The following is a 1,153,433-nucleotide window of genomic DNA, read 5'->3' as shown; positions in this document are numbered from 1 at the left end:
CACAAAACACCACACACCACCACACTCATCTCCAAAAACACCACCCCACACCTCATCCACACCACCCTATGGCACCCCAAAGACACCCCAGGTTCTCGGACCAAGAACTCAGGGTCATGGTGGAGGAAATAATGAGGGTAGAGCCCCAGCTCTTCGGCACACAGGTGCAGCACACCACAATAGCCAGGAAGGTGGAGCTATGGCAAAGGATCGTCAACAGGGTCAACGCTGTGGGACAGCATCCCAGAAATCGGGAAGACATCCGAAAGCGCTGGAACGACCTACGGGGGAAGGTGCGGTCGATGGTGTCAAGACACAACATCGCTGTGCAGAGACTGGCGGCGGACCCCCAACCACTCCACCCGAATTCACAGCATGGGAGCAAGAGGTCTTGAACATCCTGCATCCTGAGGGCCTCGCCGGAGTAGGCGGAGAAATGGACTCTGGTAAGTCTAATCTCAACTACTTCCCCCCCCAACCACCAGCATGCCAACCCACACCCCCACCCTCACCCCTAACCCCCAGCACACATACTACCTGTTAATGTCTCACCAGCACAACCCACCCAACCCAACCCCTGAATGCCAACACAAACCATGGACACCCATCACCTAAGCATGACCACTGCACATACCCATCCCCCCCCCCCAAACCACCCTCACAACTCCTCCCACATGGGACTGCCAGCACTGGGGTACAAGGGCACCCACAAATCGCACGCCATGGCACACACAAAATCAGTAACCATACTATTTTACCCCTGCAGGGCCCGAACGCCAACACACCGGCCAGGAGGGTCCAGATGTGTCCATCCCACCCCCAGAACAGGCCCCCAGTGATGACAGCAGCTCTGTCGACATAGAACCTGATGACCAGCCCGGACCATCGGGGACCTCTGGACAGTCGGTTACCCTCAGTCAGCCACAGGCCACAGCAGACCTACCCCCCACTGGAAACACCAGCACAGCACCCACCCAGCGGGCCCATGCTTCTGTCTCCAGGACAGGTCAAGCAGCGGTGTGTCTACCATTACAGGGCACCCAGGGTAACCCACAACCCCAACAACAACAGGGACCTGGGGGCACTGGTAGTGGGCACACCGTCCAGGGGACAGAGGCCCAGGAACGAAGAGGAACTGGGAGGGCTGCTGTGCGACAGAGGGAGGACAGGCCTAGGGAACCCACTGTCCAAGAGGCCCTCACCACCATCATGGGAGCGTACCACCACTCCCAAGAGACGATGGCGACGGTCCTGGCCAGGTTGCAGGAGATCCTGCTTCTGCATGAGCAACAGAATATGGGGTTCCGGGAAGAACTGCGCAGCATCAGTTCCGCAATGGGTACAATGGTGGTTGCACTCAACCAGATTGTCACCACTTTGCGGGACCATGTGGCCCCCCAAAGGGCCCCTGCCACTAGCATGGAGGAAGAACAGCCACCACCTCCGCCGGCGCTAGTGGTCAGGAGGCCCGACACAACAGCAACGGCCCTCCCGGACCCCACCCCCTGCAGAACAAGAACCACCCCGCAAGAAAGGCCTGAGATCGAGGAAGAAGACAGAGTAGGATGTCAAGACCCCCGCCATGCCTGGAAACCCCCGGATGTCATCCCACTGTCCCACTTGTTCACCCTGTCCAACCTTGAACTGCCCCTGCTCCACCTTCCACAGGCCTATGGACAATGGACCTGTAGGAACGACAGTCTGGACACTGCCATGGACATGCCTCCACCATCACCCATCACCCTTTTTGAACTATACACCTATTTGAAAACTTAAATAAACACAATTTTTGCACAAAAACCAACTGGATTCTGCTATCTATTTATTTAAACCAAATGTATTCGATATAACCAACAAAACATTTCTATTTACATTGTGATGACAACATACCAGTGTCACACAGCGGTAGTCCATGGGGAAAAAAAACAGAGGGCACTCCGTGGGGATCAGATCACTGAAATAGGAAGTGATATACACAACTAAGTTACCATACATTGGGGTGAAAGGTTAGACAGTAGAGAGCCACTACAGTTACAGATATAATACAATGCAGGAGTAGATTATTACCTGTGTGTCACTGGAAATACTGCAGTATCACTCTGTCCCTGTTGTCTGTGTCGTCCTCTTCGTCTTCCTCCTCTTCACTCTCCGCAGGCTCCACAGCGGCCACAACACCACCATCTGGACCATCCTCCTGCAGGAAAGGCACCTGGCGTCGCAAAGCCAGGTTGTGAAACATGCAGCAGGCCACGATGATATGACACACCTTCCTTGGTGAGTACATTAGGGACCCACCAGTCATATGCAGGCACCTAAACCTGGCCTTCAGGAGGCCGAAGGTCCGCTCAATCACCCTCCTGGTACGGCCATGGGCCTCATTGTACCGTTCCTCTGCCCTGGTCCTGGGATTCCTCACTGGGGTCAATTGCCAAGGCAGGTTTGGGTAACCAGAGTCACCAATTAGCCACACACGGTGTCTCTGTAGCTGTTCCATCACATAAGGGATGCTGCTATTTCGCATGATGTACGCGTCATGCACTGACCCTGGGAACTTGGCATTTAAATGGGAGATGTACTGGTCAGCCAAACAGACCACCTGGACATTTATCGAATGATAACTTTTTCGGTTCCTGTACATCTGCTCATCGTCTTTTGGGGGAACCAAAGCCACATGGGTCCCATCAATGGCACCAATGATATTGGGAATGTGTCCAAGGGCATAGAAATCACCCTTCACTGTAGGCAAGTCACCCACCTCAGGGAAAATGATGTTGCTCCGCATGTATTTCATCAGGGCAGACAACACTCTGGACAACACCTTTGAAAACATAGGCTGAGACATCCCAGATGAAATGGCCACGGTAGTTTGAAAAGATCCACTGGCAAAAAAATGCAGTACTGACAGCACCTGCACTAGAGGCGGAATCCCTGTGGGTTGGCGGATGGGTGACATCAGGTCTGGCTCCAGCTGGGCACACAGTTCCTGTAAAGTGGCACGGTTGAGTCTGTAGGTGAGTATGACGTGTCTTTCTTCCATTGTCGACAGGTCCACCAGCGGTCTGTACACAGGAAGATTCCTCCGTCTCCTCGCAAGTCCCAGCGGACGGTGCCTAGGAAGGACAACATGGAGCACAGAGTCAAGCAACCCACAGGTAAGTGCCCACAGCATGCACAGTACACGAATCTCTCGGGATTGAATGGCTAGTATGATTGTCGGTGCAAGGCCTAGCCATGTGTGACGCAGTAGGAATTAAGCCATGTGGGCCCTTGAAATGGCGGCTGCCTGACCTGTGAAGTGTGACAATGTGAAGTGAGGTCATTGCGCAATCGTGGCACACCGTGGCGGTAGGCGGTCGCAGTCCGCGGCGCAAAGCCGCATTGGACAACATTGAACCCTATGGGTTTCAGGAGCCAATGGCGGTGAGCGCCGGCGGTCGCGGGACGCACCGCCGCGGTACGCACCGCTGCGGCCGTAACCACCATTTTCTCTCTGCTTGATCACACGAGACCTGATCATCCACAGGAGAGGACCTATACTGCAAGTGCTGCTGTGACCTCGGTCTGGAAGTGACAATGGCTGCTGCGACTGGGGAAAGGGCCCCCGCCTTCAGTTCCGAGGAGTTGGAGAAGCTTGTGGACGGGGTCCTCCCCCAATATGCGCTACTCTACGGGCCTCCAGACCAACAGGTGAGTACACGGGGGGCAATGCATAGTGCCCAATGCCTGGGTTGAGTGGGGAGGATGTACGATGGAGGGGAGGGCAGCGAATGACAAATGCATGGCACGACAGATGAGAGCATGTGCCACATGGCAAGGTTGGGGAGGAGGGGCCACTCACATCGAGCATGCAGAAAAGTGATGATGTTTCTCTTCCCCCCCTGTACATGTCACATAGGTCAGCGCCCATCAGAAGATTGACATTTGGCGTGCCATCGCCAAGGACGTCCGGGCCCTGGGGGTCCACAACAGAAGGGGCACCCACTGCCACAAGAGGTGGGAGGACATCCGCCGCGGGAGCAGGAAGACCGCGGAGGCTCTGCTGGGGATGGCCTCCCAACCTAGGAGGGGTGCCAGTCGTACCTTGACCCCCCTGATGTCCCGGATCCTGGCGGTGGCCTACCCCGATTTAGATGGGCGCTTGAGGACATCACAGCAGACACAAGGGGGTGAGTATCAGCACATTCAGCTATTTTGCGCGCAGTGGAGGTGCCTGGGTGGGGGAGGAGGGCTGTGGGTATCCCTAGGCCAGGGCGATTTCTGTAGGATAGGCCCGTCCGTGAGGTATGGTCCTGTGCCCCCGCCCCCCACCTCTGTAGGGTGCCTAGTAACGCGATTCATGGACCAGTGTATACTGTGTGGGCAGTTGTCGCCCATAGGCTTGTAGGGCATGTCCCAGTGAATGAGTAGTGTACCCCAAGTGCGCAGCGTAGTGCAGGGGGCTTCTGTGTCTGTCCTCTCCGCCAACGGTGTCCCCAATGCATGCACTCAACTTGTCTTTATGTTTTCCACCACCCCCCCTTTTTCTTTGTTTCTCTGTGAATGTGTGCATTAGCATCATCAGACGGAGAAGTGGCATCGGCGCAAGAGGGAGCTGCATCTCACATGGCCCCGGAGGGCCATGCAACGGACTCCGACATGACCAGTGAGACGGAGGGCGAGGGGGGCTCCACCACGGGGACCCGTGGAGACCTCAGCGACACCGACACGTCCTCGGAAGGGAGCTCCCTTGCGGTGGCTGCAACATCCGTGCCCACCGCTCCTACAGGTACAGCCGCCACCCAGCGCACCAGCTCCGCCCTCCCAGCAGACCCTCGGCCTTCGGCCCGTGCCCGCAAGGCCAGGAAGCCGGCCATCTCCTTCGCCCCAGGCACCTCAGGCCCTGCCCCAGTCACCCCTGCTGCCCTCAGTGAGGAGGTCATTGACCTCCTGAGGACCATCATTGTTGGGCAGTCTACCCTTTTGAATGCCATCCAGGGTGTGGAGAGGGAGGTGCATCAAAGCAATGCATACCTGGAGGGCCTTCATTCGGGTCAGGCTGCCCATCAACGATCGTTCAACGCTCTGGCCTCAGCACTGACGGCAGCCATTGTCCCTGTCTCCAGCCTCCCTCTTCTGACTCCCTCCACCCAGTCCCACTCCCCTGTTCCTCTGCCTATCCCATCCACACCTACAGACCAGCCTGCACACACCTCAACACCCAAGGGCAGCTCATCCAGACATAAGCACCACAGATCCCACAAGCATTCACCCAAGCAACATCCAGATGCAGACATGCCAACAGTCACTACCTCCTCTGTGTCCCCCACCTCCTCGTCTCCCTCCTCACTCCCTGTGACGTCTCCACACACACCTGCAAGCACACCACCATCAGCCATTGTACCCATCACCAGCACACCCTCCAGCCCAGTCCGCACACGTGCAGTCACCACCCCCACTGCCATGTACACGTCCCCTGTGTCCTCTCCCAGTGTGTCTGTCACCCCCGCTTCCCAACCACACAAACACAGGCAGGCACCCAAACAACAGCCATCCACCTCACGTCAGCCTCCTGCCCAAGCACCTGCACCCAAAGACAGCACACTTGACTCTCCTACAACCACATCCTCTTCCTCCACTCCCATACCCACTCCAGCTACCCTTCCCATGGCTCCAAAGAAAATGTTCCTCTCTAAAGTGGACCTCTTTTCCTCACCTGACCCACCCCCTCAATCCCGTAAGAGTTCCACAAACACCTCAGCCACCACCAGCCCAGCAACTCCCAAGAACGTCGTGCCTGGTTTTTGGAGTCCGCCCTTTCCTTGGGCTGGGACATCGTCCAGCAGCAAAGGCACAGCCAGCCCCCCCCCGGGAAGAGGAGCAAAAAACTGAAGGGCAGGCGCGACAGGCCTGATACGCCTGCCCCCAAGGAGGGTAGCCTTGCCCCGTCACCTGCCACATCGGGTAAGGGAGCCAAGGGCCACGGACAGTCTGCCAAGGAGGGCAAGGGCAGCAAGGAGCAAAAGGCAGGGAGCAGCCGACCTGGCCATGAGGGCCCCACCAGCCCCATTCCGGGGGTATCGGAGGAGACCCAGGGCCGCAGGACTCAATCAAAGGAGGGCCCCGCAACGGAAAGGTCCGATGCAGACTGAGCAGCAAGTATTGGCCAGGTGTGGTTCACTGGAAACACAAGACAGGCACCGCTGATCAGGGCCCCGCTGTCTCAAGCACCGCTGAACAGGGCCCCGCCGTCTCAAGCACCGCTGAACAGGGCCACGCCGTGAGAAGCACCGCTGAACAGGGCCCCGCCGTGAGAAGCACCGCTGAACAGGGCCCCGCCGTGAAGGGCACCGCTGAACAGGGCCCCGCCGTGAGAAGCACCGCTGAACAGGGCCCCGCCGTCTCAAGCACCGCTGAACAGGGCCCCGCCGTGAGAAGCACCGCTGAACAGGGCCCCGCCGTGAGAAGCACCGCTGAACAGGGCCCCGCCGTCTCAAGCACCGCTGAACAGGGCCCCGCCGTGAGAAGCACCGCTGAACAGGGCCCTTCCTGTCAAGCACCGCTCCGCTGGGCCCTTCCTGTCAAGCACCGCTCCGCTGGGCCCTTCATCTCAAGCACCGCTCCGCTGGGCCCTTCCTGTCAAGCACCGCTGACCCATTGCCAGTCCCGGTTCTGTGTCGGGCAGGCCTTCACGACGCACTCTGCCCACCATGCCTCCTCCATGACCAGTGGTCTCTGTAATCCACCTGATGGACTGTGGCTTTGCACTCCCCAGGATGGCACAGTGGGCAATCCACCCACTGTAGAGACTTGAGAGACTGTGGCTTTGCACTCCCCAGGATGGCACAGTGGGCATGGAGGGCCTTCGTGGATCTGGCGTCGTGGACTCATGTGGCTGAGGTGCCCCCCCTTCCATTCCCCCTGAGGTGCCTGTTTTTTATTTTAGTGATGCCCCAGCAGTGTTCTCTCCAACGGACTCGATCTCGTGTGTGGGCTTTGCCCATGTGTTGCTGCACATTGGCCCACGGACATTTGGACTTTGAAAGACTGGGCCAGACTTTTCCTACTTGTATGGATATAGTTCTAGATGTGTGTTAATTCTTCATATATTGCTAAGGTCGCTATACTTTATTGTTGCAATAATATAGTTCTACTTTTACATTCATTGCCTTTTGTCTTTGTTTGGGGGGGGGGGTTGGGGGTGTCACTCTGACTTTTTAATCTGCATAGGTGTGTAGGTATTTCGGTGGGGGTGAGGATGGGGGTGGGTGTGTGGCGTATGTGTGTGCCCGTAACCTTTCCTCCTCCCCCCTCCCCTGTGTCGTAGGTGCAGTACTCACCGTTGTCGTCTGCGGCGACGTTCGTGATCCTGGAAGAAGAGCAGGAAGGCAATGGCTGGGAGGATGTGGAGTTCGGGTTCCATGCTGTTCCGATTCCGCGTGGAGTGAGTCGAGGTAAGCGTTTTCCATTGGAGATGTCTGTTTCCGCCGTGTTTTTATCGGCGGGGCTCCCGCCCCGGAAAAGGTGGCGGATTGGTGAGTCGTGATAGGGTGGGCGGTACATTGTCTGCCGCCTGCCTGTTGGCGGTGACCGCCGCGCTGTTTGTTTGTACCGCTGTGGCGGTCGGAGTGTTAATGCGGCGGCCTGTGTTGGCGGTGATAGGGTGGGCGGTACATTGTCTGCCGCCTGCCTGTTGGCGGTGACCGCCGCGCTGTTTGTTTGTACCGCTGTGGCGGTCGGAGTGTTAATGCGGCGGCCTGTGTTGGCGGTTCCCGCCAGGGTCAGAATTCATTTTTTTGGGCCGCCAGCCTATTGGCGGGTTGGCCGCCGCTTTAACACTGACCGCCAGGGTCAGAATGACCCCCTATATGTCCTACCTTAACTATACACTGCACCCTGCCCTTGGGGCTACCTAGGGCCTACCTTAGGGGTGCCTTACATGTACGAAAAGGGAAGGTTTAGGCCTGGCAAGTGGGTACACTTGCCAAGTCGAAGTTACAGTCAAACCTCCACATACAGACACTGCAGTGGCAGGTCTGAGAATGATTACAGAGCTACTTATGTGGGCGGCACAATAAGTGTTGCAGGCCCACTAGTAGCATTTGATTTACAGGTCCTGGGCACCTCTAGTGCACTTTACTAGGGACTTACCAGTAAATCAAATATGCCAATCATGGATAAATCAATCAACAGTACAATTCCTATAGGGAACAGTTGCACTTTAGCAATGATTAGCAGTGGTAAAGTGCGCAGAGACAATAAACCAGCAAAAACAGACCTGAAAAATGAGGAGGAAGAATGCAAAAAGTTTGGGGATAACCCTGCAAAAAGGGCCATTTCCAACAAGTAACAAATAATTTCTTCACTATTTATTTCCTGTCTCCTTCTTTCTTTCTGCTTGTCCGACTTTTTTCCCTGAGTCCTTTCTCGACTGACCTTTAGTTAATTTCCTGTTTCCTATTTTCTCAAGTTAGTTTCGTTTTCTTTCTCAGCCTGCCTGAATCCGTGACAAGGATGCATGAGGACCCCGTCATCAACCGTTCCAGGTAAGTGTACTGCCCATTCCTCAAGCCTTGCATCTGTCACGTGAAGGTGCAACTGCATATACTGGGATGGGTTTTGGCACTGTTTGGCGGCCTAAAAAGAGCTATGCTTCTGTTGATTGCTCCACTGATGGTGGCTTTAGCTTTGATGCTGATGAAACACCAGTCGGAACGATGTGCTTTCAGAAGGGTATGGTCCTTATGGATTCTCTTTGTCATTAGCTGTCTTTGGATGTCACACTTGTTCCCAGTAAGTTCTTGGGTGTACCATGGTGCTGATGGCTTAGGCTTAGGGGTGTACTTTTTCAGAGGAGTATTGTGTTCTTTGTCATTCTTCAGACTGGTTTGGCGATGTTGAGAAAGCTGTTGACAACTGTCAATGGCTGGAAGTGCCTAGTAAGTTGACTAGTTCTTCTTAAAGTTTATTAGATGGATGCCCTTGAAGAAGACAAAGGTAACTTTCTCCTTTATTTGCTGCTCTTCATGGGGAGGGATGGAAAGGGTGATGATGAAGAGGGCAGTGAGATGATCGGTCTAGTCCAGGAGTATGGACGCCTGGCAATGGATGATGGAAAATAAAAGGAGGATGAGGTCCAGTGTCTTGCCTTTGGAGTGGGTAGGGTTGGTGATATGTTTTATTTAAAGGGTGTCAAGTAGAGAGTTGATTACTTCCTTCATGGTTTTGGTGCTGGAATCACCAGGGAGACTGACGTGCCTGATGCATGTGAGGTGGGAGAGTTGGACTGAGGCAACTTTGATGGGCTCTGCTATATTTTCTTTGAAATCCTGATGGATGCCTGATGGCCTGCAGTTGAGATGAAAGGAGGCTATGTTGTAGGCAGAGATAGAAAAGTAACAGAAGAAGTTCTCAAAAGACTTAGGGTGATCATGCTGAAGATGGTGGAGGGTCACACTGACTTTTGGATGACTGTCAGTCCCACTCCAGTTTTGCATGTGTGGTCTATTTGTTCAATGCAGTAGAGTGAGGGAAGGATGCTACAAACGTGATTGGAAGAAGGTGTCAACCAGATTTCTCTAATGAAACAAGCCTCTAGTTGGTACTAAATGATGTTGGTGATGTTAGAGTGAGCGTTGATGAGCATGAGTTGATCATGGTCTTTTGTCGATGGTCAGTGAATTCTAATGAGTGGCATGTGGCCAAGGTTGTTGTTGTTAGATGTGTGAGTATGGCAAGTATGTTTGCGGGGTCTTTGTGTGAGAGTGTGACTGGTGTGTGTAGTGGTGGTTGAGAAATGTGAGGATGTATGCCTTAGTTTGTTCCACATGGCCAGAACTCAATTCTGTCAGTTGAGGGCAGGGGTATGGCACTCTTACTGTGTGCATCTGTGCACAAACCACTGGAAAGCCTGAGATGGCTCTGCTCAACCCCAGCTGCTCTGCCACTCTCACTGATCTCTACCCAGTCATCCCTCTCCACGTAGGGATGGCAGGGTTAACTAGGAACAGGTAAGCTAGGCCAGTATCCACTCGCTTCATTCAGGAGCAGGTGAAACTTTTTCCATGGATCTTGCAAAATCCTGGCACACTGACTGCTTGTTTCTGCCACAAATTTATACCATGTTTTCAGAAAGAGGTTGTCTATTATTCCACATGTAAAGCACTTGGGCCAGTTTCAGGCAGTTTCTGATTATCACATAGTCTGTCTTCTAGTGTAAGTAGGGAGGTGTTGTGTCAGGGGAACCCACACCATAAGGCACAAAGGAGGGAGAGGCTTCCCTGCTCAACTGCCTCTCAACCCGTTGGGGGGGTACCACTATACTTCAAAAGAAGCCTCTCTCTCCTGTGCTCTGCAATCTAGAGTTTGGCCCACAACACTGCAATACTTTATAGAAGCCCTGCTATTCACATTACTGACTGTCACGTTCTTTTCTGCCTCCATCAGATGTACTACTTATATACAGGAGTATATAAAGTGGATTCCTGGGCTACAACCATCAAGCACCTCATATGCACTACATGCACACCCTCCTATATATATGCAGGGTGCATGCATGTCCCATACATGCCCCACACCGATGGAACGAAGGTCTAGTTGGAGGGAACTAACAGTAAATTTAAACACAAGAGGCCCACTCTGCTTGTGCAGGCATCAGGTAAAAATGCCTCTCCTGGACAACCAACGCAAATGTTGCTATTATACCTTGTCAGTACTCCCCTTCCTGGTGAACAGACAGTTGTTGCTCTCAGTAAAGGCGGGTGCACATGGTGTGCCCTCCAGGCCACAGAGTATATACAGCATTGAGCCACATTCGATTTCTAAGTAGGCTCTCAGCATGCATTCATGATTGTAACGCACACTGAGACCAAAACAAAAATATCCAGGACCTGCTCTGGGAACTCAGGACAAGGATAACCGCTCTTGTGGGCTATACAGGGTTCTTTTATGTTCCAACAGCCTACAAAATGGTGCAGACCAAAGACCAGCGTAGCAGCTGACAGGTGCACCGTTGCCTCCAACAGTCCTCAATAACACTTTCATAGTTCAGCAAACATTGCTCAATTAACATTTTTAAACTCGCCAAGTGGTCTAGACACCAAAAGAGACTTAGAAAGTTCCTTGTACTCTGTTTACAATTTTGAAAGGACACTGGCAGAGCTGTGAGCAGTCTAGGACTTCTTTCACTGTCGTAAAAGGTGAAGAGGCCGGAGACAGAGGACAGGTACCCAGAGCCTTACCCTCAGCATGAAATGCCTCAGTGCCATGCAAGTATATATAACTGGCTCTGGCCAACAGAGCTTCAATTCCATGTCACTATCTCTAAACCCCCACACGGCTACACAGTCACCACAGGATGCAATGCAGAATGTCATTCGATTACTCATAGTAATAGGCCTGCTGCACGTTACCATCACTTCTACCCACAAACTACTTATATTTTAGGCTTATGTTCTAACACTGGAACTATCCATCATGGTCCAGATATTCTGTTTTATTGCAGCAGTGATAGGTGTGAAAGGTGTGTAAGGATCTGGCAGAGGACTTGGCTGCAGACATTTCCCAGAACCAGACTGGAAAAAAAATCACTCCTGATAAAAATATTCAAAGAAGCCACATATTGCGAGAGGCTGTGACTAGTATGTGGAAAGGGTCATGTTTGGATCATGACAATCCAGCCAGGTCGGAAAGCAACGTCCTGGCCTGCATCCCATTTGGAACATTCCACAACGGTGAGTCCAGCCCTGGCCACTGTATTGACTTATGGCTTCAAGCTGCATCATGGCACCTCCTTTTTGATACATGGACGGATTTAAACCTGGACGCTCTGGGAGACTAGGGTAGGGAAATTAAACCACAGACATTGATCCATTCCAGTTTTCAAAACTCCATGGCTGGAGGGCGGTGGGGAGAGGTGGTGGTGGTTTTGTCATTGTTTTTACCAGTTCACACCCGGTTTTGGCATATTAGCCATAAGGGTGCTCTACTTAACCTAATCGTTGAGTACATTAGCATCTTCTGGCTCCAGTTGGTCTATCCACCTCCCCCTTGCCGGTACCAAAGATAACTGCTGACATCAATTCTTGCTGTATAAATGGAAGGTCCACCAGAACTGAGTTGTTTTTCCTCTCTGCCCCCCCCCACCACCTGCAATCAGTGACTGATACCCCTGACCCCCCAACCCCCTCCTACAATCAGTCACTGTTATTATGTCTATACTTTCCAGTTTCAATGTAGACTGCATGGCAGTATTCAGGGTAACATTGGTTTCATAGGTGCACACATCTTGAAAGAGAATGGTTATATAGGTAACTTAACATCACCAGCAGCACAGTGCGTGAAATTGAAAAACAAAAATGCGGATACTCCTTGTCTTGTCCCAGATAGTCTAATTGCTAATATGAAATGCTGGTACTACCCCGGTCAAACTTAGGAAGTGCTGGTACTGAGTACCTGACAGTACCTGCCCATTTAATGTACTGACTATTCCAAAACTGCCAATTAAATCTTGTTTCTCTACTGGATCACAGATACAGCAGCTCTACGCTACCAGGCATCTCCCGGTGCCTTCTGAGTGGTGGGCACCCTATGTACGGCCTTAGTAGCGTGGGCTGTGGTGATGTGGCCAAAGCGGTATTCTTGGCTGCTTTCAGAGCTGGATAAGCTCAACTCACAGGGTTATTAATTCAAAATTTGAAAGTGGCATTATCACCCAAATACTTGGTCATTAACATTAGTTACAGGCTATTTCCATGCGCCATAACGCTGTATCATAAGAACTCTTACAGTGCACCCTCTGCCCCGTTACAACAGTCACCCTCGTGCCGCCATCTTGTAAAGTGTATACTCAGATGGTTGTATAAGTCGCAGAAACAGACACCCCCAGCACTCGCCTCCACTGCCCATCCCTCCCCAATAATTTGTCTACTGGGAGAGACCATCATCTCCAGGCATGCACCTGTGGTTACATATGTCATTGCAAGTAACTTAATTGCTTGTCCCAAACTCAGATTTTTCACTCAGTGTGATAAATACACTTATAGTATGTTTTTACTGTGTTATTTATTTTCACTGTATTCCTCGGGTTTATAATAAATCTCAAGACTGAAGTATCTTTAATTAAAAGGGTCTATCAAGAATGTCTAGTGTAGAAGGAGTGATTGAAGACACGAGTATAGCCTCACACTACAAGCTAAATGAATTGCAGGCGCTTCGTGGCTAATGCAGTGGCAACACACATGTAAGATGGTTTAAGATAATATATGTCAACATCTAAGATGCAATATCAATCCCTTTACCCAAACCAACCCTAAATCCTAAAATCACCCTTACTTCCATTTACCTCTACCCATCCCTGAACCTTAAAATAGCCCTTCCTCCTTCCCCCCTTTATCTCTACCCACATCAAACCCTAAAATCATGCTTACCTTCATTTATTTTCCAACCCACCCCTAAACTCCCCCTACCTCCTTTCATCTTTACCCCTAACCCTAAAATCCATATTATTCCCTTTACTTCTACCCCCCCAAACCTTAAAATCACCCTTACCTCCCTTTACCACTTCCTATCCCTTAACACTAATATCACCCTTATCCTCCTTTTCCTCAACCCACTTTTTAACCCTAAAATCACCCTTATTTCCCTTTACCTACCCCTTAACCCTAGAATTACTCCAATTCTACCTGCTCCTAAACTCCATTATTTTAAATGACATATACAGTTTCTGTTATATATATATATATATATATATATATGTATATATTTACATATATATATATATATATATATATATATTCCAATGATCATCGCCTATATATATAGGGCTCGAGTAGAGCTATTTTTAGATTCCACTCCATGTCTCAAAGGTCAGTTAGTCTTCTTGCAATGCAAATACTTTACCTTGTGACTGCAGAGTTCAGGATTTTGTAAGGTAAACTGTCTGACCTATGTGAAATGAAGGGCTTTTTGCTATCAGGTTTTTCCTAACACCCAAGATCTAGTGGTAAATCTATCATCCAAACAGCTCTCTACAATTGAAGTCCGTGCTCTCAACAAGGGTCTTTGCTTCGTTCCCACACCCAAGGACTTTTTCCGCTTGAACTGTGAATTGTCCCAGTTCCTCAGAAAGATTAGACTCCATGTCCATTTTCAAAATAAATCTTTTGATTCTCAGGAAGATTCTGGTTTAAAAAAAAAATCTGTTTTTGTTCCACCCACTGCCACCATGCCATGTGAACTCCTTGCCTTTGAAAAGGCGGTTCTATCGGATGTAAAGAAGCTACATCCCAAGAAGCCATTTCAGAACATTTCTTCACAGGAGAGGCTAGCTCTCATCTCAATGGCCCATGATTCAAACATCATTATTAAATCTGCTGATGAAGGACACAACGTCTGTACTGAATCTTATAGACCAGATTAATGAGACTGAACAAGTCCAGGTCCTGATCACCTTGGACGTCAAGTCTTTATATACTAACATCCCCCAAGAAACTACCTTACAGGTTACTGAGGACTTTCTTCTAAGACAGACGTCTACGTTCTCGACTCCCATTTCATTTATTATGCAATGTGCCTCCCTGGCTCTTACTGAGAATTACTTCAAATTTGAAGACCAACTTTATCACCAGATACGGGGGACCTCAATGGGGAGCACTTCTGCTCCGAGTCTAGCCTGTCTCTATATGTATCACTTCTAAAAGTCACACATACTGAACAATTCAGATCCCTATATGAGCAAAATTAAACTCTGCCACCGCTACATGGGTGATATTCTCATCATTTGGCATGGCACCTGTGATTTAGTCAATGACTTTGTCACATGGATTAACACTCTGGATCCCTTCCTTAGATTCTCTTCCTCTGTATCCACCCAACAGCTTCCATTTTTGGATCTTTTAGTCACGATCCATAATGGCAAATTGCAGACTACTACCTACTGTAAGCAAACAGACCGGAACAACTTATTGTTGTACGATAACCACCACCCAAAAGCACTGCAGGATAATCTACCATTTGGGCAATTTCTCAGACTCCGTCGCAATTGTAGTATGATGTTGAGCTTTGAGTTACAAGCAGACGAATTGTCCCGTAAATTACATGACAGACACTACCCTTCAAGCATTATTAACTCTGCCCGCAAACGGGCTCGGAACAACTACAGAGAGACTCTTCTAACACCCTCTATCAAGCAGTCTGATTGACGCCTCATGTGTTTCGACCTTTACCCCCATGTCTAACACCATCAAGAAGTTAATTATGAAATGATGGTCGATACTGAGAAGTGGTAGAATCAATATCCCCAAACCTCTATTTGCGTTTAAACACACCAACAATATCAAGGACATGGTGGTACATACCCGTCCAAGGTTATCAATTCTAGAAAAGGGACAAACTACCTTGTGGCTATTACCACCAGTGAAGGGACATTATCCTTGTGGCAACTGCAACATGTGTACTTTAACAACACCTACTGAGGTTTTAGATCTACCTCCATTTGGACAGTGGCATCTTAGGAAACATCCTATTGCAACACTCTGAACTGTATTTATATGATTAAATGTCCTCGTCAATTAGGGATGACGACACATCCGGTTAAGACCAGGATAAATGAACATTGCAGCAATATCAGATGTAGACGCACCACCACAAAACTTAGCACTCACTATTGTGAGACTAAACACACACCAGATGACTTACGGTGGGTGATACTGGAGTCAGACAATCACCAAAACAACCCTCAGAGCCTTTTTGAAAAGGAGCAGCGTTGGGTGTTTAAATTGGAAACTTATATCCATGGGCTAAATGATGAAATCCCATGGACTTCTTTCTTTCAGAATTAGCTTACACCCTCTGTCTTAGACTGGTTCCTGTACAGAGATGTGACTAAGTACTTTTGAGCCAGCTACCAACATGTTTTACCCATTTAATTTTTTCTAGTTGTGCCGAGAGTAGTTTTTGAACTCACTAATACTTTTTTCCCTTCACATTTAAAAAAAAAAACTATTTGCTTTAAGTTAGGGTAAGTCTTGGTAACCAGATCTTTTTTTATGAACCATTCACGATCGGTTGCCTGTATTACTGAATACTTGTGTTTCGTCTGTCTATTTGACAACCTATTAATGTCTTTGTGTTTTTTCAGGCTGTCTATGGGGCATTAGGGACTTCCCTCCTCTAATATATTTTTTTTCAGAAGGGAGCCCCAGTTCTCTTGATTGGTCCACGTGACATCAGGGACCTTGAATAGACGCGCTTTCGTCCCGACTGTTACTTCCGGGTCAAGCGCTTGCCGGGTAGGTTACCGGCTGCTGGACTACACAACTAATGTAAGTACTTGCAGCCTTGCTTTACATTTGTTTGTTCACTTTTCGGCACGCACTCTGAATTAACCGTACTTCTATCGGAGGCCGGGGCTTCTTTGAAACTAATTTTACTGCGTACTTAAGACCCTTTTCACCGGGGCAGCGGGGACAGACCAGTGGTCCTCCTCGCTCCCGACGGACCACTTCGGTGACAATTCACATGGATTTATGTAACTTTAGGTCAGAATTCGGCCTGCATATACACATTTTGTTCTGATTTAAGGTCGATTTGACATAGCGGTAATAATTGCCATCTAAATCAGAACTATATGAACCCACATAATGAGTTTTAACTCATTGTTAAATCTTTTGAAATGACATTGTCAATAGCTATAGTTATGATCTTTGCTTGTGCTAGAGACTCCAGTCTTTTTGAAATATCACTGTCAACGGTTATAGTCATGACCTTAGTTGTTTTTAGATTCTTCATTTTTTTAAAAGAGCAGACATATAGGTAGAGAAAATCTTTTATCTTTTCCTACGATTAATCTATATTTTGTGGTTCTGCCAATAATAGCTGTTTTTCTCATCATTTTTCTCTTATCGTTGTTGACATGTATTTCTGTGTGTTTACATTGCTAGTTGCTTTTTTCACACTTCGTATATATGAGAACATTGGGTATTTTTTCCTTTAGTGGTAGACTAGAGGTGAAATTATTATTGAGTCAGTTACCTTCTTTTTTTTATATACTCGCTATATATTTGTGTTTCCTTTTATATATATTTAGAGTTACGTGAGTCCTATGGTTCATTTGATCTCAAAGAACTCGTTCCCGAGGAGGGGAGGGTAAGGAGTAATGCTGGATGCCTGTCAATGTATGGGTTTAACTGATATCACCTCTTTTTCACTGAGTTTCACCACACGAAGAGGTGTTGTGTTCAGTTTGGACATTTTTTACAGTATTTCATATAACCACCTATTTTTTTTTTTTTTTTTTTCACACAGGTTCGCTTATTTAGGCATTTTACACTGTATTGTTTAAGTAAGTAATTTTGATTATTTCGTTGATTCATCCAAGACATTTGGCACAGCAGAAAGAGTGTCGCATTTATTGGTCCTGACGAAGCGCTGCACGATCCATAGGGGCAACGAGGGCGCGAAACATGTTGACCATATATATGATTATGTACTGAAGTCATGGGGAAGAAGGTCCCTATTATACTTTTTTTAGTGAGTGGAGGACCCTTATTCCATGTCCACTCCTGATTTGTTTTTAATCTTGACCAAGGCCCTTTATTCCAATAACATTTTTAGGTTAGAGGTCCTTGAGCCAATTTTATTCTGTTTTTCTTCTGCTTTTCACTTTCTACAAGGGTGGGTTTGCTGTTACTAAAGATCTCCATCTAAGAGCCCCCTCTTGGGGGCCGGTCAGACATTGCAGTGCCGGTCTGTCGTGGAGCGGGCCCTATGATGAAGCATGACATCCAAAGGATGTGCGAGGGCCTGCATTCCTAAACACTATGAATACCGGAGTTGAACCTGTGCCCACACAGTTTTTGCTTAGGAACAGTGTACGTTTTTTGATGGTTTTCCGAACACACAACATTTATATAAATAAGTCAACTTTACAAACATTTGAAAATATATTTCAGCACCTGTGAAAGACCATTATTTGTACTTCTGTGTGATGAAAAAAATATTTTAATAGGATGAAAAAAAGTCAAAACGCTTTACTTGGTGATGTGCAAATGATATTTTTTCTGAAACCCAATCTTCATAGATTATTGTTAATCCACTATATAGTTTTATCAGTAAAGCTGCAAGTTAGTGGGAAGGTTTTGGGACATTTCTTGTACATTTACTGTCTGTAAATGACAGTGCGCTAACACATCATGCTTTAGTAATATATTTATTAAAAGTGAGTGTTTAAACAAACTAAGAAACACTCCTGTCCTGTTGGCAAAGCTATTAGCAACCTAAGAGGCAAGTCATGCATGGATCATGTGTGTTTCATATGTTAGCTAGATTTATTATACATGGAGCAAAAGTTAAGTGTATTTAATCAAACAAAAGAGGATGATTTTTTTTTACTGCAGAAATGCTGAACTCACATATTTGAAGGTTCACTCATTTGTGAGAATAAAGAAAAAGGCTACCGTTAAATACAATATTTGCCTAAGACCACACAATTTGAGACCCGTTTCTGGGTCAATTACATTACAGTTAGGTTCAGTACATTATTCAAGCTACTGGGCCTGCATGTCTAGTAACATTATTATGATTTTTGGAGGCCTGTATAAGTACATGTATATATACATATATGTATATATATACTTACTTGTGTGGTAAAGTACAGCGGCTAAAGGATGCCGGATAAAGGTAAAAATCCATTGTATGTACTTACCTGTTTTGTACTTATCTGCAGAGTAAAGACTGCAGGGTAAAGGTAATGTGGGATAAAGAATGAGGAATAAAGGTAACCTACCATGTTAATTGGCTGTGATGAAGAAACAAAATTAGGACGTTAAGGTAAGGAAGAATGAAGTCCTATTGAATGCAGTGTGATGGCTATGGAGAAGGGTGTGAGCTAAAATGAAGAAGAAAAAACTTGTTAGACTATCACGTCCTCAGTGAAAATCCCAGTTAACCAGTTGTAAATTGTTTTTAATGTGCGGTTATTAGCCCCTTCATTTCTGGATGTCTAGCAAATTGTTTTTGAGCACATTCTAGTTGATTCCAGTTGTGTTGTCAAACTTCTTCAGCTGATATTTTCCATTTAGTTGAACAGTACCAACTCCCATGTTCCCCTCCACTAATATGATGTAGTTCAAACATCTATATGTTTGTACTGAATCCAGTTAAGAGCAATTTGTAACCAACCAAGTGTAATCTCTGATGCAGTAAATTACAATGCAGCATGGATTTTAACATTTTATGTAAAAAATAGGCATTCTGCTTTCAATGTTCATCATGATGACAGTGAAATGGTTTCTGATTATTGTCAATGAGGTGATGTTTGTCAGGAAGACAGTCATCTAATACATTTTGTAAACCTCATGACTGGGGGTAAAGAGTTGAAGGTAAAGTAGTGGAGATCCCAAAGTTAATGAACGCAGTGGGGTCTTTAATACAGCCCGACGTTTGTATAGATCTGATAGCACAGTGCATAGCAGTGCACTGTAACCTAGGTCCACCGAGCCAAGGACAATGGAAGCTGGATTTTTTAAAAATATATATTTGTATAAATATTTATTATAGGTTATAGAAAAACATACAGGACCTTTTTCTTAAAACTATTTCAAAGTGTAAGTTATACTAACATTCAAAAATAGTCTGATTTTGATTTTCAAGAGCAAAACCACTTTTCGAATTTAAGAAAGGTGGTATTGTACTCATTAATAGATTTACTTATTCGGAGTTTTCTGTGTGAGTAAAGCTACTCCTGTGGTTGGGGACTTGGTGTTACAACGTGGGACTGTCCTGGAAGGTTCTGCACACTCACAATACATGTTTGTACGGATTCCCAAACCTCTCCACCAGAGATGGGAGTGAATCAAATCAAGGGACAGATGAAATCTTCTTTCCAGGAAGGGAAGAGGAAAACACCACCCAGACCTTGTGTCTGTAGGACGTTTCTTAAGGTAAAATATATTTTCCCGGTTGAGATAAATAAGAGTTGGCAAGCGCCTTTGCACTTTCTCACATATTTTCACTTGTGTGAATATAAGCATTTTGATTTCACAAAAATTCCAGTATTACACCTGAACATCTGTGGTTAGCAGACTTTCCAGGTAAAAACTGAAAGAGTTGTGTTAATTACAGATCTAAGTAAATGTACACTCTTGCAAAGTCATTACTCTCTATGATAAGTTTACTTCCATATTTAAGGAGTAAGTCCATTATTATCTTATTATGTTTTAAACATGCACGTCTGTAGTAAGCAAATAATTGAACTATTTAGTTTGAGAAGCATTTCTTTTTAAATAGATCTTTAAAAAACATTGTGTTAGGAAAAAGAGTCTTGAAGAAGTTTGAAATGTAGTATGTTACTACAGCTTCCTATTACCAGGACTAGCCTTTATGTTCAAAATTAGCTGTAACTAGAGTTAGAATTAATTGTCCTCCCTGACGCAAAACAAAGTTATGGCCAGACTAACGTTCTATACAAAACCGCATTTTGATCTTTGTTTTTCATACCTTTTAGAAGTAAATGCCTTCAAACTAAATGAGAAATATTTACATATCAAACAATTTTGAAAAAAATATTCCCGAAATAGAGTTTTATCCTAAATGTATTTTGAACTTAAAACTTTAAAACTGTTCACTTAATGCTCAATTTACAAATGTTCCCAGAATAAGTCGGACATTTGCTTCTGTATTTTTAATAATTTAGAAATAATTTGAACAGTAAACTTTAATCATGCAACAGACGTAGGGCCATATTTATACTCCGTTTGCGCCGAAATTGCGTCGTTTTTTTTGACGCAATTTCGACGCAAAACTAACGCCAACTAACGCCATATTTATACTATGGCGTTAGAGGCGAATAGCGCCAAAGTTCCCGGAATGTGCGTCATTTTTTAGCGTGAACCCCTTCCTTGCGTTAATGATATGCAAGGGAGGCGTTCCCGTCTAAAAAATGACTCCCAGGCCTTTACGTGGTATTTATACTCCCGGGCAAAAGACACGCCCGGGAGTTGGCGTGGCTAAAAACGGCGCATTTGCGCCACTTTTTAACGCCTGCTCAGGGCAGGCGTTAAGGGGCCTGTGGGCTCAAAATGAGCCCACAGGTGCCCTCCCATGCCCCCAGGGACCCCCCCTGCCACCCTTGCCCACCCCAGGAGGACCCCCAAGGATGGAGGGACCCACCCCAGGGACATTCAGGTAAGTTCAGGTAAGTATAATTTTTTATTTTTTATATTTTTTTTTGGTGGCATAGGGGGGCCTTATTTGTGCCCCCCTACATGCCACTATGCCCAATGACCATGCCCAGGGGACAGAAGTCCCCTGGGCATGGCCATTGGGCAAGGGGGCATGACTCCTATCTTTACAATGATAGGAGTCATGTTGATGGGGGATGGGCGTCGAAAATAAATGGCGCAAGTCGGGTTAAGACGATTTTTTCGACGTAACCTGACTTGCCCCATTTTAAGACGCCCATGCGCCATTTTCCCCCTACGCCGGCGCTGTCTGGTCTACGTGGTTTTTTCCCACGCAAACCAGGCAGCGCCGGTCTGATTGCGCCGTCTAACGCCATTCCATAAATACGGCGCCCGCATGGCGCTTCAGAATGGCGTTAGACGGCGCAAAACTTTTTGACGCTAAACTGCGTTAGCGCAGTTTAGCGTCAAAAAGTATAAATATGGGCCGTAGAGTGCTAGGAGTACTCCCAAGCGCACAAGTATGTATTATTATAGACTTGTAATCAGACGTACAATCCCACATGCAGACGTGAAATGAAAAAATAGTTCTGCACAGTAACCTTCCCTTTTGTTTTCCACGCTGAAAAAAGTACCAACCACAAAGAACCTCCTTCCACTACATCCACATGAATTTGGGAGAGGGGACAGCTTTCCTCACACCCCTGCCCTATAAACACACTTCCCAAAAATAAATATCTGTTAATTTGCAAGGTGGTGGAATCTACTTAAAAACCACTGGCAAATGGAATACTCACAGGTTTAGCAGTTTGTTGGTGTTCACTACGTTTTCTGCCAGGGCCCACGCAGAAACGCCCAGAACCACAATACTGACCTACATATGAGAACGCAGACCTCATTCCCGATGGTAAATTATGTTATGTTGCATGGCCATCGATGTACACAAAAAATAGGAACCGGGATCACAGACTTTATCAAAAGGGTTTTACATGCCTATGATTATTCTATTGCAGTCATTTTTCTGCTTTATGCCCTTAAAAAGAGACAGTAAGTAATTGGTATGACCAGGGTCTGTCTTTATTCTTTTCCTTTTTCCTTAAAAATTTAATTTTCACATAATATCGTAAATTGTACAATTCCATGAAATGAACAGGTCATATCCGTTTGTCTGCGTGTAAAGGTCACTATTTCCGTCTAGACCGGCTTAAAAAAAACATCGCACAGCCGCCAGTGCTTAAAAATACCCTGTCTTTGAAAGCATTGCTCAAAATAGGTTTTAAAGTATGTATATATCCGGCGATGTGTTTGAATTGCCTGGTATATTTTGCGGGATATGTTTTGGATTGTACCCTATGGGATAAAAGTAAAACAAAAAAATTGGATTATATTCAAATCATAATTGAAGAATAATGTGTAAATTGCAGTGCACAAATTAAGCGCCCCCACCGGAAGTTATGGTTAAAGCTGGTTCATGTGGTGTTCTCAGCCTCCTTTCCATGAAGGTTAGAAATAACAAATCATCAAAAAGATGAGTCTTATTTCTCCTTTGCTGCACCGCGAGCTCCCCTTCGTGGTTAAACTGAGCGCTGCAGTGGAAATGTTAATGTTCAAGCTGTAATCAGTAAGTAGGATGGTGCACACTCAGAGCATAGTGAATATGAGGAAGTTGTGATGAAGGGGGATTCTGCCATGGGATCTTATTATTATTTAACATAAAATATTCATATTTAATATAAACTACTTATATTTTATATACTCTACATTTCGAGATACATGTGTTGATAAACGCCAGTTCTGAAAATATTTTCTCAGGAAGAAAATAACTGCTAACCTTTAAAGGACAAGAAATTCCCAGTGTTATGAAGAAAATGTAAAAACTGTGACATTTCAGGAGGAGCGGGAAGCTTATAACGGCGGAGTTGCCCTGCGGTGGCTAAGCTGGCAGGCTGAAAACCAGCCGTGACGTGCTTTTTCATGGTATGCATATCGTCGAAATAAACTAAGCTTAACTCCGTGAATAGCAGGAGTTCGACTTTCATTTCCTTCTTAAACCCAACGGGCGTCTGCCTTCTTGAGGAAAACCGCCAGCTTCCTACCTCTTCGCGCAACTATGTTAATATATGCTTGACCTATTGCAAACACCTGTAAGTCAATTATTTTATAAAGACCTTTGTGTTTATAGTTTTAACCTGTGCTTGCAATGGAAAAATAGAAGTGCATTTACTCTGTACCAGAGTGCCTCCTTGTTTCCGAGGAGTACCAGTACTCTCCAATTAAAAGTATTGCGTTTTTCTTGAGAAGTAAAAAAGTGAGGGCACTCAGTACCGGCCCATTTAAAGCACTCGTTATAACTAATGGACATCAAATGTTGTAGATCGGGCTTTCACCTTGATGGCGATCTTGGAAGGGCCGGCTCTGTCGCCATTAATGGAAGTTGCTGGAAGATGGAGGGCGCTTTATGTGACTGTCGCCTGAACGAATTCAGAACCAAAGTGAACACTAATTTGACAACGGCGAGGCCCATAGGATGGCGGTGAGGTTTGTGTATAGAGCGTGGTTATCCAGGCACAAGGTGTAGGCCTCAAGTGTGACTGCAGTGTCCCGTGATCATGCCTTTAAGCTAAGGTGCCATCAGTGCTTGAGGGTTTCCAAGTGAGGGGCATCGACACTTATTTTTCCTGATCTGGCATTTACTGAGGGCAAACGGCACATATGGGAAAGCCTGAGTAAGAGAAGGACGGAAAGGCGTCATTAAGGGAGAAAGCAGAAAGCTGCAAGTGAGCTGAAAAGGCGGGGAATAGTTGTAAATGGATTAGGGCAGAGATGGCTTTTGGACTACTCTCCCTCACTATTTTGCATTCGCACATTTAGGCCCATATTTATACTTTTTGACGCTAAACTGCGCTAACGCAGTTTAGCGTCAAAAAGTTTTGCGCCGGCTAACGCCATTCTGAAGCGCCATGCGGGCGCCGTATTTATTGAATGGCGTTAGCCGGCGCAAGCAGACCGGCGCTGCCTGGTGTGCGCGAGAAAAACCACGTACACCAGACAGCGCCGGCGTAGGGGGAAAATGGCGCATGGGCGTCTTAAAATGGGGCAAGTCAGGTTACGTCGAAAAAATCGTCGTAACCCGACTTGCGCCATTTATTTTCGACGCCCATCCCCCATCAACATGACTCCTATCATTGTAAAGATAGGAGTCATGCCCCCTTGCCCAATGGCCATGCCCAGGGGACTTCTGTCCCCTGGGCATGGTCATTGGGCATAGTGGCATGTAGGGGGGCACAAATCAGGCACCCCTATGCCAAAAAAAATCATTAAAAAAAATTAAAAAAATACTTACCTGAATGTCCCTGGGGTGGGTCCCTCCAGCCTTGGGTGTCCTCCTGGGGTGGGCAAGGGTGGCAGGGGGGGTCCCTGGGGGCAGGGGAGGGCACTCTGGGCTCATTTTGAGCCCACTTGTCCCTTAACGCCATGCCTGACCCAGGCGTTAAAAAGCGGCGCAAATGCGCCGTTTTTAGCAACGCCCACTCCCGGGCGTCTCTTTTGCCCGGGAGTATAAATACCACGTAAAGTCCTGGGAGTCATTTTTTAGACGGGAACGCCTCCCTTGCATATCATTAACGCAAGGAAGGGGTTCACGCTAAAAAATGACGCACATTCCGGGAACTTTGGCGCTATTCGCCTCTAACGCCATAGTATAAATATGGCGTTAGTTGGCGTTAGTTTTGCGTCGAAATTGCGTCAAAAAAAACGACGCAATTTCGGCGCAAACGGAGTATAAATATGCCCCTTAGTTGCAGCAGCCGCGTGTTTCAAAGGAAAGCTTTCAGCACCGGCACGTTTTTGTTTACAAATTCAGCATGCGTCATCCGGTAACTAGAACGCTCTTTTTGCACAGTCCTGTATCTGTAACAATCAAGAACAACAGGCACTGTAAAATATTGCTTTGATGGTGACGGCTGTTAGGGTTTTGAGGCCTAATGTGACGTCATTCACCGGATGCCCCTTTTTAATACATCTGTGCGGCGGGGAGCGTGGTCGTTTATGCGAACCTGTCAATGTGTAACACAGTCTAAGAAACCTGGCCCTTGCAAAGAAGGCTGTTCCGTGTGAACGGGATTGGGGGCTTGAAGAAACAAAGGGGTAAATAAAAATACAATATATGGTCAAAAACAAATCAGCCTTGTACTTCAAACATAAACATTCTCTTGCAAGGCGAGAAAAGAAATAAAAACGCCCCATAACTGCATTCGTCCGTGTCTTACCTTGGGGCTGATAAAATCAGGTTGTAATGTACTGGGCATTAACGAAAGCTGAAATCTCGATGCTTCTTTTTTGCACTGACATGTTCCAAAGACATCAGTACCAAAGACAGGGGAGGTGTGGTCAGTGTGGAATCGAAATGAGAGATAATGTATGAAAGAGAACTTGCAAGAGTGAGGTAAAGAAAAATGATGTGCACGGTGTTGAAAGCAAGAGTTGAGGTGGAATTCACACTAGGCAGCCTAAATATTCAGCGATCCCAGCATTCGCAATGAGACCCAATCGCCTGTCTTGTTTCTAACCCGCTCTGTGCCTGCGCTCGCTAATAAGGCTTTGTTTTGGAGGAAACCGTGATCGGGGCCTGTCCCTTTCTTCACCTCGCGCCGGGGCTGCTGCGTGCAGCCAGGAAGCGCGTGTTGTGAAGATCGAGCCGCGCTGCAGACACAAGCCGTCCGCGCGCGCGGTTGTACAGAAACACTGGCGGGCCCTGTTTACACAACAGTGCTTAGACACTACAGTGCAACTGGAAGCAGTTAGCAAGGGCCGTCCCTCTCCGTTGGCCTGAGCTGCGTTAAAACTGCGAATCTGTGCCTTATCCGCCGGAATTTGACTGAAGCAAATTGTATTTTTGTCGTTACCGTGCACAGTAAAACGACAGGTAGGTTTAGGATTACTAAAATGCAATATTAATTTGACTATTTCGTCGAAAGCATATAAAGCAGCTTGGAAATGTAATTCTTGTAAAATTACTATACTTGGGTGTTTATCAACACAACATAAGGTTATTCTTGACAGACAGCACATCCGCTTTTCCTGAATAAAGTTGGTGAATGGTAACTAACTTAAACGCCCGATTTTAACTTATATAAAATGAACACGTTACGATCTCACCAAATAAATGAACGCACTGGCCCAGGGCCCACACAAAATGCCTTGGCGACATAGTGGTGGCGTGCTTTGGCGTAGTACAAAATGTCCACGTGAGATAAACAGCCACAACAAACGACTGGTGGCTTGTCTGATGACTGAAATCATTTAACAAATACGAAAAAAAATAAAGCTTTCCTGCCCAGCAGTTTGACTGCGCTTGAAACTCGCAGGCACTGATACGTAGGGTAAGAGTCCACAGGGTGCACTGGCGCATCAACAGAGGGCAAAGTGACATCTATAGTGCAACAAGGCTGGCACGACGGACTCCCTCATCTCCATTAAAGACCCGATGACCACAAGTTTGATCTCTATGGGTCCCATCAGCCCTTCATCCCCTCGAAGTCGATAAAAATTAGTACCATCGAGCTAGAACACAAAAAAACAATCTGTGACACAGCGCCAAGAAGCCTATGGTTTAGTGCGCGCTTCACAAATACAGCTTATGCGACAAAAATACACTTTTTCCTACATACTACACCAATACATGTATTTAATACAGACGTCAATGTGGAACAACGTTTGCTCTGACGTCCGTTTTTAACAAAACGAGATCTTAACAAGACAAAAAATATAAGCAAATGTTTCATTTGACAAACAGCACCCGGAAAAATCCTAACAATAAAAAACACAAAAATAGTCGGCCTTGTTACAATCCTCCGTTCCTCGGTGAACGAGCAATCAGTTGTTCTCTTTTTAGAAAGAACATTCAAAAGTGACTCTCACCATAGGGCCTAGACAATACTTTCGGGTTCTTATTAAATCGACATAGCTGTAGATGTCACGGCTTCGTAGCTCCCCGACTAAACGGTACTCATTTTATCTATTTTGGAAAGATGAAAGGCCGAGTAGAAGTCATTGGGTTTCGCTTTGAACCCACGACACGCAGTTCACATGCAGATCTCACCAGCAAACACTTGACTTATTGCGCTATTTAGCTAAATTAAGCACATTACTTTTGTATTGTTTGTGAAATAACTGATGCACGAAGTTGCCTTGGTGCAGTTTTTCCTCCGCCGATAAAGAAGCAGGGGTTTGTATTTTATGTAACAATTTTAGCCGTTCCGGTTGCATTTCACTATGTTTCTAAAAACGTTATACATAATAGGGGAGGGTGGCTACATTATTAAAATTAGAACGGGCGCCTAATTATGTATGTAAACCATAAATTGACAGATTTTATGATAAAAGTAACCTGCCAGGGTTGCCGACTTTGGAGCTGGTCATCCAGGTTCGAGTCCAGGCATTGGCTCGACTTCCCTAGATTCTTGGCAAATGTAATTAATCGCCTTGTTCCCCAAAAAGAAATGAAAAAAAAAAAGGCAAATGCAGCCTTGTGTAATGTAACTAGTGCTTATGTAAACCGCTTCAATGCCTTTGGGTCGAGTTCACGCTATATATAACACTGCAAAAATAAAGTCACCCTTTAAACCCTCTATTTACATCAAAAAGAAAAACAATCGGTTGTAGAGCCTAATCCACCACGATTTGACGTTTTTTTTCATGTGGTGTGACGGAAGCTCTAGGGCCTGCCCCAGGACACAGATGACCTCTAGAAACCTTCGGCGGAAGTCCTGCGTTAACACCCTTTCAGCGCCTTTCATCGTTATGGCCTCAGCGCCTCGCGCACTGCGTGCTTGCGTAGGCGCGTGAGCCCAGAAATGTAACAGTCGCTGCCCGCATGGGCTAATCCTACCGACAGCTAAATGAGTCGGGGCACGCCAGACACCACCAACTACAAAGGCAAGCGAGGTGGAAGGGCCTTCAAAAATATCAAAGCTCAAATTAGCCAAAATTAGGGCATTCATCTCACTTACCTGTGTCAGGGGATCAGTTACAGTCCTGTCTGACAGCATTCAGGCGGCGAGAGCAGTGAAAACAGCAACTTGGAGCAGGCACACAGCCATATACCCACCATTGCTGCTTGCAGGCGCTCGAAAAACAAACAGGCCTCTGCGTGAAAGCTGAAGAATCACAGTGATACATCGATATGCCATTTATGGACACGGTTGGCACCCCGGCTGACGTTAATTTTTGCAAGGGCAATAATTTCTAGGAAAATGCCACTCAACTGTTTTGGCTTCTGGCCTTACCTCTTTCTCCCTATCCACTTCCTCTGAGTTTGAACTATGTATAGGGCTTTTTAAGATATGTATAGCACAAAATATTAGGGGGCATATTTACAAGAAAGTTGCTTATCGGTCCCCATGCACCACTTTTCTTGCGTCACCCCTGCCCCACCTACCGACACCATGGTTGCGCTGTATTTACAATATGGCTCACCATGGTGGTCGTTAAAACAATAGCATAAACATTTTTGATGCTATTGTGGTGCTTTGCTGCACTAGCGTAAAACATTGCTTAAAATAGGTGCCTCATTTTAAAACCTGCTCTGAGCAGCTGTCAGAAACGATGGAGAAAATGGTGCAGTGAAATGTTGTAAATTTCACAGTGCCATTTTTTTTGTGCCTCCCTGTGTCGGAACTCCCACTTGCATACATTATGCTTGGTGCAGGTATAACGTGATGCAAGAGTTTAAGAGGTGGCACAATGCAAGCATTGCACCACTTTGTGAGTACAGCGCGGGAGCAAGGCCTTCTTAATGCTGCCCTAGCATAAAAAAGTTACGCTAGGGTGGCGCAAGGTGGCTCTAGGGGCTTGTAAGTATCCCCCTAGGCGATATTAGCTGTCAGGAAATCAGTATTGTCTCTGTTGAGACCTTCTGACCCAAACATTTTTTTGCGCGCGCACACACACACCCACACACATTTTCCTTCTTCTATTTTACACCTAATCTCTCCCAGACACTTTGCAAAACCACACCGACCCTCTCACATACACACATCCTCTCTTACAAGCACACACACTGCAGTATGTTATGATGTTATATGAAAATGGATGTCTATTACTCAGTAAGGCCATTAATATGGACTAACAGAGCTGTCGATTTTAGGTACTTTTGTGTTCTGATCTTGAGGATTCCATTATAGACCAGGGTCTCTTTTCTGTTGGTTTGAGTGAAGCAGCGTAATTCTGGCTGCATCCCCTTGTGTTACAAAAGTAACTTGACAATGTAATCGACATGATATTTACTGTGTGCTTTAACCTTATTAATGTAAAGTCAAGCATCAAACTATATTATTAACAGTGCATCTACTGTAGATATATGAGGATTCATTTATACATGAGATCTAGTGTTTAACTTTAACATGCACTTCATAGTTCCCATTCATCTTTACGCTGCATAATGACATGTTACATTTATTGAAAAGTACATTGCATATGTAGCCATGTACTGATTGCTTGTGTTTACATCTACTCTGACACTATGGCTACCATTATAATCAAATGTTTAACCATGCTTATTAATGGTGCTTTGCTAAATTACACTAAGTAGGCCTTCTCTTTAACATGTAAAATGTGTTTTCTGTGCTACACTTATTTTTCCTTTGCAGGTCTACATTTTTGATTGCCTAGCTAGTGAAAGGAGTACTGTGTTTTAGAGATAGAAAGACCGAGCAAGGAGACCTTGGTGGGAACTGGATGATCTGGTGTGCCTCCCATTCATTCACTATCTAGGAAGAAGATTCTCAAGGCTTACCTGTCAGTTAGTGTTCCTTGGGATGGAATAATCTCTCCTTGTTGGAAGTGCGCTCTGTGAGAAGGAGAATTAATTGAGTTTATGATGACTTGTTCAGAAGATACATGTGCTCCTGGAACGTTCCACATTCATTTAGTGTCCACACTTAGAATTGCAGCAGATCTCTTTCAGACTCTGAGGTGCAGACTTCTAGACCCCTTGTCCTAGCAATGCATAGCTTCATGCTGACATTGGATTCTTTACTTTTTGAAGGCTTCTATTGGACTCTTTGCGATGCTGACACCTACTTTGCTTTGTCCTAAGACCCTTGAATTTAACTCTATCTAGGGTAAAAACTAACCAGATGTCCTTATTTCAATTCATGCTGCATAAAAGGAACTTGAATTCTTTTATAGAATGTCAGTTCTTATTTCTTAGATTTTGCATTTCTGTGACCGTAATCTTTAAATGCCTTATATTGAAAAGACTGATTTTTTTTGGTGATTCAGCTTGCCGATTTTGATTCTGTGTCTCTATTACCTGATTTTGATATGCTTATACAATGGAATAAGTTCCAATTTATACTAAATCTACTAAACTTTAATACTGATTCCTGGTCCTTTTTGTGTACCTAAATGGGGTTCATAGAATTGTAAATTGGAGTTTAATGCTTAACTCCTTGCCCCCCAGCACTCCGAAGAGAACTGACCATTGCTTCCACACTTGCTCTAGCAAGAGTATGAAACTCACTGGTGTAGGTGTGGATAATATTTCAGATATGTGTTTAGCTCGTGTTATTTGCCGCAGTGTGGCTGGAGATCTTACCAGTTTGTCTATGAACTGTCTGAAGAATAGGTATGTGCATTGCCAGGTTTGAGGTATGTTTATGAGGTAATTGAGACTACAGAGTCTTGTTAGGGTCCACAGCATCACTTTAAATGAGACTAGCTCTGGGTGTTGGTTTTGTGTTTTGATGAGCACTTTATGTGTTGTTATGGAAAGATACATTGTTTTATGATGAGTGAATGAATGAATAAGACTTTTAGAGTATGCTGCCACCCCAAGGCATCTTGGCGCTAAAAGCCAGAGCAAGGATCCAGTTAGTCGGGATGGAAAAATCAGAGTAAACAGCCAGGCTTTATGAGCTTCCTGAAAGCATGTGGCTTTCAGCGAGCTTACTAACTAGTAGCAGCAAGTTCCAGAGTTACCTATAAGGTAAAAACAGGATTTGTATCCCAACCTACTGCATCTGCTCCGAGGGACAACTACCTCTTTTTTACTGTTAGATCTCAGATAATGAACAGGGGTATACCACTGAATTCTTGTGGCAATGAACCTGGGACTGGAATTGTTCAGCTTGTTTTGGGCCAAACACAGTGCTTTGAACATGACTCTTTTTTGAACCTAGATAAAGGCATCCCCCATAGAGGAACCCCTCACACTTGAGAGAGATTGGTCGGGGCAACTGGGCTATATCTTGGTCCACTGAGTCAGACCATACCTGGTTCCCTGATGTAGACGGTATCTCCCCATATCTCATGGGCCAGAAGATGGGGTACCCAGCTCCTTAGAGGAACAGGAACACTTGCATAAGTGCCCATGCAGGATCAAAAATTAAAACTCCAATGCCCCTTTGAGGGGCAATTGAATAGCCAATTGTATGAAGTCTTTGATGCAAGATGAAAAGGTGACTAGCAGGATCCCTGCTAACCATGAGCCCACCCCAACCAAAAGATGACACACAAAGGTATGCATATATACCTCCAGTCACAGCTACAAACAGTAAAATAGCACTTGAAAATAGCCCCTTCAAAGCATAAAATGATGGTTATGATGGGCGGGTAAAAATGCACAAAGTTCTTCACAGCTCCCAGCTGAAAAGCATCAAGGGCAAGAACAGGCAGGCAGGAGGTGGCAGTGGGTCAACAGAAAAATAGGTCACCTGATTCTTGCCCCACTTTTTAAAGGTGGGATGATCTGTCCATAGCCGCATCCAACCTATGCCGCCTGCCTTGCACCTCCAGCTTCTGCTGTAAGCCATTTCTCGTGGCCCATGCCCAGTCAACCAAAGGAGAAACCCTGCTACCAATGACCACCACTGCTGTATGATGCTAATGAGCCCACACCTACCTTTGATACCTCTCAGTTGGGCCACACATTTAAGAAAAAAGGAGGGAATCCATCAAGTTTGGTGATGGGCCAGAGCAAGGACAACTAACAGAATCAGCCTGAGTCCACAACTTTGTAGTTAGAGATAAACATCTCAGGCCACGTTTTATTACAGATTATAAAGGTGACTAAACACACACAGCCATTTCTATAAACTTATCACAAGATATTAACAATTTTATGACAAGACCGGAGGCTCCTATTATGCCTTCTTTTCTTGCTTTAATTTTTACAGCAGCAAGTGAAAAAACTACAAATCCCATGAATGCAGAAGAAATCTGCCAATGGGAAACATTCTGAAGTACATAAACAACAACCAATGAACATGGGTGCATGGCATTATGACGTAACTGGACTGTAAGCAGCCCTCTTTTCTTGCTGCTCACAAGCCAGTTAAGTCATATTTTATCTCTATTCCGTATTATGTGTGTTAAAATATTGTTATTTATATAGAAGCGCGGTTCGGCGCGTTAATATACCTATTGTGTCCCTCACGTCCTATATAGCCGGCAAGTTGCCGCACGTTTTTGAAATATTTATTTTCTTTCCTGCCTCGCGCTCCCCATACGCGCGCGCCGCTTTTCTCGGCATTTCGCTCTTTCCTCAAGCGGTCGGCCGTTATTTCGGCTCGCGCTTGAGGAAAGAGGAGCTCAACGGACGGCGCTTGTCCCGAGCAGTCTTGTCAGCCGTATTTACTAGGAATTCTTTATTTACTTACCGACGCGGTGTTCTTTTTCTCGGCGGTGTTCCTCTTACCTCTGCTCGTGAGTTTGCCTTTCGGCAAGCGGTAGCTCACACCCCGGGGCGGGGCTTATTTTCTAGTTAAACTCCCCCTTTCTTATTATTAACCCTTAAGCGGCAGTTTGGGCAGTCTGTTCGTCTTTTTCCAAACATTTTTATTTCATTGACATAATGGAGTCTGGCAGCTCTCCGTCTCCTGAGATTGACCAGGAGGAAGTGTCTGCCATTAAACAAGATATTAATCTGTTTATTCAGAACTCCGTACGGCAATCTGTAAATACTTCTATGAATAAATTAACAAAAAATTTAGAAGGTTCAATGTTAAAAATGCTAAACAAGACTTTATCTACCCAGTCTGCAGGGGTTTGCAGTCAGCGCCTTTCCCCTAAATCAAAAGCTGTACAAAAATTGGCGCTAAAGACTGGTGAGGTTTCCTTACCCATGGCAGAGGACGCGGTTCCTCAAAAGACTCCAATTAAGGAGATTAATACGTCTGATGGTACATCTCTTAAAAGAATAGCTAAAGCTAAACATGTTATATCCCCACTGATAATTTCCTCTATTCCGGATACCGACGATGATGTACCTGATACAGATTCAGACGTTGACCCATCTGGTCATGATGACGTGAGCTCTTCGCCCATTACCAAAAAACTTAAATTCTCTGTCCCGGATACCTCCAATCCTCTTTTAGATTCCGAAGGCGTACCTATGTTTGACCCCTCTTTTATTTTACACCCTAATTCCACGGAATGGTATCCAGCGATGAATGTTGGAGATTATGTTTCAGCCAAGTTATTTAGCTCATTGGATAAACAAACTCGGGCTAAACTCAGATCCGAGTGCCCCCGTCCCGTTTTGGTGCACAAGTCTTCCACTACACCGGTTTTAGATCAACCCATTCTGACATTCTTTTCCAAATTTGGCAAAGATCCTAGAAAAGGAATTGATAAAGCCTGGTCCTCCTGCCAGGATAAACTTTTAGACGTTATTGGTCCTCTTACCCGGAATTTTGACATGGCCGAATCCGCCAGGATTGATGGGTCTTTTATCGATCCCGAAGAACTGTCATTATGGGTCCAGAGATCGTTCTGTCTTCTGGGAAACACTAACTCCGCTATATCCCAGGAAAGACGTAAGGGCATTCTCCTTAAACTAGACTCCAAATTGGTTCATCTCGCCTCTCTCCTACCTCAAGCCAAAACTGAGGGTTTTTTATTTGGCGAAAAGTTCATTAAAGAAATAGGCAAATACGTCGCTACGTTCACTTCGCTTGATAAAGCTCAACAATCTTTAAAGAAAGTGTTTCATCAGCGGGTTTTTGTCAGGGCCGGCAGAGGCAGGAGCAGCTTTGCCGGCCGCTCCTACTATAATCAAGGTTCCCGTGGCAACTTCAACGCAGGATATCAAGAATTTAGACCTCAATTTTACCCGCAAAGATCCAGAGGATTTCGTTCCAGAGGATTCAAGAATAATAGAAATGCCAATCAAACAGGTAAATCCTTTTCCTTCTCTCTTTCCCGTGGGCGGACGAATTTGTCATTTTCTTCCAAATTGGCTATTGATCACCTCAGATCCTTGGGTACTCAGCACAGTTCAGGGTTATATGATAGAGTTTTATTCAACTCCAACACAGTACATCGTCCCTCCGCTTCCTCATTTTTCTACAGACATGTCCGCTCTCATTTCTTCGGAGGTTCAGTCCCTCCTCCAGAAACAGGCTATTGCTCTCACTCATCCAGATCCCACAGGTTTCATCAGCTCTATTTTCCTGGTACAGAAGAAAAACAAGAAAATGCGTCCTGTTATCAACCTCAAGCTTTTCAATCAGTTTGTAGTTTACCGCCACTTCAAGATGGAAACCATTCTCCATCTCAGAGACTCTCTGTTGCAGAACGATTGGATGGTTCGACTGGACCTACAAGACGCCTACTTGGTCGTACCGATACATCCAGATCACAGAAAGTTTCTCCAATTCCTATGGCTCGATCGTTTCTTTCACTTTACATCTCTTCCTTTCGGTCTGTCATCAGCTCCATGGTGCTTCACCAAACTTTTGAAGCCAGTGGTAGCTCACCTCAGAGCCCAAGGTGTGAGGCTCCTCATTTACTTAGACGATATTCTCATCATGAGTCAATCACCAAACCTGCTCAAGGAGCATCTCAACATAACATGTTCTCTCCTATCGGACTTGGGTTTCATTATCAACAAGGAAAAATCTCTTCTTCTCCCTTCCCAGAATATAGAATTCTTAGGTTTTCTCATAAACTCAGTTTCGGACAATCTTTGTCTCCCCTCTGCAAAAATAAAGTCTATAAAGTCAGAGATTCTTCAAGTTTTACGCCATTCTTTCGCCTCCCTAAGGTCTCTCGCTCGTATGGTCGGGCTCCTATCCTCTTCCATACAAGCCATATTTCCAGGCCCCTTGCATTACCGGGCTCTTCAACGTCTAAAAATTCAGCATCTCCGAAAAGGGCTTTCTTACGCAGATGTTATTCCTCTAGACTACGACTCCCGTACAGAACTACAATGGTGGACAGACCATTTAGATGCTTGGAACGGAAGAGCTATCTTTCCATCAGCCCCAGATCTTGTATTAGAGTCAGATGCAAGCCTAACAGGCTGGGGGGCCCGCTGTGGCTCAATCTCGACTGGAGGTCTATGGTCGTTAGAGGAGTCCAGATTGCATATCAACTGTTTAGAGATGCTTGCAGGCTCCTTTGCGATCAGAAGCCTTGCAAAGAACAGGGTCCGTTGCGCTATTCTTCTCAGAATGGACAATATTTCGGCGGTCCGATACATAAACCATCTTGGAGGAACAAGATCCCAACCTCTGGCAGAATTAGCAAAGAGCTTTTGGGAATTTTGCCTTATAAACCACATTTCGGTTCATGCAGAATATCTTCCGGGAACTCTCAACTCGGTCGCCGATTGGCACTCTCGCCATCTTCACGACTCGAGCGATTGGATGCTACATCCCTCGATCTTTCGTTTCCTTCAAAACAAATGGGGACCCATGATGATCGACTTGTTCGCATCTCGTCTCAATTCACAACTTCCCCAATTTTTCAGTTGGCGCCCGGATCCTTTGGCTCTGGCCACAGATGCATTCCTTCAAGACTGGTCCAAGTTCCTCTCATACGCTTTTCCCCCCTTCGTCATGATCAGCAGGGTGTTAGGTCAGGTCCGACGCCAGCAAGCTACTCTAATTCTCGTTACTCCTTCCTGGCAATCTCAGATTTGGTTTCCAACCCTTCTGGAACTAACTACAGACTTTCCTTTTCTCATTCCCTCTTTCCCAGAACTCCTTTTAGATCCCCTGCAACGTCCCCACAGTCTCATCCTCGACAACGTCCTGTCCCTTTCTGCATGGAAAATTTCTGGGGTTCCAGAAGTTTCCCTCTTATTTCGACACAAGCTTCAGAATATATCAGACAATCCTGGGCTCCTGGAACATCGAAAGCTTATAAATCAGCTTGGGCTTTATGGCACAGCTGGTGTTTGGGAAAACACATCGATTCCCTTTCAACAGATGTCTCCTTTATAGTAAATTTCCTCGCAGCCGAAGCCAGTAAGGGCAAAGCATATCGTACTATCAATCTATACAGATCAGCCATTTCTTCTCATAACTTCGTCAACGGGAAGCCTGTGGGCGAACACCCACTGATTTGTCGTCTTTTGAAGGGAGTAAAGTTTGCCAATCCTCCATTACCTAAATACAGGTTTTTATGGGATGTTAATGTTGTTCTACATTTTTTCCTTTCATGGCCTGATAATTCCTCCCTTTCTTTGAAGATGTTGTCTGCTAAACTCACCATGCTATTGTGTCTTGTTTCTCTTAAACGAATTTCTGATGTTAAAGCTTTAGATATTACTGCAAGACAGTTTACTCCGTCTGGTGTAATTTTTACTGTGTCTCGTAGAACTAAAACAAATTTACAGTCCGTTTTTTATCCATATTTTCCTGATCACCCTAAATTATGTGTTGCACGATGTTTGAAAGCTTATGAACTTATGACTGCACCTCTAAGAACGTCCTCATCACATCAATTGCTTATCTCCTTCAGGAAACCCCATAAACCAGTGGCGTCGCCTGTAATGTGGGGCCCTAGGCCCTCATGCTAGTAAAGGAAGGGACGCAGACACGGTGGTAGGGTAGTACTGAACTGGCCTCAGGCACGTGCGCCCGGCCCCTTTTATTGGCAGGGTCACCTGACTGGTGACGCCTGTGTTGGGTGGGTGTGGGTTATACAAGTAAGATCAGCCCTCAGCAGAGTGGCTGACAGAAACACTAGAATGAGTCCAGCTGGACTCTACATCCCTCCCAAACTTTATTGAGGAACCAAACAAAAGTCCAACCTGTAAAAGAAACAATAACAAAGCACCACAATCAGTCTCTCGGCCTCGAAAAGGCAGACTGCAGAATTGCAGTGGACATGGTGCAGCTGGGAGCACCCGGACACCTCCGCACGAGTCCATAATTTAACCAAGTACAGCTGGGCACGAACACAGTGTGGATGAAGTCCAGATACTTCAGTCGCTTGTCCACGACCTCACAGTTCTCTGGATATTGTCGATCCGGTCCTGCCTGGGCTCATGTGGTCAAAGTCTATTTACAGTTTCTGATGCGAGTGCATCTGGAGCAGTGGGGAGTCCACTGTAGACAGTTCTGGACGGCATTCTGACTCTGGAGATTGTCTACCTCCTAAGACTGCAGATGACGTGACGGCCTGGGGCGCCTGGAAGTCCAGCGGCAGAGCAGCAGCAGTCTTCCCTCTCATGCCAGACCTCCATCAAGCAGGAGTCTCCTCGAGGCCCTTTCGCGGGCTTCCACAGGACTGTGTGGACTGTGCTTGCCTATCTCAGGCCCAGCAAAGACGTCTCAGAGGAACAGCCTACAGGACCACATCCTAGTCTCGCATGGAGCCACAAGGGTTGTTGATGCAGGGTCCGCTTGCTCGAGCCATCCGGATTCAGGTGCTCTGGCCATAGTGCAAAGTCTTCAGGTGACCAGTCTCTCGATATGAGACCTCCGTGCTTCCGGATGCCTGACGTGGAGCTGTCTCAGATGCATTCTCTCTCAGGGATATTCCGCTCTCACAGGAATTTGTTGGAGGCCCTTGTCCCTGGATTGCGACGGGACTGCGTGGGCTGTGCGGGCCAACATCGGCCACGCCAAAGGAGTCTCTCTGAACTCCCAACAGGGCCACGTCCTAGTCTTGTGCAACCCCAAGGGTGGATGGTCCAAATGATCTGGTCTGCTCTCACCGGCAGGCGTCTGGTTCACGGAGCTCATGGCAAGTGTTCAGATGATAAGTTTCTGCGTTGCCAGACATGCCTTGTCAGCGTCGGTTCTTGTTGCTGACTGTCTCCACTCAGGTGGTGCTGTGCTCCTCCTTCGATGATTGGGCGATGCACCACATCATGATGATGATGTTTTTTTTCATCCTGTTGCAGATCAAACAGGTGGCGGCGGCTTCGTCAGCGGAAGGACCACTTGATGGACATAGGGGCCACGGCGGGTCTTGTGTGGCCTGTGCAGTCGGCGTCAGGGATGCAATCACAGCCAAGCAGCCGGTGACAGGTCGGTCGTACTGGGAAGCGTAGGGGACCACCCACATCGCTGTCTTCAGTGACTTCTGCTCACCCCGGTGACTGTCTTGTACTGATGGGTACCTCCTCATCTGCTCGCACGAGTCCTCAGTTGTGTCACTCTACTTCCTTCCACTTTCACACCTGCGATGGAGTTGATCTGTGGTGTGACCGGTCTGTCACACTCCTCTCCTCCTTTCTTGTTGGCATCGTGCCACTCTCTCTTCTCCTTGCTGTGGCATCGTGCCACAGGTCACATGTTGCGGCACATGGACCTTGCGCTGCACCTCTGCTGGTACATCGTCCTCTTCGTCCTCAACGTGGCGTTGTGCCACGGGTCGCATGCTGCTTCACACGGACCTCTCACTGCACCTTCGCTGGTGCATCTTGCTCTTCGTCCTCAATGTGGCGTTGTGCCACAGGTCGCATGCTGCCTCACATGGACCTATCACTGCACCTCCTCTGGTGCATCTTGCTCGATTGCAGCCTCTCACGGGCTGAGTCCTGAGGGTAGGACATGATCTGCTCTTCAGGCAGACCTCTCCCGGTCTGGTCCGTTCCCGGATCCTCTTGGTGGACCTCTCTCTGGCAGGAGGGTCCCCGCTCTCTTCCTCCTTCTCTTCACTCGAGGGCGCCGCTCTTGCGCCTCGAGGCTGTGCTGTTGTGGCGCTCACTCCTGCCATCTGCTCTGGCAGGGTTGGTCAGTTCAAATGACCTGCTCACTGATGGGCCAACAGTGGCCATCTTCCATCGCTGTGCGGCCAGCTGACATGGCCTCTTGTCCCGTGCGTTACGTCACGCTCTCGGGTACTCTCTCCATCTTCACAGACTTTTACCTATGTCGTCACATTCTCTGGCGCAGCTCTCTGTGCACGCTGCGCACGTGTCAGTCTCTTTTTTTTTTTCTGGGCGTCCTGTGGCAACGCCTAGCATGTCCCTTTCTTGTCCTGCGGTGATGTCCATCACTGCTGGGGCATGTGGCGTTCTCTCGTCGGTGGTGGCGGACGGCCGCCAGAGGCTGCGCAGACCATGCGCGCTCTCTTCGTACCTCACGTGGCACTTGCGTCCGTTTCTCACCGTTGCAGCTTGGCTGGGACAGCTGCAGTCTTCTCCTTCCCTTTTTGCAGCGTCGCTTCCTTCTTTCTCGCCGTTTCCGTCTTCTGCGCCGTTTCTGTCCACAGGCGCACTCTTGGTTTGGAGCAGTCACTTTCTGAAGGTGCTGCTGTAAACTTTCCTTCATCCAAGCTTCTCTTCCCTTTAAAACAGAAATAGGGTGCAATACCATTTTTGTCCACTGGATGCCAGTAGTGCACTTCTTTTCTAGGTTGAAGACACTCTTTCTTCCTCTTGAGCCTCGTTTGTTGGGAGACAGACACCGGAGAGGAGCCAGGCTGGAGGGGGCTCTGGAGGGGGGCTGCAGAAGCTGCAGGTAAGTGTATTTTCCTTTCTTTTTCACTTTTCTGTCTTCTTTTTTTTTCAAAAGATTTTTTTTCCTTTTAGCCTCGTTGAAAGAGGCAGTCAGACACTACGAAGCTTTCAGTAGGGGTTTTGGGGGCTCCGGGCACTGTTCTTTGTGGGTGCGTGTAAGCAGCTAATTTCTTTATTCATTTGTTCGAGGTGGGGGCGCGGCCCTGGGCACTTGGTGCTTCGGTGCGTGTCTGCACCATGTTATTTCGACTTAGTTTCGGTGCGTGTCTGCACCTCTTTGCTCGGTCCCGACGAGGGTTGGTGGAGGCGGGTCTGGGCATTTTTATGTCTTTTGTGGTGCACACTAGCACCATCACTGATCCCTTGTTGCGGCCGCAGTAGCCGTCCTTTCTGTTGCGGGCCGTTTTGACAGCATTTTTGGGGTGGGGCGGCCCTGGGCAAATCTTCTTCGGTGCGTGAGTGCACCATTATTAAAATGAAAAGGGGCGACCGGCCCCGGCCACCCTTTGCCAACTTCTCCTCACGGCGCACGACAGCGCCACTTTAAATGGAAAAAAAAAGGGGAAACGGTCCCTGGTCTTTTCTGCACTCTCGGTGCCCGATCGCACCATGTTCTTCACGCGCGGCCGCCGCAGCACGGACACGCTGCGGACCGCGTTTATTTTCTTGGGGGCGGCCGGTCTCAGTCATGGTTCAGCGCCCTCTTCTTTTTCTTCACGGTGCGCGACAGCACCGTAAGCGCATTTAAACGTGGCCCCAGCAGCCTTCCCACACGCTGCGGGCTGCGCTGCATCTACTCTTGGGGGGGGCTCCGGGCATTTTCCACAGGGGCATGGGGGAAAGCAGCACTGCGCGCCTCGCAGCGCTTTGTTTACTTTCAGCGCCCGCAGCCGTTCTTACAGTGCTGCGGACGCTCCGATTGGCAGCACTCACCCCCTTCTTTCACACCGATGGGGCTGGGGCTGCGACGGCTTCACTTTTCCTCTTTCCTCCACCCATTGCTCCGTCGTAGGTTCATGTCTGCAACCACGTGGGGTTGCAGATCCCACTCGTCGCCATTGTAATGTGGGGCCCTAGGCCCTCATGCTAGTAAAGGAAGGGACGCAGACACGGTGGTAGGGTAGTACTGAACTGGCCTCAGGCACGTGCGCCCGGCCCCTTTTATTGGCAGGGTCACCTGACTGGTGACGCCTGTGTTGGGTGGGTGTGGGTTATACAAGTAAGATCAGCCCTCAGCAGAGTGGCTGACAGAAACACTAGAATGAGTCCAGCTGGACTCTACATCGCCTACCTTGGCTCGCTGGGTTAAATTGATTATGTCCTTGGCTGGTATTGATACTTCTATTTTTGGGGCTCACTCTTCCAGAGGTGCGATGGCTTCCAAAGCCTTTTGGACAGGTTCCCGCCTTGAGGACATTCTTAGATCTGCAGATTGGTCTAATGACAATGTTTTTAGAGTATTCTATTGTAAACCAGTAAATAATGTGTCTTCAAATGTCATTAATTTGCTTTAAACTCGCATAATAGGAGCCTCCGGTCTTGTCATAAAATGTAGATTTTCCTAGTTTTTAATGACAGAAAGTCTTAATTTTATTAAAGACACGGAGGCGAGTATTATCCCACCCGGATGTAGTAACTACTGTTAATTTTTCTTTCCCACCCCTTTAGTGTCAACAGCGTCTGTCCAACCTGCTACCTAATCGTTACAGTCAGGATGTGGAGAACCCTTCAACGTCTTCCATATCGCCTTATCCTCTGCTCTGCCTGGCGGATCATCATTGTGCTTCTCTTCATCATCAGTTTCCTGGACTTATGAACTTTTGCTCAGAATTGTTATCGTTTATTATGGCTATTCTCATTTTGGCTTCAATTGTTCCTTTATTTCGTTCTAGCTGCGTGTTTTAGCGCAAGAAAAGAGGGCTGCTTACAGTCCAGTTACGTCATAATGCCATGCACCCATGTTCATTGGTTGTTGTTTATGTACTTCAGAATGTTTCCCATTGGCAGATTTCTTCTGCATTCATGGGATTTGTAGTTTTTTCACTTGCTGCTGTAAAAATTAAAGCAAGAAAAGAAGGCATAATACTCGCCTCCGTGTCTTTAATAAAATTAAGACTTTCCGTCATTAAAAACTAGGAAAATCTACATTACATACCATTTTAAATGTTCCAAACAAAGTCAGCTAGACATGAAATTCCTAACCATCTCCCATACCATTTTTTTGTGAGCTCATGGGCCAAATCCTCTCCACATTGTCCTTGCACCTCAAAACCAATTTGAACCCCATCTGAGGCTGTGAAGGCCCCACCATAATCTTGACCACTCAGCTCCATCGAAAAATGCAAGGCCTACTCATAAACAAGCCCAAATATCCATGCCACAGGCATCCTTCTGAGGCCCTCTGGAGGACCCTGTGGCACCCTTGAAAGAAAAATAAGCCTGGGGAACTGGTCCATAACTTGATCTTAAGATGAGGAGCCCAGCAAAGGCCTCCTATGCTGACTCACCTCATCTTCAAACTTGCTTCCTTGGTGCACTTCTCAAGAATGCCAGAGAGGAATGCATCCCCGGCCCGCCTCACGAATGACCACCACCTCAAGAAAAGCCATTGTACCTAATTCATAAGAATATGGGAAGAAAATCAGAAAATAATCAGCAATCTCTCAACCATGCTGTGCAATCAGAACTAAATAATGTACAGGAACATGTATCATTTATAACAATCCAACCCCCATCTACTGATTCATTGGACCAGCCTGAGTTGAGACCACAGCTGGCAACATATGAGGCTTCCCAGTCCAAAAAGAGTGAGAGTTGAAGTTAGTGGGGTTGATTCTAGCACCCTCAAGTGCTTTCATGAGGACTCTTCTAAAGTGAAAACTTGATATTGGAACCCTATTAGTGTTGCATGCAAACGTATCCAAAAATACAACTCATGAGACACGCCAACAGTTAGAACTTGAGTGGAGTAGTCCTGATACACACTTTGGTGCTCCCGGACTGCAGGAGTCACTATTTCTGTTTGCTTAGCTCAATAGCAGAAGCTGAAATATTCTTGTACGAATGGCAGACAAGGTTTGTCATTTCAAAGCTTTGCATAAAGAATTAATCGATGGATTACATAAAATATTCCACAAGTAATCTTAGGATCAAAGCATGTAATTTATAAATACAAAGAACACAGTACAGTTCTAAGAGAAAAGCAGCATAGATTTGCCTTCTAAAGATGGGTAAAACAGGGGCTCTCTATACAGAAATCTACATGGCCTTCTACAGGACATTAGGCAAAGACATTCATAAATTCTACACAAGTTCATGTTTCTCAAGATATGCACCAATAGGGAACGAGAAAGAAGAAACATTTTACTACAGAATAGTCACTCATAGTAGTAGTACATTGGATCTTAGTCGTTCCCACATTTTACTCGAACAGTTCAATTGATACATTGTACCACAATAGCCTAAGGCAGTTGGAATGTCTTTGGTTGGGTGCCATGAGAGAAAGTTTCTGGGAACATACCCTGTTTATTAGTGCAATGCTTTATTTAGGACAGAAAGACTGCAATAGTCATCATGCAATCTACTTTGATGTCATCGCAAGATGGAGGACACATTTAAGTTAGCCTGAGCCCAATTGATAATATGTTTAATAAAAAAGAAAACACTACTCACATTAGCATGAACAAATAGCACTTTGACATTACCAGTTGGGTGAATCCTAATGTACTCCCCCATGACCATAACCAGCAACACTGGTGCCTTGCTAAAGGGCTACGTGGTCTCTCCCTCCAATACTGATCAATTTTATAATAGGGTATAGAGAGAGAGAGAAAGAGAGAGAGTGCCACCCCTGTCCAGCTGATGTTCTCAAGCAGTAATCCACTACCCCAGTCATGCTGTGAGTTAGCTACTAGCTGGCTAACCCTGAATGCCTCAAAAAAGTCAAAGCATAATACCACCTTAAAGAGCACTGCCTCAAAAGCAGAATCACAACCCCTGTAATATTGGCCACCAGTTTGCCCAGCTTGTCTATATTGATAGGCTTCCTGGTATCCTGCTTTTCTACTTCAATCTTCTCCCAACCCCCAAAGGCACTATCAGTATGAAATGAATCTGATAGATCTTGTGCATCAGCCAGGCTTGCATAAAAGCTCAAGCCAGTTACATATGTCCTAGTGTAGGCAACAGACCAACTGCCTCGCTGTAGGAAGGTGAGAAAAGCAACCACAGAATACCATGAGAACACCTCTGGAAATCTGTTTAGCTGTTATATAATGATTTAATTATGTGCCTGCAAACTGAAATTTTGAGTAACCCGTAGCCATGTTGCATATCAATGTTATACTAAAGTGACTGAATTCTCTCGCCTCTGACGTTCACTGCCTCGCTTTTGAGGGAAGGATTCTAAATTAAGCTAGCTCAGCATCTGAGATCACAGCTGTTGTATCTTTCAGTAAGGTTTCTTTTCGTTTTCTTCATGAGAAACCGAGGCACCTGTTTGTACCATTATGTAATGTTTCTATTTCTGCCACATGCATGCTACATCAGCTGTGTTTAAAGAAAATGTATAAATGTTGGGGACATTTCGGGAGGGACTAGCATTAGATTCTTAAATGCTTGGTAAGGTGAAACTCTGCCTGAATGGGCAGCAATATTGCTGCATTTTAGCTATTTGTGCCTATCTTTTAGACTTCAAGTGGACTAAAACTGATGGTTTCCTTTCACACTGTAAACTTCCCTGTCTCTCTAGAAAGCCCAAGCAGCACAGAAATGCCCCCTCATAGAGCTTTCTGTCTTTGGAGCTCGGCTGTCTGAGAAGTGGCCAGGTAGTATACTACACCATGACTTGAGAGGTGCATGGGAAATGTAATGGGTCCTCTGCTGTCCCTGAAAGGACAATCTGAATCCCTGCATCCTGAATCAAGGCAGAGCACCTGCTGCATTGTTCACCACACCAGGTACATGCTTAGCGTTGAACAGGATATGACTCTTCAGACATACACATACATTTTATTTTAATAATCTGAAGACCATCCTGCAACTTTCATGATGCTGATTGATTAACTCTACTACCGCCATATTGTCATACCGGGACACCAATGACCAGTCATGAAAATGACCAGACCAAATAAATTAGCTAACAAAATGGGAAACAACCGCAAAAATTCTTGACAAAATAAATTCTTCACAAAACCAGACTCAAACCATTCTCCGGGTCACTTCTGTGAACACCACCCTGTCCCAAGAATTACTCTAAAGCTACAATTTCCCAGCTCCTGATTTGAAATGTGAGGGCAGGCCATAGAACACTACCATTGAAACCTTCAAGGAATGAGGAGCAAATCTTCAGCTACTGCCTGATCTCAGCAGACAGCCTACTTTTGTAGTGTTTTTCTTTGAGCCCTGGCGTGCCCTGCGCAATTGATGTGGAAAAAGGTTGTCCCATGGGAATAATGTGTAAAGAAAGATTCAGCTGACCCACTAGTACCTGCAGCTGATACAGAGTACCTATACAAGCCCCTAGGCACACTGAAATGAACTCTTAAAGCAGCCACCTTATCTGAAGGCAATCTGCACAATCCCAGGACCATATCATTTTCAATCTCTAGAAAAATCAACATTTGTCACCTGGCCACTGGTCTTTTCTATTGCCAAGGGGAGTCCCCATTCTGTCAAGTAGGTCAATAAAGTCAGCCAAAGAGTCCCACAATATCTAGAGTTAGGGGAACCAGAAGCAAAAAGATCTAGCTATTAGAGCACAAAGGTGGTCCTTGACTCCTTCTTGAACACCCACTGAACTTGTCAAAATAGGCAACGGATGCATGGATATGTATTTGTCAAAATAAAAGGTGTCCTCAGACTGGAATCCCAGTAGGTGGAAATCCTCCAGGTGGAAGGAGACTGAAAGCAGACTCAATGTCACCCTTTGCCTGAAAAGCCCCCACCCCAAGGTCGTAAGCATAGCAATGGCCTGGATCAGAGAGGCATACTTAAATGAGCAAAGAGTAGGATCAATAGCATTGCTAACATATTTTTCCTATTGGTGCAGAGAGATTATGAATGAGGTAGTACTTTACTGTTCCTTCTTTGGCACAACCCTCAATGGGCATCAGAGAAAGTCATCAATAGACTTAGATGCAAAGGGGCCCTCCACCTTCCCAAGGCCCTTCTCAATTCTCCTCTTCACAAACCCAATACTCTTCAACAGAATCTGCTGTTTCTTGCACTTGGCATCCCCTACCACTTCCTGCGTTAGGTTCCTGAAGCTAAATTGAAAACCATAGTAAAGCTGCTGGGATACATGGGTGGCAGAATAAAGACTCATCTAAGGAATGATCTCCTGTAAATCAACCAGGGAGGGCCCTTTAGCTAAAACTTGCCAACTTCTCTACTTTTAAGATCCCTTATCTGTTGCTTTTTCAAAAAACCTAAATTCAGGGTGAATGAGAAGGCTACAGAAGAAGCAGTAGTGTTTAAGCTTAGCGGTCCCTGCCGGGTGGCTGAACACTTTTATTATGCGGCTAAAGTCCTTTACCCAGCTATTTAGCATTGTATCCACATTGGGCCTACACTGCTTTGCAGGGAATATTTCCTTACCTTTTCTATTGAGATTCTCTCCTCCTGAAATTTGCTCCACTAGCACTACATACTTTGTGTATCTTAACCTTATTAAATGAAACATAGTTATTTGAAATGAGATAGAAACCATCCGCACACTAATGAAATGTATTTGCATTAGAAATGAGAAAAGTTCATGTGAACATGTGTATTCATGTTTTCATATTCACATTTAAAATGTATTTCTCAGTTGCATTTATACTTGTGTATTCAAAAGTTACATTGCTTTTATCTAAAACTGAAAGTTTAATTTGAAATCCTGTACTGACAATCTCATATATTTGTAGTCATATGTGCAAACTGACATGTATTAAATGTGCACCATTGAATTATACATTAAAACTTGATAGGGCTATACCTGAATTTCTTTCAACGTGAAATAGTATTTTTCCGTTCCTGCTTCTTTGTCTTTTTCTTTGCAGGAATGTTCACATGAATTGTTAACTTGAGAATAGGTGTTACACTGTACTAGTGATGTAGAGCCTGAGAAAGAGGCTGTGATGAGGAACATGGAGAAACAGTGTTAACTGACAGTCTCTATTCAGTAATGTATTGAAAAGTCACAAGTGATCAACTCCGACATCGTTCTCAGGACTGATCTGGGAGAATCCACAAATTTTACAGTTCTCTTGTGAGAATGGAAAAGAATGATGGTGTTACTTAGAAGGTTTGTGTGGTATTAACTAGTGCCCTTACAGGTTGCTGTAGGAGACTATTCCTTTGGGCTTTGATAGGTGCAGACATCTATGATTTCTCTCTTTTTGCCCCTTAAACTAATAATAATTTTTCTCTGGAAGACTCTTAACTGGGCTTCTAAAATGCTGACACCTTCCCTAATATGCAAAAGCATATCGAAGTTTTCTCCTTTCAACATTTTCCCCGACTATTTGCCATTTTTACTGAGTTACTCAATTAGATAAATTTAGATTTTAAGCTAGGTGACTTTAGATATCACTCATGTTAAGTAGACAAAATCAAAGACTTTTCTCTGAACATCAGATTATATTGCTAATTTTCTATATTGCTGTAACTGAACTTTTGGTTTGCCTTATGCTGTAAAAAAAAAACGGTAAATTATGCTGATTCACCTAAACATCTTCAGGAAATGTGGTTATCCTGGTTTAATTTTGTATCTCTACGGCATGTTTTTGAGACTGATTTACATTAACCTGCATGTTAACTTGTAATAAAACTCCTCAACTTTATGCTTGATTTCTGGTCCTCATTGTGTAGCCTAATTTGTTACACTGTTAATTGGAAATTTTTGTGACTAATGCTAACTCCATTCACCTCTCGATAAGAAAGGTTCATCACGTAACTGAAAACTCAGAGCAAGAATGGCCCAGCGCTCCATCAAACTGGTTATCGAGTCCATCATGGCCTAACATCCCAGGATATGATATGGTATAAGTAAAGTGAGGAATATACTGTGTTGTAGTTGTCTGCTGTGTTGTGGTGCTAGTCGTGAGATATCGTTGACAGCACTATTAAATAGGGATCTTATCTTTGAGTGAATCTCAGTGCATGGGAAGGAACTGTATCGATCCAGGTGAGACCCCGCTGGTCGACGTTTCATTCATGTGTGTCAGGGTAGGTCGCAAAGTGTTACTCCAGACCATTTCTTGACATGCTCGAAAACTTTCATTTCTTTAGGAGAGCAGGCAAAGTTAGTTGACGAAATTGCTTCCATTTGTTTTAATGCATTGTTTGATAAGAGAGAGTGTGTTGGTGAAAAATTGTGAAGGATGGTAAGCTGCTGCAAGGAGTGAGACTGACGTCAAAGGGTGCCTTGGTGGTATTGGTTGGTTGTTGTAAAGCCGCTCTGGTAATGGTTGGATGCGTCATAGAGAATCACACTGGTATTAGTTGTGGACATCGAACAGAGAATTGTGGGTGAAGGATTGGTGTGATATTTACATATTTTTGTTAAAATTGAAAATTCTTTAAAGCGCTATAGAGTTTAATAAAAGGAGTTGTGACTATACCTGTTAGGATGGGAGAAGTGACACATTCCGAAGGTGCGCCAGATCATTTTATGGCACTAAATATGGGTCTCCACACATGTATTTAGCTTGAACAGTGACATAGATCACTACGAAAGAGGGTGCAATGACGTGTCCATGTTATGGCACACATAATTTGAGAATCATTGAATATTTAAGGAGGATGTTTTATGACATGAAACCACCTCCTAGACCTGCACAATACGAAGCACTTAATGCTTGGGAACACATAGCTCACCAGAAACAGAAAGAAAACTGTTAAAGAGGGGTCAAGAAAGCAGTACACACTTGCGCGGATGGCAGGTTGGATGCAGAACAAAAGACATGGAGAACTGATGTGATCGAAGGAACTAGACTGTATCCTGCATTAACAAGTGAGGAAGAGGGGAAGGGTAGATGGAAGGGAAAGAAAAAGAAGGAAGAGATAGATGATACCGAGAACAGAAGGGAGAACAATGATAGTGATTCGGATGAAGATTTCATAAATGAACTATTGTTAAGTAGTCCACACACATATAATGTAACTCAGGCTGGAGAAGCAAATAATGCAAATATAAACAGAAATTCTGATGTGCCTACTGCACCAAAAGATGAAAGTTCACATTCAATGGCAAACGGTTCAGGAATGACAGTCCCTCAAAATGTTTCTGCCCTGAACAATACAGATGCATTGACTGTTCCCATCACAATTGGTTTGGTAGTTTGTTTATATTAACCTGGAGAGACAGGAAGTACTGCACATACCTTAGCTGTTCCTACTGAAATAGGAACCTCAGGTAGCAATCCTGTAGGCTCGACAATGAGAAGAATACATTCAGTCCTGACACAAAGGAATATTCCACGTACTGCAGGTGTAGATCGATCATTACGTCAGACAGGGTATTCCCCAAATGAAAGGTTTCCTCAAAGATCACCACCCTTTTTCTTTCCCAAAATGAATGCCCCTCCAAATGCTAATTGCAGTACCCCAAGGACTGAAAAACATTTAGGTTCGTCAAATTTTAATATGTCCATTTGGAATTCATCAGATAATGCAAATCCTAGTGTTTCGAGGGGGAAAATAATAATTAATACCCCAATAGAACAACAAGGTCTTAGTGCCCAAGAACTAGATGATTGGCTGAAAGGTATAGACATTTCAAATGAAGGTGAAGGTTCAGGAGCAAGTGGAAGGATAGTTCAAACCCCAGAAAGAGAAAAGAGAATAGATTTGGCTATCTTAAAATTATAATTAAATGAGATGATACTTGGAATACTTGACATGTCTCAGTTAGATACCTACCCACATAATGAGCTTTCGTTCATATGCAAAGATATGCAAGACGTGCAGGAAAGGCTTATGAAAGATTGGCTGAAGTAGCTCATAAATATGAAGTTGATTTGAATAAATTCAAAGCTTTACAGAGAGGTTACAGTTTAAGCTTTAATACCCATGACCTCTCTAACATGAGACTGTCAGGAATGAAATTGGAAATTATGGAATTAATTGGCTATACCCAAAAATGGAGTGAGCTGGATAGATGGGAAGGCAGATGGGCAAAGAAGAAGAAACCAAAGAAAGTAATACCAGAACTGCCTCCAGAGGAGGATGATATACATATTCTCTCAATGAGTGAACTACCTGGAAGAGGTTATGTTCATGTGCCGTGGAGTAGAATTGATTTTGCGTCATTCACAAATGACTTTCTACATTTGAGGAAAAACCAGTGGAGTGGTATAGACAGGTTGACAGGTTTGGAAAAATATCAGAGGTCCTGTGGATAGATTTGAATGCCTTATTTGAGATTGTAGTTCCAAGTGGTTTGTGGGCTGAATGCAAAATAGCTGCGGATCGGCCTGAAAAATAACCTATGAGACATTCCACAAAGAAGGCTCCATCTACAGTGGTGAAGAGGAAGTATCATGAGGTGACTACATTCTTGAAATCAAAGATGTCTCCTAAAGACATTGATTGGGTCTGGATGGACAGAACGACTCAGTCGTGTTTTGACATGGTGCAGAGTCCAAAAAGACAATACATTTTTATCATGAGAGACTTTTGCAGGCATTTAAACAGTATAGTGGAACAGAGATGATTAAGACTGGACATTTTGGCCCTCATTCCAACCCTGGCGGTCATGGACCGCCAGGGTGGAGGGACACGGAAGCACCGCCAACAGGCTGGCGGTGCTTCCAGGGCCATTCTGACCGCGGCGGTAAAGCCGCGGTCAGAAAAGGGGATCTGGCGGTTTCCCGCCGGATTTCCCCTGGCCCGGAGAATCCTTCATGGCGGCGCTGCTTGCAGCGCCGCCATGGGGATTCTGACCCCCTTCCCGCCAGCCTGTTTCTGGCGGTTGACACCGCCAGAAACAGGATGGCGGGAATGGGTGTCGTGGGGCCCCTGGGGGCCCCTGCACTGCCCATGCCAATGGCATGGGCAGTGCAGGGGCCCCATAAAGATTTTCACTGTCTGCTTTGCAGACAGTAAAAATCGCGACGGGTGCAACTGCACCCGTCGCACCCCTGCAACTCAGCCGGCTCCATTCGGAGCCGGCTTCATTGTTGCAGGGTCTTTCCCGCTGGGCCGGCGGGCGCCCTTTTGGCGGTCGCCCGCCGGCCCAGCGGGAAAGTCGAAATGACCCCCGCGGTCTTTTGACCGCGGAGCGGTCTTTCGACGGGGTTACTTTGGCGGGCGGCGGACCCCCTTTGTGTTTAGGCTGTGCATGGATTGAGATCTGAGATTAGCACGATAATTCAACAACATTTGATTTGTTGGCAGAGTAGGTCAATTGATGAAATATTGTGATATGCCAAATACTGTAGTGATGAGTTGGAAATGAAACAGAGGAAATTGAAAGAGAAACTGTTGATGAGAGCTACACAATGAAGTCAGAATCAACAGTTTGATGGGAATGCTGGTTCTATATAGGGAATGTATCTACAGGGAGCTTCGGTGATGCAAGGTGGTTATAGATTTCTACAACAGAGTAGAGGTTGTGGTGTCCCAATCGATCCGAGTACAGGAATTGACGTCGTTACTTTGAGGAAAATTAATCCTTGCCAAGTCTGTGGCAGGATGGGACATTGAAATCAGGAATGTCATTTCAATGCTGGTAACATAATAAATGAGAATCAGGTTCAGAATGGTGGATTTGTGCAACCTCAGTTTAATAATAATCCAGTTCAAATACAGTATGTACAGAGACAGAGAACACCAAATTTTCATGTTCCTGAAACTCAGGGAATGCATGTCCCTCAAGCCCCAGTCCCACAAAAGAATGCAAATGCTTCCAGATCTAACTTGAATCAGGTCCACAGTGCAAACAAAAATCCATTTGTGAATAGGGTATGTTCTGACATTATTCTATGATACAAAGAGACAGATACTATGACTCAGACCTATCACAATGGCGGTGCCTGAGATGGGAGGAGGAATGCTTACTTGGCGCATCCCTAGAGGTAGACCAGAGTGGTCCATTAATGGATGGTGAGGTGAATGGCCGCCCAGTATGATTTTTGATTGATACTGGTGCTACCCGCTCTACTGTGAGAACAGCAGAGGTTCCCCGTCAAACCAATGGGCCCTTTGAAGAGGATCTCTGATTTGTGGTGTGTGATTCGAGTCCAGTAAGTCTGCTTGGACGTGACCTTTTGTGCAAGCTCAATTGTTCCATCTATTGTACCTCAAACGGCAATGAGTTTCAAACTCATCATGAGGATGTTGCATTTAGGATTGTGACTCAGAATTCAGATATCAGACTGTACCCCATGTTGACAAGTGATTAATTGCCTCAAGAGCTGAGACACACAGGTGGTGATTCTCACCCTGGCGGGCGGCAGAGGCCGCCCGCCAGAGTTCCCCCCTCCAAAATACCGCTCCGCGGTCGAAAGACCGCTGAGGGTATTTTGGGATTTGCACTGGGCTTGCGGGCGACCGCCAAAAGGCCGCCCGCCAGCCCAGTGCAAATCGTCCTTCCCACGTGGACGCCGGCTCAGAATTGAGCCGGCGGAGTGGGAAGGTGCGACGGGTGCAGTGGCACCCGTCGCGTATTTCAGTGTCTGCAACGCAGACACTGAAATACAAAGTGGGGCCCTCTTACGGGGGCCCCTGCAGTGCCCATGCCATTGGCATGGGCACTGCAGGGGCCCCCAGGGGCCCCACGACACCCCATACCGCCATCCTGTTCCTGGCGGGCGAACCGCCAGGAACAGGATGGCGGTATGGGGTCTCAGAATCCCCCATGGCGGCGCAGCAAGCTGCGCCGCCATGGGGGATTCCCAGGGCAGCGGAAAACTGGCGGGAGACCGTCGGTTTTCCCTTTCTGGCCGCGGCTGAACCGCTGCGGTCAGAATACCCTGTGGAGCACCGCCAGCCTGTTGGCGGTGCTCCCGGGGTCAAAATGACCCCCAAAGTGTTACCTGAAGTCTGGGATTTTTCAAGAAAAGACATAGGTCTCATCAAAGGTGTTGGACCTAATCACACAACAGTGGAACCTCTTGCTGACTATCTGAGAACTCCGCAATATAATTTGACCCCTGAAACTATTTCTGAGATTACTACTGTGATTGAATCCATGATTCAACAAGGCACACTAAAAGAGATTATAGGGAGTCCATGTAATTCACCAGTTATGGGATTGCAGAAACCCAATGGCAAGTACTGCGTTGTACAAGCTATCAGAAAGATTAATGCCATTTTAGTTCATTGTTGTCCCAATGGACCAAATCAAGCTGTGATATTATTTTAGATTCCATGTGAGTCCAAGAGGTTCACTGTGACTAATCTTTGCCAAGCCTTCTTTTTCATACTGGTGGATGAGGAGAACCAATTCCTCTTTGCATTTTGGTTCGACAGTCATGTTTTGGCATGGTGCCAAGTCCCACAGGGGTATACTGAGGGTCCTTCCAATTTTAATCAGATCGTTAAAAAGATTCTGGAGCTATTAGAAGTGCTTTTTCATTCTGTCTTTGGTCCAGTATATTGACGACGTATTGGTGGGGTCAAATACTTAGAAAGCTTGCAAGCATGATACCATTGCCTTATTGAACCACTTAGCTGAGAATGGGCATAAAGTATCCCTGACAAAGTTGCAGTACTGTAAAAGAGAAGTTATATACCCCGCACTTGAAAAAGGAGCAAGAAAGGTGGCACAAGAGAGGATTTCAGCAATTTTGCAAATTAATCTGCGAACAACTCAGAAAGTCGTCAGGGTGTTCTTGAGAACAGAGGGCTATTTTCGCCAGTGGATTCACAACTTTTCCCTAATGGCCAAGCCTTTACAGAGGCTGACACACAAGGATGTGTCAGATCCGGCACCTTGGGTTGACACATGCATGCGTCCCCGTCTCAGAACTGAGACAAAGTCTCTGTTGCGCCCCTGTTCTGGGAATGCCTGATTACAACAAATGCTTTACTTTGTTTTGCAGTGAAAGAGAGGGATGCGCTTTCTCAGTGCCAACTCAGATGCACAGGAATGCTCGCAGACCCTTTGGCTATTTTTCAGCTACAGTTGACCCAGTAGCTGCTGTGTTTCTTGTCTGTCTTAAAGCCCTGGCCGTGACAGGTGTCAGCATAGAACAGTGCGAGAGCATTGTTATGGGTCATCCTTTGAATGTTTTTGTTCCCCATTCTGTGGAACTATAGCTGACCTGCACCAGAACCCAATATATTACTAACAGCTGGTTGACTAAACACAAGCAAGTCATCCTTGCTGCAAGTAATATAATTCTCAAAAGGTGTACAACACTGGAACCTCCTAACTTGCTGTCAATACCTGGAAGTAATGAGGTTGAAGATGAAGTTGAGCATGACTGTCTAGATGTTACTGAACGGTGCACCAAGCCAAGACCTGACATATAATATATGCCACTATTCGAATCAGATCATGTAATGTTTGTTGATGGCTCCTGTTTATGCAGCCATTACAGTCTCAGGTGTGGTCAAAGCCTACTGGCTTCAAAGAGTGTTTTCTGCACAAGTGGCTGAATTGGTCACTCACTAGAGCATGCTGTGTTTCAGACCAGCTGAAAGTGATCATTTACCCTAATATTAAGTATGGGTTTTGTGTCATTCACGACTTTGAACAGTTATGGTCCCAAAAAGGTTTTATGACCTCTTCAGGTTCACCTATCCAAAAAGAAGAAAGGATACATAGGGTGTTATTACAACTTTGGAGGGGGTGTTAATCTGTCCCAAAAGTGACGGTAAAGTGACGGATATACCACCAGCCGTATTACGAGTTCCATAGGATATAATGGACTCGTAATACGGCTGGTGGTATATCCGTCACTTTACCGTCACTTTTAGGACGGATTAACACCTCCTCCAAACTTGTAATAACCCCCATAATCTGTTAAAAGCATTACAGGTGCCTGCTCAGATTTCTATTGTGAAGCACTCTGCACATCGCAAAGGAGATGATTATGGCTCTAGGAAATAGGTACGTTGATGAAGTTGCCAAGTATTGTGCCTTAATCGCTTGTACGTTCAATGGTGAGTATCAAAAATTAAGGAACAGAGAAGACCAATTGCAACATTTTGTTGGCTACAACAAATACCTGGGAGGAAGTTAAGCGATTGCAGTAGGAAGTGTCAGAAGCAGAACAGCAGGAATGAATTAGAGCTGGTTGCGTCAAAAGAGATGAGGATGTTAGTTTGGGTTTTAGTGGATGGAAGATCTGTATTGCCAGATAGTTTATTACCTCCAGTGGCGAAACATTATTGTGGACCAGCTCATGTAGGAAGGGTTGCTATGGTGTGACTGATTCAGCAGACATGGTTTAATCCTCGGTTCAGAATGATGGCTGAAGCTTTATGTCATAGATGTGTTAAATGTCAGTAGATTAATGTAGACAAAAAAACTGCAGTAACACTGAGGTCCTCATTACGAGTTTGGCTGTCACTGGACCGCCACACCAGCATTGGCGGTCGCACCGCCGCCAGGCCAGCGGTGCAGACCACCATATTACGACCACAGCAGTGATCCCATTGCAACACAGCCATGTCGCCAGTACCGCCTGTGCGGTCGGACCGCCGCCAGCGGCGGTGGCCATCTCCAGGTCAGCAGGGACCAATTCAACGCACACCATATTACGAGCAGCAGACTGCCAGGATTTATGGGGCAGTCCGACCACCACGAAAAGCCTAGCAGAAACTGCCAGTATAAAAGGAGACACTGACCTCCAGGTACACAGACATGTCTGCGGCCGCCATAGAACCCGAACTGGAAGTCTTCCCACTCATGTATCTCGCCATGCAACTCCAGGACCTGCAAGGATGACGAAGACGACAAGGGTTAGTACCCCCACCTAACACACACTGGAGGGAAGGGCAGTATTAAACACCCACGCACACCTGGCACGGACAGCGACGGCCACACACATGTGAAAAACGCCTATACCAGCACACACATCTACAGACACACACTCACACATTAACTACACAAACGCATACGCTGAATACACACACCACGGCCAGCAGACATGTGCCATTCCCACAACACACCGCACACACACACCGCCGCCACTGTCAAACACATCCATACACAACACCCCCCTACAATCACAAAACGATAACAACATCACAAACACACAAATACATTGTCAGAAAGGCACATCGAACAACTCCACCGACAACACATGCTGGCAGCAATACATAGCAACAACAGACAATCATATAAATAGTACAGACATCCGAACAAGGCCTCAGGTGACACACCACATCCAAAAAACATACAAAGGACATCACAGATGCATCACTATACACACGGATGCTCACTACCAAACAATTCCACACACAACCATAACAACAAGTACATGGCACAGGTCATCCTCCCAGCGCATGCAGCAACACAGATACACCCCATACACATACAACACAAACATCAAAGTATACAGATAAAAACACAACCTTGTTGATGGCAATCCAGAACAATTTCTCAACCTTGACATTCACATCTATGTGGGCAGATGCATTAAATAAATAAACAGTAAAAACTATGTACAAGTGAGGCCTACTGGCCAGTCCAAATGTCTTAAGTGCCCCAGACACAATGGGCACAGTCACTTATCCCAACTTGACTCCTGACTGCAAATTGGCCTCCACATGGCAGGGGCATCAATGGGGCAGGCAGGCACCTCAGCGGTGAGGGGGGCTGTGGTAGGGGCTTGGGCTTGGAAGGGGGTCCTTGGGTTTAGGTTTGGGGGTTTAGGCTTAGATTTAGATTGTGGCGGAGTGGGTTTGAATTTTGGGGTAGGAGTAGGGCCCTTAGGCTTTGGAGGGGGTAGTTTCTTTGCAGATGGATGGGCATAGGCACTACCAGGGGGGGTATGGGAGGACAGGGAGGTGGAAGGTCTGGGAGACATGCAGCTTAGGGGCATCACAAGGTGGGACAGGAGCAGGGAACAGGTCAAGACTGGCATGGAACATGTTTTTAGGTACACAGGGGGGTCATGGGTAAAATGTTTAGGAATGGAGGTAGAGGGAATGGTTGTAGGAGGTGTTGGTGTGCTTGACATGGATGCAGGTGTGTGCAATGTGTGCTTGTGTGTGGTGGGTGAGTGACGGCATTTATGTTTTTTGGGAGGAGAGGGGAAGAGATGCAGGGAAATGGTATGCAACATGCGTGAGTGTGTGTTGGGGGGGTGGCTGCAAGTAAGGTGGATTTGCTGCACGTGGATGTGAAGGTTGGCATGGTGAGTTCGGATGTGGTGTGTGGGGAGGATGTCTGCGGGTCTGCTCTTGTGGTGTCTGTGGGTATGACATGACTGGTGGCAGGATAAGGGAGTGTTGATGTAGTGATAGCAGGTGTGAGTGGTGATGTGACTGTGATGGAGGAGGTGGTGTGGAGACAGTGTAGGGAGTGGCTGTTGTTATGTCTGCAGGTGTGTTGACTGTGTGCATGCCTGTGATGTGTCCTGTGGAGCCTGTGTTTGTCTTTGCACATCTTGTCTGTTGTAGTGGGTGAATGCTGGTCTGTATATGTGCTCTGGATGGGTGAGGGAAAGGGGTGTTGGATTGGGCACAGGAAGCTGGATGGGGGACAGGAGATGGAGGGACCCTGGCTGCCATTAAGAGGAGGCCAGAGCCTGAAACGATCTCTGTAGGTCAGCCAAGGCACTGTGAATGCCTTCCAGGCAGGCATTAATTTGTTGCATCTGGGATGTCAGTCCCCGGATGGCATTCACAGTGGTTGACTGCCCCACAGAGATGGTCCTCAGGCGGTCAATAGCCTCCTCATGGAGGGCAGCAGGGCTGACTGGGCTAGGGGCAGAGGTGCCTGTGGCGAAGGAGATGCCACCCTCCTGGGTGAGTGGGCACAAGCAACTGGGTGGTGAGCTACAGGGAGGGTGGTTCTGGTAAGGGGGGTGGCGGACAAGGATGGTGCTTGGATGGACCCAAACTGGCCCGCCACCACCAGGGAGCTTCCATTGTAGGAGGAATCTGAAGATGATGTAGCTGTACCAGTCTCCCCCGTGGTGCTCCCCTCACCCTCCGTCCCACTGGTCCCTTCGGCGTTAGTGGAGTCTGCCGTGTGGGTTCCGTGGACTGCAGCTTCCCCACTCGCTGGTGCCCCTTCTCCTTCACCTGATGATGCTGATGCATGCAAGAATAGAAGAGGACAGGGAGAGAGGGTGGGAGATAAAGAAAGGGAGGAAAGGGTCAATACCTACCCATTTAGTACATATACCAACAAGTAATCTACTCCTCCTCTGGCGTGACAATGAATCGCTATGATACAGTGTCCTCAAATATTGGTCATAAAGACATAACCTAATATTCAAGATGTTACCTCCTAATTCCAACAAAATGACTAGTTTGTAAATGCTTCAGTCTGTCATCAGTCGTTCTACAATGGTAAAAACTACCAACTACCCACATATTCTTACCAAACTGACATTTTTGACGCATTGTTTTTCAAATGTCCTGGATAAGAACATTGCACACAAAACATAGGGCAGGTTGGTAAAGGACTTGTGATGTACAGAAGTCTAGGGACAATGCAACGATTTCACAGTAGAAGTTCCCTACTCACAGGACTTATTACCCAATATCAGCCCTAACTAGATGACATTGGCTATCTAGCGTAGACTCAGGGATAGGGAACTAAGGTTTTCAAATCACTCGACATAGGAGTGTGTCTAAATGTAACTGGACAAGGAGGTATAGCACCAACATATTACTGCTTGCATGGTGTTTAAAAGGTAACTTACCCCACTTCTAAACAGTGCAAGTAATAGCCAGGACTATTATCTTATCTAATGTAAACACACCTCATTAGTAACTAAGTAATCTAACTGACACAATAGAAGCCCATACAACTGATATAAAAAAGTCTGTACTCACGCCCTTGTGGCTGCTGTGATGCCCTCAAGTGCCCATCTATCTCCGGGTAGGCCCCCGCCAATATGCGTGCCAATAAGGGGATGATCGGGTCCAACGGGCACCCCTCCCTCGTTGGGAGGACGTCCCTAGCTGGTCCTCCGCAGTCTTCCGGGCCCAGCGTCTCAGGTCCTCCCACCGCTTTCTGCAGTGGGTGCTCCATCGGCTATGGGCCCCCAGGGTCTGCACTTGTTTGGTTATGGCTTTCCCCTTTTTCTGATGGGCACTAACCTGCATGTGAGATGACACAGACAAAAGGAGATTTTCATGTAGAGTTACAGTACACCTACAGCTGTGTCGTACACACAGCATGCACAGCACATTCTCATACAGAGTCCACAAGACACCATTATCATTCATACAACACAATCCCAGCAGTCAATCATGCCATGTCAGTATTCACACACTTTTGCTGTCAAGCACCACCCTAGCTGATAAGTATTCCACATTGTACTGACCTGTTTATCTGGAGCCCCATACATCTGTCCATACAGGGGTAGGGACCCTTCCACCAGTTTCTCAAGTTCTTCTGGGTGAAGGCTGGGGTCCTATCTCCTGCAAGATATTGCATTGTGGCTTCCAGATACAGAACACAGCAGCTCACGTAGTGGACGTCTTGCCTGCTCGAGTGTCAGGAATCAAGTGAGCTGGGCTATAGAAAATGGCAGTCACAGCCACCACTGTCATGACTGTCACCTCGGGCTGTGATCATCATTGGCCCCAGTTTCCCATAGGCATCAATGTTAACCAATGAGGTGTTGCACTGCGGTTCTGACCGCCTCCCGCCATGACGACTAACGGCAGTGGAATTAAGTCACTTCCATCCGTCCTCTGCATGCAGTACTGGCGGCTGCCATTTTACATATCTTTAAGATATCTGTGTTATTATAGTGCGTCATAGCTTGATGTTAATCACTAATTGCTTGTAGTACAATGTCAACTCGTGAACTCACTAGTGAAGTGGGTGTCACCTGCCAATATGCCTGATGTATTATCTTTTCAGTGTGTGGACATTTGATAACTGTATCCAACTTAGGGACGAGTTTACTATGTCTGACTTCCATCTCTGTACAGACCCCTTGTGACAAGTATAGCAATGGAATTGACAGCCAGGATGTCGCAGTTGTGTAGTCTGTGAATAACTGTTTCCCTGTGGCAGGTTTCAAATACCTTACATGACTTGTCCTGTTTACCCCTTCTATGGTGTACTTTAGTAACGACAGTGTAACAGATGTCCTTAAATTTGTTCTGTCTGATGCCTAGACACCGTCCAATGGTGAAGTTGAGAAATACACTGGTCTACCGGCCCCTAGTTGACCTTGCTACCATGGAAGAAAGACACATTATACAGACATATCGCCTGAACCGTCAGACCATCAGAGGGAACTGTGTACCTTGGAGCCGAATCTCCTGCCAGCCATACGTAATCCCTATGCCATCCTACCAACAGTACAGGCGTTATCTGTCCTGCATTACATTGCCTCAGGATCTTTTCAGGTGACAGTGGGACTGACTGCAGGAAAGACACAGCCAATGTTCAGTTTCCTGTTACACGATGTACTGAATGTCTTACTCAAGCACTTAAACAGCTACATCAGGTTCCCACAACGTGCTGATCTGTACACTGTGAAGTCTGCCTTTTATGATGTTGCCCACGTTCCACATATAATAGGGGCCATTGATGGCACCCACATCTCTTTGGTTCTTCCCCGGGCCATTGAGCAAGTCTACAGGAGTCGGAAGAATCACTATTCAATCAAGGTGCAGGTGGTGTGTCTTGCCGACCAATACATATCCCATGTGACAGTAAAGGTTCTGGGATCTGTAAATGATTTTGAAATCTTGAAGGCCAACAGTGTCTCACAAATGATGTCGCGACTACAGAGAGAGAGGGCCTGGCTCATTGGTAAGTGTACCACTGTCTATGTCTAATGTCTATGCTACTTCACTTAACAGTCAGCTCTATGCCTTTTATAGTTCCCTAATGATTTGTACCTTTGTGCACACAGGTGACTCTGGATACCCCAATCTGCTCTGGTTCCTGACACCAGTGAGGTACCCTACAACAGATGGGGAGGACAGTTACAATGAGGCTCACGGCCGAACAAGGCATGTAATCAAGAGTTCATTTGGGCTACTGAAAGCAAGATTCAGATGCCTACATGTGTCCGGTGGTACCCTACAGTACAGACTACAGAAAGTCTACCAAATCATTGTAGCATGTTGCATGCTACACATTTTTGCCCTGAGAAGACACATTCCACAGTTGGGTCAGGAGGAAGTGGCAGCTGGACCAGTGGCTAAGGTTGATGACTTTATAACTGATGACGAGGCAGATGAGGAGGATGCAGTTGACTCTAGGACTGAGTTGATTCAGCAATTCTTTCAATGAATGCCAGGTATGTGTGGTCTAAAGTGACTGGAACCTCTAACCCTGCCTGCCTAGTGACATTGTCCCTCCTTGTGTTTTGCATCAGGGGGTATGAGTGCATTACATCCATCTGTTTGTGTTATACATTTTGAAAGGGTGCTGACTTACCGTCAGGAGAGGTGTAACTGCTATACTGCCAAAGCTATTTGGTACTTGCTGTTCAGCATAGGGTTCCCCATGTTGCATGGTTTCAAGACTGCAGTTTGGATGTCAATGGTCTGGCCTAATCCTATCACATAATAGTGCAGCTACCCATCCACACTGTCCCCAAAGCTAGTATCTGGTACCTACCTGTTTTAGACATTGCAAGATAGTTTTTCTGTTGGTGATGTTAGCTATGAGGAATGTTGTCTTTACTCTACATGTGTGTGACCTACAGACCTACCTTCTACATATGTAGTGACCTCCCCACTGCAACATGATTCCTGTGGATTACATTATGTCCTGTATGTGTATTGGATGAGCAACATGGGAGACATCATTGAAGCTTTACCCTATCTTGATCTATCTTCAGGTCAGATGTGTGGTTACACACTGCATTCTGACATGACTGTTGTCACCTTTGGCATAGGGTTACAGTACAGGAAGGATGTCATGACACACCTGCTGGACATTCCGGCCACATCTGTCATTCTATCAGACTTATTGACACCTATATATGCATTTCAATTTATATCTTTCACATTAAATGGTACTGTTGACAATGATGATACGCAAGCCATTTCTGTACTGAAATTTGTTTTTGTGATTCAAAGTGCATTTGGTGAGGAGTGGGGTCATGGGGTTTGAAAGCATCAGAGTATGTGGCCCAGTTGTTGGTTTCCCAGGTCCAATCTCCAAGGGCCAAGGGGAAATGGGTTTTTGACAGTGGACAGTCAACTGGGTGTCTCAGTGGCACACAAGGGAGAATGTTCAGGAGAGAGATCACTTCCTGGCGGTGTTTTTGGTCTTAGACTTAGGTCCTGCAGGATTCCTGGATGCACAACCTTGTTTCCATGGGGGATCCTCAGCTGCAGGGGCAGGGGTGCTACTAGCCTGTAGTCTTCTGGCTGGGCCTCCATTGCTGTAGCTGTGGCAGATACAGATGGCACAGGTGTTGATTGGCTACTGGTAGGGGCCTGCTGGTGGGTGGAGGACACATGCAGGATGGTGGTAAGTTCAGTGAGCCCCCCACAAATGGAAGCCATGGTGGCCTTGCATGTCTGCCACTGCTGCATGGCCTCCTGGTGATATTCCCTCTGCAGCCTACGGTTCGCCTGCAAGGTTGTCAGTATTTGACCCATCCTGTCCTGGGATTGCTGGTATGTTCCCAGGATACTGGAGATGTCCTCCTGGCCAGTCATGTCCCATTGGTGCCTCATCCCTTCACCCACAGTTGATCTCCCACTGCCCCTTGCCCCCTGTGCCTGTGACCCTGGCAAAGTGTGCCCACTCCCACTGACACCAGGACCTTCATTGTCTTGGATGTTAGGGGTTGACTCAGGTCCCTGTACTGTGGGGCACACTATAGATTGATGTGTCCTTAGGGCACAGGTTTGGGGAGGAGAGGTTTCCTGTGCTGTTGTAGTTCCAGAGGTGGGGGACTCAGATGTGGGCAGATTTAGGCTGGTGGTGGTCGACTGACCAGTCATCCTGGATGGGCCAGGTGAGGCGTTCCTTTCCAGGCATCCAGAATTGTAGTCCTCAATTGGGCCTACTTCAAGGGGCTGTCTGTCTGTCTCTGGCATCCTCTGCTGGGTGGCAGTAGTAGGGATACCTGTGGGTGGAGAGGAAGTGTGTTACATTGTTGAAATGTACTTGTTGTTCACATGGTTGTTTGTAATCACAGCCTTGACATGCTTTCAAGTGATGGCAATGGCAGCTGCTTGGCCATCGGCAATGTTTAAGGGCTGATGGATAGTGCTGTTCTATGCTAGTAGTATAGAAGGTTGTGGTCCTCAATGCTGTCATTGCTATGTACTAGTGAGCAGTCCAAGTAGCCTGTAGGTGAAGTGGGTGACATGGTTATACGTGCAGATGTCCTAATGTGGAGTGGAATTAGCAGTATACAAGGGTGGGGAGTGTTGCCTTGTGGTAGTTATAGTACTTGCTACAGTGGAAGATATCCATGCACTTGGTGGGCCTTTGTGAGATTAGTGGTAGTGGGGAGGTGTGGCATGCAAGGGAGAGTATTGGGTTCGCAGTGGATTGGTGCACGTAAGGGGACTGTGAGGGGGTGCAAAGGTGGTGGGGGTATATGCTGTGCAGGACTACCTGGTGCCTGAGGAGTGTTGTTGAGTGACCAGAATCCAGTCCTCCTGGTATTCTAGTCAGTCCCTCTGGGTGCAGGATGGCCAAGACCTTCTCCCCCCACGATGATAACTCAGGGGGAGGAGGCGGGGTCCACTGCCAATCTTGTTGATGGCTATCTGGTGTCTTGCCACCATGGACCGGACATTCCCTCAAGGTCGTTTCACCTCTTCCTGATGTCCTCCCTTGTGCGTGGATGGTTTCCCACTGAGTTAACCATGTCGGCGATCCTCTGCCATACCTCTGTTTTCCTGACTATGTATGTATGCTGGACCTGTGCTCCAAACAGTTGTGGCTCCACTCACACAACTTTGTCTATCATGACCCCCAATTCCTCTTCTGTGAATTTGTGGGTGTTTCTGTCGTGACATGGTGGATTGTTGTGGGTGGTGGGGTGTGTACTGTGCAGGGGTGCGGGGTGTGCTGTTTGGTAAGGTTGGATTGTGTGGTTTGGTGTGCTTGTGGTATGTGATGGTTGGGTGCAGTGGCGACGTGTTTGTTGTGTGCAGGGGTGCAAATGTTTAGTGTGTGCTGCGTGTTAGGTGTGGTGGTGCCTATGGTATCCAGTGGTGTCTTCTATTTGTGCGTTCCTCCCTTTCTCTGTGAAAAATTCAGGATACAATGGGTTGTGGGCATGTGTGGGGGTGTGTTTAATAGTGCAGAGATCAGGTGTGTGTCATGTGTGTATGTGTGTCAGGTGTGGGGTATTCATACTGTCCAATGTGGTGTTGTGTTCTGGTGGAGTTGAGTATTTGACCGTGACGTTTTGGACCACCAATGGATTACCGCTGTGCAAATTACTGCTGTGCTGAATTATGGGTCGTAATTTGGAGGGTAGGATGTTGTCGGCATGGCAGTGCTGGTGATGGCACCGCCTCTCTCCTGCCCTCGGTCAGGCTGACACTGTTGGATTTTTGGCTGAATTAGGGCGGTCTGCATTTTGTGACTCGTAATACAGTGGTCCTGAGACTGCCGACACTGGTGGTCTTTTGGCGCATGCACAGACGGCGGTCTTCTGCTAAGACGGCCAAAGTCATAATGAGCACCTGAGTCACATAGGGAGATCAGGTGGTTCCTTTAGCAGGATGCAGTTGAACTTCTTCAAAAATGTCTGGCTGCAATGGGCTGAGATATCTCCTGGTGCCTATGTGAATCTTGTTGCACTGGTTTGAAGTCTGCCCGACCAAAATAAATGACAGCCTCACAGTGGCTAAACTGTTATTAAGGGAACTTATCCTTGGGTTCAGAATCCTTCTCTGGTCTCTGGAGTAAGACCAAGGGCAACTCTTTAACAATGAGGTTGTAAGACTATTGTGTGCAGCATTTCAAGTGGAGCAGAGACTATATTGCAGTTATCGACCTAAGGCTTCAGGTCTTGTGGAGCAAGTCAATGGGATGCTGAAATCCAGACTGGCTAAAGTGTGCGCTTCTGCTTCTTTAAAATGGCCTGATGGGTCAGCGGGTGGAAACACAGTTTCCACCCACTGGCCCAGCGGAAACGGCCTACAGCATTGTCTCCAGCTTGTAATAGAGCCTGCAGCAATGCTGTAGTGCATAGGGTGCACCAGCACCCGTCACAATGTTCACTGCCAAGCAGACATACACAGCCAATTGCTATGTATGTATGCAATTACCAGCATTTACTGCAGATAGTATAATCTATCACCATATTCCTCTGACATATGGTGTATCATGCAATTGATTGCTGTGCCTATTCTATGGAAAGGGACAGCTTCAATATTACTTTTCAAACTACAACTTAGTTTTCTCAGAAATTCCTCTGTTGAAACATTTGATCATTAACCAGATACTAAAACACTAGAAATAGTTGGGCACTTCTTTAAGCCTGCTGTGACATTAGATACTGCATATGCTCATAGGCACAATTTAACATCCACATTGGCAGATGTGGAGAAGAATTTTATAGAATGAGTGGAAGAGAGGAGGAGAAACACAATGGTCAGAGCTACAAGCCACCCACATATGCCAAGTTGGGCAAATGAGGAGACTAAATATAAAGTAGCAGAAGAAGTAGCAGATTTAGGATTAGATTGGCAACATCATGAGAAAAAAATTGTATTAACAAGAGAATCTAGATTAGACACATATTTTGTAGGTAAGAGTGAATGTGACCACAATTTTGAAATGGGAGAAAATTGCGGATTATATTAAGTTAGTGAGGATCCTGGAGTATACTTATCACAGGTTACACAGGAGATGGTATGGAACATCCTATGTGGGAGTAGTTTTTCCAAACATCTACTTTGTGAGACATTCTGATGATCCCCCAGGAAGACAACATGCCATAATGAAAAGAGGTGCTTGTGCTAGTGAAATTGTTGGAGACGTTTTTGGTGCAATTATCCAGCCCATAGGAGTGATATTGAATTCTCCTAAGTTTAAAACGTTGTTAACAGTAGTTGATAAGCTGTCCACCAATACAGCTAGAGCAATTTTATTCAAAGATACTGAGATGGTTGCAATTAGATATATGGTTTTGCAAACAGGCTTGCATGAGACGTCCTTCTTGCAAAAGAGGGTGGAGTCTGTCGGATGCTAAAAGTTCAGAAGTGCTATACGTACATCCCTGATAACATCAAGGATTTGAAAAAAGTACATTAAGAAGATTACTGATCTGAAAAAAAGATGTGAATGGATTGGAAGCAGCAGGTTTGTGGGAAGCAATAGGGAATGGATTTTCTTCAGTTGGCAGATGGTTTGGTAAAGTAGTGAATGGAATTGTTGGAAGCATACTAAGGCCCATATTGATAATTGCCCTTTTTGGATTATTCTTGTTTGGAGTGTATAAGGGATACAAGCCTGCACAGGTGAAGAAGAGAGTGAAGAGGACAAGAACAGACACAGAATTAAAAACAGACAGTGCAGATACTATGATGACATGAAGCAGTTGGAGGAATCTAGACAAAAATTTTTGAACACGCCTATAACGTTTTGACTGATCCATATGATAAGAGAGCTATATCTTGATGTGATGGCTTAATTCGCCGTCAGAGGGGGGATTGGAGCAGCATAATTTTGGCTCTACCTTTACAAGTTACAACATACGCGATATAAATATATGCAGTTAGTATCACATGCTCTGTGTGCCTTAACCTTATTAAATAAAATGTAGTTATTTGAAATGAGATAGAAACCATTCTCACATTAATGAAATGCATTTGCATTAGAAACTAGAAACATTCAAGTAAACGTCAACCAAACATGCATCCTGGGACCGGTTTCAGGGTATCACCCTTCATTAGCCAGGCTAGCTTGAATCCAGTGGCGCAGCGAGCAAGGGACCCACGTCTGATCCCAGGATGCTTGTTTCCAGGCCGGGGAAGACCTGGCTTGGCAGTTCGGGTTGGACTATTCCCATGAGGAACAGGGTCAAGACTGATTTGCATATGGCTGGGTCCAACCTGTTGTGGCATGGTGAGCAAAAGAACAATGGATTAAACCCAGATCTGTGACTGGGGGTAATTGTTTGCATTGTTCAGCACTCCGGCCATCATTCTTTTGTGTTGCTAAAGTTGCCCTAAGTGGGAAGGGTATGCCCAGACGTGGGTCTCTTGCTCACTGTGCCACTGGATTCAAGCTACCCTGGCTGATGAAGGGTGATACCCTTTAACCAGTACCAGGATGCTTGTTTTCAGTCCGGGGAGGACCTGCCTTGGCAGTTCGGGCTGGACTGTTCCCATGAGGAACAGGGTCAAGACTGATTTGCATATGGCTGGGTCCAACCTGGGGTGGCATGGTGAGCAAAAGAATGATGGATTAAACGCAGATCTGTGACTGGGGGTAAGTGTTTGCATTGTTCAGCACTCCGTCCATGAGAAGACGAAGACTTCTCTCTGAGCAGTAGATTTTATTGCTAATTTTCTGTATTGCTAATTTTCTGTATTGCTGTAACTGAACGTTTGGTTTACCTCATGCTATTTTGCCTACTAAACTTCTTCGGGAGATTTGGTTATTCTGTTATAATCTTGTGTCTCTATAGCATTTTTTTAGACTGATTTCCATTAACCTGACTGTTAACCTGTAATAAAACTCCTTAACTTTATTCTTGATTCCTGGTCCTCATTGTGTAGCCTAATGTGTTACACTGTTAATTGTTGTGACTAATGCTAACTCCCTTTACCTTTTGACTTGACACAAAAGGTCCATCAGGTAACTGAAATTGAGAGCGAGAATGGCCCAGCACTCCGGCACCTGCATAGCTGACTTCTTGGGAGGCTTGACTACCAAGTAAATTAATTCCCAGAGACAATCAACCAGACACCAAGAAAAAAAAACCCTGTGCAGGATACAGAATTAGAATAAGGCAATGTAGGTGAACAAGGAAGATGATCATCCTTCAACAGCCTTAGGAAACAGGCCACAAAACAAGTGCGAAACAAATTCTGAAATACAGACCTGCAAGACAAAAAAACTCTCTCAGTCTGCCCAGAACAAATCTCTTGAAACAGATGCACAATTAAAAACATCCACCTTGCTTTATGCCCAATAAACAATGTGTGACCAGGTTAAAAAAATTATGAATTGTGATTTCCAAGGTGCAATTCTTACTGAATTGCAATTAGGAAATTGCAATTCGTAATATAGGAAACCTTAGAACTTTTAATCCCTGATTCCTAGTTAGTCACAAATCAACCTAACTCATGAATATTAACGAAGCACGTTGCAGTTTGCACCCCATTAGGAATGAAAGCCATCACAGAGATGGTGGCCTGATTGCTTTTAAATAAAGTGTTTTTCAATGGAGCTCATTTTTCGTATAGGAAAATGGGAAGCGAGGCAAAAACAAAAAAATGAATCAGTTTAGGTTTCATTTTGAAGAGTAGTCAGTGGTCCATGAGGCCACTTCCTGTTCTTAAAAAATATTTTGTTAAACATTCTCAAAGGGGAACGGGCCCCATGGGAACCTCTTGCCATTTGGGAATGGTTACCACTAACTTCCAGTAGTCTGTAAAAAATGAATGTTTTGTGACTCTAATTTGGTTGCAAAACATTAATACATACCATTGTGACTCCTATTTGGAAAGGACACCCTAAACACCCCCACTTCCAAAGACTGAATCGCAAAACCAAATTGCAATTCACCAACAAGTTACCAAATCACAATTTAGCTTTTGTACATTTCAAAGTGCTGATTTTGGTAATCAGGCCATTTGTGACCTCCAAAAAAGATTTGCATATCTGGCACTTAAAACTGCCAGCTTAGATGCTGCTGCTAGAGGCCATGGGCCAGATGTATCAAAGGTTTTTACCCATTCTGTGTCTATGGGAAAAAGTGTTCGTACATATGGCCCCATATATCCAATCCATTAAAATCTTGCAAGAAGTGGAGCCATAGTTTGATATCTTCTCTGACCTCACATCATTGCCTCTTGAGATGGTTTGCTTCCTTCAAACAAGGCAAAGCATAGCAATATGTTTTTATTAGAAAAGCTGGTTATAGGACATTGTAGCAGTGCAAAACTGAGTTGCCCCGCCAGTGTTTGCAAATGGTGACAGGACCGTAGATGCTTGATGTAATAACTTCAGGAAAGAATGAAATTTACAAACATTAACTTCATAGAACCTACACATATCCTCCAAATAATCTATTTTGTTGAACAAAAAAGGCATTCTTGTTGTTGGACTCATTCCTTAAAGGAAAACGAGATGCATTTCAAAAACAAAAAAATTAAACGTTTTCTTTTCATTTTTTCAGAGCAGGCAGTGGTCAGTGGGAGTACTGCCTGCTCTGAAAAAATATTTTTGAAACTGGTGCTAACTGCGATTGTTTTGTGACCGCGTTGACGGTCACAAAACAATCGTACATCGGACTGCGACTCGCAATTAGGAAAGGAACGCCCCTTCCTAATTGTGACTTGCAAATCATTTTTGCGATTCGGTAAATAGATTACGGAATTGCAAAAATGGGTCTATACATACCAAAAAGCATTTTCCTCGTCGCAAACGGCCCGATTCTGCGAATCAGGCCGTTTGGGATGAGAACAAAGTTACGTACATGTGGCCCTAAATCTTTTGCATGAAGCCCAACATGCTAATGCTAATTAGTGGTTAGTGAGGTATTACTCTCATACTCATTAATGGTCATTGACTTTCTATTTGTTGACTCAATGTATTCAATTTCTCTTGCTCAAACTCTATTCCTATTGATTTATGTATTCTCTATTGAAATAATAATTCGTATTGCATTGATCAAGCTTTGATATATTCGCCCGACTCAATCAGCCTGTATTGTTTCTTTACATGTATCAATTGACTTTAAGAATAATATTCGTGACCTTAGCATTGTTAATATAGGGGAATAAAGATTTTAACTTCTTAATAAACTGGTGTGGTTATTCATGGTCACATTGATCATTGTTTTGTTTTCATTGACTTTATAATGATGTGTATAGTATTGCTTGATATTTGATTTGATGCCTCTGACGTTTTCTTTAAAGCAGATTCGTTTCGGTTCATCGACCTATTGCATGAAATCCACTATCTGGTTTGTTGTAACTAAAAATATAGCTGAGATTTCAGCTTTAGCCGTTTTGGTAGCAGAATTTGATGGTTAGTATTGCTTTAAATGACGTCAGAAGTTGTGTAATTTGATTTGATTGTTTTGATTATTGTTTTTGAATTTGTTGTATAATATGGAAAAGATGCATCCCTAAACGACTAAAGTGACTTTCCCCGGTATTTGGAGTTTGCCTATATTGACAGGGAGTGTTCTCAGCGTTTGATTGTTAGAAATAATTAACTATATTAGGCGCTTGCACAGCTTAAGCTAATTTGCAGATGACTGAGTTTTTTGCATAATTTTAGAGGAGTTGGCATACTCCAAATGTGGTTAAAAAAGAGTACTCAAACGTGTGAGAGTAGGGAAGTCAGCAAACTTCACATGTGTGTGGCACTTGGTGCTCAAAAATTGTCCACGTATGGACCTCGCAGGGTAGGTCAAAGACTCCGGAGTATATTAAAAGTGTATTGAGACACTTGGGGCCTGATTCTAACTTTGGAGGACGGTGTTAAACCGTCCCAAAAGTGGGGGATATACCTCCGACCGTATTACGAGTCCATTATATCCTATGGAACTCGTAATACGGTAGGTGGTATATCCGCCACTTTTGGGACGGTTTAACACCGTCCTCCAAAGTTAGAATCAGGCCCTTGGTTTGTTGTAATTTGTCTGTTTAGCAGGCCAATCGGGTGAGGTTGGTAAGTCGAGTTTGTGAGTTAAATATGAATGTTAGGTCTTTCAACTGAGATTTGGCGAGTCCTATGTGCACTAGGACAGTATCCAATGATCGGTTGAGAGTGAAATTTACGGGTCAAATTTTGCTTGTGAATCTGAGAAACTGAGAAAGATTAATTAGCTGCAAGAGTGAAAGTCATCAGTGACAATCTGTAAGGTTCCTGAAGCGGTTGTGATTTCCCCTACCTGTAGTAAACTGACAAATTAGTTTTATTATTGGTTATGAGGAATTGCACGGCGGTTCATGACCACCTACTGCCACGGCGCACGTCGGCGGAATTACCTCACTTTCACCTGTCCCTCCACACAGGACAGACGGTCGCCATTTTGGGGGGGTGAACAGGCCTATCGATAATTGCTGCATTATAGGATAAATAGGCACATACTTTTAAATTACACTGTCCCAAAACATGATTGCACAATGTGGACTGCTGTTGTGGTATAGTTGTTCAAATTGTGACAGCCTACTCACTCTTGTGACCCTTAGATACCTACCACTGCAGATGATTAGGAGATGGAGACATACCCCTGTGTACAGACACCTGGTGGACTTAGCTACACTGACTTTTACATAATAAGACTTTGATAACCTGATTTGACAAGCTGCTAAACTGATTTTGGCAACTTCTACTGAACTTTGACAAATGGTCCTGAAAGTGTGAATGAACTTAGGAAAAAAAAATGGGGAGGGATAGAAGACTGAAGGATTGACAAAGTTTGTCTTTTTATTTTTCTTTTGTTTTAGTCTTTATATTTGCTGCATAGCCATAATTTTGTATTTTGCTATTACCTTTTGATTCCTTACAGTCCATGGGAGACTTTAAAAAACAACACACTAAGAATAGACGTTGCAAATTCCTAGGTATTGGTTTGGCAATCGTTTGTGCAATGGTATGTTTGTTATTGATTGTGATTGTCTTTGATTCAAACGGAGCCAACTATACCATTTCTACACATACAACTACTAAATCATCTAAATTAATTCCTATTTCTTCAGCAATAGATAGGTTTAGAGTAACCGGAAAATAGTTACACAAAGAGTAAAAGCTTCTAATGTCTTCTATCGCTTATTGCGGGAGTATGTTGACACTATGGATGCGAAAAATTGCTATGTCTGTGTGCAGATTCCAACCTCTGTTGAGGAGGGAATTTCATATCACAGCTTGCCTTTAACCTACAACGTAACTTGTAGTCTTTTACTAACAAGGTTCTATAATCAAGAGAGTGTTCAGTATTTCTACTCAAACTATGATCTTGTGTTTTCCTTTGTCCCCATAGTTAGATATTTGAGTAGAGTAACTAAGGATAATTACATCATTTTGGTAAGGGGATTCTTTGAACTCACATTAACCGTTCGGATGGTATATGCTCACCATAATAACTTAACCTGCTAACTAGCACATGTTGAAAAGGGTTTCTTAGAGAACACTGAGGAAATAAGAAGGGCAAAGAAGACTAAGATATATAAGGGAATGGTTCAACGAAAACCTGGAACTGACCATGCTTATACTGACATCACTAAACAAGGAAGGTTAGCTTTAGATGCACAGCATGTAGGTAAGCTCTATATATATGTAGACTGCAATCTTATTTTGATAGAATATATGTGGGAACGAGTGAATGTAGGCGTGCTTTTGTTTCAGAGTAAATGGACATTTATGCTGAACGGTCAAGATCCTGCGATACCTGGTATCTATTACATCTGTGGGAAAAATGCCTATTACCTTCTTCCAAGAGGATGGTATGGCACATGTTATTTAGGAATAGTCTTCCCCAAAATGTACCAACTTGATGACTTGAGCACATTTCCTAAATTTACTGAATTTCAACCTAGACACAAGCAAAAATCAGTTTCTATCATTGTGGTTGACATATTTGGAGCAATAATTCCGTCAGTGGGAGTTTTTCTGAATTGAATGAAAATACAAATACAGTAGTGGATAACATGTTAATGGATTTTTCAGGACCTATTCTCCTCTTAGATACTGAAATGGCTGCGACAAGAGCTATGACTCTTCAGAACCGCCTTGCAATAGACATTCTCTTAGAAAAGGAGGGCAGAGTTTGTAATTTGCTTGGTCTGCATCACTGTTGTTCAAACATACCAGAAAATAATAAACAGGTTAGAGGTTTGATTAACAATTTAACGAAACATGAATCAGAATTAAAAAAATTAATCAAGGTTAACATTTGGGAAAAAGCAGGCAAGGGAATTGCAACAATGGGAAATTGGATTGGCAACCTGGGAGAAGGTATTATATTAAAATTAGTAAAATGGATTTCATGTATTGTGTTTTCTCTAATTGGAATGTGGGAAATGTACAAATTATTTTGAAAGATCAAAAGAAGAAGATTTGAAAAGAATCAGAGGAGGGTAGATATTCAAATGGAAAAACTTTATGGGAAAAAAAAGAAAGAACATTTATAAAAATGTGAATGAAACTAGGTTTAAAAATGTGTATTGAAGTAAATACATTTATTTGGGGTTTTGTGTGATGACATATATAGTCATCAGAGGAGGGATTGCGAGAGCTGAAATTTAGCATGAATAATTTTCTCTTATATAATCATACTTATGTACCAATGTGTAAAATAACCTAACCATGAAATTAATGTTAACACAAAAATTGTGCTTTACTTAGTGGCCGCCATCAAGTAAAAGGTCTGCACATTGAACTAAAGTTGTAATGGAAAAATATTCTGTCTCTTTAAGAACATGTTCTCTGTTAAAATAAATGCTGAAATAATATGAGTATTGCTGGGCCTCAAGCAGACAAGGCCACAATATATAGTTATCTAACACTTGATGTTCCTGTTATGGATACATTTATGTATTCTCACGTCCGTTGCTTAACAGACTCTATTAATTGAATTTGCATATTTGTCTGTAGTTATGTTTCTAACTCATGTGTTTTTCTTGAGGCAAACGGTGTGGAGAAAATGTTTCTATATCTTTGTAACTGCTGTCCAGCAACAGCACATTCGGGAGGTGCCAAAACAATGGATCCACAGACTGTAACAAGAGAAGGAAGTGTGCAAGATACATTTAGTATTAGTTCGAGTTTCATCAATGGAGCAGAAGTCAATCAGTGGCTTTCAAATAAATGTTGTATCTTCTTCAGTATATTTATGATATCAAAAGTCTTTGTAATTAGATGTTCTATCTTCGTACTATGTTCTTGTCCAATAAGAAATTGTTTAGTAAGTTTAATATAATGTTTAAGAGTCATTTGCCATTGGCTCTTCCCTGGTTTCCGGAGACTTCACTTCATATACTTGATGTGATCTGTCACTAAGACATTTCATACTTTGCCAGTTAATCTAATGATATTATGGTGTTTTATTATTTTCTGAGTTTATTATGTCTGTTCAATATTGAACAAATGTTCTGATGGTTTAGGAATCTCAAAGTCCTGTTGCCCCTTTGCTGAAGCCTAGCCATTTGCTGTTCCATTGGGATAGGTAATTGTACAAATTAGTGTCTATTTCTTTGTCTTTTGTTTTACAGGTACCAAGCTGCTGCTTGTTTGATAGTGCCAAGGCTAGATTGTTTCTAACCTCATGTTACTGAATCTTTTGCATTAATCCCAACATGCTAAGGCTAATTAGAGTTTAGTGAGGTATTACTCTCATACTCATGAATGGTCATTGACTTTCCATTTGTTGACTCAATGTATTCAATTTTTCTTGCTCAAATTCTTTTGCTATTGATTTGTGTATTCTTTATTGAAATAATAATTCTTATTGCATTGATCAAGCTTAGATATATTCGCCAACTCAATCAGCCTATATTGCTTCTTCACATGTATCAATTGATTTTGAGGATAATACTTGTGACCTTAGCATTGTTAATATAGGGAAATAAACATTTTAACTTCTTAATAAACTGGTGTGGTTATTCATGGTGCAAAAAGAACAGATGATGGACGGAATGCAGGCCACATCAAACATTCACCCCCAGTCACAAAGACCTGGGTTTAATCCATCATTTTTTTGCTCACCACACCACCCCAGGTTGGACCTAGCCATATGCAAATCAGTCTTGACCCTGTTCCTCATGGGAAAAGTCCAGCCCGAACTGCCATTCCAGGTCCTCCCTGGACCAGAAACAAGCATCCTAGAACCGGTTTCAGGGTATCACCCTTCATCAGCTAGGCTAGCTTGAATCCAGTGGCGCAGTGAGCACGGGACCCACGTCTGGGCATACCCTTCCCACTTGGAGCGACAAATGCAAAAAGAACAGATGATGGACGGAATACAGAGCAAATCAAACATTCACCCCCAGTCACAAAGATCTGGGTTTAATCCATCCTTTTTTTGCTCACCACACCACCCCAGGTTGGACCCAGCCATATGCAAATCAGTCTTGACCCTGTTCCTCATGGGAACAGTCCAGCCCGTACTGCCAAGCCAGATATTCCCTGGACCGGAAACAAGCATCCTAGGACCGGTTTCATTGTATCACCCTTCATCAGCTAGGCTAGCTTGAATCCAGTGGGGCAGTGAGCACGGGACCCACGTCTGGGCATACCCTTCCCACTTGGGGCGACAAATGCAAAAAGAACAGAAGATGGACAGAATGCAGAATCAAATCAAATCAAATCAAATCAACAACATTTATAAAGCGCGCTACTCACCCATGAGGGTCTCAAGGCGCTAGGGGGAGGGGGATTACTGCTGCTTGAAGAGCCAAGTCTTGAGTTGCCTCTGGAAAGCGAGGTGGTCCTGGATGGTCCTGAGGTTGTTGGGGAGGGAATTCTATGCTTTGCTGCCAGGTAGAAGAAGGATTTCCCACCTGCCGTGGTGTGGCGGATGCGAGGGACGGCGGCGAGTGCGAGGTTGGCGGAGCGAAGTTGGCGGGTGGGCGTGTAGAAACTGAGGCGACGGTTGAGGTAATCGGGTCCCTTGTTGTGGAGGGCTTTGTGTGCATAGGTGAGGAGCCGGAAGGTGATCCTTTTGTTGACGGGAAGCCAGTGCAGGTGTCTCAGGTGGGCGGAGATGTGGCTGTTGCGGGGAATGTCGAGGACGAGGCGGGCGGAGGCGTTTTGTATTCGCTGCAGACGTTTCTGGAGTTTAGCGATGGTTCCTGCGTATAGGGTGTTACCGTAGTCCAGGCGGCTCGTGACGAGGGCGTGGGTCACAGTCTTTCTGGTGTTGGCGGGGATCCAACGGAAGATCTTTCGGAGCATGCGGAGGGTGAGGAAGCAGGAAGATGATACGGCGTTGACTTGTTTGGTCATGGTGAGAAGTGGGTCCAGGATGAATCCGAGGTTGCGTGCGTGGTCTGAGGGGATTGGTGCAGTGCCAAGGGCCGTGGACCACCAGGAGTCGTCCCAGGCGGATGGGGTGTTTCCGAGAATGAGGACTTCCGTTTTGTCTGAGTTCAGTTTCAGACGGCTGAGTTTCATCCATTCTGCGACGTCTTTCATTCCATCTTGCAGGTTGGTCTTGGCGCTGGTGGGGTCCTTGGTGAGGGAAAGTATCAGCTGAGTGTCGTCGGCGTAGGAGGTGATGTTGATGTTGTGTTTGCGTACGATGTTGGCGAGGGAGCTCATGTAGACATTGAAGAGAGTCGGGCTGAGCGAGGAGCCTTGTGGGACGCCGCAGATGATCTCGGTGGGGTCTGAGCGGAACGGTGGGAGGTAGATTCTTTGGGAGCGGTTGGAGAGGAAGGAGGTGATCCAGTCCAGGGCCTGTCCTTGGATACCGCTGGAGCGGAGGCGGGATATTAGGGTTCGGTGGCAGACGGTGTCGAAGGCAGCCGAGAGGTCAAGGAGGATGAGGGCGACTGTTTCTCCGTTGTCCATCAGAGTTCTGATGTCATCTGTGACTGAGATGAGGGCGGTTTCTGTGCTGTGATTGGCTCGGAATCCGAAATTGAGAGGGGTCGAGTAGGTTGTTGTCTTCAAGGAAGTTGGTGAGTTGCTTGTTGACGGTCTTCTCTATGACTTTGGCAGGGAAGGGGAGGAGCGAGATGGGGCGGAAGTTTTTCAGGTCGCTGGGGTCCGCCGTAGGTTTCTTCAGTAGGGCGTTGACTTCCGCGTGTTTCCAGCTCTCGGGAAAGGTGGCAGAAGCAAACGAGCTGTTGATGATAGTCTGGAGATGCGGGGCGATGATGTCGTCGGCTTTGTTGAAGATGAACTGTGGGCAGGGGTCCGAGGGGGCACCGGAGTGGATGGAGTTCATGGTAGCTTTGGTCTCTTCCGTGCTGAAGTGAGTCCAGGCGTTGAGGGTGATAGCTGGGGTTGTAGGTTCTGTGGTGGTTGGCTGTGTCTGGTGTCCGAATCTGCCGTGTAGGTCGGTGATCTTACGATGGAAGAAGGTGGCGAGGGAGTTGCAGAGTTCTTGTGAGGGCGTGTTGGCGTTAGGATTGGAGAGCTCTTTGACAATGTTGAAGAGTTCTTTGCTGTTGTGGGTGTTCTTGTCCAGTCTGTCTGTGAAGGAAGTTCTTTTGGTGGTGCGGATCAGTTGGTGGTGTTCGCGGGTGGTGTTTTTGAGGGCAGACATGTTTTCTGTGGTGTGGTCCTTGCGCCAGGCTGTCTCGAGGGTGCAGCAGGTTTTTTTAGATTCCTTGAGGGTGTCTGTGAACCAAAGAGGTTTCCTGGTGTTGGTCTGTCTTGGGAGACGTCTGAGGGGTGCGAGGTTGTCTGCGCAGTTGGTGATCCAATGCGTGAGGCTGCGGGCTGCGTCGTTGGGGTCGTGGAGAAGGTGGGTTGGTTGTCGCTGAGAGTGGAGAGAAGCTGTTCCGCGGGGATTTTGTTCCAATGTCTGCGTGTGATGGGTTGTGTGCGGAGGTGGCGAGTCTCGCGTCGGAAGGTGAAGTGGACACATCTGTGGTCGGTCCAGTGTATTACGGAGGAGTGGCTGAAGGATACGTGGTTGGTGGCGGAGAAGATGGGGTTGAGCGTGTGTCCGGCGATGTGGGTGGGGTTGTTCACCAGTTGCTTGAGACCAAGGTTGGCGAGGTTGTCGAGCAGGGCGGTGGTGTTGGGGTCGTTGTTCTGTTCCTGGTGGAAGTTGAGGTTGCCGAGGAGGATGTAGTCCGGCGAGGCAAGGGCGTGCGGGGGGATGAAGTCAGTGATAGAGTCGCTGAAGAGGGCGCGTGGTCCAGGGGGTCTGTAGATGAGAGTTCCTCTGAGGGTGGTCCTAGGGTCGGTGTGGATCTGGAAGTGCAGGTGTTCGGCGGCGAAGGGGGTGTCTTCGGTGGAGGTGGTGACGTTGATGGTGTCCTTGAAGACGATGGCGATTCCTCCACCGACTTGGTTGGGGCGGTCTCTCCTGGAGATCTTGTAGCCGTCGGGGATGGCTATGGCGATGTCGGGGGCCAAAGAGGCGTTCATCCAGGTCTCAGTGATAAAGGCAACGTCCAGTGCGGTGGAGTCCAGGAGGTCCCATAGTTCAACGGCGTGCTTGTGGACGGAGCGTGCATTGATCAGGATGCATTTGAGGTGGTTGTTGGCGCGTGGGCTGGCGGGCGGAGTGGTTTCGTGGTGGAAGGTGAGTTTGCAGGTGAGGCATGCGAAGGGTCCATGGGTGCGTTTAGGGTTGGCTTGGAAGCAGGTACTGGAGCGCCCCGGGTTGAGGGCGTGGAGGGTGTTGGGGTCGTAGCGGTGCTGTGGGGTTTGGGGGTGCTGGGGGTCAAGGATCACTGACTCTGTCGCGCAGCGGCCTCCATACGAGGGAGGAGGAGGGGAGGAGGGTTAGCTGGGGGCAGGGGCTGGGAGGGGGGCGACGAATGGGAGCAGGGGGGGGCGGGGCCGAGCAGGAGGTGGCGGCGGGAAAGCGGAGGGTGGGGGGGTCAGGTGGAGGGGAGGGGAGAAAAGATAGGGGAGGGGGGTTACAGAGGTGGAGGGGAGTAAGGAAGAAACAGAAGAGGAGAAGAGAGAAGAGTAAAGAACAGAAGAGAGAAGAGTCAAGAACAGAAGAGAGAAGAGTCAAGAAGAAGAGGAGAGAAGAGTCAAGAGAGAAGAGAGAGGAGTCAAGAAGAAGAGTCAGGCAGAAGAGGAGAGACCTGAGAAGCAGAGGGGAAGCGTCCAGAAGAAGAGGAGAGGCCACAAAAGAAGAAAAAGAACACGCAGAGAAAAGTACAGAGGAGAAGAACACGCAGGACGGGGTGCAGCGGAGAAAGAGGAACACAGATGAAAAACACAGATGAAGAAAGAAGAAAGAACACGCAGGTCGGGGTGCAGAGGAGAAATAAACGCACAGATGAAAAACACAGATGAAGGACACCGATGAAGAAAGAAGAAAGAACACGCAGGGCGGGGTGCAGAGAAGAACACAGATGAAGAAAGAAGAAAGTACACGCAGGACGGGGTGCAGAGGAGAAAGAAGAGCACAGATGAAGAAAGAAGCAGGAAGAGAACGCGGTGAGGAAGAGGAGCGGGCCGAGGAAGAGCAGAACACGCAGCAAGTGGGCTGCAGAAGAGGAGCAGAGAGCGAAGGGAGAAAGGACAGCAGAGGTGCGGAGAGAGGTTGGAGGAGGGAGCGGAAGGCAGAAGACAGAGGTACAGGAAAAGAGGTGAGTAGCGCGGGGCTGGGCGAGGGGCAGGGCGGGGGGAGTACTTACTGTTTTAGCAGGTCTTGCTGGGAGGTGTCAGGAGCCTGGGCTGGTGGAGCTGCAGCGGCAAGGGGGAGCGACCTACCCTCGGGTCAAGGGTCGCTGACTCTGCCGCGCAGCGGCCGCCATAAGAGGGAGGTGGGGGGGAGGAGGGTCAGCTGGGGTGGGGGGGCGGGAGGGGGTCGCCGAAAGGGAGCAGGGGGGCGGGACCGAGCAGGAGGTGGCGGCGGGAAAGCGGAGGGTGGGGGGGTCAGGTGGAGGGGAGGGGAGAAAAGACAGGGGAGGGGGGGTTACAGTGGTGGAGGGGAGTAAGGAAGAAACAGAAGAAGAGAAGAGTCAAGAATAGAAGAGAGAAGAGTCAAGAACAGAAGAGAGAAGAGTCAAGAAGAAGAGTAAAGAAGAAGAGGAGAGAAGAGTCAAGAGAGAAGAGAGAGGAGTCAAGAAGAAGAGTCAGGCAGAAGAGGAGAGACCTGAGAAGCAGAGGGGAAGCGTCCAGAAGAAGAGGAGCGGCCACAGAGGAAGAAAAGGAACACGCAGAGAAAAGTACAGAGGAGGAGAAGAACACGCAGGATGGGGTGCAACGGAGAAAGAGGAACACAGATGAAAAACACAGATGAAGAACACAGATGAAGAAAGAAGAAAGAACACGCAGGTCAGGGTGCAGAGGAGAAAGAAGAACACAGATGAAGAACACAGATGAAGAAAACAGATGAAGAACACAGATGAAGAAAGAACACGCAGGTCGGGGTGCAGAGGAGAAAGAAGAACACAGATGAAGAACACAGATGAAAAACACAGATGAAGAAAGAAGAAAGAACACGCAGGTCGGGGTGCAGAGGAGAAAGAAGAACACAGATGAAGAACACAAGTGAAGAAAACAGATGAAGAACACAGATGATGAAAGAACACGCAGGACGGGGTGCAGAGAAGAACACAGATGAAGAAAAAAGAAAGAACACGCAGGACGGGGTGCAGAGGAGAAAGAAGAGCACAGATGAAGAAAGAAGCAGGAAGAGAACGCGGTGAGGAAGAGGAGCGGGGCCGAGGAAGAGCAGAACACGCAGCAAGTGGGCTGCAGAAGAGGAGCAGAGAGCGAAGGGAGAAAGGACAGCAGAGGTGCGGAGAGAGGTTGGAGGAGGGAGCGGAAGGCAGAAGACAGAGGTACAGGAAAAGAGGTGAGTAGCGCGGGGCTGGGCGAGGGGCAGGGCGGGGGAAGTACTTACTGTTTTAGCAGGTCTTGCTGGGAGGTGTCAGGAGCCTGGGCTGGTGGAGCTGCAGCGGCAAGGGGGAGCGACCTACCCTCGGGTCAAGGGTCGCTGACTCTGCCGCGCAGCGGCCGCCATAAGAGGGAGGAGGGGGGGAGGAGGGTCAGCTGGGGGCGGGGGGCGGGAGAGGGGCACCGAAAGGGAGCAGGGGGGGGCGGGACCGAGCAGGAGGTGGCGGCGGGAAAGCGGAGGGTGGGGGGGTCAGGTGGAGGGGAGGGGAGAAAAGATAGGGGGGGTTACAGTGGTGGAGGGGAGTAAGGAAGAAACAGAAGAGGAGAAGAGAGAAGAGTCAAGAACAGAAGAGAGAAGAGTCAAGAAGAAGAGTAAAGAAGAAGAGGAGAGAAGAGTCAAGAGAGAAGAGAGAGGAGTCAAGAAGAAGAGTCAGGCAGAAGAGGAGAGACCTGAGAAGCAGAGGGGAAGCGTCCAGAAGAAGAGGAGAGGCCACAGAGGAAGAAAAGGAACACGCAGAGAAAAGTACAGAGGAGGAGAAGAACACGCAGGATGGGGTGCAACGGAGAAAGAGGAACACAGATGAAAAACACAGATGAAGAAAGAACACGCAGGTCGGGGTGCAGAGGAGAAAGAAGAACACAGATGAAGAACACAGATGAAAAACACAGATGAAGAACACAGATGAAGAAAGAAGAAAGAACACGCAGGTCGGGGTGCAGAGGAGAAAGAAGGACACAGATGAAGAACACAAATGAAGAAAACAGATGAAGAACACAGATGAAGAAAGAACACGCAGGACGGGGTGCAGAGAAGAACACAGATGAAGAAAGAAGAAAGAACACGCAGGACAGGGTGCAGAGGAGAAAGAAGAGCACAGATGAAGAAAGAAGCAGGAAGAGAACGCGGTGAGGAAGAGGAGCGGGGCCGAGGAAGAGCAGAACATGCAGCAAGTGGGCTGCAGAAGAGGAGCAGAGAGCGAAGGGAGAAAGGACAGCAGAGGTGCGGAGAGAGGTTGGAGGAGGGAGCGGAAGGCAGAAGACAGAGGTACAGGAAAAGAGGTGAGTAGCGCGGGGCTGGGCGAGGGGCAGGGCGGGGGGAGTACTTACTGTTTTAGCAGGTCTTGCTGGGAGGTGTCAGGAGCCTGGGCTGGTGGAGCTGCAGCGGCAGGGGGAGCGACCTACCCACGGGTCAGAACAAATCAAACATTCACCCCCAGTCACAAAGATCTGTGTTTAATCCATCTTTTTTTTTTTGTGCTCACAACGCCACCCCAGGTTGGACCCAGCCATATGCAAATCAGTCTTGACCCTGTTCCTCATGGGAACAGTCCAGCCCGAACTGCCAAGCTAGGTCCTCCCTGGACCGGAAACAAGCATCCTAGGACCGGTTTCAGGGTATCACCCTTCATCAGCTAGGCTAGCTTGAATCCAGTGGCGCAGTGAACACAGGACCCACGTCTGGGCAAACCCTTCCCACTTGGGCGACAAATGCAAAAAGAACAGATGATGGACAGAATGCAGAGCACATCAAACATTCACCCCCTGTCACAAAGATCTGGGTTTAATCCATCATTTTTTTGCTCACCACGCCACCCCTGGTTGGACCCAGCCATATGCAAATCAGTCTTGACTCTGTTCCTCATGGGAACAGTCCAGCCCGAAATGCCAAGCCAGGTCCTCCCTGGACTGGAAACAAGCATCCCAGGACCGGTTTCAGGGTATCACCCTCCATCAGCTAGGCTAGCTTGAATCCAGTGGCGCAGTGAGCACGGGACCCACGTCTGGCATACCCTTCCCACTTGGGGCGACAAATGCAAAAAGAACAGAAGATGGACGGAATGCAGAGCAAATCAAACATTCACCCCAGTCACAAAGATCTGGGTTTAATCCATCATTTTTTTGCTCACCACGCCACCCCAGGTTGGACCCAGCCATATGCACCTCAGTCTTGACCCTGTTCCTTATGGGAACAGTCCAGCCCGAACTGCCAAGCCAGGTCCTCCCTGGACCGGAAACAAGCATCCTAGGACCGGTTTCAGGGCATCACCCTTCATCAGCTAGGCTAGCTTGAATCCAGTGGTGCAGTGAACACGGGACCCACGTCTGGGCATACCCTTCCTACTTGGGGCGACAAATGCAAAAAGAACAGAAGATGGACGGAATGCAGAGCAAATCAAACATTCTCCCCCAGTCACAAAGATCTGGGTTTAATCCATCACTTTTTTGCTCACCACGCCACCCCAGGTTGGACCCAGCCATATGCAAATCAGTCTTGACCCTGTTCCTCATGGGAACAATCCAGCCCGAACTGCCAAGCCATGTCCTCCCTGGACCGGAAACAAGCATCCTAGGACAGGTTTCAGGATATCACCCTTCATCAGCTAGGCTAGCTTGAATCCAGTGGCGCAGTGAACACGGGACCCACGTCTGGCATACCCTTCCCACTTGGGGCAACAAATGCAAAAAGAACAGATGATGGACGGAATGCAGAGCAAATCAAACATTCACCCCCAGTCAGAAAGATCTGGGTTTAATCCATTATTTTTTTGCTCACCACGCCACCCCAGGTTGGACCCAGCCATATGCAAATCAGTCCTGACCCTGTTCCTCATGGGAACAGTCCAGCCCGAACTGCCAAGCCAGGTCCTCCCTGGACCGGAAACAAGCATCCTAGGACCGGTTTCAGGGTAACACCCTTCATCAGCTAGGCTAGCTTGAATCCAGTGGCGCAGTGAGCACGGGACCCACGTCTGGGCATTGATCATGGTGTGGTTTTCATTGACTTTATAATGATGTGTATAGTATTGCTTGATATTTGATTTGATGCCTCTGATGTTTTCTTTAAAGCAGATTCGTTTCGGTTCATTGACCTATAGCATGAAATCCGTTATCTAGTTTGTTGTAACTATAAATATAACCCTGATTTCTGCTTTAACACACGCTGCTTCATTTGTGGTATTATGTGACAAATAATCATTGTGAATGGGAGGGGTGCCGTAGGACCCACTTATGCCCTGTCATTATTTTCTCTTAAGTCAGCTGATATTTGAGCTCAGCTTTCCGTAGGCATCTAGGTGAAATTGGTCTTGAGGCTTGGCAATTCCGTCAGGTCACTTAGCGGTCAGTCCCCTGTGCACGGATTCCGAGACTCCCTTACCAGCTCTTGTCCATTTTGTCCTCTATATTATGTTAGTGTTCCCTCACAGTTTTTTATGTGCATCTCTTACGCCTCACCCTTTGTAATTATCCCTGATATGCCACTTTAGAAGGGTACCGCAACATCCTCTGTCATTCACTGTCAGTGATGCCTATCCTACACGTCCTGCGACCATTTCAGTCGCAGTTGGCTGAAGGTCTCATCAAGGTCATCCTGTTTGGTGATTATGTTCTTTGTTGACCCTAGGACCTGATGAGTCTTCATTGTCTAAGTGGAAGTATCTGGATAGTCCATCTGCATTGGAGTGGGTACTCCCAGGTCTATGTTCCACTGTATAGTCCATTCCCTGTGGAGATATGGACCACCTCAACAATTTAGGGTTTTCACCTTTCATTTGTTTTAGCCAAAGTAGAGGTTTGTGGTCTGTCTGAACAATAAAGTGAGTGCCAAACAGGTATGGCCTCAACTATTTCAGTGCCCAGACCACAGCAAAGGCCTCCCTTTCTATGGCAGACCAACATTTTTCTCTAGGGGTCAACCTTCTGCTGATAAAAGCAACTGGTTGATCCTGGCCCTCAGAATTCAGTTGTGATAAGACTGCCCCTACCCCTAATTCAGATGCATCAGTTTGAACAATGAATTTATTGGAGTAACATGGGCTTTTTAGGACAGGTGCAGAGCACATGGCCTGTTTGAGCTCCTCAAAAGCTTTCTGACAGCTAGCTGTCCATAATACCTTTTTAGGCATTTTCTTACTTGTGAGATCATTAAGAGGGGCTGCTATGGAACCATATTTTTTATGAATCTCCTGTAATACCCTGTGAGGCCTAAAAAGGCTCTCACCTGGGTCTGAGATGTAGGGGGAACCCAATCCATGATTGTCTGGATTTTCCCCTGTAGTGGTGCAATCTGTTCTCCACCTACCAGGTGGCCCAGATAAACCACTTTCCCCTGCCCCATCTGGCCCTTTGAGGCCTTGATAGTGAGGCCTGCCTTTTGCAAGGCCTCCAAAACTTTCCAAAGGTGGACCAGGTGCTCATCCCAGGTTGAGCTAAAGACAGCAATATCATCAAGATATGCTGCACTGAAAGCCTCCAACCCTTGCAGGACTGTGTTCACCAACCTCTGAAAAGTGGCAGGTGCATTGTTCGAACCAAAGGGCATCACTGTAAATTGGTAGTGCCCTCCTATAGTTGAAAATGCAGTCTTTGGTTTAGCATCTTCTGCCAATTTGATCTGCCAATACCCTGCAGTCAAATCAAAGGTGCTAAGATACTTGGCAGATGCCAGTGTATCAATGAGCTCATCTGCCCTGGGTATAGGGTGAGCATCAGTTTTTGTTACCTGATTGAGACCTCTGCAGTTTACACAAAATCTCATCTCCCTCTTTCCATCTTTGGTGTGAGGTTTTGGTACAAGCACCACTGGGCTAGCCCATGGGCTTTCAGAAGGCTCAATCACTCCCAGATCCAGCATTTTCTGCACCTCTTGTTTAATGCAGTCTCTGACATGGTCAGGCTGCCTATAAATTTTACTTTTGACAGGCAGGCTCTCTCCAGTATCAATTGTGTGTTCACACCAGGATGTTGTACCTGGCACAATTGAAAAGAGGTCAGAAAATTGTCCTAGGAGATTGATGCAGTTGTCTTTCTGTTCTGCAGTCAGACAATCTGGCAAAACTACTCCCTCCACTAAGGCATCTGCCTCAGTGGTGGAAAAGAGATCAGGGAGAGGGTCACTCTATTCTTCCTGTCCCTCATCTGTTGCCATGAGCTGGGTGAGATCAGCCCTGTCATAGTAGGGTTTCAGGCGGTCGACATGAATCACCCTAAGGGGACTCTTGGCAGTGCCCAGGTCTACCAAATAGGTAACCTCACCCTTTTTCTCAACAATTAGATAGGGTCCACTCCATTTGTCCTGGAGTGCTCTTGGGCTACAGGCTCCAATACCCACACCTTCTGTTCTGGTTGGTACTGGATCAGAACAGCCTTCTGCAGCTTTTGTAGCTCCTGGCTGGCCTGAAGGTTTTTACTGGCCTTTTTCATGTATTCAGCCATTCTGGATCTTAGGCCAAGTACATAATCCATTATGTCCTGTTTCAGAGCTTTTAAAGGTTGTTCCCAACCCTCCTTCACAAGAGTGAGTGGACCTCTTACATGGTGTCCACAGAGGAGTTCAAAGGGACTGAAGCCCACTCCTTTCTGGGGTACCTCCCTGTAAGCAAAAAGGAGGTAAGGTAATAGGACATCCCATCTCCTCCTGAGTTTTTCATGGAGTCCCATTATCATACCTTTGAGAGTTTTATTAAACCTCTCTACCAGTCCATTAGTCTGTGGATGGTAAGGAGTGGTGAACTTGTAGGTAACACCACACTCCTTCCACATTGCTTTCAAGTATGCAGACTTGAAGTTGCTACCCCTGTCTGATACTACCTCTTTAGGAAAACCCACCCTGGAAAAGATTCCCAGGAGGGCCTTTGCCACTGCAGGAGCTGTAGTGGTCCTTAGAGGAATTGCTTCAGGATATCTTGTGGCATGGTCCACAACCACCAAGATAAACCTATTGCCTGAAGCAGTAGGAGGGTCAAGGGGACCAACTATGTCAACCCCTACCCTTTCAAAGGGCACCCCAACCACTGGAAGTGGGATTAGAGGGGCCTTTGGAGTGCCGCCAGTCTTGCCACTGGCTTGGCAGGTCACACAAGACTTGCAAAAATCTTTAGTGTCCTCTGACATCCTAGGCTAGTGAAACAAGGGGACAAGTCTTTCCCATGTTTTGATCTGGCCCAAATGCCCAGCCAAAGGAATGTAATGTGCAAGAGTTAGGAGGAACTCTCTGTACTGCAGGGGAATGACCAATCTCATGGCTGCTCCAGGTTTTGGGTCCCTTGCCTCTGTGTACAAGAGGTTGTCCTCCCAATAAACTCTATGGCTATCACTGATATCCCCATTTTCTGTTTGACAGCTTGCTGTCTGAGACCCTCTAATGTCGGACAGGTTTGCTGTGCCACACTCAGCTCTTCCCTGGCAGGCCCCCCTCGACCCAAATATTCAGCAGTGTCTGCTGCCAGCTCATCTGATGAAGGTTCTGCACAGGGAGGAAGTTCCTCTTCCTCAGAAGGGGAATCATCTGTAGAGGGAGGGATAGTGGGTAGGGATTTACCCTTGCTACCCCTAGCTTTGGGGAGCACTTGGTCCATTGTTCCAGGATCCAAGTTACCCTGCCCTTTTTACTTTTTGGCATGAGCCCTTGTTAAAGCAAAAATATGCCCAGTAATGCCCAGCATTGCTGCATGAGCCTCCAACTCCACTTCTGCCCAAGCTGATGTCTCTAAATCATTCCCTAGTAGACAGTCTACAGGTAAATCTGAGGCAACCACAACTTTCTTTTGATCAGTTACCCCCCCTCTCCCCACCCCCCAGTTGAGATTCACAACAGCCATGGGGTGGCTAAGAGTGTTGTTATGAGCGTCTGTCACTTGGTACTGCTGACCAAGGAGGTGTTGTTCAGGGTGGACTAGTTTTTCTATCACCATAGTTACACTGGCTCCTGTGTCCCTCTAGGCCTGAACCTCAACACCATTTATTAGGGGAAGTTGCTTGTACTTATCCATATTAAGGGGACAAGCAACTAAGGTGGCCAAATCAATGGCACCTTCAGAGACAAACTGCCTCTGTGGCCTCCCTAACAAGACCAACCCCAACTACATTGCTAATAGTGAGCCCAGGTACACCCTTGGATTGGCTAATTGTAGGGTTCCCACCACCACTGCTATTACTAGGGCACTAGAATTTGCAGCAGGGGTTGTGGTAGTGGGAGGTTTGGTGTTTTTCTTTGGACAACTGGAATCAGTTGCCCAATGGCCTGTGACTAGGTATTGGTGCAACAAGTCAGACACACAGTTGTTCAGAGTATGCTCTCTCAGAATACGATTATACAGGCTTTCATAGTCAGATACCCTACTGCCATGTAACCACCCTTCCAAGGCCTTCACTGAACAGTCCACAAAATCTGTCCAGTCTTGAGATGACTCTTTTCTGGTGTCTCTGAACTTAATCTTGTATTGTTCAGTGGTTAAGCCAAATCCATCCAAGAGTGCATCCTTCAATACTGTGTTGTTAGCATCACTTTCTCTAACAGAAGGGAGCCTATCCCTACCCTTTCCAGTGAAAGATAGCCACAAAATAGCAGCCCACTGCCTTTGAGGGACCAACTGTACCATACAGGCCCTCTCAAGTGCAGCAAACCACTTATTGATGTCATCCCCCTCCTTGTAAGGGGGGACTATCTTGTGCAGATTACTGGAATCATGCTCTCTAACAGGATTACTATCAGGAATACTGCTGCTGCCACCATGTGGTCCTAACCCCATCCTCTGTCTTTCCTTCTCAATGTCTAGGGATTCCCTATCTAAGGCCAGCTGTTGCTGTTTAAGCTTCAGTCTGGTCTCTTCAACCCTCAACTCTTTGAGTTCCCTTTCTAACAAGTTATCCTCAGGGTGGGTGGGTTGGGTAATGCTTTGACACAGATGACAAATTGGAAACTTCAGAGGGGGATCTGTCCCTATCTGTCTGGACCCTGGTAACCTGGCCTCTAGGAATAAAGGATTCCCTACTGTGATGGGAACCTCCATTACTACCAGCATTACTAGGTGCCCTGCTACCGGGCAGACCCTTATCAGAACCCTCCCCAGCTTCCTCAAGGGGTTCCTCTGAATCAGACTGGGAAGCTTCTACTAACCTCTCATTGGATGGGCCAGACTGGTTCTGGTCATCCACCATAACAATGTTAAACAGAAACTCTTTTGTAGGGTTCTTTCCTATAACTAAACCTCTATCTAAGCAGAGACTCCTTAAGCTCATGTTGTTCAAAATGTCATAAGTAGCATTGACAGTTTTGGGAGCAGAATCTACCACAGACATGATAGCAAAGGGTTTAGAGATAGGGAGAACAGAGAAACAGTTTTAGAACTCGAGAAACTACAGAGAAAAAACCTTTTTCTAACTTTTAGAAAACTTTTAGAAGTTTTAAGAAACTTTTCAGAACTTTGTTAAAAGTTTCAGAGAAGAAAAGCAAACTTTTTGGTTTAAGTGTACATACACTGAACTGTTTGGTATATTATTCTCTTATGAAAAGTACAAAATGACAAAGTGGTAAGGTAGTTACAAGTACTTATCCCACCGCTGCACGACCAATGTAGGAGGCTGGCCTGGCTTGTAGTGGGTACCAAAGGCACTTACACCTTGTGCCAGGTCCAGTTATCCCTTATTAGTAGAATAGTGGTGTTTCTAGCAGCTTAGGCTGATAGAAGGTAGCTATGGCAAAGCAGCTTAGGCTGAACTAGGAGACATGTAAAGCTATACCACTTATATCATATGCACAATATCATAAGAAAACACAATACACAGAGTTACTAAAAATAAAGGTACTTTATTTTTATGACATCATGCTACAAGTATCTCAGTGAGTACCCTCAGTAAGAAGGTAAGTAATATACACAAGTTATATGTACACAAACCAAACTTAGGTAAGTAAGAGTCAGAAAAGTAATTCAAACAGTGTAGAATTACAATAGGTTGCAATAGGCAAGCATAGGCATAGGGGCAACACAAATCATATACTCCAAAAGTGGAATGCGAATCACGATTGGACCCCAGACCTATGGGAGCTTGTAGAGGGTCGCTGGGACTGTAAGAAAACAGTCAGGATGTCCAAGATACCCCACCCCAAGACCCTGAAAAGTAGGAGTAAAGTGCACCTACTACCCCAAAAGAGCACAATAGTCGTGATAGGGGGATTCTGCAAGAACAACAAACACCAGCAGTGCATTGACAACTGATTTCCAGACCTGAGGACCTGCAAGGCAAGGGGACCAAGTCCAATAGTCGCGACAGTGTCCGGGGGGCAGGAGCCCAGGAAATCCCGGATGAAGGTGCAAAGAAGCTGCCTCTGGATGGAAGAAGCTTGGAATTCTGCAAAAAAGAAGAGGACTAGGAACTTCTCCTTTGGAAGACAGATGTCCCACGTCGCGATGAAGCTTGCAGAGTCGTTCCTACACAGAAATACTGCAAACAAGCCTTGCTAGCTGCAAGGGTTGCGATTGAGGTTTTTGGGTGCTGCTGAGGACCAGGAAGGACCAGGATGTCGCCTTTTGGAGGAGGAGACAGAGGGGGCGCTTAGCAACTCAGAGAGCCCTCACAGAAGCAGGCAGCACCCGCAGAAGTACCCCAACAGGCACTTAAAAGAATAGTGAACCGGAGTCCATGCGAAGTTACAAAAGGGGGTCCCATGATGTCGGAGGCCAACTCAGAGGGTTTTGCACTGCAGGACGGATTGCTGGGGACCCAAGCTAGGCTGTGCATGAAGGAAATCCTGGAAGAGTGCACAGGAGCCGGAGCAGCTGCAAATCACACAGTACACAGCTTTGCAGTCTAGCATGGGGAGGCAAGGACTTACGTCCACCAAACTTGGACTGAACAGTCACTGGACTGTGGGAGTCACTTGGACAGAGTTGCTGTGTTCCAGGGACCACTCTCGTCAGGATGAGAGGGGACCCAGAGGACCAGTGATGCAGTCTTTTGGTGCCTGCCTTAGCAGGGGGGAGATTCCGTCGACCCACAGGAGATTTCTTCAGAGCTTCAGGTGCAGGGTGAAGGCAGGCAACCCCCAGAGCATGCACCACCTGGAAACAGTCGAGAAAGCCGGCAGGATTAGGTGCCACAATGTTGCTGGTAGTCGCCTTGCTACTTTGTTGCAGTTTTGCAGGCGTCCTGGAGCAGTCAGTGGTCGATCCTTGGTAGAATGTGAAGAGGGAGATGCAGAGGAACTCTGGTGAGCTCTTGCATTCGTTATCTGAAGAATTCCCCAAAGCAGAGACCCTAAATAGCCAGAAAAGGAGGTTTGGCTACCAAGAGAGGTAAGAGCCTATCAGAAGGAGTCTCTGACGTCACCTGCTGGCACTGGCCACTCAGAGCAGTCCAGTGTACCCCCAACACCTCTGTTTCCAAGATGGCAGAGGTCTGGGATACACTGGAGGAGCTCTGGGCACCTCCCCTGGGAGGTACTGGTCAGGGGAGTGGTCACTCCCCTTTCCTTTGTCCAGTTTCGGGCCAGAGCAGGGCTGGGGCATCCCTGAACCGGTGTAGACTGGCTTATGCAGAGATGGGCACCATCTGTGCCCATCAAAGCATTTCCAGAGGCTGGGGGAGGCTACTCCTCCCCAGCCCTTCACACCTATTTCCAAAGGGAAAGGGTGTAACTCCCTCTCTCAGAGAAAATCCTTTGTTCTGCCTTCCTGGGCCAGGGCTGCCTGGACCCCAGAAGGGCAGAAACCTGTCTGAGGGGTTGGCAGCAGCAGCAGCTGCAGTGGAGACCCTGGAAAGGCAGTTTGGCAGTACCCGGGTTCTGTGCTAGAGACCCTGGGGATCATGGAATTGTCCCCCCAATACCAGAATGGTATTGGGGGGACAATTCCATGATCTTAGACATGTTACATGGCCATGTTCGGAGTTACCATTGTGACGCTATACATAGGTAGTGACCTATGTATATTGCACACGTTTAATGGTGTCCCCGCACTCACAAAGTCCGGGGAATTTGCCCTGAATGATGTGGGGGTACCTTGGCTAGTTCCAGGGTGCCCACACACTAAGTAACTTTGCACCCAACCTTCACCAGGTGAAGGTTAGACATATAGGTGACTTTTAAGTTACTTATGTGCAGTGGTAAATGGCTGTGAAATAACGTGGACATTATTTCACGCAGGCTGCAGTGGCAGGCCTGTGTAAGAATTGTCAGAGTTCCCTATGGGTGGCAAAAGAAATGCTGCAGCCCATAGGGATCTCCTGGAACCCCAATACCCTGGGTACCTCAGTACAATATACAAGGGAATTATATGGGTGTACCAGTATGCCAATGTGAATTGGTAAATTTAGTCACTAGCCTGTAGTGACAAATTTGGAAAGCAGAAAGAGCATAACCACTGAGTTTCTGGTTAGCAGAGCCTCAGTGAGACAGTTAGTCACCACACAGGGAACACATACAGGGCACATACTATGAGCACTGGGGCCCTGCCTGGCAGGGTCCCAGTGACACAAGGACTAAAACAACGTACATACAGTGAAATATGTGGGTAACATGCCAGGCAAGATGGTACTTTCCTACAGTGAGGATTCAAGGAAGCTTTTAGAGTATGCCAGGGATCATCAAATGCCAACTGAATGTTGAGGCTCATGTATTCCTATGGCTGCAGTATAGCAAAGGCATCTGCAAGACTTCTTGGTGCATAGGCATGTGAAGGTAATCATCCTTATGTCACAACGGAAGCCTCCTATATTTTTGCATACTCGTTTAATGTCCTGTGGTGTGTATGTGTGGATAGGTGAGGTGAGGTTTAGCATTGGGTTTGTGTCCGTCTGTGACTTGACCCAGTGCCTTACAGATTAATGGTTGTTGGATAACAAGTGTGTCTCTAATGACTCTCTGGTGTAAGTGTGTGCATAGATTCTTCGTTTCTACTAAAAATGTCATGCAATATGTTCTTTTGGGTTGTAATGTGTGGTTTTGCCATGTGTAGGACGTTTTCGATTATGTCTGTAAAAAAGGGATAGCGTGTTCTGCTTGGTTGCAATCTCCCAGTGCTGTGAGCTCTCGTACTCTTAATTTCTTCAATCAGTGTGTGTGTGTCATGTGTAAGAGGCGCAGCCCTTCTAGTGCCTTGTTGGCATGGGCTTCATATTTGAGCTGGGGTTTGGTGCTGTTGAAGCTAGAACTTTATGTAGTCTCTGCAAGGGGCGGTTGTTGAGGAGCATGCAGGTGGATGTAATGTAGCATATTCTCCACTCTGGTGGTGCATTCTTGTTAGTTTTGAGTACCCACGTCTTCCATCGTTTTTTGCTGTTTTTAGTTGCAGACATTTGAGGCACTTAGTCGGGCACTAGGATGGTGTGAGGAGGCTTTAAAGTGTGAATGTGGCGTTTCATCCAGGCCCTGGAAATACTTAACTCTTGCAAGGTGTGGCTTTTTGTTAACAATTAAACTCTTTACGGCAGTGCTACTTACCAGCTAGAAGTGTCTCAGTGGTATGCAAAAGAGGAGCCCGCGGCTGGGAAAGGGGATGAGTGAATTAAGGTGGCAAGGGTCTCCTAGACAAAAGGGAAGAGCCTTTCTGACAAACAGCCTCGGGTGAGGGAGCAGGTGATGAGTGTTAGGGCTCACTGTTGTTTTCTCCTCGCCCTGCATTCCTGTTGTGAAAAGTCATTGTTGTTGTTTAGCAACATTATCGTTCTTTAAGAGGAAAATAAACGCCTCCCTTCCAGTGAAATGTTGATCCTCTGCGAGTCACCTTACTTCGTCTGCTTAACACCACTGAAATACGCTCTACACATACCACGCGTGCTCAGGCTTTCGACCTTAGTGTGAGGTAAAATGTTGTCATTGTTTCTGGATGTGGCCCGGAGGGGCTGTGAAAGCACGAGTTCCCCTCAATGGGATCCATTCTTTAGTGGCACTCTCCCGAAAGTCCAGCCCTCACTTTCTATGATCAAATGATCCATGAAGGGGCAGGGAATCCTGTCGATTCCCCATGTGTCAACACAAAATCTGTGTACGTTAGGACATTATAACTAAGAGCAAGCAACACGTGTACCTGAATGAAATCTCGCAGAACTTTCTTTTGTTGGATTTTGCGTATTTCGCTTGTATTTTTGTTCATTTTTTTTGCTTTATTTTCATTTATAGAAGACTGGGTTGAGCAGAGAGATTTTGTGCATATAGTGAAAGCGTCCTAATTTTTTTTTTTTCTCAAACAGATATTTCGCTTGACATTTGTTTTACAAAGAGCACTGGTACTACTGAAGGAAACAAATTCCCAATATCACCAAGAACCATAAAATCTCATTAAAGTCCAAGGTTTAGTTTTGAACAGCTTTTTCCCATCTCAGCAACCACAGATTGAAAAGAAATTATACTTAGCGCACAACCTTATTTGTAAGGTCCTTTTGCATACATATTTTTCTTTGTGAGCAACAGACGTTGTGTATATGATGTAGACCGGCATTGGAAGCAGACCACTGACACCAGGGAGTTCGTATGACATGGCATGTCCTACTGTGTTACAGGCATGTATGAAGCGACATCCCGTGTCTCCAAGGAATGAGACTGCTTCTGTACACTCTGACTTACATCACTCACGATCCACATTCATAAAGGGTATTTTCAAAGTGAGCAGTAATGGAATGCCAAAAAGCATATTTCCAACACAGCTTAATTTATAATGCTCCTGTGACCTCATTACTCTGTGTGTGCATAACATACATTATGCAACATCCTTGTGTGGCAACGTTCATTACCCTCTCATGGGGTCCTCCTTGTCCCAGTTCTAACATCTGAAATATGATCCTCTCACAACAGGTATACCACTTAAGTCCTTCATCTATTTTTTAAAATAAAAAATACCCCCTCCTCCTCCTGTTTTGTTTCCTGTCCGCAGGTAAGCACGTTCGTTTTTTCTATTGTTAATCTTGACATTCAATTATTCAAAATTATTCAAACATTTACGCTGCTCTTCCCAAGTTGCTTTGGAGATTCAGGGCCTCATCACGAGTCTGGCGGTCCATGGACTGCCAGACTTGCGGTGGCACTCAGACTGCCGCCGACAGGGGTGATCTGACTGCCATATTATGACCGCGGCAGAGCTGCCACAGTCTGACCGCCGGCACCGCCAGGTTGATGCCAGCCGACAGTCTGGCGGTGCCAGCAGTCTCAACCCACCAGGGCAAGGCTGCAAGCAGCGCTGCCCCCCGGGGATATGACCCGCGTTTCTGCCAGCCTTTGCATGGCGGTCCCACCACCATGCAAAGGCTGGCAGAAGGGGGATGCTGGGGTCCCATGGGGGCCCATGCACTGCCCATGCAATTGGTATGGGCAGTGCAGGGGCCCCCATGCACAGCCCCGTCACACTTTTCACTGCCCAAATTATGGGCAGTGAAAAGCACGACAAGCGCTGTCACACCCGACACACCGCAACATTGCCGTCGGCCATATTATGAGCCGGCGTCAATGTTGTGGTGTGTTTCCCGCTGGGCCGGTGACCCAGCAGGAAGCTCATAATAGGTACTACGGAGGAACGGACGCATATGCGGTCATCCCGACGCAAGACTTTGTTGGGCGGCCTCAGCCGCCTGCCAAAGTCATAATGAGGGTCTCAGTCTTCTGGTAAATAGTCTACCATGAAATCCTATAAGAAACTTTCCATGATCAAATGACCCATCAATGGCTCTGAGCTGGTTCTGAGGATCCGGCCAACATTGATTCCTTTACAATCCATGATTTTTTGCATGATGGGTTTGTAAAAGGTTTGGATAGAGCACCCGCTTCCACATGGGGGGACAGTGTGGCATTTAGGACCCATCAAACGGACAGATGATGTGACAGGAGGCACAAGCAGCACTGACACATGCCGGCCGCCTCTATGCCACCACACTGGGGGAATTAGAAGGAGATGCAAAGTCCAATGATTGTTGACTCCCTTATGGCAGCCCCATGAACTTTTGAAGATGTAGCCAGCTGATTTAAGGCAACAAAAAGAGCATCCTTAATTTCCAGTGAAAAAGAATGAGGGGGAGAGGGGCTAGCGAGGGGTGGGAGCTTCCCGTTGTCCTCAAGCTCTCAAGCTGCACCCGGGCCAAACTGAGCTGCCTCCGAGGCCAAGGGGCTCTACTAAAAGTGGTGCACTAACCAACACTGCCCCCTATGCCAGCTGTGCACCCCACCTCCCTTTAGACAATCCAGGCCCAGTCCCAGCAGGGACGAAGTGGTGAAAGAGCAAAATCAGGGGCAGTTGCTTATCCCACTCTCATCCTCCTTGACCTCTCTGCCACATTCAACACTGTCTCCCACTCCACCCTCTGCGCCAGACTCCAGAACGCTGGCATCTGAGATGAAGCATTGGAATGGATCACGTCCTTCCTCACCGGAAGAACACAGAGTATCAGCCTAACGCCGTTCACGTTAGAACCCAAAGATACATTCTGCGGAGTGCCCCAAGGATCATCACTCAGCCCAACGCTTTTCAACATCTACGTGGCCCCACTAGCCAAGATCATCAAACAACACGGGCTAAACACAGTCTCCTATGCCGACCATACCCAACTGATCCTCTCCCTGTCTGATGACCCTGTAAAAGCCTAGAGAAATTTCCACAATGGGAGCAGTCACCGCCTGGATGGAAGCCAGCTGCCTCAAACTCAACTCGGACAAGTCGGAGATCCTTGTAAACGGCTCCACCCTTTCCACCTGGAACGAATGCTGGTAGCCTACTGCACTGCTAAACATCCTCGCTCCCACATACGCAATCTGGGCACCATTCAGGACTCCTCTATATCCATGAGCAACCAAGTAAACGCCGTCTCATCATCATGCTTCCACACCCTCTGACTCCTTCTAAAGACCTTCAAGTAGATCCCCTCAGACACGAGGAAGACAGTCACCCATGCACTTGTCCCTAGTAAACTGGACTACGATAATGCACTCTATGCCGGCATCACTAAGAAACTACAATGAAGACTACAAAGAATCCAGAATGCAGCAGCAGACTCATCCTGGACATCCCCTGACACAGCCACATCTCCTACCACCTTAGAGACCTACACTGGCTCCCAGTCAACAAGCGCATCACATACAAACTCCTGATCCACGCCTACAAGGCACTACACAACATAGGCCCGGCATACCTCGTCCACCATCTCGCCTTCTACGTACCCAACAGACAACTCAGTTTTTCCCAGCTCACCCTTGCGGTTGTTCCCAAGATCTGGAAAAGCACAGCAGGAAGAAGATCCTTCTCCTACCTCACAGCCCGGACATGGAACACGCGCTACCTCTCAAATTCAGGCAGACCGCATCACTGAAGCCGTTCAGGAAGGACTGCAAGACCTGGCTCTTTGATTGAGCAGCACGCCCACTAACTGTGCCTTGAGACCCTACGGGTGATTAGCTGTGCTTTAGAAATTTAGAAATCACTGATTGATTGATTGATTGATTGAACTTCTACAGGTACTTGTTTCAAGAGGCTGTGGCCAACAGGGCCAATAGAGCATATGGGGGACAGAAGAAAAGGAGCTGGCACCCTAGGAGGCCCTGATAAACAAGACGAGTACAGGTGACAAGCAGGCGGTAAGCAGCGTGGATCGCAGCCACTCAACAAGGAACTACAGTTGGGGAGGTGGATGGTACTGGATAATTCCCAGGAACCTCTCTCTCCCACCCACTGAGCCAATGGCATTGGTAATGACGGTGGCAGTGATGACACAACCCCGCTGGTCTCCGCCAGCCCTCTCTCCACTTGCACACACTGCACACCCCTCGCTCCTCTTGCCTTTCTTGGCTCGGCCTGTTCAGCCCACTGGCACTTATTTTAGGTGAAGGTGAGGGCCTGTAAGGCCCGTTCCTCTGGGGGTGGCCATACTGCGTGGCCTACCACACCTCCTCCACATGCTGCCTCCACACACCTCAACACACCGCGCCACGCTCCTCCTCAGCCTCTACGTCAGCGTCAGCCCATCACAAAATTCATAGCTGACTCCATAAACACCTAAGTCGGGCTTCTGGCACCCTGGGCTCCCACAAAACAATATCCATGTAAATATGCATCGAAAGAGGCATTTAAATGTTTCAAAGACACATACTGTTGCTGACTAATTGTCAGCAGAATCAATTAAATGCCCAATGCTCTTTTTCTTCACGCTTTTACCACCTACTTAAAGCACTTGGAAAAAGCCAGCCCTACAGCAACCAAAATCTGAGTGTGGGGCCATGCTGCCAATATTCAGTCTATGTCCATATCCCAGCTCTTAACTGCAAACCCAATGAAGATGGAGAACATTGCCACAGTTACACAGATGACAGTAACTTCTTACAAAAGCAACAAAAGAACATCTATGTCTCCCTCCACCATGTTTACTGGCCGGAAGTAGATATTAGTCTCAGAAAGAGCAGCATCACAACCAACAAAGAGAAGTGTATATCAGCTGCAGCTACACCAATCAATCCATCTTCCATCGAAAGTACGCTGGGTCATACCGCCTGTCATAGACAGCTCACAGGAATGGGCTATTTCCGACCAGCTACACTGACCCTAACTCCTGTCATAGGCAGGAAGCCACAGACTAATTGTGCTAGTGTGATGGTAATTATGTAGGTTGAACGTCAGCCTATCGCCACTTTTGTAGACACTAGCACCACTGCTTTTCATCTGATGATCCAGTCCCAGAGAGAAGATGCAGCCATGTGGCAGCAGATGCAACCAGAAAAGATCAAGACGAGTGAGTGACAATGACCCCGAACTGTAAAATGATTAGGCGCCTGGATAATGTAAGAGCACAGTTTGAGCAGATAGGCTAGGATGTCCAGAATCCTAGACACCATTACTTAATGCATCCCGGAGTTCCATGGCCGGTGGTCTAGAATCCACATCTTGACTCTTTAGTTCACTGCCCAACATTCCCTGCACCTTTATCTCATCCTTGCCGATATCTGCTTTCTCATTTCTACTTTTGTGATGGTTTTTCCATCTTTCCCTTCCCCTGTCTTTCCAATTTGTATTTTTTCCTTCTCTTGCTCTTGGGAAATATCTGATGCAGAAAAATAAGCGCTGGTCCTCAAAAATAAGTGCCAGTGGCCTCCACTGGCAACCACTGGCTCAAATTAATCTCTGTAGCAGCCAATGAAACTTGACACCATTGGTTCGAAATACATTGGTGCAGACCTGCCTATTCACAGGATGCCACCGTATGTCACATGATTTCGGCTCCCTTCACATGGTTATCCAGTGAGGAGTTGAAAGCACATCGTGGCAGGAAAAACTAGCTGGAAACCACTGCAAAGAGTGGCTTTCCTGCTTGTTTTCGGAGACTGTAAGCAACCCATGCCCATTGAGGGATGTGAAAACACCCCAGGACATAGGTGACAGCTTCAGTGGCCCTTTTTGTTTTTGAGAGAGGAGGCAGAGGGGCGTTGGTGGAGGATTGTTTCGGGAGAGGGAGTGTGTGGGAGGGTTGGTGTAGGGCAGAGAGCCTCTCAGAAGCTCTCGGCAAGAGGACCTGTCCCCCCTTCACACAGTGACATTTCTTTAGAAGTTGGCAGGTATGTTGGTGCAATAAATAGCACCCACTTATGGTGTTGCCCTTGATATGGGAAATAAGATGCAGGTTTGTTGCTCATGTGCCAAAATCAGCATGTCCCGGTAAATAATGGCCAATTTCTCTCTGATAAATTTCAACAGGTCTGACCTACTGAAATTGACCAGCCAAACTCATAAATCCGGGATGTGTGGCAACAGAATGTACTGCACAAACTGGAATTATGTGGGATACATTAAGTGAGGGCATAAGAGAAGATCGCTTGACAGTCAAGCACTATCCTTCACTATCACTATCCAAATAACTTCAGCAACCACAAAAAGAACATCAAGCACTAGCCAGAAACCATCAAACACTTTAACTGCCATGGAAAATATTTGAAAAAACACGATTAATTATTTAACAGGAAAATCAATAAAAACACAAAGCTGGGCCATTCTTTAATACTTATAATATTTTCATTATGATTCCATTACAGATCTATGCCTTCTTCTTAAATCTTCTTCAAACATCTCTCCTCGCACAGTAAAGTCACTCGGGCCGTGTACACAGGCTCCATGCAGTAAGTAACGTGTGCAGGAGAACCTGCTGGTGTGCAGCCGTGCACGCGTCTAAAAATACATTTCGTGCCAGGTAAAACCCTGCAATCATCCCTTTCCCGTCATTATTCAGGATGACGAAATACTTCCCCGATTCACTGTGCTGTGACTTTGTTTCCTTCCAATAAAATGATAGGTCTGTGTACCTCCACAAATTGAACCCATGCAAACAAACACAAAACCGCTAATAGGCTCTTCCAGTAACCCAGGGATCCCGCAGGTTAAAGAATGCTGGCGCGCGCCTTCACTTCTTACAGGCCATTTTCGTTAATGTAACTTCTTGGGTTAAGAATTTACAATGAATGCTGCCTGCCAGCGGGTAACTCACGACATTTCTCATGCTAATAAGGATGATAGTGCTTAATTTGGAAAAATAAAGTTTATTTTAGGAGCTTTCTACCGGTACTGCCAAATGACGGTGTTGTCGAGCACCAAGGTAGCTTACCCTTGATTCTACCTCATGCCTCTTTCTACCACCACCCTACACATACAGTTTTATATCTCATTATTCCAGGTTTTTTGCACCCCTGCTTTCCCCCTGTTTTTCCAATATTCTGTTTCATTTTCTGCCTTTCTCTCTCTTGTTCTGGGGCAAGCAAGGTCAATGAAAAATAAGTCCTAATCCCCAAATATGAGCACTGGTGCCCACGGCTTTCAAATACTGGAACAAATAAAGCACTAAAGGTTGGGGAAAATCGTTATGGTTTAGGGAAATATATGGTATTCTGTGGTCTAACCAAGTTCTTGCAAAAGCCGCCAGATCTAAGGCCAACTTTACAAATGATCTTGGGGAAACAGGACCAACTCTGCTCTATGTATCCCTTTGAAAAATGCTTTCTTATTGTGCCACCTTAATGATCCAGGAGACCATGGGTAGCAAGGGGCAGCACCAGAAAACCAGAGTGCAAGCCATGGATAGCATCTGCAACCGTAACTGATGTCACTGGTTGCAAGCTAGGGCTTGGAGCTACAGATAAACTTTCAAATTATGTTTACCCGGCACAAATGATTAACCTATGTATGACAACTCCCACCAAATTAACCCTGAAAGTAGCATGTATAAAATGATGTCAGACATAGAACTAGGAAATAAGTTTAAGGCCAGGAACTACTGAAAGAGATACGCAGGTGCAATACGTAGAGAAACTAGCTTGCAAGAAGCATGTATTGCTGTGCACTTCTTTGCTTGAAATGTTACATAGATATGAGGATTGTGGTGTATTATATGGTGTGATTGTTGACTTTATTATGTAATACACTCACAAAACTGCCTTAGGTGCAGTCAGGCTCGTTTTCAAAAACCTTTAGCTCAACCGTGGGTAGCTCTGGCTTCAAGTGGCAAGGCTTAAACAAAGGAACTAGTGTAATGCATTTAGAAGCACCAAACAACATAATAAGAAAGTCATACAACACCGACACTAATTTAAACAAGCATTTGCAATGCAACGGGCCTCGCGTTTGCTCGACTTAAAGATATTAGCATTGTAAATTCCTAACTGGACTTTTCTTGCCACATAAATTGAAAATGAAAAGTAAAACAGTTGACATAAGCAAGTCAATTCAAAGCGCCACATCCACCATGATTGTGAGAGCGAGAGTTATTGGCTCCCTGTGTGAATGCCTAGAAAGGATCACGGCTGAGATGAAAGGGAAATGAAACGGGAAGAGGGGCCATCACACGCTGTAATAGGAAATAGCATGAGGTAGTCTGATGGCGAACAAAAATGTTCACTTAGTGAAATCGCGGGGAATGGGAACTCAGCACACAAAGGAGGGACATTTCATAAAATACACCAATAAAAATGAAGCATTTAAAATAAGCACACCAAAGAATACATAGCAAGAGTAGGCGTGGTTAAAAGCCCACAGAGAGATTACAATAGGCCAGAGCACTTGTGCACTCGACCCGAAAAATAGATTATATGTTTATTAATTTTTAGAGACCGAGATGAGGAAAATCCACTGGAGGGTTCTGGAGACACAGATTTTAAAGTAAAGCGTAAATCTCAGCTTTTTAGTCCACAGCACAAACAAGAATTGGTAATCAAAAAGTTTAGAAACTTTTGAAAAGTTTGAAAGAGTTATGTTTGACTACTCTGGCCTGAGTTGGAGTGACTAAATCCAGCAGGGAGAAGGTGAAGAGAGCCACTGTGGAGTATTTGAATAGTTACCTGGTCACCAAAGCAGTTGCAAGTCCAGTTCCACGCTTTTAATCAAAACCGCCATAAACTTTAATGGAGTGGTCCTGATACTAGGGATGCAGGATGCCAAGGATGCTGTGGGTGCTGTGAGGTTAATGGGTGTGTGACGTGATGAAAATCCTCAAGACAGCCAGCTTAAGTTCAAGAGGTTTATTGTAGGAAAGAAATCTCCCAAAAAATCACCCCAGCGCAGCGCGTCTTGTCACTCCCCCAACGCAACCGCTGTCTCAACCGACGCTCGGCTCTCTCGTCGTGCAAGCCCGTGCGGCAGAAAACCGAATGTTGGAGGAAGAGCCTCGAGCGAGCGAATGGAAAGGCCCTATTAGATCAATACCAATCTTTTCCCATGGACCCTATGGACACTCAATAGGTTTTAAGCGGAGGCATAGAAGTTTTCAGTGTTTTATCTCTGGTTGAACAGATATGACAACATTTGACTAACATTTCAATGTCTTTGTCCATTTGGGGCCACCAATATTATTCTCTCACCCTTTTCTTGGTAAGTGCGGAGCCCAAATGACCTTTGTGCGCTTTTTCCAAAATAACAGATCTAATACCTTCAGGTGGAACAATTTTGTCATTCCTTAAAAGAACACCATCTTCAATAGATAGTTCATCTGACACCTTGAAATAAGGCTGAGCAGACAACTCCAAACTTTTCTCATAAGGCCAACCTTCCTCAATGTACGTCGAGATTCAAGCGAGTAACTGATCATTCGTAGATGCTTCTTTCCAATCAGCTTCACAAAAGGACCCAACACGTTCCAATTCAATTGCAGCAATAAAACAATTTTCATCTTGAATGTCATCTTTTTCACCAATTTCTCCAGTAATCAGATTCCTAGAGAGTTAATCTGCCCTCACATTTTTCCCCCAGAAATGTGTACAACAAAAAAATCAAATTGCAACAACCTGGCCGCAAACCTTGCAATTATTGGTGTGCTACTCTTGACGTTATTACCATTCAAAATAGTAACCAACGGTTTATGATCTGTTTGGAGTAAAAAATGTCTTCCCCACAGATAAGATTTGAATTTTTCAATAGCCCACCAACAAGCTAACAATTCTTTTTCTATTACAGAATAGTGCACTTCATTCGGTCTAGGAACCCTTGACGCAGGTCCAATAGTATATTCCTGCTTCCCATCGACCTGCGTCAAGACGACCCCAACCCCGAATTTGCTTGCATGAACGGTCAAACAACACTTTAAATTGTGATCATAAGATCGTAGAACACTTACACTTCCCAACTTTTGTTTGATAGTGTTGAAAGCTTCCGCACAAAGTCTGCGTTTGTTTTCAGTAAATTCGAAATGGGTCTTGCTAACGTAGCAACATTTCCAATAAACCTGGAATAGAACTCACAAAGTCCTAAAAATGATTTGACCCCCACCTTGTCCAGAGGTGCCATTGCTTCTACGATAGCTTCCACGAGGCCAGGTTTTGGATATACACCTTCTGCTGTCATGACAGGTCCCAAATATTCTGTAGACGTTTGCAAAAACTGACATTTTTCTCTTTTCAATACAACACCCGCATTATCAAACACTTGCAAAACCTGTCTCAAAATCTCATCATGTTCCTGACGATCATAAGCATGAATTAACACGTCATCTTGAAAAACACAAACGTTTTTTATGCCCTTAAGTAGAGTAGACATAATTCTTAGAAAAACTGACGCTGCCGATGCCAGACCAAAAGGCATTCGGCAGTACTGAAAAGTCCCCCACGGAGAAACAAAAGTCTTCTCCGCTTTTCTGTTCCCTCCTAAAAAACATGTGCCTCGCTACGACCAGACTTAGTGGGGCATCAAATCTGGTGACTCATTTCTTGAGAGCTTCTTTATATTCGTAAAGCTCTTCGCCGTCCTCCAATTGAATGTCACGTAAATGTTTAAACACAGATCTTCCTTTGAGTCCTAATGAATGCAACAACAAGCATTTTTTCTTTCAGGTCTAAACCTTCATGCACCAATAGCACCCAGATACGTTTCAAAGGCATCATACCACTGTTTCTATGGTATAGCTGGCTCACCAGGTGTTTCCAAGAATGGCAGCAGGGGGTTAACAGACTGCATGACTGCCTGAATGAGTAAAAAAAAAAAAGGCACTTAAAACTGCAGCAATAGCAACATTTTCAATTTCCTTTCTAATATAAAAATATCACAGTAGGCACTTTCCTGTACAAAGCCATTGAAACTTTAGGAATTTAACCTGTTTAAAGATGGCCGCTACTTTTCCCTAACAAACAGAGTCTTTTGTGGCCACAGCTTTTGATAAGCTCCACATGAAAAAAACAGCAGAGAGCAAAAAAGAGTTTTTGTTTTGCCTCACCATACATCAGGTTGTCCAGAGGCTCCTGGAGATTGGTGAAAACACCCAGCAACCAGCCACAACAGCACGTGGGCAAGAATGAAGGTGAGCGCAATGGGGTGATGAAAAAAAACAGCTCGTTGCCAAAATGACGTGATGAAAAACCTCAAGACAGCCAGCTTAAGTTCAAGAGGTTTATTGTAGGAAAGAAATCTAAAAAAATCACCGCAGTGCATCCTGTCGCTCCCCCAACACAACCACGGTCTTAATCGACGCTCGGCTCTCTTGTAGCGCAAGCCCGCACGGCAGAGAACCGAACGTCGGAGGAAGAACCTTGAGCGAGCGAGGCTTTCCGCTCCATTGCGCGTGCAGAACAACAAGCACGTTTCGGCAACACCCAATGGAGTTCGAAATACTACGGTGTGTCCTTGTGGTTATTCCTCAGTCCACGGATGTGGTGGGCCTACTTTGGCACCTTTGGCTACTTTGGTATCTTGAAGTCCATATTAGGCCAGTAGAAGGCCAGCAGCTGCTGTGTTACCGTACACTCTGGGTCCAGCAGTATCCTTTGGCGGGGGCTTCTGTCCCTTGGGGGTGACCAACTCAGATTACACTCCTGGTTCAAGGGGGCTCAGTTGTAACTTCTGACTTGAAGGATCGGTCTCATGAGGTGCCCAGCAGCGGTTGGCGTTGATTCCAGGAATATGGCTACAAACTTGCCAGATGGGCTTCTACAGCTTTGATGGCCCTGGTGCTGGTTCCATGGGGCTAGCCAACTGATCCTTGGCATCACTTCTTCTTTTTCTAGTGCTTAAGAGTGACTTTCTGTTGAGCCAGGATCCACAGGCACAGTCCTATCTTCGCTAGCCCAAGGTGTAGCAGGTGCAGTCCAGCAGATGGTGCAGCCTTTCTTCCCAGATCTAGGGGTCAGCAGGGCAGTCACCCCGAGAGGCTTCTTGCAAGGAGGAGGTACACTTCCTCTGTAGCAGGATACTATTGTTCCTATGCCTGGTGCAGTCACACTACACTCCAGGAGGGCAGAAGGCTGTCTAGTGGCCAACAAACGTGTAAGGCCACTGGATAAACTGAGTTACAGAGTGGCAACTTTTCTATAAAAATGACATTAAATTTGACTTGTGCATCAAGTTAGGTTTATTGCCACAATTAATTTGATATCTTGACGTACCCATTTTAGTAGTCCTATTCAGAGGTTATCAAGGCTGAGTGATCAGCCTGTAACTCTGTGATAGCCAATGGAGTTACTCACTCTTTCACTGCAAAAATGACAATTTGGAAGTTTGCTGTTTGGACATATGAAACATGTATGTCCTACTTCATAATACACAGTTCCCTGCCTCAAGTAGACTTACATATGAGGTTGGGGGAAGTGGGGGCTTTTCCATTAGTTTAAATAGCAAAATCAAACTAGCACTTTAAAACTCTTCTTCCAGGCTGCAGTGGAAGGCTGGGAGCCATTTTGTACTTGGTCACACATGGGTGGTACCCGTGCTGCAGCCTTGGGGGGGTCCTCTGTCTTACCTGTCTTGGGTACCTTGATACTAAATATTAGGGAAATATAAGTAAACCAGTTTATGCCAATTGGGATTAGCCAATTCAACAAACACTTTATAAGGTATTAGAACACTGGCACTGAGATGTGGTTAGCAGGCCTCAGTACAGTCTCCAAGTTGAAAAGCCCTCAGCATCAGGCCAAAACTCCAGATCTTTTGGGGTGATCATGCAAAAAGAGGCATTTCTTTACAATGAACTTGAAGGTGCTACTATTGTAGAGTACCTGTTTTCCTCAGAGAAATGCCAATACTCTCTTCCATTAGAAGTATGGCACCCTTGTTGAGAGGTGCAGTTTCTCTCCCTTTCCAATGACAGAAGTACAGGTCATTCAGAGCACTGATTGTAGTGCACTGTAGGATTTTCTATAGCATTGTTCTATCGATTGTCAAGACCCCAAAGAGCTTTCCAAACCATCATGTAACTGGTTACTACTTTTGTAGTGCATGGATGGGAGAAAGGAGTTGAAAGAGGTGTCGTCTATTAATGTTGTGTTTTAGAGGCATACCAGAGCCTTGAGAGTATGCTTCGCCATGTATAACAAATGACCAACAAGGGTGTAAATGGGGGGGTGCAAATTTGGAGTAATTTCCTTTGGTGTAATTATCCAAAATATCAGAATAGTGATGTGAAATCATGCGAAACGTGAATCTGGCATTTTGTGTCACATTTTATTATGAGCTGCATCTGTGCATCAATTTTGGATGTGGGATGCCTTTTGTGTTACAAAGAGAGTGCAAACAACATAAATGCCACAACCAAGAGCCACTCGTGTTCTCTTTGTTCTAGTACTCCAGCGATAGGGTTTTACCCGAGCGACTACCAATAAAGCCAAGTAGTGTACTTGCATAATTTTCCATAATTTCACAGAAAAGTATAATGAGATTGACAGTAATAACACAGATTATGCCAGTGTAATTAAAAAATGTTGCACCAGGTTGGATGTAAACAATATGAATGTGACAGGTTTGCACACTGCTTATAGAAACCACTTGAAATGTGAATATATTTTGTAAGTTTATTTATTTCATTGTTTCTGCTGGAGCATGGACCACACCTATTAGTCCTTGTACATCGTACATAGTAGGGGAGCACATACGGACCTATGTACGTGGCATCTCAGACAGTTATATTTAAGCCACAGGCTAAAATATTAGACCAATTTTTATAGTGTTTATTTCTTGTTCTCTACTACAATGGTACGTGATTGGTGTTGAGAGAAGAGTGATGCTGCAACTGAGAGTTAAAATGTTGGTCTCTGGAGGTCTGTGGGCATGGTATGGAAGTTGCAAGAAACTGTTGAACAGCATTGTTCAACAGCTGCATTTATAGAGCGCTTTATACCACTGACGAGATGCCGAGGAATTTATAGTGAACAGGCAGCACTCTCTTAGATACATTTTGGGCCACGAATGAGATGATTATACACTTTTTTGGCACTATCGATAAAAAAAAGTACTACCACCTGGCTCAGTGATGTGAGGACACCATCATTTAATTGTTTGTCAGAAGGAGGTCTGTCACGTGAAGATGAGGTGATCAATTTAACTGAACCTAATCCCCAGTTGAAGCCAATGTTCAGGCCATAATCAAAACTCTCTCGGGCAGGTAGCATACTCACGACTAAGACTCAGTGTTTTCCGTTTTTGCTGATTTTTACAGATAAATACAGACAGAAAACTGTAGTATAATTCATCAAACTGCATTGAGTTTCCTTGTAGTTTATTCAAATACGAAAGCACACCAACACCAGTGTCTGCCTGTTCTCCACCCTGGTCAACTCCAACTGCCCTTTACTCCAGTTCTACACATCCTCCCCATTCCATTCTTTCAACTACAAGCATTCCACTAACTCTACATTCTAAGTGAGAACCACATACATAACACATCTTCCCCCTTTGGAAAATAAACAATAAGTAAAACATAAATCACAAGGAAAGGAAAGAAAGGAAAAGAATACAAAGTAAACTAATTTACAATACAGATCCTAATTTACAATGTAGTCCTTTAAATGCAAAGGTTTCTTAATCATTCTACCCAGTTTGCTCCTGTAGGTTACATTCCTTCCAAGATTGTCCGGATGGTCCTCGGACACTTCCACTTCCTTTGCTGGGATGTCATAATTGTCCATAACATCTTCTGACGCCGAATCATCTTCTAGGATGTTAGCAGCTCCAGAGAAAGTGTCTTCATAAACAGGGTCTAGCCACAAATAATTATTCATAGGTACAGTAGAATTCGCCCCAACAGCATCACCCATTAACTTAGCACAACAACTCATATGCCACACACGACCATCACTTAATTTGGCAGAGTTTTTGTATACTTCAAGAACTGTTTTAGGCTCTGAAAACTTAGTATCACCCTTTTTAACTTTACCTGGTAGTTTAACTTGAACAACATCACCTTTCTTCAAACCAACGTCTCTTGCCCCTTTTTTTAAATCCACATAGGTTTCATACAACTCCTGTGCTTTCTGAATATTCTCCTTAATTTCAGCAGGTGACCATTCTTTTACTCTAGATTTGCTTAACCAACCCTGATTATCCTTCGTAAATGGAATTCTTCCCCTCATAACTGTAAAAGGGGTATGGCCTGTTACCGTTGGGGTGGTTCTGTACATCCAGATCATTTTCTTAACACTAGTTTTCCAGTCAACATTTCTAAATTTAGCTAGTTGTACAGAATCTTTAATAACTCAATTAAACCTCTCTACTTCTCCATTTCCACTAGGATGGTAAACAGAAACTAACTTGTGTTCTATGCCATTTCTCTCAAAAAATTCTTCAACCTCCTCACTCTTAAATTGCACCCCATTATCAGTTATTATCTTCCTAGGCAGCCCTTCCCTTTGAAACAGTTCATCCAAAAATATCAGAACATTCCTTGAATTAGCTTTAGAAACAAGTTTAATCTCTGGCCACTTTGAGAAGTAATCTACTGCTACTATAATGTACCACTGCACATTCTCCTCTACAATTGGTCCCATTATATCCAGACCAATAACTTCCCAAGCCATCTCAGGGCAAGGCACGGGATGTAAAGTAGGTTTTAAGGTCACCAGCGATTTGTCAGCATTCATGCATAGATCACAACTCCTAACAATTCTTTCAATATTGACATCCATACCAGGCCACCAATAGTTCTCCTTAACTTTCTTTTTAGTCTTGACAATGCCAAGATGTCCTTCATGATTTATTTTAATAATGGAGTCCCTTAATTTCTCAGGTGGAATTATCCTATCACCCCTCAATACCTTATCCTGTTCTACAGATAACTCATCGCGTAACTCAAAGAAAACTCTGAGTTCCACTGGCATTCCATTTTTCCCTGGCCAACCTTCTCGAATATACTGTTTAAGCGTGGTTAATATGGGGTCATTTGCAACAGTTTCATTCCAAACCTCAGAACGAATGGCCTTCCAATCATAACTCCCTGACCAAGCGACCATGAACTCTTCGTCATCACCCACCAATTCTTGAAGTGGTAAGGGCAATCTGCTCAAGCAATCCGCCACCTTATTTTTAACTCCTGGAACATATACCAAATTGTATTTGAAGTCCAACAATCTTATGGACATTCTAGCTATTCTTGCCGTTTCCTTTAACAAACCTTCCGTAGTCAACACCTTGATTAGGGGTTTATGATCGCATCTGATTTCAATGTCAAAGCCCCACAGAAAATTTCTGAAATGTTCTAATCCCCAAACAACCGCAAGAGTCTCTTTCTCAATAACTGAGTACCTCTCTTCTGTGGGAGAAAGCGCTCTAGAGGCAAAGGCTATAGTAACTTCCTCACCAGTGATACCTTTCTGGCTTAATACAGCACCAATACCTCTATTTGAGGCGTCAGTAGTGAGAATAGAAGCAAGGTTAGGGTCAAACCCTGACAACGCTTTGCCCTCACAAATCTCTTGTTTTATACATTCAAAATCTTCTTGTAACGCATCCGTCCATACAAATTTACATCTTTCTTTCAGCAGTTGTCTTAAGTTAAACGTTTTCTCAGAGAAACTCCTGACAAACCTTGCATAGAATTCTGTTAAGCCAAGGAATAACCGTAATTCGTCCTTATTGCTAGGAGCTGGGGCACCCCTAATGGCTGATAACAACTCTTTTTTTGGTTTAATCCCCCTCATAGTGTTTTCATGTCCTAAATAATTTAAGCATTGAACTCCAAATTTACATTTCGAAAATTCAGCTGTCAGACCATTCTCTCTTAAGATACTTAATACACAATTAACTCTCTTATCATGTTGCAGTCTGTTCCTTCCCATAATTAAAATGTCGTCTTGAAAGACAACTACACCTTCCATATTCTTAAACAGTTTGTGCATCAGTTTCTGAAAGACCGCTGGCTCTGAGGCCAGTCCAAAAGGCATACGAACATAACGGAAACAACCCTGAGAGGTCATGAACACAGTCATATTCTTACTATCTTCGTGTAATCTCACCCGATGGTAAGCGGACGATAAGTCAATGGAAGTGAACCATTCCATGTCCTTTGTCAAGGCAAGCATTTCAGAGATTTTTGGTAAAGGAAACCTCTCCACTACTATGTTGTTATTTAGGTACCGCAAGTCGATGCATAGACGAATCTTCCCATTGGCTTTGCGTACTGCCACCAAAGGTGAGATCCATTCAGAGGCATCCACCTCTTCAATAATACCCCTGCTTAGAAGAGACTCTAATTCTTTATTCACTTTGTCTCTTATCACCCAGGGAATATCACGTGATTTGTGGACTTTCGGCACAGCATTATCTTACAACACAATTCTATGTGTAAAATTCTTAAGGGCACCAATATTCCCAGAAAAAAGTTCTGGAAATTCGTTTTTCAAAGTAACACTATAACTTTTGTAGTCACCTACTACCTTAACCTGTTTCACACCGTTGGGATCCAAAACAATATTCAGGGCCCTTTGATCCAACCAACCCAATACTGCTGGTCCTACTTCAGCAACATATAATTTGCCCACGGTTCTCCTGCCCTTGAATTCAAAAACAACTTCTCTAAAAACCAATCATAGGAATGGATTCACCTGTAAAACTCTCTGGAGACACATCTGTTGGATTTAATGTGGAGCCCAGAACCTTTTGAAATTTATGCTCCCACATATTCTTGTTTATAATTGTGTACGGGGAACCAGAGTCTGCTACGATCAGTACACGCACTCCCCCCAAGAGAATTTCACAAACAGGCTTATTTCTAGATTGTAAACTTAAGTGTAATATACAAGAATTTTCTGTTTGATTTACTTCCACACAATCTTCCACATCAATATCACTGTTAATACCTAAGACATACTCATGGCCCTTTGAATTAGCACTTGTATCAGAATTGCATTCCGAATCAGATTTACTGATCACCGCTGCAACTTTTCTACCTCTCCTATACACTTTAGCTAAATGGCCCTTAATGCCACACTTAGCACACTGTTGGTCTCTCGCCGGACATTTCTTGTAAAATGCTAAGTGCTCTTTACTCCCACATCGAAAACATTTTCGTTCAATATTCTTTGTTTCCTACTGAAAAAATTGTATCTGTCAATTCCAATACAGACTGATGTTGAATAATACCTGTCAAGGTCTTCTAAAGCATGAGAAAACACATTCAAATCCCCATCTTGTTGAACTTTTTTCTCTATTGAGTTATACACCTTAAGAACCATAGGACTCAAGCAGTGTAATAAAAGTTTCTTCTTTTTAGTTTGAGTCAAATCTTCGTCATCAATAGTATCTAAATAGTTCAAAAAGTATTCTTTCCATTTTGACATGTTGATCTCCAGTGGAATTCAGAAAAGGTTGTGGAGGAGTAAGAGTAAATGTTTGAGCAGCACTCATTTTTGTTTCTTTTCTTTACAAAATTACGAAAGAAGTCTCTCAAAAAACAAAAGGTACATCCAATATGGCCACCGAAAAGACACCTCAAAGAGTTCTAGTGTCTAGGAGGACTTAACATTTAGTACACGCCCTGATCACATCACCGAGATCACAGTGAGTGCGAAGGAGCGGCCGTGTGAAGTAGAGGAAGGTAAAGCAGACACTTGGGCTTCTTTCCTAGCTATTGCTGCAGAGCTTTGTTGTGGACTCGAGTCCTATATAAGACCTCTTTTATTGCCTGAGCGCGTGTGAAGCGGTGGGAGCAGCGAGCTCCTCTTTAAAAACACCTTGCGCCCTTCACCGTAGCTAGAGCGCGAGCGTTGTATGTGCGCGTGTGCAGTGATGTGTGCTCACTCAATAGCCACACACCACGCGCACTTCAACACAGCCGAGATCGCACGAGAGCGACGGTTGATGCCTCGCGGCATTGATGTCTCTTGAGACGGCACAACGCTAGTCCATTCGTCCACAAAAAAAAAAAAAATAGCACAGGGTGTAGCGCAGCGGTAAGAGCAGGCTAAACTGCTGGCTATTCTGCTTTAGAGATGTCCAGTCACAGAAAGGGGAAGGTGTTGGCGCGCTACTCACTCCGGGTGGCCGAAAAGACGAGAAGAATCAGCGAGGGTTTCAGACTTGAAATGTAGTCGTCGCCAAAATTCTTGTTGTATAATTCATCAAACGGCATTGAGTTTCCTTGTAGTTTATTCAAATAAGAAAGCACGCCTACACCAGTGTCTGCCTGTTCTCCACCCTGGTCAACTCCAACTGCCCCTTACTCCAGTTATACACATCCTCCCCATTCCATTCTTTCAACTACAAGCATTCCACTAACTCTACATTCTAAGTGAGAACCACATACATAACACACACATGCATTTTTCTGTGTGAATTAATTTTTAAATGTGGGTGAAAACAGAAATTGGGTTGTTTTTGAGTGATTCTTAGTGCTGTAAGATTAAGACTGCCAAACCAGTAGCTGTGAAGATTGAAAGGTAAGGGTGGATAATGAAGAAAATTATGTTAGTAAGGAGGCTAAAACAGCAGAAGATAGGCACAATGTTAATGCTAAATTGTCCTTGTTTTAACAAAAGTGCAGTGATTTATAATCTGTGAGTATTCATATTATTGAAATCTGCCAAGCATTTAAGCACGAGTGCACATTTATCCATTAAAATAATGTGAAAATATATTATTTTCTACTTAATTTTTCACAAAACCCAAAAGAAATAAGGATAAATACCTGTACACCCAGAAAATAATAAATATGGATAAATACAAGCGGAAACGTCATACAAAATAAATACCATAAACCCGGGAGCCCTACTCATGACACATGCAATCTAACAGATGAAACCTAATTTCTGCATAGCTGAACTAATGAAAACTTGTTTTGGAGACACCTTTCCCACAAGCTTTGACAAGTTGGCGGCCCCGTACCCACAAAGTGCATCATTATTCAGAAACGGAAGGCACAAATGTGGGACAGGATGGCTCTTGTACACTCCCCGGAGCTAACCAGAGTACATTCCTGAAATAAAATGCATATCCATGAACAGAACCAATACCAGCATTATGCTAATAGAATAAGTGAGCTCTTTCGATTGGTCCGCCGGTCTTAGGACCTTCACCCCGTCTCTTACCCCTTCTAACACCCAAAAAGCTAGGAATCTGAGAACCAAGGCCGGACTGGCCGGACCATGCATCGGGTGTTTCCCTGGGAGGCTGGAATGGTGGACGGGCCACTTTTGTTACTAGGGCCGGGTTTTATACCAGTGCAGCAGTTTTAAAAGCACTACAGAGTTGTTTGCCTATGCAACAGTTTTAAGGCAACAATAAAAAAAAAGAAAACACTGGAGAGAGATTGGTATTTTGTGTAGTGGCAGTTTTGACTCATCTAAGCTAGCACAGGGGGTTAATATGCCTGCTGCAACCAACGTGTACTATGCAGACCAAAGAACAGTATTTTATGTGCATAGCTCGGTGGGACACTGCTTTTGTAACACAGATCCTTTTGTTACTCTGCAGTTCATAAGTTTCAATCATAATTTAGCACAATTCGCTATGAACAGACCTCAAAGAGTTGCATGCAAACTGCATGGTACAGGCTAGAAGGTTGTTTTTTCCCCAGGGTTTGTTTGGGTAGAAATAAATTCTTATTAGTAAACTCAACCTTAACCACTGTGTTACATTCTGAATCCAGAGTTTATGCTTCCCCAGACCAAGCACTCCTACAAAATGTCTACCAGTATGGAAGATATGTGAATCCTACACCTTGTGGTTCCCTTTCTCTTATGTAACATTTTCTATACACTGATTTACATGTCTGATTGATTGTCACTGTATATGGTTCAATCAATCAATCAAAAAATTTATTAAGCGCACTACTCACCCGTTAGGGTCTCAGGGCTCTGAGGGGGAGGGAGGGTTGCCGTTTACTGTGCAAAAAGCCATGTCTTGAGGTGCTTTCTGAAAGTTAGGAGGTCCTGGGTCTTGCGTAGGTTGGTGGGGAGGGAGTTCCAGGTCTTGGCGGCGAGGTGGGAGAAGGATCTGCCGCCGGAGGTGGTGCGTTGGATGCGGGGGACTGTGGCGAGGGCGAGGTCAGCGCAGCGGAGAAGTCGAGTAGGTGTGTGGAAGTTTACTCGTTCGTTAAGGTAGGCTGGTCCAGTGTCGTGGAGGGATTTGTGAGTGTGGATAAGGACTTTGAAGATGATCCTTTTGCTGATGGGCAGCCAGTGTAGGGATCTGAGGTGAGTGGAGATGTGTTTGTGGCGGGGGAGGTTGAGGATGAGATGTGCAGCTGCGTGCTGGATTCGCTGGAATTTTTTCTGAAGCTTGGCTGTGGTACCAGTGTAGAGGGCATTGCTGTAGTCCAGTCTGCTGCTGATGAGGGCATGGGTGACCGTTTTTCTTGTTTCTAAGGGAATCCATTTGAAAGTCTTCCGTAGCATGCTAAGGGTGTTGAAGCAGGAGAATGATATGGTGTTGATTTCCTGGGTAATGGAGAGAGATGAGTCTAGAACGATGGCAAGTTTGCGTGCGTGGGTAGTGGGTTTTGGGGGTGGTCCGAGGGCGGTGGGCCACCAGGAGTCGTCCCACACTGTCTTGTTGGGGCCGAAGATGATGATTTATGTTTTGTTGGAGTTAAGTTTGAGGTGGCTTGCTGTCATCCATTTGACGATGTTGAGGAGTCCGGCGTGCAGGTTTGTCTTGGCGGTGGAAGGGTTCCTGGTGAGGGAGGTGATGAGCTGGGTGTCGTGCGTAAGAGATGATGGTGATTGCCGGGGGGGCCATGTACTTGTTGTTGAGGGTGGGGCTGAGGGAGGATCCTTGGGGGACCCCGCAGATGATCTTGGTGGCTGGAGACCGGATGGGAGGGAGGCGAACTCTTTGGGTTCTTTCGGCGAGGAAGGAGTTGAGCCAGTCTAGGGCCTTGTGTCGGATTCCTGCGTCAAAAAGGTGTGCGCTGAGGGTTTGGTGTCATACAGTGTCGAACACTGCGGAGAGGTCCAAAAGGATAAGAGCGACGGTCTCGCCCTTGTTCACTCTGATTCTGATGTTGTCTGTGCAGGCTATGAGGGCGGTTTCAGTGCTGTGGTTTTTGCGAAATCCAGACTGGGAGGCGTTGAGTGCGTTGTTTTCCTCCAGGAAGTGAGACAATTGGGCGTTCACTATCTTCTCAGCGACCTTGGCGGGGAAGGGGAGATTGAAGATGGGACGGTAGTTTGTGAGGTCTTCTGGGTTTGATTTGAGTTTTTTGATGAGCGCGTTGACTTCAGCGTGCTTCCAGATGTCTGGGAAGGTTGCGGTGTCGAAGGAGCTGTTGATTATGGCGCGGAGCTGGGGAGCGATGATTTGGCTGGCCTTGTTGAATATGTGGTGGGGGAGGGGTCTGTGGGGGAGCCCGAGTGGATGGAGTTCATGGTTTTTTCGGTTTCTTCGTCGTTGGTTGGGGTCCAGGTGTGTAGTTGGTTGGTGTGGGGGGGCGTTGTGCTGTCAGTCGTGTCGGTGGTAGTGACGGTGGGTGCTGATGCTGTGAAACTGTTGTGTATGTCTATGATTTTGAGATGAAAGTAGTTGGAGATGGAGTGTGATGTAAGGTGCTCTGACACCCTACACTGGTAAGAGAGGTGCTATAAAACAAATGAAATACATGTGAGAGAGGCACTATTGAGAGACGAGCAGCACTTTGGGATGCTGAAAGTGAGGGAGTCATTGAAGATCCCCTATAAAGAGTGACATATCTTGCTGCACTGTATGGGCATCATGTACTATGCTGTAAAAATTAATACAAGTGAATAGATAATATAAAATGTGTTAAAGAATGCACCATTTTTTGCCATTTTCTCCAAATTTTCTTTGGGGGAGAACCCCCAACATCCCTCTTCTAGTGCTCAGGCTCGCTTGCTGCACTTGCTCCCTATGCACCCTATGGGGGCTGGTTTGACAAAATTTGCCAGGGCTGCTTTGAGTTCCCAGTCCGGCCTTGATCATGAGGGAAGGCATCTAGGATAGAGTGCTTGTGCAAAACAAAAAAGGCTAACTTCTTATTTTCTACGTTTAATGATCCATTACTGATGTGTTTCCCTATATTTGGCTTTCCAGTACCTAGCAATCAGAATTACCTTGACACAAGTGCAGCCCAGCATGGTACTTTTACTTCCAAACAGCTGACAGGGAATGTTTTTAGATTTGTATTTCTGGTGGAGCAGACAGACATTCTTCTCAAGGCCCTGAGAGCATGCAGGAGCGTTATTTCAAATCCCTGTGAAGCTCATTTGGCCACACAGTGAAGACCAAGAATCGATAATTGAAGTTGAGTAATTTACTTACAAACAATAATCAATCCAACATATATGCAAGTGATTAAAAGATACAGAATTACAGCTGGCAAGCTGAAATATCGCAATTGGTTCAGTGTCATCAAATTTAGATACTGAGTAAGAACAACGACAGCAATCCAGAAACTGGGAATTAGAAATCGGTGTTCCATAAAGAAACCCCTGCTTTCTCTCCTAAACATGGAATGTTTCTAAATCATGTTATCAAACTTTTGAATCAGGAAAAGGATGGTTGGAATGAAATCTTAAGGGAATTTGGAAGTCCAAGAAGGTGTCAGTATAGCAAAGGCATTAGTCTAAGTCCTCCAGAAAAAGGAATGTGTTTAGCATGAAGCTTTACACTTGAAGAAATAAGGGAAATAGAGAGGTCTGTACCCCTCGAAGTCTAAGGGAATTCGCCTTAACTTCTAACACAAGCATTCATTGAAACAAACAGAATCTTCAAATCAATGCTATCTTTTCCCTCTCTTCCAAGAACCAATCAGCTTTTCTTCCATTAGGTGCAATTTGCAACTCCACCTGAATTTCTCATCCCACAGGACTCGGACAGTTACTGCAACCTAGAACATCCCCTATTCCTGGTAGGAGACTTCAGCTGCTCATTAGATCTTTATGTCTTTTGCCAGGATTTCTCTTCTCAGACATTACTATCAGCAAACTAATACATAGAACAATACTCCTATTCTCATGCTAACAAAGCTTTGAAATGCACCTGCAAAGAAAGAACACACTATCTAAGCAAAATACATTTTAAAACAAAGGCCTTTAGTTAGACTAACTTTAATCAACATTGAATTTGCATTTCAAATACATTATTATGGAAGCACACACATATAGTTATCAAATAAATGCTGAACATGGGTTAAGAAATACATGTTTACTTCTACAGGTGCACCCTAATATGTAAATATATAATGTGAGTAATGAACACATTGGAACATTTTAAACCAACATTAGTGTGCACTTTATAAAGCTTCAGTCTTTCAGTGGTTCCATTTCATCAATGCGTTTAAATATCGAGCCACGTTAATAATATTAAGGCACACAGTAAATATAATGTCAAATGTAAAAGCATATTTTGCACAATGGTGACATGTAAAGGATGGAGTCTAAATTGCCCTGTTCCAGCCCCAAACATCTATGAAGTTTGTCAAGAAGCTTGCTTTATATTTCCTGGCAAAGCAAACAACTCCTTTAGGTATATACCTCTGTTTTTATGTCTAGCATAGACACAGCCATAGATCTTTAGCCATCTTCGTATCGTCAAAAACACTCACAATAAAAATACACTGTGCACTGCGGGTAGCAGTATTTTGCCTGATCACGTCTGAACAGCTCCCAGAAAAAGATAGTCAGGGCTGGTGTTCCTGGATTGCAAAGAATAAACTGCATGCTTGCAAGGCCAGAACTATTGAACCTGCCAGTGCTTTTTCCTCTGTCTTCTCTATGTTTTCGGATTTTCATAACATATGTTCATTAAGAGTTACTCAAGGCAAGTGAATTCTTTGAATTTCACACCCTCCTTCACCAAAGTATACGCCTGTGTGCTCTCTTATTTTTTATCTGCATCCTATTTCCCCTCAAGCTCTTTTATACCTGACCTTATCCCTCACCATGAGGCCTGTGGCTTCCTGGTCTGCCCATACCACTTGCCACTGGCCCCTCATCTTCTGCAAGTGGCAGATGATATATAACTCCACACCCTTGCTCTCACGGGCTCTTATACTCTACTTTCACTGAGAACATTTTGGGGTTACTAGGGCTACCACTGACCACCCTATCAGCCTCAACCTCACTTCCAGAGTAGGAGAAAAAAACAACCAGTACACTACCACTTCTGCCCAGCCCATGCTCTCTATGCACTTGAATGCAGTTATTTTTATCACATTGGCACCAATATTTATGCTCACATATATCATGAATCACCATACCCACTACCCTCCTGCATAGGTTGCGCCCTAGAAAATTAAAGTCAACACCAGAAAACAACACGAGGCTGTGTTATATACATAGACTTCTACAGAGCAGGTAACCTCTTATGAAATGGTGTGTCCACATGCAGCAATAATGCAGCTCCCAGAACATTTAGGGGCAGATTTATGAAAAGTGGAGCTTCACCTAGTGCATTTCCACTTTTCTTGCGCCCCTTAGCATCTCCCTGATGCCACCATGTGTGCGCTGTATTTAAAATAATTTTAAATAGCATCATAATTTTTTATGCTAGTCCGGCGCTTTGCGGGATTAGCATAAAAAATTATGATGCGAATCCTGCAAAGCACCCAGAGGCTCATTGAACACGATGGGGCCTCTTTTTAATGCCTGCTCTTAGCAGGCGTTAACCCCTTCGCTGCCAGGCCTTTTCCCCCTCCTGTGCCGGGCCTTTTTTTGCCTATTTGGGGCAGTTCGCGCTTAGGCCCTCATAACTTTTTGTCCACATAAGCTAACCAAGCCAAATTTGCGTCCTTTTTTTCCAACATCCTAGGGATTCTAGAGGTACCCAGACTTTGTGGGTTCCCTTGAAGGAGGCCAAGAAATTGGCCAAAATACAGTGAAAATTTCGTTTTTTTCAAACAAATTGGAAAAAGTGGCTGCAGAAAAAGGCTTGTGGTTTTTCCCCTGAAAATGGCATCAACAAAGGGTTTGCGGTGCTAAACTCAGCAGCTTCCCAGCTTTCAGGAACAGGCGGACTTGAATCAGAAAACCCAATTTTTCAACACAATTATGGCATTTTACTGGGGCATACCCCATTTTTGCAGTTTTTTGTGCTTTCAGCCTCCTTCCAGTCAGTGACAGAAATGGGCATGAAACCAATGCTGGATCCCAGAAACCTAAACATTTCTGAAAAGTAGACAACATTCTGAATTCAGCAAGGGGTCATTTGTGTAGATCCTACAAGGGTTTCCTACAGAAAATAACAACTGAAAAAGAAAAATATTGAAATTGAGGTGAAAAAAACATAAATGTTTTTCTACGTTTTACTCTGTAACTTTTCCCTGCAATGTCAGATTATCGAAAGCAATATACCGTTACGTCTGCTGGACTCCTCTGGTTGCGGGGATATATAGGGCTTGTAGGTTCATCAAGAACCCAAGGAACCCAGAGCCAATAAATGAGCTGCACCCTGACATGCGTTTTCAATCTATACCGGGTATAAAGCAATTCATTTGCTGAAATATAAAGAGTAAAAAATTGCTATCAAGAAAACCTTTGTATTTCCAAAAAGGGCACAAGATAAGGTGTTGAGGAGCAGTGGTTATTTGCACATATCTGAATTCCGGGGTGACCAAACTAGCATGTGAATTACAGGGCATTTCTCAAATAGATGTCTTTTTTACACACTCTCCTATATTTGGAAGGAAAAAATGTAGAGAAAGACAAGGGGCAATAACACTTGTTTTGCTAATCTATGTTCCCCCAAGTCTCCCGATAAAAAAGATACCTCACTTGTGTGGTAGGCCTAGCGCCCGCGACAGGAAACGCCCCAAAGCACAACGTGGACACATCCAAATTTTTGGAAGAAAACAGAGGTGTTTTTTGCGAAGTGCCTACCTGTAGATTTTGGCCTCTAGCTCAGCCGGCCCCTATGGAAACCTACCAAACCTGTGCATTTCTGAAAACTAGAGACCTAGGGGAATCCAAGGAGGGGTGACTTGCGGGGCTCGGACCAGGTTCTGTTACCCAGAATCCTTTGCAAACCTCAAAATTTGGCTAAAAAAACACATGTCCCTCACATTTCTGTGGCAGAAAGTTCTGGAATCTGAGAGGAGCTACAAATTTCCTTCCACCCAGCGTTCCCCCAAGTCTCCCGATAAAAATGATACCTCACTTGCGTGGGTAGGCCTAGCGCCGGCGACAGGAAACACCCCAAAGCGCAAGGTGGACACATCCTAAATTTTGGAAAAAAACAGAGGTGTTTTTTGCGAAGTGCCTACCTGTAGATTTTGGCCTCTAGCTCAGCCGGCACCTAGGGAAACCTACCAAACCTGTGCATTTCTGAAAACTAGAGACCTAGGGGAATCCAAGGAGGGGTGACTTGCGGGGCTCGGACCAGGTTCTATTACCCAGAATCCTTTGCAAACCTCAAAATTTGGCTAAAAAAACACATGTCCCTCACATTTTTGTGGCAGAAAGTTCTGGAATCTGAGAGGAGCTACAAATTTCCTTCCACCCAGCGTTCCCCCAAGTCTCCCGATAAAAATGATACCTCACTTGCGTGGGTAGGCCTAGCGCCGGAGACAGGAAACACCCCAAAGCGCAACGTGGACACATCCTAAATTTTGGAAAAAAACAGAGGTGTTTTTTGCGAAGTGCCTACCTGTAGATTTTGGCCTCTAGCTCAGCCGGCACCTAGGGAAACCTACCAAACCTGTGCATTTCTGAAAACTAGAGACCTAGGGGAATCCAAGGAGGGGTGACTTGCGGGGCTCGGACCAGGTTCTGTTACCCAGAATCCTTTGCAAACCTCAAAATTTGGCTAAAAAAACACATGTCCCTCACATTTCTGTGGCAGAAAGTTCTGGAATCTGAGAGGAGCTACAAATTTCCTTCCACCCAGCGTTCCCCCAAGTCTCCCGATAAAAATGACACCTCACTTGCGTGGGTAGGCCTAGCGCCGGCGACAGGAGACACCCCAAAGCGCAACGTGGACACATCCTAAATTTTGGAAAAAAACAGAGGTGTTTTTTGCGAAGTGCCTACCTGTAGATTTTGGCCTCTAGCTCAGCCGGCACCTAGGGAAACCTACCAAACCTGTGCATTTCTGAAAACTAGAGACCTAGGGGAATCCAAGGAGGGGTGACTTGCGGGGCTCGGACCAGGTTCTGTTACCCAGAATCCTTTGCAAACCTCAAAATTTGGCTAAAAAAACACATGTCCCTCACATTTCTGTGGCAGAAAGTTCTGGAATCTGAGAGGAGCTACAAATTTCCTTCCACCCAGCATTCCCCCAAGTCTCCCGATAAAAATGATACCTCACTTGCGTGGGTAGGCCTAGCGCCGGCGACAGGAAACACCCCAAAGCGCAACGTGGACACATCCTAAATTTTGGAAAAAAACAGAGGTGTTTTTTGCGAAGTGCCTACCTGTAGATTTTGGCCTCTAGCTCAGCCGGCACCTAGGGAAACCTACCAAACCTGTGCATTTCTGAAAACTAGAGACCTAGGGGAATCCAAGGAGGGGTGACTTGCGGGGCTCGGACCAGGTTCTATTACCCAGAATCCTTTGCAAACCTCAAAATTTGGCTAAAAAAACACATGTCCCTCACATTTTTGTGGCAGAAAGTTCTGGAATCTGAGAGGAGCTACAAATTTCCTTCCACCCAGCGTTCCCCCAAGTCTCCCGATAAAAATGATACCTCACTTGCGTGGGTAGGCCTAGCGCCGGAGACAGGAAACACCCCAAAGCGCAACGTGGACACATCCTAAATTTTGGAAAAAAACAGAGGTGTTTTTTGCGAAGTGCCTACCTGTAGATTTTGGCCTCTAGCTCAGCCGGCACCTAGGGAAACCTACCAAACCTGTGCATTTCTGAAAACTAGAGACCTAGGGGAATCCAAGGAGGGGTGACTTGCGGGGCTCGGACCAGGTTCTGTTACCCAGAATCCTTTGCAAACCTCAAAATTTGGCTAAAAAAACACATGTCCCTCACATTTCTGTGGCAGAAAGTTCTGGAATCTGAGAGGAGCTACAAATTTCCTTCCACCCAGCGTTCCCCCAAGTCTCCCGATAAAAATGATACCTCACTTGCGTGGGTAGGCCTAGCGCCGGCGACAGGAAACACCCCAAAGCGCAACGTGGACACATCCTAAATTTTTGAAAAAAACAGAGGTGTTTTTTGCGAAGTGCCTACCTGTAGGTTTTGGCCTCTAGCTCAGCCGGCACCTAGGGAAACCTACCAAACCTGTGCATTTCTGAAAACTAGAGACCTAGGGGAATCCAAGGAGGGGTGACTTGCGGGGCTCGGACCAGGTTCTGTTACCCAGAATCCTTTGCAAACCTCAAAATTTGGCTAAAAAAACACATGTCCCTCACATTTCTGTGGCAGAAAGTTCTGGAATCTGAGAGGAGCTACAAATTTCCTTCCACCCAGCGTTCCCCCAAGTCTCCCGATAAAAATGATACCTCACTTGCGTGGGTAGGCCTAGCGCCGGAGACAGGAAACACCCCAAAGCGCAACGTGGACACATCCTAAATTTTGGAAAAAAACAGAGGTGTTTTTTGCGAAGTGCCTACCTGTAGATTTTGGCCTCTAGCTCAGCCGGCACCTAGGGAAACCTACCAAACCTGTGCATTTCTGAAAACTAGAGACCTAGGGGAATCCAAGGAGGGGTGACTTGCGGGGCTCGGACCAGGTTCTATTACCCAGAATCCTTTGCAAACCTCAAAATTTGGCTAAAAAAACACATGTCCCTCACATTTTTGTGGCAGAAAGTTCTGGAATCTGAGAGGAGCTACAAATTTCCTTCCACCCAGCGTTCCCCCAAGTCTCCCGATAAAAATGATACCTCACTTGCGTGGGTAGGCCTAGCGCCGGAGACAGGAAACACCCCAAAGCGCAACGTGGACACATCCTAAATTTTGGAAAAAAACAGAGGTGTTTTTTGCGAAGTGCCTACCTGTAGATTTTGGCCTCTAGCTCAGCCGGCACCTAGGGAAACCTACCAAACCTGTGCATTTCTGAAAACTAGAGACCTAGGGGAATCCAAGGAGGGGTGACTTGCGGGGCTCGGACCAGGTTCTGTTACCCAGAATCCTTTGCAAACCTCAAAATTTGGTTAAAAAAACACATGTCCCTCACATTTCTGTGGCAGAAAGTTCTGGAATCTGAGAGGAGCTACAAATTTCCTTCCACCCAGCGTTCCCCCAAGTCTCCCGATAAAAATGACACCTCACTTGCGTGGGTAGGCCTAGTGCCGGCGACAGGAAACACCCCAAAGCGCAACGTGGACACATCCTAAATTTTGGAAAAAAACAGAGGTGTTCTTTGCAAAGTGCCTACCTGTAGATTTTGGCCTCTAGCTCAGCCGGCACCTAGGGAAACCTACCAAACCTGTGCATTTCTGAAAACTAGAGACCTAGGGGAATCCAAGGAGGGGTGACTTGCGGGGCTCGGACCAGGTTCTATTACCCAGAATCCTTTGCAAACCTCAAAATTTGGCTAAAAAAAACACATGTCCCTCACTTTTTTGTGGCAGAAAGTTCTGGAATCTGAGAGGAGCTACAAATTTCCTTCCACCCAGCGTTCCCCCAAGTCTCCCGATAAAAATGATACCTCACTTGCGTGGGTAGGCCTAGCGCCGGAGACAGGAAACACCCCAAAGCGCAACGTGGACACATCCTAAATTTTGGAAAAAAACAGAGGTGTTTTTTGCGAAGTGCCTACCTGTAGATTTTGGCCTCTAGCTCAGCCGGCACCTAGGGAAACCTACCAAACCTGTGCATTTCTGAAAACTAGAGACCTAGGGGAATCCAAGGAGGGGTGACTTGCGGGGCTCGGACCAGGTTCTGTTACCCAGAATCCTTTGCAAACCTCAAAATTTGGCTAAAAAAACACATGTCCCTCACATTTCTGTGGCAGAAAGTTCTGGAATCTGAGAGGAGCTACAAATTTCCTTCCACCCAGCGTTCCCCCAAGTCTCCCGATAAAAATGATACCTCACTTGTGTGGGTAGGCCTAGCGCCGGCGACAGGAAACACCCCAAAGCGCAACGTGGACACATCCTAAATTTTGGAAAAAAACAGAGGTGTTTTTTGCGAAGTGCCTACCTGTAGATTTTGGCCTCTAGCTCAGCCGGCACCTAGGGAAACCTACCAAACCTGTGCATTTCTGAAAACTAGAGACCTAGGGGAATCCAAGGAGGGGTGACTTGCGGGGCTCGGACCAGGTTCTGTTACCCAGAATCCTTTGCAAACCTCAAAATTTGGCTAAAAAAACACATGTCCCTCACATTTCTGTGGCAGAAAGTTCTGGAATCTGAGAGGAGCTACAAATTTCCTTCCACCCAGCGTTCCCCCAAGTCTCCCGATAAAAATGACACCTCACTTGCGTGGGTAGGCCTAGCGCCGGCGACAGGAAACACCCCAAAGCGCAATGTGGACACATCCTAAATTTGGGAAAAAAACAGAGGTGTTTTTTGCGAAGTGCCTACCTGTAGATTTTGGCCTCTAGCTCAGCCGGCACCTAGGGAAACCTACCAAACCTGTGCATTTCTGAAAACTAGAGACCTAGGGGAATCCAAGGAGGGGTGACTTGCGGGGCTCGGACCAGGTTCTGTTACCCAGAATCCTTTGCAAACCTCAAAATTTGGTTAAAAAAACACATGTCCCTCACATTTCTGTGGCAGAAAGTTCTGGAATCTGAGAGGAGCTACAAATTTTCTTCCACCCAGCGTTCCCCCAAGTCTCCCGATAAAAATGACACCTCACTTGCGTGGGTAGGCCTAGCGCCGGCGACAGGAAACACCCCAAAGCGCAACGTGGACACATCCTAAATTTTGGAAAAAAACAGAGGTGTTCTTTGCAAAGTGCCTACCTGTAGATTTTGGCCTCTAGCTCAGCCGGCACCTAGGGAAACCTACCAAACCTGTGCATTTCTGAAAACTAGAGACCTAGGGGAATCCAAGGAGGGGTGACTTGCGGGGCTCGGACCAGGTTCTATTACCCAGAATCCTTTGCAAACCTCAAAATTTGGCTAAAAAAACACATGTCCCTCACTTTTTTGTGGCAGAAAGTTCTGGAATCTGAGAGGAGCTACAAATTTCCTTCCACCCAGCGTTCCCCCAAGTCTCCCGATAAAAATGATACCTCACTTGCGTGGGTAGGCCTAGCGCCGGAGACAGGAAACACCCCAAAGCGCAACGTGGACACATCCTAAATTTTGGAAAAAAACAGAGGTGTTTTTTGCGAAGTGCCTACCTGTAGATTTTGGCCTCTAGCTCAGCCGGCACCTAGGGAAACCTACCAAACCTGTGCATTTCTGAAAACTAGAGACCTAGGGGAATCCAAGGAGGGGTGACTTGCGGGGCTCGGACCAGGTTCTGTTACCCAGAATCCTTTGCAAACCTCAAAATTTGGCTAAAAAAACACATGTCCCTCACATTTCTGTGGCAGAAAGTTCTGGAATCTGAGAGGAGCTACAAATTTCCTTCCACCCAGCGTTCCCCCAAGTCTCCCGATAAAAATGATACCTCACTTGTGTGGGTAGGCCTAGCGCCGGCGACAGGAAACACCCCAAAGCGCAACGTGGACACATCCTAAATTTTGGAAAAAAACAGAGGTGTTTTTTGCGAAGTGCCTACCTGTAGATTTTGGCCTCTAGCTCAGCCGGCACCTAGGGAAACCTACCAAACCTGTGCATTTCTGAAAACTAGAGACCTAGGGGAATCCAAGGAGGGGTGACTTGCGGGGCTCGGACCAGGTTCTGTTACCCAGAATCCTTTGCAAACCTCAAAATTTGGCTAAAAAAACACATGTCCCTCACATTTCTGTGGCAGAAAGTTCTGGAATCTGAGAGGAGCTACAAATTTCCTTCCACCCAGCGTTCCCCCAAGTCTCCCGATAAAAATGACACCTCACTTGCGTGGGTAGGCCTAGCGCCGGCGACAGGAAACACCCCAAAGCGCAATGTGGACACATCCTAAATTTGGGAAAAAAACAGAGGTGTTTTTTGCGAAGTGCCTACCTGTAGATTTTGGCCTCTAGCTCAGCCGGCACCTAGGGAAACCTACCAAACCTGTGCATTTCTGAAAACTAGAGACCTAGGGGAATCCAAGGAGGGGTGACTTGTGGGGCTCGGACCAGGTTCTGTTACCCAGAATCCTTTGCAAACCTCAAAATTTGGCTAAAAAAACACATGTCCCTCACATTTCTGTGGCAGAAAGTTCTGGAATCTGAGAGGAGCTACAAATTTCCTTCCACCCAGCGTTCCCCCAAGTCTCCCGATAAAAATGATACCTCACTTGCGTGGGTAGGCCTAGCGCCGGTGACAGGAAACACCCCAAAGCGCAACGTGGACACATCCTAAATTTTGGAAAAAAACAGAGGTGTTTTTTGCGAAGTGCCTACCTGTAGATTTTGGCCTCTAGCTCAGCCGGCACCTAGGGAAACCTACCAAACCTGTGCATTTCTGAAAACTAGAGACCTAGGGGAATCCAAGGAGGGGTGACTTGCGGGGCTCGGACCAGGTTCTATTACCCAGAATCCTTTGCAAACCTCAAAATTTGGCTAAAAAAACACATGTCCCTCACATTTTTGTAGCAGAAAGTTCTGGAATCTGAGAGGAGCTACAAATTTCCTTCCACCCAGCGTTCCCCCAAGTCTCCCGATAAAAATGATACCTCACTTGCGTGGGTAGGCCTAGCGCCGGCGACAGGAAACACCCCAAAGCGCAACGTGGACACATCCTAAATTTTGGAAAAAAAAAGAGGTGTTTTTTGCGAAGTGCCTACCTGTAGATTTTGGCCTCTAGCTCAGCCGGCACCTAGGGAAACCTACCAAACCTGTGCATTTCTGAAAACTAGAGACCTAGGGGAATCCAAGGAGGGGTGACTTGCGGGGCTCGGACCAGGTTCTATTACCCAGAATCCTTTGCAAACCTCAAAATTTGGCTAAAAAAACACATGTCCCTCACTTTTTTGTGGCAGAAAGTTCTGGAATCTGAGAGGAGCTACAAATTTCCTTCCACCCAGCCTTCCCACAAGTCTCCCGATAAAAATGATACCTCACTTGCGTGGGTAGGCCTAGCGCCGGAGACAGGAAACACCCCAAAGCGCAACGTGGACACATCCTAAATTTTGGAAAAAAACAGAGGTGTTTTTTGCGAAGTGCCTACCTGTAGATTTTGGCCTCTAGCTCAGCCGGCACCTAGGGAAACCTACCAAACCTGTGCATTTCTGAAAACTAGAGACCTAGGGGAATCCAAGGAGGGGTGACTTGCGGGGCTCGGACCAGGTTCTGTTACCCAGAATCCTTTGCAAACCTCAAAATTTGGCTAAAAAAACACATGTCCCTCACATTTCTGTGGCAGAAAGTTCTGGAATCTGAGAGGAGCTACAAATTTCCTTCCACCCAGCGTTCCCCCAAGTCTCCCGATAAAAATGATACCTCACTTGTGTGGGTAGGCCTAGCGCCGGCGACAGGAAACACCCCAAAGCGCAACGTGGACACATCCTAAATTTTGGGAAAAAACAGAGGTGTTTTTTGCGAAGTGCCTACCTGTAGATTTTGGCCTCTAGCTCAGCCGGCACCTAGGGAAACCTACCAAACCTGTGCATTTCTGAAAACTAGAGACCTAGGGGAATCCAAGGAGGGGTGACTTGCGGGGCTCGGACCAGGTTCTGTTACCCAGAATCCTTTGCAAACCTCAAAATTTGGCTAAAAAAACACATGTCCCTCACATTTCTGTGGCAGAAAGTTCTGGAATCTGAGAGGAGCTACAAATTTCCTTCCACCCAGCGTTCCCCCAAGTCTCCCGATAAAAATGACACCTCACTTGCGTGGGTAGGCCTAGCGCCGGCGACAGGAAACACCCCAAAGCGCAACGTGGACACATCCTAAATTTTGGAAAAAAACAGAGGTGTTTTTTGCGAAGTGCCTACCTGTAGATTTTGGCCTCTAGCTCAGCCGGCACCTAGGGAAACCTACCAAACCTGTGCATTTCTGAAAACTAGAGACCTAGGGGAATCCAAGGAGGGGTGACTTGCGGGGCTCGGACCAGGTTCTGTTACCCAGAATCCTTTGCAAACCTCAAAATTTGGCTAAAAAAACACATGTCCCTCACATTTCTGTGGCAGAAAGTTCTGGAATCTGAGAGGAGCTACAAATTTCCTTCCACCCAGCGTTCCCCCATGTCTCCCGATAAAAATGATACCTCACTTGCGTGGGTAGGCCTAGCGCCGGCGACAGGAAACACCCCAAAGCACAACGTGGACACATCCTAAATTTTGGAAAAAAACTGAGGTGTTTTTTGCGAAGTGCCTACCTGTAGGTTTTGGCCTCTAGCTCAGCCGGCACCTAGGGAAACCTACCAAACCTGTGCATTTCTGAAAACTAGAGACCTAGGGGAATCCAAGGAGGGGTGACTTGCGGGGCTCGGACCAGGTTCTATTACCCAGAATCCTTTGCAAACCTCAAAATTTGGCTAAAAAAACACATGTCCCTCACATTTTTGTAGCAGAAAGTTCTGGAATCTGAGAGGAGCTACAAATTTCCTTCCACCCAGCGTTCCCCCAAGTCTCCCGATAAAAATGATACCTCACTTGCGTGGGTAGGCCTAGCGCCGGAGACAGGAAACACCCCAAAGCGCAACGTGGACACATCCTAAATTTTGGAAAAAAACAGAGGTGTTTTTTGCGAAGTGCCTACCTGTAGATTTTGGCCTCTAGCTCAGCCGGCACCTAGGGAAACCTACCAAACCTGTGCATTTCTGAAAACTAGAGACCTAGGGGAATCCAAGGAGGGGTGACTTGCGGGGCTCGGACCAGGTTCTGTTACCCAGAATCCTTTGCAAACCTCAAAATTTGGCTAAAAAAACACATGTCCCTCACATTTCTGTGGCAGAAAGTTCTGGAATCTGAGAGGAGCTACAAATTTCCTTCCACCCAGCGTTCCCCCAAGTCTCCCGATAAAAATGATACCTCACTTGTGTGGGTAGGCCTAGCGCCGGCGACAGGAAACACCCCAAAGCGCAACGTGGACACATCCTAAATTTTGGAAAAAAACAGAGGTGTTTTTTGCGAAGTGCCTACCTGTAGATTTTGGCCTCTAGCTCAGCCGGCACCTAGGGAAACCTACCAAACCTGTGCATTTCTGAAAACTAGAGACCTAGGGGAATCCAAGGAGGGGTGACTTGCGGGGCTCGGACCAGGTTCTGTTACCCAGAATCCTTTGCAAACCTCAAAATTTGGCTAAAAAAACACATGTCCCTCACATTTCTGTGGCAGAAAGTTCTGGAATCTGAGAGGAGCTACAAATTTCCTTCCACCCAGCGTTCCCCCAAGTCTCCCGATAAAAATGATACCTCACTTGCGTGGGTAGGCCTAGCGCCGGCGACAGGAAACACCCCAAAGCGCAACGTGGACACATCCTAAATTTTGGAAAAAAACAGAGGTGTTTTTTGCGAAGTGCCTACCTGTAGATTTTGGCCTCTAGCTCAGCCGGCACCTAGGGAAACCTACCAAACCTGTGCATTTCTGAAAACTAGAGACCTAGGGGAATCCAAGGAGGGGTGACTTGCGGGGCTCGGACCAGGTTCTATTACCCAGAATCCTTTGCAAACCTCAAAATTTGCCTAAAAAAACACATGTCCCTCACATTTTTGTGGCAGAAAGTTCTGGAATCTGAGAGGAGCTACAAATTTCCTTCCACCCAGCGTTCCCCCAAGTCTCCCGATAAAAATGATACCTCACTTGCGTGGGTAGGCCTAGCGCCGGAGACAGGAAACACCCCAAAGCGCAACGTGGACACATCCTAAATTTTGGAAAAAAACAGAGGTGTTTTTTGCGAAGTGCCTACCTGTAGATTTTGGCCTCTAGCTCAGCCGGCACCTAGGGAAACCTACCAAACCTGTGCATTTCTGAAAACTAGAGACCTAGGGGAATCCAAGGAGGGGTGACTTGCGGGGCTCGGACCAGGTTCTGTTACCCAGAATCCTTTGCAAACCTCAAAATTTGGCTAAAAAAACACATGTCCCTCACATTTCTGTGGCAGAAAGTTCTGGAATCTGAGAGGAGCTACAAATTTCCTTCCACCCAGCGTTCCCCCAAGTCTCCCGATAAAAATGATACCTCACTTGCGTGGGTAGGCCTAGCGCCGGCGACAGGAAACACCCCAAAGCGCAACGTGGACACATCCTAAATTTTGGAAAAAAACAGAGGTGTTTTTTGCGAAGTGCCTACCTGTAGATTTTGGCCTCTAGCTCAGCCGGCACCTAGGGAAACCTACAAAACCTGTGCATTTCTGAAAACTAGAGACCTAGGGGAATCCAAGGAGGGGTGACTTGCGGGGCTCGGACCAGGTTCTGTTACCCAGAATCCTTTGCAAACCTCAAAATTTGGCTAAAAAAACACATGTCCCTCACATTTTTGTGGCAGAAAGTTCTGGAATCTGAGAGGAGCTACAAATTTCCTTCCACCCAGCGTTCCCCCACGTCTCCCGATAAAAATGATACCTCACTTGTGTGGGTAGGCCTAGCGCCCGCAACAGGAAACACCCCAAAGCGCAACGTGGACACATCACAGAAAACAGACCTGTTTTTAGCAAAGTGCCTACCTGTAGATTTTGGCCTGTAGCTCAGCCGCCACCTAGGGAAACCTACCAAACCTGTGCATTTCTGAAAACTAGAGACCTAGGGGAATCCAAGATGGGGTGACTTGTGTGGCTCGGACCAGGTTCTGTTACCCAGAATCCTTTGCAAACCTCAAAATTTGGCTAAAAAAACACATGTTCCTCACATTTCTGTGGCAGAAAGTTCTACAATCTGAGAGGAGCCACAAATTTCCTTCCACCCAGTGTTCCCCCACGTCTCCCGATAAAAATGATACCTCACTTGTGTGGGTAGGCCTAGCGCTCGCGACAGGAAATGGCCCAAAACACAACGTGGACACATCACATTTTTTCATAGAAAACAGTGCCTACGTGTGGATTTTGGCCTCTAGCTCAGCCGGCACCTGGGGAAACCTAGCAAACCAGCGCATTTTTGAAAACTAGAGACCTAGGGGAATCCAAGATGGGGTGATTTGCGGGGCTCTGACCAGGTTCTGTTACCCAGAATTCTTTGCAAACATCAAAATCTGGCTAAAAAACACTTTTTCCTCTCATTTCGGTGACAGAAAGTTCTGGAATCTGAGAGGAGCCACAAATTTCCTTCCACCCAGCGTTCCCCTAAGTCTCTCCATAAAAATGGTACCTCACTTGTGTGGGTAGGCCTAGCGCCCACAAAAGGAAATGGCCCAAAATACAACATATTTTTTCACAGAAAACAGAGGTGTTTTTTGCAAAGTGTCTACCTGTGGATTTTGCCCTCTAGCTCAGCCGGCCCCGGGCGGGGGGGGGGGGGGGGAAATGCCCTAAAATAAATTTGACCCCCCACCCCTCCAAACCCCCCCTGCCCAGGTGCGACCCTGGCCTACGGGGTCGCTACCCCTGCGTGACATTGGCGCCAAAAAACAAATTCCCGGTGCCTAGTGGTTTCTGCCCCCTTGGGGGCAGATTGACCTAAAATCGACCAATCTGCCCCCAAGGGGGGCAGAAATGGTCTAAACACAGTTTGCCCCCCAGGGGAGCGACCCTTGCCTGATGGGTCGCTCCCCATCTCTAAAAAAACAAACATACAAAAAAAAAAACACACAAAAAAAAATTGCCCTGGTGCCTAGAGGTTTCTGCCCCCCCCTGGTGGCAGATCGGCCTAATAATAGGCCGATCTGCCCCCAGGGGGGGCAGAAATGGCCTAAAATAAATTTGCCCCCCGAACACCAACTCCCCCCCCCCCGGAGGGACCCTTGCCTACGGGGTCACTCCCCCTGCGTGACATTGGCGCCAAAAAACAAATCCCCGGTGCCTAGTGGTTTCTGCCCCCTTGGGGCAGATTGACCTAAAATCGACCAATCTGCCCCCAAGGGGGGCAGAAATGGTCTAAACACAATTTGCCCCCCAGGGGAGCGACCCTTGCCTGATGGGTCGCTCCCCATCTCTAAAAAAAACCAAACAAACAAAAACAAAAACACAAAAAAAAAATTTGCCCTGGCAACAAGAGGTTTCTGCCCGCAGGGGGGGCAGAAATGGCCTAAAATAAATTTGCCCCCTGAACACCCACTCCCCCCCCCCCGGAGGGACCCTTGCCTACGGGGTCGCTCCCCCTGCGTGACATTGGCGCCAAAAAACAAATCCCCGGTGCCTTGTGGTTTCTGCCCTCTTGGGGCAGATTGACCTAAAATCTACCAATCTGCCCCCAAGGGGGGCAGAAATGGTCTAAACACAATTTGCCCCCCAGGGGAGCGACCCTTGCCCGATGGGTCGCTCCCCATCTCTAAAAAAAACCAAACAAACAAAAAAAAAAACACAAAAAAAAAATTTGCCCTGGCAACAAGAGGTTTCTGCCCCCCCTGGGGGCAGATCGGCCTAATAATAGGCCGATCTGCCCCCAGAGGGGGCAGAAATGGCCTAAAATAAATTTGCCCCCCGAACATCCACCCCCCGCCCCCGGAGCGACCCTTGCCTACGGGGTCGCTCCCCCTGCGTGACATTGGCGCCAAAAAACAAATCCCCGGTGCCTAGTGGTTTCTGCCCCCTTGGGGCAGATTGACCTAAAATCTACCAATCTGCCCCCAAGGGGGGCAGAAATGGTCTAAACACAATTTGCCCCCCAGGGGAGCGACCCTTGCCTGATGGGTCGCTCCCCATCTCTAAAAAAAACCAAACAAACAAAAAAAAAAAACACAAAAAAAAAATTTGCCCTGGCAACAAGAGGTTTCTGCCCCCCCTGGGGGCAGATCGGCCTAATAATAGGCCGATCTGCCCCCAGGGGGGGCAGAAATGGCCTAAAATAAATTTGCCCCCCGAACACCCCTCCAGCCCCCCGGAGCGACCCTTGCCTACGGGGTCGCTCCCCCTGCGTGACATTGGCGCCAAAAAACAAATCCCCGGTGCCTAGTGGTTTCTGCCCCCTTGGGACAGATTGACCTAAAATCTACCAATCTGCCCCCAAGGGGGGCAGAAATGGTCTAAACACAATTTGCCCCCCAAGGGAGCGACCCTTGCCTGATGGGTCGCTCCCCATCTCTAAAAAAAACCAACCAAACAAAAAAAAAAACACAACAAAAAAAATTTGCCCTGGCAACAAGAGGTTTCTGCCCCCCCTGGGGGCAGATCGGCCTAATAATAGGCCGATCTGCCCCCAGGGGGGGCAGAAATGGCCTAAAATAAATTTGCCCCCCGAACACCCATCCCCCCCCCCGGAGCGACCATTGCCTACGGGGTCGCTCCCCCTGCGTGACATTGGCGCCAAAAAACAAATCCCCGGTGCCTAGTGGTTTCTGCCCCCTTGGGGCAGATTGACCTAAAATCGACCAATCTGCCCCCAAGGGGGGCAGAAATGGGCTAAACACAATTTGCCCCCCAGGGGAGCGACCCTTGCCTGATGGGTCGCTCCCCTTCTCTAAAAAAAACACCAAACCAATAAAAAAAACACAAAAAAAAAATTTGCCCTGGCGCCTAGAGGTTTCTGCCCCCCCTGGGGGTAGACCGGCCTAATACCAATAGGCCGATCTGCCCCCAGGGGGGGCAGAGATGGCCTAAAATAATTTTGCCCCCCCCACCCCTACCCCCCCCCCGGGAGCGACCCTTGACTACAAGGTCGCTCCCCTTGTGTGACGGCGCAAAAAAAAGATCCCTTGGGGGCAGATTGACCTAAAATCGGCCGATCTGCCCCCAAAGCGGGCAGAAATGGCCTAAATACATTTTGCCCCTCCAGGGGAGCGACCCTTGTCCAAGGGGGTCGCTCCCCATCTGTAAAACAGAAAAACAAAAAAATCCCTGGTGCCTAGTGGTTTCTGCCCGCCTTGGGGGCAGATCAGCCGAATCAAAATAGGCTGATCTACCCCCCCCAGGGGGGCAGAAATGGCCTAAAATAATCCCCCCCCATCCTCCCCCAGGGAGCGACCCTTGCCTAAGGGGTCGCTCCCCTTGCGTGAAATTCACGCAAAAAAAAAAAACTCCCTGGTGTCTAATGGTTTCTGCCCCCCTTGGGGGCAGATTGGCCTCATCAAAATAGGCCAATCTGCCCCCAAGGGGGGCAGAAATTGCCTAAATATAATTTGCCCCCTAGGGGAGCGACCCTTGCCTAAGGGGTCGCTCCCCACCTAAAAAAAAAAGAAAACATAACAAAAAGAAAAAAAAAAAAAAAAGATCCCTGGTGCCTAGAGGTTTCTGCCCCCCCTGGGGGCAGATCGGCCTAATAATAGGCCGATCTGTCCCCAGGGGGGGCAGAAAAGGCCTTCCCAAAAAATTGCCCCCCCGGGAGCGACCCTTGCCAAAGGGGTCGCTTTGTTGCGTGACATTCGCGCGCAAAAACAAACTCCCTGGTGTCTAATGGTTTCTGCCCCCCTTGGGGGCAGATTGGCCTTATCAAAATAGGCCAATCTGCCCCCAAGGGGGGCAGAAATGGCCTAAATATATATTGCCCCGTAGGGGAGCGACCCTTGCCTAAGGGATCGCTCCCCACCTAAAAAAAAAGAAATCATCACAAAAAAAAAAAAAAAAAAAAAAAGGTCCCTGGTGCCTAGAGGTTTCTGCCCCCCCTGGGGGCAGATCGGCCTAATAATAGGCCAATCTGCCCCCAGGGGGGGCAGAAAAGGCCTTCCTAAAAAAATGCCCCCCTGGGAGCGACCCTTGCCCAAGGGGTCGCTCCCTTTTGCCAATTTCAAGGAAAAAAAAAAATCCCTGGTGTCTAGTGGGGTTTCAAAAGCCGGATTGCAAGCAATCCGGCTTTTGAAACCTGTGAGAGACTTCAAAGGGAAGGAAATACATTTCCTTCCCTTTGAAGCCTCTCGGGGCCTCCCCCATGGGATTGAAAAAGAAATGCAAAAGCATTTCTTTTTCAATCGCGCTGGAAGCTCTGCTTCCAGCGCGATGGGGGAGACCCTGTGACTAATCAGCGCGCGCTCGCGCGCTGACGTCACAGGGGGGGTTTAGGGGGTCGGGGGTGGGAGGGGAAGGGCTTCCCCTTCCATCCCTGACTTGGGGGGGTGGGGGGGAACCCCACAGAGGGAGCGAGAGCGCTCCCTCTGGGCTCTGTGCACAGGACGTAATGGTTACGTCCTGGGCACAGCAGCACTGTGCCTCAGGACGTAACCATTACGTCCTGGGCACAGAAGGGGTTAAAAATACTGATAAAAATGACACAAAGATATTGCTCAGATTTCTTTGCACCATTTTTTCATTCACCGTAGCGCCAGAGCGCCCCCTTTGCATACATTATGTCTGGCGCAGGCATAATGTGGCGCAAAGGGTTACAAAGCGGCACAATGCAAGCATTGTGCCACTTTGTAACTATGGTGCAGCGGTTTTGGCCTTCCAATGCCACATTAGCGTAAAAAAATGACACTATGTGGCGTTGAAATGGCGCTAGGCCCACATACATCTGGGCCTTAGTTTATGAAGTACACGTCCTGTGATGTCACCCTTGTCAACAGTGATTGATTCATTTTCCAGAGGGATAACAAAGGGGTCCATTATAGCACGTTATCTTTAGACACCTGCTGGCCACTGTTGCCCTGCACTATGTTGATTTTCTATAGGTGGACGAAGTGGGAGAGGGTTGAGGGTCTCAAAGTGGACTTGTTTTGGTTGGATCATATTTGTTAAGTCATGTGAGTGGCTGAAAGTGTAGGGTGAAAAAAATCCCTCATTCCAGAAAAGCTGCTCTTCTCCCCTTAGATCCTCCTTCCTTTTTCTCCAGGTCTGTTAATCCTGCCACATTTTCCTACGGCTTGAATGAGGAACGGAGCGTCTATCAACCATGGCCTGATGGTTACTGAGAGCCTCTTTTTTTCCCACCTCCATGGCATTTCGTACTCTGTCCTCGTGTTTCTTATAATAGAGCCTGCTCTTAAACCACTCTTCTTGTTATCTATGTTTTTTAGTGTTTTCGGGACCATCACAAATTTTCGTATATTTGACACTCCTTCAAAACATCCATTTCAACATGCCCATCTTATCTATCTGGTGCGGTGACGTCGATATCCGCTTCATTTCCCAAAAAGGAAGTGTTCCCATGGTCCAACTCATCACTGAAAGGTCTCCCTACCAGTAATACATTTAGAAGTGATACCATACTACATGGGTTTGTCCAAAGGTCGCCACCGACTCTGACACGTAGAATACCGTGCATTCCTGAAGGACAAAAGCATTTAAAGCTAACTTTGAAGTCTAGGCTTTTCCCATCCTGTGCAACCAGTTCTTGTCTGAGTTCCTAAAGGCTAGGGCCCCACTCATACATGTCAAAAGAAAAATTCCTAAAATATGCAGGTGGTTCTCCACTTGCGTCGCTCTAAAAACTCTTGCCATTGAGCAGAAACGCACCAGTTAATAATTATTTTAAAGAAGAAAGCAAAACGCAATAGAGAAAGTCTGACTGCCCTGAGCCAAGCCATAATTACAAGGTCCGAAGTAAAGAAAATCTCAGCCAAGCCAATATTTTCACTCACAACATGTTTAAGCCATTAAAAGAGGCAAAGTCAAAACAGATCACCTGCTGCCTTCCAACCCTGTTCTAAATTCCTTATGGTGTTTTGTTGCAATTTAACATGACCTAGATTCCTTAAATAGGTCACAGGTTTCCTCACAGATTACACAAGATTTGCTCATGGCTTCTAGAACTATATATTTTCCAGCCCCTCCCGCAGCCCAGGCCACAAATCCTGTAGGAATTTTTAACTGAATGGCCCTCATTTTGAATTGACAATTCCGATTGTGCCAGTAAATACGTTTTTGTTTAATTTCACCGAGACAATGTGGCTGCTTAATGCAGGCAAAAACTTTGGGGCAAAACGAAGAATCAGACCCAAAATTACTGGTTCACCCCCTAACTCCTGATTTTTCTGGTGAATCCTGGGGTTCCACCAAAATTCTCTGTTAACTCAGCCCTCCCAGAGTTACCATCGCAGACAATGCAGAGACGTCCATGTCACTCATAACAAAAGGCAATGTAATGAAAAACGGCGCAATAACTTGTCCCAGGGAAAAACAAAAATCCAGATCTTTGAAACCACAAATGTTGGCATTTCAGGCTCAGTGTAATCCAGCTAAAAATTCCCTCTTCATCTGGATTTTGTTTCCAAATGCTTCCGTGTACATGAAATGCATTTAGGTGTGCCGTTTTGATAACATGGGGGTTGAGGTATGTTGTTGATTGTCAAGAAAACCTTTGCGTTTGAAATGCCTGTTTACCTATGTGTCTTGTTTTATATGCAGACTCTGCTCTTCTACAAGAATATCGTGGTTATAATACTGATCTGCCAACATATTGTGGCAGAAATAGCAAATACCAGAATGTTGTGAAGATAAGTAAGTATAGGTAAGTATAGGTAAGTATAGACGTATACTTAACTCCACATTTATGTAATTTGCATCCAACCACGCCATGCATAGGCTTTGCGCATGCGTGGCGGGGTTGGCCTAGGGCTTGGCCTGCACCCAGGCCCTGATGCAAAGCCCCGTAGGCATCCTACCACATGGCAACAAACAGCTTTTGGCTGTGCATGAAAAGGGTTGGTGGCAGGGCTTGGCCTGTGGCCAGGCACTGACGCGAATCCCCTGTAAGAATCCAATCCCGAGCTCAATGGTGGTTAGTCGCAGGGCCTGGCCCGGGTTCTGTGGCCAACCTCCTATAGGCATCCAACCCTGTGCCACACACAGCCTTCAGCCCTGTCTGGCGGGGGTTGACCACAGGGCCAGGCCGATGCCAACCCCGGTAGGTATCCATTCCCACACCACGAATGGACTTTGCCACCTGTAGGCATCCTACCACGCGCCGCTGAAAGCCTTTGGCCGTGAGCAGAAGGGGATGTCTGCAGGGCCTGCCGCCAACTCCCCATAGGCATCCATACCTGCACCACGCAGGACCTTCAGCTAAACAGATGGGGCTTCTAGGACATTATGAGCATTAGCATACTCTTAGTAGTTAAAAGGGAGACCAAAGGGCTCTGTTCTCAACAGCAGATGATAAAAAAAACCTATTTGTCACAGTCACTTCTGAAGATATTGTGCTCCGAAAAGAGCAACGATTCATTCACCTCAATTAAGATTTTCAGATAATTTTTCAAGGTGGCACTGGAGACAAAACTCACTGGCTTTACCTTGGGGAAGAGCAACAAGTTAGGATGATTTGTACTTTAAGGAAGCAGAGATTTTACTGGGGCACCTACTATGTTTATATTTGTAAGTGCTTTCTGTTGAGGTTCAATTTCTGTGAAATGAGCATTACTGCCAGAATGGATCATAACCTGCTTAGAAGAGGCCACAGTTTGTAGTTAGTTAGTGCTACCTCATTGGATAAAATGTATAGTGAATATTCTTCACTGCAGCTGCCTAAAGGTCCCGGGGGGTAATGTCTCCAGTGATCTTGTGTTTGTGTGTCTGTAATTTTGGCATGTTATTGTTCCTCAAGCGTCTTCATACTGATAACATGAATCTTCATGTGGAGAAAACAACGAGACTACAAGAGATTTCCTGCTCCCGTCTGCTAGGAGGGAACATACTGTTTGCTCTTGCTTGGTGGGAGCTGTCAAAGCTCCTGCCAAGTGAAAGCATACTGCTATCTCCTGAGGGTAGGCACCTCGGGCAGCCCCCTCCTCCTTTGTTTGGATTTTTTGCCTCAGGGAGGTGGTGGTACCTGGAGCTCTTCAGAGCCACAGGAGAGGGGTCCACACGGCCCACTCCAATGTTGGAATAATGCCCCGGGAAGGTGGTGGTCCCTGGGTCTCTGATGAGAAAGGGGGTCCGTGCCCACCCTCTAATGTATAAACAATGCCCAGGGGAGGTGGTGGTCCCTGAGGCTCATTAAGCCTGGGAGGGGTCCGCTTGCACCCCCTTCCCAAGTTTTTATTATATGGCTTACCCCCAGGACCAGGCCGACCAAAAGCTAATCTTTAAACAAGTGTGAGAGACCGCACTTGCTTTTTTAAAAGTTTTAACTGGGATTCGTGGATCCTCTGCAATTTTGTGACAAAAATTGAAATGCTTATTTGCCCTGACGAGGTCACTGGAGGACCCCAGTACCAGGCCTAGAGGGTCAGGGTATTCGTACCCTGCCTCGTTTCTTTTATTTGTAACTTTATTTTTGGGACTTGGCTGAGTCTGAGTCCCAAAATGGCTGCCAACACTTCCTGGTTGAAGTGCTGGCAGCCAATGAGATCTCAACACGAAATCTGTCCGATCTGCAGAGGGTCTGTGTCCTTATACAATTTAGTTTTTTCTTTAATTACTTGAAAGCTGCAGAAACCCAAATCACAAAAAGGACTCTTTCTAGACAAAGGGTCGTTGTATCTTTTTGGTGGCGCTCCACAAGAGGAAAATATACAACATATTCAATATCTATGCACTCACCCAAGGACATGTTGACTATTTAGCCCAGCTCATTAAATTGCTAGATGTCTGGGGGAACACCTCACTGCTGTGGGTTGGTCATTTTAATACAGTCTCAAACTCGCGGTTGGATAGACACCTGGGGGATAGGTTCATGCAGGGTGCAATGTCACCAATGCTTCTACAAACTTTCAAAGATTGAAAGACCTGGAGACATATTCATCCTGATGCACAGGAGTTTACCTTTTTCTCTTATGCCCACAGATCATACTCCAGAATACACAATATGTGAGTAACACTAGATATCGTAGGGCCACCTCATACATGGGGGCAGCAGTCTGCAACCATGCTTTACTTCAAAGGGAGGTCACGAAGACTAGGCAATAAAATGAACTGGAAATTCGATAAATTCCATACTCAGGGATCAACTGGCCAGGCAAGCCATACTGGACGCGATAGGACACAATTTTGAGGAGAATGCCGTGGTGGATGTACCACCTAGCATGACTTGGGGTGCCTTTAAAACAGTCCTATCAGGGCACTGCATTGCAGAAAGGGCTAGACAGTGTGAACTATGTGGGGGGCACAACGCCTTCCTGGAAGCAGATTACATAGCTGCCACACATCACCATAGAGGAACAGACACATGAAAGAATTTGAGGGTAATTGTTCTTGTAGAGATAATTGTCTCCAGATCTCTGTTTACAGCTTACTTCAATGCCCCGCCCACTTCCTATTGCCTCTCATGAACAAGATATGTCTGAACATACTTGGTTTACTCGTTGTCCTTTCAGCAACATGAACACGGATCTATAACTCATTTCCGAAAAATAGCCTATCTACCTAGGTATCCTCCTACTATATATTGATGGACCAAAGTGTGTCACACAGTCTCTTCAATCCCCCCACAGAGTTTTAATGTCAAACATGGGTAAAGAATAACACTTTGGGTCACCACACTGGATGACTGCTACATGTGCATACACCATGCCAAATAAACTGAGAATGTAGACAATCAGGTGAGAGTATGAATCCAAAACTGGAAAATTGCCTGAGATATTTGGAAGGGTACTGGCTCTGGAAATGGGAGGTAGAAGGATATGGGTCTAGTGCACATTGGAATTTGTGTAGAAGGATCTGGTATTGAGTAGAAATGAAGCAGAACCTTAAGGGATGAAGGTACTCAACTGCAGTTATATGGAAAGCGAAGAACAAAGATGACTGTGTGTGGTGGGGCTCATTCAGTACAAACATTTAAACAATGACAGGAGGAGGTTGATATGCCAGATTGACAAAATAATGAGCACTGTCACAAACTAGAAAAGTGTCATGATCTGTGGCTGTGGCTTATCTTATTGTGCTGGGTGGGTGTGTAAGCACAGAAGACCAGACTATCTGTTGTCAAGTTCACTCTGGTGAAGAAAGGCTGGCAGGGCTCCCGGAGAGTTCGCACGGCTTGGTGAAAGACATGGCAGTTTTGAAGGATGTACTAAGCATGACCACCTGAAAACATTCTACATTTCCTAACAGCCCACTGAGATCTTACAATATTTTTAAATGTTAGCGGCCATTTTGAAGTTGTTTAGTGTACCTTTCGAAGTGGTTCAGAGAACCCTTGCTCATCAGTCGAGATAATTAATTGCTGCAGCCAAAGCCTTGCTGCCAGACCTTCCGAAATCTTCTCAGAATGCTTTTTTTCTTCGGATTCACATTTTTAAGTCATTGCTGAATACAGAGAAGTTTTCTAAGGAATTTACTTTTATCTTGGAATACAAACCTCAATGTTTAAAGTACTGTTTCACAGATAAACTGTGAAAGGGTATAATCTATGTTGTTTATATTAAGCTAAGTGACAAAATAAATGGATCCTCACCAACTTAAAAGACTGTCAATATTCTCATGATGTCTGCATTGTATTTATGGTAGTTCTTAATGTTCAGGGAAGACTATTTATTTAGTTAGTGTGACCTTCATAATCCTGATGAATATTTATTTATATTACTGTGTAAGGAGAGCACATACTCACATAACATAAGTTACATTAATAACCAGAGAGTCTGGGGCACAGGAATATTCTGGAGATGTTTTATTTGCTACTGCTAAGGTCAGTGACTCCATGCAGAGATATACATTTAAAGTATTGAGAGCACGCCATGCGATCCTAGCTATTTTCAATTCTAAATAGTGGACCCTGCGCTAGAGGACGATGGATCGAAGCGCCATAGGTTTGAGGGGATGTCACCAATGGAAACTGTAAGGACCATCAATTCAACAGTATTCAATATTATAAAGCTTCAGTCAATAACTACACCAGTTTAATATGAAGAATTTGTAGATTTATTTCCCTATATTAACAAAGCTAAAGTTACGAAAATAACTCTCAAACACAAATGATAAGCATATAAGGCCAATAGCGGCTGATTAAATCGACGTATATATCTCAATCTGATAAATACGATTAAACAAATTATCTCCAAAAGAATCACACTTATTAATAATACAAAAAACTGGTAATAATGGTAGAGTATACATTAGTTCAGTATCAAACGATTTCAAAACAGGTCATGAGCATATCAAAAGTAATTCTCTAACTAACCACAGATTAGCATTACATGTTGGGCTTCATGTGAAAAGAATTTAGTAACACAAATTTAGAAAACCACTAACTCGATTATAAAAAACTATTAATGTGAAGCAATATAATCATCAGTTGCAGCTGGTACCTAGAAAGCAAGGGAGACACAATTCACATTTAATAACATGCATTACCACAATAGTAGTAACAGCAAATGATTAGCTTCAGCCTGAGGACAGCATCAGCTATGGGCCTTACGACAGCTAGTCTCTAATCTCTTCAATGATCTCCTACTCTTCCCTCCAATGCACGCTAACTATTTCTCATCCTATATAGGCTGTTATACTAAAATCTAACTAACTCCTCATTGGTCAGTCTATGGGGTGGTTTCATTTAAGCCAATCGACAACTAAATTGATGACCTAAACTTGACAAAGCCATGCTAACTATAACATTTTCTTTCGATGTAACTTTTCTTCTTCCGTCTTGTCTGTAACTCCATTGTCTCATCTGCCTCTCGCATATCTTATTCTCAGGAAGAAACTTTCTCTGTAACTATTACTTCCATCCTCGAGGAAAGACCAGATATTAGTAACATTCTCAAACAATAGGACATTTCAACTTATGCAATGATTGGTTAATACACAATCTTGGAAAACCTGTAACGGCAACCCACTAGGGGTAGCTGTGGATAAGGCTACACACGCTTCTAAAACATTTATTATGAAAGCTTTGAATCCTGGAATATAACTACAGCACCTGAATATAATTTTGCTCAGCCAAGAACAGAAAAACAGAAATTTCAGATACTTCTTGTATTACACGTTAGTTCATTACGCATTTTTAATATGAAAATCAATAATAAACATATTAGAAAATTCACACTCTCACAGTATCAATCGAATACATATATAAACAGCAAACACTGGCACCCACATAGCAGATGTCAGCGCCTGCAGAGTGATAAATCACAGTGGCAAGATTCAGTGTATCTGGCTCTCTCTTATCCCATTCATCTTTCCTTATGGCTACTGCTAACAACATATTGCTATTCTGCATCGTTGGCTTAGATATGGCCCAGTGTGAAAAAGTACATTGCCCTCGATGGATGCAAAATTCATGTTTGGGCAGTTGGACACAATCTGAGCTATGTGACTGACTGTAAGAAGAAGGGTTTAGGATGCAGCTCAGTTCACACCTCAGCATGAGTAAGAATTCTCCATAGAGATGAAAATCAGGGATATTGTCCAGAAAGTGATAGCACAAACCAAGATTCTGGAGAAAACAACGCTAGCACTATTGATAGAAATGCATAATACCACGCCAGAATAGAATTCTTTGAGGAGGACCTGTTGTATCATTGGCAGGTGTGCCTTTTAGAAAATTATATGAAAGGCAGTTGTCAATTTCTAGGGCAAAAGATCCTGCTCCTCTCTTTATCCTTTGGGACAGCACCTCCAAAACTTTACATCACTTTTTTGTGCCGGCTGGTATGGATTATCCTGACTCGTGTGCAGACAATTTCAGTTGCCGATATCTTCCTTTGTCTCCACCATCTACCACTTTACCTGTTTTTTGTAAATCAGAGCAAACTTTTTAATGGCCAACTATTTTTTATTCTAACCAGCAAGACTGTGCCATCCTGCTCAGACAGTATTATATTCAATTCATAATTGTCCCTCTATAATCAACCTCTACCGTATTACCAGACCAACAGGGTCTCTTATTTTTGCCGCATTTTTCAGCTATGGCCTTTTTTGTGTTATTTACATGAGCAAAAAAAGGTGAAGGATCATTACACACCATTTGTAGAGCCTGTAGTGTTCTGAGGGTAAGTGACTTTCTCTACAGCCACTTTCAAAGTAGGTTAAGAGTACTGATCAATTTTAATTTCTTCGTCTGTTTTTATTTTTGCAGTTTTGGGTAGCGTAAATTTGACAAGTTATTGGAGTGCTTTTTATGAGCGACAGTTACATTATATAGGGTCACATTCATTTTGTATACATGGTGAGTGTAGCAAAATTGGTTCTGCTTTTTTAATCTTCTGGATTTTTTTCTTTTTCATCACCCAATTTTTTTACCTTTACTGTGGGTGAGTCTCACTATTTGAGTTTCACTCACGGTAATCAGGTGGTAATTGGGCTTTATGTGTTTACCGTCAGTGTCCGTCTTTTAAGATAAGGCTGCTGCACACAGTTAGGGTAAAGAGCACTGGGCTGATTGCAGGTAAACACATGTGCGGGATGCAAATATAAGACCATTGTCATGTGCAGCGTAGGACTTTGCCTCCAGGTAGTTAGATATTGACCTGGGTAGGCCTCACAATATCAGTGACACTCATAGGTAATGTCAATAGGGTCTTCTGGTTTATCTGCAGTGTCACTGTATTTTACACATAGGGGGAAATCTGCCGTAAATTGCAGTTGCCCTTCCTTTATGCCCATCAAACTGTGGTGAAACTTATGCAAGTTTGTATATACTGGTCTCAAGTACCTACATGTACACCTTAAGGGTCATCCAGAATTGTCATATTTCTCTGGCTCAGCTCAGGATCAGATTCCAGGCGTTTTGTTGCCGGGCCAAGATAATTACTCTGCTCCCCAGCAAAAAGAAACAAAGCCCCCCCTTCTCAAAGGAGCAATGAACAGTGCTTCACTCAACTCCTGAGGAGGAAAGGGGTCAGTTAGGAAGAGGAAATTTGCATCTTGTAATTATCTGCCACACTTTAACAGGGTTGGGACAGCCCAGGCTCACTGAACAAAGGAGAAAGTCCAGACATCTGAAGTCAACACAGGAGATGCTTTTCTTTGAGGTTTTGGTGACAAAGTACCTGGCAGTGAGATGTGCACAGAGACCACTCCCAGTGCCATCTTGGATTGTACCAGCATGCTGTGCAGGAGGGTTGGGACAGGAGTGGAGGGGTGTTGTGACACTCTAAGATTGGCTAGGGGTAACCGTTATCTAGATCTTTACACCTGCATTTAAAAATGCTTGCACAAGGGAGAGATAGAGAGTTGGACACTCGAACTGGGCAACTGCAACTCCATGGACAGTTGGAAGGGCAAGCCCCCTGATGCCCGATGGACTAAGGACTCTGCTCGCAGCTGACCCCAGGACCAGTTGGTCTCTCCAGGGCCGAGAAAGCTAGGACCTCTTGAGGACCAGCTGGGGGAAAACGTGGACTTCTTTGTGCCAGCAGGAGGAGAGGAGCATCAGAAGCCAAGCAAGTGAGAAAAGCTAGAGCAGGGAAACAGTGGAACAATCTCCCTGCAATGTGTGCCACTTTAGAGGCCAAGAGGCTTGCTGCAAAAGCTCCAGGATGCTAGACTCGCCACCAGGGGCAAAAGAAGTCTAAAATCGTTAAAGTCAGTCCAAAAGGCCACAGTTATGCCCTCTGGAAGTTCTGCTTATTTCGGAATGCCCAAAATAAGGAAACAGATGCTTGGGGCTCTGCTGCTATTTTCTTTGATACCCCAGGGTGGGCCATGGACCAGGGTTCAGTGCAAACTTTTTAAAAATAATTTGCATGTCTGGGGCCCCCTCTTCATAGTCCTCTGAGGCATGGGATCCCCATCCCTTGGGCCAGCGTATTAAGAAATGGGATCTGGGTTCTAGGATCCTATTCCTGGGCCATGAATGCAAAGGACGGGTCCAGGGATCCCATTGCTGGCCCTCAATGAGGAAAGTGGAAAGGAAGTCTTGTTCAGCACCCCACAGTGGTGGTGGGCTCACCCCCACTCCCCGTGCCCATATCTGGGTGGAGCAAGGCAGCCACCGCAAGTCCTGAACCATGCATGCACAGAGTGGGCTAGGAAAATGCAGGTGCTGGCCGAGCAGGGACATCTTAAGGATTTTGTGGGCCATGGCCCAAAAGTATTTTGGAGGCCCCAGTCCAGAACAGCTTTGAATTTATGATTCAATTTCAACACATTCATGACCTCTTTGGCATGGTCACTGATACTGCACAGGCACACAGGCAATACTACATCTAATATTAAGGGACAGTGGATTGTATTTCAATGTTGTAACACATCAGCAGCTCACAAACCTTACTGCAAATATTCTCTGTGACACTCTCCCATTTCTTATATGTGAAGTCCTGTTTTTATCTAAAATAAACTTTTTTATGGATGGTGTATGAAACATAAACAGAACATTTCTCTGCAAGGTCAATTATCCAGTTGTCTGGAGCAGGTGTATAAGGCATGTCAGCTAGCTGTCTGAAACTTAATGGTGACAAAACGGAGGTCATGGTAATTGGAAATAATCCATCACTCTGGGATCATCTCATCTGGTCCACCTGCTTAGGTGGTTGCCCTTCCCCAAAACCAGAAGTGATATACTTGGGGGTATTACTGGATAACGAGCTGACTATGCCCCCACCCCCGCTAAAGAAAGTGGCTGGCACCTGCTTTAGCCTATTGACACTAAAATGGTTCCCCTTGGAAAACAGGAGAGCAGTGATACAAGGCCTTATACTTTCATGCCTTGATTATGGCAACTCTCTGTCCATAGGCAGCCCTGCATATGTAATCAGGAGAATGCAAGTAATTCAAAACGCTGCAGCTCGAGATTTGCTGGGTTTAGCACTCCGTACGCTTGGCCCCTGCAAGTCTTCACTGGTTGCCGGTAACCAAGAGAATCAAATTCAAAGCCCTGTGCATTAAGCATAGGCTAAAACATGCACAAGTCCCACACATTCGTAGCCACCTCATCAATGCCTATAACAACCAGAGAGAGCTACGATCAAATAATCTCTCTTTCCCAGAATGAAGAGAGAGAGGAGTGGAGTTCTGCCATTTGCCTATCTGGTGTCCAAGCTTTGGAACTCCCTCCCTACTCATCTTAGAACTAATGGGAATTTGCTATGCTTTAAAAAAGCATCTGAAGACCCATTTATTTGCCTAATCAGTGCAACCACATACTTTTCTCTTTACTCAGCTCATCTAAATACTCATGACTCCTGTTAACACTGGGAAGCCCGTTTTTGGGTAGCAATGATCTTCATGAGAAAACGTAACATAACATAACAAGGTCGATGGGGCAAGACTCTCTGCACAACAGAGCTGGCTCTGTTAGGGCCCTTCCTGTTAGTGCTGGGCCCTGGACCAGAGCCCACTTTGCCTGTTCCTTAAAACAACTCTGATTGGGAGCTAGCTGCTAATCGCGAGAGTGAGCTCCCCATGCTGCCCCAACAACTAGGACATCAGGGTGTCCAGGGTGGGACCAAAGAGCCCCAACAAAAGAAAAGAAAAGAAAAGAAAAAGAAGATGTAGGGCGCAAAGCCTCATAGAACAAAAAGCGTAGCCGAAGCCACTCATTTAATATGCTAAACTCCACAAGGGAGCGTCCTATGGGGTTCCATTTGCTTCAAGGTCTCCTCCTTATGGTGGCCCCCGGGGTGCAGGGGCCCACCAATGCACCACAGTAGAACTGTGGGTGGGGCTGCAGAAGTTACAGCAGCTTCCCTAAACCAAATATAAAATGTAACTCTAACTTTACACGGTCAAGGAATTTATGACCTCCAGGCTTTTCAAGCAAGATTTTTAGCACTCCTAAGGCTGAAACGTTGGCCCTATGGCAGCTTGTTTTGGTGTGTAAAGTGATTTAAGAAAGACACAGAGACATGTTATGTATTCTTGATGATGCTTTATTTAAAAGTGTTTTGCTGACAATGTTGTATGCTGAACATTACAGGCTTTACTAGTAATAACGATTGCACGTAGACCACGATTACTGCTTTCAGTGATAAGGAGACATGGTTGGTAACATGTGATTCTTGGTTTTCTAAGGTAGTGACGCTGACAAACCCATTAGGCCTGGTTTACCTAGTGGCACCCCCACATGCAATTAAGTGCTATCTTGTAGAGGTGTGTGGGCACTATGATTTATGGAGGTCATGACCTATTAGGCAACTATATTTAAATCTATATTTGCATCTCTATCTATCTTCACAACTCTATCAGTCTGCCTATTGATGCAACCCTCTCTATGCAATATTCTCAATTTCTATATACCTATATAACAATGTATAGCTACTCAACCCTCTCTATCAGTCTTTGCAAGCCTCTCTACTTATCTGTCTTTTTTCAACCCTTTCTATCTGTTTGTAATAAAGATTTATAAAAACATTTAAAAAATAACTAATTCAAGAGGCTGTCAGCCAATGCCAATTGGCTTTTTAAGGTCTGATATTAGCCAAGATTTTTGATTTTACCAAAATTATCTATATGACATAGTTAGCTACAGAGATGTTTAGCCAGACTTCATCCGTTAGTCTGTTGTGTCATTCACACTTTTCTTCCACCCACTTCAGCATGCATCAAAGGGCAATGGATCATCCCATTCATCGACTGGCTGACTTCTCTGTGAGTTACCAAATATCTAAAGCCATTGGTCAGATAGTAGGAAAGAATATACATGTGTAATTCACATTCAATGAAGCAATTAATCTATCATTGGAAACGCAATTTAATTACTCTTAATCCAATCATACTTGTTACTCCCAACAGTTAGGACAAATAGTTAATTTACAACAATATATTACAAAAGCATATGTAAACATTATAAAACACATACATAAAGTGTTCAGCATTAGACATAAATTAATGGTCCAACATTCCTCTCCTTATTCAAAAAACCATGTGGTAATCACCAATAACTAAACCAGGAATCTACATATGAGAGATGGTTGCCAAATCTATCACAGTCCTAAATCATATTTATTTCCATCCCTGTTCGGGGGAGGCTGTGATACAAAGTCGCTGAAGGGCAAATTAAATCTTCCTTGCAACCTCTCAATGAATAGAAAGTCGACGCGTTTTGGCCCCTTCACATATGGGCCTCCTCAAGACTAATGGAGAGAGCCAAACCCAATGTCGAGAGATACTTCTATGTATCTCAGGTTGCTTTATATTAGTTTTGTTTGATCGTAGCAATACTATCTCATTTAGTGGTCGACATGGCGCATTTCTACTTAGTGTTCCTATTCCTCCTTTGTCGACCGGGCAGGTACGCCAATTCCTCGTGTACTACAGTAAGTAAGTAGAAACGCGCCATATCGACTACTAAATGAGATAGTGTTGTAGTTCATCTACAAGCCTCTCACACAGGCACAATCCATTTTATTTAGCAGATATACTGAGCATGCCTCAGGCTGCACAGTACATGAGAGTAAAAGAATCAATAAGTGAGTGTGAGAGGAACTGGGTGTGAGTCAGGCCACAGATATCAATGGTTCAGCGTATGCAGTTTTACCAGAGACCTGAGGAACCTGCTGAAACCGATTTATGAAAGCAGAGCGCCTATAAATCAGAGTTCAAATCTGAGCCCCCTATACACCAGTCGTTGTGAGTGAAGGTCAGTGGGAAAATTCTTGTGCTGACATATTGTATGTAATACCATGGCACAAGGGGGCACCCATTATATAATTCTGGCATTGGCACAATGGAGATAATTTGTAACATACCGGGTGCACCGATAGCAAATTCTGAAACAAATGAGGTGACCTGTGACAAGTGTTATGGCCCACAGCTTTCAGGCATCATCAGTTGCCAATGTAGATTAATGGACTTGATTATGCATTTTAGGTTATTGAAGGTGAGTGTCCCCATATGTACCATCATCATCCACCACTTCCATCATCATCATACTGTGATTTGTTGTAATTTGATGGTGATGTAGCATGTGTCTCCAATTGTAGGTCCAATTGTAGGTCTTCTCCCCCTTTCATTTGTGCTCACTTGTTTAGTATATTTATACCGTAGATATATTTCTGTTTTACATCAGCTCAGAAAACAAAACTTTAGTGCCACTTTCCTCTGTTTGCTCAGAAAGTTTCCTTATAAATCAGATTGTGGGTGTTTGTTGTTTGGATTGTCGATGTGTAAAACATACATTTATGGATTTTAGTGTTTTTAGATCCCCATGGCTGTATGGTTATTTGATTAAGTTGTTTGTGCACTTTTTTTGGATGGCTGTTGTGTAAATTTGATTTTCGATTCGGAATGGGACAATTGGCAATGGTTCCCAGAAGTATTAAAGAACTGATCACAAAAGAAAGTTGCAAATTGTGCACTGACTGTTTTTCTACCAGTATCTTATTTCGTGAATCCCATGATTTGCAAAGTAAGGTGTCAGAGTGGGTTGCAGAACAACTTGCCTAATGAATAGTAACCAGGTGGATTACAAATTGTGACCCACTCCAATGGCTGCAAACATGGGAATGGTGGCCTGCATGGTTCAGCAGTCCACTTTGCTTGTCTTTATATTTAAAAATGGAGAACTGGGGCACAATTGTTAGAGAGGCAGACCCTGATGCAGAGATCTAGCCCGGGACCAGAGTTCAACTCCTGCCTCAGCGGTTCTTGGGCTCAATTTCCTTGGACAGGATATTTCTTGCCTCTGTGCCTAATCTAATTCATGGGTCTCACTCTGCAACTCTGGGCAATAGCTTGCTTAATCTCCACAATGGCCCCAACAGTGCTGGGATGCCTGGCTTCACCTTGGGGGTTGCCCAGGAGTGGGCACCTCACAGGGAAAAGCCAGGCGGGGCTCCACAGTGGTATGCGTTCAGCGCCTCGATACCTTAGAGTCTGAGTTCACTTTACAAGTACGAATTTACATTACAAAATGTAAACCTTTTTGGTAAATCAACCCAATTTTCTTAAAGTAAACACTGCTCCATTATAAAAAAAAAAAAAGCCTAAATTTTAGCAAACATCAGCGAGAGCGTTCACCTGAACCACTCCGTACCCCCCCTAATGCTGCTACTACAATTTGCAAAATGGAAGGGGTACTAAGGGAACCCCTTGCATTTTGCAAATGAGTTACCAATCCGACTTGGGCGTTGATGACCTTTTTGAACTGTTTGCGACCACAATTACTGTTGCAAACCATTAATAGATCAGGGTATTAATCGCAATTTGCAAAGTATGCTCACAACATGCCCCTTGTAAAGCGTTATTAACAATCCATTTCTAAATCTGTTTGCCGATTCGGAAAAACATTTCAGAATTGCTAAATGGATTTAATTAATCCAAAAGTGCTTTTTAGTAGTTGAAAATGCACCAATTTAGCAAATCGTAGGCTAAACAAACATTAAAAGTTTAGTCTGGCACTATATCGCTTGATGGCGATGACACAAAATATTACTATTAGCATCAGGAATGCCTGGTAGACACAAAAACATGTTGAACACATTATAATACTATCATGTTTCTAAGAGTTTATTTCCAAGAGATTTGTGTTTATTATAACTTGAATTGAGTCTTATAAGTTTTTGTTTTTTTCACCATCTTAGGGATGTGACCACAAGGCGTGAGCTGTGGTGCCAGCTTTTCTCTCCTTTCCATTCCCCTTCTCCCTAAACACACTTCCAGTGCCACTGTGCAAATGTATCTAGTACAGGCGTAGCTCCACCAACAAGTGCAGCGGAGGTTTCATACTACTTATGACAAAAGAGATAAAATAGTATTTCAAAAGTCTCCATTTTTTCCTGCAGGTTTTTGAGTGAGTCAAACAGTGCCAAAGTTATTAAAGATTCAAAATTGTAACTCCAATTGGGAGTGCAATGCAAATATATTTATTTATATATATATATATATATATATATATGCATATATATGCATATATATATATATTTATTTTATTTTTTCACTAAAAAAGCGTTATAGTTAGGCTCATATTTTAAGCGTACAAAACCATCGAAATTCAATTGTTATAGTTAGATTGAATTCCAGTAACTATAACTTGTTCCCCATGGTAACTATAACTCCAGCCCTCGCCATGCACTGCTAATTGCCCCACATATTACAGCACTCATGACATCTTTGAAAACATCATTGATAGTCTCAATGTAAAATTTACAGTAACATTTTCTAGGAAAAAACTGTGCATGGCGGGGGCACGAGTTATACTTACCTTAGGTCATAAGTTATAGTTACTTAAAATAACTCTAACTATACCAAGTGAATTTCTATGGTTCTGTACATTTTAAATGAGAGCCTAAATATAACGTCCCTGTAACCTTTGTTTTTTAGTGAATTTCGATGTTTTTTTAAAATTCTACTTCCTAACTATAACATTCCTGTAAGTGTTGTTTTTTTTTCAGTGAATTTCTAGGTTTTTTTGTTTCATTATTTAAGACGCTAATCGCTTACGCAGGGGCGTGGAGGGGTGGGACACAGGGCCTGACCTGGCATTGTGCTGCCCTCACTCAAGCTTGCGGCTTTTGCCTCCCCTCCTCCTTACCATCCATTGTCTAAGTCCATGCCCCTGCTCCCTCATTACAGCCCTGCATGGCCGTTGTGCTGCCACTGCCCTTCCCGCCTGCCCTGAACAGTTAGCTTGCAGCCCATCCTCCTCCCTACCCTCTGTTTTCCCAGTCCATGTACCAGCCCCCTCCCTCCTGCCCTGCATGGTCCAATGTGCTGCCACTGCCGCATCCCTCCTTCAACTGTCCCTCCTGTCTGTCCAATAAGGTCAGCTTGCTGCCCTTGCCTCCTTCCCCTCTGATCTCCATGCGCTTGGCTCTGTCTCCTCCCTCTTGTCTGTCTCCACCTCCCATGGTCCGTTGTGCTGCTGCCCAGTTTGCCCTGTATGGTGTACTGTGCTGCTACAACCCCTGACGCTTGCCATGTAAGGTCAGTTTGGAGCCCCTGCCCATCTCCCTCCTGCCCTCTGTTATCAAAGTCCATATTCCTACCCTATTTCTCCTGCCCTTAGTGATCCAATGTACCATACTTGCCAATATTTTGAACTTGGAAATAGGGAGATTTTGAAAAAAAAGACGCTGGGGAATTAATTTTCCCCATTGACTTACATTGAAAAAGAGAATATTTTAGGCAGGTGGCAGATAAAATAAAGCCCTTTTGGGCTTAAAAACATTGGCAGTCTCCTGCCTGAATCTGGTCTGTTGGCATGTATGGCTGTAGTGCCACTGCCTCGTTCTTCTGCCCTCAGTGGTCTGTTACATTGCCTCAACCTCTCTTGCCTGTCCTGTATGGTTGGGTTGTCACCCCTCCCCCCCCCTTTCACTTGCCCTCCATGGTCTGTGGTTCTCCGGCCTGCCCAGCGTGGTCAACATGTTGCCTCTGCACCCTCCTCACTGCCCTTAATTATCTGAGTCCATGCCCTTGATCTCTGCCTCCACAGAGTATTCTAATGAATAACTAGATTGCTAAAATTGTATATTTATTAGAATAGCGTGGCACATCTGACGTCATTTTGATGTGACCAAAACTGCAATAGCTAAAGCATTTCCTTTAGAAATTATAAAAAAATAAAAATGAGAGAGTCTTATTGACATAGAAATAATGGTTAGTGCTCTAAAAAACTAAAATGGGGACATATTTTCTGAGTTCTCAAATAGCGATAAAACACTTTAAAATTATTTGCTATCTTTATGTACCAAAATGAATGTGTCCTTGTGTAAGGTAACTGATGCTCATGTAAAGCAATCCAATACTTTCTGGTCAAGTCTGTGCTATATAAAACTGCAAAAAATCTAAAAAATTAGGGACCTCATTTAGATCTTGGCAGAGGGGTTACTCAATCACAAAAGCGACGGATATCCCATCTGCCATATTACGGTCCCCGTAGCTAAAATGGGATCATAATACGGTGGGCAGGATATCCACCCTACCTTCTCATTAGAACACTACAAGCTGCTGATCACCATGGAGTTAACTGGCAGTCTGCTGTTGGTGTTGAAAGTGCATGTTTCAGTCCGCATGTCAGAATGTTTTAATGAAATAGGAGAGAAAGATATTTGATAACTCAGTTAAAATATGTCATAATTTTTCTTTTTACAGCACTAACCATAATTGCTATAACAAAATGACCCCCCTCATTTTGTTCCTAACTAAATTAAATGTTTTATGTTTTACTAGTTTGCTTTAGTCAAGATGGATTCAGGTGTACAACACTTTTGTCATAAGTAAGACCTTTAGTGCTCTAGTTGTTCTTTAGAACACTCTGGGGGGCTGCAGTAGAACACACGGGAATCAACTGACAGACTGAACCTTTTGGAAGTACAATTTTTACTGAGAATGTCAGACTTCATTCTAATATCACTTCTGGTGCTTCCTTTAGACTTTATATTTCTGTTGAAATCTTATTTTATAAGGGGACATGTTGGGGGAGGTCACATGGACCTTTGGACTTTGACAGTGAGAAAGGGTATGGTTTCAAAACAATTCATCAATAAACATTTCAATCATTAATATCACAAATGTAGATACAGAGTCAGGAACTTGAACGTAACATGTCTTATGTGGCCACGAATCACCACACCAGTTTAGTAAAGTTTAAACATTTATTTCCCTAGATTAACAATGCTAAGATCACGTAAATGAAGCGCAGAACAATATGATAGAGATACACAAATAACAATGGCTGTCCAAATCTCCTAAAGAAATTCAGCTTCTGCAAAACATGTATTGTTAAACACTCAAGAATAATCGTACAGTGTAGCAAAAATATCAAATGAATAATTGAAACAGAATACATTGAGTTATGGCAGATGAATCAATGACAATCATTTTCAAACAATTTGGGATGTGTGGCACCCTAATTTATTACCCTAATCAGATTGGACATTTTTGGACTTCATGCAATAAGAAAAATCAGGCCAAAATATAATTTGGAAAACATCTACATATGGTGCTAACAAAAATCTGCGCTTTGCTTCTAGATGGGAAAACATAAAACCTGCAAGAAAACAGAAACACAATTTTATACCTGTCCTTGATTGGGTTCAGCAGGTGACGAGGATTTTCTTCAGCAGAGCATCTTCACGTTGAGCTTCAGATGTGCAGTGACATAAGGGAAATGGTTCAGTAAAAAGTGGGCTTAAGGGGCGTGGCCAAGATGGCGACCGGAGCAGTTGTGTAAATCACAGCTCCGTCGCCCAGCCCGCACAATAATCCTGCCATCGCGTTCCTTGCTCCCCCCTGGGGCAGGGTGGAGAGACCGTTCGAGGGGCCCCGCAGGGCGGCATCAATAATCGTGACCGGGAATGCCGCAGTCCTGAAGCAGCACACAAAACGTCGCCGAGGTCCGTGCTTACCGTGCTGTCCTCGATGACTGCTTAGCCCAGCTGAACGGAGCAGTGTTCTGGACGCGCCGAAGCCGATACCCGGACCCCGTCATCAGTAACGAGGTGAGGGCTCGACGCCGCGACCCCGCTGCGGGAGTTGGACCCATCCGCTAGTCCGCGGGGGGTCGCCTGGCGCACACGGGCCGGCCGAGTCCTCTCGCGCACAGCCCTGCTTCACTGCACGGTGCGCCGTAGCGCGCCTAATTGGATGGTTTTTACCTTTTGCCCGCTGGCAATTACTGAGCTCCCGCGCTCCGTCCTGCAGTGCTGCCCCACAACTGGGACCTGTAAAATACAATATAGGCGCTGCTGTTGGCCCGTGAGGCAGTCTGGATAAAGGATATAACTGCACACTTGAAAAAACGGAAGCCGCCATTTTGAGAGCCTCAGCCCTAGCTGGGATTGTGTTCTTGTAGCCCAGGAATACTACTTTTACCCAACGATATTACTTTAAACCCCACTGCACCTCCATAGAGCATTAGGAAAGCCAATCTGAAGGAAACCAATATAGCTGGTGCAGCGGCGTTACGCCAGTGGCAATGCAAATCGTGCACGCATTTCTGGGTCGCAAGTAGTGCTGATAAAAACAATAGCAGAGTCTCCTGGCGATACTTCCCGGGCTGGTGCTTTATAATACGCACAAACACAGCCCGTGCATGACTTGAAAGCGCCAAATATACGCCTCCTCAGCACCGCTATATCCGGCTGACACCGCTAACTGCAACTTCTTTAAACAGCTGGCTAACACTTCTAGCTGCTCATACCCCAGTTAATCGTCAGACGCAAGATCTGCTCGACCGGTTTGTCACACCATTAGACTCGGTAGCTTTCATCGTAGCGTCTTCCAATGTAATACTGACTTACAGACACTGCCGCATTCCTCAAATGGTGAAACCAAAGACCACCTGAGCACATCCTACCAAAATGGACCACACTACAACACCTCCTCCGGAAAATCATCCCAATGCACAATCAACATTACAGAAGTTGGAACTAACCTTGCAATCACATACTTCACAATTTGAGAAAATCCTACAAGCTATTCTAGACACTAAGTCCACCTTGGAAGCCAAAATAGGCTCTGTAACAGAAGAACTCAATATCCTTTGCACTGACCAACACGCTCTAGCTGATAGAGTATCTGAACTTGAAAAAGACACGGCGCCCTTACCCAGCTCCATGAAAGACATGCAAATACAGCTAACGCAGCTGTCAACAGAAGTTGATCTCTTAAAACGTAGAACAGAAGATGCAGAAGGGAGATCCCGCCGCAACAACATACGCCTAGTGGGATTCCCTGAACGCGCAGAGGGCTTAAGTGCGGAACTGTTTATTGAACAATGGCTCATAGATACAATCCTTAAAAACAAAATCCCTAAGTTCTTCTCGGTTGAACGTGCACACAGAATCCCAGGCAGACCTCCAACACCTGGTTCGCAACCACGTCCCCTGATAATAAGACTCCTTAACTACCGCGACAGAGATCTTATCCTTCAATTATTCCGTAAATCAGGCCCAGTGTGCTACGAAAATGCTACGATAACAGCTTATCCAGACTTTACAGCAGAAGTGCAAAAAAAACACAACTCCTTTTACCGAGTTAAAATATGCCTTCGCAAACATGATATCAAATATGCACTGATGTTCCCAGCCAGACTTCGGATACAGGATGACTCCCGCTCTCTCTTCTTCACTACCCCGGAAGATGCCTGGACCTGGCTACACGCCAAGGGCCTGGCGGACCCGTTAGATGCAAGCACTCAAGACGACAATAGATCCCTCTCCACGCCGCACCGTAAACAACGCAAGAGACAGGGAGCCAGACCCTCACCTGAGCAGGCAAAATCTGAGCGCTCTCGGCTTCTTCGAACGACATCCAACTTTGTCAATGCTCCCTCCGCCGTTCTACCTCTGCAAACGGAAACTGAACAGGAACAAGACCTAAACTCTGACTCAACTGAGTCCACATGTGGTCCGCTTCTTACACCACGCACAGCGGACGACATCTGATGTATGCACGAACTGGCTCACTCACTCCTTAAAAACCTCATCACAGTTTTTTCGTGGCTTCTACACGCTGTCCTGCAGTCAACAGCTGCCCCCCGTCCGCAGCGCTTTGCCTTTTATACCATGTGTAACCCGGGCAGGGTAAGACCGGACCTTGGCATCAACGCTATCTGGCACCCCCCAGCTCCATATGGACAATTACCTCACACTGGAATTTTCCGGTATTGTTTTTCTATATGTTAATAGTTTATTTGTTTTGTGTCGCTTTAGTGTGCATCTCCCCATTAGGAGTAGGGATCTATGGTAGGCGCGACGAGCATAAAAGCAGTAGCAGTCACACAAGCGACGCCAAATGCAGCAACAATAACACAACTTGCAGCCTATCTTTTGATAGCTGGCCAATTGCAACGACTGAGTCCCACAAAAATTTTAACATAGGGTCACCAGATAATTATGGTTCCAATTATGTAATGCACATAAACAACAATTATGGCAAATCACAAGTACCCAGGTACCCTAAAATATAAAATACTTACATGGAACGTTAAGGGTATGGCAAATTCTTGGAAGCGTCAAAGGGTTCACGCCTTTCTCACAAGACATCAAATAAACATAGCTCTGCTACAAGAGACACATTTCACCAAATCTATCCTGAACACCACACGTTTAAAATGGAAGGGGCAACTATACGGCACCACTTTTTCGCCCTTTGCTCGTGGAGTGGCCATCTGGATAGCACCCAATGTTCCGTTTGTACCTTCCCGCACGCAATGCGACCCGAGCGGTAGATATGTAATATTGGAAGGTGCTTTAGACGGGACCTCATTAGCCCTGGTTGCATTATACTCCCCAAACACGAACCAGCGTGACTTCTTATCCACGTTAACTACTGGTAATCTTAGCGACCCCACATTGGAATGCATATGGGGAGGCGACTTTAATTGCGTTCCGGACACTCAAATGGATCGTTCATTCCCCCCACTCAGAGCAGCCCCCGCCAATCGTGCGTCAGAATTTTTGGCGCAATGGGCATCAAACAATGGCCTGAGTGATATATGGAGGGTGCATCACCCCACTCACTGCGAATACTCTTACTTCTCCCCAGTTCATAAACTGCATACCAGGATAGATATATTCTTTGTATCCGCCACTGTTAATCACAAAATATGCTTATCTGAATATTTAGCACGCGTGATCTCAGATCACAATCCATTATGTTTGACATTGGCATGGGGTCACATACACACTCGTATACCAACATGGCGGCTGCAACCAGAAGTCCTCCTAGATCCTCCTTTTCAAAAAGATATCTCCAAAAGTATAACCGATTATTTTCTATCAAATAAAAATACAACATCATCCCGTGCCATAGAATGGGATGCTCATAAAGTAGTGATAAGAGGTCACTGCCTCTCGGCCACGGTTGGGGTCAGAAAGGTACTCACTAAGGAACTACAAGACTTAGAAATAAAGCTTCGTAACGCAGAAAATGCAAATGATAATAGTGAACCTGCATTAGCAACACTACACTTGCTTAGAGCCTCTCATAAGGAGGTAGATAATAGACTGAGCAAACACGATTACAGACACTATGGCCCTCATTCGGACCTTGGCGGTCGGCGGAGAGGCGGCGGTCGGACCGCGAACAGACCGGCGGTATTAAAAATGGCATTCTGACCGCGGCGGACACCGCCGCGACCGACCGCCACTTCCCCACTCCGACAGCCACGGCGGTCATGACCGACGGGCTGGAGTCTGCGCACTCCGGTCCGGCGGTCGACCCAAGACCGCCAACGGTATCATGACCCTGCTTACCGCCGCGGTTTCTGGTGTTCGGGAACCGCCATGCGAACCATGGCGGTAGGCACTATCGGGGCCAGGGAATTCCTTCCCTGGCACTGATAGGGGTCTCCCCACCCCCCACTGCCCCCCCGAGTCCTCCCCCCACACCCTCCACCCCCCTGCCACCCCCCAGAGGTGGTACAAACCCCCTCCCCACCCCCACCCCGACATGCACATACACGCACCCCGACATGCACACACCCCCAACATGCACATATACAAACCCCCTACACACACACATACACAACGGGGACACATACCCGCACACATACATGCCGACATGCGCACCCGCCGAACTACACACATTGCCCATAGGCACAGCAGCACTCCCCGCCCGCATGCACGCACTCACACACCCCCTCTACACACTCACACGCACACCCCCATGCACGCACACATCACACAACACCCCCCCACCCCCTCCCCTCACGGACGATCAACTTACCTTGTGCGTTGGTCCTCCGGGAGGCGACGGGAGCCATAGGGACGTGACCGCCAACAGAAGACCGCCAACAGAAGACCGCCACACAGAAATGTGGGTCGTAATTCTGGGGGCGGTGTTCTGCTGGCGTGGCGGTGGAGGTTGACCAGTCTCCACTTTCCCGCCGACCGCCAGTGTGGCTGCTGGCGGTATTCCGGCGGAACGCTCCCAGCGGTCGGAATACGCGCAGCGGCATACCGCCGCCGTCGGCGGTCTTTACCGCGGCGGTAACTCGGCGGGTCTTGCGAAAAGACCGCCAAGGTCAGAATGAGGGCCTATATGACCAGACAACACGCTGAAGGCGACAGATCTGGCAGATTATTAGCTTGGCTGACTCGACAAACACCACAATCAACACCCATCGGTGCAATACGCTTAAACCCTGATATGATTGTTAACACCCAGGCAGACATAAATGACGCCTTCTCCACATATTATCGGACCCTCTATACGTCCCATCCACAACCTTCAGAACAACATATTATCAATATTCTAAGCCTGGTCCCTAAGTGTCAACTTATCCTTGATAATATTGCTGCACTAGACGGTCCCATCACTATTGAAGAATTGCGTCTTGAATTATCACAAATGGCACGCAATAAAACACCCAGCTCTGACGGCCTGCCGATAGAATATTACAACTTTCACGCTGCCCAATTATTACACCCACTCACAGAAGTATTCAACGAAGCACACAATAAACTACAATTGCCGGACTCTATGCGTGAAGCACTGATAGTCGTCCTCCCAAAAATGGGCCGCGACCCTTTAGATGTCAAATCATATAGACCGCACTCCTTGCTGAATACAGACTGTAAATTATTAGGGAACATACTCGCAAACCGTCTTCTCCCATACTTACCAGCTTTAATACACCATGACCAATCAGGCTTCATTCCTGGCAGAAGTACTTTCCTGAATATTAGGAGACTATTACACATAATACACAGTAACACAAACTCGGAAGCAGTGGCCCTATCTCTAGACATAGAAAAGGCATTCGACACACTCAGCTGGAATTATCTTCTACACACACTCAAAGCATTCGGCTTTGGTGCCGGCTTCACTAACTGGATTAAAACGCTTTATTCAAGGCCCACTGCTCGGGTTAAAAATGAACGCATTATCTCTGAAGCATTTCCTATAGGCAGAGGCACTAGACAAGGTTGCCCACTATCTCCATTGCTGTTCGCTATTGCTATGGAGCCACTAGCGATTAAATTTAGGAGTTACGCACACATATGGGGTATCCCGGAAGTTAACACCCACCACATTATATCTATGTATGCGGATGACGCCTTAATATATCTGCGCGACCACTCGGCCTATATGGCTGAGGTCTTGCAACTACTGGACTCCTTCGCTGTCGCCTCTGGTCTACACGTCAATTGGTCCAAATCAAGTGTATTCCCGATTTCTCCGTCCCCAGTAGCACACCATATGCTAATGCCGCAATACAAACTACCATGGTCACACATAACTTTTAAATACCTGGGGGTGCAGATTTATCACTCCATCACGGATCTAAAAGAAGGAAACATAGACAGGGTCCTTGGGTCCGTCCGTGGCTCAATACCCTTCTGGAGTTCACTTCCCCTATCTCCAATGGGCCGAGTGACAATAGCCAAAATGCTCATCCTTCCAAGGTTTCTGTATTACTTTACAGCACTTCTGCTGTGCTTACCACGTTCCTTTTTTCATAAGCTGCAATCAGTACTAACGGATTTGCTCTGGGGTAAAGATAGACGCAGAGTAGCGCTGTCAATAACACAACATCCGTTGGAGCTGGGCGGATTAGGTATGCCTAACTTCGAAAGATACTATGCGGCAGCCCAATTATCATGGCTGTCTAAATGGTTATGCGTCAGCTGAAGGCAGGATGCTACAGTCACATATAGCACCACAGAAGTTGTTACTTTCGATATTAACCAGCACCCCCCACACATCTCCTAGACTAATATTGCTAGAGGTAGCCCGATTTTGCTGGCGTAGATATGCCCAAACAAAGTCCACATCTTCCCTTTACTCACCTCTGTTTCCACTACTCCAATTGCCGGGCATTCAAGCCCTGTCGATGCACCATGATACACGCGAAATGAACACGCTCCAACTGGGCGACTTATATTCTAGCTCTGAGTTGCGCACTTTTACCGAACTGGTGTCAGAAGGCATTATGCAGAAAGGGGCTTTCCTAACATTCAATGCCATAAAGCTGCTGCTCAATAATATTTGGGGCATAGGAGACTCGGAACCTCCCGAGTCCTCGCTGCTCACCACTATATTAACCATTGGCAGCTCAAAGAGCATTATTACCATATTATATAAAGCATTGCTCGGAACAATATGCACAACACTGCCATACGCAAAGGCTCGATGGGATGCTGTCCTTCCTACCCCACTACCACAGAAGACTTGGATTACTGCTCTTGCAACAATCAAATCAATATCTCGCAATCCTCGTTTGCGGTACACTCAATTTAATTACCTCCACCAATCATACCTATCGCCAGACCGCATTCAAAAAATCTACCCCAATACAACACCAACCTGCCCTAGATGCGCTACACCAGCAGCTGACTTCTACCATATGGTCTGGAGTTGCCATTCAATACACTCGGCCTGGCAACGAGTGACGGAGGTCACATCAGAGATCTCCTCTCACACCCTAGTGCCCACTCCTGACTCCTGCTTACTTGGTATAAGACGCCGCACTAAAGCAGACAAACATACGCAAAGATTCATCGACCTGGCATTCGTAGTGTATAAACGCTTGATAGCAATACATTGGAAAGCCCCACACGCTCCCTCTCACGCGACATGGCTACGTGACTTACATAACCGATCCCAAGCTGAAGCCCAGACACTTCACCTGCTACAACACAGAGGCCTCATCCTAGATGGCCCGGAGGTCTGGGATACATTTGTGGTGGCAATAGAGGCCAGAGACGACATGTATCCCCCATGAACGGGTCTCAACTCACGAACATTGCAACCTGTGCTGATACTGCTAATACTTTAGCCGCACGACACTCACTCTGACTGTCCTCACATACACTCCTTGCTAATATCCCTCTTCCTCCTCAAAAGACATTTCTCAGTTGCGCCTAACTACTCCCCACACGTTCATACAAGCCCGAAACATACAACCATAATAGGTAAAACGCTCTTGCCCCTGAACCTGTCAATTCCACAGATACCCTTTACAGTCTGGTAATGTTTTCTATAATAATCATGGATATCGTCAATGATTGGCCAATCTTATTAAGTTGTCATTGTTCACCACAATAGCTTGCATGCTAAATGTTGTCGCGCTCTCCTTTTATTATGCCCTTAACTCTTATGTATTATTAGGTTTAGTTGTCAAATCTCCCCTTCCAGCTACCCTTGTTTTCCCCTTCCAATCCTCCCTCCTCCTCCTTTCATCTTACTCCACTTGGTGTGGCAATGCTGTGTAAATTTATACAAGTATGCAAATATATCGCAAAAGAATGTACAGCTGGTACTGTTGTGTGGAATTTGTGTTCAATAAACAGATTAAAAAAAAAAAAGTGGGCTTAAAGTATCTGAACAATCAATGGCAATAAGCTAAGATTAAGCATCAACAACAGAACAGAAAAGACTGTAAAAGAATTGCAAAGCAATTGAAATATGAAAGAACAGAAAATAATCTAATGAGCAACTGAACAGAAAGCTGAGCAGGAGCTAGGGAGACTGAGCAAGAGACTGAGAGTAAGAGAGACTGACCTGCTTCCTCATCACTCGAGGTTTTTTTATTAAAGTATCAGAAAATATCAAAATTTTATGGCAAGACCGGAGGCTCCTATTATGCTTCTCTATCTTGCTTTATTTCAAACAGCAGCAGTCAAGAAAACTACATTTCCCATGAGGCTGACAGAACACACAGCCAATGGGGAAAGGAAACGTATCGGCAAGGCCACCAATAACATGCTCGAACCTACTATAAACAGTATACTTGACCGCGACCAGCCCTCTTTCTTGCTGCTCGCAGTCAAGATAAGTGTTCCAAAATTTTATATATTTACTGTATGTGCGCCGTTATTGATATTATTTATTGCTTATTGTGCTCCTTCTTCGTTTCTGCCGCGTGACGCTGGGCTTTGTCATCGCTACCCGCGTATTGTTTTCCTGCATGAATTCTATTGATTTTTCCCCCCCTCGCGCCGGCCTTCTCAGGAACGCGCGAACGTTCCAACGGCCGTTTCCTCTCGTTACGCGGTGCCACTTCACCTCAGTCAACCGCGCCTCCACTCCTTTACCGCCAAGCTGCCTAGCGGTGCTGCCTGCTCTTCTCTTTGTATCCGGCCATCCTCCTCACACCGGTAACGCCCCCGGGGGCGTGTTCATTCAAATTTTCCACCTCCCATAGCATTTCTTAAACCTTTCCTCCCTAATTCCTTCTAAATATGACAGACATTCCCCAAAATGAAGAAGATAATTTAAATCAAGAACTCGATAATTTTATTAATGATTCAGTGGCAAAAGCCATCAATATTTCAATGGGCAAAATTACTAAAAACCTCCATTCCTCTATACAGGACATGGTTTCCAAATCCTTATCGGCCCATTCTGCGGGGGAATGCAGAAAGAGAAAAATAACTAAGGATTTGTCTGCCCAAAAAGCCCCCAATACAGTCACCCCTGATGGCGCTAGCTTGACTGGCGAAAATTCTTCACCCCAGATCGAGGACAAGTCTCCTCAAAGGCCTCCTTCTCAGGAGGGGAAATCCAGACTAAAATGTTCCCAAAAGACTAAACATGTTTTAGCTGCGCCACAACAAATATTTATATCCCACATTTCTGACACAGATGATGACATGGGTGACTTAGATGATCCTGATGACGACACGGATATCAGGGGCTCCCAGTCTCAATCCTCCCCCCCTCCCAAAAAGTCAAAACTTGCCTCGTCCACTAATCCATTTACACCCAAACAAATCCTAGACCCAGATGGTAACCCCATGTTCAATCCCTCCTTCATCCACCACCCTAACTCCACTGAATGGCTACCCTCTTCACATGTTGCAGATTATGGGGGTCATTCCGACCCTGGTGGTCCATGACCGCTAGGGTCGGGGACCGCGGAAGCACCGCCAACAGACTGGCGGTGCTTCCTGGGCCATTCTGACCGCGGCGGTAAAGCCGCGGTCAGAAAAGGGGAACCAGCGTTTTCCCGCCGGTTTACCCCTGGCCCAGGGAATCCTCCATGGCGGCGCAGCGCCGCCATGGGGATTCCGACCCCCTTCCCGCCAGCCTCTTTCTGGCGGTTTTCACCGCCAGAACCAGGCTGGCGGGAACGGGTGTCGTGGGGCCCCTGGGGGCCCCTGCACTGCCCATGCCTAACAGGGCCCCACAAAGATTTTCAGTGTCTGCTTTGCAGACACTGAAAATCGCGATGGGTGCCACTGCACCCGTCGCACCCCTGCAAATCCGCCGGCTCCATTCGGAGCCGGCTTCCTCTTTGCAGGGGCTTTCCCGCTGGGCCGGCGGGCGATCTTTTGGAGTTCGCCCGCCGGCCCAGCGGGAAAGTTAGAATGACCGCCGCAGTCATTTGACCGCGGTGCAGTCTTTTGGCGGTTTCCGCCCGGCGGGCGGTGCCCGCCGCCCGCCGGGGTCGGAATGACCCCCTATATTTCCTCCAGACTAAGACTCCCTCTTGATAAACCCACTAGGTCCAAACTTAGATCAGAATGCCCCAGACCTTCCCTTTCATCCAATATTACCTCCCCTCATCCTCTCGTTCTCAACAATACTCTTACCCTTTCGGCCTGGAAGGTTTCAGGTATACCCAACCTATCGTCCCGATTTCGACAGAAGCTTCAGGCTTCATTAACAACGCCTGGGCCCCCGGTACTAGAAAGGCGTACAAATCCGCCTGGTCGCTTTGGTCAAGCTGGTGTATGGGAAGGAATATCGATCCCTTTTCAACTGATCTAAATTATATCGTAAATTTCCTGGCGGCCCAAGCCGGTACAGGTAAGTCTTACAGAACAATTAATCTCTACAGATCAGCTATTTCCCTTCATCATACCCACATCAACGGAAAACCAATCGGGGAACACCCCCTGATATGCCGCCTACTCAAGGGAGTAAAGTTTTCTTTTCCACCGTTACCCAAATACTCTAAACTTTGGGATGTCAATGTTGTTTTAAATCTATTTATTTCATGGCAAGACAATACTGACCTTTCTCTAAAGATGCTTTCAGCCAAGCTAACAATGTTATTATGTTTAGTATCTATCAAACGACTTTCAGATGTCAAAGCATTAGACGTCTCATCCTGCCAATTTTCTCCTACAGGTGTTTTATTTACCATCAACAAACGTACCAAAACTAATATACGTTCAGTATTTTACCCTTATTTCCCCAATCAACCCAAATAATGCGTAGGACAATGTCTCAAAGTCTATGAAGACCGCACAGCCAATCTCAGAACGTCCTCTTCCCAACTCCTCATCTCGTTCCGCAAACCCCATAAACCTGTTTCATCTGCTACTTTAGCCAGATGGGCCCGCTGGGTCATGATCTTAGCGGGCATAGACACTTCCGTATTCGGAGCTCACTCCTCCAGATGTGCCATAGCCTCCAAAGCATTCTGGGTAGGTTCCAGATTGGAGGACATTCTGAGATCGGCCGACTGGTCCAATGATTATGTCTTCAGAACCTTCTATTGTAAACCAGTTCATACAGCTACCTCAATAATTGTTAACATGCTTTAAAAAAAGCATAATAGGAGCCTCCGGTCTTGCCATAAAATGTAGATTTTCCTAGTAATTTATAACGGAAAGTCTTAATTGTATTAAAGACACAGAGGCGAGTATTATCCCACCTCAGAGACTCTAATCTTTGTCGATTCTTTTTCCCTCCCACAGCAACAACAAATCAACCTCAGAACCCTTCTTGATTGCCGGACAATGTCTCCAACATCATCAAGCCAGATCTACCATCTTTCCAAGGTTCAACACATCCTACACTCACCGTCATGGATCTCCTCGTTCCTCAAGTCATGGATGAACTTCTGCCAAGAACTTTGCTCCCTAATTCTAGCAGTTGCCATAGTTGTTTCTATTATTCCATTACTTTCTCACACAACCTAGCCTCCTCGCAACAAGAAAGAGGGCTGGTCGCAGTCAAGTATACTGTTTATAGTAGGTTCGAGCATGTTATTGGTGGCCTTGCCAATACGTTTCCTTTCCCCATTGGCTGTGTGTTCTGTCAGCCTCATGGGAAATGTAGTTTTCTTGACTGCTGCTGTTTGAAATAAAGCAAGATAGAGAAGCATAATACTCGCCTCCGTGTCTTTAATAAAATTAAGACTTTCCGTTATAAATTACTAGGAAAATCTACATTGTCTGCCATTGGACAGATACTAAGGTGATTAAGAAAGAAGCAATAAAATCGAAATAAGTTTCATAATGTAACAGCTTTCTTCGGTGGCATCTTCTCAGGCTCCTGTTCTCACGCAGAGGTTTTCACCAACTGCTTCTCACAGTGTGCAGACTGTACGCTCTCCACCGGCACTCAGCTAAGAAAGTTACAAATATGTTGGAACTAAGGAACATTTCTCATGTACTGCACAATGCTCTGGGAATAAACGAGAAACATTTTCATTTCATAAAATCATTAGTTAATCATTGTGCAGAGTTAGTAAAATGGGAAATACATTTCATAGTGTGTTTATTTCAGAAATACATTCATGTAGCATTGTGCCTTTGTTAGTAAAGTATAGGCCATATTTAAAAGTGTGCTCATGTTATTTCATTTGTGCACTGTTTAAACACACATTAGTTTAATTAATTAATCACACAATTAATGAACACTAAATTACAATCTCTCATTGCTAAAAAGGATAATATACATTTACAGAAAATAAGCTCTCATTTTAGCTTCTGGAGCCATCATGTCTATGGGAAACTCATGAGAAATCATGATCCAGGAAATCCCAGCAGAAGGGTTTTTCAAAGGGTAATCTCACATTAGAACACACCGCAATTCCTAAAATTAGTATGGTTCATCAACAAATGATTAAAATTGTAACAAAAATCTGTTATCACCCTTTATAAGTTCTCCTTTTTGTGACCCTAAAACCTGCCATTCATTACAATGCATGTCAATGGGGTGCTACCACGTATATTAGTCCCAGGATGGCTGCCAACACTTCCTGGTTGAAGTGCTGGTAGAAGTGCTGGTAGCCAATCAGATCTCACCATGAGATCTGTGCTTAGACCACACCCAGATATACAAATTTGGTGTTCTTTAAATATCTCAAAAACTACTGAACATATTTACACCAAATAACAAGAAGCGTGTTTTCTGGACCAAAAACTACTGTTCTACTACATTTGGTGTAATTCCGTCAAGTAGTTCGGTCTGTAGTCCTGTTTGAACCCCCATTTGTCTCAGCCCCCACTTGTTGGAGCCCCCAAAAACTTTCTAAGTACAACAAGGCCCTTGGGTACACGTTTTGAAGAAACTTTCCAAAAGATTCATATCAAACGGTGCCAAAGATATAGCAAAGTCAAAAAACACTTTTTCTATGGAAACTAGGTCCTAACTATAACTATGTATAATATGTATAATACGTGTCAGCAGGGAGTTATAGTTAGGACCTACTTTCCATAAGAAAAGTGTTTTTTTATTTTGCTATATCTTTGGTGCCGTTTGATGAATCTTCACCGAATTTTCAAAACTAGTTTGCCACTCACTTCAGCTGCTGTCTGGAACGTTTTGGGATGATTTGGAAAGCAGGGACTGATAAAAAAGGTGGGTCCAAAAACATGTTTTCCCTATGCAATTTCCCATAAGGATTTTAGACATGACTACAGCTCAAACCACTGGACCGAATTACCAACTTTGGCAGAAAGCTAGAGCTTGGTCCAGAAAGAGTGTATTTTGTCATTTGATGCAAATCTGTTCAGTAGTTTTAGAGTTATTAAAGAAAAACAATTTATGTATATCTAGGGACATGGAGCCTCTTTGGATCTGACAGATCTCATGATGTGATCTGATTGGCTGTCACCACTTCAACCAGGAAGTGGTGGCAGCCATCCTGAGACTCAGGACTTATCCCGAGTCCCTAAAAAATGCAAAAACATAGAATGGGCAAGAGAGGAACACCCTGATCCCCTAGGTCTGGTGATGGGGTCCACAAGGATCCCACCTGGGGCCAAAAATGATTTTTTTTTTATTTTGCTGCAAATTCGCAGAAATTCTGCAGAACCACTGCAAACTTTTTTTTTAAAAACAAGCGCAGTTTTCTGCCCTTGTTTTTTTTCTGCCCCCTGGTGGGCTAGGTCCGGGGGGGAATTTATATATTTATCTGGAGGGAAGGTGACAAGCATAGCTCATCTCCTAAGTCCAATTGTAGCCCTGGGGACCACATCCCCTGATGCCTGGCCTTTAACTTAAATTGGGAGGTGGGCATGTGTCCCCCTTTTGGGCTGATTTTGGCCTCAGGGACCCCATCCTCCTGAGCCTGCCCATAGTTTAAAGAGGGGAGGCCCACAGCTCCCCTCCTCATGCCAATTTCAGCCCCAGGATGCCATCCCCGGGGCCAAGCTGCAAGTTCAAAAGGGTGGGGGGCCACCAATGGCCTTGGAGACCCCATACCACAGGGCCGGCCCCTGCTATGTCCTAGGGTAGCCACCCTCGGGACATACCACTTTCCCTGTTTGCACTGTTGTGGGTAGGGAAAACTGTGTTTGCTCTCGCTTGGCGGGAGCAATTTCAAAGCTACGCAAACACAAAGGCCCTCATTACAACCCTGGCGGTCGGTGATACCGCCAACAGGCCAGCAGTAACAAAAATGGAATTATGCCCACGGCAAAAACCGCTCAGACAGCCAGCCACTTTAACACACCGACTGCCACAGCGGTAGCAACAAGCACGAGGCGGTAACCGCCAACAGCCAGGCGGAAGACAATGTTCCACCCACTGTATTACACCAGGCCTATCCGCCACCTTTTCTGGGGCGGTACCAACGACATCAAAAGCACGGTGGAAACAATACACAGAAGGCTAAGGACTCACCTCTGGAGACTCAAGGAAGAACCACAACACCATGGAGCCCGAGTTGCATATCTTCCCCATGCTTCTATACCTCCTAATGCACTATGAACAGCAACGCCGGCGAAGACGAACACAGTGAGTACCGCCACCTAGCACACAAGGGAGGGGGGAGGAAAAAGAGAGTGACACACACATGCAACACACCCACCCCTAACACCACCCCCAACCCCATACACACAAACAGATGCAGTAACATTACATATACAGCCTGTACCCCTCAGGAATAATGCAAGGACAAAAGGAATTGATTAAAATGAGTGTAATAAGATAAAATACTAGAAAATCGTGCTTCAAAATCAAAACAGTATATACATATATACAAATGGAGGAACACTGTCCAGTCCTCAATGTCCGTGGGCCACAGGACCACATCACATAGGCCATGGCCCCACTTGACTCCTGCAACAACACGGGGAGAACACTGCAGGGGCATAAGGTCAAAAATACACAGGCACCTCAGGGGGACAGGGAACGGGGGGCACCTCTGCTGGAAGATGGTACAACACCACTGGTCCTGGAGGGGGCTTCATGCCCTGTGCGATGTCCTGGGGAGTGCAAAGCCACAGTCTCTCAAGTGGGTGGTTTGCCCACTGCTTTGTCCTGGGGAGTGCAAAACCACAGTCTCTCTAGTGGGTGGTTTGCCTACTGCTCTGTCCTGGGGAGTGCAGAGCCACAGTCTCTCTAGTGGGTGGTTTGTCCACTGCTTGGTCCTGGGAAGTGCAAAGCCATAGTCTCTCAAGTGGGTGGTTTACCCACTGCTTGGTACTGGGGAGTGCAAAGCCACAGTCTCTCTAGTGGGTGGTTTGCCCACTGGTTCTGGAGGGGGCCTTGTGCCAAGTGTGCTTCATCCTGGCAAGGAGGGGGTGAGTGGATGGCTTCTCCACTGGTTTTGGAGGGGGCCTTGTGCCCAGCGTGCTTCATCCTGGTAAGGAGGGGGTGAGTGGATGGCTTCTCCACTGGTTCTGGAGGTGATACCTTGTGCCATGTGTGCTTCATCCTGGCAAGGAGAGGTTGAGTAGATGGCTTCTCCACTGGTTCTGGAGGGGTCTTGTGCCCAGTGTGCTTCATCCTGGCAAGGAGGGGGTGAGTGGATGGCTTTTCCACTAGATCTGGAAGGGGCCTTGCGCCCTGTGATGCAGCACTTGGGGAGTGTAAGGTCACAGTCTCTCACCTGAGTGTCACTCCTACAGGATTTGCAGGATCCAGGACGCCCTACAGCCCATGGAGGCAGGACTACACACTGCCCGCCGGTGGTGACGGCTGCTCAGTAGTGGCAGGGGCAGGGGCAGTGGCGGTGCTGGTGTCGGGATGCCATAGGTGGGTGGAGGCTCATGCCCTTCCCCTGCAGCCTCGGACGGCTGCCCACTGGGGCTGCTGCTGCTGGCAGTGGTGCTAGTGCAGACAGTGGTGGGGGGAGGCTCCAGCCCTTTCCCTGCAGCCTCGGATGGCTGCCCACTGGGGTTGCTGCTGCTGGCAGTGGTGCTGGTGGCGGTGCTGGTGTTGGGGTTGCCAGTGGTGGGGGGAGGCTCCAGCCCTTCCCCTGCAGCCTCGGGCGGCTGAACCGCCATGGTTGGTGGTGGGGGCTCAGAAAGTCAACGGTGGAGAGGAAAAGCTTCTTAGGGACACTGGGGTGGGAAGAAGGTGAAGGTTTGGGAGTGGAGAAGGGGGAGTGGTTGTAGGAGGTGTCTGCTGTGTTTGGGTGCAGGTGCATGGGCTAGATGCTGTAGTGAGGTAGATGGCTGTTGTGTGTCTTGCATTTGGGAGGAGGGGGCACAGACACAGTGGGAGAGGACACAGGGGACGTGTGCATGGATGTGGGGGTGGTGACTGCCAGTGAGGGGTGTGTAGTGACAGGCATGATGGTGATGGGGGTGGTGGATGAGGATGTAGTGCATGCAGGTGTGAGTGTAGACGCTACTGGGAGGGTGGTGGAGGAGGAGGGGGACACAGTGGAGGCAGTGGATGTTGGTATGTCTGCATCTGGATGGTGTTTGTGTGGGATGATGTGTGGAGCTTGTGTTTGCCTGAAACACTCCTGTTTGTTGTCTTGGGTGCATGCTGGTCTGAATGTCTGCTTGGAATAGGTTGGGGTTGAGGGGAATGGGACTGAGTAGAGGAAGTTGGAGGGGGGAGGCTAGAGACAGGGACAATGGCTGCCATCAGGGAGGAGGCCATAGCCTGGATTGATCTCTGTTGGGCCACCATGCCAGAGTGAATGCCCTCCAGAAATGCATTTGTTTGTTGCAAATGGCCTGCCAGCCCCTGGATGGCATTCACTATGGTTGACTGCCCAACAGAGATGGATCGCAGGTGGTCAATAGCCTCCTCTCTCAGGGCAGCAGGGCTCACTGGGGCAGGGCCTGAGGTGCCTGGGGCAAAGGAGATGCCCACCATCCTGGGTGAGCAGGCACAGGAAACTCGCTGAGGGGCTGGTGGGAGGGCGGTGCTGGTACGGGGGTGGCGGCTGTACCTGTAGTTGGGGTGGGCACAGAGGTGTCCGCCGCCAGCAGGGAGCTTCCATCGGAGGAGGTATCACTGCCAGAACTGTCCCCTCCTGTCTCCGCCGTGGTGTTCCCCTCGCCCTCCGTCCCACTGGTGCCCTCACTGTCAATGGTTTCAGCCTCATGGGCCCTGTGGGATGCAGCTCCCTCTGTCACTGGTGCCTCTGCTCCTCCGCCAGATGTTGCTAATGCACATAAGGACAGGGTGACAAAACAAAAAGGGGGGGGAGAGACAAAGGATACACTTGGTCAATGGCAGCAACAACACCACCGTTGGCGTACACGAGACACACACACAGGGAGTAGCCCTAGCACTAAGCAATGCACTACCAGTCACAATGCTAGTCACCAGCCCATGGACAGGAATACCTAACGCCAATAGCAGCATACCTGACACTCACATACCCCTGCCCAGTAATGGATGCCTACTAGCTTGGTTGGAGGTGGTTCACATCATACCCTGCCCAACATGGGATCTACCCTGCAATGTCCGGCCTGGCCTAGAGACACCCACAGGCCCACATCTCCCACCCGGAGACCATCCCACCAAGCGCAAGTAGTATATTTGGAAACTGTGCTCACCCCCTTGTGGCTGCTGTGATGCCCTCAAGCGCCCATCTAGCTCCGGATAGGCCTCCGCCAGTATGCGGGCCATCGGGGGGTCAGGGTTCGATGGGCACCCCTTCCTCGTTGGGAGGCCATCCCCAGGTGGGCCTCTGCCGTCTTCTTTGCCCAGCGTCTCAGGTCCTCCCACTGTTTCCGACAGTGGGTGCTCCGCCTGGCATAAACCCCCAGGGTCCGAACGTCCTTGGCAATGGCACGCGATGTACCCTTTTTCTGACGGGCGCTGACCTGCAGAAAAAGAAACATAGAAAAAGGTATCAGTCATACCGTCCGGCCTGTTACACTCATGGCTCACCAAAGCCCTCACATGCCCTTACGCACAGACATTGCCCACCATACATGCAGCACGCTGCCCAGAACACTTCCACAACCCCCCCCCCACACCAGGTCCTCACACACAGCACTCCATGCATCCATGCCCCTTGCAACGTGCTCACAGTGTACTCACCTGTTGGTCTGGAGGCCCATACAGCATTCGGTACTGGGGTAGGACCCTATCCACCAGTCTCTCCAACTCCACAGCGGTGAAGGCAGGGGCCCTTTCCCCAGTGACATGAGCCATGGTCAGCTCTAGACACAGGTCACAGCAGCACTTGCAGTGTAGGCCCTCTCCTGTTGAAGGTCAGGTAGCAAGTAAGTGAACAGAGAGAAAATGGCGGTGACATCCACGGCGCTGCGTAGCGTCACCGCCGTCGAACATCACCATTGGCCACTGTAACCCATAGGGCCCAATGACAACCAATGAGGAGTTGCACGGCGACACTGGACCGCCTCCTGTAACGGCGCACAACGTCAGCGGCATTACATCATTTCCACATGTCCGTCCACACAGGACAGGCGGACGCAATTTCAGGGGGGGGCAGGCCATTTCACCTAACTGCGTCACAGTACACATAGGCACCATTTGGGCTCATACAACAACATACTGTTACAGTCACAACATGCAATGCAGTGTAGTGTTTGGAAATGTGGTATACTGACCAGCTGCTCCCCGTTTTGACCCCTAGATTACAACCGCTGCGGATGAATAGGAGATGGAGATATCCCCCGTGTACAGACCCCTGGTGGACTTGGCAACAATGAAGGACAGGCACATCATCCTCATCTATAGACTGGTCAGGGCCACAATCACAAAGCTGTGTTCCCAGTTGGAGCCTGACCTGATATCTGCTATTCGTCATCCCACCGGGATCCCCCCTCTTGTGCAAATCCTATCTGTGCTCCGTTTCTTGGCAAGTGGCTCCTTCCAAGTGACAGTGGGCTTGGCAGCTGGAATGTCTCAGCCAATGTTCTCATTAGTGCTGACCAGAGTGTTGTCTGCCCTGATTAAACACATGCGCAGCTACATTGCTTTCCCACAGGTGGAGGATTTGGCCACAGTGAAAGCTGACTTCTATGCAATGGAACATATCCCCAACATTATTGGGGCTATTGATGGTACACATATTGCATTTCTGTCCCCCCTGGAGAAATGAACAGGTGTTCAGAAATTGAAAGAGCTTTCACTCGATGAATGTGCAGATAGTGTGCCTGGCGGACCAGTACAGCTCCCATGTCAATGCAAATTATCCTGGCTCTGTGCATGATGCCTATGTCCTGAGGAATAGCAACATCCCATATGTGATGGCCCAACTCCAGAGGCACCGGGTGTGGCTAATAGGTGAGCCCTGGTTCCCACCCAATGTATGTTGGTATATAGGTATGGTGTGGGCCCTAAGGGTTAGTGTGTGTCTAACAGTTGTCCCTCAATATTTGCAGGTGACTCTGGTTAAGCCAACCTCTTATGGCTACTGACCCCTGTGAGGAATCCCAGGACAAGGGCAGAGGAACGTTCCAGTGAGGCACATGGGCGAACAAGGGGAATTATAGAGAGGACATTTGGCCTCCTGAAGGCCAGGTTTTGTTTCCTCCATCTAACAGGTGGATCCCTGTACTACTCACCCAAGAAGGTGTGCCAGATCATCGTGGCATGCTGCATGTTGCATAACCTTGCCCTGAGACGCCAGGTGCCTTTTCTGCAGGAGGATGAGGCTGGAGATGGGCGTGTTGCAGTAGTGGACCCTGTGGATGAGGAGGCAGAGGATGAGGATAACAGAACAGCTATTATACGACAGTACTTCCAGTGACACACAGGTAAGACACTGTAACTTCACTTTGCAATGACAGTTTTGTATTTGACATTGTACATGGCAGGCAGATTCTCCCAATTCTATGGCCACTTACTGTACCCTTTGGCATCTCTATTTTCAGATATCTGTGCCCCACTCTGGCACCTGGTGTGTTGACTGCAGCCAGCTACAGGTCATTCCTATGTATACATTACTGTACAGTTGTAATGCAGTGTTTAAACCTTGTTAAACGAATACATAGTTAAATCATTTGACATACTCCATACGTTGGGATGGGTAGGTTGTGATGGTGGGGTGTATGTGATTTGGTTGAGTGATGGGGATGAGGGTAGGGGTGGGGGTATGTGATGGCATGAAGGTAGGGGGGTTATAGTAATAGAGATTTGACTTACCAGAGTCCAGTCCTCCTGCGCCTCCTGCCAGGCCCCCAGGATGCAGTATTGCTAAGACTTTCTCCTCCCATATTGATAGTTGTGGGGGAGGAGGTGGTAGTCCACCGCCAGTCCTCTGTACAGCTATCTGGTATCTTGCAACCACGGAACTCACCTTCCCTCGTAGGTTGTTCCACCTCTTCCTGATGTCATCCCTTTTTCTGGGGGGCTGTCCCACGGCATTGACCCTGTCCACGATTCTCCGCCTTAGCTCCATCTTCCTAGCAATAGATGTCTGCTGCAGCTGTGATCCGAATAGCTGTGGCTCTACCCAGATGATTTCCTCCACCATGACCCTTAGCTCTTCCTCTGAGAACCCGGGGTGTCTTTGTGGTGCCATGAGTGTAGTGTGAGTGGTGTGTGTGAGGATGTGTGGGGTGATGTGTTGGGGTGTGTGCTGTAAGATGCGTGGATGGTGTTCTGTGGCTCTAGTTCTGTGGGTGCTTTTGGTGTGTCTCTCTCTGTTGTAAATTGTTTTGAGTCGTAAAGGGTTGTGGGTAATGTGTGTGTGTGTTTTATAGTGATGTGGGTGTGTCAGTGTGGTGTGTGTATGTGTGTCATGTGTGGGTAGTTTGAATTGTCCAATGTGGTGCTGTTTTGTATATGTGTGTGTATTTTGTATGTACTGCAAATGGTTTACCGTGATTGAATGTCCGTCGCGGTGATTCGTGGTTCATAATGTGATGGGCGTGGTTCTGTTGGCGTAACGGTGTGGTTTTTGCTACCACCAGTTTATCACTGACCTTTGGGCTGGTGGACTTGTGTGTGTGTGTCTGTATAGTGATGGATTGCTATGTGTGGGTCATAATATGGGTAGCTGTAACCCGCTGCGGCGGCGGTTTGTTGGCGGCAGTCGGCATGGCGGTAAGCGGGACTTACCGCCAATGTCATAATGAGGGCCAAAGTCTGCTCCCAGCTGGTGGGAACTTTAAAATTGCTCCTGCCAGCCGGGGGGAAACTTCAGATCTGCTTCCCTGCCCACGATGATGCAGAAACTGATCGGACTAGTGCTCTCGCCTGCAGGGTGGGAGCAATGCAGGCTCCCGCTGGATGCGGGTAGGCAGCTGTGGGTGGGGGGCCTTAGGGGTTCCCCGTGACCACAGCCAGAATATGGTGGGTGCCCTGGAGGGGCACCAGGAAACGGCGTTCCTGAGATTGATATAGGGCCTGGGAGGTGGGCTGCGTGCCCCCCTCCCCTTATTAAGTTTTGCTGAGCCCCAGTGGATGTGAAAAAGCCTTCTGCTGGGATGCTTGAGAGAAAATGTTTTCTCATGATTTTCTCATATAGGTTATGGAAGGTGCTCCAGAAGGTAAAATGGGAGCATATCTTCTGTAAATTCACACTATTTTTTATCTTTATCAGCCATATGAGAATGAAGTCTGATGTACTTCCTACCTGTCAGTTGATTCTACTGCAGCCTCCCAGAGTGTTCTAGAGAACAACTAGAGCGCTAACAGTCTTACTTATGACAAATGTGTGGCACACCTGACACCGTCTTGATTGAATCAAACTGGTAAAACGTAAAACATTTAGGGCCTGATTATGACTTTAGGGGAGGGGATTACTCCCAAATGTGATGGATATCCCGCCCGGCAAATTACAAGTCCATAATATCCTATTGAACTCGTAATAAGGCGGGTGAGATATCCATCACATTTGGGACAGAGTAATCCTCTCCGCCGAAGTCGTAATCAGGCCCTTAATTTAGAAAGCAACAAAGTTTCATTTTCTCATAGAAATTATGGTTAGTGATGTAGAAAGGAACATTAGGACACATTTTAAGTGAGTTCTCAAATATCTTACTCATCTATTTCATTAAAACATTCTGACATGTAAACTGAAACATGCACATTCTGAAGTTATGCCAAAAGTGAGTCACATCTGATGGCCATCTTTATGGAATCAAAGTGGAAAACTGAAAGAATTTTCTACTGAGGATACTGCAGTTAATGAGGGGTTTAGGGAGCTTCATAACAAAAAAATCTCCTGAGATGGCAACCAGAGAAAAAAGAGCCCAAATGTAGCACAAATATTACCCAAATGTAGCCCAAGTATAGCTCAATTACAGAAGTGTGCAAAACACTTAGGGGCTTATTTACATGTTCCTTGCGCCACTGTTGTGTCATTTTTTTATGCGGTAGCGCAAAGCAGTCCCCCCCATTGCGCCACATTTACAAACTGGCACAATGGGGCCATTGCGCCAATTTGTAAAGGCTTGGGCCACATTATACCTGCGTCAGATATAATGTATGCAAGGTAGGCATTCCCCCGTTAGAAGCTATGCAGATCTGGCGGAGTGAAATCTACAAGATTTCACTGCGTTGTTCTGTGAATTCACTACATCACTTTTTAATGGCTACTCAGAGCAGGGCTTTTTTGAATGGGGGACTCTTGACATTGCTGGAGTAGAGTACTTTTTTGATGCTGGTCCAGCAATGCATCATTTTAGCACCACAGATAGGTCAGAATTTCTGACGCATCTGTGGACACTGTGCGCCATGGAGTTCTGTATAGTAAATACAGCGCAACCATGCTGTCTTTAGGGGGACGCAGAGCAGCGCAAGAAATCTATTGCATCAATGGTGACACATCAGATTCATGTAAATAAGGCCCTTAATTGATTTTTTTTGTTGCATTTTTATATAGCTCAGACTTGAACCAAAGGTATATGAGTGCTTTATGTGGGCATCAGTTACATTACACAAGAACACATTCCCTTTGGTATTTAGGCATGGGGAGGTTAAGTGATTTGCCCAGAATCACAGGTTGTCGAGCTGACACTGAAGCCCACACCTGGTTCACCAGCTGCAAAGTCTGCAGCTCTGGCCTTAAGGACACATTCTCTCCCTGAAGTGCAACATATAATCAAGTGATCAAATGGATGTAAAAACATCAAGATAGTACATGATTTAAAAGTGCGTTGTCGCTATTTGAGAACTCAGAAAATATGTCCTTATTTTAGTTTTTTAAAGCACTAACCATAGCTTCAATGGGAATAAGACCGTCTCATTTTTATAATTTCTATAGGGAGGCTAAAGGCTTTAGGGATTACAGTTTTGATTACATCAAGATGAGGTCAGACGTGCCACAAATTTGTAATAAATATAGAATGTTAGCAATCTAGTTGTTCATTGGAATACTGTGGGGAGGCAGATCTCAGGGAAACGGACTCGGATAATAGAGGGCAAGGAGAAGGGTGCAGAGGCAACAAGTTGACTGTGTTGAGCATGTCGGAGGGGCAGTGGCAGCACAAGGGACCATGGAGGGCAAGGGAAAAGGGGGCAGGGGCAACAAACCAACCATGCAGGACAGGCAAGAGAGGCCGTGGCAATGTAACAGACCATTGAGGACAGAAGGAAGAGGCAGTAGCAGTACAACCATATATTCCAATAGACCAGATTGAGGTAGGAGACTTCAATGTTTCTAAGCCGAAAAGGGCTTTACTTTATATGTCTCCTACCTAAAATCTCCTCTTTTTCAATGTAAGTCAATGGGGAAAATCTTTTTTTCTCCCCAAAATCTCCCTCTTACTAAGTTCAAAATGTTGGCAAGTATGCTACATTGGCTCACTGTTGGCAGGACCAATAGGGTAGGGACACGGACTCACATAAGAGAAGGCAGGAGGGAGATGGTAGGGGTTCCAAACTGACCTTACAGGGCAGGCGTCAGCGGTCGCAACAGCACAATACACCACACAGGGCAAGCGGGATGGCAGCGCAGCACAACAGACCATGGAAAGCAATAGGGAGGGGACAGGATCATGCACATGGACAACAGAAAGTAGAAGGGAAAGAGGCAAGGGCAGTAAGCTGACCATATGGACAGACAGGAGGGTCAGTTACAATTGACCATGTTGGACAGGAGGAAGGTGCAGGGTCACGACAACGGACCGGACAAAGCAGGGGGGAGTGGATAGGGGCCTGAACATGGAAAACAGAAGGCGGGGGCAGGGCTGGCCATGGAGGGCAAGCGGGATGGGCACTGGAAGCACAGCACTCCATAGAGGGCACCAGTGAGACTATAATGGCATACACGAAGACAACGGAGGGAAGGTTGGAGGGGGTCGGGCAGCAAGCTGACCACACACAAAAGGTGTAAGGGGCTGTGGCAGCACAGAAGGCCATGCATGGCAAGCGGGAGGGTTAGTGGCAGCACAACAGCCATGGTGGGAACGAGAGAGGGGGCATGCACAAGGGACCATGGAGGACAGAAGGAATGGGTAGGGGCTTGACACAGGCAAAAGAGGGCTGTGAAGGAGCTTCTTAACAACCCCCACATGGTAGGCAGGAGGAGCAGATGCAGCAGAACAAACCATGGAAGGCACAATGGATTGGCAGCAAAATGGACCATGGAGGACAGAAGGGTAGAGGATAGGGGCATGGAACTCCTACAGGCAGGGTGGAGGTGGCAAGGACAGGGGGACGTCATCTGACCAGGCTAGGCAGGTGGGAGGGCAGTGGCAGCTCAACAGAAGACTCATAGTAGATAGGAGGGGCAGTGGCAGGTCCATGGAGCAAGGTGAGCACAAAGGATGGAGCAGGGGCAAGCGCACAGACATCGGAGAGTAGGGGAAGGAGGGTGGGGCAGCAAGCTAAGCAAAGAGGCTAAACAGGAAGGCAATGAGGCGGCATAGAATTGGGCAACAGAGGGCAGGAGGAGTGGGCAGGGTCATCAAGCTAAATGGACAGCATTGGTAGTACATCAGTCCCTGCAGGGCAGGAGGGAGATGCATGGACTCAGACAACAGAAGGTAGGGAGGAGGCGGATGGGGCAGCAAGCTAACTGTTCAGGGCAGGGGGAACGGCCGTGGAAGAACAACAGACACACAGGTCTGAAATGAGGGTGCAGTGGCAAGGACTTGGATAATGGATGGCAAGGAGGAGGGTGGGGAGGAGCAGCGTGCTTGGGTGGGGGCAGCGCAATGCCAGGTCAGGCCCTACGTCTAACACCCCGCCCGACCCCCAAACGTGCATTGCGATAGGCATTTTACTTAATGGAAAAAAAATAGAAATTCACTGAAAAAAACAAATGTTACAGGGACGTTATAGTTAGGAAATTGAAATTTTAAAAAACCTTAGAAATTCACTAGAAAACCAAAGGTTACAGGGCTGTTATAGTTAGGTTCACATTTTACATGCACAAAAACCAAAGAAATTGAGCTGTTGTAGTCAAAGTTATTTCAAGAAACTATTACTCATGCCCTCTGGTAACTGTAACTCTCGTCCTCACCATGCGTTGCTAATTACCCCAAATGATCCCATCACTCATGGCATCTTCTATGACATCATTGACAATATCACTGTAACATTTGCAGTAAAAATATTAATGAGAAAACTGTGCTTGGCAATGGCGCAAGTTCTCTTTACTGTAGGGCATTTCTATGATTTGTTTAACGTAAAGTCATTTTAATTACTATACATTAATCCAACCACTGTCGTGCATGGCCTTTGGCTGTGCACTGCGGCAATAGGCCGCATAGGCTGGCCTAACACCAGTACAGACAACAGAGGGAAGGTAGGAGGTGGGCTCAGGGGCAGCAAGCTGACCAAGCAGGGCAAGGGTGAGGGGCAGTGGCAGCACAGAAGGCCATGCATGGCAAGCAGGAGGGTTAGTAGCAGCACAACGACCTTGGTGGGAAAGAGAGAGAGGGCAGGGGCATGCACAAGGACCATGGAGGACAGAAGGGATTGGTAGGGGCTGGAGACAGGCAACAGAGGGCAGGGAAGGAGGTTGAGAACAGATCATGTGGGGTAGGCAGGAGGAGCAGCTGCAGCACAACAGATCAAGGAGGGCAGAAGGGAATGGCAGCAAAATGGACCCTTGAGGACAGGAAGGACGTGATAGGGGCATGGAACTCAGCCAGGCAGGGTAGAGGTGGCAGAGGCAGGCAGCAGCAGTCATCTGACCATGCTAAGCAGGTGGGAGGGGCAGTGGCAGCTCAAGGGTGCACTCAGAGCAGATAGGAGGGGAAGTGGCAGGTTAAAGGAACATGGTGAGCAAAAAGAAGGGAGCAGGGGCAAGCACACAGACATCGGAGGGCAGTCGGAAGGAGGGTAGAGGCAGCACGCTAAGCACAGACGCTAAGCAAGAGGGCAATGATGGGGCATGGAATTGGGCAACAGAGGGCAGGAGCAGTTGGCAGGGACATCAAGCTAAATGGAGGGCAGTGGCAGTACATCGGACCATTGAGGGAGGGAGGGGGCTGGTGCATGGACTCAGACAACAGAAGGTAGGGAGGAGGTGGATAGACCAGTAAGTTAACTGTTCAGGGCAAGTGGGAAGGGCAGTGGCAAAACAAAGGCCCCTTAGTACTACTATAACTCATGCCTTCGCCATGCATTGCTAATTACCCCATATATTACTCCATTCATGACATCTTCTATGACATCATTGAAATTATCACTGCAGAGTGTGTGGTGTAAAGGCCTGAGTTGCCACCTTCGGCGCTGAAGGGACCAGGTTTGAATCTCAGTGTCAGCTCGACATCCTGTGATTCTGGGCAAATCAGTTAACCTCCCTGTGCCACAATTCAGTGCCTTGAGACCATCATGGGTGATTTGCAGCGCTTTCCAAACCTGGAACATTTGCAACAATATTATTGATGAGGAAACTGTGCATGGCAGGGCGTGAGTTATAGTTATCTTAGGGCATGAGCTATAGTTACTTGAAATAACTATAACTGCTGAATTTCTATGGTTCTTTATGTTTGAGATGCGAGCCTAACTATAAAGTCTCCGTAACCTTTGGCTTTTTAAGTGATGTATATATGTATGTTTCACCTGCTGGAGGTCCCCAGTAGGTATAGTTAAATTTGCTTTTCCATAGATAGACCATTGTTTGGTTTGCTAATAACTTTGGCCCGTTTGAGGAAACTTCATGAAACTTTGACATTTTCCAAAACCAAGTTCATCCACCTCAGCTCCTCCATGGAAAGTTTCAGATTGATACATCAAGTGGGGGCCGACAATAAGAGGGGGGCCTGAAACATAAAATCCCCATGCATTTTCCATAGACTTCTTATACATGGCTAAAGCAAAAACTGCTGAACACCAAATTCAGCTGGAAGGTAGATCCTGGTCCACAGATTGTGCTTTTCATGATCTGGTGTAAATCCGTTCAATAGTTTTTGAGAAATTAAGGTATATTTGGACAGTTGGGCTTGCGAGATTCCCGCTAGCCTCCTGCAAGAGCAGGTCTGTGATTGGCCGAGAGGCCTGTTTTTCTGGTGCGCCTTCATGATCTCGCTGGAGCACGAGGCTCCTGTGACTCTCACGGGAGCTAGAGATACGATTGACTGGCTGTGAAATGTTACAAATGAAATAGCAGCTACTACTGTTTACTGTGAAAAATTTGAGGTTTTTGGAAATGAAGTTAAAAAAAACAATATAAGGGGGCAACAGAAAAGCATGCTGTCCCCCCTAAACTTAGAGATGAGGTATCTCAGGGATACCTACTGTGATAAAAATAAATTTATTTTGTTGATAACTAATTTTTACGATCTTGCAAGACTCTCGCAGGATCGTAAATAGTAAATAGTAAAAAGAGGTAGATGACTTCGGAATAAACTCCATTATTATGAATGCATATTGTGGTCATTGTTTTGGGGAGAAATTGTGTAAGAGGTAAGTACTGTGATGAGTAGATGGTTAATTCCTATTGTTAAAAAAAGTTACAATCTTGCAAGACACTTGCAGGATCGTGAAGAGTAGAAAGGAGTAGGTGATCTTGAATACACTGTAGTATGCACAGTCGCTACAATGGCAAGGAGTATTACTGAAGATGGTGTCTATCAGAGTGTACTCTGAGACAAAGTACGTTTTAGACCCATCAGCTTTGTAAGAGTTGTGAATAGAGTTTATTCTCTTCCTACACTCTACTATGCACACCTATTATCATAGAGATGGGTGCTATCAAGGAGGACAGTCCCTGGACAGAGCAAACTGTGCACACCTGTCACCCAAGAGCAAGGTCTTAGTGGTGAGACCAATCTCTCTCCACACCCTACTACGCACACCCATCCTCTGAGACAGAGTTTTGACAGACGAGACCAGTTCATGTATGCAGCCTAATATGCACACCTGTCATCTATGAGAGAGTTCTGACAGGCGATGCTAGTCCATGTACATGCAAGGCTATGTATAGTTATAATTTGAGACAGAGGTCTGACAGAATATGCTTGTCCATGTACACCCCTTAATAAATACGCCCACCATCTGAGAGAGATGCCTGACAGGATGCGGCAGTCCATCCACACATTCTAATATGCACAACCGTCATCTCAGAGCGATGTCTGAGTAGAGAGGCCAGTCTCGCTTTCCACATCTGACTATTCACACCCATCATCTTGAAAGAGATGTCAGTGGAGAGACCAGTGTGTCTCCACTCATCTTACTACGCATAACTGTCATCTGAGAGAGAGGTCTGGAAGGTGATTGTAGTGTGAGTTCATCCTCTAATAAGCACAGTCATCATCTGAGAGAGGTGTCTGACAGGAGAGGCCAGTCATTGTACACACTCTACAACACACACCCACCAGCTGAGAAAAAGGTCTGGCAGGAGAGACAAGACCATGTACACATTCTAATATGTACACCAGTCATCTCAGAGAGATGTCTGAACAGAGAGAGCAGTCTCTCTTAGCACACCCTACGTTGTACACCTGTTATCTAAAACAGAGTTCTGGAAGGAGAGGCCACACCATGTAACACTCTACAACATCTGTGTTTATATGTTAGCAGAGACATCCATCATTTCAGAGATACTTCGGTGTGGAGAGGACAGTACCTTCCCATAACCTAGAATGCACCGGTGTCATCCAAGAGAGGGCTGTTGGCAGAGAGGGTAGTCCTTTCCTATATTCTGCTATGCACAACTGCCATGCAACAGAGAAATGTCAGTAGAGAGGTCAGTCCCTCTCCACAATTTTCTATGCACATCATCTTCCAAGAGAGAGGTCTGAGTGTAGAGGTCAGTTTCTTCCTACACCCTACTACATACACTCTTTTATCCAAGTGAGAGAAAATCATTTATAGAGAAAGCTGTCAGTATACAGGATTATCTGTTTGAAATATCCACACTGAAGGATACAAACCTGTTATCCATGAGAAATACACTAAATGTTGGAGCTTGCTAGACTCTAGCAAGATATGGAGAAATACACAGTTGCACGTAGGTGTTTAGGTGCTCCCATGCTTGCAAGAGCTTTGCAGGATCATATAAAAAAACAAAAGTAGTAGGGTAGAGAAAATGTGTCCTTGGAGAAAGGTTTCAGTGCAGAATGTTGTGTGTGTGCAGACTGCAGTACTGAGACTCTAAGTAGGAGGGTGTAGGAAGCTATTATCCATGAAATAAATGTCATGTGTTTGAGCTGGTGAATCAGGCAATCAGGCAAATACATGCATGGCGTATAGGTGCTCTCACTCTTGCGAGACTCTCGTGAGTATCAGTATTTCAACAGAAGAGTGATTTGTAACATTAAAGTATCACATTATGTACGAATAGGGTGGCTCTGACAAGAGCAGTTGTTTTTATAATGTGAAGTGTTGACTTACACATAGAACTGGATGCATTCCTTGATGTTATTGAGGAATATCCTGCTCCCTTCTGCAGTGAAGTGCTCTCCATCTCTCCTATAGACACTGGGCATCTCAAACTGGAAGTTGTTGTGATATATAGATCCCATGTCAGGGCCCTTAAGAATTGCAGAGACTGTTTTATTGACATGTTTCCAGGACTTCTAAATGTTAGGACAAAACTCTTTTGAACATTGCCATTGCTGCCTTTGACATATTTTAGAATACACAGAAGGAGTGTGAGGAAAGAGAGACATCAATTAAGAAAAGGTCTCCTTCATTTGCATTTTAAGTGAAACACCTGTGATTCTGCCTAGGTCATTGCCGCCATAGTGCACTATCATCAGGTCTGGGTGCTCACAATCCATAATGCTCTCAACCATTGGTAACAATTCATGCCACTTCATACTTCTAAGGCTAATCCAAGTTATGTCCACGTTTGGAAATCTAAGATTCTTGTCAATACCACAATTAATGGCATATTCTCTAGCCCAGTGGATAGAGCTATGTCCCGAAATCCAGAGGTGAACCATGGCACACTATGGAGATCTCAGTCACAAGAGAAGTGCTCAGCCGAACCAGTAAGCTTCAAGAGCAATATGGAGTTATAGAAGGACAGAACAAATGGGAGAGTGTCAACATTCTAAATCTCAAATGGCATCATTGATGAGATCACTGACTACATCACTGATCACATCATCCAAATTCTTTTTTCTGTCATACAGGTGTATAAATTACTATAGCATTACATATCTGAGGATAAGTAGAAAATAGCTCAGGACAAGATCAGGCATCTTTTCTAAAAACACAGAAACAACTCCCTTAGGTGCTGAAAGCAAGAAATATGTGCAACATTGACCCTATACCATACACATTACACAAAGAAAAGTTAAAAAAGTTCAGATTATCAATCAACCACACATATATGGGAAACCATCATTGCACAAGTTGTTCAATATCTTTACAATAGGCCAAAAGAAGCTAAAATAGTGAAAGCCAGTTCCTAAACAAATGCCCTCCTATGGACAGCTTTTTTATCACACACCGAACCCACATTAAGAAATAATGTTCATAGTAGTAGAGAACAGAGTACTGTAAACAGTGTTTACCCTATAAATAGAGTTGATTCTATACCACACTGTTTGCAAGCAGTGAAATTATCATGGAAATTACACCACAGAGTATTCTAATGAATTTACTAAGAACCGTGTACATTGTATGTAATGGTCCCAGCACCATTAATTATTTCCCTTCCCTTCCTTCCTAGCCAACGAGTTTCATTCTCTTCTGGGACTTCTTCAGGGCTACAAAACATAATGACATATGATTACATTCAACCCTCCCTTAAAACCATTTATTACAACTTTAAAAACTCAAGATTCTAATGAAAACTGCAGGCAAAATAATGATATTATCCTTTTAAATATCCCATCATATTATATGTGGCCTCACTAAGATAATTGCCATCATATCCTTAAATATATATATGTGATTCAGCATTTGTACACAATCAGAGGTTCAGTGTGGGTATACAGTCTCATTTCATCATAGTGGTAAACAAAATATATAGTATATGGTATACGTATTGCCATATCAGTTCATTCATATAACATTATGTAGTAACATAAAATCACTTTGATTCCTTTGTAACATTGTCAGACTACAAATCAAATACAATGCACAAACAAGAGCCTGAATGGCGTCATCCTGTCATATCCTCATAATGTTGTAATAAGCCCCCCAACATGATATTCATTAATGATTGGGCATCATCACAGCTTCAATATAACATAGTCCAACATACTTAAGTGTCACACAATTTCTCCCATTTTACCCACATGCCCTGGGACCTCCACATGTCCGGGACTCAATTTATATAATGAAGGGGGTCCATTACAGACACCCGGGTCAGGGGACCACTGCCTCGCTAGGGCTATTTAAATTGGAGGCCCCCTCATGGAGCCACTAATGGCCCTGGGGACCGCCAACCCTCAGGGCCGGCTCCTGCTGTGTCCCAGGGTGCTCACCCCCGGGACATAGCTGTTTACTCTGACTTGGTTGGAGCTGACATCCCACCAAGTCAGAGCAAACACTCTGGTTCCAGCAAGTGAGAGCTGTCATACAGCTCTCACTTGCTGGAAGGGGGGGGTTCCTTTTTCCCTGCATACAGAGGAAACAATTGCTCTCACAGAGAGGGAGCTGTATGTTTAGCAGTTCCCTCTCTATGACAGCAATCCTGGCTCCCGCAGGATGTGGGGAGCCAGCTGGGACCATGGGAAGCCTTCAGGCTTCTGCCGCGGTCCCCAATGATAGTGACTGGGTGCCATGGGGGGCACCCAGATAACATGGTCAGAGGATTGGGTCCACGGGGCCAAGATCAGCCAGGGGAGAGGGGCCACACAGCCCCCATCCCCCCCAAAAATAAAAAATAAAATGTTTATGCCAGGCCCCGAGGTTTGAGGTACCAGGGGCCGAGATCGGCCTGGGGGGCTGTGGGACCCACTCTGTCACAAAAATGAAATATTTATGCCGGGGGATGGGGTCACCAGGGCCAAGAATAGCTTCAGGATGGGGGACCCCATTAAAAAAAAAAAATTAAGGCCAGGGCCCAGATGATGGGGTCCCTGTGGCCGAAATCAGCAAGGGAGGGGAGCTCCGTGGCCACCCTCCTCCATTTATTTTAGGCCAGGCCCCGGGGGAGGGGATCCCTGGTGTGCTGTGCTTCCAGTGCCCAATCAGTCCTGCCCTCCATGGTCAGCGTGCTGCTCTAGCCCTGCCCCTTTGCCCCCTGTCCTCTGTTTTCCATGGGCAGGTCCCTATCCCCTCCCTCCTGACTTGTCTAGTCTGTTGTTGTGACCTTGCCCCAACTCCTGCCCTACACGGTCAGTTATACTGCGACTATCCCTCCTGTCCGTCTGATATGGTCAGCTTGCTGCCCTTGCTTCTTTCCCCTCTGGTCTCTGTTGTCTATGTGCATAGCCCTGTTCCCTTCCTATTTATTTCAATGGCCCGTTGTGCTGCACTGCTGGCTCTGTGTAGTGTATTGTACTGTAAGGTCAGTTTGATGCCCCTGCCCATCTCCCTCCAGCCCTCTGTCATCTGAGTCCATGTCCCTACCCCGTTCCTCCTGCCCTCAGTGATCCAAAGTACCATACTTGCCAACATTTTGAACTTAGTGTCAGAGTCACCAGATCCTCGGGGTCTGTGCACGTTCCCAACACTTCCACCACAAGACAGCTCCAATTCTCTGATTAGATTTATCACAGAGTCTAAGAGAGTCCAAGTGGGGAAAAGGGGATTAGGACGGGAACAGCTGGGAAGGAGACCTGTAGGAAGCAAAAGGTTAAAACACAACATCAAAATTACATCTCATGAATTCAGTACCATGCTACAACTCTAAGCTTCGTCTTTTTTCTGAAAAACATGAACAACCCTAGAATAGTCCTAAAACTGACTAGCCTTTAGATAACCGAATACCTGAGGAGGAAACAGGAAAAGTTAAATAGGACTTTCAGATTCAAATACTTTCTTTAGCATGACAATCAGGAAACACTCTGAGCAATTTCTAAACAACCATATGAATCTCCTTTTAAGAATACATATCAGTAACACACAGCATTACATCTAGAACTCTGGTATTGTTGTGTTCTTCTCAGAAAAAACATTGGGAAGTGAATTGCGCACATTGCAGATTTTTATATGAGTATTAAACACCATAAAGGAATGTGCACCATGAAATCACACAACGTAGATTCAAGGAATAAATCACGCAACATGTCAACTTGAAATGCTACCAAGAAAATGTCTTAGAATAGTAGCGCACAGTAATTTACATTATTTATACACGAGGAAAGAATTGTACGTCTTGCAGATTCAAATGCCACCATACAAATGCCAAGAAAAGGTAGCGCACAATGAACAACATGAAAAGCACTCAGGGAAAGAATCGCGCGTCTTGTCGATTCAAATGCCACCATGCAAATGCCAAGAAATGGTAGCGCACAATGAATAACATGAAAAAATACTCAAGGAAAGAATCACGCGTGTTTGCGATTCGAATGCCACCATGTAAATGCCAGAAAATGGTAGCGCACAATGAACAGCATGAATTACACACGAGAAGTGAATTGCGCGTTTCGCTGATTCGAATGCCACCATGTAAATGTCAAGGAAAGGTAGCGCACAATGAACAACAAAGTTAAATGCTCATGAAACGAGTTGCACGTCTTGCCAACTCGTAAAACATCATGTAAATGTCAAGAAATATCAGCGTGCAATGAACAACAATGTAATAACGAAGTCAAATCTTTATGGAATAAATTGCGCGTCCTCCCTATTTGCAAACCACGATACAAATGTAAAAAAATGGCAGCGCACAAGTAATCTGTTATTCATTTAAGAATTAAAGTCAAGAATATGAAAATTCTCAATTACGGTGTTGGGAAATGTCCAAACACCGTCTTAACGCCTGGAAACAGTGATCACCAATGAGAGATGAGTGCAGAAGACTGGAAAATCCAAATAGGCCTCCGGGACAGGAGCTCAGGAAGAAGCTGCTGCTCTGCACCGGGACCTCTGAATAGTGAGCACTGGAAGTTGGGCTGACTCTCTTTTATAGAGTCTTGGCCCAGCCTAGAACCACGCCCAGGCATGTTGCAGGGAAAGTCTCTAGAAGGCCCTGGAAAGGGACCACACCCTAACACACTCTGAATGTCTGCAGCAATACATTGCAAATGTACAGTATTTATAAGCACCTTAAAAATGAATCTTTTGGATGGAATTCTGCAATGCAAAAGGTTAAGCAATAACATATCATCACAATGCATAAATTACATTATCTTGCGAGTGTTGGGTTTTTGTATTCTAGATGCCCGTAGAGCGCGCACTGTCCTGGTGTTGACAGTACTCCCCTCTCCCAGGCACGCTCTAGGGCCTGGTTTATCTGGATTGAGACGATGAAAGCGTCTCACAAGTACTGGAGCATGAACATCAGATACGGAAACCCATGAATTACTTTCAGGGCCAAAACCTTTCCATGAGATTAAGTACCATAGGTTACGCCCTCTCAGTTTAGAGTCCAACACTTTCTTGACTTCATATTCTTCTTCCCCCTGTACTAGAACATGAGCTGGATGAGGGTGGACCTTTTGGACTGCCTTTTTTAAGAGGGAAGTATGGAACACTGGATGAATCCGTAATGATTTTGGCAATTGTATTTTATAGGTCACAGGATTGATTTGCTGAAGAACAGTGTAAGGACCTATAAATGTGGGGTTGAACACGTGCTTCTTCTTGAAGTCTATATGTTTTGTGGAAAGCCACACTTTGTCACCAGGTTGATACTGCGGTCCCTCACAATGTTTCTTGTCATAATGCTTTTTGTATTTTTTTTTGGCTTTTTCTAAATGTTGTTGAATCGATTTCTGAGTTTGATGCAAATGTTGAATGATTTCTGACACAGCTGGAGTGAGAGAACTTTCTTGAGGAATTGTGATGGGCAAGGTGTCAGGATGATAGCCAAACAAACCAAAGAAGGGTGTAACGCCAGTAGAAGTGTGGAAGGAGTTGTTGTAGGCTAACCGGAGCATTGATGTCCATGAATTAAGTGCTTTTTCAGCGTAAGCACGTAGGTATTGCTTCAAAGTCTGATTTAGTCTCTCCGTTTGATCATCTGTTTGAGGATGGTGGCTAGTAGATAGGGTAGATGTCACTTGGAGTGTTTTACACCATGTCTTCCAGAAGTTGGAGGCAAATTGCGATCCACGATCGGAGAGGATCACTTTTGGCAGTCCATGATAACGAACCACTCTATTCAGTAAGATAGTTGCCAGTTCACTAGAGGTGGGTAATTTCTTACAGGCAATGAAATGTCCATATTTCGTGAGACTATCTACTACCACCAGAATTACTGAATGCTGTTGAACCACTGGCAGACCTGTAATAAAGTCTAAAGAGATGTGTTCACACGGACGACTTGGGGTTGGGAGTGGGTGTATCAACCCTTTCGGTTTTGAATGACTTGTTTTAGTGCGAGCACAGACTTCGCAGTTGTTTACCATTGTTTTTACATTCTTTGTTAAGGTAGGCCACCAAAAATAGCGTTGGATTAATTCAAGAGTTTTAGGAGTACCAGGGTGACCTGCTGTAGGTATAACATGCAAGCAATGAAACACTATCTTGCGAAGTTTGGTAGTGGGCACGAACAAACGAGCATCGTGAAAGCGTAATCCTTGCTTGATTGATCTTTTCGGATCTGCTTGGGCCCACGCCTGCCATTTTTCAACAGTGAATGAATTGCGGATGTCTTCAAAGAAATCTTCTGTTTTTATGATACATAGGACCTTGTCAGGAGCAATGATAGCTCTGGAGGTTTGAACTGCAGGCAATGTGGTAAACTCTTGGCGGGACAAGGCGTCAGCTTTGCGATTATCTTTACCAGGCCGGAAGGTTACCACAAAATCAAACTCGGCAAAAAACAGCATCCAGCGTAATTGCAGAGGAGTCAAAAGTCTGGCAGAACTCATGAATTGAAGATTGCGATGATCAGTATATACTGTGACAGTATATTTAGCTCCCAACAAATGATGTCTCCATTCTTTAAAGGCGTCACAAATCGCCAGAAGCTCTTTTTCAGCAATGACATAGTTCTGTTCGGCTTCGTTCAACTTCCGAGACATGTAAGCTACAGGATGAAGCTGACCAGTGTCTTTGTTTCGTTGTGACAAGACTGCTCCTATCGCCACATCTGAAGCATCAGCTTCCACTATGAAAGGTCGATCCGCATCTGGATGAGTCAAGACTGGGGCAGTGGAGAAAGCTTCTTTCAAAGTTGAAAAGGCTTGGTCTGCTTCTAGGGACCATACAAATTTTTCTTTCTTTCTTAATAACTTAGTAATTGGAGCCACTGTCTGGGAGAAATGATTGATGAACCTCCGCAAAGCCCAGGAAACATTGTACATCACGAACAGTCTTTGGGATGGGCCATTCAGATACGGCTTTTACTTTCCTTTCTGCCATTTCCATACCTTGAGGGGTAAGGATAACCCCTAAAAACTCAACTGTGCTAACATGAAACTCACACTTGGTTAGCTTGCAATATAAATGGTGTTTACGAAGGGCTGCCAAAATTTTCTTGACATGTTGAACATGTTCATTCTCATTGTCTGAGTAGATCAAAATGTCATCAATGTAAACTATGGCAAAGATATCGAGGTACTCTCTAAGAACGTCATTTAAGAAAAATTGAAATGCTGCTGGAGCATTGCACAGACCAAAAGGCATGACGGTGTATTCAAAAAGGCCATATCTTGTTTTGAATGCCATTTTCCATTCGTCACCCTCTCTCATTCTGACCAAATGGTAAGCACCTCGAAGATCAAGCTTCGTGTAGATTTTTGCTTTCTTTACTTGTTCCAGTAAGACCGGAATTAGAGGCAAAGGATATTTGTTCTTGATGGTGATTTTATTCAAGCCCCTATAGTCGATACAAGTTCGAAGCTCTCCGTTCGCTTTTGGAACAAAAAACAAAGGAGAAGCTGTGGGAGACTTAGAGGGGCGGATGAAACCATTCTCTAAGAATTGATCCAAGTATTTTCGTAAATGTTGATTTTCATGTTCTGACAGGGCATACACACGACAGTTGGGAAGTATCCCCCCTGGGACTAGATCAATTTGACAGTCATAAGATCTATGAGGAGGTAAGTTCTCTGCTTCCTTCTCATCAAATACATCTTCATAAGACGGATACTGTTTGGGCAACTGAACTTCTTTCTCTGCGGCAGTAGCTATGTAAGAATGGCGAACTTCCGATTCTTGAGTCCTTTGGAGACAATGGCCCTCATTCTGACCCTGGCGGTCGGTGATAAAGCGGCGGCCAACCCGCCAACAGGCCGGCGGTCCAAAATATGCAATTCTGACCCTGGCGGGAACCGCCAACACAGCCCGCCGCATTAACACTCCGCCCGCCACGGCGGAACAAACAAACAGCGCAGCGGTCCCCGCCAACAGCCAGGCGGCAGACAATGTACCGCCCACCCTATCACGACCCACCAATCCGCCACCTTTTCCGGGGCGGGAGCACCGCCGATAAAAACACGGCGGAAACAGACTACGAACGGGAAAACGCTCACCTCCACATACACCACGCGAGATTCCGGCAGTATGGAACCCGAGTTGCAGGTCATCCCCGCACTCCTATACCTGCTCCTGTACCAGGAGCACGCCCGGCGGCGCGGAAGACATCGGTGAGTACTGCACCTACGACACAGGGGAGGGCAAAGATTACCGGCACACACCCACCCACCCACACCCACTACAACACACACATCAATGCATTCCCACAGATCACTGTCACAACCCACAAACCCCCCCCTTCTGAAATTATGCAAAGACCAAAAGAAGAGATCTCAAACGGGCAGATATATTGAAAAATGGACAGCAGTAATCCAAATAAATAAATAAACTATGTACAAAATATATACATCTACTAAATGTAGTCCAACCACTGTCCGTGGACCACAGGGGTCCTGAGCAAAGGGGCAAGGCCCAGTCCCACGACAAGAACTCCACGGAGAGAACACTGCAGGGGCATCAGAAAGAAAAAAGGACAGGCACCTCAGGGGGAAGGGAAGGGGGGGCACCTCAGCCACTTGAGTACACGACGCCAGATCCACGAGGGGACTCCATGACCACTGGCCCTTCCTGGGGAGAGCAAAGCCACAGTCCAAACAGTCCATACAGTGGGTGGCCTGCCCACTGGGCCATCCTGGGGAGAGCAAAGCCACAGTCCATACAGTCCATACAGCGGGTGGCCTGCCCACTGGGCCATCCTGGGGAGAGCAAAGCCACAGTCCAAACAGTCCATACAGTGGGTGGCCTGCCCACTGGGCCATCCTGGGGAGAGCAAAGCCACAGTCCATACAGTCCATACAGTGGGTGGCCTGCCCACTGGGCCATCCTGGGGAGAGCAAAGCCATAGTCCAAACAGTCCATACAGTGGGTGGCCTGCCCACTGGGCCATCCTGGGGAGAGCAAAGCCACAGTCCAAACAGTCCATACAGTGGGTGGCCTGCCCACTGGGCCATCCTGGGGAGAGCAAAGCCACAGTCCATACAGTCCATACAGTGGGTGGCCTGCCCACTGGGCCATCCTGGGGAGAGCAAAGCCACAGTCCATACAGTGGGTGGCCTGCCCACTGGGCCATCCTGGGGAGAGCAAAGCCACAGTCCATACAGTGGGTGGCCTGCCCATTGGGCCATCCTGGGGAGAGCAAAGCCACAGTCCATACAGTCCATACAGTGGGTGGCCTGCCCACTGGGCCATCCTGGGGAGAGCAAAGCCACAGTCCAAGCAGTCCATAACAGACTCCACTGCCACTGGAGGAGGCATGTTGGCCAGAGGACATCCTGCAGCCCTGCCCGAGACAGATCCTGCCCTGCCACGTCTGCCAAAGGGCCAGCGGTTCCTGCCTTGAAGGGCCCAGTTCAGCGGTTCTTGCCTTGAAGGGCCCAGTTCAGCGGTTCTTGAGACGGCGGGCCCCAGCGGAGCGGTGCTGGAGACGGCGGGGCCCAGTTCAGCGGTTCTTGCCTTGAAGGGCCCAGTTCAGCGGTTCTTGCCGTGAAGGGCCCAGTTCAGCGGTTCTTGAGACGGCGGGCCCCAGCGGAGCGGTGCTGGAGACGGCGGGGCCCTGTTCAGCGGTTCTTGCCTTGAAGGGCCCAGTTCAGCGGTTCTTGCCGTGAAGGGCCCAGTTCAGCGGTTCTTGAGACGGCGGGCCCCAGCGGAGCGGTGCTGGAGACGGCGGGGCCCAGTTCAGCGGTTCTTGCCTTGAAGGGCCCAGTTCAGCGGTTCTTGCCGTGAAGGGCCCAGTTCAGCGGTTCTTGAGACGGCGGGCCCCAGCGGAGCGGTGCTGGAGACGGCGGGGCCCTGTTCAGCGGTTCTTGCCTTGAAGGGCCCAGTTCAGCGGTTCTTGAGACGGCGGGCCCCAGCGGAGCGGTGCTGGAGACGGCGGGGCCCAGTTCAGCGGTTCTTGCCTTGAAGGGCCCAGTTCAGCGGTTCTTGCCTTGAAGGGCCCAGTTCAGCGGTTATTGCCGTGAAGGGCCCAGTTCAGCGGTTCTTGCCTTGAAGGGCCCAGTTCAGCGGTTCTTGCCGTGAAGGGCCCAGTTCAGCGGTTCTTGAGACGGCGGGCCCCAGCGGAGCGGTGCTGGAGACGGCGGGGCCCAGTTCAGCGGTTCTTGCCGTGAAGGGCCCAGTTCAGCGGTTCTTGAGACGGCGGGCCCCAGCGGAGCGGTGCTGGAGACGGCGGGGCCCAGTTCAGCGGTTCTTGCCTTGAAGGGCCCAGTTCAGCGGTTCTTGCCGTGAAGGGCCCAGTTCAGCGGTTCTTGAGACGGCGGGCCCCAGCGGAGCGGTGCTGGAGACGGCGGGCCCTGTTCAGCGGTTCTTGCCCTGAAGGGCCCAGTTCAGCGGTTCTTGAGACGGCGGGCCCCAGCGGAGCGGTGCTGGAGACGGCGGCCATTCTATGGCCAACTGCTCATTGCCTGGTGGTGCCCTCCTGGGCAGCGGGGATGGTGCTCCTTCAATGCCCACCTGGGCTGTGGGTGGTGGGGCCCTCCTGGCCAGCTGGGCTGGGTCCTCCCTGGGCAGCGGCTATGGGGGTGGTGGGCTCTCCCGGGGCAGCTGTGCCGGTTCCTCCCGGGGCAGCGGCTATGGGGGTTGCGGGCTCCTCCTGGGCAGCTGCGACGGGTCCTCCATGGGCAGCAGGCCTGCTGCCTGACTTCTCCGCCTTGCTGCCCTTGCCCTCCTTAGTCGGGAGTCTGTGGCCCTTTCCTCCCTTTGGAGTTGTGGCTGTTGACGGTGGCTGGCTAGTGTCCTGGGGGGATATCGAATCCGGGCTCTGGCGGCGGCCCTTCCGCCTTCTGCTCCTCTTCCCAGGGGGTGGGCTGGCTGTCCCCTTGCTGCTGGGCGAAGATCCAGACCTGCGGGCTGGTGGGCTCCAATACCCCTGCACCCTTGTCAAGGGGGCTGCAGGGCTGGTGGTGGCTGAGGTGCTCTTTTTACCCCGACGAGAACGAGGGGGGGGCTCAGGGTCAGGAAAGAAGGTAGCAGTAGAGAGATAGATTTTCTTGGGACAATGGAGAGTGGAAGGTACAGTGGGTATGGGAGTGGAGGGAGAGGATGTGGTTGTAGGCGAGACAAGTTTGCTGTCTTTGGGTGCAGGTGCAGGAGCGGGAGGCTGTCGTGAGGTGGATGGCAGTTGGGTGGGTGGGTGGCTGCGTTTGTGTGGTGTGGAAGAGGGGGTGACCGACACAGTGGGAGAGGACACAGGGGACGTGTAAATGGCAGTGGGGGTGGTGACTGCACGTGTGCGGACTGGAGTGGAGGGTATGCTGGTGATGGAAACACTGGCTGATGGTGAGGTGAATGAAGGTGTGAGTGTAGACGTCACAGGGAGGGAGGAGGGAGACGAGAAGGTGGGGGTCACAGAGGTGGTAGTGACTGTTGGCATGTCTGCATCGGAATGTTGCTTGTGTGAATGTCTGCGTGATCTGTGGTGCTTATGTTTGGATGAGCTGCTCTTGGGTGTTGAGGTGTGTGCAGGCTGGTCTGATGGTGTGGGTGGGACAGGCAGAGGAACAGGAGACTGGGAGGAGGGAGTTAGTAGAGGGAGGCAGGAGACAGGGACAATGGCTGCCGTCAGTGCTGAGGCCAGAGCCTGGAACGATCGCTGATGGGCAGCCTGACCCGAATGAATGCCCTCCAGGTACGCATTGCTGCGATGAACCTCCCTCTCCACCCCCTGGATGGCATTCAAAAGGGTAGTCTGCCCAACAATGAGCGTTCGGAGGAGGTCAATGACCTCCTCACTGAGGGCAGCGGGGGTAACAGGGGCAGGGCCTGAGGTGCCTGGGGCGAAGGAGATGCCCGGCTTCCTGGCAGAGCGGGCACGGGGCGAACGCTGAGGGGCTGCTGGGAGGGCGGAGATGGTGCGCTGGGTGGCGGCTGTACCTGTAATGGCGGGGGGCACGGATGGTGCCACCCCCGCAAGGGAGCTCCCTTCCGAGGACGTGTCCGTGTCGCTGCAGGGTCCAGTCGTCCCCGTCGTGGAGCTCCCCTCGCCCTCCGTCTCACTGGTCCAGTCAGACTCTGTGGCATGGCCCTCCTGGGCCATGTGAGATGCAGCTCCCTCCTGCCCCGATGCCACTTCTCCTCCGCCTGATGATGCTGATGCACACAAGCACAGAAGGACAAACAAAAAGGGGGGGGGGAGAGAAATAAAGAGATTTTGAGTACATGGATCACCGGTACAGTTAGCGGACATGACAGACACAGATGCCCCCTGCACTAAGTTGCGCACTTGGGGTCCGCTACGCATTCCGTGGAACATGCCCTACACGCCTAGAGTTGACAACTGCACCCATGGATGACATGGCCCAGGGATGGCTGTACTGACACACTACTGAGGGTGGTGGCTGGGGACACAGGGGCTTACGGGGGTGCCCAGCCTACAGATATCGCCCTGGCCTAGGGGGACCCACAGCCCTCCTCCCCCACCCAGACACCTCCACTGCGCGACAACAGAGTAGATGATGCTTGTACTCACCCCCTTGTGTCTGCTGTGATGCCCTCACGCGCCCATCCAAATCAGGGTAGGCCACCGCCAGGATCCGTAACATCAGGGGGGTCAGTTGACGGCAGGCACCCCGCCTACGTTGGGAGGCCATCCCCAGCAGAGACTCGGCGGTCTTCTTGGTCCCGCAGCGGATGTCCTCCCACCTCTTGCGGCAGTGGGTGCCCCGTCGATGGTGGACCCCCAGGGTCCGGACTTCCTTGGCGATGGCACGCCAAATCCCGATCTTCTCATGGGCGCGGACCTATGTGACACGTACAGGGAGGGAGAAATACCACGTTCAAGTTTGTCTGCATTATCGTTGCCAGTGGCCCAACGCCCCCCATCCCCGCCAGGCCCCCGCCAGGCCCAACATGCCCCCCATCCCCGCCAGGCCCCCCGCCAGGCCCCCCGCCAGGCCCAACATGCCCCCCATCCCCGCCAGGCCCCCCGCCAGGCCCAACATGCCCCCCATCCCCGCCAGGCCCCCCGCCAGGCCCTCCGCCAGGCCCAACATGCCCCCCATCCCCGCCAGGCCCCCCGCCAGGCCCCCAAGCCAGCCAGTGGCCCCAAATCCATATTGAATTAAACTCACTTGTTGGTCTGGAGGACCGTAGAGTAGCGCATACTGGGGGAGGACCCCATCCACAAGTTTCTCCAACTCCTCTCCAGTGAAGGCAGGGGCCCTTTCCCCAGTCGCAGCAGCCATTGTCCCTTCCAGACCGAGGTCACAGCAACACTTGCAGTATAGGTCCTCTCCTGTGAAAGTTCAAGTCGCAAGTGGATAAGTAGATAGGAAATGGCGGTCACGTCCGCGGCGGTGCGTACCGCGGCGGTGCGTCCCGCCACCGCCGGCGCCCTTCGCCATTGGCTCCTGAAACCCATAGGCTTCAATGTTAACCAATGCGGCTTCGCGCCGCAGTCTTCGCCCGCCGACCGCCGCGGTGTGCCACGCCAGCGCATTGACCTCACATCCCATTGTCACACTTCACAGGTCAGGCAGCCGCCATTTCGAGGGTCCACATGGCTCAATTTCAACTGCGTCACACAGGCCTAGGCCTTGCATAGCCACTCAGACACGCCATTCACTGCATAGAGAATCGTTTACTGTGCAAGCTGTGAGTACGTACCTGTGGGTTGCTTGACTCTGTGCTCCATGTTGTCCTTCCTAGGCACCGTCCGCTGGGTTTGGCGAGGAGACGGATGAATCCTCCCGTGTACCGACCGCTGGTGGACCTGTCGACAATGGAAGAACGCCACATTATCCTGACCTACCGGCTTGACCGTGCCACTATACATGAACTGTGTGCCCAGCTGGAGCCCGACCTGATGTCCCCCATCCGCCAACCCACAGGGATTCCCCCTCTGGTGCAGGTCCTGTCAGTACTCCATTTCCTGGCAAGTGGGTCATTTCAGACAACAGTGGGAATTGCTTCTGGGATGTCTCAGCCCATGTTTTCGAAGGTGTTATCCAGAGTGTTGTCTGCCCTGATGAAATACGTGAGGAGCTACATCATTTTCCCTGAGGTGGGCGAATTGGCTACAGTGAAGGGTGATTTCTACGCCCTTGGACATATTCCCAACGTCATTGGTGCCATTGATGGGATCCATGTGGCTTTGGTTCCCCCAAGAGACAGGGAGCAGGTGTACAGGAACAGAAAAAGTTACCATTCCATGAACATCCAGGTGGTGTGTTTGGCTGACCAGTACATCTCGCATGTAAATGCCAAGTTCCCTGGGTCAGTGCATGACGCCTTCATCCTGAGGAATAGCAGCATCCCTTACGTGATGGAACAGCTAGAGAGACACCGTGTATGGCTATTGGGGGACTCTGGGTACCCCAACCTGTCGTGGCTACTGACCCCAGTAAGGAATCCCCGGACCAGGGCAGAGGAACGGTACAATGAGGCCCATGGGCGTACTAGGAGGGTGATCGAACGCACCTTTGGCCTCCTAAAGGCCAGGTTTAGGTGCCTGCATATGACAGGTGGATCCCTAATGTACTCACCTAAGAAGGTGTGTCACATCACCGTGGCCTGCTGCATGCTTCACAACCTGGCTTTGCGCCGCCAGGTGCCTTTCCTGCAGGAGGATGGTCGAGACGGTGGTGTAGTGGCAGCTGTGGAACCTGTGGAGAGTGACGAGGAGGAAGACGACGGGGCTGAAACAGACAACAGGGACAGAATCATTGAACAGTACTTCCAATAGGACACAGGTAACAATTCAAACATAATTTAGTGAATGTGAACTACTCTCCTGCATCTCTGCTGCCTGTCTATTTGCCCCAGTGTATGATGACTGAGTTGTGGCTTTTCCCTCCCTATTTCAGATCTGGGGCCCCCACAGTCCTGTGCTTCGTTTCCCCATGGACTACAGCTTTGTGGCAGCTGTTTGTTGACTTCACTATGTACAAGGACATATTTGCAATGTCATGTCAATGTCATGTCAATTACAATATTTTGAAATCACAGCCAGACTCCAGATAGTTTTGTGCTAAATGGGTGTTTATTTAAGTGCTCAAAATGGGATGGGTGGTTTCAAGTGGGTGGGGGCTATGGTGAAGGAATGTCCATGGCAGAGTCCAGAGTAACAGTCACACAGGTGCATTGTCCAGAGGCCTGTGGAGAGATGGAGCATGGGCAGTTCAAGGATGGACAGGGTGACAATGTGGGACAGTGGGATGACATCAGGTGGTATCCTTTGCTGGCGGGGGTCTTGACATCCTACTCTGTCTTCTTGCGAGATCTCAGGGCCCTCTTGCGGGGTGGTTCTTCTCCTGCAGGAGGTGGGGGTCTGGTGGGCTGCTGTTGTGCGGGGGCCTCCTGACCACTAGCGCCGGCGGAGGTGGTTGGCTGTTCTTGGTCCAGGCTAGTGGCAGGGGCCCTTTGTTGGTGTTGAGTGTCCGTCCTGGTGTTGATGAGGTCCTGCAGCAGCCCGACCATGGTAACCAGGGTGGAGGTGAGGGCTCTGATGTCCTCCCTGTACCCCCGATAGTGTTCCTCCTGCAGTACCTGGATCTCCTGGAACCGGGCCAGTACCGTCGCCATCGTCTCCTGGGAGCGGTTGTATGCTCCCATGATGGTGATGAGGGCCTCGTGGAGAGTGGGTTCCCTGGGCCCGTCCCCCCCCTGTCGCACAGCTGCCCTCCGAGTTGCCCTGTTTCCCTGGGCCTCTGCCCCCTGGCCGGTGTGCCCACTACCACTGCCCCCAGGTCCCTGTTGTTGTTGGGGTGGTGGGTTATCCTGGGTGCCCTGTAGTGGTAGACACACCGCAGATTGACGCGCCCTGGAGACAGAGGCATGGGCCCGCTGGGTGGGAGCTGTGCTGGTGTTCCCAGAGGGGTTTGGGTCTGTGGTGGCCTGTGGCTGTCTGAGGGGAACCGACTGTCCAGAGGTCCCCGATGGTCCGGGCTGGTCATCGGTGTCCAGGTCGACAGAGCTGCTGTCATCGCTGACGGCCTCTTGGGTGGGGGGTGTGGAGAATTCTGGGCCCTCCGTGGCGGTGTGTTGGCGGTCGGGTCCTGCAGGGGTATCGAGGTATGGTTATAGTTTCAATGTGTGGCATATGGGTGTATCTGTGGGTTCCCGTGTCCCCAAGTGCTGGCATTCGTGTGTGGGGGCTTTGGTGAGGGTGGCTTGTGGGGGGGATGTGTATATGCATTGGGCATGCTTTGGTGATGGGTGTCCATGCTTAGTGGACGCATGCAGGCCTAGGTTTTGGGATGTGTGGGTTGTGATGGTGAGACATTGGCAGGGAATAGGTGTGCTGGGGGTGGGGGTGAGGATGGTGGTGGGGGTGAGGATGGTGGTGGGGGTGAGGGTGAGGGTGGGGGTGAGGATGGGGGTGGGGGTGAGGGTGGGGTTCGAGGATGGGGGTGAGGGTTGGGGTATGATTTGGCATGCAGGTGGGGGGGAAGCAGTAGTGAAGCTTCAACTTACCAGTGTCCATTCCTCCGCCGACTCCTGCGAGGCCGTCAGGATGCAGGATGTTCAAGACTTCCTCCTCCCATGTTGTAAATTGTGGGGGTTGAGGTGGGGGTCCTCCGCCAGTCTTCTGCACGGCGATGTTGTGCCGGGATACCATGGAACGCACCTTCCCCCGTAGGTCGTTCCATCGCTTCCTGATGTCTTCCCGATTTCTGGGGTGCTGTCCCACAGCGTTGACCCTGTCGACAATCCTCTGCCATAGCTCCGTCCTCCGGGCAATGCTGGTGTATTGGACCTGTGTGCCGAAGAGCTGGGGCTCTACCCGAACAATTTCCTCCACCATGACCCTGAGTTCTTCGTCTGAGAAGCGGGGCTGTCTTTGGGGTGCCATGGAGTGGTGTGTATGATGTGTGGGGTGGAGTATGTGTAGTTAAGTGTGTTGAGTGTGGTGGTGTGTGTTGTTTTGTGTGTGGATATTGTGTGGGTGATGGTGTAGTGTGCCTCTGTGTGATGGTATTCTGTGTTCGATGATGTGTCTCTCGGTGCTTCTTTCTGAATTTTTTGTCGTAGGGGTTTGTGGGTGATGTGGGTGTGTGTTTTATATTGTATTGTGTGTGTGGGAGTGGTGTGTGTATGTGTATCAGGTGTGTGGAATTCAAATCGGCCAATGTGGCTGAGTTTTGTTCGTTTGTGTGTATTCTGACCGCGGCGGTGTGTACCGCCAATGGAAAACCGCGTTTGAATGACCGCCGCGTGGATTCGTGGGTCGTAATGGCATGGGCGTATTTCTGTTGGCGTGACGGTGGAGGTTTGGTCACCTCCACTTTTCCGCCGACCGCTGGTCTGGCGGTCTGTTGTGGCTGTCGGACTTTCGGAGGTTTGGCTGCTGCGGGTCAGAATGACCGTGGCGGGTTACCGCGACCGCAGCGGAATTATGGAGGATTTCTGACCGGCGGTGGGCGCCTTTTACCGCCGAGGTCAGAATGACCACCAATGTTCTTTACATAGCACTGATGAGAACACGATTTTTCGTTCTGCCCAATTAATCTCTGGATTGTGATGAGTTAACCATGGCAAGCCAAGGATGATCCCATACTGGGGAGCATGGTTCACGTCAAGGATGAGTTCCTCTTTATGTTTCTTTCTTTGATTTTTACCTTCACAAATTATTGTCAAGGGGACAGTCTGAAGAGTTATCAGACCTCCAGTCAAGAGTTTTCCATCAACTGCCTGGATGGTTTCCGGGGTCTTCTTTTCAATACATGGGATCCCCCATGCACGAACCAATTGGGCGTCAACAAAGTTTCCGGTAGCCCCAGAGTCGACTAGAGCCTTCTTGAAATAGGTCTTTTTCTTGACCTGAACTCTTATTCCCAATTTTAGATGTTTGGATTGTGAAGGATCCACGGTGACACCCAAGAGCAACCCTTCTCTGCAACTTGGGTGCTTTAGATTTTCCGACTTGACTGATGCATTGGTTGCAACTTTCTGAACTGGGCCTCGCTTGCTCTTTGTTTTGATTGGACAATCTTTCGCGAAATTACCTTTCCGCCCACAATAGAGACATTGCCCATTTTTTCTGCGTAGGTCCTTTTCATCTTTGGTCAAAGGTCTCCTGATGGTTCCAATTTCCACCGGTTCCGACGTTCTTTCTCTCGGAGTTCTTGAGTCTTTGTTATCATGAGCATGCCAAGAATGTTTTTCAGTCTTTTTACGCGTTCCTTTTCGTTCATTTAAACGATGATCAAGCCTCAAGACAAGGTTTATTAAATCTTGACAGTTTGCAGGTTGTGGATCGATTTGCGCTAAGATGTCTTTTAGCTCCTCTTTGAGTCCCCTGTAAAACAAGGCCGCTTGTTTTTCTTCAGGCCATTATGTCTCAGCGACCAGCCGATTAAAGTTGGCTAAATATGACACTAAGGGGGTCATTCTGACCTCGGCGGTAAAAGGCACTTACCGCCGGTCAGAAGACCGCCATAACACCGCCGCGGCCGCGGTAAACCGCCACGGTCATTCTGACCCGCAACTGCCAAACCGCCGAAAACCCAACACCCTCAATAATCCGCCACACCAAAGGTCAGCGAAAAAATGGCGCTGACTAAACCTCCACCGTCACGCCAACAGAAATACGCCCATACCATTCCGACCCACAAATCCACGCGGCGGTCTTTCAAACGTGGTATTCCATTGGCGGTACACACCGCCGCGGTCAAAATACACACACCCATAGAAAACTGAGCCACATTGGTCAGTTCGAAATACACACACCTGATACACATACTAACACCACTCCCACACACCCAACACAATATAAAACACACATCCACATCACCCACAAGCCCCTACAACCCAAAATCATTGACGAAAGCAAGAGACAGAGCGCAGAGTAGAGAATCCCACAACACAGAGGCACACAACACCATCACCCACACAGAATCCACGCACCAAACACCACACACCACCACACGCACCACACTCATCACCACAAACGCCACCCCACACCTCAACCACACCACCCCATGGCACCCCAAAGACACCCCAGGTTCAGTGACGCCGAACTCAGGGTCATGGTGGAGGAAATAGTCTGTGTAGAGCCCCAGCTCTTCGGGGCACAGGTGCAGCACACCACAATTGCCAGGAAGATGGAGCTATGGCAAAGGATAGTGGACAGGGTCAACGCGGTGGGACAGCATCCACGCAATCGGGAGGACATCAGGAAGAGATGCAATGACCTACGGGGGAAGGTGCGTTCCAAGGCACAACATAGCTGTGCAGAAGACTGGCGGCGGACTCCCACCTACTCCCCCAGAATTTACCGCGTGGGAGGAGGAAGTCTTGCACATCCTGCATCCTGAGGGCCTCGCTGGAGTAGGCGGAGGAATGGACTCTGGTAAGGCAAATCTTCACTACTGCTTCCCACCCCACCTGAATGCCAAATCATACCCCCACCCTCACCCCCTCCCCCATCACACCAACCCCTAGCAAAAGCCTCACCATCACAACCCACCCATCCCAACACCAAGCCCTGCATGCGACCCCAAAGCATGGACACCCATCACCAAAGCATGCCCACTGCACACACACATTAACCCCACAAGCCAACCTCACAAAAGCCCCCACAAGGAAATGCCTGCACATGGGTAAACGGACACCCACCCATCACACGAAATCCCACACACAGAAGCAATAACCATACCTTTATACCCCTGCAGGACCCGAACGCCACCACACCGCCACGGAGGGTCCAGAGATGTCCATCCCACCCCCCGAAGAGGCCCCCAGCGATGACAGCAGCTCTGTCTCCCTGGAGCCAGACGACCAGCCCGGCCCATCGGGGACCTCTGGGCAGTCGGTTCCCCACAGACAGCCACAGGCTACACCAGACCCAACCCCCTCTGGGAACACCAGCACAGCTCCCACCCAGCGGGCCCATGCCTCTGTCTCCAGGGCACGTCAATCAGCGGTGTGTCCACCACTACAGGGCACCCAGGTTGACCCACCACCCCAACAACAACAGGGACCTGGGGGCAGTGGTAGTGGGCACACCGGCCAGGGGACAGAGGCCCAGGGACACAGGGGAACTGGGAGAACTGCTGTGCGACGGGGGGAGACAGGCCCGGGGAACCGACTCTCCAAGAGGCCCTCTCCACCATCATGGGAGCATACCACCTCTCCCAGGAGACGATGGCGACGGTACTGGCCCGGTTCCAGGAGATCCAGGAACTGCAGGACTAACGGTACATGGGGTTCAGGGAGGAACTGAGGAACATCGGTTCCGCAATGGGGACCATCGTCCTGGCCCTTACCCAGATCGTCACCACATTGCGGGACCATGTGGCACCCCAAAGGGCCCCTGTCACTAGCCCAGGCCAGGAACAGCCTACCACCTCCGCCGGCGCCAGTGGACAGGAGGCCCCCACACAACGACAGGCCCCCAGAACCCCACCTCCTGCAGAAGAAGAACCACCCCGCAAGCGGAACCTGAGATCTCACAAGAAGACAGAGTAGGATTGCAAGACCCCCGCCAGCCTAAGATACCCCCTGATGTCATCCCACTGTCCCACATTGTCACCCTGTCCAACCTTGAACTGCCCCTGCTCCATCCTTCCACAGGCATATGGACAATGCACCAGTGCGACTGAGAACTGGACTCTGCCATGGACATTACTCCACCCCCACCCATCCCCGCTTCCCAATCATTTACCTATATCTAGCACTTTAAATAAATCACTTATTCCACTTAAATAAACAGGAGTCTGGTTGTATTCTTAACAAATGTATTACACATAACGGTTCAATAATGTCCAGTTACTTTGTGATGACAACATACCAATTGCAATAAGCTTTAGTCCATGGGCAAACAAAGCTGAAGTCAGGCAGTGGGTCATACAGCTCTGAAAAGGGAAGGGAAAGTCACAAATCAGATAACAGGAACTGGGGGGAAACACAGACAGTGGAGACGCATGAGGCCTCAAGTAAATGTAAATTGGGGTGGCTGTTCCTTACCTGTGTGCTACTGAAAGTATTGTTGTATGACTGTATCCCTGTTGTCCGTGTCGTCCCCGTCGTCCTCCTCTTCTTCACTCTCCACAGGCTCCACAGCTGCAACAACACCACCATCTGGACCATCCTCCTGCAGAAAAGGCACCTGGCGTCGCAATGCAAGATTGTGAAGCATACTGCAGGCCACGATGATATGGCACACCTTCTTTGGTGAGTACATGAGGGATCCCCCTGTCATATGCAGGCACCTAAACCTGGCCTTCAGGACCCCGAAGGTCCTTTCTATGATCCCCCTAGTTCGCCCATGGGCCTCATTGTAGCGTTCCTCTGCCCTTCTCCTGGGATTCCTCACTGGGGTCAGTAGCCACGACAGGTTGGGGTAACCAGAGTCACCAATTAGCCACACACGGTGTCTCTGTAGCTGTTCCATCACATAAGGGATGCTGCTATTTCGCATGACATACGCGTCATGCACTGACCCAGGGAACTTGGCATTTACATGGGAGATGTACTAGTCAGCCAAACAGACCACCTGGACATTCATCGAATGATAACTTTTTCTGTTTCGGTACACCTGCTCACTGTCTTTGGGGGGAACCAAAGCCACATGGGTCCCATCAATGGCCCCAATGATGTTGGGGATATGTCCAAGGGCATAGAAATCACCCTTCACTGTAGCCAATTCGCCCACCTCAGGGAAAATAATGTATCTCCGCATGTATTTCATCAGGGCAGACAACACTCTGGACAAAACCTTTGAAAACATAGGCTGAGACATCCCAGATGATATGGCCACTGTTGTCTGAAACGACCCACTTGCCAAAAAATGGAGTACTGACAGAACCTGCACCAGAGGGGGAATCCCTGTGGGTTGGCGGATGGGGGACATCAGGTCTGGCTCCAGTTGGGCACATAGTTCATGTATAGTTGCTCTGTCAAGCCGGTATGTAAGTATGATGTGTCGTTCTTCCATTGTCGACAGGTCCACCAGCGGTCGGTACACAGGAGGATTCATCCTTCTCCTCGCAAGTCCCAGCGGACGGTGCCTAGGAAGGACAACATGGAGCACAGAGTCAAGCAACCCACAGGTTCGTTCACACAGCTTGCACAGTACACGAATCGCTATGCATGGAACGGCTTGTATGAGTGGCAATGCCATGTGGGCCCTTGAAATGGCGGCTGCCTGACCTGTGAAGTGTGACAGTGGGATGTGAGGTCACTGCGCTGGCGTGGCACACCGTGGCGGTAGGCGGTCGAAGACCGCGGCGCAAAGCAGCATTGGTTAACATTGAACCCTATGGGTCTCAGGAGCCAATGACGATGTGCGCCGGCGGGCGCGGTACGCACCGCCGCGGTACGCACCGCCGCGGGCGTGACCGCCATTTTCTATCTGATTAATCACTCGAGACCTGATTATCCACAGGAGAGGACCTATACTGCAAGTGCTGCTGTGACCTCGGTCTGGGAGATAAAATGGCTGCTGCGACTGGGGATAGGGCCCCTGCCTTCACTTCCGAAGAATTGGAGAAACTTGTTGATGGGGTCCTCCCCCAGTATGCGCTACTCTACTGTCCTCCAGACCAACAGGTTAGTACACAGGGTGCACGCTGAATGGGCTATGCCTGTGTTGAGTGGGGTGTATGTAAGATGGTGGGGAGGGGAGCGAATGAGGAGTGCAACGCACGACAGATGGGAACATGTGCCACATGGCAACGTTGGTGAGGGGGGGCCACTCACATCTACCATGCTGAAAAGTGATGATATTTCCTTTCCCACCCTGTACATGTCAAATAGGTCAGTGCCCATCAGAAGGTCGACATTTGGCGTGCCATCGCCAAGGACGTCCGGGCCCTGGGGGTCCACGACAGACGGGGCACCCACTGCCGAAAGAGGTGGGAGGACATCCGCCGCGGGACCAGAAAGACCGCCGAATCTCTGCTGGGGATGGCCTCCCAACGTAGGAGGGGTGCCAGCCGCCAATTGACCCCCCTGATGTCCCGGATCGTGGCGGTGGCCTACCCCGATTTGGATGGGCGCGTGAGGACATCACAGCAGACACAAGGGGGTGAGTATCAGCACATTCTGCTATCTTTGCGCGCAGTGGAGGTGTCTGGGTGGGGGAGGAGGGCTGTGGGTAACTCAAGGCCAGGGCGCTTTCTGTAGGCTAGTCCCCTCCGTTAGCCATGGCCCTGTGCCCCCGCCCCCCACCTCTGTAGGGTGCCAAGTACAGCTATCCATGGTCCTGCATCACCCATGTGTGCATTTGTCGTCCATAGACCTGTAGGCCTAGTCACAAGAACTGAGTAGTGTACCCTGAATGCGCAGCGTAGTTCAGGGGGCTTCTGTGTCTGTCCTCTCCGCCAACGGTGTTGCCAATGCATGCACTCAACCTGTCTTCATTTTTCCCCCCTTTCCCATTTTCTTTTTCTTCCTGTGCATGTGTGCATTAGCATCATCAGGCGGAGGAGAAGTGGCATCGGCGCACGAGGGAGCTGCATCTCACATGGCCCCGGAGGGCCATGCAACGGACTCCGAGTTCACCAGTGAGACGGAGGGCGAGGGGAGCTCCACAACGGGGACGCGTGGAGACGTCAGCGACACCGACACGTCCTCGGAAGGGAGCTCCCTTGCGGTGGCGGCAACATCCGTGCCCACCGCAACTACAGGTACAGCCGCCACCCAGCGCACCAGCTCCGTCCTCCAAGCAGCCCCTCAGCGTTCGCCCCGTGCCCGCTCGCACAACAAGGCGGGCATCTCCTTCGCCCCAGGCACCTCAGGCCCTGCCCCAGTTACCCCTGCTGCCCTCAGTGAGGAGGTCATTGACCTCCTCCGGACGCTCATTGTTGGGCAGTCTACCCTTTTGAATGCCATCCAGGGGGTGGAAAGGGAGGTGCATCTGAGCAATGCATACCTGGAGGGCATTCATTCGGGTCAGGCTGCCCATCAGCGATCGTTCAACGCTCTGGCCTCAGCACTGACGGCAGCCATTGTCCCTGTCTCCAGCCTCCCTCTTCTAACTCCCTCCACCCAGTCCCAGTCTCCTGTTCCTCAGCCTATCCCATCCACACCATCAGGCCAGCCTGCACACACCTCAACACCCAAGGGCAGCTCATCCAGACATAAGCACCACAGATCCCACAAGCATTCACACAAACAACATCCAGATGCAGACATGCCAACAGTCACTACCACCTCTGTGTCCCCCTCCTCCTCGTCTCCCTCCTCCCTCCCTGTGACGTCTCGACTCACACCTGCTTGCACTCCACCATCTGCCAGTACTTCCATCACCAGCACACCCTCCATTACAGTCATCACACGTCCAGTCACCACCCCCACTGCCATTTACACGTCCCCTGTGTCCTCTCCCAGTGTGTCTGTCACCCCCTCTTCCAAACCACACAAACGCAGGCAGCCACCCACCCAACAGCCATCCACCTCACGACAGCCTCTAGCCCAAGCACCTGCACCCAAAGACAGCACACTTGACTCTCCTACAACCACATCCTCTTCCTCCACTCCCATACCCACTGCACCTACCGTTCCCATTGCTCCTAAAAAACTTTTCCTCTCCAAAATTAACCTCTTTGCATCACCTGACCCACCCCCTCCATCTCGTAAGAGTCCAAAGAGCAACTCAGCCACCACCAGCCCTGCATCTAGTATCACCATAGTGCCGGGCTACTGGAGTCCACCAGCTCCTAGGGAAGGAACATCGGCCAGCAGCAAGGGGACAGCCAGCCCACCCCCTGGGAAGAGGACAAGAAAACTTAAGGGCCGGCGCGAAAAGCCTGAGACGGCTGCCACCACGGAGAGTGGCCTTGCCACGTCACCTGCCACATCATCTAAGGGAGGCAAGGACCCCAGAGCTGCAGCGAAGGAGGGCAAGGGCAGCAGGGCGGAGAAGACATGCAGCAGCCGAGCGCACCAGGAGGGCCCCACCAGCCCCATACCGGGTGTGACGGACGACACCCACGGGCACAAGACTCCACCAAAGGAGGGCCCCGCTACCGCAAGGTCGGAGGGCGACTAAGCGGGGAGTCTTTGCCAGGTCTGGGTCCCTTGAAAGACAGGACAAGCACCGCTGAAGAGGGCCCCGCCAAGACAGGCACCGCTGAACAGGGCCCCGCCGTGAGGAGCACCGCTGAAGAGGGCCCCGCCGTGAGGAGAACCGCTGAAGAGGGCCCCGCCAAGACAGCCACCGCTGAACAGGGCCCCGCCGTGAGGAGCACCGCTGAAGAGGGCCCGCCAAGACAGCCACCGCTGAACAGGGCCCCGCCGTGAAGAGCACCGCTGAACAGGGCCCCACCGTCTCAAGCACCGCTCCGCTGGGCCCTTCCTGTCAAGCACCGCTCCGCTGGGCCCTTCCTGTCAAGCACCGCTCCGCTGGGCCCTTCATCTCAAGCACCGCTCCGCTGGGCCCTTCATCTCAAGCACCGCTCCGCTGGGCACCGCCATCTCAAGCACCGCTGGTCCTTTGACAGTGCCGGTTCTGTGTCGAGCAGGTGTTCACGAAGCACTCTGGGCACCATGCCTCCTCCAATACCAGTGGAGTCGGTTATCCATGTGATGGACTGTGGCTTTGCACTCCCCAGGATGGTACAGTGGGCATGGAGGCCCCTCGTGGATCTGGCGTCGTGGACTCATGTGGCTGAGGTGCCCCTCTTTCCCTTCCCCCTGAGGTGCCTGTTGTTTTCTCATCTGATGCCCCAGCAGTGTTCTCTCCAATGGTTTCCGGTCTCCTGTGTGGGCTTTGCCCATGTGTTTGTACACATTGGCCCACGGACTATGGATATTGAAAGGACTGTGCAGGACTTATTGACTATGTTTATACTTTGCACTATGTTCATTATTTCTTTTGTATATTTCATATGGCATATTTACCATGACTTAAATGAACCTATTTTATACATAAATTTTAAACTTCATTTGAATTATGTCTTTGCATTCTTCCGGGGGGGTTTGGGGGTGTCACTCTGACTTGTTGCTCTGCATTGGTGTGTAGGTATTGGGGGGGTGGGTTGGGGGGGTGGGTGTATCGCGTATGTGTGTGCCCGTAAGCTTTCCTCCTCCCCCCTCCCCTGTGTCGTAGGTGCAGTACTCACCGTTGTCGTCTGCGCCGGCGTTCGTACTCCTGGTAGATGAGCAGGTAGACAATAGCCGGTAGGATGTGTAATTCGGGCTCCATGCTGTCCTCCTTCCTCGTGGAGTGTGTATAGGTGAGCGTTTTCCCATTTGTAGTCTGTTTCTGCCGTGTTTTTATCGGCAGGGCTCCCGCCCCGGAAAAGGTGGCAGATTGGTGAGTTGTGATAGGGTGGGCAGTACATTGTCTGCCGCCTGCCTGTTGACGGTGACCGCCGCGCTGTTTGTCGGTCCCGCCGTGGCGGTCGGAGTGTTAATGTGGCGGCCTGTGTTGGCGGTTCCCACCAGGGTCAGAATTCCATTTTTTGGACCGCCTGCCTGTTGGCGGGTTGGCCGCCGCTTTATCACCGACCGCCAGGGTCAGAATGACCCCCTAAGTCCTGATTCCCTTGGCGTAAGTCTAATAATTCACAACCTGCTGACTGTGTTACAGTTCTACGATCGAAAACTCTCTCAAATTCACGAACAAAATTTTTCCAGTTGTACAACAGGGGACTATTTTTACGCACAAGAGGAATAGCCCAGGGAGCTGCATCTCCAGACAGATATGACAACAAGAAAGCTACTTTAGACTGGGCATCGGGGAAAGTATGTGGTCTGCAGGTGAAGTGAAGTTCCACTTGAACCAAAAAAGATTGCGCTTTCAAGGGATCATCTGAGAAGCGTTCTGGGGGAGCTAAAGGAATGGCTGAAGGAACATTGAGGGAAATGTTAGTCGGATTACCTCCAGAAGTCTGAGAAGAAGTACCTGGCCAAGACACACCTGTGGAACTTTGTTCTTTCTTCTCAACCTTATTCTGTAACTGACTCACCCTCTCAGCTAGACTATTTGTCAAATCCTTTGATGATACCACTTCTGACTGGAGCTGGGTGATAGCCTTGACTAGCTCGTCCAGTGTGGCCATGCTGAGAACATACACAAACCAGGAGGATAATAATTCGTGGGCTCACTATTCTGTCAGAGTCACCAGATCCTCTGGGTCTGTGCACGTTCCCAACACTTCCACCACAAGACAGCTCCAATTCTCTGATTAGATTTATCACAGAGTCTAAGAGAGTCCAAGTGGGGAAAAGGGGATTAAGACGGGAACAGCTGGGAAGGAGACCTGTAGGAAGCAAAAGGTTAAAACACAACATCAAAATTACTTCTCATGAATTCAGTACCATGCTACAACTCTAAGCTTCGTCTTTTTTCCGAAAAACATGAACAACCCTAGAATAGTCCTAAAACTGACTAGCCTTTAGATAGCCGAATACCTGAGGAGGAAACAGGAAAAGTTAAATAGGACTTTCAGATTCGAATACTTTCTTTAGCATGACAATCAGGAAACACTCTGAGCAATTTCTAAACAACCATATGAATCTCCTTTTAAGAATACATATCAGTAACACACAGCATTACATCTAGAACTCTGGTATTGTTGTGTTCTTCTCAGAAAAAACATTGGGAAGTGAATTGCGCACATTGCAGATTTTTATATGAGTATTAAACACCATAAAGGAATGTGCACCATGAAATCACACAACGTAGATTCAAGGAATAAATCACGCAACGTGTCAACTTGAAATGCTACCAAGAAAATGTCTTAGAATAGTAGCGCACAGTAATTTACATTATTTATACACGAGGAAAGAATTGGGCGTCTTGCCGATTCAAATGCCACCATACAAATGCCAAGAAAAGGTAGCGCACAATGAACAACATGAAAAGCACTCAGGGAAAGAATCGCGCGTCTTGTCGATTCAAATGCCACCATGCAAATGCCAAGAAATGGTAGCGCACAATGAACAACGAAGTTAAATGCTCATGAAACGAGTTGCACGTCTTGCCAACTCGTAAAACATCATGTAAATGTCAAGAAATATCAGCGCGCAATGAACAACAATGTAATAACGAAGTCAAATCTTTATGTAATAAATTGCGCGTCCTCCCTATTTGCAAACCACGATACAAATGTCAAAAAATGGCAGCGCACAAGTAATCTGTTATTCATTTAAGAATTAAGGTCAAGAATATGAAAATTCTCAATTACGGTGTTGGGAAATGTCCAAACACCGTCTTACCGCCTGGAAACAGTGATCACCAATGAGAGATGAGTGCAGAAGACTGGAAAATCCAAATAGGCCTCCGGGACAGGAGCTCAGGAAGAAGCTGCTGCTCTGCACCGGGACCTCTGAATAGTGAGCACTGGAAGTTGGGCTGACTCTCTTTTATAGAGTCTTGGCCCAGCCTAGAACCACGCCCAGGCATGTTGTAGGGAAAGTCTCTAGAAGGCCCTGGAAAGGGACCACACTCTAACACACTCTGAATGTCTGCAGCAATACATTGCAAATGTACAGTATTTATAAGCACCTTAAAAATTAATCTTTTGGATGGAATTCTGCAATGCAAAAGGTTAAACAATAACATATCATCACAATGCATAAATTACATTATCTTGCGAGTGTTGGGTTTTTGCATTCTAGATGCCCGTAGAGCTCGCACTGTCCTGGTGTTGACACTTAGTAAGGGGGAGATTTTGAAAAAAACCTAGGAATTGTTTTTCTCCATTGACTTACATTGAAAAAGAGGCAAGAGACATAAAATAAAGCCATTTTGGGCTTAAAAACATCAGGAGTCTCCAAACTGAATTGGATTTGTTGGCATGTATGGCTGTGCTGCCACTGCCTCTTCCTTCTGCCCTTAATAGTCTGTTATATTGTCACAGCCTGTCTTTCCTATCCTGCATTGTCCGTCTATTGCCCAAGCCCCCTTTCTCCTGTCATCCATGATCCCTTGTGCTACCACTGCCCCCCCGCCTGCACAGCGAGGTCAACATGTTGCCTCTGCACCCTTCTCCCTGCCCTCAATTACCTGAGTCCCTGTCCCTGACAACCGTCTCCACGCAGTGTTCTAATGAACAACTAGATTGCTAATATTCTATATTTATTACAAAATTGTGGCACACCTGATGTCATTTTGATATAATCAAATCAGTAATCCCTAAAGCATTTCCTTAAGAAATTATAAAAATTAGAGGGTCTTATTCCCATAGAAATTGTGGTCAGTGCTCTAAAAAACTAAAATCATTTACTGCAGTGTCCTCGGTAGAAAATGCTTTCAGTTTTCCACCTAGCTTCCATCAAAATGGCGGCCAGATGTGCTTCACTTTTGGCATAAATATAGATTTTCCTGGTAAGCTATGAAAGAAAGTCTTAATTAAAGACACAGACACGGAGGCGAGTGTTATGCTATCTTTTCCTGCTTTATTTATAATAGTGGCCGCAGTCAAGTGAAACTACAAATTCCAAAAGGCAAGCCAACATGCAGCCAATAGGAAACTTAGAACCAAAGTTATCAGCCAATCAGTGACAAAGAACCTCCCAAGATATACCAAACTTAACTGCAAGCAGCCCTCTTTTCTTGTGTGAGAAAGATAATGAATAAGTATTACACACTGGAAAAATGCAGGCAATAATAACAATAGCCGAATCAAGTCCATCAAGAAATATTCAAAAGTCACATTAGGAACCAGAAGAAACAGCTCTTGGCATGATAAAGGTGAAGCAAGGGAATCCGTGTTCGGAGAATTCTGATATTGTTGATGCTTCTTAGCTAGATAGTGGTGCTGGATTAGATGAAACTAAAAGGGTGGGAAAAAGACATAATTAATAACGTATTGTGGTGGGATAATACTTGTATTTGTGTCTTTAATAAAATTACGACTTTCATACATAATTTACTAGGAAAATCTACGTTTTATGTCAAGACCGAAGCATCCTACTATGTTTATTTTAACCATATCAGTTACCACAGAAGATGCAGTATTTGTAATAAAAAGTACAAAAAATAGAATCATTAGATCAATCTGCTGATCTCCGAATGTCCTCCAGTCGAGAGCCTGCCCAAAAGGCTTCGGAAGCCATGGTGCCCCGGGAAGCATGGGCCTCGAATTTTGAGGTATCATTACCTGCTACGGACATGACCCATTGATCTAGAGTGGGAAAAGATAGAGTGGTGTGGGGTTTTCCGAAGGATATAAGAAGATGAGTATCAGAGGACGTTCTGATATGGATTGTTGGTTGTTCAGAGGAGTTAAGACAATTTCCTACACATAACTGTGGTTGGTTGGAAAAGTAAGGATAGAAAACAGTAGAAATGTTGGTTTTGGTACGTCTTCTGACATTAAGGAGAATTCCTGAAGGTGTAAAGTTATGAGCTGAAATATCTAGAGCCTTTACATCTGACAGGGGTTTTATGGATATTAGACAGAATAACATTGTTAGATTAGCAGAAAGCATTTTAAGAGATAAATAAACATTATCCGGCCAGGACAAAAACAGTTGTAAAACAACATTAACATCCCATAATTCACAATATTTGGGAATATGAGGGTTAGAAAATCCCTTTACCAGACGACAGATGAGATGATGGTCACCAAAGGGTTTGCCATTAATGTGAGGATGATTGACTGAAATAGCCAAACAATAGAGGTTTATCGTTCTATATGATTTGCCTAAACTAGCTTGAGCAGCTAGAAAGTAAGCAATTATGGTGATATCTGCTGAAAGGGGATTGCAAGATTTTCCCATACACCAGCCAGACCAAATCGACAAGGTTGATTTATATGCTTTGGTTGTGCCTGGTGCCCATGATTTGTTGATGTAGTTTGAAGCTTCAGACTAAATTCCTGGTTAAGATAGGGAAGTCCTGCTACTTTCCAGACTGTAGGTGGAGGAGATTGTGAGGAAGACTCTGTGGGTTGAGGAGTTCAGGAAAGGAAGGGAGGAGGATTGGAAAGTCTATTGCTAGTTCTAGAAGGAGGGGATATCATACCTGAAACTGCCAGAATGGAACAACAAGGACTAAGATGGCCTTCTGTCGTCGCACTTGGGAGAGCACCATGTTGATCATCAGGAAAAGGGGAAAGGCATAATTACCAGTTATATAGTTCTTAGTGACCATTCCTGCAGAAAAGCATCTATCGCTAAGGCAAGAGGATTTGGTCTCCAGCTTAAAAATTAAGGAAGTTGGGAATTCAACGCAAAAAGAGAATTGAAGACTGATGGATGGAGTCTCCAATCACTGGAGTCACATAGGTAACGGGAATACCAATCTGCACTGAATTGAGAGCTTCTGGTAAATATTCTTCTTGAACAGATATTTTTTGGCAGAGACAAAACTCCCAGAAAGTTTTCGCCAGTTCTGCTAAAGGTTTTGATTTGGTACCGCTGAGATGATTGATGTACCTGACCGCTGGCAAATTGTCTATTCAAAGGACAAAAGAATATTGAACTTTGTTCTTCGCAAAGATTTTGATCGCAAAGGAGCCTGCAAGCATGTCTAAACAATTGATGTGCAATCAAGAGTCCTGTGGAGACCATGGGGGTCATTCTGACCCTGGCGGTAATTACCGCCATGGCGGAGGTTGGCGGTAGCACCGCCAACAGGCTGGCGGTGCTCCGCCGGGCATTCTGACCGCGGTGGTACAGCCGTGGCCAGAAGCGGAAAGCCGGCGGTGTACCGCTAACTTTCCGCTGCCCATGGGAATCTGCCATGGCGGCGCAGCTTGCTGCGCCGCCATGGGGATTCTGACAGCCCATACCGCCATCCTGTTCCTGGCGGTTCACCCGCCAGGAACAGGATGGCGGTATGGGGTGTCGTGGGGCCCCTGGTGGCCCCTGCAGTGCCCATGCCAGTGGCATGGGCACTGCAGGGGCCCCCGTAAGAGGGCCCCACAAAGAATTTCAGTGTCTGCTTTGCAGACACTGAAATTCGCGACGGGTGCAACTGCACCCGTCGCACATTCCCACTCCGCCGGCTCCATTCTGAGCCGGCTTCCTCGTGGGAAGGGTGTTTCCCGCTGGGCTGGCGGGCGGACTTTCGGCGGTCGCCCGCCAGCCCAGTGGGAAAGCCAGAATGACCGCCGCGGTCTTTCGGCGGGAACCGCTTGGCGGGCGGCGACCGCCGTCCGCCGCGGTCAGAATCACCCCCTATGTACCTCTAGACGATATTTGACCAAACCTAGCGCCCTATCCTGTCAGTCTTGCATCGGATTCTAACACAAGATCTAGGGCTGAGGTAAAGATGGTCCTGCCATTCCAAGCGTCTAGGTGATCTAACCACCAGTGAAGTTCTATGCGTGACTTCTGATCTAGGGGGAAGAAATCTGAATAAGCAAGACTCCTGCATAAGTAACCAAGTTTTTGCCTCTGGTAACCTGATAATGGAGAGGCCCTGGAAAAATGGCTTAAATCGAGGAAGAAAGCAGTCCAACAATCCTTGCAAGGGACCTGAGGGAGACGGAAGAAAGACTTAAAGAGTGGGTCATTTCTGATTTTATTGCATTTACTTTTGAATCAGGTAAGTGGAGGGTAGCTTCTGTGGAATTTACCAGGGAACCTAGAGCCTCCATGTTTTGGGCAGGAGCTAGAATTGATTTCTCTCTGTTTCTGATGAAACCCAACTCTGATAAATAGCTCCAACTGACAGAAAGCGGAGCTTTCATCTGTTTCCCTATACGCAAATATGCATGCAGAGAAACACGATGAAAATATTGAGCCCACAAGCAAGGAGCTGCCATTTAAAGCAAGGACGCTGGGAGCCAGCTAAGATCGCGGGGACCTTCAGGCTACCCCTGCGGTCCTGTCATTCTCTATCTCTCTTACATCCCATAATGGAATGGAAAAGAGAGAGAGGGAGAGATTGTCATTTCATTGGTCTCTCCATACAATGACTTTAAAGAGTAAGACTAGCAAGATGTTTGGTACAAATGTTATGGTTACATTTGGATGTAGAGTGGAACAGAGTCACTTCTGGGCTAATGGTCAAGGTATTGTGCTGCCACTCAGTAGACTGAAAGTTCAACTCCTAGTATGGCTTGGCACTGTGTTTGTTTATTTACTAGTGTTTTGACTGTTAAACCTTCCTAGTAATGGAACAATCACGTTTCTTCCCAGTCGCATGCGTGGGTTGACTGACATAGGTATGTCTGGGAGTATCACTGTAAGGAATCACCTAAGGCCTAAACGTTAAGGTCACAAACCCACACACTCAAAGTTGAGGGTTCTACTCTAGGTTTGTCTGTGGTCATTTTCCTTCTTTAATTTATTTTAAACGTCAAAAGTTTAAGGTTCATACTGAAAGGTGATCTCACTCTTTTTAATTGACAAATACATTTTTCTTTTCAATTTGTCCAGAAATATCTCATTTTAAGTATATCATTCATCAAAGCCTAAAAAAGTCTCTTTCTCTCTCTCTCTCAATTTCTCTTTTTCAATCTCTTTTCCCCACTCACACACTCACTCAGATCCTTACACACCCACTCACAGTCCCACTCAGGCACTCACACATCCACTCACAGACTCTCATGCACCCACTCTCAGCCCCACTCAGAGTCTCATGTGCCCACTCACAGACCCTCTCACACACCCACTCACAAACCTACTCAGACTCTCGCACACCCACTCACAGACCCACTGAAACTCTCACACACCCACTTACAGCCCAACATAGACACTGACACACCCATTCACAGACCCACCAAGACACTGATGCACCCACTTTCATACCCAGGACAGACACTCTCACAGCCACTCTTACACAGATACTTTACAGATTTTACAGCTCCTGTCAAGTCAGAGCAAACACAACTCCGCTCTGAGCAAGCGAGAGCAGTCAAGCAGAGTTTTCATCTGTTCCCCTACCCGCAGACATTGGGGCAAGGAAACAGATGGAAGGATTGCTCTCACAGACAGGGTGCTGCATGTTTACCAGCTCCCTGTCTGTGACAGCTATGCCGGCTCCTGCAGGAGGCGTGTAGCAGGCTGGGACTGTGGAGGCATTCAGGCTCCCCGGCAGTCAACCAGCGGTGTTGACTAGGTGCCCTGGGGATGACATGACCAGGCCCCGGTGGATGGCTTCCCCGGCCACTTACGGACCCACTCAGAAACTCTTGTGCTCACTCAAACACGCACTCAGAGACTCATGTACCCACTCACAGACCCACTCAGACATTCACACACCCACCCACAGACCCACTTAGACACTCGCACCCACTCACAGACCCATTGAGAGACTCACGCATCCACTCGTAGACCCACTAAAAGACTCATGCCACCATTCACAGACCCACTCAGAGACTCACGCACTCACTCACAGACCCTCTCAGACATTCATGCACCCACTCACAGACCTACTCTGGCTCACACACCCACTCAGAGACTCACACACTTAAACACAGACCCACTCTGACTCTCACACACCCACTCACAGACCCACACAGACACTCACACACCCACTTAAAGAGACACTCTCACACCCACACTCACACCCAGACTCTCTCTCACACCTACTCTCATACCCGAGACACCCTCTCACACCTGTTCTCAGACCCAGAGAGACAGGTCATGCGGCCAACACCCGGCCACACATGATGGTGGTTGGATTAACATATAGGCGGTCATTACAACATTGGCGGTAAAAGCTGCATACCGCCTTGCAGAAGACCGCCAACACATCGCCGCGGCCGCGGAAAACCGCCACAGCTATTATGACCCACAGCATGGAATCTGACAAAATTCAGACACCCACACAAGTCCGCCACACCAAAGGTCAGTGATAAATCGGCGAAAACAAATCCTCCACCGTCACGCCAACAGAAATACACCCACACTATCACGACACACGAATCCACGCTCAAAATACACACACATATACAAAACACTACCACATTGGACAATTCGAAATGCACACACCTGATACACATACACACACCACTCCCACACACCCAATACAATATAAAACATACACCCACATCACCCACAAACCCCTACGACCAAAAATCACGAACGAAGGCCAGAGAGAGACACCACCATCAACAATACTAGCATCCACAGGCACACAACACTATCACCCACATAACTTCCACGCACCTCACACTACACACCACTACATATCACCACACTTATCACCCCACACATCACCTACACCACCCCGTGGCACGGCAAAGACACCCCAGGTTCTCGGAGGAGGAGCTCAGGGTCATGGTGGAGGAAATCGTCCAGGTAGAGCCACAGCTATTCGGATCACAGGTGCAGCACACCTTAATTGCAAGGAAGATGGAGCTATGGCGAAGAATAGTGGACAGGGCCAATGCAGTGGGACAGCACCCAAGAAATCGGGAGGACATCAAGAAGAGGTGGAACGACCCACGGGGGAAGGTGCGTTCCATGGTCTCAAGACACCACCTTGAGGTTCAGCGGACTGGTGGCGGACCCCCACCTCCTCCCCCACAACTAACAACATGGGAGGAGCAGGTCTTGACAATTCTGCATCCTGAGGGCCTCGCAGGAGTAGCTGGAGGAATGGACTCTGGTAAGTCAAATCTTAACTATTACATCCCCCACCCTATCTGCATGCCAGCACATACCCCCACCCTCACCCTCACCCCCATCACTCTAACTCCTCACAAATGTTCCAACATCACAAACCACACATCCTAACCCCAAGCCCTGCATGCAACAACAAAGCATGGACACCCATCACTAAAGCATGGCCACTGCACAAACCCATACACCCCCCTAAACCATCATCACACAAGGTCCCACACAGGAATGCAAGCACTGGGGTACACGTTCACCCACCCATTGCACACCATGGCACACACAGATGTAATAAACATCCTTTTATACCCCTGCAGGACCCCTACCCAACGTTACCAGACAGGAGGGTCCAGACATGTCCACACCACCAACAGAAGAGGCCCACAGTGATGAAACACCTCTGTCCAACTGGATCTAGATGACCAGCCCAGCCCATCGGGGACCTCGGGACAATCGGTTCCCCTCACCCAGTCACAGGCCACCACAGAGCTTCCCCCCTCTGGAAACACCAGCACAGCACCCACCCAGCGGGCCCATACCTCCGTCCCCAGGACACGTCAATCAGCAGTGTGTCCACCACTACAGGGAACCCAGGCTAACCCACCACCCCAACAACAACAGGGACCTGGGGGCAGTGGTAGTGGGCACACGGTCCAGGGGACGGAGGCCCAGGAACACAGGGGAACTGGGAGGGCTGCTGTGCGACAGGGGGCAGACAGGCCCAGGGAATCCACTCTCCACAAGGCCTTCTCCTCCATCATGGGAGCATACCACCACTCCCAGGAGACGATGGCAACGGTACTGGCCAAGTTTCAGGAGACCCAGCGCCTGCAGGAGGAACAGTATTTGGGCTTCAGGGAGGAACTCAGAACCATCAATTCCACCCTGGGCACCATTGTAGGGGTGCTGAAGGAAGTACTCAACACCAGGAGGGACACTGTGGCACTACAAGGGGCCCCTGACACTAGCCTGGACGATGAACTGCCCACCACCTCCGCCGGCGCTAGTGGACAGGAGGCACCGCCACAGAACCACCACGCCAGCACCCCACCCCCTCGCAAACGATCCCTGAGATCCAGGACAAAGACAGAGAACGATGCCAGGACCCCGCCAAGAAATGAGACCACCCTGATTGTCATCCTACTGTCCCACTTTGTCACCCTGTCCATCTTTAAACTGCCCCAGCTCCACTTCCTATGCCCATTTGGGCAATGCACCTGTGAGACTAATAGACTGGACTCTGCCATGGACATTCCTCCGCCATCACCCCTCACCATTTTGCTACCCCCTCCAATTTTGAGCACTAAAATAAACACCCTTAAAGCACAAAACAATCTGGAGTCAGTCTGTGATTTCGGAATACTGTATTAGCAATTACTGTGGCAAAAAGCTCTTTCATTTTTAATGTCAACATACCTATGTCACACAGCTCTAGTCCATGAGGAATCAAAGCAGATGTCACACTGTGAGACCCACATCTGTGAAATCGTAAGGGAAAGTGACAACTCAGTGACCATACACTGGGTGAAAACGACAGACAGTAGAGAGGTAGTAGTGTTTAAGTACATGTAGTAGGCAAGTTTGCATTCTTGCCTGTGTTTCACTGGAAATATTGCTGGATCACTGAGTCCCTGTTGTCCATGTCTTCTTCTTCTGCTTCCTCGTCTTCACTTTCCACAGGTTCCACAGCTGCAACAACACCGCCATCTGGACCATCCTGCTACAGAAAAGGCACCTGTCGTCGCAAAGCCAAGTTGTGAAGCATACAGCAGGCCACGATGATCTGGCACACCTTCTTTGGTGAGTAGAATAGGGATCCACCTGTCATATGGAGGCACCTGAACCTGGCCTTCAGGAGGCCGAAGGTCCGCTCATCACCCTCCTAGTTTGCCCATGGGCCTCATTGTAGCGTTCCTCTGCCCTTGTCCTGGGATTCCTCACTGGGGTCAGTAGCCATGACAGGTTGGGGTAACCAGAGTCACCTGCAAATGGCGAGGGACAACTGTTAGACACACACTAACCTGGAGGGATATCCCCAGACCCAGACAACCATTCCCACTGACTAGCTTCCAGGTGCTCACCTAATAGCCACACACGGTGCCTCTGGAGTTGACCCATCACATACGGGATGCTGCTATTCCGCAGGATGTAGGCGTCAGGCACTGAGCCAGGGAACTTGGCATTCACATGGGAGATGTACTGGTCGTCCAAACATACCATCTGTACATTCATCGAATTATAACTCTTCCGGTTTCTGTACACCTGTTCACTCCTGTGGGGGGGTACCAAAGCCACATGTGTCCCATCAATGGCACCTATGATGTTGGGGATATGTCCAGGGCATAGAAATCACCTTTCACTGTAGGCAAATCCTCCACCTGAGGGAAAACGATGTAGCTCTGCATGTGTTTCAGCAGGGCAGACAACACTCTGGACAACACGTTGGAAAACATAGGCTGGGACATCCCTGATGCTATGGCCACTGTTGTTTGAAATGACCCACTTGCAAGGAAATGGAGCACTGACAGCACCTGCACTTGAGGGGGGATTACTGTGGGACGGCGGATAGCTGACATCAGGTCTGACTCCAACTGGGTACACAGTTCCTGGATTGTTGCACGGTCAAGCCTGTATGTGATGATCACATGTCTTTCCTCCATTGTCAACAGGTCCACCAACGGTCGGTACCCCGGAGCATGCCGCCATCTCCTCACATGTCCCAGCAGACGGTGCCTATGAAGGACAACAGCGAGCACAGAGACAAACAACTCAGAGGTACGTACCCAGAGCTTTCACAGAACACCAATCATAATCTAAAAATTGGCCTGTATGTGTTTTGAGTCTAGGCCTAGGTATGCGTGACGCAGTTGAAAATGAAGCCATGTGGGCCCCTGAAATGGCAGCTGCCTGACCTGTAAAGTGGGACAATGGGATGTGAGGTAACTGCGCTGGCGTTGTACACCGTCGCGGTAGGCGGTCGAAGACCGAGGCACAATGCTGCATTGGTTAACATTGGACACTATGGGTCCCAGGAGCCAATGACGATGTACGCCGGCGGTGACGGTACGCACTGCCGCGGACGTGACCGCCATTTTCTATCACTTCAATCACTCGATACCTGATCTTCGACAGGAGAGGACCTACACTGAAAGTGCTGCTGTGACCTCGGTCTGGAAGAGACAATGGCTCTAGTGTCTGGGGAAAGGGCCCCTGCCTTCACATCGAAGAAGTTGGAGAAACTCATGGATAGGGTCCTCCCCCAGTACACGCTACTCTACGATCCTCCAGAGAAACAGGTAAGTACACTTGGAGCATGCTGTATGGGCTATGCCTGTGTGGAGAGGGGTGGATGTAAGAAGGAAGGGGGGAGAGTGCGGCGTGCATGAAACGACGGTGAGTGCATGTGCCACATGGCAAGGGTAGGGATGGGGGCCAATCACTTTGACGGAGCAATTGGTAATAAGTTTCTCTTCCCCCTGTACAAATCATGTAGGTCAGCGCCCACCAGAAAAAATATATTTGGCGTGCCATCGCCAAGGACGTCCGAACCCTGGGGGTCTACCACAGACGGAGCACCCACTGCCGGAAAAGATGGGAGGACATTCGCCGCTGGAGCAAGAAGATGACGGAGGCTCAGCTGGGGATGGCCTCACAACGTGGTAGGGGTGCCCGTTGCACCATGACCCCCCTGATGTTCAGGATCCTGGCGGTGGCGTACCCGGAGTTGGATGGGCGCTTGAGGGCATCACAGCAGCCACAAGGGGGTGAGTACACTCTCATTCTGCTGATTTTTGCGCGCAGTGGAGGGGTCTGGGTGGGGGAGGTGGGCTGTGGGTTTCCCTAGGCCAGGGTGAGTTCCGTAGGCAAGGTCCCTCCATAAGGCAGGCCATGTGGCACCCCACTGCACCTCTGTAGAGTGCCAACTACACCTAGTCATGCCCCTGTGTCATCCATGTGTGCAGATGTCGTCCATAGCCTAGTAGGCCATTTCCCAGGAATTGAACAGTGGAGCCCAAGAGCGCGGCATAGTGCAGGGGTCTTCTGTGTCTGTCGTGTCCGCCAACTGTAGCGGTAATGCATGCACTCAACATGTCTTTCTTCTGTCGTCGTCCCCTTTTATGTGGTCTCCCTGTTCTTGTGTGCATTAGCATCATCAGGCAGAGGAGCAGTGGCACCGGAGCATGAGGGGGCTGCATCCCACATGGCCATGGAGGGCCACACTATGGAATTGGACTTCACCAGTGGGACGGAGGGCGAGGGGAGCTCCACGGCGGGGACAGGAGCTGAGACCAGTGACACGGACTCGTCCTCTGATGGGAGCTCCCTTGTGGTGGCGGCAACATCTGTGCCCCCCCATCTACAGGTACAGCCGCCACCCCCCCTTCCAGCACCACCCTCCCAGCAGCAGCCCCTCGGCCTTTGCCCTGTGCCTGCTCACCCGGGAGGGTGGGCATCACCTTCGCCCCAGGCACCTCAGCCCCTGCCCTAGTCACCCCTGCTGCCCTCAGTGAGGAGGCCATTGACCCCCTCAGGTCCCTCACTGTTGGGCAGTCTACCATTTTGAATGCCATCCAGGGTGTAGAAAGGCAGTTGCAACAAACAAATGCATTCCTGGAGGGCATTCATTCTGGTCAGGCGGCCCTTCAGTGAGTTTTTCAGACTCTGGCCTCAGCACTGATGGCAGCCATTGTCCCAGTCTCTAGCCTCCCCCTTCCAACTTCCTCCACCCAGACACAATCCCCTGCACCCAGCCTATCCCAAGCACACCTCTAGACCAGCATGCACACACGTCAACACACAAGGGAAGCTCAGGCAAACATAAGCACCACACATCCCACAGGCACTCACGCAAGCATCACACACATGCAGTCACACCAACATCCACTGCCTCCACTGTGTCCCCCTCCTCCTCGTCTCCCTCCTCCCTCCCAGTCTCGTCTACACACACACCTGCATGCACTACGTCTACAGCCACTACGTCCCTCACCAGCACACCTACCAGCACACCCCGCTCACGTGCAGTCACCACCCCCACTACCATTCACACGTACCCTGTGTCCTCTCCCAGTGTGTCTGTGACGCCCACTCCCAAGATACACAAACGCAGGCACACACCCACCCAACAGCCATCCACCTCACGACAGCCTCCAGCGCATGCACCTTCACCCAAAGTCAGCAAACAAACACCTCCTACAACCACAACCTCTTCCTCCACTCCCAAACCCCCTCCAGCTACCCGTCCCAGTGTCTCCCAAAAACTTTTCCTGTCCAACCTTGACCTCTTTCCCACACCTACCCCACCCCATCCGTCTCCTAGGTCCCGAACTAGCACCTCAGCCACAACATCTCCGGGACCAGTGGTGCCTGTAGTCACCGGAATCTGGAGTGCACCGGCCACCAGGGCAGCCAGTGTGGCACGGAGCCACAGCACAGACAGTCCCCCACCTGTGAAGCATCAGAAGTTGGCCAGTGCCCGGCGGGAGAGGGGGAAGACTGCAGCCACCAAAGCGTCTCCCAGGGGTACAGGTGGGAGTGTGGAGTCAGCCGCGACACCTTCCGAGGTGGGGAAGGGGCACAAGAAACTCAGCAAGTCTGGGAACCGCAACACTGCGGACAAGACCGCCATCAACCCCGCTACCCAGGAGGCCACCGCCAGCACCAGCCCAGCCCAGCTGCCCAGGAGGCCACCGTCAGCACAGCCCAGCTGCCCAGGAGGCCACCGCCACCAGCCCTGCTGCCCAGGAGGCCACCGCCAGCACCAGCCCAGCTGCCCAGTAGGCCCCCGCCACCAGCCCGGCTGCCCAGGAGGCCACCGCCAGCACCAGCCCAGCTGCCCAGGAGGCGACTGCCATCATCCCCGCTGCCCAGGAAGCCACAGCAGTCATCCCCGCTGCCCAGGAGGCCACAGCCGTCATCCCCGCTGGGACAGAGAGGACCGCCAGCACAAGCCCCGCTGGGCCATGAAGGACCGCCAGCACAAGCCCCTCTGGGACAGAGAGGACCGCCAGCACAAGCCCCGCTGGGCTGGAGAGGACCGCCAGCACAAGCCCCGCTGGGCCATGAAGGACCGCCAGTAGCTAAGTCACTGTAAAGGAGCCCGCCACTCCAAGCACCGCTGAACAGGGCACCCCGTCTCAAGCACCGCTGAACAGGGCACCACCGTCTCAAGCACCGCTGAACAAGACACTGCCGTCTCAAGCACCGCTGAACAGGGCACCGCCATCTCAAGCAACGCTGGCCCATGAGCGCCAAGGGCACTGACGCTACTGAGTCCGTCACGGGCAGAATGAAGCACTCTGCACACCATGCCCCCCCCCCAGAACCAGTGGAGAGATCTATCCACTACCTCTGTCCTTAGCAGGATGAAGCACTCTGGACACAAAGCCCCCTCCAGAACCAGTGGAGAGATCCATCCACTACCTCTGTCCTTAGCAGGATGAAGCACTCTGGGCACCATGCCCCCTCCAGAACCAGTGGAGAGATACATTCACTACCTCTGTCCTTACCAGGATGAAGCACTCTGGGCACCATGCCCCCTCCAGAACCAGTGGAGAGATCCATCCACTACCTCTGTCCTTAGCAGGATGAAGCACTCTGGGCACAAAGCCCCCTCCAGAACCAGTGGAGAGATCCATCCACTACCTCTGTCCTTAGCAGGATGAAGCACTCTGGGCAACATGCCCCCTCCAGAACCAGTGGAGAGATACATCCACTACCTCTGTCCTTAGCAGGATGAAGCACTCTGGGCACCATGCCCCCTCCAGAACCAGTGGAGAGATACATCCACTACCTCTGTCCTTAGCAGGATGAAGCACTCTGGGCACAAAGCCCCCTCCAGAACCAGTGGAGAGATACATCCACTACCTCTGTCCTTAGCAGGATGAAGCACTCTGGGCACAATGCCCCCTCCAGAACCAGTGGAGACTGTTATCCACTTGAGAGACTGTGGCTTTGCACTCCCCAGGATGAAACAGTGGGCAACCCACCCACTGTAGAGACTTGAGAGACTGTGGCTTTGCACTCCCCAGGATTGAACAGTGGGCAACCCACCCACTGAAGAGACTTGAGACACTGTGGCTTTGCACTCCCCAGGATGGAACAGTGGGCAACCCACCCACTGTAGAGACTTGAGAGACTGTGGCTTTGCACTCCCCAGGATATGGCAGTGGGCAACCCACCCACTGTAGAGACTTGCGAGATTGTGGCTTTGCACTCCCCCAGGATTTAACTGTGGGCATGTGGCCCTATCGTGGATTTGGCGTCGTGCTCTCAGCCGGCTGAGGTGCCCCACATTTCCCTCCCCCTGAGGTGCCTGTTTTCGTGCTCTCTGATGCCCCTGCAGTGTTCTCTCCGTCATGGTCGGGGATCTTGTTTGGGCCTCGCCCATACCGTGTGGGCCCAGTGTTCCACGGACTTAATTGGAGCGCTACCTGGACTACTATGCTTGGTGTATATTTTGTTAATGGTGTATATATATATATTTTTGCCTACTTGATTTTAATATATTACATGGGTTACACAAATTTTCTATTGTCTTTGCATTCTTCCGGGGGGGTTGGGGGTGTAACTGTGATGTATCAATATGGATTAGTGTGTGTGTTGTCGTGGGTGAGGGTGGGGGTGTTGCGTGTTGCGTGTGTGTGTCCCTGTTTTTTCCCTCCCCCCTCCCCTGTGTCGTAGGTGCAGTACTCACCGTGGTCTTCGCCGCCGGCGTTCGTGCTCCTGGTAGAGGAGCAGGAAGACTATTGCAGGGAGAATTTGGAGTTCCGGGTCCATGGTGTCCTAGTTCCTCGTGGGGTGTGTAGAGGTGAGCGTTTTCCCTTCGGAATCCTGTTTCCGCCGTGTTTTTATCCGCGGTGAATCCGCCCCGGAAAAGGTGGCGGATTGGTAGGTAGTGATACTGTGGGCGGCACTTTGTCCTCCGCCTGTCAGTTGGCGGTGACCGCCGCGCTGTTTGTTTGTACCGCCGTGGCGGTCAGAGTGTTAAAGTGGCTGTCTTTGTTGGCGGGTTCCGCCACGGTCGTAATTGCAAAATGTTTACCGCTGGCCTGTTGTCGGTCTTACCGCCGCTTTAACACTGACCGCCAGGGTTGTAATGACCACCATAGTAACTAAAATTACTTTACGTCACGTACAGGAAAGTTATACTTAGGAAAAAGAATTTTAAAAACATAGAAATTCACTGAAAAAAATAAAGGTTACAGGGACGTTGTAGTTAGGTTCTGAATTTACTCATACAAAACTTTCAAAATACAGAATTATAGATGGAGTTATTTCAAGTAACTATAACTCGTGCCCCAAGATATCTATAACTCACACCCTCACCATGCACAGCTAATTAACCCAAAAACTGAATCACTCAATACAAATTCTAAGATTTTATTAAAAATATAAATAAAGCATTAGCAGTCAAAATAATGAAGAAAAACTGTGCATGGTGGGGGCATGAGTTATAGTTACCTGTATAGTCCTGTATTGGCTGTCAGCAAAAATTTTCTCATGTTGCTGGAAGTCAATCAGAATGTCCGCTTTCATGTGAGTCTCCCACAGGAGCGAGCTGGCCCAACGGAAATAAAGTTTCCTGGGCCAATCAGAACACTCTGGCCTACATTACAACCTTGGCGGTAAATGCTGCTTACCGCTGTGCAGAAGACCGCCATCATACCGCTGCGCCCACGGAATTCCGCTACAGCTATTACGACCCACAGCTCGGAATCCGCCATAATACAGACACCCACACAAGTCCGCCACACCAAAGGTCAGTGATAAACTGGCGATAACAAAACCGACACCGTCACGCCAACAGGAATACGCCCACTCTATCACGACCCACGAAACCACGCGGCGGTCTTTCAACTGCGGTATTCCATTGGCAGTACACACCGCTGCGCTCAAAATACACACACATTTACAAAACACAACCACATTGGACGATTCCAAATACACACACCTGATACACATACACTCACTACACCCACACACCCAATCCAATATAAAACACACGCCCACATCACCCACAAACCAATACTACCAGAATTCTGATACCACGCCAGAGAGAGACACCACCATAAACAACACCAGCATCCACAGACACACAACACCATCACTTACACAACATCCACGCACCTCAAACAACACACAGCAACACATCCCCTCAAACATCACAACACACACCACCTCACACATCACCCACACCACATCATGGCACCTCAACGACACCCCAGGTTCTCCGAGGAGGAGCTTAGGGTCATGGTGGAGGAAATCGTCCGGGTAGAGCCACAGCTATTCAGATCACAGGTGCAGCACACCTCAATTGCAAGGAAGATGGAGCTATGGCGCAGAATCGTCGACAGGGTCAACGCAGTGGGACAGCACCCCAGAACACGGGATGACATCAGGAAGAGGTGGAATGACCTATGGGTGAAGGTGCGTTCCGTGGTCTCCAGACACCAGATTGCTGGACAGAGGACTGGCGGTGGACCCCCACTTCCTCCCCCACAACTAACAACATGGGAGGAGCAGGTCTTGGCAATACTGCCTCCTGAGGGCCTCGCAGGAGTAGCACGAGGACTCGACTCTGGTAAGTCAAAGCTTTACTATTATATCCCCCACCCTACCTGCATGCCAACACATACTCCCACCCTCAACCTCATCCCTATCACTCCAACACCTCACATATGCCCCACTATCACAACCCACCCATCCCAACACCAAGCCCTGCATGCAACACCAAAGCATGGACACCCATCACCAAAGCATGTCCACTACAGATACCCACACAGACCCCAACCCAAATATCACATAAGGACCAAGACAGGAATGCAGGCACTGGAGTACAGGGTCACTCACCCATTGCACACAATGGCACACACAGATGCAATAATCATGCCTTTACACCACTGCAGGACCCCAACCCAATGTCACCGGACAGGAGGTACAAGACATGTCCAGTCCCCCCACAGAAGAGACCCACAGTGATGACAGCAGCTCTGCACAACTGGATCAAGATGACCAGCCCGGCCCATCAGGGACCTCGGGACAGTCGGTTCCCCTGACACTGGCACAAGCCACCACAGAGCCTCCCCCTCATGAAACACCAGCATAGCACCCACCCAGCGGGCCCATCCCTCTGTCCCCAGGACACGTCAATCAGCAGTGTGTCCACCACTACAGGGAACCCAGGCAAACCCACCAACCCAAGGAAATCAGGGACCTGGGGGCAGTGGCAGTGGGCACATGGTTCAGGGGACAGAGGCTCAGGAAAACAGGGAAACTGGGAGGACTGCTGTGCGACAGGGGGAGGACAGGCCCAGGAAACCCACTCTCCACGAGGCCCTCTCCAAAATCATGGGAGCTTACCATCATTCCCAAGAGATGATGGCAACGGTACTGGCCAAGTTTCAGGAGACCCAGCGGCTGCAGGAGGAACACTATCTGGGGATCAGGGAGGACCTGAAGTCCATTAACAACACCCTGGTCACCATTGTAGGGGTGCTGCAAGACCTTGTCAACACCAGGAGGGACACTGTGGCACAACAAGGGGCCCCTGACTCTAGCCTGGATGATGAACAGCCCTCCACCCCGCCGGCGTTAGTGGACATGAGGCACCGCCACAGGAACATGACACCAGCACCCCACCCCCTGCAGATGGAGAACCACCCCGCAAACGGTCCCTGAGATCCAGCAACAAGACAGAGAATATTGCCAAGACCCCCACCAGGAAATGAGACCCCCCTGAATGTCACCCTTCTGTCCCACTTTGTCACCCTGTCCATCCTTAAACTGCCATTGCTCCACTTCCTATGCCCCTTTGGGCAATGCACCTGTGAAACAAATTGACTGGACTCTGCCATGGACATTCCTCCACCCATCACCCCTGCCCATTTTACAACCCCCTCCACTTATTTGCACAGAAATAAACACACTTCAATCACAAAACAATCTGGAGTCAGTCTGTGCTTTCACAAACGTGTAATTGCAATAATTATGGAATATAGCAATGTCAATTTAATTGTTCACATACCGATATAACACAGCTGTAGGGCTGGAGGAAATATAGCAGAGGGCACAAAATGAGACCCACATCTGTGAAATGGAAAGGCAAAGTGACAAGTCAAGGTCCATACACTGAGTGAAAATGACAGACTTATGCTAGCTCCAACAATAGTATGAGATGTGGGAGGCAGTGACATCTTCTTACCTGTGTCTTACTGGAAGTATTGCATGATTATGTTGTTTCTGTTGTCGATATCCTCTTCTTCTGCCTCCTCTTCTTCACTGTCCACAGGCTCCACAGCTGCCACAAGACCACCAGCTGGACCATCCTCCTGCAGAAAAGGCACCTGCCGTTGCAAAGCCAGGTTGTGCAGCATACAGCAGGCCACGATGATCTGGCACACCTTCTTTGGTGAGTAGTAGAGAGAACCACCTGTCATATGGAGGCACCGGAACCTGGCCTTCAGGAGGCTGAAGGTGCCTTCAATCACTCTCCTAGTTTGCCCATGTGCCTCATTGTAGCGTTCCTCTGCCCTTGTCCTGGTATTTCTCACTGGGGTCAGTAGCCATGACAGGTTGGGGTAACCAGAGTCACCTGCAAATATCGAGGGACAACTGTTAGACACACACTAACCCGTAGGGACAACCCCATACCCAGACAACTATTCACACTGTATAGGGTCCTTGTCCTCACCTATTAGCCACACACGGTGCCTCTGGAGGTGCCCCATCACATAAGGGATGCTGCTATTCCTCAGAATGTAAGCGTCATGCACTGACCCAGGAAATTTGGCATTCACATGGGAGATGTACTGGGCGGCCAAACACACCATTTGCACATTCATAGAATGGTAGCTCTTCCGGTTTCTGTACACCTGTTCACTCCTGGGAGGGTACCAAGGCCACATGGGTCCCATCAATGGCACCTATGATGTTGGGGATATGTCCCAGGGCATAGAAGTCATCTTTCACTGTGGGCAAATCCTACACCTGAGGGAACACGATGTAACTGGGCATGTGTTTCAGCAGGGCAGACAACACTCTGGACAACACGTTAGAGAACATTGGCTGGCACATCCCTGATGCAATGGCCACTGTAGTTTGAAAGGAACCACTTGCCAGGAAATGGAGTACTGACAGGACCTGCACTAGAGGGGGGGATTCCTGTGGTATGGCGGATAGCTGACATCAGGTCTGGCTCCAACTGGGCACACAGTTCATGGATTGTTGCACGATCAAGTCTGTAGGTGACTATTACATGTCTCTCTTCCATTGTCGACAGGTCCACCAGTGGTCTGTACACCGGAGGGTGCCGCCATCTCATCACCTGCCCCAGCAGACGTGCCCTATGGAGGACAACAGCGAGCAGAGAGTCAGCCAACACTGAGGTATCACAACATGTCATTTGCACACATTTATTAATCCGCAATGTGCCTGTTACTGTGTGTATTCAAGGCCTACATTGGTGTGACGCAGTTAATATAAATGCCATGTGGCCCCCTGAAATGGCGGCTGCCTGACCTGTTAGGTGGGACAAGGGGATATGAGGTAACTACGCTGGAGTTGTACACCGTCGCGGTAGGCGGTCGAAGACCGCAGCGCAATCCTGCATTGGTTAACATTGGACCCTATGGGTCCGAGGAGCTAATGACGATGTACGCCGGCGGCGACGGTACGCACCACCGCAGACGTGACCTTCAACAGGAGAGGACCTACACTGCAAGTGCTGCTGTGACCTTAGTCTGGAAGCGACGATGGCCCATGTGTCTGGGGAAAGGGCCCCTGCCTTCACTTTGGAGGAATTGGAGAAACTAGTGGATGGGGTCCTTCCCCAGTACACACAACTGTACGGTCCTCCAGACAAACAGATGAGTACACTGTGAGCATGCTACATGGGCAATGCCTGTTTGGAGTGGTGTGGATGGAAGATAAATGGCGGGGGTTACTGAGGCCTGCATGTGTGGACAGTGAATGTATGTGCGTAAGGCAAGGGTGGGAATGTGGGCCAATGAATATGATGGTCCGGACGGGTAAAGATTTTCCTTTTCCCCTGTACTATTCCTCTAGGTCAGCACCCACCAGAAGAAGGCTATTTGGCGTGCCATTGCCAAGGACGTCCGGACCCTGAGGGTCCACCACAAACGGAGCACCCACTGCCGGAAAAGATGGGAGGACCTTCGCCGCTGGAGCAAGAAGACGGCGGAAGCCCAGCTGGGGATGGCCTCCCAACTTGGGAGGGGTGCCCGTCGCACCATGACCCCCCTGATGTTCCGGATCCTGGCGATGGCGTATCTGGAGTTGGATGGGCGCTTGAGGGCATCACATCAGCCACAAGGGGGTGAGTACACTCTCATTCAGCTGACTCTGCGCGCATTACGAGGTGTCTGGGTGGGGGAGGTGGGCAGTGGGTTCCCCTAGGTCAGGGCGATATTGGTAGGTAAGGTCCCTTGTGAGGAAGGCTCAGTGGCACCGCAACCCACTAGTGGTTAGTGCCTTCTACACCTAGTCTGGCTCCTGTGACTTCCATGTGTTTAGCAAACGGGCTTAGTCCTTGTACCCCATGGGCATGTCATGAATCTAGGAACTATAAGTGCATGGTGTAGTGCAGAGGGCTGCTGTGTCTGTTGTGTCCGCCAACATTAGTGGTGTTGCATGCACTGAACATGTCTTTCTTCTGTCTTTCCCCCCCTTTTTGTGGTCTCCCTGTTCTTGTGTGCAATAGCATCATCAGGCGGAGGAGCATTGGCACCGGAGCAGGAGGGAGCTGCATCCCACTTGGCCCTGGAGGGTGAAACAACGGAGTCTGAAGCCACCAGTGGGATGGAGGGTGAGGGGAGCTCCACGGCGGGGACAGGAGCAGACAGCAGTGACATTGACTCCTCCTCTGATGGGAGCTCCCTTGCGGTGGCGGGCCCCTCTGTGCCCCCCGCATCAACAGGTACAGCTGCCACACCCCCTACCAGTACCACCCTCCCAGCAGCCCCTCAGCGTGTGTCTTGTGCCCGCTCACCCAGGAGGGTGGGCATCTCCTTCGTCCCAGGCAGCCCTGCTGCCCTCAATGAGGAGGCTATTGACCTCCTGAGATCCCTCACTGTTGGGAAGTCAACCATTCTGAATGCCATCCAGGGTGTTGAGTGGCATTTGCAACAAACAAATGCAAACCTGGAGGACATTCATTCTAGCCAGGCAGCCCAACAGAGAGCATGTCAGGCTCTGGCCTCGGCACTGATGGCAGCCATTGTCCCTGTGTCCAGCCTCCCCCTCCAACTTCCTCCACCCACACCCAGTCCCCTGTACCTCAGCCTATCCCAAGCACACCATCAGACCAGCATGCACACACCTCAACACACAAGGGTGGCTCAGGCAAACATAAGCACCACACATCCCACAGGCACTCACACAAGCATCAAAGGTGGGGAAGGGCCAAAAACTGAAGGGCAGGTCAGGAGAGGGCATGGTGGCACCGACTGAGGGACCAGTGTCACACCTTCTGTCCACATCAACGCCAACCTGTACGGCGGAGAACACCGCCACCTGCACTGCCACAAACCCTGCCGCCAGCACCGCCGCCACAGACCCCGCAGCCAGGACCGCTGCCACAGACCCCGCAGCCAGCACCGCCGCCAAAGACCCCGCAGCCAGCACCGCCGCCACAGACACCACAGCCAGCACTGCTGCCACAGACCCCGCTGCCAGCACCGCCGCGACTGCCACCGCCGCAAGCACCGCCGCGACTGCCACCCCCGCAAGCACCGCCAGCGGCCCCGCGAAATCCTCAGCCAGTGGCACCACCGCAGACATGGCTACCATCCCCAGTGGTCAGTCGTCCGAGGCTGGTGGTGAGTTCCAGGACCCTGGGCAGCTTCCATGAAGCATCACTGTCTTCACAGTTGTCACCTGCATATGGAATGCAAAGCCGCAGCAGTAAGCGGTATGTCGCTGCCTCCATGGCGTATCATGCTACCTATACCTCGGCAATCTCGTGGCACACACACCCAGGTTTTGACTAATGGATTTTTTTTTATTACAATCGTTACAATCATTTCCTTTTGTCCTTGTGTTATTCAAGGGGGGTCTATATGTAATGTTGCAGCATGTATTTGTGTGTATGGTGTTGCGGGTGGCGGTGCGGGTGTTGCGTGTTGCGTGTGTGACTCTCTTTTCCCTCCCCCCTCCCCTGTGTTGTAGGTGCAGTACTCACCATGGTCGTTGCCGCCGTTGTTGAAGCTCCTGATAGAGGAGCAGGAAGACCATCGCCGGCAGGATCTGCAATTCGGGCTCCATGGCGTCCTGGTTCCTCGTGGGGTGTGGAGAGGTGAGTGTTTTCCCTTCTGTGGATTGTTTCCGCCGTGTTTTTATTCGCGTTGGTTCAGCCCCGGAAAAGGTGGCGGATAGCCGTGTTGTGATAGGGTGGCAGTACATTGTCTCCCGCCAGCCTATTAGCGCTGTTTGTTTGTACCGCCGTGGCGGTCGGAGTGTTAAAGTGTCTGTCTATGTTGGCGGTTTCCACCATGGTCGTAATCCCAGTTTTTCCCGCCGGCCTGTTGGCGGTATTACTGCCGCTTTAACACCGACTGCCAGGGTTGTAATGAGGGCCTCTGTTTATAAAACTGGCTACCACAAGAGTCTCAGAGACTCTCTTGAGCCCATCTGCCAAAATATACAATTATTTTTTAACCTTAATTTCTCAAAAGCTACTGGAAGGATTTATACCAAATCAGAAAAAGCACAATCTGTGGATGAAGATCTAGCTCTCTGCTGAATTTGGTGTAATTCCATTCAGCATTTTTTTCTACAGCCTGTCTTAAATAATTCTATTTAAACTGAAAGGAGAGTTTACTTTTTGAAACCCCCCCTATTTTTTGGGCTCCCGCTTTACGGATTACCTTAAGTATTTCCAGAAAGGAGCTGAGGTGGATAAACTTTTTTTGGAAGGTTTTGTGAAGATTTGTCAAACACAGCCAAAGTTCTAAGGAAACCAAAAAACGCTCCCTCTATGGAAAAACAGACCTAACTGTAACTGCCCAATGGCAACTGTCACTAATATGTGTATATATAGTATATATATATATATATATATATATATATATATATATATATATATATATATATATATATATATATATATATATATATATGTGTATATATAAATATATATATATTGACTTTAAAAAAACAAAGGTTACGAAGGGACATTAAAGTTAGGCTCACATTTTAATGTACAAAACCCAAGAAATTCATCTGTTATAGTTAGAGGTATCCTAAATAACTATAACTTATGCCTTAAGGTAACTATAACTTGCGCCCTCACCATGCACTGCTAAATACTCCACAAATTTCGGCACTCATGACCTCTTTGATAACATCATTGATAATATCACTGTAATATTTGCAGTAAAATTTTTGATGAGAAAACTGTGCATGGCATGGGCGCGGGTTATAGTTACCTTAGTGCATGAGTTATAGTTACTTGAGATAACTCTTACTATAACATATGAATTTCTATGGTATGTATATGTTTAAAATGTGAGCCTAACTATAACGTCCCTGTAACCTTTGGGTCCAGATTTAACAGGGCCTAGCGCCTCCTTAGTGTATTTTTTTTTTATGCTAATGTGGCCCAATGAAGCCAAAATTGCCACGCCAGATTTACAAAGTGGCGCAATGCATGCTTTGAGCCACTTCGTAACCCCTTGCACCACATTATGCCTGCGCCAGGCATAATGTATGCAAGGGAGGCGTTCCCCCATTAGTGGGGCTGAAAAAATTGTGCAAAAAAATTTAAGAGATTTCTTTGTGCCATTTCTTGTGGCATTTGTAACGCCTGCACAGAGCAGACAACAATGAATGATAGGGGAGGTATGTGGTTTTTGGATGGTTAATGCATTGAGATATAGTGTTCCTTAAAAAAGTAGGTCTTCAACTCTTTCCTAATTTGAAGCAGTGTTGGCCTGGCCTTGACGTATATGGGGATATTCTTCTAGATCCCACCTGCAGAGATGGAAAAGGCTTGTTGCCTTGTGCTTTTATTAGGGCAGAGCGTGCAAGCGCTCTTGCCCCATTTGTAATCACTCTGTGGGCTTTTAACCACGCCCATGTCACACCCATCAGTTTCGTTGGTTAGTGGGCTTGCCTTTTAAAATTTGCTTGATATCATTTGTGAAAGGCATGCATCGGTAATGACTTTTCCAGTGTTTAGCTCTCTTCGAGAGCACCGGTAAACTACTGAAAACATACGAGGCTCCATGTTTTCCGCATGGCTTCCGGACTACTTTTTATTTTTATTTCCTACGCAGCGCGATCTCGCTGGGCAGTAGTCGAGCACTTTGCATGACATCGACCCTGTTACACAGATAATTGCGTAACTGCTGATACGTTTGACTGTGAGCGAACTTCTGTTTCCTTTTGTGTGCTCCTTCACGCTCATGGCGTGACGCTTTAAATAGGCTCGCTTATGTAAAACTGAATTACTTTTCATTTTCAATTTATTTTCAAAGCTAATAGCTCTAAGTCGAACAAATGCGAGACCAATTGCATTGCAAATGCTTGTTTTTTTACAGCTCTTAGTCTGAAAGTGCCCTGGCTGCGGGTGTGCCAAGAACCACAGGAAATGGTGAGCTTGACTGCAAGATAAGCCTAGGTGCTGGTCATCATTGCTTTGTAAACAATGCAGCTGGTTTTGATGATGGTGGGGTACAGCAAGGGAGCATTTATAGTACCGTCACAATGGGGTTTAAATACCAACAATAGTTAGATTATTAGGGCAGAGAAAGTGCCACTAATGTGCTTTTAAACTCATAATACAATGAAAAAACTGGTCCTTCCTTCTTCAAAATTCAATTAACTTTACCACCTAATTAGCTTGTGCGTTGCTGCATTATTCCAGTGACACTGCCTATGGTCCTGTCGATCATAGCAAACTACAGAATGCTAACCCAATGTTTTTCAATATAAAGTATGAGAGTGAAGGGTTTAGATGTACTGTGGAAAATGTGCTGAACTGGATCCTGATAAAGCTTTGCTTAGCATCAAGCTGTAGTACTGGGGTGACAAGGAACCTCACAAGGATAGAGAGAATGTCCTCGAAAAATGACATCAACTGCCTGATTCTCCTTTGGTCATTCATCCAGCCGTCGCACGTCAACAATGAAAGTTGCACTCTGAGATTCTCGAGATTTCCTTCTGCTGGCCTTAATTAGATTTTTTTGAAAAACAAAAGCCAGTTTTTCTGACGAGAGAAATGAAAAGAAAAGACAACAGGGGAAGAATTTTAAACGGTGGACTTTAGCAGCAGACAGTGCTCGCCTTTGAGCCAGGTTGGGCACAGGTATGACATGGCGGACACTGAGGCCTTTGTGACAAGAATGGAGAAAGACGCGTGTTGAAGGATGCATACCAGGGAGGGGATGTGGGTGGGGAAGGGTGCATTCAGGGTGAGACAGGGGCTGAAGAAGATGAAGGGGTCCTGGAAGTGATGTTGTCTCACGAGATGGCGCTGATAGGCCCCTGCTGGAGTGCAGAGCGTGGCCGCTGACCTTTGGCGCTCCCTCGCTCTCCTATCACTTTACAAGCCCTGTCACTCCGAGGCTCCCGGCCAGTGGGCTGGGCCCAAGCACGTTGTTTACCAAAAGCAAAGGCAGGAGCCTTTAACTGTAAAAAAACATTTTCACTTTCCACCTCGATCCACGTTAACGTTCCTTAAGTGGGCCCTGGTTCTGTCAGACTCAGAACCCACAGCAGCAACAAGCGCACAGGCAGGAAGAAGGCCAACTTAAGTGAGAAGGAACATGCAGGTGCAGGTTGCCATCCCTTACATCACACCAAAGCTGCTGTGTGGACATGTCCTTTTATACTTATACAAAACACGAGAGGATGAAGAGATGGAAACAGGAGGGGATAGATGTAAACTCACAGGTAAATAAGGGCTATCAGAGAGAGAGAGGACAAAGCAGACAGAGAAACAGAGAGTCCGGCACAAATAGTTAAACAGGCATTGGCAAAGCCAGTAGGTCTTTCCTTGGCAAGTTAGTGCTATGTTTGCATTTGTTATTTTTGCACCAAGCATACGCTACAGAATAATGATAAAAGGATAAAAAGAGAAAACATGCAGTCTTAACGTGGTGACCTTATGCTTGCAATAAAAACTTCTGCATTATAAAAAATGAACGATAACATATAACTGTATAAAAAACTAATGGGTGTTTCCTAGCAGGCAAGTATATTGGGTACAGGTATAGCAGGTATAGAAATCCTATGTGGTTTTAATGCTGTTCACATTAATATATGATTCTTATTTGTGCAAAGACAAGGATGACCAAAAAGAATAAAAAAATTATATAGAATTAAGAGAAAAACGTGTTAGCAAAGTAAAGTGCTGGCCTACCTGCTCTGGTACATAAGTGCACTTTTTATGCAGATGTGCATATCTGATCAGAAATAAAAATCTCACTCACAGTGAGTTGACCCAGTGCCCCATGTTGTATGCTGGGATGGTCAGAAGTAAAATGTGAATGACCGTTGCATTTTTATTTTTGTTTTTCAATGAAACGAAGTTAGTGAGACAGCTAAAGTTGTCTCTAGTACAAAACTGCGGAAAGCTTAGCTGTGTACACACATTATTTTTCATTTATTTATTTGGCAACAAATCATTATTACACATGATTGCAATGAATAGAGACAAGTTCACCACAAGTAAGGAGAATGCCGAATCTTCCTTTTCATCCAGGCAACAGTTTTAATTTCAATTTGTCAACAATAACCGATAACATTCTAGAATCAGAGGTAGGAGCCTCGGGGACTTAAAGCAATAAACACAGGACATCTTCTGTCAATAAAATACCACAAACAACTATATACAACTGTACAACTACAACACTTCAACTACATCAAAACATGGGCATAAAAACTATACAAAAATATAACAGGAAATAAAAAAGAAATGAAACTAACTGATAAGTAAGATTAGCCACCCATATCCTGCTCTTCAGAAATATATTCTTGGCAGCAGTGCTTAATTTGAGCCGGTGGTGTCCAGTGCGGGGCACCAGCACTTATTTTTGAGGGCCGGCAGTTATTTTTCTGCCTCAAGCATTTACTGCGAGCAGAGACACATATGGGAAAGATGGAGAAAGAGAAAGACGAAAAAGCGTCACAAAGGGAACAAGCAGGAAGCTGCAAGTGTGAGCTAAAGAGGCAGGGAGTGGCTGTAAATGGATTAAAGAGGTCCGGGATGACTTCAGGATTACCCTGCCTCAGTATTCTGTGCTCGCGTATTTAATTGCAGCAGCTGCATGTTTCAGAGGAGAGCTTTGGGCACCAGCATGTTTTTATTTACAAATTAAGCACTGCTCGGCAGCATTCCTTCAAATTTTTTGCTTCCTGTACAACAAACGACAAACTTTCTTTTGCAGAACCATAGTCTGTGACTCTGGATGAACTGTTACCTCCAGGATCATTGACAACACACTCGTCCTCACTCACAACACTGTTACCTGCCAAAATGTCTTGCGCACTACCTCCCTGTTCTACTTCCACTTCATTCTCGTCCTCCTTATCTCGAACTACATGCTACTGTTTCTCCACAACATCAGTTAAGAAATCCAAACACACCTCCAAATCAACCTTCTTATCCAAATCCCTTCCATCTCATATGCTACTTTGTCACCTATCAACACAGCAATTCTTCTTAGATCCCAAACCTTTCCATCATTTAATTGTACTGTGTTTTTCATTACTTTAGTAGCCTCTAGAAGTTCTCAAAATTGACTCTCACCCTTTCTTACTTTCCAGGGTTTCTTCACTTTCACCAATATTCCCACTTTCACTTCAGACACACCCTTTGTCCCCTTCTTACAATCATACATCCTTTTGTTTCATATGCGTAGCTTCAATTGTTTCCATAACTCATCTACTGCAATATCACAAAATTACAATTCTATTAACTACTATTTTATTCTTACTCCTAGGGCTTCTACATCTCATGATCTTGTAAGGAGAGAAACTAGTCATTTAATTCACTGTAGTTCTATACACTCAGGGCAGTGTCCATGGAGGTAGAGGTATGGGCACAGGATATCTGAAGGCCGGGCCAACCCATATTATTCTTTTACCTTCCCAAAATGACCAAGATAGCTGGTACAGTATTTATCAAAATCTTAATTTAAATTCAGTCTAAACAAACTGCATTCACATTAGAATGCATACAGTCTATTCGGGAAAAACACATGCAGGAGTTCAGAATGTGAACTGCAACAAAAATGCTTTTTTATATTGTTACATTTGATGTGCTTTAAAAGATAGAGATTAACTATCAGACTGTCTTCTGACAAATTGTTGCTTACTCTTTTAAGTGGAGATGTTGTTTACTTTTCTTTCTCTGACTGCAAAGTAAGAGGCTTTTGTAAAGTGAATTATGTGACAATCTTGCTGTGTTACAGACAGGGCCATTGAAATTAGGTGGGAGGAAAGGCCCAAATTATGTGGCAAGTTTTCTGAATTTTGTGGCAAGAAAATACAAATACATAGCTTAATGCTGCACATTTTACAATAGTATTACTTCATTATTGTGTCATTTCTACACGTTAACACTGCCTGGGCAAAGGTTTCACTTCATTAGTATTGATTCCACACTCCAATGCAGCTATAAATAACTGAAAGGTGACCAGTCAACCTTTGCTGAGGACCTCCCACTGCACTGCAGGTTGCATCGTTTTTAGCAACTTTTGATCACTGTTTGCTAGAAAGAATTTATTTTATTAAAATTGACAGATTATGCAGCACAGTGGCGGATTTTTTGGCAAATGTGGCAAATTCAGAATTAGGTGGAAGACTCAGTTGCTGCAGAATCTCATAATTTCGGTGGCCTGTGTACAGGGAGTGCGCATAGAAAGACTGATGGCTTCTACTGAGAAAGGAGTGCCTCCCACTGGTTTCTTTTGGTAATGTGATATAATGATAAGTGGTGCATGCCTAGAGCCCAGTGTCCTGTTTTGTTCTATTGCTTGAATTTAGCTTGTAGGGCTAGCATTCCTTTTTCCTTGGAATCTCTGTGGACAATACAAAGTGCCTTCAACATTGATTTTTTAGCTACAGGTAGCCAGTGGAGTGATTGCAAGACTGCGCGATGGTGGAGAAGAAGTTTTGCAGGTGAATTTTGGATGAGTTGTGTTTTGCGTATTATGAATGCGGGTATGCCAAGGTATAGGCTGCTGGTGTAGATAAGGGTGGAGATTATGAGTGTGAGGATTGCTTTCAGTTTTCTGTTGGTATCTAAGATATGGGAGGATACACCGTAGTGTTTTCAATTTGTAAAGGGCACTCTGTTTGAAGTTCTTTACATGCAGTATCAAAGGTATATAGGTCTAAATCCATGGTTACCCCTAGGTTTCTGACATCTCTTGATAATGTTGGAGGGACCTCATGTTCCTTATTCCATATGGCAGTACGCTGGTGTTTGTGCCATTGTCCGCTGTTCAGAATATCTGTCTTTGCTGTATTTAGCTTTGGGTGGTTATTCATCACCCATGTGAGTTTGGCCCGAAGAAAGTCATCAAGTTTTATCCTGTAATGTTCTTCTAAACCATCCATTTTAAAAATTATTTGGGTGTCATCTGCATAGTTGTACCAGGTGACATTGAATGATTCAGTCAGGATTGCTAAAGGGGTTAGGTAGGTGTTGAATAACTGAAGGGCTATGATGGACTCTTGAGGGACGCCACAATGTTGCATGTGAGGAGCTGATGTGAAAGATGGGACAAACACTAGTGCACAGACACAGCTAAGAGGCCAAGAATTCAATGGGAATTAGCTGAACTACCTTTTCACCTTTCACATATGGTATGGAAAGCAAACATTTGCTGTGTGAAATGGCATATTGCTTTGATTAGCCTAGTGTGCTGGGTCACCATTCAGAAAAGTGCATGGTCGTCCAAGCAACTGTAGCCACATAGATAGTGCCACGTTGAGGATTAAACGCAAGGAGTCCACTGCATTTGAAAGAGTGGAGAATGTCCATAATTCCAGAAGTGGAGGACTCAACTTTGTAACATTCAAATGGGAGGTACAATGCAAGAAGCATCAAAGAGAGATGCTATCACAGGGCAGGATTCTAGATGCAAACCATGAAACCACCACTCAGACCTTTAGGGGAAGTGCTGCTTCCTGCCCATTATTGGAGAGGGAACTAGTGCCCTCAGCTTAGCCACAGGCTTCAAATTAACCTATCCCAGGCTTACGTAATCATCTATCCATTACCATGCCTACTTGTCTTGTTGATTGATGTCTAGAGTAGGCTCTTTTGTACAACACTGTTCGCACAACCTGCCTGTAACTATAAGGGATGTATGCTAATGTTGGAGCCTGCTTCAAGTCTATGCAGTTTTGACTCTTTTTTTAGATTAAATGTATTTGAACTATCCATCTTTTGTCACAACCTTATCATGACATTCATTGTGGGAACTTCCCAACTCCCCATCTTAAATGACATCAAAATTCTAATTAGTTTTACCATTGTTGCAGCCCTAAAATGTTTACAATTCATCGTTCACCACTAATTTCCTAAAATGTTCTTGATGGATATGCTCTAGCTCTTTGTAAAGTTATTTTAAATTAGTAGCGAGCTAAATTAAAACTTCACTTATGAAGCAAAGGGATTTTCCTACTTTTACGAGGTAAGGTTTATTCTTTCAGACATTCCAGGTGTGATGATTTCTTTGTGCAGAATATCCTAGTTAGGACATCTTCCAGCAACAAAATGTTGAGTGTGGAGGCTGGACATCCACCAGCTAAGGTAAAAGGTGTAGAATGGAGGGTTCTTAGCAGAGGCCAGCTTATTATTTTTTTACAAAAAGAACTCCAGAAGCTTTGCATTTCACCAGCTTGAATAGTTTATAAAATGCATACTGTTGTGAGTTAGCCTCCTTTACAACTTCACACCCCTCTACTTTAAATCCCATGTAATTGATACCATTTAATTTTGGATTGTGGAAAGCTGATTGAATGTGCTTTATACCTTAAAAAAATCTACGAATTCCATCACATAGAATCACATGATGTGAACACTGAATATCGAAATCAGAATATCAAAGGCACAGAATATCGAGGACTGAATATCAAATCCAAAATATCGACAGGTAAGTAAGCATAGATTTTCTATTTCTTACTCCACATTTATGTATCTACATGATATATGTAGATGGGATGTTCTGAATAGCAAATCTATACTTACTTATATACACATACCTTTCGATTTTCTGTCCTCAATATTATTGTATCACAATATTCTGCTGGTCAGTATTTAGTAGTACAGCCAGTATTTGGGAATGACTGCACATGTAGAGCACAGCTTTAAAGTTCAGTTACAGCTGAGGGCAATAGCCCCTTAAAAATATACTTCTGGCTACAGGCCTGTATACAGCCATACAGTCCTAAAATCTTGTGGCTCCCAATTCTCATTGTTTTTTAAAGTTAACTGAACAGCTGCCTTTAGTGCTCAGGTGAACCATTCAATCATACTAATACCACTGAGATTATAGAGGGACTTGTTACAGTGTTTGAGTCCAACCCTACTGAAATATTATTTAGCCTTATTGGAAACACATAGGGGGTCATTCTGACTGCGGCGGACGGCGGTCGCCGCCCGCCACGCGGTTCCCGCCGAAAGACCGCTCCGCGGTCAAAAGACCGCGGCGGTCATTCTGGCTTTCCCACTGGGCTGGCGGGCGACCGCCGAAAGTCCGCCCGCCAGCCCAGCGGGAAACACCCTTCCCACGAGGACGCCGGCTCAGAATTGAGCCGGCGGTGTGGGAAGGTGCGTCGGGTGCAGTTGCACCCGTCGCGAATTTCAGTGTCTGCTAGGCAGACACTGAAATTCTTTTTGGGGCCCTCTTACGGGGGCCCCTGCAGTGCCCATGCCATTGGTACTGCAGGGGCCCCCAGGGGCCCCGCGGCACCCCCTACCGCCATCCTGTTCCCGGCGGGAGAACCGCCAGGAACTGGATGGCGGTAGGGGGTGTCAGAATCCCCATGGCGGCGGAGCACGCTCCGCCGCCATGGAGGATTCTCAAGGGCAGCGGAAAGTCGGCAGGACACTGCCGACTTTCCGTTTCTGGCCGCGGCTGAACCGCCGCGGTCAGAATGCCCAGCGGTGCACCGCCAGCCTGTTGGCGGTGCTACCGCCGACCTCCGCCATGGCGGTAATTACCGCCAGGGTCAGAATGACCCCCATAGTACCCCATTATCACTGATAACTTGCAAAGATAAATCTTCACTTATGAACTCATCGGTATCCACCTTGTCAACTACCTCGATCACTGGCCATCTAGAAAATGCATCAATCAATGCAATAATTAATTTAGGTTGGATGCCAATTGACCCATTATGTCTAAAAAAACAGTCTTCCAAGGTTTCTTAACCATTATGGGATCACACATAATAGGCCTCAAGGGTTTCAAAGCTTTGTCAGTATTGGCTGTCCTAAATGGTGTTCAGAATATATTTGTGAAGAGGGGGATGTGAGTGATTGATTTTACTTATCGTTTGATGGAATTATTAACAACTTTGAGAAATTAGATCTCTTGCAATTAGTAAATAACTATCTTTAAAGTAAATTGTTACAAGAATCACTGCAACCTCCTACAATGTTCCCTGTTGTTGTTCTACAAATATTAGCACAATTGCTAAACTTGTGCCTGCGAGAGGGTGGCTCCAGGTTCAGTTGATGGCACTCTTGGGAACAGAAGCATCAGTCCTGCCTGAGTCACTGCAATGAATAAGGACACATTCTTCATAAATAAATTCAAGTTGAATCCATATACAAGTAAGTAGCATGCTTTATTTTCCTTTTCCTTCAGGTAACTGACCTGATTTTAATCTTTCACCAATAGCATTCTGGAATCAGAAGTAGGATCCTCGAGGGCTTAAAGTAATAAACACAGCAAGAAGTCCTTTACAACTGCAAAATATCATATAAAATGTTCCTAACATTTATGGTCTGTAAAATCTGGATTAACAGAATAACGGACTGTATGAAAATTGCATAGCAAGAGAAAAACCTGAGCACTGTCTTTTTAATACACTGTGGAATCACAAAACTCTTAAATACTGTCGAACAATCTAACAAAACGTGTAATATTCTGAATAGTGGAATTAGAAAGATAATCGATTCTGTTTTATAGGTTTTCTTCAGAGCTCACACTATCTACTCTTTTCTTTGAATTACCTGTCCAAATATGAATTAGTGCCCCCTTGATTTGTTTCTTAAAGAAAATTAGCATTCAAGTAGATGTGCAAAGAACCCGGAGATGATGTCATTGTTAATAGAGGAAAGTGAATGTTAGTGACTTGTGAAATATATAGAAGGACAAAGACAGACGCCCCTATAATAAATGTTTATATGGAGATATAGAGAAAAATTAGATAGATGGATGGATAGATAGATAGATAGATAGATAGATAGATAGATAGATAGATAGATAGATAGATAGATAGATAGATAGACAGACAGACAGATAGATGGATAGATGGATCAAATAGAGCGCATACAAATTAAAAGTCTCGAAGTTGCATTCTGTGGTCTTTTCAGGGCTTCGTTGATCAGGTGTGAAATCGGAAACCCTAAAGCAGCCAAGCCTTCTATCCAATGTATAATGAAATGATCATGTCCCATTAACATCACTAATCAAGTGGCCTAGTGACAGCTGGTGTTTACAATATTCAATCAGGTACGGCAATGGGGTGATCAGTAGGAGGTACATCTGTGTTTGTGGACACTGCACAAGACCACAGAATTAACATTTTCCAAATTACTGCCATAGCCTCTGGATTCAGTTGTTTTCATGGTACTGCCATGAGCCTCCTAACTTCTAATTAGTAAACACTGATGAGTAGAAGCCGGGCTCCCAGAAGTTGTTAGCATCTGGCGGCACTTTGTCGTTCCCGGGTGGTGTCTCCTCAACATATAGGCAGACCTTTCAGGGTTATTCTGTAATTATTGTTTTGCTGTTAATGTTTGATTATTGTTGAACCAGTCACCGTTAGCCCTACTTTAACTTTGGCAAAGGTGCCCAGTAGAAATTGAAGTCCATTTTTGCAGCAACACAGCAGGATATTATTTACATTTTGTCATCTGTAATTAGGTAGAGGATGTCCTAGTCATTGGTTTCTCTTTGCTCTTTTTGATCTTTATATCAGACTGTTTTTCCCAATGTTTTAATTGGCAGGCAGCCTGAACTTCTACTACTGCTCTCTCCTTTTGTGGAAACTCTTGACTTGATATTTGCTAAGATGTGGCCATTTGAATGGGAAGTTGTATTACAATAGCCTGTAAGTGTCACTTGTTGTAGCCTATTGCATACTTTAGTTCAATAATTTGACATGTGTGAACGTCTTCATCATTTTCTCATCTATTGGAATAATTTAGATTGCAAATTGTGCCAAGGGGGTAGAGGACTGGGAGAGGTCCACACATAGACTGCAACTCTATTCCAGGGCATAGTGATATTAGTGGGGGGGGGTTAGGTGGTAGTAAAACACTCAGACAAGTGCACATTGCATCCTCAACCCTTCAATACTGCCCACCATTCTTCATCGACTGGTACAGGTTGCAGGAGCAGGATCACAAACTGATCTGTACACACCTTTGCTGTAAAGATTTAGGTGCACAAAGCTAAACTTCAGAAGGCAAGCAGTCTTCTTGAAGACTATCAGGATGTTTCTGTGAGAGCTTACTCATGGGCCTCAAACACAAACCTCACACTTTCTCTCCCTTGTCAGGAAGTGTTGTGGTGGTATAGAGGTGGGCGAGTCAACGGATTAATGGGGAGAGCTGAGCCAAGGCTCTGGCTATGATGTAAGAACCCGTGCATAAGGTGAGCCCTGAAAATATATGCTATGCAAATCATAGACCAACGATCAAGAAAAATATGATAAAGTCTCTTCAAAATTCAAATAAAGTTGATTTCTTTAGAACATGGAAGTTTTGACATTAATATGTCACATTATAGCAATGCATTGAGAAGTACTTTACTAAAAGTGATCATTTTTAAACATGTACCTTTACTGACTTAAGAGCCAAGACAATTGTCATGTAAACCCTGTGCAGGCCCAGATTATTATAGAGTAACATTCCTTACGTTAAGGCTTTGTTTTTCCTCTATGTGCATCTTTTCATGTTTTTTTTTACAGCACAAATTCGACCTGAAAGTATTGGAGCGCTTTACATAAACACCTGTTACATTACACAAGGTCACCATTTATTACTTATAAGGATGGTGAAAGGAAGTGAATTGCCCAGAATCGGGAAATGAAGTGATTTTCACAGATTCACAAGATATTGAACTCACACAGAGACTTGAACCGGGTACTTCATGTCCAAAGTTGACAATTCTGGCTGTAACGCCATATCCAGAGTACAGGGAGGCAGAAAGGCAAAAGCCACATGAACGCTTTCTCATTATGGGCTCAAGGCTCCAACAGGACCTGGAGCTGAGCTCGAACAAGGCTTCAGGCTCAAACCTAGCTTTCAGTGGCTCACCCATCTCTTGAGTGGTAGCAAGTCACCAAACCGTATTTCCTATAGTAACTGGCAACTGTAAAACTGTAACACACAGGTAGGAAGTCATGTCAGAGTAAAGTCAATCCAAAATGCACCCTCTAAACTATGAATGGCATCCTCTCCCACACTAATGTAAAACACATGGATCATCAAAGTTTTCAAAGGTAAACAATTTATTTCATGTATCTTAAATGCAATGGTTCAACAAAACCTATTTTTACTCCAAGTCAATTAAAGTGTAAATGCCTTATTTGTCACAAAGTGATACTCTTCGTAAAAAATCCTTTATGTGTGCATGCAATAACATTCATTTTATACATTTGTAACAGGATTCCTTAACAATGCAATGTCTACCCGATCCTTGTACCGGATCCTGGGTACCTTCTACAGCAGTTCAATCATTATTTTAGCACATTTGTGAGTCTAAATATAAATACAGCACATGCAAACAACATAACTGTTTAAAATGGATCCAATTAGTGCGATTCACACTTCCGCCACTCACCATTTCCACCATTACCATACACAACAAAAATATGAAAGCCAATAGTAGACATGTAGAAAGGGGCATGGGATAAGAGATAAACCAGAGACACAGGAGTCCACCACTCCGACTGGTCACTTCTGTTGAGCATGGACACCTGCAGGTCGAAGTGGGCATCTAAAGATCTAAAGGCATTTGGATATTTCTTTGTAACCTACCATAAAAAGTCTTGCATTTAACCATAGCACTGAAAGGAGATACCTCAGCTGGCTCTCTATGTAACTAACTATCTACATTTTTTATATGAAGCTTGCTATTCCCGAAACTGAAGCATAAGGAGATATGAGCATTTTTATCTATGTTCTTCAACACTTCCCCCTTGCTAGTAGGATAACTACCCAGTGCTTTGTAATTATGCACTCTGGCTGGAGAGAAGCTTAGTATCAACTTGAATCTTTGTGCCGCTGGAGAAGGAATGAAATGGCATAAATATTCTCAACTTCCTTACATTCATTATGTCACTTGCGAAGACCTCCTAATACATTGACATTGTACAGTATCTTAGTGCCTATGGCTTAAGAATTTATCATTTTTACGTGCATATCAGGACAGGTTTGATAGGGCCTCACATGCAGTCTGGTAGTTGAGTTTTGGAGCCTTTGAAAGCTATTATTGAGTTTATTCCGTATACTGTGTACCTGCAGGTAATAAGAAAATGAATGGCAAAAATGTAATTGAACACAACCTCTCTCTATTATTATAATAATACTTATTAATATTATTATTATTGTTATTATTATTAGAAGTAGTAGTATATTTAATTATATTGTATTATAAATATTGTTACTGTTATTCAATATTATTATAAATAATATTAACAAAAACAAGAAGAGTAAGAATAATAAGAATAAAAATAAAAATTGTAATGGGAAGGAAGGGAATTTTTGATTGGTGCATTAATGCCTTGGAAACAGATGTAAAGGAATCTTAGCTGCAGTCAGATGATATGCATAAGGCCTCCTCTCGGAAATAGCATATATATACTCAGATCATGTACATGTGAGCGAAACTTCCCTCATTTATAGCAGAGTTCCTTATTAGTGCACGCAGGTTTGTACAGATATTAAACTTCAGTTGGCACAATAACAGCTCAGAGCTCAATTATTTTCATCACATTCTTTGATAACATTTATGAGTAACAAGAACCTCCTAAAACGTTTATATTAGTGCTTAATTTGTACACAAAAGAAGTCAATCATGTTCCACATTCTTAAACCCCAAATCCTTGCATGTCCAGGTTCAGTTGCCTTTGCATGTGATTCTTGTAAAATGTGAATATTTCCCTTCAAGGAAAAAATGACGAACCTCTCTCTTATCCGAGCACAGGTATAGCTCAGTGTTTCCCATGCAGAGCAGAATACAGGCCCCTCAAAGCCTCTGTTACCCACAAATTCATCAAAACTGCATCTTCTTTATCATTGTCTCATGTTTTTAAGGCACAAAACATTGCCAATTATCCTTTGAATACTTCTAGATAGAACATGAGTTTATCTTTCCTTCAAAACAAATGGCTGTCACTATGAAGAATACAAATAATGTTCTAGTTTTGTCTCAGTGTATAGAAAACATTGTTTTTCGAACATTAGAATGAAGCCTTCTCCACTTTGTTTCACAGAGAGAAAAAATTAGTTAAATTGTCAGGGTTCAGACCTGCCTCTTGGATGTTGAATGAGAAAATCTATATTTTAAATGTTCTGTTTACAGAATGCGTGCACTTGTGTTGTCTACAGTGTCACTGGTAGAATATGCCATCTTTTGCCTCGCAATGACTACAATCAATTTCTGTTGCAGGGACAGCCTCGGAATGTTATTCTTTTGAAATAATAGGTAGTGCGGGTGTTTGGAAACAATGGGCCAGATCTAGAGTTTGGCGGAGGGTTACTCGTTACAAGTGACGGATATCCCGTCTGCCGGATTATAAATCCCAATACACCCTGCTGAATTTATATTTGGGCAGACGGGATATCCGGAGCAACCCCTCCGCCAAACTCTAAACTAGGCCCTAAATCAAGCGCAATGTTGTGTACTTGCACATTTCTGTGTTTCAGGGATTATAGTGACCTTTAGCTTTACACGATCGGTTACCCTTCCTGTCTTTGGGTGTTTCTGTGAAAGGAAACCTCTCTGTGTGCTAAAACACACAAATGAAACTGTGAAATCCAGGGGCGGCTCCACGTTAGGGCGGAGGGCGCTCCCAGCCAATCCGGATGCTGCTCTGAGCAACGTCAGGATTGGTCGCAGTGCAGGCTGGGAGACTGTGCCTGCAGCGACGATAGAAAGGAGAGCGGCGCGGGTCAGCGGATCAGGTAAGCTTTTTTTGTATTTATTTATTAAATGTATCCCACGCCCCCCGCCTGAACCCTCCCCCTTCACACCGCACCCGGCCCGCCCCTTTTTAGCACTGCGAGGCACGAATGGTGAAATCCTATATTACCTTTCTTCACAAGCTCTGGGCTTGTTTCGCAGTTTTTCATAACTTATCCCTGCTGGGATCACTTACCCAAAATATATGTCTACGAACAAAGGCCCAGAAAATATTTTGGATGGACATTCTTGCCTACCCGTTAGGTGTACTTTTCTGATGTTTGCGAGGGGATGATTGGCCCATTAGAACCTAGCTCATCAGCTGGCCAATCCTCGAGGCCATCAAATTTTTGTCATCCTTCTACCTTAGCTTTCTGCGCCCCTCCCCCACTTCCTGTATTTTGTGAAGCATGCTTCAGTCCTCGCTTGAGGCCCCTTTGAGCTCCTTTGTCCTTGGAGCAAGCAGGGTCCATTTTGTGAAGTTTGCTCCTGAGCCTTGTGCCTTATTGCTCGGGCCCCCTGATAGTAATGTAATGAACAGTGCCTTCACATGAACCAAAAGGGAGGGCCTCTCAAAGAGGCGGCTCCTCGTTATGACAGAGGAGGGTCACCCCTCACCTCCCCCGCCAGCAGCGGCAGGAGCTTCAAACATTTAGAAATAAAATGATAATAAACACTGTTTATTATCGTTTTATTTTTAAAGGGGCGGGCCATGGGGGTAACAAGCAGTGAGGGGAGTGCACATAGCACTCCCCCCAGTGCGCATGTATGTTTGGCCGGCCTTCTTGGTCTGGCCAAACACACATGCGCACAAGGGCTCTCTCCAACCCGGCACTGTGTTGCCGAATTGGAGAGAGCTGGCCCAGACTCCCAGTCTGCGTTGGAGTGCCAAGCCAGGGTGCTCCAGCCAATGATAACGCTGCTCTGAGCAGCGTCATGATTGGCGCAGGGCAGGCTGGGAGCCTAGAGTGCAGCGGCGGTGTGGGGACTAGGTAAGTTCACTTTTTTAAATATATTTTTTTATTATTTTTGCTGTGCTTACCCCTACCCTCGCCCCGCCACTTTGCGGAGTCGCCACTAGCCTCTCAGCAATACCCTATAGCAGCCCAACCAGCTCTAGCAGAAAAGCTCCCAGCAGAGAAAAACCCAGAAGAAAATCCATGAACAATGCTTTGTCTTTCTACACATACATAGTCTAAATGTCTCCCATCACTCTGCAATCTTTTCCATATTAAGCTAAAATTAAGAAATTAAGGGCTACATGTACCAAAATAGGAATTGTGATTTCCTGATTGCGATTCTTACTGTATCGCAATTAGGAAAATGCAGCTCCTAATGTAAGAAAACATATATGTTTTCAATAACGATTGCAAATGATGTCGCAATTGGCCAATCTCATGAATAACAATGAGGTAGGTCACAATTTGTGAACCATTAGGAGTTTTTATTTTTTAAATGTAACCCGTTTTCCTTAAAATGAAAACAGGATGCATTTAAAAAATGAAAATGAAACTTTGAAGGTTAATTTTTTAAGAGCAGTTTTAAAAAATATTTGTTTTCCGTTATCAAAGGGGAAGTGGGTCCCTTTGGGAGCCCTTCCTATTTGCAGATAGGTTACCAGCTCCTTCAAGAAGGTTGTAAAATATGACATTTTGCAACCGTAATTCAGTCGCAAAATATTTATACATCCTGCTCAGATTCGGTATTTGAAAGGGACGCCCGAAACACACCACTTCCAAATACCAAATCACAAACATAAATTGCGATCCTGGAATGTGTTACTGAATACCAATTTGTGTTTTATACATATGTAAAATCATTTTGGATTATACATTTGGCCCTTGGTTGCAGCTCAGGCCGTGGCACTGTATGAATTTTGGAAAGTCTGGGCAAGGCCCATGTTTGGAACAACTTTGCATTTTATTAATCATGTTCTACTAATTTAAACCCTATGTTGCCTAACAATATTGATTGATTCAGCAAAGGTTCAAACAGAAAACACAGAAGTAAGCTTGTTCTCCAACCCTTAAAACGTCCCGAAGCTAGAGGCCCTTTTGCCTCCTTGAAATATTATTAATATTCAGACCAAGCCAGATGATATCACCCTTATGGGAGAAGAGTGCCTGCAACATTTGTATCAGGCCAGTTCAACAGTCTATTTTCCTCTCCAGAGTCTAGCCTTGGAGTATATCACTTTAGAACATTAGTTGGAATTTTAACTAGATGTGTTACTCATCTGCTTCACAACCTTGTGTGTCTCACAAGTGAAAAAGATTATCAATATCCAACCATAATCTGTACAATTACACAAGGATTACACAGAACACTAAAGGTATTCTACATATGTAAGTCTATTTCAGTTTAAAATTTTTATGAACCTTAAAAAGCTGCCTTTTTAGAACATAAATTGATACCTAAAGGCAATCATAGTATACACTGCAATTCTCTGTTGTAGTGTTTTATAATTGCTCATAAAAAACACTAAATCAATGGCGGTAGCTGTAAGGTGTTCAATCTTCCCTATGATGCTGGATAGGTTGATAAAAACACAAACTTAATGGATTTTATTTTCTAAAAATACTCAGTAATGCAACGTTAGCTTAAAAATTATCATCAAGGAATACTAATAGTATGAGACACTGATTTATCCTATCAGAGTAACAACATCAGACCTATTTGCCTTCACAGAACCACTGCGCACTTCTGTTTTCACAATATTTTCATTAACATTTCTCAAATACTACTACTAATAATACTACTAATAATAATCATAATATTTGTGTTGCAATTCCTTACGGTGGTGTTATGATTTTTATTGATAGCAATCATAACATAATATGATCATTTCTCAAAGAGTATTATGATAATGATCTACTCCATGACATCTTTGAGGAAGGATCTGTATCAATAACACGGTTGCACACATGGTTCAGAAAACATTGGAGTTAGGTCTACATGGACTGCGCGGTACAGATGAGTAATCGCTAAGCTACCTTGGGACCGTGGCCCTTCAGCCGCTGGAAAATGGGTGTTGGCAATCGGGTACGGGAAGTGGGGTCCTACATCCTAAGTACCGAACCGTTGGTGGGTACCGAGGCTGATGACTTATTTGCTGTGTTTGCAGTACATACTGCCACCTCTACCTAACTGACCTCTCAGCATTTCCACATTTTTTGTGCTTGAGTCCTTGGTCAGACTGTGCTTTCCCTACATCTTCTTGCTTGCCCTTTGTTGACTGGGATCTTGACTCCCCTTTTTGAAATGTATCTCGCAGTATCTAATGCTGTGTTTGACAGAGTAGACACGCTGACCCTGTGAGTGAGCCAAGGGATCCTGAAGCTGGCAGGCGGGATGTAGGTGCAATCCTCAGGCAGACTCCAGACAACTGTCAGCCACTAGGGTGATACAAGGCACTTGTCGGTATGTGCATGGTCATTCGTACAAGTGGCCTTTTATGAATCTGGACTTCAATCAGCCCGAGTTTTCATTTTCTAGTGCAAATGTAAGGAAAATGAGGAGGACCAGTACACCATATGTCAAACATTTCCAATTGTTGGCTGAGCTCAGATACTGATGTATATTAAGTAGGGAAATTATGCATGCCAGTATCAGAAGTTACCAAAGCGACTGAATATGTACGTCTTTTTCCTTTTACGATATGCAGATACTTTGTAAACCAATGCAGGGATTTTGTAGGCATTGTTTAGCTGGGCCATCTAATTGATAAGGTTTCTTTTCAGGACACTTGAAAACACCCTTGCTTTGCAGTGCGCCTCACCAGACAAGTATGAATCGTAGCAACTGTGTGATTGTGTAAGCGAACTGACTGGGGTTGCACCTAAATGGCTTTTGAGTTGTGGAGTGCCTTAGGTGGCACATTGTGTGATGGGTCAGAGTCTTTGACAGTCCCAGCTATAAAAGTTTAGTATTTGTGCTGTGTGTAAAAAGGTACACTGGGTTCAACTTCCTGGCAGATCAGGGAATAGCATTTGTGTATTCTTGTGTTGTTTGGTGACTGCCCCTGCAGAGGTATTGTTTTAAAGGTCTCAATGCTTTTCAATTCTTGCAGCCCTGATGTCTCAGGTTCATTTGTTCCATTTTAAGGTCTCGCCAGCATGAGCTTGTGCTAGCATATGTGCTCTTGCTTGAGGGACACTTGTGTTCTATAATGAACTTGGAATCCGCTCATTACTTACCACTGGTTTGCGATGTTGTCACTCTTCTTTGCTGCCTTCAATTGGGCTGAGCTTGCCATGTGCCACTTCTTTTTATTTTGATGGTGCATGGATCAAGCACAGATTAATTACATTTAATTAGGGTCCATCCACTGGCCTTTCTCTGTGATTCGGGTACTATTTCTTTTATAAAAAAGCGCTATGACACGGTCACCGCTAGCCTCGTCATATCGCTTTTTTTTAACCTTCCACCACCCACCCCCTTCCTGTTTGTTCTCCCCAGTCTCTTTTTCTCCTCCCCCTAAAACCCTCCCTTCCGTACCTGTTTCCTTTCCACCGCCCACTGGCAGAAATAAAAATAAAGCACTATGAAGCAGCCAACACTGGCACACATAGCAATTTTTTAAACTGTCTTATCACCCACCAACACCTGCCCCCACACGCTTGTCAAAGCCAAGAGCTCGTTCATAGGCAAGACCCATTGCCTTTGTCATTGTTTGTTCTTTGTAGCTCCCAGTGTTGTTCTTTCTTCATTTGATTTTTTCATTCTCCAGGTCTGGATGTGATGAGCAGGGTAGGTTTGCACTTTGGACTGGCCTGTAGGGGTGAAGCTGAATATTACCTTCCCCAATGAGAAGATTGACGGAAGTCTACCAGTCAGTTCTGCCCTTTTCTCTAGGTCAAGATGTAAACATTGTATGCCAATCATTTCTAATTAATTGGTTTGTGGCAAACACTTTTATCGTTGTCCCAACAGGGTGTGGCTATTGATCTATTTAATAACACAGTTATTGTGTTCCTGTTATGGGTGTCCTTTTAATCTCTGTTAATGATTCACAGAAATACATTTAGTGAGGTTGAAACACCTGTGCAGCATTGATTAGTTTGGATACCCAACTGGCAGGGATGCTAATCTTAACTTATAGGAGCACCCCATAAGGCACTTCTCATAGCTCAGGGTATCCCTCCTCATCGAGGCATGGATGGAGAACTCTTAACGAGGGGTGCTGGTTAAACGAATACAGCCTAAAATCTGTTCTACGTTTTTTACACTTACTATTGCTCAATATGTATTTTTACACCAGATAATTGGATATTTATTCTACAGATTTGCAGCTGGAGGATCTGTTGCAACAGAGAAAGCATTGCCCTAAAACCATATTTTAGAGTCCCCCCGTAGATGGTTTAACACGGTATTGGAATTACTGACAGTTATATTACCTAGTGGCAAAGTGCTGTATGCAGGTATAAACAATCTGCAACTGAAATACTGTATGTGACTCGAACATTGTGCTTGAGAAAGTATCACACGCACTGATAAACTTTTTTAAGGTGACCAATACCAGGGCAAAAGCAATGAAAACAGCACTGACGTTTCTGAAAGCAGGTCTAACGTTATAAAGGGATGAGAAATCACAACTCCCATTCAGATGACTAGGAGCAACAGGGGCAAACGTCCTGAGCATCCTTGATGTTTGCTCTGTGTACTAATAAACACCACATAATAGAATTGGAAAGAACATTAGCAGATGTCTTCTGGTAAATAGGAGGCATAGTTGAGCGGCAAGGGTACATCAGCCATGACATAGTCCACTGAACACGAGTGCCTTTCAGAAACTGATCGCCAATCAGTTTGAAATCAACAGTATAGTTACTTCTCATGAAGGAGCACATCAAGATCAGGACCACCTCTCCTAAAGCTGCTGCGATACCTGGTATCAGGGCTTGACACCAATAAACAGTGGCACTATCAAATAGCATTTCACAAGCAACATTCTTCTACCTGTTGAACCAAGTAATGAATGCCTTGTAAAGGCATGCAACATGGCACCTCACGTTTGCCACAGAACTACATGGTCAATGCTGTGAAAAGGGATTTATTTTCCATTTCTCATTTCCCCATTGTCATGCATTCCATTGGCTGCATCCAGATCTTACCCTTGCTAAAGAAGACCAAGACATAGGTCTTCCAAGGCAGGAAGAAGACACATTCCATTTACGTACAGATGGTCTGTGTAACCGTGTGCACATTTCCTTAGTGACTGTGAAAATTCTTTGGTATCCTGCAATGCTTCTTCGAATTCTTGTTTAGGTGGACAATGTTTAAAGTAGGGGCATAACCACATTCCTCCTGTGCTGACTGGATTTCAGGCCTGTTTGAATACAATGCATGTTGAGGGGCAGGAGCAATCACCTAGGACATAGGTGGTCATTACAACCCTGGCGGTCTGTTTTGACAGAAGCACTGCCAACAGGCTGGCGGTGCTTCCAAGCTCATTACGAACCGCCGCGGTTGCACCAAGTATGCTGCCCAGGGGATTACGAATCCCCGACAGCCAGCCTTTTCAAACCACCAGGAAAAGGCTGGCGGTACGTGGAGTCGCTGGGCCGCCGGCTCCTGTGTTGCGACCCAGCGGGGATCTCAAAATGACCGCGGCAGGAGTGTGGCTGCATTGGCGGCCGCCTGGCGGTCAGATCAGCCGCCCGCCAAGGTCATAATGAGGGCCATAATTTCCTATAACAGGAAGTGCAGGAGCATATTCCAAGACCTCTCAGTTCTCCTGGTGCTTCAGGAAATGTTTGAGGTTATTTCTCACAAATGCGCATTATAAACATAAGCATCCACCAAACTATCAGCCATTACCACACAGACATCGTGGTGCAGCATTTCTAAATGGGGTTCTCATGTTGAAAAGTGTAAGAACACATTAGTGTGAAGGTGACAATGTATTTTAAGGTCTCACCATTACACTTTTATATATCTACGTACTTTCCATTCTCATTTTTTTATGAACAGACAGGCATGGGTTTGGGTGGAGAGTCACATGACATAAGACCTCAAAGAAGCCTCCTTTGATATATGTGCAGCCATCATCAGGCTTACAATGCCAAACCGTACCACAGAGCTATTAAAACAATGTGGACGTTTCGCTATGTAAGACGCATTGGCAATGCCAAAAGATCTGGTTCATAACTAGCAATGCAAGTATGTGCTTGGGCAATGCCCAGTACGGGAACATAAGGTTACCAGCAGCCTGGCAAGGGAGCCACTGGGCACCTACACACTAAGCTTCCACCTCCCCTGCTCTTTGTGTGTTTATGCTACATCCCTCACACCACTCTGCCCACACAGAGCTTGGCAGGAGCCAGCAAGCGTAAAGCAAAGTGGACCGTGAGATGGGATGATGAGAGCACACCTAGAGCGGGGAGAAGGCGTGACAAGAGTGAGCAGTGAAAGGCAACAGTAGACTTTTGAACCGATTGACTTTGGGCAAGGGACAGACAGAGAGAATTATCCGAGCAGAAAGAGAGGGAAAAGAGAAAGTAGACTGGAAAGAGAGAGAGGAGGTGAGGAAATCGAACAGAGGGGACAGTGGTCCAGAGGAGCAGACAGGGGTGACAATAAGGGTGTAGAGATGACACAGAGTAGGACAAGTGAGAGTATACAAGTGGAAGTAAAGCAGAGACAAAGAAGGGGTATTGGGTAGCTCAGTTTGGCAGTAGACCTGTCTGGTGCTTGAAAGGTACAGTCAGCATCCCAATGGCAGAGGTGGAAAAGCAATGACAACAGTAACATATAATTGAAATGGTCTGACACCCAAAATGGAAGTCCAAAGTTGTAAGATGACAGCTTTTGTTGAGGATCTTGTAAGATTTGAGGTGGCCATCTTCGGGTTACATATCTCATTCTATAAAAAAAAGGCAGCTGTGATAGGCATGCACTTGATTCCTGACAAGTGATTTAAAAAAATGCCTACTATACTCAAGTAATTTTTAAAAATAGATATCTTATTTGGAGAATGCATGTGTGAAAAGGTGGCTGAAAAGAATAGTAACAGTTTTTTTCAGGTGTACAACAGTGCCATTGGATTCAGTTCCACAACCAACATCATGATGGACAGAGATGAATGCATGTCTGGGAGGAGCCAAGATGTAACTGATATAGCTCCTAAGCATAGGCTGCAGAAGGTTCACACAAAGATGCCAAGAGCTGAAGGAGACTGACCCAAATCCCATTTTCTTTACTGGAAGTACAAAAAACTAGGAGACAGTTGCACTGTTAAGCCAGTCCTAAAATACAACATAATATAACAACTAATGTTGACCTTTGCCATCTTTAATGTATGTGGTCACAGAACTCCTAGGTGACTTAGAAGATCTTTACTGTAGATGACAGAAAGTACTTTATCTCATGTATAAATGTCAGTTACTATGATTTTGTCAGCACATATCGGAAACACATACTGCATATTCCTTTCAAAAAATCCAAATGAAAAAATTGATGTATGCTGAGAAAATATCTTACGCCGTTTCTAAAGAGGACTTTCTAGCATATGGAGGTTAGATGCCAAGACAGTCCTATATATGGTGAAATGTCATTCAGGTAGAATACTTTCGATATTAAGCATCTACCTAGGCCTGACAGATATAAATAATTTGAATCACTGAATCTCCCACTATCTGTCAGGCATTAATGGGAGCAGGAGGAAAATTAGAGTTAGATGGGTTGAGAGTGTGAGAAACCAACAAGACAATGTCTGCATTTGCAACCTTGTTGATCCATATGGAATTTGGTTGGATTGTTCAAATATATTCAAATTGTGCATTCTAAAGCAATTTCTGCAAGATAACATTTTCATGAATTGTTGACTTAGTTCTGTTTTATCTACTAAGATATACTCTGCTTATGGAAAAAACAAAAAACTGAAACGGAATAGTTTGAAAACATTGATTGAATTTAGGTTGTTTTACACTCTGTCACCTATGAAAAGCTCTGGCATAAGACCTGCATGCACTAATTGGGCTTGAATGTTTATTTATTTTCTTTTATTTAGTAATCCAAAAAACATTCTCACCAACATAATGATTTCGCAATGTGTTGAACAAAAGATTGATTTACCTGTAGTCATTTAAGTAGTTCTTTTGTCTTGATTATTTCAATATCGTTGTTTTCGACTGACTCAAATTTTGCCCAGTAGTCCTTAACAGCCCACACGTGTTTTGTTCCACATTGTGGCATGTCACTCTGACTTCTCAAAGCTGTGAGGTGGGAATGGTACTATGTGCATTAGAATATTATTGCTATTGCACTATTAGTCAATTTATGTGAATAAATGCAGTGTGGGTGCATGTCAGTCTTCATTACTGATTATAGCACTTAATGTTGCACTACGATAACACAAGAAACAAAAAGAACATCTATATATCTATCTATCTACATATAAATATATATATATATATATATATATATATAATACAAAAAGCAAAGGAGAACCTGGGAAGTTCCCAATTTTAGGTGGAGAGCTGCTCTAGTAAGGAGCACCCTGCAACACCAGCGACACTCTAGATTTGCTCACCTCAAAAGTCTGCTTATCTAGCGAAGTCTTTAAGCATAGGATTAGCACAGTGCTATCCTCGCCGAGCTAGATAGTGACAAAGTCTTTTGCCATTTGTACAGCAAAATCTTTAAGCATAGGATTGACATAGTGTCATCCTCGCCGAGCTGTAAAATGACAAAAGCCATTTACCACTCCAGGCACAGTATTACAGCTTTGGACTGCTCAAATACCGTCCAAGCCAACCTGGAATGAGTAAAGCAACCCCTGACACGTGTTTTGCTCTCATTAGAGCTCTTCAGAGGGGTATAGCTTTGTCCAGACACAAGGGAGCACCCAGTATAAGTCAAACCAAAACCCTTTCAGGGATAGAGCGACGCATAAATTATACAAAAAACAAAGGAGAACTCTGGGAAGCTCCCAATTTTAGGTGGAGAGCTGCTCTAGTAAGGAGCACCCTGCAACACCAGCGACACTCTAGATTTGCTCACCTCAAATGTCTGCTTATCTAGCGAAGTCTTTAAGCATAGGATTAGCACAGTGCTATCCTTGCCGAGCTAGATAGTGACAAAGTCATATATATATATATATTTATCATCAGCATCAAAGAAACTCCATTTGATTATAAATATATAAGTATAAAAGTTAAAATTACATTATATTTCATAATCATAATTTAAAACAGCTTAGAATTTTAATGATTTACAACTGATGTTTAAAACAATCCTACAGTATAAGATAAATAATACCCCAATAGCTTTTGAAGAAAATACAGCGCTGGTCTGCATCTACTAAATATATATTTTTTAGTACTGGAAATAAAAACATTCTGGTGTAAGTATAATAAAATGTGCAAAAAAAGATAAAGTGCAACCACATCTGCTGTGAAAATTCATTACAAGGGCAGGGACATATTAAATCACTACTATATTGGCCCAGAGTAAAAGATAATATTTATGCATGTATGTGTGTGTGTGGGTGCATGTGCAGATCTAATAGTGCAAAAATAGCCCTAATATATAAATTTCATAGGCACACACAAAAGAGTCAGTTTGTGTGCCTGCTTATTACTTTTGAAAGGAAGAACACATGCAGAACATTTCTTTGAAATTAAAAAATTGCATTTATATAACGCGTACAATCCCTGACAAGAGATTGAAGCACTATGGTGCCAGTAGCACGCTACCTGGGATCCCAAAGTTAGAGGGTAGTCCATTAGGTACTGAAGTTAGTCTTACATGATCAAGTGCACCATTCCATGTATTTACGCTAGTTTCATTATTGACAGGTGTGATCATTAGTGGGGGGTTGTGAGAAGCAATGCTTGCTTGAAATTAATAGATACTGCTATAGTTTTCAAAAAATAATTTAAGAGAGACAGGCATGAGGTTTAGAGTCGTTTTAGAGAGAAGAGGCATGCAGAACGTAGAAGGGAAATAGAGACACACTTAAAATAAATAAGGGGGGAAAGTACAAGTTTAATTCAAGATCAGTATTCTATGCATGATTTTAAGGAATGTAGCAGATGGAGATTTTTTTTGATAACATGCAACCTGTGGATGGAAACCTGGCTTCTAGGACACAGAACTGTATTGGGCCTGGCCAGGCTGTTAAACTGCTCTATCCTGTTCAGATGGAAGAGCGGGTGTATTGCAGGAGGCGGAGTGGCATGGATTTGCACAGCTTTCCAGAGATGGCTTCCTGCATGCACACTCCTGCAATAAATAGGCCGGACTCGGCTCTCACAATGGCGCTTGCATTCTATTTGTTGTGTCGAACCCTTGGAGACTCGACTTCCTTTGATCAGCTCCTGCACCGGAACAACTCTCTCGGCGCTCCGTGAGGAGATGTGGCCTCGCTGTAACCCTTGTTTTGTGAGTGTGAGACAAGTTAATTGGGCTTGACGGCGTAGATGACCCTCTCGAGTCACGTAAAATGACACTGGGGTCCATTCTTATCGCAGGTAGATTGCCATTAGGGCGGACAAGCCGCATCCAGGAACAGGGGGCGGCCTCTGTTTGTCTGTAATGTTTACTGGGGCAAACAACAGAAAGGTTTTGTTTTTAGGGAGAGGAAACCATTGCCGATTATTGTTCGAAACTGTTGTTAAAACGTCAAGAGCGAAGTAAAACGTCAGAGACTTCAGTCAACTGTGAATTTTACCGGCGCTGAACACCTAACGTTTGTCTAAAAGTGACACAGTGTGCTACACAACTTGAGAATGTTTTAACTACATGTGTTCGGTTCAGACGCTTGCGCCACCCTCAACGAAAAACAAATATCAAAAGAAGAGGCTAACTGAGGTCGCAGAATCGGAATGTTTGCAATTATTATGTTGAATAATTACACTAGTAAATTGGATAAAAAACACAATTAGAAAGGGATGTTACTCCAGCTTTGGAATTAAACCATTTGCTGGGATGTGATGTACATTAAACACCATGCATTAGCCCTGCCAAGAGGTCGCACTCATCAGTTTACAGGCATAGAACGCAGTGTGCGCCTTTGTGATATGTCCTTATGGTAGGGTGACCAGATTTTGAGGAGCAAAAACCGGGACAGGTCAGACATAAAGAAGGACTAAAGAGTTTACTCCCACTTTTATATCTGGCCTGTCCCGTTTTTTGTGTAGCTTTGTGAATGTGTGCCTATACGTGTGTGTGTGTGAATATTATATATATATATATATATATATATATATATATATATATATATATACACACACACATATTTACATTTACAAGACTACATATATAAAATTAGCTATGGCTTGACCTGCACCCCTAACCTGCTCCCACCCACCTCTCTCTGCTCCCCACTCCTCTCTCTGCTGGGAGCAGACAGGAGACTGTGTTGCCTGACAGTAACAGATAAATTACTTTAATAATTTCATACTTTGTAGGCGTCTGTTAAAGGAGAGCTTACTTTTAACATATGCTTCCCTAGATGATTCTGACCTTTGTCCCAAAAACCGGGACATTTATATTATGATCTGACATTTTCCCCAAAAAACGGGACATTTACTTAAAATTGAGAGAACCGTCAGGACAGCGAGACAGCCCTCTAAAAACCGGGACTGTCCGGGGAAATCCGGGAAGTCTGGTCACCCTACATTATGGGGCCACATCACAGATACTTTGCACTGGTGGAAAGAAAAAACTAATATCAGCAAACCAGATAGGTTTCAGCAAGATGGGTCAGCATGGCCAAAAGTATCAAAAACAATGGGGAAAAAGAAGCAGTGATGTGGCTTCACCACATGCGCCATTTTGTGGGCACACATCATGACACAGGCATGTCTACCAAATAATGCAGGTGACATTTATATTTTATTAACGTGTCAGAGGTGTATGCTGTGACAATTGAATATAAGAAGCAAGTAAATGAGAGTGACAATAAAGAAAAATGCTCCTAACTATTGATCAGCTGTAAACCTGTGTAAGGTGTTAATAAGCCCAACATAGGTGTTTTGCAACCAGACAAAATGACATAAAAACATGATAAGTCCATTTGCACCATTTTTGTTTATGTAATACAAAATGAAGTAAACGATATTTCGACAAAACTGAAAATATACACCGGGATGAAACATGTTAATAGATTTCACAGTTTGTGCTGTTTATACATAGAAAATTAAGGAGGAAATAATCACATTTCAGTTCTTTGCTTATTAAAAAGGTAGCAGGATAGTGCAAAGTACATTTTGTAGTTTGTAAAGGAATTCTTTGTTAAACTATCTTTTACACCCTTAAATTAATGAATAAGCAGTATGTGTGTTATATTTGTTTCACAATCAGTTGCCTCCTTTCTATTCCACTGTGGAGAAATCTTTCTGTGACATGAATTAGGATGAAATATTTTTATCTCAATTTATATAACACGAGCAGCATAAATGGTGCAACTTAGTTTGCCCTTTTTGTGTATCAGTGCAAAGTTTCCTTGATACAGTCTCCTGTGTGGATAGTCTTTTTAATTACCTACCATCATGTGCAAAGCTTACGTTCCCACTATTAATTTTCTATCACTCTGTATCAAGGCCATGTCCTAAACAAAATCAACCTGTGAGCCCTGTACAATATTGTACTTTCTTGTACTTAATGGTTTTATTTGTTCATTGCACAGAGGGGGCCAGCAAACTGCCTTAACCTATCCTGGCACTGCTCTCATGCTGTAAATCAGCACGAGAGAAGTTCCAGGATTGGAGGGAGCGGCCTCTCTCTCGGAGCTCCTGAGGGCACTGGAGGCCTGTGCTTGCTCTAACCCAGCTGTTTTAAGACAGTTGGGTTAGAGAGGTTTCAAAGTCGCAAGACAGCTGGCCAAAGGGACATACACACATTGCAATGAAGTGCCCAGGCAGCCCTCCATCCTCCCTGCTGTTTCCACTCAGCAGGCCAGCCCCACCCTGAGACTTGGTTCTGGACAGGTGGATGAAAAATAAAATGGTAATAAATTAACTTTATTATCATTTTATTTTTCATCTCTGGGGCTTTTGGGGGCATTTTGGGGGTTATTCTAACTTTGGAGGAGGTGTAAATCCGTCCCAAAAGTGACGGAAAAGTGACGGATTTACCACCAGCCGTATTACGAGTCCATTATATCCTATGGAACTCGTAATACGGCTGGTGGTATATCCGTCACTTTACCGTCACTTTTGGGACGGATTAACACTCCTCCAAAGTTAGAATAACCCCCTTTATTTGGCAGGGCGATGCCCCTTCACTCAAATGGAGGAACCACCCCTGTCTGTGGAGCATAAGTGGTTTAGAGAAAACGTTTACCAATCTTGTGTGTTGTTAATCGGTTCAGGGTGTGATGAGAAATAGCTGAGGACTGCTACATTCAACATCACTCTGTGCCTTTGCCTATTGGGCAACTTGCAAATGTTTTAAGTTTTGCAGTTTCCATGCAGCATCCTGACCTGAAGTGAGGTTGCACCTTGCCTAGGAGGTCGTTTCAACTATAAAAGGGTTGAGCCAAGCTTCCAAGCCAATTTCCAGAATGTTTGCTATGATGGATAAATTAGAAACCACACATCTCATACCCTTGATTAGACATCAAAATTCTTCTGCTTTGTAGATGGAGAGGCTACTTTGTACATTGTAGGTTTTTAGAGGGGGTTAGAGGTTCTGCAGGGTTCTCCAATTATGTATCAGTGAACATGTAGCTGATGTTAAATATGAAGGGAAGTACATAGATGTCAAGGAAATAGAGTTTTTTGTTCATATACTTACCATGTTTACCATCTTCAAAAGATTAGGTAAGAAGATATCCCACTGTTTGATTAGTAGACTCTATGGTCTAGATTCGATTAGCTATATTTTCCAAAATATTTTGTGGAGGTTTATTCTGATCTTAAAAGAAAAATTATTTGCTTCTAGCATTTTCTCTTGGCTGGCAAATTGGCCGTGAATCACAAATATTTATTGTAAGATGTGCTATTATTATCTGTAGCTTCTAATTATTATTATTATTATTATTATTATTGTTATCATTATCATTATCATTATCATGTATCACAGTGGTCTTGTTATATGACTTTGCCTCAGATCCTTTCACAGGAATTATGTTGATCTGTACAGCTTTAGAGTGCACGTAAACTGGCTCAACTGCATGTACCAGTGTAAAGAATCTTATCATGTTCATACTTTCAAAAGCAGAAGGTAAAAGTTACACACTTCCTGTAGTAAAGTATTGCTTCAGAACTGGGTAAAAGCCTACGTAGCTTTATGTAGATCACTCAGGTTTCCAGTGATGTACTCCTTCTGGCGGGTGGAAAATAATACTTACTGTGTCCAGTGGTGACCACTTCTATTCACTACTTATCAACCAAAGTTCACAAATGTCCATAAATGCCCAGATTTTATATATTTTATATAGAGGACATTGGCCACATCTCTGGGTCCATGAGCCACTGTATTAACCTCTGTGCTTTAAAAGAGCCATCCAATCTAGCGGAAAAACGGGTTCTCCTTACCCAGTCCTGCATCTCCAGAAATAAACATTCTGGAAAGTGTGCTTGTTTGATTACTTTAGATCAGTATTGAGATATATTGTGCCATCTTTCACCAGATGGCCCCTATAAGGTCCTGCTGCGGACCTCATGGTTGTGGCTCATTGCTGTGCACGCCAGGTACCCCTCTGGCCGATGATAGTATCCTATAGACATTATTAAGCATAAGGTAGCCCTATCAACCATCCTTGCTGCAGTTCTTATCTTCAGTTACAATTTTTCCTCACAAATTAACAAATAAATATTGGTGTTTTTTTTCAGCGCAAGTGCTAACTAAAGGAGTTACCACATGTACTGAAACATATGCATGAAATGCTATGAACCCACCGCTCACGCATGTGCACATACCTCCCTCGCCCTTGCTGAGGTTCTGAAGGCCCACATGAAGGTTGGTGCAGTTACAGGCTATACCCAGCCTGGAAAGGCCTCTCTTAGGGCAAAGATTCTCATACACAGATACCGAGAGAGAAGCCGATAGACCATCATAGGAGCCTAAAGGTGAAACTTTACATTTCTTTTGTTTCTGAATAGGCTATCATTTTCTTTTGTGAATCATATTTATTATTACTAGCAGCTGGCCATGCTTTTGACTGGTGGAAAATTGAGACGCAATTAGATGTCCCTGAATTCTGTATTTCTGCGACTACACACCTCATTTTTGATGCCCTTGAGAAAACAAAGACGATAAAAAGAAAACATAACAACCATGATTAGGAAAGTCCTCCCCATGGTTAACTGTTTAAAAAAAATGACTTGCATAGGTGTGAACAATAAAAGGGCATCATTACCACAATGCCAATATGGCAGTAATACCATCTGTGCAAGAAAGATCCTAAAGAAATGTCTGTTTAATTTGGCATTTAGATCAATGTGTCCCATTAGTAATGCCAATAGACAGCACATTTCAATGTCTACAAGAGAGTATATACCACCCGTTTATGTAGCTTATGAAATCTTACAAAGAGGGGACATTTTGGAATGCAGGCCTGTGGAACCATGTAAAAACCCTACTTCCATCGGTCAGCACGCAATCATTTTTCTAAGTGAAAAAATGATTCAAATTCAGCTACTTTTTAATGCCATTTGAAAAGGGATGTGAGATCACAAAAGCTAATGCATTGAATCACATTGGCATTTTATTTCGGTTAGTCTAAACAAATATTTAAAAATCAGGAGTGTTTGGATTTTTAGGCTCGAAAGACACCTATTTGAATTTTTCATTGCATATTATTAGCTAGACTGGATAGTGACATCTATTACCTTGCTCAATGAAATAAAGAAAATCTAATTCTAAAAGAACTCAGTATCTACAGTCCACTGAGAACCACCTACAATACGGTTCATGTAGACCAGATAGGTAAGAAAGTGTCTGAAAAAAAGGAACAAATCCAAACACCAGCCCTCTTCAAAGAAAACAAGTTGCCTCACACCAGCCAATGACAGCAAAGCAATGGTCCCATTACACAACAAAACTGAGCTATATGAAATAAATATGCGCATAGGGTCATTTTTATCAATGTTTTGCATGGCCCTAAAACCTAGATGAGATTTACTAAGCCAGGCAAGGCCAAGTTGCGCGGCCCTGCAGTGCTTGTTAAATCTGGAGTAGCGTAAGGCAGTGCAAGTCACTTCCTTGAGTTACTCTGCCCCAGGGAGGAGTTCCAAGCGTGGACTGTGGGTGTTCCCATGTATCCACCCATACATTTTGGTGCATTCCCAGTTTTACCATGAGTGGTAGTCCTGGGAATGCATCAAAATGCTACGCCTACCCAGGAGAGGAGTAACCACGAGAAATGTCTATTTCTCTTCGTTTTTTCCTCATTCTACATGTGCTACAGAATGCAGCCTCATGTAGAAAGAGAAGAAATCCTCAAAGGATTATTTTTGTACAAGAAGGTGTCTCTGCACAAAAAGAATCTTGCGTGGAATGCAGGCACCATTGCATCATGGTGCAAGGGTACCTGGGGTGGCGCCAGTACAAGGAGAGGACAAGAATGCACCACATAATGTTAAATATGGAGCATTCCTGCCCACTTACTGTCACACAATGCAGCAAGGGATCTTGCTGCTCTGTATTGCGTGACATTTTGATAAACATGCCCAAAAGTGGATTAATCACTATTCTGAAAATGCAATACATTTTGTGGCCTACAAAGAATAAACTGTAGTAACTCTCAGACACACAGATTACACACAGAAAGCACACTCTCTGATCATGAACTCACCACTTCTGTCCAACGGATTGCATTACGTCCCAGCTATTAACAGGACAAAACCCAATGTATTAAAACTGGAGGAGAATATAAGATGGTTATAGCTAAAGTAACGCGCTCAGTGGACAGAAAAAAATGCAGTGTGTTTTGCAGAAGATTATTTTCCTGCAACTAAACAGGATTGTTGCTACTATTCTCCTTTTATTTCCTATAGTAGATTATTTCCCTCGATCACTTTCGTCATTTCCAGTTATGGGTGAGCAGTAATTTACGCCTACTTATATCAGGAGGATTTCCATAAATTTCATTCTTACTGATGGTAGCTGTAGTCTAAATGTTTGTACTACAGTTTCATCTGGGACAGTACTTCTATACAATCAGTGTATTTTATTATTTTACACCATATCATTTATGCTTACATGCATTCAGGTGGTAGTTAATCCTAATAGCATCATATTAGCTGTTCCAACAAGCAAGGGGCTTTGGCACATCTCTACAAATGCAGTTTTGTAATGCCTCTTGTCATTGAGAGCTTGTCTTCACTTCACTCATTTCTTATGCACTTTTGGAGGATTACGGCTGCTTGTTTTTTTTATAGGTGCAACACCAGATGCCCTCATCCTAGAGCTCAACATTCTACGGTTTTACTGCACTGCATCGGACGGTAGAACAGAAGTTAGTTTTTCTATTAAATAGCAAGGTTGAAATGAAAACATCCTACAGGTTACAAAATCGAAATGTTGAATCTTAACCAAAATCAGTTGTCCTTTTCATCGGGAGCTCCAAATAAAAGCCTTTTGAAGAATTCGGAAATAATTCTTACATTGTCACTGTTTTTTATTCAAAATAACCAAAAAGCCTTTCTTTGGATAAGGCAGTTCATTTATTTCTTTTTGTATTTTCTCTACCCATTTATTTGCAACTTTACTGCAGCAAGGGTGGCCCGCTTGCCTTCTCCTATAAGTGGCATAGAAACGCCTGGAATGCAGAGCAGGCCTCCAAAATGTAGTCCTTGTGGGCCTACAACAACAAGCTTTTCATTTCCTGTTTACAGCACCCTTGCAAATCGGCATGCAGCCTTTTTATTTTGGCTGTCATGACAAACATGTTATCATAATGGCTGAATGACTGCTAGGTAGTCTTGTTAAACAAGTATGGCTCACGACTGGAGTGAAAATATATTGTTTTGGGGATGTTCCATTAAGCACACACACACTTATCATTAATTAATAGGCCCTCCCATCCACCAGCAACACCCACACTCCTGTTCTCCCGATTGCCAAAGACAATAGCTCATCCATTGGCGAGACCTATTGGCTTTGCCAATGCTTGTTAAACTGTGTATAACAAGCGCACATTTTAGTCTATGCTCTAGATTTCTCAAGTCCTCTTTTCCATTTCAGGATATAAACCAGTAGTTTTTAAGATGTTATTATTCTCTCGTCAGAATTAGGACCTGAGTTTAGGCATGGAATTGCTTCTCTCACAGGGATGATAATTGGAATTAAATGCTTGTGAAAGGTAAAGTAGATTAGATGCTGTCAATTGCTGGTTTACCGATTTGAATGCACCCTTGGCTTTACTATCCTGAAGATGAGGGATATCATTCTTGAGAATCAATTGAGTGACACCACTATCTTGGAAAAATTAGGAAGCTCTGGATGTCTTTTATTCAAGCTGGTTGGGGCTATTCAAGACATCCTGCACTATCTTAGTATCCATGGTAAGGTCATCAGGTTTTATCAGGAATCCTCTAGTTACAAAAAATGCATTTATCTAGTTTGGTAAATAACCATTTCTACTGTGGGCATTACATTCATTTTTACTGGTGCTGCATGTGATCTGTATTTGAGCATCATTTCATAATCACTAAGGTTGAATGTTCTCTTAAAGCAGTAGTGTATCTCATGAAGAACCAATGTGGTTAGTATGGCTTGATTCTACTTGATCAATCAAGTTCTGAATCAGAGACAAGGCCTAGCTCAACCCCCAGGTATTTCAAACTGTTTTTTCCATGAAATGTGCAATTTTCTATTTGACAGATATATCTGTTGACATGTGATTCCAATTTGGCATAGAAGCTGGTTCAGATGTATACTGGTAGACGCTGAAATAAACATAAGAGCTGCAGAAGCAATCATTTTTATTTAATTAACCCTTCTAAGTAGTGAGATAGGTCATTTTCGATAGCAACCAAGTTGCTGCTTGATTACTATAAATTTATTGACATAGTTCAACTCGAAGGTAATTTAAATTTTAACCTTTCTCTGCAATTTTATGAGAGATTTGAATTGTACAATAATTCTTTGATTTTAGGTGGTACTGATGATTGAATTATGCAACATCATGATCCCTGTATCCTCTGATTATGCCAAATCTAGTATCAATGTTCTTTTATTGGGTTTTTGAGATAGACAAAGATGCAGCTATTCCACCCACATCCCAGAGACTGGTGGCAGGGGAGTTAAAAGAGCAAAGATGCATGCACGACCGTAAAAACACAACAGCAAAAAACAAACCTACCTCCCACTCCCTCCACATACTCCCATCCTGGAGCAGTGCCCCCTATCTCACCATTTGAGTAATACACAGCCTCAGTTTTACTCATATTAGTTCCTGTCCATTTTGTCCATTGGCTTTTCCTTTTCCCCACTGTTTGGTTACTCTAAGGACCCTGAGGTAAGAGGGGCAAGTAAGTTCTCTAAACTCAGATGCAAGGAAGTCTAGGCAGCTTCGCCATTGTTCTGCAAACTCATCTCCTTTTTGATCAATTGCCATAGATACTTTCTCCATGCCTACCAGTTCCCATATGTCATATAGCCATTGCCGGTGGTCTGGTGTATGAGTGGTCCCCTAACCTAGAAGGAGAGTCATCAGTTTGCCTCTTTTGGAGTTTAAAGGATAATAAAACTGTCCTCCATCCCCGGGATTACTTATGCAGGGAATATCAAATCTATATCTTTGTGCTAAATATATTATATATGTTATATATGTCAGGTGATATCTCATTCCAGTATTTGGTAACGCTTGGGGCATTGCCATAGAAAGTGTAGCAGTGACCCTGACTGCTCATACCCCCTCCAGCATGTGCTGACTTTTTTGGCATTCCAAGCGTGTAGCCTTTCCAAGGTATTTTACCAATATGCTGATATTTTGATGAGTCTCTTTTAGGGGCGCTGCAGTCTGTTGAGGTTATGCTCTGAAAGACTGCCTACCATTCCAGCTCCCCTAAGATCCTGTTCATTTCCTTTTCTCATTGCAATTGACCTGCAGACTTTCCTGTTGTAGTCCTGTGTGTCGGGAGTTTGTATATTTCTGAAAGTGGATGCCTATCTCCTGATTTGGTTAGTACCACTATCCAGTGGCAGTAGTTGGCAAATAGCCGCCTGTTGAGCCTCCAGGTTGGAAACCAAGTGTCAGATTTGCTAATAGTGATACAGTTTCCCTTCTGTATTTGTTCAAAGGGTATGACACCTTTTGGGTCAAACAGGTCGCGATTCTCTTGCACCCTGCTACTTGCCAACCTTTAAGCTCCTCCTCTTGAAGGCCTGAGGTAAACTTGGGGTTCCCAAATATGGGTGTAAGAGGTGAGTGCACCATGACCATCCTTTTCCTTACCAGTCCCACGCCACTCAGTTGCACGTGTGATTGGGGAGAATTTGAGGCCCCATAGGCGGTGCCTTCTTAGGACTCCAGTGATTCCCATGTATGCTTTCCCACAGTGGATTGACCCCTATAGAGCCAGTACTTTTCACTATCTCGACTGTGCCACTCCACCACATTGGAGCAGTATACTAATAATTGGTGATATGGGGGACACCTAGCCCACTGTCGCTAATTGGTTGGTGAGGTGATTTGGTAGCAATTCTGTGGCGTTTCCTGGCCCAGATAAAGTTGTTATAAAGCAGCTGAATTTAGGATAGCATGTCCTTTGGAGGTAGGAGTGGCATCGTCTGGGCCAGATTAAAAAACCCTGGCAGAGCTGTCATTGTGTCTACAGCGATGTATCCCAGCCACAATAGGCCCATGCCATGTCAGGTCAGTCTTGACAGTCAATCTGCCGAATAAGTCTGGTATAGATTATTTTGAAGCAATATGAAGGCCCCCCAAAGTTCCATAAGGACCGGGGGCAGTGTAGTTTCAGGGTAAGACAGGGTCAGCAGTATATTGTCGGCATATAACCTTAGTTTACATTCCATGTGTCCCATAGTGAAACCCACTATCTTGTTGTTCTTTCTGATGGTTATAGCAAGTGGCTCTATAATTCGCAGATAGTAGTGGGGATAGTAGGCATCCCTGTTGCATTCCCCTATGTATCTGTATGGGTGTAGTGGGCAAATCATTTACATTGAGTTGTGCTCTGGGGTTTTGACACCCACTGGGAAGCCAGGAGATACATTTTTACCCCTGCACCTATTCTTTGCAGGACTGCCTTGAGAAACGACCAGTGAACCCTATCAAAAGCATTTTCAGCATCTACAGACAGAAAGGTCGTTCCTCTGCCTGTTCACCCCACTTTGTCGACGAGGTGCAAGATTCTCTTGGTATTATCAGCATAAGAGCAGCCTGTGATAACCACGTTAAAATCAGTCAGAATGGGTGTCCCCAACAGTAGCAGACATTGTGGGGCTTCAAGTGATCTGTAACCGGGTGGAAGTCCCGCCTCCTCTGCAGAGTGAGCATTGACCAATGCTGGTAAATCTCTAGGGTGTAACCTTCAAAAACAATTTTCAGTTTCTTCCTGGCTGTATCCATGATAGCTTCTTTTTGATGGAAATAGTGGTGGCATGTTAGAGTATCTAGGGTGCGATTTGGCCTAGTGTTGTGGAAAGGAACATTCTGGGGGTCATTCTGACCCTGGCGGTCATGGACCGCCAGGGCCAACGACCGCAGGAGCACCGCCAACAGGCTGGCGGTGCTCCCATGGGCATTCTGACCGCGGCGGTACCGCCGCGGTCAGAAACGGAAAACCGGCGGTGTCCCGCCGGTTTCCCACTGCCCTGGGGAATCCTCCATGGCGGCGCTGCAGGCAGCGCCGCCATGGGGATTCCGACCCCCTTACCGCCAGCCTGGCTCTGGCGGTCTTGACCGCCAGAACCTGGCTGGCGGTAACGGGTGTCGCGGGGCACGGCAGGGGCCCCCTAACAGGGCCCCACCAAGATTTTCAGTGTCTGCCAAGCAGACACTGAAAATCACGACAGGTGCAACTGCACCCGTCGCACCCCTTCCACTCCGCCGGCTCCATTCGGAGCCGGCATCCTCATGGAAGGGGGTTTCCCGCTGGGCTGGCGGGCGGCCTTCTGGCGGTCGCCCGCCAGCCCAGCGGGAAACTCAGAATAACCGCGGCGGTCTTTTGACCGCGCAGCGGTTTTCTGGCGGTTCCCGCTTGGCGGGCGGCTCCCGCCGCCCGTCAAGCTCAGAATGACCCCCAATGTGTGCAGTTGAGGATGATGTATTTCTCCTGCTGGCTAGGGAGTATCTGTTTTAAGAGTCTCTTGACATATGCCTCGATGTTGCAGCCTTCTCCCTGTGGACGTGTCCCTTAATTCAGATGTTTTTTTCTCTGGGAGTGGTTTTCCCCATCCTCCACGTGTACTAGGAAGCCCTCTCCATGTTCTTTGAGTGTAAGTATCTCTTGATGTAGGAATTCAATTTCTTGCTGTTTCGAATTGTGCTGCGTCTCCAGTGTGTGAACCCTGTCTCCACCCTCTTTCAAATTGCACCTTAGGGCATGGATTTCAGACATGAGTTCCTCTTTGAGAGAGGAGAAGTTCTCTCTTGGGCCTCTGAATAGGTCCTCCATGGAGTATCTTGTGAGGGGAGCTTCCTGGAGATGATGGCATCACAGGGCTCCAACATCATGCTTGGCCAAGAGGGATTTGGAGAGAATGTCCCTTCTCGTTGGTTCTTTTCTTCCTTTCCCTGGCACCATGTCTATCCTGTGTCACTGCCTCGTCCAGAGTGCATCCTGTAGGGTTGGTCTCCTTGCTTGTGGTCACCCCACTCCACTGCATGTGTCCTCTCTCATGTCGGGGTAAGTGTCAAAGGCCAGTTCCATGTGTTCCTGTTTCATTGGGCCTAGGATGTTAGAGTATTCTTGATAGGGAGACTATCCCTCACCAACTCCAGGGCCACTTCTCTCTTGTTGTGCCAGTGCCACTGCCAGGGTTGCTCCGATGCCGCCAGCAGGGGGCAAGCTGTCCCTGCCACCACCCCGCATTTGTCCTGATATGTCCCTGATCTCACACTACCTTCGATCCTGAATCTGTGTTGTCTCTTAGCTCATAACCACTTGCAGTACTATATCCCTGTTGAGGTTCCTATGGATAAGCAACCCCCCAAGCCCAGGTCTCTAGCTATTGCAGTCTTGTACTGGAGTCAGGGGACCTAACTGCTTCTCTGTGGACTTTATGTGTGTCCTGCAAAAGTCACCAAGTCTCTGTAGCCCAGTCCCAACTTCTCCCCACAAGGCCCCCTGCAAACGTGTTGCTCCCTCCAGGCCTATACTCCATTCAGGCTTGTGGTCCCAGGTCAGCAGAACAGGTAGGCTGCTGGTCTTCGACCGTCTCGCTCTCCCGACACAGGAGGTCAAGGCCTGGTTAGGCATCTCCACCTTATGTCCACCCCTGCCCTTGCACTGTGCCACTTTGTAAACCCTTATGCCACATTATGCCTACGTCAGGCATAATGTATGCAAGGGGGGGGGCGTTGCAGCGTTATGAGGCCAAGAAAAATGATGCAGTGGAATGTATGAGATTCCACTCTGCCATTATTAGCATCATTTTTAACGCCTGGCTAAGGCTGACGTTAAAAAAATTACACTCCCATTGTTTTCACTGGGCCTCCTTTCACTTTGCAGGATTATCCTCAAAATATTTGGTGCTAATACTGCAAAGCGCCAAACTAGCATCAAAATGTTTTATGCTAGTTCCCTAATGTGCGCCATGGTGCTCCATATCATAAATACGACATACCCATGGTGGCGTTAGGGGGGGCGCAATAGGGCACAAGAAAAGTGGCGCATCATGACATGATGCGCCACTTTTCATAAATCTGGCCCACAGATCGGCAGAAAAAGGACTTAGAAGAGAAGCCATAACACTGAGATAATCTGTTTTCGTGATTATAATTATATTCTGAGAACTAAATAATCTGTCGGTACACCCAAGTCAAAGGAGGAAAGAAAGGTACAAAAAAAACCTGTGGTGGTAGTTCATCATCCCATCTACACACAAACACAAGGGGTGGATGTACTTTACGACAGTGCATAATTCTAGAGTTCATTAATTTAATGTATGTACCACCAAAAACAGGAAAGAGCATTCAAGGCAAAGCCAGACATTGTTTAACGAAAACATCATCATGCCATTTGGGCGGAGAGGGGATTCTTAAAATTGTTTTGAAAAGTCTAAGATCTCCAGCCCGCCTGAAAAACGAAACCTGCCTGCAGGCAATAAACCTGTCCGCCCTGCAAAACTTGGCTTTCACTCAAAGAAGAAACATAAATAGGGGTGTGTGTGCTTCATACCTCTGGTAGACACGTTTTGCTACGGTGTCTGTGTCAAGGTCTGATCAGGTCACGACTTTCCCTTTTCTGAAAAAACATCAATTTTTACCAAGAACATACAGAAAGAGAGGGCAAGAGGAAGATCCTGTTATGGTAGATTTGGGGGATTCTTTCGCATTTTTAAGTGGGAATATTTTGATTTACTCTGAGGAGCTACTGGGTGGCATTCTGGATGACAGGATAATCCTGTGTGCTGGAGGTGGTTGGCATTCTCTGAAGAAGCTGAGGTGGGAAAAGGAGTGTTCAGCTTCCTGTCTTCTCTCTGTGATGGGAAAGAGTCTTGAGGCTCGAGATAAGCAAGACTCAAGTCCTAGTGGTAGTACTTCCAGAAATGTTTGCACAGGTTTTGCACCTTAAATTGACGTAGCATAGCAAGGAAACCATGGGCCCTGGTGCAAGGAAATTGTCCCTTTTACTGTTGTTGGGGTAGTTAAATACAGCATTGTCAGGGTTCAATGAGGCCACCCTTGAAAAATCCCTCTTATTGCCCCACTTTGGAAATACACTGACATCCAAATGTTTCCCCTTAGTGTTTCACATGGGCGTTTCTGCTGCTCCATATGAAACACTACAATGAATAATTCTGATCAGCCCAGTAACTCCCATTTATTTATATATTTAAAGCTTTGTATAGATCACATCAGAGTGCTTCATAACTTGTGAAAAAACATACTGCAAGGAGCACATCATTACAGTATACCTGCATATTTACAGTACCGTACTTTTTCATAGTGCACTTCATACCAGAATTTTTCTAATTTCTACATGCTGCAAATAAGACGTAATATCCGATTGAAAGGTACTTAAATTATCGACCTCGAAACATAAATGATTCAGGGGTGCTAGCGCGCCTGGTCTTTAGTAAGTAAACTTACAAAGGGACGCGTATAGGCCGATGAACCTTTTGGATCGCATGGAGTATCCTAGCTAAGCGGTAGACCAATGAACCATTAACATCACTATAATCATATATAGAACATTAATGAAAACCCTGTCTAATAAGAAATACCATCACTCTCAACAAGGTTAATTTCTTTTATTCCCTATTAGTTGCAATTCTAATCAAAATCTTTATTCAACTTTATTGTTAATCAAGCTTTATTAATCATCACAAGACAATATTCATCAAAAGAATCTCAAGCGATCAAATACAACATAAGTCAGCAAGACTTCAACATCAATGGAGTAATTCAGCAATGCAATTTTTGCCAGTCAATTGTCACTGTCAAAGTCACCCTTGTCAGTCTACCTAATCCAGATTAGCATCAACATGTGGGTCTTCATGCGAAAACAATTAAGGCAAAACATTAATTTGGAAAAATCTATCTAAGAGAGAAAAATAATTTAAAGAGCGCAGTTGGTACCTAAAAGAAAAAGCATGCATTAGTCAATTACATTATTATAGCTACCTATCCCAGATGGATCAGCAACGAGCCAGTCTTCGTCTCCAGGTCATCAGTCATCAGCAAAGTATCAGGCTCACAGAGAGTAAGCCCAATTAGCAGCACTTCGGACAGCGTCTCCTGATGTCATCAACTTTCGCCTCTCCACTCTAAAATCTCTCCCCTTGTCATGACTTTTTATTAGGGTCTCTCAGTCCGTCCCACTAATTGCTAATTGGTCAACCCTATCAGAAGTTATGACTCTAACCTATAGTTTTTGTTTACCACATGTACACGTCTATTCAGGATTCAAGTTCCATTAGTTTGATTGGTTCTTCTGTCGATGAGAACATCATCCGGCTCTTCAGGTAACAAAATTGTGGCTCACAGTCTTTCGTCAGTGCTTCCATTGTTCAAGTCCTGGGAAAGTACGTTTAGCCTACACTACACATAATTGTATCAATTTGTCCTCATCATCTTCTGTCCACTGGTACATTTGCAGAATTTTCTAGCAGAGCCTTCTGAACTCTGTACAGTTCAAGGTCCTTTTCTCCAGTTCCAGTCCTCGTCAGCCTTGTTGCGTCTCCACATTAAAGCAAGCAAGGCCCAGCGAAAACCAGGCCTCCAGTATGGCTAAGTTAAGAACACGAATTAAGATAAAACATAGGTTATACATTCAAATATAACATATTAATACGTTTTTAATGAATATTTTAATTATTTCGCATCTTGTTAACAAACATGGTGACCACTCCCCGTGGGCACATTTTGCTCATACACGTTATTTTCAAATATTAGTTTCTTTATCGAGTTTTCTCATTAGTATTCAAACACAAATCATTAGAAATTTCTCATATTAGCATATCTGCTCCAACAGGAGCATATTTATAAGAAAGTGGTGCATCGGTCCCAATGTGCCACTTTTCTTGCGCTGCTCCTGCCCCACCTAATGACACCATGGTTGTGCCGTATTTACCTTACGGAGCACCATGGCAGTCGTTAGGTCAATAGCATCAATTTCTTTTACGCTATTGTGGTGCTTTGCTGCACTAGCACCAATTTTTACACTAGTGCAGCAAAGCACAGGGAGGCCCATTGATTAAAATGGGTGCATCATTTTAATGCCTGCTCTGAGCAGGTGTTAAAAGTGATGGAAACAATGGCGAAGTGAAATGTTGTAAACTTCAATGCACCATTTTTTCTGGCCTCACTGCGTCGGCTTGCCCCCCCTTGCATATATTATACCTGGCGCAGGCATAATGTGGCACAAGGGTTTACAAAGTGGCACAATGGAAGCATTGCACCACTTCGTAAATATGGCCCAGGAGAAAGGCCTCCTTAACGCCGCCGTAGTGTAAAATAAATTATGCTAGTGCGGCACAAGGTAGCACTAGGGGCTTGTAAATATGCCCCTTAGTTTATGTGTGATTCAGGCATGCTAGTGCTTTGCTGAGCCAGGAAGAAGAATAAAAAAGAAGACTTAATTGCTCAGAATTTTCATAGTAATATAATGTATGCCAGGAATAAATAAGACAAGACATAAATACATTTCATAGATGAATTTACAATGTTCACAGTTACACCCTGGCACCGCAGTAGATAATAATTTGCTTCTTGCGTTCTATTCAAAATAAAAACTTAGGAAAGGTACAACATGCCCCTGCTGCTTTCTGAACATTCAGCCACTCTCACATTTGCAAGGTGAGGTAAGGCCACAACCAATTATTACCGAGCAACACCTTTGCAACATGCCACTCTTTTCTTTAGATCAGATAAAGTTGATAAACTTAATTGGATTAAACTTCAAAATAAACTAGCCCCATCTATTCTACTCACTTTTACTATATCCTCGACATACAACATGAGCTGAATTATAATGACATCTCTGGTTTAAAATACATCAGTACATTATCGTTTCTTTGTCTTCTTTTGGATCATAGTGCTTAGGAGACTTCTGAGAATTGTATGTGCCTTACCCACTGACAAAAAAACAGAATACAGAGCATATTTTAGTAAAGTTTAATAAAACAGATATTTTGGAAATTATTTCTTTCTTCTAAAATAGAAACGATTTGTCAAAAGACACAGTGCATAGTTTGATTGCTGGTGATAGAAGTATTTTTCATTGAATAAAAAATCAAATAATATGTAAATGAGTAGAACCATGATTCTTACACAATTTGCCAGTGGTACAAGTATTTGCAGAATATGGTAAAGGATTACATGTAAAAAAGAAATCTGGGGAGAAGCTCTGGAAAAAGAGAACATGAACAAAACCTGGACTGAAAATGTTTCTTCATCAACGCTTTTTCGGGAACATTACTTTTACTGCTATAAAATAGAAAAAAAAGAAAATAAACGTACCTGAAAGCTGAAAGAGCCACACAGCGTCCCATTCCTCTACTGGCAGGCACAGGCTCCCAGCCTGCCCTGAGCCCAATCCTGACGCTGCTCAAAGCAGCGTCAGGATTGGCTGGGAGCGCCCAGCCAGGGTGCTTCCATGGAGATTGGGAGCCTGTATTGGCTCTCTCCAGCCCAGCAACTGTGTTGCGGGCTGGAGAGAACCCTGTGCGCATGTGTGTTTGGTGGCCTGAGACAGCCAACCAGACGTACATGTGCTCTGAGGGGGAGTGCTCGGCACTCCCCCTCACACCCGTCAACCTCGTGGCCCGCCCCTTTATAGGAAAGCAATATTAAACACTGTTTTGTGTTTTGTGCTGCCGCTGCTGGCGGGAGTGGAGGGCGACGCTCCTCCGCACTCATGGATGAGCCATTCCTGCTATATAAACTATTAGTACATATCTATTGGCCTTTATTTCAAATGTTTAAGCATGGATTAAAACTGACAGCTCATGATGAAACTGTTAAAATTCTTCTATATTTATTAAATATGTATTCTTGGATAACAATAATGTACTTTATTTGTAAAGAGATTATTCAAAGATTATGCTATGTGACTGTTAAACCTGTCAGCTCTTGACGTGGTTCCCCCGTCTTTTTGGGTTCTGACCTGTTTTGATCCTGTGCTGAATTTAATTTTTGCTGGCCTTAGTACTCTGGGCACTTTACCACTGCTGACTAGTGCTAAAGTGCAAGTGTTCTCTGTCTAAAATGGTTTTGGTAATCGGTTTACCCATAGTTGGCATATTTGGTTTACCAGTAAGTCCCTTGTAAAGTGCACAATGTGTGCCCAGGGCCTTTAAATCAAATGCTACTAGTGGGCTTGCAGCATTGATTGTGCTACCCACAAGAGTGGCCCTTTAAAAGTGTCTCAGACCTGCCACTGCAGTGTTTTTGCTGCCATTTCGACCTGGCAAGTGCATCCACTTGCCTGGTACAAACCTTCCCTTTAACTCCACGTAAGTCACCCCTAAAGAAGGCCCAAGGCAGCCCGATGGGCAGAGTGCAGTGTATTTAAAAGGTACTAGTCTGTTTTACATGTTCTGATAGTGAAATACTGCTAAATTTGTTTTTCACTATTGCAACGCCCATCTCTCCCATAGATTAACACAGGGATTGCTTTGGAATATCTTTTAAGTGTAATTTTCCATTGGGAGCAGATCGAGATTTAGCGTTTGGGGTCTCTGAACTCACAATTTAAAAATACATCTTTTGGTGAAGTGGGTTTTTAAATTGGAAGTTTGAAAATGCTGTTGGAAAGTAAATGAACACACTTAGGGGCAACCCAGTATTCCCCTAGGAACTGGGTACAGACAATGTCTCACTTTTTCCTAAAGGAATTATTTAGATATAGTATGCATACATATTATTCAGTCTTCAATTAATGAATAAGACAACTCTGTACTGTTAAAATCCAATATATTACTCAATAGGATTCAGGAAGTTAAAAAAACATGTACAATAATCCCGACGAATGTCCATTTCATAAACAACAACACTGTATAAAACCCCTCTAGATCATAAGATTGAATCCCAACTGCAGATCCAGGAAGGGGTTATAACCCTCCTCATGACACAGTTCTGCACAATAATTGCCTGGTTTTCAGTCCCAGTTCAAGCAATATCATAGACTTTCAAACCAGCTTTTCGAATGAGAGGGTAATGTCACGTTTCGGCCTGTAGTGGCAGTCAGAGGTCAGTCAGACCATTACCAGGACTCAGTGTTGTTAAATAATACAACAGGTTGCAAAAATGGGCTCTGTAGCAACACACCAGGGGACTTCAACCTACAAGCCCAAGTAAACAAATCTTTTAAATATGGGACCACTAGCGTCTGTCTCCATCCACATCCGCTCAACACATATGAGTCAGAAATTTTGGAAAGTGGGCTTTTTCTTGCTTAACCATTCTGTGCCTCTGCCTGGCTGTGGAATGCACTGGGTCAGGAAGACAATTGGGCTGTTTGTGAATTCACTCTAGACAGTCACACAAAGGGAGCTGAGGTGTGTCCTGCATACCCTGCTGGGACTACCTGGGCTAGAGTTGTGGGAGGAGCTGACACATGCACCTGAATAGGGCTGTGCCTGTCCTTACACAAAGCAGTCACCAACACCCTGGAGTGTGTTTGGGGCCAGGGCAGGAAAGACAGGGTCTTGTGCACCACAAAGACTTTCCTTTGAAATTTGCCTACTTCAAGGGCAGAAATGAGTATAAGTATTGGGCCTCTGAAACCACAAAGGACTAAGGACATTGTATAGCTTTATCAATAAAACTGTATATCTGTGCAAAATTAGTGGCTATTTCAAATGTTGTCTGTAAACAAGAGTGTGCTACCACATAATGCGTAGTAATATGTTTACTACAGTGTGCTTGAAAATGCACTGCCAATGACATACAACAACCATAGCCACCCTCTTGCCAAATGGCTGTGGCTCGTTTGCTATTCATCCTTTTCTCTCTCTGATGCTTGAATTTTTCACAATCCTATGAGTTCAGTGATGTAGTATTGATGACAGCACCCCACTCTGAAATGTGTTCCAGTACCACTGTGCAGAAGACACAGTAGATAGTGATATTCTGATAAGTAGAACACGATATCAGAAGGGAAACTTAGACATAATCCCAGAATGGATCAAATTTGTTCTCAGTAATGATAGACAGTGGGTAAAATTAGGGTCCCATGTATCAAAAGAATGCAGATTCCCATATGGAGTACTACATTGGTCAGCTCTGTCACCACTGCTTTTCGAATACCATCTACATTTTGTAACATATGTTTATGACACAGAAATACACCTCAAAATTGACGATGAAAACAGGATTGAAATTAACATCACAGAGGGATTGAACCATACCTGTTAGAGGATCACGAAAACCATCTTGTGACTGAATGGTTTCAAAAGCAAACGTCTGGTACTGACATTTCTGAATTATAGGTATTATCATACCTATCTGCTGTACCACAAGAAAATGCCAAAGTTAAAGGATATACCTGTAAACTATTTCTGCTCTGCAAAAGCCTTCTATAGTTCCACACCAGACACCCAATGAAATGTCACAGTGCACTGTTCATAGCTTCACTGGGCATTTGCAAATGTATTTCTACAAAGGCACACCTACCAAGGTTCTCAGGTCCACGTGTGGGTGGCTCATGCAATTCAGTTTATATTTTGCCTCAGGGATACACAGTCCTGAATTTATATTTGCATAGAAAGCAAGTAACAGAATGGCAAAGAAAAAACAAGAATAGATAAACTACACATGCATGGACCTAAAAAATGTATGAGGACTATAAATCTAAAACATTCCTAGCTTTGTGTGTACAGATTTCCAGAATGGGAGGGAGCGAAAAGCTTGAAAGCTCTACTTCTTCAAACAGCTTGGCAGAATAAGTGGTTTGAAAAACAGTGTACGATCTACAGATTCAAAAGCAGCGGAGCAATCGAATTAAATTAGCATACTTATGTGGCATTCGTTTAACGATGGCAGGAGACCACCTCTTAAAAATTTGTTAAAGGTTCTCCATACTTTACCATGGATGGATACTGGACTGACATCTTCTGAGAACTCAAGATGGATACAAAGATGCATGGTGATTATCTATTGGACCAAACAAGGATTGCACAATATTGGACGGTTGTCTGCGTCTACTCCATTTTGTTACTAGAATAGTGATGATAGAGTATTTAATACTCTGAGGTATTGTTGAATTGCCTAAAGAAGCATTGATGCGCTTAGTAATGAGAGGAGCTAAGCCTATGTTGAGTATTGTGGCTTTGAAGATGTCTGCAGCTGGCAAGATTTATTTGAAAGATAAGACAGTATTGGATACCTCAAATCCCTCTCCAGTGGGAAACCTAGAAAAAAAGGATGGGCTTGTGAGAAACTGTTGATGTTTCATCAGAGTGAGGATCACTGGAGCTAGGAATACTGGAGCAGATCCTCAATCTAGTTGATAAAAAATTACATGAGATTGTCACAAAGCATGCAGGAAGGAGTTGCTAAGATGATTAGCAATTATGGCACTTCCCAAAAAATACTGAACACTTCTTCTGAATAGTTTTGAGCTTTGGAGATTCTAGACTGATAGTAGACAGACTGGTGGACTCATGCCCTGGCACACTGAAGTGAACACTGTCCACATATTACCCCAAACAGCTGCTCCTCTCCAGTTACTAGTAACTGTCCATATTGAGCAAAAACTCTCAACCACACCAACCTCACATAAAGTATACTCCACCCAACTGTACTCTCCACCATTGTGCTCAAATGTATGCATCTTTTGTACTGTAAAGCATGCTTTGTATAATGCTTCATACTCCTGACAGGGTTGCAAAGGGGTCCGATCTGCATGATGTCCTCAGCACCCTTTCAGATTCCTGGGTTTTAAAAGGATGTTCTTGGCATCCATTACAGGACTTGGGTACTAAGTCCCCTGAACTGAACATGATTCAGAAAAATATTAGGGGCAGGGTAGGGATACCCTGACCCCCCCCCCCCCCACGCCCCCCAGACCCCATTGGGGAGAACCAGAGGCATGCTTTGTGCAAGGAAATCAATCACTGCTGGTGGGGGTGTGATTTTTTGTTTCGGAGGATATCATTAGATTAAGTGGAATGGAAGCTCAGTTATCAAAACCTCAGTTGAAGGGTCTAGCTTTCCCTTCAAGTGTTTGAATGGTGGCATGCGGCCTGAGTTAAATCATCAAAAAGAATAAATATATAAATTAAATGCAACACCTCTTTGGAAGACAAGCCATTTCAAAGCGCCACGGCCGCCATGAGTGTGAGCGTGAAGTAGAGACACAAAAGGAAAAAGAAGTTCGCTCGCAGTCAAACATATTGGCAATTGTGCAATTATCCATGTAACAGGGTCGATGGCCACGGCGGTAACAAAACTGCCCCAAGGAGGGACAAAAGCATTTAACCATGATAACAAAGGTTTTTTGAAAAGCAACCCCATGAACGAGTGATAGTGATGGGCATGCGGTGGGCGTGGTTAAAAGCCCACAGATAGATTACAACAGGTCGGAGCGCTTGCGCGATCGACCTACAAACAGACATAGGTGCCATAGGTGGAATTCTTCTAGTGTGTGAGTTGCCACTGAAAATAATTTCCTCTCAATTATTTGTCAGTCGAGATAATTTCCTGGTTTAATTCTATTATGCCTTCTTCTTTATTTCATTAACAATATATGGAACATCTGAATGGACGAACCAACACAGTGTGGGGGTCTGAATGCATTCTCCAATGCTAAGCTCATAACTTCTGTTGGCAGCAAAAATGCACAGGAAACACGGGCAACTAGATAAATTGTCAGACGTCGGCGCTTTTACGGCGCTTTCACGTAAATTTCTCCTTTCTTGGCGGTTTAGCAGGTGCCTTGCATTCTAGAAGTCACAACAAGAGATCGTTATTAAATAATACGCGAAAGCGTTTTAACATGAAACAATTAAAGACAAAACAAGGGTCGGCATGACTAACACGCACCCTCTGGGTGGCCGCACTTTCTACAGGCAGTAAGAGAAAGCAAATACTTTGCAGGGTTTCTGCCAGAGGTTATTCCGACATCAGCACGAGAGATCTGCATTCCTCACGAAAGTCAGACACTGCTGGAGAATAGTTTCTAGGTGCCATATGCAGGTGCGTGATAGCGCCTCCTCTCCAGGTATCAGATGGGGGCACGGTTCAGGACAGTTCAAAAAGCTGTTTTTTTAGATGAGCGTTTGTAACAGTGGTTTCTATAATTTGTTGTTATTGTTACTCTTGAAAAGATAACGTTTTGGACCTCCCACATATTTTCTTAGCTCCCTAAAAGACTGTGCTTAAAACAGCACGTTGTCACAAAAAACAACAAAAGCTCTCTCCCACACGAAAAATAATAACTTACATTATGTGAGAGAAACCCCAGAAGTAAAAACTAAAATCAAACCAGCAACGTATGTGCTAATATCAAGATCTTGCAGCAGCTGGAGAGGTGTGTGGTCGCCCAGAAGAACCAGAGGTTAGGTGGTGTGTCTTTAACTGTAATCATGTAGCAATGACCGCAACCGCTAAGGTTTGCAACTGTGATGTAATCAAATGACTACTTCTGTGTTTTTTTTACCTAGATATTGGCTCGTATTACTCCAGTAATACTGCAATTTAGTGACACAAACTCTACCGAGATCACTACCCGACGGGAAGTAAACTTGCAATATTCCAATTATTAACGGGGCAGAGATGAGGTCTAACTACTACTGCCACCAATCTTGGAACTAGGTACGCATCCCAGCGTTGACTCACCATCCAGTGTTTCTGGGCAAATTACATAATATATCAGCGTTCGCAAAACAAGCATTTGCAATGCAATAGGTCTCGCGTTTGCTCGAGTTCGAGCTATTAGCGTTGTAAAATCCTAACTGGACTTTTCTTGCCACATAAATTGAAAACGTAAAGTAAAACAGTTGACATAAGCAAGCCGATTCAAAGCACCACACAGTGCTTAATTTGTGTATATTGTTTCCGGTGCTGAGCACCGGCACTTATTTTTGAGGGCCGGCACTTATTTTTCTGCCTCAAGCATATACTGTGAGCAAAAGACACTTATGGGAAAGACGGAGGATGAGAAAAACGAAAAAGCGCCACAAAGGTAGAAAGCAGGAAGCTGGTAGAGTGAACTGAAGGGGCAGGGAGTGGCTGTAAATGGATTAGAGAGGCCCGAGATGGCTTCAGGATTACTCTGCCTCAGTATTCCGTGCTCGCACTTTTAAACTGCAGCAGCTGCATGTTTAAGAGTAGGGCTTTGGGCACTGGCACGATTTTATTTACAAATTAAGCACTGGCACCACAGCCACCATAAGCGTGAGCCCAAAGAAAAGAAACAAACGGAAAAAGAAGTTCGCTTGCAGTAAAATGTATTGGCAAAAGTGCAATTCTCCATGTAACAGGGTAACAAAACTGCCCAAGGAGAGACAAACACAAAGCATTTCCAGTGTCATCAAAGGATTTTTGAAAGGCAAGCCCATGAATGAATGAAAGTGATGGGCATGCTGTGGGCGTGGTTAAAAGCTCACATAGGGCCTGATTCTAACTTTGGAGGACGGTGTTAAACCGTCCCAAAAGTGGCGGATATACCACCTACCGTATTACGAGTTCCATAGGATATAATGGACTCGTAATACGGTAGGTGGTATATCCGCCACTTTTGGGACTGTTTAACACCGTCCTCCAAAGTTAGAATCAGGCCCATAGATACCAACATGTCGGGTAAGCAGTGATTGCACTCTGCTGTGCTAGACCTAAAAAGTGTAGCATCTGTTTCTCAAGTGAAGTGCTATAACGTCTGTGGTCCAAGTTTGTGCTATAAAACTATAAATAACAAATATGCAGGGACTCACCATTGCAGCTAAATATGGTTGGTGTTGCTTCCTGTAGAGGGACATATATTTTTCAGAAATGCAGCTCTGAGTGCAAAAAAGTATCACTGTCCATAAAATATTTATATTTCAGAGTCTTTAACAGTGCCCCTATAATGTAATTCACTAATCCATCACAAAGAGTGTTTTGTGACCACACAAAACCCATGCCTGAATGTGACGCAACTGCTAGCGCGTTTTATGTTTATACCAGTAGCTCTCCTCGGATGATATTTTGGGTGATAATTTCCAGTATGCTTAAGTCATATTTCATCCTGCAGTGTGTACTATGGGCAATAATACAGCTGGCGCCAGGAGCAATGTATACATAATACCAGTGATAATTTTACTATCCAGTACAACCTGTGTTGGTGCTTTTCACTAATAAATGTACTGGGTCAATGCACAGGATCAAGTTGCGTGAGTACCAAGGGACGGGGATATTGAACAAATAAGGAAAACCTTTGCAGGACAAATTTCAAAGTCAAAACCATAAAGGTTTGTTCAAGATTAAAAATCATTACAGAAGAAAAAAATATTTACTAAGTCAAATTCAAATCAGCACCAATAATGCACATAAATAAAGGCAATTGTGAGGGGTCATGACATAACCAAACATAGTTAAGTAATAAAATAGCACAAAACAAAACAGTTTGTAAGTCAAGGGGTGGGGAGATAATCAACAAAGGACCAACATGACCCTCAGAAAAAAGAGATGAACCTGCAGACAGTTAAAATGCAAAGAATAGTCTAATTATAAAGTCAGAATACAGTCCGACATATGGACTGCTCAGTACGAAAGAAAGAATAAGGTTTCTAAGCAGAAATTAAATAAGAAATTAAAAAATGTCAAAAAGCTGCTGACAAGTCTGGCAGATATCCGAGACAGGGCACATTTCTTAGTTTCAGAGAAGTAAAAAATAACACACTCAATATGGCATGAAGTGGTATCCTATGGCTGAACTAACAAAGATACATGGCATGAACCAATTAATCTTGTAGAAACTGTTTTACATAAAATAAAATGTTCTACTGAACACCTAGATCATTAATATTCGGTGGACACAATTTTCCCTACAAAACCTACAAGTAAGGTAAATGATATTGCACTATTGAAGTAATTTAAACAATAAGTCATTTTAAAATGAATGAAAATACAGTAGGGGCTCAGGCAGCAGCATGTCTTGACTATTGCAGTATATGAAAACATCTCAACATGGCTTCCTCCTAAGGGACACAGATAAGTACATTTTATTATTTACAAGAAAGCAAAAGCGTGAAATGAATCCCATTTTGTTAATTTTATGAAAAGCACAAAAACACAGACGAAAAACGTGTATGTAGGAATCTTGTTCATGCACTTTTAAAAGACACAGACCCTCATTAAGACCCTGGCGGTCAGCGTTAATATGGAGGAAAGTACTGCCAACAGGCTGGCGGTACTTTTCTCCATATTATGACATTGGCGGTTGTACCACACCGACCTCCACAGCAGTAACGACTGCCGGACTGGAGACTTCACTCTCCAGCCCGGCGGCCGTCACTTGCCCACCTGCAGGATTAGGACCCCGCCTACCACCATGCTTTTCGTGGCATCCTTACAGCCACAAAAACCATGGTGGTAGGCACTGTCTGTGACAGGGAATCCCTTCCCTGTCACTGATAGGGGTCATCCCCACGACCCTTCCCAGGTTTTCCCCAAAGCCCCCCTTCCTCTTCAGAACCCCCCTTCAAACACACCCCTCCCTTCACACACACATACACACACCCATTCAAACATTCATCCACGCATGCATACATCCATTCACACACATCCACACACACTTACATACATACACGCAAACACGCATTCACACAACTCAACATACATGCATTCACACATCCATACATGCACACACACAAAACACGCAACACACACCTACATACACGCACGCACAGACATACACCCCCACCCCCTCCCCTGTCGGAGCACCCAACTTACCTGTGTTCAGGGGGTCCTCCCGCAGGAGATGGGACAGGGTGCTGCTGCCAGCAGCAGCGTCCGCCAGCAGAACACGACCAGGCTGTATTATTCTCATAATACTGCCGGCGGTGGTCTACTTGCGTGGCGCTGCTGCCAGCAGCAGTGTCACCTTACCGCCATCCACCGGCATGGCCACAGCCGGATTTCCACCATTCTTCTGGTGGAAATCTGGCTGTGGTCATAATCTGGCGGATGGCTGGTAGCTGTGGCAACGGTCTTTTGGCGGCCGTCGCTGCGGCGGTAGGCGGTCTTTACCGCCGGGCTCATAATAGCCCCCATATTGTCTTCATCAAATTTAAAATGGATGTCTATACAGACAGGCAAAGGCCCAAGAAATTAAATTTGCAGCCTAATTATGAAAACTTAAACACATGCAAAGGAACATTGTTATCTAATTAATAAAAAAATGTTAACAGTTCTGCGCTCTGATAAGTTTTGAAATCATCACAAACTAAACTGCACAACCATTCAACAATTAATCCATCAACCTTGGGTTCTTCAGGTTTGTGGTCCCCAAGGCTTTTATTCTGTAATAGACTCAGGCTTTGATGACATCACGTACAATATCTTCCCTTTTTCTAGTCGTCTTCTTCTTCTTTCCACAATCACATTTCAAACCTCCCCTAAAATAGATGACTATTTGTGTTATTTGAAGGATATTCAGCCAGGAAATTAATATACCAATGAAAACTAGTAAAACAAAAAAACACAAAAGCATTTTTTAGAGCCAAGATACATTTTATTATGCAAGTAGCAATCTTCTTTCTATAAAATCTTTCAAAAATAAAAAGTAAATCTATAATCGAGGGGCAAAACTTAAAAAAATTAAATTCTTCAGAAATTGTTAGAAATTTGATGTACGTAATTTCAGTTTTCAAAAATAAGTTGAGGTGAGCAGATATGGGCATATAATTTAGCAGGTCAGTTCATACAGTTCAACACAAGCACAAGACTATCTTCAACTGGATTACTGAGGTACAAAATTAATTTTCAAAACGGGCATTAATATTAAAAATACGAGCATAAACAAAAATCTCTAACAAAGACTCTATTCTAAGACAGTTATGCAAGCTCACTATGGAAAATATCAGAAATAATAAAAATTATTTTCAAAGATCCAAAAGTACAGCGCCATTACTCCATCAGGAAATCATTAAAGGTTGATCACCTTCATTCTCAGTTCTTGTCTATTCATTGTCAAGGTCTCACTCACCTGACCATGAATAAAAGTGGCAGAAGCAAAGATAAACCATCCTCTCATCTCTAGGCTAAAACACAGTGCCCCAAGTAACAATGAGCACAGGTAGGAAGCCCTTAGGGAAAAAGGGGAATGGTAGGGAGAATGGTAGGGAGAAAGAAGAAATGCAGGGAGCAGTGGGTAATGAGCTTCACCAGGGTTACAACCCTCAAGGCCACTGCTAGCCGACCACCTCTTATATAGGAAAGATTAAAAAAAAAAAAACAAGTATGTAATGGACTTGTGGCACACACAACAGACCCCAAGCAAATGTTATTGTCCCAAAGCATTCACCCTTTCAATCACCAATACCTATAAAGATCCTCATAGGTATATCACTTGTTACAAGGTTTCTATTAATCACATAGGAAATATAGTTGAAGAATCAAAGTCACAAAACGTGGCCGAGGCTTCAGACCCCAATCCAGAGGCTGAGGCATAAATAGGCAAGCAAGGGCCAGATGTAGCAAAAATAAAAATTGCGACTCGCATTTTGCGAGTTGATGCGACTCGCAAAATGCGAGTCGCAAATTGGAATGCCAGAAAAAAAACCGATCCGATTTTGCGACTCGCAGCCGGACTCGCAACGCTGTGTGCGAGTCCGCAGTTTGCGAGTGTGCAAAAAACGAACTCGCAATTAGCGAGTGGGTGTCGCAAATTGCGATTACCTTCAAAATTGCTTGCAGGTGCAGCAGAACACTCCAGAAAGCATACCAGAACACTCTGGAAACACTTCCTGGCACATGATGATGACATCACAGCCAGGAAGTTAACAAATACACCTGGGAGGAGGCAGGACTACACCCTTTTATAACTGCCAGTCTTCACACTGAACAAGCAGCAGCAGCCATGGAGGGAACCCCACGAAAAAGAAAAATCAAATTTTCTGAGAGGGAGCTGGAGGTGCTGACTGAGGAATGCTGTCAGCACCATGATGAGCTCTTTGGGAGAGCAGCCCTCACTGTTCCTGAGGCAACCAAAAAGAAACTCTGGCAGGACATGCAAGAAAAAATTAATTCCCTGGGTGTGAGCCACAGGACAATTGAGGACATAAAGAAGAGGTGGTATGACCTCCGCTCCCGGACCAAGGAGAGGGTGGCAGAAAGGCTCCGGGAGATGAGAGGCACTGGAGGGGGACCATCATCTGTGCCACCACCCACACCCCTGGAAGAAAGGGTTGAGGAAACATTTGAGCAGGAGGCAGTGTGTGGATTTGGGGACCTGGACACCTCAGAGCCCAGCACATCAACCGGTGAGTACCATGTGATAAGCCTGTACCCCTATCAATGTCATACCCCACCCACCATGTACACAGGTGCATGCACAACCAAATTAGCTCCATTTCAGGGTAGAAAAAGCCAGAATGATGCATTATGGGAAATGTAGTCAAAGAGGCAGTTCATAGGCAAATGTTTATTAGGAATTGTGCAATAGATACTAGACACTGACAGTGTGTTCCCCATGTCCCACAGGTCTCCAGCAAGACACCCCCAACACCCCAAGCACCCAGGCCCAGGAGGACACCCCAGGACCCGCCAGCACCCCCACCTGCACAGTCAGCAGCATTCCTGCAGTGGTAACGCCTGCTGCAACAATCACGCCAGGAGCTGCCCCAGCAACAGGCAGGGAGGATACAGGTGTGAGCACAGGGCAGCCACCGCTGCGCAGGCGGCGCAGGGCAAGACCATCTGGATCCGGGATACTTCCTCCAACCAGCAGTGAGGCACATCTGCTGCGGTGTCAGCGCCTCCAGAACATAACATTGGGCAGGATTAGTGGTGTGCTGCACCGCTTTGTTAGACACAACCATGCAAGCATGCAGCACCTCAACAGACGCATGGACCAGATGTGCCAGAACACTGGGGACATAGCCCTTGCCATCAGGGAACTGGCGGCCGGACTGCTGGGCAGGGCAGAGGCTGGGCGGCGCAGAGATCGCCAGATAATGCTAAGACTGGACAGGATGGCCACATCGATCGGCAGGCTAGCCATCAATACAACAGGCCTGTCGAGGAGGACAGTTGGCCTGCAAATAGAGATGGGCCATTTTGCTGGGGATGTTGCCAGGGGCCTGGGACGTCTCACCCACATAGTTGAACTTATGGAGACACGGGAGATGTCGAGGGCCACCGGGGAAACACCCCAAGACAGTGAGGAGGGCTCAACAGTGAGCAGTGTCTCTGCCACTGACACTAGGGTGCTCAGGAGTGGTAGGCAGAGCACCATGGATGCAGCAGGGACCAGCCAGGCTGGCAGGAGGGGCAGGAGATCATAGATAACAGCCAGGACAGATTAATGTGGCACATGGTTCCTGCCCATGGACAATTTCAACTTGTATATAGTTTCTTCATGACATTAATAAAACAGTTATTTTTGTTCCACTTAACAAATGGAGTTTTTTGTTAATAGGTGAGTATGGTGGGAGTTGACACGTACCGTCCAAAATATTGCGTTGCAATGTGGTCCCGTCTCAGTCTGCCTTGATTAGCTAGACTCCTATCCCCATGATGGCGATGTGGTTGTTCTTGCTCTTCATCATCAGGATCTGGGTCTGCAGGAGTGAGAGGTAGCCCACGTCGGGTGGCTATGTTGTGGAGGATGGCGCATGCGACCACAATTTTGAAAGCGGTAATGGGGGTGTATTGGAGGGCGCCTCCACTGCGGTGGAGGCATCTGAATCTTGCCTTCAGCAGTCCGAAGGTGCGCTCGATCAGGTTCCTGGTCCTCTTATGCGCACTGTTGTATTGCCTCTCAGATTCAGTTCTGGGTGTTAAAAACGGAGTCATGATCCAAGGCCTGAGAGCATATGCACTGTCACCTGTTGGGCACAAAAGTACACTGTTAGGAAGTCCAGATAGTCGTGCACAGTGACCTGTGTGTATGTCTGCAAGTGTCTGTGGCTCTACCTAGGAGGTAACCGTCTCCAAATTCCCCACGTTCCAGGCGTTGATGTATCCCACTATGCCTAAAAATGTATGAGTCATGGGTACTGCCAGGAAACTTAGCTACGATGTCCGTGATGACATAATGGGCATCACAAACAACCTGTATGTTGAGTGAGTGGGTACACTTCCTGTTGCGGAAAATGTGTTCCAGATTAGCAGGGGGGCATATTTGAATGTGTGTCCCATCTACACACCCTATGACATGAGGAAAGTGGGCAATGCGGTAAAAGTCCAGCTTGGTGCTGTTCATTTCTGCCTCATTCCTTGGTAAGTATATGAAGTGAGACATGTGCGTGACTAAGGCATCTAGGAATGCCCTGAGGAACCTTGACACTGCACTTTGGGATACCCCACCTGCCACAGCAAAGACCCCCTGATAGCTCCCTGAGGCCAAGAGGTGCAGTGCGCATAGTACTTGCACATGCGTAGGGATGGCGCAGCCACGCAGAGTCTTGTGTTCTAGCTGTGGTTTCAGTAAATCTATTAATTCTAGAATGGCTGCGCTGCTAAGGTGGTATTTGTCATAGATCTCCTCTTCAGTTTGCTGAAAAAGAGTCTGCCTGGTTCTATATATCTTCTCCTGTCTGTGGCCCCTCCTCCTCCTCTGCTGTGCTGCGTAGACTCTCCTCCTCACTGCTATCAGGTATATCTCCGCCATCTTGAGTAACCCAGATGCCTTCTGGGTCCCCTTTTATACTTTGGTAATGGTTACCACCTGCTCTGAGTTAGTGGTAAATGGGACATGCAAACTGGGCTTTTTGCGACTAGTCGCAATTTGCGAGTTGCAATTGCATATGGGTTGCGACTCGCAAATTGTGACTTGCAATTTGCGGGTCGCAAAATGGGGTCGCACTGGATGCGACTCGCAAACGGGTCCCATCGCTTTTTGCGAGTCGGAAATGGGCTTTTTGCATCCCATTTCCGATTTTGCACTGTCGCAAATTGCGATTCGGCCCGTTTGCGAGTCGCAATCGTTTGCTACATCTGGCCCCAAGAAGACAAGGTAGCAAGAAATGCAGAAATAATACATAAACTCTCAAAATCAGGAAGGAAAAACAATGACTTCCCAAGGTTAGTAGAGGTTGATTGGTGTGATACAGTGTACTGCCCGGAAAAACATGGATAAGGGTAAACAGTAGATATCCAATGGACATAAAATAACAGAAAACAAAGGAAAGCGTGTCCGAGCTTTTTACCCGTTTGAAGCGATTGAAGAGTGTTAGCGCGTCAGACCTTAATAAGTAAATTTACAAGGGGACGCAAATAGATCGATGAACCTTTTGACTCGCAATTAAGAAGTTATTACCAGAGCTCCGGTACCGGAATCAATAATCAATAAACAATAATCAGCAATCAATAGTAATCAATAAAATCTATAATTAGTCATGTAATTGTCACGCACCATGACCTCTCAGTCATGAATAACCACACCTTTAGTAAAAGTTTAGTAAGGTTATTTGCCTATATTAACAATGCTAAAGTCATGTAGATTAATCTCAAAATCAAATGAAACACATACAGAAATAACACTGGTTGTCCAAAGCGGCGGAAGAAACGCAATCTAATCAAAGTTTGAACAACAACACTTTCTAAAGTTACGGTGCAAATCAATAGAAGAGTCAGCTGCGTCAATGTTATCGTGTACATGAAATTCAGCAGAGGAGTTCATGAAGCGTTAGTCCCTTCTTATCATAATTCAATTAGTGAGAATCCTTAACTGACATCAGATTAGCATCAGCATGTTGAGTTTCGTGCCAAACAATTTAATAAAACAAATTTGGAAAAAGCATCTAAGTATGGATCTATCAAAACAGCGCAGTTGGTACCTAGGAAGGAAAAGCAATTATGCATAGTAATTACAGTTTATCACATTATACCTATCCTCGGTATGGATCAGCAAAGCAGAATCAGTCTTCGTCCTCAGGACATCAGTCGATCAGCAAAGCATCAGGCTCTTAGTTAGGGAATATGAGCCCAATGAGTCAGAATATCGGAATGATCTATCGTCTCTCTCCTAAAGTCTTGAATCTCTCCTAAAGTTCTCTAGTCTCTTCCTTCTGTCACATTGTTATATCAAAGTCACCTAAACTATCCCCTAATTCCCTATTTGTCAGTTAATCGTACATTTACACACTGGTTAATAAAATTATTATACCAAATCTATGAATTCTAATATTTCCCTATTCTCATATTGTTGATTGGTTCGTCTTGCGATGTCTTCATCATCCGGCTTGTCAGGTAACAAAATTGTTGCAGCTTTCACACTAGTCAGTATCTTTATTGTTCTTGTCCTGGGAAAGTCAGTCTCACACACATTACACATAAATTGTTGCATTAGCAAGAACATCATCTCCTAGCAGTCGGTTCTCACGAAAAGCTTCCGTTAAGCACATTTAAACAATACAATAGACATTTCACAGTTTAATTCACTTGGTCAGCATTTTTATTAAACAATAAGAAATATAGCTTCTGCATGAGGCCTGGCAAAATAGGCCAAGACACTTGCTAAGTTAAGGCCTACAATTTAATAAAGCTAAAGCATACTTCATAACCCTTAATATAACGTATTACTGTATTAGTCTGACACATATTCAATATTTCATAAGTATTAATCATTGTTTGTTATACTTCCTTAACATTTGTGGCCATTCTTCAAGGTCACATTTTCAAATGCGTGCATTATTTTTCTACGTTATTCCATTTCCTACATAAACTCATTATTCAAAATACATAAACACTCATTAATAATTTTTATTAAAGACACCTATGCTAGCAATCCCTCCTCTGATGACTAAATCTGTCATTACATTATTACCCACAAATCTTTCTCATTCTGTACATTTCTCTTAATTCAATCCCTTCATAATTTTGCTTTCCCCTTGAATTTTCTCAGTAAAAATTTTCCCTTTTCTTTTTTTCCCTACTCTGATTATTGTTTGACTTTTTCAATGTAATTCTTTTACATAATTTGTATAATCCCCATATCCCCAATAGACAACCCACAACAATTAATATTGTAGTATTTTAAATAGCACCCCATTCCAAATGTTGCTGAGCCAATTTCCCACTGAAGTAAACCCTTTGCCATCCTTTTCCCAAACTCCTGGTTCTTTCAATTCTTTCAAATCAGCACCTGCATCATTCAGATTAGTAAGTAAGGGGCAGATGTACGACCCCGAGTTTTGTGACTCGCAATTTCCGACTCGTTTGCGAGTCGCAAATTGCAAGCCGCAAAACCTTATGTACAAAAGTGTACTTTACACTGTTTGCGATTCCCAATGGGGTCGCAAATGACCTACCTCATGAATATTCATGAGGTAGGTCGCAATTTGCGACCCCATTGGGAATGGCCGCCCTCACAGGGATGGTGGCCTGCTGGAGACAGACAAATTTATGCAATCCCTGAAAATTGAACTGGATCTGTTATCGGGTTTGTCAAATACTGGTTTGCTACCCCCACAACCTGGACTGTTCTACCTGAAAGGGGCAAGTTTGGAACTTCTGCACTTCTCACTGTAGAGTGTGTAGCTCCTGTGTCAACCAAGAATGAAACTTTGTGACCCATAACCTTTCCCTTCACATAGGGTCCTCTTTGATCTACTTCTAAGGAAGTCGCAAGCACAAATGGCTCCTCATCTGAACTATCACTCATCCATTCATCAATTATTCCATTCTCACTGTGTAACAGGAATTGGTGCACTGCATTACTATTTCTGTTACGCCTCTGACCTGTGACCTGTTGAGAAAGCATCATCTGTTGCTGCTCTATCAAGGCTTGAGGTATTTGAATTTGCTGTCCAGGTACCATGGGAACCTGCTGCTGCATTGGTTGCAACTGTGGCACTTGTGCACGGGGCATTTGCACCTGCTGCATGGGCTGAAAAATTTGCATTTGATTCACATTATTCTGAAAATGTGGATGAGGACCCCTTAGTCTCGGTCCTCTCACATTCTGGAATGAATTGATGTAATTTCTCTTCTGAACGACACCTTCCTGCACCATCATCAGACACTCCAGTTTCCAATGTCTCATGGCTCTGCAAATGTGACACGGCAACAGCTTTTTCATTCCCTGCACATCATTCTGAACCACTACAGTATTCAAATCTCGACCACGATTCATATTACCTCCACGACCTCTCCCTCTCATCTGTGGCTGAAACATGGTGTTTCCCTGCTGCTGTGGCATCTGCTGTGAAAAAGTTCCCTTGCACTCCTGTTTGAGCTGCTTTTATCTGCATGACCATCGCTTCCTCTTTCAACTTTTTCTGCTTCAGCCCAATCTCATCACTACAGTATTTCGCATACTGCAACACCTCATCAATCGGCTTTGCTTGCCAGAAAATCAAATGATTCTTAATCATCTGGCTAATTTCAGGTCTCAATCCTTCCACAAATCAAAACACAAAATTAAACATGTATTTCGCCTCAGTTGTTTCTGTACCACTGTAATGGTTGAATGCCTACAGTAATCTGTCATAATAAGCATGTATGGACTCCTTTGCTTCCTGTGCTGTCCTGTCAAATTCTCTGCCAATCAATATTCTTGGGTAAAATTCTCGATTTCAAAAACTCAATCACCTTATATAAATATTTCATTACTTCAGGAGATGGTGCACCTGTATTCTTATCTCTCTCCGGTTCACTTGTTGGCCAGACTACACTCCTCTTACACTCGATCCACAAGTCAGCTGGAACCACTATCTCTAGTAATGTGTTTAAGTCTTCCCACAAACACTTTGCAAGTTTCACAAACCTATCTGTCTGTTGATACCACCTTTACTGGCTTTTCTCTCAATTTCGGATAATAATTTGTAAATGATAGAATGTCACCTCTGCTCCAAGGGACGTGAACAAAATTCCCCCCTTGAAATCTCTCTCATTGGTAAAATCTTTACTGGATCTTTGTCCGGCTGCACATTTTCAGACAGCTCCAAAGAATCCCTTTTTCTCTTGTCTCTTTTCTTTACCCATCTGCCTTCCCATTTGTCTAATGCTCCCCAGGTCTGAGCACTCTGCAGCAATTCTTTAAGGTGTGCCTTCATTCCGTCCGACCTCATGTGTTAAAAAGCTTTGGCCTCAAAATCTAATCTGTAACTCCTCTTCAAATGCTTCGTTTTCTCTATCTCTATGCCGTATTTCTCCGCTAGGTCTGCTAATCTCTGATGCACCCTGCTCACTTCTCTCATAATCTTTGGACACAAATATCTTAACTCTGCCTCTGTGTAGGATTCTAACCTATTCACCCCCATCGTTCCCTCAAAGACTTCACCAGCTTCCATGCTTAGTCTGGCACAATTAAAGTGCTCCTCTCCTTTGGGGGCATTGTGTGGGGTATTCAGCTTGTCTAACCATTCAGTTATTTGCTGAGCTGTCAGTCCTTGTAACACAATGTTATTCGCGTGGACCAGGGGCACCTGCTGTGCAACTGCATTCGGAGTCTGCGGTGTAATAACTTCACGTCTTGGCTAACATTTGGCTCTGATGCAGCATCTGGAAGTGCCTCAAGTGGACTAAAATCTAGTAATGATCTTGATCCGTCAAAAGTCTGACCCACAGGAGAGACTACTTGAACATGTTCATTAGGTCCTCCCCTCATTAGGCTCTGGGTCATTGCTCCCTGTTCACTTACAGTCGGTTTCTTTTGTGCAAATAATGGTACAGCTGGACCAACAGTAATTGGTAGCGATATAGCATCCGGGGCTGCTCTGGGACCTACACTCTGTAGGAGAGTAACTCCCATATTATGATTCATCATCTGAGTCATGTCTGACTGTGTCCCTGTCACTGGCGTAAATCTTGGCATTACCTGCGGCTGTACTTGGGACAACACAGTTGGAGTCAGGTCAGTCTGGACCAGTATTGGTCTCGGGAAGACCTGCTCCGTGGGCACCACTGAGTTTGGAGTTGTTTCCATAATTGGCACATCAGGATATATTCTCTGTACCTGTGGCGGTTGCATCTGTGTCTGCACTACAGGAGTAGTTGGCACATTAGGACTACTTTTCACCGCATTCTGGGTCAGGTTAGCATTAACCTACACTGGACTCACTGTCCCATTAACCTGTGTCGGGCTGTTGGATCAACACTAGTACTCGGACCACTCTCATGTACTATATATGGTGGTAGTCGATCTCTCAATAGCTGTGTAAGGAACTGGTCTGTCTGTTTTCTGACTTGTCCATGTGGAGATGTAAGTCTCCCAGGATAGAGAAATTGGAGTATTTTATTACTAAGGGGTCACGGGCAGCGTCTCTAGAATCCATGAAATTGCTTGCATAGCCAGGAGGACAATATAAGAGCACACCTGAAAAGGAGGACTGACAGACTAGTGCTGCTGTTGGAAGTATGTTTTACGCAGACTATAAAACCTTTTTCTCACATGGCTGAGGAAGATAGTTTGAGATTACAGAAAATGTGTTCTCATCTTAGCTTCTGGAGCACCATCCATAACCACTGTGAAAAAATATGTGAGAAAAATGTTTTCTCTCATACTTACTTCATCGAATCCCAGCAAAGGATCAACATTTTTCACAGGGTACAATCCCTTAAAGCACTCCACTGTTCCTAATTTATAGTACCCCACCAAAAACAACATATGCTCCTTTTTGTGGCTCTCAAAATCAGGCATTCACTGCAATGCATTTCAATTGGGACAACTTCCCACAGTTCTGTAATGGTGGCCACAACATGTCCATGTTGTAGCCAGACAATTAAGACATTGTCCTATTTGAACACCCCCATCCCCACCTCCCCCACAGCTTGCCCTCTGTAGTCACAATCTGCTCCACATGCCAAATTATATTTTCTTATGTGTTTTTAAATATATATATTTTTAATTATTCATTTTCAGGATGCAGAGACCCCCTCTTTCTTGGCACCAAACATTCTGTAAAGGGGCCAAAGTGTATGAACAGATGCAGGTTCTTTGAAGAGTGCCACATAATTAGAAAAAAAAATTCCTTGCCTATGGAAACACTGACCTAACTATAACTACTCTGGTGCTATCACTGCTAGTGTAATATAAGTACATATACCTATCTCAAATAATAATCACAATCCTTGTCGGGTGAACCACAAAAGTCACTAAATGAACCTGTGCCTAGCTGTCTGGTAGCTTGGCACAAAGCAGTCAGTCTGAAGTTAGAGGCGATGGGTAAATTATTTATGCAGTTCTCAAACAGTAGTGAAGTGAAAACACAACACAAGAAAAATCCCAAAGACATTTAGAAAAACACAGTTAATTTTGATAATTAAATTGATACAAAAAAGGACAAATATTTAATAAGTAGATCTGGACTTATGAATTCTTAAATCTTATGGTTCAAAATAGCTCCAAAAAAGCATTAAGCACCAACTGTGGTCGTGTGGTTGCTCTTGACCAGAACAAAGGTAAGGTTTAACGCCGACCATAATGGAGCGCAAGTCAGATACAAAGACCAGGTTTCTTCCGGGGAGACGAAGGGTCTAATTTAGAGTTGGCAGAGGGGTTACTCCTTCACAACGATGACAGATAACGTGTCCACTGAAATATAAATATCATTATATCCTATGGGATTTATATTTCAGCGGACAAGATATCCGTCACCATTGTGATGGACTAGCGAGAGAGGCAGGCCCGGGTGTGAGCTACATCTGCCAGATTCAATGTAGGCATTGTTTGAAACTCAATTTACATGCCTTGAGTGCATGTGGTACTGAGGGCTTAAAATAAATTACATTTGTCAAATGAAGATATGCCACTGCGAACAGGATTAGAGAGGAGTGTACCAGCAGCTTACAATTAGTTATCAGATGGAAAAGTTTCAGGGAATTCCACGCAAGTGGGTGCATGAGTGTGAGTAGGTCTGTGAGTGGGTGCGTAAGGGTCTGAGGGGGTCATTCTGCCCTCGGCGGTAAAAGGCGCTTACTGCCGGTCAGAAGACCGCCATAACACCGCCGCGGCCGCGGGAAACTGCCATGGTCATTCTGACCTGCAACAGGCAAACCGCCAAAAACCCGACATCCACAAAAGTCCGCCACACCAACGGGCAGCGAAAAACTGGCGATGACCAAACGTCCACCGTCACGCCAACAGAAATACGCCCATTCCATTCTGACCCACGAATCCACGAGGCGGTCTTTCAACCGCGGTATTCCATTGGCGGTACACACCGCCGCGGTCAAAATACACACACAGCTCCAAAACACTGCCACATTGGTCATTTTGAAACACACACACCTGATACACATACAAACACCACTCCCACACACCCAACACAATATAAAACACACACCCACATCACCCACAAACCCCTACGACCACCATTTATTGACTAAGGCCAGAGAGAGACACCACCAGCTAGTACAGAGCATTCACAGGCACATAACACCATCACTCACACAACATCCACGCACAAAACACCACACACCACCACACTCACCACACTCATCACCACAAACGCCACCCCACACCTCATCCACACCACCCCATGGCACCCCAAAGACACCCCAGGTTTTCAGACGCTGAACTCAGGGTCATGGTGGAGGAAATAGTTTGGGTAGAGCCCCAGCTCTTCGGGCACAGGTGCAGCACACCACCATTGCCAGGAAGATGGCGCTATGGCAAAGAATAGTGGACAGGGTCAACGCTGTGGGACAGCATCCACGAAATCGGGACGACATCAGGAAGCGGTGGAATGACCTACGGGGGAAGGTGCGTTCCATGGTATCCAGACACAACATCGCGGTGCAGAAGACTGGCGGCGGACCCCCACCTCAACCCCCAGAATTCACAACATGGGAGGTCTTGGCGATCCTGCATCCTGAGGGCCTCGCAGGAGTAGGCGGAGGAATGGACTCTGGTAAGTCGAATCTCAACTACTTCATCCCCCCCACCCACCGGCATGCCAAATCATACCCCCACCCCCATCACACATCCTCCTTGCTAATGTCTCACCATCACAACCCACCCATGCCAACACCAAGCCCTGCATGCGACCACAAACCATGGACACCCCTCACCTAAGCATGCCCACTGCACATACCCATTCCCCCCAAACCACCGTCACAACAGCCCCCACAAGGGAATGCCAGCACTGGGGTACACGGGCACCCACCCATTGCACGCTATGGCACACACAGAAGCAATAACCATACTCTTATACCCCTGCAGGACCCGAACACCACGACACCGCCCAGGAGGGTCCAGAAATGTCCATTCCACCCCCAGAAGAGGCCCACAGTGATGACAGCAGCTCTGTCTCCCTGGACCCAGATGACCAGCCCAGCCCATCGGGGACCTCGGGACACTCGGTTCCCCTCAGACAGCCACAGGCCACAGCAGACCTACCCCCCTCTGGGAACACCAGCACAGCACCCACCCAGCGGGCCCATGCCTCTGTCTCCAGGACACGTCAATCAGCGGTGTGTCCACCACTACAGGGCACCCAGGTTAACCCACCACCCCAACAACAACAGGGACCTGGGGGCAGTGGTAGTGGGCACACGGTCCAGGGGACAGAGGCCCAGGGAAACAGGGCAACTGGGAGGGCTACTGGCGATAGGGGGGGGACAGGCCCAGGGAACCCACTCTCCACGAGGCCCTATCCTCCATCATGGGAGCATACCACCACTCCCAGGAGACGATGGCGACGGTCCTGGCCAGGTTCCAGGAGATCCAGGTACTGCAGGAGGAACAGTTTATGGGGTTCAGGGAAGAACTCAGAAATATCAGTTCCGCAATGGGCACCATCGTTGTGGCACTCAATCAGATTGTCAGCACATTGCGGGACCATGTGGCACCACAAAGGGCCCCTGTTACTAGCATGGACCAAGAACAGGCTACCACCTCCGCCGGCGCTAGTGGACTTGAGGCCCCGACACAAGAACAACAGGCCACCAGAACCCCACCCCCTGCAGAAGGAGAACCACCCCTCAAGCGGTGCCTGAGATCTAGGAAGAAGACAGAGTAGGATGCCAAGACCCCCGCCAGGAAAGGATACCCCGTGATTGTCATCCCACTGTCCCACATTGTCACCCTGTCCAACCTTAAACTGCACCTTCCATAGGCATATGGACAATGCACCTGTGAGACTGAAAATCTGGACTCTTCCATGGACATTCCTCCACCATCACCCATCACCGAATTGCAACCATTACCCAAAATTGAGCACTTTAATAAACACACTTATTGCACAAAAATAATCTGGAGTCTGCCTGTATTTTTGAACAAATGTATTACACAGAACCGTTCCAAAATGTCCAGTTACATTGTGATGACAACATACCACTGTCACACAGCTGTAGTCCATGGGGAAACAAAGCAGAGGTCACGGAGTGGGGCCCACATCTCTGAAATTGGAAGGGAAAGTCACAACTCAGTTAACATACACTGGGGGGAAACTCAGACAGTACAGAGGCAGGAGACATTAAGTAAATGTAAAATGCCGGTGTTGATTCTTACCTGTATGTCATTGAAAATACTGCTGTATCACTGTGTCCCTGTTGTCTGTGTCGTCCTCTTCGTCTTCCTCCTCTTCACTCTCCGCAGGCTCCACAGCTGCCACAACACCACCATCTGGACAATCCTCCTGCAGGAAAGGCACCTGGCGTTGCAAAGCCAGGTTGTGAAGCATACAGCAGGCCACGATGATATGGCACACCTTCTTTGGTGAGTACATTAGGGATCCACCTGTCATATGGAGGCACCTAAACCTGGCCTTCAGGAGGCCGAAGGTCCGCTCGATCACCCTCCTAGTACGCCCATGGGCCTCATTGTACCATTCCTCTGCCCTGGTCCTGGGATTCCTCACTGGGGTCAGTAGCCAGAACAGGTTGGGGTAACCAGAGTCACCAATTAGCCACACACGGTGTCTCTGAAGTAGTCCCATCACGTAAGGGATGCTGCTATTTCGCATGATGTACGCATCATGCACTGACCCAGGGAACTTGGCATTTAAATGGGAAATGTACTGGTCAGCCAAACAGACCACCTGGACATTCATGGAATGATAACTTTTCCTGTTCCTGTACACCTGTTCACTATCTCTGGGGGGTACCAAAGCCACATGGGTCCCATCAATGGCACCTATGATGTTGGGGATATGTCCAAGCGCATAGAAGACACCCTTCACTGTAGGCAAATCCCCCACCTCAGGGAAAACGATGTAGCTCCGCATGTGTTTGAGCAGGGTGGAAAACACTCTGGACAACACCTTGGAAAACATAGGCTGAGATATCCCTGATGAAATGGCCACTGTTGTTTGAAATGACCCACTTGCCAAAAAATGGAGTACTGACAGCACCTGCACTAGAGGGGGGATCCCTGTGGGTTGGCGGATGGGTGACATCAGGTCTGGCACCAGCTGGGCACACAGTTCCTGTATAGTGGCTCTGTCAAGCCTGTATGTCAGTATGACATGTCTTTCTTCCATTGTCGACAGGTCCACCAGCAGTCTGTACACGGGAAGATTCCTCCATCTCCTCGCAAGTCCCAGCGGTCGGTGCCTAGGAAGGACAACATGGAGCACAGAGTCAATCAACCCACAGGTACGTTCCCACAGCTTGCACAGTACACGATTCTCAATGCATTGATTGGCTTGTATGAGTGTTGATGCAAGGCCTAGGTATGTGTGACGCAGTCGAAATTAAGATATGTGGGCCCTTGAAATGGTGGCTGCCTGACCTGTGAAGTGCGACAGTGGGATGTGAGGTCAATGCGCTGGCGTGGCACACCGTGGCGGTAGGCGGTCGAAGACCACGGCGCAAAGCCGCATTGGTTAACATTGAACCCTATGGGTTTCAGGAGCCAATGAGGATGTGCGCCGGCTGTCGCGGTACGCACCGCCGCGGTACGCACCGCCGCAGGCGTGACTGCCATTTTCTATCTGCTTAATCACTCGATACCTGATCATCCACAGGAGAGGACCTATACTGCAAGTGCTGCTGTGACGTAGGTCTGGAAGAGACAATGGCTGCTGCGACTGGGGAAAGGGCCCCTGCCTTCACTTCTGAAGAATTGGAGAAACTCGTGGATGGGGTCCTCCCCCAGTATGCGCTACTCTACGGTCCTCCAGACCAACAGGTAAGTACACTGGGACCATGGTTTGTGGCCAATGCCTGGGTTGAGTGGGGTGAATGAAAGATGGTGGGGAGGGGAGCGAATGAGGCATGCATCAAACGAAAGATGAGAGCATGTGCCACATGGCAAGGGTGGGGATGGGGGGCCACTCACATCGAGCATGCAGAAGGTGATGTTTGTTTCATTTTCTCCCCCTGCACATGTCACATAGGTCAGCGCCCATCAGAAAATCGACATTTGGCGTGCCATCGCCAAGGACGTCCGGACCCTGGGGGTCCACAACAGACGGGGCACCCACTGCCGGAAGAGCTGGGAGGACATCCGCCGCGGGAGCAGGAAGACCGCGGAGGCTCTGCTTGGGATGGCCTCCCAACGTAGGAGGGGTGCCAGTCGTGCTTTGACCCCCCTGATGTCCCGGATCCTGGCGGTGGCCTACCCCGATTTGGATGGGCGCGTGAGGACATCACAGCAGACACAAGGGGGTGAGTACAAGCACATTCTGCTGATTTTGTGCACATTGGAGGTGTCTGGGTGGGGGAGGAGGGCTGTGGGTATCCCTAGGCCAGGGCGTTTTCTGTAGGCTTGGCCCCTCCGTTAGGCATGGCCCTGTACCCTGCCCCCCACCTCTGTAGGTTGCCTAGTACAGCTAATCATGGCCCTGTGTCACCTATGTGTGGAGAAGTCATCCATAGGCTTGTAGGCCATGTCCCACGGATTGAGTAGTGTACCCCAAGTGCGCGGCGTAGTGCAGGGGGCTTCTGTGTCTGTCCTCTCCGCCAACGGTAGCGGTAATCCATGCACTCAACATGTCTTTCTTTCTCCCCCTCCCCTTTATTGTGGTCTTCCTGTTCATGTGTGCATTAGCATCATCAGGCGGAGGAGAAGAGGCATCGGAGCACGAGGGAGCTGCATCTCACATGGCCATGGAGGGCCATGCAACTGACTCTGATTTCACCAGTGAGACGGAGGGCGAGGGGAGCTCCACAGCGGGGACACGTGGTGACACCAGCGACACAGACACGTCCTCGGAAGGGAGCTCCCTTGCCCACCCAGCGCGCCAGCTCCGCCCTCCCAGCAGCCCCTCAGCCTTCGCTGACCCTGGGGGTCCACAACAGGAAGGTGGGCATCTCCTTTGCCCCAGGCACCTCAGGCCCTGCCCCAGTTACCCCTGCTGCCCTCAGTGAGGAGGTCATTGACCTCCTGAGGACCATCATTGTTGGGCAGTCTACCCTTTTGAATGCCATCCAGGGTGTAGAGAGGGAGGTGCACCGGAGTAATGCATACCTGGAGGGCATTCATTCGGGTCAGGCTGCCCATCAGCGATCGTTCAACGCTCTGGCCTCAGCACTGACGGCAGCCATTGTCCCTGTCTCCTGCCTCCCTCCTCCAACTTCCTCAACCCAGTCCCCCTCCCCTGTTCCTCTGCCTATCCCAGACACACCATCAGACCAGCCTGCACACACCTCAACACCCAAGAGAAGCTCATCCAGACATAAGCACCACACATCACACAAGCATTCACACAAGCAACATCCACATGCAGACATGCCAACAGCCACTGCCTCCTCTGTGTCCCCCCTCCTCCTCGTCTCCCTCCTCCCTCCCTGTGACGTCTCCACTCACACTTGCATGCACAACATCTTCAGCCACTACGTCCATCACCAGCACACCCACCAGAACACTCCGCACACGTGCAGTCACCACCCCACTACCATTTACACGTCCCCTGTGTCCTCTCCCATTGTGTCTGTCACCCCCTCTTCCAAACCACACAAACCCACCCAACAGCCATCCACCTCACGACAGCCTCCAGCACAAGCACCTGCACCCCAAGACACCAGACTTCACTCTCCTACAACCACATCCTCTTCCTCCACTCCCATACCCACTACAACTACCCGTCCCTGTCTTTTTAAATTGATTTTCCTTTCCAACCTTGACCTCTTTCCATCAACTGACCCCCCCCTCCATCTCATAAAGCTCCAATCAGCACCTCAGCCACCACAAAACCTGGACCTACTAAGAAAATAGTCCAAGGATTTTGGAGTCCACCACCTTCAAGCCCAGCTACTTTGGCTGGGAGTAAAGAGACGGCCAGCCCACCCCCTGCAAAAAAAGCAAAGAAAGCCAGTGCCCGGCGCGAGAGGCCAAAGACAGCAGGCTCCACAAGCACTACCCTGGCACCGTCAGGGAGTGGGGTGCCACCTGGCACACCGGCAAAGGGAGGAAAGGGCCACAGACTTGCAGGGAAGGGTTGCAAGGGCAGCACGCCCGACAAGTCCGGCAGCAGGTGAGCTGCCCAGGAGGGCCCCGCCAGCCCCAGCCAAGCTGCCCAGGAGGGCCCCGCCAGCCCCAGCCAAGCTGCCCAGGAGGGCCCCGCCAGCCCCAGCCCAGCTGCCCAGGAGGGCCCCGCCAGCCCCAGCCCAGCTGCCCAGGAGGGCCCTGCCAGCCACAGCCCAGCTGGGCAATGAAGGAGCGCCAGCCACAGCCCAGCTGGGCAATGAAGGAGCGCCAACTCAAGCAACGCTGAACATGGCAAGGACTGCCAAGGCAAGCACCGCTGAACAGGGCACCGCCATCTCAAGCACCGCTGAACAGTGCACCGCCATCTTAAGCACCGCTGAACAGGGCCCTTCAAGTCAAGAACCGCTGAACAGGGCCCTTCAACTCAAGCACCGCTGAACAGGGCCCTTCAAGTCAAGAACCGCTCCACAGGGCACCGCTGTCTCAAGCACCGCTCCGCTGGGCCCTTCAACTTAAGCACCGCTCCGCTGGGCCCTTCATCGCAAGCACCGCTGAACTGGGCCCTTCATCTCAAGCACCGCTCCGCTGGGCCCTTCAACTCAAGAACCGCTCCGCTGGGCCCTTCAACTCAAGCACCGCTCCGCTGGGCCCTTCAACTCATGCACCGCTCCGCTGGGCACCGCCGTCTCAAGCACCGCCCCGTTGGGCACCGCCGTCTCAAGCACCGCCCCTCTGGGCACCGCCGTCTCAAGCACCGCTCCGCTGGGCCCTTCAACTCAAGCACCGCTCCACTGGGCCCTTCAACTCAAACACCGCTCCGCTGGGCACCGCCGTCTCAAGCACCGCCCCGCTGGGCGCCGCCGTCTCAAGCACCGCCCCGCTGGGCACCGCCGTCTCAAGCACACCTCCGCTGGGCCCTTCAACTCAAGCACACCTCCGCTGGGCCCTTCAACTCAAGCACCGCTCCGCTGGGCACCGCCGTCACAAGCACCGCCCCGCTGGGCACCGCCGTCTCAAGCACCGCTGGCCCATTGGCAGAAGGGGCAGGCCCGCAACTGTGTCGGGCAGGGCTGCACGAAGCACTCTGGGCACCATGCCTCCTCCAGAACCAGTGGAGTCTGTAATCCACTTGTGAGACTGTGGCTTTGCACTCCCCAGGATGGCAAAGTGGGCAACCCACCCACTGTAGAGACTTGTGAGACTGTGGCTTTGCACTCCCCAGGATGGCACAGTGGGCAATCCACCCACTGTAGAGACTTGTGAGACTGTGGCTTTGCACTCCCCAGGATTGAACAGTGGCCATGGAGGCCCCTCGTGGATCTGGCGTCGTGAACTCATTTGGCTGAGGTGCCCCCCCTTCCCTTCCCCCTGAGGTGCCTGTAGTTTTACTATCTGATGCCCCTGCAGTGTTCTCTCCATTGGAGCCGGGTACTGTGTGTGAGCTTTGCCCATGTGTTTCGGCCCATTGGCCCACGAACAAAGGCTGATACCCAATTTGGACTGGACAATTTACATATGTATATATAGTTAGAGATGTTTGATATATTTTTTTACTTAGCCGTACAATATACTTCAAATTTCAGGATCATTTATTTTTGTCTTTGCATTCTTCCGGGGGGCTTGGGGGTGTCCCTCTGAGTTGTTGCTCTGCATTGATGTGTATGTAGTTGTGGGTGAGGGTGAGGGTGGGTGTGTCGCGTATGTGTGTCCCTGTAATTTTTTGCCTCCCCCCTCCCCTGTGTCGTAGGTGTAGAACTCACCGTTGTCTTCTGCGGCGGCGTTCGTGCTCCTGGTAGAGGAGCAGGAAGACAATAGCTGGTAGGATGTGTAGTTCGGGTTCCATGCTGTCCAGATTCCTCGTGGAGTGTGTAGAGGTGAGCGTTTTCCGTTCGTAATGTCTGTTTCCGCCCTGGAAAAGGTGGCGGATTGGTGGGTTGTGATAGGGTGGGCGGTACATTGTCTCCCGCCTGTCTGTTGGCGGTCACCGCCGCGCTGTTTGTTTGTCCCGCCGTGGCGGTCGGAGTGTTAAAGTGGCGGTCTCTGTTGGCGGTTCCCGCCAGGGTCAGAATTCCATTTTTTTTACCGCCTCCCTGTTGGTGGGTTGGCCGCCGCTTTAACACCGACCGCCAGGGTTGGAATGACCCCCGAGTGGGTGTGTGAGTGGGTGAAAAAGACTGAAAAATAGAAATGGAGAGAGAGAGAAAAAAAGGAGAGGGAGAAGAAGAGGGATAGAGAGGTTTTGGGCTTTAATGGATGATATACTTAGAATAAGATATTTCTGGACAAGCAGAAAATAAAAAAGTATTTGTCATTTACAAAGAGTGGGATCACCTTTTATTATGAACCTCAGCTTTTGATGATGAAACAAATTAAAGTAGGGAATGATCACAGACAAACCTAGACTAGAACCCTCAACTTTCAAACTAAAGGAATGTGACCTTCACCATTATGCCACAGGTGACTCATGTTGTGCAAAGAGTGCATGGAGAGACCATTGCAATGACTCTCTCTCTCTGTCTCTGTCTCTGTCTCTGTCTCTCTCTCTCTCTCTCTCTCTCTCTCTCTCTCTCTCTCTCTCTCACTCTGCCTCTCTCTCTCTCTCTTTCACTCTCTTTTCATCCCATTATGGTCCCCCGTGATTAAGTAGCAGCTCCCTGTAAATGAAAACAATGTATTCATCTGTGTTCTCCGCACGCATAATTGTGTGCAGAGAACTCTGGTGGTGGTGGTCCCCGGGGCTGCGGGGGGCCCACGCGCCTCCCTGCATTGAAATACAATGCACGCCCCAGGGAGGTGGCGGTCCCTATGGCTGCTGAGCAGGGCTGGCCAGACCCCCCACTTTTAATTTGACTAGAGCCCCGGGAAGGTGGTGATCCGTCAAGCGGGGCTTAGTAAGAGGGGAGTCCCAAAACACTTTTTCCCCAATCTACATCAATGGGATTTTTTCAAATTTCTGAACACGGCTACAGACCGAACTGCTGAACGGAATTACACCAAATTTGTCAGAAAGCTAGCTCTTGGTCCAGAAATCGTTCTTTTTGTGATTTGGTGTAAATCCCTTCAATAGTTCTGGAGATATTAGAGTTTGAAAAATATCGATATCTAGGAATATGGATCCTCCCGGACCCAACTGTTCCCATGCTGATATTTCTTTTTATTAACTCTTTTTATTGATTTTATAATGCAGAACCATCAAAAACAATACAGTGCATATTAATATGAGACATCACAGATATCTTCTCTGAGGACAGAGCACATACAAAGTCAGAAATGTACATCAACAGCAGCCAAAGCGATAGTGTTTCCCCACACCTCCCCCACTGGATAATATCCTTATGAAACCAATCCATATATACACTATAAATACCAGAATTTCAACATAGCCGCAGTTGGTTGTCACCAATGTACCTGACATGTGCAATCCCATTAATTAAACGCCTGTACCTGCGCTCCATTCAGTGCTTAAATAATCTGTAATACTGAAACATTCCAGTAAACTTCCCCATGCGCTCAAGTCAATTAGTGCCCCCCTCATCTCTGCGTGTTATCCGCATATGTTGTTCCTCTGTGGCTCCCCATTCCAGTAAGTCTCGAATCCATCAATGAATGGATGGGCTCCTGGCACTCATCTAGCTCATGGCCACCCTGTGCCTAGCCAGCACTAGAGCTAGTTGTGCTAATCTGTATGGGATTTCCCTTCCCCTTGGTCTCTTTACAATGCCAAAGAGGCATGTCAATGGCATTGGTTCAAAGCCCAAATCCCTAACCTCCTCAACCTCCCAAACCACCTCCCGCCAAAACGGCTTCACGTCCCTACATGACCAAGCCAAATGTAGAAAGGAGGCACCCATTTCGCCACGTCTGGGACACCTGGCTACTCTAGTTGGGTCAATTTTGTTGAGACGATCAGGTGGAATATGTGTGCGGTGAACAAAATTTAAATGTAGAAGCTTAAATCTATTATTACATGAAACTGTGCACACCAGCAACAGGGCTGCAGTCCAATCAGTGTCCACCATTGGATCACCTAGTTCCCGCTCCCATGCCTTCTGTGCAACACAGACCGCAGCTGGTTGATCCCCCCAAAAAGCTCTATAAAACAACGTAATTAAATTATTCGGATCACCCCAATTTATCAGCCTGTTTAACACCTTTGAGGACTGTGGGGTGACAGGGAAATCACACCAGATCTCCTGCGCCACACTCTCCATCTTGGCATACTGCAGAAATTGACCCGGTCCCAAACCAAATGTGTTTTGTGCTTCCTGAAATGATATAAACTCCCATTGGGATATAAGTCCCCCGTCTTCAAGGCATCCCCGCTCTCCAACTTTCCATAGACATGAAGTTATCCATATCCCAGAAGGGAGCCAAGTCCCATATCTTAAGTTCCCTATCAAAGGGGGCATGACGAATCACTTTCTTAACGGCTTGCTCCCAGATCCATGCAGTGTTCCTAACCAGATATGGAACAGCTGTTTCCGACCAACCACCTTTCATTGGTATGTGTGCTAATGTGTCATTGCCCAACATTCATTTAACTAGTCGCTTCTCTCAATTATTCGACTCAGTCATCCACTTTGCAGCATGTTGTAAGTGTGCTGCGTAGTAATGGTGCCTAATATTAGGGATAGCCAACCCTCCGTCTTCTAGATCCCTCTGCAGTGTGGACAGTGCCACTCTATTACGACGCCCAGCCCACACCAAAGCAATCAGTAAACTGTCCAAACGATTAAAGAGCCAGGCGGTTAACGGAAATAAATAATTTTGTGTCAGGTATAGACACCGTGGCAGAAACACCACTTTGCTGTAGCCGCTCTTCCCAATACAGAGAGAGGCAGCTTGTTCTAAAACGACACCGAGCGCTCAAGGCCAGTCACTACTCTTTCCACGTTACATGTCTCATATGCCGCTACAGTGTGAGTAACCCAGATACCTAGGTATCTGAAACTCTCCAGCTCCCACTGGAGCCCCACCACCGGCAAGTCCTCTAGACGTTTAGCACAGAGGAGCCCCAGAGGGAAGAGGAGCGACTTATTCCCATTCACCTTAAGACCTGATACAGCCCCAAACTCGTCCAACAACTGTAACATCAAAGGCACCGAAATACTCAGCGCTCAAAGACATACCAAAGCATCATCCGCATGTAAAAAATGGTGTGGGTAATCTGTCCCACCCGAACGCTCCAGGGGGACAATTCCCCATGCACCCATACTGCTAGTGGTTCCACCACTAAGACAAAAAAGAAGCAGTAAAAGTGGACACCCTTGTCTGGTTCCCCTACCAACCACTCAGGATTCTGACAGTATCTCTCCCCTCCCACCCGAACACGTACTGAGGGTGCAGTATAAAGCAAGCAAACCCATGCACAGAATTGGGGGCCAAACCCCATTCCCCGCAGCACCGCCAGGAGATAGCCCCACTCCACCGTATCAAATACTTTTTCTAGGTCCAACGATGCTAGTGCCAGTTCATCCTCCTCACCCATGGTTTCATGCAAGGCGTTTGCCAAACGACAGAGGTTAAAGGTCGTACTACGGCCAGGTATGAAACCACATTGATCTTCATGCACCAAGCCCCAAATGACTCCATGCAGCCGAATAGCCAATATCATACAAAGTATCTTACCATCACAATTTAACATAGTGAGCAGGCAATAGGAGTAGGGGTCACTCGGATCCCCACCAGGCTTGAGCATTAGACAAATAATGCCCTGGTGCAGGGATTCCGGCAGGACGCCCCGTGCCTGGGCCTCCTCAAATACCGCCAATAATTTATCTCGCAGAAGGGGTGAGAATGTCTGATAAAGCTCGATCGGGAACCCGTCCCCACCAGGATATTTAGATTTAGACAATGCCTCTACTGCCACACTCACTTTTTCAACAGTTATCTGAGCATCCAAGTCTTGCATACTCCCAAGGTCCAACCGTGGGAGCCGCCTCTGCTGCAGAAACTATCCCAAATACTTGTAGGGCACCAATGAGCCAGCGCGTCACACTGCCCGGAAATGTTCCACCAGTACTTTTAAGATATCCCTACGATTGGTAACCTGTACTCCTGCAGCATTTCTGATATGCAAAATGAGGGGAGATTCCACTTCACACTTTAGGATCCACGCCAGTAACTTACCAGACTTGTCCCCCTCCCTGTGTAGCTGCTGTCTATATGATCTAAGTGTTACCTTATCCAGTGTCTCCCAACATCTACTGACTTTCCTACACACTCGGAGCTGCTCTCTTTCTGACTCCCTCATTAGTAGGGTCTGGTGCTGTATATCCGCTAGTTTCCCATCCTAGTCTTTGAGATACTGTTCCAGTTGTCTGTGCATCCCACAAGTGGTGCCTATACACACCCCTCTCATAACGGCCTTCATTGCCTCCCACTGCATCCATCTGGAGGTCGTGGTACCCCAATTTATGGCTATGTAATCCTTAAGGCAACTGCCAGTTTTTCACAACATCTGCTGGCAAATCTGGAGGCATGCGCCAACTACGTGTCACCCCGCCATCTGAACCCCACTGCAGCTGTGTCAATACCGGTGCATGATCAGATAGAAACCCCGCTAAATGTGTGATATCCAACACCTGTGAGCAGTTCAGGCCACTCAGGAGTAATCGATCCAGACGACTGTACATATTGTGTGTCTAAGAGTGACAGGTATATTCCCTACTCTCCAGGTGTAGTTCCCTCCACCTGTCCCATAATCCCAAATTATGCATGACCACTGTTAGGGATCTCACCATTATCAATTTAGTACCTTGTTTTGTTTAGAGGAGTGACGATCTTTCTCATCGTCCAATACACAATTGTAGTCTCCAGCCCATACAATAGGATAAACTATCCCAAACCCCAGCACCTCAGCTATATTATCGTAGAAGCATTGATCAAGTGTGTTGGGTGCATAAGTGTTAAGAATAGTAAGGGGTGCCCCATGTAGCATACCCTGTAGGAGTACATATCACTCCTCCACATCAGCTTCGCTGTAGACATGTGTAAATGGGACCCCTGGTGCAACCCATATTGCTACACCTCTTGCATAAAAGGAAAAGGAGGAGGAGAACAGTTGACCCTGCCACTTCTTAGCAAGCTTTTGCGATTCCTCCTCCATCACATACATTTCCTATAAATAGGCAATTTGAACCTTACAGCTTTGGTTCAAGTGCAGCCCATAGGATACAGTCTTGATCCTTATAGTTCAGAAGACATGCAAAGATAGCCCTCAGGGGGGCGCCAGACCGAGGAGGCGCAACCGGGCCCTATGAGCACGCTCCACCACAAAACACTGGTTAGCCTGACAGGCTGTAGTATATCCCTGATCCAGCACTCCATGAAGACCTACACTTTGTGCACTCCAGGAACCTAAGGAGGTGCACATTATTGCGTCGGGACCTCCCCTTGGCATCCTTCAGTCTCACCTCCATCGCCCCAGCTTTTGAAGCGACCTGTGCCATCCGCTTCCGTAAAGCACCAACCTCCGGCTGAAACTCCAAAATGGACCGCTCTGCAACTTTGACCTTATCAGGTACCTTTCGGAGGTCCGCTTGGAGAAGGTTCTCCACAGCTACTGTCTCTATTTTTCCCTCAAGGGTCACCCTCAAGCCCTGAATTGTAGCAAGAAGCTCAGCTCGCAACGGTTCCTCCACAGCAGCTGGCGGGCCAGATCATCTCCGGGCCCACCCATTCGCATCTGGCACTGCGGCAATGGAGCAGGAGTAGGGTACTGTTCCATGGTGTTCCACAGGCCGTCTGCCTGTGCCGCCCCATCTCACCACCAGCTAAAATATAGGGGGATGATGGGATGTGTTGCTGCAGTATCTGGTCTGTAGGACCAAGGTTAGCGTTCCCTTGGACTGTGACGTCCCCCAGCCAGGCCAGATCCAAGCTCAATGCCCAGTAAAATACGATCTATGGGCCACTGTTATGTCCATTCATCCTGCCAACCATCCCCTACTTTAGCCGCTATTTCAATATTGGATAAGGTCCATGCTCTAGCACCAGTACACCTTCATACCATGGTACCTTACCAGCACCGTAGAATTAGTACCACTGGCGTCCAAAAATATACAGTGTAAATTGTGGGAGACAATTCAAACAGTTCAAACAGATCCCCACTTTTGTTGGCTGGGGACAATGTTCAATCATGTACTGCTGGTGCATCACTTTTTGTAATGCACCGGCGGCACAAAGTGCAGACCCAAATCTACAAGGCCACGCAAAACCACTTTGCTTGGCTTTTCATGGCCTTGTAGATATGGTTTGAGACAATGCAGCACAAGTCACTGCATTGCCTTACACTGCATCAGGGAGACGTACCATGAGTGCTGGGCTGGATGTTTCCATACAACAGCCATGGGTTTTGAGTTACTTTCAGATTTACAAGGCTTTGTAAACCTGGGAATGCGTCAAAACTGTCTGCCTCTCCAGGGCAGGCGCAACAAGGAGAAATATCTTTATTTCTCCTCGTTATTTCCTCTCTCTATGTGTGCTCCATTCTGAAGCACACATAGAAAGAGGAAGATGCCTCTCTGAATTGTTTATGTGCAGGAAGGTGTCCCTTCCTGCACAAAAATAATCCTGCCTGCATTCAGGCACCCTTGCACAATCGTGCAAGGGTGCCTGCGTGGGCGCTAGGCAGCAATTTATGCACCAGTGCAGAGGGATAAGACAGAAATGCACCGTATCTTGTAAATAAGATGCATTTCTGCCGTTTCCCTGTGGTACAGGGCAGTTCAGCAAGGTTGCTTGATGTGCTGCTCTGTACTGCCCTAAGCCACAGGACTGGTAAATATGCCCTCACATCTTTATCGTCAAGGGTTTGGACCTAGATATCATTTCTGGGGCAGTGATTGAAAACAGATACAAGGGCACATTTATACTCTGTTTGCGCCATTTGTGTGCATTTTTGTTACGCAAAAACAGCGCAAACTTAACTCCATAGTTATATTTTGGCGCTAGACCCTTCTAGCATAAAAATATTGGAGTTGACGTAATTTTTGGGATTCGTGAACCCACCTTGTGTCAATGAATAGCAAGATGGGCTTAGGACTAGATCTGCATTAGAGTAGATTTCCACCACATGTAAACTTACCATTATGAATCAGTCCTATTGTCCACTGCTGGTATCAGTCTCACATCTGTTTGATGGTGATGCCACCAACAAACTTGCTGCATGCACTACTTCTATGCAGTGCAGATTACCTCTGATCATCATGAAATTACTGAAGTGAAATTCAAAAGTCAATTTCCTTAATGCAGGGAGATTCGTATGCAGAAGGAAGTTAAGAACCAATCCTTACACAAATACTGCAATATTCTTGCAACCTTCAGTGTGTTAGATACAGAGGAGTACAGCCACTGCACAACAAAAGGCAAAAAGGTGTTTCAAAAATTCTATACCCTCTTCGAGAACCAGTTAACTGGATGGGCTTGCTGAGGTTGACCTTTTATCACTTTTTATGCTTATGGGTGGCATTGTGCTGTCAATGAAATACCAAAACAACAGCTACTATTCCTCGTGCCTCAGTCATCAATCCATCTAATGTTCTGCCTTGGATCACTCTTCTCCATAGTTTCATGTCCAACTTTTCTTTCCTCTGCATGATGATTTTAAACCTCGCTTTTTGTTTTCCTGAAGAGACATCTTTGCTCACAAGTGAAAGGCAATGGCTTTTAAAGTCTGCAACATGATTGTAACTGACAACCATTCACAAGTTAGTCCCTATGACAATTAAATTGGACAATCTGTTCTGTTGTCAGCTGCCCTTTTTCTCCCATATCAATATGGTAAATAGGAGAGTGAACTAAAAGTTCAACACTTTCATGAAGACAATCCCTCTGCAGAATTCAGGTAATCTAAACTAAAGGAAATCAGCATGGAGTTAGAGGTCTAGCTTGTAGGTCTCAGGTAGTTAAGGAGTCAAAAGGGCTGATGGGGTGCTAGGAAGCTTATCATGTGATGACCATTGTTGGCATGTTCTGCAGTGGCCATTGTTAATGTAAAAAAAGATGCACTGGATATTATCAACCCTGTATTTCTTAAAATGTATTAACATCTTATAGATGCACATCAAACCTTTTGAAATATGAACAAAATGTGACTAGTGCAATCAACTATATTCCTTTTTGAAAAAGAGACAATTTTGTTAGATTTCCAAATCTGTGTTCCTTTCTGAACAATAAGTTGTTTGAACATACACTTTGGCCCATATTAAAAGTCACCTCAAAACAAAAAGCAGTCTTTTTACATACTTGTTTCCGTTTCGGGATTAAGGGTGATATACACAATGTACTTTGAAAAAAATGCATGATAATTGTCCTTGCTTGTGTAAATTCTTTCAGAGGGAGAAGCTCAACCCATCTCCTTACATGATTGGTTCTCTAAAGTATATCTTGTTTTTCTCAGCACATTGATACATTATGTCCAAACTCTTTGCATGTGACATATAATTAATTTACCTACATATCATTCTTAGGAATGTAAGCTAACCTGTTTTGAGCTTTTTACAATAGGACCATGATTCACCTGAGGTGATGGTGTAAATGTACCTCTTTTAATAGAATAGCTTTGTTGCCTTGGTTTATCTCTCATAGTATCCTTAATTGAACTGGTGCATGGCAAACTGATTCAGCCAAAGTCACACTGATGTGTGCTAAATAACTATTATTTCCAATCCCTAACCTAGTTAGGACTATATTCCACAGCATTTAATTGGGAGGAAAACAATTAACATAATATATTTTGCACCACACATGATGTATAAACCTGTCCTAGCACCAATCTATAAAAAGTCTCTTAAATTACCTAAAAAGACTTTCACTGTTTGCACAGTCTAGCTCTAGACTAGCTCATATACAATAAAGATGTATGATGTTTTCTAAAATATCATGGGGATCATCATGACCCCGGCGGTCGGCGTTAATATGGAGGAAATTACTGCCAACAGGCTGGCAGTACTTTCCGCCAATGTACCACACCGACCACCACGGTGGTAATGACCACCGGACTGGAGATTTCGATCTCCAACCTGGCAGCCATCACCTGCCCTCCTGCAGGATTATGACCCAGCCTACCGCCATGGTTTTTGTGGTAACCTTACCGCCACGAAAACCATGGCGGTAGGCACTATCAGTGACAGGGAATCCCTTCCCTGTCACTGAGAGGGGTCTTCCCCACCCCCTCCGACTCCCCAGGTTTCCCCCCCACCCCCATTCCTCTCCAGACCCCCCTTCATACACGCCCCTTCCTTCACACACGCACATACACATACACACACACCCATTCCAACATTCATCCACGCATGCATACATCCATTTACACACACATCCACACACACTTACATACATACACGCATTCACACAACTCAATATACATGCATGCACACCCCCAAACATGCACACACATACAACACACACCCGCATACACACATGCACAGACATACACACACACCCCCACAACACCACCCTCCCCTGTCGGAGTACCCACTTTCCTGGATCCAGGGGGTCCTCCGGCAGGAGACAGGACGAGGTGCTGCTGCCAGCAGCAGCGTCCGCCAGCAGAACAGCGCCAGGCCCTATTATTCTCATAACACGGCCGGCGGCGGTCTACTGGCGTGGCGCTGCTGCTGGCAGCAGCAGCACCACCTTACCGCCGCCCGCAGGCATGGACACAGCCGGATTTCCACCATCCTTTTGGCGGAAATCCGGCTGTGGTCATGATACGGCGGATGTCTGGTAGGCGCGGCGACGGTCTTTTGGCGGCTGTCGCCGCTGCAGTAGGCGGTATATATCATCAAGGTTATAATGAGGGCCTATATGTCTTTCAGAACCTAGCCATCCCCGAAAACATCATATGTATATGTATCCAGAAAATGAACTGAAGAAATTAATTTGGTATCTTAAGCAGGACGCTTGAATAAACAGATCATTTAAAACCCTATTTTTCTAAAGGAGGCTTTTGTTTCTCTCACTGGTGGGAATACCACCAACTCCAGTCACTGAATACTCTTTCAGAATTTTTCAAGTGTATGTTCATGGAAATAGAGGGGTTCAGGGACAAACTGTGACTGACTTTAGAAAGACTCTTTGTCAATGTACATCAGAGCTGGCACTATGCTCTTCACTTGATTGGTATGTTGCTATGTCATTGAATATAAGGGCCAACTGCAATCTACACAAGCAGTGGCCTACTGAATTTATACAGAACATGGCAAACTCAACAGAAGTATCACAAAACAGTTCTGACAAAAAGTTCAAAAACAAATCTGGGCTATTATTATCTAACTCTTCACAAACACCATTGGAGTTTCTACAAGTTGCAAAATCATAGCAAAAGAAGGCCTTCTCCACACACTAGTGGCAAAGCCTTGCACATAAAAAGATAGGTCTGTCTTTTCTTTTTATGTGTGGAGTCTCTGCCGTGAGTGCTAAAGCTCTGCTGTCATAAAAATACTACTTATAAAATGTGTTTGCTAATAGCAAAAAATGGTAAACTTACACAACAGTGTAAGTTTACCTATGTGAATCAGGCCCATAATAAGAACTGGAGAGCTTCCTTCTCTTTCAGAATTATATCCTGGATTTCCAATATGCTGCAACTGGACCTTCCTGAACAAACTTTGTACTAAATATGTGATGATACCCAAGTGTTTCAACAATATCTTGGAAATCTGTGTGTTGGTACGGGTGTGTATCCCTGCCAAAAGTGCACGACTGCATGTGAAACTGATATCCTAACCATTTTTTTACCCCTGCATCACGGTAACCTAGTGTGTGCACAGAAGTCTAGGCCTGTCTCTTGTGATGTGAGTTTTAGAACCTGTTTTGCACCAAGCATGCCCACATAGTGGGAATTGGACTACTGTCAATTCTCAGGGCAAATCAAAGAAAGAATTGGTGGAACCATACTGAGCTATTGGAATTCATTAGCGTGACCAGTCCTTCTTCTTTGTGTCAAGGAGAGGGCAGTCTACTATCATGTAAAGTGCTTCTGTTATGTGTATCCCAAGCCCTTGCACTGACATTCCGTGTGCAAGTCAAGTGCATGTGTGTGTGGTGAGTCAATGACACATGTATGTTAGTATGTGTAGTGAGATTATGAGTACTGGATTACTGGATATGTCTTCAACCAGAATGCGTACAAGTTGACCCTCGAAAATCACAGGCCATCAATCAAACCTCGGTACACACCACAGTATCAGAAATTCGCAGTTTGCTGACCCGGGAATGGCTACCTACTGTGGCAGGCATATCCCAAATATTGGGATTGCCAAACCATTGAGAAATCTCACTAAAGCTGATGCTCAAATAGAAGATGAGGCCTTAGGCATCAAATGGACTTGTGCCCATTTCCAGCTATACCTCTGTGGGAGATAATTCACAGTAATCACTGACCACCAGCTGCTCGTGCCACTGTTTCGAGGCACATACAGGAAAAAGAGGGCGCCCTATAACCCTAACCTGCCTGGGGTCAAACAATAATCATGAACGCAAAATATCAGCAGGTAGGGACAAATACACTCATTAATTTAAGAAACCAGTGCTCAATCCTGATCTCTAGGGTCAATTTCTTTCCCTTATTTATTTAAATTATTTTGATAACAAAGGTCAGCAGTGGTTATTCGGTGAACATTCTGTAACATGAATATATACATAACATAAAAATATACATGACATCACTAACAATTATGACAAGAGACCAACTCTCTGAGTAATGGCGGTGTGTCAAAGGAGGGTTATGCCCCTCATTATTTCTTTACGTTGTGGTCACTATCATGGAATTAAAGTTGTAATCCACTGAAAATGCAATGATTGAGGGCCTTGGCTGCACCCAGCTGTCAAATACCTATCTATTTATTTCCAAAGGTATTATGTAGTGCATGTCTCGTTTCTTAATTAAAATACATTAACTCGCAAGCCCTCAATCTCGCAAAACATGTGTCGACGCGTTTCGGCCTTTCCAGTCAGGGCCTCATCAGGACTCGAGAAGGGCAGTACCGCCTTTCGTATTATAGTCTTTGGAAGCAAGATGCAACATCTGGCCTTGGGGTGCTCCTATTATCTGGCACGGCACCTCACCCGCCACCTTGGATTGAACACTGGGTTATTCACCTTCAGCATTACAACTTTGACATTGCCTATCAACAAGGGTCCAAAAACCCAGCAGACTTCCTCTCACCCCATCCTACCCGAGGCCCAGGCCCCAATGATGAAGACACAGAGTGGTCCATAGAATAAGTCAACTTAATGACACAGAGAGCATTTCCCGAAAACAATTAACCTGAGAGAAATCGAAGAAGCCATGAAAAGTGGTGCCCTGCTGACCAAAATGGCTGTTGCCCTGCTGCAAGACTCATGGCGAAACTTTCTCCGCGACACCAACACCTGGCAAGAGACAGGCAGAGAAAATCTCACACTGATATGGAGAGTCTGGGACGATCTCAGTACCACTCCAAGGGCTACATGCACTAAAGTTTGGTTTTGAGACTCGCAAATTGCGAGTCAGAGAGACTCGCAATTTGCAAGTCACAAAACCTTATGTTGCACAGTGTCAATTACGCATGTGCGATGCCCTTGGGAATGACCGCCCTCACAGGGATGGTGGCCTCCTGGAGACAGCAGACCACCATGTCTGTGACTGCTTTTAAATAAAGCAGTTTTTTTCTAAATGCAGCTCGTTTTCCTTGAAGGAAAATGAGATGCATTTCAAAACAAAAAATGAAACGTTTTTGTTTCATTTTTTCAGAGCAGGCAGTGGTCTGCCATTCACAAAGAGGAAGGGTCCCTGTTTGCGAATGGGTTGCAAACTATGAGGTCACTGGTTGGTATTACGGGAGAGTCTGCAACAACGGGTAACACTACTAGACCAGGGAGGGCATCAAGGCACAGCGGAGGTAAAATCATGTCTCTGGGAAAAAGTGTGGTTCCTGAACCTTGAGACAATTGTCAACGACCTGGTACGACGATGCCCTGCCTGCCAACTCACCAACTCTAAGGAAGCTCCAGCCCCCATCATCACCGAGGAACCCTGTACAACTCCATGGGCCAAAATAAGCATGGATTTCAGGAGTTTTTCTGATGGGAGAATCACTATGGTCCTCACGGATTGCTATTCCAAATATCCTGTGGTAAACATCATTGACTTGACGGCATTTGCCAATGGAAAAGCACCTGCTCTGGAAAAGATCCTTGCACTATTTGGTTTGCCAGAAGAGATCAAAACGGACTATGGGACCCCATTCCGCGAGGCAGAATTTAAAGAACTCCTTGAGCACCTAGGAATCTGACATCGCCGTGTCACACCACAGGCGAGCGGAGAAGCTGCGCATTACATGCACACTCTCAAATTGCCACTTTAGAAAAAACCAACCCCGAAATCAGTCTCCACCGATTCCTATGCGAATACGGTGGGACATCACAAAGCACCACGCAACAAGCCCCGATGACTATGAAGAAGAACGTTCATGTGAGCATGAAGAGGCAAGTGACCATGCAGCACATCATGCAAGGTGACACTGCAATACTCAAAGACTGGAGGCCAGAGTGGAACTTCCGAATAACGTTCGAACCAGGGACCTGGGTGGTAGCCAAAGTACACGACACATTGATAGCCTACAAAGGGCAAGAGACTGTTCTCAGGAGCATTTCTGGGTTTTGCAAGGTAACAATACCCAGCCTTCAAACACCTGAGGAGGAGGGACATGACACAATGATAGACACATTCCCTGTGGATGAAGAAAGTTGCGACACACCTCCAGGAGAGAACACCTCGGAGCAGAAGGGTGAAGAACAACACAGTGACCAAGACTGTTGCAATGAGTTGAGCATGAAAGGAAGGCCTGATTGCTCATGTCACAAGCGGTATGACTTGAGGCCGAACCCACAGCCGAGTCAGCGGCTAAACGATTTTGTAAGCTAAATTCATACACATTGTTCAATACCAAGTTGGGGAGGAATGTAATGATCCACCTGGGTTGTTGAGGGTGTCTCGTTGACCTGATTATGGACCACCACACCTCCTGTGGCCAGCGGTGGCCGCACGTGGTCCTACGCTTGACCCAGAATACGAGGTGTAGGTGTCTCAGTTACTGCTGCACCTGCCGCGTGCAAGACAATGCGCATCCGATTACCACATGGTGGTCCCTCATCGTCACCCCACCACTGCTCAATGACCGTGGCAATACCTAACTGCTTTATTTAACGAATTAATGAATATTTTTTATTAGTGGTTAGTTAAAACCATACAAAAATATAAACGTATGTTATAGCACAGACCGAACAATATGAGCCGCCTCTTCATCGCTGACATACTTTACTGTTCCTAATTCGACAAGAATGAGTTTACATGAATGCGTGTCCACTGTGGAATAACTGGCAAATTACGTCCGCTCTTTAAAAATAACAGCAAGGTTATGCATATGTCTAAATAAACTCTTCTTGTAATCAAAGTACACGAGTTTCGGCAAGGAAAATGAATACTTCACAAATTTATATTGAGGAGGGTGACGTAGTAATTGCAGCAACCTTAGATCACAGCACTTTAACGCAACTATAGTCTGCAGGTTTCCGATTAAACCGACACACTGCAACAAAGCTCGTGTCAAGCTCAAAAACCTAGTTACCACTCTTACCTGATGCTTTGCTGCCATCTTTTGGTGTACTTTAAGTATAACTGTAAAATAAGCCAAGCAATCCTTTTAAGATATTTGCCATATTTACACTTTTTTAGCGCCGCATTTGCGCCGCTTTTTGACGCAAAACCGGCGCAAACTTGCAAAATCCAATTGTATTTTGCAAGTTTGCGCCGTTTTTGCTTCAAAAAGCGGCGCAAATGCGACGCTAAAAAAGTATAAATATGGGCTAATAATTCTTTCTTTCACATTACATTGTAGAATAAGACTTATTCAGATGAATTACATTTCAAGTAGAGCGACTTCCCAAAACACATGGATAAGCTGTATTGCTAAAAGCTTCCCCAGGCAAATTCCGCTCATAAACAGATGAATGATCATTTGCGTATCAAAATATACCTCAAAAATTAAAATGAATACCAACTCCAGTTGCAGGCATTCTTACACGCCTGTGCTTCAGCTACTTGTAGTGACCGCAGGGAATAGGGTCACTGCTTAGCTGTTGGCAATATGGAAAGTAAACTGAGGCACACACTTGCTAATGTAATATGGATGGAATATCACGTGCGCTCTTCACCCTATGGGGCATATTTATACTCCGTTTGCGCCGAATTAGCGTCGTTTTTTTCGACGCAAATTCGACGCTAAACTAACGCCAACTAACGCCATATTTATACTATGGCGTTAGATGCTTCGGGCGCCAAAGTGCCCGGAGAGTGCGTCATTTTTTAGCGTGAACCCCTTCCTTGCGTTAATGATATGCAAGGGAGGCGTTCCCGTCTTAAAAAATGACTCCCAGGCCTTTACGTGGTATTTATACTCCCGGGCAAAAATGACGCCCGGGAGTGGGTGTGACCAAAAACGGCGCTTTTGCGCCGCTTTTTAACGCCTGGGTCAGGCATGGCGTTAAGGGACAAGTGGGCTCAAAATGAGCCCAGAGTGCCCTCCCCTGCCCCCAGGGACCCCCCCTGCCACCCTTGCCCACCCCAGGAGGACACCCAAGGATGGAGGGACCCATCCCATGGACATTAAGGTAAGTTCAGGTAAGTATTTTTTTTTAATTTTTTTGTGGCATAGGGGGGCCTGATTTGTGCCCCCCTACATGCCACTATGCCCAATGACCATGCCCAGGGGACAGAAGTCCCCTGGGCATGGCCATTGGGCAAGGGGGCATGACTCCTATCTTTACAATGATAGGAGTCATGTTGATGGGGGATGGGCGTCGAAAAAACATGGCGCAAGTCGGGTTACGACGATTTTTTCGACGTAACCTGACTTGCCCCATTTTAAGACGCCCTAACGCCATTTTCCCCCTACGCCGGCGCTGCCTGGTCTACGTGGTTTTTTTCCACGCACACCAGGCAGCGCCGGTCCGCTTGCGCCGGCTAACGCCATTCCATAAATACGGCGCCCGCATGGCGCTTCAGAATGGCGTTAGACGGCGCAAAATCTTTTGACGCTAAACTGCGTTAGCGCAGTTTAGCGTCAAAAAGTATAAATATGGCCCTATATTTATAGTCTCTGGCCTCGCATGACCAGAGGATGGTTTAGATGTGCATCCGGGTGAAAACAAACAAGAGGTCATACAACCAAAGAGCCTGGTGGCTCATTACATCCAGTCCAATTTGGTGTTAATGTTCATTCAGTCGTGTGACACACAAAGTCTCTGAGCCTCTGACTTGGCATTGGGTTTGGTCGGATACCATGCTCCTAATGGCGAGAGCGGCTTAAGTCTTCCTGGGCATCCGGGTGGTTGTCAGTTCCTTGTTCCCTGTTGCCTCGTTCCAGTACAGGGTCACAGGTTGCTGGCTCATCAAGTTCTTGGTCAAAACAGGACAGGTCCTAAGTTGTGTGGTCAAGCTCCAAATTGGCTCAGGGGATTCAAGAAAGATTGCTTTACGGAACCATGAGAGGTTCTGGGTCACTTGCTCGACCCCCTTCATGGCGGCCCAGTTGTGCCGGCCACTTCAAGAACCATCCATAGCACAGGTTCAAAAGGTGTCCAGAACTTCCATCTGAGTCTCCGGTCCCTGATGATCATTTGGTCTCCGGGAGTGAGATGTGTTACTGCATGCTTCCTCTTACTCGATCGGGGGTTGTTTCCCAATCTTCTTGCGTGGGTCACTTGAGGGCTGAAGTGAGGCAACAACTACCCTGGGCAGGTGGGTATGGTGTCATGCTTCTCTCCATTCAACATGAGTGACTAGGGTGGTTGTTGTGTGGTACAGTGTGCGGTTCCTCTGTATTTTCTGCAAAATCGTTGTAGGATGAGCTCAAGGTTGGCTGCTTCCAGCATGACAATCCAGAGGGCCTTAATCCACCTTGCGCATGAAGCGCTCGACTTCACCATTTGCCTGTGGCCACTGAGGAGTGATGCGCTGGTGTCATACTCCTAACCTTCCTATCAGATTTTTGAACTCTGTCCCTTGAAATGGCAGCCCATTGTCCATCTTGATTTCCTCAGGGAGTCCGAAAATAGCAAATACTTTTTCTAAGATGGGTGCCAGGATGGTTAATGCAGTGGAGTCAATTACCTCCACAATTGGATACTCTGAATATCCACCCACCAGAACCATGGTGGTCCTCCCATCTGGGAAGCTCCCAAAATCCAGGCTATCTTTGGACCAGGGAACAGCTCGCGGTTCCTCTGTCATGATGCGCACTGGAGCTTGGGTTGTAATGGTTAGTTTGCATGCAGAGCATTGCTTAATAAAGTCATCCACAGCGACTTTGAGATGGGGAACCATACTTTGTTGCACATTCATGACTTAATCTTCGCCATGTCCTGGTGTTTTCCATGGGCTAGCAATGTCACCTGTTGTTTAAGGCTGGCAGGTATTAGCAGCCTGTGCCCTTGTAGTACAAGACCATCTTGGGTCGTGCTGAGCACATTGAGGACCCTCTAGAATTCTGTTAATCTTTACTTCTCTGGGCCTGTCTAGGCATTGGCATCCTTGAGGAAATCTCACCACGACTCTCTGGCAAGGGTATTTTTTACCTTTGTGATCACTGCAACGTCAGCTGTGGCATTCAATATTTCTTGCAGGTCAAGTGTTCTGGGGCAGGCACTGTGGACTAACACCTGCCCATACTCCTCCGCCGCGTCTTTAGCAGTGTGCTGCTCTCATCTGTTTGTGATGGGTGACGTGATAAGTTCACCGGGTTCTTGGCTCCGGAGCGATAGGTTACCTCCATGCAGTAATGTTGGACCTGAATGGGTCATAGTTCTATTAGTGGTGGAGGATATGGTGCCAGGCCCCTAAAAAGGGGAACAAGTGGTTGGTGATCACTCTGAATGCTCCTCCTGCAAAGGTATAGGTGGAAATGTCCACAGTCCCACTTTATTGCAAGAGCTTCTCTCTCAATCTGCGCATAGTGATTCTCGGTCTGCATGAGGGCCTTACTTGCAAGGGCTAGCGGTGCCCAGCTGCTAGGTTCAACTTCTTTAGTGAGGACGGCTCCAAGGCCTACCGTGCTGGCGTCTAGTATGAGCTCCATCTTCTTCTTAGGGTCAAAATATGCCATTGATGTTTTGCTTAGTAGTGCTTCCATGAGGGCTTGGAATGCTTCCTCCTCTCTTTGACGCCACAACCAGGGGGCGTTGGCTTTAGTGAGAGACTGGAGCAGCTCTGCAGTCCTGGCCGAGTTTGGTATGAGCTAGCCACAATAAGTGTCTATTCCTAGAAAACTGCACACCTCAGCCACAGTCCTTGTTGCTGGATCTTGGTTGATTGCCTGGGATTTTCGCGGGTCAACCTGCAAGCCCTCCTGGTTGAACTGGTTGAAGACATATCCAAAAAAATGCAATTGATGCATGGAAAAACAAGCGATTCCCCTTCCAACCCTGCCATAAGGGGTGGAGGGGGGAAGCCCACAAGCTCCGGTGCCGGGACATAATGGTTACGTCCTCACCACAGGAGCTCTGTGCTGCAGGACGTAACCATTACATCCCTGCCACAGAACCAGTTAATGGCAGGGGCTTTTTCAGGGACTTGTGTTATCGCAGCATCCATCTCAGTAGCCCTGGCCGCCAAGAGGTAGTGTGACCTTTTTACATGAAGAGGATGTCATCCAGGCTAATGTTTGGTTGACTCAGGATGAGGCATTTGAGAGTGTTGTTGCTACACCCCTGAATTTGTGCTCTTATATGCTTGGGCTGGTCATCCGCTGTGCATGTGCTGGCTAGTTCCCTGAGCCATGCATAGAACTGATCTATAGAATCCTCTTCGCTTTGGCACGCTTGGTAGAGTTTGAATCACTCAAGTCTGGAATTAGTTGTGGGTCAAAGTGAGCTTTGAGCGCTCTCACAGCTACATTGTAGTCATCTATTGCACCGGTGTTAGGAAGGTGCTTGAACAGTTTGTATATTTTGTCCCAACCAATATGTAAGAGAAGTGATCTCTTCACAGCTTTGTCCTGTTCATGAGTGGCAAAGAAGTAGTTTTCCAGCCTCCCTACTCATATCTTCCAGTGAGGGGAGGCTGTTGCAGAGTCTGCAAGTTTGCTGAATGGTGGGAGTGCCCCTATCATGGCATGCTGCCGTGGGAAGTGCATGGGGGGAGCCACTGCTGCCTGGTGATCTGCCATGATGAACAGGGCGTAGACCATTTGTTACCTCAGCGATGTTGTCAGTTACACCAGGGTGCTCCCTCTGCTGCTAAGACGACTTGTGTGTGCCTTTACGGGCACTCCCCTTTTCCTTTCTCCTCCTTGAGGCTGTCAGCCGCAGATCACTGGGGCCACAATTCCACCCCTCTAATGAGCTGCAGAATCCATTGGGCTTCGTTCAGGATGGCGCAGAGATTACATAGGGTTGTGCCTGGCTGTAGTGGGCTACCCGGTGGCCTATGTTACAATAGGCAGCTGGTTGGATGGAAGACCACATGCGGTCATCACTCAATTATTTTAAGCCTCTGGCCACGCCTGGCTGAGGATGTATTAGGTGTGCATCCAGGGAGAAAACAAGCAAGAGATCATACAACCAAAGAGCTGGGTGACTCATTACTCTACTCTATACACATTCTATTTATATAGTTTTGGTTTAATATATTATACATGGCCATACATGAAAACAGTCTACTTCTCCAGAGCAATTGTGGGTAGAGGAACACAAACAAAAGATCTTAATAAACAGATACTCACAGTTCGCTCCTATTCATACATACATTTTAGTGATGGTGGAATAATTTTGAGAGAGAAGGTACTGGTAACTAAACTCATAAAGGATTTAAAACGGAAAGGGGTTACTAAACACGTGAGAGACTCAAATGAGCAAAAACCTTTCAGCAGAAAAGTGTGTGGGGGCAGGGGTGATGTACTGGATCTATATAGCATGTTTGATGTATGAATCAAATGCATCTCCCAAAATGCGGAGAACAACGGACAGACCTTGTATAGATTGTGTGGATGGCCACTTATAGTAAGCACATTATCCACCAGAAATATGTTTTGGGCGGTAATTGAAATCACCAGAAGCAACCGGTAACAGCCACCTCTGAGTCTTATATGCACAACAGTCAATTCTAAAGCTATGGCAGATCTGTTAGGAATCTGATAAAAACATCAAATACTCACAAGGTTCAAAATTACCACTCATAGATTACTACTTTCTCCTTTAAATCTTTCATATTCCCATCAGACACATTTTGTTTCCAGTTGGAACCAAAAATGCACCACTAAACCAAAATCAATGTAGAATCCATTATAATTGAAATGCAAGAAGAACCAATAGCTATCACGAAGACAGTGTCATGGAAATAAAACTTAAGGTTAAACAACGTAAGAGGCCTGCTTCACAAAAGTAAACTTAGATCAAAAGTCAAAGGGGCTTATTTACAAGCCCCTGTGCACTGCCGAAACTTCACTTTTATGATGGTCCGGCAGCGCACACTTCAGATCCATATCTACAAGGCCACATAAAGCTTCCATGCATGGCTTTGCATGGCCTTGTAGATATGGAGTGTGACAACGCAGTGCAAGACACTGTGTTGCCGCATACTGCTAAAGGAAGGCGTGCCATGGGCGTTACGGTATGTGTTCCCACAAAACATCCATGGCAGTTGACACATTACCAGATTTACAAGATTTAGTAATGGAACGCATCAAAGGCCATCCCGATGGGAGTCGTAACGAGGAGAAATAACTTTATTTCTCCTAATTTTTTCCTCTATCTATATCTGCTGCATTATGCAGCACACATAGAAAGAGGAAGGTGTCCCACATAATCATTCGTACAACGCAGGCACCATGATGCAAGAGTGTCTATTTTGGCGCATGGCAGCCCATTGTGCAACTGCACAGGGGGGAAAGGACAGAAATGCGCTGTATCTCGTAGATACAGCGCATTCATGCCCTTCTTTTGACGCTGGGCAGCACAGCAAGAAGGCCCCAAGTAGTCTAGGAATGAACCATATTGTTTATTCTTGCAGGGGCAGAATGGTGTTGGGCAGGTCATGGTAAGTTGGATTGGGGTCATCAAACTTTCCCCGCTATCTAATGCAAGACATTGTTCTAGTCAGGGTGGGTGTTCTTTTGATTTCTATTACTTTTCACTAACTATACTAACTATATTAACTCATCTAATATTCAGACTGTGATTCGACTGCTTCCCTGTGTTGTTTTGGAATGGTGGGATACTAAGTGAGACCACATCTGTGATGGCAAGCGGGATGATGTTGTTTCAGCTCCTTGTCTTGTCCTTGCTCCCATCACGTTGTTTCTTGCTGAAATCACCTTTCATTATCTTGCATTGGATTTGCCTGTGCCCCTTCTGCCGGTCCGTTGACTGGGGCTGCTCAACTCCAGATGTCCCTTCTGCTGCATTTAAAACATTACTGCCATTATTAAAACAGCCAGAAACATCTTATTCATTTCTTCTAGTGCTTCTGGTCTTCCAATAATGATCTAGGGAAACGTATCAGAAGGAGGCAGCACAGTGGGGACACAGGCCCTAGCCCTTTGCCTTAAACAATTAAGTTGGTGTCTCAGTTTATCATCAGTGTCTTTCAGTCCCTGAACCTGAGATTTTTGCTTATGCTTTATTGCGTCCCCTTATAAATTACAAAAGACTGGTAATGTTCTGGACTTTAGTTATACTTAAGGTCCTCCAATCATTTCTTAAGGTTATTCAGTTTCCCAATGTCAGAAAATACTTCCAGAAAATACCTTTTATCCTCACTGTAAGTGCACTTAACTCTTTTTACCGGCATGTGCTATTTCCAACCTAGTGGTACATCACATGTGTGGTATTCCCTTTTGCTAGGACTTTTTCAACCTTATAAATATCTACTTCCATTTCTTTACTGTACACTGAGACCCCACCGAGAAACACAGTCAGGTGTCTGCCAGCCTTGTGCTGCAGCTTATCCCATGGAAATGATGGGGTAGAAGGGTATGAAAGGAAACAGTGGGCCTAATATCTCTTCCTATCTGTTGGTGTGGCGTGAAGTAGGAGTTCTTTCACACGAGAACATTGCCCCCCTAGAGACCATTGGTCACAGCATATTGGGGCTTCCAGAGTCTTGGTCAGAGCCTATTGGGGCTTTCTATTGCACCTTTTTCATTCATCCGTTAGCATTTGCGCTAAGGGTTTTAGGCACTCATTACCCTCCCCTCTACTCACCCTCCAAATGTTGGGGTTGAAAGGAGGTATCACCATTTATGTGGCCATATCAGACTCCATAATCATTGAAAAAGGACAAGGAGACAGTGGAGACCTATAATACGACTTTAGAAGTGCTGGAAATGTTAGCATCTCTCTCATACCATCAAGTTACCTGTTTCCTTCGGAGAGTACTTCTGATTTATGACAGTGGAGAAGTGCTTCCAGATCAAGTGGGAAAGAGACAGTATTTAACCCAGAACAACTGAGGTCACTTTGTCTGGCTACTATGTTTTTATGGGGGTTTTCTGCTCTCATACCAGTTTGCACCCGGCCTTCCATTTGATTAAACCGTTATTTTAGTAGCTCCAATTGGTTTAAGCCTGCTTAACTTCTGCTCTTAAACATTCCAGTTACCTACTGCTATAAACCAGCATCGAGGGTTCCGCTGTTACCATCTCCTCTTTTCCTCAAAGTGCACTGCTGGAGTGTTTATTCATGCAGTTAGTGACGCCTTACTTAAGCCTAAAGTATAACCAACTAACTCGCCATGTACCGATAGGATTACTTTTCCAGTTGATGTCCACGCTTAATAATGTACGTTGTGTCACGATAAGAGGTGGACAACTACAGAGTGAGAGAAGCAGTCCTAAGAAGTCTACGGTGCCATTCCAGTGCTTCTCCATTCCCTTATCCTTTTTCACTGTTTCCCCAGAGTTCAATACATAGCGCTTGTTCTATTGAGAACTTGCAGTCAGAGACATGGGGTTGATATTGCCATCCAGGCCAGAGATTCCTGACACCTTGATTCTCCTGTTCTATACTATTGCTAACATGCATACTTCAAACTCCTGATATCCCAGGATTATCCTATGCCTTCCCCAAACCAGTTTGTCAAGCCTTCATTTGATCAGAGAACAGTTTTAATTACAGTGCTGATCTTTATACTATTGCTAAACAGATTCAGACTTCATATTACATAAATTTCCAAGCGCACGCTGTCTGATCTGGTCGATGAATTGATTTTTTCACTATTTTGTGTAGTCTTAATCCACGAAATTCCACTCAGTTTAAACATGAAGATTTGGAAAACAGGTCATAAAGGAATACCATAAGCATCCGGGCCCCGCGACTCCCCTTCCCGCCAGCCTTTCCATGGCGGTCTCTACCGCCATGGACAGGCTGGCGGGAAGGGGAGTCATAATCCCCAGGGCAGCGCTGCAAGCAGCGCTGCCCTGGTGGATTATAGCCACCGGGACAACGATGGCGGGAAACCTCCGGTCCTGGCGTTGTGACCGCAGCGCTACCGCTGTTGTCAAAATATGGCAATTTGTACCGCCAGCCTGTTGGCGTTACGATCGCCAAAACAACCCTGGCGGTCTTTGAGTGTGTAATGTGTACTAATACCCTATCGTGATAGGCCTAACCTCCTACCTAAATGTTAAACCTAATCTGCCAATGCCTTTTCCATGAGAGGAGCCCCCAACCCTCGTTACCTTGGAATGAGGTCTCTATCTCAGACTCCGCAGGGACACGAAGACTGAGTCAGCGTCAAGACGACATGCAGCATCGATATCAGCGATGGTGACGATGCCCTGTGGTCGGAATCCCTCTGATTATCTGTGTAAAGTGTGATGTATTTATACAGATCTACTTGGACTCCTGACGTAGGTGTGTTCCCAAACAATAGATAACAGGCATGCTTGGGGCGGCAATTAATATAAACAATTCCCTTGAAAGCATGGATAGGGAAAGTCCCTAAGTGTGAACACCTACTGTTTGTTTGTCTTTGTCACTTGATCTTGACGCCTTAACGCGGTGGCACTGATAATGCAAATCATAACAAGTGGCCTAACTATAAACAAGGCAGCCATCTTAGAAGAATTAAATAATTAAATGGGCTAAGACAGAGCAAGCTAAATAGGTTAAAAGTCACTAGGTGACGGGGGCACGAGTCTGCAAGCCAAAGGCAAAGCTAGCTCCTGTTATCCCATTAAAACAAACTAGGATTCACTACACATACAACCTCACAAGAAAATGCTCTCTTTCAGAGGTCAATCACCCCACAACCTGTTTCTGTGCCATTACTGGCTGTCTCTTTCGCTCACACATTTTGTTGTGTTTTACTTTTGCAGAGGTGCATTTCTCCCTCATTTCCTTTCATGTTTCATTTTCTATTGTTTTTATTTTTCTGCCTGGTAGGCTGCACTTTGTTCTCTCCATTTGGTGGAGTCTCACAATTTTCATCTTTTCCTTTTTTTACTTGCTGATGTAAAAACATAGGCCCTCATTATGAACATGGCGGTCCGTTCTGCACCGTCGGCGGTGGCGGTAGAAACCGCCAACAGAGGAGCGGTCCAGACCGCCAAATAATGAACCAAACTAAACTCTTGCATCCCGCGCACCACCCACCTCCAAGAAAGAAGTCCCACTGACAACGGCAGAGTCCACCCACAGGCCATCGGAAAGGCCCAACCCACCCATCAAATTATGAACCACCATTCCGCCGCCAGTCCCGGGGCGGGAACCACCGCCACACAAAGCCAAGGCAGAAATGAAACAAATAGAAGGAAACACTTATCGGAGTACCACAAAACGTGCAGCGGCAGCCATGGACAGAGAGCTGCAGATCATGCCAGCCTTGCTCCTTGCCACATATCTACACAACCGAGACCGCCGACGAAGACGACGACAGTAAGTACTGCAACCTACGACACAAGGGAGGAAAGGGCAAACTTACATACCCACCCACTACACCCACCCCGCAAAGCCACCCCAACCATTCACAGCAGCAGTAGTCAGACACCCCACACCAAGAGGGACATACCCGACCCGAGGCCACTGCAACGTGGCCATAGGACTTCCAATAGCCCCATACACATAAATCATTTAAACAAACACCAGGGTGGAACTGCGTGCAGCCCAAACACAGGCCACACAGAAATTTTATTAACTTGCTCAGTGAGCTAGATGAAGCAAACAGGGCCAATGGCCAGTCCAACAAGATTCAATTGTCCCTAGCCACAACTGGTCACACCTGACTCCCACAAGTGCTGGGTACTCCACAAAACAGAGCACAATAGGGGGATCCAGGCACCTCACGGAATGGGGGCAGGGGTGTGGGGATTTACGACGGGGGTGGGACTTAGACTTGCGGGAGAAGGTTGGAGGGGGATGGGCTTCTCCTTTGAAGTGGGTGGGGGCTTTTTGGCTCGGGTGGAGATGGATGCCTTAGGCTCCGAGCAGGCCTTCTTCTTCACTGGAGAAGGGGCACGGGAATGTGAAGGCTGGACCGGGGTGGGCTGCGATGTGGAAGGTGTGGAAAGGGCAAGGAGGTGGGCACGTTTCGGGACAAGACGGGGTGGGCAAGTGGGATCGAACAGGTCTGCATGGGAGAGGAAAAGTTTTTTGGGAGCAATTGGGGTGCACGTGGATGAGGGTGTGGGAGTGGATGTATGGGGTGTAGGTGTGCGTGTAGTGGGTGCCGGTGACTGATCAGTATGCTGCGGTGTGGTGGATGTCTGATGGGTGGGTGTCTTGCTGCGTTTGAGTGTTTTGGGAGGTGGGGGGTGGACACAGTGGGAGAAGACAGACAGCTAGTGTGGATGTATGTTGGGTGGGTGTCTGCAAGTCAGGTGAGTGTGCTGCATGTGTCAACTACAGTGGAGGTGGTGAGTGCAGGTGTGGTGCATGGGGTGCATGTATGGCTGTCTGCTATTGTGGTGAGTGCAGGTAGAGGAGCAGTAAAAGTGAGTGAAGGTGGAGTGCATGAGGGTGTGCATGTAGAGGGGACAGACAGGGAGGCGGAAGAGGCGGGGAAGTGGACGTTGTTGTGTGTGCAGGTGTCTGTTGGCTGTGTGAATGCTTGTGGTGGGATGTGTGGTGCTTGTGTTTGGAAGTGTGTTTCTTGTGTGTTTACGTGCTTGACTGCGTGTCTGAATGTGTGCCTTGGACGGGTGAAGGGAGTGGTGTGCTGGAAGGGGTAGGGGAGGTTGGAGGGGGGACGGAATGGCCAGGGAAACTGGCTGCCGTCAAGGAGGAGGCCAGAGCCTGAAAAGATCTCTTTAGGCCAGACACGGCACCGTGAGTGTCATCCAGATAGGCATTTGTCTGCTGCACCTCTGATGCTAGCCCCTGGATGGCATTAACGATGGTTGTCTGCCCTACAGAGATGGTTCTCAGGAGGTCAATAGCCTCCTCTGTGAAGGCAGCAGGGCTGACTGGGGCAGGGGAGGAGGTGTCTGGGGCGAAGGAGATGCCCACCTTCCGGGGTGGGCGGGCACGGGCAACTCGGTGGGGAGCAGAAGGGAGGGCGCTGATGGTATGGGGGTGGCGGAAGATCTCACGTCGTGGTTTCTCCACTACTGTCTGCCACCACCGGAGGACCACCATCGGAGGAGGTTTCAGAGATACTACCCCCTGTGGTAGTAGCCTCCCCCATGGAAGTCCCCTCGCCCTCCCACCCACTGGTCCCCTGGGCGTCTGTTGTCTCTGCCTCGGAGGATCCGTGGGCCGCTGCCTACCTACTTACCGGTGCCTCAGCTCCCTCGCCTGATGTTGATGCTGTACCAGACAAACACAAGAGAACAGGGAAGGGGAGACAAAACAGGAGAGACACTTGTAAATAGCTGAATGCTGATACACAATGGCTATACATACACCTACCCAGCAGACACACACAACAGGCAGCACCATGCACTAGGCCCATGACCATGCCCCTCACTACTGAGTAGTATACTGACCCGCACCCATATCCTGAAATTGTATTTGAGCTGAGGTAGGTGAAACCTGACAGGGGCACCCCTACACTCTTCGGGGAGCAGACAGTCAAAAACCCTGCTCTAAGCACCATGAGCCCTATAGCACACACACTCATCCTTCCAGGCTGAAGTATGGGCTGTGAGTACTCACCCCCTTGTGACTGCTGTGCAGCCTTCAAGTGCCCATCCAGGTCTGGGTACGCCACCGCCAGGATCCTTCGCATGAGGGAGGTCAGAGCCCGTCGGGCACCCCTTCCACGTTGGGAGGATTTCCCCAGCTGGGCCTCACTGATCTTCCGCACCCAGCACCGCAGGTCCTCCCACCTCTTATGACAGTGGGTGCTCCGCCGGTTGTATACCCCCAGGGTCCGTACCTCCTTGGCGATGGCATGCCAATGTGCCCTCTTCTGGTGGGCGCTGACCTAGTAGGGAGACACAGAAATGAAACACAGAGGTCAGGCACCTGCACAATGGCAACAACTGGCAGATTGTCAGACATAGGACAGACATTACACCCAGATAGGCTGGACAGTGGCACGCAGCATTCCATGCACAAAGCCCCATCCTGGCTCACAGGGACACACATCTGAGCAATCCACTCCATCCATTACACACACAGTGCCCCCCAAACCCGGACTCACCTGTACCTCTGGCCGGCCATAGAGTCTGCCGTACGGGGGCAGGACCCCTTCCACCAGTTTCTCCAGTTGCTCCTGGGTGAAGGCCGGGGCCCTTTTCCCTGCACCAAGTGGAACATCCATAGCCAGAGGCAGGCCACAGCAGTACACAGAGTAGAGTACTTGTCTGCACAGGATCAGGGAGTCAAGTGATCAAACGATGACGAACGCGCGTACGTTCCGCGGCGGTATGCACCGTCACCGCCGGCGGCGATCATTATATGCCAGGATTCCCCATTGGCAGCCATGTTATCCAATGAGGGTGCGAACAGCGGTCAACACCGCCGTACGCTGTGACGTCAACCGCTAGCGGTCTTAGGTCACTTCCACAACGAAGGGGCAGAACTACATTGGACAGGCATTTTGCCATCACCTACGCATCTTGAAAATCTTTTTACTCACAATGCTGGGCCTACTAGCCATATGAAGCACCTATGGCTCTATCCATAGAGTAAAAACTCACACTTGATTTACTACGTTACCTCGTAGTGATGTAAATGTACATCTGTCAGGTTGCAGTTTTTGTACAGACACTACTATGAAGAATGCAGTGAATGTTTTCAGCAAATATGCCAGTGTATGTGTGCACATGACTCCTTTTTCTTAGCTCACACAGGTACCGACCCTTGTGGCGAGGAAGGGCACCATTAGTGTACAGACCACTTGTGGATATGGGGACCATGGTGGAGCGTCAGATTATAATCATCTACAGACTCACATAAGCAACTATTCAGGACCTATGTGCATTACTGGATCCTGCACTGACTCCAGAAAATCGTAATCCGCATGCCATTCCAACTGAGGTGCAGGTGCTCTCCGCACTCCATTTCCTGACCACAGGCTCTTTTCAAGTGACAGTGGGCATGGGTGCTGGTTTCTCACAGCCAATGTTCAGCCTGGTACTGACCAGATTTCTGAATATATTTGTACATCTGCAATCCTATGTGCGATTACCCCAAAGTGCTGACCTCTCTGCCATCAAGTCTGACTTCTATGCCTTTCCAAATATTCCCCATGTTATTGGTGCCATCGATGGAACCCACATTCCCATCATCCCCCCAAGAGTGAGTGAACAGGTGTAAGAAACAGGAAGAACTTTCACTCCATGAACATCCAATTGGTATGTACTGCAGACCAGTACATCTCACATGTGAATGCCATGTTTCCGGGTTCTGTCCATGATTCATTTGTGTTGAGAAACAGTAGCATGCCACAAAAGACGGAACAACTACAAGAGGCCAGAGGGTGGATCATAGGTAAGTGTGCCTGTCACTAACTGACACATTGCAGAAAACTAGCCTGTCTGACTAAGGACATTCCAATGACGACTCTGTATTGACCATTCTCTAGGTGATTCTGGCTATCCAAACTTGCGTTGGCTCCTGACACCAGTGAGGAATCCCAGGACGGAACCAGAGAGGAAATACAATGAGGCCCATGGACGTACTAGCAGGGTGATAGAGCGTACTATAGGTCTCCTGAAGGCTAGATTCCGGTGCCTACATATCTCTGGGGGTTCCCTGGCCTATGGCCCTGATAAGGTGTGTAGAATAGTGGTGGCCTGCTGCATGCTGCACAACATGGCAGTGAAACATTCAACCCCCCTTTTGGAGGTGGAGGGTGCTATAGGTCCTGATCTGATACCTCAGAGAGGTGAGTAGAGTGATGGTGATGATGAGGAAGGGGAAGATGTAAATTCCAGAAACCAACTGATACAACTCTACTTCCAATAACTGTGTGGGACTTCAGTCTGTCTATGTGGTTAGTGAATGATACTGTGAGTGTGCCATGTCATATAAGGGGAATTGGTCATGATATGCGAGACATGGACCTCTTCAGCATGGTACAGACTGCCAATAAATGCTTTTCCTTCTTGACTATTTTGAAATACATTTTACCACCACCATGCACAAATTGACAATAAAGTTGATCCCTGCCTGTTGCATCCTTACTCCACTTTATTCAACATGGAAGACAGGGGACAGTGTTACAGGTGAGATAAGTTGTTTATTGGTGGAATACAGTGGAATGTGCTATGTACAGTGATGGAATTCATAATGGTTGGGTGTCCTCAAAACCGACTTGGTGGCAGCCCTGTTCGTTGTCATAGGTGGGTCCTATTTGTAGTTTACTACTTTATTTAGCCCTCAGCTAAGTGGAGTTGGTGAATGGTTGGGATGGTTGCTTTGCATTAGTAGCAGTGTCAATTGTTGGAGGGGGGCATGTTCTTTGCTGGGTTTCCAGTGCCATATCTTGGCCTGAGACTCCGTTTGGGCGCCTGCTGTGGACCTTCATGGGGTGGCATGGTTGGGCCTTGTAATTACTGGGAGGGTATTCCCTGTGCTGTTTCTGCTGCTTGGCTCATCTGTTGCTGGTTGTCCAGGGCTGTTGTGGGGGCCTCTTATCCGGTGTGGGTGTCTGAGGGTTTGTTGACCAACTGCAGCAGTGCTCCAGCAATGGTGGCCATTGTGGCATTGTGTTCTTTCCACTGTTCCATGGCCTGTTGGTGTTGTTCCAGCTGCATCCTGGGACTTTGCTCCAGGGTGGTTAAAATCTGTGCCAACCTGTCTTGGGTATGTTGGTATGCCCCCAATACCTCTGCAATGACGTCCTGGGCAGCTACATCTATCCGGTGCCCTGCCCCCTGACCTACTGGGGCACTTGACCTTGCCCTGGCCCCCTGTGCATGTGTCCCCTGGGCAGGTCTTGACGTGCCACTAGTACTGGGGCCCTTGTCTTCCTGCATGTTGGGGGTGGGAGACTGTGGCCTCTGTTGCTGTGTCACACCTGTTTCTGCCCTGGGTCCACTGGTGTGTGTACGCTTCCCCTGGCCCGCTGTTCTTGACTGGGTGTGAGGGGTGACAGTGTATTCCTGGGTGGGGCTGCTGCTTTGCGAGCATCCAGGCCTATGTGAGGGGCCTGCATGCTCATCAGTGCCCAGGTATCTTTCACCAGTGTCCTGTGATGTGCCTCTGTCTCCCTGGAGTCCTTTGGCACTCCTTGTCCCCTCCATTAGGGTTGCATTGGTGGCAGTGCCTGTAGAAATGTATGTTACCTAGGCATGAGGGTTTGAGGTGTGCAGAACTGTGCTATTTTGTGCTGGTGTGCGTTTCAGTGGCCTTCCAGGGTGCCTTTGAGAGTTGGGCATTGCATTTAGTGGCAATGGTGGGGTTACATTGTGGTGGGGGTTATTATTCCAATGTGGGTACATGCAGGGGTGGGTGGCTGTGCACAGCGGGAGTGATGTGGGCCTGGTAGTGAGTTGTGGGGGATGCAGGGTGGTGGATGTGGTGGGTAATGGCTGGGTGGGCTGTGGGTCTAGGTGGGTGTGGGTATGGTGGGGTGGTGCATGCATTACAGGTATGGTGTATATGGGATCATTGTAGACGACTTACCCGAGTCCATTCCTCCAGTGAGTCCAGGGAGTCCCTCTGGGTGTAGGATGGTGAGTACATTCAACTCCCAGTCGGTGTAGTCGGGTGGTGTGGGTGGCGGTCCTCCCCCAGTCTTCTGCGCTGCGATGTGGTGCCTGGATGCCATGGCCCGGACCTTCCCCCGCAGGTCATCCCATCTCTTGCGGATGTCGTCCCTGGTGCGTGGATGGTATCCCACTGCATTCACCCTGTTGACAATGGTCTGCCACAGCTCAATTTTCCGGGTGATGGGTGTGTGCTTCACCTCAGAGCCGAATATTAGTGGCTTCACTTTTAGGATCTCGTCCACCATGGTCCTTAGCTCCCTTTCGGTGAACTGTGGATTTTTTGGGGGGGACATGGTGAGGGTGATGGATGGTGTCGGGAATTGGTACCGTGTTTGTGTGCTCCTGTGTGGGTCGCTTTGCGTGTCCTGTCTGCTGTCGTTCTCTGTCTGGCTCTGGTGCTCTCCGTCTTCTGGTCGTGGTTTCCTTGCAAGGGATTGTGGGGTGTGTCTGGGGGTCTTTTATGGTGTTCAGGATGTGTGTCAGGTGTGTGGGTGCTAAGCTTAGCCAATGTGTGCACTGATTGCTGTTGTGTCCACTTGCCGCCCGTGGCGGTCGCAGCCACCAATGGTCGTCTGGCCTCCACTGTCAGCTGATGTGATTAGTGCATCATTATTTTGAGGGCGGGTTGTGGGTGTGCTTGGCGGTGGTGGGGTGGGCCGGGATTCCTGCCGACAGGGTCCTGGCGGGGAGTGGTGGTGTGGGAATGTTTGGCGGCGTTGGGTTTTTTGTTCATTATATGGCAGGTTTCCAATCGCTGCCGCCGGCGGGATTCTGTTCACCGCCGCCAGGCGGTCGGCGGTCTTTACCGCCATGTTCATTATGACTGCCATAATTTTCATCTCCCTCACAATCCACTGAGTTTAGTTCTCTTTCCCACTTACCTTCTCCCCATCCCATCTTAATTATTCTATTATTCACATTTTACGTACTGTACTTTTGTGATTTCTTTATGGCAAAGTTGGATTCCATTGTAATTTCACTGTGTTGCTTCTAGTGTGCTGACTCCACAGTAGAACTAGAAACAGGTTACCACCATCAATCAATCAGGAATTTGTAAAGCGAACTACTCACCCGTGAGGGTCTCAAGGCGCTGAGGGGAGGAGAGGTGGAGGGGGGAGGTGCTGCTACTGCTCAAATAGCCAGGTCTTGAGAAGTTTCCTGAAGGTAAGGATGTCTTTGGTCTGGTGTAGGTGGGTGTGAAGAGTGTTCCACGTTTTGGTGGTGAGGTGCGTGAATGATCTGTCACCGGTTGTATTTCTGCAACGTGTGGGACGGTTGCGAGGGTGGCGGAGTGGAGATGTCGGGTCGGGGTGTAGAAGGAGAGCCTTCTGTTGAGGTATTCTCGTCTGGTGTTGTTCAGTGCTTTGTGAGTGTGGGTGAGGAGTTTGAATATGATTCTCTTGTTGACTGGGAGCCAGTGCAGGTTTCTCAGGTGGTCTGTGATGTGGCAGTGGATGTCCAGGATGAGGCGTGCGGAGGCGTTCTGGATGCGTTGCAGCCTCTTCTGGAGTTTGGCTGTGGTTCCTGCGTAGAAGGCATTGCCGTAGTCCAGTTTGCTGCTTACGAGGGCTTGGGTGACTGTTCTTCTGGTTTCGATGGGTATCCATTTGTAGATCTTTCAGAGCATGCAGAGGGTGTTGAAGCAGGAGGAGGAGATGGCGTTGACTTGCTGGGTCATGGATAATGAGGAGTCCAAGATGAATCCTAGGTTGCGTGCATGGTCGGTGGGAGTCGGAGCGGCTCCGAGGGTGGCAGGCCACCAGGAGCCATCCCATGCGGAAGGGGTGGAGCCGAAGATGAGGACTTCCGTCTTGTCGGAATTGAGTTTGACGCAGCTGCTCTTCATCCATTCGGCGATGGCCTTCATTCCTTCGTGGAGGTTGGTCTTGGCGGAGTCCTTGGTGAGGGAAAGGATCAGCTGGGAGTCGGCGTATGAGATGATGTTGAGGTTGTGGGATCGGGCAATGTTAGCGAGTGGGGCCATGTAGATGTTGAAGAGGGTCGGGCTGAGGGATGAACCCTGGGGTACGCGGCAGATGATTTTGGTGGCCTCCGAGCAGAATGGGGGGAGGCGGACTCCCTGGGTTCTGCTGGTGAGATAGAAGGTGACCCAGTCCAGGGCTCATCGTGGACTCCTGCATTGCTGAGGCGTCAGCTTAGAGTGTGGTGGCAGACGGTGTCGAACGCAACTGAAAGGTACAGGAGGATGAGGGTCGCAGTTTTGCTGTTGTCCAGTATGGTTCGGTGTCATCGGTGGCGGCGATGAGGGTAGTTTCAGTACTGTGGCAGCTGCGGAATCCAGATTGGGAAGGGTCCAGGGTGCAGTTCTCCTCGAGGAAACGGGTTAGTTCTCTGTTGACAGCTTTCTCGATGACTTTTGCCGGGAAGGGGAGCAGAAAGCTAGACTGGAAGTTCTTGAGGTCCTTTGGGTCTGCCTTGGGTTTTTTGAGGAGGGCATTCATCTCGGCATGTTTCCAGCTCTCCGGGAAGGTGGCGGACTCGAAGGAGCTGTTGATGATCTTCCATAGTTGGGGTGCAATGACGGAGCTTGCTTTGTTGAGGATGTGGTGAGGGCAGGAGTCAGATGGAGAGCCGGAGTGGATGGTGTTCATGATTTTTATGGTGTCGTTGTCGTTGACAGGGGTCCAGGAGAGCAGGAGGTTGGTCGGAGGTGAATCTGTGGTGTTGGTGGTTGCTGGGGGGTCTGGGTGCTGAAGCTGTTGTGGATGTCTGCAATCTTGCTGTGGAAGTAGGAGGCTAGGGAGTCGCAGAGGTCTAGGGATGGCAGGATGTTGTTGGCGTTGGAGCTGGGATTGGAGAGTTCCTTCACGACGTTGAAGAGCTCCTTGTGGCTGTGTGCGTTGGTGTTGATTTGGTCCTTGAAGGCGGTTCTCTTGGCGGCTTGGATGAGTTGGTGGTGTCTGCAGATAGCGTTTTTGAAGGCTGTGTGGTTGTACAGAGTCTGATCTTGGTGTCACTTTCTTTTGAGTCTTTGGCAGGTTTGCGTAGATTCGTCGAGGTTGGTGGTAAACCAGAAGGCCTTTCTGTTGGTGCATCTGTTGGGGGATTCTTGATTTGTGGGGTACGGGAGCCAGGGGTTCTGGTGCTGGGCGCAGTCCAGCACAGATGGGCACAGACAGGCTTGCCTTTAAGTAGAGAGGTGGTGGTCGCCATTAAGTAGGGAGGTGGGGGAAAGGAAAGGACAGCTGGGAGGGGGGGCAAAAAACAGTGCAAAAAAGAGGGCAGGCTGCAAAAAGGGGGGGGCTGTGGGGCAGCAGTGGCAGGGGAGCGAGAGGGGGGATAGTGAAAGTGAGAGAGGGAGCGGAGTGAGAGAAAAACGAGGAAGAGAGTGGGGAAGCAAAAGGAGCACAAAGGGACAGTACAGCAGAGAGCAAAGCAGAGAGAGGAGGAGAAAAGGAGGAGAGAGGCAGAAGGCAGCCTGGCAGGAAAGCAGAGCTCTCCCACTAGACACCAGGGATGAGGGTGAGGCATAAGCCTGCGGGTGGAGGAGGGCCTCAAACTCCTGACAGGGGTCAGGAGTTCAGAGGAGCCGGGAAAGGGCTCTACTCACCACGGGAGGCAGAACATTGCACTGACCAGGTCAGTGGTATTGCACCATCATTTCTTTTACATAAGGTTTTGCTTGTTCTTTAGTTTTCTGAATTTTTAAAGAAAATGATTTTCCATTGCTGCTCCCACTTTCAGGAATTATGGGATTAACAAAACATTAACTTTGTTTTTGGTGACTTTTTCCACGGAATTCCACTTCAACTTAAACACAATGATTTGGAAAACAGATTATGAAGGAATAACACAGGCATTGAGGAAAACAGGTTGTGAAGGAATAACATATGCATCAACTTGAAAGTCACAATATAGAAGGATATATATGACACTTGCTCTACCACATTACAAACTGACCTGGAGACCCACCACTGATACTGGACCGCACCCATATCTTTTTCCAGAAATTCCATGTTCCATGTTTAATAATGTGAAATAACATGGTGCTAACCTCTCTCTGCTAACATGAAACAGCATGCCACAACATCAAGCACTTCTGGCTAAAAATATTAGTTATTTTATCTTACACCTTGGTATTCCTAAGCACTGCAATAGCATGTGTTACTATTATCATACTTTCCCAATTAACGGTAGTCATTTTACTGATGTCAGAAGGATGCAAGCTCTGATTGTTTCTCTCTTTGTTGTGAATGGTATTTATGATCCCCCCCTTTTATTTAATAGTAGTGATGAGATGTCTACCCCCACTCAGAACCAATTTTTGAAGTTTGGGGCCATCTCTGAAAGCCTTGACAGTAATACTCAAAAATCACCAGTTGACCTGTTCTAACACTTTTTAAGCATCAAGCGAGATTATTATTGTGCTTTTCTTTGCTCAGTGAATATTTCCAGTGGTGTGCAGAGAAGCCTTTACATTACTGCCACAATTCCTCCCTGATATAAAACCAGATAGAGTCAGGTTAATTGAACCAAAAATGATATGGCCTGTCCTTGTTGCTAAAACCCAGATAAATAACTTTGCACCTACATTTATTAGGTAAATAGGTTTCTTATAAGTTCTACAGTTAGAGGCCATTTCTAAACTAGGTTAGGGCAACTCTGACATAGTGCTAGTGGTTGTCTCTGGAAAGGAGTTGAAGACTGTAGTCAGGATGGGGACAACAGTCCCACTGAATGCATTATAGAAACGTGGAATAGAGGCACCTTTGCTAGGACATTTACCTGATTTCAGTTTAGTTATGATGTCTGTCAGTTTCTCCATCCTCATCAGCTGACCTAGCAATTCTGCCTGGTTTAGTGAATTTCTTTGAATCCACCTTCCTTCAGGTAGTCGTCAGTCTGGCACGGGGAGACATCATCATGCTGGTGTACCTTAGAATAGAAACACCAAAAGCAGTTACAAGAGCAGAATCACCATGCTGCAGGCTGGGATTAGTATCTTTTATGGCCTTCTTTTGATTTCCTACAATTGTGCTCTTTTGTGCCAACAGTTTTGTAGTTTTGTTACAATCACTGTAGTATCATTGTTTCAGTCTAAGCAAAGTTTATCACACTTTGGTGGTCATTACAACCCTGGCGGTCGGTGTTAAAGCGGCGGTTAGACCGCCAACAGGCCGGCGGTAAAAATTTCGTCATTCCGACCGTTGCGGAAACCGCCAACAAAGACAGCCCTTTAACACTCCGACCGCCACGGCAGTACAAACAAAGAGCGCGGCGGTCACCGCCAACAGACAGGCGGAAGACAATGTACCGCCCACACTATTAGGACAGGCCAATCCGCCACCTTTTCCGGGGCGGATTTACCGCGGATAAAAACACGGCGGCAACAGGAATCCTGAAGGGAAAACGCTCACCTCTACACACCCCATGAGGAACGAGGACGCCATGGACCCGGAACTCCAAATTCTCCCTGCAATAGTCTTCCTGCTCCTCTACCAGGAGCACGAACGCCGGCGGCGAAGACCACGGTGAGTACTGCACCTACGACACAGGGGAGTGGGGAGGCCAAAAACAGGGACACACACACGCAACACCCCCACCCCCACCCTCACCCACTACAACACACACACTAATGCATATCAATACATCACAGTTACACCCCCCAACCCCCCCGAAGAATGCAAAGACAATCGAAAATGAGTGTAACCATTGTACTATATTAAAAGCAAGTAGGCAGAAATATATATATACACCATGTACATAATATATACCAAGCATACAGGGAGTGCAGAATTATTAGGCAAGTTGTATTTTTGAGGATTAATTTTATTATTGAACAACAACCATGTTCTCAATGAACCCAAAAAACTCATTAATATCAAAGCTGAATATTTTTGGAAGTAGTTTTTAGTTTGTTTTTAGTTTTAGCTATGTTAGGGGGATATCTGTGTGTGCAGGTGACTTTTACTGTGCATAATTATTAGGCAACTTAACAAAAAAAAATATATACCCATTTCAATTATTTATTATTACCAGTGAAACCAATATAACATCTCAACATTCACAAATATACATTTCTGACATTCAAAAACAAAACAAAAACAAATCAGTGACCAATATAGCCACCTTTCTTTGCAAGGACACTCAAAAGCCTGCCATCCATGGATTCTGTCAGTGTTTTGATCTGTTCACCATCAACATTGCGTGCAGCAGCAACCACAGCCTCCCAGACACTGTTCAGAGAGGTGTACTGGTTTCCCTCCTTGTGAATCTCACATTTGATGATGGACCACAGGTTGTCAATGGGGTTCAGATCAGGTGAACAAGGAGGCCATGTCATTAGATTTCCTTCTTTTATACACTTTCTTGCCAGCCACGCTGTGGAGTACTTGGACGCGTGTGATGGAGCATTGTCCTGCATGAAAATCATGTTTTTCTTGAAGGATGCAGACTTCTTCCTGTACCACTGCTTGAAGAAGGTGTCTTCCAGGAACTGGCAGTAGGACTGGGAGTTGAGCTTGACTCCATCCTCAACCCGAAAAGGCCCCACAAGCTCATCTTTGATGATACCAGCCCAAACCAGTACTCCACCTCCACCTTGCTGGCGTCTGAGTCGGACTGGAGCTCTCTGCCCTTTACCAATCCAGCCACGGGCCCATCCATCTGGCCCATCAAGACTCACTCTCATTTCATCAGTCCATAAAACCTTAGAAAAATCAGTCTTGAGATATTTCTTGGCCCAGTCTTGACGTTTCAGCTTGTGTGTCTTGTTCAGTGGTGGTCGTCTTTCAGCCTTTCTTACCTTGGCCATGTCTCTGAGTATTGCACACCTTGTGCTTTTGGGCACTCCAGTGATGTTGCAGCTCTGAAATATGGCCAAACTGGTGGCAAGTGGCATCGTGGCAGCTGCACGCTTGACTTTTCTCAGTTCATGGGCAGTTATTGTGCGCCTTGGTTTTTCCACACGCTTCTTGCGACCTTGTTGACTATTTTGAATGAAACGCTTGATTGTTCGATGATCACGCTTCAGAAGCTTTGCAATTTTAAGAGTGCTGCATCCCTCTGCAAGATATCTCACTATTTTTGACTTTTCTGAGCCTGTCAAGTCCTTCTTTTGACCCATTTTGCCAAAGGAAAGGAAGTTGCCTAATAATTATGCACACCTGATATAGGGTGTTGATGTCATTAGACCACACCCCTTCTCATTACAGAGATGCACATCACCTAATATGCTTAATTGGTAGTAGGCTTTCGAGCCTATACAGCTTGGAGTAAGACAACATGCATAAAGAGGATGATGTGGTCAAAATACTCATTTGCCTAATAATTCTGCACTCCCTGTAGTAGTCCAGGTAGTGCACTAAGAAAGTCCGTGGAACACTGGGACCACACGGTATGGGCGAGGCCCACACAATATCCCCGACCATGACGGAGAGAACACTGCAGGGGCTTCAGAGAGCAACTAAACAGGCACCTCAGGGGGAGGGAAAGGGGGGGCACCTCAGTCGCTTGAGTGCACGACGCCAAATCCACGAGGGGGCTACATGCCCACTGTTCAATCCTGGGGAGTGCAAAGCCACAGTCTCTCAAGTCTCTACAGTGGGTGGTTTGCCCACTGCCATATCCTGGGGAGTGCAAAGCCACAGTCTCTCAAGTCTCTACAGTGGGTGGGTTGCCCACTGCCATATCCTGGGAAGTGCAAAGCCACAGTCTCTCAAGTCTCTACAGTGGGTGGGTTGCCCACTGCCATATCCTGGGGAGTGCAAAGCCACAGTCTCACAAGTGGATGACAGTCTCCACAGGGTCTGGAGGGGGCATGGTGCCCGGAGTGCTTCATCCTGCCAAGGATTGGGGTAGTGGATGCTTTTCTCCACTGGTTCTGGAGGGGGCATGGTGCCCAGAGTGCTTCATCCTGCAAGGATTGGGGTAGTGGATGCTTTTCTCCACTGGTTCTGGAGGGGGCTTGGTGCCCAGAGTGCTTCATCCTGCAAAGGATTGGGATAGTGGATGCTTTTCTCCACTGGTTCTGGAGGGGGCTTGGTGCCCAGAGTGCTTCATCCTGCCAAGGACTGTGTTAGTGGATGCTTTTCTCCACTGGTTCTGGAGGGGGCTTGGTGCCCAGAGTGCTTCATCCTGCCAAGGATTAGGGTAGTGGATGCTTTTCTCCACTGGTTCTGGACGGGCTTGGTGCCCAGAGTGCTTCATCCTGCCAAGGATTGGGGTAGTGGATGCTTTTCTCCACTGGTTCTGGAGGGGGCTTGGTGCCCAGAGTGCATCATTCACCCCATGACGGACTCAGTTGCGTCTGTGCCCTTGCCGTTCATGGGGCAGCGGTGCTTGGGACGGTGGTGCCCTGTTCAGCAGTGCTTGAGATGGCGGTGCCCTGTACAGCGGTGCTTGAGACGGCGGTGCCCTGTGCAGCGGTGCTTGAGATGGCGGTGCCCTGTGCAGCGGTGCTTGAGACAGCGGTGCCCTGTTCAGCGGTGCATGAGATGGCGGTGCCCTGTTCAGCGGTGCTTGAGACGGCTGTGCCCTGTGCAGCGGTGCTTGAGACGGCGGTGCCCTGTGCAGCGGTGCTTGAGATGGCGGTGTCCTATTCAGCGGTGCTTGAGATGGCGGTGCCCTGTTCAGCAGTGCTTGAGATGGCGGTGCCCTGTGCAGCGTTGCTTGAGATGGCAGTCTCCATTGCAGGGTCTCATCTGCTGGCGGTCCTTCATGGCCCAACTGGGCTTTTGCTGGCATGCCTTCATGGCCCAGTGGGGCTTTTGCTGGCGATACTTCAAAACCCAGTTTTGTGCTGGCGGTGGCCTCCTGGGCAGGTGGGCTGGTGCTGGCCTCCTGGGCAGCTGGGCTGGTGCTGGCGGTGACCTCCTGGGCAGCTGTGTTGGTGCTGGCGGTAGCATCCTGGGGAGCTGGGCTGGTGCTGGCGGTGGCCTCCTGGGCAGCTGGGCTGGTGCTGGCGGTGGCCACCTGGGCAGCTGGGCTTGTGCTGGCGGGGGCCTCCTGGGCAGCTGGGCTGGTGCTGGCGGTGGCCACCTGGGCAGCTGGGCTGGTGCTGGCGGGGGCCTCCTGGGCAGGTGGGCTGGTGCTAGCGGTGGCCTCCTGGGCAGCTGGGCTGGTGCTGGCGGTGGCCTCCTGGGCAGCTGGGCTAGTGCTGGCGGTCCTGTCCTGGGCAGCTGGGATTGTGCTGGAGGTGGGCTCCTGGGCATCGGGGATGATGGCGGTCTTCTCCGCCGTGCTGCTCTTCCCAGACTTGCCAGGTTTCTTGTGGCCCTTCCCCACCTTGGAAGGTGTCACAGCTGACTCCACACTCCCACCGGGACCCCTGGGAGCGGCTTTGGTGGCTGGAGTCTTACCCCTCTCCCGACGGGCACTGGCCAACTTCTGATGCTGAACAGGTGGGGGACTGTCTGTGCTGTGGCTCCGTGCGACACAGGCTGCCCTGGTGGCTGGTGCACTCCAGATTCCGGTGACTACAGGCACCACTGGTCCCAGGGATGTTGTGGCTGAGGTGCTAGTTTGGGACCTATGAGACGGACGGGGTGGGGGAGGTGTGAGAAAGAGGTCAAGGTTGGACAGGAAAAGTTTTTGGGACACACTGGGACGGATAGCTGGAGGGGGTTTGGGAGTGGAGGAAGAGGGGGTGGTTGTAGGAGGTGTACGTTTGGTGACTTTGGGTGAAGGTGCATGCGCTGGAGACTGTCATGAGGTGGATGGCTGTTGGGTGGGTGTGTGCCTGCGTTTGTGTATCTTGGGAGGGGCGTCACAGACACACTGGAAGAGGACACAGGGGACGTGTGAATGGTAGTGGGGGTGGTGACTGCACATGAGCGAAGTGTGGTGGTGGGTGTGCTGGAGAGGGACGTAGTGGCTGTAGAGGTAGTGCATGCAGGTGTGAGTGTAGACGAGACTGGGAGGGAGGAGGAAGACGAGGAGGAGGGGGACACAGTGGAGGCAGTGGATGTTGTTGTATCTGCATGTGTGTGATGCTTGCGTGAGTGCCTGTGGGATGTGGGGTGCTTATGTTTGCCTGAGCTTCCCTTGTGTGTTGACGTGTGTGCATGCTGGTCTACAGTTGTGCTTGGGATAGGCTGAGGTACAGGGGATTGGGTCGGGTGGAGGAAGTTGGAGGGGGGAGGCTAGAGACGGGGACAATGGCTGCCATCAGTGCTGAGGCCAGAGTCTGAAAGCTCGCTGAAGGGCCGCCTGACCAGAATGAATGCCCTCCAGGAATGCATTGGTTTGTTGCAACTGCCTCTCTACACCCTGGATGGCATTCAAAATGGTAGACTGCCCAGCAGTGAGGGACCTGAGGAGGTCAATGGCCTCCTCACTGAGGGCAGCAGGGGTGACTGGGGCAGGGCCTGAGGTGCCTGGGGCGAAGGTGATGCCCACCCTCCTGGGTGAGCGGGCACTGGGCAAAGGCTGAGGGGCTGCTGGAAGGGCAGTGCTGGTAGGGGGGGTGGCGGCTGTACCTGTGGATGCGGGGAGCACAGATGTTGCCGCCACCACAAGGGAGCTCCCATCAGAGGACGAGTCCGTGTCGCTGGTGTCAGCTCCTGTCCCAAGGTGGAGCTCCCCTTGCCCCCCGTCCCACTGGTGAACTCTGAGTCCGTAGTCTCGCCCTCCAGGGCCATGTGGGATGCAGCTCCCTCGTGCTCCGGTGCCACTGCTCCTCTGCCTGATGATGCTAATGCACACAAGAACAGGGAGACAACAAAAAGGGGGGGAAAGACAGAAGAAAGACATGTTGAGTGCATGCATTAGCGCTACCGTTGGCAGACACGACGGACACAGAAGCCCCCTGCACTAAACCACGCTCTTGGGCTCCACTGTTCAATTCCTGGTAAATGGCCTACGAGGCTATGGACGACATCTGCACACAGAGATGACACAGGGGCATGACTAGGTGTACTTGGCACTCTACAGAGGTGGGGTGGGGTGCCACATGGCCTGCCTTACGGAGGGGCCTTGCCTACGGAACTCGCCCTGGCCTAGGGAAACCCACAGCCCACCTCCCCCACCCAGACACCTCCACTGTGCGCAAAGTCACCAGAATGAGAGTAAACTCACCCCATTGTGGCTGCTGTGATGCCCTCAAGCGCCCATCCAACTCCAGGTAGGCCACCGCCAAGATCCTGAACATCAGGGGGGTCATGGTGCGACTGCCACTACTCCCACGTTGGGAGGCCATCCCCAGCTGAGCCTCTGCCGTCTTCTTGCTCCAGCGGCGAATGTCCTCTCATCTTTTCCGGCAGTGGGTGCTCCGTCTGTGGTAGACCCCCAGCGTCCGGACGTCCTTGGCGATGGCACGCCAAATATCTTTTTTATGGTGGGCGCTGACCTACATGAAATGTACAGGGGAAAAAGAGAAGTTATTACCAGCTGCACCGTCAAAGTGATTGGCCCCCATCCCTACCCTTGCCATGTGGCACACGCATTCACCGCACGCAGCACTCTCCCCCCTTCCTTCTTACATCCAGCCCTCTCCACACAGGCATAGCCCATACAACATGCTCCCTGTGTGCTTACCTGTTTGTCTGGAGGACCGTAGAGTAGCGTGTACTGGGGGAGGACCCCATCCACGAGCTTCTCCAACTCCTCCGATGTGAAGGCAGGGGCCCTTTCCCCAGACACTCGAGCCATTGTCTCTTTCAGACCGAGGTCACAGCAGCACTTGCAGTGTAGGTCTTCTCCTGTCGAAGATCAGGTATTGAGTGATTGAACAGATAGAAAATGGCGGTCACGTCCACGGCGGTGCGTACCGTCACCGCCGACGTACATCGTCATTAGATCCTGGGACCCATAGGGTACAATGTTAACCAATGCGGAATTGCGCCGCGGTTTCGACCGCCTACCGCAAAGGTGTAGAACGCCAGCGCAGTTACCTCACATCCCATTGTCCCACTTTACAGGTCAGGCAGCCGCCATTTCAGGGGCCCACATGGCTTCATTTCCAACTGCGTCACACATATCTAGGCCTAGACTCAACACACATACAGGCCACCTTTTGTGTATGATTGGTGTTCTGGGTAAACTGTGGTTACGTACCTCTGAGTTGTTTGACTCTGTGCTCGCTGTTGTCCTTCATAGGCACCGTCTGCTGGGACATGTGAGGAGATGGCGGCATCCTCCGGTGTACCGACCGTTGGTGAACCTGTCGACAATGGAGGAGCGACATGTGATTATCACATACAGGCTTGACCGTGCCACAATCCAGGAACTGTGTACCCAGTTGGAGCCAGACCTGTTGTCAGCAATCCGCCATCCCACAGGAATCCCCCCTCAAGTGCAGGTGCTGTCAGTGCTCCATTTCCTTGCAAGTGGGTCATTTCAAACAACAGTGGCCATAGCATCAGGGATGTCCCAGCCTATGTTTTCCAACGTATTGTCCAGAGTGTTGTCTGCCCTTCTGAAACACATGCGGAGCTACATCATTTTCCCTCAGGTGGAGGATTTGCCTACAGTGAAAGGTGATTTCTATGCCCTGGGACACATCCCCAACATCATAGGTGCCATTGATAGGACCCATGTGGCTTTGCCCCCCCCCCCCACAGGAGTGAACAGGTGTATAGAAACCGGAAGAGTTATCATTCTATGAATGTACAGATGGTGTTTGGCAGACCAGTACATCTCCCATGTGAATGCCAAGTTCCCTGGTCAGTGCATGACGCCTACATCCTGCGCAATAGCAGCATCCCTTATGTGATGGGTCAACTCCAGAGGCACAGTGTGTGGCTATGAGGTGAGCACCTGGAAGCAAGACAGTGGGAATGGTTGTCTGGGTCTGGGGTTACCATACAGGTTAGTGTGTGTCTAATACTTGTCCCTCGCCATTTGCAGGTGACTCTGGTTACCCCAACCTGTCATGGCTACTGACCCCAGTGAGGAATCCCAGGACAAGGGCAGAGGAACGCTACAATGAGGCCCATGGGCGAACTAGGAGGGTGATCGAGCGGACCTTCGGCCTCCTGAAAGCCAGGTTCCGGTGCCTCCATATGACAGGTGGATCCCTATTCTACTCACCAAAGAAGGTGTGCCAGATCATCGTGGCCTGCTGTATGCTTCATAACTTGGCATTGCGACAACAGGTGCCTTTTCTGCAGGAGGATGGTCCAGATGGCGGTGTTGTTGCAGCTGTGGAGCCCGTGGATAGTGAAGACGAGGAAGCAGAGGAAGAGGACATGAACAACAGGGACTCAGTGATCCAGCAATATTTCCAGTGAGACACAGGTAAGAGTACAGACCTGCCTACTACATGTACTTAAACACTACTACCTCTCTACTGTCTGTCGTTTTCACCCTGTGTATGGTAACTGAGTTGTCACTTTCCCTTACGATTTCACAGATGTGGGTCCCACTGTGTGACATCTGCTTTGATTCCTCATGGACTTGAACTGTGTGACATAGGTATGTTGACATTACAATTAAAAGAGCATTTTGTCACTGTAATTGCTAATACACTATTTCGAAATCACAGAGAGACTCCAGATTGTTTTGTGTTTTAAGTGTATTTATTTAAGTGCTCAATATTGGAGGGGGTAGTGAAATGGTGAGGGGTGATGGCGGAGGAATGTCCATGGCAGAGTCCAGTCTATTAGTCTCACAGGTGCATTGCCCAAATGGGCAGTTTAAGGATGGATATGGTGACAAAGTGGGACAGTAGGATGACAATCAGGGTGGTCTCATTTCTTGGCGGGGGTCTTGGCATTGTGCTCTGTCTTTGTCCTGGATCTCAGGGTCCGTTTGCGGGGTGGTTCTCCCTCTGCAGGGGGTGGGGTGCTGGTGTGGTGGTCCTGTGGTGGGACATCCTGTCCACTAGCGCCGGCGGAGGTGGTGGGCAGTTCATCATCCATGCTAGTGTCAGGGGTCCCTTGTAGTGCCACAGTGTCCCTCCTGGTGTTGAGTACTTCCTTCAGCACCCCTACGATGGTGCCCAGGGTGGAGCTGATAGTTCTGAGTTCCTCCCTGAAGCCCAAATACTGTTCCTCCTGCAGGCGCTGAGTCTCCTGAAACTTGGCCAGTACCGTTGCCATCATCTCCTGGGAGTGGTGGTAGGCTCCCATGATGGAGGAGAGGGCCTCGTGGAGAGTGGGTTCCCTTGGCCTGTCCGCCCCCTGTCGCATAGCAGCCCTCCCAGTTCCCCTGTGTTCCTGGGCCTCCGTCCCCTGGACCGTGTGCCCACTACCACTACCACTGCCCCCAGGTCCCTGTTGTTGTTGGGGTGGTGGGTTATCCTGGGTTCCCTGTAGTGGTGGACACACTGCTGATTGACGTGTCCTGGGGGCGCAGGTATGGGCCCGCTGGGTGGGTGCTGTGCTGGTGTTTCCAGAGGGGGGAAGGTCTGTGGTGGCCTGTGCCAGTGTGAGGAGAACCGACTGTCCTGAGGTCCCCAATGGGCCGGGCTGATCATCTAGATCCAGTTGGACAGAGGTACTGTCATCACTGTGAGTGGTGTGGACATGTGTGGACCCTCCTTTCCGGTGATGTTGGGTAGGGGTCCTGCAGGGGTATAAAAGGATGGTTATTACATCTGTGTGTGTCATGGTGTGCAATGGGTGGGTGACCGTGTACCCCAGTGCTTGCATTCCTGTGTGAGACCTTGTGTGATGATGGTTTAGGGGGTTGTATGGGTATGTGCAGTGGGCATGCCTTAGTGATGGGTGTCCAGGCTTTGTTGTTGCATGCAGGGCTTGGTGTTGGGATGGGTGGTTTGTGATGTTGGGACATATGTGAGGAGTTGGGGTGCTGGGGGTGAGGGTGGGGGTATGTGATAGCATGCAGGTAGGGTGGGGGATGTAATAATTAAGATTTGTCTTACCAGAGTCCATTCCTCCAGCTACTCCTGCGAGGCCCTCAGGATGCAGAATCGCCAAGACCTGCTCCTCCCATGTTGTTAGTTGTGGGGGGAGGAGGTGGGGGTCCGCCGCCAGTCCGCTGAACCGCCTGCTGGTGTCTTGAGACCACGGAATGCACCTTCCCCCGTAGGTCGTTCCACCTCTTCCTGATGTCCTCCAGATTTCTTGGGTGCTGTCCCACTGCGTTGACCCTGTCCACTATTCTTCGCCAGAGCTCCATCTTCCTTGCAATTGAGGTGTGCTGCACCTGTGCTCCGAATAGCTGTGGCTCTACCCGGACGATTTCCTCCACCATGACCCTGAGCTCCTCCTCCGAGAACCTGGGGTGTCTTTGCCGTGCCATGGGGTGGTGTAGGTGATGTGTGGGGTGATAAGTGTGCTGATATGTAGTGGGGTGTTGTGTGAGGTGCGTGGAAGTTCTGTGGGTGATGGTGTTGTGTGCCTGTGGATGCTGTTGTTCTTGCTGGTGGTGTCTCTCTCTGGCCTTCTTTCGGAATTTGTGGTCTTGGGGGTTTGTGGGTGATGTGGGTGTGTGTTTTATATTGTAATGGGTGTGTGGGAGTGGTGTGTGTATGTGTATCAGGTGTGTGTATTTCGAATTGTCCAATGTGGTAGTGTTTTGTAAGAGTGTGTGTATTTTGAGCGCAGCGGTGTGTACCGCCAATGGAATACCGCGGTTGAAAGACCGCCGCGTGGATTCGTGTGTCGTGATAGTGTGGGCGTATTTCTGTTGGCGTGACGGTGTCGGTTTTGTTTTCGCCAGTTTATCACTGACCTTTGGTGTGGCGGAGTTGTGTGGGTGCCTGAATTTTGGCGGATTCCGAAATGTGGGTCATAATAGCTGTGGCGGAATTCCGTGGCCGCGGCGGTGTGTTGGCGGTCTTCTGCACGGCAGTAAGCGGCTTTTACCGCCAATGTTGTAATGACCGCCTTTGTCATTATACAAACTCTGACTTTGTGCCCTTAGTGCCTAAGCTTGTGCCAGATTTTCATTGAGCTTCGCCTTTAATGTATGACTTCCAAATTTTTCAATTCTGATTCAAATCACCCCATCATTGCTATTCTATCATTATTCATTCTAGACTATGATGTGAATAGGCAGTCACTGATTGCTGCTTTTAGCACATTCCATAAAGTACTATACCCACTTCTCCACTGTTATTTTCAACCATGAACATTGTAAAGCTATCTCAGACTTCAGGTCAGATTTACAAGAATCTGGTGCATCTGCACTGATGCACTAGATTTCTTGCGCCCCCACCGTCACATAATGACACCATGGATGCGTCGTATTTACAATGCGGGGCACAATGGTGCACGTCCGGCCAATAGCATCAACATTTTTTACGCTATTGTGGAGCTTTGCTCCACTAGCGTCAACAATTTTGACACCAGTGGAGCAAAGTGCAAGGAGGCCCATTGATTTCAATTCGTGTGTCCTTTTAACACCTGCTTTGTGCCGGCGTTAAAAATTACGCAAAAAATGGCATGATGAAATCTTGCAGATTTAATTGCACCATTTTTGCAGGCTTTCTAACGCCATTTCACTTCGTAAATATGGCGCAGCAATTAAAAAAAAAAGACGCTAATGAGGTGCAAGGAGGAGCTAGGGGCTTGTAAATCTGGCCCATGATTTTGTTTTGTTTTCGTCCTCGTTGAGAAGGGCATTTGTTAAAGTCCATTTGTTCTGTAAACAATTGAAGGGCCAGAGAATGACATGAACATGGGAGAATAAACACTTGTTTGCACAGGGATCACATCTATAATGTGTGACAATAATCACTACCTCACCGTTTTCCCTTGATAGATTTTGGAAGGTTAAACTTGCTGAAATGTATCTAGGGAAAAGTCCTGTAAAATGGCAAAATATGTGGCTGTCTGTGTGTAAATAATGATTGTGTATGCTATGCCACATTTGGTCATTGAAAAGCCTGTGGTAAATACCTCTCCCTGCTGTCATAGTATATCTCAGGTGAGCTAAATACCTTACCCTATTCTGCCTAACAAGTAATGAGATTTTTTTTGTTTTCTTTTCTTTCTTCATACACATCATAACTTAGACATTTCAAAAATAGGTGCTCCTAAGATAATGGCGTAGTGAAAGTGATTAGTGTAATATTAAAGTGCCAAAGTGTTATATACAATATATACAGGATGTGGTTAAAGAACATACAAAAATGTGATCTTTAATCGGGCCCCTCTATTCCAGGTGTCTTGAAGTCACCTTATCTATTTAATCCACAAATAATATAGTCAGCATTTCGACCCTATGTAAAGACATAACTCATTCGAGGGTCATCATCAGGACTGAACAATTCTTTATGTCGGAAGCACCTAAATAGAAATGAAATGGACATCCCTTTAGTAATCCTCTCATAAATTATCTCATCTATAAAATTATCTAAAATTCAATTAAATCTTGGTGAATATAAATCACCAACAGAATCCAAAGAAACAAGGGCCTCACTCACCTATTGCTCAGGGTTTTAGACATGGATTTGCATAAATGATTCTTAATGGTTTAGAGCAAACACATAATCGTTTTTCTGAAACAAAATTAAATCAAATACCTTTAAATAATCTAGCAGTTGCTAGATATCTCATTTGCATTTATTGGTCTGTAGCAATTAGCAACCAATTATTGCCTAAATCATTCCTCTTTTGTTTTTATTTCTAACAATAAATAACATTTGACGAAGTAAGCCTAACCTGCAGAGATACTTTGTAAACAATTTGATGTGTTTGAAGATACACAATTTAATATGAAGGGAGTTTTATGCAATTTTAGGAGCACCTATTTTTGAAATGTCCAAGTTCTGTATGAAGAAAGAAAAAAAAAGAAAAAAACTGCGGTTAAAAGAAATAAAAGAGATATGTACCGTTTTAAGGATATTATATCTAGATACAATTAGTCTCTATATATTTATAAGTTCCATGGAAGTTTAGGCATTTACTTCTCCCGAGTGACCAAGTTTTATTCATTATTTAACTACCCAGGTCTAAGGGTTATTTGGGTTTCCCTCATTGTGTGGAATAACATGTAATGAGGGCATTTGTGTTTTCAAGTATTAAGTGTAACCTCTTAAGAATTGTATTGTGATTAATGTTGTAAAATGTGATGTATTTCAGCAGAAACTTAGACGAGGACTTTATTTTACCTCACAATACTGTAGGCAAAATTATGTGGCCCTGTAAATGTGTAGATTGCCTGAGCTCAGTATTGTGAGGAGCATCGTTCCATAGCATATTATACTGAGGGGCATTATCAACCTCATTATGACATTGGCAGTCAGCTGACTGAAATGCCTGCGATGGCTGTAGTACCATCTGCAGGCTGGCGGTGAAGACCGCCAAATTATGACCATGGCGGTGATCCCTCCCATAGACAGCCAATCATACCACCCAAACTGTCAGTGCGGTCCGTCCACTGACCACGGTTGTAAGGAAATGCCTCCTTGGCATGGTTACCCCCTGACTTTTTGCCTTTGCTGATGCCAAATTATGATTTGAAAGTATGCTGAGGCCTGCTAACCAGGCCCCAGCACCAGTGTTCTTTCCCTAAAACTGTACCTTTGTTTCCACAATTGGCACACCCTGGCATCCAGGTAAGTCACTTGTAACTGGTACCCCTGGTACCAAGGGCCCTGATGCCAGGGAAGGTCTCTAAGGGCTGCAGTATGTCTTATGCCACCCTGGGGACCCCTCACTCAGCACAGACACACTGCTTGTCAGCTTGTGTGTGCTGGTGGGGAGAAAATGACTAAGTCGACATGGCACTCCCCTCAGGGTGCCATGCCAACCTCACACTGCCTATGGCCTAGATAAGTCACCCCTCTAGCAGGCCTTACAACCCTAAGGCAGGGTGCACTATACCATAGGTGAGGGCATAGGTGCATGAGCACTATGCCCCTACAGTGTCAAAGCAAATCCTTAGACATTGTAATTGCAGGGTAGCCATAAGAGTATATGGTCTGGGAGTCTGTCATACACGAACTCCACAGCACCATAATGGCTACCCTAAAAACTGGGAAGTTTGGTATCAAACTTCTCAGCACAATAAATGCACACTGATGCCAGTGTACATTTTATTGTGAAATACACCCCAGAGGGCATCTTAGAGATGCCCCCTGAAAACATACCTGACTTCCAGTGTGGGCTGACTAGTGTTGCCAGCCTGCCACACACCAGACATGTTGCTGGCCACATGGGGAGAGTGCCTTTGTCACTCTGTGGCTAGTAACAAAGCCTGTACTGGGTGGAGGTGCTTCTCACCTCCCCTTGCAGGAACTGTAACACCTGGTGGTGAGCCTCAAAGGCTCACCCCCTTTGTTACAGCGCCACAGGGCACTCCAGCTAGTGGAGATGCCCTCCCCCTCTGGCCACGGCCCCACTTTTGGCGGCAAGGCCGGAGGAGATAATGAGAAAAACAAGGAGGAGTCACTGGCCAGTCAGGACAACTCCTAAGGTGTCCTGCGCTGAGGTGACTCTGACTTTTAGAAATCCTCCATCTTGCAGATGGAGGATTCCCCCAATAGGATTAGGGATGTGCCCCCCTCCCCTCAGGGAGGAGGCACAAAGAGGATGTAGCCACCCTCAGGGCTAGTAGCCATTGGCTACTAACCCCCCAGACCTGAACACACCCCTAAATTGTGTATTTAGGGCCCCCCAGAACCAAGCAAGATAGATTCCTGCAACCTGAAGACGAAGAAGGACTGCTGACCTGAAAGCCCTGCAGAGAAGACGGAGACACCAACTGCTTTGGCCACAGCCCTACCGGCCTGTCTCCCCACTTCAAGAAAAACTGCAACAGTGACGCTTTCCCCAGGGTCCAGCGACCTCTGAAGCCTCAGAGGACTACCCTGCATCTAAAAGGACCAAGAACTCCTGAGGACAGCGGCTCTGCTCCAAAGAAGAAACAGCTTTGTAACAAAGAAACAACTTTAAAAGGACTCCACGTTTCCCGCCGGAAGCGTGAGACTTTCTACTCTGCACCCGACGCCCCGGCTCGACCTGTTGAGAAACAACACTACAGGGAGGACTCCCCGGCGACTGCGACCCTGTGAGTAGCCAGAGTTGACCCCCCTGACCCCCCCCGCGACGCCTGCAGAGGGAATCCAGAGGCTCCCCCTGACGCGACTGCCTGCTTCTAAGAACCCGACGCCTGGTAAAGACACTGCACCTGCAGCCCCCAAGACCTGAAGGATCCGACCTCCAGTGCAGAAGCGACCCCCAGGTGGCCCTCTCCCTTGCCCAGGTGGTGGCTACCTTGCCTGCCTGCTTCGCTGAAGAGACCCCTGGGTCTCCCATTGAACTCCATTGCAAACCCGACACCTGTTTGCGCTCTGAACCCGGCCGCCCCGTGCCGCTGAGGGTGTACTTTTTGTGCTGACTTGTGTCCCCCCCAGTGCCCTACAAAAACCCCCTGGTCTGCCCTCCGAAGACGCGGGTACCTACCTGCTGGCAGACTGGAACCGGGGCACCCCCTTCTCCGTTGAAGCCCATGCGTTTTGGGCACCACTTTGACCTCTGCACCTGACCGGCCCTGAGCTGCTGGTGTGGTAACTTTGGGGTTGCCCTGAACCCCCAACGGTGGGCTACCTTGGACCAAACTTTGAACCCTGTAGGTGGTTTACTTACCTGCAAAACTAACAAATACTTACCTCCCCCAGGAACTGTTGAAAATTGCACTGTCTAGTTTTAAAATAGCTTATTGCCATTTTTGCCAAAACTGTACATGCTATTTTGCTGATTCAAAGTTCCTATGATACCTAAGTAAGTACCTTTCATTTGAAGTATTGATTGTAAATCTTGAACCTGTGGTTCTTAAAATAAACTAAGAAAATATATTTTTCTATACAAAAACCTATTGGCCTGGAATTGTCTTTGATTGTGTGTTCCTCATTTATTGCCTGTGTGTGTACAACAAATGCTTAACACTACCCTCTGATAAGCCTACTGCTCGACCACACTAGCACAAAATAGAGCATTAGAATTATCTCTTTTAGCCACTATCTTACCTCTAAGGGGAACCCTTGGACTCTGTGCATGCTATTTATTACTTTGAAATAGTGCATACAGAGCCAACTTCCTACAACGGTGGTAGCCCTCTTCAGGCAGGCGGAAGAGAACGACCCACCTACCGTATTATGGCATAACAGACTTCCAGGATTTCCAGGCGGGACCATCGCCACCAAAAGCCTGGCAGAAACACATCATATAAAAGGAGACACTCACCTCCAGGGACACAGAGGAGTCAGTGGCCGCCATGGAACCCTAACTGGAAGTCATGCCGATGCTGTACCACGCGATGGCAGTTCAGGAGCACCAGTGTTGATGAAGACAGCCGCCTAGCACACAAGGGAGGGAGGAGAGAGTGACACACACGCACAACACACACCATACACACACACCACATACCGAGAACAAACGGCAGATAAATCATACACCACCATAAGCCAGAAGCAAAGAAAGCCAGGACACATACCTTAGGTCCAACCTCTGTATTTCGCTGGACCTGCACCCACAAAAACAGAGGCAACTATATACAAAAGGCTATTGGCCAGTCCACTGTTAGCTATAAGTCACAGGGCAACATCCAAGGCCCAACGTGACTCCTGACAGCCCAGTCACTCCACTGGGCAGGGGCATCATGTTGTAAATAGGCAAGCACCTCAGGGGGCAGGGGAGGGTGGGGGTGGTGGGAGGGGTTTCTTTTTTGGAGGGGGTTCCTTGGGCTTGGGTCTGGGAGAGGGCAGGTCTTTAGGCTTCTGTTTAGGGGTAGGGGAGTGGGCTGGGATACGGGGGCCGGAGTGTCACTCTTGTGCCCCTTAGTGGCAGGTGAAGTCTTAGGGGGAGGAACAGGAGTTGAATGGTAGGTGGGCTGGGGGGAGGGATCTTCCCCTTATGGGCAGGCCAGGGGGGGAAGAGATAAAGGCAGGAAAGGAAAAGCTTCTTAGGACCAAGGGGTCAGGTTGTGGTAGGAGGATTGTGAGTGGAGATAGACGGAGTGGTTGTAGGAGGAGTAGGTGTGCTGGACTTGGGTGCAGGTGCATGGACAATGTGCATGTGTAAGGTGGATGGCTCTTGGGTGTCTGGGTGGGAGCGTTTATGTGTAATTGGAGAGGGGCAGACAAGATGGGAGAGGACAAACAGGACGTGTGTATGCATGTTGTGGTGTCTGCGAGTGAGGTGGGTGTGCTGCATGAGGTTGTGATGGTGGTGCTGCGGATGTGATGTGTGGGGTGCATCTCTGCATGTCTACTGTTTTGGTGACTGTGAGCAAGGCTGTACATGTGGCAGGATCTGGGACTGATGATGCAGTGCATGCAGGTGTGGGTGTTGATGTGACTGTGAGAGAGGAGGAGAAGGAGGGGGAGACAGTGGAGGCAGTGGCTGTTGAAGTATGTGCATGTGTGTGTTGGATGTGTGTGTGCTTGTGGACTGAAGTTTGCTACCTGTGTTTGTCTGTGTGAGTCCTGTCTGTTGATTTGGGTGCATGCTTGTCAGATTGTGTGCATGGGATGGGTTGGGGGAGAGGGCTTTGGGGCTGGGAAAAGGTAGTTGGAGGGGGGATGGAAGACCCAGGGACACTGGCTGCCGTCTGAGAGGAGGCCAGAGCCTGAAACAATCTCCGTAGGGCAGCCAAGCCACTGTGAATGCCCTCCAGGACGGCATTGCTGCATCCTGGATGCCAGCCCCAGGACGGCAATTCACTATGGTTGACTGCCCTACAGAGATGGATCTCAGGAGGTAAATAGCCTCCTCTCTGAGGGCAGCAGGGCTGACGGGATAGGGCCTGAGGTGCCTGGGGCGAAGGAGACGCCCACCCCCCTGTGTGAGCGGGCACGGGCAACTGGGTGGGTGGCTGCTGTGAGGGCAGTGCTGGTACGGCGGGTGGCGGAAAAAATTGAGTGCAATTTGCTGGAATAGGACACTATCTGGCAGTCAAGGTAAGTAGAAATGCTTTAAAATGTATGTTGTGTTTGCACGTGCGATTGAGAGTGTGTTGATGTGGGAGAGAGAGCGTGAATGGGTATGTATATGTAAGACTGTGTGTGTGAATCAAAGTAAAAGTCAAATGGTGTGTGATGTCACTTCTGCGACCTCTGGCATTTTGGTGAATTAACACCTATGTGGGGGCCTGGTCAAAAACTGCACCTTGTAGTATATTAGTAGTACTACATTATTACAGTTGAGGGATTACAAAATGCTAAGCCCATACCAATGTGCTGTAGTTTCCATCTCTGCCCCTTCTATCTGTTCTATGCGGACATCTTCACCCAGGCTCCAAAGATCTCTGCACAAGTAAAATATATGTTGTAGTTGTAAATGTGGAAGGGACTGAGGAGAGTGGATGGAAAAGGGGAAACCATTACTACTAAAGGGGAGGGATTAAAGGAGGATTAAGAAGAGGTTTAGGAGGGGCAAGAGGGGTTTGAGTAGTGACAACACCCATTCACAAAGGAGTAAGCCCATTGCTATTTGCAAACTGCCTTTATATAGTTACTACCACCAAAGAGAACCAAAACAGTTATAAATGTACTCCTCTCAGAGCTGGACTCAGTCCAGCAGCACACATGGCCAACCTGTAGACAGGGACTTAAAATAAAGGCCTGTAAGAACTATTGTTAAAATAAATTTAAATATTTTCCATTTAAATAAATAAATACATTGTATTTAATGTTTAAAAAATCTATAAGTTAATCATAATTATTTTATTTGAAAGTATTTTACTAACTTTTTTCAATGTAACAATTAATGTAATATTAATGTGTATGAACGATACTTAAATTACTTTTATGAATTTTATACATTACTTTTAATACTTTTAATGCTTAATATTAAAAATATTTTTTTTATTTCAAGTGAAATTTTTGTTAAATTTAAACCTCGAAAAATGTTATTTTAATTTAATCTATTCAAAATAATTACATTTTTAATTTACAATCAAGTTACTAATGTAACAATTTTATATTGTTCTACATTTAACATAAATGCACACAATTAATTAACATTAATATTTACTATAAAAATATTGTATATTTTTATAATCTAAAATATGTTTATACATTTCTCTATAATTTACCATAAGGAGATCTCCACCCCCATTGCTACGGTCTCTGCCAAATCTGCAGAATTTCAGGTATGGTCGTAGATCAAAATTAGTTGTACGTTTACGGTCATATTTGATGTTTTTACTGACTCCTTCCAACCCATGTTCCACAGGATAGGGAGATGTGTACCCTGGCGCTCGTAGGTCCACATTGAAAAAACCTCAGAATTTTCTTTGCTAACTTTCTCTATGGCAAATTTATTGATGCAGTTGGTATTTCTAATACAGGAGTTCCTCTTTCTATTGAATGATCCTGTGTCTCTTTCTGTAGGCTATACCACTGACCAACGCCTTTCTATTAAGTCCTATCTCACCTGTGAACTTTCTATTAAGGGATCTGTTATGTAAATGTACTGTGTATTGTACCAATGATGGTGCATGTTTGAATGTGACATCTTAAAACGAGAACATTGTTTTGGTGGTTTTGTGCTTAAATAATGAATCATGTGAAATTGATGCTGCAAAACCTTTATTCCAATTATTGTCTGATGTGCTTGATTCGGTTCCTTCCACTCTTTGGCCTGAACATGCTCATAATGCAGTTTTGGTTCTAACTGCAAAACCTGTAAGATCAGGGTAAGCCCTATGAAAATCCTTCCAACATCTGTCAATACCTGAGGTGGAAGTGGTGATCCGCTGAAGTCATTGATGCTCACTATAAGCACTGTGGGCCATATGTACAAACACATTTTCCCATAGACACAGAATGGGCAAAACCCTTTGATACATCTGGCCCTGTACTACTACTTTACAGATGAAAAAGCCTAGAAAAGTAACATATAATTTTGTGCAAGATTTATGAGCTATAAATACTGTTGTATTACAAAGTTTTGCTGTTGCCCGAACCCTGTCATGAATTCCGTCATGTATTCCAAAGACTGTTGTATGGTCCATGTTTGTTGGTCTGCTTTCTTCACCATTCACAAATTTACATCACAAATACAAATGACATTCAAATGGGTCTGAATAGCCAGTAACTTTACACATTCTCATGAGGCCAACTCACATGGTCTCATCTCTCCAATATGTGTGTGGAGTCACCTTCCTACTTTTCACAGGCTCTCAAGAAAGATCTGGTCACTTTCAACTTCCAGGAAGAATGAAATCTAGATCTATATGCTGATGATGTGTTGGTTGCTACTAGCTCATTGCAACAGTGCAAGGTTGATTCTGTGTATCTGCCCACTGAATTGTCTAGAAAGGAGAACAAAGCATCTAAAAAGAAATAACAATTATGCTTACTCTATGTTTGACATCAAGGTCAAAAAATCTCATTGAGGGAGCGACCACTGTCATTGAACTATTCTACAGCCATCCATAAGGTATCCAGACTTGTTACCGTCTATTTGTCAAGATCGATAGCCTGGCGACTAGGTGCACATAAAAATTCACATGCAGAAGTCATCATTTCAGCAGCATTGCCAAGAACCCTATAAGACGACCCAACGAACACCATTATCAAGAGCCACAAACTGCCCGCTTAGATTCAAGCATCGCACTGCAAGCAGACCACCGATCCGAGAGACTCCAGAATTGCCGATGGAGCTACGCCTACACATGTCCCTGTCTGCTGCAGTATCCTGCCGCACAAACTCCTTCTGCTCCAGGAGATCGCTGTGCCTCTGCTCTGACATCCAAAAGCACTTGTGTTGCTGGAGTCCAGCTGCACAGATCTCATCATGAAGCAGGCTCTCCTTCTTTGCATTGACTATGGCATGTGATCCCTGATCCATCGATGTGTTCGGCTGGCCTTCTTAGTTTCAAGCTTTGCCAACTGGTGGCGGAACAGAGACACTCACTGGTGTTACACAACTCACAGTTGGCTGAAGAGGGGACATTGGCCTTTCAGATGACCTTTGAAGATTAAATGCATTATTTTGAGTTTGCCAGACAGGGTACTATTCCACAAATGTGGCAGAGTGCCCTGTCCGCCAAACTGATGGCCCACCCACCCCATTGGGAGTTGGGCAGACCATTTTCTTTCAGACTGCTTTGCCCCCGTAGTCTCTGTACCAGAAACCCTAAATGGCTCAATGGTATTGGCGCCTTTAGTTTAGATATATAAAACCCCGGTGGTCCTGAAAATAAAAAAATAAAACAATTAAACATGACCACCATTCTTGGGGAGTGAGTGTTATTAGTTTTTTTCTCTTTCTAAAGCAGACTCCCACTTGGAGAGCTTGTTTTTGGAAAATATAAATGTTTGCTGAGAAGCCACCTAAAACATGGCAGCTACTCACCAAACTTTCTGTGCCTTCAGAGAAGCCGCCATGGCTGTGGCATTTCAGAGGGCACAGAGATCACAGCAGGGATTTCTAAATATGGTCGGCAGAGGAGGTGTCTGCCACCCTGATGAACGATGGGCCGCCCACCATACTCTAAATGAGGCACAAAACCCCCCCTTCCTAATCAAGAATCAACAAGCTCAAGACACAGCTGTTATGAGAATTACTATAGCCAGTTTATGTATTCATCCTCACATACTTTTATCGATTTTATAACAATACAAATACCAGTCAGGTGAAGAGCCTAATTTTTGTTTGGTAGAGTATGACAAGCAGCAATAGATGTTATGTGACTTCTGGAGTTATGGTACCAACAAGCGGCCACTGTTATCTGTTATCTGGGGGGAGGGCTTGCAAGATGCATAGCTACACAGGTGTCTAATCTGCAGAAGTGAAATGTGCCATAATTTAAAGACTGTCCTTGGATAAAGTATTCTATGTAGGCTAAATGTTGGAACAAGAAAGCGACAGGGCCCTCTTTTATATTATGGCCTTGTTGACCAAATGGTTTCAAGCGTCTACAGATTCTCTACTTATTTCCTTGGCAGTTTGTATCTAAAATAGTTTATTTCATTCCTTCTTTTAAACACATTGAAATGGAGTTGGAAAAGCAATGTGCAGCGGTGGAGAGGAAAAGACTGGAGGTAGAGAAGTAAGAGTTGAAGGACTGGAGTATAGCGAAGAGAGTGCAGCAACAGAGAGAAGCACATGGACAGAGGAGTGAGCCACACAGGACATGAGTGGAGTACAAGACAATGTGGAGACAGGAGGAAACTGAATAGAGAGGAGGGGGCAATGGCTGACAAAGCCAGAGCAGAGAACACCAGCGTTGATATCGTGTACCGGCCCTTCTTGCCCAATGACATTTAAGACTTTTTTGTAATATTGCACATGGGATGTACTCTTGTTGTTGAGCTCTTAAAATGTGCTATTCATGTCTATAACCTGGCTGATAACCTAGGACTGGAGGAGGAAAGGGGATGCAGGATTGCTCTCACCACCGCTGGCTGGCGGAGGAGACTGGTAATGCTGTATTAAATTTAAATTTAGACCCAAACTCATGTCCAGCCAAGCAATCCAGGGGTGGCAGAAGGGTGATTCTTTTTTAGGGTCTCCTCTGATCAGCACACATTCTTCTTAAGTTTCTTTGGGGAAGGCGAATGAGACAGCCAGCAACACCGGATAACAAGCAAGAGTCTACCACAGGGGCTGGTCATCCTAATGCTGTACTTTTGGTTCAGAAGGACAATTGAATAGATGCAAGAGTGGACGGAGGAGTAGACAGAAGTATCAGGGATGTTTATTTGACTGAATCGAGGAGTGAGAGATAATGTCAGATCTGTCCATTGGCAACATGTTTTGTGTTTCTGGTAACCAGGACATCAAGATTTGACTCAGGAAAATCTGGTATTTCCAAAGTATTTAATGAAGGAAGGCCCACATTTGATAAAGGCAAGAAAGCAAAGCCAGAAAAAAAAAAATAACAGAATGAGGGAAAGAACTAGAGAGACAAGACTACTAGTCGAGACCATTTCACAGGTGTGGCCCGTTACAAGGAAGAATATAAACACCCCCACGTCATATTCAGTTCTCTTGTCTTGATGTGAAATTAATTTTCAGATACTTTATCTTTAGCTTCATGACGATTGTGGAATTGAAGGAGTAGTGACTAAAAGAAAACAATAATGAAACATCAAGAATGAATACAAAAAACCTCCACATACTTTAAAATAGGGAAGGAAAAAAGAAGCATAGCAGTTTTTATTACAGAGGTGGGATAATGCTCGCCCTTGTTTCTAAATCCACATCCATATTCTATGTTAAAACCTGAGGCTCATATTATCCATGTGTAAAGTGCATTAATTTTCAGAAAATAAGCATGAACAATAGGTGTATGATAAAAAGTTCAGAAGGCTGAAATTGAACTTAGTTTCTACTCATCTGTTACCAGAATAAAAGCTTTAGATACTATACGATACTATAGCACCCAAGGGCTTGTCAACCCCAAAAGGAATTCGTATCAATCCCAGTCAAACACATAACCCATTAAAACCAACTGGAAAAAGTATGAGGATTCACAGGCAAATGGGGTTTTCCAAGTGAAATAAAAATTTGGGAGTTTGACAATAATAGAGCGCTTCTCCACAATTCATGCTCCATTAGCCATGGAACCACACAGTGTTTTAGAAGGTTAGGAAAGAAGGGATATTCCACACTAGGAGAAATAGTCTTGGTTCTTCTAGAAATACGAAACAATACTCAAGAAAAATAACACTGTCTGGCAGATAGTCCACAAAGTTAACATCTGATAGTGCTCTAAAGAAGATCAAACACAAAGCATTGCCACTTTAGCAGTCAGAGCCTTCATTGAAAGAGAAGAGCCAACGTCCAATGATTCAAGCATTTGCTTAACCAAATTAACATCCCAAGGGAAGTAATACTTGGAAGAAGGAATACTCAACCTGATTCCTTAGAGGCATTTGTGAATTGCAGAGTGTAATTTTGGTTGCCATTAAAAAAATGAGATATTGCTTACCACTAATTATTTGGAGTACTCCAATCCTTGTCTTTATCTTATTTTTTATGATCCTACCTTTACCCTTATCATTGCTATGCTACTTATAAAAATAACACCTCAGTGTATGGATTAAACACCTTGTAAGTATTATTTTTGAACTAACTAAGGGCCTGATTATGAGTTTGGCAGTCTGTGGACCTCCACGACTTGGTCCGACCGCAGTCCGGTTTGCCTTCGGACCACGGTATTACGATGCATGCGGTTCCATAGGCCAAAGACTGCCGCATTCCTGTCAGCACTGCCAGGCAGCTCAGACCTCCACTGCCATGAGACAGGCCAATGAGGCAGTTGGAGCCAGTGTTTTCACCAGACAGATTATGATGTTGCTTTCTGCTAACCTGCATGTGGCGATCCAACCACCACCTCCCAGCTGGCAGAAAGGAGGCATAGAAGGCAAAAACTCACCAGTAGGTTGTGTCACACATTCTGTTCTGCCATGGGACCCATCCTTTATGTTCTGCTGCTTCTGTTGGTGATAGATGGAGCTCAAAATCAACACTGCCGTGAACGTAAACGATGGTAAGACAAAACACCTACCTGTGTCCCCAAACTCAACAGCAAATCGACGCGTCGCCATCGTCCTGGTGTGGAGGGCTGTGCTCGGTGAACCAGGTATGATTTTGTGTGTCCCAGGTCAGAGTTGAATGGAACGTATGACCCAATCACAGCAACATGAAGCCCCCCTGACACTGCACCGCCACACTCCACAAAACCACACATGTGAGTTCACCCTAATTTTCCAGACAGTGAAGTTTACTTTACATTGTGTCACACAACAGCACAACCACATCAATATCACATCCTCCTATTTGAACTGTGAGCCTCACATTGCCCACATGCCATGGATTGGCCACATACTGAAGACACATATGCATGGATTTGTCAATTAACCCAAACGGCCCTTCCATGTAAAATCCCTGTAATGAACCCACACCTATCACCCACATTGCAAGAGAATGTAAGGTAAATGGGATGCACAATATTGTGTGAGAAAATTATTCATAGCTCACAATGTAAACAATACCTTTAGAATAGGGATGGCAGCATCAGGGTGACCCCAGGAAGGATGCCGTCTTGGGACACATATCATATGCCTGTAAAACACTATTTGCACAAGAACTGGGCCTTCATGTATCAGATGGACAACCAGTTGTAAAACCAAGTGCCATGCCTATCTTCCAGATTTGTAAATGCAAGTCAAGAAAGCAAAGACAACAGCAACAGCATAGGTCACACACGTAGCTGAAGTAGATTGAAGCCACCCACATGAAAAGGGACACATGGTCAGTCAAATGTATAGGAAGGTAGCACAACTGAACACCCTCCATGTGTGGACAAACAAAACTCTAGCTTGTACACATGATATGTATTTACAATCTACATCAGGGGGACAAATTTAACACTATACATGTTGACATTGGCCAAGCCAAGATGAAGTACTTACCATATCAAACTAAACACAATGTAATGACACCCCAATGGGATTACCACCCACATAATATCCATCCAGTGAACATCTACCATTTTACTGTTTGCCACCAACACTGCCCCCAAAATCAAATCTTGACAACCACAGCAAATGAAGCAGCAGTCAGGGTGAATTCTACACAATTGTAAGCATGCATCACAAATTACTCAAGAACAGCAAAAACGTAAAAACGTAATGACAGGACAAATGTGTACTGAAAAAAACATCTTAGGTTTGTTAACTCCAGAGTAATGAGAATTAAAGGCCATTGGCCAGTCCATTTGAAAGTCTATGCACAGTGCTGTGCACCAGCTTGACTCTGATCACTGCCAAAGAACCTCCACAGGAAGGTTTTGGGATAGGTGGGTTTGGGTTTGGGAGGGGTTTGGTTGGCTTTACTTTGGGAGGGGTGGGCTTAACTTTTGGAGAGGTGGACTTGTTTTTTGGAGTGGGAGGGGTATAGCTGGTTTGTGGGGGGCAGGTGCGACAGGGGAGGACTTGGATGTGGAAGGGGTGGGTTGGGATATAGGTGGGGTTCTTTTGGTTTTGGGAGGGGGGATCACAGGGGAAAGGGAAAGGTCAAAAAGGAAACTTTCTTTGGGAAAATGGGTAGGGACTTCTGAAGGGATTATGGGTTGGGAATTCAAGGAAGTGCTTGTGTCAGCTGCAGGTGTTGATGCTGCTTGTGTGTGCATGTCTGAGGCATGCTTGGGTTTGGGTGGTGTCTGTTGTATGAGTGAGTGTGGGCGTTTGCATTTCTTGGGGGCTGTGAGGGGGTGCCGGATAATGTGGGAGAGGTGGCTGTGTTTGTGGGTGTTGGGATGGTGTCTGGGAGTATGGTGTCTGTATTGTGTGGATCTGTGAGTGTTGGGGTGGTGTCTGTATTGTGTAGATCTGTGGGTGTTGGCGTGGTATCTGGGGGTATGGTGGGAGTGGTGGCAGTGGGTGTTGGTGTGGTGTCTGGGGGTATGGTGTCTGTGGTGTGTCGGTCTGTGGGTGTTGTGGTGGTGTGTGTGGGTTTGGTGGGTGTGGTGTGCAGGCTGGTAGTGGTGGGGTGGTATCTGTGGGAATGGTTGGGTTACGGTGTGTGCTTGCATGCCGGTGTGTCTTGTGGTGCTTGTGTTTATGTGTGCTGCTTGTGTGTGTTGAGATGGGTGGGTGCAGATGTGTCTGTATGCTTGGGATAGGTAGGGAAACTGGATGGGGAAGAGGTAGGTGGTGGGGGGAGGATTGTGGAGGGTGGAAGGCTGCCATCAGTAAGTATCTTTGTAGGCCAGACATGGTACTATGAATACCTTCCAGGTACGCAATCATCTGCAGGAGCTGGTGCCCTGTATCTGGATGGCATTCGGAACGGCTGTCTGACCCACAGAGATACTCCTCAAGAGGTCAATAGCCTCCTCACTCAGGGCAGCAGGTGTAATAGGGGCAGAGGATAAGATGCCTGGGGCAAAGGAGACTCCCACCCTCTTGGGTGAGCAGGCACAGCCAAATGGGTGGGGAGCAACAGGGAGGGTGGAGATAGAACTGGCGGGGAGGACAAGGAAGGAGTAAGAGCAGGACCTGATGAGTCCGCCACCACTAGGGAGTGGCCACTAGAGGAAGAATCTGAAGACGATGATGTACATCCTGTGTCCTCCGTGGCAGTACACTCACCCTTCGGGTCACTGGGTTGGTCAGTGTCAGATGTCTCATGACTCGAGGTACCGTAGCCAGCTGCTTCCCCACTTCGTTTGGTCCTGTCTCCTCTGCTTGCCTGTGCTGATGCTGTAATTACAAAGACAAATAGGGTCACTACATGTGCCTGATCACATATGAACAACAGCCATGATTACCAAACATTACGATAATGTACAGTAGCCCCCAGCCACAAGCTCCAGCAAAATGGCTCCAACATTTGCTACACCATATGCATGCATGCTACATGCACTGTGAACAGTCGCCCACAGGAAAATCTGAATCACAGACAACTCCAATTGCATGGGTGAATACCTATCGAGCATGTAGGAGACCTTATCACCTTGAATGGTTTGCCTTACGTAGCATCCCTCAGTAACCTGTTGTCACAAAATAGTATGGCAATGCCAAGTTCAGCCATGCTTCCAGATAATCTTCAAATAACCAATACCACATCATGATGAAATGATGGTCAAGTAATCCTGCTGTGTTGCTGGAAGAAGTACAGTAGGAAACATCAATGTCACATTGGAAAAAATCCCCAATGGTCACTTCACTATATGTACATTGTCCAAATAGACACATGGATGTTGTACTAATGTTGCTCTGATAGATTACACATCTTGCACAGAAATGCACGCTGGAGATAAATTGGGCAAATGTCTGGGGGATTTGACTACAAACATCCACACCATAATGAATCAGCTATCCCCAGGGAAATCACCTCTGTCGATTGGTACTCCTGTGAAAACCCCACTCAGATTGCATAAGTAAAAGCCAATAGTCCTTTGAATGTTGTAGAGGCCAAGGTATACTCAAATACCTTTAGAAGGCCCCCTTAACATGCTGCTCAATGGGAAGGCACATCACTGTCCTTTTCCTCATGCAAACACATATTCCATTGGATGAATGTATGTATACAACCACATATGATTCCAACATCACTGCACCTGATGCATGTCGATTGTTAGGCAATGAACCTTCACCATTTAACATGGGCTAAGCACTTTGCTAAATGATTGTCCATCAATGGCATGAAAATGCACATTGAGAGTAAAACCTGTAGTCCTACCTGCCATGTCCTTCATTGCTTCTGCAGTTGTGCATGACAAATTACATGAAATGATGGGAAAGGGTATGTGTAAACCACCAATCAATGGTGACACTCTCCTGTCTGTGGCACCACATGAACTGTATCCCCATCACATATGTCTAGTTCAAAAAACATGTTGGCATGCACACATATGTGACACATGTGTGACACCCATGAGGACAACTAGGCCATGCATGAAACAGCAGTGAAAATGATATGGCAAAAGTGAAAAGTACATGTGCTAACATGTATGCACAAGGAATGATGACATCAGTGATGTCACCAAAATCATGTCACTGGATAATCACCACTTACCAAAGGAAAGTATTGATCAGTGACTGCACCCAATGGGCAATGTACTCTCTGTCACATGTATGATGGCCACCTTCAAATGACAAATAATATTAAGGAACCAGCACTTGTGACACACTGAAGATAAATGACTCGTGGAGTACAGATGCCAATATACTCACTTGAGCAGACACATGACTGAGTATAGTGATCAACTACTTCATGTTGTTTGGGCTGACACACTGAAGACAAGTGGACTGTTGCATACAAATGACTCCCGCAACAACAAACAACATGACGTGATAGATCACTGTACTCAGCCATGTGTTGCCCTGGAGAGTTAATTGGTTGTGGACTGAACTCTGTTGTGTCCTAGGTCACTGGGCCAATAGGCAAGGCACATCAGCATGCATCAACTACCATACGTACACAAACAATTACTCATCTTGTGTGTCACACATGGCCCACCATCTCCAATCTTCAAGAGGAGATGACAGACTTTAACACATTAACTTGGCAGTGCAACAAGCAGGAATATGCGGACGGCTCACCCCCTTGTAGCTGCTGTGCTCCTCTCAAATGCCCATCAAGCTAGGGGTAGCTCATCGCCAGAATGCGGGCCACTAGGGGGGTTAGGCTCCAATGTGCACCCCATCCACGTTGGGAGGACAGCCCCAACGGGACCTCTGTGATCTTCCGGGCCCAGCGTCTCAGGTCCTCCCACCTCTTCCGACAGAGGGCGCTTCGCCGGCTACTGACCCCTAGGGTCTGCCCCTTCCGGGCGATGGCTCTCCAAATGCCTTTCTTCTGATGGGTGTTGGCCTGTGTGGATGCAAGAGACAAACTAAAAGGTTACAAATCCACTTTTTGGCCAAATGGTTGTGTCACACACATTTCAGAAATACCAACCACAAAAATGTTGTAATTGTCAACACACCACAAGTGTAAAACACACATGCGATAAGGACAGGTACATGACTACACACTTATGGAGTCATCTGCAGACTAACCCACTACCTTGCTTATGGCTGACACTGACTATGCAAGACTACTGACATCAGGTACCCCAGACTCAAGCAACATGTACTGTAATGTGAGCCACAATGAAACACAACACACCATTGTAGCCTTCTGAAGGGTGAAGTCCTTGGGCCTGACTGGACAGAGACATGTACATCCAGTTACATTGACTCCATGCATCCAGTCCCTACAGGCAACTACTATGGTACAGACTTCACCCTAAGACTTAAGTGACAATGAAAGGGCTGCCATGGGAGGCACGGGAAGCCTCTTCCCTGTGCATGTGTGGACATGTGGGCTAACCAATGTAAACTCATACCAGTTCAGGGTGGGTTTTTGTGGTATGTACTTGTAGCACAGAGCACACCTTTTACCATATGTGGCAATCCTACAGCGATGGCATCCAACATACTAAGGTATGTTTGGTCTGATTGGTTGCATGTACCCAAACTAATGAGTCACATGTCATGCCCTCCCCAGAATCAACAAACTATCTGCATTGTTGGTTTGTCACTTGTGCAATACGCCTGTACTGGACAAATATAAATGATGTAATGGTGAGAACAGAGCTGTGGGAGTAAGGGATCTGTCATAAGTCAGTCGCACACATTGACAATGAGGCAAAAAGCACATACTGTATGTACTAGGTCAGGGAGTTATCTCAGTACCTACTCTTAATTTAGTCAACGGACAAAGGCCTTCAGGCCACGTCTTCCCACTGGAGACTCATTTTGGCCACATGCCAGGATCTGCAGGTCTACAGGGAGTAGGCCCAGGGCCACAGTTGCATAGCCACTGTAACTCTACCCCAGCCTGGCCTATGTCCCATACTGGGAGAGACATTTGACAGGCCCTGGTCTCTGCAGGCTGAGCATTCAGAACCTACATCACACTCACATTTCCATCAATTCAATGCATGACAGTACATCATGTGCCCATCCTTTATGTGGGTTGTAGCTTTTGAGGCACTATGAAGGGTTCAGTGAGTTTTCTATGGTTCTCATACAACAGTTTGGCAAGGTCAGATGTGGGCTTAGTGCTCTGTGGCACTATAAACATTGCTTACAAGATCCTCAAGTGACTCAAACAGTATACCTACACTGCTAATGCTGTGATGCACATATATGTCATTTGACATTTGCAACAATCATACCCAAAGATATGTCATTGTAATGATGTAAAGTCTCCATGTTCGCCAAGTACACGGTCATCACCGCCGATGGGCACATCCATAGGCCCGCAACTGTTGACAGCTTTGACGTGTAATTGGTGTAATATAGTTCTAGTTAGAAATACTTTGTCACATGATTTTGTTGCTATACATCATGTCTGTTGGTGTGGACACTGACTAATGCTAAAATGTATTTCACAAATAGGTACCTTGGCAGAGGGAGGAGGCGACAACCTCCAGTGTACCATCCATTGCCAGACCTTCTAACCATGGAAGAATGTCACATAATCAAATAGTAATGTCTGAATAGGCAAACAATTATGGATGGATGTGATCAGCTGGAGCCAGATCTGACGCCTGAAAATATTAATCCAACATGCATACCACCCATTGTTCAACACATGGCAGTATTACACTTCCTGGCCACTTCCTGGCTACAGTGGCCATGTCTGGTGGTATGTCCAAACCTATGTTCAGTGGTGTGTTAAGAGATGTACAAGTTCCCCAGACATGAGGATTTAGCCAATGTGAAGACTGACTTCTATGGTTTTGCTTACCTCAGACATGTGCTGGGAGCCAGTAATGGCACACATGTTGCCTTAGTGCCAGCGCAAGCCAGTGAATAAGTCAGTAGCAACAGAAAGAACTTCCATTTTATCAATGTGCAAGCTGTCTGATTGTCACATCTCTACATCTTAAATATATGAGTCCAGTTCCCAGGTTCAGCCCATGATTCGTTTGTAATGCGGAACAGCACCATACCCCAGATGATGTTACAAATGCAACCTGAGAGGGCCTGGCTGGTTGCTAAGTCACATCTGTCCTGATTTTCTGTGTGCAATCTCAGGTGCTAAAATCATGAAGTGAGCAACTCGTGGAACTCATGTCTCATTCCTAAACAGGAGACACAGCATATCCAAACCATCCATGGTTGTTGACGCTGATGAGAAATCCAACTATGCCAGGGGAAGTCCACTTCAAAGAGGCACAGGGAAGAACATGGCAGACAGTGGAGCAGGTTTTTGGCTCCTAAAGGCCAGATTTCACTGTCTGGACAGAACTGGGGAAGCCCTCCTCTCCTCACCTGGGAAAGTGTGTCAGATCACTATGGCATGCTGCATGTTCCATAACATCACCCAGCGGAGGAATATCCCTTACATTACAGAGAAGGGGGAGCCTGCGGTGCCACCAGATGAGAATCCTGAAATACCTAATGAAGATGATGGTGGTGAAGAGGAAGGAGCTGACTTGCAACAAGTTCTTATCAACAGCTTCTTCTCATGAGTGTAAGTATGTCATGCGATGTCATGACTTTGACTGCACAATGAACTGTAGTTCTGATGATGTGTGGTGTTTATTATTGGAAGTAGTTGGGGAGCTGATGCTCAGGCAAAATTAGCCAAAGGTGTTTGAGGCGGTAGCATTTGATACATCCACATCTTGGTGATGTTGCTTTGTTTGTGTCAGGTTTTTAATAACTTACTTTGTTCTCTAGATGTTTGCTATGTAACTAATGTCATGTATGGTTTCATAACTATACTCCTTGTTTCGTTCTTTGTTCAGGTACCTTCACCATGACATCTTCATGTGGGCATTTCAGAGTTGTGACATTGGCAGGATATAATGCTGTTCGGACACTCGAAGTGGGCATGGATTGTTCTTTGGAATACAGGTCACAGAATTTAGGTTTACAAGACCTGTGCTAAGACAACTTGCACGATGATAAGATGGAAGTTTGGAAGACTCCATTGTTTATGTTTATGCATTTATAAAGCGCATGGCTACCCTAAGGCTTCCCAGCACTAGGTGAGAGAATGCGTGAAGTATGCGGCTCATCAATGGAATGTTGGATTAATGTTACAGATTTAGTATATCAGGATTATTGTGGGAAAAGCCAAGCTTTAAGCAACTTCCTAAACCTAGGTTCCTCTTACAAGTGCCTTAACTCAAAGGGCAATACATTATATAAATTGAGGGCCAAATAGGTAAATGATCTGTCCCCCCACCTGGCCCTCCGTATACTTTGGATCTTCAATAGGCAGCCCTGTGAAGATCTAATGGGTCTGGATGGGAGATACTGCGATAATAGACCACTCAACTTAGGGGGGGGGGGCCTTTGAAGTGAGTACCTTGTGTGCCAGATATAGCATTTTGAATTTAATTCATGAACTTCTTCCTTGTTGTGTGGTGGCCCGATGCATCATGTGTGTCATCATGTGGTCAGGAAATATGTGGACCTAGGCCAAATAAATGTTAGTTTCCCTTCACATTGGCTAAGCACTCTGTTGTATGAGCTGTATGCAGTTGTTGATGTGTTTCATCATTGTAGGCCAAATGCCTGAAACACAGCACTGACATTTGTTTGTGTCATACCACCAGATGCCGAAGCACTAGAATTGTACAGACTCTGTGATCGAAAACTGTTGTACTGCGATCTGTCTGAGTCTTGCATTATATGAATGTTGGATTACTTTTGTGTGGTAGGTGATATTGCACCAGCTATTGACATCAACCACTTTAATGTTTGCCTATTCTACGGGACAATGCCTGATAAATCCCTTCCTTCCATGGTCTGGAGGTCTGTACCTGTAAATTTGATCATTTACCCAGTATGATTCAATCATGTATGAATTTGCTTTGTTTCAGGCATATTGACAGCCTATGTGCTGAACAATGTAATAAAATGTCTTATTTGACAAGACATTTGAATGTAGGTGTTTGTACAGAATGGTTGTAATCCTGAGCTGGACACTGTGTACATACAACATATCCCTGCTGGCACAAGTACCTCGGATCTTTATTGTATGGACTATGGGTCTCATTATGACCCTGGCGGCCGGCAGTAAGCTGGCGAAAACGCAGCCCACAGGCTGACGGTGTTCTGCCAGCTATTATTACTATGGCGCAATAGCCACGGCCATACCGCCGGCCCCTCCACTATATCGCAAGCACCGCTGCCCTGGGGATTATGAGTCCCCGACCGCCAGCCTGGCCACGGCGGTAAACACCGCCATGGAAAGGCTGGCGGTAAGAGGTACTTGGGGTGCCCCTGGGGGCCCCTGCACTGCCCATGCACTTGGCATGGGCAGTGCAGGGGCCCCAGGCATAGCACCGTTGCGCATTTCACTGCCCGAATTTCGGGCAGTGAAATACACAACGGGTTCTACTGCACCCGCTGCACATCAGCATTGCCGCCGGCTCTATTACGAGCCGGCAGCAATGTTGATGTGACTTTTCCACTGGGCCAGCGGATGGTAACACTGTTACCGTCCGCTGGGCACGGACAAGTCGTAATAGGGAGCCAGAAATACCGCCAGCACTGGCGGTATTCTAGCTCCCGCAGCCTTGGCGGTCTTTTGAAAAGACCGCTGAGGTTGTAATGAGGGCCTAAATGTTAATTTTAAGACAGCAGACAATTAGTTTGTGATGGGTGAATTTATTGTAATGCTACTGCATTAAAAAATCTGTGACACAAATAAACAAAAATGTAAAGTGAAGGGATCAGTCATGGTGAATAAAATCATTGGAGTAGATGCCACACCATTAGAAGTCCAAAGTCCAATGTACTCCTCCCATTGGAAATGGAATATGGTTCAGGATCAGCCCACAGAGTGTATGTGTTACACACAAAGGAGGACATTAAAGAAGAGGCTTATTGCTGGCAGTGGTGGGTGTCTTGCCATCAGTACCTCCTGGATTCTTGCATGGATGTCCCTGCTTGTGAGAGGGGTGGGATTCACCTGTTGCAGAGGCAGAGGTGTCTGTCTGTGGTTTGTTTCTAGCAGGACCTTTCTTCCTGTGCCTGCCGCAGATGTACTTGGGCCTGATGTAGTTGCCCCAAAAGAAGGGGAAGATTGGGTTGGAAAAGGCCTGCTCAGAGTTTTATGGATGTCCCTTCGCCCTCCTGTTAAGGTGGACATGTTGGAATTGTGGGCCTCCATTTGTTTGCACGTCCCTAGGCACGTCCCTCTGCACCTGCTTCATTTCCCGGAGTTCAGTCAGTACCTGGCCCCTCACACCTTAGGACTCCTGATAGACCCCAAGACTTGGCTGGTGGTATTTTGGTTGTGAGTGGCCCCAGTGGCCTCATTCTGCAGGCCCAAAGCATCCCTCCAAAGGTTTTGTGCCACAGTAAGTGGAGACATTGGGCATTGTTAAGTTGTAGTTTAGCTTTTTGTGCCATGTTACTGTGGTATTTGAGTACTTCATATGACATGTGTGAAGCTTGCCTGGACTATTGGACTCAAGCAGCTCAGTAGATGTAATTATAATTTGCAGTTTGGATGCAGGAATGAACATGACATCTTACCAACAGTGACACCAACACAGTGGAGAGGCAACATGTGCATTTGACCATTTAGAGGCCTAGCTGAGTGTGATACAGGCAACCACACAACTTTATTGTATATGTATCTGCAGTCATCATGTCTGCAGTGGTGTGTCAATGTGTTTGCTGCTGCTAACAATCTGCTGATGTGGCTTAACGCCTTGGGAATACTTGGTGTACAAACTTGGCAAGGTGTAATTCTTGTCCTCACTAGTTTCATTTTGGGATACAAGGTCAAGATGGAACTAGTTAAACACATAGGTCTCAGTGTTGAGCATGATCTGAATTTTGCTCACTCCCAGGTGAGTAAACTTAATTTGAGAGTACAGATACAAGTGTCTTTGGGAACGTGAACACTGGGCTGGTGGTTGGTGTTAGAGAAACAGGTCCTATTGGGCTTTGTAGTCAAGCCACTCCCTCTACTTCCCACCATTTGACAAATGAATGGTATGATCCCAGGTGAGTAAATTCAATTGAGAGTTCACAAACAAATGTATTTGGGCAAGTGAACACTGGGCTGGTAGTTGGAGTTAGAGAAATAGGGCCTATTGAGCTTTGCAGTCAAGTCATTCCCTCCACTTCACACACTTGACAAATGGCATACTAGCAGGTGAGTAAACCTCATTTGAGAGTTCACTCACAGATGTATTTGGGAAAGTGAACACTGGGCTGATGGTTGGAGTTAGAGAAACAGGGCCTATTGGGCTTTGTAGCCAGGTCACTCCCTCTACTTCCAAACCATTGACAAATGGTAAACTCCCAGATGAGTAAACTTAATTTGAGAGTTCACTAAAATATTATTTGGGCAAGTGAACACTGGCTGGTGTTTGGAGTTAGAGAAACAGGGCCTATTGGGCTTTGCAGTCAGGTCAATCCCTCTACTTGACAAATGACATACTACCAGGTGAATAACCTTCATTTGAGAGTACACACAGAGGTGTCTTTGGGAAAGTGGACACTGGGCTGGTGTTTGGAGTTACAGGAACAGGGCCTCTTGGGAGTTATGGTCAGGTCACTCCCTCGACTTCCCAACACTTGACATATGTTGGGTATTACATATCTGTTGCTAGATTTCATTTAGGTTGGAGCATACATTTACATGTTGGGACATTACATGAGTCCTGGGATGAATGTTTTGTTATTGAAATACTTACATGCACCATTCCAACTTATGGCATGTGATGAGCCTTGGTAGCTGTGATGTTAGGTCTAACAATACAAAATGACATTCTTACATCTCAGATACTCTGCGTATTGAATGTTAGAGTCAGTAAATTACATGGTGGTAAAATCTGAGCTGCGAGCATACATGACATTGCAGGTTAGAGACAGTTTTTGTGTTGGATCTTACCAGACTCCGCTCCCCTAGGTATTCCTGTCAACCCCTCAGGATGCAGGATAGCCAAGACCTTCTCATTCCAGGGAAAGAGTTGTAATGGGGCACTGGGAGGGCCACCGCCAGACTTGTTGGCCTCCATCTGACACTTAGAGGCCACGGAACGCACCTTGCCCCTCAGGCCATTCCACCTCTTCTTAATGTCCTCCTTTGTGTGCAGGGTGGTGTAAACAGCATTCACTCTGTCAATGCTCCTTGTCCACAGTTCCATTTTCCTACTGAGAGGAGTTTGCTGGACTTGTGCTCCAAACACTTGTGGCACTACTCTTATGATTTAATTCACCATGAATTTCAACTCAGCCTCTGGAAAATGTGGATTTTTGGTGAATGACATGTCTAAAAATAAAGTGAGTGACAGGGACACAGTAAACACGGCAAGTGATATTTGGGACAAAAAATGAAAAAATAGTAGAAGTGTGTGTGTAAGGTGTAAAATGGGATAGGCAAAAAGGTAGCAGCAGCTGCCGCAAATCTCAAGGGAAGATGTGGGCGGTTGGTGGGGATAAATAAAAAAATAAAAAAATGAATAATAATAATTAAAAAAAATAAATGTACCTGTCCAAATGCCGCTGGCCGCTTCGCACTCCTTTTATGATGGTGTCCCAGCAGTCCCTGGGACACCAGCAGAGGCTTCCCACGCAATCCTGGCACTGCTCTCATGCTATACATAACATGGGAGCAGCATCAGAATTGGTCTTAGCAGATTGGTCTGCCGCTCAGAAAGTGCATTGGAGTCTGTGCAGTTTCTCCAACCCGGCTGTGTTGCACAGCCTGGTATGAGAAACATAAGTGTGCATATCAGTTTGGCCGGCCTAAAACGCCGACCAAACTGACATGTACACTTAGTGCACTCACTCCAATTCTCCCCTCCACCCTCCATCTCCCATGGTCCAGCCCGACCCCTGCCTTCACACGCTGGCTCAGCTGAACCAGAAGCTGAAAAATAAAATAAAATACTGCGAAGGAGTCACCCTTGCAAAAAGGGCTGCCATATGTGACAAAAAGTACAAAAACTAGTGTGGTCTATGTCTTGCTGTGCTGCAGTGGAAATGCAAATGATCATGGTCTGTGAAAGGGTGTGTTTTGTAGTGTGATTTGCAGGTGAGTCACTGGGCCCATAACTGTCAGCTGTGTTGTTTATTAATTCATCCAATGTACACTTCTCTGTTGCTTTGCTGAATGCGGACCGGAGTAGTTGACCACCATTGGCTGACCACCACAAGGAGACCACCATGTCGACTGTGTGTTTGTAATAGGCTTGGTGGTTGGCCGCAGCACCGATGGTGCCAGAGTACGGACCGCCATGTTAGCAGATCAGCAGGCTGCTAGCGGTCTGTACTTTGGCTTAGCAGGCGGAGGTCCTGCCTGTGTACATCATAATATGGCAGTCTGGAGACTGCCGCCACAGTGGCCGTTTTAGGACAGCCTTCTTGGCGGTCTGACCTCCAAACTTGAAATCAGGCCCTAACATATTTCTAGTTCAAGGAGCATTTTTGCAGTCAATCCATAAAATAGATTATCGGGGTTCAGAGAGAATTTACAGCAAATTTTAGACTTGTTGTTTGCATATTATCCGTATTACCCTAACATATTTCTGTCAAGTTCTGGTTTAATTATTTGCTTGTGCTTCCTTATGGCCTTTTTAATTTGATTATCTTGGCAGATACTTTTTTTGCTTTCAGTCTTGACTTGATTACCCCTGGCTAGTAAAGCATTCTAAAATGAAGCAGCAAGATGTGCCTTAACATGTTTATTAATTGTGAGTTTGTTGTCTAGGATTATGCCAAGGTTTATGGTGAGGTCTGTGAGGCGGGAATGCAACCTAGTTCGGATGGCCACCAATTGGCAATGTTGGTCATGCAGGAAGTGAAGTTGGTCCTGGTGGTGTTGTTCTTATCAGTGAGGAAGAAGATGTGTCAATAACAAAGGTGACAATGTTGATGCCGTGGGATCTGTGATGTGGGTGAAGAAGGAGCCCGGGAGAACTCTGCAGACAAGCTTCTTGGGTTCAGAGGTGCATGTGGGGAATCTGACTTGCTGAGTTCTGTTAGAGAGGAAGGAAGTGATCCATCTTGGGGCTGGCCCTTGAATTCCTAGTCCCGGAGTCTAGCAATAAGTGTGCCATGGGAAATGGTGTCAGAGGCCGTCAAGAGCTCAAGATTTCACCTCTGTTCATGATGGACCAGATGTATAAAGCTGCTGCCAGGAGGGCATTTTCCATGCTGTCGTTGCTGCAGAACCCTGACTGGGTGTACTCCAGGAGGTGGTGCTGTTCTAAATGGGTGGAGAGTTACCTGTTGATCTATGTATCTAAGACTTTGGATCAGAATGGATGGATCTAAATGAGCCTGTACTTGTTGAGTTCTTTTGGGTCTGCTGAGGGTTTCTTCAGGAGAGCTATGACTACTACATGTTTTCAGCTATAGGGGAAGATTCTGCTAAGGATGGAAGAGTTGATGATGGTGGTGAGGTTGGAGCTGCTCAGTGTTCTTCCCAAATTGTAATGTGGTAAGGGCAGGGGTCTGTGAGGAACCCGGAATGGATGTTCTTCATAGTTTCAGCTGTGTCTTCTGTGGTGAGCGGGCACCAGTGTTTTAGATGGTGGGCATTTTTCTGGTGGTGGTGAGTGGTTGCATACTAATGCCTTCTGCAGTGGGTTGGGGTGCAACGTTAGTATAGATCTTGAGTTGTGGAAGAAGTTGAAGAGTTGGCTGCAGAGGTCCTGTGAGGTGGGTAATGGTGTTGGTGACTGATGTTGGATTGGTGAAATCTCTGACGATGTTGAAAAGTTCTTTGCCAAAGCTGGAACAGAATTCTATTCTCAGTACGAGGGCTGCTTTAATGACTCCTTTGATCTGGGCATGATACCTTCTGGGTGCAGATTTGTAGGTGTCTCTGGATGTGTTATCTCAGCTAGTTCTCTATCTTCTTTCTAGTTGTTTGCAGTAGACCTTGGAGTCTCTTAGGTTTTTCCGTGTGCCAGCATGCTTGAGCGCTAGTTCTTGTTTGCCTAATTTTCTTCAGGAGAGCCAAAGTGTTGGCACAGTCTGGGATCCAGTTGTTGAATGTGGCTAGATCTTTCCGTAGGTCGCCAGGGAGGATAGGCTAGTTGTATCTCAGGTTGTGGGTCCAGTCTACCTCTGCTATGTTGTTCTAATTTCGTCTGATGTTGATAGCTGGCTTCGATTTGCTGGAGTGGGGCACATTGATGTGGAAGTGTGGGATGGAGTGGTCCATCCATGTGAGCGGGTGAGGTGGCTGAAGGTGATCTTGTTGCTGGCTGTGAAGACAGGGTGAAGAGGGCGCTCTGTGTTGTGAGTCGGACCTCGGACAAGCTGTGTGCACAGGAATGCCGATGTACCACCCATGGAACAGCCCCTGGATACGAAGTAATGCAAAGCATAACCTCACACTAGTTTGCATTATTTTCTTACAAACCAACGCAAATACCAATTTGCATTGGTTTGTCAATCCTGAAAGGGAATTTGCATCAGGCCTGCATTATCAAAGTAACACAAACCCGATACAAAACCTTTGTAAATCTTGCCTGGAGTGCAGTGAGAAAATCATTCAGACCTCTCACCTTTTAGTATTTAGTCGAGAGGTGACTTGTACATGCTGTTGCGGAGAAGGAAGCTGAAATACTATTTAATAACATTACAAGATAATGTAGTTAACTGGGGAGTTTATTTCCACCGGAATTCAGTGGATAGTTGCTATATTTGGTATTTTATGGAGTATTTTTCACTTGTATCAAGGTTTTTTTTCTTTTTTTATTACATTATATGAAGTTAATGCTTGTGAATGCTGGGTAGTCTTCTCCTCCCATTCTTACAGAGGATTTAGAAATACCCTGGGGCAGTAGTTGTTTACCTGTCGCCTGCGAACCCCCGTGGGTCCACAACACTTACTCAGGAGGTCTGCAACGGTTTAGAAAATGAATAGTAGATGAATAAAGTACGTATACATGAAAAAGCAACACAGAAACATTTATTTTTTAAAACACTCTTTAAAGGTGAACTAATTCGAAATTGGAAGGTAAAATTAAGGTGGTATCGTTATTTTTGAATCATGGGAGCAGCATAAGGGCAACAAACTGAATCTGGTGTGGCCGATTGGCGGCCTCAATTGAAGCAGCTCTGATATGCACCAACAAAAAGAAAGACTGCATTAAGAGCAATACAGAAAAAGTGATATGGTAGAGTCTATCATATTGCTTTCGCATTTTTGAATATGACTAAGGGCCTGATTTAGATCTTGGCGGATGGTTACTCTGTCACAAACGTGACAGTTATTCAGCAATTTCCATAGGATATAATGCAATCATAATATGGAGGACAGGATATCCATCCCGTTTATGACAGAGTAACTCCATCAGCCTAGATCTAAATTAGGCCCTAAATTCTGAAAAGGTCCAAACTTCCATTAAAATCAAAATTTGTATTTTGACATTTCTTTTGTTTGTGAATTAAATACAATATTTCAAAATGTGTGCATCTGTATGATGTATACGCGTTTCTGTATATTTGTGTATTATTTTGAGGTTCAAATTTTAGAAATTTCTCAGGCGGTGGTCCCCGACTTCCAGTAGTTTTTCAGTGGGGGTCTACAGAAGTAAAAAAAGATTAAGAACTCCTTTCCTGAGAGAATGAATACAGATATTGCATTCAACTGTCATAGGCTGTTAGGGTCAGAGGGTCTCTGGTGCTGGAGAGTTGGGTCAACTTCACTTCTTTTTTTTTATTTAGGGTATCTTATTGCTTGCCTGTGGTCTCTGGGGCTGGAGCTGAATCTAGGACCAGATGTACGAAATTTTCATTTTGTGAGTCTGTAAGTGTGATTTTTTGCGACTAGCAATCAGAGACTCGCAAAATGAAACGTACTAATGTGCCTTAGACAGATTTAGCAATTTCCAATGGAGTCTCAAAAGACCTTCCTCATCAATATTCATGAGGTAGGTTGCAATTTGCGACCGCATTGGGAATGACCAGCACTCACAGGGATGGTGGCCTGCTGGGGACAGCAGACCCCCGTGTCTGGGATTGCTTTTTACGTTTTTAAATAAAGTAGTTTTTTAAATAAAATGCAGCCCATTTTCCTTAACAGAAAAAGGGATGCATTACAAACAAAAAAAATGAAAAGTTTCCTTTTCATTTTTTCAGAGTGGGCAGTGGTCCGGGGGACCACTGCCTGCTCTGGAAAAATGTTGGCGCCCCCATTTACAAAGGGGAAGCGGTTGCGAATGGGTTACCACCAACTTGAAGTTGGTTGTAACTGTGATTGTTTTGTGACCGCATTCACGGTCGCAAAACACTCTTACATACCACTGCGACTCACTATTTGGAAGGGACACCTTCGGCACACTCCTTCCGTATAGCAACTCGCAAACCTATTTTGTAAATAGATTACCAGATCGTAAAATAGCATTGTTACATGCCAAAATGCAATTTTCATGTCGCAAACGGACTGATTCTGCGAATCGGGCCGTTTGCGGCATGAAAATAGCTACGTACATCTGGCATTGCAGTTCTGCACATTGACGTTGCAAAATTGTACATTGTTGTAAAACAATTTTCCATTACACCCTCTGATACCTAATGCTTTGCTGCCACCTATTGACCGACAAACAATGCTGCCTATGCAATATTGCAACAAGCAAAAAACACTGACAGGCTCTAAAGTCTAGTCTCAGTAATTTCCTCTGTAAAGGCCAAATGTACAACGGTCTACGCATCCGTAAACCCTACAAATCGGTAAATTACAGTGTCTGCAAATTCTAAAACCTTTTTTACATGTATTAAACACATATAGCGAATGAATTTTTTTTTTTACATATCTCTGAATGCGTTTAGAAATGAATAATGAATCAGAAGGAGCGTGTTTTGGACGAGTACCAATTCGGAACACTATGTATCAGTGTTTTGCAATCGCAATCTTGTTGCAAAAGATTGGAAAGTTACAGAATCCAGAGTTGGTGTGGTAACCCTTTCACAAATGGAAATGGGTCATTTTGTGAATCTAAACAATTTCTGTGTTCAAGTTCTGTGTTCAAGTTCTGTGGACCACTTCCAGGTTACAAACACAGACTTGTTTCCATTAAGGAAACCAGGCTGCATATAAAAAAAAAGTTTAGTTTATTTAAAGAAGGTCACAGACATGGTGGTCTGCTCACCCTATCAGGCTGCTCCCCTTTTGAAGTCTACCAATTGGATTGAGGCACAAATTGCAACCTACCGCATGAATATTAATAAGGTAAATCGGATAACGACCCACTCCGATTCCTTAATTTGTCAACTGACCTACTCCTACAAAGGTCGGTTTGCAAAATAATTTAGTGGTCACAAAAAGCTGGTAGGCAAATCGCAACTGCTTTTTGATACCACATTTTTAGTACATCTGGCCCTAAGTACTGTATTGTGTTGTAACTGCCTTTATACAGACCTTACTATTTTTGAAGAGGCATTGAAGCACTTTTTCTGTGAGTACCATTTTTCTCCAGGAAACCAAGGGTTAGTGGTTAACCTAAATGTTTAGTGTTTAGCATTTATTTGTCAGTACTTTGATGTGGATCCACAAATATATATGTATTTTTCAGGCTCTTGGAGTTCCAAAGTAGTTTTAGTCTTAGAACCGCTATTGATCTGTCACTGTTTTAGGTCACTTGAATGTATAACAAGAGTTTCAGTGCAATATGTCTGACTGTGCCTTCCCGATTTGTGCACAACATGTTGTAAATGACTGAAATAGAACCCAGTGGAGTAATGTGGGGTACTTTGGGGGTATGACCTTTACAGAGGTCCATGCAACTTTTGCCTGCCTTGTTATCGAGTGTACATCTGGTTGATTAATTTTTTGGGGAGAGTGATGCAACCTGGATTACAATAGCACAGTAACAAATAGTGTAATATGAGCAATGGCACCACAACCCACGATTGTGAGAGACGCTGGGCCCTCTAGACCCCAATTATGGATATTTTTCACTACCAAACCTTTGGATGGGGGGCTATTTTTCTTGCTTGCATTAGGGTTCAGGGCGCACTTCACCACCGCAAGATCACCCTGGGCCAAAAATGCACTCAAAAGAGATCTTGTCACCTCCACTCAGTCGCCAGTTTAGAGAAGGGGTTAAACCTTCCGCAGCAGTGAAAGGTACGTATTGACATTCTTGATGACATGGTTGAATTCAGGTTTGAACAATAGCTCAATTTTAGGAAGAACTTCCAGCCTGTTTATCTTTGTTGCTGTAGCCTGGGGTCATTGAAGCAGCTGGCACATTTTGCGTCCAGAAATAAATAATCTAATCAGGCAGATTTCCCAACACTTCCCAAGCCTGTTGGCTATCAGTGGAAGGTGCAAGTTGGTGCAGAGGATAGTGGACTCACTAGAACCCAGACTCACAGGGGCTTGTTCACAAACTACATTTTGTACTACGTTTAGTAGTACTACAACAGTACTACTCATGTAACAGTAAAACCTATTCACCAAACTATGCTCACTTGGGCCATATTTCTGTTGTATTACTTTGTTTTATTTAAATTGATTTTGAATCCGTGCATTATACAACCAAAATTTTGGCCTCTTGGCCTTGATTTTGTCTTATCTATTTTGCATGTTTTTGTTTTGACCCATATGCTGCATTGAATGTGAAAAGATTATTTAGTGATTTGACTTCTTTGATACATATTGCATTGATGCTTATAGTAACGGCATGAAGATTTGCAGGATATGCAGACATTAGAACTTTGTGATAGTTTATCAAGATATACATTTGTTTAGTTTACTTCACAATGAGTTGATGTATTAATTTGTGGATTTCACTAATGCATTTCAGTTTCATTTAATTACTTTATTTCGGCTTAAAGCCATGAAAGTGCATAGTTACCCAAACCGGTATACATTGCACAATTTACATATCAAATCTCCACATAAAAATACAATACAACAAATACCTAAAAACATACACCCAGATACAATAGGGTTAAAAAGAAAGAAATAGTTAAAAACTACACATTTAAGATTGATAGCCCGACTGGGCCTATAAAATGGTCCCACAAACCTTTTTCTTAAGCACAAACCATAAATAGATATCTGGAAACAGCAAAAACTATTGATTGTTGTGTGTCAGTTTTCAGGATCCTGCAATATACCGAGAGTCCTACAAAGTGTGACCAACCATTTAAATCTAGGTTTCTTGTATGCCTGAAAAGAGACCAAGAAGAAGATATGCAGCTCTGTTTCCTCTGCCAGGCCCCAATGCAGGGCAGTGCAGGCCGAGCCCAATGAATTGCCCTGGCTCCTCCAATTATTGGTGAACGTGCACAGGGACAAAGAACCATGTCTGAACTGCAGGTATAGCTTCCGAGCAAGCGCTGGCTGAACTTCATCCAGATAAGGTTCTAATTTATAAGAATCCTTATAATCTAAAAATCTACGGTTCATGGGGCCAAGGGATGGGTTCGTTAAAAGAGAAGACAGTTTATACGTTTCATAGCACTTAACAAAGTCCTTCTTGGGAATGGACAGGCAGGCCTGCGCGGGCTGCTCCCACATTCTAGCTTTACCCATGTCTTTCAGGGTTTCCCTGATGTACCGGAGCCATGGCAGCTTCCCTGTGCCCAGAGACCCTAAGATCTCCTCCAAACCCCATCTGTAGGAGATCAATTCGGGAGTAACTCATATGCGTCTCAAAAAAAGGAGGGGCCTGAGGCCAATAACCTCCAAGATAGGCCTATGGCCCAAATCGAGCCTTAGTGGAACCATTGACGTGCTGGGGGGGAAGATGTAATAATTGCCTTAAAAATACATTCTCTTACTGCATGATATTAGTAACTGCTTTGTGACCCCATAACTCCGCCCCATACATGACTGCCGCCAGGGCTTGTGCTCTAAAGATTTCAATCACAGGCTTGAAAAAGGACCCCCAGAACTCCTTTACAAGCCGATCAGTGAATTGTAGCAATCTCAGTCTCTGTTTATCTAGATAGAATGACCAATCCATATGCTCACTTAACGTGATCCCTAGGTAGTCAAATACTCTGACCCTCTCCAAAGCTATTCCCATGCAATCTGGGGTTAGATCGGGCAGTGGGTAATGGGATGAATACCATACATTTACTTTTACTCGCATTGATTTCAAGGCCCCTTTTCTTACAGAAATCATTAAAACTGTCCAAAACCCTCTGAATGCCCATTGGGGTCTTTGGGAAAAGAAGGGTGTCGCCGGCAAATATCAGCGTGGGCACCTTAACAGAAGCTATCTTGGAAGCATCGTTATTAATGTCATTCCTTTGATTCAATTAGACCATTAATGTACAGAACAAATAATGTTGATACCAACACCCAGCCTTGTCTAACACCCTTTCTAACTGGGAAGGGTGCAGAGAGTTCCCCCAATTTACTATAACGTACCTGTGCAAAATTTCCCATTTGTAACCTTTGTGTTATATTGCACAAATATGGTGGGACCCCCACGTCTGCTAAAACCTGCCATAAAACATCTCTGGGGACCAGATCGAATGCCACCCTCAGATCAACAAATATCAGATACAGGCTAGGAGCCTCTAACACAACTGTTTTCCAGTACAAGGACTGCAATCTAGGACTGCATATAGTAGGAGTGCGTTGGCGAGAACATACCTGAAATGGACTGAGTATTTCCTTATTCTTGATTCAGTACTGAAGCCTTTCTAAAATCACTCTAGCTAAATCTTTTTGCATTGTATTAATCAGGCTCATGGGTCTATAGTTGACAGGCAGCAAAGAGAAACCTTTTTTAAAGATAGGGATAATCTCTGCCCCAACCCATTTGGGGGGGGAACAGGCATCCCTTCCATGATGGCATTGAAGAAACTCCATAGGTATGGGCCCCAGACGTCGGGTGCTGAACGATATAGATCCCCAGGAATTTTGTCAATGCCAGGAGCCTTACCAGGAGCTAATGTATTAATAGCCTTGAGAACTTCTTTTAAGGTGATCAATGGGTTTTCCTTTGCATTTTGAATGAGGGGTGCCCCGCTAATTTTTGTACCCACTTGGTCATCCCCATCAGTCTGCGTACCATACAAAGAGGAAAAGTGCTCATTCCATTGGTCAGATGAGATGTTGTTCTCTATATTACCATTTGTCTCAACGCTTCCTTTTGCTACAATGCTCCAGAATGCCCTGAAGTCCTTGTTCCTAATAGCACTATGCATATACTCTCATTCATGCTTGGCAGATCTAATGGTACTTTTGAAATCGCTTCTAACAATTCGAACCAGGCCAATGTCTTTTGATTTTATAGCCTTAAATAAGGCAGTTTTAGCCAGGTGACACTGTTTGCTGAACCATGAAGGATGGTGTTTCCTGGTACCCTCAGAGCGAACTTCTACCAGTAATAGATCTTTAAGAACTCCCACCAACCCCTTGGTGAATCTCGGCTACTCTAGGCCACTGCCTGCATTTCTCCTCAGAATCTAAAGTCTTTCCCAACGCCTCTAGAGTGATGCCAACTGCATCACATAGCGGCTTGATGTAGTCAAGGGTCTGCTTAAGCTCACTCCACTCAACTCTATGTCTGTACGGTGTCAGACTAAGCCTACCATCTAATTGCTCTGGACAAGTATCAGTAGCCTTTGTAGTGCGGAGCCCCAGTTGAAAGGATAGGGCATTATGATTGCTATCATACCTGGGAAGGGCTATCATATCTACTACGCAGGGCCATAACCTTACATCCACAAATATGTAAACAATCAGAGGTCCTACCAAATCGATTGAACATGTGGGACCTTTGCCTATCAGATCTAGGTTGCCCATTACAGGCACGTAAGGAGTGGTTCAATGATAACTCATTGATCTAGAGTACCAGGTATGACCATTTCTTAATTGGAGGAATAGTCAATAAGGAAATTGCACGAAGTCTGTCTTCATTACATAAAATTTCATTGGTATTAACTTCAAGGGGCTCGGAGTGGCAGTTAAAATCGCCACCCACTATCTTAAAGGCACTCTCAGGTAGTATAGACAAGAGAACAGATAGATTCTCCACCACAATAGACTCTTGACCCATACAAATTGGTCTAGAATAAACATTCACCAGATGTAGCTCTATACATCGGGGAAAGGTGAACAGAAGACATAAGATGTCATCAAAGGTAGTCTTCTCTACCCAACTCCGGTGGGTGGCTACTCATGTGGAGAGTCCCTCTGACGGCCTCCCGCCCCTCCCCCCAGTTGTTGTCTTAGAGTTACTGGCGTACCCTGGACGGTGAATTCCCTTAGAATAAACAAATATCGCATTGGCTAATGAATGAATCCCAATCCAAGCAGTCCAATCTTCCCTTCAGTCTGGCGACATTTCATGATATTACTTTAATTAAACTTAGAGACTGTTGCATGCCCAGAGATTCTATAGCGCTCTCCTGAATGTCCTGTAAAAGGGAAGTGGCAGCCACCTGATTGATCCTGTCCTTCAGTTTGGCCAGATCGAATGCGCCTACTAAGTGTACTCTTTCATGCTGTGAATTTTTGGTCAGAGAGCCTAAACAGGGAGGAAGTGCTCTGGCCACTATAATTAACAAAGGCTACCTCAGGCCGATTCGTCCCGACCATGTGAGATACAGGATGGTCATCAGTTATCATGTGGTCCCAGTAGGCCCCATAATCCCTAGGTCAATCCACCTCCTCCAAAACCTCGCATCTGTTAGAAGTGTGTGAATCCTGGAAGCTTGAATTGCTATGTTTGGGGGCTAGGTTCTGGATGTTAGGAACCAGACTGTTGGAATTATACAGTGAGACAGGCCTATAGAAGTAGCTCAGAGGTAGAATCGTAATCGAGAAGCCTGAATTACATAAGTGATGTTCACCTGCCAGGATGGGCCAACCAGGGGTCCCTAAAGTTAACTATAACACAGTCACCGGGTTGGTCAATGGGGCTCTGGCCGATCCAACTCACCCTTCCTGTTAAAAGGATGCCACTCGCCAGTGCAGGGGGAAATTCTTGTTTCAAGTGAGCCAATGCAAACATTTATTAGATAGGTCTTCCTGAGACTCCCTTTGACATAGCCTTAATTCGGGAACCACAACATAGGAGCAAGAGGCTCGCAGTAGATTAATTACAGGAGGTTTTATTTTAACAGAAGCAGCTAACATGTTCGGTTCCCCCTCTTGTCTACTTAGGGGATTGCCCCTTTGCCCCTTCCAAAATTTGAGCCCATGCTCCCCTGGTTCAGACCAGCCTGCTCTATGTGACTAGCATAGGTGTCATAAAGGGTCCCCCTCCCCAATATATTTGTGGTAGAGGCCCTCCTCCTGACCACAGAGTCCGTATCGTTCTGAGTACCCATTGCAGTTACACTCCTTGGCTGCACACTCACAAGACGCAGTACATCCCTACACATAAGCTCCACTTTTTCCAGTCAATTTATCAGCAGAGGAAGTTCTGCTGCTATAACAGATTTGACATGCTCCAGAATGTCTTTCCCCAGACTCTTCGCCCCAAGATGCTAAGGAACCTCCCTATCTCTGTCCAAGATCATCTTGTCCAGAAAACAGGAAGACCCAGAGTCACCTCCAGCTCCACTGGTAGTCTTGTGTATGCGCACAGCCTTACAACTTTCTCATGGGTAACGGGTTAGGCTCTGGACTCTTGGCCTTGCTCCTCAGAAGCTCATTTTCAGGGGCCTGCCACCGGCCGCTTGCTCCTGGATGCTCAGTACTTGCTTGTACTTGCTAGTGGGTCAGATATTGAGGTCTCAGGGGTTGCAGAGGTAATAGACTGTGAGTCCAGAGAGAAGCCCGAAATATCACTGGCTATTGAAGGCAGTCTCTCTGTTAGTTCTATCTCTAATGCCACCACCCTGATGGCCCTTTGAAGCATCTTGTCGATTGATGTGGGCTTGGGGAAGACACCTGATGACAACACCTTGCCCAGACCTTTCCGCTTCCCCATAACCGCAGCTCAACCAGCCTGATCCGGGGGTCCAGCAATTGATTATTATTTAACAGCCTAGAGAGAGCAAGCAGTAAGAACAGGTAAAAGTGGCTCAACAGAGCTGCAACAAAACAAGCCAGCCATTATGGCTATTCACCCCACCGGAAACCTTTAGCACTGGATTCAAGCCACTGAACGGCAGGCCAAAGAGAAGGGGCCCAGCCCAGCCTTGTACAGGCGTGAACATGTGCAGACGGGCCCACTCTTGGCCCGGGCATGCACCCGGACACGTCCCATGCAGTGGGAGCTCCTTTATGTTTTTATAAGACAGCGCCTCCAGACGCGACAGCACTGTGGGTGGGCCATGGTCTTGGACATTGTGAGACAGGTAATCCTTTTGTGCACCACGGCCCCAGCTCTGCCCCAACCAGCTCCTTGTGGCACGTATGCAATACACAACATTCACAATTTTACTTTGTACACCATAAACAAGTTGCAGTTTTACAGCTGTAGGAGGGCGCCATTATGCCCGTGTTACACTATGAATCCTTTGATTTATGTTTATCACTATTTTAGCTGGACCATGCTATGAATTGTCATGGGATGAAGGCTGAAAGGCCGAAACACGTATTTGTTTTTGCCTGCACTGGAAATAAACCACAGTTGCCTGCTGCCCTCAGTGACTGTTTTTACTTGTTGGAGGTTTGTGAATATTTATCTATCTATCTATCTATCTATCTATCTATCTATCTATCTATCTATCTATCTATCTATCTATCTATCTATCTATCTATCTAACTATCTATCTATCTATCTATGTGTGTGTGTGTGTGTATATATAAATATCTTACCCTGTGTTGGTTGCCACTAGGTACTTATAGGTAGGACGTAGTTTCAACAACAAAATCATATTTTTTGTTTTGCTAATAACGTTGGTGCCATTTGATGAATCTTCACGAAATTTTCCAGAAAAATACAATGCACACTTCTGCACCTGTTTGGAAAGTTTAGGTGTGATCAATTGAGCGGGGGATGAGAAAAAGGGGAGGTCCAAAAATGCTTTTTCCCCTGTGCATTTTTCCATAGGGATTTTGAACAGGAATAGTGCCTGAAACACTGGACAAAATTACACCAAATTTGGAAGAAAGGTAGCTCTTGATCCAGAAAGCAACTTTTTTGTTATTTGATGTACATCCATTCAGTAATTATTGAGTAATTAAAGAAAAAAATGCATTTGTATATATTGTCACGGATTTGGGTGGGTCTGGTCAGGACTCTGGTAGGGACACCCCTTGTGGCCACAGAAGCTCCCAAAGAGGTAGTGTACTGAGGCAGAAGAGCAGCTAAAGGCATATACGGGAAAAGACAGCTATGGAAAGGCACAGGAAACTAGAAAGTAAAAGCAGAGCAACCTTAGTGTAAACAAACGGGGAACGGATTACTAATGGACAAACACACTGGGGTTACCACTAAGGTTGTACACTGGGTAGGGCTCAGAACTTCCCACAGCAACAGGGAAAGTCAATACCTCTGTGCAGACTACTCTTACAGATAGTCACCCCGCAAGCCCCATAGAAAGGAGGAAGCAGAAGTGATTCTGTCTATGGACCCTTTGAGCACAAACAAGGATTGTACTTACATACACAAGACAAGCCCTTGTGGGCCCAGCTGGAAACACAGTGGCAATTCCTGGAAAACAGAAAATAGCACACTGTCATTGTTAGGCACTAAAGACTACATACAACACTAGACAAAGGATGGGGGCTGGAATTGCCTATTGGAACCAGGAGTCAACCCCAGTACAAAAGAAAACACTTATACACAGGTGAAGACTGATAGTACACTTATCAGACACGATAACCCAAGAGGAAACGGAAACAGAAGGAACAAACTAGGAGGCAAAGGCAGTAACAGGGAACAGGATCGGGCTTAAGCAAAGGCAGGAATAGGACTGGAAAACAGAGAGCAAGCTCTGGCTGGAACAAGCAGAAACAGGAATGGGAAACAGAGAGCAGGCTCTGGCTGGAACAAGCAAGAATGGGACTAGAATGCAGGGAGCTGGAACAAGCAGGAACTGGGCTGGGAAATAGAGCAAGTTCAGGCAGAAACAAGGCAGGAACAGGGCTGAGAAACAGGGAGCAGGCTCTGGCAGAAACGAACAGGAACAAGGCTAAGAAACAGGAAGCAGAATCTGACTGGAACAAGCAGGAACAGGTTTGAGAAACAGAAAGCAAATTCAGGCTGAAGCAGAACAGGAACAAGACTGGAACACCATCTGCCAAGGAGTCTGGAACATAAAGGAATTGAAACTCCAATGCACAACGAGGATCTTCAGGAAATGTCCACTTATAAGCAGTTCCAGGCAGCAGCAAACCCAGGGTGAAGTCACATGACTGGACTGCACAAGAAAGGTCACATGTGTGTGCAATTTCAGACTTTCACAAGTCCTGGAGGAGAGAATCCAGTAAAAAGGAGCAACTGGACTACTTCCATAGAAAGCAATAGCAGATTACAAGTCTTACCGACTACGAGACAGTGCATTCTGGAACCTGAAGTCCATGGGAGCAAATGTAGTTCTTCCAGAGCATGCCATAGAGAAAAGGGAAGCAAACAGGAGTTAGAAAGGGACTCTAGATGAGTGTTCAAGGTGATTCCCAGGCTACAGATAGTCCGTTTACAGCGCCCCCTAGAGATGGGACAACAGAGTCGTAACATTTATAGGGATGCAAAGGCTCAGTGAACCCTCCCGATCTTGTGCTGAGATCTGACTGGTTGCCAACACTTCAACAAGTAAGTGTTAGTAGCCATGTTGGGACTTGGCTTGAGCTGATTACCAGAAAAAAAGATGAAGAAAAAAAAAGGGGGCAGGGTAGGGACACCCTGACCCTTTAGCTCTGGTGCTGGGGTCCCAGAGGGATGCCCCAGAGAAAAAAAAGCTTTTTTTTAAATGTCGGTGAAAAAACAATTGCAGGCTCCTGTGTTTGTTTAAATGTAGCCCCCTGGTAGGCCAGGTCCCAAGGGGATTTAAATTTTGAATGCAGAGGGGACACCCGGCCCCTCTCGCAGTCCCGGGACCCCCACCTCCCCGGGGCTTTAAACTAAATCAAATTGGGATGGTGCCGCCTGGCCCCCTGCAGGCCTAGGGACCGCCACCTCCCTGGGGGCTTTAAACTAAATGAATGCGTGCGGCCGCACCTTCCCACCACCCGCAGCCCTGGGACTGCCACTTTCCGAGACTGTATACAAAAAGGATGTGGGAGGCTGCACCCCGCAGCTCCAGCAACCACCACCTCCCCGGAGCTACTTAGTGTTGGGGGGGACTCACGACTGCTGCTATGTCCCTACGTGTCCACACATGGGACATAGCTGCTTGCCATGACTTGGCAGGAGCTTAACAGCTCCCACCAAGTCAGAGCAAACATTCCGGTTCTAGCAAGTGAGAGCAGTCAAACAGCTCTCACTTGCTGTAAGCAGACATTTCCTCTGTCTCCCTGCCTACAGACATGCAGGCAGGGAAACAAAGGAAACCATTGCATCTTTAACAGCTCCCTCTCTGTGACAGCAATGCTGTCTCCCCCAAGAGGCAGGGAGCCATCTGGGACCAAGGCACCCGCAGTTCCCAACCATTTTGACTGGATGGCCTGGGGGGGACCAAGATGACATGGCTGGGCCCTGGGAGATAGGTTCTCCGGTGCTGAGATTGGCAGTGGGGGGCACATGCCCTCCCCCAAAAACAAATATATAAACGCTGAGCCCCAAGGGATGGGGTCCTTGGGCTAAAATCGGCCAGGGGAGGGGAGCTGTGTGGCCCCCTCCCCAAAACAAAAAATAAATATTTTAGAAGGCCAGTGGTGGTTGGATTAATGTATCATAATGAAAATTACTTTACATTAAAAAAAACATTGAAATCCACTTAAAAACCAAAGGTTACAGGGGCGTTATAGTAAGGCTCACATTTTAAAAGTACAAAACCATAGAAATTCACCTGTTATAGTTACAGTTATCTCAATTAACTATGACTCGTGCCCTAAACTATAACTCGCACCCTCGCCATGCACTGCTAATTACCCCACAAAAGACAGTCCTCATGACATCTTTGATAACATAATTGATAATATCAATGTAATATTTGCAGGAAAAGTTTTGACGCAAAAATGTGCATGGCACATGTCTTTGGATTTAGCTTCCTCAGCCATGTCTATTATGCTAGCTAAAGGACCAATTACATCAAGGAGTTTGGCTTGACTTGAGTGCCCTTCCCACACCTTTCTCTGGGTCTCTTCCCAATTTAAACAAAAAGCTTAACCGGTCTGGATCCAGATCAGGTGTAGCACAAGCTTTATTTGTAATTACTGGTCTTGAACACTCCAATCTCATTACAGCCCTGGCCACTTTCTCTTGAGGTCTTTGAATCCAAACTTTTAGGAACTCAGCTACATGAGTTAACGGCCACCAGTGAGCGCTTCTCAGGTGTTTAATCATGTCAGGGCTAAACATTTCAATGCCCTGTGAATCCTTCATGATTCATTTCTGCTTCTTCTCTATCTTGTAATTATCAAGATCCCAACAATCCTCGTCATATTCCTCAAAAACAAACTCATCCAATTCCTCATTATATGAATCCCCAACATCAGATCTAACATGAGACTCTTTTGTGCTGCAAAGGCTACCATCTTTTGTGCCACGTAGGACATCCTTCTCCTCTATGGTGCATGGAACCCCCCTCTGCCAACTGAAGCACTCATCGCCTTCACCCTTTTCAATATGTTTACTCTTGAACCTTTTTTTTTTCCTCCTCTCTGTTTTCCTTGAGAAACCTCTTCCTGGTCCAAAGTCCAAATTCCTCCTCTAAATCAGTTGGTTCCTTACCTTTCATTTTATTTCCCAAAACTGACTCTAGCACTTCCTTCACAGAAGCCTTAACCTCATCTTGTATCAGGTCTTTAATAGCATCATCCTGAGTGAGAGACCTAGAAACGTCTCCTACTTCACTCATCTTCAATAATTATTTATTTATTTATTTATTTATTTATTTATTTATTGTTATTGTTTTCAAGATTTCCTCAAAACAAACATCTGTGACCTAAGATCCAGTGTAATCTCCCCAAGCACTTGTGATTGTAATTCTTTATTTGACGTTCCAACTGTCAACCAAAGCACTCATATATAATAAACTATATGGTTGCCTAAGGCTTCAGCTATATTTTTAAAAAAATAGACAGATGCAAAATGGCCGCCTCTCAATTCATGACATCATCACGCACACTTGACGCAATGATCTCATGGCGTTAATCAGAACGGCAAACCATACCACATGTGCTGACATCAAAGAGGAAACTCGCGCACCCGGCATGAGAGGATTCTCTTCTACCACATGAGTACAAAAAATGAAGAGCATAAGGCATTCGGTCCACGCACATGCTAGTCATCTGTCAAACTATTCAGAAAACGCTGGCCGGTTAACCAGGCACACCCAAGAAATCTCTGCAATCAATACCAAATAAACAAATATATGTCTAATACTGAAATAGTTGAACATTTACGAACAAAACGATCATTACTAAACGATATTCTCTCTAAAATAAAATACTTCATCAGAATCTAGCTTCACATTTGTAGTTCCCATAAATTGGGCAAAACAAACAAATGTAAAAATGAAACCTAAAACCAGGCTAATATATCTTAATACTCCAAAACACATACTCAAAATGATATGAAAGATATTTAACTGACAAGAGGAAGAAGGCTATTGGCCTGGAATTTATATAGACTATCTTATTGATTCTAGGTCTGTAGCTTTGTGTATGGTCAAAAGTTGCTTTGAATGGCTGCATGGAGTAGCAATAAAAGATTTATGCAAAATGAGAGCCTCCGGTCTTGACATGAACTTCCTTGGTTTCTTGTTTGTCTCTACTGTACATCATCTATTGTTCCATTCTATTTCAACCAACTTACTCCTGATCCAGTGAATCCACTCCTAATGGGTTCCCTCTGACTGAAACCACTCTCCTGTACATGTGCCAGCAGCTTCCTATCATTCACAAAAGAATCATTTATCTATTCTCACAAATTGCTGCTCGGGATTATTAGCAGCAGTGCATTCTATACTAGGTAGTTCACTCAGAAACCTAGCAGTGGGGCAAGGGAGATAAGAAGAATAAGGTTGTCTTACTGATTATTGTCCTTGTCTCAGTTCAGGTCCCTCGGGCTCAATGTTAACTGAATTGCGACTTCCGGGAGAATCTCTCACTCACCAGTCTGATATACTGGCAAGCAGTTGTCTCTTATGGGGGAGGCAGGTGTCACTTCACTAGCACCTTACATTTTGAATTCTATAACGTTTTATGGTGAAGTCAAGTTTAAGTTAAAAGTCAAACTTTTATGTTATTTTTTGTTAGAAAATTAAATATGTAGGCAGTGTTCTCCAAATCCTTATCTATCCAGACCTCCACCACATAGCAACATCTCAAAAGTGACATTCTAACAGCTCTCATGACTACTCTGACCTGTGCATGCACCACTGCTGACTTATAGACACAGACTTTCAGTATATATTACTTACTCAGGACTATCATATCCACAGCATTCTCAAAATCAACCTCCATTCTGACAAATAATGTGCTCTGGCATCTCAGTACAGAGATACTCAAAATACCCATAAAAAACATAGGCCCTGATTCTAAGCTTGGCGGGCGGCGGGAGCCGCCCGCCAAGCGGGAACCGCCAGAAGACCGTACCGCGGTCAAAAGACCGTACCGCGGTCAAAAGACCGCGGCGGTCATTCTGGGTTTCCCACTGGGCTGGCGGGCGACCGCCAAAAGGCCGCCCGCCAGCCCAGCGGGAAACACCCTTCCCACGAGGAAGCCGGCTCAGAATGGAGCCGGCGGAGTGGGAAGGTGCGACGGGTGCAGTTGCACCCGTCGCGAATTTCAGTGTCTGCAAAGCAGACACTGAAATTCTTTGTGGGGCCCTCTTACGGGGGCCCCTGCAGTGCCCATGCCATTGGCATGGGCACTGCAGGGGCCCCCACGACACCCCATACCGCCATCCTGTTCCTGGCGGGTGAACCGCCAGGAACAGGATGGCGGTATGGGCTGACAGAATCCCCATGGCGGCGCAGCAAGCTGCGCCGCCATGGCGGATTCCCATGGGCAGCGGAAAGTCGGCGGTACACCGCCGGCTTTCCGCTTCTGGCCGCGGCTGTACCGCCGCGGTCAGAATGCCCGGCGGAGCACCGCCAGCCTGTTGGCGGTGCTACCGCCGACCCCGGCCCTGGCGGTATTTACCACCAGGGTCAGAATGACCCCCATAATTTTTTAAAACAATTAATTCAGGATTTGAAGCATGTTTCTTTTTCATGTGTGATAAAGCACTTGATAGGCACTTCTAATAGACATGTGCATAACCTGCAGGGACGTAGAACCACACAAAATATATCAGGTCTGCACACTTTCCCACAAAACATAAGATGAGCTGAGAATATCCCATCAAAATAACCCAGCCTGTTCCTGAAAAATAAAGAAATAAGACAAAGTGATTTATTCGTACATAGCCCGCTATCTGTTCATTGTCACGCAGCAAGCACATTTTCAAACTGCGTGTATGTAATACCCCAAATAGTTGATGACAAAATCAATGAAAGATACTTTTAATTTCAAGAAACAGGGGGATTACTCTTAAAAGGTTCATAGAGCCGGACCCACTTGTAGTGTATCAGGAGGCACCAGCAGGTGCCACATACACTAGCAGTTTTGTTTCACAATGGGACTCTGCACCACGCCATTTTATTATTCAGCTATCGCTATCCCACCTCCAACACTTGATCTCATTCCTACATTGGGGACCTCTAGGTCACACCTCTCAAGATTGTATGCTCTGCGAAGTCATGCCTGAACAATTGAGATTTTCTTAGCCTTGGTGTCAGAAAGGCTAGATTTTATTAAAGCCAAGGAGGAGAGTATTATCCCTCCTCATCTAACCCTCCCTGTTCTTTTTTACCAGGTGTCTCGGCTGCAACCAACAACACAGCTTCCGGCTGAACAGCTTTCATCGGCTCCCGGATTCGGATCTTCACATGAAGCATCCCGTTCTAAAGTTTTATATCCTTTCGTTAAGGACTTCTGCAAGGACTTCCTCTCTGTTTCAATTTTATTACAAGACAGGAGGGTAATATTATGCTTGTTCAAAGCAATGAAATAACATTTTGTAAAGGATGATCAACAGGTTTACAATAGAAAGTTATAAACGTACTAACGTTTGACCAATCTGCAGATCTGAGGATATCATGTAAACTAGCACCAGACCAAAAGGCACGAGAAGCTGTAGCTCCTCTAACGGAATGGGCGCCATAAAATTCGGTAGGGACCCCAGCCAAAGACATCAGCCACTTTACCCAACGAGCCAAAGTGGGAGATGAAACCGGCTTGTGAGGTTTCTGAAAGGAAATAAGTAATTGAGATGAGGAAGGAACCCTGAGATCTGCAGTTCGTGAAACATAGGTTTTTAAGCAATTACCGACACGCAGTTTAGGCTGAGAGGGAAAAAAGGGATAAAGGACAGATGACAAATTGGTTTTGGTACATTTAAATACATTAAAACACACACCTAAAGTGGAAAAATGAAAGGAGGAAACATCCAGAGCTTTCACATCCGAGGTTTAGAAAAATGTACTCCTTTTAAAAGACGACAAACCAAGGGGTGTTCCCCCACTGGTCTACCATCTACCCTGACGTGTTCTGAAGAGATTGCAGACCTATAGGTATTGACGTGCGATAAGCCTTACCTTGGGAAGCTAGGAAATGTACAACTAAGGTAACGTCTGCTGAAACGGGATTGGAATTCCTGTCCACACACCAGCTACACCATACTGACCAGGCGGAGCGATAGGCCCTTGAAGTACCCGGAGCCCAGGATTGTTGGATGAATTGGACAGCTTCTTTCTAAATTCCTGGGGTTCTCCAGGAAGCCCCGAAATCCTCCAAGCTATGAGGTACAGGGAACCTTGTAATACGAGATTGTGGGGAAGACCCTGAGGGTTCAAGAGGAGATCGGGGAAGGGAGGAATCAGGACCGGAAGGTCTGACGAGAGTTCTAATAGGGTGGGATACCAAGGCTGAGACTGCCAGAATGGAGTGATGAGTACTAGAGAAGAACGTTGTCTGCGAAAGTGAGCTAAGACCCGAGCAATAAATAGGAAGGGGGGAAAAGCGTACAGGAGAGAAGGAGGCCAAGCTTGAAGAAAAGCGTTGATAGCCAAAGCTAAAGGATCCGGTCTCCAACTGAAGAAGGTTGGAAGTTGGGAATTGAGCCTTGAGGCAAAAAGGTCTATGGACATTTTTCCGAAGATGGGAAAAAGGAGTTTGAATATGGAATGGTGAAGACGCCAATCGCTTGAATCCTGGGAGTGTCTTGAGAACCAATCGGCGGCCACATTTAGATTGCCCGGGAGATATTCTGCTCTGACTGAGATGTTTTTGTGGAGACAGAACTCCCAGAGACTCTTGGCCAAAAGAGCCAAAGGTTTGGATCTTGTTCCGCCCAGGCGATTTATGTATGTTACGGCGGATAGGTTGTTCATTCTGAGAAGAATGGAGCACTTTACTTTGTCTTTTGTAAAGGACTGGATGGCAAAGGAACCTGCAAGCATCTCTAAACAGTTTATGTGCAGTGACGACTCCTGAACGGACCATGGACCCCCAGTCGAAAGTGGATCACATCTTGCGCCCCAACCTGTCAGACTTGCATCTGATTCTAAGACAAGATCTGTGGGGCGGCAGAGACAATTGTTCTCCCGTTCCAGGCGTCTAAGTGACTCATCCACCATGTAAGTTCTTCCCTGGACTCTGCATCCAGGATAACTTGATCTGAATATGAGAGACCCTTCTGAAGGTGACGCATTTTTAACCTCTGGAGGGCTCTGTAATGAAGGGGTCCTGGAAAAATGGCCTGATTGGAGGAAGAAAGGAGGCCTACGAGACGAGCTAGAGCTCTGATGGAAGAACAAGCGAGGGACAAAGCATGCTGAATCTCCTTCCTTATCAGGGAGACTTTGTGTTGTGGAAGCTGGAGAAGCAACTCAGTGGTATTGACTAGGAACCCTAGGAACTCAAGAGACTGGGAAGGAATTAAAGCGGATTTGTGAAGATTTATGAGGAAGCCTAATCAAGTAATAAGGTCTCGACACAGGTTTAGTTGAGTCACGAGGGAAGATTGTCTTGAGCCATAATAAGGAAGTAGACGAGATAGACAATAAGTCTTATCCCTTGAGCTCTGAGGAAGGCTACTACAGGTTTGAGGATCTTGGAGAAACACCAAGGGGCCGAGGAAAGACCGAAGGGAAGAGTTTTGAATTGAAAGAAAGAATTTTGCCACTGGAATTGAAGAAATTTCCTGAAAGCAGGATGGACAGGAACTGAAAGATAGGCTTCCTGAAGATCTATCTGGACTAACTAGTCGTGAAGGAGGAGATCCCTGAGATGGAGGATAGTTTCCATCTTGAAATGATGATAAACTACGAAATTGTTGAACTCTTTTAGATTTATGACAGGACGATGTTTTTTGTTCTTCTTTTGAACCAAAAAGATGTTGCTGAGAAATCCGGAAGGGTCAAAAACCACTTCCCCGATAGCCTGCTTTGATAGTAAGGATTGTACCTCGTTGTGAACGAGAAAACAAAAGAGAGGGCGAGGAAGAAGGGGCTGATGAGGTGTTTGATAAAGATCTATGCAATAGCCTTGGACAGTCTGAATTATCCAAGGATCGGAAGTTATAGAAAGCCAAGCGTTTAAACATAAAGCTAGTCTGCCTCCTACTGGAGGAAGGCCAGAACTGTAAGTTGTTCTCCTTTAGATCTGTAACCCCTGTTGCGGCCTCCGTGGAACCGGCAGGGATAGAACTGGGGTTTGTACCCCTGGTAGACATCAAGCTGATTGCCTTGGGAATAGGAGCCTCTGTTGAGGGATTTCCTCTTGCTGAAAAGCGGCAGGCAAAACGACTCCTTCCTTTACTGGCCGTTCCAAAAACCCAATTGGAAAAATGTCTCTTCATGGAGGAATGGGCTTTGTCTAAGGAGTTGAAGGTAGAGACGTAGTTACTCATATCTCTTATGAAAGAGTCTCCAAAAAGAAGGCCATCGGCATCAAGACCTTCCTCCTTGTAAGCTAGAGAGCTGAGCTTAGGGGCGATCCTGATAAGAAGGCTCTTCTGCTGCTCTTGAGAGATGTAGGCATTGGCATTACCTAACATACAAATTGCCTGTTGAGCCCAGTTTGAAAGCATGTCCGGATCCACTTGTGATCCTTCCATTTTTGCTTCCTCAGCTAAATCAAAGATCTTAGTGAGGGGTTCCACAAGGTCCAAAAGTCTGCCTTGACAGAATGACCAGGCACGGTCCACACCTTTTCTAGCGTCCTTACCACATTTGGTAAAAAAGAGTAGCATATTAGGGTCAATAGCGGGGGTATCAGCGACTTTAGAAGGAAGGGAGGGTCTGGGGCATTCTGACTTTCATTTGTTTCTGGATGACTTGTCAAGAGGATGCCTAAGGTAAAAGGAAACATAGTCCGAAACATGGTCGGAAGGAAACCATTCTGAGGAATTGGGATGATGAATGGATGTGGGGTCAAACATGGGGTCACCATCAGGATCAACTAGATCCTCGGGCACTAAGTGAGGAGAATTATCATGAGGAGAAATTTTACGCCTTTTCTCCAGAGGCCCATCGTATAAGTCATCATTAAACGTGTCTTGTAAGACATCGTCCCCATCACTATCTGTGTCCCGTAAATGCAAAATATTAAGAGGGGAGAAAGGGAGCCCTGAAGAATTCGCCTCTCGGGTTGGAGGCCCAAACTTGGAAAAAACGCCTTTGGAAAGCTCATGGGAATGAGACAAACATTTCCTACCTCTCAAAGGAGGATTAACCTTAGGTGCGTGAAGCATTTTTGAAATGGAGGCTTCTAAGTTTTTAGATATGTCTAACATAGACACAGAAACTGCATGTTGGACCGAATCCTTGATAAAGGATTTCAAATTGTCCTTTATAGATTGTGTTGGTCATCCTCAGACATACTGGGCCAAAGTTTAAAATCAAAAGAAAAAAGGAATGACCAATGTGAAGAACAGGCTTAAAAACCCTGTTACTGTTGAAGAAAACAGTGAAAAAAGGGTTAACAAACCAGGCTGGTAGAAGGGGGAGTGACCGTTTGCTGTAGGGGCTGGCCGGGGGTGTGTTGTGGGAGGCCAAACCAGGAAGTTAGCCTAGGAAAGACCTCACCAGCCGACAGACGAAGGGCCGACTCGTTGAGTGCAGAAACGGAAGGAGCACCGGTAGACACGAGGTAGAAAAATACCTCAGGCGGCACAGAACGAACGTTATGAGAACGTTCTAAACGGCTGCCGGCAAAGAAAAAGCAGACAGAACGGGATGCGCGAGCACGAGGGAAACACTAAAGTAGGGCGCAAAACAAAGCGGTTGAAAACACATATATAAATATAATAATAATACGTATAAAATATTTGTAATTCACATGCAATAACAAAATCTAGAAATAAAATGGCGAGCAGGGTACTTATCTTAACTGTGAGCAGCAAGAAAAGAGGGCTTGGTGCTCTCAGTCAAGATTGTTATTATGGAGCTCGTTGCGTGATTGGTGAGCCCCACTGTGATGTATTTTGTAGTTCTTTTCCCAGGGATTCTGGGATTTGTAGTTCTTGGCTGCTGTTTAATAAAGTGAGAAAAGTAAAGCATAATACGAGCCTCCTGTCTTGTAATAAAATACTTTCCTCCCTTCACGCTCGTCAGTGCCATTTTCAGGCAGTCATCCGCCCCCGTGGCCTCTAACATTTTGTCCAGTGACATTGGTAACAGCCTTGACTGCTCAATGATGTAGAGGAAATACTCTTTTGTGTCATTTGTTCCTTCTCTGGAGTGGCTGTTCAAGGGTGATGTGATAAGTAGTCTGTCACATTCTGAGAACCTGGCTCTCTACCTTGTACCCTGCCTTGAAGGAGTACTCTTGGAATTGCAGCACCCACTTCTCAATTTGTGGTGGCAGCTTGGAGGCGGACCCCTGGAACAATGGGGTCGAAAGTGGATCACAAAAGAATGACAGTTAAGGTATTAAGTTGAAGTGTTGACAACCCCACTGTATGGCAACTGCTTTTCACTTTATTTGGGAATACCATTGGTCAGTGGAGGTGAGTATGCATTTCTACTATGAATCTTCTATGAATCTGCCACAATAGTTGACCATTAGCAGGAAGGATCTTATTTCCAAGACAGAAGAAGGGGGAGGGACTAACTTGATGTCCATCAGTTTTTCGGGATCGGGAGATACCCCCTCTGCTGAGAAACAGTACCCAAAATAGCTGATCCTAGGTCTTAGGAACATGCCCTTTTCCTGGTACAAGATGAGGCCATATTTATGGAGTCTCTGTAGCACTGTTCGGAGTCTGACATAGTGTTCCTCCAGTGATGACGCATACACCAGATTCTCATCACACTCATTGATGACAAATTGCAGTCCTGATAACTGTCCTTTAGATGGTCTTTTGAAATACCTTTGCAATGCTGGATATTTCAAACTTCAAGCGCGTACCATGGCAGAGGCCCATATGCATGGTGAATGACGTTATGTATTGGGACTTTGGGTCTGACAGGATTTGGTGATAACCTGACTGGCAATCTAATTTGGAAAACGAGCCAGCTCTGCTTAATTCACTCACAATGTCATCGACTATGGGGAGATGAGGTGTTTTTCTGGCGTGATTGCAATATTTGGGAGGCTCATGTCCATGCACAGTCGCACCTCCCCAGGATGTTTTGGTTAGCTGTTCACAACTATTGGGGAGACCAATGGGGTGGGTCCCCCAAGCTTCTCAATGATGTCCGCCTCTTCCAGTTTCTTCAGTTTGGCCTAAACTTTTGGCCTCAGATTAAAATGCCACCCTCCAGTGCTGCAGGGTGGTGTTTTGTACTGAGTGGTCGATAAAGAGATTATTTTTTTTTTTTCTTTGAGATATTCTATCCTTTAGAGGCAGTTTCGGAATTCCTCAAGCATGCCATCTAGCTCCATGATATGTACTCTGAAGAAATAACTGCACCAGTTGAAGTTGTTCTGCCATATAGCAGCTCTACAGCATACCCACACCACCTTGAATGACATATACCATGGCTAAGGTGGTGACCTTACCATGTAAAATGTCTGTCATGAAGATCCCAGCCAGGGGCAGTGGCCAGGTCTGCCTATAGGCCTAGACTCTGAAGTTTTCTGGTTTGTGGGCCGTATGTGTGCTGAGGGTTTTGTATATCTCATTAGCCATTATGTTAAAGAAGGCCCTGTGTCTATAATGGCATTCACTGAGTTGTTTCCTCCCGTACTAGGATATTTCAGAGGGGAGCAGGCTTCAGAGCAGATCTGGCCAACTGTGAACACAGTGCCCTCCACCTTGTCTTTGTCCATGTCACCTTCCCCGCCTCACTAAGTGGACTGGTGACCATGTTTACTGCTTTGGCTGTTGTCGCCTTGGAGTTGCAGGTGGAGTGACAGGTTTTTGCGAAGTAGTTCATCTTGCCACACAATGGGCACTTTATCACTTTTGCCAGGCAGTCTCCTTGGCAGTGTGCTGCACCTCTGCAGTACCCACACAGACATTGTTGTTTGGAGGGCCTTTCCTCTCTCTGTGGGCTTGACCTGCATGATTTGATTGACTGACTCGCTTTGATAGTTTTATGCAAGGCTACCTCCATGTGGGATGCTCTAGCTCTTGATAGTTCTTTCAAGTGGCCCATTGTCAGAAAATACAGCAGGGATTTTCCCAGTTCTTGAAGGATCTTTCCCTCACCTTCACTGAGGCACAGTCCTGGATGACTTGGACCCATATCTCCTCTGTCTCACCTTGAAGCATGCATTTGTTCACCTAATCCATAAGATGGGTTTAGAATGCATCTACAAGTTCCTACCTCGCCTGGCGAAATAAGACGTTTTTGCAGTTGGGCTTGGCCATAGGTGTAAAATGGTTTCTAAGCTATGTAATAATGGTTGTATAGGTGAACAAGAGCCCTGATTCTAGGCAAGAGCAAGATAATTTGTAATGTATGTCCTGTCTCTTGTGGTGACTGCATTATGGCTCACTACAGTGTTGGAAGGATGGGGAAACACAGGCACTCTCCTACCGGGTGACTGGATTTCACCATGTGCGTGTTCGCTCTCTGGTCTTTAGGCTGGTCTTCTGGGTAGTGGCTATCTTAGTTTCTCTACCAGGCTAGTGCTTGGAACATTGCACTGGGCGTGGCTGCATTTGTGCTGGTTTGTTTAGTGTTGGCCAGTCTTTTGGTTTGTGTGTGCTCTGATCTCTCTTGCTCCCTCTTTCAAAGCTTTTCTAAATGTGCAGTTTTGGGTATCAAATTTATTTGAATAGTAATGATTTTGATGATGAATATAGTCATAATCAAGAAATTATTAATGATGCACTTGAAAAAAAACGGATTTAGAGGCCTAGAAGTGGCTTTATCGTGTAGTTTATATATGCCCCATTTTTCAGAGATATTATTTTATTAATATGGATGCTGTTATGTAGTTCTGTTCATCTTGCTCCTGCTCATTACCTCTCCCAATTAATGCCCCCTGAATGTCTTCTCTCCCTTCAGCCTTCGCGGATCACAGAACACTATGAAGTAATCAGTTTGTTTCTTTAGAGAGCATGTATTGTGAATGAAACCTTCTCTGCGCTCTGAATGTATCATTCGGAGGACACATTCACTGGACGTTCTGATGTAGACCTGCTAGCATATCCTAGTGTATGAATCTTTGTTTGAAAAATGTTTCATATTATAGCCTTAGAACCCGCCGTAGCGGGCTCTACCGGCTATTAAAGGCCCGATCCCGCGTTAATGCGCCAGAGCCGAAGGCGAGGGCCTTTAACAAGGGAGAGGGCCTTTACTAGCCGGTAGAGCCCGCTATGGCGGGTTCTAAGGTTATTAGAACATTCTGCCATAGAGGGCAGAATGTTCTCCTAAATAAAACAAAGGCTTCACAGAACCGGAGGGGATTACAATCCCCTCAGGCTCCGTGAGGCTTTGTTCACAGCTGCTGCTGTGAACAAAGAAGATTGGAATGTTGGCGCTGCGGGCTTTTACCGGCCACTAAAAGCCCGGAGCACTCCATTGTTTTCAATGGAGCTGCCAACATTCCAATGTTCTAATGTGTTGTACATCTCCAGACTGCGCTGTTGCTGAAGATGCTGATGAAATTTTCCTTTTCCTTAGAAATGGGTTTTATATTTACGTAAATGACGATCATTATTCTGAATTGCTCAATATGTGTTATTACTAGTCAGCCTTCATGGCAAACATGTTGCATTTCTCTGTATTTCTTATTTTGAGATTTTGTAATAAAACCCTTTTCACTTTTTGTTGATCTAGAACTTACCTATTGAGTGGTTCCAATCACTTTTTATTATTGTTCTGCTATTTTTTTGCATCTGATGTCGAAGAGGGTGGTGATTCATCGCAAGATCAAGGGTGCAGGAGCTGAGCTGCAAGAGGTGAATTTCGGGGGGGGGGCTGAAATATTGAGGTTCAATGAAATACTGGGGTTCAGCTCTCACTCCTCTCACAAGCTGCTCTCGTCACATTGCTTTAACTATGCCCTTGCTGGAAACGCTTCTCTTCTACAAGCCCCTTCGCAGGCAGCTATGCTTCCCACATCTCCACTAAGCAGAGTGCAGTCAGCTTCATGACCTCAATCCACTCCAAGCTCCAGGACACTCTCTGCCACTGAACTCTAATCCCATCTACCCAACTCAATGACACTCTATTCCCCCTATTCCACGACACTCTGCTCCCCCACTCCACTCTCACACTCCATGCCAATAACTTTTAGCCATGCTGAACAGCAGCCAGAGTGGTGTACAACGTGGCAAAACACATTGCAAAAGCCAATAGCTCTTGAATAGGCTAGGCCTATTGACTGTGCCAATGCTTGCATTACTGCACTTCTACCGCTCCCAGCCACTATAATTTTACGCTCATACTGGTTGCCTCTCGGCCCTTTATTAAAACGATTGCAATATTTATGAAGCTGTAAGACCTTTGGAAACACGGTTGATCCCCATACATGCTAAAAATGAATAGTATTCTTTGACTGTGCGAGCGGGATGCCTAGCATTTCTCAGGCGGAAAGATGCCGGCAGCTTGGCCAGTAGAGTTTACTGAGGCTCAGTGTTCCTCAGTGGTCCTCGACAACAAAGAAAGAGGACGAAACGATATCTACTAACTGACCCAAACTGGAAACCGAGAAGACATTTTCCATTACGCATTGTTTATGGAATGTAAATGTCAGAGTACGAGAAAGAAATTCAACTCTTATAATATCAATCATTTTTTTTTTATAAACGTTTAATTTCATCCAGAATATTATCCTCCAGTTGTGCAATTTCATCATAATACGTTTATATTTAGTTCATGAAAAGTGTACACTTTAAAATAGAAAATGAATAGGAATTTTTGTATTTTTATTGTGCATACTTTCTTTCATTGCAGCTTTATTTCCATACGCAGCGGCCAAAGCGCCGGAGCAAACGGAAAGAACAAACTCCAAGCTGGCGGCCATCTTTGCCGCGGGTTTTGGAAATCTCGTCTAGACCGCGTCCCGTTGTTCCCTGCACTTCCTGAAGCCGGTTATTAGAGTTGTTACTCCTCTTTTATCTGTCTCTGTACAGGGTGAAACATCGTCCACTGCTTCTCGTCCCCGTGCCTGCAGTATGCAACCCTTCCAGTACCCCGAAGCCTACCGTGATGAGACAGCAGTGAGTAACAGTGGCAGCACAACCCGACACAATCAGAGACACGCGCACAAAGCATGCTGTGCCGGGTCTGCCGCGGCACACTATGTATGGGTTGATCATCCAGCAGATTCATTGTCATGGTCGCAGACATCCACACAATCTCTACACACTGCGCACCCCACATAGCCTCTGAAATTGGTTCTGCTAATTTTACTCCCAGGCTGTCCGAAAATGCTTCCAGTGCTATGACTGATATCCTCCGTTCTTGGGGTACATCTTGGGTTACCGAGTAGGATTGACTCTGTATTGTAAATCGCATTGCTCGCTGTCAAGTGTCCCTGTACCTCGTGTGACACGCCGATGCTTTCTTGTTCTGTTTTTTTTTTTTTTTATCACACAAAACGATGCGTCCCGAACAGGTAGTTTGGTTTTTTAACACTGTATACGTAGTGGAGTGAATTGTGAGTTCTGGCTTAAAAATAATCACCTTGCGCATAGTTGTTGCGTAAAACGCCAGTAGTGGCCCAAGTTGTCATACATACATGTTATAGGCTGATTTGGCAGCTAAGACCTCCGCAAAGAGTTTGTAGTGCACTTTCACACTTAGCCTTGGAACCTAGGTTATTATGCCTACTAAGAGGTCTAGTATCTGAAATAAATTCCAGAGACAGGACGAAGTTTGTATAGAGTTAGTGAATGGTGAGACAATACTTATGGAAACAGTTTTTCAAATTGATAAATATGTAGCATTGTAATTAATTATAAAAAAGGCTACATTGATTGTCTTTAAAGGCTACATTGATTGTCGATAATTTTTAAATCTGTTTACATTTATCCTTCTTTAATGTACTTAGTAGTGGCCCGATGTCATGTTGACATCTTGAGTGAAATGGGGCACGTCACTGACCACCTACTCCTTCGTATGTGTGGAAAAGGCCACTTTATTCAAACAGGTGCACATCACATTGCTGTAGTATTTTCATCCTTTGCAGGAATCAGTGCCCTCTCAAGGTCTACGGATCTTTGAGTGTGGTAGAACCACTAAAGCAATTTCATTACAAACCCAATTAAGTTACACACCTTGACCAATGTGGCCATCATCTCCACATGATTTTGAAACAATTGTATATAGTATCAGCCCATGATTTAGGATGTTCTACATTCAAGGGCATTGTTTAATTTCTCTCTATGCCTAAACAACAGGGGACTAGCAACAAAACTAGTCTTCTCACAGGAACGGAGTCTGAAACAAAGGTTCACGTTAAGAAATTAATTAGCATTTCCTGCTCAATCACGAAATACAGACTTAGCAGGCCTCACTTAGGCAGTGAATTAATACAGCACATTATTTCATCAAGTAAAACGAATTTTAATATGCAAGCTATAAATCCAACATTAACAATTCTTCATTAGCATATGCATTTCAACAACTTTAAATGGAATAACTCTGTCAATGCATTTCAATCAGTATAACGCAAAACTACATTCTTCTCTTTTCGCACACTTATTTAATTAATCATTAGAAATTCAATATGGTTTTAATACATTCTATAAGCCTAGAGTCTAAATTACATCATAATATCAGTTTAATCCATCAAACATTCAATTTTACTTCAATACCATCAGCGTTTCTAACATCAGTCTAGATCATGGGTACTCACAAACATTTTCCCAGGGGCCGCACTGTTTGGTCTGTGAGGTGACCGAGGGCTGCATTGATGTCAGAACTAAAGTTGAGTTCCAGGACACTCTTGTTACTCCCTTTTCAAATAGCCGCCAATTATATACTTGCCCGTTTATTAAACATTTTTTAGTGCTGGTGCCAAGTCGAATAAACAGCAACACAGTGCTGCTGTTGACCTGGGGGCCGCATGTCAATGTCGGGAGGGCCGCACTTTGAGTATCACTGGTCTAGATGAATGCACATCTAACTTGAATTGTCAGTGCATTTTTCTACATTCAAACCTTTAGTTAACATAATGCATAAACTGTCACATATAGATGACTTATGACATGAGAACAGCACTAAAATCTCGACTACATCAATACAAAACATCCTCGGCATACTGCCTTACAAAACAAAAAACTCACTATACATGTATTAACCTACACTCCCTACTCCACCCCTAAATCCCATCCCTTGTACTTACCCTTCAAAAATTAACACCATGACCTATTGCACTTCTGTGATTGTATCACAATAAATTTCCCCTCCCGCTTAACAGTGAATCACTTAACACCTGTTCAACTTGATATTCCTGTGGCATAAGCAACCTTCAACTTACTGCACTTCCCATGTGAGCTTGTTGACTCCCTCCCTTTCAGCCTGATTTGCCTATGTTAACTAAAATATCCTTAACTAAAGCCCTGCAAATTTGTGGGCCAACCGCCCCCACAAAAAGGCACCAACCTGACTTTTTCTGCCCCCCCACGCTGAACTCTCCACATATGTTTCCTCAAGGTCCTAACAAGAAACTCCCACAACTCCAAGAAGTACAGTTCCATCCCGTACCTAGAGAGGTGTACTCCATCCCTGAGAAATTCTACAGCCTCATAACCCAGGTTATGTTTTATTCTGCCTAGTCCCTCATCTCTGCAGAAATGCCTCATTTCCTTATTAACCTTTCTCCTGGCTTTGTCTGTAGTTGATGGCCTCCTAGCTCCTCTCCAACACATCATGGGAATAAACTCTGTCCAAGCTACAAAACACCCTGACCACTGGGCTTTAATTTCTCTCTCGTAATTGTCCTTAGTAACACCAAACCCTTTCCAACCACCCCATTATTCTCACCTAAATGTATCAGCAAAATGTCCAGGCAAATAAAATTCTCCTGTGCATTAGCTTCTTTATTTTGGGTAAAATCTCCCTTCACCTCATGCCTCCTTTACCGTACCATGCTACAGACTGGGTGAAACCAAGTTTCTTTACCCATGCACTCTTCCCTGCTGCCCGATCCGCCCTTTTTATGAAGGAATGACCAACAATCCACACCGCGAAGCCACCAGCCAACAGACCTGGAACCAAACCTGGAAAGAGAAAATGGTGTGAGCCACATTGTGCGAACTGTGATTCGAAATGAAATTTAGATTCAAACCTTTCCCCTTCATTGATCCTGACATACCCCTGAAAACAATTGAACGACCATCCACCCAATACCAATATTTGTTTCCTTGAATACCCTCTACCCCCTACCTGTTTGCTTCTGTCGCTGCCCTTATGCGAAAGAGAATAGGTACCAAAATCCATGGCTACCAAACCCAACCTCCCAAATGTCGAAACGCTTCTGAACTCAGAAATTCAGCTAAAGGCTGGTAATATGCCTTGCAGGTGGACACAGCCAGGGTCCCTACCACCAGCTGAAATATCCTCTGTCTCCTTCTGTCCATAACTCCAGTGGCATGCAATTCCTGTCCCTGTTCACCTCCGTGGACAGTCCATGAAACCTGTCCCACTGTGAATGAGACAAAGCATCCGCTATATCATTGTTCATGCCTGGCTTTAAACAAGACACCCTGCCTTAAACATTCAAGCACAAACACCTGCAGCAACTTGCGAACCTGAAGGCCTTTTGCTGACTGCCTATAAACCACTTGGAATACAGCTGTAGTTTCTATTCTAAAAAGTAACTTCCTTTGCCTTAACAACCCGCCCCACAAGGTGACTGCCACCACCAAAGGAACAGCTCAAGAAATGTGCTACTACATCTCCCTTTCTTCCAGCTGTGTGGCCATTCTTCCGCACACCAGCATCCATCCCAGTACAATCCAAAAGGTATGCCACCTGAGGTGTCCAATCTGACCATCCCAGTTAAACCCCTGCTGTGACATAACTGGAATGCCATTGAAACAGTCCAGAAAGAAACGTCACATCCACAAATCTTTTTTTCAACCCCGCAGACACAATGTACATGATGGTGTGGCAGAGAAAGTTCTGATAGAGCTAAACCAAGTCTCCTACAAAAGGTCCTCCCTGTCCTCATAATTCTACATGCAAAAATTCAGGTTACTCAAAAGCACTTGTACCTCTCGAACCTTGACACTCTGTTTTGCCAGCATTGTGTCCAACATCACTTGCAGCATCTTTTTCTCCAACGGAAGGTGAGCCACCATTGCCTCCAAATCCAGCTTAATTCCTAAAAAGTTGTCACTGTCTTTTCTGGTGCCAACAGGACTCCAAAATCCTCCCTGAGCTCCTGAAAACTTAACAGCAACTGCTGGCAGTCTGCAGAATCGAAGTCTTTGACAAGGAAGAATTCATTTAGATAGTGTGTAACCTTCTTATTTCCAGTGCCCTGCTTGAAGAGCCATTGTAGAAAAGTGCTGAAACTCTCAAACAGAGCACAAGAAATGGAGCACATCATTGGCAGAGATTTATCCATACACCAGTACTATCAAATTGAATACCCAGTAACTGAAAATCTTCTGGATGTACAGGCTTTTATGTCACACATAGCCATATAAGCACCTGCCCCAGCTTACTTCAAGAGGGCCATTGCCACATCTACCGAGGAATATGCCTCTGATGCCAGTTCTTTGCCAATTAATTCATTTATTGATTGACCTTCCATCCATGACAGGTGTTGTATCAGTCTGAAGTGCCCTTTTTCTTTCTTGGGCATCACCCCAATTAAGGATACAGTCAAGTCCTCCATTGGCCATGTGTCGAAAGGACCGACCATTCTCCGTTCTTTTACATCTTTCTGCAACTTATCCCCCACAACCTGTGGGTGTGCTTTAACTGACCCCAGATTCTCAGCTCAGCATCTCACCTCATATTCCAACCTGAATCCCGATTGAAAACCGTCCTGAGGAATTTGTGCATCTTTTCTTTTAGGGTAAGCGGAACCAGAATGTGAGCCTGTTTAACTTTACCAGCGTTTGAGCTTTTCCTGTTGGGTCCCTGAGCGCCCTTACCTCCCCGGTAATTCCCTGCGCTGTGAACTCCTGTCTCCCTGTATTCTGTTGCCATTTGTTGGGATTACCGATGGCCTGGCTCCCCGAAGAGCGGCCCGCATTCCTGTAGCAGTACACAAGGGCGTGCTTTCCCCGAGCACATTGAGCACTCATGTCTGAATTTACAAAATTTCCTTGTGCAAAACCCCTTGTTGAAGTCCCAACATGCACCTTGGAAGCTTCCCTGGCTCTTAGCTGCATTCCCCACCCCTCCCCGGGTGGGGCGGGCCTGAAAGGGCCGATATACAAGTGGCAATCCACTCTCTGTGAAGATGGTCTTCCCAAATTTCGCCAGACCATTGTATGTTGCCATAGGTCTGTATCTATCTTGCCCCATTTTGCCTCTGGATCCAGGTTCATTCTTGCCCTGAATTCACCTTCATACTGGGCCCAGGCATTACAGCCAAATGAGATTTGGGCCGTACTTATAATATCCATATACTTAAATAATGCTACGCTCCTCTCAGGGTATTTTTAAAAATATACCCTGGTGTAAATGAGAAACGCTGTTGTCCAGTTTTCAATGGTCATAGGCATCTTTGGGCATTTTGTCAGCTCGTACTCTTCCTCTTCAGAGAATTCCTTGGCCCTTAGCTGTGCCAACACTGGTTGTCGTGCTCAGGTCACTCGCTTGCCCAGGGGTGGTCCCCATACTCATACCTCCCTCCTCATCTGTCACTATCCCTACGACCCAGACGTACCTACCCTTCTGCAAATATCTCCTCCTGTTCCCACCTACCCCCACTCCCGTTGACACCATCACTGGACCCGCCCCTGCAGTCTTCCTTGTGCTCTTACCTGGCATTAAGATTGGAACCCGCTCCGCAGCCTGCCGCTGCCTCTGTTTGGCAGTTGGCTGTCTGGAAGTTGCCTCTGTTTGCCTTGAATGTCAACGGACTGGGCAGGTGCCATAAGTGGAACCTGTAAAACAGTACTAGGAATAGGATTTGGTTGACCCCTTCCCACACATGTTCGCCGTATGTCTCTATCGTTGGTCTGACGGCATGGCTTTTCACAGTTGACAGTCTTGCCCTCCTCAAAACTGTCTTCTCCTTTATCCAATTCTACCTCCTCAAGCCACGCAACCACTTCCATACCCCATGCCATACCAGCCACACCCTGTGGCACTAGCCGTCCTACCATAGGGTTAACCTCATCCGTTCCCTGAGGGGCCGTACCAAACCCTCCCAGCAGTTCTAGTGACGCTAGCTGTCGGACTCGTGCTGTCTCCCTTCCGGCACTTTTGGAATATACTTTCAAGGGCTTGACTATAGTAGCCCGCCTTTCCCTACCCAGCCATTCCTCATCACTCCATTCTAGTATGGCCGCTTAAAGTGCTGATGCTGGGCCCTTCTTTGCTGCTTGTGGGGTTTGGTGTGCCGCATAAATGGCCTGATTCTCTGTGTGACCACTTGTCAGCTGGTCCCCCACCCTCCCAGACGCTCCCTACTGCCATCCCTCCCTGACCTCCTTGGGGGCCCTTTCCAATCAGTCCCACTCTTCCTAGGCCACCTGTTGTTTGGACCCAGCCCGCCGGCCTTATTGTCTGGGATCCATTGCTTAACAATGCTCCAAACCCTCCTCACTTAGCCTGATTGCGGCACAATCCGCTTGTTTAACTGCCCACTCTGAAAACAGGGGCATGGACAAAGCCTTCCTGCTCTCTACACCTTGTCTACCAACTAATGCAGGCCCTAAGGCCTGCTCTGACATGTCCCCTCTATCTGTTTTCACTGAATGCTCAAGCTCCTCTTGGCCCTACCCTTCTATATTCTTTTGTAGGCACCGGCCAGCCATGCCTGACAAGCTCCCCACCCAGCTTCACCAACTGGTGTGCCGCTTATGGCTCAGGCCCCTCCCTCACACCACCCAACCTGCTTTTACTGCATGGGCCGCTCCGTGCACTCGCGGGCATCCCCATACACTCGCCTGGGCCTGTGGCGGAGAGCATGCCAGAGTGATAGCCACCACTCTGCTGGACATGCACCTCGCCGGCTGAACCACCTCCAACCAACAGGTCCAGGTGCCTGGCTTCCTTTATTAGTCGGGCACACCTTCTGAACCCTCTTGTCTGCCATCACATGCTGCAAATTATACCTTTTAAGGTAAGGGGGAATTAAAGGGTCTGATATATAACTGGCTTTAAGTTCCTCAGTAATGACGTCCCAAACAACCAAAAATGTATAACACTAAGAGCTCCAATGCCCTCAGGGTACAGACCTCCCTTCGGTCTGCTGTCCCCCCAAAACCTGATTCTCCCAGCGATGGGTTTTTATCCAACAGCACTCTGCATGCTGGACGTCTTTAACCCATACCTAAGGTGGTCAACCTTCCACTTTCACTTCACGGGACAGTTTGTGCGTTGAGACACCTTTGGCATGTGGAGATACCTTGCTCATGTAATGTTATTTGAAGATGATTATTTTGAGGGCAGGGCACCGCCACTCGCCGACTGCGTCTTTTTTTGGTGGGTTTTGTTACATCAAGCTTTTTTTATTAAATCAGGCTATTATACTCTTTGAAAGATGCACATCTGTCTGGATATACTGCTTTCAACCTACATGAGTATGATTTCATTATACATTTGTGCGTAGAGTTCACTGGTAGTGACCACCTGTACCTCCCCTCCAGCACACGTAAATGACATTTTAACACTATTTATTGTTAACTTCTCTCTTTCAACTTAGCTTGTGGTTACTTGTTCGATGCACAAAAATGCCCTGCTTCCAACAAAACCAAGATGGTGAAACATTCTTGAAGTCACTAAGTTGTATTTTGCTTTTCCTCAGACATTGCATTGTTCAAACCACCTATTACAGCACCAACTTGAGATAAACAATTGAATAAATTAACCATTGAAAGGGGGACTGGAAGCTTTATCTAATGTGAAACTTTAGATGTACAGTCACATCTGTCATGGCTCAGGGCCGCTTCACTGTGATTGCTCACATCCCTCTCTATAAAGCTATCTAAATGTATGAGCGTATCCCCTCCCAAGTACATTCTGCACAGAGCTGTTACGGCTTTCTGGACCATCGATGTGTCTCATAGTTCTTGATTCATATCCTACTCTGAGAACAACAAGCTCAGAGGACGAGTAAAAAGAGCAACAGTGGGGTGCTCCACAGTAGCTTGGGGCTGGGCATAAACCTGAAATATGTATAAATCCAGCTAAGATAAGGATGGTTAGCCATCCTACTTTGACTTTGTTAAATGAAAAGCAACAAGTCTCAGAAAACAATTTTCATCAGCGAAAAAGCTTATGGTGTTCCATATGCCTTGAAAGGAGACAGTAAAGCGAAACTGAGTGAGTTTTTGTCAATCCATGTGTGAGGGAGCAGCGCCATATCAGATCCACAGTGACTGTGATTATGACATGCCTACATGATTCTCAGGTGCAGGACCAGTGACTTTTCCCAGTACAAGTTACTTAAAGCTTGTGTGCAATAGAATTGTTAGGAGAGAGAGCTGCAACCGTTAACATTTCCATGCAAAAGATGTCAGTGTACTTCAATAGGAAGAGCTGGAATCCTAATCATTTCGACTGTGGAATGTCCAACAGAACATCGAGCAATGTCATAGTCAACAAAGACAACCTCTTCTGCCCAGGTAACAACATTGATTGGGAGGCATGTGTAAAACGTAATTCCATACAGCAAAATCATAGACAACTAGCATTCACAATGCCGGTAGGTCAGCACAATACATGCAAACAAAGACATGCAGAAATTATTTTTCCATATGATAGCACATTACAGCCAGACCGGCTGGCTTCCCAGCGCTTAGTGGCGGTATTGGTATTTGTGCCTTCTGTATGCAATGCATGTATAAGATAGATTATCGAATGGGACAGTGCAGTGGTAGGTTGTATTTATGCTGATAGCATGAGGAAAGAGATAACTGCTCTTCTTGGCCTAACTTAGATGTGATTGAAAATGTCTCAAGTCAGTTCTGAAAAAGCTGATCCTAATAAGCCATTGACTTAAAGGGGCTGACTCAAAGCCCACTCCTTGCTTATTGTAAACAGGTCTTGTTGACATCTTATGTATATTATAAATAAATAACAGGTTTTGCTGACAGCTTTGCTGTCAACCCAGGCTTAAAAAAACAAATACGCAAATAGCTGACGGGGTAGCCGAAAGCCAACAGTATATGTGTTGTAAGCAATAGGTCTTTCAGACAGGTGCTGTGTCAATCAAACATTTAAAAAAAAATCAGAAACTCCTTTTTTTTTTTTACTTCTGTGGGACTGTCTTCGACAGCTGCAGCGTTAAGGATTGTGGAAATGGTGGGATTTACTTGAGTGGCAAGTCATTGAGCTCAGTAGCAATAGAACAGTGTATCAGAAGGATTGTAAATTTTCTGCAAATTCAAGAAAAGAGGGAAGTACAATATAGTACTTCTGCATATAAAGCATCACCTATGTTCAGAATCACATTCTAGATCACAGCTCATTGTATTGGATATACTCAAATGTACCTGGCGCAGGAAACCGGACTGTGCGCATCGAATGGCTTGCTGAAATGGAAAGATCCTCCTGTCCCTCAAAAGAGCCATAATATACTTTCTACAGCTTTCTTTCTTTCGTTACTTTATTTCGGTAAAAAACATACCATAAAAGTGCAATACATAACAATCCAGAAAAAGATTATAAAAGAAGTACCAATAAAATAGAAAACAAATTCTAAAAAGAGAAATGTTAATAACAAGATAAAGCAATAATATAAAAAGGTTATCTTTCTCCATAAATATAATGCTTAAGAAACATCCAGTCCCAACTATAGCATCAAGCTAATAGACTTACACTTAAATACAACAAATATGCACTATAATACCTGCTTCTAAAAGCTACTACCAAGACTTATTTTTTAAAATCGCTAATCTAAAACGCCATATTGATTCAAGAAATTTTACCACAGGATAGACTATTTGTACAGATGAATCGGATTTAGGTACTCTCTCAGCAAATAAACAATTCCTGAAACCCATTTCTTTGCATAAGGGAATAATCCAAAAAGCCCTCTGTTTGACATATGCACGACATTGAAAAAGAACATGTAGATCAGACTCTTCATTCTTACAACCCATCAGGCATAACTTAGACTTATTGATAGAATTGGGCCATTTATAAGTTAAAGAACAAAGAGGAAGCGACCCTATTCTAAATCTAATGTAAAGAGCACGTGCAAATGGAGAGAGTGCTGCATCCATAAAGGGCTCAAACTCATAATGACATTTGAATTGCAGAAAGCTATCAGTCATAGAAGAAGGCGCAACTTCAGCCAGTTGTATAGTTTGGACTTTAAGCCAAAAAGCATCCTTCAGTGTCTGAGCAGCGTTTTTGGGAATAGAAGAGGGATCCTTCCAATAGGACCCCAAGCCAAGGTGGAATAAGGACCGTTCAACATAGGAACACCACTTAATCTTGGTGTTGGTGTTAGAGCCCACCAAATTGAGCAGCCCACATCTAAATGGCATGAGAGCATCTGATGACCATAGCTGAATCCAAAACAATAAAGGCCTTAAGGCAGCGATCTGGTTAATAGAGAAAAGATTTAAATCTATTCGGATTGGCAGGGATGGAGTACTTGATGGAACTTTTAACAACATCTTTAAAAACTGATTTTCCGCCCTACTCAAGTTCTCCAGATTGCAGTGGCCCCATAACTCGGCACCATACAAAGCCCCCCCTCCCCCAGCTTGTGATTTGTATATTTCTAGAGCAGGAGTCAGGGCAAAACTGGGGGATCTGGTTGCAAATCTTGCAATGCCACCCGCCCTTTGCTTCAGGCACATTAATGATTTCTGGAGATGGGCCTGCCAGTGGTGTGAATCTTCTAATTTTACACCTAGATAATCAAAGGTGCCCACTCTTTCCAGTGGAACACCTTCTAGGTAAACAGGTCTCTTCATTTTCTGCTTTTTGTCTCCAAACAACATGTATTTCGTTTTTGATGAATTAATTTCCAAGCCATGATCTTTACAGAACTCCACGAACCTTGCAAGCAAACATGAAAGGCCCATGGCTGTTCGGGAGAGTAATAAGGTATCGTCAGCGAATAAAAGACATGGGAACTTCTGCCCTCCCACACTAGGGGCATCACTAGGACAAACCAAAAGGTAGGGAATACATGCATTGATAAATAGGAGAAACAGGGTGGGTGCCAGTACACAACCCTGTCTCACGCCACAAACCGTGGGAAATGCTGAGGTCAGATCACCTGCCAGCCCCCATTGTACTTTCGCGCAATTGCCTGAATAAAGATCTTTGATTATATTAAGCATAGAGCCGGGGACTCCAGCCTTGCTCATGACTTCCCACAGTTTGGGATGCGGGACAAGGTCGAAGGCCGGTTTCAAATCAACAATTGCCACAAAAAGATGGCCTGAATCCACATCAACGGTCTTCCACTTTATGGTAACAAAGCGGAAAACCTGGTCGATAGTACTGACCTTGTCTCTGAATCCTGCCTGGAGATGGCTTAGAATCAGGTTATCTGCTATCCAATGCTTCAGCCTACTTAACTTAACAGCTGGTAGGAAAATATTTTTTGCAAATTGTCTAGTAAGCTGATAGGTCTATAGTTCCCTGGAAGATTCTGCTCGCTTTTCTTGTGTATGGGCACAATTATTGCCTCCTTCCAAGAGTCAGGGTAAGACCTAGTGGACAAGGCAATATTCAATATCCTATTTATGTACTGAGTCCATTTGGGCAGATCTGATTTATATAAATCTGAGGGAATTCCATCCGGCCCAGGTGCCTTCCCTGATTTTTGGGCAAGGATTGCCAACTCAGTTTCTTTTAGAGTGAAAGGGGGCAGAGAGAACGCTGGAGAGCAAAGTGACGATAACTCTCCAAAACTAATGACAGCAGAATCTGTTGTGGGTCCATACAGCTCCCTAAAATAAGTTAACCAGATGTCAGCAGCGATATGGCATTCTGGGACGGATGAGAGATTTGAGTCTCTACGCGTAACCAGAAGCCAAAAAAGTTTGACATCATGGGTCCTAGCCGCCTCGGCCAGTTCCCCCCCCCCCCCCTAGTTTCTCCTCATGCTCGAATTTACACAACTTGCATATGGAGACGTAAGATCTTCCTGCTCTCACAATGGCTTCCCGATCCTTAGATCTTAATACTATAATCAAAAAGCTCTTAGCCTCTCGGCACCTCTTGTGAAACCACTTGCTATTAGATGAAGAGGAGGAATTACTTCGATTCGTGGCAGTTTTGGTAAACAACTCCTTAAGGGCCACAAAGAGGTCCGCGTGAGAGGACATAAATTCCAATGAGGTTAATACAAAATGATTGTCAAAACACTGGTGTCTAGAGACTAAGGCACACAATTTATCCCTTAACATGTTAGACTTCTGAAATGAATCCCATCTCACAGCACGCCTGTTACTAGACAGCTTCAAGGCTCCATGAACATTGGAAACAAAAAGAGACGCAGCTCCTGATAAAAGGGTTCTGTCATAAACAATTTGTAAAGGTGCATGATCACTTGTGGGCCATGGGCCCACCTTCACATCTATTATGGAATGCCAAACCCTTAAATCGAACATAACATAATCCAAGGTACTGCTATATGATCCCCTAAAAAAAAGTTGGTCTAGCGGGAGTATCTGCTGGGAACCGACCATTGCCAAGGCAAAGGCCATGTATTCCTATAAGATCTATTATCTGCGAGACCCTACTGCAAGCAATAGATAACACTGGCTGCGTTGGAAAGGGGGAAATATTCCACACTTCATCTTCAGTCTGCGTTGCCTCAATAAAGGCCGGGTCAAATTCAATTTGCGCATTAAGGTCACCTGCAATGATAATGCGATATTTGGGACGAAAGTCTAAATGAGATTGTGCAGGAGGTCTATAGTTGCAGACCGATGATTGGAAGGGCCTGGTCTATTGTCGATAATACATAAAATTGGAGTACCTGAGTTTGGCAGTATTGCTATTGACAAAATATCAGGGGAATCTACAAAAATCTCCTTAACTTCCCCCACCTCACCCGTCTTAACCCAGGTGCATAAACCCCCTATTGCCCTACCTATGGGAGACTGCATAGCATTTTTAATATAAGAACAAAACCCTTGCCTATACACACTTTCCGTAGCCCACGTTTCCTGGAACATACAAATGCAAAAGGTTTCAACATAAGCACCCCATTCAGAGTCAGCTAGTTTACTTTTGATGCCAGCCACATTCCACGACAAGAGCATCCCTGTTAAATGTGCAGTACGACAGGTAGGTTCACTAATTGAATCGACTGGGGAATGAGTGTTATTGTGTTCAACATGCAGTACAGGATTAGAGTTCACAATAAGGACAGAATGAGGATCCCGTAAAGTATAAACACCTGAACTTGACAAGATTCTTGCGTGTGACAAAGACTGTGAATCAGGTCTAATGCTAGGATGACAGAGATTAGAGAAACTTAGTCAATCAATATCTGAAGTGACCCCCTGAAGCTCAGAATCACATGCACTAATGCGTTTACAAACAGAACTCCTATCAGTCACAACAGCTAGGCTGGATGTTGGGCCAATAAAAGCAACATGGCCAGTTGCATTGATTGGTACCGGCATAGACGTACTTAATCGAGAGGACAAACTCGTGCTTCCTGAAGCAAAACTGCTGTCACTGAAAAATATATCAAGTTCCTTCCTTGTGTGGTTGCGAACTTCCATCTGCAATAGGCCCGTGACCAGAAGGGGACTTGAAAGGGTGAGTTTAATGGTATCCCGCCTGCCGGATCGACCACATAATCATTTGGCGGATAATATATCGACATGAGTAATTGAGCCACAACCTCTAACATGACGGATCCAATGCGAAACCTTGTTGATTAAGGAAGATTTGTCTTCCCGCATTTGTGCTGAAGGTGAAGGAACGTTGCACATATAAATGCAGTTTTCAATAGTCATGTTGGAGGGCTGGCCAGATCCTAAAGTGGTGTCCCAAATCCGATCAAGGTTAGAGAGAAGGTATGAATTTTGCCAAAGGCAGCACGGCATTTCTGTTATGATGAGGCCTATGATTAGGCCCCTGAACAACCTCAGAATTCAACGACCGGACTACTGACGAGGACACTGGTGCAGGGGAGTGGTTACATGGCAAAAACAATGGCTTCAGTACTCGAGGAAGAGGTAGATCAGATTTCTTGAGAAGCTTGAGAACTTCGAACAATAAGTGCTTCAACTTTCCTACTTCACTTTTTAAACTGGAGACCAATGCTAAGAGTTCTTCTCTAGGAGACTCACAATTGGGGGGCAAAGGAGCCAAAGGGGACCTGTTGAACACTGTCCAAGACTTGTTGATTCAGAATGGAGAAACGATTTGAACAGGTGATCCCATGAATGATAGTATCAGTAGCTGGGGCTTCCAGATTAGACTTGGGTACAGAATGTAAAGAAGAATTGACAGTTCTAGGAGGACTATTAGGAACAAGTGCTTGGACACTCATGGGCTGAACGTCAGCAGAAAAATTGGTTCCAGATGTTAAAAACGGCAATAAAGTCCCCGATTTCTGCCCCTTCCGAGCATTCCTCTCTTTTTTTTTTATTGAGAATTAGTTCCACTTCTATTAAGTTATTGATCTCTCTAGACACGCAATTGGTATGGGGTTGCGTGACTCTACTAGGTTTAGAAATTTTAGATTTAGCAGGACCCAAATCAGGACTAGTTCTCACCTTGCGTTTTCCCATTCTGTACAAGAGAATTGAAAGAAGGTAAGCACAGCGATGTCAAAGAATCCCAAACTGTACCTTGGGGCCCAAAGGGGGCGCCCAGCCCGGCCTCAGATGGTCACAGTCGGGCCCGCCCTTAACCAGGGCTCCGTGGGATGCTTGAACAAATCCGCGTTCAGAGAGTGCAACAGGGGACCTGGAGGGTGGAATAAGCTTATGCTCCTCAGGCCTCACCAATCTCCAATCCCCAATGCAGAAAACAAAATATAAGAGAAATGGCCCAGCCCAGCCTCTTCCAGGCGCTGACGGGCGCAGGATGGGCCCGCCCTTGGCCCAGGCGCGTCCTGCAAAGCGGGCGCGCGAAAAGGTTTAAAGGGGCCTCAGGTCCCGCCCCAGCAGCTCCACACACAGCGCGTCCTGCGAGAGAAGCGGGCACGCGAAAAGGTTTAAAGGGGCCTCTGGTCCCGCCCCAGCAGCTCCACACACAGCTTTCCATTACTACTTCTTTCCTCGTGATTCAGCATGTGAAATGCACGCCTAGAGGTAGATTTGAAGATATGCATAGAGTGCATCCTCCATTCACTTCACAAGTCCTTTACAGGCACCACTCGAAAGGACATGGGCAAGTTGGTTGGCAATGAGAAAGCCAATGTCTCATTTAAAAACTCCTTTTCACCCTAGAGCACTGCCTTTGTTTTCTTCCTTCATTAGTTTTCTCATGTGCCTCACTACTCTACTTTCTTTGTCACCATACATGCTTCATGGAAGAAATTTGCCACAGATTTCGAACTATGCTGTTACCTATGATCCAAGACCATTATACACTTGTTGACATTTTGACTTAGAACCACACATTATTTTTATGAGTTTGATGTTCCTATATGTTTAATAGAGTAGTTTACATTCATAGGAGGAGCCCCTATAAAAACATAACCCTGCCAAGAGTTGCATAGCAATTGAAAGTGCAAAAAGCTATTTTGCATTTTGAACCACCCTTTATGTTGAAGCGACTGTAAGGCTGGTTTTATTTTGCCTTTTTGTGGCATCATAATGTCTGTCCAACTTGCATTCTAATGTGGAAATATTGCTTACGTGAAAAAATTGTTTTGGTTTACAACTTTGTGGATGATACTACCATGTGTTTATAGTTTAGTGGAGATTGAGAGCAATAGTTACTGCCATGCCTATGTAGGTTTCCTTTTTCTTTTCTTTTCTTTTCTTCTCTGTCATTGATTTTCTACTACAATTGCTATTTTGAGGTCTCACCTAAAGACAGTTTTGTGTCCAGTACTAATATTTAAAATGGGCTTTGAGTCAGTTTGCTTTTCATTGGTTGACTTAATTGTCAATTCTATTTGCAAGCTCCTTTTTGATGTATTTCCTTACTTTCCTTTTTGTTTTTCCCTACCCTGCAGCATAACTCCTTTACCATCTTTCTGGATGAATGACTTGTATCTTTCCCAAGCTTACATTCATGAAACTACTTTTTTAGGTCTTGGCTAGACAGTGCATGTGCGGTCTCTTCAGGCTATTGTAGTCTTACAATGGGCTTGGAGCCCGCCCATTGCTTACCAGTTGTTGGCTTACATGACACTCGTCTTTACAGCCTCGTAATTGGTCACTGAAGCCCAAGCATCATTTCCGTTCCTGTCTGGGGAAAAGGGACCAAACACTGATTGTTTGAACTTAGTCAGTGCCCGCCCGCTGCGCCCGACGTCGTTGAGGTACTTCTTTTTAACTTCTAGAGCCCTGCAAACAGAACATGTGTGACGTGGCTGGCACAATCATGCTGAGTAGGACAAACAAAATTGCAAAGTTTATTTATTTATTTTTTATAGTTAACTTGTTTCTTTTAATTTGCAAAGTTTTTTTTTTCTCACTTTGCAGTCATGTTTTGTTTTTGCTTGTAAGCACTGTTCTCAAAAGATGATGATTATCTTGTTCTAAATATTGCAACACAACATTGTTTCTTTCTTATGTATAATTTCTGAAACTATGTTTAACACATAATCGTGCAGTACACCCCGATCCGCCCCACGCCACCCCACCCCAATCCAATCTGCCCCATTCCAATCCACGCCACCTCACCCACATCAGTCCACCCCACGCAATCCAATCTACCCCAGACCAACCCAAAATATTTCAGACCAATTCATCCACGCCACTCCAATCCAAACTATTCACCTGAATCCTCCCATCCCACCCAAATCTGCCCCCTGCAGTCTGCCCCCTCCTACCCAAAATAATCTGCCTCACTCCAATCTGCGCCACACCAACCCAAAACAATCTGCCACAGTCCAATCCAAAAGTCTGCTCCATATCAAAACAATCTTCCTCTCTCCAATTTGCACCACACCAGTCCAAAACAATCCACCCCACACCAACCCAAAACAATCCGCCCCACTCAATCTAAAACAATTTGCCTTACTCCAATCTACCTCAGTCCAATCCAAGACAATCTGCCCCAGCCCAATCCAAAACAACCTGTCCCAATCCAATCTGCCCCACTCTAATCCAAAACAATCTGCCCCACTCTAGTCTGCCCCACTCCAATTCAAAACAATCTGTCCTTCTCCAATCCAAAGCAATCTGTCCCACTCCAATAAAAACAATCTGCACCGCTTCAATCAAAAACAATCTGCCCCACTCCAACCTGCTCCACTCTCATCTAAAACAATCTGCCCCACTCTAAAATAATCTACTCTGCCCCACTCCATTCCAAAACAATCTGTCCTACTGCAATAAAAACAATCTTCACCAATCCAAAACAATTTGCCACACTCCAATCCAAAACATTCTGCCCCAGCCCAACCTGCCCCACACAAATCCAAAGCAATCTGCCCCACACAAATCCAAAGCAATCTGCCCCACTCAAATCTGTCTCAATCCAAAACAATCTGCCCACTCTAATAAAAAAAACAATTTGCCCACTCCACCCTGCCCCACTCTATTCTAAAACAATCTGCCCGCTCTAATAAAAAAACAATTTGCCCCACTCTAATCTAAAATGGTTTACCCTGCCCAGCTCCGATCCAAAACGGTCTGCCACTACAGTAAAAACAATCTTCACCAATCCAAAATATTCTGCCCACTCCAATCCAAAACAATTTGCCACACTCTAATCCAAAACATTCTGCCCCAATGAAAGCCAAAGCAATGTGCCCCACTCCAACCTGTCCTGATCCAAAACAATCTGCCCTCTTTCAATCTAAAACAATCTGCCCCACTCATTCTGCTCCACTCCAATCCAAAGCAATCTGCCCCACTTTGAAACAATATGCCTCACTTCAAAACAATCTGCCCCTCTCCAATCTGCCCCACTCCAAGCCAAAACAGTCTTCCCCACCCCAATCCAGAACAATCTGCTCCATGCCAATCCAAAACAACATGCCTACCCCAACCTGCCCACTCCAGTCTGCCCCACTCTCCAATCCAAACAACCTCACCCCATCCTAATTCATCCCTCTCTGATCCACCCCAATCCAATCTACCTGACTCCAGTCTACCCAACCCCACTCCAATCCAACCCACCTCACAGCAGTCCATAAACACTCACCCTACTCAACCCCAATGCACCCTACTCCAGTCTACCTCAATTCACCCCACTCCAATCCACCCCACTCCAGCACAGCCCATCCCACTCACCCACTGAAATCCATTCCATCCCATTCTATTCCAATCCACTGCAACACAATCCACCCACCCACCCCACTCCAATCCAGTTCACCTTAATCTGCCCCACTCCAGTCCAATTCAGCCCACTTCAACCCAATCCACCCCATGCCAAACTTCCTTAATCCAACCACTCCAATCCTATAAATCCAATACAGTCCAATGAATCCAATCCACCTAATTCTAATCCACCCCATGAAGTCCAACCAGTTCACCCCAATCCACCCTACTCCAGTCCAATCTACTCCGCTCCACCCCACTCCAGTCCAGTCTACCAAAACCCATTCCACCCCACCCCGTTCAGTCAACCCCGGTCCAGTGCAATCCACACAATTCCAATCATATAAATCCAATTTACCCCACTCCAGTCCAATAAATTCAATCCACCCCACTCCAGTTCAATGTAATTGATTCCACTCCAATTCACCCCACTCAAAACAACCACCATCCAATCCACCCCACCCCAGTACTATCACTCCAGCTCAATCCCCCACCCCAAACCACCTCCGTCAAATCCACCCCTCTCAACCCTAAACCAAAGGAGCCCACTACCTTATTCCACTCCAACCAACTCTACCCTATTCCACTCTACTTATCTCTACACTACTCCACAACACTGCACTGTACAACACTTTCTACCACTGACCTCTACTCAGCTCTACGATACTGTACTCACAGCAAATCCACTCTGATACTACTCCCCAGGCCACTCTGCCACTAACATTTAGCCATGTTGAACTGCATCCACACTAGTGTACAACAAGGCAAAAACACATTGCCAAGCTGATAACTGTTGAATAGGCAAGACCTATTGGCTTTGCCAATGCTTTTTATTTTGCTTTCAACTTTGCATGGGAGTTCATGCGTTTTCTTGCTCTCGCTCCCTTAGTGCAGCTTCACGCTGCACATGCCTAGCTATGTTTTCATTGTGTTGCTCCCACTCTGTCCAGCTGGTCTGTTGCTTCTTCCATCACTCCCCATGGCGTTTGACTTTTTTAAAAATTACCCTCACACCTCTAAAACTCCCCTCCCTGTTTACCACTGCTAGTCGGTGGTGTTGACTTGCCCCCCACATACCCTATTCCATTGTTTCCCTGCCATTCAGCACCCTTTTTTTCGGCAGCCACAATTTGCTACAGGGCCTCTTCTTTCCTTAAATTCAGCTACCATATTTTAACAGAAATACATTTCTGCCCTGTCATGACTCATACGCTGTGAGGCTTATGATTGCCTACTGTTAGAAATGGGGTCTTTGGCTGGTTTAGCTGGTTGGCTTTGGCTCATTCAGGTTACCCCCTGTCCAAGCAAGGACCCTTACTCTAGTCAGGGTAAGTCACACACAATCCAAATTATCCTGTGCCCGCCCTCTGGTAGCTTGGCACTGAGCAGTCAGGCTTAACTTAGAAGGCAATGTGTAAAGTATTTGTGCAATAAATCGTGCAATAACACAGTATAACACCACAAAAATACACCGCACAGTGTTTAGAAAAATATAGAATATTTATCTGGTGTTAAAGGCAGGTCAAAACGATCAGGATTTGAGTACACATTGAAATATCACTTCAGAGAATGATAAATAAAAGTCTTTAGTATTTAAAAAGCAACAAGTGTCTCTTGCAAGCACAAAGTACCTGGTTTGCGTTCAAATTCTCTGCAAGGGACCACAGAGGAGGAGATGCGTGGAAAACGTGGAGGTGTGTGTCAGTTTCTCCAGGCACACACAGATGATGCGTCGATAATTTTCCACAGGAAGACTGCGTCAATTTCGGCGCACTGACTTGGATCCTCTTCGGGTTGTAGGGTTTTTGGACGCCCTGGGGACGATGCAGAGAAATCCTGGGCGTGCAGGACGAAGCCGCAGGAGCTGCGTTGATCTGGTGAGCGATGCGGGGAAATTTCTGTTGCACGGCAGGCTATGCATTGATTCTTCTTGCAGGAAGTCGGACTGCGTCGTTCCCGCTCAGCTATACGTCAATCCAGTGGGCAGTGCGTCGAAGTTCCGGTCGCAACGCTGGCGCTGCGTCGATCTCCTCTCGGGAAGCTGGGCTGCGTCGTTCCGGTTTGGCGTGCGCTGATTTTATCACCACGATGCAGGCTGTGAGTTGTTTCTGGCAGGCTGTGCGTCTAATTTTTGTTGCACAAGGAGTTCTTTGCAGGATGAAGTCTTTTTTGCCCTGAGACTTCAAGGAACTGGAGGCAAGCTCTATCCAAGCCCTTGGAGAGCACTTCTCAGCAGCGACAGAGGGCAGCAGGGCAAGAGCAGGGCAGCAGCCCTTTGCAGAAAAGCAGTTACGTGATTCCTTTGGCCCGCCAGGAAGTTCCTCTTGGCAGGTTGCAGGTTCTGGTTCAGAGTTTCTTCACCAGTGGTATCTTGTCCAGAAGTGTCTAACTTCAGATGTGTCTGAGTTGGTAGGGTCAGAGGCCCTGTTTAAATACCCAAATGTGCCTTTGAAGTGGGGGAGACTTCAAAGAGTGGCTTAGAAGTGCACAAGGTCCCCTTTCAGTTCTATCCTGTCTTCCAGTGTCCCAGTAGGAGGTTTGGCAGTCCATTGTGTGAGGGCAGTCCTTTGTCATGTAAGTGTTAGGCCCTCCACCCTCCCACACAGGAAGACCCATTCAGTGTGCAGATGTGTACAGGTGTGACTGAGCATCCTGTGTTTGGGGTTGTCAGAGTGAAATGCACAAGGGAGCTGTCAAGTAACCCAGTCAGACGTGGATTGTAAGGCACAGAAGTATTTAAGTGCAGAGAAATGCTCACTTTCTAAAAGTGGCATTTCTAAAATTTTAATATTAAATCCAACCTCACCAGTCAGCAGGATTTTGTATTATCATTCTGGCCATACTAAATATGACCTTGTTACTCCTTTCAGATCGGAATCTACCACTGTGCCCAGACCACAGCAAATGCTTCTCTCTCAATAGCACTCCACTTCTGTTCCCATGGTAATGGCCTTCTGCTAATAAAGACTACGGGTTGGTCTAGGCCCTCCTCATTTAGCTGTGCTAGAACCGCCCCTATGTCATGCTCTGAAGCGTCCATCTGCACAATAGATTCCTGGGAGTAGTCCGGTGCCTTGAGCACGGGGGCCGTGTATATGGGTTCCTTCAGGGAGTCAAAGGCTTTCTGACAAGCTTCTGTCCAATTCACCAACCTGGGTTGTTTCTTGGATGTTAGTTCTGTTAAGGGGGCTACCATGGTGCCATATCCCTTAACGAATCTGCGGTAATATCCTGTGAGACCTAAGAAGGCTCTCACCTATGTTTGGGTTCTAAGTGGTTGCCAGGCCTTTATACTTTCAATCATGGCCCGGAGACGCTGCACCTTGCTACCACCTTCTAGGTGTCCTAAGTACACCACGGAACCCTGCCCAATCTGGCACTTACTGGCCTTGGTGGTCAGGCCTGCCTGTTGCAGGGCCTGCAGCACCTCCTTGAGGTGGAGCAGGTGATCCTCCCAGCTGGAACTATAGATGACAATGTCGTCTAGGTAGGCAGCACAAAAGGTATCTTTGCCAGCTAGGACCCGATTGACCAACCGTTGGAAGGTAGCAGGGGCATTATTCAATCCAAAGGGCATTACTCTGAACTAAGCGGATCTCTTTTGAGCCCCTTTAGTTGAGGCGATCTGCCAGTACCCTGACGTGAGGTCAAATGTACTAAGGAACTTGGCAGTGCCGAGCCGGTCTACGAGCTCATCAGCTCGAGGATGGGGTGAGCATTTGTCTTTGTGATAGAGTTGAGACCCCAGTAGTCCATGCAGAACTTAAGTTCTGGCTTGGCACCAGGGGCAGCAGCCTTTGGAACCAACACCACTGGGCTGGACCACAGACTACTGGACTGCTCTATCTTTCCAAGAGCCAGCATCTTGGAAACTTCATCCTTGATGCTAGACCTCACTTTGTCTGACATCCTGTACATTTTGTTCTTCACAGGTGGACTGTCTCCTTTATCAATGTCTTGGACACACAAGTGTGTGAGCCCAGGAGTGAGGGAGAACAGGGAAGAGAACTGCTCCAACAACTCGTAGCAGTCTCCCCTCTGATTTAGAGTCAGGGAGTCAGAGAGATCAACACCCTCCACTAACTCATCACCTTTCTTGGCGGAGAGGCTCACTCTCCTCTTCCATGCCTTCATCTGTCACCAGAAGCATGCTGACCTCAGACCTCTCAAAATGAGGCTTCAGTCTGTTGTGGTGGAGAACCCTTAGGGGTCTTGAGGTCCACTAAGTAAGTGGCCTCCCCCTTTTGCTCCTTGACTTCAAATGGGCCAGTCCAGCAGTCCTGGAGAGCTCTAGGCTCTACTGGCTCCATCACCCATATTTTGCCCCAGGTGAGAATTCTACCAGAGTAGCCTTCCAGTCATACCACTCGTTCATCACCTCTTGACTGGCCTTGAGATTGCACTTGTCCTGTTTCCAGAAACGCTGTGTCTGGTTGCGGAGGGCCAGCATGTAACTGACCACATCCTGGGGAGGTTTCTTGGGAGCTTTCTCCCATCCCTCCTTGACTATGCTTAGTGGTCCCCTGACAGGGTAACCATAGAGAAGTTTGAAGGGGCTGAACCCCATCCCTTTCTGGGGCACCTCCCTATAAGCGAAGAGATGGCATAGCAAGAGGATGTCCCAGTTACGCCTCAGGGCCTCAGGTAGGCCAGTGATCATGCCTGTCAGGATCTTGTTGAATCTCTCAAAAAACCCATTGGTTTGAGGATGGTAGGGGGTATTAAACTGGTAGGTTACCCCACACTCATCCCACATGGACTTCATGTACGCTGACATGAAGTTTGTGCCTCTGTCAGACACAACCTCCTTTGGGAACCCCACATGGGTAAATATCCCCATCAGAGCTCTGGTCACCACCGGTGCAGTCACTGTCCTTAGAGGGATTGCTTCTGGATAGCGGGTGGCATGGTCCACGAAAACCAGGATAAACCTGTTGCCTAGGGTGGTTTTGGGGTCCAAGGAACCCATGATGTCGATGCCTACCCTTTCAAAGGGGGTGCCAACGACTGGGAGTGGGATCAGGGGGGCCTTAAGCCTTTTTCCTGTCTTCCCACTTGCCTGGCAGGTTGGGCAGGCCCCACCAAAATTATCTGAGGCCATCCGTGTTTTAGGCCAATGGAAGTGGGTGACAAGCCTGGCAAAGGCCTTGTCTTGCCCCAAATGTCCTGCCAGGGGGATGCCATGAACCAGGCCCAATAGGAAGGTTGGTAACACTGAGGGACCACCAGCACACGTGCTGCCTGCTGCCCCAGCGGTCGGTACCTTAGGCTCACTGTAGAAGAGATCATTCTCCCAATATATGTGGTGATTGCCAGAGGCTTCACCAGCTGCTTGGGCTGAGGCTTGTTGCCTCAGACCCTCAAGGGTGGGGCACTCCTTCTGGGCTTTGCAGAATTCCTCCTTGGTTGGCCCACCCTCCACTTGCCAGCCAGCAAGCTCAGGCAGGTTACCCAGGGCAGCAATATCTTCCCCAGTTGGCTCAGGGGCCTCCTCTTCTGGGACCCCGTCAACCACCGCAGGACTATCTGGGATGGGGTTTCCCACGCCCCTTGCCCTGCCTTTGTGCAGCTGTCTGAGCCATTGTTCCAGGCTCCAGACGCCCTTGACTCTGTTTCCGGGCAGCCATGGACCGTGTGGTCATGCAGACCCACTCAGGCAAACCTAACATCTCCAGGTAAGATCTGAGCTCTACCTCTTTCTAGGCAGTGTGCTCAGGATCATTGCCTAACAGACAATCTACAGGCATGGTAGGACTCACAGCTACTTTTAGAGTACCAGAGACCCACCTCTACCCCCATCAAAGAGAACCAAAGCTACCGGTAGGTGGCTCTCGCGATCATCAGCGACTATGACCTGATGGAATGTATCAGGGATGACCTGCTCTGCTGACACCAGCTGATCCCTGACAGTAGTCATACTGGCTCCTGTGTCACGCAGAGCCTCCACCCTTTGCCCATCAATGGTGACCCACTTCTTATACTTGGAAGTATTGGCAGGCATGTGGGCTTTTGGCACCATTTCCCTATCTCCCAGGGATACTAGTGATACCTCTAGCTGCTCCCCAGACCTAACTGGGACTACCTCCCCCCGAGCGCTACACTAGCCAACCCACGTGTCTGCCCTCCAGTGGAAGGGCTGTGCCCTCGTGGGGCACTGGGAGTCGCCCTTATAGTGTCCAAACTTGAAGCACCCTAAGCATTTGGAGATAAACTTCCCTTTCTTCTTGTCAAAGTACCCTGGCTTCATGTCAGATTCAGGTGGGGACTGGTTACCACCACCCCCCCTGGGAATTTTTTTGGGGAGTGTTTGAAAACTCCATATTTTTAGGTTTTTCTCCCCCCTCTTTCTTATGGTGGGAACCCTGACCACCTTTGTGGAAGCCCTCCCCCCAGGTGCCTTCTTGGACACTCTGGTGCTAACCCAGAGGTCCGCCTCCTCAGCAAGCTTTCTAGGATCAGTCAGCATACTGTCAACTAGGTGCTGGTGCAACTCTGTAAAGCAAACACCGAACATATGCTCTTTCGGGATCAAATTATATAACCCCAAATAAATCATCTACTTTACTGCCCTGCACCCATCCATTCAGTGCCTTACTGGAGAAATCAAAAAAGTCTACCCAGTTCTGTGTGGTGAGTTTGGTGCTGTCCCTGAACCTCTGACTTCAAGGAACAGGAGGCAAGCTCTATCCAAGCCCTTGGAGAGCACTTCTCAGCAGAGCCACTCAAATAGTATATGACGGAAGCCCTAATGTTAGCCTATCAAAGGAGTAGGCCTCACAGCAGTGTAAAACGAATTTAGGAGTTCTACAGTACCAGGACGTATAAACTACAAAGGTATATGCCCTGCCTTTTACCTACATAGCACCCTGCCCTATGGATTACCTAGGGCCTACCTTAGGGGTGACTTGTATGTAGAAAAAGGGGAGTTTAAGGCTTGGCAAGTACTTTTAAATGCCAAGTCGAAGTGGCAGTGAAACTGCACACACAGGCCTTGCAATGGCAAGCCTGAGGCATGGTTAAAGGGCTACTTACGTGGGTTTAATCTACAGGCCCTGGGCACATGTAGTGCACTTTACCGGGGACTTACAAGTAGATTAAATAAGCCAATTGGGTATGAACCAATGTCAGCATGTTTTAAGGGAGAGAGCATATGCACTTTAGCATTGGTTAGCAGTGGTAAAGTGCGCAGAGTCCTAAAACCAGCAAAAACAGTATCCAAAAAGTGGAGGGAGGCAGGCAAAAAGTTACGGGTGACCACCCTAAGGCTGTCAGGTCTAAAACCTATGTTGTTAGATCTGGGCCAAAATCCTAAAGGGCAGCTTCATTCTCACAAATACATGAAAGTTTGTGGTGATGCAGGCGCCTAATTACATCATTACACTTTGGCTTTTTTTTTAAGAAATGTTGATGCTTTTCAGCATCAGCAGTAACCAGTTTTTGATAACCAATTTTGTATTGTTTTCCAACAAAGACATGTCAGACATTGAAAGAGAAATGGAAAGAGCCAAACACCGCTAGCAGTAACCATTTTTTAATGTATTTGCTAATACTCCATATCATTAACAAAAAGCCAAAATGCAACACTTGTTGCCTTGCTGTTGCTTTTAGTTTGTGTGCCTTTTTGTTTAATTTCCTTATTCACTCCCTTCATTTCACAGGATCCATCACTGGTACATTCTCTGAACTGGGGAGAAGAGCCACATTTTTTTTACTGTTTAATGTAAAGGAAAACATTTTAAAACCTTTAAGTAAAGAATAGGGCAAACATAATAAGAATACATTTTATTTTTTCATCTGTTTGTGATGTATAGTCCCCACTGCCTGCAAAATATCACTTCTTTTAGTGAATATACTTCTGGAAGTTTTATACGCATTTCTTTCTCCTCTTCCCAAGTAAGTTGGGAATCTGAAGGGAAGGCTTTTTATGTTTTGTCATATCTGCAAATACATTCCACTGACCACAGAAGGAAAGCTGTTTCTGATAGCACTGATCTTGTTAGTGAAATAGTGAGGAAAGTTTTTCTCTTTGGATTCTGAGTGATTCGGGAGTCTTTGGGAGTCTGGGAGATGTTTAAGTGACTAAAATGCATCAGCATTGTAGCACAATTTAAAGATTTGAACTAGTTGTGTTTGTAGAAAGCTGTCCAAACTTGAAATTGATTGATTTTAGATTTTCCTTAGCAACATTAGTCTTATGAAGAGAATTGGCAATTTGGACCATCTACAAACTGTTTCTAGCGTGCAGGTTTCTCACCTTTTGATGTTTAGTTCATTTGAAAACCACTGTTTGCTAAGTTATGTTGCTGTAGTTTCAGTTTGAGTGATGTTAAGGTGCCTCCTGCTAGTGCTAAGGAGTTCTCTCAAGTTGTATCTAAGAGTTTATATAGTATATAGGAGTATGTCCTTTAAGGAATGGTGCGGATTCTGAATATTTTGCACCTTCTTGATATTTTGTGTAAGGTTCTTGAAATTGTGTGTACACATTTTCATAGGTTGTCTTTAAAAAGCCATGTGGTGTAGTGGGAGTAAAGGCTGGAATGGGATAGTGATCAGACCAAACCATGGATGTATGGGCACTGTATAAGATTGACAATAGGCTGATAATGATGAGGCTGCAAATGAGTTCTTTTTTATGTTTTGGTAAGGATGTGTTATGATGTAGTCATGCATAGGAAAGCTGTGATGTTGCGGTTGAAAGGTGTCCCTACTTCGTGATGAGAGTGGGGTGTGCTCACACAGGTGGGTTGGTGTAATGTTTTTTTTTTTCTTCTTTTTTTTTGCTTTTGACACATGCAAGTTTACTATTATTATTCTGCTTTGGAAATGAGACAAACATAAAAAAAAAAAGGAAAGCTATGATGTAGTTATGTATAACAGTTCAGATATTTGAAAATCTTATTATTCTAATTTCTCCAGACATTATTGAAGTTACTCAGGAAGGTTCTGTTAGATGCCAAACTTTGGCTTAACAATATGTACTTTTCAGTTTGCCGTTCGAAGCTGGCAGTTTATTTTAACTAATGATAGATAATTTGTAAGTAATGTGTATAGGGTGGTGAAACATAAATAGCAATATTGAGGCATTCAGATGAATTAAAGGAAGGGGTTGTGAATAGTGAGAATCTGATTGGATCTTTGTAAATTAGTGCAGTTCAACCTCCAGGTTTGACTTATGTCCTCTCGAATTGTGAAGTCATTTTGTGGATCTAGGAGGTCCATGGTGCTCTGTGAATGTGCATTTAATTATGCTTCTGTGATTCACAATAGAGCCAAGATGTTAGAAATGATTAAACCAGCAATGTCAGCGTGATGAGCATTAGCCAGTCTGGTGTTCTACAACAAGCAAGACACTAGCATGATGGGAAGTGCTTTGTGGAATGGTGTGTAGGGTAGACATTGTATGTGGATGAAAGTGTTGGATCTCACCTTTTTGTGGTCTATGAGAGGATTTGAAATGAGCCTAATGCCCGGAATAGGTTGTTTTCTTGGGGCAAGGCATCTCTTGGAAGGTATGTGGACTTTAAGATTAGTGTGGATCTGGGAGTAGGCTATTTACTATCAAGAGAGTCTTAGTTTGGGATGGACTGTAATGGTCTGAATCCTGACATCAGAAAGGCATAGGCCTCATTAGGTTACCACAGGAATCCTTTTCAGGGTATAGAAGGAGTGTCATGTGAGCAGAATTAATAAAGAAAACTGCTGAGGGGAGCAGCGCTGATCCCCAGGGAGACGACTATAACAGTTGGAGCATCATAGAAGAAAGGCTTAAGAAGGGAAGTGGTAAAGGGATCCTTTGAGCTAGCAAGCCAACATTACAGGGTGCAGGATGATTTGATTAATGCCATAAAATGTTTGATAATAAAGCCTTGTGGTGGCTAGAAAGAGGGAGCCTTGCAAGATAAGAGGCATACACTAGTTGCTCATTTAGATGTATTGAGCTTGAAGAGCCTCAGTTGTGTGGCGGGGAGCATCAGGCTGTGTGAATGGATATTGGATGATTGTGGACTGTGTATGTTTGAGTACTAGTGAGTGAGGGATGTTGTGAGATAGGTGAAAGGCTAGATTGTCTCATCCTGTCAAAAGAATTAAAAAGTCTGTTTCAGGATGTCGCCCTTGGATGTTGGAGTCAGTCTGTATTGGAATAACTGCCACTTCTGTTTTCACCAGAAGCACTTTGGTGATCACAAGTTTTTATTTCATTACTTGATTGCTGTTTCCGATGTGACCCGCATTGGAACTTAGCACAAATTAATAAGTTGGCTTTTGAAGAAATAGACAAGACGTTGAAAAGATTTTCTCCAAAAGCAGGAACAATAAATTGAGCTCTTGTGGTTCACTGGTTGTTGCTGTTTTAAGATGTTTGCTTGTGTCACCTGGATTTCCATCTTGTAGGGTTGCAGCCTGACAGAAGTGATAGTAACCTGAGCAATAGAGATGTCGTAGCAGTGATGGTTTTGTGTTTCTTAGATGACATTTAGCAGTGTTATTTTGAGTCCTGTCGGTGTTCCATGGAGCTGCTTATACATTCCTGCCTCCAAACTGTGAGTCCGGAGGTAATGGCCAGAATTTATTGGCCAACTCACAACACTAGCCTTTTGTTGGAATAGCACTGACACCAGAGTTTGATGAGGATTTCGCTCAGGGTGAGATGTTAGTGGCAGCCTCCATCATGGTGGATCGCAGCATAGGGCTTCTCTTTTTCAACAGTTCTTCCCCTCAATCAAGTAGAATGGGTTTGCTGCGATGTAAGGGGCAACTGAGATTTTTTTGCGCTGGAAGGTCATAGTGAGTCTCCTTTCAGTCACAATAAGCAGCTTACTGTATAGTTAATTGACTTAAATTTACCTTCAGAAGAAGGTCTCCTGGGTTTTGTAGAATATGTTTTCTCTAGGGTTTGCACAGTATGTGATTAATGGAAGTGGAGAACTTCTAACCAAATAGTGCTTGAAAAGATCTTAGAAGTTGTAAAGGGGTAACAGCAATGTTGATAATAGGATTGTCCCCAGCTTCGCTTCAAGATGGCTCCTGGTGTGTGGGTCAATAGCTATAGTCCTTCAATATGGAATTTTAGATATGAATTTAGAGTAGCCTATTTGTTATCCTAAAGAGTAGAGATTAGCAGGTGGGCATACTGTTTCTTCATGCTTTTGTGGTTCTTTGGGCCCAGTGAGAGGCTGTTTAGCTCGGTCTAGTCCAGGAGTTAGACTGCAGAGCTCCTGTTAATCAGCCAGCTTAATGATGTTTCTCAGTGTGCCTTCTGTGCTTCTTCTACATATCTCTTTTGTATGTCCAGGCCCCCACTGCGTCCCTTCTGTGTCAATGTGACCCTTCTATACCTCTCTGTCTCTCATTTTCTTGCCCTCAATGTGTCTCTTCTGTATGCCTAGGCCCCATGTATGCCTTATTTGTCTTTCTGCCTCTCTCATGCAACTTTTCTGTATATTTGTCTCTTTGCCTCATCAGTGTGTTTTTGTCTCCTCTTCACTTCTAAGTGCCTTGTGCTTAGGCTGATTTCCCTCTCCACTAGCCAAGGTTTATCTCACCTCTTATCACCCACCCATCTTCCTAGCAAATGCTGATTGTGTTGAGGCGCTTTCCCCTAGCCTTTACTGAGGGTATCACATAATGTGCTCTTTATGCTCCTCCAGGGCACTGACCTACTCCTTGTTCTCTTCCCATGTAGACAGCTAACCCTGCCCATGAGAAAGTCAGGCAATTAGAGAAGAGGTGACTGGGTTTTGGAAGAGGATGAGAGTATCCTCATAGTGCCATCTTGTTAAATACCCTTCTAATGACCCCTTCTCATCACTAAAAAGAATGGCCTCCCAAGCAGGAAAGCTCCTAAACACTGTATTTTGTATAACAAGTTGTACCATGAGACACCAGTGGTAGGGTTCTTCTCCCTTTGCTTGGTTCAGAGATCGTTCAGTGTGTGATTCTCATCTGTTTGACAAGACCTTCATCTGAGGCAAAAGAGTGAATGACTTGAGACAAGTGGAAGGCAGTTTTACTTTAAGCTGCAGCTGACTGTTCATGTGACAACATTTTTAATTTCCATTCAATCTGAGAGAACTGCTAAATGTTTAGATTTTAAAATAAGGATTTTGTTTTGCAGATTGAAGACTACCATGGTTGTAAAATCCCAGATCCTTACAACTGGCTTGAAGACCCAGATAGCGAGCAAACAAAGGTAAAATGCTTATTTGAGCTATATTAAAAACATTTATCTTAATACCCATTTATTTCTGCACATTCCATTTTTGTAGCACAACTGTTTAGAATGACAGGTGGGGGGCACTAAGCTGATCACATGTGAGGGAGAGAGGGGAAATTCAATTCAGGGAAGTAGTGTGACACTCTCTGTGATTAGGGAGGGGCTCTTTTGTAAGACCAGATACCCAAAGGGTCTGGCCAGATTTCCTTTGTGTGCCTGAATGTAGATAGCTAGTACCACCCTCGTCTAACTCCTCCGGTATAGATGTAAGCTCAGAGCTAACTGGAATATCCAGTGGGTTAGGATGAATATTGCTGCAGGAAAAATTGATAGCTAGGGGTCAGTTGTGTTTTGGGTATGTCAGAAACCATGGAGTAACAATTGGTGGTAGAAGAATATAAAGTGGGGAGAAGTCGGATGGGCGACTGGAGGGAGAATGTGAATCCTGGTTCAGATGCCTAAAGAACAACCGTAGAGTCATAAACTTTAGGGATCTGAATGATTGGTCTCCAAATGAGAATGATTTAAGGCACTCGGCTGTCGAACCAATGCTTTAAGAATGAGCAAAACCAACATTAGTATGAATGTTGTCTTAATTGTCTCTGATTGTTTGCATGCAGTTTTGGATTATAAGATCTAGATTATTGAACCAGGGTAGTACTTGTAGAGCTTAATTTTTTTAAAGCCTGTATATGATCATGCTTTTAGACTTCTTTTTAATATTTTTTGCTTTCATGATTTTATTGACAGGATTGACATTTTTGTTTCATTTTATTATCTGATCAGACAATAAAGAAAGATTAGGGTTTGGAAATTGGTAAAGGGAAGTTGGAGGGGTAAAGCACACAGCGATGGGAGAGTCAAGGTTTTTGGTTGCAGGAAATATTTGCTGAGGAGGTGGAAGTGGATAAGGAAACTCTAAGTATCTCCAATAGACATTCGAGGCCAGATCTGGGCTGGGATTTGTAGAGAGGCCCACTTCCTTTCAGCTGAACAAGGAAATGCCTGCACACTGATCTAGCTGCAGTAAACATTTACAGAATATAGAATCAGTTAGACAAGCATCCTATCCAGTAATCACATCCTTCTTCATTTAGGCTTGCAATCTGATCTCCTAACCAGAGACAGGATCATAGACATTTCACATGTCAAATACACCTCAGTGGCTGCTCACAGTCTTCCTTGTTTAACCGATGCACATAAAAATTGAGTTCCTGAATAAGGAGCATTTTGTCACTGTAACCACTGCATTTCAAGTGCAAGTCATCCCTGTTTGCATCCTAAAATGTATATAATGCACACTGCAGAATGACTTTGCCTTCTGAAACAGTAGACTACTTTGCCTGCACCAGACACATTATGATGGATAAGGTTAAAAGAGGTGAGGTGGTTGAGCTCACACATAGAGCAGTGTGTCCCCACTGAATCCCTGCATGGGAAGCAGTGGTTAGTTGACTGATCATAACTGTTGTGGGGTAGGTGAATGACTGAGATGGGCTGGTGTGTTGTATATGCCCAAAACCCTTAAATCAGAGCCTGCATATTTGAGCAGCCATTGGAAGACAAAAAACAGAAGAGTAATAAATCAGTAAATGAAGCCTGAAACTGAGAATGGTGTAGCAGTCGGTCATTCTGCACGGATGTAGGGGGGTGAGGTGGCAATTACGTATGGCATCTATCCCACATGAAGCATATGTTTAAGACTCTGGTACTTAATTTCGGATCAGTCATGCCCCTTCCAACATATCCCTAATTGGCCTGGGTCAGAGCTTGCCTGGCTCGAAGATGGCCAGCTTCTATGTGAGCTCCTTCGGCTGCTCACATCATCCTGCATAATCCTGTGCCATGGACACTATAGAAGCAGCTGCTGGCGCCATCCTACCTGTTATTAGATGCAAGGACATTGCATCTGCTGGAATTTCCCCTTAAATCGGCGCCAGGGACGCTGCTGGCTCTTGCTGATACGGGCCGCGTGGACTGGGCCATGCATGCACCGTAGGCCGGATGGAGGATTTGCAGGTGCTCTGCGGGCTGCTTGCCAGAGCACCCATTACTTGGAAGGTGGTCCCGTTGCTATAGCCGCATCAGCCCGTGGTCAGCTGCGGTCCTCTGAACCCCTGATTCCCAGAAGGGGGCTCTGTGTCTGTAGCCGCATTTCCGTGGTAGGCCTGAGGTGAGTTACAGAGGCTGGGGCATCTGGGCGTCCGTGAGGGGTGTTCATTGGTTGGGCCTGCGCCCCCCTTTGATTGCTCCAGACTGCCTGCCAGAAGGGCCGAGCAGCTTTACCAGATCTTGTCTGGTGTGTTGCGGCCGACAGCCGCCCTGTCTTCCCCCCTGTTGGATGAGAGTGGCACTGAGGCAAGCTGGGCCCTGGGGATTCTGAACACTGTCACGGCAGCAGCAGGGGCCCGGAGCCTGTGGCGCCATCTGCTGCCCCCCTCCTTCCTCAGCAAGGCTGCCCGCTGGTATGCTGTTCAGCTACTATGGCAGCTGTGAGGTTGTTGGCTGCCATGGGGCAAAACTATATTTCGACCAGCAGAAGACTACTCCCTCCCCTCCTCCCCCCACACCACCCTCCTGCAGGATACCAGAGCAGAGGCACCCATGGTGGCGTCTGATGCCTCAGACCAGAGATGGGGGGGTTAACTTCCACATCTCTGGCTGGAACGCAATGCCTCTCTTCCTTTGTCTTTTCCCCAATTCCTGTTCAGCAAACCGTGGCATCATTTTCATACTGGGGTTCATCCTGGGACCACACGATGCCTGTGGCAGAAGCTGGTAGTCTTGCAGACTGGGTCGCTGTTTTATTTCCCTCAGATCCCATTGGAGTAATGAGGGTGGCTCCCCCTAGGGCAGGAGTGGTTCAAAACTGGCACATTATAGGGGCTCGGGTTACGGCACATCTGAGACTTTTTTGAGGAGGGTGTTGTCTGTGACTGGACTCAGATGAGCTCTCAGTGGAATGCACCATCCGTCCTAGAAAAGTTCCACTTCGACCTGGCGCAACACGCTTGGTGAACCTTATTGGACAAGTTGCTAGCGGGACCACCACAGTTGCCTGCTCTGAGTCACCTGTTGCAAGTGCCATCGCCACAGCGAGTAATCGCCAAACTTTATGCTCTTGCAGAAGAGGCTGAACAGCCCGGGGTCACCAGAGTTTGTCTGGAGTGGCAGAGGGACTTGGACATAGAGATTAGTGATAAGCAATGAGTGTATTGTAGTACTGTGGTCCAGACTGTACCTGAATGGCCATCACCATCTGTATTCTATGCCCCAGCTCGACTATTTTGGTATGATCTGCATGATGATTCCCGCTGTTCGGTAGGGATGGGGCTGGAATTGCACATGTGCCATGGTATTGCTCTGATATTCAACGTTTCAGGCTTGTGCTGTTCCGGGAGCTGCAGGAGATCATGGGAGAAGCAGTGGTGAGTCCTTTTGGCACTCCTAGGCTTTGACAGGTACTGCTGGCACAGCGGCCGGTGGCAATGCTCTGAATGAAGGGTCCTCTTCCTACATTGCAAGAATGGCATGCTGATATGATGTACTGCAGCACTCTAACCGACGCTAACATTATCTCATGCTGCTTTGCATTTATCCGAAGGACATTTAGGGCCCATACCAGATGTATCTGTTGCGCACTAGGAATGCTGGCGTACTGGATGTAGCTGAGAATTAAGAAGGTACCTGCTGCGCTGTTAAGTTGTTGATTATTTGCTAGATGGGGCGGGAGCTGATGTGCCTGTTGGTGAGTTTGGAGCTTGCTAGCGATGTAGCATTGGCTCCTGCTGCTGTTCCACTGGGCCGGTACGGGACCCAGGGTGGACCAATCGGCCACTGGACCTGACGCTGTTGGGCAATCAGCACTTGTGGTGGGAAATGCCTGTTTAATCATTGACTGTATTCATTGTACTGTCAGAAATATGCTCATGCCTGTGCTCACTGTAAGTTGGTAATTATCACTTTTATGTTCTGTGGACCGCACCAGTAATTGCTATGTCATCATCCACTGTATGACTGTTATGCAAAATGAAAATACAGTTAAAAAAATAGCCCCTAATCGGACAACCCTTAGCTCCTTCTCCAATCACTACAAAGCCTTAGCATGAAGCTGTGTGGAAGGCGAACATCTCCCATTCAGGATTATGGGTTTGAGCCCTACCTGATTGAATTCTGTACATTAATAGCAAGTGGAGTGTAGAAAGAGGATTATTCAAACTCGAGAGTATTGAATAAAGGAGTTGCATGGATTTTAAATACACCTGTGTGCACATGAAGCTACACTGCTGTGTTCTGCAATATAGAATGCCAACTAGGCAGGTTTTATCCAAGACTCAGATAGCACATTAAAGACATTATGAGTCTGCATGTTTGCACTCAAATAAACAAACAAATGTGCACCCACTAATCATCTCATCTCAGTCCATATTACATCCTGAATCTATGTCTCCACTTTAAAATGTCACTCTTGCCATCACTGATTTAAAGGCCACTGCATCTACAATTTGTTGCTCAATTACTCCACAGGGTGATTAACTGGAATAGAGGACATTTTTAGTATCCTCTTGATTTTTGGATGTTTTGCTTTGGGAGTGGATACTGAACTCTGTTGGAGCCTGGTTCTTGCACCAAATCCTTCATGGAGTCTTTTGTTGTTGTAGGCATTTGTGGAAGCCCAGAACAAGCTTACAAAGCCATTCCTAGAGCAGTGCCCGGCCCGAGGATTGTTCAAAGAGCGAATGACCGAATTGTATGACTACCCGAAGTATAGCTGCCACTTCAAGAAAGGAAAAAGGTACGTTAGTTTGCATACCATATATTTCCTGAGAAAAAAAATAAACATTACAATTACCTGTCTGTAAGTGTACTGAAATAACAGCGCATTCACCCTGTGCATCCTATGCAAGCCTTAATTAATAAAATAGATCCGCTGTATAACCAAGTGTTTCCCAGTAGATTTTGCTTGGAAGTGCAAAAATATCACAGAGTACTCTAAGGCACTGTGGGCATAGTGGCTATGGGCTCTTTTAGACAAGGACTGCTCCAGTTGTCTGATGCTTGTTTTTTTAGGTCCTGCCTTAAACAACACGTGCTGACTATTGAAAGACATATTGTTTGGCTTACAGTCCTCCCATTACTTACCATTGGCTTATTTCATTGCCACTTTCATTTCTTGCATCTTCTTGATCAACTGTAGTAGGCTTCCTCTTCGTGTGTTTGTCCCTCCCTTCTGCTGGTGCATGGACGCATTACTTGTGTCCTTCGACTACTCTTGTTTAGGCGCTACTTTGTTCTTTATTTTAAGCACTTTAACAGAGCATGTTTTTTTCAGCTGTCTCCTTTATGTAGTCTCTACCTCCCCGGTGTCCTCCCACCTGCCGACCTTCCACTGTCCATTTTTTTATTTATTGATTTCCCCCATACCCTCCCTCCCTCCCTGTTGCCCTAACTGTACTTTGTGAATCAGTTGCACTGCTGTACAACATGGCTAAAGCCCTCTCACCCGTCAGCAATAAAAAAGCGCTATGATAGGACTAGCGCCTGGCCGCATCGTAGCATGTTTGCTTTTTTCACTTTCAGCCATGGTGCACAGCAACCACCCTGCTGTGCAACATAGCTAAAAACAATGACAAAGCCTATACCTCACGTAGGTGAGACCTGTTGGCCATGCTAATACTTATGTTTCCATGCTTTCCCCTATCAGTGCTGGTTATGGAGACCCTTCATGGTCTTCAGCGTTTTACCCTCATTTTGTTATGTCCTTGTTATTAAGCAAAATTACAAAACTATTTGTCTCCATTATTAACAGCTTTAAACTTTGTGGATGAAGACAATTGTGGGCAAAAATGGGGTACAGTATCATTCATATTCTGCACTACATATTTCACCTTATTCACGTGGCTCAACCCCTCTTACAATGTACTGGATATCGTGTGTTTTCTTAATGAATTTTTCTTATAAGCATCTCTCTTTTATCACTGGATCTTGAAACACAAATCTACCCAATCCGTCTTTATTCGTGCAGACGTCCTAGGTCTACTTTTTGATGGGTGACTACTGTGATGGCACAGAGCACATCAGCTAATTGCATAATCGTACAACATATGAACCATTAGACCAAGGTGGGTCTCAGTGATTAATGACCAGGTTTGCAGCAGTAGTTGGTCGGTACAGTGTCGCACATCTTCTGGAGGAAATGGACATATGTTGGTCTTTGTTTTTTCGTGATAGCATGCCGAAAACAGCTGCTGACAAGCTGCGAGACGTGTCTGAGTCTGCGCTATTTGATGCTACAGTGGTACCCCACATGTGCACATTCTCACCAGTAACATAGGTTGAGAGGAACTAAATACATGGTAGCAGGGCCCCCAGTCGCTCCTATAAAGAGTACACCAAACACTCCAGAGGTTTTATCATCTTTTCAGAGATCCTAGGTAAAAGCTTCAGTCCATGCATTTCTTAGAAGTGAGCCTCTGGGGAAATCGGGCTTGGAATAATTATTCCTGCACTTTTACTGATTTTATTTTCCCAGAAGCGTTTTACTGTATTATACATATTGAGGGGCGCGTGCTCCAAGATGGATGCTTCTTTCTGGAGCTGTGGTGCAGTTCAGACCACAAGACCATGCTTTTGGCTCAAAGCGTGAGGTGTTACTGAGGACTAGTAGATATAGTTCACAGAAGCTGCGTCTTCCTCACTGGGAATGCTGTAGGGCTTGAAATCTGGACAGCGTCCTGCTTTCTCCCCCAGTTGCATGCATCTGAGATGCAAACCTGGAATCAAAGTTTGAGTAATTAGAGAATGAAGCAAAAGCTTGATCTGACTTCTGGGGATGACACTTCTGCTGAGAATGGGAACTTGAATACATGATTAAATTTTTTTTTTGCCTACTACACTCTTTGATGGTGATCTGGACAGGACAACCTTTGTTGCTAGTCTCACATCCATTCCATAAGAATCTCCTGAGCAAGAGATAGGGCATAAGTACAGTGCTGACTGAACTGGCAGATTTTAGCTAGTGTGAGTAAGTGACTCACGTTGCCCTGTTAAAAAGGAACACATTGGTGAATGACTTCAGAGTGACATCTTCCCTGATCTAAGCCTTGCACGACTGAGGTGCAGAAAAAGCTTGCTATCCATTTAACGGATATCAAACACACAAAAGGTTATAGGAGGAACGCTTTTAATAAAGTGTAATCACTGGCTATCGCTTGCGGTAGCATTCAAACCCATCGTTCTTTTGCCCCCAATGCCACTTCAGTTTGCCCCAGCCATCTGCTAATCAGTTTTGACCCTGCTCCAATGGGAACAGTCTAGCCTGAACTGCCAGGCCAGGTCCTCTGTGAACCGGAACATAATCATCCAAGACTGGTTTCGCCCTGATTAGGGCTGTTCAGTCAGGTGTAACTTAGTTTTGGTGGCAAAGTGAGCACGGGACCCTCGTCTGGACATACCCTGCCACTTAGGGCAGTACACCAAATACACAAATGGTGATGGGAGGAATGCCGCAGTCAGGGTGAAACTCCTATCCCCCTTTGTGTGTTTGATGTCAATTAAAAGGGGTCTTTCTTCAGAGAAATGGAAACATATCTGTGGTTCCCAGCAAGGTTGCTGGTTCAGAAGGGTGAAAAGATCCCCTTGTCTTTTAGGTAATATTTCTCATTGGGACAAGAACATGATCGTAGTGATAAGTCCACTTATCAGTTTTGCTTGTGCACAGTGACAGTATAGGTCTGGACCCAGTTTGAACTGTTTCCACTCGATGTCTTTTGTAGTCCGTTTTATTAAAAACCCCAAAGTGATGCTTTGTTGAAGGTGATGTTTTTGAAAACTGTTATAGGTGCAGAAATTGTTATGCCAACGTTTTCCACATCGTCCCCCCACTTGGATTTCCCAGGGCTACAGCACATTTGCTGTGCTTGTGTTTTTCATGTAAAGGTTTTTGAAGCTGGGGCAATGGATTCCTGCTGGGGTGAAATGGATTCACAAATCTGATATACTGGGTAGCTGTGCACCTGCTTCATGGCTCTTGTAGTCCCTTGCATAGCAAAGTGCAGTCATTCATGCACTTAGCAATATGATTCAGTTGTAAGTGCTTCACTCAGCTTGAGTGTCATGCTTAAGCACAACACAAACATGCAAAGGGCATAACAAAAAAAAACAGAAATATGGTATTCTTGCTGTGTTCTGTTGTCTCTGTCTCCCAGTCAACTTCTTTAGCAGAACACCAGCACTGGGGTGCTCAAGACGCGGATTAGAGCCATACGCCACTGAGTGAGTAGCAGCATTGCCCTGCCAACACACAACCAAACTAAACATTTATTACATATTTAACTAGAAATGTATCAAGGCCTATTACATCTGAGGAAATCAATATTCATCACTTTTGTGCCTGAAAAATTTGTGAGACCATGTAGCCAAAAATGTTTGTACCGCAGTGCTCCCTTTCTAAGGCCTCCTTAGCTCGCAGAGCCCTCTGCACTCTTTGAGGAATTGTCATGTGCCCTCAGATATCCAGCCCCGCAGTCTGAACCTACTCGGCAAACAAATGGCCAATGCTGAGGGCATTAGTGCCATTGTAGTAGAAAGCGTCCCCAGCCTTAAGCACCGGCCAAAAAACCTGGGAAATTCTAGTCCACAATACCTGGCATGATTATTTAAAAAAATTGTGAAGAAAAAAGTCTCTTTTTGGAAGATGAAGTTCTAACCATGACAAAGGCCGCTTCTGAGGATGGTGCCCCCACAAAGGAGTCTGACTCCCAACCCCCAGTTTCCTAATGTCCACTGCTCCCCATTTAAGGAGACTGCTTTTCATCTGCTTGGTCACAAGACTGTTTTGTGGTTTAGCCACTCGTGTCACCTGGGAGACTTTGCATTCCCTGAGGTCTGAGCGGTGTTGGTCTTTCTTCAGTTTTCTCCATCGATCACCCACTTATTTGTCTCTGTGGTACATGCAATCACAATTTGACAAATGAGGGAAAGCTATCACTTGGTCCGAGGGAAAGCTGTACTTGGTCCAAGGGAGTACCATTTTACATCTGACATGAAGGCTGTGGTTGGTCAGAACATATCCTTGGACAGGTAAATCATAACTGGTTTTCTCTCTCTGCATGTCCAGCCATTCCCAAGTGCCTGTAAGTGAACTACTTTACACTGCAATGCACTGATTTTCAAGTCTCCTTCGTACTGTATCAAATACTTCGGGGCTTTGAGTCGGTCCGCTATTTACAATTAGTTGGCTTTATTGTTTTTTCTGTATTTTATTTTTATTATAGGTAAATAACCATCAAACAATCAAGCACATATTTGCTGAAAATGTATAAACATCCATAAAAAACACACACACACTTTAAAACACTTAAAAATATAAATATCACAAAAATACAGAATTAAGACAAAGGATCACTTCATAAGATTTTAAACTTAATCATCCCACAGGTTGACACATTTTTGTGTAGGGCTGGAGAGAGCAGTATATAGTTCTTCCTGTTGCCTGGCATTTTGCAAAAAAAAGTTGTAATTCATTTAGATCTGTATTTTTGCAATAATAACTAAAGAGCAACCATCATGGAGATACACTTTAGTATATATATATATATATATATATATATATATATATATATATATATATATATATATATATATGTTCGATGGCATGTGTAGCTGCAGATACACATGCTGTGCACATCCCGCCATCTGGTGTTGGGCTCGGAGTGTTACAAGTTGTTTTTCTTCGAAGAAGTCTTTTCGAGTCACGAGACCGAGGGACTCCTCCCATTTCGACTCCATTGCGCATGGGCGTCGACTCCATCTTAGATTGTTTTTTTTCCGCCACCGGGTTCGGACGTGTTCCTTTTCGCTCCGTGTTTCGGGTCGGAAAGTTAGTTAGAATCTCGGAAAAAACGTCGGTATTGTTTGCGTTCGGTATCGGGTTAGTTACAACAGATCGACACCGAATTTAGAAGAGTTCCGGTGGCCCTTCGGGTTTTTTTTCGATCCCCCGTCGGGGCCTGGTCGGCCCGGCCACGTGTGAATTCAAGGCTGATGGAACGGACCCCATTCCGCTTCTGTCCAAAATGCCATAACAAGTATCCGTATATGGATCAGCATCTGGTCTGTAACTTGTGCTTGTCCCCAGAGCACAAGGAAGATACTTGTGAGGCCTGTCGAGCGTTTCGGTCCAGAAAGACGTTAAGAGACCGAAGAGCCAGAAGACTGCAGATGGCGTAGACGCCGACAGAACAAGAGCGTTTCGAGGAAGAAGAGGAAGCTTTCTCTATCCAAGAGTCGGACTCGGAAGAGCTCGAGGCCGAAGAAACGCCGAAAACCGTGAGTAAGACGTCGAAACATAAGACTCACGAGAAGTCAACAAAAGCCCAGGGGACGCTACCGCCAACAGGCCATGGCTTAACCCAAACAAGCGGTGACCGAGCCAAGGCACCGAAAAAGGGCACGCTGGTGTCGAAGTCATCCGACTCCGGTCGAGATACCGCCACACAGCAATCTCGGACCCGAGACATCGGCTCCGAGAAATTTCGGCACCATCACAGCGGCACCGAACAAATTCGGCATCGAGACACCACCACGCCGAAAATTACAAAGGTTTCTTCGGAGCCTAAAAAGACCTCCGAAAAAGTTTCGGTTCCGAAACATCCAGCCTCGGAGCCGAAAACAGGTTCCTATACAGAGGAACAAGGATTGACCTCCCAAATGAAAAAACATAGATTTGGAGAGGAACTTCAAGCTGTAGAGCCAGACTATACTCAAAGGAGGCTCCACATTCATCAAGACACAGGGAAGATAACCACTCTTCCTCCAATTAAGATAAAAAGAAAACTTGCCTTTCACGAAAAGAACAAGGAGCCACAGGCAAAGGTGGCAAAGAAAACAACTCCACCACCTTCTCCACCACCATCAGTGCACACATCACCAGTAGCAACTCCTCCACTGATGCACTCCCCGACTCATACTGCCATGAGTCAAGATGATCCCGATGCATGGGACCTTTACGATGCTCCAGTATCGGACAACAGCCCAGACTCGTACCCTACCAGGCCGTCCCCTCCTGAGGACAGTACATCTTACACACAGGTGATCGCAAGGGCAGCTGCTTTCCATAACGTCACCTTGCATTCAGAACCAATTGAGGATGACTTCTTGTTTAACACGCTAACCTCCACTCATAGCCAGTACCAAAGACTACCTATGCTCCCAGAAATGCTAAAACATTCAAAACAAATCTTTCAAGATCCTGTTAAAGGCCGAGCCATAACTCCAAGAGTGGAGAAAAAATACAAGCCACCGCCAACAGATCCTGTTTATATTACAACGCAGTTAACTCCAGACTCAGTAGTTGTCGGGGCAGCTCGTAAGAGAGCAAACTCTCATACCTCGGGAGACGCACCACCTCCAGACAAAGAGAGTCGCAAATTTGATGCTGCAGGCAAAAGGGTTGCAGCACAAGCAGCAAACCAATGGCGCATTGCCAATTCACAAGCGCTTTTGGCAAGATATGACCGAGCATACTGGGATGAGATGCAACATTTGATAGAACACTTACCCAAGGAGTTCCAAAAAGAGCACAACAAGTGGTTGAAGAAGGACAAAGTATCTCTAATAATCAGATACGGTCTTCAATGGATGCAGCAGATACGGCTGCAAGGACAGTAAATACTGCAATAACAATAAGAAAGCACGCATGGCTCCGCACGTCAGGCTTCAAGCCAGAAATTCAACAAGCTGTGCTAAATATGCCATTTAATGAACAGCAGTTGTTTGGGCCGGAAGTCGACACTGCTATTGAGAAACTCAAGAAGCACACTGATACGGCAAAAGCCATGGGCGCACTCTACTCCCCGCAGAGCAGAGGCACCTTTCGCAAAACACCTTTTAGGGGAGGGTTTCGAGGACAACCTACAGAAACCACAACATCACAAACAAGGCCCACTTACCAAAGCCAATATCAGCGGGGAAGTTTTCGGGGGCAATATAGAGGGGGACAATTCCAAAGAGGTAGGGGAAAATTCCAAAGCCCCAAAAGTCCTCAAAATAAGCAGTGACTCACAAGTCACCCATCCCCATCACATAACACCTGTGGGGGGAAGATTAAGCCAATTTTACAAACATTGGGAGGAGATAACAACAGATACTTGGGTACTAGCAATTATCCAGTATGGTTATTGCATAGAATTTCGAGAATTCCCTCCAACAGTCCCACCGAAAACACACAGTATGTGGAAACAACATCTAAATCTTCTAGGATTAGAAGTTCAAGCATTGCTCCAAAAAGAGGCAATAGAATTAGTACCAAAACAAGAACTAAACACAGGAGTTTACTCACTGTACTTTCTAATACCCAAAAAAGACAAAACTCTAAGACCTATACTAGATCTCAGAATATTAAATACATACATCAAATCAGACCACTTTCACATGGTTACATTACAAGAAGTAATCCCACTGCTCAAACAACAAGACTACATGACAACACTGGATCTAAAGTATGCATATGTTCGATGGCATCTGTCGCTGTAGATACGCATGTTCTGCAATAGCTCGCCATCTGGTGTTGGGCCGGAGTGTTACAAGTTGTTTTTCTTCGAAGAAGTCTTTCGAGTCACGGGACCGAGTGACTCCTCCTTTTGTCTCCATTGCGCATGGGCGTCGACTCCATCCTCGATTGTTTTTTTTCCGCCATCGGGTTCGGACGTGTTCCTGTCGCTCCGAGTTTCGGAACAGAAAAAAAAAGTTAATTTCGGAAGATTTTCGTCGGTATTGTTGCGTTCGGGATCGGCGTACTTACATTCAACACCGCATCGAAGATCGAAGAGCTCCGGTGCCCTTCGGGGTAGTTTTTCGATCCTCCGTCGGGGCCTGGTCGGCCCGACCGCGTGCTGAGGAACGCCGATGGAACGGACCCCTTTCCGTTTCTGCCCCAAATGCCACAATAAATACCCCTACACAGACCAACACTTGGTCTGCAACCTGTGCCTGTCACCTGAGCACAGCGAAGACACCTGCGAGGCCTGTCGTGCGTTCCGGTCCCGAAAAACACTCCGAGACCGTCGAGCCAGAAGACTTCAAATGGCGTCCGCACCGACAGCCCGACGGGAGTTCGAGGAACAGGAAGAGGAAGGTACCTTCTCGATCCAAGACTCAGACTCCGAAGGATTCGACGATACACAAACCGTGAGTAAGACGTCGAAAACCACACAAAGAAACATTTACAAGGCCCAGGGGACGCCACTGCCACCAGGCCATGGCTCAACCCATAAAATCGGTGACCGACCGTCGGCACCGAAAAAGGCCCAAACGGTGCCGAGATCGTCCGACTCCGGTCGAGACACCGGCACGCAGCCTTCTCGGGACCGAGAAAGTGCTGGAGACAAGCCTCGACACCGAGATGCCGGTGTGGACACGGCTCGACGCCGAGACAGCGGCACCGAAACAGATCGACGCCGAGAGGTTTCGGCCCCGAAAAGGAAAAAAGTCACCTCGGAGCCGAAAAAACACGCAGACAAAGTTTCGATGCCGAAACAAACTGCAAGCGACCCAGCTTATACAGAAGAGCACTCGCTAACCTCCCAAATGCAGAAGCATAGGTTTGAGGAAGAGCTACAAGCAACTGATGCGGACCATACGCAAAAGCGTATCTTCATTCAGCAGGGGACAGGAAAAATAAGCACCCTTCCCCCCATTAGGAGAAAGAGAAGGTTGGAGTTCCAGACGGAACAAGCACCACAACCAAAAGTGGTGAAAAGAGTTACACCACCACCCTCTCCTCCGCCCGTGATTAACGTTTCACCAGCACAAACGCCATCACACTCCCCAGCTCACACCACCATGAGCCAGGGTGACCAAGACCAGGACGCATGGGACCTATACGACGCCCCAGTGTCAGATAACAGCCCAGAGGCATACCCTACAAAACCATCTCCACCAGAAGACAGCACCGCGTACTCTCAGGTGGTGGCTAGAGCAGCACAATTTCACAACGTAAGCCTCCACTCAGAACAGGTCGAGGATGATTTCTTGTTCAACACACTCTCCTCCACCCACAGCTCCTACCAAAGCCTGCCTATGCTCCCTGGTATGCTCCGGCACGCAAAAGACATATTTAAGGACCCGGTCAAAAGTAGGGCAATCACACCAAGGGTGGAAAAAAAGTATAAGCCGCCTCCTACGGACCCGGCTTTCATCACAACACAGCTGCCACCAGACTCTGTTGTTGTAGGAGCAGCTAGAAAAAGGGCCAACTCTCACACATCTGGAGATGCACCACCCCCAGATAAAGAAAGCCGCAAGTTTGATGCAGCTGGTAAGAGAGTCGCAGCACAAGCTGCAAACCAGTGGCGCATCGCAAACTCCCAGGCACTACTTGCGCGCTATGACAGAGCCCACTGGGACGAGATGCAACATCTCATTGAACATCTGCCCAAAGACTTCCAAAATAGGGCAAAACAAGTGGTTGAGGAGGGACAGGCCATCTCCAACAACCAGATCCGCTCCTCCATGGACGCTGCAGATACAGCTGCACGGACAATTAATACATCTATAACTATCAGAAGGCATGCATGGCTCCGAACGTCTGGATTTAAACCAGAGATTCAACAAGCAGTTCTCAATATGCCTTTTAATGAAAAAGAACTGTTCGGTCCAGAAGTGGACACAGCGATTGAGAAACTCAAAAAAGATACGGACACTGCCAAAGCCATGGGCGCACTCTACTCCCCGCAGAGCAGAGGGAATTACAGCTCATTCCGTAAAACGCCCTTTCGAGGGGGGTTTCGGGGTCAAAGCACACAAGCCAGCACCTCACAAGCCACACCGTCCAGTTACCAAGGACAGTATAGAGGAGGTTTTCGGGGACAATATAGAGGAGGGCAATTCCCTAGAAATAGAGGAAGATTCCAAAGCCCCAAAACCCCTACTACTAAACAGTGACTCACATGTCACTCACCCCCTCCACACAACACCAGTGGGGGGACGAATAGGTCATTATTACAGAGCATGGGAGAAAATCACTACAGACACTTGGGTTCTAGCAATTATCCAACATGGTTACTGCATAGAATTTCTACAGTTCCCTCCAAACATACCACCAAAAGCACAAAATTTAACAACACACCATTCCAATCTCCTAGAGATAGAAGTGCAGGCACTATTGCAAAAGAATGCAATCGAATTAGTGCCAAACACACAAATAAACACAGGAGTTTACTCACTGTACTTTCTGATACCAAAGAAGGACAAAACACTGAGACCAATCCTAGACCTCAGAGTAGTCAACACTTTCATCAAATCAGACCACTTCCACATGGTCACACTACAAGAAGTATTGCCATTGCTAAAGCTGCACGACTACATGGCAACTTTAGACCTCAAGGATGCTTATTTCCATATACCAATTCACCCATCGCACAGGAAATACCTAAGGTTTGTATTCAAAGGAATACATTACCAATTCAAGGTACTGCCTTTCGGATTAACAACCGCACCAAGAGTCTTTACCAAATGTCTAGCGGTAGTCGCTGCACACATCAGAAGGCAGCAAATACATGTGTTCCCATATCTAGACGACTGGCTAATCAAGGCCCATTCGTTAATAGAGTGCTCAAATCACACAAATCATATCATACAAACCCTCTTCAAACTAGGGTTCACCGTCAATTTCACAAAATCCAAAATTCGGCCACGCAAGGTACAACAATACCTGGGAGCCATAATAGACACATCAAAAGGAGTAGCCACTCCAAGTCCACAAAGAATTCAAAATTTCAACACCATCATACAACGCATGTATCCAACACAAAAGATACAAGCAAAGATGGTATTACAACTCCTAGGCATGATGTCATCATGCATAGCCATTGTCCCAAACGCAAGACTGCACATGAGGCCCTTACAACAATGCCTAGCATCACAGTGGTCTCAAGCACAGGGTCACCTTCTAGATCTGGTGTTAATAGACCGCCAAACTTACCTCTCGCTTCTGTGGTGGAACAACATAAATTTAAACAAGGGGCGGCCTTTCCAAGACCCAGTGCCACAATACGTAATAACAACAGATGCTTCCATGACAGGGTGGGGAGCACACCTCAATCAACACAGCATACAAGGACAATGGAACGTACATCAAACAAAACTGCATATCAATCACCTAGAACTTCTTGCAGTTTTTCAAGCACTAAAAGCTTTCCAACCAATAATAGTTCACAAATACATTCTCGTCAAAACAGACAACATGACAACAATGTATTATCTAAACAAGCAGGGAGGGACGCACTCCACGCAGTTAAGCCTGTTAGCACAAAAAATTTGGCATTGGGCAATTCACAACCAAATTCGCCTAATTGCACAGTTTATACCAGGGATACAAAATCAACTCGCAGACAATCTCTCTCGAGATCACCAACAGGTCCACGAATGGGAAATTCACCCCCAAATACTGAACACTTATTTCAAACTCTGGGGAACACCTCAGATAGACTTGTTTGCGACAAGGGAGAACGCAAAATGCCAAAACTTCGCATCCAGATACCCACACAAGCAATCCCAAGGCAATGCCCTATGGATGAACTGGTCAGGGATATTTGCTTACGCTTTTCCTCCTCTCCCTCTCCTTCCTTACCTGGTAAACAAACTCAGTCAAAGCAAACTCAAACTCATATTGATAGCACCAACTTGGGCAAGGCAACCCTGGTACACAACGCTGCTAGACCTATCAGTGGTACCCTGCATCAAATTGCCCAACAGGCCAGATCTGTTGACACAGCACAACCAAAAGATCAGACACCCAGATCCAGCATCGCTGAATCTAGCAATCTGGCTCCTAAAATCCTAGAATTCGGGCACTTACAACTTACCCAAGAATGTATGGAAGTCATAAAACAAGCAAGAAGGCCATCCACCAGGCACTGCTATGCAAGTAAATGGAAGAGGTTTGTTTGCTACTGCCATATTAATCAAATACAACCATTACACACAACTCCTGAACATGTAGTGGGTTACTTGCTTCACTTACAAAAATCTAACCTAGCTTTCTCTTCTATTAAGATTCACCTTGCAGCAATATCTGCATACCTGCAGACTACCTATTCAACTTCCCTATATAAAATACCAGTCATTAAAGCATTCATGGAGGGCCTTAGGAGAATTATACCACCAAGAACACTACCTGTTCCTTCATGGAACCTAAACGTTGTCCTAACTAGACTTATGGGTCCACCTTTTGAACCCATGCACTCCTGCGACATACAGTTCCTAACCTGGAAGGTGGCATTTCTCATCGCCATTACTTCCCTGAGAAGAGTAAGCGAGATTCAGGCGTTTACTATACAGGAACCTTTTATACAACTACACAAAAATAAAGTCGTCCTAAGGACCAATCCTAAATTTTTGCCAAAGGTTATTTCACCGTTCCATCTAAATCAAACAGTGGAACTTCCGGTGTTCTTTCCACAGCCAGATACCGTAGCTGAAAGGGCACTACATACATTAGATGTCAAAAGAGCATTAATGTATTACATCGACAGAACAAAGAACATCAGAAAGACTAAACAACTCTTTATTGCATTTCAAAAACCTCATGCAGGAAACCCAATTTCAAAACAAGGTATAGCCAGATGGATAGTTAAATGCATCCAAATCTGCTACCTTAAAGCTAAACGACAGCTGCCCATTACACCAAGGGCACACTCAACCAGAAAGAAAGGTGCTACCATGGCCTTTCTAGGAAACATCCCAATGCAAGAAATATGTAAGGCAGCCACATGGTCTACGCCTCACACATTCACCAAGCACTACTGTGTAGACGTGTTATCCGCACAACAAGCCACAGTAGGTCAAGCTGTATTAAGGACATTATTTCAGACTACTTCCACTCCTACAGGCTGATCCACCGCTTTTGGGGAAATAACTGCTTACTAGTCTATTGCAGAACATGCGTATCTACAGCGACAGATGCCATCGAACTGAAAATGTCACTTACCCAGTGTACATCTGTTCGTGGCATCAGTCGCAGTAGATTCGCATGTGCCCACCCGCCTCCCCGGGAGCCTGTAGCAGTTTGGAAGTTACCTTCAATTATTTATATATGTATCATCTCAACCTTAAATAAGTGCATACTTAGTCACTCCATTGCATGGGCACTATTACTACAATTCAACTCCTACCTCACCCTCTGCGGGGAAAAACAATCGAGGATGGAGTCGACGCCCATGCGCAATGGAGACAAAAGGAGGAGTCACTCGGTCCCGTGACTCGAAAGACTTCTTCGAAGAAAAACAACTTGTAACACTCCGGCCCAACACCAGATGGCGAGCTATTGCAGAACATGCGAATCTACTGCGACTGATGCCACGAACAGATGTACACTGGGTAAGTGACATTTTCATTCCATATACCAATACATCCTTCACACAGAAAGTACCTAAGGTTTGTATTCCAAGGGATACATTACCAATTCAAAGTGTTGCCATTCGGAATAACGACTGCACCAAGAGTTTTTACAAAATGTCTAGCAGTAGTAGCTGCACATATCAGAAGGCAGCAAATACATGTGTTCCCGTACCTAGACGATTGATTAATCAAAACCAACACGCAAAAACAGTGTTCACGACACACAAATTACGTCATAGAAACCCTACACAAACTAGGTTTCTCAATCAATTACTCAAAGTCACACCTTCTGCCGTGTCAAACACAGCAATACCTAGGAGCAACAATCAACACAGTAAAAGGGATTGCCTCTCCAAGTCCACAAAGAGTCCAAACATTCCAAAATGTAATACAAGCCATGTATCCAAACCAGATGATACAGGTCAAATTAGTAATGAAACTCCTAGGCATGATGTCCTCATGCATAGCCATTGTCCCAAACGCAAGGTTGCACATGCGGCCCTTACAACAGTGCCTAGCATCACAGTGGTCACAGTCACAGGGTCAACTTCTAGATCTGGTGAGGGGAGGAGCCAAGATGGCGACCGGGAAGGACGCTTGATTAAGCGCTCCTCTCGGGCTCGCCACGTAAACATTTGCGGGGCGCTTCTGGGGCGCCGCGGTCGCGGCCCTGTGGCGGGATCCGCTGCTGGGACCGCTCTCCCCTCGCTGACGGCTCCGGGCACGATCGAGCGGCCGGGCAGAGGGGCTGCCGCGGAGCCGATCGGAGCCGGGAGCTGCGGCCGCCATTTTGCCGGCTGTGTCGGGCTGGATGCGGCCCTAAGGACTGGAAGAGAGGTGGGTGCGCGGAAGCGGGAGCGGCCCACCTCGCGAGGGCGATAAGCCCATATTTGGCTTCAATTCTGCCCTGGGTGCCCCCCCCTCCTCGTCCGCCTATCGGCCGTCGCAGTTTCCCCTCCCCCCCAACCAGCAGTGGCGATTTAACAGCGGGGACTGCAGGGACCCCGGGTGGATGCCCCCGCCGCGGCTGGAGTAGAGCAGAGAGACGCGCCTCCCCCTCCGCAAAAGGCCCTGTGGGACCACAACAACAGGCCAGGGGCGAATTCGCTTCATGAGCGGGTCGGGACCCGCTCCCTGGACTCCCCAGCTGCTACGCGTGGTCACGGGCCCTATCGGGCGGCTGTGAGCTCGGCCACAGCGGACGCGCCCTCTCCTGGAGGCCGCTGGCGCCGTCTCCCCTTGGGGTGGGGTTCTGCACCAGATTTGGAGGCCCTGACGGCGAGACGGACATACGGCGTCTGCGGGGCCCGCCATGAAGGGAACTGGGAGTCATTGCCCTTGCCTTGCACCGACTACCCCCTCCCGCCCACGAGGGGGGATGAAGGACGGGAGACGAATCCTGTCGTGGGCCACTGGGGGTGCCTCCCTATCTCATGGCTGATGGCGTGGAGCGCCCGTCCCGGGAATCGTCTCTGGACTTGCAGCTGGATATCGAAGCCACCGCAGACATGGTTCGCGTAGGGTCGACCAGGATCAAGCTAAGCCATATCCTCTGTCAAATGGTGCCGACCTGCACCACAGGGTGGAACAGTGCTTAAAGAACTGTGCGAGCCCGTAACACACTAAGTGAACACACCTGGGAATACCACTCCTCTACTTCACACCGAAAGAGGACCTAGAGCCTGGAGCTGGCTGCTGACCGGGGGCTCGAGGCACGCACGTGGATCCAGCGACGGGAGGTACTAGACCGCCTGAATAAGATCCCATTAAGAGTACCACCAGCAGGGCCGAAACCTCAAAAACTGAAATCTGCACTGGTGTGGCCCCGCGGGGACATATATGCCCTCCTCGCTTGAAGGGCCCAGAGAAAGTAGGTGAGCGCGTGATTCTAGGAGGAATCAGGCCGCAACAGATAAGTCAAAATGGCCGGAAGGCTCAAATCAGCTAAAAACCAGGATCGGAACACGCTAGGCCAGGCACCCGGAGATCAGCAGCATACGCCCTCCCTGCAGTCGTTGGAGTCCACGCTCATGTCACATTCCTCGCAATTCGAGGAAATACTACAAGCAATCATGGACACTAAAACCTCACTGGAGACCAGGATAGACACGGTATCGCAAGACCTGAACATCCTCAGAGTAGACCATGGCAAACTATCTGATAAAGTGAAGACAACGGAGGCGGTGCTAAGTGAACTGGCCCCCACGGTAGCGGATAACCAAAAACAAATTCTCCGTCTAGATGCAGAAGTAAAGTCACTGCTGAGAAGAGCAGAGGAGGCGGAGGGCAGATCCCGTTGCAACAACATACGTTTTCTTGGTTTTCCTGAAAAATCACTGGATCAAAGCTCAGAGCTCCTGCTGGAACACTGGCTAATTAAAGAGGTCCTGAATGGAACCCCATCCAAATTCTTCTCAGTGGAAAGAGCATATAGAATCCCCGGACGCCCCCCGGTACCGGGCCAACCTCCGAGACCGCTGATAGCTAGGTTCCTAAACTTCAGGGACCGGGATACGATACTCCAACAGTTCCGCAGCAAAGGCCCATACAGGTATGAGGACTCGACTGTTTACGCTTATCCAGACTTCACCCAGGAAGTGCAAAGGCAACGCAACTCCTTCACCCAAGTTAAACAACGCCTCCGGGAGTATGACATAAAATACGCATTAATGTTCCCCGCTAAATTACGGGTAACAACAGATGAGCGCATCCATGTGTTCGCCTCACCGGAAGATGCCTGGACGTGGATGCATGCCAAAGGCATCGCCCAACCCCGCGAGGCAGCCGGTACCGACGAGAACTGGTCAACGACGAAACCTAGGAAACGATCCAAGAGGCACGCCAGGGGTCAACCCACGTTGGAACAGGCTGCAGAGGAGAGAGCCAGGGCCCTTAAAGAAACCCCCCTACTAACTCAGAATTCCTTTGAGTCACTCAGGACCCAGCCAGTGGAAGGCTCGGAATCTGACTCGGTCAGCTCGGACTCTACATTAAGGAGGCATTGAGGGGCCCGGAGCTCACCCCCAGGTCCGCAGACACACTCTGAACAAACACTACTGAACTATCCCCCAAACCCCCCCCCCCCCCCCCCCCCCCCCCCAGGGGGGACCAACCGCCACAGCCGGAGTACAGAACTGAACTTTGCGACTTCCTCCTGAAGTGGGTGATCACATCACCTGAACTTATGTATCCTTGCACGTTTGCTCTTGGAGATAACTCCTTTATTCATATTGTGGGCGGCGTGGGGCAGGGGGGCCGATGGCTGTGCCCTGGGAGCGCCCCAAGCCAATTGCGGACCGTGTCTGCAGAAGGATGCGAGCCCCTAAAATGAGCCGCATCCAGATAGTATTATTGCTCCCCCGCAGATATCCATAAGGATACACCTTAGCACGCACCTAAAATGGGTGTGTAGCCTGTTGCAAGTTCACAGTTGGGGTTGGGATCCAGTTGGGGAGGGAAAGAGGGTAACTATTAGTTTGTGCACTACCGGTCTGCTCACAATACTGGATAAGCGCCCGGAGGTGAGGGGCCCGCACGCGGGGGTGACTGGGGCGGAGGAGACCCAATGGGCCTTCCCGGGATCCGGGGAGCAAGACATGCACTCACAAATCGAATATGGCCCAATCCACAACCCATAGCATATACAAATATGACATAGTCACTTGGAACATCAGGGGACTGGGGACTCCGGGCAAAAGGTCCAGGGTGCACGCACGACTCAAACGCCATGGCACTCATATTGCAATACTACAAGAGACTCACCTGCGGGACCCAGACCTGCAGTATCTACGCAGTAAATGGGGAGGTCAGATTGTAGGCACATCCTATTCAACCTTCGCGAGGGGGGTACTCATATGGATAGCAGGGAATGTCCCTTTTATCCAAACATCACACAAGATAGATCACGAGGGCAGGTATGTGGTAGTGGAGGGTAAGCTGGACGGCAAACAATTGTCAATTATAGGGGTATACGCTCCCAATAGCGCACTGCCTGAGTTCCTGAGCACACTCACTCCAGCGTTAACGAACCCCGAAACACCCGCCATATGGGGAGGTGACTTCAATTGCACGCCAGATCCAGCATTGGACAGGTCAATCCCCCCACATATTCAACAGTCATCAGACACCTCAGCCGCCCATTATCGATATGGGCTAGTAACATGAGCCCTCATGACATATGGCGCATGAAACACCCACGACATAGGGAATATTAATTTTATTCAGCACCACATAAGGTACACACTAGGATAGACTTGATGTGGGGCACCCAGGAGATCTGCACAGGGACCAGTAGAATAGAATACCTAGCCAAGACACTATCAGATCACTCACCGCTTAAAATAGTTTTGGACTGGGGCAGGAAGCGCCAGGCTATCCCAACGTGGAGGCTACAAGCGGAAGCCTTACACGACCCTGCGTTCACAGACTCACTGAGAACAGCGCTGAAACAGTATTGGGAATTAAACACTGGCACCACAAAACTAAGAGCAATGGAGTGGGACGCACACAAAGTGGTGATCCGTGGACATTGTATTTCCACTACACGGGGGTGAGGCGCACACTCCATGCAGAGGTTAGCAAGCTGGAGAAGAAACTAAGAGCACTAGAAAACGCAGTTGCCCGCAATGAAACGCCATACACGGCCCTGAAGGAAACGCGCTCGGAACGTGCAAAGGCTGATGCTACATTACGCCTTCACGATCACAAACACCACGTGGCTAGGCTACAGTCGGAAGGCGACAGATCTGGTAGGCTGCTCGCATGGCTGCTGCGGGAGGACCGGCGGTGCCCTCCGATCGGGGCGATAGGAACAGGCGCAGGCGCAATAGCTACCACGCAGGTAAAAATAAATGATGCGTTTAGGGAATATTATACACAATTATACACCAAAAGCACATCATGTACCATACAACAAATAGAGTCCTTTCTAGCAGATTCTCCCCTGCCCCAACTAATGCATGTCGACAGAGAGACACTGGAAGCCCCCATCACATTAGGGGAACTTAATAAGGCTCTCGAACAACTACCTAGGAATAAAGCCCCAGGGACAGATGGCCTGCCGTCAGAATACTACTCCACTTTCGCGACACACCTTAACACACACCTCCTAAAAACGTTTGAAGAAGCAGAGACCAATGGTATCCTGCCTCCCTCAATGAGAGAGGCAATGATAGTGGTCCTTCCAAAGCAGGGGCATGACCCCACTGACGTCAGGTCTTACAGACCTCTCTCACTGTTGAACCTAGACTGTAAGATACTTGGCAAAATCCTGGCTAACAGACTAGCTCCCTACATGCATATCCTGGTACACGATGACCAGAATGGATTCATCCCGAAACGCAACACCTTCCTAAATATTCGGAGGCTGCTCAGTGTGATGGGTGACACCCCCCCGACCGCACTCGAGGAGGCGGTGATATTGCTCGACATAGAAAAAGCGTTTGATACATTAGAATGGGACTTCCTGTTTGCCACTATGCAGTTACTGGGTATCGGTCCAAAATTCACAAACTGGGTACGCATTCTGTACACTGCCCCACAGGCTAGGGTGAAGACGGGAGGAGTAATATCAGAAAGCTTTCCGATTAACAGGGGAACAAGACAGGGCTGCCCCCTCTCCCCCTCCTGTTTGCCTTAGCGATGGAACCACTAGCTGCACGCGTCCGGGCCAAAAGAGAAGAATGGGGGGTGTCAAGGAACGGCACTCTCCACTCCATATCATTATACGCAGATGATGCCCTGATATACATACGCAGAGTGGAAGAGTCGCTGCCCCCAGTGATGTCGCTGCTGTCTGAGTTCGGAAGGGTATCTGGTCTAATAGTTAATTGGGGGAAATCCTGCATATTCCCACTAACCAGCTGGCCTCCTGCGAGGCAAGAAAGTGCCCCACCAGGCCACCTAAAATGGTGCTTCGACACAATTAAATACCTAGGGATCAACGTATACCACAGGGCGGAAGATCTAAGGGATGGAAATCTGGGGAAAGCGGTGTCCTCTGTTAAGAGTTCAATACGCTTCTGGAATAAATTACCACTCTCGCCACTGGGTAAAGTAGCTATAGCAAACATGCTGATATTACCTAGATTGCTGTATTATTTTGCGGCCCTACCAATCATTATCCCCAAAAGCTTTTTCGCCGGCTTGAACTCCATCCTGCTGCAACTGGTGTGGAGAGAGGGCAGAAGGCGGGTTGCACTCACCACGCTGCATCATCCGGTAGCAATGGGTGGACTGGGCGCCCCCAAACTTTGAGCTCTATTCTGCGGCCGCACAGCTGCAGTGGATCTTAAATTGGCTCCATAGACCTAGCTCGGCAGAAACTATATGGTTGCAATCCCGACTCCAAGGCGCTCCCATACTAGTTTGGTTGTTGGATAAGCAGACTAAAAGCACATGCACAAACCCGCTGATGATAGTGGCACACACATACTGGAAGAAGTATATCCAAAAGGGAGTTAAAAAACTACCCTACTCACCACTCCTCCCGCTGGATAGGCTCCCTGGGTGGGTGGAAGCCGGCTCATATTCACCTACAACTTGGTTAGACGCGGGTATAAGTGCAGTAGGAGACTGTTTCGAGGAAGGGAAATTAATGACCTTCGAAGCTATACAGGCCCTTACAGAGATTAATTCGGGACAATTCTTGGCATATCACGCAATATGCCATGCAGTCAGGAAAACGTGGGCATCTGGCGACGTAGAGCCTGATATCTCAGTCACCCTGCACCACATGCTGAACTGGGACCCCCAAGGAAAAGCAGTCTCAAACCTTTATAAACTTCTGAACAGACCCCCGGAAGATAACCTGCAGAAAGCTAGGGAGAGGTGGAACATCGTATTGCCCATTCCGATCTCAGGGACAGATTGGCCAAAAGCTCTGTGCCACACACGTGAGGTCTCAAGAAACCCCAGATTCCGATATACACAGTTCAATTATCTACATCAGACATACCTGGCGCCGGCCAGGATTAAACGCATGTTCCCCGGGTCGGACCCAGCCTGTCCCAGATGTAAAACACCAGCAGCACAGTTCTATCACATGGTCTGGGAGTGCCCCCGGTTACGGGGGGAATGGGAAGGGGTGGTCACAGCCTTAGCGGAAATCACGGGGCTCAACCTGGACACGAATCCCAAATCCTGTCTACTTGGATTAAGGACAAGGACTAAAAGAAATAAACACTTGCACAGGTTTGTAGATCTAGCGTATGTAATGTACAAAAGATTGATAGCAACGAACTGGAAGGCTCGCTACGCGCCTGACTTAAAAGTCTGGCTTGCTCTTACGCTACGTTGGGCTCGAGCTGAGCATCAGGTATTAACAAACTTAGCTCGTAGGGGACTGCGGCAGGCGGGCTGCGAGACCTGGGGCGTCTTAGTGTCTAGGCTAGAAGCCACAAATGATGAAAGACCCCCCTGAATCACAGACAGCTGTATCCACCTGGAAGGCCGCGGGCCCCGCCCCCGGCAGAAAGGCAATAATACACTCGGGGACGCATACATATCCATCATCAATGCCTCGCCAACACTGATAGCTTAGCAGCCCATCCCCACATGCACGCATGCCACATCACCAAAAGGTCTGCATACTCAACCAATAGACACCAGCGCTAAGATCTATTATGCCACAACCCTCCGCCTTGTCCCCCCCCCCCTCCTGTTTCCTCTGCCCCCCGACCTCACCCGTGAGGACACGAGGGCCCCTGTCGCCAGTGGCAATAGAACCACATTGCCACCATGTAGGGCGAAGCTTCCGGCTGCAATCTCGGTAGTGATGGGCAGAGTTAGCGGACCGGGAAGTGCACACAAGTTCTTAGAAGTTTGTTATGTATTGACCTTAATATGGGAGAGCCAGACGATAGACCGTAACTAATGACAATTTGCTATCAATTACTTTGTATGCCAGGAAATGTATGGCTTTCGTTTTGAAAAATCAATAAAAACATGTTAAAAAAAAAAAAAAAAACTTCTAGATCTGGTGTTGATAGACCGCCAAACATACATCTCGCTTCAATGGTGGAACAGTATAAATTTAATCCAAGGGCGGCCTTTTCAAGACCCAGTGCCACAATGCGTAATAACAACAGATGCATCCATGACAGGGTGGGGAGCACACCTCAATCAGCACAGCATCCAAGGACAATGGAACATTCAGCAAAAACAGTTTCATATAAACCACTTAGAACTGTTAGCAGTGTTTCTAGCTCTGAAAGCATTTCAACCCATATTAACCCACAAATACACTCTTGTCAAAACAGACAACATGACAACAATGTATTACCTAAACAAACAAGGAGGAACACACTCGATACAGTTGTGTCTCCTAACACAAAAAATATGGCATTGGGCGATTCACAACCATATTCGCCTAATAGCACAATTTATTCCAGGGATTCAGAATCAGTTAGCAGACAATCTCTCGGGATCACCAACAGATCCACAAATGGGAATTTAACCCCCAAATACTAAACACTTACTTCAAAATGTGGGGAACGCCACAAATAGATCTATTTGCAACAAAAGAAAACTCAAAATGCCAAAACTTCACATCCAGGTACCCACAACATCAGTCTCAGGGCAATGCACTATGGATGAACTGGTCGGGGATATTTGCATACGCTTTTCCCCCTCTCCCACTTCTTCCATATCTAGTAAACAAGTTGAGTCAAAACAAACTCAAAATCATACTAATAGCACCAACATGGGCAAGGCAACCTTGGTACACAACACTACTAGACCTTTCAGTAGTACCTCATATCAAACTGCCAAACAGACCAGATCTGTTAACTCAACACAAACAACAGATCAGACACCCAAACCCAGCATCGCTGAATCTAGCAATTTGGCTCCTGAAATCTTAGAATTCGGACATCTAGACCGTACACAGGAATGTATGGAGGTCATAAAACAAGCAAGGAAACCAACCACAAGACATTGCTATGCAAATAAGTGGAAAAGATTTGTTTATTATTGCCATAATAATCAAATTCAGCCATTACACGCTTCTGCTAAAGACATCGTAAGCTACTTACTGCATTTACAAAAGTCAAAGCTAGCTTTTTCATCCATTAAAATACATCTTACCGCAATTTCAGCTTATCTGCAAATTACACACTCAACTTCATTATTTAGGATCCCACTCATAAAAGCATTTATGGAGGGCCTAAAGAGAATTATTCCACCAAGAACGCCACCAGTTCCTTCGTGGAACCTTAACATTGTCTTAACACGACTCATGGGCCCACCTTTTGAACCCATGCACTCATGTGAGATACCATATTTAACATGGAAGGTAGCGTTTCTCATTGCCATCACATCTCTAAGAAGAGTAAGTGAAATACAAGCATTTACCATACAAGAACCCTTTATTCAAATACACAAGCATAAAGTAGTTTTACGAACTAACCCAAAGTTCTTACCAAAAGTCATATCACCGTTTCACTTAAATCAAACCGTAGAACTACCAGTGTTCTTTCCAGAACCAGATTCTGTAGCTGAAAGAGCACTACATACATTAGACATCAAAAGAGCTTTAATGTACTACATTGATAGAACAAAACAAATACGGAAAACAAAACAACTGTTCGTTGCTTTTCAAAAACCTCATACAGGGAATCCAATATCCAAACAAGGCATTGCCAGATGGATAGTCAAATGTATTCAAACCTGTTATCTCAAAGCAAAAAGAGAACTGCCTATAACACCAAAGGCACATTCAACTAGGAAGAAAGGTGCTACTATGGCCTTTCTAGGAAACATTCCAATGACTGAAATATGTAAAGCAGCCACATGGTCTACGCCTCATACATTCACCAAACATTACTGCGTGGATGTGTTAACAACACAACAAGCCACAGTAGGACAAGCAGTACTACGAACTTTATTTCAAACAACTTCAACTCCTACAGGCTGAGCCACCGCTTTTGGGGAGATAACTGCTTACTAGTCTATGCAAAGCATGTGTATCTGCAGCTACACATGCCATCGAACGGAAAATGTCACTTACCCAGTGTACATCTGTTTGTGGCATGATACGCTGCAGATTCACATGCGCCCACCCGCCTCCCCGGGAGCCTGTAGCCGTTTCGAAGTTGATCTTGAACATTTGTAAATTTATAAATATATCACTTTAAACCACATTATGTACATACATATTTACTCCATTGCATGGGCACTATTACTATAATACACAACTCCTACCTCACCCTCTGCGGGGAAAACAATCTAAGATGGAGTCGACGCCCATGCGCAATGGAGCCGAAAGGGGAGGAGTCCCTCGATCTCGTGACTCGAAAAGGCTTCTTCGAACAAAAACAACTTGTAACACTCCGAGCCCAACACTAGATGGCGGGATATGCACAGCATGTGAATCTGCAGCGTCTCATGCCACGAACAGATGTACACTGGGTAAGTGACATTTTCCATATATATATCTATATATATATATATATACACAATTTGCAACTTCACAGGAATCACAACTGAAACAATTAGTAGAGCATTTAGAACTATTCTTATTTAAAAACTTAGGTGCACATTAGTTTAACCATTTTGCATAATTCTGCATCTTTCACTAATTAGCCATTCCCCTTAAAACTGAAAAATTAATTTGATTAATTTTGTTCTAGATATCTAATGGGATCATATAATCCTCACTGTCCCATTTATGGTTGTTTTTTTTTTATAAATTCTGATTGCTTAATATTTGTAAGATATTTTCTGGTCTTCATACAAGGTTGTCTATAAAAACCAGTTCCACATTATACAGTATAGTGCCCTGTTCTATGTTTTTCAGAACGGATAAATAGCATTATACGACCACATGAGCCAATTTTTTAAAACCTTAATCAATGGTTCTAATTCTGTCCTTGTTTTCCATATGCCACAGCTCAGGAACTCTGTTAGTTTTGAGAAATCATTCATTTTCAATATGATGATCAGTATTTTATCAATAAGTTATTGATATTTATATTCTAGATCATCAAGTCAAGCTGCAGCATGTACACAGGAAATGAGAACATTTTTGAAAACTGAGTTTTCCTTTAAAAAACAAGGAAGGGTCTTATAGTGTACTTTCTGTGTGGATTTTGTCAACCTGAGAATGTCTTCAATATTGTTATACTTTAATATCAAAACCATTCAATCAATATCAAAGTACATATATTTATATCTAAATGAATGCTATGCACAAAAAGCATAATAATACATTTTTATATTGGAAAGAGCTATCCCACCCTCCTCTGCAGATCTACATGAAGTGGCAAGTGATAATCTAGCGGATTTGACTAGCGTTCTCAGAACAAAGCCGACCCCACCAATGACCTTAACAACGACATAACAGAATTCAATGGATGGATCTTAGGCTGCGCCAATGCCCTAGCACCCCTCAAGAACACCAAACATAGTTGAACCAACAGTTAAGCCAGCTGGTTCACCAACACCCACAGAGAATCCAAGTGCCACTGCAAGCAGCTGTACACTGCAGCAACCAGCTAAGGGATACAAAGAAAAGGGGCCCGGCATGAAACTAGAAACCAGCTCCAACAACTGCAAAAATTATTCACAACTGTCAAAGAATTCTCCGACCCTGCAGCCGCATCCTCGTCATCATCCCTTTGCAGGGACTCTGAAGAGACCTCTCCAACTTCTTCCACAACAAAATGTCAAAGATCTACAGTAGCTTCAATCCCCAGCCCAACCCTAAAGACATCGACCAGCTGTCCACCACTGCAAACAAAGACAAACACATAACTAACTGGAATCCATTCACCAGCGAAGACATCGTTGCAGTCATGAAATCAGTCCACTCAGGAGCCCCCATGGACCAAAGCCCCCACTATATCTAGATCCTAGGAGGACCCATGAGCATTCCTTTGCTCACCTCTATCAACACCTCCATTTAACCCTCATCCTTTCCAGATAGCTGGAAGCATACATAAGTCACTGCCCTCCTTACGAAACCATCCACTGACCCAAGCGAACTCAGCAGGTACCGGACCATCTCACAGCTACCATTTAGAACCAAAGTCCTGGACAAGGCAATTAACAAGCAAATTTCTAGACACCTAGAGTCCCACCAACGACTGGACAACATACGTTCAGCCTTCTTGAGCAAGCAAAACATCAAAACAGACCTCTTCACGGCCACAGGCGACATTGGGGACATCCTTGTCAGAGGGACACATTGCAGTACTCCTCTTGCTCGACCTGTTCATGGCCTTCGCGACCATCTCTCACCATAGGCTTGTCTCAAGTCTACATCATGTCTGAATTGAAGGATCAGCACTAAAATGGTTAACCTCATTCCTCAGGGGCAGAACCCGGAGAGTATGGCTCCAATCATACACCTCGGAACCTAAGAAAATCATCTGTGGAGTCCCACAAGGATCATCACTCAACCCAACCCTCTTCAACATATACATGACATCGCTCGCAAACATCAGAACCCACAGGATCAACGTCATCTCCTAAGCTGATGACATGTAGCCCATCCTTTCCTTGACAGACAACTCCAAGACCACCAAAAATAACTTCTCAAACTGCATGACCAGCATGGTGAACTTGGCAAAAGCGAACTGCCTGAAGCTCAGTACTGACAAGACGGAAGCACTGATCTTTGGGAACAAGAGCTTACTTTGGGATTCCTCCTGGTGGACCATGGAACTAGGACCCACGCCTATCCTATCGGATCACAACAGAAACTTAGAACTCAACCCGGACAGCAAACTCACTATGGCATTGCAGATCAATGCCATCACCTCCTTATGTTTCCTCATCCTTCGAAAGCTGAGTAAGATCTTCAATTGATTATACTAGAAGACCAGACGTACTGTCACACAAGCCCTCATTATGAACAGACTAGAGTACGGCAATTCACTTTACGCCAGAATATCAACCCACCTCCTTCACAGACTCCAGATCATTCAGAATACCATTGCCAGATTCATCCTCGACCTCCTTTGCAGCCACAATATATAGCCTCACTTCAGGGAGCTCTACTGGCTCCCCATCCAGAAATGCAGTCAGTTCATACTTCTCACCCACGCATTCAAGTCTCTTCACAACATGGGACCTTTCTACCTCAACCACCGCCTACACTTCTACCTTCCCACTAGGCAAGTGCACTCATCATTGCTGTTACGCACACTGGGCATTCACAAAAGCAGAACTGTAGGTAATTCCTTTTCATACGTTGCTGAGAAGGTTTGGAACGACCTCCTCAAACACATCAGAACCTCCTCTTCGCGATTTCCGGGAGAAGCCGAAGAGCGGGCTTTTCAACTAACCCCGTTGTAAATCAAAGATACAACCAGGTATAGGCTCGTCCCACTCACCTGCTCAGCACCTGGTACCCTCGCGTGTGACAAGTTTGCTTAATAAATCTACATAACATAAAACATAACATAACATAACATATAACACGTAACATGACATATAACACGCAGCGTAACATGTAACATACCACATAACATAACACAGCACACAACGTATAACACAACACATAACATGACATATTATAACATATAACATAACACATAAATAACTTAATGCATATAACATAACACATATAACATTACATGAAACATAACATTAATCATAACATAACAGTTGCTGTCCAATGGTTCTGGTTCCCATTAAATGCGGAGGAGGGGATCTCAGGTTACTTGAGTGTAGCTGGGAGTCCATCCATGCCTGTGGATTGCCTGTTTGGCCATTTGGAAAGAGGTGGCGCTCCGCTCACGACCGGACTGGTCATGTTGGGGTGGCCTGAATAGTTGTGCTTGACCACACTGTCCATGGCATCCCGAGAGGGTAGTCAGGAGGACCTGGAGCCTGGAAGAAAGGCCCAGGTACCTTTCAAAAAGAGAAATGGCAAGGAGCACAGGTAACCCACTCCTGAAGCTCCCTCGGTCCAGGAGGAAACTGACCATGAGAGTGAAGCCCTGAACCTACGGGGGAGGATATTGCCACCCTAGGAAACTTAACGGAACTGACTAGTTTGCAGACGGAGGGAGGTCCCACCAGAGAGGAATTCTGCTGAGTGCGAAAAGAGTGCCCTACTCTGGAGGGCCTACGGTGGCAAGCTGAGGCCCAGACAGTTGGGAACACCTCAGATGATCACCTGATTTACTGGGAGAATGGTCTCCTATACCGCGACCTTAAGGTACCGGAGCCTGGTGCAACCCATGTGTTGGTGGTCCCCCAGTGCTACTGGACCTTCCTACTGGAACTGGCTCATGATGTTCCCCTTACAGATCATCTAGGGCAAGGCAAGACTTGTGGCAGGCTTTTTCACCCACTTTTATTGGCCCATGATCAAGATGATCTTAGGTGTGTTCTGCAGGTCGTGTGCCACCTGCAAGGCCAGTTGGAAGTCACGGGGGAAGCACAAGGCTCCCCTATGTCCCCTTCCATGCATTGGCATCCCCTTTAAAAGGGTAGACGTCAACATTTGTTGGGCCTCTGGACCCCAAGACAGCCATGGAAAACAAGTTTATCCTGGTCTTGGTGAACCACACCACCATGTACCCAGAAGCTATTCCGCTGAGTACGGTGACAGTACTTGCTGTGGCCAGGGCACTGATGGAGATATCCTCAAGTAGGTAGTATCTTACCGTGGTACCAGCTTCATGTCAACATACATGAAGGCCATGTAGGCCGAATGTGTGTTAACCCACAAGTTCTCCACGCCCTACTCAAACCAATGGGCTTTGTAGTGAATCCTAGTTTGTTTTAACGGGATAGCAGGAGTTAGCTTAGCCGTAGGCTTGTAAACTCGTGCCCCCGTCACCTAGTGACTTTTAACCTACTTGGCTTGCTCTGTCTTAGCCCATTTATTAATTTATTTCCTCTAAGATGGCTGCCTTGTTTATAGTTAGGCCACTCGTTATGAGTTTTATTATCAGTGTCACTGCGCCAAGGCGTCAAGATCAAACACGAAAGACAAACAAACAGTAGGTGTTCACACTTAGGGATTTTCCCTCTCTATACTTTCGAGGGATTGTTGATATTAATTGCCGTCCCAAGCATGCCTGTTATCTATTGTTTTGGAATACACCTACGTCAGGGGACCTTGTAGATCTGTATAAATACATCACACTTTAGACAGATAATCAGAGGGATTCCGACCAGAGGGCATCGCCACCATTGCTGATACCGATGCTGCAGTCGTCTTGACGCTGACCCAATCTTCGTGTCCCTACGGAGTCTGAGATAGAGACCTCATTCCAAGGTAACGAGGGTTGGGGGCTCCTCTCATGGACACGGCTTTGGCAGATTAGGTTTAGCAAACCCAGCTCTCCTTTAGGTAGGAGGTTAGGCCTATTCTCATTATGGTATTAGGGCATATTCCATCTTATACATACATATATATATGTTCGATGGCATGTGTAGCTGCAGATACACATGCTGTGCACATCCCGCCATCTGGTGTTGGGCTCGGAGTGTTACAAGTTGTTTTTCTTCGAAGAAGTCTTTTCGAGTCACGAGACCGAGGGACTCCTCCCATTTCGACTCCATTGCGCATGGGCGTCGACTCCATCTTATATTGTTTTTTTTCTGCCATCGGGTTCGGACGTGTTCCTTTTCGCTCCGTGTTTCGGGTCGGAAAGTTAGTTAGAATCTCGGAAAAAACGTCAGTATTGTTTGCGTTCGGTATCGGGTTAGTTACAACAGATCCACACCGAATTTAGAAGAGCTCCGGTGGCCCTTCGGGGTTTTTTCGATTCCCCCGTCGGGGCCTGGTCGGCCCGGCCACGTGTGACTTCAAGGCTGATGGAACCGACCCCATTCCGCTTCTGTCCAAAATGCCATAACAAGTATCCGTATACGGATCAGCATCTGGTCTGTAACTTGTGCTTGTCCCCAGAGCACAAGGAAGATACTTGTGAGGCCTCTCGAGCGTTTCGGTCCAGAAAGACGTTAAGAGACCGAAGAGCCAGAAGACTGCAGATGGCATTGACGCCGACAGGACAAGAGCGTTTCGAGGAGGAAGAGGAAGCTTTCTCTATCCAAGAGTCGGACTCAGAAGAGCTCGAGGCCGAAGAAATGCCGAAAACCGCGAGTAAGACGTCGAAACATAAGACTCACGAGAAGTCAACAAAAGCCCAGGGGACGCCACCGCCAACAGGCCATGGCTTAACCCAAAAAATCGGTGACCGAGCCAAGGCACTGAAAAAGGGCACGCTGGTGTCGAAGTCATCCGACTCCGGTCGAGATACCGCCACACAGCAATCTCGGACCCGAGACATCGGCTCCGAGAAATTTCGGCACCGTGACAGCGGCACCGAACAAATTCGGCACCGAGACACGCCGAAAATTACAAAGGTTTCTTCGGAGCCTAAAAAGACGTCCGAAAAAGTTTTGGTTCCGAAACATCCAGCCTCGGAGCCGAAAACAGGTTCCTATACAGAGGAACAAGGATTGTCCTCCCAAATGCAAAAACATAGATTTGGAGAGGAACTTCAAGCTGTAGAGCCAGACTATACTCCAAGGAGGCTCCACATTCATCAAGACACAGGGAAGATAACCACTCTTCCTCCAATTAAAATAAAAAGAAAACTTGCCTTTCAAGAAAAGGACAAGGAGCCACAGGCAAAGGTGGCAAAGAAAACAACTCCACCACCATCAGTGCACACATCACCAGTAGCAACTCCTCCACTGATGCACTCCCCGACTCATACTGCCATGAGTCAAGATGATCCCGATGCATGGGACCTTTACGATGCTCCAGTATCGGACAACAGCCCAGACTCGTACCCTGCCAGGCCGTCCCCTCCTGAGGACAGTACATCAGGGCAGCTGCTTTCCATAACGTCACCTTGCATTCCGAACCAATTGAGGATGACTTTTTGTTTAACACGCTAACCTCCACTCATAGCCAATACCAAAGACTACCTATGCTCCCACGAATGCTAAAACATTCAAAACAAATCTTTCAGGATCCTGTTAAAGGACGAGCCATAACCCCAAGGGTGGAGAAAAAGTACAATCCACTGCCAACAGATCCTGTTTATATTACAACGCAGTTAACTCCAGACTCAGTAGTTGTCGGGGCAGCTCGTAAGAGAGCAAACTCTCATACCTCGGGGGACGCACCACCTCCAGACAAAGAGAGTCGCAAATTTGATGCTGCGGGCAAAAGGGTTGCAGCACAAGCAGCAAACCAATGGCGCATTGCCAATTCACAAGCACTTTTGGCAAGATATGACAGAGCTCACTGGGATGAGATGCAACATTTGATAGAACACTTACCCAAGGAGTTCCAAAAAAGAGCACAACAAGTGGTGGAAGAAGGACAAAGTATCTCTAATAATCAGATACGGTCTTCAATGGATGCAGCAGATACGGCTGCAAGGACAGTAAATACTGCAATAACAATAAGAAGGCACGCTTGGCTGCGCACGTCAGGTTTCAAGCCGGAAATTCAACAAGCCGTGCTAAATATGCCATTTAATGAACAGCAGTTGTTTGGGCCGGAAGTCGACACTGCTATTGAGAAACTCAAGAAAGACACTGATACGGCAAAAGCCATGGGCGCACTCTACTCCCCGCAGAGCAGAGGCACATTTCGCAAAACACCTTTTAGGGGAGGGTTTCGAGGACAACCTACAGAAACCACAACATCACAAACAAGGCCCACTTACCAAAGCCAATATCAGCGTGGAAGTTTTCGGGGGCAATATAGAGGGGGACAATTCCAAAAAAATAGAGGAAAATTCCAAAGCCCCAAAAGTCCTCAAAATAAGCAGTGACTCACAAGTCACACATCCCCATCACATAACACCTGTGGGGGGAAGAATAAGCCAATTTTACAAACATTGGGAGGAGATAACAACAGATACTTGGGTACTAGCAATTATCCAGCATGGTTATTGCATAGAATTTCGCGAATTCCCTCCAACAGTCCCACCGAAAACACACAGAATGTCGAAACAACATATAAATCTTCTAGGATTAGAAGTTCAAGCATTGCTCCAAAAAGAGGCAATAGAATTAGTACCAAAACAAGACCTAAACACAGGAGTTTACTCACTGTACTTTCTGATACCCAAAAAAGACAAAACTCTAAGACCTATACTAGATCTCAGAATATTAAATACATACATCAAATCAGACCACTTTCACATGGTTACATTACAAGAAGTAATCCCACTGCTCAAACAACAAGACTACATGACAACACTGGATCTAAAGGATGCATATTTCCATATACCAATACATCCTTCACACAGAAAGTACCTAAGGTTTGTATTCCAAGGGATACATTACCAATTCAAAGTGTTGCCATTCGGAATAACAACTGCGCCAAGAGTTTTTACAAAATGTCTAGCAGTAGTAGCTGCACATATCAGAAGGCAGCAAATACATGTGTTCCCGTACCTAGACGATTGGTTAATCGAAACCAACACGCAAATACAGTGTTCACAACACACAAATTACGTCATAGAAACCCTACACAAACTAGGTTTCTCAATCAATTACTCAAAGTCACATTTTCTGCCGTGTCAAACACAGCAATACCTAGGAGCAACAATCAACACAGTAAAAGGAATTGCCACTCCAAGTCCACAAAGAGTCCAAACATTCCACAATGTAATACAAGCCATGTATCCAAACCAAAAGATACAGGTCAAATTAGTAATGAAACTCCTAGGCATGAGGTCCTCATGCATAGCCATTGTCCCAAACGTAAGGTTGCACATGCAGCCCTTACAACAGTGCCTAGCATCACAGTGGTCACAGGCACAGGGTCAACTTCTAGATCTGGTGTTGATAGACCGCCAAACATACATCTCGCTTCAATGGTGGAACAGTATAAATTTAAACCAAGGGCGGCCTTTTCAAGACCCAGTGCCACAATACGTAATAACGACAGATGCATCCATAACAGGGTGGGGAGCACACCTCAATCAGCACAGCATCCAAGGACAATGGGACATTCAGCAAAGACAGTTTCATATAAACCACTTAGAACTGTTAGCAGTGTTTCTAGCGCTGAAAGCATTTCAACCCATAATAACCCACAAATACACTCTTGTCAAAACAGACAACATGACAACAATGTATTACCTAAACAAACAGGGAGGAACACACTCGACACAGTTGTGTCTCCTAACACAAAAAATATGGCATTGGGCGATTCACAACCACATTCGCCTAATAGCACAATTTATTCCAGGGATTCAGAATCAGTTAGCAGACAATCTCTCTCGGGATCACCAACAGATCCACGAATGGGAAATTCACCCCCAAATACTGAACACTTACTTCAGAATGTGGGGAACGCCACAAATGGATCTATTTGCAACAAAAGAAAACTCAAAATGCCAAAACTTCGCATCCAGGTACCCACAACATCAGTCTCAGGGCAATGCACTATGGATGAACTGGTCAGGGATATTTGCGTACGCTTTTCCCCCTCTCCCACTTCTTCCATATCTAGTAAACAAGTTGAGTCAAAACAAACTCAAACTCATACTAATAGCACCAACATGGGCAAGGCAACCTTGGTACACAACACTACTAGACCTTTCAGTAGTACCTCATATCAAACTGCCAAACAGACCAGATCTGTTAACACAACACAAACAACAGATCAGACATCCAAATCCAGCATCACTGAATCTAGCAATTTGGCTCCTGAAATCCTAGAATTCGGGCACTTAGACCTCACACAGGAATGTATGGAGGTCATAAAACAGGCTAGAAAACCTACCACTAGACACTGCTATGCAAATAAGTTGAAAAGATTTGTTTATTACTGCCATAATAATCAAATTCAACCTTTACATGCATCTGCAAAAGAGATAGTAGGATACTTACTACATTTGCAGAAATCTAAATTAGCTTTCTCTTCCATTAAAATACATCTTACTGCAATTTCAGCTTACCTGCAAATTACACACTCAACTTCATTATTTAGGATACCAGTCATAAAAGCGTTTATGGAAGGCCTAAAGAGAATTATACCACCAAGAACACCACCAGTTCCTTCATGGAACCTCAACATTGTCTTAACACGACTCATGGGTCCACCTTTTGAGCCCATGCACTCTTGTGAAATGCAATACTTAACGTGGAAAGTTGCATTTTTAATTGCCATCACATCTCTAAGAAGAGTGAGTGAAATTCAAGCATTTACCATTCAAGAACCATTTATTCAAATACACAAAAATAAAGTTGTTCTACGGACCAATCCTACATTTTTACCAAAAGTAATCTCACCGTTCCACTTGAATCAAACGGTAGAATTACCAGTGTTCTTCCCACAGCCAGATTCTGTAGCTGAAAGAGCACTACATACATTAGACATCAAAAGAGCACTAATGTACTACATTGACAGAACAAAACTAATTCGAAAGACAAAACAACTATTTATCGCCTTTCAAAAACTTCATACAGGAAATCCAATTTCAAAACAAGGCATTGCTAGATGGCTAGTTAAGTGCATTCAAACCTGCTATCTTAAAGCTAAAAGAGAACTGCCTATTACACCAAAGGCACACTCAACCAGAAAGAAAGGTGCTACCATGGCCTTTCTAGGAAATATTCCAATGAACGAAATATGTAAGGCAGCAACATGGTCTACGCCTCATACATTTACCAAGCACTACTGTGTAGATGTGTTAACTGCACAACAGGCAACAGTAGGTCAAGCTGTACTAAGAACATTATTTCAAACTACTTCAACTCCTACAGGCTGAACCACCGCTTTTGGGGAGATAACTGCTTACTAGTCTATGCACAGCATGTGTATCTGCAGCTACACATGCCATCGAACGGAAAATGTCACTTACCCAGTGTACATCTGTTCGTGGCATTAGTCGCTGCAGATTCACATGCGCCCCCCGCCTCCCCGGGAGCCTGTAGCCGTTTAGAAGTAGATCTTAAACATTTGTACATTTGTAAATCTATTACTTTAAACTTCATTATGTACATACGCATTCACTCCATTGCATGGGCACTATTACTAGCATACACAACTCCTACCTCACCCTCTGCGGGGAAAACAATCTAAGATGGAGTCGACGCCCATGCGCAATGGAGTCGAAATGGGAGGAGTCCCTCGGTCTCGTGACTCGAAAAGACTTCTTCGAAGAAAAACAACTTGTAACACTCCGAGCCCAACACCAGATGGCGGGATGTGCACAGCATGTGAATCTGCAGCGACTAATGCCACGAACAGATGTACACTGGGTAAGTGACATTTTCCATTTCTTTCATATATCGCAAAAATGGTGGGGGTCTTTATAACCATGATTCTCTTCTTCACAATACTGTTGCTTGGTTTATTCATTATCCTAATCATTGCAGTTCATGCAATTTATCGCAAATTGCAGTTAGTTTTTATTTAACATATTATAACTTCACTGCATCTGTGTTATTGCCTTTATTTGTATGAGACATAATATATCTGTGAGAAAAGGGTAATCTCTGTTTAACCACGACAACCCTGAGATATCTTACTTTGAGTCCATGCGTAAGCGACTGCCACAAATCACCTTTTACTATTGTGTTTCTGGTGAGGTGCTGCCAGTGAGCCGGTGAGGTTGGGACAACAGTTGCGACTTGTTGTAGGAAAGACTCAGTCGCCTACAAACAAAAGTACTGTTATCTTTAAACCAGCAGTCTTGCTCAGAGCAAGAGTCCAAACGACGACAGCTTGTTGAGAGATTCAACAAGCCCCTTGAAGGCATTACCATGGGCCTGTTGGAGCCCTTGAGGCAGAAATGGGACATTCTCTTGCCATGCTTGTTGTTTGCGTACCTGGAGGTAACGCAGAAGGGTGCTGGATTTGGCCCCATTGAACATCTGTATAGGCACCCTGTCAAAGGACCTCTCAGGTTGGTAAAGGAGGGTTTGGCGCAAGCTCCCAAGAAAGCCCCTCAGGATGTGGTCACTTACATGCTGGACTCTCTTTTCCTAGGTGAAGTGCTTCAGGAAGAAGGCAAAGAAGAATCTTGAAGCCAGCCAGGAATTCATTAAGCTCTGTTGTGACCATAAGGACAGACTGGTCGGTATCAGCCTTGAGCAGTGGAGGTTCCAATAAGGTTGTGACAGTGATGCAGGTCTTTGTGATTATTCCAATCAATACAGCAGTGGCGATGCGTTGGTTCTGCTTTGAACCACGCAGCAGATGAGATGTGACAGTACCACTGGATCCACAGCGGCTGGCAGAGCACCTTAAGCCCACTTTCAAGAGTAAAATATCTAGGTGACACCACTTGACATAGTAGGTTCTCGGGTGGCAGAGTCTTGGTGCAGGTGCAAGGTTGTTATGTACTTGTTATAGTGGAGTCCCCTGCCAGGGCAGGGAGCAGTGTGTCTTCCTGCAGCATGTCCACAGAGGAACGTGCGGAAAGTAGTGAGGAGAGAGAGAGTTCAAGCTGCAGATGGCCCAGTTGAGAATGGAAGACAAGAAACTGGCCATTGAGGAAAGGAAACTGGCTATGGAGGAGAGAATCACTTTGGAGCGGTTGGCTCATGAGAGGAGCCTTAAGGAGCATAGTCCAGCAGCAGTGGTGGCAGCACATCTAAAGTGCACCCTGAAGACAGGATGGTCCTAATCCCCAAGGGTCTGGTGTCTGACTTTGTTGTTGGGGACTACATTGACAAATGGTTTGAAGCTTATGGGGTAGCTTTACAAATGCAGAGAATCCTTGAGGAAGATTGGGTGGCTAGTCTTTGGAAGCACCTCTCTAATGAAGGAAGGGGTGCCCTACTGGCCATAGAGAAGGGGGACAACACAAGGTAAATTCCCCCCCTCCATGAAGGAAACCCTTGTCAGGAAATATGGCCTCTCCCCTGAGAGTTACAGGCACAATCTTAGAGATAGTCGGAAACTGCCCAAAGAGTACGGGATGGATTGTGTAGACTACTTTTGCAAAGCATTCTATGGTTGGGTGAAGGGCAGTGAAGTAAAGGATTATCAGGGCCTGTACAATTTGATTGCAAGAGAGCATATGTGCAACTTTGTTTTGCAGATCCACGCCAGCACCTTATTGAAAGCAAACTCACTGACTGCATAGAGCTTGCCAAGGAGGCTAACCGCTGGCTCAGCATCAGGGTCCACAAGATGGTAGTTGAGGTGATGACCACAAGTGTGTAAAGGGCCCCCATCAGAAGAAGGAGGGGTGATATTAAATAAAAACCAAGGAGTTCCCTAAAGGTCCCCAGAATACTTCCATGGGGCAATGGGGCAAGATTCCCACTCCCTACCTGATTAGAAGAAGAATAGGTTCCCTGTCCGTAAGTCCTCAGGTAAGTGTTGTGAGTACCATCAGGTCAAGCACTTCAAGGGTGATGTCAAGTGTCCTAAGAGGGCACAGGCCCCACTACTGGTTGTCAAGGAGGAGGACTGCTGGGTCAGCACCGAGATCCACAAGAATGTATCCGGGCAGGGGATGCAGTGGGAGTCACCACTAGTGTGGGCATGGCCCCCACCAGAAGAAAGAGTGGGGAGACAAACACAAAAACAAGTAGTTCTGTAGAGGTCTACAAACTAGCTCTAAGGGCCATGACTCCCAATCCCCACCTGAAAAAACGAAGAGAAAATAGTTCCCTGACAGTAAGTCATCAGGGAGGGCACCTCCTAAGTGCTACAACAGGTTAGTCACTAAAATGGGGATGCCAAGTGCCCCACGTGGCACAGACCCCCTCCCCCCACCAGTGGGCCGCCACTGGGGTTGTTTAGTGTAGCTCTTGGGGAGGAGATTGTCGCAGGTAGTGTTGGGGGCAGCTTAGAGGCTACCCTAATGACCCTGGGTGATGGAGAGATGGTGCAGACAACTCACATGTCCAGTAACACTAGGAAATACAGTGGGTCACCGTCAACGGGCAGATGGTGAAGGCTCTGAGAGACACAGAAGCCAGCATGACAACTCTGAGCTGGTAGACCCTAATACATTCCACCAAGTTGTTGCAGCTGACAACCAGGAGAGTCACTACCCAGTGGCTCTGGTTCCCTTTGAGTGGGAGAGAGGGGTCTCTCTGGTTCCTTGAGGGTAGCTGTGAGCGTGTCCATGCCTATAAATTGTCCGCTTGGCAGTGACCTAGGTCACACCATTTGGAAGGAGGTGGAGTTCAGGTTGTACATGGAGATGTTAGGGTTGGTTGAGTGGCTGTGCCTGACCACACTGTCCGTGTTCACCTGAGAAGGTAGTCGGGAGGACCTGGAGCCTGGAAGAATGGCCCAAGTGCCTGACAAAAAGATGAAGGTCAAGAGGCTGAACCTGAGGGTGGTACCCCGGAGCCTACAGGTGAGCACATTCCCACCTTCAGAATCCTACCTGAGCAGACAAGCTGGTATCACGAAGGAGTTCTGCAACGTGCAGATGGAATGCCCTACTCTGGAGGGCCTACGGTGGCATGCTGAGACCCAGGCTGCTGGTGACATGTCTGGTAATCACCTGATTTAGTGGGACAATGGTCTCCCGTATAGTGAGCCCTAAGGTTCTTAAGCCAGGTACAACCTGTGTGTTGGTTGTCCCCCATTGCTACAGGGTCTTCCTACTGGAGCTGGCTCATGATGTTTCCCAGGTAGGTCATCTGTGGCTTGTCAGACCTTTAACATGCTTGTCATCCACTTTTAATGGCCCAGGATGAGCATAGCCCCAGATGCTTTCAACAGATCATGTTCTACCTGCCAGGCCAGTGGCAAGTCAGGAGGGAAGTGCAAGGCTTCCCTGCAACATTTTCCTGTTGTTGGCACCTCCTTTGAAAGCATGGGCTTCGTCATTGTTGGGCCTCTGGATTCGTAGATCGGCATGGGCAACAAGTGCATCCTGGTCTTTGTGGACCATGCCACCCAGTAGCTGGAGGCTATACCACTGAAATCAGTGACTGCGCCGGCAGTTGGATTTTTACCCATGTGAGGTTCCCCAAGGAGGTAGTATCTGACCATAATGCCAATACCAACTTAATGCTGGTGTACAGGAGGGCTATGTGGAATGAGTGTGGGGTAACCTACAGGTTCTCCACTCCTTACCACCCCCAAATGAATGGGTTTGTTGAGAGGTTTAACAAAACCCTGAAGGGCATGATCATGGGCCACTCAGAGCTCTTGAGGCGGAAGTAGGACGTTCTCTTGCCATGCCTTTTGTTTGCTTACAGGAAGGTACCCCAGGAGGGGGGTTGGATTCAGCCCCTTTGAACGTCTGTACTGGCACACTTTGGGTGGACCTCCTAGCCTGGTAAAGGAGAGCTGGAAGCAGGCTCCCAGGAGGGCCACATCAGGATGTGGTCATCTACATGAAGGCCACTCCGTACCCAGAAGAAGCACTTCTGGAATAAAGCTCAAGAGAATCTAGAAGCCAGCATGAGGTCATGAAAGAGTGGTATGATCAGGAGGCCACCTTGGTCGAGTTTCAGCTTGGCCAAAAAGTGTGGGAGATGGAGCCTTTGGAGCCCTTGGTCCTACAAGACTGCTGGTCTGGCCCTATGAGGTAAAGGAGCGCACCTGCCTGGTGGACCTCAAGACCCATAGGAACCTTTTGCGGGTTCTGTATGTCAGTCGCCTAAAATCCCACTTTGTGAGGCCTGAGCTTACAGCGCTTCTTGTTACGGATGATGGAGTGGAGGAGTAGCGTGAACCTTTCCCTGACATCCTTTCTTCCAAAGACCAAGGATGGGTCAGTGGATGGGGTCAACCTCTCCCCTACCCTGACCCTAGAGCAACAGAGGGACTGACACCAAATGTTGGGACAGTTCACCCCTCTCTTCTCCCTAACCCCAGGGCTCACTACATTTTGTGCCCATGCAATTGATACTGGGAACAGCATGCCTGTGAAGAGTAAAAGCTACAGGCTATCTGACAAGGTGAGAGACAGCTTAAAGAAGTCTCCAAAGTGTTGGAGCTAGGGGTACTTGAACCCTCAAACAGCCCTTGGTCCAGCCCAGTGGTGGGGGTCCCCAAGGCTGCCCCTCCAGGTACCACCCCCAAACTCCAGTTTTGCGTAGATTACCTGGGACTCAGTGCAGTCATTAAGACTGATACTCACCCCATCCCCTGAGCTGATGAGCTCATTGATTGGTTGGAGTCTCCCAAGTTCCTCAGCAGGTTTGAGTTAATGTCTGGGTACTGGTACATCGCCCTAACTGAGGGGGCCAAAGAGTGGTCTGCGTTCTCTACCCCAAAATGCCACTTCCTGTTTCCGGTGATGCCCTTTGGGTTGATGAATGCCCCTGCTACCTTCTAGAGTTAATCAATCTGGTCCTGGCTGGGTTGGAGAACGTCAGTTCCACCTACCTAGACACCATTGCGGTCTTCCGCTCCAGTTGGCAGGACCATCTGTGCTACCTCAGAGGAGTGCATCAGGCCCTTTAGAGAGCAGGTCTGACTATCACGGTCAGTAAGTGCCAGGCAAGGCAGAGTTATGTAGTCTATTTGAGTCACCAAGTTGGAGGTGTAAAGATACAGCCCCTCCAGGCCAAGATTCAAACCGATGTGGCTTGCGAGCACCTCAAGACCCAGATAGACATGATGTCCTTCCTGGGCCTCAAAGGGTACTAAAGGAGATTTGTGAGCAGGTATAGACCCATTCGTGCACCCTTTACAGAGTTGACTTAGAAGAAGCAGCACAGACAGGTGATCGGGACGGAGGCATGCTAGTCTGCGTTTGACACCCTGAGAGAGGCCATGTGCATGGCATTTGTGCTCAGGGCCCCTAATTTCTCCCAAAAATTCATTGTGCAGGCAGACCCCTCAGAGCATGGCTTAGAGGGTGTGCTCTCACAGCTGAATAAAGAGGGCTTGGATTAACCTGTAGCCTTTATTAGTTGACAGTTACTGTCCCAGGAACAGAGGTGGAGTGCTGTGAAGAAGCTGAAACCATACCTGTTTGGTGCTCCCTTCTGGGTTCACACAGACTGTTCAGATGCTTAATGCAGATGAGGGATGAGAATCCCAAACTGTTGAGTGATCAGTCTCTCTACAGGGAATGGATTTTACGATGGAACACCGTCCTGAAATAGACCACACCAGTGCTTATTGTCTCTAGGTTTTTCCACCTTGATGAAGTGAACTCCCAAGGGGTTGGGCAGTTCTTCCCACTTTGAGCTGAGGCGGCACAAGTTTGACTTGGCATCCTCTGCGTAGTTTTCCCCTTAACCTTTTTGTCTTCAGTCCTCCTGTTTGTTAACCTGGTCTTTGTTGGTTTTAGGATACTTCACACTTTACCACTGCTAACCAGTGCTAAAGTGCTTGTGTTCTTGGTATATTTAATTTACTTGCAAGTCCATAACAAAGTGGCATTACCTGTGCCCATGGCCTGTAAATTAAATGCTAATAGTTAGCCTGCAGTACTGATTGGGCCACCCACTTAAGTAGCACTTTAAACTTCTCAGGCAGTGCTCCGTCTAATTTTTTCCTCTTTGTGCAGCAGTGCAAGATCTCTGTGTACTATGGGCAAGACTATGTGCACCAAGCATGTGACTGGAGCACACAAGTATATAAATCTGTGGCAGTTATCACTCAAAACTTGTGTTCATGATGAGAACAAAAACAAGTGCATTTCACACATATAGCTCTATTTAACAGGGTTTTGAGACACTTTGCAATGTGGATAAAGACCATCATGACATGAACTGTTGACTGTAGTTGCACCGATACCCCAGGTTTAAAAAAGGATGTTATTCAGAAAGTAGCACCATTATAAGATTTTACTGATTATTCTTGATTGGAGCACTGCTCATTTGGAGGGGAAATGTTGGAAGACTGTACTAGAGTATATACATTAAGCAAGTTGACAATGTAATAACCCAGTCACCTTTTGATGTACAACCTAATTATTAATGGCCTTGCTAAGAGGATGTGTGTGAAATGGTTCCATCCAGTCCAAACATATACTGTAGGAAGGGGTGGGTCAGGTAATTCAAATGCCGTCACTAGATGTGTGACATGTTTGCTTCTCTCACCGGTCCTTGCTGTTCTTCAAGTGCTGATAAAGATGATCAAGGTCCACTTTGCCATTTAAGAGGTAGGCCTTTATCCTCCTCAGCATATCCAAGTTATCCTCCTCCAGTCTATTTCTCGATTTGGACTTGATAGTGTTTATGAGGCTGAATCTTCCTTCACATTCTGCACCTGATGCTTGAAATGTTGTGTAGACATCTACGAGTTGAGATACCACATTCTACTGAGCAGCATTAGGTAGAGTCAAGTTCACCATGTCTTGAAAGGTTGTAAACAACCCATGTTTTACATGTTCTGCCACAACCTACTTATATTCTCTGTACTGTTGACCAACATCCTCAGGTGTTTCACAATCTTGAAGGACCAAGATATTCTTACACTTTTCGATAAGTCTGTGTACATTTTCAGTCCCAAAATCAAATTGTGGTTGTGTTGTTATTGCCTTGAATTCATAGCTTGCCCTGTCCATCAGTTCATCCACAGGGAACATGTTTGCAAGAGCTTATAAAGAAGTGATACAAAAGACAAAATAGGCCCGCTGTAGAATGATCTGTCCTCCCAGTACAAAGTGAGTAGATCACTTACTTTGCTGCTCCAAAAAACAGTGTTGCCCAAGTATTGTCCCTTAATTTGGCCAGGCTTGGCTCTGGCATACTGTACAGCTTCAACAGTGGTCAACGAGCTTTTTTGAAACAGCTTAAACAAAGATGACAGTTAAGCTAGAATGTCATTCAGTGGTGCAAGGGAAACATGGTAGTTAGCATCAGATAGCTTTTTGTAGCAATATTTACCAACTGGATTATTTTCTGAATTTTTCTCATGCTTAAAGTACTTGAGTAAAACCTCATAATTATGCATTAGTGCACTTATTGAAAAATGCCTTAATGCCACTGCACTTCATTAATTGGCCGAAACGAAACCACTTTGGATTCAGTTACTGATGCAATTTCATCCAGGTTGGACTTCTTTACAGGAGATCTGGAGAACACAGTGTAGACTGTTCTCAATAATGTCTCAATTTCTTTGAGTATTAGCACCTTCTTCTAGGCATCATCAATTCCCAGATCTTCAGTGGGCAACACAGTGCTGCTTAACTAGATCCAGAATTTCTTGTTTAAGGCAAGCAGCAACACTATTATTTTTACCCAGCATCACTGATGCACCATCTGACGTAAACATGACCATTTTCAAAATGTCCAGTTTATTGGCAGTGTAGAAGTCTTTCACAGCTGCAGTAATAGCCTCAGTATTACAAGTGCTCAGCTTCACTATTCCCCCAAACATTGTTTTGTTCTCTGTTGATGTTGCAGATCTGAACTTGAAATACAGGATGAGCATTTTGGTAATTGAAATGTCTGTGCTGTCATCAATTATCAATGTTTGATATTGAGCATTGAGACGTTCTGTAATGGCTTCAAAGAGTATCACACTATCAATGGCTTCAAGAAACTGAAAGACACAATTATTTGCTCCCCTGGCTGTCTGGTATCGTCACATACAATGCTAAGTGGTCATGGATGTCTTGGACACACAGCATTAAAGTGGTCACCCTGACTTCCAGCAACACATTGTTTATAAGAGCCTTTTTTTCTACAGACAAGGACATTTGCCATTCAACAACTTCCAGTCTGCTCGCTCTGTCCGCAGCAGTTTCTGTCAGCATAGTGCGTACTCCAAATCCCAACCTGGCAACAGCACTTTTGTTGCATAGGAACACCAAAGCAGATACATAGACTTTGCTGTACTTCTTCCCGGTGGAAAAGTCCCCTACAATCTTTGCTTCCGTACATGCCTTGCGGATCAGGCCTGTATTGAAATAGCTCTCTCAGTTGTATGCGAACCTTGTCCCCTGATTTTGGTGTCTCAGCCTCCACAATTTCCTTCATCCGCTTTTCCGTGAATGAAAGGCAGTATTTCTTTCTTTGTAGTAAAGTGCCATCCTCTGAAGCAACAACAGCCTTGCGCTTGAACGTTTTGCTGATAACAGGTCTTAGCCAGTTAAGCGGTAAAGCCTGTTAAAAAAAAAAAACACAGAAAACATTAAAGTTGTTTCTTCTATGGTTATGAATGTCATGTGTTATACAGTACTACTGTACTGAGGTATATCCAGGGAAATTTAATAATTACCTGGACTTTTTCCCTTATTCTCACATCTGCCTTTACAAATCTATATGTAGCACTGCCTGATAAGCCTTCAGTAGACGAAAGGATGGTTAAAGCAGGTTGTTTATACTACAATATACCAGATACACCAATTGATAAATCTACCAAATAATTACCTGGTCTTTCTGCTTGTACCGTCTGCCTTTCCAAATCTATGTGCAGTAGAAGCTTAGAAGCCTGCAATAGAAGAAAAGGCAGTTAAAGCAGTTTGTTATATTACAGTGTATCAGATGCAGAGAGATATCTGCGATATAAGTACCCAGTATTTCTGCTTGCACACTTGTCTACCTGTCCACATCTATGTGTGATATTGTTGTAGAGCCCTGGAATAGAAGCAAAGATGTATAAAGCAGGTTGTTCTATTACAGCATAAGAGATGCCCCACAGGGGAAATTTATCATATATGTACCTGGTCTTCCTGCTTATGCTCCTATCTACATGCCTCAGAAGCCTCCAGTAGAAGAAGGCGGTTCAAACATGTTATAGTGCAGTGTACTAAGTACACCACAAGGCGCATCTACTAATCAATTACTTGCTTTTTCTTCTTGTATTCAAGCCCGCCATCCCAAACATATGTGTAGTACAGGTTGACAGCAGCCTGCAACAAAAGAAAATATGGATAAAGCCAGGTTGTTGTACTGCAGTCTACAAGATTCACCACAAGTGACCTCCACCACATAACTACCTGATCTTCCCGCTTGTACTCACTTCTGCCTCTTCAAATCTGTGTGTAGTACTGTATTAGAAACCTGCAACAGAACACGATGGTTAAAGCACATTGTTATTTCATAATTTATACCGTGCACCACTAGAGTACCAGGGAAAATGTACTTCTGCTTTCTGCTTGTACTCGCATCTGCCTTATAAATATTTGTGTATCAATGATGGAGTTGCCTGCAACAGAAGAAAAGATGTGGATTATTAACTTGATTTACACATTGACCCCAAATTTATCTTGAAACATCTGTAGCTTTACCTGCGATTTGAAGGTACTCACGACCACCAGATCAAATCCAAACGCTTCACTGTATTTAGAGCCGGTTGTAAAACATAAGACGATGCATATGACATTTCCTGAACAGTGGTGCATCTCTACATTTTATAGAGGTGGAGCCCTAACACTGAGATTGAATAGCATCTGGTGGCATGTCTACAGAATCCTTTCTAAGAGAGATGGCACCTGTGTGCCTGCTAAGAACATAATTTCTTCTGCTGTGACTTGGCTGCTCCAAATAACAATGACCTTTTATGTAATGGCACTTAACAATAAATGGAAAAACACAGCAAGATCTTCGAGTAGCATTCCTTTGAGGACGCCAGAGTGGAATATTGTGATGTGGGTGGCCAATCTCGTATAAGGTAGGTGGGGGTTGCCATCCTCTCTGAGTACATTAATGTATGCTAATTCCATAGAGAATTTGTCTGTTTCTTCTAGAAGTTGTACACTTCTAACATTCCTATGTCTGGGTACAGAGAAGGTACAACAATGCATGTGATGAATGAAAGAGTAAACATTCACAAAACAAGAGCAGAGTTTACTGTTGGTCTTATACATAAAATAAACAGTTTGAAATAGGATAAGTGAGCTTTTTAACATGGCTGACAAGTCAGACAATGCCAAACATGCTATTGAGTGGAAAGTCAAAAACGGTGGATAGTATATGTAAATAGCACTCAGCTCACCTGAGACAGATGCATCACATAGGTTGTACAAAGCCACTAAATAGTGTGGAAGGCTGACAGAAGCACAACATAAGAAATACTCAGTTACCCTGACCTTCCCTATTTCAGTAGTTTTTAAGGCACTGACCCCAGATTACACCAATGCTGGAGGAGTACCTCAGTGGAGGTGGACGAGCCAAGAAATGAATGAATGAGAAGAGTCGAGCCAGAAGTTGACTCTAGCTCTAAATCATTCAACAAACATGTTAGAGTACGATATGGTGCATTCAAAATTCAAGAAAGTATTTCCTTAACACACAGAAGTGTTTCACCTCACATTTATAGCCCCGTCTGAATATTAATGAACTAAGAAGCAAGTCCGTTATCAAGTATAAGTTATATGATGCCTTAATTTGTGCTACAGCTGGAGAAGTATTATAGGCTATTAAACACCAAGGTTTCTGTACAGCATTCATCTTGCACTCACGTATTTGAAGGTGTTCTCATGTAATAATGAATAAAACGGAGGCATGGCGAAATAAAGTGTTTTCATAGGATCACACAATTTGGTCGAGCAAGGATCTTTGCACTCCAGAAAAAACATGCATTAGCAAAGCTAAGGGCCTGGTACTAGACACTAGCTTGTGGTTTTGTAAAACATTTTTGTTGGGTAAGCTAGTTTGCCCTGATCAATCTAGTAAAAAAAAAAACTGGTTGAAATCAAAAATATTTCTTGGCTGTAAAATGTACACATTACTAGTTCCTGGCATTAAAAAGAACTACATTTTGTGTGGCTGTACGCTCTGAAAGGGCAGCATGTTGTAACTTACAGTGATGTCTTCCAATGGTTGATGAGGACTGACTCATTGCCCCGTGATGTATGCTGAAATGAATGGAAGATACATGTGAATGGCACAACAACAGACTAATGGAGGATGTCTGCTGAAAAGCCCTATAAATGTGTAACACACATGATTTTAGCAAAATCAGAATGTCTTTGATAGCACCAGAGCTAGAGGAGACAGAGAGAGAGTATGTGACCTGAAAGTGTATGTGGTGCAAGACTGTAGAAGAAGGTGAGTGAGAGTTTTTGGATGAACGTTTGTCAGTGTCCATACATTCAAATGAAATATAGTAACGGCACATTGTGCGCTATACAAAAGCTGAACAAGAATACCCAGGGTTACTGGAATTATGCAGCAGGGGAAAGCAGCAAATAATGCAACGGGGTTGACTAAATTATGTGGGATAATACAGCATGTTTTCATAGTGTTAATTCATTCATTCTATAATTTTTTTATACATGGTAATCCTGTCTTTCCAATAACTTTATCTCATTAGTACCAGTTTACCAACCAAATATAAGCAACTGAAAGATGCCCAGCTAACCCTTGCGAAGGGCCTTCCATGCGTGCAAACAAATGTCACCAACTTTTGAGTAACTTTTGATGTATTTGAGCTAGAAACCTTTTGAGATTAAATCAGCAGAGTTATGTGTCAATTATGCAAAAAGAAAAAAAGCAGTGGAAGCAAAATGTCATAATTCCAGTGGTCCTGGCAATACATTATACTTGCGGTGCTGCAATGTGCCATGTGCTTGTGCAAGCCCATCCTGCACAGTTTGAGCCTATAGTGATTCTTGTATTACCCTAGAGTGTGTTACAGGAAGAGAAGGAAGACCACAGATGTAAAGCAGTAGAAGTCTATTCTAGGAGTCTTGCAGGACAACCGCATATTTCATAGCAACTGTAGAGTGCCTGACAGGGGTAGTGATGGGTCACAAGTGATAACGACAACTTAGAAATCTATGCCACCCCTCGGCCATATTAACTTGGCAAACTTTTTAGGTTTTCAAATAAACACAAGATTTGTTTTGTACAGCGCACATTCCGGATGCAAGTATTTGGAAATGCTTTCATACGTGATAAAGAACAAACAGGATACTCAGTAAAAATATGTTTGAGCAGTCAGACAATTTGGTCAAATATGGATTGATCCTAGATTTACCAGCTGCACACAGTGCAATTCATTTGTATAAATGAATACATTTTTATAAATTTTAAAAATACATTTATTTTTGGGCACTTCTACATAGCGCAAATCTAGGGCAGATGTAAACAGCTCTTACACTTAAACTAACATTGATGTCCTTATGTGCTCTTCTTTTCTGACAAAAAGGGATTTACAGCAAAAAGACATAAGTGCATTATGTCGTATGTGTATTAAGACCCTTGAAAGACTGGTTTCAAAAGGGCCGAATAAAACGTTTAATTGAGAACCCTTGGAAATATACCGGCACTGGGCGCTGGCCCACATGAACGCATGGAGTTAAGATTTCATTCTTGGAGAACTGCATTCGGGGGCTTACTGAGCACTTAAAAACAAGCTGGCTTTTTAGTTTGTGATGATGTAGTGTATCACCACATGGTTTTCCATTAAAAGAATGAAAGAGAATGGAAAATATGTAATTTACCGTAAACAATGTTAAGAGCTATTCTCTAGTCTCTGCTGCAAATGGAGTGGGTTATGTAAAGCAAGGACTACTGGACGAGGCTGAAAGACATGTAGCAGCACACCAGTAAATATAGGGCTAACAGAAGGAATATAAAATGGTCACCACGTTTAGGAATATTGCACTGGCAACCAGTGCCTTAAATTAGCAACTTTAGTAGTTTAGCGCTGGTGGCGCCTGGTGCGACAATCTTTTTGGCAGCCCCCATTGTCTTCTTTCTCCATGAATTCCCTCACTACCACTCTCCAGCAGTGCCCCTCACATCCCCAAAGCCCCTCTCTTCTGTTTTTTATAAGTCTTCTTATTGTTCACTTACACTTGGTTCTGTAATCAAGGTACACGCCAGTCTCACGTTCTTTACAGCAGGCACATGAACCCTTTGCACTACTTTAGGATGAGCCGCGAGCCACAAAAACAAAACTCCCCTCTCTCTCCAGCAGGAGTATTAATCACCCTAGCTATCTTGACATTTTATTGTTTCCTGAAAACTGCTGGACACCCAAAGAAATTAGCAGCACCTGCTTTCAAACCCAAAAGTTACTTTTAACTCAGCTTTCCCACCCACAGGTTCAGTGCCAGGTGCAAATGCACCAACGTCCTAAAGCTGCCCCTGACTTAACCCACAAAGCATCACCATTAATCCATCTTGTATTATGTGAAACAAAGACAACATTAAAAAGGCAATATTCACCAACTTCTTCTGGGCTGAAGCCAGTACTAAAACCAGCTCCCAGTCTGATCGGAAAACTTAGCAATTTCATAATTGTATTTTTCGCATCCTGAGCAGAAGATGTTCCATACGTGAAGGGATAGGGTGTGCGTAGCATGGAGGTGTGATGGGCGGGGCGGTGGGGGGGGGAGGGGAGATCAGGTGGTGGAAGAGAGAGATTGCGAACATGTCCTACACTATGGGACCAGACTAGTGTAGGGCACACTTTCTAAAATTTAAGTGACAAGCAGCTCTGATACTACATTGTGAACAAGGACTTAAAAATCACTGTACAATAAATCATTGTTTTCTGTAACAAACTCAAGAGTGTGCATGTTACAAAACTTGTAGCCAAACTGAAATGTAAAGAAAACATATTTTTTTTCTTTTCCATATTTCTTGATTCGCATTTTCACGTGGATTACAGCATTGTAAGGCATCTTGTATAGGAAAATAAATTAAAGTCAACAATGAGAACATTTCCCATGCATTATCATATTGTGCTGTAGTGCGCATCGCCAATGTTTGCTAAATCAACTGGACCACATCCTGAAATCACCCAACAAACTAAATACATCAGCAAGTGCATCCAGGGAGCTTATAACAAGTATTGTCTCCTATTTTGTCTGTGGTAGTTATATAGTCAGTATCTTTAAATGCCCATTGCTCCATAACAAACGGAGGCTCCTACATGAAAGGACTGCTCTGAGCAACGCTAAATGGTGCTGTATGGTTGTGGCTGTCATATGTTTGTAGGTGGACGGTACATGGGATCTAGTTGTCCCCAAATATCCCAGGGCCTAGTGCTAGGTGTCATCAATTTGGGTGTAAACAGTGAGCTGATCTTTACAGTATATCAAATCCTGCAACCATTCTTTTAATTTTGGTGCGCAATCTCTGCACGCCACCCCCGCCTCTTTGGAATGAGTAGACTGAGTGAAACAGTTACCGAATCCCGCTTCATTGTCCCCTGTGTACCCTAAGATTGCCACCAATGGCGTGAAGGTAATGGATTGAATAACCATGAGCAATAAGGCAGTCTCAACTGCCCTCCAGTAACTCAAAATTTGGGGACAGGACCAGGTCAGGTGTAGGAAATCTGCCCCTTCTACACCACATCTAACTCATCTGTCATCTGGGCGGAGGTGATATTTGTGTAACCTTACCATGTGTAGTACATCCCGTGTAGAAATTTATAGTGGATGATGCATAGTCTGCTACTCGAGGCGATGTGCCCTGTCTGCCGACAACTGTAAATCCACTGTGCATCCGTGAGCGGGGCACCTAATTCCAGTTCCCAACCCTCTCGGGCTCTTCCTGCCAAAAGTGTCTGTTCTTGTTGTGCTGTATGGTGGCGTTCGTACAGCCAACAGGCTGGCGGTACGGAGACCCGTATTACGACCGCGGCGGTAGCACCGCGGTCGCACCGCCGGGGCCGGCGGTTTCCCGGCGTTTTAGCCCCGGCGGTGATAATCCGCCAGGGCAGCGCTGCAAGCAGCGCTGCCCTGGGGATTATGACTCCCCTACCGCCAGCCTGTTTCTGGCGGGTTGCACCGCCAGGGAGAGGCTGGCGGTAAGGGGAGTCCTGGGGCCCCCTAACAGGGCCCCGTGCAGCCTTTCACTGTCTGCATAGCAGACAGTGAAAAGCGCGAAGGGTGCTACTGCACCCGTCGCACGGCCGCAACACTGCCGGCTCCTATGTTGCGGCCGCATCCCCGCTGGGCCGGCGGGCGTAAACTAGGTTTGCGCCGGCCGGCCCAGCCGGGATGTTGTAATGGGGTCCGCGGGAGTGCGGCCGCATTGGCGGCTGCATTGGCGACCGCAAGGTGAAGCAGCCCTTCCGATTTGAGCAGTATATGAAGTGCATCAAGTGTGAGGGTTCTCAGGAGAATTCTGGGGTAGCAGCTTTAACATCATGACTTAGTCTGAGGTATAAGAAATTATCTAGTGGTGTTTGTATTCTATTCACAAATAGTGTTTCACGAGAGACAAATTGACCATCTTTGTAGCGGTCCCCCCCCCCCCCCCCAAGCATCAACTCCAGCTCTGTTCAACATTTCGCAGCAGGTGGTCTTGCATGTAACTGGTATGGTGGGTTGGTGACGAAGTGGGTTGGAGTGTGAGTACATTAGCAGATTTCCGTCCCTTTTAGTCAGATGCCCCCATGCTGCATTGGTGCAGGTGACTGTGGAGTCAGGGTGGGGTGGGGGAAGGAGGCTACAGAGTTTGTTTAGTACCCAGGTAAGCAGTGGAGGTGGTGAAGGTCATGGATCCCTGTTCTTTGGCCAAGTGTGGCATGTAAGGGGGAGGTTTGTACCAGGAGATAGTGTAGTGAGCTTGGGCGCATGAATAGTACAATTCCATGTCTGGAGCCATGAAGCCGCCTCTTTCAAAGGGCTGAGTTAACAGGTCCCATTGCAGTCATGGTTGTTTGCCACGACAAGCTAGGCGGATCAGTTGAGTCTTGAGTTGTTTAAAGAAATGTCTCCCCAGTGAATGGGGGATGTTAAGGAACAAATAGAGTAGTTTCAGCAAAATAATAATTTTCATGACAGAAAGAGAGGCGCAGTGATAACCAGCAAGTCATGCTATCAGTAACATTAGACAGGGCAGTGCGTTAGTGCATGCATCAATCGATCAATCAATACTTCTGTAGAGCGGCTTATCACCTGCGGGGTCTCAAGGCGCTTTTGTGGGCGTGCTGCTCACTTTAATAGCCAGGTCTTGAGGTCCTTCCTGAACTGCTTCAGTGATGCGGTCTGTCTGAGTTTGAGTGGTAGCGTGTTCCATGTCCGGGCTGCGAGGTAGGAGAAGGCTCTGGGAATGGCTGCGAGTGTAAGCTGGGAAGAACCTAGTTGTCTGTTGGGTGCATAGAAGATGAGGCAGTGGTTGAGGTAGGCCGGCCCTATGTTGCTTAGTGACTTGTAGGTGTGTGTCAGAAGTTTGTAAGTGATACATTTGTTGACCGGGAGCCAGTGTAGGTCTTTGAGGTGGGAGGAGAAGTGGCTGTGTCAGGGCTTGTCCAGGATTAGCCTGGCTGCTGCATTCTGGATTCTTTGTAGTCTTGATTGCAGTTTCATTGTGATGCCGGCATAAAGTTTGTTGCTGTAGTGCAGTTTGCTACTGACGAGTGTGTGGGTGACTGCCCTCCTCGTCTCGGTGGGGATCTACTTGAAGATCTTTCTAAGGAGTCGAAGGGTGTGGAAGCAGGACGACAAGACAGGTTTGACTTGACTGGTCATGGATAGAGAAGAAATATAAAGTACAAAGATACACTAGGGTAGTAGGGGTGATTGCAGCCGCACTTCTAGGCAGTACAACAATGATTAGAGACAGGTAAATGAGATGAAGCAAAATCTGGTGCAGCTTGGCCCAGTGCCCTACTACCCAGGAGGCACAATCACGGGTATCCAAGTACCCAAGAACAAAATTGAAACAAATTGGCCACAGCACACAGAATATATTGTCCAATCATGTAGTGAGGATAAGGGATCCCCGGTGGTACGTTGAAGGTTTTGAAGAAGTATAGGTAAAGAGACAATCTTGAGTCTTGTTGCTAGATGGTGTCTTTAATTGTGGAAATTAGAAATCATGATGTCATCAGAGAAATACAGCCAACACGTGTTTCGTCACACAAGTGACTTCATCAAGGCTGGGCCGTGCGGTCAGGGTAGTAGATAGTGGCCAGCTAAGTGGGCTTAAGTAGGAGAAAAAGGAAAAAGATCTTATTGTAATAGTAAAACTAAGAGTAGTCACGCTGCCCGAGCAGCGGCACGAAAGTTAGATGTTGAGCGCGTGGGTTGAAGTATATGAAGCTGCGTTGTTTGTAGAAATGAGGTGAGTTGTTAGACGCTCTCAGACAACTCACCTAATTTCTACAAACAACGCAGCTCAGGTTTAACTCGAGGCTTATCAGGGCTTCATATACTTCAACCCAAGCGCTCAACATCTAACTTTCGTGCCGCTGCTCGGGCAGCGTGACTACTCTTAGTTTTACTATTACAATAAGATCTTTTTCCTTTTTCTCCTACTTAAGCCCACTTAGCTGGCCACTATCTACTACCCTGACCGCACGGCCCAGCCTTGATGAAGTCACTTGTGACATGGATAGAGAAGAGTCCAGGATGATGTCCAGATTGCATGCGTGGTCGGCGAGAGCGAGGGAGTTTCCCTGGGCGGGTAGGCCACCAGGAGGGTGGGGTGGAGTGGAGTACAAGGATCTCTGTCTTGTCCAAGTTGAGATTGAGGCAGTTGGCTCCCATCCAGCCGGTGACTGCTCTCATTCCGTTGTGGAAGTTTATCTTGGCCTTTGCTGGGTCGTTGGTCAGGGAGAGGATCAGTTGGATATCGTTGGCGTAGGAGACAATGTTTAGGCCGTGTTATCTGATTTTGGCAAGCGGGGCCACGTAAATGTTGAGGAGCGTCAGGCTGGGTGAGGATCCTTAGGGTATTCCGCAGTATGTTTCTTTGGGTTCCGATGTAAACAGTGATAGTCTGACACTGTGTTTTTCCAGTAAGGAAGGATCTGATCCATTCCAGTGCTTCATCGCGGATGCCAGCGTCGTGGAGTCTGGTGCAGAGGGTGGAGTGGGAGACGGTGTCAAATGCAGCAGAGAGCACGAGGGGCATGACTGCACCCATGTATCCGTGGTCCAGTATGGTGTGTATGTTGTCATTGGCTGCTAGGAGTGCTGTTTCAGTACTGTGGTTGCTCCTAAATCTGGATTGTGATGGATCTAAGATCTGGTGTGTCGAGAAAATCGGTGATTTGCTGGTTGATGGCCTTTTCCGTTACTTTGCCTGGGAAAGGGAGCAGAGAGATGGGTCTGTAGTTCTTCAGCTCCCTTGGGTCTGAGGTCGGTTTCTTGAGTAGTTGGTTGATCTCGGCTTGCTTCCGGTCGGATGGAAAGGTGGCAGTCTTGAAGAATCGGTTGATAGTACGGCAGAGCTCTGGTGGAGCTAGCCAGGTTGAAAGTGTGATGTGGGCACGGGTCTGAGGGTGCTCCTGAGTGGATGGAGTTCATGAGTTTCTGGGTTTCCTCTGTGGTGATGAGGCCCACTAGTTCAAGATCTGGTGCGGTGTGGGGGTGCGGGTGGTGTTAGTGGGTGGTGCGGGCGGGTTTTGGTTCTTGAAGCCTTAGTTAATGTCCTGGATTTTCCGGTGGAAGAAGGTGCTGAGGTTGTCGCCGAGGTCTTGAAAGGGAGGGATGACTGAGGTGTCTGTTCTGGGGTTCGTGAACTCTTTAATGATGGTGAAGAGCTCCTTGCTGTTGTGAGCACTGGTGTTGAGGCGTTCTTGAATGGTGGCTTTCTTAGCCGCTCTGATGTTCTGGTGGTGCGCGCTGTGTTTTTGTAGGCTATGCAGTCTTCGGTTGATTCGCTGCTCCTCCATTTCTGCTCCAGTTGTCTGCAGGAGCTTTTAGATTCTTGTAGGTCTGTTGTGAACTATCTAGGTGTCTGGCTTTGTTGGTTTCCTGCGTGTTTCCTGAGGGGAGATATACTGTTGCCGCATTTAGAGATCCAGTGAGGTAAGTTACATGTGGATTAATTTGCAGTGTGCTGCGTCCGGTGGGAAGGAGTGGCTGAGTGCGTCAGTGAGTTGCACTTCTGTGACTTTGCCCCAGTGTCTGCTGTGGGGGCAGGAGGCATAGTGGCGTACGGTGTACTTTGTGAAGGTGAAGTGTACGCACTGGTGGTCGGCTCAATGGGAGGTGTGAAATATGGTGATATTGTTCCCTGCCGAGAAGACTGGGTTGAGGTTGTGCCCAGCTGTGCGAGTGTGGATTTTGACAAGTTGATTTAGGCCGAGTGCTGCAAGGTTGTCCAAGAGGCTTGTGGTGGTGGGGTCATCATGGATATCAAGGTGGAATTTGAGGTCACCGAGGAGGATTTCGTTGGTGGAGGCGAGCGCTTGGGGGGCGACGAGGTCGGTGATGGCTTCACTGAATTTAGGCTGGGGTCCGAGGCGTCCAGATGAGCGTGCCAAGGAGGGAGGTGTTAGGGTTGGTCTGAATCTGGAAGTTTAGATGTTTTTGATTTGTTCTGTGACTCGTTGGTGATTGTTAGGTGGAGGGTGTTCATGTAGACTATGGAGATACCTCCTCGTGGGTGGTTGGCTCTGTTCTTGTGGATGATCTTGTAGTCATCTGGAATGGCTGTGGCGATGTTCAGGGTGGGGGTGATCCAGGTCTCTGTGAGAAAGGCGACATCCAGGGTGATTGAGTCAAGGAGGTCCCAGACTTCTAATGCGTGCTTGACGAGGGAGCGTGTGTTGAGAAGTTTGCACTTGAGGTGGCCTTCTGGTCTTGATGCAGGATCGTGGTGGTGGGTGGAGGGGTCTGGAGCATGAGCAGCATAAGAAGAGTCCATGAGTGTTCCTTTAGTCGGCTAGGTGGCAGGCTGAGGATCTTCCCGGGTTGAGGATGCATAGAGTGTTGCCATTGTACCGACGGATGGAGTGAGAATCCGGGTCCGTGGTGCTGGGTGTGGTCCAGGCACAGATGGGCCCAGACAGGTTTGCCTTTGACGTGCCTGCAGCGTGTCCACACAGCAGCCACCCTTAAGAAGGGGAGGGAAGTGGAGGGTCTGGACAGCTGGGAGGTCGGAGAGCGGAAAAAGCACTTTGCGGGCAGGGCCGCAGCGGCAGCAGCAGCAGGGAGGGAAGCATGGGAAGCAGCAAAGTAGACCGACAGGGAAAAGAGTGAAAAATAAAAGAAAAGCAGGAAAAGACAGAAAGCAGACAGAAGCAGATGGCCACTAGGCCACCAAGGATGAGGCGCAGTCGGGTGCCTGCGGGTGGAGGCGGGCCTCAATCTCAGAGCCGGCAGGATCTTAAGGAGAACGGTTGCGGTGGCAGCAACAGGTGGAGCCACACAGGAGGGAGACACAAAAGCTGACCAGAAAGGTCAGTGGAGTCGCCCCTCATTGAGCAGCGGCCACCCTTAGGAAGGGCAGGGAGGTGGGAGGGTCTGGCCAGGTGGGAGGCAGTAATGCGGGAAAAGCACTTAATGGGTGGGGGGCATGTTGCAGGGACAGGGAGGGAAGCACAGGTTAGTGGCAATGGGGAAAAGCACTGAGAAAAGTGCAGAAAAGCAGCAAAGTAGACAGACAAGAAAAAGAGTGAAAAACAAGAGAAAAAGCAGGAAAAGACAGACAGAAGCAGATGGCCACTATGCCACCAGGGATGAGGCGCAGGTGGATGCCTGCGATGGAGACGGGCCTCGATCTCTTGAGATCATCGGTCGCGGTGGCAGCAGCAGGTGGAGCCACGCAGGAGGGAGAGTCGCCCCTAACTGCGCACCGGCCACTGTTAAGAAGGGGAGGGAGGTGGGAGGCAGGAGGGTGGGAACATTTATTTGTGGGCAGGGGACGGGCCACAGGGGAAGCAGCTGCAGGGAGGGAAGCGTGGTAAAGCAGTAACGAGGAAAGGCGCTGAGAAAAGTGGCAAAGTAGACAGACAAGAAAAAGAGTGAAAAACAAGAGAAAAAGCAGGAAAAGGCAGAAAGCAGACAGAAGCAGATGGCCACTAGGCCACCAGGGATGAGGCGCAATCGGGTGCCTGCGTGTGGAGGCGGGCCTCAATCTCAGAGCGAGCAGGCTCTTAAGGAGAACGGTTGGGGTGGCAGCAACAGGTGGAGCCACACAGGAGGGAGACACAAACGCTGACCGGAAAGGTCAGTGGAGTCGCCCCTCATTGAGCAGCAGCCACCCTTAAGAAGTGGAGTGAGGTGGGAGGGTCTGGACAGGTGGGAGGCAGTAGTGCGGGAAAAGCACTTTGCGGCGGGGGCATGCTGCAGGGGCAGGGAGGGATGCGAGGGTTAGTGGCACCTGGGAAAGGCAATGAGAAAAGTGCAGAAAAATGGCAAAGTAGACGGACAAGAAAAAGAGTGAAAAAGAAAAGCAGAAAGCAGACAGAAAGCAGACAGAAGCAGATGGCCACTAGCCCACCGGGGATGAGGCACAGATGGGTGTCTGCAGGTGAAGGTGGGCCTCGATCTCAGAGCCTGCAGGCTCTTGAGATCAGTTGCTGTGTTAGCAGCTGGTGGAGCCACGAAGGAAGGAGCGACAAACGCTGACCAGAAAGGGCAGTGGAATCTGCCAAAGCAGAGGACAGCATTCAGACTGTCCCGGGGATCCACTAAGAAAGAGTGTGATGTTGTCCACATAGAGCAATACTAATATATGTCTAGTGAGAGATCTTATTCTGTATTGTCGGGGATGCTGGTGAACCTTGGTGACTAGTGGCTCAGTTGCGTGGGCGAATAGCAGAGGCGATAGAGGACACCCCTGCTGAGTGCCCCGAGTGATATTGAAAGGTGGCAAGCACGTACCATTGTTTTGAATTCTAGCATTGGGATTGGAATACAGAAGTGTAAACTCCGATAGGAACGCTGAAGGGAAGAACATCCGTCGAAGTATAGCCATCAGGTAGTCCCAATGTCATCAAGAGAATCAGGCGATTTTCCAACACTTTCGCCTGTATTTTGGCATTACAGTTATTGAGTGACAGGGGCTTGTATGAGTCGCAGGTATCTGCCTATTTGTTAGGTTTAAGTAAGGTGATAATCATGGCTTCCTTCATGGAGGATGTTAGGATACTATCTTGTTTTGCTTCGTAGTAAACCACTTTCAGCAACGGTACTAGACTGCAGTAGTACGTTTTATAAAACTCAGTTGGTAATCCGTCCAGCCCAGGGGCCTTTCCAGTTTGCAGCTCCATTATGGGCTCCCTAATTTTGTCGTCTTCGACATCTGCTGCCAAGAACTCTCTGTGCACATCATTCAGCCACCCGAAAGCTACGTCTTCAAGGTATGCATCCACATCTACCCCTTGTCCTCTTGGCAAAGCGTATAGAGTACTATACAATGTTTTAAACACCTGCAGTATCTCAGGGGTGTCTCTTTATAGGACACCATCTTTGCCTTTAATCTCAAGAATAGTGTTTGGGGAGCAGGGTGTGTGTATCATGGTAGCTAGAGCATGTCCTGGTCTTTCCCCGTCCCCATATGTCCTCGTCTGTGCATATTTGCCCCGGTAAAGACATTCTCGTTCTGCAGTTTCTTGAAATTCAGTCAAGGTGGTTCTGATTTTTTTGGCTACTCCAAGATCATTAGATGTCTCAGCCAGGTTTCTAGTGATTTAGGGCCTGATTACAACTTTGGAGGAGGTGTTAATCCGTCCCAAATGTGACGGATATACCACCAGCCGTATTACGAGTTCCATAGGATATGATGGACTCGTAATACGGCTGGTGGTATATTCCGTCACTTTACCATCAATTTTGGGACGGATTAACACCTCCTCCAAAGTTGTAATCAGGCCCATAATGTCTTCCTCTATGCGTCTAACCGTGTCTCTAGTAGCCTGTAGTACGCCCCAACTGTTAGCCAGCCATAGGCCTCGCAGTGTAACTTTGAGTGCATATCTTGGGTATCGTGTCTCAGTTTCTGTGAAAGAAGTTGTGTATTTCTTGTTATATTTCTTCCTTAAGGGAGTGTCTAGGAGTAGGCTTGGGGGAAAGCTTCCATAGTGTAAGGGGAGAGGTGGCAAAGGGTGGTGTTCAACTTCAAGAGAACTGGGGAGTGATCCGAGTATGTACGTGTCAAGTACGCTGTTTCACACACTCAGCCCTACCCCACTAGAGAGGAGCCAAAAGTCTAATCTGGACCAGCTGCAATGAAACCCCGAAAAAAAGGTCCCATCCGCCAATTGTGGGTCAGGGGTGTGGAATTTATTAAAATATCTACTTGTCCAGTGGACAGGTTGCTTCTCAAATCTACTTGTCCTGTAAAAAGATCTACTTGTCCCTTTGGTGCCATGTAGTGTGGCGACAAATTATGGCAGCAATCTCATTATGTAAGTGCTCTGATAATAGCCTCTCTGATTATGCCAGGGCTACTACCATAGTAGGGCTTGAATACTTGCAGTTTCAATCCCTACTGTAGCAATTTCCTTATTTTGCCACCTTTCTGCAGATCTGCATACTGAGGCTGGAGGAAGCAGTAAGCAATAGTTCTAGGGCTGGAATGCCTTTGAGTCTACAAACCTACTAACCTGCATGTTTTAAAGATTTTTACCAGCTTCTCTCTAATATTTTCCCATAATAAGAAAGTTTGGACATTTACTCCTGACAATGGCAGAATTAGAACTTCTTCCAGGGTTGGGAAGAAAGTGGCTGGAGGAAAAATGAACTTGCAAATGCTCAATAGATTTTTACATGAGCAAATCTACACATCGTATTTACCCATGCTAAAATACAGTTCACAAATATTTTATAGGGTACGACATATACCATGGGTGCACTTTTGTGACTTTCTTTAAGAATTTGGGGCCACATGTAGGTAGGTTCAGATTTGCGACCTGCAAATTGCGAGTCACAAATCCGAATGTAGGATGGTGTCCCTGACACCATCTGTGATTCGCAAGGGCTTCGCAAATGCCCACCTCATGAATAATCATGAGGTGGGTCGCAATTTGCGACCCCCTCGCGAATGGCGGCCCTCACAGGGATGGTGGCCTGCTGGAGACAGCAGACCACCATGTCTGTGACTGCTTTTCAATAAAGCAGTTTTTTTTTTGTAATGCAGCCCGTTTTCCTTAAAGGAAAACGAGATGCATAACAAAAATGAAAAATGAAACGTTTTTGTTTCATTTTTTCAGAGCAGGCAGTGGTCCTCAGGACCACTGCCTGCTTTGAAAAAATGTTTACAGTGACATTCACAATGGGGAAGGGGTCCCATCGGGATCCCTTCCCTTTTGCGAAAGTGTTAGCACCCATTTGAAATGGGTGCAAACTGCGATTGGTTTGCGCCCGCGTTCGCGGTCACAAAACAATCCTACATTGCATTGCGAGTCGCAATTAGGAAGGGAACACCCCTTACTAATTGCGAGTCGCAAACCCGTTTTGCGATTCGGTAACCAGGTTACCGAATCGCAAAACTGGGTTTGTGCATCGCAGTGTGCTTTTTGCATGTCGCAAACAGCGAAAGTCGCTGTTTGCGACATGCAAAAAGCTACCTACATGTGGGTCATGGTCCCTAATTAGGTCTGGTGTTAACAAAGACATTTTGTTTTTATTAAACTTCTATTTCTCTCTCTTTCGGCCGGCTTTACTGTGAGTGATCGCATTCTGCTCTTCCACAAGGAGCATATTGTCACACAAAGTAGTTTTGTTCAGTGTCAGGTACTACAGTGGCAATCAGTGACGTAACTAAACTGGAGGGTGCCCCTTTGTAAAGAACATGGAGGAGCCCCCTCTCCAGACTCACTCAGGGCAGGTGCTGTGCTGAAGGGGCCCCCTGGAGGGCGGCTGCCGGGCCTTTGTTATGCCGCTGGTGTGCTTTTAGAGAGTTCAAAAACTTTTTGGGGGGGGGGTTTGCCAGTGTTTGTTACAATGTTGAGGGCCTGGTAGCTCCCACAACAATAAAGTGTTACAAAAGCCATGTCAAAACAAGACACGCATTGATGAAACTAAAAAACTTATAAAAATATGTCAGATCAGTTGGCTTTGTCAGTGTTTGTTTATTTTCATGCTTCCCATAATCGTGTTGAAAATGGTTACACTGATTTTCCATTAAAAATATTTTTGGGAAATACTAGCATGCATCAACACATTTTACTAAATGACACTTCATTTGCATATAATCAGAGAGCATTCTGGGAGCATTATACTTAGCCTCATAGCCTAAACTTTTCAAACATGTACATACACGTTTTTTTTTTTGGGTACTGGAACCAACGTCAGTAGTGAAGTGTGACCTTAAAACATTTATTTACAGCACTCACCCTAATAATGAAGGCTTTCAAATAATGAACCATAAATACAAGTTCGAACAGCATTATCTTTTGGAAACACATTACCTCAACTGCAGAGAGTTCCACTCTCTGTAATCGGGCAGCCAAAGGGTTTGTGCTGCAGGGGGTTGGGCCTACTTGTCCCAAGGACAAAGTAAACATAAAAACCTGTTGCCCTTGACCCCAAACAAGATGTCCCGCGATAGGAATTCCACATCCCTGGTGGGTGCATCATTCTCCAGGCGTCTATTAGTCTTTGTTCCACCAATATTGCGGTTATGCCGGGTGGCCGCGCCTTGTGCTGCCGATGTACTATTCATTCTGCCTAACTCTGTGTTTAGAGTGAGGTTGAAGTCCCCTACCCCCATCCCCTAGAGTATGTACATAGAAACAGTGTCTATTCAGGGGTATGAAATTTAATAAAATATCTACGTGTCCATGGGACAGGCTGCTTCATAAATCTACTTGTCCTGTAAAAAATCTACTTGTCCCTTCAGTGCCATGTAGTGCAGCAACAAAGTATGGAAGCAATCTCATATAGGAGCTCTGATATTAGCCTCTCTGATCATGCTATAATTAGGGCATGAGTACAAGCAGTTTCCTTAGTTTGCCACCTTTCTGCAGATCTACATACTGGTGCTGGAGGTAGCGGTAAGCAGAAGTTAAAGGGTTGGAACGCCCTTTTGAGTCTGTGCACACCTACTAACTTGCATGTTTTAAGGGTTTCCACCAGCTCTTCACGAATGTTCCCCATGCTGAAAAAGGTTGGAAATTTGCCTCTGACAAGGGCAGAAGTAAAGCTTCTTCCATGGTTGGAAAAAAGTGTTTAGAGGGAAAGTGAACTTGTAAACGCTCAACAGATTTTTGCATCAGCAAATCTACACACGTATATTCACTCATGCTACAATACAATTCACAAATATTTTCTAGGAGTACGATTTCCCGGTCTACTTCTGTAACTTCTTTTGAATTACGGAAATCTACACTCATGCAACATCATATACCATGAGTGCAATTTTGTGACTTTTCTTTAATAATTGGGCCCCTTATTAGGTCTGGCATAAACCAAGACCTTTTGTCTTTATTAAAGTTCTATCTCTCTCACTGTGAGTGATAGCAGCCTGCTCTTTCACATGAAGCATTTCGGCACACAAAGTAGTTTTGTTGAGTGCCAGGAACTTGTTTTTTACAATGATGAGGGTCTGGCAGCTCCCACAACAATAACGTTTTACAAAAGCCATGTCCCACAACAACAAAGTTTTATAAAAGCCATGTCAAAACAAGACATGCATTGACAAAGCCATAAGCAGGGCTACTGGAATTTTGCTGCATAATGCATCACATTTTGTAATAGTATTACTTCATTGTGTCGTCATTTTTAAACTTGGTAACACTCTCTGGGCATTGGTTGCACCTTATTAGTAGCAGTTTAATGCCCAAATATAGCAAAAAGTAATATAAAGGTGACCAATCCAGCTTTGGAAAGGGCCTTCCACTGAGTGGAAATACATGTTTTTTTGGTTAAAATCTGAAGATTATGCGGCAGATGATGCATTATGTGGCAAAAGCAGCAAATCTATAATTATGCAAAAATCCCCACGGCTGCAAAATCACATAATTCCAGTGACACTAGCCACTATACTGACCACCAAGATCAGATCTATTGACTTTGCCAAAGCTTGTTTACTTTCATGTTTCCTATAATCTTGTTGAGACTGGTTAGACTGATATTCCATTACGAATATTTTTTGGAACTACTGCCATGCATCAACACATTTTACTAAATGATACTGCAAAGAAATAGTGGCTAAAATTCAATAATTTAGCAAAACTTTTATTTAGTGAACATTTTGAAAGCAAAGAATCTTCAAGCTTGCTTTCAAGCTTCTGCAAGTATTTGCATCTAATTAGAGAGCATTCTGGGAGCAGTATATGTACCCTCATATTGTTAAACGTTTCATACGTGTTGTCACTTTTTTTTTACTGGAACCTCTGTCAGTAGCGCAGTCCGAGCTTACAGCATTTTTTCACAGCTCTCACACAAATAATAAAGGCTTTCCACTAATGAACCATAACCACAAGTTCAAACAACTTTAACATATGGACACAAATATTACATAAACTGCGGACAGTTCCCTTCCGTGCTCCATAATGTGAACTGGCAGCCAAAGGGTTTGTGCTTCAGGGGTTGGGCATACTTGTCCCAAGGACAAAGTGGGCATGTAAACTTGTTGTCCCTGTGGGTCATTACGGATTCCCTTTGGGATGTATAGTGTACCCTATGTACTAATATCGCCATGCCCTGGGAATAGGAAGAGTAACTAGCTTATTGTCTATAGGCGGCCCAGCATGTGGCGAATGTGGTACATGTTGCAGCGGTAAAATGTGTTTCCTGCAACAGGGCTAGGTGTATGTTATGTCTGTCTAAGTAGGCAAGTATGTGTCCGAGCTTGTGAGGGTCCCCCAGCTGCCATACATTCCATGTGAGACTGTTGATGTAGAGCTTAGGGTGATTACTCTATGTATCATCAGCGCTTGTTAGCTGCCACAGGGCGGCAATGTGGCCAGCTGAGTGTGCCAAGCGTGGTTGTATAGTGCCATTGTATGTCACCAGGGTGATAACAGCGATGTGTGAACATGCACAAGAAAACAACAATTTTAACTCCCCCCCCCCCCCCCCCCCTTAGCCCAGACCCACCTGTAATGTTACACCCACCAGAACCCCATAAAAGAAAAAAACAAACGGAAACATCAATTGCCCTGGCTGCACTGTGGCGAGGGCATTCTATTGGTAACAGAATAAGTACAGTTGTAACCAAGAAAGTCAGGGGTATCCTTTTGAGGGGTCATCAAAAGAGCTGTGCAAAGCTTCCTCGCCATGCTAAAGATGTCTGTGGGTGCGACATTGTATGCCCTAGATCAGTGGTTCCCAACCTTTTGACTTCTGTGGACCCCCACTTTATCATTACTGGAACATGGGGACCCCCACTGAATCATTTTTGGAATCCGGGGACCCCCCACTGAGTCATTATTGAAAGCTGGGGACCTAATCTGTTAATATTTTCCTATTTTCTAAGCAGTCGTGGACCCCCTGAGAAGGCTTCGCGGACCCCCAGTGGTCCCTGGTCCACAGGTTGAGAACTACTGCCCTAGATAGTTCAGGGAAACACTCCATTAGAGCTGGTTATTGTGACCACTGTGGATAGCGCAACTGATCAATTCGCAGTTGAAAAGTGTCAGATGTATATGAGACAACTCATGATCTGCCGGTGAGGCTATTGCAACACTGTGTTTTAAAAAGTCTCTGGCTTGTTGCGGGGTGGTGAAGATGTGATCTCTGCCTCAATAGGAGATTTGTAGCCGTGCCGGGTATAGCATAGCCTAGGAGATGTTGGCCTTCTTCAGTCTTTGTTTAATGGGAATACATTTCCTATGAGCTTCTTGTACCACAATGGTGAAATCTGGATAAATGGACACTACGTTACCCTCAAAGTGTGACGTTCGCTTATCTCGAGCTAGCTGCATCGCGGTATCTCTGTTGCAATAGTTGAAGAGCCTAGCGATTATCAGGTGGGGCACAGGGCGGTGGTCTGGTCATCAGTGCCTGCTCTACTATCAGCATCTTTGAGAAGGAGTCGGCACCAAAGATGGTGGTCAGCAGGTGCTGTACAAACTCCTCCATTCGGCCAGTATCAGTGGACTCCTGGATCACCACTATACGTAGGTTGTTTCTGCAGGATCTGGCTTCCAAATCTTTATTCTTGGCAGATATTAGTTTGAGCACCTTCTTCATATTTAGTAGTCCCCTTCCACCTCCACATAGTCATAGTGTTTTCTACTGTTGAGAATCTGTGCTCAGCCTCCTTCAGATGTCCATCCTGTCTTTCCAGTTTTAGTGATGGTGTCCATTCTGGTGCACATAGTATCCGTCTAGGTCTCAGTGGATGTCAGGCTCGGCTGCATAGCCTCTAGTAGGGATTTCATGTTATCCGCGTCTGTGGTTCCACTGGCTGTAAAGTCCTCAGGGGCCGCTGGATCAGAGCCGCTTCCCTGGGAACGGGCAGATCTGCAGGAATGGAATTGAAGTTTAGTTAGCACAATGATGTGTATGGGGTCCAGGTTCTTGGTGTGCCATCTAGTCAATATTGATCTTGAGAGCTGCGTCACTAGTTCAGATAACGTGATATCCACAGGAGCTGGGTTCCAGAGCAAAGAAATTCACAAACCAGGGGTCCGGCCACACCTCCACTGGAGGGGCACGAGCTGACCTACCTAGCTAGCGTAGAAGGGTGTAATGCCTCTCACTGTACGGGTGGACGGAGTCCCCAATGATAGCAGAGTCACAGTCCCTGTACCACCCTCGGTGGGCACCACAACACAGTTGTCTGCTTAATTGCCTATAGGCAGGTGGTGCATGCAGTTGGCGAAAGCAGCGTCGCAAGTATAGAGTCTAGTCTCCCAAGCACACTCCACAGACCAGGTCCCTTCAGCTTCATGGTCAGAATCTATCTAGAAGCAAATGGTCAGGCTGGGAGCCCCACTGTGATTACAGAATGTGAGGAGAATAAATGTTGCACCGGGTGGCTAGATCCAGGGTTTAATATAAGCTTGGACAGATTCCTGATGATAGCTGTGTTGCTCATACAGTGCCCAATCTAAACGGTGAGACCTTTATTCCTCCTAGGAGCTCAAGGGAGTATGAGCGCTAGTGCGAGGGCTTCCAAGACCCCAGCACACCACATTACTTTTCCGTCAATCAGATTCAGGGCCTTAGGTGGGCAAATGCTCAGTGCAGCCTGCAGCCAGCACTCCATAGTAAGCACCACAGGCAAGGCCTCTGACTCCCACACTGGGTTCAAATGAGCTGCTCCGCACCCAGGTCACGAGTGGTGCTCAGGGTAAGTGTTAGTGGGGTTGTGGGCCTCCAGCAATGGTGCCAGTTCAAGCATCGCAGAGGTAGGCCCCTCTCGGGTGAACAAGGGCGTTGCAGTCTGCAAGACTTAAAGGCCGCCCACAGTCCCTCACTGGCCGCTCTCCTCACCTCTACCAGTTTCGGATCCTGAGCTGCGCTGTTGCCAAAACCAGGACCCCCTGGCCCTGCTCAGTAGCATTCTGAGGCTCTCCCACACAGCCTCCGGCTCAGAAACCCACCTCGCCTACAGATCATACAATCTATCCGTGCCCTCCGCAGACCGCCATTGCAGGCCCGGGGTGTACCAGGTTCAGCAGGGCCCCTACTTCACAAAAAGGGGGTCTCTTGTCAGGTGCGGGTAAAACTGTCCTAGAAGGTGTTTCCCTGCGGATTCCACTTCCCATATAATCAGGGATGGATGCGTATTGCGGGCTGTTGGTGCAGGTTTTTAATGGACGTAGGACCCGGTCCGCAGGAGCCTCACGTACCTTCGGCCATCTTGCTTGCCAGCTCCCTTGCGCCCCCAAGAAAACCTTTCTTGTCAATCGGAACACCACTGACCCGAAAAGCAAAATTAGCATGTATAACTGGCGCCTGCTCTGGCCTCTGGTATGTAATTTCACAGGCCCATGAGAAGACTAACCTGAAAGTCGTACCTGCGTCGTAACTGCTGCTCCACCATGTGTTGTAAATGCCACAGCGCTTCACTGCCAAGAAAAGGACCGTAGTCTTCATGGCTCTCAAAGTTAAAGGCCATGGTTGTTGCGCGGTAACAATCTTGCATGAAGCAGATAAATGCGCGCTTTGCAAGAGTGTGGGGAAAAGCACTGGTATGCCTGTGCAGGTTACAGGGAACAGTAGTCTCAGGCCTGGTCTAACAAGCTGTCACCTACCACACTTACACATCACAAAGCCTCTGCTTGAGGTCACTTACAAAGGGTTTGACACTATTCTTTTGTGCCCCCAAACAAGCTGGGGCCAGGGTAGGGAGGCAGGAAATAAATTCATGCACCTCTGGGAGTGGAAACCTCCAGAAATCTCCTCCTCCTTCAAAGCTGGCACCAGGTATAAATATTGGATCCTCAGACCAAACTCTTCACCTGTACACCTCTGGGCCTATGGAAGGCTCAGAAGGACAGCTGTGCTACTCTGTAAGGAGGACTGTTACTCTGTTACCCTGCTGCCTGTGTGAGATGGTCTGGGTCTGAATTTTGAACCCAAGACCACCAGAATGACTCCAAGGGCTAGTTGGCTGGCCTCCTAATCAGTGCCTCAGGGACAGAAAATGTTCCAACCACCTTGATGTAACCACTTAGACTCGATCTTCTATGAGTCCTACAACCCAAGTTGTGTCACTTCAGTCATTGACCTTTAAAATTGGGCCTGAAGATGCTCTGCCAGCCCAGCTGTGGTCCTGCGAGCAGAACCTATGCAGCGCAGTGCATCTCCTTGCAGCCGCATCGGAGTGGCTGCTGTGCGACACATCCCTGAAGCAGAACCTCGCATCGCAACCCATAGCTTTCTTGAAACCGCCGCTGTGTGACACATCCTCCATGCAGGACTGCACACCTGAAGCATTTCACCAACACCATCCTCAACCCCGCAGCTTCCTTGAAACCGCTGGTGGGTGATGCTTCACTGGGGCATGCTCTTGCGACGCTCTGAAACCCGGATTTCAAGTACTTTGTTCAGTGGGCCTTACTTGGTCCCTGTATCCGCCTGCGATCCCTGGCTATTGACCTGAAGTTGTGACTTTGTCCAGGTCTGAAGCTTGCAGATAACCACAGTTGTCACTTTTAGGCACTATTTTCACTTGCATCTTAAAAATTGCATCTCTAAGGTTCTACAGAATTGTACTGCATTTTCATAAATTTGTGTGGGAATTTTCTTGTTTTGTGTTTTCACTTTATTACTGTTTGGAGTGCTGCATGACTACTTTACATATTGCCTCTAAGTGAAGCCAGACTGATTGGTGCCAAGATACAAAAAAATTGAGCACAGGTTAATTTGGGGTTTGCTTGTGTCTCACCCTGACGTGAAACGTTGGATGCTGCTTCAGTTGAGTTTCACTCCTCTCGACCAGTAGCCCAATTTCCAACAACTTCTGTTTCTCTCTAAAAAAAAAAAAAAAAGTTGCATATAAAGTACAAGTGGTGTGGTGGCAAAAAATTTAATGTGGGATAAATGATCATTATGAAAGAAGCGTACAAGATAGGGGGCTCCATTTCGGTGACAATTATTTAAATTTCAGCCTTACTGTCCTCTGATTTGCTTGCTCCTTATTAGACCGCTTGCCGTCCTCTTGTTGCATTTGATCCTCTGCTTGAGCATAGCTTCTTTACCATCCTTTCGATTGGCTGACTTCTATCCTTGCACTAATAACATTTAGGGAAGTACTGTCCCAGCACCCTCCTCCATGTGAGCTCTCTGTTGCTACTTTCGCCTTGTGCTGTTTTATATTCCACCCACCCCATGTGTTCCATGTTGCTCCCTGTCCCCCTCACCCCGTCCATTGTTTCCTTGTCCTTGGCTTTTTTTATATTGATTTTTTAAAATTATTCTTCAACCCTTCCCCGTCCAATGCTTCTACTGCCTGTCACTCTCCCGCCCACTTACTGGTGTTTTCCTCCCACCTTCTTTGTCGTTGGTCACGTATCACTTGCAGACAATAAAAAACATACAGACTGTTTTGGAGGATCTGGCAGCTCACATTTCATTCATACAACTAAAAACATTATGCACACTTCACGTCATTCTTTTTTTTTGTTTTTGCAGTGCAGCAGTTTTACGTTTTATCAGTGCTGTACAGCATTGCCAGAAAGTATTGTCAAAGCTAATATGTCACAAAGGTGAAACCAGTTGGCTTTGCCAGGGCCTGTTTTAAATATATAGGAGTGAAGTGGGCCGATTCTTGACCACCCTTACATTCCCAATTCTCCAGAGAATTTTCCATAAAATTAAGCAAACAATCCAAAGGTTTTTAGGGAGACTCGAGGGAGCATTTTAACAGGAATGTCTAAAACGTGAGTACTTTGTCCATTTCTCTTACAAAAAATTCAATTTGTGAGATGAAAAAAATGGAACATATGCAAGAGGACTGAAGGGTCTCATGGATTTTACCTGGAACTCCGTATTGTCCACACTATCTTTACAGAAAATGATGTTAACTGTTACTTAATATTTTCTCTTGTTAACATATTTAACATTTCAATCATTGTTCGTATGTTAAATTATCCCTTTTAAAATAACTGTCGCTTCCAATAGCAAAATGAATCTCACCAGGCTAGTCATGCTTCAATGCTCAGCAGAATCCACCACTGTCATTCCTCTTGATCTCTCTAACCTTAAACATATACCATTCCACCATTTTTATTTCGAACACTTTGAAATTGACCAACATCAAGGTATATCCAGTCAGATCAATAGTTGTCCACCATACCCAAAAGAATTAAAACCCGGCTTATGTAATTGAGTGTTGGCTTCACCAAAAGTACCCTCCCAAATTTGATCACTAATAATAGTGACCACAAATCAGCAAGACAACAATCTCTTTTCATCCAACCAATAGTTTACACTGCTAATCAGTGTTTTTCACCACTTCCTTAGCTTTTCCAGTTGGTGCCTTACTTCTCCATGCCCCTTACGAAATCCACTCATGTTTTTACAAATAAGCATAATAATGATAGTTCACGTCCACTTTCTGCAGGGTGAACGTCTTCGTATCAATTGGGACTGTTAGGTCTAACCAACCTTCTACCATACATAACCTTTTAGTTTGCTATTGTGCACACTATTCAAAGCTTCGTGTTCTTTGCGCTTAGAAGCTCCTCCTCACTGGGCACCTTTACTCTTCCAACTCGTGCAACCTGTGTGTGCTTTCTCCTCATTTCTTTCATGGACCCAGCTGTGTATTCCATATCAATAATGGAAATGGCTTCCTTCAACTTTTTTTTGTTGTTGTTGTCATTAATCTTTCTTGATACTCATTGTGACTGATGGAAGGTGTTTCTTGCCTTGCCCTCCCCTACAGACGTTGGAGCGGCACCGGGCTCTTCGAGTCCATGTCACCCACCTGTCTGAGCGGTTTCAGGTATTTGAACGCCATGCGGAGGGCCGCAGTCGGCACAATAATATTCAAATTATTGGAATGCCAGAGGGTGTGGGGGGAACTGATGCGGTAACCTACCTGGAGACCTGGCTGCACACTGTAATGGACGAACGCCCCCTTACGCCCTTCTTTGCACTGGAGAGAGCACATCGAGTCCCGACTCGTAGGCCAGAGCCGGGAAGACCACCCCGACCGATAGTGCAAAACTTTTGCATTACTGAGACCGAGATCTGCTGTTGCAGGTGGGCCGCTAGACAGGCCCCTTCCAGGTGGCAGGTGGCCGTGCCACCTTATTCCCAGACTTTACACTGTTGGTCCAGTCCCGACAAGCCACCTTCCCTGGGGGTGAAGCGAGCCCTGCGGGATGAGGGACTTCGATATTCTTTGTTGTTCCCATCCAAGTTGAAGATTATATTAGATTATATTAGATGCCACTACACACTTTTTTCAGGAACCTGATGAAGCGTGGGCATGGCTTGAGTCCTACCGAGCGGGCACTACAGGCCCCAAACAGGTGGAATACAGACAACCTCAACGCCATGGCAAGAGAAGACACGTCAGAGACTCTCTGGGTGACCGCCGGGTGACAAAACCCACAAACCAGCAGGCGCACCAAGGGAAGAGGGCTGCGCTTCGGGCGGCGGCCTCCCTAATGGAGGCGAAAAGTTCTGATGACGGCCAGAGATCGGAGCCTGAGTCTTTGGACAGGGGAGACTCCACAGATGTAGAATCAATGGCTAGTGTGGTGGAGGGACTCCCCTACGTGACGCCTCAGACGACATTATCTGAATCCATGGGGCCTATATACTCTTAGCCCTGCTGTTCCCATACTGCTCAGATGCGGGATGGCTAGAGCACGAACAGATCACTTTTGTGCTCCGGGCCACCCCAGATCACCTGTCTGACAACCCAATTGGATGATGATACCACTTGTTCATATACTGGTTATTATGGTTTGGGTGGGCAGCAGTTGCTTGTCTGCTATTGGGATGGGGAGTTGGGGATTGTTAGTATTGCCTGTTCTAGCCTGTGATCCCTTAGACATATGTGATGTGCTATTGCAATGGTCAATGGGGAGCTGCGTGGGAAGGAGGTACATGCTTCCTGATGACCCTTTTAAGTGGTATGGCTGCGACACATCCCTTTACTGAAATACTGTCTTGGAATCACACCTCACCCAAGTGGAAACAGATCGCCTTTGGCGGTGTTGGCGGGGACAGTTGTTTGCAACTACATACTCAGCGTATGCTAGGGGGGGCGGCAGTATGGGTGAGAGCAGGCATCCTCTTTGAGCCCACTAATATTGACACAGATAAGGAGGGCTGCTATGTTTTGGTGGAGGGGCAACTGTATGGTAGGCCGCTGGTCCTGGGTAGCATCTACTCCCCGAATCAGAAACTGCTTCAGTTTCTGCACACATTGTCTGCCCGGCTAGCATGTTTTACTAATGTTCCATTCTTACTTGGGGGAGACTTCAATGGGATACTGGGCCCTGATCTAGACCGTTCCGCTGCAAGGAGCAGCCGCCATTAGAGTGGCCAAGGGCATGTCGACCTTGATCTCCCACTGTGTCCTGGTGGATATCTGGCACCTTCAGAACTCTCTTGTTAGAGATTACTCATACTATTCCCACCTCTACCGTGGGCACACTAGAATAGATAGAATGCTCTGCTCAGCCTCTCTTAGCGGGGTCGGCCACACACTCTGAATACTTGGGCCGGACTGTATATGATCATAGTCCGTTCTTGATCCATCTAACCACGCTGGAGGCTCGTCAACCTGTCCTGATGTGGCGCTTGCACCCAGTAGCATTGGAAGATGACGTATATCGCACAGCACTCCTGCAAAGGTTGACGGAATACTTGACGCTCAACCCGGGGTCAGCGTCCAGTAGAGCCATTAAATGGGAGGCCTTAAAAGTGGTGGTGCGGGGTCATTGCCTTGGACAGACGGTGGTCATCCGACGGGACCTCGAGCGGGACATTTCGCACTTAGAGAACGACTTACATAGCCGTGACAGTGACCTAGATGGCTCACCAGAAGCACAGGCCAAACTGCTGGAGCTCAGGGAGAAATACTCATCGGTGCTAGAAAGCCTTAGGTGTCATGACTATAAGACTTATATGGCCAAAGTGCATGATGAGAAAGGGAAAGCGGGGAGGCTGTTGGCATGGCTGATCCGTCCAGAGACTGGGGGGACGCCGATCACTCGCCTGATGACTAGGGGGGTAAATATTATTTATACACCTACTCAGATCAGTGCTGAGTTCACGGGCTACTATAAATCCTTGTATAGTCCTCTCCAAGTGGACTCATCTACCGTGAGGAAGAGCTTCTTATCTGCACTGCCTCGGTTGTCCTGACTGATGAGGACAGGGAGGAGTTGGGTGTGCAGGTATGAGTGGGGGAGTTTAAGGCAGCCAATAAAACGCTAGCGGTGGGTAAGACCCCGGGTGCCGATGGCCTGCTCTCTGAGTTCTTTGAATAGGGCTGTGATGTCCTGGCCCCTAAACTGGCAGAGACGTATGCTGAAGCCTATGAGACCAAACTGTTACCGGCTACAACCAGAGAGGCCATAGTGATCCCATTACCCAAATCTAAACATGCCGACAGGAGGGTTACCAACTTTAGTCCTCTGTCCATGCTCAACACTGATTTTAAAATCCTTAGTAAAGCACTTGCCGCAAGACTGCTCCCCCATATGAATACCGTCATCCATGAGGACCAGAGTGGGTTCATTCCAACCAGCAGCACCTCCAACTCTCTGCTCTACGCTGATATACATCCCCCTACCCCGGAGGTAATGGTTGTGTCGGTGGATCTTGAAAAAGCCTTCGACACGGTGAGCTGGGAATTTCTGGACGTCACTTTGATGCAGTTGGGCTTGGGCAGGGCCTCGGGTGACTGGGTTAAGTTGCTCTACACGCAACCTACAGCTCGAGTCAAGGCGGGACAAACTATTTCCTGTAGCTATGACATACATAGAGGAACCCGACGAGGATGTCCTCTGACACCCTTGCTATTCGCCATTGCCATAAAGCCCTGGGCGGCGAAACTCTGAGATAAGGCCCAGGAATGGGGCATATGTCGACGTGGACGTTTCCATGTAGTCTCCTTGTACGCTGATGACCTGCTTATCTACCTTCGCAATGGTCCAGAAACGTTGCCCCAGGTGTTCCAACTGCTAGAGGAGTTCGGGGTCTGTTCTGGTATCCGACTAAATAAAAGGAAGACTTAGATCTTCCTGGCGGTTTGTGGAATGAGCTGTCCGTCTTCATGTCCAGAGGAGGTATCCTGGGCACCAAATACCTTCCGCTATCTGGGCATCCGGATTTACCATGAGACACAGGACCTCAGAGAAGGTAACTTGGGGCCGGTGACTCGGGCATTGTGGTCCAGTGTCGCCTTTTGGCACTCCCCCCTTTGCCAATTATGGCCCGCGTATCCCTTATTAAGATGGTTGTGCTGCCCAGACTGCTCTATTATTTTACTAATTTGCCTGTCACCCTGCCGCCCTCTTGGTTTCGACCGCTGGACATGCTGATTAGGGAACTGATTTGGGATTGTGGACAGCAGCGAGTGGCACTGGCCACTCTGTGACTGCCCCCCGGATGCTGGAGGACTTGGAGTCCCTGACTTCGAGTTTTATTGTCTAGCAGCTCAGATGCAGTGGCTTGTGCGGTGGCTTAGAAGAGTGGGACTTACGGAACTGACAGCAGATGGGGGAGATCTCAGTAGCGATCGACTGGTGGATGGGCTGCTTTTGCCTACCGTAAGTGGCACTAGGAGGGGGGTATTACTGACAACAGCTCTGGCCAATTGGCGGAGAGTTCTTAGAAGAACACACACGGAGGTGCATTATGCGCCAGATATACCACTAGTGGGAATGCCCCATGGTGACCCCCTCTCTTATTTTATAACACAACAACTACACTGCCGGACAACCATAGATCTGCATATGCTAGGTGCACTATATAATCAGGGAATGCTGATCCCGTTGGAGGATCTTGCGGACCAGACTGGTTTGCCTCGCAGTCAGTTTCTGACATATGTGGCGATGGTAGGAACTATTTGGACCCTTTGGAGAGGAATAGAGGGTGAACCTCCCACACACAAGGTCTTACAGACTATGCTGTCCATTGGAGGGGGCTCACATTTGGTCTCCTGGCTTTATAGGGCACTGTTGGCAATGGTACATAACCTGCTAGATACTCTATGGGGTACGTGGGAGGGGGACCTAGATAGACATCTCACTGATGGGGAATGGAACAGAATTCTTGCGTATGCCCCCTCGGCCTCCTGCAACACCCGACTAAAATATATACAATATAACTACACACATAGGACTTACCTAACCCCACGTTGGCTGACGCTCATATATTGGGGGGCTGGGATGTGTTGCCCACGGTGCCGATTACAGGATGAGGGATTCGGGCACATGACATGGGAATGTCCACAGCTGCAAGAATTTTGGAGGGGGTTCATCCATAAAATTAACTATGCACTCCATAGGCAGCTAGAGACTACGATGGAGACATGCCTCTTGGGGTTATTTACTAGGCCAAGCCCCAAAAAAGTGGGCAACAGATTTGTTGATCTGGCTCTGGTATTGGCTAAACGACGATTATCGATGGCATGGAAACATGCTCAAGGTCCTAGCCTACATACTTGGACACTAGATGTCACGAGATGGCGTAGGGCTGAGGAGAGAGCCCTGAAGTAGGAAGAAAGCAAAGGGATGAGGCTTAGGCCATTGGCGCCTCTGTGGACAGAGGTTGTGGATATCTGGGAAAACAGTGCTGTGGGAATAGACACAGACCATGAAAGTGATACAGGAAGCACTACAACAAGTTTCTAGGAGAGAGATGTAGGGAGAGTGCCCTTGTATTAACTCCAGGGGAATGGCGCATGAGTGGGTTGTTACCTTCCCTGCACACTCACCCCACTGGAGAACCATCCTCACGCACAGACTCCAAGATAGTACACAAAAGATGATTTCTATATCTACTGTCACCACACAGCCTGCTTGTATACATACGAGGACCACAGGCAGATTGTTAGTTCTTGTTTCTCTTAGCTTTGTTATATTGTTGGCTTCATTTCTAGATGTCTCACTTTATAAGTATTGCAAATAACAAACTGGATTGGTAATCCCTAGATGACATGAATAATTATTGATGAGGTTGCTGGACAGAGGCCTTATGTGACATGATTATCTATACCCCCATTCCCCCACTGATCTAGGCCACTGATAAGAACTGCTGAACAGCTGAGTACTACTTGTATCCTAACAGAGGGGTGAGAACTTTAGCGACAAAACTGAACTACTATGTACTGCAGAAAGTTCACTAGGTCTGTAAAACCTAAGAATGTCACTTGTACAAATGCCAAGATATCTGACATGAAACTAACAAGGTATTCTGTTATATCTGCTCAAACTTCAACTGAAATGGCAATAACATAAAAGTAAAAAAAAAATCTTTCTTGTTGATACTACACACAAACTTATCTCTAATAAGCAGCTCTGTTACTGCCACAAATTTGCATGTTCTTGCATATTTCTTAAGCAGATAACTTAGGACCCTATATACAGAACTTGGGGATTTAAATTTCCTAATAGCGGTTCTTAATGAATCACGATTAGGAAATCGCAATTCCTAATATGCAAAAATTTACAAGTTTTAAATAGCGATTCCTAGTGGGTCGCAAATCAACCTTCCTCATGAATTTTAATGAGGTAGGACACAGTTTGTGTCCCATTAGGAATTGCAGCTATCAGAGGTATGGTGGTTGCATTTTAAAAAAGCAATATTTTTTTGTTTTTTTAAATGCTGCCCGTTTTCTTTAAAGAAAAACTGAATGTGTTTCAAAAAATAAAATGAAACATTTAGGTTTTATTTTTTACGATTAGGCTGTAGTCCGTTGGACCATTGCTTACTCTTGAAGTATCTTGTTTCAGCATTCACAAGGTGGAAAGAGGTTCCTTGGTGACCACTTCCCATTGGCAAATGGTTACCACCTCCTTTGAAGTGTCAGTAAAATATGAATGTTTTGCACCTGTAATTTGGTCACAAACCATTCATACATACCACTGTAACTCTGTATTTGGAAAGGACACCCTAAACACGCCCCTTCCGAAAATTGAATAGGTAACATCGATTGCGATCTGGTTATTGCAGTCAGTGTTTGCTGAATGGTTTTGTCTAATCACCTGACATAAAATATTTATCACACTTTTTACGTGTTGGTTGAGACTGGTTGATAATAGTGATAATGTCTGGTCATCTCAACATCATGACACAAAGTTTCTTAGTGCTCCTTAAAAAAACTCTTTACTTTCAATGCTGAAATAAACTGTAAGTTGTTACTGGGGTTGTAACTTAGTTTGTGACAAAAAGATTATTCATTACGTCTGTTGTGCAAATGAATGAGAGGGATATGAGTGTTATCTGTCTTTTGATGTCGCAAAAACTCAGTACTACGAAGGCACCGAAGGAGTTTGATCAGGGACAGAAATATTTGCGGGTTGTATTGTATTCGTAGCTGACTATCACAGTATTTTTCTTTCTTTACTTGTAATGCTTCTCAAAGATAGAGGCCTGCATGACATAGTAAGCATTGCCATTTGCGAATCACATGACTTCTAATAATTTCAGCGTGTAGCATAATTTAACAGTACTGAAGATGGTCACTAACCAGACTTTCATCATTTTTCAGGTACTTTCATTTCTACAATTCTGGGCTGCAAAACCAGCGAGTATTATATGTTCAGGACAGTCTCGAGAGTGAAGCCAAAGTGTTTTTGGATCCAAACAAGCTGTCTGAAGATGGCACTGTTGCCCTGAGAGGTTAGTACTCCTGATTCTTTTGCTGTAACAGTTGAGTACTAAAGAAAATACATAATCTTCTAGGTGTATGAAAGTACTGGCTTGTAGTCAGTAGTATTACATTTGGACGTGGGAATTTTTAGGATTGGGTTTTGTGACTCTTGCAAGTCAACTGCAATTGATGTTGTAATGTGCTACTTTTATAAAGCAAAACATACAACACATCCCAGCTAATAGAGGTCAATAGTGACACATCTGGAAGTGACCTATGCAAATTTGACTGACTTATTACTGAATTTATAAGCATCACCTACAAGAAAGCTCTGTTAGTAAAGGAAACAAGAAATGTGGGAGAACTCCAGCAGAGTTCACATTGGCTATTGCTTTTGTGTTTGGCCTATAAGCAGAAGATGGTGCAAGTCCTGGGAAAATTTTAGTTTCAATGCACTGTCAGCATATTAGCGAGCATGGTTTTCTAACATTTCTTTGTGCTAGCATTTATCTTGTCAAGTAAGCTTCATTTGGGCTATGAAATGTCTACTTAATTTCTGTACTTTTATTCCAGTCGATGCATGAAAGCTTTTTAAAAAAAAAATAGTTTTGTTGTCATTTATATGTGCAATACGAATACTGTGAACCATTAATAAATAAAAGCTATATACAAGGTAAGCAAACACAAAAGGAGGGCTGGGGGAGCTTTAGAGACCATTGGGTATTAACTTTCAACACCTAAATCATTCACACAATTAAATACCTGGGTCTAATACTGAAAGCAAGCTAGGAACCTAGAATATCAAAGGAGTATTCCTTTATTAGAACGAAATCCCTCTCCCACCAGAAGTGGCATGCTTCATAATAGGGATTCTCCTCATACCATGACAGCAAATCACATTGGGGGCTTCAAAATTCCTCTCTAATTGTGATGTGCTCGTCGGATGTTTTAGTATTTGGGAATAATCCCGGTGGAGTCTACAGGGTGGTGAGGTCAGCATAGTGTGCGATGTGTGAGCAAATCGTGATGTGAGGAATGTAGTTAAAACGAACTGCAAAGTAAAGTCTGGTTGCTGCCAGGTACTGGTGGTGGTCGGACTCTACGGAAGCCCCCTTAGTGGATAGAGTGTATCCTGATCCCCATGCCAGGGCGTCACAAGTTGAGACACAAAACCCACCTCAGCTGGCCATTGGTAAGTGGATCCAATGCTGAATTATTTGCACCACCTTTATTGTTCTGTATTACATATCTTTGCACGTTTTAAGCAGAAGCATATTTTCCAAGGTCCGGACGAATGCCCGTACACCTCGACTGAGGGTTTTGATAGCAGAAACGTGTTGACAATGACCCAACAAGGCAGGGATATGTGACTTCTGCCGTCTCATTTCACTTCTTTTAATCCTGACCCAGGTAAACAAGAGTAAAGTTGAACACCTGCTTTGGAGTTAGTTTTAACCAAGTTCCTCACATCACTTTCTGTTTACACATTGGACACTCTGCTGATCTCACCACCTTGTTGCTTTCATTTTTAGACCCAGGTATTTCATTCTATGAATGATATATAAAAGGTAGTCATTCCCACAAGGCTATCAGTGTGACAGTATGTGGCCATAGTGAAGTGAGTTGGAAAAGACAAGTGTTTCGATTTTGTAATGTTTATTTTCTTAGTTTCAGTTCCATACATTAGCCACAGCGCAGTCTGGCCTCCAACCGTCTCCGCTTCTTTTCTTTCCTGCGCCGCGCTCACAGGCCTATCACTCTCGCGCTTACACCCCGCGCTCCCTGTTCTACTGTCACTACATTTAGTCTTCCTCTTTTTTTAACCTAACATTACCTTCAAACAGGCCTAAATAAACATAATACAGCAAAAAGAAAAAAACTAATATGAATAAACATTGACGCTATAGTCTGGAAGTATTTCCAATATCTAATATAAAAACAGTGAGCAACATTACTACCCAAGCATTCGAAATATGCAATTACCGATATCTCAACAAGAGCAATATTACTACAAAAACATTTGAAATATGCAGTTACTGATATCTCAACAGTAGAATATGAGACCTAACACATCTTCTAATTGAAGGTTCATAGGAACCTGAACCAGCACACCATGCCCATCTCTCTTATACTCAGTTTGTGTTTGTGCAATGCCACACTCTGGTGTTAATACATTCTATTTGTTGGATGGGAATTGAAAGCCCACCTCTGCACTCTTACCAACAGAAGAGATCTTGGCCACTTTACTTACATTACACCAATGTTTTCTATTAATTCAAATAGCAGTGCCACATACTTTGTCAACCTGTACTGGACCATAATATTTAGAATCACCTTTCCTGATGAAGCCAGCCTTCTTTATGCGTACCCAATCACCCACTTCCACATGAATATTTTTTACTCTTCTGTTCACATCGTAGTATGTTTTTTGTCTGGTTTGAGCCTTCTTGACATTAGACCGGACCAATATATCAATACCTTCCTTGGGTGAGAGGTTAATCAAGAATTTGGACAACCAAGCGGGCCTAAAGTCGTGGTTAGTTTCCTCCCTTTAAAGGCTTCAAGCAGAGATATCCCCGTGCTATAATGAGGTGTGGTTCTGTAGAACCACAACATGCTTTAAACAGCAGATTCAACTGCACATCCTTTGGCCAAAGCCCACAGTATGCATTCTCCTAAAACGCGATTAAACCGCTCTACAAGACCATTTGTTGGTGGTTGTTAAAATGAAGATCTTAAATGCTTAATCGCATTTTGTTGTAAAAACATTTAGAATTTAGCAGAAACAAACTGTACTCCGTTGTCAGAAGCTAGTTCCTTGGGAAACCCTTCATGGAAGAGCACATCTTTGAGAAAAGATACAACAGTTTTTGAACTAGGCACATCAACAAACTTCACATGCGGCCACTTGGAGTAATAATCAACCAATACATAAGCATAACTTAGTTTATGGGATAGCTGATGAAACGGACCGACAAGATAAATTCCAATTTTTTCCCACAGATACAGCGGACATTCAGTTGGCACCAAAGGTGGAGTGTACGTCTTCATTGATTTGTCACTTGTGGAACAAATTGGACAATTCTTAACCATTTAATCAATATCTTTATCCATTTGTGGCCACCGTACTCTCTCACCCTCCTCTTTGTTAGAGTGGACCTCAAGTGTCCTTCATGTGCATTTTTCAAAATGACATCCATTGGAGGAACAAATCTATCATTTCTCATCAATACTGCATCCTCAATTGACAGTTCATCTGACACCTTGAAAAATGGTTGAGAATTTAGAGCTAAAACTTTTTCATGAGGCCAAACTTCCTTAACATAGCACATGACCTTGCCTAACACTTGATCCTCCATTGAAGCATCCATCCATTCCGTTTCTGAAAACAAATTAATTTGGCCAAATTCAACTGCTGCAACCAAACAACTCTCCTCATCATCCAGATTAAGATTGTCCTCAACTTTTTCAATCATGGGATGCCTGGATAAGTAATCTTCCCTCATTTTCTTTCCACCAGAAATGTGTGCTACTGTAAAGTCAAACTGTAGTAGTCTGGCAGCAAACCTTGCAATCCTCGGAGTGCTACTCCTAACGTTGGTACCATTGAGAATAAACACCAAGGGGTTGTGATCTGTTTGCAACACAAAGTGTCCACCCGAAAGTTAACATTTGAGCTTTTCTATCGCCCACCAACATGCTAGCAGCTCCTTTTCAATAATAGAGTAGTGTAATTCATTTTCTCTTAGCACCCTTGACCCAAACCCATTGGTGTATTCATGACCATTACTTGTTTGTGTCAGCACTGCGCCTACTCCATATTTGCTTGCGTCAATTGTCAGGCAGCACTTGAGATTTGGATCATATGATTTCGAGACGCTAACTTGGGATAATTGTTTCTTGATCTCCGCAAACGCAATGGCACAATCAGAGTTCCACAAAAAATCATTTTTTTCTTCAATAAATTTGAGCTAGGTCTGGCCAGAGTCACAAAATTGTGAACAAACCTTGAATAGAACTCGCACAATCCTAGGAAAGCCTTGATCCCCTTTTCCTCATGAGGAGGAGGTGTGTTTTGAATTGCCTCAACTAGACCTGGCTTAGGGTGTACCCCTTCTGCTGAAATGATATGACCCAGATATTCAACTGACGGTTTTAAAAACTGACACTTCTCCCTTTATAATACCACCCCACCAGCATCAACGGTCACCAGCATGAATTAATATATCATCCTGGAACACACACACCTTACTTATGTCTTTGAGTAAAGCACACATTATTCGCTGAAAAACTGATGCTACAGACGCAAGCCCAAAAGGCATGCGGCAATATTGATAAGTATCCCAAGGAGATACAAAAACTGTGAAGTGTCTTGGATCAGGTGTTAGTTCTACTTGATGATAAGCTGACGCTAAATCAAGTTTAGTAAACAACTTTGCCTCTGATATGGTGGATAGCCTTTCGCTAATTTCGGGAAGAGGATAGGAGTCAAACTAGAGCTCTCAAGTCCACACACACCCTAAGCTCACCATTTTTCTTCTTTGCTACAACCTACGGAGAAAGCCAAAGCAAAGATTCAATAGGTTCAATAATACCTTCCATGCGCAAATTCTCCAGTTCTTTATCTAACTCATCCCTGACACTGAAAGGTACTCCACGTATTTTATGCGTGATAGGTCAAGCATTATCTTTTATCTTATGCTTAAATCCCTTTACCTTTCCCACTCACCAGAAAAAACCTTAGGAAAATTGTTTATCAAATTCTCAATGTCTGGAGCATCTCTAGTTACTGACTCTTGTTCACTTGTTCTTGGACGTAAAACCATTCCAAACAACCCTTGATGGAACCATCCTAATATATTCAATCCCTTCACTGCTACGTGAACTTTCCTGTAAATTTTCCTCCCTTTGATCGCAAGGATGTCCTCAAAATAGCCTTGAAGCTCAATCTTCCTTCCTTCATATGAAACCCGTGATCTGTCAAGAGGAATCAGTTCACATAAACCTCAATTTTGTTTGAATAACTCCTGTGTTATCATCGTAATCCTGGCTCCAGAATCAACAAGCAATTTTATTTATTTCTCACCAATTTGAACACACATATATGCTTCCACGCAAAGTTCAGGATTACCAATCTTTACATTTGAATCTTCAACCACCAACACCATTTCTTGCATCTCACCCATCAATTCATCCATCTTATCCTCACGCTCATCAGGCACTACTGTCCCATTAGTGTTTTCTTGTCTACTACTTTGGCATACTTTTGCGAAATTACCTATTTTATTTCAAGATCTACATTGGACACTCATTGCAGGACACATTTTTCCTCATCTCTGATGTGGCAAGTAACCACATCTGAGGCATACACCTGTTTCCCTGAAGAAACTACTTTGTTTGTTTTGTTCAACATTGCTGGCTGTACTTTTAGCCACTTTCCGCCTGTCATCTCTCTGTAGAACGGCATTGACATATTCATCATTTTGGTCTTCTAATTCTTTTGCAGATGTAATTGCAGTTTTGAAACTCTTAGCAACTCTAATGCTGTCCGATAATGAAGGATCTCCCATGGATAACAGCATTTGTCTAATAGATTTATCAGTGCAGTGACAAATGAACTGATCACGTATCAATTGATCTCCAAGGGCTCCAAACTGCCACTCTGATGACAATTTCCTCAACACTGAAATATATATACGTATTTACATCTTCACAAGCCTTCTGTTCTCTTCTAAAAAAAAAAACTTGTCTTGCCACTTCTAAACTAGGCGGAGGGTCAGATCTCATTTTCAGCTTCATTAAAGCTTCATCGTATTCATCCAGTTCTTCTCCATCTTCCAACAGAGCATCCGGTAAATGCTTAAACACAGATCTTCCCTCAACCCTACCAAGTGCAGCAGTAAAAACGTATTTCTTTCAGGTATAAACCTTGATGCTCCAATTGCACCAAGATACATTTCGAACGCATCATGCCATTGTTTCTACGGAATAGCTGGTTCACCTGGTGTGTCTAGGAACGGCGGCAGAGGATTCACAGGCTGCATTGCTTTAAAATAATCACCGCAATCTTCACAAGCTCTTACTCAAAAACATCCGAAATTATTTTTTTATAATAAGCAATGTAAAAGAAAAAATCCCGAAAAGATGTTGAGACACTGTACACATGACAAATAAAGTATAATTCTCATAGAGGCTGGAAAGAGCTTACTCTGATGCGTAAAAAGGACTTATTGCTGGAAATTTGCAAAAAACCTCACCACTCCAAAATGTCTGCCACCAAAAACACTGTGCACTCTGTTATGTGGCCATTCCAATATGTCTGTCATTAAAACACCGTATTTCCAGAGTTCTAGTGTTTCTTTGTTGAAAAAAAAATAAAAAAAAATTATATATATATATATATATATATATATATATATATATATATATATATATATATATATATTAATTGCTACAGCACTTGCTGTAAACGACACACACTTGGATCAGCAGTCCATCCGGAACCAAGTCACTTCAAGGAAATGTTGGCCTTACATGTTTTTCTAGCCGCCTGCCACATGATTTCTCATGCTGCCTGCCACACCGATAAACAAGGTGGGTTCTTGCCTGGGGCTAAAACACCTTGTCGCCACAAAGTGAGTTGGAAAAGATGAGTGTTTCGATTTTGTAATGTTTATTTCTTAGTTTCAGTTCCATATATTAGCCCCAGCGCAGTCCGGCCTCCAACCGTCACCGCTTCTTTTCATTCCTGCGACGCACTCAGCGTGTTCCATACACAAGCCTTTCAATCTCGCGCTTACACCCTGCGCTCCGCGTTCTACAGTCACTACATTTAGTCAGAACAATCCTCCAGTCGAGATACCTTGGCAGAGGAAGAATATGTCTCCCACAACACATCAATTAGGGACAGCAACAAGTTGGATTAGTAGAGGCAAAATAAAATGTGACTTCCATGGTCATCAGATTTTTCCATGTTTTGTGGACAGTTCCCCTCCATTTGTTTTCTAGAACCTCTCTTCCCCAGCAGAGATGCCTTTACATTCTTTGAATGTTCAGAGGGATTTGAAATTCTACCTACACAAGACTAAAGACATTAAACAATCAAACCATCTTTTTGTCAATTATGGGCCTGATCGTATGTGTTTAGCCACTTTTACGCAATCTGTTCCAATATGGGTTGTTTTATGTATTCGTTAATACTTTGGTGTTAACAAAACATTAGGGTAAAGTGGCTACTGATGCATTATTAAGAAGCATTTAATTTCTGAAATATGTCAAGCAGCCACTTGGAGAGCTGTGCCTACATTTCAAGGCGTTGTTGTCTTGACTTAGATTCCAGTGCAGATGCTGAAGTAGGCCAAGGTCCTTACAGAATCTTTTTTTGGTAGTGTGGGCCTTTTCTTAGTCTTTTTCTCAAACTTTTTATAGGATGGGCTTGGAACTCAATTTGGTGCTTAGGACTATAAATAACGATTCACCTGGTCATGTAACAGCAGTGCCAGTTTTTAGGCTTTGTAGTTTGTATGTATAGTTGACCTTTCTCTCACCTTTGCTTTAAAAGTGTTTGCAAGTGAATTTTCCTGTTACTCTTCTTTGAAGAGTGACTTTCTCAAGAGTGACTTTCTCCGTTTATCATATTGTTTTTTTTTTTTTAAAGAAAGTTGTCAAACACTTTGCGTTTTTAATTTAAAAATTGACTTTTCAAAAAAGAAAGGTACAAAATACATTGCTAAAAAGTGCTCCCGCACCTAGATGTGGGTGAGACAAATTAAGTGCTTATGACGATAATGATCACTTCCTTGGAGTAGAACCAGGATTACAAATAGGTTACTATTGCATATCTAAAGCACAGAACATCCGTGTACTGCAAATTTTAGTTAAATCAAAGGACCGTAGCAGGCATGACCATCAAGCTGGCAGAGTAGAGCTGCACAGTAGTTAGGAACTTGGATCCCCAAGATGGCTTGAAAGGGTACATTTCAAAGTCAGTGGACATATGTGAGCTTCACTGCCTGGAGTTTCCAGGAGTAGTATTCCCTGGCACTAGCTGTGAGGAAGAATTTCAAATCCATCCACGATGACAGAATTCTTTTGTATGTTTGTTATTTTCATCATGCCATGTACCCTAAAGTATAGCAAAGAACGGCACGCCCACTCAGGTATAACTCAGGTGATAAACCAAGTTAGAGACTCTTGAGGGACAACAGCAAGGTATATAGAGCAATGCAGTCTGTTGTATTGCTCTCATTTTCCTGTGACCCCATTATTTGAGTTGTCTGTTGTAGTTCATTCACTGATGTGTTGCTGCTGCCAACTCCCAACATTTTAATGCACAGTCGAACTTATTTGTCTACTGCAAGGAAAGCCTCTTTTTGCATGTTCACTCCTGCATTTGTGGACTGATGCTTCTGGTTTTTCAACTCTTGGAGCACACTGAGACCTGCTAACCAGACCTCAGTGCCAGTGTTCTGACCTTTCACAAATTGCATGTGGAATTGAATACAACCAATTGGTAAGGACTGACTTACTTATAAGTCCATAGTATATAGTACCAAGAGTGCCCAGGGCATGCAAGGCAGGGTGTGCACTTAGGGCTGCAGCACTGTTTGTGCCACACTGTGTGTGACAAGGTACAAAATTGCTTCTCGTCTGCCTCTGCAGACTGGAAGGACAGTGAATACACTGCTAGTTCTACTTTGCCATCCACCCTGGTGGCAAAGCCATCCTATCCCTTAACAAAATATATGTCTCCCTAAGGAAGGCCTACAGAGCCCTATAACAGGGAGCTCCTATCTAGGCAAATCACACCAGTTTGAAAATTGTGTGGAATTGTCAGGTTCCCCGGGTGCCGACCGACTGCAAACTTAAATACCTTTGCCACCCACATCCCTAGTAAAAATCTTGAGGCCAGCATGGTATGTTTTGGGGCCTTTCCTTTTCTGTGCGATAGGCTCCTTCACATGCAGCACTCTGTTATTGGAAGGCGTATGAGGACAGAGAATATTAGATCATTTGTTATTATCTACTGAAGGTTTCTACATTTTTGGCTTCCAACTGTACGTCATTGTGCACAAAATCCCATTTTGTAAAATGGCAATAAAATTTACGGGTAATCCAAATTCAAAGCAGTATGAATAACCCCTATTCCTAAACTCAGATGCAGGGGCGCATTTCAAAAATGCAAAAATTCCATTCAAACCCATTTTTTTTGTTCATTACATTTTACCATACCAATTGATGCATTGTTCAAACTCCATGAACAATATTTATAAGACGCAGCTCGATTGACGGTTTTGGGTATCTTGCGTTTTTGGACAACTAACAAGTGTTATATAGCTCTGCCGCAAGCTAGGTCTGTTAGGCGTGACACTATATTATTATTTATATAATTGGCTTCCAGTCTAAAAACCTACAGATGAAAACATTGTGGTCTATTTCTATTTTTTCCTACTTTCACCGTTTTTTTATTTTGTTTTTACAGTTATTTTCTGTGGGAAATTCCTGATCCATCTACACAAATGACCACTTGCTTAAGTCAGAAATGTTGTTGATTCAACTGTCAAAAATGTACAATTATCAGGATTCACACAGTTTCATAGCTCTTTCTCCCATAAGCCACAAGTAGGTAGAAACTGCAAAAAATATGAAATTTTGACCACCACTTTGAAATTTGCAAAATTCATGGTGAATTTTTTTTTTTTTCCCCCCAACTCTGCGTGTTTCTGGAATTTGTAACAGGATGATCTTAGCACAGCAAATGTTTTGTTGAAGTTGTTTTTAGAATAAAATACATTGTATCTTGCACAGCACTTCTTCTCCATTAAAAACTACCACAACCCACATTATGGGTATTTTGTCATTTGCTTCTGGGGGAAACCACAAACCCTGTTTATCTTTAAAAAAAAAACAATATGTGCTGTAAAAAAATACTCAAATTTGGCCTGGATATTTTTGGAGAAAAAAATGTATGAAGGCTTAAGCAAAACTGCGCCAAATGTTAAACTAAAATCTTCACCCTGGGAAGGAAAATCCTCGGCAGTTGAGGTGTTAAAGTTGCCCAGCGTTTTTGCATTGGAGGATAGAATGTTGAAGAATGGAGTTTCCTGAAGTATTTCAAGGTAGAAAATGTGTTCTTGTTCTCTGTAGTGACGTTCGGTTTTGAAATCGTCTGATTGCGGGTTCCCCCTTCCATCATGAGAACAGTTGGCTACCCCTGAGGCATAGATAGGTAGTTTTAGGGAGAGATAAAGGTATCCAACCGGTCTAAATTGACTTGCCTCACTGTGATGCTGTCCTAAAACTTGGACAAACAAGTTAAATTATTCCCAACCTTTAAAGAAGATTTTCGTCATTTGACAGTCTGAACAAGAAAATAATATCAATGAGATTCTGTGGTTTACATTATGCCTGCAGCAACTTAGTATTGTTTTCCTTATATCTGGTAAGAATTTCTCATCCACACTCAGTTTGCAGTGTCCTCTAAACTGGCTTAGTAAGCGTAAGGCTCGCCATTGGCATTCACCGCAAACTGTCATTCACAGGTTGTATGCTATGTGGGCTTTCCACTGAGTTGGTTGCCGCAACAGTCCATGAAGATTTCTTAATGGCTGATAATGCTCTTCCACTACTTTGAGAATGACTTGACCAGGCAGGTGATGTACTTCCAGTAACATGTCCATAAAGACTAACGTGGCATAACTAGTCCAAACCTGGCTCAAGGACATGGGCTGGATGGATTAGAACCCTGAGCTGTCACTCAGCACCTTGTCACTCAGATTCACCCTTGACATCGACCTCACCTTAAAGGAACACATTGCCAAAAATTCAAGACAGCCCAGTAGCAGCTCCCCCTACTGAAAAAAGTGAAACAGCTCCTGAAAAAGTGACTACAAAACGGCCGCTCAAACCCTCATAATCTCATATCTGGATTGTGGCAACGCCCTGCTTCACGGCCGACTAGAGTCCACCCAGTCCCCCTTTAATGCTATCCTACACATGGTTGCTTGCCGTATCAATGTCCTGAAGCAATATGACCACATTATCACCACCCTGATGGAACGCCACTGGCATCCCTTGATGCTTGCACCATCTTCAAAACCAGCTGCATGTGATGAATGTAGTATGCGCGCATTTCAATGCGCTATTTGTTATGTTTCAATTAATATCTCCAGACGCTTTATGTTTGAATGTATGTTGCAAGGTGCATCATGAACTGACAGTTGTGATTCCTTGACAGCGGGCAGATTGTTGATGGGATCCGGACTGTCAGGACATGCCGCATTGTGGGCTTTTATCTTGTTTGGATCTGAAATAAATCAGTGTGAACTTACCTGCCTACTTGAGTCGTCATCCTTCTTGTACTGTTGTACCACACTGCATCATCTATAAAGCCATCACAACTGGCACCACTAACTATCTGACTTACAAGCTCACAACCGCTTGTGACTTTTGGGAGATATGCAGCCAAGGAACCGTCAGGGTGGCGATGAAAGAATGCAGGAAAAGCACAAATTAGCAAATAGGCTTTCCCTAACTATGCAGTTAGGATTTGGAATGACATCATCATACCCTCCATGACTGCCACACCCCTGCTCTAATTTAGGAAAGAGCTGACGACACATCTCTTTAAAGAAAACTACATCATGGCACAGTAACATTTCACGCTCAGAACCTAGTGACCCCCCTCCAATCATGTTTGGCTTTATCTCTGCCTTTGACCTTGTACATTGTTTTTATGCCTTTTGGCTACGTCACAATACAGAAATACCACACACATACTTTCTGTTTTCGTGCCAAAACAGACAATCGCTTTTCCTTGAGATCACAATGGCATCAGCTCCTTTGAAAGAAGTGACTACAAATGTGGTTATTCTTTTTTGCTACAGCACCCATTTTCTCACCTTCCCTCTTATAAGGAAACATCAAAGGTGTCACGGGTTCCCACTATGCTGCATCCAAAGTGGTGGTCAGATTTTGTCTAACTTAGAAGGCAAAATGGTGCATTTAGTTGGGTAATAGCAACATTGTTCCTTGCTGTTGTTAGATGTGGCAGAAGTGCATAAGTGCTCTGTAACATCATGTTATCATTATTGTTGTTTTTGGTTTTATGATTCATCCTTTCATGATTGTGATGATAATAATAAAATGTGTTTAGCATGTTGTACTGGAGTCATGTCTTAGGTAGCCACAGGTTGCACTTGAGTTAATCAGTGTCTGTATTGATGGAAGTCGGCCTTGTAGGGAAGCGTGATCCACTACACACACTGAATCTTACGAGCAGTCATGTGATGGCGTTTTTCTGAAAAATGCATGCATTTCAGATTGCTGTTGCATCATAAAGCGATATATTCCATCTGAAGAATGGGCTTTAATTCCTGCTCTGTGATGTTCCTATAGGTTATGCCTTCAGCGAAGATGGTGAATATTTCTCCTATGGCCTGAGCGCCAGCGGCTCGGACTGGGTGACCATCAAGTTCATGAAAGTTGACGGCCATGTGGACCTCCCAGACGTGCTGGAAAGGGTTAAGTTCAGCTGCATGTCTTGGACGCATGACGGCAAGGGCATGTTCTACAACTGCTACCCAAAAATTGAAGGGAAAAGTGACGGTGAGTTAATCCAGCTATCAGGGCACATTGGGAAGCAGGAGGCGTGGCAGCTTTGACAAGTTATGGATGCTAACACACAGCCCCTGACTTCAGTAGAATGGTAGTACTAATGGTCTTACGTAAGCTGCTTCCAGGCAGCAATTCCCATTATGCATCTTAATACCCCTCTGCAAGGAAATGTGTGCTGCATGCTTTTGTGCTCCTTAAACCCGTAAGCTTCTGCTTTTCCTCTTGGTAAGTGCCCTCTCCCCTCTTGGGAATTGTGCGATGCAAATTAATATGCCAATTGCTCTGTTTATGGGATAATTGCTTCCTGAATATTCAGGGTTGCACGGTGCAGATAGTAATAGGATGTCTTTCTTTATTTCAAGAAAGAATTGATGTTTTCATATTGTTCCTTTGCAGTCACCCTTCATATATTTTACAGCACACACGAAAAGGGACTTTTGTACTGATTTTTGTTTTTTTATGTGAGGATGTGTCATAAACGAAACTGAGTTTTATTTGTGTGTTTTTCTTGTTAGTACTTCAAGAACAGTGGGATATAGTCAATTTCTCATTGTGTCTCTCAACTTGAAACACCTGCTGTTGAAACCTACTTGTTTCACTTAATGATGGCTCCTGCATATACGTCGAAAGATTGGTTCTGTGAATACGAATAATTGGCCTATTAATTTCTTCACCTCGGTTTGTCAGCACTGATGCCGTGGTGTATTTATGTTTTAGGTGGGGTAGAATCTACAACGGATCAGCTGTTATATTTAGCCTTAGTCCACCTGGCCTACATTGTTAAGGTACCATCTCACCTCCAGGACTGGGATTGTTGCTTGAATGTTAGTGATGAAGTTACAAATTTAGCTCCACCTCTTTGATGTGCTCCTTCGCATAACAGCTTATTCCTTCCTTCACATTACTGATGTAGGACTTCACTAGCATTCTTGTTTAAAGGATTCACCTGCTTCAACTGACAGTTGCAGGGATAAGATCTCTTTTCCTCTATGTCTGAGTTGTATGTGGTGTTAAGGCTGCCCTTATTAAAATTTCGGAAATACCTCACAAGGTGTGAAAATAACTTTTTGAATATTGCCTGACCTCAGACCTGTGTAGGGAATAAAATATTTGGTGATTATCTTTTTACTGTTTTCACCCAGACCGCATTACGCTGAACTGTGATATTTGTAAAGACTTTGAAGGGCTGATATAAGCCACCTGGTCTTCATCTTAAAGGAGCTCACTCCTCTAGTAATATCAGTGTACATTGCTCCTCTTTCTCCATCCACCAAAGGTGTCAAGAAAAGTAAACACTTGACATTAGAAGCCAAAAGGGAAGAAAGAGTGAACGCAACAAACTTATTCTGGGCCCACTTTTGGAGATTCTGCTGTCCCGGTCTGTAAAATGCTCTGGGGCTTTCTCAAAACTTCATAAAATGTGCTGCCAAATTGTCATTGATTGCATCCTTTTTTTTTAACAACTCTGTTGAAACCATTTTCAACGGCCATTACAGTATGTAAATGTTGTATCAGGTTTACTCAAGTATGCACAAAAGGAAAATAGAACAGTAAACTGTTGGAGGTCTATCACAGTCAGTTCTTTAGTCTGAGTCCTGTAGAATATTAGTTCCAAATGCCTCAATGCCAGCTAATCACACCAGTTGTTGGGAATATGGTACTTCCCTGTCCATTTTGATGCAGGTGTAGAATTGGATCCATATCTTGTTGAATGTGCGCAGTGTATCTCTGAGGGTGGCTGTGAGGTTGTCCATTGCATGTATCATTCATACATTCACCCACCACTGGCCTATCATTGGTAGAGAAGAGTTCCGCAATTTCTAGGCAGTCACTAGGTGGGCTGCTGGCAAGTATGGGGCTATTAATTTTTACCTTAGCTCTAGACAGGGGGAGAAGTTCATCCACCTCCATATACCCCAAAAGAGTTATTTGCGGTATTTGAGGTAGCTCAATATTTGTGAATCCTTAGATGAGTTCCAAAACTTGACCTCTAAACGGCTGGATTTTTGGGCAGTCCCACCACATGTGGCATAAGTCCTCCATGAATAACAACCTCTCCCGCAACTATTAGAAGTATTGCCCATAGCTTTCAGATAAACTGGGGTCAGGTACCACCCTAACATTCATTTGAATCCATTTTCTCTGTGTTGGAGACCTAAGGAGGAATTTGCTCCTCTGCCCCAGATTTGTGTTCACTCAACCTTGATCAATGTGAGGGCAAGGTCCCATGTATGTTATTGTGTTACATGCCTTGACAAATCATAAAAATGTTGAATAATCTACTTGACCTAACTGTAATGTACTAGACCCGTGAACAGGTCTCAAATTGTGTGATCCTAGGCAAATAGTTTACAGAGTTGCCCTTTTCTTAATTTTCACATATGATTGCACCATCAAAAATGTGAGCTCAGCATTTCTGCTGTGCAAAAAACCTCTGATTAAGCAGACTAAAGTTTGAAGCATGTATCGGAATAATGTACCCCACACATAGGGGACACATGACTTGCTTTTAGTTCACTAACAGCATTGCTATCAGGGAAGGAGTGTTTCTCAGGTATTCTAAATACTTAAATTTAATAAATATATTACTAAAGCATGATGTGGTAGCATATTGTCTTCTGCACACAGTAAATTTCCAAGACCTGTCCAAAAACCTTTCCACTAATTTGCAGCTTTTCTGATAAAACTATATCATGTATTAACAATCTGTGAAAATTGGTTTCAGAAAACATATCCTACGCACATCAACACGTAAAGTATTCTGATTCGTTTTTATACTGTTAAAATATTTATTTCTTCACAGAAATACAAAAAATGGGCTTCCACACCTACTGAAATATATTTTGAAATGTTTGTACAGTTGACTTAGTCATTTAAATGTGTGTTAGGAAACATCTGACACCCTATATTCTTTTATTTCACACTCTAAACAGCAGGTCAGACAGTTCACCTTACAAAATCCTGGAGCTCTGCAGTCCGAAGGAAAATTAATTATAAGAAAAACTGACTTTTCACCTCTGTCTGTGACCACAGAGCAAATGTGACATACAAAAACACGATTTAAAAACGTCTTTTATTACTCCTCCCCTTTCTGACAGAACAGAACACCTGTTCTTTGTCAACTCGCCAGAAGGGGCGTGTAAGTCCTAAAAATAGCTTGACCTGGTCAAATTTGACTCGCCATAGTGAGTGGTTGAGTAGATTTGTTGAGCCCTGTGTTAAGTGGGTAGATCTGTCTGAGGCACAGTAAAGACGCAAGAGTGCTTTGTTAGTGTCCCCGTCTGTCATAATATCCTCAAACGACTTTTCCCCCTCGTCCCAAATTGTCTCATCCTAAGGTGTCTAGCCCCAGTGTAGGAGCTGTGTGATATGGTAAAGTTCTGTAGGTGTAGAGTTAAAATCGTTGGCACATTGGTCTGTAGTCTTCGGAATACCATTAGACTAGAGGTGGCCAAGGCACAGCGTGTCATCACTTCCTCTGCGTTACCCCCACAGTACGGTATCCTATATCTGTCATGCTTGGTGGGAACGCAATGTTCCCCAAATACTGGAGTCAATGAGGAGGGGTAAGTGGTGGCTTGTCTGGTTTGGACTCCCTTGACCCAATACTGCAGTGTCACCTCTGTGACCCAAGCCAGGGTCCCCAAAGAGCCATGTACCTATAATGACAACCACAGCAGCTGGTGTAGAGGGAGCAGCGAACGATTCTGCTCCAAGCGGCACCAAGGGAACTCAGCATCAAGAGAGCACCAAGTGAGGGCCCGTGTAAGCTGTGCCCACCAGTATGTATTGTTGCAGGTCTGGGTCTTCCATTCCATTCTCCTCTTCGTGGGACTCTGAACTATGAGAGCTTTGGCTATAAAAGGTGTTTTGTTATTCCAAATAAAGGTCCAAACTTTCATTTGCATAGATTTTGGGATGTCCGGCGAAGTCTTCATTTGTAGGCATCAGCAGAGATTGAGTAATCGTGGCAGAAAGTTAATTTTGAAGCAGTTAATCCTGCCCATCCATGATATCTCCAGCCTATTCCACCGGTAGAGACCTTTAAACATGGGTCTAGGAGCGGCGGTACATTACTGGGCTATCTCACTAGCTTCGGAAGGGATAGTCACCCTCAAGTAGTCTATTGCTGTTGATGCAATTCATAGTCCATAACTGGAGGCAATCTTTTCACTATCCTCTTGATTCTTCACTACTTCCATCACTTTAGATTTATGGTGATTTATCTTAAAGTTGGCCACCTGGTGGAAATGGTCTAACTCTTCAGTCAGTGCTAAGACTGAGGTGGCGGGGTTGATCAGAAAACTTAAGATATAATCTGCAAAGCACGCCATCTTCACCTGTCCATTTCTGGACAGCCTTAACGTGTTGGAACAATGGTTCTAACATCAAAGCGAAAATCGTAGGTGAAAGGAGGCAGCCATTGCCTGTCCCCTGGATCAGGCGTATGGGGTTTGAGAGGTTTGATTGTATGCATGTAGTTTGCCAATATAAAGGTGTGCATCTTGAGTCCTAGTGTAGTTTTATCTAGGGTTTTTGCTAAGAAGATCCAATCAATGCAGTGAAATGCCTTCTCTGCATCATGTGATAGAAGGAGAATGTGGTAGATGGCTCCTGCCTTGTCTCTTATAGCTGATAGAGACTTCTAGTTGCAGATTCCCTACCTTTCAGTTTTCCTCAGGCGTCAGACTGGATCTAGAAGTTTATGAGCAGTACCCCTGCACTCCGTCAGGTGTCGTCCGTTAGCTCTGCATCTGTCATCAGCATCATCCACGCCTGATATGACATCCTTGTTCCTGTATAGACACCAACCCAGTGCACACTGCTGCCCTTTCTTTTATATCCGAGCCAGCAAGTGCTGATCGGAGGAGAAGCTGCCTCTCAATCATTTTTAACTGTCTTTTTTCGACTTTTTGTTGAAGATTTTTTTGAGTTTTCAACTCCTGGTGCGTTGAGGATGTCATCAAGGAAGACCAAGATCAAGCCCTGTGGTTCTTGTCATTGGGCTATGTCCATGTTGGATCTGCACTTCATGTGACTTTGGTGCCTGGAGCACTACCACGACCTGAAGTTGTGGTCAGAGTGTCGGGCCATGCATCCAAAGGCTTTGATGGAGCGGTTCCCTGAAACTGATGGTGGCCCGACACTTAACTCTGCACAAGTCGAGATCTCCGTGGAGAGGACAGTTCGGGGATTGGTAATGGGAGTCCTCCATCGTTGATGTCCCACTCAAAGTTCTCGGGGAGATTGGGTAAGTTAAGGGCCACAAAGAAATCTAAAAAATCGAAGCATTCTTTGACTTCTCGCCTGCCGACGAGGGAGCGTTGGTGTTCTAGGGCTCGCTCTTCAGAGCCTGTGCCTGGTCCATTTCCGTGCCTACCTGAGTTTCTGGAAGCCGGAGCGATCCCTGCTCAATGTACAGAGTTTTATGAGGCCATATGCCTCATCTTTGGCCAGCCCAACACCGCTGGAGCACCTTCAGCCCCGTGAGTTTGGAAGGAGCCCTTTTGGGTTTTGGTTGGCAGTTTCTGCCTCGGCGCCGAGGGGCACCCAAGAATCCTGCCCTGGATCCGTACCTCTCCGGCCTTCTCCAATGAGGACGCGTTCAGCAGCGTCCACGACAACACCCATGGAAGAAGGCACCATCCCCATTGTAATCACCAATTCCAACAGTGAGCTGGATGGGCGTCGTATGACATCGGCAGGAGCCTTGCCTCCTTAGTTGGATCCTGAGCCCCTTTCTTATAGGCTAAGTTACGACGATGAATGGAAGGGGTCGGTGGACCTTTTAGAATACCAGCTTCAGGGTGAACAACCTATGGACTGATCTACCGACTGGGGTGAAGCCAGTGGACTCCTACTTCTCCAGATAGTGGTATGCTTTTTTTTCACTACCGTGGCTACAGAGGAAGGAACTTCTATTCTATGGTGGTGAGGAGGGCAGCTAAGGTCCTGGACCTTGAGTTGGCTTTGGTGGCTGGCAGGGCTAATCTACTGACAGAGGTACTACAACCGGGAGCTTCCACCTCTGAACCCATGCTCCAGTATAATGAGGCCCTCACGGATGTCCTACTGGGTACGTGGTCCAAACCCAGCACAGGGTCTCCTGTGAACATGACGATTGCCCGATGCATCGCCCCGCCCCTAGTGGGCCAAGTTTTCTGACACAGCACCCTACCCCTGAGCGCTTGTTATCCAAGCCTCTACCTCCCAGGATGCTTTCCCTTCCGCACCCCCGGACAGGGGAATCCAAGAGGTTGAATACACTTGGAAAGAAGATTTTTTTTCCACCAGCCTCGCGTTATGGTCTGTGAATATCGTATGACTTTTGGTCCGTTATTCCCACACTATGTGGGATACGGTTGCGCAAGTGCTGCCACAGGTCCCAGAGGAGACCCGGGCTGTATTCTCTCAGGCTGTTGCAGATGGAAGAGATGCATAGAAGTTCACAATCCGTTGCGGATCGGACACAGCTGACAAGCTGGGCAGAGTGGTTTCCTCAACAATGGCCTTGAGGCGCCACGTCTGGCTGAGGACGTCTGGCTTTTCAGGGGACATTGAAGCTACCTTGACGGACATGCCCTTTGATGACACAGTCTCTTCGGAGACAAGGCAGACTCAGCGCTCAAGCGCTTCAAGGATTCTTGAGCTACAGCCAGGTCCTTGGGCCTCGGGCTGAGCCTTTGCCCTTGCCCTTCTCAGTCTGCCTTTCAGCGCTTTTGTGGCTACAGAATGGGTTTCCAACCGTGTCTATTCCTGGCCAACCATTGTGCCCCGCATTCTGTCCAACCTCTGGGCTATGTAGCCGAGGATGGGGGATCCACCATCCTCATGGATCGAGTAGCCAGATGTCTGGCTAGTCCGCTGCCCCTCATCTGCAGCAGCTACTAAGACCTTTTGTCAAGAGGCTCGGTGCCTCTGGACATTGCTGGAGCAGCAGGGCATATTCCTGGTGGTTCAACATATGTGGGGCTCTCTGAACTCTAGAGCAGACAAACTCAGATGAAAATGCAAATGGCGTCTCAATCCAGAGGTGGTGCAATGTCTCTTTCAGCAGTAAGGAGAGCTTTGGTTAGATCTGTTTGCCTCTGCAAAGAACACACAATGTCCGCAGTTTTGCATGCTGAGGTTTCCAAGGCGGCAATCGCTCAGAGATGCTTTTCATCTCAAGTGGAACTCAGGCCTCCTGTTCACCTTTCTGCCCATACCACTTCTGCCCAGAGTTTTCAAGAACATCAAAAATGACTGTGTCCAAGTAGTCCTTGTGACTTTGGACTGTGCACAGAGCTGATAAGCATGTCCATCGACCCTCCAATCAGACTGCCCCTTCAGGGGATCTTCTGTTGCAGCAGCAGGGGAGGGTTTTGCACCTAAACGTGTCCACTCTTTGCCTTCCTGCATGGAGATTGAGTGCCAACAGTTGTCAGCTTCATCCTGAAGTCTGTAACGTAATCTTGGCATCCAGGCGTCCCTCCACAGAAACAGAATACACCTGTCATTGAAAGAAAATTGTGGCATGGTGTACAGACAAGTCTGTTGACCCCCCTCTCTGCCCAGCTCTCTCTGTGGTCCTGTTGTTTATCCTTTCCTTAGCCCAGGAGGGCTCTGCTATGGGCACTCTTAACGGTTACCTGTCTGTTACTTCTGCTTTTTTGAGGTTGCCTTATCAACCTTCTTTAAGTCCCCTATTGTACATAGGATCTTCTAAGGACTTACACCTCTTTTTTTTTCCCCATCTCCATTCATTGTGCCCCTATGGAATCTGAATTTGGTTTTTACATTTCTGATGTGTGCTCCTTTTGAGCCTCTCCACAATTGTCTTTTTAGGCTTCTCACCTTGAAAACAGCCTTCCTTGCAGCCATTACATCTGCCCGCAGGGTCAATCAATCAAGGCATTTGTAAAGTGCACTACTCACCTGTGAGGGTCTCAAGGCGCTGAGGGGGTGGGGGGGGGGGGGGTGCTGCTGGTCGAACAGCCAAGTCTTGAAGTGTCTCCTAAAGGTAAGTAGGTCCTGTGTCTGTCGCAGGTGGGTGGGAAGAGTGTTCCATGTCTTGGCGGCGAGGTTGGAGAACGATCTGCTGCAGGCGGTCATTCTATGGATGCATGGGATGGTGGCGAGGACAAGGTCAGCGGAGCGAAAGGTGAGTGAGCTGCAGGCATTGTCATCTAAGCCACCCTACCTTTCCATCTATCCTGGCAAAGTGGTGCTTCGTACTAGGGCCTCCTTTCTGCCAAAAGTAGTTACGCTCTTTCATGTATGCCAGTCTATCACCTTGCCTACTTTTTACACACCACCACATCCTTCTAAGAAAGAGGAGATACTCTACTGTCTGGACCTAAAAAGAGCGTTGGCGTTCTACCTTGATCGTACAAGAGAGTTCCAGGAGGAAGATCAACTCTTTGTAGGCTGTGTGGGTGCGAAAAAGGTCAGGCAGTGAAAAAGTGGACCATCTCCAGATGGGTCATTCTCTGCATTAAGATCTGCTCCTCACTGGTCAAAAAGAAACCTGCTAAGAGATTGTGTGCTCATTCTACTTGAGCTACAGCTGCAACCACAGCGTTAGATCACGGAGTTCCAGTCCTTGATATCTGCCAGGCGACAATGTGGACATCCCTGCACACATTTACCAAGCACTACTGCCTGGACAGTCAGGTTCATATGGATGGCGACTTAGCTCGTTCGGTCCTGCAGGACTTTGTAGTATGATCTTGACCACCTCCTGGGGCACACAAGTGTTTGGGTATTGATTCATAGGTAAGGAATCTGCAACTAGAAGTATCAATTTCTAGTTGTAGATTTCTTACCGACCCACCCATCCTCCCTGCTCTGTAAACTGATTTCTAGGGACATGGACTCCCTTTTCCGGGCCTTAGTTGTGACGCACCATTCAGTTTCTTTGTGCTTCTGGCGTGGAAAGTCATGAAAAGAAACTGATGTCAGCGATCCGGGTGGCGCATACAATAGAAACTGCAATGTTATTTCTGGCGGACAACGCGGAGCTGACTGACACCACCTGACAGCACACAGGGGTAATGCTCAAAAGATTCTCTAGACCCAATCTGATACCTGGGGGAAATTTTAAGGCAAGGAATCGTCAACTAGATATTGTCTCTACCAGATAAGGCGTTACCAAAGGTAAGTAACTTGTTTCTTAACTGTTTGCATGCAGCATTGTTGTCAAAGACTGCCTCCAATTCCCTGCTAGCCATGCACAAGGCTCTTTGTGTCTTCTTGCTACCTTCACGTTTAAATTCTTGCTCTAGTTTTTGTATTTCACTCTTGATCTCCAACCTCTTCAACCTAGCCATCTGGAGGAAGTTTGTCTTGTGTGTAACTAGTTCTCCCCTTATAAATGCTTTTGCTGTGTCCCATAAAGTTGCACAATGAAGTTCCTCTGTCTTATTCTCCTTAAAGTAATTCGCTAGTGCCTCTTATGATTTCCCTTAGGACAGGGCCTCCGAAAGCTATAGTGTTCTTCTTCCAAACTCTGAGGAACAGGTTCTGGGTGACCCAGCAGGAGTGTAACGTATACATGGGCATAGTCGGACAGGACCCGTAACCCAGTTTCCAAGGAATCCACCATAATCCAATATAATTGATCTGTGGGTGGGGCTTGTGGACATGTGAGTAGAATGTATAGTCCTTATCTCCTTTGTGGTGAGTCCACCAGGTGTCCACCAATTGTAGGTCATCAAGGCCTTGTATCATAGACGGTGGGGGGTGAAGTGTTTGCCACAAAGCTTGAGAACTGTCTATGTTAGGATTAAGGGCCACATTGAAGTCTTCTCTCCTCCCACTATCATGTTTGTAGCTGAGTGGCTAGCTATAAATACCTGACCACATAGAACTAAGGCATCCCCAGCCTTTGCAGGAACATTCTGGTACCTGCATGTACACCAGCAACTACAAAAATGTACAACGCCAAATAAAAGCATTTCTGTACATGGGACCAAGACGTGGGCTTTATCCTAAATTACATGCAGCCCCATCAAGTGCTTACATTCTGGGCCTGCCAAAGAGTGTCCTTAAAAAACCTTCACGGAGCGTCCATCTTGGAGGAAGTTCATGGTTCAGAAGAACAGAAGACACTGCCTCTTTTTTTTTTTTTCCTTTTCACAAGGGATCAAAAAGCAATTCACAAAAAGGATTTTAGTGCCTTCTGACCTATACAATACTCCCAGTTCCATGGGAATTAAAGACCTTATTGACCCAACTCATGTTGTCTTTCTTCAAACTGATCCATTGGACGAATCTGAAATTTGTTAAGATGCATTTTTGTTTCAATGCAATTAATTGTCTCTTTCAGGTACTGAGACTTCTACCAATCTGCACCAGAAGCTCTATTACCACTTCCTGGGGACTGACCAGTCAAAGGATATTTTATGTGCCGAATTTCCCGAGGAGCCCAAGTGGATGGGTGGAGTTGAGGTAGGAAAAAACTATATGGTTCATAGTTGTTTTCTCCTAATTGTTTTCTTTTTGCCTCTGACCTAGTTTTCATTGACTCTCAAAATATCAATACGTTCCAATGCACATTAATACACAGAATCCTCTATTTACCCTCTTTAACTTTATTTTTCTCCAGACATTGGCTATTTCCTGTCCAGCTGTTTACAAACTTCACCCCTATGTAGACATCCAGTGTCCCACACTTTCCCCATTTCTTTCTGTGTCAATGTATGCTTATTCTTCAAGTTCTCCTCTGATAATTAAACAACATTCTAATCCTTTCAAGTCCCTTAGTTTCTTTGGTATATTTTAAACTTATTTCGTATTCCTTTTTAGAATACCTCTCACCTGCTCACCAAATTTTGCTTTCTAAGTTTACATCTGTGTATCTAAAAACGCCCTACCATGTTAACAGTAACTGCCTTTCACAAAAGTTGTTTGCGCAGTAAATAATATATAGATCTATATTTAGATAACCATATAGAATTGGATGCAGGAGTGTTCCCTTTATTACACTGTCAGCCTCCACTTGTTAATTGATTTAATTTTATTCATTTTACATTTCCTCTGAACCTTTCCTGCAGACATATGTAAAAAAAACAACAAAAAAAAGTTAAAATCGTATAAAGCCATGTAACACACAGAACATGGTCTACAATTAGATAGTACAGTCGCGGTGCATTTCCAAATGGATTCCCTTCCCCATTTCACTAAAATACATCTATACAATAACATGCAGGAACATGCTTCTACTTTGTACAAAGTGCCATGCCGAGGGAATATAAATCGCATCGACAAGGATCCAATTATAAACATTAAATATTAGGGCAAGGGTCTTTGATTTTGTCAACCTAAACTATATGCACACATACATACATATGTACATATATATATGTTCAATGGCATGTGTATCTGTGGATACACATGCTATGCTTTATTCCACCATCTAGTGTTGGGCTCGGAGTGTTACAAGTTTTTTTTTTCTTCGAAGAAGTCTTTTCGGAGTCACAGGATCGAGTGACTCCTCCTCTCGGTCATACTGCTCTTGGGCATTGACTCTGTTATTAGATTGTTTTCTTTCCGCTGTCAGGTTCGGACGTGTTTCCTCTCACTCCGAGATTTCTAATTGGAAACTTTAGAAAACTCCCTTAATCGTTGGTATTGTTTCAATCGCGTTTCCACCTAGCCTCGAACCGACAGTACTGGCGAAAATTAAATGTCACCCTTCTGGACGTGTGCGCCCAACTCTGGCCTACCGCGTCGAAGCCTGATGGATCGGACCCAATTTGATTTGGTCTCCGATGCCACGCGAAATTTCTCTACACAGACCAACACCTTGTATTTAATCTGGGTCTTTCTCCCGATCACACAGAAGAGGATTGCGAGGCCTGCCGATTGTTTCGGTCCAAGAAGACCCTGCGTGATCGGAGAGCCAGAAGATTGGAAATGGCGTCGAACAGTACGGAACATCTCAACACCATGGATGAAGAACAGGCGCAGACGGCAGTTTCTATCAGAGACACTGACTCCGAAGAAGAATCGGAAGAAGATAGGCCTATCAATGCTGGTCCGCACGTGAGTATGTCTGTCCCTGCGCTCCCTTAAAAAAAGTCCTTGAAGGCCTTGGAGAGCCATGGTTCGACCCGAAAAAAAGACTCTTGTCGACCGACCTTCGAGTCCGGCGTCAAAAAAGGCCACTCCTCCGTCTGTATCGTAGTCTAGTAAATCCATCAAGAGTTCAGCTTCCGATTCGAGCAAGCGTCCTCACTCCTCGGAGTCGAAGCTTTGACGCCCTGCTTTGGAGCCAAAACAACCGGCTGTATTTTTGGGCCCGAAAAAACTACCAGATTTGGAGCTGAAAAAGTCTTCTTATTCAGAAGAGCAAGGACTTTCAAGCCTTCTTAAACAGAGCTCAAAATCACTGGATGAACAGTCTTATAGACCTTCTGATCATGCTTCTGAGGACACTGAGATCCAACCTATCCTTGAGATTATGGATGAAAGACCATCAAGGATTCACATCCTTAAAGAGACTGGCAGAATTATTACTTCACCTCCTCTACAGACCAAAAGAAAGTTGGCCTTTCAAGAACATTTATACACTGCTCCACCACCAGCAAAAATGTATAAACAGAAGGTGAAGCCATTACCTATCCATGCTTCTCCCCCTCATTCACCACAACTTTTTCTTTTGCCACTAGCCCACCACCTTTACCTTCACCAACTCATTCACAGTATTCACATGGTGATACGGTTGCTCCAGATCCTATTCCTGCCAATGATCCAGACTTATACCCATCTAAGCCTTCTCCACCAGAGGACTCTACTCCATCTACGCAGGTTATTTCCGGGGCAGCAGCATACCATGAGGTGCTTATGCACACTGAACCCCTAGAAGAGGATTTTCTCCTTAACACGTTATCCTCCATGCACTCAAAATATCAATACGTTCCAATGCCACCTGGCATGATTAAACATGCAGATCAAATATTCAGAGAACCACTCAAAGCTAGGGTTATAACACCACGCATTGATAAAAAATATAAACCTTCTCCTACAGAACCTGATTATATTACCCACCAAGTTCCTCCTGACTCAATGGTAGTGAGTGCGGCTGTAGTTAAATAATTGTAGGTGTCCGCCAGAACTTATGACATTGAGAGTTTTACGTCCGTTAGTCCTAAATTATTTCAAAATTATGTTCCTTAAATTTGTATTTTGCTGGCAAACTAACAAACCATAACGTACATCTTCCTTAAGTTAGTAAATGGGGGCTTATTACCATTTTCTCTTTCCTTTGTGATGTTGCTAGACTGCACCCATAGACGATCACCCCGGCTAAAGCAAAACTTATTTCCTGTGAGTTTGTCAGACTGTTTGCAAAGTTGTGACACTTTTTCAGTTGAAAAATGTTGCTGGCACTGCCATGCATCATCAAAGGTGAAATTGTTGGTGTACTTCACTAATAAGTACACTGGTTACTTGGCCTCCCATTCCTCCTTTACTTTCTGGGCAGATGTGGATGAGCAGTTAAGAGTTAACTCAAATGTGTGGGATTGAATCTAAATATAGTCCATCTCCGATATAACCATTGTGGAAAATATGTGACTGCCCTTTTAAAGATGTGAGTTTTTATAAATATGTAACAGAAGAAGGACAAAACTTTTCTTGTTTACTGTGGACAGCATCCATCTTTAAACTTATAAACTCAATTTTCACAAATACAAATTTGTTAGCCTCAGACTGAGAAGGCCATTAAAGTTTGTGATTTGAGGAGTTTTTTGGAGGCAGGTGATTCTTGAATTTCATCCCTACACATTTCCTCTAACAGAATGTGATACTGCTCTAAAGACCCACCTCCCTCCGCTGGAGTCTTCAGGGCACATGTGAAGCCTACTCCTGTCTCCCACGCCTACTCAACCTGTTTTGTAATTTCAAATGTATCAATCTTCTCTACGGCGCTCTGTTATAATGCAGTTTAGTTTACTTGTCCAATGTCACACTCTCTAGAATTCTCCATTATCACGAAACAATGTTGAAATGATCTATGTATGCCAGACTTTAAACATTCATGTGACATTACATTTGGTTTCTATAGACCCGCGATAGTGAAAGTTTGCTTGCAGATATTGATCTAGAATTATGCCTGCTGTAATTTGGGTTAACACATGTAGTTGAAATGACTACAGAAGTATATCCTGATGAAGCGTGGAATTCACATTGCTCTATTCACTTGCTTGGTCTTCACTGGGCATTTTCATACATGAGCAGATTTGGAATCCTTTGAATTATTTGTTGGCACAACTCTAGTCAGGATGCAAAGTTTAGAAACCTCTCTGATGGTTTATTATGCTTTGAGGACCCTCTATGATTGCTTGCTCAGATATACTTTGGAGCTAATAAAAATTGTTCGATAGTGTATGTCTTTTTTTTTTTTATAGAATAGATGAGCATGTGTTCCCAGGGTGTGAATGTTTATTATTACCTCAAATGTGTTTTTTTTTTTTTTTACCATGTTGAATGTCTGGAAGCCACTCCCCCACTCTAACACTGAACACTCTACCCCATTCCTATTCCTGTCTGTATCTTACTTATGTAGGAGGTTTTCTAGAGTTGTAAGTAGAGCGTGGTCAGGAAAAAAAGAGCAGCCAGATGCCTTTCTTAGTTGCAGGTTTTCTTTCTCAAGCTTGAATGAGGGCCAAATTTGAAATGACCAACATATGACGCTGTCATTACTATGATAAAACAAGAGTGAACGTCTCCTAAAGAGCACGAGTCTTCATTGCAGTTCCTGAGTCTCATGCTTTACTTTGTTAAGGTGTTACTTCCCTTACTTACAAAAAGTTAAACTACAAAAACAGAGGGCAAAAAACAATTTTTCCTTTAAAAGTTAAATAACATTTGGAGTAGGAGCTTCCAATTTCTGAAGTTCATTGCTTGAGGGAGGACGTTCTTCCAGGGCAAGACATACTTCATATCTGTATCCATCAATAAGTAGCCATATGAAGTGCTTAATTTCTAGAAGAATAAGTGCTGAGTCCCAGCGTTTTGCTCAGAAGCCAGGGGCAGGCACCAGTAAATGTTGTGGCTGTCAAATCCCAAGGGTGCGTAGTATTCATTCCACCTCATGCCTCTCAGTTGCGACTCATGGGTCACCGAGGGGGCGGTGCGGTGTGCGAGGGACGACAACACATAACATTAAAAAAATGTATATAAAATAATACTTACCTCCACTCCCGCGATGCTCCATTCCTCTGCTCTTCTGTCTCCTCCAGCACAGGCTCCCAGCCTGCCCTGTGGCCAATCCTGACGCTGCTCAGAGCAGCGTCCGGATTGGCTGGGAGCGCCCAGCCAGGGGCCTGTGCAAGCACTCTCCAGCCCTGCAACTGTGTTGCTGGGCCCGAGAGACCCTACTGCGCATGTGTGTTTGGCTGGCTTCAGACCGCCGGACAAACATGCTTGCACAGTGAGGGGGAGCGCTGAGTGCTTCTCCTCATTGCTCGTCACCCCAGTGGCCCCGCTCCTTCCCCCCAAAATTATAATAAACCTAGTTTATTATAGTTTTTTGGGGGAAAGTTTGCAGCTGCCGCTGCTGGCGGGGGGGTGGTGACGCTCCTCCGCCCTTATGGAGGAGCCACTCCTGGTGCCTCTTTAGTCTATCTTTGTACACTCCCTGACCCCATCAGCTTGTTTCATCTCTGCTTTCTCCTTTTGTCTCTGCTTTTCAACCGCTGTCTTCTGCCTTCTTTTCCCCCGATTTGTATTTCTCTGTCTTGCACTGGATAAAGGTCTGTTGAGGAAAAGTAAGTGCTGGACTTCAAAAATGAATGCCAGTGGATGCTGCCTTTCACCACCAGCTCAAATTAAGCACTGACTATATGCTAGCTATGATAACATATAAAAACCTGGACTGCAAAAACACTCAAAAATGTTGATTACCAAGATCTGCATTGGGGAAAAAACGCACCTGAAACCACCATAAAGTACCAGGCCTCTAAATATGCTGAGACTAGAGTTTGATTAGTAAATTGACGGTGTCTTCGGTATGTGGTAAGTGAGAATGGCAGGATTTGGGAATTCAAAATCAGTTGAGGTTTGTGAAGGTTATTAAGTATATAAGTTTGATATTTTAAGTCTGTTTAGAGTCCATATGTTTTAGTACGTTTTCAAGTTAAACGATTTTTAATTAAATGATCCACACCATTCACAGTCAAGCACTGGTAGAAATAAAGCCAAATTGTTTTGATCTCAGCAGTTTTTCATACCTTGTGATTTATTATTTCGTGAATTTAGAACATTTTCATGCTTCTATTTTGTTCATTCACTCTAGTTGAAACAGTACATGTGTTTCGTCCAGCTGTGGCTTTTCCAAGGCTCAAAATAGTTTATAATGCCCACCTGTACAGAGTACAAAAATAAACATTGCAAAGGCAAACGTTGCCCTTATATTTAGACAGACAGCTCAGTGAGGTTGTGTTGCCGAAGCGCATAGTCCATTAATAGAGGTAGATCTTCAAAGCATATGTCAGTTGTAGATAATAAACCCCCTAGTGCATGAACATCCTAGTAACTGACCAATATCACATTTGAAAAGGAAGACATGTTAATGTACCGCATTGTTCCAAATAGACATAGACCCTCATTACAACCCTGGTGGTCGGTGTTAAAGCAGCATAACACCGGCAACAGGCCGGCGGTAAAAAAAAATGGAATTATGATCATGGTGGAAACCGCCAACACATACAGCCACTTTAACACTCCGACCGCCACGGCGGTAGCAACAAACACCACAGCAGTAAACGCGAACAGCTAGGCGGAAGACAAGGTTCCGCCCACTGTATTTCAAGAGGCCTATCCACCACCTTTTCCAGGGCGGTACCAATGCCATCAAAAGCACGGCGGAAACAGTGTTCTGAAGGGAAACGACTCACCTCTCAACACTCAAGGAAGAACCAGGATGGCATGGAGCCCGAGCTGCAGGTCTTTCCCATACTGGTGTATCTGCTCATACACCAGGAGCACCAACGCCGGCGGCGATGACCACGGTGAATACTGCACCTAGCACACAAGGGAGGGGGGGAGGAAAAAGAGAGTGACACACACACACAAATGCAACACCCACCCCCCCACCCCCACCCCCAACCTCACCCTCAACACCATAAAGAAAAACAGATGCAACAACATTACATATACACCCCGTAACCCTCTGGAATAACGCAAGGACAAAAGGAATGGAGTCAAATGAGTGTAATATTAGAAATAGTTAGTAATTTGTTCAGAAATCAAAAACAGTATTTACAATATATACAATTTATACAAAAGGTGGGACAATGCCCACTCAAAATGTCCGTGTCCCCCTGGGCCAAAACACATAGGCCAAGCCCACACTTGTTTCCTGCCTCAATACTGAGAGAACACTGCAGGGGCATCAGGTCAAAAACACACAGGCACCTCAGGGGGACGGGAAAGGGGGAGCGCCTCAGCCAGAAGATGGTACTACGCCACTGCTCCTGGAGGGGGCTCCATGCCCACTGCTTGGTCCTGGGGAGTGCAAGGTCACAGTCTCTCAAGTGGGTGGTTTGCCCACTGCTTGGTCCTGGGGAGTGCAAGGCCACAGTCTCTCAAGTGGGTGGTTTGCCCACTGCATGGTGCTGGGGAGTGCAAACCCACAGTCTCTCTAGTGGGTGGTTTGCCTACAGCTTGGGCCTGGTGAGTGCAAGGCCACAGTCTCTCTAGTGGATGCCTTCTTCCACTGGTTCTGGAGGGGGCTTTGTGCCTAGTGTGCTTCATCCTGCCAAGGATAGGGTGAGTAAATGCCTTCTTCCACTGGTTCTGGAGGGGGCTTTGTGCCTAGTGTGCTTCATCCTGCCAAGGATAGGGTGAGTAAATGCCTTCTTCCACTGGTTCTGGAGGGGGATTTGTGCCCAGCGTGCTTCATCCTGGCAAGGATAGGGTGAGTGGATGCCTTCTTCCACTGGTTCTGGAGGGGGCTTTGTGCCCAGTGTGCTTCATCCTGCCAAGGAGGGGCTGAGTGGATGCCTTCTTCCACTGGTTCTGGAGGGGGCTTTGTGCCCAGTGTGCTACATCCTGGCAAGTATAGGGTGCGTGGATGCCTTCTTCCACTGGTTCTGGAGGGGGCTTTGTGCCCAGTTGCTTCATCCTGGCAAGGATAGGGTGAGTGGATGCCTTCTTCCACTGGTTCTGTAGGAGGCCTTGTGCCCAGTGTGCTTCATCCTTCCAAGGATAGGGTGCGTGGATCCTTTTTCCACTGGTTCTGGAGGGGGCCTTGTGCCGTGATGCAGCACATGAGGAGTGCATGGTCACAGTCACTCACCTGGGTGTCAGACCCACACGATTTTCTGTGGGCAGGATGCATGACACACCATGGAGGCAGGACTACAGTCCATCTGCCGGCAGGGACGGCTGTACAGTGGTTGCAGTGCTGGTGTCGGTGCTGCCAGTGGTGGGTGGAGGCTCCAGCCCTTCCCTGGCAGCCTCAGACGACTGCCCACTGAGGCTGCTGCTGCTGACAGTGGTGCTCCTTGCGGCGGTGCAGGTGGCGGTGCTGGCGGTTGTGGGGATAGCGTAGCCTCCAGGCCTTCACCTGCAGCCTCGGATGGCTGAAGTGCCCTGGCTGGTGTTCTGTGCCCCTTCCTGCCCTTGGCAGATGGTGGTGCCTCCTTACTTCTGGCAGCTGGAATCTTTGACTTGGCCTTGCAGGCTAGTGGTGCCTCCTTCTCCTTGCTGGATGCTGTCCCCTTCTTGCCCTTGCCAGGTGGCGGAACCTTCTTGGCCTTGGCAGGTGTTGGTGGCACACTGGCTGGGCTGACGAGTGCCGCCTTAGAGCCTCTCACAGCTGCAGAAACCACAGCGGACATGGACTTGGTGGCTGAGGTGCTAGGCTGGGTTCTTGCCACCCTGGGGCGAGGTGAAGGACAAGGGGGGAAGGGGAGGGAATAGGTCAAGGGTGGCGAGGAAAAGCTTTTTAGGGACATTGGGGTGGGAAGAGGGTGAAGGTTTGGGAGTGGAGGAAGAGGGAGTGCTTGTAGGAGGTGTCAGTCTGCTGTGTTTGGGTGCAGATGCATGAGCTGGATGCTGTTGTGAGGTGGATGGCTGTTGGGTGGGTGTGTGCTTGCGTTTGTGTACTTTGGGAGGAGGGGCCACAGACACAGTGGGAGAGGACATAGGGGACGTATGCATGGATGTGGGGGTGGTGACTACCAGTGAGGGGTGTGTAGTGATAGGCGTGCTGGTGATGGAGGTAGTGGAGGAGGATGTAGTGCATGCAGATGTGAGTGGAGATGCTACTGGAAGGGAAGTAGACGAGGAGGAGGACACAGTGGGGGCAGTCGATGCTGGTGTGTCTGCATGGTGATGGTGCTTGTGTGAGTGCCTGTGAGATGAAGTGTGGTGCTTGTGTTTGCCTGAGCCACTTCTGTGTGTTGATGTGGGTGAATGCTGGTCTGAAGGTGTGCTTGGGATAGGTTGGGGTTGAGGAGATTGGGACTGGGTAGAGGAAGTTGGAGGGTGGACGCTGGAGATAGGGACAGTGGCTGCCATCAGTGCAGAGGCCAGAGCCTGAAATGCTCTGTTGGGACGCCACGCCAGAGTGAATGCCCTCCAGGTATGCATTTGTTTGTTGCAAATACCTTTCGACACCCTTGATGGCATTCAGTATGGTTGACTGCCCAGCAGTGAGGGAGCTCAGGAGGTCAATAGCCTCCTCACTGACGGCAGCAGGGCTGACTGGGGCAGGGCCAGAGGTGCCTGGGGTGAAGCAGATGCCCACCCTCCTGGGTGAGCGGCCACGGGAAACATACTGAGGGGCTGCTGGAAGGGCGGTGCGGGTAGGAGGGTGGCGGCTGAACCTGTTGTTGTGGTGGGCACAGAGGTGTCCGCCACCGCCAGGGAGCTTCCATCAGAAGAGGAGTCGCTGTCTGTAGTGTCCCCTCCTGTCTCCGTCATGGTGCTCCCCTCGCCCTCCATTCCACTGGTGCCCTCACCGTCGGTGGATTCGGCCTCCAGGCCCATGTGGGATGCAGCTCCCTCTGTCACCGGTGCCTCTGCTCCTCTGCCAGATGATGCTAATGCACACAAGGACATGGTGACAAAACAAGACTGGGGGGGGAGAGACTGAGGATACACTTGGTCAATGCCAGCAACAACACTACCGTTGGCGTACACAACACACAGGGATCAGCCCTATGCACTAGGCCATGCACTACCAGTTACAAGGCTAATCACCAGCCCATGGGGTACATTGCCCAACGCCATTGGCTGCACACCTGAAACCAACAGGACCCTGCCCAGTAGTAGATGCCCACTAACACTATTGGGGTTGGAGTACTTCAGAGCCTGACCAACAAGGGACCTACCCTGCCAGTTCGCCCTGGCCTAGGGGAAACCCACATCCCTCACCCAGGTACAACCTTAACGCGCACAAAGTCATGATTCAGAATCTGTACTCACCCCCTTGTGGCTGCTGTGATGCCTTCAAGCGCCCATCCAACTCCGGATAGGCCACCGCCAGGATGTGGAACATCAGGGGGGGGTCAGGGTATGACGGGCACCCCTTCCTTGTTGGGAGGCCAGCCCCAGCTGGGCCTCTGCCGTCTTCCTTGCCCAGCAGCGCAGATCCTCCCACTGTTTGCGGCAGTGGGTGCTCCGCCTGTCAAAGACCCCCATGGTCCGCACGTCCTTGGCAATGGCACACCAAATACCCTTTTTCTGATAGGCGCTGACCTGCAGGAAAACATGCATAGAAAAAAGGGATTAGTCATACCGCCCGGACTGTTACACTCATGGCCCACAATATCCCTCCATCCCCTTACGCACAGACATTGACCACCAGACATGCAGCACTCTGTCCAGGACCCCTCAGCCCCCCTCCCCTACACAAGGCTTACACACACAGCAATCCCTACATTTATGGCCTACGCATCATGCTCACAGTGTTCTTACCTGTTTGTCTGGAGGACCACAGAGTAAAGTGTACTGGGGTAGGACCCCATCCACCAGTCTCTCCAACTCCTCCGAAGTGAAGGCGGGGGCCCTTTCCCCAGACACTTGAGCCATTGTCGCTTCCGGACACAGGTCACAGCAGCACTTGCAGTGTAGGTCCTCTCCTGTTGAAGGTCAGATAGCAAGTGAATGAACAGATAGAAAATGGCAGTCATGTCCGCGGCGATGCGTACATCGCCATTGGCTCCTGGAATCCATAGGGCCCAATGATAACCAATGCGAAGTCGCTGGGCGGTCATCGACCGCCCACCGCAATTGCGCACAATGCCAGCGGAATTACCTCATTTCCACTTGTCTCTTCTCACAGGTCAGGCAGCCGCCATTTCAGGGGGGGCACAGGCCATGGCACCTAACTGCGTCACAGCAAACATTGGCACATCAACTGACTTTCGTATTCACATACTGTTTCTGTAAAGGGACAAATGCATTTTTATTTTCACATATGTGTGAATATGACCCTCTGCTCACGGTTTTCCACCCTAGAGTCCAACCAGTGAGGATGAATAGGAGATGGAGACATTCCCCCGAGTGCAGACCCCTGATGGACCTGGCACAATGGAGAACAGACACATTATCCTTACCTACAGACTTGATAGGGCCCCAATCTAAGAACTGTGTGCCCAATTGGAGCCAGACCTGATTTCAGCTATCCCCCAGCCCACAGGTATCCCCCCTCTAGTGCAGGTCCTGTCAGTGCTCTATTTCCTGGCAAGTGGTTCCTTCCAAGCAACAGTGGCCATGGCATAAGGGATGTCTCAGCCAATGTTCTCCAACGTATTGACCAGAGTGTTGTCTGCCCTTCTGAAACTCATGTGCAGCTACATCGTATTCCCCCAGGTGGAGGATTTGGCCACAGTCAAGGCTGACTTTTATGCCCTGGGACATATCCCCAACATCATTGGTGCCATTGATGGTACACATGGCATTTGTCCGCCCCCTCCACTCCACCCCCCCTGGAGAAATTAACAAGTGTTCAGGAATAGGAAAAGCTTTCACTCTCTGAATGTGCAGATGGTGTGTTTGGCGGACCAGTACATCTCCCATGTCAATGCCAAGTATCCTGGCTCTGTGCATGATGCCTTTATTTTGAGGAATAGCAGAATTCCATATGTGATGTCTCAACTCCAGAGGCACCGGGTGTGGCTAATAGGTGAGCCCATGGTCGCCACCCAGTTGATGTAGGTATATGGGTGTGGGGTTGTCCCTAAGGGTGAGTGTGTGTCTAACAGGTATCCCTCGATATTTGCAGGTGATTCTTGTTACCCCAACCTCTCATTGCTACTGACCCCAGTGAGGAATGCCAGGACAAGGGCAGAGGAACGTTACAATGAGGCACATGGGCGAACAAGAAGGATAATTGAGAGAACCTTTGGCCTCCTGAAGGCCAGATTCCGGTGCCCCATCTGACAGGTGGATCCCTGTACTACTCACCCAAGAAGGTGTGCCAGATCATCGTTGCATGTTGCTCAACCTGGCCTTGAGACGCCAGGTGCCTTTTCTGCAGGAGGATGAGCCTGGAGATGGTCTTGTGGCAGCGGTGGAGCCCTTGGACAGTGAGGAAGAGGAGGCAGAGGAAGAAGATGTGGACCACAGAAGTTCACTCATTCAACAGTACTTCCAGTGACACTCAGTTAAGACACTGTAACTTCACTTCCCATTGCAGTTTTGTGTTAGACATTGAACATGGCAGCCTGATTTCCCTGTGTCTATGGCCACTTACTGTACCCTTTGGCATCTCTGTTTTCAGATCTCTGTGCCCCACTCTGGCTCCTGGTGTGTTTACGGTTGCCCACTACAGGTCATACCTCTATATATGTAACTGTACATTTGAATTGCAATGTTTACAGCTTGTTAAACTAATACAGATTTCAATCATTTGACAGACTCCATACTTGTATTTGTTCCAAGGGTGTTTATATATGTGCTAATAATTCGAGGGGGTATTGCAATGGGGTGGGTTGCTGATGGAGGAAAGTCCAGGGTAGAGTTCAGTCTATTTGTATCACAGATGCATTGTCCAAGGGGGCATAGGAAGAGGAGCAATGGCAGTACAAGGTGGACAGGGTGACAGAGTGGGACACAAGAGTAACATTCAGGAGAGTCTTATTTCCTGGCGGGATCTTGGCAATGTTCTCTGGCTTCTGCCTGGATCGCAGGGACCGTTTGCGGGGTGGTTCTCCTTCTGCAGGGGATAGGGTGCTGATGGCCTGTTGGGCCTGTGGCGGGGCATCCTGTCCATTACCGTTAGCGGAGGTGGAGGGCTGTTCTTCGGTGTGGCTAGTGTCAGTGGCCCGTTGTTGGGCCACTGCCTCCCTCATGGTGTTGGCCATGTCTGCCAGCACCCCTGCAATGGTGACCAGGGTGGTGTGGATGTCTTTCAGGTCCTCCTTGATCCCCAGGTACTGTCCCTCCTGCAGCCCCTGTTCTCCTGCAACTTGTACTGTATGTGGCCCATGGTCTTCTGGGAATGGTGGTAAGCTTCCAGGATCCATGCAAATGCCTCGTGGAGAGTGGGTTCCCTGGGCATGTCCTCTCCCTGTCGCACAGCAGCCCTCCCAGCTCCCCTGTTGTCCTTTGCCTCAGTCCCCTGAACCGTGTGCCTACTGCCACTGACACCAGGTCTCTGATTGTCTTGGGTTTGTGGGGTTGCCTGGGGTCCCTGTAATGGTGGACACACTGCTGATTGACGTGTGCTGGGGACAGAGGGATGAGCCCGCTGGGTGGGTGATGTGCTGGTGTTTCCTGAGGGGGAGGCTTTGTGTTGGGTTGAGACTGTGGCAGGGTAACCGACTGTCCAGAGGTCCCTGATAGGCCAGGTTGGTTATCGTGATCCAGGCATGCAGAGCTGCTGTCATCACTGTGGGCCTCTTCTGTGGGGGGACTGGATGTTGGTGGCACCTCCTCTCCAGTGACATTGAGTGGGGGTCCTGTGGGGATGTAAATGCAGTGTTATTGTATCTGTGTGTGCCATCTTGTGCATGGATATGTTTCCCCTCTATGGTTGTTATTAGCAAGGCACCTTTGGGTTGTGTGAGATGTTATTAGTTTGGCTAAGTGATTGTCACTAGTGTGCATACTGTGGTGATGTGTGTCCATGCAGGTCTCTGATGGGTGTCCATGCATTGGTGTTGCATGCAGGGCTTGGTATTGGGATGGGTGGGTTGTGATAGTGGGATATATGTGAGGTTGTGGAGTGATGGGGTGTGGGTAGGGGTAGGAGTTTGTGATGGTATGCTGGTAGGGTGGGGGATATAGTAGTACAGATTTGACTTACCAGAGTCCAGTCCTTCTGCTACTCCTGCGAGGCCCTCCGGATGCATGATCGCCAAGACTCGCTCCTCCCATGTTGTTAGTTGTGGGGGACGAGGTGGGGGTCCGCCGCCAATCCTCTGTACGGCTACCTGGTGTCTTGCAACCACGGAATTCACCTTCCTCCACAGGTCGTTCCACCTCTTCCTGATGACATCCCTTGCTCTGGGGTGCTGTCCCACGGCATTGACCCTGTCCACAACTCTCCGCCATAGCTCCATCTTCCTAGCAATGGACGTCTGCTGCACCTGTGATCCGAATAGCTGTGGCTCTACCCATATGATTTCCTCCACCATGACCCTTAGCTCCTCCTCATAGAACCTGGGGTGTCTTTGGGGTGCCATGGGTGTAGTGAAAGTGGCATGTGTGAGGGTGTGTGGGGTGATGTGTTGGGGTGTGTGCTGTGAGGTGCGTGGATGGTGTATGGGTGATGGTGTTATGTGGCTCAGATTCAGTGGGTGCTCCTGGCTTGTCTCTCTCAGTTGGCAATATTTTTTGTTGTTGTAAGGGGTTGTGGGTATTGTGGGTGGGTGTTTTATATTGGATTGGGTGTGTGGGTGTGGTGTGTGTATGTGTGTCAGGTGTGTATAGTTTGAATTGTCCAATGTGGTGTAGTTTTGTTAGTGTGTGTGTATTTTGAGCGCAGCGGTGTGTACTGCCAATGGTTTACCGCGGTTGAATGACTGCCCGGTGATTCATGGGTCATGATGCTGTGGGCGTATTTCTGTTGGTGTAACGGTGTGGGTTTTGGTACCACCAGTTTATCACTGACCTTTGGGCTGGCGGACTTGTGTGGGAGTCTGTATAGTGGCGTATTTCTCTGTGTGGGTCATAATACCCGATACGGTATACCGCCGCGGTCACTGTATGTTGGCTACCGTCATCAAGTTGGTTGGTGGTATTAACGCCAGGGATGGAATGAGGGACATAATGCCAGCTTTGTGTACAAACTGGCCTGTGTATCTGCCACTACGTCATGTCATGACATGACGCAAAGCATGATGTTCACTGCCCTGTAGAATACACATGTTCCTGATTTTATTATCATGTACACTGCAACATACTGCATAGCATTAACACATAAGTTTCTCTTTGAAGTGTCTCAGTTTTTGTTTTCATCTGTTTTCTATTCCTTGGTTTGTTTAAATCACTTTTTCTCTTTATTCAATGGTACGGAAGCAAAATCTGATAATCTAATGTACCCCAATATTTAGATCACCCTTAAATTTTGCTAGGGTGGTTCATCTCCTGCACACACTTGCCTTTACGATGAGAGACACCACCCTTCTCAACATCAGACCAAACATTTAGCAGAATAAATAATAACTGGGACCACTCCATAACTGAGTTCTAGATCAAGGAAAAGTGAAAAAGTTTAGTAGAAAATCTCAAAAATAATCAGTACATAATGCATGTTAAATGCCATGGTGAGATAGCTACAGAAATACGTAATCAGAAATCCGAATAATTCTAAGTATAAAATGAACAGCAAAATCACTGGAGAACTAGCAAAATAATTAATCAGTTAAAGTCCCTAAAGGCTGGGAAATCTAACAGTAGAATCACAACGAGCCTTGACAGCATCTAGTGAGAAAAAGGAAAAGTCTTGGGAAGAATAGGAAAGTCTCTTGGCTCACCCTCAACACCACAGGGTTTTATACACATTTCTAACCTAATTAATGAGCAAAAGCTGCAAACTCATAGTGTAATGAATAGTGATGAGACGTTCTAAACAAATCAGAATTTGTCACATACAAATAATGGTCATAAAAGTAGCTCACCTCTACAGAAGTCTCCAGCAGTTTCTACGCTGTTAGTCTGGAGATGCACAGCACATTGTTACATTAGCCAAACAACAGCCCCTATATAATATTTTCAACTGGGCTCATCGGGAAGCTACAGTGGAAGAACTTCCATAGATTTTACATACTGCACACAAATAAAATGTCATTCACAGTACATTAACTTGAAGGAGAGTAACCTGTTAAGTCACTGTATTCTTTGCCCTGCTCAGGGTCAACATGATCTGACCATTGGGCATTGTTGACCTTGTTGGGTAACTAGAAAGTCTCTCCTTCCATTAACGGATCTCTTCTCACAGTAGGTTAATAATGTCACCTGATTTTACTTGTCCCGTGTTTAGCTGAGTTGCTATCCTCTATGCTGCCGCTATCTAAACCATTCTAACTCAAACCCAGCACAGTCTTTGCATTTAAACCGCCACCAAGAAAAACGAGTGTTTTCCAGTGCCGTAGTCATTTGGTTGCTATACATGTTTCAACATTGTCACATGATTCGAGAAGACATTGCCCTGATCATTACAGTGAATGTATAATTTGACTCAAAGTATTAAAAATGAATGACACTACTTTCTTTTAAAGTAATAGAGAAAAACCTTATTTATTGTTTGGCGGATCATGTGATACGCGTCAAAACGTGATGGATAATCCAGCCCCGTCAGCCAAACTTTAAATAAGGACCAGATCCCTGTGTCCAGTGTTTTAATAGTTTTTACTGTTTCTTGATCGCAGAAGACCGAATTTGAATATTTATCTCAGTTTGAGCCTCGTTGTCAGTAAAAGAGAAAATACCATCCGAGCGTCCCTATTTAATTAATTCACCCGTTGAACAAAGTAGACACTTCAAATCCTTGCACTGTACGAACTGCAATCCAGTAGAGGGCGCAGTTGGCACGCAATTTTAGAAGTGCCTGTTTTGACCGGATTTTATTACACATATATACATACAGTTATTAAAATGAACTCTTTAGGTTCACTTTCTGAGTATGTATGTATGTGTTTTTCCTTTTGTAACTTTTATATTCTTGAACTGACAGAATAGGTTTTTATTGTTTATCTTAACCTCCCTGTCCTGCTTTTTATATGGAAAGACCGTCCTACCTGGGGACTCAACCTTTCATTTAAAGTTGCTTAGAGTCCGTTTATTTTTCAAAATTTCCTATTTTCCACACAATACTCCGTCGCGCTGTATTTACAGTCTAGTTTCATTCAGACAGAACGCGTGCTGTGTGTTTGAGGGTGAGTGAAGAAGTCGAAAGACTTAGTTAAGATTGATTTCCTTATTTTGAGAAATACGGAATGTGTTTTGTTAAATTTTGGCATGTCAAACCTGCAGGATTCAAAAGGGGAAATGCTCAGTATTTAACTGGACATGCATAATTTGGTATGGTGACATGAAAATCTGCATGGCGTGCCTCAAATAATCTCAATGAGCGATCATTTTCGCATACCATAAACTCCAAAACCCTCAGTGTATTTTTCGGCTGCAAAAATGATTTGCCTACTCGTGATCAGGCCCAACGTCGCCAACTTTCGGACTAGACCACCACCTTCTGCTTGGTGTTCTTTAAGAGCAAACGTTATCTGTGCTTGTGCTGAAAGCATGCAAGGAATGCTAAGATTTACATGCAGGAAGTGGGCCAGGAAAGGTTTTGCCCCATAAAAATAAATTACGTGTAAAACTCAATGGCAGTTGTATAGTGAAGGTTCAGTTCAAGGTTGCATGGGTGCATCTATTTTCCAAATGGTTGCAATACCATGAACCAGCAAACTTGGTAAAATCAAATGGCTCACATGGCAGGAGCACAAGATGGACGGAGCCCATAAAAGGAGTGAGCCTGTGGCATCTTTGAAATATGTTTTGTGACCTTCACTTTTAGATTGGTTTAAAGTATTTGTAGAGCACACCCGGATGCCTCCCAGCGCTAGTTCGGACCGGTCCAGACCAATGAAGGAGTTAGCAAGGTTTTAACTGATCTGCGAAAGGAGAGTTCGTGGCTGGTCAGACTGAGATCAGGAGGGAGGGAGTTCCGTAGTTTGGCTCCTAGATAGGCCATGGACCTCCCACCCAACCTGGCTCTTTTTACTAAAGAAAGACTGGCTGGAGCAGGCTTGATCTGAGAGGAGTGTAGAGGGAAACCACTGATCTTAGTAGGGAGGGACCTCTGTTGTGTAGTGCCCTGTGTACAACGCACAGGGCTTTGAACTTTATTCGCTGTTCCACAGGGAGCAAGTGGAGAGAGGAAATGGACGCTTTGGCATATTGGTGTATAGGAATGTTCAGGAGGAGCCGAGCACAGGTATTCTGAACCACCTGAAGTCCTCTGATCACATACTGCACCCTTCTGCATACACTTATTTGTCCACCATCCCCTTGATGTACTTTTACTATGACATGCACTTTACTCTGACCACCATAAAGTGGTTGCACATGCAATATAAATACAATTACAGAACAGTAGATAACATTACTTTGACAGGTTTTGACATAATTCCCATTCCATCCTTGTCGGTGTAAAGATGTGGCATAGTAAAGTAGATTTTGGAGTAATATGTTGTGATAATGGTGGGTAAGTGTATTTTGAAGTAAAACTGTTGCAGTACAAGGGGGCTGTATTCTATTTTTAGGTCATGTTGGATTAGTGACACATCAGGGCCGAAATAGAAAATCAAGATACAATTTTCAGGTGCAATCATCCGCTCAGGGCAAGGAAACATGCCTGTATACCATGCACAAGATAGTCCTGTCCCCACTTAAGTCAGTAGAGCAGAATGAGCATTATACAAACTGAAGAGTTGAGCGAAAGTACATTCATATTCTTACAGCAGTCTTAACTGTTTCATTGGCTTACCACAGTTATGAATATGTAAATATGACTGCAGAACTTTTGAAGGTCTTTTTGAAATTATTTAAAGTTTGGGATGTTTCAATATTTTGAGGATAACATGTTCCAGCAGGACACAGCACAAACCATGTAAGAAAAATTGACTTTTTTGAGATGCCCCACACTGCACTTTTTGCCCCCATTTCGAGCCCTGGATGCTGATTTTTAGATTCTGATACTGCACTGGAACCTGCTGACCTTTCCCTAAAATTATTTGTCGACATGGTAATTCCTTGACTGGCAAAACTTTACCCCCTTGTAAGCCCTAGTAAATGGTAACCAGGATACCTGGGCATAGGTGGTAAAGGGGTTCCCAGTGATGCAGTATGAGGTTGTGCCACCTTAGGTGACCCAGGCAAGCTACTGATGGCAGGCCCACCATTGCATTCTGCCAGAGTAATGCAAACTGCTTGAAATTGGCTGTGCTTCCACCATGAGTGGCACAGTCCCATTCACTGCCTTACATATATGTCAGACACCCCTAAGAAGGCTTCTGCAGCCCAGGAGGCAGGGTGCATTATGCTTAATGTGCAAGCATATAAGCACAATTGTGTCTCTATATCGTTCTTTCCATTAAGGTACACTATAAGTGCCGGCTGGTCCATAGGATAACCTGGGACTTGAGCCTGGGCAGACCCGGGTTGCTAGCTTCATTATGGTACCGCTTAGATATGTTGAGTTTGGTGTCGGACAACGTTCTTTCTCTCCCACAACACAAATCTGATGTCAAGAGACGGCTGGCATGTACCCAGGTGTCACACTAGAGGTTGCCCACCTGTTTGCCACCCTTCTTTGTGATCGGGCTAGTCAGCCTGCACTTTTTTGCACGCTTGCTGCCACCAAGACAGGTTTCTGACCTCCTGCCAGGCAGCATGGGCACTTCCAGGAGTCTGGGACAATTGCTGATGAGGGTATACCTCCCGCCCCCAAGCTGGGCTAGTGAATAGTGCCATCAGGGCAGTGAGCTTCAAAGGCTTCACTGCCCCTGATAGCCATCTGTGCTGTCCCCCAGAGGAGGAAAACAGCACTCATTCTGCCCCAGACATATTTGCTCGTGGTCAGGCCGGAAATTTGTGAGGCAGGTCAGTGCACACCCCTAACGGGCTGAACCCACCTCTAGGGTGAGCGGCTGGGTCTGTGCACTAAATTTTGATTTCTGTTATCTTTAGAGTGGCAGAAAAGAGGGTTCTGGGTAGGCAAAAGATGACCCATCGCACCGGATGTGGTCCCCTCAGGGGTGGATTAACTGTAGAAGCTAGCTGCCCATTAGCTACTAGTCTCCACAACCATAAATCCAGGATTTAAGGGACACCTGAACCTCCGATTTGATGTAGTAACTTCAAAGAAGGACAAAGGAGCTCGGCATCACGACAGCCGGACTCTGCCCATTGCACCAAGGGATTCTCTGTCCCTGAGGCAACAGACTGGGAACTGAGTGAACAATCTTCGTCCTTGGCTGAAATTTGTCTCTCCCGACCAGAGGGACCCCTGTGGAAGCCAGAAGCACCCTCAGTCTCCCTTGGACTAGTGGCACTAGCCCCCTGCAAACTGCAGGTAAGAGGATGCTTTGAAATCAAAGATTCGCTGGCCTCAGGCCCTTCATTGTGAAGTGCGTTGTTGGAGTTATAGTCCGGCCTTCCAGAAAGCTACAGGCTGTTGCCATGCTCCTCTGGACCTCCAGATGTCTCCAAAGCCTTTTGCTCTGTTTACTGCTACCAAGACTTGTTTGTCACGAGCCCAGTAACTAATCCTTTAACTCAACGCTGCAGCAGGAGAGCACTTTCCAGCACTTGTGACCGCCGTCAGCAACTACCCCACAGCTGAGATTTTGCATCCCCTTTGTTGCACCACTGTGTACACGATCAAATCTGCACTAGAATGAGTCCTGTTCATCACCATGAACAGCCAGAACAACTCTGCACTGAACCCCACGGACCAGGTAGAAGTGAACTGACTGATGTGGCCTAGTCCCAGGATCCCCACAACCTTAACCCTGCAAGGGTTCCCTGCGGCTCGACCTCTAAGTGGTCATTTGTCACCAGTGGCTCCGTGCTATCACTTCAACACGAGTCCAGTTCAGCACCATGGACAGCCAGAACAACTCTGCACCCGGATGCCACGGGCCAGGTAAAACTGCACAGACTGTCGTGATCTGACTCTAGAGACTGCACAACCTTAACCCCAAAAGGGTTCCACGCAACTCCTTTTCTAAGTATGTTTTTACAACCAGTGATATTGATCCCAGAGACTTCAATGAAACATTCAAATGCTAGTTCTGTTGTGATTTAATATAGCTTCTATAGTCTATAACTTTGGTTTTAATTGTTCAGTTCTGTTTGTTTTGGTGTCTAGATTAAGATAAAATAAGCTCCAGTTTTATAAATTGATGTTGGATTTCTTGTGAGTCTTGTCAATTACTTATGTTTGTGCTGTGAAATGCTTAGCACATATTCTTCTAAGTAAAGCCTGACTGCTCTTTGCCACACTACAGGACTGAGATGAGGATTTGCTAATGGGAATCCAAGAACCATCTCTGGAATATCGTGAAAGTATTTTATTTAACATTTTAGCATAGTGCTCCTGAATCAAATGGTATTAGAGCCTTTTACTTAGTAATCAGTATTACATGCAGTGCCATGACGGGAGATTAGCATTTGATCAGAAAGGTACAATAACCAGGAGAACACAATTGTAGCAAAGCTGAAAGTGCTTGAAGAATTTAGTTTAGGGTTGCTGTTATGTGGTGAGGAGTTAGCAGTGTATGTTCTGTTTTCAAGAAGCAGACACCCCACTTAAATCACTTACAAGTCTTGTGCTTCTCACTGAGCACGTTTTCTGGTTATCAAAACGATAAAACACAGTCTGTGGTGTTGGTTGAGAGTCATGGGTGAGTTGACGAGTGATGCAGTTGAATGCTAGCAGAATGCAAAGAACGCAGTTAAACCAAGACCAAGGACATGTACCACATTAGCAAAACAGATATGAACTATTAAATGGTCATTAGAAAAACAGTTTGAGGTATTATTGGGGAGCCCTCGGGCAGTCTCTAAGCACTTTGCAGTGTTCAGAATTAGTACTGGGGTCTCAGGGCACTATATAGAATGCTTCCGAGTTACAGAGAGGCCATTTTCTGGACTTGGGAGTCACTGACTTAGAATGCGGTTAGCTGATACAACTCTGCTGTGGTATATGTCAATGCCTTTGTACTAAGCTAGCAGGTGGCTGGCTGATACTGTGCTCGGGTGGTCATATCCAATTTCTGGCTCTCTTCCCTCACCGTAATAATCCCATCCGCCCATGTCCTATTTCTGTACACGTACTTCATCTTGATTTTACACAGATTCACCCCCCGCCCTCAACTCCATCCTTCAATGTTCACCCCTATCTATATAGAGTACCTCCCCCCAGTTTCACCCAACTGATGCTTCATTCCTTACATGTGTGATCATTAGATCCTCCTTCCGTATTCCTCTTTTCCCTCACCCCTTCAGTTTCCTTTGTCTGTCTTTCCAGACATCCCATCTACACCCTCAAAACCATGGCATCTTACCAACTCCGTACACATTTTAGTAGCCATCTACCATGATCGTTCGGCTTTGTAGCTCATGTAGTATTCCACTGCTAAGTCCTCGAAAGAGAGAGGAAGCCCAGTGCTCGTACAAACCATTGAGACCTCAATTGCAAAAACCCATTGACCCAGTCGACTCTTCTACATGTCAATGTTTAGCGCTATCAGAGAGTGATACATTGGGGAATCCCTTCTGATAGCATAGTAATTACTGGGCCCCAGATATCGTCAAAATGTACCTTCAGTCCCTTCGATTCTATACTCATCTTCTCTGTAGCAATGAGGTTCCGCGTACGAATATACCACATCTCCAATGGGGGCCGGGGAGTCATTTTTTCCAAAAAGAAGCCGCAGTTGGTTTGGCAGCTCCTTAGAAATTCCACAGTATTATTCTGTCTGCTGTGGACTGGTATTTCAGCATGGATTTTATCACCCCCAGAATGACAGTGGGCCTATCTATTGAGATCAGGATCGTACAAACCAGGATTTTTCTTGCCACGTCTGTTATTTCTGTCCAAACCTGGGTAATCTATGGGCAGTCCCACTATATATGTTTCATACCCACTATAACATTGCAGCCCCTCTAGCACTGAGGATTAACATAAGAATAGAATTTATGTAATTCGACAGAGCAGCGGTATCAGTCAAACAGTAGTTTACAGTGAGCTTCCCTTCCCAGGATGCTTAATACATTCTGGTGGATGTTGAGCTATAGTCTTTGCATTGTTTTTAAGTAAGTGTCCCTGCTTCCAACCCCCTTAAGGCCTCCCACCTACTGCGCTAGCAAGCGCTGCTGTTTAATTGAGCCTCCATATGGAAGGCGTATACAGGGAGTGCAGAATTATTAGGCAAATGAGTATTTTGACCACATCATCCTCTTTATGCATGTTGTCTTACTCCAAGCTGTATAGGCTCGAAAGCCTACTACCAATTAAGCATATTAGGTGATGTGCGTCTCTGTAATGAGAAGGGGTGTGGTCTAATGACATCAACACCCTATATCAGGTGTGCATAATTATTAGGCAACTTCCTTTCCTTTGGCAAAATGGGTCAAAAGAAGGACTTGACAGGCTCAGAAAAGTCAAAAATAGTGAGATATCTTGCAGAGGGATGCAGCACTCTTAAAATTGCAAAGCTTCTGAAGCGTGATCATCGAACAATCAAGCGTTTAATTCAAAATAGTCAACAGGGTCGCAAGAAGCGTGTGGAAAAACCAAGGCGCAAAATTACTGCCCATGAACTGAGAAAAGTCAAGCGTGCAGCTGCCACGATGCCACTTGCCACCAGTTTGGCCATATTTCAGAGCTGCAACATCACTGGAGTGCCCAAAAGCACAAGGTGTGCAATACTCAGAGACATGGCCAAGGTAAGAAAGGCTGAAAGACGACCACCACTGAACAAGACACACAAGCTGAAACGTCAAGACTGGGCCAAGAAATATCTCAAGACTGATTTTTCTAAGGTTTTATGGACTGATGAAATGAGAGTGAGTCTTGATGGGCCAGATGGATGGGCCCGTGGCTGGATTGGTAAAGGGCAGAGAGCTCCAGTCCGACTCAGACGCCAGCAAGGTGGAGGTGGAGTACTGGTTTGGGCTGGTATCATCAAAGATGAGCTTGTGGGGCCTTTTTGGGTTGAGGATGGAGTCAAGCTCAACTCCCAGTCCTACTGCCAGTTCCTGGAAGACACCTTCTTCAAGCAGTGGTACAGGAAGAAGTCTGCATCCTTCAAGAAAAACATGATTTTCATGCAGGACAATGCTCCATCACACGCGTCCAAGTACTCCACAGCGTGGATGGCAAGAAAGGGTATAAAAGAAGGAAATCTAATGACATGGCCTCCTTGTTCACCTGATCTGAACCCCATTGAGAACCTGTGGTCCATCATCAAATGTGAGATTTACAAGGAGGGAAAACAGTACTCCTCTCTGAACAGTGTCTGGGAGGCTGTGGTTGCTGCTGCACGCAATGTTGATGGTGAACAGATCAAAACACTGACAGAATCCATGGATGGCAGGCTTTTGAGTGTCCTTGCAAAGAAAGGTGGCTATATTGGTCACTGATTTGTTTTTGTTTTGTTTTTGAATGTCAGAAATGTATATTTGTGAATGTTGAGATGTTATATTGGTTTCACTGGTAATAATAAATAATTGAAATGGGTATATATTTTTTTTTGTTAAGTTGCCTAATAATTATGCACAGTGATAGTCACCTGCACACACAGATATCCCCCTAACATAGCTAAAACTAAAAACAAACTAAAAACTACTTCCAAAAATATTCAGCTTTGATATTAATGAGTTTTTTGGGTTCATTGAGAACATGGTTGTTGTTCAATAATAAAATTAATCCTCAAAAATACAACTTGCCTAATAATTCTGCACTCCCTGTATGTGTGGGAGTACGCTTTAGAGCCTGCAGCTCTTTGCACAAATTGCTCAAAGGGGGGGGGGGTCAGTTCTCTAGCGGTCGTCTCTCTCATCTCAGGGTGGATCACCAAGTGGTGCTACTGAGTGTAGCTATATGTCTGTCTCAGCCACGATAAATTACTGTTACACTTGCACTCCTAAAATGTTTTCATCTCCTCATTACAAAAGCTGTTGTTTCTCTTCGGACTACAAATCGTTATGTCCTCCTTGTGGGAGAAATTTTCCAAATGTTCCAGTTTGAGTGTCGTTGCATCTACCTTGAGCTGTAGGGTATGTATTTGTTCAATGAGGGAACGATTTGTGTCTTCCAGAATTTGGATTTTAGCCTCCACTTCCACTACCCTGGTGCCTGCAGATTCTTTGGCCGCATAGCACAGAGATTTTGTTTTTTGATGCCTGAGTGAGGGATAGTTGACTTTTTGGCTAGCTCGGTTTGACTTCTTCACATAGTAATGGTTAAAAGGTTTGACTGGTGTCAAGCAGGTCAGACTTTGTAAGACCCATTGCAGAAAACAAACTCCTTGGCATGTCACTTGAGGATCCTGGAGAAATCCTTTTCACATATGATTCAAATAGATTGCTCACTGACTTTTGGGTCTGGCCCATGTAGCTAAGGAGACAGGGGGCCACGTTCTTCAAAACAGGATGAGTTTTAACAGAGGGCTTAGCGTGACAGAATCTTCCGCACAACAGCGCTACTCAGGCCAATCAACAACTCCCCTCAATTTAATATGTTCTTCCTGTTCTCCTCCAAGGTGCTGGGAATTCTGATCAGTCCTCCATTCCATGTTAAGAGCAAAAAGGTAAGCTATAGATCCCTCCTTTGCTCCATCAGAAAGTTTTTCCACGAGCTTTGCTGACCTCAGCCTCACACACTCAATTCTTTCCTGAAGCCATGTTTCATGTGAGGCTTGGTCCCTTGCTTTAGGCCACCATCATATTAGTGCCTTCCCTCTCCACGCCACCCTTATCAGCCGGTATGTCCTTCCCCATGACCATCATGCTTTTCCCACAGAGGGAAGGACAGAGCTGCTGAGTGCCCCCAGCGCCCTGCCAATCCATGGGATTCCCGTCCGTCACTCAGATATAGAAGGCACGCCACATAGACCCTGCTATAGCTGTGGCTGTGTGCAAGAGACAGGTGATGTTGCACCTGGCCATACCTCATTTGTGCAGCGATGGTCTTAGATGTCACTGTCCCTCGATATTTCCAGCACTCACTCTTCTCACCCTCACTTCGAGGGGGCCCACCAGCTCGAAATTTGCGAACCAGAGGTGTCTTTTTCAGGGGGCGACATCCTCTGCCCTTGCTGGTGCCATTTTGGCCGACCTCCCGGTCAGGCAGTCCCTAGGCCTAGTCCACCGAAATCTCGGCTTCTCTAGGGCCAGCTTAATGTTCACTGTGTTGCTCCTGCATTTTGTAGGTGGATAAACTCCTGGAACGGTGCTGGTAGCAGCTGGGGTGGAGAAAGGTCTGAAGAGAGGTAGCTCAAAGCGGCCATCTTGGCCTCAGTCATGCTTTGTTGTTGTTCTTTGTTTATCAACTACATTTTTGAATCTGGCTTTGGTTGTTTTCTTCCCCTTCATCTAGTGACTTACACTATCTATGCTCAGCAAAATACTCCCTAGTCCTAATGAAGACCCGCTTACTGGCTTGGGGTTGAAATGCCTTCGACAGCAATGCCGCATTAATACTTAACGGTTGAACACTGTGTATAATTTCATCAACATAAGTGCTCTCCTTATTGATTTTTGTACAGCCTCTCGCCATTCTTGTTTTAGTTTTCGTGTGATCACTTTTCTCTGCCACTTCTTTCACTGCTGCTCCACGTGTCCACTTTATCTACTGAGCGCCTATTCTTCCCATTATTGACTAGCCATCAAATGTTTAGATTGTATCCTGGACTAATTGCTTATATAGAACTAACCTTTTCATAATTGCCGTTTTTGGTCCTGTCATCTCTATTCTTTTTTTGAGGTTTTCCACTATTATTGTAATTACAAATACATAGATAGTATTTGTTGAATATTTTATTCCTTATAATATTCGGTCCTTTATGGACATTAGTTATGTGTAAGCACCGTCATGGGAATCATTTCTTTTTGTGGTATCACCATTGGCAGATGACTATTTCCAATTACTGGAGGGCTAATGAAGCAAGACCGAATTTTAAATAAAACGCATTACAAAGATTCCAACCCTTAGCTCAGAATAATGGCATAAGACAAAGGCGCTCTTTTGCAAAGTGATTTTGCCAAACAAAGGCGTGCATCTCTCAGAGATGTTCAGCAATCAATAGGATTAAAGTAGCTTCCATGAAAAGAATATGTAGTGCTGTGTGAAGGGGAAATAGCTTTCTCTTATCCTAACCAGCCGCTCAGATGCTGCTGCATTTTAACGTTGCCTTCCCTGCTTTGATAATGGTGTCGCTGAAGTGCACTTTGCTGGAATTGACGTCTGTCCATGTTCTTTGCGAAGCGACCGCTGCATAACACTGACACATGGAGTTCTACTTTACCTACTATTTTAAGAATCCTCAGGACCTCTTCAACGTTGTTTTTGTTTCCATCAGGGCCATTTTGTTTTCTTTTGTTGAATAATAAAAAAAAACTTCCTTTTCATCTGGGTTCCTTACCCGTTGATTCCCAGGAAAGCATGTCCATGTTTGATGCCTAGCCAAAGCACTTCTCTTATGGTTTTTCTTCATTGACACTTTGCCCTCTTTTGGACGGTGCATTGAGTGTTAATACCTTGCTTTGTTAGATATGTTTATTCTAAGTCATGCCCGTGATTTTGTTTCTTAAGATAGTCCAAGTAGATCCGTTACGCATAACATCTCATTAGAGTCTCATGTTTGGGATTTGGCTGCCTAACCTCCCAGTAGAGCTGTAAAGGGTTCAAGTCTTGATTGTATACTATTGTATTATAGTATTTGTGCGCGCCTCTATGTTGGGTGCTGAAGTGCTTGTCCGTGACGGGTATCATTTCACTCTCTCTGGGTCTGTACTTGGAGGAGTGTTGTATTTGCTTTGATCCCCTGAAGGAAGTGTTTCAGTGTTGCATGTAGTGCCCACAGAGGTGCTCTTTTTCTTTTATAGGGCACAGGGCTAAGCAGCCTGGTGAATCAGGAAGTGTGAGCAACAGACACAAGTTTTTAAAATGTGTCATGTTGGCAGCACTGATTAGCTCTGCAGGTCACTTTATTTTGTTGGTATTTTATCTTATATGTTATTGATCAGATTTCTTATGCCTGCTGTAGAAAGAGGTTGTCCCCTCGCTGATCTTATGGATCAGCAAAAGGTAACAGATATCGACAGAGTGAGAGATTAGATGTCTGCCCGAATAGACTGTTATAGAACTCCTTTATAGGACTATTATGAGATGTCAGTTGAAGAGATTTGCGAAGTAATCTGTGTTTACTGTCATTGCTTTTTTGTCATTCTAGGCTCAGAGTATGTGGGCTGCAGAGTGGACTGTATTAAAGTCCTCCACTGACAATCAATTTGTAGCAGATCTAGTCTGTGCCAGGAGGCCTGGGTGGTCAGTACACAGTGGTTAGTTGTATAGCTTGAATCTGTGCCATCCACTTGCCAACAAGAATCCACGGGACCTTTTGTACATTATATGCCAGTCATGTTGATGGTGAAGGATCTGGTAATAAAATTGTATATGCTATGTTGATGTGGAATATACCAAATTGATATTGGGAGGACTATCACAAAGACTAGATAAGACTAGATTAACTGCCTTCCATATTGCGGTTAGAGGTAAAAGGTAAAGTAGACATAGGGGGTCTTGCAAAAAGACTGCTGAGGCCGCGGGAGACAGAATACCGCCATTGCCGGCGGTATTCCTGGCTTCCTATTATGACATTTCCGCTGGGCCAGCGGACGGTACCAGTGTTACCGTCTGCTGGCCCAGCGGAAATGTCACATCAACATTGCTGCCGGCTCGTAATAGAGCCGGCGGCAATGCTGATGTGCAGCGGGTACAGTAGCACCTGTTGCGCATTTCACTGCCCGAAATTCGGGCAGTGAAATGCGCGACGGGGCTATGCCTGGGGGCCCCTGCACTGCCCATGCCAAGTGCATGGGCAGTGCAGGGGCCCCCAGGGGCACCCCAACTCCCCTTACTGCTAGCCTTTCAATGGCGGTGTTTACCGCCACGCAGGCTGGTGGTCGGGGACTCATAATCCCCAGGGCAGCGGTGCTTGCACCGCTGCCCTGGGGAATATGACCGCCAGGCGAAATCCTGGCGGGATATTGGAGGGGCCAGCGGTATGGCCGTGGCAATTCCGCCACGGTCATAATTGCTGGCGGAACACTGCCAGCCTTTTGGCGGTGTTACCGCCACCATGGACGTAATGACCCCCATATTGTACAATATATCTGAAGTCCTAGGCTGTGTACTGAGTCCCATATGTCATTAGGCATGCTGCGAGTCTTCAAGTGCAGACTGTCAGTGGGCACTTTTAGTATTGAATAGAGAGGTGCAGTAATTATAGCCTTTCCATATTTCCATATTTCAATTGTGAGGTTATTTTTGGTAGTGCTTCAGATTTTGTGTTGAACTATTCTATGGCTCTCGTGCATCTATCTATTTGTAAAAGGAGTATCACGCTAGATTGTATCCCTGGGTCAGAGTTTGTTTCAGTTATCTTGAGAACAACCATGCTTTCACTTCTCCTCTGAGCTTTAAATGCTCCCTGGTGCTTTGCATCTTGGCAGACAATGGAGTTCAGAGCCTAGCAGCTTGTACCAAAAAGGAGGAGCCTCCTCTGGATTTCATGTAGCAAGGTGTTTTGACAATCTGTGGTACTTGCCTTGAGTGAGGTACCCTGTTTTGTTTGTATTTAAATTTAATGTGTAGGTACTTTGGTCCTTTTCCGTGGTAGACTCTGTGAATGATTTAAAAGTGCTTTGAACACTGTACCTCCAGCTACAGTGAACTCAAGACGTATTTGTAGACTAGTATCATGGGTTCTTTCTGGTGAATGTGTAGAAGGAGCTTTGCTGCAACATTTTGAATTAGTTGCTGTCTGCTTGTTTTGAAGTGGAGGTGTCACTGTATAGGCTATTGGCATAGTTGGCAAGGTTGAGCTTGGACGGAGGCTAGCTGGTACTCTTTGTTTGTACCCAAGGTATAGGGAAATGCACGGTAGTGCTTTTTATGTAGAAGGTGCTCTTTGTCATCTCATTGGCTTGTGGTATCAGGGAGAGACCTAATTCCATGATTACTCCTAGGTTTGTCACCTATCTTGACGTAGCTTGCTGGGCATCAAGTTCCTTGCACCATAATTCCGGTATCTGGTGCTTGTGCTATTCTCCAATGATCTGTGTCTTTGTGGTGTTGTGCTTTAGGCGATTAATCATCAAACTTGCATATAAGGCATGAAGGCAATCACCAGGTTTTGACTTGGAGAGTTCTTCTTGACCATCCTTTTTTATGATTTGTGATTTATGTATCATCTGCATAGTACCAGCATGTGAAGTTGAATGATCTGATCAGGTCCAGTAAGAGTATTGGATGTTGAAGAGGAGATGAGAAATGATTAATTCAAGAGGGACGCAACAGTTTTGTGTTTGAGTGGTGTATACAAAACTTGATATGAAAACCAAGCTTAATCTCTCTGTGAGGTAATCCATTTTAGGACATTTCTGCATATGTTAAGATAGCTTGTGTGCTAAAGCTTGGTGGTGAACCATGTCAGATGTGACTAATAAGTCCAGAAGCACTAAGCCTGCCTCATTGTTCTTGTCAACTGTGAGTTTTAAGTAATTCCATTGGAATGTAGGGGCTGGCTGTGTGCTATACCTGGTTTCTGTCTAGATTGCTGATCCAGTATTAAGCTATTTTCCTCAATAAAATTAGAGAGTTCAGTAAAAATGTTTTTTTATAATAGTTTGCCTAGGATTGAGAGATAAGAGATTTGAAACACTGCAGCTCCAAGAGTGTATACTTCTCCCATTAGTTTGTTAAAAAAAAAAAGAAAAAAAATCCAAAACTGGAAGAATGTGATCAATTTTGAATCTTAAAACCCGAAACAAGTGCATCTCATGTGAAACCTACGAGCAGTCCTGCGCACAAGTTTCCCAAGAAGCAGTTTCTTTGGAGAAGAGTCTGTTTTCTATAGAATAAAATGCATTCACTTTAAAAAAAATACTTTTTGATTATTCTGACTGATTTCCTCTGTTCTGGGCTGCATGGCAGTGTTGCTACATGACAGCTGGGCAGATTCCCATTAAGTCCCACACAAGTGAGAATCAATTGTGTTGCTGACATGCCTGACTTGAGAATTTTTGAGCGTGTAGTACTTATGCAATCTAGAGGGCATGTTTATAAAGATACCAAGATTCCACTAAAGTGACAGGGGTGTTACAGTAGAGTCTACTGGAAGTTATTGTTGCTTTGGCATTGCTTATATAAATATGTGTAAAGATAGGCATCCATCATAGAAATATTGTGTTTCCTAGTATTGTTCCATGATGTCCCATTTATGCTGTTAGATTGTCTGAACAGTCCTAATTGTTGTTTGGTTGTCTGCAGTTCAGTTCTATTCCATGATGAGTTTGCCTCGCTAAGGTTAACTAATGGAGTTAAACACCTTTTTTAAGCCAGTCTTCACAACTGTTGAGTTCCTCTACCTTTATATTGTCAATAATGCAGAAACTAGATTGAGACCACTCTGAAGTTCAAACAATGTTCATCAAGCCACCTGATAGATTTTCCTTGTTACTTTCAATCTAGTTTATATTAACTCATGTTAATTGTCTGCATCAAGCCCAAACACTGCCTGTAGGTACTTTTGGGTCATTATGAACCATCCAAACACAAACTTTAGGTTGGATTTGAGCCTTGTCTTGGAAGATGTGGGTTTAGTGCTGCTGATATGCACCATGTAGCCATAAGGCTACACAAGAGCGATTTTTTTTTTTTTTTTTTTTTTTTTTTTTTTTAGTATCAAATTTCTAATTGGTGCGAAAGAAGCCGGTGAGGTATTCAGCAGTGTGGATTTGCTTTTGGTTACACACAGCCTTATGTTTAACACTTTAAATTTCTCTGTTGTCTTCCTGATTTTTCTGACAAGTACATTCTCGTTCAGTAGGTTGTCTTAAGAATTCTGTGAAGTAACCCATCTTGGCACCTATTTATTACATTTAGATAAGAGTGCTGTAAGCAGAAGTAATTTCACAGTGTAAAACAAATTGCATGTGTCCTGTTCTTTAATCGTATTGTTTTCACAGTTTAAATGTTCCAAGTTAGTTCATTTTGTTAATTATAATTTGAAGTTAGACATAAAACATGCATATAAGTATTGATCCCAGTCGATACAATCGAAATAATTAAGGGCTAAACTTTGCTACCATTATTAATATGAAATTAAAAGTGATATAGGAATTTATAGTTATTAGTCAACTCTAAATTGTGTACATATATAAAATATGGTATAAAACACTATTAGTGGCTTTCTTCAGGACCCTTTTACTTACGCATGCTCACAAAGATGCTTCTTACTGCTGTCAGTAACTCATGGTTTTTTGATTGCGGGAACACACATTTGGCAAGAGTTATCGACTACTACTTCACCTAGTCTGGTCCCTAGGAGTTTCAGAACTCGGAGGCCCCCGAGGACCAGAATAGGTGATGTAGTGGATGACAACCCTTGACGAATGTGTGGCTACAGGGCTCACTCTCCCCCCCCCCCCCCCACTTCCAGAGACTTCATGAAGCGGTGAACAACCAAAAGCATAGTACTCAAATAAAAACAAGCATTTGCAACGCAACGGGTCTCGTGCTTGCTCATGTTAGAGCTGATAGCGTTGTAAACTCCTAACCCGACTTTTCACCTATCGGGCAAAAGTGCATTTATATACGTAACCCGAAAAAGTGCAATTAACTATGTAAAGCGCTCGACTTCTGCCAAGCGAGATCGCGCTTGTAAATTAGAGAAAAAGAAGTCCACGAGCCCGATGGAAAACAGCAAGCCTTGCATGTTTTCTGTACTTGGTCGATGTGCTCGAGGAGGACTAGCCACCGGAAAAGGCATGATGTGTGCGTGCCTTCCACCAATGAAAGCAAGCATATTTTATTAGGCAAACCCACGAACCAATAAAAAACACTGACGTGACGTTGACAGGGCTCCGAGCCCTTTTCTGAACACTAAAGAGTCTTGCTGCGATACGCATGCGCGAGCGCATGCAACGCAGGCTCGACCCTAAAAAAGTGAGTTGTCTTAGTGAGCATGCGTAAGTAAAAATAAAAGTCCTGAAGAAAGTCTCTTTGACCCATTTGGGCAATTCTTATTCATTGCCTTAAACATGTCAACCTAAGATTTGGATGTAGAAGTGCATTATATCTCCTAATACATCTTGCACTGTTTTTAATGTTGTCAAAGGGTACCATGATTAAACTGCACTGAGAAGTGGGTACACCACAGGAAATGTTAATTCACCTTGTTTTTTTATGCACTGATCATTTTCTGTGTGCACTGATTACTAAGAACCATCCTCTCTGCTGTAATCCAGCATCGTAGCACTCCACAAAGGCGCTAGACGTCCAAGGTGGAACCCCTATGATAAAGCATGCCACCAAATAGGTTGTTGGGTGAGGGGTCTTTTCAGAACCAAAGGAAGGTCTCAAGTACATTGGGACAGGCAAAAAAGAGATAGAGTGGTGATATATTCATTCTTGTGTTGGTAAATATCTGCACCTGAGAAGGTGAGCAAGTATTCCTTTCTTCTCACTCTCTCCTGTGGTTTCTTTGTGATTTTTGTTATCTAACAACTTTTGGGAAATTAGGTACAGGAGTTCTAAAGGTTAGTTTTTTACTTGTACTCCTTGCACAAGTAGATTTAGCCCTTCTTCTTTATACAAAGTCAAATGCCCATCTGCTACACTCTCATCATTATTTATCAAATAATCCAAAGAGGGTATAAGAGGTCTGGAGGCAGGCATTACAAGGGAGGAGGTGGTGAAAGCATTGAAAGATACGCCGTGTAATAAAGCACCAGCGTTAGATGGTTTTCCCCCGAAGTTCTACAAAGCATACACTCGGTTTTTCCCTGATAAATTGTTGGAAGTCCTTGAGGAGGCCAAACGTTGGGGGAAGTACCAGGATCTACGAGTAAGGAGGTAACAGTGCTGTTACCTAAACGAGGGGGAGAAACTACTAAGTTGGGGTCGTACAGGCCCCTATTTATGACAAATACTAGTTTTAAACTTCTCTCCAAGTTTTTGGCTTGTAAACTGAGGCAAGTTATTGTACACTGGTGCATGACGGCCGCCGAGGTTTATACCAAGGCGCAGTACAATGCTGAACATTCTTAGGCTTTCTCTTGTTCTGCATACAGAAAAAAAAATGGCTATAGAGAGCTCTTTGATAGCACTGGACATCAAAAAGCTATTCAACACTATCAGTTGGATGTATATGTTTAGAGTATTGCAGAGGATGGGATTTGTACCAGTATTTCAAGGCTGGGTCAAGCTGCTGAATACGGAGCCTACAAACTGGGATGCGATTGGGTAATATGATCCCATCTAGCTGGAAGGTTGGCGCCATAGAGCATACAGAATGCAAAGGTGTACTAGGGATTCCTTGTTGCCATTATTCTTTCCATTACAATGGAAGTACTAGTGGTAAGGCTTCAGGATTTGCTGCAAGACTATAGGATTCAGACACAAAACATATAGTGTTGATGTATGCAGACAACACGCTAATTTACTGTGTAGATCTTTGCCCTGTTTTATAATGTGTTGGATAGATTTGGAGAAGGCACAAAGTAACATGTAAATAGCAATAAGACCGTGTTTTTCCCATTAGGTACATTGGAGTGAGCTGCTCTAGATAAGCTTCCACAGACGGGTCAAAGTTGGGATTTGGATCAGTTTAGAGATTTAGGTAATCATGTTGCCCATACCTTGAAGAAGCAGTATGAAATCAGCATAGATAGAGTGTTGCAGGGACTGTGCAACCCAATTGATTTTTGGAAGTCACTTCCACTTAGTTTTACAGGTCATATTGCACTTTCAAAAATGTTTTTTGCATAAGTGATTGGTACTGTTCTACCAGTTTTACTACTAGGGCATCCATTTTGGCAGGGAGCCATTGTTAAGGAAGGTGAGTCGGGAAAAGAGATTTTAAGAGTAGTGCCCTCTGGTGGCATAGTTGACACTACAGAGAATACAGAGTAATGGCAACGTTCATGAATGTCAATTCACCAAAAGGCATGGGGTAGCGGAAGTGACATCACAAGCCATTTGACCTTTACGTTCACTCACAACACACATGCTTACACATACATACATGATCACACATACATTTTCTCTCATATAAACAGTCTCATCTGCAGGCATGCAAACAACATACATTTAAACACATTTGTAACTTACCTCAGCTGCCAGGGAGGGTCATACTTCAGCAAATTATACTCCATTTTTGTTACACTAATAGTGAATATTATTATTTATTGTGAGTGTAATAAAAGTTTGACCAAAAAACAAGGAGAGTTGAACCCCAACCAATTACCCATAAGGAGGAGGTGCCCCAGTGTTCCTGGCACTGATTTTGCTACCTCAGAGACCAGTAGTCGCAGATGTGCTCCAGGGGTTGCAAGGGGAAAGTCAGTGGTCACAGTTGCGACCGCTGACGACCCCTAAATGACGTCCATGGCAACATTGTATTTTAGAAGAGTTTAAAAACAATGTGGAAATCATCCTGCATACATCCAAAGATGTAGTAGGTGTAGGAAAATGTATTTTGTGAAGGAGCCGAAATATTGTGGTGTGAACAGTGTGAAATGTGTCTCAATATGATGAATTTATGCTGCTGTGGGCCTAACGAGAGGAAGCAGGCTTAATTGCAGGAAGAAGGGATCTAAGTGTGGGAAACTTTGTCTAGTGCCATATTATGGTTGACTCTTGTTTGCCTGTTACGATTACGTATATCTGATTCTTTATGAAATTGTATTAATGAATATTCTTCATATAATATTTCATGTCCGTCCGTACTGTGATATACATTTAGATTGCTCCCATTTTGATTGCCACTATTGTGATTGCCTCTGATGCGGTCATTACTGCAGCAATTGTCAGCCATTGGTAGCATGGGGCAATTGTTATCCATCAGAAGTAGCTCTTGTTCTAAAACAAAAAGTTTGGATACCCTGATGTAGAGTATTCATTCCAATTAAAATGACCATATTATTTCATATCTGTACGCTGAATGGAAAAAGATTCATGCAGGATTGTGAACTTTCCGTAATTATCCTCATCGTATCACAATACAATCACATATTTCCTAGACCAGTTAGCCTACACAAACACACACAGGCACTTATTTATGATTGGGCAGATGCAGGACATCCTCCAACGAGCGGCAGATACAGCATCCTTCATATTTAAAGAGCATTTGTGTCGGTAGCATTCAAATACAGAGGACGGGACATCCGCCACTTTATGATAGATGTTTCACAGCTCTAATTTCTAAATAAGTCTTGTAGTTTTGAAAGAATAATTGCAGTTTACCGTATAAGAAATTATTTTTATATATTGGATGACATTCTTAAAAAACAACCACTATTACACTCTTTCCCATTGCTAATATAAAACATGGTTAGCTTTTTCTTAACATATCTCCATATATTCATTTAAGTTTTCTCTGTTACAAATATGGCTGTTGAATAGTTGCAAAGTTGTTTTTACATTGGATACACTACTAGATACGATTCCAAATATTACATAAGACACCTCTAAAACGAGACACAGCAGTCCTTCTTTTCTCAAAGATGCTTAGCTTTCTCTAGGTCCTTTATAATGGAATGGGGCCACAACTGTGAAGCCTGTTTGGAGTGCAAGACCATGAACCCTTAATCTGTGAGTAAGCCATGAAGCGTTTGCCTGTTGGTCACACAACTCCATGCTGTTTCAGGTCCCGTTTGAGAGGGAGGTCTTGGGACTCCTCCTACAGTTGTTCGCATCATTCTTAGTCACGATTCCAGACTTATTCAGGTAAGTCACACAAGAAGAAGAGCAAGAAGTTGATGTGCAGTTCGACTTCTCTGCTTTGCTCCCATTCTTCAGACAATGCAAGTCAAGGTTATTCCTGTGGAGCCTGTGTCTGACACTAGGTCCGCTCTGCACTTTCCTTAGTTTCCCAGAGTTGGAGTGACTCCCACCCAACTACAAGAATTTTATGAAGCCATGAGCCTCATTTTCAGGCGGTCGAACCCCCCAGGAGCACCTTTGGGCCCAATGGGTTTGGCAGGGTTCGACTGGAGCTCTGCCGATATCTCTACCCACAGCACCAGTCGGGCCCTCAGAATCCGTTGGTGGATCTGGATCGGCCTCAGCTGCAACTTTGCAACCTTTGTTAGGGACCTTTCCAGTGGCGCCAATCCCATTGTGATTCCAAACTCTGATACAGAGCCAGATCGGTGTCACCCAACTCTGACGCTGACTAGGTCCATATGGCCTGAATCGGAGACGGAGCCAGTTTTTTCCTGGAGGGCTCTTTGAGGAACATGAATGGAGTGGATATGATGATCCCTGTGGCTACTCCAACCCCCTAGTAGAGTGCATGGGCAGTAGCACATGGTATGATGACCTGGCTGATGCCAGTGTTCTGAACACCTTACCAGACACTGGCCTCCTCTTTCCTCCCATGGTGACAATGGAAGAAGGGGATTCTTTTGCTGTTGTGATTTAGAGGGCAGGTGAGGCTCTGAACCTGCAGCTGCCCACGTCCAAGGTCAAGACCAGTATCTCGAGAGAGGTGCTTCAGCCCTACCTATCCTTATCAGGAGCCTTTCTCTCCTCTAATGAAGCCCTCATAAATGTCCTGCTTGGGGCCTCGATCAAGCCCTACACAGGCATTACCAAGGCCACAGCACCTTCACCCGCAGCCATCGCTTTGCTCCCAGGGATTCATCCTTCCTTACCCAGCAACCCACCCCTGAGTGCCTGGTGGTCCAGGCCTCAACCTCAAGGATAAATCCCAGCACGTTCCCTACCGCACCACTGGGTAGAGAATCCAAGAGGCTGGATACCTTCGGCCAGATCATTTTCTCTTCCACCAGTCTGGCACTGTGGTCCTTGAACACTATATGCTTTTTGGACCGATGTTCCCACACTGTGTGGGATGTGGTTGCGCAGGTAATGCCCATGGTCTGGGCGATACTCTCCTAAGCTATTGGTGACGGGAAAGATGTGGTAAATTTCACCATCATATTTGGATTGGATATGACAGTCTTGCTGGACAGAGCCATCGCTTCCATAGTGTCACTTCAGTGGCGCACCTGGCTGAGGACAACTGGCTTTTCAGGGGATGTCCAGGCATCCCTTATGGACATGCCCTTCAATGGGACCCACCTTTTCGGTGACCAGGCATATTCAGCTCTTGAACAATTTAAGGACGATAGTGTCACCTCTTTGTCACTTGGGCTCACCATGGGACCATGACAGCTCCAATCCACCTTCCTCCCTTTCCGTAGCTATGGTAGGGGCTATTCAAGATGTTCACTTTGTCTCAGGTTTTGTCTTCCCTCAACCCTGGAGATTGGATGGTGGCACTGGACTTGCAGGACACCGTCTTCCATATCCTCATCCTGCCTGCCCACAGGTGTTATTTGCGGTTCACGGTAGGCAAAGAACATTATCAGTTTGCTGTGCTCTCCTTTGGCCTTAGCACTGCCCCTCAGGTGTTCACAAAAGTGATGTTGGTAGTTGCATTTCATCTGCAGAGTTCAGGGGTCTCAGTCTTCCCTTATCTCAACGACTGGCTTTCGAAAGTGAGCTCACCCCAGGCAGTCGCCTTAATCCCAAGACTACACTGAACCTCCTGCATTCCCTGGGGTTCACTATCAGCATGCCAAAGACATGCCTGACTCCCTCTCGGACACTCCCTCTCATTTGACCTATTCTGGATACAGTGCAGTTTTAGGTTTATCCCTCAGAACAGTGAATCTAGAATATTCAAGCTATGATTCTGAGAATTCAACCTCTCGCCTGCCTTATAGTGAGACTGACTCTGAGGCTGCTGGTTCTCATGTCCTCTTCAATTCTGTTGGTAAAGCATGCTCATTGACATATGTGGACTCTGCGTAGGATCTGAAGTCCCAGTGGGCACGGCATCAGGAGAATATCTCTGACCTGGTCCAGATATTGGAGGAAACCGCAAAAGATCTGTAGAAGTGGCTCATGGACTGCAATTGGACCAACGGCAGACCCCTCTCTCTACCCCATCTTGAGCTCACAGTAGTGATAGATGCGTCACGTCTGGCTTGGGGTGTCTATTGGGGAATGGTGGAGATCAGAGGACTTTGGTCTCCGGTGGAGTCTCCGCTCCACATCAGCCTATTGGAATAGGGAGTGATTGACCTATAATGGAAAGCTTTTCTTCCTTCCATCAAGGGCAGGCTGGTTCAGATTTTCACAGACAACACCACCACCATGTGATATTTCAACAAGCAGGGCTGAGTGAGGCCATGGACTCTGTTTTAAGAGGCCCTGTGCCTCTGGGCATAGTTGGAACATCAGGACATATCCTGGTGGTTCCACATCTGGCAGGCTTGCTGAACACCAAAGCAGATGATCTTAATCGTCGATGCCTCACAAATCACTAGTGGCATCTTCATCTAGAGGTAGTGCAAGGTCTCTCCAAAGATTGGGGAGAGCCTTGGTTATGTCTGCTATCACTGAGAACACTCAATGTCAGCACCTCTGTGCACAGGAGTTTCCAAGACGACTCTCGCTCAGAGACTAATTTCATCTTGAATAAAGCTCGGCTCATACTCCTTTCTACCAATACTACTTCTGTCAATATTTCTCAAGAAGATCAAGAAGGACCAGGCACAAGTCATGTTAGTGGCCCCAGATTGGGCATGGGAAGTTTGGCATCCCGAACTCCTGAGCATATGCATTTTTTCTCAGATCGAGCTTCTTTTTTTGGGGGGGGGGGAGGAAGTGCGGTGTTGCAGCAACAGGGAGGTGTTCTGCACCCAAATCTGCACACTCTCTACCTACAAGTGTGTAGATTGAGCGGCAACATTTGTGGGTGTTTGATCTCCCTTCCAAAGTTCATGATGTCATATTGGCAGCCAGGTGTCCCTCAACGAAAATGATCTACATCTTCCTTTCTCTGGGCACACCTAAGGGTACCTTTTTGCCATATCTACTTTTCCTTGGTTGCCGGACAAGCCTTGTTTGTTCCAGTCCCCTGCGACTTGTTTCCGAAAAGATTTACAACACGTTTCCCACTATGCCCTTAATCATGCCCCAACGAGGCGTTAATTAAGTTCTCACCTTTTATATGCGTTCACTATTTGAGCCTACGCACAGGTGCCCTCTCAGACTGTTGACTGTCGAAACAGTCTTCCTTGTGGAAGTAACATCTGCCTGGGGGATTAGTGAATTTCAGGCCCATTCGGTTCATCCGTTGTGGACAACATTTTTCACATACAAATTGGTCCTTAGGACCTGTGCCTCCTTTTTACCAAAGGTCGTCGCACCTTTTCATGTCTGGTAGACCTACACACTGCCTACCTTTTTCATCCCTCCCCATTTCATCAGACCAAGGAAGAGGAGAGAGACCACCATCTGGACCCAAAAAGATGCTGCCATTTTACATCCGTTGTACCACGGACTTCTGTGTAGACTATCAACTCTGTTGGTTTTTGCTGGTGCAAAGAAAGGCAAGGCAATTCACAAATGAACTACCTCTAGAGGAATCATCCTATGTATTAATTAAAATCTGCTACGCAGTGAGCAAGAAGTAACACTCTGAGAGCATGCAGGCTCAGTAAACTAGAGCTAAGGCTGTTACCACTGCAGTGGCGGGAGAAGTCCCAATACCAAACATCTTTCAAGCACCAACGGGGGCATTGCCGCACATATTTGCCTAACATTACTGCTTAGACACCCGGATACAGTGAGATGGTTCTTTTGACTGTTCGGTCCTCCAGGACTTTTTAATATAACTGTCCGCAGACCCACCTTTGGGGAAAGATTGCTCTAGTATCTGTTCTAAGGTAGGGAAATTGCAGCTTGAAGTCTCTATAAGATGGATAAGCTACTCACATTTCATATTGCCTTATCACACCATTTAGTGGCAGTTTCTATACTGACCCTCCCATCCTCCACGTTCTGCAAACTATGTATTTAACATTCTAGTGATCCTTCCGGACCGAATCTTGGCACACTAGTCGTTCAAGCTCACTTTGGTTTTGTGCTTCTGGTGTGGGAAAAAAACTCAAGAACTGAGGTCAGTGCACTGGGGTGGTACATACATACGGCACTGTACCGTCACTTCTAATGACACCACACAGAGCCTAATGATGCCACTGACTGACGCGCAAGGGGATTGCTCAAAATGTTGTGGATTCAGTGTGACACATGGGCAGTTTTTGAAGGTAATCATCTGCAGCTAGGTAGTCTTTACCAGATAAGGCGCTACTGAAGGTAAGTAACTTAATCATTGCAATCTAGATGTGAAACCATTAGTCACCTGTAACAGGAAAATGGAGTAGCTGCTCGACTAACAGCTTATCACAGTTGAGTTATACGATATCACAGTGCCTGCTGCCAGAGCTGGCAGATATTGAGAAAAGCACAGCAGGGAGCAAAATTGCAACTATTATTTAAACAATGAAAATGAAAACATCTCTTGAGGACTGTTTTTCTGAATTGCAGGGTCTTTAACAAATATCTGACATTTTTTGCCAGCATTTTAGGTTGAGCGTATGGCCTATTTTATACTTCTAGTATACTTATACTTCTGTGGGCTAAAAGCAATATCATTTGTTAGTTTCGGTGTCATTTAAAAATCCTTGCTTGCTAGTGGTCAGGCATGCCTCTTTGTCCCTCCTTTTTCTCTCTGGAAGCAGGGTCTAACTATGGGATAATTACACTTTCTAGTGCTCATCTGTTCTTTTGGGAACTTTTTTTTTTCTTGGTTTCCTGCTCATGTTCGGCGAAGCTTCCCTTTTCATTTCCACTGCATTCTTACTCTCAGCTAATGTAACCATGTTGTTCCTGCTTACATTTGACATGCTTTACTTAATCTAGCATTCTCTATGAGTGTTTGCCTATTTTCAGCCAGAGTATCACTCTTGTCTCCCTCAGAACCTGAAGGCACAGCTTAAAACATTCCACAAAATGGGCGCCATGCTTCATTTTTCAGCAGGCACATGAGTCATTGAGTATGTCTTTAGTTCACTACTGCAGGGTGCAGTACTTTTTGTGGCTCGAAGAGGTTCCTAGGGTCACCTAGGGACAGCCTGTGGTACTACACCCTTTCCTTGCTTCGTGCACATTAGAATGGTGAACGTTGCAGGTTTTTTTCAGCCACCATTTAATAAGTGTAAAAGTGTTGCTGTAACCATGTTGTTCCTGCTTACATTTCACATGCTTTACTTAATCTAGCATTCTCTATTAGTGTTTGCATTATCCAGAATATATATTTTTTTCAGCCACCATATTTCCCATAGTCAAATTCTTTGTCTAGCACATTTTTTTCACTGTTTTCTGCCTCGTTTAGGAATTTAGCCACAAAGGTGGCTGAGAGGTATAGATGGCAAGAGAGAACATGCCTAATGTTTCACAAAGGCACCTCTGAAAGGCTACATAGTCTGGCAGTCACTGGGCTTCAGCAAGGCAAACTGGCAACACACCGCTACTGGAAACAGCAAAACACTGCTTTCAAGTGTCAGGGAAGACAGAGGCAGATGTTTGAAAAGAATGAAGGAAAGTATGACAGGTGCAGACCACGAAGCACTGCAGCAACCTTTCACCTGTTTACACTGGGAATTCAAGGCTTGTGATGATAAATTACCACCTTTCAGCTTCCACACAGTTACTTCTGGAGAGCCTAAACATGCACATTTCTAGAGTTCTCTTTTTTTTTTTTTTTTTTTGTAACTGAGCCTGGCTGTTTGGTTGACTGCTGTTTCAGAACAAAATGCCAGTGCACAGCACAGAATATTAGTCCCATCCTGGCTTTCATTTATTTTCTTTCACCAGGTGCACTACTCCCAAACCTTGCGTAAACATTGCACAGGGAGGAGATGGAGAAAATCCATTCCAAAGTCCCTAAAAAAGCTCGGGGGAACAAACAAGCCTGTCATTTTCAACCCAAAGGGAGGTGGTCTGGCACATTTACAACACCAAAGCACAAACCACATTGGGGCGCTCTTAGGAATGCACTAATTTGAAATGCATATTTCGTACCTGCAAAGACAGGTTTCAAAAGCCTTAGCCTACACTGAATATTCTGCTGTTGGGTGAAGTTTGAGTTTCATCTTCAGATGCATACCAGGGATGGAGAAAATATTTATTATTCACTGAAATTACTGTATGGATTAGGTTAACCTCCTGATAAGCATTTCACAGGCTTCACATTAGAGCAGTAAATGTTGCAGGTTTTTTTCAGCCAGCAGTGTAAAACCATGTTGCTCCTACTTACATTTCACACGCTTTCCTTAATCTAGCATTCTCTATGAGTGTTTGCTTTTTCCAGGATATTTTTACTTTTTTTTTTTCTCTCAGCCAGCCTATTACTTTTGTCTGCCTCCCTCATAACCTATTTCCCATTTTCTGGTTCTCCTCCACCGCAAGGTAATAGGAATGACAGTTGCACTATGCAGATATCATCACTCGACTGCATACAAAAAAAACAAACGTAAAATGCAATTTTCACCGTCAAGCGCTTTAACTTTCACAAATGCGAGACCGATTGCATTGCAAATGCTTGTTATGTTTGTAAGGCTAAAGTTCATTAGAGGATAGCAGGAATTTTTCTCAGTGTTACTACACAGTATGAATTACAACTATTTTTAAAATGTATTTGCATTAAACTGCTGATAATGTGTCCTTTCAACAAATTACTACCTGCTCTGTGGAATTGCTACTTACTAGACCTGTGGCTTTATATTCCATTTGATTTAGCAAAAAACCTCTTTGAACATTACATTGAAATTCGAAATGATGTTATTTATTATTTTCATATCAGATCTTTAAAATTATAATGAGGGAATGATTGGCTGCTTGGCAGTCGCAAGTGAAAACAGTTTAACTTGTAAAGTTTGAGTAAAGGAATGTTGGTCTGTTTATGAAGTGCTGCTTATTTCTCATTCGGCAATAGAGAACAAAATATATTCAATGACTGTATCATTAAAACAAAGTATGAAGAGTCATTATTTTGGAGAAAATTATATTTTGCTTTACATTTTGGAACTTCTCTTCAGGATACTTGAGCAGTGGTGTGACTTTATAAGTTGTGGGGCATACTGAACCCAAATTAAATGGAGCCGTAAGGCCCAGTCCTTCATGTGAGCAATGACCCCCACCCCCCTACACGTGTAAAGAAAGGGGGCTACATGAGGCATTTTAAAGTATACTTTTTAAATAAATTTTCTTATACCCCTCTTGTTCTATAAGCAGATCTGAAGTAGGTACACATACGTCAGCCCTGAAGACACAAGGAAGCCCGGAATTATTTCCTCCTGCTTGTTTGCTTGGAGGTCCTCCCCTCAGCTGTCGGGTTCAGTCGTACAGTATCCCACCTGAAGTTTTCGTCCTGTACCTCTTTGTGGGGTGTCCCCGTGGGTAGGAGTGTGACTCATACTTTGTCCGTCCTTTCACTACGCCTGTTGAAGTTAAGTTTTGAAAATTAAGATATACGGTCCTGGCTAAATCAGGGTATTCTGAGTGAGAGCCTGAAAGTCATGTATTTCCACCGGCTGAATGAGATCTCGGCAAACCTCCCGTCCTCAGTCCTGTGTCTGGTCTTCTCATACAGGGTTCCCTTTATAACAAGGGTTTGCACTTTTTGCTTTCTGCAAAGTGGAGAAACATTTTTGTGCTTATTTAAAGAGCCATGGCTGAAACATTTTTGTTTTGCAGTGGAACAGAAGACAATTATTTGCCAGTTATCTATCTACTGTGCCTTTATTTTAATGAACTCTCACATTGGTGTAGTTACTGTCTGTCCATCTGTGCCCTCAGACATAGTAGGATTCCTTCTCCTGGTAGAGTAATATGACCAACAGTCAAATTATTGATTATTTCTCAGCTTGATATAAAATTGTGGGGGGTAAATAAAAGTCTCAGTTTTTTTGCTGGCTGTTCTTCACAATGTTAAAAAAAAAAAAAAAAACCTTGAGAATGTGTTACCCCTTTCTTCCTAGACTAATTATTGACCCAATTAGAATTTAGCAGACAGAGTAAAGAAAGTTAGAGTGGTGAAGGCCTTACGCCTACGTTTACTATGCCTGTCAAATTTCAGTGAACTCTGTGGGTTTTTATGAACCGCCACAAAAAGCAATTATACGAAATTATTTAAACGTTTTCACTTTTTTAAAAACAAACTCCCTAAGCTGCCGTTTGTTTTTGGAAAAGTCCAAATTAATGGTTCCAACACTCTGGGCTAAATTTTTTAAAATATTTTTTTCACTGTCTCTCACTTTCAAAATATTCCTGACCGTGATGGACTGTTAAAAAAAAAAAAAAAAAGTCAAATGACTGCCTACTCTAAATAGGACGGGTGGTCGAATGACTTTCCTGTAACAGCCCACACTCCCTCAGGACATCAGAGTTAGGTTTACGCCGATGTAGTAAATTTTACTCAGTCATTTTAAATCTGGAATCTTGCCTGATTGAGAATTGGGTGGGTGGACTGAGTATTTAGTGGCCAGGGTAAACTGTTGTAACGGAGTACCCTGTCACCAAATTGGGCCTAAAGTATCAAAATAATCAACTGCAGTAGTCAAGGTCAAAGTATATATTTGAAGTCTAAATGGATTTCAGCTCGACCTCTTCAAAAATGTTTTGGTCAACAGAATAGAGATAAAAACTACACAAATACACAGCCTTAATCATTTTAACACCTCAATTGTCATTTTGATTGTGTTACTAATATTACTGTCAGTTGGTTTTCTGTGACCTTCATGCAGCACCCTGCATTTGATGGAAAAGGGATATGTCCCATTACCTGGAGGAGTATTTTCCAATTAGAAAGTTGTCTGTTCTAGAAGCATGGATGAAAATGACCACCTCAGTAAAACATTAGCTTTATTGGGTTTGGACATCCGTTACTGCAAAATAAAGGACAGATTATATCTCTTCGTGTTTTTTTTGTCTCACACAAGCCTACTTTTGCTTTGAAAAATACACACCCAAAAGCAGGTCCACACTGGTACATATGATTCTTATCTAACCTGTGGAGCACTCCTAAGATTATCAAGGAAAGGAGAGTAAAGAGAAAATACGTCTGGTTATACATTTTAGGTTCCTCTTTTCATTGAGTGCTGCCTCTTACCTGTAGACCTTGCTGCCAGTTGTGCTCTCCACATCCTGGGTTTAATAAGCGTCCTGGGTATGACATTGACTGTATGGTGAAACGCTTACTGCAGAGTCATACTGCCATGGATATCCTGGCATGCCTTGCTTCCATAGTTGAAAGAGGGGGACAAGGGATCATTTTCTCTGCAAGTTGAAGAAGCAAAACCATGGCATGAATTCAGTCTGAAGGCTGAAACAGTGATAACACATGAGTCAAGGAACTTGAATTCCTGGGATCCTATGGACTCTTACAAAGTAGGTGCCCGTCCAAAATTTCAAGATTGATGAATGGCATTACAAAGTAATTACATCTTGAAAAGCTAACCAGATATTTGACAACCACTCATAAGGAGCTTCTCATTCATTGTGGGATAAAAAAGAAAAGACCCAATGGTTTAAAGGATAGTGTTTGGAACAAGAGGTGGCCTCTTTTTGCGGATCGCAGTAGTGGTAGTCTGTTCTTCATGATTTATATGAACATATGTGTGATGCTCCAAGTATCAATGATTGAAAGAAATAAGCCACACTTCTTTGTTTGAGACCCAACTTGTGCCAAACAGTGGTCAAGAGATTGGTTACATGGTCAGTTTTGTACTGTTGGATCAATGTGCGCAAGACCTCTTATTCAGAAATATGACCCCATCACTGGTTAGTATACTGATCTATTGTGTACATGTGTCTTGTCTTGTGTTGTGTGTTACTGAGAAATTACAGATTGTTGTCAACTGTGGGATTTTCATGCCTGACATGGATGGTCTAGCATGGAGGTGGTAGGGAGGTTTGATTATCACTGTCTCATTTCCTCATGTCCAAAAATTAAATTTTCATATTATTAGTCTGTGACAAGCAGGGGTGTAGAATTTCATAAAATATCCTTTTGTCCATGGGACAGGCTGCTTCATAAATCTACTTGTCCTATAAAAAAAAAATCTACCTGACACTTTGGTGTCATGTATCGTGGCAACAACTTATGGCAGCAATCTTATTATATAAGAGTGCTGATACTAGCCTCTCTAATTATGCCAGGGATAATGCTATAATAGGACTTGAATACTAGCAATTGCCTTAGTTTGCCACCTTTCTGCATATCTACATACTGGTGCTGAAGGTGGTGGTAAGCAAAAATTCCGGGTTTGGAGTGCCCTTTTGAGTCTGTGCAACCCAAATAACTTGCATGTTTTAAGAGTTTTAACCAGCTCTTCTCTGATTTTTTTTCCCATACTGAAAAAGGTTGGACATTTACTCCTTACATGGTTTGAAGTAAAACTTCTTCCAGGGTTGGAGAGAAAAAAAGTGGTTAGAGGGAAAGTGAACTTGGAAACGCTCAACAGATTTTCTCACGAGCAAATCTAAACACGTATATTTACTCGTGCTAAAATACAATTCACAAATATTTTTCAGGAGTATGATTTTGTGGTCTACTTCTGTAAGTTTCTGTGAATTCATGAAATACGGAAATCTGCACTAATGTAACGACATATACCATGAGTGCACTTTTGGACTTATTTAATAATCGGGCCCCTAATTAGGTCTTGCATTAACCAAGACCTTTTGTTTTTATTAAAATTCTCTCTCTCTTTCACTGAGTGATAGCAACCTGCTCTTTCACAATGAGCGTATCGGCAGACAAAGTAGTTTCATTCATTGCCAGGAACAACTTTTGACTTCACTTGAAGGTGTCTTCAGTGCTATTAATGCCAGGTGGCTCTCGGCTGTGTGTGAGACGGTGGACAGCGTGGATCGGTGGAGCAGGAGGAGCAGGGCTAGGCGCGGCAGTGGACGCTGGGTCATGGGAAGCGACAAGGTGAGGAGTGGGGGTTGCTTGGTTGCACTGACCCCCTCCCAGTACTTTAGCCTTCTTCCAGTCTTCAGGCCCTGCTGCGCCTGGCCTGTTCTCAGGCTCCTGGTCCCTGGTCCCCTTGACTCGATTCGTCCTGGTTGGGGGCACAAAAGGGTGGCCGCTGTATTCCCCTCCTCTAGCCCCCGTGGAGAGCCCCCCTCGAGATCGAGGCTAGGTGGTTCAGGGGGGAGGGGGTGTTTGGTCTGTGGTGTTCTGGCCTCCCTCTGCCGTCGACCCCACCCCGCCCTCCGCAGACACAGCCACAGCTTTCTCTTATTCCGGGAGTCCGGGTGTCATCATAGCCCGAATTAAAGATATAGGACCCAGGTCCCAACATATGAGTACTTTACTGCACAGTCTAATCCAGCAGCAAGGGTGCAGGGAGGGAGCTATTCAGAGTCTTTAGGCCGCAGCCACCTTCTGCACGGAAGCGGCCGGTGATAGACTGGTGCGGTTTGTGCTTAAGGGAAGTCTGCCAAGCTCCTCCTCACCTCGCCTCTCCTCTCAATTCCATCGTTGTATAGGCCCCGACATAAGGCCATCAACTCTAGCCTAGTCCAGTCGGTCACCCAACAACCGGCAGCTATCAACTACCAACTGCCTATAGTTGGTAAAGAGCTGAGGAGGAGTAAGGATGCCACTAACTCTGGGCAGGAGAAAGGCGGCAAAAAGGCCAAGACAAAGTTCCCCGGGTCTTGTGGGACCATCGGACCCAATAGGCCAGCCAAGTGCCTCCATCATCAGTTGAATGGCGGCTGAGAAAGCAGTTAACAACTCGAGCAAACTCAATTCAAGCAAATCAATTGGGCAACACAAGAAAGAGGGGGTACAAAATTACTGACTTCTTGTTATCTAAACCAGCCGAAAAGCCCAGCTCAACTTTTATCATCTTTCAGACAGACCCACTGCACCCGAACTATAATGAGGCCACCGTCGTAGCAAATAGGGAGGTCCCCCCCCACCCGACAGAGTGAGCCTCCTCAGCAGAACTCCAAGCGTCATAAGTGCCCCCAACAATAGATAAGGGTGGAAATACACACTGGTAACCAACAGGACTCTTTCTCCCCCCAGAATCTCAGCAATTGGAGCCAGAACTCCTGTTACTATCCCCACAAGTACCATTAGCATTACAACCATCGCAACTATCAGAAATCCCGTAAGGGGGGATCAATTATTGCATAATGAAGCACGATCCACCACTAATTGATCTCTCTGACTCCCATGTCACAGTACATTCAGCTGAGATGGTGGCCATTTTGTCTGACTCAAACACCACGCAAGGTGGGGGTGAGCATCCAGCAAGCCCAATTGCCACCCCAAATCAGCATACTAGTAGCCGTAGTGGCTCACTGACGGAGATAGTGACTCATCCCTCCTCCAACCTCAGGTGCCCCAGTGTTCCAGTTAAGCAGGAACAGTATCAGGCAACCGGCACAGCCAGTGGAGACCAGTGTTCCAGTGGCTGCCTTGTTGGATGCCTTCCCCAAAAAGGACCGGACGGTTTTCGGGGAGGCTGGGGCCTCCTGGCCAGCACTCCTCACATCCATGCATACTATGTCCAAGGCGATCTACTGTCAAGCAGACAAACAGGAAACCCAGGTGGACCTACTCAACATCTTGGTAGCACACATTTGTGAGCATTGACAAGAAGCTTCAAGGGTTGAATGACCTCATAAGGAGGGCCCAGACCCATTCCTACACTCAGCAAGTGCATTGTCAATGTGTCCCTTCAGGAGACAACTCTCCTAGAACCATTGAACTTCTAAATTAAATCTTGACGGAAGTCAGGGCTCAAGCCCCAAGATCTCAGGATGGGCTCTGTAGGAGGGCCAGGCCCATGCATGAGAATTTCCAAGATAAGACCGTTGCTGACAGTGAATCAGAAATTAGCAACCACTAATCCACAGGCATCTGGCCCCCCACTGCAGGAGGTAATCCAGAGCCCCGCTGGGGGAAACAAAGCTTCCATTACTCAGCCAACAAGTCAGCTAACAAGTCCCACTGAGTAAGGGACTATCGGAGAAGCATTAACAGCTACAGGAGTAATTGAGGTCTCTCTCACTAAAAAGAGACTAGAAACGACAATGGAAAGCTAGGAAGAAGGTCAAGGCGGCTCACCAAAACAGCATTTAGAAGTCATTTGTAAATGCCACTAGTACGCAGGGCAATGGCCCTGCGGGGAAAGATGAGGGAGTCCGAGAGGATTGCAGAACATTTCCCCCCACGGCAGGCAATTATGCAAAAGGATAATTAGGAAAACCCTACACAAATCGACAGGGCATACAGTAGCCCATCATCTCACCGAAACCTGCAACCCAAGGCTTCTTGGACACCTAGGTCACTGCACTGTGGCAGGGACGGAATTCCAGCACAGGGGAAATCCATCAATCCCAACCCCTTGGAAGTAGACTGAAATACCAGCCAGTACATTGGGCAAGGTTGCCGTAGTGACAGTACTGGCTGAGCTGCTCTTGATCTCAGAGTGTTCAACCAACCTCCTGCAGTATCCGAGAATCGTCAAGTCCAACAACATGTTGTACTGGCCAACACCATGCTGACCTTTGACATGGTGCAGAATACAAAATATGACACTAACCTTAAATTGCTGATATTAAAAAGCCCGCCTGGAGGCTACACTTATCCACATTCCAAGGCTCTGAGTAATCATAAACTCCTTTTCATCCCCGGTACAATTCAATAGGAGCCTATTACATCAACAGCTCCTTCGAGTCCGCCACCTTCCCAGCTAGCTGGAAACACGCCGAGATCAACCCCCTCCCCAAAAAACCCAAGGCAGACCCAAAGGACCTCGAGAACTTCTACCGTAGCTCTCTGCTCCCCTTACCGGCAGAAGTCATCGAGAAGGCTGTCAACAGACCACTAACCCTCTTTCTCAAGTAGAACTGCACTGTAGACTCTTCCCAGTCCAGATTCCGCAGCAACCACAGCACCCAAACCACCCTCATCGCCGCCACCGATGAAATCAGAACCATACTGGACAGCGGCGAAACCGCGGCCCTCATCCTCCTGGACCTCTCATCCACGTTCGACACCACACCCTATGGTTAGGCCTCAGCAATCCTGGAATTCATGACAGAGCCCTGGACTGGGTCACCTCCTTTCTCACCGACAGAACCCAGAGAGTTTGCTTCCCCCCATTCCGCTCGGAGGCCACTGAAATCATCTGCGGCATACCCCACGGGTCGTCCCTCAGCCCGACTCTCTTCAACATCTACATGGCCCCGCTCGCTAACATCACCCAATCCCACAACCTCAACATCATCTCATACGCCAGTGACACCCAGCTGATCCTCTCTCTCACCAAGGACTCCGCCAAGACCTACCTCCACGAAGGAATGAAGGCCATCGTCGAATGGATGAAGAGCAGCTGGCTCAAACTCAATTCATACCAGATGGAAGTCCTCATCTTCGGCTCCACCCCCTCCGCATGGGATGACTCCTGGTGGCCTGCCACTCTCGGAACCACTCCGACTCTCACCGACTACGCACGCAATCTAGGATTCATCTTGGACCCCTCACTATCCAGGACCCAGCAAGTAAACGCCGTCTCCTCCTCCTCCTGCTTCAACACACTTCGCATGCTCCAAAAGATCTACAAATGGATACCCCCGAAACCAGAAGAACAGTCACCCAAGCCCTCGTAGCAGCAAGCTGGACTACGGCAATGCCCTCTACACAGGAACCACGGCCAAACTCCAGAAGAGGCTGCATCGCATCCAGAACGCCTCCGCACGCCTCATCCTGGACATCCCCTGCCTCTGCCACATCACAGACCACCTGAAAAATTTGCACTGGCTCCCAGTCAACAAGAGAATCACCTTCAAACTCCTCACCCACGCTCACAAAGCACTCCACACCGGACCAGAATACCTCAACAGACGACTCTCCTCTCCGCTCCGCTGACCTCGCCCTTGCAACTGTTCCACGCGTCTGCAGAAATCTACAACTGGCGGTAGATCATTCTCGCATCTCGCCCCCAAAACGTGGAACACTCTTCCCACCCACCTGCACCAGACCAAAGAGCTCCTTACCTTCAGGAAACGTCTCAAGACCTGGCTGTTCGAGCAGTAGCAGTACCTCCCTCCTCCCCTCCTCTGCGCCTTGAGACCCTCACGGGTGAGTAGTGCGCTTTACAAATTCCTGATTGATTGTTTCATCGACCTCGAGTCATAGTTTGATCGGGTCCTGAGAGACCGTCTGTGGGGAAAAATTGAAAAGATGGGTTCTACCCAGCTGCCTGTTGACCACGATTACGGAATTATACACAGGCACCTGGGCGCAAGTCAAGATCAGAGCAGGCAGCCATGTAACCAACAGAGTTCAAACTTTAAATGGTCTAAAGCAAGGATGTGTCTTAGCCCCTATGCTCTTCAATTTATATCTAGTCGATCTTGCCACGGCTTTCTATCTAATATCAAACCATCCGCCGATTCTGGCCCAGGAAACAGTTGCATGGTTACAGTATGCAGATGACATTGTGCTTCTTAGTCAAACTCCAGTCGGTCTGCAGTGTAGCATTGATGCATTTACTGATTACATTACCAAACAAGGTTTAGAACTGAATCTCAAAAAGACCACAGTGGTCAGACTGGTGGACTCAAAACATAAATCTGACTAATGGTTCATCGATGGGACCCAGGTGGAGGAGGTCATTGCCACTTACAAATATTTAGGCTTCATAGTAGATAAAAACCTGTCCTTCAAGCTCCAGCTTGTGGCTGCTCAAGCAAAGCCACAAGCCCTGACATATGGATTCAAGATTCTAAAACAAAAACTGAGCTGCCCATCATGCAATTACGTGCTCTCCGTTATGACAGCACAGTTAATGCCAACAGTCACTTATGGGGCTGAGACAGTGCTGGGCAAAGAAACAGCAGGTTTCAATCAAATTCAAACGAAGTCCTATAAAGCTGTATTTCAGCTACCTAACTCAGCTTCACCAACTCAGGTTCACCTCAAATTTGGGTTAAAAAACTACATATTCCAGAGCAAGAATGCATTTGTAAAACTCTGCTGGTGATTCCGAGCTGCAGAAACAGGAAGTTTTGCAACTTATGCTGGCTTGAAATTGAGGAACAACAGCGCCATAATATCATCGGCTCATGGGGAATCCACCTAAATAATTCAATAAAGGTCCTGGGCTTGAATATTGTCTGGGGCATGAGTTTTATCAAAGGAGAGTTTTTCTGGATGCTTAATGCTGCAACCCGGTCACTGTTGCTCACTACAGATAAGAACACACTTGCCAAAAGGCAACATGCCTGGGTGGTACTATCATCATACAAAGTACTCAGACCCCAGGAATATCTATCGGCTTTTTTCACGCAATCGTGGAAACAACAATTTATGCTTTTGTGCTTTGGGTCAATTGCCACCAAAGATATGGTCCCCTCCGAGAAGCAGCAATTCAGGTTGGAAGCGTGCCGTCTTTGTGGGTACAGACAAGAGTCCCTCGTGCATCTTTTCTGTTTATGCCCTGCACTGGTGGAACAAAGGAAAATACTTTTGAAACACACTTGCACAGCCCTTCAAATACGCTCTTTTATTAGCTGGTTAAGCGGCTCTTCGATTCCTTTTGCCTGCCGGGGGACCAAGTTTATGGTGCAGGCGTGCTAATCTATGTCAAACAGGGCGGTAGCTGAAAGGTTTGTGCACTGGGTGTCACTGGCTTACATCCAGTACGAGGTGTAACTAAGCACCATCAGATTTAGGGATTGACAGTCAATGCCGTATTGCCATTGCAAAGCTATGGTCAGAAGTGAGGTTTTGTCCTTATATCTCTACTGATTCTCTTTTAATATGTCATGTTTTAAGTTTTAGGGAAACCAGGTGGGGTCAGCCCACAGGTCCTGTCTGTAATTACTCATTTTAATCGTACCAATGTATGCGAGTTGTGAGTATTTGTAGGCTTGTGAATGTGATGAGTTGAATTGGCGTTGGTTTTAATTAACTATGCCAATAAATCTACTACTACTGTGGCAGTGTGTGTTTTTGCTTTGTGCCAATGTTTGTTACAATGGTGAGGGGCCAGCAGCTCCCACAACAATAAAGTTTCACAATAGCCATGTGAAAACAAGACATACATTGACAAAGCCATAAGAAGATCCACTGGAATTAAGCGGCCGGAGAGAGTCACATTTTGTACATGGGTTGAGTAAATTATGCTGCAAGACAAGGAAAATGATGCTGTATAATGCGGCACATTTTGAAATAGTATTACCTCATTATTTCGTCATTTTTAAACTTGGTAACACTCTCTGGGCATTGGTAGCACCTCATTGACTACCAGTTTAACGCCAAATTATAGCAGTAAGCAATAGAGAAGTGACCAATCCAGCTTTGCAGAAGGCCTTCCACTGAGTGGCAACACATGTCTTTGCATTTTAGTAACTTTTGAACCTTTCGAGCTAGAAACAATTTTTTTGTTAAAGTCTGCAGATCCTGTGGCAGTTGATGGATTATGTGGCATATGCGCCAAATCTTTAATTATGCAAAAATCGCCACTACCACACAATTGCATAATCCCAGTGGCCCTGGCCATTAAACTGACCACCAATGTCGAACCTATTGGCTTTACCTGTGCTTGTTTATTTTCATGTTTCGCATAATCTTGTTAAAACTGGTTTCACTGATTTTCCATTATGAATATTTTTTGGAATTACTGCCATGCATCAACACATTTTACTAAATGATGCCTCAAAGAAATGATACAGAAAATTTCACAGTAATTTTGCAAAACATTTTTTCCCCTAATTGCATTTTTTGAGAACAATTTATTTTGAAAGCAAAGAATCATCAATCTTGCTTTCAAGCTCTGCAAATATTTGCATCTAATTAGCGAGCATTCGGGGAGCATTACACATAGCTTCATATTGTTACATTTTTCAAACGTGTGTGTACACATTTGTTTTTTGGAGCCACTGTCAGTAGTGCAGTCCGAGCTTACAACATTTATTTACGGCGATTACCCTATTAATAAAGGCTTTGCATTAATGAACCATAAGTACAAGTTTGAACAGCATTAACATATGGAAACAAATATTACCTAAACTGCACACAGTTTCCTTCCCTGCTCCATAATGTAAATTGGCAGCCAAAGGGTTTGTGCTGCAGGGGTTTGGGCCTACCTTTCCCAAGGACAGAATAAACATGAAAATGTGTTGTCCTTGACACCAAACAATATGTCCTGGGCATTGGGCTATGGGAATTCCACACCCCTGCACTGGTTCTACAATGATATCCAATTATTCAGACCATTCATGTGTGTTTTGAGCTTTTACTGCAAGTATTCATTTCTATCTAGAATGTTAGAGTGATGGTATAGTCCTTCAGTGTTTTTGTTTTCCAGAACATTATTTGGTCTGACGTGTGCTACTGCTCATTGTAGGAGTCACTAGTTTGGTTGTTAATCATGCACAAGAATGCTACTACAACCTTGCTCTTTGCATATCTTCATTTTCCATGTAGTCAGGAAACGCATCTTTTTGGACGGGGCCATGCAAATTTGTAGACCACTGTGTATGACTTGCAGTTAGTATGTCATAGATTTGACCAGGGGGTACATAGAGCTACATCTACACCCTTCTCCTGGTGCTCAGTAATGGCTTAGTAATGTGGGTAAGTGTCATCGGCCACTCACAGAGAAGACTGGAATTGGTTGTTGGAAGATTATTTAGCTCCAACCCTGTTTTACCAGTGCACAGAATGTAAGGTATACTCTGACAATAGAGAGCTTTTATAAAAAGTCCCAATTTAGTTGAAAAGAGTCATGGGAAAGTGGGTCTGATTCTGGCCCAGAATGATATCGCAGTCAGAATGGTAATTACAGTATGTGCTGCATTGTTATGTCACCTTCCCACAGCCCATTCTTGGTTGCTCTGTATTACTTTGCATTATGGCTTTTATATGTAGCTTCAAACCCCTGATGAGGCCAAGAAGCCCACTGATTTCAGTTGGGTTTGTGACACCCTTTCCTAAGGTCGATTGATTGTTCAATGTAGTGTGGCCTGTATGATAGGTGGCTGTGTCAGCGTGTGGCCTCCTAAATTAGACTTAGATGACACATAATTGGGCAGTGACATCTACTAGCCTCAGAGGTCGACTCATATCTTTTGACTCAGACAGGCGTAATACGAGCATCAAATCAAACAATAAGAACCAATAGCAATAACAACAACAATATGCAATAAGAAGTCAGTAATTTATACACAACATGACCTACGTGGCCATGAATCCCTACACCAGTTTAGTAAAGTTTAAACATTTATTGCCCTTATATTAACAATGCTAAAGTCGTGCAAATAATATGCAAAAACAGATGATAGCAATACAGAAACAACACAGGTTGTCCAAAACGTCTGAAGAATCTTAGTCTGACAAGAGCAATCACCATTTAAAACTCCAAAAGAATTATACAGACTAACAACAGGATTATTGAGAAATGGCAACAGTTTTTTTTAATTGTGCAGTTGATTCTGTCATAATCAATTAATAAACACTTAATTCAGTTATTGGGTTGGACATACCTGCTTCTACTTTCAATTCGAAAAACATGCGTAGGGCTAGGCTTTGCACATGTAAAAATGTAAAAATAAGGCAAAAATGAATTTGGAAAACATGAGAACTATGGCGTTAACAAAAATGTGGTTGGATTTCCTAAGGAAAACCTGCAAAGAAAACAAATGTGCAATGTTTATACTTATCCTAAAAGAAATATCAGTTAGCAGAGTCTTTGGCAGCAGAGCCCAGGAACAGTAGGTCCTCAACGATCGGCATCAGGAATATAAAAGGGCAACAGTTCATTAGAGTTGGGCTTAAAGTAACTGAATTGTTAAAATCATAATCATGCAAGTCATCTGTAGAAATTAACATAAATAAACTACTACTTAACTGCACTTCTCTACTACATCACCTGAAACTTTGCTTAATTAAATCCCAAACGTTACTAGCTAGATTCCTATTGGACAAGACTGAGGTGTGACAGTGAGCAACAAAGTGAATTGTATTCTTTCGCCAATTACAACTTTCTCCACATTTCCTCCAGACAAGCTCATGCTGACTTACTTCTCCAGATGACAGTTTTTGCCTAATATTAACACTGTGGAAAACAGCACAGAACATGGCATTTTTACTAACATTATTTACTATCAGAAACTAAGACCTATTTTTAAAGCTTTCAGTAGTTATCGCAAGGAAGTACAGAATGAACAGAGTGGAAAAAACAGTAGTTTTTCACTGTGAGCTTTCAATGAGATAGCTAATAAACAAAGTTTGCAAAATAATTTCAATAAAGTCAGCATAACATCTCAACACTGTACTTGTGGAAAAATACTAAAGCTTAGCCATTTTGACTAATGCTAATACATGAAGAATAAAACAATTTCAATAATCCGACCATGTAAATCTTATAATTAGTATTCCATTACTCTTAATTAAATTCATGTATTACAAGTCATATTTAGTACATTAATTAATCAGTCAATAATGATTTTAAATCATTTGTTTCATTCATCAATATTAATTCTCTTTTGTCAGTACAAATGGTTATGATTCATCAAACTATGTTTCCAAAGTTATTTATTATTGTTTATAGAACTCTAGGTAGTGTACACCACCATGATAATCACAATGCAAACATGCACGTTTTACATTTTCAGCACGATTTTCTATAATTAGGCCCTTTAGTACACGTCATTTAAACAATTTGTTTAACTATATTTTATTAATAATGCTTGTTCGCTAACAGTTGTGAGGGGCACAGGGTGCCTACCATTTTCGGAATGATCAGTTTTCTATGGTTGAGACTGGCATAGAGTAGTTGGTCACTTTCGAATGACCTGATGAAGTTGTCAAACATCGTCCTAGGCAGAAAAAGCATGTTGCCCCGGATTTACATGGGTGAAAACGTGATTCTGTTTTTATATTTGTTCTTGGATCAACCACAGTATATTTTAGATGCTGCTTTCAAGATTCAGTTTGAGGTATGAGATAAGCATGACCTTGAAGACTACATGCCTCCTTACCTATAATGCTAAATGTATTATGTGTGGTAAATGGGTATCCTTGCCTTAGAGTCCGTGTTAGTTGAGCTTTAAAATGTACTTTTCTTACTTCTGATTCCTGAGTGAATGTGCCCTTATATGTCTGATATTTTTACATATAGACAAGCTACACCTAAAATTTGGGATTACTCAGACGCAAATGTTGCTTGGGCAGTACAGACTGTGTGTAATATTAGATAAATAATGTATTATAACCTTGTTTTACCTTTTAAATTAGTCTTGGGCTGAGTTCCAAACCAGCTGATAAAGACACTGGATAAATAACTGTATAAACTAAAATGTATGTGCATTAAATCATTACCTGTTCTTACTTGTACTGTAGCTGTGGCAATGGGTATCTGTGTAGTGCTGATCGTGAATATAAGAAAGTGTTCACAGATACTGCCTGTGACGTCATAGTTCAGTGTATGAAGGAGGCCTAAATTGCTGCTGCTCATGCTTTGCTTGTTCTGTGTGTGAGGACAATACTACTGCTGAGTACGCTCTTGAATGTGGAAGATGCATAAACTGCTGGTGTTCAAACTGTACCTCTGTTGTATATGCTAGTGTAACTTCGTAAAAAATATTTTCACTGTACAAACGCAAAAAACAATTGGCTTTGTCAGTGTTTGCCTTTGTTCTTACTATTTCTCTTGAGAATGTTTTCTGTTCTCTTGCAGTTTCAACTTCCTGCTGTTTTCAGAGCGCCTGGCCACTGTACTTGAGGCACTGCTAAACTAGGTCATTTAGGCTCATTCAATGGCTTTTACTTCACATTCCCCGCCCACACTCCTTCTCCCTCTTCAGTGGCCTTTTTGTATGGTGGACAACAGGGTCCACCTCCCAAAACACTTTTTATGTTTCGCCTCAATTACTTCGTGCAGCGGCAAATGGAGGCTTAAAGTATTGTGGACAGAGATGTGTTAAGGAATTGGCAAAGTGTGCTCTGGCCCTGGGCCCCAGCCTTTCAGGGGCCACCTGACAGAGCCTTCTCTGTTCTGCAGAGTGTTACCCTGATGACCTTCAATCAATCATCACTTATATAGCGCAGCTTATCACCCTGGTGGTCTCAAGGTGCTAGCTGGGGGGAGGAGGGGGCGCGGTTCGGTTGAAGAGCCAGGTCTTGAGGTCCTTCCTGAACTGAGCCAGCAATGGGGACTGCCTGAGGTGGAGTGGCATTGTATTCCAGGGCTGCGCAGAGAGGTAAGAAAAGGATCTTCTTCCTGCTGTGCTCTTCCGGATCCTGGGGATGGTGGCGAGGGCCAGTTGTACCGAGCGGAGTTGCCTGGAGGGAGTGTAGAAGGATAGGCGGTGGTTGAGGTAGGCTTATCTGATGCTGTGGGGAGGGCCTAGTATGCGTAGCTTGGGAGTTTGAAGGTGATGCAGTTCTGAGGGTACTGGGCCACCAGGGGTTGTCCCAGGCAGAAGTGGCTGGGCCCAGGATGAGGATCTCAGTCTTGTCCGAGTTGAGCTTGCCTTCATTGAGTTGTAAAAGTTATTTTTAGATGTTGATAGTTCGTCAGGGAGGGAATGAGCTGAGTGTCGTCAGCGTATGAGACAATTTGAGCCCCTGGTATCTGACGATTTAGGTGAGCGGGGTCATGTAGATATTGAAGAGGGTGGGGCTCAGGAAGCCCTGGGGTACTCTGCGGCTGGTTACTGTTGGCTTTGAGGTAAAAGGTGGGAACCTCCCTCCCTCCGGGCACGAGCGGATCCACTCCAGGGCTTTGCTGCATATGCGGGTGTTGTGTAGTCTGGTGCCCAAGGTGGTGTGAGAGACTGTGTTGAAGGCGGCAGAGAGGTCAAGCAGGATGGGGGCAGCTGTCTCGCCGCAGTCCATTAGGATTTGCATGTCATCCGTGGCTGCTAGAAGTGGGGTTTTGGTTCTGTGATTGCTCCTGAATCTGGATTGGAATGGGTTGAATATGTGGTTGGCTCTGAATAATTCTTAAACTTATTGTTTTAAAGACTGTGTTCCTTTATTTTAATGTGATTGATGAATGAGAGTCTATTACAGGTATTTTGCAGTGAAATGTGTTTGTTACATGCATCTTCCATAAAAAAAAGATTATTTTAGCTCAAAACCGAAGTCACTTATGAGGAATGGGAAGGGGTCACAGAGATTATTTTCAGTAATGATAGTAAGCAGTTGCTGCGTTACAATATTGAAAACACACATCACTACCCCTGAATATTAGATGCAAACACATTTAGAATTTGGGTGAGTGACCTCGCCAAATAGGTCATGAAAGAGCTGAAATTGGATCATAAATTCAAATCTGTTCCGAATAGGAGCCCCCAAAGTATGTTTGGCCCATGGCCCCCAAAATCCTTCGGATGTCACTGATTGTGGAGGGAGAAAAAACATTGGCGTTAAGCGCATTACTGATCATTCTGATGAACCATTTGCGAGGCATGGTTAAATGTGTTTGTGCTCAGAGTAAAGGGTTCATCATTTTCTGTCACTACCAAATATCTCTCTCTTCATCGAAGTTGGAAGCATATCATGTCCACGTGCATGTTGCAGCTGACCCTCATGGACGTCATTTAGGGTCATGAGAGGTCTCAGATGCAACCCCCTGGCGTGCACATGGCATAGTCTTTGCGACCCCTAGCTTCAGGGCTAGCAAAATCAGATTCAGGAACACATTAGTAGTGCACCCTTATGCGCGTTGGATGAGGCTCCTTTCTCGTTGTTTTCGCTGATTTATTTATTGCACTAATGATAAATAATGTTTATTTATTCTCTATTAGTGTAACTTCTGCTACCCCTTGCATTTGGGTGAATTGACATTTATGCTGCCCCTCCCATGTTTGCTGTTGTAAGCGGGATGTGTTGCAGTGTAACAGGAACAACTTTAGAAGCACTCATGCTGCTGAGAATTAGGGACCACTTCATAACGTTCACTTGCTGTCAGGTGGAACCAATAAAGAGGCAGTGTGGCTGATTAGACGGAACGCCATGTTAAAGATAACTGCTTGCTTCTAATACAAAAAATAGGATAGATGAAGGGGTGGAATGATCTATAAATATTTGGGCTGAATAATATGAATGAACAAGAGACTTGAAGAATAAATTGAAGGCCATTAGTGGATGGATGAAGGGACTTTTAAATGCCTGACTGATTTGATGACTGCATTAACGGTTGGCGCAAGTATAAACATAAGAATGTGTGCATAAAGGAACATAGTAATCAATGGATATATAAGTGAATGAAACGATTGGTATTGTTCAACTTTCTCTACTGGCTGAGGAAGAGAAGGCCCAATGCTTTTAGGGTTGGTACAAAAGTCCCTCTTTTTAAGACAGATTATCTACTGCCACCCCCCTGTCCACTCAACTAACTCCTACAGTGACTATCTTCACTGGTGGCTTTCATCACCTCATCCCTAAAGTTCTGGTACAGTTATCAGTGGTCCAGGGAGTGAATGGCCACTCCCAAATGCTTTCTCACTGGGTGCTACTGCTTCATGCACAGCCTAGTCCCCAAGAAGCTCAAGTGCGCCAGGGGTTTGGCTTCGGCAAGCAGCAGTCCATGGTGCTGGCCAGGACTGGAGAGGTTGCTGCTATCCGCCTTCTCAGTAGGTAATCCATCATGAAGGGCAGTTGGCCATGTAGCTGTAGCCAGGGCTCAGGGGCTTGTACTGTGTGCAGTAGAGCCCCTCCAAGCCCATGGTGCCAGGGCTGCAAGAGTGGCTGCCCAGTGGGGCCAGAGGCACCTGGCAGTTGAAGGCTCTGATGCCCATGCCATTGCCCATGAGGTATATTGCAGGCTTGAGTGCCTTGCGCTTGCGTCAGAGGCTGTGCGTCTGCAGATGCGGTTTCCTCGAGTCAGAGGCTGGGTCGATTGTTCAACAGTGGCCACTGCGGGACCAGGTCCATAGGCAGCTTCATGAATCTCTCTGTGAGTGAGAGGTTGTGGCATACAGAGTTCCAGCTGTGAAAGGCTCATTGAAGAAGGGGCAGCATACCTGCAGCAGGGGTGTGGAATGTGATAAAATATCTTCTTGTCCATGGGACAGGTTGCTTCTCAAATCTACTTGTCCTGTAAAAACATCAACATGTCCCTGTGGTGCCATGTAGAGCGGCGACAAATAATAATCTCTCTGCTTGTGCAAGGTCTCCTACTAAAGTAGGGCTTGAATACTTGGAATTTCAATCGCTACTAAAGCAATTTCCTTATTGTTGTGACTTTTTTTAAAATCTGGGTCCCTAGGTAGGTCTGGCGTTAACAAAGATATTTTGTTTTTGTTAAACTTCTATTTCTCTCTGTCAGCTGGCTTTACTGTGAGTGATTGTATTCTGCTCTTCCGCAAAGAGCATATTGGCACACAAAGTAGTTTTGTTCAGTGTCAGGAACTACTGTGGAAATCAGTGGTGTAACGAAACTGGAAGGGGCCCATGCAAAGAACATGGAGGGCCCTCTAGACTCACTCAGGGCAGGTGCTGTGCTGTGCTGAAACCCCCTGGGGAGAGACTGGGGGCCTTTGTTACACCAGTGGTGGCAATGTGTGCTTTTTGTAAGTGTTTGTTACAATGGTGAGGGACTGGCAGATCCCACAACAATAAAGTGTTAAAAAAGCCCAAGACACGCATTGACGAAACCAAAAGACTCACAAAAAATGTCAGATCAGTTGGTTTTGCCAGTGCTTGTTTATTTTCATGCTTCCCATAATCTTGTTGGAAATGGTTACACTGCTTTTCCATTAGGAATATTTTTTGGAAATACTAGCATGCATCAGCACATTTTACTAAATGACTCTTCAAAGGAATATCACCTAAAATTTCATAGTAGTGAAACGTTTCTTTTCGTGCTTGCATTTTGTTTCTTAGCATTTTATTTTGAAAGCAAAGAATCTTTACTCTTGCTTATAAGCTTCTGCAAACATTTGCATCTAATCAGAGAGCATTCTGGGAGCATTATACTTAGCCTCATATTGTTAAACTTTTCAAACGTGTTTACACTTTTTCTTTTTTTTTTTTTTACTGGAACCACTGTCAGTAGTGCAGTGTGACCTTATAATGTTTATTTACAGCGCTCACCCTAATAATGATGGCTTTTCATTGATGAACCATAAATACAAGTCCAAAGAGCATTGACATATGGACACACTTATTACCTCAACTGCAGACAGTTCCCTTCTCTGCCAAAGGGTTTGTGCTGCAGCGGGTTGGGCTTACTTGTCCCAAGGACAAAATAAACATGAACACTAGTTGCTCTTGACCCCAAACAATATATCCTGGGTGTTGGGCGATAGGAATTCCACATCCCTGCTGCAGAAACTGGTAGAACCCGCTTCACGTCAGGTGCCTTGCCTCTATACTCTGCATGACTATGACAATCAGCAAGTTGTATAAGTAAGGTAGCTTCTAAGGCCACAGGAGGCTGGTGCATGAACTGGGATGACTGTTCTGGCTTAATGGACATGGGAAGCTTGCACTGCAGGCTAGGTTGCAGGGCTCAGCATAGGCTGAAGGGGCAGAAGGGATTTTCATCCTTCACAGGGATCATTGCTCATTGAGGTTAACAGATCTTTGGACAGTGCATAGGATGTGGTAGAACCATTAACAAATTTCAATACAAACCAGTGATTACACAGAATGACCAATGTGGTCATAAAAGGAAAACTCCAGTCAGGAATAAAGTAAAGGGATTTATTACAAACTCATGCTCAAAGTCAGGCAGGACCATTCGCAAGAAAAAGTTATAACGATACTGAATCACCAAGGGTTGCCCAAGGAGACAAAATAAGTTTAGGCGTAATGAAGAGAACTAGACAGTCAATAAATACGATACAAAACATTAGTGAAATTATCTGATGAACAGAAATCAAGTGTTGCTCAGTTTTGATAAGCATCAAGACAATTTCAAACCAGCAGATTTCAATTTAGCTAGGCACAGGGGAACCCTACGGTTAAGCAAATCAGGGGAAAACGTGGTGCAGAGCATATGCCGGCAACAGACAAAAGAAACAAAAAAGGGCAAAGTAATTTGGAAAAGGGTCATCTCTGGGGAAAAAAAGTCACTAATACGGGTGGGCAAAAGATAGGTAAAAGAGAAAGTGTCAGAAGCTTGATCAAGAGTCTTCTGAAGGGGTTAGGAAGAACAACTGTAAATCTAAGCAAGACACATCAAAAGGGGCATAGGCAGAGATGAAATATACCTCTCCAGGGGGCTCAGCATACAGGATACTGAAAAAGTGGCTCAGCTTCTCATCTTCTGGAATCTTGTAAAGATCTTCTGACCCAAGTCCAACTGGTCATCAAAGTATGAAAGTTCATATGGCAATCTGATTTGTTCAGGACAACAGTTCATTTGATGTTAAAGGGGCATCATCCAATAGAAATTGATAGCACGACTCCAAGTTGGCACAATCTAATTTCTTCCTAGGTCTGTCATGGGAACAGCATCCATCCATGTACCTCCGCACAAGATTGAAACAAATGTTTAAATTGCTAGTCCACAGTCCAGGATGTTCTGCATTCAAGGTTGAATTTACCCAACTCTCTGTATAAAACAATGGAAGTCTATTACCAAAATAGTCTTCCCATGGGAACGAAGGCTGAAAAAGTTCACGTTAAAGGAATGACTTGAAATTTTCTGCACAGTCATGAAATACAAGGCCAACCAGGCCTCACGTAGGCTAATAGAAGTGAGTTAATACAGCACATTAATACATCAGTTAAATCGCACACATTTTTATATGCAAACTATAAATTCTGCATTAATCTTTATTAGAATTCAGATTACAATAACTAAACGGAATGACTCTTAATACATTCCAGTCAGTATAACGCAGAACTGCATTTCTATATTTTTGTACACATATTTAAATCATTAGAAATTCAGTATTGTTTCATTATGTAATATTAGTCTAGAACCTAAATTATATCATAATGGTTAAATTCTTCAAACATTTAATTAAATGTTGATACCACCAGGATTTCCAACATTTTTCTAAACAAATGCACTTTTAAAATGAGGTCTAAGTGCATCCTTCTTCAGTCAAACTATTAGTACTTTGGTTAACATAATACATAAAGTGTCACAAATAGATGACTTCTGTGACATGAGGGACATCACTAACGTTTCTGCTACAGCAGAAGGGATGAATGTTTGACTCCATATTTGAGATAGATGAAGTAGGCATGACTCGAAAAGAAGAGGGTGGAGGAGAAATTTAAATGCTTCTTGGCTATGTTCAAAGGAGCAAAACTGCCCAGCTCACTAAATCCACAAGGAAGGATTATTAATGTAGTATATCTACCGTGTATTTGTAAAGCGCACTAACACCCTCAAGGGTATCTTGGTGCTGAGTAGCTGTGTATACCTTGCCCTGTCTATACTAGTTTGGTTAATTGAAAATCAATGTCATCAGCTTTTTGCGGAAGTTTAGAAGAGACGAGCAGGCTGTGATGTGGAGTGTGAGGCCGTTCCCCACTTTACGATCAATGTAAAAGAATTCCCATAAGGGCAGTTTAGGATCAATGTAAAAGAATTCCCATGAGGGCAGTTATGAGAGATGAATATAAAGGTGAAAATAAAAGGAGTTCTGGCCGACGGGCTTCTGGTTGTGAAGACGAATAGGAGGAATTGTATGGAGTATTCAGTGAGCAATAAGGTGTGTAAACCACTGATTGCACAAATGGTATATAGGGATTTACCAGCCGCCCCTTTGGAAGAAGGAGTAATGGACTCACTGAAGTATCAATGGTCTGCTCTATATTGTTTATGGCTATAGATATTTTTGAGGTAGCCTGAAGTGTCATGTGTAAGTGGCATAACTTTCATTTCTGTTATCAGATATTTAGGGGGTTGTTTAGAAGGGAAGAATTCCCTTAGATTTTGTTGATGGACAATAGTGTGTGTTCCAAGGAAGTGGTAACGCAATTTGTCCTTGAACATAAAACAAATGTTCTTTGTATCATACATAAGTTGAGGCTTTTGTACAGTATCGTTATCAGTGTACTTTTATGAGGTTTGACACTTTTTAAGAGGGTTTTCCTTGCGTAACTCTTTAGTTCTCTTATTTTATTAGAAACGTTTCTGTTTGTAACACCTGAAAGGGAAATTGTGCCCTAATAACATTATTCCCATGTACCCCGTCTGAGTGGCCTCTCAAGTGCACTTCAGAAAGAAACGTGTGGTTTTAGTGAGGTAACAATTGTTCAGAGTGAGTAAACCACAACAGGGAGTTGTCACAGTAGCACAGGTAACCACTCTCTTTTTTTCATGCTTTCTCTTATGACTATATGTGGTGAGGAAGTGGGGGTGAGAATGGCACTGGCCTAGATCCTGTCAACCATGCCTGTGGTCTAATGCAAGGGAAGGTGGGGGAGCCTGGCATTGATCACGTGCCCCTTTCTCACAGATATTCCCTTGCTTGGAAGGCGTAAGCTAGTGGGAATTGTCGCTGTACAATAAAATGTAGCACCAAGATGAATTCTGGTCGAAGGCTAACAGCAGTTCCAGCCTAGGTTTACAACCGATTTTTGCTGTAACTAGCCCTCCCAGGGAAACCAGTAATTGGACTCACCCGCTGCTACAGTACACTTTCTAAACGCACCCATGCAAAGTGCTCTTGAGTTTAGGATTAGTTATGTGTTTTATAGTCATCAATCATTTCTTCCCCCTACAATCTCATGGTTTTCAGGTATTCCGTTTTTGTGAGTTAAGTAAGTTATATCTCCCACATTAAGAAACTTATTTCCTTAAAAAAGTATTATTTTACTGGGTGACTCAGCGTAAATAAAAATATATTTCCCCCATGCCAAATAACAATGGTGATTAAGCAATGCAGTGATTGTGAGGCCCGCCTTCGTTGTTATCTCAGTGAAACGCACATGGTTCAGGCAAATTGTAGAAATGTGGTAATCAGGAGGGCGGCATATAGACATATCTTGTTCGATATTGATTGTGTAAAGCTATATGGCTCACATTTCAGACTGGATTGCTTTGAATGTATTTTAAATATATATATATATTTTTTTATAAACTGTGGTAACGTCCATTTTAGGATAAATAAACACGTGATTCACTCTTAATTTTTTTTGTCATTGTCAAAATGTTTTTTTTTTTTTAGGTTTGTAATGTGTGTACATTTTTTGCTATCACTTACAAACAACAGTGGCTGTCTGTTGTTGTGTACCTATTGTCAATACAGTACAATACTTGGAGTGAACAGGCTTTGGGGCAGCCCCTCAGTCACAATTGGATGGCTTTCTTGTCCTTTCCAGTTCTCTTTTCCTAATTTAATAGATTTCCTCCCATTTCCTCGGTTTGTTCTACCCCTGAATAATGTCTTCTCTAAGTGCTTTCTGGTTTGGATTAATTTAACCAGTTACTGCAAAAGTGAAGCCACTGTGCAGTTTATTTCCCTTTCCACACTCTATGGTATTGGACCACTTTGTTTTCTCCCTCATCTCTGCCTCCTTGTCCCAGTCTTTTTCTAGTTGCTTCCCACGCCTAGGCTCATCCGACCAGCTACCTACCCTCTTCTACCACTTCTCCTCATTTGTACATACTTTATTTATTAATTTACTGTTTGAAACAAATGGCTATGTTGGAATAGTAAATTAAGAATAAAGTATAAGAAAAATGAATTGCAAGGTGGCCCCTGTCCATGACTATGTATGCAAAAGCACAGAGAGCCATCTTGCAATTATTATTATTTATTTTTTTAACAAAAGCCATATTAAGTTGAACACCCATTCGAGCACAGGCATACAAATGCATGCAGACACAAGTGGCCATCTTGGAATGTTTTTCATGCTAGAACAAAAATCATTGTAACACAGCTGCTGGTGCTTGTGCACGGAGGTTGTCTTGAAATTATTTTTTGCTGTGCTTTGAAAAAAAATGTTTCAAGATGGCTACTTGTGCATGCCGTATTCTTCTGCACGCACATTACCTACCCTGCCCGGAATGAATTTGGCTACGCAAGCATTGGGAAAGCCAGTAAATCTGCACCTGTATATTAACCCCTTCGCTGCCAGGCCTTTTCACCTCCTGTGCCGAGCCTTTTTTTGGCTATTTGGGGCAGTTCACGCTTAGGCCCTCATAAAATTTGGTCCACATAAGCTATCCACGCCAAATTTGGGTTCTGTTTTACAACAGCCTAGGGATTCTAAAGGTACCCAGAGTTTGTGGGTTCCCCTGGAGGAGACCAAGAAATTAGCCAAAATACAGCTAAAATTTCATTTTTTAAAATTTTTTTTAAACAAATTGGTACAAAGGGCTGTAGAAGAAAGAATTTGTTTTTTTCCCCTGAAAATGGCACCATCAAAGGGTTTGCGGTGATAAAATCACCATCTTCCAAGCTTTCAGGAACAGGCAGACTTGAATCAGAAAACCACATTTTCAACACAATTTTGGCATTTTACTGGGAAATACCTATTTATGCTATTTTTGTACTTTCAGCCTCTTTCCAGTTAGTGACAGAAATGGGTGTGAAACCAATGCTTGATCCCAGACAGTTAAACATTTCTGGAAAGTAGACAAAATTCTAAATTCAGCAAGGGGTCATTTGTGTAGATCCTTCAAGGTTTTCCTACAGAAAGTAACAGATAAAATAAAGAAATATTGAACTTGAGGTAAAAAAAAAAAAAAAAAGCCATTTCTATCAACGTTTTTTCTATAACTTTTTCCAGCTATGGCATATTTTTAAAGCAATATACCGTTACATCTGCTGGACTCTTCTGGTTGCAGGGATATATACGACTTGTAGGTTCATCCAGAAACCTAGGTACCCAGAGCCAATAAATGAGCTGCATCTTGCAATGGATTTTCATTGTATACTGGGTATACAGCAATTCATTTGGTGAAATATAAAGAGTGAAAAATAGGTATCAAGTAAACCTTTGTATTTCCAAAATGGGCACAAGATAAGGTGTTGAGAAGCAGTGGTTATTTGCACATCTCTGAATTCCGGGGTCCCCATCCTAGCAAGTAAATTACAGTGCATTTCTCCATTAGACTTCTTTTTTACACACTGCCTTACACTTGGAAGGAAAAAATGTAGAGAAAGACAAGGAGCAATAACACTTGTTCTTCTATTCTGTGTTCCCCCACATCTCCCGATAAAAATTGTGCCCCACTTGTGTGGGTAGGCCTAGTGCCCGCAACAGGAAATGCAATATGGACACATCATATTTTTACATTGAAATCTTGACGTGTATTTTGGAAAGTGCCTAGCTGTGGATTTTGGCCCCTGGCTCAGCTGGTACCTTGGGAAGCCTAGCAAACCTGTGCATTTTTTTAAAACTAGACACGTACGTAAATCCAGGATGGGGTGACTTGTGGGGCTCTCACCGGATTCTGTTGCCCAGAATCCCTTGCAAACCTCAAAATTTGACAAAAAAACACTTTTTCCTCACATTTCAGTGCTGCAAAGTTCTGGAATCTGAGAGGAGCCACAAATGTCCTTCCACCCAGCATTCCCCAAAGTCTCCAGATAAAAATGGTACCTCACTTGTGTGGGGAGGCCTAGCACCCGCAACAGGAAATGCCCCAAAACACTATGCAGACACATTAAAATGATCAATTACAAAACTACCTGTTTTGCAGGGGTTTTTGGTCCTGGTCTCAGCAGCAATCTAGGGAAACCTACCAAACTCATACATTTCTGAAAACTAGACACCCGAGGGAGTCCAGGGAGGTATGACTTGCGTGGAACCCCCAGTGTTTTCTTACCGTGAATCCTCAGCAAACCTCAAATTTAACTAAAACATCACATTTTCCCCACATTTCTGTGTGGGATCACCGCGCCGGCACAAATTTTCTACCACCCAACGTTTCCCTCTGTCTCCCAATAAAAATGATACGTCACTGGTGTAGGTAGGCCAAGTGCCTGTGACAGGGAAGAGCCAAAAACATGTCGAAAATTGAGAGGGAACCAAAGCAGGTCCAAAAGGGCAGTTTGAGAAAAAAAAAGTTTTTAGGCTGACAAGTGGGGTAGAATTTTTATTGGTATGGACTCAACAATGCTGGGTGGTAGGAATTTTGTGGATTCCAGCAGATTCCGTAAGGTTCCATCACAAAAATGTGGGGAAAATATGTGATTTTAAGCAAAGTTGGAGGTTTGCAGGGCATTGTGGGTAAGAAAATGGTGCAGGGTGCATGTGAAGCACACCACCCTGGACTCACCCAGATGTTTAGTTTTTAGCTGTGTCTAGGTCTCGAAGATTTTTCTACATGGCATCATCCCAAAGTCCAAAAAGTGCAGCCCTCACCATTCCAAGTGGGACGATTTTGAGAATTAGCCAAGCTCTTGCGTCCCAAATGTAAAACCAAAACCCCAAATACTCAAATGTCCTTTTGCTTGCCGTTGGGAAAAGATCTTTTAGTGTGCGGGGGAGAGCGGAAAGACTGTTACCTCCTTCAGTTGGGGTGGGGGCATAACCATGCCCGTACTGGTTGGTAGACACCACCCCACTATTTTTATTTTTTTAATTCCCTGGCATCTAGTAGGCTTCCTCCCCCCTCCCCCTCCCCCACCGGGAGTGGATCAGGGGTAATTGCCCCATCTGCCTACTGGTGGGCAGAGCAACTGTGTCCCTATTTATTCTGGGTGGGGGTATGGCCCCTACCGTCTTTTTTTTATTTTTATTTTTTATTTTTTTAAAAATCTTCCCTGGTGTCTAGTGGGCTTTCTGCCCCCCTTGAGGGCAGATGGGCCTTACAAAAATAGGCCAATCAGAAATGGCCAACAGTAATGTGCCCCCATGTGGAGCGACTCTTGCCAAAGGGGCCGCCCCCCCACTCAAAACACACACACGAATCCCTGGTGTCTAGTTATTTCTGCCCCCCTGGGGGCAGATTGGCCTAATAAAAATTGGCCGATCTGTCTCCATGGTGGGCAGAAATGGCTTACAATACATTTGCCCCCCCCAGGGGAGCGATCCTTGCCTAAGGGATCGCTCCCCTTGCATGAAAATCCTGATGTCCAGTGGTTTCTGCCCCTCTTGGGGGCAGATTGATTTAATAAAAATAGGCCGATCTGCCCTCCAAGGGGGGCATAAATGGGCTAAAATAAATTCCCCCCCCCCCCATGCTTAAGAGGTCGCTCCCCTCGTGTTAAATAAATAAATAAATATCCCTGGTGTCTAGTGTTTTCTCCCCCCTTGGGGGTAGATCGGCCTAATTAAAATTAGCCGATATGGCCCCAGAGGGGCAGAAATGGCCTAAAAAATATTTTGGCCCTCTGGGGAGCAATCCTTGCCTAAGGGGTCGCTCCCCTCATAATGATAAACAAAAAAAAATCCCTGGTGTCTAGTGGGCATTCCTGCGCGATCAGGCTGCAGGAATGCTTTTTCGAGACATAAAAAGGAAAGGAAAAGCCTTTCCTTTCCTTACCTCCCTGACCTCCCCTGCCCCCGTACCAAGGAGAAACTAATCAGTTCCTCCTCTGGCTTCCAGCGCTATGGAGGCGACCTCTGATGATGTCATCAGATGTCACAGGGGTTGGGGTTGTCGGTGGTGTAAGGGGAAACGATAACCTTTCCATCCCTGCCCAGGGGAGGGGGTGGGAGGCCTACCCCGGGGGAGCGCCCCCGTGGGCCCAGTGCAAGACGAACTAGTTACGTCCTCTGCACACGGCAACCATGGACAAGGATGTAACCAGCTCGTCCCCGGCACCCAAGGGGTTTTAAAGACTCATAACGTGTTGACTTTGCCAATGCTTGATTTACTAATGCAGGCAAGTTCAGCCTGTCAGAAGATAAGATATTTGACCCAGTGTATAAAGGTGATGATATACTTGGGATGTTTAAATGTTTTTTTTGGGGGGGAGGGGGAGGATAGGGAGCGTTTAGGTGCCCAACAGACAGCAGTTCCAAAGTGTAACGCGTTTTTTGGCTGCCGTTAGTAAAATAAATAATTCTTATTTCACAACTTTGAGTGTGAATCTTTTGAGGAAACAGAGCAGCTTTGTAGGTTGAGCAAGGAAAGATGCATCAAAGGTTTGGGACCAAAAGTACATGAAAAGTCCATACATGCACATGACACATAAATACTAGTCAAATACTAAAAGTGTCAAATTATATCTAATATTTGACAGAAGGAAAGGACTGTCATGCTTTATCTCAGTGAGAGTCAAAAACAAATATTTGGCTAAAACTTCTTTCTTTGCTATCTCAAAATACCCTTATTGTGACATATTTATCACCGTATATGTTTCTCATCTGTTGTTGTAGGTATCAGATGACGGAAGGTACATCTTACTGTCTATCCGGGAGGGATGCGACCCTGTGAATAGGTTGTGGTACTGTGATTTACAACATGAAGCCAATGGAATTACTGGTAAGTTATTCCACATATGCAGGGACATGTTTTCCATTATCTTCCCAAGATAACGGAGATACTGTTCTGTAACAATAAAGGTATATAATAATCTTAATTAAAAAAAAAAATCTTTGCTCAGCAAATGTTGAACCAAAGACCCTTCTGGCACCTGAGGAATTAGATTTCCTTCTTTGCAAATTATGTGCACCTGCTTATACGTTATGTAGGCACTTGGCTCCATGGCTCTAAGGCAAAACTGTTTGTCAACGTGTATTTGTGTATGTCACCGTGTGCATGCACTGATGGCATGACACATTTTTTTCTTTACCATTCCATGATGGCAGATGCCAATTCTGAATTGATAAATTCAAACAATTAAATAAATGTGCGCAAAGGTGTGTTTTGAAAAACAAGTGGGCCAGGAACAAATTGCCACTGCCAGGCCCTCCATGAACGCTCTCTAAAAGAATATATGTCTTTTTTATTTTTTTAAATATTGCAGTATGAGGAGCAGGGGAGCATCGGAGAAGCAGGTGGGGGGGGTGGAGTCAACACCAGGGAGGGAACAATGGGAATCGGGGTGCAGAGAAGCAATGGAGAAGTTTGAGGCTAGTAGAGATGCAAAATAGGAAAAAAAATAAAAGCAAAACAACACTGAATAGGGGAAGCACTGACCGAGTTGGGGGGGGGGGGGAATAAGTGAGCAAAATGAACCCCGTGGGGTTCTGGTATTGAGGGGAACCAGCAATGGTGGCCAGAGCAAGAAAACACTTGCACTTCTATGGAGTGCTGAAAGAAAAAGAAAAAAAAAAATCCTGGACAGTGATAGGACGCAATTCATCCAGTCGAAAGGATAGGTAAGAGGCTCTGCTCCATGGGAGGGACACTCACAAGAAGAGAAAGAAAAAACATTGAATAAAAAGCAAGCTAATGAGAATGCCAATCAATGGCAAGCAGTGGCCTGACCAAAAGCCCACTGTAAGTTTTAATTTTGTCCTCAATATGTGTTTGACAACAGACTGCTCAAAAGCTGCCTCTAGGCCAGACCTAAAAACTAACATAGAAACATTTTTTATTGTGTGTATGTTTATTTTATCTAAGAAGCCACATTTTTTAAAGACCATTGTTTAAAAGGGTTGTATTTATTGTATTTTTTTCTGCTCCTAGATGCCTATTTTCATATGCAAAATGACACAAAAAAGTAGCATGAGTTTGCTGAGTTTCATTTGAGTGCTTTACTGACGCTTATTTTCCTCAAATTTGTGAGGACGCTCCAGTAGAAATAGCGTGATAAAAAAAATAAAAAAAGCATGAACAAACAATGAGAGGAATGTCACTTTGTTTTATGAGATACTTTTCTTTTTGTACTCCGGGGGACGGTGGTACAATTTATCAATGCCAAAGTTTGGTTTTCAACCTAGAGGTCTTTGAAAACGTTTTTTTAACATTCTCTAACCTGGAAAACTTGAGGTAACATAATCGGAACTGTGTAGGATTAGTCACATGAATTTCCATTGTGTTAAATCTTACTCAGTTAAAAAGCTGCAGGTCAATCTGAAAATGTTTCAGAATATTTGGTTGCATCCGCTCTGATAGAGCTGTGCGGTGCATGGTCATAAGCTCCACTCAGACTAGGAAGGCTGTGCAGCTTTCTGCTTTTCATTGGCGATGGCCAGTACCTTTTTTCTGATGTCTTTATAATGAATGGCGGCAGGCTAAAATGCGGCTGGTTGCTTTTTATAGCATGACAAACAATCTATGAAACTGACTAGGATATCACACACAGTTTTTGAATATTAACTTCCCATTTAAATACCTACTCCAGTAATGTTTTTCCGGTGGACATGCTGTGATAATAAATGCTACATTTGGAAAATATAATTGAGTTAGCTGTAATTGAGGAAATAGAAATGGAAATATAATACATCTATGTTCCACTTGTTCCTGTGGTTTATTCAGTATCTCTACAGTTGTCAAAATGTCAACGCTGCCCAACCCACCTACTGTCAGGGTTCCCAACTTCATTCCCTTTAACTGACCTCACTCCCAGTTAATGTTCTCTGACCCTTTCCTTCCTTTCCACATGGTCCCCGTCTTCAGACCTTTTTTAATATGTTTGGTTAGCCTTCTTAACTTCACTGCTTGTCCCCATCGCCCAAGGTCTGTACCGGTATACCAGTCATAAAACCCTTGAAGATACGTGCTTTTGATTTTCTCCAGTGCGTGATGATTTAAAATGGTTGGTAATTAAAAATATATAATTTTTAACAGTTTTGGCACTTCATTACAAGTAATATATATTAAAATGAAGGAATACATGGTGGAGACTAGTATTTTCTGATTCCATACCAGTATCCCAGCGCTGAATTCTACAATTCTCCAGTACTGAATCTTTCATAGATCCACATGTTTGAATCTTCCCCATCATTATGGTGGGAGTCCCACTGTATTTAAAATAAGCGGTACTAAAAAGTACATTGGAATACCATGGAAAAAGCAATTGACATTGTTAGCCAATTCACATTGTTTTAATAGACCCAAACTTCAGCCAATCAGAGGCTGGACCCAAGAGCACTTCTCCCCTGCAGAGCCACCATACCTCAGATTTCTAACCACACATGTGTGTGAGGGATTCTCCCTGAGCTCTGTTCAGTTGTTACAGTTGGTGAACTATCGACCCTTGTTTTACTCTCAAGCATTTCTTTGGATTCAGCTTTAAGTTACCCTGTCAACTTTAATATGTCAGAAGAATCTAAAAAAGGCTTTTCAGGACATGCAGGTCCTGTGGAAAGGCAAGACTATTTTCTGAGAATCCTCATAAAGAGTGCCTATATTGTTTACATCCTAACCATACACCCAGGGATTGTAAGCACTGTTGACCTTTATCTGCAAAAAACCCTTAAGGACAGAGAACCCAGACTACTTCTAAGGCTACAAAAGAAAAAGTCCAGCTCCCAAACTGGTTCTGACAAGGAGGAGGGCCCTAGTCGCTGTCCGCCAGATGGAAAACGCACAAATGATGGCCCTACTTCACCCTTGAAAGACTCTAAAAGACTGAAGGCTGTGGAAAAATCAGAGAACTGTCAATGCCTACTCCAGCATCTGTGAGGACAGTCAGCACAACCACCACCTCGTCGACGACAATGATGGCGACCGCTCTGTTGACAACCACCCTTAATCAGCAGCCTCATCGATGAGGCTGTCGACGAGATGAAAAAAAAGGTGGCATTCTTTGCTGAAAATGTATCTGCTCAGCTTAGGCCAGAGTTGATATCACCCAGCATGGTGTCCCCACTGCCTCAGCCCACCTCAGAAGAAGGGACTTTCAGACTTGCACAAAGTCTTTGGCAATTGCAAGTTAAATGTCAGGATTCAGAGGATAATGGTGATGAACCTGACAAGGACACTTTCAGTTACTTGGAAGGGGACTATTTGTTCATGGCCCAGCAGCCAGCAGGGCATATCCCGTTGATTCTACTCATTTTCAAGAGCACTGTCCCTAAGAAGAGCCTCCGGAATAATAACAAACCACAGGGGGATATACCATAGCAGTGCCCATCTCTTTAGTCGCAGACTTAAGGCACATGCTAAATGATTATTATAAATGCTTTCCAGATTCACATGACCAGTCCCAGTCGTTCCGGGATGCACAGAGGCACCTACTGTTGTACCTTTACCTACAAGTCCCATACCAGACAGGACACAGGAAATCAGACATGTAAAACCCCCTCCCCCCCCACCATAACTATCAGGGATGATTTAATAGAAAATGATCCAGATGATAAGCCTGATTAATTACTCCAAGACCCAGATACACCAGGTCAGAAATGGGATAACTACATCGCACCATTATCTCCTTATAATATTGGATATGCACTTCGATGGGAAGAATTTGTCAAGCAGGTGGATGGCACCCTTCAGGCCATGAAGGCTGGCACGGACACTGCGTGCTCCCTAGAAACCCTGCAACAGAAGCGTTTTCAGTCCTTTCGTGGAGGAATAGGAAGAGGGCAATACACACAGAGACCCTCTTATCAGTCATACAGATTATCTGCCATACGCACAGCAAGGATATTGACCCCAGTACACCAGACAACAGTAGCATTACAGAGGGTTCAAGACAGCTTACTCTACGCAGCCAGCTCAAAGGAGGCCTTCGCTGGGAGGAAAAGTCCAAGATTCTACAAGATGGCGGTGACATTTCTCCGGCACTAGTCACCTCGTACCACCACATTCAACATTTGAACCATCACCTCTCTGCTTTTTTACTATCAATGGGAGAGTACCACCACAGACAAATGGGCGTTAAACATCATATATCAGGGTCACACCCTTGAATTTCTGCTAAAGCCCCCCTGCCATCCTCCTCACAAAAGGGCACATCAACACCTCACTCTCCTAAAGCAGGACATTTCTGTGCTTCTTCCTGAAAAAAGAAAAAGTCCGGGAAATCGAGACAGGTCATGGATCTCAGACAGCTAAAAAAGTACTTAAAAAAGCAACCCTTCTGAATGGTGTCATTGCAGGAGATTCTGCTTATGGTCAACAGATGTAATGATGCCTCTTGATCCACGTAAACCATCGTCGGGTCTTAAGGTTCCAGTTGGCAGTTATCAATTCAAGGTTCTCCCTTTCGGACTACGGTTGGCTCCCAGGGTCTGTACAAAGTGCATGGCGCCAGTTGCTGTTTTCTTGAGTAGACATGATCAGCAGGTATTCCCCTATCTGGACGACTAGTTAGTCAAGGGCTCCACATTCCGCTCTACCAAAGAATCTACCTTGTTTTATCAACAGCTATTCAAGTCTCTTGGGCTCCAACTAAATACGGAAAAGTCATCCCTCATTCCAACCCAGTCGTTGGTATTTCTGGGGTCCATGATAGACTTTATGGTTGCCCAAGCTTACCCGACTGCAGAGAGAGTACCATGAATAATGTAGACGGCTGCTTCCCTCCTTCGACGAAAGTCCACTTCGGTGAGGATGTACAAATCAATGTTGGGGGTGCTATCCTCGTGCTTCCCATTAACTCCAAACTATCGCCCACAAATTAGATCTCTATAGGAACAGCTAGATACTCAGTGGATTTAAATTCACGGTTTCTTATAAGGTTATAGTCAACATCACCCCTATGATGAGGAAAGCTCTGTCATGGTGGGGAAAGGAAAGCAATATATCTCCCGGTCTCTCCTTCGAAGCGGCACAGCCAAGTTTCGTAATGACAATGGCTGCTTCCTTGGACAGTTGGGGAGCACATTTCCAGGAGCTAGAAATCTACGGAAAATTGTCCTTCCAAGAAGCACAGATGCACATTAGCATTCTACAACTGAAGGCTGTTTTCCTAGGGCCACAGTCTTTTCTATCCAGGATTCACTGATCCTCTGTCCTGGTCAGAACAGACAACACTGCCACAATGTTTTACCTTGGCAAGCAATGGGACACAAGGTCAAAGAACCTTTCCTCTCAGGCCCAGCAAATTTGGGAGTGGTTACTAAAACACAACCTGTCATTGCAAGTCGAACATGTCCCAGGCATAGACAATGTATGGTCGGATTCTCTCAGCAGGTTATCCAGTCAATACCACAAATGGGAAATAGATCACAGACAACTCTCATGTGTTCAAGAAAAGGAGTACCCCAAAACTCAACGTCTTCGCAACACTATCCAACAAGAGGTGCAAAAGGTTTGCAAGCAGATTCCCTCCGAGAGGGTCTTGGGGAAATGCACTTCCGATTCAATGAACAGGAATGTTTGCCTATGCGTTTCCACACTTCCCTCTCATTCCCAGATTGTTACGCAAGATGAAGAAAGAGCCATGTCATCTCATTCTAATAGCCACGGCATGGCTGAGACAGTATTGATATACAGAACCTCTACTACTGTCATTGTGTCCACCCACACAATTCCAGTCGATGGACAACCTAATCTCCATGAGCACCGGTCAGATATTGCATCCACAAATGCAGTCTCTGTTTGTCAGCATGGGATGTCATGGACATGAGTTTGGCTCTCTAGTTATACCAGCAGAATGTAAATCTATCCTGGAACAGGCAAGAGCATTTTCCACAAATAAATCTTATATCGCAAAACGGAAGAAATGTTATTGTTAGTGTCTCAAAAATGGACTACATCCTTTTCGTTCTTCTCCAGAACAGCTGCTGTCATATTTTCTTCATATGGCAATGTCAGGCTTGGCACACTCTTCCATCAAGGTGCATTTAGCAGCAATTTCCATATTTTGCAGAAAGCTTGGGGAAATCTCTCTGTGGTCCACTAGACTGGTAAAGGATTTCACAAAGGGCCTGTTCAGGGCCTTCCCACCAATCAAGTCCCGACTACATCCTGGCAGTTGAATACTGTTCTTTCCCAGCTCATGAAGCCACCTTTTAAACCTATTCATAAGACGGACATAATTTAGGTCTCATGGAACACTGCCCTTCTATTGGCCCTCACCTTCACCAGGAGGGTAAGCGAGATTCAGGCCTTTACAATCTCTGAGTCTTTTCTACAATTTAAAGATGATAAATTATTGTTGAGAACAAACCCCAAATTACTTCCTTAAGTTTCTACCTCTTTTCACTTGAATGAACCTATAATTTTGACAACGTACTTTAAGAATCTTTCTTCAGCGGCGGAGAAAGCTCTCCATTCACTAGAGATCAAACGCTGCTTGAAATTCTACATTCACAGGACAAAATCTTTCAGAAAATCTGATCAGCTTTTCACCTCTTTCTCAACTCCTAGAAAGAGTTATGCACTTTCAAGAAGCAGCATAGCTCACTGGGTATCAACATCTATTACGTTTTGTAACGACAAAGCAGGAAGACCACTGTCCCGAAAAGTGGATGCACACTCAACCAGAAAGATGGCTAAATCCACAGCCTTATCTGCAGGAGTGCCACTCCCAGACATCTGCAGGGCAGAAACATGGTTGAATGCTCATACTTTCACCAAGCATTACTGTTTGGAATCAGCATGGAAGGCAGGCAGTTTTATGTCACCTTTTTCATTAAGGTACAGATTATCTTTTAGTTTGTTTTATTGTTCATATGCTCCATGTTAAATTTTATTGTAATTGATGGCCTGTATCCAGCTGTTTTACTAGCTGCTAAGCTCTATGCTTCATCTCTTATTTCAGGTTATACCTCATTAAGAGTGGTTCTGTCTACATGCTCTAGGTTTACTTACTGTTAGCTACTCTGATTCAAGCATGGGGAATCTATGAAATATTCGATACTGGAGAAAAAACAAGTTACTGACCTGTACACAGTGGTTCTCCAATATTGATATCTTTCATAGATGCACATGCTACCCACAGACCTCCCCGTTCACGCCTACCACTCGTATACCTCATGGAAATATATCTATCTATCTGTCTATGTAATATATATTAACACGTGCTCAAAATCTGAGGTATGGCGGCTCTGCAGGGGAGACGTGGTCCTGGGTCCAGCCTGTGGTTGGCTGAAAATTGGGTCTATCCATATTATTCCTATGTACTTTTTAGTATTGCTTATTTAAATACCATGGCGCTCCCACTATGACTACGGGATAGATTCAAGCATGTGAATCTATGAAAGATATCAGTTCTGGAGAACCACAATCTACAGGTAAGTAACTTGTTTTTATAAAAGTTAATGATTCCAAAATGGAGAATATTATACAGACCCGGTTTTACTGTGTCCGTTCGCTTATAAATTCTGGCCACATTGTCAGTCCTTCTCTGTTCCTATGTATCACCTGCTTGCAGCAGGTGGTAAATGCAAGGCAACCCTAGCACAAGTGAGAAGGGGCTAGGAGTGGACACTGCAGCTGCCTGCAGGATGCATTAACTCTGAAGACCGGACTGGATCTAGTGTCTCCAGACCGTTTTGCTTACCTGATAAGCCTGATAATTCTTGTCCTGGAAGCACCAGGCAAATTGAAAACACCCAATGCAGTAACATCCCCCCTGTCACCTTTGTTGATGCTCCAGGCCACTTGTAATAAGGTCCAGTTGGGTTGCCCAAGTACTGAAAAGACATTGCTAATGTTCTATCTTAGTTGTAAGAGAATTGCACTTTTCAGATAACAAACAAATCGATTTATTACATTTGGCCAGCTTTGTTGTACGAGGCCTGCAGATCCTGTGTATCTTGAGATATAGCTCTGCTCATCTGATAGAGACTTCTAGCTGCAGATTCCTTACCTTAGAATTCCCTGGCATCAGCATTGAATCCGGAATCTTTCCTGCTGAGCAGTACCCTGCGCGTGCCATCGGGTGGCGGTGTTCGGATCCACGTGCGTCGTCCGGCTCTGTGTGGCGTCATCAGCATCGCTGGAGTGGTCTATGACGTCACGGTTGTCTATATAGATGCCGCCTTGGCGGGTGTACGTCAGTTCTTTTCCTTCCGCGCTGGTTAAGTGCAGATCCGGATTAGAGCTAACCTTTCTTCGTCGAGGCTTTGTCACCTTTTTGATTGTTTGAAGTCTTGTCTTCGAGAAAGACTGGGTTCAAACTGTGTGGTGCATGTCATCGCACCATGTCGGTGACGGACCCGCACAGAGTTTGCCTTTGGTGCCTTGAGAAGGATCACGACTCCACCTCGTGCTCAGACTGTCGGGCCATGGCTCTGAAGGCCAACGGAACGTCGACATTCCGAGCACGGTTCTGCCGAGCTGTCGCCAGGGTCGACTCCGCGTCTTCCCCCTTTCCCGTGGACCGGAGTGACCCCAGCTCAAATAAAATAATTTTACGAGGCCATGCGTCTTGTTTTTTGAGAGGGCTGCACCCTCGAGTGGGTCTTCGGGCCCCACAGGGTCAGCAGGGGCCCCATCTGGTTCGACATCGGTGGCTTCGGCTGGCCCCTCACAGTCTACCTTCTTTGGCGCCGGGTCCGACGTCCGTGCTTCCTCTACCACTGGCGGGAGCCCCATCCTCATTTCGGAGGAGCCGGAGCGATGTCGTACGATGCTGACTCCAACTTCAACTGTGCCGATTCGGCCCAGATCATTGTCTGAGCATTATTCAGAACAGCCGGGCACAGGAGAGGAATGGGAGGGGTCTGAGGACCCTTTAGAATATGACCTGGAATGGACTGGTACGAGGATCTAGGAGAGGCCAGTGGACTGGACACATCTCCAGATACTGGTATGCTCTCTCCTCCTAATGTGGCTACGGAGGAGGGAGCTTTTTATGTTATGGTGGTGCGTAGGGCAGCTGAGGTCTTGGACCTAGACTTGCCCACGGTGCCAGTCAGGACGAATCTCCTGACTGGTGCTTCAACCGGGGGTGACAATATCAGAGCCGATGTTGCCCTTCAATGAGGCCCTAACGGACGTCCAAACCCAACACAGGGGCTCCTGTGAATAGGACAGTCAGCCGCTCCGAGCAACCCTAGTTTCCTGACCCTACACCCCACCCCACCCCAGAGAGCTTGGTGGTCCAAGCCTCTACTTCCCGTGGTGCCTTCCCCTCCGCTCCCCCGGACAGGGAATCCCAGAGGCTGGATCAGCTTGGAAAGAAAATGTTTTCTTCCTCCAGCCTGGCATTGAGGTCAGTAAACACCTCTTGCCTATTGTGCCGTTTTTCCCATACTTTATGGGATACAGTGGCACAGGTGCTGCCCCAGGTCCCGGAGGACATACGGGACACTCTCACTCAGGCTGTCAAGGATGGGAGAGATGCAGCCAAGTTTACGATCAGGTGTGGATTGGACACAACCCACTTGCTGGGCAGAGCGATTGCATCTTCAGTGGCCCTATGTCACCACGCCGGGCTACGTTCAACTGGCTTTTCGGGGGATGTCCAGTCTAGTTTGATGGACATGCCTTTTGATAGCTCTCACCTGTTTGGTGAAAAGGCAGACTCCGTGCTTGAGAGGTTCAAGGATTCTCGAGCTATGGCCAGATCCTTGGGCCTTTCAGCGCCAGCACGACAGCAGTCTGTCTTTCGCCCCTTTTGAGGCTTCAGAATTGGCGTGGTGCCACGCCAGCCACAATTTAGCCACCATCCTCAGGCTTCACACCATCCCGGAAAAGGACGTGGTCGTGGTACCATCAGACCAAGAGGGTCTGGCCAGCGGTCGGCCACCACACAGCCCCCCTTCACTGCACCCAAGCCCTCCTAGTGTGGTTTTGCAGGACCACGTTCGTCCAGTTGGAGGGAGGATTCAATTTCATCTCCCTCACTGGCTTTCCATCACAACAGACAAATGGGTTCTGCAGATCATACGGAAGGGCCATTCCTTCCCCTTGTAGCCTTTTCCTCCTTCTTCTAGCCTTTTTCTCCCTCTATCCCTCTGACAAAAGAACGGCTGATGGAGGACCATTTGGTTTTGCGCCGCGAGGAAGTTACTGCTCTCTTGGCAAAGGGAGCCTTAGAAAGGGTCCGATGTCAGAAGTAGGCAGTGGTTGTTATTCCCGCTACTTTCTGATTCTCAAAATGAACAAGGGCCTTCGCCCTATCCTGGATTTAAGGGACATTAATCTCTTCCTCAAGAAGGAGAAATTCAAGATGCTCACTCTTGCTCAGGTCTTGCCTGCCCTAGATCAAGGAGTCTGGATGGTAGGTGTTGGACTTCCAGGACACATATTTTCATATCCCCATCCTGCCAGCGCACCGGCGTTACCTGCGGTTCAAGGTGGGCCACGAGCACTTTCAGTTTACCGTGCTCCCTTTCGGTCTCACCAGTGCCCCTCGGGTGTTCACAAAGGTGATGGCAGCAGTGGCGGCGCATTTGCGCAGGTCAGGGATTTCAGTCTTCCCCTACCGCGACGATTGGCTGTTGAAGGCTCCCACGCCCCAGGCTCTCGTCACCAATCTCCAGACAGTGGCGAACCTCCTGCACTCGCTGGGGCTCACTATCAATGTGCCGAAGTCACACCTGACTCCCTGTCAGAAGCTCACTTTCATCTGAGCTGTTCTGGACACAGTGCAGTATCAGGCCTTTCCTCCCGAGCAGCGAGTCCAGGATATTCAGGTTATGAAACTAATGTTTCGGCCTCAATCCTGGATTTCGGTGGGACAGACTCTGAGGCTGCTGGGACTCATGGCTTCCTGCATCCAGTTGGTCAAGAATGGCAGATGAGGGCTCTGCGGTGGGACCTGAAGTTCCAATGGGCACAGCATCAGGGGAATTTTACTGACGTGGTTCAGATCTCGGAGGGAACTGCAAAGGATCTGCAGTGGTGGTTAGTGAACTGCGTTTGAGTCAAAGGCAGATTCCTCTCCTTTCCTCTACCAGAGCTCACAGTAGTGACAGATGCGTCACTTCTGGGATGGGGTGGCCATCTGAGAGAGGTGGAGATCAGAGGTCACTGGTCTCCGGCAGAATCCGGGCTCCATATCAACTTGTTGGAGCTTCGGGCAATCCGACTAGCATTAAAGGCATTTCTTCCTGTTGTGAAAGGAAATTTAGTGCAGGTGTTCAGACAACACTACCGCAATGTGCTACTGAAACAAGCAGGTGTGGAGTCGTGAACCCTTTGTCAAGAGGCTTTGTGTCTCTGGACATAGCTGGAGCAGCAGGGCATAACCCTAGTGGTTCAACACCTGACAGGTTCTTTGAAGGCCAGGGCCGACGAGCATAGCCGAAAATGCTTATCGGATCACGAATGGTATCTCCATCCGGAGGTGGCACAAGGACTCTTTCAGCAGTTGGGAGAGCCTTGGTTAGATCTGTTTGCCTCCGTAGAGAACGTGCAATGTCAGCAGATTTGCATGTTGGGGTTACCTTCATGCGTGGAGGTTGAACGGCGAAAGTTAATGGTTTATGACCTCCCTTCCGAAGTTTGTGATGTCGTTCTGGCAGCCAGGCGTCCCTCTATTAAGTCGAATTATGCCTGTTGATGGAAACATTTTGTTCCATATTGTACAGAGAGATCTATTGATCCTCTTTCTTCTTCTCTATCTAATATCCTGTTTATTTTATCTCTTGCCCAAAAGGGTTCCTCTTTAGGGACTCTTAAGGGCTATCTTGCAGCCTCATCGGCTTTTCTACGCTTGCCCGATCAACCATCTTTGTTTAAGTCCGCTATAGTACAAAGATTTTTTAAAGGGATTGTACATTTATTTCCACCTGTGCCTTTTGTCATGCCCTAGTGGGATTTTAATCTTGTTCTTACCTTGCTAGTGTGTGCTCCTTTTGAGCCCTTATATAACTGTCCTCTCCGACTGCTTACTATTAAAACAGTCTTTTTGGTGGCAATTACATCTTGCAGAAGAGTGAGTGAGCTGCAGGCTTTATCTTTAAAACCGCTGTATCTCACGATATACCCTGACAAGGTAGCATTAAGAACTCGTGCCTCTTTCCTCCCCAAGGTGGTGACCCCTTTCCATCTGGGTCAAAATATCACCCTGCCCACCTTCTTTGCTCAACCGCATCCCTCTAAGTAAGAGGAGCGTCTCCATTGGCTGGATCCAAAAAGAGCGTTAATGGTCTTCCTTGACCTCACAAAAGAGTTCCGGGTCGACAATCAACTCTTTGTGGGGTACGCTGGTGCAAAGAAAGGTCGGGCAGTAAAGAAACAGTCTATTTCGCGCTGGGTCGTCTCTGTATAAAGATCTGCTACGCTTTGGCCAAGAGGCAGCCTTCAGAGGGCTCACTCTACCAGAGGGAAAGCTGCTACCACTGCGTTAGCTCGTGGCGTGCTGGTGCTTGATATCTGCCAAGTGGCAACGTGGGCTTCCTTGCACACGTTTGCGAGACACTACTGCCTGGATAGACAAGTGAGAAGGGAGGAGCATTTTGCCCGCTCAGTCCTGCAGGACTTCCTGGTATAGAATATATCCTTAAGACCCACCGACAGGAATTATAGCTTGGATATCTATTCTAGGGTAAGGAATCTGCAGCTAGAAGCCTCTGTCAGATGAACAAGTTACTTACCTTCGGTAACAAATTATCTGGTAGAGATTCTATCTAGCTGCAGATTCCTTACACCCACCCAAGCCTCCCCGCTCTGAGGATATATATGTATGTATATGTATGTATGTATATATGTATGTATATATGTGTATATGTATATATATATATATATATATATATACATATATATATATATATATATGTATATATGTGTATATATATATATATATATATGTATATATATGTGTTTTTGGTATTTTTGCCTTAATTCTTCCATGACTCTGCGCTTCTGGCGCGGAAAGTTGTGGGAAAAGAACTGACGTACATGTGCCGAGGTGGCATCTATATAGACAACCGTAACGTCCTAGACGGCTCCAACGCCGCTGACGTGCCACGCGGAGCCGGATGACGCACGCGGATCTGAACGACACCACCCGACTGCGCGCGCAGGGTACTGCTCAGCAGAATTCTGAATTCGATGCTGACGCCAGGGAATTCTAAGGTAAGGAATCTGCATCTATATAGAGTCTCTACCAGATAATTTGTTACCGAAGGTAAGTAACTTGTTCTTTGTTGCCAAGGCTGGGCTGCCACACGTTCTTTCATCACACATATCCATCCATCCAACTCTGTACCCATACACACGTTCATCCATCCATCCATTTATTCCCTTACCTTTCTGTCCCTTCTCGTGTTTGGCCCTTCCCCAGAGCATGAACCAAGTACTTATGTCCTTCCAGTGCTCCCATTTTTGGAGCTACGTTTTTGAGTTCAAGCACTCCATAAGAGTGCTTGTGTTTTCAGTCCATCACCCAAAGCCCTGTCCTGTAGTTTCTATTAACCTGTTCCACCTGCCCCCCCCCCCTTTGATGATGGTTCTTTTCCCTCCCACCATGCTTCTTTTCCCTCCAACCCTCCTACCCTTTACTTTACACCACTATACTCTATGCCACTGTACACTGTACCCTACGACTTGGCACTCTATGCCACTGCACTCTACTCAGCTCCTCTCTACTCTATGCCACACTACTCTTCTCTGCACCTCTGGGCTCTGTGCCATTGCACCCTGTGCCACAGCACTCTACTCTGTGCAGCTCTAATCCTCTCTACACCACTGGACTGGACACCACTGCACTCAGCTCTGTGCAACTCTGCACCACACTAGTCTATACTGCTGCACTCTATGCCATCTCCTACTTTGCACCACTGCTCTCTGCCACTGTACTCTATACCAATGCACTCAACTGTATGCCACGGCACTCTGTGCCACTCTGCACCAATCTAGTCTACGCTACTGCAGCCTGCGCCACTCTACTTTGCACCATTGCACTCACTGCCACTGTACTGTGCACCACTGCACTTTACACCACTGCATTCTACACCAGTCTCTACCACTCTGCCACTCTACTCTATACCGCTGCACTTTGACATTGCACTGTACACCTCCATACTCTTTGCCAGTGCACCCTACTCCACTCCACCCCAGTGCACTATACGCCAGTCTACCCTACACTTCTTTAATCTGTGCCACTGCACTCTACACAACTGTGCTCTGTTCTGCACCATGCCACTTGACTCTATGCTACTCACTTCTATGCCACGCCACTTCCACCATCCCACTCCATACAGTGCCACTATACCCTCTCCACACAGTGCCACTCTACTATGCACCACTCTTCTCTATGCCCCTGTACAACATGGGTAAAAGATATTGGCAAAGCCAATAGCTCTCGCGTAGAAAAACCTATTGGCTTTTCCAATGCCTGACTGTTTTTTGTCATCTTGTTGATTATGTTGCTAATAAATAGGTACAAGGCCTTTGGGCCCATTTTTAGGTCGAGCGCAAAAGCGCTCTGATGTGTTGTAATCTATCTGTGAGCTTTTAACCACGCCCACCGCACGTCAGTCACTATCACTCGTTCATGGGCTTGCCTTTCACAAATCCTTTGTCATCATTGGTAAATGCTTTGTTTGTCCCTCCTTGAGACAGTTTTGTTACTGCCTTGGCCATCGACCCTGTTAAATGGATAATTGCACGTTTGTTGATACGTTTGACTCTGAGAAAACATATTTTTCCTTTTGTGTCTCTCCTTTGCGGTCATGGCGGCCGTGGCGCTTTGAATCGGCTTGCTTATGTCAACTGTTTTACTTTTCATTTTCAATTTATGTGGCAAGAAAAGTCCAGTTAGGTATTTACAGCTCTAATAGCTCCAACACGAGCATACGCAAGACCCATTTCATTGCAAATGCTTGTTAATGTTTCCTCCACTCTTAGAGAAAATTCATGTAGTAGATTATGTTTTGGGTCACCTTTCACACCATTCCTATTTGCCAGGGAGAAAGGAAGTTTTTCGCCATTCTGTTATTTAATAGACGACTACGGATTGTTGGGGAAAAATTGTTTTAAGTAAGTTTCATTAACCTACTCACTTTTTCTTTGGTCTTTTGTTACTTAGTCTGCATTTGTGCATCTGGAGTTAGATTACATAAGGCACATGCCATTAGTACATTACATTGTGTGTCAGTAGAATTGTCTTGTACCGCCAATGTGTGTCTGGTTTACCATCCACAACATTCAAACATTTCTATTGGAGACTGGAACCTTATACTTTCTCTTTGTGTTTCTTCTTGAGCTATTACATTTTACCATCTTCGAAGGTTCTTTGGATTTTAGTTTACTGATGTTACCAGAAAGTAACTGTTTCATCTACATCATAGATCATGTGCTTAAAATGTACACTTAAACTTGCAGGGTATATGCCTCCATGCATGCAGGTGACGGCAGCACTGATTGGTCATCCTCATTTGTATATATGAATGCATGTATCTTTTACTTCACTTTTCAGTTTAAAATATATTGTGCCCAAAGTTAGGTTTCACAACAGATGACTAAGCATTCTAATCTTCGTGGGATAAGAAATATAAAGAACGTGTTTAGAGGCATCTATTCATTGACCAATCCTGGGGGAACTTGGTCTGATATCCTATCACTAAGTATTGCCTCAAGGATAGCTAACAGGTGGAATAGGGTTGATGATTGTGGTGGGGATTATTATCAGTGAAGACATGCACATTGTGAAATTGTTTTTAATTGTTTTTCAAACATTCTGGCCTCACAGTGACTGGCCATCATTATCTGACCCAATGAAAGATACAGATTGCAGTGCTCGAGGAATACTGGCTTCTCTGCTCTGCATTATCCACATCCCATGCCTAAAGCCGACATGTATGCTTCCATCAGTAGCTTTGGAGATGGCTTCCTAACTTGAAGCTGCAGTGGTGCGCTCATGGGCCACTGAGACCTGTGCCATGACAACCATCTGATCTCCGGTAATACCAAGTCTTTGTGGTGCATCTGCGCGAACACTGTCTTAAGGGACTAGCCGGTAGCAAAGGCTGCACCAGCGAGGGAGTAGCCCAAAGGTCTCTTTAGTTGTAATTGCTTGGATAGAAAGGATGTTTCTATGGAGAGTATCCTTGCTGCAGAAAGCAATTTCTCTCTGAGGAAACAAAATTGGTCACAGCAGCCCTATTCGGGAGAAGAGGTGCGTAAATGACGTTTGTGTTACATTGTTGGGCAATGGAATCATTCCTAGAAAAGGTAAAGACTGAGGGTTTTGGCTGGAACGTGATGGACACACGAGGATATGAGCTGAAATTTATGAATGCAATTTTTCAAAATCCCAATCGCTTGAGGATGTTTGCTAGGAGTGTTTCACAGTCTAAATTATTACCTTTTGCTAGTCAGTCTTTATCATCTTGGTCCTTAGCCACTCAGGGAAGTAGATGATTATAGGCAAAACATTTAGTTCCAAAATAGAAAACTGAAATAAAAATGTTTATTTATTCATGGTGTTGAAAAGATATTGAGAAGTCTAAACGGCTTCACGTCATTTTGATTTGATCGCAATAGTGCCCATTGAAACAAAGTGTACCATCTAAAACTAAAGGTTTTGTGCCAGGCTCTGATTTAAAGTAATAAAAAGGGCAACTGAGGTCTTTAGTGAGTCTACTGGACTAAAAGAACATGTTGGCACATCAGAGATGATGGCAAAATGTGCTACCATTAACCATTAGAGTAAGAGACAACTGTTGTTGCGCTTGGCCACTCCCGTCTGATTTGTCTGCCTTTTACTTATGACTTTGCTGTTTACCAGCCTTTTAGCTGCTGCCACAGGAATACCAGTATACCCCTACCTTCCCAAATCATTGCTGCACTTCTTCCCGAGACATACAGCTTGTCAATTCATTCTTCATGTGTTCCTTCAGTTAGGAAAAATACTATCTTACGTTTTTGTTAAATCAAATAACAATACCAGTATTCTCATTAATTTTAGGCCCACCCTTTCTTCCTCTTCCTGGTAAGATCCTGGAAGCAGGGATAGATGTTCAACGATCTAATTTTGTAGAAGGTAAATTGTGAATATTGAAAATATATGGCTGTTTCAGTTTTTCTTTGTTAAATTTGAACAACCGCTATTCTGGGGTTTTCAGGTAGAATGACAGCAAAGTTGTTAGGACATCCTTAAGATGGTTGTTGAAGCCTTTATATTCTACAACAGAAATTGATGGCCTTTGGGAAGCAACCATGGTTTTATCATGCCTTGTCAACATGGGACACACTCCCCTTTTGACTCGATTCAATTGGGAAGCACTTTCTACTTAGGGAACAAATAAAGACATATTGGGAGAAATGAGGGAAGTCTGTATACCAAACAATGGTTTCATGAACGCCGAGATTTTTTTCGTCTCGTTTTATAGATTCTGCTATAGATTTTCTTTCAATTGAGATTATCATCTTCTTAGAAGAGGCCTGAACCTTCCACTTGTACCATGTCTGCATTTTTACTCTTTCCAAGGTGCAGTATTTCTTTTGCATCAGTAGAAATTGCTCTAGGCCCACACTGATATAAGCTACCATGCACTGGCTGTCGGGCGTGGATTTAAGGTGGCAGCATTCAAGCAATGAGGGTTGTTCATTCCTTCATGCAGGCACCAGAATTACATTTATTTCCTACAACTGGTTGAGGGCCTTGCATAAATCCAAATGTTAGAGAGTCTCCTTAATTCTACTTGCATCTTAAGCAGAACTCCCAAAATAAGACTACAAGATCTCTAAGGTCAAGCTCACAGTGGCAACGTTTGTTTCCATATCACTTGCTGATCATGATACATATAAACGACAGTTTAAGCTAGACAGCAAAAATTACATTGGAATAGAGTAGAGTATTAAATGGGTTTATACCTACCATCAGTTTAAGGCCAGGTTGGATAAGCTGAAATCACTTGTAGGAGAACTTTTTCTTGTTTATCTTCAGAAAGGTGCGCCTTCTGAGGTTTCGCAAAACTTTAACAAGTCGTTGTTTAGTTTGGCTTCATTTTGATGCCTGCTTCTCGCCAGCTCTCCTGTGCTCTTTAGAACTTCTCTGAAGCATACCCCAGTGGTTCTCCTTCTTTCCTATTCATGCTTAAGCTATTCCACCTGTTGGGACTTAACTCGGGCATGCTTGAAACTCAGACTTAGTTGCTCATTGCCTGTTCCGCCTCTAAACCCAGACTATTAGATCTCGCCTCATGCCAACCACTTCAACACTCGGGGAGGCCCGCAGCCATGTGCTTCCCGTACTGTTCCATCGCTTGTAGCGCTAACGAATCCCAGCGGAGGGATATTCATATGAGCATCCAGCGGTGCAGTCTAGTTTCAGTTACATTTGCATGCAGCTAAAATACGTGGCAGTATTATCACCTCAAGGTCTGATTGCTTATTCCATTGCAGTTTGAGGAACAATGCGTTTGTGATTTTGATTATGTAGCCTGGTACAGACTTTATCCTTTTAATTACTGCCTGGTTTGGTTTTCACTTCACAACGCATCTCCAATTTGCCACTCTTTTGTTCAGATGAAATGATTAACATGCGAGCAGATGCTGAATAGATGAAGGGCATGCTGCCCACTTAGCATCTTGCTAAAATATGATTTATTTTCACAGGGATTCCTTTTTTAATGAACAAATACCCTCGCCACTCACAGGACTCCAATTAACTGCAATTTGCTGACTAATGCCTGGTTCCTATTTTGAAATCATTAAACACTGAATTATGAAACATTAGCATCTGCCCGACCACTTGCATTTCCTTAAAAACTGGGGAAAAAGTTGGTATCAAGTGGATCTTGTTTTCTGTCTTTCAGACTTCTGTGTTGAACATGTTGAGTATTTGAATTTGATACATGCCCAGGTGATAATTGCCTGGGTGAGGAAATGCGTGTGAAGCGTTACGTCTAGAGTTTTATGTGGCAGCAGTTTAATTTTCATTTAATTTAATATAGTACCTGCCTTGGTTCTTGGAAGCCCGGTGAGGTACTGGCTTTTGCAAGCGCTGCCCTAGGCTGTGGTGCTTACACTACAATGTGTTTGGAGTTTTATCTTTTACTTGTTATGGAAATTATCTCAGTTGTCGATTTAGGCCGGACTGGGCCTTCAGTACTTCCTAATTATTAACCAATGTGTTTGATGGAGGTCTGTTGATTAAAACATAGATAGCTGGGATCTTCCAGAGTAGTGCTCACACTTAAACCCCTGCGGTTTTACTTGATAAATTATAAAAGCAAGCACAAATCTGACTAAAGCAAGTGTTAAAATAGTGGCAAATAATTTATCTTAAAGCGTACTTGGATTGTGGTATTGATAAAAGCACGTCTGCGAGCCACCATGACTCCTCATATGTCACTGTCAACATAACACATGGTAAAGTGCCGCCATTTTTTTAAAGTACTGCAACATTGTGCATTTTAAAGAATGTTTGCCACCTCCGACCACATCCCAATGTGTAGATGGGGAATGTTTGGGTTAAACATCACATGAATTGAGGTTCCGGTTGTGTTGATTTAAAAAATCAAATATTTGATTGCGCTTTATAATGTGATAAGGAAACGATTGCAGTTCAACATCCGTGTTCACTATTTGTGCACAGTAAACACCAGCAATGTTTTGTATGGTTTGGGAGGTTTGAGTCAGAAAAAAACACCCTTTGAGATTGAAACAAAAAATACAGCTGACACCTTAAGAGCCAGGTGAGAAGTGTCTTGCACATCGGCCTAGCTTACTTAAAGTATAGATATTTCATACCCTGGGACCCTGAAAATTTGCCACCGGTAATTAGTGCTGTTGCAGAATGTGGGTTTCTGAAAGATGCTTTCTTGAGATTTGCCATTGGTATGGTAAGTGTGCACATCAACAAGTTCTTGGCCCTGTATTTGTTTCTTTTGTAAGGATATCTTTTAAATAGGTGCTTTATAGCTAACCGCATAGCAGCCATTTTGCATAGGCTGGAGGCATCTTTGCTCTCCACCCACTATGTTTCTGATTTTGTTAAATGGCCAGACTTCTGAGAGCTTACAGATAGGACTTTTAGGTCTGACTACAGAGAGCTTCAGCTTTCTTGAAGACATCTTGTCCCACACAAAAAAACACACACACCACAACCCACAGAACATATAGAAAGGAGGTTTGAGTCCACAGTCTTTATCTATTGGCCTGTTTGTCTGAACTCTGTTCAGGTATTGGCTTGATGGGTTGCCCATCAGATTTTGCAAGCAGCGCACCTCATGCTGCGGATGTTCACCTTGTCTGCTTATTGCTCCTTTAGTGGATATAAAGTACTCTCTCACCTCTGATGAAGCAAAAAAAATTTTGAAGTAACAACACGGACAGTCTATCGTACAAAACTGTTGACGTTTCGACCCATGTGGCAACATAATAAGAGTCACCATCAGGACTAAAGTAATCGAGTGGAGACACCTATGAACAAGAAGAAAAGTATATAAATTGAGTTAATCTACTGTGTAAACAGGTCATAGTTTATGATTTCTAAAACAAACTTTCCAAACAAGGTAAGTGGCGAAAAAGCGTCAGGTTGTCTCCATAGAGCGGTTATGGCCCCTGTAACTAAAATACGCTGTAGCATCCAGTGTGCAGTAACTTAAAGCTGGAGGGAGGGGCCAAAGTCTAACTGCATGTATGCATGCTGAAAAAATGCAAAACAGTACCTGGTTTATGGTTATGGAATTATGCTAAAAGTAATAACAATCAAAAACAATTAGCTGTTAAAATACCGTGGGCCTGCACTAGACGAAAGGCATGCAGTGTAAGGCCCACACTACTCCCACCGATGGAAGCCATCCGTCAAATAAATCATGCAGGTCCTTGCGGAAGCAAACCCGCAATTTAAACGGGGTTCACCCGCAATTTAAACGGGGTTCACCCGCTGATGTAATTTTTATGTGCATGACAGCTGAGAACGTGGGGCCGCGGTATATAAACCAATTAAATGTGCCATTATAGAAAGAACTGGGGGGGGGAGGGGTAAACCAGTGCTTAATTTGTGCTTGTTGTTTCCGGTGCTGAGCACCTGCACTTATTTTTGTGGGCCGGGGCTTAGTCTTCTGCCTCTAGCATTTGAAGCGAGCAAAAGACACATATGAGAAAGCCGGAGGAAGGGAAAAACGAAAATGCGTCACAATGAGAGAAAGCAGAGAACTACAGGAGTGAGCTGATAGGCAGGGAGTGGTTTTAAATGGATTAAAGGGCCCCGAGATGGCTTCGGGATTACTGTGCCTCAGTATTCTGTGTTCGCACGTTTCATTGCACCAGCCGCGTGTTTAAGAGAAGGGCTTTGAGGGCACCATGTTATCTACAAATTAAGTACTGGGGTAAACAAACAGGTAGGCAAACAGCAAAAAATGAAACTGAACAGCAGCCCAGCCTGTGAGGCTGCGGGACCCTGTCATATGTGACAATGTAACTCTTAGGTCTCCGGGAACAGAAATAAAACAGTATGCCGTTCACAGCCATATAGGTATATTGCCGTAACAAACTTAACAGCAGCTCGGTTGCGAAGAAGCGTCATCCTGCCATGTGCGACACTGTAACTAATAAATTATTGGCAACTGGGAAAAAGCCGGGTCGCGGGATTCCGACCTCTTTAAGTGGTAACACTGTGCCAAGCCTCTGTGCGAACGTTTCCTGAATAAAATCCAAGCAGCACTTCACATGCAGATGAAAGCAGAGCCGCCGGATCGTGGCCATTTGATGCATTCTGAGAAATTTTAAAAAGCGAGCTGCTAGGAAATATCTTCCTGTGCGAGCCGGCCGATTCTGTTAGTAATACCGCGCCTAGGGCCTGCGGTGCGGCCACCGATGCACCGGCCTCAAATCTGAAAGGCTCGAAAGTGCGCACGCCTGAGGGCAAAACATTTAAAGGGCCTCGTAAGCATTATTACGTGTTCTATCATAATATGCACAGGGGGACCAGTAAAAGTTGGGCTGAATAATCTCACCAGTGAATATGGAATTAAACATAGAAAACATATTTAAAAATATCTGCATCCCATTTGGGATGTGCTACTCAAAGCACATTGTCAAACCAATTGACTGATTTAAAAGGAATAATTGGCAAGGAGAGAACTGGGAAATACCTGTGAAATCAGTGATAGATACCTAAGTTATCGTTGCCTCACAAGGTTTGTAGAATGAGCAAAAACCCAATCATATTTAGTTATTGAAATTATGTTTCACAAATAGACTGCTGGTCAAAATTCAATGAAATCAATAATGGATATATTAATTATCAGTCCCTCACAAAGTTTGGTAAATATGCATAAGTCCATACTTATACAGCTAATCAATACGCATATTATTCAAATCGCCAACCCTAACTCAGTGAATGATAAAGCAATTTCTTAAAGAAACGAGAGAGATCTGAGTGATACATGCGTCGTCTGTAGATGACAGAGCAAAGGCTAGCATAATTTGCTAACAGTTGCTCATACGCTTTCCTTCTGGGTACAGTCACAATATTTACACAGTTATCTCCCAAAGACAGATCCCACTGAGGCAACAGTGCTGGGTTGGTGAGGTCCGACTGGCCACATGTTCACATTGCTAATGTCATCAAGCTAATTTAAAAGAATGCTGCTTGTCCCCAATCTTCGATTGTGTTGAAGCCATCAATAATAGAGCCCAGTCTCTACATCCAGAAAGTTCTCTTTTGGATAATGCTCTTGACTTGTCACCGCCTTGTGGTCCTAGAGAGATCTGCTCTACCACCTGGCACTTGATATCCTCGCAGGCATGGGTAAGATTTTGGAAGTGTTCCACCGTGCCCCAGCTGTTCCACACTTGATTCAACTTCTTTGTTGGAGAGTTCTGCATTTGACCTTTTGGTAGTTTGACCCACATATATGCAGTCACATGGACACCAAATCACATACAATTTGTAAAACTAGAATGTTTTTAGGAATAAACACATTAGTATTCATGCTGTATTTACAGGCAACACAGTTACCACTTTCAAGCGTCCAACTATTGCCGGGAGTCCCCATAGGGCATGAATGGTATTGTGAGGGGTCTGCGGTAGCACAGCCTGCAATAGGGCAGCATAGAAAATAGTGGTTCTTCTTTACTGGGCAGGTGTCCTTTCACTAACCCTCAATGTCTTCTTATGATTTTCTTGACCTCATTACTAGCTGGATTGAAGGTAGTGTGTCTCTCTCTCCCTGTCTCTCTCTCTCTCTCTCTCTCTCTCTCTCTCTCTCTCTCTCTCTCTCTCTCTCTCTCTCTCTCTCTCTCTCTCTCTCTCTCACACACACTCTTGTGTTCTCTCTTTCTCTCTCTTTCTCCCTCTCTCCCTCTTTCTCACTCTCTCTCCCTCCTTCCCCCATCTTCCTTGCTTGTCTCACTACACATTGGGGGTATCATCATTCTGTGAGTTGTTGTATGAGGATATCAGACTGCCTGAAAAATTATTCTCTTTTTGTACAATTCCTAAAAATACGTAGGAGTTGTCCAAAGAGCAGATTGTCTGTCAAGCTCCTGGGATGGCTGCTGGTATAGTGTAATAAGGAATTCCTCTCTGTCGCTTTCCTATAGGGTGGCTCATACACCTTCCCTTCATCAATAGCAAAGTTAAGATCCAAAAAATGGGATGCTATCAGAAATTTGAGCCATTGTGAATTGAATGTCTGTTGATCTTGTGTTCAGCTAAGCATGGAAGGACGTAAGGTCCTATACTGAACCCCTCCAGATTAGGAAAATGTCAACTATTTAGCATAGCCATTTGAGTATGTTATCACTGAAAGGATTGTCTGGTGTACATATTTTATGTGTCTCGAGGTTGAGGAATGTTGGTATACAGAGATTCTATGTCCATGCTAACCAATAGATCAGTGTTTTGATTAAATGGGTTGGCTTCCATCATGTTAATAAAATGCATACTATTTCTAATGTATAAAGTAATCAGGGTTACCCAAGCTTTCAGGAACAGATATAGATATTGACAAAGTGTCTGCAGGATGGAACCTCATCCAGATATGACTGGCCTTCCATTTGGATTTTTTAGTCTTATGTGGGTCTTGGGCAGAGTATAAATCACTGGTATCCTAAATTACTCTCTGGTAAGGAATTGGAATTATTTTTTTACTGAAAAAAAACGATTCAGCTCCTTTTGAGTCATGTTTGCTATCCTAGTCGTCAGTTCCGCAGTGGGGTCTTTTGTAATCTTTTTGTAGCAGTTATCGTCATCCAGTTAATTCAATATCAGTCTTGTAGGCTGAGGTGTCCTGTATGACCATTCAACCCCCTTTATCTGCTGATTTAATTACTATTTCAGTGTTGTTCCTGAGACTCCTAATGGTCATGCTTTTGTCGAGGGTGTGATTGTATTTAACATATATTATTTCTTTGCTTAGAGTATCAAAATCAAAATCCCTCATAACCACCTATTCAGACTCAAGGATTTCGATGGGCATAGTATGTGAAGGGGGCATAAACGTGCAGGGTGGCTTCAATCCTGTGGCATCCTGAGCCAGTGAAGAGACCTGGTGTGCAAAGAAATGATTCAAACATACTTTTCAGAAAAGTCTTTGTACCTCTAATTTAATCTAAAAAAAAGTTGGGTTTGACCATAGGAACAAATGAATGACATTTACTCAGTATGTTAATTTCAGCATGGGAAAGCTTGTACTTTGACAGGTTGAAAATGGGAGCCATGTTATGTACAACAGGAATAATGGTAATAGTATTTTCTAGGACTCTATTTTCTACCACAAATACTGCTGGCGCCTTGTCTGACGCTCACATTGTGGTTCCTGATAGTATGCCCCCAACCACAGCCTCTCCCTCTGCCCTTCGGAGGCCCTTTCTCTGCGTGGCCTCTAGCTAAAAAAATATTGGTTTCACTGCTGATTGGGCCAGCGTGGATGTTTGTTGAGCTCGGTTCTGCCTTCTCAGTCACTGAACTCTCAGATGCTGATTTATCTGAAAAAGTGAGATATCGTCTGTAGCCACCCTGGCCTCTGTTAACGTACCTGCCTCTCTTGTCCTGTTTGTAATAGTCCTCCCTGGTGTATGGGTATATGACTTGCTTGTCGTACTTTGCTATATCTTTAACTCATTTATCTAGTTTCTTCTGTTCTGTGATGAAACTGAACTCTGCTGTGCTTTTTCCTAGGCCTCTAGTGCTTCCTTTGCATTCTCCAATGCTGTATCTGCCTCTGTGTCCCTGGTTAGATCTGCAATCTCTTTTTCCAATTTGTTCATGTGCTCAAGAGCTGTGTCTGACCCGAGGACCATCCAATGTCGTGAACGTTGGTTGGCTACAAAGCTAAAGCTGTTTCTGTGTTTAGGATCTTCTAAAAATATTGCTGGATCTTGGCAAACCTTTACTCCCACCGGAAGGGTTTTGGATTGTAGATACTCTATCAGTAAGTGACCATGTAGGTGGGTTCTTATCAGCTTTTTCTTAATTCGCTGAAGTTTGGAAATATTCTCCTGTAGGGCATCAACTATACTTGTTGGTGTCTTACTAAGGAAAGAAGGGCCCTTAAGGAGCCTTTCAATGTTGTCTTCTGTATAAGACAAGGTGTCCTTATCTGACATATTCTATGTAGCTAAATCTAGAAAATACTGCTCTAAAAGAAGCCCTTGTAGTCAAGCCACTGCCAAGTACAATAACAAAGTATAAGGGGCTACCCAGTAACCCTAGGACTTGAGTAAGGTAAACAATAACACCCGATTGGTCCAAACGTGGGAAGTATACTGCTAGGCTTCCACAGCAATGATTAAGAATACACCTCAATTGGTAGGGTAAAAAATAAACTTAATTTATTTATAACCAAAAATGATCTTGTTTTAATCAAACTACGATTTCATATCAAACTATTACAAAACACAGGTGCTCCTAAGAGTGATACAAAATACAGGTATGCAAGTGTTATTTAGAGTACACATACATACAAATGCCTGATATGAACTTATAGCTAAACAAACAACACTCAAGAATGGAAGTATTGGAATCCTTTAATTAAATTTGTCAGACAAACAGCTCCTTGTACAAAATTGTCGACGTTATGACCCATGTGGCAACATAAATAAGCACCACAAAATAAAATGATGGATATAGTGTTGAAAAATTTCAAACATTCACCCCCAGTCACAGACCTGGATTTAATCCGTCATGATTTTGATTGCCACATCATCCCAGTGTTGACCCAGTCATATGCAAATCAGTCTTGACCCTCCTTCCCATTGGAACAGTCCAGCCCAAACTGCCAAGATATTTCCCTTGCTCGGTGCACCCCTGGATTCAAGCTAGCCTTGTTGATTAGGGGTGAGACCCTGAAACCGACCCCAGGTTGCTTGTTTCCAGTCCAGGGAGGACCTGACTTCGCAGTTAGAGCTGGACTGTTCCCATAGGGATAAGGGTCAAGACTGAGTTGCATTTGGCTTGGTCCAAAGTGGGGTGACGTGGCGAGCAAAATAACAATGGATCATTTTATTTTGTGGTGTTCCTATGTGCACGCCATAAGTGACTAGGATATGGCCTGGCGTTTGTCCTTTGCTCACTGCTCCCCTCGATTCAAGCTAACCTGGGTGTTGAGAGGTAATACCGGAAAACAGGTCCACAATGCCTATTTCTGGTCCAGGGTGGACCTGGCTCGGCAGTTCGGGCTGGATGATTCACATGGTTAGCAGGGTCAAGACTGATTTGCATATTGCTGTGTTCAAACTGGGGTGATGTGGCGCACAAAATAAGAATGGATTAAACCCAGATCTGTGACTTGGGGTGAGTGTTTGAAAAGTTTCAACACTCTCTCCATCTGTTGCAAATGGCCCTTTTTGCACGGTTTCCCCTATCGTTTTGGCTTCTGACCTCCTGTCTTGATCCTGTGCAGAATTTTTATTTTGCTGGCTTTAGGACTCGAGGCACTTTACCACTGCTGACCAGTGCTAAAGTGCAAGTGCTCCCTGTCTAAATTGAATTGGTGATTGGTTAATCCATGATTGGCATATTTGATTTTCTAGTAAGTCCCCCCTTGCAAAGAGGACCATCCCTGCCCAGGGCCTGTAAATAAAGTGCTACTAGTGGGCCTGCAGCATTGATTGTGCCACCCATAGGAGTAGTCCTGTAAACATGTCTCAGACCGGCCACTGCAGTGTCTGTGTGTGCAGTTTTAACTGCCAGTTCGACTTGGCAAGTGCACCCACTTGCCAGGCCCAAACCTTCCCTTCTACTACTTGTAAGTCACCCCTAAGGTAGGCCCAAGGCGGCCCCATGTGCAGGGCGCAGTGTATTTAAAAGGTAGGACATGTACTGGTATACTTTACATGTTCTGCTAGTGAAATACTGCTAAATTAGTTTTTTTTTACTATTGCAAGCCCTGTCTCACCAATAGCTTAACATGGGGGTTGTCTTGAAATATCTTTTGTGTGTTACTTCCCCTTGGGAGCAGATAAAGATATGGAGTTTGGGGCCTCTGAAATCACAATTTAAAATTACATCATTGGTGAAGTTGGTTTTTAAATTGTAAGTTTGAAAGTGCCACTTTTAGAAAGTGGGCATTTTCTTGCTTTACCATTCTGTGCCTCTGCCTGTGGTATACACGTCTGGGTCGGGATGGCAGTTGGGCTGTTTGTGAATTCTCTCTAGACAGTCACATAAAGGGAGCTGAAGTGTACCCTGCATATCCTTATGGGTCTTACTGGGCTAGACTGGTGGGAGGAGCTGACACTTGAACCTGAATAGGACTGTGCCTATCCTTACACAAAGCACACTCCAACCCACTGGACTGCGTCTATGGCCAAGGCAGAAAAGGCAGGGTCTTGTGCACTACAAAGACTTTCCTTTGAAGTTTGCCTTCTTCTAAGGCAGAAATGAGTATAGGCATTGGACCTCTGAGACCACAACTTTAGAACACTTCTGGACTGAGGACCTTCTGCCAGGAAGAAGAGCTAGATGCCATAGCTGCCACTCACTCTGCTGCTGTTGCTTTGTTGTGCTGGCCTGCTGCTTCTGTCATCGGAGTGAAAGGATTGGACTTTGCTTTCTACATCCCGCGTGTCAAGGTTCTTCAAGGGCTTGTACTGAGCTTGTTTCCTGTTGGAAGTCTAAGGGACATCAAAGACTTCATCTGCCAGTGCCTGGGCTCTTCGGCTGAGAGTCTAGACTTACCAAGTGCTGCCAGCTCCAGTCCCTGGCCCTGGGAAGTGTAAGCTGGTGATGTGAAGAATAAAATCCATGCACAGAAGTATTGCAGCAGTAAAATCGACACAGCGCCTCTCCCGCGGCTGAAGACTCAACCCAGACTTGTCTCATGGCTGCAGAATTGGTGAAGCGCCTGTTTCAGCATGGCTCCATCCACACAGCTCATCTTGATCTGCCACCCATCGTCCCGCGGGTGTCAATTTCCCATTGACCCCCAGTAAGGAACCGAGGCTGCGTGCCTGGAAATCAGCACATCACCTTTCCTGCGTGGAAAGAATATACACACCACCTCCACCGCCAGTAAGGAACCGACGCATCAACTCTCCTGCTGGGAAAGAATAACACATCACGTCCCTTTCACAGTAAGGATCCGACGCATCGCTTAGCTTTTCGGCGCCTCACCTCCCCTGTGGCCAATTGTCTTTGTTTTTTGACGCATCCAAAGTACTTTGTACTAAAAAGATATAACCATTGATTCCTAAAGATTAAGATTCATTGAAACCTGTAAAAAGTAATATCTTTCCTTGTGTAATGTTGGATTTTTTTCGTTTTGGTCTTGTTTTATGGAGTGTTTAGATAGTTTCGAGCGAGTGCAACAAAAAACTAAAAGTGCAGTTATATTTGCCTCATTCTGCTTTATATCCTTCCCTACTATCAAACCGCGCGTGGAGTTAGAATAGTAAATACACACTTCATGATGGTCAATGGCCGGTCCTCATAATTCTAGGTATGTCATGTTATGTGTGTGTGTGTGTGTTTGTGTATCTACGTGTGTCTGTGTCTGTCAGACTGCTGCTACCAAGGGGGTGAACAGCTGTGTGCCTCCTTCACCCTGATTGGAGTGAGGGTCCCCACTTGGACAAGGTGCAAACCACTGCCAAACAGAGACCCCATTTCTAACACCAACATTCTATTTTGTGGTGTTGCAACATAAATAAGGTTCCTCATCAGGACTAAAGTAATCTGTTGGAGACATTTATGTACATGAAAAAAGTTCTATCAGTTGAGTTGATCTACTGTGTAGAAAAGTCATAGTACATGCCTTCAAAACAAACTTACCAAACAAGGTAAGTGATCCAAAACCGTCAGGTTGTCTTCATAGAGCGGTATTGTAACTATGTTGTAGCATCCAGTATGCAGTAACTTAACAAAGCTGTAGGGAGGGTCCAAAGTCTAACTCCCTTCGGGGATATATCCAGGCTGAAAAAATGCAAAGCAGTACCTGATTTATTGGATTATGCGTAAAATAATAACAATCAAAAACAATTTGCTGTTAAGACCGTGGGCCTGTACGTGACGAAAGGCATGCAATATAATGACCAAACTAATCCCACCCATGGATGCCACCCATCAAATAAATCCTACAAGTCATCACGAGAATCATGTGTACAGCAGCGCTAAAGACATCCTCATTTAGTCTTCCTGTGGCAGCCTGAATCAACCACACACAGTAGGGCACCTATTGCAGGATTTGTAAAGCTTGGAGCTCCCTCTGCTACATGGTTTTCTAATTGAGAGCTTCCCCCAAACCCCGCTGCTGCACCCTAGAGGCAGGGAGGACTACTGGCACATGAGCCACACTTGGACACATACTGCCTGTCTCTGCAGCTTAGCCGAGCTCCTCTGCTTTCTTCCAGAGAAGCACACCTCGGGATCATAGAACACTGCCTCCCCTCCCCCTTAAGGAGGGCCACTTTGCAACAGGTGGGATTCTTGAGTCCCAAGTCCAGGGTTTGGGACAAGGGCTGCCAGGCGCATATAGAACAGTGGCCAGGCAGTAGAAGCAGTAGAGGCACTAGAAACAAGCTCAATGGATAGGGATACTCAGATGCTTCGCTGATGCCTTGAATGTGCGTAGTGTGTAACCACAAAGCAATGTACCCTGCTCTATGAACGCACAATCAATTTTGGTACTGCTAAGAGGGATCTATGAAATAAAGAAGCTTTATGTAGCAAACTTTCAGTATTTAAATCTTACTTAAGCTGAGCATTTCAGTTACAGATCAGCAGTGTGCACTGGAGACCTGATGTGTGCTACATAAAGTGATAGAGAAGAAAATCAGGGTGAAGTGCAGACATTGCCTAGTGTTATTATTCACCAAGCCGCTGTGGGACAGCGGAATTCGTATCTTAGTTTGAACTTATCTGACTGTAGTCAGAGTTAAAACATTTAAAGTAAGCTAATAATTCACACCATTTGCAAAGACGCAATGTGCACTAGCATAGTGAAGCTCATAAATGTACCAGCAACTTACAAATCCAGCCGACCTCCCAAAAATGTACCAGCTACTTACAAATCCAACCGATCTCGCAAGTTACTTTTAGAAGCTGGTTACGATGTTTTCCATTTGGTTAATTTAGTTAATCACTGCTGTTGGTCCTGTTTTTGTAAGTTTGTCCTGTGTTCTCTCATTTGTTCTGATACTGGTAGCCAAATACAAAATAGTGTTTTCCTTCCAGGAAACACTGTGGATCCTAGAAGTCCTGAGGAGCCCTTCATTATCTGCATCTCCAAGCAGCTTTACTGCAGCTGCTCTGTCAGAAAACTTCACCATTCCCACTCCTTCCAAATTAACACCCTTGTTATGAGCAGTGATTAATTGCTAGGAAAAAACAATCCATCAACCTCCTCCAATTGTTAAGAGCACACAGATTGACAATGCCAGCACAGCCAAACCATTCTCAGTTGGCATGCTGTGCTTGCCTTGGGATCGCTACCGGGAGTTGACACAGAGTTAGCTAGCTCATGTTGTCCCATGGCACTGTGGGGCAATCAGTCAGGAATGCTCAGGTGAGCAAGTGGTGCGGGCAGGAAAACTACAGTATCCAGTGGGTTGGCTCCCCGGGGCACAGTCACTGAGCTGGTACCAGAATATGGGGTTCCTGGGCCTTTTTTTTTTTCCTTAAAGCTCTGGTTTGGGGGCTGTGTGGCACCTCTCCCTTTTATTTAGTGTGATGGCTCTGTGGGATGGGGTCCCTGGGGCCTAATTAGGCTTTGGTGGGGGGGGGGGCTGCATGCCCCCATCATTCATTTGATTACTTGGCCATGGGGGATTAGGCTCTGGAGCTCAGAGATGGGGCCACAACCCCCTCCCCCCCATAATAAACAGAATCATATATATATAATATGTATATATATCACACAACGAAAGAAGCTGGCTGAAAGGACACTTCTGCCTACAGAGCGAACAATAGGTCAGTTTGGCAGATTGTCTGGACAGTTGAAGCAAATTACTGATAAGTCGTTGCCAAAGAGTCATTCCAGGGCGGTTACCCAGCACAAAATTAGTGGACACCCCAAAAATTATTGATGTGTACACCAACAAACTTATAGATCTGTGGGCATAATTAAACTTACTGAATGTACTTTCCTTCTTTGAAAGTTCAAAACTTACATTTATAAAGAGCAAAGCTATGTTCTTTTCCAGAGTGGTTACCGAATGGACTTTCCACTATATGTCCATGGCACTTAGTTGGAAGGAGTTTCCTCTCTTTTAAAAATGTTCATCTGGAGAGTGAAAGAAAAAGCTTTTGCACATTTGTTCAGTGTGTGCTCCAGCAGAACACCCACCCTGTGGACTGCATGCTGGACAACAAATATAGGACTGCTAGTACTAGGGGTGTGTGAAATTTGCATAGTTTGCTTCTGTGGAATTACGCAATATTCTGCAAAAATTAGGCCTAATACAAAACCAGCAGTTTGAGCTACATTTTAGCACAAAATGCGTCTTCATCCATTTTGAATTCGAGGATGCATTTCCCACTAACAATAACGCACAAAAAGTGCTGCAACCAACAGCCTCTCAAATGTTGGTCGTTCGCTATGTTTCTGTGCTCCTCCCACCAAAATTTACGCCACATGGGATAATGGTAGAATATTGAGTAGGAAGCATAATGTGAAACTCACAAAATTACCGGAGATTAAACTTGTGTAATAGTAATTTTACCAGGCCCTGATTAGTATGCCTGGATTTCTTGGATGGGTGTCATTTTCTTCGGTGTGGTCATGGCAAATCTAGAAATCCCAGAAAATCTGTGGATCTACGAATGTTGAAGGCATGAGCCTACACTGCGTATATTTACTTATTTTTTATTAAACAGTTAATTCACACCAATGTTTTGACCCATAACAGGAAATCACTACTATTAATTTATCCTTAAGATTTATATCTTTGCAGTTGTCCACCTGCACTGGATGTTCAGTTTAACTTTCCCAGTAGGGTGGCATGCCAAGCTGGGGACCATAAAAAGTTTGCAATGTCACAGCATACACAGAAATGGATATTGAGTATGGTCTTAAGGTCCTCAGCTGCCCTAACAATTGTACTGGCAGTTTACCACTACCTTTTGACTACTGCCTTACCAAGCTGTAGTGCTGCGATATCACGCTTTTCACACTTCACGGCACTGCAATTTCATTAGAACTTGGTCCTTTAAAAGAAGGAAGCAAAAATGGTGATAATTTAGGTAAACTAAAAGCGTGTGCCACCTTCTAATAATTCACGAGCATCATCATTACCACTTTCTCGGCTCAAAAGCAGGATCTTTCATCAGTGAGGAAAGGCCTCTATCTTATAAATGACTCCTCTTCTTAGAAATCAAAGCAGTAAAATGTTGAATTTGAGAATGCAGTGTCCCACACGCTTTTTGGAACAATTGGTTTGTCATGCTACACAAATATTAGCATATCCCAAGAGGCACACAAACTCGGCAACTCGCTTGCAAGATTACAATCTCTTAAGTACTTCTTGACTGACTGCCAAACACATTGCCTCTATCTGTCCCTTTGTTGTTTATCTCATTAATTACAGTGATTTTCTGTTTACCGTTGGCCTGATTTCAATGCTAGTCGTGGTCTCAATGTAACTTTTTTTCGTCTAGTTTCAAGCATACTGCTTTGACCAGGTACGCCATTGGTCACCACTGTGAGGTCCTGCTGGCTCTGCAGCTCTAGATGAGATCTCTTGCGTCTCTGGCCCATTATGAGTGAGCCAGGAAACAACCAATCGATTGACTCTCCCAGCCTCCACCTACCCCTGGAATTACCGATACCTCGGGCATCGTCAGCTGCACTGAAAGGGAAGATTGTGATATTTAGAAGACAACTCTAAGGTTTCTGACTCAGTCTTGTATGCCGCTTCTGCAGCTCTTGAATCTGCTTGCCCTTGTGGCCTAATGTGTCTTGTTGGTAACGCAAGCCAGATGGAGAGTGAGAGCCTTCCAGTGATGCTTAGGACGCAATGGCTCCAGCATCAGGAGTATCTCATGGCTTAGCTGCAGACTTCCCTTTGGATCTATACTAGTTGATAGAACTCCACAACACTGCATGGGTCGGTCCTTCAGTCCTCCACAGGCCTACCTTGATTGCGGTTGCTTTCCCTGCTGGGTTGAGGTGCCCATCAGGACAACTTGGCGGCACAGGGCATTTGTTCCATGTCGGAGCAGTGCCTGAACGTGAAATGGGCTTGAGCTGCGGGTGGTCCACCTGGCGTTGAAGGCATTGCTCCCTTTTTTCTCTACACCAGGGCCCTGAACACAGTTTTGTGCTTCATGCTTTTCTCTGAATTGGTACCTTCAGGGTTAGCTAGTCACAGGGGCTGTTGTAAGCATTTCTCTGATTCTGATTCTGCCAAAAGTACTGTGGAAGGTGCATGGGGTTCGAGCACAGCTGATCCTGATCAGCCCAGATTGGGCACAGGGGAAATGATCCAGCAATCAGTTAAAAAAAAAACAGCATTCAGCTGCTGCTATCTCTTTGGTTTAGAGTGAATCTGGTTTAACAGCAAGATAGTCAAGTCCTCTACCCCAGTACTCAAATGCTGTGACTGCACACATGGTGATTAAGCAGTGAAAATCGGAGTGCTTGTTGAAGTCCCTTTGTTTTCCTGGATGGGTTGCACATGTCATTTCCACAGCCAGGAACCCCACTGCCAAATCGATGAAAGCAGTTCACTGGAATACGTTCATTCAGAAGGCCTCAACTCCATTAATTCTCACCTTTCCAGTATCTTACGTTGTGCATTGTCTATTGCACAGCAGGGTGTAGCGGTGGCTACAGTTAAGGGCTATTTGGCGACCCTGCCTGAGTTGTGCAATCATTAACTTTCCATGTTTCGATCATCATTGGTGGTGTGTTTTCTAAAATATTTGCTTTACTTTTTTACTTCCACCCCATTTGTAGGCGATTCATAGTTGCACCGTTTGACCTCTTACGCTGAAGACTGTTTTTATAGGCAATAACTTCACCATGTCAATTAAAATCAGACCTTCTCAAATCATCCGCCTTTCACATTTTTCAACACTGACAAGTTGGTCCTTTGCACCTCCTTATCCTTTTTACCCCATGGAATTCGCATTTCATACCACTCAGTATGTTACCATTCCAGCTTTCTCCACATCTAACCTACTAGAAGGCATAAATGCATTGTCTGGAACCTAAGGTGCGCGGTATCCTGCTACATTGCCCATGCTTAGCAGTCGGTAATGATATTTCTGTTGGCGACTAAATCTTCTCAAAGATTCCTCATTGACCCCCTTCTTCCCATGATGACTAAGGTCCATATCTCATAAGGTTTGCAAAAATATGTGATGTTTTGGAATTGTCCCTGCCATTCAACTCAGAGCCTCTCTGCATGCCTTGATGGGGTGGGGTGGGGGTGGGGGCGTGGAGGGGGGGGGGGAATGTATCAGGAACTGACATCAGCATGCCAGCTGTCCTCTAGTGTACTCCAATGTTGCCATGTTGGGAGATGCAACTGAAGCATTATGTTGCAACCTGTTGACCCTGGAGAGATATTTCAGGGGGAAAGTTTATATATCAGTCTGATCCCTAGAACGATCATTCATATGGTGAGGAGTCTGTGGCAGATAATGTATCCACCAATTGCATCATTACAGAAGATAACTACATTTTTTCTGACAATGAACTTCTGTGTTTTCTGCTTACAAACACAGCTCACATCTTTCAATTTTTGGAAATAGTTTTTACATCATACACCAGAAACTCTAAATGGCAGTAGAAGAACTGCTTCTAAAACTGCGTAAGGATTTATTCTGGAAGTAGCTCCAATTGTTAGGCTGCTTAAATAGTTGGCCGCTGGGATCTTAAGAGGCTACTGTAAGCTTGCCCTTTTAAAAATAAAACGAGTCCACTCCTTTGGTTTTTATTTGTACTCTCAATTCAAAGGGAATGGACGATGCACATTCAATTTTGAGTAAATTACTGTTAAAAAGCGAACACAGTATCAGCATGGATACTGTCCCTTTAACGTTTTCTTTGTTGGTAAAGCACGGGTACTCTTTGAAGTGGGAAGTAATGACCAGAATAATAAACGCCAAATTGAGATTTTCTTTAAAGAGCAAGCCGGGATAAAGACTTTGAGGACTCCAGGGAAAGGGATTGAAGAAAACACACGGAAAGGCAATCTGTTTTATAATGTGAAATGTAATTCACTGATAAATGTCAGCGATGAAATTTGTAGGTTTTTCTTCTGCTCACCTGCTGGTTTTATTGCATTTGAACTCTACCTTGTGAAGTTCTAATATCTCTTTCAAACCTCTTTAATCTGTCCCGCTGAGCTCACTATTTTCTTGTTCTGCGCAGTATGCTTTGGGGCTCGTTATTTTTCCCTTTGCATTCTGTGTTAGGCCTTATTATTTTTATTTTTGCCCTGTATATGTATTTAACTTTACTATTTGTGTACGTACACCATGTTCTTTTGGACACTATGTTGTTTTTGGACGTGTTTTGCTCTCATTTTTGTTCTTGTACACTAAGTCCCCTGCTCACTGATTTTTCTCTTCGTTCATCTTTTAGTTTGGTTGCGTTCTTTTCTCTTAGTACACCTCTGCCTGTATCATCGTCAATTTCAGTTAATACACATTAACACAGGGTGGGATCTCTACAGTGTGCAACTCATGTATTAACTCGCAGGGGTCCTGGTTGAGTGCGTGTGCTGTACACAGTGTAATTTCATTAAGAATGGATACATGACTTCTTTCTGCGACACTTGATTGCCATAGAATGGGATCGTGATACGGCCGATGAACAATAGTGCTGCTCCATGCTTCTCTGCTGTGTAGTGTCACAGCGTGTTGAACATGCGACACAGACAGCAAGATTTTGCTTATGTGGAAATGCAGTGCTCCATGTTAAAAAGTATGTCATGCACAGCAGGGATAGTCTTGTACCAAATAACTCTTTTTAGGTCTCACCTAAGATAGTGCATAAACTGTCTGTTGCAAGACATATTGTTAGCTTACAGTGGGCTTGGAGCCTGCCCATTGCTTACCATTGGTTGACTTCATTGTCACTCTCATTTGCTTGCTTCTTATTCGTCAGCTTCTGTTGACTTTTCTTCATCTTCTGGTATTTGCTTGCTGACTCATGAACCCATTGCTGGTGTCCTCTGACTGCTCCCTTTTCAGTCATAACTTTTTCTTTTAGACCAAGCACTGTATGAGAATGCATGTTTTCCAGCTGTGTACTTTGTGTTCCTTTTTCTCATCAATACGTTTCTCCCTTCATCCTCTTTCCCTCTTTTGCCGTTCTTGCCTCCTCTCTGCCCACTCACCTTTTGTTAATGCTTTTGCTTGCCCACTCCCTTCGGTTGTCCTTTCGCTTCCCACCCCTTCTCTTTCAACCTCTATTGTCAATTTGCTTCCCATCCACGCCCACTCATGCTCTATTCTGTATTTGTATTCCCATCTTCCTAACTTCTGTTGTCCGTTTCCTTCCCCAACCCCGCCCACCGTTCGTATGCTTCCTCATCACTACTTGTCCTCCCTCAGTTTTCTTGTGCTTTCCCACCTTTCATTGTTTGTGTGCATTCCCATTGTTGTCTCTTGCTTATCCTTCTGTCCCCCTCCCACATCCTTCTCTCCCTCCCTGCCTTCCTCCATGTTGCCTTGTCCCCTGCCCGCTCATCACCGCAACCCATTCCTTCATTTGTTCCCCAATATTTTAGCAAATTAGTGCTGTGTCAAAAAAACACAGTGGGGCTATATCAAAAATGAGAATTTTACTCAACTTTACATTTACTAATCTGCCACAAATTAACAAATACACCAAAAACGTGCGGCTTACTTGAATCACCTCTTGCCTGAATTGAAAATTAACGTTTTAAATATGTGGTGGTGTTTTAATCCTGTATGTTGTATATTTTGAATTGTACTGTTGTTTGTAAAGGTTTTAAATAACTGTACAATAATCTGACTGACTGAAATTAACAAAAAGAAATGCTCTAATTTTCTAGGCATGCACAACCGTGTTTGTGCTACAAAATGATGCTATGGCTGTATCAGTGTTGCTGTACAGTGTGACTAAAAATCATTGCCAAAGCTGATAGGTCTCATGAGCTAAACATATTGGCTATTCCCAAAGCTTTTTATTTTGCACAGATGCAAACCGCATTTTACCTGTCCTGTGGCTGGAAGATGGTTATAAATTCTTGGTGCTTTGGCTATTACTGCTTGCGATGGGTTTTATTGACAGTCGTTTTTTAATTGAAAACCCACTTCAAGGGTAAGGAGTACATCAATTATGAAGCAATACATAATCATATATTTAAACGTCCAACACCAGCCCAGTAGATGTGTAAAGAAGCAGCCCAGATGTTTTAGTGGTGCACGCATTCCGATGGATAAAATAGGCTGAGCAAGCTTTTGTTCTTAGATTGCTTTTATAGGCTGTCATCTCTGAAGAAAATACTGATCTCCTGGGACAAAGCAACCTACAGTGATTGAGAGCTTGATTTTCTTTCTCTGATGCTAAAATGGTAGTAAGAAGACACTTGCCAAGAGGGTTTGGGGGGTGGATTATTTGTAGAGCACACACAAGCCTAGCCAAAAGGCAGCAGAGCACTTCACAGGGTTACAGGCATCATCAGAGAGTGATTCTTGGAGGGAGGGGGTTGATTATTTACTGCTTCTCCAGGTAGTGCTCTTTAGAGAAGCGTGTCTCCTGGTCGTTCATAAGTTGAAGAAGGAAGGAGGTGGTCTGATGGAAACGGATGCTGCTCCAATATTTGTGTTTAGGAAGCTAGAGATGTCCTGTTGTCTGTTTGTTTTCTGTCCAGTCTGATGGTTTCCTGGCTACTCCTGAGCAGGACACATTGGAGGTGGTGAGTGTGTCAACTAGATATTGTATGTCGGCTGTGATGGTTTTGTAGGTGATGTAGCTGCCCTTAAAAGTGGTGTGGACTGACCAGAAGAGCCAGTGAAGTTGGAGATGGCGTGGTCTCATTTCTTCAGGCCCTTGATGAGGTGTGCTGTGGGATGTAGGATTACTTTAAGGAGAGCCTGCGTGGAGTCTGTTACAGCATGGAGCAGGGCTTTGGCACCATCCACATGCAAGATGTTTTCTTGGTGTTGTATTCGTGGAAGGTGAGGTTGATCTCTTGGACAAATGTGAGTGACTTCCCATCACTCAAATGTAGTGGTTTAATTTTGTCCAGATCCAAGCCTTCAGGCGCAGTTTCCACTAGTTGTTGCTTGATGTTATTATTGCAGAAATTAACACTCAGTATCATGTGTATACCATAAAAATGACAGTGTTAAATGACCTTAAAAGCACTAGAAGATGCAATGTGTTCAATGGTTGTAATACAGTTTTTTTATATTAAGAAGCAACTTAAGGTCTGACATTCAAGGGTTTTCTCTGTGGTGGTGCGCCAAAGGAGCAGGTCAGATATTGTGACTTTGTAAATAATGCCAGTGAGTGTGAGCTCTGTCAAGGGTTATCACAGCTGGGTGTCCGAAGGCAGACTACAGTGCCACTTCGGTTCTTGCTTTCCTCTATATAGCTTGGGTGGAATATAGCTGTGTTGTGCATGGGTGAGACCAAGTAAGGTACACTTAAATCAGAGTATAGAATTATACTAACATCATGTGAAATATATAAAGCTGGCTTCTTCACTGTGCACTTTGCCGTTAGTGTAAATGAAAGCTGTGTAAGACAAGTTGTTTGCATTATTCCAAAAGAGGACCTCACCTCTTCTTCGTTTCTTTACATAATTCAGTTATGTGTGGTTCCGTCTTGTATCCCTCGCTTGTAGGTAGATGGGGCAGATGGATTAGCATCATAGAACGCTCTCTGCAGGTACTAAAAACCGTTTTTCGTATGCTTGCTCCACTTCATTCAGAGACAGTGCCTGGTCCCTTATTAGTTCTAAGGGAATACATCTAGATGTCTGGTTGTACATGTATTATCTTTAATGGAACAGTAAAATTCCAGGAAAATCTCCCTTAGAGAAGGCACAATAAAAGTGGTATTTCCTTTCATTAAAGTATTATAGTGGCCTGGTTAACTTGAAAGACCAATAAGTCTTCCAGGCTCTAAAATCGGTTACCTGGTAGGAAATTATATGTGGTTCTGAACCATTATAAATAAATCAGTATGTTACTAACTAAGGATCGTAGCTCTGCTCTTCCAATTGCTCCTCTATTCCTCCTAGAATCATTTCCAAGCTTGGTCCCTTTGTCTGCTTCCATGATAGCTCTACCAGCATAAGAAAATGGGGTCTTACCATCCCTTAAAGATCATGTCTGTAAAATAAGACAGTCACAGGCCTCCAAATTCTGTTCCCTAGCAGGGAAGATGGGCACCCCTCTTGGACATGAAGCTATTCTAAATCAGCCTTTCTTCTACTAACCTGGTAATAAGAAAAATTATACATTTTGACACTGTTTAAAGTTATTGTTAAAGAAAACTACAACTGTATATATGTTACCCAGTGGTAAACTTGGGAACTTGGAGACCCAGATTGCCATTGTAGAACTGGTTGGGATTAGATACATTATTTTCACATTTATTCATCGCCTATGGATACAAAGAATCTGACTTTAGAACCCATGTCCAGCCATATTTGTTCACAGTTTAGTTGCAACTTTAGTGCCTTAGTTAACCACACCTTACACATCACAAAACTGTCAAACACCCCTGACTCTGGGAATCTGAAGAAGTGTAGCCAATTAAGGAGGAAAATAATAGTGATTTTTATTCTAGTTAGAAAATGAACAATCTATTTAATGCCCTTGAAATAAGTGAAACTACGGGTTCTGGTGAAATATAAATTTTCTAAAACTATATACGTTTCTGAATATCAGTCATGTTGTGTCAAACACACAGAAAATTTTTACATAAAGATTCTGAGTGCACTCTGGGAATAACAGATTGCTGGGTATCTGAAGGCATTTAGACAAATAATGGTGTATGGACAAAAATCATATGACTGACTTACAAAACCTTTATGTGTACACAATATAGTCAACAACATCTTTATAGGTTGCATCATATATGATACACAAACTACATTGTCCAGAATCTAGCCCAGTACCACTCATTGATGTTCCAGGTGTGAGAGCTCAGATACTGGGCACGAACATATGTTTTATCTGTGGCCGATCATCATTTTAGGCCCAGACATTTCAAACACTAACCTCTGCCATGGAAGAGCAACTAATACTTGAACCCATATTACTCTTATTTGGCTTGGGACAGTTATCTGTCTACTCACAGATCACTACTTGGATGTTATGTTTGCCCATGAGAGTAGCCTGGTTGTTACTAGCCAAACAGTGGAAGAAACCACAACTTATTTTAATGCTTGGCTAGGTCACTAAAGCATACCAGTTGTTTGGAAAAAGCAATTGCCAATAAAACAAATCCAAGTATTGAAAAATGTTTATGATGGAGCATTCATTCATTAGTGATGGATGAAAGAGGCTGCTGATTTACCCCCTCTGTAGCTTATTTTTGTTTATATATCTTGCTTTGTGTATGTCTGTGGTAAATTGTATGTTTTAAGAGGTACACTTTAAAATGTATCTTAATATTGTTGTTTATGTTAAAGAATAATCACATAGATAATGTTTCTGTATGTTAAAACCTGAGATGTTCTTAGGAGTTAAAAAAGACCGGGGATACCTTTTTTGGTCTTTCTTTTTTTCTTTCATTTCTTTATATTCTTCTATTCTCAGGGCTTGCATAAGAAAAGGGCAGTTAAGCTGTGGAACCCTTTCGGGGCAAATTATCTTTTGAAACTCACACTCAGCCCTTGCAAGATATTTGTGACAAGTCATCTTTACAGAAAAGACTGAACATCAGAAAGACCATAGCTCCAGAAAACCTGCCTAGACAACAGTGTCAGTATCCCCTTTTGCCCAGCTCTGTCTGTTATTCACTGCCTGTGTGGAACCATTTACAGTGCTTGTGCCTACACAATACAAGTGGTATAATACAGGGAAGTTCAGGATATCCTTTAGATCATTTTTCTGTAAAAATCTCCTAAGGCCCTCTGCCCTTTCATGTCAGAGCCCATCACCGCCCTAATTCATATCTCAATGCAAAGTGATATAGCTTCTGCCAAACTCACGAAAAGGTACGTCTAAAATTCTATTGAGGAAAAACCCCCAGCTTTTGGCTCAACTTGAGCCTTTTCAATTTCTTGGCAACTCCCAATATGATTCCCAACCAAGATATGTCACAGAACTTGACACTCTAGCATTAGCAGATGATCCTAAGAAAGAGGCTGATGTTGACCGCATCAGTGCCCTGATATTGCTGTAACTAAGAGTGGTGTTTGACACTTTTGATCACTCCATTTTGGGTGAAAGACTTGCTGTCCTTGGTTTGTCTGGCCAAGCCTTGATTTGTTTTTCTTCTTTCAAAGCAACCACACTCCTTCCAAAATTAGTGATTTAAAACCTTCTCTGTGAATTGACATGTACCACAAGGGATCTTCCCTGTCCCCATATCTTCTTAAAGTGTAAATCCAGTCTGTTGTTTTAATTTGCTCATTTGACTGTAACCTTTACACCTATGCTGACAATGCACAGCTGCTCTTCGAGCAGTATGCCCCTCTCAGGCAACATCAGACCTCCGCCTTTTTTTCTCCCGCATTCATCTGAATGAATAATAACTGGCTCAAACTTAGCTCAGAGAAGACTGAGATTCTGGTCCCAGCGAAGAGTCTGGAGGAAACCCTTTCTTTTGGTTCTTATAGTTTTTGTCCGGTTGATCTGGGACAGGCCTCTTCCATGTCCCCCGTAATAAAAAGCCTAGCAGTTGAATTTGACTTCAGCATGGAAGTGACCTCTTGAGTCTCTAGCTATGGCTTCTATTGTTAGTTTCCAGCAATGTAAATTATGTAGGCTTGCCCCTCTACTGATCACAGAAGCTCGAAATACTTCAATTGCCACCCCTTTAGTTCTCTCTTAGACTACTGCAATTCCATTTACCTTAGTCTCAGTAAAACTCAACTTCATCTCTCGCAAATCATTAATAATTATGCAACCAGATTTGTTCTGCTTTTTTAGGGCTTTTCCATTTCTTTTTCAGGTTCACTGGCTGACAATTGTTTCCCGAGTTCCATTTAATTCTCTGTGCCTAGCATATCAGGCACTTCATTCCAACACCCATACCTTTCTTTACCTGGGTAAGAAAATATGTTTCCAAGAGAACTCTTCACTCTTGCAGTCGGCATCTTCTTCAGGTTTAAAGGATTTTCATAGCTCAGAAGGGAGCTTGCTCTTTCTCTTACCTTGCCCTACCCCTCGGCCTTCAAACCATGCCATTGTTGGCAGAAACTGGAAGTAAACTAAAAAAAACTCTACTTTTCTCTGCCTATTACCTTTTACTGCTACGTTGTTATTCCATGAAGTGCGGTGAGACCCTGGTGATGAAATGTGTGCTTTATAAATCAGTTTACGAACAACTACATAGAAACATCTATGTTTTCTCTTTTGCGAGCTCGGGGCCTAGTCTGCTTCTACTCTAGTCTCAAAATATCCATCCGAAAACCTACTCAAGACCTAACCTAGGCCTGTAGAAATAGAGTAAAAATGCAGTAATAATTTGCTCTGGAACGGTTCATGACTCTTTCCTGCAAGAGAGAAATAAATTAACTCCGATAGTAAATATGCACAATGGAGAGTACATCTGTGTTATTTGTATACATCTGTATATATGCATAACAAAATTCCAAACAACTTAGACTCAAGCACCACGTTTCAGTGCAATATTAGGTTTATTGGCAGACTGGTGTATCTGCGCATTTCGACTCTCAATTGAACTCAGTCCTTCACGTTTGTTTTATTCACATTTTACAAAGAAATTGGGAGCACACCATTAATTGTTGTTGTGAGCAAAGCTCCTTTGGAGTTGAAACAAGTTGAGCTACCAATCCACCTTTAAATACAGCGGTAGCTTGATGATTGCACTTTTGAGACCGAGTACTTTTTTAAGCTGGTCCACGAAAATCCCTTGATGATTTTAGGCATTTGCATAACAAACGTGGTGTAGTGAGATATCTGTACCTATATCTGTCGACATTAAGCCACCTATGACTTCACATATAGCATCATTGATGACATAAGTGAAATCATTGATGATTGATGACTTCATCTCCGCTTCTGGTTTGGTGAATTTTTAAATTTTATTGTTGTACATTATATCTAAGGCCTGCTTTGTTTCTTGAGGGCGCTAATATATATTTAATGGAACTTGTCATAGTTCATGTGACAACTATGCCTACGCCGATTTATCAATCGCTATTGAAGGTTGGCTTTATGTGTTGTTTTTTAACATTTTTTAACATAGTAAAATAGTTTTTGTTTTCAAATGTATAAACATTTAGATCAATCTTTAGTTTTATTTTATGGGGGACTTTACTATTTCAAATAGAGTGTGGTTCGCCATTATTTTCAGTGGTTGCTTTATTTGAATTTTTCTTCACATTTTAATTTGTGGTTGACATTTATGTGGTCCTGTTTAATATTCTTTTTCAAAACATACTAACATATCCATCTTTTCTGAGGTTTTAATCAATGGCTTCATAGAAATCTTTGAAAATTGCATGTTGTATTGTTGTATTGTATCTCTAGTTTTGGCTTGTCATGGTTCTTTTTTTATTTTATTTTTATCCTGGTACAATACATATAGGTGCCTTCCCATTGCTAAAGTTATAGAGATGCTTAGACTTGTTCATCCTCATATTTATCTAGTGATGCAACAAAGTACTATAGAGATATAGGCAGAGACAAGGTAGAGTAGCAGAGCCTGGCAAGGGCCCTTAAGTCAGGCTGGGATCAGGCAAGAGAAAGTGATATCTCAAAGTGGGTGGGTTTTGAACAGGGGCTCTGAGTAGCCATTGATACGCTGGCTCCCCTGGTTAAATTAGGTCCTAAGCCTGGGAGGATCTTATCCTCTCCATGGTACTCTGAGGAACTAAAAAACCTACAGAGATTGTACAGATGTCAGGAACGCAGATGGAGGTTTCATCAGAATGATGAGGAGAGAGCCAAGCTTAGGGTCTCTGTCGAGGAATATAAATCAGCTATTAAAAAGCTAAATTGGATTACTTTATCCGCAAAATTAAGGAAGCGGACAATGGACCTAGAGAACTCTTCAAGGTGGTCCGCATCCTGGCTTCCCCTCCCTCCTCCCCTGTGTTGGAGAATTCTCTCGACTTTTGTCAAAGGGTCGCAGACTTCTATAAGAATAAAATCATCCAGCTACACGATAATTTCGTGCAGCCCCCTCTGGAGCTGAGCGGGGGAGTTCAGGAGGCAGCTTTGGCCTTAGATACTGGACCAAAGCTTACCTGTTTCTCACCTTTACAGGCCAACAGAAATAAAGAATTGCTGGGGAAGTGAAATCAGGGTTTCCCAACGACCCTTGCCCTCATAGGATTCTAAACCTAGTACCGGATCTGGTCTTGGCTGCCCTTGTACCGGTCTACCTAGACATTTTGATGGAAGGATGCTTCCCACCAGCCTGGAAGGAATCCATCGTGATTCCTCTCACTAAGAAACCAGGCAGCGAACCAAATGATCTAAAAAATATTTACAACCTATCTCTCTCCTCCCCGCCATGGCCAATATTTTGGAGAAACATCTTAACATTGAACTGGCAGGTTTTCTTCGGGCCGGTGGTGGGTTAGACCCTTCTCAACATGGGTTCCGTAAAGATCATAGCACGGAATCTGCTCTGGTCTCTTCTGCTGATATCATTCGGAGAAGAGTGGATCAGGGGGAGGGCGCCATTCTGGTTCTTTTGGATCTTTCTGCGGCGTTTGATACCATATCTCCTTATTTGTTGATACAATGACTCTACCAAGCAGGAGTTAGAGAAAAGGCTCTTGACATTCTAAAATCTTTTTTGATGGATAGATCTATTACAGTTAGCTGTGGGGATTATAGGGCATCCCCGTTTCAACTTCCCTGTGGGGTTCCACAAGGGTCCTCACTTAGCCCTACTCTATTTAATCTATATGTCGCCCCACTAGCCAGACTGGCTCACTCGTTCGGCTTCCAAGCGGTGTCTTATGTTGATGAGACACTGTTAACCAGAACTGGGAGTAGGTGGCAGACCGATTTTACACGTGTTTGAGTAAGATTAATAACTGAATGAGCAACAATTGACTGAAAATGAACGGAGAGAAGACGGAAATTGTCTTCTTCAGCATGGACACCAATTTATGGAGTTCTTGCTGGTGGCCGAAGTCCTGTAATGAATGTCCAGTCCCGAGTCCGTCGGCCATAAACCTCGGAATTTTATTTGAAAGGACTCTCTCTTTTGAGCTAAAAGTTAACCACACTGTCAAATGCTGCTACTGGTGTCTGAAAATGCTAAACAAAATCTTCCCCTTTCTTCAGAAAGAACTTAAAATTATGGTGACTTTAGCCTTAGTTATCTCTAATTTTGATTATTGCAATGTTCTGATGCTTAACATCAAGAAGGTTTCCCTCCATAGACTACAGCTGATTCAGAATGCTGCAGCTCGCCTAGTGCTGGACCTCCCGCGTTGTGCATCGGCTAGCAGTAGCCTGAGACAGCTGCATTGGTTACCGGTGGAAAAACTGATCACGTTTAAGACACTTTGCCTCCCGTACAAGGCTCTACACCAGAAAGGCTGTAATTATCTTAGCTCTGTCCTGCTGCCTTACCTGCCTTGTTGTCAACTTAGGTCTTCTGTTCTTCATCTTATATCAGCCCCCGCTGCCTTAGGGCTAGATGGGGGGATAAAGCCTTTTCAGTGGTGGCAGCAAAACTCTAGAATTCACTCCCACTGTCCATAAGGATGGAGGAGACGTACCTCCGCTTCCGTAAGCGGCTTAAAACTTGGCTATTTTCACATTAGGGTAGGCCCCCCTCTCTCTTTCTTTGTCTTTTCTTTTTCTGACAGTTTCGGTATCCTGTTTTACTTTTGTTAGGACTCGTTCGACTTACCTTTCGTCTTCAGCGCTTCGATGCTATGGCCAGAATGCGCTTAATAAATACTATACAATACAAAACAATACAATACAAGTGTTTGTATTGGGCTCCTCCCTTATTGCCTCAGGTCTGTACCTTTCCAGGACTTAGATTTAGGTAAAGACTTAATGGTTGTCTTATTTTTAAACTCTCATGCTCTCCACAACATACATATGTACATCTTAGTTTGCAAACCTCTGCAGATTTTAGTGTTAAGGTCAAATTTATTTTATTTTCCTGTATGTCTCACCTATAGTATTTAAATGTGTGTCTCATTGCCTGTGTGTGTGTGTGTGTGTGTGTGTGTGTGTGTGTGATATGAGTATCTACATATCAGTGGGTATGTAATATATATGTGGTCCTGTGTGGCTATCAGTCTAGTTTACAATAAATGACATATTTATTCCATATCCCTGTTTCAATTTGTGGCTGTTTGTTTCTAAATATGAATTTCAGAGTGCTAATATGTCTGCCTTATTTTCCCCTTGCAGTGTCCTCTGAGCGAATAGTGGTGTACAAATGTGACTTGAGTATGCCTCACACTGTGTCTTCATGCAGATGTTAGTCCCTGAGTCACAGGCTTTTCACCAATAGTGTACCAGAGATGGCTCTGACTATATCACTGAGGGGGAGCAGGTGGGGGAGGATTTTTGTAAATGGTTTACCTTTATTGTAATCTATTTGTGTGAGGTTTTGAGTCAGTGGTGTACTGTAAATCTGTGTAAATATGAGTCTCTGAAGTACCTTTAAGCTAGGGTCCATATCTAAGACAATGATGCAAAACAAATGCCATTTAGGTGTTTTACAGCTGATTATATCTTTTTCTGATGTAGATGTTTGTATGCTTTTTTTTTTGACACAGTGGTGTCATTGAAGTCGTAAGCTATGTCATCACTGATGTCACTTATGATATAAGCGATGTCATATGGGATGTTATAGGTAGCTAAAGGGGGTTGCCCAAGTTATGATTCAAAGAGTGACATCAGTGCTGATTTGAAGTGATGAATCTATGTTCTCACTTATGATGTCATCAATGACGTCAAGTGTGACGTCATTCTCAGCGCAAGCGAGGTGAGTTTTGATTTGCAGCGCAGAATTTCGAAGATTTTATGCATGTGAGCCACACGATAACTGAGATTTGTAACAGTGTTTTATTTCAGTAAATTTTAGACATGTCATTAAAACACAGAATTATCTTTCTCTAAAAGTACTTGGAGGCATGTTCTGATACAACTTTGGGAAAACATAAATGAGACAGGCACATTTTTTCTCTCAGCACAATGGAATGCTTAGACGTTTACTGAAGGTCAACATATGCTGACCACCAGAGACTAATATAAAAAAACTATGTATGTTTGGAGACATACCAAGAGACACACACAGGTGCATGCATTCCATCTGTCACACACACACACACTGAGTAACAAAGTCACAGAGCTACAGTTATGTTTAACTAATAAAAATAACTCAGTTTTTCATTTAGCTGTGAGTTTCATGTGATATATATATGTGTGTGTGTGTACAAGGTCACATGGGTGACCGAAACGCGAAATGGTGAACATTGCACTGAAGGAGCAATAAATATTCATGAGAAAGGAGATTTGGTGTCCGTGCCTGGTCCTTGCTGGATTATTATGGTAACAGGTGGTGGAAGCATATATAGATATATATCACCTGCTGGCTGTAGGTAATTAAAAATAGGACATAGTTTCTATAGGAAAAGCATTTTTTGTTTTGCTGATTTGGCGCTGTTTGACGAATCTCCACAAAATCTCCAAAGCTAGTACGCCACTCACTTCAGCCCCTGTCTTGAAAGTTTCAGGTTGATTTGTCAAGCGGGGGGTGAGAAAAAGTGGGGGTACCAAAACGCATGTTCCACCTACAGTTTCCCTTGGAAATTTTATGTACATCTACAGCCCGAACTGCTTGACGGAATTACACCAAATTTAGCAGAAAGCTAGCTCATGGTCCAGGCCAGGCCCTGTGGCCATGTCCTTCGGCTGTGTGTGGCATGTGTTGGCTGCACGCGGCTTTAGGCAGCAGGGCCTGGCAGGTCGTGCGTGGCATGGGTTTTGCTGCATGTGGAGAGTTGACTGCACGCCGAGGGTTGGGCGCAAGGCCTGGCCTCAGGCCTGGCCCTGCAGCCAGCCCACCACCGCTCACAGCTGAAGGCATGCATAGCTAATTACCCCACATATTACACCACTTATAGCATCTTATATGACATAATTGATAATATCTCAGCAGCATTTGCTGTTGAATTATTGATGAGAAAATTGTGCATGGCGGAGACGCGCTTTGTAGTTACCCCAGGGCGCGAGTTATAGATACTTGAAATAACTCTAACAGCTGAATTTGTATGGTTTTGTGCATGGAAATTCTGAACCTAACTGTAACCTTTTTGGGGGGGGGTTGAATATACACACACACACACACACACACACACACACACGAAACATATATCCATAGCATTGGAGTGAATGGTGGTGTGTACAGACCAGGGCCTGTTATAGATGCCAATTGTCACTGTACCGTTCTGATTCTTGTGTGGACCCTCAGTGTGTATGAGTTGTGTTGGTGTGGGCAGACCTGAACCTGTATTGGCCACCACACTGCATCACTGTACCTATGCCTCCATTGGCTTCTTCCTTTCCCTGAGTGGGCATACTTGGACTTATAAGGGAACGCACTACTGCACCTTTGTTTCTGGTGGCATGTTCAGATTCTTGAGTTTAGCCCTGAGTGGGCATCTAAGTAAGTGGCAGTATGCACAGGCCTGAACCTATTTCGGACACCTCACTGCACCATTGCACCTGTGCCTCTAATGAAGAGAAAATTTTAATGAGTACTAAGGAGATTTTAGAGTTCAGGAAATGGTAACATTAAGGAGTAGCTTTAAGGGATAGTAAGCAGTTTTTAGGCTTCAGGTTAGGGTTGCGGAAAGAGGTGGCTAGTGGATTTAAGTATTCATAGAAGGGTAGCATTAAGAGGTAGCAAGATGGTTTTAGAGTTCAGAAAACGGTCTTGTCAAGGAGTAATAAGAGGTTTATAAGGTGAGGGACAGGAAGTATTAAGCTATGAATGGATCTTCATGAGCCCTGGCATTCCAAAACTTAGCTGACTGATTAAGTAGGCCTCCAAGTTTGGTGAAATCTGGACACATGACTCCAACCTTTATTAAATGACTTTTCAAGGGAAACATTATCTGAACCTACACTATTTATAGGTCTTGATATACAAATATAGAAAGTGTTGAATGGCAGACAAAAGGACTGGCCTGGCGCAACCCACAACTAGCCGAAAGGGCACCATTAGTCGCGCCATGAGCAGGAGTTGGAAAATGAGTGTCTTTCGTTTGTTTCGTTGCAAGGGGTCATGCAACGCCTGGAAGGCAACCATTTAAGAGGTCGCACTACAAAGGAGCGGCCTCTTCTTCCTCTGGCACATGCCCACGGACCGGACCAAACACAAGTGTTAGATTCCCTGTTGGACCCAGTTTGTGCAGGCGAGTTGTGAGAGGAGGGAATGCGGTGAAGGTACTACTGCAACTAGCACGGTCTACAAGCAGTGATCATCTGGCTTACATCAGAAGGGCCCACAAAGTGGTGGTGTGTTTTTTGGGTGAAGCCGGCAACACAGATCACATATAGAAGTCAGGCTTGCATCGGACAATGGAGTTCTATTGGCAGGAGCCTCATGTTATCTGCAAGTGCCGCCTTGATGGGGGTCAGGTGAGTTGATAGTGGCTTTCTGCACAGGGCCAGCATGTTTTTCAAGTCTGCGTGTCTTTTTTTGCCGAAGCGGGTGACCCCCACTCCCAAGGGATACATTTGGCCATGCAGTGCCACAAGGGCCCAGCACAGGGAGCCGGGAGGTAAGCAATGCACAAATCCTTTAATCAGCTTATGTTGTGTGTCAGCATGTGGTTCCAAGCCAAAGTGTTCAGGCAGGTGCTGTTTTCCAGGATATCATGTCGGGCACTGATCGCTGAGCTAGCACGTGATGAGAAAGTTAAAAATAAATGCTGCGACTGGACTTTTTTTTGGGCGCTGGTACCTCGGGTTGGTAAGTTCCTGCAGGTTGCGGTCTGCAACTTGGACGGGAGGAGCCAGCGGTGCTTCCACCTTGCGGTCTGTGGACAGGGTAGTTGTTGGTCATGAGCACTATACAGTTGCTAATCATCTGTAATTTTCTTTCATGCGTGCACTCTTGTTAAGTCTTTTGCAGCGACTCCACCCTGGATGGTGTTGCATAGCTTAAAAAAGTGCCCCTGGAAAAGGTTCCCAGAGGTAAGAACTCAAGGTGCTACAATCCAGATTATAGTCTCAGGAGCATTTCAGCAAAGATGCCTGGGGCAGTGGGTGTTTGCTAAAGAAGGGGGGAAGTGCAGCTAACCAGCACACTGGCTTGCAGGGCATGCAGTGGTCTGGATGTCGTATGGGTGGGAGAGTGCGATTGAGTGATGGTATGGCATCAAAACTTGTGTCCAGCTTCAGATAACTGAACCATACAGGAGGAACTTCGCTTGTTTGGGAAACTATGGAAGGCGGCACAAGCAAAACAGCGTTGATAGGCCGCAAGGATAGTGTCAGAGGGCCCTGGGAAGGTACACTAGCCAAAACCAACATGGGCCAAATGGCAGAGGAGCATGCCGGAACAGTACAAGGATGCCCTTCCAGTATAGGTGTCCGGGGCTGGAAGCCAGCCACAGGCAATACCCATGGCGGGGATGAGTCTGTGGTGGGGCAGAGTAATGTGGTGCTATTCCCATTGCACCAGGCGGATGCTGTCCCCGCAACTGGTTCAGCCCCTGCTGCCACGCAAGCTGCCATAGCTGTCCACCCCTGCCTTACTCAGACGCTTTTAGCGATTTGGCGGTACGAGCACCCTCTTAATCATCGGTGCCAGTTTCAGGGGTAGGACCAGCGTTGGCGGTTAGTGGGGTACTGGCCGGAGGGGGACCTAATACTGCAGCTGCGCAGGTTTGGGCCCAACCTGGGACAATGTGGCCCCGGCAGAGGCACAGTACAAGAAGCAATCAACTCCAGCGCTGTCCTGTTCAGCACAGCTTCACCCACTCTACCTCCCCCTATCAGCAATATCTTGGCACATACCAGTGAAAACTGAAGAAAATAACCAAAAGGGAGAGTTCTGAGATGTTTTTTTGATTTAACAAATGTGGCAGGGAAGAATGGCGAGCAGAAACCTAAGAAGGTATGGGTGGAACAGTCCATGAAGAACTAGGTGACAGGCTTTTCCATGTCTGCAGCTATCCTCACAGAGAAGTTCCCCGCCACAGTGCCACAATTATTCGGTTGTATGTCATTGATACACAGCGTGGCTTCTGAATTTCAGAGTACACCTGGTTGCAGTATGCTACTAAATTCAGACAGATGAAGGCAATCAGGCCTGAGGTGACATCGGACCAGGCAGAGATTACTATTTGGCATGAAGAATTCAGCAGGGGGTCCCCTCAAGATAGGTACCCTCAGACACAGCCTTTTCGGACATAGAGATGAGTTGGGGTAAGAAGTCGGCCTGTTGGCAGTACAATAGCTAGGAATGTCTTAAGGGGTCTTTATGCAAGTTCAAGCACCTATGCTCATTTTCTGACTCCCAGGGACATCCAGAAACCAAGTGTTTAAAAAAATATGGAAGGCCAAGGAATCAGCCTGCCCCCAACACCCCACCGCGCTAGCTAAGTCCCAGTCCCCTATTTGCTTGCACATACTGGCACACCTACTGGGTAAATACAAACATAGTCATGATTCATACCTGCTTTAGTATGGTTTTAGGGATGTATTCTGCATCCCGTCAAGCGCTGCACTAGCCTTAGTCCCCTCCTAGGAACCACAAGTCAGTGGCACAGCAGCCAGAGATAGCCAGGGAGAAGATATTGAAGGCAATGTAAGCTAGAAGGGTGACCGGCCCATTTGATACCCCACCAGTTGTGGGGGAGGGGGGTCTTGTCAGCTCCCCATTAGGGCTGGTTCCAAAAAAGGAGTTCTGCCTGATTCACAATATCTCCTTCCCAGCCAGGCTATCTATTAACTTCTTTTGATAAGGATCTGGGCAAGTTGCAGAAATGGGGCAGGGAGCGTTGATGGTGAAATCAGACATTGAAGCTGCATTCTGCCTTTTGTGTGTGCACTCGGAGGACACCTGCCTCCTGTGGTTCACATTTGACGTGCAGTACTATGTAAACATGTGCATGTCTGTGGGATGTGCAATAGGGTGCTCATTGTTTGAGGCCTTTCCTTGATTTCTGGAGTGGGCGGTGAGGGACCTGGTGGCCTCAGATTGTATAACATAGTGCACTATTTGGATGATTTCTTGTTCATGGGACCACCGGTTTCCCCGGAAGACCCTCCTGGGCTTCCATGAGCTAATGTACACTCTAGGATTACCACTAGCAGATGACAAAACGGAGGGGCCAACAGAATAAATTTCCTTCCCAGGTGTAGAAATAGTCAGTGTAGGGGGTTTGTAGACTGCCCCAAGACAAGGTGTCCACTTTTCGAATGTCCATTGACTCATGCCTAGCAGCCAAGAAAGTCACACTTCACCAGCTACAGGTCTTTGTGGGTCCGCTGAATTTTGATCTCAGGGTAATTTCCATGGATAGGACTTTTTCCAAAAATATAGCTAGATGTAGGACTGGCCTCCAGGCCAAAAATCACCATTCCATGCTGTCCCACGAGGTCAGAGAGGATTTGTTTATCTGGAAAGGGTTTTGGCACACTTTAACGGTACAGTCTTGTGGCACCAACCAGCACAGCCCAATGCAGACACGGTTCTCTTCACGGATGCTGCAGGGAGCGTAGGCTTCGGGGCAGTCTTGGGCAGTAAGTGGTGCATGCAGCTTTGGCCGGCAGACTAGATGGCATATGGGCTCACCAAGAACATTACGTTCCTTGAACTGTTTCCGATTATTGTAGCGCTGCATATCTGTGGGCCTCTCTTGGCCAACAGGAGGATAGTCTTCTGCTCAGACAGCATGTCGGCGGTAACAGCCATTAACAATCAGAGTGCAAAATGACAGTTTGTTTTAAGACTGCTCAAGACCCTTATCTGTAGTTGCCTTGCATCTAATGTGTATTTATTTGCCAAGCATGTGACCGGGGTGGAAATTACAGTGGTTGATGCCTTGTCCACAAGCGGACAAAGTGATGACGTACTTACCAGTGGAGTTGTGGAAGCTTGGTGTCCCATTGTCCCGGATCTGATAGCAGCATCGCTTGTCCCTAGGACAAAGCGTGCATATGAGGCAGCATGGCTAGCTTATGAATAATCCATTGGGGTGGGAGAAGGATCTGGAGGCTCTGTCCTGAGGGCGTGTTGCAGTCCCTTAGCAAAACAGATGGAGCGGGGTAGGACGGTGTCAGAAGGAAGCTTCCAGCTGTAGCGTTCATTGTGGGCCTGATGGGTGTTGAGGGACCGTACAAAGGATGTAAGGGTGAGGAGGGCACTCAGGGGGATGGGAGTGCCTGACCCCAGAGGCTCAGGATGAGAGGAGGCTAATAGACATAGTTTGGTTGACCTGCAACTTTAATATACTACTGTCTGTATGCTCATCTCAGTATGAGACACGATTATTTGGCCTGGCCTACTCGCTTGCGTTCTTCAGGGCCCTCATGATCTCAGAGTTGGTCGCTGCGTCCATGGGAGATCAGGTGTCTGGGGTTCGGGTCTCTGGCATCTCATTGGCGGGTGATGCCCTCCAGCTTAGGATAAAGAGTTCCAAAACTGATCCATTGGATAGAGGAATTTGGCTGCACCTCTTTGTCGCTCTAGGTGCGTCATATTGCCCCGTAGCACAAATGCATGAATATCTCTGCTAGCGGCCCCTGCACAGGCATTCCAGTCTGTTGGTGCATGCAGATGGGGACCCACTGACACCTTTCCAGTTCTCACAGGTGTGCAAGCACATATTGACCTTATTGGGGGAGGGTCCGGATCAATTTAGCTCCATTCTTTCTGGATGGGGGCAGCCACTACAGCAGCGGTATTGGGGTTCTGGGGTTCCCTCCCCCCCCCCCCCCCCCCCCCGAGGCCATAAAAGGGTTAGGCAGATGGAGATCATTGTGCTTTGAGCGCTATGTCAGGCCTCATTTCACCTAAAATGGGATAGACCCGTCCCTCCTTTTCTCCAGCTCAGCCAGCATAGCTTGCTACCACTTCAGGAAATAATTGTCTTGTGTCCTTTTTCAGAGCCCCCAACCACAGCTTGGTATATGTGTGCTGGTGCTGTCATTCTTTCGTTCACCAGATGGACTAGCAGTTTCGTCGATCCAGTATGGAGAGGTCTCAATTAGTGGCGGGAGTTAAGCAACACTGTCTGGGATTGGGGTCTCAAATTAGAGAAGGTTGCTTACCACTGGTTATCAGCACTCGACATAGGGAACATTCCCTCACCTGACATTTTAATTGTTCATGTCGGGGGCAACAACATGGTCCCCTTGGGGAGACATGGAGTGCGCAAAGCTGTGTTTCTGCGTTATCTAAGGTGAAAAAGAGGCTACCACCTTGTGGGTGGAGGTTATACTGCGGTCAGTATGGTTGCCGGAGGGAGGGGGGGAAGGGGCCCGCTAGAGCAATGAATTACTCCGTAAAGAAGCTTAATCACTCAGTACAAGAGATACTTTCGGGCTACGATTTGCATGATTCATCATAACCTCCTTCAGCTCCCAAGGGGGGAGCTGTTCGACAGGGTGCATCTATATCCCAAGGACCACAAGTTGTTCCTGTGCACAATCTTAGGGGCCACAGATGAGGCGATTTAGTAGTTGAAGTGGGGAGGACGAGTTCTCTAATAACCTCAATGCTCTGTGGCGGAATTCCTAGCTGCAGAGAAAAGGAGGGAATGTCCCAAATATTAGACTGTTTTCATGTACTGACCCCTTGGTGGAGTGTTGATTTATGGGGCGCGGGGTTGGCAGGAGGGGGGACTGACCTGATGGTGGCCCTGGACCTTTCTGTTCTAAACCTTAGATACCTATATGTTGATATTTTAAGGGGGCTTTGTCTGGTGTCAGGTACCAAGACAGGGACGGAGCACTATGCAGTGCCCTGGTGTTAGGTGTTGGTAGCAACCTGCAGGTCTTGCCCACCCCTCTGTGTGGTACAGGGTATTTAACATTGAAGGCACGACTTTGATGACTTTGCCAATCAATAATCTCGCTCATGCCCTCTGGGAGGGCATGGGTGATGTATATGATGCACTTGGAATTGAGGCCTCTTGGTACAATGGCTTCTGTAAAGATTGTGCTGCAATGTATAAGTCAAGATTCGTTGTACAATCTGTGTGCTTTCCTTGTCCTGTCACTGTATGAACCATTTTCTCCACAGCTACAGTAGAGCCAAATGTCTGAGCAACTACAGTATTCATTCTTTGCAGGAATGGTGTGAAAAAGCGGCTGCGTCATGGTAAATCACCATAAGGGGGTTGTCTCGCTCCGTGGACCGCGGAGGTCTGCAATGCAGTCTAAGTGTGAAAGGAGGGGCAGCGACTTGCACGCTGTGAGCGCACTATTGAAGTGTAATCAAAATTAGGGTGCCTTGGTAAGGTGCAACCCTATCATTCAGCAGTGGTGGCCGTGAGCTCGAGAGAAAAACCTTGGGGCCTGGCACATCTTTACAAATTAGGCACCGGGCCCAAGAGACGTTTTGTAGGATGTCTTTACATTTTGTCAAGTTTTATCATCTTTATTTGCTCTGTGCGTGACTTAAGGGGGGGGGGGGGGCATCTCTAAATAACACTACCCTTCCAATGCCTATCCCTAAGAAACGCCACTAGAAATAATAGACTGGTTTCTAATAACTTCGAGAACAGTGAGTGAGTTGTTAACGGAAGAATACAACAATAATAGGACGTATGATTTTTTGGGTACCAATACCTTTCCTAAGCATTAACCATCTCTTGCAAAGTATGTAACAAGCGGGCTTGCCTAGATCTCGCGTGCATCTCGAATTTGTGAGAATCGAGTATTAGGAGAAGATAAAAATCTATGCGCCAGGTGTCTATTTGCAATATGGAGATTTTCTTTTTATCTCAAAAATGATAATCTGTCAGCAAATGTCATAGATTGTCCGCCTCCTTCAGCGAAGTGCCATTTTGTGAATAGTGAACGATAGCTCAGCCTTTTTAGATTTTTTTTTTAACTTTACAGAGCATTTCAGTGTACATCAGTGCAGATAGTGCATAGGTCATCACCGAAAGCCGAAAATACTCTCCATTTCGGTTACATTGCGGATGAAAACGATGTGATGTAAAAGTGGACAAAGCCATTAAAAGAAAGTAGTATAGATTTCACTGAAGATTTTCTACTCGTATGAAAAGTGCAGTGTAATTGTCGCCGAATCAATAATGGTTATGTTTTTTACTTCCTTGAAATAATTAGGTTGATCTCCTGCCTGGATTGTTTTAGAGATTCCATATCATTCGCAATTTCAATGTGTTTGTAACGGTTATCCGTTTAAAAAAAAATTATAGTTGTAATTCTTTTACGTGAAAATTAATGGCAGTTTTCAGATTAATAAATAGCTAATATTAGGACTTGGATGAGGTCAAGGTGATGAGAAATGAGATCCTAAGCGGAAATGATGGAATATGAGAGAGAATACACTTAACTCTTCCACAGTTCGCTGAAGAAAGACCATTGCATCCTTTCAGTGCCTTTGAGAGCTTTCTCCTTCACAATATTTTTACAAACATTTGCAATTTAGGTGCGCAAAAGTGCAATCAGATTTATAAATTCATGCTCTGCAGTCATTTAATTACCCTTCCAGTCACAGTGTTTCACTTTGGAACGCCACCAGTACTGTAAAAGATCATATGTTAGGGTTAGTAGTGGAAATAGGGTGTTTCTAGGGCAGGGGCACTGGGGTTGCTATTTGCATGGTGGTAAATCCTTCGAAATCAGAGCTTTGTAAATATTCACATGTACCGTTTCTCACCAGATTTGTGCCCTTAACGTTAGTGCCAAAAAGGCTGTGATAGGTGTGAAAATTGAAAATAAAAAACTCAAACACCACACTGTCTGCTGGTGGGTCATCGCAGTGGGTTTCACCAGTAGAGCAAATGATTTCCATGTAAAGAAAAATGGTTAAGGTACATTTTAATTGTAATCCTAAGAGTTGGCAAATTTTCATGCAGTCGAAAATTCTCTGGTTTAGTGTCAAACATGCACATGGAATTTAGTTTTCTATAAAAGCTTATATTTCCTTGAAGTCGGTGTAAGGAGGGTTTTTTGAGTGTGCGCTAATACCCCAAATTGGGCTTCTAGGCAGTAGGAACCGATCCCTGCTACCAGAGGACAATGAAAGGAAGATTCAAGGTACAGTGAATAATAGCCAGGGTTTTAACTCTTTAAGAAAGAGTGGTGAAGAGAGATGGTCTGAAGCCTCTGCGAGAGCTGGTTCCACATTTTGGAGCCAAGACCTGAAAAAGTTCGACCCTCTAGGAGTTTGAGATTACATCTACTATTACTACATTGTCTAACTTATTTATGTTTGTTATGTATACATAGTATTGTGCCATTACATGGACACCATTACATCGCCTGCCTTTTAAGTTGTCAACACTACTAACTCAACCTCTAAATTGTTAAAGGCCAATACAACTAATGGGAGTGTGAAATGTTGTCAATGTAAATGTTACAGTATGCATGTCTGCCAGGCAGACCTTTGGCATGGGCAAGCAGGACCCAGGCCCAGGGCGCCAGTCTTTAGAAGGACGCAAGGAAGTGTCTGCATTAAGGTCGTGCAAACAGCAGCGCCCCTCTCATTTGGCGCTAGTGATTCAGTTTAAAGTGCTTTAGTCATTATTGTGCGACATGTGCTGTTTTTAACCCACGTACCCCTTCAGCCTCCATTCCTTGCCCCTTATTTCCTTCTCCCTCTGTCCTGCCCCATACTAACAACCATCTTCTTCCCCAACTAACAACTTCGGTAGCACCAGCATGACTAAGCTAAGTTGTGAGTGGTTGAGGTGTTTGTGTGCAGAGACCAGTCATTGCTCTGATGTAATCAACCAGCGACTGGCCTTAGAACAGAAAAGGGGCCCACTGCTGCCCTATTTTGTTCACTAGTAGTTGCAAAGGTGCCAATTTCATTTCCGCCCAAGACACAAAGGCCGTCTCTGTTTGTCGGTCGGTTTAATTTTGAAAATGTAAGGGTGATGCATTGTACACTCATATGTGTATTTGTAAATCTTTGAAAAGTAGTAACTTTACAAAAAATAATAGGCATAAGCCTAAGAAAACAAACTGTATGACAAAATTCTCACTCAGACCATCATTTCGTTTAGGGATGCTACCCTTATGCAGGAAAAAACACAAGTGTAGCATTTTTGTAACATGGGGCTGTGAGTTGAAGAAACAAATTGTATATTTATGAGGGTGTGCTAACATTTATTTATCCAAGAAAGTATACCGATCTGTTACTGTGTACAGCCCTTCTGTTACATGAGCTCGCTAGCAAAAGTAAATACAAGCACAATAAACCGAGCAAAAGTTAGCCTCCAAGACATAACGTTTGGGAATTCTTGTGATATCTGTTCCGACTCTGAAAAACAGAGAGAAAGTAATAACATATTATGTTAAGCACTGAACATTGCTGGGCAAGATGGCAGATAAGCATGGGGGTATTATTATTATTTTTATTATTGTTGTTTTTATTGTAATTGTTATTTTTGTTACTGTTACTGTTATTAGATTAGCCACGTTTCCAGATTCTTGCGGAAAAGCGTTAACCCCTTCCGTGCTGAGGACGTAATGGTTACATCCTTGGACACGGTTGCTCTGTGCCAAAGATGTATCATGTAACCATTACTTCTTGGCACTTATCCACGGGGGAAGCACTAGCACTCCCCCCATGGGTCGCGCACCTACTGTCACCGGGCGGGGATGGCAGCAGAAGTGCTTACCTCATCAGAAGTCGCCCCTGACGATTAGTTTCTCCTGGGGAAGGGGGTGGTCAGAAAGGCATGAAAGGAAAGGCTTTTCCTTTCCTATCATATCTCTTTGAGCATTCCTGCAGCACAATCGCATAGTGATTGTTCTGTTGGAATGCCCACTAGACACCAGGGAGTTTGTTTATTAAAAATATGATAAGGGGAGCGGCCCCTTAGGCACTCCCGCAGGAGGGGGGCCTTTATTTTAAGCCATTTCTCTCGCCCTTGGGGCAGGCCGGCCTATTTGTGCTAGGTCCTTCTGCCCCCAAAAGGGGCAAAAACCAGTCGGGCACCAGATCTTGTTGTGTGTGTCTGTGTTTTGTTTGGGGGGGTGGCCCTTGGGCAAGCGTCGCGCCCCATGGGGACACATTACTGTTGCCCACTTCTGCCTCCCTTGGGGGCAGATCGGCCTATTTTTATTAGGCCCATCTTCCCCAAAGGGGGCAGACACCACTAGGTATCAGGGATCGGGGTGTGTGTGTTTTGTTTGGCCGGGACGGCCCCTTGGGCAAGAGTCGCTCCCCTTGGGGACACATTACTGATGGCCATTTCTGCCCCCCCTAGGGGGCAGATCATCCTATTTTTGAAAGGCCCACAAGACACCAGGGAAGAATGTTTTTTTTTTTTAAAAAGAAGGTGGGGGTATGGCCAACCCCCATCCCTAATAAATGGGGACAAAGTTCTGCCCACTGGGGGGCCGATGGTGTTATTACCCCCGATCCGCTTCGGGGGAGGGAATCAGAAAGCCCACTAGATGCCAGGAAATTAAAAAATAATAGAGGGGTGAGGGCTGCCAACTGAAGGGGGAAACAGTCTTTCATCCCCCCTGCAAACTAAAGCATCTCATCCAAATGGCAAAGAAGAGGACATTTGATTCTTTTGGGTTTTGATTTTACATTTAGGCCAAGAGAGCTTGGCTAACTCCCAATATTGCCCCACTTGGAATGGTGAGCGGCTGCACTTTTTGAACTTTGGTATGCTGCCACCTAGACAAATCTACCATACCTAGACACATCTGAAAACTAAACATGCGCCTGAGTCCACGGTGGTGTGCTTCACATGCACCCCACACAATTTTCTTACCCACAATGTCCTCCAAACCTCCAACTTTGATTGAAATCGCGCCGTTTCCTACATTTTTGTGATGGAACCTTCAGGCATCCGCAGGAATCCACAAGATTAATACCACCCAGCATTGTCGCATCTATATCGATAAAAAGTCTGCCCCACTTGTGAGCTTAAACATATTTTTTTTTCAAACTGCCCTTTAGGACCCTCTTTGGTTTCCCCTCAGTTTTGACATGTTTTTGGTCCTTCCCTGTCACAGGCACTTGGGCCACTTACACAAGTGAGGTATCATTTTTATCGGGATACCGAGGGGAACGTTGGGTGGTAGGAAATTTGTGCTGGTGCGGTGATCTCACACAGCAGTGTGAGGAAAATGTGATTTTCTTTTTAGCTAAATTTGAGGTTTGCAGGAGATTCTGGGTTAGAAAACACTGGTGGATGCATGCAAGTCACACTTCCCTGGACTCCCTCGGGTGTCTAGTTTTCAGAAATACATGGGTTTGGTAGGTTTCCTGTAAAGATGGAAACTCGAACAGCATCGTACTCGCACAGAAACAGTTTATTGGCAAAGCTCTTCTCGGACGCGGTGCTCTCTTTCCCCGTCAGTAAGCAACTGCCAGGAGAAAGAACACCATACCAACATTCCAGGCTCTCGGCTCGAGAATAAACAGATACAGCTGCGAGCCACATCATAACGCATCCCTCTCCGTTAACACTCACCAATAAAACACCTAAATTAAATAACAAAAAAAAAACCTTTCAGAATAAGCTATAACAAAGAACACAGAAAATTACAGCCAAGAACTACAATAAAAAACAAAGATATTTACATCATGTTACATAATCATTAAAAAAAAAACGGGAGATCTTCTGAATCTAGTAGTTCTAGAAGACCTAACACTCAGATCACAAGGAGAAGCCCTCACGGAACCCAAACGAGCAGAAGAAACAACATCACTTCCACCAACATTAGCATCACCACTTCCACCACCACCCTGATCCCTTTCACCACAACGAGAATCAGTCACATCTTCATCTTTGTTCAACATATATCCACTACAATCATCACACCTCTCTCCATTCCTCCCACTCCATGCAGATGCAAAGTTTGCAACACACCTGAAATTCCAGCGTTGACCATTTTCAAGCATAACATGCCACTTGTGTACTTGACGAACTCTGAATGGACCTAAAAACTTACAAAGGCCTTTTTTCACTCTTCCCGATTTAATTTTCACCCAATCACCAGGTTTAATCCTCATGATGTTACACCCCATTTCACTCACCAGGTCCCCATTGAATGCACCACAACCTTCCATCAATTTCTCCATCCATGAAGGTCTGAGTTTACTAACAGGCTTCCTTCCTCTCATGTCAACAAACAGTACTCTACCAGATGTTATATTTCCGTGGTGCGATATGCCCACACTAATTCCGAGATCACCGATCCGGCATCTAAACCATTGACCACAGCCAATTGTAGCCCACCCTTGATCATGCGGTTAGCCCTTTCCACAATACCATTGGCACAAGGATTGTACAATGCTATACGTGCGTGCCTTACACCACAGGAGTCTAAAAAGGCTTTAATCTCCTCAGACGTCGACTGCGTTCCATTATCCGTAATCAAAACCATTGGAAACCCCTCCTCTGCAAAAATATCTCTTAAGACACTTATGGTAGCAGACGTTGTAACCTCACACATAAACTTGACAATGAGCCATTTGGAGTGCACGTCCACCATAACCAGGGCAAAATTCCTTCCTCTACCAATACCAGACAAAGGTCCAATGAAGTCTAAGCAGACACTATGCCAAGATTTACCAGGATCAGTTATGTATACTACCCCCATCGGACTGCCCTCCCACTTTTAACCGTTTTTCACTCTGAATACACTCAGAACACCTCTCAACCCATCTCACCACATAATCATCCATGCCAGGCCACTGAAACTCCATTGTCAACCTTCTTTTGGTAATTGTCTGACCCATAAGACCTTTGTGTGTAATATCAAACAAACATTTGCGTACACCCACAGGTGGAACAACCTTTTCACCCCGCAGGATCATCTGACCATCAACTTCTGAAAGTTTATCCAACACTTTGTTGAAAGGCCGTACTGAAACCGGAAGAGTACTGTCTCTCCTCCCACCTTTCCTTATCAAATCAACAACCCTCATTAAAACCTAATCTGCCTTCATAGTCACATCCCAGTCGGTTTATTTCACAGCACGTTTACTCCAATGCATAACTTCACCCACAGACGCAACAGCTCCCTCTTGTTCATGCTCTAACACATTATCCCCATCTACAGACTGCCACTCAAGAGCCAGACGAGAAAGACAGTCCGCTTGCACATTCTTCCAACCAGGAATGAACCCAATTTTATAATTAAATTCCTGTAAACGGGAAGCCAGCCTAGCCAGTCTCGCTGACCCCTTACTAGTCCCACCAGGTGAAAACATTTTTAACAAAGGTTTGTGATCAGTAAGCAGCGTGATGGTACTGCGAAAATACTCCACACACCATGCCGCGGCCAAGGTCTCACGCTCAATTACCGCATAATGTCTCTCAGCAGTAGTCAAAGTCCGTGAAGCAAAGGCAGCTGTCTTCTCCACAGACCCATGCATTTGAGACAAGACAGCTCCAGTACCCATTGCTCTTGCATCAACTGTAATAACTGTTTTTCTCCTTGTGTCAAAAGGTACCAGAATGCCAGTATTGCACACTTCGTGCTTTATCAATTGAAAACATTGGCGTTGCGCTTCTTCCCATGCAAAACTAGCTCCTTTGTGCAAAAGTACTTTTAGACATTCTGTCTTGCTGGCAAGGTTATTGACGAATTTGGAGTAATACTCAATTAAACCCAAAAAGGATTGCAGTTGATCTTTGTCCTTAGGAGCTGGAGCAGATCTAATAGCAACTAACAAGTCTTTCTTTGGCCTAACACCATCCTGCGACAGTGAATGACCAAGATACTCCACCTCCTTCATCAAGAATTGAAATTTTTCCTGACGTAAAGTTAAACCAGATTGCAACAATCTGTCCAACAACATCTTCAGAGTGACATTATGGTTCTCAATAGTGTCACCGAACACTAGAATATCATCTGGAAAAAATATTGTCCAACCCTTTGAAAATATGGTTCATCATCCTCTGAAAAACGCTGGCAGCAGACACGAGACCAAAAGGCATCCGGGCAAACTGAAATGTACCCTCCATGGTGATGAAAGCGGGGAGAGCCTTGGACGCCGGATGAAGTTTAATCTGGTGATATGCGTGCTTTAAATCCAACTTTGAAAAATATTTGGCATCCTTCATAAGCAAGAACAACTCATTAATGTTTGGCAAAGGAAAATTGTCTGTAACAATGTTCTGGTTCAACCCCCTCAAATCTACATAGAACCTCAATTTGCCATCTCTCTTCTTAGAAATCACTACAGACGACAACCACTCCAAGGCCTCCACCGGTACAATGACCCCATTGTCAAGCATTTCTATTAGAAGCTCCTTAACACCCCCTCTTACCGACACTGGAACCTTCCTAACTTACCGACACTGGAACCTTCCTAACCTTGTGCTGAACAGGAACAGCACCCAGCTTCAATTACATTTCGTGAACATAGCCTTTCAAGTGCCCCATTTCTTCTCTAAACACCTCCTTAGCTCCATTCAAAATATCAGCAAGAGAAACATCCTCAATTACTGCTACCTGACTAGGGGCACACGGATTGATGACAATACGAAGGTCGTACTGGTGTTGCCAACCCAAAATAGGTGGACCAGACTCCGCTACATAAACTTTGCCTAACACCTTTCTCCCCATAAAATCTATTTCGGAGAGCATATAACAAATGATGTCCATCTGTTCACCCTGATAACCCCCAGGATTGATGTCCTTTGGCAATAATCTGGTCGTAGGCCACTTCAGGAGGAACACATCATTAGGAATAATAGTATATAAGGAACCAGAATTCACCATTAGCTCCACAGGCACATTCTTTACAGTAAATTCTGCTTTAGGTCTCTGCATTCTTTTCACTTTCATCCTGCATTATCAGACCCAGACACACACAAAACACTTTCAAACTTGTCTCCCATGAACGCATCGCCTACGGCATCACCAACCATGACCACCTTCCCTTTTTCATGTTCCTTCTCCCTGCAAACTCTCGCAAAATGCCCTCTGCGCTCACACATTCACCACTCTTTCCCCAGAGCAAAGCAATTCCTGGACTCAGAAGTATGATACTTGCTGCCACGCTTGTTACACATCCTGCTACTAACCCTATTAAAATGAAAGGAAGCACTACTGGATCTTTCCCGGGACGATTTACTCACGACAGCCACATCACCCTCAATCAATGATACATCCTCACAACCTTTAACTTCTCTCCTCTCCATCTGTTTCATACAAAATTCAGACTCCTGAACCACCTTTGCAATTTCTATAGCATCCTTCAACTTAGGGTCCTTCGCTGCCCACAACCTTTCCTGCATTTTCTTACTCCTACACTGTACTATGAGTTGGTCACGAATTAACGCCTCTGTCGTTGCTCTAAATCTACATTTAACAGAAAGCTCTCTCAACCGAGCAGCAAATTCATCCACAGATTCACCCTCCTTTTGAGGTTGTGTGTAAAACGTAAACTTTTGCATGACCACATTCTCAGTCTTGGCAAACCTCAATTCTAATCTCCGCCTCGCTTCCAAAAATACATCATCAATAGGCTGGCCAGACAGATCAACAGCCTTTGGCAAGTACTTGAACACGTGCTGACCTTCATTGCCTAAAGAACTAAGTAAGATAGCTTTTTTTCTACTGGAGGAGAACCCTAAACCATCTAGAGCTTCAAGATTATTATCAAATATGTCTATCCACTCCTCCCAAAGTATTGGCGGACTTCCAGGTTGCACCAAAGACTGAGGTGGAGAGTGCACAGCAGTGGTCGCCATATCCATCATAAGAATCCAAAACTAGTGTTTAAGTTTATTAAAAAGCAAGTGTGTCTGTATACTTAAATAAAAAAAAAACATTAAAGTTCCCCCTCACAGGTGTTTGACGGACCAGTTCAGCATTAAAGTAGCAATGCAGCAGAGTTCAGGTGTGCCTATCACCGCAGAAGGCACTTTTCTCCTTGAAGGTTTAGGTGTGCCTATCACCGTGAAAGAATCCTTTAAGTAGAACATAGAGAATCGGCAATTCGTCAATACAATAGTGATCAATTCTTCGTAGACTCCGTCTAGTTAAATGAGAGTTTTCCCAACTCTCAAAGATGGCCGCCACAAAACGTGCAGAAGTGTCAATTGACCTCGACTCAGCATTGCGAAGGAACTAAACAGGCAAGAAGCTCTCAAAGATGGCCGCCACAAAATGTGCAGAAGCGTCAAATGACGGCGACTCAGCGTTGCTAGGGAACCAAACAGGCGAGGAGCAGCGGCCCACATGGCGCACGCAAAGTGCAGCTTACACAGCGGTGCGTGTCTTCAAACAGCTACAAAATTCCAAAAACTCACGACCAAACAGCCGACGATCAGGTCACAGAACGGCTGAATGGAAGAAAGGTAGGAACACAACCACGATCCGTTATGCGCCACTCCTAAAGCGGCACCTCAAATCCCACGCCGAAACCGAAAATGGTGGATTCACAGCATCCGCGTCAGGAAGAAATTGTTCTGCTTACTGACGCTCATCGCCACAAATGTAAAGATGGAAACGCGAACAGTGTCGTACCTGCACAGAAACAGTTTATTGGCAGAGCTCTTCTCGGCCACGGTGATCTCTTTCCCAGTCTGTAAGCAACTGCCGGGAGATAGAACACCATACCAACATTCCAGGCTCTCGGCTCGAGAATAAACGGATACAGCTGCGAGCCACATCATAACATTTCCCTAGATGGCTGCCGAGCCCAGGACCAAAAACCCAGGTGCCCTCTTGCAAAAACAGGTAGTTTTATAATAGATAATCTTGATTGTGTCCGTGTTGTATTTTGGACCCTTCTCTTTCGCGGGCACTAGGCCTACCCACCCAAGTGAGGTACAGTTTTTATCGGGAGATGTGGGAGAATGCTGGGTGGAAGGAAGTTTGTGGCTCCCCTCATATTCCAGAACTTTGCATCACCGAAATGGGAGGAAAAAGTGTTTTGTTTAGCCAAACTTTGAGGTATGCAAAGGATTCTGGGTAACAGAACCCAGTGAGAGCCCTACAAGTCACTCCATCCTAGATTCCCCTAGGTGTCTAGTTTTAAAAAATACACAGATTTGGCATGTTTCCCTAGGTGCCGGCTGAATTAGAGGCCAAAATCCACAGCTAGACACTTTGCAAAAAACATGTCAGATTTCATTAGAAAAATGTGATGTGTCCACGTTGTGTTTTTGGGCATTTTCTGTAAAAGGCAGTAGGCCTACCCTAACAAGTGAGGTTCCATTTTTATCTGGAGACTTGCGGGAATGCTGGGTGGAAGGAAGTTTGTGGCTGCCCCCAGATTCCAGAACTTTGCAGCATCGAATTGTGAGGAATAAGTGTTTTTTAGCCAAATTTTGAGGTTTGCAAAGGATTCTGGGTGACAGAATCCAGTAAGAGCCCCACAAGTCACTCCATCCTGGATTCCCCCAAGTGTCTAGTTTTAAAAAATGCACAGATTTTGTAGGTTTCCCTAGGTGTCGGCTGAGTTAGAGGCCAAAATCCACAGCTAGACACTTTGCAAAAAACGTGTCAGATTTCATTAGAAAAATGTGATGTGCCCACGTTGTGTTTTTGGGCATTTTCTGTAAAGGCAGTAGGCCTACCCTAACAAGGGAGGTTCCATTTTTATCTGGAGACTTGCGGGAATGCTGGGTGGAAGGAAGTTTGTGTCTTCCCTCAGATCTCAGAACTTTGCAGCATTGAATTGTGAGGAATAAGTGTTTTTTAGCCAACCTTTGAGGTTTACAAAGAATTCTGGGTGAGAGAATCCAGTGAGAGATCCACAAGTCCCCCATCCTGGGTTCCCCTAGGTGTCTAGGTTTAAAACATTTAGAGGTTTGGTAGTTTTCCCTAAGTGCCAGCTAAGCTACAGCCCAAAATCCACAGCTAGGCACTTTCCAAAAAACATAATTTTCAATGTAAAAATATGCTGTGTTCACGTTGCATTTTGGGGCATTTCCTGTCGCAGGCACTAGGCCTTCCGACACAAGTGAGGTACCATTTTAATTGGGAGACTTGGGGGGACACAGAATAGAAGAACAAGTGTTATTGCCAATTGGCTTTCTCTTAATTTTTTCCTTCCAAATGTAAGACAGTGTGTAAGAAAGAAGTCCACTTCAGAAATGCCGTGTAATTCACATGCTTTCTACGGAGATCCCCAAATTCAGAGATGTGCAAGTAACCGCTGCTTCTAAGTTCCTTATCTTGTGCCCATTTTGAAAATACAAAGGTTTCCTTGATACCTATTTTTCACTCCTTATATTTTACCAAATGAATTGCTGTATTCCCGGTATACGATGAAAACCCATTGCAAGGTGCAGCTCATTTAGCTGCTCTGGGTACCTTGGGTTCTTGATAAACTTAGAAGCCCTATATATCCCCGCAACCAGAAGGGTCTAGCAGACCATATTTGGAAAAGGTTATGGAAGAAAACATAGACATAAATGGCTGTTGTTTTTCAACTCCGTTTCAATAAAAAAAAAAAAATCAACTGCTACTTTCTATAGGAAAACCTTCAAGGTTCTACATAAATGACCTGAATTCAGAATTTTGTCTACTTTTCAGAAATGTTTAGCTGTCTGGAATCCACCACTGGTTTCACACCCATTTCTGTTACTAACTGGAAGGAGGCTGAAAGCACCAAAAATAGTAAAAATGGGGTATGTCCCAGTAAAATTTCAAAACTGTTTTGAAAAATGTGGTTTTCTATTCAAGTCTGCCTGTTCCTGAAAGCTGGGAAGATGGTGATTTTAGCACTGCAAACCCTTTGTTGTTGCTATTTGCAGGGAAAAAAACACATGCTTTCTTTCTGCTGCACTGTTTTCCAATTTTTCCCCAAAAAACTAATTTTAGCTTTATTGTGGCTAATTTCTTGGTATCCTCCAGGGAAGCCCACAAACTCTGGGTACCTTTATTATCCCTAGGATATTGGAAAAAAGGAAGTAAATTTGGATTTGATAGCTTATGTGGACAAAACGTTATGAGGGCCTAAGCCCGAACTACTCCAAATAGCCAACGAAAAGTCTTGGTACAGTAGGGGGAAAAGACCTGGCAGCAAAAGGGTTAAAGAGCAACAGGCTATCAATTATGGAGATAAATAGTTCCATAGCTTTCATCCTAAGTAACAGAAGGCATTGCCTCTTTGCTGAGCTCCCCTGATCCAAGGAATTGTAGAAAGGTCCGCCGCCGTCCCTCGCATCTGCCGCACCACGGCGGGTGGGAGGTCCTTCTCCTACCTGGCGGCCAAGACATGGAACTCCCTCCCCACCATCCTCAGGACCACCCAGGACCACTCCGCTTTCCGGAGACTACTCAAGACCTGGCTCTTCGAGCAGCAGTAACCCCTTCCCCCTAGCGCCTTGAGTCCCGCACGGGTGAGTAGCGCGCTTTATAAATATTTATGATTTGATTTGATTTGATTTGATTTGATTTGATTTGAAAGGTCAAAGTTACTGGACCTTATTCCCAGGTTGGATGTACTTGGTGACATTAGAGAATTAAGATTGCTGGGGTCTGAATTGGAAAGACACTTATGAACATAACAAAGGGTCCTAAATTGAACACAATATTAAGTTAGAAGCCAGTGAAGTTCTCGAAGCATATTAGCTGTAGGATAGAATTTGAGCGGATTATAACAACTTTCTTGCCACCACATTTTGCACTATCTGGAGTTGCCTAAGCACATTTTTTTGTGACTCCCAGATAATGAATATTTCCGCAGTCCAACCTGAAAATAACCAGAGCATGGATAAAGGTTCTTTTTGAGGGAGATATCCCAAAAGTTTTGTTAGCCATCCTAAGATGCCAAAACACGTGGTAGCAACCTTAGTAATTTGATGACTCATGGATATGCTTTCACCAAGCTGCACTCCAAGATTCTTTGCTATGGGTACAGGGGTAGGAACTGCACTGATAGCCACAGGCCACAAATGAGAGCCCCATAGGCGAGGACGGTTGCCCACCAGTAACACCTCAGTCTTTTCTCTGTTTAGCTTGAGGGAGTTGGTATTTACCCAACTATACACTTCAGTGAGGGAACTATTAAGGTCCTCTCCACCGTGGTTCTCCAGATATGACAGGGGTACAACAATATGAGTGTTGTCAGCATATGAAAAAATACACCACAATTCTCCATGATCTCCGCCAGTGGTTTTACATACAACTTAAACAGAGTTGGACTGAGAGTGGAAACTTGAGGGTATGGCTTAGAATGATACTTATATGAGTGGGCGAGAAAGACCCTATCTTGCAGAAAGGAAACAGACCATGATAGGGCTGCATCTTGTACCCCCATGGCTTCTAATCTTTGATGTAAGATTTTGTGGTTGACTACATCAAAGGCAGCACTGAGATCCAAAAGGATCAGTGCTGCTGCGCCTCCATTATCAAGCTATTGCTTAAGATAATCCGTCACAGTGGGGAGGTGTGATTCCTATGGCCTGCCCTAAAGCCTGGTTGAAAATGGTAGATCAGGGCATTACGTTTTATTTACCTTGTGAAATGTTTATTTACGTACTTTTCCAGCCCTTTAGGTAGAATGGGCAGGAGAGATATTGGTCTATAGTTTGACCAAGTGAACTGGTCAAGATTGGGCTTTTTCTAGTAAAGGCATGGCCATAGCATGTTTCCAGGCCTTTGGAATAGTGCCTTTCAGAAGTGACGCATTTAAAAGTTGGATAAACAAGTCCATTGATTTGCCTTCAAGTATACAGAGTATCGAAGGATGGACAAGGGTTTAGCGGTGAACGTGGTTGGTGGGAAGAGGGTTACAAAAGTTAGAGCATCCAGTAGCTGGAATGATCTAAAAAGCAGGACTCAGTAAATTGTCCCAATTGAGGGATAGGTTCCAGTGTGTGGGTAAAGGAGCCCTGGATATCTGCTACTTTCTTCAAAAAGAAAGTGGCTAACTCCTCACACTGAGTTTGCAAGAGAGGCACAGCTGGAGTTGCATTAACAGGATCAGATAATTACCACTTGGAAAAGAGTTTGTCAGGTTTGAGCTACACTAATTTTATCTTCGAAAAATGAGACTTTGGCCGCTCATCATTTTTTGTGGTAATCTTTTAAGGCCAACTTCTTTTTTGCTTTATCCTGTGTACAATATGATTTGCGCCAGGTTCTTTCAATAGATTTACACATCCTTTTTTCTCTCAAATATTATTGAACGAAGGGGCCGGTGGCAGGGTTCGATATTGCTTTTTGCTGGCTCAGTCACAACAATCAGACATCTCTGCATGAAATAATAATCCTTCCACTGACTGAGACAGTGACTTCACAGCTCCTTCAATTTGTCACCCAGAGGCACTGAAAAAAACTTGGGTTACCTTAATCAATAATAAGTGGAAGCCTGAAGTAGACCCCCACCCTCCTCTTTCAGTGTGTAGTTTGACGTTTCCACCTCTTTGCTTTGTACTGGGCTCTTTGGATCGTTTCCCCACTCTGTATGCTTCTACCACACCGGCCTGGGAATCTACAGATTGTTTTTAACTCTCATTGAAATGTTATACTGAGGCAGGTGCATATGGCAGCCTTTACCGTCCTCCTTAAGATTACGAAGCCAGATATTGTCCTGCCTACATCTGTTTTTCAAGTCTTCACATTTCTCTAGGAATCTTGTCTGTATCTCTAGATGTGCAAACTGTTTTCATGTGTTGTGTTTACTTCTGATGGACTCTCCTGCATTTCCATTCTTTGATTCGGGGATTGCATGTCTAATGTAATATCAGTGCTGTCCCTTCCTATGTCTACAACTCCCTCTACGAGTAGCCTATCAGTCTGTCTTTAATTCTGCTAGACAGTCCTACAGAGAGGCAGCTGTTGCTTTGGATGCCATTCTCGCAGGACTCAGATTGCCATATAGGGTAATGTTAATTTACAATTATGTTGGTTGATTTTTTCCACCTCTCCTAAAACTGTCTCAGAGTAGTGGAGCAACTTTGTAACTTGCATGGCTCCTGTGTCACTGAACAGACAAATACGCCACTACAACATATATCCCTCCTTAACTGATCTGCTATTATTTCCAAAGTGTTCAATTTATGGCCATTTAGGCTCTTAAAGGGTTATGTCACACTGCAGAGATTGCTCTATAGGGCCTTATTGGTGAGACACTGACTCATCCCTTTCTGATGCACTCCTCCAGTAGCACTCCCTCATGTGAGGTTTCAGTGACACTTTGTGCACATGTAGAGGCAAACTAAGGATTGTATGGAGGACCAGGTAGGACTAGAGTTTGTGGAGGGTTATTAATTGAAGTTTTTCATGCCAGACTGGGAGGCAAGGTACAGAGTAACATATGGAGTCTCCTACAATGCTGCCATCTTATAAGGAAGTCCCCGAGCAATTGCATTTATTCAATGCAGTTTGGGGTGTAAAGAGTATAATATAGGTTTCCAGTAATGTTTTGCTGTACTGAAACAATTGAGAAAGTACACCCTTCATGTGCCCCATGGTCCACATATGAAATAGAAGTTACATCTAGAAAGTTTGTAAAGAAATTGAACTGGCCCCAATTCCTGCATCCCACAGTTGAACTCTTTAAGCAGCTGTGGTATAAATAATTGGCCATGATGAGTTTTGCAGTTCTTCTCAATCGGCGGAGTAGGTTAATTATTGCTGTCATAGGGTAATCAGCAGATTTTTAAAAAAAAATCAGCCCTTGGGTGTCAATCATCTTTTCATTTCATTTACATCAATTACCTCTATGACTGGAATTGACTTAATTAGATGATGTCAAAAATAGTTCTGTTACATTAGTGCTATTTCATTAGACTAAAACGTTTCAGGATGTGATAAATGACCTCATGGACATTGGTAGGAAAAAATGGACGTCGATTGAACGAAGGTAATGAAGATAAATGACTCGGCAGTGAGGCTATTGGGAAAGGAGCACAGCAAATGTATTCTTCAGACACTCCAGGTAGATGTATGCAGTAGAAAATAAGCATAGTATCCTAACGCGCAACCGCATGCAGTCCTTCATCGTAGAGTTTTATCCCCAAAACTAAAATAGAAGTAAAACGTTTAAGCACATACTTTGCACGAAGGGATAATTCAGTTGAAATATGAATTTGTCAAAGTAGTGTTTAACATCATCACTAATATCTCATAACGGATGTAATGATTTTTCACATTAATTGCTAATGGCTTTTCTATAATTATTGCTGACAAAGCAGCCTTTGCAGTAGGGTGAGTAAAGTACCCTTCTTTTTCCCTGACATTTCAGTCTGTAAATGTCAAGTCGCTTAAGTGATCTATGGATCTGAAGGCTTTTTTTTCTTAAAGGGAACCTGAAAGAAGCCATTGGGGTCAAGCCTGATTTGCATCTCTGAAGTAGCACATCTATAGTGTGTCAAGTAACATTTACCATGACCCAAGGGAAGAATCCGTTCAATTAGAGGCCAGGCATTTTCATGAATGAATGATGTATTTCAGAATTCATTTTTTTGACCCTGTTTTCTTTATTTTTATCATACTGATCGCAAACTTGTTATTAACTGAATAATGAAGGATAAGTGTGGTCTTTGTTATGTTTAGTTTGGCTTTTGCAAATTTAAATAAATCTCAGTACAATTTTAGACCTTGCTCATGTTGACTAGTCCATTCTTGTTTGCTAAATTTAGATTACATTCGTCCAGCAAGCTTGAATTTTGAGGTTGACAAATAGATCCCCTCCCCACCCTCCCCACCCCACCGAAAAAAAATTGAGTGATTCAGTTTCAATTGTGCTATTCCATACCACAAAGATTCTGCACCATTCCAAACCATATTTCAAAGGCACAAAGGGACTTATTTAGAGTTCGGTGGATGTGGGATAGCTGCCAAGAAGTAACAGATGTTCTCTTCACCTTATTATATAGAGGTTATATAGAGGCCCTTTACACTCTAAATATGGCACTGGTCATCTGCCACATTTTGGCAAACTTCCGTCAACTGCCAAATTTTCAATAAGGCCCATAAATAGCATTGCCTATATAGATTGCTCTTTTGTTGAGTTAGTGTGAAACGGCGCAGCCTGTAATTTATAGAACTGTATTTCAAGTGCTGATTTTTACAAATACATGGTTGCACTTTGCAACATTCCTAATCATTAGAAATGTAAGTAAAACTTTTGTCCCATGTACTATATTTTTGTGTTCCCTTTCACATTCTTGATCACAAGGTCAGTCTCCACTTGAAGTCTTCAGTAAACTAAAGTCAACCTCACAATGAGTGCAAGAAAGCCAAGCAGAAATGGTCCCCTTCCTGTCACTCATAGTCTGGCAAAATGTGCTAGAGCGTCACTTCAAGTGCTCAACTTCTTCTGACTCTGAACCAGTCTCCTTTTGGTCCGAGCTTGTCCTGAATTTCCTGAGCCATCATTGAACCCATTGCAAATAGTAACCTTCAAGTAGGGCAAATTTTCCAGACTGGCTCCATCTAGCGGGCCTTCAGGGTCCACTTCTGCAAGCGGGCTGTTCCCCAACTGCTCCCTGGGGTCCCATTGCCAGGCACGTTCTGACCCCGGTTCAGTACTTGCACTCCCACACCATGGTCCACACTAGTCCTTTCCATGCTGGTGTGGACTCTGCCAGTGCTGGTACTGGATCCAGTAGTGATGCTGGTTTTGACCCTGAACTGATGTCCCGCACTAAGCCTATACAGTGCTATAAAGTGTCCAGTTGCAACAAATGGTGGTGCAGCCAAACATACAGCTTCGGCCTCTTCCTCAACATTAGTACTGTCAGAGGATAGAGGCACTCTTCAGCTCGAACTCTGATGTAGTCCAGGACATTCCTAATGTCCTTCACAACACGGATAATGACAAGGAAGCAAACAATTTTCTTCACCCTCATTACCCTGATGAAGGCCAGTACTTTGGACGTGCAGAAACGCCAGGGGGTTAAATTCCTCACTAGAGGCACAGCTGAACTCATCACCAGATCCACCAATAGAAGAACATGCCTCATTCGCTGCAGTAGTGCAAAGAGTGGCAGAGGTCCTAGACTTTCAGTTGCCTTCTCGGAAAAACCAAGCCAATTTATTGACTGAATTTCTTCAAACAGGCTCAACTTCATCTGAGCCACTGTTACCATTTGACTGCCTTAGAAACATTCTTACCGCCAATTTATTTTAGCCGTCATCAGCTGACCTATGGTAAGACTGCACAGATCTGTCCCCATGCCGATCCTGTCTTTTGACTAAACACCCAACTCCTGAATGCTTTGTGGAGAATGCATTAACAAGTAAAGTCAATCTGAAAGCTTTTCTTTCAAACCCTAGGTAGGAATCAAAATATATTATTGTCTTTGGCTAGAAAATATTTTCCTCAGGTACTCTGGCTTTGAATGTGTTGTTTCTTCTGTGCTGATACACCAATGCTGTATTGGACATGGCCATTGAGATCCAAACTGCCATTCCAGAGCACCACAGGAACTCATTGGCCCAGACAATCCAAGATGTACAGGATGCAACAAAATATTTTTTGAAGGCATGTCTGGGCACCACAGACTCCATAGAATGTCCTATTAGCACGAGTCTTTTGCTAAAGAGAGGTGCCTGTATGTAATCAACCGGGATTTTAAGATACTCCAAGACTCCCTTATGGACATGCCCTACCTTGATTCCAGACTGTTTGAAGAGAAGACTGATTTGGCTCACGAACAATTAAATCATAGCCATGCCACAGCTCGATCCTTGGGGCTACTGTCCCCAGCCAGACAATTCCACCTGCAGTTAGGAAGTTTAGGGGCTATTCCAGAAACTTTGCTTATTGGCAGTGTCAACCTTCCCAGTCGGCTCAACAGCAAACTCAGCCCTTTCGAAGTGGAGGGTGTGGTGGCTGTTGACACTATTGACTCCAACTGAGAGAACAGTCCAGCCAACTCCTTCTCCCTTGCAGCAACGGTCCCCAGGCTGCTTTGATTTGACCTCTCTGGCTGATGATCAACAAGTTGGGAGGTAAGGTATGGCATTTCCTTCTTGGCAGGAATTTGTCACTTCAGACCAATGACTTATACACATTGTTTAAAAGGGATACCACCTGTCTTTCAGTTTGTTCCTAATTCCTGTTCCCTCCAGGCCAAAGATATATTTGGCAGACCACACTGCTTACTTGATGCAAGATGTCAGTCTCTTGCTGGCCAGATGCACCATCAAGCGGGTGCTGGACTTGGAGAGGGTTTAGGGGTATTATTCGCACTATTTCCTCATCCTAAAGAAAGTTATCATGCTTCAATTGGACCTCTGCCCATTGAATGCCTTTCATTAGAAGAATACATTCAAAATGGCCATCCAGGCTGTTAGCCTCTCTGCTCTGGTTTCAGGACTGATTGTTGTCTCCAGACTGGCAAAATGCTTATTTTTAATTTCATACACCTGTCCTGCAGTGCCATACATGCTACTTGCTGTTTACAGCGAGGTCAAAACGCTTCTGATTTGCCATGCTGCCCTTTGGCTTTATGTTGACCCCTTGGGTGTTCACAAAAGTGATGGCTGTGGTCTTCTGAGGTTGGAGATCCATGAATTCCTGCACCTGGGCAACTGTCCGCTAAAGATGGCCTCACCACAGTCCATCGCAGATCACCTCTGGACAGTGGCCAAGCTCTTGATTTCCTTGGGGATTTCCATCAATGAGCTAAAGACACTTCTGAGCCCTATTTAGAAGATTCCCTTCATAGGGGCTATCCTAGACACTGTAGCATTCAAATAAAATCAGGGTTTATAAAGCGCAACTACTCACCCGTAAGAGTCTCAGGGCTCTAAGGGGGTTCCTCCTCTGAACTTCAGTCAAATCCTTTTCACTGCTGGAGACATTCAAGATATGATCCTGATGTTTCAGGCTCAGTCCTGAATCTCGTTGAGGATGGTTGGGGGCTCTGTGTTTGGCAATCTTGTTTGTCTCATAGGCCAGCTGGCACATGTGGACTCTAAAGTGAAACTGAAGGTTTCAATGGGCCAAGCCCTGTGGCTCACTCTCAGACTCTGGGTGCCAGAGAAGGCTCGCAAAACTGTTGTATCTTGGATTCCAGGTTCAAAACCACAAGTTTGAATGTGGATATTGTTATTTTGTTGCATACATAATACTGGCCGCTTAATAACGGACAGTAAACTATCAGATGTACTTTGGTAAGCTCAGGGAGAGCAGACCTCTTCAAAAGGTGTGACTTGAAAGAAACCACTACTCAGAGTCCCAAAGTGCCCATATAGGAATCCCGAGATCTTGAACCTGCTGATTCACTTATGTGTGCTTGGGCCCACAAAATAGGTATTATCTTACCTTTTAGAATTCTGACAGGAGACCTCTGCCCCTCATCAATCTATGTGTCCCTGGGCTTTCTCGCAAGTAATTTTAGCAATTTAAATTCTTATATTTGTTTTTAATTTCACAGTTTTACCTTTTCATCGTGTTTTTTTTTCAGTGGAATTGAATTGTGTTAAATGTATTTTTATCAACTCCATTCTTCAGAGACTTTGTAATTGGATTGTTCGCTTTTCCAGAAAAGAGAGCAAGTAGATGACGTTTAAGAGTCAATGTTTGTCCTGCTGCAGTTAATCTGAAACTTGAATTGGAAATTGGCTGCAAAAATCTTCTGTTCCTTTGCAGGATTTGGATGGAGAGGAGGTTTGTCACACTATGTGTGCTTTAGGTCTGAGACTAATGACTAGGCCAAAACATTAGCTTTGGCTCTTTACTACTTGAAGTCACTGTGCTGACTCATTACCTAAACTTGTGGCAGATGTCAATAATTCTGCGCAAGATACTTTCAAATCCAGTCTTTCTTATGATCAGTTTTAGTTTCATTAGAGGTCCTTTCAAAGGGTGATGCCAGCCTTCCATTGCTTTTTAAAGTTAGACTTCTCTTCGCTCCAAATCCACAGATCACTCGTGTCTATTTGTCATATGTACAATACATGAAACTTAGTTTTGGTGTAATCACTAAGAAGGCATTGTAACTGTTGCAGGTTAATGATCTCTTTATTCTCTTCCTCCTATAACTTTTGGCTGTGCAGTGTGCAAAGACGACCAGAAAATGTTGCGACTACCTTATATGCCCTGAAATGTTTTTTTAAAGAATTGACCAGAGAAATTGGCCTCAAATTAAATGAGACAGAGTTGAGTTTTCCTTACTTATCTTTGGAAGTTCCCTCGCTTCCTGCCTACTCCTTCTTAATAGTTACTTAATCTTCATTGGCATTTCAACTAAAAAGCAAGGGTGCTATTTTGACAGTAATTTATAATGTTAATCCAATATTATTGTGAACACATGATAGTGTCTGTTTTAAACAGCATAGTTTTGGTTCGTAGCCTGCTTTCAGTCTGTTAGCTGTATTAAAAAGTGGGAAGTTTCCCAAAACACACCACAGATGCTGAGTTCATCATGGCTGCCTACTGTCTAAGTTGATGTGTTTTTGTCACTTTGGTCATTAACAAAATTGCACCTAACCTAAAGTTAAACTGTTGGATAGATCTTAACATACTTTTCAGCACGATAATTATACCTTGGAAGGTATACAGTGTTTTCTGAGCTCTGTTTTATTTTGAAAATGTGAGACTGAATCAGTGGTAAGAACCAATTTAAACCCAGGATTAGACCATTATTAGGAGAGGGCTTTGTGCTAGAATTATTGCCAGAGGTGACGCCAGGTTGCAGATCCAACTGCTCTCATTCCGAGAGCTGACTTCTGAGTCTGCAGGTGTCCCTGACCGAAGGCACACATTCTCACTCCCCCAGCTGAGCTTTGATAATGAACACCTGAACTAGTTGTTCAACACTATGCTGTGCCATCTACAGAAACTCAGAATGCTAGTTTCACTATTTAATGTTGTAGCTACAATTAAGTATAGCGCTTAGAGATAGGAGCAGGGTATTAGGATAATAGGAACAGCTCACTAAAAAGCTAGAAACCCCTGCTACCAAAAATGAATCTGTTCTAGTGTAATGTAACCGGTGCTCATGTAAAGCACTTTAATACCTTTGTATTTAGTTTGCGCTATATAAAACTGCAAACAAACAAAAATACAGCGCTCCAATATCTTCATGTTGAGTTTGCGCTACATAAAACTGCAAAAAAAGTTTTACTTTTTTTTTTTTAAACTTGCAGACATCACAAAAAAACAGCACATTGCCCGAAAACAAGGAAGAGGAAGAAACAACATGTGGCCATGCAGCACGAAGCAGCGAGTCAAACGAGAAAAATAGTGCGCCACAATAAATTACATGGCTGATCGTGCAATCAGTCTCCAAGGCGGTAACAAACCAGCCTCAAGGTGGAATGTAAAGCATTTACCAACAACATCAAGGGATTTTTGAAAGGAAGGCCCAGGAAACAATTAAAGTAATGGGTGTGGTTAAAGTCCACGGAATAGATTACAACATGTCAAGAAGAGCGGCGCTTCTACGCTCGACCTAATACAAGAAAAGAAAGAGGGAAAAAGAAAAAAGATAAAGAAAGGCAGAAAAAAGGAAATAAAAGGGAAAAAAGAGAAGGAAATTGGAATGAGTAAAAGAAAAAAGAAATACAGAAAGGAAAGTAAAAAAGAAAGCAGGAAAACCAAAAGGAGCAAAAGAAAAAAGGAGGAAAGAAAAAGGGAAAGGATTAAAGAAAGAAAGAAGGTAAGAAAGACAATGAAAAGTAAGGAAAGAAAGGCAAAAGAGAAAATATGCAGGAAAGAAGGGAAGAAAGAAGAAAAGAAATAAAAATGCATAACAGGAGAAAGGCAAGAGAGAAAAAACAAGAGATAAGGAACGAAAGAAAAAAGGAAAGAAGGAAAAAGGCTAGAAAGGGACAAAAGGAATATGAAAAGATGGAAGGAACAAAAGAAGGCAAGATGGAAAGAAAGTAGGAAAGAAAAAAAGAAGGAAGAAAAGAACAGTGTGTTTTTTTTTTTTTTTTTTAAATCTGGTGCAAACTTCACCTGACTGTACTTGACCAATAAACACTTCTCTAGTTCTGCTTATTATTACCTATGTAGGAAAATCAAACTTGATCTCAACATTCTCATCATCTGCTTTTACCACTGTACCTTAGGTAGGCTTGTGATTGATGTTCTTCTTCCCCCACATCATCCTTCAGACAAGCCTTGAAATCCTTCCTCATCTCCAAACTGTGAGCTAGTCCTTTGTGCGGCTGCACATCATTTCCGATTCCTGATGGTAATTTAATGGGGCACTCGCTTCAAGGTGCATAACAGAAGATGTCTCTTTTGTATTAAGTAACATTTCATTCACTAATATCTTTACCACATAAATTTTCAATAGAATGCAATCTTACCACACTGACCACATGTCCACCTCCGAGTGCTGAGTTAAATTATCACCCTAGCATAGGTGCGCTGCACAACAGACTTGCAACATGTATACATGTGGTACTTCTGTAGCATAAAACCTATTTGAAGGCCAGCTGCTCAGAGTATGAGGTCAAAGAATAGCATAAAGTCAGTGACTGATAAGAGAAGGAGCTGGTTTGTGAACTGTTAATGCATTGTGATGTAGTGCTCTTTAAACAGTTGTGGCTACAACTCTTTCCTAAATTTGAGCAGTGTTAGGGTGTTCCTTTAGGATACTGGATGTTGTTCCAGATCTTGGGTCAATGGATGTCAAAGGCTTGCTGCCTTGTTTTTTCTTTTTTTATTCTTCTTAGTCTGCAATCTGATGGTGTGCCGAGAACCAGTAGAGATGGTGAGTTTGGCTGAAAGATGAGTGGGTTGATGGCTTTGTCAGTGATGCAGCTGGCTCTGAAAATGGTGCATGCTTGCAAGAGGAGCCAATGGTGATCCATCAGCATGAGGGTGATGTGGTCATATGTCTTCAGGCCCTGGATGAGATGTGCATGTAGGATGCCATTAAGGGGTGCTAATCTGTGAAACCACGAAGTAGGGCATTACCACAATCCAGATGCAAGAGCAAGAGGGTTTGCACAGCAGTTCTGAAGTCACTTTCAGGAAGAAATGGCTTCATAACCATCAACGTTGCTTTGTAGCATAAAATAAAATCTTTCCTCAAACTCCAGTACTGACTATAGTACTTACAAATTACAATAGTAAAAATAAATCTAAAGGGGATTGAGTGGGCGATGGAAATAATGTGCTTCGCTTTCTGAAGTTGTTCCTGTGTTAAATTTGATATCCTACCAGGAATCATGTTAATAAAAGGAGTTCTGCAGACTTCTATATTGTTTTTTGTACAAACAATTACAACTTTGGTTACAAAACATAACAGGGAATCTGTTGTAATTTGAGCGCAGGATCTTCATATAGTCAAGAGCCACTGAGTTAGAAAAGGTACGTTTTATATTTGATGTTAGTCTCTTAGGTTACTGCAACAGCAGGTACGTCTAGGCATGTTGGAGATTGAGTAATTGTGTATGATTGTTCCTGTACTTTAAAAGCAAGGAAAAGGCTTTTCTTTGATATCTTCTTTGTAAGAAAGAGAGGTGTGTAGTAACCTATGTTGTCCCCATTCCCTTTTCGTTCGAGCTGCTGTCTGCAGAGCTGAGAAAGAATGATGTTATAGAATGTTAGTGTGTGATGTTAAATGAAGCTAGGGGCTAGGAATGGTTGGGGGGTGAATGGAGCCCTGACAGGATCTACCTGCTGTTGCTGTAACCTGTAGATTGTTGTGGGTTAATGTTTGTGAATCATTAACAATGTGCAGAATACAGTTTCACTCCCGATAACACATGTATATGCTGATATGGCACTATTGATTTGGAAACAAATTCTCAATGAGTTGTAGAAATTTCACCAGGCTGCAAATTGCGCACAAAGGGCTTCTTTCCAAAAGTGGAAGTCCTCCCTGTCCCTCATGTTTCACTCCCCCCACCACCCTCGCCCATTTCTCTCCTCACAAACTCTGCAGCACACTGTCAAGACAAGATGTACTAGTTTATCTTCATTGTTAATTTGATTCTGCTCTCAATAAACTCACCCTGGCTCACTCAAAACCTACTACATTGCCAAGGTCTTTCTGTTGGTTCACTGTGTCCTATTCATTCATATAACCAGTTATTGTTTATGTATCTAGTTTTGTTCTATCATCTCCGGGTGACATTAGCCTAGCTCAATAAATATTCATGCAGTGAGATAGTGCTTAGCTGGTAAGGCAATATAACGTTTCTTTTTCATGTGCTCTGATTTGCTGGCGAAATGCTACATTTGCTCATACCACAGTGAGTAACCGAATCTTCTAATTTCATATTAAAAAATAATGTATAAAAACCCTCGATTTTGGGGGTGAGACAGAAGACTTTCCTCCTCTACTAGGGATGCTGAACATTACTCTATAAACTTTGCTGCCCACTTGGGGGTTAAAATAATTTCTGATTTTGCATTTTAGAAAAAACCTTTACATTAAAAGCCTTCATGGAATTGACTCTTTATCACCTATTTTACAATTGTAATCTACCCTTTAACTTCTGTTTAACCTAGAACTGGGTTATTCAATTGGCCCATTTACTTTAAAAACTGCATTTCTGATTTGGGGTCTCCAACCTTTTCTGTAGTAAAAACTACTTATGTTCAACGAAAACCATCCAGTGCTATGAATATTAGAATGTTAATACTGATGACATCAGACAAGTTTACATTTTTGTTTTTAATATACACTTTTCAGTTTTTGTAGGCTGGGCTGCACACAGGAGAGCCACTTATGGGCTGCTCGAGAGCTACTAGTAGCTGTAACAGGGACACATTGTTTCATGAACTTGAGATATAACTCAGTCTCCAATCCAATGAAATGTGGGGATGCTGACTGAGGTAAATTTTGGGGGTGTCTAAAAATGTTGCAGTAGCCCATGCAGACAAACCTAAAGACCTAACATGAAACAAATATTTTACATCCTACCTGAATGGCTCCAGGCTGTTGTATGGAGAACCTGCCCTCTAAACTTCAACAGAAACATCTGAAGGGTTAAAGGGTTTATTGCAACAACTGTGCCTTGAATGAAAAATGAGGACACAGAAAAACGCAGATACAGGGAAAAGAAAGGCATATGTAATAAACGTATCTCATATTAATGAAGTCCCTCAAGGGGGCAAGAGCTATGGAACACAGTTTGATTAGCTCTCTTCTTGTGGATTAGTGGGGGGACAAGATAGGGGACATTGCACATGCAGGTGCTGATCCTGACAGAGTCTACAGCCTACTTCCAAATTGTCCAGTTAACTAGGCTGGATTTTGGGATGTTGATATTAGGCCCTTGCTATTGGAGACAAGTAGGCTGGATTTTGAGATGTTGATATTAGGCCCTTGCTAGAGAAGACAGAGTAGGCGTAAATGGCGCACAAGAAAGAAACAGAATTGGTATCAAGAATAAAAGAAAAAGTCAGAGGGTAAAGGTCTTGAAATTATTCTAGCACGTATCTCCCCCCCCCCCCCCACTACCCTACCCCCTTCCACCCACACAAAAAAAAGTGCTTTAGAGTTAAACGTTTTGTTTTGCAGTTGTTCTGTTTTCTAAAAGCGCATCTCTTGGATGGTACAAAGGCTCTCTGAGGCCTCTGCCAAAGATGTGAGAGTGAAGCATGCGCCTCACTAGATTATTCCTGCCCAGGAACCCGACAAGGACGCACACATCACAGCTTTACTGTTTTACTGCAGACAGAAGATGTATGAAGTAAGCTGGGGCGGCGCGGTGGGGGAGTTGGGTTTGCTACAGTTTTACTTGTGCCGAGCAAGCAGGGGTAAAGTGTGTCCATAACGGTTTACTTGTGTAAGGTAAACAAGGATCTGATGTGCCCTATACCACTTTACTTTATAAAGTAAGCAGGTGGTGTGCCCTTTGCACCCATAAGCAGCTCCTAAATGCCGCCACAGAGCGCGAAGCAAAATAACTAAACAAAGAAGTACCTTAAGAGTGGTAACCATAAAAGAAGGACACTGGCCAGTCAGTGCCCAGTAGGAAGTGACCAGAAAGAATATTTGGTCCAGAGGCAACAGGCAGGAATGACTAAGAAGATAACAGGAAGTGAAGCAGGACGACGTGTTGGCCAGTCAGAAGCATTTAAATCAGATTTACATTGGACTATGCCAATGGTAAGTTCAGGTAAGTAAGAGGCTGGGCCTAAGCACATTTAAAGTTTTTTAATTTTTGTTTTTTGTTTTTATATTAACAATAGATTTCGCAAGCAGTGTGCAGGCAAAACCTAAAAAAGCAAATGTGTTGTGAAATAATTCCATTCCTGAAATAATTGTGGGTATGTATTACTAAAATACTGGAGGATTTCTGCTTTACAAATTTGTGACTTTCTATGAATTTCTTGCTAGTTGGAAAATATGACTGTACTTCAGCAGCACTGTTTGCACTTTTCAGAACTCTCACGTTATAGAATAGTTAAGTCTCCAGGATTTGACAATGAATGTTCTTTATTTCAGGAATTCTCAAGTGGGTAAAGCTGATTGACAACTTTGATGCTGAGTATGAGTACACTACCAATGAGGGCACAGTATGCACTTTTAAGACCAATTCTTCAGCACCAAATTATAGATTGGTCAACATCGACTTGAATGACCCAGAAGAATCCAAGTGGAAAGTCCTAGTTCCAGAGCATGAGAAGGATGTGCTAGGTAAAAAATTAAATTTTTTGTTTATATGATGTTTTTACTGACAGACGGCCCTTTATGACGAACATAGCACTACTTCGATTTTGCTTACTACAGATTAGTAATGGACAATTTCCCATTTATCTAGTGTAGCGATGACAGTGAATGATTTGTTTTTGGCTTGTCAGTTGGTAACATGCGGCCAACTAAGACCACTCTAGAATTATTTTCTGTTTGAAATAGTATATATAAGTCGAGATAGCAAATAAAAGGAAACACTCATTCGTAAAGCTTGTTTTTTAAGGACTTTTCATGTAAATTTAAAATTGAGGACATCGTAATAAGAGCACTGATATCGTAAAGTACTGTTACCTTGAATCTGCTCTGCTGTGTTTGGCGTAGCCAGTGATGCTGGTGAAGGGGTGGATTGTTGTACCTAACTAGTTAAGACAGCGTTCTGGATCCTTTGGCATTGTGTCTTGGAAACTGTTTCTTGTGGGTATTTTGTTGTTGGGCTTGGACCGCTGCTGGTCCTTCTGCACAGGTGAGTCTTGTTGACATTCTTCATTTCACCCAAGTGTCAAGATGCTCAGTTTTGAGTGAACACAGTTTGTGTGTTTAATTTCATGTATGTACCTTGTAAGTGGCCTGGGCATAAGGTACTCCAACAGTCTGGCCTGGATTCATTGTACCTCTATTTTAAGTCACATCTTTGTAAAATCGGAGAAAGGGGGTTAGACCCGGAGGCTAGATGCAATTGAAATCGTAGTATTTGTGTGACTTATTAACCTTGCTTGATAACCACAGTGGTAACTGGTGTCACAGGTGAATACGCTCTGTCCTGGCCACTCCCAGCATACCCCGAAACCGGTCCCAGGATGCTTGTTTCCGGTCCAGGGAGAACCTGGCCTGGCAGTTCGGGCTGGACTGTTCCCATGAGGAACATGGTCAAGACTGATTTGCATATGGCTGGGTTCAAACTGGGGTGGCATGGTGAGCAAAATAATGGATGGATTAAACCCAGATCTGTAACTGGGGGTGAATGTTTGATTGGTTCTGCATTCCGTCCATCCAGTTACGCTATCCCACAGCGTTTGTGTTTTGCTTTGCTTTTGCCGCCCTAAGTGCGCCGGGTATGCCCAGACGTGGGTCCCGGGCTCAGTGTGCCACTGGATTCAAGCTAGCCTGGCTGATGAGGGGTGAAACCCCGAAACCAGTCCCAGGATGCTTGTTTCTGGTCCAGGGAGAACCTGGCCTGGCAGTTCGGGCTGGACTGTTCCCATGAGGAACAGGGTCAAGACTGATTTGCATATGGCTGGGTTCAAACTGGGGTGGCATGGTGAGCAAAATAATGGATGGATTAAACCCAGATCTGTGACTGGGGGTGAATGTTTGATTGGTTCCGCATTCCGTCCATCCAGTTACGCTATCCCACAGCGTTTGTGTTTTGCTTTGCTTTTGCCGCCCTAAGTGCGCCGGGTATGCCCAGACGTGGGTCCCGGGCTCAGTGTGCCACTGGATTCAAGCTAGCCTGGCTGATGAGGGGTGAAACCCCGAAACCGGTCCCAGGATGCTTGTTTCCGGTCCAGGGAGAACCTGGCCTGGCAGTTCGGGATGGACTGTTCCCATGAGGAACAGGGTCAAGACTGATTTGCATATGGCTGGGTTCAAACTGGGGTGGCATGGTGAGCAAAATAATGGATGGATTAAACCCAGATCTGTGACTGGGGGTGAATGTTTGATTGGTTCCGCATTCCGTCCATCCAGTTACGCTATCCCACAGCGTTTGTGTTTTGCTTCACTCCCAACATAATGCCACTGAACCGTATCCCTATGTAGATACACATACATGCTTGCGATTTTATCTTGTTTTGTGCATAGGTAAATACGATAACTATCAGATAACAAAATCTTCCAGCGCATGTGAAAATCGTTCTGTGTTAAGTGAGGTAAGAAAAAAGTTGTGCAAGATTGGTGCAGTCACAAACGCACGTCACTCCCACGGTGCATAAAGAGCACAAGGACTCCAAAATGGACATTTAAAGCTTCGCTGGATGGAAGAACCACTGTTAATTGTCGATTCTCCCACCCCTCTAATTTGATAGTCCCCATGCCTCTTGTATAGATGGAAGAATCAGACTGAGTACAAGTGCAGCTTCAGCTGGCAGTCAGTTAAAGTAAAGTGATCTGTTGGTCACAAGGTGGCCGCCTTCCAAGCATTGGAAGTCTGCCCTGTTCAGGACTGGCCCTCCCACTGCTTATTGTCTGTGTCCAGGTCCGCCACACAGCACAGGGGAACACAATGGCTTCCTCGAGTAGGGAGAAAACTCCTTCTTCCTCAGAGCCGTTGCTTGTCTGGTTATCATAAAAGTACTCGATAAAATCCTTCATTAGTTTGCAAAAGACAAAGATACGGAGCAGACAAAAACATGGCACCCGCTTGGCGCTTCTGTCTGACGAAAGTGCTCCTGCCAAGTCGGAAGAAGCATTTTCATCAGAAACAGACCCCCGCTGCGACAGCCATCTGAAAATACGGAATACAGACTGCTGGGTGTGGGAGGTAAGGCATCTGCCTCCACAAAAGCTTTGGAGGACCTGCTGCTGGGGTCTAACTGACACCCCACTCCCCTCGCCGAGTTCTAACTGACACCCCACTCCCCTCACGCACCAGGAAATGCCCGTGTCAAATAACATCTTGCGAAAAGCGTTTTTTTGGATCAAGGGAATTAAAGCACAATAAAATCTAACTCTGAAATGTCGTTTGTTAGCTGCCGCTTGAAGTTTAGGCTCCTTTGTGCTTTCCAGCATAGATTAGACCGAGGAGGTAATGTCTCTGTTAAGTCTGTGTTTTTTTTTTAATTAACTACTGAGCTAGTATTGTCCACCTTTATTTAACTATGTGTTTGGTATTCAAGTCCTAAGTCCACAACTTACAATAAATGTTCACCAATGCGTTTAAGGTCTTTGCATAGAATGCTTCAACAATTTGTTGCTAACACCAGTGGCTTAGTGTGATGTCTGTAAAATATATGTCAAGTTCAAGAGTGTTCTTATCTGAAAGCGTACCTTGTGCGATCACACCGCTGCACATCTCTGATTGGTTAGATTTGTTTCCAGTGAAGTCAGTCCTGCAAGGGTCTCTCCCCTCTCTTTACTGCATTGTTCACGGTGCACTTTGCCCCCTTTTTAAACATTTGTAAGGAACAGAGGCCGTATTCCATCGTGTGACAGAGCTACAGAATCTAAGCTTAAGCATGGGTGCACGATAGCTGTCTCAATGTCAACAATTCTGAAAGGGAACGCCTCCTTTTTGCCATTAAAAGAATTACTGGGTCAGTCCTTTTCCCTATCTACTAAACTGAGAAACCTGGGCTCCCTCCTTGATGAGGATACGTCGCTCGCAGTACACATTGGCTATGTTATCGGGAGCTTTAACCACGGCCAAAGACCTGTAGTCCCCGTCCTGCCTCCTCACCACTCAGCTGTGGTGGTTGGCGCAGGGGCCCATTCAAGAACGCACGATTGGAACAGCCTCCGTGCAGCCATCAAAGGTCACTCTGTCAACTACAGTGGCTAAAACTCTGCCTCAGCCATGCATCTCCGAGTACAGGCGTAACCTCCCCTGACTACCCATCCTTGGCCATGTTAGGTTCAAATTGGGCCTTCTTATGGTCAAACCTTTCAACGACATGGCCTTTAGTAATGCTCAAAATAAAATTAATTTATACCACCCCCACCACAAAGGTAAGGAGTCCGGGCTTTCGACAGTTGTACTGCAAGTAAAACCTTAAAGCAGAGGTGGCAGAGTTTATCCAGTGGGGGTCCCTGAGGGGTGGTGGAAGGAGGGTTTGTGTGCGTGCGTGCGCGCGGCTTGGGCCTGCGTGTGTGTTTGTGCTATCAGCGCATTACACTATCTTAGTAAGATGAACATTTTCTAAAGAATTTTACTAACAACTTGAAGGCGTAGCACACATTTTCAACGTTAGCTGCAAATACATATTTAGTTTGCAGCTGTGATTTCTCTGTGGAAAATGTATTCATGCTATCTGCAGTAAATGATTGCATTTTATAAGTATTGTTTAGCAAATCTACTGGATCTAGCAGTTTTTCTGTACAAAGAGCACGTTGTGTTCAAGAGACTGAGTGACACCGTTATCGGTTAATCCTTCTTTCTTTCCTTCTCTTTTTATCTGCCCACATTTCTTCTTCCACAGCTCAGTTGCACTTGAAAGGCAGCTCTCACTATTTCTTTCGGTCGCTCTCCCGCCCCTTCTCAGTGTTATCCTCAGCTCTCTCGCTGCCACAGTGAAGGTGTGCTCGCATGGTTGCTCGGTAGGTGTGTTTACGCTGAGTCTTATTTTCTCCCACTCGCTCTCTTGTCTTCCCTCTCTTTGCCTCTCCGAAGCAAATATCATTTGACCGTTGACATCCGTGATATCACAGGTATCCCCTTACATAGTTAGATATTGGGTTTTTGATTGAGGAGCATGTCAAGCATCAACCACAATCCCTGTTGGGGTGAACCACAAAAAGTCACTAAATTAACTAGTGCTTAACTCTGTGGTAGCTTGGCTCAAAAGCAGTCAGGCTTAACATGGAGGCAGTGTGTGAAGTACTTATGCAGCACCCAAACAGTATTACGTGGAAACACAACACAGGCAAAATCCCACACTGATTTATAAAAATAAAGTAACATTGAATACATTATTTGAGACAAAACAAAAAAAAATCCAGTCAGTAGAACTGAAGTTATGAATTTTGTAAATGTTTTTGTGGAAAGAACTAGTGCTTAAAAGATCCATGCGCCAACTACAAACATATTGTTGCATGAGACTGGAGCAAAGTCAAACATTAAGGCCTACCACAACGATGCGCGGTCCAGATACACGAGGTGCATTGGTTCCGGCCTCGGCTATTCTTCGGAATTGCAAAGGAAGTTCATTAGGGCAAGGCAGCATAGGATACGTCATTGCCATGGAGCCGCAGGACAAAGTTGCGATGAAGATTCCTACGTTCAGACTTTGTGACTTTTTTGGAAGTAAAAATTCTGCAACTGGACGAAGTTGCCGGCTGTAGCCAATGAGGGTTCTGCCAGGCCAGATGCCCCTTCTCCAAAGAGCCACTGAACAGGATTTGCTGCTGTAGAAAAGAATGTAGCTGGAGCTACCTCTAAGTCAGGCCGACCGGTGATGCACCTTGGGCGGATCGCCAAGCAGGTAGGCCTTGGTCTTCTGTTGCTTCTCTGACCGCTTTTTGACAGAAGATTTCCCAAGTTCCAAGTTTGAGTTTTTGTTATTTTGGTCTTCTTTAGCACCAAATCCAAGGGTTCAGGACTGGATGGGCACCATTTGGAGTGTAGGACTCACTTCAAACAGGGTCCAGACACAGAGTTGACATTGACTTTCGGTGTCCCTGTTGTTCAGACAATGAGAACAAACAGCTAGCCCCTGGATTCACTCTGGTAGTTCTGGGTTCTAACAGCAGGGCAGTCCTCTGAGAATTCAAGGCAGACTTCAAGCAGCAGTCCTCTGGGAACACCAAAGCAGTCCTCTGAAGTACAAAGCAGGCCTCAAGTAACAGGGCAGTCCAGAGTATCCTCTGCAGGTACAGGAGTGAACTGGAGAGTGAGGCGGAGGATCTAGTTTTATACCTAGTGCTAGCTTTGAAGTGGAAGAAACTTTAGGAGGTTTTCTGCCACAGATGGTTATGGAATTTTCTTTCTTCCTGCCCAGGCTCCAAATGGTTTGGGGTGACAAGGCTAGTGTGAAGTTCTTTGTGAGTGTGCTGAGGCAGCTCCTTTGAAATATAAGTGGGGTAGGGAAAATCTGTGCCCCTCCCATTCTGGCCAGATGGCCCGTCCTGCCAAAAACTAGTCCCCGTTTGTCTCACTGTCTGGGAGCAATACACAACGGCCAACTGCCACTTTGATCACAGTTGTGTGACCTGGGACAAAGGCTGCAGGCACCAAATGATTAGGACAAAACAATGCCAACTTTCTAAAAGTGTCATTTTCGGAATTGTAACTCAAAATCCGACTTTACCAACAAAGAAGATTTTAAATTGCAATTCTTTATAGTCCAAAATGACATATTTATCTGTTTCCAAACAAATGTTTTCATTTATTAAATATAATAAGGTAGCCCAATGTTATCCTATGGAAGGGATAGTCCTAATAGGGGTGAAAAAAGAATTTGGGAGTTTTTCACTACCAAGGCATGTAAGATTTAAAAGTACATATATATATATATTTTAATACGGTGCACCTCGGCCTGTGGGTTGTTTAGGGCCTACCCTAGGACTGACTGATGGGTATTAAAAAGGGAGGTCTAGGTCAAGCAAAAGTTTATTTTGCCAAGTCGGATTGGGAGTTTAAAACTGTGCACAAGCTCCAATGGCAAATATGAGACATGTTTCACAAAGCTACCTAAGTGGGTTACACAACAAGTACTACAATTCCAATAGTAGCATGCAATGTACAAGCCTTGGGTATAGGTTGTACCACTTGACTAGGGCCAATTGGGTTTAAGCCAATTTTACCATGTTTGGAGGAGTGAGCATGAGCACTTTAGCACTTAGCAGTGGTAAAGTGCACAGAGTCCTAAAATGGGTTCGGAAAGCAGCAGGGGTGAAAATGAAAAGATTTGTAGGCGACCCTGCAGAGAGGGCCAAGTCCAATAAGAAATTATGAAAACCGCAACTTGGGCAATAGGAACGTAAAAGATATTAACATGGAAGGCAAGATGGAGGCCAAGTGATTCGGGCATACTGGTCTCCCTCCTTCTTTCCGGCCAGCTGGATGCAGATGTCCAGCCCGCCCTCATTCCCGAACCGGTCACTGGTGATGAGTGTTCCAAATCCACCTCAGAATATACGCGAGCTTACCTCAGTGTTTGGAGTTCGCCTGCTTGTCTATGTGTTCGGTAACGAGCATGCTACATTCTTTGTTACATTGTTTGACCGCATTGGTGAGGAGGCGTGCTACACGGATGCAGGCGAGAGGATCAAAGGCGCACCTGCTGGTGTTGGAGATGGGGCCACTGCGCGGCAAGAAAGAATGCGCGGCTCTGGTGATGCAGGAGAGTACAAGGGGGGGAGAGCCTCTACATGGACGGCAGGTGAGCCGCACAAAATAAAATTAGCATCTTCGGCAAAACTGGCAAATGCCCCTCTAGGGAAATATTTTAAAGCAAAAACACACGCTGATTCAGCAATAAAACGGAAAGACACAACTGGCAACACTAGCGATATATGTGGGAATGTGGAGTCAAATGTGAATATGCTATCTGGTGACTGCGTCATTGAACAACAGGACAGAGAAGTACAGAAGGAACCCTTACAAACAGCAAAGGCTGATGTTCCCCTCACCCCTGTGCGCACAAATTTGTTCGCAGAAGAAGCAGAGGAGGACAGGAAATTGGAAATAAGTAACAACTCTACTTCTAGAGACACCCTAGCCCAGGCAGAGGCACAGGCTTTGACACAGGCCCTGGTTCATGACCTCTCATCATTAAATACGGGTGAGGAAGTACAGAAGGGCAAATAGATCCGGGGTGAAAGGAAACTGACTTCGAAAAATGGTCAAGATTTAGACTTAGGGGGATACATTTTTTTCTTTATCAGACCAATCTAGTTGGACCAGTAACAAAGCTATTGAATTCAGGGAGGGGAGCAGTCGAGCCTGGAGATCATCCTGGTCCAAAGCAGGTTCTGAGACAACTACGCCAGGTGAGGATGAAGATGAGAAGTCTGAATGGGGAAGGGGCCAGGTCAACCTGAAAACTCTATAAAGTGGCCACGGTTAGGAAAAAGATGAAGAAGAGAATTTCTGGCTCAGGCTCACCTTCCCACCAAACTTCCACTAAAACATCTAAAAACCTACAATGGGATTATTCTTCTGCGCCTGGGCTTGGTGGGCTTGGCTCCGTGGGTGGCCCTTTGACTGATACAACCCAAACGTCGTTGGAGATGATACACCAGAGTATTATGGAACATCAGGAGGAGACAAAAGCTGAAAGCCGCAGAACACAATTGGCTTGCTGCAAAATGCAGGGAGCTATTCGACGGGTACCGACTTCGCAATACGTATAGGAGAGGCTGAAACCCGTATATCGAAACTGGAGGATGACAGTGCTACGCAAGGGGAGATTAGAGAATCTTTGAGAAGCCAAATGGAGGACACTCCGTGGAAAATGGCAGATTTGGAAAATAGAGCAAGACAAAATAACCTTTGAGTCCTGGGTATCCCATAGGGGCTGGAAGGGGTGACCCGCGGAGCTTTAAGGTGAATCTACTCAAGGAAGCCTTTCCAGATCTACCACAATTGGTTTGGGAGAAGGAAACCCAGGGTTATATTGATATGTCAATATCAACAGCTGCATCTCGCCTTGAGGACGAAGCTCTTCTATCATAGTTTCGTAGGCTTTGTTGCATCTCACATGCACAACTTAAACGACTCAGGGAAAGCTGGATAAGAAATCAAGCTGGAAGGACAGTCCATTTAGCGACATGTAATGTGACCCCATCCGGAGTAAAGGATCTTCCCTTAATATCTAGGGCTCTGACATCCGATTCCCTCCTGCAGGAAATCAGGCACAAAAGAATAGCAGTTGGCCGACAACAGTACCTGGGTTTTGGTGGAAGGGATAATCAAAGGCTGCGTAGCAATTTCTTAACCAGGGGATGTTCCCTGATTGGTAGTCCTGCGATCATGGCGTAGTCCACGGAGATCACCGATCTAAAAGTATTGACCGATTTGTAAGCCCTTCCTAATAAACCTCAGGCGGCCAGGAAATTTAGGATGCGGACAACATCTGCCCCCATATGATCCACACACTGTTGAAGACACCAACTCATCCATCAAGCCCAGGCCAATCGATACCTCTTGTCTGTACCCTCTGCCCATGCCCGTGAGAGGAAATCTTCTGCAGCTCTTGAAAAGCCAGGGACTTTCCATCTAGACCTGTAATCCTCCACACCATAAGCTGGAGGCTGCCACTTATCACCAGATGTTGGGGATTCCTGGATGGGTCGCTCGGGGCATGAGGATTGTGGGGTAGAGTGTTTTGAGAACCATCATCAGCCAAGAGCAACTTCCTCAATGGAATGAGAGCAGTCACCGACTGGATGATAGACAGCTGCCTCAAGCTCAACTCTGACAAGACAGAGATCCTCATCCTGGGCCCCAGTCCCACTACCTGGGACGACTCCTGGTGGCCAACAGCCCTTGGAACCACCCCTGCCCCCACCGACCACGCACACAACCTTTGCATCATCCCTGACTCCTCACTGTCCATGGCATGCCAAGTCAATGCCATCTCATCCACGTGCCTCCAAACACTCTGCCTGCTCCGGAAGATTTTCGAGGGGATCCCCATTGAAACAAAAAGGATCGTCACTCATGCACTCTTCAGCAGTAAACTAGCCTACGGCAATGCACTCTATGCCAGCCTCACGAAGAAACTGCAAACAAGACTCCAGAGAATACAGAACGCAGCAGCCAGACTCATCCTGGACATCCCCTGCTACAGCCGCATCGCCATCCACCTGAGAAATCTGCTTTGGCTCCCCATCAACAACTGTATCACCTCCAAACTCCTGACACAAGCTTACAAGGCCCTGCACAACATCGGACCAGCCTACCTCAACTACCGCCTAGCCTTCTACCCCCACTCCAGACAACTCTACTCTGCTCAACTGGTCCTCGCCGCCACCCCTAGAATCAGGTTCGCTCGCTGTGTAGACCTGGTACACGCTGCCACTCCATCTCAGGCAGTCCACCTCGCTGAATGAGTTCAAGAAGGACCTCACGACCTGGCTCTTCGACTGATCAGTGCCCCCTCATCAGTGCCCCGAGACCCCATGGGTGAGAAGTTGGGCTATACAAATAACTGATTGATTGATTGATTGAGGAAATTTCCATCAGAACTAGAATACATACTTGTGACCTCCACACCGGGGTGATCACTACCAGATCCACCTTCTGCCTGCGCACCTGATCTGTCAGACACATGATCATGGCGAAAGGCATAAACCTGCACCGACGACCAACTGAAGGACCCGGGAAGCTGATGATCGAGTCTGGACACAAACCGGTTGAGCATGAACGGGGCCACAGGGCGGAAAGGGCTTGAAACATTGACGGAAGAAGTCGGCACAGGCTTGGATCTCAGAGATGGTGAGATTGCCAATCCGTAACCCGTTTGGCTGACCCCAGGAGATATTCCACCGTCACTGAAACATGATGTTCTAGGCAGTACTCCCAAAAGTTCTTGGCTAGATCTGAGAGGGCTCTGAGCCGTGTAGTCCCCAGATGGCTGATATAGTGGACCACAACCACATTGCCCATCTTCAAAAGGACACAACTCTCTTTGGTCCAATATTTGACTGCAAAGGAACTGGCCATCAGCTCCAGTCAGTTGATATGTAGGGACTGTTCTGCGGCGGACCATCCCCTGCCGGTGGTGAACTCCCTATAATGAGCTCCCCAACCTGAACTGCTGGCATTGGACTCGATCACTAGATCCAGTTGCGAGCCGAAAATTGCATGACCATTCTGTGCCTCCATATGGGAGAACCACCACTTGAGTTCCTCTTTGGCCCTTTCTGACAGGGAAATGAACTGGAAGTATGTGAGGCAGCGGCAAACATGATCCTCTTTTAGTCGCTGGAGGGCCCAAAAGTGTAGGGGCCCCTGAAACATGGCCTAAATGGAGGATGAAAACAGGCCTACCACCCTGGCTTATCTGGTGAATGGAGGTCCATGGTTTTGCCAGCATCCTCCTCACTTCATGCCGGATTTTAGCCAACTTCCTAGAGGGAAGGCTCAGCGTTAGTCTCTACCAAATTGATTAAGAACCACAGAAATGTGATGGAGTGTGAAAGGGAGAAATTTGACTTCAGTTGGTTGATAATAAACTCCAGGGACTGGAGTAGATTCACCACCATCTCAAGATGGCTAGACAGAGCATGCAGACATTGATCCATGAGCAACATATCGTCCAGATACACTACCATGTGCACACCAGAAGCCCTCAGGCATTCTGTCATTGGCTTCAGAACCTTGGTGAAACACCAGGGGGCCAACGACAGGCTGAAGGGAGATAGGTGAATCAAAAAGTTTGTCCCTGCCATTGAAAATGAAGAAACTGGCGATGTGCCGGAAAGATTGGGACTGTTAGATAAGTGTCCTTGAGGTCCGGCCGGACCATTGAATCATTGAGCCAGAAGAGGTCTTGAAGGAGGTGGATGCCCTCTATCTTGAAATGGTGGTAAACTCAACCACTCATTGAATTTCCGGAGATTGATCACCAGGTGCCGGACACCACCCTGCTTCTGAACCAGAAACAGATTACTTAGAAACACAGAGGGTTGCGGATTGAAAGTACATATTGCCCTTTTGGCCAGGAGTTCTAGAACCTCCTGTTCTCCCTGTCCAGAGAAAATGAGGGGTTTGGGAGGTAAAGGATGAAAGGGGGACCAGTAGAACTCTATGTGGAATCTCTGCACGATTTGAAGCACCCAGGTGTAGGGCATGAGAGTCTGCCAGTTGTATATAAAGTGCACCAGTTGACACCCCAAACTGACTGTAGGGAGAGATTAAAAAAACTCACTTGGTGAACTGAAGTTAGCTTCTTCACCTCGGGGTCCGTTTCGGCAACCTTTCTGGCGTGACTGTCTTCTGGTAGGCAAGGATCCCGAGAAGTCCTGCCATTGTCCTTGCTGGGATGGTTGGCATCTGCCAGAGGCTGAATAGTGGCAACGGCCAGCGGAGCGCCCCTTACCACTGCCGGCCCCGGTGAAAACACATGCATTGAACATGCACCTGACCGTTGATTGGGCTGTGTCAAGTGAATTAAAGAGCGACACTAATTGGCCGAGCTCCTTAACAAACTGGTGGCAAAAGAGCCCTCTCAGTAGAGATGGCGCAGTTGGCATTACCAAAAACTATTCCCCTTTAGGCCCAACTTGGAAAGTGCCTCTTGGGTGATCAGTGCCCTTGATGCCTTGGCCTCCTCTGCCATACCAAAAATGTTTACTAGTGGTCCTGCTATGTACAGGAGCTTGTCCTTGCATGACCGCCAGGAGTGGTCAAAACCCTTCTTTGGGTCCCTGATGTATTTTGTTAGAAAATTGGCCATACATGTGTCTGTTTCGGGCATGACAGCCACTTTACCCTCCAAAGTTGGACGGGGGCATTTTGCCCGAATGTGGTTCCTGACCTATTGGTCAAGGGGTTTGCAGAGCCCTTCCAGTCACATATTTAGCCACCTTGTCACCGGGAGCCCATTCGGAGGAGCAGGGATGCATAAGCTCCTCAGGCTCTAAGAAATCTGGCTGGGAGTCACCAGGCTCCTCGGCAGCAGGACCTTACACGGCTGGGGGAGTGACGAATGGTTTCCAGGACCGTTCGCGGTTGGACTCACCCTCCGAGCCCATATGGAGACCATTTGAGGCCAGGGCGGTGTGAATTGGGCCCGGGCACGCTCAGGTTTGAGGGACCATTTGGGGAAGCAGCAGCTCTGGGAGCGTAGGGGAGTTTGCGCCGAAGAACGCCTTTTTCAGCTTGGCAAAAGCTTCCAGGTCCACCCTGAGGATTGTGGACATTTGCGCGGATTCGAGGGGGAGCGGGGAGGACAGCAGGGGGTAGAGGCTGGCTCTGGAGGTTTTGGGGCAGAAGGCCCAGGCATGTCTTCCCGCTGTGCAAGGGGTTGAAGGCACTGTTGTGCCATGTCGATAAGTCTCTTTTCCAGAGGAGCCATTGTGTCCAAGACCACTTAAATTACGGAGGTGTCTAATGCATTACAGAACTCATCTGTGACTGGGAAGTATGAAACGTTTTCCTCCTCTTCATAATAATCCCCCTAACCCTAAACGAGGCCTGTAAGTATGTACGTATGTGTCTTATTTATTTTAAGGGACTGTGGCCAGCCACCAGGTAAGAGGGAATTAGATAGTATAGGTTTTAGGCTCCTTTAGCCTGAACCAGACCTTATGAGGTCTACAGTAACGTAGACGTGACGCAGCAAGTCACAGGCCTTTCCAAGCAGAGAAAATGATGGGCTACCAGCCTTGAAGGCATTAAATAACAGCTATGGCTCGAGGGAGCCGAGGATTCGAATCCCCGTGAGGCCCGACAGGTAACAATAGTGTGGACACTAGCAGACAACTTGCCCTTATGCTAAAAACTGACACTGTATGAGACAGATGGCAGCCTGGGCAATGTCTGCCCATGTACAGGATTTACTGCTCCTCCAACCGTTTTACCCCACCCACTTTGGGCTGACAGGGGCCATTTAATTTGTTTTTGCCATAGATGGAGGCACTCCGTGATGTCTGTAACTGACATGCGCTCTGCGGCAAAGTGAGATGAATAGCGTCTTGTAACTGACGCGTGAGGGGGGCATGCCCTCTAGCGGTTGGAAGACTGGCATGTGCCCTGGCCCCGAATCTCTCAGATGAAGGAAAACTAATCTAATGATCGTTCGCGAAAGATCGGAGAGGCGTTCCTGTGACACAAGGGGCAAGCGCCTCCCAGCGAGACCAAACATACAAAGAGAAAAATGCATTGATAAACATGATAGGGTACCGGAGTCCAAGTGCTTAACTAACAGCAGTGAAGAAAGAGGGTGACAGAAGAGGGACAGTACCTTTCACAGAGGTTCGCAGCACCTGACTGACTATAAACTTGTTTATTTTGGAACGTCATTTGTTTCCCTGGGGTTATCAGAAATTATGTTTTTTGTTGTTGACTGCTTAATGCGGCTGCTGCACAAATAAATGAAGAAAGTATAGCAAAATCCTGGCCTCCGGGTCCTGCCATAGAATTTGACCCCATTTCCACTATGTTGACTCCCAGAACAGGACCTACTAATTGGGATCTTACATGTTATGCAGTATCTTTGCCTCTTGCCACTACCCGCTCAAAGTCCTCCGATAAGTCCAAGCCTAAGAAAACGAAGGGGAACTTGACCCCATCACCGCCATTCTTACTCAAAAGAGAAAGCATGAGTTTTGCAAGTCATTTTTGACCCTCTGCAGATTGAGGCCTTCGAAGAGGCCACGCAACAAATTTTCAATGCACTTCCTGTTGTGTTCTCATAGCAACTCTGGGACAGCCTTCCTCTCTGGCCCAGAAATCCACACCTATTCTAGCCGTCCCAATGCCAGTACCTACATCATTGGCACTGGTGGATGATCCAGTGCCAGCGCCCACGTCAGATCTGGAACCTTCATTGGTTCGAGCTCAACCGAAGCCACGCTAAAAAATTATGAAAGCACAACTGGTTGTCATACACCCTGATTCTAACTCTTCAACTCTACCACATCGCAGCTTTCAGCAAAGGCTCCATTATCTTTTGTTTTTGACACTGATCCTGTGCCAGAACATGGTGCACTCCGGGATATTGATGATGATGTTGGTAGGAAAGGTGTCTTTGTCCCTCCTCGTAACACTCATGTTGCCTTGTATCCCAATTTACAGAACACCAGTCGGCTTGATACCTCCCCTGAGACAGAGCTTGACTAACAACGTGGTCCACGAATGGAAGAAAGTGACTTATTTGTCATGATGGTTCAGAGGGCAGCCATAGTACTAGAATTATAGCTGCCCTTGATTGAGACTAAAATGAAAGTTTTGACAGAAATTCTTCTGCCTGGACCAGCAACACCTGAACCCCTGCTTCCATTTAATGATGCCCTGGGGACTACCTGGTCAAAACTTTGCATTTTCCCATCTGTTAGGCCAGAAGTCATTGGCTGGCCCCTAGTGATTCAGAGTTTCTCACCAAGGACCCAACTCCAGAGAGGCTCATTATAGAAGCCCCATCCCGCAGGGTGAACCCTAACTCCAACTCTAGTTTCCAACCAATCCTCCAGATAGAAAATACAAAAGAATTGATGTCTTTAGAAAACATATATTCTCCTATGTCAGCCTGACATTGCAATCTGTGAACGCAGTCTGCCTATTGGGCCAATACACCCATGCCCTTTGAGGCATGGCCTATGAGATCTTGCCCACAGTCACAGAGGATCTTAGGGACTCGCTGACTTTGGATACCAGTGGAAGGCCAGCTCCATACCAACCTTCTAAAGCTATGGGCAATTTGTCTGGCTGGCCCTGAAGGCCTTCCTGTCTGAAGAGACTGGTGCAGCTTCTCACAGACAGCACCACTTGCATCAGATACGGCAACAAGCAGGGTGTCCTGAGTCTGATGCCAAGAGGCTATGCATCTGTGAAGGTGGCTAAAACACCAGGACATCCTCCTAGTCGCCAGTCACCTGGCAGGGTCCCTGAATACCAGAGCAGGCGAATTGGCAGATGTCACCTACATCCCAAAATGGCACAGGGTGTCTCTGACCAGTGGGGAGAGACATGGCTAGTGCTTTTAACCACTATCAAAAATGTGCAGTCAACTAATTTGTGTGCTAGAGTTTCTGAAAGAACACTTACGAAGAAGCATTCATGCTGGAATGGAACAAGAGACTCATGTATGCCTTCTCTCAACTACCTCCTGTGCCGGAGTTCTCAAGAAAATCAGAAACAACTGGGCCAGAGTAATCATAGTGGCCAGAGATTGGGTCAGGAGAGTGTGGTACTCGGAACTCTTGAGCATGACCATTTGTCCTCCAATCATGCTTCCACTTTCAGGAGGGGGGACCTCCTGTCTCAGGCGTTGAGCAGGGTCCTCACCTCAAATCTATGCAACCTACACCTCCTTGTGTAGAGACTAAGCAGTTGCAATTGAATGTGTAAGATTTGACGCCTAAAGTGGTGGATGACCTCCTCGCCACCAAACGCCCCTCTGTGTAATCCATTTATGACGGGATCAATTTGTAAAGTGGGATAGTGCCCTGCATACTGACCCCTTACGTTGAAAGTTTTTGGATGTAATTTTGTTTGTTTTGTCTTTAGCCCAGGGAAGGCCTTGCAGGGGGCACTGTAAAAGGTTATTTGTCATCCCTCCTATCCTTCTACAGTTTAACTTACATATTCCATCCCACATCATTTGTGATACCACAGTGGGACTTAACTGGGTGTTGACATTTGTTGTGTGTATACCTTCCTTGCCAGTGCATAGTTGCTCATTGTGTCTTTGAGCCTTGAAGACTTCTCTTCCTCATTTCAGTAACGTCTGTTTGTCACTTGAGTGACCTAAAGACAGTTTCAGTGTAATTGCTGTACACCTCCTTTTTCTGGACAAATTGGTGCAGAGGGCCTGGACAGCCTTCTTACCAAACGTCTTCACTCCTTTCTACGTTGGGCAGTCGATCACTCTATCAGCGTACGTGCTTCTTCTAACCTCTCGCAGGAGGAGCAAAAGCTCCATTGGTTGGACTCCAAAAGATCTTAAACCTATTACATTCATCATATGACAGACCCTAAAGTAGATAATCACATATTTTATGGAGATTTCTAGAGCAAAGAAAAAGAAGTCTTTCCAGAAGAGGACTTTGTCAAAGAGGATACTCCTTTGCATTAATATCTTCTATGCACTAAGAAGCAACACCCATTCCACACAAGGCTGAGGCCTTTACCACTGTGTTGGCGTGAGGAATGCCTGCCCTGGATATTTGCCAGGCTGCGACCTACTCATTGGTGCATATGTTAACAAAGCACTACTTCCTGGACAGTCATGTTGGGTGGGAAGGACACTTCACCCTCTTAGTTATTCAAAGTTTTATGTGTGATCAGATTCTGCAGCACCTACAACCGCCACTCCCACCACCCTACTACCACCATGCTCCTCCCCCCACCTTGGAAAGGCACTCCTTTGATATCTGTTCTGAAGTGAGCAATCTTCATTTAGAAGTATCCATCAGATGAACAAGTTACTTACATTTGGTAACATTCTTTCTGATAAATACACTAACCATCAAATTCACACTGCACTCCCACCTCCCTAGTCTGTGGAGTGGCCTCTTTTTAACATCTAAACTGGTCCCAAGTTAGTGATCAGCACTCTGTTTCCGACAGTTGTTCAGGCTCCGCATCTGAGGGTGGGAAAAGACAAGAAACTGATGTCCACATAAAGAGATAGTGCTTGTATGCCCTGTCACTTTGTCACTTCTGGGGTGGCATGGAGTCACAGCAGAACTGCACGATGCCATCTTTTGGATTGATAATTTTCCAGATTCACATTCCTCATTCTAAGTTGAGGAGTCTGTGGTAGATAGAATATCACAAGATAGAGCATTACCAAAGATCAGTAACTTGTTCCTGTGGTTCAGACACACCATTAACACATTTACACCTCAATATGGAGTTGTAAATAGATACTGATTTGTGCTGGTGGAGTATACTTATGTTTTGGTGCAGTTTAAATGAACAACTATTTGGGAAAACCATCCTGCTGCATATGGGTATTGTATACAGAATCTATACTTTGTGTCAATATAAACGAAGTATAGTTCACTTGAGGTAGCTCTGGGCTGCCTAAAGAGATTCTGATTTGCTGTCAGCAGCCAGCCAGAATTTCCCTAACACTGAACTTTACCATCATATAGAAAAGGGCCACGTGTGAGGACCATTCTGATTGGCTGGTGGTAGTCGATCAAAACATCCTACAGGCTAAATTCCTGTGAGTCCCGCAAGCTGTTAATTTTGAAGAATTTTCTGGACTCCTGTATTATTACCACCTGCTGTTCAGCTTCCTTGTTGCCTGTGATAAACTGAGGTGGCTTTTGCATAAAAGGCAGGTTTGGGTCATATTTCGCATCTGATACACTCTGTGCTTGAAATTGCCCTGTACTGCCAGGAACTGAGAGACAACACTTTTTAGGTCTGGCATTAGCCAAGATCTTTTGATTTTACTAGAATCATTTGTATAATTTACTTACTTATAGGGGCTTTCAGAATTGGTATGTTGTCATTCACAGTTTGCCTCTGCTAACTCCTGCATGGGGCAGTGTGTCAGCCTACTTAAGCCACTGGAACTTCACTTTGAATGACTGTATTTAGCTTTGTTTTTTTCTGGGCTCACTTTCACCAATGATTCTTCAATAAACTTTGCCCAGGTTGAAACCCAGTCTTTATTGTGTTTAATTTTGCAGCACTTGTTACACTTTGTTCTTTCTTTTCTTCCTTCCTTCATTCTTTCCATCTTGCCCTTTTTTCTTTTCATATTTTCATGTTCCTTTTTATCTTTCTTTCTTTTTTGCCTTGCCTTTTTCTTTACTTTTTCTTCTTTACTTTTTTCGTTTTTCTTTTTCCTTATGTTTTTTCTCTTGCCTACTTTCTCCTGTTATGCATTTTTCTTTATTTCTTTCCTTCTTTCTTCCCTTTTCATTCTATCTTCCCTGGATATGTTCTCTCTTGCCTTTCTTTCTTTCCTTCCTTCTTTTCATGTTCTTTCTTCCTTTCTTTCTCTAATCTTTCCCTCTCTTTCCTTCTTTTTTATTTTGCGCCTTCTGGTTTTCCTGCCTTCTTTTTCTTTTCTTTCTTTTTTCTTCTACTCATTCCACTTTCTTTCTTTTTTCTTTCTTTCCTTTTTTCTGCCTTTCTTTTTTGTCTTTTGTCTTTTTTCCTTTGTTCCTTCTTTCCCTCTCTTTCTTTTAATTTATTCGTTCCTACCTTCATTCATTTTCTTCATTCTTGCATTCTTTCCCTGATCTTGCTTTATTTCTTCTTTCCTTTTGTTCTCCTTTATTTCCTTCTCTCCATTGTTTCTTCTGTTCTTTCTTGCTTTCATTCTTTCTAAAATTCAAGAGACTGGCAGAATAAATGGCTTTTTTAGACCTTAACCAAGATCTTTTTTAGATGTTACTAAAATTATGTGCATGAACAAGTGATTGATGCTTGCAAATCGCACATCTGCAACACAAATTACAATGTCCTGGAGGAAACAACAAAGTCATGAGAAGGGTGCCAACCTGGTGTAAATACCCAACCACCCAGGGTATTATGATGCACAGACCCAGAAGGACTGGGAAATGCCTCCTCTGTGTCGTGCTGTGTACACAAATAGAAAACAGAAAGTACCAGGGCACTCCAAATGATAAGTCCACAGTATGCAAGAATCCAAAAAGTTTTAATTCCTTATGTTGGAAAAAGTAAACACATCAATTTTCAGAGACAGCCAACACGTGTTTCGTCCAACCGGACTTTTTCAAGGCTGTAATAAGGAAAAGATGATATCTCTTTACAAATACCAAATGGCGCATATATATTGGATAATTAACAAAAAACACAAGCGATGTACAAAGACAAGAAAAATACTTTTTGTGAGTGAAAATATAGGTGATGCATTTCAAGATTTCAAAACCATAGAAGGCTAACAAAAGATTCTGGAATTGAGATACTCTCATGCTAGGTATGATATACAAGTAGCCCCTGCGAGTTGCCAAAAGTAGTGTAAGAAGACATTAGAAAAGTGCAATTATTAATAAAAACCCTGAATGTAAACCAGATGTTTAGTAGTTACGTGAACAAAAAGAATGAGTAAGCCATTTTACGTTAAACGCCATAGACAATAGTAGGTTTCCCAAAGAAGCTTTGTGCAAAAAATGTTCAGACGATAAAGTGGCCAGACAAATATCAGGAAAGCACCGAGGAGACACCAAAGGTATGGATGTGTGAGCAGGATGCTGAGGTCGGGGCTAGAAAGAAAATCCCCCAATATTTAGATGAACAAAAAAGACCCCCAGAGTGTACAAAGGGTATGTTGTACAAACATAACAAGAAGTTGTAGCAGAAATGGGAAAATTTCTCCCAAGCATACCATGTAACTGGCTGAGTTACTGAGTCCAAAACGATGTCTCTATTGAGAGGAAAATCGTGGGTCCTGTGTGATGAACAGGTTGTATAAGCCATCTATCCAAAGTGTTGAAAATTGTATGTGGCAGGGCCCTGATAAGCCCGATCACCTATGGAACAAGAGAAAATTAAGAGCAAAAAACACCATGTGCGAGAACCCACCACACGCCGAGCACAGGAGTCTGCAACATGAAAGGAAAAAATGTCTAACCCAAAGGAAATAATATATATGTATCTATAAGTAGAGTGAAAATGAGTAAAGCTAAGGGAATAGAATTATAATTCCACTCCGTTCTGCAATTACAAAAAAGTAATAAAAAGCCCCAAAGTGCCAATATCAATGTTTCAAGGGAATGTCCTAAGTAATGGATCTACTATAACATGACTTATGTACAACAAACGTCTAGCCCATGGGAGGGTCCAAAACGCTGTGTAGCAACAGGGCTATCAGAATAATGGTTGTGGTAATTTAAAGAAAAAATATATAAAAAAAATATATAAGAATTAAAATAAAATGAATAGGCATCTACTAACTAGGTCTATGCATGACTCACCCCAGATAATCTGGGGTGAGTCATGCATAGACCTAGTTAGTAGATGCCTATTCATTTTATTTTAATTCTTATATATTTTTTTCTTTAAATTACTACACAGCGTTTTGGACATTCCCTTGAAACATTGATATTGGCACTTTGGGGCTTTTGATTACTTTTTTGTAATTACAGAACAGAGTGGAATTATAATTCTATTCCCTTAGCTTTACTCATTTTCACTCTACTTATAGATACATATATATATATATTTTTCCTTTGGGGTAGACATTTTTTCCTTTCATGTTGCGGACTCCTGTGCTCGGCGTGTGGTGGGTTCTCGCACATGGTGTTTTTTTGCTCTTAATTTTCTCTTGTTCCATAGGTGATCAGGCTTATCAGGGCCCTGCCACATACAATTTTCAACACTTTGGATAGATGGCTTATACAACCTGTTCATCACACAGGACCCACGATTTTCCTCTCAATAGAGACATCGTTTTGGACTCAGTAACTCATCCAGTTACATGGTATGCTTGGGAGAAATTTTCCCATTTCTGCTACAACTTCTTGTTATGTTTGTACAACATACCCTTTGTACACTCTGGGGGTCTTTTTTGTTCATCTAAATATTGGGGGATTTTCTTTCTAGCCCCGACCTCAGCATCCTGCTCACACATCCATACCTTTGGTGTCTCCTCGGTGCTTTCCTGATATTTGTCTGGCCACTTTATCGTCTGAACATTTTTTTCACAAAGCTTCTTTGGGAAACCTACTATTGTCTATGGCGTTTAACGTAAAATGGCTTACTCATTCTTTTTGTTCACGTAACTACTAAACATCTGGTTTACATTCAGGGTTTTTATTAATAATTGCACTTTTCTAATGTCTTCTTACACTACTTTTGGCAACTCGCAGGGGCTACTTTTATATCATACCTAACATGAGAGTATCTCAATTCCAGAATCTTTTGTTAGCCTTCTATGGTTTTGAAATCTTGAAATGCATCACCTATATTTTCACTCACAAAAAGTATTTTTCTTGTCTTTGTACATCGCTTGTGTTTTTTGTTAATTATCCAATATATATGCACCATTTGGTATTTGTAAAGAGATATCATCTTTTCCTTATTACAGCCTTGAAAAAGTCCGGTTGGACGAAACACGTGTTGGCTGTCTCTGAAAATTGATGTGTTGACTTTTTCCAACATAAGGAATTAAAACTTTTTGGATTCTTGTATACTGTGGACTTATCATTTGGAGTGCCCTGGTACTTTCTGTTTAAAATTATGTGTATAACATAGTTACTTTTAGGGGTTTTCAGCCCCATGTCATCCATTTGTCTGTGGTTTTGTCGCTCACATTGTTTGTCAGCCCACTTCAGCTGTGTGCTGACTTCACTATGAATTACGGCATTCTGCCCTTTCTCAAGGAGCACATCCTCACACAAAGTAGTTCCCTTCAGCGCCAGTGAGTACTGTGGTATTATGTGCTTTTTTGAGAGAGAAAACATTTTTGCCTTTAGCCGTTATTTTTTTATTTTATTTTTTTAGATTGAAGGCCCGGCAGGTTCCCAAACAATAAAGTTTTGTAAAACCATGACAATACATAAATTGCCAAAAGGCTGTCAGCCAACGCAGACCTAGTGGCTTTTGCCAGTGCTTATTTTATTTTCATAGAGGGTACCAGCACTCCTGAAGAGTGCTGCAATATTTTTAATTTGAGATTGGCAGCTCTTCCCTGAAACAAGCGAAGTACCTGCACTTATATTTTGTCCATTTCAAGCACTGGTTATTATCCTGCCCAAAAAAATGTCCACTCGTACTAATTCCTGCTTCATCCCCAGGTCCTAGTATTTTGCTTCTCAACGCCGTTGCTCCTCTGCTGTTTACGCCATCCCCGACCGCCCTTCCAGGCACACGTGGTCACTTGTTTTCACGCTGCTTGTGCGTTTGTAGTACTTACAAGTCCTTAGAGAAACGAAAAGCGGAAATGCGTTTCTGAGGGACTGCACCGTAAGCATCTGCCTAGGTACTGCAGAGCAGTTAACAAAACACCAGACGCTGAGGGAATTTTATATCATGGTTTTCACTTTGACTCAGCCTTTTCCAAGCAATCAACGCAGTCGTGGGTTACTTCTTGAAATCAACAGGGACCTGACACAGTCGCTGCTATATTTAGAACGCAGAGCTCCAGGTGAATAGGAAAAAAATTAAGAGTCGCGTGTAGGTTTCACAGCCTGAGGAAATCGGCTTTTCAGAGTCAATGTCGTCCCTGTTTATTTTTTATTGTTTTGAGGTGCACTTATCAACAATGTTCATTTCGTTTTGAATACATAAGGCTACTTTCCACATCTTGATTTTCTTTGTGGAATTGTTAACTATACATTATGACTGGCCACCATTTCCAGTGGTGGAGTCTTTGGGAGGACATTTTCAGTGCAGTATGTGTCATCCGTTCACATCTCTGCACCTATGGTAGTCGCGGTGTAGGGTCTTTCCCACTTCCTCTTTTCAGCCAGTGAGTCTTGTTTTCGAAACCACGTATATTGCCAATGTGCCGTAGCTGCGCGTTGTTTACTAAGTTAGGCCTCCGATGTAATACCAGAGAGCATCAGTGTAATCACATGCTCAAAGACACAACATATAATGTCAATCTACTAACAGGTGCAGTAGGAAAATTGCTTCGAAGCTCACTGCGGGGTGCAAAGTGTGCCTAACTAGACTTGTACAAAACAAAATCTTATCAACATCAACGGAGACCCATATTTATCAAGTTAGGACTGCTTAGCACCGTCGGAAATAGCGATAAATGGTTTGACTTTATGAAAACGAGTAGGATGGGCGAAAAAAATATTGGTGAACGTTCCAGTCGATAACTTATCTGGTGCAGTCCCAAGTTGTAATACGTGTGTAGCCTCTGGTTCACATGTCGGTATGAAGGTGACTAGGCGCCTTCACACTGTTTTATGTAAATTATATCACATATGATTTAATGATAAATGATTTAATGAGAAGCGTCCTAATGTGCTTTATAGCCCAAAAAGTGCTATATTGACTTGACATTGATTCATATTATTTCGTAGCCTCGTTGGCAACTCTCAGGCCCAAAACAGAGTTCAACAGGGTTTACACTGTGGAAGTTGCTTTCGACTCAGTCACTAATGACACATGAAGGAAGAACGCGCCAACCGTGCATGATCTAGGACACGCGCTCGATCTTTATTATTTTTCATTCATGGGGGAACTTGATTGGGTTATAGTTGCAAGTAAGCAGGTAGTGGAAGAGAGATTTTTTACGTCGACCGCGCAAATGCTCTGGCATTCTGTAATCTATAAGTGGTCTTTTAACCACGCCCACCGCACGCCCATCACTACCACTCCTTCATGGACTTGCCTTTCAAAAATCCTTTGTTATCATTGATAAATGCTTTACGTTTGTCCGTCCTTTGGGCAGGTTTAGCCATCGACCCTTGTACATGGATGATTGCACTTTTGCTGATAGGTTTGACTGCAAGCGAACCTTTTGTGTCTCTCCTTCGCGTGCATGCTGGTCCCTGGCGCTTTGAATCAGCTCGTTTATGTGAAACTGATTTACTTTTCATTTTCAATTTATGTGGCAAGAAAAGTCCACTTAGTAGTTTACAACACTAACAGTTCTAACTAGAGCAAACGCAAGACCCATTGCATTGTAAATGCTTATTTTCTTTCGGAGAGCTTCTCACGTTGACGCTGAGCCATGTGTGCTTGGCCTCTAGAGAAATGCCCAGGCGAAGCAAACATATAATTGTATCCATTGTGGGTTGAATCCGAAAATAGGAAATACACTTCCCAGGCACAAATTTGTTGGAGATGAATCTGGTAGCTAGAAATTATAAAGCAATGTTATGAAATATTGTAAAAGCAGTTTTATCAACGTATACATTAACTCAGTGCCATCATGTTTCTTGATTGTGAGTTAATGATAAAAAGCATTTTTCATTAGAAAGTACGGTCATGATGACACAGTCGTTAAATGAGATTTACATCTACCTGTTCTTTATATGGGTCTAGTTGTTCTAGTTCAGTCAGAGTGACATTTTGTTGCCACTAGGGGGAACTATTTCAGTGCTCTTTGTACAAGTGTGCGTCTTGGGGCGGTGTGCATATCAGTCCATTTTTTTCCTCCCCAAACTTGTTTATTCGCATTGTTAGGCATAACAGTATAAACTGCATTGAATGATACATTGAACAGTAACAACAGGATGGTAGTTCAGCAGTGCATAGTCACATAATCTGATCAGGAAGAGAGAACTTGTAGAAAACTGTGGTGGGCTAAACAGCAAGGGGTGAGAGACCGAGGGGGGTGGGTTGAGGGATCGTGGCACCCATGGGGGGGAGAGGAGCAGAACATCCCGCAGACAGGCGCATCAACTCAGCCAGGCCGTTTGGGGGAGGAGGGGTATGCCCTGCTTCTCTTTATGTGGTCCACCAGCTCGCACCTCTGCAGGCGTTTTAGGATCCCACACAAGTGGTCACCGAGTCCATAAGCGCAGACATCCTTAGCTGGTCCATTTGCAGTTTCACCCAGGGGAGTAATCGCCATCATCAGCCTCACAGGGGCACTTGTCGGCCGAGTCCCCCCTCTCCTCTCCACAGCCCCCTTTATAATCGCTCAATCATACCATTCCAGGACTCCAAACCTTGCTCTGCTTGGTCATCCACGCGGACCCTGCAAAGCCGATACCCCTCAGCAGCTGTCCATTCAAGGTCAGTCAACCACCTTTCACATGTTGGGGAATTCAGATTAGCCCATTGAATAGCAATGTGCCTCTTAGCAAGTACCAACCCCATCTGCGCGAATCTGTATGCCATTCTTTGACCTTTTTTGGGGGTTGGTATCAATCCCTGTAGGCAGTGTTGCATTGTTAACTCCACTTTCACTGCTGTTGCTGCTTTTAACATTCGCACTGTTTTACACCAAAAGGATTGTAGGGACCTACACGTCCACGTGACATGTCCGAAAGTGGCTGGAAATGCACCATAGCGAGTACAAGCATCAGATCGTGTTGGGAAAATTCTATGAAGGCACTGTGGCATCAGGTACACTCTGTGCAAATAGTACAATTGCGCCAGTTTAAATCTAGCATTGCTGCTCCCTTCCTGCACCAGTGTACGGGCCCTATTTCATTTCCCATCTGTAAGCAACATCTCCAGGTCAGCGTCCCACATCGTTTGCACAGCATTCACATCTATCTGGCTGTCTTTTTTAAGGGCCGCGTATATTTGGAAAAGGAGACCTCGGCCGGTGCTGGGGTCCTTATAGCGCCCCCACCAAATGGGATTCAGCTGGCTCCTCCGAGAAGGATGTCCAGATCTCTAGAGCTGTTCGTGAAATGCTGCCGCCACTCGGCCAACGCGATGCGGGATGAGCATCCACGCACAAGGCCTCCGCCCTTGGAGCCTGCGTCTGGGTCGGATCCATGCTTCCCCGAGTTTGCTGGAGCGACCCCCGTCCAGCTTAAAGAGTTTTATGAGGTCATGCGCCTCATCTTTGGGCGGTCCAACCCCGATACGGCGCCTTCGGGCCCAAGGGGTTTGGCTGAGGGGCCTTTGGGTTCTGTGCCGGCGGCTTCGGCTCCGACCACCGAGGTCACCTCTGGATCCGTGTGCGAATCCGCACCGGTGCTGGTCGCACCCTTGAGACCTTCCCCGGCGCCGGGTCGTTTGTCGACGCTCCCGACGTCGGTAGTTCCCACTATCGACGTCAACCCAATTCTTATCCCAGACGACTCAGAGTCTGAGCGGCATCGGCCGACGCCTCCTTCGACTTCGATGGAGCCAATTTGCCCCAGGTCGGATTCGGACCCCTTTTCTTATGGGTACGCATATGGGGAGGGATTGTAGGGGTCCCTGGACTCTTAGGAATACCACGATGACCCTTCTATGGACTAGGCTACGGTTGCGCAGTTCCTGCCGCAGATACCGGAGGAGGCCCGTGTTCTCGTCTCCCAAGCTGTGAACAATGGGAGAGATGCAGCAAAGTTCACAATCCTTCGTGTGCTGGACATGACCGACTCTCTGGGAAGATCGGTTGCTACGATGGTGGCCCTACGACGCCATACCTGGTTGCATACTTCCGTTTTATCTGGGGATGTCCAACAGTCACTCATCGACATGCCCTTTGATGGCTCGCGTCTCTTCGGAGACAAAGCAGACTCGGCCTTGGAGTGATTCAAGGATTCCCGGACTACGGCTGGGTCCCTCGGTCTTTCCTCTGCCACTCACCCCCACAGGCTGCTTTTCGCCCCTTTCGTGGCCACGGAAAGGGCTCCCTGTCGCATCCTCCACCCAGCTACAGTGCCACCCACGCTGTTCAGCCTCTGCGTGGCTGGGGACACAGAATCCCACGTGGCCGTGGGACAGGGAACCAGAGGTCTGCCCAGTCCACTCTGCCCCCGCTTCAGCCTCCAAACCCTCCTAGTCCGTCCCCTCACTCCCGTCCAGTTGGTGGCAGGATTCACCATCACCTGCCCCACTGGGAAAACATCACCACGTATATTTCGAAAGGGCTACACCCTCCCTTTCGAATCTGCTCCACCAACCGTGCCACCATCCTTCAGTCACCTTCCAGAGGATCATTTGGCACTTCTCCATTAGGAAGTCTCAGCTCTCTTGGCCAAGGGAGCTATAGAAGAGGTCCCTGTGCCCGAAGTAGGTTGTGGTTGTTATTCCCGCTTCTTTCTGGTACCAAAAAAGACAAGGGCTTACGTCCTTTCCTAGACCTTCGGGACCTAAACTACTTCCTCAAGAAGGAGAAATTCAAAATGCTCACCCTGGCTCAGGTTCTGCCTGCCTTGGACCCAGGAGACTGGATGGTAGCGTTGGACTTGCAGGACGCTTATTTCCCCATCCCCATCCTGCCTGCCCACAGACGTTACCTATGATTCGTGGTAGGTCATGAGCACCTTCAGTTTACCATGCTCCCCTTCGGCCTTATCAGCGCCCCTCGGGTGTTCACGAAAGTGATGGTGTGGTTGCAGCTCAACTGCGCAGGGTAGGGGTCTCAGTCTTCCCCTACCTCGACGACTGGCTGTTGAAGGCAGACTCGCCCCAGAAAGTCATCTCCCACCTTCAGAATACGGCGAACTTCCTGCACATGCTGAGGTTCACTATAAACATGCCGAAGTCACACCTGACTCCCTCTCAGACTTTCATTGGAGTGGTTCTGGACACAGTGCAGTCTCGGGCTTATCCTCCTGAAAAGCGAGTACAAGACATTCAGGCTATGATTCCGATCCTTCAGCCTCGGTCTTGTGTTTCGGTGAGACTGACTCTGAGGCTGCTGGGCCTCATGGCCTCCTGCATCCTGCTAGTAACACATGCCAGATGGCATATGCGGGCTCTGCAGTGGGGCCTGAAATTCAAGTGGGCGTAGCATCAGGGGAATCTCTCCGACACAGTCCAGATCTCTGTGGGGACTGCGAAAGACCTGCAGTAGTGGCTCTCAATTCCGCATTGGGTCCACAGCAGATCCCTAGGCCTTCCCCAACCAGATCTCTCTATAGTGACATATGTGCCACTTCTGGGTTGGGGTGGCCACATGGGGGAGGCTGAGATCAGAGGACTCTGGTGGAGCCTATGCTCCATATCAATCTTCTGGAGCTCCAGGCGATCAGGCTTGCGTTGAAAGCATTCCTTCCCTCTCTCAAAAGGAAAGTGGTGCAGGTGTTCATCAACAGTACTACCACCATGTGGTGCTGCAACAAACAGGGCGGAGTAGGGTCCTGGACCCTTTGTCAGGAGGCACTATGCCTCTGGACCTGGCTGGAACATCAGGGCATTACCCCGATGGTTCAACATCTGACGGGCTCCCTCAACGTCAGAGTGGACAAACTCAGCCGTTGATGCACAGCTGATCACGAATGGCGTCTCCATCCACTGGCGGCGCAAGGTCTCTTTCAGCAGCAGGGAGAGCCTTGGTTAGATCTGTTCGCCTCCGCAGAGAACGCGTAATGTCAGCTGTTTTGCGTGTTGGAGATTCCAAGGCGGCAGTCGCTCGGAGCCGCTTTTTGTCTCGAGTGGAACTCCGGCCTTCTTTCTGCCTATACTTCTGCCCAGAGTTCTCAAGATAATCAGGAACGACCAGGCCCAAGTCATCTTGGTGGTTCTGGACTGGGCACGGAGGGTATGGTATCCACAGCTATCGAGCATGTCCATCGACCCTCCACTCAGACTGCCTCTTCGGGCAGATCTTCTGTCGCAACAATAGGGGATGGTTCTTCACCTGAGCCTGTCCTACCTCCGCCTTCATGCGTGGAGATTGAGCGGCGACAGTTGATGGCTTTTGCCCTTCCACCCGAAGTCTGCGATGTTACCTTGGCAGCCAGGCGTCCATCAACCAAAACTGTATACGCCTGTCGTTGGGATAAATTTGTGGCATGGTGTACCAACAAATCTGTTGATCCCCTTTCTGTCCGAGGTTCTTCTGTTCATTCTTTCTTTGGCCCAGCAGGGCTCTGCTTTGGGCACCCTTAAAGGGTATTTATCTGCCATTTCGGCCTTTCTTAGGCTACCTGATCAGCCCTCACTCTTTAAATCTCCTATTGTGAGTAGATTCCTAAAGGGACTCACCCATTTATTTCCTCCCTCTCCATTTATCATGCCTCAGTGGGACCACAATCTTGTACTTACTAATTTGATGTGTACTCCCTATGAGCCAGTGCATAATTGTCCCTTGCGGCTCCTCACCTTCAAAACTGTCTTTCTTGTTGCAATCACCTCTGCTCGCAGGGTGAGTGAGCTTCAAGCCCTTTCCTCAAAGCCTCCATACTTGTCTTTGCACCCTGACAAAGTAGTGTTGCGCACTCAGGCTTCTTTCCTTCGTAAGGTGGTTACACCCTTTCATGCAGACCAGTCCATCACTCTTACTACTGTCTACACATCCCCACATTCTTCCCAGGAGGAGGAGAGACTCCACCGTCTGGACCCAAAAAGAGCATTGGCGTTCTACCTCATTCGTACTAAAGATTTCCAGGTGGACGATCAACTCTTCGTTTGGTATGTGGATGTGAAAAAAGGGAAGGCGGTGCAAAAGCGTACCATCTCTCGATAGGTGCTTCTTTGCATCAAAATGTGCTACGCTCTGGCCAAGAAGCAACCTCCTGAGGTCTTGCGTGCTCATTCCACCAGAGCAACTGCTGCATCCACTGCATTAGCACGCGGAGTTCCTGTCCTGTATATCTGCCAGGCAGCTGCGTGGGCATCCCTGCACACGTTTGCTAAGCACTACTATCTGGACAGTCAGGTCCGTCGGGACGGCTACTTTGGTTGTTCGGTCTTGCAGGACTTCCTAATATGATCTTGGTTTGCAGCCCACCACAGAGGATGGCATTGCTTGGGTATCTATCCTAAGGTAAGGAATCTGCAACTAGAAGTCTCTATCAGATGTACACGTTACTTACTTCGGTAACAACATATCTGGTAGAGACATATTCTAGTTGCAGATTCCTTACCGCCCACCCATCCTCCCCACTTATTTTTGAGGGCAGGAGCTTGTTCTTCTGCCTCAAGCATTTGCTGCGAGCAAAAGACACATTTGGGAAAGATGGAGGACGAGAAAAACAAAAAAAGCGTCACAATGGGAGAAAGCAGAAAGCTGCAAGAGTGAGCTGAAGGGGCAGGGAGTGGCTTAAATGGATTGAAGAGGCCCAAGAAGGCTTCAGGATTACGCCGCCTCAGTATTCCATGTTCCCACATTTAATTTCAGCAGCTGCATGTTTAAGAGGAGGGCTGTGGGCACCGGCACGTTTGTATTTATAAATTAAGCACTGGCCTGCACACCTCTTCTGAGGTAGCTGTGCATTTTATAAATGCATTGGTTCATTGTATAGGACTAGCGGGACCCACACTTCATTGGGGGCAATCTTTAAAAACAAAGCGCCTTGAGTTCAGTCTAGTAAAATCACTGACAAGGAAGAGCAAAGACGTCTCACTCCATCCCACTTCCTCAAGGGGAACAAGAAAAAAATGATGTCATAAGACATCGCCCTACAGATGTGCTACTTTCCACACTATAACGGGAATGCAGCTGCACAACAGGAAAACGAAGGAGTCCTTTCAAAACTACTGTCCACCTCAGTTATGCAAAACAGCTCTGGGCAGTGAGGGAGGCCTCAGACAGGTGGGACGCACTGCACTACTGCAGGACCTACTAACTCTCGCCTACATGTGGGCACAGAGGCACAAATGCCCTTAGGAGGCACACTGACATAGTGCCACAAAAAAGTGCACATTGTTAGTGCTCCCCTGAGGGCAGCCCTCATGAGATGTGTAAGAGGGTTCCATGAACCCCCAAGTAAACCCACTGCAGGCGAGTGCTGTCACTCACTACCCCTGTCTGCAGGGGAATCTCTAACCCCTCTCTAAAGTGCAGATGGGTTGCTGCCTGCACAAAGCAGCCACTCCGTATTTCACTGAATGCGCTACCCACAGGCCAGCTTGAATTTGCGGCTTCCCTTGGGGGCAGCTCATTCATTGTAATAGTTTGGATTGCTTTTGTTTGCACTTGGCGTACCTACTTAAATGTAGACCTCCCAGCTCACACGGTGCCAACTGTGTCACACAATTTCGGCTCCCTTCACGCAGTCACCCTGTGAGGAGCCAAAGTCACACGGTGGCTAAGAAAACAAGCTGGAAAGCATTGCACGATGTGGCATTCCAGCTCGTCTTTGGAAGCTATAAGCGGCCGATGCCCATAAAGGGGCGTGAAAACAGCCCAGCACTTCTGCAACAGCCTCAGCAACCCTTTTTTTTTTGGGGGGGGGGGTGGCTCGAGGCCTTTGTGAGGGGCAAAGTACCTCTTAGGTAGCTCTCAGCACAAGGCCACGCCCCTTCATCACACAGTGAAATAAGTTTATAGGTCGGCATGTTTGTAAAGCTGCAACACAGGGCAAACAAGGACAATGCACCCTATATGCAATGCGGCCCCTGAAGCATTCCTGTTTTGCAAAACCAGGAGCAGTGTGATTTGCAACTCTTGTTATATTATGGGAGTGGCAGTTGAATGTAAACGTGTAAGCACAGATAAAATTGACAAATAGTAACCTGTTTTGTACTTTATAAATGGCAATATACTGTGCAGCTATTTTTTCTTTCTTTTTCATAGAACATGGTGCAAGCTTTTGTGACTTTCTCATTTTATGAGTTTCATAAATATTGGCACTGACTAAAATTACCCTTTAAGAAAAAACCAACACATTTCAGTAATGTAGCAATGATTATTGCATCTGATATGAACTTCAGACATTGACTAATCATTTTTTTTATATAATCCCTCATTACTGCACACTTTGTGACTGGAAATAACCAGTTTAAAGGTACTCAGTTTATCAACCTTATGAGGATGGATACTGCGTTTTTATCTGTTGAGATTCAAAACTATGACCTTTAGATGACACATATCTCAACATCAAACGCTTAACTCACTGAGCCAGCTTGATAAGTACAATGTGATGTTGACAAAAGCTTGTCATAACGTGCCTTATATTATTTTATGTCCATTAAATACTCATTTTTTTAGCAGTGTAGATTTGAAAATTATGCTTCAAATGGAATAATGCTTTGGACATGCAAGAGGAATTTGTGTGCTCTTCAGAGATAGCCTTTTGTGGTGGCAACGGGTGTGCTCATGTTCATTTTAATAATAACTTGGCTTTTCTCAGATGTTGAGGCATCTGAGACACTTTGAAATCCTATTCAGCCCTGGCCTGCTCTAACTAAAGTGTTATTTTTCTGATAAAGATTAAGGAGAACTGAATGCAATAGGACAATGTTTGTAAAATTATTTTATAAGATAAAATGCACTATATTCCTTTTAGCAAGCAATCTAAATTCGTATTTGCATTTCTTTCTCACCCCTGACAGAATGGGTCGCTTGTGTGCGGACCAACTTCCTGGTTCTGTGCTATCTTCATGACGTGAAGAACGTGCTGCAGCTGCACGACCTTTCCACCGGAGCACTCCTGAAGTCTTTCTCTCTAGATGTCGGGAGCATTGTGGGATACAGCGGTCAGAAGAAAGACACTGAAATCTTTTATCAGTACACATCCTTTTTATCTCCAGGTGAGTCATTTATGTCTCTATGTTCATATGTTCGTAAAAGTTCTTGAAAAGCCCTGTTTTGGTTTCTGGTGCCATCTTGTCCTTGTACTGGTGCCTTACTATGCCACAGTGGCAATATTTCATGTTGAGTAACTGGAAGACTTCTGTATAATACAGAAATTATTTTTACGTAAACCCCAGAGCTAGAGGTTTGCCAAGTTAGGGGTCCTTTTTCTATTTTTGCAACAATCATAAAGCTCTGCCAAATATTTAGTGCAGTTTTTCTTTGTCACGTAAGCCTGAGATGTGTAAGTTTGGCATAGTTTGCTCTTTAGTTCCTTATTATATGTTAACACAATTAATCATAAGTATACTTCTCAAAACTGGTGAGAAGTCCTCTTCTGCAATACCAATATGCATAGAAAAGCTTAGCAGAGACAAACTTAGTGAAAACAATCTTCATATAGTTATTATTGTGCATAGAAAAGCTGCTCAATAATAAACGTGCAGATACCAGTTCTGCATGTATTCTCTAGTATCCGTAGAAAAGCTCCTCAAAAGGTACAAGTGCATAAATAATCCTGCATAAATTTGCCATTGTGCATAGGCAAGCTCAGCAAAAGGTAAACTTGCAAAAAATGCATACATTTTGCAAATTCGTTGGGTAGGTTAGAAAGGAAATTAGATTGCTGTGTGGAGAAACGTGTTTCAGACGTTTTTACAGAATTTATTTAATTTACTGGCATCGCCGATCTCATCCTCGCACAAGATCTCGACTTCCTAATCTTAACTGAAATGTGGCTTAATGAAACCTCCTTACCCATTTTTGACAATCTAGTTCCACTCAACTATGACATCATCAAATTGAATAGATCTGGAAGAGTTGGTGGCGGCATAACATGTATCTTCTGCTCAACGCTCACCTTAAAACCTGCACAAACTCCTGCATTGTCCTTGTGTGAATACCTAGGTATAGAAATATCGAACAATGACAAGTCTGTATGCAAACTACACATAATCTACCATCCCTCAGGAAATAACTTATCTTTCATCAATAAATAAAGGAGACCATCTCCTCCAATGCAGACCACCACATTAACCAGATCTTCCTTGGGGATTTCTACATTCACCGGAATGACTCAAATAACCCATACTGAACACCATCAAGGCCTTCCTTTCTGATTGCAACCTTATACATTCATTTAATGGCCAAACACACAATAGAGGCTCCACCCCAGATCTTATCATTGCCAAGTATAATGTCATACAACTGGAATCCATATCCCCGTGACTGGTTAGATACAAACCTAATCTCCTTCCACATCTTTAAAAAGGCGCTGATTAGACCAGGCCAACCTCTTAAACCCCCAAAAATGGTCCTGAGACTTGAGCAGTATTAACCTAAGTAATTTAACTTCTATTTGCACCAACCTCCTACCTCCTCTCACAAACATGACAAAGTTGAATTATCTTACTGATCCATGTCAGACATTCTAGATACGATTGCTCCAAAACAACTAAAAAAAAATACCCAGTAGACACTCCAAACCATGGGTCAACAGCACCCTTAATGAGGAAAGACGCAAATTAAGGCTTGCCGAGAGATCACGGAGAGTCTTTTCCTCCTTAGCCCACCTCAAGCACCTGAGGTCGACAAGAAGCTTCACAACAATCACATCTGAATGTCAAAAACAGAATACTTTAGGGCGCAATTTAACAGTGATAAAAACAGACCCAAAAAACTATACAAGTGTCAAAAAATAAACAATTTACAAACCTAACTACCATTCGGTAGTCTATGGGTCACTGCCCAGCAGAGATTAATTCTCGGTTTATTTAATTGAAAAGACCAAGAAGATTGAATCAGAACTGTAAATCACCTCACAGTGCCTACTAAGCCAGGTCCAGTCCAGTCTCCTTCCAGTGCATCCCCTAGTAGGATCTTCTCTTACTGATTATACTCCAAAAAACAATGCTACCTGCAATGCCTTCAGTTTTTCAGATGAAGCTGAGATACTCAAAACAATATTATCAATAAAACGCTCCACCCACTTCATTGATCTTCTGCCTGCCAAGCTCATCAAAGAGCTTAGATCATCCATACTCCTCCTTTGGGCTAAGATCATAAATGCTTTGCTCTCTCATGGCATTATTCCTGATTGCTTAAAGATAGGTCAAGTCACCCCTATTCTAAAAAAGCGAATTCCAACCTCAACAATTTCTGTCCAATTGCCGACATCCCAACACTACCAAATTTACTTGAGAAATGCGTACACCTGCATCTCTGCATCCACATTGAGCAGTTTCAGCTCCTTGACCATTGTCAATCTAGTTTGAGAATGGGGCATAGCACTGAAACAGCCCTGACCCACATTGTAGATGACGCCGTGACAATGCTTCTTCAGAACATTCTGTGCCTGCCTATTCTTCTCTTCTCTCTCCTCTGGGTGCTCGACACGGTCAAACACCCCAGCATGATTGTCCTTCTGGAGCAAAGGATGGGGCTAGCTCGTCCCTTATTAAATGGGTTTGCATCATTCCAACAAAACAGACCTCAAGGAATCAAAATTAACCAAATCCTTTCTTACATTACTCCGGCCTCAAAGGGAGTGCCCCAAGGTTCCTTGCTCTCCTCCATGTTATTCAACTTGTTCATGGAACCTCTTAACGGAAATTCTAAAGCAATTAAGCATTCACTACCATATGTACGCTGTGGGCACACAATTGTAGCTGAAAATGTCCTCACCCAAAGATATAAAAACTCTCAACTGTGCCCTACTGAAAACGCAACAGTGGTTAACCTATAGTGCCTGTAGGTGGGCATTGACCTTTCTACCATATCTTCATCACGGCACAGCGTTACGGTAAAAGATCTCCGGCAAAGATCCCCCTTTTAGGGGTGCCCGTCAGACATTGCAGCGCCGGTCTAACGAGGAGCTTGCCCGATGATGAAGCATGACACCCAACAGAGTGTGTGAGGGCACTTGCTTCTAACTTAAGGGTTGCCCTTCGTTCTGATTTTCTCCTCTCTCTGGAACAGTGTATTCAGTATTTTATTTGATTAGATGTCCAGTAGGCTATACACTGGACCATTAATCTCCCTGTCCATCATTCTTTATTTAGTTAACCTGCAGTCACCTTATGCTCAACACTCAAAATGGAGTTCCACTTGATCGGCCCTCACAATCTGCCCTGACAGAAGATTGGCTCAAGCAACTTACAGCTCTCAACTGCTATTGACTCTTCTAGATCACTAGGTATAATGTTGGACAAATACTTTAATATGCAAGATCATATCAGTGCAACCACCAAGGGAGCCAATTTCCAACTGAATGCACTAAAGAAACTCAAACCCTTTTTGCCTCCTGATGACTTTCAACTAGCAGTCCAATCCCTAGTTATCTCTCGTTTGGGTTATGGGAGTGCGACTCTTGCAGACTTACCCAAAGTAAGTCTGGCTCCACTAAGGGCCACACTTCACTGCATCCAAAAGAGTACTAATACAACTAAATGGCTCTAGTTTGAAGCAAGGATCCAGCTGAAGATAGCCTGAATTATACACAAGGCCCTTCACCATAACACACCTGCCTACCTGGCCAATCCAGTGGTAGTCGTACCTTAAGAAGTGATAACTCCCTGCTATTGAAACCACAGAAGATCAACAAAAAGTAAACATACAATCACTATTTCTCCGGTCTAGCCCCAAGAATATGTAACACATTGCCTCTTGAAATCAGGTCAAACTCCCTCGATTTCTTCCTTCAAAAAAGAAGCAAAAATGCTTATGCTGAATAGATTCCTTCAATAGTAGCATTGAAGCCCCTCAACTTGACTATTTTACTGTGGGATCCTCCGGATCTCAGTCTGCCGGCCATCTGTTATACTTTAACTGTATTGCTATGCTATTTCCTTATTGCATCTCTCCCTCTATGCACAACTTGTCTGCTATTTGTACAGAGCTCTGATACCGAAGGGTCTTGTTAGCACTGTCTAAAACTCCTCCAATGAAATAATTTAAATATTAATTCTAAATAGTGCTGTGCATGTTGTGTTTTTATGTGATGTTTTGTTTTATCGTCTATGTGCCACAAAGCTGGATGGTTTTCTGGCATGTGCGCGCATTATTAAATATACAAATACAAAGTACAAGTGTCAAGCTGAAGGTAAACTGAAAATCTTTGCAGTCTTCACAATGGGCAAAAAAAGGGATCTTTGCAAAAATGTGCTGAAGAAATGAAAACTATGTGCACCACCATCCCTTACCTAAAACATGTAACTAAAGAGTTGAGAACTGCTGTAGAGCACGCTAGTGACTATCAGAGTTCCTTTACCAGGTTCATCACCATCTGATCTAGCTTAGAACTTGGCTGTTCATATTTAAAGGGGAAAACTGTGCTCTGCAGTGCACAGGCCTGTCTACGGTGAAAAGGACCAAGGAAAAGAGTCCTGGCCAGTGGGCCTCATTCACAAACTTTACGCACATCAATTAGACTGTGGCGTACAAAAAGTTCATCTCTGCTAGTGTTTTGGATGCACCATGTGAAATAAAGCAGATGAGAAGGAGGAACATGAATGATTATATACTATTTGAGTTGAATTTCATGCGTAGTCACAACAGTTTTTGTGAAATCACAGAAAGTCAGAACTATGTGCAAGTCATAGGTTTGTGTGTATGGTATGTACATTTTCAGTTTGTCAATCATTGAGGACTGCTCAAAAGTACTTTACTACCATATCTTTGACACTGTGACTACTGACTTGTATGCACCAAAACCTACTAGTCTGCATCTTGAAGAACTAGTTATCAGTTGGAAAATGTTTGAGAAGGTGTTCTGGCACATTGTAACCTTGGACTGGAAATGCTCCACAATCACAATGGTGGGGACCTTTTCTTAATAGTGATTACATGTCTTCTCTCTGCATTTTGTTCTTTGCGGCTTTACATCCTTTTGCATATTTTATTGAATTCTTTGGGTTGCTTTTAATTTGGTGATTTTTCTTTTTTGTATAAATACATATAGCCTCAGAACAACCACCTAAGGGGGATCATTCCAACATTCTTAGCAGGATGCATCGGTGTGAGTGCTCCTTATAATGTAACAAAGCTTATTGTGCTCCTTCTCCACTTGAAATGTGTCCCAGAATAGCAAGAAGGAAGATGGATTGTAGGGACCGTTCTTTACATGTAGCTGGTAAAGCTGGAAAACAATGCAACATTTACACTGGAAAATATAAAATGACAGCATGATGTGCTTGGATTTTGTATTGTGTGCCAATCAGTGCCCAATAAAACACGTTTGATTGAATTTCGCCTTTCACCACATTTTATTTAATTTTATTTACGTGAGGAGTTTTATATAGCACAAACAAGACCCGTCAGAGTAACATGGGCGGAAGTACTTTAGGCACTGCAATGTGGACTGATCTAAAATGGGGAAGTGGATGAACTTAAATGGTGGGCGTCGACGGTGCACACCTTGTTTGATGGGTGTGATCCGTTTTTTTCTTTTTTGTTTGCACAAGCGTATCACCTTCTGACCGCAGGTGTGAATTCAAAATGTATGTTGCACCGCTACACTGAGTGTCCCCTTCGTGCGCTACTTCGATGTCTCGAACCAGAAACTGACTCCTTTAAGCCTTCTCCAACAGGCAATGTGTGCTTCTGTCCTTTATAACATTAAGTATCATCCGAACTTGGATGTAAATCAGATAGTTATTTAATGTTCATATAGTGAAATCATATTTCTCAACTTAATTTATCAATCCGATGTACATAGAAATCCGTTTGACAATCCTAATGCATTTCGGGCTGTTGCCTTTCATCAGGGGGAAATAATCCGCGTTCCCCGGACGTCATGTGTACATAAAAGCGTTTACGTCGTGCAATAACTATCTAATTTACATCTCAGTACTGGTGATACGTGATGTTATAAAAGCCAGAAACAAAAAGGAAAGGAATAAGTCCCGGATTTGAGACATCGAAGTAGGGCACGAAGCGGATGAACTGCCAGGACACTATGAAGATTGAATGATCAAACTCCTGTCTTGCTCTTTCATCTAGTCTAGTCGTATAGTATTTCACCTCCCAGCAGGTCCTGCTCCTTCACCTGGTATGCACATTTGCAAACAGACTGAGGGAAAGAAAGCATGGTGCTATTAAATACTGAAGAGTGGAGGCTATTTCCACATTTATTGTGGTCAAATAGCAGCCTCTAATCTTTCCTCAACACACTCTGCTAATATTGCCATAGTTCCCCAGGAAAATGCTCAACTACCTGGCCAGCTTCTCTAGCCTTAATCTGATGAAAAGAGATCTACATGCCAAGTTTCCTGTAAGCAAAGTAGTCAGAGGCGCTGTTACTCAAGCCAGGCTTAATTCAAGAAAAGCATCCAACGTGTACTCAAAGCATCCCTTGAACAGCAGCTCAATGTGCTACCTGTGAGTGTGCAGAAGTGAGAGGATGTAAAGTGTCTGTGATCCCTGATGTCAGTGAACGTTGGAGAGCACAGTATTCCTCAGAGTATGTCCAAGGGTTGTCCATTGGGGACAGCAGGGAATGAGAGTCTCTGCTTTGTGAAGATCACTTCTCCTCCTCAGGTGCTGTTACATGAGGTTTATGTAGCCAATCCTATAAATACATTTACCTGTTCGTATCAGCTAGCCCTCAGAGACAACCTGTAAGGACATTGACATGTTTGAGTGCTCCACGTGGTGCTTATTAGGACTCCTGTGCTGATCATTGGGCTCATAAGGAAGAATAACAAATGTAATACCATAATAGGCAGTAATAGCTGGCTTTTAGCCAAATCTTTTCACTTCCAAGAACACTTCTAAATGTGAAGCTAGTAATTCTTACCACTTAAATCTACTCTACAAATGCATATTTCACTGTGAATTCGCATACATAAAAATAGAGCTGAAGATTTTCATTATATTTCCCCAATCGAGCTCATCACATTTACCCTGCAGATTGTATTTGAAGCTAAAATTTAGTAGCATCCTTTCCCTATTTCTCTCTCTCCTTTTCGTTATTAATACACACAACCTCTGTCTGAATTTAAAAAATCAGTTTCATCCCTAACTCTAATGGGTAGATGTGTCCTGTCTTGCACCATATACTGTAGTTTTTGACATCCGCATATGTCAGTCTTGGACCAGCTTTTGTCACATGGAAAGTCACACCGGGGTCTGCAAATGTATTTTGCCATGGTTCCCCACTCATATTGGCAGAGTTGGACCCCCTTTATTCTCGAGTATATTAGTAGCTCCAGCATCAGTGCCTCCCCATTAGGGCGGAGGAGCGTCGCCCCACTGGCTGAGAGCCAGCAAATTCAAGGATGAAAAATAACATGATAATAAAATAATGTTATTATCATTTTCTTTTTTGTTCTTCAGGCTGCCTTCTGAGCCGAGGGTGGGGCAGGCCATCCGTTCTGATGACGCCAGCTGCAGCAGGCAGGAGGAGTGATGGGCACTGCTAGGTGAGCATGCCGGTTTGGCCCGCTGTCCTAGGACGGCCAAACCAACATGCTCACTTAACAGCCTCCAACCCGAGCTGTGTTCCACAAGCTCCCATTCCCAGTATGAGCGGAAAACCAACTCGCTCAGAGCAATCATGTGCTTCTCTCATGCTGGGTAATAGCATTACCAGCATGAGAGCAGCATCTGGATTGGCCTAGGGGAGTCTGGGAGCCTGTGCAGTGCACCCGTGGACTTCTGAGAGTTGGGAAAGGAGGAGAAGAGCATCGAATCTGTGGCCGGCAGCAGATAAGTAATCTTTCATTTTAATTCTCACTTGTGCTGTCCCATAATCATTGTCGTGTGTTCAAAGACTAATTCCAAGTTGTAAATTACTCACTCACTCACTTCTGTAATGTAAGACCAGAACCACGGTAGTACTTGCAGAATGCATATTACGCAATGTTACAGATAAGAAATTGGAGCAATCCACCCTCGCTGCTCTCTCAAAATCCACAATCCAAGCACTGAATATAAAGAGAACGAAATCGCAAAAGTTAGTTACGGAAAGCTCTGCCAGTCGGTCACAAGTGGGTGCATCAGCGGTCTAAGGAAAGGGACTCAAATGAGAAACGAGCTCAAAGTTTAAATGGGAAGCTAATGGAGAAAGAGGGCCGGAATGTACATGTTTCTCGCGCTGTTTGTTCCTTGCAGCCCCGGTGGCGGGGCCGCGCGAGCGTGCCGCAGCGCCGCTGACCGGCTGCTGATTAACCGGGCTGGGAAGCGGGCGGGCCGGTGCTTCTAGAAACACCCCAGAGCACTGACGGTCACACATGCAGCTCTCCCCGAGGACCAGACTGGCATTTCGGGATAATATGAGAAGCGAGGCAAGTGATTGCCGAGGCAACATCGGATGTGAAAGCACATGATATGTTGTGTACAAGTGAAAGGATGAGCTGAACTCATTACTGTGCAATGTGCTACATTTTAATGAAGATTTAGCGTGTAGGTAGGGGTGCCTTGCATTTGCAAAAAAAAAATCTCTACCAAGTTAGAGTCTCGTGCAGTGCGTAACACCATTCCTCGTTATACATCTATGTGAAGGTTTAAAAGAGCAGACCACATCAGCGCGCCTTTACATACATGTGTTGTGATGGTCTTCTTAGTTAGAATAAGGAAACATCGGCAGTAAGATCACGGTGAGAAAAATCAGTTTATTCCTAATACAGAGCCCCGGCTGCAGCACACGGACCGGTTACATCCACTCCTCCGGTCCGCTCTCCACCAACCGTCTCCCAACTCCCCCGAACATTCCCTACCTAACATTCCCCTGTTCTCTGGCTCGCGCGCCTAGCTAGCTCGAGCCCAACAACATGGGAAATACCTTCCTTAACATTAAAACAAAGATACAACAACATGTCAACCTGTATGTACATTGTATGACTACATACAACTAGAAGCATAAAGATGCCAAAGCGATATTTGAAACCAGCTTCTTCAAAGTGTTATCTTCACAATGTGTTACCCCCACCTCACTTAGACGCAGCTTATACCCCTACGACCTCTCCCCCTTCACCCCACCGCAGCAGAGAACAGGTTCAGTGGGGGCCGCAGTCCAAAGTGACAGCACCTCTGGTCCACACAGACCAAGTCTAGTTGAAAAATACCTCTTTTTAATCGCTTAGCTGCTGGGCCTTTTCCCCCCCCAGTGCTGAGCCCTTTTTTGGCTATTTTGGGTAGTTCGCGCTTAGGCCTTCATAACTTTTTGTCCACATAAGCTATCCACGCCAAATTTGCATCCTTTTTTTCCAACATCCTAGGGATTCTAATGGTACCCAGAGTTTGTGGTTTCCCCTGGTGGAGACCAAGAAATTAGCCAAAATACAGTGAAAATTTAGTTTTTTTCCAAAAAAATGGGAAAAAAGGGCTGCCGAGGAAGGCTTGTGGTTTGTTCCCTGAAAATGCCATCAACAAAGGGTTTCTGGTGCTGAAATCACCATCTTCCCACCTTTCAGGAACGGGCAGACTTGAATCAGAAAACCACATTTTTCAACACAAATTTGGCATTTTACTGGGACATACCCCTTTTTTACTATTTTTGGTGCTTTCAGCCTCCTTCCAGTTAGTGACAGGAATGGGTGTGAAACCAATGCTGGATCCCGGAAGGCTAAACATTTCTGAAAACTAGACAAAATTCTGAATTCAGCAAGGGGTCATTTGTGTAGATCCCACAAGGTTTTCCTACAGAAAATAACAGCTGAAATAAAAAAAATATTGAAATTGAGCTGAAAACAACAGCCTTTTTTCTTTATGTTTTACTCTGTAACTTTTTCCTGCCATGTCAGATTTCTGAAAGCAATATACCGTTTTGTCCGCTGGACTCTTCTGGTTGCGGGGATATAAAGGGCTTGTAGGTTCATCAAGAACCCTAGGTACCCAGAGCTAATAAATGAGCTGCACCCTGTAGTTGGTTTTCAATCTATACTGGGTATACAGCAATTCATTTGCTGAAATATGAAGAGTGAAAAATAGGTATCAAGAAAACCTTTGCATTTCCAAAATGGGCTCAAGATAAGGTTTTGAGGAGCAGTGGTTATTTGCACATCTCTGAATTCCGGGGTGCCCATACTAGCATGTGAATTGCAGGGCATTTCTCGAATAGACATCTTTTTCACACACTCTCTTATATTTGGAAGGAAAAAATGTAGAGAAAGATAAGGGGCCATAACACTTGTTTTGCTATTCTATGTTCCTCCAAGTCTCCCAATAAAAATGATACCTCACTTGTGTGGGTAGGCCTAGCGCCCGCGACAGGAAATGCCCCAAAACACAACGTGGACACATCCCATTTTTTTGACAGAAAACAGAGCTGTTTTTTGCAAAATGCCTAGCTATGGATTTTGGCCTCTAGCCCAGCCGGCACCTAGGGAAACCTACCAACCCTGTGCATTTTTGAAAACTAGAGACCTAGGGGAATCCAAGATGGGCTGACTTGTGGGGCTCTGACCAGGTTCTGTTACCCAGAATCCTTTGCAAACCTCAAAATGTGGCTAAAAAAACACGTTTTCCTCACATTTCGGTGACAGAAAATTCTGGAATCTGAGAGGAGCCACAAATTTCCTTCCACCCAGCGTTCCCCCAAGTCTCCCGATAAAAATGATACCTCACTTGTGTGGGTAGGCCTAGCGCACCCGACAGGAAATGCCCCAAAACACAACGTGGACACATCCCATTTTTTGACAGAAAACAGAGCTGTTTTTGGCAAAGTGCCTACTTGTAGATTTTGACCTCTAGCTCAGCCGGCACCTAGGGAAACCTACCAAACCTGTGCATTTTTGAAAACTAGAGACCTAGGGGAATCCAAGATGGGGTGACTTGTGGGGCTCTGACCAGGTTCTGTTACCGAGAAGCCTTTGCAAACCTCAAAATGTGGCTAAAAAACACGTTTTCCTCACATTTCAGTGACCGAAAGCTCTGGAATCTGAGAGGAGCCACAAATTTCCTTCCACCCAGCGTTCCCCCAAGTCTCCCGATAAAAATGATACCTCACTTGTGTGGGTAGGCCTAGTGCCCGCGACAGGAAGTGCCCCAAAACACAACGTGGACACATCAAATTTTTTCATAGAAAACAGTGCCTACCTGTGGATTTTGGCCTCTAGCTCAGCAAGCACCTGGGGAAACCTAGCAAACCAGCGCATTTTTGAAAACTAGAAACCCAGGGGAATCCACGATGGGGTGACTTGTGGGGCTCTGACCAGGTTCTGTTACCCAGAATCCTTTGCAAACATAAAACTTTGGCCAAAAAAACACCTTTTCCTCTCATTTCGGTGACAGAAAGTTCTGGAATCTGAGAGGGGCCACAAATTTCCTTCCACCCAGCATTCCCCCAAGTCTCCCGATAAAAACGGTACCTCACCTGTGTGGGTAGGCCTGGTGCCCGCAACAGGAATAGATCACACAACGGTCAATGTTGGTCCTTACATGAGGCAGCTGTTGACCCTGGGGTGATCCATTCCTGACGCAGGCACTAGGTGTAGGCACTCAAGTGGGGTAGTGTTTTTATCAGGACAGGTGAGGAGTCACTGGGTGGTAGGAATTTTGTGGATCCCAGCATATTCCTGTAGTTTGTATGACAGAAATGCGAGAAAAATAGAGTTTTTATTCAACATTTCAGCTTTGCAGGGTATTCTGGGTAAGAAAACCTTGGGGAATCCACACAAGTCACACCTCTGTGGACTCCCCCGAATGTCTAGTTTCTAGAAATGTTTGGATTTAGTGTGTTTCTCTATATGGCCGCCGAACCCAGGACCAAAAACACAGGGGCCTGCCTTACAAAACCAGTTTGTTTTGCCATAGATAATTTTGATGTCTCCACAATACGATTTGGGCGGTGGAATTTGGGGCTGAACTAAATTGGGGAGCTCCCAAGAGAGCACTCTCTCTCTCTGCTTGCCGCCGCATTCACCTGCTCTCTGGGTTGGGCTAACCCACTATTATCCAGTTGCACAAACTGCTTGCGAAGGGACAGCAGGACTGTCCTCATCACCTCCCTCATAATGTACTGGAAGAGGAGTCATCGAATGGGACTCCTCCGACTGAAAAATCACTCCCAGAGTCTGCGCCATTGTCCTATCCCTCAGATGCTGTCTCAGTATCTGATGTCTCAGTCTCTGATCCTATGTCAGAGCTGTCCTCTATAACCCGAGTGCCGGCAGCAGTCATCCATCAAGATGCCATCTCTGCTATTGGCTAAACTGTTGCTCTAAAACACTAGCTTACATAGACAGTCACAAAATCGATGGTGTGTGTGAGATACGTGCAACAGTAGAGTCCACCTTACCTGCGCTTCTTCCCTCAATCAGCACGTTCTTTCAAGACACTCAAAAAACACCTTGTCACATACCATTCGTCACAGTCTTTAGCACCTCCTGCGCCCAGTCCAACAATCATTATTGGTGCTCCCACTCCCTCCTCCTCGGATTCCCTCATTACCACCCAGCAAAAGTGCTGTATCTCTCCGTAGCCACCCTCCACCCCGCACATACATTTCATTGGTATTATAGCGCAGGTAATGGCTGACTTTACTAATGTACTCAGCTATTTACATAAAATACAGATTTGCTCTTTGCAGTAGGCATATAAACCTTCTGCGCTTTTTTATGGCACTAAAACTGCCACTAGACAAGTCTGACCCTTTTGTAGCAGAAACATAGTGACAATATTTACTTGACTTTTTTATTGCTGCCTAAAAGCTACAGTTGAAAAGCGTCAGTTGAAGTATGTGCATTGCTTTGAAGACGCAAGGGGCCTACCTTTTTAAAAAAAAAAAAAAAATGCCCCCGGGGGGAGGGGGGCGGCCCGTTTTCCGAGGGGGCCGACCCCCCCAAGTGAAATCCCTGGCGTCTAGCGAGGCCTTCCTGAAAGTGTTTCCTGGCCCCGGATCGCAGCACAGCTGCGACCGGGGGCCAGGAAACACTTTCAAGAAGGCCTCGTAAGAAAGGGGAGAGTCTCCGAACGTGGGGAAGGCCGTTTTCCCCCATCGGAGCAGGAAGCGGCCGCAAGGGAAATCAACTTTGTTACGTCAGCGCGCCGCGTCACAAAGGGGCGGGTGGGGGGGAGACACAGAAGCTTCCGTGTCTCCCCGGGATATAAAAAAATATATATAATAAATCCTCGGGTGCAACGCACCAGAGGATTTATTAACCCCCTCCCTGGTGTCGGCCACTGGTCGTGACCCGCACCAGGGAGGTAGTGCGGGCGTCGGCCAGTGTCCGACGCCCGCAATGAAGGGGTTAAGTATGCCATGCTCAAAAGCAAAAACAAATCCATTCTCTCTCCCCCACCCTTCCTTTTCATTTTGTAAATGCAGGAAGTTTTCAGTGATCTCTAACCTATGTTATTATTATTATTATTATTATTATTATTATTATTTTATTATATTAACCCCTTCACTGCCGGGCCTTTTCCCCCTCCTGTGGCGAGCCTTTTTTTGGCTATTTGGGGCAGTTCGCGCTTAGGCCCTCATAACTTTTTGTTCACATAAGCTACCCACGCCAAATTTGCGTCCTTTTTTTCCAACATCCTAGGGATTCTAGAATTATCCAGACTTTGTGGGGGCCAAGAAATTAGCCAAAATACAGTGAAAATTTCGTTTTTAAAAAAAAAAAAATGGGAAAAAGGGGCTGCAGGAGAAGGATTGTGGTTTTTTCCCTGAAAATGGCATCAACAAAGGGTTTGCGGTGCTAAAATCACCAGCTTCCCAGCTTTCAGGAACAGGCAGACTTGAATCAGAATACCCAATTTGTCAACACAAATTTGGCATTTTACTGGGACATACCCCATTTTTTAAATTTTTTGTGCTTTCAGCCTCCTTCCATTCAGTGACAGAAATGGACGTGAAACCAATGCTGGATCCCAGAAACCGAAACATTTCTGAAAAGTAGACAAAATTCTGAATTCAGCAACTGGTAAAATGTGTAGATCCTACAAGGGTTTCCTACTGAAAATAACAACTGAAAAAAAATAATATTGAAATTGAGGAGAAAAAAAATGCAAATTTTCTCTACGTTTTACTCTGTAACCTTTTCCTGCAATGTCCGATTCTTTAAAGCAATATACCGTTACGTCTGCTGGACTCTTCTGGTTGCGGGGATATATAGGTCTTGTAGGTTCATCAAGAACTCTAGGTACCCAGAGCCAATAAATGAGCTGCACCCTGCAGTGGGTTTTCATTCTATACCGGGTATACAGCAATTCATTTGCGGAAATATAAAGAGTAAAAAATAGCTATCAAGAAAACCTTTGTATTTCCAAAATGGGCACAAGATAAGGTGTTGAGGAGCAGTGGTTATTTGCACATCTCTGAATTCCGGGGTGCCCATACTAGCATGTGAATTGCAGGGCATTTCTCAAATAGACGTCTTGTTTACACACTCCTATATTTGGAAGGAAAAAATGTAGAGAAAGACAAGGGGCAATAGCACTTGTTTTGCTATTCTATGTTCCCCCAAGTCTCCCGATAAAGATGGTACCTCACTTGTGTGGGTAGGCCTAGCGCCCGCAACAGGAAATGCCCCAAAACACAACGTGGACACATCCCATTTTAGGACAGAAAACAGAGGTGTTTTTTGCAAAGTGCCTACCTGTAGATTTTGGCCTCTAGCTCAGCCGGCACCTAGGGAAACCTACCAAACCTGTGCATTTTTGAAAACTAGAGACCTAGGGGAATCCAAGATGGGGTGAATTGTGGGGCTCTGACCAGGTTCTGTTACCCAGAATTCTTTGGAAATCTCAAAATTTGGATAAAAAACACATTTTCCTCACATTTCGGTGACAGAAAGTTCTGGAATCTGAGAGGAGCAACAAATTTCCTTCCACCCAGCGTTCCCCCACGTCTCCCGATAAAAATGATACCTCACTTGTGTGGGTAGGCCTAGCGCCTGCGACAGGAATTGCCCCAAAACACAACGTGGACACATCCCATTTTTTGACAGAAAACAGAGGTATTTTTTGCAAAGTGCCTACCTGTAGATTTTGGCCTCTAGCTCAGCCGGCACCTGGGGAAACCTACCAAACCTGTGCATTTTTGAAAACTAGAGACCTAGGGGAATCCAAGATGGGGTGACTTGTGGGGCTCTGACCAGGTTCTGTTACCGAGAATCCTTTGCAAACCTCAAAATGTGGCTAAAAAAACAAATTTTCCTCAAATTTCGGTGACAAAGTTCTAGAATCTGAGAGGAGCCACAAAGTTCCTTCCACCCAGCGTTCCCCCAAGTCTCCCGGTAAAAATGATACCTCACTTGTGTGGGTGGGCCAGGTGCCTGCAACAGAATAAGGCCAAAAACTTGTTAAGATAGAGGGAATAGCACAGCGAGTTGATAAGGACATATTCTTCTTTTATACATTTTCAGTCTGACTCTGCTTTGGGGACCCACCCATGGGAGGTGTCATTTTTCTTGGGAGGCTGAGGGGAACGCTGGGGAGTAGGAATTTTGTGCTGGAGCGGTGATCGTACAAACGAAAGTCAGGAAAATATGCTTTTTTAAGCAAATTTTGAGGTTTGCAGAGTAGTCTGGGTAAGAAAATGTTGGGGGATCCACGCAAGCCACACCTCCCTGGACTCCTTGGGGTGTCTAGTTTAAAAAAATGTCTGGGTTTGGTAGGTTTCCCTAGATGAAGGCCGCACCCAGGACCAAAAACATAGGTGCCCCCTCGCCCCCAAACACAGGTAGTTTTGTAATATATCATTTTGATGTGTCCACATACGTCTGTGATGTGCCAAACACTAAAATTGTGAAAAGAAACGCATTTAGGATATGTGAAAAAGACCCCTCACCTACCAACCAAGTTGGTGGCATGCTTCATCATCGGGGTCCCACCGAGGCACCTAGCGTGTCACAGGTGTGCTGCGACGCCTGATTACAGCGGAGCAGGTTTTGTCATTTTTACCACACATACTGGTTGGATTTAGCACGAGGGTGAGCGATGGTTCAGTGGATCAAATTTTATTTACAAGAGATTTCACAAAAATGAAATGCACTGTTAATAACTAAAAGGCCAAAAAACTGAACCAATGACTCATAGCTCGTGAGCTGTAAAGCCACGGCAAGGCACCAACCGCTTTACAGTCCATTCATACATGACACGCACAAGACCATTCACACCGCCAGCCACGGGCCCAGCACATTACAACACTCACATCGACAGACAGCGCCATTCAAGGGCCCATCACTTACATACGCCCACATGCCTGATACAACAATCACACCAGCTGATGGGAGTGTGTGGACTGGTGTTTGGCTGGCAGTGTGTTGCAATAGCCAACAGCAAGTCAATATGTACACCCTCAGCCAAGCCCCACTCCACACACAATGGCATCACTTTTTTTTTTAAACAAAGAAACCCCTAACTAATTAGAAATAATTACAAAACTACAAACACAAAAGCTCTAACTAAGTACATGACAGAAATGCTAACCATGAAACTGAACACATGAAAATACAAAACAGACATGAGTTTACACTCATGGTTGTTCCCAGTAATTCTTCTGGGTGTGGTAATTCTGAAAACAACCACCCACACACAGCCCAGGCTTTGAAGGACACTCTGGGCAGTACATTCGAGTCTCCCTCCGGATACCTCTTCGAAAACACACTGTACGTTTCTTAGCTGGAAAGTCTTTTTTGGGTGTGGGAGGAATGTGCTCAGCAAAGTGGCGATCTTTCAATCTAGCCACATCCTCCACCACTGCTTCTCTAGGAACTCTGTCCTGTTCCACCACAATAAGGCTCTCTATCACTGACTCCTGAAACTTCACAAATGTCATCTTTGACTCTGGAGACCTATCCTTAAACACAATAAAAGCATTAAAAGATGCTAAGTGGAAGAGGTGAATTGCTAACTTCTTATACCAAACGTAAGACTTACGAATAGCAGTATAAGGTTCCAACCTCTGATCAACTCTATCTACTCCTCCCATGTGCTTTTTATAATCTAAAATGCACACAGGTTTGCGCACTTCAGCAACCTGGCCCCAAACAGTCACTGGGGAAGTACTCTCATCATGGTTGGTACTTAGCATGTAGACATCCCTCCTGTCTGAAAGCTTCAAAGCTAGCAGCTCATCATTCCGCAAGGTACTGCACTGTCCCCTCTCAAGTTTTTTACAGACAAGCTCCCTTGGATAGCCTTTCCGGTTACAATGAATTGTGCCACAAGCAACAGTGTCCACTCTAAACAATTCCTTGAACAACTGCACTCCAGTGTAAAAGTTATCTACATACAAATGGTGACCTTTGTTGAACAGTCGTCTACCAAGTTCCACACAATTTTCTCAGTAACTCCAAAAGTGGGAGGACAACCGGGGGGTCAATACTGGAATCCCTACCAGTGTAGACACGGAAATTATACACATATCCTGTACTACGTTCAGACAGCATATACAATTTAATTCCACATCGTGCCCTCTTGCTAGGAATGTACTGCCTAAAAACCAAACGACCCTTGAAGAGGACCAAAGACTCGTCCACAGCTATTTCTTTGCCTGGAACATAGACCTCTGAAAACCGACCTACAAAATGATCAAGGACAGGCCTAATCTTAAAAGGACGGTCAGAATCAGGGTGATCTTGTGGCAAGGCTAACGCATTGACAATAAAATGCAGCATCCTAAGAAGAAGCAAATACAGATTACGACTCATTGTTGCAGGAAATATAGCTGTTGCCATCAAGGGACTAGTAGACCAATAAGAAGCCAGTGACGGCTTCCTTATCAACCCCAGCAAAAGAGTCAAACCTAAAAACCTTTTCATCTCCTCCAAATTTGTGGGAATCCACTGGGCAGCTGTAGAGTGCAGCCTTAGTCTAGCAGCGTTGTAACTCAAATACTGCTCCGCATACAAATTAGTCTGCTCAACAATCTCTTCCAAAAACACATCATCCACAAATAACTCAAAGAAATTGACAGGCAAAAAGTTCTCAGTATTGACTCTACATCCCGGGAGACCAGTAAAAGCAGGCAACTCTGGCAGCTCCATGTTTGGGGCAACCCAGAGTTCAGGTCTTCTAACGGGAATCCTTTCAGCCCCAGGTTGCTGCACTAATGGCACATCAGTGTCCCCCTCTGAAACAGGCCCTTCATCTGCACTGAGTGTGGCTTCCTCATCTGAAGATTCCTCTCCGGCAGAAACTTCACTGCCAGAATCTCTCACTTCCTCCTCTGCCTCAGATGCAGAGTCCGTCTCATAATCATGATCAGACAATGACTCAAAAAGCATACCAACCACCTGCTGAGCGGTCATCCTGCGGCTAGCCATGATCTTTCCTATGAAAAGTAACTGGACAAATGCACCACCAACAACCAGCACTGTGTAAGATAAGTAATAAAGTGTAGCTTTATTAGTAAGAGTTATAAACTCAAAAACTATACCGCTCACTTGCCTGAAAAAGCTTGAATCACCAGCAACTACTCTGCACAGGCATAGCAATCACCAATGATATCCCACTAAAAAGAAAGAAAGAAAAGCAAATTAGAAATAAGACAACACAAATATCATTGTGCACATATCTAAGGACAATTTCACACAAACCTGCATTTAGTACACCACCTACAAACATGTCATTCATGCATGGCAACAATACTCCTTTGGAGTAAATTGTTTTTACTTACCTAAAACATACAACTATGCAAACCGCAAGTCAACCACTGCCAAAACCGCAAGGAGCCACAGCAAAGAAAGCAAAAGCTTTGAACTAGAACAAAAAGGAGGAAAACAATTAGCATAAATGCAAATACTTCGTCAGTTGACAAACATCCCACCATCAAGCATTTAGAAATTGGTGCCTAAGTGGATTCTGCCATAGGGGCAGATGGGCCTACTAAAAAAAATAGGCCTATCTGCCCCAAGGAGGGCAGAAAATACCTTTAGTAGTGTGTCCCCAAGGGCCCACCCCCAAACAAAAAACAAACCCCACACACACACACACACACTATCCCTGGTGCCTACGTGGCTTCTGCCCCCCTTGGGGGCAGATGGGCCTAAAAACAATTAGGCCCAGGGGGGCAGAAATGGCCAACAGTTCAATGCCCCCCCTTGGGGGGCCGCCCCTTGCCCAAGGGGACGCCCCCACATAAATAAACATATTTAAAATAAATCCCTGGCATTCTAGTGGTTTCTGCCCCCCTTGGGGGCAGATCAGCCTAAAAATAATAGGCTGATCTGTCCCCAAGGGGGGCAGAAATGGCCTTGGTACACATGCCTCCAAAGGGGGGGCGACCCTTGCCCAAGGGTCCGCCCCCCCTCCACTAACACACACACACACACACACACTATCCCTGGTGTCTATGTGGCTTCTGCCCCCCTTGGGGGCAGATGGGCCTAAAACAAATAGGCCCATCTGCCCACAAAAGGGGCAGAAATGGCCAACAGTTCAATGCCCCCCTCGGGGGGTGCCCCTTTCCCAAGGGGACGCCCCCCACATAAATAAACTTACTTAAAAAAAAATCCCTGGCTTTCTAGTGGTTTCTGCCACCCTTGGGGGCAGATGAGCCTTAAAATAATAGGCCGATCTGTCCCCAAGGGGGACAGAAATGGCCTTGGTACACGTGCCCCCAAAGGGGGGAGACCCTTGCCCAAGGGGTTGCCCCCCCTCCACACACACACACACACACACACACACACACACTTGGGGGCAGATCAGCCTAAAAATAATAGGCCGATCTGCCCCCAAGGGAGGCAGAAATGACCACAAGAAACATGCCCCCAAATGGGAGCGACCCTTGCCCAAGGGGCCGCTCCCCAATGCAAAACATTTCACAGTAAATAAAAAAAAAATCCCTGGCGTCTAGTGAATTCTGCCCCCCTTGGGAGTAGATTGGCCTAAAAATAATAGGCCGATCTGCCCCCAAGGAGGGCAGAAATGGTCACAATAAACATGCCCCCAAAAGGGAGCGACCCTTGCCCAAGGGGCTGCTCCCAAACACGTAAACATTTTCTAGAATAAAAACAAAAAAATCCCTGATGTCTAGTGGATTGGGCCTAAAAATAATAGGTCGCTCTTCCCCCAAGGGGGGCAGAAATGGCCACAATAAACATGCCCCCAAAAGGGAGAGACCCTTGCCCAAGGGGCCGCTCCCAAACACAAACATTTTAAAAATAGTATAAAAAAAAATCCCTGGCGTCTAGTGGATTCTGCCCCCCTTGGGGGCAGATCGGCCTAAAAATAATAGGCCGATCTGCCCCCAAGGGGGGCAGAAATGGCCAACATAAACATGCCCCCAAAAGGGAGCGACCCTTGTCCAAGGGGCCGCTCCCAAACACAAACATTTCAATCAATATAAATAAAAAAAATCCCTGGCGTCTAGTGGGCATTCCTGCTGCCCGATCGCAATGTGAATGCTCAAAGAGACACCGGGGGAAAGGAAAAGCCTTTCCTTTCCCCCTGTGCCTCTTTGGCCCAAAGCCCCCACCCGCCGGAGGAGAAACTTACCTGTTTCTCCTGTGATCGCACAGGAAGTAAATGGCTTCCAGTGCGGGGGGGGGTGAGGGGAGAGTGGAAGGGGAAGGTCTTCCCCTTCCATCCCCACCTTGGGGGGGGCTGGAGGGAACCCTGCGGAAGGAGCGCTAGCGCTCCCTCCGGGCTCCGTGCCGAGGACGTAATGGTTACGTCCGCGGCACAGGAGCACTGTGCCGCGGGACGTAACCATTACGTCCGCAGCACAGAAGGGGTTAAATGCCATTGATATGTATGGCTTAAGGTTGACTGAAAAATGAGGCTGGCCCAAGAAAAAAGACAGTTCGCATTGCACCAGAGAGAAGGATTGAAATGCTGCACCATTGATTTGTTACAATATTTATTTTGTAAAATCAAAACATTTTGAGAGGTTTTAACTGGCACGGAGTTGTGTTCATAGTAAATTTGGCAAACAGCCACGAGGAAAAAAAATCGCAGCTCAACTATATGGAAATAAAAAAGCATTGAATAACAAGACTACACATTCACAAATTCTTCATAAACATTCTTTCTTTCTCACTAAATTCTTAACATTTGTGTTAAAAGGCACCACTAGCCACTTCTATTGTTAAGCTTTTTTTCAGAACATCCTATGTTGGTCAGGCTCTCTTTCCACTTATACCCAAATTTTGAGCCCCACCACTGTCATATATCACCAGCAACCGCTGAGCTCCAGAAAGCCACAGATTTGACGGTTTTCACTGGAAGTTAATCTGGAGGATAAACACTGATATTCCATGTTGATGTTCTCCTGGAGTTAATGGTGCAATCATTTCCATTAACTTATTTCCTCCACAGTAGATACATATCATTTTCAGTGAGGCTTCCCCCAGGTTCGGAAAAACAAGGTGTCAATCGGCCTCCTCACTCATCTTCTTTTAGATCATCAGAACCATTTCTGCTCCTCCTAATATGAGCTTTTCACACAATTTGTGGTTTACAGTTTTTGGTTTTAAACTATTGTCTTTCTAACAGCTTTGTTCTTTGGTTACATAAATTACAAAAATTTCAGCAGATGCAATTTGATTCATTTCTTTTGCAATCTGTACGATGTGGCAATTGGTATCATCCCCAGAAAGAAGCTTCTTCTGAGAAATTGGATCATTATTTGAGGTGGGTTACTGCCCACCTAAAGGAATAATCACATCTCTTGTCAGGGTGAACCCTTAAAGTCAGTGAATTAAATTACAACCCTGTGATAGCTATGGCACACAGCAGGCATGTCTAAATTATGATAATGTGTAAAAAAAAATGTATTCAGTGCCAAAACAATAACAAAGTACAAAAACACAGAGTAATAAATATCCCAAGCCAAATCAGGAAAATAGAGCAACATTTCATGAACAAAATGAGGCCAAAATGACAAACATCCAATAAGGGGAACATGAAATATGAGTTTTTAAAATTTGTAGAAAAAGTAGCGTCAGAAAAGCACAACATGCCTATAATAATCTATGAAAGCAGTAGACCAGTACCCAGGCGTGATTTGATATTGACTGCGATGGAGCCCTGGTCAGATGCAACAAGTGGATTGTTATAAGTCTGGAAGTCAAACAGTTTGAAAGAACTTCTGAGCCCAGTACATGAAAGAGCTTTGTTCCTCTTCAGAAGAAAAATCCTTGTGAGAGGGCTGTCTCTGAAATTGTATCTGCCACTGTGGAACCGAAGGACAGATACATGAAGCATGTTGGTCCCAATGGAACTGTGGAGATTTGGATATTTTTTGCTGAAAACATTCAAAGTTGCACCGCAGATTGGGACTTTGACGTTTTTTTTCAAAGGGGCTGAAAGCCTTGACAGGGTGGAATCTGAAATTCAGGCTGATGCAGTGGAACTGCTTGTTAAATACTTTTTCCTGCAGGTCCTTCTAGAGCTCTGGAGGAAGTTTTTCAGAAGTTGCATTCTTTCTTCAAGTGCCTTAACAACAGAGGCAAAGTGGTTCCCTCATCTGCATAGGGCTGTGCCCCCATGCAAGTGAAGAAACACCTTCTTATGATAGTGCTGGTGCTACATGTGTGCAATCAGTATTACAGAACAGGCAGCACAAGCACCTGTGGCCCCTTTTGTAACCAAAGTGCTCCGGGGGTACACAAAGTGGGTGCACATGCCTGTTGCACCCCCTGTGTACTATCTGTAATACTGACCCTGGAGTCTACTTCTTTGTCCTGGGTAGAAGGAGGAGCCAGTTCAGTTCTTCAGAGCTCCTCTCATGTCACAGACATCAGGTCCAGAAGTCACTTTCTGTAGGTTCAGAAAGTGTTCTGAGTATGGTGACTTGGAGTGTCACATTTATCCCTGGCATCAGCTAGTGGGTGAGGGTGACTCCTGGGCAATCCCTAACCAATGGGGTAAAAGTTCACAGGGGCAACCCTACCCACTTTTTCAGTAGTTCATGTTCGCCTTACTGCAGGCAGGCCCAAATGTCTGTGTGCCTGGTTGTTCATGATGGCAAAAGTCTTCAGCTACACTAAACTTGGGCTCTGAGAGCTAGGGGTGTGTGTGGGAGTGTCATAGGAAAGCCACTATTGTCCTTCCACATCTAACACTGAAATCCAGTTTGAAGCAGGTCCAGGGTTCACAACAAACCAGAAAACAGACGTCTTGTGAAACAAAGCAGGGTCCTGAGCACCCAGATAAGAATACACAAGAATTGTCCTTGTATCTTGCTTGCTCTTTTTCAAGATCAGTAAAGTTTTACATATGTTTTAGGCAGACCCATCAGGTGCGATTTGACATTGTTGTGCACACCACACAGGATGCCCACAGCCCTCTCCCTGAATATTCTGCGTAATTCAGAGGAATCATCCCTGCCCGTTCGTTTCAACCTATTATGTAGTTCCTGAGAGGATGGGAGGAATTTTACACCTCATTCAGGCCATGTGCAGGCTAAGAATTGGTGGATAGTTTTTGCATATTAGTCTCCAGGAGCTCCAGGCAGGGTAGAGGCAACATTCTAAAAGTTTCTACTTATCCTTAATATTTATTGAAAACCAACTACATCATTGAATTGGATTGTTAATAACTGTTAAATAGCAGTGGTTTAATTATTTTCTAGCTAGTCCTATTGAAGAGATAGAGCATTATTATTTTAATCTGTACTCTGTTTTTCTACATAGGACAGCAAGACCAGCTACAATGCAAATAAAGTTTTGGGCCTTGTCACGGTCTACATGTCCCACTACCCATGTACCCTGCTTTGTGGGGTCAAGACCTATATAGAGGTGACTTGCTAAAATTTAAAAATGAGGTATTTGTCTGTCAAAAAGGTATGTTTTGACCAGACAAACAGCAAGTTTTACATGGCTGCAGTCAGACTACAAAGGGTAGGTCTGAAGCCATGTCTGCACTGGCACTATTGTGGATGGTGCAATAGGTGCTGCAGTGCACAGTTACTTTTAACTTCCAAGCCCTGAGTGCATTTTTTGTGCTCTATACTAAAGTCTTACAGACAAGTTGAATGTGCCAATTGGGAATAAGCTAATTTAACCATGTTTAAAGGTGGTGCACAGGCATTTTACTCCTTGTTCACAGGGGTAAAGTGCACAGAGTTCTAAAGCCAGCAAAAAATAGTCAAAAGAAAAAAACAAACAATCTGGGGTGACACGAAAAAAGGCAGATCACCTACTTCCCTCATAAATGAGAAATTCGGGGCATTATCGGACACAAACAGACCTTGCTCATATATTTTCCTGAGTCTCAGGTTTTCTAGTTAATTATCTTTTCTTAGTCCCCAGATCGATGTTTGAAACATCCAGTATGAGGAAAGATCCACTTCCATACATACACTTGTCTTTTATTATCCTTTTATTGAAACCATAGTATTTGCAGAGTGATCTGCATTTTATTCATACTAGGTGTGAACAGCCAATACGTTTCACCCCTTACAGTCCCTTTTATGGATTGGTCTTTATCAAGGCTGTCACTGCTCTCCCCTTCTAAGACCTTACTCGTAAAGCCTACGCCCATAGGCAGGTTTTATGAATATTTTTCGCAACAGCTGGGAGAGAAGGTTTAAAATATATTTGTCAATAGCATGTATGTTGATTGCCTCTTTTGCCAGTGGTTATCCTTTGCCAATTGTATTGGCATCACAGTTATCAAGAATAAATTGATTAACTTCATAACAGTGTTATAAGTTTTGAGTAAAAAAAAAATGCTAACTTTAAACCACTAGAATCCTATTAAAAATTGTATAGTTTTCATGCATTGCTCACAAAACACAACATACTTTGAGGTTCATTACACTATAACTTAACCATGTGTACCATTTAGGTGTCTTGTGTCTGGTCCAAAAGGTTGCATTTTACCACTCCCAATACACAAGAAACATACAGTTCGATGGCATATGTTGCTGCAGATACACATGTTTGGCACAGTCCGCTGCCTGGTGTTGGGCTCGGAGTATTACAAGTTGTTTTTCTTCGAAGAAGTCTTTTTTGGTCACGGGACCGAAGGACTCCTCCCTCTTCGGCTCCATTGCGCATGGGCGTCGACTCCATCTTAGATTGTTTTTTTCCGCTGTCGGGTTCGGACGTATTCCTTTTCGCTCCGTGTTTCGGTTCGGAAAGTTAGTCAGAATCTCGGAAGAAAGCGTCGGTATTGTTCCGTTCGGTATCGGGATAGTTAGGTACATCGACACCGATCATCGGAAGACTTTGGGGTAGCTTCGATTCCCCCATCGGGGCCTGGTCGGCCCGACCGCGTGCGACATCGAAGCCGATGGAACGGACCCCGTTCCGTTTCTGCCCAAAATGTCACAGTAAGTATCCTTATACAGATCAGCACTTGGTCTGTAACTTGTGCTTGTCCCCCGAGCACAAGGAGGATACCTGTGAGGCCTGTCGAGCCTTCCGGTCCAGAAAAACACTCCGGGACCGAAGAGCCAGGCGTCTACAAATGGCGTCCACGCCGACAAAACAACGTTTCGACGACGAAGAGGAAACATTCTCGGTTCCGGAATCAGAATCCGGAGACTCCGATGTCGAACAACAGCAACAAACTGTGAGTAAGACGTCGAAAAGTAAAACCATCGACAAAACGAAAGCCCAGGGGACGCCACTGCCAACAGGCCATGGCTCGACCCATAAAACAGGCGACCCGTCGAAGGCGCCGAAAAAGGGCACGCCCATAGCGAAGACACCCGACTCCGGTCGAGGGACCGCCATGGAGCAACCTCGGAGCCGAGAAAGCGGCTCCGAGAGACAAAAACAACATACCGGCACCGAAAAACATCGCACCGAGAATCCATGCCGAAAGGAACAAAAATTCTGTCGGTGCCGAAACCGAAAAAAGATTCTCTCTCGGCGCCGAAAAATACCACACCTTCATCCTACTCAGAGGAACAAGGAATAAGTGGCCAGATGCACAGATTTGGACAAGAGCTCCAAAGTGTAGAATCAGACTACACACAAAAGAGACTGTACATCCAGCAAGACACAGGGAAGATATCAACCCTTCCCCCAATAATGAGGAAAAGAAGGATCAGTCTCCTCAAGGATGACGCACAACCACAAGCCAAAGTGGTCAAAAAAGTCACGCCTCCGCCCTCTCCACTACAACAGGCATCGCCGGCGCAAACACCGCCACAAATGCACTCACCAGCGCAAACTACCATAAGTCAAGATGATCAGGATCAAGACGCTTGGGACCTATACGACACCCCAGTGCCGGACAATGATCCAGATTCATACCCTACAAAGCCGTCACCGCCAGAGGACAGTACCTCATACTCACAACTGGTGGCTAGGGCTGCAGAATTCCACAATGTCCAACTGCATTCAGATCCTATAGAGGATGATTTTTTATTTAACACCCTCTCGGCTACACATAGCCAATATCAATGTCTCCCAATGCTACCGGGGATGTTACGGCACGCAAAACAAATTTTTGAAGAGCCCGTAAAATCAAGAGCCATCACCCCAAGGGTGGATAAAAAATACAAACCACCACCCACAGATCCAGTGTTTATTACTTCGCAGTTACCACCTGACTCCGTAGTAGTAGGGGCAGCTCGCAAAAGAGCAAATTCCCATACATCTGGTGACGCCCCACCTCCGGACAAAGAAAGCAGAAAATTTGATGCGGCAGGAAAAAGAGTAGCATCACAGGCAGCCAACCAGTGGCGCATCGCAAATTCTCAAGCGCTGCTGGCCAGATATGACCGCGCTCACTGGGATGAGATGCAACTTCTCGTAGACCATCTTCCCCAAGAATACCAAAAAAGGGCGCAGCAAATAGTTGAAGAGGGACAAACGATCTCAAACAATCAAATCCGCTCTTCACTGGACGCAGCCGATACTGCAGCGAGAACAGTCAACACTGCTGTCACCATAAGGAGACACGCTTGGCTCCGCACTTCAGGCTTCAAACCTGAAATCCAGCAGGCTGTCCTTAATATGCCCTTCAACGAAAAACAACTTTTTGGACCTGAAGTGGATACAGCCATTGAAAAACTTAAAAAGGACACAGACACGGCCAAGGCCATGGGCGCACTCTACTCCCCGCAGAGCAGAGGCTCTTTCAGAAAAACTCCATTTAGAGGGGGGTTTCGTGGCCAACCCACAGACACCACCAGCCAACAAACAAGAACCACACCATATCAGGGTTCCTTCCAAAGGGGAGGTTTCAGGGGATATAGGGGGGGTCAATTCCCAAGGAGTAGGGGAAGATTCCAGACTCCAAAAACACCTCCACCTAAACAGTGACTTTCAAGTCACGCAACCCCTTCACTCAACACCAGTGGGGGGAAGACTAAGCCAATTCTACCAATCTTGGCAACAGATTACAACAGACAATTGGGTATTAGCAATAATCAAACATGGCTATTGCATAGAATTCCACAACTTCCCACCAAACATCCCTCCCAAAACACGCAAAATGTCACCACAACATTTAGAACTTTTAGGACTAGAAGTTCAAGCACTACTGCAAAAGGATGCAATAGAGTTAGTACCAGTACAACAAAAAAACACAGGAGTTTACTCCCTGTACTTTCTAATTCCAAAAAAAGACAAAACATTAAGACCAATATTAGATCTCAGGACACTAAATACCTACATCATATCGGACCATTTTCACATGGTCACACTACAAGACATCATTCCACTGCTCAAACAGCAAGATTACATGACCACATTAGACCTAAAGGATGCGTACTTTCATATACCAATACACCCTTCTCACAGAAAGTACCTACGGTTCGTATTCAAAGGAATACATTACCAATTCAAGGTGTTGCCATTCGGAATAACAACTGCACCAAGAGTGTTCACAAAATGTCTAGCAGTAGTAGCAGCACACATCAGGAGACAACAGATACATGTGTTCCCTTACCTAGACGATTGGCTAATCAAGACCAACACAGTAAAAAAATGCGCAAACGACACCACATTTGTCATACAAACCCTTCACAAACTGGGGTTTTCCATCAACTATACAAAATCACACCTAGAACCGTGTCAGACACAACAATATCTAGGAGCAACCATCAACACATCAAAAGGAATTGCCACTCCAAGTCCACAAAGAGTGCAGGCATTCCACAAGGTAATAAGTGCTATGTTTCCAAACCAAAAGATACAAGCAAAATTTGTGCTAAAACTTCTAGGCATGATGTCATCATGCATAGCCATTGTCCCAAACGCAAGACTACACATGCGACCCTTACAACAGTGTCTAGCATCACAATGGTCACAGGCACAGGGTCAACTTCAAGATCTGGTGTTGGTAGACCGCCAAACATACCTCTCGCTTCTATGGTGGAACAGCAAAAATGTAAACAAAGGGCGGACATTTCAGGACCCAGTGCCTCAATACGTTATAACAACAGATGCTTCCATGACAGGGTGGGGAGCACACCTCAATCACCACAGCATTCAAGGACAATGGGATATACACGAAACAAAATTTCATATCAATTACCTAGAACTGTTAGCAGTATTTCTAGCGTTAAAAGCCTTCCAACCCATAATAACACACAAATACATTCTTGTCAAAACAGACAACATGACAACAATGTATTATTTAAACAAACAAGGAGGAACACACTCAACACAATTGTGCCTCCTAACACAAAAAATTTGGCAGTGGGCGATTCACAACAACATTCGCCTAATAGCACAATTTATTCCAGGAATACAAAACCAACTAGCAGACAACCTTTCGCGAGACCACCAACAAGTCCACGAATGGGAAATTCACCCCCAAGTTCTGAACAAGTACTTTCAAATTTGGGGAACACCCCAGATAGATTTGTTCGCAACAAAAGAAAACTCAAAATGCCAAAACTTCGCATCCAGGTACCCACACCGCAAATCACAAGGCAATGCTCTATGGATGAGTTGGTCAGGGATATTTGCGTACGCTTTTCCCCCTCTCCCTCTCCTTCCATATCTAGTAAACAAGTTGAGTCAAAACCAACTCAAACTCATACTGATAGCACCCACATGGGCAAGACAACCTTGGTATACAACTCTACTAGACCTTTCACTAGTACCGCATGTCAAACTACCCAACAGGCCAGATCTGTTAACACAACACAAACAACAGATCAGGCATCCAAACCCAGCATCATTGAATCTGGCAATTTGGCTCCTGAAATCCTAGAATTCGGACACTTAGACCTCACACAAGAATGCATGGAGGTCATAAAACAAGCTAGAAAACCTTCCACTAGACACTGCTATGCATCTAAGTGGAAAAGATTTGTTTACTACTGCCATGCCAATCAAATACAACCATTACATGCCTCTACTAAAGACATAGTAGGATACTTACTACATTTGCAAAAAGCAAATCTCGCTTTTTCATCTATAAAAATACACCTCGCAGCAATATCTGCTTACCTACAAACTACTCATTCATCGTCTCTATTTAGAATACCAGTTATTAAAGCATTCATGGAAGGGCTAAAAAGAATTATACCACCAAGAACACCACCAGTTCCTTAATGGAATCTTAACATCGTCTTAACAAGACTCATGGGTCCACCTTTCGAACCCATGCATTCCTGTGAAATGCAATATCTAACCTGGAAGGTCGCATTTCTCATTGCAAACACATCCCTCAGAAGAGTAAGTGAAATACAGGCATTTACGATACAAGAACCATTTATTCAAATACACAACAATAAAATAGTTCTAAGAACAAATCCAAAATTTCTGCCAAAGGTAATCTCACCATTCCATTTAAATCAAACAGTAGAATTGCCAGTGTTCTTCCCACAACCAAATTCTGTGGCTGAAAGGGCACTACATACATTAGACATCAAAAGAGCACTAATGTATTACATTGACAGAACAAAGCTAATCAGGAAAACAAAACAACTGTTCATAGCTTTTCAAAAACCACACATAGGAAATCCAATCTCTAAACAAGGCATTGCTAGATGGATAGTCAGATGTATTCAAACATGCTATCTTAAAGCCAAAAGAGAATTGCCTATTACACCAAAGGCACACTCAACCAGAAAGAAAGGTGCTACAATGGCCTTTCTAGGAAACATTCCTATGAGCGAAATATGTAAGGCTGCAACCTGGTCTACGCCTCATACGTTTACTAAACACTACTGTGTAGACGTACTAAATGCACAACAAGCTACAGTGGGCCAAGCTGTACTAAGAACATTATTCCAAACTACTTCAACTCCTACAGGCTAAACCACCGCTTTTAGGGGAGGTAACTGCTTTATAGTCTATGCCAAACATGTGTATCTGCAGCAACATATGCCATCGAACTGAAAATGTCACTTACCCAGTGTACATCTGTTCGTGGCATTAGTCGCTGCAGATTCACATGTACCCTCCCACCTCCCCGGGAAGCCTGTAGCCGTTTAGAAGTAGATCATAAATCTTAAACATCTGTACATTTGTAAATAATTATTATAAACTCTTAACGTACATACATATTCACTCCATTGCATGGGCACTATTTATACCAAACAACTCCATCCTCACCCTCTGCGGGGAAAACAATCTAAGATGGAGTCGACGCCCATGCGCAATGGAGCCGAAGAGGGAGGAGTCCTTCGGTCCCGTGACCAAAAAAGACTTCTTCGAAGAAAAACAACTTGTAATACTCCGAGCCCAACACCAGGCAGCGGACTGTGCCAAACATGTGAATCTGCAGCGACTAATGCCACGAACAGATGTACACTGGGTAAGTGACATTTTCATTACTTTACTTTGAATACAAAATGATCCCAAGGCTAAGATGTTTTGCAGAGGCCCTTTGTCTTATTGTTACTTGCAGAGAATGAGCCCAAGTCCTCTAAGACTTCTAACTTGCATAAAAATACATGATGAGGCCTAAACTCTTGTGTTGTTATGGGAGTTTCAGGTAACTTATGGGCAAGTGATTTATGTGGTCTTTTCATAAATGAGAGATGTAAGTTTGCTGGTGAGTCATCCTGCTACATGTGGTTATCATCGAGAGCAGAGGATCAAAATCTGGCGTCCGTAACACCTTCTCTGTGGGTCCCCAACCGATTAGAAAAATAAATAATACTAGCTCATTAATAAAGTACATATACATGAAGATGCAGAATGTACAATTGAAAATGTTAAAACGCTGTGTAAATATGAAGAGATTCAAAACTCTAGACTAAAAATTAAGTTGGTATCCTCAGCTTGATGCATGAGATTAGGTCAAGTACAGCAAACAGTAGTATGAATGATTGGTACTGAACTGGTGGAATTAAAGCACTACTTTGCACCAGCAAAAAGAAAACATGCATTAGGAGCAAAAATGACAAAGCAATACGCTAGAGTCTGGCATCTTGCAGTGTATTTTAGAACTGAAACCACATTTTAAAATGCTCCAATTTCTTTTCTTTTTTTGTCTGTGACTTAAAATATTTAATAATTTGTGGATTGTTCTATGTGTAATTATTTCAGTAGTTTTGTGTATTGTTTTTAGGTTCCATATATACATATTGCTTATGCAAGGGTCCACAGCTTCCAGTAGTCAATTAGGGGCCTTCCTCAAAAGTCAGAGGGTTAGGAACCAAGTCAGAGTTTGTGGGACATTGTTCTTTGGTTGAACCTTTTTGCATGCAGGACCATGCTTAATTTGTTTCTGATCCACTTCACGGGACAAGACAGCATCAGGAAGAGTTTTTCTTGTGTTGTTTTGAACTAGGAGATATTGAATTTTTAAGTCAAGTGTACCAGACAGCAAAACCTGTATTGTGGGCTTACCAAGAACATACTAGGGCTTGCAACCCTCTTGTTGCTTACCATTGGTTGACTTTACGTTCTCTCTTGTTTGCCTGTTTCTTACTCCTGTCCCAGCTTGTCAATCTTGTATTTGTCTCTCCTGTGGAATATAACCTCTTTACTATCTCGTTGATTGGCTGGCTTCTGTGCTTCCACTGCTTGCTTTAAGGGAACTACTTTTTTTGTTTTGTTTAAGCACTCAATGAGCGTACATGTGTTTTCCAGCTATTTCCCCCATGTATTTTTCTTCCCCACATTGCGCTCACTCACTTAGTTGCTTCTCTCTCCCACCATTTCTACTGGTGTTGCGCTCTTTTGTTGGTGTTGCTCCTCTTCCTGCACGCTATGTTGCTTCTATCTCTCCCCATTGCGTTGCGTTGCTCTTCTCCTGCCCATGTCCCGACCCATTCCTGCTAAAACGAATCATCCTTTTCATATTTGTTTTTAAGTGCTTTTGCGCGGCATCTTAAAAAGGCACTTTCATGCTCCTCTTTTTGTTTTTTGTTTGTTTACTGATCCATCTCTGATCAATAAATAAAAAGAGTAAAAAACACCCATGTAATATTGTATGTGTGTGCATGCATGTTCGCGTATACGAAATGGCACAGAGGCCGTGTCATTGCACTTTTTTAGGTCGAGTGGCCAATCGCTTTTCGACTTTTTGTAAGTAATCTGTGGGCTTCTTACCACAGCCATCTCACGCCCATCACTTTCACATGTTCGTCCACTTGCCTTTCAAAAATCCATTGACGTCATTGGTAAATGCTTTACATTTGTCCTGCCTTGGGGCAGTTTTGTTACCGCCTTGCAAACTGACCCTGTTACGTGGTTTATTGCACGATTGCTGATATACTTTAGCGTGGTAGAACTATTTATTTTTTCTGTGTCTCCCCTTTGTGCCCCATGGCGGCCATGGCCCTCACAGAGCGAACAGTGCAGAACCACAGCGCGGACTCCATCGGTGGTATTGAAGCGTTGGTCACATTGTTCACACTGTTGCCTAATCAGGGTCATTTATTTTTATCTCTCCCCTTCACACTCCATAGCTTTTACAAAGACACTTGTAATTGATAAATGCTTTACGTAAAAACTTGGGAAACTCACCTCCATAATGCTTTGCAAGCAGTCTTTTACAAAAAAAATGTGCCCATAACTCAGCAGGTGGTGGGCCTGGGACAATGGGACTACCACAAAAACGTTCAATACGACACGCTCTTTCGGTCTAGGTCATCTTTGGGTCCCCACACTAGGTTAGTGAGGACCCCAAAATAATAACCCCTCCCACCTTTCAGTGTCTTTTTAAGCTGTCTCATGGCTCTAACTTTTGTTTTACAGCTGAGAGTAGTTAAGGTTTTAAGGGTCTTTGTAATATCATTGCAGTAGGCCTGCCAGACCTGACAATGTGTAATGCACTACGCCCTCTAGGGGCTAAATATATGCTTGCACTGCATTCTTTTCTGCCATTCTGTTTTCATGTGGTTATGCCCTCTAGGGGTTACATGACTATGTTTCTTAGAAATTCTATTTTTATTGTGGTTACCTCCAGGGGCTATTCTGAGCATTAAAGTCAACAAACTACGGTATCCGCGGTACTCAGAAACTCGTCCCATAACGCTTTGTAGGGCATACCTTTTACAAAATATTTTCGCTTTAACTCAGCCTATGGTGGTCCTAGGACAATGGGGCCACCTTCAAAATGTGTTCACCACAATGTGCTCTTTCTGTCTCTGGGTCCCCACACTAGGTTAGTGGGAACCCCAAAATAATAACCCATCCCACCATTCAGTGTATTTGTAAGCTCTCTTGTGGCTGGAACTTTTGATTTGCACCTGGGAGTAGTGTTTTAAGGGCCTTGTTTGAAAAAATATTCCAGTAGACTTACTAGCCTTTTAGTTATATGCAGGGCCATTGGAATTTTGTGGCAGAAAGGACCAAAATATGCAGCAGGGTTCACCAATTAATGTGGTAAAAGAAGTCCAGTTGTACATTTACAATCCAAATAGCTCCAACTCAAATAAATGCAAAACCTATTGCATTGCAAATGCTTGTTTTTAATAGCCATACTGTACAGCATGGCTAAAAAACATTGGTTCTAAAAATTTTTGAACTGGCATATTTGTGGCCAGTTTATGGACCACTTACATTTTCGTGTCGTGTATATGCACTACTGTGTTAATGAAAGTTAAAACAATGAAGCAAGGAAGTTTAAAAACTACCCTACACACAACAATTCGACAAAAAGAACTCTGAAGATGCGCATGCAGGAGTTCTCTCTGCCACATCCGTCTTCCCCCTTCTCTTTCTTCATGGGTTTATGGTCGTGCTACACAGTCATGCCGCGGCAAGCCAAAGGCTTGCTGGCAATTTATTTCCTGACGGGTGCGTCGTGGGGGTTGGAGTTTAATTCCAAAAAGCAGATTTCGTCTTCCCAGCTCCTCGGATCTGGCCTCGGATTTTCACAGCACGTTCACAGCAATCAACTTTCAGGCCGCTTTCGAGGCATGCTGGGAATGTGTTTGTGGCCATGATCGGCATGGGGAGCAGAGTGTAATACCTACAGGCAAATTTGTCTCTGGCATCACGGTCTTTTTTAAGTAAATCTAACTTTTCAAAATAAGTATTTGATCGGAATACTGTACATTTTATTGGGTGCGAAGCAACTGGAATGTGCATATTGCAACTGACTAAAAATAAATAATTAATTAGTTGCACTGGAAAAAGCTGGCTTCTCTTTTAAGCTGGTTACAGGTTTCCCCGAATTCACGTATTTCAACCATCAACGAACACAGCAGGTTAGAAACCGTTTATTAGTCTTTTCATTTTAGAAATGGTGCACATATGCTATCTATAGTAAATCCCTTTTATTTCTGTAATTCCAGGACAAACCTTACGATAACCATGAAATAAGGCTATAATGCATTATATTGATTGGACTAAGGTTGGGCCATGAACTAAATTAAACTAAAGATTAGAAGGCCGTGGAGAAAATTAGACAGTAAAACATGGCGAACTGTGTTAAATGAAACCACTCCTATGGAGGAGGGCGATATAGAAAGTATGTACACCCATTTTGAAAACTCGCTATCAGAGTCCCTTGACCCGCTTATTCCTGTGAAATCCTTGTCCCCAAAATGGAGAGAGGGACAGGCTCCATGGTATAACCTAGAGTTAGTGGCGCTCACGAAGGAACCTAAGAAAATTGAAAGAATCTGGAGGAAGAGGTATGACCCGGTCAAAAAAACAATCTATAGGCAATTGATCAAAAAAATAAATACCATCAAGCTATATAAGACAGGCCAGGGTCACCTATTTCAGTACCAAAATTGAAATGGCCAGTAACTTGTCAAAAGAGTTATATAGGCTAGTAAACACTCTTATGATTATACCCACCCACCTGGTAACTCCTCCACCTTCCACTCAGCAGTGCAATATGTTTGCTACTGCTTTTACAGGCATAGTAAGAAATATCCTAGACTACCTTCTGAAGCAGTTTTCTCCGTGCACAAACTCCACAGTATTAGCAACTACAGCCCAACTCACTGCCTTTCCATCTTTAATGATAGGTGATATTACTACCATTCTAAAATCTATAGAATCTGGCTCGCCATTACATCCAGCGCCATCAGATGTTCTATTGATGGCTGGTGATATTATTTTGCCTATCTTATAGAAGATTTTAAATAAGTCTTTGGCTTGCAGTAGTGTTCCCCTGGCGTGGAAGCATGCTATAGTCAAACCTTTGCTTAAGAAGCCGACCCCTTAAAGGTTGAGAATTATAGACCATTTTCATTACTCCCAATTGCCAGTAAAAGTTTCGAGAAGCATGTCAAAAAGCCTGTCTCTAACTTTCTTGAAAATCAATCCGTCCTTAACCCCACTCAGTTGGGCTTTAGACCGCAGAACAGCACTGTGATGGCATTGTTAGTGGCCACTGAGAAGCTCCATGGTATGTTGGACCGGGGTTGTTCAACGATCATGATCATGCTTGATCTCAGTGCAGCTTTCGACCCTGTTTCTCATTGTATCTTAATCCAGAGATTGGAGATGCGGGTATCACAGGCCCTGCACTCAAATGGATCAAGGCCTTTCTAAATAACAGGAGTTTCCTGGTTCGGGATGAGCCCTTTCTTTTAGCCACATACTCTATTGAATGCGAAGTCCCACAGGGCTCCTCCTCGAGCCCAACTCTTTTCAAAGTATATTTTCTTCTGTCAAAAATTGTACAGGTGCATGACATTGATCTTATTTCCTGTGCTGACAATACTCAGTTAATTCTAGCACTTACACCTGAAACTAATTGTATATCAATAAGCCTGCAAATCTGTCTTAAAGAAGTCACTAAGTGGATGCCAGCTAGCAATCTTAAACTCAGCAGGGAGAAGGCAGAAGTGCTGATTGTTGGTAATAGTATATCTCGCTGGAAAGAACTGGCATGGCCCCAGTGTCTTGGAGAGCGACCAATTCTATCTATGGCTGTAAAAAGCCTGGGCTTTAGGTTGCATAGCTAAAAAGCTGTCTGTAACTTTGGGCTGCTGAGCATATTAAGAAAGATCATACATTGGCGACCGAAGCTCAAGAGCTGTCTGTGAACTACTTTGGGCTGCTACGCATATTAACCTGTTGAGTGCGGGCGTCGGCCACTGGCCGACGCCCACACACCCTCCCTGGTGCGGGTCACGACCATTGGTTTCACACCCATTCCTGTCACTAACTGGAAGGAGGCTGAAAGCACCAAATATAGTAGAAATGGGGTATGTCCCAGTAAAATGCCAAATTTGTGTTGAAAAATGTGGTTTTCTGATTCAAGTCTGTCCGTTCCTGAAAGGTGGGAAGATAGTGATTTCAGCACCAGAAACCCTTTGTTGATGGCATTTTCAGGGAAAAAACCACAAGCCTTCTTCGGCAGCCCTTTTTTCCCATTTTTTTTTTTGAAAAACAAAATTTTCACTGTATTTTGGCTATTTTCTTGGTCTCCTCCAGGGGAAACCACCAACTCTGGGTACCATTAGAATCCCTAGGATGTTGGAAAAAAAGGACGCAAATTTGGCGTGGTTAGCTTATGTGGACAAAAAGTTATGAAGCCCTAAGCGCGAACTACCCCAAATAGCCAAAAAAGGGCTCAGCACTGGGGGGGGAAAAGGCCCAGCAGCTAAGGGGTTAAGGAAGATCATACAATGGCTGCCTCCCACATCAAGGAGGATTGTTATCCAAGAACTGGTTAACTATCGCCATGATTATGAGAATTCCTTGTTTCTAGGAAGTCCTCAATACATCCTTAAGAGGATACAGGTTATTCAAAATGCTTCAGCATGTGCGCTTTTTAAGATCCCCCAAATGTCTGTATGCAGCACCAGCATTGACAGCCTTACATTGGTTACCGGTGCAGAAAAGGATCCATTTTAAAACTTTATGGAGGACCCACTGAGCCAGGCAGGGAAAAGGCCCCCTTCTGATCTGGAAAATGCCGCACCCCTGTGTACTTAAAAGACCACTGCAATCAGAGAATTCCTCATGCTGAGCGTTCCTAAAATAGGGAAAGATAGGTGCGGTGGTCGGTCATTTGCCTTCCTCCCTGCTAAGCTGTGGAATAGTCTTCCTCCCAAACTAAGACAAGTACAGCAAGAAACTTCTTTTAGGAAACAATTAAAAACCCATTTGTTTTAGGCCCAAGATAATTCTGTGCTGATCTCACAGGTGTTTGTCTCAGCACCAGGGGGCCTTTTGGGGTATAGCCTGTGCGCTATACAAAACATCAAGAATAGAATAGAGCTAAATGTGTGATTGTATTGCATTACATTAAACTAATAATGATATTTCAAAACATAATGCAGTATGCTGATAACACTATTATTTTTATATGTGCTCACAGTGCATCTTTCACAAGTGTTTATAGATTGAAATTGTAAGGGAAGTTGCATTTGTAAAGCGCTTAACAGCACTGACAAGACACCAGCACGCATTAGCAGATGGGTAGCATGCTGCACCTTGTAGAAGTGCTTTGTTGGACTGGTGTTGAACTGAGTGTGATCTTAGGGAAATGTTTTGGTACACTACAGTGCTTGAGTGACAGCAGTGATGCTTTCATCTTGTTTTGGGCTGTAGCACTTAATAGTTTATTGGCTGGAAGAGGAGTAAGAGATTGCACCAGTTACATTAATTGATAATTCTAAATTATTCTACAGCTCCCTATAGAATCAAATAAGGGTGACAGCAGAGCGACGCTCCGTGAACTGGTTACAGCAGTTGTGACAAATCTTCTACATATGGTCCTTAGAGAGATAGGGGAGGCACACATAGGGTTGGACTATATACAGTCAACCATTGTAAATGATCTTTAGGGTTGATCCAGGAGCAATGAGAAAGACCTGATAGGTCTACAGAGGAGAAGTGCAGTCATAGTAGAAGTGAAGTTCTTTAGGTACAAGTCCAGCGCTATAAAGGGGTGTCACACAGGGATGTGCTGGTTATTGGTAGCAATAGAAGAAGCTCTATGGGTTCCTTCAGCACAAAGATTTGTTTGTTAGTTTGGTAAGGTTTGTCGTACTTGTTATGGTTATCCCACATAAATGGACCCCTAGAGTCCATCAGGTCAACAAAAGAGCAGCTCAGAAAATGATCTGTGTACAGCAATTGTACATGATTTGATCAGGGAGTTCATAAATGCTTTAAAATTGTCCATCCCAGGGACAACAGACAGCAGTGTTCTTTATCCCTTGCATACATTTCACTTTCGTATTAATCTAACATTAGTTCAAAAGCGATGAAGTTTAGATATAGACACAGAGAGAAGTGCCTTATATGATATGTACTTGTTACAGGCTGCTAGGATATACTGCTGTGTGTGACCTACTCAAGAGAAACGTACAGCCGGGGATACATTTCCTAACTGGAGAACCTGAACGTTTGAGTTGTTCTTGTATCTTCAATTTTCATTGTTCGTGGAACCAAGCAAAAAGGCTAGTTCTGTATTCTTAGTTAAGAAAAAGTAAAATCTTTACATTCTTCCTGAACTTATAATGGTCGCCTTATATCTGTTAACAGCAAATTCTGTAGTTTTACCTCCTGAAATTAAAACAATATTCTACCAATGCTCTTCTTCTTGTAGGAACAATTTGACAGGCAATGGGCTAGTCTGGAGCAGGATGTTGTCTTAGCTTGCAAGAATAATGGGTATTTGTCTTGAATGGCTGTGTGAACAAAGCACAGAGCCTTGAAGGTAGAGGATCTGGAGATAGGTAGCCAACACAGTGCTTGAATCACCGGTGTAATGTGGTTCTGTGAATGAAGATTTAGGAGTGGTCTTTCTGTAGTATTTTTGTATGCTTTGTGATTTTCGGAGCAGGCAGAATAGTAACCCTAGGTACAAATGCATATTCTGGACTTGACAGGTAGTTTCTTCATGTTTCCTAGGTGTTGGAAAATGCCTTGGAGTGTTTTCATTGTGTAGGAGGCACGTCCAAGTTTTGCTTCACTAATGACCGAGCTGAAACACTCATGCACTGACAAAAATCTCTGGAATGCGCTTCTTAGTCTAAAGAAGACATTTATTAATCCACTTCCCTAGGTTCATAAAGTAGATTAGCATGCTGAAAGTACAGAGGTCACCGAAATGAAATGAAAACATGTACAAATGATTCTCCACTGCAATATACACAGCAAATATATGTATCTATATTACAATGCAAAGCAAATAATGAATTCAAAAATGCATCACCATGAGGCAAGGGCAAATCTGCTTCACCTCGCTCCTAATCAGCAATAGATCGCCAGATCCCAAAATCGATTGAGGAGAAAGAGATCAATTATCCTCACAAGGAGGATGACACACCTCAGCTAACTGAGCATGTCCAAGATCTGAGTCACTCCCTGTCTATCTGGTCTCGGCCTCTTATACTTTGAACAAACAAGAGAGGAGAATTCTAGAAACTCCCTCCCACTGCATAAGTTTATTATTAAAAAAATGCTGGTTACTTTAGGTCAGGCTTGAAAAGAACACGTCAGGAGTTGGCCAAAATACCAAGGTGCCCTCTATCAAAACAAAACCGTTCCCTGCCGTCGTAGTACATTCTTATCAGCCTAAGCCCTTGGTTAGAAAGAACACACAAACACGCAGAATAAAAACATGAGCACAATAGAAAAATACTTGCAGCTTTTAACGTGGCGGTATCTAATGCTAAAATGGAGTCAATAGGAAAAATGAAGTTAGTAGTCTCTAATGTGACGGTGTGCTGCTAGGCTCTGTGCAACGTGGACTCAGTGGTCAAAACACAAATATCACCACAGTCCAGTGACTGTTAAATTGAGAGATCAGGGATAAGGTGAAACCTTTACTTATATCAAAGCTTTGTACTTGCTTTGACGAACACAGTGGAGTCTATAGTTCCTTGGGCCAGATGATGGTAGGTTTGTAGTTTTTCCCTTGTCCACAAAGCAGGGTTTTGTAGGAGTCTGTTTTAAGATGGCTGTCAACCATTTATCAGTGGCAAGGAGCCAGTTGTCTAGACTTGATGATGCTAAGTCCTCAGAAGTATTCATTTTAGGTGTATCTGTGTGGTTGGTGTCAGAGTAGCAATGTTGGTTGAAGGAGCAGATCAAGTCTGGTGAAGGAGTTATGTATAGGTTGAACAGGAGTGAAAAGATGATTGAGCCTTTGAGAACTTCACAGTGTTTAAAGAAAAGAGTTTAAGTATATGGGAGTATTAAGGCAATATATTCCCTGCCTCGGAGACTGGAGGAGATCCTGTTTGGATACTTCCTCATATGCATTCTAGGGTCAGTAGTAGATTCTGATGGTGAATAGTGTCAGAAGTAACTGATCGGTCCAGCAGTAGTAGTGCTGTCACTTTATTTCTGTGCTCTATCCATTTCAGTTATTCCAGATAAATATCAAGGTGGATTCAGTGTATCTTCCTTGGCAGAAACCTGTTTAATGAGTAGGTTGTGCCCTTCCATGAAGTTGACAATCTGAATGATGTCAGATTTTTCAGTTACTTTTTCTAGGAATGGGCCCTGGAGAAGGGTCTGTATTTGGATGGGCCTGATGGATCAAGGTTCTTTTTATGATTAGAAGACTGACAAAGGAGGTCTTGGGATTGGAGGGGCGCTTCCCAGAGTCTAGGGAATTATTACCTAAGATTCTGGTTGCTGATGTGGTGAGGAAGATATCTTTGCACATATGTGATTGGGGCAGGGTGTTACAGAGAGCCAGAAATTGTTGTCTCATTTCGTTCCACGCACGCAACCTAGGATTCATCTTGGACTCCTCATTATCCAAGACCCAGCAAGTCAACGCCATCTCCTCCTGATTCAGCACCCTTTGCATGCTCCGAAATATCTACAAATGGATCCCCACCGAAACCAGAAGAACAGTCACCCAAGCCCTCGTAAGCAGCAAACTGGACTACGGCAATGTCCTCTACGCAGGAACCACAGCCAAAATACAAAAGAGGCTTCAGTGCATCCAGAACGCCTCTGCATGCCTCATCCTGGACATCCCCCGCCACTGCCAAATCACAGGCCATCTGAGATACCTGCCCTGGCTCCCTGTCAACAAGAGAATCACCTTCAAACTTCTCACCCATGCTCACTAAGCACTGCACAACACCAGACAATAATACCTCAACAGATGGCTCTCCTTCTACACCCCGACCCGGCAACTCCGCTCTGCCAATCACGCAACCGTCCCACGCATCTGCAGAACTACAACTGGCAGCAGATCGTTCTCTCACCTCGCAGCCGAGACATGGAACACTCTTCCCACCCACCTGCGTCAGACCAAAGACATCCTTACCTTCAGGAGGCTTCTCAAGACCTGGCTGTTTGAGCAGTAGCAGCAAACTCCCCTTCCCCCCCCCCCCTCCCCCCACACACACACACCAACCTCAGCACCTTGAGACCCTCAGGGGTGAGTAGTGCGCTTTACAAATTCCTTGATTGATTGATTGATTTCATCATTTGTTGTGCTTGTCGTATTCTTTGAAGAATGGATGTTGATTTGTCTTACTCCTGAGATAGTCTCCCAGTGTTTTGAAAGCAAGCTTTTTAGTGGTGGCATTGCAGAATTGTGATTGTGGTATTTTGGTAGTTGTGGAATTCCAAGAGCATCGAATGTAGTTCTTTTGGAGGGTGTTCTACATTGGAGACCCTTATGAGTGGTGAGGTCATTTTGCAATCTTGAAGCATGAATTGTGTGTTCTGTTGTGACCTTGCAAGTTATTTTTTGTTGATTTTTTTGTTTGAGTTTCTCCATTGGTGTTGTAGAGTAGTTAGTTCTGTTTTAGGGTCTATAATAGTCCACAATCCTTAGGAAATCGATAAATATCAACAGAAAGTCCGGTGTACCATAGGGGGGTCAGCATTAACAGCACAGAAGGCTGTGATTGGTACATGTTTCATGGTTTACGGACCCCTTATGCAAAATCTCCACAGAGTTCATACATTTTTTAACGGGGTTACATAAATTTGATTTGGAAATCAGTCCACTGTTGTATGATCAGGGGATCCATTTTTGGAATGTACCAATTGACATTCACTACATGAGTACTATTTAATTGGTGTTTCCCATCCTTCATCCCGTTGATGACCCTGTACAAATAACCTTGGAGGGTTGAAACATTGACATGTTAATAGTGTAATGTATTCATGTGATTTAGGAGCCCCAACTCCATGTTAGATTGTATATCAATCATCTATGCATCCTGTATAGTCACTATTTTATGTATATATTGCATAGCACTAGCTCACTTTTTACTCACCTATTTAACTTCCACTGCACCATTGCGTTGTTTGGGAACACCAGTTCATTTTCAGATATACAAAATAATTTAGCTTAATGAGTTCTTATTTTAATGATTATAATGATGAACAATTGAATAAAAATGTATTTTTTGCTAGTAAAACGAATCCACTTGTGGTTATTCACTAGTTATCAGGTAGTTGAGATTTGCATTTCCCCCTTCAGGGACCTTTGTTTCCTCTGTCCAGAAAGTACCTAGTTCACCCTGCTTTAATGAGTGCCATCCAAAGGCATCATCCAGGGAGCTTTCAACTTTCAACCTGTCCAAAGTTCCTGATCCATTGAAATATTAGGCTCATTGTGAACTTCCCACGAATGACTTAGTTCATAGGGGACCTTCTTGAGACAGCTCATAACACAGTTCAAAATATGCCTGTGCATTCGCCTCAACTCTGATGCCATCTCTGAGATAATGAGCCTATACTTCAAAGCTGTTGGTGAGGGTCCTTTCTTAAGTCACAATAACAAAGAAACATATCAGAGCCATGATATGATGCCCACTAAGGGGACCTTCCCAGATGTGGGCTTTCGGACTTAACCTGTCAGAGTCGAAAGTGATCTTCCTAACCGCCAAATGTTTTTTTTTGTTTTTTTTTTAGCAGCCCAGGGTCAGGTCGATTGGGGTCATGAGACATCCACAATATCAGATCTCTTCTCTATCAAGAAGCAAGATTTTACTTCCTCACTATAAATTTGCTTGCCATGGGTTGAACTGGGTTCTTTACTATGATCTCTTCCTTCTAGCCCTACACATTGCAGGTACACTCAATTAGCTGGCAGTGAGTTGGAGCATTGATTCCATTGTGATCAGACACAGAGGCATTTGCAACCCATGTGCACTTAAAAAGTTATAATTGTGCATCATTGATTGACGTAGATACCAGTCGCTGCACCGTTGTCATGCTGAAGTGTTCTCTGAGGTTCCTATACATAACGAGGTTCCTCTATGCACCCACAATGATATTTTGCCCCAGCTCTCTTCATTTCAAGGGACTTTGAAAAAATCAGCATCACTCCAGAAGGATCAGTCGTTCTATCCAGTGGGATCCTGACAGTCTTTCCCCTGCACATCCTCCGTTGGAATGTCATCAGGCGTTCTCTCGTGAAGTAATTCATTGCTTAAATCCAATTACAGAGTTGCTGTGGCAGATCTTTGTGCACTCCAACTTATCCCAATTTGTAAGTTGATAACTGTAGGTGCTCGTTTTTTAATGGCATGCGAAGCTATAAAAGGCTATATTTCATACAGGGTAATCTCCTTGTGTAGCTGGGATGTTAAATTCCCAGATGTATGCCCACAGCATTGACCATACCAAACTTAGAATAGAAGGTCAGCACGTCCAGAATTAAATTGCATGCGTTTAGTTCGGCATAATTAGAGCATAAGTGTTTGACAAATGGTATCATGAAAAACAAATCTGAAACATATTTTCTTTATTTCAACACCTTTAGTGCTTTAGCATCAATTTGGTACTTCTAAAGACCCAAAACAACCAATGAATATTTTGTTCCCTACAAATTGGCCTCTTTTAGGGATCAGTCCAAGTAAGTAGGATAAAGACAAGTTGAGACCCTTGTGAACATCATCAGCACCAGTGGAATCTGTTGGATATTCAAATAATTTGTAGCACTGTGTCAGAAAAAACAGAAATTAGACGTGAACGGATGCCCGGAGTCAGTTATTAAAGCCTCCAGAAAAAGATAGTATCGCAAAATAAGGTTTAGAGTGTCTTCTTGAGTAGGTCATGAGTTGTTTAAATGATGCATGGGTACTGAGTGGGTAAACTTAGTCCAAGTAATCAATGTGAAATCGTGACACATTCTGCAAACAAAAGATACTGCACTGGAAGATTTCGTTCCTGGTCTTTGTCCATTGTGGAGGTCTCAGTGTAAATTCACATGTAACCTTCCTATCTTCCAGTTTGGCTGTTAAGGGAGAGGATCTGTCTTCTGTCTCCTGGACAATATAACAAACGTGGTACTTCACTTCATCCTGTTACCCATCAGTGTCTTGTGATCTTAAGAAAATGGTAGCTGTAATAGTGTGATGAACGAAAAATATGTTGCATTTTTGTAATAACAATGTGTTCTTGGATTGTTCCACTGTGTGTAGAAATAACTTAGCAACATGTGAAATATATTTAACGGTCAGTAACCTTCTTATCTTTTACCATTAATATGAAAATATTGATTACATCTTTACCGTACAATAGATCTGTCACATTTAGTTGGTTGGTAGTTCTCAATAATTAAATGGGAAAAACATGATCTATTTTCATCTATTTTCACATTGGTTGTGCATATTCCAGGTTTTGAGATAGCTTTACAGTTGAATTAATGTTTCGAGATGTCTGTACCCAGTATGGAGGGTATCTGTCTTTTTCAAACATTGATGGTCTGCATTGATAAAAATGTATGTTTTCTGAAATTCCATGAATATCTGAGAATACGAATATGGGCTTAGTGTGTTTTTAACAATTCATGCTCATCTGACACGCCTGCTACCGGACTGTGGGAATGTAGAATCCATGACTGATCATTGGGACACTAGGAAGTTACTCTATCATGAGGAAATATCTTCTCCATTAAAACATGCTGTTAATTTGAACGCTTGGTTTGTATTGACAAGGGAAAGGGCAAAGGCAAGGCAAAAGGATTTTTTTTGCACTGTTTGATCATGAGTGAATGGTTCCTTTCCATAGTGAAGGATTCTCTTTTGATGTTGTTTCCATGAAGATTCTGCAGGAGCAGCATGCAGGGTAAATTTATTTCAGTCGCTTGACTTCTCGTAATTCAGCTCTTCAGACTGAGAGTATCAAGTAGTTCTACTGCTATACCACACCACATGCACACCTATGTGCTGCTCCTAAATGCAAAGTAGGTCCCTGACACACAATCCCGTTAAGTTGTATAGTGGCCCTTCTTAATTTACAGGACTCCCTTTGTGAAGCTGTCAATGTGCTTTCTCCACAAAGGGCTCCATCTTTTATTCAGTGAACAAGTCTCTGTGAATTATTAATCTTACAGACATACTCAAGGTTGCTTTCTAACCCTGCTAGGGTAAGGTTGTCATTTATTTTGAGCTGTCACGCCTTCTGAACCAGTCTCCTTTTAATGATGCATGTGTACTAAGTTGCTGAACCTGCCTTCTTTCCTAGGTATTATTTATCACTGTGATCTGACCACCGAGGAATTTGAGCCAACTGTTTTCCGAGAGGTTACTGTGAAAGGATTTGAGCCTTCCGATTACCAGACAGTGCAGGTAATAATGCGCATGTGAAATGCGTGCATCCACACGGTTTCGATTGATACAATTCTACATCACTCAAAGGGCCTAACTTACCCTTGCTAAAATTAATAGATATTTCAATCATACTGACACTGAATGCCTGTGCTGTTTCTTGATAAATGTAGACCTCCTGCACGTGTTAATGACATGTCCACGGTTACACCACTATTGGAACACAGTGATCCACTGACTGTATCACTGCGTGAGCTGGACCCTACCATTCACCTGGGAGGCATGTATACTGAGAATCTTCCGCAGAGACAAAAAACATAGTTACATCCCGATTTCTAGACCTGGACCTTATGCTAGCTAGGAGACTCATTACCCGTAGGTGCCAATTACCTGACCCACCATGCTACGAATCTTGGCTGCTACCTATGTTGGTCTGGGCGCAGAAAGAGGGTATTGCCCTTTATTGTGAAGATAGTCTGGACTTCGCAAATGCCCAGTAGCCACCAACCAGGACACAATACTGGCAGACCTACACACGGCCATACTTGCAACACCCGTGCACCTAGGTACGCTGTCACCGTGAAATGCTGCAGACATGATGGGGTCCCCACCATCACCCATGTCATCGGGCACACAACGTACACTCCAATGATTCCCCCCGTGTGCTTCTCACCACGTTCCAGCGATGCACTTAGTAATACTTCTGCTGTTCTGGTAGATGAGCAATCACTAGTCTCCTGGAAATGTACAACACTGACTTTGTGGTCCAACTGCCTACTTTTCCAGTTTTGTCCTTCCTCTTTTTAGTTCCTCCATTTCCAGTTCAAATAGGTGTTTTTCACACTTTCATTATAAAATGTTTAAAATGTCTGTCATAGTGCAACCTCGCTAATTCTGGTCATGTAGCTATATATGCACACTCTGTAAGTGATTTACCCGGAATCCTGTGCTTTTGTGATCTCGTTCCGAATTTTGTCCATTTAGACCCTCGTAACACATGGTATCATGCTACACTGAACAAGAATCTGACATGCATACTGTATACTATGATATACCAAGAACTGCAAGCTTCACTATATGTGTATTACTCCGCTGTAACAGTGCAAATACTATAATGTAGCAAACCGTGTTTAAACAAAATGCAATAAAACAGATTCAAACAAAATAAATGTAATGCATTCATCCACCTTGGAAGTAATTGCTTAGGCTATAATCAATCATCTTTTGTAGTTGTTTAGAAGGTAGGAGCACTGTCAACCCCCTTCTCATTTTACTTCTTGACCACATCCTTATTTCTTGAGTCTTTTCGCCCCATCCCATGAAATGGTGGCCAAATTGTACATAACAATCCACGAAAGGTTGCAGAATTTCCTTCTTACCTAAAAAAAGATATTTTGGCTCTGCATCAGTATATCAGGAATACTGCAGAGCTGTATGCGCTGGTTCACATTGAGGCACTGAATTTGGAACCGCAGTCCAGTGGATATTAACCACACACCACACCCTGTATCCTGCCCCAGGACGTCTTTTCTTGCGATCATCTGTGTTTTAGGATCACGTATATGACAGCACCTCTCAAGGCTGTGATCCGTTTTTTAATTTGTTTTTTTTTTCAAAAACAAATCTGTAACATTGCGTAGTCAGAGCAAATGCAGTCTGTCAGTGGAATTTTCATGTTGAAGGATGAAAGTCAGATCGATTTAGAAGAGAGACAATTCCACCCACTTGTCTCAATGCGATTGAAAGCATTATGGAACGTGTTATTAAAAGTTCATATCTAAATATCTTATAATTGGTTGTGTGTGGTCAGCGTCCTCCTCTACTTTTGGCTCCGTGGATAACAAACTTTTCAGCAAATGATTCTTTTTTAGTTTGGATGCCTGCCTCTGTTTTTATGAGGACTATCTTCCCTCCCGATATTTAAGAGAATATGAAGGTATGTCCACAAAGCACTCTGCCTAACTAACTGTCACATATAAAGCTTTGGCCCTAAGAGGGTTACCTTGAACTAATGGGTTGTTACTGTTGCTACGTAATTCAGTGGACAACTAAAGGCATGTGTGTGTAATGTGGGTAATTCTAGCTTTGAGCCCCTGTCAGAAATGTAAAACTTTAAAAGCAAAGTTTATTTTCTTCTTGTAAAATCTCTTACCTTGTTGTAATACTCCCCTACCATTCTGTTGGGAAACAAGATTCGTCTAATAGGCACAACACATTGAAATGATCCTTTTGTTAACCGATTCCACACTATTCAATTTGCAATTCTTGTTGTAGGCATTGCACAATGAGATAAATTACTTACATCAGAAGGTAGGTGACGGATCTCCCTCATCAGCTTGTAGCTGCAGGATACCCTCCCCATTGTGTGTTACGATTATCACTTGGGTATTACCTGGAAGCCATTTTGTCTGTCTGTGCTGGAGAGATGACTAAATGATATGATCTAGACACTACACTGCAGTGCATTGAAAAACCATGAAGTGACTCGATCAGGATGAAAGGGTTAACATTACAAACACTGCAGCCGCAAATACATCTTTATTGTCAAATTATGCAATATAGTATAGACCATACTGCTAGAAAAGCTGTATTCATGGTATATGATTATTGATTTTAACAGTGTAACACCAAATGAGAATGCTTCACTTGTTTTATTCAACAATTAATGCTTATAAGGGGATCCAATAAATATATGAAAACAGCATTTTACAAATTTATTAGCTTCCTATTGGATTTCTAATGAACAGAACAGCCTTTGTTTTTGTTATTTTAGAGACTAATGTGGCTCACAGGTGAACCTTCATAGCCGGATTTTCGGCAGCAGAAGTCACCAAGTGCCTTGTTTCGTAAAAGCAGCCACCTTATCTTTAGATTTCCTCAAAGTACTGTAAGATTTACTTTTAGCCTTCGGCAGTTTAATGGCGTGCATCAATTACACTTTAATTTCGGTCTGTTTTCGTAAAACAAAAAGATTTGATGAATTGGACACTGCAGCAGGTAGCCTTGCAGAGGTGCATGCTCAGCAGCTCTTCGGCATAATGTTTTGTAGATCGGTGTGACAACAGCATTATTTAGTGTTAATAATACACAGGTGCTCCTCAAACCCATTGTATTGAATCAGAAATCTAAATCAATGAAAGCACCTTTACCCTCTCTTTGCAAGCAAAGCAGTGACATTTTTAAGTGGAAAGATCCATCATGAATTCCAATATTTGAAGAAACAACATGATCCAGTTTATCCCTCCCATGGGGCATTAAAAAGGGTCCTGGCATTATTAGTACAGTAACAGTGACACGCGTGGCAAGATGTACTACGTGTCCAACCTCAAATATTTTTCATCTATTCCTATTTTATGTAATGCTTGCAGAGGAGCGAACCCAAGGGTAGTTCAAGTACAGAGTACCAGAACTCTCATCTCCAGCCACAAGCAGATGATGGGTGCACATCCTTGTGTGCTCTGGAGGGACCACAGGAGCCACAATGTGGGACACTCTAGGGTAGAATGTTGGGGTGGGAGAGTTTGAGTTCCTGCGTGGGACCTAGGGAGTTGGGATAGTGGCACTTGCTGCCTAAGGGACGTCGTTGGGAGTAAATAAACTACGCGCTCCTACCTTCTTGTTGTCTTCTCTTCACACTCATACTGCAGGAAAGGGTTTCTGGAAAGAGAATGGCTGGAAGAAACTTCAGGAGACCATAACCTAAAAATTAGACATCTGCTACACAGAGAGTGAAAACTAAAAGGATGAATTCAGGGGAGATGTTATGATTTATAAAAAAATCTGATGCTTGTGAAGGGGTGACGGCATCACTCAGGGTTTCTAACAAAATGTGAGGGATGACGGCATCACTCAGGGTTTCCAACAAAATGTGAGCGATGACTGCATCACTCAGGGTTTCTAACAAAATGTGAGGGTGACGGCATCACTCAGGGTTTCTAACAAAATGTGAGGGGGTGACGGCATCACTCAGGGTTTCTAACAAAATGTGAGGGATGACGGCCTCACTCAGGGTTTCCAACAAAATGTGAGGGATGACGGCATCACTCAGGGTTTCTAACAAAATGTGAGGGTGACGGCATCACTCAGGGTTTCTAACAAAATGTGAGGGGATGACGGCATCACTCAGGGTTTCCAACAAAATGTGAGGGAATGACGGCATCACTCAGGGTTTCTAACAAAATGTGAGGGTGACGGCATCACTCAGGGTTTCTAACAAAATGTGAGGGGTGACTGCATCACTCAGGGTTTCTAACAAAATGTGAAGGGGTGACGGCCTCACCCAGGGTTTCTAACAAAATGTGAGGGGGTGACGGCATCACTCAGGGTTTCTAACAAAATGTGAGGGTGACGGCATCACTCAGGGTTTCTAACAAAATGTGAGGGGATGACGGCATCACTCAGGGTTTCCAACAAAATGTGAGGGAATGACGGCATCACTCAGGGTTTCTAACAAAATGTGAGGGGATGACGGCATCACTCAGGGTTTCCAACAAAATGTGAGGGGATGACGGCCTCACTCAGGATTTCTAACAAAATATGAGGGGGTGACGGCCTCACTCAGGGTTTCAGTGGCCATCGTCCTGTCTAGTGTCTGCTGCTCTGCTGCAGCCCATCTGCTATGAGATCTGTGAGGTGTGAAAGGTAAGACTGACGTGTAGTGGGCTGGCTCTCACACTCTGGCTTCATCATCAGATTCAGTACGATTGACAGGCACCCAGGTGCTTTTAGCATTGGTTGTAAGACCGAGGCAATGCCCTTTACATTTGTGGAAATTGAAGGGGCAGGGCGCCAACGCCCTAATACAGAAGCCACCTCTGATGCAAAACAATTAAGAACTGTATTAAAGGTACACATGCATCTAACTACCGGGATACATGCAAGTACGCATAAGTAAATATACATATAATAATTATTGGAAAATTATATTCATTATTTGCTATTCCTGTCCTACAATTTAGAGTCTTATATTAAGGATGTCAGTACATTTTGTGGAGAGCAACAACAGTCCCACAAAAACCCCGTTTGTTGATTGGCCGACAACTTCATCAGGCGCTTAAATGTAGTATTGTAAAGCCCTTAAACCTCACATTAATGCCTGCTTACAATGGAAACCTTACAAAATGTTGAGCATGACCTGCAAAATTGTACAGAGGCAATTTACATTAAAATAAGACCCCTTCCTTAATTATTTTTCTTTGTCCTCCAGGCTGTAGAGGACGTCTGCAGCTGACTAGTATTATTAATGCAGGTGACACTAACACGACCCCAAGTCAAAGAAGCAACATTATTCATTGAGCCTCTGGTAGTTCTAAAAATCTGTGCTCCACTTTTGATCGTGATTGTGAGCGATATTTCATCAGTGTTTTTTCATGTGTATAAAATTTGACTTTGTTTTAAAGCCAATTTCCTAAACGGTTGTTATAGTGACCGCTACACAAATAGTACACAGTTCCTTTCTCTAGTCATATTCCTATTCATACCCGTCCAAAATCCACAGGTGTCTTTCACAAGATGTCTTACTGAGTAAGGAAACACGTCTGTGTCACCGCTGGCAGTACTGTGAAATGCAAAAAGAGCAGATGATGGACGGAATGCTGAACAATGCAAACATTCACCCCCAGTCACAAAGATCTGGGTTTAATCGAATCGTTTTTTTCCGTTTTTTTTAATTAAACCCAGATCTGTGACTAGGGGTGAATGTTTGATTTGTTCTGCATTCCGTCCATCATTTGTTGTTTTTGCAGTACTGTGAAATGGCCACCCCAAAATCATAATGGCACCCAATCACATATCTTGCATAATCCTTGCATGAGTAGTAAATAACATTTTGAGCAAAGTTTCTGTAAAAGGGGGAAGGGAGGTGTTAAGAATCTACAACATGTGACAAGTTTTCATAAAGCTTTCTAAGGATGTACATACAAGGCATTGGTTTGTGAACCAACACAAAACATCCAGAAAATGTCCCCCCAGTCCTGTAATAGTCAATAAAAATAAAGTTCATATGGGACTAAGTTAATAAAGCCAAAGCCACGCTTTTAGTGGCTAAAGGGGAGGAAAGCTAAATGCATTTGCATATAACACTTGCTGAAAGGAAAATCTTTTATTTCGATAACTGCTTCAAATTGAAAAGATTGTGTGTTAAAGTCAAATTCCCACAAAAAGAGGCAGTACTTACCTGTGTTTTTGAGGATTCTACGACGAGGATTTAGGGCCATATGTACGAACACATTTTGCCATTGACATAGAATGGGAAAAACCCTTTGCTACATCTGGCCCTTAGTGTAGATTTTTTGCTAATCCAAACCTTTCACTGAACCAGACTTCAGCTAGCCATTGACAGATGTGAGCTACTGATTCACAAGGTCCCTATGCTCAATATTTTGGTACTGAGTATAGAATAAGTGAAAACCTTGAATAACCCTACAGTGTGCGCAAATCTGTTTTACAGTAATTTAACAGCAGTTGAGCCAAAGAAACAAAATGCTTAGAAAAGGAGACTCTACAAGAAAATAATATAGTAACTAATGAGCATGAAAGCCCCCAAAATATGTTTGAATAAAGCAGCCAGTGCCGTGGGCTACACTTGGCCTAAACTGGCTAATGATTCCATTGATTAACAAATCAGGTGTCCCACTCCAACACCATTTGCTCATAGCTCTGTAATTAAACAAAATGCTGCAACAAAGACCCACACGCTACTTCCTAAATGAAGACTCCAAGAGACACAATTAAACTGCTTGGCAAACAAATCCCCACTGCAACTGAACTTGAAGCAGGCAACCTTCCTGCTGTTATAAAGAAGGGTACACGGTTCCAAAAACACAATTAAGAAATGCAGGGGTGGGGCGTGTCAGGGATATCTATGATATCAGGAGAGCCCTCAAGCACCCAAGGGGTGACAAGTCTCATCACTGGGCTATCTCCTCGTCAGACCGGTGCTGCAATGTCTGGTGGACCTCCTCAGCAATGGGGGTGGTACTAAACCGAAGGAAATTTGCCAGAAGGAGGTCTGAAACGAATACTAACTCAGTGGGAAGACAAAGTGTATGTGTGTAGGAGAGTGAAATAATTAAAATTAGCTCTGTGCCTCTAACATCACTTTAATGTATCAGGGAAGAGGCGCAGGCCAAGATTAAAAAATAATCCAGAGTATTAGTGGGGATAATTCCCACTGAACTCTATGGGGAAGAAAAGGTAGAGTGCCTAATCCTGCTAATTTTCGGTCAACATGTTTCACGTCTTCTATGGGTCACTAAATGATCCTGCGACGCTTCGTCAGGACCCGGAAAACTACTTCTCCTAAATAAATAAAAAAATACTAGAGTGTCACTTACAATACCGCAGACAAGTTGTCAGTGTCAGTAGGTCAATCAGTCGCCCTGCATGTAAGTGAGAAACAAAAAAATATTAGTACAAAGGTGCAAGTGCGCTCAAAGTACAGTGTAAACATAGCAAAGACAGCAAGAGGCAGCAACCCCAAAGTGCCATAAAATGAAATAATCAATTGGCTTACCATCCCATATTAGAGATTGAGCTTCCTAGGACCGCGCTAGTCACAATCAAGGAGGTAATACTAGGTATAAAAATGACACGGTAACAGACATAAGTACATCATGATAGGTCAGAAAGGAAGTGCCAAAGCCAACACTACAAAATTGGTCAAATCATACATGAAATATGATAATCTATGTTGGAGTGTCACCCATCGCTGAGAAAAAATAATAATCAATAATAATAATAGTTTTGACCCTTTCTGCTAGGTCTAATAGCTGTGAGGAATCCTAGCCTTGCTCAAAAATGAAAATAATAGGTCCAAGGTTCCAGCAGTAGACTAGGGGTCCTATATACATCAAAGGATCTATTCCTGCAAAACGAACATAGCAGTCAAAAATCGAAAAACTCAGGTTTTTTGAAGATCAGAGCCTGTCAGGTAACATGTAGGGTAAATGACATTAACCACACGTATGCCCCGGCACAACCAAATATTATTGCTTAGTCACGGGTCAAAAAAGCAAAAAAGTAACGAGTCACCTAAGCACCACCCGTCTCGCATGGTGCACTTACTGCTCTCACTCCTTCGTTGAGTAGGGAACCTGCCCATGAGCCGCGTGCCTAAAAGACAGCAAAACGGCATTGTGAGGCAGTATAAATATGCCTTCCAAAACGCGTCTTAGTCGCGTCCTGAACCGGAAGAATCCGGCTTGTGACCAGGGATAAAAATAGAAACAGGACTATTGTTTGAGCGGCGGCCATCTTGGAAGAGGCAGCTCAAACAACTGTCCACATATGCGAAGTAGCATAATGTTGTAAAACCCAATCTGGTTCGGCCTTGATTGAATCCCCAGGAAAAAGAGGTCTTAATTAAAACACCAACCCAGCAGGAAAACTAGTGATATACACTCATCCACAAACAATATCCTGATACGATAGTGTAGTAGGGAAAACTGTGTTGTAGCCAAAAGCATAAAAATAGAAAAGGAACAACAGATGGATAAAGGGACGGCCATCTTACTCGTAGTAAACCAGCCTGCAGAAATACAACAAGCCCTACCCTGGTGAGGTTTTTTTGAAAAATATGTGTAGATCGAGACCACCTAAGTCACTATGTCAAGTAAAGTAATCTGCATATCTGATAAGTCCACAGGCGGGATATATATACAAAAAAATGACTTTTTTCTGGGCTTTGAAAAATAGACCGTGCCAGGGATAAAGCGTGCGAATTGTTACTAGTCTTGTCAACAATCGTAGACAGAACTAGAAAGATCTTTTAATGGTCAAAGAATTAAAGAATGTCGATATCTGTACATAAAAAACACGTTGGAATGGTATACTAGGATGTCAACGAATTCCAGGGGATCTCACCATTCAGATCTTGAATATGAGTCTTGAGTCGGTACACCCATCTTTGTTCAACTTTAAAATGAAAGTTGGGATTGTTGCCATTATATCTTGGTACCTGTAGTACAATCCACCACATATCATCAGGACCATGGTTGGCTTCATTGAAGTGCGAACTCAATTTAGTTGTAATACGGGAGCACCTGATATTGCTCCGGTGTTCGTTAATTCTCTGTTTTACCGGACGGGATGTCATACCGATATATTTTAAATCACAAGGACAGGAGATCAAGTAAATACACTGTTGTGTATTACAATTAGTGTGTTTATTCAAATGCCAGGTCCCCACATGATCAAGGACCACTCTGTCAATGCGCTTAGTAAGCGGGCATACATTGCAAGAGCCACACGGGTAATGTCCGGTGACAGGAGGCAAATTCCATAGAGTTGTTTGTTTGACTGAGTCAGGTGGTATCCGAGGGCGAGTGTGAACAATTAGATCTCGTATATTGGGAGATCTTTTGAAAGCAAATAGGGGCCTTGGGACCTGAATGCCGCCACTCTGTAGAATGTTCCAACGTCTATTAATAAGTTTCTTTACAGAGTTGGAAAGCAGGGTAAAAGTGGACACACATGTCAGTCGATTCTCTTGTTCCCTGAGCACCGGTGTCAAAAGAGCGTCTCTATGATTGTTACGAGCCCTCTTAAAAGCAGAATTAATAATCTTCTTGGGATAATGACGGTTGATAAGTTTCTGTTTGAGGTCAAGAGACTGAGTGTCAAAGGCTTGAATCGAGCTGCAATTGCGACGTAACCTAAGGAACCTTCCTGCTGTCCTAATCCCTCTTAAAAGGGGAATGCTCATGTCGAACACTGACAAGTGGAGAGACAGGTTAGTATTTTATGACTGAATGATGCCTAATGAGAGTATTGAAACAGGGAAAGGAGCACAGGGGTAGTTTCACAAATATGGGTTTTTTGTTCACTTGCTAAATGAAAGAAAGTTCCGTGTGGGGAGTGAGCTCGCTTCAAGCTGTTTATTTGTATCCAGCGAAAGTCATAGGCCATTGGAAGCAGAGGTCTGAGAGCCAAAGTTGCTGGATGACACTGCAAATCCCCAGTGAGGATGCTGCTCCTTTTTATTGTATGCTATGTGGCTGGGTGTGATGTAAAATCTAAAGACCTTGGATTTTGGCTGATGGGATACTCCGTTACAAAAATGGCAGATGTCCAGGCATAAACTCTCCCTCCTGGTAAATAGTCGGTTATGTTTGGAATGTTAAGTTCAATTCCGACCCTTGGATGCACAGAAATATGTTCATTAACCCTCTTTGCTGGAAAGCAATAGTTGTTATATTAACAGAACAGAAAACAATGACGTGTCACCATCGCAGATGATCACCATTGCATTGACAATATCATCAAGAAACAAACCATCTCTAGATAATCGGAGAGATACAGGCACCTGTGCCAAAATCACCTATTTCATCCTGCCTTGTCGGGTAGATATCGGAGTGTTCACATACCCCCTTTTTAGGGTCGAGCCTGCGTCGCTTGCGCATGCGTATTGAAGTGAGACGCTTTAGGTATTAGAAAAGGGCTCGGAGCCATGTCGACGTCATGTCAGTGTTTTTCATTGGTTCGTGGGCTTGCCTATTAAAATCTGCTTGCTTTCATTAGTCGAAGGCATGCATACGTCATGCCTTTTCCGGTGGCTAGCCCTCCTCGAGCGCATCGACCAAGTACAGAAAACATGCGAGGCTCGCTGTTTTCTGTCCGGCTCGTGGGCTACTTTTTCTCTATTTTCCTAACGCGATTTCGCTTGGCAGAAGTCGAGCGCTTCACACAGTTAATTGCACTTTTTCGGGTTACGTCCATGAATGCACTTTTGCAGATAGGTGAAAAGTGGGGTTAGGAGTTTACAACGGTATCAGCTCTAACATGAGCAAACGCGAGACCCGTTGCATTGCAAATGCTTGTTTAAAGGTGGTAACATTCTGCAGTGGGTTGAATTTTCAGAACAAGGAATGTCCAAAGATAGTCAAAAGCAGCTGGATATCTAAATCCAGGGAGTTGCTACTTAACCTTAGCAGTTGAACAAAACTGTAATTAGGCCATGTGGACTTCCGGTGCAGGCACCCATTGCACCCAGGCAATGCTCTCACCACCAGTCTTGTACGTGCGTGTAATTTAGAATGGCCCAAACATATCAGAAGGTCTATCAAGGCAGCCGTTGCACAGGTCTACTTTTACCTAAAATTGTTTTCCAGTGGGTGGCATCTTTAGCTTCCAAAAGACTAATATCCCTGGTATTCTCAATACCACTGTCTTTAAAAACAAAAGTCCTGGCGAGGGCAAGGGCTAGGTGAAACGATTGTATTTTCACTTCTTGTCCACCATCATGACTGTTAGGAAAGTGGAATATAAAGACAACAACTTCATATTGGAAGAATTGTGAGTTTGATTACATGCACAATCAAAGCTGAAATAAGACGGCAGTCCCACGGGTCCAGGGTGTGAGAATCAGGGGAACCCATTCTTCATTCCATTTAAGCTGAAAAAAAGAAATATAATTAATTGGGTAACAAAAACAAGAAAATGCTGATATAGAATGAATGTTGAGCCGTGCCAAGAGTGTGGGCCGCATGCTGGTTACATAATGAGTATGCGTGAGGCCAGTATTCCGGGCTAATAGTTCTGCAGCAGCACTGAAGATTGTTTTTTAATCAAAAGGACATAGGTATGACAGTTCTGTGCAGCTATTGGTTGATTTCCCTGAAAAACGAAAAGGAGTATCCGAAATAAAATAACGGGGGTGGGGAGATATGAAGGAGATGTAAAAAAAAAAAAAAAAAAAATCAGGGGAAATCTTTTTTTTTTTTTTTTTGGGTGACACATGAATGCAGAAGTTTAACAACGACCAGAGCTCCCTCAGTTATTCCTTGTACTATTAAAGTGGGTTGGTTCCCTTCTATAGCCGCAACTCTTTGTACCATAATCTCTCTTTGCTGTTGACAACCTTTAAACGTCAGATGTTTAGCCTGCTGCATCCGATCAGGTCGCTAAAGGTTCCCCTTGTTGCAGTGATCGGCTCTTACTTGTTTGCTCATCGTCTCATCCCCTATAACGCCCACCCGCACCTTTACCCTGGGCAGCCACTCTTCTAAGAAGGTGGCCTTTGTAAATAATGTTTATCATCAAATAGGCAATTTAATCACTGAACCCAGAAAAAAAATTCTTGACCGAGATTTTCAAGTACTTAAAAAATTATGATTGTGTGCCAACGTTTAATGCTTTAGAATTGAACACTCTTTTAAAAGACAAGACACAGCATGCAGATTTGGCAGAATTGACTGATGTTTTGAAAACCAGTTAGCATTGGCTGTTTAGTGTTTCAATCTATTTTATGTAAAACTGATTACAATTGATTAGCACTTGACAAAGCGTAAAGCAAATTACTCTGTTAATCAAAAGCAATTTATGTTTGTTCCTTTCACATAATTTAAGAAATTCAGTAGCCCAGTCTGACCTTCATGGAGATGTTAGGCATTATTTCGCTTTTGGCTAAGGTGAAAATTGACAAACGTTTTCAAGTCTTTCATCCTTCCAAGACATTATATAGGAACTGAAAACTACTTTTAACAGCGTTCTAGGATGAGAAAAAATCTTCCTAGAGGATCAGGAAGAAGGCAAAGCACGTTTGGATGAATAGCATTTTTATTCATTTTCGGGGTAATACACTCTGTGACTGTATGAAGCTGAAGAGTAATGTGTTCCACGGATGGATACCATCGACTGTGTAGATTTTCGTACTTTTGTTTTTTTAAAGTGAGTTATCACGAGATAAGTGATGCAAGGAGAATCAAACATCAAAGAGAGACATGGTGAGGGGCTTTGTCTCAACACATTCGTGACAACGCACTGAACACCTCTGAATACATTAAATTGACATCTAAATTAACCTCTACATAGCTTCCATGCCTCTATAGGATAACCCAGATGTTTGAAAGACCCCCTGTCGTGCCTAAAGCAGTGTCAGTAACTTATTTCGAAGGCTGCCTTCATCTGGTTGCACATTCTGCTCCCATTTCAGTATCCCCCTGTACAATTTCATACCCAAGATTTGTTTTAATGGTAAGGTCTCAAAAATACTCTCTTACTTTATTGCCCCAGCCGTGAGACATGGTAGTGTTATGTGGAAAACTAATGCATGACATGAGTCTAACCTCAATTCCACAAAAATATTTCCAGCCAAGGAATTGCACAAAGGCGAATTCCAAAATGGCTTTAAAGGGCAGTTCATTAATAATATGCAAATTGACGAAGACCGTTATTATACAAGAGTTTAGAGGTACTATTCCTGATATTTCCTTTTTCAGATTCTCCCACTCCTTGACAGATTCATGAAAAACACCGTACAATGTAGATGGTGGGTCCCACGGAATCTGGAAAATGCCTCATCAGCTGAAATGATGCAGCAGAATAGAAGCTGAAAACTTTGCTTTCTCAAAAATACTGCATTTTCGTCAGTAATAGTTGGCATAAGTGGGCAAACATCAAATTGTTACCTAGCAAATCTCCCCACAACATAAATGCAGCAGATATGTAATCGCTGATGGGCTCAACTGCTGGGCTTCTGGTACTGGCCTGCTGGTCACATGTGCCCAGTTGGGTGAAAACATCTCCCTTAGTGAAACAGGGGTGGGTGTATCCAGCATACTTGCTTGTGTCCAAGCCATTAAAGGTGTAGATTTTCTCAAAACTACTCCCACTCTACATTTTGAGCATCACACCATTCACGGCAAGAGGAACCTGCTTCCGTAGCTTTTTAATGCAGGGTTTTTGGCTCCAAGTACAACTCACCCATGCTTGTGTCATATTCTGTTCACGTTCTCACACCCTGGTAAGCCCTTTTCCACCTTATGGTGTAGTTAAAAAACTGTTTCTCTCATTTTCAGTGATTCCCTACACGGTGCCCCTGGCCCAGTTTCTTGACCGGTTTTTCTCATTTTCTCTTTGTCTTGCCACTTCTTTCTTCAGCAACTTATGCAGCAGTGTCCAGCTTTAACCCCTTACCTGTTGTGGTTTTCCAAACTCATTACTCAGTCGTTTTTAATTATTCCGAGGCACTTCGTGCATAGGTTTTCATAACTTTTTTTCCACAAAAGAAATCCAGACCAAATATTCGTCTTTTTTACTTAAAGAAGACAAACATTCTTTGACCTAAATCTTTTCCATGATATGGAGTGTTTCTCAGTATTCCCGTTAACAGGACGGAAGGCCCTCACCTGCCTATATGTAGCTTCACAATGGTAATTCCGAATATGGCCATGTAAGGTATCTAAGATCATGGAATTGTCCTCCCCATTCCAAATCTGGTATTGGGTAGCCAATTCCATGCATCCTGGGGGCTCCACCATTGACCCCCAGTACTGCCAAACCAGCTCTCTGAGGCTTGCAATGCAGCTACAGCTGCTGCCACCTCACAGACAGGGTTCTGCCCTCCTGGGGTCTGAGCATCTCAGTCCCAGGAAGGCAGAACAAAACATTACCTTTGGGAGCAGGGTCTTACACCCTCTCCCTTTGGAAATAGGTGTTACAGGCTGGGGAGGGGTAGCCTCCCCCAGCCTCTGGAAATGCTTTGAAGGGAACAGATGGTGCCCTCCTTGCATAAGCCAGTCTACATCAGTTCAGGGACCCCCAGTCCCTGTTTTGGCGCAAAACTGGACAAAGGAAAGGGGAGCGACCACTCCCCTGTCCATCACCACCCCAGAGGTGGTGCCCAGAGCTCCTCCAGTGTGTCCCAGACTTCAGCCATCTTGTTTTCCAAGGTGTGAGGACACTCTGGAGGCCTCTGAGTGGCCAGTGCCTGCAGGTGACGTCAGAGACCCTTCCTGATAGGTCCATACCCAATAAGGTAGCGAATCCCCCTCTCAGTGATATTTAGGGTCTCTCCTGTAGGTTCTCTTCAGATTCGACTTGCAAGTTTCCAGCAGGAAGCCTCTGCAACGACTACTTCATCCTCTGACCTCGGATCAACCGCAGACTGCTCCAGGAACCACTGTAACAGCAATAAAGTACCCAGAAAGGCTACTTTTCCTCTGCAACTTCAGCTCCAGGCAGCAACTGCAACAGTTTCCATGGTGTGCATGCTCTGGGGACTCCCTGTCTTCACCCTGCACCAGAAGGACCGAAGAAATCTCCCATGGAGTGACAAAGCAGGCATCTTTGACGACCGGTTATCTTGGACTCCACTCCTGGCGACGAGTGTGCTCCTTGGAACACAGAGAGTGTACCCCATCGACACATACTGTCCTGAGGTCTTGCTGTCCCAATTTAGAGGAGGTAAGAACTTGCCTTTCCTGAGAACGACAGTAACCCTGTGCACCGCGTCTTCTTCACCTACTGAGGCCTCTGTGCACTATTTGCAAAATCCCCAGCACTCTATCCTGCGATGCTCAACTCGCTGAGTTTTCCGGCGGGGAGGGACCTTCCTTTGTAGTGCTGCACCAACCACATTTTGCACCTCCTTTGTCCCCATGTCTGAGGACTCCCATGGGTGTTATCTGGTGTTCTGAGGGCTCTCTAAAGTGCTGAGAGCCCCCTTTTCCTCCTCACACAGAGTTGAGGCCCCAAGGTCCCTCCTGGGTCCAGATTGCGCCAACTTGACGCAAAATGCGACTTTGCTGGAACCAAGGCTTGTTGGAGGAATCCAGCGCCCAAACTCGCCTGCATCTCTCTCCGTGGGACATCCAGTGCATCACGCAGGAACCCGCTGACATCTTCCTTGGGTCCATTTCTGCAGTCTTCATCCAACCGAGGACTCTTCTTTTGCACCCTCTTCTGGGTTGGCAGGGACTCCTGTCCTTCCTGGAACTTCTTTCGACTTCTGGATTCGGTCTCCTTCCTTTGCAGGTCTTCAGGTCCAGGATTCCACCATTTGCTGTTTGCAGTCTTGCTTGGTTCTTGCAGTAACTCTCATCATGACTTGCGGTGTGTCCTAAGGAAACTTGCAGTACTTTACTCCTGCTTTTCTGGGCTCTGGGGTGGGGTAATTGACTTGCCTTTACTGTATTCTTACTCTCCTAGCGATCTGAACACACTACACTTGTCTAGGGGGGAATTCGTGATTCGCATTCCACTTTCTTGGTATATGGTTTGTGTTGCCTCTAGACCTAATTTCTCCCATTGCATTCTATAGCATTTCCTATTGTTTGCCCTATCCTCTGTCTAATTACTTACCTTATTTTGGTGTCTAGTGTATATATTGTGTATAATACTTACCTCCAGAAGGAGTATTGTCTCTATGATATTTTTGGCCTTGTGTCACCCAAATAAACTACCTTTATTTTTGGTAATACTGAGTATTGTCTTTACTCGTGTAACTATCAGTTGTATTGCAGGAGCTTTGCATGTCTCCTAGTTCAGCATAAGCTGCTCTGCTATAGCTACCTCTTTCAGCCTAAGCTGCTAGAACACTACTACATTTCACTAATAAAGTACCCACTACAAACCAGGCCAGCCTCCTACAAGTGTGGTGCAGGCCATGAAGCTGCCTTGCAAATGTCAGCTATGGGGACGTCTATAAGGCAGGCCATAGTAGCTCCCTTCTTTCAAGTACAGTTCTCTGGGAGAAACGGGTCTTTTGGCCTTAATGTAAATAGTGTGTATACAATTTTCTATCCATCTGGCACTGCCTGATTTGATAATTGGTTTGCCTTTATGGTGTGGGGAAAAGGCTGCAAAACGTTGTTTGGTTTTCTTAGTCTTTAGTTCTCTCTAGATAGACAAACACCTTTTGTGCAGGAGAGAGGGAATCTCCAGACTACATAAAGCCAACTATAACGCCTGCTACTCTTTTTGTTTAAAAAAGACCCTTCAGGGCCAACAAGCTCATTGATGACAAATGGCCCAAAAGGCATCTAATGAGTCCACGGACTCGCTCAGGAGGAACTGGCGGTGCAAGAGGAAGAAACTTTCCTTAGCCCAGCTTGTGAGTACTGTGGCCCCTGCTTTCCCACAGAAAACCTCCAAAAAGGCCTTAGAGCCTGTCATAAAGGTTGCAGGTCCACCACTGTCATCCGCAATGGTCAGTGCCGAAAGACTGTTTCGCCTGCCCCTCCCTCTGGCTCGGCGTAGAAAAAAGCCGTGAAGGCTAAAATCCACTACGTCAGCTTCAACTTCAACCACCTCGGACCGAGAGATTGTTTAAGTGTTGATCCGAACCTCAGGACTGAGCCGGCAACTTCGACATTAGCACCAACCAAGTTCCTGAAACACAAGATTTCGGTGCCAAAGACTATAGAACCAAAAATTTCAAAATCCTGAGAGTCAGGCCACTCCTCAATCAGTCCTTCTCCGGTCGAACCTGTTTTGGGAAAAATGAATGCTAGACAGTGTGAGCTTCAGATTCCAGAAGGCACAGGTCAGATAATAGCTACACCTTCCTCTCCTGTGCTTCTAAAGAGGAAACTAACTTTTGAGGAGGATCTGGACGTTCCAATCCCTTCAAAGAGGAGAACAAAGGATAAGGCTACTAGCACACCATGCCAGACATTTCCAGCACACCTCCACTACCTCCTCTTCCTACTTCTCCTCATACACTACCTCCATCCCCCTTCCCACTCTCCTCCACAATCACCCATGCAGGGGGATAACACACCTCTGGGGTCAACAGTCATTGGGGGATGGGGGTGTTCTACTGGTGATGCAGACCCATGGGATGCTTATGGCCCTGCTCCCATCATACTATTGACCCTGATCTCTACACTGCTTGCCCCTCATCTCCAGATGACACTACCTCTTATCACCAGGTAGTTTCTAGGGCAGCTGCTTTCCACTACATAGAGCTGCACAAGGAACCCATAATGCAAAAGACTTTGCTCAACACACTTTCCTCCACACATAGAGAGACTCAGTACCTTCCCATGCTCCCAGGCAAAGAGCACCTGTTCGGACCATGGTGGATACCACATCGAAAAATTATTGAAGGACACTGCCAAGGCCAATGATGCCCTCCACACTAACATTCAGAGGTGTTCATTTTGTCACCCAGAGCACAGAGGGACATACACACCCTCCACAACAGAGGCTCCCACTTCACACAGAAGGCAGCCCCAGTACTCTTACAGTAGATGCTACTTCTGTGGCTCCTACAAGGGGGCCAGCAACAAAAGGTGAGGAAAAAATACCACCACACACGGATTCTCCTCTGCTGTCAAACAGTGACTTCCTACACCTTCCTCCGACCATCTGTCGGGGGAAGACTACAACACTTTCACACTGTCTGGGAAGCCATCACCATGGACCAATGAGTCTTTGGCAGTATCCAATATGGCTTATGTCTGGAGCTCATCACCACACCTCAGAAGATTCTCCCTTGTACCCACAGGTTATCACAGGAACACTTAGTACTTCTGAAACAAGTGGTCCAAGCCCTCCTTCTCAAAGGGGTCGTAGAGCCTGTTCCTACGCAACAGCAAGGTTCAGGAGTATACTCCCTATACTTCCTGATTCTCAAAAAGGGCAAGTCCCTCGGACCAATACTGGAACTCTTCCATATGGTCACTCTTCTGGATGTCATCCCATTTATACAACAGGGTGACTTTATGATGGCTCTAGATCTATAGGATGCCTACTTTCACATATCAATTCACCCTGCACACTGAAAGCATCTAAGATTCGTCATTGCAGGCTAACACTATCAGTTCAGAGTCCTTCCCTTCGGAGTCACTACCACTCCTAGGGTGTTCACAGAATGCTTAACAGTAGTCGCAGCACAACTGCGAAGGCAGGGTGTCCACGTGTTTCCTTACCTGGATGATTGACTCATCAAAGCCAGTACATTGCATCACGGTCAACAACACACTCAGATGACAGTGAATCTCCTGCGCAAACTGGGTTTTACTCTCAGCATTCCCAAATCGCATCTTCAGCCACTACAAGTTCAACCTTACCTAGGAGCAATTTTGAATGCAGAGTTAGGTACTGGTGTACCCCAGTCGAGCTCACATGCAAAGTTTTTTGCCAGACTCACCATTTTCTGCAGTGGTGGAACACCAACAACCTCCTGAAGGGGAGCCTTTTCTAGACCCTGTGGCTCACATCACATTGACCACAGACGCATCACGGACGGGTTAAGGTGCTGATCTCCAAGACTTGACAGTTCAAGGTCTATGGGATGCCAAACTTCAATCCCTACAAATCAGTTACCTGAACCTTCGGGCAGTATTCCTAGCGCTGAAAGCTTTCCTTCCTCACCTGTCTCACAAGCTTGTCTTAGTCCAGATGGACAGCCTGACAGCCATCTAATACTTACAAAAACAGCGGAGACACAGACCTCACAACTATCATGCCTTTCTCACATCATGTGAAATTAGGCCCTTCTCCACCACATTCACATGTTGGCAGAGTATCTTCTGGGAATAAATAACGACTTTGCAGACGTGCTCAGCAGGAGGCACCAACAAGTCCACGAGTGGGAACTCCACCCACAAGTCCTACAAACCTACTTCAAAAGGTGGGGGCTCCTCACATAGACCTGTTCGTCACAGCAGAAATTGCAAAATGGCCAGACTTTGCCTCCAGGTATCCACGCCCACTGTCCAAGGGGAACGCTTTATGGATGAGCTAATTGGGGATATTCGCCTACCTTTTATCACCTTTCCCTCTCATTCCCTTTCCGGTTTGGAAGATCAGGCAAACCTCTTTCACCATGATCCTTGTGGATTTCACCTGGGCATGGCAGCCTGGGTTCACCACACTCCTGGATCTTTCAATAGTCCCACACAAGAAGCTACCTGACAGGCAGGACCTTCTCAATCAGATATAAGGACAAATCAGACATCCAGCCTCCAAGTTACTCAACCCTTCGATGTGGTTCCTGGGATCATAGAGTTTTTCTAGCTAGGCTTCCCTATAGACTGTATGAAAATTTTCAAAGAAGCAAGCAGACATACCACTAGAGCTTGTTATGCTGCAATATGGAAATGTTTTGTTTGCTACTGCCAGCCCAAGCACATTGATCCTGTCAAAGCCACAGAACAAAACATTGTTTGCTACCTGCTTCACTTGCAGAAAGTAAATCTTGCTTACACTTCCATTCGCCTACAGCTCTCAGCTGTAGCAGCATACCTTCAAAACAGGGAACACATTTACTTATTTAGAATCCCAATAATAAAGGATTTCATGGAAGGACTCAAAAGATTTAGTCCGCCCAGGGTGCCTCCAGCTGCCCCGTGGAACCTTAACATTGTACTCACTAGATTCATGGGTCTCCTATTTAAACTGCTTTACTTATTTCCACTTCAATTTCTTTTATGGAAGATGGCTTTCTTAGTCACCAACACATCACTTAGACATGTAAGTGAGCTCCAGGCACTAACCTTAGAAGAACCTTTCTTCCAAATTCAGAGTCAGAGTAGTTCTTAACACTAATCCAGAATTTTTACCGACAGTAGTTTCACAGTTTCATCTCAATCAGTACATTGAGCTGCCAGCGTTCTTACCACAACCCATTCCGCTGCACAAAGAGCCTTTCACACATTAGATATCAAAAGGGCCCTTATATTCTGTATAGACAGAATTTCATTTGTGTTTTTTCTCACCTCAGTAGGGACAGTACCACTAGGGTAGGCTCAACTGCTTTCCGGAGATTTTAAATATTCATTTATTCTGGACATTTCCGGAGGTCCTGTTCAGATTTAAAAATGGTTACACATTTACCCCAATAACTTTATTTGGTGGGAACCCATACCGTGATTAAAAAAACATTTGGATGCCAATCAGGAATCCAATGTTCCAATGGTTCCAGCATCTCTAATATTGCCATATTGGATTCCTGATTGGTTTCTGAAAGTGGCTGAGCCCACCCTAGTGGTACTGTCTTACCGGGGGGAGAGTAAATGCCATTGATGAAACATGCCATATTTGCTGGGTGAGATGTTGTTTTCTTAATATTATTAATATTCCTATAGGATATTACATAGCATATAGCCAGGCATGAATCTCTTAGGCTTTTGCATTTTTTGTTGTGTTTAGTTGCATTTTGAAGGAAGGACATGCAAAGGCCTCCATACCTCTCTCTTTCTCTCTCTCTCTTTTTCTCTCTCTTTTTCTCTCTCTCTCTCTCTTTTTTATATATATATATATATATGTTTAAATAAGGGTGTAGCTGTCCTGCAGTATGCTGTATTTCATCACCAGTAATAGAAGGTATATTTATGAATGTTCTTCCTGCCAATGAAGTAGTAGCACACCATAATCTTCCCTTCCGCCACACTCATTGGCCCTATGTAAAAGGTGCATCTAACCACAGAAAGGTGAAAGCACCTGGTCATACAACCATCTCCTACCTAGTTCTGGACAGTTTGTTTTGCTAAACCTGATACTTTAAAAGTCCATTGAAGGGTAATCAAGTGGCTGGGAGCTGAGGGTGCTTTGGGGACCAAATCCTGCCTGACTCTGAAGACTCTCTCTACCATTGGCTTGAGGCCCACACCCCATCTCATTGCAGGGTTCCAACGCACCCCCATTTTATTGTATGTCATAATTGACATGCCATGAGATTGTTTTACTGTGTTGATCACTTTTATCATATGCGTATCACACTTCAGAGAGCACAGAGCATGTTTGTCACTTGCACCCACTCCATTGTTACATTTTGGCTTTTTAGCATTTTATTTTTATATTAAATTAGCATTTAGTTTTGATTATCGTTTGCTTGAATTACTCCATTAGGAACCATTGTTCATGCACTAACCCCAAGGTCCCTAATGACTCTAGGGTTTCCTGTGTATGCTTGTAACTGCTGAGTAAGCAGGGAACAATACTCATTGCAAAAAAAAAGTCCTGTCTCATGCTGTGTCTCTGTTCACCCTAACAAGAAAAGAATATAAGCAAAGGCATTAAAAGGGTCCTTCTGTTGGATCTGTCCCTAAAGTCAGACATCTGAAGCAGTTTTGTTGGGTGATTGACCAGATAATGATGAGTATCACATTCTTGCCATCTTCCATGCAACTCTAGATCTTGGAGAAGAAAAGCCTGGCACCAGACTCCCAAATGAAGTCCCATGTTCATCCACCTGTAAGTGGATACCTCCGGTTCTCAGGACTTAATCACTTATGTGTTCTCCCCAAGACGTCCCATTACAAGGAAGGTAGACTCCATAGTGAACAAGTTGGACTCTTCAGATCAAATGGATTTAGAACAGCTGGATCTACATCTGCCTAGGCCATCCCACGCCCTTCACATCCACAAAGACTCTACCTACATTGGATTATCTTCAACCATTTTTAAGAATGCAAAATCTTTGATTTCCATTTTTGATAATAACCTGAACTTATGAACTTACTGAGAAACCCAAAATCTCAACTAATTAACTTACTGAGAAACCCAAAACCTTTCATGCGTGAATCAGAATTTCATATTGAGGTCTGACACAGGTGCTCGGCATCATAGATTATTATAATTCCTTTCTCATACAAGCAGTTGTAAAGTCAGTTTCCCCTTTAAGAACTCCTTTTAGGCAGTGTATTGCATCGCCTCTGAATCCTGCCTTTTTTAACACTTTTCCGCCAATGCAAAAATCCTCAGATTTGCTCATGCTCAAAAACTGCCTTACTACACTACAGTGCGGCTCATATGAAGTTGCTGTAATACCCCTCTGAAAGTATTTATCTCTGGCAGACAAGACTGTCTTTTGTGTGGGCTATCAACCTCTTTGGAGACCTCTTACATCAGAAATCACAGGAACCTAGCGCAGTAATTCTCTGTTGCGCCCTACACATCTGCAAGTCTCTTCTTCGGACTTCTAACAATCCTCCTCTATTGACTACATTTTAGGGCTCAATTATTCCAATGCAATTTTACCTGATCTTTCATCCAACTTGTGAGAGCTCATGGCACTCTTTGAAACTGAGTGACCTTTGAGCATTGTATTTTTTCTTTTAATATTTCTTGATGTTTTCTCCCTTAGCAGCCCTTCAAGTTAGCATGGTAAAACAGTAATCCAGCGGTTCTTAACCTTTTGCCGTCTGTGGACCCCTAATAAATCAGCACTTGAGGACAGGGACCCCTTACCTAAGCAGTGTTTATGATTTGAATATCAAGACGCAAACATCCAGAAACAAGTCTATATCAAACATACACAAATAATGAATTTTGTTCCTTAATTGAAAAAACAAGTGAAAATCGAAATTTTTATTTTAATGGAAAGGATGGAACTTTTCAAACTGTAGTTTTGTTTCTAAAAGACGAAACGATATGCTGGACGCTAGCATATCATTTTGTCTTTTTTGCTCTAAAGGCATGCTTTCTTTTTGTTGACAAACACTATTTCTTCAGTGAGGCCACCATTCATTCCATACTTGATTCTTTTGTACACTTGTGCTTCTCCCATGAATTCGATAAGGATACCAATTTTATTTTTTAGACTTCAGTTTCAAATTCCTTCACATTTACAGAGCATTTTATACTTTTAATTTTTCTTTTTAATGCATATATACATTATTAATCTGCTAATATTATTTGATTTACTAAACAGTCTCCAACTCTCTGAGTAGGCATCACGGATCTCCATCCATGTACCACAAGAAGAGTCCATTTCTTTACAGATATACAGACAGATGCTTTATATAATTGACCACGTGCCTGTTTTTCCCCTACTCGGAGTTATGGAATATGTAAAAATGTAACGTTTCTATGTTTAACTTCCTATGTCGTGCGTCTTTTTTTTTATTTTTATTTTTAACATTGCTGCCTGAGGCATTGTTCATTCAGTATGAAAAGTTCTAATTAATACATGAAAAAATAAAAACAAGGTTCATTCTGCTCTGGGAATAACTTGTAGCATGACTGATTTAAGTCTCAGGAAGGAAAAGCCCAAGTCCTACAGAAGCGGTAACCTTGTAGTAAGTTAATACCTGCCAGTACGGCTCTCTTCACCGGAATAAAAGCAGCGGTAAAACACTATTAATTCTTAAGCTTTCTAGGTGTCGTTTTGATGGGTTTTTTCTTCTAAATTGTGCAGCTCTAGGTCCAGAGAGGACACACTACTGGCTGCTTTCTTGACCTGCACACCCCACTAGATTTCAAGAGAACTTTTTGGAAAAGTGCGTTGTGAGTGGTATACTCCTGCTATCAAGGTCTGACGTGCACTCATCTGACCTATAAGTACAACCCATATGAGCTTCAGAATTCCATTCCCTAGTAAGTGGGTTCTGCTCTTAGTGACCAAGCTCTTCAGCCCCTTTCAGTTGAATAGAAACAGAGATCTACCTCGGGTTTCCAGCCTTTTGGCATGACGATTTATCTGTTAGCCTCTAGTCTTCCAACCAAACATTTTAACAAAGAGGATCATCCTTATTATCACACTGATAAATATGCTCACTTTTTCTAGCCTCTGTAGTCTTAATGTTCTGTACGCCTACATTCAGTAGAATCCCTAACAACACACACTTCCATGTGCTTCTCACCCTTCTCTCCCAATCCAGCTTACTCTGCCATACTTCCCCATACTAGCTTTCCACTGAATGGTAACAGACCAAATAAAGATATCACTTCCTCAGGTATTCCAATACAATCTGTCAAATTAAAAGCACGTTATATGTTTTCCCGCTAAAATGGTAAAGGTTATGGTTTATCTGATGTCTCTTGCACCTTTTATAAAACAGATGAAGACCAGGATTAGTACATTCTAATTACTGGCAATCTTCAACTGCCTTCTTGTTCCTCACTTTGTTTCCTTCTTTTTTATTTGTTGCCTTTTTGGCTCCTAGAATTCTACTCTTGTAGTATCACCTCCAGCACCATTACTGGCTCCATCAATGGGTCTGCAAATTGTGGGTCCTTCAGACTTTTAGGAGAGCAGTGGATCTAGTCACCAATTATGGTAGAATTATTTGAATTGTGTCTTACAGGAGGATAAGTGATCTGCCCTAGTAATTAAGTAGGGGTGGAGTGAGGTGTTTTGTTACCTGGTCATTCTCATTTTCCCTCTTTTTGATGCTAGGGAGTCATATATGGCCCAAGTGTTGGTCCTTGCTCTTGCTCCTTTCACCTGCATATGGTGCTTCTGTATTTCCACAGTTTCACCTTCTTTATGCCCCATGTCCTGACCAAATACATTTTGCTGGAAATCAATCCGGTCTTCTCCCTCCGTATTTCATATATTTATGTTGTCCCTATATGCCATGTTCAAAGTCAAACTACTTTCAATCTACTTTTGTGTGGTGAGTAGGATGTGACAGGTTGAGACTGTTCATCCACCCGCCCTTGCAACTTCTCTCTTTCTGCATCACTGTATTGAATGGCTGCTCTAGCTCACTCCCCTTGCCAGTTACTGCTTCTGACAAATCTTTGAGCATGCTGTCCAAGTTTTAGCTACTGTTCCTAATAGTTGTATTGGAAAGCCATGTAGTCTTGCCTGTTGAACATCTCCTTTCTATTCATCCACTGCACACTAAGTAGGGATCATTTGATACTGAAACATCAGCTCCCTTTCCCTTTTTTGAGTGGTGTTTTTTTCCATTGTATTTCATGCACGAGATAACCACCCATTGTTCTTTTTTGTGCAGTATGAAAAGAATAAAGCTCTAATGCCTTTGGCCACAAAGGATGTCTGGATGGCACTAACTTGTCAAGCAGAGAAATAACATATGTAGAAGACTCTTGTATGTAAGCCTTTTTGTTCCTGTATGATCATATCTCAACCTTCTTCCAAAATGGAGTGTGCTTATGTCCCATGAGAGTTGACAGTGTCTCACAAATTGGCTACTTTGGCTCATAGCCACACATATTATATGCTACTAAAAGTGCTCCAAGGAGATATGCAACAGAGGTGTCTGGGGTTCTTTTAGGAAAGTCTTCGATCATCCAGCCTCAAGGTCCTTACATTTTTCCATTTGTTCAACCCTTGTATTGTTAATGAGGTGTTGCAAGGTAGAACCAGTGTAATTCCTACATCACACTGGCAGGCAAAGCACATATGATTGTGCTCAAAATGACTGCATCTAGGGAATTGTGAGAATTTTCTTGGGCGTGGAGGGAATGTAGCAAGCAACGTTTTTCAGTAAAGTGGGTAATCAACACAGCACTTTGGATGTCAGGGCAGTAAATATCAATGCTAGTAATAGGTATGAAAAGTCCCAAGAATTGTGAATTGAAGATTATTAAATAAAGATACTACTCAGAAAGATTCATATCCCATGAGAAATATGCATCATGTATGTGGTTCAAGAGTAACAGCTTAACATGTAGATTAGTATATTTATGAGCCATCTGCAAACATGTAAATAAAATAGCATGTACAATGAAGTGATAATTCACTAAGTTAGCATTTTTAGATTCATACTGATCTCATAGTTTTATTTTTTCATAATTACAAAAAATATTCACAAATGTAAAAATAAGCACAAACATTGTATAGGTGCGGTTTTTTTTTATACTTGACATCAGAATAATTACATAGGAAAAAGTAACATTAAAAGCTATTCCCAGATTCCATTTTACAATTCATGATTCCATTACAATGTGCACTTTATAAAATGACAAATAATAGCAGGCACTTTCTACCAGAGCAGTTTCTTTTGCAGCCTGTAGAATAAGCAGAATGAGATAAAATTACAATCATGGTAGCCACGCTTATTGCAAATTGAGCGAACTGCTGGATAGCCTTCTCATTTCCCCATATTAAAATACCTGCAATTGAGAAACAGCTCACTTTGGTTCTAGACTGATAAAATCCAGGCCAACGTTTCAATTCTACTTAATTCAAAGGAAGACTTTATTATGTGTGTGGATTTTCTTTCTTTTAGACTCTGCCTATCTACGAACAAGATATAGGCTTTCTTTGTATTAAATGCAAATAAAAAGGAAACCTGTATTGGATGTGTGGAATGTAAAATGCAGGTAGAAAAAGCTGGAAAAAAAAAGAAAGAATCCGTACAATAAATTCTGTTTGTACATTATAGAGGAGTATTGAAACAAAGACCCTCACAATTCACCTGAATTTCAGAGGTAAATAGACCACAAAAACCAGGTTGTTATCGCAGTTATCAAAGGATCCACAAACCAAATAAGTGACACAGAGAGGTATTAATTAGTAAAAGGTGATAAACCCATAGTTGTAGAAAGGAGACTCCATTGCCATATTTGTAGTTATACATAATAGTAAATCACCCTGGTGGAAAGCAAAGATTGAATGGGATCTGAACTAGCAGAACTACTTAGAATTTTAAATATTCAGTTTTTGCTTTTATAAACAATATTAGATGTTGACCCGTAATAACAAAGAATTGGACATTTATATTTCTTTATCTGCATGTAGGAGGTGGCGCAGTGTTGGATGACATTGTGGTGAGAACTGAGATAAAGAAATGTGCAGAATTCAACACAGCTGGAGAAACATTTTGTCTTTTGATTTTCATAAAATACAGATCTATGATTTTTACCACATAGCTGGTCTAGTTTCTCATCAGTGTGGTGCTGTTGTTCCCTCTGGGTGTGGCTTTTCCATATACCTCAATATACTACTCTTTATCCACAGCATTAGACATTAATTTTTGCTCAATACTATAATTTTAAGGGACTTTACACTGATGGTGTGGCTTCCCCTACGTGCTGCTATGCTACTTCCTCTCCATTCTGCTCTTAATTTTCACGACAGTTCTGTTCAAAAGTGTCTCTCTAGGATATCCTCCCAGTGTTGCTGTAAGAAGCTCCCACAAAATGCCACTAAGTCATTTCTCAGCTTATGCTCATCATTGTTGGTCTGTGATGTCCCCCAACTGCTCCTAAAACAGCGCCTCCAAAAGATAATATATGAAGTACCCACAGTGTTGCCTATGATTTACTAATAGTGATGCTCAGGGTACCCCAGTTTTACCTCAGTAGAAAGTAGGAGGCCTGTCTAAATTTGCACTAAAACGAAAATATACACTTTAGTCTCAGCTTACAGGTTATTGTCTCTTCTCTGCTAATGCAGCGGAGCATGATTGTAAATTCTGTTGTACTTAGAGAACACTATATTAGTGACTTTTTCAAGTCAGTCGTACATTTTACCAGAAAATGTAATTAATACTTAATTTCAGCAGGCTTGATACAGCAGGAACATTAAATTCTCATAATAGTACATGTTCACTAAAATTGATAAAGTAGCAAACACACTGTTTCTAACCATGTAAGCAGTATGATTCTCTAGCACTTCTATATACACAGATTGTATAATCATTAACTCCCATGTATCCTTAACAGTGGGTCCTTCTGGATTCCTTGAGAAAGCAGTGTGACAATACCTAAAGTTTAAGGATGATGTGTGTGTGTGTGTATATATATATATATATACACATGCATCATTGTCAGCTTTGTTTTTTTAATTTTATGAGGAAAAATTTAAATGGCCTTTTCAGCCACATGTGTTTTATAGTGTTTAAATATGATTGTGTTTGTTAAAAGCCCCACTTCTGAAGATTGCCTCTCAAGAAAATGGCCTGCTGAATGCTAACTGCCCCAGCATCATGGCAGATAGGATCAGCATAAACTACCAGAAGGCTGATGGAGTTCAAATAATGGCTGCCAAGTACAGTCATATGAATGGATTACTGCCACATCACAGGTGACCAGAAACAACTACCTTCTACATGGCATAACAAAAGACTTGATATACTGAAGCACATAAGATTGATCTATTTTATGTGAGTGGAGCAGCAACGCTTACCCTGACATGCTTTCCAATTTACCACAATTTCAGCGTATTTTGTAGATGTTGTTAAATGTGTTAGTAAGTGAGTCTAAAATCGAAAGTAGAAGCCAGAATCAATAATTCTGATGGACAACTTTAACTGCAGATTCCTTATTCCCCAATGTGTCAGACTGGACCTTGAACTTTTTTTTTTGTTTTTAGCAATTACTCCTCTGTACTGGCTGATGGTGTTATCAGAGTCGTCAACAGCGTTGCACTGTTTCTGAAAGTGACTGCATGGAGTCATACTTATGCACCAGTTCTGTGCGCTGCCGTCAGTTCCTTTCTTTTGGTGTCTTGCAATACAGTGATGGACCGCTTATCTTAAACTTTGTTGGTGCCTTACTTACGCCAAAATGTGTTTTTTCTGTGTGCTAGGCTACTGTCTCGCCTGAAGACCACCAACTGCGAACTGTGCCACAAATACACCTGTTGTTTCAAGGGTCCAAGTACGACTTGAAATACTGCAGCAAATGCTCCGTGATGCACCCAAAGGCCTTATGGGCATTCGAGGTAGAGCTGTCTGTCACTGAGCACAAAAATTGAGGGAGGCGAAGCTCTAAATCCCAGGTCTGCTCTTCCTCCAGGTCCAGTCCCGCTCCGAGTCTCTGTCCTCGGGTAAGCTGAAGATAAACTTAAAAGAGACATCTCACCATAAGAATAAGAAGTCTACACAGGATTGTTCTCCCTCCTGTCACTCCCACTTTGGGAACCAGTTGCACAGTCAGTGCTAGGGATCCATCTCCGACTCCATGGTCTGACTCTGAGCCAATCCCAGGGCAGGTACTGATGCACCTCACGTTCCGTGGGCCATCGTCGATCTGGCTAGAGGAAGAGATCTTAAAGGAAGCTATGCTGCAACTCTCCTGGACTATTCTGGGTCCCTTTGGAGCACCTTTGTGACCCATGGATCCACCAGAGCAGGCTAACGGGCATCAAATCACAAGGTTGAGCCTCCACTAGATCCTCAACTAGTGGTTATGATTCGTTACCTGTGGTGAAAGCCACCCCTGTTCCAACCATTGCAATGCCACCTCAGCAGCAGAAACTGAAAGGTCTGCCCAAGTTTAGCCAGTATCTTGTTATGAAGGGCCAGATATAGCAAAGGGTTTTTCCCATTCTGTGTCAATGGGAAAATGTGTTCGTACATATGGCCCTAAGTAACCAAGGTGCAACCTCTAGTCTGGGGGAACTCCGAGGCAATGCTACTGCCTTGACATCATTACTACCAATGGAAGAAACTTCAATTTAATCAAATTTGCATGGCATCCTGTACCTTCAAAACGTCTCCCATGGTGGCAAGAAGGCTAGATATTTACTCCCTTCTTGTTACACTGATGAAGCATGTATTCAGGCTTGCAAAATGTTAGTAGTCTGCCTACTTCTGAGACAGTGTTGGATTCCCCAGCCAGGCCCCCTACAGAGCAGAGTGTCTATTTTACCGTAGTAGTCTGTAGAGCAGGAGAAGTGTTGGACTTTTTGTTACCTAAGGTAGAAACTAAGGCAATACAGCTAATTGAGATCCTGCAGCATAGGCCTGTGACTTCAGCAACCTTTCTGCCATCTACTACGATTTGACCTAAGCGGTGCATGGCTTTGACAGTGAAGCATCCCATAGCTATGCTTCCCTGGTTACCCTGCATCATTGACCCAGCACCTGACACTTTGGTGGTCCAGACTTTCACCAGCAAGGTCAGCTCATACAACTGGAAATCAAAGCACATTGATGTTTTTAGAAAAAAGGTTTTCTTACCTGCCAGTGTAGTTTGGCATTGAGATCCCTGAACACTGTCACTGCGCTGGAGCATTATACATACACCATCTGGGATAGAGCCAGTGAGATTTTACCCACTGTGCAAAAGGAATTTCAGTGTGTGTTCGCACAAATGATCCAAGATGGACAGAATGTGGTTGATAACTTTCTAAGACTTGGTTTGGACAAGACAGACTGACAGTATTGATGCCCATACTTCTGGAGCCTATGCATAGCTGTTCACTGAAGTTGTTTGATGTTAAGACTGTTTTCTTCATTGCAAGTATTTTGTGTGTTGTGTCATTGAGCTGCAGGTGCAGTCTGTGCAAGCATCATTTTCAACTTTCTTTTCTAACAAATTGATGCTTCAGACTCCTGACATCTTTCCTACAAAAAGTGGTATCACACTTCAATTTGGGCTGTCCAGCAAACTTCTCATTTTTTCCCGCCACATCTATCTAACAAGGAGAAGACGCTTCATCAGTTAAATCCAAAGAGGACCCTTGGTTATTACATGGATCTGAGTAAGGTGTACCAGGAAGCCGACCAGCTTTGTGTTGAACTTGTCAGTGCTAAGAAAAGAAGATGGTTCAGAAAAGAACCTTCTCCAGACGCATTGCCTGAGCAAATAAATATGCTACGGCCTGGTCATGCCTCAGAAGGTCCTTCCAGCTCGTTCCACTGGAGACCGGGCTGCTACTTCAGTCGCTAGTGAGTGATGTTCTGGTGCTGAATATCTGCTAGGGTTCCACATGGGCATTTGTCTACACTTGGGCTGGCATAACTATCTCACCCTTACGTTCATTTCACCTGCTCAGTCCTCCAGAAATTCGTGGTGTAGGGCCACTCTGGTTTTTGGGGATGTACTGCTTTGGCATCTTTTCAAAAGGTGAGGAATCTGCAGCCAGAAATATGCATAAAAAGAACAAGTTATCTTAGGTGATCGCTCTTTTTTTGGTGAATATGTAACCTCTGAGTACACGCCTTCATCCCTGTTCTGAGGAATGGAATTTTACAGTTCGGTTAAACAGCCATGTATACAGTTAATTTTGATTGATCCATGTATGAGGACGCACGAGTTTCAAAAGCAGGGGCGGCTCCTCCATTAGGGTAACCTCCCCCGCACCCCCTCCCCTGAGTAGCTGCAAGCCTTTACAAGGAAACAATAATAAACAGTGTTTATTATAATTTCCTTATAAAGGGGTGGGGCCACGGGGTGACGAGGAGTAAGGGGGGAGTGCTCAGCAAACCCCTCCCCCCCCCCCCCATCAGAGCGTATGTGTGTTTCTCTCAGGCCTGCCAAACACACATGCACAGTAGGCTCTCCCCAGCCCAGCAACACAGTTGCCGGGCTGGAGAGAGCCTGCACAGGCTCCCAGTCTGCCTGGGAGCACCCTGGCTGGGCGCTCCCAACCAATCCTGACGCTGCTCCGATCAGCATCAGGATTTGCCACGGGCAGCCTGGGAGCCTGTGCCTGCCTGCAGCGCCGGAGGAGGAGGTAATTTTTATACCTACCGGACTATCCCCCTGACCCCCTCCCCTCCCCCCCCCCCCCCCCCCCCCCCGGCACGAAGCGCTGCCCATTGTGCGCGGTGCAAGCCACGACTGTTCAAAAGAAACTGAGAGCATTGCAAGTGTGTTGCGCCTATGTGTGGCTCAGTGCTGTCACTTCAGGAGGCAGTGCGCAGCCACTTCATAGATCCATGTTGCCAGCTCATATGCTACACCTGTTCTTTGTGTGACGCGTGGATTTCTCTTAGTCCCTTGGACGTCAGAGGTGGCGGCACCCTCAAGCTAAAAATTGTCCCAGCACCACTGGGACACTGATTTCAAATATGTTTTTTGTCAAGTAAGTAAGTAAGGAGGGGAGAGCATGCGCATTATTTCAGGTATTAATGCCGTACACAGTTCTTATACACCGAATAGAAAGTGTGTGTAGCTATCCCCATGCACGAGACAGCTGCTCATGAGCTGAATTCCAGAGCCTGCGACACCCTCCGTGAGAGCCGGGGGTTTCCATTACGTGACATTGCGCTATTTATAGTTTAAACAAAAACCTAAACGACTCCGGGAGGAGCAACAAAAGTTTATTCTTGAACGTAGTCCAATAAAACAAGACGCGCCATTTGTCAAAGTGCGACATGGCTTCAGCCAGCCCCTCGGTGGGGGTTATCTTTAGAGCCAGGACAGGCCTCCATGTCCCAAGTTACAAGAGGACACCTCGTGGTGTCAGCATGACGGACTCCAGGCCACGGCCGTGAGGCGCGCTCAAGTACATGAAACGAAGGGGCTTTCCACGGCTCTTTAACCTGTTCATTTATTTCAAGCGGTAAACAAGTTTTAGGAATTGTTTTCTTTTCTGACCATAAATCACGATTAAGAAAAATAGAGACTATAGCCGGCTCGTGTCCAGATGCAAGAAATGAACAATTCCCCGAACTTTGCTCAACATTTCCAAGAATGCGGCTTTCCAGCATCGATGAACAGGAGGGTAACATTGCTATATTCCCATTAATATATCTTCTGCACCTCGGAGCGGTGCCTTCCGTTTGACTGTGACAGATCACTTGCGGGTGGAGCAGGGGTACGTGCCCCGCTGGTTCCAAGTATCACTTTTATGGATTGAGGACAGCGACGTTGAGCCCAACCACCAGAGACAATGTTTGGGGCCGCGTTAGTCGTCCCGCCGACGCGCTGACGTACTCGGAAATTGAAAGATTCGTGTACTCAAGGAGCTGTGTGACCATATACAGAAAGGGAGCCGTAAGCAGGCGTATAGCTGAAGTCGCATAACTTCGAGAAGATTGTCATGTCTGGACTGAGTTCTGGGAGGGAGATGCTAAAATCAGTGCTTGAAATGGAAACCTAGAAGTGCGGGTACTCTGCTTCTGAGAACTGCCGGTTCTCTCCAATTAAAAGTGTTACGTTTTTCTTGAGAAGTGCAGGTACTCGCCCTCTCAAAATAAAAAAGTGTCGGTGGTCAGTATCGGGCAACACTGTTGCATTTAAAGCACTGCCTAAAGTAATAACGATTGGCAAACACAACAGAAGGCTCAGTGGTGAGTTTGTGCAGGTGGCTGGGAATGTTGCGCACCAGTACTTGCTTTAGGGACATGGCCTATTATTTTTAATTATCAGACTTTGAGCAAGAGCGAGAGAGGAATACATGGGAAAAAGAAGGAAGAAAGGAAGGTAGGAAAGCAGTGAGAAAGGGAAAAATCATGGATGAAAAAAGAGATAAGTATAGTGTAGGACGGTGGTAGAAAGACATGAGGAATGAGCACGACTTGGCAGTGTTGGTATGTGGCAAACCTGGCATTTAGCATTGCTGGCGTCGGGCTCCTAAGAAGAAATTTGTTCCCCCACACTTATTTTATTTACGTATTTAAATTTATTTTGCATCTTAAATTTTTCCCCTGGCAACAGAATCTGGGTGTGACCCATGCCCGGTGCAGAAATCCCAAAAAACGTAGGTGTTTGGTTTAAGGGCAATCTTTATTTCACTCATCAGATCTCCGCATCATCGGAAGTTTCAATTAGCCACATATAATTATGAGACTGGTATTCAAGACGGACAATTTTTCATCTTTACCAGGTTTCGGGTATTTTGATCCATGTATAGTTGCATCAGGTTAAAAAAACACGTACATTAAGAAGCCCATTAGGACACAACCTGAAGGCTCTAGGCTCTCACACAACTTAAATAATCCTTACTGACTGCTTCAACCCCAGTATGGAAAGAGCGCCACAGTTGAAGAACAAGAAAGAAAGAAAAAGATAAAGTATACAAAGATAAATATACAATTTAAATACATTTAAAAGCGCCTTCATATATATAACCTGAAGCAGCGAGACTGGATCTTAAGCTAAATAATCCCTGCTGATCACATCAATCTCGGCTTCGAAGGAACTCACTGGCTACGAGAGGAGCAAAAGATCGAATGCAAAATGATAGATTCCACAAAGACTTTGGAAAAACCGCCAATGACACCACTAAAAGCTGGTGCCCCACTGTACAGCCAGTCTCATATATAGATAGAGGAACATAAAGTTAATCACCCCTGGCAGGTTCATCCAAAAAGGTAATGGGTAGTACTGGGCCCACCAATCTGGGTTCATATGTCTACATCTGAGGAACCAATCCTGCCTGCCACTTTTTAGGAAAGTCCTTAAGGCCAGGCCGGGAGCTTTTCTACTTCCTAGACGGCTGCTCAGGGAAAGTTGTTCCACTGCAAGCAGCGACTGAACCCCTCTGACAATCTCACAGAGGGCCCCACAGAGCAATCACCTAAAGATCTGGCATGACTGACATCCCTGCTGATGACCAGTGCACCCAGCTAGCGGATGAAGGACGAGATAGGTCCTAATTGTGTAGACTATTGACTGCAATGAAATGGCCAAAAGATGACAATCCATAATTTCTTGCCCTTAAAAAAACCTAAATAAATTGGACATGAGATGCAATCCAGTGTCTTGATTTGTGCACGCAAAGCATCTTCTTTGACCATATCTTTTCAGGGACCATCATAATGGTTCATCCACAGTTTATTGCCTAGTTGCACACTCCTAACCAAATTACTTACGTATGTGGTATTTCAGTTATCCATATAGTGAAAGAATCACTCACTGAGCTCTCAAAGAAACAAAGGAGCACTACTGTGCAATACAGCATTTTTTCCGTAGCTCCATCTTAGTAAATGTATATATGACCAATTGCCTATTGTCATTTGGCTAAATCCTAATGTTTAATAGGGTGTTGATAGACCTTTTTCCCAGCTTAGAAGAAATATACGCAGCCTAATCTTCCCTTCATCACTTTCCTTACAAGCTGATCTAAGATGAACAAAACCCATTTGGTGATATGTTGCCTAATTGTACCCTGTTTAGTATTGGTGGTGGGGGTGCATAGTGTAAGTTAATATGGTAGAGCATCAATCGTTATTTCTGACAAATTGTGCATTACAGTGCAAAAAGTGGAATATTTCAACAAGAAAAACAAGCATTTACATCGCAATCAGTCTCATATTTGTGAAAGTTAGAGCTCTTGGCATTGAAAATGACAGTTGTTTTTACTTTTTTTTTGTACGCATTGGAGTGATGATATTTGCATAGTGCCATTGTTATTTGTATGACCTTGCATGCTGGCGTACCAGGAAATTGGAAATGGGTTATGAGAGAGGGGAGATGAGTAATTGCTGGCCGGAAAAAAAAAGGTAACAACATGCTGGAAAACGCAAACACTCATAGGAAATGCAAGATTAAGTGAAGCAAATGAAATGTAAGCAGGAACAACATGGTTACCTTAACACGTTTACACCTGTTATTCTGAAATCAATGAGTGTTTTTGCCTGATAAGTTAAGGACATGACTATAGGGCCTTGAAGGGACCCGTTTCAATGTCCATTGCTTATATCCTTACAAAACGTAAGCAGTATGGTTAAAGAAGACCATATCCTTGAACACAGAGACACTGTACACATTTTATAAACTAAAATAGGGAAGACAGCTGATAAGAATCATGTTAATAGTTTTCCACTCTATGATTTAACCAGGTATTGCAGTACCTCCAGGAATGGTGCACTTCCCCACCGAGGGAAAACAATGGGGGTTATTTACAATCCCATTGCACCGCAGGTGCATCTCTTTTAATATGGGGAAAAAGTGACGTACCAGTGGCGCAAGGGGCTTTTAAATAAGTCACAATGTTGTTCAAAGAAAGAGGAGGAAACTAAAGTAGCACTTTAGTGACAAACTCTGTAAGGTGGCGCTAATGTGTGTGGTTGTAAATAAAACCAATCTGCCCACTCTGGGACCACTCTGTCTTGCTTTGCATATTTATTTATTTTTTCCACCATGTTTTGAAACTTTTTTTTTCTGTCCATGCTGAGGCTACACTTTGGAACAGGAAAATGTCAGAAAAAGGCGACGTTTGCAGCCAAAGTGTTTTTCTTTTTTGGATCTATTTCACAGGGGAACAAATAACGGAAAGGAGAAGAAAGAGAGGGTAAGAGCTGTTTATTGAAGTCATGCTTTTTAGCAAGTGAGGAAGAGAGAGACAGAAAGAGAGGGAATAAGAGGAAGAGGAAGAAAGAGAGGGGGGCAGCTGCCAGCGGCAGATCCGAAGTGAACACTCTAAAGAGGTGGGCAGTGTGAGATGAGTGTGGGGAGGGGGTGGCATGCATAATATTCAGATTGAGCCCCTACAGATCGGTGAGGCAGATAAATCCATGCAATCGGTTGGTTTTATTGTGAGTGGACCAAAGACAAACTGAAGAGCAAACTTAAATGACTTGAACGTTTTCCGTGGTAAGCATCAACCAGGTATTGCAGTACCACCAGGAATGGTGCACTTCGCAACCCTTTCAAAGAAAGGCAAGAAAACAGAAGTAGCGCTTCACTGGCAAACTCTGTAAAGTGGCGCTAATTTGGGTGGTTGTGAATAAAACCAGCCTGGCAACTTTGCGACCAATCTGTTTTTTTTTATTCAGTGTTTTCTTTGTTTTTTTGTATTTTTAACTTTTTTCCTCTCCGTCCCAAGGCTGCACTTTTGAAATAGAAATATTTCCGGAAAAGACGATATTTGCAGCCATGTGTTTTTTTTTTGTTTTTTTTGTTTTTTTTTTAATCCATTTCACAGGGAAATAAATAAAGTTGAAGTTATGCTTTTCAGGAAGTAAGGAGGAGTGAGACAGAGAGAGAATAAGAGGATAAAAGAGAGAGAGAGAGAGAGAGAGGAAGGGAGGAAGGAGGGAGGCAGCTGCCAGAGGCAGAGCAGGAGAAGTGAACACTGTACAGAGGTGGACAATGTGGTGAGGGGGAGGTGGGGGGGGGGGGGGTTCATCATATTCAGAAAGGGGCCCCTACACTGTGCTGAGGCAGATAAATTCATGTGATCGGTTGGATTTATTGCAAGTGGACCAAAGATGAGCAGAGGAGCAAAGTTAAACATTTTCCACTGTATGCATCAACCAGGTATTGCAGTACCTCCAGGAATGGTGCACTTCCCCATTGGGGGAAAGCAGTGTTGTTCAAAGAAAGACGAGAAAACTGAAGTAGCATTTCACTGGCGAAACACTATAAATTGGTGGTAACGTGTGGGTACCAATCTGTCCTCTTTGCAACCACTCTGTCTTGATTTGTTTTATTTATTTTTTGTATTTTGAAACTTTTTTTCTCTCCATCCTGAGGTTGCACTTTGGAATAGAAAAATGTAGGAAAAAGACTACATTTGCAGCCAAAGTGTTTCTTTTTTCTTAGGATCCATTTCACAGGGAAACAAATAAAGGAAAGGAGAGGAAAGAGAGGGCAAGAGCCATTTGTTGAAGTGATGGTTTTCAGCAAGTGAGGAGGAATAGGGCTGTCAGTTGAGCACAGAATTGGGTGCTGTGCTGATACACAAGCCGAGGAGAAAACCTAAAAGACTGCACAGGAAGGAACATACATAAAACAAGAGGTGTTGTGGGTGAGGTGAGGGGTGGGAGGAGATGGCACAGGGAGGTTAAGTGACGGCAGTGCAAGTGAAGCTTTAATTTATATTAAATTAAAAGAGAGAAAAAAGCATTGACCTGGGAGGTGTGCTGGGTGTGGGCAAGCAGTGTTGTGGGAGGGCTGTAGGGGTTGGGGGACAATACAGGGAGATTAAGTGATAGCAAGGACAATGGCTTCTCTAGTGATCAGAGAGAGGCTGGCCAACAAAACACAAACACTGCTTCTAAAGTAAACAACCTGCTGGGCATTGCACCGAGCACCGAAGAGCAGAATGTGAAGCCTGGCCCCTGCACGGCCCCCACCTCCAAGGCACTGCCTCCTCCTGCGGGACGACCAAAAGGAGCATTAGTGAAATTGCCATGGGAGGGAACGAGACATACAAAAAAGGGACAATTACATGTAATACACCAATAAAATGAGAAAGAGCACAGGGAGAGCAGGCTGCCACAAGCAGGAAATAACAATCAATAGTAAAAATGAAAGAAGGCACATTGTTAAAAGGTGCAAAACCCGAAATGCAAATGCTGAGCAAAACATGGGATATGGTGCAGGGAAAGCAGGCTGCCATGAGCAGGAAACAACCCGCGATTGTGAAAATGAAAGTGGGTGTGTTGTTAAAAGGTTCAAAACCTGTAATGCAAATAGCGACCAAAACATGAGACACAGCATAGGGAGAGCAGGCTGCCATAAGCAGGAAACAACCCACAATGGTGAAAATAAAAATGGGCGCGTCTGTAAAAGGGTCACGGTCTCCAAAGTAAAACAATAATTTATTCCTTGATGTAAACAAATGACTAAGACAGCATGGAGGACGGAGGAATGTCTTGGAATGAATAGCAAATGTGACCAGATAATGTTTACAACCCTGTTTACAGCAGAGTGCAGAAAGACAAGCACCCCTCTCCAGTGCTGCAGATGAAAGATCAAAGTAGTCCCTGAACACATCCTAAAATGGTGAACAGTGTATTTAGATAGCAGTTGGTCCGATCCCCAGGGAGGAGACAAAAAAGAAAAAAGGTGGGACAAAGAGTAAGATTACCCAATAGCAAGCAAGGATTTTTAAAGGACACTGGCATACACAAATCACAATGACTGGGTGGAGGTGAACCTCACAAACCATCTACAACAGATCGCTAAGCGACAGCGCAATTTGCTGTCTAGGCTCCACCTAAAAATCCGATTCTCCTCTAGTAAACTTAAATGTGCCTGGGGATCCAGGCACGATAGCGCAGAATAGTGGCAAGCAGAGCTGGAGTGGCCAGGCAAGACAGAGAGATATCCCCTGGTAAGGTGCAAGGCAGAGGGTTACTTTTAGTGCTGGATGGACTGAGGAGACAGCTACATTTTTCCAGCAGACACACTCACATGACAATCTGCATCAGAAATTCACTGCTTCACCCACCAGAATGCCCCTGGGAGCCATGCCAAACCCTAAATTATGAAATTATTTATTGAGTTTCGGTTTTGAACTGCACGTAAAACCAAATGCTCTTAAGGAAGCATGTTTTAAAAACTGTGCTGCAAAGTAAACATTGGCTATATGTGAAAAAAATAAAGTAAAGTAATATAGTGGAATAACCTCTTCTACCTTATAAGTTCAGGTGATTGTCGGGCTTGCCTACTGCACACACTAGTTGCAGTATGGAACTAGTATTAAACACTTTATGGCTCCTTTTTCTCCTAGTTCAGACCTGCCATCTAGAGAGCTATTGCCCAAAAAAGCTGGTAAGGTGTGTATGCAAAGCACACACTGGGAAAAAGAAAGAAAAAAGAAGGAAAAGCTGTGGTGCTTATGAGAATAGTAGGGCAATTTCCAGAGCCACAACTTTACCAGTAGGGGTTTAAATACACTACAATCTTAATGAAAAAGAAACAATATGACAGAGGGAAGACTGAAAAAATTGCATTAGTCTCAGGAGTGGCGCTGGGTCTATTTCAAAGTGCTTGGACAAAGATATGTGACGAAAGAGTGAAAAATATTTCCTGGCAGGTAGAAATGCAGTTTCAAACCTTGCATTTTGAGGCTCAGAAAACAATGAGTTGTCTTTGTTCTTACCTACTTGAAGGAGTATAGAGAATTAGATCATTTGCCTTAGATTTTCATCAGTAACGAAGGGGAACGTTGAGGATGATAAGACTTTTTTTTTTTATTTCCAACGAGCTCTCTAAGTTAGTTTAGATTAAATGAGAAAAAACATATCTTTCAAAATATGCTAGAATTATACATTGGCAACCCCCTTCCCCTGCTCTAAATGCATTTGGGGTACCTCCTAGCAGTTAAAATTATAACTTCACTTATTCCAGAGCATGATTTTTTCAATAAAGGTGAGAAATTCAGTTACCCGATAAAATGTCATATTATGTGCTTACACTAGCTGTGTAGTGTAGGAAAATGCTTGAACTGCCATGGCTTACTTTTACTTTAGAAAGCCAGCTCAGCAGAAAAAATATGTGGCAATTTGGTTGGAATAGTGTGCGTCAGTGGAGTGTTCTCCCCAGCCCAGTACCATGCACAAGAACCCACTGAGCTTGTCGTTGGTGTCTTTACTCATCAGCGTACAACATAAAACTAACTCTCAATATCCCCATAAGCGTTAACACCACGCCCTGGCACCCCCGAGATTGATTACATATTTTCTGTCTTAAGTCTGCTACCCAGTCACGAAGTTCTAACACGTACAGTTCTAAGACACTACATAGAGAACGTGGTGAGCCGATAACATTGGTATCTGGTATACACCCCGCCCCTTCATATATCACATGTACAGGTTTTACCACAGCACAATACGGCAATCCATCAACAGAAGCTGGATGTCGCAAATGACCTTCCTAATGTACACTTCTCAAGACAACATGCACATTATGGGGACCATTCTGGGCATTGACATTGAGTTGTGTTCATGGGGTATGCCTCTGTGCAAACTGGATACTTAACGTTATAGCATTGATATGGAACTCGCTCCCAGTTAGATTAAGCACTACTTTTGAGAAAAAACAAGTTTTCCGACCTCACATTAATGTCAGGTGCTAGTACAGATGTCTCTGGGATGTTCCAATTCCCTAACGGGAAGTAACTTCTGTGCAGTGCTTAATTTGTAAATAAAAAGGTGCCGGTGCTCAAAGCTCTCCTCGTAAACACGCAGCTGCTGCAATTAATAGTGCCAGCACATAATACTGAGGCAGCGTAATCCTGAAGCCACCTCGGGCCTCCAGTCCATTTATAGCCACTCTCTCCCCCTTCACCTCACTCTGTCAGCTTCCTGCTTTTCCCCTTTCTGACGCTTTTTCGTTTTTCTCTTTTCTCTTTTTCTCCGTCTTTCCCACGTGTCTTTTGCTCGCAGCAAATGCTTGAGACAGAAAACTAAGCGCCGGCCCTCAGAAATAAGTGCCGGTGCTCCGCACCGGAAACGACAAGCACGAATTAAGCACTGCTTCTGTGGAGAATTTGCCCTAAAGCTTATTTTTTGTCTCAGCGGGTTTATGGCCCACTCATTTTGCTTGTTCTTTTTTTTATTCTCTCCTTCTCCACCGTTTTGCCCACTGTCTTTCCTCTTCCTCCAACAAGAGCAGTTCAGCACTAATCTGGCTTTTCTCGCTGAAATGTCACTCACGGGCACAGGAATTGTGTGATTTTGTGGCTGTTGTGTTTTGACACGTAATTTATTTGGCGACTAATCCACGAGCTGCTGTATAATTTGCAGATTTAATCCAAGCCATGTTTCCAGCTCAGTTGGCTCAAAAGTTAGTAAACGTTCGTTCCCGGTTTGGTTGCACACAGTGGCACTCTCATTGCCAAGGTTAAGTAGTCACCTGTAAATTGCTGATTGCTGTATCCGGGTGTTAAGCTTGTACTAATGAGGTACAGCGTTGCCCATACTCTATAAATAGTGGATGAGATGTCAAAATAACGATATGATACTGCCAAAGGTAATGGCCACAGTATGCCACATAATTTATTTCTTGCAGCATAATATTTGCAACTCTGCTGCATAATTTGATAGTCTATTGCTTTGTAATGTAAGTGGCTCTTAACATAGTATATTTTTCTTTAGTACATCACTTGTCATCAGCATGCACTGCAAACACCAGTTCTTAGCTTTGTGCAAAGAAGCAACATACCTCTAGTTGATTTATTATAAAGGGACTATGAAAAGCGGTTAAGGAAGTTTCTATGCTTTTCAAGGGGTTGCAATTGTGCTTTTCTTTTGTGAAAAACTAAATACAGCCTTGCTGAAAATAGATTAATCCTAATCATTGGATACATTGTTATGCAAATTGGCATTTAATGGAACTATTCAGTCTGCTTGATATTTATTCTTCGGAGTCCCATCACTTGCCCATTAAGGTTGTCATCTGTTCTGCAAAGAAAACAAGCCCCTTGATGATTTTTCTAACGCAGTGTTTGTGTTTGTTGGCCCCATCGATTAGGGCTTTGGACCAGCCCTCTTCATCCTTTGCTCTGTGCAAAGGTTCTTCACATTTTGCTTCTGCCCACCACAGCATAGAGCTCAGTCGTCGCTCACTTGCACTGCGAGTGACGGCATGTTGTCTTATGCCATGCGCACTCTCACCTAACGACGCCCGCTGCAATATTTGCATTTTGTTGGCCACATATACGAATGTGGAATGTCACAATTTCCACATTTATATGTTGGCAACATTCAAGGGCCATAGATGGATTTTTGAACAAAACTCAAACAGGTCTCGAAGACTGATGGCCACCAGACAGGGTCAGCCTTCAGTTAATCAGTTGCCTAACCCCAAGGGGCTTTCATGAAGTCAATCATTTTGCACAGCTGGAGCCGAAAAGCCTTGGGAAGGAACAAAGCCAATGTTTGAGTATACATCCTGAAGGAATAATTCATAAGGCTTCAGTGAAACCTATGCATGGATCATTCGGCTAGCTTTAACTACGTTTTGCTACCATGGGCTTAAAGGAATACAAATCTTGTTTATTAACCTCTGACATCATCGACCAAGCTGCTAGAATTTTAATTCAACTTGGAGGTCAAACCCATTGTCCTGACTGCACTGGGCTCGACCTCTTAATACCGTCAGAGCCCTTTGGCTAATTAAGATGAACATTGTGGTGTCAAACGAGGAAATATGTATGTGCTACACAAGGATGCCCCGACAGGGGCCAATTTCAATGCCCTGTTTTTCCGGATCCTTGGAAATGCTGAAAAGCTTCTGGTACACCGTTTTCACAAACCGGGTTTTCTAGACTCAAAAATCCGTACACGTCTGAAAAAAAAGAAAAAGAAAACTTCCACCATCTGAGAACTGACCCTACTTATTTTCTTGAAACCTATTATGAGAGCGTTTGATTTGCGGAGCATGTTTGATTCATATATAGGACTTCTCCACGAAAATATTGCCGTAATTGCGAAGTCAAAGGATTTTGCCAGCGTATTTGACTCGAATTATTGACCGTCGTTAGTGTGAGGTACTGCAATGAGCGCGTGCGTGCGTGTGTGTGTGTGGAGTGATGAAGCCCACAGAAATTTGCTCAGGCCTCTGCAATTCACGTTTCAGACAGTCATCTGCACGTAGGGAAACATTCTGACATTTTCAGAAGAGTTTCAGTACTGTGAAGCCACAGAACTAAGCATATTTACATTCTACGTGACTGGGCATTACGATAAAGCCATGTAGATAGCAGTAGAAATCCTGGGCTGGTAGGGTCTTTAAATGGGCGGGTACTGCCAGGCTGTCAAACACCTCCACTTATTTTATTTGTTGGGTAGAGTAACAGCACTTCTCAGTAGGGATGGCAGTACCCTCAGTAAACTCTCACTAAAAAGCAGTATGCAGGGATAGTGACCACCTGCATCTTTTACTATCCATTTCATGCACTGGAGGAATTGAACCAACGGTCAATGGCAGTTGCGTTACCACTCCCTGATCTTTGGCGAGGCCTTATCCGTGACGTTGTGCGCCGTTCGGAAGGCCAATGCTGAAGATGACAAATTGGAGAAAGTGTAGGAGAAGGCAGAGCAGTACAATGCTCATTCAGAGGTGGCAGGATTTCACTTTAAAAAATCTATAAACAGAGAATATTACACTTGTCACCTCAAGCTTCTTTCTTGAAGCCCCGCCAGCTAAGTAACCCCTTGTCATAGCGCATATAGCAGGCCTGCCTTTTTCTGTCACTCATGCAGTATATTAATTTCACTGCATCTTTGGAGCATATGCCCCTGATAAAGTATGCAGGAAGTAACAGACCAACACATCCCTCCGTCGTTGTTGGAAATGGCTATCTCTAGAGGTACACCCGCAAACATTTTGCCTTTTTCCCCTTCACTTTTTGCTGAGTTTGTTTTTGTTGGCCTTAGGCCTCTGTGCACTTTATTGCTGCTAGCCAGTGCTAAAGTGCGTGTGCTCTCTCCATAAAACACGGTTTTAATTTGTATATACCTACTTGGTATATTTCATTTAGTTGTCAGTACCTAGTAAATAGCACTACACATGCCCAGGGCCTGCAAATTAAATGCTACTAATGGGCCTGCAGCACTGCTTGTGCCACCCATTTAAGTAGCACTTTAAAACATTTGCAGCCTGAATGCACTATCCGACTGCCTTGTCGACTCGGCCCAGAGCTAGAGGGGCGAGAGAGGCAGACAAGAGAGAAAGAAGGAGGAAAAGAAAGCAGAATACTAAAAGACAGAGACAAAATAGAGATGAAAAATATCATGCAAGATTGAGCAAAAGAGGAGGAAAGTGTGGGGTGATAGAAAAAGGCACGAAGTGGAATCAAGAACGATTGGGTGTTCTTAGTATTTGACAGCCCAGGCTCTTAGCAGTTAAACACTGGCTTAGTAATGTCTGGTTATACATAACATCCTGTGTCAGGATATACATAACATCCTGTGGCCAGTCCCTGCCAAGACTTCAAACGTATGTTAGGGTTTTCAGTTAGGAGCTAGGTACTTGTTCAAAGAGGCACTGTGTGTTTTGTAAGATTTTCTCTGAATAGGTACTTAGTAGGCTGGAAGCCTCGATCTGAGACTTTTACGTGCCTTTGGTGATGTCAGTATATGAAGGATCTTGCACTGGTGTCAACTGGGCTCCTGTTTTTTGTAAGATATGCAGTAGCTCTAATCTCATTGTAGAGTCCGGATTTAGTGTGACTACCTACATTCTTAATGGTTCTTCACTTTTCTGTAAACATCGTGGACCAAGTTGGAAGTGTTTATGTAGTCCATAGAATATTGCTGTTTGATTGTTCCACGAAAGAAGAGCTACAAGACATTGTGAGACTCTTAGTTGGTCAAAGCTGTAAGAAAACTGGAGCTAGATTTACACCACCTATGATATTAAAAATACTAATCCTGTAAAATAATTGTTAGCTATGTTAGGAATGGAGGCCAACGAATTTCAATGTCAGCGGTTGAGTTACACGTACATACTCCTTTAACTCATAAAAAGCTGTTTCACTAAACAGTCCATACACAAGTTAGGTTCTTTCCCCTGTAAGAATCTACTTTTATGGCAGTGTGTCACCAGCGAATGAACTCTGGTGCTGGCATAGCAATTTACTAACATACTGAAGCCACATTCTTTAAAAAACATGTTTTCAAAGCGAAAATACTGAGCGATGTGGTGACTGCTAGCCATATGGAAAAACATGGAAGCCCCGAAAGCACATTTAAATAAAGCGAAAGGTAGAATGTGTGTTTAAAATATTAAATATAAAAATGAGGAATAAAATAAGAAATTGCTGGAGCCTTTTGTTATTATTTTTAAATTCAAATAATCTTCATTTAGATGTTTGTTATGATAGCACAATCTCATAGTGTAGCATCCCGCCTGACAGCTGGTCACTAGGTAAAGCCACACTTGCTGCCCAGATTCCAAAAGTGGCATGAAACCATTGAAATGATAGGAATGGGCTATTTCTTTGCTGGTAGCATAGCATAGCATAGCATAACATATACACGAGGCACTTGTTTTGTACAGCTCGAGTATGCAAGCCCTGGATAAGTGTATATGTGCTGGGGTAAGTAGGTGAAGGGTGATGCATTTGTAGCTGAAGGTAAATGGCCTGTTCATTGGAAAGAGGGATGGACTTCCATGTTAAAAACAAGCAGAGAAAAATGTAAAGAATCTTCAAGGACAAAATCATCCATTTTCCTTTTAATTTGATGTTATCACCATTTATTAAGCAGACCGTTACCTTTCTGATTGTCCTGGTGCTAGAAAACGATGCAGAGTAGGGACTAGTTCTGAAAATAAAGTATTAATAAAAGCTGCAAAGTTATTATAGTTAAAAAAAAAAAATAGATATTGAGTAGTTTCCAGAAAATAGATACAGATGTGATGGAGCAGAGTACAGTTGATTCCAGGCTTTAAAAGTGAAGTAGTTAAGTGAGTTGTTGCTTCTTTTGACTTTGCTGATGTGAGGGAGGCACAGACGTTTGGCTGATGCTGAGTGTAAGTGATGAGTAGGTCGATATCAGATATGCATCCTTAGGGTGCAACTAGAACCTATTGAACAAACAGCTCGATGATCAATGCAAAGGGCTTTGAAACGACAACACTTTTCAATAGTGATCCAATGCAAAGAGCGCAAGGGCGATATGCAACAGTGTTTTTTGCTTCTAACAGTAGACGGGCTGCTGAGTTCTGAATGATCTGGAGACGATTTAGAAGATTTTCACGAGCCTAAAAAAAACTTGAGTTACACTAATCAAGAGGACTTACTTCAGAACTATCAGTAGAGAGAAATAGATGGTGACTAGTTTGGAAATGTGTTTTTGAAATGTTAGGCCAGTTGTCAAAATGACTCAGATTCCTGGCTGAGGACACTTAGGGGTCATTAGGGTGGGAATCAAGACCCACCCTGCCCCCCCCCGCTACCTGTTGTAGTTCCAGAAAACGAAAAATGCTGTCTAGGAGGAGTTAAGCCCAGGAGAATTTTGGGTCATTCAGGCGACAACAGATGACAGTCACTAGAAAGGGGAAATTGAGACTGCTTGGGTGTGGTAAGATAATGTAGTAAAGCAATGGAAGACACAGCCCCCATGCAGGCCTGTGCCAGGCAGGCAGTGAGGATGGAGCGGGATACCTAGTCAAAGGCTGCAGAGAGATCTACAAGAATTAAAGATTAGTCATCGCTGTCATCAGGGTACTAAGGGATCTCATTGAGGACTACTACCAGTACTGTAACTGAACCGATGAAGGAACAAAAGCTCATTTGATGGGGGTTGAGGTAGTGTGCAGATAGCTGCAGTAGGAACTGGATGCATCTCTGGCATGAAGTTTAAACTCACCTAAAATTACAAAACTGCTAGCTTTAATACAAAGAGGAGAAATAACTCATGGAAATGCATGTGAACGGATGTTACTGAATAAGGGGTAATAATATCTTTATTTTAGATGTATCCTCAGTAATATTGGGATTATCAAGTTTGTGATGCATTTTTGTATTTTGAGTAAGTCCCCTGTCTTTACTAAGCGAGCAAATGTTGTGGAGGATTGTGAACCCAGAAGTGTCAACCGGGTTGTCATTATTATCAGTATTAAATGCCCCTTCAAACCTCAGAAGAACTTCAAGAAATGATTAGTTGAATGATTTGGGTTGCCATTTATAAGAAATAAAAGTGCTGTCACTGCAGTTGGTGAAACCTTGATTACTGATGGTCTTGTATGTTGCTGGTACCTAAACTAACCAGTAATCAGCATGTAGCAATAGTTGTCATCAGTATTGAAGAAAAGTCAGATTCACCAGCTAACGTAGCATAAGGCGATTTGTAGAATTCAGTAAGGATTTTTAATCACTGATTTAACTCCAAATCTTGCAGAGGATAACTGATCTGACACAAAAAATACAAAATTGGTGGAAGCTTGATAACAGTACACCCTGCTGCTTGCTGTTCCTGCCCTAACATGATGTGTGTTGCTAATATAGAAGTCTTGAAAATCATCTTCTCAGTGCAAGAATGCAACAAAAGGAGTACTCGGAATCTAGTTGCCAACTACGGTTTTGAATTTATGCAGGACTTCTACTTTTCTTGGTGATAATAGAATTAGATTTAACTCTCCATTATTTTCTTTTTTCAAGGTACTCTAAGTTTCCACAGCCCCTTTTTTATTCTTCTAACTAATTCCGCTTGTTTGCTTTCATTTTAAATTGGATTACCTCTAATGCCAGTCAGAAATTTGTCTCCTGCTTAATAGCTGTTTAAGATGAAAGTTGGGAGCAGAATTGGGCTTTCTTGTTTTTACATAACACCTCAAGAATTTTGGTGGTCATTACGAACTGAGTGGGAAAACCCGCCGAGTTCGGCGCTGGCGGTCTACAAACGACCACCAGCGTGTTGAAGACCCCGCCGGCCACATAATGATCATTCCGCGGGGCCGGTGGGCGGAAACAGTGTTGGATGCAGGGTCTGTACATTGGCGCCAGCTCCACATGGAGCCGGCGGCAATGTAACCGTGCGGCGGGTGCAGCAGCACCCGTCGCGTAGATCACTGCCCATAAATCGGGCGGTGACATGCACGAAGGGGCTATGAACGGGGGCCCCTGTCCTGCCCATGCCAAGTGCATGGGCAGGGCCGGGGCCCCAATTCTGCCAGCCTTTCCCTGGCGGGGGAAACCACCAGGGAAAGGCTGGGGGAAAACAGGTACATTATCCGGCGGGCAGCGCTGCTTGCAGAACTGCCCTGTCGGCTATGTAAGTCTGCCATCACCAGGCTGCCTGGTGGCGGAGTTAAGTCAGTGGCGGTTCCGCCACGTCTATAATATGGTGGTCTGGGCCGCCATGTCGGCCCACACCGCCATGTTCATAGTGAGGCCCTTTGTCTCTTGATTGCTCCAGAAATAAAAGCATGTCTTAAAATAAGAAGCTTCACATTCATGTCCATATTAGGTCTGCTACTTCTTTTTCTACAGTGAATCAGTTTGGTTGATGTGACTTGAGAATGGTTGATGAATCCATGATAGTGTTCTGAGCTATGTGCTGTATAAAAGTAAAATAAACAGACACTGTAGACCGGTTGGTTAATTAGCAAGCTTGTAATCATTTAAGTTAAACCTTGCAGTGTTCTTTTAATTTTGATAGAAGTGATGCTGGAGCACATTTATGATATTATCACAGTTACGTAGCTCTTATCAGACCTGGGTTGTTCATTCACAAACGGTGGGGGCATTTATTTATTCCCTTTATAACATCTGTTATACAAATGATCATGGCCGTAATCCACTAAGTGAAGACATAGGACCTGATCTAGAGTTTGGGGAGCAGTAGTAGGTTAGTCAGGGTGGCAGAGGTCATTATTTTAACCATGCTGAGGAACCACTGCCTGCCACATTTATATATCACCCTCGGCCCAGCAGTGATCTCTGTACCTTCAGAGGACCCACTATCACGGCGGTTCCTCTGAAGATACAAAAAAATGTTGGTTGATGACTACCATTGGTTTAGATGGCTGCCCACCAAGCTTTTTGTTTTTCAAAAACGAACTCCCAAAGAGGGAGTTTGTTTTTGGGAGAAAAAAAAAAACGGAATGACCCCCACACCCAGGGTTTTTATTTCCTGCGTCTGAGGGTCATGATTTTAATTTTTCGGTCTGTGACTGTCAGGTTTTCCTCGGCAGTGCCTGTTTGGAAAAAGGGCATTATATCGTCCACTCTAAATTGGGCAAACAGAATCATGCGCTTCTGTTGGCCAGCACGCCGTCAGAGCAAGCTTTCTGTCAATACATCTAATGGGGGCATCACAGACAGACAGCTGATGGTCTGCCCGACTTACAGTAGGGTCGTGGGCCGAGGATTTGGGGGACAAGGCTCTCAGACATGTTTGTGACAGAGTATCCTGTCCGCCAACCTCTAAATCAGGCTCATAGTAACTGTACGTAACTCATTATAGCCTAGAAACAGTGTCATTGATTAATGACAGTGCTGCCTTAAATAACCCATTCAGCTCTCAGCCGAGCAGGAGCAGTGAAGCTGGATCGGATTTTGAAATTTGCCAAGCTCATACTGAACTTAAGAGGACATGGAAACAAAAAATCTGCCCTCCACGCGCTCACCTTTAGCGCTGCAATTTTCTGGATTTAGAACACAGCCAAATGCAAGCCCTCCGTGTAAGAGGTAACAGACTAGTGACCCCCATACCGGCAACTATTATTTTCAAGCGCACATTCCTTTAGTGTTTGCCTATTGAAAAAGTAAAAACGTTTAAGAGAGAGGTTTTGCAAACAGCATTTGTATTCCTGTCACATTGCTAGAACACAATGGCAGCATGAAATTTAAAACCGTACTGAATATGGAAACCACGAACTGGACTTAAGACTTTTCAAGTGACGTTTTGCAAGATGAAGTTTATGACAGCTGGGCTATTTGTCAGCGAAAGTGTTGCAATTGGTTAACATCTATCTATCTATCTATCTATCTATCTATCTATCTATCTATCTATCTATCTATCTATCGTGCTTGAAATGGAGAAAGAGAAGTGTGGGTACTCTGTACCAGAGTACCTGCTTGTTTCTGAGAAGTACCGGTACTCGGCAATTAAAAGTATTAGTTTTTCTTGAGAAGTGCAGGTACTCCGTACCGGACATTACCGGCCCATTTAAAGCACCGTCTAACTATCTTTCTGTATGTACACACCTTACAAAACACAGTTGTAGTTGAGATTATGAACAGAAAAACTCCTGAAAATCCCCAGTTGTGGTGAGCTTTGCAAACAATAGGTCGCACACCTGCAAACCACAACTCACATCCCAAAGGCCGTGCTTCCACTTTTGATGTGATAGGTGACTTCACAAATTACATAAACAATCTGACACGTCACATGAAATAATACCTGATCACTAACATTATAAATAAGGCTTTGGACGCAGTATGATTTATTTATTTGTGAATGTGTTTTATTGATGCGCTTTGAAGTTCTCTTTTTGCTGTCATAAACCTGTTCTTTTTTTTTTCTTTAGTTGGATGGGGGGTGGATTTACCTATTGACCCAATGAGTCAGATCTTATGTTTCTCACAACTGGGTCATTTTGAAGTGCTGATCAGTGCAGCAAAGATAGCAGCCGGTGATCCAGGGCGGAATCATATTGGTCACTACTGTTGCTCATGCAGATTTCAGAGAGGAAGTGGACTGATCAAACCTTTTGGGTAAACTGGACTGGTAGGGGTTGCAGTGTATCAGTCTCATGCTTGATAGTGGGTTGTGATGTCCATCAAGCACACTCATACCCCTTTCATCAACACATGGACCTACTGATAGTACTGTAGTGCTGAGTAAGTAAAACGCAACATCTTTAAATTACTAAGGGTAATAAGTTAAACTTCCAATACCTCAGGTAGTGTAAAAGTACTCTTGTCGAACAATTTCACTTAGAGTGAGGAGTGCATGCAACCTTTTCAAAAGGGGAGAGACTGCTATTAAAGCAGTAAAAACTTCAGGAAATAATCAAGAAATATAACTTTAGCAGACATACTTTTTAGGACAGCCCTTCTATTATGTTCACCATTTTCTTCCTTGCCAATACATAGTTAGCTAAAAATACTGTTTCTAATGGATATGCTTTACCATAGCGTCTTTATGTAAACATCTCCAGGTGCCCAGATTGTGTCTGAAAAAGATTTCTATAGCAGAACCCACCTGCTGGCACTAGAGAGCACAGCACTGCTGTTCTGCCTGGCTTCATGGCAGATGACATCATAAAACATGTATTTGTCAGGGGTTCCGGTCATGTTAGTTCCAATTTTGGGGAGTGCTGGTTTCCAAACCTTTTTGTATTTTTCTTTTGGGGGGACAAAATTTGAAGACTGTCTTTGAGTTTTCTATCCAGGTCTCAATTTCAGATATCACTCACCAAAATTCTCGTAGCATTTGTCTCGGTTGCTGTGGCAGGGCTCTCAATGTTGCTGCTTGTGAGTTATGTCCTTGATGCAGTCGAAGGCACTGAAGGAGTATGATGCTTGACTTCCATTTGCAGCTGCCAAATCCAAATCCAGGACGCCTTCAAGGAGGAGTCCCAAGAGTATAAGCAAAATAAGCACAGGAAAGTTTAACAGGGCTTCTACTTCTTCCTATAGAAAGCATCAGAAATGAAGTGGCGAGTTTTTTCAGAAATGTATAGAGATTACCTTGGAGTAGTGGGTCCTGCAGTTTGTGGCAAAAGGGGTTTTCTGTTTCTGAAAAACACCTCTCCCACTTCAGTTTCCTTTCTCCCAAGGACATTCAAGCACTTCTTCAGATTGGCACATAGGGTGTTCTTTGGCAGAGGACACCAAAGATCTTTATTCCAGATATTTCATCATTCCCTAAAAGTATGACGGGCCTGGATCTAGCCTCAATTTGGGGTTCCCCAACACGTTTTTGTGAAAGGAAACATATAGGGTGATTTGCTTGCACTAGGTCTACAAGCTCTGCAGGAGCAAGATTAGATGGTGTCTTTGGATCTTCAATAACTTTTCTTCCACATTCACAAGGGGAGGTGCCACATGTGCGACCCATGTTATGCAGTAAATATTGACTGTTGGCAGTTTGCTGGTCTACACATCTGTCTTTCATCCCTCGAAACCCCCAGCTGTTTACCAAGGTATTTGAATCCTCAAGGTGTTCATCATTTCGCCTGTTTGTACAAGTGCCCTTCTCTGCTGATCAATCAAGTTCAGAAGGTGCTATATTTTTTGCATGTGTAGGAAGCTGGCTCTGTACATACTATATCAAAATGAGATATAAAACCTGATTACGACTTCGGCGGACAGAGAAGCCCGTCTGCCGAAGAACCGACGGGTAGGTTGCTACCAGTGTGGCTGCCTCCCCATCGGCTCCAGTAGGAGTTTTCCGCTGGGTCAGTGGGCGGAAACAGAGTTTCTGCCAGCTGGCCCAGTGGGAGAGAGCCTACAGCATTGTCGCTGGCTCGTAAGAGAGCCTGTGGGAATACTGTAGTGCGTAGGGTGCACAAGTACCCACGCAAAGTTCACTGTCTGCCAGGCAGACATTGAACTTTGTTACGGGGCTGGCAAGGGGGCACCTGCACTGCCAATGCCAAGTGCATGGGCAGTGCAGGGCCCCCCACTCAGGCCCCTTGCACCCTGTCTCCGCCAGCAGTTTCATGGTGGTGCTACTGCCATTTAACTTCTGGCGGAGAAGGGAGTCGTAATCCCCAGGACTGCCATGGCAGATTAGAACCACCAGCACCGCCACACCGTTGTGCCAACGAAAAGTAGCGGTACTGGCGGTCGACTGCTGCGCTACTGCTGCATTCGTAATGTGTCGGTCCGACCGCCACTGCGACCCTGACGGTCTTAAGATCGCCAGGGTCGTAATGAGGGCCATAGTGTGTACAGAGTCCAGGGGTTCCTCAGAGGCTGAAGGGAGGACACTAGGTCAGAATCGCCTGGGGACCAGCTCTAGTCAGTTGGGCCACCTATAAACAAGCTGTGGGCATCAGGTGCAGAGTGGGCAGGACTCGCGGAACCAGGTCGGTTCTGGAGTCCTTTGCTGTAGTTTCTTTGTGGACAGGGCCGCTGTCTATGGGAGATCTTGGTCCTCTGGTGTCTTTGCAGTCAGTCCTCTTGAGGCTTTTAAGAGGTTGCTGGTCCTGCAGGATGCCTCGCCTTTTTGTAGCAGGGCTTCAGAAGCTGGAGACAGGCCTGTAGGGCTGGGGCAAAATCAGTTGGTGTCTTCAATCTTCTCTGCCGGGGGTCAGCTTAGCAGTCCTTCTTCGTTCTTCTTGAGGTCACCAGGAATCTGGTGAGCTAGGTTCAGGGGAGCCCTTAAATCCTGGATTTAGGGGCGCTACAGGGATCAGAGGGCAGTAGCCAATGGCTACTGTCCTGGAGGGTGACTACACTCTTCTGAAGTCCACTCCCTTTTGGGAGGGGGGGACATAAACCTAACCCTATTGGTCCCTGTCCTCCGAACCAAGATGGAGGATTTTGCAAGGAGGGGGGGTCACTTCAGGTTTGGACACCTTAGGGGTGCTCCTAGCTGAAGTGGTCACTCCTCCTTGTTTTTCCTAACTTTCCTGCCAGGCTTGCCGCCAACAGTGGGGCTTTGTCGAGGGGCTGGCATCTCCACTAGCTGGAGTGCCCTAGGTCACTGTAAGAAGAGGCCTGAGCCTTTGAGGCTCACCTCCAGATGTTACAGTTCTTTCAGGAGGGAGGTGTGATGCACCCCCAACCAGTGCAGGCTTTGTCTCTGGCCACACAGAGCACAACGGCTCTCACCCCATATGGTCAGAAACTCATCTGGAAGTGGCAGGCTGGCACAGACTGGTCAGTCTTGCACTAGACGTTTAGCTAAAATACAAGGTGCATCTGTAAGATGCCCTCTGGGTGCATTTTTCAATAAATCCAACATTTGCATCAGTGTGGGTTTATTGTGCTGGGAAGTTTGATACCAAACTTCCCAGACTTCAGTGGAGCCATCATGGGGCTGTGGAGTTCGTAATGACAAACTCCTAGCCCTTGTACTTTATATGGTCACACTACACTTACAGTGTCCAAGAATGGATTTAGACACTGTAGGGGCATATTGCTCATGCAGCTATGCCCTCACCTATGGTATAGTGCAACCCTGCCTTACGGCTGTAAGGCCTGCTAGAGTGTGACTTACCTATACCATAGGCAGTGGTTTGCCAGCATGGCACCCTGAGAGGGGTGTCATGTCGACTTTGTCTTTTTCTCCCCACCAACACACACAAGCTGCAATGGCAGTGTGCATGTGCTTGGTGAGGGGTCCCCCAGGGTGGCATAATACATGCTGCAGCCCTTGGATACCTTCCCTGGCCACAGGGCCCTTGGAACCATGGGTACCTTTTACAAGAGACTTATCTGTGGGCCAGAGGTGTGCCAATTGTTGGAGCAATGGTACAGTTTTTGGAAAAGAAAACTGGTGCTGGAGCCTGGTTAGCAGGATCTAAGCACACTCAGTCAAGTCAGCATCAGTACCAGGCAAAAAGTGGTGGTAGGGGGAGTAACCATGCCAAAAGGGGTACTTTCCTACAGCATGCATTTGGGTTTTTCAGTAATTGAAAATGAGGAGCTCAGGTGCATTGGTGCAAGATGAACACAAGAACGCTCTTGGCTTTTCTGCTAATGGAAAGGATGGAAAGCAATTTTGCAGTTGGTTTGTCTGGGAGACAAGTTCAAGCAGCGAAGACGGTTCTTTCTATTAGTGTTATGGCTTCTTAAACCTTCCTGGTTCCTCTGGTTTGTCTGAGGATGCATTCTTTGGAATTAACTCCTCAAAAGTAGTGGGATCGGTTTCACAGGCATCTGAAAGATTTGTTTTTCATTTCCTTAGTGTTGGTCAAAACATGCCTCATGGATTTGCCCTCACTTTTGGTTTTAGCAGCCTACCTGGGGAACATGCACATAAATGTCAAATTGTTCAGTTTGCTATCAAAGTGTTATAAGAACTTGTTGGATTTTACATTTATAAGATTGGCTCTTTCATCACACCTCCCAAAGGTTCCTCTGGAAGAAAGAAAGCTTAATGATGGACAACAAGCCTTCCAATATTAAAATCAACAATATAATCGGTTTGGATTCTAAACTGTTCTAGAAACATACTTTTGATATTCACTTTTCGGCCACTGAGAGAGAACCTAGCCTGTGAGCATGTCATTTTCCAGGTCACCAGAATCTGCTCAGAAATCAGGTTTCAGTATATTACAAATTGCAGATTCTTGTGGAGGTTGTGTGTGTAGTTTTTGCCAGGTATTGACTGTCAGATAGACTGTTTTGTGGCTCTGGAGAACAGTACGTGAATAGTGCACTGTCTGATAGAGCACCCAAAGGGGAAGGATTTTCTGTCTTGTGAGGGAATGTTCTGTTATTATTGTGGGACTTTTGTCTCAGGTATGCATTCTTACCAGTTCTGTTGTAAAGGCAGAGTCTCCAGGGTTTGAATCCACCTGTTTGCTCCCAAAATCTTCATGTTTAGACCTTAAGAGCATACTGCTGTCTCGTTTTCCCTTCTTGGTAGGATGTTGGAGATTTTAGTAGTTTCTGTGAGGCTTTACATTGGAGCAGCATATTCCAGTCAGTGGTACACTTTTGGTAAATGTTATTTTGGTAGGAAGTTGGATCAGTTGAAATGTTAATTTGTGTATGCAGTGAAATTTGCAGTATTCCTGGCTGAGAATTTTTTTTAGTAAAAGTGGCTACCTAGCAGCAATTTCTACCTGTTTGTTTCTTCCTGATCAAGGGCCGTTGTCTAAGGTGTCAGGGTATCAGAATATCAATAACAAAAAAATAATCTAGCTTCAATAATGTGGCCTACATGTTGTTTGCAAAAATATTGCTCTACTGGGAGTAGATTTCCTATAAAAAACCTCCAATGGGGTGATATTTTTTATTTTTGAGTATTTCTTTAATATGTTATTTTCAAGGTACACAGGATGTACATCTTCACTCGAACAAAAAGGCACAAATAGGGATGAAAGGACTTTCACACAAACCCATACGAAAGAAAAGATCATTTCATAATCAATAAAGGAACGGAGTCCGAAACGAAAGCTATCAAAACTAATACTCAAGAATACATCAGTCTCTTGCATCATCATAGTAAAGGGGATAAATAAATCATGAGCCATAACAGAGTGTTATCCCCTTCTTTGCCATTCAGTGAAATGAATAAGGAAAGATGGTGGGCTCAGATTAGAGTAGAGCTCCCTCCTCCATTTGAAGGCTCCACTAGGGATGAAGTTGGAACCAGTGGTAACTCAAGGGCGGGGGAGGGGAATGATATTTTTTGTGAATATTTAAGATGTAATATTTGTGTCAGGTGATACCTAAAACAGGGGGTACTTAAGCCACAATGTTCTAGAACTTAAAACAGTTACTTGCGGTTTTAGACTTTTTTAAAGACTATACAGAATAGGGTTCCACATGTTCTCGTTACTTTCCCTATACCTATTTTGGACTTAAATTCGGTTCTTATTTTTTCTAAAGAAGCACCCTCTTGTGGCTCTTTGTTCATTTGGCATCAGGTTTGTATAGCTAAAAAAAAACGCATTCTCATTTTTAGTGCTATAACTTCCACCTGAATGGTCAGTGAGCTTCAGGTGTTATCTTCGTCTTCCTTGTCTTTTTTTCCTAGAGATAAGGAGTCTGTGGGTATTAAGCCTTCCCTTCTGCCAAAAGTTGTTAGACATTCATTGAACACTGGTTGTATTTTTATCTTCATTTTATCCTCTTCCTCTTGGTTTAAGAAGGAGGTAATGTCTGCATAGGGCTGATCCGAGAAATGCTTTGAGCCACTATCTTTTTTGGAGTAAGAATTTCATAGATGGTGATAACCTTTTTGTACGTTTTCAAGATGCGAAGTTTGGAATGTCTATCAGGAAGCAAACTATGTTGAGGTCAACCTCCTCAATAGTGAAGAGCTGATGGGCAAGGACCCGCAATTACTTGTATTTAGAGAATTTTCTGCAGGAGGAAAGGGGGCTAGTTCCGCCTGGTTGCAGGGTGTTCCATTAGATGTGACTTGTTAGCTGCTACCTGGTCATCTTTGCGTTGTCTTTCAAAGAACTGTTTAGGTGCCCCTTGAGAGGAGATTTTCAATTTGAGAAGGCTGTGTTTCAAAATTTCCTGGTGTGATTCTGGAGTTTTACTCGGCCATACTCCTTTATTCGCTGTTTCCAAAGTGGTTCACGTAAGGTTACTGTAGGAAAGAGTATCCATTAGTAAAACAAAAGATTGCCTTCTTTTTAATAAATACACATCTTCCTGCATGTTCATTATGTCTCTCCTGCCTCCCTCTTTTGAGTGAAGACAATTACTTTGTTTCCTTCTCCCAAACCTGAGTTTTTGATTGGGTGTGGAAAAAATAAGAGAATTAAAAAATAACTGAACTCACTTGACTAGCAGTTGTGATGCATATATGCTTCTTATGACATAATTAACCATGGAGCTCCATGGGTCTTCTATGAAACCGTGGAAACATTGAATTGTGTAGTTTAATTTATCATAGAAAATGTTATTTGCACTTCTGTCTATTTGTATTTTACAATTTTTTGCTGAGTAATTAGAGGCAGTTGAAGTGGTTTGCAAGGAAAATAAATTACGACCCAATACATTTCAAATTTATCACACTTAAAAAAAAAAATACAATTCATATGATTATTATATCAGTGATTTAAGCAGATGATCAAAACAGAAGAGATATTGGTTCATTATGATCTTGCAACGTGCGTAACAACATTTTGGCCTCTGTTTGCCCTAGGTATAGTCTAAAAACACAGTTTTAAGACGACCTTAAGTCAGGTCAAAACACTTTGCAAATCAGCGACTGACCTTAAACAATTTAAAGCCTGTCTTAAGGGGAAAGCTTTAGTAAATTAGACTGTTTGCAACCCTGTCGTCCAATAAACTTCACACGATTAGATTGATTAATTGTGCCTTAGTCGGCGTGATGGATAGTTGATTTGTCAGTAGTCCACTCTCCTGTCCTCATAAATAGCTTGAACTGGGTTCAGTGGCAATATATAGCTTTGTTTTCTAAGTAATTCACTTCAGGAAGCAGTCGTTTGTCTTACCAGATTCTCAGCTCCGCTACATCTGTAGTTCTTTACTGCTTGGAAGCTTGACAGCACTTGCTGTAGCACGTAAACCTACATGTTAATCTTAAAGGGCTCCGAATAGCGTTCCAAACAGTACATTTGTCGCTTTTCTTATTTCCTGCCCATTAACATGCGTACGACTTTGTGCAAGGTTTCTTAAACATTTCACGTCTGTTTTTACCGGATATTTTCTGTTCCAGTTTCTATTTTTAGACGTTTTATTCCCAGTATGATCTATTTTTTGAGTGCTCTACATTGCAACAGAGACTAATTGCGCAAAGTCAGCCGTGTGACTGTGAAGGTGTAACTGTTCCCCGGGACTGTGCAGAGGAGATTGCTTGTCATCCGCGAGTCTGAGATGGATGACTCGTGCCTACTTTCGTCTTCAAGGGCTGTCCGCGTCTCACAAGCACGCACGTGCGATCCAACCAACCTTGACTTAAAAACAGGACGGCCTCATTAACTGTAGGCGCGCGCACCTTCACCTGCTGCCTTCTTTCACCTCTGCTACAAGAGGTGTTTCTGTGGAAAAATCATCGAAGAATAATAGCTTTCAGCACTCTTGCTACATCTGTTAAGTATATTATCTCCTTAGAACTTTTTCCCTCACTTGTTCAATTTTTTTATATTCGAAAGATAATATTAGCAGGATTGCTGTCAAAAACTTTTATGCTTTGCAGATATATGTTCCGTTTCTTACCTATAAACATTCCCATGATACTCTGAAACGTAATCCACGCCAATGGCATTGCTATAGGTTTACTTAAAACGCGCTTCGTTTGTGCTTCCCTCGACTATTTGAACCTGTGCACATCTCGCGCAGCCCTTCTTTGTCCTGATGCCAGGGTGTCTTCATATTAACTCTTCTGTGCATGCTTGTTTTACCCCAAAAGCGCACACCTGCTCGCAGAATTTAGCTGTAGAAGATGAGAATCACCGGGGTTAGGCAGCTTCCTTGCAAAGTCTGTCTATGCAGATTCTTTCTGCTCAGCCGGGCCTGCAACTCTGCTGAGCTGCTAGTAAGTGTCTGCAGTGCTTTCGTCTATGTTAATCAGCCACTGCAATTACTCTGTTGGCTTCAGCCCTCCCATCTGAAGATTTTACGCTTTCTTGTGGCCTACAAATGCAGGCAAATATAGAAAATCTGCAGGAAGGCTAGGGGAGACTAAAAACATCTGTCCTGCAGATTTTCACTACCAGTTATACTGAGTGCAGTACTAGGTTCACGCTACTGAAATACATGTATCAACGGCCAAAAATAAACAAATAAAATTAGACTTTTTTGGATCCCATGTGCACCCCTTCACCTATCAAGGAAGCAAGCACGCTGATGCAATTTACCTCTCGGAGCCACGATGCATAGGTCATCCAAGTATTCAATTATTCATTCTTCCAGTCTACAAAGTCCAGCACATTTTCTGGTCGCTTCAGAGTTTTGCACACAGCTACTAGATTAGCACTTGTGGATTTTGATATAAGTACTGTTTCAGGTTTTATAAAAGTTTTTTTTCCTCTTTTTCGTTCTCGAATTAGAGCCTTGCTGCTTCTTCCGCCAGGATGTTATTAGACATCACAGCATGCGGATTCAGAGAGCCAGGGAGAATGATTGAGGTGAGACAGGCCACTGATGGAGGTTAGCCAGTGGAAAGCTCAGGGGTCTGAAAGCATTACATTTTTGGCGATCTGATTTCGGTTTTTCCAGTTTCCGGCTAAGTTTTCTATATCTTTTTTGACTCGGCGTCCCAGACCAAGCGTTCTATGTTCAAAATGCCTTCCCTATCACACTGTGTATCGAAAATTGCAGAAACTAAGTAATGTATTCATCTTGCAAATTAAACAGAAGATCTGTTTGATAGCACCCTTGTCATTTACAGCAACGTTTTGAATAATTCTCACTTTTGGGTATCTATAGAAGCATAATTTTCTGTGTTAAATGTATCAGTCGGTACTTAATATAGCCAGGCAAATGTTTCAGTATTTTAGCTATAAGAGAAACAGTGTCACTGTTTTTATTCCCTTTCCCCTTCAGATGCTGTCACTTTGTGTCTAAAATTAGGCAGCTAATGTTATCAGAGGACATTCCTCTCTCCTCAGGGCCGGCCCTTTGCCTTTACTTTAATCTCGCAGATAGGAGTATTTATTTTATTGGTCAAATTGAACAGTCGCAAGGCTTCCGTCAGTGACACCTCCGATTGTGGGTGCGAGTTTGGTGTTTACACTTGTGTTTGAAGAAGTTTTAATAGTTTCTCTGTACTTAGGCAAATTGATTTCCTTAGCTATATTAGTCTTTGAAAAAGCAATCGTTGAACAGTGCCGGATTACATGCAGCACTTGATGTTCTCAGCACCAACAAAGTCACCTTGATGTAGGTTCAGTGAGGAGGAAGGCTTTAATCAGCAGAATTAGGCTAATTGAACTGCTTCTTGTTAGTGTGTTTGTGTGTCTAAAGGCATTGACTTTTACAGTCTAGAAAATAAGTATGTAGTGAAAAGTAACTTCAATCAGAAGGAAATTAGTACATTTCTATTCGTAGTAAAAATAATTACAGACTTTTTTAGTGCATACTATAATAGCTATCTTGTTAGGGCCGAGTCATTTTCTATAAGTTCTTGCACCTTTGTGTGACAATGCACCTTTTAAATTTTGTGTTTTTCAGTGTTCAGACATTGATATAGAGTACTTAATGGGATAAGCAGAGAATAGTGATGGATAAATGAAAAGATGAATTAATTGATGGATGTCGGTATGATTTTAGGGCTTATTATGGAACACACATACACATAAATGCACTGTGTACAGTGTGTTGGTTGCCACTGTGTAGTTATGGTGGAGACCTCATAGCCATTGGAAATATTTTTTTTTTGTTTGCTAAAATCTATTGTGCCGTTGGATAAATCTTCACAAAACTTAAAAAAAAAAAAAAAAAAAAAAAAAGTTAATCATTCTTAACTCCTTTCTTGAAAGTTTCTGGGTGATCCGTCAAGCGAGGGCTGTGAAAAAAGGACGTCTTAAAATACAATTTCTGTAGGAATGTTTGAACGGTGCTACAGCCCAAACGGCTGAACAAAATTACACCAGATATGTCAGAAGGCTAGATCTTTCCCCAGAAATCGTCCTTTTTTCAGATTTAGTGTGTATACCTTTAGTAGGTTTTGTGAAGTTTAGGTTAAAAATGTATGTATATCTGTGCGGTTAGGTTCTCTGGAAGCTCACAGGAGCCTCCCAGGCCTGCAACATCAAATAATAGAGCAATCTGATTGGCTGAAGGGGGTTTTTCCCCTTTGGCCACCTTGCTTCAATGGGAGGGAGAAGCTCCTGATTGTCTTGCGGGAACAAGCACTCTGATTGGCTGACACAACATGAAGAGAAACCTTGCGGCCATCATTAAAGGACCTAACGGTGGACCATTGCATAGCACGAGGAGGCACAGTAAGGTAGCAGTTCATAAATGCCAGTATTGTGAAACATTCAAAAGATTGTTGTGATTTTCCCACCAATAACCAACCAGTTGAAGAAATATATAATTATTCAGGGCAACCTTGTGAAAATTTGCTTCACCCACCTTTCTGTAGAGCTTGTACTTTTAAGGCAGTACGATCTCTGAGGGCTAAGAGCAAGGGAGTGATTACTGGTGGGCACAGCTGGTACCCAACACCGGAACCCCTCTCGCCGGTCATGGGAAGCCACAGTGAGCTGACCGGGCTCGATCAAAGAAACCTGGACTAACCATGCCTGGGTGGGGTTTCAAACAGTTAGAACATGACTTATGTTTTTATAGCACTTCAAGCCTGCAGCTCAGTATGTCAGTAAACACTTCTAGGTATTAAGACTGAGAAAGCGTGCACAAACTGAGATCAGTGCCCACCCCTTTGAAGGCAGGATTAACGAGCACTTATGGGTGGGATGAGGCGGAGGTGAGAAACAATGTAAAAAATATTAAGTACTGGCACTAGTGGCCGGTAAAAGCACAATGTTCCATCCATTCATGCAAGCTTAACATGTCAGTTTCAGAAATCAGATAATGCGAACATCCCTTTTCTGTAAAGCGACCCAACTTTGGAATACACTTCTGCTGAAGGTGTAGAGGAGCACTAGAAACAATATGCTTTGGTACTATTAAACTGAAATATAAGCCACCATTTACAAATGGTTGGGAAGTGTAAAAAATCATACTAGATCTTCGTGCATTTAATATGATTTTTATTTACATGGAAAAGTGGTATAAGAAATGTAATGGGTTATGCCACTACTCTGGCAAATTTGTGCCTCTTAGCATCAGAAAGTAAAAGTATTAACCTCACACCGTTAAATGTGGAAGTACTTTAAGCTAAAACTGCATGTGATTACAACAAATAGCACAATATTAACTAAATGAGGATCAGGTTGTCATAATATCCTTTTGGATTTTTTTCTTGACACTGCCAATAGGCCACTATGGTGAAACCCGTTTTGCTCAGCAAAAATTACTCAAACATACAGTGTGGATGCTGAGCTCATGTCTTTGAGAAGCTTATATTCAAAGCTACTTTTCAACACCTAGATCCTTATTCTTGTTTCCATATTTAAATGGCAAGGAGTGCGCACATGCATACAGCATAACATTTTAAGAAAAAAACGATGCATCTCTTACCTGACATCAATAAATGAGATGGAATTCCAGAAATATAAAAGTATCATTCGCACTTACCAATTGTGCCTACCCTGTGGCTTATAAAAAATGCCTCCTGTCATATTACTCTTCATTTATATTTTATTTCTGATTTTATTCTGTAAACGATGAAGTGCTGTGATCAGGGTAGACAGAAATATGCAGCACTTCGTTGGACAGTCTTGCTTTTTGTCCAATTGGCTTAGTAATCAAGACACATGAAATAGGGAATGACATGATCAATTTTAATAGAGGCATTCTGTCTAAAAGTGTGTGAACATTACTGTGTGGTTTCCGTAACACTATAGTTCAGTATTGGATTTTTATTTTACATCACAGGGTATTCTGGGAGTTGTAGCTCTGGCTCTTTGCAATTAAACTAAAGTTCTGGATTCCTAATCACACAAGTACATCCTGATGATCTCCAGAGTAATACAGTGCTGGGACACAAATCAGTGAATTAACAAGTGAAGCAGTGCCATCCTGCCCATGTTGGACTTTTTCTGGTCTGCCTTGGGTACTTTCCTCCATTTATCAGAAAAGCAGCTGGTCCTCTGCCTCGGAGGCTGCACCATGAATGTTTGTATTCCACCACCAGAGCATAATTCCCTGCCCCAGCTGCAACTCTTCCCAGGGAGTAGTGTACTCAAAGTAAAGTGTGGCTCCTGACACCTCAAACCAGACTATTTGGAGACTGATGGTTGGTGGCAGCGGAAATTCCAGTGTGTGGTAGAGGCCAGTTTTCCTGTGTATTATCTGACTTCACTAAGTGAAATCAGTTTAGTGCTGCTGGGCTCTTTGTCCTACTCCTGCCTGTTACTAGTGTTGTGTGCTTATGTTCACTTGTGGTCTGCATAGGTATCACATACAGTACGAATGATGCACTCTGCATGGGCACTTTCCATACAGATTAAGATCATGGTTTTATGTGCCGGGTAGGACTGTTTTGCCTTGGAGCGGAAGTAGACAGTTTAGAGACCACATAACATTTTAATCTTTGCCTGGTTTTGAATTGCAATATAAATTCGGTCAAGAGCCCTGCCTGCATACAAATTCTAACACTAACCAGTTGGAGATAACATACCCTACTGACTCTGAATCCACATCCCGTGGCAAGCAGCTGCACCCCTTTATCCTTTCTCTTCTTTTGACGAGAGCATGCAAATCAGAGACCCCAGCGAGGGAGTCCACAAACTCCCTAGAGCAAAACTTTTCTGTCATCAATCACTGCTTGCTTTTCCTATGTAAAGTCCAGAAAAGAAGCCTGTGAAGGGTCGGGCGGAGACGGAAAATAGATCCGACCAACAAATTAAATGTGGTCCCCATTAGCAAATTGTACACCTAAAAATGTCGCCCACATTTGCAAATCATGGTAATTTTATACTTAAGTGATTTGCAAGATATGCAAAGCTGATTGCGTTTGTGCTCGATGCAGGCCATGCTTGTAGTAGTATCAGAGAAATCAAAAGTAAAAACCGGTCCACCTGACCATCAAACAGTCCCACAAAGTGCCTAAAAATCAGCCCATACATCTGATCTGTAAGCTGCTCTTTGGGCACTGCCAGATCTTTCTATTTACCTAATTACTGACATTATAATAATGGAGTACAACTCTTGAAGTTGACTTTTTTATTTGTTATTTGCACAGCTGACAATATGCCTAGGACTCTTGAGGACACTCTGTGGCTGTGACCTGGAAAGCTGTACTTTTCAGGGAGCAGAGAGGCGCTGACATCTGACTCCGAGTACAGTGCACCAAAACCTGCATGATGGTCTTCTTGAGCAGGGGACCTGTTAAAAAGCTGTGAGGGTCATGAGCAGTTCCCGGGCCTGGCGTGGAAATCCCTGCTTGTCTAGCTCGCCAGTCTCGCATCGACAAGGAAAGCAGTTGTGGTTTTTCTATTCCTTAGTGAAAGCTCTGACCCTCTCATTTAAATGCGGTGTTTGGGCGAACTATCACTTTCTTTTCACTTAAGGTCGGAAGACACCTCAGTTTGTTTCTCACCTGGAGCTCACACACAAAATGTAGTCCGACAGTACATATCTGAAGTCAGGTTTTCTGAAATGGTACACCATATAAAATACACCTTAAACATTAATTTAAAAAAAGGTGGCTATAAAGTCCTTTTATCATGAAACAAATCTAAACTCCATGAACTGTGTCACGTTCGAAAATCAATTCCAAAAAGTGTTTGCTGTCTGCACTGGAAAATGCCCACACTCAGAAAAGGGATGACTTTATGGATACGCCGTAATAATTATTATCTATATACTAGTTGTATCAGTGTTCGGTGCTGTGTTCACGCTTGTTCATCATTTTTTTTTTTTTACCATCTACCTTGATGATAATTAATTTATCGACCTTGGAAGGAAGAACGCATTTGGTGGTCCTGATATGATCCAAATCTGTTTCTTTCAGGCTACACACTGAGATCAGTAGCGAGTTTCAAATTCACTGAAGCTTGCTGAGTAAATAGCGACTATCTGTACAAAACAAAGAAACTAAACATGACGAACTTAATATTGATACAGTCTGTAATGTAAAGGAAAACTTCATAATCTTGAAATAATTAATGTAAAATAGATTCTTTAAACCTTTTTGGTAATGATCTGTACAAAATAAGGTGGTAAAATTAACAGAATTATAAAAGTTGTTTGATAAATGTAGACGTCCGAGATTACAGAAGTCATTGCCTGCCATCATATTTTACTTCTAAGAGGGTCGTGCACATGCAGTTATCAGGCAAGTGTTTCGAAGCACTGTAAAACAGAGGTTTCATAAAAGTAAACACTAGAAAATAATTTCTTTGAAATAGCGATATTCCAATGACTTACATTTTTTGAATAAGAAAATTCACAAAGCAACTGAAACTAGAAACAGTCATGTATACTTCTGTCGACTGAAAGCAGTGCGTGCCGTACTCTTAGCTAGCTGCAGATGACTGAAATACAAATAATAGAATTTGCCTGGAGCTTGAAAAATGTATGAGCTGAAAGTCGCAGGTAACAATGGGCATTGGTTGTTACAATGAAAAAGCTGCCCTTTTAACAAGGACACTTTTCTCTGCCAGTGCCACGCTGTAAATCTGTAGTCCCTGTACATGTGATTAGCAGGAAGGCCAAGTGGTACCGGAAGAACATTGTTCTGTTAATTGTGGGCGGCTCCATACAGCGGCAGTGTCAGGCAGGAATTACAAACTAGGGCTCCCGCTGCATGCTGTGCAGCAAGGCACTAGAAGTTGAAAAGAACAAATTAGTACCTCAATAATGCCGGAAGCAGTGGACAGGCAGTGATTAAATTGGATCAATCAGTGTTTCATCCTTGCTCTACAGAGAGGAACTGAAATGATGCCAGCCCTGCCGTGACGAATTACGAGGCTGTAAAGAAGAGTGCCAGGCAAACCAAAAAATGGTGAGCGACAGGGGGACTCCAAATCCTTTACTGTACACAACAGAGTCTTGCAAGCGAGACACATGTGCTAGCACATGCACTTGCAGACTCAACCCTAAGAAAAGAGGGGTTAGTGACGTTGGGAGTGGGGTTGGCCACCTCAGGAGTGGGGGATGAGTGCAGGGTTTTTACTTGGCCGGCCAACAGGGGCCTGGATTCAGGCCAGGCCCTGTGGCCAACCCTCACCGACCGTGCACAGCAGAGAGGTTGGCCGGCCATGAGAGGTTGAGCACAGGGCCTGACTGGAGGTCAAACACTGTGCTTTTTTAGAAACTAGGCCTTGCGTTCAATCCGTCACCATGCATGGCTAAAGGCTGCTGGTGACCGGTTGTTTGCCACCTGTGACGGGTGGGTATAGGGCCTGGCTAGATGCTAGTCTCTGTGGCCTATCCCACCCCATGCATGGCTAAAGGCAGAGAATGGTGGGCTGTTGCCTGCCTGTGGGACTTGGGCGGAGCACCTGGCAGCCATCCATGCACAGTGGGGGGATTGGCCATCTGTGGGGGGCATAGTTACTGGCAGCTAGGACCTGCAGCCAACACCATGCCGCACACAGCTGAACCAGTGATGTCATCCGTGATGTCACTGATGTCATTTAACATGTCATGAATAGTATTTGTGAATATAAGCAGTGCATGGTTGTGGCATAGGTTGTAGATAGGTCCTTAAAGTATAACTTGTGAATTACAGTGTATTTTTTTATTTTGAAACATTAGTTCTTATATTAAATGACCTAAATATTACATCACTTTAACCTTTGTTTATTTCAGTGAAAAAATATACGTGCTTTTTACATGCTTTTTTTATTACCAAAAAATAAAAATGAAGAAAATGTGGCAGTGACGTATGTATGAACCATAGCGCCGTAGCCACCCAAGATCTTATACATGCATGTGTGTTACCATGGATACCTGCGCATACGACATGACCCTGCAGCCTATTTTATTTTTTATTTATTTTTTCAAGATGGTGGCACCACTATAGAGCAGTAAATTAAAAAATGATTTATAAATGTGCAAAATAACTTTTGAAAATTGCGTGGCCGGGCAACAAAAGCCAGCTTCCAGGCCCTTTTAATGTTTTAAAACAAAACATGCCTTTTTTGCGGTTTGACAGGAGTTGGTGAGCAAAGGAGGAGCGGGTGGGGAGAAGTCAGTGTGGAGGGAGCAATGTGTGAAGTAGGCAAAAGAGAAATAAACTTAAGGTGAAGGACAATCACAAAAAGAGGAAGAAAAAAAGAATAAAAACAAGCTAATGAAAGTGAGAAGAAAGCAAACAATTGATGAACAATGGGTGGGCACAAAGGCCACTGTCAGTTTTGATATGGCCCACAATAGGTATTTCGACAACAGACAGCTAGAATGGGTCTGTAGACGAGACCTAAAAAGTATACACACTCCAGAAAGGCACACATTCTGTGACACATTAGTAGAAACAAAGGAATAAATAAACAGCAGACAGAAAATAAAGTTAAACAGCAAGTCGCCAGCAAAGAAAAGCTCACAAATGGAAAACCAATAAGAATACCTTTTTAAAAGAAAGGAACACATCCATCTAAGCTTCCTGTATAAAACTGAAACTACGGAGAATCTTTTTATAATGATCAAAGTAGTCAAATATAAGTAAGGTCATTAGTCCCTGGTAAGGTTTGCTGCAACCTACTCCTCCCGTTTCTCTTTGTCTTCTGCAATTTAATTGTGATTTGTTTCAGTTTTAAGCACAGTGTGAAAGGGCGCTCCTCTCTTTTGGCCCACCAGACAAGGTGATCCATGTTTTCATTCCTTGGGTGAGTCCTTAGGGTAAGACCCCCAATTGCTTCCCCACCCAGTAACCTAAGTTGGTCTACCTCAACTAAGCCCTGGGTGTTGGCAGCTGATGTACAGTTTTGATATGTTCAGGTGCTCCCAGGGATCCTGCTTACCAGCTTCCCTATGTAAATTGAAGCCCAAAGACTTGGGTTTATGGGGCCCACTTCATGCATAAAAATGAATTCTCATGAGCATTATCCTGCAGCTGTTGTCGGTGTGACCCTTAATAAGCATTAGTGTCTTTGAATAATGATTAATAATCACAGATGTCACAGATGCCCCTTAATTAGGGTTAAAAGTAACTTTATGAACACTTGTGATAATGATGATTGTAAAATAGAGGTTGTGTGGTGTCTATAGAAGATGACCAGCTCCACTGCTTCCTCTTCCTGCTCTTCCATTTTTTAGTGCTTGTCTGGAGGGGTAAACCACTTTTCTGGCCAGTGAAGCACCTCTGGGTGCGCAGGTGCTCCAGGTATCTCATCCACTCAGGGAAAACTAGCCCCTCAAAGGGATGGTTTTCTGGCCCTTTGAAATAGTGGAATGCAGATAGTGACTGGGCATTGGCTTTTTCCAACTGCCCACCTTTGTGAATATAGCCTGGAACTGCCCTGCAGCTCACTGAATTTGCCCTGGATGTTGGATCTCTGAGGATCCTCGTTGCAGAACTGTGGAACCAGAGCAATGCCCACTTCCTCATAACTAGAACTAAGTCAGTGCTCTCCTGAAGCTCAGCGTACCCACCCTGCTGCTGCTCCTACCACACTTGCCTATTGTGAAAGTGGTGTCCAGATATTCTTCAGGAGTCCTAGACCTCCAGAGAACCTTGTAAGACACTGGTGTTCTTAAACATCTGCTGAGCCCCTCAAATCTGTACTGAGTCAGGCAGCCTGAGAGGTCGACCCTGCATGTTGAAGTTGAGATGGTACTAATTCAACTTGACAAGCACACAACTCTTTGCACTTTTTTTTATAATTTGTATTAATTTCTGCATTTGCCCCCATGGCCTGCTACGTACAGCAGTTCAGCAGTGACTGTTAATTAATTAATTGTAATGGCAAATAATTGATTCACGATTTCAGAATGTAGATGTCACTACATTTAATTCTTAGTTAGTTCAGTTTTTCTTAAGTAGTTAACTAGGGGAGACACTGGTCTTTGCAGCTGGGTCTTTCTTCATTAATTGTCCTGCCCATTTTGGCTTCTGAACATGCCTTACCTCATTTTGAGCCATTTGACCAGTATTTTGAGACTGTTGACCTTCAACACTGCTCTTTCTGTTTTTTAAGGAAAGTCTGTTTTGGAGTTCTGGGGGCCTATGGTTTAGTTCACTAGTTCATTCACTGTAGATACTTCTGGTATATATGCAGTGCTTTATTTGTAAAATAATAAGTGTCGGGTGCCCAAAGCACCGCGCGGCTGATGCTATAAAATGTCAGAGCACGAATAGCAAGGGAGCGCAGATCTTAATCCACCTTGAGCCTCTTTACTTAACTGTCAGGCGCTCCCTGCCCCATTATCTCCTTCTTACAGGTTTCTGGCTTCTCCCTTAGTGACGGATATTCTGTATTTCCCGTCCTCTGTCTTTACATTTAGTCTTTTCCTCTGTTGGCCTTGGGAAATGTCTGATGTGGAGAAGTAAGTGCTGATGGCCAAAAATAAGTACTGGCGCCCCCACCGGTAACCGCTGGTTCAAATTAAGCACTGGGTATATAGCATCAAAACATCCCAAACCGAACCAAAACACCCCTTGTGGGTGAACATATGCTTTGCAAGTCCATGTTGTGGTATGTTTACACATTTGGCGTACCACTACTTGCACCCTTTTCCACATCCTCCTGTGCTGTAGGTATGCATGACTGCAACTTAGTTGCCTTATTACCATTGCATTGCTGATCCCAGGTTTGGCATCAGCGTCCTTCACAAACGTTTCACACCATATGCCTTCTTCAAATCACAATTTTGAACAGAACAAGAAAGATGTGTATTTTGCACTTTTCTTCAAAGTTATTCATGTTATTCATATTCGAATCGCCATTACTGCTATGTTGCCCCCATAGGATAGCCTAGATCTAAAGTATTTTTCATAAAAGTACATATCACAGGACCTTGGCTCGTTCTGATTGATGTACATGTAGAAGCAATCAGGGCTGGTAGGTGTATTACCAGCCCTGAAGAGAGAGTTTAGATTGCATATGACTTGTTGGTAGCCAGTAACAAGAACCGTATCCTGCATAGTGTAATTGTCTGTGGTTGCCTTCTGCTAGTAGCCCTTTGGCCAGAATGCTTCTGAGGTAATGTTTGAAAGGACTCATTGATAAGATAAAGATAGCGACCTAAACCAAGGAGCCAAGTTCATTTTCCAAAGTGGACAAAGGCAGCAGACTATTGTTCTAAAAATAGACAATACTACTGTTTGTGAAGCACTTATGGTTCTGATTTTAGCGTTATCAATCCCAATAAAAGAGGCCTTTCCAGAATACCTTGAAGGAGTACCTCTAGATTTCTAGCATTTGATGCTCTTGATCCTCACCTCTGCTGATCACTAATCGGTTGCAGCGTTTTCAATTTTGACCTATTCATATAGGATAGTTTCTTATCGTCCTTCGGAAAAAATGTATACAGAAGCGAAGAGTATCCAAAGCTGCCAGATATATCTATGCAGGCAGAGGTGAAGATAGCATAAAGAAATAGTGACTGACCAGAGAGAACACTTATTCCTTCATTTCCTTTATTGATTTCTTTCCAATCAGACCTATAGAATCAAACATATAACAGAAACTCCCATACTATTGCATTAATGTGGCAGTAGACCTAAATCCACGGACTGAGTTAAGCAGCGGGTTCTGGTCCTAGTGAACTGTACATTGTGTGATTGTGCTGCAGGCGGACTGCCTGCCTCACAGCTAAAGTTGGTTCTGTGGCAGTGTTTGCATGTAGGTACTTTATGTTAGTATATTGCAATTTGCATTTAAAAAACAAGCGTGTATAATCTCTTGGGCAAGATATCCCCCCGCCCAGTACATTCAGGTACGTCCTAATCTAGAAATGAGGGTCAATGAGCTAGTAGATACTTTTCTTCTAATGCTCACTTTTTACTACATGAGTTTCTTTTATTTTGAGGGATCATAAACAGTCAACACGTATTTTGTGACTAGGGTACCACTTTCTCAGATAGAATTTATATATATATATATATATATATTTCTTTTTTTCTTTTTTTTAAATAACAATATTTCAAACAAACTTAGTTTGTTATACCACTATAAAAGCCTAGAGAAAACAATCATAGAATCAATTTACAAAAGAAAATTTTCCTTTACCATACACTTCACCAATGCTAATGTTCTTTTGTGTCGATTCATCAGTGATATTTTTTTTGTTATACAAGTACAATGTAAAACGTAGAATCGAACGTCGCAGAAGTAATATTACTTTCTTCTACCCTTGGTTCTAGTTGTTGCTTTTTTATTGACGCTTTCTGGTTGCCAAGGACATAAACAATAAGTGAAAAACAGGGGGATAACTGTTAACCACCTGGAACAAGGGCAATGAAGAAAATACAGATCAGGGATTTCTTGTGGAATACTTGAATCGTATACAGCACATTTACTGTTATATTTAATCATGTAACTAATCAAAATTCAGCTGAAGTAAACAGTAGAAGCAAACAATGATAATAGCCTTAGAACAAATTTCAATATATACATAACATTTAATTAATCTTGATAGTGCTCAATGCTCAACTGATCACACAGTGCAGAAAAGTTGAATAAATATAAAAGTGTGGCACACGGAGAGGCAATGGGTCATTTAATTAATTTAGTATTGTTTGTACAGACTGAATTGTAAGTATCCAAAACAGGGTTATAAAATTAACTTGATTGCTAAACAAATGTTCAAGGCATTTTGACTCATGGTAGTTTAGGTCATCATCAGGACTGCGAATTAAAGAGCTGAAGCTATAGTTGATGTAAGTTGTCAAAATGAATCCAGAGAAGTCATTAATGTATAAGAAGGCGGAAAAGATTAATTTCTTTGCAAAGAGACACATTTTCAAGTTCTTTCTGAACCTAGCTCTATTAGGTTCAGAGCAAAGACATAGGTGAAGGGAGTTTCGAAGTTTCGCTCCTGAAAACGCTGCAAAGCCTCCTCCCAGCCAAGTGGTGCAGTAGCTGGGGTTAGGGGACAGCAATTGAAAACCATTTGAAGACCTAAGTAATCTGACTGGGACGTGAAATTTCTGGAGTCTGAGTGGGCCCGATTGATAGATAGCCATCTGTATGTAAGCCAGGATCTTAAATTAAACCCTCTTTTGAATAAGAAACTAATGAAGGTCCTTTAGTTTAGGTGACATCAAGCAACACCCAGGAAGATGAAGAAGGAGCCTGGCTGCTGAGTTCTGCCTCTGCTGAATTTTAGTGGTGAGTTTTTTTTAGTTTTTGTTTTTTAGAAAGGCCAAGGTGTAAAGCATTAGAGCTATCAATCTGAGATGTGATTAAAGTATTGATCACCATCTTTTTATCCTTGAGAGGAGAAATATCTAATACTTTACAAAGAGCTTCAAGTAACCTAAAGCAAGTGGAAGAGACTGACAGTATCGGTTGTTTAAAGGACAGCTGACAATCAAATTTCACACCTATGTTTTTAACAACATCAGCTGGAGGAGGAGATGGGCCGAATTCCAAAGGCCACCAGAGCTCACTCCAAAGATAATATGTTCTTCCCAACTATCATCATTTCATCCTTATCCCTATTGAGTTTTAGGTGTTTTTTGTTTATCCATGAGGCAACTGAGAGAAGTCATTGCCTGAACTTGGCTTGTCTGGAGTCTGAATCACTTGTTAATAATACAAAAAATTGTGTATCATCTGCCTAGGACAGTACCTCAAACCCAAATCCTTGAATAAGGGCATCCACTGGAGTCATATAAATATTAAAGAGGGTTGGACTCGATGATTCCTATTGTACTCTGCAATCCATTGGAGTAGGATGCGAGGATGAGGGAGGGAGGCAGACTTATTGGACTCTGTTCATTTAAAAATTTGAAACTGAAGTTATAGCAAGACCTTCAACACCTGTTTTCTTTAGTCTCTTAATGAGGATGGTATGTGCGATGGTGTTGAAAGCTCCTGACAAATCTAAAAAAATAAGGTCTGCATTGTTTCCTCTGTGAAACGAATGTTTAAGATGGCAAAATACTGATAAACGAATCAACTCTGTGCAATGGGAGGCACAGACGCCATTATTGAGGAGGATCCGATAAGTTGTAAGCCTCCAAGTAACCAGCAAGTTGTCGATTGATAGGCATTTCCAGCATTTTATGGGGAGCAGTGAAGTGTACCTATAGTTTGCTGGCATTATTGGATGAGCATGAATCTTTTTAAGAATTGGAGTGACATAGGCCAGTTTCCACAGGTCACGTACGCAGGCTGAATAGGCGAATGAATTAAGAATAGTGCAAAGCATCAGAAAAATCCAACAGGATCCTAGTTTCAAAATTGAGGGTGGGCAAAGATCAATTGGTGATCCAGATTTGTGTTTAAGCAAAATTTCATTTCCGAAAATGTAAGATAGATGAAACATCTTCAAACCATGATGAGTTCTCATGTCATTCTGGAATAGAGGCACTATTTTCACATGACATGAAGGATCCTTGAATATTCCAAATCTTCTAAATCTTGTCTTTAGAATAACCTGCTATCAAGCCACACGCCGATTGAGAGTGTGGTATCTGCTTGTTCAGAAAAGCTAGGCGAGTTCTTGATTTGACTATAGCAATAGTAGGATGATCGACTACAATTAGCGCCACATTGGTCAAGCGCTGGAACACAGCTTCCTTTGTCAGTGTACTGGTCAAGAATTAATCCACAAAATTTATGATGATATTTCCACAAGGAACCACTCTTGGGAGGAAATTACCATGGCAAACTTTCACACACAAGAGAAAAAAACAAGTTTGGCTTGTTTTTTGTGTCGTGACTAAAATATTTTTTAAAACCTTCTTCGAGGAAAAAATAAAACAAAAACTGGATTGCTTTCTGTATACAATGTCTCTAAGAGATAAATAATGAATTTAATGTGCAATGATTCATTTTACTTTTGAGTAGTAGAAAAGTCCCTTATGTGAATTAAGGCGAACAGTCCATAGGAGGTGGAATGGGACATCAAACCGCCAATAGCATGAGGTGTAAAGGTAATACTCCTGTGATAGCGGAACAGTAGCCCACACTATGTATTTTTTAAGCAATTGGTGGTAATATGCGTGCAGAGTGTACTGCCAAGCCAGCCCTAAAAAGAGGAAGTACATGGTTGTAGAGCTTCCTCTCATATATGTTGATGTAGAGACTTTGGGCCTGATTGTGATCTCAGCGGATGGGTTACTCTGTCACAACGGTGACGAATGTCCCTTCCCCCGAAATATAAATCCCCATAGGATGTAATGGGATTAATATTTTGGTGGACGGGAAATTTGTCACCGTTGTGACAGAGTAACCTTTCCGCCGGAATCTAATTCAGGCCCTTTGTGTGGGTTAAGCACAAGAGAGCTAGCATTCACCTGCGGTGTTAATAATTCACTGTCAGGGAGAAAGCCCACTGGACAATGAACTTTACATGCAGACTTCTAGAACTGCTCTGAGCCAACAGGGCCCCTTCTGACTGTCAGTTTACCTAGGCTAGTATAGCCTTCCTTATTAACACAAGACATGGGTGATTGAAGTTAATGCAACGATTCCTATATGGAGGTTTGGTTACTCTTCTTTTTTCATTTACTGTTCACATTGAGCTTTAGCAAACAGATGCACTGATTACGAGACAAGATCACATCTTGTGACATATTTAAGGTGTATTTAGAACTATTGTGAAGATATACCTTAGATGTGTATAAGAATACAACATAGTGATACATGCCAAACTGATCTCATTGTTCTGAAAACATTTTTAAAAAATGGTTTTAAAAACGGAAGAGTTTGGAAGAATGTTGTCTAGGCCCTTGCACTAAAGTTAGGAGTATTTCAGGAGAGAGTTTTTTTCTTATTTGAACATGGAACCAGTTTGAGTTTAGGAAAAACAAAACACAGGGAATCCACTTTCTTAGTAGACAGAGATGGCATGTATGCATGTGGTATTTCTATAGCATGAACCTAGCCAAAATGCAGCAGAGCTCTGTACAGAGTGAAAGACAAAACCAAAAACTGTCCGAGAGTAAACCTTCAACCCAAGGTGACAGGGTTGTCTAGACCAAATGTATAAGTGCTCCACTTAGTAACCATCTGCAGCATTCAGTCTCACACATTCCTAAACCCTCACTCCAAAATATGGCAAAATAGAATACCACAAAAACAAGGACAATCCTTCTAAGACTAGGCATTCTGTCTTCAGTACACCTCCACTTCATCTATCACTGAATGACCATGATTTTAATTATTAGCATATAAAAACACCCAGTGCCTGTAGATCATGTCTTAATATTTCTGAGACATGTTTTGGTGGGGTCGACTTATAAATTCCACCTTCTGCAGGACTAACACACATATGAATCTTCCATGAATTTCATGTACATCCAATATATTTTTTATCTTATATAAACAGGCAACTGAAAGTCTAATTTGGCCAAATAAATCACAGCCGAACCACCAATGGTCTACTTCATCCAACATCAAGGATAGGGGTCTCCACCACACCGTCTGCCATGTTGTTCTGGAAAATTATCTCGACTGTGCAGTAAAATCTGGCTCTGTTTTATGGAACATTTCAGAAACATTGAATTCACCCCAGTTAAAAACAAAACCTGTGGTATATCCCCAAATATTTTCCTAGTGGTGTAATAATAACTTCACTATAACCTTGTAGCGACTCACTCAAGGAAGAGGACTCAAGCACCTTCATAAAGGCTTGCAGGCAATGGTGTCTAATATCAATTTGATACTCTCACCATAAAAACAGTGACTGCATCAAGTACCTTCCATTTAGTCGGTCTGTAATCCCTGATGTGAAAAACCAGTGCTATGGCACATATATTTTCCAATATATATTTCTGTTTTTACCATAGATTATAGGATTAAATGCATATATATTTTTCTAAGCTTTTGTGATATTTTATTTTGCCATATTTTAAGAGTAAGGTTATGTTTGTGATTGGTGCCAGATTGAATGGTGTGGAGTGCTATTGGTGGTAAGTTTCAATGGTTACTAAGCGGAGCAGTTATAAAACAGGGCAAAAGAGCATGATAAAGCCAGTTAGTGATAGGACATGTAGCTGATTTCTGGACTGTTAATGCACTGTGATGTAGTGTTCTTCAAAGGATGCATATTCAACTCTGTTCTTCAGCGTAGCAACGTTGGGGCACTGCTCATGGATACATGGGTGTTCTTCCCAATCATAGGTGCATAGATGGAAAAGGTCTGCTGACATGTTTTTTTCTTTTTTATAGTTCTTCGGCTGCAGTCTGATGGTGTTCAGGCTGTGCCAAGAACCATCAGAGATAGTGATCTTCTCTGCAGAATAAGCAGGAGTGCTAGTAGTGATGGCTTTGTAAATTATACTGCTTGCTTTAAAAATGATGCACACCAGCCAGGAATGCCAATAGAATTTCATCAGGACAGTGATGATGTGATTATATTTCTTCCGTCCCTGGATGAGACTTCCCGCAGCTTGTAGGATACCCTTAACAGGTGCCAGAGTAGACTCTGGGAGGCCATGAATTAGGCTATTATCACCATCCAGATGCAAGAGTTTAAGTGCTTGAACATCACTTCTGAAGTCACTTTCTGGAAGCAATGGTCTCACTTTCTTTAGTAGAGCAAGCTGGTACTGCCAATCTTTGTTTTTTGACAGTGGTGTCCATGCTTAGTCCAAGTGACTTGAAAGTTCAGGTTAAGTTGTCAAGGTTAATGTCATTTAGCCAGGTTTGTAAATTTTCTTTGTTTTTTCGTTCTTCGCAAATAACAGGAGTTCTGTCACGGTTGAGTTCATCTTCAGGTAGGCGCTGGACATCCTGCTCAGGATCATGTTACAGGCAGTGTTTCAGGCATTGGATGTCTGAAGCAGAGGAGAATGTCTAGTAGAGATTTGCATCCCCAGCATATTGGCGAATCTTACTCTTCTTATATGTGACTAGTGCATAAAGTGGCTCCACCACATGGAGGTTGAAGATGATCGGGAACAGTATGGTACCCTCGGTGGCCTCTTAGGTAATAAGGATAGTTTAGGAACTAGAGCTGCTCATGTGAATACATATGCCTGATTGTTTTAACATTTCTGTCAGAAATATTGCATATAGCAGTGGCAGCATTGAGATGACTAGTGTATGGTAAATAATACAGGAGAATTAACTTGAAATATTTGAATAAATATATGCTAAATGCATGGATCTAATTTGCAGAGATAAACTCCTATCGGTTTGCTAACAGAAAAGAAAAGCAGGAAATGTACAATGCATATTTACATAGAAGACAATCACACATTGGCTAGCTAGCAGAAGGTACAATCTTTAAATGTGCATATTTAATAAGAAGGTGTAATATTTACACAGAAATGAACCCCTCTTGTCCTTCACGTAACAAGTGATGTATTTTCAATGCTGTTTCGAGCTCATGAAGAGTGAATAGCCGCATCTATGGTGGAAGGGAGTTTCGATATAAAGGGCCTACTAGGTAATAAGCCATAAAAACATGAAGGCAGCGCAGGGTTTGTTAGAAGTTTGTGGTTGACGGGTCCTAAGTTTTGGGTTGGACTGTAGTGTGATAAGGTGTCAGATTTGTTCTTAAGAAACTAGCCTTTTACTAATTTAAATACTAGTGCTAGGTTGTAGTACTTGACCTATTCTTGGTGGTAAACCAGTTGGCTTGGTGACGGTGTGTTGAGTTGTAAGTTGCCTTAGTAAGTTTACAGAGTCATGGTAGCAAAGTTTAGAACCCTGTCTAGTGGTATGTAGAAGCTATTGCAGATATACACCAAAAAAGCTATTGCAGAAATCCAACCTACTGAACTCTAGAAAACTGATAAGTGGTTTTAGCAGTATGGAGTGGCATGCGTGATCAGATTTGGGAATTTTTAGTCCTTGAAATCGTGCTCTGGTGACTGTCTATGATCAAGGTTTCCAATTTAAGGGCTGGACAGAAGAGCACAATGAGGTTTCTAGCTTAGTGGTGAATATCAGGGAGTCCAAAGAAAATCACCCTCAATAGTCATTTTGTTAACTATATTTTTCATAAATCACTCTGTAGAGTAGCGAGCAATACCCTGTATAGTATGTGGTGCTCTTAATATTCAATAATAGCATACATACTTGTTCGTACAAAAGAAACTATAATGCAGTGAAATAGATATTTTTCTTTAAAGTTTTTTGCACTTTTAATATCGTTAGCATTGTTATTAAAACTTGGATTTATGACCAGGCTGGTATAGTATTGTTGTAATTAGATGACATTCTGAATATTAAAGCATCTCTCTATCCATGCAGTGTTTCCATAACTACAGTTCTGTTCTTTCACAAATGTGACATTGCCAGTAGCTGTTGCATGGTAGGCTTGTGTATTTATTTTTTGTACAGCATTCTAATGCTTTCCAGCTATGTTCTAGCTGTATAGGTCCCATGTGTACATAAATGAATTGATGGTTAAGAAATGAAATAGCTTTCCTTCCTTTTCTCTGATCAGAAACATCATGTTCCTGTTAAGTCATTCTTTTCCAGTCTCCTTCAGAGGTCCTGATACAAAATCATAGCACTAATAACCAACATTTAGGGCACAGATTAACTTTCTCTTGCATTAGTTCCCTGAGAATATCCTGTAATTTTTGTGCCAAAATTGTCTTTGTCTCGCCATGTACTTTAGGATTAAGCTAGAAGAGAAACTTTACATAGCCTAATGACCTGGACACACACAATCAATAAATAATCTTCAGAAGATATTACAGAGAAGATTAGTCCAGAGGTTCATTACCCAGATACACAAGTACAAAGTTAATTTCACTGAAAGTCTGGGAAGACCAGCAAAAACTAGACTGCACACCCTGAAGCTCAGCTCCAGCTTCCTGAATGCGCCTATGACATTCAGAGGTTGATATGCAGGTGCACAGCTGTGTGTGGTAAAATACAATGGTATTCAGGTTTGAAGTGGAGTAGATGAGGGGTATTTTAGAGGAGTATTGATTCTTCTTGACCTCAGTGCTTCCTTCGACACTGTATCTCATCCTATTCTCTTCTATCACCCTTCTCAAGTAGGACTTTGTGGCAAAGGCCTTAACTAACTTCTTTTGTTTGTAACTGTACCCAGGCAGTTCATAGATCTTTCTCTTTTTAAACCAAAACAACATACTTCTGTTGTTCCACCTGACTCATCATTGAACCTGACTTGCTTCATATTTTATCTTGCACAACTGGCTATTACTATTTTATCTTTCAGTTGTAGCCTTGTGCCCAATTCAGATAATACCCAAGCCACCTCTTCTGTCTAAGAAAGATTGGGTAGTCTTCAGGAAAAATCCTGCCTATGTCTGTCTGTGATGGCATCCAGGATGCAAGAAAATGTGCTTAAAACTAAACAGTGGTGAGATGGAAGATGTAATGTTTGGGTCCATTGGTCGTCGGGGTAGTGGTCAGATGAGGTATGCTCAACCCCTGTTAACTGGTGGAAATCTTTTTGTCATTTTTTTTTATCACAATTTCCCTTTTGCAGGAGAGATAACTAGAATTTCTGCTGCTTGCTTCTATTGTTTTGTTGTTTTCAAATATTGAGGACAACTCTTCCTGTCCTCGCCGTGGACTGCATCAAACCCGTAATCTAGTTCATCATTGTGTTTCATATTCACTATTGCAATTCAATGTAATTGAGCCTTCCATGAGCATCCAACTATCTGAATCTGAATGATTACTACCAGACTACCTTTAGATTTATCTCTACTAACATCTTTTCACTTTACATCAGTCAGCACTGCACTAGGTTCCAGTAACTTAGGACCTGTACTTAAATCACTCTGTATCTGTCACTGTGCCTTTAATAAGAAAGCTCCTCTCGTCATTCAGCAGAGACTTGTTTGTTACAGCCCTCTCAGAGTTTTTTGCTCGTCCACACTATGCCTCCTTCGGCTACCTTCTCTCAAGAAAGTTCTTTTGAGAGGCTGCACCTTCTCCTTCATGTCAGCCAAGTACTGGAATCCTCACTGTCAATCCTTCATTCAGAGCAGAACTTCCAGGCCTTATGGAAAAAGTTGGAGGCATGGATCCTCTTATATCCTCCTCCTGAATCTCTGCCTTATCCATCATCGACAGGAAGCCCTGGGCTTTATGAGTGAATTTCATTAGTTATTTCATTAATGATAATGGAATATATGAATCACAATGAGGCCAGGTGCAGAAGCCAGAGACCGCGTGAGTTGAGAGAAATCAAAATTTATTTCTCAAACACCTGCCAATATTTGTATTTATTCCTCTTTTACACTCATTACAATATCTGAAAGTAACTTTTTATTGTCAGGTGAAGCAACAGTAGACTATTGCCCACAACTCTTTAAACCAATCTCTCCTATCTGCCCCACTCGAGGTTAGCCTTTTCACTTATTTCAGCTTATTATACAGCTAGATGATTTGCCACATGCTTCTTTTCCACGTCTCACTCGGTGCTATTGATTCACCTCTGAAATAATGAATTAGCTGCTGATATAACTAAGAACCTGGATATAGTGTCAGTAAGAAAAGTGGTTCACTTGCGCTCATTTTTCAATCAATTCTAATTGAAGGCATCTAAGAAGGGTCCTCGATTTGTACAATAAGCTAATAATAAAACTGGTGGTACAAATGGCGACAGACAATATATAAATATATTAGGCTCACAAGTAATCAGTTTTTATCAAAATGTCGGAAGGTGCTACATGAGTGAGTTAGGTAACAGAACAGTGCTCAAGTGATTCAAGCATGCAGAGTGATAAAAAGTAGTATAGCACATCAGAGGTATAGCGGCTGTTGTTAGATTGTAAAAGAGGGGAGGCCTGGGTGAGTCCATTGATTACCTCTTGGGTGTTGAACACAAACCTTTGCTCTAGGCACATCTTTTTTTGTAACAGACGTAACTCTTGTCTCCTAGTGGCTGGCTAAACTGAGACGGCCGTCTAGTCTGGTATCTTGAATAGACTTTGCACCTTTCTCTTTTTTGGGTTTGAGATTTTCTGCCTTCCTATGTAAAATTATACTCTCAGTCCACGTACTTCTGTACTTGAAAACTTTGACCTGTCTTGCTTATGAATGGGAAGCCTTCTGGTACAATATTAATCCACGTACTGCTTTTTCTCGGTTGCCTTCATTCTAATTTACTTTGATTAAGAGTCTGCGGCTGATTTAGAGAGTGGAGTTTAGGTATAAACATAATGAATGCATTGGTGATGTAATTTCTCCATGGCTCTTATTTTCACTGAAGGATTTGTCTCCAAAATAGTAAACGATGATTACACAGCACATCGTTGGTAACCCCTCTGGTTGGGAGCAGTCCGTTAGATATTATATTTCTGAAAGGAATTGTACTGCAGTGTTTTAAAGAGGATTATACATTCAGAGCCCAACTCTCTCACTTTACTTTGTTTCTGCACACTCCGATCACTGCACCCCACTCCCATGTTAGACAATATCGTCTGGTTGTTGGATGAGTTGAGAAATATAAGAATGACTCACAAATAGCATAAATGCAAATGCATGTCCTTCATACTCTTCTTCCTGAGAGTCTGTGTGGCATCATTACCTTGGTGCCACTGACCACCATGGCACAGATTACTCTCCCTTCAAGTCAAATCTTACCTACCAGTTCCCTGTGGGTCCATGTTGTTCTCAGTTCACCCCAGCTGGGACACCTACTCCAAATTGCTATTGAAGTGCTTACATCCATGGCCCTTTAGCAGTTTGCAGCAGAACTGAGTGATAGTAATTTGATCCACTTCAACGCTACCAGCAATTTTACATGGTTCTAAACTGTGACAGAATACAATGTGGAAGATTAATTATGATTTTACAGCTGGTTTTGAAGGTCACAGCAAAAGAACTTAAAGCCTTCAGTAAAAAAAAAAGGAAGCTATATTGACCATTGCTGATTTCAGTACTTCATATGTCCTCCCTTTCTACCAATTGGCTTCCTTTGGAGTCCCCCCTTTTTCTTGGCCTATACTTGATGGATCGTGCCAGATCTTTAAAGAAGGAGCTAAAGTAGATGTCCTTTATAAACAGTTTTTTTTTTTATTTCATGCAGATTCAACTAATGGTGCCAGCGTTATTAGGAAAGAAATACCTGCCCTAAACATGAGAGGTCCCTTGTTGCGCATCTTTGCTCAATAGACTGATTTGCTTATAAATTTCTTGAAACTGAACCACTGTGAAATAGGAAGCTATCGTTGAAACTACACTAATGTCTGACATGTAACTGATAGCACTGAACACTGTCTAGCCTGATCATATCAGTTTAGTCATCTTCTGTTACTCGTACAGTATCTATAGTGACAAAAGACTGGCAGTAGTGAACACTGGATGACTTGATGTGAAATGTAAGCCATACGGCCCAAGGCCAAACACGGCATGCCTGCTCTTCTGAGTAGTAGCACTACAGCTAATGTAGTCTGAGTGCCTCTTAGTAAACAGCCTCATTTTTTGACACTCAGTAGTTAAATGTCTAAACATGTGTATGTGTGTATTTGTGTGTGTGTGTGTGTGTGTATATATATATACATATATATATATATATATATATATATATATATATATATATATATATATATATATATAAAATAATGTAAATATAAATAACATTACATAGACGCACTTCCCACTGTGTAGAGGACTGAGTTTCCATAAGAAATAGATTTTTTGCTGTGCTGATAACATTGGCGCGTTTGACAAATCTTTATGACACTTTCCAAAGAAAAGGTTAATCTACCTCAGCTCCTTCCTGAAAATTTCAGTGTTGGCTGAGAAAAGAGGTGGGAGCAAAAGGTGCTTTCCCCATGCAGTTTCCCATAGGAACTTTAGACAATGCTGCAGCCTAAAACGCTGAACAGAATTACACCCAAGTGTTGGGACTAGTGCATTTCACTTATATTTTGAGTGTAAAATGATATTTTTAACACCTAGCTATAAAGTCACTGTAACCTTTGTTTTTTTTTCTGTGAATATGTAAACCTACACACGTGTGTGTGTGTATTTGTGTGTGTGTGTGTGTGTATATATATATATATATATATATATATGTGTGTTTAGCAATTATTCAGTAAAGGTGACAAGACTGTTCATGACAAAGCTAACCTAGTGCTACATTGAAATTTAGGGTAGAGAACCAAATACTTCAATGGGATGAGAAGAAGATATGCCTGTGGGAGGTTGCATGATAACTGTTTGGGGGTGTTAGTAGAGTTGTTGTGCAGGATTACCTGTAGATGGAAGTGAGAGACTAGCCTGTCAGTTTAAAATTGCCAGAAGGTCTTAGTGTGGAGATACTCACTACAGTGTTGTTGTGTCTTGGGGAAATATCACTGGGTGTAACCATTAGAATGTGTTGACTAGTTTCCTCCCTTTTTGCGCTTTCTTGTTGTCGGCTTCTAAACACCAGGTGCCATCCACTCCTAATTTCACATTGTCAGTTTCGCAGAGGATGTTAAAGTGATACTTTACCAATAAGAGATAATTGGCGTACGTTGTATAATTATGCAGATGTCAAATGTTCTATACAGAATTTGTATGCAGTAATTTCTAGGTCCTCCCACAAAGTGAGACTCGGGTTAGAAGATGTTATTCACCTCACCTGTTTCAATGAGATATGTAAAATGTGGTGACACAAGACATAGACAAATATGTGACTCCTAGAAATGTGAAAAATTTTACCTTTCTGAAAGTGAGCAGATCTAATTATTTTTCAGTGTTTCTGTTGAGAGCTCCGTGTGTAGAAGTCTGACACCCCTTTAGTTCTATTGGTAAGAGATTTGAGATTGGGCTCACCCAGTTTGTGGAATCTGATCCCTCTGGTTTTTGATGTAAATTCAGCTGGTGCCTTGGGGCATGTGGAGGGCAATGATATGTATGTTTTTTAGCTAACCACTATAAAAACATTCTTGTGTTGTAAGTGAATAGTCCTGTTTTGCTAGGAATGTTTATTGTTTCTAAAGTACTTAAAATAAGTTAATGACATTTGTTCAGTTATTACAACGCCTTGACAGTTGCTGTATCTAAAGCGTACATGAGCATCATCTAGGGTCTCATCTTGATTGCTGAAATTGTATTTTTATGGTTATTAGTATTACAATTAGTCAGCGGTACCTATGAAGTTGATAATGTGAACAGGAGAGAACTATATGAGTATGTTGTATCTCAGGCCCAGTTTGCCAGTAAAAAACAAGTGCTTGTCTCCTCATCAAGAAACTATTTACTGTTTTTAAGGTTCAGAAAACCTACCTTACCAATTCTCAAGCTATATCATTGTGGGCTTTGTACAGGGACATAGCAGCTGCTGTTGGTACTAAGGCATGGTGAACTGAATGGGTCTGTTATAAAGTATCCTGCATCAGCACACTCATAGGTGATGCCCATCTTGCGAGAACAGGTAGATCAAATCTTTGATTAGTGTTTAGCGGCTCATTGGGTTACTCTTGTCACTGACCCCAGCAGTGATCACATGTCATACCATCTTCCAAAGTATGTAAATTTAGGACCATTAAATTGGGTAATGGTAACATGTGGCATTTACAGACCCCCTTAATAGCAGAAGTGCAATATGATTGTCTATGTGAAAACAGGTTATTATTCACGCTTTAAAGCGGAGCTGCTGGTAGTTCATTGTCCAAAATATTTGCTAGGATATTTGTTTAACTGCTTACATGTACTTTAAAATAAGCTGCTATTTAATTAGTTTGTTCTTTATACAACAATGTCTTATGTTTTGGTGAATTGTTGCCGCTTCTAATTTAATGTTTATAAGTTGTACAGTAGGGTATACAATTCACATACCGGCTACTTAACCCATAACTCGGTTAACTTATAGGTTTTTGTGGTTGTTTGCTGACACATTACCACATTCCATTTGAGAAATAATGTAGTCTCAAGCAATAACTGTTTGACCTCTGACATTACCAAACATCAAAGAAGATATATGAAAAATATTGTTATATTTTTTGTGCCCGCTGCTCTAGTCTAGCAGGTGTCTACATATACTCACACTGTTTTCTTTAGGGAAAATTGTGTAATTAATTACATCTACCTGCTTCCTGCAACTTTATTTAAATGAATATAGTTGTTTGTGCTCTGTTTGGGGTAAAACTGTGTGGAAAGCTTTTAGCTTCGCAATTTCTTCACCAAACCCCTCTAGGGGGAATCTTAGCTGTTATTGGCTGCGCATCTGTTTGCACTCATTTAAGAAGAACACTTTTCACTCAGCATTTATTAGCCTGTAAATTTCCTCTTAGAATGTCAGCCACGTGTCCATTGCATTTCTAATCTGCTGCAGTCAGCAAGTCTAAAGGTTTGGCTATATCGTTGAGACTGTTAGTCCCACTTTTTCTCTCCCCTCTTTCTTCTCCCTCTCTGAATGTTTTCTCTGTACCTTCCCCCTCTTGCTCTCTCTGTTGAAGCCTCCCTATGCCTAGTGCATTTAAACTTTGGGAGCTGGGGAAAGTGACAGGGGCACCTGGGCTTTCAAAACCGGCCTCCAAAGGCTCCGACACACCGAGGAAATACCCGGTGGAATAAAAGACTGTCCGGCCCTGTTTGTTACAACATTTCATCTCTCCACACCCTTCTCCCTGTTGAAGGTATATTAGACTTCGGTCTGATTGACAGCAACCGGCACATCACTTTCATGATATAGGTGACACTGTTATTTTAACATGCATAAAAGTACATTTGAGGCTTTTTTTCATACTAAACATTTTCTCGAGTCTTCTCTATCTTCAGGAGATGTACGAGTTATTTCAGACATGCCCCGATCGCGCTATTTCTCTGCTTATCCACAAACACACATGAGACAACGGAATGCTGTTAAAGTAGCTTTTCAGGGTCCTGGTTCTGCAGCATAACATAAAAGACACTTTAAAACACTACTGTGTGGAAAATATAACGGATTTTTCTAAGCTTGTTATATGGGAAGTGGCAAAATGGGCGTCTGAGTTGAATTGATTGCACATACGACTGTGTTTGTTGGGTTGGCCAAACAAGCACAGTTGGAGCAGCGCCTGTCCTCTTCGTAAACCCAGCATGAGCAGGCGTGTTCTCACAAGAATTATGGGGATCTCAGAAAACCGAGGGATGTTTTATAGTTCCTTTTGTTGAGAGAGGTGGCTCAAAAAATCTTGTGTACTAATCAGCTTTATTATGATCAAGGCCACTGAAATTATGCGAGTGTGGCCACAGCCTTTTATGCTTTGAATTATAGATTTGCCACACAATCCATCTTCTGCTGCATAATGTGCAGATTTTAACTACAAAAAATGTTCTAGCTCAAACGGATGAAAAGTTACAAAAAAACTCAGCAACCTGTCTTGCTGTGCAGTGAAATGGCCTTTGCAAATATTAACTGGTCACCTTTCTGTGGCTTATTGCTATATTTGGGTGTTACACTGGCACTACTGAGGTGCAACCAATGCCCAGACACTGCAAGTAAAAAAAAAAAAAAGACAAAATAATGATTACCATCACAAAATGTGCTGTATTACGCTGCATAATTTGCCTTTTCTTGCTGCATAATTTACTCAGCCTTGCTGCATAATTTGGGCCTCCCTTGCCCCATAAGTAAAGTGGCCCTGACTACAATAGAGGGTGGAAAGCTGATAAGATCCTCTGATGCAATGCAAGATAAAAAACCTCTAACTTTGTAAACGAAATTGTAGACAATACAAACGTTTGGTTTAAAACTACCTCCCAAATCAAGTCAGGGTTTATAACGCGCAACTACTCATCCGTAAGGATCTCAAGGCGCAGACATTTCCAAGGGGTTATTGAACTTATTAATGTTTTATTTAGGGGCCAAACTATGTATTCACACTTGCAGGATGAATGCTTGCGGGCTATACATTTTCCCCACATCTCCAATAGAGTAAGACACACTTGCAGCCTTAGAAGAACATGTTTTTAAGTGAGAAGGTGTGGGCAGTTCTCTCTGGCTTACCAAGAGGCTTCTGGCAATAATTACAGACTTTTTAAAAATCATTTCAACATATCCTGACTGGGTTTGTAAATAAAGATTTTGTATTTAGTTTTTCTCTGAGTCGCTCTCTCCTTATTGGGTCTTTAACCGGTATGACACAAAATGCAACAGAGCCCATAGTTCAGTAGCACTTTTTTATTTGGGATACCAAGATTTAAACATAGTCACATGTGACTGCATAAAAGATCTTCAGCCTTCTCTGATTTCTACTTGTCAGTCTGGTTTTGTCAATGAGGTGAAGTAGGAAAACAGGTGAGAGTATGTGATTGCTTTACACCTGAGGGTTAATGCCTGAAAGTCTGGCATTCATGGTTCTTCGCTCACTTGAAACAGAGATTGCGTTTAACTGAGTTAACTGGAGTTAATGCTGTAAAGTCCGAATCTGTAATTGGAAGACTATATTAAAACTATTTATGTTCAACCATCAATCAAAATTAGTTTATACTACGAGTTGTACTGACACAAGGCATTAGATATTGGAGTCCTGTCACTGCAATGCTGTTTGTATTAACAGTAGAACCCATCTTCCAACCACTTAACACAAACTTGTCCGTAACCCAGATACTACTGGTAGTCAAGAAGAGCAATTGCAGAATGGCACTGTTCGTTGATTACATAGTCTACTTCTGAGCCAATCTGGAGTATTCACTGCCATTTTTGATTAAGGAGCCTCAAAGCTGTATTGAAATTTCAGCTTTCACTATTAGCTATGAAATTCGACAGGCATGTGTGTAGCAAGTACGGTTGATAAGACACAGTAAGTGCTGGGCAACAATGTTTTTTCATGGCACAAGACTATTTTGTCTTTCTCAATAAATTTGCCTACCACGTTACAGAGTCAACATGCAGATAATTTGCCAACTTTGTTTAATACTCTACAGAGATCTTTTTCAGGATGGAGGACAGCGGTTTCTTGGCTTGGGAGTATAAATAGTGTTATAATGCAGCTTTTGCCCTGGCTACTGTATATGGTTCAGTTCTAGCCTTTTTCCCAAATATACATTGAAAACAATCCAATGTACGATTTTGACATTTGTTTGGGTGGATAAATCCTAACTATCCTCAAAAGTACTGTCCTCTATCAGACAATTTATACGGGTGACCCAACATATGAAAATATAAATTGAGCACACAGTTAAAACTTGCTCTTAAGCGGTCACAACCCTCAGCCAACAAGCTGTGGTGCTAGGTAGAACAGGTATATTCTACAGTTGATTTACACACACTGTTATGGGTGTTTCCTAAATATTTTCAAACACACAGAGTTAATTAAAAACTTCTCACATCACTTTACTGCACTGGATACTGATTATTAGATGTAGAAGGATAACCATCCTTCTGTTATACGATGTCTGCCCTCACCACAAATACTGAATTTGTTCCTGCTATCACTGATAGATGCAAAATCTGGTCACCATTTCTTTTAGGAGGTCTGTATAGCAACAATGAGTTGGTCACATTTGAAAACTGCATGTTCAAATGTAAACTAATAAGGAATGACATTATAGTCAGGATTTGCTTCACTGAGGCAGTCAGCCACGAGTTAAGGCAGATGAAAGTATAGTTTAGAGTAACAGTAAACCGTCCTTCTCACTGATCTCATCTGATGTGACTATCTCACATCTAGATGAAGCTTTGAATATTGTCCCCGTGTTTGCACAATATTGCTATATTGTAGCTTGGGCGTGTGTGATATGTCATGCAATTTCATCAGATTCATGGATCCAATATCTAGACAAGGGCGGCCTGAACATCTGTGTCCACAATTTGAAGATAATGGATATATAGTCAAGGTTCATGGTTATTCCAAATTGATGTTGACATCCTCCGAGATCAACAATTACCACATCAACATATATGAAAACTCATAAGACAATGTCACTATAAACCTTATACCGCACACAGATCATAATATGAACAGTATGTGGACTTCAGGACACTGGTAAAAAAAAAAAAAAAACTTCTGTATATAGTCATTTTGAGATGATATTTAAACTCTTCCCGGCTTAAAACTGTTTGGCAATTCAGATCTTTATTGGCTGGGTTGTGGATGCCTGTGAATAATGTTCCACAAGTGGTGGAACTTTAGTCTTACTGCGCCTCAAAGAGGAGACTAATGTGCTGATTCCACTGCATGCTGTCGTTTCTCACTAGCAGGCTAAGCTCTCAGGTTCTCCTGGCTGCATTATTAGCAATATCCCACAAAATGAAAACGCCTAAGAAACCAACAGTTATGTTGTGGGTGACTAAAATTTGGCACATTTATTCATTCAACTAACTGCCAGCTTCATTGAAAGACGGGGCTCGGAGATTTGCATTGTACAGCTGTATTACAACAAGCTGGATAACACAGTACGTACTTCTGTTTGTCTTGTACAATGATTCCTAGAGTTTCATTTTTTTATTCTGAGCCACAATTTGTGGGAAAAAGAAGCCATCCACATCACATGAATAGTAATAATTGATAAATAGAATATGATCTGGTGAGTCACTCAGATATTTGGCGCATTTTAAGTTTGATGCTTATAATGCTTGGACCAATCATGTAGAACAAATTGTCTTCTGTACTTACTTTAACTTGCATTCTGTCATCCTCCTTCAGCTCCTTCAGTTATAGGACTCTTTTGCTCCAGAACATTAAGCCATTTGCTCGAGACATTTTGAATAAACAAGTTGGATCCGTGCACAGGAGTATTTTAAACTTACTATCTCTTATTGGCTGTCTGTGTCCGTCTTTCAACTTTATTTGCAATGGATGACGAACTATTTAATACCTGAAATCCGTCGGCAAGCAGCCCAGTTGTTCTGGGGAGCAAGTGATGACAAAAGCATCTGGAATATAAATGCTACATAGGAAAGGGATGCTTTATTTTTAATCATGTTTTTATTTTTCAGGTACTTTAGTGTGGACACACTCGCAATGCTTCTGCAATGCTTCCCTGTTTATTAAATGTACGATGGCTTCCTCGGAACGGGATTATGCATGCTGTATTATTGTGAAGCTTCTGAAACTGGACGCTACAGAAAAGAAAATCTTTTGCTCTGTAGTGTCCATTTTTCACATGCTTTTGTATAGACGTTAGTACACTAGTGAAGACCTCTCTAGGGTATCTGCAGGCTCGACCCACACACAGTTGAAACACCAACACTATTAGCTTTCCCAGTGCTAATTTCGAAATCAGGAATTAGTTATGCCAATCTTTCTAGACTCCCAGCATTGTGCTTTTAACTACCTGATAGTCTTCTGAATTTGAGGGAAAAGTAAGCAATGCGATTATTGAGTGCCAAGAGATATTTGCATGTAGTTTGCTGTATATAAATATAGGCACTCAATTAATCGAGTATCTATGAATGCCAAACTCTACATCTACATTGTTATTTCTGTTTCCAGGTGTTCTACAGCAGCAGGGATGGCACCAAAATCCCAATGTTCATCATCCATAAGAAGGGAATTAAATTGGATGGTTCTCATCCTGCATTCCTTTATGGATATGGTGGCTTTAACATATCTATCACTCCAAGCTACAGGTAAGCAATGATTTCTGTCTCAGCAGCTGGGTATCCTTCAGTAGTTACTGATGATGTTATGAAATCTTTTTCGCAAAACATTAGTGCGCATTCCTTGCTGCAAGTCGGCCCTGCCTCAGCTCACTGTGATATTCGCCCTCCGATCTCAAATTCCCACATTATTTTTTATAAATTGAAAAGCCAGAGTCTGGTGTAAAGATCAAAGGATCTAACAGTTAAATTATTGTTATTACTTCTATTAATGTTATGATAATATTAATTTATTAAGTGAACCCAAAGCTAAGTCTACATCCTCGCTGTTTCCCACTATCCTAATTTTTGGGGAAAGTTAAAGTCCTTGTCTCTCAGCAAACTTCGCTTAACATCCGATCAAACCTTCCTAGCCTTTTTTTGTAAGTTTATTTATTTAAGTCAGTGCAATCAATGTTTATATATGCATGCTTTTTGTATCCTGTGTCTTTGTCATTAGTTTACTTTAACGCATATATATACCAATTTTCAGCCGTCAGTGCATTTTGGGACAACACTTTCTTCAGGAGGAAACCATAAGTATCCCAAACACAAATGAATTATGTTTTAGCAGCTTTTTTTAAAAAAAATATTTCGTTATTGCTTGGGATACATTACAACATTTTTCCCTCAATCAACTCCCGCTGTTTCGAATTTCACAGACTTTAGCAAATTGCAAAGAAAATTACTGAGAGGAGAAGTAGCAGATCAGGGCTATTATTCATCATCCTCCAACGGCACAACATCTTAACTTGATATTATAATATCAATTTCAAACACTTTATAAAGTGACAGTGCTAATACAGTATGCATTTTATCTGCATTCAAATACTGGAAACAGAAAATAGATTGAGAGATGTAAAACACAATAGAGTGCTATGGCAGATACAATGCTTATTTGGTCAAGCTGACTAGATACTTGGTAGCGATAAAGTAACAGTACAAAGGACCTGATGTTTGCCAGATAGCTGATGCTATATAGTGACAGAACAAAAAAACAGCAGTGCTAACTTCCCCTATCATCTAACAATTAAGGCCTGATTTAGAGTTTGGCGGACGGGTTACTCCGACACAAACGTGACGGTTATCCCTGCCACCATATTATGACGTCTGTAGGATATGATGGGCTCATAGTACGACGAACGGGATATCAGTCATTTGTGACGGAGTAACCCCATTTGTCAAACTCTAAATCAGCCCCATAATCAGAAGAACATGCAGTATCAACCAAACGTTGACTCAGTAAAATGACTGTACAGATATAGTATATCAGGCCTGACTAATTGCTAGCTACTTGTTAGGCCGCAAAGTAAACTGACAGTGCAAAAGCCAAAATACCAGCATAATATGTATGGATGGTGCTGAGTGGAGTCTGCATCCAATTCTCCTGTGACATACCTTCCACAGAAAATGCAATGAACATGGAAATTTGCCTCCTACAGCAGCGAAAAAACAAACTCAAAATACTTTGACCAGGCATCACTATCAATCTCTATCTCTTTGCGTTCCCTCCATTTCGTCTGCATATTAATGGAAACTAAGGGACTATCCTGCCAGAGTTCCTTATACCAGAAACTCAAAGAATTGTTCACTTTTTTAGGCCTGAAGAGTATCCACACCAACCCAGCTGTACAATAAACTTCAAATAAGTAAAGACTGTTAAGGACAGAGACCATTTGTCTGTAAGAAAAAAAAGAGATGCATTGTATGAGGTATTTGTGAGAGAAAATCTCTGCCATAGACTTTACTATGTTCTGTTCTAAATATCTCTGATTTTAAAAATGTGACTCTTTTTCCACTTCTTCCTGGCCGCAAATAAAAGGCAGGAGGAAAGATGGGAGCAGCATGCCAGAGGAGTTATGGCTTGAATTGCCGGTATTTTAAATTTGCAGAAAAATTGTCACTTCTCAGAGCTAACGTTCTGCAGGGTCTCATACCTCACTTTCTTCTGTATTTTGTGTTCGTTGATGGCGCTCGTCAGACTGGCTATACTGTGGCGAAGGGGCATATATGAAATTAAAAAGTTGTCAAACTGAGACCCCTTGTTAGAAATGGGGCCTCTAGTTGGCAGTGGTTTGCACCCTGTCCAAGTAGGGACCGTCACTTTAGTCAGGATAAGGGAGTCACACAGCTAAGATAACCCTTGCTCACTTCCTTGGTAGCTTGGCACTAGCAGTCTGGCTTATCTCAGAGGCAATGTGTAAAGTATTTCCACACAACCACACAGTAACACAGTGAAACACCACAAAAGTACGCCACATCAGTTAAGAAAAATAGGCAATATTTATCTGAGTAAAACAAGACCAAAATGACAAAAATCCAACATGCACAAGTAAAGATACAGATGTTAAAAGTTTAAATCTTAGTAATGTGCTTAGAAACACAATAGCTCCAACTGGGGCTACCCCAGCGTCTTGACCAAGTTGTTTCCAACAGTCTGACGCCACTCACGAGGGAGTGCGGGCTGGTCATGGAGTCTAATGGACCCCAGGCACAATGCCTTTGTAAGCGATGAGAAAACAAAGACATTGCACTGAGTTGGGTAAGTGAGGCGTCGTTGGAGCCGGTGTGGAGCCTGTTCCTTGCTGCTACTGAGGAGGTGAGGTGTTGGTCCGGTCCCTTAGTTCTGGGGAGGTGAGGTGTTGCTTCCTTACAATTGCAGGGAAGGTGATGCACAGTGAATGCAGCGTTGTCGGTTCCTTACGACCCAGTGGGGTTGATGAATCCAGCAGGTCAAGATGCAAGGCGTTGACTTTGCGGTGTTGCGGTTACACCACGGGGCCACAGGTGCTGTGGCCGAGTCGGGTGTCACTGACGTAGGTGACACAGCACTCGGGACTCACGCTGTGGCAGGACTTCAGTGTGTATGAGACATGGTCAAATAGTAGGAAAGAATCTAAAGCTCATTCATGAACAATGAATCTATAAATCATTGGAAATGCAGTTTTATTACATCATGAAATAATTCATATTTACTTCTGCCAACTCCAAGGACAATCAAATACATTTAAATCCAATGCAAAATCAAACTGAAAACACATTAATACTTTACAACTGAATATTTGTTTAATTCACAAAAGTGCAAGGTTTTCCAGTCATCTCCGAAATTGTAACTATTGTGGTCAACTTGAATATAAATGACATAAATCCACATCAAAGAGATGGTTGCTATCACTTCTCTAATCCTCTTTGTTTGAAACCCTTAATAGTGCTGAGATGTTTTCCAACATCCTTATAGGTCAACTCTCTTTTCTTTGCAATCCCTCTAGACAAAACAAGGTTGACGCGTTTCGGCCCTTTTCCTTTTGGGCCTCTTCAGGACTAGTAGAGAGATAAAAACCTTTAGGACTCGACAGGTGCCGACACAATGACATTACTTATCTGTCTTTTTGTGTATCTGTGAATGATCTAAAGCACTTCCTCCAGCTGCTGAGGTGCTTGTTATGCTCTCCAGCGTGTGGTACGAGCGTGTTCTGTCAGTTTGTCAGGACTTCAGAGGCACTGCTGCATCGTACACGGTCGTTGCACTCAGCAGGGACCACAGCTGAGGTGCGGGCAGGGGCGTAGCAGCGCCGGTTCTGAAGTCACTCTGTAGTCTGTGTTTGATTTCTTCTTAGTTGCACCAGAACTCACGCCCAAGGGCCCAGAAACTGGATTTGGCACCACTTGGTAAGTTAGGACTCTCAGCAAGAGAATACAGGTGCTGGCAGATGAAGTCCTTGATGTCCCTGAGACTTCTTAACAGGAGGTAAGTTAAGGTCAAGCCCTTGGAGAACCTTTGGAAGCAGGATAGAAAGCAAAGTCCAATCTTCTCACTCCCATGACAGATGCAGCCAGCACAGCAAAGCAACATGCAGCGTGGCAGTCCGTCCTACAGCATCCAGCTCTTATTCCTAGCAGAATGTCCTCAGTCCAGAAGAATTCTGACTTTGTCAGGTCAGCGGTCCAGTAATTATACCCAATTCCACCATTGAAATAGGCAAACTTCAAAGAAAAGTCTTTGTAGTGCACAAGATCCTGCCGTGGTGTCCGTCACACTCCAGGGGGTTGGATACTGCTTTGCGTAAGGATAGGCACAGCCCTGTTCAGGTGCAGGTGTCAACTCCTCCCACCACTCTGGCTCTGAAAGACCCATGCAGGGCACACTTCAGCTCCCTTTGAGTGACTGTCTAGGGTGAATTCACAAACAGCTCAACTGTCATCCTGACCCCGACGTGTTGCCACAGACAGGCAGAGTACAGAATGGTTATGCAGGACAATACCCACTTTCTGAAAGTGCGACTTTCACATTTTTGATTTAAAAACCAACTTCACCAAAAGATCTATTTTTAAATTCTGAGGTAATAGATCCCAAACTCCACATCTCTGTCTGCTCCCAATGGTAAATTACACTTAAACGATATTTCAAGGCAGTCCCCATGTTAACCTATGGGAGAAATAGGCTTGCAAGTAGTGAAAAACGATTTTAGCAGTATTCCACTATCAGGACATGTAATACACACCATTACATGTCCTACCTTTTAAATACACTTCACCCTACCTTAGGGGTGACTTGCATGTAGTAAAAGGGAAGGTTTGGGCCTGGCAAGTGGGTGCATTTGCCAGGTCGAAATGGCAGTTTAAAATGGCACACTCAGACACAGCAGTGGCAGGTCTGGGACATGTTTACAGGGTTACTCATGTGGGTGGCACAGTCAGTGCTGCAGACCCACTAGTAGCATTTGATTTACAGGCCCTGGGCACGGATGGTCCAATATGCTAGGGACTTACTAGTAAATTAAATGTGCCAATTCTGGATAAACCAATCACCAGTATAATTTAGATAGGGAGCACTTGCACTGTGTTACTAATCAGCAGTGGTAAAGTGCCCAGAGTTCTAAAACCAGCAAAAATGAAATGCAGCACACAGTCAAAAGCAGGAGGTCAGAGGCAAAATGTCTGTTGATAACCCTGCAAATAGAGCCATTTCCTACACCCCTGCATGGAGAAACAGCGCAGCTGCACAGCGATGGAAGCAAAATAATAAGTTCTGAGACATGGGAGTGCCAAGCCTCTCTCCGTCTTAGGCAATTGAAGTATTTTTTAACTGGCTTTGGGAGATTTATTGTCCCATATAAAAGATGTAAATCTGCTCCCCAGCTTGTTTAAAAAACCTGCTTACAGGGGATGTTTACTAAAAGAAATAATATTAGAGGTAGAATGAACATTTTTATCGATATCAAACCAATCTCGGAGATAGGAAGGGATTTCCAAATAGCTTAAAGATAATGGATTCTTGGTAGTAACAGGAAAGAATTTAGGGGGTAACGGTCTAAAACTGAATCTGAGTAAAATATCCCTAGATATCTTTTAGGGTATGGATTCTAATGTAGCTTGATATCTGGGGATAACACATCAGTTGCGGTGTTGAACAAAAGTCATTCAGGCTTAGATTTATTTTAATTGATATCCTCCCAAACTCTTGTATCGCTGAATCACTTGCAAAGGTGTCTTAATGTTCTCCCTGTCATGGAGTAAATACAAGGCGAGATTGTCTGCGTATAATTTTATTTTTTCTGCACCTGATAAAGGGGGGCGGATACCATAATGCAAATGTTTATATTAGGACAAGGCTTCTATAAACAAGGCAAATAATGCAAGTAATAGTGGTCAGCCCTGTTGAGTTCCTCTACTAGGGAAGCCTGTCCCCACAATGTGAATGCTCATTATAATTTGAGCCGAAGTATTTTCCTACAATCTAGGTATAGACTTTGTGAGCTGTAACGGGAAATTCCATTTCTCCAAGATTTTAAGCAAAAAAATTCCAGCTCACAAAGTTGAAAGTCTTTTCTGCGCCCATCAGAATTACAGCCACTGGGATATTATCAGTGGTGGCTAGATCGATAAACTAAGCTAAATAGTACTTATTCGCTCTCAGACATCTCAACCACTTTGGTTGGGATAAACTAGAGATTTTATCACCACACTAATGCATTTAGTTAAAATCTTTGTACAAATCTTGTAATCCGTATTTAAAAGTGTTATTGGTCTGTATGAGAATGTGGTAAATTAGTCTTTCTCCTTTAAAAACAAATACTAAAATTATTTTTTTGGAAGAGGGTGGAATGGGGCTCCCTGAGTAAGATGGAAGTGAACAATTTGGAAAGAGGGGCTTCTAATAGAGGGCAAAAGCATTTATAAAACTCTGCCCCAATGTCATCTTTGTACCCAGTAGCTCTTTACCTCCAAAGGGCTGATTGACAATGTTGAAAGGTCTGCAACTTTGCTACTTAGCTCTAGGAGGTGCACTTTCTGTAAAAACTTATGCCATCACGGCCGGGTCCCATTTTCCCATTTCCCCCTTATGTAAAGAGTCATAGTAGTCCAAAAATATTTGCCCAATCTTTCCATTGTCCCTATGTGTTTCTCCCATAGCGGGGTCTTTTATACCAGTTATCAGATTTTGGTTAACTTTTTCCTTGGCCATCCAGGTCATGAAATGCCGCGTTCATTTTTTCACCCTCTTCATACACCCGACAGTTACTGACTTGGTTATTAAGAATATACTTCCCCTGAAAGAAATCCTTAGAGCTTCTCTTTTTTCCTGCCATATATGCAGTGAGCAAGGAGACTGCTCTGCCAGAGCTTTACAAAATACCCTATCAGCCGCTTTCTGTTTCTTTCCTTTCTTCCTTTGAAAGGACAAAATGGAAATCATGAACCCCTGAATTGTGGCTTTAAATACCTGCAAGGCTATAGCACCTTCCGCTATATGGGCATTAAAAGAAAACAAAATGTTCAATCTCTGTTATCCGGGACCCAACATACAATTCCTGGCCAAGCAAAAATGTATCCATAACCCATCTCCTGGTTACTCTTGAATTTAAATGGAGGAATTTTAAAACAATCACTGGGTGATGTGAGAAGGCCCAGGCTTGATATCGGTAGGAGATTTTTGGAATAGTGAAGGGGGCTAGGAATAAGTCTATCCATTAAGCGGGCAGATATTTCTTGGAGTAACAAGAAAATCAATCAATCAAAATAAATTGTAGAGCGCGCTACTCACCTGTGAGGGTCTCAAGGCGCTGTGGGGGGGGGGGAGAATCAAGGGGGAAGCAGGGAGGGTCATTGATCGAACAACCATGTCTTGAGGTTCTTTCTGAAGACCAGGAGGTCTTTGGTTTTGCAAAGGTCGGTGGGGAGGGAGTTCCAGGTTTTGGGGGCGAGGTAGGAGAAGGACCTGCCTCCTGTGGTGGTGCGTTGGATGCGGGGGACTGTGGCTAGGGCGAGGTCGGATGATCGGAGGTTGTGTGTGGGAGTGTGGAAGTTCACTCTTTCGTTGAGGTAGGTTGGGCCGGTGTTGTGGAGGGATTTGTGTGCATGGATGAGGATCTTCAATGTGATTCTCTTGTTTATGGGGAGCCAGTGAAGGGATTTGAGGTGTGGTGAGATTCGTTCATGGCGGGGGAGGCCAAGGACGAGGCGTGCGGCTGTGTTCTGGATTCTCTGGAGTTTGCTTTTGAGTTTGAGTGTGGTGCCGGCATAGAGGGCGGAGTGTGTGGAAACAGGAGGAGGTTAGAGCATTGATTTGCTGTGTCATGGAGAGGGAGGGGTCTAGGATGATGCTGAGGTTGCATGCGTGGTTTGCGGGGCCTAAGGTGGTGGGCCACCAGGAGTTGTCCCATGTGGTTTTGTTGGGGCCTAAGATGATGATCTCGGTTTTGTTTGAGTTGAGCTTGAGGTGGTTAGTGGTCATCCAGTTGGCGGTGTCGAGGAGAGCAGCGTGTAGGTTGGTTTTGGTGGTGGTGGGGTTGCGGGTGAGGGAGAGGATGAGTTGGGTGTCCTCTGCATAGGAGAGGTTAGTGATTCCGTGTGCTCGGAGGATGTTGGCTAGGGGGATCATGTAGACGTTGAAGAGTGAGGGGCTGAGGGAGGACCCTTGGGGGACTCCGCAGGTGATCTTGGTAGTGTTGGAGTGGAAGGCGGATTCTCTGGGTCCGGTCGGTGAGGAAGGAGGTGAGCCAGTCTAAGGCTTTGTGGCGAATTCCTATGTTGTGGAGGCGTGTGCGGAGTGTGTGGTGGCAGACTGTGTCAAAGGCTGCGGAGAGGTCTAGGAGGAGGAGTGCGACGGTCTCGCCTTTGTCGATTTTGATCCTGATGCTGTCAGTGCATGCAATGAGGGCGGTTTCCGTGCTGTGGTTCTTGCGGAACCTGGATTGTGAGGGATCAAGAGTGTTGTTTGCTTCGAGGAAGTGGGATAGGCGAGTGTTGACTAATTTCTCTGCAACCTTGGTGGGGAAAGGGAGGAGGGAGATGGGACGGTAGTTGGAGAGGATCTCCGGATCGGCTTGTTTTTTTTTTGAGAGCGGTGATCTCCACGTGCTTCCAGGGGTCTGGGTAGGTGGCGGAGTCGAAAGAGGAGTTAATTATGTTGTAGAGCATGGGGGCGATGGTTGGGCTGGCTTTGTTTTAGATGCAATGTGGGCAGGGGTCAGAGGGGGAACCGGAGTGGATGAAGTTCATGTTTTTTTTGGTTTCTTCGTGTGTGGTGGGGGTCCAGGTGGAGAGTGTGGTTGGGGGGTTCATGACTAGGGGTTGGGTTGGGTGAGTGAGGGGTGTGTGGGGTGGGTGTGTGTGGTATGAAGCTGTTGTGGATGTCCAGGATTTTGTGGAGGAAGTGGTTGGAAAGGGCGTCACATGGGGGCTGTGTGTGTGCGGGGTCTATGTTGCTGGCTTTGGGTTTGGCAAGTTCATTAATGGTATAGAGTTCTTTGCTGTTTTGAGAGATGTTGTCGAGGCGTGTCTTGTAGTGATCTCTTTTGGCGGTGCGTATGAGTTGGTGATGGGTGCGGATGGTGGTTTTGAGGGTGGAGAAGTTGGTTGTGGAAGGTTCTATTCGCCATATTTTCTCAGCTTGGCGGTATTTGCGTTTGGAGTCTTGGAGTTCAGGGGTGAACCATGGGGCGTTCTTGATGTTGCGGGTGGCAATGGGTTTTCTGAGGGGGGCTAGTGTGTCTGCGCAGGTAGTGATCCATTTGGAGAGGTTGTGTGCTCCTGTGTAGGGGTCATTGGCATGGGGGGGGGTAATGGGCCAGTTGGGAGTTTAGTCGTTCTGTGGGGATCTTGTCCCACATGCAGTAGGGTGTGGTGTGTTGATGGTAGTGTGTGGGGGGTTTGGTGAAGAAGTGGACGCAGTGGTGGTCAGTCCAGAGGAGTTTGGTGGTGTGGGTGTAGGCTATGTGTTGGCTTGCGGTGAAAATTGCGTTGAGCGTGTGTCCTGCTGAGTGGGTGGGTGCGGTGACCAGTTGTTTGAGTCCGAGGTTGGTGAGGTTGTCTATGAGGGAGGTAGTGTTGTGGTCTTGTAGGTTTTCTAAGTGAAAGTTGAAATCACCTAGGAGGATGTAGTCTGTGGAGGTGAGGGCGTGCGAGCTGATGCTGTTAGCGATGGTGTCTCAGAAGGCGGGGCGTGGTCCTGGTGGTCTGTAGATTAGTGTACCTCTGAGGGTGGAGTTGTTGTTAATGCGGATTAGGAAGTGCATGTGTTCAGTGTTGTCGATAGTGTCTTGGGAGCTGGTGGTGACTTTGATGGTGTCTCTGTGTAGGATGGCGATGCCACCACCCGGCCTGTTGAGGCGGTCTTTGCGTTGGAGTTTGTATCTCTTTGGGATGGCGATGGCTATGTCGGGTTCTGAGGAGGGGTTGGTCCAGGTTTCCGTGAGGAAGGCGATGTCAGGTGAGTGTGATGAGGTCCCAGAGTTCTATGGCATGTTTGTGAAGGGAGCGGGTGTTGAGGAGCAGGCGGTTGTGGTGGGTGTCGTTGGTGTCGTGCGTGAGTGTGTTGTTGCGGGGTGTGTTCTGGTTGTGGGCTGGTGTGCAGCGGGGTTGGTTGGTGGGGGCAGGACAGGTGAGTTTTGTGTTGGGGGTGTTGTGTTTGTTGAAGGTGGGGTCACTATGGTTGGTGTGTGGTGTGAGGGATGAGGAGCAGGAGAAGTGACAGGTGTGGCAGGTGAAGGGGCCATGAGTGTGAGTGGGGCTAGATGGGGTGCATGTGTGGTGGGGGCCTGGGTTGAGAGCATGGAGGGTGACAGGGGAGTAGGTGTGTCTGAGAGGGCCTGGGGGACTGGCGCTAGGCGCGGTCTTGGCGCAGACGGGCTTGCCTTTGGCGTGCCGCAGCTGTCATAAGAGGAGGGGATGGTGGAAGTGGCAGCTGGGAGGAGGGAGGGCTTGATGAATGAGAGGGCTGTGGGGACGCAGCTGCGGGGAAAACGAGGAAAACAGACAGTGAGGAGGAGGGGATAGGCGGGAGGGGCCGCAGGGGACGCAGCTGCTGGGAAAACAAGGAAAAAGAGGAAAACGGAGACGGTGAGGAGGAGGGGGGAGGCGGGAGGCGCCGCAGGGGACGCAGCAGCAGGGAAAAGGAGAGTAGAATACGGAGTGGAGGTGGTGCGGATGGCAGAGCGGGGAGCGACCTGCCTGCAAAAGCAGGGTCAAAGGTTGCTCCTTGTTACCGTGCTGCGGCTGCCATAAGAGGAGGGGAGGGTGGAAGTGGCAGCTGGGAGGAGGGAGGGCTTGACGAATGAGAGGGCTGGGGGGGTGGGGCCGCAGGGGACGCAGCGTCGGGGAAAACAGAGACGGTGAGGAGGAGGCGGCAGGGGACGCAGCGGCGGGGAAAACAAGGAAAACAGGAAAGCGAGGAAAACAGAGACGGTGAGGAGGAGGGGGGAAGCGGGAGGGGCCACAGGGGACGCAGCAGTGTGGAAAACAAGGAAAACAGAGACGGTGAGGAGGAGGAGGAGGAGGAGGGGGGAGGCGGGAGGTGCCGTAGGGGACGCAGCGGCAGGGAAAAGGAGAGTAAAATACAGTGTGGAGGTGGTGCGGATGGCGGAGCAGGGAGCGACCTGTCTGCAGAAGCAGGGTCAAAGGTTGCTCCCTGTTACCGCGCCGCGGCTGCCATAAGAGGAGGGGGGGGTGGGAGTGGCAGCTGGGAGGAGGGCGGGCTTGACGAATGAGAGGGCTGGGGGGGTGGGGCCGCAGGGGATGCAGCGTCAGGGAAAACAAGGAAAACAGAGACGGTGAGGAGGAGGGGGGAGGCGGGAGGGGACGCAGCCGCGGGGAGAACAAGGAAAACAGACGGTGAGGAGGGGGGGGGGGGCGGGAGGGGTCATAGGGGATGCAACAGCGGGGAAAACAGTTAAACGAGGAAAACAGAGACGGTGAGGAGGAGGGGGGAGGTGGGAGGGGCCGTAGGGGACGCAGCGGCGGGGAAAACAAGGAAAACTAAGATGGTGAGGGGGAGGCGGGAGGGGCCGCAGGGGACGCAGCGGCGGGGTAAACAAGGAAAACAGGAGAATGAGGAAAACAGAGACGGTGAGGGGAGGCAGTAGGGGACACAGTGGCGAGGAAAACAAGGAAAATAGAGACGGTGAGGGGGGGCGGGAGGGGACGCAGCGGCGGGGAAAACAAGGAAAACAGAAATGGTGAGGAGGAGGCGGGAGGGGACGCAGGGGACGCAGGGGCGGGGAAAACAAGGAAAACAGAGATGGTGAGGAGGAGGCGGGAGGGGACGCAGCGGCGGGGAAAACAAGGAAAACTGGAAAACAGACGGTGAGGAGGAGGGGGGAGGCGGGAGGGGACGCAGCAGCGGGGAAAACAAAGAAAACAGGAGAACGAGGAAAACAGAGATGGTGAGGAGGAGGGGGAGGCGGGAGGGGCCGCAGGGGATGCAGCGGCGGGGAAAAGGAGAGTAAAATACAGAGTGGAGGTGGTGCGGATGGCGGAGCGGGGAGCGACCTGCCTGCAGAATACACTCTGGCTGGTGGATTTAACTTACACCATACATCTTCTACCCCCAGCCAAGAACAAAATCATTAAAAACACTTCCTCTATTCTTCTTATTTTGCCTGTGATTTGGGTTTGACGAATCTAACCCTCGTACTGGGAGTTAGTTAAAATCATCCCCCAGTATAGGTATCCCAGGAAGATTGCATAGCTCCCTTCACAGTGACTGAAGAGGCTTAATATTATTTTGAATGGGGCCACAGAAAGTGGCAATATTGTATCTCACGTTTGAGACTACTACAGGGGCTATGACCCAAAACCACCTATCATCTGATAGGGGGAAAAGACAGCCAGCCTGAACTTTCTGACTATTCACCCTCTGTGAACTGATTCGACAGATTAAAAAAAAAAATACTGGCTAACCCACGGATAGTGAAGTTTGTTACTTCCTTCCCCCGAATACAATGCATCTCTTGTGACAGAGGGATCATACTGCAACAAACTCAAAAAGACAGCATTCCTCTTACATCTGTTATTTAGCCCATTAACATTATAACAAACTATTGTGAAATCCGTTGCATTTTCCTACTATCTATATATCTCTGTTCAAAGGCAATTTTTTTCCATACAGTGACCCCCCCCCCAACAAAACATCCCCCTTCCCACACCTCCATCATCTCCCACTCCCTCACCCACAACCTGTGCATCTCCCCATCTCCCCACCTACCCACCCACTTACCTGCTGGTCACTGGAAGCCAGGACCTAAAAAGATCAGTTTACGTGCTGCAGTATTTCTGCTTGACTGACTGAGGAGGCTAGCTGTTTTGCTTGCGAATCCTCACCATTGTCTGCCACCATATCAGACTTTGCAAGGGGAAGAGATGTGCAAACGTTTTCCTCCTGTCAATTTCATGTCGAGTTTCAACTGAAAATGGGGTATTGTGGTACACATGTCAGGTGGCCCATAAAAAAACCTTCCGAGGGAATCATTGAGGGGATTATTGTCAGGGCAGTTCTATACAGTTTTATCGTACCAGCTGCTACGATCTCCTTGTGTCTACTCTTTACACCAGGCTCAGTTCTGAGCAAACTGGATCCTGAGATACTTATGGGATTTCTTAATACTTCCATCTGGGCGCCCCGATGTCCCCAAACTCTGATAATCTGGACTGAGAGTGCTGTATCTTGGGCTGTTGCAACAATGACTGCGGTTTCTCAATCCATGTATGGGAGCTTTCTATTTCCTCTGCCATCCCCTCTTGCAACTACTTTGTACCCTGTGAGTGGTTTCTCTCACTGCTGGCTGCGACTATTTTACTTTTGCTTATAGAAGCGTTTACCTCAACGCGAGTTGATCTACTGTGCTTGTCTATTTGAGATTTGAGGCTGCGTTTCCCCGGGCTTTTCTCCACACAGTAAGGTTTCATATCTTGTTAAAGTAGTTTTTCCCTTCTAGTCTGCCTCTAGGGGCGCATCACTTAAGCTGACCCTGATTTGTGTCAAATGAAAACAGCCTAAGGATACTATAAGCCAAAGCTCAGAGGTCCAGAGTGTATCGCTTTCTCCAAAACAGTCAGAAAAAAGTGGGAGAGGGACAGACTCAGAGAATACAACGAACAGCACAAACATCTGCTGAGAGCCTCCTCTATCCGAAGAAAAATCAGGAGCTCCCTCACCCCACACTGCTTCACTTCACAGCCCTTGCATCTGCATATCAATTTGCAAGGACTGATCCTTCGATTGAAAGCCTTCCGCTGTGATAAACCGGACTACAGTTATCCTCCATATTACACTTGCTTACAGATACATGTACTTGTACCGGACCCTCGCCATACAGGCTATAGTTGTGAGCTTTTCCCCCTTCTCTCTTTTCCCAAGATGCAGCAATCATTGGTGGTCCACAGTGATCCCAGGGCAAACGGTATCTGAAACAACAGGTTCGATGGCATATGTTGCTGCAGATACACATGTTTGGCACAGTCCGCTGCCTGGTGTTGGGCTCGGAGTATTACAAGTTGTTTTTCTTCGAAGAAGTCTTTTTGGTCACGGGACCGAAGGACTCCTCCCTCTTCGGCTCCATTGCGCATGGGCGTCGACTCCATCTTAGATTGTTTTTTTTCCGCTGTCGGGTTCGGACGTATTCCTTTTCGCTCCGTGTTTCGGTTCGGAAAGTTAGTCAGAATCTCGGAAGAAAGCGTCGGTATTGTTCCGTTCGGTATCGGGATAGTTAGGTACATCGACACCGATCATCGGAAGACTTTGGGGTAGTTTCGATCCCCCATCGGGGCCTGGTCGGCCCGACCTCGTGCGACATCGAAGCCGATGGAACGGACCCCGTTTCGTTTCTGCCCAAAATGTCACAGTAAGTATCCTTATACAGATCAGCACTTGGTTGGTCTGTAACTTGTGCTTGTCCCCCGAGCACAAGGAGGATACCTGTGAAGCCTGTCGAGCCTTCCGGTCCAGAAAAACACTCCGGGACCGAAGAGCCAGGCGTCAACAAATGGCGTCCACGTCGACAAAACAACGTTTCGACGAGGAAGAGGAAACATTCTCGGTTCCGGAATCAGAATCCGGAGACTCCGACGTCGAACAACAGCAACAAACTGTGAGTAAGACGTCGAAAAGTAAATCCATCGACAAACCGAAAGCCCAGGGGACGCCACTGCCAACAGGCCATGGCTCGACCCATAAAACAGGCGACCCGTCGAAGGCGCCGAAAAAGGGCACGCCCATAGCGAAGACACCCGACTCCGGTCGAGGGACCGCCATGGAGCAACCTCGGAGCCGAGAAAGCGGCTCCGAGAGACAAAAACAAAATACCGGCACCGAAAAACATCGGCACCGAGAATCCATGCCGAAAGGAAAAAAAATTCTGTCGGTGCCGAAACCGAAAAAAGATTCTCTCTCGGCACCGAAAAATACCACACCTTCATCCTACTCAGAGGAACAAGGAATAAGTGGCCAAATGCACAAATTTGGACAAGAGCTCCAAAGTGTAGAATCGGACTACACACAAAAGAGACTGTACATCCAGCACGACACAGGGAAGATATCAACCCTTCCCCCAATCATGAGGAAAAGAAGGATCGGACTTCCAAAGGATGACGCACAACCACAAGCCAAAGTGGTTAAAAAAGTCACGCCTCCGCCCTCTCCACCACAGGCATCGCCGGCACAAACACCGCCACAAATGCACTCACCAGCGCAAACTACCATAAGTCATGACGATCAGGATCAAGATGCTTGGGACCTGTATGACACCCCAGTGCCGGACAATGATCCCGAGTCATACCCCACAAAGCCGTCACCGCCAGAGGACAGTACCTCATACTCGCAACTGGTGGCTAGGGCAGCAGAATTCCACAATGTCCAACTGCATTCCGATCCTATAGAGGATGATTTTTTATTTAACACCCTCTCGGCTACACACAGCCAATATCAATGTCTCCCAATGCTACCAGGGATGTTACGGCACGCAAAACAAATTTTTGAAGAGCCCGTAAAATCAAGAGCCATCACCCCAAGGGTGGATAAGAAATACAAACCACCACCCACAGACCCAGTGTTTATTACTTCGCAGTTACCACCTGACTCCGTGGTAGTAGGGGCAGCTCGCAAGAGAGCAAATTCACATACATCTGGCGACGCCCCACCTCCGGACAAAGAAAGCCGAAAATTCGATGCGGCAGGGAAAAGAGTAGCATCACAGGCAGCCAACCAGTGGCGCATCGCAAATTCACAAGCGCTGCTGGCCAGATATGACCGCGCACACTGGGACGAGATGCAACTTCTCGTAGACCATCTTCCCCAGGAATACCAAAAAAGGGCGCAGCAAATAGTGGAAGAGGGACAAACGATCTCAAACAATCAAATCCGCTCTTCACTAGACGCAGCCGATACTGCAGCAAGAACAGTCAACACTGCTGTCACCATAAGGAGACACGCTTGGCTACGCACTTCAGGCTTCAAACCTGAAATCCAGCAGGCTGTCCTTAATATGCCCTTCAACGAGAAACAACTTTTTGGCTCTGAAGTGGATACAGCCATTGAAAAACTTAAAAAGGACACAGACACGGCCAAGGCCATGGGCGCACTCTACTCCCCGCAGAGCAGAGGCTCTTTCAGAAAAACTCCATTTAGAGGGGGGTTTCGTGGCCAACCCACAGACACCACCAGCCAACAAACAAGAACCACACCATATCAGGGTTCCTTCCAAAGGGGAGGTTTCAGGGGATATCGGGGGGGTCAATTCCCAAGGAGTAGGGGAAGATTCCAGACTCCAAAAACACCTCCACCTAAACAGTGACTTTCAAGTCACGCAACCCCTTCACTCAACACCAGTGGGGGGAAGACTAAGCCAATTCTACCAATCTTGGCAACAGATTACAACAGACAATTGGGTATTAGCAATAATCCAACATGGCTATTGCATAGAATTCCACAACTTCCCACCAAACATCCCCCCCAAAACACGCAAAATGTCACCACAACATTTAGAACTTTTAGGACTAGAAGTTCAAGCACTACTGCAAAAGGATGCAATAGAGTTAGTACCAGTACAACAAAAAAACACAGGAGTTTACTCCCTGTACTTTCTAATTCCAAAAAAAGACAAAACATTAAGACCAATATTAGATCTCAGGACACTAAATACCTACATCATATCGGACCATTTTCACATGGTCACACTACAAGACATCATTCCACTGCTCAAACAGCAAGATTACATGACCACATTAGACCTAAAGGATGCGTACTTTCATATACCAATACACCCTTCTCACAGAAAGTACCTACGGTTCGTATTCAAAGGAATACATTACCAATTCAAGGTGTTGCCATTCGGAATAACAACTGCACCAAGAGTGTTCACAAAATGTCTAGCAGTAGTAGCAGCACACATCAGGAGACAACAGATACATGTGTTCCCTTACCTAGACGATTGGCTAATCAAGACCAACACAGTAAAAAAATGCGCAAACGACACCACGTTTGTCATACAAACCCTTCACAAACTGGGGTTTTCCATCAACTATACAAAATCACACCTAGCACCGTGTCAAACACAACAATATCTAGGAGCAACCATCAACACATCAAAAGGAATTGCCACTCCAAGTCCACAAAGAGTGCAGGCATTCCACAAGGTAATAAGTGCTATGTTTCCAAACCAAAAGATACAAGCAAAATTTGTGCTAAAACTTCTAGGCATGATGTCATCATGCATAGCCATTGTCCCAAACGCAAGACTACACATGCGACCCTTACAACAGTGTCTAGCATCACAATGGTCACAAGCACAGGGTCAACTTCAAAATCTGGTGTTGGTAGACCGCCAAACATACCTCTCGCTTCTATGGTGGAACAGCAAAAATTTAAACAAAGGGCGGACATTTCAGGACCCAGTGCCTCAATACGTTATAACAACAGATGCTTCCATGACAGGGTGGGGAGCACACCTCAATCACCACAGCATTCAAGGACAATGGGATATACACGAAACAAAATTTCATATCAATTACCTAGAACTGTTAGCAGTATTTCTAGCGTTAAAAGCCTTCCAACCCATAATAACACACAAATACATTCTTGTCAAAACAGACAACATGACAACAATGTATTATTTAAACAAACAAGGAGGAACACACTCAACACAATTGTGCCTCCTAACACAAAAAATTTGGCAGTGGGCGATTCACAACAACATTCGCCTAATAGCACAATTTATTCCAGGAATACAAAACCAACTAGCAGACAACCTTTCGCGAGACCACCAACAAGTCCACGAATGGGAAATTCACACCCAAGTTCTGAACAAGTACTTTCAAATTTGGGGAACACCCCAGATAGATTTGTTCGCAACAAAAGAAAACTCAAAATGCCAAAACTTCGCATCCAGGTACCCACACCGCGAATCACAAGGCAATGCTCTATGGATGAGTTGGTCAGGGATATTTGCGTACGCTTTTCCCCCTCTCCCTCTCCTTCCATATCTAGTAAACAAGTTGAGTCAAAACCAACTCAAACTCATACTGATAGCACCCACATGGGCAAGACAACCTTGGTATACAACTCTACTAGACCTTTCACTAGTACCGCATGTCAAACTACCCAACAGGCCAGATCTGTTAACACAACACAAACAACAGATCAGGCATCCAAACCCAGCATCATTGAATCTGGCAATTTGGCTCCTGAAATCCTAGAATTCGGACACTTAGACCTCACACAAGAATGCATGGAGGTCATAAAACAAGCTAGAAAACCTCCCACTAGACACTGCTATGCATCTAAGTGGAAAAGATTTGTTTACTACTGCCATGCCAATCAAATACAACCATTACATGCCTCTACTAAAGACATAGTAGGATACTTACTACATTTGCAAAAAGCAAATCTTGCTTTTTCATCTATAAAAATACACCTCGCAGCAATATCTGCTTACCTACAAACTACTCATTCATCGTCTCTATTTAGAATACCAGTTATTAAAGCATTCATGGAAGGGCTAAAAAGAATTATACCACCAAGAACACCACCAGTTCCTTCATGGAATCTTAACATCGTCTTAACAAGACTCATGGGTCCACCTTTCGAACCCATGCATTCCTGTGAAATGCAATATCTAACCTGGAAGGTCGCATTTCTCATTGCAATCACATCCCTCAGAAGAGTAAGTGAAATACAGGCATTTACCGTACAAGAACCATTTATTCAAATACACAACAATAAAATAGTTCTAAGAACAAATCCAAAATTTCTGCCAAAAGTAATCTCACCATTCCATTTAAATCAAACAGTAGAATTGCCAGTGTTCTTCCCACAACCAAATTCTGTGGCTGAAAGGGCACTACATACATTAGACATCAAAAGAGCACTAATGTATTACATTGACAGAACAAAGCTAATCAGGAAAACAAAACAACTGTTCATAGCTTTTCAAAAACCACACATAGGAAATCCAATCTCTAAACAAGGCATTGCTAGATGGATAGTCAGATGCATTCAAACATGCTATCTTAAAGCCAAAAGAGAATTGCCTATTACACCAAAGGCACACTCAACCAGAAAGAAAGGTGCTACAATGGCCTTTCTAGGAAACATTCCTATGAGCGAAATATGTAAGGCTGCAACCTGGTCTACGCCTCATACGTTTACTAAACACTACTGTGTAGACGTACTAAATGCACAACAAGCTACAGTGGGCCAAGCTGTACTAAGAACATTATTCCAAACTACTTCAACTCCTACAGGCTAAACCACCGCTTTTAGGGGAGGTAACTGCTTTATAGTCTATGCCAAACATGTGTATCTGCAGCAACATATGCCATCGAACTGAAAATGTCACTTACCCAGTGTACATCTGTTCGTGGCATTAGTCGCTGCAGATTCACATGTACCCTCCCACCTCCCCGGGAAGCCTGTAGCCGTTTAGAAGTAGATCATAAATCTTAAACATCTGAACATTTGTAAATAATTATTAGAAACTCTTAACGTACATACATATTCACTCCATTGCATGGGCACTATTTATACCAAACAACTCCATCCTCACCCTCTGCGGGGAAAACAATCTAAGATGGAGTCGACGCCCATGCGCAATGGAGCCGAAGAGGGAGGAGTCCTTCGGTCCCGTGACCAAAAAGACTTCTTCGAAGAAAAACAACTTGTAATACTCCGAGCCCAACACCAGGCAGCGGACTGTGCCAAACATGTGAATCTGCAGCGACTAATGCCACGAACAGATGTACACTGGGTAAGTGACATTTTCATTACTGTAGAGGGGAAGCAAGCCGCCATGATGGGATTAAGCAGTGCACCTGGCAAGCAGATCTCCCGTCATGGATTTTTTAACAACTCAATGTAAAGAATCTTAAAAACGTCTTCACTAAAACCTAGCTATAATAATTCAAACCTGTATGTTTCGATCTACAGTTTTTTAAACCAAACACTGCAGCACACTGATGCCAATAGTTTTCAAAATGGCAGCCATTTTATTTAGCTACTGGTTTATACCTTCAATTCTATTTCAATTTCCTGTCAATAGTGTTTCTTCTAGTTCTAATATTTAAATAAATGCATTCTAAAAAAGGTCAAATCATTACAAGCCATCTTTTTTTAGCCAGAATAGTTTGTCTATCCATCATACCCACTTCCTAAATTCTTTCCCTCTCTACCGCCTCAATTCATAAACATGTTTGTTTCCTTGTCTGTCTTTCCTGTTTGGACTGAGATGGAAGAGAAACTTTGGATGGGTTTATGAAGTTAGTGTACCAGGATTCATTAATTTTGCTTTCCATGAATGAAAAGAGACTTTTGGTGCCCAGATTGTGCTTGATATGTTTCCTATCTGCTAAGATACCTAAAGTGACAGTGTTTCTAGCAGTATGTTTAGAGGAAGGTGATTCATGAATTTTTCATTTCCAGTAGAACACAGATGGGTTCTTTACAATATTAGAATACTTTGAAAACCATTAAGATAATTCTATGGGGTTAATACTTACTACAGAAATCTGCTTGTGACCTCAATGTCACCGCTTCAAATGCCAGAGGTTGATACAGTAAGGTTGATAGGACTCTGTTGGTATGTGATTTCAGCACTTTTAGTAGACCAAGGATGATGTTACAAATTGTTCTAAGGGCAGGTTTACAAAAACGGGTCTGATCCAGTCTGCTTCTAGTAGTGTGAAAAAGTCGGTTCTCATGTTATGTGAATGTGGAACGTCAATACCTTTTGGATGATGTTATTTAATGGGTGAAAGTGCTAAACCAAATTGCTTACATTTCTACTAAGCTGGTAGGAATGTCAACTCAGAGTTGTTCAGAGTGGCATGTTGTTTATTTTGTTTGCATCTGTTTAGTGTGGATGGAGTATGGGTTAGGGGTGGTGGAGGAGCATGTGGATCATGATGTAAGGCTCTAAATTGTGCAATGGAGGAGAGGCGAGTGGATGAAGGTTTCTGGGTTGGGGTGCTTGTAGTAGGTGTTTGTGAAGAGTGAGAAAGTAGGGGTAAAGATAGGACGGGATATGATAACACTAAATCTGAACTAATAGGTGCTACCATATAGAATGATCTCCAGTCCTGATGATGACCCGTTGTTGATTCATATCTATATACAGGGTCGTAACGTCGACATAAATTGAATGTGGATTGATATTACATTTCTCTAGTGACTTCAGGACTCCTGGATTGACGGAGCATCTGGAAGTTCACGTTTAATTGATTTTAACCACATATTTTGTATATATTGTACATAACACCATCAGTTTTGTTCACAATATTCACTTTCACTGTGTTTGTAAATATAAGAGCACCTAGAATTATATATATCTTTTCTTGATGATAATAAGTTCATGATGAGATTAATTGAGTTCAGAAAAGAAATAAAAATTTAAAATTAACCCAAGGAGATTGGATGAACTGAATTTAATAATAAATAAAAAAAATTGCTGTGGAAGTCTAGGTTTACTTCCCCCTTGTATCGACCATATATTATTATTATTAAATATGAAAGAGCGGCACATCACAAACAAGCCTTTGCAATGCAATGGGTCTCGCGTTTTTTCAAATTAGAGATGTTAGCATTGGAAATTCCTAACTGGACTTTTCTTGCCACATAAATTGAAAATGTGAAGTAAAACAGTTGACATAAGCAAGTCCATTCAAGGCGCCAGTGCCGCCATGAGTGTGAGCGCAAAGGACAGACATAAAAGGAAAAAGAAATTTGCTCACAGTCAAACATATTGGCAAATGTGCAATTATCTATGTGATAGGCTCGGTCCCTAAGGCTGTAACGAAATAACCCAAAGGCGGGACAAACGTAAAGCATTTACCAATGTCATCAAAGGATTTTTGAAAGGCAAACCCACGAACGAGTGAAAGTGATGGGCGTGCTTAAAAGCCCACATAGATACCAAGACGCTAGAAAAGCAGCACTTACCCACTGCTATGCTCGACCTGAAAAAGTACCTTGGCTTGATGAGATGCAAATAAGAAGCCAGACAAATATTTCAAGATAGGGCCCACACCGGCTAGGGAGTGTGTTGACGTGTGATGTGATGGAATGTCCACAAATCCTATTTTTGGTTGTTTGTGTAAGACTATTAAGAGAGTGGATGTGAGAGGGTGACATGAAAGCCATATAATAACTTACTGGGCTGGGTTGGATATATGGAGTGAGTTTTTTAAAATATGTTCTGTTGTAGGGTGTTGGAGCAGCCTGGTGGAAGATGCTATTATAAGCACATTGATACCCAATGTACAGTTTATCTGTGCTGTGTTTGTGTGTGTCATATACTCTCTGGGGTGTACTGTGCATAGCCTGTGATTAGAGGTCTGTGCTGTTTTGGGTTATATGGCATACCGACAACCACCTACCCCTTTTTCATTTCACAAAATATATTGCATTACAATGAATGAAAAGCATTAATGGTAAATGATCAGAATATTGCAGGTTACTTGGACTGCAACGGTGTGCCCAACCATTTCGGTGACTAAGCGTCCTTATACCTTACTGTTGGGTGTACTTTGTACCATATATATAATCGAATATGATTCAATCAAAATAAAATAAAACCTCAGGTGTTGTCAGTCATCTAAACGACCAAGTGAGTAGTCATTATGTCTGCAATCTTTAGGCTGAGCACTTCCTGAAGCCAGTCTTTTGTGTGCGCGAAGTGTTTTGATCAGTGTTTCATTTTCAGAAAACTTGAAAACATAATCCTCTATAGAGAAGTACAAACGGGATCTTTACTAGCCCCCTTGTGTTGTGTAAAAATGTCCTCTTTCTAGGGTGACCAGGCGCCCCGCATTTGCCGGGACAGTCCTGTTTTTTCACCATGGGTCACCACAAATTTTGGGTAATATAGTGGGTTTTAAAGAGGGTCGCCTGAAAAGGGTGTGAGGTTTTTTTTTAAATTTTTTTTAAATCTGTAGCAGAGATACTTAAGAGGTGTTATCAGAAAGCAATTTAATTAACAGGCATTACACTTGCTTTAAAAATTGCATTTTATTTATGCTCTTGGTGCCTATACTGTAATTCTGTGTTGCTGAGCGTTGTCATTCTGTGCGTTCGGTTGAAGTAAACTTGTAGTCCTTCTTCTATTTTTGTGAAAGGTGCCGGTTTTTGGCTTTAAAATTCTGGTCACCCTACCTCTGCCTGAAGACCGGCTATCTCCTTTATATGTCAACAGGCTGTCTGAAGAATTACTCACGGTGGCGCACTAGCATATAAATAGCCTATTCTGGCAGCATTCACTCCTGTCCATCTGTAAAAAGGCCCTTCTTAGGTGCAGCCGCCGCACAGCTGAGCGCAGTTATTTATTTATTTATTTATTTATTTTTAGCAGGGGAAGGTTTCCTCTCCTCATCACCTTGAATGGTTTGAAGGTCATTCATGTTCAACAAACTCCCTATGGAGCTGTGGTTTGTTGGACGAAAGAAATCCATAGGCATTAGAAATGCAAAACTCCAGTTACCGTAGCACGGAGTGCATAGTAATGACCTGTACATACAGTATCAAAAGACGAAAATGTGCTTAGATACGAGCAGACACAGTACAGCAATTACTAGCATTGTTAGCCGAGACGATATTCAGTCTTGAGTGTTTGGTTTAAAACGAATCAACCATATAATAGCTAGATAGACAGGCACACACACAGATATTTTTTCAGATGAATTTTAATGTTTGCTTTTCGTTTTCTTTTGCTGTATTTAGTAGCACCGTGATTTGGGACAGGGCCGCTTTTGTAAATTGCAATAATTTAAAGCGTTTTCATTTTGAGTAAGAACAGTATGTAAGGAGAACGTGTCAACATTTCTTAAAACAAGGCCACTGCCGCTCAAGGTGGTCTGGAGCAGATGCTGGCAGTGTCCAGGGAGACTAATTAGAATGTAAATTTGGGCTATTCGGCTTCCTCTGCATATCCAGGAGGTCGGTCTGTCGTCTCTGCACAGAATATGCAAGAAGCATGCCTATGGGTGATGTTTTGAGAGAGGTGCTGTCTGGCCACCAATGAAAACTTATGCTAGTCCATCAGTGCAGCATTTCCATCACCTTTAAAGGTGACCCTCCTGCCAAGCCACCTTTTTCTCTCAGGACTGCAGTCACATTGTCCCCACAGCACTGTGCCACCTTCCCACTTCCTCCTTCTCACAAGCTATCTGCATCATTGTGCAGTACTGCCCTGAAAACGCGCCCATTTGTTACCCTCTACTGTCTCTTCATTGCATATACCCACTGCAATTGACATTACCCGAGGCCGCTTCTTCACAGTGACCTGTGCTGCTGGACCTCCTTCTGCACTAGTGGTCACTGCTTCAGCAGAAGCTTTCGGCCTAGTCACCCAACTAATAAGGCACCCAACTTTGAATGTCTCACCCACAAGGGCCACAGCAAATGGTGAATATCTATGCTACATCTGGCTTTTGAACTGAGTGGCCAGCACGCCAACAGGTTGTTCTCGCATTAACCGCTTCTCTGTATATGTTCATTTGGCAAATAGATGTTTTCTGAATTGCATATGCCGTGAGTTCTGACAGGTTACACAGGTTTACACTTTTGAGCCAGAATAATAACTCCGTTTTAACTGTGTTTTTTCCCCACTGAATTTAATTGTCTTTTATGATGTATTTAATTTATAACCCCAGCTATGCATGAGGTTCGCAGGAGGGATTGGCCACACAACCCTTGCTGCGCACAGCCATGCGCAGCTAAGGTTTACAAGCATATTGCTTTCGATGAAACAGTCAAAGGTTGATGGGATGAATACTTGCAAATAGTCTAACCACTAGCAAACACTAAGGGGAACATTTCACATCCTTGTTTTTGTTTTCACCCACTGTGCCACTTTAGACAGAGGGACTGATTAGGGTTTGGCTAATTAAATAAAGGCCGACAGGCTGGTGAACTATACTGCCGTTGTCTGCCAAGTTTAGTAATGTCCGCCAGCTCCATGAACGTCTTTGTAGGAAAGGTTTGATTGACGGCTCCCCTAAACATGGTGACTGGCTGTCAAACTTCTGCAACGTTTTTAATTTTCAAAAACAAACTCCTGAAGCAGGAGTTTTTTTTGAAAAATAAAAAAATAACAATGATCACCACCATGGAAGTTTCTCCTCAGCGTGTGGGGGTCATTTTTCTTCTTTTTTTAGTGTTCCTCCCCCTTAACTGCCATGACATACCTAGTGGTGACGTAGATAAATTTTTTTTTTTTTTTTTTTTTTTTTTTTTAAAAGAGGCCCCTGATTGTCCACTCTCAATGAGGCGGTCCGTTGGATGGCTTCCCTCTGCCTGCACCTTCTCCATAGGGCTAGCAGAGGACGCTTTACACCGACTGATTGAATTTTCTGTTATTGATGTAAAACTTGCAATCTGCTTGACTTTAATTCGCCCAGTCAGACCTTGAATTTTGAGGGCAGGGTCTCCGGAGCTGTTCAGTGGTACTTGTCTGCCACATTCTAAATCAGCCCAGAGGCTTCTCATGAGAATAATCCATTCCCCCATTCGCCCGGCCTTTTTGGTTGGGAAATTTCAGATTCACATCCTCCAATCTCACTGACTAAACACATTCTGAGAAATGTAAAATTGCGATGGATTATGCTCATTGATTTCTAGTATTTAATGACCACCTTTGACAGACCGGAATTTTCTGATTATCAACAGCATATTTTCCGATGCAAAGTGTTTCTAACTGGTTCACTTGCTTTTGTTACGGATTTTCTCTGATGTGAATCAGAACATGTACTCAACTCACAGTAGAATGACAGGTATTATCTGTTTTTGTTATCCTTGTTCAAATACTTCTGTAGGACATCTCTCCACCTCCCAAAAAAGCTTCATGACACAATTAGTGAAAAACAACTTTACAGCCCTACTTAAAACTCAGTTTTAATATGTTGAGACACCATTATGCGACTTTGTGATGCACCCAACAGTTGTTTATCACCTACAGGAACCGCAGTATGGTTCTTGAGCTTCAATTTCATGCCTGTCTCCACCTTCATTTATTGTGGCAAATTATTTGCCAGTTTAAGTGGAGAGTGGTCAGTTTTTGGATATACTGTAGTGGGTGATGTCAGGTGTCTTATCAGCATCAGGGGTCCCTACTATGAACTGGGTGTGGAATAAAACATGGTTGGGCACTTCTTCAGGTGGCATGATATCCAAGAAGTGAAATATTGATACAGTGTGTTTTGTAAGAGGCAGTCTTTGCCCTCTTTTCTGAAGCAGAGGGTGAATGTTGTCTCGCGGGCTTTGTCTTGGATAGCATTCTATAACGTGTGCGTGGATGGGAAAACTCGGTACTTATGTTAATTTTCACTTTCCAGTGACAAGAAAGGAGTACATAATCAATACTCGTTAAACCTTTCCCAAAGGGCTTTAGGGACTTTCCACATGTAATTGCTACTTTTCCCTTGTAGTGTAACTGATGTTTGATGGGAGACTGAAAAAATAATTATTCAATTTGATTCCTATATCTTTACCATTTTTCAGTGTATCAAGACTCATTTTTGTGAGGCACTTGGGAGGTGTTCTTGCTGTGGCAAACATTCGCGGAGGAGGTGAATATGGCGAGAACTGGCACAAAGGTATGGGATTCGTACAACACATATCTATTGTCTTTCTGTAGGTAACATAGATGTTTTAATGAACTTGGTGTGTTGTTTTTGCTTCCTTCTTCTCTGTATTAACTGGGCAGTGAACGAAACAAACACGTGCATAACCTGGTGCGAAATCTTTCACAGACTACATAATTCTAGGTTAGATTTTTTTAATGGAGCAGGTGCACACAGACTCATCAAATTTTCTTATTTTTCTCAAGTCGGCCTGTTTGCTGCAGGAGCAATCTGGAGTGTCAGGCATATGGGTAATATTTCTTGGGGATGCCTTCCCCCTGGAGTACTGGAAATTATTGGAGATTTTGCTTTTATATTCCTCTAGTCGATGTTTATTAATGTTCAGCCATACCTAAAGATGTAGGTTCATCAGTTGTTAAGAACAAATCAGTAATGAGACTCTTCCATCTGACTGCACTCAGTGTTTAGAAGGGAGATATATGTTGTCTGAAGAAAACCATTTCTTTAAGCTCATTGTGTAACAATAGAAATGAATAATACTTCAGTTTCAGTTTCTTAAACATTTGAGGATGATCTTTTTAGCAGTCAAATCATTTACCTCAGCAGCACCTCCTGAATCAGCATCTCCAGTTGGAGGCAGCCTTCGCTACTTGCTGCATGATTCATTACACGCCGCTGGCCTTCTTCAAACTCTTTATGCACAGTCACGCAGCAAGTGTTAGAAGGCTTGGGTGAGGGGAGTACAGACCAAAAGAGTGGTCTCTGCTGCAGGACCAGTGGACCTTCTACCACAGACACCACCAGGTCAATAGGCCACCTGGCCTGGACAGTAGGGCAAGTTCAGACCTGTAGATCTAAGATGCTACTAAGGAGAAGATAACAATACTGCTAGAGGCTGATGAAAGGCCTCCGTATTTCCTTGTGAAACCTTTGGTGCCCACAAACACCTAATTATAGAAGCAGTTCACCCACTGTGGAGGCCCCCCGAAGCAGAGCATGATAAACTCTTAGCGGTTGCAAACCGTGAAATCACCGCCTCAGACTGCAGGTTTCTGAAGGGAACATCTTCCATTTCCAAGGGCAGGCCCCAGGTTTCATAAGCACAGCCTTGTTGTGGGGGTCTCCTACCACCCGACCACATCCCAGTGGAGGAAGCTGTAAAGGTATGTGCTAAAGCATGGAGAACAGGAGAAGTAGGCCTCTCAGCCCGGGAGCAGCAGGAACGTGGCTTGCTCCTCAAACCATAGTGAGGAGTTGTGCAGGGAGAGCTGGAGAGTGAACACCAGGCAGCAAGGGAGCAGGGAGGCTTTGAAAACATTTTGTAAAACAAATAACATTCCCATGTTTTGCTGGAGGCAATAGGCTTGTAGTTGTGATTAATAGGCCTGGAACATTGATTGTATATATGTCGACATAGCCATTAGCATGCGTTTTTATTAGAAAAAAGCAATATAAGTTTTTTATAAACATATAAGAGAATCATTGACCTTGGGTTCAGGGCCTGCTGGTGTGCAAATAGTCACATGCTGCCTCACATATGAAGTGACCAGACTAGATTTAGAAAGACTAGATTTAGAGGCTTAGGTGTCCCAGAGACATTTCCTTATAGTACATGGTTTACGCCCTGGTTATTCTGCCAGGCCACTTTTAGAAAAGTTCCAATTTGTAGTTCATCCTGAAAACTTGGTATGTTTTAAATAGTGTGCATAGTATTGAGCTTTGTATGCTTTAAACGGTTTACCTTTTTTAAAGAAAAAGAAAATACACTGACTGTACAGTGTTACACTTGGTGTTATTTTATGTATGGTTGGGTTCTGAATTTCTAGGTTGCAGCACCTCCTGGAGTCAGCCTTGAATTGCTCTGGTTCGCTGCCCTGATAGTCATGCACTAAAATGGGTACTTGATCCCCAGTTTAAAGGTCCATTGTTACTTGGCCTCCCACTTTAAAAGTCATTGTCACGGAATCCCCAGGACACCAAAGGTGAAAGCCACTCCCCCCCGTTGACTCATTTGGGGCACAGTAGCTTCTGATTGCTCTGGGTCCTTCTGAACCATATTTCTCACACCAGTCAAGAGATTTTCAATTAATTCCTGTAATGCTTGTTTAATCTCTGCATGCACCGTTTAACACGAGAGCAAAGTGTCTGCACCCTGAAGAAAGATTTGAATCCCAAAAGAAAACCATTTGTCCCGTTTAGGTTTCATAAGCACAGCCTTGTTGTACTGCTTTCACACTACAAATATCAACGTATGTTTGAAGATATCATTTTATGTTTTCTGCTATTGTGGTGCATACTTCATTTGGCACATGGCCAGGACGATTAGTATATACTGGTGCAAGTAACGAGGACTGACCCTCATAGTTTTTGCATTATAGATGAAAATCTCAAAATGATGCTATTCCAGTTATAATCTTCTGCAAGACATAGATGTCAATACCTCTCCTCTTTGGTACAGCATGGCACTTTAAAAGGCATGTGGCAAGACTAGGTAAAGGGTATGTGTACGTCAATGTCCTAGCACTGTGAGCATGTAGAAGAGCTCCTGACAATTCTCTAAGGAAAACACGTTTTAAGTGCCCGCAGTTAAAAGGTCTTTTGTGTCACTTGATAAACCTTTATGCAATTTGGCAAATCATTATTGTATCTGACTATCAGGGTTACGTTTATGTATGTCATGTTTGGTGCAGATCTTGTACAGTGGGGTGGGAAGGGGAGTTTAAGGGGGCAAACTAGAAGTATCTCCCAAAGGGATTTTTGCTGTTTAGTACAGCAATATTGCTGAACAACATTACACTCAAAACCCATTCTTCACTTTTTTACAATACTTAAGTCACAAAAAAGTGCTTCAGGTGGACTTTTGAATGGTGATATACTGACTGTTAACCCACCAATCTATTTGAAATTCTGGGCCATTAAATTGGCTGTTCACAACTGAAAATGCTTGTTGTAGCAGACATTACAGAATATGGGACACACAAGCCTACTTTCTGGTACACTGCTCCATCTAACACACAATAGGTGATGGGAGGAATGCTTGCAATAAGTCGAACCACTGGCAATAGCTTGAGTAGCATTCCAACTCATCATTCTTTTTGCCCATCATGCCATGTCATTTTGGACCCAGCTTAATGGAAATCATTCTTGCCCTTGCTCCAATAGAAACAGTCCAGCTCAAACTGCCAGGCCAGGTCCTCAGAAGCCCCCCAATTACGGTCTTGCCGTAATTGGGGCTTGTCAACCAGTGCAGCCTGTTCCTATGGTACAGTGAACAAGGGATCCATATCAGGGCATACTCATACCACTTAGGGCGATGCATCAAACCATCAAAAGGAGTTTGGGCTGGACCGTTCCTATTGGAACAGGCTCAAGACTGATTTACATATGGCTAGGTCCAAACTGAGGTGAAAAATAACGATGGACTGGGATGTGGCCCAAGTAATTACTAGTGGCTTAGATTATTTCAAGTATTCCATCTGTTTCTTTTTTGTATGTTTAAGATATAGTGTGTCAGGTGGCATTTGGGACTATTTTAGCCACATCATCTGTACATATGCTCACGTATTAAGAGATCCTGCAGGTTGCCATTTTCAGTGGATTCACAGATACATGGATGCATGCATCTTTTAAATGCACTTGACTTTTTTGTGCTTAGTTGGAAATCCTAAAAAAAAGAATGAAAGAAAATTCACAACACAACTCCACCTGTTCAAAGACCAAGTCCAGGGAGCACTGTGGCGAGGCTTGGGACTCGAAGCACATTGTGCACTTCAAAACCTGTTTGGTGACACAGGATGGGAGTTGTTCTGGGCATGTACACAGTAATTTTCTTTTTCAAATGGATAATGCGTATAACATTATAAAATCCCCAAATAATAACTGAAAAAGATTTGTTAAAAGTGAATTACTGTGAAAAACTCAGAAGAAAAAACATTGTTTAAAAAAAACAGAAATTTTCGTGGCCAATTTTGAACTGCAGTGCTAAGAGATGCTGTGTTATGCATCAAAGATCATGTTGTTATACAGTCACACAGCCTTGAACATCATTATTAATATAATCAATTATGTGAATAAAAAGTAATTAATCCACCAGTGATGTCATGTATGATGCCATTTGTAACATCTTGTGTTAGGTCATAGTGCATTCGGGATAAGTTATTGTTAACCATAACTGCAAACTTTTCCACTAAAATTCGTAACAATAATGTCCCTTATGTAGGTTTCTGTATTTGATTGAAAAAATATCTTATGAGCTACATTACAAATAACTTAAGCTTAACAAATTATTTTAGCGATTTGTTTTAAACGATATACTGCATCCAGCTTTCATGTCTATATAACGTACTGTGCGTTCCTTTAGTAGTGGGTTGTTGGTTCAGGGCGCTGGGGCCAGGCCCTCCATAAGACTTCATGACACCACTTACACTATTCAAAGCCTCAAACCATGAGGTGCAAGTGCTTGGATGTGGAGAGCCTCAGCCCTGTGTCACCAAATCCGCTGCCCTCTGCCTCCAGCCATGTGCAGCAGGCACTCAGTGCAGAACCTGGCATGATCCCAAAATCTTCATTGTTGCGCCACAACAGCCACTTTGTACTGCTTTTGGCTTTACACAGCAAGGTCTGAATGCAGGGACTGTCCGTGGCCATGCCCCGCAACATCCCCTGTGCCAGTGATTCAGCTTCGCAGGCTCAGCTGGCTCTAGTAATTTGTTGAATAAAAGTGTTAATTCTTGCGTAATATTTAATGCCTTTTAGTGATCATATAAAGAACAGTACATGATCCAAGATCGATATCAAAATCCAGCATTAGTTAAAATATAACAGTCAAAAAAAGAAAGTATAACATAATGCTCCTAGTAATGACTGCATCGCATGATCAAAATTAAGCCTACATTCAACAGAGTGTAGACACAAAATCCAGGTGACTTCACATTGTCACAACTTTCTCGATTGCCCCCTTTCACATCACTTTTCACTACATGAATACAATGAAATTTAAAGTTGAAGTGTAGATCCCGAGCCTTACATCCCTTTGGATGAAGTGCTATGGAGATTTATTTAATGGCTAAATGTAATTTGTTTGAGTGTAGCCCTGAGGAAGTTGTTGGCGAACCTGCCACAGTGACGAAACATGTGTTGGCTACAAGATCTGTTTGGACAAGCAGAAGATTGAGAAGATTGTGAATAAAAGACTTGCAGATTATATGGACTATCCATCTTGATTATTGTTGCTCAGGAGGATATTGTATCCCTTTTTGACACACAGACGTTTACAAGATAATGGTGGTTATGCTGTCTTGTTCGCACATCCAACAGCAAACATCATATTCGGGAAACTTTAGTATTCGAAGAGGCAATGTCCAATAGGTGCCTTTCTGGTGTAGACACCTAACCACCAGGGTGTAATTGCCAGACTGGAAACAGTCCATGTGAGGCTATATTATTTCACAAAAGTTACCAGGGCACACTTCAGAAGTCGAAAATGTTATATTTTGCATCACGAGTACATCAGGTCCCCAAGACAGATTGGTGAAAGGTTTTGGTTTATTCTTCAAAAGAACGAAGTTTCAAGTATGTGATTTACAGCCGACACATGCTTCATCATCAAGGCTTTCTCAAGGCTACAAAGATTAATATACATAGATTTCAGGTTCTACATATTGAAGAAACCAGGGAAATATATATATATAAGTGTATTTGTGACCACCAGCTTGGCGATAAATAATTGTATCGCTCATAGAATTATGTGATGAAACATCAAAAGAAAAGCCCATCACCATATCCAATGTGCTGAATGGTAGATATTTAAAAAAAGAAAGAGGTTTCCATGCACAGGCCTCAATAGTGACATAAGTCATCTTCCTCCTATCTTATTATGGGTCATTAACTGGAGCAATCCATGTGCCAATTTAAATAGGCAGATTTTTAAATATCTTTTACACTGGAGGGATATGGTAAATCAAGATAGCTCAGTTATGTTACATTTCTCTGCTCAGTTAGGTAGAGAAAACCTCTTGGATTCTCTGGAGTCTATCACTAAGAGGGACAATATATGGGCAAAGACTATCTTTTAGCAGCTTAGAATTCACTAGAAAGAAATTATTGAGCACACAAAATCAACAGTTAAATCATATATTATGGTTAAAACGCTCCCTAAGGGAAACCATATTCTGATGATCTGTAACCATTAAAATGATTTATAATGGGACTTGTGCATTATTATCTCAGTTTCACCTTGGCAGAAATCCATCTGTCAATGTCTGTTGTTGTCCTTATGACAATATATCCCCTCAAAACACCTTGCCCTTTGTTTTTTTACAAATTGTATGTGGTTCCACGCAATGTTTCTTCTACCTATTTCTAAAACTGCACATTTTTTCACAATGTAGACCTGCACTTTTATATTTACAGAGGCTTGCCTTCACCCATATGTTTTGCTGTTAGTTATCTGCTGCTATTGGAACTAGGCCAACTTTTAATATCTAACTGTGGTTGACTAGGTTTTTATATGTTGGTTTTAGATGCATATTGTTAGGGTAAAAGTATTATGCCTTTTCAGCAAAATTTAAAAATGTAGTTTCCAATAGATTGTCTCTTTTTAATCTGTTGTTCTTTGGGCTTAAGTAGTCACCACTCATAGGAATGCAAAACAGATGTGGCCTACACCAGGAATTAACCATTTTAATGCAACACTTTGTTAAATGCTGTTAATTTATAGACCAGCTCGCCTGCAGTATCAGAAGTACGCTTTACAGTCAGCCATCAAAACACTTGGCTTACGCAAACTACACCCATATTTATTTTAAAAAAAGGGGGCATAGATATTCATTCTCAAGTGCTAGTGTCTCACTGTGTCAGAGTTTTTTTTTTTTTAAATATATTTTTATTAACAGATCGCTGTCTTACAAGTGCAAATCAAATTATGGCATAATCAGGTTCCCATTCTATTCACAGTCATCAATGTTAATAGCACACTGAGCTGTTACATGTTCTGGAGCTTACATCATATTGTTCTTTATGACTGTGATTCAGAATTAAGTTTTCTCAGTACAGAGTTCGTTAAAGCTCCTTGGCTTTTCATTGCTTCTGTGCACGCTATAATACAATTTTTGTCTTTATGTCTACATAACAGTCTTAACTAATACTAAATAATATTTTAACGTGATGGCGCTATAGTGAGCAGGTAATTTCAGTTGCTGGGGTAAGTCTCTTTTCGGCTCCACTGGGGCGTGGGATGGTAACATTCACATTCTCCCCCCGCTCATTGGTGGGTAGGTGGCCGTCCATATCTAGCCTGTCTACGCCCTAATGCGCTCACTTTGGTCCCATTGCTACCTCCATACCCACATCCCACGTGCCCCCCCGTCCCCTCCCACGGGCCCCACCACAGCAGGTGTAATGTCATTCCCTTCCCTCTTTTCCCATTCCTGGACTTCCTAATCATGCTGGCTCTTCCGTAGTTGTTACTCCTCCCCTCACCATGCATTCCCAGCTCATCAGTATTTCTTCCCACGCCGGGGCAGTGGGGGTTTGACGGAGGCCCTGCGCTTCTTCGCTTTTCAGGACTTGTAGTTCCGCTCTAGTCCACTTCGCCACATCCCGTCTCCACTCACTCAGTGGAGGACGCCTGGGAGATCTCCAGCCCTTCGTGATCAATCTCCTATAGAGGACCAGAGCCAGGTCTAGAAAGCGACCTTTCACCTTCTCATGTGGGAATCCCGCTTTAAGACCCAGTAAACATATAGTAGGGGCCGGAGTCACATCCACCTTAAATAAGCACGCTAGGTCAGCTAGTACCGCAACCCAACCTAGCTGGAGTTCTGGGCAACTCCATACAATGTGGTCGAAGTCAGCGTCCGCGTCCTCACATCTGGGGCATGTCTTGGGTGCTCCGCCATATATTAGCGACAGTCGGCGCGGGGTAAGGTACGTCCTGTGAATATAATTGTACTGAATATATCTCAGTCGTGTGTTTCGGGAGACCGCCCGAGGGTAAGCCAAAGCCCTACCCCACTCTGCGTCCGACAACTCCCTACTCACTGTCCTTTCCCATCTCTCTCTCAGGGGCTGCAGTGGGTCCAGTGCTTCCTCAATCTGGGCCCGGTATAGTTTAGTCATTAACTGGGTATCCTCCCCAGATGTTAACAGGAGATGTAATACCCTGTGGGTGATAGGTTCTGAATTGACCGTTTCCTAGTGTTCTCTCAGGGTATATGTCAGCTTCCGGTATAGGAGGAACTGTCCCTAGGGGACTCCTCTGTCCGTTAGGTCAGCAAAGGATCTCAGCACCCCCTCCCGGAACAGTTCCCCAACTGTTTCCACTCCCGCTTTCTTCCAAAGTCCCAGACCCGTGCCCGCCGAGCTCTCCCCCCCCCCCCCCCCCCAATCTACCATCAGAACCGATAGCAGCAGTGCGGGGGAGTACCCTTCTTGCGCATCTCTTCCAACACATTACGGCCACCCTTGTCATCAGGCTGTCTGCCTGAAGAGTCATCCTCCTATTTGTCATGCGTGCTATAATCCGATCTGTGCCTACCTCTTCATGGACGGTACTCCTGTTCAATTGTCCCTTTCCAGCGAACCACCTGGATGCCCATTGCAGTTGGGATGCCAAATAATAGGCTTCAAAGTCTGGGACTCCAAGGCCTCCCAAGTGAGCCGGCCTGCAAAGGGTCGAGAGCGCGGTGCGTCTGCGGCCATCATCCCATATAAGTTCCCTAAGCAGGGTGTTCAATTCGCGGGACCACGCCGAGGGGATCAGCAGTGGTAAGTTAGCAAAGTAATAAAGGAGGCGGGGTAGCATGATCATTTTAGATAATGATATTCTAGCCATTATAGTTAACTTCAAAGAGTGCCAGAACCTAACAGAAGCCCGCAGGGAGCAAAGTGCCCTACCGAGGTTACCATCACGGAGGTCCCCCACTTCATGGAACACTTGTATGCCCAAATACTTAAAGGTATATGAGGCCCAGACCACGGCCCCCGGGCATGAGGCGGGGCGTTCACAGCTCAGTAGTATGGGGAAAACAAATGTTTTGCCTCTGTTGAGGTGTAGTCCCGACAGCGTCCCGAAGTGTTCTAAGTTCCTCAAAGCCCAGGGGAGTCCAGTCTCTCCGTCCCTAAGGTAAATGAGTATATCGTCGGCGTATAATGAGATGACATGCTCAGATTGTCCCCATTCCACTCCCCTACCCACGCCGTCCCTTCGCATCTGGGCCGCCAGAGGCTCGATGGCCAGGGCGAATAATAGTGGAGACAGAGGACATCCCTGTCTAGTTCCCCTATATATTGGGTAGGTGTCAGATACCGTCCTGCCCGTCCTCACTCACCTTTGCCAGGGGGGACTTGTATAATAAGTCCACCCGTTTTATCCATCCCTCGCCCAGGCAAATTTGAAGCATCACAGTCCTCCAGTAGTCCCACCTGACCGAGTCAAAGGCTTTCTCAAAGTCCACTGCAAGCAATACTCCCGACGGGGGTTTCTCTTCACTGGGCATATGTAACACAGCGAAGAGGCACCTCAAATTCAGAGAGGTACTGCGATTCGGGGCAAAACCGTTCTGGTCTGTGTGCACCAGTGTGGGTATGTGGCAAAGGAAACGGTTGGCCATGATCTTACTGAGAATTTTAAAATCGTTGTTCAGCATTGACAGGGGGCGAAAGTCGGTCACCGATGCTTCCCTTGATTTTGACTTGGGCAGCGGGACCACCAGTGCCTCCCTCAGAGTACCCGGCAGCTCACCGTGGCGTAATGCCTCTGTGTACATTTCCACCAACTGGGGGGGTCACATATTTTTTTTATAAAAGTCCATGGGGAGGCTGTCTGTCCCCGGGGTCTTCCCAGGGGCCAGTTGCGATATAGCTTCACTGACCTCCTCCACCGTCACCGGACCCCCCAGACTATCCCTCTCCTCGATCGCCAAAGTCATCAGTGGGAGCCGCTGCAAGAAACTATTGAGAGCCATCGTCCTAAGCTCATCAGGCTTCCTATACAGATGAGTATAGTATTTCTTGAAAGCATCATTTGTAGGGCCCGGCCTATGACTTCGCCCCCTCCTTTTCCAGCACACTCGTAATGGGCTCACCGTCCTCTCCTGGCCTCCCCAACCACACCAGCATTCTACCTGATCTGCCCTCCTCTGATTGCAATGAAGCAAAATATTTTTGCATATTGTGGCATCGGAGTTGTTCCTCGACCTGGGAGTGGGCTCTCTGTGCATTGTCGTATTCCTCGCTCTCCTGTGCGTCTACTCCCTGTCTCCGTTCCCCCTCGTGTATTTTCTTCTCTAAACTAGTCAGTTCCCGTTCAAGTGTACGCCTCACCCCGGCCGACTGTCCTAGGCAGTAACCTCTTGTCACCACTTTAAGTGTCTCCCACTCCGTGGATCTAGAGGTGGTAGATCCCTTATTGGTTTTAATATGTTCAGCCAGGTATAGACGGAGGGCGTCTCTATATGTCTGATCTTCTTGGGCAGTAGGGGCCAATCTCCATGTCGGGATGGTGGGCCTGTCTTCCGTCACCCTCCAAGTCAGCAGTAAGGGATTGTGGTCAGACAGGGTACGTCCAGGATATTCGGAGTGAGTCATTCCCTGCACCAGGGTTGCTGTGCACACCACTCTATCAATTCTGGTGTGCACTCGGTGGAGGCCTGAGTAGTACGAGTAATCTTTGTCAGTCAAGTGCTGTTCACACCAGACGTCCACCAGCCCCCAAGAATCCAACCATTCTCTCAGTTTTTTGGCTATCTTACATGTCACTGCCCCTGGCAGCAGTGGAGTGGACCGGTCCGTATCTATGTCTAGCACACTGTTGAAGTCTCCCCCGATTAACAGTTCTCCCATCCGCTGGCGAGTGAGATGACTCGATAACCGTTTCATGAAGGGGACCTGATTTTGATTAGGGGCGTATATACAGGTCAGGACAATCTGAGTGCCGTGCAACTTCCCATCCACAATCACAAACCTGCCTTCGCGGTCTATGTTAGTGGATTCTACCTCGAAGGGGACCCGAGCGTGCACCCATATCAGCACACCCCTGGCGTATGCATAGTATTCCGTAGTGAACACCTGCCCTCTCCACCTGCGTCTCAGTTTCTCTACTTCTCCCGCAGCTAAATGGGTCTCTTGCAGCATCGCCACTTGAATGCCCCTTCTCTTTAAGTAGGACAATATTCTATGTCTTTTAGCTGGCGTCCCCATCCCCCGTATGTTCCATGTTAGGAGGTTATATTCTGCCATGATGGTATATCATACGTATAACAGCTTTCCCATCCCGCCCCAGTGGCCGACCTCCCCCCTGGGTCTAATGGGATACCTGATACAGTCAAACCACGTCTCCCAAAGCGCCATCAGAACTTGTAATTGCGTGACCCAACTCTCCCTCCCCAGGGCGCCTCTCGAACAGTAGATTGCCCAGAAAACTGTGCAACAGTGCAACTTATTCAAACAATTAACTGTAGTTCTCGCCAGTCTGACGGAAAGGACGAGATTCCGGTTGGGGGGGCCGTGCCCGGAGGGGCCTCATGATCGCATGTTTCTCCTCGCCTCACGGCCCTCTTATGTGCTTAGTTATCCAAGTTCATCTGCTGTCTGCGGGGTTACCCTCGGTGCCTGCGCTGAGCAGCCCGAGTCCCCGGCTGAAGACACCGCTGTGTCATCTGATTCTCCTCCGGAGCCCTCGGGGGGACCCTTCTCTGTTCATGAAGGCTGCTACCTCCAGTGCCGCCTTCTTCCCCATTTACTTCTGCGTCTGAGTTGGTGCCAAACGGGGGCGATTCCTGTTCCGCCGCTTTCCCGAGCCCCGGTGGGATCCACTCCCAGCTGGGCCCTCTCTCGCGTGCCGTCCCGGTTGGATCCCACGGGCCTCCAGCCATTCCCACGTCTCCTCGGGCGACTGGAAGAATGTGGTCTTACCATCCAGGATCACTTTCAGCCTGGCCGGAAAGAGCAGCGAGTACTGGATCCCCTCTTCCCTTAGAGCCCTCTTAACTGCCATGAATGAGGCTCGCTTGGTCTGGACAGCTTTTTGTTTCGGTGCAATTTCTGCCAATGTGGTCTCTGTCTCCTTGACTCTGTCTGCCAGTTTGTGGTGGTCTGCCCTCAGGAGTTCTACTTCAACTGCGACCTGATTGATGTCGTGCTGTAGTGTTATCTTTGTATCTTCAATTGCACCCAGTATTTTGTCTAAAGTGTCCTGTACTTTAGTTTGTGAAGGGTCCTGCGGGTCCCCCCCCTTTGCGCTCGGGGGGCATTGCGCTGTCCATGACTTTACTCTTGTGCTGGTTCTTGGGAGACATTGAATATATGAGGTGTTGTACCGCCGGTGTCGAGGTGGCGGGCAGACTGTTATTGCGGCTTCTCCCTGCCTGGGTCCTCCACCGTTAGCCCGGTTCAGTCTGTGTTACTGCCTTCGGTCGGCATCGCCCCGTCCACTGAAATGCCGCTCCAGCAGCCGCCAGCATCCAGCAGACCCTTTGTATGCCCAGCAGAAATGAGAGGCTCACCACCGTCTGGTCACAACAATCTGCCGGAGTCAGGCTGAGGGCCAGTGCACCTGCACCCCCTCACGTCGAGCGCGGGGAAACGCGCCCGCCCGGGTCCCCCCAGGCTGCACCAAGGTTATCCCCCTGCTGTCTTCACTGGATGCTCCCCCAGAGGCTGCTGCTCTGCTCTTAATATGGTGCCAGGGGTGGCGGCGCGTTCAACCGCCCGTTCTGTTCTGGCACTGTCTCACCAGTGCCACTCTCTGTTCGGGGGTGCCCCAAAGTCCTCTATATTTCAGGGGTGCTAGAATGTCCCCTGTAGCTTCTTGCTCCGCGTTTGCTAAGGTGTGGCCTGGCGCCTCGAGGCGCTGCACCGCTAGGGCTCTCTTGGCCCCTCTCGGCGCCCCAGGCGCATGCCAGGAGGCCGCCGGTCCTCCCCCTCTGCTCCCGGCTGGCGGAGCCACCCACCACGCTCACCTCTGTGGGGGGCAACGTTCCGGAGTCCCCGCCGCAATTCCTGGCCGGTCGACGCCGCCTCCGGCACTCTCTCAGCACACCCGCCGGCCTAATCCAGCCTCGCGCGGGCGCGCACCTCAACTTCAGTCCCCGGCTTCTCATCGTGGGACAGGCCGCCGGCTCCTCGTGCCGTCAACGCGGTCCAGACCCGCACGCAAGGGCCCGGAAAGGGCTCCGCGGCTCTCTCGCTGGCTCCCTCGGGCACCTCCCGCAGTGCCAACACGGGTTGCCCCAAGGCCGGCTCCCGGTTCCCAGATAAATTACAGGCCCATCCAGAGCAAGGGGCTTATACGTGCGCCATCTTTGTGTCAAGAGTTTGTGTCGTTTCCTGGTTGCATGTGGTACTGTTAAAAGGCTCCAGATTGCTGGAAACTAGGTGGCGGTCAGATAACCTGTAACAGTGCCAAGAGGAGAGCCCTGCCGGGCCGAAGAAATAACTAATAGCATAATCTGGGGTAAAGGTGCAGATGGGGGTCAACGTTTCTGGCATGCACACCATGCCACATATTTGTTGCAACAGCAGGCATATATCATCTCCATGGTATGGCTTACCATTATATAGTATGATGTGGTATTGCCTCTTGTATAGTATGGTATAATATGGCCTGTCATTGTATGAGTGGTATGATATGGCTTGTTATTGTATAGTACGGTACGGTATGATATAGTATGGTATAGCCTCTCAATGCGTAGTATTGTGTGTTATGATGGGGTATGGCATGGCATGGCTTGTCATTATATAGTATGGGATGTTGTAGCCTGTTATTGTATTGTATAGTATTTTAGGATATGGTATATTATTGTATGGTATGGTATGTCATTGTATGTTATGATTTACCACCGTACAGAATTATATGCAATAGTCTATCTTTTTATAGTACGTATGCAGTGGTGTCTCTGTGTATAATATGGTAGAGTATGGCCTGTCATTGTATAGAATGGTATGGCCTGTAATTGTATATGGCATGGTATGGCCTGCTACTCTATAGTATAGTGTGGTATTACCTGCCATTGTATAGCATAGCATAGTATGGTATGGCCTGACATTGTATAGTATGATATTTATAGTATGCTATGCTATGGTATGGTATAGCCTGTCATTGTAGTGTGGCTTAGTATGGCCTGTCATTGCATAATATAGTATACTGTGGTAATCTGTTACAGTGTACACATTAAGCTGCAGGAGGAAATGCAATAGGTGCGGCCCCGTGAACATAAAAACGCTTTACAATACATTTTTATTTTCACGCTACAATGTTCTAACTAGCCTTTAATCCTGCAAACGTAAATCAATTTTAAACACACTGTTTTTTGTATAAAACATTTTAATGTTGCCAAAGACATCCTATAAATCATGAAACACGTACCAAAGGCAAACTAAACAAGTGATTACTTAGTAGTGCAGTGCACTTCATGTATTTTAAATCATTGTTAAAAGTTATGCTAACAACCTGGAGCTGCACTATAGAGTAGAAGGCGAGAGGATGAAAAGTAAAGTGGAACTAACAAACACGAGAAATGCACAGTGAAAGCAAAAGCGGCGAGGAAATCCAGAAGCATACAACCTAAAACCAAATACATTCTTATGAAGTACTGAAAGTAAAAGAAAAAATAGCCGGAATACTGTAAGCGGAAGCAGCAGAAGGACACTACAGAACTAAAGGAAGTAGTTATTTGTCTATGTTGTAGGGACGGGGGAAACACACAAACAAAAAGTGAAGCTAAAGGAAAGCCAGCATGCGCGGACCAAACAGGAGCCAGCAAATAATACTGATAGTGCAGTCAATAAATGGTAAGCAAAGGGTGGACTCTAAGCCCCCTATATGTAAACAAAATGTCGTGCAAGCGACAGCGCATACGCTGTCCTAGGCGAGGTATAAAGAACAAAGATGAATACGTGTGCAGTTACAAATACACCCTCAAAACTTGCGGTTGTGTGCATGCTAGGCAAACTACATAAGTCATAATTTTCCTCGCAGACACCTGTCACTCTGAGGGAACAGTAGAAAAGAGTAGCGCTATACAAATTGTATGCTTAGCCCTTCATGAGCCTTCATATGTTCTGTGGGTCGGCCCCTTTCTAATATGCATCATTTGTGAGATAAGACACTTTATTCTTTCTTGGAAATAACAATAAATATTTTATCATAGACTTGGTGAAGGTGTGTAGTTTGCAGTTTTCCTGTGCTTCCGCTGTCTTTGCAGTGCACTTTCTTAAACGTAAAACCTAGTGTACAAAAGCCTAAGTGAAAGCAATTGAATCCAAACATTAACGTAAATCACATCAGAGTTGTAACAAGAGCATTAGCTGAAGGAAGCATAAAGCCATGAGAAAGCTTTCTTAATACTCCAGGAAATGGTGGCGCTCGCGGTAGCTCCCGAGAGTACTGACGAGACTTGAAAAGCATGAAAAGCAGATGGGCTGTCCTTAGTAATTGTTTGGATACCGTGCTTCAGCTGTGATCTGTTCGTTATATGAAGAGAACGTGTCTATTTTTAGGTACGGCTTGAAAAACATAGCTGCCTTGAACCTGTTGTTGTCAGCTCTTTAAAAGTGTGCATGGTGGGCTTTGGCTACGCACAGAGGAAAATATTACTCTCACTTCTTAGTTATTTGACGGATCTTCCCATCTCCTATGGAGTGTTTACGTTACAATGTATGAGGGAGTATTTTACATTTCAAAAATGCATTTAATAATCACAAATTAAATTACATATCTCATAGATATATTGTTCCCAGAAAGTAGTTGTTTTTTATTTTTCTCTGCAGGAGGCTTTTTAAATATTTCAGGCAGGATTCAAAATGCAAACCAGCCCTGTTGGCTTTGTCGGTGCTTGTTTCATTTCTTAAAGCATAGAACTGAATTCTATAGATGGGGCAGAACGTTAAGGGCAGTGGCTTAAAAAACGACCGTCTATTATCAGAAACACTGAGCTTTCTCAGCGTATTAAACGATAAGTTCAGCTTCAGTGGGATATGAAACAAAGTTAAGGCTGTGTACTGTCTTAAAAAGCACAGAAAGGATAATTCACAAATTTATTTAAAAGTATCGTTATTTAAGTTTTGGCCTAAGATTTGAGTAGATTTCTGACTTCGAGGAGATTAAAAGAAGTCACAGGTACTACATTCAGTTTGTATATTTGTTGCATACATGCTAACCAACATGTATTCCTGTTGATTGTCTATGGGCGGACAACGGGAAAGAGTTGTTTTGATGGGTATGTGCAATAGCACATTCCATTTCCCCCCAGCAGAGGAATACATTTCCTGGCAAAGAAACCCCTTCTCAAATGTCTCCATGAAACGGTGGTGTTTGGGAAACATATACCCAATTTACATGCCTATTCGGAGTGTGAAGCCTTTAAAGGGGGTATCTGAGACCAGTTGGAAGGTTTGTGAAAAGTTACACCTTTATGTATGTGTAGTGTGCGTGTGTGTGTGGCTATATATATATATATATATATATATATATATATATATATATATATATATATATATATATATATATATTTATAAACATAGAAGTATTTAATTATTTGCCAGAGTACAATATACTATTTAATACCATTGTTGAGCAGTGTATAGACGGAACATGGTTCTTGAGTGGGTCAAGATGCCCCTCCCCTTCCTCAACTATGGCAATAATAGCATCATGTATTGTGCATCTGCATAGATTACTTATTGTATACAAAAAAAAAAAAAAGTATTTCATAAAAACCAGGATGCAAGTTGTCAAATTTGTGCGGCTATTAGAAAAGTAGTTTCCATGTGTAACAAAATTGTAACATGCAACTGTAAGGCAACAAAGTGTTTTCTCAAATTAGTTTCTCTCAGTAGTGGTAATAAACTGGAATTTATCCTTTGATAAATGTGTGTACATTTGTACAGTTCCTGTAAATTACGCAGTTCCTGTAAACAACAATAAAATTTCATTTATGCACATGAACTAGAAACTTGCAACCTCATCATAAATCACTGTATATAGTAATATTTATACTTAACAGGCAATGAAACCTTTCTACTAGGCCTCGTTGATAGTATTGGTTTCTAACTAGACCTAGAGGAACCATCAGCATTCTCATCTGTGGACACAGAGGAAGTCAACCTGTTAAGGTTGTCAAAATAGTGTCAACATTGTCTTCAGTAGCACCTCCATTGACATATCAACATTAGAGAACTTAACCTACGCATTGTCAAATCACCAAGAATTTTTGTTATGGTTTTCAACAGAGTTTAAACCTTTGTTGTTTACTTTAGTAATTTTCATAGCTTGTTCCTGAGAAATTTTCACCAGACTCCTTATGCGCCACCATCATTTTCCATCCAAAAGAACAGTACCTTTAGATACTTTGGTGACTTTCACCAGTTGGGTACATTTTGCCTCACACTTCTTGACCTTCTTTGGTTTCTTTATTATGACCCAATCTCTCACAACATACTCCCTTTCTTTAACACTGTGTTTGTCATTGAAGTATTCCATGATTGCCTTTTGCTTACTTTCAACACTTTTCTTTATATCACCTATCTTATTATGTGACTCTGTATTTTTGGTCAAGCTGCGAACCCAGTCAGGAAATAAAGAACATCTGAGTAGCATGTTATGCAATAACTTAAATGGAGATTCACCTGTAGTGCTTTCTGGAATAATATGATAACTTCATACCTTATCTCCGAAAACATTTCTACTTGTACCTGTTAATAAAGCAGTTTGAATTCCTTCTTTGAGAAATGTATTAACCATCTACTAGTCCTTTGGAAGTGGGTGAATATAAAGCAACCTATAAGTGCTTTATCTTCATCTCCTGTAAAAATTATTTAATTTGCTGAGATTTAAAATGAGTACCATTATCCATGATTATCTCTTTAGGAGGTCCTTCTACCTCATTTTTTTAATGCAATAACAGATGTTTTATCTGGTTTTGTAATAAAGTTTTTAAAAAATCCACTTAAAAGGTAGTCCACCAGAACTAGGAAATACTTTTTCTTGCATGATGATGGCTCAAAAGGACCAGCAAAGTCAATTCAAATCTTGGTTCATGGTGTATCTGGAAAAGGAACCATATGCAAACCAGACTCTGATGTTTTCCAGTGTTTGTCGGATACCAGGCAAGTACTGCAAGCAGACACCCACCTGTTTACTTGTGAGTCCATGCCTGGCTACCAATAACATTGCTTCAGTTTACGAATGGTAGCTGTGATGCCTAAGTGACCTTCATGAGCATTCAAAAGCAAATATTCTCTGAGTTTCATTGGTGGTACTAAGAGATCATGTCTAGCGATAAACCCTTCAACTAGGGAAAGTTCATTGGCAATCTTTGCAAAAAACTTTAGACCGGATTCTAAATGCCTTTTTTTGAACCATTCATTCTTGATATACCGCATTAGCCGATGTAAAATGTAAAATTAGATCATCAGAAACAGCATTGAGCTAATCTTTCTCAGAAGTGGCATTCTGTGTGTTAGGTGAGTCTCAAAAAAGGACCACAACACACTCAACAGCATCTTCCTTGACATCAGTATCCTCACTAACAATAGGCATTCTAGAAAATCAATCTGCTCTGGCATTTTTTGCCTCCAGGTAAGTCGTTTTTGGAAACTTTGTATTCTTGCGATTTCGACAATATGCTGACTAATCTGGCTGAAGCTTTACCTGTGCCATTTCCATTCAACATATATATGAGAGGTTTGTGGCCTGTAAAAAAAAAAAAAAAAAAAGGCAAATTTGGCACCCCAGAGAAACATTTTAAATCTTTTCATTGACTAAAAGCGTGCTAGGGTTTCTCTCTCAATAGTACTGTAGTTTGTCTGACTGACAGTACGTGATGCAAATGCTAGCGTGTGCTCCTTTTTGCCTATCCATTGTGATAATACAGCATCTCTGCCCAACTGACTGGTGTCCACTATCAGAAAACATGGTTGTCCGTCAGTAAAAGCAGACATAATTGGGTCTGATGTAATGAGAGACTTGATATTCAGAACAGCTCTTCTAGACCACTTAAAATCCTGACCTTTTTTAAAAATAACTCTCTCAATAGCTGAACAATTGAAACATAGCCATGTATAAAGCTTGAATAGTATTCACAGAGACCCAAAAATGAACGCAAAGACCACAGTGCTTCTGGAAATGGACATATGTTCTACAGAACACTGAGGTTGGAGATCATAGAACTGGGCAGGTAATTAAATCAATACTTTCTGTGTCCTGTGCTATATCATGAGATTTATAGCATCAATAAAACCATAACCAAAAGACAATATAACACCTACTTTCCCTTTACAACAGCAATCAAAATTGATTTATGTACATAAACTGAAAACCTACAACCTTATCATAAATCACTTTATATAGTAATAAGGTCTGTGGGCTACTCCAGGCTGTCAGGACATCTTTGATGGGCCTATCATTTTATGGCTCTCGCTTCTTTGGTGAGAAAGCAGACTCGGCCCTAGAATGCTTTAAGGCCTAGAATGCCACAGTACGATCCCTGGGGCTGTTTTCCCCTACTAGGCTATTTCCACAGCAGTTTCACCTTTTTTGTGTATACACTAAGGGGTTCCAAAACCTTAATTCCAGAACCTGCTACCAGCACAACAATCTTCTCAGCCTTTTTGTGGCCTTGACACTCAAAGACAACATTCAGGGCATCGGGGGAAATGTGCAGCTCAGTCCCCCACCCCTCCGGCAACCACAACTTCAAAACCACTTTAACATGTTATTTTCATCACACATCCACCCTGAAGGATGCAAGATTTTACATTTCTTTTGAGGATGGCAAGACATCACTTTGGGCATATGGATCCTCCAACTTTTCAAGCCTGGCTCCAACTTGTCAAGCCATCTCATTTCTTTCTACCCTGCTGAACCTTCAGCATATCTGATGTAGGAACACGTCCATTTTTCAGCTGGAAGTGCAGGATCTTTTGGACAAACGTACCATAGAGAGACGGTTCTGGTCTCAGAAGTAGGAAATTAGTGTTACTCCTGCTACTTCTTTGGCACAGTGAAGTAGCAGGAGTAACACCTAGTTTCACCTTCCAAAGCTGGAACGCTTTTTATGCCCTCTTCGTCCAAAAGGTCCTGCACTTCCTTTTGCAAAATGGACGCATGTTCCTTCATAAGCTATGCTGAGGGAAGGTGCAGCAGGGTAGAAATTTGATGCAGGGCGTTTTCAGCAATGTGGAGAACCCTGCCTTGATACTTATGCCACGGCAGAGAACGCACAGTGTCAGCATTTTTGTGCCCTAGAGTTCCCAAAAAAGCCTTCTCTCTGAGACACATTCTGGCTTGAGTGGAGCTTCGGGCTCCTGAATGCTGTTTCACCTCTACCCCTTTTGGCTTGAGTTCAGAAGAAAATCAAGAATGACTGTGCACAAGTCATCCTATGGCTCCGGATCTGGATAGAAGTGTGTGTAAACTTCTTAGCTTGAGCATATACCCCCGATCAAGCTGCTTCTTCGGGTCGACCTTCTGTCACAGCAACAGGGCAAGGCCCTGCACATGGGCCTCTGCTCTCTCCACCTCCATGCGTGGAGATTGAACAGCAGCAGTTAGCCTCTTTCGAGCTACCCCCTGAAATCACTGATGTGATTCTGGCAGCCAGAAACCCTTCTACGAAATCAGTGTATGCTGGGCGTTGGAACATTTTGTTATTGACCTACTGCAAGCTTAAGCTTGTGTTGTGGTTTGTTTTGTTTTTGGCCCGACAAGGACTTGCATTATGGACTTTTATGGGCTATTGGGCAGCTCTTTAGAGTTTTTGGGGGTGCAGGATCACTTTTCTTTGTTTAACTCACCTGGCATGATGCGATTTCTTAATGGTTTACAGCATATGTTTACACCAAAGCCCTTTGTGAGAACACATTTGATTTGAATTTGGTTGGCACTTTTCTCATGTGTACCCCATTCGAGCCAATGCACAATTGCCCACTATGCATCTTGACCCTGAAAATGTTTTTTTCTGGTTGCGATCACTTCAGCTTTTCACGTGAGCTAGCTGCCAGCACTTTTGATCCAGTGGTTCTGCACAACATCCTTTACAGACAAACTGTTGTTGAGAACTCAAGCTACATTTCTGCCAAAGGAAGGTAACACCTTTTCCTATTAGGCAGGCTCTTTTCTCCGACATTCTTTGCCCTACCTCATCCCTCGAAAAAGGAGGAGACACTCCATTGTTTGGACCCACAGTTTCGACATTGATCATACCAAAGATCATCGGGTGGACGATGAACTCGTGGGCCTCTCAGGCATAGTACTGCAGAAAAATAACCTCTCTAGGTGGATAGTCCTATAGGAGGCACGCTCAGTTTTTGGTGAACCCCTATGGTGTGGCACGCTATACTGAGACCAGGTAACCCTTAGTGACAGTGTTTTGATGCCTAGATAACCAAAGTTCTCTATGGGGTAGCTCTGGAGAGCAGATCAAGCTTAAGGGAAGAGTGTAAGCACTTGCAATACCACAATAGTCAGTCAGTGATGTTCTCACAAGAAAGAACCACACCAATGTTACAAAAATAAAGTATTCTTTTTTTATAATACTAGTACTAACCTAACTTTGGTATATCTCCATTTGGAGATGTCTACACACAAAAATACTCTTAGTAACATACATTAAAATCATAGGAATACATAGGACCCGGGTGGGAGGCAAACCATATGCTAAGAAAATGGTATAAGAATGTAGGTGTCCAACCAAGGTAAGTGTGCTAGGATCCCAGGGGCTGGAGAAGTACAACATTTCCCAAGGTAGGTAACAGAAATCCCCCAAATGCCCGTGTGCAGAGGTGTTACCTAGCCGGGTGTGCCATAGGCTAAGACAGGACGGTCACTTTCAGAATTTACAGGACCATCCCCAGGGGATCCCAAGAAAACCAGTTGACACAAGGAAGGTTCGGCAGTGCTTCCACCCGTGGATACCCAGGAGAATGCAGAACCTACACCAGGGAGCCGAGTTGCATAGGGGTGAAGCGACATGAGAAACCTTTGTTGAAGTCAATGGAGCCTTGTTTTCCCAGCTGCTCTTGTGATCCGTGGACCAGGTCGGTGGAACCCCAGGGTGGATTCTGGACAATAAGAACCTGAAAGAGAAGGGGGCAGAATGCAGACCAATGCTCACCCTTCTTGGGGAAAAGTTCCTGTAGGACGGTGATGGAAGGATCACAACTGCGGAGTCCAGGTGATGCAGAAAGATCCCTGGAGTCGCCCACGAGCTGTCCAACATTGCTTACCGGATTGCCGAGGGGTCAGTGATCAGCAGAACCACTAACACGTCTTGGCAGAAGCAGGAAGAAGAGGCAGGGAAGTTTGCAGGATTTGGGGGACCAGCAGGGTCCAAATGACTCAGCCCTTGAAAGGGGATTCAGGGCCAGCCCTCAGAAAGCAGGAGAGCCAGGAGTAATCATTGGAGCCCCCCCCACGAAGACACACTGGCAGCAGGCACAGGGAGTCACAGGGAGGCATCAGCAGTACAACAATGAAGGAGTCCCACGCAGGGTGTATGGAGTTGCAGAGTGCTTGAGGCTGGGGCTTCTTGGAGGTCGAAGATCCTCGGGAGGAAGAGTCAACAAGCTTTGGTAACAGCAACAGACATGGTGCACAGGGGTTCCGTCCCAGTGGGTACAGAAAGGACCCACCATCTCCCAAGTTGGACAGAAGACAAGCTGGATCTAGAGAGGGCCACAGAACCACCACCTGTGTTGTAGAGCCTTTCAATGTCCGTGGGACAGCAGGGCCCACCAGCCAGTCATTGTTGTCAAAGTGCCTGTAGATGCAGGGTAGGGACTCCTTCACTCCAAGGGATATTCCTTCTTGTTTCCTGATGCAGGCAGAGTCCTTGTGACCCTGGAGGATGCACAGCCATGGATGGTGCAGAATTCTTGCAGGAGCTGGGGGAACAGTGTGGCAGTGGGAACCCTCCCAACGTGAAACAGTCTTGTTTCAGTTCCTAAGGCAGACCAGCAGTGGTTCCAGAGGCCAGGTTGCAGAAGTGTTCCTTGTAGAGTCTTGCTCGACAAATCTAGGGTCCCACCCTCAGGGGAGCCCTTACGTAACCCAGAAAGAGGGTTGGACACTGTCTGTGGTGACCCACCTATCACAGGGGGTCATGGATGTCACCTACCTGGCCTAACCAGTCAGATGCTCCCAGGGGCCTCTCCCATCTTGTTTTTCTAAGATGGCGGAACCAAGTGGCCACCTGGCAGAGCTCTGTGCACCTCTGTAGCAGAGGAGCTGGACAGGGGGGTGGACACTCCTCTGTCTTTCGTGCAGTTATACACCAGAGAAGGAACCAAGGGTTCCTGTATGGGTGCAAACCAGTTTATGCAAGGAGGGCACCAAATGTGCCTTTCAAAGCAGTCTGGTGGCGGCCAGAGGCCACCCCAGCCCAGAGACACCCATTTCAAAGGGAGAGGTGGTCACACCTCTCCCCTACAGGAAATCCTTTGATCTGCCTTCCCCAGCTCGAGTTAGGCTCATCAGCAGGAGGGCAGAACAATGTCTAGAGTCAGGGGCAGCACAGGCTTGCTTGCAGACCCTGCAAGGCTGTATAGGCAGATATGGGGGCTCCTCTAAGAAACCCTTATATTACATAGTATCATGCAAATAACACTGGAATCGCTTTAGTTGCATGATTCCAACCTGTTTGATACTAAACGTGCATAGGTTCAGAGAAGCCATTATGTAGTTGGACATCTTGTTGCCCAGTGTCCAGTACATGCCTTAAGATGGCTTCCCTGCACTTACAAAGCCCAGAGAATGAAGAATAGAGTTTGTAGGGGCACCACTGCCCGTGCAGGGGTACCCTCACAATCAGAGCCATTCACCCTGCCCTTGGGCTGAAGGGCCTACTATAGGGGTGACATATAGGGTCTTAGTGGAGTGATCGCAATATAAGGAAATCCTTATATCTAAAGGGAAATGTACATCCACCATTTCACGCAGACCTGCAGACACAGTTTGCATGGGCTCCCATGGGTGACATAATAAATGCTGCAGCCCATGGGAGACCCCTGGGTACAAATGCCCTAGGTACCTGAGTACCATTTACCAGAGTCTTACAGGGGTACCCCAGTATGCCAATGGTGGGTGAAAAAAAAAATCACTTACAAAGTCAATTGTAGGGGAGCAAGCACTGACACTGGGGTCCTGGTTAGCAGGATCCCAGTGTACTACAGTCTAAACACACTGACACCAGGCAAAAAGTGGGGGTAACTATGTCAGAAAAGATCCTATTTTCCTACAGTCCTCTACACAAAAATCCTCTATGCGCTAGGTAAAAAGCAGCCACCTGAAGAATTATGGGTTCACAGCACTTGAGCGAAGGCTGCTGCCACTGCATTGACAGTGCCTTTTCTGGATATTTGTGTGGTTGCTACATGGGCATCAGTGCATAAGTCCACGAAGCACTGTTAGCTGGACAGTCTGGTCTATCGAGATGGGCATTTTGCTTGTTCTTTCATCTGGGACATGTTCGTCCCTGACGGATCCACACCTTGTGTGCTTGTGGTGTCTAGAGCATAACCATGACCCGAAGTCGTGCTCCGAGTCCCGGGCCATGAATCCAAAACCTTTGAAGAAGCGGTCCCTAAAGCCCATTTCGGCCTAGTGCTTAGCTCTGCGTAACACCTGATTTTGGTTGAGAGGAAGTTCCAGAGAACTGCCGCAGAGCCCACATTCTTCATCACTCCATTGTTCTTCGACTTTATCCTGGCCAACACGACATGGGAGAAGTAGCATCGTCATTCCAGGTCTCCGTACTCAAAGCCTGCGTCTGGATCAACTCCACACCTCCCTGAGTTTCCAGAAACCGGAGTGACCCCTCCCTAACTCCATCAGCTTTATAACGCCATGCGCCTCATATTTGGGCAGTCCGGCTCCACCGGGAGCCCCTTTGGGCCCCGTGGAGTCTGCAGGGGCCCCCTTGGGTTCTGCACCAGTGGCTTCGGACTTGGCTCATGGGGGCACTCATGGATATATTCCTGGATCCAAACTGGCGTCAGTCGTACCACCTCGACCTTCCTCAACGATGGTTCAGATGTCAATACTCCTGACGCTGCCCGTGTGCCCGGTCGGTGTCGACCCTATCCTCAGTGCCGACTCCGATATGGAGTCAGACTGACGTCATGCGACGCCGATTCCAACTTTGACAGGGACCTTGTTCCATAGGTGGAATCCTGACCCTTAGTCTCTTGGTTTTGGGTACGGTGAGGATTAGGAGGCGGTCGCTGGAAATGCCATCTGGAAGATCCCATGGACTGGCCGATGGAGCTGGGTAAAGTTAGTGCCCTGGACACTTCTCCAGACACTGGCATGCTTTCTTCCCCTACCATGACTTCGGAGGGGAGAGCATCCTATTCAATGGTGGTGAGAAGTGGCTGAGGTCCTGGGTCTCGAGCTGCCTTCAGTGGCGGTCTGGGCTAACCTCCTGGGAGAGGTGCTTCAGCCTGGGGCTTCCACTTCTGAAACCCTTTTTCCCTTTAATGAAGCCTTCACTGATGTGCTGCTGGGGACCTGGTCCAAACCCAGCACAGAAACTCCTGTGAACAGGATTATCCGGTGCCATAGACCTGTTCCCAGTGTTCCTAACGCAACACCGACGCCCGAGAGCTTGGCTATCCAAGCCTCCACATCCCGGAGTGCACTGCCCGGAATGGGAATGAAGAGGCTAGATCAGCTTGGGAAGAAGATGTTTTCTTTCTCTAGCCTGGCATTGCAGCCTGTGAACACTGCATGCACCTGGGGCTGCTACACCCATACTTTATGGCACACGGTTGCGCAGGTACTGCAACAGGTCGTGGCGGAGGCAAGGCCCATTCTCTCCCAAGCAGTTGCTCATGAGAGAGACACAGCAAAGTCCACGATATGATGTGGGCTGGATACGACAGACTCAATAGGCAGATAAGTTGGATCAACGGTGGCCTTGTGGCGTCACACCTGGTTCAGGGCATCTGGCGTTTCGGGGGAATGTCCAATCCACCCTTATGCACATGCTTTTTGATGGTACTTGTCTCTTCGGAGACAAAGCAGACTCGGCGCTCGAGTGCCTTAAGGAGTCCAGGTCCTTAGGCCTCGCAGCTGACCCTCCCCGTCTCGGTCTGCTTTTTGCCCATTTTGTGGCTATGGAATGGGTGCCCAACCACATCAGTTTTCCTCCTGCCACTGTGGCGCGCATGCTGCACATCATCTGTGTGGCGGTAGATGTGGGATCTAACCTCCTCATGGATCAGGGAGCTAGCGGTCTAGCTAGTCCACCACGCCCATCTGCATCCAAACCTTCCTAGTCTGACGCTTCCCCACCAGGAACCAGTCGGAGGCAGGATTCACCATCACCGCCCTGCTGGCAGGCCATCACGTCAAACTGGAGGGTTTTGCAAATAGTCCTAAGGAGCTACACCCTCCCCTTTGAGACTACTCCTCCCCCCATGCCACCATCCTACGATCCGATGATGAAAGATAACTTCCCACTTCTCCGCGAGGATGTTACAGTTTTCTTGGCCAAGGGAGCCATAGAGAAGGGTCCCTGTGCCAGAAGTAGTTTGTGGTTGCTAGTCCCGCTACTTTCTGGTGCCCAAAAAGGACAAGGGCCTCCGCTGTATTCTAGATCTTCGGTCCCTCAATATCTTCCTCAAGAAGGAGAAGTTCAAAATGCTCACTAAGGTTCTATCTGCTCTGGACCCAGGAGACTGGATGGTGTAGGGTTGGACTCAGGACACCTATTTCAATATTCCCGTCCTACCTCCCCACAGAGGTTTCTTGAGGTTCATGGTATGCCACAAGCATTTTTACTTCACCCTGCTCCCTTTTGGCCTTACCAGCACCGCTCAGGTGTTCACCAAGGTGATGGTGGTGGTCACAGCTCATCTGCACAGGTCAGGGGCTTCAGTCTTCCCCTAACTCGAAGACTGACTGTTGAAGGTTGGCTCGCCCCAGGCTGTCGTCTCCCACCTCCAGACTACGGCAGTCCTCCTTCATTCGCTGGGGTTCACTACAAACGTTCCAAAGTCACACCTCACTCCCTCTCAGACACTCCCTTTCATCAGAGCTGTTCTGGACACAGTGCAGTTTTGGGTTTATGCTCCTGAATGGCGAGTCCAGGATACTCCGGCTATGATACTGGTGTTTCAGCCTCTATCCCGGTTTTCGGTGAGAATGACTCTGACTCTGAGGCTGCTCGCCCTCATGACCTCCTTCATCCTGCTGGTGACACATGCCAGATGGCATATGAGGGCATATGAGACCTGAAGTTCCAGTGGGTGCAGCATTAAGGGAATCCCTCTGACGGATCTCCAAGGGAACTGCAAAAAATCTGAAGTGGTGGCTCTTGAACCGTGATTGGGTCAGAAGCAGATCTCTTTCCTTCCCCCACCAGATCTGATAGTAGTGACAGATGCGTCACTCCTGAGATGGGCGGCCACATGGGAGAGGCGGAGATCAGAGGCGTCTGGTCTCCACATCAATCTTGGGGCTCAGGGCCATCAGAACGGTTTTGAAACCATTCCTTCCCTCTTTCAAAGGGAAAGTAGTGCACCTGTTCACGGTCACCACCGCCATTTGGTGCTGCAACAAGCATGGTGGGGTCCACAGACCCTTTGTCAGGAAGCTCGGCGCCTCTGGACATGGCTGGAACTTCAAGAAATTTCACTGGTGGTTCAACACCTGGTGGGCTGTCTAAACGCCAGAGTGGACAAACTCAGCCGACACTGCCTGGTCAGTCATGATCAGTGGGAAGAGTAGCGCACGACTTCCATGGCCACTATTTCATTTGAGAACCTCTTCTAAGAGGAAATTCTTTAGAAATTAAATGTAGTTTTATTCTTATTTCCAAAAATCTGTTTCAGAATGTGGGCTTATTGGGAAGCTTGTTTGTGACTTGGCATGGTGGTTTAATACCTGGCTCGGTTTGGAATTGAATTGAAAGCTTTTTTTTGGTCTCTCTGGTATCACTTGATGCACTCACAGGAAGCTTGTATAATCTTGATATATTCATGAAGGGAAAAGAAATGCAATGGAATACCCTTTTGGTGTGTCCACAATATTTGCTGTCCAGATGATGATCCTGCTGTTATTAATCTGCAATTAGTGTTGAAACGTCGACAGAATTTGTAAATGTGGACTGGTTTTTAATTTAAATGGGGATACTCAATGTACCGATATCCCGTCCTGATATCACATTATACTATCACTTTCAGTCACATGCATAGGTTGTGTATATAGCACCAGTGCACCTTTTTCAATATGTAACTTTGCACTGCGCTGTCACTGTACAGGAGCACCTTTGATATTTTGATATTCTAAAATTGATTTTTAGAAATAAGAAAGAAAAAACATTTAATTCCCGAATAATTTCTTCTTAGATGAGGTTCTCAAATTAAATAGTGGCTGTGGAACTCAAGGGCTACACTTTTCCTTTGGGGGCCATTTGCGTCTGATACTGATATGCCTGGGTTAGGGGTTCTTACCCCGTATTGTAAAATATATGTTGATCACGAATGGTGCCTCCATCTGGAGGTGGCGTAAGGTCTCTTTCAGCAGTGGGGAGAGCCTTGGTTAGATCTGTTTGCCTCCGCAGAGATCGCGTAATGTCAGCAGTTTTGTGCGTTGCAATTTCCAAAGCGACACATGCTCAGCGACGCGTTTCACCTCGAGGGGAGCTCAGGCCTCCTGTATGTCTTTCCTCCCATACCACTTTTGCACAGAGTTCTCAAGAAGATCCAGAACAACCGGGCCCAAGTAATCTATGTGGCTCAGGACTGGGCACAGAGAGTCTGGTATCCCGAGCTATTGAGCATGGCCAACGATCCTCAGATCAGACTGCCCCTTTGGGAGGATCTTCTAACACAGCAGCAGGGGAGGGTTCTTAACTGGAACCTGTCCAATCTCCGCCTTCTTGCGTGGCGATTGAGTGGCAGCAGTTGACAGCTAATAACATTCCACCTTAAGTTTGTAACGTTATCTTGGCAGCCATGCATCCCTCCACCAAAACAGTATATGCCTGTCGATAAAACAGACTTGTGGCTTGGTGCACAGACAAGTCTTTTGACCCACTCTTGGCCACTCTTTCTGAGGTTCTCCTGTTTATACTTTCTTTGACCAAGCAGGGCTCTACTTTGGGCATCCTCAAAGGTTATTTGTCTGCTATCTCTGCATTTATCAGATTACCTGGCCAACCCTCTTTAAGTCTGCTAACGTTAGTAGGTTGCTTCATGGTCTTACCCATATATTTCCTCCATCACTATTCATCATGCTCTAATGGGATTTAAATTTGGTTCTTACCGTCTTAATGTACATTCCTTTTGAACTGTTCCATAATTGTCCTCTCAGTCTTCTGATGTTAAAAACAGCCTTCCTTGTGGCCATTACATCTGCCCACAGGATGAGTGAGTTGAGGCATTTTCATCTAAGTCACCCTACCTTTCCATCTATCCTGACAAAGTGGTACTTCGCACAAGGCCTTCCTTTGTGCCAGAAGTGGTCACACCTTTTCATGTAGGTCAGTCCATCACCTTGCCTTCTGTTTTAAACACCCCCTCATCCTTCTAAGGAAGTGGAGAGACTCTGTCACCTGGACCCAAAAAGAGCATTGGCGTTCTACCTTGATCGAACCAATGATGGATAGATGATCACCTCTTTGTTGGGTATGTGGGTGCGAAGAAAGGTTGAACAGTGCAGAAGAGAGCCATCTCCAGGTGGGTTGTTCTCTGGATTAAAATGTGCTCCACATTGGCTAAAACGCGACCCCCGGAAGGTTTGCACATTCACTCTACCAGAGCGACAGCTGCAACCACTGCGTTAGCACACAGAGTTCATTCCTGGACATCTGTCAGGCACCAACGTGTGCATCATTGCACACATTCACCAAACGCTACTACCTGGACAGTCCGGTCTGAAGGGATGGGTATTTTGCCCGTTTGCTCCTTCAGGACTACCTAGTATGATCTTGGTTTACAGACCCACCTCCAGGGATGGTATTGCTTTGTAATCTATTCTAAGGTAAGGAATCTCCAACTAGAAGTCTCTATCAGATGAACAAGTTACTTGCATTTGGTGTCACCTTATCTGGTAGAGACATTCTAGTTGCAGATTCCTTACAGACCCACCCATCCTCCCTGCTCTGCAAACTGATTTCTAGGGACAGGCCCCTAGTTTTGACGCCCCAGTGGCCAGTGTTCTTCATTGCTGCACGCTTTTGGCGTGGAAAGTTGTGAAAAGAAACTGACATCAGTACTTTGAGGTGGCACCTATTTAGGTGCCACAGCATCATATCTGGCGCACATTACGGCGACGATGTACACAGAGCAGACCGACGCCACCTTACGGCTCGAGAAACATTCCTGGATCCAGACTGACACCTGGGGGAAATTCTAAGGTAAAGAATCTGCTACTAGAACATGTCTTTATCAGGCATTACCAAAGCTAAGAAACTTGTTTGTTACTTACCTATGGCAATGCTTTTTTTGGTGGCTACTCTAACTGAAGATACCTTACCAACTTACTTCTCCGTTCTGTGAAATGGAAAGGTCCCAAAACCAGAGATCCGCACACTGGTCAAGTCAGTTTGTCAGTGGTCTGCATTTGATGGCGTGGAAAAGCCTTAGAATGTAACTGACATCATCACACCTTGGTGGTGCTTATATACAGCCCTGTCTGTAACTTAAGGTGCAGAATTAGTTCAGAGATGTGCAGCAACACCTACAGGCTCGCAGGAGATCTGCTTTTGAGTTTCTGGATCCAGTAACCTGAGGAAATATTCACAAGGTGGGGAATTCGTGGTTAGTGTATCAACCAGAAAGAGCTTACTGTAGGTACGTAACTTTTTCTTTTTTTGTCACTCCACTCCTCACGTCCACTTTTTTGGTGCTCCTACTTGATGGATCTGAACGAAGCTTGTCATGCCAAACTCAAATAGGATGATCTTTTTCTTTTCCAATTTCATGCTGCTTCGAAACAAAAGATGCTTTTCAAATGAAAGTCCGGCCTAACATAACTATGCATTTACTCTCGCTGCCTATGCAATTCTGCACCTTAGTTGAACTTCTAAATGTAATTTTTTGTCTTTTTTCATGATGCATTCTGTTCATCTCCAGACAAAGCAGTTTAACAGTACCCGAGAAGACAAGCTGTAGCTGCTCAGTGGTGTTCAAATCCGAGCAAAACGAAAGGAGCTTAGTAAAATGCTAGAAGCGTGTTTTGGAAAAGATGGTGCATATAATGTGGAACACCGTATAGCTTTAAGCCGATTGCAGCAATGCCTTCTCTGTAACCAGATTAGTTCTTTCTATAAAAAAAAAGGGTGTATATGGTTTAAAGGCAGGGGTGACCTCAGAACCTTGAGTGCTAGCACTTTGGCAAGCAGCTTTGTTGGTCATAGCTTTTCATAGCTCCAGCTGGGAATGGCACCTTAAGCACACACTCAAGCCTTAAGAGTTTGCAGAGACCCGAACGTCAATTTATTTATAAATACAATACAGTATCCTACTTAGCTTACAAAAGACAACTGGAACTTTTCGAAAAATGTCTCGCTGTGAATCCCCAGCTCTCTGACTCGTGTTACGCGAGTTTCACCATTATTATTTGATATGATGAGCAGTGCTTGAGATATTGTCCTTACGAATCTTGCTTCCTGGAGATCTCAGTGTAATTGAGTAAAACATTTAGTGGTGCATAAAAATAGAGCAGACACACAACATGATTTTATTGCACTGTGTAATGAAATCTTGCAGGACAGTTTTGAAGATGTGCGTCGTTTTTTAATGAGCGTGTAATATCATTTATTGTGATATGCAATATCCTTGTCAGTTCCTCCATTATCTGCTTAATTGAATTCCATTTGTATTTCAGTAATATAATTTTATTTTTCCATGCGTACTATGTACAAGATCTTAGATTTGTTATATTTTTTCTGACATTCCAGATGTCACTTACACGTCACTACAGGTTTCATATGAAAACTTAATAAGGAATAAGCATGGTTTTTGTAGTGTTAGTGGCTGTCTTGGGGCGTTCCATGTCATGCTTTTGTGATTTCCATTACATACCAGAGTCTTTTTTAGGTTTTATTTACACAAGCTACATCTTTAGCGGTCTGTTGGCCAAACCTATAATTTCAAATACATCACATATACTTAGAGTTGGCTTTTAGTCAGTTATTTTATTAATGAATGAATGGCTTTGTTGTCTATCTCAATTCGCAACTCCAGATACCATGGCTTACCTCACTATTCTTGTGTAGGTGCCACTCAGGAGCATTTAGTTCACACAGTATTCAGATTGGAGTGAGGTATCCTTCTATTGCTGCTGTCAGACCTTGCTTTGCTTTACAATGGAGGGACTATTTTCCATCCTTCCTTCCCATTTGTCTTTTTTCCCCTTCTCCCGAACTAGCATCCTCTTGCCCTCCAGCCTGTCCCCAATTTTTTAGCAGTTTTTGTAGCCCATCACTATATTGAGGGGCGACTACCTTAAAATGGTCTTGTGTGCGTTCACATATTTTTGCCAATGCTCCATACGCTGCAAACATCTCCAAATGCATGTGCATCGACAATGACTATTTTGTTATGTGTTTTCAAATATCATAAAAAATCCATTCCAAGATGGCCTTTGCCAATGTGTGTGCATCTGCTGCAGCCATCGTTTCATGACTTTTGTAATATTTCACAAACTACTGTTCCTACATAGCAGCTGTGGATGCAAACATTTGTGATGGCTATCTAGGATAGCAACACACATTGGCAAAGCAAAGAAGTTTCATAACCGAGACCTACTAGATGTGCCAATGCTTTTTTGATGACCTGTTCTGGGTATTGTGTGCGAGTGCATTTCTGGTTGGGTGCAAGCGTCATCCTCACTGAGGTGTGGGTGTGGGAATGAGAGTGTTAGAACTCTGCTGGAGATCTTTAACTAGTTGCTTGCATGTAACATCTCCATTGCGTGAGTACTGTTAGTCTAGGGTCTGTAATGTGGGCTGTGAAAAACTACTGTCCTCAACCCTACACACAATTCCTAACCTTATTTTAGGTCCTAGTATAAATGAGTTACAGTCTACCTTTCCTCCTTAACCATTCTCTCTCAATTTCATTGTATTTTTTAGTAGAGAATTAGATTTCCAGGGCTAAACGCAAACGTTTAGCAATGTACAAGTAATGCTATGATGAAGACAACTTACCTTGCTTTTATTGGGTTGGCTGCCGCAGGAGCATGGCATGCCTTCTGTAGAAGACTCAGTAATAGCACGGCTGCATTCCATCTTCCATGTGATAATGTCCTGCCTAACAGAGCCGTTGAGATCCAACTAATTTAGATAGTTCTCCATTAGAAGGCCTTAACATGTTAGATGCAGGGATTCATGCTTGAGAATGCCTAAGAGTAGGTGAGCAGCCACGTTTTAAAGAATCTAAATTTTAGTGAGCACTTTTTCCAGATATTAACAACTAAGGCATTGCAATAATTGATTTTTGAGAAGATGAGAGCCGATATCACGATTTTCTGTAGATTTAGTGAAAGAGGAGAAAATCTTTTTAAGAAGCTTCAAGATAAAAGAAGAGCTGAGGTGATGGAGTTGCCATGGCTCTCAAAAGATAGTTTATTGTGGAACACAGCACCAAGGCTCTTAAACTTCGTAACTGGTGTAGGGAGAGCGCCGAGTTCCTGGGGCCACCACAATTGAGACCGGAAGGAAGTGTTCCTTCCAAAAAGGAGTTTAGCTTCAAACAATTATGGGATATCCATTTCCCAACCTGGAGCATGCAGTTGTAGAAATACGTAGCTGTGTCTGCTTAGTCCCTGACATTTTGGATGTTATTGGTGTAGGATACCACAGGAAACCCAAATAACTTGATCAGTTTGGCCATTGAAGTTACATATTGATATTAAAATGGGTAGGGATTCAAATGGAACCCTGGGGGATGCCGCAAGGTAGAGTGAAAGGGGATGAATTGAATTCCTCAAGAGCAACAAATAGTTCACGATTAGTGAGAAAAGGCTTAAGAAGGGTAGGTGCTTGTCCCCTAATGTCAATGGAGAAATTACAGTCAATGAAGATATCATGATTAACTGTTTTAAATGCTACTGAGAGATCCAACCAAATCAGGGCAACAGTGTCTCTTGTGTCAGCAGTTTGCTCTGATGCTGTAATTAGAGCAAGTTCCGTGCTATGATGGCTTTTGAAGCAGTCAGAGGATCGAGGCTAACTTCCACTTTGTGGGGAAGTTGCCAGTGCTAAACATTTGATTAAAGATATCCGTGAGATGAGCAGAGATGATTTCAGGTGCAAGGTGAATAATTGTTGGGGTGCATGGATCCAAAGGGGAGCCAGATTTAGTTTGGCTAAGTAAAGTCATGACTTGTGCTGGGAAGAGTGGAGAAAAGGTGGACAAAGTGACAGGATCATCCTCCGAAACAAGCTGGAAACTGGTTGAATTGTTGAAGGGGCAGGTGGAAGACCCAGACACTGCAGGCGGGTCGTTGGCTCTAGGATCCCCTAACGAGGCAGCCACAGTACAGATCACCATTTCTTGAAAGATGGAGGCTAAATTGTTAAGATGGCTCTGGTTCATGTAATCACTTTTGTTTAAATGTGATAATCTTAGCAGTGAGCATGCTATTGTGGAAGCTGAGGTCGCAAAGTCAGATGGAACATAAACATTGCCCTGGACTTGAGTGCTGGAGGTTTGCCAGCTTTGTTCTATTTATGTGCTCATTATGTCAATAAGAATCAGTGGTCAGCAACTATACCTGGCTTTAGCACAGAATGTTTAGTCCCCATGCACATTGTTTTACTCATTTATTTTCATGGGCCTTGTTGAAGCAAGCAATAATGGAACTTGATATTCATTATGACAGGGCACTTTATTAATTTAGGGTTTGAGAGACTCAATAGATGTATTGTGTGGTGGAAAAGCTCCTGTTTCTAGGCCTTTGTTGTGACTGGCTTAGTTTTATCTTCAATTATTCTGTAAACATATGTTTCCTGTCCTTGTTACCCGTTTTAAAGTAGGTTTGGATGTATTGTAGAACATCTCAACACCGCTAAGTCTGGTTTCAGACCCACCACAGCACAAAAACTGCCCTCATCGCTGCCACAGGTGAGATCCACATGACTAGACAGAGGAGGCACAGTGACCCCCATCCTCTCCACAGCATTGACACAGTCTCCCACCCCATCCTAATCCAACACCTACACGACATTTGAATCCAAGGTCATGCACTTTAGTGGATCTGCTACTTACTGACTGGAAAGACCCAGTCAGAGAGCCCTGCACCATACACCTCAGACGTGGATCCTCCCTGAACCTGACTTTTTCAACACAAACATGATCCCTCTAGCCATCATCATCCGCTCTCAACATCAAAGAGCTCTCCTGCACCAACGACATGCATTCTCTCCTTCATGGACAAGACGTCCAGTACTGTAATTAAGTTCAGTGCCTTTATTACTAAAATTATCCACTGGATGAAGACCAACTGTTTAAAGCTGGATACCGACGAGACTGACGGGAAGAGCATATCACAGTGGAACTCCACCTGGTGGCTAACAGACTAGGACCACCACCCATCCCAACCAACCACAGCAAGAACCTCAGGATCATCTAATGCCATCACCACCTCATGCATCCATACCCTAAAGATGTTGAGGAAAAATTTCAAATGGCTCCCAGTCACCATCCAGAAAACTTTCATACACAACTTGGTCACTACAGGAACACCCTCTATGCCGGTATCAAGAAAAAACTCACTAGAAGGCTGCAGACCGTTCAGAACTCGGCTGCAGAATCACCCTCAATCTTCCATGCCGCACTTGCATCCCACCCCACTTGAAGGAACTCCACTGGCTCCCCATTCACCAAAAAGCACAATTCAAACTCCTCACATACAATTTCAAGCCACTACCTAACACTGGCCCAGCATACTTCAACAACCGCCTCTACTTTCACAAAGCTTCCAGACACCTCTGCTCATGTGGACTCCTACTTTCACAAATCCCACACATACAATCAGCTCCAGCACTCAGGCCTTCTACATAGCTCCTAAAGCGTGGAATGACCTCCCAGAGCCTCATCCTCACTTCTCGTATTCCACAAGAAGCTGCCGATCTGACTTTAAAAGTAGTCCCGCTACACCCCAGGTGTGGCTAGACTCACACCTGTTCAGTGCCAGAATAACCTTCAGGGTGATAGAGCACTCTACAAATCAAAATGAATCAGACTTTGGTCTGAGATGGAAACCTCGTAATCATTTGAAAAATCATCCCTGGACTACTGGAAGGGATTCAATGCTATATGAAACTCAAAATATGTGTAATACAAATGCCAAGAATAATAATGTGTACAAAAAAAGTGATGAAGGGCATGTTTGAATTAACCTTCACCACTGGTAATTTCTCAGGGCCGCATCGCAGTGCATCATTATTCTGCACACTATGCCATCTCAGTTTGGATCCTGCCAAATGCAAATCAATCTTGCTCCTGCTTCAATGGGAACAATCTAGCCTGAACTTCCAGGCCCTGTCCTCCCTGAACATGAACACAAGCAACCTAGGACCAGTTTTGCTCTAGTTAGGGCTTATGTGCCCGGTATAGCCTGGTTCCCACTGGGACCTATGTCTTGGCAGACGCGTCCCACTTAGGGTGAGACTCTAAATTATACAAAAAAGTTTAGGTTGGGATACGTCAATTAATCTCAGCCTCTGGTAATTACTCAGGGGCCTCATTCCAGTCTATTGTTATTTTGCACACCATGCCACCTCAGTTTGCATTCAGCCATGTTCAAATTAGACTTGATCCTGCTTCGATGGGAACTGAACTGACAGGCCAGGTCCTCACTGAACAGGACCAAAAGCAACCTGGGACAAGTTTCACCCTAGTAAGGGCTCATCAGTCAGGGTTAGCTTGATCATAGTGACACAGTGCGGACAGGATCCACGTCTGGGCATACCTGCCCCACTTGAGGTGGCACACTAAAGTATACAAAAAAGTGTTGGATGAAGTGCTTGAATTAATCTCTGCCGTTGGTAATTGCGTGGGTACAAATTACAGTCCATCATTATTAATTCAAGCACGTTTTTGTCAATTTTAGTGTGTCAATCTAATTAGGACAATCAATGCCTTTCAACCAACATCGTTTCCCTTGCCCTGCTGCCAGCATTGTAAAAGACTTGGCAGCCATGTATTTTAGCCATTTCGTTTTGGTTTCAGTCTATGACCGATATGATGTTGAAAGAGAGAAGAAGGTACACCATTGACTACATGTTTGAAAAATAAGTGACAAATATTTGAAAAGTGCGACATACTGATTTCTTTGGGTCTGATTCTGTCATCGTAAGATTTTCAGAGCCCAGTCTTGGTAAATATGGAGGAGAGTAAGGCAGAGAATCGTATCCCCCCTGACTATTCAGATTAAAGTCCCTTCCTAGACATGGAAAGCACATACACTTTTGGCAGTTCACCAGAAGGGTGTTTCTTGAACTCTTTATGGCAGTATTCAGGAAGGCTGCAGAAGCATAGGAACTACTTATGCAGCTAAATTTCGGAGGAAGCCAAAATCAAATCTCTTCACTGAGATTTAAACAGAAAACAAGACTCTTGATCCCATACTCTTTCATTTAGGCTGTAAGAATGGCTTGGAAAAACATAATCCCCTACTAAATCAAACCTTTCTTTCTACCCCACACCACAATATGGTGCTGTAGGCATCTTCAATGAAGACAAAGCCCCATGCTTTCTCATGCTGACAGGAGATATACAAACATTTACTCTCTATGGAGGAAAAACTTCACTTCTTGTAGTTTGGCACTTAAGCAAGAGACTGCACTGTTTTCTGGCAGATGTCAAATCTTGCAGTATGATGATTCCAGTAACAAAAGAGAGGATATCTTCAGTCAGCTATTAGTTGGATTAGAGGTTGCCAAACAAATTAGATAGGACCGACCACAATCATTGTGAAAGTATTGTTAATGGAATCAGGTTGTCTCTTCTACGGGCGTGCCTGGATGTGTTTCACAAGTCTCATTTGTGAGATGCAAGCCTAGTTCTTTGAAATATTGATTGACAGCTGAAGACTCTTTAGTGAGACAAATTACTGGAGATGTTCAAGTAGAGAAAGGTAATGGCTCAAGCTCTGTGAATGACCTCTCCCTCAAAATATTCCAACAGCAGTATGGAAAATATTGCTGGTATAGTCACCTGTAGAATAGACTAAGAGAGCTGAAAAATCCTACCCCCTATTTTCTCCCATAAATATGTAAAGGAGCTAGTGTAGGTGGTCATAGCCAACTGCAATCCTTTTCATACTCCGCTAATCCAGCAACATTAACAACTCTTAATTCCTTGATAAGGAAGGATTATGATTTCTAAATTGGAGGAGGGTTGGTAGAATTTTCCCAGAGTAGGGGTAGGAGATTAGTTTGCACTTGTAACCAGATGATATAGTCCTGGAATTCCACTCTCCTTTTCCAGATGAATTTGACACATCTAGCAGCAGATTCCTTACCTTTAAATTTCCCTCGGTGTCATACTGGTTCCGGGAGATTTGTTTGTGAACAGTACCCCTGCAGACCGGTAAGTGGTGTCGATCGGCTTTGAGTGCATCGTCCGCATCAGAAGTGACGTCGGCATCACCTTTGTAGGTGCCACCTTGGCATGCTGACGTCTGTTCTTTTCTTCCCGCACCAGTTAGCACTGATCTGGAAAAGAGCTACCTCATTTTGTGACAGGATTTTTTTGACGTTTTGTCGACTTGTGTTTTTTTAGGTTTTTCCTCCTGACGTGTTGAGGATTTCTTTGAGGAAGATAGGTTTTAAACCTTGTGGCACCTGTCACTGTGCCATGTTGGTGCTGTGTGTCTGTGGTGTCTAGAGCACGGCCATGACTCCAAGTCGTGCCAGGCCATGTCACCGAGGGCTTTGAGGGAGCGGTCCCTAAAACTGCTAGTGGCCCGGCAGGCGACTCCCCAGAGGTCTTGGTCCTGGTTGAGGGGGAAGGTCCTGGGACCGCTCCAGGAGCCCTAAGTCCTCTTTGTCTCCCTCAAAATGTTCAGGGCATTCAGGTAAGAGGCTCAAGAAGTCAAAGGGTGTTTCATCTTCTCCTCATCCGTCGGCCCTCCTGATGAAGGAATCTCGACATTCAAGGAATGGCTCTGCGGAGCCTGTGCCTGCGATCGCTTCATGCCTCCCCACTTTTTTTCAGGGAGCCATAGCAATCCCTGCGCAACCTAAAGAATTTTATGAAGGTATGCGCCTCATTTTTGTGTGGGCCGACCCCTCTGGGGCACATTCGGGCCCCACTTGGTCAGAGGGGGCCCCATCTGGTTTTGCGGCTTTGGTTTTGATGGGGCCCCATGGATCCCATCAAGGATCTGGAATGGTGCCGGTCGTGCCAACGTGACCTTCCCCTACACCAGTCTCGACGCCGATGCTGCTGGCACCTACCCCATTCGGATCCCTGAATTCGACACAGAATCGAAGCGGAGAGGACCCATGTGACCTAAGTTAGTGTCTCAACCTTATTTGAAAGGGTCACTGGACCCTTTGGAATACCAGTCTGAAGGTCAGGATATGGACTGGTGTAAGAAATAGGGTGATGACAGCGGACTGGACATGTCTCCAGATACCGACATTCTTCTTCCCCCTGCAATGGCTACAGCGTAGGGAGCTACATATGCTATGGTGGTGAAGAGGGCAGCTGAGGTCCTGGACCTTGAGTTACCCTCCATGGCTTTCAAGTCTAACATTTTGGTGGAAGTGCTACAGCTGGGAACTTCCTCTTCTGAACCTCTGCTCAATTTCAATGAAGCACTGATATGTCCTACTTGTAACCTGGTCTAAGCCCATCACTGGAGTTTCTGTGAACAGGACGATTGCCTGCCACTATTGCCCCACCCCAGGGGACCCAAATTTCCACTCCTTACATCCCACCCTGGAAATCTTGGGGGTCCAGGCTTCCACTTCTTATGGCACATTCCCTGCCGCACCCCCAGACAGAGAATCGAGAAGGCTGGATAGCTTTGGTAAGATAATGTTTTCTTCCACCAGCCTTGCATTGTAGTTAGTGAACACTGCATGCTTGTTGGGCTGCTATTCATGCACACTGTGGGACGTGGTTTTCCTCATGCTGCCACAGGTCCCGGGGGAGGCCTGGGGCATTCTCTCTCAAGTGGTCAAGGACAGAAGAGACGCACCCAAGTTCACTATTGGCTGTGGTTTAGACACAGCCAACTCAATGGGCAGAGCGGTTTCCACATTGTGGGTGCTCAGGTGGCACACCTGGCTGAAACATCTGGCCGTTCAGGTGATGTCCCGCTTTCCCTCATGGACATGCCCTTTGATGACATGCTCTTCGGAGACAAAGCAGACTCGGCGCTGGAGCGCTTTAGGAACTTGTGTGCAATGGCCAAGTCCTTAAGCCTCTCAGCTGTTCGCATCAACCCCAGTCTGCCTTTCCCTCTGTTCAACCTCACCAGCCTTTTCCCAGGCACTGTCCCGCACACGCTTCTCGCCTGTGATGGTGCGGTTCATACCAACCTCGTGGATCAGGTAGCCAGTGGTCTACTGCAACCACCACGCCCCAGGCAACTACAGCCTCTAAGCCCTCCTAATCTTGCCCTTCAAGCTCATAGGGGTCCAGTTGGTGGCAGAATCATCCATCATCCACTGCCAGTCCATAGCATAAGACAGGTGCGTCTTACAGATCATTCGGACGGGCTACTACCTCGCCTTCACATCAACTCCTCCCTCCGTACCTCCATTTTACAACCTGCTGATGGAGGATCATCAGGTCTCGCTCTGCGAGAAAGTTTCTTTGGCCAAGGGAGCCATAGAAAGGGTTCCAGGGCCAGAAGTAGGCTGTGGTAGCTACTCCCACTACTTTCTGGTCCCCATAAAGGACAACGGTTGTTGCTCTATCCTAGATCTCTGAGTCCTGAGGAGAAATTGAAGATGCTCACATTGGCTCAGGTCTTGTCTACCCTGGATCCGAGACTGGAAGGTAGGGTTGGACTTTCAGAACACAGACTTTACTTGAGGTTCACGCTAGGCCATGAGCATTTCCAATTTACCATGCTCCCCTGTTGCCTTACCAGCACCCCTCGTGTGTTCACCAAAGTGATGGCAGTTGTCGTAGCTCATCTGCACAAGTTAGGGGTTTCAGTCTTCCCCCACCTCGATGACTGGCTGTTAAAAGTGGGCTCACCCCAGGCTGTCATCTCCCACCTCCAGACTACTGCATTCGCTAGGGTTCACTATAAACGTGTGAAAGTCACACTTAACTCTCTATCAGACCCTCTGTTTCATCGGAGCTGTTCTGGACACAGTGGAGTCTCGGGCCTATCCTCCCGAGCGGCGAGTCCAGGATGTTCAGGCTATGATACTGATGTTTCAGCCCCTCTCCTGGATTTCATTGAGAATGACTCTGAGGCTGCTGGGCCCCATGGCCTCCTGCATCCTGCATCCTGCTGATGACACATGCCAGATGGCATATGCGGGCTTTGCAGTGGGACCTGAAGTTCCAGTGGGCGCAGCATCAGGGGAATCTCTCTGGTATGGTCCAGATCTAGGGGGTACTGCGCAAGATCTGCAGTGGTCGCTTTTGAACCACGATTGGGTCAGATGCAGATTCCTCTCCCTTACCCAGCCAGATCGACAAAAGTGACAGATGTGTCATTCCTGGGATGGGGTGGTCACATGGGTGAGGAGAAGATCATAGGCAGCTGGACTCCATTGGAGTCCAGGATGCATATCAATCTTTTGCAGCTCAGGGCGATCTGTCTAGCATTGAAAACATTACTTTCCTCTCTCAAAGTTAAAGTGGTGCAGGTGTTCACAGACAACCCCGCCGCCATGTGGCACTGCAACAAGCAGGGCGGGGTGGGGTCATGGACCCTTTGTCAGGAGGCTCTGCGCTTCTGGACATGGATGGAACATCCAGGCATATCCCTGTGGTTCAACATCTGGTGGACTAATTGAACGCCAGAGCAGACAAACTCAGCCTTCAATGTCTGGTCGATCACGAATGACGTCTCCATCCGGAGGTGGTGCAAGGCAGTGGGGAGAGCCTTGGTTAGATCTGTTCAAATCTGCAGAAAACCTGCAATGTCAGCTGTTTTGCCCTTCCAAGGAGCTACGCGCTCTGCAACGCTTTTTGTTTCTATTGGAACTCTGGCATCCCATATGCCTTTCCACCAATACCACTTCTGCCAGGGTTCTCAAAAAGATAAACAATGACTGGGCCCAAGTAATTCTTGTAGCTCTGGACTGGGCACAAAGGGTATGGTATCCTGAGCTTTTGAGCATGGCCATCGATCCTCCACTCAGACTGCCTCTTTGGGAGGGTCTTCTGACTCAGCAGCATGGGACGGTTCTCCACGCAAACCGTGTCCTGTCTCTGACTTGCGTTGAGATTGAGCTGCAACACTTGACAGCTTTTGACCTCCTGCCCGAAGTCTGCAACATTATCTTGCCAACCAGGAATCCCTCCACCTCCAACAAAATGGTATATGCCTGTTGTTGGAACAAATTTGTGGCATGGTGTACAAACAAGTATGTCCTTCTATCTGAAGTCCTTTTGTTTTGTTCTTTCTCTCACCCACCAGGGTACTGCTTTGGGCACCCTCACGGGTTACTTGTCTGCCATCTCTGCTTTCCTGAGATTACCTGACCAACCCTGTGTTTTTTTTTTTTTTTTTTTTTAAAGTCTCCTATTGTTGGTAGTTTCTTGGAGGATCTTACCCATATGTTTTCTCCTTCTCAATTCATATTGCCCCAATGGGATTTGAGCTTAGTTCTTACTTTCCTGATGTGTGCTTTTGAGCCATTTTACAGCTGTCCACTTCGGCTTCTTACTCTGAAGACAGCCTTCCTGAGCTGCAGACTCTTTCCTCGAAGCCACCTTTCATTTCCATCCATCCTGACAAGGTGGTGTTTTGTACCAGGGCTTTTACTAAAGTGCTCACCCTCCTTTCAGGTAGGCCAGTCCATCACCTTGCCTACTTTTTTCCTGCCCACACATCCTTCTAAGGAAAAGGAGAGACTCCATCGCCTGGATCCAAAAAGAGCATTGGCATTCTATCTTGATTGTACCAAAAAGTTCCAGTTGGATGATTAACTCTTTGTGGGCTATGTGGATGCCCCAGTCGCCCACTCAATTTTTTAATAAATCTGTGCAATGCCCCTGGAACTTGGCCCACCCAGGGGCAAAATTAAAAGCAAGCGCAGGAGAGCACGCTTCCTTTTAAAAAAAAAAATATTTACAGCTACATTTGCGAAGAGGAATTGCTTTTTTGCCCTTGCCAGGTCCCAGGGAGACCCCTGGACCAAGGCTAGGGGGTTAGGGTAAACATACCCTGTTCCCTTTTCTTTCAGTTTTTTTTTTTTTTTTAAACTCGACTGAAGCAGCGTCCTAAAAGGGTTGCCAACACTTCCTGGTTGAAGATCAGATCACTGCACGAGATCAGGGGTAATTGCAAAGTGATTGCGACCCTAGGTATACAAATTTAGATTTCCTTCAGTTTCTTTTCAACTATTGAACACATTTACATCAAATAACAAAAAGCTTAATCTGAGGATCAAAAGCGACCTTTCTGTCAAATTTGGTGTAATTCTGTCCAGTGGTTCAGCAGCAGACTTGTCTAAATAGTCTATGGGAATTAACATGGGAAATGCACTTTTGTTTTTACCCACAACCCCCCTTTTTCTCGTTTTCCACTTGACAGATCACCCCAAAATGTTCTATGCACAAGACCCTTGGGCATACGTTTTTTGGGAATATTTCGTGAAGATTCATCTAACGGCACCAAAGATTTAGCATAGTCAAAAAATGCTTTTTCAGTGGAAACTATGTCCTAGCTATAACTTCGTACTGTCGACCGCCAGTAGATAATGTATGTGTGTTTAATTTCAGTTTTTTTTTTCCAGATTACAAGAGGCTATAGACTGACTAAATAAGAGAGTAATCCATTAGAAATACGATGTCAATCATGAAACTGATACTTTGTAGCCCCAGGTTGTTATCTAGTGACAATAGAATTGGGCTTGCATAAAAGTTATGAATAGGGACAGAAGTACAGAAAAACAGAAAGTGAAGCAAAACAGAAACAGGCATGTTAGGTGAGCTGAAACAAAACAAGGGAAGTAAAAAAGAAGAGGGAGATGACTCGCACAGACAATATTAAAGGAAGAGGGAAAGCAAGGGTATTGGAAGTGTGGGTGAGATTAAAGGAGAAACTAAGAAGCTGACCAGTTGGAACTTATGTTTATTGCCCCCTTCAGAAGTGCGAATTAAGTTATCTGATTATTAAGAAATAAAATATTTGAGTAACAAATTACTGACATTGATTCTAAAATCAATAACGAGACATGTCCATCTGAACACACACACACACTAAAAAACAAAACACTTTAATTAAAAAACATTCCAAAAACGTCAGGCTATAAACATTCAAACTGTTTTATGTCAAGCCACCCTGAAACTAAGGCTCTCATTACAACCCTGGCGGACGGCGGTATTTTGGAGAAAAGTACTGCCAACAGCCTGGCGGTACCTTTCCCCAAAATATGACATTGGCTGTATAGCTCATGCCAAACCGCCAATGTACCACTCCATCAGCCAGGACGGTAACAGCCGCTGGGCCGGAGACTTCAGCCTCCAGCCAGGCGATCGTCACTGTCCCACTCGTGGGATTATGACCCTTGCCACCGCCATGGTTTTCGTGGCTTCCTTACTGCCACGAAACCATGGCGGTAGGCACTATCAGTGACTGAATCTCTTCCCTGTCACTGATAGGGGTCTTCCACGCCCCCCTACCCCTCCCAGAGCCTACCCCCACCAACCCCCTCCCACTCCAGACCCCCCACGACATACATGCACCATTATACACACACTCAGAACCACATTCACCCACGCATGCATACATCCATTCACACACACATCCACACACACTGACATAAACACAAGCACACACGCATTCACACAACACAACATACACGCACTCACACATCCACACATGCATACACATACCACACGCAACGCACACCCACATTTATGCACATACAGACACACACACACAACACCCCTCCCCTGTCGGAGCACCAGACTTACCTGATTGCAGGGGGTCCTTTGGCAGGAGACGGGATGGAGCGCTGATGCCAGCAGCAGCGTCTGCCAGCAGAACACCACCAGGCCGTATCATGGATCATGCAGTAGTATACTGCCATGGCGCTGTCCACCGCCATGAACTTAGCTGGAATTCCGCCATCCTTCTGGCGGAATTCCGGCTACGGTCGTAATATGGCTGTCGGCTGGTAGCCACGGTGACAGTCTTTTGGCGGTGGTAGGTGGTTTTTACTGTCACTGTCATAATGAGGGCCTAAGTGTTTAATGCTTGACAAGAAATACTGCTGGCATAGCACACTAGAAGGTGATGGGTATTTGTGTGGGTCAAAATAAAAGATCACATTACAATAACGGTATGCTGGTGCATTCCCCGAAATGGCCCTTCAAATATTACTTGCTATGGCATCTCCAACAGTGGCACTATAAGCTTCTCTCACACACTTTACACAAGTCTGGTGCAGAACAAAATTCTCTAGTACGCAAAAAAACAGGAATGGCACAGACAGCAATAATGCCATTTTCCCTCCAACAGAAAACAGGTACAACAGGGGAAGTAGCAATGCAAGCTTTTCCCACACACAAAATAGGCACACCGCCGCTGTTCTGAAACTTTTGACTTCTGTGGGCCCCCACGGACCATTTAGGAATGCGACTATCTTCACTGAATCGTTACTAAAATCCGGGGACCCCCTCAGTCTTTAATGGAAGGGACTCTGCCCTACGCGATTTCTATGATTTGAACAATACACAGAAATACAGAAACAAGTATACACGAAATGGATACACAAATAATGAAATGTTGTATTTAATTCACAAACAAATATATAAAAATATACATTTCAATTGTAATGAGAAAGTTAAAGCTTTTTGAAATTTGATTTTCCTTCTAAAAGACAAATCAATATACCTAACTCTAGCCTATCACTCCATCTTCTTTTCTCCTAATGCATGCTCTTTTTTGGTACTTCGTTTGAGGCCACCCATTGCTCATACTATTTTTTGTTTGGTATACTTGAACTACTCCAACGAATCAAGCTAATGTTACCAACTTAATTTTAGCTTTCAATCTCAGATTCTTTCACACATACAGGGTGTACACATTTTTTTTTTAATTTTACATTTTGTTTTTTATTTATATACTTTTACTAATCTGCTAATATAATTTAGTTTTCTATGCAGTTGCAGGCCCCTGGGGTGAGTCTGCAGACCACAGATTAAGACCACTGTGTATAGTGTGTACAAAAGTAACACAAAACCTAAATCCTATATAGAACGGGTATAGCACCTCAGAACTATGTCAAATCTGGGAGCAGTGACTTCTGTGGGAGGTCTTCTGACCCCAATAGTGTATATATGAAGTTGTTGGGTGCAAGGGATTTGTTACAGCACCTATCTGTCCCTGCCCCAACAGGGTAGAAGCTGGGGACTACACCAAGGTCTCTAAGAATCAAATGTGGATTCTCATGGATACTTCTGAACTTAGACTATTGCCCAGGCGCCAAACTCAATCCAGATATGTTTCACATCAGTGTTCCAGTGCCCTGCAAAATTGCAGTCTATGATTGAACTATTAATTCAGTGCAAATCATAAAATTCCTAAGTATTGCATTTTATGATCAAACCTCTGTTTTGCCCGAGTGGGCATATATTATGTCACTGTGTCTTAAATACTGTTACAGTCAATGCAATGTGGACTGTAAAATCATGGTTCGATCATAAATTGCAATCTCAGTGAATTTTATGATTTGCACTAAAATCACTGCTTTCCACAATTGAGAAGTATTTATCATAAGATGTAATAATTTGAATTTGATGCTATGCCTTAAGATCATTGTCATTTAAACTTTATTTCAACATAGTGTGAAAACATATTTATATTTATTTTGGGGAACCACTTAAGTAATTTATATTTGCACATTAAGAGTGATCATATGAAAATATCATCTTTGTGCACATAGCATGCATTGGGTTTAAAGTTTTGTGAAAGTAGTCCGAAATGCTGCTTGTTTAACTCAACTTTCAAGCATGTCGCTACACAAACAGCATTTTGTCTGTTTGTTGCACAGTCACTTTAAATATGGTCAAGAAGTTGTTTATCTGTACTCATGATCAAGGAGAGAAATCTCGAAAAACGTGTTGGGTAACGTGGTGCCATCAGAATAAATCACTTATCAATCACTGTGCAGTGCTCATGCTGTGTGTTCTTTCTAAAGCTGGAACATACTATGTGGATGTGATATCTGGGTTTTTACAATCCCGGTTCACAAGCCACCACTAACAGCCAACGGGTATCATGGAATTGGTTGTTTAGAAATATAAATATATGTGGATTCCTCACCTTTTGAGTACTCCCATTGGGCCAGCATTTAAAGGATTTTTTTTCTTTCTAGCTCTCCACATCGAGGACGTTACAGTGGAACGGCTCTGCACACGACTCCGTCTGTCATCGGAGACATAAGAAGATTTTGCCAGCTTGCTGAAATGAGTTCCCTTTTTTCCACCCCTTTGGTGCTAACGTTTTTCTCCCTCTCTGTGTGGTTACACTGTTTCGAGGGAGTTAATTGTCAAAGTTTTGTTTGTGCGACAATGTCTCCACCGAAGAAGTCAGGTTTCAAACCATGTCGAGAGTGTGAAGGTCCCATGTCAGTCACTGACCCGCACGAAAACTGCCTCAGGTGCCTAAATTCGGATCACGACTTCGGGGGATGCTCTTCATGTCAGAGCATGAACCCCGAGGCACTAAAAGAAAGGGAGGCAATGTTGTTCTTGGCGAAAGCTAAAAGGGAGAAGCGGGGCAGTCGTAGAACCAGGCCTTGAGAGGAGTCGTCATCCCACAGGTCTTCGAAGTCGCACAAGAAGCAGCGTCATCGTAGTTCACGTGTCGTTCACCCCGAGATACCACCCCTCGGTCTTTGTCTCTGGCTTCAAAGTACCAGCTTCGAAGTCCAGCACCGTTCGACTTGGTGACTGAGTCCCACTCTACCTCCTCTACAACCGAAGTCGCCTGAAGCGTCACCGGCGCCATCTTTGGTGGAGAGTTCGGCGTCACCTAAAGTCATGTGGTGCAGTTCTCTCCTGTGACTCCACTGGATCAGGAGATTTAAGAGCAGGCGACAGGTCAGGTTCAGCCTCTGCAGCAGGAGCAAGAATATCCGTCCTTTCTGGCCCCAGGCATAAATCCTGCTAACTTCTTAAATGCTGTGTTTAGCATTTTTAATAGAGCTATGGCCCCGTCTGGTGGGCCTCTGGGCCCCGCAGGTCCATTGGCATTCTCTGTGGGAGGTTTCTCAGCGCCGTATACGCAAGCTCTTTTCATGCCTATGGCTCCGTATCCTTGGACTGTAACGGCGCAGAGAAAAACACCATTACCATCCGAGGAGTTATTGGCACCACCAGTGCCGATTCTGATATTGGATAGATCTTGTCCGGTGTCAAGTCATTCTACTCCTGCCAGGAGTAAGGTCCAGACGCCGACCCCAGGTTCGCCGGCACCACAGCAGATTTCATCGACACCAGCACATTCTCTTTCAGCTCCGCAGCAGGAATCCAGGCTGAGATCCAGGAGGGAATCCTTGAGGCTCTTAGAGGAGCAACAGTATTTGGAGGACCAACTCTTCAGGACTTTGAAAAAGGGGAGATTCTGATGCCTTCCCAGGAGTTAGAATTCATTGAGGTGGCGAGTGGTTTTGACGGGTTCCCCTGAATGGGAGTTATTATCCCCGGGGGCACACCCCTCTCGGAGGTTACCTCATGTCAGGGGGTAGTTAGGAAGGCAGCAGAACTTCTGGACTTACCACTGCCCACAACAGAATTAAAATCGAGCATTTTAGAAGAGGTTCACCATTCTTCTTCTGCGGCATCAGTACCCATGCTGCCATTCAATGAGGCTTTGTTGGAGCCAATCCTAGATCTGTGGCAGAAACCGGTTTACTCCTGCAGTTTCGAAATCCATTGCCATGGTATATAGGGCAGCACCAGGGGATTCTCAGTTTCTGAGCCAACATCCCATACCTGAAAGCTGGTGCTACAAAGCTTCATGCCCTTTGAGGTCTGCACTTGGTTCCTTTCCCATGACGCCTACTGACAGGAAGTCGAAGCGGATGGAGCAGTCGGCAAAAAGGATCTTTTCATCTGGAAGAATGGCATTGAAATCAGTCAATGCCACTTGCCTATTGGGCGGGTACATTCATGCACGTATGGATTCAGCCAAAGAGGTCATCCCAAAACTGCCGTAGGATGTGCAGACATTGTTTTGTTGATCTCTTCCAGGACAGTGTGGTGGCAGCAAAGTAGGTTATACAATCAGGCCTAGATGCGGCAGACTCTGTTGGTAGGGCCATGGTGGCTTCAATCGCCAACAGAAGGCATGCATGACTGAGAGGATCGGGGTTCTCTCCTGAAATGCAGTCCACGTTAAGAGTTTCCATTCGATGGATCCAGGTTGTTTGGGGCCAAGGCAAATTCGGCCTTAGAGAGGTTGAAGGACAGTAAGGCCACTACCAAGTCCTTGGGTCTTCAGACAATTTCCATGACCTATAGACCTGTGTTCACGTAGGTTCAGGGGGTTTGGACGCAGCTCCTCCTTTCGTGGGAGGCAGCGCTTCCAACAACAGCAGTCTGCCAACCCCCTCTATAGATTCTACAGAGGTTGTGGTAGAGCTAAGCAAAGTGGTGCTCTCCACCAGCCTTCCTCCTCCTCCACTTCAACCTCCTCTGCTAAACTTTCAGAGAAACAACCCTAGTTGTCCTACCCTTCACAAGCATGTGTTACCCATACGGGGGAGGTTGATTCATTTCCTTCATGAGTGGAAGGCAATAACAGACAGTTGGGTGTTAGGCATTGTAGGAAATGGGTATGCCCTTCTCTTCCAGGAGTATCTCTCTCCCCAACAAAGTTTTTGTTCGGAAGAGCATCTGCTGCTGCTGCAGCAGGACGTACAAAGTCTTCTTTTAAAGGGCATGGTGGAGTTGGTTCCAGAGCAGAAAGGGGTGTCAAGGTATTTTCTGATCCCCAAAGAGGATGGTTGTTTACGGCTGATCCTAGACCTGAGGATTCTGAATTGGTTTCTCAGACTAGCACAGGTGCTTTTTGCACTGGACAAAGAAGACTGGGTAGTTTCCATAGACTTGCAGGATGTGTATTTTCATATTCCCATCCTCCAGTCGCGCAGGAAGTATCTCCGGTTCATGGTAGAGTCGCAGCATTACTAGTTTGCAGTCCTTCTGTTTGGTCTTACTTCTGCACCTTAGATCATCACAAAGGAGATGGCAGTGGTGGCTGCCCATCTCAGGCAGTGCGGAGTACCAGTATTCCTTTACCTGGGCCATTGGTTTCTCAAAGCCAGATATCCAGAGTTGGTGCAGCATCACTTGCTGTTGACAATGCACCTGTTCTTCCACCTGAGGTTTTCCATCAGTGTCCTCAAATCTCACCTGGAGCCCTCTCAGCCCAACCTGTTCATAGGGGCGGTACTGGACATCACAGCAAATCGTGCCTTTCCTCCTCACAGAGGGTCAAGACATTTTGGCTAGGATTCCAATGATTCAGAAGGGAGCGCTTGTTACAGTTTTGAAAGTCTTACGTCTTCTCGGTCTGTTCGCTTCCTGCATTCTGTTGGTCACTAATGCACGCTGGCACATGAAGGGCCCTCCAGTGGTGCCTCCGCAAGCAGTGGTTTCAACAGAATCTCCAGAAGCACTGCAACAGATCTTCAGTGGTGGTCTGTGGACGGCAACCTAACTCAAGGGAGGCAGTTTTGCCTACTACATCCGGTGTCCATAGTGATGAAGGATGCTTCCACTCTAGGGTGGGGAGCTCATCTGGGGGGATTTGGAGGTGAAAGGTCTTTGTTCTCCGAAAGAACAGATGTTTCATATCAATCTGTTGGAGTTGCAGGCGATGTGTCTTGCTCTCATGGCCTTCCTCCCTCCCATTTGTGGTCAATCGGTACAGGTCTTGACAGACAACACTACCTCGATGTGTTACATCAACAAACAGGAAGAAGTAGGGTTGTATCTTCTCTGCAGAGAGGCTCTACAACTCTGGTCCTGGTCTCAGGACCATCAGATTTGCATAGTAGCAAACCATTTGAGTTCCCACCGTATGTGCAGACAGTCTCAGCTGGCATTTTTCAGCTGACCACAATTGGCGACTTCATCTGGAGGTGGTTCTCCAGTTCTTCCAGCTATGGGGGATGCCTCAAATAGACCTGTCTGCCACTCTCGAGAACGTGCACTGCCTGCACTGTTCTGCAGCCTCATAGTATCCGATGCAGGGAACGATAGGGGACGCGTTTCAGTTGGGCTGGAGCAACCGGCTGCTTTAAGCATTTCCTCCATACTCTTGATTCCTCGAGTTCTGAGGAAGATTCGCCAAGATCAGCCCAAGTTATATTGTTGGTCTGGATTGGACAATAAGGGTGTGGTACACGGACTTCCTTCAGCTTTCACTGTGCCCTCTGCTCTGTTCCTCTCACAGGTCATTCCTCCTCTTGCTGTCTCAGGAGCAGGTTCTACACCCCCACCTCCAGAGCCTGCACCTACATGCCTAGAAATTGAAGGGGGCAACCTGAATTCCTTTTCTCTCCCCCCCCCGTCTGTGCTGATGGAAGGGCCAAGTTTGCCAAATGGTTTGAGGACCGACATGTGGACCCTTTAAAGGCCCACTTATCCAATGTTGTGCAATTTGCTCTTTCCTTGGCACAGCAAAGTTGTGCAGTTGTGACAGTGAATGGACTGTGGACATTTATTTGTTTACCTGAACAACCCTCTTTGTTTGAGTTACCTATAGTTTTAAGGCTTCTTAAGGGGTTGACTTATATGTATACTCCCACTCCGTTTATAATGCTGCAGTGGGATTTAAATTTAGTTTTAACATACCTAATGGGTACACCGTTTGAACCGTTACATAGTAGCCCATTGAGGCTCCTTATGTTGAAAACTGTTTTTCTCATAGCGATCACGTCGGCTACCTGCAAGCTCTGGGTGTAAACACCCGTTTACCACTTTCCATGCCAACAAGGTGGTTTTGAGAACCAGGGCGGCTTTGCTGTCAAAGCTAGTTACTCCTTTTCATTTGGGGCAGTCCATCATCATTCCGTCATTTTATCATCCCTCCAAGGAGAAGGAAAGGCTGCATCGTCGAGAGCCAAAGAGAGGGTTGAGCTTCTACATGGACAGAACAAGCAAATTTAGGACGGACGATCATCTGTTTGTCGACCCCGTGGGCAAAATGAAGGGCAAAGCCATGCACAAAAGAATGTTTTCAAGGTGGGTCATTCTTTGCATTAAAATATGTTATGCGCTGGCAAAGAAAGATCCTCCTGAGGGCATTAGGGCTCATTCGAGCAGAGCGAAGGCTACTACTTTGGCTAGGGGTGTACCAGTTGTTGACATTTGCAGGGCAGCAACTTGGACTTCCCTCCACACTTTCGCAAAACATTACTGCTTGGACTCAGAAGTGAAGATGGATGGCCATTATGCCTGTTCGGTCCTACAGGATTTCCTGATATAGGCAGATAGGCACCCACCTCCCAGTGAGGGACTGCTTTGGGACTCTATTCAAAGGGTGAGGAATCCACAAGTAGAAGTGTCCGACAAGAGTACAAGTTATTTATCTTGGGTAGCGCTTTTTCTGTAGGATACAGTATTTACCTGTGGATTCCTCACTGACCCACCCAACGCCCCTCCTCCCCCATTGCCTGTCTGAATATACTAAGAAGGAAATTGTTGTGTATATTTTGTAAATGTTGCAAATTGTATATACAGAATGTATGTATATATATATATATATATATATATATATATATATATATATATATATATATATATATATATATATAAATTACTGAGTTGTGTTTGCCCATGCTGTCTTTGCGATGTTGGTGTTCACCCTGTCGCCTTGAAGCACAAAAGATTGGGTGAAACTGACCTCAGCATGCCGGCGAGGACTTCTTATGCCTTTGATGATGTCAGATGGAGGTGCATGCTGAGCCGTTCCATTGTGACGTCCTCGTCAACGTGCAGAGCTAGAAAGAAAAACAATTCTGTTAAATGCAGTCACAATGGGAGTATTCAAAAGCTGAGGAATCCACAGGTGTATCCGTAGGTATGGTATCGAGCAGAAAAAGTGTTACCGAAGGTAAGTAACTTTTTAATATATCCACTTAAAAAAAACAAAGGTTACATGGACGTTATAGTTAGCCTCACATTTTAAACGTACAAAACCATAGAAATTAACCTGTTATAGTTATTTCAAGTAACTATTTATCGTACCCTAAGATAACTATAACACGTGCCCCTGCCATGAGACCAATCCGCTATAACCACCCAGCCTTTGGCCATGCTTGACAGGTGGTTGGCCGCAGGGCTTGTGGCCAGTTCTCTTTAACCACCCAACCCTGCACCACGCATGGCCTTCGGCCTTGCCCAGCGGGGGTTGGCCAACCTCCTATAACCACCCAACCCCTCCATCAAGGTTTGCAGATAAACTTTCAAAGTGAAAATGCAGAGAAAAAATGCAATGCCTTCACCATATGCAAGAAATTTGGATGATTAGTACTTTACAGAAGTGGAGCTTCAACTTGGGCACCTGTTTTTTTTTAATAGATTTAAAGGCTTAGCATTGAGGTTTAATTTCTGTGAAACAAGCATCATGCCAGAATGAATCCTGTCTTACGTATTTCTCCAAGTAAAGATCAGCATCGTGTGCAGAATGTCTACCCAACTGGAATACTTTTTACTGGCTGATTGGCAAGTGCTCGCTCGTCGGGTAAATGTATAGTGCCTCGCCAACACTACAGCTGCCTAAATATCTCGGGCGACCTTGTGTATTTGTAACTTTGCCAATGTGATTGTTCATTGAGCCTCTCCATCAGGTGGAACCGCAGAGAAAACCCAGTTTGATGATTTGTACTTTACGGAAAAAAGTGATTACTTGTTAATGGGAGAGACCGCAATGGGAGCCTCAAGCCCCTTGCAGCCCAGTTTGTTAATGGGGGGAGCCTAAAAGCCCCTGCATTCCCATCCGGCTCTCTGCTTCCTGCGGGAGCCAGCATTGCTCCAACACGCAGGGAGCTTGTGTAAATGCAGCTCCCTGCATGCAGGAGCAGTAGTTTCATCTCTTTCCCTGTCCGCATAACAGCAGGCAGGGAAAGAGATGAAAACTCCTCTCCCTGCAAGCACTAGCAGTTTTAATGCTGCCACTTGCTGGAAGCAAAGATGTGTTTTCTTTTGCTTGGTGGGAGCTGTCATTGCTCCCTCCAAGAAAAAGAAAACAGCTACTTTCCGAGGGTGGGCACCTCAAAAGGAAGCAGGAGCTGGCCCTGGGAGGTGGCGTTCCCTAGGGTCATAAAAGGCTCCAGGACGGGGGCTGAACAGCCCCCTCATATGTTATACATGGGCCGTCCCCAGGGTGGTGGTCTCTGGGCCCCCCTCCATGTTCTCACAAATGTTTGTGGCCTTGGGGAGGTGGTGGTCCCCTGGGCGGGGGGGGGGGGTCTGTGTGCACCCTCTTTTTAAAATTGTAGGGGGGGCGCATCCCCCTGTTTATTTTTTAAATATAGCCCTGCAGAAATTGTGGTCCTTGGAGCTCCAGGAGGTGGGGGAGTTCTGCACGGCCTCCCACATGATTGAATTGCTAAAGCCTGGCGAGATGGTGGTCCCTGGGGCCCAGGGGGGGTCCGCACGCCTCTCCACACATTCATATATTGGCAAAGCCCCAGGTGAATATATGCTCATTTTGCCGTGAGTTTAAACAATATATATATATATATTTTTTTTTTACTTCAAATAAATGCTTAGCTCTCCAAGAGACTTTATTTTCCTAGTTAATGGTCACCAGAGTTTCCCATCACCTACGCATTTCTACTCTGTCTTGATCACGGTCCGTGTGAGTAAATAAATTGTAGGAATTTTGCCTCTCTCTCTCTCTCTCTCTCTCCCTCTCTCTCTCTCTCTCTCTCTCTCTCTCTCTCTCTCTCTCTCCCCCTCCCCTATGCTCCACCTCCGCTGCATTCTGCTTCTACTGCCCCTGCACTGCGCGCGCTCTCTCTCTCTCTCTCTCTCTCTCTCTCTCTCTCTCTCTCTCTCTCTCTCTCTCTCTCTCTCTCTCATATTAAACTGTGCATGTCATATATATGGTTTATGCCATGGCATTTTTTCATGTACACTTTTTCAGGTGTCCTTGTTTTGTCGTGGCTCCATTACTAGCTTGCGTATAGATCACTGCTGTAGCTAATTATTGTGTCCCTACATATTTAATTAGAAGACTCACAAAGGTCAAAATGCTTCGGTGTCAGCTACAGGAACTTTAATAATGTGACTTCAAATCTGCGTCCCTTCTGTTGGTTTTCATGAAACTCCAGAGTGATGTTCAAAGGCCTAATATTTATGCACAGCCTATAGAATCCAATGCATAGACCTGGTTTGGTGCTGTGTACCCAGTTGTTATCTATAGTCCGCTAATGCAGGCCTAACATCCTTCAGAGTATTATGAGAAAGGCTTATAAATAAACAACTCGATGAGGCAGTTCTCTAATGAAGAAATAGCACCACGATGGCACCTACGAATAAGAGGGGATATACTTTCTCCTCCAGTGATGACAGCTTTTGAGTCTGCTTTCCTGGAACTAGAGAGGTCTCTCATTTTGTTCAAGGACGTCCTGGAAATGCTTCTAGTAGTTAGAAAAATATCTACAAAGGCAGCCTACTCTAGTCATTCATAAAGTATGGCAAGGTGATGTTTAGCTGGAGTTGTGATACTTGATGCTGGTGCTATTCTGTTTGTAGCACTTCCCGGAATGAGTTAAACAGTAAAAGGCTATTTGTCCTTAAAGGAGCCTGCTTAGGCATCTTCATTTATGCAACCCATCATTTCTATATTCCTAAAATGATGTCAGAACTTGTTCTCGCTTCTTCAGGGAAGATGTGTGGTTGACCCTTGTAGACAATTCTGAATTGAGTTGGTCCCGTAAACAAGCATTAAATAGACACCTCGGTGTAATGCTCGCTCTCCCTGCCTACACGTTCAATAAAACATTTGAAATGAAGAAGAACGTGTCCTTGTCTATTCCGCGTGCATATCCTTTATAGGATCTGAATATGGGTCTAGCAATCCTAATCAGCCCTCCTTTTGGAAAACGAATGCCACTTCATAGAGCATCTCACTTTCAAAACCACTTTTCTGCAAGCAGAACTTCAGGCTTTTTCGGTCTTCAATCCTTTCATATCTTTTCCAACAGATAAAAAGGATTGCGAGGGCAAACCCACGTTCATGCGCGTGGTTTTGGGGTTTCAACGCTCTGATTGGATGTCTTCTATCATTTTTCACTGCTTCGTATACCTTAAACACGGAGGAAAGATAATGGCAACCTCCAGACCATTTGATGTATGTCAATAGCTTTACAGAGACTCCTGGGCAAGCGGTCCCAGGATTGCGTTGTCTCTGCCAGGGCGGAGAAGGGATGATCGGTGCACTTACAGGAAGTTGTTGTAGATTTTGCCAGACCACACTGATTGATGCCTCATCCTTCATTTGTGCATCTGAATAAAGTATGTTTTTTAAACTGTCAGGTATTGAAGTGTCTTGTTTTGGAGCTTGGCCTTTGAGAGGCTTTACCAATAGCGCTGCTGTCACCCATGGGTAGGGGCTTTTGGAGTGGAACATCGAACAGTTCGTATTTCGTGAGTTCGACACTGTTTGATTCAGCTGTAATCTCTTTTCTCAAACTGGAGAAAAAAGAACTACATTTCAACTTGCCCTGGATAGCCTTAATTGTAGTAAGCAGAAATACAGAATAACGCCTCTTCAGTAAGCTTTGAAATTGTCTACTGCCGCTGTAGTTTTCCTACCAGGATTGTTCTACTTTCCAAAACTCGAAATGTGGATTCTGCTTTTGAGAAGGCGTTGGACGAGGTGAGGTATCTGATGAGGGTGCAGTTTGTTGAGGGTTGACTTTACTTTTGATACCACTGAAATCCGCATTTATTTTGCAAAACAAAAAAGAGGAAAATCACAGAGTGGATTCTGATGCCAACCTCCGCTGCTGACTGTTCCACTGGAAATGTGGGTTATTAAATGGCGTTAAAGAGCTGGTTGAATTTTTTTTTTTTTGAAAGGAAATAAAGACTTTGTGAATTATTCTATGTCCTGTCATTAATAAATTACAATGTTACTCCAGGCGTCTCTCAGACTATCTTCTTTTGGAGTAAGACATGGTTGTGCATAGAAGCAAAATGGCAGCTAGTTTCCAGGTAAATTTTAGTTTATGGATAATAGTGCTGCGGCGAAAGCCGCAGTAGGCTTTTGTAACCCTCAACTATGAAAGAGACCAAGATCAACATTGAAGACCCTTTCCTAAATGACCAGCAAAATTACAAATCGATTTTTTTTTCTCACATTGTGTGCCATTTCAATGTAGGTTTTCTTTCTGTTACCGTGAACCGATGGATTTAGTTACCTATAAGACAATCTCGGATCTTAATGTTCCAAAGGCTCAATTTTTACAGACTTCGCTTTCAGCAGCAAAGAATGTGTGTTTATAAAAGCTTAAAGTACAAGGCTTTTAGCAAGACTGGCAAATGGTAACTGCTCAGGATCCTTACCAATTCCTCCGTCCATCTCAATCAGATGTATTATTTAGTGCTGCTGAAAGCATCCGTTATCTGCAGAACCATCATGTGATATCTATCTGCATGCCCTTTATTGCTCTGAAGGCAGTCAATAATTGAGGTAAAAATCCTTCCAAACGAATCAGCAGTACATGTGCGTGCAGGAACAAAAGTAAGGTGTGCGAAGGTGGACAAACTAATATGGTTTGTGTATTCTTTGCCTTTTTAGGTGGAAGCCTGGGCAAAAAACAAAACTGCTTTGATGATTTCCAGTGTGCTGCGGAATACCTTGCCAAAGAAGGGTACTCTTGCCCTAAGAAGATAACTATCAATGGAGGTTCAAACGGAGGCCTTCTCGTGGGTATGAACTGCTTATTTTTTTTTCTATTCCAACATTCTTCTCTTGTGTTAAGTGTAATTGCATTTTCTTATTTGTAAAATGTTGTACCTAGACGGTGCTCATTGCACTTCAATACATAACATCACAGGGGTGGTCAAAATAATGTCAGGATCGAATTTTCTTATTACAGCCTTCTAAAGTTGGGATTACAGTTAAGTTATTTGTACTCGTTTTATACTACACCAGAATACCCATGACAGCTTGTGGCATTCATTAGTGATCTGCAGATTTCTAAGAGGGAAAAGCTAGTCCACATAAGCTCCTGGGATTCCCCAAGATTGGCCATTCAAGGGCTAGTGATAGTAGTCTGAAAACAGGGTTCCATTGTGATTGGTCATAGGAAGAGCAGTCAGATTTTCCAAGTCTACTACAAGAAAGAGGTGGTTGTGCTTACAGGTTCGCACATCCTAAGTACACGTAAAACAATTGTTGGGGGAAAGATGCATCTTATAATCTTGTGCAATGTCCATCAGGGTCCATGATGGTATTCACACCCAACCACCAAGGGTGTGGCTGTCCCAACTTGAAGTCCAGTCAGGACTGAACAAATTTATTTTAAAAAACCAAGGCATACCAAAGTAGTCCACAAAGTCTATAGTGTGTAAAGCAAGTCAAATAAGAGTTCCAAACATGTCTTGTTGCTGGTTAGGACTTATTCTTCCCAAGACACGATGAGTCCATTAACAACAGCTGACACGTTTCATCATCAAGACTTTGTCAAGGCTGTGAAAATTAATACGTGAAAGAGAATTCACTGAAATGGAATGACGATAACAGGGAATCATAGAAAATATTAGGGTTCAGGAAAATCCAATATTAGTTTAAAAAAATGTTATCTTTACTCACAGTATTTGAGTGACGCCCAAGAAACGGGGTTATTTAGAAACAAACAAAAAATTATTTGCCCTCTTATTTCCGAGTTTCCAAATCTACAGCGTGTTTTAGCAGATCTGATCAACTGCTTTCCAACCACTTAAGTAGGACTGTACATTCATGTCTACCTGATTGGTTGATCTGCATCTAATGAGATTATGTGAAGCTTTCCAGTTCGTTAGCCTGGCAGCCCATTAAAGCCACTGATAACTCACTCTTTCTTTCCTTCGTTGCTGTGGTACGTCTCAAAGATGGTGGACTGCCACTGAAATCTCATGCTATAGTCCCTCGACACAAAAAAAGGAATTTGCCTCTGCCACTCATCCCAATCAAGTTAATGCAGAAAAAAGCAGTCTTACTTATAACAGCAATTACATGAAAGGTGCTATATCATCAAGGTACTAGTAATAAAGTTTTCACAGAGGAGCCTACTGAATAATTATAATGATTAGTGCAGTCCTGTTGGTGAGGGATTGTAAGGCTACTCCACCCCAACCCCTCCCAATACAGTATATGTAGAAAGGGAATTAAAGGACTAGGGCAGTGGTGTTCATGATGTTATTAAAAGGGTAAATTTGAGTTGGGTCTCCTTTTCATCGTCATAGATAGTGGCACGGTACATAGCAAAAAACAGGCGCAAGAGACCAACTGACTGGTATCGTTCCTCATCATCAGGTGGTCTGATGGGCCGCATAAGCAAAACCTGAAGCTTACCTATGCTTCAGTATTCTGAGAGAATGAGTCACTTGAGCAAGTTTGAGTCTGAAAGTTGAAATAAGAGATCTCTTAATTGGCAGTGTGTTCTGCACCCCATAGGGTGTAAGTTTGAGAATGGTGTGGCCTGGAAAGGGTGCTGACAAATTGGGACAACACTAGAAAAGGATTCAAAGATTTGGACAGAACTAGAGAGCCATCAGTGGATGCTCACTTGGGGTGGATTGATTCTCTTTCCTTTCCTGTAGACAGGATGGCTCCAGACTAGACAGGTGGTAAGAAACCCAGGGCCCACATAGGACAATAGTTAGTGAGCAAGACGTGGTGCACCCCTAGAACAAATAGCCCTTTTGGTGGCATATGTACCTTTTTAGTCCCTTAGCATTTGCTTCAGATGGATCATGTCCCCAATCTTCTAGACTGGCCAGGCCCTAGTCTATATGTCCTATAGGTCTCCATCATAGTTATCCAGTCCCTTGTTTTGGATTACCTAGGAGTGAACAGAAGGAAGTATTTTGTTCAGCGGGATACACAGACCTACTCGCGCTTCCATACAGGGCTGCTGCCACTTCACCTAGTGCTGTCTGCTCTCAGTGTTAGGAATCAAGTCCTCAGGTCTTTGTTCTCGTGGAAAAGCATCCCAGACCCACTTTTGTAAATCAGCGAAGGAGTGTTAGTATAGTGATTTGCCGTTGGTGATCTTTTGGAAACATATTATGGATGCTGTGTGCTGGATGCTCAGTGTTCTACAAATGCTGGATTGAAAAGAAAACTTCCAGGGTGTGTACCCCACTGCATCATTTTGTTTGGACCATTAGCATACTCATGTTTACCATCACATGATGCACCACCCTAGGACTCTTGATACTTGGGACTAGGAGCCGTGACCTGACTCATGGCTCTAATGGGGTACAGGAAAGTGGCTGATATTGTAAGAGACAGGTCGGTCTTTAGAGGGTATAGGTGTGACAGGGTTTTACGACAAGCATCTTGTTGGAAATTAAGTGGTTTGCAGAAAATATGTTTTGACTACTGATTTAAAGAGAGCAGTTTGGTGGCAGATGCGTAGTGGGTAGAGTAACATTCTAGTTGTTGGACACAGCGTCATTGACTAAGTTAATCTGAAAATGAGGGCTCAGTCACCTGAAATGTAGCAAAGTCAGATGGTGAGTAAAACACTGAATAGCACTGATTTGTACTAAAACAGTATTTTTTTTATCGAATATCTCTAAAAGTGCAATATTCTGTTCACGTAAATAGTAGTTTAGTTCTTTTTTGGTATTCCTGTTGATACAAGGAAAATGTCATCATTTGGAGGAAAGATAATTTTGTTTTGGAATGGTGACCTGCAGATAAACATGCCATGTTGATTTGATTGCTGAAAGACAACCCAAGAGTAGGACTTGTATTAACGTAGACGTTTGGTGGTCAAGATGGAGAATTAGATTTCACAACCATGGAACTGGTAACCAAAAAGAGAGAATTATATTTTATCAACATGGAATATGTATCAATAAATATATTAATGCCTACATTAAAGTTTGAGCGACAGAGTTATCTCCCTTCTGTGCCAAGGCAGCAGATAAAATTCCAATACATTTTGAGTGCCCTCCCATGAATGTTGGGCACCAGTGAGAAATATACTATTGTCTGCATCACGTGGTGAATCTTCTTGCACCAAATGTTGTTACCAAAACAGCCAGACCCACACATTGGGGTTATATAGTGCACACACAATCCTACTCTCCCTTACCTACTGGGATGTACTTCCCATCATGGTTAGCAATTACGCTTACCTTCTTATGAAAATCTGCTACCTTTTTCATAGCAATCTTTGATGGAGCAAACCATAAGGGACCTGTTCTACTCAACCAATCCAGGACTAACGATTCCTTCACTGATGTAGATTGCAAACATAACAGTGCAAGACTGAAAATGCAGCATTGTGGAGATGCACAGGTGTTAAAGGTTACACAACATAAAGTTAACCTTCTTAATGCTTGTTTGAAATTTGGCGCCCTAAGCAGTCGGAGACCAAGAGGCTCATTTTACAATTTAGCAAGGTAACTGGTTGCATATATTGTCATCCGTTCTTTTTGTGCCGAAACAAGTGCATGTTACTTTGTTTTAAATCTGCATTTTGTGTGTTTGCATTAAGGGAATATCCACAAATCTGGTTTGCAGTTGTTGTGCAAGAGCCTAAAAGTTATACTCGGTTATAAACAATTGGTAAAGGAGGCTGATTTGACGATTCTATAGATATTTAGGGACATATCAGACATAGGTGACCAATCCATTATATTACATTTAAGATAAGGTTTCAGTAAAGAGATAGATGTTTGGCATTGGCTTCTTACATGTTTAAAATCACTTCTTTTAACAAGTCAGTTGATGCATAAATTCATTGCTTCTTTCCTTTCTGTCACGTCTTCTTTATCATTCCTGTCTCCTTCTTTCTGACCTCCCCTTGTCTTCTTTCACTCTCTTTACTTCCTTCGTTTTTTGTCATATTTTGAGTCAATGAATTTCAACTCACATGCTACAACTATGCAGATGACACAAAAATACTCCTTAAACTGGAAAGCCCCAAAGACATTGGAAACTCAAATATTTTTAGTTGCCTCAGAGCCGTTGATCACGGGATGGCATAGAGCCATCCCTAATTGAATGCTTCCAAACGGAAATACTCACATGTGGCGATTGGAAAAGTTACGACCCACTCTGCGCCAGGCCCGACAATCTGTGGTCACCTCTTAAAGTAAGCAAGGAACCTTGGCATTACCATGGACTTCAAGTTAACAATGAACACCCAAGTGACAAATTAGCAAGATCAAGCTTCATCACCATGAAAACTCTGTCACATCTTCCCCCACCTGGGATTTCCACACAAGGTCCAGGCTACTATCTCTCTTGTACTGTCTATCCTTGATTACACCAATGGCCTTTACTGTAGATCCTCTCTATCAATTATGAAAAGACTACAAAGGATTCAGAACTCTGCTGCCAGACTACTCGTACATGTAAAGCCACAAGCCCACATCTTCCCTGCTTTGAGAGCCCTACATTGCTTACCGGTTGTCTGAAGATCCACCTTCAAGCAGCTTTGTATCACCCACAAAGCAATACAATGAGCAGGACCGCTTTTCATCATGAATAAAATCACCAAATACATTCAACAAATGAACTTTCGCTCAAGATTGGCACCTCGCCACAAAACCACACCATACAAGAAAAAGACCATAGGTGGTACATCTTTCTCTGTTCAAGCAGCCAAATTGTGGAATTCATTACCCTCAAATATAATATCTATGAATAACTGTGTTATTTTCAGAAGACTACGCAAGAGTTAGCTCTTTCCTACATAACCACCAAACTCAAACACTAATGTACAGCATATCCCTATGTATGTAAACTTTTATAATTTGATCCAGATATGTGTTTCCTTGTACAAACATGCATAATAACTATGGTTTGTAAAATATATAGATCTTCTTTAGGTCTGCTTAACAAATATATGTGTATATCTATCACAACAAACAAACATGGAGCACTCACAGGGTATTCAATTTTATATATATATATATATATATATATATATATATATATATATATATATATATATAAGCATTTGAAAAGGGAGTGTTGCTGAAACGCGTTTGTGTATATATATATATACACAAACGCGTTTCAGCAACACTGCCTTTTCAAATGCTTTTGTAACAGCACCAGCTGGTAATCACTTGAATTTGAAAAAAAAACCAGTGCAAACCTTTTCAATCAGTGTATAGAGACGCGACAGGTGAAACAAGATTGCCATCCAAGTCTGAATACTTTTATTTCTGGCTGCCATACTTGAGTGGTGTATCACATTAAAATCCAAACGCCAGTAATAGCATTTTCCAATACTTTATATTCAGTCTTAAACAGACAAATATTGAATGTCTCCCATAATGGTTGAAAAAGGATGAATACTGACTGTCCTTTGACACGCTCGATGCATGAATCAAATCCTCTTTCAAAATCATAAATCCCAGAATTGGCTGCCAACAAGTACTGAGGTGTCATGATTTATAATACTGTTACCCCTCGTCTGCCGCTGATAGAGTATGTAGAATTTGCAGGAATCTGCTTAATAGCTCTCATCCTACAACATAATTGTCGTAGAGAATTCACATCTCTTTGGTAAGTATATTTCCAAAATCATGCAGCAGTTCTAGCAGTCCATCAATAAACATTGTCCCACACAATTCCAGCCAGTGCTACCAAACTATTATATATTTGAGTACTGATGGAAATGGTCTGCACAGTTTTTTTTAAATTCAAGTGATTACCAGTGGTTGCTATTTACCAGAGCATTGAAAAAGGCAGTGTTGCTGAAACGCATTTGTTCAAATATTTAATTGAATACCCATGAGTGCTCCATGTTTGTTTGTTGTGATATTATATGTGAGTCCACCATCACGGTATAGGAGGCACCCGTATAATATATATATATTTATCTAAAATACATAGCATTCCATGGCAGAAAAGTTATTTAATGGTTACTATAGATGTTGCTTCTCTCTACACTTTGATAAAGCACCAATATGGTATGGATGCCTGTAGATACTTTCTGAAAACACGTCCCATAGAATTTTTACAACACAGTGAAATACTTATGTCCATGCTATCATTCTTTTTGGCATAGTGTCTTTTCATTTAATAATGAGTATTATCTTCAGAAACAAGGTACAGCAATGGTTGCATCTTCCGCTCCCACAGATACAAATCTTTACATGGGATGGTGGGCGAAAGAAATAGCCTGGTCAGATGCACATGATACTTTCATGGATAAGATAGTACTGTGGGTACGTTATATTGATGATCAGTTTTTAATATGGGATGGTCAGGAAGAATCTCTACATGAATACATTCAGGTGCTTAAAACCAATGAGTTGAACATCCGTCTGGATTAGAGAGTCCATTGAATTCTTGGATGTCCAATTTATTATCAAAAATGACAAATTGGAAACCACTGTGTACCATAAACCCACGGCTTGTAATTCTATACTGCATGGAAATAGTGGTCAACCAAAAGCTCTAAAATGGAGCATACCTTACAGCCAATTCCTGCGGGCGCGCAGGATATGTTTGGATTATGCCGGTTTTGGGCTAGCAATGGAAGATATGACCCAAAGATTTCTGAAGAGGGGTTATCCCCATGAAATTCTTGTTGATACTCAAAACAGGGTTAGAAGTAAAACTAGAAATGAATTGCTCTTTAAAAATCAACCAATGTTGGACAATCCAGATTTCAATCGATCTCCACCGAGACTGTTTCTGGAATTTAATCATCAGCATATGACTCTTAAGAAAATTTTACAACATAATTGGCACATTCTACAACAGGATCCACACATTAAGGACAGTATTGGCCAACATCCTTAGATCACCTATCGTAAAACCAATTAATTGAGAGACTATCTGACAAGAAGTTTATTCATGACTAATGGTAACAGGTCATGGTTGACCAACAAAAGTATAGGATTCTGCAAGTGTGGCCATTGTAAGGCCTGTAAATATGCACGTAACACACAGGAGTATCAAACATTTGATGGCAGAAAATGTGATATTAAAGAACAGATCACTTGTGACACTCAATACGTTATATATGTGATTGAATGTGGCTGCCCCAAAAAATATGTAGGCAGCACTATTCACAAACTTAAAATCAGATTCTTACAGCATTTTAGAGCCATCAGGAACCATGACAGATCTTATCCATTGGCCAAATACTTTTGGGAGTTGCATGAAGACGATTGCAGTACGTTATGCTTTTATGGGATCAGATCCATTAAATTGGGTCCGAGAGCAGGTAACAGACTATCTGAACTAAGGCAAATGGAATCTAAGATGATTTTACTACTTGGTTCAGAAAATCCGTGGGGACACAATCTTGACGCAGAATTGTATGTCCACCTATGATGGGATATAAGAACATTATTCTTGGAATGTTTTTGTTGTTCATCATTGATAGCATTGTTTAACTTATGATCTCATAGATGTTTTGCCATGACCAGATTGGTGCTGTTATAGAACTTTCTTTAATTTTTTATTTTTTGCTTTTGCTTTTTAGACCCACCTTATTCAAAAATTGTTTTTAACATTTACTGATGGTAGTGCACTTGTTTGCACTAGACACTTTAGAGATATGCCCATGAGTCATTCCAGAAACCATTGGCTGGTCTCTCTCTATTGCTAACAAGTAAAAGATGATACATTTTATGAATCAAAGTTATGATATCTATTGGTACAATTTTGTACATCTATATGATTGTTAATGTATTGTGATTTCAGCTAATCATGAATGACCAATTAGGTGTTTGTGACCACTATTGAAGGGTATTATTATAAGAATTAACATGAGGGTTTTGATTATGTGAATTAACTTTTTATGCCTTCTTTCGATTTTGAAGAACAATAATCGTTTCAAAATCAGCTCAACATTGGTCACAATCCATTGGGTTTAGATTGAGAAGATTGATCATGAGATAAACATTTAGTCAAATTGACATTAATATTTGGATTCAACAAACCACTGAAGGTGTGTGGGGGGGGTGTAGGACTGAAGGAGACTGGACCGTTGGGCCCAGCTCAAGGGACGCTGGCTAAGCGTATAGTTTCCGGATCGGAATAAAGGAGGTGGGAGGGGGAAGATGAATGTGGTTGAAGCTGTGTCACAGAGAGGGAGTTCCCTTTACTGACTAGGTGGTCTCACACACTTTATAGTGTCATGCTTCATCATTTGACCACCTAGCCCCACCCAGGTAAGATGATACGACCTGGGCGGACTCAACTTTGTTGTTAAAAGAACTACGGAGGGAGTGCTGAAATTGAATTTTAACTGGATAGATACAGGGATCCAGATAGGTTGTAAATAGATAAAATTACCTTGCAAGTCACCTATTAAGATTAGGAAACAATTTTAATGTAGGTGTATGCAGGTAATGCTAAAAATTAGGCTAAGGACTCAGTTGAGATTAATGACTCGAGGAGTCTAAGATCAGGGACCAACATGTTTCTGCACTCACTATGTGCTGGAAGGTCTGGGGCATTCATCAGGGTCAAGGATCCCCTAAAGGTAGAAGCGTGGTAGCATGCTTAAAGGTAAGTGAAGAAAATTGGGCCTACCTGAACAGTTAGTTCTCTGAGGGTAGGCCTGAATGGGGGAATAAAAAACAGTGGTGAAATTCAAAGTGCCACTGCAAACGTAACACAGCACACTATGTGAAAAAATTAGTGAAAATCACTCAACCACACACATGCAGTATGGAACTAGGCACGAGAGCCCAGTAATAGGAACTTACCCTAAGCCACAAGTCGATTTGCTTCTGGCCTGGGAGGTTATGGAAAGGGGATTCCTTGTAGTCACACTCTGTTGGGGGATTAAATTAAAAACCTAGAGAAACAGTAGCTGGAAGGACTGTGCATGGAGAAGCTAGACAGCGTAAAATTAGGGGAACAGTTTATGTATACACAGGGCGCTCAGCCCAGGGGTGCAATGCTGTGTGCAGGCGCTAAATGTCAAATATATAAAATATTATATCGAGTGGCTGGACCGGGTGCGGTCATGAGTGAAGGCGTCCACCCGTGCTGGTTATAGGTGCTGTATTTAGGTTAATGCATAAAGAAAAGCCAGCCGGGTGAAACCATGAAGTAATTTGCTCATAAAAGAAACCTCGAAAGGTTGCTAAATAGCAAGGCTGGTGTTCTTTTCAGTAGTGGAGCAAATACTGCATGCTAGAGTCTCCTCAGCACTGATCTAAATGGGAAAGAACTCTTTAGCAAATTGGTCAGATCCAATGATAGGGTGTTCATATATTCCTTAATTAATGATGTTTGATGCCTTTTTGTTGCTTGCCAAATGGATGACATCTCCTGGTTCATAGTTGAGAAGGATCTCAGAGGCGGTGGAGATGCTGAGGGTGCTTTCAGGAATGACCGAGAGCAAAATGAAGTCTCCAATGTTGCACACAATATTTGTGTTGACGCCTTTGGGGTATTCTTCAAAGCTTATTGCTCATCACATAACAGCATATCTTTAAGTTTGTTGGACTTGTTTAATGCTTTGTCACTACAAATGGAATATCACAACCTCTGGTGAATTATACAGTTTTGTAATAAACTCTCCTGAATTTTACATTTTCTATTCATTTCGTGCTCTGCTCATGCTGATTCGAAACTTGTTAGCTGTATTTCCTTGTAATTGATATCTAAGAAAACTGCATCACGTTTTCATTTTCCGATTTTACTTAATTCCTGTATGAGTTTTTGATAACCAATATGTTTATGCCTTATTAATATGTAATTATTTTTGCACAGTATCAACATGTAATAATTGTTAACTAGCTTTTCCATGCCTTGCTTGCTATTTCGGTATTCGCTAGTCGGCAACTACTGAAAAACCAGCAGTCTTTGTAAATAAGGTGATGCCATGAGCTGTTTCATTGAGTAGAGACAAAACGTGCAGCATAGTTGCAAAGTGCCTTATTGCATACAGGTTTGAAAGTCACTGCACAGGCATTTTATGCTCTTTAAATGAAATCGCCATTGCCATAGGTGGAGAATGTGCCAGAGACTAAGAGCTGGCAATCTGTAATTTAAGCAAGGGCAATAATTCACAAAGCTCACAGCATCGGTTTGCAGGCAGTATGGGACCAATGTACAAAGAAAATATTTCAAGCTGGAAATCTCCTCATTTTAGATTTTGTCTAATAATTTATGTAGATTTCTATTTTAAGTGGATTCTCTAAAATCCCCAGTAATACAAGTGGAAAGCTGCACAGAAAATGTATATTCCTTTGTGTGCTCTTCCTTTATTGTTACTTTTATGTATTGGGAGCAATGCAGATAATCTTCAGGAGTTAGTGTGCCGGGCAGGTGCACCCTTTTTGGGTCGCACCTACTAGTGCATGCTCTGTCCGTTGCTAGACAAATTGAGGGCTTGGGGGCATTGGAGCCCAGTCATTGCTTACCCGTTGGTTGGCTTTCTTAGCACTCTCAGTGCTTGCTACTTCTTTGATGCCTGACCTTGTCCATCTTGTGTCTCCCCGCCTATAGAGCATTGCCTATTTACTTGTGTCTTCCCACTGCTCACTTTTAGGGGCCTACTTTACTATCTTGTCCTAAGCACTCCATGAGAATGCATGTATTTTCCAGCTGTCTTCCTAGTGAGATTCTCTTTCTCCCTCGCTGCTCTATGTTGCTGTCTGCTCTTACTGTGTACTTCTCACCTCCGAATCCATGTTGCTCTCTCATGCAGTGCTTATGTTCCTCATCCTCGCCTTTCATGTTGCTTCCCCTCATTTGCACCCTCCTTCTCTCTTGCTTGTGTTTCTACGTACCCGCTGTATGTTGCTGTTTTGCTCCTTGCTGCTTCCACCTCAACCCACCTTCTGTGTTGCTTCCCCAGCTTTGGTCTCCTCTCTTGTCTAGTGCTTCTTCTCACCCCTTTATTGCACCCCCACCCATCGGGCCCTCAATCTCTCTCACATGTTGCTTCTTGTCGCTATCCAGCTTTTGATCTCACCCCATGTTGCTTCCCTCCACTTTCACTTCACTGTCTTACTTCACCCTCCAACCCTCACCACGGTCCATCACTCCGTATTGCTTCTACCCAACCACTGGTGCTTCAATTTAAAAAAAAAATGTTGCATCATTTTGTATGTGCATGCATGCATGGTACAGTAATGCATCCACTGTATCATAATGCCCTTCTTAACATTTATTTCCTTTAGCTATGCTGTACAGAATCAACCATGCTGTACATCAAGACTAAAATCTATTGGCAAAGCTATTAGGACCCCAAGATGAGAACTATTGGCTTTACCAATGCTTCTTTCTTTTGCAAAGGAGAAATTACTTCCTCTATACTCCATTAGATGTGGTTTTTCAGAAACTCTTCCACTCCATTGGAAAATGTACTCTAACCTTTCTGGAAATAGATCTACATGTGCTACTGCAATGAATACAATAATTGGTATAAGACATTGGTGGCCACCCACCTCCGGTAACGATCATGACCATTGTTAGGAGGAACCCTCAAGTCCCTAAATTACCTGAGCTCAACCACTTGTAACAATGGCACAGAGCAGACAGGCTTAAAGTAGGGCAATGTCTATAATATTTATCCAGTACTAAAAAAGCTAAATTGAAATGCAATTCAATAAAAATCAGTAAAAGAGCTAGTGGGTGAGAATGACTCCTGGCAAAGGCCTAACCAACGAGCTAAATGTTCCCGGGGCCAACCCTACCCTCTTTCGGAATTTTTAAGGTGCTGAAGTCTTAGGCCTCATTAAAATTGCACTTTGAGTGCTGGGTGTTGTGCGGGAAGTGTCCTACCACATCTCCGACACAGGCAGTCACTGTACCCATGATAGCCACAATAAACCCAGAGACAGAATTCTGGGAGAGCAAAAGTGGGGTTTTCTAACAACCAGACAGATGGAAATATTTTGGCATCCTGTTTTCCTTCATGTGCCTTTAAGTGTTAAATGTAAACCCAGCAGACCTGTCAAGCAGGATTTGACATTCAAGTATGATTTGACACTCTGAAGTCAAAAAGGATGCTCACAGCCCCCACCCTGCATATTCTGGGAGGTTCAGTGGACTCAGCCCGGTCATTCAGGTCTTCATATTGCTCCTGTGATACATTTCACATCTTTTTCACACCTATTCAAATGCTAATCATTGGCTTGAAGAAGTTTGAGAGCAAATTAGTTTCCAGGAACTGAGGACAATCTGCCAAGATTTGAGCCTAGCGTGATCATCTCCTGAAATTACAGGAATTCAAATCTGTTTTCAGTTGATTGCCAAGCACAATATGTGTGATTCGCAGTGAAGCATTTCCGTTTCGTTTTAATCAGCCAGTGATTCACCACTACATAGAGGCTATAATTAAATATTTGCATACATTTAAGAAGGGTGGGTGACCTAATAACATGAAAGTGATTCTCGTGGCACCCACTTGCACTCGTCCCAAAAATACAATTTCATCTTGTACGGAACATCTGATGCAGTCAGATGAAATATTTGGTGTTTTGTCTCTCTCTCGCTCTCTCTGTGTGTAGATATATATATGTGTGTGTGTGTGTATATATATATAATATATATATATATATATATATATATAATTTGACGAATCGTCACAAAATTTTCCCAAAAAGTTGCCCTGGTGATCTTGTTGCGCATGGGAGGTTTGGGGGTGATCTGTCAAGCGGGGGCCGAGAAAAAGGGAGGGTCAAAAAAAGTGGTTTCCCCCATGTTAATTCCCATAGGACCTTTAGACATGACTACAGCCCGCACCACTGGACACCAAATGTGGCATAAAGCTAGTTTTCGATATGCAGATTATGCTTTCACTTATTTGGTGTAAATCCGTCCTGTATTTTTTGAGATATTGAAGAAAATCTAAATTTTGTATATCTAGGCTCTTGAATAATTTGGAAATATTTGCAAATTTTCACGAATGCCTGTGCAAAAAGAAGAGCTGTAATTGGCTGACTGCAATCTGACTAGAAAGTTGCGGCTGCTATTTTATTTCACGGGACTGGGTCCCCAGGGGTGCAAATCCTAATTGAAAGAGGCATAAGGGGTCAGGGTGGCAGTTCTCTGACCCCAGGGCCCAGGGTTGTGATATAGGTGTGTTTTAGGGGCAAAATATGGGGTTAAAATAATTTTGCATTGCCATGTGCGATAGTCGCAAATTATTCACAAAACATTTGCGAACATGAAAAAAATTTGGAAGAGAACCCACAGACCTGCTCATACAGTAATTAACTTATATATGCGCTCAGAGACTCATGCGCCCACTCACACACACACTCAGACACTAACGCACCCACTCACAGACCCACTCAGACCCTCATGCACCCGCTCACAGGCCCACTCAGACCCTCATGCACCCGCTCACAGGCCCACTCAGACACTGATGCACCAACTCACAGACCCACTAAGACACTGATGCACCCATACACAGACCCACTGAGACACTTGTACACTTATTCACAGACCACTCAGAGCCTCATGCACCCACTCACAGACCCACTCAGACCCTCAAAAATCCACTCATGCGCCCACTCAGTCCCATTCAGACCCTCAGATACCCATTCTCAAATCCACTCAGACCCTCATACAGCCACTCACAGACCCTCCTACACCCACTCGCAGACCCACACAGTCTGACACAACCACTCACAGACCCAGTCAGCCACTGATGCACCCACTCACAGACCCACACAATCCCTCGTGCACCCAATCAGACCCATAAAGACCCTCACACACCCACTCACAAATCCACTCACTATCCTGCACCCAGTCACAGACCCACACACACTGACACATCCACTCACTGACCCTCATGCACCCACTCACAGACCCATTCAGACCCTCAAAAATCCACTCATCTGCCTACTCAGTCCCATTCAGACCCTCACACACACATTCACAAATCCACTCAGACCCTCATAGACCTACTCAGACACTGATGCACCCACTCAGACCCTCATGCACCCACTCAGACCCTCATACACCCACTCACAGACCCACATAGACTGGCACAACCACCCACAGACCCAGTCTGCCACTGATGCACCCACTGACAGACCCACACAGTCCCTCATGCACCCACTCACAGACCCAAGGAGCCCCTCACGCACCCACTCACAAATCCTCTAAGACTGCTGCACCCAGTCACAGACCCACACACACTGACACATCCACTCACTGACCCTCATGCACCCACTCACAGACCCATTCAGAACCTCTTGCACACATTCACAAATCCACTCAGATGCTCATGCACCCCCTCACAGACCCACTCAGACACTGTTGAAACCACTCACAGACCCACTCAGACCCTCATACACCCATTCACAGACACACACACACACACACACACTGACACATCCACTCACAGACTTACTCAGAGAGTGATGCACCTACTAACAGACCCAGTCAGACCATCAAGCACCCACGGATCCATTCAGACACTGATGCACCCACTCACAGACCCAGTGAGACACTGATGCACCCACACACAGAGAACCACTGAGACACACATACATCCACTCACAGACCATTCAGAGCCTAATGCACCCACTCGCAGACCCACTCATACACAGACACACCCACTAAGACACTGATGCACGCACTCACACACCCAGACAGAGAATCTCACCGCCACTATCATCCCAGATACACCCTCTTACACTTATTCTGACAACCATAGAGATAGGCTGCTACCAACTCACTGTTGGATTAACGTATTGTAATGAAAATTACTATACTTTAAAAAAACATAGACATTCACTGAAAAAGACAAAGGTTACAGGGATGTAAAAGAAAATAGATTTTGAAAAAACCCTTAGAAATTCACTTAAAAAAACAGTGACGTTATAGGTGGGTCCTGAATTTACTTCCACAAAACCAGAGAAATTCAGCATTTATAGTTACCTGATCTAGCTATAACTTGCGCTCCTGCAATGCACATGTAATGCCTGTTTGTGTGTATATATACGGGTGTATTTGTATGTGTGTATATATATATATATATATGTGTGTGTGTGTGTGTGTGTGTGTGTATATATATATATATATATATATATATATATATATATATATACATACATACAACCAACCTAAGTACACCATTTACAAAATACATTGTAAAGCTAAAAGAAAAAAAAAAAATCACAATGACTCACTCTATGTTAATCTTTGAAATTAAAGTTGTTTTCTTTTCTCTGAGGTGTAGTTCCCTTGGATTCATGATTATCACATTTCACACTCCAGAAATCTTGTTGCAGAAACCTGAAGGAGGGAAGATCTGCTGGATATGTATTACCAAGGTTGCACTTATCCGATCGTAACTTTGTTTGTGATTACACTTTTCTTTTTGGGTCCTGAGTTGCCACTCAAAATAGCCATGGACAGTCCACGCTTCCACAGCCCCTTTACAGCCCATGGGGGCACGGGCTGGCTGAACTAGCTGACTGAGGAAGGCTAGTTTTGAGCCGGCTCATGAGGGCCTCCTCTATCGCCTTGGTTCAGGGGTACCTAGGTGTAGACTTTCACTGAAATTGCTTCTTTGTTTGGTGGTACGATTTCAGATAGAGCAAACTAGTGCGCACCAGTGGCCCATCACAATCATACACTAAGAAATTGTTCCTTTGTAAACTCGGGAAAAAAGAAACATCGCTGATGGAAGAATTAGTGAACAATAACGCAGCACACTTTGATAATTGTTTACGTCCGCCATCATTGTGAGAATAAAAATATATATAAATCCTCTGACCCGCTGTGAACCTTTTTGTAACTTTCGTATACCCATTAAGAAAACAATTTAGGGAAACAGCCACACTTACAGTGGCAGAAAACCAGGGCAGTGAATGCAGGAAACAAATTGCCAAACTATCTCTTATGTGTTTTGATGCATTTCATTTTGAAAAATCTCGTGTTAATAGTACCTTTGGTAACATATTTAAGTAGTGGTCACTCATTCATCACCTGCCTCCTATCAGAGTTATGACTCACTAACTGTGCAGAGGCAAGGAGCCGGGTGGCGGCCATGTGCCTGCTGCGAGGGAGGTGTACTTACATTGGAGGAGGTCGACTGAAACCTACATTGTCATGGGGGATGGCAGATATGATGTACAGGTATGGTCGCCTTTAGGCATAGGTGAGGTGGGCCCACGGTACTTGAGCTTACCAAGCAAATTGCTTCAAATCATTTTTTTTTTATTCCAGTCCTGTTCATTTATTTTCAGGCTTATCAATAGGGCTTATTTATCTTTAACATCCCTCCCTTTCCCTTCTCCTTCCCACCGTAACTCGCATACCTCCTCTGGCCTCTCGCCTCTAGTTCGGCTCAGAGGATCAGGAATGGCGCCAAATTTTCTTTTGCTCCGAGCAAAGACGGCCCTGCGGACATTCATAGAGACGTTGTAGAGGAATGATGAGCACAACGCAGGGCAGCACGAGCTCATTTACTGCAGCACTCAATATTCACACAGCCTTCCAGGAGTTCTTGGCACAAGGTATGAGACAGCATTGCTGTGACCGCACCAATCACACATCCGTAGAAACCTCAATCACTCACTTTCATCATTTCTGATATTGTACCCCAGTGAAAGATCAGAAAATTGGCAAACTGCTTAGGAACTGTGGACCTGTGGACACGTCCTCGGAGCAATATTGATTATTTCCCGACTGAGGCTCATTAAAAGGATCCAATCCATTTATGAATCATTGATGGTGTTAACAGGCTACCAACTTGATTAGTTACATGTCGCCTGTTCTGGTGTTCCCATAATTAAGCAGATAAATCACGGTCCTCTCTTTCTCTTACACCTGTTTTCTTAAGTCTCATTTTTTATATATCTTCAAAATCACAGGTGACTACTGTATGTGTAGACAAAATCTCCTCCTCTCACTTTTGTTTTGTTCCTTCGCCCTTTCATGCTAACAAAATGCAGCATTACTGGGTCACGGTCCACACTACTATTTCTCTTTAGCCCTATTTAGGTGCACATTGGCCATGATAGACAAAGATATAGTAAAGCATGGCCTCTTGCTCATGGTTCCAGTCAACAATGTGTGTGTGTGTGTGTATATATATATATGTATATGTGTGTATATATATATATATATATATATATATATATATATATATATATATATATATATATATATATATTTGGCACCAAATCTTCACAAAATTTGCCCCAAAAAGTGCCCCTATGACTTTTGTTGCAGAAACTTTCATGGTTATCCATCAAGTGGAGAGTTTACTCTTTACCACACTGTTTGCAGGCAGTGAAACTCTCACAAGAAAAATACCAGAGTATTAAAAAGTACCTATTAAGCACAGTGTACACTCTATGCAAAACTTGTTCAATGCGTGACTATTAATTTTAAATAAGCAAGGTCTAAAAGTGCTAAAGATCCTGCAGCCTTCATACTGAGGTGAAAACTTTACAGATAGCCCATCTTCTGAAGCAGACATGCACACAGGTTATTTTCTGGTGCACACAATCTTCTGTGTCAAGTAGAATTAGTCATGCGGAGATGATTCTGTATAATAACTCAACTGTCACCTGCACACATAGTCACTCTTCAATGCAGTGATTTATATCAATTCCTCTGGTTCATTAGGGGCACATGTGTTTTGTAAGCACTTATACCGCTGGGCACAGACTGTACAAAATAGGTAGAAACGTAATATTGTACTTACCTGTAACTATATAAACTACAAAACTAACACACTCATTGGATGATGTCATCAATGATGTCACAAAGGATGTCATAGAATATGTCATGAGTGATGTAATATGTGGAGTCATTAGCTGTGCATGGCGGGGGGCTCAAGTTATAGTTAGTTCTGCTAAATATAACTGGTGGATAGTCATTGTTTCCAAAGGAAATGCAATTCTTGTTTAGCAAATAACTCTGGGGTCATTTGATGAATTCTCGCAAAGATTTCCAAAGCGTTTCTTTTTTTTGCCTAGCTTCTGTATGGAAAGTTTCTGGTGATATGTCCAAAGGGGGCCGAGAATAAAGGGGGGGGTCTCAAAATCAAAATCCCCATGCATTTTCCATAGACTTTAAAAAAAAAAAAAAGCACTACCATAAAAAACACTGAACGGAATCACATAAAATTTGGCACAAAGCACGAGCTTGGTCCTGAAAGCATGTTTTTTGATTTGGTATAAATCCATTCAGTAGTTTTGGAAACATTAAGCTTCAAAAGTACTTGTATATCTGGGCGATTGGGTTTGAGGGACTCTTAAGAGTCCCTCGAACCCAATTAAAAAACATAGAGCATTCTGATTGGCCTTATGAGATTGTTTTCCCTTGGGCCAGTTGGCTCCCATAGGAGGCATGCTTCTGCTGGAGCAAATGATCTGACTGACTGCCAGCAACATGAAGAAAAATGTTACTGGCAGCTGTTACAGAACTCAGGGACCTATTCTCCTGTCTTGAAAATGTTTTAAAATAAAGATACATAAAGGGCACTGTAGGGATACCTTGGCCCCCTACTCCGTGTGGGAGCAGTTAATATATACATATATATATATATAATCATATCACAAGAAATGATGTTTCTTGCCACAATACTGCAGAATTCCCATAGATCCATCCAATATTTGGGGAGGTGACGTGAGTGCTGTCACACCTCCCCGAGCCCATTTTGGGCCATGGGTACCCTGTCCCCAGGGCCAACTTGTAAAGACAGGGGAAGGGGCTTGTGACACTTCTTCCCAATCCAGAAGCAGCCCTGAGGAACCCATCCCATGGAGTCAAACATTTTATTCAAGGGGAGGTGGAGTGTGGACCCTATCCCCGAGCCTTGGAATGCCCTGGGGACCTCATTCCCCAGGACCATCTCACAGACTGTGTCCCAGGGGGACAGCTCCCGGGACACAGTGGGTTCCTTGCCCGCAGAAGCGCAGACAGGGGAACATTTGCCTACTTTTAAAGCTTCCATATAATGCAAATAAACATGCCGTCCCTGCATGCAGGAACACGGGCAGAGAAGGTATATCTGCTCTCACCCAGCAGGGGCGCTTTAAAATGCTCCCGCCCAGAGGAAGCATACAAAAAGAGCTACTCCCTCTGGGCATTAGCAATGCTGGCTCCTGTATCATGCAGGGAGCCAGCAGTGGTTAAAGTGCTTCCCCCTGTGGCACCCGACAACATGTTTTGTGAGTATCCCTGGTGGGCACCGGGGCACCCACATAGACTGGAAAAGAGCCCAGGGAATTGGGTCCTGGAAAAGCTCAGGAGGTGGTCCATATGCTCCCTCTTCTATCATTGGTGTTAGCCCCAGGGGATAGGGTCCCCAAGGCCTATTTGGGCCTAGGGAGAGTGCGCCACGCATCATTTCCCATAAAATAACAGTTTTTGGCCGTGGACTATGGAGTCCCTAGAGCTTCTTAAGATTTGGGGCGGTGGGGGGGGTAGGGAACATTGCCCCTCTTCTTTTGTTATTCTTTGGCCCTGGGGGATGTGGTCCCTAAGTACCCTAGGGTAACTGTTACTCGAGCCCTCGCCAGGTGCTGCTAATTACCCAAGATACTACATCACTCATGCCATCTTCTATGACAACATTGATAATATCACTGCAACATTTGCAATGAAATTATTGATGAGTAAACTGTGCATGGTGGGGGCATGAGTTATAGTTACATTAGAGCATAAGTTATAGTTACTTGAGATAACTAAAAGAGGTGAATTACAGTGTTTTTTTTTAGTTCAAACTTTACATTGTCACTGAGATTTTCCTTGTAACGCCACAATGTCACTTTAACCTTTGTTTGTTTCAGTGAATATAAATATAGATAGATATAGATCAGTAAAACGTAACAATGTATTTATAACATTGAGTGTGGGCAGGGACCTGACTTCTGAGATGCGAAGCCTCGATTTGGTCATAATTCTGCCCCCTCTACAATGGTAATAACTAGTATATTACTCAGCCCACATGCTTTATGCAATACGCTATGTCATGTGTAGTAGTAATAAAGTGAGGTACTCAAATAAAACATAAGAGACAGAATATGATACGTTAATGAATGCACAGAGAAAAATGCACATTGCATATGCTTGGTTACTATTGGCAGAGTTGTTTTCATTTGTCAGGACATTCTAAAACGCATCCTGTAACAGACAAGTTAATTAGGTTTTTCGTGTCAGTTATTTTGTACTGTGATAATAACATTGAATCTGGCCTTTGTGCTTTAGTTATAACTATGTGAAAACTTGTTCATCAATAAACTTGCAATATATAACGTGGTTTGGACCAGGTGTAATTTCTCTGGCCTAAACCTCTTTATTGAAGTCAATATTTATGACAACCTGCAAATCATCCCTAGTAGAAATGTGCCTTAAAGAGCTGTTTTGAGCGGTGCTATTCCACCCCCATGATTCTCCTGTGTATCCGTGAACCAGAAGAGTGTACTGAAACTATGGGGGTCATTACGACAGTGGCGGTCTTGAGACCGCTAGGGTCTCGGTGGCGGTCGGACCACCACAAATGTGGCAGTCCGACAGCCTCATTACGACAATGGCGGTAGCTGCACGGTCGGACCACCAGCACAGCCAGTTTTCCTTCACAGGAGGGACTGGTTGTGCAAGCAGTCCTAATCCCCCAGGACAGAGGTGCCCTGGGGATTACGAGTCCCTTCTCCACCAACGCTTAAATGGCTGTTGCACCTGCCATGTAACTGCTGGCAGAGTTGGTGTGCAGAGGTCCCCAGGGGTGCCCCTGCACTGCCCATACACTTTGCATGGGTAGCGCAGGGGCCCCCATGGCCAGATCTGTTGCGAACATAGCAACGGGTGCTGGTGCACCCTACGCACTACGGCATTGCCACTGGCTCTATTATGAGCCTATGTCAATGTTCTCGGACGTAGGGTGTGCCAGCACCTGTTGCTATGTTCCAGCGGGCCGAAACACTATTTCCGCCCACTGACCCAGCGGGAAACTCTTAATGGGGCCCGCAGGAAGGCAGCCGCACTAGCGGCAACCTGACCGTCGGGACTTTGGCGGACTGCTTTTTCCGTCCACTGAAGTCTTAATCAACCCATGTGTGTCTGTTCACACCATCCATCAATGGACCTCAGACATGTAAGATTAAACAGATCAGGGGAAATACACCTTTGTTTGCCATGTGAGTTCAGAACCACGGAGCAGGTAGAGGCTGCTGTACCAAGAAGCAAGTCATGAATAGTGACTTTAGTGTGGTTGGCATCTACTTGCACATATACTTTGTAAATCTCCCTCTTCTATTGAATTCAAGATTTTAAAATGAGTATGAGCGTCTTCCAATTTTGTGGTGTTGCCCATGAAACCACTGAACTTGCTTTGTGTTATGTTTTTTACATATAAACTTGTGCACTGAAAGCTTGGTCCCTTCTTTGCTGAGCTATATTAGTTTACAGTAGACATTAGCTTTTGGAGAGGTTCCTTTTAATTCCTTAGTAGTGGCTGGAAATATGGGTAATTCAACAGGTATGGTAACTTCATGTGGGGCTAGTCTGCCGCACAGGAAAGCAAAGTTAGTGAATTCAATTGCAGAACTCAAAATGAAAAGCACATTTTATGTTCTATATAAAAAAAAGGACCTGATTCTAATGCACGTATAACTGTTAAAAAATGGGTGTACTTCCCTCTAAGTGCGCGTGCACACACACACAGACAAATATAGGTGCCGTGGGGGTAGCCCTATTCATCCTTCTTCAGCCGTTGTCTCTTGAACTGATTTTTATGGCATTTCACTACACAACATGTGCACATTTATCTAAAAAGAAGCACACTTCAGTGCCAAGGCTGGTGGGTCAATACTTTACTTCCTGAATGCTTTTTAATTTGTTTTTTTGTTTTTTGTCATCCTTGTGTGTTTACACTATATCTTCAGGTTACAGTGTTTCAAATCCCAGTAGTATGCTACTGTGTCATTAAGGATCACATTTTCTTATGATGTGCATGAAGTCTAAAAAGGTTTTCTGCACATGTTCTGAGTACAACTACCTGCTAGGAAGCACCTGTACTCTTCTGCTAAAATTCTATGCACTGGTTGACTGTTTCTTTAATTTTATATTGCAGCTGTATGGCCGCCAGGTTTAGCTAGAGGCACATTTTCTTTTTATTTCTAAATGTTATTTTTGCTGCATATGTTTACAAGAAAAGAAAGATCACACCATCACGCCATTTGACTGTCCCGTTGTTCACTTTGTACTTCTTGGATATTAAGTTGATTTTTTTGTTTTGGTCCTGATTGCAAGGTTCTCAAGTGGAGAATCATTTTTGTTTGCTTATTTTTATTTTTTTAACTTACTGTCTTTTCTTTGTTGCCTTTCAGCTGCCTGCTGCAATCAGCGTCCGGACCTCTTCGGATGTGCAGTCGCTCAAGTCGGTGTGATGGATATGCTGAAATTTCATAAATTTACCATAGGCCATGCGTGGACCACTGATTACGGTTGCTCTGATAACAAAGAGCATTTTGAGTGGCTGTGCAAGTGAGTTTCTCTTATTTCTCTTTTTATTTAACAGTGTTATTTGCATAAAACGTGGGATACAGTACAAATTGAATAGGTATCCATTGAGTGAGAGTAAAAAAAACCTTTTTTAATACAGCAATATGAGATGTGCTAATAAAACCGATCCTTCCATATCCAGACTCCATGAGACAAACTACTGAAGGTTGGGTTCATACCATGATATGTTACTATGGTTAACTCTCTTCATTGTGTATTCAATTCTTCAAAGAGTTCAACTGAGTAAGTGTATAGATTTTTCAAGCTAGCCAGGGTGGCTAAATCACTCACCCAAAAATCCGCTTTTGGCTTATGTTTCGTCCTACACAACTTAAGAATGGGTTTATTTGCCACAATAAAAGCCCTAATTTGAAAACTCTGCACGTGCCAATGCATAGATAACCTCAAACTACCATTACAAAGAAGCACAGCTGAAGCCAACATTTCAAGATTCAAATAAGTCATTAAAATAATATAGCAAAAATATAATTCATAGATACATTATCACAAATATGCTACAATACAGTAAAATGGAATGGAGGCATTTGCTCACCGATGTTAAACGTGAGAAAGTGTACTAGTGTATTTTGCCACCCCCCACTTAGAGTATATTTATAAAGTCAAGCACATTTCCAAATTGTCTTTGTATTACAAGGGTATACAACTCGTTACTGCTGTTTTGATTTTTAGATTGATATTTTATTAATGTTGTTTTCACTATCACTTGAGATTACTGTGTTTTTTCTACAGAGTAGAATGCTGTTTCTTCCACAAATCATGCTGCAATATGAACTTGGTTAATCGTGAAAATGTTGCACAAGCCACCTGTTAGTTTTTGTGAATACTGTCTCTAACGCGTGTCATTTAGCCTCTTTGTGTATTGTGCTCTCTGGGTGTAAAGTTCCAAAAACAATTTGAGTACCAGTCTTCATATCGGCTGTGTGACAGAAAAGTACTTTTAATGCCCTGGTTCCATTTGCCCTTTCTCATCCACCCTTTCTCATCCATCTTCATATAGAAATGTTGTAATTTTATGCACCCACAAGTAAACAAATGGTTCTCTTTGGTTATTTGCAGTCCCCGCCCAGAACACTTCATAAGCCCTGTGTATTTTTTGAACTTTCAGAGCTGCTTGCAAGTCCCATAGGTATTTTGTTCCAAACTCCTTTGTAAAGTGCTGGGAGAGGGGCCATAGCACTTCCAAAATTTATTTATACGCAACCCTATAATGCAAGTAAAGATCTAAGTGAGGGCTAGATGGGACAGGGGCTGTATCGCCTCAATCTCCTTGGAAGAGAAACAAAAAAAGAAGACAAAGTTCACACCGAGGACCAGATCTAGAGTGTGCTGCTTCACTTTGAGTGGCGCTGGTGAACAGACTTGATCCACGTAGAATCCCAACTCTTATGGATGTTTTTTTTTTTTACCTCACCATACTGGCGTTAATCCACCCTTCTCATCAGATTTTCTGGCAGTGACATACATTTTGGAATCATTCTCCTAAATGCTGCATAAGCTCCTTGACTCTGAGATCCAAGACCACTGATATTGGTGAGCACTTGTATTGTGTTGAATGCGAATCGATGCTCTTGGGTGCTTCAAATCAATCATAAAGTACTGTGATTTGTGAAAGAGGTGTTCCACTGACGCTTCACTTTGTAAATCCATGTCTGACTGAGGCGGCAGTCCCCGTCACCGGGATTATCTGGAGGGCAGCTATGTTGGTTTTTCACGACATGCTTCTCATTACATTTGTGCTAGTTAGTGGAAGTACTCCAGCACAACCAGTTACACATCTGAAGAACATGTTACCATAGGCAATAGGACACACCAGTTTCTCAGGAGCCTCCAAATCCCTTCCTCATCCTCTCATCATAGTATAACAGGAATCAGTAATTGATAGTAAGTCTGAGATCCATAGTGTTGATGCTTGAAAGACCGTTGTTTACTGTATAGTGGATTTACCGGTGAAGACCTGGTCCTAAATATTCAAATTACAGGATGTGAGTGGTCAAGCAATCTTTTTAAAGGCCACTCTTGCTTTCTCATAGGATCATTCCTATTATTTAGCAATTCTTTGACATATTCTTAGAGCAGGTCCATGCTGCGGCACTGTTCCTCTACTTTCTTATTACTTGACAGAAAAATAGCGTATTAATATATTCTTACCTGCAGTAAAACCATTTAAAGTTTTATCTTCGCACTTAAGACGAACAGCCATACCCTTGGGCCATCACATTTCTAAAAAGCCTCCAGAATCATATTAGATCTGTCACAACAGTTGACCCCACATTCTAGGCCAGATTCTCTCTCCTCTCTGCCTCCATGACCGGAGGAGGCAGTAGAGCAGGAAAACAAAAGAGAGTACAATTCTGACAACCCTGGTATTAAAATGGGTCCAGTTGATATGTTTCGCATCTGCTCTATAGTGATACAGTTTAGAATGCCAATGTTGCATTCACTGACACTAAATGGGTATAAGCGTGTCTTCCCCAGCTGTTCCTAGAACTGTGAGGGTACACAAAGTACCTCTACCACTTCCCAGAACCTCATGAGTCTTTCTGCCTCTCATGCCAACATGAAGGAGGCCAACAAATAGCTGGTCCAATATTCTAAACTGCCTCCTCCAAATCTATGGCCCAGCAGAGGTGGTGGAAATCATTGAAGAATGAAGCTAATTACATTTCAATCTGCATTCGGTACCACACCAATGTGGAATTGTTAAATGGTGGTTCTTTGTAAGCATGCAATGCTTATTGCACAATGTGAAGGGTTCCATCTGTGTTAGGCTCCTGCTACTGCTGAGAGAAAGTATAAAATCCTTTTGTATTTGGGATTAGTCTTTACAACATTTCAGGCACTTGCCAGATAGATGGATTACCTTGATCAGGGGCAGTCCAAGAGATTCTCATGTGTGTTTATAAGAATGTCACTGTGGGATTTTTGCTAACAAGCCACAAGAACTATCTTCTTTATCTTGAAGTCTGAATTTTAGAAATGCAATTCTGGATGTTTAAGAAGTTGAATCCCTAACTCTGACAGACCAACATTGGCAGACCCTTTTCTGTTTTTAATCCTTCTCCAGCCATTCTGGGATCTCTATGCCTATTTATTTGTTCCTTTTTAGGTTGGTGATTGCTTAGGCACCACACTGGCACCACAGCACCTTGTTTCTTAATTGTCCTGAGTCATTGCCTTGATAACATTATATCATATTAAGTGAATTTGTTGAACACCTCTGCTCCCAATACATGACATTAGGTTTATCTCTCTCAGGATATACCGCAGTGGTTGCAGCAAACCCTTCTAAGAGGAAAATCAAATCTGGGCAGCCAGGCCTGTGATAGTAACAATTATTTTTTTTTTTTAATAACTATGTTTTACCTATGCAGCTTATTGATTACCTGCCTTTAGCTTCCAGACAATTTGGCTCTTTTGTCTTTTCTTCCCAGTTGTTGGAAGAATAATGTAATCCACCTAATAGAAAACAAAGTAGGATTTTTTTTTCCCATACAGATACTGTAAATGCAGGATAATGCCATTGTTCATTAATGACGACCACTTCTTAGAGGGCAATGACTTCACTCCCGTAATATTCTCTAAGAACTCTTTGGGATGTACTCTGTGTCACCAGAATGTGAGATGCACAAAGGCTTAGTGGTTTTAACAGTTGAATGTCCTCATGCCATAAAAAAGAGGCGTAAGCTGTTCTGTTTCTTGCAGCCTAAAGGTGAACAATATAGTTAATACTCTGTCATGTGGTACTTTCTTTTTGAACATTTCTTTTGTGTGAATGTTTTTATCAAATTATTTTTATGGAGATTGAGTATGTCTCCACTAAGGAAGTGCCTTGATGTTCACAGTTGGGCCTGGATGCCTTTGGAAGTCAGATACCCATGTTCCCAGATCCCTTTTTGCACCTATTTGAACCTATCTTCTGGCTGACTCGTCTTTAAGGTAACTGATTAGGGAATTGTAGCTCAATCCACCTCTGCATTAAATATTGACTTCTTAGAGGTTGGTGGTTGGGGTCTCAGAAGATGTTGGTAATGTTTAAGCATACATTCCAACATTTCAAGCTGGTAAGAGGAAGAACTTCAAACACAAATCGGGGGAATTGATTTTCCACATTGACTTACATTGAAGCAATGAACATTTTAGGCTGGAGACACCTTAAATAAAGACATTAGTGACTTACAAATCGTCGGATTCTTGATTCCTTTGTGTCTCTGGTAGTAGCTATATCTTTTTGAATGCCCTTTATTTCTATGGACGCCAGTATTTTCCTAGCATGAGCTCGTCAGACATCACTTCATTTCGCTGGCATCATTGTTCTTAATGCATTCGCACAACAATGCAAGAATTTGGCAGAAGCCCTCAAAATGGGGAAGAAAGAATCATTGTTGCTCAATAAAAGAGATTGATGTTGCATGGAAATTGTCTAGCAAAAGAAAGGAGCATACATTAAAATATGTACTTCAGTCAAATTAGCTGTTTTAATCCATCTTCCGTTCTTCACACTTTGACATCAATCTTCAGTTATTAGTCCTTTGAAATGACGTAGAATAGGAGTTGTAATATTCTGTACATCAAAAGACTTTGAAAGCTAAGCAGGATTTGTCCTGCCCCAGTGAACTGATCAAAAGTAAGTTAATGCGAAAAAATCACGAGGTTTCAAAACTGAGTTAGTGTAATGACCTCATTTATGCTTAATCATGAACTACCCTTATGTGATGTATGCCAGTCTTCAAAGTACTACTAAAAATGTTGAAAGAGCATACTTCTTCTGCCCGAAAGCTTAAATCATTATTTTTCTTCTGGTTCTTCATTAGAGCAGAACATCGAAACGTTAACCGTGTTTAAATAAATAGTTACATTTTAAAATTTTATGAAAGATCACTGTGCATTATCAGAATAAAATCTGATCTTTACTTGGTGACACTTTTCATACTAGAAAATTGTATGTAGCATAATAATGTAATAAAGAGATCTGTTACCAGCGCTTGGTGTGATGTGTGCTGTCTAAGTGTAGTATTTACTATTGTTGACCCCAATCTATTACGATGGTTGACCATACTCATCCCCAAAGCACTTTGTTGTCGCAAATGGATTAAATTGTTGCATCTTCTCTTCAAACTATACTTTTTTGTGCAGGAAGAACGTTTCTTAGAAGTGGAATGCTGTTTTCATGTAGCCCAAAACCAGCATATGTAACGAGAGCAAACTCAAGTCTCACAAAGTGGGAGTTTGTTTTTGAAAAACAAATAAATATTGCACCCCCCCCCCCCCCCCCCACCACCACCAGGGAGTTTTTTTCCCCGTAGTGTAGGGGTCATTATTTACATTTTTGGGTTCCTCACCCTCAGCTTTGCTCCAGCAGTGATAGACAGAAAAAAAGAACACAAGGCCATCAACCCTAACTACGGTGGGTGATGTCCTGTCATTACTCCGATGGCCAGCAACCCGTCAAGCCACTGCTTTACATTATCCATCAGTTGAGCCAATGGGGACATGGCTGATGGAAAGCTGAGGATCTGCTAGCCTAAGGGCGGACCGACAAAGAGTTTGGAAGACGGTACTAAATAAGGCCCTAAGGCTATTGACACTCCCCAAGTTTTGAATGCTACCAGATTTTACACGTCTATTGAGTAGGTCAGATGTTGATACTGAATGCTCTTGTATGCGATGTATGATAAGTTCAATTTTATCTATATTCTAGAAAAAGCTAGTGCAGTTCTTTTAGTGCAGGCAATAATACAACATACTTTGACAGTAAGATAGTTTTAAGTATATGCTACTAGAAATCAACTAAATTAATCTCATCTGGGAATAAAATGGGACGAGTGGCCCTCCTTATCGGCGTAGTCCCTTGGTAGTGGCCAGAAAGAATGGAAAATGATGATTGGAAGCAACAGTGCACATCCACCTGAAAAGGAGCACATTTCAGTAACCGGACTGGTGTTCCTGGAGAATGGCACACTAATATAGTTTTTTTTTTTTTTTTTAATGTTTGACTGATTGTTTGCAAATTGCATATATTTACCATTAAATAAATAAATGAACTGCACTAAAAACAAAGCATGCTTGCCAAGGCAAGGCCAGTGGTTTTGCAAATATTTGTTTGGGAGTGCGCAGCAGATAATCTGGTTTAAACCACTGCTATGCCCAGTTGCATTTACTATATACTGATTTATAGTATATATAATGGATGGAAAAATCTGTACTGTTTTGAAAGCCGTCTGCGGATTACCAAATGGGCTACAATGCCAAAGCAGAGGCCGATTGTACGCTAAGTGGCTAGTAACTATAGTAGTGGACTTCTGGAAGGTGATCTTGGATGTTACTTTTAGATTCGTATATGTAACAGTATGTTGTCTTAACAGACAGTGAATAAAACAGTTGTTTTGTATTGCTACATTAGCTTGAAAAGGTGGCCTTGAGGCACTCATCTGTTCGCCTGGCACATGGCATTTCAGAAAGCCACATCCTAATCGGCTGCATGCTGTTTTGTGTCAGCAATATTTTGTGAAGGCAGCTTCCTTTTCATCTTCCTTGGCTATCTAATAGTGCTAACGTTTTTTTAGTAGCATTATCCACACCTTGCACAGGGTAATTGATCTATTTATTGATTTTTTAGAAGAGCCATTGTGTGTGACCAAGGTGTTGATTGATAGCCGATGCAGGCGGTTGCGACTGTGAAGCATCATAATATAATAACCAGTGCTGACTGTGCTTGATGCATCCTTTGAGAACTGACCTCTCCTCCTGTGCCTTCACTTTTCAGGTACTCTCCTCTTCATAACATCAAGGTACCGCACCAGGAAGGCACCCAGTACCCTGCCATGCTGCTCCTCACAGCGGATCACGATGACAGAGTGGTGCCGCTGCACTCCCTGAAGTTCATCGCCACGCTGCAGTACACGGTGGGGCGGACCCGCTCGCAGACCAACCCACTGTTCATCTATGTCGACACTAAGGCCGGCCACGGGGCGGGCAAACCCACAGCCAAAGTCATTGAGGAAGTGTCAGATATGTTTGCTTTCATTGCCAGGTGCCTGGACATAGACTGGATTGAATAAACAGCACTGCCATCAGCATCCAGACACAAGGGCTTTTACACCGTTATGCCAAGAACATAACATTTGGTACATTAGTGACAGACCCAAATTGCACAATTCCTTGATTTATTTTGTTTTTGGTTATACTTTTGTTTATCCTTGATTTTACTATTTAAGCTAGCTAAAAGGTATTGAAAGGTGTGTTCAGTTTGGTCATTAAAGTTTAAGTAAGTGGATCTAAATATGTATTGAGGGTCTCCCATTTTGTATTGCATTATACTCCTTAATGTATTGCTTTTACTTGTTTTGAGTCAGAATTTTAGTTAAATTAGTTCTTATTTGTCACTGGCTACTTTAACAACTATATATTAAGGGAGTTATAGAAGTGGATTACTTTTATTTCTAGGTTTCTAAACAAGCCTTTGCATAAAATAAGTTGGGGACAATTTCTTGGAAAATGTTACATGGTCGCTTACTTTAGAAATGTTGATGGAAAAGGGGCCTTGATTAACAGTATGAACCTACGCATAGAAAAGTATTCTTGTGTCATATCTGTCTTTCTCATCTGAGTATTTATTCACTACAAACGAGCTAAATAATGAGAATAAAAAAGTGGGCGCTAATATTACCTCTTTTATTGCTGTTTCCTTTCAAAAGTAGTTGCCTCTTTTGTTTTGATAACTCACTTTAGTGACTACCAGCTACCTAACTAACAAGCTTAGTTTCAAAGTAGCAATTGTTCCTTTGCGGTACCATAATTGTTGCTGCACATTCAGTTGAGTGTGGGGAGCCAGCTGAAATTTGTGTACCGCGTTCCTTTTCTTGGACCGGATTTCTACATGTTCCATAATGCCATCCTGCTTGGCATATTCTGTGGCCTGTCACAAAGCGATAAACGTACTCTAGGATCACAATTTTTACCTCTTGAACTCCTGTCGAAATACTTCCTACTGAGACCAGTAACTCCCTTTAGATTATACCATAGTGGATGCATTTTCTTGATTGTTAAGTTTCAACTACAAGTTTGACCATCGTCGAAAGACCAACTGTATCTAATATATTTTATTATATGCTTAGAATGGTTGAAGTCCGTGTAAGTGAGTAATTACTTGTTTATTATGTATTTTGTGTTTTAGATACTGTCTTCAGACATTGTCAATCACATCTTACAGCAGCCTGCAGCTGATTGGCCTGCATGCTTTTGTTGTCCTTCCGTAAGTGCTTACTTTGTAGTGCAAGTGGGGCTATTTGTCTCTATCACTTTCTCCTAGCTGCTTATCTGCACTCTACGGCCCCTCTAGTATCTTGCTAGAAGGACTGGCTGCAGTGGCGGCCGGCAGCTTTAGGAGGGAGGGTGGCGGGCGGGAAGCACACACACACACACACACATTCTTTCACACAGACACGCATGCACGCACGCACATCCATTAACAACACTCATACCATTTATACATGCACGCACGCACCAAACATTGATTTTAGAAACGTGCACACCAAACATCACACACAGACACTTGCCTTCAGCCTCCAGGTCCCAGGAGGGTTGGAACTGCTGCCTTCCCTCATTGGCTGACCACAGGTCAGCCAATGAGGGAAGGCAGCAGTCCCAGCCTCGTCACAGAGTGGGATGGGGTCAGTGAGACTGCTGACCCCACCCCACTCTGTGACGAAGTATCACTGATTGACATTCGCCCTGGGCGCTTAAGGGCTTAAACCTGAAGCGCCCAGGGCGAGTGTCAATGGGTGACGCTTTCCTCGTCACCCAGGGGAGGGCCTCGAGGCACCTTTGCTGAGCCGAGGAGGTCACACCCATAGGAGCTGTGAACTCCTCAGCCCAACAAAGTTCAGCTCAGGCAGCCAGGAGTCTGCGCAAATCACGCATGGCTCACTCCTGGCTGAAAATGAAGAGTGTCTGTCAGGCTGACCTTTGTTCAGCCTGACAGACACTCTTCATGAGGGGCAAAAGGTGGGGGGGCGTGGACTCTCCGCCCTAAAGGACAGGCCGTCACTGACTGGCTGCTACCTTTTGAAGGTGAAAATTATTTTTTAACATCTGAAATGTAGAAAATGTGCACACTTCAGTTAGAATAGTGGCAAGCTCTTTGTCTCTTTCTTTTCCTGGCCTATGTTAAAGTGAAGCTTGCTGACATGCCCTGATCTTGAAGTTGGCATGGCATAGACCACTCAGCTGAGTAAAGCTTGCAGTGTTGATTTAGAATTGATCACTAGCCTCAAGGCTTTGGCGGTCTTTCTCTCTTCTCCTGATGTGGGCACCTGATCTGTGTTTATGTGTAAGTGCATGGCCTATCTGATAGAGACTTCTAGTTGCAGATTCCTTACCATAGAATTTTCCCCAGGCATCAGACTAGATCTGGAGATTTTTCTTCGAGCAATACCCTTGCACGTGGGTAGGTGGTGTCGGTCGACTCCGCAGGCGTTTTTGGCGTTGTATTCGCCGTGATGACACCGAGAGTAGTATATAGATGCCGCAATCGCGCAATAACAGCAGTTCTTTTCTTTCCGCGCCACGCGCTGATCCGAAGAAGAGCTACCCTGGTCTGTTTTTGACCGACTTCCACCGTTTTGTCGAGATTTTGTGAGAACTTTTGGTGCGTCGAGGATGTCCCTGAAGACCAGTTTCAAGCTGTGCGAGGAATGTCACCGCACAATGTTGGTGACGGATCCTCATCGGGTTTGGCTGTGTTGTCTTGAGTGCGACCACGACCCGAAGTCGTGCTCCAAGTGCTGGGCCATGCACCCAAAGGCTTTGAGGGAGCAGTCTCTAAAGCTAATGACGGCCCGGCACTTGACTCCGCGTAAGTCAGAGTCTTGATCGAAAGGAAGGTCTCGAGACCGTTCCCAGAGTCATCACCACTCGTCTTCTAATTCCTCAGGTACAGGTAAGAAGAAGTCGTCGTCAAAGAGATTCCTTCGCTCTCTGGCTTTGCCCTGTTGCTCAGCTGACGCGATGCGGGAAGAGCGTTGACGCTCAAGGTCTCTGTCCTCTGAGTCTGCGTCTGGGTCAGCTTCATGTCTCTGTGCCCGAAGTAGGTCGTGGTTGTTATTCCCGCTACTTTCTGGTGCCGAAAAAGGGCAAGGGCAAACGTCCTATCCTAGACCTTCGGGACCTGAACTACTTCCTCAAGGAGAAATTCAAAATGCTCACCCTGGCTCAGGTTCTGTCTGCCTTCGACCTAGAAGACTGGATGGTAGCGTTGGACTTGCAGGACATGTATTTCCACATCCCCATCCTGCCTGCCCACAGACGTTACCTACGATTCGTGGTAGTTCATAAGCACTTTTAGTTTATCGTGCTCCCCTTCGGCCTTACCAGCGCCCCTTGGGTGTTCACTTAAGTGATGGCGGTGGTTGCATCTCATGTGCGCAGGTTAGGGGTGTCAGTCTTTCCCTACCTCGACGACTGGCTGTTGAAGGTGGACTCGCCCCAGAAAGTCGTCTCCCACCTTCAGACTACGGCGAACCGCCTGCACACGCTGGGGTTCACTATAAACATGCCAAAGTCACACTTGACTCCCTCTCAGGCGCTCCCTTTCATCTGAGCTGTTCTGGACACAGTGCAGTTTCGGGCTTATCCTCCCGAAAAGTGGGTCCAAGACATTTGGGCTATGATTCCGATCTTTCGGCCTCAGTCTTGGGTATCAGTGAGACTGACTCTGAGGCTGCTGGGCCTCATGGCCTCCTGCATCCTGCTAGTAACACATGCCAGATGGCATATGCGGGCTCTACAGTGGGACCTGAAGTTCCAGTGGGCGCAGCATCAGGGGAATCTCTCCGACATGGTCCAAATCTCGGAGGGGACTGCAAAAGACCTGCAGTGGTGGCCTTTGAATCTGCATTAGGTCCACTGCAGATCCCTCTCCCTTCCCCAACTAGATCTCTCTATAGGGACAGATGCGTCACTTCTGGGTTGGGGCGGCTACATGGGAGAGGCGGAGAACAGAGGCCTTTGGTCTCCGGTGGAGTCCTGGCTCCATATCAATCTTCTGGAGCCCTGGGCGATCAGGCTTGCGTTGAAAGCATTTCTTCCCTCTCTCAAAGGGAAAGTAGTGCATTTGTTCACGGACAATACTACCGCCATGTGGTACTGCAACAAACAGGGCAGAGTAGGATCCTTGACCCTTTGTCAGGAGGCACTACGTCTCCAGACATGGCTGGAACATCAGGGCATTACCATGATGGTTCAACATCTGGCGGGTTCCCTCAACACCAGAGCGGACAAACTCAGCCGTCGATGCACAGCCGATCACGATTGGCGTCTCCATCCGGAGGTGGCGCAAGGTCTCTTTCAGCAGTGGGGAGAGTCTTGGTTAGATCTGTTAACCTCCGCAGAGGACGCGCAATGTCAGTTGTTTTGCTCGTTGGAGTTTCCAAGGCGGCACTCACTCTGAGGCACTTTTAGTCTCGAGTGGAACTCCGGCCTCCTTTATGCTTTTTCGCCTATACCACTTCTGCCCAGAGTTCTCAAGAAGATCAGAAACAACCGGGCCCAAGTCATCCTGGTGGCTCCGGACTGGGCACGGAAAGTCTCCAGAGCTATTGAGCATATCCATCGATCCTCCACTCAGACCTCCTCTTTGGGCGGATAGTCTGTTGCAGCAACACAGTCCGGTTCTTCTCCCGAACCTGGCCAACCTCCAATTTCATGCGTGGAGATTGAGCGGCGACCGTTGACGACTTTTGATCTTCCACCCGAAGTCTGCGATGTTATCTTGGCAGCCAGGCGTCCATCGACCAAAACTGTATACGCATGTCGTTGGAATAAATTTGTGGCATGGTGAACCAACAAATCTGCTGATCCCCTATCTGCCCCTCTATCCGAGGTTCTTCTGTTCATTCTTTCTTTGGCCCAGCAGGGCTTTGCTTTGGGCACCCTTAAAGGGTATTTATCTGCCATTTCGTCCTTCCTTAGATTACCTGATCAGCCATCACTTTTTAAATCTCCTATTGTGAGTAGATTACTAAAAGGCCTCACTCATTTATTTCCTCCCACTCCATTTATCATACCTCAGTGGGACCTCAATCTTGTCCTTACTAATTTAATGTGTACTCACTTTGAGCCGATGCACAATTGTCCCTTGCAGCTCCTCACCTTCAAAACTGTCTTTCTTGTTGCCATCACCTCTGCTCACAGGGTGAGTGAGCTTCAAGCCCTTTCATCTAAACCTCCAAACTGGTCTGTGCACCCTGACAAAGTTGTTATGCATTTCTTCTAGGCCAGTCCATCACCCTGCCTACTTTCTACGCACCTCCACATCCTTCCCATGAGGAGGAGAGACTCCACCGTCTAGACCCAAAAAGAGCGTTGGCATTCTATCTTAATCATACTAAAGATTTCCAGGTGGATGATCAACTCTTTGTTGGGTCTGTGAGTGCAAAAAAAGGGAAGGCGGTGCAAAAAGCGTACCATATCTCAATGGGTGCTTCTTTGCATCAAAATGTGCTACGCTTTAGCCAAAAAGCAACCCCCTGAGGGCTTGCGTGCTCATTCCACCAGAGCAACTGATGATTTCACTGCGTTAGCATGCGGAGTTCCTGTCCTGGATATCTGCCAGGCAGCTATGTGGGCGTCCCTTACTAAACGCTACTGCTTGGACAGTCCTGTCCATCGGGACAGCTACTTTGGTCGTTCGGTCCTGCAGGGCTTCGTAGTATGATCTTGGTCCGCAGCCCACCACCGAGGAGGGCATTGCTTGGGTATCTATTCTAAGGTAAGGAATCTGCAACTAGATGTCTCTATCAGATGTACAAGTTACTTACCTTCGGTAACGAAATATCTGGTAGAGACATCTCCTCTATACAATTGTTGCCTATAATCAATCCTCTATTTATAGATTTTCCCCCTTTCAGATCAGTAACTGCTGAGTCGGAAACAGTGGTGAGGGATGTAAGTCCCCAGTACCATTTAAAAAATGTACATTGGGATATTTCATCCTCTGCTGTTGAACCTATGATGCCGTCTGTTGTAGGTATCTGATAGAGACTTTGTGCCTCACGTTTCATAACTTAGAATAATCTCCAGGCTTCAGACTGCATCCAGAAAAAATAGAGCAGTACGCTTCTGCATCCGCATGGAGCGTCGTTTGGCTCCACGTTGGCGTCGTCCACTCTGGAATTGATGTGCGCGATGCCTATTTAGGCGCCACCCAAGATTACAGGCATCTGTTCTTTTCTTTTAGTGCCAGTTGGTGCGGATCTAGAGAGAGCTACCCCCTGTCAATTTTCTTACTGACTTTTTAAAAACATTTTATTGATGTTATTTTTTAGATCTTTTCTCCTGGTGTGCTAGTGATGTCCCATTAAAAACAAGAACAGCAGTTTTCAAACATTGTAGTGCCAGTCACAGGCAGATATCTGTGACAGACCAGCGCTTGGTTTGTGGTACTTGGAGCGGTACCACGACTCCAAGACCTGAGAGGACTGCCACAACACAAATCCAAAAGTGGAGTGACAACACTCCCTGAAGGTGCTAGCCGCTTGACACTAGGATTCTCTCTATCCCGGTCTCATGGAAGGTCCCAGACTGCTCGCTGAGCCTCTCCCCGTAGTCCCTCTCCAAGTCGTCAGGTAAGTTCCACAAGTGCAAGAAGTTGAAGCGGTCTTTGAGTTCAACGCTCCAGTCCAAGTCCTCAGACAAGGTTCAGGAATGACACTTGTGGCCTCGCTCTGCTGTGGAGCCTGGGCCTGGGTCCACTCCGCTTCTATCAGAGTTCACTGGAGCCAGGGTGACCCCTGCCATGCTTAAAGAGTCCTATGAATCCATGCATCTCATATTTGGGCGGCCCAAACCCTGTGGGAAGCTTCCAGGCCCCATGGGGATGAGAGGGGCCCCCACCTGATTCCTATCAGTGGGTCCTCTCTCGGCACCAGTCTTTGCAGTTGTTTTGCAGAGAGCAGCTGAGGTCCTAGACCTTACACTGCCCTCAGTGGCAGTCAAGACAAGCGTTTTGACTGAGGTGCTTTCGCTGAGAGTCATCACCACAGAACCTCTTCTCTCATACAACAAAGCAGTCACAGATATCCTGCTTGGGACCTAGTCCAAATCCTGCGTAGGGGCTCTGTGCACTGGATGATTGCCTGCTACCATAAACCTGCTCCTGGGGACCCCAGTTTCCTCACCCAGCACCCCACCCCAGAGAGCTTGGTGGTTAAAGCTTCACCTCTAGAGTCAACCCTGGCACATTACCTTCTAATCCACCAGACAGGGAAGCCAAAAGGCTGGATATCTTTGGCAAGAGGATGTTCTCTTCCACCAGCGTGACACTGAGATCAGTGAACACCACATGTCTTTTGGGCCGATACACCAACACTGTGTGGGATTAGATTTTGCAAGTACTGCCACTGGCTTTTTAGGGGATCTCCAGGCTTCCCTCATGGACATGCCCATTGATGGCTCACATATTTTTGACAAATAGGCAGGCTCAGACCTGGTGCTCCTTAAACGCAGCAAAACTATGCCAGGTTAGGGTAGTGGCTATCAACCGCATCCTTTATGACCCAGCCACCAAGGCCAACAGGCTTCCTAGGGTTTTCGTAGCCGTGGACTCTTTTCCCTTAGATGACGTGGGATCAAAAACCAGAGGTCTGGCTAGTTCACCACACCCTACCCCTCCTGCCCACCTCACTGTTGTGCCTTTACCCCCTACCCTCCAGCAGCTGCAGCTTCTAAACCCCTTTAGTTTGCTCTCTTTCAAGCACAGGCACCCAGTGGAAGGTAGAATTTGCAATCACCTGTCCCACTGTTGGCCATAACATCAGACAAGTTGGCTTTTACAAATCATCCAGAGGGTTTACTCCATCCCTTTTCTGGAAACCCCCGTACCCATGCCACTTACTCATGATGGAGGACCGTTTCTCCTTGCTTCGTCAGGAAGAAGTGTTGGCTCAGAAGTAGGTCAAGGTTGCTATTCCTGCTACTTTTTGGCAGCTAAAAGGACAGAGGCTTCCTCTGTATTCTGGACCTGCCCCTTCTCAAGTTCTTCATGAAGAAGAAGTTTACAATGCTTACATTGACTCAGGCACTGTCTGCCCTTGACCCTGGAGAAAGGATGGTAGTGTTAGACTTGCAGGATGCCTATTTCCACATTTGTCTCCTACCTTCCCCCAGGCGTTGCCTGTGACTCATGGTTTTCCAAGAGCATTATCAGTTTGCTGTACTCCCCTTTGGCCTTACCAGTGCCCCTGAGGTGTTCACAAAGTTGATGGCGATAGTTGCAGCACATCTGAGGTGGCTAGGGGTTCCACTCTTCCCCTAGTTCAATCACTGGCCGTTGAAGGAGGCCTTGCCCCGGGTAGTGGTCTCCCACCTTTAAACTACAGCAGTCCTACACTTGCTGGGGGTTGCTATCAACATGCCGAAGTCACACCTGACTCCCTCTCAATTGCTCTCTTTCATCATAGCTGTTCTGGGCATAGTGCAGTTTTGTGCCTATCCTCCCAGATGGTGACCCCATGATATTCAGGGTATGATTCCAATGTTTCAGCTGGTATCCTGGATTTCAGTGATACTGATTCTGAGGCTGTTGGCCCTCATGGTCTCTTGCCTCCTGCTAGAGACACATACCCATTGGCATATGCAGGCTCTGCAGTGGGACATGAAGTCCCAGTGGCCGCAACATCAAAGGAATTTCTTGACCCTTGGTCCATACCATGGAGGAACCTGCAAAAGACCGGCAGAGGTGGCTGACAAACTATGATTGGGTCAGCAGCAGACCCAACTCCCTTCCCTATCCACAGCTGACTATAATGACAGATGTGTCACTCCTGGGATTATTAGGCCACCTAGGAGAGGTTGAGATCAGAGGGCTCTGGTCTCTGGCTGGGTCCGAGCTCCACCTTAACATGTTGGACTTCTGAGTGATCAAGCTGATATTGAAGGCCTTTCTTCCTTTGATCAAGAGAAGGCTGGTATAGGTGTTCACGGACAACCCCACCACCATGTGGTACTGCCACAAACAGGACTGGATGGGGTTGAATACCCTGTTTTAAGAGTCTCTCGACATGGCCGGAACGTCAGAGCTGAGAAACCTAGCTGTCGATGCCTAGCAGATTACGAATGATATCTCCAACAGGAAGTGGTGCGAGGTCTTTCCAGAGACTGGCTAGAACCTTGATTAGATCTGTTCACCACCACCGACATTATGCAATGTCAGCAGTTGTGTGCTGAAGTTTCCAACGCAGCTCTTGCTCTGAGACGCTTTTCATCTCAGGCCTCCTTTCCACCGATGCCTCTCCTGCCCAGGGTTCTCAGTAGAATTAGCAACAACTAGGCCAAAGTCATTCTTGTGGCTCCAGGTTGGGCACGGAGAGTCTGGTATCTTCTTATCAGGCTTTGGTCCTCCAATCAGGCTGGCCCTTGGGGAGGATCTTCTGTTGCAACAGCAGGATAGGGACTTGATTCCAAACCTGCACACCCTCCTCCTTCATACGTGGAGATTGAGAGGCAACAGTTTACAGCTTTTGACCTTCCTATTGAAGTCTATGATGTTATCTTGGCAGCCATTCGTCCCTCCACCAAGACAGCATACACTAGCGATTGGTACACATTTGTAGCATGGAGTGCATGGAGTGCATCCAATAACCTTAACCCTCTTTCTGCATCCTTACCCCAAGTTTTTGTTCTTTCTCTGGCCCAGCAGGGCTGTGACCTGGGCACTGCTAAATATTACCCATCAGCCATTTTGGCTTTCTTGCAGTTGCCAGACCAACCTTCTTTGTCCAACATCTGTTGTCTTGAAATCTTTTCATTATGCCCCAGTGGGACCACAATCTGGTCTTAATCTTTCTCATATGCACACTCTTGAGCAACTGCACAACTACCCACTCCATCTACTCACCACCAAATTGGCTTTTATGGTGGCCATAACATCGGTCAGGAGGGTTAGTGAACTGTAAGCACTCTGCACCCTCCCTACACTACTTTCTATCCAGACAAACTAGTTCTGAAAACCCTTGCCTCACCTCTCTAAAGAGGAGAAGAGACTCCACCATCTGGCCCCAAAAAGAGCATTGTTGTTCTACCTTGATCATACAAAAGTGTTCCAGGTGGACGATCAACTCATCGTAGGGTATATCAGGACAAAAAAGAGGAAAAGCTGTGCAGAAATGGACCATGACACAATGGATAGTGCTCAGTATAATAATCTGCTATGCATTATTGAAGAAGCAACCCTTGAGGGCTTGCATGCTCATACCACTGGAGCCAAGGCTGCGGACTACTGTGGTAGCTCATGGATCCCTGTCCGGGACATCTGTCAGATAGCAACATTGGCGTCTTTGCACATGTTCACTAAGCAGTGCTGACTCGACAGTCAGGTCTGTCTTGATGGGCACTTTGCCTGTTCACTCCTTTACACGTTTGGTCTAATCAGTTTGCAGACCCACCTCCGGGGAGGTATTGCTTGAGTATCTATTCAAAGGTAAAGAATCTGCGGCATGAAGTCTGTATCAGATTAAGAAGTTGCTTACCTCCTGTAACTCCTTAGCTGGTAAAGCTCTGTCTAGCTGCAGGTTCCTTACCAAACCTCCCATGCTCCCCCAGTCTGCAAACAGATGAGGTCTTTAGTTCTGCAAACCAGTACATCAACAACCTTTGTGGCTCCACACTTCTGGCATGTAAAGGTCATGAATAGAAACTGATGTCAGCTTGCTGGGGTGCCACCTATAAAGACAGTGCACATGTCACTTCTGATGCGGAGCCAAACAGCCCCACCTACCGGCTTGCAGGAGTACTGCTCAAGATTATCCGGATCCAGTCTGACATCTGGGGATTATCCTAAGGTAGGAAATCTGTGGCTAGATGAAGTCTGTACCAGATAAGGTGTTATCAAAGGTAAGTAACTTGCTCTTCAAAGCGTTCATTAGGTGGTCAAGACAATTCTCTGTGGCTGTGCTGTACCTAGCCTGCGTTACCTGCCTTGGAAACCTTTATCCAGCGAGTTCTTGTCATTTCTGTGCTGGAACTTGTTTCTTTCTAATTTCTATCATATGCTGATCAAAAGGTGAACCAGGGTACCACAGCTGACATTTCATTTCAGCAGTAAGAACATAGATGTAAACAAATTCAACATGCTCCCAAGTAAAGGAACCATTGATGTCACAGTCTTTCAGAGTTGATCTGAAGTTACATACATTTCAGGACATTAAGCACCTGTTCAGAAGGAGCCCCTCCAGGCATACACCTTCAGAAGTTGATCTTGATGGGGAAGCAGTCACCTGCAGCCATAGCTATCCTATTGAACCAGAATTCCCTGTTACACCTCAGAATGTTATGGTACTGTGATGAAGTTTGCAGACCGGAGCACTCCAGACAGGGGTTATGACACTATTTAGGAGCTCCCAAACCTGTATTCCACAGACTAACAAGCATTGACAATGCCATAACGTCCGGGATGTACCTGAAAGTGCCTCTCCAGTCAATGATAGTTTAGGCACTCAGAAACTTATCACTTATGCACTCTGCCACTCACCCTTGTTCATCTGTTCATTAGCGGATTCAACCTTACATTTACCCACCCACCCATCACCAATGTAATGCAAAAGGAAAAAAAGGAAAGTAGAAAAAAGACCGAAATATGGTTCCAATAAAAAAAATATATATATATAACAGCAGGTGGTCATCCTGGAATAGTAATGTGCAAGGTGCAAGATAGAGGAAGAACAATCTACCCTTGAACGTTTATTGACTATAACATGTACATCTGTCAATAAATATGTGATCCCTACTAAACTTACTGTAAATTTTCATAATAAACTGTTCAACCTATGGCATTTGACATAACTTTTCCCGATGAGCCAATCAGGCTTTTAGCCTGTTTCATTGACTTGTCACCGTATCCAACACAAGCCTACTGTATTGAGCATAAGCTGTCTGACACAACAGTGATCAGGCTAAAGTCATAAAATGACAAGTATTTACAAAACTGCATTTAATAACACAACATCCAGCCGCTCCATACAAGGATTACCACGGTGCAAATCTTCTACCCCCAAGCTTTGTCGAAGTGGGTACCCAACATCAAAATCATTATCTAGTAAGATACCTTAAGAAATACCATGTAATTAAATACATATATGTAGGCTTTGACACAGTTCATTAACAATCCAACCTTAGGGGCTTCTTGCCTTTAACCCCTTAGCTGCTGGGCCTTTCCCCCCCCCAGTGCTGAGCCCTTTTTTGGCTATTTGGGGTAGTTCGCGCTTAGGGCTTCATAACTTTTTGTCCACATAAGCTAACCACACCAAATTTGCGTCCTTTTTTTCCAACATCCTAGGGATTCTAATGGTACCCAGAGTTGGTGGTTTCCCCTGGAGGAGACCAAGAAAATAGCCAAAATACAGTGAAAATTTAGTTTTTTCCAAAAAAATGGGAAAAAAGGGCTGCCGAAGAAGGCTTGTGGTTTTTTCCCTGAAAATGCCATCAACAAAGGGTTTCTGGTGCTGAAATCACTATCTTCCCACCTTTCAGGAACGGGCAGACTTGAATCAGAAAACCAAATTTTTCAACACAAATTTGGCATTTTACTGGGACATACCCCATTTCTACTATATTTGGTGCTTTCAGCCTCCTTCCAGTTAGTGACAGGAATGGGTGTGAAACCAATGCTGGATCCCGGAATGCTAAACATTTCTGAAAACTAGACAAAATTCTGAATTCAGCAAGGGGTCATTTGTGTAGATCCTACAAGGTTTTCCTACAGAAAATAACAGCTGAAATAAAAAAATATTGAAATTGAGCTGAAAACAACAGCCATTTTTCTTTATGTTTTACTCTGTAACTTTTTCCTGCGATGTCAGATTTCTGAAAGCAATATACCGTTTTGTCTGCTGGACTCTTCTGGTTGCGGGGATATAAAGGGCTTGTAGGTTCATCAAGAACCCTAGGTACCCAGAGCCAATAAATGAGCTGCACCCTGCAGTTGGTTTTCATTCTATACTGGGTATACAGCAATTCATTTGCTGAAATATGAAGAATGAAAAAGAGGTATCAAGAAAACCTTTGCATTTCCAAAATGGGATCAAGATAAGGTTTTGAGGAGCAGTGGTTATTTGCACATCGCTGAATTCCGAAGTGCCCATACTAGCATGTGAATTGCAGGGCATTTCTCAAATAGACGTCTTTTTTACACACTCTCTTATATTTGGAAGGAAAAAATGTAGAGAAAGATAAGGGGCAATAACACTTGTTTTGCTATTCTGTGTTCCCCCAAGTCTCCCGATAAAAATGATACCTCACTTGTGTGGGTAGGCCTAGTGCCCGCGACAGGAAATGCCCCAAAACACAACATGGACACATCCTATTTTGTTTATAGAAAACACAGCTGTTTTTTCCAAAGTGCCTACCTGTAGATTTTGGCCTCTAGCTCAGCCGGCACATAGGGAAACTTACCAAACCTGTGCATTTCTGAAAACTAGAGACCTAGGGGAATCCAAGGAGGGGTGACTTGCGGGGCTCGGACCAGGTTCTGTTACCCAGAATCCTTTGCAAACCTCAAAAAGTGGCTAAAAAAAACAAGTTTTCCTCACATTTCGGTGACAGAAAGTTCTGGAATCTGAGAGGAGCCACAAATTTCCTTCCACCTGGCGTTCCCCCAAGTCTCCCGATAAAAATGATACCTCACTTGTGTGGGTAGGCCTAGCGCCCGCGACAGGAAACGCCCCAAAGCGCAACGTGGACACATCAAAATTTTTGGAAGAAAACGGAGGTGTTTTTTGAGAAGTGCCTACCTGTAGATTTTGGCCTCTAGCTCAGCCGGCACCTAGGGAAACCTACCAAACCTGTGCATTTCTGAAAACTAGAGACCTAGGGCAATCCAAGGAGGGGTGACTCGCGGGGCTCGGACCAGGTTCTGTTACCCAGAATCCTTTGCAAACCTCAAAAAGTGGCTAAAAAAACAAGTTTTCCTCACATTTCGGTGACAGAAAGTTCTGGAATCTGAGAGGAGCCACAAATTTTCTTCCACCCAGCGTTCCCCCAAGTCTCCCGATAAAAATGATACCTCACTTGTGTGGGTAGGCCTAGAGCCCGCGACAGGAAACGCCCCAAAGCGCAACGTGGACACATCCAAATTTTTGGAAGAAAACAGAGGTGTTTTTTGAGAAGTGCCTACCTGTAGATTTTGGCCTCTAGCTCAGCCGGCACATAGGGAAACCTACCAAACCTGTGCATTTCTGAACACTAGAGATCTAGGGGAATCCAAGGAGGGGTGACTTGCGGGGCTCGGACCAGGTTCTGTTACCCAGAATCCTTTGCAAACCTCAAAAAGTGGCCAAAAAAACTAGTTTTCCTCACATTTCGGTGACAGAAAGTTCTGGAATCTGAGAGGAGCCACAAATTTCCTTCCACCCGGCGTTCCCCTAAGTCTCCCGATAAAAATGATACCTCACTTGTGTGGGTAGGCCTAGCGCCCGCGACAGGAAATGCCCCAAAACAGAACGTGAACACATCAAATTTTTTCATAGAAAACAGTGCCTACCTGTGGATTTTGGCCTCTAGCTCAGCCGGCACCTGGGGAAACCTAGCAAACCAGCACATTTTTGAAAACTAGAAACCCAGGGGAATCCAAGATGAGGTGACTTGTGGGGCTCGGACCAGGTTCTGTTACCCAGAATCCTTTGCAAACCTCAAAATGTGGCTAAAATACCACGTTTTCCACACATTTCGGTGACAGAAAGTTCTGGAATCTGAGGGGAGCCACAAATTTCCTTCCACCCAGCGTTCCCCCAAGTCTCCCGATAAATATGATACCTCACTTGTGTGGTTAGGCCTGGTGCCTGCGACAGGAATAGATCACACAACGGTCAATGTTGGTCCTTACGTGAGGCAGCTGTTGACCCTGGGGTGATCCATTCCTGACACAGGCACTAGGTGTAGGCACTCAAGTGGGGTAGTGTTTTTATCAGGACAGGTGAGGAGTCACTGGGTGGTAGGAATGTTGTGGATCCCAGCATATTCCTGTAGTTTGTGTGACAGAAATGCGAGAAAAATAGAGTTTTTTTTCAACATTTCAGCTTTGCAGGGTATTCTGGGTAAGAAAACTTTGGGGAATCCACACAAGTCACACCTCTGTGGACTCCCCCGAATGTCTAGTTTCCAGAAATGTTTGGGTTTAGTGTGTTTCTCTATATGGCCGCCGAATCCAGGACCAAAAACACAGGTGCCTGCCTTACAAAACCAGTTTGTTTTGCCATAGACAATTTTGATGTCTCCACAATATGATTTGGGTGGTGGAATTTGGGGCTGAACTAAATTGGTGAGCTCCCAAGAGAGCACTCTCTCTCTGCTTGCCGCCGCATTCACCTGCTCTCTGGGTTGGCCTAACCCACTATTACCCAGTTGCACGAACAGCTTGCGAAGGGACAGCAGGACTGTCCTCATCACCTCCCTCATAATGTACTGGAAGAGGAGTTTTCGAATGGGACTCCTCTGACTGAAAAATCACTCCCAGAGTCTGCGCCATTGTCCTATCCCTCAGATGCTGTCTCAGTATCTGATGTCTCAGTCTCTGATCCTATGTCAGAGCGGTCCTCTATAACCCGAGTGCAGGCAGCAGTCATCCATCAAGATGCCATCTCTGCTATTGGCTAAACTGTTGCTCTAAAACACTAGCCTACGTAGACAGTCACAAAATCGATGGTGTGTGTGAGATACTTGCAACAGTAGAGGCATATAAACCTTCTGCGCTTCTTTATGGCACTAAAACTGCCACTAGACAAGTCGGACCCTTTTCCCCCCCAGGGAAACCACACACATATTGACAAAAGTGATGTATATATGACAGCCAACCACCTGAAACTCAACTCAAGCAAAACCGAAATAATCCTCTTTGGCCCTCACCAAAAAAACCTGGGACCCCCCATGGTGGCCCACCACGCTAGGCCCTGCACCCACCCCCGCCAACTACGCACGCAACCTCAACATCATCCTAGACTCCTCCCTCTCTATGACCCAACAAATCAACGCTCTTACCTCCTCATGCTTCAACAAACTCCGTATACTGAAAAACATTCAAATGGATCCCCACAGAGACCAGAAAAACTGTCACTCACGCACTCATCAGCAGCAGGCTTGATTACAGAAACGCCCTCTACGCCGGCACCACTCTAAAACTCAAGTGCAAACTACACGCATCCAGAACTCAGCAGCACGACTCATCCTCGACCTCCACCGACACGAACACATCTCTCCACACCTCAAATCCCTCCACTGGCTCCCCATTGACAAAAGGATCACCTTCAAGATCCTCTTCCTCACACACAAATCACTCCACAACACAGGCCCTGCCTACCTCAACGAGAGTCACCTTCCACACCCCCACACGAAACGTCCGTTCAGCTGACCTCTCTCTCGCCTCTGACCCCCGCATCAAACACACCACCACCGGGGGCAGATCCTTCTCCTACATTGCACCCAAAACATGGAACGCACTCACAACCCACATTCGCAAGACCCAAAACCTACTTCTTTTCAGGAAGGGCCTCAAAACCTGGCTTTTTGAACAGTGAACCTCCTAGCCCCTTTCCCTCCCCCCCGTCCCCCCCCCCCCCAGCGCCTTGAGACCCTCACAGGTGAGTAGCGCGCTTTATAAATCTCTTTGATACAGATCTACCTATATATATATATATATATATATATATATAAATATATATCTACATAGATATATCTATAGATATATCCATGTACCTAGATATATCTATCTACATAGATATATATATATAGATATATTTTTTTTTAGTTGTTGTATGGTTTCCTTGGGGGCCAAAATGGCCCCCAGGGAAACCCTACAACATCTAAAAAAAAAAATTGCCCCCACAGGGGGTCACCCTGCCCACGGGCGACCCCCTGTCATTTCATTTTTGTTTTTTTTTAAATAAAAAAAAATCCCCTGGGGGGGGCGCGATCACGCCCCCCCCCCCCCCCCCCCAGGGGGCACCTACCTTTTTTTTTTTTTTTTTAAGAAAATTATGCCGGGGGGGGGGGGGGCCCGTTTTCCAGGGGGGGGCCGCCCCCCAAAAGTGAAATCCCTGGTGTCTAGTGGGGTTTCCTAGCACAGCTGCGATCGGGGGCCAGAAACAGTTTCAGAAGGCCTCGTAAGAAAGGGGAGAGTCTCTCCTTTCTTACGAGGCCTTTTCAAAATGTTTCCTGACCCCCCCCGATCGCAGCTGTGCTGCGATCGGGGGAGCCAGGAAACCTGAAAGTGTTTCCTGGCCCCCGATCGGAGGACACAGCTGCGACCGGGGGCCAGGAAACACTTTCAGGAAGGCCTCGTAAGAAAGGGGAGACTCTCCCCTTTCTTACGAGGCCTTCCCGAACGTGTAAAAGGCCGTTTTCCCCATGAAAGCAGGAAGCGGCCGCAAGGCTGCTTCCTGCTTTCATGGGGAAAACACCTTTGCAACGTCAGCGCGCCTCGCGGCGTGCTGACGTCACAAAGGGGCGGGTGGGGGGCGGGGGGAGACACAGTAGCTTCCGTGTCTCCCGGGGGGGAAAAAAAAATAAAAAAAAAATCCTCGGGTGCGACGCACCCGAGGATTTATTAATGCCCTTCCTGGTGTCGGCCACTGGTCGTGACCCGCACCAGGGAGGGTGTGTGGGCGTCGGCCAGTGGCCGACGCCCGCACTTAAGAGGTTAATGTATGCCTTTCATAATAATTGTCTAACCTACCACCTTTCTCATAACATTTCATAGTAAACAGATCAAACCAATGACATCTGACATAACTTTGTCCAATGACCCACTCAGGCCAATATGCTTTAGCCATTGGTTTCAACTTAACCAGCTCAGGCCTAATTTACTGAGCGTTAGTTTTCACATAAGGCACATACAGTCATGAAACTACAAGTATGTACAAAATTACAGTTGTCAAAATGATTTAAAGCAATAACATGGATTGTTACAGTGCAAATCTATATCCAGAGTTTGTCAGTGGGTATAACAAACACCAAAACCTTACCTTCTATGATAATATGTATGTTTCCATGTACCAAAGTACATGTCAAATGCTTTACTACATGGTAAAAACAATCCACCTATAAAGGCCTATTGCCTTTAACATGTGCTTTTTCACAGTAAATAAATAATGTCTACTGGATTTTTTGTAACATTTCATAATAAGCATACCATCCTTAATAATTTGCTTGTCATAACCAACCCTGGCCAACTATAATGAGTATATACTTTCCCTTAATGCCAATCCAATACTTATTTTCACTGGAAGCATCCTTTCTGACCAATGAAAAGCTAGAGAAGAGAAAAATTGGTGCAAATGGAGCCAAAGCTCCTCTCTTAGTACTGCTTCTTAATGGTCTCTTTTAGGTGATGGCATTAGGTATGTCCATAGTTATCAAATATCATGAGGGGGACATGAGGGGAGCAATCAGATTTGTACCAAATCCCCAAACAAATGGTTTGTGAATTTGTTCAGCCTATTCCATAGACCAATTCGATCGCGCCACTCGGAGTGAAAGCCTGTCTTAAGTACAGATTGTTCCAGTGGGCTTGTCATAGTTTGACTCTTGCTCCTAGGCAAGTCTGCTGGTTTAGAGATAACAGCACCTTTGTTTGTAGATGACTATGTCACTCCTACAAGTTGCACCTGTCTGCCCAACCCTCCTCGCTCACAAGCAGCACCTCACCAAAAACTAAAACAGTAAAAGGTGATTTCTGGCAGCCTTACGCATGGACTCTAAATTGCAACGTCTCAGCGGAGTCGTGGTGGAACGGAAATACCCTTTTCTCACTTTGGCAACAAGTCTCAGTCACACACGGGAAATGAAGGAGATGCAGGAGAGTTTTCATAATATATATATAAAAAGGACTGCAATCTACGGTAAAATGCATGAACTGCAATGACTAGGATGACGAACAATAAAAGAAGCATAATTGTGAAGATAAGAGTTGTGAATACAAGGACCCCCACCATCTTTAATAAGCATGAAATGTAAAATCCCTAGCATGGAGAACCGAATCTCTAACTTAATGAGAGCTAGGTGTGATAAACCTAATCTGCCAGTACCATGTCCATGAGAAGCGCCCCCAACCCCTGTTACCTTGGAATTTGGTCTCCAGGTCAGACTCCGTGGTGACACAAAGGCTGATTTCTGCAGAAAGGGGATGTGTGTATGGCATCTGAAAGGAATTCCTCTGATAACCCTGTCTGCGTGAGATGTATTTATGCAGATCATGTAGTACCCCTTACGGAGGTATGTTCCCAAACAATTGATAAGGAGGCAGACTTGTGGCTGCAATTATGTACACAATCCCCAACAAGTTTACATTATGTTCCTGTCACATGTAAATGACATTATGTGAATACCTACGTACATCACTTGATTATGATGCTGATAGTGACACCTCCTCAGAGTGGCACTGATAATGCAAATCAAAACATTTCTATAAATCCAGCTCTACCGATGATGCTTGTCTGGGTCACCTTTCTTAATTCTTGCAATTCAGTTTTTACTTACTTTTTCTCCAGTATAATAAATATTCCTCTTTTCACAGAATCAGCACACTCGGTTTGGAAGGCCAGAGTTATTACCCTGACAAAAAAAAAATCTTGCTGGTTTGCTGAAAGAGAACATTCAGCCTATTACACTGTTATAGGCCCTTGGTAAATTGACCAAGCACATTGTCCCCGCTCTCCAAGAGTCCAAACACACCTGCAAAGGGCTCGAGGAAATATGGAGGAGCAGCAAGACCCCAGCTGACCATGCAGCCTTCAAAACCGCCGTCATCATACACCACCACCTCATCAGAGCCACAAAATAAACTACCATACAGGAATGTACCAATGCCAGCACCCATAACAGCAAAGAACTCTCCACTGTGATCAAAGAATTCGCCAACCCCAGCATGGATACCACAACCATCCCCTCTCCCAAGACTATGCGACAACCTCACCACCTTCTTCCACACAAGATCATTGATATCTTTGACAGCATCACAACCCAGGACCCACCCACCCCACCCGCAACCACCGCACCCAAATGCTCCAGTTCCCAGCCGACCCTCCTCAACTGGACCACCCTCTCCATTGACAACACCCTAAGGATCATGAAAACCATCCACTCTGAAGCCCCCTCGAATCCATCCCTCCACCACATCTTCAACCGAGCTGGTGCCACCAGCGCCCCTGAACTCTGCCACATCATCAACTGCTCCATCAAGTCCGCCTCCTTCCCTGAAGACTGGAAGCACACAGAAATAACACCCTGCTGAAAAACCCCTCTGCCGAACCAACGGACATCAAAAAGTACAGACCCATCTCACTGCTCCCCTTCCCGGCCAAAGTCATCAAGAAGGCCATCAACGCCCAACTGACCGAATTCATCAAAACTAACCACACCCTGTACCCCTCTCAATCAGGCTTCAGAAGCAATCACAGCACCAAGGCTGCACTCCCAGTCGCAGCAGATGACATCCATCCTCTTCTCGATCGAGCCCTCATTCTTCTGTACTTCTTTGCCACCTTCAACACTGTCTCCCACTACACCCTCTGCACAAGACTCTAGCAACCACGGCAAAACCCTAGAGTAGATTGTCTCCTTCCTCACCAGCTAAACCCAGAGAGTCACCGTTCTCCTCAGAATCTATAGAGATCAGCTGCGGAGTTCCTAAGGCTCCTCTCTGAGCCCCACCCTTTTCAACATTTACAAGGCCCCGCTTGCAGACATAGTCTGAAACCACGGACTCAACATAGTTTCCTACGCCAACGACTACCAGCTGATTCTCTCCCTCACCGTTGAACCTACAGCCGCTAAGAGAAACTGTCACAATAGGATGAAGGACAGCTGCCTCAAACTCAATTCAGACAAAAACGAAATCCTCATCCTGCGCCCCACCCTCTGCCTGGGACGATTCCTGGTAGCCCGCAATGCTCGGAACTCCCATCACCTCCCTTCCCTCCAGACCCACTGACCATGCAAGTAACCTCGTCGTCATCCTCGATTCCTCACTCTCAATGAACCCTCCTGCTTCCACACGCTCCACCTCCTTTGAAAGATTTTCAAGTGGATCCCCACCCATGTGCTTCTCAGTAGCAAGCTCAACTATGGCAATGCACTCTACGCCGGCACCACCCAAAAACTTCAAAAGATATTGCAGAGAATCCAGAACACCTCAGACAGACTTATCCAGAACATCCACAGCCACATCTCCAATCACCACATCACCGGCTCCTAATCAACAAAAGAATCACCTTCAAGCTCTTTATGCATGCCTATAAGGTCCTCCACAACATCGAACCTGAATGCCTTAAGCACCTCTTCCCCTTCTATGCACCCACCAGACATCTCTCCATCCACCTGGCCACTATACCAAGGATCCGCAAGACTTCCACCAGAAAAAGATTATTCTCCTACCTCACTGGAACTCTACCGCTACATCTCAGGCAATCACCCTCACTGCCTCAATTTAGGAAGGACCTCAAAACCTGGTGGTTCGACAGAACTGTACAAACCACCCTCACCATCATTGTTCTGTCTTAATCATCAAATGTGGTGTACTACAGAACTCCTCTCTTTCCCCCATGCTGGTCATTCGATTCTGCAATACTGATGTTTGTAGGTCTCATGTCAACAGTACATAAATAACCATGCTTCTAGGCCATTTGGCTCCCTCCTCAACCAATAATCTGACTGAGTGCCTATGGGGTGTATAGGCCTAGATGTTGCAAAACCTTTTTAAATGCCAGCAAAACTGAAATTCTGTGTGTTTGCAGCTACATAAATCATTAGATTGCATCTGGCTTGTCTCTTTAAGGGATGGTCCTCTGTCTTGTCTGCTGGAAAAGTGAAATCATTGGGAGTAACTCTTGACCAGGATCGTTCACTGAAATCGTAGATGAACGAGATTCCCAAGACCTGTTGAAAAATCCTCCTTTTTCTACAAATCTATCCCATGCTCCAGTAGATCACACATTTGTTTGGTCAAGGACTAACTATTGCAGTCTGTTAAATTTGGGGCTGTCTGAAATTGGCCTAGTGAAGTTAAAGCAAAATCTCAGTTCTGTGGCCCATCATGCTGTTCGCCTTAAAAGATATGAGCGTGTCTTACAAGCCAAAGCCATGTTCACTGGTCCCCAAGTTGAATGAAAAGTGTTCTTTTAAAGTTCTCTGTCTTGTTCATAAGGGTTTCTGTGGCACTGAGCTTTCCTGTCTGTGTGCGCACTCCAATCCCGTACTCCATATAGAAACCTATAATCTAATTTAAGAGCTTGGTTGATTGTTCAATGCTTTAAAAATCCTGATGTGGAGAACGTTCTCTTAGCTTGCCTGGCCCTCATATGTGGAACAACCTGCCACTGTCCCTCAGAAGCATTCCTTCAAACTAAATTTTCTGAAAGTACATGAAAACGTTTAATTCTTCCTGTTTCTTGATCTAATTACGTTTCATGATGATTATCTTCAATAAACTGATGCTTCTTTAGCTCCAAGATGCCTGTCAAGGTGAATGTGAGTTCTATGAATAATAAATACATTATTTTCCAGATAAAGTTATGCCTCCTTTGTGTATAGGTGGGGCACCCTCCTCCTGTTAACCTTTTGTCCCCAAATCCAGGCCTGACTGATACTTCAAACTAGCTTACCGCATAATATAGTACCAAGGGAGTGCCAAGACGATGGGGCTACATGGGTTAGAGTGTTGTGATAGCGCTGAGACACTTTGCGACTTCGACTCCTATTGCTGGTTCCAAAAGGGTTCCAAATGTGATAGGAGCAAAAAGAGTTTCCCATATATGGCTGGATTAATACCTCGTCAAGCCACTGTATCAGTCAGCCCTTTGCCAACACAAAAGGTTCTGCTGCCTAGCCTGTATCCAAAATTAACTAAAATTGAATATGCAGTTCGAAAGCAAGAGAGCACAAACTATGCATTTTTTGGCTCTGAATTTTTATTTTCATGCATAGGTCGTACATGCACAAAATAAGTGTCTACGCATTATAGAGAGTGAAGAGAGAGAAGCATACCTTTGATATAGGCATAACAACCCAAATCTTCCAGTTTGTCAGGAGGAGTGACGTTAAGAGCCTTGAAAGATGGTGTATAACTGTGCGATTTCTTAGGATGAAGAGATTCTTTACCCTCATGTGTGTGTTTGAATCAAAGGCTGTAGTCATCTGAAGGTTCTCTATTAGATGGCTGTGAAGGGAAATTCAGATTGTGTCTGCTCATCCAATTGTATCCCTGTCCTATGAACAGGTCATTCCCAGTCCTGTGCTTCCGCTATATGTTCCGTTCATCCTGCTAGCCCAGTGTCTGTGTCTCCTTGCCCCAGCGCATCCTCCTATGGCCTGGTAATTGTGAGCCCCAACATGACCTTGTCTTGACTGCTCACTTCCAGCTATCTGGAATATGTCATTCCCACATGCTCCCTTTTTGTGTACTTTTCCTTCCATCAATGCATATTCCTCTTCTAAAACCATTCCTTCAGTGCCTTTGACCAGTGTAGATCTGGTACGCGTTCCTTCCTCTGTAATGTTGCAGTTTGTTCAGCCCACCACACCTGCAAAACCTTCAACCTGACAATCTCATTCAGAGGAGGGTCTCCAATGAGTTTCAGGGGTTTCCATTCATCTGGGGTGTACTTTCATCTCAACATCATTTCCAAGTCCCACTTGCCTCTACAAAGAAAAGGCCAGACCCTGCTCTGCTGGTATATGCTCCCACTGTGCCAGGACTAAACCTGGGGCCTAATTATGTAAAATGGACACTCTTATTGGGTGCACCAAGTGATAACCAGGATGTATGCACCATGTTAGAGATAAAATGCACTCTTCCCCTTGTACTGGTAATATTATTACTGGACTATCGGTCTGGTGAGTGTCAGTAGAGTTCGAAGTCGCAGACTCTTTTCTTTTGGTCTGTTTTGTTTACCCATCTGCCTTCCTATTTATCTAATGGTCCCCATGTTTGAATACTTTGGATTACTTCTCTAATGTGAATTTTCATTCCAGGTGATCTCCTGTTTGCAATGTCTTTTGAATCAATTTCTAACCTGTAACTCCTCTTTAATGGTTTATATTTCTCAATACCACTTCATATTTGTATGCAAGTTCTCATAATTTCTGATGTGCCAATCCTGCTCTGTTTGTGACATCTTTACGCAGGAAACGTAACTCATCTTCATTATATGAGTCGATTCTACTTAATTTAAGTGTCCACTTGATCATTTCATTTAATTCTAATTTTAATCCTGACAGATTCAGTGTTCATTCCCCTTCAGCAACTGTTTTCATTGCTGATGCTCCACTCACTTTCTCCAACCATTCTATTAACTTTTGAGCTGTCAAGCCTTGTAAAGATACATCATTATTCACATTAGGCACACCTTGTGGAGTATTACATGGCAGACCACCTATCACTCTTTCAGGTGATATTAGAACTGAATTTGGAGACATCAAAGTTTGTGAGATCCCAGGATAAGTTACTTCTACAAGTGGACTTATTTTTTCAAAAGTCTGATTTATTGAAGACATAAATCACTAAGTGTCTGTATTTGTGCATTTGAATTCAAAATGTCTGCATATTGCTCTCATTATTTCCCAGAGCATATAATGGAACAATTGGACCAATTGTGACAGGAACTGTTAATGCTTCTGGACTTGGGGACATAGTCTGATTTCTCAAGTAAATCATTCCAGAACTCTGACCTGACAATACTGAGTAACTCGATTGTGAGGTTGTTACTGGAGAATACATTGGCATTGTCTTAGCTTGACAAACAACTTGCACAAGACTTACTGTATTAGGTGTAGACTGTATCTGAACCATCACGGATTTCTGAATAATCTGTGGTGCCACTGGTACTGTAATACTTGGTGCAGAACTAACAACAGGAACTGTATAATATTTTACAGGCTGAGCTACAGTTTGAGTCACAGGAGTCTGACTTACTGCAGTAGCAGGAACATTAGTTACAACCTTCACTTGTCTCTGTGTTACCACAACTGGAGGTGCACTTGGACTAGCACTAGCACCTTGATTTGTCCTTTCTGCTGCATATGGAGGAGGACGATTTCTCAATAATTGTGTCATAAATTCATCATCATCTGAATCACTATCATAAGTCAGTGATCGTCTAGCTTCATCTGACTTTGACTCAGTTTCGTCAGGATTCTTTTCCTTTGTCTTTGGTCTGACACTGTCCCCTTTCTTTTGTGAAATTGCAGGAAACATTCTAATACCTTGTAGGGTTTATGTCTCCAAAATGTCTGCTCGTGATCCCATCTTGCTTCTAGCAAAGTTTTCTCAACTTTTTGCATTTGTCTCTCAAATTTTAATTCTGCTTGTTGTTTGACTACTAGGGAGTACATATCATAGCTTGCCACTAACATATGGGATTAGCTGTAGTCTTTTATTGACAAGGCTTTGTAATCAGGAATTCATACAGTATTTCTACTCTATTTTTCATCTAGTTTTTTATTTTGTTCCAGCTAACCAACACTGGAGTAGTATTGCTAAGACTAGAAACATAGACATTGTATGAGGCTTCTTTGAACCTACTCTAACATTTGGTACTGCCTATGCACACAAAAATAATCAGAAAATTCCTATATTAAAACTTCCTTGTGTTCCCTCCTTTCTCTGTTATTTTGCACCACTGTTTTAACCAAATACATGCTGATGAACCTTTCTCTTCAATTATTATGTATGCAGGTGTACCTTCTGGCGGGGCAATTTCTCCTATTCTAACTGGAATAAAAGCATGTCCTCTTATCACACTTTTAACGCTTTGAAAATTTTCATTTTTACCTTTAATAGGGCTTAAACTACAAATTAAATTCAAAACAGGAAGTATTTCAATCCCCAAATCCTTTTTGCTTGGTACTCTCAACCAATAGATGTGGTTAGTTATCCACCAATCCGTTCACAGCTCCTTTTCACCAACCGACCAATATCAGTGCGGATCCAGTGATGTCACACTCGCTCACACAGCAGCTAACAAGGTTTCACAGCTCCTCCTTCAAACCTGATTCACACAGAAAACTAACTGCAAAATATTGTGACCACTAAAAAAAATCAACAAAAAACAATTTGTATGCTTACTACAGGTAGGGCTCAATCACTTCAGAAACCTTACGGACATTTTGACTGTGGCCTTTCTCTCCAACAGCTACGCATCAGACTTTGGCTTTCTCTCATGCGCACATAAAATTAGAACCGCAAATTTCACCCTTGACTAATACCAGATCCTCCTTGTGCACTCAGGAATCACTTAGTATCTGTCAAACTAGCACTCCCTTAATATGTACTCTAGGAATACAACTACATGAACACTGCAGAGAAGTAAACAACAGCAACCAAGTTCCTCATACACTTGTACAATACTCCGGAGTCTTAGACCACACAGGGTCCGTTACAACAACAACAACCACATGAGCAATTTTTTAGCACAAAGCTCCACATTCATTTGAAGTTCGACAACTTCCCTACACTCATCCTTTAGAGTACGCAAACTCCCTACTCAACTATATTGGAGTATGAAAACTCACTACTTCTCTCATACATCACAATTCACCTGTGATTTTCCAGCATTGCAAGCGCAAACCCTACTCGAAACTCAAACAACACTGGGAACGTACCAAATCACATCTAAACAAGCATTGGCAAAACCAATTTCCAAAAACCTGAATGTTAAACATTGACAAAACCAAATCTCTCAAAACCAGGATGATTCTCTCCTATTGAGACAAAACCATCCTCTGCTACCCTAGTCTGTGGGAGTGTGACCTAATATTAGGCTATGGTAACACGTAATAGGGCAGTGACATCTACTACCCTCAGAGGTTGACTCAAATCTTTCCACTCAGACAGGAGTAATGAGATCATCAAATCAACCAATGAGAACCATTAGCCATCGTCAATCAAAATATGCAATGAGGAGTTAATAATGTGTACACACCATGACATATGCGGTCATGAATCACCACACCAATTTAGTAAAGTTTAAACATTTATTGCCCTTATATTAACAATGCTAAGGTCATGTAAATGATGGGCAAAACCAAATGATAGCAATAAAGAAACAACACAATCTCTACAAAGCTTCTGAAGAATTTCAAACTTATAAGAGCAATCGCCATTAAACATTCCAACATAATTACACAGAATAAAAACAGAAATATTTGACAAAAAGAAAAAGATTTGTTGTGCAGTTGAATCAATCATAATCAGTTAATAAACAGTTATATTAATTGTTCGGTCAGACATCCTAACTACCAAATTCTAATTTGAGAAGCATGTGTGGGACTGGGCTTTGCACATGCAAAAAAGACAAAAATTAATTTTGAAAAACATCTAACTATGGTGCTCACAAAAATATGCTGTTGGATTTCTAAGGAAAAACCTGCAAAGGAAAAACAAATGCACATTGGTTATACACCTCTCCTAGATGAGACCGCAGCTGTTAGAACTTTCTTCATCAGCGGAGCAGCAGGTCTTCAGCAGTCAGTATCAAGAACGTGGAAAGGGGCAACAGTTCAGTAATGTTTGGTCTAATGTATCTGAACTATTAGAATCACAAATAGCTATTACAAGAGCTGAACAGAAGCTAAACAGAATCAAATCTGACTCTAAACTGACTTACGTCACCTTAAACCTTGCTAAATGAAAGTCTCAAAAGTTACCAGCTAAGCTTCTATTGGACAAGACTATGAGGTATGATCGTGACTAACTAATTAGACTTCATCTGAGCTTCATATGTATCGTTCTTTGTTCCTTTTTCAGGATAGGCTCATGTTGACTCGCCTCTCTGGTCAGCAGGTTCCGCAATTAACTACATTTAGAAAGCAACAGAAGACATTACATTGAGCTAGCATTACCTCCTACCAGAAACTAAGGCCCATTTGTTAAAACTTGCAATTTTTATCACAAGGAAATACACAGTGAGAAACTAGAACAGGACAGTAGATTTCCACTATTCTCATTCAACAGGATGTCTAATAAACAATGTTTGCAAAGCGTTTCAGTAAAGTCAGCATAATATTTCAACACTGTGCTTCTGAAAAAATAATAAAACATAGGCCTTTTTTATTGATGCTAATATATGAAGAATAAAACATTTTCATAATAATTTCAAACCATTAGTTTTGTAGTATATTAATCATCTTTTGTCAGTAGATGTAATTCTAATTAATCAAAATATATTTTCACAAAGATTTATTATTTCACATAGAAATTGTGGTGGCGGACCTCGTGTCTGGCACATTTTAACCATGTTGTTTTATTTTTCTAACAAATGTTTCTATATTAGGATTTTTAATACATGTTAATTATATGATTCCACTCATTATTTTTGTTAATAATGTTTGCTCTCTAACAGCATTCCCTGATTTATATAGAGCCATAGCCCATTGGTATCCTCATTACAGAAGAGCCTGAACAAGTGTCTGCTGCCCAGAAGTGCAGGGGCCTGAAGCAGGAGCAAACACCAGGCACACCCCTCGGGTTCTTCCACATTATGACCCCTTTGGTCCTTTGTTTTCTCTCCACCTCCCTTTGCCAAGCTTCTGTGGTGTATACCATTTACCCAAAATAAATGATGACCTTCTCCCCAATTGGCTGTGCCCTTCAGTGATAGCCAAAGGGCAAACTTCATTTCAAACGAGAGAGACCAATTTTTTTAAGGTTATGGCTCAACATTTTGTCTGGTTTTGGTTGCTCCTGGACAGTGAAGTGCCCAAGCACGCGATCATCTGCCTGCCAAATTTAGTGTGAATAGTTGAAGATGTTCGATAACGCTTGCATTTACTCAGGGAGAGTACATTAAGGGTGGCTGTACAAGTGGTGAGGTGAGGAAGGAATACTAAGGAGGTGATGGTCACTTTAGATTTGCCCTGGATACCTATTTTACATGTGGAAAGACAGTGTGGTGGTTTTGGCAGCCCGTCCTTTGGGTCTGAGGGGCCACGCCCTCTCACCTTTTTCCCAGATCAAGAAGTGTGTTTGTCAGGCTGAGCAAAGGTCAGCCTAACAGACACTCCTCATTATCAGGTCAGGCAGCCAGGACATGCACTACTTGCGTAGGCTCCTGGCTGCTGAGCTGAACTTTGCTAGGCTGAGGACGTCACAGCTCCTTTGGACATGACCTCATTACTTCAGCAAATGTTCTTGAGGCCCTCCCTCTCAGTGACAAAGGGTAGTGTCACTCATTGAGTCCGACCTGGGCACTTCAGTTTTAAGCCCTGAAGCGCCCTGGGCTGAGTGTGAATCAGTGCCAAATCGTCACAGAGTAGGGTGGGATCAGCAGTCTCGCTGACCTCATCCCTTTCTGTGACGAGGTTGGGGATGCTGCCTTCCCGCACTGGCTGACCAAGGTTAGGACTGCTGCCTTCCCAACCCTCCTGGGACTTCCGAGGCTTGAGACTGCTGTCTTCCCTCATTGGCTGACCTAAGGTCAAGCAATGAGAGAAGGCTGCAGCCCCAACCCTCTTGGGACCTCCGAGGCTGAGCTGCAGGTAAATGTGTATGGTTTTTTTAATTAATGCTTGGTGCTTGTATGTTTGAATATTTGGTAATGAGTTTTGTGAATAGATTTTTTTTTGTGTGTGTGTATGATTGAGTGTAAGTGAGTGAGTGAGTGTGTGTGTGTTCAAGTGTGTCCTGTCCACCCTTCTAAAATTACTGACCACCACTAGGTTTTGGGAAGGGTGGAGAAGCTTGGGATCCCATATTGTCGGTTGTATGGCTTCAGGGTTAGCAAAAGGTTATGGAACAAGTCATATTAGCCATGGTTCTCTCCGTGGGAGTGTCTTGCTGTTGGAAGTAGAGAATTGCAGCCAGACTAGTACAGAGTAGCTTCAAACTGGAAGCATGTGATTGTACTTCCTAGCGGTAATGTACAAGATGTGCTTTAACTTCCAATGCGTGGCGAAGAGATGTAGTACAAGTAGGTAGTGAGTTAAAGAACACATGACCTGTCCAGGCTTATCAAGTATCCTTACATTACATTCAGCAAGGAGCAAATGACACAATGCTGCCAACTTAGGAAACTTGACTGGTTCTAAGAGTGTTACTGTTGCAGAAAAAACATCGACTGATCGAAAGATGGCTGCTGGTGGGGACAAGATGACAACTGCAGGCGGAAACAGTTGAGAATAGCCCCCAAAATGTTGGACTTCTATATTGGAGGTTGAGTTAGGTCTAGGAAAAGCGAAGCGGAATCTGGAATCTAGAAGCCTTATACTCACTTATGCTACAAACCGAGATTGCAGCGGTAGGTTTTGATATGGTGGGAGGTGCAGGGACAGTAAATAAGATAAGTTCACTGCAGTGTACATAGGACTGATCTGTCATGGAGGCTGAGGGTTTGTCACCCAAGGCGTGGAGAAAGCACACCAGAATTCTGCCTTTGGGAAGGTGGGCGCCAGAGAGAATCTTCAAATTCCACAGAGCAGAACTTTGTCGAGTGAAGGGATCATCGCATCAATCCAAAATGACCCTCAGGTTTTACATAGGGAAAAGAAAAATGGTGGAATTCTGTCATGCAAGAAAATGTTCCCAGAGGGAAACTTGAAAAGGTTAAACAGTGACTAATCTAATTCAACGGTATTAAAAGCTGTATTCACAGTACAACACCAGGAACATAATGCGAAAGACTATGGGGGTCATTCTGACTCGGGCGGGCGGCGATTGCCGCCCGCCTGGCGGCAACTGCCATTTGGCCGCACCGCGGTCAAAAGACTGCTGGTGCCATTTCAACTTTCCCGCTCGGCTTGCGGGAACGAGGCCTGCAACACAGAAGCCGGCTCCGAATGGAGCCGGCGGTGTTGCGGGGGTGCGACGGGTGCAGTTGCATCCGTCGCGCTTTTCACTGTCTGCTAAGCAGACAGTGAAAAGCTTAATGGGGCCCCCAGGGGCCCCTAGACACCCGTTACCACCAGCCTCTTCCTGGCGGTGACAACCGCCAGAAACAGGCTGGCGGTAAGGGGGTCAGAATCCCCATGGCGGCGCTGCTTGCAGCACCGCCATGGCGGATTCGCCCAGCCGGGGGTAAACCGGCGGGAAACCGCCGGCCCCGGTTTCTGACCGCGGCTTTACCGCCGCGGTCAGAATGGGCAAGGAAGCACCGCCAGCCTGTTGGCGGTGCTTCCGTCATTCGCGGCCCTGGCGGTCTTTGACCGCCAGGGTCGGAATGACCCCCTATGATTCGCCTCTCCTGGTGGCTGTGATAGTACAAACCTGTGCAAAGAATTCCCTTCTTCACTTTCTGCCAGAATGTAGAGACCAAAGTTAGGTGAGAAACTAAAATCTATCTAGACAAAAAATTAATACCCTATCTGTATGTTACTGAAAGTAGACTCCTAGCAAGAAAACTGGGTGTTGCAGACAAAGCCCAGGAATATCCTGCAGCTACCACTCTTAAGATCCAGAATGGTCTACCTCTGTCGGGAGACATAATCAATCTCTTTTTTTAATCTAATAGTAATCCATATTTCATTTCCTGATTAGCTGATTGCTTATGTATCATCATCTTCTTGGAAATGTGTGAATTTTAGGTTCTGAATTTGCTGGTGTGGTGCTGCAGTATGAATGAATGAATGAATCTCTCTCTCTCTATTCAGATGAACAAAGTATCAATAAAAGCACAAACATTCGTATAAAACATTTAAATAATGAGAAAAATGCAACGCATAAAAACAAACACTTAAGGTCCAGAGCCTTAGCCGCAATAATTAATACAGTGATCATTAGTGCAAATGTATTCAATATACATATTTCTGCAAGCTCTTACAGCCATTTTCAGGAACGCGCCTACGTGAGAAATTATGTTATCATCCGCAAGTTGGAGCAAAACATTAAAAACTGCCTTAAAAATCACCAATGTTGCGCCTTTTAATAAGCACTAGTAGAAAGTGCTTTGTGTACAGAATGTAAAAAACACAAAAAATCTCAAATGCAGCATGGACCTGCCTGATGTCCCGTTGCAGGGACAGAACATTGAGTCAAGGTTTGTTTAAAAGCCCAGCAGGTAGCACAGTAAATATTTTATTGTGACAGCCCTAAAACGAAAGCATAGGCTACATTCCCAGCGTCCCGTTACTCTAGTGAAGTACCTTGTGGGTGGGCTATCTATTAGTGTTCATATAGTCTGCCACACGTCTCCCCCTCTCTACAGTCATGCTTTCAGTGTAAGCGAGTTTATACAGGGCTTGCTGTCCATGTTTTTGTTTATATTAGTATTAAGCTCGGGATCTGTAAAAACATGTGGAAAGTTGATTCTTCGAAGGCTTATTTCCACACCAGCTAACCATGGAATTGCAAGGCCCTTATCACAGCTGAGGCAGTCCATCATGATATCTCTAGTGAGACTTTCCTCCTTATGTTTTCCAAACTGCTAGCCATAGTAAGTGGGGGGGGGAGAGGTCATTGAAGTAATCTTCTATGTAAGGAATGCCCAGTTATTTATGGCAAATTAGATGGGAAGATGAGAAAGGGGCCACCAGGACCTTTCTGTACAATCAATTTTTCTTAACTGAATAATATCACACCTAGAGATACCCCACGTCTCAGCTCCATATGTTGCTATCGGGATACAATGGGGCATATTTAAGAGCCACGTTAGCATAATTTTTTCCTTCGCTAATGTGTCCCAACGAGGCCAAATTAGTTGCACCATATTTACAGAGTGGTGCAATGCACGCATTGCTCCACTTTATAAATCTTTGCGCCACATTATGCCTGCGCCATTATGCAAGGGAGTGTTCCCCCATTAGGAGGGCGAATAAATGGCACAAATAAATCTAACAGATTTCTTTGTGATATTTTTTGGCATTTTTAATGCCTGCTCAGAGCAGGCGTTAAAATGAGGCTCCCATTGTTTTCATTGGTCCTCTGGGGGCTTTGCAGGATTAGCAAAGCACCAAACTAGTGTCAAAAATGTTGACACTAGTTCACTAACTACCATCATGGTGCACCGTATGTTAACGGTGCTCTCATGGTGGTGGTAGGGGGGTGGAAATGGGCGCAAGGAAAGTGACGCAGCACTGCGTGCAGCGCCACTTTTCTTAAATCTGCCTCAATATGTTTTATACATTTGTGGCAAAGACCTATGAGCTCCCCCTCCCAAGGGTTGGGGTAAGTTAAATAGTGTACCAGTAGCCCGTGTTATTTTGTTCCTACGCTGAGCAGTGTTTGGAGTCCATGATCCAGTTGCAACAAAAGTTAACCCCAGATATGAGAAAGTGCTGGTGCATTTTAAGCTATCATTACCAACAGCAAGAGTGGTCAACTGTTGTTTCTTGGGCCCGCATGTCATAAAATAGGATTTGGTAAAGTTAGTTTGCCAGTTAGAAGCTCAAGAGTACAATACTACCGGTAGAAATGTGCGTAATAGATGCTTATAACCTAGATTAATATTATGTACAGTAACACGTGACTTCCTGCTGATCAATATGATTTTGCCAGTTGTTTTGGACTGGCCACTGTGTAAACTGTATTTGGTATATCCCACACAGATTCTAATATTACCTACCCTGTTATCTTGTGACTTGAGTGCAGAGAAGTGGAATATTAAGGTAAATAACCAAGGATACGCATTATTTTTTAGGTTTATTTCTTAATACTTTGCTCACTTTAAGCTCATATTTTCAAATCGATTCTGAGTTCATGTTGTCCTTTCATTTAAAAAAGTTGTGCTCAATTCATGTCAAAGTTATTAATCCTGCGCTGTGTATCCATTAAGTTTCTTGGTGTAGTGTGAAGATTTGAACATCAATATTTAACCACCATGATTTGAGATTAGAGCCTCGGCACCTGCCAGCAGTAGCGAAACCTTTTGTTACGGTCTGGAACAATTTGACCGCTATCAGAGAAAGGTCAGCCTTTAAATATTTAAGTGCAAGCTTGACTGGACCCGGAAATAATACAATTATGTAAATCCTTGGAGGGTGGCATTCTGTCCCGGTTCTGTGTTCGACTAGGATGAGCTGTAGGAGCAACTTCTAACTTGAAAGAGGAGGGCAGGAATGGCTGATTTAAAGAATGTGCTAAGTTATGAAAAATACTCCATGAACTCTGAGATCAGGCCTGTAAGAAAAAAGTTCAATCAGTCATGAAATAATAATAATTTATTTTTATATGGCTTTCATACCGCACCTTTATAGTTCCTAAAAGCTGTAAATAGGATGTTCTCTACCAAGAGTTTTTAACTTGAAAGAGGAGGGCAGAAATGGCTGGTTTTAGCTATGCTTAAGGTATTAAAGAATACTTGTTTTTACATAGCTTTCATACCACTCTTTTTCAGTTTTTAGGTGCTGTAAATAAAAGTTAATACTATTTACCCACTCGTACTCAATTTGAGAATCTTTGGGAATCACTGGCTTAATAAAATCTTGCAAATAATTCCAAAGATGAGGGATTAATGGTTTAGGGTTACTGTATCACACGTGTTATATCACATGACAAAGCTATTGCACCCACTACATGTACCCAAATGTTACACCACGTGGTAAGTTAAGGTAAGTAGATGTGCATTAAGAGCAGTATAAATAGTTACTTTATTGATGTTGCTGTGGCAATGTAGCAGATATGACATTTTTTTAGATTGACATTGTCAACCTCCTAGGGTCATATAAGTAGCATTATTAGGTACATGCATACGGGCTCCAACAAGATAATGACAAAAGGAAGGTATCTCTGAGGGAGTCATCCCCTATAAGGTGACCTGCTTTGTATTCTGTTTGTAGGCAAATAGCTACAAACTGAAATTCCATCATTAAGACGTGCTGCCCAGGAGGTAAGCTTGCATTCTTAGATATATGTTCAATGGTGCTACCAAGGAGGTAAGCTTGGATTCTAAGATGGATTCAGTACTGCTGCCCTGGAGGTATACTTGCATTTTTAGGCATAGGTTCAGTGTTGCTGTCCAGCAGGTAAATTTGCATTCTTAGATGTAGGTTAAAAGGTGTTGCCCAAAAGGTAAGCTTGTATTCTTAGATATACCTTCAGTGTTGCTGCCAAGGACGTAAGCTTGACTTCTGTGATATGGGTTCAGTACTGCTGCCCAGGAGTTACACTTGCATTCTTGGTATAGGTTCAGTGGCGATGCCCAGGAGGTAAGCTTGCATTCTTAGATATACCTTCAGTGTTGCTGCCAAGGAGGTAAGCTTGAATTCTATGATATGGGTTCAGTACTCCTGCCCAGGAGTTACACTTGCATTCTTGGTATAGGTTCAGTGGCGATGCCCAGGAGGTAAGCTTGTATTTCTAGATAAACATTCACTGTTGCTGCCCAGGAGGTAAGCTTGCATTTGTAGATGTAGGTTCAGTGGTGCTGCCCAGGAGGTAAGCTTGCATTGTTATATGTAGGATCAGTGGTGCTGCCCAGGAGGTAAGCTTGCATTGTTATATGTAGGATCAGTGGTGCTGCCCAGGAGGTAAGCTTGCATTGTTATATGTAGGATCAGTGGTGCTGCCCAGGAGGTAAGCTTGCTTTCCTAGATACACACCAGTGTTGCTACCAAGAGGGTAAGCTTGGATTCTAAAAGGTCAGATCAGTGCAGCTGCCCAGGAAGTATACTTGCATTCTTAGATATAGGTTCAGTGTTGCTGCCCAGCAGGTATGCTTGCATTCGTAGGTGTAGGGTGAGTGGTGCTGCCCAGGAGGTAAGCTTGCGTTATTAGATATAAATTCAGTGGTCACCCACAGAGTCTGTCTGGTAGTTCATGTCTTTGATGCCAGATCCTTCTGCCCAATTCCATGACTTTAGTGAAAACGGAAAGGCAGGAGTTCTTTGATGCACTGAAGACAATCTTAGTGCAATACATTGTAACAGAAAATGTTAAAACTCAAAGCTGGGCTCACATCACTGGCACATTAATACACAGTCCTCATATTACTTCGTACAAAACATATCTAACCAAGAATGCTTCCACCTGTGCTCGCTGAGTCACTGAGAGCAGACGATGGTCACATTGGGTTTGGCGGAAGGGCATGGATTTAGGTCTTGCAAGGTGCTTGAAGTAAGAATGTTGTGTTTCGAGAAGAGCGATAACATTACAAAGTAATTAAGAAAGCTGTAACCCAGTTGGCTGTAGGAAAACACCCAGGGCCGATGAATTGCAGGCTGAAATTTAAGGACTAACATTGAATCACTGGCACTGAAATTGCTATCTTTATATAAAGTGTCACTTTCAGATAGGGGTGCTACTGTGCTCTAATAAAGAATCACTCATAGTTGGGCCACAAGAGCCAAAACAACGTTTCAGCCATGATCAATGTTGAACATCAACTATAAGGTTCTTGGCAGTCAATGCAAACTGTCTTTTTAACGCCTTACCTTTATTGTTCCACTCTCCACAATAGGTTTGTGCCAGGCCAGCACACTACTTCCAAAACAATGTGCCTATTCTAGAGAAGGCATCAGTCCCTAAATCAAAGTTTCTTGTCATGGATCTGAAAATGGAAATCAAGACCGTCACCTGGATAAAAGTGCAAAGAAGCATGGGAATCGGCAACAAAAATGCTGAGAAGGACGAAAACACAATGGGGTATATTCACAAAGGCAAACTTACATGTGATGAAAGCTAACTGTGTAAATTTACACTTAAACTTATGAGTAACTTTACTACTTTTGACTATTCACCATTTACAAATGTAGAGTTGCTCAAAAGTGTAGACTTAAATGCCCAGACCCCCTGAAATAGGAGGTGGAGTTGGTAAAAACATATAATACAACTGTAAAGTTACTATTAGTAATGACTTTACAACTGTATTTCATGTTCTGTACACTTGGCAGAGATCACCCTATGGTAAAGTATAGAGGATAGGGAAATTAATAAAAGTTTATTAGAATTTAAAAAATACTTTTTAATGTTAAATGGTAATTAAATAATTTCATATATGCATTTTACATGTAGAATAGTTTGTTTAAAAAAATACTGCACTATTAGCTAGATTTTGAAATCATTTTCTAATTATGTAAGTATGTTAAATTAGTCAAATTGATTCAAATATTAAAAAAAGAAATAGACCAACCTAAATAAAATGTAAACACTACAAAGAACTCCCGTAGTCATGGTTGCAGAACCCAGCTTTGGTGTACAGGTACATGTCCCATTACCTGCGCTTTGTTACCAGAAAGACACCTGAGACACAGTTATAGGTGAAATGAATTGTGCTAATTTATGGGTATATGGACCCAACATGTTTTGGCTAGTCTCCTTGAGCCTTTATCACTGGCGGGCAACATTTGTCTTTATATGAATATAAACTGAGTGAAGTGGTAGACATCGAGAACATGTCAAAGTTTAGTGTTTCTTCCAGTCTCTGCAAATGTAGAGTATCATTGAAATTGATTTCACCATTTTTTAGAACAAGTTTAGTGTATACATAATATTTTGGAACATGCTACAGGATTTATAGCATTTTACAACTTGTTGGGAAAGTCTTTTGGAAAAATTAATTGCTTGTAAAGTAAAATTTTATATTTATTTATTATATATTAAAAGTTAATAAAAGCCATATATAAATTGAATTCAATTATTTAATTCAAATATTAGAATTACATTTAAATATCTTTTCAAGCTGAAAAAAAGTTAAATTATTTTAACATAAATATATATAATTTATTTTTTAACATGAAAATAATTGTCATTTTTTATATTAATATATTAGTAATTTAATTTTAACATTATTTGCTATAGAATTTTATTTTAAGTCCCTACCTCCATGGGTTTCTATGGGAGGGTGTTGCTGTACAAGTGATTGGACATGTGTGGTGCTGAACTATTTTGGGTCTTTTTTGACTGAAGTAACTATAGAAATGTATTTTATGAAAAACAATCAGCTTACTCTTTTGTGGGTTGGTGCATGTCTGTTCCTAAACCCCAGTCTAAACCCCTCCTTTCTCCTCTCTAAACCTCTTTCATTTACGTGTAAAAATTTGCAATTTTTCAATCACTCTCTGTAGGAAAGTGCCACTGTTGCCATGGTTACCCCCCCCACACACTTTTTGCCTAGTGTTGATGCCAACGTTGATTGAAAGTGTGCTGGGACCCTGTTAACCAGGCCCCAGCACCAGTGTTCTTTCCCTAAAACTGTACCTTGGTTCCCACAATTGGCGCAGCCCTGGCACACAGTTAAGTTCCTTGTAAAAGGTACCCATGGTACCAAGGGCCCGTGACCAGGGAAAGTCTCTAAGGGCTGCAGCATGTATTATGCCACCATAGGGAACCCCTCACTCAGCACATGCGCACTGCCTTGCAGCTTGTGTGTGCTGGTTGGGAGAAAAAGACCTCTCAAGGTGCCATGCCCACAAACCACTGCCTGTGGCATAGGTAAGTCACCCCTCTAGCAGGCCTTACAGCCCTAAGGCAGGGTGCTCTATAAAAACAGGTGAGGGCATAGCTGCATGAACAATATGCCCTTACAGTGTCTACGTCCATTCTTAGACACTGTAGGTGCAGTGTAACCATATTGAGTATATGGTCTGGAAGTTTGTCATTACAAACTCCACAGCACCATAATGGCTTCAATGAATACTGGGAAGTTTGGTATCAAACTTCTCAGCACAATAAGCCACACAGATGCCAGTGTGGGATTTATTGAAAAATGCACACAGAGGGCATCTTAGAGATGCCCCCTGTAGGTTAGCCCAACTGCTAGTGTAGGGCTGACCGGTCTGTGCCAGCCTTCAGACACGTTTCTGACCACATGGGGTGACTGCCTTTGCGCACTCCGTGGTCAGAAACAAAGCCTGTCCTGGGTGGAGGTGCTTCACACCTCCCCCTGCAGGAACTCTAACACCTTGCAGTGAGCCTCAAAGGCTCAATTCTTGGGTACAGTGCCCCAGGGCACTCCAGCAAGTGGAGAGGCCTGCCCCCTGGACAAAGCCCCACTTTTGGCGGCACGTCCGGTGGGAAAATTAGGGAAAACAGGGAGGAGTGACCACCCCAGCCAGGACCACCCCTAAGGTGTCCAGAGCTGAGGTAACCCCCCTCCCTGGAGTATCCTCCATCTTGGTTTGGAGGACAGGGACCAATAAGGATAGGAAGGTGCCCCCCTCCCCAAAGGAAGTGGGCACAAAGAGGGTGTAGCCACCCTCAGGGACTGTAGCCATTGGCTACTGCCCGCTGACCCCAACACGCCCCTAAATCTAGGATTTAAGGGCCTCCCTGAACCCAGCTCAGCAGATTCCTGGTGACCTATAAGAAGAAGGAGGACTGCTAAGCTGAAAAGCCCCAGCAGAGAAGAAGGAAGAAGACAACTGTTCTGGCCCCAGGCCTACTGGCCGGTCTCCTGCTTCAAAGAACCTGCACCAAGACCAGCGACGTTTCCAGCGGGCCCAGTGACCTCTGCCAACTCCAGAGTTTTGCCTTGCACCAAAAAGGACCAAGAACTCCAGAGGACAGATGCTCTGTCTGAAGAAACTTACAACTAAGGACTCCCACCTCTCTCTGGATGCGTGAGTCTTGACCACTGTGCACCAGACGATCACTGCCCGTGTCCAGGTGGTCCACCTAGCAAGAGAGGGTACCCAGGTGATTGCGAGCAAGTGCCCACCCTGGGTTGACCTCTCCACCCCTCCACGACGACGCCTGCAGGGGGAATCCCAAGGGCCATCCAGACCACGAGCTTTGGACGAAGATAACCAATGCCTAGAGAACAGACTACACCCGCAGCCTCCAGGCCTTAGAGAAATCGACCCCCCGGTGCCTCATCGTTCAGCAGGCAGCCCTCCTCCCTGTCCAACCAGTGGTGTGTCTGAGACACCCCGCCAGACGTCGCCTGCATCCTCTGAGTGACCCCCGGGGTCTCCTCATAGACCAGCATTGGAAACCTGACATCCTGTTTGCACTCTGCACCCGGCCGCCGCCCCTGTGCTGCTGAGGGTGTGTGTTTAGCGCCTACTTGGGGCCCCAGCAGTGCTCCTCTAATACCCCTTGGTCTGCCCTTCGAGTCGCGGGTACTTACCTGCTGGCTTTCGAGTACCCCCTGTCTCCATAGGAGAACACATTAATTATGCTCAATTTTGACCTCTGCACCCAGCCGGCCCGTGTTGCTGGTGATGGGTGTTTTGGGTTAACTTGAAGCCCAACCGGTGGACTTCCTAAAACCTGGAGACTGAGACTGTAAGTGTTGTACTTACCTGCAAACTGATCTAACTTTTCCTTCCCCCAGGAACTCTTTAAAAATTGCAGTGTGCATTTTTAAAATAGCTTTTTGCCAATTATTCAAAAACTGTATTACTTACCTATTTCAAATAAAGTACTGTTGAGACCTGTGTGAAATATGTAACTTTTAAAGTACTTACCTGCAACTTAAATCTTGTGGTTCTAAAATTAAACTAAGAAAATGTATTTTTGCAATATAAAAAACATTGGTCTGGAATTAATTAATTGAGTGTGTGTTTCTTCTTTCGCTGGTCTGTGTACAACAAGTGCTTAACAGTACTCTAAAAAGCCTAACTGCTCGACCACACTACCACAAATAGAGGATTATTATTATCTATTTTGCCTCTGTCAAGCATCTGAGGAACACGGGACTTTGTGCACACTATATCTCACTTTGATATAGTATATACAGAGCCAGCTTCATACACTCTCCCATCCCTCATACACTAACTACTATAACTACATGTGCAGAGATCTCCACACACAAAAAAGATAGGAGAGATGGAGACGTATACATTTGCACATGCGCTAGTGGCCAACAATTTGTAATATGTTTGTAGTAGTAGTGTAGTACCACTAAATGTTCTCCAAAATACAGTTGTGAATGGATTGCTATATGTTGACCTGACAGCTAGAGTGAGAACAGGCGACGATTAATACCAGGTTAATTTAACATAATAATAGGAATCCTCAGGCTATTCACTATCCTTGTTCATTTTTTCCCTAGAAATAGAGCCTCTGGCTACAGCTTTATGAGCATTGGTGAATTATATTGTGATAGCAGTGTTGTGTTTGGTACGTGTATGCCAGTAATTATTTGGCATTCTTAAAGGTGCCACTCCTGGAGTGGAATGAGTCATGAGTACCCTTGAGGAGTTTGGCCATATGTCAACTCTAGTCCAAGTCCTGTGTGTTCCTGATTATGCTCCCCTGAACTACTGTACGGGCAAACAATCATAGATATTCCCGTTAAGCAAGGTTCGAGAGTTCCCAACTATGAACTGTATTATTTCTCTGCACAAAAGTAATGGCTCCTCAAATGGTTTGCAGAGTCACGCCCAGTTATGATTTGTTGGGTGATAAAGGAGTTCTGGCTCCCGATCTGAAATCATGGCCATGATGCTGGCACCCAAACTGACAAATAAGGGACTTCAATGTTGTGGCTTTGTGAGCCCCCCCCCTCCCCCCCCCACATGAGCAGCTTACGTTGGGTGTGGTTGCCATTATTAAACTGGGTCCTGAAAACTCTCACATTATTTATGGATTTCTCTGTCTACAGTTCTGCAGAGAAATGCTCAAAAATAACAACGCACGGGAGAGTTACAAGAGAAGACAGTGTTGTACACACCCAAAACAAAAAATAATAATCAGCTGAACTCCCTGACGAAACTGAGAGCCAGGAAGGAAAACAAATTGGGCAAGCTAAATGACACAGACTGGGAGGCGGTGCTGATGCATCCGAGGAAGACAGTGATTAAGTCACGTTTGAGATTAATACAATTCAATATTCTGCACCGCACGTACTATAACCGAGCTAGATTACATAGGTTTGGGCATGCAGAATCCCCAGAATGTTTGAAATGTAGGGAAGAAAGGGGATCTTTTCTGCCTACGATTTGGGACTGTTGTCTTATCCGATGATACTGACCGAATTGGGGAGGGTGCTGGGGACGGTCTTCCCAGAGGATCCTAAATATGTTTTACTGTGTGTCCTCACAGAGGTAGATGTACCACGTACTAAACTCCTCTTTTGCAATATGGGACTGGTGGTAGTGAAAAGGGACATCGGCAAAGAGGAGTGCCGGGGCTCTTGAAGTTCCATCTGGAAGGCCAGAATGGATCTTTACATGACGGCTGAGAGGGTTACATATAAAGCCAGAGGGTGCCCAAGAAAATTTTATAAAATCTGGGGCACCTGGATAAAAAATGATGATTTAGAAATGACGTTGGAGATGGAGGAGTCCCCTCTCACCCACACACTCCCTCACAATGTCCGCCACCAGACACTGTCCAAGTGGGAGCTGAATATCTTAGTGTGCTGATGTGCCTAAATGTGAATCTAAACACAGTGATATTATTGCTGCATTTTCTCCGCTCTATTGTTTATTTTATGTTGGGTGCAAGATTGCACCTTTTGTTGTTTACCTTTAAAAGCAATAAAAGATATATTGAAAAAATTATGCAATACAAATCAAAGAAAGAAGTGCAGAGAGAAGCAAAGTAAAGGAGACTGAGATGAAGAAAGAATGAAAATGGAAGAAAAAATAGAAAAAGGCCATTTTAAAGAGAGGCAGAAGGAGAAAGGTGAGAAAGAAAAATAAAAGTGGGAAAGAAAGAAAATGGGTAGATAAGGTGAAGAGAAGGAAGCAAAGGGAAGGACAGATGGGTGAAAGATAAGAGGATGAAAAGAGGGAAGGAATTGCAAACAGTGGATGAATCAGTGAAAGGATGAAGCATGGGTGTGATAATTCTATTTTTATAAGTAGGTTTTGAAATGAACGGCTTTGCAATTGTAATGCTGTGATGTACAAAACTGTGTTTTCCTGACCTTGGCCACACTATGACCCATCTCAATTTTGTACTTTTATGGCTGCTGCTTCAAAGTATTCATTGTGTGTTTATACTGTATTTGTCAATGACACTCCACACAGCAAAGTGTGCTCTGTTGCTTTGTGTTGACATGCTGTTCTCGAAGAACTCCGAAGGAAGTCTATTGATACTTTCCAAGGCTCTCTCTGTTTGGACAATGTAGGTTATTCATGTATAAGGCCTTCCACTGAGTATGTAACGAGATTTGTTCTGACACCTCAGATGACATTAAGTTATAAGGTGGTCATAATTATCATTCATTTAGGGCCAGAGGTCTTCAAACTGGGGGGCAGTCCCTCCCCCCCAGCACCCCTCTTCCAGGGAGGCCGCAAGTAATACCCGGGGGGGATGGGGATAGGGGTGTGCCAGGCTCTGGCCAACAGTAGAATTATGCTGATAACAGGGCTTTGATTTAAGCTGGAAAAAATGAGCAGAAGTAAACCGCTCTGTAATGGGCTACCACTAACATGTTTTGTCATTTATATCCAAGCTAAAAGTGTGTGTCAAAAGGGAAGGGACTCCAAATACTCTTCAAAACCACCGCCCTTACTTCTAATAATCACACTGTGTGAATACTTTTACATGTTACTAAGGCATCATGGATTTGATTCCTTTTTCCAAACAGTAACATAACTTAACTACAATGTTTAAATAAGTCTAGACATATCTAAACATTACCAATTCAATGGAATTGTGAAACACTCGGTGGGGGTGTAGGAAGCTGGCCTGGTGTGTGGTGGGTACCTATGGTACTTACACCTTATACAAGGTCCAGGTATCCCCTCTTAGTGAAGTGTAGGCAGTGTCTAGAAGCCAGGCTCTCTAGAGGTAGCTGTGGATGAGCAGCTAACACTTACCTATGAGACATGCAAAGCTCATGCAATACCACTGTGGTCACACAGCACTTACACACACGAAAGAAAACACTCAGTTGTACAAAAATAAAGGCACTTTATTTTTGGGAACAAATCCCCACAAAATACTAGACAGTTAACCCACACTTAGGAGGTAAGTAATACACTAAATATATACACTAGTAATAAGGAATAGGCATAGAAAAGGTTAGAAAACAGTGCAAATAGCAATAAGCAATAGTGACCCTAGGGGGAGCACAAACCCTATATTAAAAAAATGGAATGCAAACAAGGTACCCCACCTAGGTAAATAAAATGTGTAGAGGGGAGCTAGGAGTACTAGAAAACCACAGAGGTAAGTAACACAGTACCTCCCCATCGACCAGGAATGCAGGAGTAAAACACTGGACTTTCCCCAAACCACCCAAAAGGAGGAAAAGAAGACACCTAGACAAGCCTGCAAGAAAACCAGCGGTGGATCCCAGAAGAAAGGAGACTTGTGGAGAGAGGAGACCAAGTCAAAGAGTCACAGTCGAGTACAGGACGAGTAGGAGCTACTACCCACCCAGCTGTGGATGCAGAAGTTGGTCGACAGTGATGAAGAACAGGTCAGCACTGCAGCCCTGGAGCCGGACAAGAGTTCATGATGGATGCAGACAAAATCCCATGCTGGAAGGAAGATTGCAGATGGGTGTCGGTGCATGAATTCCACCAACAAGCCTTTGCAAAGGCAAACTCGCAGTTAGTGGAAAAGAGGTGCTGCCGGGGACCAGCAAGGCCCAGGAGGACTCAACCCAGGAGGGGCAGTCACTGGGAAACCTCTGCATTGCAGAGAGTCCACAGGAATAGAGTCACCACACACAGAAGTCCCACAGGACAGGGACACAGGAGTCACAGAAGAAACCCACGCAGCACTACAAAAGAGGATCCCACGCCGCAGGCGAACCACGCAGAAAGCTGTGCTTTGCTAGATAGAGTGCTTGGGGCTGGAGCTACACAGTGCCTACAGATCGCCTGGGGGAGATGCAAACAAACCTTGGTAGCTGCAAGAGACGCTGTGCATGGGGGGTAGTGTCCTGTGTGGTAAGACAAAGGCTTATCCACCAAAGTACGACATCTGGCAGAGAGGACCAAGGGGACTACTCTGGACCACCACCCATGATGCAAGATCCATGCAGCTCAGCAGGAGAGGGGATCCACGCGGCCGGTCGTCGCTTGTTGTAGGTGCCTGCGGTTCAGGGAAGTGACTCCTTCACTCCAAGGGAGATTCCTTCTTCTTCTTGTGCAGGCCGAAGAGTTGCAGTCTTCTGAGGATGCACGGCGAGGGAAATTTTCGAAAGCTGGCAGGAGCCCTGGAAACAATATTGCTGAAGAGTCCTTTCTTCTTGGAAGCAGCTTGTCAGGTCCTGGAGGTTCCAGTCACAGTTCCGGAGGCCAGAAGTTAAAGCAGAGGTTGCAGAGGATTCCTGCTGGAATCTTGCAAGCCGAATCTGAGGACCCACCCAAGAGAGAGACCCCAAGTAGCCCTGAAAGAGGGATTGGTCTCCTAACCAGGTAAGCACCTATCAGGAGGGGGCTCTGATGTCACCTGCCTGGCCTCGTGACTCAGATGCTCCCAGAGTCACCTGCAACCTTGGAAGCAACATGGCAGAACTCAGTGACCCTCTGGAGGAGCTCTGGGCACCCCCCCCTGGTGTGGTGATGGACACAGGAGTGGTCACTCCCCTTTGCATTGTCCAGTTTCACGCCAGAGCAGGGACGGGGGGGGGTCCTTCAACTGGTGTGGACTGGTTTATGCGCAGAGGGCACCAAATGTGCGCTTCAAAGCAAACCCGTGGCTTGGGGAGGCTACCTCTCTCAAGCCAGTCACACCTATTTCCAAAGGGAGAGGGCTTTACCACCCTCTCCCAAAGGAAATCCTTTGTTCTGCCTTCCTGGGCTTGATCAGATCAAGCAGCAGGAGGGCAGAAAACTGTCTGAGGGGTGGCAGCAGCTGGGCTGCTCGGAAAACCATGTAAGACTGGTGGTAGCAAAGCTGGGAGTCTTCTAAGGAGCCCCCAGAGTGCATGGAATCATACTTCCAATACTTGCAACAATATTGGGGTATGATTCTCACATGTTTGATACCAAACATGCACAGGTCAGAGTTACCATTATGTAGCTGGACATAGGTAGTGACCTATGTCTAGAACATGCATAAAATGGGGTTCCTGCACTAACAAAGGCCAGGAAAATGGATCTGGGTTTGTGGGGACACCTCTGCTAGTGCAGGGGTGCCCTCACATACAGGTACCTGCACACTGCCCTCTGGGCTGAGAGGACCTACCATAGGGGTGACTTATAGTGGCTTGGTGTAGTGACCTGTAGTGAAAACGGGTGCATGCACCCCTTTTTCACGCAGGCTGCCATGGCAGGCCTGCAGAACCCTTTGCATGGTCTCCCCATGGGTGGCAGAATAACTGCTGCACCCCATAGGGATCCCCTGGATCCCCAGTGCTCTGTGTACCTAGGTACCATATACTAGGGACTTACATGGGGGGACTGGTATGGCAATTGTGGGAAGAAAAAGGTACAATTTAGAGGAGAGATCAAAACTACTGGGGTCCTGGTTAGCAGGAACCCAGTAGACACAGTCAAACATACTGACAACAGGCAGAAAATGTGGGTAACCATGCCAAGAAAGAGGGTACTTACCTACACAACACCCCCAAATGAAAAATAATAAGGCTAACCTTGCCCAGATGAGTCTTCATTGTCTAAGTGGAAATATCTGGAGAGTCCATCTGCATTGGAGTGGGTACTCCCAGGTCTATGTTCCACTGTATAGTCCTTTCCCTGTAGGGATATGGACCACCTCAACAATTTGGGATTTTCTCCCTTCATCTGTTTGAGCCATAGAAGAGGCTTGTGGTCTGTTAGAAAAATGAAGTGAGCTTCTTCAAGGCCCAGACCACAGCAAAGGCTTCCCTTTCCATAGCTTACCAATGCTTCTCTCTAGAGGTCAACCTTCTGCTAATAAAAGCAACTGGTTGATCCTGGCCCTCAGTGTTGAGCTGAGAAAGAACTGCCCCCACCCCTAACTCTGAAGCATCAGTTTGGACAATGAATGTATTGGAGTAGTCAAGGCTTTTTAACAATGGTGCATAGCACATGGCCTGTTTAAGGTCCTCAACAGTTTTCTGACAGCTAGCTGTTCATAAAACGTTTTTTGGCATCTTTTTAGATGTGAGGTCATTAAGAGGAGCTACAATGGAGCCATAATTCTTGAAGAATTTCCTATAGTACCAAGTGAGGCCTAGGAAGGCTCTTACTTGTGTCTGTCTGGTAGGGGGAGTCCATTCTAAACACAGTCTGGATCTCTTCCCCTGCAATGGTTGAATCTGGCCTCCGCCTGCCAGGTGGCCCAGATATACAACCCTCTCCTGCCCTATCTGGCACTTAGAGGCCTTGATAGTGAGGCCTGCCTTTTGCAGGCCCTCCAAAACATTCCATAGGTGGACCAGGTGGTCATCCCAGGTGGAGCTATAGACAGCTATGTCATTGAGATAGGCTGCACAATAGGATTCCACACCTTGGAAGACTGTATTCACCAGACTCTGGAAAGTGGCAGGTGCATTATTCAAACTAAAGGGCATAAGAGTAAATTGATAATGTCCTCCAAGAGTTGAGAATGGAGTTTTTGGTTTTGCATCCTGTGACAATTTGATCTGCTAATATCATGCAGTCAATTCAAAGGTGCTTAGATACTTGGCAGATGCCAGTGTATCTTTTAGCTCATCTGCCCTAGGAATAGGTTGTGCATCAGTCTTGGTGGCTGTGTGGAGCCCTCTGTAATCAACACAGAACCTCATCTCTCTTTTTCCGTTCTGTGAGTGAGGTTTGGGTACCAGCACCACTGGGCTAGCACAGGGGCTCTCAGAGTGCTCAATCACTCCTAGGTCTAGCATCTTTTGCACTGCAGCTTTGATGCAATCTCTAACATGATCAGGTTGCCTGTAAATTTTACTTTTAACCGGCAAGCTGTCCCTTGTGTCAATGGTGTGTCCACATCATGTTGTCTGACTAGGTGTTAGAGAAAACAGTTCTGAGAACTGGCCTAGGAGGTTCCTGCAGTCCTCTTTCTGGGATTCAGAAAGCCAGTCTGCTAGGACAACTCCATCCACTGAGCCATCAGCTGCAGTAGTAGAGAAGAGATCAGGAAGAGGGTCACTCTCTTCTTCCTGTCCCTCATCAGTTGCCATGAGCAGGGTCAGATCAGCTCTGTCATAGTAGGGCCTAAGGCGGTTCACATGAAGCACCCTGCGGGAGCTTCTAGGAGTGCCAAGGTCCACCAAATAGGTGACCTCACCCTTTTTCTCCGCTATAATATGGGGACCTCTCCATTTGGCTTAGAGTGCCCTGGGAGCCACAGGCTCTAGGACCCACCTTTTATGTCCTGGCTGGTACACAGTTAGGACAGCTTCTGATCATGCTACTGCTTTTGCAGTTCTTGGGTGGCCTTTTTCAAGTACTCAGCCATCCTGGATCTGAGGCCAAGTAGATAATCAACAATGTCTTGAGGAGGCTTGAGAGGTTGCTCCCAACCTTCCCTTACAAGTGCAAGTGGACCCCTAACAGGGTGTCCAAACAGAAGTTTAAAGGGGCTGTAGCCCACTCCCTTCTGAGGAACCTCTCTCTAGGCAAACAGTAGGCATGGCAATAGAACATCCCATCTCCTCCTGAGTTTTTCAGAGAGTCCCATAATCATGCCTTTGAGAGTCTTCTTGAACCTCTCAACCAAATCATTGGTTTGGGGGCGGTAAAAGGTGGTGAACTTGTAGGTAATATCACATTCAATTCACATGGCCTTAAGTTATACAGACATGAAGTTTGTACCTTTGTCTGATACCAACTCTTTTGGAAAGCCTACCCTGGACGAGATTCCCAGGAGGGCCTTTGCCACTGCAGGAGCCGTAGTGGTCCTTAGCGGTATAGCCTCTGGATACCTGGTGTCATGGTCCACCACCACCAGTATGAATCTGTTTCCAGAGGCATTGGGCGGGTCTAGGGGGCCAACAATATATGCCCTAACCCTCTCAAAGGGAACCCCAACCACTGGTAGTGGAATTAGGGGGCCTTTGGAGTGCCACCTGTCTTGCCACTGGCTTGACAGGTGACACAGGAGCGACAAAACTCCTTTGTATCTTAAGACATATGGGGACATTAAAAGTGTAGGACAACTCTGTACCAAGTCTTGCTTTGCCCCAGGTGACCTGCCAGGAGTATGTCATGTGCAAGGGTCAACACAAATTCTGTATACTGGAGAGGTACTACCAACCTCCTGGTGGCACCAGGTTTGGGTTCCCTTGCTTCTGAGTATAAGAGGTTGTTTTCCCAATACACCTTGTGGGTAGTACTGACATACCCGGCATCCTGAAGGACATCTTGCTGTCTTAACCCTTCCAGTGTGGGACAGGTTTGCTGTGCCCTACTGTACTCCTCCCTGGCAGGCCCCCCTGCACCTTCAAGTTCAACTGTGTCAGCTTTCAACTCCTCAGATGTAGGTCCTACCAAGGGAGTTGATTACTTCTCCTCAAAGGGAATCCTCAAAGGAGGGTGGGGGTAAGGGGCAATGTTTTGCCTTTTCTACCTTTGGCTTTGGGAGCCTCTTGGGGCATTGTTCCAGGCTCCAAAATTCATTTTTCTTTTTGCTTCTTGGCCTGAGCCCTGGTCAAAGCAAAAATATGCACTGGGATGCCCAGCATTGCTGCATAGGCCTCCAACTCCACTTCAGCCCAAGCTAAAGTCTCCAAGTCATTCCCCAAGAGACACTCTACAGGCAAGTCTGTGGACACTACAACCTTCCTTGGGCCAGTAACCCCCCATCTGAAATTAGCAACTGCCATAGGCTGGCATACAGTCTTGTTGTGGGCGTCAGTCACATGGTACTGATGACCAAGTAGGTGTTGCTCAAGGCACACCAGTTTTTTAGTCACCATTGTGACAGTGGCACCTATGTCCCTGTAGGTCTCTGGCTGAATACCATTTATCAAGGGCAGCTGCCTGTACTTACCCATGTTAAGGGGACAGGCAGCAAGGGTGGCAAAAATCAATGCTCCCATCTGAGACTAAAACAGCCTCAGTAGTTTCCTAACTAAGCCAGCCCCCACCACACTTCCAAAAGTGAGCCCAGCTGCAGCCTTGGAATGGCTATTACTGCCTGACCCACCACTACTGTTGATACTAGGGACACTAAAGGGGGTTGTAGTGGTGGTTGGTTTGGTGCCTTTCTTAGGGCAGGAGCTGTCTGCTGACCTACGGCTCTTGTTCCTACAAACATTGCACCAAGGCTTTTTGTTATGGGACGAGGAAGAGGATTTGGACCCACCCCCAGAGGAATTTTGTGGGCCTGATGAAGACTCTTTAGGTTTGTTTTTGTCCCCACCCTTGTCCTGAGATTTATCTGCTTCCTTTTTCCTGTCCTTGTCACCTGCAGTGTGAGCTTTTCTGCTCACCCTTGTTCTGACCCACTTGTCTTCCTTCTTTCCCAATTCCTTGGGAGAGGTCAGATCTGAGTCTACCAAGTACTGGTGCAACAAATCAGACACACAATTGTTCAGAATATGCTCTCTTAAAATGTGATTGTACAAGCCCTCATAATCACAGACTTTGCTACCATGTAAGCAGCCCTCCAAGGCCTTCACAAAGCAGTCTACAAAATCAACCCAATCTTTGGAGGACTCTTTCCTGGTCTCCCTGAACTTAATTCTATACTGTTCAGTGGTAAGACCAAACCCATCTCACAGAGCAGACTTTAACATTGTGTAATTGTCATCATCCTACTCTCTGACAGTAAGAAGCCTATCCCTACCTTTGTCAGAGAAGGAGAGCCAAGGTATAGCAGCCTCTGGGGACCCTCTGAACTTTGCAGGCCCGTTCCAGAGCAGAGAACCACTTATGGATGTCATCCCTCACCTTCTAGGGGGGGGGGGACAACCTTGCTAAGGTTTCTAGAATCAAAACAGGCATCTCTGACCCTAGGTTCCTGGAAACTAAAGCAGCTGCCACCATGGAATTCTAACCCCAATCCCTGCCTCCCTCTCTCCACTACCAAGGCCTCCCTGTCTAGGGCTAGCTGTTGCTGCTGCAGCCTCAGCTTTGCCTCATCCAGCCTCAGTTTTCTAAGCTCCCTATCTAAGGAGTCATCTTCTGGATTTGAGCAGTTTGTCCCCTCAGATACAGAGGTGACATGAGAGTGGCAGGATAAGGATCTGGCCCTAGTCCTGGTAACCCTCTGAACTATCCCCTGGGAACAAATGAGGGCCTACTAACATGGTCACCTTTAGCACTACCTGTAGTGCTCCCAGTTACACTAGGGAATTTACTAGAGACCCTGTGATCCTCTGGGGGACCGTCCTGACCCTCCTCAGCATCCAGATCTTCTCTTTCTAGCACTTGAGGGTTAAAATCTATCTATTGTTTCTCTCCTCCTGGCTTCCAGCTTGATCCTGGTCATCCTGGAGAAGACCCAAGAGCAAACTCTTATTAGGGTTCCTCCCTGTCTTCAGTTTCCTACTCTTACACACGTCTCTCAGTTCCTGAAAAGTAAGGTCTTCATAGTGAGAACCCATGTTCTGAGATGTGCTTAGTACTGAAGATATGTTATAGTGGTGTATGGTGTGCCTAACCTCCCTAACTTCTTGTCTCTCTTACAGAAGTTTAGAGTAAGGGCTATGCCTATACTCCTCTCTTACCCAAACCCTAGAGACTATATCCTGACACTAGATGAATGTGTATGTCCCTAGCTAGTAAGTGGTCTTTCCTGTGGAAAGTACCAAGTGACAGAGTGGTAAGGCAATTGCAAGTGCTTATCCCACCGCTGCACCACGAATGTAGGAAGCTGGCCTGGTGTGTGGTGGGTACCTATGGTACTAACACCTCATACAAGGTCCAGGTATCCCCTCTTAGTGAAGTGTAGGCAGTGTCTAGAAGCCAGGCTCTCTAGAGGTAGCTGTGGATGAGCAGCCAACACTTATCTATGAGACGTGCAAAGCTTATGCAATACCACTGTAGTCACACAGCACTTACACACATGAAAGAAAACACTCAGTTGTACAAAATTAAAGGTACTTTATTTTTGGGAACAAATCACCACAAAATACTAGACAGGTAACCCACACTTAGGAGGTAAGTAATACACTAAATATATACACTAGTAATCAGAAATAGGCATAGGAAAGGTTAGAAACCAGTGCAAACAGCAACAACCAATAGTGACCCTAGGGGAAGCTCAAACCATATACCAAAAAAGTAGAATGCGAACAATGTACCCCTACCTAGCTAAGTAAAATGTGTAGAGTGGAGCTGGCAGTACTAGAAAACCACAGAGGTAACACAGTACCCCCCAGTGACCAGGAATGCAGGAGTAAAGCACTGGATTTTCCCCAAATGAAAAAGAAGACACGCAGACAATCCTGCAAGAAAACCAGTGGTGGATTCCTGAAAAAGAATACCTGTGGAAAGAGGGGACCAATTCCAAGAGTCACAGTCCAGGAGGAGTAGGAGCTACTACCCACCCAGCTGTGGATGCAGGAGTTGGTCGATGATGATGAAGAACAAGTCTGCACTGCAGCCCTGGAGCTGGAGAAGAGCTCCTAATGGATGGAGATGAAGTCCCACGCTGGAAGGAAGATTGCAGATGGGTGTTGGTGCAGGGACTCCACCAAAAAGCCTTGGCAAAGGCAAACTTACGGTTAGTGGAAAAGTGGTGCTGCCGGGGACCAGCAGGGCCCAGGAGGACTCAACCCAGGAGGGGGAGGAGTCACATCGGACCCTCAGCATTGCAGAGGATCCACAGGAGTAGAGGCACCACCCACAAGAGTCCCACAGCATGGGGACACAGGAGTCGCAGAAGAAGCGCATGCAGCTCTACAAAAGAGGATCCCACACCGCAGGAGAACCACGCAGGAGGCTGTGCTTTGCAGGATGGAGTGCTGCAGGCAGCTGAAAGAGACATGGTGCATGAGGGTACTGTCCTGCGTGGAAGGCAAAGGCTTACCTCCACCAAAGTTGGACAGCTGGCAGAGAGGACCAAGGGGACTACTCCGGACCACCATTTGTGATGCAGGATCCATGCAGCTCAGCAGGAGTGGGGATCCATGCCCCCAATCGTCGCTTGTTGTAGGTGCCTGCGGTTGCAGGGAAGTGACTCCTTCACTCCAAGGGAGTGCAGGCTGAAGAGTTGCATTCTTCGGCAATGGAAATGTTGCAAAGCTGTCTGGAGCCATTGAAACAATGTTGCTGAAGAGTCCTTACTTCTTGGAAGCAGCTTTTCCAGTCCTGAAGGTTCCAGTCGCAGTTCAGCAGAGGCCAGAAGTCGAAGCAGAGGTTGCGGAGGAGTCCTGCTGGAATCTTGCAAGCCAAATCTGAGGACCCACTCAAGAGAGAGGCCCTAAATAGCAATGAAAGGGGGATTGGTCACCTAACCAGGTAAGCACCTATCAGGAGGGGGCTCTGACGTCACCTGCCTGGTGACTCAGATGGTCCCACAGTTCCCTGCCAACCTTGGAAACAAGATGGCACAACCCAGGGACCCTCTGGAGGAGCTCTGGGCACCACCCCTGAGGTGTTGTTGGACAGGGGAGTGGTCACTCCCCTTTCCATTGTCCAGTTTCATGCCAGAGCAGGGACTGGGGGTCCCTGAACTGTTGTGGACTGGTTTATGCACAGAGGGCACCAAATGTGCCCTTTAAAGCAAACCTGTGGCTTGAGAAGGCTACTTCTCCCAAGCCAGTCACACCTATTTCCAAAGGGAGATGGTGTTACCTCCCTCTCCCAAAGAAAAACCTTTGTTCTGCCTTCCTGGGCTTGATAAGATCAAGCAGCAGGAGGGCAGAAACCTGTCTGAGGGGTGGCAGCAGCTGGGCTGCCCGGAAAACCCTGGAAGACTGGTGGTAGCAATGCTGGGGGCCGTCTAAAGAGCCACCAGAGTGCATGGAATCATACTTCCAATACTTGCAACAGTATTGGGGTATGATTCTGACATGTTTGATACCAAACATGCCCAGGTTCAGAGTCAACATTATGTAGCTGACCTATGTCCGAAGAACATAAAATGGTGTCCCTGCACTCACAAAGGCCAGGAAAATGGATCAGGAGCTTGTGGGGGCACCTCTGTTAGTGCAGGAGGCCTTCACACACAGGTACCTGCACCCTGCCCTCTGGGCTGAGAGGGCCTACCATAGGGGTGACTTTCAGTGACCTGGGGCCAGATGTTCGACCCCGAGTTTTGCGACTCACAGTTTGCGAGTTGCCAATTGCGAGTTGCAAAACCATATGTACAACAGTGTACTTCACACGGTTTGTGATTCGCAATGGGGTCACAAATGACCTACCTCATGTATAAAAAAAATCACACAAAGACGTACGGGGTTCACTAATAAATCAAAGAGCAAAAGTCAGGGGTACAACTTGTGCCCCCGGCTAATTGAAGTCCTTATTAGGAGAATGAAGTCAGTGAGGTGCTGTGAAGTATTGGAAGGACACAGGGGAATTCCCTTTACGGACTAGGTGGTCTCACACACTATATAGTGTCATGCTTCATCATTTGACTACCTAGTCCCACCCAGGTAGGACAGTGGCACCTGGGCGGACTCGACCTCACTGTTAAAGGAACAGAAGGGAGTGCGTAAATTAATTCTTGATCTGGAAAGATTAGCATCCAGCTATCCTATGGAAAATAAAAACACCTAACCAGTCACCTGTGTAAAGTTACAATTTAATAATGGTGTCTGTTTGGTGTGGTTAAAAACATAAAGTGGGACGCCTCCGTGAGAGCAAGGACTCACAGGGTCACCTATCTAAAAAACGGTAGCCAACAAGTTTCTGCCCTTAGTAGTGAGCCAAGGAAGGTCTTGGGGCATTCATCAGGGCCTCGGATCCCTAAGACTCAAATTATTCCAAATTAACGGAGAGTGTAAGAGTTAAGATGAAAGGCCTACCTTATCCAAGGGATTACCTTGAGGTGGCCCTATCCCTAGAGGCTAATGGCCTCTGGTATCCAGGAGGGGAAGTGTCCCCTTATTGTCAAACATGCTTCAAAGGGGGCGCTCGCTGTGCGCCTATGCCGTCCTCTCCTTGGACCGCTTGATAGCTCATGAATATTCATGAGGTAGGTCGCAATTGCGACCCCATTGGGAATGGCAGCACTCACAGGGATGGTGGCCTTCTGGGGTCAGGAGACCACCATGTCTGTGACTGCTTTTAAATAAAGCAGTATTTTTTTTTTAAAGTGCAGCCCGTTTTCCTTTAAGGAAAACGGAATGGATTTCAAAACCAAAAATTTAGATTTTTCTTTCCATTTTTTCTGAAAAAATTTGTATGCATGCATACACAAAGGGGAAGGGGTCCCCTGGGGACCCCTTCCTTTTTGCAAATGGGTTGACACCATTTTGAGACTGGTGCTAGCTGCGATTGTTTTGTGACTGCATTTGCAGTCACAAAACAATCATAAATCGGAATGCGACTCACAATTAGGAAGGGAACACCCCTTCCTAATTGCGACTCGCAAACCCTTTTTGCGATTTGGTAAATAGATTACCAAATCGCAAAAATGGGTCTGTACATACCAAAATGCTTTTTTGTCATCTGTTTGCGATGAATCGGGCCCTTTGCGATGAGAAAAAAGGTACGTACACATGGCCCCTGGTGTAGTAACCTGTAGTGAAAATGGGTGCATGCACCCATTTCACACAGGCTGTCATGGAAGGCCTGCAGAACCCTTTGCATGGGCTCCCCATTAGTGGCACAAGAGCTGCTGCAGCCCATAGGTATTCCCTGGAACTCCAATTCCTTGAGTACGATATACTGGAGGCTAACATGAGGGGACCAGTACGCCAATTGTGGGAAGAAAAAGGTACAATTTAGAGGAGAGAGCAAAACTACTGGGGTTCTGGTTAGCAGGAATCCAGTAGACACAGTCAAATATGCTGACAACAGGCAGAACATGGAGGTTAACCATGCCAAAAAAGAGGGTACTTTCCTACAGGGTGTGATAATTTTATTTTTTTCACTGGGGCACAGCACTAAAAAGTTTGAAAACCAGTGATTTAGGGGGATAATGCTAGGACAGTGGAATTATATGACGGTTTCTAATGCTGTGTTTTGATTTGCAGTTGTATTGACACATTTGCACACCCCATGCTGGCTGTGCAATTTCCATTGCTTTCTATAATAACAATTATTATGAAAGATCCTGAATTTGAGGGCGAGTCAGAATCTTTTCTGAGCCTTTGGGGATGTTGCCTGATTTCTACTGATTTGCTGCAGATTCTGGACACTGTCTACATTCAAGATTTGCTCATTGGTGCATCTATTTTAAATATTAAAAACCTTCATGGCAAGCAATTAATCTCTAGTTACTGATGTCCTCAACTTGATTATATTTTCGCATTCTGTATTGCACTTAATACCTAATTTACTGATCTTGAATTCCCTTTTTGTGTCAGTCTCATTTATTGACTGTAATTTTGAAATGCTGTTTTGAATCTTGTCTTTAAGGGCACATTTTCTCTTATCTGTTCTTGAGGACAGCGCCATCCCCAACCCCACAATGGGTGATTGAGTCATGCAGATTATCTACAGGTGAAAGGATGGAAGTGTGAAAGAATGGGTGGATATAATGACAGAGAGAATGGTGAGCGTGTTGATGGATGAGGGGATGGGTGGAAGATTGGAATAGTGTGAAGAAATGATTGGTATGGGGAAATGATGGATGAATGTAATGGTGAAAGAATGGATGGACAGATTGACAGATTGAAGGGTGAAAATGTGTGAATGTTTAAGTGAGTGGATGGACAATGGCTAAAACAATGAACAGATAGATGAGTAGAAGAAATGATGGAAGATGCAAGGGAACTCTTTTAGGGTGGTTTAGGTTCACTCGTCAATGCCATAAGAGGTGTGTAGCAAATTAGGGGTATTCAATATTTCTGGATTCTCCCTTCGTCTTGTGGTTGCTTAAGGTGACCAGAAACTGTTAAAAAGGTAGCTATGCATGTAATGGTGTGAGACTGATTATACCACTAGCATTCCAATCAGGGCAGTTACCACTGAATGGATTGGGGGGTGTTCCCCAACGTGGGACATTTTGCCTTCGGACGGTAAGTGACCTGTTTGATTTGAGCTCCCTGAACTTTTAACGAAAAAACTCTGGATTACAGAATACCAACAGGAAAGTTCTTGTATCCCAGTCAGTGCTTAATTTGAGCTGCTTGATTCCAGACTATGCAGCCTTGGGATTTGGAAATCCTAACATTTGTCAGTGCCCGCTAGCAAAAAGCTTTGTGCACCAGAACTTAACATTTTACAAATGAAATACTTACCACAGTACACTGACTGGTCAGAACGATACAGTCTGGAGGCAGGGTTGTCACCACAGAGCCACCAATATTTAATATAGTACTACCTTTGTTCAGTCCGGGGACTGGAAAGAGTGTGATAACACAATGCCATCCAGCACTTTCTGATAAAATTAAAAACACCTAACAGACTTGATGGACAAATGGTCACAGTCAATCAATCAATCAATCACTGCATTTGTAAAGCGCGCTACATACCCGTGAGGGTCTCAAGGCGCTGGGGGTGGGGGGGGTGCTACTGGTCGAAGAGCCAGGTCTTGAGGAGTCTTCTGAAGCCCAGCAGGTCCTGGGTCTGTCGTAGGATGGTGGGGAGAGTGTTCCAGGTCTTGGCGGCGAGGTAGGAGAAGGATCTGCCGCCGGCGGTGGTTTTTCGGATGCGGGGGACTGTGGCGAGGGCGAGGTTGGCTGAGCGGAGGCTTCGGGTGGGGGTGTGGAAGCTGAGTCGGTTGTTGAGGTAGGTGGGTCCGGTGTTGTGCAGTGCTTTGTGTGCGTGGATCAGGAGCTTGAAGGTGATCCTTTTGTTGACGGGGAGCCAGTCCAGGCCTCTCAGGTGGAGTGTGATGTGGCTGCAGCGGGGGACATCGAGGATGAGTCGGGCCGAGGTGTTCTGGATGGGTTGGAGTCGTCTCAGGAGCTTGTTTGTAGTTCCTGAGTAGAGGGCATTCCTGTAGTCGAGTTTGTTGGTGATGAGGGCCTGGGTAACGTTTTTTCTCGTGTCGAGGGCGATCCATTTGAAGATCCTGCGGAGCATACGGAGGGTGTTGAAGCAGGACGCGGAGACGGCGTTGACTTGCCTGGTCATGGAGAGAGTGAAGTCGAGGATGACCCCCAGGTTGCGTGCGTGGTCCGTGGGTTCCGGGGCTGTGCCTAGTGACGTGGGCCACCAAGAGTCGTCCCAGGCTGATGGGGTGGGTCTGAGAATGAGGACCTCCGTCTTGTCTGAGTTCAGCTTCAGTCTGCTGTCCTTCATCCAGTCGGCTACGGCCTTCATTCCTCGGTGGAGGTTAGCTTTGGCGGTGTGGGGATCTTCAGTGAGGGATATGATCAGCTGGGTGTCGTTGGCGTAGGAGATGATGTTGAGGTTGTGTTGTCGTGCGAGGGGGGCCATGTAGATATTGAACAGTGTTGGGCTGAGGGAGGATCCCTGTGGGGTGCCGCAGATGATCTCGGTGGTTTTGGAGCGGAAGGGTGGGAGGCGGACGCTCTGGGTTCTGCCGGAGAGGAAGGATGTGGTCCAGGCCAGGGCCTTCTCTTGGATACCGGCGTCATGGAGGCGTGCTGATAGGGTGCGGTGGCAGACCGTATCAATGGCTGCTGATAGGTCCAGGAGGATGAGGGCGGCTGTTTCTCCTTTTTCCATCAGGGTCCGGATGTCGTCAGTGGTGGCGATGAGGGTGGTCTCGGTGCTGTGGTTACTGCGAAAACCGGATTGGGAAGGGTCCAGGATGTTGTTAACTTCGAGGTAGCGGGTCAACTGTTTGTTGACAATCTTCTCGGTCACTTTTGCCGGGAAAGGGAGCAGGGAGATGGGCCGGAAGTTCTTGAGGTCCGCCTTGGGCTTCTTCAGAAGGGCGTTGATCTCGGTGTGCTTCCAGCTTTCTGGGAAGGTTGCTGTCTCGAAGGAACAGTTGATCGTTTTCCGGAGGTGGGGCGCGATGGTTGCGCTGGCTTTGTTGAAGACGTGGTGAGGGCAGGGGTCCGATGGGGATCCGGAGTGGATGGAGTTCATGGTTTTGATGGTGTCTTCATCGCTGACGCTGGACCGGACAGTCAGGCGACTGGTGCGAGTGGTAGTCGCAGGGGTGGTGGACTCGGTGGTGGGTGCGGGGGGTCGGAGTTGAAGCTGTCGTGGATGTTGGTGATCTTGCGGTGGAAGAAGGTGGCCAGGGGGTCGCACAGATCTTGAGATGGCGGGATGTCGTTGGTGTTGGAGCTAGGGTTGGAGAGTTCTTTCACGATGCTGAAGAGCTCTTTGGTGTTGTGTGCGTTGTTGTCTAGGCGGTCCTTGATGGCAGTCTTCTTGGCGGTCCTGATGAGTTGGTGGTGTCTGCGGTGGCCCTCTTGAGGGCTGTGTGGTTGTCTGGTGTTCGGTCGTGGAGCCATTTCTTCTCCAGCTTCCGACAGGTGTGCTTGGAGATCCGGAGGTCCTCGGTGAACCAGGCGGCTTTCTTGTTGGTGTGGTTGGTTGTAGAGGTCTTGAGAGGGGCAAGGGTGTTGGCGCAGTCGTTGATCCACTGTGTGAGGTTGGTCGCGGCGGTGTCTTGGTCGGTGGGTGGTCTCAGGGCGAGGGTGGTAGTCAGTTGGTCCTCGGTGACCTTGCCCCAGCAGCGGCGTGGTAGCTGTTGGGTGCGGTGGGTTTTCTGAAGGTGAAGTGGACGCATCTGTGGTCGGTCCAGTGTGGTTCGGTGGTGTGGTTGAAGGAGACGTGGGGGCTTGCAGAGAAGATGGGGTCGAGCGTGTGTCCAGCGGCGTGAGTAGGTGTCGTTACGAGCTGTTTGAGTCCGAGGTTGGCGAGGTTGGCGATCAGGGCGGTGGAGTTGGCGTCGTTGTTGTTCTCGAGGTGGAAGTTCAGGTCCCCGAGGAGGATGTAGTCCATGGAAGCGAGGGCGTGGGTGCTGATGAGGTCGGCGATGGTGTCACTGAACTGTGGGCGGGGCCCGGGAGGTCTGTAGATGAGAGTTCCTCTGAGGGGTGGTGTTGGGGTCGGTGTGGATCTGGAAGTGCATGTGCTCGGCGGTGGTGAGGGTGTCATCGGTGTTCGTTGAGATTTTGATGGAGTCTTTGTGGATGATGGCGATTCCTCCTCCCACTCCGTTGGTGCGGTCTCTGCAGGAGATCTTGTGGACCTGTGGGATGGCTATGGCGATGTCTGGTGCTGAGGAGGTGGCGTTGAGCCAGGTCTCCGTCAGGAAGGCGACGTCGGGGGCGGTGGAGTCTAGGAGGTCCCAGAGTTCGATGGCGTGCTTGCAAGCGGAGCGGGTGTTGAGGAGGATGCAGCGGAGGTGGTTGGGTTCTCTGGCTGGTGGTGTGGAGGGGTTGGATGCTGGTGAATCTGCAGTTCCGGCAGGTGAAAGGCCCCTGGGTGCGTCTCTGGGTGGCCCGGTAGCAGTGGTGGTCTCATTTGGTGTTGAGTGCGTGGAGGGTGCTTGCGTCGTAGTGCAGTCTGGCGTTGCGGGGGTGCGGGTTCCAGGGGTTCTGGTGCTGGGTGCGGTCCAGGCGCGGACGGGCGCAGACGGGCTTGCCTTAGGCGCGCCAGCGGCACGCCCGCTGAGCGCGGCCTCCATATGAGGGCAGAGGGAGGGAGGAGTAGCTGGGAGCGGGGCAGCCAATGGGAGTGAAGGGGGCGGGGCAGCAGGGGCTCAGCGGCGAGGGAAAAACCCGGGGAAAAACGGCAGGAAAAGACGGCGGGAGAGGGACAACAGAGCACAGGGGTACAGAAAGCAAAACACAGGGGCACAGAAGCCAAGCACAGGGGTACAGAATAAAAAAGGGAGCGAGTAGTCAGGCGGCAAAAGCGGCAACGGAGGTTCAACCCACAGGGGGCTGCGTGGCAGATGGGGGGAGCGACCTGCCTGGTGACAGAGTCAAAGGTCACAGGATGCCAGACAAGTAGGTTGGAATGGAATGGAACTCAGTCCTGCAACAGGTATTTGAAATTTCTAGCAATGTGAGTTTAATTCAACAATTCTATATCTTACACAGAACATGTCTGACTTCCAACATAGTGCCCAAAAAGTGTCTCTACGTAATGTGCAATGTGTTAGACGTGGAGTCAGCGAGCTGCCTTCTTTCATCCGCTCTGTGCAAGCCCGGTGAATAATCGATAATAGCAGGCATGGTGGAAGAGTACCTGAGGAGAACAACTAATATTAACCTTAAATTTGTCCTATGGGACTAAGGCTTCGGTTCAGGAAGATAAAAAAGTTTGGAAACGTTTCCTTGAATTACACTGGAGGTTGCTAAAACGTGCACAGGGCAGGCCTGAAATTCCCCCAAAACCTCAAACTTAAGCAGTGTGTTGGTTGAGTTATATATTGGTCAAACATGGAGAGAGAGATAGACAAGGGAAGAGATAGCAAGGACACTACTTGAATGGGGAGGAAATACTGCTGTCATTCAAAAGTGCCACAAGGGTTCATGAACCACCCTGAACATTATAGAACTTAAGCTAGGACGAGTGTGTTGCTACAACTACTGCAGTGACCAACTTAGAACATTCTGTCCAGGTGGAGCGCCGAGCCTAACCTACCCATGTACCTCTTACGGGGGTTCACTTCATTCCACCATGTCATACTGTTACACCACCAGCTAATAAGTAACTTACGTGCTAACATAGCCTTTTAACCGAATTCAGTTCAAATGTTCTAAGTTATTCATGTTCTGGAAACAAGAGTTTGAGTATTTACATTTATGTGCAGTAGCGAAGCAATCTTGAGAACTTGCTTTATGTAATATTGATGGTGATCACTCCATAAGAATGTCAATGACATAAGCTACTTTTTTATTATATATAACTATGAAAAATGAGTATAATGTATTTGAAAACAAAACATTATTTGAGAGATACTAGATGAGAAGCCTTGTAAGTTAACAGGTAATTTTGAGTATACAAGATGACTTGGGAGCCATTGCAGTGAAATGAGAATCATTATGATGGAGTAAGAATGACCACTGCCTAAGATCAGATGTGTGTCCTCCTGGCGGGTTCAATTGAACACTGCTTTGAAAACTTTGGGGCATATTTATACAGAAGTGGTGCAGCGCAGCACCGTGCCAAAATTGCCAGCGCTGCATAACTTCTGAAACACAGGGATGCACTGCATTTACACAAATATGGTGCACCCCTGTGTTTCCCCTAGTGCTGGCACTAAATGTAGCTGCCAACGCAGGAACAATTGCACCTTGGTGCAAGGGTGTCTGCATTGAAGGGAGTGATTCTTTATGTGCTCTTCCTTCACATAAACAATCTACAATAGGGATTAGGTACTTCTATGTGTGGTGGAGAATGCAGCACGCACAGAAGTAGCAAATCGTCATTATTGAATGATTGTTTATGGGCAGGAAGGATCACCTTTCTGCACATAAACAATAATTCATGGTGGTTTGCTCTTTCTATGTGTGCTGCAGAATGCCCCTGGGTAGCCTTAGGTTTTGGCACTGCCACAGATTTACGAATTCTTGGAACTCTGGGGCAGCGTCAAAAGCAATGGGTGTTGTGGTAGAACGTCCACAGCAACACCCATTGCACACCCCTCTGTCGTAGAAAACTGCGTGGGAGGGCCCATATCTACAAGGCGGTGTTAAGACACAAAAAGTGGCTTACCACTGCCTTTTAAATGTGGCGCAGTGCACAGCGCCACCAGAGTGTCACAAGCCTATTGTTATGTTATGTTAAAAGCTCTTATATAGTGTGACGACTCACTCCCGAAGGAGTATCTCTGTGCTTACTACTGGACAGTGGCACAGAAGAAATTAAAATAACCATGTTTTTAGAAGTTTTTTAAACATGGGGTGGTCATAACAGGTGTAGATATGGAGGGGAACCTTGTTCCAGAAAACTGGGGCGATGTAAGAAAAAGATCGACCCCCAAATTTGGCTGCGCGAATCTTTTTCATCCCTCAGCCCCCTTTTGTTGATTATTGTGGTTTTTATGTAGGCAGCCAATGTTCCAGTATAGACAACTGATGCATATTACGGATGTTTTGCTTGGTGACAACAACATGAGTGTCCAACATATGTCCAGTACAGCCAGATATCTGGCAAATTTTCAAGCTAACCACATAAGAATAAATTTGAATTGCAATTTGCTTTTTGGAAAGTAGCATGCTACCCAGGAGCCCAGAGGTAGTGGTCAGTTTGTTGGTTATCGGGATTAGGCTTGTGCTGTCAAATACACCATTCCATACATTCACACAGGCCTTGTATACCAAAGTAATATAGTAACACAGTCCAACCAGGTATATACACAGGTTACTGAGGAAAAAGCCAAGTCTTTAGCACTTTCCTGAAAGACAGCAAGTTTTCCATTAGTCTAAGGGGATCGGGAGCTGATTCCATAGTTCCGCAGGTCTAACTGAGAAGGCCAGCCCTCCCATTGTTGATTTCTTAGCATTAGGAACGCAGGCTAGGAAAGCTGATGAGGAGCAAAGATTCCTCCTCTGGACATATCTGGAAAAAACACTTCTGCAGAGGGACTGGTCCAAGTCCATGTAAAGCTTTAAAAACAATGCATACAAATGTGAAAGCTATTCTCTGCTTAATCAGTAGCCAGTGAAGCTCCTTTGTGGAATCTGAGGCTGAAGACCTTCTGGCATGATTCAGGGCCAGCTTTTCCACAGCAGTCTGTACTCTATATAGTCTGTTTATTAAATATTCCAGGGCCCCAAGCTGGAAAGAGTTGCAATAGTCAAGCCTGCTCAGCATCACACTATGGATACGTTTTTGCTTCAGCTGGCAGCATGGGGAGCAGTTTCCACAGGCCCTGGAGGAGCGGGGAACAAGTCCCAGCTACGTTTGTGGTATGACCTCCCAAATAATGGACTGAGCCCAGGTAATTGGTACATCCTTTGCACGAAGAGGCCAGAAATTTACAGGAAGACTCATGGTGACTTGGTTTGCCGAGCAACATAAGAACTCAGTCTTATCCCCATTGAATGTAAGAGAGTAGGAGTTCAGCCATATCTCGATGTCCGTCATACAGTTATGGAATACCTTTACTGCAGTCTGATGATCACTGTCTATAGACAAAATTAGCTGAATATCGTCTACGTAGTTTACTACTCTGAGGTCATGAGATTTAATAAGACTGATAAGAGGTCTCATAGTGAGTTTAAACAGGATGAGACTAAGGGCAGACCCCTGAGGAACACTATTTTCCTCCTTTATTAAGGCAGATCTAAAAGGCGGAAGGGCGACTGCTTGGTTGCCTTCAGATGAATAGGAACACAGCCATTTTAAGGCTGTCCCTCAGACTCCTGACTAGGTAAGTCTATTTAGCAGGATGCTATGATTGACTATGACTAACACAGCAGATAGATCAAGAAGAAACAAGATTGCAGACTGGCCACGATCGACTAGCATCTGTAACTTGTCCACGGCTAGAAGTAGGACCAACTCAGTCCCATGTCCCAGTCTGAAGCCAAACTGTTCCTGTTCTAAAAGATCATGTTGCCCAAGGAAGTTAGAGAGCTTTTTGCTATTATATCGGTCCCACTGTTTTATGGGGGAAAGGCAATAGAGATATTGGATGATAATTACTGGGAGCCTGCAAATCCAGGGAAAGTTTCTTCAGGATAGGGGAGACAGTGGCCCTTTTCCAAGACAATGGCACTAGGCCTAAATTTAGTGACTGATTACAAATCTGTCGTAAAGGCAGAAACAGTTTATCCACCAGGCTTTTCCAGATCTTGTGTGGTAGAGGGTCAAGTGGAGAGCCAGAGGAAAAAGATCTAGCTGAGGAGAGAAAACAGTCCTGCGAGATGGACTTGTAACAGTCCAGAATGTCTTGTGGCTTATGATGACTGTAAAATGTCTCATGTGTATCACAAGGGAAATGCAGAGTAGAATCCCCAATCTTCACATTCTCTGGGCATAACCTAACTGAAGGACAGCTTAGTTGTGAACCATCCCTAATGTCGGTTAGGATATTAGTAATCTTTTTTTTCAAAGAACAAGGCCAGGGTATCACATAGTTCTTGGAAGGGAATAATGTCCCTTTTCAGATGTTCTGAAATAGATACTCCTGCACAATGTCAAAGATCTTCTTGCAGTAGCATAATAATCTGCTCTTGCTTTATCAATTTCCTTTTTGTACTTGTTTAAAGAGGAGCGAAGTTGCAGCTTATCCTCTTCATTAAGGGAGCTTCACCATTTTCTCCCTTGTCTACAAACTTGTTTCAGTTTTTTTTTTTTAAAGAAAGGTAATACTAAGGTGCCGACGGACGTTTCCTCTTTTTCAGAACTTGGACTGGAATTTTATTGTCCTCCATAGTATTTTAATTCTCCTCTGCCAATTTGTCTTGGTCAAACGAGTTTGAAAGGTTGGATAGAACTTCGCGAACAGATGTTCCAAGTTTGTGTTTGGTTCTGCCTGAGTACGTTTTGGTTGCTTCCATCTTACCCAGATTAAGTTTCCTGGCTCAAAGATGGAAAGTTATTAATAAGTGGTCAGCCCAGCACAGCGGTGAAGAATTTTCTTCTGAGATCATACCATCAGGAGCCAATATGAAATCTAACTTCAGGCCACTGGAGTGCGTGGGGCCGGGAATCAATTGGCTTATTCCTAGGATATCACAGGAGCTGCTAAACTCTCCGACTCTCATTCCCAGGTTTGAAGTGCTTGGGAAAGTGCTGCCTCCTGCCCCACCCCTTGGAGAGCACCAGGCCCCACAGACCAGACATTACATTCTGCAGAATGAATGTGTCTTGCAGTCACACCATGACTCTCCAGAATTCACCTTGCCACATAGTGGAGCATTACCATATCATAAATCTAAGTTAGAATATTTAGAAGATTGTCCTGAAAATCGGGCCCCTTTCAACCTATTTTGGGTATGCCTGTACTCAAAGCCTGCAAGGTCCTCAGGACTGTTGTCAGCCTTTCATCACACTGGGAAGGTCAGCTAGGAGGCGGAGTTAACCTGGTCAGCGTTATCGCTGAATGTCAAAGGGAGCTGTGCAGACTTTGCAGGGGAATGCATTGGGCATCAACATTTCCAGCTATTTAAACGGTATGCTTAATTAATCTCGGTGTCCGTTAAGTAAGCATAATCTGCATGGCATCACCATAAATACATAATTAATGCTACAGTAAAGTATAATTGTTGTAAATGGTTGATGTTCTAGTATCGCGTCCAGTAATACATTTAATTCTAATTCAAAATATAGTGTAAGCAAGGTAAGATGTTTTGAGACAGAACAGAAGTATGTTAGTCTACATCTGTGATAGCATCCTGTGTTTACGATTAAAATGTCATAGTAAATTTCGATTAGAAGTATGTGTGAAATGCAGCACAGAGATAAACATGAAGGTGTCTGTAGGAAGTGAAGGGTGCAATTAATTTTGCAAGTAACATGGCATCTCAAGACATCTAGCGTCAGTGTTTCACACGTCAACAGCTGAAACAAACTACTGTGCAGTATACGTCATTGAAGGTATGAGCATCACTTCTCCAGCCAGATCCATGCCAGATTTTCAAGATATCCTCTTACGATAAATTTGCATAAAATGAGCCTAAATTGAACTCATTTACATAGACAGTGATTATCCGGTAAATATGGCACGGCTAGGCCCTGCTGAACTGTGTTGGACATGTCTGTACTATCGTGAGCGTCCCTTGAAGGGGGGGTGGGGGGTTGTTGCGCGCCCATGTGTACTATGGCACGTTATTCTGGCTGCATCTTCAGTTTATAAAACTTGCTGTTGATCACCCGGTATCCAGTTGTCATTGGATTGCCACAGGAATGTACGAGTCTAGGAGAATGGATGCTTATCTTTTTCTTCTTTATATAGGAGGCGCCTGAAGGGTGCCGACTCCACGGCCATGTACCTACGAATAGAATTAACCTCCCAGATATTGTGGTCTGGGCTGAGTTAATATGATCTGACCTAAAAAGAGTTATTAATTCAAGATGCATTACCAGGTTTTCATTTATTCACACAAAATAATACAGTTAAGATTATAAACAGTTTCATAAACAGACACATAGATATGACCCCAATTTTATATTTGGTCTGCAAAGACTTCAAGGGTTGCAGGTGAAAAACTCATTTTCTTTTAACTCAAGCAAGCGTTTGACAGCCCTGTATAGACATTCGGTGGTCATGTTGTGTGTTTTCTGCCATGATCCCATCAAAAGGGTAAAGAAGCAAAGTTGGCTGTCTGCAGTATAACACATGTATGGGCTACTGCAAGTATCAGACCTAGACTCTAATTGAGTTGAAATGCCTGTGATAGCTAAGTGTAAAACATACCGTGCCTAACATATTGTTCAACTGTATTGTGTTCAGTATGCTCTAAACATTGTGGCTTCTGTTTTTTAAGCCCTATAAATATAATCTGCTGCAGGGTGGAGACAAGAGTGGGAAGACATGGCCAAGCTCCTTCTTCATTTAATTCCTGACGGGGTGAATCTGGCTTGCTTCAATGCTGGACTAACTCCAGAACTTCCTTGTCATTAGAAGATTATTTGCAAGGACTATCATAGCATAGCCATTAATTGAAAAGGTGGACAATTCTTTAAAAGGTATATATCATACAAACATGTGGCTACTTGTACTGGTTGTTGCCGAGAGTTCACGATGGCCATTGGGAAGAGGCCAAGTAATTCTAGATACATAGGGCCGTATTTATACTTTTTGACGCAAAACTGCGCTAACGCAGTTTTGCGTCAAAAAAATTAGCGCCGGCTAACGCCATTCTGAAGCGCCATGCGGGCGCCGTATTTATTGAATGGCGTTAGCCGGCGCAAGCAGACCGGCGCTGCCTGGTGTGCGCGAGAAAAACCACGTACACCAGGCAGCGCCGGCGTAGGGGGAAAATGGCGCATGGGCGTCTTAAAATGGGGCAAGTCAGGTTGCGTCGAAAAAATCATCGTAACCCGACTTGCGCCATTTATTTTCGACGCCCATCCCCCATCAACATGACTCCTATCATTGTAAAGATAGGAGTCATGCCCCCTTGCCCAATGGCCATGCCCAGGGGACTTCTGTCCCCTGGGCATGGTCATTGGGCATAGTGGCATGTAGGGGGGCACAAATCAGGCCCCCCTATGCCACAAAAAAAAAAAAAAAAAAATACTTACCTGAACTTACCTTAATGTCCATGGGATGGGTCCCTCCGTCCTTGGGTGTCCTCCTGGGGTGGGCAAGGGTGGCAGGGGGGGTCCCTGGGGGCAGGGGAGGGCACTCTGGGCTCATTTTGAGCCCACTTGTCCCTTAACGCCATCCCTGACCCAGGCGTTAAAAAGCGGCGCAAATGCGCCGTTTTTGGCCACGCCCACTCCCGGGCGTCATTTTTGCCCGGGAGTATAAATACCACGTAAAGGCCTGGGAGTCATTTTTTAAGACGGGAACGCCTCCCTTGCATATCATTAACGCAAGGAAGGGGTTCACGCTAAAAAATGACGCACATTCCGGGAACTTTGGCACTAGACGCGTCTAGCGCCAAAGTATAAATATGGCGTTAGTTTTGCGTCGAATTTGCGTCGAAAAAAACGACGCAAATTCGGCGCAACCAGAGTATAAATATGCCCCATAGTGGTTTGCAGTACTTACCATTCTCATGCATATTTCTTGTCATCTGTCATTACTCCAATTCTTAATTCCTGTCCCATTCTTTGCTATTGCAGTCGCCTCACTTCAGGCTCTCATACCACATACCTTCCAGAGTCATCAGAAGTGTAATGGTACAGATCAGTCTCCTTCAAGAACAGATTCTTCCCAGATGTCCTGCAGGTCTCCTTTGTGATTTTTGTCTTCTAGATCATCCCCTAGTTACTATGATTCTGATGATACTGGCATGGTTATTCCTGGGGGGGAACACATCCGGTGGCACAGCATGCTGGGTGGCTTTTCATGGTCTTGTAAATATTTCCCCCTTTCACGCATAACTCTGCATGAAAGGGGCATTCCATGAATGTTGCTGTGGGTGTTCCCACGCAACACCCATGGAATCTGACGCATTCCCAGATTTACAAGGCTGGGAATGCGTCCGATTTCTATGCCACGTCAGGGGTTGCGCTAAAGTGGCACAACGGGCAGAAATAACATTATTTCTCCCTGTGGTTTCTCCTATCTATGTGTGTTGCATTCTGCAGCACACATAGAAAGAGGAAAATGTCATTAATGACTGCTTATGTGCAGGAAGATGTCCCTTTCTGTATATAAACGAGATGTCCCTTCCTCCACATAAGTATTCATCCGTGCAACGCAGACATCCTTGCACCATGGCACAAGGGGGTCTGCTTTAGCGCTAAACAGCAGTTTGTCTGCAGGCGCAGAGGAAAGTACAGGGATGAGTCATATTTCTGTAAATACGGCGCATCCCTTCACTTTCATAATGCGGCGTCGCGCAGCAAGCTGACTTGCAGTGTCACGCTGCATTATTTATTTGTAAATGAGCCTCTAATTTTCAGAGAATTTAGCAAGTCTGTGGTACCTAACGTTTCTGCCACCTCTGCAGTGCATGATTTATGAAAAAGAGAATGGAGGGATCCAAAGAAGACTCTAGTTCCCAGATTTATGGGGAGATCATACCCTAAAGGAAAAGGCGAATTAGACCTTCCACAGAAATTGATGATTGATCCATTGCTCTCTAAACTTACTGGTCAACCAGCAGAAATATTGTTGGTTGACATTTCCAGTATAGATCTGGTGGAAAGGACAGGAGAAGCTCCACTTAAAAGGGAATTCAAAGAACTGAATGTGGCTACCAGAGCAGCAATGTATTCATTGTACACCTCCCAGTCCCTGGCTAAGGATTTGTTGTCTCTTTTAACAGCTTTTCATGATGGGCATGGTGTGCCCAAACATCTGGCAACTATTGATTCCCTGGAAAAGTATATCTTGTATACAACATTCTACTTTTTGAGTAGTACTGCAATGGCTGCTGCAGTAAAACGATTATTAAAGACATTGGATAGTGGATTCTTAAGAATCGTGCCTGCTAAAAATGCCATTTTCAGTGGACACATTATTTGGAGCGGAAAATGTAATCAAGTATTCTTTTGAAAGTAGGAAATACATGCAGCAGCCAAAGTCCCACTCCAGAGAATGATTCCAAGACTTCCCAGAATTCAAAGAATAATCAGCATTTTCGACTGAGCCAGACGGAGAGTTCTTTGCAGGTGGTTGGAGGAAGATTGTACCTATTCCACAAGATCTGGAAGAAGGAGGTTAAAGAAAGTCTGTAAATTAAGTAGTTTCCTAAGGCTGTGCTTTAGAATTTGAGTCTTCCCATGGAAAACCACTTTTTTTCTGACATCTGTACGACAGAACCCAGAGAAAAGACAGGCTCTGCGTCAGAATCATCAGAATGTGTTAATCCTAGTGCGAAAAAATGCAATAGTCCCAGATCCGGAATTGAAACGGGCATATGGATATTATTCATTGATTTTCTTGGTTGAGAATTGTCAGGAGAATACGGTCTCATAATGGGCTTTAAAGATCTCTATATGTTAATGAAGACAATACATTTCAAAATGAATACCCTTCAACAAGAAATTCAATTTGTAGGGGAAGAAAACATTTTGGAACTTCAGGATGCATACTTATATGTTCCTAACAACCAAGGCTATCAGACCTTCCTTAGATTTGCTCTGGGAGGGGAAGCCATTAGCAGTTACATGTTCTGTTTGTGTTAAAAGTCTTCGCTAGGCATGTTTACCAAAATTCTGGCTCCAATAACTGCAATTTTCTATGAGGCAGAAAACTGATCATGAATGAGCAGGAAATAGTGTTGACATTATCAACATAAAGAAATTAATTCAGGAACCATCGAAGAGCTTAGTAGACATAGCAGCCTAGTTCAGTCCGGTGTGGGACTGGTTTGTATGCCTCCAATCAGTTTAAAGGCTATTAGTTACCAAACTCTCCTTGGAAAGTCAGTTCCCGCAGGTTAACAGCAATATGGCAAGATTTGGTATGTGCATAAAAATATAATCAAACCTGCTAGGTTTTTGCTGTATTCTAATTATCAGGTGCTTTATATACAGCATGCTTGCTTGTGGTCCTATGGTCATGTCTGCATCTGGGAGTATTGGTTCTTCACATTCTATCATATTGGGCCCTTGCCTCAGACGATTTTGAGGCCCTGATTCAGGTTTCAGAAAACCTAAGGCGTCAGGTGGAGTGGTGGTAGAACCCACTCAATCTAAACAGGGGTGTTCCTCTGTCTTCTTGATCCCCAATGATGTTAACCACAGATGTCATCAAGAAGGGTTAGGAGACAGTTTTGGGATCACAGACAGTCCAAGGTCATTGAACATTTCATCAGAGGGTTAATTCCTCGAATTTAACAGAGTTGATGATGGGTTGGGAGGTTCTTTAGTGTTATAAGGAGGTGATACAAGGACTGATGCAGTAGTCAGAATGGACAACTCACTAGCCACATCTTATCCAAACAAACAGCTAGGTATAGGGTCCTTGTCTCTCAAACATCGGTTTCAAAGAAATTGCATTTTTGCAGAGATGAATCTTCTCTTTCTCAGGGCCACTCATATAAAACGGAAGGACAATCAGGTGGCAGATACCCAAAGCAGAGTATTCAAATCATCCCAGAATCGAATGCTTTGTATTCAGACGTTTCAGGAGGTATATTGAAGGTTTGGCAACATAGTAGCAGATCTATTTGGGGGTTTATTTTAGTTATTTATTTTTTATTTTAAATGTTTTCTATAGCGCTGGCTAGATTCAAGGGTATTGGAGAGCTTTACAACATTGCCAAAGCAGTATAAGTCAATATTAATACAGTATAAGTAAAGTGTTGAGTGTCAAACCAGTGTAGAATCCTTAGGGGTGGATACATTTATATGTTATATGCATTCCCTCTCATTCTGTTAATTCATCAACGTCTGGCGAAAATCAAAGGCGGAAGTAGTCTTGGTCTGTTCATAATGCATGATAAGGCATTGGTTTCCACTTCTCATGGAACTGTTGCTGGGTAAAATGTGATACATTCCTCTGCACCCTTGTCCTCTAGCTCCTGCACCTCTGTTATCTATTCAAGTTGCTCAGCCGTTGACATTGGTGGTGTGGAGCTTGAGAGGGAATGGCTTAGTAGGTTAGGTGTCAAGCCTCAAGGGAGGAGTCCACAAGGCAAGTATACAATCACCCCGGGCGCCATTTTCAAACTTGTGAGGATATGGATTTTCTCCTATTCTTTGTCCCCCAGAAGACCTCCTGTAGTTTTCACAAGATGGGTTTCACAAGCCTTGGCCTAGCTCTACCTTGAGTCTGCAATGGGCAGTAATTAAAATCTTTTGTTCTCCTTGGATTGCGCTGTCTGAAGTTAAACATTGGGCTTTTAGACTTTTTAAAGGTTTTGAGTTTAGCTATATGTTTCCTAACTGGGACATTTTCATGATATTAAGTCACTTGATAAAACATCGTTTTGAGCCTTTAGAGGAAGGTGCCCTTAAATTTCTGACCTTGAAGGTTGTGTTTCTCGTGGTCATAGTTATGGCTAGCACATAAGAATGTTGGTTGCCTTATTGTGTTATACTCCTTTTCTCAGGATTTTTGAGGATCACATGGTGTTAAGGTTGAGTATACAATGTGTTCCAAAGGTGAATTCAACTTACCATAATTATAGATAATACTTCCAGGGTTTTCTTTAGACAATGATGTAGGTTATAAGGAATTTCTCAATGTAGTCAGAGTAGCTGAGACTCATTTCTTAAGAACTATGTAAAGTCTGATTCATTGTGTATAAACATTGGCCAGGTCAATAAAGGTGTAACCCTTCCCTTTCTTTCCTAAGCCTTTAGCATAAGGAGGCATTTTTTGTTTATTCTGTTCTTGAGCTTTCAGGGTCAGTTCAGGTGCACCTGACCAGGGGTATGGCCCCCTCGTAGGCAGAATGGGGTGATGTATCTTTCACTGAGATGTGTGAACCAACAACTAGGGCTACACAATCTTCGTTTGTTAAGCATTATCTACTTCTGTTAAGCATTATAGGTTATAATTGGCCCCGAGTTTAGAACTGTTGTTTGGTACAAAGGTTCCGAATGCAAGAAATGTGTCACTACCCTAATTCCACTTTTCTCGTCGTCCTATTTATATTCGCATCCAACCACCCTGGCTGGGTAAGGAGTAAGTGAGAGCTCGTAACATCAGGAAGAGTTGAGTTTTCATGCCTCTTTAATGGTTAAAACTGTAGGTGTGAAGATTAAAATGGAAGAATATTGCTGGGTATTAGTGTCTTGATTGAGGCGTGGCCTCCCAATTCCAATCGTGAGTAGTGGGATTAGGAACGTGGAACTGAACTAATGAAGATTACTAGTAAATTATGTAGGAATTACCAAATCAGGCTTCAGAAGATGTGATTGAAGCATTCAAGAACATTTTGCATTATCTCCCCCCCATTTCTGGCTTTGTTGCTCCAGATCACATGTAGGGGTGATTACAGCTGAATCTACAAACAGGAAAAAGATGACCAGATAAGGATACAAACATGTCATCTGCAGGGTAGGTTACATCCTAGGCGGAGGAAAAGTCTAGTTAATGTTTAGATGTTCTTACGCTCTGGCTTGGAAGACAGGAGACAGACATTATAAAGCAAATGCACATCTGGTATTTAGGCAGTAGCTGAAATTTGTTTCCGGTCACTCCTTTATTACAGTTCACTTTTTAGCAGACTGGTAAAGATAAAATGCAAAACGTGGAAGGTTCTGTGAAATTGGGAAAATGTCCATAAAATGTACACTTATTTTTTAACAAATTTGTGAATCTACAAACATATTAAAGCAACAGAGTTTAAATTACAAAATATATCGATATCCTAGTTATAAAGAAATAATAATTTTATTAATCCAATGTGTGTTCATATTGAATTCTGATATAGGACTCTGTGTCTGCAAATCTGGACTGAAAAACGTTCACTTTGATGAACGATTTAAATTATACTTCTCTACACTTACGTTTGCCACCCTGTATGTTCAATAAACATGCTAAATTAATTGTATGTATCAGCAAATGTATTTAATTCTAAGATGGTTGTTCTTTCAAAATATTGCATGAGAAAATGTGAAAGATTCTTTAAATATTCTTTGTTCAGTGTTATATGTACCATGACATCCTGCATCTTGTAAAAGAAGCTTAGCTGATTATCCACATCTGAATAGCGAGCAAAGACAGTACAGAACACAAGTCTTCAGGAGACCAGTAGAGATATTAGAAAAAAACAAGATGCATGTTACGATTTTAGCATGTCCACTTAGGTTTTTCAGAAAGCTTATGCTAATGGAAGAAAGAGGCAGAGGTCTTCATCCATTAGTTTGTGAATACGATTTTTTAGTACATTAGTATTATTACTGGAATGTCACTTAACGTATTACAAAATGGTAAGGCCTTTATAGAGTGTGGATTGTCCACTCAATTGTAATATAAACCTCAAATCATGTTCATCTCATTAAAAACATGCACACTGAAAGGATAAATATAACCTACTGGCGGCCGTCAGTAGGTTGGTATAGTTAGGACCTAGTTTTCATAGGAAGAGCATTTTTTGTTTTCCATACCTTTGGCGCCGCTTGACGAATCTTCATGACATTTTCAAAACTTATACTACATTTGGTTCAGCTGCTGTCTTGAAAGTTTCTCATTGATTCATCAAGTGGGGACTGAGAAAAAGGGTGCGGCCCAAAATTGGTTTTCCCATGCATTTTTCCATAGGGATTTTGAACACGCCAGAGCCCGAACAGCTGGACAGATTTAGACCAGGGGACTAGCTCTTGGTCGAGAAAGCGTGCTTTTTGTGATTTGGTGTAAATCTGTTCAGGAGTTTCTGAGATATTAGAGGGAACCTGCCAGGTCTAAAAAGTTTTTTTTCTTTTTTTTAAAGATTTTTTTAAATTTAAAATGCCCAGTCTTTCATGCTCTACCTTTATAGGTGGGCCAGATACCTGGGGTACTGGGGGCTGAAAAAAAGGAGGAGGGCACACGGGCCCCCGCCTTTAAGGGCTTACAGTAGTTTCAGGACCACCACCTCCTTGGGACTAAGATAAAGAAAATATGCAGGGTTGGGTGGTTATAGGGGACTGGCCGCAGGGCCTGGCAATAGGCCAGGCCCTGCAGCCAACTCCCACCACGAACGGCCAAAGGACATGTGCGGCGGTGGTTGAATATTATAGTTAGGCTCACATATTAAACATACAAAACCATAGAAAATCAGCTGTTATAGTGAGAGTTACCTCACGTCACCATAACTCGTTCCTTAAGGTAACCATAACTCATGCCCTTGCCATGGCCTTAGGGCCCGAGCTATAGTTACTTGAGATAACAGGTAAATATCCATGGTGGTGTATGTTTAAAATTTGAGCCTAACTATAACGTCCCCGTAACCTTTGTTTTTTTAAGTGAATATTTATGTATATAATAGTCACTCAGTTAAACAAAGGTTAAAGTGAAATTATGTTAGGCCTTGTAATAATATAAAAATTATTGTTTTCAAACAAAAAAAACATTGAAAGTCATCAGTTATAGTTAATTCAGTTAACTGGGCAAATGATGGATTTCGCATCAGTGATAATGAAATCAGTTAATTAAAACAAATGGAATACTGAGGGGCATATTTACAAGCCCCTAGGGCCACAAGAGCGTCACTTTTTGTGATGATCCGGTGGCGCTGTGCACTGTACCAAAAATCGCATATATTGGTGGCTTAATGCCATCTTGTAAATATACCCCCCCCGACACAGTTTTCTGAGGGGCATGCAATGGGGATTGATGTGGATGTTCCACCGCAACACCCATTGTATTTTGATGCTGCCCTAGATTTACAAGAATTTGTAAATCTGTGGCAGCGCCAAAAACTAATGCCACACCATGGGTGAGGAGGAATACTTTTATTTCTCCTTGTTTTTACTTTCTGCAACACACATAGAAGTGCCAAATCACCATTATTCATTGTTCATATGCAGGAAGGGACACATTCCTGCACATAAACAATCAGTCCCTGCAATGCAGGCTCCCTAGCACTATAGTACAAGGGAGTCTGCTTTTGGTGCTAGGCAGCTAAATTTGCGCCAGGAAAAACACAGGGGGAACTATATTTTTGTAAATACGGCAGATCCCTGCATTTCTAAAGTGACGCGGCGCTCGCAATTTTGGCGCAGCACTGTGCCACTTTATTTTAAATATGCCCCTAAAAGTAGTAAAGAACGAGTAGGGAAATTTAACTCGGGAGGTAAATTCTAAATGCTGTATAAATCCTTGCAAATCCTAGGTCCAAGAATAAGAACTGTTATGGTAATCTTACAGACCAGACGTATCATTTTAACCAGTTCCCCCATGATTTATAATAGCACGTAAGCAGGCCCCTTTCTGGAAATGACATGCAATAGTCAATGAGCAGTTGCAAATGTAATCAATAATTAAGAGGCCATTCCTCGTTCTCATACAAAATTGTTGTCATGGTTCTAGAAACTTCTGCAGGGAATACGTAACTCGGAGGACGACTGTGTTCTTGCTTCATTTAGCATTTAGGCTACTTCCTAGCATGACAGAGCTGGCTGTCAAGTTGATGGCAGATGACAAAGTGCAGTAATGGGGTTTTTTGTTTTCTCGTTAAAGTAACTGGAGAATGAGTTATGTCATTCCTACAGAGAATGCGCTGCTGTGAGGGGGTGTTGTTGAGGCGGGAAGGTAGTGAAAGCTACGGGAAGCCGTCTAAATAGTCCTTCAGTCCACAGGGGGAGGCGCTGATTGTCGAGCATCGTCTGGCATCACGACTGGTTCTCAGGCCCTTACAATACCTGCATTTTAAATTGCAAATATCAGCACAATAACAGGTTGCATTAGGGGTGTAAAACAGGACCTTGCAGCCCACGCGCTGCAGCGGGCCCCCATCTTTCAAGACTACCCCATTGGTTCTAAGGCGTGTGAAGATACATGAGTTTCATGGGTGCCCTAATACATTCTGCCAAGGGGTTCCAATAATTTTGCGTTACGTCACTTCTTTGGATGCTATGGTATTAGTCAATAAAGAAGTTGTGCTTGTAAGGATGGCTACTTTCAAATGTGTACGTGGGTTTCTTCCAAGGGAACAAATCTGTCATGGAGCCGTGATGAACACATTGAGTTAGTGCAATTTTGTAGATTCATTTCCCTCTTAAATTGTACACTGGTATAGTGCCTATAAGAATCCAACTAGAATAAACTTCGAGTGACCACTTCCAAGGATGACCCGAAGTCCTGGATATGCTGGGACAGTTCCATTTTGTTTCACAATCTGGTTAAAAAACCCAATACAGTTAGCACATGCCCCGGTTTTAAATGTTTAAATGGAGGTCATCTAAACACAGAGGGAGTCAAGTTTACTTGTGTTTCATTGCAGAATTTGTTAGCAGCTCTTAGTAGAAACCAATGTCATTAACACAGATGATACGGTGTGTAAAATTAGCATTTAATACCAGTCAGTACCTCAGTGTGATATGTTTTTATGCTGGTGAGTGCTGTCAATTAAGTCAGTCTGTGCCCCATGGTCGTTTCAAAATTGTAGTCCTTCGTCTATGTTTCTGAAATGTCACAAATTTTGGGGCTTATTTAAAAGCCCTATTCACCACTGTTGCATTATTTTTTTTTACGCAGCGTTGGCGCAAGGCAGTCCCCCACAGTGTGCAACATTTACAAACTCGTGCAATGGAACCATTGCTCCACGTTGTAATTCCTTGTGCCACATTATACCTGCGCCAGGTGTATCCAGTCAAATGTACGAGATTTCAGTGCATCGTTCTGCACCTTCGCAGTGTCACTTGTTTAATGCCTGATCGGAGCAGGTGTTAAACTGACACAGGAAATTTTTGAATGGGGGCCTCCTGGCATTGCTGGAGTGGCGTCATTTTTTGACTCTAGTCCAGTAATGCATGAGTTTAGCGCCACAGATGCATCCGAATTTCTGATTCATCTGTGGACACTATGCGCTATGGAGCTCTATACAAGGAGTGCAGAATTATTAGGCAAATGAGTATTTTGACCACATCATCCTCTTTATGCATGTTGTCTTACTCCAAGCTGTATAGGCTCGAAAGCCTACTACCAATTAAGCATATTAGGTGATGTGCATCTCTGTAATGAGAAGGGGTGTGGTCTAATGACATCAACACCCTATATCAGGTGTGCATAATTATTAGGCAACTTCCTTTCCTTTGGCAAAATGGGTCAAAAGAAGGACTTGACAGGCTCAGAAAAGTCAAAAATAGTGAGATATCTTGCAGAGGGATGCAGCACTCTTAAAATTGCAAAGCTTCTGAAGCGTGATCATCGAACAATCAAGCGTTTCATTCAAAATAGTCAACAGGGTCGCAAGAAGCGTGTGGAAAAACCAAGGCGCAAAATAACTGCCCATGAACTGAGAAAAGTCAAGCGTGCAGCTGCCACGATGCCACTTGCCACCAGTTTGGCCATATTTCAGAGCTGCAACATCACTGGAGTGCCCAAAAGCACAAGGTGTGCAATACTCAGAGACATGGCCAAGGTAAGAAAGGCTGAAAGACGACCACCACTGAACAAGACACACAAGCTGAAACGTCAAGACTGGGCCAAGAAATATCTCAAGACTGATTTTTCTAAGGTTTTATAGACTGATGAAATGAGAGTGAGTCTTGATGGGCCAGATGGATGGGCCCGTGGCTGGATTGGTAAAGGGCAGAGAGCTCCAGTCCGACTCAGACGCCAGCAAGGTGGAGGTGGAGTACTGGTTTGGGCTGGTATCATCAAAGATGAGCTTGTGGGGCCTTTTCGGGTTGAGGATGGAGTCAAGCTCAACTCCCAGTCCTACTGCCAGTTCCTGGAAGACACCTTCTTCAAGCAGTGGTACAGGAAGAAGTCTGCATCCTTCAAGAAAAACATGATTTTCATGCAGGACAATGCTCCATCACACGCGTCCAAGTACTCCACAGCGTGGCTGGCAAGAAAGGGTATAAAAGAAGGAGATCTAATGACATGGCCTCCTTGTTCACCTGATCTGAACCCCATTGAGAACCTGTGGTCCATCATCAAATGTGAGATTTACAAGGAGGGAAAACAGTACACCTCTCTGAACAGTGTCTGGGAGGCTGTGGTTGCTGCTGCACGCAATGTTGATGGTGAACAGATCAAAACACTGACAGAATCCATGGATGGCAGGCTTTTGAGTGTCCTTGCAAAGAAAGGTGGCTATATTGGTCACTGATTTGTTTTTGTTTTGTTTTTGAATGTCAGAAATGTATATTTGTGAATGTTGAGATGTTATATTGGTTTCACTGGTAATAATAAATAATTGAAATGGGTATATATTTGTTTTTTGTTAAGTTGCCTAATAATTATGCACAGTAATAGTCACCTGCACACACAGATATCCCCCTAACATAGCTAAAACTAAAAACAAACTAAAAACTACTTCCAAAAATATTCAGCTTTGATATTAATGAGTTTTTTGGGTTCATTGAGAACATGGTTGTTGTTCAATAATAAAATTAATCCTCAAAAATACAACTTGCCTAATAATTCTGCACTCCCTGTATAGTAAATACAGCGCCTCCATGGTGTCATCAGGGATGGGCAGGGCAGCACAAGAAATCTCAGGCATCGATGGCGATGCATCAGATTCTTGTAAATAAGCCCCATAGGTTTTAAAATTCATTTGCATTTATGTTTGAGATATTGCTTTCAGGCATTTTACAAATACAGGCCCAGATCTCTGTACTGGGGGTGAATGTTTGACATTGTTCAGCATTCCGTCCATCACTTTTTCTTTTTGCATTTGTTGCCCCAAGTGGGAAGGGTATGCCCAGGTCCCGTGCTCCCCATGCCACTGGAATCAAGCTAACCTGGCTGATGAAGGGTGATACCCTGAAACCGGTCCTAGGATGCCTGTTTCCAGTCCAGGGAGGACCTGGATTGGCAGTTCCAGCTGGACTGTTCCCATGGGGAACAGGGTCAAGACTGATTTGCATATGGCTGGGTCCAAACTGGAACGGCATGGGTAGCAAAAAAACAATGGATTTAATCCCAGATCTCTGTGCTGGGGGTGGATGTTTGACATTGTTCAGCATTCTGTCCATCACTTGTTCTTTTTGTATTTGTTGCCCCAAGTGGGAAGGGTATGCCCAGACATGGGTCCTATGCTCCCCATGCCACTGGAATCAAGCTAACCTGGCTGATGAAGGGTGATACCCTGAAACCGGTCCTAGGATGCTTGTTTCCAGTCCAGGGAGGACCTGGCTTGGCAGTTTGGGCTGGACTGTTCCCATGGGGAACAGGGTCAAGACTGATTTGCATATGGCTGGGTCCAAACTCAAACGGCATGGGTAGCAAAAAAATGATGGATTTAGGCCCAGATCTCTGTACTGAGGGTGAATGTTTGACATTGTTCAGCATTCCGTCCATCACTTGTTCTTTTTCCATATATATCCACCATAGAAGTTTCTTCAAAAGGGGAATGACCCCTGCCACCTCTCCGTCCTGAAAAAGAAAATGGCACCTCTTTCTAGCCAACTCCTTCCTTCTCTACGACCAAGTAGGACTTTATACCTCCCTCCTGCTGGCCTTACCTTGCACCAGTTGTGGCTAGCAAAGAGAGCTGTAGTGCAGCTTTAAGTTATTAATATACATTTTTTGCAGGTCTGGTGGGGCTCACCATAGGCAAGACTGTGAAAACTCTTGTACTGGCGGTAGTTCATTTCTAATCTAAATGGTAAAACTGTGGAAGTTGATTTTGACAAGAGTGAAATGAAACGACAACCACTTCGAGTTAAGACAGTCTTAAAAACTTGACTATATCCAATCACATTTTTCTATGATGTTGCTAAAGAAGATATTCAATCATTTTCATGACAGCATTTATACGTATTTTTACACATCACCTTTAAGCACAGCTACAAGTCCTGCGTCTGTCCCCTTATTAGAGAACGTCTCCGACCTTCACAGATCACACACAATTAATCCTATAAAAGCCAGACTAAACCTTTCACTCATTTACACCAAGATGGTCACCTAGGATTCTGATGGCAGTGCGAGCGTCTTCGTCTCCTCAGAAGTATGAAGTACTATATAAGTTCTGAAATAGAAAGCAATTCAATTGTTACCTATGTTTGCATTTTTAAATAATTTCTAATATGCTATATAGTAATACTTCGATATAATCAGTTTGTTACCTTGTCCAAGTGGCTACTATAGTCCAAAAAGAGCCAAACAAATGTAACATTTAACTAAGCACAACACAAATTTACTATTACTTCATGCAAAGCAGCGGAGCAACAAAAGTTGCTATGCTGAGTTGCGTTAAAGTGAGAGAGTAGATTAGCATGATATTATAAGAAACTGGGTTATTGGTTGATGGGGTGGAAGCAGTATTAAAGTGAAAACACAACACATGTCAAATCCTAAACCAATTTGGAAAAATAGAGTAACTTTAATAAATAAAATATCAGAATGACAAAAATCCAATTAGTAGAATCAGAGATATTCATTTTTAAGGTTTGAGTGAAAATAGCGCCTAAAAGCACAAAGCGTCACTCACGGTCATCTGGTCGTGGTAGACTGCAGGGAAAGTCACAATTTCAGGCCAAACCACAGGGACCATGTTAGTCCCTCTGAAAAGTTACCTTCTAAGTCCAGTGCAAAGAGTTATGTTTACTTTGGAGGAGGCTACGAAGTGGAGGTTGAACGTTTCAGACTGTCATTGCTCTAGTATGAAGAGCAGGACGAGAACTGTAGACAGGCTTCCCTGTAGCATGAGGAGCTGGTCAAATGTCACGGATGGTTGCTGCTGTAGCTTTGGCTTGGTGGTCGTCATAGGGTATCATTGTTGTAGCACGAAGTGCAGGTCTCACGTTGCCGGTCATTGCTGACTGTCGTTGGTGCATAGAAAAACTTGCCTCTTTGTGGTCGGGAGGAACCCTAACTTCAGGATACCAGCCAATGGTCCAGGACCTGGGGAGGCACCTCTTGGGGATCAGGGACTCACTCCAGCAGAGGCAGCAAGATCAGACTGGTCCAATTGGAGGTCTAGGCAGGTACAGTTGCAGCAAGTCAGCTAGATAGTTGCAGGGAAGCCTCTAAAGCTTGTTGTGTCATTGTGGCTCACACAGATCAGCAAACTGGCCCTTGGAGTCACTCTAGTTAGCCTGGGATGAAGGCATGCAGGGGCAGTCTTCCTTCTCAGATATCACGGCAGTCCTTCAAACAGTAGGACAGCCTTTCTGTAACTTCCACAGGCTCAGGTGTATTCTGATGAGTGGCTGTCGAGGTCCAATATTTATACTTGTGCAATCCTTTGGATGGGGGAGGTCTCCCTGCCTCACCCCCACATCTGGTTCTGGAGAGTTCTTCCCAATGCCCTGTCAAGTCTCCAAACTGCCTGGGGTTGACAAGAGGCAGGTCAGGACTGGCATTGTGTGTGTAGGAGGCAGACCCCTTTGATTTACAGGTGGGTTTGGGCACAGCCCTTTCCCAGTCATACAGCAAGGATTGCCCATCCTGTCCACACTTAAGCTCCTTTTGTGTTACTGTCATGACACAATACACTAAACCTATCATCAGAGTCATTCACAGTTATGTGACCCAGGCAGGGTCGGACTGGGAACGCAAGGCAGCCCTGCCAATTTTGCCAGATCAGCCCCTGGGTCGGGTTGACGAAGCACTGCTGCTTTTGATACTGGGGGCCAATATTGCAGCACTGTTGCAAAACCGACCCCCAGTAACAAAACCGGCCCCCACTACTGAATAACCGACTTCTACCCTTCCAGCCCACAAGGATAATGCCTGATACCTGCTATGGCCAGTCCGACCCTGAACCCAGGGCACTGTCAGAAGGCAGAAATGGTGAGGACAAGAAAACTGCAACTTTCTAAAACTGGCATTTTCCAAATTATAACTTACAAACTGACTTCACCATTAAAGAGGATTTTAAATTGCAAATCATTTGAGTGTAAATAGCATATGTCTGCTCCCAATCCAATGATAGAACTTATTAAATGTAAGAAGGTAACTCGGTGTTAGTCAATGGGAAAGACAGGCCTTACAGCAGTGAAAAATGAATTTAGGAGTTTTTCACTGCAAGAACATGTAAAAGTTAAGTACACATGTCCTACTTTTTAAATACAATGCACCCTGCCTTATGTGCCTTTTGGTACCTTTTTTTAGGGGTGACTTATAAGTATTAAAAAAGGAGATTTAGGCCTGGCAAAAAGGTTAATTTTGCCAGATCTGCATTGCAGTTTAGAACAGCATTACAGGCTGCAGTGTCAGGCCTGAGACTTTTTTTTAAGTGATAAATTGGTGGATATCACAACGAGTACTGCAGGCCCACTAGTAGCATTTATTTTACAGGCCCTGGGTACATGGTGTTCAAATTATTAGGGACTTACAAGTAAATTAAACATGCCAGTTAGGTGTAGCCCAGTTGTACCATGTTTGGAAAAGAGAGCACAAGCACTTTCGTTCTGGTTAGTAGTGGTGAAGTGTATTGAGTCCTGATGACAACAGAACACGTTCATCAAACCAGGAGGAGCAAAGGCAAAATGTTTGGGGGAATACCATGCCAAGGATGTCTGGTCTAACACATATCTACAAAGGTATGCTTCTGCTGTCTTTCCAAGCACTGGCACACAATGTTGCTACCTTGCAACTTGAACACACTGTTGCAATATAGGGCAGTGGTGGGTGCATGTTTTCTAACATAGGTTTTCTACTGGAAAGGTGCCCTTACAATACAAAATAATATGCTTAGACAAACCTTAAAACTTTTTTCCACTTTGTATGTGTGCTGTAAATTGCACTATAGTTGCAAAACGTGGAACACAAAAAAAAACTTTCATTTGTTTTGTAATAAACCTGCCGCAGTCCAACACAGAAGAGATGTATAGTGCAGAGAACATATTGTTTCACAGTTGGCAGAAAACTGAAGCAATGGTAATCCCCCCATATGCATGAACTTTGACCTTTTTGTAGTGGTACTGATGTTCCCACCCCAAACGATCTATATCTGAGGTCTCCCATGTCCTCGATATTCATTTCAGCTACCCAACGTCTTTTCCCATTTGTTGGGGGCATCCCGTACCCTGATAGGCCACCTTCTCCACCAGTTGACACCAATCCATGTGCGCTTCCAGTGTGCATCTGCTGGAGGGAAGGAGGATCCTGAAGCTTGCGCCACAATCCGCTTTGCGACTCCGGCTTCCACTACCAGCCACAGCTCTGAATATAATGTCCAGTTTAAGCCCCCATGACTGTGAAGAAGAAGCCATTTGGCATCTGTGGGGATTCTCAGTCCCTGAACCTAAGACATCACCCATGTTACTTTCTTCCAATATGTCTGTTTTGCAGGACAACCCCAAAGCCTCTCAAGCAGAGGGGAGAGCTTCCACTCCCTGTCTTGTGCAACAACCTCCTAGTTTACTATGATCTGTGTAATATACGGTGCTGTACAAGTCTAAACCCTGGGTGTATTGCAATGACCCTGGGTCCACGTAGAGCCTCTGCCAAGTTAACATCATTCAGGTCTTTTAGGTCCGCATTTCACTTGTATCGCATCCCACCGAGATTATCTGGAGTGTTATCTAGGATCTTCTTGTAGATGAGGGAGACAGCCTTCTCCTGCATCGGATCTAGGAGGCCTCTGTAGAGACCTGTTCCACCAATTACTCAACCCCTGATATAAATTTGAAAAGTTTGGACAAATAAAAACATTTCTCCTACTTTCCACCTGCCTCAAGTATTCATAATGTTTAGGAGTACAGCCCTGCCTACCAATTTTAGTAGGTGGGGCTTTGATTCAAATACCATCATTGGTAGCGTGGGAATATTCATGTGCCACGAATAAGACACTCTATTAATGCAAACAAATGTAAACAGCACAAAGCTCTATTTTGAGTTACTTTAAACAAATCTCCAGCCCTGGGAGATGTAACTTTCGAGACTTTGCACCAGTGCAATGAGCTGATAAATCTGACCCAAAATCACCTGTGGGTGAAGACCACTGTTAAGGAGCATAAAGTACTGTTGTAATATAGTTCATCAAAACGTATGATAATTCATAGGTAGTAAATTCATAAGAGGATATGTAATAAAAGAAATATAGCTGTAATAGTATATAGTTAATTAGAATTAAGTTACACTTATTTAGAAATGGTAGATCCTGCTCCCCTGTCTCTAGAATGGCATGTCCGGAATGTTGGGTACAGGAGGGCAGAGTAGAATGCTGAGGTTCTGTGAGAGGAGGCTGACAAGAGAAGCTGTCAAGAGGAGCTGTCTGAAGAATAGGACCATTGAAGCAGTGGAGATGTGAAATAAAGTCTGACACTTGAGCAACGATTGTGGACTCATCTTTATATCACTGGCGACGAGTTGGTGCGTAAGGGGGCACCTCCATCTCCACCCCTTGGAAGGTATTACTTCAATTGGTCCGATTTTTACATGCCGAGTAAGACTTTCAGTGCCTTTTGTGTATCTATCTAAAATATTAAACGGCTACCGGTACAATTCCCAGTAAGACTGGCACCTGTCAACGAAAACACTGAGAGGCACAGCTTTGTGTTCTTCGTTCTTCGTGATTCTGAGGAAGGGATTGTAATAATTTCATGTAAAGAAGAGGCGCGTCAGAAAAGGATCTGTATTAATTTTAAACAAGGAGAGAAACATGATTAAAAGTTATTCTGCGCATCTAACAAACATCTCAGTAGACCGCGCATCTATCGGGTCGCACGCCAGCTACAATTGAATACACGCCTGTCATTGCTCCCGGTGACAGGCACAGCAATCTAAGCAACAACGCATTCTGCCTTAGCGTATTTGATTCTGCGCATTCGGTAGCAGCATTGGTTCGTGCTTGTCAACATTACCGCTGACAGGCACAGCATATTTTCTCCACGCTTGTCAACATTACCGCTGCCTCAGCGCATCTGAAGAGACAGTACACGCGCTCTTTGACAAGCGCGGCCCTTTGAACTTGCCTCAGCGTGTCTGAAGGATCAGAACACGCGTTCCACGCTCCACTTCGTGGAAGGGAGTTCACAGGTTTTTTTTCTCCTGAACGTCTTCAGAACGCGGCCTCAGCGCGTCTGAAGAGACAGTACACGTGCTCTTTGGCAAGCGCGGCCCTTTGAACTTGCCTCAGCGTGTCTGAAGGATCAGAACACGCGCTCCGCTTCGTGGAAGGGAGTTCAACTTCTGTTCAGGCACAGAAACGGAAATCGCCTGCCAACGCTGACAGGCACAGCTTCCTATTATGTAATACAGTTACATATGTTAATTCAAATATTACTCACGCTATAGACTGATTCACATTAGATGTATAACAAGGTTGTTTGGGCTCATTTGAAGTAATCCAGAGCAGTACAAGTGTAACAAAGTTCTCAGCCTCCAATTGAAGAACTACTCAATATTGAGAGGGCGCATTCTTGATTAGTTTGTAGTATTAACAAATTGTCATTATTATGGCGGCTGCTGGTATGTCTCAACCTATTCCTTTCTTAAATGAAATGGGGGAACCTAATGTCCCATGGAAGGAGTGGATTAAAATTTTTGAATCGTACTTGATTGCTATTGGGAGGGATACATTCAATCCTATCAGAAAACAACATATATACACAATTTAGGAACGCACGGTAGGAAAATTTATGAGTCCCTGCCGGAACCGTATGTACCTGAGGGTCAAGCACAGGATGAAATGTCACCACGTACTTGAAACTAGAGAAGCAATTTGGTGATAGGATCAATGTAGTGCTGGAGCGACACAAATTTTTCTCTCGCAGTCAGGGAAAACAGGAGAGTGTAACCAACTATATTGCTGCGTTAAGGGGGCTAAGTTCCTTATGTGATTTTGGTGACCTAAATGATTCTCTTATACAGGACCAGTTAGTTCGTTGCACGAACACTGTTACGATTCAAGAAAAATTAATACAAAGGTAACCCGAGTTACAAGAGGCTATTGAAATAGCAAAGTCCATTGAACATATGGCTTTATGCCTACAAGAAATAAGATCCTCACCTGCAAATGAACAAGTTAGTGAAATAATTGATACCACAGCTGATGTAAAAGTTCTAAAGTTAAAGTCTGGTAATAAGCTGACACAGAAACAATTTAGTTCTAGGAATACTTTGACATGCTACCGTTGTGGAAGCACTAACCATTTAGCAAATTCTAATTTGTGTCAGGCTAAATCAGCAGTTTGTAGAAAATGTAACCAAAGAGGCCATTTTGCTAGAGTCTGCAAGAACACATTGAGAATAGAAAAAGAATCGGACAATAAGAGGTCAGAAGAGAGTTTTCAATTAATTAAGAAGATAGTACTCCAAGTTAAAACAGAAGGTATTCATATACCGCTATACCCAGAATGCACGATTTCAATAAATAACAGAATGACAAAGGTATTTGCGGATTCTTGCTCACCATTCACTATTATAAATGCAGCAGATTTCAGCAATGTGGAAAATGATAATAAAATTGAGTTAATAAAACCAGACGTTAACCCTAAAGGGTATAGTAAGGATCCTATCCATCTTAAGGGCATGTTCAAAGCTATTATTTCCTTTAAGGGCCGTTCCACAGTGGGGAAGGTGTATGCAGTAGAGGAAGGGTCAAGTTTACTAGGGTGGCAGCACCAAAAAGGGAATAAAACTAGACCCCAACGATCCAGAACAAGTACTGAGTGTAGACACGTCCAGTTCGAGTAATCAAATTGTCCAAGAATTCCCTGAAATATTCTGTGACAAACTTGGCCTGTTAAAAAAACTTTCAACATAAAATCAAACTTAAACCAAATTTCAAAACCGTAGTGCACAAACCCAGACCCAGTCCACATTTACTTAGGGATGCAGTCAAGGAGGAGCTTGAAAGACTAGAATCTCTAGGGATTATACAACCAATTGAGTGTTCAGGATGGCTAAAAAAAATAACGGCAATAATATTAGGATTTGTGTGGATTTAAGGGACCTAAATAAAAATATCTGGGTCGAGAGACACCCTCTTCCAAAGATTAATGAGTTACTAAGCACAATGAGTGAGGCCGCATACTTCTCGGTTCTTGATCTCTCAAGTGCGTATCATCAAGTTGAATTACATCCAGAGTCCAAACCGCTGACAGCCTTCACCACACCTCTAGGCACATTCATGTTCAACAGAATGCCTTTTGGGCTTGCTTCAGCGCCTGCTGTATTCCAAAAGATCATGCAACATATCCTTGAGGGGGCTAATGAAACTTTATGTTTCCAGGATGACATTTTGGTTTATGAGGCCACAGAGAAGGAACACAACAAAAATCTGAAAGATGTTCTCGACAAATTGAGAATAGCTGGTCTTACTTTAAAGAAAGACAAATGTCGCATCGGGGTAAAGTCGGTGGAGTACCTTGGGCACATCATATCTAAAGATGGGTTCAAACCTAAAACCTCCCTAGTGGATGCTGTAAAGAATGCTGAAGCACCAAGAAACAAAGACGAGTTAAGATCATTCCTGGATCTAGCCGAGTTCATGGCAAAGTACGTCAAGAACTTTTCTTCAATATCGTGTGTTCTCAGGGAGTTACTGAAGAGTCACGTACCTTACAATTGGTTAGAACACCATGACCATGCATTCAAAGAAATTAAAATGCCTATTGTGTCAGCACCCTACCTGTGCAATTTTGACCACAACAGGAAGACTATTCTTACCACAGATGCTAGTAAATTGGGGTTGGGCGCAACACTATCTCAGATAGTAGATGGAGGTGAAAAAATCGTAGCTTTCGCTTCCAGAGCCTTAAGCAAAGCAGAAGCTAATTATTCCGTCATTGAAAGGGAGGCGTTGGCGTGTTACTGGGCAATAAACCATTTAAAAATGTTCTTATGGGGTACTCAATTTGATTTGCGGACGGATTATAAACCCTTGGTTTATGTGTTTTCCACAAAAGGGTCCTCAAATAGTATGCCCAGGATCGCCAGATGGATTTTAGGTTTAGAGAATTTTTACTTCAAAATTGAATACCTACCTGGCAACAAGAATACGGCAGCTGATTTCTTGTCCAGAGTTCCATTGAATATTGAAGAAGACTTCGTAATTGATGAACACCCTATAATGATGATTGACATTCCTTCGATCAGTAAGGAGGAATGGATTTCTGCATCCCAACTAGATGAAACACTAGCCTTACTCAAATCTAAAGCCAATGTGGGGTGGCCTTCGTCAAAAAAAGATCTTGAAGAAAATATTAGCAGTTATTGGGAGGTAAGATACGAAATCAACAAGAACGGAAATTTTGTGCTCAGAAATGATAAGATTATTCCGCCTCAAAGTTTAATACACAAAATCATAACTCTGGCGCATGAAGGTCACTTAGGCAGAAGTCTCACCAAATCCAGAGTAAGAGAAAGGTTTTGATTCCCGAACATGGATTTGTTGGTTGAACAAGAAGTCAGAGGTTGCTCCATTTGTGCGCTTAGCGACAAAAGTAAAATCGTCCGCAAAACCCCTATTTCTCCTGTTGAGGTACCAGATAAACCTTGGATAAAGCTAGCTTTAGACATTATTGGCCCATTCAATTTTACTGGTTTGTCGAAAAGATTTGCTTTAGTTTTAATAGACTATCATTCTCATTGGATTTCCACCAAATTCGTCAATCAAATTACTAATGATTCTGTTGTTAATTTCCTTAAGGATATCTTTGCCATAGAAGGCATTCCAGAAACTCTCATCGCCGATAATGGAGTTCAATTAACCTCTTCGGTGATGAAGGATTTCCTCGATTCCATGGGTGTGAAACACTTTACAACGGCTCTATATTGCCCCAGAGCTAATGGTTTAGCAGAAAGGGCCAATCGCATGCTCAAAAAATGTATTCAATTAGCCAGCATCAATCACCTGAATGTAGAAAATGCAATTAGGGACATGTTATGGGCATATCATACCACTCTTAATTCTATCACTAAAGTATCACCTTTTTCAGCATTAAAAGGCAGGAAACCATGCACAATTTTTTTTCCTTTCTGGTTAGGGGGAGGGGAAAAAAGTGAGTATTCCGTTCCCCTTAGCAAGGTCAGAATTTCTAAACACCAAGACAAGTACAAGAACAGATACGATTTCAAACAGGGTACAAGAAAACAAAAGTGGGCTGTGAATGACCTAATGTATGTAAAGAAACCAGTAAGTGGAATGCATTCAGGCACAAGAGTCACCAAGTTCATGGGTCCTTTTCGTATTAACCGTGTAAGGAAAAATGTGGTCATTTTAGAAAATGGTCAATGTTGGAGTATGGACAGACTTGTTAAGGAACCAGTTTTCAATGGAAAAGAGGGGGAAAACATTGAAATGGAGCCTGTATCAGAAGAAATGCTGAAGGACTCCTCAAGGTGTAGACCCCAAAGGGACATAAGTCAATGACAAATTAAACCTCCAGCATGGCAGAAGGACTATGACATCACCACCTGAGTCTAAGTCCTTTTCCAGAAGAGAACAACCATATGTATGTCATGTCACATATTGTATATATATAAATTCTATTATTTGTTAAGGGGGAAGATGTGTTGTAATATAGTTCATCAAAACGTATGATAATTCATAGGTAGTAAATTCATAAGAGGATATGTAATAAAAGAAATATAGCTGTAATAGTATATAGTTAATTAGAATTAAGTTACACTTATTTAGAAATGGTAGATCCTGCTCCCCTGTCTCTAGAATGGCATGTCCGGAATGTTGGGTACAGGAGGGCAGAGTAGAATGCTGAGGTTCTGTGAGAGGAGGCTGACAAGAGGAGCTGTCTGAAGAATAGGACCATTGAAGCAGTGGAGATGTGAAATAAAGTCTGACACTTGAGCAATGATTGTGGACTCATTTTTATATCAAGTACATATGCAGTATTGGTTGAGAACATAGATCTTTCATAAGTTGGAAGAAATTGCAGGCCAGCATTTGTGTGCAAGCACGCAGCTTTGACAGTGGAATAGCGAAAGCTTTTGCCCTAGCAGTGTGGATTTTTCATTACTGTGCCCTAGATGAAGAGATTGGTTCCGCTTACTTGAAGGATATGTGGCTGCAAAGGAGAGACTCTCTTAGGTGGAAAACCGCCGAACAAATGGTGGGTGCTTGGTTTAGTACATTTGGGAAACAGGGGGGCCGGCGAAGGAGAGTCACTGCTGCCCAAACATGGATGTTACAGAGGTAAGTGGAAGTGGGAGCCATTTTTTTTTTTTTTACCAGTTTCTCAGCTCTCTCACTCTTCTATACTGCACACACTGTATATTTCGACATAGTGTTAGCCAAGAACTTGTCTTTAGCACTACACTTGCCCCACAGTAGAGCTCAAAGGTGATAAAAACAGAGAATAAAAGCAAAATGTATCACAGAAAAAGTAATTATTGATGTACGTCCGTTGACTAACAGGACAGACACCTCCAAATCTTTGATAATCCTCGTTATCATCCACCCAAGAGCTCTTTATTAAAACTGAATTTTAATCGCCTGCAGGGCCCTTTTTTACTTCGAAGAATTTCTGCACCTTATCCATAACCAGCATAACCAGACCGGAACTAAAAGTAACTCAAGATTTATTGTATTGAATGAACTGGTAGGGGAGGTTGAAAAATAGGCGTCCTTGAGGAAAAAGAACGACTTTGGAACCTGTAGGTAATTTGTTATGAGAAATTGGAAATCTACTCAGAAGCCTCACATTTAAGAATGGTTTTCATGTGTACATCCAAGCAGTGAGTCACTAATAACTCCAGAGACAAGAAGGATACTTTTGAGAAAACCTGGGACAGTATGGTTTGTCCTATTGAAATACAAGCACGTGTTATTTTTAAGAGCAAAGTGGTAATTACTCTTTTGTAACTAACTGATGTTTTACAGTCTACGGTTACACCAGAATGGATCTCATTAGATGCCTTGAATATAAATTTCTCTTTTAATCAATGAAGATATTTCTATATGGGTTTTCTTAGCAATTCAACATAACTGGTGTATTTGTTTTAAACAGCAGTTTATTCAAAATATAACAGGGAACCTTTCTGCGAGCATACTAAAGGATCCTTTCTGGGCCACTCACAAAGTTCACAGTTCTAATGATGGGTGCCATTTGGTGGGGCAGACAGAAAATTAAGTCTTAGCTTACTATCTACTTTTTTGCACACGAATGCATGAGTTATGATCTCGAGTGCAGAACCCATTGAGGGAAATAGTTGGCCTCTGAGTCAAATCTGTTCCTATAGTGTCCTAGAAAATTTATTTTTCCTGGATTTCCTGTGTTCTGACTCGAGATTTTCAGCCTATGCTGATCGTGTGTTGTAAACTTCCAAGATCTTTGTTCCATGTTGGCAGAGCTACTTAAACCTTTCTATGCAATAAACGTAAATAAATACAATATATTCATGAATAAGATATGTTTGATACGGATTTATGCACTTGATTCAACTGTTGAGTATAAGGAGCTTTACTTATTTATACGAAATATGACTGTAGGAAATGGAGTTCTAGCCTGTGAACACCCAAAGTTTTCCTTTTTGAGCCTCAGATTTTTAGACCTCAGCTGTTACTGGGGACCCCCTCCTCCTTGTGCTCGCTTTTTAAAATAAGGTCAGCTTCTGTGGTCAGTTGGAATAAGGGGGTGTGAGAAGAGGTGCAAATTAACACATATGTCTTCACATGCACAAGTGTGCATGCTGAACAGGAAAAAAAATATTGTCTGAACTCACCCTGACATCTGCTCAAAGGTAACACTGAGACAGATAAGGCCGAGACTAAATTACTATAATTTAGTTGGAAACCACAAGCAACTGGAGCACTACGTGTTTTGTATAGTGTAATGTGTAGTGTTCCATTGTGTGCTATTCCTTAAGGTTGTGTTTAAACTGCATCTATAGATTGGCATATGGATTAAAAGGTCAGTGTTACTTCCTTGTATGCAAATTAGTTGGCCTGGAAACCAAACATAAGGTCAGTTTTGACAAATTTGGTTTTCCTAGCTTACCTTCTGATTTGTCATACCTCTCTCAGCCAGGCCTTAATGAGATTTGCGCTTTGAAACTTAATTGCTGTGTGACTTAATTCTCTGCTGCACTAGCTGGCAGGTGAAATGCCTCAGGTTACAAAAGTGACTCCAGTATCTGACATATTAAAATGACCAATTTATGGTTAGTCATAGACAGTCCCATCCTTAGAGGAGGGCCCAGCGGCCAAGCTCTATTAGCCAGACCACTGCAGCTGCTTAATGTGCCAAAAAGTGCCTCTGAAAAAAACAGTTACTGCTCCTTCTAACACGCATTCATTTTCAAGTACCTTTCATTGCACTAGTGTTGTTTCCTTAAAATTCTTAAATCTGACTTTGTTTGTATGTGTGTATTGTAGAAAAACACTTTTTTTTGCTTCATCACCCACATTTTTTGCTAGATTTTATTGCTGTGTTTCTTGACTATGTGCACTGCGACACTGCTAATCCAGCCCCAATGCATGTGTTTTGACCCTTAAAACATGTTAAAATTGGCTATACTTCTGAATGGCATATTTAATTTACCCACAAGTTCCTAGTGGATGGTACAAAAGTACTCTGTATCACTAGTGGAGTACAACATATATTGTGCTACCACTAAAGTGACAATGCCTACTTTTGCAGCCTGGGTGTGCAGTTTTCAAGCTGCCATTTCGACCTGTCAAAATAAGCCTTTTGACACGCTTAATCTTTCATTTTAATACTTCTGCGTCAAATTCGACCCTAAATACCGTGGCAGTGAAAAATCTTCAAAGTAGTTTTTCACTGTGGCAAGGGTGGCTCTCTGATAGGAAAGCACTGGGTTACATTATAATACTTTATAATGCAGAACTTCAGTTTGGGAGTATATAGAGAAATTAGTCAAGGACTCATTAATAGTATTTTAAAATCCAACTAAATAATAACCAAATGTGCCTTTCCGTTTCATTGTCATACGACTGTTGATGGCTCCCTAGTGGTGAGATGTGGGTTGCTCTTAGACAGCGGACGATATTGCTGGGTGTGGGGGGATATTTTTCCTTCTTGACCAGAATATACTGAGCAGGATATGCTTGGGGCTGTGACCAGCTCTTTCCTGAGCTTCATAGGATGCCTACCCTGTCACTGGCAGATGAGCTCACACCACGGCCTGCCTCACTTTTATCTTCATAGCCAGCCAATCTTTGAAGCCAGTGGGAAGGGGAGCTACCTCAGAACATGTTTGGACTGACCACAAGGGAAGGTTTGTTCATTATTATAGCCACACCTCTGGGTAGCCACGGAAAACTCTGCACCAGGGAAGAAAGGTTTTGCCATCTTGGCTTTAGGTAGAGCTGGGCACTGTGGGATAATTTACAGAAAGACACACAGGAAGTGCTGCAAAAATGGGCAGGGTTGCCCCTGGAGTCTCTCCCTATTGTTAAGGGGGCCAGAAGTCAACCCACTCACAGGATGGCACTTAGATATAAGTATGGCACCCACAGTATCCTTTTCAGAACACTTCTGAACCTGTAGAAGACGTAAAGAGGACTTCACCTGCTGTAGTGACCTGTTAGGAGAATCCTAAGCGATGGACTTACTCCCTCTTGTACCCAGGACTGAGAAGTGGACTCCAAAGTTCAATTACATGAACTTCTAATAAACTTCATGGACACAAAAGCTACAAAACACCCACTTTCCTGAGAGAATCCGGCTGACCAGTCACAACTGAACCTACCCTGGACCCAGCTGGTGCCATGTACTTCACCTGGTTAACTTAGAACCTTTTTAATGGAGTTTGCCTGGAGAACTGACAGAAGACCAGGACTAATCTGCCATGCTGATCCACAGAGGGTGCATTGCCAGTAGGCCTTTGCGCAGCTCCCAATATTTTCTCTGTAGCAGCAAGCCCAATTAAGTGGGGCTAGTTGGCATCAGGCGACATTGAATCCTCTCTGGCTGCAGGTTGTAGTCTTGCCCCACTGAAGGAAATGGACTTCCAGAAAAGAGACTAAGGGCCTGATTTAGAGTTTGGCAGAGGGGTTACTCTGGCACAAACGTTACAGATATCCCATCCACAGTATTACGATTTTATCGAATTGTATTACGGCAGACTGGATATCTGTAACTCCATCCACTAAACTTTAAGGGGCATTTTTATGTAAAAGTGGTGCATCATTCATGATGCTCCACTTTTTTAGCGCCCCGTTGCATCCCCCTAATGGCACTATGTGTGCGCCATATTTAATACGGTGCACCATGGCAGTCGTGTCCACATTAGCATCATAATTTATGCCACTAATGTGGCCTTTTGCTGGATTAGCGCCATGAATTATGGCACTAATGTACCCAAGCACAGGGAGACCCATCGTCTTCAATGGTGGCGTCATCTTAATGCCTGAAATGGTGCCGTGAAATCCAGTAAATTTCACTGCACCATGGAACGCCCCTCTTGCATACATTATGCCTGCCTCAGGCATAGTGTGGCGCAAGGGTTTACAAAGTGGTGCAATGCTTATATTGCGCCAGTTAGTAAATATGATGCATGGGAAATGCCACCTTAATGCCACACTTGTGTTAACAAAAATGACACAAATGTGCCACAAGGTAGTGCTAGGGCCATCATAAATATGCCCTTAAATCTTCACCAGACCTGAGACACTGAGCAGCATTTGATCAATGTCGTTGACTTCCTGGGCACAAATGTCAGATCCTTCCCACTCCGAGCTCTTTCTACCTTCATTAAAGGCTTCACTTGGCCCCCTCCCTTTGTCAACTCATTGTTGATGACCCCGTCTTCGATCCAGCCTGCTGTCTTATCCCGTAGAGGATATACCATCTCAGAAAATTCTGAATTCTGATAGTAACTCTTTGACCGGGACCTGCCTGGGCCTTGTATCCAAACCGTGCTCCATCGCAGTCAGCCTTAAACTTTGTCTTTATCCAGGTCTTGTCTGACCAGTTCCCGCAGTTGATTCTTTGTTCTTTTTGGTGCTAAAACTAATTCAAACTTAAAAATGTCATATCTTTGGGTCGCTTTATTGGTTTTTACATTTTTTGGTGTCATTTTGTATCATGCTTTTGACTGCTTTGGTACTTCTAAATGTTTACACATTTCTGCTCTATTCCATAGCTACCAGGGATTGAGCTCAGGTTCAGATTACTGAAACCTTTACTTGCCCTATCAAGAACAGTGACTTTATTATTCATGGTGGTCTACCATCCACCCTAGATAGTAATCCACTTTCTCACAGTATGCATTTTCTTTGTAAGTATTTATATAGTTGTTCTGTTGGTTGGTTTAATTTTATAATGTAGAATTATTGTTAGTTTAATGTTATTTTTTGTTTATGTAAATTCCTAGTGCTTTGATGTATATTATACAATTGGAAACACTTCATTTTGTGTTCATATATATTAATTATATTTTAATAAATAATTTTTATTAAATATTTTACACTGTTTAAAATCAATTCCGTGTATTTTCATATTGTCACATTTTTTATTTATTGGCAACAATATTTTGGTAGTCTATCATTTTATTTTAGATATTTGGGTAGTGCAATATATATTTACCGTGATCAAGATATTGTGTATTTTCTTATTTTTTTATTTCAATATTTGGGTATTTTAAATATTTTCAATAGTGATATGTTTGTAGTCTATATTTGTGTGTTTTTTTGTTTAAATATAGGATTACAATATTTTTGTTATTTCTGTATTTCAATATTGTTGGCCTCAGTATTCTATTATACTACCTTAATAAGAAGATGATATGTCAGGAGAGGTGCACACTCTTCCATGTAATTATAGTGAGTCAGTTTACCAGGAGAGTTTTAAATTCTTCCATGTAACAATATGGCCCTGGCATACTAGGATAGGTGTAAACACTCCCATGAAGTGATATGGTGTTGATATACCAGGAAAGGGGTAAACTCTTTAATGTAATGGTAAAGTGCTGATACCTCAAATGAGGTGTAAACTCTCCTAAACAATGATAAAGTGCTGTTATTCCAGGAAAGGTGTATCCTCTCTCATGTTTTGATAAGGAGCTGATATGCGAACAGGGGTGTAAACTTTCCCAGGTAATGATAGGGAGTTAGTATACCAGGAGAGGTACAAACTCTCCCATGCAGTGGTAAGGCATTGGATCCTCTAGAGAAGTGTAAAGTCTCCCATACAATGATACGTCACTTGCATACCAGTAGAAGTGTACACAGTGCCATGCAATGATATGACAATAATACACCAGAAGAGATGTGCACTTACTCTCTCATCTATTTATACAGTGCAGGTAACCCATGGGAGGTGTAAATTCTCACTGTGTTACTGCAGTGCTTATATAATAGGAGAGGTTTAAACTCTCCCATGTTTTGATAAAGAACTGATATGCCTGGAGAGATGTAGCCTCTTCCATGCATAGGTGGGTAGTTGGTATAGGAGAGGTGTAAACTCTTCCCATACAACAATATGGAGCAGGTATACTAGGAGGGGTGTAAACTTTCCCAAGCAGTGATAAGGAGTTGGTTTACCAGGAGTGGCGAGAGTAAAAACTCCCATTCAATGAAAATGTGCTGGCAGACTAGGTGAGTATAAACTCTCTCAGGAAATGATATGGTGCTCCTATGCTAGGAGAGGTGTAACCTCTCCCATACAGTCATAAGGAGTTGGTGCACCAGGAGCGATGTTAACTCTCCCATGCAATTTTATGGTGCTTATTGAGCCAGGTCCACCCTAGATTTTTGCTTTCTCTTGCTGAACCCGTTTTTGTTTAATTTAGTTTTACCTCTGCTAACCAATGGTAAAGTGCTTGTTCTCTCTCCCTAAAACATGATAAAATAGGCCTGCGCTTGATTGGCACATTTATTTACCTGTAAGTCCCTAGTATTTGGTTCTACATGGTACCCAGAGCCTGTCAATTACATGCTGCTATTGGGCCTGCAATTCTCATTGTGCCACCCACTAAAATAGCTCTTTAAAACATGTCCCAGGCCTGCCATTGCAGCCTGATGTGCAATTCCAAACTGACAACTTGACCTGGCAAAATAAACCTTTTGCTAGGCCTAACCCTTCCTTTTTAATATACATAAAGATCCCTATAGTAGGCCTTGAAGGCTTAGAGGGCAGGGCGCATTGTTTTAAAAAGTGGGACATGGGACATGTCCTGGTAGTGAAAAACTCCTAAATTTACTTTTTTACTGCTTATAAGGCCTCCATTGGATTACATTAGGTTATTTTATTACATTTAATGGGTGATAATGTTTGATTGGAAGCAGAGAGAAATATCACTTATGGACTCAAATTAATTGTAATTTAGAAACCTCTTTAATGGTAAAGTTAGATGGTACTTTTAGAAAGTTGGTATTTTCTTGCCCTAACCATTTGGGGCCAGATGTATCAAATGTTTTTGCATTCGTAAACGGTGCGAATCGCAAAATGTGGCCGTTTGCGAATGCAAAAATGTGGTCTGCGATGCATGAAGGCATTCACAGACCAAAAATAAGAAATCGCAAAAATTGCGATTTTTTGCGTTGCGACCTGGTTTTGAGAGTCGCATTTTGCGATTCAGTATTCCGAGTAGGAAATTGCGAGGCGCAAAATGAGACTCACAAAACCAAGTCGCAATTCGATGCATCAAAAAATCGCAAATTGCGATTTTTCGCAGAATGGCATTTTGCACATGCAAAATACCACTAAGTGAAAGCAGGTGGTATCCAGGTGCAACCTACATATAAAGAGGCCCAGAATGCCTCAGACTCTTTTCCACAATGGCTGCACTGTACGTCATAGTGAGGAGGGTGAGGATCTTGGCAGGTTTGAGGAGAGGGAGGAGGAGACAGGAGTGCATTTTCTGAGTGCGCATTACACTTTTTGATCAGACAGAGGAGGAAATATTTGAGAGGTACAGGTTGAGCTCTGCCATGATACTCGACCTGATAGCTGAGCTACAACCCATACTGCAGCGCACAACACATAGGACTCATAGCATCCCCACCTATGTGCAGGTATTATGCTCCCTCCACCTACTCGTCTCAGGGAGCTATCAAGAGGTCATAGCAGCAGCTGGAGGGGTCTCACAGAGTACCCTCTCTAGATTTTTCAATGCATTTATCAATGCCATGCTGAGCAGAATACACCAGTACATCAGATTCCTCCACACCCCACAGGAAATACAGCAGACAAAAATAGATTTCTAACAGATAACACAGTTCCCCCATGTCCTAGGTGCCGTAGATGGGACACATGCTGCAATCTGTCCACCATCAGCCACAGAGTATGTGTACCGCAACCGTAAATACCAACATTCCATGAATATACAGGTGATATGCAATGCCTCATACATCATAACTGATCTTGTGGCCAGGTACCCAGGGAGCACCCATGATTCATACATCTTTCACCACAGCGGCATTCACACAAGACTGCTAGCTGGGGAGTTTGGTGAAGGATATCTACTAGGTATTGTCCCTCTGTACACTGGTGCATTGATGGCAGTGTGACGTCAGATGGCTCAGTTACTCATTATACTCTCTGTTCCTTCCAGGAGACAGTGCCCACGCAGTGCGCACCTACATGATGACGCCCTACCTAAATCCAAATACACCTGCTGAACGGAGATACAATGCAGCACACAGGGCGACCCGCAATGTGGAGGAGTGCACCTTTGGCCTGCTGAAGAGTCGCTTCCGGTGCCTCCACAAAAGTGGAGGGGCACTACAGTACAGCCCAGAGACAACATGTAGAATAGTGGCTACTTGTGCAATCTTGCACAATATAGCTACCACCAGAGGCATACCTGTGGAAATATCTGATTCTGAATCAGATGAGGATGATGATCCCATACCACCCCTACTGCCAGCAGACAGGACCAGTGCAGCAGAGGGCAGGCAAAGGCGTGCTGACATCACACACAACCATTTCAGATGTAAGTATGAACATCACAAATCCACTGACAAATGTACCTGTAGTAAGTAAATTTATTACCTTAATGTCAGGTAATATGAGTTCCACGAGTACCAACAAAAGTAATTGTGACAAAAAACAAAAGCAGTTAACAGTGAAGCACTATTCCTTCATAGTGTCCTCATGCCAGAAGTATATACAGTCCCTTGTGGCCACTACACTCACTTCTTTTGGCCATGCACGCCACTCGAGTGTGCAGTTGCCTCACTGGCACCTTGAGTGTCTGCCTCTGTGGCAGTACTGTGTCTGGCACTGCGACGTCTGGTGTCCATTGTGGGCACAGCTAGGCTGCTGAGGCTCGATGTGTCCTCCGTGTCGCCCAGTCCAAGTTCACTAGGTGTGGCTGACCGGTTACCCATTAGATTGTCAATCACATTCGTGATCTGTACCAGTCCTTGGGCCACATCCCTGCTGCTGTGTACTGCCTCAACCTGTGCCGCCACAGCACAACGTGATATTAGGGCTGTAGAATTTGCCAGTCTAGTCACAGAGCGACAGAAACCTCCAAACATGCTCATGAAGCGTCGCTCCTGCCTGCAGTGGCTTACCCTGTTGTGGCGCAGCTCCTGACACAGTTCCCTCACAGCAGTAGTCAGCTCCCTCATGTCCTGCAATGCTTGGACCTGTCCCTCATGCAGCTGTTCGATGTTGGCATTGAGACACTCCAGCTGGCGATGCAGGCCCCCCATGTTTGCATTATATTGCTGCATCTGCCCTTGTAATGCCGTGAGTTTTTTATTTTGCAGGCGCTGCTGCTTTAACATAGCCGATTCCAGGCCACCAAATAACGATGTTCCCTCACCTGTCTCAAAAGCCTGTGCGCCTGCATATGTAGGCATCCTGCGGGGTGCTGTGCTCTGCTGTGAACGGGGCTCCTGCATCCGAGTGCATCTGCCAGTTGGGGACGGTGTTTGTGAGTCTTCCTGCTGCTCATCAGAGTCCTGACTCAGTTCTGGCAGTGCCCTAGGCCTGCGTCGGAGTGGCGCAATGTTCTGTGACTCACTCGTATTGGAGTCTGAAGCAGGATGGGTGTCTGACTCCCCTGCAATGGCACATGCTGTAGCTGCAGGGCCTGGGCCACCTGCAACGACAATATGCAGCATGTCAGTTATGTATGTTACAATAAATGTCGCACAATGGTAATAAAGGTACAGTTACTTCTCATTACTATGTTAAGGGTGTTCTTCTGTGTGTTGCTCTATTCAATTACATTCTAGGTGCTACTTCCAGCTCTGGGTTGTGGACTACCACTCCCATAAGGCATTCTTGTGCTGCTTCTAAGATGTGGAATGGACTACTTCTCACAATCTTTTAAATTACTTTCTAATTCCTAAGGGGCTTTTGTGCATAAACATATGGGGTTACATTTCAATATTTCACTTACCTTTACTTGTACTTGGTGTGCCGGATGTGTCAATGTCAGTGACCCCACTGACTGCTTCTGGGAGGAGTGTGGACTCCACTAGGCCTTCTATAGGGGTGGAGGATGTCTCTGTGGGTGATCCGCCTCCTGTGCTCCTGGCCTCCTGCAGTCGTCTTGCCACCCTCTCCTTGGCACGGGACCGCAGGTCGTACCAACTCTTCTTGATTTCTTCAACAGAGCGCTGCGCCACTCCAACAGCGCAGATCTTTGTCTGGATATCTGCCCAGAGTCTGCGTTTTTCACTCTCAGGCACCTGGAGTGAGCTTTTGCCAAACAACCGGTCATTGCTCCTGACCACCTTCTCTGTGAGCACCTCCAGCTCTTGCTCACTAAACTTCAGCTGGCGCTTCCTTTCTCCCTTCTCCTTTCCCTGGGCAGAGGTGTCCATGTTGGTTCTGCCGTGCTGCCTTCTTCAGAGACTTGCTCAGTGTGGCTGGGCTGACTCTCTCTGAGTGCTGGTTTGGGTGTGGCACCTGCAAACTGCCTGGGATGACTCACTTCCTGCTTGTGATGTCATCAGGCTCCTCCAGGTGTGCGTTCTCGCAATTTGCAATTTTCAATTACCGAATCGCAATTTGCGAAAATGCAAATTGCTATTCGGTATTTGGGCCTCGCAAACCACAAATAGCGTTTTTTAAGAAATCGCTAATTCTGATTCGCAATTATAATACATGGCCTATTGCGACTCGGAAATAGCGATTTCTTAAAAATCTCTATTTGTGATTCGCAAGGCCATTTCTTAATACATCTGGCCCTTAGTGCCTGCTGCCAATGTCTGGGTCACATGACTGTGAATAGCTCTACTGTTGCCAGACAGGGAGGCAAACAGGACCAGGTGCAAGCAGGGTGAGCCATTCTGCCTGATGGCTTTGAGTGTAGCTGTTCCGTGCCCCACTTACAATTCAAAGGCCCTGCCTCTAGCACACATAAAAGAACCTGACACAAATCTTTTGCCACCCCATACTTATTGGAGCCTCAACAGGGGAAGGGAAGTCCTTTCCAGAACAGGAGGTGGGGTATCATAGTGAATTCTAACCTACCTTCTCCAAAACTCTCTTTCAAAATTTCTTCAGAAGAAGTCGAGACTGAGCCCAATCCACCTCGTGTGTCCGACCTGCGATCCATCAATGTCTGTCTTAACTTTTGACTTTGCCGCAGTCTCACACGACCAGATACCCACAGTTGGCACTTTGATATTTTAGGTGCTATTTTGCACTAAAAACTTTTTTTTAAATCACAATTATGTTTCTGCTGGTTGGATTTAATTCATTTTGGTATCATTTTATCCATTGAAAATTACTCTATGTTTACAAAATGGCTTGGGATTTTTCTTGTGTTGTGTTTTCAAGTTATTACTGTTCGTGTTTTGTAATAAATCTTTACACTTTGCCTCTAAGTTAAGTCTGACTTACACAGAACTACCAAGGGGTTAAACACAGGTTAATTCTGGGGCGGCTCCTCCGCTAAGGTCGAGGAGCGTCACCCCCTACCAGCAGGAGCTGCAAATCTTTAAATATTTTAAAAAATAAAATGATAATAAATGGTGTTTAATATTGTTTTATTTTTAAAGGGGTGGGCCATGGGGGTGACGAGCAGTGAGGAGGAGTGCACAGAGCACTCCCCCTCAGTGCGCATGTATGTTTGGCCGGCCGGCCGTCTCGGGCTGGCAAAACACACATGTGCGCAAGGGCCCTCTCCAACCCGGCACTGTGTTGCCAAGTTGGAGAGAGCAGGCCCAGGCTCCCAGTATGTGTTAGAGCACCGAGCGAGGGCGCTCTAGCCAATCATAACACCTCTTTGAGCAGCGTCATGACTGGCGCAGGGCAAGCTGGGGGCCTAGAGTGCAGCAGCGGCAACCTTAAGGTAAGTTTAATTTGTTTTTAATATATATTTTTTTATTTGTGTTTTGCTCCCCATGCCCCCACCACTTTGCCCGGTCACCAGCCGCAACTTGGTTAATTTAGTGACTTTTGTGGTTCATCTTGACAAGGACTGTGGTTGTTTTTTGAGTAGAGATTTTCAGCCCCCTCAACCAATAACCCACATTCTTACAGTGCTGATATACCAGTAGAGGTGTACATTCTCCCATGCACTGATATGGTGCTGGTATACAAGGGAGGTGTAAACTATCTGATCTAATGATATGGTGCTGGTATACCAGGAGACATATAGGCCCATATTAATACTTTTTGCTGCAAAACTGCGCAAACGCAGTTTTGCTGCAAAAAGTATAGCGCCGGCTTGCGTCATTCCAAAGCACAAGCCGGACACCAAATATATGGAATTCCCACATTCCCGCGCTAAGGGTGGGTTAGCATCAGCAAAAATGACGTTAGCAGGGTGGGGGTGGAAGGGGGTTTTGCCTCCGAAAATGACACTAGGCTGGTTAGAGGCAAAAAGAATGCCGTTAACCAGCTTAGTGCCATTTCCTGACGCGAAACCATCTATACCACGTGACTCCTGCCTTACAAAAGACAGGAGGAATCATGCCCACCACTCTAATGGCCAGCACAGGGGACAAGTGTCCCCTGGGCATGGCCATTGCACCCAGTACCATGTAGGGGGGCCCATTTCAGGGCCCCCAATGTCACTTAAATTTATTTTTTAAATACTTACCTGTACTTACCCGATGTCCATCTGATGTGGGTGGGGGTGTTCCAGGTCTTTGGGTTTGGCACCGGTGGGCTCCATCCATGGTGTTTAACCATGGAAATGGGCCCACAGGTCCCCTAACGCCTGGTCTGACCCAGGCATTAAATAATGGCGCTAAGGAGGCTTAGCACCATTATTTAGGCCCGCCTCCCACCTGTGCACCTTTTTTGCATGGGAGGATAAATAAGGCGCTAGGGGCTTTGAGTCATTTTTTGGACAGGAACGCCTACCTTGCATCTCATGGACGCAATGTGGTTTCATTCATCCAAAAAATGATGTTAACTCCAATATTTTGATGCTAGACTTGTCTACCGTCAAAATATAAATATGGAGTTAAGTTTGCGCTGAATTTGCATTAAAAAAATGATGCAAATTCAGCACAAACAGAGTATAAATATGCCCCATAATCTTCTCCATGCACTGTGCCGATATTCCAAATCATATCAGTGAGGCACCAACGTAGAAATAAATAGACAGAATTTAACTAACAGGCATTTTTTTGGTGCCTATATTAAGCTTTTACTGAAACAGAATTTCTAAGGGCTTTTAAAAAACAGTTTCCTCTGCGTTTTAACAAGTGTATACCACTGACGCTTGTAAAAGTGATGGGTAATAAAATGCCTATCTCCGAAGAAAATTGTGAAACCTATATTTTTCCTCCTCTAGAAACATCCATCTGTAAAATAAAAAATATTCGTCCCAATCACCAAGGGCCAGATGTATCAAGCTTTTTTGCATTCTTAAACGGTGCGAATTGCAAAAAATGGGCGTATGCAAATGCAAAAATGGTCCCTGCGATGTATGAAAGGCATTTGCAGTGTGAAAATACAGAATCGCAAAAATTTTGAATTTTTGTGAATATGACATGGTTTTGCGTGTAGCAATCAGCGTATCGCAAAAATAGCGACATGAAATACAGAATCGCTATTTGAGAGATGCAAACTGCGACGCAGTTTAGCGAATCAGAGATAGCGATCCGCAAAATCATAGTGCAATTTGCGATACGCTGAGTGCGACACGCAGAACCATGTCGCAATGGGATGCATCAAAAAGTTTCAAATTACGAAAATTCACAGAATGGCGTTTTGCACATGCAATTTACCACGCATTGATATCAGGTGTTAACCAGGTGCAGCCTATATAAAGAGGCCCAGAATGCCTCAGCTGCTCTTCCACAATGGCTGCACTCTACGTGATGGTGAGGAGGATGAGGATCTTGGCAGGTTTGAGGAGAGGGAGGAGGAGACAGGAGTGCATTTTCAGAGTGCGGATAACATTGTTTGACCAAACAGAGGAGGAGATATATGATAAGTACAGGTTAAACTCAGCCATGATACTTGACCTGATAGCTGATCTACAACCCCTACTGCAGCGCACCACATACAGGACCAATAGCATGCCCACCCATGTGCAGGTATTATGCTCTCTGCACCTATTAGCCTCAGAGAGCTATCAAGGGGTCATAGCAGCAGCAGGCGGGGGCCTCACAGAGTGTTCTCTCATGATTCTTCAAAGCATTTCTAAATGCCATGTTGAGCAACATACAAGAGCATATAAGATTCCCCAACCCCCCTCAGGAATTACAACAAACAAAAATCAATTTTTATCAGATTGCACAATTCCCTCATGTCATAGGTGCCATCGATGGGACACATGTAGCTATCTGACCACCATTGGCCACTGAGTATGTTTATCGGAACCGTAAAAACCATAATTCCATGAACATATAGGTGATTAGCAATGCCTCTAACATCATCACTGATCTTGTGGCCAGATACCCAGGTAGCACACATGACTCCTACATCTTTCGCCACTGCGGGATTCATACAAGACTGCTAGCTGGGGGAGTTTGGCGAAGGATACCTACTGGGTAATGTAATAGATGACTATGTTGCATTGAAGTAATAGTGACGTCAGATTCCAACAGTACTCATTTTATCCTCTGTTCATTCCAGTAGACAGTGTCTACGCAGTGCGCACCTACATACTGACGCCCTACCTGAACCCTGCAACGCCTACAGAGAGGAGGCACAATGTTGCACACAGGGCACCCGCAGTGTGGTGGAGCGGACTTTTGGTCTCCTGAAGAGCCGCTTCAGGTGCATCCATAAGAGTGGAGGGGCACTACAGTACAGCCCAGAGACGACATGGAAAATAGTGGCCGCATGTGCAATGTTGCACAACATAGCAACAAGAAGAGGCATACCGGCTGAACCAATGGAGCCGGACTCAGATGAAGATGGTGATCCATTACCACCCCATCACCCAGTAGACAGGACCAGTGCAGCAGAGGACAGGCAAAGACGTGCTGACATCACGCGCAACCATTTCTAATGTAAGTAATGACAACACCACTGCAATTTTATGTCTTTCTGAAGTTAGCAAGTTTATTACCTTGACTTCAGGTAACGTGTGTGTCAATAGGACATAGCCATGAACCATAGGCTACCATGTGCAAATAACAGTGTCACACTATTAGCATCATAGTATAACTGTACATGTTACTGTAGTCCCTTGTAGGCCTTAACATTACTTCCTACGTCCACGCACTCCACTTGAGTGCTCAGTGGCTTCAATGGCACCTCTTGTAGCGGGTTCACTGGCAGTACTGTGTCTGGTACTGCGATGCCTAGGATCTATCACAGGGGCTGTAAGACTGCTGAGGCTAGAGAACTCCTCACTATCTCCACCACCCAGTTCGCTGTTTGTGGCACTGCGTGCTGTCTGCATTGCATCCAGGACATTGTTTTTTTGCACCAAGCCCTGTGCAACCTCCGGACTGCAGTGTGCCATGTCCACCTGTAGGCCCACAGCATGTCGTGACATCATGGCAGTTGAGCTAGAAAGCCAATTGACCGATCTGCAGAACCCATCAAACCGTCTCATGAATTGGTGATGGCCTCTACGATGGCTGACACGCTCCTGCTGAATCTCAGTGCAGAGGTCCCTAATGGCATTTGTCATGTCCTTTGTGTTTTCGGCTGCTGTTTGCTGTCCCTCATGCAGTGACTCTAACTGCTTGTTCATTGTGCCCATGTTCTGATTGAATGACACCAACTGCCTGTGTATTGACCTCATGTGTTTGCATTGCAGGCGCTGCACTTTCAGCATGGAAGCTTCAAGTCCGCCAAAGAATGATGGGCCCTATCTTTCCTCTGTGCACTGTCTGCCTGCATCGTGACATCTCCTGAGGGGAGTTGACTGACGATGGGGCAGGGACTGCTGTGTTCCTGTGGATCTATCCTCTGGGGGTAGTGTGGGGAGTTCATCCAGCATCTCGTCTGAGTCCAGGTTGTACTCTGGGAGCGGTAACACCCTTGCCCTGCGTCTGATTGGTGCAAAACTGAGAGACTCACTTGTGTTGGAGTCGGATGTGGCTGTGTTTCAACATCCCCCACATTTCCACTTTCTGCTGCAGCAGGGCCCAGGACATCTGCAACGACAATGTGCAGTATGTCATTAATGTATATATCACAATAAGCAGCACAATAGTACATTTTCTACTCTGACATTGTATCACTGTGACGTGTGTGTTGTTTCTCTATGTGGCTTAACACCATGTTGTTTTGAATGTGGTTTATTGACCTTCGGATTGTGGCCTATCACTCCCATAAGGCATTGTTGTTGTGTTGTATGTAAGATGTGGCATGGACTACTTATCATGCTGCATCAAGCTAAGAGCTATTTCTAGGGGGCATTTGTACATGCACATATGGGGATACACATCATTACTGTCCTTACCTTTGCTGGTGCTGGGTGTCCCTGAGGTGTCAATATCAGTGACACCACTGACGGCTTCTGGAAGCAGTGTCGACTCCACCATGTCTTTTATTGGTGTGGATGGTGTCTGGATGAGTGGTCCTCCTCCAGTGCTCCTTGCCTCCTTTAGCCTGGTGGCTACCCTTTCTTTGGCACGGGAACGCAGGTCAAACCATCTCTTGCGAATTTCCTCCACATAGCGCTGCGCAACACCCACTGCACACATTTTTGTCTGGATTTCAAACCAGAGTTTCCTTTTCTCACTTTCAGGGACCTGTAGTGAGTTCTTCCCAAAGAGTTTGTCATGGTTCCTGACAACCTCCTCAGTGAGCACCTCCAGTTCCTGCTCTCTGAAATTGAGCTTGCGCTTCCTGTCTCCCTTGTCCTTCACCTTCCCATCAGTGGCCATGTTGCAATTTGGTCCTGGCTGGATCACAAGGCTGGCTCCCTGGTGCTGGTCTGTGTCTCCCTGCCTGCTCCTGTGGGTGTGGCGCCTGGAAACAGCATGGGCTGGCTCACTGCCTGGATGTGATGTCATCAGGCTGTTTCGGATTTCCGTTTTCGCAATTTGCGATTTTGAGATACTGAATCGCAAATGATTTGTGATTCAGTATTTGCAAATCACAAATACCGACTCGCAATTTTGAGACATCCCATTTTGCATTTCTAAAATAGCGATTTCTTAAAATTCGCTATTTAAGAAATGCTAACCGGGAGTTTGATCCATCTGGCCCCAAACTTGTTAATTTTGCGTTTCTAAAGCATTTTCTGCAAAGATTATGAACATTATGACAAAGAAAGATCATGAACTTTACTTTCATCACCAGGTGCATAGTTCCACGTTTTGGAACACACACACATGACCTATATAACTTTTGCCAAGATTTCATCACAGACTGAGAGCAAGGTCATAGTACACTGGGGCACCCAAATGGCAAATGAAAGACGTTACTGTTTTTGTAGATATTGTGAATTTCCTTCATTTTATTACTGAGACTCCAGCCTTTTGCAGCAGAACCAAAGAAGAAAGCATGAGAGCAGGGCCTGCTTTTGGGGAGTGGGACTGGTGCGGCCTCACTGTGTGCTGACCTGGAGGGGGCTGGGGCACTGATTTCTGGGAGGGAGGGGCTCAGTATTGAACAATAACTTTCGATTTTAAAACACCTGTTGCAGCTTTCAGGCAGAAATAAAAATGCAAGATAACTCTTGTGATTAATTTTCCTGCTAAAGAGAGATTGGAGTTTTAGAGGGTTAATATTCCTGCTGCAAAGAACAGATTTGTTCTTTTTCTGTGGATAGCTACGTGAATTAATAAAGCCAACCTTTTCCAGCGCTTTAAAAAGAGTGAAATGTATGTAAGAGACAGGCTATGGAGAGACAAGGGGCTCTTTTACCAGGTAGTAGTGAGACAATCTGAAGCAATGGTCATGGTAGGAGTGCCGGGGGGGGGGCGGGGAGGGCTTTTGCCAAAAAGATTGTCGCACCGGGTGCCACCAGCACTAAATCCGTCTCTGCATGAAAAGTCTCTCCAAGCCCAATAGTTTAGCGTTAATGCATTTTTATGGGATCATTTTTTGCAAAAGCAATATTTAACTACCCGAAAATATTGCACAATAATAAGACATGGAACATAAGAACAGTACATATCTCCCCTATAAATGGTTATACAAACATATAGGAATCAGAAAGATAACCGGGATCTCTAGGGACTTGAAGGACTAAACATCGATTACAACCTATGCCACCACGGACTCCCTTTTTCTCCCTTAGTGGGACTGATTCACATAGAAGGTAGTTACTTTAAAAGTTTTCGGCTTATATCTACGAGTTTCATTCCTAGAACCAGATAATTTTTCAAATCTATCAAATTTTGGTTATGGTTACCATTCCTACATACTCGCCCCTGCACAATTGTAAGCGTTAAGGAATTTTTCACACCCATGTGTGCATGTGCTCCAGTATTTTTGTCATTACATATAGGTTTAAAATATGGATTTGAAAAAACTATAGACGAATGCCATTTAGTTGGATTATAAGCCCCGATACTGACTAGACTGCAAGTCCCAAATGGGAACATGAAATACCTGCAAAATACAGGTGTTTGCTGCATCCATGTGTGACTGACAAAACCTCTTACAAATTGCAAAAACAAACAGAAAAGCAGGGTATTTATGTGTTATGTCCATTTCCTGCATTATAAGTGCAAATTGTCCTATCACAAATTTGCAAACAGATTTGCAGGTGTACAACCTGCACCCACGATTTGGTGACCACTCGTGATTTGACCCTTAATGGGTGTCCAGTTGCTTCTCAATGACCTTCCACCTGCCAGGTTCCCCATCCCTAACCATTTATGTGGTCAAAGTGAATGATTAAATGTCTGCAAATACATATTCAATCAAGCAGGTTTTGTTATTTGTAGACTTAGAAAAAACATTATGGCCCTCACTACAACCCTGGTGATTGGTGTTAAAGTGGCAGTAATACCGTCAATAGGCTGGTGGTAAAAAAAAAATGGGATCACGACCACAGCGGAAACTGCCAACACAGACAGCCACTTTAACACTCTGACCGCCACGGCGGTAGCAACAAACACCGTGGCGGTAGCCGCCAACAGACAGGCGGAAGACAATGTACCGCCCACCCTATCACAACCCGTCAATCTGCCAGCTTTTCCGGGGGCGGTACCAATGCCATCAAAAGCACGGCAGAAACAGGACTTGGAAGGGAACCACTCACCGCTCGACGCAAACGAAGAACCAGGACGTCATGGAGCCAGAGCTGCAGGTCCTGCCCATGCTGGTCTACCTCCTCATCTACCAGGAATAAGAAAGGCGGCGGCGACGACCACGGTGAGTACGGCACCTAGTACACAGAGGAGTGGGGGATGAAAAACAGAGTGACACACGCAACATGCAACAACCCTACCCCTACCCTCACCCACAACACCATACACACAAAAACATGCATCAACATTACATTTACACCCCGTAACCCCCTGGAAGAACGCAAGGACAAAAGGAATAGAGTCAAATCAGTGATATACTAGAAATAGGCAGATATACGTAATAAATAGAAAAACAGTATTTACAAAAATATACAATATGTACATAAGGCAGTACATTGTCCATTCAAAATGTCCATGGGCCACTGGGCCAAAAATAATGGGCCAAGCCCACACTTGACTCCTGCCTCAATACGGAGAGAACACTGCAGGGGCATCAGGTCGAAAACACACAGGCACCTCAGGTGGATTGTGAAGGGGGGCACCTCAGCCGGAAGATGAAATAACGCCACTGCTCCTCGAGGGGGCTCCATGAAGCTTGCTTCATCCTGCCAAGGATTGGGTGAGTGGATGCATATCTCCACTGGTTCTGGAGGGGGCTTTGTGCCCAGTGTGCTTCATCCTGCCAGGGATTGGGTGAGTGGATGCCTTTCTCCACTGGTTGTGGAGGGGGCTTTGTGCCCAGTCTGCTTCATCCTGCCAAGGATTGGGTGAGTGGATGCCTTTCTCTACTGGTCCTGGAGGGGGCCTTGTGCCCAGTGATGCAACACTTGGTGTGTGGCAGTTCACAGTCCCTCACCTGGGTGTCTGAGTCACGAGATTTGCAGGGACCAGGTTGCATGATAGTCCATGGAGGCAGGTCTAGACTCCATCCTGCGGTGGCTAAGGCTGCATGCCGGTTCTACTGCCGGTGCTGGTGGGGGTGCTGCCATTGGTGGTGGGAGATGGCTGCCCACTGGGGATGCTGCTGCTGGTAGTGGTGCTACTGTCAGCAGTGCAGGTGGCGGTGCTTGCGGCGGTGCCTGCGGCGGTGCTAGCTGTGGTGCAGGTGGTGGTGCTGGCCGTGGTGCAGGTGCCAGTGCTGCCAGTGGTAGGTGGAGGCCCCAGCCCTTTTCCTGCAGCCTCGGATGGCTGCCCACTGGAGCTGCTGCTGCTGACAGTAGTGGTGCTTGCAGCGGTGCAGGTGGCGGTGCTTGTGGCGGTACTAGCAGTGGGGCTGCTGGCGGTGCTGGCCGCGGTGCAGGTGGCGGTGCTGGCGGTTGTGCTGGGAGCCACCAGTCCTTCCCCTGCAGCCTCCGACGGCTGAAGTGCCTTTCCTGGTGTTTTCTGCCCCTTCCTCACCTTGGCAGATGGTGGTGTCACCTTGGGTCTGGCGGCTGAAGTCTTTGAGGTGGCCTTTCTGGGTGGTTGGTGCTCCTTCCCCTTGCTGCATGCTGTCCCCCTCTTCACCTTGGCAGGAGTCGGAATGGTTTTGTTCTTGGCAGGTGTTGGTGGCACAGTGGCTGGCCTGACGGGTGCCCCCTTTAAGCCTCTGTTAGCTGCAGGAACCACAGCGGACGTAGACTTGGTGGCTGAGGTGCTGGGCTGGGTTCTGGACACCCTTCCCCGAGGGGAAGGACAGGGGTAGGGGTAGGGAAGAGGTCAATGTTTGCCAGGAAAAGCTTCTTAGAGACACTGGGGCGGGAAGAGGGAGAGGGTTTGGGAATGGAGGAAGAGGGAGTGGTTGTAGGAGGCGTCTGTCTGCTGTGTTTGGGTGCAGGTGCATGGGCTGGATGCCGTTGTGAGGTGGATGGCTGTTGCGTGGGTGGGTGCTTGTGTTTGTGTACTTTGGGAGGAGGGGTCACAGACACACTGGGAGAGGACACAGGGGATGTGTGCATGGATGTGGGGGTGGTGACTGCCAGTGAGGGGTGTGTTGTGATGGGCGTGCTGGTGATGGAGGTAGTGGACGAGGATGTAGAGCATGCAGGTGTGAGTGGAGACGCTACTGGGAGGGAGGTGAATGATGAGGAGGAGGGGGACACAGTGGAGGCAGTGGATGTTGGTGTGTCTGCATGGGGATGGTGCTTGTGTGAGTGCCTGTGAGATGAAGTGTGGTGCTTGTGTTTGCCTGAGCCACTTTGGTGTGGTGATTTGGGTGAATGCTGGTGTGAAGGTGTTCTTGGGATAGGCTGGGGTTGAGGGGATTGGGACTGGGTAGAGGAAGTTGGAGGGGGGAGGCTAGAGACAGGGACAAGGGCAGCCATCAGAGAGGAGGCCAGAGCCTTAAATGCTCTCTGTTGGGCCGCCACGCCAGAGAGAATGCCTTACAGGTATGCATGTGTTTGTTGCAAATTCCTATTGACACCCTGGAGGGCATTCAGAATGGTTGACTGCCCAACAGTGAGGGATCTCAGGAGGTCAATAGCCTCCTCACTGAGGGCAACAGGGTTGACTGGGACAGGGCCTGAGGTGCCTGGGGCGACGGAGATGCCCACCCTCCTGGGTGATCAGGCATGGGAAACACGCTGAGGGGCTGCTGGGAGGGCAGTGCTGGTAGGGGGGGTGGCGGCTGTACCTGTTGTTGGGGTGGGCACAGAGGTGTCTGCCACCGCCAGGGAGCATCTATCGGAGGAGGAGTCGCTGTCTGTGGTGTCCCCTCCTGTCCCCTTCGTGGTGCTTCCCTCACCCTCCATCCCACTGGCACCCTCACCCTCGATGGATTCGGCCTCAAGGCCCATGTGGGATGCAGCTCCCTCCGTCGCCGGTGCCTCTGCTCCTTCGCCAGATGATGCTAATGCACACAAGGACAGGGTGACAAAACAAAAAGGGGGGACAGACAGAGGATACACTTGGTCAATGCCAGCAACACCACCACCGTTAGCGTACACAACACACAGGGAGCAGCCCTATGCACTAGGCCATGCACTACCAGTTACTAAGATAGTCACCAGCCCATGGGGTACAATGCCTACTGCCAATCAGCTGCACACCTGAAACCCACAGGACCCTGCCCAGTAGTAGATGCCCACTAACACCATTGGGGTAGGAGTGCTCCTGAGCCTGCCCAACAAGTGACCTACCCTGCCTTCTTCGCCCTGGCCCCAGAATCTGTACTTACCCCCTTGTGGCTGCTGTGATGCCTTCAAGCACCTATCCAACTCCAGATAGGCCACCACCAGGATGCGGAACATCAGGGGGGTCATGGTGCGACGGGCACCCCTTCTTCTTTGCCCAGCGGCACAGGTCCTTCCACCGTTTGCGGCAGTGGGTGCTCCACCTGTCAAAGACCCCCAGGGTCCACACCTCCTTGGCGATGGCACGCCAATTACCCTTTTTGTAGTGGGCGCTGACCTGCATGTAAAAGACAGCAGAAAAGGAAATTAGTCAACCGTCCGGACCGTCACACTGGTGGCCCATCAGATCCCTCCCATCCCCTGACGCACATCCATTGACCATCATACATGCAGCACTCTGGCCAGGACGCCTATGCCCCTCATTGATGGCCCACGCATCATGCTCACAGTGTACTCACCTGTTTGTCTGGAGGACCGTAGAGTAACGTGTACTGAGGTAGGACCCCATCCACCAGTTTCTCCAACTCCTGCGCGGTGAAGGCAGGGGCCCTTTCCCCAGACACATGAGCCATTGTCGCTTCCAGACACAGGTCACAGCAGCACTTGCAGTGTAGGTCCTCTCCTGTTGAAGGTCAGGTAGCAAGTGAGTGAACAGATAGAAAATGGCGGTCACGTCCGCGGCGGTGCATGCCATCACCACCGGCGTACATCACTATTGGCTCCTGGAACCCATGGGGCCCAATGATAACCAATGGGAAGTTGTGTGGCGGTCTTCAACTGCCTACCGCAACGGCGCACAACGCCAGCAGAATTACCTCATTTCCACTTGTCCCTCCTCACAGGTCAGGCAGCCACCATTTCAGGGGGGCACAAGGCATGGCACCTTACTGCGTCACAGCAGACATTGGCACAGCAACTGATTTTCGGATTCACATACTGGTTCTGTAAAGGAAAAAATGCATCATTAGTGCAACAGATGTGTGAATATGACCCACTGATCACGGTTTTCTTCCATAGGCTTCAACCGCTGAGGCTGAATATGAGATGGCGACATCCTCCGGTGTACAGACCCCTGGTGGACCTTGCGACAATGGAGGACAGACATATTATCATAACATACAGACTTGATCTTGCCACAATCCAAGAACTGTGTGCCCAATTGGAGCCAGACCTGATGTCAGCTATCCGCCAGCCCACAAGTATCTCCCCTCTAGTGCAGGTCCTGTCAGTGCTCCATTTCCTGGCAAGTGGTTCCTTCCAAACTACAGTGGCCAGGGCATTGAGGATGTCTCAGCCAATGTTCTCCAACATGTTGACCAGAGTGTTGTCAGCCCTGCTGAAACACATGCGCAGCTACATCGTATTCCCCCAGGTGGAGGATTTGGCCACAGTGAAAGCTGACTTTTATGCTCTAGAACATATCTCCAACAATGTTGGTGCCATTGATGGTACACAAGTTTTCAGGAATAGAAAAAGCTATCACTCTATGAATGTGCAGATGGTGTGTTTGGTGGACCGGTATATCTCCCATTTGAATGCCAAGTATCCTGGCTCTGTGCATGACGCCTTTATCTTGAGGAATAGCAGCATCCCATATGTGATTGGCCAACTCCAGAGGCATCGGGTGTGGCTAATAGGTGAGCTCAAGGTCCCCACCCAGTATAGGTAGGTGTCTGGGTATGAGGTTGTCCCTAAGGGTTAGTGTGTGTCTAACAGTTGTCCCTCGATATTTGCAGGTGACTGTGGCTACCCCAACCTCTCATAGCTACTGACCCCAGTGAGGAATGTCAGGCCAAGGGCAGAGGAACGTTACAATGAGGCAATGGGCGAACAAGGCGGATAACTGAAAGAACCTTCGGCCTCCTGAAGGCCAGGTTCAGGTGCCTCCATCTGACAGGTAGATCCCCTGTACTACTCACCCAAGAAGGTGTGCCAGATTATCATTGCATGTTGCACAACCTGGCTTTGAGACTCCAGGTGCCTTTTCTGCAGGGGGATGAGCCTGGAGATGGTGTTGTGGCAGCGGTGGAGCCTGTGGACAGCGAGGAAGAGGAGGCAGAGGAAGAAGATGTGGACAACAGAAGTAATATAATGCAGCAGTACTTCCAGTGACACACAAGTAAGACTGTAACTTCACTTTACATTTCAGTTTTCTGTTGGACATTGTACATGGCAGCCTGATTTCCCTATATCTATGGCCACTTACTGTACCCTTTGGCATCTCTATTTTCAGATCTCTGTGGCCCACTCTGGCTCCTGGTGTGTTTACTGCTGCCCACTAAAGGTTATTCCAATGAAACTTTAAATGTACATATGACTTGCTATGCTTTGATAATGTTGTACTAATGCATATTTGAATCATTTGACAGACTCCGGATTTGTATTTGTTCCAAAGGTGTTTATTTAAGTGCTCATAAGTAGAGGGGGATGTGCAATGGGCTGGGGTGATGGTGGAGGAAAGCCCAGGGTAGAATCCAATCTATTTGTATCCCAGGTGCATTGTCCAAGGTGGCATAGGAAGTAGAGCAATGGCAGTTCAAGGTGGACAGGGTGACAGAGTGGGACAGAAGGGTGACAATCAGGAGAGTCTTATTTCCTGGCGGGGGTCTTGGCAATTTTCTCTGGCTTCTGCCTGAATCGCAGGGGCCGTTTGCCGGGTGGTTCTCCTTCTGCAGGGGGTGGGGTGCTGGTGGCCTGTTGGTCCTGTGGTGGGGCCTCCTGTCCACTAGCGCCGGTGGAGGTGGAGGGCTGTTCTTCGGTGTGGCTAGTGTCAGGGGCCCGTTGTTGTGCCACTGCCTCCCTCATGGTCTTGCCCATGTCAGCCAGCCCCCCTGCAATGGTGACCAGGATGGTGTAGATGTTTTTTAGGTCCTCCATGATCCCCAGGTACTGTCCCTCCTTCAGCCGCTGGGTCTCCAGCAACTTGTACAGTATCTGGCCCATGGTCTCCTGGGAATGGTGGTATGCTACCAGGATGTTGTTGAGTGCCTCCTGGCGAGTTTGTTCCCTGGGCCTGTCCTCCCCCTGTCGCACAGAAGTACTTCCATCTTCTCTGCTGTCCTGTGCCTCTGTCCCCTGAACCGTGTGCCCACTGCCACTGACCCCAGGTCCCTGATCGTCCTGGGTTTGTGGGGTTGACTGGGATCCCTGTAGTGGTGGACACACTGCTGATTGACGTGTCCTGGGGACAGTGGCATGGGCCCACTGGGTGGGTGCTGTGCTGGTGTTTCCTGAGGGGGGGCTCTGTGGTGGGTTGGGACTGTGGCAGGGTAACCGACTGTCCGGAGGTTCCTGATGGGCCAGGTGGTCATCCTGATCCAGGCATGCAGAGGTGCTGTCATCACTGTGGGCCTCTTCTGGGGGGGACTAAATGTTGCTGGTAACTCCTCTCCGGTGACGTTGAGTAGGGGTCCTGTGGGGATGCAAATGCAGTGTTAATTATTCTGTGTGTGCCATCTTGTGCATGGGTATATTCCCCACCATGGTTGTTATTCCCACGCAGCTTTGGCTTGTGTGAGTTGTGCTTGGTTTGGCTAAGTGATTGTCACTAGTGTGGATGCTGTGGTGATGGGTGTCCATGCAGGTCTGTGATGGGGGTCCATGGATTGGTGTGGCATGCAGGGCTTGGTATTGGGATGGGTGGGTTGTGATAGTGGGGTATACGTGAGGTGGTGGAGTGATGGGGTGAGGGTAGGAGTTTGTGATGGCATGCAGGTAGGGTAGGGTATATAGTAGTAAAGTTTTGACTTACCAGAGTCCAGTCCTCCTGCTACTCCTGTGAGGCCCTCAGGATGCATTATTGCCAAGACTTGCTCCTCCCATGTTGTTAGTTGCTGGGGAGGAGGTGGGGGTCCACCGCCAGTCCTCTGTACTGCTACCTGGTGTCTTGCAACCATGAAACGCACCTTCCTCTGTAGGTCGTTTCACCTCTTCCTGATGTCATCCCTTGTTCTTGGATGCTGTCCCACGGTGTTGACCCTGTTCACGATTCTCCGCCATAGCTCCATCTTCCCAGCAATGGACGTCTGCTGCACCTTTGACCCGAATAGCTGTGGCTCTACCCGGATGATTTCCTCCCCCATGAACCTTAGCTCCTCCTCTGAAAACCTGGGTTGTCTTTGGGGTGCCATGGATGTGGTGTGAGTGATATGTGTGCGGGCGTGTGGGGTGCTGTGTCGGGGTGTGTGGTGTGAGGTGCGTGGATGGTGTATAGTTGAGGTTATTTTGTGGCTCTGATTGAGTGGGTGCTCCTGACTTCTCTCTCACTCACTTGCCAAAATGTTTAGGTCGTAAAAGGTTGTGGATAATGTGGGTGGTGGTGTGAGTGTGTGGTGTGTGTATATGTGTCAGGTGTGTGTAGTTTGAATTCTCCAATGTGGTGGAGTTTTGTTAGTGTGTGTGTATTTTGAGCGCGGCAGTGTGTACCGCCGGTTGAAAGACCCCCGCTTTGATTTGTGGGTCGTGATACTGTGGGCGTATTCCTGTTGGCGTAACGGTGTGGGTTTTGGTACCGCCAGTTTATTCACTGACCGTTGGTCTGCCGGACATGTGTGGGTGTCTGTATAGTGGCGGATTTCTCTGTGTGGGTCATAATACCTGTAGCGGAATACCGCCGCGGTCACGGTATGTTGGTGGCCATCAGCACGGCGGTAGGCGGCATTTACCGCCAAGGTTGTAATGAGGACCTATGTGTCCCTATGCAAAACCTACGAGTGTGATAGATTTTGAAAATTTGGCCCGTTTCACTCGTTAATGTCTGTTATTGTCTGGAAAGCTTCACTGCTCCAATTGTAGCTTGAAATCTGTCCATATTACTGCTGTAAGCCAAACAAAACCAATGCACATGGAGGATTAAAACAATAAATCCAGAAGCACCTACAAATATTGAGGAATACACGTTATCAAAGGATTTGATGTATTTGAAATTTAGGTTCTGTCCCTCATATCACAGATATCATCAATGTGTGACAGTTTATGCAATATGTTAATCAAAGCACTTACAGTTTGAATGTAGAAACTGCACTGAACTATCTTCATTAACGTGCATTGATTTAAATTGTTGAGTTCGACATAGGTGATATTTGAATTACATCAAATGTTAGAAGGATTAAACTGATATTATGATGTAATTTAGGCTCTATACTAAGATTGTTTTGAAACGACCTTGAATTTCAAATGATTCATTATTTAAATATGAGTGCAAAAATAAAGAAATCTAGTTCTCCTTTATATCTATTGAACTATGTATACTCAGAAATTGTTTTTCATTTCAAGTGAGTGTAACATGCATATTAATGAAGTATTATTAATGTTGAATTCATAAGTTTGCATATTAAATGCATTTTATCAAAACATATTAATCAAATGCATTTCTGTAATTCACTTATGTAGCCTAAGTGAGGCCTGCTACGCTTTATCTCATGACTGTGCAGAAAATGTTGATTCATTCTTAATGTGAGCTTTCTTTCAGACTTTGTTCCCAGGAGAAGACAAACTTTTGGTAATAGGCCTTATTGTTTAGAGAGAAAGTGTAATAGTTTCCTTGAGTTTGGAACATCCTGAGCCATGAACTAACCAAATGTACAAATGATTGAATCCTATGTGGAGCTAGGTAAGACCTGGTAAGATTTATGGATGTTACAATTTGGATTCGTGATTGATTTCTATTGGATGATGCCCCGTCAACATAAAATGGACTGTTACTATTGGTGAATCAAACTTTCGTATGAACCTGGATATATCGATGACCAGTTGGACTTAGATTGGATGCCTTTCAGATCCCGACAGATTGCGTTGCCCGAAGATGAGATTCTGAGCCTTTTTACTTGAAACCCCGTATGCTGTGCCCCTTGGAGAGGTATTCTCCGCTTTTGATTTGCCCCGCTGAGACTTAGAGATATTCTTTTATCTCCCTACAGTAGACTCTTGAACTAGCTTCTGTGATGCTGATGCTTCCTTTTATCTATTTTTGTCCACCTTAGTGCCCTGATGTCCAAGTTATTCTTTTTTCCAAATTCTTTTTTACGCTTTTTGTACTTTTGTCTTTTGTCCACATGTGTTCCGCCACACACACGTTTTTCCTTGATTTGGCCAATGTAGGGATTTCCCTGTGCCCAGCTAAAATTATGAATCTGCTAAATTAAATTGACTGATGATTGCAAATACACAGCAACGGTTGATTTCTGTAACTCATATATTTTTGTTAATGATTTGTATTCTTCTTCTTGAGTGTCTAGTTTTGTTAACGTTAGTCTGCCTGAACTTATTTTGTCGCCTTGGGCAACCCCTAGATATACTGCATCTTTATAACCTTGTCTTGCGAATTGTCTATATGACTTTGAGCTTGAGTTTGTACTAAATCCCTAACTTTATCCCTGACTGGAGTTTTCCTTCCATGGCCACATCGGTTATGGTGTGTAACTTAATTGGGTTCGTACTGAAATTGTGTTAATGATTCTACCACACCCTTCACAGGGTCCAAAGATTCATCAACCTTGAAGGGCATTGATTCCTGTGAAGGATGAAAATGCTCAAGCAGATCTGTTAGCAGAGTTATGGTTTGTCCTACAAAGGGGAGAAACATTCAAGTATAGTGTTAGAGAGTTAGGGATCAGTCTTATGCGATTGCCCAGCCCAAAAATTGTCCACCCCGAATTCTGTCCTATGGTCCATTCCGAAGATTGATAAAGTTCCAGCGTCGTGCCTACAAGTGATGGATGTGTGAGTACTAATAGGGTTTTGAGCTTGCATTGCTTTGGCCTGAAGATTGCTATTAAGCGTGATGTTGTGAAGTGCTTTGCGGAGTAGTCATACTCAAAGTGATTGTGGCGCTAGTTGCTCATAAATGTGCACTGTTGTTGTTGATGGGTCCATTGTTACCTACGATCCCAGAATGATGCCCAACTGTAGAAGACACTTGGTTAATTTATTGTCTGCAGTGAGGTACTTGTCATGAGGCGCCATTGAGAGTGCCAGAGGTTTCCATGAGTGACTGTGAGTTATTGGATAGTATTAAATGAATCCTGAGTGCACATGGAGGATCTGTATCAACTGGAGTGAGAATTGCTGGTCAAGTTTCACTTGCTGTGTAGTTGTGAAAGCTACAGTCAAAACGTATATATCCATAGTGATTTAAAGGGTTAGAGTTCCTATCCATAGTGTGCAGACAGGTTGTTGGTTTTTGCTTGCAACATTTTGCATTAGGTGTGTGTGAGTAAATGTGTGAGAGAAAATTGTGAAGTGACTGCATTGCTGAAATAAGTGTGATGTAGTTCTGTGCCACAATGGTATAGAACATTGTTGGTGAAGCCACACTGGTATTGGTGGACAGTATTGCATTGCTATTGGTTGAGAACATCGAGAGCAAAGGATTTTGGGATTAAAGTTGCTTCCTGATTTGATCAAAAGTAATTGTAATTATTTGAAATTGACCAAAAATGAAATTCTTTAAAGTGCTAAATTAAGAATTATAGATAATTTGAGGCGAATAATGTATGAGATGAAATGCCTCCAAGATCCGCACAGTTTGAAGCCCTTAGTCTTTGGGATCTTGCAGTACGAGACAAATTGGAAAACAAGTATGAGAATATAATCCAGAAAGCAATTAAAACACTTTCAGAGGCCAGGTGGGATACAGAACAGAAAATACGGAGGGCAAATGTGATTTGAGACGTCAGAATATTTCCAGCTATTTCAATTGAATAAGGTGAAAATACTAAACCTAAGACTAGAAAGAAAGAGACTGAAAAGACAGAACAGGCAACAGAAGCTGAGGATAATAAGACAGTAACATATGATAGAGACTCAGATGATGAGTTTATATCAGATCCTGATGACTCGTCTGCCTTAGTATCACCCAGTTGAGGTAGGAGCGAGAAGGGAAGCAGCACAAAATGTAACCCTGAATGCTTCACCTCTCCAGTTGTACAGACCCCGAATCAGATAGTGCCAGGTACACCTGCAAATTCAGTGACACAAGTTCCCATACTGTTAACCAGTTCAGAGTGTTAACACAGTTTATCCTGTATCGAGTTCAGTTGTAAATCAAGCCATGTCCAATTCCAATGTTAGTCAGATGGTGCAGTCACCTTATGTGAACCTGTCTGTGCAAGATTGTACTCTGGATCAACCTGTGCCATTGTTCAGTCCAATTTAGTGAATGCCAAATATTACCCCAAGTCAGACAGGACAAAGATTCAGTACTGTCTTAACAATACAGAGTGCAGGAATTACAATTCTTTAGAATCAGACAAATCACATAGGTCCTGATGCATTACCAGTTCCTGTGACAATAGGTCCAGTTGATCCATCAATTTTATGCTTCAGGTATGTCTGGAAGCAATGCCCATTGAATAAATGTCCTGACTGTTCCTGATACACCAGTTACATCAGCTGGGATATCACCAATTGGTATGCAGAGATCAGTTTATTTAAACAATTGGGAGATGAAGAGAAAAGCTTCTCTTGTTAGAACTTTGACCCCCTACCGGAGTTTCAGAACCTAACTCAATGTTAAGCCAAGCAGGACTTATTCCTGGTGTGCGGTTTCCTCAGGAAACCCCACCTCATTCCATCCCCAGACCTGATCAGATCCCGAATGCACATTGCAGCACTCCGCAAGGGGGAGTACCACAGAGAAATAATATCAGTTTGCAACAGTTGACAGATTGGTTGAACAATCTGAGTCCTCAAGGTGCAAATTGCTATGCCTGAATTGAAGAGACACCGAGAGAGATAGATCAGTAAATGTGCCTGGAGTGAAATTGGAATTAAATTAAATGATTTTAGGAATGTTGGTATGAGGAATGAGGTTGCAGCCTTTTCAAGAGGGCCTCAACTTCTATGTAAGGCCTGGTCACATGCTACATGCTTTAAACAGATACACTGTGCATGTTCTTTCCTCATGTATCTGTTTGGAGCATTTCTGCAGCTTGTGGAAACGACTGCTGGTGTGCAGTACCTTCATCTGCAACACCAACTAAAAGGAACAGAGGATAAGATTTGCAAGTTGGGTAAATTTGTCTTGTTTTTTCAAGTTTCTATTCCTTCCTTTCGCTATTTTTTGTGTGGGTTTCAAATCCCAGTTTGCTGTCTGCAGACAGCAAACTAGGATTAAAAACATGCACAAACATCACTGCTACTAAAAGATCGGACATTCTCTGCCCTTTTCATAACGTGCACTGCTGGGCCTTTGAGTGCCTAAACAATAAAAGTCTGTCCTCAAAAATGTCATTTTCCATTGTATTTATTGTTGGCGCTACAAAACAATGCAAATAAAAATGTCTCTGCTACTTCAAAGTCCTTTCCCATGCAAGTTAAAAAAAAAAAACGCAACATCTTGAAAGTTAATGCAAGCATATGTTGGTTGATTGTAAGTTGCCTCATTCAACTCAGATGGTTCCTCAAAGTGCTGGAATCGCATTAGGTAGAAAGGAGGGACTAGGTGATGGAGAAGAAATATATAGGTGAGATGGAATGATGAAGGATGCTTGTGAAAGAAATTAACCTTACCTAAAGCAGTCACAAGATGCTTCAGCACTAGTGCATTGTGGATTGGAGAAGAACTTAAAAGAAAGAGAAAGCTGTAATATAAAAGTTTAGTAGCACTGAGGTTTTTATATGATGGCTGTGCTTGCATACAATGTGTGCTGCACATACACTACATCTGTATCAATTACATAGAAAAGCAAGGTGACAGAACTTGTCAAGTAGCCCATGTAGTTTGAAGAACTTGTTGCAACTAACAATCTGAATATTCCATTGTGCCATGACCCTAGTACCACTGATCAGTGTTATTCTTTATAATAAGGTGATCTGAAGTTTGAAGCTGTAGCAGAAGAATCTAGGCTCCTGATTGCAGCGCAAGGCAATGTGCATGAAGGGTTTTCAGGTGTTATGTCATGGTGACAGTCATGGGTCTTGACACTGAATGTGGAGTATTTTTCTGTACGCCACTAGGTCAGAGAGAAGGGTGGTGGGCAAGGTTCTTGTTGTAATGTGTGATGTGGTAGTTTACCCACAGGAAATGAGAAATTGATTCTTGTGAGACTGCCAGGCCCCTTAGTGTGTGCATAAACATTCAGGGACAGATTTATAAAAAGTGGCACTGCACCTAGTGCAGCGCCAATTTTCTTGTGGCTCTTAGTGCCCTCCTAACGCCACCATGGTAGCGCCATATTTAAAATACAGCACACCATGGCGGTAGTTAGAGTGACTAGCAATATAATTGTTTACGCTAGTCCAGCGCTTTGCATGATTAGCGTAAAAAATGATGACGCTAATCCTGCAAAGCACCCAGAGGCCCATTGTAATCAATAGGAGCCTCTGTTTAATGCCTGCGCTTAGCAGGCATTAAAAATTCAGATCCTTTGCACCATTTTTACGGCCCCCTAATGCCCGAACACCCCCTTGTATACGTTATGCCTGGTATGCAAAGTATTACAGCGATGAATTGGAACTGAAGCAGAAACAATTCAAGGAAAAGGTAATGGTAATGCAATTGAAAGCTGCACAGAAAGCTTATCAGAATCCACAAATGATGGTGTACAGAAGCAGTACCCAAAATGTACCACAGCAGGTGATGAATGTTGTCCAGCCTCGAGGTAGAGGACGTGGTGTTCAGGTAGATCAAAGTGGAGGTATTCTTGATGTTCAGGATTTGAAGAGAACTAATCTATGTCTTCATGCAGAAATTGTGGTCATTGGTGATGGGAGTGTTCCTATAATGATGTGAATAATCAAGTGCAGAATGTTGGAGTTGCTCAGATACAAGGCAATAATCAAGTTCAAGTTCAAAGAGTTCAAAGACCTTGAGTACAAATGTAAATGTTTCCCCAGATGCAGGTACCACAAGCCCTGATGGCACAACAGCAAGTGATTGTTCCTCAGCAAAACATGAACCAAATTGCAAATGCAAATGTGAATCAGATAGCATCACAATTTCTCCTAGCAGACTTGAGTGATGAGGAGTTTTCAGAAATTCTTCAAACTGATAGCTCTGACGATGAGGATTGCATGTTAGGTGCATCCATAGAAGTAGATTAACGTAGTCCCTATGCAAATGCCAATCTTATGGGCAACGATGTGACATTCTTAGTTGACACAGGAGCTACAGGTTTAACTGTCAGAACAGCTGAAGGTCCAAATTTGCCCCTTTCAGGAAAAAGAATCCAAGTTGTTGGTGTCGCAAATAAGCAATTGACCAACCCAGTAAAAGAGCATGTCCCTGTAAAAATAGGCTCATTTGAAGATGAGCACCAATTTGTGGTCTGTGATTCAAGTCCTGTAACCTTGCTAGGACATGATCAAGCTCAGCTGTTCTATTAGCTGCACGCCCGAGGAATAGCAATTTAAACAAACGAAGGTGTGCCCTTTAAAATTGTAGAGCAGTACCCAAGTGACACATTGTACCAAATGACGACATGTAATGAATTGCCTGAAGATTTGAAAGAAACAGTGACACTTGAAGTTTGGGATTTTTTAGGAAAAGAAATAGGACTCATCAAAGGAGGTGAGCCCATTAAAATAACAGTGAAGGCAAATGCAGTGTATCCAAAAACACCCTCATATTATATGTCATGAGAGACAATTGCTGTAATTACCCCTTTGATAAATTGTCTCACTGAGCAAGGTATCCTAAAAGAGATTTTGGGAAGTCCATGTAACTCACCCATTTTAGAATTGTGGAAGCCCAATTGAAAGTACTGCGTAGTCCAAGACCTGAGAAAAGTGAATAAGATTGTCATTCCACGTTATCCCCTGGTACTGAATCCTGCAGTGATTTTATTCCACATTCCCTGTGAAGCAGAATGGTTTACTGTAACTGATCTTTGTCAAGCCTTTTTCTCCATACCATTGCATGAGGAAAGCCAATTCTTTTTTGCGTTTAAATTTGGCAGTGGTGTTTTGGCATGGTGCCGAGTTTCACAACGGTATACTAAGTCACCATCCATTTTCAACCAGATCTTGAAAAAGAATCTGGAGTCCCTTAAAATGCCCTATCATTCGGTCTTACTGCAGTACATGGATGATCTGTTAGTTACGTCAAAGATCCGAGAAGCATGCAGAAGAGATACAATTGCTCTCTTGAATCAATTAGGAGAAAATGGTCATAAGGTTTCCCCCAGCGAAATTACATTATTGCAAGAAAGAAGGTCTTTATCAAGGTCACCACATCGAAGAAGGTGTGAGAAAAGTGTCACAAGAGAGACTCTCAACAATCATTCAAATGTATCCCTCTGGAACACAGAAAGATGTCTGAATTTTTCTGGGAATGGTTGGCTACTTTCGTTAGTAGATTCCAAACTTTTCCCTATTGGCCAAGCCTTTACAGAGGCTGACACACAAAGATGAATCTGATCTAGTACCACTGGATGACAAGTGCATACGTCCCTTCACTGAGCCGACAGAAAGCCTATGCCGAGCCCCAGCTCTGGGAATGCCTGATTATAATAAATATTTTTCTTTATTTTGCTGAGAGAGGGATGGATGTGCTCTCTCAATTTTGACACAGTTGCATGGAAATGCAAATAGGCCTATTGCTTATTTTTCTGCTACACTTGATCTTGTAGCATCAATGCTGCCTGGTTGTTTACAGGCCGTCGCTGCACTCAGCATCAGTGCTAAGCAGTGCAAAGGCATTGTTATGGGCCACCCACTGAATGTTTTTATTCCCCACTTAGTGGAAATTGTATTGACCCGTACAAAAGCCCATTATCTAACAAGTGCATGTTTGAACAATTATGAACAGGTTATCCTTGCTTCGTCTAATGTGAATATTAGACATTGTACTGTCCTGAACCCGGCCACGTTAATGCCTAATCCTCCTGAAAATGCAACTGACTGCGAGGATGAGGTTGAGCATGACTGTCTCGATGTGACTGAATTGTGCACCAAACAAAGACCTGACATTCAATATATCCCCTTTAATGAAAATGACTATGTTATGTTTGTTGATGGCTCTTGTTTAAGAGATAAAGATGGTACCCTCAGGTAGGTTATGTGGTTTACACAGTTTCAGGTGTGATAGAAACCTCCTGGCTTCGAGGTGTCTTTTGTAGGCCAAGTAGCCAAAGTGGTTGCTGTTATTAGAGCATGCTGTGGTTCAGAGCAGCTTAAAGTGACAATTTTCACTGATAGTTTGAATTTAGTGTTGTTCATGATTTTGAACCATTGTGGATCCAGAGAGGATTTACGACCTCCTCTGGATCCCCTATCAGAACTGGTGACCTGAGTTACAATCTGTTGAATGCATTACAGTTTCCTAAAAGATTGGCATTGTAAAATGTATGGCTCACAGAAAATCTGCTTATTATGTGACCTTAGGAAATACTTAAGGAGGAAAAGTTGCCAGATACGGCGCTCTTAGTTGTACCTCCTTCAATGGAGAGTGGGTCAGTGATGCAAGGATGAGACAAGTCAAAATTTCCTGTTAACTGCTGTTGATACGTGGGAGAAAGTGAGGAGATCGCAGGAAGAAGTGACAGAGGAAGAACAGCAAAGTTGGGTTACAGTAGAAATGAAGATGATGTTTGGGTTTCAAGTGATGGAAGGGCAGTGCTGCCAAATAGCTTACTGTGCCTCATGGCAAGATATTATGGACAAGGACACATAGGTAAAGATGCAATGATCAGAACATTTAGATAAAATGGTTTAATCCCCGATTCAGAGTGATTGCAGAATCTCTATGCCACAGATGTGCCGCATGTCTATAGGTGAAAGTAGGAAAAGACACAGTTGTTACACTGCATCATATTGGTGGATCAGGAGGACTGTTCTACAGAATGTAACTGTATTTTGTCGAACTGCCTGTGTGCAATGGATTGCGATATGTCTTAGTTATTGTATGCATCTTCTCACACTGGGTTGAAGCTTACCCCAGTAGGAGAAATTCACAGTAGCAAAGCTCTTGCTTAGAGCATTGATACTTCATTTCGGCTTTCTGAATTCCCTAGAATCAGACAGAGGAACTCATTTGAACAGTGAGGTCCTAAAAATGTTGTGTGCTGCATTACAAGTTAAGCAATGACTGCAGTGCAGCTACACACCTGGGGCTTCAGGACGTGTAGAGTAGAATAATGGAACTTTAAAATCCAGATTGGTGAAAGTATGTGCATCCACAACACTGAAATGGCCAGATGTATTGCCTCTCGTCTTGATGAGTATGCTCAGTACACCTAACAGAAAGACTGGATTGTTCCTTCATGAAATTATCATGGGAAGGGCCATGAGATTACCACCAGTGCCTGCAAATGCGCTTGTGAACATTACGGATGACTTAGTGCTGGATTATTGCAAAGGACTGGCTGACGTAGTTGGTTCTTTGTTTCATCAGGCTGCAGAAGCTACAGCACAGCCGCAGCAGGAACTTTGTCATGACCTAAGTCCAGGCAACTGGGTTATGATCAAGAAGCACATAAGGAAAACATGTTTGGGACCGTGTTGGAAAGGCCCTCACCACGTGGTTTTAGTAAACCACCACAGCTGTGAAGTTTGCAGGTCTCCCAAACAGCACCTGTTCCAGAAGGGTTGGTTACAATGAATGAGAGGATCAGGTTAGTCATGCTGTTGGGACTGGACAAGTGGTTGTTACAGCAAGGTCTAATGGGGTTCTGAGCGAGTTGACAGTAGTGAATGGTACAGAAGTGTTGAGACAGAATCAGTTGAGTCATGCTAGCTCGAATGCCGACAAAGGACAAGTTGTTGTAAGTAATAGAGCTGTAATAGGAGACAACTGGCCTAAAGAGTAAACTGTGCCAGCTCTACAAGTGCCTTTGACTATTGCTGAAGAAACTGAAGAGTCAAGTCAAAATGACAGTGATGCTGAGAGCCAATGAATAGAATGTCAAAGAGAAAAAGAGGCCCAAGCTGAAAGTACTCATCTCCTGAATGGACATATTTTGCTGACAATGACTGGGAGAAGGGGTCTGTCACCTTTTGTGCTAACAATTCGAATCCTGTTCAATATTCTTGAGATTGAAATTGTGTTGGAGCTGAACTTTGTTCTTATTGCTGTCCGATGAACAAAGACGTTACATTTTGAAAATGATTGTTAGTGATTGTAAACTGTGCCTCTATTAGAGACATTTGAAGTTTTAGTAGAAGCTTTTTGAACGCTTGCAAGTGTAGAAAACTCTTGATGAACGTTCTAGAAGATCAAGAAACTTTTGTGAATAAATTGTGCTCTTTGAAAGAGACTATTTTTAATTTTTGCTTTGATCATTAATAAAATGAGACAGTGATACATTAAAGCCGCTTTGCATTTTTTATTTTTATCTTTGAATTCAGAATTTTGGTATGGAAATAGAGAACTCATGGAGTCAAACGGAAATAGAGGTAGTAAATGTAAATACATCTGCAAAGGTGTAGCAGTAGTGACAGTTAACATGACTATAATAATGCTCATTGGTTTGAGTTTGCCCATTGCAAATGATTCAGAGAAGATTACACATACAATCGACCCACATTTAGCAAATTCCATTGCAGATCAGAATCTACTTCACTATGATGAGAAATATTTACATGCTGATGGTTCTAGAGGTGATTTGTCAACAAATGTGTATTATAAACTGCTGTACGTTGACACTATGGAAGCTAGCGATTACTCTGTTTCACACAGTTGCCTTCATCAGTAATTAGGGAATCACATATCATAGGCTGCCCCTAGCCTATAGAAGTTCCTGTAGTTTGCTACTAACACTATTTTATTAGCAGGAGTATTCTCAGTACTTCTGTTCTGATTATGATCTGGTGTTTTCAATCATCCTCATCATGAAACATTTGAGTAACATTGCAAAGACAAAGAATATTGACACTGTAGGAGGGTTCTTTGAGCCTACATTGACATTTGGTACAGTATATGCACAGGAGAACAATTTGACCTGCATTTCTATCCCTGTAATAAAGGAGTTCATTGGACAAGTCGAGGAGAGAACAAGAGCAATGAAAGCAAAGATATAAAAAGGAGTAGTTTCACAGAATTAGGAAAAGGTTGCAAAGCATCCAGTAGCTGGAAATCAAGGATTCCCTGCGACAGATTGGCAACATGTAAGGAAGTTATATATATATATATATAGACCTAGATCAAAGACTGACACACATTTTGTAGGAACTAGTGAATGTAGACGTATTTTTATTTAAGAGTCATTGGACTTTTATGTTGAATGGTCAAGACCCCGCCATACCACGAGTTTATTTCTTATGTGGGGAAAACACCTATTACAAGCTGCCGAAAAGGCTGGTATGGTACATGTTATCTGGGAGTAGTTTTTCCAAAGATTTATCATATGGACCATTTTAATGATCACCTATGGAGTGGGAAATCAAACTCCAGAGTCAAAAGAGGAGCTAGTGCTTCAGAGATTGTAGGAGACACTTTTGGTGTCATCATTCCATCACTAGGTTATCTTGAATGATATTAAGATTTTAAAGTTGTCAACAATAGTAGATAAATTATCTACAGAGACTGAGGTGCCATATTGTTAATGGACACAGATATGGTTGCTGTGAGATCAATGGTTTTGCAAAATCGCCTTGCGTTAAATTCCTCCTTGCAAAGGAAGGTGGAGTTTGCAAGATGTTACATGCACAATAATGTTGTACTTAAATACTTGACAACAGTAAAGAGATAAGAAAGTACATTTCAAACATGACTAACTTGAATCAGAAGCTGAAAGAGTTAATAGCAACAGGTGCATGGGAAGCAATAGGTATTGGTTTTCAGTCATTGGAAAATGGATTGGAAATCTAGGAAGATGTAATGTAGGAACCTTTTTGGGACCCCTATTGATCATGGTTTTCTGTGCCCATTTTACAGATTATATGAGAAACTGAAAGAGAAAAGAGCCAAGAGTGACAGAGAAGGGATGAGATTGAAATGGAGACTAGAAAAAGCATGTATTATAGTCAAGCAGTTATAGGACTAAGGAAGACCTTACCTGAATAAACCTCTGAAATTTTGAGCTGTCTCATTAAAAATGAGAGTTGGAATACTTTGTGATGGCTTAATTCACCATCAAATGGGGGACTGATGTAGTTGACATTTTAGTGCTGTCCCTCATGTCACAGAAGTCATCAATATGTGACAGTTTATGCATTATGTTAATCAAAGCACTAATGTTTTGAATGTAGAAACTGCAATGACACGTCTTTATTAATGTGCATTTGTTTACATTGTAGGGTTCGACATAGGTACTATTTAAATTAAATCAAATGTTAGATGGATTAAACTGATAATATTATCTAATTAAGACTCTAAACTAATAGAATGTATTTAAATGCAATTGAATTTCTAATTATTTGTGAGAAAGTAGACTCTTTCTAGCCTTGTTACCCCCACTTTTGGCCTGTTTGTGAGTGTATGTCAGGGTGTTTGTCACTGTTTTCACTGTCTCACTGGGATCCTGATAGCCAGGCCTCAGTGCTCATAGTGAAAACACTATGTTTTCAGTATGTTTGTTATGTGTCACTGGGATCCTGCTGGTCAGGACCCCAGTGCTCATAGGTTTGTGGCCTATATGTATGTGTCACTGGGACCCTGTCACACAGGGCCCCAGTGCTCATAGGTGTGCATGTATATGTTCCCTGTGTGGTGCCTAACTGTCTCACTGAGGCTCTGCTAACCAGAACCTCAGTGGTTATGCTCTCTCATTTATTTCAAATTGTCACTAACAGGCTAGTGACCAATTTTACCAATTTACATTGGCTTACTGGAACACCCTTATAATTCCCTAGTATATGGTTCTGAGGTACCCAGGGTATTGGGGTTCCAGGAGATCCCTATGGGCTGCAGCATTTCTTTTGCCACCCATAGGGAGCTCTGACAATTCTTACACAGGCCTGCCACTGCAGCCTGAGTGAAATAACGTCCACGTTATTTCACAGCCATTTTACACTGCACTTAAGTAACTTATAAGTCACCTATATGTCTAACCTTTACCTGGTAAAGGTTAGGTGCAAAGTTACTTAGTGTGAGGGCACCCTGGCACTAGCCAAGGTGCCCCCACATTGTTCAGAGCCAATTCCCTGAACTTTGTGAGTGCGGGGACACCATTACACGCGTGCACTACACATAGGTCACTATCTATATGTAGCTTCACAATGGTAACTCCGAATATGGCCATGTAACATGTCTATGATCATGGAATTGCCCCCTCTATGCCATCCTGGCATAGTTGGCACAATCCCATGATCCCAGTGGTCTGTAGCACAGACCCTGGTACTGCCAAACTGCCCTTCCTGGGGTTTCACTGCAGCTGCTGCTGCTGCCAACCCCTCAGACAGGCAGCTGCCCTCCTGGGGTCCAGCCAGGCCTGGCCCAGGATGGCAGAACAAAGAACTTCCTCTGAGAGAGGGTGTGACACCCTCTCCCTTTGGAAAATGGTGTGAAGGCAGGGGAGGAGTAGCCTCCCCCAGCCTCTGGAAATGCTTTGTTGGGCACAGAGGTGCCCAATTCTGCATAAGCCAGTCTACACCGGTTCAGGGGACCCCTTAGCCCCTGCTCTGGCGCGAAACTGGACAAAGGAAAGGGGAGTGACCACTCCCCTGACCTGCACCTCCCCTGGGAGGTGTCCAGAGCTCCTCCAGTGTGCTCCAGACCTCTGCCATCTTGGAAACAGAGGTGCTGCTGGCACACTGGACTGCTCTGAGTGGCCAGTGCCACCAGGTGACGTCAGAGACTCCTGCTGATAGGCTCCTTCAGGTGTTAGTAGCCTGTCCTCTCTCCTAGGTAGCCAAACCCTCTTTTCTGGCTATTTAGGGTCTCTGTCTCTGGGGAAACTTTAGATAACGAATGCATGAGCTCAGCCGAGTTCCTCTGCATCTCCCTCTTCACCTTCTGATAAGGAATCGACTGCTGACCGCGCTGGAAGCCTGCAAACCTGCAACATAGTAGCAAAGACGACTACTGCAACTCTGTAACGCTGATCCTGCCGCCTTCTCGACTGTTTTCCTGCTTGTGCATGTTGTGGGGGTAGCCTGCCTCCTCTCTGCACCAGAAGCTCCGAAGAAATCTCCCGTGGGTCGACGGAATCTTCCCCCTGCAACCGCAGGCACCAAAAAGCTGCATTACCGGTCCCTTGGGTCTCCTCTCAGCACGACGAGTGAGGTCCCTCGAATCCAGCGACTCCGTCCAAGTGACCCCCACAGTCCAGTGACTCTTCAGCCCAAGTTTGGTGGAGGTAAGTCCTTGCCTCACCTCGCTGGGCTGCATTGCTGGGAACCGCGACTTTGCAGCTACTCCGGCCCCTGTGCACTTCCGGCGGAAATCCTTTGTGCACAGCCAAGCCTGGGTCCACGGCACTCTAACCTGCATTGCACGACTTTCTAAGTTGGTCTCCGGCGACGTGGGACTCCTTTGTGCAACTTCGGCGTGCACCGTTTCACGCATCCTCGTAGTGCCTGTTTCTGGCACTTCTCCGGGTGGTACCTGCTTCAGTGAGGGCTCTTTGTCTTGCTCGACGTCCCCTCTCTCTTCAGGTCCAATTTGCGACCTCCTGGTCCCTCCTGGGCCCCAGCAGCGTCCAAAAACGCTAACCGCACGATTTGCAGCTAGCAAGGCTTGTTAGCGTCCTTTCGGCGGGAAAACACTTCTGCACGACTTTCCACGGCGAGAGGGATCTGTCCACCAAAGGGGAAGTCTCTAGCCCTTTTCGTTCCTGCAGAAACCTCAGCTTCTTCTGTCCAGTTGAAGCTTCTTTGCACCCGCAGCTGGCATTTCCTGGGCATCTGCCCATCTCCGACTTGCTTGTGACTTTTGGACTTGGTCCCCTTGTTCCACAGGTACCCTAGATTGGAAATCCACAGTTGTTGCATTGCTGGTTTGTGTCTTTCCTGCATTATTCCTCTAACACGACTACTTTGTCCTTAGGGGAACTTTAGTGCACTTTGCACTCACTTTTCAGGGTCTTGGGGAGGGTTATTTTGCTAACTCTCACTATTTTCTAATAGTCCCAGCGACCCTCTACAAGGTCACATAGGTTTGGGGTCCATTCGTGGTTCGCATTCCACTTTTGGAGTATATGGTTTGTGTTGCCCCTATCCCTATGTTTCCCCATTGCATCCTATTGTAACTATACATTGTTTGCACTGTTTTCTAAGACTATACTGCATATTTTTGCTATTGTGTATATATATCTTGTGTATATTTCCTATCCTCTCACTGAGGGTACACTCTAAGATACTTTGGCATATTGTCATAAAAATAAAGTACCTTTATTTTTAGTATAACTGTGTATTGTGTTTTCTTATGATATTGTGCATATGACACTAGGTGGTACTGTAGTAGCTTCACACGTCTCCTAGTTCCGCCTAAGCTGCTCTGCTAAGCTACCATTATCTATCAGCCTAAGCTGCTAGACACCCTATACACTAATAAGGGATAACTGGGCCTGGTGCAAGGTGCAAGTACCCCTTGGTACTCACTACAAGCCAGTCCAGCCTCCTACATTGGTTGTGCAGTGGTGGGATAAGTGCTTGAGACTACTTACCACTCTTGTCATTGTACTTTTCATAAGAGAAAAATATACAAAACAAGGTCAGTGTATATACACATAGCCAAAAAGTTTTGCATTTCCTCTTTTCACTCTTTTCTAAGTGCTGAAAAGTACTTCTAAACTTTCAAAAAGTTCTTAAAAGTTTAAAAAGTTTTTTTCTGTCTTTCCAAAAAGTTCTGAAAACTTTTTTCTCTTTTTCTATCACTTTAACTCTCTCTAAAAATGTCTGGCACAGGCCAAAATGTTGATCTGTCCAAACTTGCATATGACAACCTTAGCTGGAAAAGAGCAAGGAGTCTCTGTATAGAGAGAGGTTTGAGTGTAGGGAAGAATCCTTCCTTGGAACTGTTACTTAACATGCTTAGAGAACAGGATAAGGCCATAGGTGCCTCATCTGTTGAAAAAGTACCTAATAGTTCCCAATCTGATTCAGGGACTCCCCCAGGAAAAGATTCAGGAAAGAAACTTCCTAGCCTGCCCATTACTAGACAGTCTAGCATAGTTGGTAATGATGATGAGCCACACCATATAAATAGTGTTGTCTCACATCATAGCAAAAGCATTTATTCTCACCATACTGGTAGTAATGTTTCTGTTAACCAAGCTGTTAGGGTGGCTTCTGTAAGGGACAGGTCTCCTTCTGTTCATTCCCATCATAGCTCTGTTTCTAGGAATGTCCCTCCCACCAACCCTGATGACAGAATGTTAGAGAGGGAACTCAATAAGTTGAGGGTGGAACAAACCAGACTGAAGCTTAAAAAGCAACAGCTGGATTTGGATAGACAGTCTTTTGAATTGGAGAAGGAAAGACAGAAGTTGGGTTTAGATACCCATGGTGGCAGCAGCAGTATTCCCCATAGTCATCCTGCAAAAGAGCATGATTCCAGGAATCTGCACAAGATAGTTCCCCCTTATAAGGAGGGGGATGACATTAACAAGTGGTTTGCTGCACTTGAGAGGGCCTGTGTTGTACAGGATGTCCCTCAAAGGCAGTGGGCTGCTATCCTATGGCTATCATTTAGTGGAAAAGGTAGGGATAGGCTCCTTACTGTGAAAGAAAATGATGCTAATAATTTCCAAGTTCTTAAGAATGCACTCCTGTATGGTTATGGCTTAACCACTGAACAGTACAGGATAAAGTTCAGAGAGACCAAAAAGGAGTCTTCACAAGACTGGGTTGATTTAATTGACCATTCAGTGAAGGCCTTGGAGGGGTGGTTACATGGCAGTAAAGTTACTGATTATGAAAGCCTGTATAACACAATCCTGAGAGAGCATATACTTAATAATTGTGTGTCTGATTTGTTGCACCAGTACCTGGTAGACTCTGATCTGACCATTCCCCAAGAATTGGGAAAGAAGGCAGACAAATGGGTCAGAACAAGGGTGAACAGAAAAGTTCATACAGGGGGTGACAAAGATGGCAATAAGAAGAAAGATGGTGAAAAATCTCAAGATAAGCATGGGGATAAGGGTAAAACCAAAGATCCCACTTCAAATCTTAAACACTCTTCAGAGGGTGGGGATAAAACAAATTCTTCCTCTTCTTCCCAACCTGCACACATTAAAAAGCCTTGGTGCTTTGTGTGTAAAAACAGAGGCCATAGGCCAGGGGATAAGTCCTGTCCAGGTAAACCCCCTGAGCCTACCACCACTAATACATCAAGCTCTAGTGCCCCTAGCAGTAGTGGTACTAGTGGTGGGACTGCTGGCAACAGTCAAGTTAAGGGTGTAGTTGGGTTCACTTTTGGGTCCATAGTAGAAACTGGGGTAGTCAGTCCCAAGACAGTTTCTGTCACACCTAGTGGCATTGGCCTTGCCACACTGGCTGCTTGTCCCCTTACAATGGATAAGTACAGGCAGACAGTTTCAATAAATGGTGTTGAGGCCTTGGCCTACAGGGACACAGGTGCCAGTATCACTTTGGTGACTGAAAACCTAGTGCACCCTGATCAACACATCATTGGACAACAGTATAAGATTATTGATGTCCATAACTCCACTAAGTTTCTTCCCTTAGCTATAATTCAGTTTAGTTGGGGTGGAGTTACTGGCCCTAAGCAGGTGGTGGTATCACCTAGCTTACCTGTAAACTGTCTCTTAGGTAATGACCTAGAGGCCTCAGGTTGGGCAGATGTAGAGTTTTATGCCCATGCAGCCATGCTGGGCATCCCTGAGGAATTGTTCCCTCTCATTTCTACTGAAATGAAAAAGCAAAGGAGAGAAGGCCTGAAAACTCAGGATCCCTCTCCATCAACAGGTAAAAAGGGTATCACAGTATCCCCTAACCACCCTGCCATTCAGGATAGCATTCCTGTGGTGGGAGAAACCTCTCCTGGGGTGACACCTGTTCCAAGGGAATCATCAGCTGGCAAAGCTGGACTCCCTGAGGTAGAAGTACCTCTCTGTGGGATAACTAACATTGGTGAGAAAAAGAGCACCATTTTAGTTAACATGGAGCATCCCTCCAACCCTCCCAGAGAAACTTTAGTGCAGAAACCCTGCACTGCCTCACAACACTTAGGACAGCATCCCTGCCCTAGTGTGGAGCTCATAGGACAGCATCCCTGCCCTGCTCCAACTCAAGAGAAACAGCATCCCTGTTCTCTCTTCCAGCCATTTGGACAACGTTTTTGCCCAGCTATGGCTTTTCTGAGACAGCATCCCTGTCTGGCATTCCCATCATTACAAATAGGTTCAGTGGACAATTCCCACTGCTCTAAACTAAAACTTACTGATAGAAACTCTGAAAATACATCTTCACATTGTTGCTTAGCTAAAAAACTTCAAACAGGGTGGATTACATCCCCACAGGGAAGTAACCATATAGTGGATGATAAAGGGAGTAACCAGTCTATTGCAGAGCTACTCTCTACTTATCACCACTTAGACAATAAAGTCTCAACTGGCCAAGGTTAGCCTTATTGTCCTTCGTTTGGGGGGGGGTTGTGTGAGAAGGTAGACTCTTTCTAGCCTTGTTACCCCCACTTTTGGCCTGTTTGTGAGTGTATGTCAGGGTGTTTGTCACTGTTTTCACTGTCTCACTGGGATCCTGATAGCCAGGCCTCAGTGCTCATAGTGAAAACACTATGTTTTCAGTATGTTTGTTATGTGTCACTGGGATCCTGCTGGTCAGGACCCCAGTGCTCATAGGTTTGTGGCCTATATGTATGTGTCACTGGTACCCTGTCACACAGGGCCCCAGTGCTCATAGGTGTGCATGTATATGTTCCCTGTGTGGTGCCTAACTGTCTCACTGAGGCTCTGCTAACCAGAACCTCAGTGGTTATGCTCTCTCATTTATTTCAAATTGTCACTAACAGGCTAGTGACCAATTTTACCAATTTACATTGGCTTACTGGAACACCCTTATAATTCCCTAGTATATGGTACTGAGGTACCCAGGGTATTGGGGTTCCAGGAGATCCCTATTGGCTGCAGCATTTCTTTTGCCACCCATAGGGAGCTCTGACAATTCTTACACAGGCCTGCCACTGCAGCCTGAGTGAAATAACGTCCACGTTATTTCACAGCCATTTTACACTGCACTTAAGTAACTTATAAGTCACCTATATGTCTAACCTTTACCTGGTAAAGGTTAGGTGCAAAGTTACTTAGTGTGAGGGCACCCTGGCACTAGCCAAGGTGCCCCCACATTGTTCAGAGCCAATTCCCTGAACTTTGTGAGTGCGGGGACACCATTACACGCGTGCACTACATATAGGTCACTATCTATATGTAGCTTCACAATGGTAACTCCGAATATGGCCATGTAACATGTCTATGATCATGGAATTGCCCCCTCTATGCCATCCTGGCATAGTTGGCACAATCCCATGATCCCAGTGGTCTGTAGCACAGACCCTGGTACTGCCAAACTGCCCTTCCTGGGGTTTCACTGCAGCTGCTGCTGCTGCCAACCCCTCAGACAGGCAGCTGCCCTCCTGGGGTCCAGCCAGGCCTGGCCCAGGATGGCAGAACAAAGAACTTCCTCTGAGAGAGGGTGTGACACCCTCTCCCTTTGGAAAATGGTGTGAAGGCAGGGGAGGAGTAGCCTCCCCCAGCCTCTGGAAATGCTTTGTTGGGCACAGAAGTGCCCAATTCTGCATAAGCCAGTCTACACCGGTTCAGGGGACCCCTTAGCCCCTGCTCTGGTGCGAAACTGGAGAAAGGAAAGAGGAGTGACCACTCCCCTGACCTGCACCTCCCCTGGGAGGTGTCCAGAGCTCCTCCAGTGTGCTCCAGACCTCTGCCATCTTGGAAACAGAGGTGCTGCTGGCACACTGGACTGCTCTGAGTGGCCAGTGCCACCAGGTGACGTCAGAGACTCCTGCTGATAGGCTCCTTCAGGTGTTAGTAGCCTATCCTCTCTCCTAGGTAGCCAAACCCTCTTTTCTGGCTATTTAGGGTCTCTGTCTCTGGGGAAACTTTAGATAACGAATGCATGAGCTCAGCCGAGTTCCTCTGCATCTCCCTCTTCACCTTCTGATAAGGAATCGACTGCTGACCGCGCTGGAAGCCTGCAAACCTGCAACATAGTAGCAAAGACGACTACTGCAACTCTGTAACGCTGATCCTGCCGCCTTCTCGACTGTTTTCCTGCTTGTGCATGCTGTGGGGGTAGCCTGCCTCCTCTCTGCACCAGAAGCTCCGAAGAAATCTCCCGTGGGTCGACGGAATCTTCCCCCTGCAACCGCAGGCACCAAAAAGCTGCATTACCGGTCCCTTGGGTCTCCTCTCAGCACAACGAGCGAGGTCCCTCGAATCCAGCAACTCTGTCCAAGTGACCCCCACAGTCCAGTGACTCTTCAGCCCAAGTTTGGTGGAGGTAAGTCCTTGCCTCACCTCGCTGGGCTGCATTGCTGGGAACCGCGACTTTGCAGCTACTCCGGCCCCTGTGCACTTCCGGCGGAAATCCTTTGTGCACAGCCAAGCCTGGGTCCACGGCACTCTAACCTGCATTGCACGACTTTCTAAGTTGGTCTCCGGCGACGTGGGACTCCTTTGTGCAACTTCGGTGAGCACCGTTTCACGCATCCTTGTAGTGCCTGTTTGTGGCACTTCTCCGGGTGCTACCTGCTTTAGTGAGGGCTCTTTGTCTTGCTCGACGTCTCTTCTCTCTTCAGGTCCAATTTGCGACCTCCTGGTCCCTCCTGGGCCCCAGCAGCGTCCAAAAACGCTAACCGCACGATTTGCAGCTAGCAAGGCTTGTTAGCATCCTTTCGGCGGGAAAACACTTCTGCACAACTCTCCACGGCAAGAGGGATCCGTCCACCAAAGGGGAAGTCTCTAGCCCTTTTCGTTCCTGCAGAAACCTCAGCTTCTTCTGTCCAGTTGAAGCTTCTTTGCACCCGCTGCTGGCATTTCCTGGGCATCTGCCCATCTCCGACTTGCTTGTGACTTTTGGACTTGGTCCCCTTGTTCCACAGGTACCCTAGATTGGAAATCCACAGTTGTTGCATTGCTGGTTTGTGTCTTTCCTGCATTATTCCTCTAACACGACTACTTTGTCATTAGGGGAACTTTAGTGCACTTTGCACTCACTTTTCAGGGTCTTGGGGAGGGTTATTTTGCTAACTCTCACTATTTTCTAATAGTCCCAGCGACCCTCTACAAGGTCACATAGGTTTGGGGTCCATTCGTGGTTCGCATTCCACTTTTGGAGTATATGGTTTGTGTTGCCCCTATCCCTATGTTTCCCCATTGCATCCTATTGTAACTATACATTGTTTGCACTGTTTTCTAAGACTATACTGCATATTTTTGCTATTGTGTATATATATCTTGTGTATATTTCCTATCCTCTCACTGAGGGTACACTCTAAGATACTTTGGCATATTGTCATAAAAATAAAGTACCTTTATTTTTAGTATAACTGTGTATTGTGTTTTCTTATGATATTGTGCATATGACACTAGGTGGTACTGTAGTAGCTTCACACGTCTCCTAGTTCAGCCTAAGCTGCTCTGCTAAGCTACCATTATCTATCAGCCTAAGCTGCTAGACACCCTATACACTAATAAGGGATAACTGGGCCTGGTGCAAGGTGCAAGTACCCCTTGGTACTCACTACAAGCCAGTCCAGCCTCCTACATTATTATTAATGATTTAATTATGTGTGCACAAAAAGAGGTATGTAGTTCCCCATTAATGACGTAAGGAAATCTCTTAGATTTTCATGCGTCATTGTTTGGGCCCCCCTAACGGGGGAACACCCCTTTTGCATACATTATGCCTGGCACAGGCATAATGTAGGGCAAAGGGTTACAAAGTGGCGCAATGCATACATTGCACCACTTTGTAAATATGGCACTAGGATTTTGTCCTTGTTGGGCCACATTAGCTTAACAAAAATAATGCTAATGTGGCGCAAGGTGGCACTAGAGGCTTTAGCAACATAAAAGGATGATGGAGGGAGTGCTGAACAATGCAAACACTCACACCCAGTCACAGATCTGGGTTTAATCCATCGTTCTTTTGCTCACCATGCCACCCCAGTTTGGACCTATGCATATGCAAATCAGTCTTGACCCATGGGAACAGTCCAGTCCAGCCCGAACTGCCAAGCCAGGTCCTCACTGGACCGGAAACAAGTATCCTGGTACCGGTTTCGGGGTTTCACCCTTCATCAGCCAAGATAGCTTGAATCCAGTGACACAGTGAGCAAGGGACCCACGTCTGGGCATACCCTTCCCACTTAGGGCAACTTTAGCAACACAAAAGAGGCTTATAAATATGCCCCAAAGTCTCTTGCAATTTCCCTCCCTGACCTAGCTAGGGTCACATCGTTAGGCAGGTGCAGTTTCAGCCTGATATCAGTACTTTATGAGGACCTGAAATTACGAGTGCGCAATTCATAAGCAATAACTTCATTAACCAGCATCTTGTCTCTCAATTGTAAAGCGATTAAGTCATAATCAGTTCCTCCATGGGAATATCTCCTTGCATTCACAATTCAGATCTAACAATTGAAAGACAGCCCCTCAGGAACCTCAACTAGTGCACAACCTTATTGATCAAGGTAGCCTCATCTTTAAGTGATCCCACTAAGACTCTCGGACCCGTAATCATGTAAAGAGTTCTTTTAGAAGACTCTGCTGCCATTAATGAATATAACTTTATGTTGGTCAGGTTAACAACACATGTCCTATGTGGAAATTTTAGTCCAGTATACGTATCCTCAGCTGGCACCCCAGCAGACCCACACTCACTTACAGGCAAAGAAGTCCCGGATGAAGAGTGTGTGTCCTGGGGGGTTAATTAGGTCAGGTTGCAGCAGGGGAGCATTATCCATAGATCGTGGGGCTTTATTTGCAAAAGAGTGCCAAGTGTTCAAGCCATAATGTAATTTATCAGCATTTCTCAGTCTACAAGTCTCAGGCAAAATCCCTGCTGAAAGCTGCCCCAGTTTCTCTGGGGCATTAAAATACCCAGCACCGCTATTGCCCAGGGTGCAAGAAGCCTTCCTTTCCTCCTGACAGGAACACACACACCTGGTTATAGGACAAAATTACCCTTTTGATTTCCCCAAGGATCTAGTGCAAAAGATTCCTCATGCCATCAACTTTAGAGTGTAATAGTCTCAAGTCCTCAGTTATCTGCAGACATTCAGATGCTCCAGCATGGGTGCAGGCTGGAGGTAACGGTACCCCATCATGTTTGTTAGATGTTGGCTTAACTTCCTCCAGTGGAGGTAAATCTATTGGAACATGGAACATTAGGGCAGACGACTACCACCGGACTAAGAAGCATCCTAGGGAGTTCAATAAACTTAACAGAGCTTCCCTCATTTAAAATATGTGAAGAGGTGACTTCTGGAGATTTTTGATTATCCAGGGTAGATGGAGCATTACCAGTACTTATAAATGATGGTTTGCTAGTGCCCAAAGGAGCCTTCAGCTCTTTGTTAAACATTGCAGGAACTTTATTAATTTGTAATTTATTTGCATTTGAAAGCCCAGGCACATGGTCCTTTAGGATAGCCTCCACCTCTTCAATAAGACAGTCAATATCTGTTAATGTACTCTGTACACTAGATACAGCCAATTGTGCAGATCCTTTTTCAGTAGACTTAATTGATTTAGAAGATTTGTCTAATCCCGCAGATTTTCTTTGCTTTTTGCTATCACTATTAGGCAGGGAAGGGTCCACTGCTTTCTGCTTCCCCATCATATGGATGTGGATGGCAGTAGCAGTCAATGCTACGGAGCAGAAGAACGAACAACAGCCAGGTGAAGACAATCGTAAGCAACACAAGTAGGTAATTAGCTTACCACAACAGCTTTGGAGTATACTCAAAAAGTAAATGTCCCATATGGGCCCGGTCTTGCCCCAGGCACGCGCCTTGGCACGTCCTGCGCAGTGGGGCACAGTCCATCCTAATGAGCCCCTGCGGGCGCAAGAGTGGCGTCAGCCCCTGCCGCTAACACTGCTGGTTGTTGTGGTATCCAAACAGAGTGCGTCCCATGCAGCGGGGCATTGGGCTTCCTAGTGAGTTCCTCCAGGTGCAAGAGTAGCGTCAGCCCCGCTGCTAAAACTGCTGGTCATTGTGGTCCCCAAACAGAGCACGTCCCTCGCAGTGGGGCACCAGGTTTCCTAATGAGTGCCTCTGGGGCAAAAGTGGCATCAGCCCCAGCCGCTAACACTGCCAGTCATTGTGGTCCCCAAACAGAGTGCGTCCCACACAGTGGGGCACTGGGCTTCCTAATGAGCACCTCTGGGTGCAAGAGTGGCATCAGTCTCAGCCACCAACACTGCTGGTTGTTGTGGTCCCCAAACAGAGCACGTCTATTTTTACAAACACAGCAGAAGGTGCTGACAATCTCCTATCTGAGCAGAAACCTGTGCAGACACTTACAGGCTCTCTCCTCCTCCTGGGACTGGTGTGGGGCAGGTGCAGACTTGGGGTCTGTGAGGGTCTGACGATGAAGATAACTGCTCAGACAGATAGGGGGAGTCCTTCCTCCTCTGCAGCAAGTTGGACAAACAGAGAGGCCGCTGCTGGTGCTGTCTTTGCCACCGCTGACCCGGAAGAAGAGACTTCTGACCATGTTAGTAGCAGGCCAAGCTGCTTGTGCTGGAGTCAAATATTAACGTTTCATCCTGAGTAAAACTGTTTACTAAATACCCTTTTCTCTTTTGTTACAAAGAGCTGTTCAACTGGAGCTGCTTTTATATCTGAGCACAGAACAAGTGTGGCAATTTCATAACACTGACAAACAAATCATTATAATCCATAAAAGCATCTACTTCCTTTACAGCTCCAATCTTAGCCACTAAGTTCAAACTCCACCATGATCCAGTTTTCAATTGTATGCATGTATTCCCAATCCAAACAACTTTAAAAGGTTAAGAAAATATACTTTCACTTCTACACAATAGGGAAGTTTAATTTTGACAAAATCACCCACTTGTATTTTTGATCTGGTTTGTATGGGTCTATTTAACTTCTTGTCACTCTTCAAAGACTTACACATATATATTTTGTCTTTAATTACTCGATACCTTCTCTAACATTTATTATTGGTAATTCCTTATTCAACTATGTGGGATTCAGAACAGTGCATGTGTTATGACCATTAAGCATAGCAAATGATGACAAACCAGTGGTTAAGTTGGGTGAAAAATAATATACCCAAGTATTTTCTTAAAGAAATTCCTTAACGTCAACCTTATTGGCTAAAGCAGCTTGTACTGTGTCCACAATAATTCCTATTAAATTTCTCGACAAGACCATTCATATTAGGTGAGTACAGAGCAATGTTGATATGCAGAATATTATTTTCACTGATAAATTTTTGAAATTTGGATGATGTGAATTGTTGACCATTGTCAGTGAAAATTTTGCATGACAACCCTTCTTTGAAAAAACACTCTTGTAAAAACGGTATGGTGCTGTCAGTGGTGGGTTGAGTAATCCATTTGAATTCAGCCCATTTGGTAAAGTAATCAATTAGGACAATTGCATACACCTTCCCTCAAGATATCTCAAGATACCTTCCCTAAAATATCTACTCTACTGAGCGTGATTGTTGTTATATCTGTAGTGTCTTCCCCAGCCTGGTAACCGCCAATGACTATGCCACACACAGACCTGGGTATTACACATCTTTATTCTTTTGCATGTAACCACAAACTCAACATTCTAAACCTGCATTCACTTCACTAAGCTCGAACACTTATGACACCCTTCTATGTAGTACATCTGGAGCCAAAAGGATTTTCTCATTAATAACTCACACACAATTACAACATGTAGGTGCTTTCCTATATCCCCCACTTGTATTATTGCTCTATGTATATTTGCATCATGCAACATTACAGTTGCAGAACACGGTCATAATATTGCATTGAACCTACATTTTTTGAGTGGAAAAATCCACATCTTGCGACATTACAAACGAAAATACAGGTATATGCAAATGAAAGTGGCACTGCTCAGAATTATTACCATTACAAAAACAGCTGTTATTATTTCCCTGAAGCAGAATCTGATGAACATGCGTGGACATGATAAATATTATGTGTGCTTAATAATGCCCTCTCGATCTGTTCTTTGTGATATGGGCTTTCTCTGTGTCTCAGTACATAGCTCCAGATACCAAACACAATCTGTGTTTAATGATCTGTGGGGAGGCGCGCGATACCAGTGGCCCACCGAGGCTACCGAGGTGGAGAGCATTACGCCTCGCCCACGCTGCAGCAGACCGCTTGCCTTACTCAAAGTGAACGGCTGTGTCAGCAGTTAATTTCCGAAGGAAGGGCTGCCTCCCAAGTGCTCCAAATAAATCTCAGACGAGCAGAAAAGTTATTGCGGCCTGCTTGTCAATCCTCCTAATATTTCAGAAACAAACCCTCAAAACAAGTAAAACAAGCATTGACGACGTGTTGTCAATGCTTGTTTTGTTTTGTCACGGATTTTTTTGTAGGACTTTGTTGTTGCATAGCAGCTGGGCCGTACTAAACCGGAAAAAAACATTGACTAAAAGCAAAAATGTTCTATTGGGCTCAAAAAAGCACACATTGCCACTGCTGCCTTAATACTGAAGAGAACTACTTTGTGTCTTGTGGAAAAGCAGTATACTATCAATCATAGTGAAGTTAGCCAATGGCTGAAAGTAGGCTGACCCTTTACCCCATGCTGTGTGCTCTAGTGGGTGGAATAAAAACGTGAATGGCACAGTGGCAGACCAATAGATGATGACGCTGGCTGAAAGCCCCTATACGAAGTATTTTATACACATCATTTTAGGAAATTCAATATGCCTTGGCTAATGCCGAACATATAAATGGCCTTGACACGCATGGGCTTTTTGGGGGAGGGCAGGTTTATTTTGCCTGTGTCGCCAGTGCTTGCATGGACCCTCTGAAGACCTCACTTACTGGAGTGGACCTCCCGATGTACTGAAGGTAGCGACTGTGTGACAAATGGACGGCTGCCATTGATTGTGAGATGGCGGAGACAGAAAAGAGTCCTTCGGAGCAGTCAGCAGTTCCCCACCTCTTAATGGAGTGATGGACTCCTGCAGAGGCCTGCTATTTTGGAGTGGGACTCCCCCCCCCCTCCCCCCCCCCCCCCACAACACTTTAAATGACGCTTTGAGACTTAATTTATCCTAGTTGTGTTAAACCTGTGCTAAATCATTTACGAATATCTGGCTATCCTAAATGTATACTTTGCAAACCATTAAGTCGACGTCCTTTACGCGTATTCCATCTCTCTCTAGTTTTTGCATTCATGCATCTTTGACGATATTCATATTAAAAAAAATGTTGCATGTGTTCTGTTTTGGTCTGTCCAAGAACCGAATCCTAGTTCAACCACCATGATATTTTCTTAATCAGGGCTGTGTGTACCTTCACTTGTTTTATAGACACAAACAGTAATTTATCTACCGGGACGTTACTGGTTTATATTAAGTAGCTGCAGCAGTATTTCTGTAGAAATAAGGTTGAACAAAATCCTCAAGTTCCCAAAGCTTACACGTGTGCACTTATGCTCCAAATCTGATTGAATCACTCCAGGGGTGCGGAAGAAATCATGCACAGGCCCGGGTCTGGAGTGAACCCCACGGTTTTGTTGGAATTCACTCGTGGTGTCAATTATGTTTAATAATTACAGTCTGTGTTTGGGGACCTGAAACAGATCTAAATATAGACGATATAATTTCCATCTGTAATCTTAAACTATACAGTGTAGATTCTCACAGGCAGGTAAATTCAGTTTAACTGACAAATTTGAAGAATAAGTATTCGAAAAAAGTCTCTATATGTGTGAGTGGGGCTTAAAATTATACAATAGGAAAAAAACAATTTTTTGCAAAACTAAGTATTAGAAGTGGGCGAGCCACCGAAGGCTCCAGCCGCTTATCTGTTTAACTCGGCCCCAGGCTCTCCAGGACCCTCGAGCAATTCCGAGTAGATCTCATCTAATCCTTTCAGCAACTAGCCTGGGCCGATGCTGCTGCTGTTTCTTAGAGGCGGGTCCTCTTCAGAGGGTCTGCCTCTGACCCCGCTATCACTTGGTGTGAGTGTGTAGGAGAGAGATCGGAGAGTGAGAGAGGAGAGAGGAAGTGTTTGGGTCAGAGGAAGATGAGCAGCTGTTAGGAAGAGACAGAGCAGAGAGAAATACAGGTTGTACCTGGTGAGGGACATATGAGCAAGAAAATGGCGATAATGTGACGTAGGGAGCCGTGAGAAGTGGGAGAAGAGAGAAAGAACAAAGGAAAGAAATGGTGAGACTGTGCCAGGCTGGTGGGAAAGGCAGGTAGGGCTGGGGAAAGACAGTACTTTGGTGCGACTGTCATTGGCAGCGCTACCGCCCGGTCAGCGGCACCAGTTAATCATAACATAGCCATATTCAACTATGCGTCAGTCTGCCTCTCCCTCCTCACTGTGCACCCCTTCCGGCACCTTGACACCCCCCCCCCCCCCCATCCGGGCCCTTGAGGGGCGGGGAGCTGCAAGGTCCATGGAGAGTCCCCCCCCCCCCCCCCCCCGGACTCAATCAGGAGCTAACAGGCCAGGGTACTGTGCTGTGGGGGCCCTTGGAGCTTGGTGGTTCCCCGCCGTTTGGGACTGCGGGGGCCTATGTTATGCCACTGGGACAATCCACAGTACTGCAGAGGTCCATTCGGCTGATAGTTCATGTAAATTATGATAAATGTGAGAGGCCATACAGGTACCTACACCGGATCAAATAAGTCCTGTATTCAAACTGTGATCATGCATGCGGATAAATCATCAAAAGGACTCTTGAGTTTTGAGTGATCTACTGACCTCAAAACTCTTGCGTTTACCTGTGCCCCATCCATATAACTCTGTAAAAAATACTCTCTTTGGGTCCTATTCACATAGGTAACCTTACATGTGAGCAAATCTACATGTGTAAGTTTACTCCAACACTTTTGAGTACATTTACTACTTTTGGCTATTCGCCATTTACAAATGTAAAGTTATTCAAAAGTGTAGACTTATTTATGCCTAACCCATGAAACAGGGGGTGTAGACAGTAAAAATGTCTAATACAACAGTAAAATTATTCCTAGAAGCAACTTTACAATTGTATTTGATGTTCTGCACACTTGAAAGATACCTTGGCAAGCAAGACTGAGGCCGTCCAAAGGTAAAGTATAGGGGATTTTTGAAAATCTAATTACAGTTTAATGAAAAATATAAATTAATTTTCTATGTCTTTAAATGTAGAATAATTTTAAAAAAATGCTAGAGCACTATTAACTAAATTTTTATTGAAAATGTAATTATTTCAGTATATTAAATTAAATTAATTTGAATTTAATTTAACATACTTAAATAATTACATTTTAGACCTTTAGGCTTGAAACAACCTCCCCCTGCACCTCAGGATCGCACTATCACTCCAGCAATTCAGAAGAGAACTAAAGACCTGGATTTTCGAATGATCATTCCTCCGCCCAGCAGCATAAAGTTCAATGCCTCAAGACCCTCACAGGTGATTTGCAGTGCACTATAAATGTTTGATCGATTGATTGATTGACTATAAAATTAATTTGATTTATTTTTTTCAAGTTCCATTTATTTTAAAATTGAAAAAAGTTATTAAAAGTGTAATTAATTAAATCATTCGCATTTATCATTTACATTTTATTTTTCTAAAATCAAAATAAATATATGTATTCTTAATCACTTTACATAAATTAATTTATTTTAACATTATTTCTTATGGAGCTTTATTTTCAGGTCTCTAACTCTATTTTTTTTAATTTTTTTATGGGAGGGTGCTGCAGTACCTGTTTGTGTCCATGGCTGGTGCTCGACTTGCTCCAGCTCTGAGATGGAGTACATTTACTACTGTTTTGTGTCCTGTTGTGGATGTAGTAGCTATAGAAGTGCAGTTTGTGAATAGCAACTGGCTTACTCTTTTGTGGGTGGGTGCACCCCTCCTTAGCCCATTCTTACTCTGCCCAAAACTCCTCACCTTAAGTAATAAGATTAACCCATTTTCCAACCAATATCCATTGTCCCTCCCACATTAATCTACTAAAACATATACCTAAGTGTGTGGAGATTTCAGCAGTCAGGGTGGAGGTCTCCGCACATAAAAGATAGGAAAGGCAGAGACCTCTGCAGTATTTGGAAGTACTATTGTAGTACTACTTAATGTGCTACCAAATTCATTTCGTGAATAGGCTCCCTTATTCTTTAGCATATTTCAGATTTTTTGTGGCCAACATTGCATAATATGCATTGTCCATGCACCCTTGGGCACTGTCACCCTGCCACATCAGCTGCTCCTCATCAAGTTCATCTCGGATAAAGAACAGAACATCAGGAAGTTCTTTTCCTTCTTCATAAAATCATGCCCATGAACAGATGCCTGCGATGCTAAGGCTAGCGTCCTCTGTGGAAAGGTGTAAGCTGAACTCGTTGATCAAATTTGTGCAAGATCACACAACCGTTAACAAACTAAACTACACCCCACTCCTTGCACTCAGAATATCATTCATGTTTTATTGAGTTTTGGTATGCCTTCACACCTTTATGACAGCTTGATTGACGCAATTAGCAGTTCTATTTTTTAGAATGATGTTATGCATAATTATACACCTGATATTTTGACCACGATTGCACTAATGCTGCCTATCCCGTTTTGGGCATAAGCAAGAGTTTGTTCCCACAATGGGATTGCAATCTAAGCGCAAATCAGAGCTGTTTGCTCCTTTGACTTTGGCAAAAAAAAAATCCTGACGCACATTGCAAAATGTTCTGTACACCTCTTAATAGGTGGAATTATGTTCAATTTGTTTGTGATGCCCCATTTCTGAGTGTGCAAACTATAATTAGCTGCGAATTGCACACTCACTAATTTGCATTTACAATATTATCCCAAATTAGCGATTGTGCAAATTACACCTGATCGGGCCCATAGAAGACTAAGGTAAGATTATCAGTAAAGTATGTAACTGAATGAACAGTTTAATTTAGCGTGCTTTGCGCAGCCATATAAAACAGAAATATAGTATTCTGACACAATTTTCCAAAAGATTATACCTATTATTGATCCCAAGATTCATTCGGTTCAAAGAGGTACAAATATTTTGGTATACCTTTTAATATATGGATAAAACTGTTCAGTTAGCCTATAGAACATCTGCGACCTACAGTTTATATGACGATAAAGGGTCTTTTCTTATGAAGGTTAAGATATGCTGGTCCAAATACGTCCCTCATTACAAATGCAGGGCTAAATTCCGAACCTTGTGCAAACGCTTGAGAATATGAACCATAGTTGTTGTCATAAATCATAGGGGAAATAGTTGTTGAGTAGGATGTTGCACACGTACAGCTTATAGTAATGCCTAGAATAGGAAGTATGCCATGTGTCATTGTTTTGGATATCAGCTATGGACTCTAGACAGGTTTTTGTGCATATCCATTTATGATTCGGTTTTCGATTTCTAGTTCTGGTGGTGGACGCAAATGGAGAAAAAAGTTGGTGTCAAAGTTTCTGGTGTGAGAATTTATAATAGGGACTTCCAAAGGTATGTACTTAGGTAATAATTTGGGCCCAGATTTACTAAGGACTTCTATTGTCCATGCATCACACAAGTCAACTTTAAGCAGCGCAAGTCCTTAAGTGAAAAGGGGCGATTTGGGCCACCTTGAGTGACTTTGTGAAGAAATGTAGAGCAATGCAGCTGCTTGGGCTGCGTTGTGTTGGTTGTGTTGCATTGCATATTGGTAGACGTTCCCACGCATCCGCCCGTGGAATGTGATGCAATCCCAGTTTACTGAAATCTTCAAACCTGTAATTGCCGCAAAATGGTGCGCCTCCCAAGGATGGCGTAGCAAGGAGAAATATTCTCTTTCTATTTCTATGCATGATGCAGAATGAATATGTTTCTATTTGTTGTAATGGCGAGCCTTATCGAAGGCAGTTTACAAGATAGGAAGCAGAGGTGGGGCACAGGGGAGGATGACACATGCCATGCCTTCTTCCTTGCACATCTCCCGGAATGAGATTGGCAACACCCTTTTGTCTAAGCTAATTAAAAAAAATACAACCCCACGTGTAGAGTGGTGATTTTTTTATTGAATTTTTCGTTTACAAAACAGGCAGCAAGTTATTACATACATCTCAGTAGTACAAAGCAGTCAGTTCCAAGCAAGCGGATTTGCTACATTATTATAGATACAAGTGTGCTATACAGGCATATGTCAAGGGCATGTGGGGATTGAGAGATGGCCAGGTGGCAACAACCTACTGGAGTGGTGATTAAATATTTGTATCTGATACGATTTTTGTGAAATACTTATTTACACTGACTGTATATGGACTGGGTGCTGTCTCCCTGTGATGCCCCTTGAAAATGGCGAGCAGATGATGCAGTTAGGATGGAAGAGCTAAGGAAACAGTCCGCCCCTGTGACTAGATGGCATAGTCTTGGGATGATTTCATGTTCAGAAATATTGTGCTAGCCACTTGGGTGTAGATGGAGCTAGTGGAATTGCCTGGGACCACCTTACCTTCTAAGATTTACATCCATCTTAGGGGGACGCTGCATGATCTGTAGTAATTGCCCCCTAGAAAATGGTAGGTAGTAGCAGTGGGTGAGAGCATGGCCTAGAGCTATCTGCTAATGGGCAACAGCATTACATAGCTACCATTACAGTCAGTAATATGATTATCCTATGTCTCGCCCTCTCTGATTGTGGCTATCTAATAGAGGCATTCCGGGGAACCTTTACTGTGGTTCTCCCAGGACTCTGGTAATCCCATACCAAATACATGAAAATCCTACCTATGCCTCCTAGGAAGAGAGGAGGAATAGAGGGACATTTTACATGTTCTCTTCTTCCTTTTCTCTCAGAGGCTGTATACAACACACTTTACACCATTCTATGTTCAATACACCAAAGAAAAGGAAACATAAAAGATGGGGCACACAAAGGAGCGATATGAGGAAAAAGGCATTAGAGAAGTGAATGTTCTGATGGTCTGTCATTGGCTTGTAGCCATGAATTTCTCATTTTTACCAGGAATTATGGCACCCTGGTTATGCCAATGTACATTGCACTGCCAGCCTGAAACAGGTTGGCACAATTCTTATTCAGGCACAGGGAGCCTGTGCCTTCTCTCCACTGGCTGTCTAAAACAGCTTGGGTTGTAGAGGTTTAAACAGTGCGTGTCAGGCTGGCTATCGCAAGACAGCTAGCCAAAGTGACAGGCACACCCTAAACATGTGGAGTGGCCATCATTACTCTGACCTGGTGCAAAGGCCCCACCCCACCCTCACACTCAGCTTAGGCTGAAAGAGGAAAAAACAAAGCGGTAATGACGTCAATGTATTAACTTTTTATTTTTTACTTTTGCTGCGCTCGCAACAGTGTGTGTGATGCTCCTCCACACAAATGGAGAAGCTGACGCTGCCTGCATTCCTTGGGACCACTGATTTTCCTTTACTTGGATGATTGGTTGTTTGCTGCCTCTTCTTTTTCCAAGTGTCTGCAAGCCATCAACATGTTGTGGCAGTGTATCTATAATTATAGTTTTCTGTTAAATATCAGCAAAACTCACCTTCTGCTCTCTCAAGAGCATCAGTTCATCAGGGCTTTGTTCAACACCAGCCTGGTAAAGGTATTCCTCCCTTCTGCTTGTCAGCAAAAGTTGATTCCATAATTCTAAGCTTGTTTTCTTGTTAGGAACCCCCAGCAAGAGATTGGTTGAAGGTACATGCTGACATGACGGCTCCATTATTCCTAATGCGATGCATGCAATTCCATCTATTTAATTTGGTGCAACATGTCCTTTCTCATTGGGATGCAGTGTCCCAGAGCAATGAGGATCAGATCCAAGTCTCACTGTCTATAGTCCAGAAGTTGCAGTGGTGGCTAACAGTTTCAAATTTGAACAAAGAGGATTCTCTTCCTCCCTCTATACCACTAGCAATCTTCACGGATGCAAGCATCTGCAGGTGCTGAACAACAGTGTAGAACCTCATGGCACAAGGTTGCTGGTAAAAAACAGGAGTCTATTAATTTTTCAATTTGGGAGGAATTGGCTGTGGTTCACAAAACAATTCTGTTTTTGCTCCTCAGATTTAAAACGGATCTTTTTAGATAAGGACGAACAACCAGCTTACCTGAACCATCTTGGGGGACACGTGCCCCTCAGTTGGCTTCCTTGACAGACCAGATAGAGAGCGGGCCAGAAAACAATCTTCTCTCCGTGACAGTGATGGATATTCTGAACAACTTAAGGTAAACATGGGGGAGAGGTGCACTGAGCTTCAGGTGGCAGAGCAGTATATTACATGGCTGTCCTCCATTTCCTCTCATAAGAAAGATGTTAGTCAAGAGAAAGAGGGAGTTAACAGAAGTGTTGCTCCTGTTTTTTTTGGGGGTTTCCATGGTTTTTCATCCAGCCATTCAACCTTCCCACCCCTGGTCCACACACAGCCACATCACTGACCCACACACAGCCGTTAACCAATCCCAGACCTGCTACCTCTCCTACCACTCATTGACTTTTTGCTTGTCTTTGACTCTGTACAGTACTCTGCTGCTGATAGCTAGGTTGGCGCAATATAAACACCACATACATACATGCAGCCTCAAAACTGGCCCAGCACACTACAAAACGGCCCCACCAACAACCACAAAGCTGGCCCACACACTGATCTGTCAGACTGGCTCGCAAGTCACTACCAGATTGCCCTTTAGGCCCCTCCAACCTTGTTAAACAAAAGGCCATTATCCCTGAATAGTCATTTGAATAAAAGGCTTCCAAGATGGGCCCATAAAGAAGTTCTTAATGGTAACTATTTATTAAAAATAAATTTACCAAAAGATGAAGAGTTTTTTACCAACCTCACAAGCTGCTCCGCCAAAACCAACAATGAATTGTATGGCTTAAGACACCAGGGGCCCTAATACAGGTGAGGCGCACTTTCTCTGTTTGCGCCACAGTGCACCTTAAAACAGCTGCACCAGGTGCACACAGAGAAGTAGCGCCCTATGACATAGAATGTGCTGAATGTGAAGCAGCAAACTCACACTACCCTGGGGGAGCACACTCAAGTGAAAAACACAATGTCTTTGAAGCAGCTGCTCTATTTTTCACAGTGCAGGCAGCAACCCGTTTGCAGTTTTAAGGGGGATTATAGATCCCCTTGCAGGTTGGTGCAGTGAGTGACTGCACCTGCCTGCAAAGGGATGTCTGGGGCGTCCATAGGACCCCTTCCCCAGGCCCCATGCAGATGGGGTAACACTCTCTGATGATAGCATTGGTGTTATGTAACCAGCCCTATCTGTATTACAGAAAAGGCCACACAAGCGTCTGTGGCTCTTCCTGTAATACCAAAGTGCCCCGGGACGTGCAAAGTGGGCGCACATGTTCGTTGCATCCCCAGGGCAGTTTGTGTAATACAACCTCTGATACGGAATCTGATGCCGTGATCAAGTCTTTCAAAAAATGGTAGAGGATAGCTGGACATTGTAGAAGTTTTTCTCTGTGAGTAGTGAAGGTATATTTTTACATTGTTGTCAGGGTATGCAGGGCGTGTTGATTTCTAACAGCTTTTGCTCACTTTTTGACAAAAATTCTGCGTTAGCCTTAAAATGTGTTGTGTAATAGCTTGACACATACGGGTTAGTTTGTATGCTGGTTTTATCTCACAAAACCATGTTTCATACACCTTAGTAAAAAACTTTTACTCCACTCCTCCTGCAGCCTTCCAGTACTCAGAGTGCACAAGGAAACATCTTATTTTAGAGTGGTCAGGCTACAGGAACACTGAAACTGAGCACAGCGGCGAGCATCAACACCTACACATTGTTACCTTCAAAGGGGTTAGTATTAATATTTTATTTTGATAACTCTTGCTAAACTACATTTGTAGGTTGGGTAATCGTGCAGGATCAAAGATTTAAAAAAGAACCAGTGGAAAGGAAGATAAACATAAATAGACTCCTGAGTCCATACTCCATTGCAGCCTTCACAGTGAGTAACAGCGAAGAAGGACTATTTGAGGCCTTTTAACTGTTCACATTCAGCTTTCTACTTGGTGTTGCTTTCTTAACCAATGGTTCTATCATCCCCAGCCTTCACAGCAAAAAAAATATGTATTGAAGAAGCACATTGCTTCACGATTTTACATTTTAGTCAAGATTTGGGTAACACCATGATACAGAGAATCAATGGAAAGGACATAACGGGTATACGTTGTAATTCTGCAATGAATACTTGTTTGTCTCCTAGCACTACGCATTGCACATAAAAGCTTAAGTGAGGTTATCGAGACTATTTCTAACTAAATAATAGAAGCATAGTTTTAATTCACACCATCACAACAGCAACTAAAGTACTTCTATGAAATACACAACATTATTTAAGATAAAATGTCAGTGGCACCCAACAATGACTTAAATATTGCCGAAAATATGCCTGTCATAGTACCAAGAGAGAACACTGGCTGGATGGAAGGACAGAATAACCATAATCTAATGAATGAGGCAAGCTTGTAATGTTTTTCGCTCATAGTGGTGTGTGAATAATGGATATGTTCAAAATGAAAACACATCCAGTTTATTTACCCGATCACTGAAATAAAAGGACCTGTCCTGTGTACATTTCAGGTTGTTTGTCCATAGTCTGATGAAAATAATGAATATTTTACTTGCTTTTAAAAAATCCATCCCCTTGCCTTCCATTTTCCATAGCTTTGTTTGCCAAGAACCTTTCTGTATTTGTTGTTCAGATTTGGTAGGTTATTTTTGCAAACACACCTTCACCTTGCCAGTAAACCCAACCAGCGCAGATAATTTCTGGAGACTTTAAGGGATCTCCAAAACAGATTTTAGGTGTAGCCACAAAGGTTGACTGTTGGGGGAGTGGGCAATGCTGGCGGTGGGTGAAATTTTCCACTCAAATGTGTAACCGTCCACAGCCACCTACTTTAGCATCCGGGTTGTGCTACAAAATATGTATTTTCTGCATTTGCACTCTCCACTGAGATTTCGCCAAACTATTCCACCTTTACCCTGTACCACTGCCCATGAACGTCGGTTCACTAAAATGCCAGCGGTAGCCGAAGAGACTTTGCAACTCAATGACAGCACATGATCTTTGACTGTGAACCTGGCAAATAATGCCTCAAAACTTTAATCCCATTAAAATCATAATAATTTACATCACAGAAGTCTAGTTTTTAACTCTAAAATAAAAGTTATTGCTAGTTCATAGGGAGATGCAATGGCAAGGCATACTAGTACTAAATTGTAGGGACTATATTGAACTAATAACACAGAGATGACAGTTCTGTTCAAAACATATTTTTCCAAGTATACACAGTAATGAACCCGATCAACAATTTGAAAAAAGGGAGTATCTTTAAATGTATTTATTTTGTATTTGTTTAATTTTATTTGTACTATCAATAGTGTTGCATTCCGCTTTTGGATTTATTTCCAATTAAAAAAAAAAATCTCCCAGTGGGATCTGCAGAAGGTAAACAGCGTTCATCTGAACACCATTTACCTTCTGTGCTTGATACTGCTTTTGCCACCCCTGAGGCCAGGGGTTGCAAAAGCAGTGGTAGAGGTTGCAAGGGGAGGCAAGGGGTCACAGTTGCGACCCCTGGCGATCCCTAATTGACATCCATGCCACTGCCACCAAAGTGCACAAAGCTGGTTCAGGAATACTCAAGTTGTCCCAACTAATCTGATAAAACGTGCAGCATCTAATGAGAATGGTCTGAGTGCAGGGACTAAGGGCCTCATTTACAAGGAGCTTGTGCCATGTTTGTGTCATTTGTTTTGATGCAGCAGCGTCGCAATATGTGTTCCACACTGCTCCATATCTACAAATTGATGCATTGCGCCCAATGGGTCAGCTTGTAGAGGCCTGTGTCACATTATACCTGCTCCAGGTATAATGTATGCAGGGTAGGCTTGCACATGTTAAAAGCCATGCAGAACGGACGTAGTGAAATTTACAACTTCTCAATGTGTCACTATGCGACTTGACTGCATCAAATTTCTTACGCCTGCTCAGACCACATGTAAGGATTGAGGCAGGGCCTTTAACATAGGACTCTGTGTTCTGACACATTGTTGGAGTTGCATCAGTTTTACAACTGAACTCCAGCAATGCATCACTTGCACAATGGAGCTTTGTATTGTAAATACTGCGCATCCATAGCGTCGTTAGGGCATTTGCTGCAGGCGCAAGAAATCTGACACATCAATGCTGATGAGTCAGTTCTTGTAAATGAGGCCCTTAGGGACATATTTATAAGGGAGTTGCGTCACTCTTGCACCACACACTGTGGTGCATGCACAATAGAACTACAAAATGCAATTTATCAAGCCAAGCAAGGCCACCTTGCATGACTATGAGTGGCTTGATAAATCTACAGTAAAGCAACACAGACTTCCACATGTGTTGTGTGGGTGTTCCCAAGAAACGCTCATGGATTTTGACACAATCCCAGATTTACCAAAAGTGGTAAACCGTGGAATGTGCCAAAACTGGTAAGGCGTAAAAGAGAGAAATATGCTTATTTCTCCTCTTTTTTAACTCTTTCTATGGGTGCAGCACACATAGAAAGAAGGAAATGCCTCAAAGGGTTGTTTTTGTACAGGAAGGTGCCTTTCCTGCACAAAAACAATCCTCCTTACGGTGCAGGCACCCTTGCTCAATGGTGCAAGGGTGCCTGCAATGACGCTAGCCAGCCAAAATGGCAGCAGCACAGGGAAAAGGCATGAATGTGCTGTATTATTTCAAATACGCTGCATTCCTGCCCTTTCCATGTCATGCAGCGCAGCAAAGTTGCTTGTTCAGTGTGTTTTTTTTCACTAGCACTAATTACTAACCATAAACCTAAACAAACACCCTTTATGAAAAAAAAATTAAGAAATCTAAAACATGAACTTAAATGTACACCATAAATGGCCTTTCCTTGGTCTCAAATATCATGTTAAAATGTGCTGTCACTTTTAAGCAGACCATGCCTAGATGCCATGATGCCCCCCTGGACCCAGTCTAAGGGGCATATTCTCTAGGAACTGATGTAGGCCAGCTCCTCAAGTCTTTCTGCTGTGCTGCCCTACACCAATGTGAAAGGTCAGAAATGAAGATACAGTGCATTTCTGTCCTTTCCCCCTGTGCTGACGCACGATTTGCAGCCTAGCACCAAAGCAGACTCCCTTGCACCATGGTGCAATGGTGTCTGTGTTGTTGGCAGGATTGTTTTTGTGCCAGAAGGCCTTCTGGCACAAAAACACTCCAGAGAGCATTTTGCTCTTTCTCAGTGTCCTGCGAAATGCAGCACACTTAGAAAGAGGAAAGACAGGGAGAAATCAAGATATTTCTCCTTGCTACACCACCTGCCCTGGGGAGGAGTACAGTTTTGGCACATTCAGGGTTTACAGATACTTGTAAATCAGTGAATGCATCAGAACCCATGGGTACTGTGTGGGAACACCCACGGATATGCCCTTGGAACGCCTCCCTGACGTAGTGCAAGGCAACACAGTGACTTGCGCTCGCTTGCCTTAAACATATCTCTGTGGTTTTGCGTGGCCTCGTAGTTATGGGTCTGCACTCTGCAGCACCAGAGCATCATAAAAAGTGAAGCACCAGCGCTGCAAGGGGCTTGAAAATATGCCCCTAAATTCTTGCATCCCCTAGATCCATTGTAAATGGTTTTTGAAGATGTCAGTGTTGTCAAGTATCCCACCCTCAAACACGTGCATTTTCTCTCCTTCCTACTCCCAATTTTACAGTACAAAAATCAGATATTTGGGAATTGAAAGTGAACTTCTACAGATATTGTTGATCTTTTCCGTGCCTCTTAGTCAATAGTATATGCACCTTGTTTCCCCAAAATCCACTTGATTGAAGCACATTGCAACAGATGAATATACAGCAATGCTTTAGAAGGAAAATTGTCTTTGTGGTATAAAAACAAATAACATGAGCTTTTGGTTCACCAAAGAAGGGTCCCTTGAGGACGATTTGCCAGATACACAAAAAAGGTCTACAGAATATGGAGTTCTCCAAGTCAAAGCCAATATATACAGAAACCTGATTTGTAGCATGCCTGTGAAATCAATGTTTGCTGTACATTCCCTGGAATACTTCTGGATTTTTAGCGTTACCTGTGAAAAAGTCCTTTCCTTTCCTTTCAAGGGTTCGACATCCTTTTCTCCACGATTAGCACTGTTTAAGCATGGGTCACCTAGATGTTAGTTGAGGAATGCTTGAAAGACTTTGGGGGTTTATAAGATGTTGATGAATACCCTCAAATATATATTGACATAAAAACCAAAAGACACATTCAGGAGAGCGGAAAGGGGAAATGGCTTGATGAGGAGGGCTAAAACTGCTTGAGGGTGCAGAGAGTTAAACAGTACTATCAACAACTATATGAGCAAGGTGTGGGAGAAAGTTGCAATTTCAAAATGAAAACAAGAGGACTATGCTGCCACTGTGTCCTCTATTTGCATTTCATTCACTCTCTGGAGGTTTTCCCACACTGCTGTTTTGTCCTTTGGTTTTATGTTGTGAACTGTCCTTGGCGACCATAGTAGAAATTGTCATGTCAATGAACTTCATCTGGTTTTGACTGCTTATAAACTGCCCTTCTCATGTTGGAAATGTTATGGCAGCAGGAGCCAGACGACCCATTGAAATGCACGCCCTGTATGACTCTGAGCACAGTGAAGAGAAATCTTAGTTTGTGCAAGTGCACAGAATTACAGCTTTCACAATAGCTTGGTTAATATACAGTGATTTATAGTGCACATCTACCATTTCTTAGCACTGGAAATTACAGGTGTTACTACTATCCAGTTTAATGACATTCTATTTGCTAACCTTGCAAGGACGAAGACTGTTTTGCCTTTATAAGGATTAAAACTAGTTGTTACCAGATGTTAGACTTGTCAGCCTTAGGGTGGTCTTCCCTCAACTTCTTGCCTTCCTCCTCGACTTGTTCTGACACTGTTTCTGCTGATATTATTATGCTGCACACTTTAACACTGCTAACCAGTGTTAAAGTGGTTGTGCTGTCTCTTCTAAACTTAGTAATACTGGCTTATCTCCAATTGGCATATTTATTTACTTATAATTCCAAGGTAAAGTGGCACTACCTGTGTACAGGGACTGTAAATTAAATGCTACTGGCCGATCTGCAGCACGGATTATGCCACCCACTCAAGTCGCCCTTTAAGCATGTCTCAGGCCTGCCATTGCAGAGCATGTGTGTGTAGTTTTAGCACTGCCATTTCGACCTGGCAAAATAAACCTTTTTACTGGGTTGAAACATTCCTTTTTAATACACATAAGTCACCACTAGGGATGGCCCTGGACAGCTCAGAGGGCAGGGTGTAATATATGTAATGAAAATAGGACATGCACTTTTAAGTTTTACATGTCCTGGTAGTGAAAACCTCTAGATTTTTATTTTGCTACTGCAAGTCCTATCTCTCCCATAGGATAACATTGGGGTTGCCTTATTAAATTTTATAAGTGTAATTTCCTGATGGGAAGAGATAATTGGTTCATGTTTAGTGTCTCTGTAGTCCTAATTTAAAATCCTAATTTATTATGAAGTCAAATCTTAAATTAGAATTCTAAAAATGGCACTTTTAGAAAGTTGCAATTTTCTTGCCTTAGCCTTCGGGGTCTGCAGCCTGTCTTTGGTCACATGGCTGGGTGCAGTTGGGCTTTGTGTATTCCTCCTAGACAGCCACACACAATGGGAGCTTAGGTGACTGGCTGGGCCATCACTGGCAGGATGGAAGGGAGGAGGTGGACCCAGCCTCACTTACAACTGAATAGGCTGTGTCCTGCAGTACAAAAGGGCCTAACGACACTTCATTGTCATTTCAGCCAGTTTGGAGCCAAGTCAGGGAAGGCAAGTAATTCCTTATGCTTCAAAGCCACTGTCTAGAAGCTTCTCCCACTTCCCTGAAGCAGGGCATCAAGGTATAACAGATGAACCTCAGATAACACCACTTCAGTACACCTCTTGACCTGTGGATACTCCTCACCAGGACGAAGGGGGTGCTGTGCAGCTGAAGGACTGCCATTCTGTTAGACTGCACTCTATTGGAGTCCTGCTGCTCTCCTGTCTGGCTGAGAAGGACTTGCATTGCATGAACCCCGAACCCAGAGTGACTCCAAGGGCTAATTGCCTGACTTCCTTATCTGAAGCCTTAGTGACCGAACAGGCTTCTAACAACCTTGCCTTTGCACCTGGATTATGCCATCTATGAGTCTACCCTGCCAAGTGGTGCTACCCTGGTCTTGGACCCTTGCAAATGGACCTAACCTAAGGTTCTGTGACAGCCGTGGATCCAGTGGAACTGACGCTTCACCTCTGTTGCATGCACAGCCTTGAGCAGAACCAACACATCTCTGCTGCTGCATGAATTGGACCAGTAGCAAAAGACTCACATCGCTGCCGCAGTCTACTTTAGCTACAGAACTGCCACTGTACTACACACCCTCAACACAGGTACTTGCATCTCTCGTCAATGATGCCAGGCTCTGCATTGCATCCTCACAGCTACTAGGAACTGACACATCGGCCCAGCTGAGCATTGCATCTCTGACACCGGACTTCACATCACACGTCCTGTCGACTGATCCTCGACTCAACAGGACCTCACACCGGAGCTCGCCGCATCTCAGAACCGACGCATTGCCTCGACTAAACAATGCATCTTCAACAAAAATCTGCACAATTCTCCTCAAACGAGAATCAAAGTTACCTTTGTTCAGTGGGCATGCATTCCATTGTGGTTGGCTTGAACTTGTGACTTTGTCCCGGTCCGGCACAACCAGATATCCACAGATGGCGCTTTATGCCTTTCAGCACTACTTTCTCTAAAAACGTATAAATTCAATATCTCCGGTTTTAGTAACTGGATTTTCATTATTTTGGCCTTGTGTTATTTATTAAATTAAGCTCTATGTTTCTAATTCTGTTGTAAACTCCTTTTGTGGTGTGTTTGTACTGTTTTACTGTTTGAAGTGTTGCACAAATATGTCTCTCAGTGAAGCCAGACTGCTGTGTGCCGAGTAACTAGGTGGATGAGCACAGGTTTTTTTGGGGTTTGCTTGTGTCTTACCCTGACAAGGATTGTGGTTGCTGCTTGACCAGCGCTCACAGCCAAGTCAACCAACAGCCCAATTTTTTTACAGCAGTTCATAGCCAATTTAAGTAGCAAGAATCATCTCACGTAGCCATCTTGCTTGTTTTATGGTCATGCTCTCCTTCCTTCTCTGTAACCCCATTGGTATAATTAATTTGATTAAAGAGAATAGGGACCAGCTGTCCTAATCATTGGAATAAATTTGTTTTTTGGGAATGTATCAGATTCACAAATTGGGAGCCACTGTTCAATATGTATTAAAATCAGGCTCAAGGATCCTGCAAATTTGTAGGATTCCCATTTGCAAAATACTGAATCACAATGTGTGACTGTCAATGTCTGTCTGGCAGTGTCTGACGACAGCACCATTAGAAAGTGTATAAGCATGAGCTCATTGCAGCCAAGGAGAAACTACAGTAGAGGAGGAAAGCAACTTCACAATCCAATGAGTACTTGAAAATTCCTGGCCAGACAGAACCCACTGAGGCAAAAGCCTTGCAGAGCATTATGTGGCCAATAATGATGAATGTTATGGAAAAGTCATCTTTGTCTGTTCCAGGGTCTCTCTCGTCCACACCCATCACTCCTAGTGCCCTCAGAAATATGGTTGAATATTCAGGAATCCATTAATGTAGTGGGTATCACTCATCGACAAAATAAGAAAACAGTTGTAAGGGAATAGCTACCCAAAGCACAGAGGCAAGAGCTACTGAAGATGGTCCTTTGGCTGTGAAACCACCCACTCCTATGGTGTAGTTAATAGATTGAACCCTACAAACTGAACTACTGATATTGATAACTCTGCTCCTGACCGCCGTCCTTGGTTAAGTTATTTACTTCAAATCTTTTATTCATATAGAAAGACTATTAAACAACATGAAATGTATCTAATATTAAAATATAAAGCAATATGGACATGTTAATTACATTTTATGTCTATTGTGGCATTATTTCTAATGGAAGAAATGGATTATGGTATCTGTAGTTTTCTCATTTGTAGATAAAAAAGTAAAACTGTTGATCTACACAATGTTGAAAATACATTTTAAATTATATAAAAATGTTATTATAAAAGAATGCCTTTTAAACAACATCATTGTAAAGCTTTTTTTTGTAACAGGCATACCTTCATGTGAGGAGGAAGAAGCAGGAGGGATACTAAACGAAGTGTATACAATGGAATAAGACAATACTAGTCAACCCACAGACACTCCTCTTCCTGCTGAAAGTGTTGGAATGACAGGGCCTAGACAACAACAACATGCCAGAAACTGTGCTCAGCCTCAACATCGGAGTACAAGACAAATGCAGGCCCAGCCTATTATGAACTGAAGGTTATCAAGGAGCCACATTTTTCAACGATCTTAAAATAGAGCAAGTACATCAAGAAACATGGAAGGTGTGGGTAAAGTTCTGAATCCAGAGGAATTAAAAATATTTGAGAAACCTATGTTAGGTGTCCAAAAAAACAATTTAGGCCCTGATTCTGACCTTGGCGGACGGCGGAGGCCGTCCGCCAAGGTACCGCCGCCAAATGACCGCACCGCGGTCAGAAGACCGCGGCGGCCATTCAAACATTTCCTCTGGGCCGGCGGGCGCTCTCCAAAAGAGCGCCCGCCGGCCCAGAGGAAATGCCCCTGCAACGAGGACGCCGGCTCAGAATTGAGCTGGCGTAGTTGCAGGGGTGAGACGGGTGCAGTTGCACCCGTCGCGTATTTCAGTGTCTGCAAAGCAGACACTGAAATACTTTGCGGGGCCCTCTTACGGGGGCCCCTGCAGTGCCCATGCCATTGGCATGGGCACTGCAGAGGCCCCCAGGGGCCCCGCGGCACCCCCTACCGCCATCCTGTTCATGGCGGGTTTCCCGCCATGAACAGGATGGCGGTAGGGGGTGTCAGAATCCGCGCGCTCCGCCGCCATGGAGGATTCCCCCGAGCAGCGGAAAGTCGGCCCGCTTCTGACCGCGGATGAACCGCCGCGGTCAGAATGCTCGTGGGAGCACCGCCAGCCTGTTGGCGGTGCTCCCGTGGTCGGTGGCCGTGGCGGCCACCGGCCGCCAGGGTCAGAATGACCCCCTTAGTGTCTTAAAAATATATCTTCAAAATTTGGTGGGTTGCCTGAAGACATCAAAGAAGGCTGTAAGGCAGTATGCAATACCAGCAAAGAAGTCTTTCAATCTTGCATTAGCAACATGGAGGCTTAACTGAATCTGTGACAGTCTTATGGTCTATAGTTGAAAACAAAGGAACATCACAAAGACTGAGGGGTTCATTATGAGTCTGGCCATCCAAAGACCACCAGACTCGTGGTGGCAGTCGGACCTCCGCACTTTAGGCAGTCCGACTGCCACATTATGACCCTGGCAGTGGGATTCCCAAGGGAGCGCTGTCCCCACCAGGAATATGGTTCTGGATGGACTAATGGAGGTCCAACTCGTGCTCAGCCACATGCTCAGCCATGTCCTGGAAAGGCTAGCAGAAAGGCTGTTCAGGGGGCCACAAAGAGGCCCCCAGCACTGCCCATAGTATGGGTTGTGCAGGGGCCCCCTGCCCAGCACCCTCAAAATGTGCATGGTTTGCTTTGCAGACAGTGCACATTCAGAGGGTGCTGGAATGCTATGGAACTGACCCCGGCTCCTTTAAGAGAGCTGAGGCCAATATCGTAGCACCTTTCCCACCAGGCTGACCAGCGGGAACGTTGTAAAACGATGTTGCCGCCGGTCAGCCTGGTGGGAACATCTTAATATGACAGAGGGTGAGGCACTACCACACTTACGTTTTACAAACTTTGCAAGTAGCTGAAAGTAAAATTACACAATCCCCTCCTCCCCCAGTAGTGAGGAGACCTCAAGCCAAAGTACTATGTCTGATCAGGAAGTACGCAGTGTGCATCAAACTAGGAGCAGAAATGATGAGACAGAAGTATTTTGTCAAAAAATTAAGACATCGACAATAACAATAGCTTTTAATCTATTTAATTACTGTTTTTGTTATTTTGTCATTAATACAAATTGATATCCATTCTGTATTATGGTTTGATTACACAGAAGGGCAGGCTGTGATATTGTTTTCATTCATACCTACTGTGAATTAACAGAAAATAATGTATTGTAATTAAAAAAAAAATGATGCTTAACTTCTCTAGTGTTTTTTATTTTATTAGTTTGCCAATTAGTTTATTATTAAAATATTAAGTATGTAATGGACTTAAAATATTTGGATTCTTTAAAAAAATATATCATTAGTTAGAATTAATGTGTAAGCTATTAGGATACACCCCCAACTGCTGCACACACAATAACGTTTTAGTCAGTGTCAAACATATTTAAAAACATAAATTAAAAAAATATATGTCTACTTATTAATGTGATTAAAGGGCTCTAATATTAATTTCATTCTATCCTGTATTTTTTCACAAAATGATCCATGTTAATTTAAATTACATGCTATTTCATCCGTTTTTTTCAGCTATTTATTTTACAATCCACATATTATAATAAGGTACTCACGTCAAAAATAGTTTTTTACCTTTTGCACTCAAATACCACCTAAGTGAACATCATGTTAATTTGTGAATGAAACGTGCAGGTTTTGCGACCATTCACTATTAGCGAATCATTAATACATAAGGTTATCGAATGGCTACTAGAGAATTGCTTTTAGGTGTATTTATTCAGTACGCTGTGCCATTTTAGAGAGCAACATACACTGTAATACATCCCAACACACGTTCTATGGGCGCAATCCAGTGTGCGACTGGTTTGTGATTCACAAATCTTTTATAAATATGCCCCTTATTTCTCTGCTAAATTCTTCCTATCAACAAAACGCATTTTAGGTATTGTTAGGACGAAGAATCAATTTCATGTGGAGAGCTTGAAAGGGGTCAAAAACAAAGGTGGTCTTGAAAAGAATATTCTTGTGATCTTTTTTAAGTAGAATGAGGGATGTCATCTGGTAAAATTCCAAGAGAAGCACATTTCAAATTCTCTGAGAATAGCAAATGAAGGCTTGAAGGAGTGTTATTATTGATTAGGATTGGAACTAGGGGGAGGAAATCTATTTTACTGACTTGGTGAGTATTTCTTCAACGTCCTTTGGTAAGTTGAGCTATACAGCTTTGTACACCAAGCAAAGTGTCTTGAAGCTCGCGGAGTGGTAATAGGGTTGGAGCAACAGTGACTACGATAAATTATGCTGGTAATAT

The 1,153,433-nt window shown here is 45.0% G+C and overlaps 1 protein-coding gene across 1 annotated transcript; it reads left to right on the top strand.

The window, feature by feature from the left end:
- The first annotated feature begins 413,561 nt into the window (after positions 1–413,561).
- On the top strand, positions 413,562–988,498 carry PREP (prolyl endopeptidase). Its single transcript, XM_069235420.1, has 15 exons — positions 413,562–413,725; positions 444,132–444,206; positions 448,892–449,025; positions 525,120–525,250; positions 537,618–537,827; positions 548,146–548,267; positions 620,225–620,330; positions 704,505–704,696; positions 736,855–737,052; positions 782,668–782,771; positions 873,566–873,702; positions 899,969–900,063; positions 957,980–958,111; positions 980,638–980,794; positions 987,597–988,498. Exons 1-15 carry the CDS (start codon positions 413,681–413,683, stop codon positions 987,889–987,891), a joined length of 2,133 nt encoding a protein of 710 aa, XP_069091521.1. The 5' UTR covers positions 413,562–413,680; the 3' UTR covers positions 987,892–988,498.
- Positions 988,499–1,153,433: the final 164,935 nt, after the last annotated feature.

This window comes from Pleurodeles waltl, chromosome 5 (assembly GCF_031143425.1).
Source record: "Pleurodeles waltl isolate 20211129_DDA chromosome 5, aPleWal1.hap1.20221129, whole genome shotgun sequence".
Lineage (NCBI taxonomy): Eukaryota > Metazoa > Chordata > Amphibia > Caudata > Salamandridae > Pleurodeles > Pleurodeles waltl.
Note: the sequence above shows the minus strand (reverse complement) of the source record. Positions and strands in the feature narration are given on the sequence as shown.

Bases quoted from the DNA above. Each gene is read 5' to 3' on its own strand.
- PREP (XM_069235420.1), top strand. From the start codon at position 413,681: ATGCAACCCTTCCAGTACCCCGAAGCCTACCGTGATGAGACAGCA. The intron at 704,697-736,854 runs GTAAAAAATTAA...CACCCCTGACAG, and splicing joins GCATGAGAAGGATGTGCTAG to AATGGGTCGCTTGTGTGCGG. The intron at 873,703-899,968 runs GTAAGCAATGAT...ACCATTTTTCAG, and splicing joins TCTATCACTCCAAGCTACAG to TGTATCAAGACTCATTTTTG.